General features: G+C 45.9%; 2 protein-coding genes and 1 long non-coding RNA gene across 6 annotated transcripts; 2 read left to right on the top strand and 1 right to left on the bottom strand.

Moving 5' to 3' along the window:
• Positions 1-307,253: 307,253 nt before the first annotated feature.
• STS (steroid sulfatase) lies at positions 307,254-515,236 on the bottom strand. Its single transcript, XM_047765646.1, has 11 exons — positions 515,023-515,236; positions 465,931-466,054; positions 407,930-408,070; positions 405,805-405,926; positions 405,594-405,716; positions 402,421-402,844; positions 386,207-386,343; positions 353,255-353,392; positions 333,995-334,154; positions 325,628-325,749; positions 307,254-308,216 (listed from the first exon to the last, which is right to left on the bottom strand). The coding sequence occupies exons 3-11, from the start codon at positions 408,064-408,066 to the stop codon at positions 307,843-307,845; spliced, it is 1,737 nt and encodes a 578-aa protein (XP_047621602.1). The 5' UTR covers positions 408,067-408,070; positions 465,931-466,054; positions 515,023-515,236; the 3' UTR covers positions 307,254-307,842.
• PUDP (pseudouridine 5'-phosphatase) lies at positions 514,918-817,435 on the top strand. Of its 4 annotated transcripts, XR_007132898.1 has the most exons (6): positions 514,918-515,053; positions 552,020-552,238; positions 571,204-571,433; positions 658,756-659,886; positions 700,206-700,633; positions 817,300-817,435. XR_007132898.1 is itself a non-coding variant. In XM_047765648.1 (4 exons), exons 1-4 carry the CDS (start codon positions 514,984-514,986, stop codon positions 579,420-579,422), a joined length of 594 nt encoding a protein of 197 aa, XP_047621604.1. In that variant the 5' UTR covers positions 514,918-514,983; the 3' UTR covers positions 579,423-579,438. The 4 variants fall into 4 exon arrangements, 3 of the variants coding, with proteins under 3 accessions (XP_047621604.1, XP_047621605.1, XP_047621603.1); XM_047765648.1 differs by lacking the exons at positions 658,756-659,886; positions 700,206-700,633; positions 817,300-817,435 and adding an exon at positions 579,348-579,438; XM_047765649.1 differs by lacking the exons at positions 658,756-659,886; positions 700,206-700,633; positions 817,300-817,435 and adding an exon at positions 577,574-578,908.
• A 90,778-nt stretch (positions 817,436-908,213) lies between these two features.
• On the top strand, positions 908,214-931,494 carry LOC125118906 (uncharacterized). Its single transcript, XR_007132911.1, has 3 exons — positions 908,214-908,807; positions 913,353-913,492; positions 931,084-931,494. It is a non-coding gene; the product is annotated as an uncharacterized LOC125118906 (long non-coding RNA).
• Positions 931,495-1,153,433: the final 221,939 nt, after the last annotated feature.

Below are 1,153,433 nucleotides of genomic sequence, written 5' to 3'. Positions count from 1 at the left end.
TACTTTTTCCCACTTAAAAAAAAAAGGGACTAGGAGTTCCCACTGTGGTGTAGCGGGTTAAGGATCTGGCAATGCCACAGCAGTGGTGTAGGTCACAGCTGCAGCTTGTATTTGATCCCTAGCCTGGCAAATTCCTAGTGCCATGGGTGAGGCCCAAAAAGAAAAGAAATATTTAGGGTTAGGGTTAGCTATTAGAAAACTTAAAACGATAGATTTTGCTGTTACTATCTTTCTAAGGACTATACTGCTTGCCTAGTTCTCTGTCCTTCTCTGTCTCATCTCCTTCCAAATGAGCCACTGACTGCTGAATCCTCACGATTATGCTGCTTTATGGAGAAATTCAACCGAAAGCAAATAATAAACAGCAGCATCCTCTCGCTACTGGGGTTAACAATTTGTCTTTTCACTTTCGAGTCATGCTTGGAAGGTACAACTCTATGGTCCTTCTCAAAATTATTTGGATATCTACATTCACGTGTCTTCTTAAAAGTCAGACGAAAAAGTTTCAATTGGCGTATTTTTTTGTACTTTCAATAAAATTGCAAAAAATTGCATTGTTGAAAGACAGGTGAGAGCTACAGCGCACAGAATTATGAATTTTAAGGGAGAAATCAGCAACCTACTCCTCCAAAAATAACTAAGGACTTGAGAAGTACCCTGGAGACATCAATTAGATGCCCAGAGAAGTTGTTTGACTTTCATGGTCATAAAACAATGAATGTGATTCACTGTTCCCAGATTTGTTGACTTCACGGTCATAAAACAATGAACGTGATTCGCTGATCCCAGATGTGTGTGTCATCTTCACAGCAGTGACACACAGCTGCTTCACTGGCCATCCGTAGCATTGTTTTGTACCAGGGGCACCTCCATGGCCTTTAGACCTCAGACACAGCACCTAACTAGAACATGCCTTTCTTCTTAACCCTTTATCAAATACATGATTTACAAATATTTTCTCCAATTCTATAGGTTGCCTTTTCACTCTGTGGATTGTTTCCTGTGATGTGTAGATTTGAGGTTTGATGTAGTCCCATTTGCCTCATTTTGCCTTTTTTTTTTTTTTTTTTTTTTTTGCCACAACTGCCGCATCTGGAAGTTCCTGGGCTAGGGATTGAATCAGAGCCGCCACAGCCACAGCAACTCGGTATCCAAGTTGTGGATGCGACCTACACCATAGCTCACAGCAACACTGGATCCTTAGCCCACTGAAAACGGCCGGGGATTGAACCCGAATCCTCACGGACACTACGTTGGTTCTTAACCAGCCAAGCCTCCACAGGAACTCCATGTTTGTGCTTTTAAACTAAATCTTTGCATTATCACACCTGTCCCTGTGGTCCCTGAAGAGATACTATTTTCTGTAGTGCACAGCCTTACAAAGACATCTGGACAATTGATTCATTATTTAAAAAAAAAAAAAAAAATCAGAACAACAGGCTGAATGAGATTAGCACAAGCCCAAAGTGCTGGATGGCTCAGGCTTCAGAGCCCTTCACTGGATGTTAGAATAAGGATCCAGCCTTAGGAGAAGGACTCCTGCTTGAGTGCCTGGATGATTCCCGCCAGCTGGCAGTGATGGACTTTTACTCACATCCCCGGATCAGAAACACAAAATACATTCCAAGAGCACCACGGGGAAACAGGAAGGCAAAAACACTCCAGAATCTTTGGCAGTCTCGTCTATTCTCCAAGTCACTTGTTAAAATGAGCCAATTTTCTTCTAGTGCTAGCTACTCACAGCTTGGCTTTTTTCTCTCCTAGTCGTGGGTTTTTAACCTGCGGCACGGATGGAATGAATGTCTCAACGTGTGCATAGCTCTTTGGAAAGCAGCTCCCACCCTCATGCAAATTTAAACTGGTGTCGGAACCGTGACTCTAAAATTCCGAGGTGCTAAAATATTACAAGTTTCACTAGCGGATACAATGGGCTAGGAGATTAAAACAAAGATAATATTCCCGGCGTGGGAAGAAATATTACCCTGAATAATTTAAAGAGCCCTATCATCAACTCGCAGGAAATGAAATTCAGCATGGCCCATCTCCTGGCACAGGAAAGAAGCCGCAGAGGGCTAAGGGAGGGTGGAAAGGCAGGCAAAGTCATTATCACCTGAATCCTTGACCATGGTCATCTGTCCCTTTGGGGTAGAACTTGGACATGGTAGACTTTATTAAAAAGATTAGAAGGGGGCTAGTTAAGGTGAGGAAAGAAACCTCAAGAATTCTAGCTTGAATACTAAGTACCGTTCTTGCACTTGTAAAAGGCAAGACCCAATCCCCACCACCTCCTCCGGTTGAATGTGAGAATGGATTCCAGCTGAAGCAGAGTAAGTGGATGTCTTAGATCAGACCATGAAAAGCTTCCAGATCTGCCTCCCAAATACCCTTTCCACTTCCACTGACTTGAAGCCACAGCACCGACAACTTGGAAATTTCATGTGGACGACCACGCTTCCTGGGTCTCGGGGACACCAGTTGTACCGGCTTGGGAAACACCAGCTGTGGTCTTTGCAAGTGTTAGAAATGAACTTCCATCACCGGTCATAGTCATTATACATGTAGATGTGTGTTAGCAGTTACAACTCCCTAATGGATACAGTATCTGAGTTACCTCTGGGAAACACCAGTTGTGGTCTTTGTAAGAGTTAGAAAGGAACTTGTATCACATGTCAGAGTCATAATACATGTAGATGTGTGTTGGCAGCTAGAACTCCCTAGCTAGAGGATACAGTATCTGAGTAACCTCTGGGAAAAACCAGTTGTGGTCTTTGCAAGAGTTAGAAAGGAACTTGCATCACATGTCAGAGTCATCATACATGCAGATGTGTGTCAGTAGCTACAAATCCCTAGAGGATACAGTAACTGAGTAACCTCAGAAGGGACAAGCCATGAGTCTAAGATTCCGTTGACTCATGAGAACATAATCCTACTACAATAAAGAAAGTAAAGAAAATAAAAGTAGTTCCTATGCCAGAATCAGCATCATCATAACCAGAATTTCTCATGAATGTAAAATTAGATCATTCTCACCTGCATGTGCATCTGAGCTTGAAATATTATTTCATTGATTCTAGGTACAATGTATGAAATTAGCACAACTTACAATTGATGGGCAGAATCATAATGACAATATTGTTTTGGTGGCTGAACCAAAAGCATATAGAAATTCCCAGACAAGGGATCAAACCAGTGCCACAGCAGCTGCCTCTTAGTGGTGTTTTAAAATAAACCTACAACTTTCAGTCTACAGTCTTGGATTTGATGAAGCTGCATGCTGTCCACTGGATGCCAACACTGTAAGTGCCAGAGTTTCTGTTCCTCCAAGATGAAGCCACCCTTCTCTGTCACTCACAAGCTACAGGACCCCAGAAAGCAAGGATGGTATACGGTCAAAGGGATGAAATCTGGCTTGATGTGGTCCCAGCTTACAGCTTCAAGGTGGAAAACAGTCAACACAACATAAGACAATAGGACCTTCTGCTTCCCCTCAGCGAAGTGTACTACCTGAGATGCAAAATTTTAATATAGGGGTATATAGAGAAGGTTTGATTTTGTCCTACTAGCACTAAGAGTGTGGACATAGGAGAAATCCCAGCCATCTGCTAAAGCTCCAGTCACATAGCTTAATTTAGACAATGACGAATTTCTATAAATCCTGCTAGGTGTGCTTTATTTTGTCCCATTGATCATAGCATTCCATTAAATCCACAACAGTTCAACAGATGGTTGATATCGGCTATAAACATAACTGCCAAGACGTAAGATAAATATGTAGAAATTCATTATCTACTTGCCCAGGAAAGATAATCAGGATAATTTTATTTTATTTTAGCTTTTTGGCTATGCCCATACCATGCAGAAGTTCCAGGGCCAGGAATCAAACCCTCGCCCCAGCAATAACAATGAAGGATCCTTCACCTGTTGAGCCACCAGGGAACTCCCAGGATGATGTTTTTTACACATACATGAAATCTTTTCCTCCTTCTGCTCCTTCTGAGAACCCCTTTAAGAAACTCCCATCTGGAGAAGGAGCAGAGAACAATGTCTTACCCAGGCCTTTTCCACTTCTTGCTGACAATTCAACCTAACAGGCAATGCTGACTTAAAACAGACCTCACTGAACTGCGGCTCCAGGCCAAATTTGGCCCATTGCTTGTTTTTATCCACAGCATGAACTGAGAATGGCCTTGTTTGCTGTGGGTTTATTGTAGTTTCAAATGTTTGGGGAAAATCAAAAAGATGAATAGTTTGTGACATGTGAAAAGTCCGTACAATCCAAATTTTACTGTCCCTAAATAAAACTGGACTGAAATACAGCCATATTTGTTTCTGTATTGTCTCTGGCTACTTATGGACCATCAAGGGTAAAATGTTTACTCTCTGGTGCTTTGCATAAAAAGACATAAGCTTTGGCGTTCCTGCTGTAATGCAGCAGATTCAAGATCCAGCATTGTCTCTGAGGGAGCATGGGGTTGATCCCTGGCCAGGCGCAGTGGGTTGTGGATCTGGCATTGCCACAGCAGTGGTGTAGGTCACAGCTGCAGCTCGGATTCAATCCCTGGCCATGGATCCATATGCCATCGGTGTGGCCGAAAAAAAGAACAAAAGAAAAAAAGACCTAAGCCATGCTACTCCAAAAAACTAAAGCAACATTACTGGGGAGGTTGTGTGAAATACAGAAGCTCAGCTGGAAACCAGAACAACTGATGCAGAATCTGTGCTTTAGGAGATCCGCAGGCGACTCACATAAACATTAAAATTTGACAAGTCTACTCTAAAGAAAACAGATACCCTACATGCATCAAGAAAGGGATGCCAATTTGAGGAAATGCAAATAAACTGATTCATAACACATAGGAGTCACAGGTATTTCAGTTAAATATAAACACAAAATACAGATTTTAGTTCCCATTGTGCAAAAATCTGCGGAAGACGTAGATTTAACCTTAAACAACTACAAGAATGGAAACAGAAGGAGTTCTCGTCATGGCTCAGTGGAAACGAAACTGACTAGCATCCATGAGGATGCAGGTTCGATCCCTGGCCCCACTCAGTGGGTGAAGGAGCCGCCACTGCCATGAGGTGTGGTGTAGGTCGAAGACAAGGCACAGATCTGGCATTGCTGTGGTTGTGGTATGTAGGCCAACGGCTACAGCTCTGATTTGACTCCTAGCCTAGGAACCTTCATGTGCCATGGGCGTGGCCCCAAAATGACAAAAAGAAAAAAAGGAAGGAGAAAATAAATATTAGTCTGGCTAGTTTTCTCAACTGGATGCTTGCTTGATCAGATTTGGTTCTTTTTTTAATTGATCCAAACTGTTCCTAGTAAAGATCTGAATAACTAACCAACAAATCCATACAAATACCATCATCTGTGCAAAAGAAGAATTTACGAGGGAACGTACATTCTTAGGTTTTCAGCCCCAACAAAAAGCACTTCCATGGGCCATGAATTATAACGCATTAGGAGTTCCCACTGTGGCTCAGCGGTAACGAACCTGACTAGTATCCATGAGGACACGAGTTCGATCCCTGGCCTTGCTCAGTGGGTTAAGGATCTGGCATTGCTGTGAGCTGCAGTGTAGGTCTCAAGAGGCAGCTCGGATCCTGTGTTGCTATGGTTGAGGTGTAGACCAGCAGCAGTAGCTCCAATTCGACCCCTAGCCTGGGAACTTCCATACGCCATGGGTACAGCCCTAAAAAGAAAAAAAGTAATAACTCACTAGTCCGTATCCATTTGTTGGAATAAAGCGTCTATCGTGCTTGTCTCTCTGACACTGACAGCTGGTTATTACAGTACCTTGGGACAAGGACTTCTTAGAGATGACCTGAGGACTCTACATTCCTGAGGACAGCAGTTTAAGCATTCTGCTTTTCTTAGATTCCAACCCCTGTGTCTCCTGAGGATAACCCAGGCAGTGCTGAGGAATTCCTCCCGAGGTCATTAATCACAGAAGAATTGCTGATAAGATGAGGACTGAAGCGGTTCCTGCTGTAATTATGAACACAGTCCCTACAGAAAGCTGGTATTTAGCCCAGGCTGTAAGGCATGACCTCTAAGAATGATCACTTAACTAGGCTTCGTTCTCACCTGCTGTGATGCTTTCTGTTGGTCCTGTTCTAAACGAGGGGGGCAACTCCAAAAGATCTAACCTGAAAAATTTTTGGGAGGAGAAATGTTTGTAAAAGATAATGGTACCAGTGAAAGCTCCTGAGATGAAGACGTCACAGGCACCCACCACGTGCATTCACTTACGCGTCATTAAACGGATGTGCACAGAAATCAGGTACCACAGGCTACTGCCAAACGTAATCAAGCATCCATACCTTCTCTTTAATTCTTGACGTTGTGGTGATGTACGCTCACAAGGGGGTTTTTCCGATTCCGTTTTCACCAGGGGTGATGGCCCCATCCGTTCTCGTCTACACCACCACAGCCTCATTTACAAATAGTCACCGTGCATGTGCCCCGTCATCAACTCCTGTCCCTCCTGTGACCACGAGGTCCATTATCCAGCCTCTGACTTAATGCTCCAGCCCCACCTCATCCTACTGAGGGAGAACATCCTACTGGGGCAGAACATCCAAGAACATCAATGGAATCCATCACCGTATCGATTTCCCCAGAGAAAACGCAACGCCACAGGCTGCTCCTGTTTTGAGTCACTTGTTGGAAGAATCCGTATCACTACGTGTCCTTATTTCCATGTGAAGGCTTTCCACTTATTCATGCAATTCCTAACACACAAGTCATAGAATCACAACAAGGCACCGCAATGGCCCTTCCCTCGATGACAAAAAAAAAAAAAAGCACAAATGGATCTGAAATCATTCACATCCCCTAAGGAACCGTGATGTTTTAGGAACAGTGATGAGAAGCATCAATTTTCATTTAGGTATTGGTTCCAGGGACAGAAACCAACACTTGCTGATATAAAGGGATGAAGGAGGAGTTCCCATCGTGGCGCAGTGGTTAACGAATCCGACTAGGAACCATGAGGTTGTGGGGTTCGGTCCCTGCTTGCTCAGTGGGTTAACGATCCGGCGTTGCCATGAGCTGTGGTGTAGGTTGCAGACGCGGCTCGGATCCCACGTTGCTGTGGCTCTGGCGTAAGCCAGTGGCTACAGCTCCGATTCGACCCCTAGCCTGGGAACCTCCATATGCCGCGGGAGCGGCCCAAGAAATAGCAAAAAAGACAAAAAAAAAAGGCACAAATGGATCTGAAATCATTCACATCCCCTAAGGAACCATGATGTTTTAGGAACAGTGATGAGAAGCATCAATTTTCATTTAGGTATTGGTTCCAGGGACAGAAACCAACACTTGCTGATATAAAGGGATGAAGGAGAGAAAATATTTTTCTTTAATACATAAAATAAGTAAATAAATAAAAATAAGGAGAGGATTAGAGCCAACACCTGACAAGGAAGGTCACTTGAAAACAGAGGCAGCAGGTATGTTTCTTAGCCTGTTTGCCCCACAAAAAGAAGCCAGGATGCTATCATTGAGAGAGCACTGGGTGAATGGACGTCAGGATAGAAGACACGTCTTCATACATACATTTTCGAAACTGTCTTCCCGCCTAAGGTGTTGTCGAAATTCCACGTATGGTAAGCATGTGCTGAACCATGCCCTAAAAGGAGACACCTCTACCCTGTCACCTGGGGAACAATCTAGGATACCTTGGGGGTGGCCTAGTCCCTCTGGCTTTACTTAGATCCACACTCATGTTCAGCAACACAGGGATTCAGTGAGACACAGACCAGTGCAGCCAACACATGCTACCACTTTAGGACAATTAAAGAGCATCTTTAGTTGAGACATGGCGACTGTGTAAGAGGGAGCAAGACAGGAAGTAGGAACGGAACCCAGAGGCCCCGAGTGCCAGGTTTCATCTGCACCTGTTACCGCTTGTTCAAGTCTGTCTTGACCGGAGGCTGTGTGTCTGTTCATGAGGGCTCTTTAATTAATGGGTTGAGGCCCTTGAAAGCTGAGCCCTGCAAGGCTGCCCAGCCAGGGGGAGTGTGACTTCATGCCTCCTGGCTAGCGAGCACCACCTGCAGAGGGGGCAGCCCCAGGGTCCCCTGGGGTCTTCCCTGTCCCGTTGTACAAGAATGCCATGTCTCCATCAATGTCCAACTCAGCAGTTCTTTTCAACATGCCAAGCACCTAAAAGAGAGACATGGCAGACCCCACCACAGGCAAACACAGGGGATCTGTTTTCACAAGACTGCTGCTAAATACAGGCCTGGTGGGGTTGGGCTTTATCTCTGGGCCGTTCACTGTCTGCAGGAGACAAGCTCAGAGCCAGCTGCAGGAAAAAGATACATTTTCTCAGCACACTGTAGATTCTCACTGCACAGAGAGAAAAACAGTGAGAACGAGAGACAGGCAGAAAAAGAAGAACGTACATGGGGTTGATTTTTTAAGGCAGGGGAAATACCTGGTTACACCTATCTTGAGTATTTGCAAGATGTTCAATGCATTTTTATCCAAAAATGTCGCAATTCCTTTGTACCTGAATTTTCAGGTCTATTTCCTTGCATTTCACTGTTTATCAAATATTGAGTATACCATAGGGTAGACATTGACATTGTACAAAATTTTTTTCTCCAAGACGCTTTCTCACCTGTTTTAGGAAGATTCTCCTTGCTGATGGCAGCTTTTCACGTTGACACTCTGAAGCAGACGCATTGTTCCCTATTGGGAATTTCCTAGAGTCCTCTGTGGAAGGAAGAAACAATGTATCCTTATTTTATTATTTAACCATGAACAAATTTAAGCCTAGTTAATCTACAATGTTGTGCTAGTTTCAGGTGTACAGCAAAAAGATTCAGTCTATATATATACATATATGCATGTATGTGTATATATATATACACTAACATATAGAGGGTATGTATATATTCCTTTACAGATTCATTGCTATTATAGGTTATTACAAGCCTTGTGTATAGGTGCCTGTGCTGTACAGAAGGACCTTGTTGTATATCTCTGTTATATACAGACGTTGCATCTGTTAATCCAACCTCCTCATCGATCCTCCCCAACCTTCACTATGGAATTTTGTAGCCATAAGATTGCTTTCTATGTCTGTAAGTCGCTTTCGGTTTTGTATCATTTTTTTAATATTCCACATATAAGTAATGTCATATGGTATTTGTCTTTCTCTGACCTGCTTCACTTAACAGGATAATTGCTAGGTCCATCCATGTTGCTGTAAATGACATTATTTCATTCTTTTTTGTGGCTAATATTCCATTATGTATATACCAATCACATCTTCTGTAGCTATTCCTCTGTTGATGGATACATGTGGCTTCCATGTCTTGGCTATTGTGAATAGTGCTGCTGTGAACATAGGGGTGCATGTATCTTTTTGAATTGTCCTTTTGTCTGGATATATGCCCAGGAGTGGAATTGCAGGATCAGATGAGTTTTGTATGAATATATGCCAGGAGTGGGATTGTGGGATCATATGTCAACTCTATTTTTAGTTTTCTGAGGAACCTCCATACTGTTTTCCATAGTGGCTGCACCAAGGTGCATTCTCCCCCAACAGTGTAGGAGGGGTCCCTTTGCCCTAGGGCCTCTCCAGCATTTATAAATTAATGTATCTTTAGATGGTAAGCACACTTACAGGATTAAGGAAATAATTAATGGTAACAAAGGAACTGTACTACAAAAAGCAAAAATATCTGTGCTAAGTTTGCTGTGATTACCTTGGCTAAGCTCTATGACTAAGAAAGGAAAAAGGAGGAGTTAAACTAATGAAAAAATTATGATAAAGGAAAGTATAAACCTATGGATTTATGTGATTACTGCCGACAGTGACATAAAAAGAGTTTGACAAGACAAAACCAATTATCTATTTATTACTAGAGAGATGTGCTGAGCAGGAGAAAGAAGAATTTTGTGCTTGGCAAGGCTCATAAACCCAGCAGAGATTCCTGATTCATGGGCGCAAGGTGGGAGTTGGGGGATGTAACCTACAAAAACGGTCTTGGGATACTCAGCATTCTCCATGTTTGATTTATCCTAACAACATTCGTTATTTTATAGCACTGCTGACAGTTCACTGATTTACTGGTAAACAGATTCATCCATTGGGGTCAGTCTTCTGCTTGGACATAAACAACCAAAAAATCCTAAAATTAATAAAAAAAATCAATGGCAAGGGAAATTTAGGCACAAAATTGAGGGAATAAATCAAGACACGCTCTCCTTTTGACACGTGTTTTTAAGACCCAGACTGGGTTTTATGACCCAGAACTGTGATCATTTGCTGTCAACAAAACAATTCTCCGGTTGATATTTGCCCACTGCACCAGAGATCAAGATGAGCACAAACAGGTGCTAAGCCCACCTAAGAGCCTAAAGGTGACAAGCCCTCATTTGAAACATTAACTCATTGTTGGCTTCACTTTCCCTTGCAGGATACACCGTAGCAGACCGCACCTGCGTCAGCAAACGCCCTAACATTCACCCCCCAGCTTTTACCCCTAATCCCCTAGCAGACCAGAACTTACTAGAGAGACAGCTCATAGAGCATCTGCTTCGAGATGGGGACAATTATTATTTGTGGAAGTTTCCGATTCATTCCTGGTTCCTTTTCCTGGGTAATACATATGATCCTAATTCACATTTGAGTACACCTAGAGATCATTCACCTGTGTCTCTATCTCCACTAGCAAACCGTGTCCTTTCTACAGAGAGATGTCCCTAGATGGCCGTAATTCAGGATTTCTCAGTTTGCTGTGGTTAATATTTGGGGCAGGATTGTGCTCTGATGTAGGGAAACACCCTATGCAAAGTAGGATGTCTAGCAGCTTCCCTGGCCTCTACCTGACAGGTGCCAGGCACATCCCTCCCACCCAGGCATGGCAGCCAACAAGGGCTGCAGATATTACCCTGCGTCCCCTGGGAGAAAAGCCCTCTGTTGACAACTCCTGCCATAACTGAAGTAAAATCTCACGTGGAGAAACTCCACTCCTAGAGCTTGGCAAAGAGTCAGAGAGGGAGGGAGGCAGACAGACAGACACAGAGAGACTTTCCTTCCCTGTAGTTCATGTCCAATATCTAACGTACTTACTGCTACAGTGGATTGTTATTCTGGTGCTGTCACTACACACTCATCATTTCACATGCCTTTTTGTAGCCTTCTTACCACTACAAGTAGATCATGCCTCCCTTTTTTATTTTATTTTTCAAATGAAAGAGACTGAAGTTGAGAGCACCGAGGCCAGTGTTTGTTCCAACACAAGGTACACACATATCATGTAGTTACTGTTCAGATTCTGTTTCAGGGGCTCTGGGGTGGCACCTGAGAGTCTGCATTTCTTCTTTTATTTGGTTGTTTAAACTACTGCACCTGCAGCACATGGAAGTTCCCAGGCCAGGGTTGAACTGGAGCTGCAACTGCTTGGCCTACACCGCAGCCGGGGCAATGCCGGATCCTACTCTCTTTGGTAACCTACACCACAGCTTGTGGCAATGCCGCATCCTTAAACCACCGAGCAATGTCAGGGATCGAACCCACCTCCTCATGAAGACCTCATTGGGGGCCACAGTGGGAACTCTGAGAGGCTGCTTTTCTCAAGAGCTCCCTCCCAGGTGATGAAGATGCTGCTGGTCCAAGCAAACTACCCTTTGTAGAGTTACCCAACTCACACAGCTAGAAAGTGGCAGAGTGAGAACTGGTACCCAAGCCTGCATCTCACACAGGCGGCATCCTTTCTCTCTCACCATGCCATCTCTCCGCACAGGTGTCTGCCAGGCAGCCCCTGATGCTCTTCCTTTGCACAGCCTCAGGCTCTAGTATTTCCCAGCCATCTTCCTCCTACTCCCAGTACAGCAGGTTGGGACAAAGACAAAGTGAGTGCAGTCAGTCTACAAGAATCAACACTAATTGGAAAGTGAGTCCACCACTCTTTCCCTGTCCATACACTCATCTCCCAAGGTCTTAGGACATCACCTTCTAAGTGACAGAGGGATAGAGCTTCCTTCAAAGTGAAGGAAATACAATCCTATCCTCTTGAAGTTCATGTTTAATGGGGGATATTGATGCATGAACAGATAATCAAGAGATAGCAGCTTTGATGTGCCCCTGAGGCTGACAAGAGAAATTACTGGGCCACAGACGAAAACTAACAGGGTACCACCTCATCGGTGATACACCCCAAACCCATACCCAACCCTTCTCATTCTCTGACCATTATATTCTGGGGCCACCTTTTTGAGATGTGTGGGCTTTTCTTCAAAGGCAACTATCTGGTTCTGCCTGGCAAACTGGAGATGATAATTCTGTTTATTCTTGAATAAGATATATCATAAAAAGGAAAGCAGGTAGAAAGTTTCATTTAGGAAAGATCATCATGAAATGATTGGCTGAAACCTTTTACACTCATCACATAATGATTTATCTACAAGCCATCACTGCACCCTTAGCTTTTATAAACTATGGACTGAAAATATCTATAACAGTAGACAGTGGACTGAAAATATAAACTATGGACTGACAATATAGAATAACAGTAGACAGTGATTATAAACTATGGACTGAAAATATAGAATAACTGTAGACAGTGATTTCAACAACTGAAGATGTTGAAAATTAACCATGGGAACTAAAGTTGATAATCTGTGAATTACTGAATCGCATCCTTTAGTAAAATAGTGGAGTAGACCTTGATGCTTTGTCATTAGAACTCAGAGCTAAGGAATTATTCTTGGTGTGAGTGCTACCTCATCCTAACTTATGTGGGAGCTCCCTTCACTCCTGTACCTTTTTTTTTTTTTTTTTAAAGTTTGTCTGAAGCAGAGTTGATTCCCAAGGTTGTGATCATTGCTGCTGGACCACAAAATGATTCCATGATACATGCACACACACCTCCTATACCAGATCATTCTGGACTATTGACACACACCTATTTCTGTACCAGGAATTAGCTTGCAAGCCATGGATCACTGGAGGAATAATGTCTGCAAAATGTGGAAGCTGCACTGGTTCATATAAATTTTATTCCAGAGACGAATGTTTCCTATCAGAGAATCACAGCCATGGAATACAAAGTACACTGACACAGGTGCAAGCATCAGCCACACGGGAAAAGAGGCCAGTGTTCAAAATCTCCCACATTCTCATTCTGGTCCATGTAAGCAAGCCACTCCTTCATCCAGGACTCCCTGACTTTTGTGCCTTTTTCCTGGTCTTCCAAAATCTTCCCCAACAAGCTATCACTCTTTATTTGTAGAGAATATCCTAGATGCATCCTGGCATCCTTTTAAAATGTACACCATGGATGTCCTTTCATCTGCCAGTGGTTTTGATATAATTGTATTTATTTCTTACATCACTCAGGTGATAAGTAAGCTTTTGGAAAAAAAAAATGCCCCCAACTCTTCCCCCCAATCCCTGTTTCCTTTAGACAGCAATGTTGCTGATTACTAAATTTATTTTTCAGGCGTGTCTCTATCATGTAATAACAAAAACCAAAAAATATAAAAAACAAATCAAAACTATAAAACAAAACAATCCCTCCAAAACAAAACCCTATATTCACCCTTAGAGTATCCATATGCTCGAGTATCTCTTACCTTCCTCTAATAAAACAAAATCTTCCTTTTACCCTATTTCTCATGGGAACGAGAGATCTCTGGCTATGCTTCACATCACAGCCAAATCTCCTGAAATATTAATCTCTAATCACCTTCTCCTCTTCACAAGTCCCAGAGCTGGCTTTCATCGCCTCTGCTGCACTAAAACACCTGCTGCAATGGTTACCAATAACATTTTTTGTAACTAAATTTACCAGATGGAAAACTGGACCCAGGCTGCATGGCGCTGGGCCAGGGACGGGTACACAGATTTGTGGTGCTTGGCACTACGGCAGTAATGAAACAGAAGGAATGACGGATGCACGCAACGGCATGGACCAATCTCATATGCATGATGCTCAGGGGGAGAGTTGAAATTCAAAGACCAAGTGTCACTGAGCAGGACTAGAGGGAGCCCTCTCCCCCATATCCTCTGCTTTACCTCCTCCCTGAAGCACCTAGATCAAGAATCTGATGCACAGTTCCTGAGTTCTTTCACAGATGCTAAAACCTCCACCAAAGGGAAGATATTAACTGTTTGATGACTAAGACCTACAGGAGCCTAAGGGATGATGATGTTGACCCCTGTGACCCCACCCTGTGACCTCACCACCAGCCAATCAGAGTTGTGCACGAGCTGATCACACACCCTGCAAATCCCCTCCCTCACATGGCCCCTAAAAATGCTTTCCTGGAAGCCACTGGGGAGTTCTGGTCTTTGAGCACTCGCTGCCCTGTCTTCTTGCTTGGTGCTTACAATAAACGCTGTACTTTCTTCACTGCAATCTCATGTCAGGAGACTAGCGTTACTGCCCATGGGTGAGTGGACCCAAATTTTACTTGGCAACATGAAAATAGTATAACTGCATTTACATGACATTCTTGGAAAGACAAAATTGTATAGGCAGTGAGCAGATGCATGGCGGTCAAGGGTTAGGTTGAAGGATGCTTAAAGGAGTACTTTCTGAGGGCTGGGGGGAGCTGGAGTGGTAATGAAATTGTTCTCTATCTTGAAGCAGCAGTGTTGCACAATGGTATTTATTTATCCATCTCACAAAACCAAACACTTCAACAGGCTTTTACTGCATGCCAATGATACCATAATGAAATAAATGAAACAAACAAACAAACAAACAAAAAACAGGTGTAACTTGGTCCTTGGTGTATTTGAGACAATTGCTGCCTAGGACACTGGTTTTCCCTTCTCTCTGGTTGGTGTCGCCTCATTTTTCTCCACAGTGGCTCCATTTTGGTCTCTCACGGACATCTCTTCCATACTCCCTCTACCATCAAGCTGTCCAACCTCTCCAAAAAGACCCAGTCCCACAGCATTCTGTGCTGGCCCTCTTCACATCCTGCTCTGCTGCTGATCACTTTCTTGAATCCACAGGTTGAGGTCTCATCAATTTCCCCAGCCTGTCCCAGAGACTCATCTCTGAAGTGATCATCTCTAAAGTTATCTTTGGAAGTCTCCTTGATACCTTCAAATTTCACTGCCCCCCCCCGCACCCTCCCTGCACCCCCTCCCCACACCCTGCTGTCTCCTCAGGATTGACAGAAAGCATCCCAATTTCACCATGGACAGAGAGAAACTCAGACTTCATCCTGCGACACCTCTTTCCCTCTTGTTTTGCCCCATCTGACACACTTTCTGACAAATGAACAGCCAGGGCTGATTCGGTTTCCTACACTTTGGAAAGCCCTTGAATGTGCTCCCCCCTTTCCACGTGCATGCTCCTGCCTTGGTCCAGCCCCCATCATTCGCAGGGACCCTGTGCTCATTTCTGGTTCTTCTCCCTGCCTGAGATTCTTGGTCTCTCCAATCAGCCTCTTATTCATTTGAATAACACGCCCAGGGTCTCTTCAGTGTCCCAGTCCTCAACACTTGATTTCAAGGACCTCCCAACCCACTCAGCAGAGGCTGAACTCCTAGCAGGTGCTTCAGTCAGAAGAAGTACATGAGAACAGCTCTTAAAATATGTTGAGTTTTAAAAAGAACCATTTATTGTCTTATTAAGTGCTGGAGACTGAGTCTATGAAGACGGATCATCTTCCTTGTTGTCCTCAAGGAAACAGGTAAGTAAATAAATTTAATAAAAGGGCTCCTCAGCCCCTGCCCTCACAGGCTCCCTCTGCAAACACTGGCACTTTTTAAATGAATGGGTCAGTCAAGAGAGTGTGTATCATCTGGAAGTGGTTTGCTCATCTTTAGCTTTGAATTTCCCCAAAGTAAGGCTGTAATTTTGCTCCCTTTTTCAAGTTGAAAAATCAGTGCTGAATTTAAGTCGCTCCTCTGTGTTGACTCAAGAAAACCCCACAAACCACTGTTTCTAGTGAGGAATAAATGCAGGTCTGATGTTCAAATAGCAGATATGGTCAACATGACCCAAGATGCATTTATTTATTATTGCCAGACGTTTAATGGTAAAATAAACCTATAAGCTATTTACTGAAAAGAACAAGGAGACAATTTGACACACATATGCCTTGTGAAAGGATTCTTCCAGGTCCATCACTAAACATTCTTGCCTTTTTCTTTTTCTGGGGGAACCACACTTCAGTTCTACAATACAGTCATATCAACTACAGTCACCATGTTACACACGGACCCTACCCTTCAGACTGTATTCATCTTAGAGCTAAAAGCGCGTACCCTTTGATCCACCCCTCTCTACTTCCCAAAACCCCTGGCCCCAGGGCCATCATCATGCTAATCTCTGTTTCTATGAGTTTAATTTTTTCATTTTTAGAGGCCATACAGAAGTGCGATCCTGCAGTATTTACCTTTCTCTGTATGGTTTATTTCACTCCGCGAACCACTGTCACCTAAAAAGTGGCACTTGCCATCTGCCTCCACAAGGATTAAATCATGAGCTGCTGCAGGTGCTGGCTGGGCTTCAAGGCCTCTTCAAAGAGAAAGAGCTCCAAGCCTCTGGCCAGAACAAGAACGACCAGACCCTTATCGTCACCCCACCCATCTAGTTGTAATGTCCCCTCCTCCACCTTAAGCAACCTGGCCTGCTCCTTTCTGCCCCCTCCTAGGAAAGATATGTGGCCCACTCCTCACACCAACCTATAGGGCCATTGTACACCCCCAACCTACCAGCAAGTGTATCTTAAGAGCCCTCTTTCCCCAACCAATCAGCAGGTATCCTGAGACCTCTCCTCTCACTGATTATTGAAAAGAGGCTCTCCCTAATTATCAGGTAGTTGTCCTGCTATAGTTCCAATGTCTCTTATCTCAATAAACTGTTCTTTCTCTTCACCTCTCTATGCCAGAAATTCTTCTTCTAACCCATGTGCATAGGCCACACACTGCCAACACTCATCACCCCCTGAAAGGAGCTCAGGGCGGAGATCAGAAGTGAGACATTCTGTGCTTGGGGAAAACTGGCAGAACAGGCCTTTAGATAGTTAGGTGTTTTCAGGCAAAGATTTTTATGTGCCCAATTCTTGCATCTAGAAAAGCACTGAAATCATGAATGCTGACATCCATTCTTTGTGACTAGCTTCACGAGGCAAGTAGTGACCTTCTGCAAGATGTGTTTTTGCTTGCATGTACCTCCCCTTCACTAAAAATGCACATACACTGACCTTCTCCCTGACTCTATGAGTAGTTTCTCAAAGCTATTGAAAATGCTGCCTTCTAGGCTCTAGCCTTCTTTTGTGCAAAATAAAACGTAACTCACAACTTTCATGTTGTGTGTTTTTTTCAGTCAATAATACTGAATCAATCCCAAGTCAATAATACTGAGTCAATCCCAAGATCATCCATTTGTTGCAAATGACAAGATTCCCTTTGATATGAAGGCTGGATAATATCCCATGGTATGTATGTATGTATATATATATACACACATCTCATTTTTTGATCCACCCATCTGTTGATGAACATGTAGGTTGTTTCCATACTTTGGCTCTTATGAATAATACTGCAATAAACATGGGGGGTACAGATACTTCTTTCAGAGAATGGTTTGTTTCCTTTGTTCATAGACCCAGAAGTGGGACTGCTGCATCACATGGCAGTTCTATTCCAAATTGTTAATAGGTTAAGAAAACGGAAGGAAGAGGGATTAAGATAAAAGATTGCGCATGACATGTGTTAGGATAGTAAGGCAGACTTACTCAGGATCATCTTGAATACACAGGGATTTCTGCAGTGGGGTTTTGCAGTCATGGAGCAAAACTGAACTCATCTCCCAACACAACCAGGAAAGCTAAGAAACAGAGTGGGAGGGGGCAAGGGGCTGGGAAGGGGTGGACAGAAATGACCAAGAAGGTAGAGGCATCCGTTGCTAAGAAACCTAGCCAGTTTCTTGCTAAAGGCTGGCCACGGTGAGCAGCTAGCCCTGGGGATTTGAGGGGATTGAAGGTGATCACACACCAAGGGTGGGAGATTCGGGCTAAACCAGTGTTTTTGCTAAAACCAGGCTCCTGGAGGACCTGACCAAGGATGAAGCTAGTCAGACTCAGATGGGTCAGAGAAAAGTTTGGCCAAGAAGAGAGGCTTTGACAATTTTTCCTACAATTGAGAAGCAAATGCCAGGAAGATGCCTATGGAATAACAGTAACAGCAGTACTCACCACACACTCCATGCAATGTTTGCTGTCTTTCCCATACAGTCCCCAAATTCTCACTGTAACCATGGAATAGGTCCTTGTCATATCCACATTTTAGAGCAAAAAAAACCCCTAAATAATCTAGAACGTTTAGCCACCTGCCTAAGATCATCCATTTAGTAAGGGCAGATGGAAGGTTCGGAACCAGGCACTATGACGCCACAAGCTCATTCTAACAGCTTAAGAAACTGGTCAAACTGAGAAAAAAAAATGAAACCTCAATATTGAATGGCCAGGAATCTTATACATGCAAAAAAAGAGGTGGGCGGGGAGCATAACGTATCTTAAAATCACTTCCCAGAGGAAAGGGGTATTAAGAAGAGAAACAATTCTATAAAAGGGATCTTTAAAATGGACATGAGCACTGATAAAAAAAAAAGTCTCGAGGGAGCTGACTGAACACAGACAAGGCAGGATGGACACAGGAATTGGCCTGATCTATTGCCCGTCCATCTCTCCCCTGGAAGGCTTTTTGGCTAAGAACTGAGAGCTTTCACACATAATGACTTCAAAACTTGGAAATCATATTTCAAGGAAACTCACTCCATTTTTAAACTAAGCACACATAAAATATCACCATTTCTCTCTGCAAAAGTATTTCACGTTGACAGACCTGGCAAAGTATGCGCTGTATCAGGCTATTTGTCAAAAACTCACAAACTGTATCCTCATCATCTTTTTTCCCCCCTCTTTTACCAGACAAAATATGTGATGCCAGAGATCTAAGAATGTTAAATAAGTAGCGTCTGTTTTTTTCGTTTGTTTTTTTTTCTCTTTCCCATAGAGGTGGGGGGAAGGAAAGTTGTGTCTTATGCCACTTTTTTTTTTTTCATTATATTTCATCAGTCAACACACATCAGACCACAGCAGTCAAAAGATCATTCTAATCATTCAGCTTCTGGTGCATTCACACCACATGTGGAATGATCTCAGGCACTTGAATCCAGTTTCTGGAGATGAAAATACGTAGAGGAAAAAATCACTGCAGCACCCCCAGCGTGGACATTCTGTAACTGAGCAGGATCCTATGAGGGACTTACCAGTCAATGCAGACCATCCACTACCTGACTCTTGTCTATAGAAAAGCTTTAGCCTCACAGGCCTTCCCCAAGTTCCAAAGCATTAATTTAATAGAGAAGTGAGAAAATGCAGCAGCACAGTGAAAGCCAAGCCAGACAAAAATCATAACAGTTTAGCCCTTAAACAAAGTCAAGGGTTCCTTCTCAGGACTATGGATAATATTCTGATCTATATCCTTTGGGCTGTTTTGCAGATACTGCAATCCCCCACGAGGTGGAAGAAGTTAACTGCATGCTGACCACCAGCACAAAGACCCTAGGACCTGCTGGAACCAGGAGGTGGATGATGTTGATTCTCAATTAGCTCACCATCAACCAATGGGAAGAATGTCCATGAGCTGGTCCCACACCCCATAACCTCACTCCCTCGACCCAACCCTTAAAACCTTTGTCTGAAACCTATCGAGGAGTTCAGGTTTTTTGAGCACAAGCTGCCCATTCTCCTTGCTTGGTGCCCCACAATAAATGCGGAATTTTCCTTCAGCACCACGTGGTGTCAGGAGATTGGCTATACTGCGTGTAAGAGAACGGACCCAAGTCTGATTCAGTAACAATTTCCTCACGACATTAAGAATCTCTCTCTTAGAGTTCAGCGGTTAACAAACCCGACTAGGATCCATGAGGATTTGAGTTTGATCCCTAGCCTTGCTCCGTGGGTTAAGGATCCGGCAATGCCATGAGCTGGGTTGTTGCAGGCACGGCTCAGACTCCCAAGTTGCTGTGGCTGCAGTGTACACTGGCAGCTGCAGCTGCAATTCAACCTGTAGACCGGGAACTTCCATATGCTGCAGGTGCAGTTCTAAAAAAGCAAAAAAAATAAAAATAAAATCTTTTTTAAAACTGTCCATTTTTTAAATATATCAACTCAGAAATGATAGTAAAGGAATACAAATGTAAACAATTTTCACAGTAATTAATACTTCAAAAAAGAAAAAGCAGAGGAGACAAAACTTTGGTGTATATTTTATTTCTGTTGCAATATTTATATCACAACAGCACCATGATGGAGTAACATGTCAAGTAACAGATTTGTCATAGAAAAACAACACTATGGGTGGGTAAGATTCTGCTGGAAGTGTGGATTGGGATTAGGTTACCTGGTGTTTTTCCCTCTACATTTAAATGTTTGTCTAGATCTTGAACATTGAGAGAGATAAGCGAATAAACAGGTTGTGAGTAGGCTCCCTCTGTCAGACGCAAAAGCATAGTTGCACCTGATCAAGATGCCTTTTCCCGCATGCAACAAAAAGAAAACAAAGTGTGCACTGAATAGAGAGTAGGAGTCCCCCAGCGTGTGACTGTGACAGGAACAGATAGGAACAGAGGGGGGCCCTAGAAAAGCCCTCACCAGTGACTTCAAATAAACACCACCGGGTGTGCCTGTCCCTCAAACTCCTACAGCCACAAGTGACCTTGTGCGCCCATGCGCATGTGTTTGGAATCCTCTGCTGGCAGAAGAACTACTATGAGACAAGAAGGGCCAACTCGGAGGGACCGGCAGGGTATACTCTCTTTTCATGTGTGAAATGTGTCCCTAGGACAGAAAGAGGAGAGCCTGGTCTTCCGTGCCCTGATGACTCAGTGGGTTTCACTTGCCGAGGCGTGATGTTATCGCTGGGCCAGAGTTGGGCTACGAACAACCCTACAGAGGCAAGAACTAGGCAATGAAGCAGACAGCTGAATGTGGGGGCCCCTAGATGCATCACCCAGATACAACGTAAAACCTGAGCTCAGCAAATCGAAACATCTTGGCTGAACTGCTGATGTTTCCTCCTCCGGCTATGGGGAAGAATGTTCACAAAAGGAACTCGTTGGTACGTGGAAGCTGTGAAGGATGGAAGCAAAGAAAGAAGCTTTCAGTTCATCAAAGACATTTCCCCCCATGCTTCTTAGAGCCTCAGGAAGACTTTTTAGAGGTGCAGCATAGAAGCTACGAGTATGAAAAATGACCTGGAAGAGTGTTTATGGAGAAGACCAGGTTCCTGTGGTCTTGGGAACCTGGCCCTGGACCGCCAGCCAGGCAGGTTCCTCCTGCATCTGAATTCAGCCCTTGCCAGTTGGAGGGACTTGATGCTCGTTAGAGAAAGTCTCCTGGGATCCAAACGCTCCTTCGTGGAAAGGGAATCTGGCTCCCTTTCCAGAGGTGCAGGTCCCAGCTGTGCAGCAGGGACAGGAACGCCTACGTCCCCCTTTGCTCAGTGGATGATCTGAGTTTCATGCACTGCTGCAACGGGACAGCCTGCAAAGGTCCCGGTCTGCCTGAAAATGCCTTTTCTCCCTCTGCTGTTTGAAGGTTACCAGAATATAACACCCTAAAATATGCCTGGTGATCATCAGGAACGCTAGTCAATTGATAAGCAGCTAACACAGAAAAGCTCTTGATCTGCCTCTAAGTGACTCAAAACAGAGTCTGTAATTCCCCCCTTTCTCCTTTGGATAGGAAGTTTCCATGGATAGACATTCCCACGTGTCAAGGTTGTCTCTGACCGGAAAGGGCACTACTCCAGAGATATTTCTTTGCCCCTGAGCAACTCCCACTTGCAGAACGAGACCAACTCTGATCATGACAGAATTCCTTCCTTCCAGATCCCGCCACCTCCCACCAGAAGGCTCAACCCACTTTTTCTTGGGTTACCCTACAACGGTGTATAAGCCTCCATCATCCCCCTCAGCTACATTTCTCTTTCTGAACACGGTGCTTTTAAACTGTTTTGTTTTTTTTTTTTTCCTCTTGTTAATCTGTCTTTATCAATTTGATTCACAGCTCTGGCCATGAAACCAAGGGCAGAAGGAAAAAGATTTCTCCTCCCCTATGTGTTCAAAAAAAGCATCCTTTAAGAAGAGAGGAAAAAAAGGAGTGGATGTGCCTGTGTGTTTGCATGTATGCATCTGTGCACACGTGTACATTCTCTGCATGTGTATTCTGTGTGTAGTGTGTGTTTGTGTACATGTGTATTGTGTTTATTGTGTGCATGTCTGTGCACACATACATGTGAATGAGTACACTGTGCATGTCTGTGTGCGTCTGTGTAGCTGTGTGCTTGTGTGCAAGTGTATTCTATGGACATGTGCATGTATGTGTGATGCATGTGTGTGCAAGTGTGTGCACAAGTATTGTGTGGACATGTGTGTTGTGTGCATGCATGTGTGAGCATGTGTGAGTATATGCATACTGTAATGTTTTACCCTCTGCATTACTGAGACCCCTTCTTCTCCAGGCTCAGATCCTTGTCTCTGATGACAAATGTCTTTATTGGGAAGGAATCACCTGTGCTGTGCACCTCTTTTCATCCTGCTGGCTCACCCAGCACTTTTGCATTAACTGCGTAGGGTCCACCTTCCCTCTCAACTCGTGAGCAAGAGAGACGCCTGGACAAAATCCATCACAGACACGGCTGAGCATAAAATGTGCAGTTACACAAAGAGAACAGACTCCAGGGCTGGGATAGTGAACTGCTCGTATAACGAAACACATTCCACCCGACTGAGCACGCTTTTGCCCCTTCCCCAATGTGGCAACAGGCAGATATGGATCCATTACACAATGAGGGAAAGGACGTCACATCCAAAAGAGCCCTAACTCCTTCCAAACGGGAAACAAATCATGATGGTTCCACTGGAACAGAAGGGGAGGCGATGTACAAGTAATTGCTACAAGATACACAACAGTTCTTTAGAGAGTCATCCGAAGAGAAATGGAAGCAAGATACTAGCTGCCTTAGTGAGCAGCTGCCAAGACTTGTTTAGGGCTTAAAATACTGACTCTTCAAAGAATTGGTTCAGGATCCCTCGCCACCCCCACCCTACCCCTGACCTGTTTTCTTTTAAATTCCATGCACAGAGGTGCACGTGGAAGCAGGGCTAAGCTAGGTTGTTTCAAGCTCCTAAGACACCTCGCCCACCCCTACACCATGCAAATGCAACCACAACGTTGTAACCAACTCTACTTTGAATTAAAAAATTAAATTAAAAAAAAAAACAGAAACAAACCCACAGAGAAAGAGAAAAGACTTGTGGTTGCTGAGGGGGAGTAGAGACGGAGTGGGAGGAGTAGGATGGACAGGGAATTTGGGGATAGTAGGTGCAAACTATGACATTTCGAGTGGATAAGCCATGAGGTCCTGCTCTACAGTACAGGGAACTATGCCCAACCTCTTGGAGTAGAACATGATGAAATATGAGAAAAGGAATGTGTATACACACACACACACACACACACACACACACACACACACAGTATGGCCGGAATATGGCCGGAGACGACATTTCTGCAAAGCAAACACGACGCCCAACTGTGGTTAGGAAAAACTGTCCAAACTTTTAGGAGTGTATCCGAGCCAGACCCTAGGGGGCCTTCCTGGGGCCGGCCCTCCCCCCATGTCCTCTGCTTTAGCTCTTCCCTGAAGGATAACATGTATCTTGTTGGAGGTTTACAGGAACATCTGTGGACAGCTGCAAGAAAAAAGGATGCCTGCACGCGAGAGGTTTGCAACAACCAACCATGCCCCTCCCTCACCTGGCCTTTAAAAAACGCTTTGCAATTTTGGTTTGGAGGGTCTGGGATAGTTTGGGGCATGAGTCCCTTCCCCTGCCACCACCCCCCTCCTTGCATGGCCCTGCAATAAAGCTTTCTCTGCTCCAAACTCCCACCAACTGGCGCTAACAGAAGTTTTCATTGCTGACGGTTTCTTTTCATAGGTCAGGGCTCCAATAAGATACCTAAGGGGTGGCAGGAAGTGTAAACCCATGGTTCTCATTTCGGGATGATTTCGGTTGCCTGGATCATTTGACCATTTCTGGAGAATCTGAATAGTCATAAATTGAGTGAAAGGGTTCCTACTGGCCTCTAGGCATAGACACCATGGTTGCTGCAAAACACCCCAGAATGCACAGGACAGCCCTGCCCGCAACCAAAAATGATCCAGCCCAATCTGTCAGCAGTGCCATGGGTGAAAAAAGCCCTCCCCTACACCTCCATGTGGAAAACCCACTGATACCTACTGGGCACAGGTAGCAGGACACTGGTGCTAGAGAAAGAGGCCATCACTGTATCTCTGAGTCCCCAGTTACCCCATTTTTCTATCATAATCCAGTTATTTCACAGTACAATGAATTCCACTGTCCTATTTCCTATCTCCAAGCACTTCGAAACTCTACTGATAAACCCTCGACCCCTGAGACAGTGATCCAAAGAAAACCGCTACAGAAATGCCACAGGGCAACATCCGAGGGCAGCTGATGGAAACAAAGGTGTGATTTCCCAGGGATTAAACTGGCCTGACACACCAGAAGCCTTAAGAAACATTCCTCTCTCCATGCAATACATTCCTTATAATACTTAACTGCATTTAGTTTTCTCTAAACTAACAGGCCTGAGTCAAAGTATTTCTAAAACGGGAGTTCTCGTCCTGGCTTGGCAGGCAACAAACCCGACTAGCATCCATGAGGACCTGAGTTTGATCCCTGGCCTCGCTCAGTGGGTTAAGGATCTGGTGTGGCCGTGAGCTGTGCTTCAGGATGCAGAGGCAGCTAAGATCTGGCTGGCAGCTACAGCTCTGATTAGACCCCCAGCCTGGGAACCTCCATAGGCTGTGGCTGTGGCCATTAATAGATAAAAAAATTTTAAAAAAAAAAAGATGTCCAAAACATCTTCCAGGGTGAATACTCTATAATTAATACCCGTTTATGTGGCTCTAGAGGACACAAAAGGCCTTGAAGGGGTGAATGCAAATATTTTTTTTTTAAATGGCCACACCCACATCAAATGGAAGTTCCCAGGCAAGGGACTGAATCCAAGATGGAGCCAAGATGGAGCTGCAACCTGTGCCTCAGCTGCAGCAACACTGGATCATTTAACCCACTGCACCAGGCTGGGGATTGAACCCATGCCTCCACAGCAACCTGAGCCACTGCAGTTGGATTCTTAACCTGCTGCGCCACAGCAGGAACTCCTGCAAAGATTCTTAATGGTTTTCTCCCTACTCAAGACAGAATGGTGCCATTTTGGAGTGTGTATGATGTATGTTGGTTTGTTTGGTTGAATGATGAGTAGGCTATACCTACCAAGATCCAGAGCCTGTTCAGCATAAGGGAGGAACAGACATTTATCTTTCCACTGCCCATTGACAGGACTGTTCTCTTCCCAATCTCTTGAATGATCTCTCCATCTCTATCTCTGATCAGCTCTATTTAGCTGACTAATCTCACTACTTTCTTAGCTACTACCTCAATACCCAATTTCTTTGCTCAGTGGGAAAAACAAACATTTACGAAGAAGTGGGTTTAGGGGAACAGGAAGGATTAAGGAGAGAGTTTGGGGAAACTTTGCCCCACTCAGGACAAACACTCAGCCTCTGCACCCAGACTCAGCTAGCTATTTGCAGTGGCTGGTGTTTTTTCTTTACTTAAAAGATACATTCTGGAGTTCCCGTTGTGGCGCAGTGGTTAACGAATCTGACTAGGAATCATGAGGTTGCGGGTTCGATCCCTGCCCTTGCTCAGTGGGTTAACGATCCGGCATTGCCGTGAGCTATGGTGTAGGTTGCAGACGCGGATCGGATCCTGCGTTGCTGTGGACCCCTAGCCTGGGAACCCCTAGCTTGGGAACCTCCATATGCCGCGTGAGCGGCCCAAGAAATGGCAAAAAGACAGAAAAAAAAAGATACATTCTTTGTTTTTTGTTTTTTGTTTTTTGTTTTTTTGCTTTTTAGGGCCAAACATATGGAATATGAAAGTTCCCAGGTTCAAGGTCTAAACGGAGCTATAGCTGCCAGTCTACACCACATCCACAGCAATGCTGGATCTAAGCTGTGTCTACGGCCTATACTACAGTTCACGGCAACATCGGATCCCTGACCCACTAAGTGAAGCCAGGGATCGAACCCGCATCCTCCTGGACACTAGTCAGATTTGTTTCCACTGTGCCACGACGGCAACTCCCAAAAGATACATTCTTTATGTGACGGTATTTGTCAAAGAGTTGAGTGACTTTTTTCTTGTTGTGTCATGTTGTTTTGTTCTGTTTGAAGGTTGTTTTCAACTACAGGGGGAAGAAAAAGACAGTAGCTTCATTGCTTGGTCCTACAGAAAAGTAAGCACAGAGGTTTTTCCCAAATACTGGCCACAGAAGGCCTGCTTTCTTCTGTAGAGTACAACTTCCCTTGTCTGGGAAGATCTGAGAAAAAACATTTCAAGTGATACAGAAAATGTTAACGTTGAAGGGACAGGTCTGCAGGCAAGAACTGCTGTGTGTGAAGGGTACAGAAGGCACTCGTGGATAAAGCAATCCAATGAGGCTATTTTTCTCACATGATACATACCAGGGCTCAGGAAGTCTTTGTCTTGTATTTGAGCAGCCTCTCTTCGCTGGGGTCAAGGACAGTGAAATGACCTAACCATGAATCCCACTTCAAATTGCTCTGTGGGCAATAAAAGCCACTTGAGCTGTTGGGCTGACGGAAATCTGGGAGAGGATTTCCCACACAGACCACATCCAGGGAGAGGATGAAGGAGATTCCAGCCCATCCTCAACGGCCCCTTTTCTGCAGACAGATGCCCACGGTCAACTGTGTAACAGGAGTTCAGAGCCTGCTCCATTACACTTCACACCCCTACTGCCACTTGCGACACTTCGTCACCGGTAATTTACAAGACCACCCACCCACCATGGGAAAACCACAAAGATAGAATAAGCAGGGCTTTCCCAACTTGGATGTCCTTCACATCCAGCCCACATTAGTTCTCATCCAACCTCAGTAAATCCACCAGTGAATGAGAGCAGGTAGTCACTAGCGACTGTTCTAAGCCCGACAACCGGGAAGGAGGATAGGTAATTCAACAGGGACCACCTGATGAGGAAGCCCTGGAGCCAGCACAGAAGGATGAGTTTGGGGGCAGCTTTGACACAGACCAAAAGCTCACTCAGGACACACACTTGGCCCTTGCGCTCTAGACATCTTAGAGGCTTTTGCTAAAGGCATGGAGCTAATAGTTCACATCTAACAACTGTGGAAGGAAGTGTCCACTGATAGGTGAATGGATAAAGAAAATGTGGTGTACACACACACACACACACAGAGACATGCACACAGAGGAATATTATTCATCTGGGAGAAAAAAGAAATACTTCCATTTGTGACAACAGAGACAGATTGAAGGACACGATGCTAAGTGAAATAAGTCACACAGAGAAAGACACTTACTGTATGAGCCCCCTTCCATGTGAATGTAAAAAATAAAACAAAACAATGAATCACAGATACAGAGCACAAGTTGGTGATTACATCAAAAAAAAAAAAAAAACCCCATCAGAAAATGGGCAGAAGATCTAAACAGACAGTTCTATCAAAGAAGACATACGATTGGCCGAGAAACACATGAAAAGATGTTCAACATCACTCATTAGTAGAGAAATGCAAATCAAAACCACGATGAGGCACCACCTTACACCAGCCAGAATGGCCATCATCCAAAAGCTTGTAAACAATAAATGCTGGAGAGGGTGCGGAGAAAAAGGAACCGTATTACACTGTTGGTGGGAATATACATTGGTGCAACCACTGTGGAAAACAGTATGGAGATGCCCCAGAAAATTAAAACTAGAACTTCCATTTGATCCAGCAATCCCACTCCTGGGCATCTACCCAGAGAAAACCACAACTTGCAAAGACACATGTACTCCAATGTTCATTGCAGCACTCTTTGCAACAGCCAAGACATGGAAACAACCTAAATGTCCATCGACAGAGGAGTGGATCCAGAAGATGTGGTACATATACACAAAGGAATATTACTCAGCCATCAAAAAGAACAAAATACCAGCATTTTTAGCAACATGGATGGACCTAGAAATTATGCTAAGGGAAGTAAGCCATACAATGAGACTCCAACATCCAATGCTTTCACTGACATGTGGAATCTGAAAAAAGGACAGACTGAACTTCTTTGCAGAACAGATGCTGACTCACAGACATGGAAAAACTTATGGTCTCCAGAGGAGACAGTTTGGGGGGTGGGGGGATGTACTTGGGTTGTGGGATGGAAATCCTGTGAAACTGGATTGTGATGATCATTATACAACTATAGATGTGATAAATTCATTTGAGTAATAAACAAACAAACTGGTGATTACAGCGGAGGGAGTGGTAAAAGGGATGAAGCCATAATGTACCAACTTCCGGTGATAACACAAAAAAGCCTAGGGATATAAGATAGTGAAAAACACTGTATTGTGTCTTTGAAAGTGGATAAGAGAGTAATTCTTAAAAATTTTCACAAGAAAAAAAACTGACTACATGTGGTGACAGATGTTTCCTGAAGTTAGTGTAGTGATCCTTTCACAATATACACAACACGGAATCATTTTGTTCTACACCTGAAACTAGTACCTTGTACATCAACTGTATAGCAATCAGAAAAAAAGAGAGCAGAAGCTTTTTTTTTAAATTTGGGACTCATGTTTTCTTTCCGATGTGTCCAAGTAATAAAGTATTTCACACATTAAAAAAAAAAAAATACAACAACGGGACGCTGCTAAGAACAAAGCTGTATGTAAATCAAAATAACACACAGCATTAAACAGACCCTGCGAGGTGTCCGCAAACAAGGATATGGGCCATCTTACGATGCAATCACCAAATAAAACACGACATAGACTATTATAGCAAGGATTCCAAGGCAGACAATTCTAAGACTAGGCAGCTATGAAAAGGGGACATAAAGCATGACAGACAGGCATCAATCCTCAAATTATAAAGACTAGATTCTCTAAGAACCAGCAGTTTAAAATTCATAGGGTGAGGAGAATAAGCCTTCACCTGCGAATAGGACAACAAGGCACAGAAAAGGAACCCAGCTCCTTCACCACCTCCCAAGAGGCCGAGTCTGGGAAAAAGCCTGGTAGGATATAAGCCTGATGCAAACAGCAAGGCATTCTAAACAGAGTAAAGAAAGACCTACATTAGCTAGTTCTTAATTGCACCACTTATGCAATGATTTATTCAGGTATATACTCATGTATTCACTCTTTCTCCAAACCATGATCGATCACCAGTTACAGCAGGGGGCCTCATACTTTGAGGAGCATACAAATCACCCCCAAGCATCCCATGAGAAAGCAGGTCTGAGCCAGGAGGTCTGGGGCAGGGCATGAGTCTCTGAACGTCTAACAGCCTCCTAGGTGATGTGAACACTGCGGCTCATGGACAACCCTGTCCCGGGTACTGCAGATACGACAAAGGAGACAAGGTCATAGTCCTCTGTTTCAAGGACTGCCTCTACTAGACCAGGAACAAAACAAAACAAAAGAGGATTTCCTCAAAAGTTCATTGAGTCTCCATCCAACTAAGATACTCAACCTAAAAGGTATATCATTTTCATTCTATCTCATATCTCATTACATTATGCTGTATTATATGATATCATACCCAACTGTATATATACACCTACCCACATGTTTGCAGAAGAAAATTATACTTTGATCCAATCTGGTTTAGAATGTGTTAGCAATGGAATACTACTCAGCCATAAAAAAGAATGACATAATGCCATTTGCAGCAACATGGATGGAGCTAGAGAATCTCATCCTGAGTGAAATGAGCCAGAAAGACAAAGACAAATACCATATGATATCACTTATAACTGGAATCTAATATCCAGCACAAATGAACATCTCCTCAGAAAAGAAAATCATGGACTTGGGGAAGAGACTTGTGGCTGCCTGATGGGAGGGGGAGGGAGTGGGAGGGATCAGGAGCTTGGGCTTATCAGACACAATTTAGAATAGATTTACAAGGAGACCCTGCTGAGTAGCATTGAGAACTTTGTCTAGATACTCATGTTGCAACAGAACAAAGGGTGGGGGGGAAAAATGTAATTGTAATGTACACATGTAAGGATAACTTGATCCCCTTGCTGTACAATGGGGGAAAATAAAAAAAAAAAAAGAATGTGTTAGGACGATCTCCTTGCTTACTCTCAATGGTCAATTTTTATTCTTTCTTTCTTTCTTTTTTAGGGTCAAGCCTGTGGCCTATGGACGTTCCCAGGCTAGGATTCAAAATGGAGCTGCAGCTGCTGGTCTACACCACAGCCACACTGGATCTCAGCTACAGTTGTGACTTCTACCACAGATGACAGCAACGCCGGATCCATAACCCACTGAGCGAGGCCAGGGATCAAGCCGGCATCCTCATGGATACTAGTCAGGTTCTTAAACCACTGAGCCAAATGGGGAACTCCCCAATGGTCAATTCTTTGAACAGAACCACTGTACAAGTTTCTGAGAAGATGCATGTGCGTTGCACGCATGCACATGTCTGTTCAAGAGAGAGGATCTTCCCAAGTGAAGATGGCAAGGAAGAGTCAAGGTGCCTGGATACAGCCTCCTCTGGCTCCCACCTTCTCCATTGCATCCTGAAGATCTGCCTGGTCCCTGCTGGCAATCTCCATGGCAACTGGGGAGCGCGTCACTCCAGTCCCAGTCAGGACCTGGTAGCCCTCTCTAGCAGGCTTGGCCTGAATGTGCCCTTGCTGGTACCATGGACTCCCCCTTGGCTAGCCCAGTCTTTGCAAGTGTGCTGGGGGTGACGGTGACTGTATGCCTCACCACATGGACACCAGTGACAGCCCCAAGATAATTAGTGCAGCTCTCTTCCTCCTGATGGAGAAGAAAAACATTTCCTTGACCCTTTTAGGTGGAGTCCCTGGGACAGGCAACAAAACCCCGATTAACAGAAGAAAATGTGTACAGATTTTGCTGATGCTAATAATTTTACATGTGTGCGGGGCATCAAAGGAAATAAATGAAAACCCCAAAGCGGCAATTAGACCCAGGAGCGTATATATCATTTTAACAAAGGGCAGTCAACGGTGGAGAAGTCACTAGACAATGGAAGAAGGGAGAGTTTGGGTTTCCAGGGCTGGCAATACCTGGGAAGGTAACTGAGGCCAACTATGGTAGCCAAGGGTTGTTGACTAAGGTTGGCTATGCAGACTCAAGCTGGTGCCCTCTGCAGTAGTGCACCGTCTCCCAGAAGTAAGAGGTATGGGAGAAGACAGTTTCAGAAATGAAAATGTATTACCTCCATAAAGGTGGGGTGTGTGGCCTGCCTTGAGGCAGGAAGGGAACGGGTAGAGTTCCTCCTGTGTCCCCTGTTCTTAGTTGCCTTCAACGCCAAATAATTCTCATGCCACAGTGGCAAGGTTCTGGGATGGCACAGTCCCATTCCCTTCATCTGCAGTGTCAGAAGCTGACCATTAGTAACTCTTTTTTTGTTTTGTTTTATTTTCCCCTTAACCATTCTCTGGTAAGAAATACCCATTTCCTGCAGCCCAAAAGATCTACCTTTAGTCTTTGGTGGGTGTGATGAACGGCCTTCTTGCTTTCTTCAATGGTTCTGGCCCTGAAGGCCGGCTTAGGGTCCCCCCACTATGTACACACGGTCATCACCCAGAAGATTCCTAATAATTTCAATGTCAAGTAGCCATATGCACACCCATTTGGTTCAAGGCTGTCTTTTCCTCCCGTCTGTAGACAGAGGACAGAACTTCGGCACCAGCACGCTCTGAATCACGGGATATACAGCGAGGGGTGACGTCATGTACGGACAGATGACATGTGTCCAAGGCTTATGCGATCCACGCTACCTTCGAAGCACTTATCCGTGTTCACCTATGTAACCCTCCCAGCAATTGACAAAGTACAATGAGGTCTGTCGTCACCTGCGTTTTCCAGCTGAGTAAACTGCATTCACCTCGACAGGGAGGATTCTTCGGCTGTTGCCCCAGGAGGGGGTGAAATGATGGGTGGGGTGGAGGAGAAAGATGCAGTACAACAAGGAACCATCCAGATTGCACCCAAGTCTTCTGTTTCGTATATAGATAGCTCGCATATTTTGAAATCTATTCCCCTTCTCACTAGTTTTAAATCTTTTTCTGCAGGAAAATAGAAACCTTGGGTGATACCCACTTTTTATTTCCAGTTTGATCTCCTGACTGCTGCTTAAAGGGGTATGGGAGCCTAAGGGATTATACAATAGGAACCAAGGAGAAATTTGGGTTTTGAGATTAAAATTTGATTTCCTTGGTAACCCACACTTGGCGAGAAAGGCACGACTTCCCCTGAATTTCTCCATGTGTTTTGACCATGATTTTCAGACCATGGATACGCATGTATCACAAGCAGGAACAATTGCCAAGACGGTGCTCTGGAGCAAAACTTGTGGCTCCAACATGATGTCTCTTCGGCAGGCAGATCCTTTGCGGCTGCAAACAATCAATGAGATAGAAACTCTGACCACCCCCTTGGCTGACTTAAAAGAATTTAGGTGGAGGGTCTGTTCTGGGGAGGGAGCTGTGACCAGAGATGTGTGCAAAGGACATGGGCCACGTGCGGCAGGGACTGCAGATGAGAGTCCACTCTGTGTTCTTTGGTCTAGGCATGGCCCTGCAAAGATCAATTCACAAGCATTTGCTTTTCCATCTCCCTGTCTGTGGCCTTCCTCCCCTTGGAAGGCCCAAACCACTGCTCCCAACATCCTCTTTGGTCTAGAGCTCAAGAGGAGATTTAAGGGGAGGGTTTGTTCATGTTGGTTTCCCTGAGCTTCACACATGAATGCATGCTATTCACTTTGGTTTCATTTTTTCCTGTGAACTTGTCTCCCATCAATCTAATTCTTAGACCAACCAGAGTAACGTGGAAGGTGGAGCAACTTTTCTACCTTCCCCCAAACTGTAAGGCCGTGTGTCTGATAAGGAACTTGCAATAACGCTGTTGTAAACAGTTGAGGTGAGCTCAGCTGCAGGACCTCACCTCACACCAGGAAGGGCGCTTATCCTTCATTTCATAGGTAGGCATATACAGAGACTACATTGCAACACGCATAGGTACACACGCGAGGGCATAACGGAAAGAAATATACTAACTTGCATGTGAACTTGCTCTATACGCAAAGACTCAGGGAATCTCCTGATGTGGCGTGTTTTTGTTTTTACAGCAGCACATGCGGCATAGGGAGGCCCAGGCTACGGGTCAAATTGGAATGGCAGCTGCTGGCCTACACCACCGCCAGAGAAACACCTGACCCGAGGTGCATCTGCAAATCACCACAGTTCATGGCAATGCCAGATCCCCGACCCCACGGAGCAAAGCCAGGAATCCAACCCGCATCCTCATGCACACTAGCGGGATTCGTTTCTGCTGTGCCACAAGTGGAACTCCTGTTTTCGTTTTATTTTAGCACTCATATTAGCATGTAGGCCAAGCAACGCGTTTAAGCCACTTAGAATTGAAAATAATCTTTGTCTTCATTGATCAGGGATCTGTTAAATCTTTTGAATACATACTGCTCTCCAACGACAGAATGTGCTAATCCACTCCTGGAACACACACCTCTTTTCCTCTCCCATTTACTTCGTTCCCATTTCAAGCTGAGATGCCCTCTGCAATTGACAAAGGAATGTCATTGTGTTCTGAACAAATACACTTCAATTTCAATTGCAGTGCACAAACAGAGGATGAGCCCAAGGATGGCAAAACAGAGCTGAAGAGGTAAAAGCAAATAAACACTTGTATAACCTTTGAAAACATATTATAAAAGCAGAACACTCTTGGTCAGACACGTGGCAACATTTCCCTTAAATTGCTCTAACATTTCTAAATTCTACCAGCTGTTTTCTCTCCTTCAACATAATGTAAACAGTGTGATAATCTCCACATTTTTTGGAACCTGATGATTTGTTTGTTTGTTTTTTGTTTTTCCCCCAGGCTAAGGGTTGAATCAGAGCTACAGCTGCAGGCCCCCACCACAGCCACAACAACATGGGATCTGCGACCTACACCACAGCTCATGGTAACACTGCATCCTTACCCACCGAGCAAGGCCAGGGATCAAACCTGCATCCTCATGGATGCTAGTCAGATTCATTTCCGCTGAGCCAGGACAGGAACTCCCAAGCCTGATGTTAAATAAACCATTATGGCTTTGATTTTGAGAACAAAAACCTGGATTATGTTGAAGAGCACATCATTTTTCAAACTGACCAAATAATTTATGGTCAACAAGTTGTGCACAAAACTTTGAAAATTAAAAATCATGATTTCTGAGGGATGTTCAGTCACCTGGAACATTCACGATATATTTGCAATGAAGTATCCAGAGGGAAAGCAGTGTCCTAGCTATTTATGCATTATGTATATGTCCTTTTATTACAGTAGATAATGGGTAGATAAGCTAATCAAAAGACCTATGGATAAATACATACTCAGATACGTAAATATAATAGCAAATGGAAAAAGGGAAAGATTCCAAAATCATAAATATTTAGGGGTGTATACAGGAATTTTCCTAAAGAATAATCTTATGAAAGCATTCACAGAACAGGTAAGCATCAATACATTTTCATCATTTGAGTTACAGATCATGACTCCAGGTCAGCAGGTATATCTTGAAACCTCTCCTCTCTCCCTAGGCTATAAAAACAGACATAGCCCTGCACACAGAGTCTGCTCTCCCACATCACAGGAAGCCAGCCCACTGTGCTCGCAGCATCTCTTATCTCAATAAACCCTCTTTCTCTTCATCCCACTATGCTGGAAAATTTTTTTCCAACCCATGCATATGGACGAGGACAATAACCACTACTGAGAATTGCAATGACTCAATCCCAGCACAGGATCCTAGTGAATTCAACTTTCCAGGTCCTTCCAAAGCCAGCCATTGCTGATGTTGAGAGGTGGCCCCCGGAGGGGCATTTCATTTCTACCCTGAGGAAAGAACAAGGGTTGGGTCTGCAAACTGCAGCCCGGGGGCTACTTCAGCCAGCACTGTCCCGTGCTCCCCTGCATGCAAACACCCCCAATTCACTTCTGCATTGTCTGTGCATACTCCACGACACAGCAAAAGCCTTCTTGGCTGGCGAACCCTAAAAAATTTACAGTCTGGTCCTTCAGAGAAGTTTGCTGAACCTTGGATTTGAATCCTGATGAGGCCCAGAAGGCAATGTGTTTATTCTACGTTCAAGATTGTATTCATCTATATTGATATAGGACAAGGGTTTATGTGCGAGAGCAAACCCAGCATCTCTCTCCACTCCAAGGGCTATGCGATGAGTCACCTGCTTAACTGTGAATGATGATTTATGAGCCATGGGCTGAAACAACCACAAAGACATGTTGTTACACAACACATAAGGGGGGAAACAGCACTAATGGAATCCTGGCTTCACAATACATTCCCCAGCTGTGTCAATAATGCCTTTTTTTTAAAGGAAAAAAAGACCCAAAAGGAGATGTGTTCATTTTCTCTAGAATCATGTCCTGTTTCATGGACTACATAAAGAGATGACTCCATGATTTCAACTCACTCCACTGTGGACCCTTGATTTTATAACCATGCTGGTAGAATTCTCACGAATAGGGATTTCTGCTAGGACCACGTCTCTGTCATAAAAATGCTTCTTGCAAGCATGGCCCAGTCCTGGCTTTAGGAAAAACTCAAATGCAGGGAGTTACATGTATGGACTGGGCTTGACAAAGAGTGGTTTAGGATGCAAGCAAGCCCAAGGGGAAAGGAACGCAGAGAGCCTGACCCTGGAAGACGATTTCTAAATTATTTTAACAAGTGCTATAATTTTTCTTCCCCTAAGAGAGACCAGGGTGGGAACTTTTCTATTGTGTGGCTGACTACCCACAGGCCTGACTACCCACTTGCCTCAAAGCTGCAAGTTTGCATCATTGTCATTCTGTCCGCAGCTCTCTTTATAAGGGGATTTAACTGTCTTGCTAATGATCTCAGGCTTGGCAAGTCTTCAAGACTTAACACAGCCACTCAAAAGAGCCTGAGTAGAGACGCAGTACAATTGATGAATTGCTCATTGAAATGGACTTGCAGGCTCTGAATGGTAGGAAATAAAACTGAATTCTAAAAGCAGGCTGGTATGTGAAGTTGCCATTAAAAACTTCTTAGGGGAGTGGGAAGGACTGGGAGTTTGGGGTTCGTAGATGCAAACTACTGCATTTGGAATGGCTACGCAATGAGGTCCTGCTGTACAGCACAGGGAAATATATCCAGTCACTTGTGATGGAACATGATGGAGGCTAATGTGAGAAAAAGAAATGTCTAACTGGGTGCCTCTGCTGCATAGCAGAAATTAACAAAACATTGTATATCAACTATAATAACAAAATTTAAAATAATTAATAGCTTCTTAGGAGAATCGATCCTAGTAAGTCACAAAGTAACCCTTTTGTTTCTGCTGGGCACCTTGAATGGCTCCTGGAGGAAGAAAGCTGAGTTTGCAAGGAAAGGATAAAGAACCTGAATTGCTGCCTGAAGTGAGAATTTCAAGTCTCCCACAGCCACCTAGCAACCCACCAGGGAGTGACTCATAGAAGAGATGAGAGGGGACATCGGAACCAACAAAACTGGAAGAGGCATGTGCTTTTTGGTTGCTGGTGTTGTTTTAATTTTTTAAAAAATACTACAGTACAGCTGATGTACAGTGTTGTGCCAAGAGGCATGTGCTTTTAAGCACCACTTGGGTGATGAAGTTCTAATTTTAATGCATTATGGCCAGATGACACAGTCTGTAGGAAACTGATTCTGTGCAGTGTATTACAGCTTCTTTTCTGGCCAGTTTAAATGTTCTTCCACTGCTCAAAAAGCATGTGAATTCTCTGCTGGGTGTGGCGTTCTATCACATCTATAAGATCAAATCTATTAATGGCATTGTTTACATCCTGAACACCTCTATTCCGTGTCTCGGTGTCTAGCTTTCTAAGAGGAGTGACTTAGGAGTGACACCGGCTTAAGGGTATTTATTTAAGTGAAAAGATAAAGCTTAATTTCTAAAGTATTACATTTGTTAGTTTGTTGGGTTTGGGGAGAAACAAAGAAAACTCAGATGGGAAGCAAACACGGTAAAACAAGTATTAAAAAGCCATCTGAAATAAGGATCCATGGTATAGCACATATAGCAGTCACCTATAGGGGAAATAAGCTGGGAAAGAATGAATTTGTGTCTCTGTATATGGATGTGTGTCTACGGGATAGGGATGGAGTAGGCACAGGTAGTTATAGAAGTCCCAATAAAGGAGCATAGGCAGAGGGAAACCCAAGGAATGTTGGGAGATCACTGTCACTCAATAAATAGCTCAAAAAAGCAGTTGCGTGGGGGATGGGATAAGACCCACACTCAGATTCAGACCAAGGGCCAGGAGTTTGAGGACTGCCTTTCTGCTGATTTGAATTCACACCTGACCAGATACCAAGGTGAAGCTAGTACTCCCAGGAAGGAGGAGGTGGTCTTTTCTGACCCCCACGCCCCCCGGATGATAAAACTGTAGCTCACCGGATCCTCGGGCAGAGATTCCTGGCCTGCCTGCTTGCATCTCTCGCAAGTATCCTATCCTAATAAATCTATTTCTTGCCTATCACTTTGTCTCTCACTGAATTCCTTCTGCATAGAGGCATAAAGAACCTAAACCTCAATGAGTCCAGACATCAGGTGAGTGCGACTTTAAAACATGGGTTCGAGTCCTCAATCAAGGTTTGGGATGGGTTGGAGCTCCAGCCTGTGTTTGGGCTGGGTTCGTGTCCTGGCATGTGGGTTCAAGTCCCAGTCGGTGTTCTGGCTGGGTTCAGGCTGTTAGCGCTGTCAGTGTCACATGTATAACCGCCTCCCTGGGCTGTACCTCTGAAACCATCACAATATTGCAAGTCGACTATACGCCCATAAAAAAATTTTAAATAATAATAAAAGCAGGCTGGCAACAGTCAGAACATAATGACATTCCCAGTCTTGGAGTTCAAAGCTGGTGGCCTGCTTCCCCCTGTTTAATGCTGCTGCTTGTCAGCTTCCACCCCTCCAGGCCAAGTGGTTTATTTGCTCTTTTGTTTGGCTTCCTGTGACTGATGTGTCTGGAAAGCACTTCTTTGCAAAACCTAATAACTCCTGCCATGAAAACAGACTGGTTTTAATGACACTAACTTGATATTACAGGTGGCGCCATCAATTAGGAAGAAATGGCTATGGGTGATAAAAGGTCTGTAAACCGAAAACCCAATACAATGGTGGTTAAGGGGGAAGAAAAGACACTCTTGGGGAAGCATAAGAATAAAAACATCCAAGCTAGCAGCAAATTGGGACAAGAAAAAGACCCCCTGGGGGACACAGTTCCTGCCTGCGGGGGATAAAACCCACTCCAGGCTGCCAACCATCAGCTATCACCTGATAGCCCTGCCAATTGACTCGTATATCCTGTTGGAAAATAGGATTAGAGTCTTTCTTTTCTATTTTTTTTTTCCTACAGGACAATAAAAGATTCTAGCATCGTTAAAATCAAACCTAGGAGGCTATAGGGGAACTCTCTAAACTTGCTGCTCGATTTTTCTAAAAAAAATAAGGTCTGTATAAAAGCAAAACCAAACCTCAAAATCAAAAGCCGTTAGAAAGTCGTGGAGGTGTTGAAGGAAGCACCATAGCTGTTTTGTGGGTGAAATTTGCTAGTTCTTCGCTTAAGCTCAGGGCTGCTTTTCCATTGTGTTTGAAAATCTGGACCCATTCCAGGGGGGATAAAATCCATGTATCGTGCTTTTGTCTTTCTTCCATGTATTTTAATGACAGAGAAATGTCACTTTCTTTGAGAGAGCAGCTCGGAAATAGAGCAGGACCCTATGGGACCCTCCTGGGTATGAAGACTTTCTGTGTGTCCCCATTTCTCGTTTGTTTGAAATGGGCTTCATTCAGCCTCCATGAACTTCCCTAAATTCCAAAGGGCAGATCCAAACAGGAGCTCATCAGAGAAGGGAGGAGATGCACAGACAAGACAGGGGCAGTCAAGGGACAAGAGTGCAGCCTGGGGGCAGGGTCCTGGTCCCCCCACCTCGACCCCCTCAAGGAATACATATACGTATACCTTCGAGCTCTTCTTCAGAACTGAAACTCCCACTCAGGTGGATGGCAACTTCAGGCAGAGCATCAGAAAGATACCTGGTACCCCGCCCTGCGGCCTCACAACCAACCAATCAGAAGAAAGTGACACATCCAACAGCCCTCACCCCCACACGTTGGCCATAAAAACATTCCCTCCAAGCCATCAAGGGAGGTCAGAGTTTTTCAGAGCAAGCCACCAGTTCTCCTTTCTTTGGCCTACCCTGCCACAAACCTCTCTCTGTTCCGAATTCTGGGTTCGGTTTGTTTGGCCTCACTGTGGGACAAGCACAAGAACAAACAGGGTAACAGGTCCTGCTAAGGGCAAAGGAAGGTGAGCAGGGTTCCCAGCCAAAGACCAGATTGGGACTGTCTGAGACGGGAAAGCCTATCAGATCATCAAGACACATTACTGAATCCAATTATCCCTCATTCAAACAAAGGATGCTGTGGCCATCAGGCCCTCGGCCCCTATATCCCGAGGGGACTTTAGGCTGGAGAAAAACAGGATACTGGCCCTACATAGTTCAAGGAATAATTTCAATGAGCCCAGACTCTCGCATCATCCCATATATAAAAAAGTACAAAATTCATCCACTTGAGGTATCTGGGTTTTTGAAGTTTCTTTGCAGTAATCTTTTGGTGTTCAACTACATTTTTTTTTGTTTTTGTTTTCGAGCAAAAATTCCTGGATACCGAGACCTCCCGTATTTCCTTGGAAGGAACCCACCAAGCTGAGATGCTCTCCCCCAGGCTAGAGTCCTCAGGACAATCCCCAAATAAAATGTAACTCCCGCTGCCCGTTTGTGCAATTTTCTTTTTCCATTGCCACAAATGATGAATCTCTCCTTGCTCGAAGTGCTGTTTCTTCCCTAAAGACAAATGGAAAAAAACAGACTAGGATATTCCTTAGAAACTGCTAGTGTTGGAAAAATAGGTGAGCAAGGATTTGAGGAACTGAATTCCGGGGGGCCGGATTTTTCAGGGCCCAAGGTGGGTTCTGTGTACTAAGACTCTCACACCATGCAGAGAATAGCATCTGAGGATATTACGTGCATTCTCAATCTCAGCAAAGAACGTGTATTGGCAGCAGGCATTCAGGTAACATTCAGGTGGACTCTCTGGGCTCTGGTGGTGGTGTAAGCAGACAGGTGGGAGGTCTCTGCGATAAAGGCACATAAGGATAGTCACACAGGTGGCTGCAGACCTCCCAGCGGGGGACCACTAGAGAGGGGAAACCTAGGGACTTGGGGAGATCACTGTAAGTTAGTAATTACTCAAGACGGCCATCTGCTTGAAGAATGAGGGCACAAGAAGGTGAGTCTTCTCCCACTCCCCACTTTCCTTGGATGATAAAAGGCAGCCCACCTAAACCCTGGGGCAGAGCTTCCTTGCCTGACCACACGAGGGTCACACACAAGTGTCCGATCTTAATCTATTTCGTACCTATTGCTGTTTCTCATGGAATTCCTTCTGCACTGAAATACAAAGACCCTGAGCCTCCATGGGTGCAGACACCCGCTGAGTGACTCTAATTAAAAAACTGTGTGTTTGAATCCCAACCTGAGTTTAGGCTGGGTTCAAGTCCAAGGTGATTTGGTTTCACCTGGGGAAAGAGCAACAGGCCTGGCTTTTGTAACACAACAGAAGGCATTTTTTTGGCCCAAGCCATTTTGTGATCCAAGACTGGCCACAACGCTTGTCCTTGACCAGGTCTCAGTCATTCATGGTCTGGAGGAAAACGAGAGATTGCAGGAACAAAGGAAAAGCCGTGCAACAGTTGTTCAGCCATAGAGCAAGAGTCCTGGTTCCTCCACAAGGGACACACCTTACCATCCGACACCTCTGAGTTTGGCAGGAACTAAGGACCCCCACGCAGGTGGAAGAGGGTAACTGAGACCCCAGACTGGTCAGGACATAAGGAATGAAGATGTTGACCTTTTTGGACTCTTGACACTTCAATGAAAGCTCAGACTCTGTCAACCTTCACTCCAATTAGATGCTCAATTCTCCAATGCTCCAGCCCTTTCATGAATATGCATTCCCCACCCAAGCCCCTTCCCAGATATGCATGTACCCCTAGCTTAAAACTTCCTCAATTTTGCTGTTGGGGAGGGTGGGGGGTGGACACTGCTTTGGGCCAGATCCCCAGGCGGTCTTCTTACTTGCTGCAAGTAATAAATCTTCCTTCTCTTGCTCTCTGGCTTGAGTGTGTCTTTTGGCTTGATATCCACAAAAAGATGAGCCCAATTTTCAGGTAACAGTGGAGATAAAGGGTGTCTTTTGGCTTGTTTGGATTCCAGGATGCTTGGGTTTCCTTGCTTGGGTTAAAGAAGTGGGTTACTGGATGTTCTATCTGGACCAAGATAGATTTCCATAATTTGGGGGGTTTTTTTTTTAGTTCAAATCTAATAAGGTCGCTGATTACAAAATCTCTCTACAAATCTTTGTGTTTACCGTCCCCTCCCCCAAAACCAACTGCCCCCAAACAGGTCATGGGGTGGGGTTGCTGGAGAGAGCTCAATTCTTGTTTCCAAGTTCAAGGTGGTTGGAAAATGCAGGGTCTCTTTCTCAAGCCCCTTATTTCCCTGCCTTGAATGCCCCTCACTAAATCACTGGAAGATAACCCTCCTTCTTGAATTAAATGTTTGTGGCAGTGATAATATAAGATCTATTTTAATATTCAAAAATAAAAGATCAACTCCCTGCCCCCCAACTTGCCTGTACATCTGTGTGAATTGCACCTTTCTGTTGGAAAATGCATCAAATATAAGGACAACGGTCTCAAGCAAACTATGAGTCATGCGTTGGCCAGCTGTTTAAATCTGGGCGGCCTGAGATGAGGAGCTGAAGGCTTTTGTTCCCACTCTAGTGAGACATTTCTCTATGCACTGCACTTATCATCCCACTAATGAGTGATCATTTTCGGTCAAAATCCAATGCAGCATCTCCTTTCATAAAATTCTCTGGTGGTTAGAGCTTTGCTATTTACCATTTCACTGACGCTGTGTTCTAGACACTGTTTATGCAATGACAAATGCATTTATCTAGTACCTAGCAAGAGACGATGAATATAACATCAGATTAGCTGTTAGGACCATGGAGGGAGGAAGCAGAGGCTCTCAGGTTCGATTGTGGGTTTACCACTTGATACCTCTGAGAGCTTGAAAAATGTGCTGTGTCCCTCTGGGTCACAAGTTTTCTGTATCTCACGGGATGACGGTGAGGGTTTGCCTACAACAGGGCTAGTCACACAGTAAGTGCTGTATCATGTCTGCTGTGAAGGTGCAAAGGCAATGGTAGCAGCCATTGCACTCTATAAGTCAGCAAGAAGCAGAAACAAAGCTGGAGGTAACGCTCCCTGGTCCCACCAAGAATGGCTTGCTTTCTATTTGTGAGAACACCTGTGCTGCCAGCAGTTATGTGACAAAAAAATTTTAGCAGAGTTTGTGTCCTTGGCACAAAGGGAAACACACCCATAAGGGATATGGGTTAGAGAGTGGGCCGTGACTCCGCTTGGGGAGCTCAAAAGAGTGGAATCTACAGCAAAGAAGACATCGTGTGTTAAGCAAAACTAAATTGAATTCCAAGCTACCAGCATCAATGAAACTCCCATATGATCCAGCAATTCCACACCTGAATATGTATTCAGAAAAGGCAAGAATACTAATTTGAAAAAAAATATGCACTCCAGTGTTCACAGCCACACTATTAATAATAACCAAGATATGAAAGCAACCTGAGAATCCCTCAACAGATGAATGGATAAAGACGACGTGTGTGTGTGTGTGTGTGTGTGTGTGTGTGTGTGTAATACTACTTAGCCATAAAATGTAATATTGCAAACAATGGAATATTAGCCATAAAAAAGAATGAAATTCTGAAAACTGTAACAACGTGGAGGGACTGAGAAAGTATTATGCTTAGTGAAATAAGTCTGAGACAGACTGTATGATGTCATTTCTATATGGCATATAAAAAATAAAAATAAAAAACAAAACTGATGTGGAGTTCCCATGGTGGCGCAGTGGTTAAGGAATCCGACTAGGAACCATGAGGTTGCGGGTTCGATCCCTGCCCTTGCTCAGTGGGTTAACAATCCGGCGTTGCCGTGAGCTGTGGTGTAGGTCGAAGATGTGGCTCGGATCCTGCGCTGCTGTGGCTCTGGCGTAGGCCAGCGGCTATAGCTCCGATTTGACCTCCAGCCTGGGAACCTCCATATGCCACAGGAGCGGCCCAAGAAATGGCAAAAAATAGACAAATAAATAAATAAAACTGATGTATACAACAAAACAGAAACAGACTCACAGACACAGAAAACAAACTGTTATTTCCCAGTGGGGAGAAGGAATGGGAAGAAGGGCAAAGTAGCGGTAGGGGAGTAAGAGGTACAAACTACTATGTATAAAATAAAATCAGCAACAAAGATACACTGGACACCACAAGGAAGTATATTTTGTAGTAACTTTAAATGGAGTATCACCTATAAAAATACTGAATCACTATGCTGTGCATCTACAACTAATATAATACTACCAATCAACTATACTTGAATTAAGAAAAACAGCTGGGGGGTGGGAAGGATGGATGGGGAGGCGGATTGGCATCTGCGCACTGAGGTCTACGGAAGCACTGGCCAATGGGGACCTGCTGTCGAGCACAGGCAACTCTACTCAGTCGTCTATGGTTATCTAAGTGGGAAACAAATCCGAGAGAGAACGTACATGTGTGTATGTAGGACGGGGTCACTTCATTGTACAACAGAAATGACCACAACCATGTAAATTCATGATGGTTCCATAAAACTTGAAAAAAAAAAAAAAACGTGAACACCATGAGTTTACATTCCAGGACAGGTGTCTGTCACCCTTTTCCTTGGTAGGCACTGGTTTCTGCCCCCTTCATCTCTGGAGAGATCTGCTGAGACCAGGCACAAAGGCATATGGAGGAGAAGATGGGGCTGCCCACAGCTGGAGGGACACCGCGGGGACAGGAAGGGCCAACCAAGGCTGGAACACCCAATGGGCTCGCGGGGGGATCACAACGTGCCCCTGCCTCGCTCTGGAGGGCTTCGCCTGGGTCACAAGCAGAGTGGGTCCTCCACAGGGTGTCCATGCTTAGCCCCGGAATTCCTGTCACATGGGGACACGTCCTCACACACTTAGCAGGCCACACCTCCTACAGACGAAGTGACAAAAGGTGCCACGCATCCCACCCCGGGTCAACTTATCCTTGGATATAAGTGAGCACCCCAGAACCCCATCTGCCCTTTCCAGGGAAAAGGTGTTAATCCGGAGTCACGAGTGACCAGTTGGAAAATGGAACTTCAGACCCTGAGAACTGAGTGCACAAAACGTCATTTCTACTGCTTTTCATATCCTGCGTATCCTGAAGACGCGCCTTCCCTTACATCATGCAGCGCTAAGATGTGGGGCCTGTGCGTGCCCCTGCAGTGTCTGTCTTACCAGACCCGAAGTGTCCTCTTAGAAATCCAGGTTTCTTTAAACGAGACAGTTCAGAGTTCCCATTGTGACTCAACGTAATGAACCTGACTGGCATCCATGAGGATGTGGGTTCAATTCCTGGCCTCGCTCAGTGGGTTAAGGATCTGGCATTGCCTGCAAGCTGCAGTGTAGGTTGCAAACGTGGCTCAGATCTGATGTTTCTGGGGCTGTGGTGTAGGTCGCAGATGCAACTCGGATCCAGCATGGCTGTGGCTGTGGGGTAGGCTGGCAGCTGTAGCTCGGATTCGACCTCTCACCTGGGAACTTCCACATGGCGTGGGTGCAGCCCTAAATAGAAAGAAAGAAAAGAAGGAAAGAAGGAAGAAAGAAAAGAAAGAAAAGAAAAAGAAAGAAAAGAAGGAAGGAAGGAAGGAAGAAGAAGAAAGAAAGAAAGAAAAAGGAAGAAAGGAAGGAAAGGAGAGAAGGAAGAAAGGAAGAAGGAAGGAAGAAGGAAGAAAGGAAGAAGGAGAAAGGAAGAAAGGAAGAAAGGAAGAAGGAAGAAAGGAAGAAAGGAAGAAAGGAAGAAAGGAAGAAGAAAGGAAGAAAGGAAGAAAGGAAGAAAGGAAGAAAGGAAGAAAGGAAGAAAGGAAGAAAGGAAGAAAGGAAGAAAGAAAGAAAGAAGAAGGAGTCAGTTAAAGAAAATAAGGGGTGTTCTACCTTGCAGTAAGGAGGGGGGAAGCATAATATTTTACAAAGATATATATTTGAGGCTTAATCAATCGCCTTCCTTCAAACTTTAGACTGTGTTATAATATATAATTATATTTAATAATAGTAGTTTATTAAATAAATACTGTTGGAGAAAAGGAAAGAAGAAACAAAAAAGCAAGGGAGAGATGACGGAATTTCCCACTACCTCGTGATAAGAGAAATGATACCACCCTTCTCTAGCAACAGACAAGGAATTCACAAAGCAATATATTAATTAACAAATGTACTTAAAGGATAATCACGGGAAAGGAATGGTCATGGGTTGGCACGAATATTTTGCTCAACCATGTTTTAAAATTCACTATTTGGTTAACTCATCATCCTGAAATGCATTTGAAAATAGATTCTTTTATCGACGACCTAAAAATTAAATTTGACTAGGGTTTTTAAGAAACTGAGATCCAAGGAACGTAGCACATGCTATGAGTTTCAGGTGCAGAGCACGCTGATGAGCTCTTTGTATACACTAGGAAAGGATGGCCAAGTAACTCGACTTCAGAGCTTCCCCACACACGTCACTGGATTTCTCAAAGTTAAACCTCTCCTTCCTTGCCAAGATTTTCAAAAGAATAACCCTGTCATATTCTCCACAGTTCACATGACCAGGGCTTCTACCCACAACGTTAAAACGTGTTAACGTCTATACAACTGAACCCACAGTGGGTTCGCCTTTTAATTAAACTGGGGGCTTCAGAAGCCCTTGACCTCTTTAGGAGCATCCTTTTCATCACATGGCCTGTTGCTTCTCCTAAGGGGAGCTGATGAAGACAGCGGCTCCAATTTTGCCAGCATGACTTCTCAGATCTCCTAACCAACTCCAGGAGCTAGAAGGAGCTTCCTTGGACTATCTGTCAAATGCTGCAAGTTTAACGGACGTCTGGCTTTTTTCAAGGGTTTTCTGCTGCGGTTGATTAGGCAAATCTTTGCTGTATGCGAGACCCAAAGGCTAATTTCTCCCCCCTCCCCCCAGGTTGTTGAAGAATAGCTGCTTCAGCTGACTTTAGAATAACAGGTGAAGCAGTCATTCCTGCAATCCCCCCCACAAAGACTGTAGAGAAATCTGGAAGATCATACATGAGAGAAAGCTATGTAGATATATGGATACTATTAATTACATTATCTACTGATATATACTAGTATCTATATAATACATGCAGTTAATCTATGAAGATATAATTTGTTACCACGTATATTATATACTATTCATTATGATATATATGATATGTATACTACATATATAGCATGCATAACAAACATATATACACTGACATTTTAACTACAAAACCACCTGTAAGTGAAACATGTGCTGAAACTTGCATTCGAGAATGAAATATTTCCTAAGGATTGGGTAAGTCATGTAGAATCTGAAAGCTGTTTTTAAAACACAAACTTCACGGGCAGAAAATACCAACGAGACACCACAGGACATGGTCAAAGTGCACTGTCCCATTGGAATATGTCCATGCAGTTACTTTTATCCATTAAAAAAAAAATCTCTACTTTGGAAGGGTTTTAAAGTCAGATCCCTATAAACATTCATTTTTGTGCGTACCTATGTGTTTCCAAATGCACATGCCCATAAGTCATGTCTTTATAGAATTATTCTGTGGATGGGGGTGTAGGGGAGGGTGGGTGTATTTACACACACAGACAAGCGTGTCATGTAAAAATATCTTTAATTTAGGTGTAAAAAATTACTTGTTATATATATTATATATAGACACACATATGTCATGCCTGTGAAATGCGTAAGTTCCCGGGCCAGGGATCCAAAAAACACCATAGCCGCAATCCCAAGCCACGGCAGTGACAAAGCTGGATCCCCAACCCGCTGAGCCCCCAGGGAACTCCAAGAATGATATTCTGCCTAGCAGTGGAGACCACCACAGATAGAATTTTAGAAAGGAGAATTAATTCATCAGCATTCTCTTTCTAATATTTCAAATTCACATCATTTTACCAGAAACTCCCTGGGAAGAGGCTCTTGCCTATGACTGATCATATTAATAAGTGCTTTACATTGGCTTTTTGATTCTAATTAGACCCCAAATAAAATCAAAACAATATTTTACTTTGGTCCTTGGCCAGAACAAGAAGCGGAGCCTTAGGAATCTCGGGGAATTAAGGAGAACAACAAGGTCAGTGTTGGGCAGCTTATCTTCACATCACTTTACAAAGAGAGTTTCCTCTCTGGGGAACAGGTTGCCAAATAAACCCAGTGTGAGACTCCAGACTAGCAAAGGTGAAGTGCATACAGGACCCAACTGAGCAAACGACTGTAAAAATGTTCTCAGACTAAAACAGAAAATATTCTTTGTGGGAGAAATCAAACAACTTTGGTTCTTAACCGCCTTTTTCTTTTAAAGACATCAAAGATGTTTCCATTAGGTTCTGTAACCCAAGCAACATAATTCGTATGAATAGAGCGCAGAGAACAGATAGGCAGAAAAGCAGCGGCCTTTAGAACCTAAGCGTTCACGTCGACGGGGCTTTCGAGACCAGTATTTTGGCAGAACTAGAGGAAATAACCAGTTACACTGGGTCTGGATGTTGGGAGACAGTTAAAGGAAATTTTAGGTAGGTTCTAAAGAAATAACAGTGCCGTTGAATTCTCAAATGAAATGTTTGAAAGGCAGCAGAAGTCAAAATGAAGATTAAATAAAATCCCAGAAGGAAGTCTTTTGGTTTTGGGGTTCACTTCTGCCCCCCTCACACCAAGGACTGTGTCTGACACACGCAATAAGGGAGGGCAAATTTAAAAGGACATATACACATTTCCAGAGCTGGGCCATAGTACCGTGACACCACAGAAAGCAGAATTATCAAATCAAATCATCCAAGCAGAGGCAGAGGAAAACGCCACCTCTTAAGTCCCAAGACTTAAATGTACTCTCCCTATCTGCATGATTGATAACTTAAAAAGAACCAGTTTGGAGTTCTCATTGTGGCGCAGTGGTTAACGAATCTGACTAGGAACCATGAGGTTGTGGGTTCCATCCCTGGCCTTGCTCAGTGGGTTAAGGATCTGGCATTGCCGTGAGCTGTGCTATAGGACGCAGATGCAGCTCGGATCGCAAGTTGCTGTGGCTGTGGCTGTGGCTGTAGCATAAGCTGGCGGCTACAGCTCCAATTCGACCCCTAGCCTGGGAACCTCCATACGCCGAGGGAGCAGCCCTAGAAAAGGCAAAAAGACAAAAAAAAAAAAAAAGAACTGGTTTGACGGGAGTCAGACATAGGCCAGCTTCCAAGGATCCAACACCTTTTACCTTAAGCCGAAGGAAAAAGGAAAACTGGCCTCAACCAGGAGGGAACCATCTCCTGGACAGTTTATCAAGCTGATTGCCAGTGTCCTAAATTGCCTGGTGCAGAGACACTGCACCCTGGTCCCGCGGAGGCTGTTGCCCAGGGGCCTGGAACACAGCCTCACCCACACAATGGAGGGGACAACCTCCCCGTAGCTGACGTCTGCCTTGGTTTATCTGATTGAATCCAACTCTAGCTGCTTAACATCTCTGGGACCGAGCTGGACAGAAACGAAACCAGGGGAATGTCCAGGAGGCTACACTCACTCTGGGCGTCTCAAAGCAGCTGCTGTAAGGCAACAATTATGATAAGCCTCTAGTGTATTTCCCACATCACAAAGACCAAATGCTATTAAAAGAAAATAAAGTAAGAGACCTACCTCCACGGTGGTAAGTGGGGGAGCTCTCGCCAGATGCAAAAAAAACACCCTCTCCATCCATTTCTCCTGCTGTGAACTTCTCTGATCTCAGGCTTCCTCCTCAGCCATGGCCCGACCACCTGAGCAACCAGCTGGGTTTGCTAGTCGTGCTGTGACCAGGTCTCTAAGACATCAACCTTGACTCCATTTCCTTGAGCTCAATCCTCTCAACAAAGCATCCGTCCACAAGCTCTGCTTCTGGCTCAGCTTTCTGGGCACGGATGGGAAGTGCTTTCTTGGATGAGGAAGCAAACGTCCCCCAAAGAAGAGGATTCAGGATGGAGAGGATGGAGATGGCCCACCCGTCTGAAGGGGCAGAGACAGCATGGCTGGTGGTAGGTGGGGTAGGGATCGCACTGCCCCAGCAGGGGACTCAACCATGACAAGCACTCTCACCTGTGAGAAGCCGCAATCACTTCCGGGGTCAGAGGAAGGATAAGGCCATGGGAGGTCACGTGGCTGCTGTCTTTAATTGAAATGGAAACCAAGAGTCGTAAGAATGGTTGCGTGGGATGGCTGCTTTCAATGTCAGGAGCCTTGCAAAAAAGGCTCAGGTTGCTAATTGTCGATTTTCAGCACGCCCTGAAAGCCAGGTCTCCACGCCACCTGGAAGGAGACCCATCTTCTACAGCTGTGGGGCTGACTGTGCTGAGAATCAGGACCAGGGCTGGTAAGAAGGAGGCGGAGCTTCTAAGACCACTGGGTGATGGCGGCCCTGCCCTGTGAGAGTGGGATCCTGCGAAGGAAAGAGCAGTACCCATGTCTGGGGACCAGCCCGGGGATGTCGACACCCCCACATCCCCTGGAACAATGCAGGTGACACATGGGGCCCCAATTCTTCTGCAGTGACCTCACCTGGAGGAGGTGAAGGTCCTGAAAACGAAGCATACATCCCTCAAGACGGAGCCCCTTCTTTCTCTGCATCCCTTAGACCTGTGGTTTTCAAATGTGAGCACACCTGGCACCGCTTGGAAGACGAGTTAAAGCCCAGAGGGCTGAGCCCTATGCTCACAGCTTCTGATTCAGCCAGGCTGGGCTGAGTCCCTAGTGTGTGGGCTTCTCAGAGGTTCCCAGGAGGTGTCGTTCCTGCTGGTGGAGGGGACGCACCTGGAGGAACCACGGCTTTGGGTCTCTATCCAGGTCCCACCAGACAGGAGCCTCGTGGTACGAGCCCTTCTTCTCTACGGACCCTGTGTCCCAGAGACCTGCTCACCCAGGCCAGCTGTGAGGATATGAGGGGAGACCCATCTTAGACAAGACTGGATCTGAGAAGAGTATGCCATACTCCAGATACAGATAAGAGGATTCCTTGGCATGGTAGTGTTCATTCCACCTGCCTCAGGATGCAAGTTTCTGAAGGACATCTAGCACCACTCCTCAGAGTATGATGCGAGGGCACATGGAATACTGGACACATAAATGGCCTTCAGTAAATAAGGGGGAGTTGGCAGATCTCAGGGTAGAAATGAGGGCGAACAAGAAGGATAAGGGCGGTTGGGGTGCTGGAATGAACTGCTCCTGTCAAACCAGGTATTTCCCACTTGACTCTGTTCCCTGGGAGGGCTCAGAGGGGCCGCTTTCACGAGAGCACTAAGGGACACACGGGTGAGGGGGGAGTCGGCATGTTTTAGAAGCAACTCAGCAGCTGTAACCTGCACGACAGGGTTGAACAAGGATGATGGAGCCACCCAACCAAATTCCCTAAGCAAGATGCTCTTGACGGGATTCTGGAAAGGCAGAGTGAAGGTGCAAGCACGTTGCCTTCAGAAGCCAGGTGAACCGAATTACCATAACTGGCATCAACCCAGAATAACAGGGGGCAAAGCCTGATGCCCAAGCCAATTGTGGCTCAGAAATCATGGCGAGGCTACAGCTGTCTCTCAGTTTCCTTAATAAAAAGAAACTAGAATGGTCAAGCAGGAAGCTGCCATCAGCTGCATCAGTAGACTAACCACAGTCCTGTAGGTTCCAGAGCTATGGCAGCTCACAGACCTAAAGCCCACTAATTGAAGGAAAAACTCTGCGATGCAAAAATAGAGGTCAGTACTCTGTCACTATTCTCAATAGCATCCACAGCCAATTGCCAGAATATTGGAGAGAATGGAATATCCAGAAATTTTTAGGCCTCCTAGATAAGGACTTTTGATGCAATCCTTTTCATAGTGTAACCAATGTCTCCACAGACCTTCCTGAATTATTCCCCCAGTTCCTGAGTGTATAATTGGGATGTATCAACTTACAGCTGGTACTGGCCTCATATGGGTTCTCTGATCTGCAGTGTAAAGGGCATCCTAGTAAGAAGACAAGCAGAATCCCGTAAACTGGCCACGATCCGTAAGAATACACTCGGCAGAAACTGTGAAAGTTGGTCCATGATTTAATAACTTGAATGATGCTGGAGCAGTGCATACCATTACATCCTTATTCCAATCATTCTCTGGTCCCCACAAAAAACAACGTGCCTTAGAAAGTAATGAGGAACCACCATAAACTTGACCAGACAGTGGCCCAATGGGAGCCACTCATCCAGAAATGGCCTATTTTGTGGACCAGGTCAAAGTGGTATTGACTGTATCACTTTTTGAGAATGATTCCATCATCAGGGATGATGAAAAGACCTTCACCTTTTCATACTGATTCTCTAGCTTGCTTTCATCTTGATCATACGGGCATTCTACACAGCATCGTCCTGGGCCACTGTGTTTAGGACACCGCATCCACTGCATCTGTGACATCACATTATGAGCAGGAGGTGACACGTCCCCTTTATGCCCTGGTAAGAGTCACACATGCCAGCAGGTGGGAGAGTAACCTGGGAGAGTAATTCAACAAAGACTTCCCGGCCTGTCCCACTGGTGAAGTTTTAGTCCACAGCATCTTCCAAGGTAAAGGACAATTCATTGTATTGTGAAGGTCCTACACCGAGCTGGGTGGCTTAACAGAGAAAGAGCATGCAAAGGAAACCCAAAGTTTTGGACTACTGAGCTGGAGAATGATTCCATGGACAGAGACAAGAGACACTGCAGGGTGGGGGGAAATCACCCTACTAGAGATAAAGGAAATTTAAGGTTCGTGTTGAAGAAGCCTCTGGATGTTACGGTCTGTGTTCAAGAGAGTTGTCAGGATTTGGTGAGTGTGTAGAAACACGGAATGGAGAAGGTCCCCTAGAAAAGCAGTCCAAGGACCGAGCATCCCAAAATGCAGGAGTACGGAAACCACGTGGCCGGAAACTGCTCTGAGAGGTGAGTAGTCTCACTCACGGCCCACGTGCACTTACAAGGCTGTGCCTTTAGTTGATTTTAGATTTATGAAACCACAACCTTCACTGTTCTTTCCTGACCAAACTCTCCAGATATGGGAGAATCAAACAGGAGAGAGTGAGGTTGTTCTGTACGGACCTTTGCACAGAACCGTCTAGCCAGGTGTTAATTCACTGAAGGAATGAGGCTTTTTTTTTTTTGCAATTATTGTTATTACTATCATTTTAAGGCTGGATCCACACAACATGGAAATTCCCAGACTATGGTTCGAATGGGAGCTACAGCTGCCGGCCTACGTCACAACCACAGCAACACCAGGTCCAAGCCGTGTCTGCAAACTACACCACAGCTCTCAACAACGCCAGATCCTTAACCCACTGAGTGAGGCCAAGGATCGAATCCATCTTCAGGGATCCTAGTCGGGTTTGTTAACCGCTGAGCCCCGACAGGAACCCATGGGAATGAGGATTTTCCTAAAACCTCCAACACGTGCATACTTAGAGACTTGAACAGCCCATCATCCACTCAAACATTAACACCTCATGTTCACAAGCCCTGCCGTCCTCTTGAGACAGGCTGGGACCTGGGACCCTTTGCTACAGTGCTTGCACATATGCAAACATCCCTTTAAGCAAAAAAAAAATGAGACTAAAAATAACCGTGCGAATATCCAGATGGAGCAAATTTGGGGCAAGAAGATACCAAAAAACCCCTAACAACCCAACTGGTAGTTCTGAAGAGCCAAGTGTACAAGCAGGGCATCAAGAGCAGAAGCATGGCTCCGGCACACAACATCAAAAGAAGGGTAGGCCACCCCGCTGGCCAGACCACTGCTCTGGCCCCATGTAAGGAACCAGTTTGCCCCCTTGGGGAGGAAGGAAGGGAGGCTTCTGCTTGTGTTCTCTCCTCTTTGCTGCATGAGAAAAGCCCCACCTGCATTTCTTGCCTGGCCTTGTATCAATTTCCATTGATTATGGAAGGCCAAGAACCCAGGTTGGTTAACACTCTGAGGAGATTCTGTGACTTATTTAGGATTCAAAGACTATAAAGGAAATTTGGGAGTGCTTGGCACTCTCAGTGGTGGGATATATGCATGAAATTACAGGTGTTAAATTTTTCATATGTGTCAAGCATTTCTTCATTATAGGCAATACAGAAAATATGCAAATCTATGATGGAAAGAGCAAAACTCTTTCCTACACCAACTTTGAAGATTTAAACCCTGATAAGTCAGAACATGTTCAATTCTTTTAGTTATTTTTTTTTTTTATAATTTTTGTTTGTTGTTTAGGGCTGCACCTGTGGCATATGGAAGGAAGTTCCCAGGCTAGGGGTCCAATCAGAGCTACAGCTGCCGGCCTACACCAGAGCCACAGCAACGCGGGATCCAAGCCACGTCTGTGACCCACACCACAGCTCACAGCAACACCAGCTCCTTAATCCACTAAGTGAGGCCAGGGATCCAACCTGCATCCTCAGGGATTTCAGTCGGGTTTGTTAACTGCTGAGCCACACAGGAACTCCAGAGCATGGTTCAATTCTAACCAAAACTTTAGGTTGCCGATGTGCTGAAGAAAGAAGGCCTCCTCTAATAACACGACTCCTGTCTTTGGAGAAAAAGCATTAATCAGAGAGGCAGTTTCAAGGAAAGCAGCCACGCATAGCAACCGCACAGTTTTAACCTTTAAGAAACGAGTCTGAAATATAAAATCTGCAGCTACTTCACAGGAATAGAATTTAAATGTATAAAGAAATGCATTTCCAAGAAGTCCTACAGTCATCAACATGATTTAAGGACAGCTCAGTTCACTGAACACTGACTCGACAGATCTTCCTTTAGGCTATTCACCAGGGAGCAAGGGTGCAAGGAGGAGTAACACATGATTCTTATACTCAAGGAGCTCAGAGTAGATGAGGAGAGCCAAGAGGTCAGCCCTGCCTGCATGCATAAATCTGAAAGGTACAAGCAAAATACAGAGGGAGGGGAGAATGAGTTGCAGCCGGAATCTGGGAGCAAAGATATAGGTAAGATGTTGAAGGAAAGTCACCATCTGGCATTGCTGCAAAGGGGAGGGCTGGCAGTGGTAAATTACAAGAGGAGAAGCCATTTACAGCAAAGCGCCAACCACAAAGGAGAGTTTCAGGGTTGCCTTTTGCCCATTGTATACTTTCCATTGTCCTTTGAACCATCAATTTCAAGAGTTCAGGATCCTATGAGATTGAATCATTGGGTGAATAAACACATGGAGACTGGGATTTCTTTCTATCTGCCTTGCTCACAATGAAACCCACCTCCCTTTCCAAAGAAAACCCGGCATGCAATGTTTCCAAGGGTGCGAACTCTTGGTTTATGGTCATTGAACTCCAAGCCGAGCCCAACTGGGGTTTCCTTTTTTATTAAAAAAATAAACAAAGCCAGCGATGAGACATCACCTCTGCCAACTTTTTAATTATATTTTGATGGCTTTTCAGGAATAACACCTTTCTGCAATCATACATCACAAGCAAACAAAATTAAACCCGCACCTGAGGGCCCAGCAAATCACAGACATCTTTACGGGAACGACACAAAATTAATTTGAGAGATGCTGATTTTTGAAAACAGTTTTCCTCCCCCTCACTATTAAGGGTGTCTTCTATACATCCAAAACCAAGCCTTTTTATTGCTGTTCCTTTCGGAGATTGCTAGCCAGGGCCCAGCATTTGTCAGGCTTGCCGGCAGGTATCTGAAGAAGCCTTCTTCTGCCCTTTAAGGTTAGGCATCCCAGGCTTTCGCTGGAACATGTCTCTCATCCCCCTGTGTGACAGGCTTGTGTCACTGACACCTCTCCTTATGCACAACCATTTCCAAGAGGCGTGAGTGCCAAGACCTCCAAAGGGGATTCGTCAAACCCTGGGGGCGGAGCAGGGGGGTTAGGTGTTTGCAGTCTGAAAAGCCTTCTCAATTCCGTTCAAAAAGAACACAGGTAGTGATACGGAAGTCTCCCCAGTGCCTCTCTGTACTGAGACAGGCTGGGACCTGGGACCTGGGACCTGGGACCCCATGTTTGCACCTAGACAAGTATCTCCTTGAGCATCAGATACAAAGAAAGCAGAAGGGACTAAAAATAACTGCATACAGGTGTAGTGGGGCAAATTTGGAACAGTAAGCTAAAGAAAAAGGCAACAAAATGACAGCCACTTCTGAGCTGCCAGGAGGAAAAGCAGGGTCTTACCCATGCATCCTGCACACAGCACCACCAGGCAGGTGGGCAGGCCACCGGAGCCACCTTTCCAGCCCATGCACCATTCTATCCCCACTCTCACCCCGCTTAAGGGCCCAGCCCTACCTGGGGGAGCTAGCTTCCCCTGTTACTTCTCCCTGCTCCCCGCTGCGCCCATAAAGCCTTGCCCAACAATTACCATTAATACCAGAGCCCAAGCTTCAGGTCAGTAACAGTACCAGGATTTATCATCTGTCCTTACCAAGGGAAAGACACTTGATGCCACCTGTAAATTTCTTCTACTTCTCATTGCTTAACAACTACTTTCAACAACTCCTGAATTTTGCTTCAAACCCCACCCCCTCCACCCCACCCCCAGTTAGAAAAAAGGCTGATGGAAGCATAGATTGCCGGGTCATGGCATCAAACGTAGCAGCATCATGTGCCATTTGCTTCTTCAACCCTAGGGTATAGGTGGGTAGTATTTTAAACTCTGGATGAATTCCTTCAACAAATACTTATTAGATCCCACCATGCACCAGACCTCATGCTACGTGCTGGGGTCTACAGTCCACTCTGTCCTTCCTTTATTCAACAAGTGATTATTGAACGGCTCCCAGCTTTAGGATCCAATTTCAGACTCGCGCAGTGAATACCATACATTTTATAATAACTACCCCAACAGATTCCAAAAAAGTTACTATAAACAACACCAGCACGAGATGGTCCCCCCTGCTGCATGCATTCCATGGACAAGGACTGTGATGGTCCTAGTACTTGAAAAGACAAATGAAAATGAAGTAAGAAAGAAAGACAAATACCATATGATATCACTTCCATCTGGAATCTACTATTTGGGACAAATGAACCTTTCCACCAAGAAGAAAATCATGGACAGGGAGAAGAGACTTGTGGTTGCCAAGGGGGAAAGGGAGGGAGTGGGATGGACTGGGAATCTGAGGTTCACAGATGAAAACGATTGCCTTTGGAGTGGATAAGAAATTGCCTTTGGAATGGATAAGCAATGAGATCCTGTTGTACAGCACTGGGCACTGTATCTAGTCACTTATGATGGAGCATGATAATGTGAGAAAAAAAACAATGTACACATGTATATGTGACTGCATCACCTTGCTGTACAGTAGAAAACTGACAGAACACTGTAAACCAGCTAAAATGGAAAAAATGAAAATCATTTAAAAAATAATTGCTTATAACTAAAAATCATGACAACAAAACTAATATATACTAACCTCTTCATCTGAGCTGGATGTCGTACTATGACTCTTTAACTGTGGTTTTTGTTTTTGTTTTTTCAATGGCTGCACCCTTGGCATATGGAAGTTCCTGGGCCAGGGACTCGATGCAAGCCACAGATGCAACCTATCCCACAGCTGCAGCAATTCTGGATCCTTTAACCCACTGCATCGGGACAGGGATTAAACCTGCATCTCTGTAGTAACCCAAGCCACTGCAGTAGGATGCTTAACCCACTGCACCACAGCGGGAATGCCATGTGTTATTTTTTTCATCATCAGAACAACTTTTTCTTTTGTCCTATCAATACCTCTTCCATACACATGACAAAGTTTTATATAAACTTACCCAGTATCAGAACATCAATTTTAAAAAAAAAGAGCAAAATGCTACAAAGTGGATTAACCTTCAAGATATGCTAATTTTAAAAACCACTATATAGTGTATGATTCCAGTGCATTAAAAGTCTAGAAGAGGCCAGTCTATAGTCTATAGACACAGAGACTAGATGAGTGCTTGCTGGGTGATGGGGAAGGTACAGGGATTTCCACACTCAGGCACAGGTGATCTTTTTTGGGAGGGTGGAAACATTCTCCAGCGGGATTGTGGGGATGGATGCAGCACTCTATAAATGATGAAAAAATTAGACACATGAGTTCTATGGTATATAAATTAGACTTCACTAAAAGTCTCTGAAAAAAAGAAATCGCCCGAGCCCAGGAGCAGTGTCACACTTCTTGAAGGTCCACGAATCCACTTGTCCACATAATTTCATGTTTCACCTCCTCCCTGTTTAGAAAAGGTATGTTTTTATATTTCTCTGTTATTCCCCCGTGACTCCCACCCACACAGCACTTCTGACACCAGATATGGGGGGTTGCCCACACCAAGGAGTTCTGTGACACCATCTGAGTATCCTATAATTTAGCTCGGTTCTGACACCTATCGTGAGACGGCATCAGATCACACAGGTGAAGGGCTCTGTCCTGCCAGACAGCCCCCACTTCGGACATGGGAAGGGGGTAGAGCATCTGGGCTCTTTCTAAGGGTACAAGCTCACTGGTCTGTAAGATCTCCAACCCCAAGCTCCCTGGCCTAGAAGATCTCCACCCCATACAGTGGCGGGTGGGACTGAACGTTCTGAGCTTCTAATCATGGCTTGGTCTTTCTGATGATCAGCCCTCAGCCAGCAGCCCACGAAGGATGACCTCATTTGAGTAAAAGACTCTACAGTCACCCAGGGAATACAAAGGATTTAGGAGCTCTGCCTCAGGAACCAGGGATCTCCCTGTGTATGTATAATTACATATATAATTATATGTTATACTTCACGCACCGAGACCAACATATCTCTATATTGATCTCCCTCTATGTCTATATCTATAAAACCACACACCCGAACCAGGAAACGACAGACCCTTCGCATGGCTTCAAGACTCAACGGTTCCAGCTGAAATCCAGCTTTCCCTCAGAATACAGGAACCAGTCACCTGGGACCTCTTCCACATCCACCTGAGCTCTAAATGCCCGTGGTTTCAGCCAAGAATGGGGCGCAAGCCCTGTCCTCTCCAGTCTCTGTCCCAGCACAAGTCAGAGAGCCCGCACACAGGTGTCGAGAAAGCGAAGTAGCATCGATCAAGCCCCAGAGGGGTACCAGATACGCCACTTTGCTCCAGTCTTTTATTATTTCTCATAAAGCCCTCATCCTCTTTCGTTTACCATGCAGAAACTGATGCCTAGGTGCAATAATCTGGTCCAAGGTCAAACAGTGAACAGGCAGGACCCCAGCGTCTGCAGTTCCAGGAACTCTCATGGTAATTCACTCAGACTACTTGGATGTTTCTGAACCGCGTTTGCACCACTGAATCTAATTACTACTTCCTTAGTGAATAAGTAACTCTTCCCTTTCATCATTGAGCTTAATGATACTAGCTTGTATTTTGAAACTACAGAGCCCTCTGTAGTTGGATGGAGCGAAATCTTTGCAAAGCCTACACCGCTAGCTCTCCAATCATTTTGTAACTCAGCCATGCCACATCCCTGTAACACTAAATGGTCTTTAAACACAGCTTACCTTCAATTTCATTTTTATCACACCAGTGAATTTGTGCCAAACACACTTCAGTTATGGTACATTGTTTTTTCAAAATTCCACTCAAATCTTTTTCTAAAAATAATCTTTTCATTGCTCAAGGGCAAAGGAGACGAGGTAGCAGAGTCGACAACATAACGCTGAACAGAGGAAGCAAAGACAAAACTTGTCTTTATCCCAGTTCTCCTTGCCCAGTGCAGGCACGCCCCCTGCAACAAAGAGCTATTCACCCCCAATGTCAATTGTGCCCAGACAGAAAACTGGGTTTGTACCCAGATCACATCAAACTTGAAACACCACCAAACAGTTACCTTAAGAGTTTTGCTAAATCAGTAAATGATCTGGAGTATGTATTTTTGTCGTATCACTTGATACTAAGAATTCCTCGAATTCTAGACTTCCTAATCAGCAAACAGGAGCATCATTTCAACTCCTCTTTGAAGATATGACTAAGTTGTGTATGATCACCGGGCTACTGAAGTACAACACCATGACACCAAGGAAGAGTCACCCTTGGGCTGCTGATAACTGCCACCGCGTCGAGTGCAAGATGATATACTAGACAAGGAGCCTTTCAAATTAGGCTCCAGAAAAACGTCCACAGGATGAAATAAACTTCAGATTTTTAAAACTGGCTGCTACAGGAGTTCCCGCTGTGGCTCATAAGGTTAAAAACCCAATATAGTGTCCAGGAGGGTTCGGGTTCGATCCCTGGCCTCCCTCATTGGGATCTGGCATTGCTGTGTGCTGTGGTGTAGGTCGGAGATGCAGCTCAGATCCGGCATTGCTGTAGCTGTGGTGTGGGCTGGCAGCTGTAGCTCTGATTCAACCCCTAGCCTGGGAACTTCCATATGCCGCAGGTGCAGCTGTAAAAAGGAAACATAAAATAAAATAAAATTGCTGATACGATGGTGGAACTGAACAAGGAGCTTCGTTTCCAAGGCTCCTTCTATGACTTCGTAATTAAGCTCTCTTTAGGGACTCTTATTTAGAAACTGCTCAGCTATGGATGTTTTGGTGTTCAGGCTAAATTTCCTGGGCTTGATCATTGATTGAATAAAGTGGATCGATTGGGCTGCAAACAGAAGGCCTTAGAAATAAAGCTGCTTCCAGCTGCCCCCATCCATTCATTTCCCGCCGTCACAGCAGCATCAATTAGATATTGATTTATTGGGGAAATTTCAGGTTCCTGTGGCTCCATTCCAGACTCACTCGTGACAGCCATTTATGGTTTACCAGACAAAAAGCCCTTCTCCAGTTAATAAACTTCTTATGTATCTCTTAATCCCCACACAAAGAGATGTTCATAAAACCATCCGTCACTCTTCTGCAGCCTCATTTAAGAGTTTTGAATGAAAGGCAACCCCTGTGGGGAATGGCATTTCGCGCACAACCCAGGTTCTTCCTGATTCTCTGCCTTCCTGGGTTCTGCCTTTGGCCAAAGAGGTAATGTGGTCTACCTTAGTCCTCCAAGGCGATGCTTTAGCTGCAACCGGACATAAAAAACACAGCGTGAGGAAGGCACATCCCACCTGAAGGTCATCACAACTCTTCATTTCCTGGTTCGGAGTGCTCGCCCCAACCCACGCCCTGTTAGCAGAAGGACCCCGCAGGCTGCCTAAGATGCTTCCTCGTGAACGCAGCAAGGGAGTTTTCAGTTCTGGCACTGACTTGACAGGTATGGTGGTACATTCCAGCCTCAGCATCGACACCTCTCATGCAATGGAAGTAACCTGGGGGTGGATCCAACAGGAATGGATCAGGTGGTGGAGGGCACTTATGGGGAAGAAAAGAAAGCATCTGCCTCTTTCTCCTCCCTGTTTGTTCTTCTCCCTCCAGTCTCTCCTGCCCCCCTCCACTCCCTTTGTCTCCTCCTGCTGCTTCTTTCTGTACTTTCTTTTTCTTTTTTTGGGGGGGGCACCCCCCGGCATGCACAAGTTCCCAACTAGGGATTGAAACCGCACCACAGCAATAACAGTGCTGAATCCTTAACCTGCTGAGCCACAGGGGAACTCCTCTCCTGCCTTATCTTGCCTCTGCCTAATCTTGCCTCTTCTTCCCCCATGCTGGGTTGAAGTTCAGAAACAAGAGGAAACCCTTCTTTACCAGCTACCTTCTTGGAGGAGCAATCCACATACGAACGCGCCTGTGTTTGCAACCACCAGAGGTTGACAGTGTCTGCTTTCCCACTTCCTGTGGATGTTTGTATAATATTTAAGCATTAATTATGTTATGTTTGTCAAGTGTTTGAAGCTCCTAGGGAAAAGGCACTATATTAACAGCATTATTATTAGTGTTTTGTCGGCGAAATTTCCATCACAAAACGCATCAGGAAATGAGGAGCGGCCGTCTGTCACCCAGCTTTTAAATGCTTCCATTCTACAGGATTTGGTTTATTGCTGAACAGAGTAAGCCATACGAAAAAAAATCATTTTAAAAAATGCATTGAACAGCTGTTGTGTCCTACCCTCACGTTCACACCTTGCTAGCAGCTATGATTTTCAACAACCTGAAAATCAAATCACAGTTTCCATTGCTCGGTTTCCAGAATGATCACGTAAGCGTGCGTTGTGTTAGATCGTCAGCAGTTTCACTGATAATGAGCTTGAAGGGAGACTTGTACTTGACTTGTGAATGCACGAGGAGGTTTTAAGGGAAGCCAGGTCTTGCCTAAGCCACTGCCTAAGCCTGGGGCACCGCCAGAAGGGATGCTGTCCTCAGTGGGCTCAAAAGCAGAGACATCCCTGCCCAACCCGATCGTTCGCTGCCCTTCATCAACACTGACTCTTTCCAATGTTTGTTCTCATATGTTCATGTTTTCTAATGGTTAGATGTCCCCATGATATATAATTTACGTTTGTGTGGTGAGGAAGGAATCCAGCTGGGCTATGTTTCCACATGGCTTTTCAGGTTACTCCACTATCATGTGTAGAAAAATTATCCATATTGCTGAAGAAAAAAAAAATCACATTATCATAGACTAAATCCCTATGTCTGGAGAATTTTCTGACATTCTACTAAATACATGAATCTCTCAATTAGGAGGTCAATACCAAACGACTTAAATATGGCCTTTAATCATGTATTTTTGGCTTGAATAAGCCTTCTCAAGTTTCACTTCCCTTCTGAACCAGCTAGAATGGAGGCTGTGCCAGGAACTGAAAATATTCAAATGAGTCTTTACTATAGGATAAATTAAGGGGCAAGGCACCCCCTTAAAAGACCATTAACACTTTTGTAGACTGAAGCTATTTATGTCTTTGCAAACAGGTTCAGCATGGTAATGACACAACTCTAAAAGGTGAACCACCTAGAGTGTATCAGCTGTGTTACAAAATATCTTTGAATTCTTAAAAAGGGCAATTAATACATTTCCCAGGCTATTTGAACTGTCTTTAAACGGGCAGAGCTGAATTCCACCATAACCACGCCACTAGACTTAACTCGGATCAGAAGCAGCATTTTATCCTGACGCCAAACACAGATGGATGACAAACAGTGTGTCAGTTAGGATTTCTTCTGGCTGCGAGGGACAGAAAACTCAGGTACCTCACCTAGTTAAGGGTGGATTTGCTCTGGAAACACTGCAGAGAAGGTAGGAACAATTCAAGAAACCCAGGACCCACGTGGTTCTTTCTGTGGCTGGTCCACACGTGTTCCATGTGGTCTTAGGTTCCACGTGGTCTTTCTGTGCCTGGTCCACAAAAGGGCAAGTGAGCTGTCCTGCCCAATTTCTAGGCAGAGAAGGAAGGAAGGAAGGAAGGAAGGAAGGAAGGAAGGAAGGAAGAAAAAGAAAGAAAGAAGAAAGAAGAAAGAAAGAAAGAAGAAAGAAGAAAGAAAGAAAGAAAGAAAGAGAAAGAGAAGAAGAAGAGAAGAAGAAGGAAGACGGAAGGAAGGAAGGAAGGAAGGAAGAGTAAGAGAGGAAGGAAGAAGAAGGCGAGAAAGACAGAAGAAGAAAAAAGAAGTGAGAGAGATGCAAGAGGACGAGCAGAGAAGAGAATGGGAGAGGGAGGACAAAAGTGCCAGCTAATAGGTGATACTTAGGTTTCCCTGGCCGCTCTCCTGGTACAGGGACACTGCTGCCTGCAGAAGATTTAACAATCTAATTGCTTTCATAGCCTTCGGTGTAGATTCCAATAACGTGGAAAGAAGCTGGATATATCAGTTATGTCAGCTAAACTACAGTGTCATATTTTAAAAAAGTTCTTCATCCTCGTGTCAGAGGGTAGTCTGAAGGAATTAATTAAAAGAAACCTTGCCTAAATATAGCCTACAAGAAGGCTTCATTCAAAACCACGAAACGGAGTTCTTGTCTGGCACAGCAGGTTAAGGATTCAGCATTGTCACTACAGCAGCTTGGGTGAACAGCTGTGGCTCAGGTTCCATCCCTGGCCCAGGAACTTCCGTACGCTGTGAGCGGGGCCAAAACAAAATCCCACAAAAAAAGTGTGAAAGGAGTTCCCGTCGTCGCGCAGTGGTTAACGAATCTGACTAGGAACCATGAGGTTGTGGGTTCGGTCCCTGCCCTTGCTCAGTGGGTTAAGGGTCCGGCGTGGCCATGAGCTGTGGTGTAGGTCGCAGACGCGGTCGGATCCCACGTTGCTGTGGCTCTGGCGTAGGCTGGTGGCTGCAGTTCTGATTAGACCCCTAGCCTGGGAACCTCCATATGCCACGGGAGCGCCCAAGAAATGGCAAAAAAAAAAGGCAAAAAAAAGTGTGAAAAATGTTCAAGGCTTCAGTTCCTCACCTCTTTAAGAAATGGATTCTCCCAAAGAAAAATATCAGGTTAACTCCAGAATTGTCTTCCAAAGGACAGGTTTTTCAGAGGAACATGGAGATTTGGGCTTTCAGTCACCAATTCTACAACTAGCTAAGGAAACATACTCAGGCAAGCACTTCCGAGGTCCATCAAACGCACTTTCTTCCTCAAAAAAACTCAAGAATGCTAATAAGCTGATTAATGAATCCAATTAACATACCCATGAAGAGGAGTTCTATGTATAAATCAAAATAGCAATGAGCAATGAAACACGGAAACTCTTGGTGTAAAAATAGTTACGTGGTGCTTACACTTAATCCAAGAGTCAAAACTACATATTAAAAGAGACGAAAAATAATGTAATATATATACAATGTATGCTAACATACTATGTTGCAACTAATACAGTTGCAGTACTCTAACCAATGGATTCGCTTTAACCAAAGAGGGAAAATTAAATGGTACTAAAAATTGGGCTAAATCATTACTAAGGGGCAGAGGGCAGGTGGTGTTATTTTAGAACTGAATGTCCAAATATTTTCTCTCTGATAGCAATTTCAAATACCCAGGGATAAAAAAGAGAAGGAAAATTTGAGCAGTACATAGAGGGTAGCTGTGGCAGGCTCCTTTAACAAACACAGTGCACCGGGCCAGGGATTACATGCACACCTCCGCGGTGACCCAAGCCACTGCAGTCAGGTTCTTAACCCCCTGCACCACAGAGGGAACTCCTCCAACAACATTTTTTTTTTGTCTTTTCTAGGGTCACACCCATGGCATATGGAGGTTCCCAGGCTAGGGGTCTAATCGGAGCTGTAGCTGCCTGCCTACACTACAGCCACAGCAACGCGGGATCCAAGCCACATCTGCGACCTACACCACAGCTCACGGCAAGTTGGATCCTTAACCCACTGAGCAAGGCCAGGGATGGAACCCACAACCTCATGGTTCCTAGTCGGATTCGTTAACCACTGCGCCACGACAGGAACTCCCCAACAACTATTTTTATGGCCTGATAAAAATGGGGTTGGGATTGGGATTCCAGCTGCATTCCTGACTGCCTATGTGACCTAGACAAAGTTCTTTAACTTCTAAACCTTATTTCCATTGCTGTAAAATATGAATATTTCCCAGTGCATGGGATTTTCTTTTTTTTTTTTTTAATGTTTTGCATTCATCCAGATCAGGCATTTAAAATCACACTGGACATATATTCATGGTTCTTTAAACATTACCATTTTGCACTTATTTCAAAGGAAAATACTGACAACTCAGTGGGATCTCAAGGTCACACTATTTAGCCAGAGCTGGAAATGAGGAACTAGAAAATGAGTAAAGATACCAGATCCATCTGCAGAGAGATGCAACATAACACCACGAGAAGGAGGAGCAAGAATAGGCATAAAGAGTGATCTGATTTTACAACAAGGACCTGTGTGTCCAGAAACGTTCTGGGGAAATTTTAGCTTCATACAACTTAAATAAAAATCTGGAACTGGGGTGGGGATTGCTATGCGTTCTCTCACCTCTTAACTGACTTTATCAGTTTTGTCTCTTCAACCCTTATGCCTCCCTACAATCAGCAGAATCCGCTCAGTCCGCTGTGTGTCGCCTGCATCGCTCACGGAGCTTTGTGTTTCAACTTGTGACACGTTGGAATTTCTGGCCTTCTTCTCTCTGCTTGACGAAGTCTCCTGATGTTGGGCATCAATAAGATGCAGTGTTTACGCCCACACCCTTCTGTATTTCTTCAGGCGCCAACCTTTGGCTTGTTCCAGTATCACCCCCCAGATTTCCGAGATCCTAGCAAACGGGAGCTTTCTTCTCCCTTTTGTGCTGAAAAGCCAACCAAGTGGACAGGGGCAGCGTTGGGGAGGCTGCGAGCAATTCACCAAATCCATTTCTTCTTCTTCACCTGGCCTCCTGTTTGGCAAGGCACCCAACAGCCCTTCCTCAAAGCCTTTGTTTCATCTAGAAGCTGGCGCCTGACAAGCTCCCATCCAGAGATTTACGAGCAGAAGTGAAGTGTGCGGCTGCCAAGCCTGGTTCAAAAACATCGCCCCTGAGTGTCCTCTGTATTTTCCTCTTTCTCCTGCCTGGGGTGGAGATGACCTTCTGGGGAAACTCAGGACACTGTGGAATGCGGACGGATCCCTAAAAGACTGCTGGGAGCAGACAATCCCCTTCCGCTCAAGCCTGCTCACGCAGCATCCTCCGCTTGGACTGCTAGCAAGAAGACAACGTCTCCCATACAGAGAGCCTTTCACCATCTTCAATTTTGTTTTTTGTTTTGTTTTGCTTTTTGAGGCCCACACCTGATGCATATGGAAGGTCCCAGGCCAGGGGTCAAACTGGAGCTGCAGCTGTGACCTACACCGAAGCTTCTGGTAACAATGATGCCTAACCCACTGAGCAAGGCCAGGGATCACACCTGCATTCTCATGGATACTAGTGAGGTTCTTAACCCGCTGAGCCACAGTGGGAGCTCCCCATCATCCATGTTGTATTGGTTTTCGAGTGGATTGGCATATACTTAACAGGCTCAGTGATTCTAGCCATCAGAACGGTCCTGGCCCAATGGGACGGATCCGGAATTACCTGCTGCATATCCTTATTAACAAACTTTCCTCTCTTCTGCTGATCGTACTTTCTATAATGCCCGCTGACTCCAAGAACCCACAAGAGGAACTCCGGATCCATGGTTTATAAGGGCCGAGTCTACACGTGAATGAAGCCTCACTTTCTTCCTGGCCCTACCATCCTTGTCCCACGTAAATTGAGGTCAGGCCAGGCAGGGTCCTGCCGATTTCCCTGCCTTTTAAGCATTCCACACGTTGGAACTTATTCAAACACGGGTGAAGGATTACGTGTTGGAGGAAAGTTCCCCACAAGCTGACAGGAAACACACCCAAGCGTGTACGCAGTGGTGGTAGACACTGTCGTAGCCAAGCATTTACAAGCAGAAAGCCAGCTCATAAACCTCTTTCATGAATTTCCTTCATGGTTCTCTCTTGGGACGAGAGAGAACCATGCCTGAGATGGAGGTGTTTCTGCTCCTCTCCCAGGGAAACCTTGAGTATCAGGAATTTTTTTTTAAAAAATGTAAAAAAAAAAAAAAACACTGTAGTAAGAATATTATACCCACTTAGGTCTCTGCTTTTCCATAAAGTCATAAAGGAGCAGGCAAGATCCAGAGAAAGGAAGACGGAATGATTCAAGTCCAGAGCGGACGCTCTATGCAGAGCCTGCGAGCACTAGTGTGAGTCCCTCTGCAAAGACCAGAGCTGCGGGGGGCGGGGGGAAGACACGATTGCAGTCTATGAACCCATAAAAGAGAGACCTGGGATCAACAGAGTCTTGGGCACCAAATCCCAGGGGACCTCGTCAACGCGCTTTCCCCCACATCGAGAAAGAAGGAAACAGCAAGCAGAAAAAGGGTAAGCTAACAAAACACAGCAAGGACCCCATCTGCAGACATTACCCAGAAGACCCAAGGCCGAATGCAAATATTAAAAACTTTAAATGAGTACTAGCGAAGGGCACACATGACAGTTCTATTAAGGGAGCTAAAATGAGGCCTAAAAAATTAAAGAGGCTTAAGATTGCCCAGAAATGAAGGGCTTTCAGCTATAAATATCTCCGGATGTTTGAGACTTTGTTACAGTGGTATTGCACATACACCCTCACCAGCTGCGTGGCTTTGCAAACTGTCTCTGCGTTGTGTCTACTGGTTAGGGGTAAACTCTTTTTTTTTTTTTTTTTGGCCCCACCCATGCCATACAGACGTTCCCAGGCCAGGGATCAAATCCACGCCACAGCTGCAACCTATGCCACAGCTGCAGCAACATCTGAATGTTAACCCACTGTGCCTGGCCAGGGATTGAACCCACACCTCCAGAGACACCCAAGCTGCTACAGAGAGAACACTGGATCCTTAACCCATGGTGCTGCAGCAGGAACTCCAGGTGCAAACACTTTTTGCTGTTAGATTTATTTTGTATCCATCAAAGTGTTGCTTTTATGGACTTGCCCTCGGAGAGAAGCCCATTACAGATTCTGAGCCACCTGGAGAAGCTCCAGGAAACTACTAAATTTAGCTAAGATGGAGCCTTACACTGAAGTTCTTAAATGACCTCACTTTTCAAATCTCCTCCAGGCATGAAACAGACCCACGAGCCTAAGATGTAGTGTGGGCAGTTTCGAGGGATAAGGAGAACTTCAGCTATCAGAACAGGAATATAAATCACAAGAGCCACTGATTCAGTCCCTGGATGCTTACAGATTAAATGTAGTCACTTTTCAAAATCGAGCTGCACCAAACGGTTGCTTTCTACATGACTGCAGTCTAAAGCAAGTAACAGGGCTTCTGGTTATTAAACGACCAACAAACACTCTCAGCTTTTTTAAAAATCGAAGTATAGTTGATTTACAATGTTGTGATAGTTTCTGGTGTACACAAAGAAACTAAGAGATTCGGGAGTTCCCGTCATGGCACAGTGGTTAACGAATCCGACTAGGAACCATGAGGTTGCGGCTTCGGTCCCTGCCCTTGCTCAGTGGGTTAACGATCCGGCGTTGCCGTGAGCTGTGGTGTAGGTTGCAGACACGGCTCGGATCCCGCGTTGCTGTGGCTCTGGCGTAGGCCGGTGGCTACAGCTCCGATTCGACCCCTAGCCTGGGAACCTCCATATGCTGCAGGAGTGGCCCAAGAAATAGCAACAACAACAACAACAAAAAGACAAAAAAAAAAAATATATATATATACTATGTATAGCACATGTATTTTATATATATTCTTTTATATTCTATATTACATATTTATATATACTATATATATATTTATATTTGTATGTATTTTGCCTTATAAGTTATTACAAGGTATTGAATATACTTTCCTATGCTACACAGTAGATCCTCGTTGGTTATCTGTTTTACATGTCACATGCTCTAATTTTCAAGGAACTCTTTCAATGGGAAAGGGCTCTTGTTCTATGGAAACGATTCTGTTTCCAAATAGCAATCACTGTATGCAACGGATTAGAAATTCATATGGATTAGGTTTAAACATCATGCAACACAAAAGGGTTGACCTTCTAGACATCAGGTCTTAAGTCTGCCGTACCACATTCCTGCAGGAGCAGGAAAAATGGTCACTGGCACCCATTAGGAATTTGAGTCGAGATGATAACTGAACCTTGGTTTAAGCACAAACGAGAGGTCTACGAAATATTTCCTGCCAAGGTTTGGGATCTCAAGGAAGAACACTCATTGCCCAAGTTTTTAAAAAGGAGGCCAACACTGCCTAGTTGGGAAGTCGATGCCTCCGAAGTTAGTTTCTGAGGCAGATCTGCATGGTATTCCAAATTCATGACATGACAGCAGGAGTGAGTGTGGGTACGTTTTTAGGCAAGGATGCAATTAAGTACGTCTCGTGATTTACTGGTAAAATGTTGGCAAATCCTTGCTGGCTTCCCTTGCACCTTTTCATAAGGACGATCAAGGGACGTGAGCTCTCACGGCCAAACATGTTAGCTCTTGTTTTTGTTTTTTACCTTGGGTGCTACAAATCTAATAAAAGGTTTTGTCATCGACCAAAGGGCAATCTTTCGAAACCATCGTCATTTAGTCATCCCCAGACCTAACCCTAACTTCCCTACAGGATCCCATCTCTCCTCTGTCACTTCCTGTCCTCTCCCCTCCTGTCAATGTATGGTACCACCTAAGTCTTCCACAACACTTCCTGTCCCCTTTCCCTCCTTCTAAGACACGTCCTGTCCCCTCTCTCCATTTGCCACTCCCTGTCCTCTCCCCTCCTGTCAATTTATGGTATCACTCCCTTTTTCTACAACACTGCCTGCCCCTTCCCCTCCATCTGTCACTTCCTGTCCCCTCCCCTCAGCTTTGGCACCACCCCCTTCTACAACTCTTGCTGTCCCCTCTTTCTATTTTCTGTCACTCCCTGTCCCCTCTCTTTCCTTCTATGTCACTTCCTCTCCCTCCTTCTATGTCACTTCACTTCAAGTCCATTTATGGCACTGCCCCCCTTTGCACCACCTCCTGTCCCCTTTCCCTATTTCTCCAACACTTCCTGCCTCCTCTCCCTCCCTCTATGACACCTCCTGTCCCCTTCCCCCCTTTGGTCACTTCCTGCCCCTTCTCCACCATCTGTCACATCCTGTCCCATGCCCTCCTGTCAATGGATGGCACTGCCTCCTCCTTCTACACCACTTCCTGTCCCCTCGCCTTCCTTTTTGCCACTTCCTGTCCCCTCTCCTTCCTTTTTGTCACTTCCTGTCCCCTCCCCTCGACTACCTGTCCCACCAAAGTTCATACGCAAGTCTCCCGGTTAAGGAGCCCTCTTGGGATGAAGGGTTAAGGACCAGGCAGGGGAAGACGTGGATGCACAAGGTCTTCATCAAAGCCTCAGCTGACCTGATGGAGATCTCTGAGCCTGGGATGGCCCTCAGGGTGACCCAATTTGACGTGAGGGGGAGGGTCAGCTTGTACAGCCCTGCTTGGACCAGGTGTTGAATGAAGGCCACCTGTGGAGTGCGGGCACCACCTTGGGTGCGGCTGCTCTGGGCAGTCAGATTCCGGTAGAGAGAGTGAAGTGAGATCTGTCAGTACAACACTTAGAAGATGAGCACAGAGATGCCTTGGTCCTAATGGGGTCTGTGCCCAGGATGCCACAGCTTCCACCACCCCAACCTTCTCAAGGGAACTGGGTCTGTCATCCTGAAAAGGATACAAAGGACACAAAGACGTCGTCTGTACCATCAGGAATCATAAACTTTCTTAGAGAAGTGAAACATGCACGCATCTCTCCATGCATGCATCTCTCCCATCAGAGATAGGTCCTGAAACAGGGATTCTAATTATTTTCAGATGGATCACTTCTGGATTGAAATAGAGCAATGCAATGCTAATTTTGGAGGAGGAATCTATTTGCTATGATCCAGGGACCAAATCCTACCACCACCTGCTTTAGTAAATAATCCCTTAATGAAGCACATTCACGCTCATTCATTTACCTACTAGACGGACAGTCTAACTCAGCTCGCAAACATAGATTCCAAAGAACTGACAGAAAAAAGAGAAGTCGTTGAGCAAGCAACACACGAAGAGACCCCCTATACCAAGTTCATGGTCCCGCTCTAGGAAAGAATGGGGCAACTAACCTCTTCTTCCATGACAAAATTTAAAAAGAGCTGGAAAATTAATTAGGAATCGGTAGTCTAGAAATAACTTTAGTAGCTAAAAATGAGATTTTTGATAAAGTTAGGTAGACTCCAGATTGAAAAAAGGAATTCAAAATACAGCGCCCCCTTGGGAATTCCCTGATGGACTAGAGGTTAAGGATGTGACATTGTCACTGCTGTGGCACAGGTCTGATCCCTCACCTGGGAATTTCCACATGCTGTGGGTGTGATCAAAAAAGAAAGAGAGAGAGAGAGGAAGGACAGAAGTAAAAGAAGGAAGGAAGGAAGAGAGAGAAAGAAAGAAAAAGAAAGAAAGAAAGAGAAATGTGTTGAAAGTATAATGGACTTAAGAAGGCTCAGAGCACTCTCATTTTGGGGGTGACAAGTGGCCTGCCTCTCAAGAAAGAAAGAAAGAAAGAAAGAAGAAAGAAAGAAAGAAAGAAAGAAAGAAAGAAAGAAAGAAAGAAAGAAAGAAAGAAAGAAAGAAAGAAAGAAAGAAAGAAAGAAAAAGAAAAGAAAGAAAGAAAGAAAGAAAGAAAGAAAGAAAGAAAGAAAGAAAGAAAGAAAGAAAGAAAGAAAGAAAGGAGGGAGGGAAGGAAGAAGGAAGGAAGGAAAGGAAGGAAGGAAGGAAGGAAAATATAGTACCCCATGCAGAGGCCACTCGCATTTGGTGTTGTGTCATCTTAACTATGCATGCTCCCCGACTGCATGGGGAAAAATAATGCAGGCAACCAAGAAAGCATTAGACTCAGGAAGTGCAGTCTGGGCCTCAGAAGCTGAGGCAGCCCTGCCAAGGAAGGACCTAGGCTCTTGCCATGACGACATGTAAATCAGAGGCCTCCCGGGGGAGATGTGATGGGGCAGCTGTAAAAATTTAGGTGGCATTTATGATCTTATCGTCCTGACAGCTCATTATTCCTCGTACCCAGAGAGGAGAATAAACACATCATCCAGCATCCCTTTATAAGCAAGCCCAAAGGATCCAACGGGAGCTTCGGTACCAAGGGATTTTTCCAGAGGTGACACCAGACCCATTAGAGACAAAACCTGAGCAGAAGGCTGAATGGCACAAACAGCCATTTGTATTCCAACTGCACATCCAAAGCCACTTGTCTAAATGATGCTCGCGGTTTCATGTAGATCTTTTGAATTATAATTTCTGGCGGGCTGCATGTTTCATCTGGGCCACTTCCAAATGGATCTTCTGGCATGGATATATACTACGATCGAGTGATTTTCACTTTAAAAGTCATTACTTTAATCATCTCTGCTATTTTGATGTACTGTGAGGGATGGCTGGTTTTGTTTCCTTGCACATTGTAAGAATGTTACTCAAGGTAAAATGAGCTTTAATTTTAAACTGAAACTGTGGATCACAAAACAAAGGTTTAGAGCACACAGGCTTAGGGTTTTGTTTTCTATATACAGGTGTGACACCCAATCTGACGACGTAACTACGCCTGAGCTGAACCAGCCAGAAAAAATGCATGGTCTGCTTGAGATAGACAAGAGGCTAGAGAACTGAATGGACTGGGTATCTTCTGAACCTGTTTGAAAACACTGGCTCATCAGCACTTATAATGCCCATCCATTAAGAGTAAGACTATGGGAGTTCCCGTCGTGGAGCAGTGGTTAACGAATCCGACTAGGAACCATGGGGTTGCGGGTTCAGTCCCTGCCCTTGCTCAGTGGGTTAACGATCCGGCGTTGCCGTGAGCTGTGGTGTAGGTTGCAGATGCGGCTCGGGTCCCGAGTTGTTGTGGCTCTGGCGTAGGCTGGCAGCTACAGCTCCAACTGGACCCCTAGCCTGGGAACCTCCATATGTTGCGGGAGCAGCCCGAGAAATGGCAGAAAGACAAAAAATAAATAAATAAATAAATAAATAATAAAATTTATTTTTTTAAAAAAAGAGTAAGACTATGACATGCCATGTGCTCTCATCATACAGCCACAGGATCCAAGCCACATCAACAACCTAAGCCACAGCTCACGGCAACACCAGATCCTTAACCCACTGAGCGAGGCTGGGGATTGAACCCACATCCTCATGGATACCAGTCAGGTTCATTACGACTGAACCACAACAGGAACTCCAAGAATATTTCTTAACATCGAGAGCTTCCCACTTTTTAGTTTGCTTTCAATCAAAAACTTCTAAATCACATGAATGTCTTATTTGTCTACCTAAAAAAACATCAATTGGGCTATTTTCACCAAAATAATTGGACCGTTCAAGTAGCTGCCTCATTTTAATGAAATGTGTGTAAGCCGGACAGAAATGTCGGGAGTTGATGTGACATGTCTAAAGCCCCCTTTATTGGTCCTGCTTTTGAACATGAATGTACTGATTGTAAACTGTGGTGATTAACCAATAAGCACCGCATTAAAACCCTCATCAAATTTGTAGGTGCCCTGAGCTATTTTAACGGGTGATAGAAATGGATGGGGGGAGGTGTTGAATGATGGGGCATCTCTTTATCTGAGGCCTGAATGCATATTCCAGTTTCTGAAAGCTAACATTTACAAAGCGCCTTCCTAAAATAACAGATTATCTTGTGTTCTCGGCAAATACTGATCCAGCACTTCTAGGTATGCTGGGTAGCTAAAAATAAAGATACCCTGCTCACTATCCCCCAAGCAGACACAAAATGAGCCCCCCCCACCAGAAATAAAGTAATGAAATATTCTAGGTGGTTATGTCATAATGTGTACATGGCGCAGCACAAAATAGAAACACAATCCTATCTAACTCAGTTTACCTTTTTCAGGATGTGGGCTCAGCAAGAGGTTACAGGAGTGCCCCTGGGGGTCCACCTCATGGGGTACAGCAAGGAGACTGGACTGAAAAAAGTCACTTGATGTGTAGATACAAAGCATGGAAACTAGAACCCGCCAAGGTCAAGAACCATTGCGGCAGGGATGGAGACAAAAACAATAAGCCAGCAGGAAAGAACAAATGGCTCTCCCATCCTTCTGCCTTCCAGCACCTTCTGGTGCCCCTAACAGCTAACACTAAATAGGGAGCCAGCTGATGAAGAAGAAAGGTATTTGCTAAGCAGGCGCACCATCATCCCAAGGGAGAACAAAGATGGTGGATTTGGAACTGGGACATAGATGCTTCCACAGCAGCCCAGAAGCCTTCTTGAATTTCTTTAAATTCCTTCCTCAAGGGGCTCGACACCCAACGAGGGACTTAATTGCGAGCTGATGGAACACAGACCTGCTCGCTTTGATGTATCACTGAAATCGAAAAGATAAACATCCACGTTGAGAGACAGCAGAGCAGGGTGCTGCTCCATGGTGAGACGACAGGTACCCCTCCTGACACATGTGACACCGCATTGAAGTCAATGACAACAAAAAGCAGGCTTTTCAGAGCTGCCTGCAGGGAGAGCAAGGTGGAGCAGAAAGATCAGGAATTGATGGACTATGGACGGCACTCCTCTTTCTAGGTCTCCTTGTATCTATTCGAGGGCTGGGTATCCACTGAGGGATTCGACAAAGGTTTAGTACCTCTTCGGTACCTGGTACTGTTTTGATGCTGGGCCTCTAATGAGAAGCAGATCTGACTGGTAATTCCCCCTTTTTACATCATTGCTTAAAACATCAGGAACATGGCACCATTCCTATGGGGTGCTCCAGTACGTCTCTAGAGGCACTGGATCACCTGCATTTGACAAGGGTTGCCCGCTCTGGCGGCTCAAGATGACTTGTGTTCAAAGTCGGGCAGAAAAGGCAGCTTCAAGAGCAGGCATTCTGACTGATCAGCCGCGGAACAAAGGGCCGTGTCGTGTGCTGTTCAAGGAGAAATGGTTTGGCTTCTGTTCAGGAACTGCCTTTTTGGAAGTGCTTGTTTTTTAAGAGGTCATGAATTCTTGTGATGGTTACATTTTGTGCAACTTGGCTAGACTATGAAGCCTCATTGGTCTCATGTGAGTCTAGAAGTTGCTAGGAAGGTACTTTACAGATGCCTGAATGACTACCATCATTAGCAACTGAGATTATCCTCTTTAATATGGGGGGACCTTATCCAAATTAAGATGACACTGACCACTTGAGGACAATACCACCTCAAACACTGAGGCTTCCTGGAGAGAAGGAATTCTGCCTCAAGACTGTAACACAGAAATCTTGCCTGCGTTGTCAGCCTGCCAGGCTGCCCTAGAGATTTCAGACCTAAGACCACAACATCAAGTCCTTCTCTGGGTTTCCAGCCTGAGGGCCTATCCTCAAGACACAATTCAGACTCAAGAAGACTCAAAATTACATCAACTCTTCCCTGAGTTTCCAGCCTGCCATCCTATCCTATAGAATTTGGACTTGCCAGGACCTACAATTGCATGAACCCATTCCTTAAAGAAATCTCTCTCATATATATATATGTGTCTATAAAATGTACATATGTACATTGCATGTTTACATTATATAAATCTCATACGTGTATGTGTCTATATGTATATTTGTACATATGTATATTTTAAAGTAATTTAGTATATACATGCATGTGTGTGACCGAGAAAGAAGTAGAGAAATGGAGACAGACCCTACGGTTCTTCCACTGACATGTCCCCCACCTGATTTTATCTGTAGAAAACCCTTCGCCAAAGCATACGTTTCATCCGAGACGTGAGAAACTGCGGAAGCAAAGAAAAGCGGTCAAGTAAGACAAAACGAAACCAGTTTAGTCACTAAGCACGTCAAGGACTTTAGTTCCTCCTCCAGGACTAGAGGTCATATTCTGAGCTGTGTCCTGTGAGCTGCCTTGTAGAGGCTGCAACCCCCCAGCAGGTGGAAAAAGTTAACTGTGTGATGACCAGAAGGGGAGCCATGACATCAGCTGCCACAATTTCAAGAACCGGCCTCAGGAAAATGGGAACAAAGCAGCCCTGGAACTGAAGACGAAGTGGGCCTCAAATAATCAAGATGACGCTGGTCAGGGCACTGCATGACCAATGTCAAGAGGGCCGTTGGAGCCAACGGCGCGGTTCTGCGTGTTGCCGCCTCCCTTTGTCTATACATCCCTAAAACTACCCTTCGTGGGCTCTTGACCCCTGATCAATAATGGGGAGCTGGCCTTTGGACACGAGTCCACCTTCTCCTCTGGGTGCTGACCTCCAAAATAAAGCAAACCTTCCTTTCCAACCTTGTGTCTCAAGTACAGGCTGACGCATGGTTTCAGGAACATGTATGTATGTACATATATTATCTCCCACCGTTTTGAAAACCACAAATGGATATAGTTCTTCACCTGAGCAAGGCTCAGGACGCATGAGCCGTGGCGTCAGAGAGGATACCAGCACTGCCCGGTGCTACCGCCCTCTCGTTAGGGGAGCGGAAATGCTGCTTTTCAACCCGACAGTCCCTCCTACTTTGTGAGGGCTGAACCACGACTTGCTGAGAAGATCGTTGTCCAGTTGTCCAGTGGATCCAACGAACTGGAAACTGCCCCGTGTCCTGATTCCCACCACAGCCACGGGCTCTAACAGATGGAGAGAGCATTCCGCCTGGTTATCCATGACACGCCCTGCTGTGAATCCCTTCTGGAGAGTTACTATACTCTGGCCACTTCTGATGAGGCCCAAGCTGGACGAAGAATCAACATGCACCCGAGGACTCCCAGCCAGACTTGACAAATCTTTTCCCAAGCAAGATTCATAGATAAACATAAGCAGGCGCCAAACGGTGGTCAGACAGCAGGGCAGCACTCATGAACATTAGCTTTATTAGAGAACAGAGCAGACCACCTCTGGGAAGCCTAGACGAAGCAGGAGGTAATGGTGGTGGTGGGTGGGGAACAAATGAATTTCCTTCCTCCACCTCTTTCTTCCACGTTAGGCGAAGCAGCTTTTCTTAAAACCATACTATTTCTCTTCTTATTTAGGAAAACTGACTTTGGTCCCCTGAGTGAATAATTTAAAACACTGCCTACAAAAGAGATGCCACTGTGCTCAGAGAAAAGCAGACTCTTTAACGCAGGGCATAATAAGCCTTGGGGTTTCGTCAAAAGTAGCTAGTTTAGGAGTTCCTGTTGTGGCGTGGCGGAAACGAATCCAACTAGGAACCATGAGGTTGCGGGTTCGATCCCTGGCCTCGCTCAGCGGGTCGGGGATCCGGCGCTGCTGTGAGCTGTGGTGTGGGCCGGCAGCTGTAGCTCCAAGTAGGACCCCTAGCCTGGGAACCTCCATATGTCACAGGTGTGGCCCTAAAAAGCAAGGTTCAAAAGCTGTTTCAAAGGTGTTCATAAATACAATTTTTTTTACATTGTACCTGCCTGTATGTTCTCACATTTCTGAGGAATGGCCATTGACTAGTCCCTCCGAATTCCTCACTGGGTTTGGAGAGCCCTGCCGTGTTGCTCTACTTCTTGGTACCTAGATTATTAGCCTGGACCCCAAGAATCAAGGGGAGGCAGACAGCTCTCGACACAGCCAGTGGACGAGCCCACGTGCGATCGTCACACGTTATTCCTTGGTCGAGGAAGACGAAACCGTTTTCCCGAACACCCTGCCCCTGAAAAGAATCATGGCACGTTTTGAGAAGGAGTATTACCTTTTCGCCTCCAAGCTTCTTCCCTGGTGAGATGTGCTCTGCTGTATCACCGAGCTCCGGGAGCCGAGGAAATGCCACAGGATTTCGTGCTGTCAATTCACAGGTCATGTTAGCGTTCATGGAAATAAATATTCAACGAGGCTTGAACATAGTCATTTCCATGGCTGTCTCTGTGTTTACAGAAAACTATCCTCTAAAGGTAGGTTCAAATCACAGGGTTTCTGTTAAACACCCCTATGGGCATGTTCTCCAGGAAATAACGGTTAATACACATATGATTTTATTCTGCACAGTCCTTTCTTTTTTTTTTCACGGGGGAAGAGAGAGCAGACCACGTACAGCGCAGTCTAATGGAAGAGCATCTTAATGATTCACTGAGACGTTCCTCCTTATTTTCTTAGTGCCTCCCTCCTCTCCATCCTTTATTTCTCACTGCTAACGATACAGCTGGAACCCCCGTGGGTCTCTTTTCCTTCTAGGCACGACCTCTAGTTTCTTCCCTGAGAAAAGCAATTTTGTAAGGTTGGGGGGAAGCTTCCCCTCCACAGGTTTTACAGTGGCAGTAATACGACGAGGCAGTATTGTTTGAATTTCAGTTTTCACAAGCACTCACCAGGCTGACTCCTTTCCACAAATCTGCACCTTTTCATCACTGTGTGGCTGGGTGGTGTGTCATTTATATTAACATGTAGCAATTCTGTATTGATTAGAAACAAAAAAAGGAGTTCCCGTCGTGGCGTAGTGGTTAACGAATCGGACTAGGAACCATGAGGTTGCGGGTTTGATCGCTGGCCTTGCTCAATGGGTTAAGGATCCGGCGTTGCCGTGAGCTGTGGTGTAGGTCACAGACGAGGCTCGGATCTGGCGTTGCTGTGGCTGTGGCGTAGGCCGGCGGCTACAGCGCCAATTAGACCCCTAGCCTGGGAACCTCCATAGGCCACAGACACAGCCCTAGAAAAGGCAAAAAGAAAAAAAAAAGAAATAGCAGTGACTCAAGATTTGTATCTGTTGCAACTACACATTCCCAGCATGTTTGTTAACCGACACATTTATGATGTACTTAATGGATATGGTGTCTTTATAATTATTATTTTTTTTGTTTGCTTTTTTAGGGCTGCACCCGTGGCACACGGAGGCTCCCAGGCTAGGGATCCAATCAGAGCTGTAGCTGCCAGCCTACGCCACAGCCACAGCAATGCAGAATCTGAGCCAAATCTGTGGCCTACACCATAGCCCATGGCAACACTGGATCCTTAACCCACTGAGCAAGGCCGGGGATTGAACCTGCATCCTCATGGAGGCTCTTCAGATTCGTTAACCAGCGAGCCACGATGGGAACTCCATGGTATCCTTATAATTTTGACGCGACCTCATTTGCTTTCTTATGGGATGGACTCTCTGCGTATGTGCAGCAGAGAGGGAGAAGGGGAGGGTTCAATCATCTCACATGCATATTTCATCAGCTCTCCTGTCCTCACCCGACTTACAACCATCACGTGCCTTGTTTCACTGACTTACAAGCCTCGCAAGAGGTGACCCATTAACTCTTCACCCTGATAAACCTCAACAAGCCTCTAAGACAAAGGGCTCTCCCGCATTCCACCCCGGCTGCCACGTCTCCTCCCTGCTTGCTCTCTTCACAATTCCTGACTTGTATTTACATACGCCACTATTTGGTAATTTTCCTCCTCTTACTGCCACTGAGTGGAGGGACAAGCCATGAAGGAGTGTGATCCACTCACCCCCCTTGGAAGGCAAAGATGGCACACTCTCTGCCAGCACGGAAGCCCTCTTTCCAGGAAAGTCCTCTTTCTTTTGCATAGAGGAGGGATGGGTGCCCTGCTCATTGTGAACACTTGGTGATACGGAAAGTAAACATGTTGTGCTTTCTCTTTCTGCAAGCATAGTAGCAGGTGGCCACATGTTTTAATATTAACTATATTTATGACTGCACAACACTGCACTTAATATATATCATTATTTACATAACACCCCCCCCCCGATTGTTGGACCATTTTAACATTAGCCTAGTCTTCCTTGCCCTAATCCTAGGGAAGCTATAAATGACATCATAATTAATAACTATATCATAATTTCTCATAAAGGATATCATCATTACCTGAAGTTATGCTATAAAATCAGATTCCCAAACAATCTCTAAGGCTTGCTGATTAAGAGTCTCTGAAACTGGAGTTCCCACCATGGTGCAGTGGGTGAAGAATTCAACGGCAGCAGCTCTGGTTGCCACAGAGGCACGGGTTCCATCCTCAGCCTAGAGCAGTGGGGTAAGGGATCTGGCATTGTCACAGCTACCACATAGGTTGCAGCTGAGGCTCAGATGCAGTCCCTGGCCTGGAAACTTTCATATGCCGTGGGTGCGGCCATGGGAAAAAAAAAAAAAAAGAATCTCTGATTTTGAGGCTTAGGAATGAACATTTCGCTACCTCTTTAGGTGATGTACATATGCCTTAAATGTTTACAATCAAGGTTTAATTGTGTATTTGATATTTTCCTTTTGTTTATCCAACACCGCAGTAGGGGAATTTATAGGAAAACTTGATGATCAGATGCTGAAAACCGAAGCAGAGGGTCCATCAAAGGGTGTAAGTGTAAGTATCCTTTTCCCTGACTACTCCACAGAGCTCCAGTTCCAAATTCCTCACTTCATGTTCCATTATCACTGAAAGCTCGAAGCGTTTGCACCGGAGAAGGAATCTCCAGCAATGGCAGGGGTGGGAACCATAACTGGAGCACCAGACGTGGTGAGCGCTGGGGCCGGACTGATGAAATTGCCTTCTCAGAGCAGGGTGACAGGTGATGTGGGAACCAGCTGCACAAGAACTGCATGAACAACATTCAGGAAGAGGCAATACGCGTTCCAGAAGGGGAGATGACGTGAGATAGAGAACGGAGGGGTTGGGTGCGTTATAAGCCAAGAACCCTAAGAGGACAGGTCACCGAAAACAGGAGAAGCCATATATTTAAAGCACCACGGGGCTTTGGTTTTCCCCTGATAGATCTACATGCTGAAAAGCAACAAGGAGCCACTGCAGATTTCTGAAGAGGCAAATAATATCTCCTGTTGGATCCAGATTCTTCTGGCTGCATGGAGCCCTGTGTTGACAATGGCAAAAGGATGACGCCTTGGGCTGTGGCTTCATGTGGAAAGACGGAGACATGGGGGAGAGACTCAGGGACATTTGAAGCTAGTGGGAGGTTGGCAACCCTACCAGAAAACTGCTACACCCTGTGTGCGGAGTGAGGAATGATCTCAGCGAAGCTGCCTTGCTCAAGGGACACAAGGATAAAATCATGACCCAGAGCTTCCAAAGTCCTTGGGCTTCTCGGTCAAGCCGGACACCTGCTCCTTAGGTCACAGCGAGCCCCACCTCGTGCCTTAACCACATCGAAAACCCCATGCCCCTCCCAGTTTGGGTCCCCTGTTAAACCCTAATCTAAACCATCACCCTTATCTCTGCCTCCTTTATGGCAAGTGCACTAATCGTGGGTAACGCCACTGGCCAGAGAGAAATGGAGATTGAAGCAGCCAGTGCTGAATCTAGGGAACATGGTCAGCTGGTAACGAGGTTCATCTAAGTGTTGAGATGAAAGGCTGTAAGACTACGGCCAAATCAAGTTTAAGAGTCTCTGGAGGCGTCCTTTACCCTGACTCCTGCAGTTCGTGATCAGCAAAAATAACAGCGTGGTACGTGCCCGAAAAACAAGCTCGATAGAGCATCCCGGTCACTTCGCCTTGAAATGGTAGTATTTCCCTGATTAATGTGAAACAATGAGACATTTATCTCACGGGATTAGCATCTTGGTAATTGTTCCCATTTTCCTTGAACTCTTGTGTCTGTGTGTGTGTGTGTGAGTTTCTAAATGGCTGCACCCATGGCATAGAGACGTTCTCAGGGCAGGAACCAAATCTGAGCCACAGCTGGGGCAAATCCGGATCCTTTAACCCACTGCGCTGGGCTGGGAATCAAGCCCATGCCTCTGCAGCCACCCGAGCTGCCGCAGTCAGATTCTTCACCCACTGTGTCACAGCGGGAACTCCACGCTGGAGTGTTCTGGCTTGCCTGTCGGTCAGGAGAGAGAGAAAACTGACTCATCACCCAAGGAATTAGAAGAAAAAAATGAGTCTCTTCAAGCTCATCATATTCTGCATGGAGACTATGTGTAGACACTTAAGCAAGATGAAGCAGCAAAACCCTGTGAGAACCAGATTGCTCCTGTATCCGGAACTGACTCACCTGGCCTGTGTGGATGAAGTCGCTCGTTTCCCCGACTTACAGACGGAAGATCTCTCGCGGCACGTTTTCCCCTAGCTCTGTAACAACAGAAAACACATTTTGAATTATTACTTGTTATTACTGGTCACTTATTAAATAATAAATGATTTAATCTATCAAAGCACACAGAAGGAGGGCAGCCAAAAATGCTTCGGCAAACAGCCCGCAATTCATTTTGGCCTTATGAGATTAAGTGAGCTCTGTGCATTGTACCTGCCTAAGAGCATGACAGATAAAAGAACCAATCTCTGCTCTGAGAAACGGTCTTTCTTAGTTGGATCGAACAACATGGGACACATCAGACTTACAACAATGCCCTCACACCCACCTCTCTAAAGCCAGGTCTCCAGAAATGGCCTCAAAGAACAAGAGCCACAGAAAACGGACGGATTTAAAAAAAAAAAAAAAAAAGTAGCCAGGAAAGAGAACTTCTCAATCAGATAAAGAACACCGATGAAAATTTATGGCTAAAATTATACTTAACTGTTAAATAGTATCATTCATCTCAAAGATTGGGAACCAGAGAAGGGAAGTCTACTCTAACCACTTGTACTGGAGGTTTTAAGGCAAGAAAAAGAAATAAAAGACAGAAGAGGAAAAAGGAAGACGTTAAACTATCTTTCTTTAAAGAGGACATATTTTTTCCATGAAATATACTAAATAATCTGTCGCACACTACAACCTGTCACCAAGATCTTAGGATATAAACTCAATCCACGAAATGCATCTGTATTTCTCTATGCTCGTCGAAGCAAACAACAGGAAAAGGACATTTGAAACCATCATCATTACACTGTCATTATCCACAAACAATAAGTGGTCTAGGACCTGTACACTGAAAACTGCTGAGAGGAATGAACAAAGTCAGAGAAATTCATGGAGACATTTACCACTCTCATGGATGGTAAGATTCCTTTCTTTTTTGGTTTCCAAATTCATTAGCAAAAAAGGTCTCTTTATACCCTTCATTATAAGTTTTCCTTTTTTTTTTTGTTTTTTGACTTACAAAGTTGTGTTAGGTTCAGGTGGACAGCAAAGCACATCAGTAATACATACGCATATGTCCACTCCCTTCGTGATTCTTTTCCCATATAGGTTATTATGCAGGCTTGAGTACAGCTCCCTGTGCCGTATGCTAGGTCCTTCTTACTTACCTATTTTGTATAAAGTGGTGTTTATAGGTCCATCCCAACCCCCTAATTCATCCTTCCCCTCACTTTTCCCCTTGGGTAGCCACGACGTTGGCTTCCAAATCTTTGACTAGGACTCCTTTTGTTGGAGGTGTCAATTTCCCTGAAAATGACCCACAGGTTCCATGTTATCCAACTATAAACCATAAGGAGCCTCTTTGTAGGCATGACCAAGCAGCCTTTAAAATTTACATGCAAATGCAAAGGTCTCAGATCCTCCAAACCATCTTGAAAATAAGGGCAAGGAAGCACTAGAAAATGACAGGCAATGTGCTTCCAATAGCCGGACAATGACCTTTCCTCCAAAGAAGGCTGTAAGCGGGAGTGTTAGGGCAGAAGGACATGCAGTCGGGGGAGAGGCGCGCAGCACCAAAGGTTTGAGCAACAGGCAGGAAAGAGCTGCCTGTTCTTCAGCTGGTGAAGCCAGCAGACAGGCTTCACGAGGAGGATGGAGAGTTTAATACAGAGAGACAACTGTGTGACCTTCCAGTGGCGACGGTGAGGTGAAAGCGGGGCTTGGGAGTCTGGATTCAGGGCAGGGTATATCATGCAGAGTCACTACCAAAGAGTTAACATTTCAACCTGAGACTAAGTTAGGTCATCAAGAGAATGGGTGTCGACGAAAAAAACTCCAACGATGAGGCTGAGAATGGAGAAGCCATGAGGTCCTGCTGCACAGCAGGGAACTCTATCCAGTCTCTTGGGACAGACCACTATAGAAGATAATATAAGGAAAAGAATATGTGTGTGTGTGTGTGTGTGTGTGTGTGTGTGTGTGTGTGTGTGTGGTGTTGTGTGTGACTGGGTCACTTTGCTGTACAACAGAAATTGCCAGGACACTGTAACTCAACTATACTGGAATGAACATTTATAAAAGGCTGAAAGAAAAAAGAAAAGAAACTGTCAAGGCAGGAACCTGGGGGCGCACTGTAACTTTTGGAATGGAGACAGAAGAGGGAAGAAACAGGAGATGGAGAACAACTGACCACAGCAGCAAAACGAAAATCAGCACAGTAGGTGCTCTTGAATAAAGAAGGATTTTACTGAGGAGGAGGGAGGGCTCAATTTGCGCCAGAGTGTGACTGGATCACGGAAAATGAGGATTATGCATCACCCATTAGATTTAATAATAGGAGGCTCATTGGCGCCAAAGTTCCAATAGAATGGATTAGCAGAGGAAACAGGCATTTAAAAATAAATCAAGGAGTTCCCGTCGTGGCGCAGTGGTTAACGAATCCGACTAGGAACCATGAGGTTGCCGGTTCGATCCCTGCCCTTGCTCAGTGGGTTAAGGATCTGGAGTTGCCGTGAGCTGTGGTGTAGGTTGCAGACGTGGCTCGGATCCCGCGTTGCTGTGGCTCTGGCGTAGGCCGGTGGCTACAGCTCCGATTTGACCCCTAGCCTGGGAACCTCCATATGCCGCGGGAGCAGCCCAAGAAATGGCAGAAAGATAAATAAATAAATTAATTAATTAATTAATTAATTAAATCACATAAATACAGAGTTCCCGTCGTGGCTCAGCAGTTAGTGAACCCGACTAGTATCCATGAGGACGCAGGTTCGATCCCTGGCCTTGCTCAGTGGGTTAAGGATCCAGAGTTGCTGTGAGCTGTGGTGTAGGTCAGAGACGTGGCTTGGATCCCGAGTTGCTGTGGCTGTGGTGTAGGCCGGTGGTACAGCTCTGATTGGACTCCTAGCTTGGGCACCTCCATATGCCATGGGTATGGCCCCAAAAAACAAAAAGACCAATAAATAAATATCATATAAATGCAAATGCTTTATATTTTAATTAAAGATGACCCATGAGCAACAAGGATTTAAGTCATCTCTACACAGATTTATTTTTTTCAATAAATTTGTTGGAAAAAAACTGTTAGAGATTTGCAGCCATTCGAAAAAGCTTGCAGAGGAACTGCATAGCTTAGAGCTATTGAAAAAATTAAGAAAAAGTTAGGTATGTCACAAATGCCTAAAACATATATAAATAGACATACAGCATGCAAAATAAGTGTTATATCAAGTTCTTAGCCCACCAAGCCACAATGAGAACTCCTGGAACGTATTTTTAATCTTAGGGAAAACAAAAAAAAAAAAGCTGTTAAGCCAAAGGTATTTTTCCACAAGACATATTCCCTTCAAAACCTTCAGGTACCAAAGAAGACAAACTCAAAGCAAAATATTTATCTGCCAGCCTTGCTAACCACATTCTTTCACATCAGGATTCCAGGGGACGCAAGGACTGATAGAACTTCCTATTAGAGTATTTCAGGCAGAGGGGGCAGCAGAAGACTTAGTTATAGAAGGTCTGATGTACCCAGAAGTGCACGAGATGGCAAGAGGTCCAGCAGGAGACCACATGCCAGAGGCTGGAGAGCTCCAGCAGTAAACCAATCAGGATGTTGAGATGGCATGCACGGGACATCCGAGAGGTGAATTCAAGGGTTCTCAGAAGCCAGGCAGAGAAAGGACAAGATGTTGAACTCTCAAGAGACCGTTCAGAATGAATCTTGAGAACACTGCGTTTCAGTCTCTACGTTCTTCCTGGTCAGGACTGTCCGAGACTGCCCTACTGGAGGTTATCTTAAACCTCAAGGGTTTAAGGGGTTTAAGCATCCGCTTCCCAGGAGAAAAGCACATCGAGAAAAAGGAAAATATGAAAGGAATGCATCCGCCGTCATGAGACACGTGATCATGTTTCAATTGACTTAGACCATGAGTGTGTATGTACCACTTTGTTTCAGAGAGTGGTTCAGGATATAAATAGCTATTGTGTAAAAATGCCTCGGTACTTTCTCTGCTGTTCCTGGTCCTGAACCTCTGTTATGACAGAGGTAGTCCATCAGGGCTGAATCGGCACCTGTCAGCTCTGATTCATAAGGCACAAGGTAGATCTGAATTGTCCTTGTCAGTCATCAACCGAGCATCTGAGGATGTGGGGCAGACCAGGCCCAGCTCTGGAAATGGAATCATATGTGGATTCATTTGTCCCTTTCAAAGGATGCTCTTTGCTTAAAGAGTTAAAGCATCTTTTGCATGTAAATGAATTTATGAATTTAAGCTTTCAGGACGAACTTTTGAGGGGTTGCTAAGGGCTCTTTTCTGTTGAGGCTCAAATCATTTCAAGGACCTGAAGGTTTGTGTCAGTTTGTAAAAAACGAAAATATCTAATTGGTTTTCTTTAAAAAAAAAAAAAAGAAATCAGTAATTGTAAACCATGGTGTCAAGAATTAGAAAAAGATTAATTGCAGGTGGTCCTTGCTTAGGGTGAATTAACAGCCCCAGCGAGCAAGGCTCTAGCAATTAATAAAATGACCAGGCATGAGACTTACATTAGTGTTCAAAGTTCAATCCATTACAATGAAGAAGTGTATTCATTAAGAAAGGGAAACTCCAAGGAAATCCCATAACTGCCCCTGATTCTGTATGATTATATGAGCCTTTCCACTGGCAAAAAAAAAAAAAAAAACAAAAAAAACAAATCCTGTCCAAGGAAGGACATAATATTCCAGCAGTAATGGATATGAAGTGCCCTTTACAAACATACATTGAGAAGTAATTGCATTATTGGTCAGCTCTTGAGCTGACTTGCAGAAAACGTAGCTCAGCCTCGGGGAAACAAAACACACAGCCCCAGGTGCAATCATAGAGAAATAATGACTTCTCGTCAAGGCAAACTGAAAGGGGTGCTGAGATACGGCGGCGAGATTTTTTTTTTTTTTCTTCTTTCTTATAAAACCTAGGTTTACTTCCAGTCTTCATCAGGAGACATTATGGAAATGCGTGAAGGTGGGATGGTGAGATTTCCAGTGTGGAAATGAAGAAGGAAAGACTCCATGTGTAGGACCACACTCAACTTGAAATAAATTAGGGATTCTAAAATGCAAATAACCTAGTGCGGATTCCTTATCCCATTGCTTTTATTACAAGGTCAATGAGCATAGCTCGATGGGGTTTTTTTCTACACAAATATGTCCCTGCAACTAAATCCGAGATTAATGCCTGAAACGTTTCCCGCACCCCCTAAGAGCCCCCTTATTCTCCTTTCCTGTCAACCTCTCCTGGAAATTAACCACTCTTCAGGCATCTATCATCCATTCTGTGTGTTTTGGAACTGCCTAGCCATGCAAACATACAGGTCTCTTTCTGTGCCTTGCTACTTCTGCTCAATTTTATATGTGTGATACGCATCCTTATTCTTGCATGAAGCAGCTATTCCCTTTTTTTCATATAGCATAGGCCATCTGAAGAATATAAACCAATTCCATGGCCTTAATGATGGCCATGGGGCGGGGGGTGGTCTATCCAGTTTGGGGCTAAAATGAACAAAGTTCCTGGCAAGAGCTACTACCCAATGATTTTTTTTTTATAACAAATGGCATCCCCACCAACGCTGTATGAAAGCTGTTTCTGTCCTCACCAATACTTGGCACTTTCTTTCTTTTTAAGTTTCTCCAGGCTGCTAGGTTCAAACCTCATAGTTTGATGCATCTTTGGTTACATTAAGATGTATTATAGTACAGAGCTGTTTCCCTCGTTTTCGAATCGAAGAAATCTTGTCAGCTCTGTGCGTGACACCAAAGAGGAGAGAGGTCCTGTCTTCTATTACTTAGCATTTTTAAATGACCAAAAAAATAGAATGTTTGAGGTTTATCCTGCGTGACTGGGTGCCATTTCCGCCCAGTTCTCCACATTTTAACTCTACTCAGCCTGCTTCAGGGTTCTTTTTTTTTTTTTTTTTAGATTATAATGACTCTTTTATTTCTTAGACTTCCACACTAAATCCCCATCCCAATAGTGTTTTACCTGTTTCCCCCCAAATGATACATGTGCAAAGAATGTAAAAGTATACTATGCACCTTGCTGTCTCTTCGGAAATATTTTTCAAAGTAAGTGGGTAGATTTGGTAGCTTCCTTGATAGAATAGCTTTAAAACACTGTGTTTTCCTATCTCTTCTTTATTTTGGGGGGGCCATACCTGCCTCAGTTTTTAATCTCAATTTTATTTCCAGACCTTGGCGACCACAACAAATATTTACTTATTTGCACATTCAGGGTTTTAAAGGAGAGATGCACTTCCTTCCTGGGGTTGATTTCTCTGAATGACCTCACCCATTCTCTTAGCGTAAAAGCAAACAAACCAACAAAAAACTCCCCAGACAAACCTCAGGTCTCAAAGGTAAGACCGAAGAACCCCAGTGTTTTAAATGCCTTTGGCAGTTACAGATCCTGAACCAAAGAGGAAAACACAGATCTGATACAAATTTGACTCATATGCAAATGTTAGTGTATCTAAAAGGATCCTGGACTTTTTTCATGTAATCCCTCTGAGCAGCACTTTAGAAATAAAAGAATATGAACTCAAGGAGTTTCTACTTACATCCCCAAAATAAATATTTACTATTCTACAAAGATAAGAGATAGTTTAATGTTAATATTCACGGAGCTTATTCGTTCATTTTTTAATTCATTCCACAAATATTTATGGAGTACCTAGTACTATATGCTGAGGTAACAGAATCTCAGGCTTCAATTAAAGTTTCTCTAGTGGAGGAGGCAGAAATTAAATCAAGTCACCAAATAAATATTTAACAACATCAGTTAATTATACCTTCGGGCCACTTGGCGATACACTAGAAATCCGAGATCATTAAAATGGAACTCAAACCATTCGTTGATTTTAAGATTTTTAAATTAAACATTTCAATGGATCATTAGAAACATTCAGCCCAAATTTCAGCTGTCAGCATTTTGTCTCCTATCAACCCAGATGCGACACACTGGGATGAAAAACTGACACGAACCATCAACTTCATATACAGACTGGTCTGCCGCAACCCTTCCAAAGCTCTGCTTCCTCAAGGAGGCAACTGCAGAAAAGACTTCCCAGCGTCATCTGCCGAAAACACCTGAGGACATTCTCACTGCGCTGATGAAGAAAGAAAAGGCATCCGTGAGATTTTCGGCACTGTGCCGTGCCAAGATGGGAGAAGACTACCACCAACAGCCACTGGGGCTCATTTACATGAACGGGCTTCTTCTTTGTTGCTTGCATTTTTGTTCATTCAGCAGCTTCCAGGAGCAATTTTGTTGCGCCTGTGTTTCCCTCACACAGTGCAGTTTCCCTGGAATTCATGACCCCTGGAAGTCATTCAGACACCACTGCCTCCAGCAAACCGTTTCCACAGCACCCAGGCTTGTGCTCACAGAGGCTCCCAGCCTTCTTATACAGACTCTTGGATGGACAAGGACTTGATCCCTCAGGGAAGGTGGACTGGGTCAGGAATGGCCCTTAGCACTTTCAAGGCACTCCAGCACCTTTCAAATACATTTCTTAAGATCCCAATGATGAGTCATTTTGCTTCGTGGAGCCTGAAGTTATATACCCCTAAGCTGTTTTCCCTAGAATAGTACATGTGAGAAATAACAAAATAAGAAGTGAGAGTTCACGGGAGGACTATGCCAGTTTCTTGGGAAGTTCACTGAAATTTAACACGTTGCTCACCTGGGGGATGAAAGCAGACGGGAAATGCTGTAAAGGAACTTGGATGCAGACAGTATTTAACACGCTTTCTGTCTCCATATCCAACAAATAAGAAAGGAGATAGTTGCAAGTAACACTTTACCATAACTTTCCTCCCAGGGATGCACTGCTCTTTTATGAAAATGCACGCATTTTTTTTTTCAGCTCATGATTCCTCTTAAGGAAGTTGTGAGATGAGGAAGGACTCACTGTCACAGTCAGCTCCGCTGACATAAGGACGGTAACCGAGCAGGACCCCGTGCCACCTTCCCAGAGCAGACCCCAATCCGTGTTCTGCACCTGCCTTTTTACCTGTAGAAAAACTACAGTCAAAGGATCCGTTGAACCAGAGACGTGAGGCAACAGAGAAAAAGGAAAACAGTCGAGCAAGACAGAGTAAGAATAGTTTAACCACTCAGCAAAGTCAAGGACCCTCAGTTCTTCCTCAAGGACTACAGATAATATTCTGACCATGTCCTTGGAGCTGTTTTGCAGGTGCTGAAGCCTCCACCAGGTGGAAGAAAGTCAGTTGTATGCTGCCTACAGCACAAAGACGCCGGACAGGTCGGAACCAGAAAGTTAATGACGCTGACTTCTGGTTACCTCAACACCTACCCATCGGGAGAATGTCTGTAAGCTGACCACGCCCTGCTCCTTGAAGCACCACTGGAAAACTCCTAACTACCCCCTCTGGGGGCGGGGGGTTGGAGTGGGCACGGTCCTTGAGTGCTAGCCTGCTGTGTTCCCTCTTTGCCAGGCCATGAAAGCTACTTCTTCTGTTCCCTCCAATTCTGTCTCCGTGTTTCTATTTGGCATCGGTAGGCAGAGGCAGCTCAGATTTCGGCAACACGACCACATGTAACTAGTGCTCCTTATGCAACAGTTTCTCAATGTATAAAATGCAGACAAAATGGACTTGCTGGAAAGTTACAGGAAGAAAGCAGCACCCAGCCGCCTCTCGTGGTCTCCGGCGGGTTAGGACTTTCCTCTGATTTCCAGGTCTCTGAAGGCATCTTAAGAACAACCAGACTAGAGGTCACGAAACTCGGACTCCAATTTGAGTTCCCACCAGTGTGTGTAAATAAGGGTTTGTACGGGAACCCAGGCTCTGCCTTCCGTGGACATCGTGTCCACAGTGTGACAGCTTCTTTTGAGTGCTCTCACAGCAGACTAGGGCAGTCCCAACAGAAACGGTATGTGACCCCTGGAATAGCTACGGTCTGCTCTTGTAGAAGACGGCTGCCTACACCTGAACCGGACCAATCTCCTCTTCTAGTGTCGAAACGCCTGACACCCACATTGGTTCAGAGATCCACTCGAGAACAGGTGGAAAGCCCACTCCCCCCCCCAAAAAAAAAAATTCCAAGATCATCTTTACAACATTTCTTATAATGAGATCTGGAGAAAACTACAGTGTGGAATACCTGGCTTCAATTGATGCCTTTCAGAGAGGAATCAGCATGAAGTACTGACAGCCATATATAAATACATATAAAAATATATCCATAAAGGGTCTTTCCATCATTTTTTTGTTATTGTTATACCAAATCAATTTAAAAGAATGTAGAAGTGGATAAATATCAGCAGGGATGGTCCTTAAATTAAGCCCTTTCTGTCATATTTGGTCTGGGAAGGGGAAAGGGGACTTTTTCCTTTCCTCAGTGAATACTCGCACGTCAAAGGCACCAGTGAGTCTGTAGAACAAGGCTTGCAAACAGCATGCCACGAGCCAGACCCAGCTGGCCTCCAGATTTTTTGTACACTAAGGATGACTCTCACATTTTTAAATAGCTTTCCTCCCAGATCAAAAGATGATTTTGGAGTTCCTGTTGTGGATCAGCAGTAACAAACCCAACTAGTATCTATGAGGATGCAGGTTTGATCCCTGGCCCTGCTCAGTGGGTTAAGGATCCAACGTCACCGTGAGCTGCAGTGTAGGTCACTGATGCAGCTCGGATCCCGTATTGCCATGGCTGTGGCGTACGTAGGTCAGCAGCTGCTGATTCAACCCCTAGCCTGGGAACTTCTATATGTCATAAGTGTGGCACTAGAAAGCCAGGAGTTCCTGTCTTGGCTCACAGGAAATGAATCTGACTAGGAACCATGAGGTTTAGGGTTCGATCCCTGGCCTCGCTCAGTGGGTTAAGGATCTGGTGTTGCCATGATCTGTGGTGTAGGTAACAGATGCGGCTCGTGTCTGGCGTGGCTGTGGCTCTTGCGCAGGCTGGCAGCAACAGGTCTGATTCGACCCCTAGCCTGGGAACTGCCATATGCCATGGGTACGGCCCTAAAAAGAAAAAATATATATATATAAATAAATGACCAAAAAAAATGAAGATTTATAACACATGAAAAGTATATGAAATGCAAATTTTAGGGTCCATAAATAAAGATTTATCAAAGCACAGCCACATTCAATGTGTATGAAACATCCACAGCAACTTCTGCATTGAAGCGGCAGAGCTGAATTCTTTGTGGGAGACACTGGCCGGCAAAGCCTGATACGTTTACTCTCTGGCCCTCGGCAGAAAACGTCCTCTGACTCCTAATACAGAAGCTCTTGGGTCCTTCCTGGGGCCGGTCAAGCTGCGCCTTTCATGGCGCTGATGGGGCTCTGACAGCACAGAGAAAAATGAACAGAAAGGCTCTGCTTGTTCTCCTCCGTTCTCAGCAGCCTCTCCGAAGATATATCCTAACATATCCAAAGAGATGTTTCTCCCTTGACCTCTGTATATTTCTAGGTCAGACCCTCTCCCCAAGACAATGCAATGCAATGATGCAAGAGCTGTATCGGATACTAACCCGTGTCTCATGGATGTTGAGTATGCATTCAGGCTTACTGATTAAAATGAAAGAAAGTGAGCCGAAGATGAAGATAATCAGGGAAATGGTGCTTGTTCATAAGCCGAAAGTCTGAATTCTGCCATTTTATTCCCAGGGAGGTCTGGAAGAATCATTTACACCTAATGGAATGCTGTGCTGACCCATGACCTGGGGTTGTTTGGTAAAGGCTTTAACCCATTTTACGACGTCTGTGTAAGTTGAGAAGGTCGTTCCAGAGAAACTAGTCAGGGTTTCCTAGAGCAACAGAACACATTACATGAAATATAAATACAGGAGTTCCCGTCGTGGCTCAGTGGTTAACGAATCCAACTAGGAACCATGAGGTTGAGGGTTCGATCCCTGGCCTTGTTCAACGGGTTAACGATCCAGCGTTGCCATGAGCTGTGTTGTAGGTTGCAGACACGGCTCGGATCCCGCATTGCCATGGCTCTGGCGTAGGCCGGTAGCTGCAGCTTTGATTCGACCCCTAGCCTGGGAACCTCCATGTGGCATAGGAGCAGCCCAAGAAATGGCAAAAAGACAATAAATAAATAAATAAATAAATAAATAAATAAATAAATAAATAAAATATAAATACATATATACACATACATCATACATACATACATATATGTAAAATTACAGGGAACTGGCTGACATGATCATGGAGACCAGCAAATGCAATACCTGCAAAGCTTGTTTTTCAGTTCAAATGCAAAAGCCAGATGCTGCTGTGGAAACAGGAACAGCCCATGTCCCAGTGCGAATCCTGTTGGGCAGGAAAATTCTCTTATTTCAGGGAAGGATCCGTCCTTGTTTTTACTATGAAGGCTTTCAACTGATTAGACGAGGCCCACCACAAATACAGAGGGCTATCTGTTGTACTCAGTCTACTGATTTAAATGTTCATCTCATCCAGGACACACTTATGGAAACACCCAGAATAATGTTGGAGCAACTCTCTAGGCACCTTGTGGTCCACTCAAGCTGATAATATGAACCATCATAGGAACTCTGACTGACCAATGATTCATATTTTGAGTATCCAAGAGCACAGAAGTTATGCACCAGATTATTTCTAAACTTAGACATTTAGTAATTCCAATCAGCAACTCCAATAGGTTTGACCAGAGGCCGTGGCGGTGTCCTAGCTTAATACCCATGAAGTCACTTGCTATGTGAAGCCTGCTAGAGTGTGTCAGAAATAAACACCAAGGCCCAGAAATCATTATTTCTGTTATTGGTTAAACCCACGAAACAAATAAGCTTATCCCACTTTTTGAACGTGTTTCATCCTCTGCCTAAGGGTAAGAAAATTTTCAATTTGCATTTTATTTAGGCAGTGAATCTGCTAATAAGGGTATGCAAGTGAAATTCTATAAGACTTTGATTGCAGGATGCCCAGAGAGCTTAAGCAAAAAGTCTGTGGAATGACTACTTCTAATACGCATTTTTCCATTTTTAGAAGGCTTTTCTTTGTTAACATTCCTATGTTTACACTTTGGTATGAATTCTTCATTATTATTTTTTCCGACTATCCTACTTCTTCTCACGATGGCTGCTTCCTCAGACATTCTGCCTGCACCAGACTCAGAAACTCAAAATTAAAACTCTTGGAAGTTGGGTATCTTTGAAGTATCTGGCTTTAACTTGCTTTTCTGAGACTTCTGAACACCAAGCAATACATGGTAGGTCCAAAGGAGCATGGATTTAGGAATGATGCAGTCAAGATTTGAATTCTGCAAGACCGTCCACAAAACAAACTAAGCAAATTGTTCTCAGAGCAGCAAGAGAAAAGGAGCTTACGTAGAGGTTAGCAGGCATTTGGTCCTGTCCAAAACATCCATAAGGCATTTGGCCCATGCCACAACATCCTTGATATTTGGTCCTGCTGCAGATGTCCCTCAGGGATTTGGTCCATGCAATAAGACCCTGGATAGCTGTCCTTTCCAAAATGTCCATGACTATATGTGGTTTCTTCCAAAACGTTCTGCGCGGGATCAGATAGCAAGGACTTTTGCCGTGAAGCAAATGTCTTACAGATGTTTTGGAGAAGACCAGATATGACCAAATACCAAAGACCTTTTGGCACAGACTATCAATGTTCTATCAGTCTGGTGGACCAAACGTATCACAGATGTTCTGGAGAGGACCAGTTAGGAAGGACCTTTTGGCATGGACCAAATGTTTGCATGGATGTTTTGCACAGGACTAAATGTCCTGCAAGGTATTTAAAAAAATAAAGGAAAGGAAATAAATGGGAGGGAAAGGAGGTGATGACGCAAGACAGAAGTTCATATATATGTACTCTAGGGAGATGCGCCAGGCATCCTCTTGAACAATCCTTGCACCCATCCCTCAAAGTGATGATCGGGGTCACAGATCTTCTGACCCTCGGTCTCATCATCATTTCAACACCTGAGGTGCTTATGATAAACTATTCGTCATTTCAATTATAATTATATTTCAGACTAAGATTTGATATTTCAGATCAAACAAGTTCAGAATACTATTCCTTTTCTCCAATCGAGTACAGCTTGCACAGCTGAGGAAAACGTTCGAGAACGGCTCCAAACGTCACATAAATTATGTGCTAAGTTATCAGCTTGTTGAAGGCTGCCGAGAGGATCCCACACTCAAAAATCATCAGTGCAAGGCAGAAGGTAGCAGAGCAGGAAGTGGGAAGCTGTCTTAAAACCAGAATTGATGTTCCTCACTAAGTGGCTGATAACTCATGAGACGTGGGTCTTCAAATTATAGCACAAGGCTAATTGGGAAAAAAAAAAAAAGGGAGAAGGCTATGAGCAGGTCAGTATTTTCTCAGCAATTTGCATCAAGCTTATCTTTGCAGAAGGACTGGGAACGCTCATTAACACTACCAGGAGTTGGAGGTGCCACTGGGAAGCCTCTGCTGTTCCAATTCATCCGTGATTATTAGCTAAGGGGAGACGGGCGTGCGGTAATTCAAATTTGAAGGATGACAGCACAGGATGCAAAGAGGGTATCACATTTCGCTGCCTCCTCTTTCTCCGCAGAGAGGGTGGTCCTTGAGCACAGCACTTTCACCAACTGGTTGGTTTAAAAGCCATCCCCAATACTTTTAGTAAAAGACAGGCGGCTCTCAAGACAAATGTCTCCACGTCTGTCATTACGAGAGTCTTTAGAATAGGACAGAAAAGAGTGAAAAGGGCAAGACATTATTTAAAAATCTCACTCTGGTAAGGACCTCAAGTAGCCCCTGATGCATTCTGCCCCACCTCCAGCCCTGTCTTCCTTCTCTGCCCCTTCCCCCAAATAACCAAAGTCCAGACATCCTTGACGTCTGGCTAGATGAGCAACCACCAAGCACGGGATAACTTTTGTTCTTTGGGCTCAGTTTAATAAGACTGGATGACGGTACTGATGCAAGCTTGGATTATTTGCAAGAAACAAAGGTGGAAAGAAAATGGTTCTGTAGCCTTAACGAGAACATTCCAATAATGGGGCCACTTCATGCCCTGATTTAAGTGCCTCATTTTTTTCTTGTGGAGGCCCCTGCAGGATGCAGACGTTCCCAGGCCCTGGATCAAACCCGTGCTAAAGCAACCACCCAAGCCATAACAGTGACAAGGCCAGATCCTCAACCCACTGTGGCACCAGGGAACTCCTTGAATGTGTAAATAATGAAGAAGGGGGTTGAATTTTATGATGTGCTAGAGGGAGCCTCAGAGATAGGGATGGATACATAAACACATCATTTGCATGCACCAGCCTTAGCATCTCTTTCCACAGGGGGGCCCTGCAGTGGGTGGCAGCATTATCACCAGCCTTGTTCAAAGGCCTGTAAATGGACAGAGGGAGAATTCTCCAGCTTCACCCTCACTGACGTACGCAATCACCTTCTCCAGGAGAGCAAGAGGAAAATCGTCAGGCGTCAAGCTGACGACCAGAGGTATACTTATACCCACAAATCTTCCTAAAACTAGCAGGGCAGGGATGGGCTCTTAGGAAGCAAACCCACGGAGCTTCTAGAAATCTGTATTTCATTATTCATTGGGGGCTCTCAGGATATCTATTAGAGATCTCTTCTGGTACATTAAAGGCTATTGTCCAACTGACCAGTCTGTAATTTCCAGAATGCTATTCACACCTTAAGAGATAGAGGAGGAAACAAACAAACAAACAAAAAACTAGGTCAACATTATCCAGCTCTTACTCTTCCCTACTCTCTTATAAGCCATGTTTGCTCAAGGACAAAATGAGGTCTTTGTTTCTGTTTGCATTTGCCTTCATTTTCTTAATGCTGTGTCCTCGTGTCCTTTCCTCGCTTATCAAAGGCTGAAATCCCTCCCACCGCTCTTTGCTTTAACCTTTAAAACCATGAACACCATGTTCTCGTGCAGAAAAGGCAAAGGAAATTCAGCATTTGAAGTCGTCCTGGTCCTGCTTTGCATCTGTTCACATACCATCTGCTCTCATGCATGGGCTTGAGGCAACCTGTTCTTCTTACCCAAAAGCTACTACCCCCCAAATACGATTTAGACATCCTTAGCATTTTCCACGGGCCATGAATGCAATGCCCGTGACGTTCTTATATTACGATCTTAATCGCTACCCATTTTAACATGTTCTTTTAATTTTCAACATCTTGGTGCCACCAAATACTCACCTCAACCCCCAAAACCCTTTTACTCCTGTCAGCATAAAACACACTATAAAACTCCTACCTTAATAATAAGAAAAAAAAAAATTCAGCTCTTGCTCCAAACTAGTTTCCCCTTAAAGGAAAACTGGTATTTCCTTTTCTTTTCAAAATTATTTTTGGAGTTCTCGTTGTGGCTCAGTGGTTAAGAACCAACATTGTCTCTGAGGATGCGAGTTCAATCCCTGGCCTCACTCAATGGGTTAAGGATCTAGCGTTGCCAAAAGCTGTGGCATGGGTCACACGTGTGGCTCAGATCCAGCATTGCCATGGCTGTGGTGTAGGCCTGCAGCTGCAGTTCCAATTTGACCCCCATATGCCACAGGTGCAGCCATAAGAAGAAAAAAAAGTTGTTTTTAACTTTAACTGTGGAAAATACTGAATATAGAGAGAGAATGATATAATGCAACAATGATCAGTATGTTGCCACTTCAACAGTGATCAGTATGTTGCCATTCTGTCATCTATATATACCTCATCTATATAGACCTCTATCCACTCCCAACTTTTTTTTTTTTTGTCTTTTTGCCATTTCTTGGGCCACTCCCACAGCATATGGAGGTTCCCACGCTAGGGGTCGATTCAGAGCCGTAGCCACCAGCCTATGGCAGAGCCACAGCAACGTGGGATCCAAGCTGCATCTGCAACCTACACCACAGCTTATGGCAACGCCGGATCCTTAACCCACTGAGCAAGGCCAGGGATCGAACCCGCAACCTCATAGTTCCTAGTTGGATTCGTTAACCACTGCGCCACAACGGGAACTCCCATGCACTTATCACTTCTGCAGTCATTTTCTGAGAGAAAACGTGCATACCCTGAAATACTCAAAGATTAACTGCCTAGTTTTGACAAAGGGCTACAGCTCCATAATTGCAAACTCCAGCACCACTTAGAACATCTTCATCTCTTTGGAAGAGAGGGAAGAAGACAAGACAGCTTTCAGAAGAGATGGACACATTTGGTATGTAACCAGCATGCTGGATCATGCAGCTACAGAGCTTTGCCAAAATTGTGCATTCCAGTATTTCTTTCCCCTCAGATGAGCTGTGCCTGCCCTAGCAACTGGTCAAAGTGGGGTATGAGTGCTTTACTCTCAGATTTCTTTTATTCATCAGTATGGCAGGCTCCATCCCTGTCATTGGCTGTAGCAGCAGTTTGGTCTTTTGGACAGAGTGGCACTGCATTGCATAAATATACAGTAAACAATTCACATCCTATGAATATGACACACAGTTCTTCCCGCCTCCTATTGCAAATTTGCTTTGTTTCCACTCTGGGACAACTGTAACGAAAGCTGTGATTACCGTTCTTGCATCATCACTTTTCATGGATAAATACATAAAAGGAGAATTTCTGGGTCAAAAAATAGATGCATATTTAATTGTATAAGAAAGTATCTGACCTTATTCTGATGTTGTTTGACCTGAAAGAGCCAGTTCCACTCATAAAATTTTTGTTGTCATTTAAAAAACATTGGCCATTCTATTTGCTATACAGTGTCTCACTGTGCTTTTGATTTTCATTTCTCACATAACCAATGATGCCATGCATATTTTCGTGTGCTTACCAGTTGTTTGTGTATCATCTTTAAAAAGATAAAAAAGAAAAAACTTTATATTTTGAACTAGTGTTAGACTCACTGAAAAGCTGCACAAATAATAGTTTCCTTATTGCATATGCACTCACACGCTCTAATGTTACCATTTTACATACAACCATAACATAATTATCAACTATAGGAAATTAACATCAATTATGTATCAACTAAACTCGATCTTACTTGTTGAAATATATTCTATTCTATTCGCTTTTTTAGGGTCACACCCATGGGATATGGAAGTTCCCAGGCTAGGGGTCGAATAGGAGATACAGCTGCTGGCCTACACCACAGCCACAACACGGGATCTGAGCTGCATCTGCGACCTAACCACAGCTGATGACAAAGCTGGATCCCTGACCCACTGAGCAAGGCCAGGGATCAAACCCACATCCTCATGGATTCTAGTGGGATTCATTTCCACTGCACCACAACAGGAACTCCTGAAATTTATTTTAATAGCTAAAAATTTGAGGAGTTCCCATCATGGCTCAGTGTTTAATAAATCCGACTAGGGGAGTTCCTGTCGTGGCGCAGTGGTTAACAAATCCGACTAGGAACCATGAGGTTGCAGGTTCTATCCCTGGCCTTGCTCAGTGGGTTAGAGATCCCGCGTTGCCATGAGCTGTGATGTGGGTCGCAGACGCGGCTCAGATCCCGCGTTGCTGTGGCTCTAGCGTAGGCCAGTGGCTACAGCTCCGATTGGACCTCTAGTCTGGGAACCTCCATATGCCGTGGGAGCAGCCCAAGAAAAGGCAAAAAGACAAAAATAAATAAATAAATAAATCCAACTAGGGACCATGAGGTTGCAGATTCGATCCCTGGCCTCGCTCAGTGGGTTAAGGATCCAGCATTGCCATGAGCTGTGGTGTAGGTCTCAGACTCAGCTTGGATCTGGCATTGCTGTGGCTCTGGCGTAGGCCGGCAGCTGTAGCTCCAGTTAGACCCCTCGCCTGGGAACCTCCATATGCCATGGGTATAGCACTAAAATAGCAAAAAGGAGAAAAAAGAAAAAAGAAAAAAAAATTGGGGAGTTCCCTGGTGGTACAGTGGGTTCAGGATCTGGTGTTGTCGCTGCTGTGGCTCAAGTCACTGCTATGGTATGGGTTCAATTCCTGGCCTGGGAACTTCCTCATGCCATGGATGCAACAACAACAAAAATAAAGGTATAAATGCATATGGTTCGAGACAACAACTATATGATATTAAAAGGCATATGTCATAGTCTTCTGTTTACTCAGCCCTCCCCTCCATTTCTGGCCACCCCTTCTGTAACCTTCTAATGTTTCTCTATTTAAATAAGAAAATATATTATTACTCGCGTTTCTTAAGAAAAAGTAGCATACTACATAAACTCTCCAGTTCCTCACTTTTCTTTACCTACCAGCTTTCTGGAGACTTTATATATCAGTGCATAAAGCACTTTGTCACTCTTTCTGCAATCGCCCTGTTTTTCATTGTCAGGATGTACTCGGGTTTATGAAACTACATGTATTTTTAACAGCTCTTCCATCCTCATCTTTGTCAGGGTGATCTTTTTGGATGGTGTTGTCAGAATTGCAGCACCATCAAGTTCCCTTTAGGATTTCCGAGCCTGGGATCACAACCAAGTCCTGAAGGGGAAAGTACGTCTGGCTGACCTTGTTGAGAGTGGGCAATCGTGAACTCGGAAAGAGGAACCGTCCTGGCAAAAACACCAGCTCCTTCTCAGCAGACCACCCAAACCTGGAGAAGGTGAGCTCCACAGACAACCTGAGGGTGGCTCTTCTGAATGATACAAGAAACAGAATGCCCCACGGGGGACCCCAGTCCATCAGAGAGATGCTCCCGCACAGATCAGCTCCAGTATCAGAAGGTCCTGGACATCACAGGACAAACCCTCCTGGTTCCAAGACCTGTTACTCACATTCCTTCAAGGATGAAACACCCCTACCCTGGGGAAGAAGTCGCCAAGTAACACAGAGGACTGGAATACCTTGGCTCTAATCCAGAATCAATGAGCAATGAGCCTCGAGACCTCCAGGACGCTGAATCCCACCCAAACAGTTCTTCTCACCTGCTTTCTCTCCAAGCCTGCCCTTCCCCCAGAACCCTGCAACAGCTATGGAGCCTGCCACCTGTCCTCGTCCTGCTAAAGCGTGGCTTCTTGGGACTTCCTCAGCCGCTCTTCAATCTCCATCATCTCATCTTCATATCAAGCCAAACTATCTCACAGAGTTCTTAGGAAACTCAGCCTAATTAAGCCCCTTTTCCTATTCTAATAGCTACAAGGAGTCCCCACTGCCTTAAGGAGAAAATTCCAAGCCTGAGTCGCAAAAAGATGCATGGCATAACCATGGCTCTATACATTTTAAATATGTAAGATACAAGTCATTTCAGAATAAACGACTCTGTTACAAAAAGTATACAGACATGAATAAGGATGACAGTTCAGGGCAGTGTACATATCTGGGGAGGAAAAGAGGAAAATGGGACCAAGGAGGCATACACAGGAAGCATCATTTAAATAAACGAGAGCGCCCACCCCTTGGGTTGGTCTCCAGGCTTAAACCCCTCCACTGCCAGCCCTCCCCTCGGTTCACAGCTCTCCTGCCTGGCTGAACCTGCCAGGTTTAAAAACCAGCATTCACACAATCCTAAAACATGAGAGAGGACATGCTCTGGACTCACAATGCTGCGAAATCAAACGACTGCAGCGGCACAAAAGTTTTTGTTGGTGAAAGTAAGCAGAAGTCAAGTTGCAAGTTCACATTCCATCAAGAGCTGGAGAATTGGAACTATTTTTAATTTAAGCTTGAAGTTGTGAGTATAGGCATGGGAGGGATATGCAATTCACAAGTCGGTGGGAAATAAGACTTAAGATACACTGTTGCACCCAGCAGTAAGGGGAGAAGTTGCCTTCCTACTGTTTTTCGATTTATTTAAGCACAGGACTGCAGGTTTCCTTATTCCCCCCACTAAGTATCTGAGTTGAAGCAAAGGAAACCATTTTTCAGTGGAGATGGATTAAACCCATATATTATTTTTTTTCTTCAATGTGCAAATGACTGGAACAATTTGATTATCATGTACTTGGGGAGGTTGAAATGAAAATGGTTTACTAAGCGGATACTGTGTGGGATAAATCCTCTGCACCAGGACTGCCACTTGCATATGGAAGGCACTAGAAAAACTATACATTGTTACCTTCTGTCTACTCCAGTCTTAAAAACACAGAGGGAGGGAGGGAAGGAAGAGGGGGAGGGAGGGGGAGGGGAGGGCAGGGGAGGGCGGAATAACAAAAAGAAGGAGAAATGTGTAGGGGAGTGGGGCGCAATGGGCAACTTGTCAGGATTTTCTACTCTGTGCAGGGTGTTTGTTTTTTTGTAAGATTTTTATCTTTTCTATTATAGTTGATTTACAATGTTCTGTCAATTTCTGCTGTATAGCACAGTGACCCAGTCATACCTAGGTATAGGAACATACATATAATATATATACACACACATTCTTTTCCCCACATTATCCTCCATATGTTCCGTTGCAAGGGATGAGATGGGAGTTGCCCGTGCTATGCAGCAGGAGCGTGGTAAAAATAAAGTCAAAAATGCATCCAGCCAAAGACAGCATGCTCAGATATAGGTCATTGAGACTGCATGAAGAAATACTCACAACCATGTGGGAAGCTGGCGTATGGAGGATAAGGGGATGCCCAAGGCAGGGATGTGGAAGCACTGTGAGTTTAGGTACCGAGGGAGCCATTCCCATCATGGGTCTGAGGGAACAGGTACCAGAACAGGTACCAGACATGGGAGCCCCCTACACCAGCTGCTGGGGTCTCCTGGGGCAAGAGCGAGGAGGATCTCAGCCTGACCTCATTGCTTCATCTCCTTGGGATGCCCGGCCAATAATCCAACATTTCCCCAATGCGCCAGCTGATGGGAATCCGTTCCTGCAGCCCGCTGTGGGTCAGCCTCTCAGAGTGGGGTGCGCGGGAAGGCTGGGAGGAAACCTGAGATAGACAATGTGCAGCCCCACATTCAAGCATCGCTGGAGGTTGGTGAGACTTGGTCGCTTCCTCTAGATGATGTGATGTTTCAACTCCACTCTGCCATGTCCTTTTTTTCTCATTATAGTTTATCACAAGATATTGAATACAGTTTTCCTGTGATGTGCGGTAGGACCTCGTTGCTTATCCAGGAGACGTTTTTTTGTTTTGGTCTTTGTAGGGCCATACCCATGGCATATGGAGGTTCCCAGGCTAGGGATCCAACTCCCTATGCCACAGCCACAGCAACACCAGGTCCGAGCCACATCTGTGACCTATACCACAGCTCATAGCAATGCCGGATCCTTAACCCACTGAACGAGGCCAGGGATCCGACCTGCGTCCCCATGGATACTGGTCGGATTCGTTTCTGCTGAGCCACGACGGGAACTCCACTCTGCCATTTCTAACCAAGACTATTCCCAAGGAGACCAAGCCTTGAAAGGACAGGGAGCCTGCTACAATGTTCAATTCATTTGCCTGCTCACTGTTGACTCTCGCCTATTAGGCTCTCAGCACACCGTGCCTTCTCTTTCCTGCATCTCAAGTACTTAAGAGCCTGGTGCTTGCACATCAAGGAAGTTCAAAAAAACAGGTACTTAGGAATCTGGAATAAATTCAGAAATACCCATGCGGGACCCTTAGACGCAGAGACAGACACAGTTTAACAGTTGGCATTCTGTTGTAATTGCATCCCCTGGCACAGAGATTTCCTGCTATAGAGGAAGGTAAAGAATGTGCGGCCACCATGGAAAATGATGCCCTTCCTTTGTTCACAGGAACAAGCAAGTTTGAGGGCCCCCCAAGAGACGATTGGATAAAGAAGATGTGTACATATGTACACAACGGAATATTATTCAGCCATCAAAAGAATGAAATCATGCCCTTTGCAGCAACATGGATGCAACTAGAGATTCTCACATTAAGGGAAGTTAAGCCAAAGACAAAAAAATACAGGATATCACTTATATGCGGAATCTAAAATTAAGTGATACCAATGAACACATCTACAAAACAGAAACAGACTCACAGATGTAGAAAATAAATGTATGGGTATCAAAGGGGAAAGGTGGGGGGAGGGAGAAATTAGGAGGCTGGGATTAACGAATACAAACTACTATATATAAAACAGACAAATAACGGAGTTCCGCCATGGCATGGCAGAAATGAATCCAACTAGGAACCGTGAGGTTGCGGGTTCGATCCCTGGCCTCGCTTAGTGGGTTAAGGATCCAGCGTTGCCGTGAGCTGTAGTGTAAGTGGCAGACGTGGCTTGGATCTGGCGTTGCTGTGGCTCTGGTGTAGGCTGGCGGCTACAGCTCCGATTCGACCCCTAGCCTGGGAACCTCCATAAGCCTCTGGAGAGGCCCTAAAAGGACAAAAGACAGAAAAAATAAATAAATAAAAATAAATACATAAATAAGGATTTAGTATATGGCTCAGGAAACAATATTCAATATCTTAAAGTAAACTATAATGGAAAATAATCTGAAATACATAAATACATATACATGTATAACTGAATATATACATAAAAAACCTGAAATATATATATGTGTGTGTGTATATATATATATAAAACTGAATTATTTTGCTATTTACCTGAAACACAGTATTATAAATCAACTATACATCAATAAAAAATTGTCCATTCTAAAAGTTTCTCCCCAAACCTTTCCTCAAGTCACAGGAACCGGCTATTGCAAGTTTGCTCATAAAAGACAAATCATTCTAACAGACGCAAATAAATAGCCTCAGGGAAAATTCAGAACCAGCCTATTATAGATAAGTGTGCCTGGGGCTGAGGTCTGACAGTGCATAGAGAACACAGATTTATTTTCTGATGGCAGAATTTCTCTTATATACTTTTATGGGATTAAAACATCAGCTTCTCAGAATGTCCTGCAAAGAACACTGAATTTCAACCTCTTAATCAGCTGAACAAGTCACTCTCAGGACCCACGCTGGGTGTCCCCAACGATAGGACTTTTTTAGTCTCCCTTTCATCCTCATGGAAAGAAGCTCTCACCAGGCATATCAATCGATAATAAGATACTTACGCGTGCCATCTTTAGCAGAAACGCCCCATCTTCTATGAATCTTACTCAGGCTAGACTTGGGCCAGCTGTACGTCTTGCTTCTGGGATTTACATGATTAAAAAATTAGTGTCTTCCAGCCTAAGTACCTATCACTTTCTTAAATATGCTTCTTGTTTAAAAAATTTTATTAGGAGTTCCCGTCGTGGCGCAGTGGTTAATGAATCCGACTAGGAACCATGAGGTTGCGGGTTCGGTCCCTGCCCTTGCTTAGTGGGTTAATGATCCGGCGTTGCCGTGAGCTGTGGTGTAGGTTGCAGACACGGCTTGGAGCGCGCGTTGCTGTGGCTGTGGCGTAGGCCGGTGGCTACAGCTCCGATTCGACCCCTAGCCTGGGAACCTCCATATGCCACAGAAGCGGCCCAAAGAAATAGAAAAAAAAAAAATTATTATTAAAGTGTAGTTGATTACTTTGCTGTGCCAATGTCTGCTATACAGCAGAGGGACCCAGGCACACACACACATATATATATATACATTCCCTTTCTGAAGTTATCTCCCGGAGTTCCCGTCGTGGCGCAGTGGTTAACGAATCCGACTAGGAACCATGAGGTTGTGGGTTCGGTCCCTGGCCTTGCTCAGTGGGTTATTGATGTGGCGTTGCCGTAAACTGTGGTGTAGGTTGCAGACGAGGCTCGGATCCCACGTTGCTGTGGCTCTGGTGTAGGCCTGTGGCTACAGCTCCGATTCGACCCCTAGCCTGGGAACCTCCATATGCCGAGGGAGCGGCCCAAAGAAATAGCAAAAAGACAAAAAAAAAAAAAGTTATCTCCCGTCATGGTCTATCCCAAGAGGCTGCCTATAGCAGGACCCCATTGCTTATCTAAAAAATTTTATTAAAGTGTAGTTGATTACTTTGCTGTGCCAATGTCTGCTGTACAGCAGAGGGACCCAGGCACACACATATATATATATACATTCCCTTTCTGAAGTTATCTCCCGTCATGGTCTATCCCAAGAGGCTGCCTATAGCAGGACCCCATTGCTTATCTAAAAAATTTTATTAAAGTGTAGTTGATTACTTTGCTGTGCCAATGTCTGCTGTACAGCAGAGGGACCCAGGCACACACACATATATATACATTCCCTTTCTAAAGTTATCTCCCGTCATGGTCTATCCCAAGAGGCTGCCTATAGCAGGACCCCATTGCTTATCTAAAAAATTTTATTAAAGTGTAGTTGATTACTTTGCTGTGCCAATGTCTGCTGTACAGCAGAGGGACCCAGGCACACACATATATATATATATACATTCCCTTTCTAAAGTTATCTCCCGTCATGGTCTATCCCAAGAGGCTGCCTATAGCAGGACCCCATTGCTTATCCATTGTCAATGTCAGCATTTACATCTGCTAACCCCAAACTCCCCGTCTATCCCACTCCCTCCCCACTCCCCCTTGGCAACCACAAGTCTGTGAGCTGTTTCTGTTCTGTAGATAGGTTCATGCCCAGGGGTGGGATTGCTGGATCATATTTGATAGTTCTGTATGTAGTTTTCTGAGGAAGCTCCATACTGTTTTCCATAGTGGTTGTATCAATATGCTGCTTTTTTTTTTTCTTTCTTTTTTTTTTTGCGATTTCTTGGGCCGCTCCCACCCCACATGGACTCCCAGGCTAGGGGTCAAATCACAGCTGTAGCCACCAGCCTACGCCAGAGCCACAGCAACGCAGGATCCGAGCCGTGTCTGCAACCTACACCACAGCTCATGGCAATGCCGGATCCTTAACCCACTGAGCAAAGCCAGGGATCGAACCCACAACCTCATGGTTCCTAGTCGGATTCGTTAACTACTGAGCCACGACGGGAACTCCCTGAATATGCTTCTTAAAACTACATATATCCAGGCATTCCCTGGCTGCTCAGTGGTTTAAGGATCGGGCGTTGGTCATTGCTACAGCTCAGGTTGCTACTGTGGTACAGGTTCAATATCTGAGAAACGGCCACATGCCACACGCTTGGCCCCACCCAAAAAAAGCAAAAAAGCAAATAAAATCTTGTATAAAAAAAAAAAACACAACATATATCCAGATGCCCCATCCCTCATCCTCCATATCTGGCACTCTATGGTTTTCCCCGTGTCTCCACCCCGCCATGAACACACACACACACACACACACACACACACACGCACACGCACGCGCACACACACACGCACCCCTTCTGTCTTCATACTGACTAGCTGTTGTCCAAGACCTGAGAGCAGATCCTGAGTTCCACCCTCTGAAAGGAGACCTGCCACGCCGGTCAAAGTGGGTAAGCCCAACAGCACCAACAAGCACCAAGGGGATTTGATTCCTTCACTCAACAAATATGCACTGAGTCCTGCTCTCTACCAGAGGCTATTGACGATGCAGCAGGGAACCAAAAAAAAAGACAAAATGCTTATCCTCGTGGGGTGGGCTTCTGGTCAGAGAAGACTGCTCGTGAACATAACAAGAAGCAGACGGCACAGTGTATTAGAGCATGATAAATACTACGGAGGAAAATATATCAGGGAGAGGCGGCAGGTTCCACACGTAAGATGGATGTGGTTGAGATTTAGCAAACTTCTCTAATTTATTTATATTTGCCATGTTTTTTTTAAATTACCCATCCATTGTGGAAGTCTCAAAGAGGAAAATGTTTAAAATATATACAGCACTTTATGAAGAAATAAAGCGTCTGAGGAAAATTCATTCTGCATTCTGCTGGGGGCCAGGGGCTGGGGGTAGAGGGGAGTCAAAGAGATGGAATGAGATTTTGCAGCTTTAAAGGAATTTTCTGCATTTTGAACTATTTCACAGGTTTCAAAAATATTAAATATAAAAATTTTAAAGGACAGCAGAGAGGCAAATTGAATTTCTGGATCCTTGGCTTGGAAGCTACTTGGAATGGAGAAGTACCCCTAGGATTTTAACTGCTGAAACACTGTTATCAATTCTGTCCGATAGAACACTCTGCAGTGATAGAAATATTCTAGGACCTAACTAGAACCTAACTAGAACTTAACTAGAACCTAACTAGAACTAGAATAGCTACTGTTGGCATGTCGGTACAGAGCAGGTGAAAGATAGCTAGTGCAGTCTTGGAACTTATTTTTAAATTTATTTTTTGTTCATTTAAATAGCCCCACGGAGTTAGTGGCTACTGGGGTCAAGAGCCCAGGTCCACAGATCACTCCCAGCCTCCACCATCTGCAGCATGGGAGAATTTCTTTCTTTTTCTTTTTACAGTTGCACCTGCGGCATATGGAAGTTCCCAGGCTAGGGGTCGAGTCTGAGCTGCAGCTGCTCACCTACACCACAGCCAGAGCAACTCTAGATCTGAGCCACCTCTGCGACCTAGGTCGCAACTTGTGGCAACACTTGATCCTGAACCCACAGAGCGAGGCCAGGGGTCAAACCTGCATCTTCACAGACACCATATCGGGCTCTTAACCCGCTGAGCCACAATGGGCACTTCAACACAGGAGAATTTGCCTCTCATGCCCGACACCCTTCTTATGTCTTCTGGATACTTCATAAGACAGATAAGCAAGTCCTTTCAATCCAAGACCCTTCACTCCCGTGCCCTTTGATGAAGAACTCTGTATCCTCAACTAGCAAATGCCAAGCACAGGCTCAGTACCAGGGACGCGGAGTGTCGCCTTGGTGTGTTTCAAGGAGTCCTTAGACCATATCCCGTGCCCTCCCTAAGCTGAAACACTCCCACTGCATCCCACCGCATTAACCAACAGGTCTTATCTCGTCCATTCTCCACATATGTCAGTTATGATCAATCTTCACCAGGAAGAAGGACTTTTTTTTAACTCTTACAAGTTTTTTCCTAAGTTTTACTGCAGTCTAGTTGGTTTATAATGTTGGGATACACACAGCCATTCTTCTTCAGATTCTTTTCTCATATAGGTTATTCTACAGAATATTGGGTAGAGTTCCCTGTGCTAGAGAGCAGACCCCCATTGATCATCAATTCTATACACCATAGTGTGCATATGCCAGTCCCAAACTCTCAATCCATCCCTCCCTTCCACCTTTGGTAAGCATAAATTTGTTTTCAAAGTGTGTAAGTTTATTTCTGTTCTGCACGTAAGTTCATTTCTATCCTTATTTTTTTTTCTGTAAGATTCCACATGGAAGTGGATCACTTAGTATGATCTTCTCTAGGTCTATCCATGCTGCTGCAAATGTCATGATTTCACTCTTTTGCATGGCTGAGTAATATTCCATTGTATATACGGACCACATCTTCTTTATCCATTCAGTAAGAAGTACTTCAAGTCTGGTTCATTATTAGCAGGTCTACACCCAAATGAGACTTAAGATATATAAGCGTGATCCTTATTCAACTGAACGACTATGTCATGTCAGGGGGAGAATGAACAAAAGACATAGTTCTTTTTAGGGGGAGCGCAGGTGAGCGAGAGAACTGTTTATTACCTGCAGCAAGACAGGCAAACACTAGGGGGCTTCCCCAAAGCAGTGTCTTCAAAATACCTAATTCTAAGAAGTATTTGGTCCCTAAAATTTTCCTATGTATGCAAAACTTATTTTTTTTTTAATGTCAACATGTTTCATCCCTCCTCTGAGATAACTGGCAGTCAATTTCCAGTGAAAACCCTCCACTTCTTCTAGCTAATTGATAAAATGTCAATAGGATGCCTGTAGATGGGGTTCCCCAGAAGTCCTTGAGATGAAGAAGTGGCCTCTTCGCTCGCAGTCAGTCACCCAGAGGAATCCTGAACACCAGTGACATAAGCACGGTCATGGGAGCTGAGATATTTCTATTGGCACTGGGCCAGTCCTTGGATAAAAGCTGCCCCCAGAGGCACAGAGATCCCCAGGGAATTCCTTGCTCCATGTGGGCAAAGGAGCAGCCTGAGATGCAGTAAGTCAAGGGGAATCTGAGAACACGTGTTAAGTTCACTGGTAGCACCTGGAGAGCAACTGATTCTAGTAAAGTTCCCCAGAAGCCCTTTGGGGGAGAAAACATGAAATGCCAAGCAAAAGACTATCTATGAAAAGGTAGGCATGGCACTGCTCTGCTCCTTAATCAGAAAGCCAAGCGCTTCCCCTAAAAGGTCGCATGGGTCATGTGACCACTGGGTGGTTTTCATTTCCAGAATCTGAAAAGCAACGTTTCAACCTCGGAGACAGTGGTCATTTGATGGAGGTCCTGACTCATGTCTTCCTCTACGCGCTGTAACCTCTGGAACCAGACTCAAGACGCCAGATGAAAAGCCAAATGTAAATGCCTCCTCGTGCTGGAGGGCTTACCATGGCAGCCCCACAATGCTGACCAAGAGATAAGAGGATTCCTAGAGACAGAAACTCACACAGATACTCCAGCCAGAGAGGGTGACCTGGAGTACTGAGGGAAAGCAAGGCAGAGGGGTAAGTTTCTAGGATCATGCATCATTGAACTGAATTGAGCGTGACCACATTTTAATTTCATGAAAATGCCTGAACTTGGAATGGCCACTGACATGCAGGCAATTCAAACTCATGCCAGTCCCTTCGGCAAACGTATCAGCTACTATGTCATCGCCATAGGTTGACACTTCAAAGTTACAGAAGATATATTCTCTTCCCCAGACCGCTTCCACTGCACAAGCTACATCCAGCCACATCAAGAAAGATTACCTAGTGCAAGCTCATAAGACCACAGACTGCTCATAGTTACTAGTGTTTGGGTGTTTCTGAAGAATGTAAGGGATACGGCAGGGAGCTGATTACAGAGATACTCTCAGAAAATCATCCAACAAAAGAGAAAACAGGAGTTCCCGTCATGGCGCAGTGGTTAACGAATCCAACTAGGAACCATGAGGTTGCGGGTTCGGTCCCTGCCCTTGCTCAGTGGGTTAGGGATCCGGCGTTGCCGTGAGCTGTGGTGTGGGTTGCAGATGCGGATCGGATCCCGCGTTGCTGTGGCTCTGGCGTAGGCTGGTAGCTGCAACTCTGATTAGACCCCTAGCCTGGGAACCTCCATGTGCCTCGGGAGCAGCCCAAGAAATAGCAAAAAGACAAAAATAAATAAATTAATCAATTAATTAAAAAAATCTGTGCGATCCTGCAGTAGAGCACCAGGAACTCTATCTAGTCACTTATGATGGACAATGATAGAGGATAATGTGAAAAAAAGAATGTCTATATGTATGTGTGACTGGGTCACATTGCTGTCCTGTAGAAAACTGACAGAACACTGCAAACCAGGGATAATGGAAAAAATAAGTCATTAAAAAATAAAATAAAATAAAGTCCAGAGTTCCCGTCGTGGCGCAGTGGTTAACGAATCTGACTAGGAACCATGAGGTTGCGGGTTCGATCCCTGGCCTTGCTCAGTGGGTTAACGATCTGGCGTTGCCGTGAGCTGTGGTGTAGGTTGCAGACATGGCTCGGATCCAGCGTTGCTGTGGCTCTGGTGTAGGCCAGTGGCCACAGCTCCAATTCAACCCCTACCCTGGGAACCTCCATATGCCGCGGGAGTGGCCCAAAGAAATAGCAAAAAGACAAAAAAAATAATAACAAAATAAAATAAAATAAAGTCCGAAAAGTCTGATTCCTCTCTCCCTCCCTGAGTCCAGTAAACCAGAATGATGTCAGCTTCTGCCTCTGTATATGGCTGAGAAAATTCAAGCTGTCAGGAAACACCCGTAAAGCATTCTCTCAGGTGGACGATTCCATTTTCCCTCTTTTCAATCAGACAAAAGTTGAAAAACCTTGGTGAAAAGTCCATGAAATTTGACACGAGATTCCAAAAAGCGACGCAGACCGTTTACTGCAAAGTTATTAAAAAGGGAAAGGAGGAGATAAAGCCTAGGAGCCCTCTCAATAGTAGGGAATCACGCCCTCAAGGGTCTCGATAGTTCATTCCTGCTGTCAGATGGTCAACTCACTAGCTTAAGCACTCTTCAACAACCTACTACTAAAAGGTCCATGCAGGACTACATAAAGATACTAAGTGAAAAACAAAAGTGTGACTCTTACTGACAGAATAAGCAGCCCTCAATGACAACTTAAATGCTCTATTTTCACCCAGGCGTGAATTTCTTTTCTTTCTTTTTTTTTTTTTGGTTTTGTTTTTGTCTTATAGCTATTTCTTTGGGCCACTCCCGCGGCATATGGAGGTTCCCAGGCTAGGGGTCAAATTGGAGCTGTAGCCACCAGCCTACGCCAGAGCCACAGCAACGCGGGATCCGAGCCGCATCTGCAACCCACACCACAGCTCACGGCAACGACGGATCATCAACCTACTGAGCAAGGGCAGGGACCGAACCCCCAACCTCACAGTTCCTAGTCGGATTCGCCAACCACTGCGCCACAACAGGAACTCCCAGGCGTGAATTTCTAATGTGCAAATCATTTCTGAATGTTACGGCTTTTCCATCCCTCTCTGTGGGTTCCAGGGCAAAAGACTTCGTTCTGACTGACCTGAATTCATGTTCTCCTTGAATTTCAGAAACAGGATGTAACGTCTGACAACACATCCTTACTTGAGGCATTTCCAAGAACACATGGAAACTTCTTAAAAGAGTAATCCGTCCACAGAGGAATGGATTAAGAAGGGGTGGTACATGGAGTTCCTGTCATGGCTCAGTGGAAACAAATCTAACTAGTATCCATGAGGACGCAGGTTTGATCCCTGGTCTTGCTCAGGGGGTTGAGGATCTGGTGTGGCTGTGGCTGTGGCATAAGCCAGGGGCTACAACTCCAATTCAACCGCTAGCCCTGGAACCTCCATATGCCACAGGTGCAGCCCTAAAAAGACACACACACACAAAGAGGATGTGGTACATATGTACAATGGAATACCACTCAGCCATAAAAAGAACAAAATAATGCCATTTGCAGCAATGTGGATGCAACTAGAGATTCTCATACTAAGTGAAATAAGTCAGAAGGAGAAAGACAAATACCACAGGATATCACTTCTATATGGAATCTAACATACGGCACAAATGAACCTATCTGCAGAACAGAAACAGATTCACAGACATGAAGAACAGACTTGTATTGCCGAGGGGGAATGGGAGGGAGTGGGATGGACGGGGAGTTTGAGGTTGGTAGCTGCAAACTCCGACATTTAGAATGGATAAGCAGTGGGGTTCTACTGTACAGCACAGGGAACTCTATCCAGTCTCTTGGAATAGAACATGAAGGAAGATAGTATGAGAAAAAGAATGTGTACATGTGTATGACTGGGTCATCATGTTGTGCAGCAGAAACTGATACAATACTGTCAATCAACTGCACTCTAATAAAAACTTTATAGAACGTAATTTTCTATCTGGGCTTCAGGGGTGGGTAGAGGAGGAAGAATTAGGGGAGCCAGAAAGTGGAAGGGAGGAATGAGCAACGGGTTTACAGCCCCTCACCTCCTTGCCTACCAGAGAAGCACATTTTAATTTCTTCGATATATCAGCTTCATTCTGAGGTTTCAGGGCAGAGTAAACACTAGAAGAACAGTTCGGAAGTAGATTTGTCCTCTTAATTATTGCCCAAGCAAGGGTCTAATTATAGGATTCTAAAATAGATTATGAAAATGAATTTGCTCTCCGTGTTTACTTTGTTCTCGAAATCACCACTCAGGAAGAGTGGATCAACGTATGCATGCGACAATGTGGGATTGTAGAGTCACTGATTAGGACAAACACAGCTGGTTTTCAACTGTCTCCATTTGCGTGCTTGTAAAGTGGGGGTAGCAATATCTCCTCCACATTTCTTCATAAGAGGTTATGAAGAACAAATGAAATACTAATTTTAAAAAGGCTTTATAAACCACAAAGGCTTATACAAACTGTCAAGTACTGGGTAACAGGTGATGTGATTGAAATAAAATCCCAAAGAGTAGGTATCAATGATTCTTCTCTCTTGGAAGCTAGTTGTATCATGTCTCCCATATCTTCCATATTTTTAGTTTTGCATAAAGAATAAAAATTATGTGTCCAAAGTATGCAGTGTTAAAATACAGTAATTCTCTCAGACTCACTTATAACATGAGATGACAACATTCTCAGGAGGACCCTGTGTGTATCTCTGTGAAATCTCAAGTCAGTGGCACTTTGGACCTCTAACATCTTGCCTTGAACCATATTTCCATTTACTTCGGGTCTACAAAAAAAGGTAAGCCCCTCAGATTTTCCTAGAAAAGAAGACCTAAACCAATTGGAATGAGGAAAAAAAAATGGCTATGTACTAATTTCCTTTCTCCAGTAATGTCTCACTTTCCCAAAAGTCAGGCAACTGCAGACATCCGCTGTGTGCTGCAGGTAGGAAACTTTGGGAAAGAAATGTTGGTTTTGGAAGAACTTCTCTACAAGGAGGTAGAACTCTGACCCAAGCCATTGCCTACCAATTAGAGGGATGTTATAAAGTCACCGATTCGATGATGCTGATGACGTCATTTCTGCCTTAGGATTTTTCTAGCTCACACAGGTTTGGCTAAGCATCCCTGGAAAGAAAAGACAAGTTCATTTACATTTAAAGCTAATGAAATAAGAAACTGAGAACAGTCTGGAATTTCTATGGTTCCTTGAAGGAATCGAGCTGAGTGGTAACAAGACTCCTATACCTCAAGATATAATCCAGAACATTATATTTGGAAGAACTTTAAATCTGCAGTGAGTTGGCTGGAAAGATAACCTTGCAAAGCCAACATGCATTATCTAGAAATTTTGCTTTTGATGAAAGCCTCCCTTTTTGGGGACAATGGAAGTAAATCTTTCATTCAGTCATTTATTCAGTCAGTCCTTGTTCAAAGCACTGTGTACCTAAGTGGCAATAATTCCATGAGCTAGAAGTGCAGCAACAGACAAGATTAGAGAAAAACAGACAAAACCCTCCACCTTTATGCAAATTACAACCATATGGATAATGACATATTAATTTTCCTGAGGAAAGTTTTATGGAAAGAAACTATTACTGGTCCCATTGTCATGGGGACACACCTTCAGTTAAAATTATGATTTCTCTGACGATTTTTTGTCTCCTGTTATACATTCTTTTCAGACAGCATATTCACATTCGAGGTTTACAATTACCATGTTAATTCCCTAACACTTAATCATCTAATTCCTGACATCATCTATATTCTACCCCATCAGAATTTCAAGTACACTATGTCCACAACAAAACTCATTTGCTTTCCCCTAATCCATAGCCAACTGAATTACTTCTTTCTCACTCAAAAATCTCCCCATCTACATACATGGGGAAAAGACAAAAATCTCTAATTTGAAAAGATATATGCATCCCAGTGTTCACAGCAGCACTATTTATAACAGCCAAGACATAGAAGCAATGTTAAGTGCCCATCAGCAGATGCATGGATAATACATAACGGAATACTACTCAGCCCTAAAAAAAGGATGGAATCATGCCATTTGCCACAACATGGATGGACCTAGAGATTATCATTTCAGTGAAGTCAGTCACAGAAGGACAAATATATGAATCTATGCAATCTACTATATGATAAAAATGAAATGACTTACAAACCAGGAATAGAAATGATAGACATAGAAAACAAACTTATGGTTACCAAAGGAGAAGAAGGGGATAAATTAGGAGCAAGGGATGAACAGGTACACACGACTATATATAAAACATAAAAACAACAGGATTTACTGCATAACAAGAGGGAGCCACATTCAGTATCTTGTAATATCCTTTAATGGAAAAGAATCTGGAAAAGAACACGCATGTATATATCTGAATCAGTTGTACACGTGAAACGAATGGACCATTGTAAATCAACTGTACTTTAATTTAAAAAAAATGAAGTTCCAAAGGTGGTGGGGGAGATGGCCCCATTCTCACTTGCTGAAAACATCCGAGTCAACAGCTCCTCTGGTGAGGGTCATCCATGCCATCTCCGTTCTATCGGGCATACGCTGTTCACACGTCCCTGTTACCTTGTCAAAACACAAACACCAGCAAGCATGGCTCATCACCCTGCATTTCCTGCTTTGTCGGATTCCTCATGATGAGTAAATCTCTCCCTCGGGCAATGATTCTGAAAATGTGAAGGCTCCCTAAATGATGCTTGCATCTGCATTCTAGAAATACCAACAGTAAAAGTGCTTTGCTCTGGAGGTTTACTCCACAAGAATGTGTGGCAAGCTAGGAAAATGTTTAATATACACCGTAATATCTGCTCAGGAAAAGAGGACAGAGAGAGAGGAAACGTGGGCTTGTTCTGGGAGCAGAGGACACAAACAGAAACTGTTGATGCTCTAAGGAATTTACCAAATAGAAATACCAATCATGGAAGCCAATTTCACATCCTAAGGAAGACAAAACCAAAACCCTTTCTTTTCTTTTTTTCTTTTTTTTTTTTTTTGCTTTTTAGGGCCATACCCGTGGCATATGCTTCCCAGGTGAGGAGTCAAATCCGAGCTAGAGCTGCCAGCCTATACCACAACCACAGCCACGCAGGATCTGAGTCAGATCTGTGACCTACACCACAGCCCACAGCAATGCCACATCCCCAGCCCACTGGGTGAGGCCAGGGATTGAACCCTTGTCCTCATGGACACTAGCTGGATTCGTTTCCACTGCATCACAACGGGAACTCCTTTGCAAATTAGGAGATGCTGTCACTGCTAAGAAACAGTCCAAAGCCGAGTAGGCTTCAAACTTATGGGAGATTGATGCAAATATAACTTGTAAATCTTCAGTACCTTGTTCAGTGTTGGCCTCTTGGCTTACTCTAGGTGATCTTTACTTCCTTGTAGGAAATATTTCCTCTGCATCTTAGGAAACCAAACGTGGATACCTGCTTGGTGGTTCCATATAAGATCGACAAGTGGAAAGATAATGCTGACTAAAAGCTGACATTGTCAGTGAGAGAGGCAAATAATACAAGGGGGAGATAATAAAACAGAAAATTCAATGTAAGCATCCATTCCAACATGAAGCTTTTAGAAAAGATCTTAGAGGCGTTCCCGCTGTGGCTCAGCGGTAATGAACCCAAGTAGAATCCATGAGGATGCGGGTTCCCACTCTGGGCTCCCTCAGTGGGTTAAGGATCCGGCGTTGCCGTGAGCTGTGGTGTAGGTCACAGGTGTGGCTCGGATCCAATATTGCTGTGGCAGTGGTGTAGGCTGACAGCTGTCACTCAGATTCAACCCCTAGCCTTCCATATGCTGTGTGTGTGGTCCTAAAAAGACAAAAACAAAAAAAAATCTTAGAAATCTGGATATTAATTTGTGAGTGTTTAAAAAGAAATCAGGGAGTTTCCTGGTGGCTCAGCAGGTTAAGGATCCAGTGTTGTCACCGTTGTGGTGCATGTTTGATCCCTGGCCCAGGAACTTACGCAGGCCCCAGAGGAGTCCAAAATTAACCAGTAAGTCATTAAAATTAAATAACTAAAAAGAAGACATCAAATGCTGTCTCTCCTGCACAAGCACACACAACACACAAGTATCTTGGGACGATGCATCCTGCCTATAGATAGTACCCACCGAGAATGACAGAGGAGAAAGTGCCACGGGCACCTGTGAAACTGAATAACATGTCTGTCCTCTCTGCAATTTGGTTCCACAACGGAGAATAAAGAGGTCTCGTACCCGAATTCCGAAAAGCAACACATTCCGAAGGCCGCCGACAGTGTTCAGCCAGGTGACATCCATGAGCATGCCGAGGGCTAGGTCCAAGGCCCTGGGAGCGGAGGGAGCTCGTGCTGCCCTGGAAAATTCATGCTACCAGGATCAAACCTGCAAGGCATCTCCGATCAAGACATTTTCGGATTCATATAAATGGACTCCTTATACACCCAGATAGCATGTTTAACAGAGAAGAGGCAGACGTGGGTGTTCTTTCTTCACAAAGCGTTCAGCACATCTCGGTTTTGCTCTCATCGCTACTGTTCACGGTAGCTTTGGCTGTTCAACACAACTGGTTGCAGACAAAACTATCCCTTTCAGAGAATTTAAGCAGAGAAGGGTCTATGCAGGCTACAGATGGCTCACAGTCTTTGGAGAGGAGGTGAAAGTAGACCCAAGGATATATTTCCAAGAGGATATCCTAGAACCCTTGGGAAGAACTGGCTTGATAAAGGAGCAGCTACTTTTTTCCATCAGTAAGCCACTGCCAAAAGCCAAAATTATAAACACACTGCCTCTGAGGTCAACATAAGTCCCATGTGACTTAACCATGGGAGAGGCTGGAAATGGGGTTTCTTCATATTCCTTGCTTCTTAGAGTCTGGGGTTCAAAGTCCAAATTTACCACAAGAGGAGGCATAAAATGAAGAGATGCTCTGAAGATTTTCAGGCCCGTTGGTACTACCATGACTAACAGTTCCCCCCTCAAGGCCATTACCTTTATGGGTGTCGATTCAAGCATGGACAACGGGTGTATTTTTCCTTTGGGAACTTTCGAAGGGAAATGACTGTCTCGGGTGATCCTGACAAATAATTCTTATTCACATCTTTCTTGGATAAATTATGTATCCCAGCAAAAGTTCTTGGACTTGCCTTTTGGTATATGCCCTTGAGAGAAAACCGCTAGATTGAGAGCTCAAATCTTAATTGCTGCTCAGGCAATTAAGCTATCCTCTGAAACGTATAAAACTTTCCGAGACAGAGAGAATTTACGATGTTTACATCCTGAGCATAAATACACTTTAATGGGGGTGCCAAAGCTTTCTCATTACGGAGACAAGAACTAAGAGGAAAAAGTAGGAAGAGGAGGAGGAGGAGGCAGCTTCTTTCTTTAGGAAAAACAGACAGGTGACTGTGCAAAAGAAAACAGTCTGTTTTGCTTCTCTCAGGTACTTTTTTCTGCAAAACTGTGGAAGCACATTCATGCCATTCACAAACATTCCCATACAGACAGAGCGTGCATTTAGTAGAAGGCAAGGAGCTGTGGGCAAATCCTCAGAAAGCTTGACACTTCCGCCTCGGCTCCAAAGAGCTGTGGCTTCGCAGTGGATGGAACTTTTGTTCTGATGAGGCTCTCGGCTTTAGCGGGACTGACCTAGGTCTTATGGGTGTCCAGGACGCCCTAGCCCTCTGCACTCAGGTACATCACATGCCTGAAACATGGAGGCACCTGAATTTGTGATCCTTGAACGTTCTGGTGCCAAATGCCTTTCTCTTTTTTTCTAAGCAGGGTATCTTTGTGCTGGGTATTTCTCTGCTGTGCTTGAAGGGTAGGGGACCTCCCGTGCTGGGTGCCATATGTACCAGCATTTTTTCATCTCCATGCATGAGATGGCACTAGCACCCAGCGCCTCCCGCCTCCCCTGCAGGTTGTAACCGAAAACATCTCCACGCATTGCCACACATGCCCCCTGGGGGGCAACACTGCTCTCCTGCATTGGGAATCCGGTCTCTAGATGTTGCGTCAAAGAAAACAATGCATCTCACCTGCGTGTGACTCTGTTATATCTGATGACAAAAGAATGAACAGGGATGTGTGTGTGTGAATGTGTCTGTGTGTGTGTGTGTGTGTTAAAATCATCACAAAAGATAAAGTTTGCCCTTTCCTTCAAACTGATGAGAGAAAGACAGAGACAGATTAATCAGCTGGCTTCTCTGGCTGGAGAAGGGTTGAGGACACCCCTGTTTTCATGGCAGGGTTCACCTCGCCACAACGTCCTTCCCAGCCTTAAGAGCAAGCGGGCAGCCCTAGAAACTTACCATCGGCTCGCATCTAATTCAGCAACAACTGAGTGAGAAGGAAGCAGCAACTTCCTGCCGTGAAAATTTTCTCCCCCATTCAACAAATGCCGAATTTCATTAAAACAATTCTTTAGAAAGATTGATGTCTTTACAACAAAATCAGAAATCATAGCCACCACACAAAATTAGATATATAGATATAGATATAGATATATATAAAATCTGTCCTTTGAAATCATTTGCTTATATACATATATTTTTTTTCTTTTTTTTTTTCCAAATGGCTGTTCCAGGGAACTAAATCACATAGCTCTTGAATGAGGACCTCCTTTATAAGACCATCCTGCCCTACTGTGTGTCTGGACACCTCCATCACGAATGCATCACATTTGAAATAAAATAAACGGTCCTGCCAACATGAGATGGCCTTGATCTTGCACAGGTGTATTACTTTGGGTCCTGGCTGGAACTGAGGATTATTTGCCAAAAGAATAAATAAGTGAAGGCACCAGACTTAGGCAGATAGGAGCAAAACAGCTGCTGAAAATAATACAAGGCTGTGTGTCCAGGTGGCTTTTGGAGGGTAAGGGGGGATGACCTCCAAAAGGGAAACGTCTCTCTCCTTTTTGAAGACATCCTCATAGTTCTACCCAAAGGACTGTCCATCCAATATCGGCCACCCTGGGGGTCCCAGGGACAGGTAATTAATTTCTTGCCCGTGTTCAGAGTCAACTTGCAAGCTGTTTGGAAGCCAACTCTGTGCTTTGAAATCATTTGTTAAAGACTGCCTTACAGCTGTCACACGCCTCAATGTACACCAAGGGGGAATGTCTATTTTATCTAAGATTTTATGTAAGGATTGGTAGTGGATGGTGGTGGCTGATCAATTCCGTGCATTGCTAATAAGAAACAAGCATGGCCCACTGGCAAGGGGGTGACAGCTTCCTTGATTCAGTCTAAGCCTTGTTGGGGTCTGTTCAAAGCCAACGCCCCCTAGGAGCCTAACCCTAACCCTAACCCTGGAGATTGTTGGCTTGGAGGCCCTGATGTGTCTGATCCACTGTTGCATGTGCTTCTCCTGCTGGTCCAAATTCACTGGGACTTTGCCTCATTCACCAGTTTGCCTTTGTTCAGGGAATGTGCCAGGCTCTCGGTGGAAAAAAAGCAACCGTGAAACCCAGATGGAACTGCATTCTGAAGTTCTTACCATGTTCCAGAGCTTCTGTATGCAAAAGGATCCCCTTCTATTTCCTTTGTGGAGTGATCGGGCAGCTACCAAAACAGCAAATAGGACTGGGAAGGACAAAGTCTATAAATTATAAACCTCTAAGAGCCACTCATAGCAGGAATTGAGGAGTCCTTAACAAAGGGAGCGTGATTACATTAAACCCAATTTCCCAAGTTTGGGCTGGAAGACCTTCCCGAATCTTGTCATCCACTCTGGAGTTACTTTCTCTTCCATCACATGGAAATATAGCTATTTGCGTCAGAACCTGGGGCTTAGGTGACACATGAAGGACTGTACAGTTCACCCCAAGTGCCTTCACCTGCTTCCAAATTAACAGGACTCATGGGTGACTGGCACTTATCCATTCTAACACTAAGACTTAACGAAAACACAGAGACCTGGTGTCTCCCAAGCATGAAGGCGCGTTTTCCTCGGACCTACCACCATTGGGAGGTAGTGGTAGCGTCACCATCTTCCCAGAGTTACGGAGATGGGGCAGCAGCTGATGGGGGGACTCCTGGCTCTGTCTCCATCTCTAGTAGGTTCTCATTGACCTCAGTCTGGCAGGATGCCCCCCTCACCCCCATGCTTTCTGACTTTCTAGACCGATGGGTACATGGAGACACCGCCTGCTCACTTCCTGTGTTGCCTGGTCAACCCTAGACACAGGGTAATTCTTGTTCTCTTCATCACTCAGGAGTGGCACTTCACAGGGGCAACTCAGGCAACGCTGACGACATCCCTAGGAGGGGACTTGAGTTCTTGCAAAGAAAGAAAGAAAGAAACTGAGACCCAGAGGTATAAGCACATGCTGGATTCGATAATATGCGTAAGTGGTGGAACCCGCATTAGAAACAATTTGTATCCATAGATACCATCCTATACTCCATCCACACCCCACTCATCGTGGTTCACGTAACTCGATGTCTGGGGCTGGATTTGTATGTTTATTCAAACGTCAACTGAAATATCCATCGAGAGAGGAGTGGATAAAGAGGATGTGGTCCATATACACAATGGAATATTACTCAGCCATTAAAAAGAAGGAAATAATGTCATTTGCAGCAACATGGATAGATAGAATTTATCCTACTAAGTGAAGTTACACAGTGAGAGACAAACATCATATGATATCAATGATATGTGGAATATGAAAAAAAAAAGGTACAAAAGAACTTATTGTCAGAACAGAAACAGACTCACAAACTTTGAAAAACTTAGGGTGACCCAAGGGGACATGTGAGGGGGAGGGTGGGGTGGACTGGGGGTTTGGGATGGAAATGTTCTCAAATGAGGTCGTGATGATGGTTGTACAACTAGAAATAGAATAAAATTCATTGAATTATTACAATAAAAAAAGTATCTACTGAGTTCAGATCAGATGTCAGATTCCATGCAAGATGGGGGCAATTTAGGCGGATACGGACCTGTCTCTGCAGAGCTAGAAGGGGACGGTGTTGATGCTACTTTTCTTAGTCTTATATATTTTACTGGGAAGCTGAAAGACAGTCTATCTGAAGCCACAGGTGAAAACTGCATTGGAAGCGGCCAGCCTGGCCTCTGAAGCCCTGCATGACGGCCTCTTCTACCCATGAAACCACCCTTTCTGCCCTCGCCTTTCTCCTTTCCCAGACACTCGTGCACCTGTATCAAAGAGAGGCAGGAGGGGCCCAGGAAATGTCCCCCCAGCTGCCAAAAAGTGATGAGATGGCTACAGAAAGTGCTGGCAGAGAATATCCAAACAAGAATTGGATAATGACCGATAAATACCTACCAGGAGCCAAGGGAACAGGGTGTGCTAGTCGAATGGGGTCTTTCCCTCCATGGACTCTCTCACCCTTCAAGGACACCCTAGAAAGTCAGAGCTTTCTTTTCTTCTCTTTCTCTCTCTCTTTCTTTTTTTTTTTTTTTTTTGCTTTTTAGAGCCACACCCACAGCACATGGAAGTTCCCAGGCTAGGAGTTGAATCAGACCTACTAATTCCACTGGCCACAGCCACAGCCACAGCCACAGCCATGCCAGATCCAAGCCACGTCTGCAACCTACACCACGGCAATGCCAGATCCTTAACACACTGAGCAAAGCCAGGAATGGAACCCCCATCCTCATGGATCCTAGTTGGGCTCGTTAACTGCTGAGCCACGAAGGGAACTCCAGAGCTTTCTTTTCTAACGCGAATCATTCTTTTATGTTTATGCACCACCCACCCTGAGGAAGGCAGTGTGATGTTCACCAAGAATCCAAGAGCTGAGGTCCCAGCCACGGGCAGTCAAAGTCTGTTTAGTACAGAATGTAAGCCACAGACCCAATTTCCGTTGTCATGCTTCACTCTCATACAGCAGTTCTGCCAGTTTCCTTCTGTCTGTATCTTGATAGGTGGCTTGGGTTGATAGACTGGAGTGTGCTCATGGTTTACTCAACCTGTTGTTAAGACAACCAGCTACAACTGCTGTTAAGATAATGCCTCGGCTTTGGATGAAAATCACCCCTGGAAATGGAAAGGCCCAAGAGAAGCCAGGGTCATTGTAGATGCTCTGCGTAAACTACAAGGTTGATATGGCAGCAGAGGGGGTAGCAGAACAGAAGGGAAGGGCAGAGGGGAGGGAGGTCACACTTACTGGTTCTGCCACCAAGCCAGGCACTGCTGTAGGCATTTGAAACATCGCAGTAATTAGAGTTCGTGCCTTCAAAAGCATGGTGAGGAGACAGTGGGATGCACGGGGAGTTTGGGATTAACAGATGCAAACTATGCCACTGAGAATGGAGAAGCCGTGAGGTCCTGCTGTCCAGCACAGGGAACTCTATTCAATCTCTTGAGATAGACCAGGATGGAAGAGAATACGATAAAAAGAATGTATATCTAAGTATCACTGGGTCCCCTTTGTTGTACCGCAGAAATGGACACAACATGCAAATCAATGATACTTTAATAAAAATTAAATTAACGAATTATCTTTTAAAAGCATGGGCAATTCTCCTCTTGAATCTAGAACTCATGATTGAGGCACTTTTTGCCGCAAAACAGAGAGGCAAGGGTATCTATTTGTCCCATTATTTACGAAGGCGGTGACCCATATCTTCAGGACAGATTGCTCAAAGAGTGTCTCCACTGAATTGGAGATTGTAACTGGGGATAAATACAGGAATGCTTTTTTAAAGGCATTGGGAGATGATGCTCCCATTATAGGCAATGACTGTATTCATGCCACGCCCGTGATTGCATATAAGTCAGAGATCCTGCCTAACACTGAGGGGACATCGATGAGGGGCTGGATCTCTTACATGCGTCAGTTATTTCACTCTTTGAATAATTCTCTAGTGTAGGTATCATTATCCCCACCAGTTTACAGACGACAAAGCTGAACTTACGGACATGGGGCATAAATCACTCAGCTTTTGAGGGATAGCGCTGGGCCTGCCATCGGCCTGTGTGTCTACCTTCACTCCCTCCATAAATTATGAAATCAGGACACACGCAGGAATATATGGGTCTGCTAGTGAGGCCCTGGCCTGCTGTTTCAGGTCCTGGCGTTAACCAGGTGTTCTGCCACAAACGAGCAACCACAGTGAACATTTAAACATGTCACTCCATGCACAACCATGGAACAGTTAAACATGTCACTCCAGGCACAACCCACATCGTTTATGTCTGCCGAAAGAATTCAACAAAAAGAGTAAAGACAAGAGTTACCCCGTGGCCTATCGCTTAAGGACTGAGCATTGCCACTGCCATGGCTGGAGTCACTGCTGTGCTGTGGATTCAGTCCCTAGCCTGGAAACTTCCACAGGCCACAGGCATGGCCAAAAAAAATAAATTACCAAAAAATTCAAAACGCTATTTCGAAAACGCTTTATACTCCAAGAAAACACTCAGGCCCAAACTGAAGCAAAAGCCCAGAGTTCTGCATGAACGCACAGGGCACATTCCCTGAAATACTTGTGAAAAAAATCAAATTCCACTTGCAAATCAGAGTCCTGAATTCGACCAACTCCCCCTTATCCAGGCACCCTGCGACGGCCAAGAACCAGACCTGCGGAGACTGAAGGTAATCAATTTCCTGATGATGATAATTCTTAAAAAAATATCCGTTTCTGCTTTCGGACAACTATTCTTTGTGTTGAAGGGTGTAGATCTCAGAGTCCTGAATGGATACCCCCAAGTACGGGTTTTAATGCTGTGCATTGGTTCTGCTGCTGTCAACAACATACGATGCAGCCCAGAATCATTGCTCCAGCTTGATGGGGGTGAAGGGGGGAGCTGTTCTGGGTCCACAGACATGTACAGCAGCAGGGGGTTCAGCATATACAGTCCACGTTCCTTTCAATAGCTGTACAGTACTGGGCAAGGGGGGGGGGGGTTACTGGATTAATAAGGGGGTTGCAGCATAGAAAGAACTGGTTATCTTCAACAAGGGGCATAAGAGCAGTCACAACACGCAGAAACATACTCGTAAGACCCTCATTCAACGCACAACAGATTCCATGGCAGCTGTTGCTTTTTGGTGGCTCAACCTGAACCCATCTCCTGGTCCAAGAAGGACCTCCCTCGGAGCATTAGAGGATGCTGGCTGGCATCCCGGAGGCGCTGAGCTGACATCCGTGGGCTACGCCTCCTAGCGTTAGGGACCAAATCCTTTGCTCTTTAACCCATCTTCCAAAATCCACCCGCCTTCCCCACTTCCATGTAACCCTGTCTGTGCCTCATTTAAGAGCCTTTAGGAATCTCATTTGCTCCGGGATAAAGGTAAAAATCCCTAACACTGCTGCTTCTCCCACCCCACCCCCAGCTGCCACACCAGGGCCTTTGCACAAGAAGCTCCCTGTGCCTGGAACTGTCCAACTGCCCTCTCCCAACCAAACTACAAGCTTCCAGAGGGCAGGAAGCAAAGCTGTTCTTTCCTCACTTTGCCATCTTGGGGCATGATCCGCAGGACACAGCCCAAGGAAGTGCACATGCATGGATGCGGGTGTGTGCAAACGTGTACCTGCTCAAGCACGCACACGCTCGCTGTCGGCAACTAAGAGGACGCGTGTTTTTCCTATCACATGTATCACCCAGCACGGTGTCTGGCACACAGGGTTTGCCAGATGTGTATGGAGTAAAAAAAAAAAAAAAGTAGCTGCGACTGATACAGTGATTTTTATCCTCAGAGTAAAGGCTTGGAAAGCTTTATGGCGGGAGTGTGACTGGGGTCCTCTCACAACCCCGAGTGGCCTCTCTTATCTCTCATTCCACAGTCAAGGGCAGTCTGTTATCCTTCTGCCCCCTTTGGTCCTACGAACTGTAAGAAATCTTAGGAGGGCAAATTGAATGCTTCTGAAGTGCAATTCCAAACCCACCAGCAAATGTGCAACCATGGATGACGTCCTTGCCCAAACAGGGCACCTGCTGCGGCACCAACAATGCCTATCACCTCACGTCCCACTCAATACAGCAGGAGCATCCAAAACACAAGAGGAGAGGAGATGCCAGCCCTCCCCCGAACGAGGGCCGAAACAGGGAGAGGAAAGTGAGGCCCGCATGCTGAGTATAAAATGGAAGCAGCACAGGAGTTACCTGGTGGCCTAGTGGTTAAGGATTCGGCATTGGTGCTGCTATGGCGCGGGTTTGATCCTGGGCCAGGGAACTTTTGTATGCTGCAGGCTCAGCCAAAAAAAAAAAAATTAACAAGCACAAAAAACTCACTGAGAAAAATATTTTAAGCCGATTTTAAAAAATAAGAATTAGGAGTTTCCACTGTGGCTTAGCAGAAACAAATCCGACTAGTAACCATGAGGTCACAGGTTCAATCCCTGGCCTTGCTCAGTGGGTTAAGGATCGGGCACTGCCATGAGCTGTAGTGTAAGTCACAGATGTGGCTCGGATCCCAAGTTGCTGTGGCTGTGGTGTAGGGCGGTGGCTACAGCTCCAATTCAACCCCTAGCCTGGGAACCTGCATATGCCTTGGGGGCAGCCCTAAAAAGACACACACACACACACAGAAAGAATTGATGCAAAACATCCATGATAAATAGAATAATGAAATGTGAAATACATCAGTATTATTGATTTTCCTTTTGCCTTAAGCTCCAATTCTGGTTCGTACTGCATGTTACCCATCTTGTCTTTATTTAGCTTTGATGCTTAATTCTTTATGGATGTCTTACATCAATTTTCATTTTAAAAATGCATTACTACATTTGTCTCAATTATGAAGTTAAACTGTGCATGAGATAAATGCTGCATAAACAAGCACTTACCTCATCCTAAGCCACCCCCGTCCCCAAACCCCATAATAAATATCCTGTCACAAGACCAAGCAACCCTCCAAACTTTGCCAGCACATGTAGAAAGAACTTCGACACTGCGAGAAAACATTTTTTTTAAAAAAAGAAAGAAAATACTCTAAACGTGGAACATACTCATAGCAGAGCTCAATGCTGATTTTCTCCCCCAAAGAATATTAGAGTGTAAATCAAAATTAACTAAATTAAAATCAGACTAAGTATGTTTCCGAGATCTGCCTTGACTAATCAATTCAACTCGAGACTCAGGGAAAGCAGGCTTTCTGCCCGAGGTCTGCTGAGGAAGTGTTTTACACGCCCAGAAGGGATTCAATTTCATCTGTGAATAATGCACTGGAAGAAGCAGAATTCAGTCTTCTGGTTACTTATTTGAATGGCTAATCATCTTCAAAATGAGGGCGACTGCAGTTTAACGGAAACCTCAGGCTCTGTTGATTTTGGTCAACACTGAAGCTGTGGAAATGTTGCAAACTGTCTAACATAACACCGACCGAGATGCATACTCCCGAACAGTTTCTAATACATCCCAGATTTCACGTTTTCTTTGCTTCTGCACAGATATAAACGAATCTCCCCAACGATTAGCGCCGTTCCTAAAACCCAGCTCCTTGTAATCACATGAGCATGCCCACAGCTTCTATTAACTCCTTCCCCAAATGGTACAATCTTTAGGGCATAATTACTGTTTCATACTGTGGCCCTGACGTTCCAATTTTCCAGCACTTTGTGAATTAAAAGGCTTAACTGCTTATATAGCCAACTTACCCCTGGTGTTAAAATAAAGCATTCACGTCTTGCCTAGGATAGAAATCTATACTCTTTCAGCCTGGCTACTTATTGTTCATTTGAGGACCTCCGAAGGCAAAGTTAAAAACCATGAATTGCAACATTTCTGTTCTCGAGCAGCCTGGTAACAGGCATCAATCTTTCTCTTAGGAAGTGGACTGAATGGGATTTTTAAAAATCCACCCTCTGTAAGAATGTTACAGATTTGTAACAGGAGGCAAAAGAGGATTTTTTTTTCTTTTTTTTCCTTCTTGGCAGTTGAGAGAAATAGACAACAACAGATTGACTTTCTGGCCATGAACCTCAGGATGGGAAAAACAGACTCCCATGTTGGAGACGAGAAAGAAAAAAAAAAAAAACAAAAACACCCCAAATTTCATGCCTCATGTGTCATATTCAAATGCTAAACGACTGAGACTTCATGACTGGCAAACAGAGAGTAAGCACAAGTTGTACATTCCACGTTCACCAACTTCTCCCAGCTCAGGAAACGGTTTCTGTGGCAGATCCCACAACGTCTATACCTTTTGACAGTGTGTCTCTCCTGGTGTTGTATTTGGTTAAACAGGATGCATTATACGCAGCTGTCTTGGAAGACGCGTCTAGGCTAGAGTTTATGGGCTGTAGAGCCCCTTCTGCAGCCTCCCACAATGCCTTGCAAGGAGATATCTGTGCATATAGGGAAACCTACATCCATGCCTATGTTGTTTCTGGTTCCAGAGAAGTTATTCGCTTTCCTTCTCTGCGGGGGCTCGGCGGTCAGGCTTTCTGCTTACAGAGCTCCTTCGCCGTCTTCCTCTAGTGTATAACCTTCCCACCATCCGTCCTCTCTCTCCCATCATCAGCTCATTTTGCATCACCACCAACCCTGCACGTATGGACTTCCTTACCCCGTTATCCATGACAGATTAACTGCGGTCTGGCCATCCTCGCCTCCTCTTTGGCACCCCTTTGAAAGTTTCTCTGGGCCCGGAATATGGTGGTTGGGGATAATCAATTTTTTAATTTAATTTAATTTTATTAGCCACACCTCTGGCACATGGACGTTCCCAGGTCAGGGTTCGAACCCATGCCGCAGTAGTGACAATGCTAGATCCTTAACCACTGAGCCACCAGGGAACTCCAGAGGTAATCAATTTTGCTGAATCCCGGCCCTGCTGGTTACTAAAAGCCACTCCCTCTCATTCACAGGATCATGCGCACTTCGCACATTAAATCCTCTAAATCCCACCATGTTTAGGGTCTTCAGGGCTTCACCCATCTGCCCTAGGCCCGCTCAGAGGACCACACGTCACCGGGGTTACCAAGGCAACAGCATCCCGCTGCGCCATCACTCCAAGGTACACCCCTCACATGGGCTCACGGAGTTTCAACAAGTCACTGAGAACGGCCCCCGGGTGGCGAACGCTCCAGCCACTGGCCCCTGAGGATGCTCCGCCAGGACACATGGGGAACGGGAGGGTCTGGCTGCCCTCCACCCCCTTCACGAACACGCCCACACACCAACAACCACGCGGCTGGATACCCAAGCCACTTTGGCACGCCAAGCAGCGTGACTGTAGGTTTCACAAACCTGTCTCTCCGCGGCTCCCCGGGCGTCCTCTGCTACTCAAAGCCCAACGCTGAACCTCCCAGCAAGAGCCCTCTCTTTGAACTGAGCTTCTAGGAACCCAGCCTATCAGGTGGGGCGTACGGAGAATTTGAGGTCCAACAGACACTTCTTACCTTTTTCCGTTTTCCAGCCTTCTCTGGGCTCAGCTAGTGCGGGATGGAGAATTCCCCAAACGCAGATTAAACACACTAACTTTGTCCTTTGCGACGAGGCCCACGGTCTTACGTCCCCGTAAATCCCTACAAGGACCAATCACAGAAAACACATTCCTATAAAGACGACGTAAACAATTCCAATTCCCCTGTCCCGTTCCTTTGTGTATTTTCTCAGTTTCCATCAATATCGCCTCCTGGTTTCTACTTTCTTGTATGGAGTGATACTGTTAGCTGCATACACGTTCAGAATTTTTGCTCGTTTCCTGGTGAATACACGTGTCTTTTTGATGTAGGTTATGCACTGTCCTCCTTTGCCTCTATTCACAATATCTGGCTTAAAGTCGCTTTTCTCTGAGAGTGAGAATGAGCATGTAAAATATCATTTTCCATCACGACACCTTTATATCCTTATCTTTCAGATATATACACCATGCATTTGCACCCAAAGCACACATGTACATTTCAGATGCCTTTCTCACAATCTATGCTTCTGCATTACATGGTGTATCTTATTGACCAATATAGTTATTCAGGATAGTTTATAAAACCCCGTTTTCAAGCAATTGCATTTTTTTAATTAAATGAATGGTGTGGGGGATGAGCATGTGTCTCAGAACTTAAATAGTGTTCCAGGCTGCAGCAAAGGGACCACGAACTATGCCACTTCTGAGTGGTTTTCCCTCATGGGTGGCGGAAGTTCCTCCACTGTAGATTAAGGAACAATGGACGGGGTTCTGGGCCCTGCGACTGGCTGGCGAGGTCAGCAGCATGGATTCCAGAGGTGGTAGAACTGAGTGATGTCCAACCCATAAGTTCACTGAGGGGTGATTTCGGCCAGGAGACTCTGGGAACCTATGCAATATTTCCTGTTATCTCAGGGTCCCCCATAAAAATGCACGTCATAAAAATGTGGCATATACTTACATTTTGATCAAAACATAAACATATGACAACATTTTTGCAAGCAAGACGGTTTTTGCAAATGCAGTGAGAACTCAATCGGAAGTGTTAACATATAAATCACTTGCTTTAGGAATTAGGAAAAGTTAGTTTTCGGCTTAGTTACCTATGTGAAGATATGAAAAGAGACTGATCTAATCACTACTTTTCAAAATATCTATTATGTTGGTAGAAATTCCTTGGCAAGGGTGAAATATCAATATTAATTTAAGGAGGAAAGAAAAATAATGCAAAATGTCCAGCTGCTCAAGCAAAGTTTGGTCACCTACTTTCTTCTGATAGCTTGAATATATTTTTACTTATATGGAATGCATCGTTTTTTTATTTGAGTAGAGTTGATTTACAGTGTTGTGTCAAATTCTGCTATACAGCACAGTGACCCAATCACACACACACACATATATATATATATACACACATTCTTTCTCTAATAATATCTCCCATCATGTTCGATCCCAAGAGACTGGCTAGAGTTCCCTGTCCTGTAAATGGAAAATACAGTTGGCTCTTGAACAACATGAGGGTTCGGGGGTGCCCTCCCCCTCAAACAGCTGAAAATCCATGTAGAACTTATGTATAGTGATATATGTAACAGTAGGCTTTGCTTATCTAAAGTTTTGCATCTCAAGATTCAAGCAACCCTCGGTCCTGCAGTGTGTATTTATTGAAAATAATCCATAAATATATATTTATAAGAACAATGTGAGAGTTTTATTTTAATATGTCTGATTTATACACAACTGAAACTACATTATTTTCAAATGTGTACATTCATAATGAAAGACTTTAAAATCTAAAAGTATCATGGTGAACAATGAAAGAATATTTCAGACTAATATCAGCTATGAATTTGATGCTTAAATACTAGACGAAATGTTATCCAACAGAATTTAACACAACATTGAAAAGACGCCACAACCAAGTGGGATTCATTCTGAAAATGCCAGCAAGGACCCCAAATACCTGCTTTGCTATCCAGCTTTACGCTGTAGATATTTGCTAATGCAAGGAGACAAAATAAACCAATGAGGGGCTTAAAGATTAGAAAAATTAATAAATTCCAATTGTTCTGCAGATGATATCAAGAAAAATCTTAGAAAAATTATGATATAACTAACCCCAAAACTTTAAATACATAGATATATATGCATTTTTTTACTCGATCATGTTTTTTGTTTTCTGGATCTCATGATGCCCTGACATCCTGGGGGCCTTGCTAGGGGAGAGACTGCGCTTCCTAGACCAGCTAATTCCTAGACACAAGAAACAATCCAGTTGCTAACATCCCTTTCATGTGGAAACCAACCAATCCAGAGCCAACACCCAAAACATCTCCTTTAACCAGCACAACCAACCTGAGTCACCCCAGGGCCAGGCACTGGACAACTTGAGACCTCTGAAATTATTCAAACTATCCAACCCTAAACTTGCTCAAATCCTGCCTCCCTCCGCCTGATAAATGCAGCAGCATGGTGAAGATGTCCGACAAGAGGACATGTATTGAACAGCAGAGAAAACGCTATGCATAAGTACACTGAAGACGTTCTCATACTTACAAATCAACTTAAAAACAAATGTGCCCAAAGAAATCTATTAACAGAAAACTTTAAAAGCCTCCTGAAAGAAAGAAACGTGGATTCGAGAACTGGGGAAAAAATCCTTAGATAGGATGACTCAAAATCACAAAGATGTCAATTCTATCTAATTTATAAAATTGTTATCTCACTAAAAAAATTAAAAACCATAAACTATCTCAGGGAGTTAGATTAGTGGACAAGCAAGTTTACATGGAATAACCAGCAAAAATCCTTGGTGAGATGAAGCCCTTCCAGATTTGAAACATGATAAATAAAGGATTCATGGTGAAACGCATTACAGGTGCAGGAACAGACACTGGGACTAGAGGAACAGAATGAAGCATCTAGAAAAGGACACACATACAGGAGGAAGTTTAGGGCGCAATAAAAGGGCATCTCCAACCACTGGGGAAGATGAGCTTTCAATAAACGGTGATGGGACCGCTGGGGAGCCATTCGGAAAAGGGCACGTTTAAATGCATCTCATTCCCACACAAGGACAAAAACTCCACAAATCGGCTATCGAAATACACGGGCATCCACAGGCCTCAGTGCCTCCACGCCTCCATCCGTCCATTCACACAAGTTCCGGAGGGAAAGTGAACTAAATTCTTCCATAAACTGGAAGGGGTTACGCTTTCGAAACATCACTCAAAGTCCAAACACAACCAACGGTCGGTAAATTGGACCACATCATTTTAGAAACACAGTTGCAGGACATGTTTTAAAAGGCCCTAAAATCACAAGAACTCAAGTGAGCCGTAAATAAGTATTTGCAACATAATAAAGGGCCAGTAGCCTTAATACTTGGAGAACTGTGCAAAGGAAAGTTAAAAAACAATCATGGAGAAGACGTCCATATAACCGGATTGTAAAAAGGAGCAAAACACTTAGACACCCGTCCTCACCTGTCACACCGGGAAAGAATTAAGACTGGGGACAACGCACAGGTTGTGGAGAGACCTCTGTATGTTCTTGGTTGGGATGCAAACTGGGGTAACTCCTCTGAGGGGAAACTCAGGTACCGATCTGTGTCTTCATGCACGTGAATATAGAACCACCTTGTTTTAAGTCCCAGGAAGCCCGCTTTTAAGAACCAGAACCAATAGGGTGAAGCGTCATCAGCCTCCGCCCAGGAAGAGCAGTGGATAACAGAGTCAGTCCAGGGCTCACAGTGGATGACCGAGTCAGTTCGGGGACAAGATCAGATGAGGGAAAGACGGACATCCCCTCCGCTGCGTGAAAACGGGCTGCAAACAAATCACTCCACGGTAAACAGTGGATGATGAGATGGCCTGTAAGGAGTGACCCCGCTGAGTCTGTGGAAACAGATGATGACCCAGTTAGTCACTCCAAGGAAAACAATGTCCAGTTAGCACAGCGGAGACAGTTGAGAACTGAGCCAGGGAAAACAGGCGATCCCAGGAGAAACAATAGATTACAGACTCGGTGCAGGGAAAATGAGTTGATTTCCGAACCAGTTCATGTCCACGAGTAAACCAGAGTAAATAGCTGATGACCATAGCTGATGACCGACTTAGTCCAGAGGTGAATAGCTGATGACCTAATCATTCCAGGGATAAATAGTCGATGACCGAGTCAGTCCAGGAAAACCGAATTACCGAACCAGTCTAGTTAGTCCAATTGATAGCCAAGTCAGTCCAGAGGAAATGAATTAATTATCAAGCCAACCCAGTGAACTGAGTTGATGACTAAGCTAATAGATATGCAAGTTAGATGAGTTGATGACAGAAGCAAGTTAGTCCAGGGGTAAATGGTAGATGACTGAGTGAGTCCAGGGGTAAATAGTTGATGGCTGAATCAGTCCAGGGAAAATAAGCTGATCACCAGGGAAATTAATTGATGACTGAGTTGACCAGGGTAAATAGCTGATGACCGAGTCCATCCAGACAAAAATAATCGAAGACCTAGTTGATCCAGGTAAAAGAGCTATCCCAAGGAAGCTATCTCAGGAAGAAAGAGTTGATCAAGTCAGTCTATGCAAAATAAAAGATAACTAAATTAATTCAGCGACGATATTGATGATGAAATAAAAATTTCCTCCATGTAGTGTAACAATAAGTGGTACTGTCATTGCAACAACCAAAATAACACAAGACAAAAAACAGCTGATGAAATGACAATGCCTCTCTCAGTCCCAGGAAGACAAGTGACAAGGGAATCACCACAGGGAAGACAGTCCAAGACCATGTCTGTCTAGGGATAAATAATCAATGACAGAGTAAGTCCAGGGGAAAGAGTCAATAACCGAGTCCATCAAGAGGAAACAGTGAATGACCCACTCGGTCCAGGGGAAAATTGTCAATGACAAGGAACAGATTATGATGAGAGGACCAATACCCTCAGCCCAGTGAACGTACTGAATGACGATCACTCCAAGGGAGACAGGGAGTGATTCCCTCAGCCCAGGGAAGCCAGTCTATCACAGAGTCACTCCAGGAAGCACAATCCACTCCTGAAGGGTCCCAGGAAAACAAGTGGATAACAGAGCGAGTGGAGGAAACAGGGAGCTTGGGGGGGGGGGGGCACAATCACCAGGGAACACAGTAGATGACCGAGTCTTGGGGGAAAGTAGTCGACCACCGAGTCCCTGCCGTGAAAAGGGTGGCAGTGATCCTGCAGGTCCAGGGAAACCAGCTCCGACTGAGAAATGTCAATAGTAAGGATGCCATGGAGGCGGGGAAAAGACACACCTGTGTGCAGAACCCGCCAGAATCTAGAGCACGACCCCCGCCCCCAGACCGCCCCCTCCCGCTAGGCCCTACGCCCATCACGACCCAGACCACAGGGAGCTCCAGCAAACCGGGCGGGACCCCGAAGCGCTGACACAAGGACCCCTGTCCTGGACAGCCACTCCCGCAGGCTCTTTTCACCCCTGCTCACACTTTCCATCGATTCTCCATGAGGTAGAAGCTGTGCCTCTTCGTGGCCAAGGGGTCCAGGGGAGCAGTTCCTCTGCCGTCTCTCTTGCTGGTCCATCTCCTTCCTTTTCCGTCTTTCCTAAAATAAAGTCTCGTTGAACACAAGTTCTCCCCTATCTTGGACAAACAGGAGTGGGATGGCCGGGTCATCGGGTCCGCGAGGTGGATGGAACTTCCAGTAGTTTTCCCCACATCACGGGGCCATTTCAGACTCTCCCCAAAGACACACCAGCGTTGCACCTGCTCCCCGTCACTGCAAACATCCGATGATGTCAGTCTGTTTAATTTTCATCTTTGGCATCAGAACCCTAATGATACCAGCGGACTTAAACTGGTTTTCTTGTGTGTGTGTTTATTTTTCGTTTTTGGGTGCTGAAACCTGGGATTGAACTCTTGTGTTTTATTTAGTGGGGTTTTTTTTTTGGGGGGGGGTTGCTTTTTTTGTTTGTTTTGTGTGTGTGTGTGTGTGTGTGTGTTGACAAGAGCATGTTCAAATCCTCTGCCTTTTAAAATGTTGGGGCACTGTGTGTTTTTAGGATTGAGCTATAAGTCCTCTTCATAGACTTTGGGGTCTCCATCCTTTGTAAGATACCTGTTTTCCCCCAGCCGGTCATGCACACTGGCTTTTCTGATGATGCGGTGGCTGAGCCCTGTCTAGAATGAGGTGTCTTCATCTCCCACCCTGGGGTGAGTGCTACTGGGTGTAGACCCAGAGACGGGCTGCAGCTGTCAGGAGCTCCCTCTGTGTGCTGGTCCTCCCTTTCCCTGCCACCACCCCCCCTCCGCCCTGCATCTGGTACATCTTGGCCACATCAGCCTCCTCACACTTGAAACCCAGGTTCCGTGGCCTCATTCCAGTGCAAATACACCTGTGCAGCTTCCTCAACCTTGAGCTGAGCTCTAGAAACTGGCTTCCTGTCTGAACTTGATATCTGGCTTGTTGTTTGAACAGGAAGCTGGGGGGCAATGGCCTGCTTACCTCTTTCCTCCTTTATCTCAAGGATCAAAGGCATGTTGCCCCTCTGGCCAAAGTCTGAAAACCACTGTTCATAGTTTCCAGGCTTCCTAATTGTTTACAGTGAGGAAGCAATTTCCTTAGCAGATAATCCTTCACGAGCAGAAGTTTTCATAAGTCCTTCATTTCGTTTCTCTTTCTTTTTGTGTGTGTTTTGTCTTTTCAGGGCCACACCCATGGCATATGGAAGCACAGAAGCTAGGGGTCGAATTGGAGCCGCAGCTGCCAGCCTACACCACAGCCACAGCAATGCCAGATCTGAGCTGCGTCTCCGACCTACACCACAGCTCATAGCAACACAGGATCCTTAACCCACTGAGCGAGGCCAGGGATCGAACTGGCAACCTCATGGTTCCTAGTCAGATTCGTTTCCACTGCACCACAACGAGATCTCCACATTTCACATTCTGATACAAATGTGAATCATCCGTGCGAAAACCTACCAAATATAACCATTTGGATATAAAAACCCACCTTCCCCAATACCCAGTAAACACACATCTGTATAACAAATCCCCATTAAATATGCATCTATGTAACTGGTGACATTTGGGTTTTCTTCTTTGTCACCGCACAGCTCAACCCATAGCCGGGCACTCTGGATATTCCAGAAATACTGTTGAACTCCTGAGAGCTTCTTCAAGGCCATTCATTTACTTGTCAGTAATCCAGCTAGGTTTAAAACAACAACAACAACAACAACAACAACAACAACAACAAAATCCTTTTATCCATGTTCCCTTCCCCTGCCAGCAAACCTACCACCTGCTGCATTTTGCCTGGGTATTCAGACTCTTTTCTGCATTATGTAAAGGTGTAACTTCTGCTTCCTGCTGCTTTTTTCCCCCTCTTTGCAAAGACTCGCCAATATTTTTCTTAGCACCTATCATTTTTCTACTTTGCACTATTTCATGCTAACAGCACAAATCACATGGCTGAGAATGTTTCAGAGAGAAAGAAAAATTGAATGGTCTTTTTTACTGAGGTTTTTGTCCATCAACTGACTCGACTGTCTCTTGTTCTTGTCCTTCAGCCCATATGCACTCAATTGAATGTAACTTGTATCCATAACTTAAAATATACCTTCCAGCTCGTAGACTACAAAAGTGAAGCTCAGAAGATAACATCTTTTTATCCAATATAGCAATAGATTCTTTCAATTAACTCTGGAAGACCCAACACAAAATGACTTAAAAATAGGAACCATGGGTTCCCGTCGTGGCGCAGTGGTTAACGAATCCGACTAGGAACCATGAGGTTGCGGGTTCGGTCCCTGCCCTTGCTCAGTGGGTTAGCGATCCGGCGTTGCTGTGAGCTGTGGTGTAGGTTGCAGCCGCGGCTCGGATCCCGCGTTGCTGCGGCTCTGGTGTAGGCCGGTGGCTACAGCTCCGATTCGACCCCTAGCCTGGGAACCTCCATATGCCGCGGGAGCAGCCCAAGAAATAGCAACAACGACAACAACAAAAAAAGACAAAAGACAAAAAAAAATAGGAACCATGTATTAGCTTCATAACAAAAAGCCAGTAATAAGGTGACGTCAGGATCAATAAGTTAGTCTGCTCCATTTTCTTCAAATGGGATATGTTTTTCGTTGTTAAAATCTGGACTTTGCTTGGATATGGTTGGATGTAGGAATGTAGCGTCTTTCATTTTTATTCCCAAGTCAGTGGTGACAGCATCGCTTCTCAAAGAAATCAGTCAGTTTGTTCCTACTAAGTTAAACTTGGTTACGTATGTAGTTAATGTTACTTGTCATGTATTGAATATCTAGCTATGTGTATACATATATACATATATATCTATACATATATACACACATATCAGTGATCTCATTATCCAATTATGCATTTCTTCACTAATATGAGCTACTCAACAGGCACTTGATTGTAAATTTTAATTTCTGGTAAATTACACCACCTCACACTCACAAAAACACAGCATCATTACACAAACACTACTCTTTTTCACAATAACCTTGGCTATTATAGGAACGTGAAGAATATTTAATCCTTTTCCTCCCCTTTTTCTCAGGCAATGCAATTTTACTGGTATGCATCCAACTTACGAATCTGTGTTTTTATAAATGTAAGTATTCAAATCCAGGACAATGGACTAGCTCTACAAATAATCAGATTTTCATATTTAGTCCTTAACAAGATTTTACAGATTTCTTTATGTAACATCCAAGTCCTTATTAAATTTATGTCCAGGAATAAATCCTTTTCAGCATTATTATGAGTTGGTAATTTTTTTATTGTTTTCCTAAGAGATTGTTATCAACTACAGAGAAAAAAAAATCTATTGATTGTATATGTAACTTGTCTTGATATTAATGTACCCTAAGATAGGCTTAATTCTAGTTTGTTTTTACTAGCCTCCAAAGAGTCTGCAAATGGAAACAATTTTGTCTTCATCTCATACTAAATTTTATTATCTTCTCTCATGTTTTATGATCAAAACTAAAAGAAAATGTAATATTTATCATATTTAAGCAGTTGTGTTTCTACATGTTTCACTTAGATTTTTTTGTTTGTTTGTTTTTCTTGGTAAGGACTATTTTATTTCATGAATATCTATGAGACATCTATTGATAGAGTTACATGGATTTTTCTCCTTCAGTTTTTATTATCACCACTTATATTGACATAATTCCTGAAGTTGAAACTTTTTTTCATTCATGAAAAAGTTTTACTTGATTATAACATATTATTCTTTGGGGCTAGATCTATGTGATGTCTGCCAACATTTTCTTTAGAATTTTTCATCTGTGTTCATAAAGGACATTATTTTATTTGTTGTGTTAAATTATACCATCCAAAAAATAAGTTATACCATCCAATTTTTTATTTTTTTTAATTATTTTATTTTTTCTTTTTATGGCCACATCTGCAGCATATGGAAGTTCCCAGGCCACCTGCAGCTGAGGCCTATGCCACAGCCACAGAAATACCAGGTCTGAGCTGCACCTCTGCCACCTACTGCTGTGGCAACAGTGTATCCTTATTAACCCACTGAGCAAGACCAGGGACCAAACCTGCATCCTTATGAAAACAACGTTGAGTCCTTAACCCACTGAGCCACAATGGAAACTCCCAATTTTTATTTATTTATTTATTTTTACTTTTTCGTTTTAGGGCCACACCCATGGCATATGGTAGTTCCTGGGCCAGGGTTCAAATTGGAGCTGCAGCTGCAGGCCTACACAATATCCATGGCAACACCAGATCTGAACAGCATCTGTGATTTACACCACAGCTTGCGGCAACACCGGATACTCAACCCATTGAATGAGGCCAGGGCTCAAACCTGCATCCTCATGGACACTGTGTCAGGTCCTTAACCCATTGAGCCACAATGGGAACTCCCCCATTTTTAAATTAATGCTCAACTCATGTATAAAATGAATTTGGACAACTTCTATGTTTTCTATTGAAGGGGAACAGATGATGCCAACCCAAAACATGCCACTTTGGCATAAGGATTAATTATAGCTGAAGGCAACTGAGCAGAGGCAGATACAAGAAAAACTCTGTGTCTTTCACTATTTGCATAAAAACAGTTCATACATTCCCAGCTCTCTCAGGCAAGACGAAGTGAATCCCAGAGACAACTTTAGACCCCATCCATCTGGAGAAAACATAACAAATTCTACTAACCAGCTTGACCCCCATCCTTGGAAGATGAATTTGTGGTGAAATGATCCTACCCTTTTACCACAAATTCACAGTTCTTTGCTCAAGATTCCCTACAAGCCAGAGTTCTAAGCCACCTGGAGGAGCTACTCATTTTCTTCTGGGCATCTCCCGTGTATCCCAGGGATATATGTGTTAATAAGCTTTTGTTGTATTTCTTTTGTTAATCTTTTATTACAAGGGTCCCAGCCAAGAACTCAGAAGGGAAAATTATTTTTCCTCCTTTACACCATCGTCTAGAATATGTTAAACCAGAGCTCTCCAATTGTAGCAACCACAAGGATCTCCTGAAAAGCTTTTCAGACATATTTCCCCCTTCCTCACCACTGCCCCAAGTTTCCTCTCAGGGATACTGATGTGGTCCAGGAGGATTTGCATCCCCAAAAAGCTTCCAAGTGATGCTGGCATAGCAGCACTTTTAAAATACTGGGATACATTACACCAGAATCATTCATTAAATCAGGGCAGATGGCAATCAGCCATAAAACCGACTTTTGCAATTTTTAATAACAGATTTAAGTTTATAAAGTTTTCTACATCATGCAGGGGAATTTTGGAAGGTTATGCTTTCCTGGAAATTCACCCATTTCTCCTGTATTATCAAGTAAATGTTCCTTAATTTTTTTTTTTATATTTCTTCCATGAAACTTTAAAAGTTTTCTTGAATGAAGGCAATTTCTACATGGGCATGAATTTCTAAATATTTGGGGAGGTCGGTGATACTTGACACAGTTCAGAAGTTTGTTTTGTTTCAATTTTTTCAATGACAAAAAAAATTTTTCAATGACCAAAAAAAAGGTTATATTTCCCAAGCAATTAAAACATTTATTATTATAGAATTATTATCATTTGGATATATCCCAAGTCCAAGAGTTGGGAAGGTGGTTCTCACAGTTCATTAGTGAAAGGTGATCCATGATTTCCACAAATCATGTTTTCGGTCCCAAGAACAAGACACATAAAAATAGATTTGTAAAACCCAGCGTACCCTGACATGAAAAACAATGCCATAAATTATGTGCATGGTGAAGCCATAAATTATGTGGTGTCACATAAAATACAATAGGCACTATGAAATTCTGAATGCCCTGAGCCAGCAAAATCACTCCTGTTGGCAGAACCCAGGACCTAAAACTTGAAGGGAGTTTAACTACAGTGGTCCCCTACCATCACAGCAGTGCTCAGAAAACTGTTGCTCTGATTCTGAAATGGACCAGTTCATCTGGACTCATCATGACTAGCAGTATCCCCTTTGATTCTTCTAGGTTAACAGTGGATGTGAATTGTTTCTGTGATCATATCAACATTTCGTACTCTGCGGCATGTTCAGTGAAGAACTCCTCTGTAAGACATTGCAATGACCAAGGGGAGGTCTTGCAAGGGGTCCCCACAAAAACACATTTTAAAAGCATTTTAAAAGAGGTGCATTTTAAAAGAAGAGTTTGAGAGCCATCCACTACTCTCCACCTCTGCCATGTTATCACGGAACATTGCATATCCAGTTGAGTTTGTGAAAAGCAACAGACAAGAGTCAATCACTTTGTGCGCTTGTAATTGGAAATGAGTCCGAATTGTAAGACATACAAAGGTGTGTTCTGGAAATGTTCAAGAATTCCTGCCTTGCAGCCTTACAGAAATCCACTCCACGACTCAGGCATCTCAGCTTTCGTTTCTGTCTCTACAAAGATGTCTTTTTGGTTCAGGGCGAATCTTGGTCTCTCGTAAAAACCCAATGCCAGCTCCACCCATTTTTGCTCCTCCTTTCAGACCTAAAATCCTCTAAATCTGCTGACTTGTCTTTACGCTTCCCTCTTAGTTTGCTTTATTTATCACATGTGCCCTGTGGTGTTTATGCCTGTGAATACTTACCTCTTAATGTGTTGCTGTTCTTAACCATTCCTTGTCTAGCATCCTTTATCCTTACTTCCATGGTATTTTATAGTCATGTTTTGGAAATTTGTCTTCTAGGATATTTCAAATAGTGTGTGACTCTTTCCAGTTTTCCAATCCTCACTCTAGACTTGAAATTCTAAAAAAAATTAAGCAACCTCATTGTTTGCATCTCTCTGTCAAAGTCACAGCTTAGAATACATTGCAACATTTGTTGAATCCTATTGAATCCTGGTGGACTTTTTTTTTTTCCCCAGGATGTGTTTCTTTTTCATCAGAATCCTCATCCTAAATCTTTTTCCTCCGGCAAGTCTCCCAAATCACACCATCAACCCTTTTCTCTACCACTTTTTCTAGATGATGATAGAAATTGGACATTTCTCAGTTTCCACAGTTTCGTGTTAAAGAGGAAAAACACAAGTATTACAACAAACTTACGTCTTTAAATGGTACTCTTTGTTTTCTTTCATTGAAATGATAGGTTTTGTTTGTTTGTTTTTAAACAAGCTGTTCTTGTTTACTCATAACGAGTTTGGTAAATAAGAACATTTGTGTTTTATGCCTAACAGAATAAATTGAGTGGAGCCAAAAAAAAAAAAAAAAAGACATTTTATATTCTGAGCATTAGATCCAAGCAACTCGCTTCAAAACCCACAGAACACATGTGCTGTAAGAAAAGACACCGACATCTCCACTTGGAAAAAAAGCTTTGCAACCACGACCCATGAAGAAACAGGGAAAACTCAACCACAGCTTCCCAAACAACTGATAGAGATGGAGCAGACACAGGTAGTTGTAGAAGTTCCGATAAAGGACCGAATTTAAAGAGGGAAATGTAGGGGACATGGGGCCATCTCTGTAAGTAAATAAATTAATTGTTCAAGAAAGCCATCAGAACAAGGTGGATTTGCTTCATTAGTGGAGCCTTGAGAATTGCCTCGGGTCATTGGGTGGGGGATGCAATGAGTCCCGAGTTCAGTCCAAGGGCTAGAGTTTGAGGACCACCCTTCTGCGGATTTGAATACACACATTACCAGATACTAAGGAGGAGCTACTACTTCCAGAAAGGAAGAGGCAGGCTTTTTCAACCCCCACACCCCTTGGATGACAAAACTGTAGCCGCCAGATCCTAGGGCGCCGAGATTCCTTGCCCGCCCGCTTTCATCTCTCACAAGCATCCTATCCTAATACATCTATTTCTTGCCTATCCCTCTTTTTCTCTCACGGAATTCCTTCTGCGCAGATACGAGCACAACCGGAACCTCAGTGAGTCCAGACACAGGGTGATTGACTCTCATTTAAAACCTTGGGTTCAAGTCCCAATCTGGGTTTAGGCTGGGTTCAAGTCCCAGCACACGGGTTCAAGTCCCAGGCTGGGTTTTGGCTGGGTTCAAGTCCCAGTCTGTGGGTTCAAGTCCCAGTGTTCTGGCTAGGTTCCACACCTACTTACATGCAGACATCTAAACATCAGAGGTGTAGAAACCATAAACTGGCATTTACTTGGATATTGGTCAAAAATGCTCTGTACAGTCTGTAATTTCAGTTTTCTTTGAAAAGTCACACCTCTCAACGCCCCCCAGTGACTCCAGTGACTGAAAGTGGACACAGCCCTGTGGGGTTCCCGGGAGCCAGAACCTTTCTGAGTCCCCCATTTCTTGTTTTTAGGAAATCAGGCTCATTCAGCCTCCAAGACCTTCCCAGAGTTCCCAGGGGGAGGTTCTGACAGGGGCTGATCAGGGAAGGGAGGGGAGGCAGCGACCAGGGAGGAGCCGTCAAGATACAACAGTGCCGCCTTGGGGCAGGATCCTGGTTCCCTCTCAAGGGATACATAATAATATGGGCATCTTCTACACCTAAGAGAAAGGTTATACTCCTTACACTTTAAAACTGAACAGCTTGGAGTTCCCGTCGTGGCGCAGTGGTTAACGAATCCGACTAGGAACCATGAGGTGGCGGGTTCGGTCCCTGCCCTTGCTCAGTGGGTTAACGATCCGGCGTGGCCGTGAGCTGTGGTGTAGGTTGCAGACGCGGCTCGGATCCCGCGTTGCTGTGGCTCTGGCGTAGGCCGGTGACAACAGCTCCGATTTGACCCCTAGCCTGGGAACCTCCATATGCCGCGGGTGCGGCCCAAAGAAATAGCAAAAAGACAAAAAAATAAAATAAAATATAAAATAAAATTGAACAGCTTACAGTCAGCCCTTGTCCTCCCTGGCTTAACTGTACCCTAAACACATCACCTGTGAGCTAAAGATGAGGCATCCTGAGCATAATGGCCTGTGGGTTGAAGATGATGAGCTCATGATGTTTTTTAGGAGCTTCCCTAGTTTGTTCTCATCTCGGATCAATATACCCTTTTCTCAAGGGCTGTTATTTGAGGCAATATCCCAGCAGACCCCCAGCATGGTCATATCGAGATCTGACTCCAGCTGTGATGACTAAGAATCCTCCAAAGAAAGAAGAATGCATGTGTATCCCAATCCTGATTCCTATCTGAAAACATGTCTTTCTCCTTCTTACTATAAAACTTCCCACAATCCTTCCCAAAGGGGACACACAGTCTTTAAGGCATTAGCCTGCTTTGACCCTCCTTTGCCTGACAAAGCAAGAAAGCTATTCTTTTCTCCTTTACCGAAAACTCTGTCTCTGCCTTTCAATTCGGCACGGGCAGGTGGAGGCCAAATTCCAGCAACGTGGCTATAGAGCATTTGGCCCAAACCACACCCTAGATTTAGAATTTTCAGGAGATGCAGCTAAAGATTCTGCACGTGTAAAAAAGGAAAACTCTCCAGCTTTGGAGTTCCTGTTGTGGCTCAGTGGCTTATGAACCTGACCATGAGGATGCAGGTTTGATCCCTGGCCTCGCTCAGTGGGTTAAAGATCCAGTGTTGCCATGAATCACAGACTAAGTCACAGATTCAGCTCGGATCTGGCGTGGGGATGCAAGAAGAGTTACTGTTTTGTGCTCTTGGCAATCTCTTTCATACCTGGCTTCCTAGCAGACACCTGGATTTTTATTATCTGTCCCTGCACTTAATCAACATATATTGTTCTGGTTGGAGGCTATGAAAAAAACCCAGTCTTGTACAGATAAGTGGTTGGAAAAGCTTTTTTTTCAAAATCCTCGGAAAAAAAAACAAACTCTCAAAATGAGCCACTTCTGAAAGATTATCTAAAACTTCGAATCTACAGTCAGTATTAATGATTTTTTCATACCGTGTTTAATTTAAATTCATGGGTCAGTCTGGCACTTTAAGTGGATCTTCTAGCTATGCATGATTTTGTTGGGGGAGGCGTGATTCATTCACAAAGTACTGCTTTAGAAGGCTGTGCAGACCTTCTAAATAGTCACACATTGCATCGTGGAGAAATAACATCTCCTTCGTGAAAATCACCCCGAGTCGCCTCAGAAAAGTCTGCAGTAGTGAGAAACTGCCAAGCATGAGCCTTCGGAGCAATTACTGTCCATTGTTACCCTTAGGACGATCTTTGGTCCCTTCCAAAGACATGTTTTCCAAATCCTCTGGTCTGAAATGTACCTAGCAGTCTAGGGAAAATGGTACTCCTTTTAAAAAAAAAAATGTCGAGGAATTCCTGTCATGGCTCTATGGTTAATGAACCTGACTAGTCCCCATGATGACACAGATTGGATCTCTGGCCTCACTCCGTGGGTGAGGGATTCGGTGCTGCCATGAGCTGTGGTGTAGGTCACAGACGTGGCTTGGATCCAGCGCTGCTGTGACTGTGGCTGTGACTGGTGGCTAAAGCTCTGATTTGACCCCTGGCCTGGGAACTTCCATAGGCTGCAGGTGCAGCCCTAAAAAGACCAAAAAAAAAAAAAAAAAAGTTGAGTAGCTCACAACTCAATGGTACAAGCACTTCCCCTCACAAAACCCATGATGTTCTAATATTAGAACTTGATGCAAAAAAAAAAAAAAAAAAGAGGAAGAACGGCTTGATGCAACCTCTTCCCGTTTGTAAACCCTGAGAAGACACAGAACCCCGCGGCTGAGTGTTAAGATTGTTTCTCACTCCACGGAGGACATTCCTGAGGGAAACAGACTTGTCACAAGCTACTGACATAAGAAGGGAAGAATAAAATGACAACGAGCATGATTTTGGTATCACTGAATTGACCTGTGCTCAGGTACCTGCAGGTTGGCACTGCTTTTGCACTACCAAGACAACATCAACTCAGTGTGGAAAAGCAACTGTTACTTTAGTATCATTAGCAACACAGTTTCGACCTAACTCCTGAAAAGGTGTGAAGACTCCCAGAAGACCAACAAGAATATAATCCTAATTCCGCTTATAATGATAATGAATAACAATAACCCCCAACTTAATATCCTGGGAGCACCTGGTTCTCACTACTATTTTTGACTATATACTGTGTGCTTCCCCCACCCCTTTTTACAGCCACACCTTGGGCATATGGAAGTTCCCAAGCAAGGGGTCCAATGGGAGCGGCAGCTGCAGACCTGACACCACAACCATAGCAACACCAGATCTGAGCTGCCTCTGCAACCTACACCGCAGCTTGTGCAATGCTGGATCCTTAACCCACAGAGCAAGGCCAGGAATCCAACCAACATCCTCACAGAGACAAGACTGGGTCCTTAATCGCTGGGCCACAACAGGAACTCCTTTCTTTTTAGTTATTTTATTTTTTGTAGGTGTGCCTTTCTTCCCACCCCCCCCCCCTTAAAACGTACTACCTCTTCATTGCCCTAGTATTTAACAGATTTTTTTTTCTCATTTTTTTGGCCACCCCTCATCATATGGAATTCCTGGGCCAGGGATCAGATCCGGGCCCACAGTCACGACTTAAGCTGCAGCAGTGCCAGATCCTTAACCCACTGTGCCAGGCCAGGAATCGAACCTGTGACCCAGTGCTCCCAAGATGCCGCCCATCCCATTGCACCACAGTGGGAACGCCACATTTGACAGATTTTTAAAGGCTCATTGTTAGATGTTTGCAAAGTTGTCTTGTTGTATGCCTGGTCTCCTACCACATGTGACAACGCATTTGCACATGCAAAATTTTCCTATGGCCCCTTCAGGCCAAGAAGCATCTTGAGAAAGTACCCCAGTGAGTGCAACATTATTGCAATGAAGGATCATCTTCCCGTATCCAGAATGAACAGAGTTAAGAGCTTAGGGCTCCTGATTTTCTCACACCAGGACTGATCTTCGGTAGGTGCGACAGAGAAGAATTGCCTGCCTGGCTAGATGGAATTAATTTGGACTCAGAAAAGAGCAGAAAGAACAGGCAGTGTTCACACCAATCCATCACCAGATGTCTTCAGGGAGGCCAGCGGTCTAGGAGGACTCTTAGAAGTGAGTTCTAACAATGAATTCGAAGGGAGAGTGAAGAGACACAGAGAGAAAAGGCAAAGTTCTCGTAGCTTCTATGATCTACCTTTTGTGTGCTGACAGGTTAGATGATTCAGAGATTTTTGCTAGTGGCAGTGAATGCTAAAAAGACCGTTTCCCACTTTCCCATCCCAGCACGAGGGTGTCATCAGCTTGCACCCTTTGCATTTCCCCCATCTTGACTTCAGAGCATACAGACCCCAAGAAATCACACCAACTTTGAGCATCGTCATGAATGTTAAAGCTTCCAAGAATCATGGAGGAGATAAGCTGGATTTGAAACAACCTGGGACATCAAACCTACTCCAGGGGACCCTTCATCCTGACCAAACCATGGCGTGCTCTTTACCTGTAGAATCAGCCTGGAGAAGACACGGGTCTCTTTGGAACCACCCGGGTGCTTTTGTCAGTAAACACTTCACACAAATGCCTTTGAGAACTGGATGAAATATATGACTCTTTAAAGGCACACATGCACAGACAGAGTTTTATCTGCTACCAGGGGATTTTTAGCCCCTCTAAAGCTTATCCATGATGCTGAGATAAGAACTCCCAGATGAAGGGTATCAAGCGAATATTTATTCCAAAGTTGGACACCCCTAGAATCATCCTCTTTGCATGTTTAAGTGAACATGTTAGGATATTCCAGTCCTCCCTCAGTGTATTTGGATGGTATTATTCACTCCCGACAACACGATACTTATGAGTTACTCCCTGAAACTTTCACCTCTGGGACACTTTAGTAAAAAGTGGATGATACTGTCCTGCTGTACAGCACAGGAAACTCTATCCAATCACTTGTGATAGAACATGAGAGAAGATAATATGAGAAAAAGAATGTGTGTATGTAAAACTGGGTCACTCTGCTGTACAGCAGAAATTGGACACACCATTGTAAATCAACTGTAATAAATTTTTTTAAAAATGAAGTGGACAATGCCTTAAGCCCAAAAGGCAGCAGCCAAAGCGATCCTGCACTAGCGAAGCACCTCATCTTCCCTGTCAGTCTTCAGCTTCTAATTATGCAAATGAAACCTTGCCACTCCTTTGCTAGACCTCATAATTCACACTCTACAGGCTATCCGTTGACAACTGTTTATTGAGACACTGCCACGGAGGCAGGGCTGTGCCAAGCCCTCCCAATCCCATGGCACAGCACAAGAGGAATAAAGAGTGAAGGCACCAGGTAGGAGGGATTAGTGAAGGGGAAAAGACTAGATTTAACCCAGTGCTGAACTGCAGAGTATCTGCCTTAGGGGACAAGGGATGCTTGAATGAGGTCAGCACTTCCTTGTAGAAACTGACTGAATGGTACAAGGCAAAGAGAGGTTAGTGGCTAGTTTCTACACCTAGTTCTTTTAGGGGAATCTGGCTTGCATTCCTTGAAGCCTCCATGGACACACCAGCTGGGGTCTACAGAGCTTGATGGATCAAGCATGTTTGGTTTTTTTTTTTTCTCCCAAAGCAAGGAGCACATTCTGATGAGGGTTACAGGAAATTGAAGAGGAAAAACACAAGATATGTCCTATAAACAAAACAGCAATGAATCTACCTACCAGCTCAAGAATTCTCTCACAGATGGAACTTTTTCTCTGATATCTTTTCCCCAGCCTGTCCACACTGACCAAAAGGGAGAGCATATTTATGCACCAACTGGGCATAGTATTTTCTACCACTTCTGCCAGACTATAAACAGCCTGTGGAAGGGTCATATTCTGTATTGGGTGCCGTAATTTAATTCACTGGACAAGTGCCTACTGCGTGTCTTCTGCAGAAATACAGGAGGCATGTATGTGGATTTGTGTATGGTGGTTTAGGGACAGAGGGATGGCAGGAGAAAAATGCAGGAATAAATACCATATGGTAATCTCCCCACCCCTACCCCCACAGAGTTCCCAGGCTAATGAACCAATAGGGAGCTGCAGACACAAATAACCACAAAACCAGGTCATTATGCTACATACAAGAGGACTCTTGAAGCTACATTACGCTACAAGAAAGGACTCTGCTGAAGGAGCAGAGATAAGCTGTGTTGAAGTGCTAAGCACCTAACTGACACTCTGTAAATGAGAAGTGAATGAGAAAGGAATTCAGATGAAGAGCCAAGATGCATTTCTGCACTGCAGAAAGTCGCACGTCAAGTGGAAATCGATACAGAAGACCATACTGACAGTTGACGGGGAGAGAGCACTTCATGGACCCTCAGGGAAGTCCAGTGGCTAATTAGCATGTGGCATGCTCCAGGAAAACAAAGGTGGGCTTTTTTACTGGATGCTCCATGCAACTGGGGGAGCAGGATATGTCAGTAGACAAGAAAAATAGGCGCCATTGTGGAACTTCAAGGCCCCTTCAAGGAGATAGAACTCATAGCCTCTGGCTAAGACAAGAATGGCCCGACCCTTCTCATCACCCCACCCATCTCATTGCAATGCCCCCTCCCCCACCTTGAACCACCTGGCCTACTCCTTCCTACCCTCTACTAGGAAAGGTATGTAGCCCACGACTCACCCCGCTCCTATAGGGGTCTTATATGCCCACAATCAACCAACAATTGTATCCTAAGACCCCTCTTGTCCCAACCAATCAGCACGTCAGCCAGTGTATCCTGAGACCTCTCCTCTCCCTGTGCTTTAAAAATAGACATGACAGAGTTCCCGTCGTGGCGCAGTGGTTAACGAATCCGACTAGGAACCAGGAGGTGGCGGGTTCGGTCCCTGCCCTTGCTCAGTGGGTTAACGATCCGGCGTTGCTGTGAGCTGTGGTGTGGGTCGCAGACGCGGCTCGGATCCCGCGTTGCTGTGGCTCTGGCGTAGGCCGGTGGCTGCAGCTCCGATTCAACCCCTAGCCTAGGAACCTCCATATACCGCAGGAGCGGCCCAAGAAATAGCAAAAAGACAAAAAAAAAAAGTAGACACCACCATGTGCCCAGGGTCAGCTCTTCCTGATTATCAGGAAGTAATCCCACTGCACTAGCAGTGCCTCTTATCTCCATAAACTTTTTCTTTTCACCCCCCCCACTATGAATCTAAAAATTCTTTTACCCACCCACACGTACAGACCAATGACAGCCAAATTAACACAAATACAAAATATGTAAAGCTTTCAACAGGGAGCCACAAAGATAGAACCTGCCGTTTTCACAAAATAAGTAACAGTGATTTCATTTAAAAGGAAAATTAAGTTGTAGGAAACCGACAGCCATATCGTTCAACTCGCAACACTAATATAGAGGGTGCCAGCATCATGTTCCATGGCAGTGGCCAGCATCTCAAAAGTTGACTTCCTTCTGAGCCAGTCAAACACTATGGGTCTCACTCTGTTGCTCCTATTTTGGACAGAGATGTCTTCAGAATGACACTGCCCTGGTCAGTGTCTCCCCGGGCAGACAATGACAAAGCATTTTGTATCTAGCCGATAGCTGACTTGGAGGTCTCATCCTACACACTTGTTAATGGCAATTTTCATGGCACAATCACTCCAATCAACAGAACATCAGAACATCCATGGTGCCAAAAGAGGTGGACAAAGATGTCAGCTCTCCATACTGTCATTCTGCCCAAGACCAAAGGGCTGACTTAGTAGAAAATGCCTTTGACCAAGGAAGTGAACAGGGTTCATACATTTTTCATTCATGAGTAACTCAAAATCCAGCACTTTCTTCTCACAACGTCACTTAACGAAATCATCTTCCTCAGTCAAAATGAATTTGCGTCACCTTTGAGATTTAAAACCGGTTAATGTCGAGTTTCTCCTTAAAGCTGATCTCTCCTTAATCAGATTCTGCCCTCACACAAACCTCCATCACCTAGAATCCCCCTTTCTCCAGCACTGTCTGTCTCTACTCTTTCCCCTGCTTGGAATGACACCAGAGTAGCAACGATGAAGTTAATTCTCAATTTTAATTATTAGTATACAATGCTCATTCTCTTGCAACACAGAATTCCCTTATTTTAAGCCTCCCTTGACTGCAAAGTCCAGACTTTATGACTTTGGCCATGCCCACAGCATCTGGAAGCTCCCGGGCTAGGGATCGAACCCCCGCCACAGCAGCGACCGGAGCCCTGGCAGGGACAGTGCCAGACCCTTAACCCTAGTGCACCAGAGGGGAATGCTTAAGGCTTTGTGACTTTGAAATCCAGACCACCACAAGCTCTCTTTACCAGCCTTGGGTCCTGGTTTCATCCTTCATACAGCTCAATGGACAAACGGATGACAAATTCTCTTATAAATGTCCTATGCCTTAAACTCCTCCTTTATGAGGTCGTCAAGCACAGAATATGTTGATCTCATGAGCAGAATGGACCAGAATGAGCCCTGTCACCCATGGAGACCCAACACTGCATTCCTGCCCACCACTTTGATTTCAGCACTGAGGAAGGGGACAGCTCCACACCCCACTTGGAAAAGCTCTAACCAGCTTCGTGTCTCCCCACCCCCATTTAAGGCCATGGGGGGTTCAAGCCCACAAGTCAACACCCTGTGACTACCATCAAAGTAATAAGATAGGGCTATCAATGGATTAGTGTTCCCAGGTTCATATCCTTCTTACCAAACAATTTTACCCAGAACATCTCCATGGCCTTTTGTGAAAGGTTGAGCCATGCTCTGTCTCTCTGATCCATTTTTCTTTCTTTTTTTTTTCTTTTGGTCTTTTTAGGGCTACACCCGTGGCATATGGAGGTTCCCAGGATAGGGGTCGAATCGGAGCTGAAGCAGCTGGCTTACCCCACAGCCACAGCAGCACTGCTTCCGAGCTGCATGTACAACCTACACCACAGCTCACGGCAATGCTGGATCCTTAACACCCTGGGCAAGGCCAGGGATTGAACCAGCATCCTCATGGATACTAGTCAGATTCATTTCCTCTGAGCCATGACAGGAACTCCACTGAGCCATGTTTCATATTAAAATGGCAGTATGACTGGCTAGAGAGATACAGACTTAACGTCCTACTGCCCTTTCTTTTTATAAAGAAACACAAGAAGTATTTTTTTTTATAGGTACCTGTTCTGTAAGTAAGGTGTTTCACAAGTCAATAGCTGAAGATTTGGGTGACTTTGTACCCAGGGACCAGTTCAATAGGAAAGCCAGCTCCACTGTAATTTGATCTGAAGAAGTGGTTGAAACAGAAACGGAAATTGCCATCAAACACAGAAGATTGCTTTCGAGCAATTTCCCTGTTTTATGTTCAAAAGCGTTTATTTTCAGAAACATGGTCTGACTTTTCCTTTCCGAGGGATCAAATTCTCAACATGTGCTTGGGTCTCTCTTTGCTTAAACGGCCTTAGAATTCAACGGTGCTATGCCCTGCTTCTTCAAAGCGCCCACCTCCCACCCCCGTGGAATTCCTGGAGCGACCAAGGGATGTCTGTCAGAACAGACGAAACCAAAGGCCCTTCACAGTTGCTCAGGGAAGCCTGGATGGCACGGCAACATCACACAGAGCTCACCAGACTGCTTCATCTTCTATTCCTTTTTGCACAGATGCACACAGGTTAGAAACCCATATTATAAGGGAGAGAGCCCTCAGGTGTGTGTCTAGGATCACAACAGCAGCAGGATTAAAACCGAGACAAAATAACCCCACGCAAAGAAACCCTGGAGTGAACACCGCTGATGTTGAGTTGGCACCACTTAGATGTAGCAAATTGCAGAGAAAAGCTCCGGTTCAGCTGGAAGACTTTCCCTGGATCTTATCCCTTCTCCAAAACCTTCTGATAAACTGCCTTCTCATCGCTAAACATCTCCGCCGGGATGGTATTAGTGATCACCCTCAGAGCTTCTTTCCAGACAAAGTCAACTCTGAAATTGGCCTCGGACCCCTGCTTTCCCCTCAACTCTGTACCCACATCTCTCTTTGTCCCGCTGACTGATGTTGCTGCTCAGCTTTTTGATAGACCAGAGGCGGGGTGGGGGGGAGAAAGAAGACTTAACAAGAGGCTTACTGGGAAAGTGATTCTGAATTATTAATAAAAAAAAAAACAAACAAAAACCCACATCACAGTTTCATTCTTTGAGAAGACATGAACACTGATTATTCCACATTTCCCCCAAAGAGAAGCAACTGCAGTGCAAAATGGAAATTAACTCGCATCCACTACAATCCTGGGGATGTGTTCAGCCTGCCCGTACGGCATCCATCTGTATCAGGAGCCATCACAAGGGTGCGGAAATGCACAAAGACAACCCTATCCCCATGAAAGCAAACAGAGGCTGCTTTTCAGAGTTCGCTATAGAAGGGGAGACAGCCACCAGCACATTCCTGTGAGAGACTCAAAAGCAGGCAGAGAGTTGAAAGCAATACAGTGAGAAAAGGGTTGCATTCGGATTGCGGTGGGGAGGCTGCTGGCTGGAGGGTCCAGAGGCAGAGTGACCAGAGGTGGGGTACCCCACATCAGTTTGGGGGAGCATGCTTCACTTTCTCTGGTGGGTCCTGTGCTGGAAGAGAGGCAGAAAACAGAGAACCATTCTGGGATGGTTGTGGAAGAGGCTTCACAGAGCTGGTTGCTAAGGAGGGGACAAGCCTTCATTCTAGTGGCATATACTGTCTGTCCACTGTCCATTTCTGATTTTGGTTTGTTTGTTTGTTTTTTCTTTTTAAGGCCACATCTGTGGCATACGGAAGTTCCCAGGTGAGGGATCAAATCAGAGCTGCAGCTGCTGGCCCACACCACGCCATAGCAATGCCAGATCTGAGCCATGTCTGCAACCTGCACCACCGCTCACGGCAAGGCTGGATCCTTAACCCAGTAAGCAAGGCCAGGGATCAAACTCACATCCTTATGGATTTAGTCAGATTCTTTACCACCGAGCCACAACAGGTGCTCCATGAAAATCCTCATTTCTAAAATAAAGAACAGTATCACAAACGGACTCGCCCAGAGCCAGACAGCCAATGAAAGTCACGGTCTGGGTGAGCTGCTCCAAGTTCAGCGTGTACAAAGCATGATGCTCTAAAATATTTTCACAGGGGGTAATTCTTGGGAGGGGGGTCCTTCTTCAGTTAAGTTTTGCTTAAAAATTTTTTTGGTCATGACCACAGCATGCAGAAGCTCTAGGGCCAGGGATCAAACTTGGACTAGAGCAGTGACTGCAGCCACAGTAGAGACAATGCCAAATAAATCCTTAAACACTAGCCACCAGGGAACTCCACTTTAAATATGAAATTCACACGTGAAGTTAGGTAAAGCTAGAGCCCTACTTCTGCATAAAACTTTTACTCGCCGTTGTATTTACTTCATAGAAACTGTTTGACTCCTGGTGTAAAACAGGCATGTTCAGTTCTGCATAAGAATGGCTGTTAGAATGAGCCATTCCACAAACAGACAGACACTCTGATGGACTACGATGGATAATAATGCACCTTGACAGGCATATTGAACATGTTTGCCAGGTCCGAAACTTCAATATCTCTCGAAGAAGGCAAAAAGCAACTAGTCACTGTGACAGCTATTACCTAGAAACATAAGGTGAAGGAGGGAGTGGGGGTGGACAGGAAATTTGAGCTTCATAGATGCAAACTCTTGCATCTGGAGTGGATAAGCCATGAGGTCCTCTGACTGTATAGCACAGGGAACTCTAGCTAGCCACTTGTGATGACACATGGTGGAAGATAAGGTGAGAAAAAGAATGTATATACGTATGTATGACGGGGTCACTTTGCTGTTCAATAGAAATTGACAGAACATTGTAAATCAACCATAACAGAAAATAAAATAAAATCTTAAACACACACCAAAAAAAAAAAAAAGAAAAGAAAAGAAAGAAGGAAAAGGACCACACAGTGAACTTGCCCTGTAATTAAAGAGCATCATGAGATGGTGGTCTGTCTACATGAGGGAGAGTCTGTGGGCTTTGCTTTCAGACTTGTGCACTGAGGCTCCTCTCTTTCCCCTGCCTTTGATTTCCCGTGCATCTTGAAAGAAGTGCAGTCTACTTTTAGAGAATCTTGCAAATGATGATCGAAGTGCAAATGCATGCAAATTCAGTGCTTCTCCTTAATTACCTCGCTAGCAAGCTACTTCCATGGTTTCCCTGATTAGCAGAGGAGCTCAAATAATTATTATCTCATCAACAATTACGGTGTTTCGGAGCCCTGGCTCTCAGCCCAGCAAGAGTCCCGCCTTCTGCCCCTGGTCTTCCACCAATGGAATGACGACGCATCTTAACAGCCCAAATTGACAGTGACTCACCTCAGTTTAAATAAATCTCCAAGAAAGCTTTCCTTCGTGAAATGTTGAGCCAGGATCTCTCAAGGGCCACAAAGCATTGAGGAGCATAAAACAGGAAGATGGGGTCTGTGATGTGGTGAGAAACACCTCTGGGGCCCTCGTTTCCCTCCCCCCAGATCCACTTTCTCCAATCCACTGTCGCACATGGCTGCTTTCAAACATGGACACCTGCCGAAGTACACGCATACTCAAAGAGGAACCAACTGAACTCGTATAACAGCCGACACAATGGGGGGTGTGATTTAAGAACTCAGACACCAATTGTAACTACATGTGGTGAAAGTGACACCACGGTAGCAGGGTGGTTGGCCATTAAAAAAAAAAATCTTCTGTTTTAAAACAAATCCTTGTTTCAGCTGCAATGCACAAAAGAGGGGTAAGACCTAACTCTTGGTAAGCACCACATGACATTGTTGAATGGGTAAAAGATGCACCCCTGTAGGGACAGCTGCCACGAAAACCGAAGAAAGATGAATAAAGGCAGTTCAATGAGTGAGTACCTTTCCAGAATCCTTTGGAATTAAAAAGGTGTATCTGCATTTGGTCACATTTGTTGGTTTAGCAAGATTTAAAAATCCGTCTGTGAAAGCCTTCTAAATGTCAATCAACAGATGGATTAAGAAGATGTATATACATGCAATGGAATACTACTCAGCCATAAAAAAGAACAAACTCATGCCATTTGCAGCAACACGGATGCAACTAGAGATTCTCATACTGAGTCAAGTAAGCCAGGCAGAGAAAGACAAATAGCACAGGATATCATGTCTATGTGGAATCTAAATTATGGCACAAATGAACCCATCTACACAACAGAAACAGACTCACATCCTTAGAGAACAGACTTGTGATTGCCAAGGAGGCGGGAGGGAGTGGGATGGATGGGGAGTTTGGGGTTGGTAGATGTAAACTATGACATTGAGAATGGATAAGCAATGAGGTCCAGCTGTACAGCACAGGGAACTCCATCCAGTCTCCTGGAATAAAACATGATGGAAGAGTATGAGAAAAAGAATATATCTATATATCTATATATATATAGATATATATATGCATGACTGGATCACTTTGCTCCACAGAAGAAATTGGCACAACATTGTAAGTCAACTATACTCTAATAAAAATAAAATTTTAAAATGTTTAAGATAAAAAATTAAAGTTTATTAAGTGAACATTTATAACAGCAGCAGATAAAAATGAAAAGTATAAAGCCAACAAGGTGAACCAGCAAGATATCACTTTGTGCATCTTTTCACTTACATTAAAAAAGGTTTTTTTAAACTATGCTGGTATTTGGAAAAAAAGCAATCCTTCCATGAACTTTCAGGGACCTGGGTCATACACACTCACAACTAATACTCCCTCCCTCATAGCTTCTTCACAAAGGATGCTTAGTACAAATCACACAGATGGCACCAACGGGAAGGTCTTGGATGAGAAGCTGCCACTTACCCGGCCTCCAGCAAATACCTTTCACACCGTGAACATCTATTTGTAAAATGTACACAATAAGAGGCACCTGTAGGGTGGCCGTAAGAATTAATGACAGTTTCAATCAAGTCCCTTCCCGTGCAGGAGATCTGCCGACTAAACGTGGATCTCCCCATTAAACCCATCTGAATGAACTCAACTGGCCCAGCTGACTTTATGACTTTGACATTGCCTCTAAGAATGCATTACATCTTCTATGCCTGAATAAGTCAGCCGTTTATTTATAGCACACTTTTCTTTGTAGTCTTTGTGTTTTTCCCCTTATCCAAATGTAAACTGAAAACATAATGAATCATTCCTGTGAAGGAGCATAAACCCCTTCCTAATATAGGAAACATATAGTTTCTTCATTGCAAACAGTATACCATTTGTTACATTGTTATATTGACAGGTTGCAAGTTTATTAACAGAAAAATATGCGGGCTGTTTCATTTTTTCCATGCAGCTGTAGTTTCTGAAAACTTTTTTTTTTTTTTTTGGTCTTTTTTGCCTTTTCTAGGGCCACTCCCTCGGCATATGGAGGTTCCCAGGCTAGGGGTCGAATCGGCGCTGCAGCCGCCAGCCTACACCACAGCCACAGCAACATGGGATCCGAGCCGCGGCTGCACCCTACACCACAGCTCACGGCAATACCAGATCCTTTACCCACTGAGCAAGGCCAGGGATCAAACCCACAACCTTATGGTTCCTAGTCAGATTCATTAACCACTGAGCCATGATGGGAACTCCCGTAGTTTCTGAAAACTTTAATGCTCTTTCGTATTCTCAACATTTGTGTCCATAGAAAGCTATATTAAGACATGAAATATCAGTTGAACAATGAGTAAGAAATTCCAGGTCACCCAGCACTTTGATTTATGACAGGAGACTTTCAGAAATCACCTTTAAACATTTAGGTTTAAAAAATACTATTTCATCAGACTTCCCATGTGGCTCACGACAAAAAATACTATTGCATGTAAAATTCCAAAGATTCAATAAAACCATTGATCAAGAACTGGCCTGTATACTGGAATAATATAAAAGTATTGATTCTAAAAATGATAAAGCATGATTTTTAACTGATTATTTATGGAACGGCTTAAAACAGGGAAAGCGATTCCATATACCAGCCGTGACATTCATTTTCAAGCAGGTCCGAAATGTGAACAGCTGAATTTACTGGGAGGAGTATCTCGTCATGGAAATGTTGGAGTGCCCATTTTGGCTCAGCAGTAACACCTGACGATGCAGGTTTGATTCCTGGCCTTGCTCAGTGGGTTAAGGATCTGGTGTTGCTGTGAACTGTAGTGTAGCCCACACATGCAGCTCGGATCTGGCATTGCTATAGCTCCTATTTGACCCCTTGCCTGGGAACCTCCCTGTGCCCACATCTGCAGCCCTAAAAAGACACACACAAAAAAGTGTTTATATTAAGTCTCATTTTACTGAATTCAGAGTTTAAGGGGGGGAAATAAAAAAATCACATGGAATTTTGAATGCCAAGATAAGGAAGTGGGCTCAGGAAATTGTCTTGCCTGAGGCTCTAATGGGGAATGAAGGGCTTTAAATGAGAATCCAAGTTATACAAGAATCCAGAGGATCCCAACTGAGCTATGAGGAGGGTAGAGTGGTACCCTCGTTAATCTCCCATGACATGAGAAGCAACTTTGGAACCTTCCTGTACCTTAAATTGTGATGGGTTTCTTTGCTCTCCGCCGTCAAGAATAAAATATTTTTTCATCACTGTTCAGTATTGAGCTGAACAGCTCTGCTCTTCTCAGAACTGGATTAAGAATCAGACAGCTCTTTGCAGCAACATGAATAGACCTATAGATGATCATACCAAGTGAAGTAAGTCAGACAGAGAAAGACAAATATCATACGAGATCCCTAATATGTGGACTCTAATAAAAATGATACAAAAAAACCCATTCACAAAAAAGAAACAGAGTCAAAGATTTTGAAACCAAACTTATGGTTTCCAAGGGGGAAAAGCAGGGGGAGGAACAAATTATATGAGTTTGGGATTAACAGATACAACTACATATGAAATAGATAATTAACAAGGACCTACTATCTAGCACAGGGAAATCTACTGGATAATGAGCAATAATCTATATGGGAAAAGAATCTGAAAAGGAATGGATATATGTATATGTAGGACTGATTCCCTTTGCTGTACACCTGAAATTAACACAACACTGTAAATCAACTCCAATAACTTTTTTCTTTCCTTTTTTTTGCTTTTTAGGGCCATACCTGCAGCATATGGAAGTTCCCAGGTTAGGGGTCAAATGGGAGCTGTAGCCACCAGCCTACACCACAGCCACAGGAATGCAGGATTTGAGCCAAGTCTGCAGACTACACCACAGCTCATGGCAATGCCAGATCCTTAACCCACTGAGCGAGGCCAGGGATCAAACCTGCACCATCATGATACTACTCAGATTCATTTCTGCTGCACCACAATGGGAACGCCCCCAATAAATGTTTTTAAAAGGAATTAGGCAGAAACTTATTAGCTTTGGTTCCACGTAGATGGGGTCTCCTCCTTGCTGGATAAGGCATTTTGAGCTAATTCAAAGAAGTCATACTTTGAGTGAACTGCCTTTTCTGCCAGCACCACTAATTGGCAAAAGCTGCTTTTACATGTTGAAAAACCAATGGCGAATAAATCTTCAAGTGTTGAGATCCTCGGTCAAATGGGTTTGGGATATTCATCAATGATGGAATAGTTTAGAGGGTTTCTCTTAATCAAATAGTTCCACTTTTAAGAAATTATCATTATTTCAGTGTTGTCTAGAGTTTTCTATTTTTGGTAAAATGCTCATACTCAGTGGCCATGCTCTATCAAAGGAGATGTGATTTTCAAGCATTTTTTGTAAAGACTCATTTGCTTCAGGCATTACACTACCTCATAAATGCAAGAGGAGGCGTTCTCTTGTGGCTCAGTGGGTTAAGGATCTGGTGTGGTCACTGCAGCAGCTCAGGGTGTTGTGGTACAGGTTCGATCCCTGGCCTGGGAACATGCACCTGCCATGCGTGCAGCCAAAAAAGAAAGAAAAAGTAAAAAAAAAAATGCAACAGAACAATGACCTTATCCTGCGAATGGTTGCCCTTTTGTCTATTTCAAGGTTTCCCAGCAAAACGAGGGAATGCAATAGTGAGAAAGAGCTCAATATTGATAGAGTCACGTCATTTGTTAAATGTGAGGAAGGATAAGAACTTGCAAATGAAGTGATGTTTACGGCACCCTTGGTAGTGGAAACAGACTCTGCCTGAACATAACACATAGGCTTCCTGATAAAGATGAGGTCAGTCTTCTGCTGCTAAACAATAACTTCTCACACTGTGTGCACAGTTGCACTAGCAAAACAGAAAAAAAAAAAAAAACCAAGAGAAAGATTAGGGAAATACTTTGACATATGATTTTAGGGTCAATAGGTCTAACCATCGATTCTCCAATATAACTCAAAATAAAACAGGATGAAGGGCAAACTACTAAAGACACAGAAGCAGCCTTGAGAAAGAAGGCCATTGTCCCATGTGGTCGATTTTGTTTGGAAGCCAACAAATACAAATATTTTTGACTAAACCGAAAAAGTAGGCAACCCTGAGACAGTCACCATAAGTCTGGGCTCTAAAATGAGTTCTGATCACCTCGTTAAGGATAAATAGCTTGTAAGGGAAATTTGAGGAAGCTCTATACCATCTATTTGGCCAGTCTAGAATTCAGAGGGTAACTAGTGGATGGAATTTCTAGTTCAATCCAGTGAGTGCCGTCTTCCCTCCTGGTATATGGTGCTGAAATTACAGTCATATTATAAAAGATAAATACCAACCTCATGGCAGGATCCAAATGATGAAAGGGTACCCCCAATTTCCCAGAACATTTTTAAATGGCAATGAGACTCTACGGGTAGAAAAATGGTAACTGAACCTAGGAAAGTGTTGTGTGGGGGACCCAGAGATTCTATGCCGCTAGAATTGGGGGAGGGGGACAGGCAGTGCATGGAGGTCGACCAGATAGCCACTCACCCCAGTGGGGTTATGGAGCAGCTGCAGCAGACCTGCCCTGTAACTAGTGGGAGATGTCCATAGAAGAGCCCTTACTTAATTCAGATGTGGATGCAAAAACCAAGATGACTGGAGATCACCCTATGACACTAAATTAAATTGAAGGCGTATTAACCATGGAGTAAAATACACAGGGTCTTCACTTCCCAGAATGAAGTCACCTTTCTTTTGCTCTTAGTAGGAGTGCCTCGGGACCTCCACGTGCCCCCCTCAGAAACATCAGCCTGCCCGATGGGACCTGTGATTCCCCACATTCACGAAGGACGTCCTTTAGAAACAGAGCCAAAGGGGAACACAGCCACTGCAACCACCCCAGGAACCCACCTCTCACTCAGTAATAGAATCCATTAAACGAAGACGACCAGCTAGGGAGTTCCCCTGTGGCTCACTGGGTTAAGGACCTTGCATTGTCCTGCATCGGCTCGGGTCACTGCAGTGGTGCAGGTTCGATTCCTGGTTCGGGAACTTCTGCATGCCATAGGTGCACCCCCCCCAAAAAAAAGAGAAGCTAGTAGGAAAACAAATAAATGGAATAAAAATACACCCAAGTCATTCTCAAGATGCCAAAGAACATTTAAAGTCATACAAAACAGGTGGTTTCCGTGGTGGCTCAGTGGTTAACGAATCCAACTAGGAACCACGAGGTTGCAGGTTCGATCCCTGGCCTTGCTCAGTGGGTTAAGGATCTGGCATTGCCGTGAGCTGTGGTGTAGGTCACAGACGTGGCTCCAATCCCTTGTTGCTGTGGCTGTGACGTAGGCCAATGGCTATAGCTCCGATTCGACCCCTAGAGGCTCTGAAGACATAGTAGAAATTACGCTTTTTCTTTTATGGCTGCACCTGTGGCATATGGAAGTTTTCAGGCCAGGGGTCAAATAGGAGCTGCCACTGACAGACTACATCACAGCCACAGCATCACCAGACCTGAGCACCCTCTGTGACCTAAGCCACAGCTTACGGCATCACCAGAATCCTTAACCCACTGGGCGGGGCCAGGGTTTGAACCCTGGTCCTCATGGATACAAGTCAGATTCTTAGCCCTCTGAAACTCCTTAGAAGTTACTCTTTTGAAAGAGAAGTTTCCATTTGCAAAGGACATCTGTAAGAGTGCCTCCCACTGCATGCCAGGACATCACAACAGAATCTTACCAGGGAAAAAGGCACCAAGTCAAATCTGCATAACAATCCTAGTCTTTCTTGCCTGTAATTTCTATGGTAACCCCACCAGGGTTGCCCCCCCACCCCCACATCTTTCTTTAGCAGAAGATGGTAAGTTGGTGGCTTAGTCTATCAGGGAGTTACTCCTTTTTGCTGTGTATCTCCCACACAGACATGAGGTAGATATGTTAATAAACTCTGTTGTTCTCTTGCTGATCTGTCTTTTATTACAACAGGGCGCATCCAAGAACTCGGCAGAGTCGCGGGAAAACTCTCTTTCCTTTTCTGTTGAAGCTGGCGGGTGCCAGGGCTCTGTCCCCTGGCACCCCAAACGTCTCCTCTAATATAAATAGAATAAATTATACTGTGCTGCACCTTGAGAGGTACTTCTGAGGGAGTTTTGAGTAGACACTCTTTAATCTCATTTTTCAAACAATGAAGGTGCTTTCCTTTTTCACACACAATATATTTTAAGGTATTTACAAATCAGAGAGAGAGAGAGAGAGAGAGAGAGAGACTTGGAACTAAGAAAACAGTACAGGAAAGAGAAAGCTGGGTGGATAATCAAGATTCAAGATAGATTCTCAAGCAGAAGCATGCTTCCCAGAAAAGAAATGAAAACATGAAAGCAAAGTTGTTGTCCAAAGCTCCTTACAAACCTGAGGCCAGGGCGTAGCTGCAAGTAGCTATACCAAAACACCAGTCATTTGGGATGAACATCTGTACCTATGTGACATAGATCACCCCTCCCCCACACAAACACAGTGACATTATCTCTGGGAGGGCAGGACTTCTTGTCTCTCTGTGCAATGCTGTAGGATCCCTCCCATCTAGAGAGGTATCCACACGGCAGGCGCTCGATAAACACGCACTGATGGAATGAAGCAAATCTGATTCTCAGTAGATCCTGCATTTCCCATCAGGCCATTCCTCAGTTCTCCCGCAAGCTGCAATCTTTTGAGGAGAAGGGTTCCAGGAGACACATCATCCCAAAGTATGCTTCTTTGCCGTACGATTCCTTAGAGCTAAAGGTCATTGAGAATGGCAGACTCAGGGGGAGCCGTTTACCTGTCCCTAACTCAAGTTACATAAATTCCCCCTTTTGGAAAGGAAATTTTGATTTATAAAGGCATTTCCCATTTGCAAAGATGTCTCCGTGCCAGGAAGACAGCTACTCCCAGAGGAAGTCTTGCCACCCCCAGAGACTCTTACCTGCAAGAGAGAACCCTTATTTATCATATATTTCATCCCCGCCCCTCCATAAGTCACCTTGATGAAGCCTTTTAAGACCAACAGGACATGCTGGGACCCAGGAAACAAGGACATACTGTCACCAAATACATCATATTTGCCATGTGTTTTCAGGAAGGGTGGATTGATGGATTGACTCATATTTTCTCTTATGGCCACACCTGTGGCATATGGAAGTTCCCAGGCTAGGGGCCAAATCAGAGCTGCAGCTGCCAGCCTACGGCACAGCCACAGCGGCGGCCGATCCCAGTCGCATCTGCAGCCTACACCGCAGCTTGTGGCAATGCTGGATCCCTAACACACTGAGTGAGGCCAGGGATTGAACCCACATCCTTGTGCATACGAGTTGGGTTCTTAACCTACCGTGCCAAAACAGGAACTCCGGGGAGGGTAGATTTAGACTGGGGAACAAAACGGTGCAAAGCAAACCCGAGCAGGAAAAGAAGTAGGAATGGAGGAAGGAGAAAGAGGGAGAGGGAGGGAGAGGGAGGAGAGAAACCAGACTTCTGGTGTTGCAAGTTTTGATATCCTTGGCTCAGAGGATCCAAAAAAGGAAACAGGAGGTGACAGTGTTTTCATATTGGCTCAGACTGATGTAAGGGAATTAAAAGAGCAAATATCAGGGGTTATTTTTATTAGGGGGAACAAAGCATCATATCCAGTGAAGCCTGAAGGCACTACATAGAGGACATGAATTAGGACTTTCATCAGCACAGCCCACACTCAAGCCCCCACTGGAACGTGGACTTAACATCTATCAACAGATGCATAAAGGAGTCTATGTTTTGCATCAAGACTATTCTTTTAAGGAGCACTTATATACGGCTGCCCGACACCCCCCACACCTCCTCCAGGGCCCCTAGGCTGTTTGACTGGGAGCTGGGCCTGAAGAATCCTCAGAAAATGATTGCTAAAACACAGCTTGGAGAGAGAGAAGTTTTTCTTCAGGGAAGAATCCAGTAATTCTTCTCATTGCTGTCGACTCGGAACAGAAAGAACCCCAAATCAAAGAAAACCTCATGGCTATTGCTTGGAAAGTGACTTACACATTTACACCCATGGCAATATAAACGGTTTTGAAGATGAACCATTTAGAGCCTAGATTATGTCAAGCAGTTGACAAAAAGTGGAAAAGATACAGCCATTCATCATTCTCTAAATACCTAACTCATATAAACATGTAGGCACAGGTAGGCATATAAAGCATGACATATCGTATATAATAACATCACATCACATTAAAAAATATTGTTATAGGAGTTCCCGTCTTGGAGCAGTGGTTAACGAATCCGATTAGGAACCATGAGGTTGCGGGTTCGGTCCCTGCCCTTGCTCAGTGGGTTAACGATCCGGCGTTGCCGTGAGCTGCGGTGTAGGTTGCAGACGCGGCTCGGATCCCGCGTTGCTGTGGCTCTGGCGTAGGCCGGTGGCTACAGCTCCGATTCAACCCCTAGCCTGGGAACCTCCATATGCCGCGGGAGCGGCCCAAGAAATGGCAAAGAGACAAAAAAAAATATATTGTTATATATGCATTTGTTGTTATACAATAATGATATATTATTTAGACCTTTGCCATAATTTATAATATTTTATATCTCTATATATCTATATTATCTCTATCTCTATATATTAAATAAAACATTAAGATGTTTCATGTCTCTATATTAAAAAACATATTAATATATAACACTGATATTACAGCATGATGTATTATACATTATACTATTTCAATTTATTATATTTTAATATGCATGTATATATTTCACTGTGAAGCTCAACTTGCCTCAACATCTTCCCCAAGAAATTATTGTTTCACAATTTTCATATGTAGCCAAGTTATCTTCCATTTTTTCTCTCTCTGTACATAGAACCAATATTTTTTTTCTCAGAATCTGAGCTAAGGGGAGTCACAGAAATGAAGAGAAAAAAAAGTCAAATAAAAATGTCTTTTTATTTTTAGTAGTTCCGTAGTGTAGAAAACTTTAAATCCTCTGAAGCTTAAGAAAGTTTTTGTGGTGGCCTTCACCGACCTCATTTCCCCACAATGTCTTCCTTTTAGGTTCTGAACAAGCAGAGATGATACTTTACACCAAAAAAAAAAAAAAAAAAGCAATTTATTCGCCCTCCTTGCTCTGAGGACATTCCATGAATCTCCAGATAAGTTTAAAAAATTCATATATCCTTGTGGGTGACCTTCCTACGGCAAAAGGAAGCAGATTTTTTTTTTAAGCAGGGAGAGAAGCAAACGCAAGGTACCAAGATCGTGAAATTATGTAAATGATGAGTATCTGTTAAAATTCAGGCACAGCACACTTCTAAGGTCTCTTTAGCAAGTGGAGAAGGAAAAACCTCTTTCCTTCTGCCTTCCTAGGTTCAGAGCTGGCCTCTGATACCCTTTGCTGGTGGGAGGTAAAGACAGTCCTTTGGAAAATGAGAAATACTTGGAGACGGAGTTTCCATGGAAAGCCAGAGTCAAGACATGGCTGTCAGATGGTGTTTTCCCACAGCTGCAATTTAGTCCAGGTAAAGCCTGCATCCCAAGTGTGGTCCCTCAGTAAGAAAAGATGAGGAATACCTGTATCCCCATCGCTCCCCTCCCGCCTTCCATCAGACCTGGTTGAGCTCTTTTGAAAATAAGAAGAGTGGCAAACATTTTAAGGAGGGGATTCTCCCTGGATCATCCCTGCCTTAATTTTTTCATTAACACTCAAAAAACTTTACTCAAACTCACTCTATGTGCCTGTTTGCTTGCCTAGCAACTCAGCTTATCTCCCCTGAAGGAGGAATTTGTTCCCATTACCTAGCCCAATGTGTGACCTCAATGGCTGATTCCCATTCTTTTCTGATCAATAACCCAACTGTAGATTCTGATCTGGGCTGCATTCATCCTTTCTCTTTAAGATTACAAACACTTCAGGAGCACTGACCACACATCAAGCGTCTCTCTGACTGCTATACAGCTGTGAACTAGTTTCATCCTTCAAACCGCCCAGGGTGGAAGACCCCAGGATGGACGTGCCACTGTTTCCTCATTTCACGTCTGAAGACAAGAGCAGGGATGCAGGCATGCCCCACCCAGACCACACATCTGGACAAAGTAAGCACGAGGGTTGAAATCTGAGGTCTGGAAAGTTTAGACTCCCAAGCAGTTCCCACGCCTTCATCCCTGAGCCTGTGAAAAAGGCAGGAGGCTTTGCAGATGTAATTAAGATTGCTAATGGACTGACCTCAAGTAAAACAGGCAGATTATCGGGGTGATATCCAGGAAGGGGGCAATGCAGTCACGTAAGCCCTTAAAAGCAGAGGCAGACGAGGACTCGAAAGAAATGCAAATACCATAAGGATCTGGTACAGCGTTGTTATCTTTGCTGATGAAGAGGGCATGCATGAGGCAAGGAGTGGAACTAGCCTCTAGGAGCTTATCCTGCTGGCCCCTGTCAGAAAGCCAGCAAGGAACCAGGGACCTCAGTTCTGCTCTCACGTGGAAATGGATTCTGCCAAAAGCCTCCATGAGATGTGCAGCAGAAATTACCCCACAGCCTGGAGGTCAGAGCCCAGCTCAGCAAACATTTTGACCTCAGGTATGAGCAGGGAATCCAGCCAAGCCCACTGGGACATCTGACCTTCAGGACCATGTGATAATAAACTGATGCTGCTTGAAGCTGATACACTTGCAGTAACCTGTTACATTATGGCAGTCAGAAGCCGGTCAGAAACAGAATGGCTGCAGTGGATACCCGTGCTTCTCCATCCCACATCTTGATGCTGAGACAAACCTTCCAGTGGCCGGGCTCTAGGTACTCAGGTCTCATCTCGAATCTTCCCTGAGAAATCCCAGCCCCCCTGTATTTATCTCCTCATCCCCAAGTACCTTCCTTCTGCCACATTCCCCCTGTCCCGAGCCCAACCCCTTGGGTTAAAGGTTTGCAGAGGGAAAGCAACATGGAAATGTGTGACTTCACTTGCTATCATCAAGGTTAAGGTTAAAACCTCACACTCCATCATCTTATCTCCTTAGTCTCCTTGTCCTTGATGGGACCAGAACGGATAGATTCTGCTATGAATTTGTATGCGGGTCTTTCAAGTGAATCATAACCTAGTAAGTTCTTGTCTGAACATCTCTCTCTTTATTCATTCTGTCTGCTTGTTTCTTTTACACTTTTGAGAACACAGCGGAAATATCTCAGATAAGTCTATCTGAGCAGTAGAGATAAGGATAAACGCATGTGTCTTTTCTTTTTCTACAGCAGAGTTTCACTCAACTTAGAATAAAATTCAGGCTTCGTAGAGCAACCCTCACAGAGTGTCATAAACTGGTGCCCGCTACAGCATGGACAATGAACGTCATTCGCGACAAACCATGGCATCATTCTCGACGCTGTCCCTTCATCCACCACATCCCAAGAGGGTTGTTTTTCCCGTTTTCCACACAACTATGGCAGCATCCACTAACTGTTTGTAAAATCCATTTGCTTACCTAGGAGAGGCTACACTGGGAATTACCCCTCTGGGAATGACCCCTCCCAGGGGATCGATCTATTCTTTTATGTTCCCAACTTGATCAAGGAGGAGATGGCTGCTCTTTGGGCCACCCTTTCTATGAGCTCTTGTCGCCTGGCACATCAGATGTGGGCACTAGAAGTGTTAGTAAGACTATTGCATTATTTCAATTTACTTAGAGAATCAACTATTACACATGAAAGAGACAAACAACAAGGTCCTCCCTTATATAGCACAGGGAACGATACTCAAAATCCTATTATAAATACACCATGCGAAAGAATCTGAGAAAGAATCTGAATCACTTCGACGTATACAAGAAACACAACTCTGCAAGTCAACTACACGGCAATCAAAAAATAATAAAACAAAATCGATGGATTTAATTTTTAAAAAAAAGCATCTTAAGGGAACTTTTGGAAAAAAAAAAGAAAAAAGAAAAAGGATAGCTGGGGGAGAGATCCGCCTATGAAATACAGAATATAGACAAAGTTTAACATTGAAACTTTAATAATAACAAATGTCCAGGCAGACCTTAAAAAAAAAAAAAACAACAACAACAACAAAAAACCGACCAGTCCCGTCTAGCCAGGGTTTGGTCTTCCCACAAGTATTCCTGGGATGTGGCTTCTTCCCTGCTCTTGATCCAGAGACCCTCATCACATGAATTTTCTGTCTTGGGCTAAGGTGGGGTGGTACCTAGATGAGGATATAAATGACCGTGGAAAAAGCAGGTGTTCCAGTGCCCTGCATTGCAATTTAATATCTCCTGGAAGTGCAACAACAATTGTTTCAACCGCTAAAGTATGTTCCTTTTGTTGCATTTTCCTAACATTTACTCTTTGGGCTCTACTTATCCTAGTACCTATAAGCCTTAAGGCAACCCAATCAAATGAAATAAAGCGTCTGAGGTTCCCCTGCAATCTTTAACCCATTAGAACAAGGGAAGAAGTGGGCAAACTAGAAGCTCCCTCACTAGCCTCTGCTTACCTGGTTCCCCAGGGGCTAACTTTTGTCTGTTAAACAGGCAAACGTTGGGTGCCCTAACAAAATCTACTTTCCTGGTGGAAGAGCCACGGGAGAGGGTAATTTCATCTACATATTACCAATCTCAAGCCCCCCTCCCAGGACCCCAAGTATGGGACTTTTTTTCGTTACCTCAGGTTGGCCCCATCCAGAGACGTCCCACAGCACCTCTGCCACAAGCTCAGTGAAGAATCAACTGAAGGTCTCAATTAAGTGCTGGTTACCAAAAGATACTGTGGGGTAGTCTCAAAATAAATGGCTAAGGAATCTGCAGACTGAAGAAAACCTACACGCAATGTGTAACACTGGATTAACCCTATGCCTGGGAAATATAAATAATATTGGGAAAACTGACAAATCTGAAAGCAGAATGTGGATTAACAGGTTAGATATTGTATTAACAGTCAAATGTTTTTTTTCTTTTAGGGCCACACCTGCGGCATATGAAAGTTCCCAGTTTAGGGGTCAAATCAGAACTGCAGCTAAAAAAAAAAAAAAAAAGGGAGTTCCCATCGAGGCTCAGTGGTTAACGAATCTGACGAGGAACCATGAAGTTGCAGGTTCGATCCCTGGCCTTGCTCAGTGGGTTAAAGGTCCGGCGTTGCCATGAGCTGTGGTGTAGGTCACAGCAATGCAGGATCCAAGCCTTATCTGTGACCTGTGCCACAGCTTGCAGTAACACCTGATCCTAAACGTACTGAGCAAGGACAGGGATTGCCCTGCATCCCCACGGATTCCATGCCAGGTTTTTAACCCAGAGAGCCACAAGGGGAAGTCCTGATGGTCAAATTTCTGGAGATTCAGCATGGTCCTCTACTTATGTAGGAGAGTGCAAGTATCTTTGTTCTTCTAAGTAACATACACTGACATACTTAGGAATGAAAGAGCATGTAACTTACTCTCAAATGATCAGGAGAAAAGAGAGAATATGAATGAGAATATAAACAGAGCCAAATTCAAACAAGCGGTGAATCTATAGAAAATGTAGAAAGGAGTTCCACATCCTATTTTTGCAACTTTTCTGCAAGTTTAAAATAAAGTTAGAATAAAACAAAAAGACAAGCCACAGAATAGGAGAAAATATTTGCCAATGAATCGACTGACAAGGGATTCATCTCCAAAATTTATAAACACCTATCACTCAACACCAAAAAAATAAACAACCCCATCAAAAAATGGGCAGAAGATCTAAACAGACAATTCTCCAAAGAAGACATACAGATGGCCAAAAAACACATGAAAAGATGTTCAACATCACTCATCATTAGAGAAATGCAACTCAAAAACACTATGAGGTACCACCTTACACCAGCCAGAATGGCCATCATCAAAAAGTCTACAGATAACAAATGCTGGAGAGGGTGTGGAGAAAGTAAACCCTATTACACTGTTGGTGGGAATGTAAATTGGTGCAACCACTGTGGAAAACAGTATGGAGATTCCTCAGAGAACTAAAAAAAGAATTGCCACTTGATCCAGCAATCCCACTCCTGGGCATCTATCCAGAGAAAACCATGACTTAAAAAGATACATGTACTCCAATGTGCATTGTAGCACTATATACAATAGCCAAGACATGGAAACGACCTAAATGTCCATCGACAGAGGAGTGGATAAAGAAGCTGTGGTACATATACACAGTGGAATATGACTCAGCCATTAAAAGGAAAGAAACAAAGGCATTTGCAGCAACATGGATGGACCTAGAAATTATCATGCTAAGTCAAGTTAGACAGTGAGACACCAACTTCATATGCTATCACTTACACATGGAATCTAAAAAAAAAGGACACAGTGAACTTCTTTGCAGAACAGATACTGACTCACAGGCTTTGAAAAGCTTATGGTTTCCAGAGGAGACTGGTTGAGGGGTAGGGGATGGGCTGGGGTTTGGGATGGAAATGCTATAAAATTTGGGTTGTGATGATCGTTGTACACCTATAAATGTAATAAAATTCATTGAGTAAAAGTAAAATTTAAAAAATAATAAAAAAATAAAGTTAGAATAAAAATTGTCCAAAATACTAAATATTCACATACGCAAGCCCTTTGCAGCTTGGAAAAAAGTGTCAAGTGATAGGACATAGGAATTCCTGTTATGGCTCAGCACATTAAGAATTCGACATAGTCTCCATGAGGATGGGGGTTTGATCCCTGGCCTCACTCAGTGGGTTAAGGATCTAGTGTTGCCATAAGCTGCAGTACAGTTTGCAAATGTGGCTTGCATATGGTATTACTGTGGCTATGGCATAGGCAGGCAGCTGCAGCTCCAATTCAGCCCCTAGTCTGGGAAGCTCCATATTCTGTGAATGCATCCGAAAAAAGAAAAAAGAAGAAAAAAAAAAAACCTGGAAGTGAGTGTATACACTGAACATGTGAAGAGTTGAGTTGCCATCTTGGAAGAAAGATACTAGCCATGAATCAACTGATGAATACCTAACTATTAAATAGATTATGCAAACCAATCAATACGAGCCTATAAGATTTGCAATGAACATGAATTTGTTTCCATTGCATAGTTTTAATTACCTGCTGCCAGTTGTATGAGATTCAGTACCTAAAGTCTTTGCAATGAATTCAACAAAGAAAGTGCATTTGTAGTGTATTGACAGTTGTCTAAGCCCCTGGCAATCTCCTTGAGTGTCTCACCCTCTAAAACAAAAGGATAAGATGAAGTTCCTTGGGGGTTCAGTGGATTGAGGGTCCTGGGCTGTCCCTGCTGTGGTGAAGTCACTGCTGTGGCGTAGGTTCCATCCCGGGCCCTAGAACTTCAACACGCCATTGGGTGCAGTCAAAAAAAAAAAAAAAAAAAGAACAAGAAGAACATCCAACTTTCTTCCTTGGTTTGCGTCATCGTTTCCTTTTAGATGGACATTGACTTCGTAAAGATTTTCTTTCCCTTTACAAAATATGTATTTGAAGTGGCCATGTGCCTACATAAAAAGGGAACAAAATGATGGCATGTAGCATTGACCTTGTGAAATCCAAAAATCTGAATAGTTTCTCAATTTTCACAAACTCTATGCATTTCCCTACTCATGTCATCCTATGAAAAGAGATCTAGAGACCACATTATGTTTTATAACCACCGATATCTGCTCAAAATGAAAACATTCCGGAAGTTAGAAAAGGATGCTGTCAGGGAGTTCCCACTGAGGCTCAGTGGGTTATGAACCTGATGAGTGTCTATGAGGATGCCGGTTCGATCCCCGGCCTCGCTCAGTGGGTTAAGCATCCGGCGTTGCTGTGAGCTATGGTGTAGGTCACAGATGTGACTCAGATCTGGTGTTGCTGTGGCTGTGGATCTCTGGATTTGACCCCTAGCCTGGGAACTTCCATTTATCACAGGTATGGCCATAAAAAGAAAAAAAAAAGAAAAGGATGCTGTTGAAGTTTTCCTTTTCACTCTCTGCCCGACCATTCGCCAGCCACGAAGCATGTTTTGGAGATGATCTTGGATTCCCGTCTCTTCTCATTCTTCCTCCTTCACCATTTTATTTATTCATCACTTACCCTGATGCCTTGTGGCTGTGGATTAGAGAAATTATTTAAATTCACACCCAGTGTCTTTTTCGCTTTTGCTGGTTTATCCTGGGAAAGTTGAGTGACGGTGCTGCATGTACCAGAGCGTCCCGTTTGTTCTGCACTGACTTTCCCGTGAATAACTCAACTGTTGCTAGAAGATTTTCCTCTGCCAGGGCGCCTTTCAATCTTCCATGCCCTCAGGATCCAGATTTAAAGTGAAGATGCTTCTGTAGGAATAAGGCAATCAAGCTGTCTCTCGGGTTGGATAGAAAAGGCTCTTACATGGCCGGCTCGATTCAAGTATTGCAATGGAATAAATAAACAATAAATGGTTTTGTAGTGCCAAGGGGATAAAACAGCCAGTAGAAATGGGAAATGATTCTTCTCATAGCAAACGTGAACCCAAAGAACTCCTGCAGTGTAAAGAATGTGGCTCGGGAGACTTGGCAAATTCTAAATAGGTTTCACCGAAAATTTACCTCGGTCTACATTATAATAACTTAGCAGAAGATTCACAGGTTTGAAGATTCCTTGGGAAAAAAAATGTTACGTCATAAGTTAAAAGGATCCCAAGCTTTTTGTAAGTTGAGTCTTATCTTGCATATTATATTCCTAGCATATTACGGTTCCTTGTATATCAATGCAATAAATCAGACATTAAACATCAGAGCTTCCAGACACACAGTGGTGATAAGAGTTTACTCGGTTGAAGGAACCCCAACTGGAAGACCACAGTAGCTAGCAGTGAAGAGAAAACACAGACAGATGAGATAGTCCTTGTCTTAAAAATTGCTCCCTCACAGAAAAACGTGGACGGTTGCCCTGCCAACGCACGAGATCGGGGCGAACACGGTGACTCAAATGAAACCCATCAGATTCCTCCTCCTGGGCACAGGAACTTGGTTCTAAAAGAATCTGGTGGCTTATGAAACTGTTTCCTGAAATAGGACACATGACCCTGGCAAATGATTGGAGAAAAGACCCACTACAAGATAAAGATGTAGCCAACGGCCGTTTGTTAAAAGAGAAAGGTTTCAGGTAAAATCGTGACTCGCATGCTGACATAAAATGAATATGTATTAAAGATTCCATTTTGCTCATAGGATAGGATGGAAGCAGGCAGTCAGCATCTGTGGAGAGGACCAATTAAGAATGCATACTGAGGACAGGACCTGCGTTTCAAAGGAAGCAGCTATTTTTGCCCCCCAGGGAAAGGAAAGGCAAGCTAACAGGAAGTCAGTGAGCTACAATTTAAAAAAGAGATACAAAAGAGTTCCCACCATGGTGCAGCAGAAATGAATCCGACTAGGAACCATGAGGTTTCGCGTTCGATCCCTGGCCTTGCTCGGTGGGTTAAGGATATGGCGTTGCCGTGAGCTGTGGTGTAGGCTGGCAGAAACAGCTCCAATTGGACCCCTAGCCTGGGAACCTCCATGTGCCGTGGGTGCGGCCCTAAAAAAAAAAAGAAGAAGAAAAAAAGGAGAGAGAGATACAAAATATCTAAAAGACAATGAACAGGGCTGGAAATGGGACTGCCCCAAAGGGTGTGCTACAGGAAATGCAGAGATTTTTCTGGAAGGACATCTAGTATCTTTCTACCCTCAACACACCACTGCCCCCCACCTCTGCAGCAGAGCAAAATTTGTGCCTCCCCCTGCCCAAAAAAAAAAAAAAAAAAATGTCTCCTAGGCACGAGGTTTAATTTAGGCTGAGTGTTTTTAAAAAAATTAAAAAACAAGACTCAGGAAGGCTTTCCTTGACCTCCCCTGAGCTGCCTAAAGAATGTACTTAGAGAGCTAGTCCCCAGCATACAGCATCACCCGAGCTGTCTGTGGAGAACGGGGACCAGTGTCAGCAGGGCCCGAAGATCCGAATCCACTCTGGTCTCACAGTCTGCCTGGTCCCGCAAACCCTTGCTTGCAAAACATGTGCTTTTCTATCTCCATGTGAACTACCTTTCCCCCCTGCCCCCCAGAAGTCCTAAACCACTGCCCCCCAACATCCTCTTTTGCCTTAAATGAAGATGCTATTTAAGGGGAGGGGCTCCATCATTTTGGCAGCTTTCCTGGGTCTCTCCCATATGTACCTGTGATTAAATTTTTGGGTGATTTCTCTCCTGTTCATCGGTCTCCTGTCGATTTCATTGTCACGCCAGTCAGAAGAGCGTGGCGGGGTCGAGGGAAATTGCTTCCTTCCCCCTAATCTCACAAGTTTCAACCTGTTCTCTCATTCAGGGTCCACACTGAATGCTCGGTATCCTTCAAGCCTTATTGAATCCCCTCCAGGTCATGCTGACCTCTGCCACGCTCCCACAGACCGACATGCATAATTCTCTGCCTCACTCATCTCACTCCTCTCACTCTAATTGGAATTGCAGTGAGGCTGTTATTCATCGCTTTGTTCCACGCCAGAGTCTCTAGCAATGGATTTGCGTAATCAACACAATCTGATGAAAGTCTGTGAGAGGAACATAAGCACACTGCTCATTCTTGCTCCAAGTCCTATCTCCGTCCCATAGATACCCCAGTCCCAGAAGGCAGGCACCAGTTGTGTTTGTTTCTTTGTTTCTTTGTTTGTTTAATAGCCTGTACATGTGCTGCAGTCAATGCTTGTTGCTGTAGTCATCATCTCCGCTCTGGGCGAGATCTAATCCCAGCCACCAAAAGCACACACATGGACACACACCCACTCTTTTCCTCTCTTTCTCTCTCCTTCCTTCCCTCCCTCTCTCTTGGTTCTCTCCCAATATCCCAACATACTAAGATAATTAAACATGCTGGCACGGGGAGGAGTCACCCTCAGAACATACTGTAACCAAGCAAGGTCCAGTGGGGCTCCTGGGCACACAATCTTTCTGTGTCCCCCACTTCTTGTTTTTTGGACATGGGCTTCCTTCAGCCTCCACGGCTTTCCCTGAGCTCCAAGGGGCAGGTTCCGACTGGTGCTTATCAGGGAAGGGAGGGGAGGCAGAGACCAGAGAGGAGCCATCCAGACACAATAGTGGAGGCTTGGGGCAGGTCCTGGTTCCCTCTCAAGGGAGACACATAATGACGTAGGCATCTTATACACCTAAGAGAGAAGCGCTCTTCCTTATGCTTCTTTTAGAAATGAATACTTTAAAACTGAACAGCTTGGAGCCCTTCTGTGTGCTTCTCCCTGGCTTAATTGCACCCTAAACACCGTCACCTGTGAGCTAAAGATGAGGCACCCTGAGTTCAGTGGCCTGTGGGTTGAAGATGATGAGCACATGATGTTTTTCAGGACCATCCCCAGCTTGTTCTGATCTCGGATCCATATGCCCTTTTCTCAAGGGCTGTTATTCTCGGCAATAACCCAGCAGACCTCCACCAGGATCAGAGTGAGATCTCCTGACACCTGCTTCGATGACTAAGATTCCCCCAAAAGAAAGAAGGAGGTGTATTTGCCCCAATCCTAATCCTTATCTGAAACCCTGTCTTTCTCCTTTCAGACTATAAAACTCCCTACCATTCTTCCCCAGAGGAGGGTCCAGTCTTTAAGGTATGAGCCTGCTGTGGCCTCTTTTGTCTGGCAAAGCAACAAATGCTATTTTTTTTTTCCTTCACTCAAAACTCTGTCTCCAAGTTTCTACGTGGTACCCCTGGACAGAGTCCAAGTTTCAGCCCCAATACCTCACTATACTAAACAAGGAATAATGTCATGGGACCATACAGACAAATTCCCCTCCATCAGGGAGTTGGAACAAGGGTTAAGAGGCACTTCCTTTGACCTGAGGACCTAGCACGACCAAGGTCTAGCAAAGTCAGCACAGTAGGGCTAAAACAGCCTCATTCTGTGAGCCTGCTGAACCAGTCAAAGCAGGGGAGGATTTTCATAAACATAAAAGCATGTCTCTCACAGAGGAATAAGATACACGCATGCTGAAGATTTTATTTTACTCCTTAATCACTGGGAGACCCAGCCGGATGTTATAGCTGGCTCCAAGGGAGAAAAAGTTCATAGGCAGCAAAGGGATTGAATTATAAATGGAGGCAACTCCTTTTGGGGGAGGAAAGTGGTCAGTGAAAACTCTATTGAACAAGAGTTTACAAATCCAACTGTTACCTCCATTGTACAAAGAGGTGCAAAATAGTCCAGCCCAACGGCAATGAACAGGGTAAGAGTCTGCAGCCTGGAAGAGTGCAGGAGAGCTAATACATTGTTTTTCTTTGATGTGCAATTGTGTGTGTGTGTGGTGTGTGTGTGTGTGTGTGTGTGTGTGTGTGCACGCGTGTGCTTTTTAGGGCTGCACCTGTGGTGACATGTGGAAGCTCCCAGGCTAGGAGTTCCATCAGAGCTGCAGCTGCCAGCCTATGCCACAGCTCACGGCAATGCCAGATCCTTAACCCACTGAGCAAGGCCAGGGATCGAACCCATATCCTCATGGATACGAGTTGGGTTCTTAACCTGTTAAGCCACAAAGGGAACTCCTGAAGTGCAATTTTTTTCTCTACAACACCTCATGGGAAGAGAGGTGGGGAGAGCTAATTCTGTTGTCTAATATCTCTGTCAGGCATCTTTTCATTCCTCAAGGGGCCCTGCTTAACCTGGTAATAAATTCTGTTCATTTTCTTGAGCAGGTGTCAGAGGATTTCTATTATTTGCAGACAAAAGTGCCTTTGATAATAGTCTTGTCATCTGGAAAAAACTTTAACCTTGCTGATGTGGTGTTCCCGTTGTGGCTCAGTGGGTTAAGAATCCAAGTAGTATCCTTAAGGATGCGGGTTTGATCCCTGGCCTCACTCAGAGGGTTAAAGATCTGGTCTGGCCACACGCTGCAGCGCAGGTCGCAGATGCAGCTCAGATCTGGCTGTGGCTGTGGCTGTGGCTGTGGTATGGGCCAGCAGCGATCACTCTGATTTGACCCCAAGCCTGGGAACTTCCATGTGCCGCCAGAGTGGCCCTAAAATTAAACAAATAAATAAATAAACTTGCTGATGAGACTCTGAACCCCTGATTTCCTTCCTTTTCCAAAGTTGTTTTGATTTAAGACTGAAGACACCTTGGATATAGTCACAGACGTCTGCAAACTTCCCAAGCAGCTTGATGCTGGTGTGTGGTCCAGAAAAACATACAATAATGGAAAGACGGCAGGGGTCTCATATGACTGTACTCAGAACAAGGGGTCGGGGTCCTAATCTCATTGTGGTTCCAGAGGAATCTTTTTTTTGAAAAGCAGAAGATCTGCTAACACACGACCAGCATTTCTACACAACACCAGAGATTGAAGCTGAGAGTGCACCTGCCCTGCCACACCTGAGTTTTCATCTTGTCCATTCCATCCTTTGGGGTTCTCTAGCTGGTCCCCAAGGGCATCAGTGTCCAACCCTGCCTCTATGCTCCAGCCCCAGGGTCTGGTCTGCAGGAAGACCCTCCCTCGCTCCTTTCTTGTTTAATCTCCTAGGAACCTGGGATGCCCCAGGACATCTGCTAAGCTCCATCAGGCTACAACTGATATTCCACTGTCTTTACTTCACCTGGAATGACTCTACATGCATGGGAACTTGGTCCTAATTGCCAGGATCTCTCCAATTAGCTTGCTTTATGCATGTATGGGACCTAACAGACTCACCTGAGATTACAGATCAGAAACTGTCATTCAGATGCCATCTTCCCATCAAATTCAGCAACATTACATTAAAAAAAATGTTTAAATTCCTTTTGAACACACCATGGTAAACTATTTCTAAAAAGAGCCAGGTAATAATATGCCATTTCTCACCCCCATGCCTAGAAAATACTTCCTTTCTAAAACATATTTCAAATTTTCAACATCTGTTCATTTCATTTTGCTTTATAATGCTGTCACGTCCCTCTTTCTTACTAATAATTCATATGCTTTCAAAGAATGATTTAGCTGCCTTTATTCTTAACCACATGCTAGATGAAAACTAATCACTAAATTAGATGAAATGGTTTTTTGTTAAGAAAATTACAAATGCTTAAGTCACCTTAATTTTTATATATCTCTGTAATAATAAGCTCAATAGAGAATGTTGAGCACAAAAGTCTCCACTTTTGAACTATATTAAAAATGGTTCAGTTTCCTAGACTCAGAGTTGGAAGTTTCCCAATGAATAAACAGCTGTGTGTTCCTGGGGACTTTTACCTTATGCTATTCATGAGCTCTTCTTTTCAAATAAAATTGAACAAAATCCTAGTTTTAGTATGATTAAGGCAGACTACAAGCTTATAGGAGTCATTAGAATACTACGGAAAAGGGGGGGAAAATCCGTTGATGGCAAAGTGAAAAAAAAAAAAACTTTTTATTTTTCTTACAAGGAAAGAGTTGAGTCTTACAAAGTAGTCTCTGCACATCTCTGGATCTAAAAATGTCTTTGTTTTCACAACTAGACTGACAAAGATGAAAAAAAAAAATGGCACTACCTAATATCAGTAGACCATGTCGACAGGGGTATAAAAGAAGCGTTGGAAACATATAAATAATCTTCAGTGTGCACAACCATCTCCTGAACAACTCTACCTTAGAAATTTATCCCAGGAAGATAATCAGACAAAGGTTCAAACTGATGCGCAAACCTCCTTATCACATTTTTGTTTCAAAGAGGAAAAAAAAAGTTTAGGAACAGTCTATTCACTAAGAGGTTTGTCTAAATACAGTACAATTTATGCAATGAAATACTCGTGATAACATAAAATGATAACAGACAGGATGGATGGATGGATGGATGGAGAAGTAGATGGGTAGATAGATATATACGTACATACATACATACATACATAGACAGACAGGCAGACAGATTAGATAGATAGATAGACAGACAGACAGATAGATAGAAAGAAAGAAAGAAAAATTGTCCTTGATCTAATCATACTTGATCTATTCTTGCAGGGAAGGAAAAGCAAATTCACACATATTAGGGCAGTCCGTGATCATGGCAAAATTCCCACACTGCGTCTTTAATGCCGGGATCAGCTGACTTCTAAAGTATTAACACTCCTCAGAGTTTGGAGCTTCAAAGTATCTACCATTCTCAGGAAACTCGGAGAAGCAAGGTTCCCACTGGTCCTTGGGATGGATCATCAGCATCTGGTTCATCCTCTGATGATGACAGGTTCTCTATTTAATTCACAGGTAGATCTGAGCTTGATGCATGAGGTGGTACCATCATCCCCTCCTCCCTCTCGTGGCTGACTTGGACCCAGCTCAGCGAATTTGCATTCAGTCCAATCCACGCAACAAGCCCAAGGAGAAGAGCGTCAAGGAAACCACTCTCGTCTCTCGTGACAACTATTTGTGAATGTGGGTCTGTGGTTGTGTCTTATCAGGACTGGGGCTCACAGGATGCTACAGAGAAAGAGAAGTTACAAACAGGAGTCATTTGCCTGCCTGGGGGGTTGGACATCTCTTACTCAATATTCTCTTCAGAGAATTTTTTTTTCCCTCTCTTTTCTTTCAGTGAACAGATGGATAGAAACATGAATGTTCTCCTAGAATGTCAAATCGTGTTTGTTCAACATTTGTGAAACTTGCTGCCTTGAAACTTGATCAGACGGATTTGGAGTAAAACCAGAGAGATGACAACAGAACCCAATTGGAGCTCTCTCATTCTGCGATTCATACCTACAACCGACTTACTATGAATTAAATAATAACTGCATGGATGAAATTTAAAAATATGTGTAAAGGGAGAGACTCTTTCAGCCCTAAAATCCTCAGCTCCCTCCAGGACTCCTTATTGAGAGGAAATACAAGCATGATAGTGACTCAAATCAGAAATCATTTGCTCTATTGTCACAGTAAAAGTTCTCGAAAATGGCAATTCAATCATCTTGTCACACCAATCAGCCAGAGCCCATTCCTTCTGGAAAACTTGTTTGATAATTTGCTAACATGCTAAATTCTTGTGGTAGCAAACAGGCTAGACTTTAGGCTATGTAAATATATATTTACACATAGACACATATATGTACACACACACACATGCATATATTTATGTATTCATATTTATACTTATATATTTTTACCTATATGATTAGTTTAGAATTAATTACAATAGAATTAGCTTGGAGTTCCCATCGTGGCACAGTGGTTAACGAATCCGACTAGGAACCATGAGGTTGCAGGTTCGGTCCCTGCCCTTGCTCAGTGGGTTAACGATCCGGCGTTGCCGTGAGCTGCGGTGTAGGTTGCAAACACGGCTCGGATCCCGCGTTGCTGTGGCTCTGGCGTAGGCCGGTGGCTACAGCTCTGATTCGACTCCTAGCCTTGGAACTCCATATGCCACGGGAGCGGCCCAAGAAATAGCAAAAACACACACACACACAAAAAAAAGAATTAGCTTGATGACCATAAGAGCCCTTTACCAGATGATAGGCATAATTTCACCACTGGGGATTATTTTTGCCAATCTATCCAGAACAACATTCCTGGCCCATTGCCTTAAGGGTATGGAAAAGTGACAGAAAATCTTTTTTTCTCCCTTGGCCACACTGACCTAACCTTAGACCAATGGATAAATCCCATTCCCCTTCCCCTTAGCACAGGTGGAAGATAAGCTGAATCACTCTCCAACAGATACAACACAACAAAGTATGGATTTTCTGGAAATGGGTTTACATTAAACTTCTCCTTTTCCTTTTTAGCATGAAATCACTATATTGTATCTCTCTGTATCTCTCTATAAAGTGAAATATACTATTTAAAGTCTGGATACATTGTTTTATACATGGTTCCTAATTTTAACTATTGATTAAACTGAATGATTATAAGTCTTCATCTCTTTGAATAAGAAATGAGCAAACTCATCAGAACCCTTCCAAAAATGCCCTAAGAAATATTTCAGCTTTGCTCACATACTCCTGCAGGACGAGTAATTTGACAAAAATCCCAGGTTTCTAAGGAAGGTCAAATTCAATACCAGTGGGGCTCCTACTAGATCCTCCCGACTTGAAGGAGGCCAGGCCCTCCCACCAAACCACAGGCAACAAGAATATCCAGCCTGATTCATCTGGAGAAAACCATCATTTGAAAAACATACATGCACCCTAAAGTTCATAGCAGCACTGTTTACGACAGCCAAGACATGGAAGCAACCTAAGTGCCCATCAGCAGAGGAATGGATAAAGAAGATGTGGTACGTATACACAATGGAATACTATTCAGTCATAAAAAAGAATGAAATCATGCTTTTTGCAGCAACATGGATAGAGCTAGAGATTATCACACTAAGTCAAGTAAGTCAAACAGTGAAAGACAGACACCATATGATATCACTCCTATGTGGAAGCTTAAAAAAGGATAGAGGTAGACTTATCTGCAGAACAGAAACAGACTCACAAACTTTAAAAACAAACTTACAGTTACTAAGGGGGGGCAGGTGGGGGAAGGGACGGACTGGGAGTTTGGTTTTGGCAAATGCACACTGAGGTATATGGCAAGATTGGCCAACAGTGACGTGCTGTCTAGCACCGAGAACTGTATGTGTGATAACCCATATGGGAAAAGAATGGAGAAGAGAATGGGTGTGTGGGCATGTATCATTGAATCACTTCACAGTACAGCAGAAATGATCGCAACATTGTAAATCAACTCTACTTCAATAAAACGAACAACCAAAAAGAACATCCAGCCTGTGTGCACACCACAAAGAGAAGATGTGATCAACCAACCTGACCCTGGCCCTTCAGCCCTGAAACACAGCAACCCTGTCCCAGAGGCAAGCATCTCTGCCACAGGAGGGTGTCACTACATAGGGCAGGTGGAGGGGAGGTGCCGTGAAAGGATGGCACAGAAGTGTCCATCCCTCAATGGACAGACAGACAGGCATTCCCATTCCTACAGCCTTGCTCCGTGGTTCAAACGGAGAGGGCATTAGGTAGAGTGGAAAATACTGCTAACGCTGCAACATGGATGGACCTAGAGGTGATCATACTACGTGAAAGATGTCAAAGATGAATATCCTATGATAGCACATCTACGTGGACGCTAAAAAAAGGATACAAATGAATTTATTCACAAAACAGAAACAGTCTTACAGACAGAGATCAAATTTGTGGTTACCAAAGGGGAAAGGGGCAGGGGAGGGATAAATTAGGAGTTTGGGATTAACAGATATATGCTACTATATATAAAATAGATAAGCAACAAGGTTCTACTGAATAGCACAAGGAACTCTACTCAGTATCTTGTAATAACCTATATGGGCAAAGAACCAAAGAAGAAGATACATATATATATATATATATAATATATATGCGTAACTGAATCACTTTGCTGTACACCTGAAACTAATGCAACATTGTGACTCAATTTATTTCAATAAAAAAGCCACTCCTAAGTAAAATAAGATTATTTGTATGTAATGAACTATAAATGCCATTGAATTTTGGAAAGATATGTGTCGTGTTTAGCTATGAACCAAGGAGTTTTATACAACTTTCCCCCAGGGAGTTCCCACTGTGGCTCAGAGGGTTAAGAATCAGACTGGTATCTATGAGGATGCGGATTGGATCCCTGGCCTCGCTCGGTGGGTTAAAGGATCTGGTGTTGCTGCAAGCTGCGGGTGTAGGTCGAAGATGCGGCTCAGATCCCGCATTGCTATAGCTGTGGTGTAGGCCGGCAGCCGCAGTTCCGATTCAACCCCTAGCCTGGGAATTTCCATATGCCATGGGTGTGGCCCTTAAAAGAAAACAAACAAACAAACAAATGAATAAAACATGATCCAATTTAGTACAACAATTTGGGCGGGGGGGGTGCTTTTTGCTATTTCTTGGGCTGCTCCCATGGCATATGGAGGTTCCCAGGCTAAGGGTCGAATCAGAGCTTTAGCCACCAGCCCACACCAGAGCCACAGCAACACGGGATCCGAGCCGCGTCTGCGACCTACACCGCAGCTCACAGCAACGCTGGATCGTTAACCCACTGAGCACGGCCAGGGATCGAACCCGCAACCTCATGGTTCCTAGTCGGATTCGTTAACCACTGAGCCACGACGGGACCTCCCCAATTTTTTTTTTAAATAAACACCTTTCCCTCAACATATATATATTTTTTAATTTAAAGAATGTGAAGTCGGGAAAGAAAATTCAATATGTTGGATACAAGATGTCTCACATGCCTTGGAAGGATTGATAAATCCACTAAGAAGTGTCTCTGGTGGTCCTATTATTTGAGTCGATCTGATAGTGTTATCGTCCACCCAGCTATTCCAATGGATTCGTTCGATGAGCATGGATTATAATCATCATTCCAGGATGGATGATTTTCCTCAATTTATCCAGATTGAGGGACTTGGCCCAGCACCTTGAGAGGACAGAGAAGTGACAGAAACTCACTTTTTTTTTCCCTTGTGCACACTGACCCAGGGAGCGCCCTATCCCTCAATCCCGATCCCCTTCCACACTGGGTGGAGAAATTCCATCAGTCTGCTATCAGTGCAACACAATAGATTGATCCTGCATTGCTGTGGCTCTGGCGTAGGTCGGCAGCTACAGCTCTGATTGATTAGACCCCTAGTCTGGGAACCTCCATATGCCACGAGGGCAGCCCTAGAAAAGACCAAAAAAAAAAAAAAAAAAGAATTTTCGGAAAACATCACATTTAAATGAAACACAGTTTCTCCTTTTTCAGTTTCAATAATTAGCAAATGCCGGGGCTATGTGTGGCAGGATGAGATAACCCACGTCAGGAATTCCAGACAGAAGCCTGAAGTCCCGAGATTTAGTTAAAGCTCTTCCCCTGCAGATGGCATGGACGGCTGGACTCTGAAAAGGCACCTCAGCTTGGCTATGTCTTCAGCCCTGCCCTGGGGGTGATGATAACGCGAATACACCTGGTGCCCAGGTGGAACTAACTAAGCAAAGCAATGGTGGCATCTGTGAGCTCTGTGGCTGCCCAGGAGTCAGGAAACCTACCCCCTTCTTCGTGGGATCGCCTGGGTGAGGAATATGTTTACACTCCCAGGAAGGGAACGTTGATCCCTTCCTGGATGGCCACTGCCAGCAATTTCCGTCCTTCTGAAAGTCTGCCTGGCTCCCCACTGGAAATCACAATGGCCAGGATGGGCTTTTTAGGTGTTGGGGTGTGTGCATCTGTGTTTCACCGGGGAGTGGGTCCATTTCTTCATGCATGGAATGTAAACAAGAACTTGGCAAGGAAAGAAATGGGTTTGTTTTTTTTTTCACCTGACTTGAAACACACACACACACACATGCACACATGCACACGCACACACAGGGTCCGTGTTGACCACAATGAAATTAAAATGTGATATAAAAAACCAAGGGTCACTCATGCATCTTTTTTTTTTGTCTTTTTGTTGCTATTTCTTGGGCCGCTCCCGCGGCATATGGAGGTTCCCAGGCTAGGGGTCAAATCGGAGCTGTAGCCACCGGCCCACGCCAGAGCCACAGCAACGCGGGATCCGAGCCGCGTCTGCGACCTACACCACAGCTCACGGCAACGCCGGATCGGTAACCCACTGAGCAAGGGCAGGGACCGAACCCGCAACCTCATGGTTCCTAGTCGGATTCATTAACCACTGTGCCACGACGGGAACTCCCACTCATGCATCTTAAAGATCCACCCTCCCCTGCATGCTTCAGAAGCCTTTGATGACACAGCCCCATCTTCCCGTTTTAGCACCACCCACCACCTCCCTCTATCCCCAACCACACTGGCCCCCCTAAACGTCTGGCAGGTAGCTGAAAAGTGCATGTTCGCATTTATGATATATGTATCTCTGCAACCAGCTATCTTTATGCCCTTTGAACGGAACACTCACAGTCACCTAAAACCCAGTGGGGCCACAAATCACTCCCTCTGTATAATCAGACAACATCAGAGCTCCCACTGTGGCACAAGGGGATCTGTGGCGTCTCTGCAGTGCCAGGACATAATTTTGATCCTAGCCCAGCACGGTGGGTTATAGGATCTCATGTTGCCATAGCTGTGGTTTCGGTTGCAGCTGTGGCTTGGCCCTGATCCCTGGACCTGGAATTCCTACGCTGTGGGGAGGCCAAAAAAGGGGAGAAAAATCATCACGTCATTGTCCATGAAAGCCGGGTCCACCCTGACAAAACGGCCATGACTATTTACCCATCACTGCTCCTCCGTCCTTTGATGTATTGTCACCTTCCGAAGGTAGAGACTGGGCTTCATGTTGACGCTCCCGAATTGGAGCACCGAGCTTAGACACAGTTGGTGTCAATCAACATACATGGATGGAGAAAGAGAGGAAAATCGGACTGATGGGTGTGGCCAGACAGATGAACCGCATGCATCGTCATTGTCCTCCTGTATGCTATACGAATCCCATTTATTTTGTTTGAGTAGATCCTGCTGGACAAGAAGGTATTCCCTCCATGACGCTAAGTGAAATGATGCAGAGAAAGACAAGTACTCTGGGATATCACTTGGATGTGCAATCTAAAAAAATACAACAGCAAACCAGCGACTCAAACAAAAACGAGGCAGACTCACAGACACAGAGAACAAACTAGTGGGGACCAGTGGGGAGAGGGAAAGGGGAGGGGCAGGATGGGGGAGGGAAGTCAGAGGTTCAAACTGTTAGGTATAAAAGGAGCTACAAGGATAGAGGACTGAAAATTGCTGGCAGCAGCCATCCAGGAAGGCATCAACGTTCCCTTCCTGGGAGTGCAAAGGCATCCTCTTCCAGCGGATCCCATGAAGAAGGTGATAGGTTTCCTGACTCCTGGGCAGCATAGGGAACACATCCAAATTTTTTTTGTCCTCGCCCAGGGCATGCAGAAGTTCCTGGACCAGGGATCGAAGCCTCACCACAGCAGCCACCTGAGTGAGCCACAGCAGTGACAACACCAGATCCTTCAACTGCCGAGCCACCAGGGAACTCTGATATATATTTTTTAATAAATACAAGTGGGGTATAACCTTTAAAAATCAGGAATCAGTATATCGTATACCTGTAGCACATACTATTGCAGAGCAACTGTACTTTAATTAAAAAAAGGACTAAATTTTTTTAAAAAGTTATTCCCCCTCAGTAACTCAGACATTTTCTAAAGCTCTATGACTTTTCCAGCTTTTCTTTCTCTCCAGTCTATTCTTCTGTTTGTCCCATATTGGATTTAGTCAAAATCTAAACTAAATTCCCTTGGTTTTATGTTCCCAAGAATCAAATTAAGATTCCACGCACACAGCAATGAACTAAGTTTTATGGGTCTGCTCTCTACATCTGAGTTATTTAGCCTGTTCCTCCCCCCCCGCCCCCCGTGGCATGTGGAAGTTCCCCAGGCCACAGATCAAATCTGAGCCGCATCTGCTCCATACACCACAGCTGTGGCAAAGCCAGATCTTAACCCACTGTGCCAGGCAGGGGATGGAACCAACAATGCCACAGAGACAAGCCTGATCATTAACCCACTGCATTACATGGGAAACGCCTACTCAGCCTGTTCTGCTCAGAGCTGCAGGTCTGCTCTATGTGTGCCTGGCTCAGCAAGGGGGCATTTCTGCTTCCTGACTGCCCATAATGTGAGCTCCCGAGTGCCAGGAACCACTGTGTGGTCCAGAATGCACCTGAAACCTGCCTGGTGCCGTGGGACTGCAGCCCCAAGGAGCAGGAAGGTGGGAGAAGGCACCTGCTATCTCGGAATAAAATATGGCCACAGGCTCACAACACGCTTTGTGTTCATGCATCTCCTAGTTTACTAAAGTGCTCCTTTTACATGTCATAGTCAGCGAATATGAACACCCTTTTACTGAATCTTTGCAACTGTTACTACCTCCCCTTGGGACAGACAATATCATCTGGATACTGCCTCCTTCTAAGTCGGATGCTCCAGACCTGGAATTGGACTGGAAACAATTTCTGGATATTGTGGTCTGGAGATGGGCAGCTGCCACCTGCCTCTATAAGGAAAGTATTATGAGCCACAGCAGCTGCTGACCTTCAACGCCCCCTGCAAGGAGCTCAGGGTGGAGGCCAGGAGGGAGGCGCACTGTGCTCTGGGAAAAACTGGCAGAACAGGTTTTCAAAAAGTCAGATATTTTCAGGAGAAGATTTTAGAAGATTTTGCATCTCCTCATATCTAGAAAAGCACTACAATCCTTCATGGTGACATCTCCTCCTCGTGATGAGCAGTGCCCTTCACGAGTCAATGAAGGGGCCTTGTGTAAAATGCATGCTTGGATGCATGCACCTCCCCCTTCACCAAAATCACAAATAGACTGACCTGTCCCCCTGCCTCTTTGCAGCAGTTTCTTCAAGCTCTCGGAAATGCTGCCTCCCAGGCGCTCAACCTCCTTTTGCCCCAAATAAAACTTAACTCTCAACTTTCAGGCTGTGCACATTTTTTAAGTCAACAATATGAATCACCTGGAAGAGGTGCTTCCGTCCTACAATCACTGTTCATTGGGTGAATGCTTCTTCTAGGGACCAGCTCTACTTGGGGTGTGTTGGTTAGCCCAGAGCCTTTTGGCCCAATCCAATGGATTACTGTTGGACCCAATCTGCCCCGACTGACCAGATGTCCCCAGAAACACTGGCCTCCAGGCAGTGGTCAGATGTGATTCCACAAGGACAGCTTCACCTCTCATGCACATTGTTTCACTAAATCACAGATACACCCCACCAGTGCCAACACCTGTTAATCTCCCAGACTCAGTCCCATCCCATTGGTTTAACCCCTCAGGCAGCACTTTTTTAGAGCCTGGAATTTGGTGAAATGTCTCCAGACCCTGCAGTAAACAAGGAAGGTAAAAAAGCCAGAGCTGCTTCAAATCCTTTCCTACCCAATCTAGAGTTCTCCAACCTTGGCACTTGCCAGCCCTTTGATATTGAGGGCTGGAAATTTCTTTGGTGCAGCAGGTTGTCCTGGGCACCAGGGGATGTTTAGCAATATCTCTGCCCTCTACCCACTGGATGACCATACCCCCACCTCCCTCCAGCTGGTAACAACTAAACGTTGTCTTCAGACCTTGCCAAAGAACACCCCTAGAAAAGCTGAGCAATCACCAAGAACGATAATCTGGTAACGTTCCCCAAAGTCCCGTGGTGCAAAAATAAGTCAGATCAACAGCATTTTCCAACATATTCAGCCATTTGCTAAAAGTCACATACGTCACAAAGCTAACCTGGAACAGAAGACACTTAGGGAACTACTGTTCCAGGAAATCTTATTAACCCTATTTTAAGTACAGGTGGCAAGCACCTGACCCGATGTAGACACTTGTGAAAATATACCCTGTAATCAAATGGCTATTAAAAAGCCTTCAATTATTTACCTATGAATATGAATGGCCACCTAATCGGACACATTTGCAATGGAGATGGTCACTCTAAAATGACTTCAATTACCCCGTGATGTATTATTTGCCAGTATATTTATCTGGAAATACATATATTTTCTGGTCACATAACAGCGCCCCATCAGGAAGGCGTTGTTGTGTTCGTCTTGTGTTGGCAATGTTTTCTTTGTTCAATTATTTCTCTGTACACACTGCTTAACGTTTCAAATTCAATTAGTCCTTGACCATTTTTAGAGGTGAACTACTGAAAAGTTTTATTTCCAACCCATATGCCTTCCATCATAAACACGGCTGTGTTGGAAAAAGTATGCAAGCCTTCCAAAGTAAGAAGGGTAATATTTAACCCAGAAAATTATTATCCAAGTCGGGTCACCCATCCTACATGTGCGTGGAGTTTCCCCACACTACTAAGCAATGCTTGGACACCAGCTGGGTGTCATACAATTCAAGTCAATTCTGACCTATCTACCTGGAGCCACAGGTTAAGTGCTCGAGGCTACCAGACTGCTCCCCACCTCCCCAAAACTTTAGACGCCAGTGGCGAGGCCAGGGTGCCGCCTGTGATTCCGACCCAACATGTATGGAACAGAGGTCCCAATAACCCTCCTCCTGGGTTTGATTCACCTGCTAGAGCAGCTCAGAATTCAGAGAAACATTTACTTACGAGACCACCGGCTGATAACAAAAGAGAAAACTCAGGAACAGTCGGGAGAAGAGAGGCAGAGGGCAAGGTAGGGGCTCTGAGCTTCCACATTCTCTCCAGGCTGCCCTCCTCCCCCAAATCTCCATGTGCTCACCATCCCAGAAATTCACCATTCCCCCTCTTTGGTTGGGTTTTTAAGAGAGGCTTCATTACGTGAGCACGACTGATGAAATCATTGGCCACTGGGGACTAAGTCAACCTCCAGGGACCCTCTCCCCTCCCCGGAGGTCAGGGGGTGGGACTGAAAGTTTGGACCCCCTCGGACTCGAGGTCGGTTCCCTTGGCAACCAGCCCCATCCTTTGGTGCATTGCAAAAGACACCTCATTACCATGAAAACACCTTGATTGCTCTCTTCCCCTAGGAAATTCCAAAGTTTTTAAGAGCCTGTGCCAGAAATCTGGATGAAGAGTGGATATGTATTTCTTTTTTTAATGATTTATATTTTTTTCCATTATAGTGGTTGACAGGATTTTGTCAATTTTCTACTGGAGAGCAAAGTGACCCAGTCACACACGCGTACATACATTCTTTTTCACACATTATCCTCCATCATGCTCCATCACACGTGACTAGATACAGTTCCGAGTGCTATACAGCAGGATCTCCTTGCTTATCCATTCCAAAGGCAATCGTTTGCATCTAGGAACCCCAGATTCCCAGTCCATCCCTTCCCCTCCCCCTCCCCCTTGGCAACCACAAGTCTGTGCGCCAAGTCCATCAGATATATGTATCTTACTATAAATCCCAATATCAAAGCATGCTTGTGGGCTAATAAGGAAACTTTTCCTTTACAATAAAGATGTTCATTAAGTATGATGTATATCCAATATCCAAGACCCAATGTCATCACCTACTGATTAGGGAAAGAGAATCCTTCTGTAAGATTTTTACTATTTTGTACATTTAAAATTTTAAAAATATATACATAGTATATATATATATATATATATATATATATAGTATATTTATACATGCGCTATATTTGAAAGTTTATTGTTAAAATGCAGAAAATGTATACATATACCAAGAATAAAATAAAATTCATCTCTCACTTAACTACCCAGAGATACATCACTATTTAGAGTTAGATGGGGGTTCCCTTCCTGGCTCAGGGGCAATGAACCCAACTAGTATCCATGAGGATGAGGATTTGATCCCTGGCATCGCCCAGTGGGTTAAGGATCCGGTGTTGCTGTGAGCTGTGGTGTAGGTCACAGATGAGGCTCGGATCCCGCGTGGCTGTGGCTGTGGTGTAGGCCAGTGGCTACGGCTCTGATTTGACCCCTAGCCTTGGAACTTCCATATGCTGCGCTTTTGCCCTAAAAAGACAAAGAAAAAGAAAAAAGAAAGCAAGAAAGTAGAGTTGATTATTTTTAGTCTTTTTTCACAATGCAATTTGGAGACTTTTAAGATAAATCGCTAGAGTCGAATGTGTTTCTTTTCAGTCTTTTTTCATTATGAAACTTGGAGACTTCCAAAGATCTTTTCTTTATAGACAATAGAACATGTTGTTTTGTTTGAATCTTTTATACTTTGCCAGGAAAAAAGCAATTAAGGAAGAAAAACGGGGCTGTAGATCTTGGAATCCGCCCCACCCCCATAGCCTAAAGCAGGGGTCAGCAAATATTTTCCATAAAGGGCAGACAATAATTTATTCTTAGTGGGTCAGATGTCTCTGTCACAACCCACACATCTCTGATCCAGTGCACAAAAGCAAACACACAAGTACATATAAAGGAAATGGGTACTGCTGTGTTCCAGTAAAACTTTATTGACAAAAGCAGGTGGTAGACAGGACTTGTCCCATGAGCTGTCATTTTCCTCTTCCTGCCTTGCAGGGCCTAACACTGCTAAGGAATGAACAGGTAATAAACCTGCAGAAATCAAATGCCACTTGTATCTATTTGCTGTTCTGTTCCATAATAATAACAATAACAGAGCCTCAAGGTAACATTCATCCAAATAGGTGATGGAATAATCAACGGTTAAAACTTTGTATCCATTTTTTTATCCGGGAACAATACTGTCCTTCTGAATTCTTTTCAAAAGGAAACGTTGCCATTGCTTTTGGACCCTGCTTCCTAGACTATTGCTTTCTTCTGGGGCAACCTCTTCAATGGCGTACTGCATACATTATAATCCCTCTGATTCAGCATTTTCAGGCTGCTTTCCAAGTTAGAACCATTTTCTGCCATGACATAAATCTCTTCAAGAATGTCCCCCAAATTAAGTTGCCTCTGTCTTCTCGGATCAATTCATTTCCCTCCTAAAAACTCCAGATTCAATCAGCCACATATGGCTGACAGAATCTGTTTTTAAAAAGATCTTCTGTGATGAGACCATTTTCCTCAGCGATGATGGCTGAGAAAATCATCAACAATAATATTATTTTCCTCGCAAGGGTTATGGGGGATGGAGATGGATTTCTGGGGCTTTTCTTCCTTCCTTTCTTCCTTCCTTCCTTCGTTTCTTTCTTCCTTTCTTTCTCTCTCCCCCCTTTCTTCCCTTTTTCTTTTTCTTCCTTCCTTCTCTCTTTCTTCCTTCCTTCCTTCTTTCTTCCCTTTCTTTCTCTCCCCTTTCTTCCTTCTTCTTTTTCTTCTTTCCTTCCTTCTCTCACTCTTCCTTTCTCTCTTTCTTCCTTCCTTCCTTCTTTCCTTCCTTCCTTCTCTCTCTCCCTTTCTTTCTTTCTCTCCTTCCTTCCCTCCCTCCCTCCTTTCTTCCTTTCTTTCCTGCTTGAAGTCTTCCATCTGCCACAGATTGCATCATTGTCTGCAGGCACATGCATTTTCAGGGCAACAAACATCGGTGACCACTCTGGCCAATGTTACCGCTGCTCTGCCATGTTCCGCAACAATGCCTTTGGCCAGCTCTGCGTGCCCACCTCTCCCCTTTTGGCCCCTCCCTCCAGCACCTTCATCTGGTGACTTCCTATCTCTGGGCTAGTGGTTCCCAGAGATGTGTTAGAAGTTCAAATGCCCTTCCCACTGGGCTGTTCGCCCCATCATTTCCCAAAGTGAAGCTGATGTCCAGCTTCCTTCTGCAGAGACCAGGCTGAGGCTGGGACTCAGCAGACAGCACCCTCTTGCTTCTCTCCTGCTTCATGTTGTGCCTCTCGGCGGGCCTCCCTTCCCTGGGATCCCAAGAATCCTCCCCCAGGGTCTGCCTGTGAGAATCGGACCAGAATCTTGGGGCTGGAGCAGGCACGGTGCCCCTTCTCAGGAGTTTTCTTCACCTCCAAACACGGCAGGCTCGTGCTGACCTCGCTGGATCTGAGAAATAAAATACTGCCTGCCCACAAAGGATGTCACGCCATCAGCGCCATCAGCGATGGCAGCTACCTCCCTGCTGCTGAGCCCTGAGGGAACTCAGGAAGGAAATAGAACACCTGCCAGCCAGCGGCCACCAGACTGCAGCCACTCCCCATGGTGAGCCCTCAGGATGTGAAGACACAGGGCACAGGCTCCAGAGAGCTGATGTGCATAGCTAAGGGATGATGGCAGTGAGCCTGGAAGGCTGCATCTTCCCATACACAGCAAAGAGCTAAAGTCATTAACTTGACATGGTTTCTGTTTTTCTTCTCTTTTCTCCTTTAGAGCCACACCTCTGGCATATGGAAGTTCCTAGGCTAGGGGTTGAATTGGAGCTGCAGCTGCCAGCCTACACCACAGCCACAGCAATGCGGGATCCAAGCCCCATCTGCAACCTACACCATAGCTTGAGGCCACCCCAGATCCTTAACCCACTGAGCAAGGCCAAGCATGGAACCCAGGCTTTGACAGGTTCTTAACCTGCTGAGCAACAGAAGGAACTCTTGGTTTTCTTTTATTAACAGTAATCTTAGAGTTCCTGTCATGGCTCAGTGGTTCCTGCTGGGGCTCAGTACAAGCCAATCCCTGTTCTTGCTCAATGGGTTAAGGATCCAGTGTTGCCGTGAGCTGTGGTGTAGGTCACAGACAGGGCTTGAATCCTCCGTTGCTGTGGCTGTGGCATAGGCTGGCAGCTATAGCTCCGATTCGACTCCTAGCCTGGGAACCTCCATAGGTTGCAGGTGCAACCCTAAAAAGACAAACAAACCAAACCAAAACAAAACAGTAATCTTTTGTTCTGACTACCTGCCCTTTGTTGCAAAAACTCCTACATATCCTGGCTCCCCCCTCATCTCCTTGGGGCATTTTTCTCAGGGTTACCTGAGATGCTGCCTCCCGGGCTTAAGTCCTCAGTTCTGGCCACCAAGTGAAACATAACTTTCAGCTTTTCGGTTGTGCATATGTTTTTAGTCCACAGATCCCATAACCTTACACAACCCTCTGGAGAAAAGGCACCTCACATCTGCATAAGGAGAACCAAAGGCTACTTATGAAGCAACAATGCCTGTAATCCCTTACATTTTCTCAGATTTTGCAGACTGGCCACCGGCCATCTCGTGGGTAGGGTAATGTTTGGCCTCTTATGAGGCATTAGAAGAATTATCTGGGGCTGCTCCTTCTTAACCACACAATGCTTCCATTTGGTTCCGACCAGTGATTGAGATGCCAAAGAGGATAGGGCCTCCATTGATTAACTCCATGCCCTCTGCTCTTGGATCAATACTGTCTGAACTGGCTCAAAAATACAATTTTTATCTATTTACCCAGCATCGACCAGTCTCTGGGACATGGATTCAGAATGATGATATGGAATACTTTATGAAACAAAATGTCAGTGTATAGAATTGCCAAGAGAAAGGAACCGAGCTGGTTGGTTCAGCTCAGCCCACCTCTGCTGCTGGTGATGGGAATTGAGATGTATCATCCTGTGGTATCATCTTTTCGGATAAGAGGCAAATGACGTAAGAAGGATCCAGCTAGGCTTCAGCATAAACATGCGACACCCTTGCACGGGAGGGACTTGCATCTGGGATAAGCTGGAAATGTCCACCTGACCACCCACCCCCAGGTTCACTGCCATGAAGAGCTGATGGCTTGTGTGATGGCAGGTGTCTGACATTAAAATATTCCCCTTATAGCTGACTTGTCTGGCATCTATGTTCAGTCCTGTTCAGGGTGTTCACTATACTTTGGAGTTACAGTGATTATCTTAACTCTTATTAGCGATGAAACCTGAGTATGTTATGTGTATTTTATTTCACATGCTTCACATCTGAAAGCACTCCCTGCATCTTCTCCTTCTTCTTTTTTTTTTTTAATGGCCACACCCATGACATATGGCCAGGGATCAAATCCAAGCTGCACCTGCAGCGATGCTGTATCCTTTAACCTACTGCACTGGGCTGGGGATCGAACCCACACCTCTGCAGTGGTCTGAGCCACTGCAGTTAGATTCTTCTTCTTCTTCTTCTTTTTGTCTTTTTTGTTTTTTAGGGCTGAACCCATGGCATATGGAGGGTCCCAGTGTAGGGGTCAAAATGGAGCTGTCGGCTTACACCACAGCCACAGTCATGTGGGATCGGAGCCCCATGCAACCTACACCACAGCTCACGGCAATGCTGGATCCTTAACCCACTGAGTGAGGCCTGGGATGGAACCTGAATCCTCACGGATGCTAGTTAAATTCATTTCCACTGAGTCATGATGGGAACTCCAACAGCTGGATTCTTAACCCACTGCACCACAGTGGGAACTCCTGCTTCTTAATTATCTGACTGGAGGAATATGAAGGAGTTCAGAAACCAGATAGTTTTGAAGGATTGTTATTTTGAAAGAAAATGAACTCTACTGTACCCAAATATGAAAAACCACACTTTAAAACTTCTAGAAGAAAATATATTAAAATGTCTCCATTAGCTTTAACATAGAGAAAAATTTTCTTCACCAGGACAAAGACTGCAGATCAAGAAGAAAATGATTGATACATTGATAACCTCAAAACTACAAAATAAATTCTTCATAATAATAAAGATAATAAATAATAAATTATTGTTATTATTAATAAATAATAATAATTAATAAATAATAAACTAAACACACAAGTACATCGAGTTCTCTCATGGATCAGTAGATTAAGGATCTGCTGCTGTCATTGCAGAGGCTTGGGTTGCTGCTGTGGTGCAGTTTCAATCCCTAACTTCCACAAACTGCAGGTGTGCCCAAAATTTCAAAAAAAATTTTAAACCCACGCAAATATAAACCACGGCTGACACCGAATTATGGGCATAAAGCTGAAGAAAGTTTTGTAATAAAAAATAAGAGTTCTCCTTGTCATTCAGCAGAAATGAATCCAAGTAGTATCCATGAGGATGCGGGTTCGATCCCTGACCTTGCTCAGTGGGTTAAGGATCTGACGTTGCTGTGAGCTGTGGTGTAGGTCGCAGACCTGGCTTGGAACTGGTGTTGCTGTGGCTGTGGTGCAGGCTGGCAGCTGTAGCTCCACCTGATTTGACCCCCCCAGCCCAGGGAACTTCAATGTGCTGCAGGCGCAGTCCTAAAAAAAAAAAAAAAAAAGCAAAAATATGTAATGAGGACACCTTTTACACAAATATATATTATTGGATACATATTGTAAAAATATATATTACATACAATATTTTGTATCAATAATATGTATATGTCTGCATAAATCACACATATATCTGTGGATAGATTTTGATAAAAACAAAAACCAGGAGTTCCCGTCGTGGCGCAGTGGTTAACGAATCCGACTAGGAACCATGAGGTTGCGGGTTCGGTCCCTGCCCTTGCTCAGTGGGTTAACGATCCGGCGTTGCCTTGAGCTGTGGTGTAGGTTGCAGACGCGGCTCGGATCCCGCGTTGCTGTGGCTCTGGTGTAGGCCAGTGGCTACAGCTCCGATTAGACCCCTAGCCTGGGAACCTCCATATGCCGCGGGAGCGGCCCAAGAAATGGCAAAAAAAAAAAAAAAAAGTATTAAAAACAAAACAAAACAAAACAAAAACCAGAGAAGAAAAATGGACAAACAATAGAAGCAGTAAATTCTCAGAAAAGGATAAATGGTTAATAAACTTATAAAAAGATGTTTGACTGTACCAGTAATCAGATGACTGCAAATTAAAACAAAAAAGGTGTTGTTTCATTACAATAACATTGGTAAGTATAAAAAGCATGCCAGGAGTTCCCGCTGTGGGTTAAGAATCCAGCTGCAGTGGCTTGGGTCCCTGAGGAGGCACAGGTTCGATCCTCAGCCAGGCCCAGTGGGGTAAAGAATCCAGCATGGCCGAAGCTATGGTGTAGGTCGCAGCCGTAGCTCAGATTTCAGATTCAATCCCTGGCCCAGGAACTTCTATATGCCACAGGTGCAGCAAAAATGAATAAACAAACCAACCAAACCAAACCACTCATAACTGCTCAAACAAAAAAATGACATATAGATGAAGGTTCCTTGAGGCATTTCCCATAACAGCAGAAAACAGGAAACAACTCAGTTTTCTATCAGTAGAGAAACAAAATCAAGGGTTGGCTATTCATACAATGAAAGACCTGTGTAGCAGTCAAAGGACCCAACTACAAACGTATTAACATTAATGTACAAAAATCTCTAACAAATTTGGGAGGGGGCAGCAGATGCTATCAGAACCACAGGCACACTATCAGACCATTTATGTAAAGTTTCAAATCATGCAAAATGCGTTGACGCATTGTTTCTGAATATCTAATCCATGGCAACATTTTCTAAAGACAGACAAACAGACAAACAATAAATATGAAAATTAAGATCCAGATTTTTCCAGCGGGGCGGGGGGGGAGGCAGGATGGGAATAAGTGGAGAAATGGTGCATGGACCACAATAACCGTGTCTAGAAATTTCTATTATTTGTGGAAGTCTGTGTACGTGGAAGTACCCAGGCCAGGGATCAAACCTACGCCACATCAGGGACCCCAGCTGCTTCAGTAACACCACCAGATCCTTAACCTGCTGAGCCACAAAGGAACTCCATCTATTATTAAAGGTGATAGATTCTCATGGTTGGATGAATCGATGGATGGATGGATGACACATTGTAAGAAGGTAGATAAATAATTGATACAAGTTTACTTACAATTCCTTGAGAAGAACTATTCACTATTTGTCAGAGAGTCACTGTGCATAACCGAATGGCAGACAATATTTAGTGACCATAATTGGGCTGCTTCATTTTCTCAAGGTGAAGGAGGTGTGTGGACCTCTACTCAGACCCTGCATTAGTGCCAATAAACTCCTCCCAGACCCTGGATCTTATCCCACTTCTGCCCAATTAAGTGTGATCTTGCTCGTAAAAAATTAATTTTATGTCACTTTAAGCTGGATACGAAAGGGAAATTGACTAGAATACCAATGTTAAAAATAAAATCCCAGTGAGGAGTTCCTGTCGTGGCTCAGTGGTTAAGGAATCTGACCAGGAACCATGAGGTTTCGGGGTTCGATCCCTGGCTTCGCTCAGTGCTTAACCTAGCGTTGCAGTGAGCTGTAGTGCAGGTCAAAGATGCGGCTTGGATCCGGAGTTGCTGTGGCTCTGGCATAGGCTGGCGGCTACAGCTCTGATTAGACCCCTAGCCTGGGAAGCTCCATGTGCCGAGGGTGCAGCCCTAGAAAAGACAAAAAGACAAAAAAAAAAGTGCAAATCCCAGTGAAAAAGCAAGACCACGGTGCTCTTCTGAATCCTTGTTAGTATTTCATTTCTTTGTTAGGAAAGATTTGAGAGTGTCGAGGGCTTCCCTTAAAATTCAGCTTCCAGGAATTTATGTATTTTCATCATAGGATGTGGGGCGTACTGATTCTCCTTGGAAGCTATGTCAGAATCACGTTTTCAGTTTCGTCACAATGTCATTTCAGACAAGGGAAGGACGACGAGGGTAGTTAGGGGATGAGCCGCACGGAAGGGCGACATAAACCAAAAGAGAGGGGAACGGGAGAAAGGAAGGAGAAGAGGAGGCAGGAAAGGACGGGAGGGCCAGGCGGTACGGGAGGGGGAGGGTGCAGGGGGAGGGAAGGAGGGAAGGAAGGAAGGAAAGGAAGGACAGGTGGGGAAGGAGGGGGGGGGAGGGAGGGAGGGGGGAGGGGAAGGCAAGGAAGAAGAAGGAGGGAGGGGGAGGGACGGGAGGGAAGGAGGAGGAAGGAAGGAGGAAGTAGAGGAAGGAAGAGGGAGGGGGGGAGGGAGGGAGGGGGAGGGAGGGGGGGACGGAAGGAAGGGGGGAAGGCAGAAAGGAGGGGGGGGAGGGAAGGGGATGGGGGAGAGGAGAGGAGGGGGGAGGGGGGGGGGGGCGGAAGTGAAGGAAGGCAGGAAGGAAAGGCGGGCGGAAGAAGCTTACTTCCGAACTTCATCTTGCCGTATGTCATGGGAGGAGGGGTGTGCTGTATTTATTTCAGTTCTGTGCTTTTGGATTTCAGTGTTCTTTCTGTCTTTATTTCTTTCTTTCTTCTTTCTTTCTTTCTTTCTTTCTTTCTTTCTTTTTTAGGGCCACACCTGCAGCATATGGATATTCTCAGGCGAGCTAGGGGTCGGACTGGAGATGCAGTTGCCAGCCTACACCACAGCCATGGCAACACCAGATCTGAGCCGCATCTGTGACCCACACCACAGCTCACGGTAATGCCAGATCCTTAACCCACTGAGCGAGGCCAAGGATGGAACCCGCATCCTCATGGTTACTACCTGGACTTGTTACCACCGAGCCACAGTGGGGCCTCCCCTCTAGTGTTTCTATCGAAGGAAATACAAACTTGAAGAATATTCGTAAAGAGGAACGTGTACACGAGAGAGGTTGAAAAGAGAGGATGCAATTATCTTTTTGTTCTGTAAGATAGTATTTGCAAATTATTTTCAGGAACCTTAATAAGACAGTCGTTAACTTTCTGGTATGAAGAGAAACCAAATCCTCTACTACTTAACTTCTACGCATCTCATCAACAGTCCCAGAATTATTCATCTGGTAGTATTTGTCCGAGAGTTATAACACTTCGATAGTTTTGAACCTACCCTTGCTTACTTTTAAACATTTCCAAAAAGTTACATCCAGCAAACCAGCAAGGAGCTGCAGCTTATCAAGTTTATTCATAATCACAGTCGATTCTATTACACAAATTGTGTTTCCATCCCGAGGGACTAGCCTCTGGCCCTCTACGTAAATATAATTTGAGTGTCATGTTTTATTTAGATAAGTGACATTTTGACCGGCATCCACAATGCTTTTTGTCACTCATGAAAGTTTATATAATTTTTGCTTAACTCTCAGGCTTATTGAATCTTAAAGATGTGACTCATGCAAAATAAATGTAACAAAATGAAAAGGAAGAAAGTCCCTGCCAGGTTATGGTTTGGTTGACTCTACTACGTGGGAGAAAAAAGAAACAAAGGACTGCCATTCTACACAACACATAAAGGAGAATTTTACGTCTAGTACTAGGATCAATAATTGTTTCCCTGGATGTGCTTTATAATATGAGCACTAGAATATTAGGGATGAAACGGAGAGGTACCCAGTCCTCTGAGTGTGCACGCACACAAACATAAGTCTTTGCAATGACAGCCAAAAAGCACGTGCAATGAGCCTCAACATCAAGAATTACTAAAGAAATACACATTGAAACTACAGTGAGGTACCACCTCACACCGGTCAGAAATGGCCACCAAAAAGTCTATAAGCAGTAAATGCTGGAGAGGGTGTGGAGAAAAGGGAACCCTCCTACAGTGTGGGTGGGAATGTCAGTTGGTGCAGTTGCTATGGAAAAGAGCATATGCAGGTCCCTTTAAAAACTAAAAAGAGAACGACCATGTGATCCAGCAATCCCACTCCTGGGCATCTATCCAGTCCAAACCGTAATTTGCAAGGATACATGCACCCTCATATTCATTGCAACGCTCTTCACAGTAGCCAAGACATGGAAACAATCTAAACATCCATCAACAGAGGAATGGACAAAGAAGATGTGGTACATATACACAATGGAATATTACTCAGCCAGAAAAAAGGAATGAAATGATGCTATTTGCAGCAACATGGATGGACCTAGAAATGTTCATACTAAGTGACGTAAGTCAGACAGTGAGAGGCAAATATCATATGAGATCACTTATATATGGGATTCAATAAAAATGATTAAAAAAAGCACTTATTTACAAACGAGAAACAGACTCACCCATTTCAAAATCAAACTTTTGGTTACCCATGGGGAAATGTGGTGGGGACATAACTTGGGAGGTTGGAATTAACATATACATACTATTATAAATAAAATACATAAACAACAAGGACCTACAGGGAAATCTACTCAATATTCTGTAATAATCTACATGGGAAAAGAATCTGAAAAGGAATGGGTATAGTCTATGTAGAACTGATTCACTTTGCAGTACACCTGAAACTAACACAACATCGTACGTCAACTATACACCAATCAAATTTTGAAAATAAAAATGAACTTTGTGGTGTGATACACACACATGTATTGCCTTGCGGATGAAAAGCACACGCTGTTAGGCTTTCAAAGTACCCCCTAGATGATTCTTTTTTTTTTTTTTTGTCTTTTGTCTTTTTTGTTGTTGTTGTTGTTGCTATTTCTTGGGCCGCTCCCGAGGCATATGGAGGTTCCCAGGCTAGGGGTCTAATCGGAGCTGTGGCCACCGGCCTACGCCAGAGCCACAGCAACGCAGGATCCGAGCCGCGTCTGCAACCTACACCACAGCTCACGGCAACGCCAGATCGTTAACCCACTGAGCAAGGGCAGGGACCGAACCCGCAACCTCATGGTTCCTAGTCGGATTCGTTAACCACTGCGCCACGACGGGAACTCCCTTAGATGATTCTTTAGAAAACTCACAAGAAACCTGTCCCCTTTTTAACTGTCAGAGGGAACCCCTCTTCCTCATCCAAGTTCTGACGTCGTTAAGAAAAAAATGAGGGCGTTCATCGTGGCGCAGAGGAAGGAAACGAATCCGACTAGGAACCATGAGGTTGCAGGTTCGATCCCTGGCCTTGCTCAGTGGGTTAAGGATCCAGCATTGCCGTGAGCTGTGGTGTAGGTCACAGACGTGGCTGGGATCCCGAGTTGCTGTGGCTCTTGTGTACACTGGTGGCTACAGCTCTGATTCAATTCCTAGCCTGGGAACTTCCATATGCCATGGGTGTGGCCCTGAAAAGACCAAAAAAAAAAAAAAAATGACGTGTAAGGAGACCAAAAGGTCACCTTTATTGACACTGATACAGCAGATCACGTGGGTTTTGTCTGGGGGTAATTTAGTCCTGACCCCTTAGTAGAGATCCAGCATCTCACTGTTGGTCTGAGCTACGTTTTCCTTCCGGGGCTGGCCCTTGAAACCTAGGATGTGTGAAAAAAGAGAGGAGAATGACTGTTTCATCTTGGCTGCTCAGAAACCGATGGATCTGGCCCAAAGCATGGTCCTTAAGACCCAGGTAAGTCACTCCGCGTCTCACGGGGGTGGGAGGGAGGCGCGTATAAAGGGACCGTGAGAGAAGTTGCAGGTGCAAAAAAAAAAAAGTTCCTGTTGTGACAGTTCAGGTTAGGAACCCAACTAGTATCCTTAAAGATGCTGGTTTCATTGGATTGTGATGATCATTGTACAACTATAAATGTCATAAATTCATTGAGGACTAAACATTTTTTTTTTGTCTTTTTGCCATTCCTTGGGCCGCTCCCACGGCACATGGAGGTTCCCAGGCTAGGGGTCCAATCGGAGCTGTAGCTGCCAGCCTACGCCAGACCCACAGCAACGCAGGATCCGAGCCGCGTCTGCAACCTACACCACAGCTCTCGGCAACGCCGGATCATTAACCCACTGAGCAAGGGCAGGGATCGAACCCGCAACCTCATGGTTCCTAGTCGGATTCGTTAACCACTGCGCCATGACGGGAACTCCGGACTAAACATTTTTAAAAATAAATAAATTAAAATAAAAGATGTTGGTTTGATCCCTGGCCTCTCTCAGCAGGTGAAGGATCTGGCACTGCTCCAAGCTGAGGCACAGGTCACAGAGATGGCTCGGATCTGGTGTTTCTGTGGCTGTGGTTCAGGCCAGCAGCTGCAGCTCCAATTTGACCCCTAGCCTGGGAATTTCCATAGGCCATAGGTGTGGCCCTAAAAAGACAAAAAAAAAAAAAAAAGAAAGTTGCAGGTGCCATACCAACCCTTGGCAGGATACACCAGGCTTGAAGACGTGTCCCCTCTTCTCTTCAATTAGCAAGAAAGGGAGTTATTGGTGTGAGGACATGAAATCCTGGACTGTTCAGCATCACTTCTTTCCCTTATGCAAATACCTGTCGGGTACCTACTACGTGTCAGGTGCATCACGGCAGAGAGTGCATATGCCTGCGTGCTTGGTCAGACTGTCACATGATGTAGGAAGGATTTATTTGTGCCCGTTGGGTACTCATATCCAGCAAAAGCACTTGACAGCCAATGAAACGGAGATGGCGGTGGCTCACCCAATATGTAGGTGGAGGCGCTAACCATGGAACAGAGGGGGATGGACTAGCGGGGGGCCTTCGGCTACTAATAGGGTACCCAAACCATGATGCACCGAGAGGACCCAGTGTACAGGCCTCGGGGTCTGATGAGGGAAGGAAGGAAAAAGAAGAACGTACACGTCGTATGTCCACCCTGCCTGTGGACCCACATCTGAGGCGCAAAGCCGACCCGTGCACCATTTTTCAGGTTTTACAGACCGTGGTGAACATTTAACAGAGAAGCTGAACGGAATCCAGGGAAAGATCAGTATTCTAAGCCAGCACTATTTGAGGAGTTAGTGAGTGGAAAATCCAAATTTGAAAATATGATTTATAACGCTGATATTACTGCTTGAGAAGGTAATGTGCTGAGCTACTGGATTAATCACCGCGATTATTAGAACCCAGAGAGGGAATCGGTGGGCTATAAAGATACCTTCGTCTATAAAGAAGAACGCTGCTAAATTTTTATAAAACATTGAATTAACAATAACGCGTTTCCCTCTGTGTATTTGCAATGTGATTTTAAAGTCAGAAGGCTCTACACGTTTTAATTTGTCAGAGAGGGATAGCTCTTTCCACAAAAATAATTTTGTGAACTGTTTGTTATTGGGTGACCCTTATTCAGGTAAGTAAAAAGTTGTCTGTTTTGTTCTTTTTTTTGGGGGGGTGGATATACTTATATCCAAGGAAATGTCTTTAGAGAAGAAAATTTTGGCAATAATTTTTCTTGAGTTTCATTAATATCCTTTTTTAGTTTGGGCTACGGTCAGTTCTTTTCATTTATTTAATTTTTTTTAGGGCCACACCCGAGGCCCATGGACATTCCCAGGCTAGGGGTCTAATGGGAGCTGTGGCTGCCAGCCTACACCACAGCCACGCCAGATCCTTAACTCATGGAGCGAGGCCAGGGATCGAACCCGCAACCTCATGGTTCCTAGTCGGATTCGTTTCTGCCACGCCGCAATCCACGACGGGAACTCCTGAGATCTTTTCATTTAAACCGCCACTATTACAGAAAGAAGATCAACTATTATACGTTCGGATGAATAATGAAGGACCTACTGTGTAGCAGAGGGAACTACATTCAATCTCCTGGGATATACCATCCTGGAAAAGAATGTGAAAAAGCATGCCTATAAGTAATAATAAATAATGTATATATAATAATAAATAAGTTCCGTGGTATTTATTATACAAAACTGATCGCTTTGCGGTAGAGCAGAAATTGACATGGTAAATCAACTAGACGTCCATAAAATAAATTTTTAAAAAGGAAAGAGAAAGAAATTACAGGGGGAAATGCAGTAACTACACGTTGGCTCAAGAATAGACCGACAGGGAGTTCCCGTCGTGGCGCAGTGGTTAACGAATCCGACTAGGAACCATGAGGTTGTGGGTTCGGTCCCTGCCCTTGCTCAGTGGGTTAACGATCCGGCGTTGCCGTGAGCTGTGGTGTAGGTTGCAGACGCGGCTCGGATCCCGTGTTGCTGTGGCTCTGGCGTAGGCCGGTGGCTACAGCTCCGATTAGACCCCTAGCCTGGGAACCTCCATATGCCTCGGGAGCGGCCCAAGAAATAGCAACAACAACAACAACAACAACAAAAGACAAAAAAAAAAAGAATAGACCGACAAAGAAAACCGATGGAAGAGTCCAGAACGTGACTCAGACCTGACTTTGGGCAGAGGTATCACTGCCCTGCAGGTGGGGGAAAGATGGCTTTCTCCATGAACTGAGCTGAGCAGCTGGAGATTCCCATGGGGGGCGGGGGCGGGGGACGGAATACTTTGACTTATATGAAGATTTTCGTAGCTCAATATGTAGGCTGAAAGAATAAAAACAGAGCGTGCACATATCAACGGCATCCAGAGCCACTAAAGAGATGAAAGGGGCTCTGAACACAGCGGGCACCCCGAAACATGCCATGTTGGCCTGAGGGTCATTTTGAGCTACAGGCCATTGGGATCGGGAGATGCAGAAAGAGATGCAGAAGCAGGCACACATTTCCTGCTGAGGAAGTGCAACAGCTCGTCCTCCCGGGGAAATAGAGGTGTCTGTTCTCAGCCAAGAAAGGAGTGGACGCCAGGATGGCGTTGCATAAACGGACCTTATAAAACAGCCCGAACTTGCGTTAGTCTCCACAATGTCTCAGCCCTTGAAACCATCTTTCCTTTGGCAAAAGGACAGGTAAGTCCCCACATGCAACCATTTCTTGATATTTCACTATTTTTCTGTGCACACAAATATTACAAATATATTTAACCCAACAGCAGCAACAATAATAACTATAGCCCTAGCTATGAAACTAGGACTATCACCAAATATGAATAAATGTTGGGTGCCCTTTCTCCTTTTCCTCTTTCTCCTGTTTTTTTTTTTTTTTTAAGTTAATTAATTAATTTACTTGTCTTTTTAGGATCGCACCCATGGCATATAGAAGTTCCCAGGCTAGGGGTCCAATTGGAGCTGCCGCTGCTGGCCGACACCACAGCCACAGCAACGTGGAATCTGAGCCGTGTCTGCGACCTAGGCCTCAGCTTGCAGTAAGGCTGGATCCTTAACCCACTGAGCGAGGCCAGGGATTGAACCTGTGTCCTCATGCAGACCAGTCGGATGCATTACGGCTAAGCCACGACGGGAACACCCTCTCCTGTTTGTTTAATTCACAAACACCCAGGTAGCAAAACCTAAGAGGGGAAAGGAAAAGATTTTCTTTCCCCAAAATGAACTTAGGAAAGAAAATTAAATTTAGGGCCTTGAAGGAGATGAGGTTCAGGTTTGCATTTTCTTTCCCGGGCATCAGTAAATGCAGAATTCATGGTTAAAAAGAAACTCTAAGACATCCAAGCGAATGAAGTAAATCTAATGATTAGGAGTGCAAAAATAACCATCGCAATTGCTCACAGGATACGATGGCCTGCGTTTTTAAAAACAAGTTAATATAAGAGCGTTCCATCTGTGAACAGAGCTTGCAGGGCTGTTAACTGTTTTGTTTTTTCCAGTAATAGCCTCAAACTGAGTTTACACTTAACCAAATTTATTCGACATATGCACCGGGGATATTAGAGGGTAAGGTCTTAAAAGCCCCGAGTCTGTATCTAAAAGGTTGCAAGCATTTGAATACAATGTGACCTAACAAGATACTGCTGTGCCCACTCCTGGCTTTTCCAACCTGGGATGGATGCCATCCCCCTTTTATGAAAAGACCGACCCTAGTACCTGTTTTCACTCACAGAGAGACATTTCAACGAAATTTCAACAAATTTTTCGACTTCATCCTAAAAGGCAAAAAGGTGCGTGTGTGTTTGGCAGCAGCCATTCAAGGCCGAGCACCCCCCGGCCGAGAGAACAACCCCAACAGGTTCCCTTCCCCAGGGAACCACACAGAGCATCTCAGCATCCAGCCGCCACAGCTCTGGACCGTGTCTGTGAGCATCTGTGCTCTGGCTGGACTTATCTGGTGCCTCCCTTAGCAAGACATGTCCTAAGGCACCTGCTTCTTCCCTCTGCACCCTTCAGCTTACAACAGCTTTGTGTATGGATGATGTCACAGGTACATTCCTCTTTCCTGGAGCAGGGAGCCTGTGATAACTACGGCCTCTTCCCCACTGCAGGTGTGTCAGAACTTCCTTTGAGTGACCAGAGTGACAGTGACCAGAGATGCAGCCGCAGAGGCTGGATGGAAGAAACAGTCCAGGGCCTGTTACCTTGGATGGAGGGGACACCATCCAATGGGGACCCCCAATGGGTGCGTTGTTTGAGGGAAGACTGCATTCAAAAAAATGATAGGGGCTCCCACTGTGGCTGAGTGGATTAAGAACCCAAACAAGATGTAGTGTCCTTGAGGCTGTGGGTTTGACCCCTAGCCTTGCTTAGTGGGTTAAGGATCTGGCATTGCCACAAGCTGCAGCATAGGTTGCAGAGGTGGCTCGGATCTGGCATTGCTGTGGCTGTAGCCTAGGGTGCAGCAGCAGCTCCAACTGGACCCCTTGCCTGGGAACTTCCACATGCCACAGGTGTGGCTGTAAAAAGAAGAAGAAGAAAAAGACAGTGTCAAGATGGGCAGGGCTCTGAAGGTTAGAAGGAAAGGGAGGTAGTTGATGGTTTCTTTACCCAGTGCCAGACACAGGTGAGCTTCCCAGGTATTACTACTAAGGCTGTAGCCCCACAACCGAACCCATGCCCCTCCCAAGGAGTAAATCTGCAGAAAGTCAAAACTAACCATAGCCTCTAGCTGTGTTTGCCTCACAGGAAAAAGAGCATCCAAGCACAAGAAAACCCCTGCAAACCGGTTCAGCTTCAAAAGTGTGACAAAGCTTGCCCTGCATCTCATTATCATCTCATTATAGTAGTAAGATCTCCGCCCACCTGTACCCTGCAGCTCATCACCGTCTCATTATAATAGTAAGATCTCGGCCCACCGGTGCCCTGCAGCTCATTATCATCTCATTATAACTGTAAGATCTCCACCCATCTGCACCCGCCGCTCCCCACCCAAGGGCCAAAGGACCCCACCAGGCCCCCAGTCTAGGAAGAACTCTGCCTTTTCCTAGAAAACCAATACCTGAGCCAGGTAAGACGTTAAATTTTTCTTTAACGTCTGGCCTTGGTCACCCCCTCGGAAGAGGTGCTTTGTGAGCCAAGCTTCTGCGTTTCCAGTCTCTGGGCACTGAATAAGGTGTGTGGTGTTTCAGCCTCAGCCTATGACTCGGTACTGGCTGAGCAAATCCAAATTGGGCAAAGAACCTTCTCTGCCAAGGCCAAGGCTGGGGGGCTTCGGCTAACTGGGGGACAGTATCCTCTGGCTTTTGCAGCTGGAAGAGTGAGCTCCTCAGAGCACCTAGACCCACACAGGCAGGAAGATCTGTGCTTCTTACAGCCCCAACGGGAACCCTTAGATGGCATCTGCTGTCGTCAGCAGGAAAGCTGAGGCATAAACAGCCCAGGGCTGACGGAATTGTGATGGTTATTTCATGTGAAGTGCTGAGGAGCAAAGTAAGGTTTCTTCATCCTCAAATTCTGCTCGACAGATAGAGTCAGCCACCCCCAAGTGGTTTTGGCAGACACCTACCTTCAAAGAGAGGAGAACGAACTTACCCTTAAAATAAAATGTCTAAGAAAAGGGAATGAGAACCCCTCCTCCCTTATTTTCTATTTATCTATTTTTTCTATTTACGGCTGCACCTGTGGCATACAGATGTTCCCAGGCTAGGAGTCAAATCAGGGCTACAGCTGCCGGCCTACACCACAGCCACAGCAACATGAGATCCGAGCCGCATCTATGACCTATGCCACAGCTCACGGCAGCGCCGGATCCTTAACCTGCTGAGCGGGGCCAGGGATCCAACCCCCATCCTCATGGATACCAGTCTGATTCCTCCCTTGGCATGCTTCCATGGTTGTTCCAAAGGCCCGCATGTTTTCCAGAATGCACTCAGTTGTGCTAAGTGCTGAGACTTAAAAACCTACCTGGAAAAAGGAGAAAGAATATTTTAACACCACCCATCTAATCTGAGGTGGTGTTAAAAAAAACCAGCCCCCTCCCGGCTCTGTGAGTTGATCGCTCCTGGTGAGATGGGAGGGATCTCAGGGCTTAAAATGGTCCATAAATTGTTTGTGTCCGTCCCTTCGCCAAGCTTTTGAGAGGATTCAAAAGAAATATTATAGTGGTGTGATGCTACAATGATAGCAATTTAGGAAGTGATTTCGGGATTCTCTGACAAAGGAGCAAACAGGAGTAATCAAAATTTACAGCGAATCAACTGTATTTCAATAAAGTTAAAAAAAAAAAAAAACTTACGGTGTCCCTTATGATTTAGTGAGGACAGCCTCTGTGCCCTACTCCACCCAAAACATTTTTGTCCAGACTCAGATCCTGAAAGCTGTAGCTGGTGATTCAAAATCCAAGAAGCCCATGCTTCTTGCACTCAGCCTCCACCTCCACTGTCCGAGAAAAGGCTGTTCTTTTTGTCACAAATATTCATTGATTCAACCTGCACCCCGTAATCATAACAGCAGAACAGGCTCCTGTGTGGCCACTACTGTATTTTGGAGTCTCAAAACCCAGAAGCCAATTTTTTTTTTTTATTGCACCCAAGGCATGCAGAATTTCAGGGACCAGGGATCGAACCCGTGCCCGAGCTGTGACCCTGAGCCAGCAGGGAACTCCAGTCCAGAAGCCACTTTTGCTTGTTGATACGAGTGTCTGTCATGGCTTCTGTCTCTTCCCTGTGTTTGCTGGTCTTCCCCACAGGTAGGTTAGCTTGAGGGCTGGCTCCATGGGTGTGTGACCCCAAGCTTGGTTTGATGCTCCGTCATCATGGGAATTCTTCATCTTATCCATGCACTTGTGTCTTGTAAGTAAAATAGGGTGGGACAGGGGAGCCCATATGGGAGAAGAGGAAATACACATGCTATGGTTGCTCACTATTCCTCGTTGCCCTGTTCACAATGCCCGTGAGCGCAGAATTCTGGATGCCCGTGAGCACAGAATTCTGGTGAACCTGCCACATGAGATCAGTGAGCATCAGCTGAGGACAAGGTAAGCATGTACATACTTTCAATACAAACCATGCTTTCTTTTTTATTCTATTGAAATATAATCAAAGTACAACAGCATGTTAATTTCTGCTATACAGCAAAATGACTCAGTGATCCATACAGATGCTTTCTTTTTGCATATTCTTTTCCATTATAATTTATCACAGGATACTGAATATAGTTCCCTGTGCTCTACAGGAGGACCTTGTTGTTTATCCATCCTATAGATACTAGTTTCCTCTGCTAATCCCAAACTCCCAGTCTATCCTTCTCCCTTCCCACTTCCCCTGGCAACCACAAATCTGTTCCCTCTGTGCATGATCTGTTTCTATTTGGTGGATAAGATCATTTGTGCCATATTTTAGATTCCACATAGAAATGATGTCCTATGGTATTTGTCTTTCTCTGTCTGGCTTGCTTTTCTTAGTATGATAATCTCTAGATCTAACCATGTTGCTGCAAATGGCATTATGTGCTTCTTTTTTATGGCTGAGTAATATTCCATTGTATAGATGTACCACATCTTCTTTGTCCATTCATCTGTCAATGGACATCTAGCTTGTTTTTATGTCTGGGCTACTGTGAATAGTGCTGCTTGAACATGGGGTTGCATGGATCTTTTCAAATAAGAGTTTTGTTCAGATACATGCCCAGGAGTGAGATTGCTGGATCATGTGGTGGTTCCATTTTTAGTTTTTTAAGGAACCTCCCTGCTGTTCTCCATAGTAGCTGCACCAGTTTACATCCCCACCAACAGTGTAGGAGGGTTCTCTTTTCTCCACACCCTCTCCAGTGTTTATTATTTGTTGGCCTTTTTTTGTTTTGTTTGTTTTTTGTTTGTCTTTTTTAGGGCCACACCCGCAGCACATGGAGGTTCCCAGGCTAGGGGTTAAATCAGAGCTATAGCTGCTGGCCTACACCACAGCCACAGCAATGTGGGGTCAGAGCTGTGTCTTCGACCTACACTTCAGCTCACCACAACCCTAGATCCTTAACTCACTGAGCAAGGCCAGGGATTGAACCTGCATCCTCACGGATGCTAGTCAGATTCATTTCTCCTGAGCCACGATGGGAATGCCTGTTATTTGCAGATTTTTAAAATGATGGCCATTCTGACCCATGCAAGGTGGGCATACTGCACTTTTAAACTGCAACTCGCATCAAAAGCAAAAAGAAGGCAGTGACATTCTAAGACATATAAACAATGACGGAAACCCATCATATGCTTTCTTGTGTCACGTCCCTGAAACGGCCAATCACTCAGGCTGAAAATGATGACAGAGAAGGAAAGACGGAGAGGTCAGCCCATAATTCATGTCTATTTATCCTTCCTACTCCTCTGCAAACAAGTGGTGGGGACAGTTGATAGCATGTACACGTACAAAGAAGCAAAATAAAAGGCTGATGTGGTTATATGCAGCGTTTCTATCATTATGGTAAAAACAAAATACACATGCATGTGCCAGCTAGGAAATAGATGCTGGGTAATTGCAGTGGTCCTGTAGATAAGTTAAAAGCTATTATGTTTATCTTTAAAACCGATGTTGCACAATATAAAGATGAATGGTAATACTCATGTGAATAATTTTCCTGTACTTAAAACAACATTAAAGAGCAAATACAGGAGGAGTTCCCATCATGGCTCAGCAGAAATGAATCTGACTCGCATCCATGAGGATGCAGGTTCCATCCCTGGCCTCACTCAGTGGGTTAAGGATCTAGTGTTGCCATGAGCTGTGGTGTAGGGTGCAGATGCAGCTTGGATCCTGCGTTGCCATGGCTGTGTCTGTGGCCGGAGGCTATTGCTCCAATTTGACCCCTACCCTGGCAATCTCCATAGGCCACAGGTGCGGCCCTAAAAAGACAAAAAACAAACAAAACAAACAAAACCCCCAGCAAATACCAAACTCCATGACAGGTCAAAGAGGGACACTGCACAGGAAAAGAAAAAGCTTTCTATCTCCTGCCTCGTACAGCATTCCCCCCCCCCACACACATTTTGAACGGGGCTCCATTAATTTCGTAGCCAATTCTTTCTGGATACGTATTCTTTCATAGTCCATCTAAGTTTCTAGAAGCACCTCAACATTATACAGAAAATTCTTTCCTTTTCTTCATTGACAGTTCCTATCTTTTGCCCTTGGATACTCAAAATCTCACAAGCAAACGCTGTGCGTTCTATGTTTCACCTGTTGGGACATTTCGGAAGAAGTCACTTCAACAAGATGGACCAGAAGGAGGAGTGCACAGTTGTAAGCCTTACACAAAAGGACATATTTGCTCAAACATTCATGCCCCGTTGCCATCAGCTAACTAACATGGATCTTTGCTACGGCCCCTGCCTGCGGGGGACATTGCATTTGCTCTCAGTCAATTCTCACATTAAAAATCACCTGGGTGGCCCCTAAAGAAAAAGCAGTTCCCAGGCCCCAGGCTTCAGCCCAGGCAAAGCACCCTGAATGCTATCAGAGTCCAAACTAAAACCAAGGTCAAGACCAACCGCCCACATCTAAGACTGGTGCCTTGCCACCTTGCCTGAGCAAAAGAAAACCCTAAGCATCTTGTTGAAATCCCAGACTCCTCACCAGATTGCATCCTCAGCGGTTAGGATTCTGTACCCTTCACAAGCATTCCCAGTGTATTCTTAGGATTAGGAGGGCTGAGGACACACTGCTTTGAGAAGAATTGAGAGGGAAGATAAAGAGAGAAACGCGATCAGCCATGAAGCTGCCGGTGACAAAAGATTCTTTGAGAATCACAGGGTTCTTTACATACAGTCACCCTCCTGCATTAGTTATTTCTATCTGTGAAGCACATGGCCCTACACTTACTGGGTGACGGCTGGGTCGTCTGCTCAAGGTTGCCATCCAGGCGTTAGCGCTGGCTGGGCTCTCATCCGAGGGGAAGGACCTGCTTCGAAGCTCTTTGGCTGCTGGCAGAACTCATCTCCTTGTGAACCAGAGGTCTCAGGGCTTATTTCTCACTGGCTGTTGGCTAAAGAGGGTCCCTCAATTCTTTGCTATGTAGACCCTTGAAAGACAGCAGCTTACTTTTTCAGAGCCAGCACAGGAGAGGGGCTCTGAGCAGTTAGAGAGCTTACACTCTTATTGAATGTAACCACAGAAAGGGCATCACATGTCTTCAGCCAAATCCTGTTGGTTGGGAAGCAAGTTGCAAGCCCTGCCTACACAGTAGAGAGGGGTGTGGGTGCCAGAAGGTGGGGTCTTCAGGGGGCCAGCTTAGAGTCTAATAAACAGCACACTCTGCTGCCACAAAAAGTAGGTATGAAAAAAAAAAAAGTAGGTATGAAGTCTAGAGTCTGAATGCCAGGGTTCCTGTGCATTGGTACCCCATGTTACCAACATAAAAAGACTGACCTCTCCTTAGTTCACCCTTCCTCAGTGGACAAATCTACACAATGGGATTAAAAATGGCACATACTTTTTTTTTTTTTCTTTTTGGCCACAGCATACAATGGCTGATGTGGGCATCTCAGTTCCCAGATTAGGGATTGAACCCAGGCCATGGCAGTGAAAGAACTGAATCCTAAACAGTAGACCCTCCAGGGAACTCCCCCAAATAGTATATACTTTATAAGGTTGCTGGGATGGTCCCTGGAATTACTGCATGCAATGAGCAAGGCCAACTGGCTAGGGCAGGTTAACAGTTCCATAAATAAGAGGTCAGTATGGCTGTTATTGGCATGGCACACTTGGTTATGCCATAATCAAGGCCCATTCTCTTTTGTCCCATGTTAGTGAACAAGAAAACAAGTGTTCTCATCCATGGGGCCTATGAGACAGTGGCAGAGCAAGGGAACTTTTTAAATGTGTTCTCAAAAAAGGTTGGTGTGGGCACAATCACTATGGAGAACAGTATGGAGGTACCTCAGAAAACCATATAGAATTACCAATATAGAGCCAGCAAACCCACTCCTGGGCATACATCCAGACAAAAGTACAATTCAAAAAGATACATGTGCCCCTATGTTCATTGCAGCACTATTCACAATAGCCAAGACGTGGAAACAACCTGTCCCTCTACAGAAGAATGGATAAAGAAGATTGGTACATATACACAATGGAATACTACTCAGCCACAAAAAAAGAAGGAAATAAGGCCGTTTACAACAACGTGGATGCAATTAGAGATTCTCATACTAAGTGAAGTAAATCAGACAAAGACAAATACCACAGGACATCCCATCTATGTGGAATCTAAAATATAGCACTGGAGTTCCCATCGTGGTGCAGTGGTTAACGAATCCGACTAGGAACCATGAGGTTGCGGGTTCGGTCCCTGCCCTTGCTCAGTGGGTTAAAGATCCGGCGCTGCCGTGAGCTGTGGTGTAGGTTGCAGACATGGCTCGGATCCTGCGTTGCTGTGGTTCTGGTGTAGGCTGGGGGCTACAGCTCTGATTCGACCCCTAGCCTGGGAACCTCCATATGCCACGGGAGCAGCCCAAAGAAATAGCAAAAAGACAAAAAAATAAATAAATAAAATAAAATATAGCACAAATGAACCTACCTACTAAACAGAAATTCTCACAGCCACAGAGAACAGACTTCTGGTTGCCATGGGGGAGGGAGGAAGGAGTGGGGTGGACGGGGAGTTTGGAGTTGGTAGATGCAAACCATGATGTGGAGAATGGATAAGCCATGAGCTCCTGCTGTCCAGCACAGGGATCTCTATCCAGTCTCTTGGGATAGAAGATGATGGAAGATAATATGAGAAAGGAATGGATATTTATATGCATATTACTGGGTCACTGCACCGTACAGCAGAAATTGGCACATCATTGTTAACCAGCTACACTTTAATAAAAAAAACAAATTCAACTCATGTTAAAAAAAAAAATTTTGGCATGAAATGAATAGCCTTTTGCCCCGTCATTTCATCGCTATGGGGGTCTCAAGACAAAACCTGTGAGCATGGATCATGTGAGGCATTGTTGCACAAGGTGCAGATAACCGCCATGCCCAAAGCACTGTGATATATTAATGATGTATTATGTTAACAGTCATCAATTGTTTAAGACAGTGACAAATAAGATGCTATGGCCGTTTATAGGGGAGAGAATCACTTTGGGCTGAGAACTCCATGGCGAGGGCAGAAGATAAAACAGACCACTATTGGGAAGCCTGTAAAAGGCAAGTTATCCCAGTATCAATGGGTGAGCTCATTACTTGGCTCAAAGGAGTCAAGTTCTGCTTGTTCTGCAAATGATGTTGGGCTCATCCACCACGTTCCTCGAGGCTGGGAGTGAGCATCCGGCAGCCTCATTCCACCCTGGGGACCTCCTTCCACCCACAACTTGGTTTAGAGATCAGGACGGATGATGCCACGTGTATGAAGGACGCATGAAAAAGTTTGATACTCACATAATGACACTTTCTGCGGGGGACAGTGCAGGATCCCCAGATGGTACAAAAGGGCTTCAGGGAGCAAGGGAAAGGGCATGACAGCTGCTATGAGGTGGGGGCGCAAGCCTGGGGGGAAGGTTCCTGAACACAGGCTGGGGTTGACGTAGGATAAGCCTCTCGGCATGGGCAAGAAGGGTACACCTGGGCATCCCCATCAGCTTGACCAGGTGAAGACAGAGGGGAGAGGGGAGAGGAGGGCTTGAAAGTGCTGAGCAGCCAAATATGAACAATGGACTCACACTCTAGTAGAGTACCTCCTTTATACAAGTTAGATAAGTGGCTAGCAAGGATGTACCTCCTTGCCCAGGATCATACGTCAAACCAAGAATGCCAGAAAGAAGCCAGTGAACCCACAGGTAGGGTTCACTACCTGTGGCCCAGACTAAGCCTGCTTTCCATCCAGAGCAGATAATGAGAACATCAGAGGGTCTTCCCCTGCATGAAAGGTCTTGAAGTGCATATTTGAGGGGTAGGAGGTCCACCTGAGAGAAATCCTACAACACCTACCGACCACATGAGAGAAGACAAAGGATGAAGACAGTGGAAATAGGAGAATAAGGGCTCAAGGTCAAGATATGTACCATCATTCCTGGGCTTTGTGATTTACTTCAGACTAAATACAAGGATTCTATGCGACGATTTCATTTTTTTAAAAAAGGCATTTTCATGCCACGAATTAAGCAGAAATATTCTCTGTGAGGATTCTTTTACAAATGGCTTTATACCAGGGCTGAGAATTCCACGCCTCCAGAGGTGACGGCTCAAGACTCTTCATTATTGCACTATTATTACTTCATAAACAATGATCATTGATCACCTCCTCCTTTTAAAGAATGCTGGCCTCATTTCCAGACTATGAAGGACACCAGACATTTGCAGAGATGAGGTCCCTCCGGTGAAGCGTCTGTCTCCAAGACAAAGTCAATAGAGGTCAAAGATAACATCCAAGGACCTCAGTCTTAAAGCTGCTTCTTCCCTCCAGCAAACGAGGTCTCTTAAGAGGGGGATGAGGGACCTTTAATTCTCATTCTCCAAAGCCCATTCATCTTTCTCAGGAGCCAAATCCAATTAGCCAACGTAAGCGTTAGAGAGTTAACCTGGCAGATAGGCTGTCTTGTAATTACATCTCCTTTTACATTTTTTTTTTTTGGTCTTAGGGCTGCACGCATGGCATATGGAAGTTCCCAGGCTAGGGGTCGAATTAGAGCTGCAGCTGCCAGCTTATGCCACAGCCACAGCAACGAGGGATCCGAGCCACATTTGCAACCTACACTGTAGCTCACAGCAATGCCAGATATGTAACCCATGAAGCAGGGTCAGGGATGGAACCCACATCCTCACGGATCAAAGTCGAGTTCACTACTGTGGAGCCACAATAGGAGCTCATCCTTTTAATGGTTTTAAAGGACCCTCTGAGTAACGCTCAAAGGGAAAAGGAGCAGGTCAAGCTTCCACTGTCTGAGAGGTTGTTCCACGTTTCTCCCAGTGGACATGCACTCAGGCAGTTCCTTGGGCATCTATTCTGTGCTGGACACCGGACTGGGGATGGGAAATACACCTGTGATTAACCAGAGAGGCAAAGAGGCAAGCTCAGGGTCATAGGAGGCATATTACACTAAAGGAGCGTACAAGGTTCTTCCATGAGCAGAAGCCAACTCAGACCAGTCCAAGGATGCAGTTCCACTGACCTCTACCTAACCCAAAAGATGCTTCCTTTGTCAAGACCTCCTAAATATTTTCTCATTCCATGTCTTACAGATGAGCATTGCGTTGTTTCTTATTTAAAGGGATTATAAGTAGTGTTGCTAAAAAAGAAAATTCTTTTCCATGTTGATGGTGAAAAAATATGTGGATTTCTAAGCATGGAATTGCTGAGTCTTGAGGGTCTACATTCTACCTTCCTGGGTATTGCCAAGCAGTGTCCCCATCTGACCAATTTATACCCCCTCAAAGCATTCCCATTGCTTCACATCTTCAGCAGTTGATGCTATCTGGTTTTTCCATTGTAGTAGGTTCTGTAGGTTGCATAGCCATATCTTACTATGGGTGTAATCTGCCTTCTTCTGATGACTCATCATCTTGGGAAGATTTTGATAGGTTTATTGGTAATTCAGACAGTTTCTTTTTTAAATGCCTCTTCAAGCCCATCTTTCAAGTGGGCTTTCTGGATTTTTGATATCTTGACCTATATACATATTACATATTCAGCATATAAATATATATGTTAGAAATGCACAGCAACTACCATCTCCAACTCTCTCACTGGCCTTCTAGGTTCTTTAATGTGGTGTTTTGATGAACAGAAGTTGTAAGGTTTTTTTTTTTTTTGGTTGCATCAGAATATATATATGACTGGGTCACTTTGCTGTATAGCAGAAATTGACAGAACATTATAAATCAACTATAATAGAAAAAATAAAAATGCTTAAAAACAGAAATCAGGAGTTCCCATGGTGGCTCAGTGGATACAAATCTGATTAGTATCTTTGAGGATGTGGGTTCAATCCCTGGCCTTGCTCAGGGGCTTAAGGATCTGGCGTTGCTGTGAACTGTGGTGTAGGTTGCAGACGTGACTTGGTGTTGCTATGGCTGTGGGGTAGGCTGGCAGCTGTAGCTCCGATTTGACCCCTAGCCTGGGACTTCCATATGCCACAGGTGTGGTCCTAAAAAGCCAAAAAAAAGAAAGAAAGAAAAAGAAAGAAATCAGCTGGCGGTTTACAATATCTGGAATCAGAGGGTAATTTCCTATCGAATGAATATCTTCTCGATACACTTGTTCCATAGAATCATCCCAAATTTACCTCGATTACTCATCAGATTTACTCGTCGAGCTGTACTCAATGTGCTTTTTATCCACACATCTATCTGATTGGCCCCTGGGAAGCGATACTTAGGAATATGCTTCCTCTTGAAATGCTAGATCCAGGCAGCCTTCAGCTGACCCTTTCACAATCAGGATGCTTCAGAGCTGAGTGTATGGGTCACCTGCCCGGCTTGGCTGGTGCGGCCGTGAACAGACAAAGCAAAAATGAAGCGTGGGGACGTCTGAGGTGACATCAAATTGTGCAGCGTGAACATAGGGACTGAGAACACTATGGCTGCCGGTACCATCTCAGTCCTGGGTGGGACGGCGTGACGGAGAGGCTTATAAAGATGAGGTGACACAGAGGAGAGAAAAGAACGGTGATTAGCATGCCCACCGATTCCCAAGAGCTGCTGTCAAAGAGAGGCACTCACTCAAGGTTTAAGGAGCTGGCAAACAGAGAACAGAAGAGCTGGCTAGATTCAGAGGATAATAAACTCTAACAGCTGATGGGAGGTAGAAAGAGAGAGAGACTTCAGGACCAGGAGAGGTTTATAAGATGAAATGGAGGATATTCCAGCAGTTTTATAAATGTCTAATATACTCCAGCTTCGGATCTTGGCACAACTCCTGGAGATCAGCTGTGCCTGGCTGTGCCTGGATGAGCATTCCCTGGGCAATGAGTTTGAGAGTGAAAATGCTCAAGACACTTTGGGTCCCAGGACTGTCCCCATCACTACGGCAGGAACAGATTTGCCATCAGTGAAACAGACCATGAGAATTATGCATATTTAAACCAGGCTTCAGGAGAGTTCTTGCTGTGGTGCATCCTGCTAAGGATCCAACTGCAGTGGCTCCATGCATTGTGCAGGCAAGAGTTTGATCCCTGGCCGGGAAGAGTGGGTTAAGGATCTAGCTGTGGTGGAGGTCACAGCTGCAGCTTGGATTCAATCCCTGGCCTGGGAACTTGCATAAGGCACAGGTGCGGCCAAAATAAATAAATGAAGGAAGGAATGAATGAATAAATGCATAAATAAATAGGGCTTGAAATAGGTGAAGAGAAGATTGAGAAATATTACCTGACCTACTCTTTCCTCTGTGGTGTAGCTAAGAGATTTATTTTATCCAAATAACGTTGGAAATCTCTCACAATGTTTTTCAGTAGATAAGAATATACTGTAAGGGTGTTTGCCTTGTGGCTCAGTGGTAATGAACCCAACTAGGATCCATGAGGTTGTGGGTTCGATCCCTGGCCTCGCTCAGTGGGTTAAGGATCTGGCATTGTCATGAGCTGAGATGTAGGTCACAGACGCAGCTCGGATCCAGCATGGCTGTGGCTGGGGTGTAGGTCGGCAGCTGCAGCTCTGATTACACCCCTAGCCTGGGAACTTCCATATGCCGTGGGTATGGTTGTTAAAAAAAAAAAAATAGCAAACAGAGCCCATTCAGATCATCCAAGATAATCGCCATGACTTTAATCATATCTGCAGGGCTCCTTCTACCATGGAACGTACCGTCTTCTCCAGTTCTGGGAAGGAGACCATGGAATCTCTGGGTGGCTGCTCTTCTCCCTTCGACGTCACCCCCATTATCATCCTGGGACCCCCTTGAGGTCTCGAGCCTCCCTTCATCAGGGAGCAGGTGTCTGCCAGTTCTGTGTGTTTCCCTTTGAACAACACCCAAGCACATGCACGTGCGTGCACACACACACACACACACACACACACTTTCACAGGGTATTAGTTTGCTCTGGCTGCTATGACAAAATCCCACATACACTAGGGCTTAAATGGCAGGCATTTGCTTTTCTCACAGACTTTTTTTTTTTTTTGCTATTTCTTGGGCTGCTCCGGCGACATATGGAGGTTCCCAGGCTAGGGGTTCAATCAGAGCTGTAGCCACTGGCCCAAGCCAGAGTCACAGCAATTCGGGATCCGAGCTGCGTCTGCAATCTACACCACAGCTCACGGCAACGCCGGATCGTTAACCCACTGAGCAAGGGCAGGGACCGAACCCGCAACCTCATGGTTCCTAGTCGGATTTGTCAACCACTGCGCCATGACGGGAACTCCTCACAGACGTTTTTAAAGTCACTTCCCTGCCTGTCTGTGTCTACAAATCCTCTTCTTAAAAGGACACCCACTGGACTGCATCAGGGCCCATTCTCATGACTTCGTTTTAACTTAATGCATCTCTAAAGACCTTGTCTTCAAACACACATTAATAATAAACACATATTATGCTGAGGCCCTGAGGCTTAGGGCTTCTACACAGGAAGTTCGGGGAGGTATAACTCAGCCCACAACATAGAGGAAAGACCTAGTCACTGGCCAGCTTCCCATCGCTCTATTTTTTTTTTTTTTAAGTGCCACACCTGCAGCATATAGAAGTTCTCAGGCTAAGCGTCAATTCAGAGCTGCACATGCCGGCCTACACCACAGCCACAGCAACGCAGGATCCGAGCTGCATCTGCAACCTACATCACAACTCACGGCAATGCCAGATCCTTAACCCACTCAGCGAGGCCAGGGATCAAACCCACGTCCTCATGGATACGAGTCAGGTTCCTTACCCCTGAGCCACAATGGGAACTCCCCATCACTCATTTCTTTTTTTTTCTTTTTTTTTTTTTGTCTTTTTGCTATTTCTTGGGCCGCTCCTGCGGCATATGGAGGTTCCCAGGCTAGGGGTTGAATCGGAGCTGTAGCCACCAGCCTACGCCAGAGCCACAGCAACGCAGGATCCGAGCCGCCTCGGTAGCTGCATCTGCAACCTACACCACAGCTCACGGCAACGCCGGACCGTTAACCCACTGCGCAAGGGCAGGGACCGAACCCGCAACCTCATGGTTCCTAGTCGGATTCGTTAACCACTGCGCCACGAAGGGAACTCCTTTTTTTTTTTTTTCCCCATCACTCATTTGTGACCGCGTTTGACTCATAAGACTATCTCTAACCCTGAGCTCCCATCTGCATCAAAAAGAGAAGCCTTTTTCCATCCTTGCTTGCAAGGCAGGTATTTCTTCTCTTTTTTCCAGCAAAAGGGCCCTCCTCTTACTGGGGACTTGGGAAGGCTCTTAAAGAGAAGTGCCAGTCCCAGCAATAAATAAAAATAGACCAGACCCGAGGGCTTCAGAACAGCTTCACAAACAACTTGAAACGCTTTCAATTATAGAGTTGTGCACGTTGCTGAGAAGAGCGGCAATCTGTGCTTGAGTTATTCTCTGATGCCAGATTTTAGTACGAGCAGAGTGATTTGCTTGGGAGAAAGCACGGGAACAAAACAGACATGAAAAGAAAGGAAGACAGTCTCCAGGATTCACACATAAAGTCCTGCTGCAACAATCGTCGGCATTTGTGTCCCCAGTAGCAGGCTTTGGGTAATTACAGACACCCAACCTAGGTGCCTGCGTTGGCCGGCTGGTTTCCTTCTGCCCTTCCTCAGGATGGAGGTGCTGACTCGCCTGGACAAGGCGAAGAGGGGAGGGCTGTCAGCCACTTTTCCCAGAGCGAAATCAAACTGGCCTTATTCCAGGCAGACACGTGGGGCACTTTAGTAAGGTCGGCTATGTGTTTATTTATGTATTTGTTTTGCTTTTCAGGGCCGCACCCATGGCATATGGACGTTCCCAGGCTAGGGGTCGAGTTGGAGCTGCAGTGGCCGGCCTACACCACAGCTTGGATCCAGTGCTACTGTGGCTGTGGTGTTGGCTGGCAGCTACAGCTCCCATCAGACTCCTAGCCTAGAAACGTCTATATGCCATAGGTGTGGCCATAAAAAGAAAAAAAAGAAAGAAAGAAATTAGTTAGACTTAAATTATATGTCAATGCTGGTTGCATGAAGCCCTTTATAATAGCTTTGAAGCCCAGGCAAGATTTCATGGAGGAGACACAGGACGGCTTGGGGACACCAAGGATACATGTTTCTGGGTGTTCTGCACACCCATTGGCAAGGTGTCCAGCTCTTCCTCCTTGCCCTGCAGCACCCACTCACACGCGCTGGCAATGTCAAGGCATCACTCTAATGAATACACCCTCCATTCCCAGTCATGGCCCTTGTCTATACATTCTACCTCCTGTTCTCTATTTCCTCATCAACATGTTCGATATATGAGCACTGCCTAATCCACCAGGGAAGTTCCTTTAAGTAAAATCAGCAAAGAGACCTTTTATGATCATTGAGCTATTCCTGCTGCCTCCCCCACAAGACCTACTTCCCAGCAAGGTGAACCAAGGCATCCATCTCCAGAGGTCAAGGTGGGACCAAGTTCTTTGTCACAAGCCAGGGCTGCTGTTAAAACCTCAGCGCTCCAAAGACAGGCAACTTTCATCAAGCAGAAGCCTCACTGTCCAGGAATCAGCAGGACATTCATCAGAGTAGTGATTTCTCATCTCGCCCTGTCATCATATCGTCCTTGAAGAAGGAGCCTAAGGAATACAGGGGAGGACAGAGACCAGAGAAAAAGTAAGATGCCAGGAGAGGAAAAAAGGGCTTTGGAGGAGCTCTGAGCCATGTAGGGGCGATACTCAAGGGATAGACACTGCAGTCATGAAATGAAGGAGAATGACAGAAAAGACAACTTCTGCCTACGTCATAATCTCAACATTCTTTAAGGGATTATCACATCATCTGTCTCTCCAAGGTGATGCAATCATTTAATCTTCATGAAAAAAACGTTTGAATGTGCTAAACTTTTTTTTTCTAAATTTGACAAAATACCTCAAGCACTTTCAACCAGTATTTTTGTTGAAAGAAACAAATGGTTCCCTCTCTCTTTTTCTTTTTTTGGCCACACCTGCACCTTATGGAAGTTCCTGAGCGGGGGATTGAAGCTGTGCCTCTGGAGTGACCCGAGCTGCTGCAGTTGGATTCTTAACCTACTGCATCACAGCAGGAACTCCTAACAAATGGTTCTCTTGATGCAAAATCAAATTTCCTCAAAAAAAAAAAAAAAAAACTAGGTTCATTGTCTAGATTAAACAATTCTAACTTGTTTTATGATTTTTTCCCCTTTATCCTTTAAAAATCACTATTATTTAAGTTAAAAGGAGATCAGAACAACTTCATGTTGCTAAAAAAAAAATGCCATCAATAGATGTTATTATCACCAAACAGGAACTTAAGGAAAAGGTGATTCTGAGATCTATGGCTTGCTTAAAAATAGTAGCAAAAAAAATTTTAGCAAATTTTATATTGTGTGTTTCTGGATGTTTTGTGGAAAAATGTTTCATATGCTCCAAACTATGCATCTTGAGCTTATTTCCATTGTGTTCATTGTCAGATTTTTGTCTACTGGATTTCTTAAAATCGAAAGGATGATTAGACCACATTTATAATTGCACCAAGAGTGGCTGAAAGTTTTTATCTCCCTTTGGGGATAAAAGGCCTCTCTTGGAAAATATTCTCTGCCTAAATTCGGAATTTCTCCTATTTTCTATTGAGATCAACTCTTCCCTCTTTCCATCAAGCCAGACTTAATTTTCCCCTTTTGGTCACGATTCTAATTTTACCTGAGTCCCCCACCACGTGTCCTGAAATGACAGCTGTGTTTAATATTGGAATGTAACATGTCAAAACAGGTTCACTCCAAAAAAGATGACATTTCTGTGTATTGACTTTGGAGAGTCAGTTCTGAGTGCCGTTTATTGTTAATTGCTGGTGCTATAGGGTGTGTTTCTAAACGCTCAAGATGTTCTGACTACAGCTCCTTACTGCTCAGACATAACCAACAATTGAGTACTGCTCCAAAGACCCATACCCCCTCCTCTTAGACTCTCTGACCTTATGAAACCCATTATAGACAAATATTAAGCAAGAAAGGGTTCAACAAGTTCAGAACTCAGATTATCAGAAGTTTGGACATTTTCCCAGAGTTATTTCCAGTCAGGATTTCTAGTGGCTGGTAATCTCTGGGGCCAGCCTGAGATCTTAAAATGAGTGTCCACGGATACCCTTCAAAGGATGCATTGAGCAATCCCCACACTAAATTTATCATCCACAGAAAGCATTACTGAGCATGGCCCTCTATGATTCTTCTCCAGAGCCTATTAGTCCCAATTAGGTTATATGACTCTAAAATCTCACCGGTGTGAAACAAAGTCTTTCTTCCTTTCTTTTCTTTCTTTCTTTCTTTCTCTCTCTCTTCCTTTCTTTCTTTCTTTCTTTCTTTCTTTCTTTCTTTCTTTCTTTCTTTCTTTCTTTCTTTCTTTCTTCTTTCTCTCTCTCTCTCTCTCTCTCTCTCTCTGTCTCTCTCTCTCTCTCCTTCCTTCCTTCCCTCCCTCCCTTCTTCCTTCCTTCCTTCCTTCCTTCTTTCCTTCCTTTTTCTCTCTCTCCCTTTCTTGGTCTCTCTTTCTCTCTTTTGGGCCGTACTTGCCCCATGTGGAAGTTCCCAGGCCAGGAATCAAACCTAAGCTGCAGCTGCAATCTACACCACAGCTGCAGCAATGCCAGATCCTTAACCCACTGTGCCACAGCGGGAATTCCACAAAGGTTTATTTCTTGCTCACACGTTATCCCCAGAGAGACTGCTCATCCTTGATACTCACAGATCTGACAGCTGGAGGCTTTGCCACCTTAGGATGCTACCATCTCAACATGAGGCTTTGTAGTAGCCTGAGGATGACCAAGACAAGAAACTGGAGGACTTCAGCCCAGAACTGATGTCTATCACTTGTGCTCATGTTTCATCATGAAAAGTCTAAAGGCGTCACCTGCGTGAGTCTGCTTCCTAAGGCATGGACATTTCTCCTCCATGTTCCAGACCTAGAGGAGAAGCAGATATAGGAATACCGATAGCCTACAGTCCGCAGGTAAGGAGCACTGCGCATGCCTGGACCACGATGAGAAGCAAAACACAACTGCCCAAGTCCTCAAGTTCGTTTTTTTAAAACAACCATTCATGTAGTTCTCAGAATCAATTCAATGTACAGAGAGAGATACAAAATCACCATGGTTGAATCTTGGCAATGTCAGATAGCTCAACAGAATAATATTTAGGGGATGATGGACGTGACTTCAAAGTAGACGTTGTTAGTTAAGTGACTCTGATCACGTGCTGCATTTCGGGGAAGGCTCCGTGTGAGAACTGCCCCTGGACCAGGGAGAGAGCCGGAAGAAGGTTGAGAATAATCATCCCCATTTTCCATCTCCTTCTGGAGAAACAGTGCCTTTCTTTGTATTTGTTTTAAGAAAAAAAAATCACACGGTGTGAGAAGACAGAGGAAGTGAGAGGAGAGAGGAACGCAATCTAGAAGCATGTTGCTATCTAATTCTCTTACAATTTCCCATTTTTATTTTTGGTTTCATTTCCTTCCTCTCTACTTCACTTTACCTCTCAGAGTGCACACACAGTCAGCTTTGTTTCACTCGGAAAAGCTCCATCCTGATCAGGACGTGCTTCCTGCCCAGTTGTGTGGAGACCGGCAATTATGCTTGCCAGATATAAGACAAGATCCCTCCAGGAGAAAAACAGAGTTCAAGTGGACACAGATTACAGGATCCAAAGGATACACTGAGTGTTGACCTTCTCCTTCACTGTCATGGAACCCCTTTTCAAAAGTACAGCATGAAACACTTTCAAAGTTTCTCAAATCGCAAGAGCAATTATGTTGCTTTTTATACCATCCATCTCAACATTGTTACTGAAACCAAAAAAGAAAAAAAGAAAAGAAATCAGAAGACAAAAAGTCATAAAACATGGCAGGCAAGGTTTGTTTGGCTTTATGATGCTGTAAATGTTAGTATTCTGAGATGAAAACGTGCACCTTCAAAACACAGTCATTTTGCATGGATCCTGACATGGTGATCAGACAATGCAAATGAGGTTGTCCAGCTAATCCTGCAGGTGTTTATAATCCTTTGGTCCAAAAGGCCATCATCTTCTGGTGTGGTTCCTGATGCTGAGGGTCCAAGGTGGTGTTCGGGGTTGCTGTATTACAAGTTTACAATCTGTAGCACAGATCCCCAAAGAAGCATCAATGCACAGGCTCATTATGCAGGTTTTTCACCTATGGGAGGGCATATAGCTAGGATTACCAAGTACATGCTTTGGAGATATTAAAGAGAAACAAGCAAAAAAAAAATGGGGAAGGTAAAAAAAAACTATGGTATTCATTTTAGTTGTCTTTATGCAGGAATGGCAGGTGGACATATGGACAGCGGTCAACTTCATCTGCCTTCCTGCACTGGTAAACTTCATACTTGGCACATGGGTGGATTTAAAGGTTAATTTTTTATAAAGTTAGTAATGTAGAGCATCCTTTTACTTAAGACGTAATCAGAGGAGCCCAACTTCTTTGGATGTCATTCTTAGCTGCAAACCTAAAAGGTTACAGAGACCTGAGATTGTTAAAGGCATGCACTCATAAGCTTGGCATTTTCCAGTGCCCCTCAGGTAATAATGACCAAGTCTAGGTCACATTTGTATGACCGGGCCAATGTGCCCTAGTGACTCAGTCCAGTGGACATGTCTAAAGTCACATGCATTCCTGTCCTACGGATCCTGGCATTTCTGGTTTTATATGAGCAGAAGCCATGCGTATGCTTAGGTAAGGAAAGGAAGACTTATAAAAATACTTTCCCCTGTAGCTTTCCTGAAATATTACCATTTTGAAGAATGTGCAGTGTTTGAAGGATTTCTCCAACTCCCAGTCTCTTTTCAGTCATGTATGTATGTCTTTTGGTCATTTATTATTTTTTCCTAATTGCATACACTTCTGAGTATCTATGTCCATTGATTGACCTTCCTGCAAAATATTCTCTTTTAGAAGTATTTCTGAGTATATACATAAGGGCAGCGATGGACCTGACTAAAAAAAAAATCCTTTTATGAGATTAAAAATGATCTTCCTGATAGACAATGCCAATCTAAAGTGACTTGATTAAATTTTCTTCATTCTCATCAATTTTACAGCCCACTTTAAGAAGCTTTCAGGGGTTATGGCCAAAGGCTAGGTGCCTGCCTCTATTTGCAGTGCAGTAGCTTTCAAGAGGTAAACCCATTTCTTGAAATGACTCAATATACTCAGGGGTGTGGATAAAAATCAGTTTTTCCTAACTTGCCCCCTCTTTCATGATGGAAAACACATGCAGAAAATATCTATTATCCCCATATAATACTCCCAGTATTAATGAAATATATTAACTGTATGACAACCCATAACTATTAGCTCTCCAGTGATACAGGTTAGTTTGGTTAAAAAAAAATAAAGATGAAAATGGGTTAGTAAGAATGGACGTGTGGTTGCCAAGCAGGTAGGGGAGGGCGTGGGAGGGATTGGGAGCTTGGGGTAAATAGATGCAGAATGTTGCCTTCGGGATGGATTAGCAATGGGACCCTGCTGTGTAGCACTGGGAACTTTAGTCAATTATGATGGAACATGTAATGTGAGAAAAAAGAATGTATACATGTATGTGTAGCTGGGTCACCATGCTGTGTGGGAGAAAAAAACATATATATAAAGAAATTAAAAAAAGAGAGAACGGAACCTCTTACAAGATTGGCGCATGATCTTTCATGATTTCCACCAATGGGTAAACTCAATCTTACCATTAGGCAAAAGGTGTAGAAAGTATTAGAAGGTAGGAGAGTAGAGGCGTCTTGGGATGGAGCCCTGGCGCAGAGAGCATGGCAAATTTTCTATTATTTTCTTCCCAAATTCACCCAACTCCCAGGACACCATTCTGGCTAAACCAACACAAATCTGCCATTGCACCATAAATATTTCTGTGTGTCTATCGTGGGCTAGGCACAGTTCTAGCCACTGGGAATATCCAGGTCCAGCCCTCAATGCATGCGTAGCATTAACCTTCTGGTCAGGAAAGAGACAATAGGCAGAGGTAGGGATACAGGTACAGATGGATGAAAAGGGGCGTGATGAGTGCTGAGCTGGGCTTTGGGATGGCCACTTTGCCTGAATGGCTATTGTATACACTGGAGGAGAGCCTCAGGTTCAAGAGTTTGAGAGGAGCACTGAAGAACAGAAACAACGACACACCTCTCCACTCACACGGGGGAAACCGTGCATGCCACTGGCCTGTTGGAAGACTGCGTGGGTGAAGAGGAGGTAGAACAGGTCATTCAGGAAGAACACACACAGAAATCAAGAAGCCGGCAGTCGAGAAGAGAAGCTTCCAAAGAAGGAGCACGTGGCTTGTTCTGGAAGCTCAGAAAGCAAAGGAAACAAGGGGCTTCATTGCACAGGGACAGTGACGCCAGATGGAAAAGATGGACTGGACATCAGCCCTGAAAAGTGGGTGGATGGGAGTGAACTGGAATAAATGAGACCAGACTGAATGACAGCAAAGTGCCTTGATTCCAATCTGTGCTTCCTCCCCTGCCTCTTCCCACTAGCTTCTGCAATCTAGAGAATCCGAAGCTTCTCTAGTTCTCCAAATAAATAAATAAATAAATAAATAAATAAATAAATAAATAATAAAACAAAACAAACAAACCCCCAAAAAACCTGTTTGCTCTGCTCCCTGAGATGGGCTAGTCCCCCTTCATCTGGCTTCTGACACCATTTGGACAGGATGAAGCTCATACATGCTCAGTGCCTAAGTCCTCATCACCCATGCCCTGGGGAACACCTGGTCCTTGACTCTCCTCTCTCGCCAAGCTCTGTTGACACATGTCTCACAGCACACCCATGATCTGATAACTCACGAATCCAGCCGGCCCTCCCCAGAACTCTCCCGTTCTGTTGTCCACCTCTGCCTTCTGCATCCCTTTTCCTCCTGTGGAATCAGATGCAGCACTTTTGGAGTCCTGGCTTTTTTCTTCCGTCTGGTCGGTCCTTTTTCTTCTTTTCATCTTCAACTTGCTCCAAAGCAATCATATGTTCCCCTCTCCTAATTGAATATCTTTTTTTTTTTTTTTAAGGGCCACACCTGCAACATATTGCAGTTCCCAGGCTAGGGGCTGAATTGGAGCTGCAGCTGCCAGGCTACACCACAACCACGGTAACGGGGGATGCAAGTCCAGTCTGTGATCTTCATCACAACTCACAGCAACGCCAGATCCTTAACCCACTGAGCGAGGCCAGGGATCGAACCCCCATCCTCATGCATACTAGTCGGGTTCATAACCACTGAGCCCCAAGAGGAATTCCCTAAATAAATATCATATATAGCTGTGTAGATCATGCTTACTTTGTCATGAGCCCTGAACCTTCTGGTGCCCAATGTATTAGTTTTCCGTTTCTGCTGTAACAAACAGATTGGAAGTTACCAGCTGAAGACAATGCACATTTATGAGCTCATAGCTGTGTTGTTCAGAAGTCAGTGTGGGCTCAGCTCCTACCTCCGCTTATGGTCAATGACACTATGAAGGTGCTGGGCTTTTTTCTGGAGGCTCTGAGAAAGAATGGCTTCTAGGTTCCCTCAGGTGGTTGGCAGAATCCAGTTCTTTGGGGTTCTAGGACCAAGGCCCCAGTTTCCTCACAGGCTGTCCTCCGGGGTTGCTCTGAGTTTCCAGGGGCTGCCTGTGCCTTTCACATTGTCTGCTCCAACCTCACACTGGGAACACACAATGTGCTGGCCACATGCTTCAGCTCCCCGTGGCTCCCCATTCTGCCACATCTATTCCTCTTCCAAATTCTGTGCATCTCAGGGCTCATGGGATTCCACAAGACCCACCTTGATACACCAGCATAATCGCCCTGTTTCAGGTCAGCTGAGGAGTAACCGACACTACATCCAGAGTCCTTTGAGCGACATAACATATTAGAACCGTGGGAGTGATACCAAGGCTTGAAGGTCATGCCTGGCACACATATGGACCACCTCCATCTGTACATCTAGCTTGTCCTCAAGTTCAACATGTCCCCAAACATCTTCTCTTTCAAAATTATCTGTCCTTTCCTGTTTTATATATATTTGGGAGGGCACCCCTATTCATCATGTTTCCTCTCCCTCCATTTGTACATTTCTCAGAATCAGAGCCATGCCCACGTGAGCAAACGGGCATACTCACTGTTTTCTTGTCCAGCACCTACAGAAAATGATTACGTCATGGTGCCACAGTGGCGTCAATAATCATGGCTCCTCTTGGCCAGAAGGCGTCCAGAGCTCCAGTCCCCCTCAACCATCCGGAGGAGAGAGGATCAACGTCTCAGCATCACTTCTCTCCATGTGACAATGCTCTGATGGTCCATGGACCACCAGCATCAGCACTGCCTTGGAACTTAATAGAGATGCAGAGTCTCAGGCCCATCCCTGATCTTCTGCATCCAAGTCTAACATAATCCCCAAACACCATCTAGACTTGATCCTTCCTGAGGGCTCCAAAGAGCCTTGATGTCACTGATAGTGTGTTTGATCTTGCTCGATCATCACAGACGGCTGCCGAATTTCTCCCACCATCTCTTTCCCTAGATATGCTTTGGAAGATTTGCTTTGGAAGGTCTGAAGAGCTGTCTACCGTCTATGAGCAGCAAGTGCGCATAAATCATGCCGAATGATGTATTTCTATGTGGTCTTGTTTTCCTTTGTTTCTGTAATTCCTACTGTTCTTTATCAGTGCTCATACTCCTTTTCCCAGATGGATTACTGACTGGCTAAAATAACTATTTGTTATTGCTATTTGTTATTAAATGTCCAAGGTGCAATTGAGTTTGATTCTGTCTTCATTTGGGGGCGGCCAGGGGAAGACTGAATTTTAGTCTTGGTAATATATCTTCCACTGAGTTATGTCTGTATAGGAACATGAATCTTAGACTTAAGCAGTTTATGGTGATAAATAGTATATCACAGTCCCCAGCCGTCCCCATTCTCTGTGTTCCATTTCCCTTGCATATGTAAAAAATGGGATTTAATTGCAAATACCCAGAATTATGATACAGATTGTTTCCATCTCTGTCCTCTGGTGATTAATATTTAATTTTAATATTAACATTTTTCTGTTCTCAGCAATTAGCCTTATTAGCATTATTTCAAATCTTAAACTCCAAGAATGATACACATTCTTCTGTTAATTAAATGTCATTTTTCAATGTAACAAACATGTACTGTAATCCTATTGTTAAAATGTATAATCATGTTATCGTTTCCAAATATAGAAAGGAACTCTACAAGGACCCCAAATGAATACATATATTAATTTATTTACTAATAAGTGTATTCATTAATTCAGATTTCATTTTTATTCTAAGCCTCCCAGACAGCAATGCTCTACACATTGGGTACAATTATAATTCAGGTAACATCATGCATTTTATTGGCTACTAGGAGGAGAGAACAATGAATAATTAAGACAGGGAGCCCACCTTACGATCTTACAGTATACAAGCAGAAGAGACATATGAAAAGTCACAAAGCAGAATAAGTTCCAAAGAGCAAGAATTCTGTTAGCACCCATGAGAGAAAACATAGGAGACAAGAACAGCCAGAAAATGAACGGCTCTTAGCCTTAAAGTACAGCAGAAATTTGAGCAAGTGAAAAAAACGCAGAGGGGATTGGTGAAGAAATCTCAGGTACAGCAACATGTGTGACTTGGCACAGGAACCCCCATACCCGCAGTTCTAATGCTGTGCGTAGAGATGTGACTTTTTGGGGGGTGGGGAGCACATGTGCAGCATATGGCAGCTCCCAGGCTAGGGGTCAAATCAGAGCTGCACCTGCCAGCCACAGCCACAGCCAGATGAAAGACATGTCTGCGAACTACCTCACAGCTCACGGCAACACCAGATCCTTAACGCACTGAGCAAGGCCAGGGATCGAGCCCTGGTCCTCATGAATTCTAGCTGGGTTCGTTACCGCTGTGCCACTATGGGAACTCAGTAAAGATCTGATTTTAATTCCAGAGAACCAAAACCTTGGGAAGGGAGGAAGACCTGCTTTGAATCCCTTTTCTTAATAACAGCCATTTAGTTTTGCCATTGAACTGTAAGAGGCTTATTAATCAATGGCAAATAAACTGTGCATATATGGAACCCACTGACATAAACCTGGAACACTGAATTATAAAGTTTGATGAAAAGATATTCATGAATTCCTCCTTAATGCGTCCTCCTTGGCCCTCTTATTTAGTGTCTTGGAATTCGGAAAAAAAAAAAAACATGGAAAATTCATATTCTGAATTTTCACTAATAGCAGAAGTTGGGTATATAGCAAAGGACATGAATTCATCTTTTAAGCATTTTTTAAAAATCTTTTTAGGGCCACACCCAGGGCATATAGAAGTTCCCAGGCTAGGGGTTGAATCCAAGCTGCACCTGCCAGCCTGTGCCATAGCCACAGCAACACGGGATCCAAGCCGAGTTAGTTACCTACACCACAGCTCATGGTAATGCCAAATCCTTAACTCACTGAGCAAGGCCAGGGATCGAACTCCCATCTTCATGGATATTTGTCGGATTCATTTGCAGTGCACCACCATGGGGACTCCTGTTTTAAGTGCTGATGCAACAAGAAGGCAATGTCCTCTCAGATCCCTGAGCCATTCCCCCACAGCTCTCACCAGAACATAAATGCATCACCTTGCCTACTTCTTGCATCTTACACTCCTGCACACACAGATACCATGGGTCCATTTTTGAATCACATGGTGGCTAGGATGCTGGGATTTAGAGAGGAGTGCGAGGGATCTGGTTGTGGTCACTTCAAGTGTGGGACAGTTGTACTTTCTTGCCATTTGGCTTAGAGGTGATTTATTACATGGCCTCTTGAGAGATTTTCATACTCAGAGTTTCTAACGCTTCTTGCTTTTGTCCTCTTTACATGCTCTCTCTTTTTCCTTGTCTTTTTTATTTCTTTTTATGGCCACATCTGTGGCATATGCAAATTCCCAGGCTAGGGGTCACATTGTAGCTGCAGCTGCAGGTCTAGGCCACAGCCACAGCCACAGCAATGCCAAAACCTGAGCCACATCTGGGACTTATGCCCCAGTTTGCAGCAATGCCGAATCCTTAACCTATGGAGCAAGGCCAGGGATCAAACCCACATCTTCACAGACACTATGTAGGATCCTTAACCCACTGAACTATAATAGGAACTCCCTACATGGGCTCTCTTGATGTTTGCCTAATGATGGCTAGGTTGTCCATCTTTGTATGTTTCAGTCATTTTTTTCAGTAGTGAGACTATCCCAATTCTGCATCACTGGCTGCCTCATCATAGCTTCTCACACAGGTATGTATTCCTTGGAAACGAGATTAGAAGGGTTGTGACAGAAAATGACAACTCTGACCTGAGAAGAGGCAACGTCAAAAGTGTCTAGGTAGAAACATGACCCAGCAATTCCACTCATGGGCATATATTCAGAGAAAACCATAATTTGAGAAGTTCCATGCACCCCAGGGTTCACTGCAGCACTGTTTACAAGAGCCAAGATATGGACACAACCTCAGTGTCCACTGACAGAGGAATGGATAAAGAAGATGTGGTACACATACAAAATGGAATACTACTCAGCCATAAAAATGCAATAATGCCATTTGCAGCCACATGAATGGACCTAGAGAGGACCATACTAAGTGAAGTAAGTCAAAGACAAACATCACATGATAGCACTTATATGTGGAGTCTGAAAAATGATACAAATGACTTTATTTGCAAAACAGAAACAGACTCACAGACAGAGAAAACAAACATTGTTATGAAAAAGGAAAGGCAGGAGAGGGATAAAATAGAAGCCTGGGATTAATATACACACAGCACTACATATAAAACAGATAACTAACTAGGACCTGTTGTCCAGCACAGAGAACTCTATGCAATATTCTGTAACAACCTATATGGGGAAAGAATCTGAAAAAGAATGGATACATGGAAATGCATAACTGAATCATTTTGTTGTACACCTGAAACTAACACAACCGTATAAATCGATTATACTCCAATAAAATTTGAAAAATAAATAAGTGAAAAGACAGCAAGATATCAATAAAAGTAATATTAACTTAAAAAAAGGAGGCAGATCAAAAGCAATGGAAAGAAGACATCTTTTGGAGCAAATACATACTTCCAACCTTATTTTCTATATATCATGTCTATATTCTCATCATGGCCAGTAACGGAAGGTTTTGTGAAAAAAACACTGAACGCAGAGGAAAAGCACATTCTGTCCACAGCATCCAAAGAACTCTCGTTTCCAAGGCCATTTCTTTTTTTTTTTCTTTTTGTCTTTTTGCTATTTCTTGGGCCGCTCCCACGGCATATGGAGGTTCCCAGGCTAGGGGTTGAATCGGAGCTGTAGCTGCCAGCCTACGCCAGATCCACAGCAACGCGGGATCCGAGCTGCGTCTGCGACCTACACCACAGCTCACGGCAACGCCGGATCGTTAACCTACTGAGCAAGGGCAGGGACCAAACGCGCAACCTCATGGTTCCTAGTCGGATTCGTTAACCACTGCGCCATGACGGGAACTCCCTCCAAGGCCATTTCTGAGACCACACTTGGGGGAACATTTTCAAGTACCAGCAGTTTTATTTGCCGTATTTGATACCAAGGAGTCCTTCCTGATGCTTTAGAAAAAAAAAAAAATGGGACAGTAAGCCTTTTTTTTTTTTTTGCCAAGGCTTGCAGAGGCTTGATGTTGGATGTCAGTTCCCAGATCAGGGATTGAACCCAGGTCACAGCAGTGAAAGTGCCAAATCCTAACCACTAGACCACCAGGGGACTCTGAGAGACATTAAGCTTTTGACAAGAGACTGCACTAGAAGCATTTTTGCTCACAGCCTGGGACAGAAAGTAGGAGCACACAACACACATACATGCACCTCTTAAGTATTAGAAGTGGGTTAAATAATGTAATTATTGGGTGTTGAAAGAACCTTCAAACTCATGAAAATGTTACATTGTTTCCATTTCCCTAGGAATAGTTATATTCACTTGTGTTGTAACTGTCTCCTTGAGCCTGTAGCTCAAGGGTTTGAAACCTGGGTAACCGTAAACCTTTTCCTGCATCATTGATATTGAATGGACCTTTGCAGGGAATAAGTCTTAATACTTTTAGTCAGAAAGCTGGTACATTCAGACGTTTCATGGGAAGATTCTGCAAATGTGCGTGTAACTTACTTCCAAGCTGGTGCCCAAGAAAACATTTTCACTTGGGTAGAAACACGGGATTTAAGAGAAAGAGGTTCCCAAAACAGTAACTTTATCATACTGCACCTGGCTTGTTTTCTCTCCTCCTAGTCTAACACTTTATGTCTTGGCTTATATCATATTGTTTAGCCACAACACACACACACTTGAGTTTTCCCAAGGTTCTCCTGATAAAGTTTCCATGGGGAAATGAGAATAGTTGGAAAAGAAGCTAAGCTGTATTCTTCAGAATGGCAGCAACATTTTGCTTTTACCTAGTTCTGCATTGCTGCTGTAACATATCTTTTTGGTTCTCCATCTGTTCTTAATCCTTACTTTCATTGGAATACAACTGGATCTCTCTGTATCTCTAAGGCCCCTTGGACTAGCTCTTTTGGAAGCAAATTTCTACTCCCTAGTATATAACAAAGATTCAACCAATGATCATTCAAAATGGTAATTTCTATTATTATTAAGAAATCATGGACTTCCTTTGTGGTGCAGCTGTCACTGCTGCAGCTTGGGTTGCTGCTGTGGTGTGGGTTTGATCCCTGGCTCAGGAATTTTCATATGCTGCGGGTGCAGCCATAAAAAAAAAAAAAGAAAAGAAAAGAAAAGAAAGAAAGGAAAGAAATTGTACGCATTTGCTTTGTGAAGAGAAATTACATGATCTCCAAGAGAATGAGCACTCGAACCAGTTTTATACTTTATAACTAAATAGAATCATCTATTAAGTCAGCTACTTTTAAAATTCACATTTCACTCAACCTCCACTTTTAGAGTTGGAGGGTAATCACCCTTTCCCCAAAACATTTTCCTCTGCATACACAATGTTTACAACATTTTATTCTTGACTAGTTTCTCTGTGGATATTTTTCCCGAAGCTGTGGTGTCAAAGTCACTCTATCTCTGACTCCTGTAAACAGACCTGACAAATTGCTTCTACTATTTCTTTGTCAGCCAGAGCCCAATCAGCTCCCCTAAAAATGTGTAACGATCGCTTTCTAAATTCTCCGTGACTTCCTGTGATCGCCAATCTTGGAGAACGAGGCAGGATGGCGGGGAAGGGAGAAAACACCAAGGTTTTGCTCTACTGCCTAGGTTTGTCGGGCTGAAAAGTCCTGCACGCTGCCAGCTCCTCTGATACTTTTTCCTAGGACATCACGGCATAATTATCTCCGTGCGGCTTCCGATATTTTCTTCCTTTGTCTGGGAACCGGTCTCCCTCCCACGTATTCTTTGAAGCTGATAATAATTAAAAAGCCATTAGCGTTCTCTCTTTGCGATGACACTTCATAAATTAAATCTTGGTGGTGTTGCCACACGACAACATGACCTAGCCCTTACAAAGTGTTGCTTTATCGACAATTCAAATTTCATTTGTGGGAACAGGTCTCCTGCAAGTGTTCTTAATTTCAAACTCAAGAATTTGGATGTAAAGAACGAAAAAACATTACTTATTAAGAAGGGGACAGCTTTGAGATTACCTTCAGCCCGGGGAACGACATGGATGGGGAGAGAATAGTATTTTCTAAAGGACCGTCTAGAGGGAGGGAGTCTTTGTGGGTATTTTAGATGTTGAGTAGATGATGTTCTTGTATTATTTGGTGGGAGGAAGGTTTTTAACTGTTATACTTTCTGTCGATGTGTATCTAGACAAAGAGGATTTTTTAGTAGGTGTTCCAGTAGAGAGAGTGCGGTCTGAATGAAATGAATTCAGGGTGATTGGTGTAAGAGGCCATGAAGAGCCCAAGAGAGAGCATTCTCATAGGTACGTATTTCACTCTCTCATTCCTCTCAGTTACTGCTTAGCAGCCAAGAGTCACCAAGAGATCATTTCTGCTTGACTCCACCACATGGACGTGTAGATACAACAGCCCGATAAACAGAGCTGCCTTATAAATTAGGCAGAGGACATGTTGAGTCCAGGAAGGCCTGGGCACATGGGAGAAGGCAGGAAATCAACCCAGGATACAGGATGGGTGAAATGCTCCCCAAAAGGCTAGGGTGAGGCTTTGTGGACAGGGACCAGCTGGCACAGGAAAAAAAAAAAGCAGGGGAAAGAAAACGTCACTTCTAGGAAGGGCAGGAAGGGAGAACAGAGGTGGGTAATAATATAGAAATGGCACAGCAATCCATCAAAAAACAGAAGGCTCGCCCAGAGCTGGAGTGCCACCTTAAGGAGTTTGGAGCTTTATCTCAAGGGAAATTAGGTATATCTACTACCGGATTTCAAACAGAGGTGTGGCAAAGTTGGATGTTTTACAAAGATCCTTCTGGCTCTGGCGGCGCAGAGAGACGGCCAGGGAGAAAGTGAAGAGAGAAAACTTGGAGTTCCCGTTGTGGCTCAGCAGTTAACGAACCCGACTGGCATCCTTGAGGACATGGGTTCGATCTCTGGCCTTGCTCTGTGGGTTAAGGATCTGACGCTGCCATGAGCTGTGGTGTAGGTCGTAGACACAGCTCAGATCCGGCGTGGCTGTGGCTGTGGCTGTGGCCCACAGCTACAGTGCCGATTGGACCTGTAGCCTGGGAAACCTCCACATGCCGCGGATACGCCCCTAAAATGACAAAAAGACCAAAAAAAAAAAAAAAAAGAGAGAGAGAGAGACAGAGAGACAGAGAGAATTCTTGTGGTAATGAACATACTTCATAATTCATAAGACTGTAGCAATGATAGCAGAGATAAAGGGAGCAATTCAAGAGATGCTGATCATGATATAGCACAGGGAACTATATCTCATCACCTGTGATGGGACACGGAGGATAATTTGAAAAAAAAAAAAAGAATATATGGAAATGCATAACTGGGTCACAAGGCTGTACAGCAGGAATAGATAGAACATTGTAAATCGCTATAATAAAAATTTTTTTGCTTTTTTTTTTCTTCAGGGCTGCACCTGCGGCATAGGAAGTTCCCAGGTTAGGGGTTGAATCGGAGCTACAGTGACCAGCCTACACCACAACCACAGCAATGCAGGATCTGAGCTAAGTCTGTGACCTACACCACAGCTCACGGCAAGGCCAGATTCTTAACCCGCTGAGCGAGGCCAGGGATCGAACCTGCGTCCTCATGGATACTAGTCAGAATCCTTTCCACTGAGCCATGACAGGAACTCCCTAGAATAAAAATGTTTAAAAAAAAAAGAGATGCTGATGATGGATTCTATCAATGGTGGTGGCTGACTGGGCTAAGAAATACAGAGGAGTCGACACGACTGTGGGGTCCTGACAGGCATCTCAGAGTGGGGTCAAGGAAAAGGCTGTTCTTCTTCAAAGCAGGAAGCGAGAAACGAAAGAGAGGGGGTGAGAGTTAATGTTACATCCCAAAGTACCTAAGTATAAAATAAGTCCAGGGAAGAAGTTTGAAGAAAATAGTAGATTAGTTTATTAAAGCTATATTACTATACCAGATTAAATCTTTAGGACATTACACAAATGTATGTAACAAACGTCATTCACTATTGAGAAGGACTTCCCACCCTAATCCATTACAAAAATGCTCATTCTTATTTATATTGTGAATTAGTTGTAGCTTCCTTAGCTCGGTTCCAATGGTGAACAATAATTGGGGGAAGACTCTATTGAATGGTAGTGTAAGTGGGAAATTTAGAGCAAGATTTGGAGATATGCATTAAAAGAGAAGGAAGGTGTAAAAGCCACAGGAAGATATGCCCCTAGGAGGTTTAGGTAGTTTGGACTGTTGGTGAAATGTGTGGGCCATTAGTGGATTGAAAGAGGAGCCCCATGAAAAATGAAAATGTGAGGGCCCCCTGTTGAGGGTGGTGTGGAAAATGAAAGAAGTCTGGTGAAAACATCTGTCGGAGTTCCCTGGTGGCTCAGTGGGTTAAGGATCCAGAGTTGTCAATAGTGTGGTGTGGGTTCAATCCCTGGCCCAGGAACTTTTATATGCTGAGGGCGTGATCAAAAATATGTGAGGAATGTCTAAATTAGAAAGTAGGAGGGAAAATGATCATGTGATTTTAAGATGAGCACAGTACCGAAAAGTAAGTGGGATGCAGAAATTCACTTGATATGAAAGAATGTTAATAGGAAGAGGTTCTTATACAATATGAAGAAGCAAGAGTCAGGAATCAAAAGTAAAAACCAAAGAATCAAGAAGAGCGTAGAGTTAGTGGACCTTGAATGGGAAATACACCTCCCACTTTAGGTTCTGACCACCCCAGAGGATGTGCATGCAGATGCCAGGAGATAGGGAAGGTGTACCTAAAATCTAGGACAAGACCTGTTTGGCCACACACCACCTCCCATGTCCTTGTATTTTCAATGCTGGTTTTCTAGAAAAAGGGGAATATAGGATCTTCATTCAAAACTTAAAGAAAAAATAGGGGGGGGGGAGCAAAATTTTCTCCCCAAATAGAATATACCTAAAACATTGGAAACTGATGGAATAACATAAAGCAGTCACAGTCTGGTAAAGCGAGCCAAATAACTAACAATTATGATGTCAGGAAAGTCAGGGTTTTAGTGAGAAACTCTGCAAACCCAAAACACACTGCAATTCAAAGGAAACAAATACAGACTAAACCAGGAGGAAGCCGCTTGAGATTGAATTGCATTCTTTTTCATTCTTTTTTTTTTTCTTTTTAGGGTCCCACCTGCAGTATATGGAAGTTCCCAGGCAAGGGGTCAAATCACAGCTGCAGCTGCCAGGCTACACCACAGTCACAGCCAGAGCAACAAGGGGTCCAAGCTGCATCTGGGACCTATGCTATAGCATGCAGCAACAGTGGATCCTTAACTCACTGAGCAAAGCCAGAGGTTGAACCCCCATCCTTGTAGATACCAGTGAGATTCTTAACCCTCTGAGCCACAATGGGAACTCCCTGAAATGCATTCTTGAAACACATCAAGCATCTTCTGGCAGCCATGCAAGAGGAGAGGTTTTAGAAAGAGACACCTAATATGTATGACACTGGACTAGGCAAAGAATAATTATATACATTGAGGTTAGTTCACAATAGTAAAATCTCCATGGAAAATTCCTTCAGGTTTCACAAACAGAGCTTCTGTTGTGTCTTACTCCTGCTTAATGGTTTCTGTCCTGATCTCCTACCCCATGAGGTTTAAATTCCTCCACCTAGCAGTCAAGACATTATAATATTAGCATCTCCATCAAAGCATTCTCTGCCATGATGATGTTCCTATTTCTGTCCACCTTGCAAGGAAGGCACATTCCTTGGTCCCACGTGCATCCACTCACTCCCATTACTTCCTCCTTGAGAACGTCAAAACCTCCCCACCTTCTAAGGACCATGACACATGACACCCATGGTCCCTGGACCAGAGTGAGGATGAGAGTGATGTGTGCCTGGTTCACCATACAAGTGAGCAAAGACAAAAACAAACACACAGGCACCAAAACACCTGTGTCCTCAAGAAGCTTCCTGGAGGGTTGAGGGATCCAAGACTGAAAAATACAGATGGAATTACAAACTGAGAGCAGGACAAAGAGTAGCCAAAGTGCTCTGTGAGAACGATGACAGGGAGCTCATGGAGACGTGGGCATGAAAAGAGGACTCTGGAAAATGTTAAGTTATTAACAGTGGGAGGCTATTAAGGGTTTTAAAGAGAACTGTTTCGTGACCTATTTTATTTCTTTCAAATCCTAATCCTTCATGTCTTTAATTTTCTGAAACAGATATTCCTTTTTTACTTTTAAAAGTTTTATTGAAGTATAGTTAATTTACAAGGTCGTGATAATTTCTGCTGGACAACAAAATGATTCCATTATACAAGTACATATAACCCTTCTCTTTCAGATTCTTTTCCCACACAGACCATCATGGAATATCGGGTAGAGGTCCCTGTGCCAGACAGGAGGTCCCCATTGGCCAATCATTCCATGAACCTCAGTGGGTATATGCCAATCCCACACCCCCAGTCCACCCCTCCCCCCACCTGTTCCCTTTGGTAACCATAAGTTTTTCAAAGTCTGTGAGTCTGTAAAACAGATATTCTTTATACAATGAAATGTTTTGCTGAATTGCCTGCTGCCCATACTGGCTTCTCCTTCCTCTATGTTGGGACATATTGTCTGGGTGTATAATTCAGGTCTTAGGACTCAGTCCTCTTCTTTCTATTTCATCCTTTAACCCATCTCCTCAGAGCAGCAGCTAGGAGCCATTAATACAGGCTTTTTGAAGTGGCAATTATTGGCTGACTTCCCAACCAGTCTAATGGGCCAGTAGGAAGAGAAAGTTTTAAAGATGGGTTTCTCAGACTATTGACATATGAGTGTGACATGATTCTTTGCTGTGGGGCTGTCCTGGGGTGACAGGATGTTGAGAAACACCCGCTTCTCTACTCACTGCATGCCAGTAGCAACTTCCTCCCAGTCATGACAACCAAACATGCCTTCAGGAACTGCCAGATGTGCCTCTGGTGAGGACAGAGCTGACTGGGAACCATCACGATAAATAAATATCTCTATATGTATATAGCTCACGAAAGGGAAAACACATTTAGGAATCATGAAAATAATTTTGGGACAGCATATCGGAATTGCATAGGCTATAAAACTTGTAAAATATAAAAATTCAGACAGTATCATTTTCAGAAACCATCAAACATCGTAAGAGACAGTAGTATTTAGGAGGAAAGTAGAGAAAAGAGTAAGTGCTGGAAATATTGGTAATGGACTCTCATAAAATGCTATGAGAAAGAAGATGCTGATTAAACACACAGCACTCTTGCTTCTGCTCCAGCGCAAAAATAAAAACGTTTCACATTCCCTCCAGTTCTCAATGATCAAGCCATCATTTAGCCTTCCAAGTTAATGGCGCTTACTCCCCTCAAATTAAAGGCATGAGAAATCTGATCCTCTTCTACCATGAAATCAGTTTCACAAACAGGCTAAGCCCTGAACCTAGATCCTAAATTCCTCTCCCTCCCGTCACATTCTTAAAGATAAGTATATTTTCTGCCTACAGTTTTGCTGTGTGTAACAAAAAAAAGTCACCTTTCTCCTGGAATCTGACATAGTTTCTTAGGCACTGAATACAAAAATAGAAATTTTGGGATCACAGGCTTTTTCCATCCAGGTATTTTTTTTTTTTCTGTGTGCTACAACTTTTGAATTTGCCTGAGCTCATTATCATCTTCTCAAGCCTCCTTTATCAATGAACATTTACAAATATCCGTATTCTTCCAGTGGAAGATATATGATATTATGCATTTTTCCAAAACCCACAGAAATGTGCAACATGAAAAGTGGGCATTAATGCAAACTATGAACCCTACTTAATGGATCCTTTCTAGTTCATCAGTGATGGCTAATGTGCCCCACGAACGCAAGATGCTAACAAGAGCAGAAACCAGCCAATGCTAACCAGCAGAAAGGAGGGAAGGCTCAATTTTTCTGCAAGATTCATACGGTTCTCAAACATAAAATCGATTCATTAAAAATATGTGTCTAATAACATCCAAACATATTTAAACCCCCTCAAACACTGGCCGTTAAAATGGAAGATGCACATTTTTTTTAAGGGCACCAGGGTACAAACCAATAGTAAGTGGCAATTAGGGAACCAGACATCTTCTCTCATGTCAATCACATCTAATGCCAAGGAAGAGGGTGAATCTGCCTTTGTTATTGGAAGGAGCTACATTGGATGGGATGTTGCGGCATCCTCAGAAGCTGACTACTGCTGGATCCTGTCCTGGACCACTATCCGTGGATGCTTAGCCTCTTCTTCTAAGCGATGTTTTTAGGAGTCAGTTGAGCCTCAAAGCAGCAAGAGAGTAAGATGTATCACACAGACCAGGTTGATTGGGATTCAGCCTGATTGCTCTGCTCTTTCCCAATTCTCAGCTCGTGACCACAAGGGCAAGCTAATCTCCTATGGGTACTCTGCCCCAGTGCTCATCCATCAGGGACAGCACACACATGTCTTTAAAGAGCGGGCTTCTTTATTTTCCTTATGGTAACACGAATCGGAGACATTGGAAATCAAAATATTTTCCTTCTATGACAAGAATACACAGATCAATAGGAAATAATCCCTCTGGAGAACATTTTGGCCATTTCTTTTTTTTTCCCCCCCTTTTTAGGGCTGCATCTAAGGCATATGGAAGTTCCTGGGTTAGGGTCAAAATGGAGCTGCAGCGAGGGCTATGTCACAGGTACAGCAACACAGCATCTGAGCCACACCTGTGACCTACACCACAGCTCACGGCAACACCAGATCCTTAACCCACTGAGCGAGGCCAGGGATTGAACCTGTGTCTCAGCGAAGCCATGTTGAATTTCTTACCCCACTGAGCCACAATAGGAACTCCTGGCCATTTCTTATAAACCCAAAGGTACAACTAGCCATCTTCCTCCTGAATATTTACCCAAGAGAAATAAAAGTATAGTTCACACTTGAACATGAATTCCCATAGCAACTTGATTCACAAGAGCCCCAAACAGGGAACAGCCCCAAAGTCCATCAACAGGTGAACAAGCAGATATTTTATGATATTTTTATATCTAAAATAAAAAATAAAGAGATTGAAGTAAATCAACGGGAGAAAACAAGTCTTTTTTGGTTAACCCCCAATGAACAAAACCTAGTGTAGTTGTATTTTCAGGCAAAAACTACAATTTAAGAATGGCTCACTGCCAGATCAAGAAAATGTATGGTGAGAAAAACATAGCAAAGCCTTAAAATACATAAAGTAAAAAATATTGAAAGCACTAGAAGGCATTATAGACAAATCTGTAATCCCCATGAAGGAATTTAATACATCTCCTCCAGTAATTGATAAGAGTCAGCAGACAAAAATTTTAGTAAGAACAGAGGATATCAGAATGATTCAATCATCATATTTGACTTAACAGACATATATAGATTGTCCCACCAAAAATTAAAAGTGAACAGTCTCTGCAAGAACGCTGACAACTTTCACCTAAATTGATGCAGCAAAAACCAAGTCTTAATATATTTCCAAAGACTGAAAACATAGATATGAAAGACTGAAAATGTAGATCTTGAACCACTATGCAATTAACTTTGAAATCTCCAGGTATGTGGAAATGTTTTAAAAGTCTGCATGATCCTCAAAAAAAAAAAAAAAAAAAAAAGGGAGAAAGCACAGTGGAAATTAGAAAAAAAAATTTTCTTTTGTTAATTTCTTTTTTAAAAATGTATATTATTTTTATTAGAGTAGAGTTGATTTACATTATTCTATCAATCTCTGCTGTACAGCATAGGGACCCAGTTTTATATCTGTATACACACACACATGTGTATTATTTTTTTTCTCGTAGTATCTTCCCTCATGGTCTATTCCAAGAGACTGGATAGAGTTCCCTGTGCTGTACAGCAGGACCTCATGGCTTATCCATTCTCAATGTCATAGTTTGCATCTACGAACCTCAAACTCCCCGTCCATCCCACTTCCTCTTCCCCTCCACCTTGGCAACCACAAGACTTTTCTCTATGTCTGTGAGTCTGTTTCTGTTTTGTAGGTAAGTTCATTTGTGCCATATTTTGGAAATATTTTTAAATCAATGCTCTGAAGCATACATATTGAATATTTGGGAAGCAACCAGAGCAGTGTTGAGGGAAATAAGTCTGTCTTAGTAAAGAAGAAAGACAGAAAACGCATCTCATCACCATCCTAAAAAGTTAAAACCTAGCAAGGGATCAGGAAGGGAGTGGAAGGAAGGAAATACAGAGAGAAGACCACGATTTACTTAAGTGGAAAACAAATACATAATGGGTCCAACTGACAAAGCCAAAAGTTAGTTCTTTACAAGGTTCAATAAATAAACAGGCATCAAGCCTGATCAATAGGCAGGAAGAGAGGGAAGGTAGAAATAATCAATATTAGAAATGAAAAAGGAAATACCATAAGATCTTGCAGCATTACAGAAGTGACAAGGAAAACTTTAAGGCAATCAGCCCCTAGGAAGATAGAACTTACAAACTGAGAGGAAAAATAGAACATTCCAGGTCATATAAGCATGAAGAAAGTTGAATTCCCAAACAGATACTTCCCAAAAGAAAATACTAGGCCCACACGGGTTCACCAATGAGTGTTATAAGGCATTCAAGGAACAAATAATTCAAATTTTATTCAAACTCTTATGGATACTAGAGAAGGGAACATTCAATAAATTATTTTACGATGCTTGCATAATCTTCACTCCAATACCTGACAAGCTAGCATGAGAAAGATTACTTACGGGCAATCTCCCTTAACAGATGCAAAAAACAAACAAACAACAACAACAAAGAAAACCCTAGCAAAAATTTTAGCAAATACCTCCAGCAGTTTATTAAAAAAAAAAAAAAAGAAAATGATCATTCATTATAACCATGTGGCTTTATCCCGGGACTGCAAAGCCCCAGTTTAACATATGTGTCATTCTGAAAATTTTTCCTTATGGACTACATTCTTATCATATTTGCATTTCACCGTGAAATGCATAACTTTATTGGGCTCCTTGAGTCAAAAAGACATGGCATAAAAGATATGGTTTGTGAGGAAGGGTGTGATTGTTTGGAAAATAAGGTTGAAAGTCGGTCGCAGGCGCATGAATTCTGGTTACTTGCCACATCAGACTCATGGGACCCTGACAAAGCATTTGAAAAGAAAAACAGGAAGATGCGTAGTTTCCATGCTACCTTTCCCAGTAAACAGTAAATTGTGAAGGCATCTACTCACTATTCTATAGTAACCTATATGGGAACAAAAAAAATACGTATTATTACCTTATATATGGATAGATGTATACATACAGCTGGTTCCCTTTGCTATACACCTGAAACTAACACGACGTCATAAGTCCACTCCACTCCAATGCAATTTTTTTAAAATATCGACACCGATAAGGTAAGTGTCTTTGTCTGAAGACATTCCTGATGGGGTCTCCTGTGTGTATTGGAAGGAACTGACCAATGGCGTTATCAAAGAAGTGGGGGAAATGAGAAGGCAGTTCAGCCTCCGCCTGCAGAGCACCAAGACAATGGGGCAGTTTTCTAGTGGCTGAGGGTCAGGGAGGTGTAAGTCCTTTATTTCCAACTCACGCTCACTTTGTGTCACCTGAGCAAGAAGGAGCCAGGTCTTTTATCAGACCCTGGGGACCACAGGCTTTCTGCTCTGCTCCCGGGCTCCTTGACACCAACCTCAGCCAAGCTCGGGTCTCCATGGTTGTGGGACATCTTTATAGGAAATGTCTTCAGGGTCCTGCCTGCCCCTCTGTGTCCCCAATCCCTTAGACTCGACTGCATCACTTCTTCCTACCTTGTCACCTCTGCAGTGTCACTGAGGAGACTCCTTGGTGACTATTTGAGCTGGGTCTGGTGAGATCTCTGTGCCACCTACACCAGCTGGCCACGGGGTCTCTTTTTCCTTCCTGCACTTCCATCCAGTCTCCTTTGAGGGGGCCTCCACAGTTCCCCATTCACGCACATCTTCTCCACGGATGCTCTGCCAGGTGTCCCTTAAATATCGCTGTGCTAGGACACTCATCCTGAGGTCCTCTGTCCTTCAAGGGCAACTTTTCAGGGCAGCACTGCCTCTTTCACAGGAAGAATCAAATCCAATCTCCTTAGCTCAGTGTGCAGGACCTGGCATAACGTGGCTCCCTCTTACTCTTTAATGAATCATGCCTTGTTTTGGCTCATTAGAGAGAAATGACATGAATTGTTTAAACATGCCATGACAGTTCACAACACGGCTTTGCCGGGGAAGAAACGTCCACCCTTCATTGTCTAGCTAAGGGCAACTTATCCCCCAGAGCAACAAGCACATACGTCCCGTTATATTTTTTATGTGCCACTTTCCTTATCTGACTCCCTGGAGGTGCTAAGCTCTTCAAAGTAAAAGGCAGCTCTAATTTTCTCTGAAATGGAGAGCCAAAGTGCCCCCAGACTTGGGCTCAGTCAAAGCTTATTTTTTAAAAAAATTTGTTTTGCTTTTTAGGGCCATTCCTGTGGCATATGGAAGTTCCCAGGCTAGGGTTCACATTGGAGCTGCAGCTGCCAGCTTATACTACCACCACAGCAATGCAGAATCCAAGCCTTTTCTGTGACCTATACCACAGTTCATGGCAATGCCAGATCCTTAACCCACTGAGCAAGGCCAGGGATCGAATCAGCATCCTCATGGGCACTAGTTGGGTTTGTAATCCACTGAGCCATGACCAGAACTCCCAGGCAAGGGTCATAGTTTGCATCCCTCATAGACACAATAATACAAACACTCACCAGAACGTCCTATAGGAAGCAGGGACAAGTGACGACTCAGGTCAGGAAGAAAAACAGCCAACACTGTTAAGTGATGTCAGAAATCCCTTACAGCTATCATTTTGCACAGCTCCCTTCAAGAGAAATGAAAGCAACACTGTAAAATTCCCAACTGAACCAATGCTGTCCTGCCTGGCACTTTCCACCACTGTGCTTGGAGGGTAACGTGCCAATAACCAGGTGACACAAAGCTTAACTGGCTGGTTTTCCACCACATGGAGTTAAATACTCCTGGCTGAGGAATTCTTACCTAATAGACAGTTTCAATTGACACATGGGCAGGACGGTGGACGCGGCCACCTCAAAGCTTTGTTTCTGGGCCTCTGGGGACTTGTCCTTCTCCCATAAAAAATCATCTTTAAAGCAGGGGGATTATGTTACTCTAAGAGAAAACAAGCAAGTCACATCCTCAGAACCCAGGGCTGTGTAACTATTTGACTTGAAAGCAATCACAGGAGAGTTTTCAAGTGGGGGGGGGGTATCTAAAAACTCTGTACTTTCAGACTATCCACAAAGCATGCTTCTGAATACGTTTGCAGATCTGTAGCTCAGATTTCAAGGTTATCACTCCAGGCTGTGACGGTCTGTTTGTAAAATTGTCCCAGAAGCACATTTGAAAAGAAATTGTCATCTCTTGGCTGTCATGGTGCTTTGAAGGTCATGAACACAGGTAGGACCTATTCACCCACAGCACACAACACAGCATCCAGGGATGGGAGGGGAGGCAACCTGCTTGATGTCTTCTATGTGTTGTGACTATGACATTGGAAAAAGGAGGCCAGCTCAAGGGTGAAATCTGTGCTAGGCAGTGGGGCCATGCCATGTTGGTTGGACTCACATAGACCAGGAGACTGTGGGTGCATTTTGGGCAAATTACTAAGCAGAAGGGTTCCAGCCTATGAAGTCTTGCTAATCTGCAGTGAAACTGGCCAATTCTCTTATCTTGTTGTCTGCATTGTCTTTACTTTGGGATTTTGTGAGTGAGAGCAAACATCTATGGAAGGCAGACTCTGAGATGGTCCCCAGTGGTCCCTGCTTCCTGCTCTGAAAGCCCCTGTGGGATACCCTCCCATCAGGTGTGGGCTGGGACCTAGTGACTAACTTCCATCAAAAAGAATATTGCAAAATCAACGAGTGTGGCTTCCACAGTTGGGTTGCAGAAAACTGCAGCTTCCCTCTTGCTGGCAGACTCTTTCTGGCTTTGACAGCACAAGACACCACAATAGAGAGACTCACCTCCAAGCTGGCGGTTCCACCGCAAGGAACTCAAGTTGCCTCCAGCTGACAGAGGGCAAAGAATTAAACCCTCTGCCCAAGAGTTCTCAAGAAACTAAATCTCACCAACCACCACCACAGAGCTAGATCCTTCCCCAGTCAAATCTTGGCTGTAGCCCTGGAAGAGATGCTGAGTCTCCGGCCACAGTGGGACTTCATGACCCACAGACATTGTGAGATTATACATCTGTGCTATTTTAAGCCACTGTGACTTTCAACCCTAAAAATCTAGGCTGCCAAACCCGGTATATTGATAACAACTTAACTAGGGCTTCTTCTCCCCCAATCCCAACAGACCTTTAAACTCCTGGAGATGAAAGTAGCAACAATGTCATGGTGTCAGAAAAGGATTCCTGTACCCAAGTCAAGGTCATATCCTGGATAACATACCACATTTTCCTAGATGTATTATGGGTCATACACAGTTTGGAAATGCGACAAAATTTTGATGAAGTCCTTCTACTTCCAAACTTACAGAGACTGCCTTCCATATGGGGGAAAAAATTAGTTTTCTTTTTCCTTGATAGGAAATAATGAAATCGTCTTCAAGTTGCAAGATGTGGAAACGTAGAAGCCATTTATATATCACCCGACAGTGATAATTCACAAGGCTAATTTTCAAACACGCCAAGTCATTACTAAATATTCAGTGAACACCAAACAAAGTAATTTGCAGTCATTTTTCCTTCCAGATGGGAAAACACATTATAAAATTGAAATGTGCTTGATTGTTACTTTGTAATTGTTTACTGTGTATTTTTGTTCATTGGTGTTGTTTTTACTGCTCAAACACAGTTTTGTTTTTGTTTGCTTGTTTATTCATCTGATACTCTACCAACACGTCATGGTAGTTGGTGGGTATTTATCAATAATGTATAAACAATGAGGATAGTTATGAGAATTTCTGGAAGCCACATGACTAGGGGGAAGTGGTCATAAGAAGATGGTTCCATTTCAAACATTCCTATCTCAAATTCTCAACATGGCATGTTATCATGACAGTTCCCTATCTTTGTAGGATTTTGCCTTTCTTTTTTATTCAACTAAAATCTGTCTTTTCCAAGGTTAGTGTCAACAGCTAAGCTGTATTTTCTGATCATTCAAGCAGACCTCACCACTAAGTCTAGCTGATTTCCCTTCCAAAATATACAGGCCCTGGGGAATTATGACTGTTTGCTCTTTGGTTTGGCCAAAACAAATTTTTGTTTTGTTTTGTTTGCTGTTTAGGACTGCACCCGCAGCATATGGAGGTTCCCAGGCTAGGAATCGCATCAGAGGTACAGCCACCGGTCTACACCACAGCCACAGCAACACAGGATCCAAGCTGAGTCTACAACCTACAGCACAGCTCTCAGCAATGCCAGATCCTTAACCCACTGAGTGAGACCAGGAATCGAACCTGCAATCTCATGGATACTAGTAGGATTCATTTCCACTGCACCACAACAGGAACTCCTGTTAAACCAAAGTTTGATCAATTACAAGACGGGGAAGATAGAGCAATTCCTGTTTTCTAAGTCTTACGTTGGTGTACTAAGTCTGAAGTAACCAGAAAAAAGTAACATTCAATTAAAGTAGTACTATGAACTATTAAGTGGAAACTTTTAAACATTTTGAAAAAATGTCAGATTGTTAAATACCAATTCCAACACCATTGTACTACTTTTCTGTGCAAATGGCTCTTGTGTGAGACTAATGAGCAGAAAATAACTGGCAGACACTTTCTCACCTTTCAAAATGTTGTACCTTTTCAATTTAGATGTGTAGTACTTAAAACTTTTTAATTTCCCAGTAGGTACAATGTGATTGTGAGACCAGACATATAACACGGTTGGGGATTCCATGAATGCAGATGCCCTGACAGGCAAATCAGAACCCCCAAGATATAACACAAAATCATCCAGAAATTGCACCATTAATCCACAGTAAGTTAGTTAGACCTGTTTTCTGAAGTTACATACTAGACAGGGGTTGCCTCCAAATAGATAAACAGGGACCTTGCTATAGACGGAATGGTACCCCTCCAAAATTCATACAGTGAAGACATAACCCCCACATAACCAGCCATGCTGGTATTTGAAGATGGGGGACATTGTGGGGTGGCTAGGGTTAGATGAGATCATGAGATGGGATCAGTGTCTTTATCAGAAAAGACAACACAGAGCTTGCTCTCTCACTCCTTCTTTCTGTCTCTGACATGTTAGGATATAGCAAGAAGGCAGCCATCCACAATTCAGGAAGAGGGTCCTCACCATTTTTTAGTTATGGCAAAGCTGTCAGACATCAATTATTGAGGACTCACTTCCTCTGTGCTTTGTCTCCTCTAAAGCATTTGCAGACAGTACAGGAGCTCAGCTAAATAGTAGGGGTGGTTTCATTTCATCAGAACTCTTTTTGTTGGAATTCTCACCATGGCTCAGTGGAAATGAATCTGACTAGCATCCATGGGGATGCAGGTTCCATCCCTGGCCTCACTCAGTGGGTTAAGGATCCAGCGTTGTAGTGAGCTATGGTGTGGTTTGCAGACATGACTCGGAGCTGGTGTTGCTATAGCTGGGGTGTAGGCTAGCGGCTACAGCTCCAATTCGACCCCTAGCCTGGAACCTCCAGATGCCATGGGTACAGCCCTAAAAAGACAAAAAAAAAAGGTTTTTGTCAAACCTCTGAGTATGCTGTTATCTTTTTCTTTACCCATTGATTTAATGTGCCATGACCAAACTCTACAGTTGTACAAATATTATTTTCTCCCCCCAGAAATTGGTGTGGTTGATAAATATAAAGGGGAATGGACTCAAAGCCAATAGAAATGGGTTTAGCTCCAGTTTTCTGCATAATACATGATCTTAAATCAGTAATGGCTCTGAAAAAAAAAATGCATGACCTGGCTGTGAAAAGCTGCGTGCGTGTGTGTGTGTGTGTGTGTCCATGTGAAAAATCCCTTGGCAATGCTAACAGTATACAATCATAAAGTTTTGTTGTTACAGGGAGTTCCCGTCGTGGCGCAGTGGTTAACGAATCCGTCTAGGAACCATGAGGTTGAGGGTTCGATCCCTGGCCTTGCTCAGTGGGTTAAGGATCTGGCGTTGCCGTGAGCTGTGGTGTGGGTTGCAGATGCAGCTCGGATCCCACATTGCTGTGGCTCTGGTGTAGGCTGGTGGCTACAGCTCTGATTAGACCCCTAGCCTGGGAACCACCTTATGCCGCGGGAGCGGCTCAAGGAAAGGCAAAAAAAATTTTTTTGTTGTTACAGATATTAATACTCTTGCTATTATTATCATACATCCTCAACTAGAATCAATCCTCAAGATTTGCATCATGTCAGTTAATAATAGCTTGCCCCTCCCAAGACAGTCCTTTTATTATGCATGTGGACTATAATTGCATTTTTGATGTTTGGATGATTTTGAAAATCATTAAAAGACCATTGTAGTCTTGAGCACTTTTTCTGCAGTGCACTTCCTCAAATGCTTGATATGATGCATATGCATTGATCATTTATGTCCCTTTTGCAGGGGTGGGGGGAACCCTCATCAAGCTGATGGTGCCAGTTCACTGAATGCATTACCAATGACTAGTTATTAATCTTATAACCTTTTCTAATTAACAGAATAAACTGTAAAATGAAGACAAATCGAATGTATCCAAGGGTGAAATACATTCAGGCACTAAATGCATACTTACGCCAAAAAAAACTAAATCTATGAATACTTCACTATGGAGGGAAGCTGGTCTGTGCTTATTTATAGACAAAATGCAAAGATGCAAACAAGCTCCTTTGTCCCTTGCTTCTCTGCGTCTGCTTTCAGGATGCTCTTGAAATTGCCGAGGATAAGTACTATAAACATTGTCATTGTTGTTATTTATTTCACAGACTGTTCCTTACAAGAATCGCAGAGTTGCAGGATAAATAGCAAAACACAGAGAAATCACAAACAACAACACACAAATTTGTAGCAGCAAAACATTTACCCACAGGGAAAAAAAAAATCATACACAAGGAGTTGAAAAGAAATCAGAGGAGAGAATCATGAAAATGAAGTGGATTAAATGCTATGGACAGCAGCAGTACATATGTATGTCTTTGGAACAAGTGCAGAATAGCTAAGGGGCAGGTTTTTTTTTTTTTTTTTCCAAGAGGCAGTGCTTGAGAAACAGAGTTTATTAAATCAAAATGTAGTGCAGGGTTTCTCTGAAATCTGAGCCCAGGTAATTTTGTTGGGGGCAGGAAGAGGTGCTGTTCTGTGCACTGTAGGATGTTTCACAAAGTCTCTGATCTCTGCCCATTCGAGGCTGGGAGCAGCCCTGGCACCTCCTGACTCCAGCTTTGATGACTAAGATTCCTCCAGAGAAAGAAGAATGCATGTCTGCCCCAACCTTGATTCTTATCTGAAACCCTGTTTTTCCCCTTTTAGATGATAAAACTCCCTGCAATTCTTCCCCAAAGGAGGGCACAGCCTTTAGGGCATTAGCCTGCTGTGGCCTCCTTTGCCTGGCAAAGCAAAAAAAAAAAAAAGCTAGTTTTTCCTCCTCCATGCAACACACACTCTGTACTTCTATTTGGCACTGGTGGACAGAGGCTGAGTTTCAGCAGCACTAACTCCTTTCCTCCACCTATTCCCCCGACAGGAGAGCTTTGGGGAGAACTCCTCCCTAGTGTGTGTCTGGAGAGGGGTCCTAGCACAGTACTCATGGAAAAAACAAATATAAACCATGGACCTGCTGCTCAGGAGGCAAACCCATAACAGGCATTTGCATGAAATGCTGCAGGCCCCTGCAGATGCTCCTGGATTTACTGAAGGCTTTCTGTGCCCTGCGTGGAAAAACCATAAACCTCTGGCTAAGCCGTCCTTTGTCAGGGAGGCCTGTGCTCAGCTCAAGGTGGAGTGGAATGGCCTCTTGCTGATCTGCCTGTGCTGGACAGACCCAAGGAGGTCCTCCGACCTTCCCACGCCCTTGGGTAATTCTCTCCTCAGCAATATGAGCAGAACCTCTGACCTTCTTCCAACCACGGCAAAGGGGGTGTGATATCACTCCTGGGTTAGGTTTCATGGCAGAAGTGAAGAGACTGTGTGGCTATAATTGAACTCTCTCTCATCAGTGGACCTCCAGTTAATCCAAACAGTGAGCCTGACCTCGTCTGGTGAGACTCTCTCTCTTTTTTTATTTTTATTTTTATTTTTTAGAGCTGCACCCCATGGCATATGGAATCTACCAGGCTAGGGGTCAAGTTGGAGCTGCAGATTCCAGCCTATGCCACAGACACAGCAGTGCGGGATCTGAGCCACGTCTGCAACCCACATGACAGCTCACGACAACACCAGATCCTTAACCCACTGAGCCAGGCCAGGGATTGAGCCTGCATCTTCATGGACACAAGTTTGGTTTGTTACCATTGAGCCATGATGGGAACTCCCAAGTGAGATTCTTAAAGGAGGGCCTTGGACTACCCAGAGTGCCCAAGTGGCAGAACCACCCACCCCCTTTCTCAGTCACTGACTTCAAAAGACAAGTTGGCAGGCATGCCACTGTCACAAGAAAATAATTTCTGCCAAAAAACAAAGGGGACTTGGGTGCAAATTCTCCCTGAGACAAGCCTCCAGAGGAAAGGGCAGCTCAAGTGATACCTGAGAAACAGTTCAAGTGATGACAGCCTTGAGACATTGAGCAGATGACCCAGCTAAGTGGTTCCTGGGTTCCTGACCCACAGAAAGTGTGAGTGAGATAACAGGTGGGTGGTAATGCAAACCACCAAGTTTGCAGTTATTTTTTATGCAGCAGTTGATAACGAATCCACAATCCATGCCCACACCTCCTTCACAAACACCCTTCCCTAGGAATCAGACTTCCCAAAGTTGTATTAAAAGACATTAAACTTCTCCAGAGAAGATGTACTGATGACCAGTAGGCACAGGAAAAGATGTTCAACATTACTAATCACTACAGAAATGCAAATCAAAACTAAAATGAGGTACCATCTCACAAGAGTCAGACTGGCTGTCATTAAAAAGTCTACAAATAAAAAATGCTGGAGAGGGTGTAGAGAAAAGGGGGCCCTCCTACACTGTTGGTGGGAATATAAACTGGTATAGCCACTATGGTAAACAGTATGGAGGTGCCTCAGAAAACTAAATATAGAACAACTATATGACCTGGCAATCTCACTCCTGGGCATATAGCTGGACAAAACTTTCATTCAAAAAGATACATGCATCCCTATGTTCAGTGCAGCACTATTCAAAATAGCCAAGACATGGAAACAAACTACATGTCCATCAACAGATGAATGGATTAAGAAGACATAGTACATAGATGCAATGGAATACTACTCAGCCATCAAAAAGAATGAAATAATGTCATTTGCAGCAACATGGATCCAACTAGAAATTATCATTCTAAGTGAAGCAAGGCAGACAGAGAAAGACAAATACCATATGATATCACTTCTATGTGGAATCTGAAATATGGCACACATGAACCTATCTATGAAACAGAAATAGACTCACAACCTAGAGAACAGACTTGTGGTTGCCAAGGGAGAGGGGGAGGGAGTGGGATGGATGGGGAGTTTGGGGGTGTTAGATGCAAATTATGACATTTAGAATGGGTAGGCAATGAGGTCCCACTGTACGGCACAGGGAACTATAACAAATCCCTTTGGATAGAACACGATGGATAAGAATATAAAAAAGAATCACTTTGCTGTACAGTAGAAATTGGCATAACATTGTAAATCGACTATACTTTCTGTTTTGGTCACGCCTGCAGCCTGTGGAAGTTCCAGGGCCAGGGATCAAACTGGAACTATGGCAGTGACCCAAGCCACATCAACCTACAGACCCACTAGGGAACTCCAACTATACTTTAATAGAAAAAAATATTTTGGCCATGCCTGGGGCATGTGGAAGTTACTGGGCCAGGAATTAAACCCATGTCACAGTAGCAACCCAAGCCGCTGCTGTGACAATGCCAAATCCTTAACCTGTTGAGCCACAAGAGAAGTCCCTGGGGGAAAAAAAATTTTAATCTAATAAAAAAGAAAAAAAAAAAGGCATTAACATGGGACTTTGCTTGTGGCATAGTGGTTAAGGATCCTGTCGAGTCTTTGCTCATTTTATCTCCCTCTCTATCTTCTTCTTCTTCTTTTTTTTTTTTTTTTTTGAATTTTAGGGCTGCACCCATGGCATATGGAGGTTCCCAGGCTAGGGGTCAAATGGGAGCTATAGCTGCTGGCCCACACCACAGCCAGAGCAACACTAGACCCGAGCAGCCTCTCTGACCTACACCACATCTCATGGCAATGCCAGATCCTCAACCCACTAAGCGAGGCCAGGGATCGAACCTGAAACCTCATGGTTTGGAGTCAGATTCATTTCTGCTATGCCATGAAAGAAACACCTGCTCATTTTACCTCTTTGTGAAACAGGAGGAGACCCACAGAGAGCATGAATTTAGTTGGAATTTATTCACATGCAACATGAAGAGCTAACCAAGCTTCTGATTACCCACCCAGAGTCCATGTCTCCAATACCTTCTGCTTTTACCATTCTCTGATCAATTCTCCTTAAAAGTTAAGGTGAATTTTTAATATGGAATCTATCCTGCATCTTAACATTCCATGTTATGTTTAAATAAAGTAGAAGCATATCAGAATGGCTTTCTTGAAAGCATTTCTCACTCCCTATGGAAACTTGATAAATACTGAACAACTCGAAAAATTATGTATACTGCTCTCAGACACATCAAGCTTGGGGGGCGGGGGTAAGGGCAGTTTTATTGATTCCTGTTTGCATCTGCCAATTCATTTTATGCAGTCAAATACATTTTTCCCCAGTGCTCGCACTGGATTTTGAATACGCCTCATGTTAAGGAAATACATTTATTGCCAGAAATCAGTGAAGGGTTTAAAAGGGGCAAATTCAGAATAAACCGTTGTCTTCAACATGGAAACACACTGCCTCAGACACAGCCCTGTGTCAAAGACAGCTAAGTGTTTGAGGTCCCTTAAAAGCTCGGTTTTATCAGGTCCTCTCTGGGCCAAGAGAGAAATCCTGAGGTATTTCAGAGAAGTCTCCTGGATTGAGTTTCAATTTAGATACAGAAAACAGCACCTCAAACAACCCTTCACGACCCTATAATACCTCACTTTTCTCCAATCTTTCAAGCACACGGCCTGAAATCTCACATCATGGGCTATTAGGACAATGATAAGTAGATAATTTTTAACTTTACCAGAAGGGCTAGAAGCAATGGATAAACCCATAGGATGGACAGAAATGCAGTGGTTGAAAGGGGCTTTGAAAACCAGTGAAATAATGTCCTAGAATTCCCCACTGCTGCTGGGAGAAATCAAAGAATCTCTTTCTCTATGTCATTCAGGATATGAGCCACATCAACACAGACTGGAGCCAAATTTGCAACCTACATCACAACTTGTGGCAAGGCTGGATCCTTAACCCACTGAGCGAGGCCAGAGATTGAACCAGCATCCTCATGGATATTATGTCAGGGTCTTAATCCACTGAGCAACAACAGGAACTTCTTGTGTCCAATTTTTGAAGTACAATTTCCATAAGCTTCGAACCTAACTAACAAAAGTAAGCAACAGAAGTAGTGTATTTTTCCTATCTATGTGGCTGTACTTACAAATTACCATCCCACTTTGCAATGAAAGGTAAATTTGAGTGTGAGCAACCCAGGGAAATAAAAAGATCTACATTCAAATACTTATGTATGCCCCAGGTGGCATTATGCCTGTGACCTGAGTCTACTTTGTGTTCATTTCATGCTCGTGGTTGCCAACAATACTTGCGTCTAAAAGCCATGCTCACAGGCCATGCTTAAATGTATCGCCTTGCAACCCAGCTCAGGGCAATGACCTTATGGCCAGACCTTAATGCTTACTAGTGCTTTTATATGCCAAAGCCTTTCAGAGTGGCACGTACGATCCTGCAAGGTAGGCACCAACAAACCCATGTCCCGATAGTGACACATCATCTCCAAAGTGTCTTTGACAAGATAGCATGAGAGACTAAGCACATTTGTGATAAGAATCCAAGAGTCTGTTCATATTGGTATTATCTGTGGGAGGACTGTTCCTCTTGTTGTTGTTGTTGTTTTTGTTTTTTGTTTTTGTTTTTTCTTTTTAGGGCGGCACCCACAGCATATGGAGGGTCCCAGGCTAGGGGTCAAATCAGAGCTGAACCTGCCAGCCTACACCACAGCTACAGCAACATCAGATCTGAGCTGCATGTGCAACCTACACCACAGCTCATGGCCATGCCAGATCCTTAACTAACAGAGCGAGGCCAGGGATCAAACCTGCATCCTCATGGATGCTAGTCAGGTTTGTTTCCACGGAACCACAATGGGAACTCCTGTTGTTGGGTTTTTTTTAGGGCTGTACTTGCAACATGTGGAAGTTCTCAGGCTAGGAGTCAAATGGAGCTGCAGCTGCCGGCCTACACCACAGCCACAGTAACGTGGGATCTGAGCTACATCTGCAACCTACACATAGCTTGTGGGAATGCCAGATCCACCACCCACCGAGTAAGACCAGAGATCAAACCCTCATCCTCCCGGACACTATGTCAGGTTGTTAATCTGCTAAGCCACAACGTGCACTTTTCTTCCTGTTGCTTTAATCAGTGGTCTAATCAGAAATATGTGTAGGGAAGCCCTATACTGAGCAGCAGCTTGGAACTAACAACTATCCCTGCCTTTCAGCAAGGGCAGAGTTCCCAAAATCTTTGAAGACAGTGACATGTTTGTGGCAGCCACCGTGAGAAGACAGCCAACTTCTCTGGAAGTTCATTCCAGCCCCAGACATCCTCACAGAGAAAGCCAGGGCTCGGGGCACCCGGTTCTCATTTTCCTCCCTCCCTCTGAGTTGTCACAGGGGCTCACCAGTGATTGGTCAGACCATCCTAGAGGTGAAACTGCAGAATGCATGGGTACTGTGCCCACGGTCCAGCCTCCTGTAGCACAGAGCAAGCAGGAGGAGAAGAGGATGGGGGTGAGCTCAGTGGATGACCCATCACAGTGAGGAGTCCCTTGCCCCCCACCCTGCCTCCACCTGCCCTGGACAGCTCTATCTGAACTACAAGATCATTCCCCAGCATCCACAGAGCATCAGCATCTGAACCCGCAGCTGGACCAGAAGTATAACACCCAGTACCAATTGCGAACTTACTGCAGATGCCAGGCACTGTGCACCATCTGCAAACCCACCCTTTTTCTTTTTAGGGCTGCACCTGCAGTGTACAGAAGTTCCCAGGCTAGGGGTCAAATGGGAGCTATTGTTGTTGGCCTACACCACAGCCACAGCCACAACAGATCTGAGCTGCATCTATGACCTATGCTGCAGCCTGTGGCAACGCCCCAGATGCTGAACCCACTGAGCAGGGCCAGGGTTCAAACCTACATCCTCACAGAGACACCATTGGGTCCTTAACCCCTGAGCCAACCCTTTTTTAATCCTCCCAACAATGTCATTAGAGAGGTATTTGGTCGGGGATGAAAGCTGTGAGCTTTAGGGAAGAATCCAGAAACCTTTCCAGACTGCAAGGGGGGTAACGAGAAGGAGTGGGATGGAAGTGTGCATGGTCTGAGCCCAGAGTCTGTTCGCGCCTCCCAGGTGTCAGTGGGCATTAGCAGCACTGGGAACCTGGGGTCCTGTGGGATGCATGGTGCCAGGTCACTGGGGGAACCACACATAGACTACCAGGTGACAAAGATCTATGCTCCTTTTCTGGTTCATGATCACAGCCACTGCTGGACTCTAAGGGCAGACTAGCAAGGGTGTGAGCCACAGTGATGGCTCCCAGCTGGGTCTCCCTGTCCTCTGATGAGAGACATTGGAAAAGCACACAGGTTACAGTTTTCTCTCCGGCAGCAGATGCACAACTGCAGCCAACACATGGGCCCTTCTACCACATCCCAGAGACCCTGTTCAATGGAACACACTGCTTCCTTCGGGGCTGTGTACATTTATTCTCCACCTCCACTCTGGCCTTCCCATCCAGGAGCCAGGTTCTCTGATGTCAAACTAGAACCTTCTGGGACATAAATCCCATGTTTCTTGTCCCCTGTGGAGACACTCCCTTCTTAAATTCCCAAAGTACAACACTGACAGAAAGACCAGACATGGAAAATGAAAATCAGGATGAATCACATCATCCATTCACAAATGGATACAAATACAAGTACAGACGTGGATACAAATACAAATGATACAAATATACAACTGGACACACACAAATGGATACAAATACAAATGGATACAAATACTCATACAAATGGATACAAATACAGATACATAAATATATACAAAACCACAAATGGATGCAAGTGCAAATGGATATAAATATTAGTACAAATGGATACAAGTATAAATACACAAATGGATACAAATACACAAATGGATACAGATGCAAACACAAACAGATACAAGATTAAAAAACCATATTCTGTTTGTCTCACTCACCACCAAATAACATTGTGATTAGCATATATATAGTGAATCCTTTGGTCCATTTTTCTTGAAATAGCTTTTGGCTCTCCTTGTGTTTTTCTTACCGACAGATGAGTTCATCCTTCATCCTGTAATTGTGGACTATGCATCCCAAGACTGATTTTTTTCCTTGGGTTTTCCTATAAATGAATATTCCATCTTGTTGACTTTACAGGCTTTTCTTGCCACAGTGTTCCTGGCACCCACACTAAGATCTTACCCAATGCAAACACTCTCACTCCCATCCTGACTTCACCACAGCAATCTGCATGACATCTATCAACCATCTAGGGTGCTGGAAGGTATCTTACACACATTGAAGGTGCATACCTTCCCAACACCTCTCCTTTCAAGTTGGATGTCTCAGGTGGGCTTGCCATTCTCTTTTGTTCTACATTGCCCTTCTCTTGTCATTTTTTGCTGCAGACTAAATGCCTGTGCCCCTCCAAGACCCATATGTGGAAGCCTTAACCTCCATGGAAGGGAAGTAGGAAGTGGTGACTTTGGGAGATGATGAGGTGTGAGAGTTGGATTAATGCCCTTTCATGAAAAGGACCCCAGAGTTCCCTGACTCCTTCCACCATATGAGGACATATAGACAAGGGAACCATCTATGAACTATGAAGAGAGGCATCACCAGGAACTAAATCAGTGGGACCTTGAACATGGATGCCTAGCCTCCAAAACTCTGAGAAATAAATGTGTGTTGTTTAAGCCACCCAGTCTGTGGTATCCTATGACAGCAGCCTGAACAGACTGAGACATTGCAGCAGCAAATAATGCAGGACATTTCAAGGACCAGTCCTTTAGAATGTTTCTATAGTAGTTCAGGTTTGGGGGGGGGGGGTGTCTTTAAATCTGCTACTCAAAATCTTATTGAGAACATTAGAACAAAGGAGACCCAGAAAAACCAGCTTCATCATGTGGGTATCTTCTGATGTTGTCTAAATAGGCACCTGTTTCCCACCTCAACTGCTTTGTGGACAATGACAAAAAGCAGAATCATAGAAACATTAGCCTTTAGTCACATAAGCATGTGTGCAAAATTTCTCTGTGGTCCTGGAAAACGGGAATTCTGTGAGATCAAAGCTCAGCCATCTCTGCCAAGCTTTAAAGCAAGTTAAAGATAAGACTGTCTGGATTCAGGGTTTGATTTAGGCCCCAGGATCAAGAAGGTTGCACCGCAGTCACCAGGTGTCTACAATTTCTGTTCTATCAGAAGTCTTAGTTTCAAACCAAGAACCAACCCCAATACATCCTGGTGACTCTGCAGGTTCTCTCACATGGTTGATATTAAGGTGCAAAAGAGAAAGAAAAAGAAAAAAAAAATCTTGAAACTTTGCATTGCATTTGAAACACAGCTGGACTTCTCTAGTTTCATAGAACTCTAAAGAATCTGTGATGTTTTCCACTGTCAACCACAGAACTTGTGTCTATGTCATTAAAAAAAAAAAAACCCAAAAAACAAAGAACTCCAAACTGCAGCACATAATCCACATTTTCTGGTGAATCTTTGAAGGTTATGTGTTTGATGGTGGGTTTTTGCCCAACTCAGAAAATGCCATAATTATTGATGGTGATCTAAAAGAGTCATTTTTCATCCCGGACATGGAAGAAAGATAAGAAAATAGATGCTGTCCAATTCACTAATGCCTTTTATATTTCTATAGAAGCAATGTGTGGGTTTCTCAGGGAAAGTACAGAAAGAAAGGTTAGGAAGCCAAAGGTTCACAGAATCAATGCAAAGAGCTGTGCATTTTATTCCACATTTTGAAGGCTCACTGAAATGATTTTCTGACGTACACACTTCTGCCAAAAAAAAAAAAAAAAAAAAAGAATGTGCACATCTGTATTCCCAGAATGATGATGACAAGAGACTCATCTTTCTTGGAATATGTGAGTGGATGGTTTTGCCCTCAGGAAGAAAAAAAGAAGAATTTGAACCATGTTCTATCTGGGTGCCATAGCAACGGGAGGCCAACGATCAAGACAGGATTCGGTTTAGTTGGTCCGGCTGCTGCCATATCTTAAAACAGCTCATGCTTCAACACAGCCCTTCGTGTATGTCCCTATGAATCAGGGCACTGAGTTTAACACTCTGGAGCTACCACGCTGGCGGTATCGGGCTCAGAGAGACACTGGGAGGAGCAAAAGGACCCGAGAAGACAGAAAGCATGGCTGTCTAAGAGGTCAGTTCCCATTCCATGGCTGCTGCAACAAACGCCCGCATGTTTCATGACTTAAATCAACACACAGGCAGTTTCTTACTGTGCTGGTGGCCATAAGTCTGAAAGAGGTGTTAAAGGGATGGAATTGAGGAGCTGACAGGATGGGATTCCATCCAGAGGCTTCAAGGAGGAATCCACCTCCTTGTCTTTTCCTGCGTCTAGAGGCTCTACCCGTATGCACGGTCACATTCTTTTGATCTCTGCTTCTGTTCACATCTCCTTCTCTGGCTCCGACTGACCCTCACTCTTACAAGGACATTTGTGGGGATCATCCAGGATCACCTGAACAATTCGGGGTCCTAAAACTACACCTGCCAAGTCCTGTGTGTTGTGCAAGGTAACACGCTCACAGTTCTGAGGATTAGGACATGGAAATGGCTTTGGGGGAATGATGTTGTTAACTGCCTATCATACTTATTCTAATGGGGTTTCCTCAATTCCCTCCAGTGGTTTCTGAGGGACTCTTCCTTACTTGGATGACAGAGGGAATCCTGATCATGGCCTGGTCTTGTGCCTCCAGGTCTTTCCTTGGTGAATCTTCAGCCTTTATTTATTTATTTACTTATTCATTCACTTATTTTTTTTTTTTTGTCTTTATTCAGGGCTGCACCTAAATAAAGAAGTTCCTGGGCTAGGGGTTGAATCAGAGCTGCAGCTGCAGGTCTATGCCACAGCCACAGCAACACAGGATCTGAATAGCAACCATGACCTACACCACAGCTCACAGCAATGCTGGATCCTTAACCCACTGAGCGAGGCCAGGGATGGAACCTGTGTCCTCACGGATGCTAGTTTGGTTCTTAACCTACTGACCACTATGGGAAGTCCTCTAGCCATTTTTTTTAAAATCCCTATTAAGGAGTTCCCTTCATGGCTCATTGGTTAATGAACCTGACTAGGCTCCATGAGGATGCAGGTTTGATCCCTGGCCTCGCTCAGTGGGTTAAGGATCTGGCATTGCTGTGAGCTGTGGTGTAGGTCGCAGACATGGCTTGGACCCTGCATTGCTATGGCAGTGACATAGGCTGGAAGCTGGGCTCTGATTCGACCCCTAGGCTGGGTAGCATCTATATGCCATGGGTATGGCCCTAAAAAAGTAAAAAAAAAAAAAAAAAAATCCCCATTACAATGCACTCTCTTTCCATTTTATGAATCCTGGCTTCTTGACCCGCCGTGCTTGTCATACTAAAATATGCTCTCTTCCCTTTTGTCCTTCACGGTCACCCACTGGCAATCTCTCCTTTCCTCAGAGAACTCTCCTTTCAGATCCTTCCTATCTTCCATGACTGCCGTTTAGGTACAAGGCAGAATCCCAGTGTCACACTGGAGGACAACATCCTTATTTATTTATTTATTTTGGCTCTTTTTGTCTTTTTAGGGCCACACCCACAGCATAAGGAGGTTCCCAGGCTGGGGGGGTCTCATCAGAGCTACAGCTGCCAGCCTACATACACCACAGCCACAGCAACACCAGATTCGAGCCGTGTCTGCAACCTACACACAGCTCACCGCATTGTGGGATCCTTAACCCACAGAGCAAGGCCAGGGATCAAACCTGCAACCTCATGGTTCCTAGTCGGATTCGTGTCCACTGCACCACGATGGGAGCTCCGACATCCTTATTTGGATCAATGTTTTATCCCCAAGCTCCAAACACCACTTCTTGCATGTGACTCACTCACTCATGCGTTCAGTCACTCAACAAGTATTTACAGAGCACACACTATATGCCAGGCACTATTCTAGGTACTCACATAAGTTGGTGACTCAACAAAGTGAGTGAGTGCACTAGTTGCTTTATAGGCTGAAAAAAAATTATTGCCATATATTTGGGCTTAGGTTTGAACTCTCTAGAAGCATGTATGATTTGAAAGAAATCAGATCCATAGACATCGAAACTTGAAAAATAATATTTTCTACCATCAGGAAAAGTTTATGTAGTTTGTGTAAACTGTTAGGGACATGGCTCCTAACCAATGCTCAAAGAACTACAGATATGATTCATTATTGTTATTATTTTTATGGCTGCACCTGAGGCACATGGAAGTTCCCCGGCTAGGGGTCAAACTGGAGCTTCAGCTGCCAGCGTACACCACAGCCACGGCAAGGCTGGAACTGAGATATATCTGTGACCTACACTGCAAGCTCATGGCAATGCTGGATCCTTAATCCAATGAATAATGCCAGGGATTGAACCCCCATCCTCACAGACACTGCACTCAGTAGGGTTCTTAACCTACTGAGCCACAACAGGAACTCCTATAATTATTTTTATAAGAATTGTATCAGGAGAGGAATTTGCAGAAGCAATGCCTGCTTGTCTTACCAGCCATGTGTCAGCTACATGGTAGCATGTGACATGGGGTTTTGCTTCCCACCGTACTTTGGAAAATTGGAAAAGCAATGTCAATATATTGTCTTAATAAAAATTGTGGATGAAAGTTGTGTCTATATCTATATCCTATGTATATATATCTTCTCCATTATAAATCACATGGTTTCTTTTATTGGCACTTGGCTTTATTTCCTTTGTCAGGCTTTTAGGCAACTGGAGTTCCATTGGGAACTGCAGTGACTCGGGCATTGCCTGACCAAAGATGGACAAATATGTGCAAATATATTCCCAGTTCCACTCTGGCTCAGCACATTTAATATGTGTGTAAAGGGTCTTGATTTGCTCCAGAGTATTAGGAGAGGGCCTGGAGGGAAAAAAAAAGCTTCTCTATTTCAAACTGAGAAAACCCATTTTTACATTGATTAGCCCACAGACCTCTCATAAGGATATCTACCAAGTTTCATCAACTCTGCACCCCCAAGATAATAGAAGGATCAAATGCAAAGAAATCATACAGGAGAAATACAGAAAATACAGAATATTGGATTACTTGATCTATTCTTCCAACCACTGCTTCATTCCTTTCTCTTCCCCTTCTCTCTCTTCTTGTTACCTCCTGATTCCCTGTGATCAAAAGCCAGAAGCCCTATGCATCACAAGGAAGTTCTCTCTTCCTTGACCTAGTCCACAGTCTTGCCTTGCTGTTGAGGGAATAATTTTCAGTAAAATGCCTTCTTATTCCACTTGAGAAAGGCTTCTGGATTCCTAACACAAAGCGGCAAACGCTAAGAATTGATGAACACAATCAAAACACACTTTTCTGTTCCACTCCTCTTGGAACCAGTTCAGCCTCTCAGAAAAGCTAGAAAAATGTAGATTCTGATTTGCATGACTTAAATACTTCATAACATGATGGAATAGGACCTTTAAAAGTAGTGAATCACTATGTTGTATACTGGAAATGGATATCACATCATAAATCAACTCTACTTCAATCATTAAAAAAACAAAACCAAAAACAACCAAACAAAAGAACAGTTCCATCACTGTGAACCAGAAGCAGGCACCCAGTGAGGAGAGGGGAGTGAGATGAGAAACTGAATGAGAACAAGGTCCTAGTTCCACTCTGGCTCAGTGGAAAGGAATCTGACTAGTATCCATGAGGACACAGGTTCGATCCCTGGCCTCGCTCAGTGGATGGGGGATCCAGCATTGCCGTGAGCTGTGGTGTAGCTTGCAGACACAGCTCGGATCCCGCATTGCTGTGGCTGTGGTGTGGGCTGGCACCTGCAGCTCTGATTTGAGCCTTAGCCTGGAAACCTCCAAATGCTGCAGGTGCAGCTCTAAAAAGCATGTGCATGCACACACACACACACACACACACACATACACAAAACTAAGGTCCTCCCTGACCCCAAAAAGAGAAAATACCTCTAGTGAAAGGGACAATGATATGGACAAATGATACTAGTATTAACATGCCTGGGTCGGTAACAGATTTTACAAGGACAGGTGTGATTAATTTTTCTTGAGCAGGGGCCAGCAAAGACAGTGAAATGACGACCAAAGTTGACCATGTTTTTGAACAGAAGGAAACCAGGCACAAGAAACAGGGGACAGCAGGAACAAGACACTGAAACACGAAATTGAGACCATGAAAGCCATGCTGTTTAATGAAGTACATTGGAGACATGATTCGTGATACATACCCTCCCTAGATTTTTTTTTTCTTTTTATAGCTGCACCTGCAGCATATGGAAGTTGCCAGGCTAGGGGTTGCATCAGCACTGCAGCTTCGACCTACACCACAGTCGTAGCAACAACGGCTCTGAGTCACATCTGGGAACTTCACTGCAGCTTGTGGCAATGCCAAATCCTTAATCCACTAAGTGAGGCCAGGGATTAAACCTGCATCCTCATGGACACTACGTCAGGTTCCTAACCTGCTTAGCCACGATGGGAACTCCCTCCTGTCTTGTATTTCATACACGTTTTCAAAAATGAAAAGGTCCAAGAAGCCCCACAGTGAACCAGCATTTCACAGATGAGCTGGGCAGCAGACACTTTGCTTGAAGGGCCTGGTAGCACCTGAATATTAATACTTGGGAAATCGTGAGCCAGGGTGCCATGTTCTTTCAGAATAGACTGAATCTTGGGAGAGGGGGCTAGAAGGATCAGACAGACCTCTGCAGAGACGCCAGGCCACCTTCTTGTGGGTGCTCTGGCTGGAACCATGCCCATCTGAAATGAGAACTATAGCTTGCATACAGACCAGCATGACTGGACATCTGGTCAACCTCATCTCTCTGCCCAAGCATCCTCACAAGAAACCTGAACTTAAGAATCAGTGACAATGCCAGATCCTTAAACGCGAGACTCCTAGGGAACTCCTGAATTGTATCTTTTGAATTCTCGCCCCTGGGTTTGACTATAACACATATAATAGCTTTTTCTAACTCAAAAAAAAAAAATCAGTCGGACTAGCAGAAACTCTATTTTGTTCACAGGTGTGAGCAGATCTGCCATGGCATTGAAAGGCAGGCAGTGGACAGATTTTTCCATGCATGTAAAACTTGCCAATCAAGCGACACTAACCATCTCTGCTTTGGCACATGCACACCAATTCCCCCATTCACTCTCTGGCCACTGAGCAGATGCCAGCAATGATGTGAAAAACCCCTCTCTTTCATCCACCAGGCTCAGAGAAATCAACAGGATTTTTCACGGACCTTAAAAACCAAGTTGAGGAAGGGCAGTCCTACAGAAATGCTGACAAAGGTTTTGGGAGTTCCTATTGTGGCTCAGCAGTCATGAACCCGGTTAGAATCCATGAGGACACAGGTTCAATCCCTGCTCTCACTCAGTGGGTTAAGGATCTGGACCTGCTGAGACTATGATGAAGGCCAGCAGCTGAAGCTCTGTTTCGACCCTAGCCTGGAAACTTTCATACGCTGCAGGTGCAGCACTAAAAAGACAACAAGCAAACAAACAAAGGTTTTGCCTGTCAGCCTTGGATCTAAGGACATATACTGTACCAAGATGCTGAGATCTCCAACATGGTGTTGAGATGACGGCCGAATGTGGAGAGGAAGGAGCAGACGGCTCAGAAGGGGTGATGTAAGATTCCAGAAGCAAAAGATAATCAGCAGTGACTGAGGATGTTCCATGCCCAGGCACTGTGTCCTGTAGTCTTTCTTCCTCCTCCCAACCCTCTGATACTGGCAGGTGGAAAGTCCTCAGATTTTGCAGGTGAGGACAATAGAGCTGAGCAGATGAGGAAATGTGCCCAGGGTCACACGGCTAATGTAGGACTGTGAATTGGGTCCAAAAGGCTGCAGAGGAAGTTCAGCCTCTTTGAGGCCCCATCTGGGGTGCGAGCATGAGCGGTCAGTGCACGTGTGGCTCAGGGCGGATGGCAGTGCAGGGGGTGAGAGTGGGGAGTGAGAAATGTCAGACCCCATGGTGTGACACTGTCCATGTTACCCCCACCCCCCAAAAAAAACTCCAGATCATCTGCTGCCTAGTTCCTATCCTCTTAGAAAGCAGAGGAGCAAAAGGGTGATTTCTAGCCAAGCGGAAAGGCAGAGATGAGGACGAAAAGCAAGGATCTGGGCAACTTCAGGGTCAGAGCAGAAGGGAATGCTGGGGTCCCCAGAGGCTGGTAGCCCAGGCTGCCCCCCCCCATGATGCTGCCTGAGACCACAAGAAATAAGGAGGTGCCTTATTCTTCTGTAAGGCTGACAAATCAGGGGGCTGAACAACCTGACACCAAGAGCAAAGAGCTAGACAGCAGGTGCATCCCCCCCAAAAAAACCCCAACCTCCCCAAGAGTTTGTTATCTTGAAATGCAAGGTCAACTCCGAGGTTTTTTCCTTCTCCTATCATCGTTGGACATGGGGGGGTTTTGACATTAAGACAAGGACCCATAGCAAATCATGAAAGGTACCTTCCCTCTACACACACACACTCCTGAAATGTGGTGTGACATATTTTGATGTGAGTTTTGTTGCTGGTCCAGGAGCCTGTGGCTCTTGCAAGAAGCTTTCCTTTAACTTAGAGTGGTTGTTTTGTGAGTTTGGCTGAATCCCAAGCCAAAGAAAGAACTGCAGCACCACAGTGCTTACCCAGACGACTGACAAGCCGGCCCCCATTCTCGCTTCCACTTGGATGGTTTCTGTGAATTTTCCTCAAGCCGCTCTTGATGCAAAGGCATCTGCCGACCTTAAACAAACATTTGGCACTCATTTCCTTAAGTCTGCTCATTTAGATGTTTGATGATTCACAGGCTGCCAAAAGATGTGTATGCCACTGACAACGGGGAGCAAAGCGCCTTGAAGAATCCGGTTACATTCCAACTTCCTCAGGGTATCAGGCTGTGTTTTCAGAGCTGGCAACTGGGACATCCGATGCATGTGTATCAAAGTCACCAGGAGGGTTTGCAAGAGCTATGGCCTTCCTGTGCATCTGTGACACACCCATCCACAAGCTACAAGAACTTGTAAATAAGTGCATGGATATCCACATGACAGATTCAGTACTACTACTACCAATAGTATTCAGGTATGATTATCCACACACAGATGATATTTCTGGAATCAGTCAACATGAATGCATAATGTGGCGAGCCTTCGTTAACTTCAGAAAGGTTTCCTTGGTGCATAATTTTCCCTCTACCTCCTTGGCCGAAAACAGCTAGAACCTCGGGCACAATGGAGTCATTTGGTTTATAGGAGAACAGGACAGTACTGAAGAGGAATCTGACCCTATACACAAAATGCATCCCAATGTCTGGATACCACAGAGGACATTCATGGGGCCAACCATCCTGTACATAGGAATCACGTGCATGCATTCCAACGTCCTCGCCAATTTTGGGTTTTGTACGGACATGCATTTTGTAGTAATGCATGCTTCTGCGTAAGTCTCTTATGTGCTTTAAGTTCTCAGACCATCCAGAGTCTGTGGGTCCATCACTGATGGCTGTATGTATGGGATGCAGAAGACCAAGGTCACAAATTCTCATCTCATCCCAGTGTTCACTGCAGCACTATTCACAATAGCCAAGCCATGGAAGCAACCTAAGTGTCCATCAACAGAGCAATGAATAAAGAAGATGTGGTACATCTTCACAGTGGAATACTACTCAGCCATGAAAAGAAGGAAATGATGCCATTTGCTGCAACATGGATGGACCTAGAGATGATCATACTGAGTGAAGTCAGACAAAGATAAATAGTATATGAAGTAACTTACATGTGGAATCTTAAAGTATGATGCAAATGCCTTTATAAAAACAGACTCAAAGACTTTGAAAACAAACCTATGGTTACCTGAGGGGAACTAAGGATGTACGCAGGGATGGGTTGGGGGTTTGGGATTGGCATATGGACACTGTGGTATCAGGAATGGATGGTCAAAAGGGACCTGCTGGACAGCACAGGGAATTCTGCTCAACATTCTGTGATAATGTACATGGAAATGGATGTGTGTATAAGTCAAACAGTTCATTTTGCTGTACAGCAGAAATGAACATTGTAACATTATACATTGGTAACATTGTAACATTACAATGATCACATTGTAAATCAAGTGCACTTACATAACATATAAAAAAGGTCTCATCTCCCACATTGATTCATTGCAGACATACCCATTCAGCACCTATGGACTAATGATGCCAAGAGCATCTGCCTGTTAGTTTGAAGGATTTGATTCCTCTCTGCCTTGGCTACTTTTGTGACATGATCCAATGGACACAATGCTTTTCCTATTTGCTAAGTCTTACCTTACCCCACTTCTCAGAGATCTGAGGACCCAGGGACACAAAAAACATGTTGTCATGAAAAGGCATGGTCAGAGGACCAATACGTAGGAAGGAAAAGACAGCCCGGCTCATGGGTACCACATGGAGCACCATCACTCCTTGAAAATTAGGTCACTGAGGATGGACCCAGACATTCTCATACTAAGTGAAGTAAGTCAGAAGAGAAAGACAGATACAAGATACCAGATACGAGATCACTTCTATGTGGAGTCTAAAATAGGGCAAAAATGAACCTATCTACAGAATAGAAACAGACTCACAGACACAGAGAACAGACTTGTGGTTGCCAAGGGGGAGGGAGTGGGATGGACAGGGAGTTTTGGGGTTAATAGATGCCAACTCTGACCTTTGCAATGGATAAGCAATGAGGTCCTGCTGTACAGCACAAGGAACTATACCCAGTCTCCTGGGTTAGATCATGACAGAAGATAATATGAGAAAAAGAATGTATATATATATATACACACACACACACACACACACACACACACACACACACACACACACACACACACACACATATATATGACTGGCTCACTCTGCAGCACAGAAGAAATTGACAGAACATTGTAAATCAACTACAATAAATTTTTTAAAAAATTAGGTTACTGAGTCTAACTACTTGACACATATTTATTCCAATTAATTTCAATTAGGAGAAACAAGCGTATGTGGGGGTGGAGGCACACAGTTACCAAGCAGCTTGTCTGAGACCATTAGACACGATGTTCATGTGTAACTATTAGAGTCGCAAGTAGACAGTAAATGTGTCTTTACAAGAATCAGTGCTCTTGGGGGGAAGTGATGGTGTGACAAGCCTTAAGTTAAATTTCCATTAAGGATTCTAATCAATCCTGACATGCACATGGGTTTCCACTGCACCCCCGCCCCCCACTCTTTTGGTTAAGAAAATTAATAATGCCTACAAATTACAGAAACTAACTAAAGCAGCCTCCTTTTCATCTCTTTGATCTTCTCCTGGAATGCTGCACAAAGGAAAGCCAAGGAGGGGTTGGCATCCTGAAGCAGACCCACCCATGAATATTCAGGGATGATTTGCAGCAGAATCGCCCAGAGGCAACACATTTCTTTTGGACCCTGAGATCTGCCATGCATGCTGCAAATGAAGGCATGACAACCCTTTTTCCGAGGTTTCTAGACCCTCAGGTGATGAGTAATCCAAAAGGAAACTGGGCCTGTAGGCTCTTGTCCCAGGAAGTGTTTATGACAAAGAAAGGACCATGGCAACCTTTCAAGAGCCCAGGCATTTTTGGAATGGAAGCACAGGCCAGGAGGAGCAGATGAAGTCAGGGTAACATGATGGAGGGGACTGGGTGGGAAGTCATTTAGTGTCGCTAGTGATCAGTGAAATTCCTTTGAGAATGTTTTCTTGCAGGAAGGAGGTGAGTAACGGGGATGATTGAATTAAAAAACAAAACCAAACATTTTGCAGTTCCCTTTGTGGCTCAGCAGGTTACGCACCCAACATTGTGTCTGTAAGGATGTGGGTTCCATCCCTGGCCTCCCTCAGTGGGTTAAGGATCTGGTGGTACCACAGGCTGTGGGGTAGGTCACAGAGGTGGCTCTGATCCTGTGTGGCTGTGGCTGTGGTGTAGGGTGGCAGCTACAGCTCTGATTCGACCCCTCACCTGGGAACTTCCATATGCTGTGGGTGAGGCTGTAAAAAGAAAAAACAAACCAAAACAAACTACTTCTCAGAGAGCAATGAAAGGGGAAAAGGGTCATGTGAGCATACAGCACGAGCCTTATAAAAAAAAAAAAAACAACAATGGTGCACTTCCTGGATACCTAGGATGTTTAAAGTGTGGTACCTACATTTTTTTCTCATGTTTACAACTTTCTTGAGCAGTAAATGTTTTTGTTCCCCTTTTGCAGAAAGGGGACCTGAGGCTGGGGAGCTGTCAAGGGTGCTCTCCTTTATCCGCACCACAGACTGGTTCCTAGAACTTCAGAGCTGTGCCTTCTCCACCCAGATGTGGAGAAGCAGGTGCTCCATCACGGAAAAGCTCGCCAGGGACCAGGCAGGAAAAGAGGTCTTGGGCAGGCGGAAAGGGATGACATCTGGGGTAGAAAATAGTCCCTCACCAGGAATGCCTACGTATCTCCCAGCCCCATGATGCAAAACAAGCTTGAAAAGGGGGATGCAGATGGGCCACGAACCTTGAGAAACACCACCTTTGAAGAGCACTCCCTGACGCCAACTGCACTGATGAAAGGAGCAATTTTAAAACACTTGCTTTTCAAGGTATGTTGTCATGCAATCAATTTTTATTTCAATACCAATTTATCTCTCTCTAGCACTCTTTGCATTGCTAACTGCTAGTGTGGCTTGTGGTATATATTTCCAGGAGCTTTTCAAGATTTTAGGGGAAGAGAATGAAAAGATTGTGTTGATTTTCCTTTTTCAAAATTTTTTTGGGGCCACTCCACAGCATATGGAGCTTCCGGGCTGGGGCTAAGCTGCACCTGCAGAAACCACTTTTAACCCACTGTGCCGGGCTGGGGATCCAACCTGTGTCCTGGCACTGCAGAGACACCGCCAATCCCATTGTACCACAACGGGAATGCCTCAATCTTTTTTTCTTTCCAGTTCACTCTGGTTATGACAAACACAAGGACAGCTCCCTCCTTTGTGTAGTTTACATGAGACTGTATCTTTCTTTTCTTTGTAGTTACATTTGATGCTACATCTTTCCTGATGTCTATTTAACAAAAATCTTTGCAGTATTATTATTGTTATTATTATTATTATTTCTTTTTAGGGCTGCACCTGCAGCATAAGGAAATTCCCAGGCTAGGGGTCAAATTGGAACTGCAGCTGCCAGCCTATGCCACAGCCACAAAAACAGGGATCTAAGCTGCCTCTGTGGCCTGCACTACAACTCACGGCAACACCAGATCCTTAACCCACTGAGCAAGGCCAGGGATCAAACCTATGTCCTGACAGATACCAGTTGAGTTCGTTACTGTGGAGCCATCACAGGAACTCCTCTTTGCAGTGTTGAATATTTCAGTCTGGTTGTAATACACAGACTCCTCAAAGAGCTACTGAATCTAGGTGCTGAACAGATAGACAGCTGCAAAACCACAAGTAAATGCATACGCTGCTGACATAAATGCATAAATGGGCAAACAGTGCGAGAAAATGAATCCACTACAAGTAAATTAAGGATAAAGAACGACAGTGACAACAATCACAAAGACCCAGGAGGCTCCGAAGACCTGGGTTTGCCTAATATGGAAGCAGCCAGGGATAGGTTTCTTTCGCGGTTGAGGAGTTTTGCTTTGTTTCGGTGTCCAGAGAAGTGACTGGAGAAAAAAGCAATGGTGAGTTGAGTGTTGGCTGCAGCGCTGATGGCAGAGAGTTCAGGAGTCCTGATGGCGTGACTGCTGACTTGTACAATCTCTCCAAGCATGACTCAAGGATGTTGCGTGTTTATTCCAGTACAGCGCTTCTCAAAGTGTGGCCTTGGACCCCTGGAAGCCTAGGAGGTGTTTACAGGGAAGCTGAGAACTCATCTACTCTCATAATATGGGTGTTAGGAAGTTCACGTGTGGTGCAGTGGGCTAAGGATCCAGCTGCAGCAAAGGTTTCCACTGGGAGCAAGGGTTTAATCCTTGGCCTGGGAATTTCCACATGCCATAAGTGCAGCCAAAATATATATATATTCGTGTGTGTGTGTGTGTGTGTGTGTGTGTGTATAAATTTACCTTGTTCACAATTGTACTGATGGGACTTCCATTGTGGCTTAGCAGCTTAAGGACCCAACACAGTGTCTGTGAGGATGTGGGTTTGCTCCCTGGCCTCGCTCAGTGGGTGAAGCATCTGGCATTGCCGCAAGCTGTGGTGCAGGTTGCAGATGCAGCTTGGATCTGGCATTGCAGTGGCTGTGGTGTAGGCTGGCCCCTGCCCCTCTGATTTGACCTCTAACCTGGGCACTTCCATGTGCCGAGGGTGCGTCCATAAAGAACAAAAAGGAAAACAAACAAAAACCGAAACAGAACAACTGCAGTGATGGTGCAAAGGTAGGGAAAACGTTGGCGCCTTAGCCCTGATCAGTGCAAAGATCCCAAACTGTGGGAACAGCCATCCGTACCACACTGTGAAATAAAAAAAAAAGGCCAGTTTCACTTCAGCATGTTGTTGATGAAACTGTAAACACTGCCAATTTTCTTAACTATGTCCTGAGTCTTTTTAATATTCTGCGTGATGAAATGGGGATGTCTTACATAGCATTTCTCCTGCGCCATCAAGTTGACTGTCTCCTGGAGAAGAATAGCGTGTGCCACTGTTTGAGAAGTGAATTGAAGAGTTGCTCTCATTTTTATTTGATAGAACGACCGACAGACAATCTGTGGCCATTGAGGCTTGGGTATGTGGCAGATATCTTCTCAAAAAGGAACGAAGTGGACCTGTCATGGTATGGAAAACCAAAACAAAAAACAAACAAACAAAAAAAACCCCGCTATTTGTTGCCCATGATGAATTCAAGATTTCACAAGAAAAATCAGAATTTTGGAGATCTTATCTCTTTCACCATGAACTTGATAGGCTCCCCAAACTTAAATTCATTCCTCATTCAAGCAATGGTGATGTTAACTAACATGAGTTTTTGATCTTGTGTCATGAGATGTGTGAGTAGTTGAAAGGCGTACGTCACTTCGTGAACTGATGTCTTGTCAATGACTCATGCATGACATGACAAAATCACACAGGGAAAAAAAGATGCATTCTAAATGCAAGATTGCAAAATGGACTGATAGGCGTTCCTTGGTGGTTCAGGAGGTTAAGGAGGGGGTGTTGTCACTGCAGTGACTGGGGTTGCCACGGTGGTGTGAGTTCCATCTCTGGCCTGGGGACTTCCACCTGCCACAGGCTCAGCCCAAAAAAACCCCACCAAAACTCCAACTCTCCTCCCCACTAAAAAACAAATAAACAAACAAAAACCCACCTGACTTCAATGAAAAAAGTTTCTGGATACAGGTTCAGATTAGCCTTTTAATTAAGCTGTAAGGTTCTATCCGTGTTCACTTTTGGAGTAGCAGTGTAGAAAATATCCACAATTATTGAATTATCCTCTTTTCCAACAACATATCTGTGGGAGACCTGGCTTTCTTCAGACCCACCAACCAAAAGAAAACACTGCAACAGAATGAGTGTATCAGCCACTTTGAGAATCCAGCTGTTATTCAAAGCACATAATGAAAGGATTTGCAAAAATGTTTTAAAAAAAAAAGAGTAATGCCACATTTATCAACTGTCTTTCATTTTGGAAAATACAGCTGTTTTTCTTTTCTTTTTTTTTTTATTTGTCTTTTCCATTCACACATTGGGAAGATGAAGAGGGCCATGTTGGAGTTGCCAGCTTGGAAAGGAACAGCCCAACAGTGGGGAGGAAATTGATTTTCTAACAACCACAGTGGATGACTCCTTCTCCAGTTGAACCTCCAGATCCCATCCCAGCCCGGATTGACACATCTACAGCAGTCTTATGAAAGAACATGAAGCAAAGGACCCAAAGCCTGGTCCCTGGTCCATAGCAATGGTGAGATAATAAATGGGTGTCAGGAGTTCCTGTTGTGGCTCAGTGGGTTAATAATCCAACTAGCATCCATGAGGATGCAGGTTCGATTCCTGGCCTCACTCAGTTGGTTAAGGATCCAGTGTTGCCATGAGGTGTGGTGTTGGCTGCAGACTTGGCTCAGATCTGGCTTGGCTGTGGCTGTGGCCAGCAGCTGCAGCTCTGATTCGACCCCTAGCCTGGGAACTTCCCTATACTGTGGGTTTGGAATTAAAAAAGCAAAATAAATAACGAAATAAAAAATAAATGGGTGTCATTTCCAGCCCTTAAGTCTGTGGTATGCTGTAGTGCAGCAATACAAAACTAATACAATGTGTGTGGGGGAGGAGGGTATTTCTGCTTCTATGTCCATCAGAGTGGGAATGGATGTAACACTCAGAAAGAATTACTGATAGAATTTTTCAGTAATTCAGGTAGAATGACTATCATGATCTGGATGAACTGATGCCTTCAATTGCTCATGATCGAGAGTGTGAACTGCCCCAGATATAGCACATGTTTAAGAATATTTTGCTGAATTACTGAAGAACATACTCAATTTATTTCACAAATGCACAGAAGGCTCTGTGCTAGGGTCAGTGTATGAAAATCAAGGCAACGAGGGTGCATTTTCTGAGCTCATGTCATTTATCATGGGTGGCAGGAGGCAGCCTTGTAAATAATAAGCTCCTGTAATGAAATAGTGCACACACAAAGACACTGCCTGAAGAGGACCTGAAGAAACACAAGGTCAGAATGATACCTGGAAGGAAGCATTGAAGCAAACATCACTTTACAGAGACGGAGCGTGCCATCTGAAAAAATCATTGGGTGTTGGTGGAAGTAACCTGCCCCTTCCCCCAAAGATGTCCACTTTCTACTCCTCTGAACTCAGGAACATTGCACAGCAATGACATCTGCAGATTGAATTAGGGTTACGGATCTGACAATATGCAGGGAATCCTGAATCACGCAGTTTGGTCCAATCCCATGACATGCACCCTAACAAGCAGAGGACTGCTTCTAGCTGGAGTGGGAGCGAGGGGGCAGAAGCCAGAGAAATTAGAAGCATAGTGAGTGGTCAGTGTGCTGCTGACGGTCTGAACCTGGAAGGGATAACATGCAGGGAAGGGGCCATATGACATGCAGCATGGCATGGCCGCAGGCTGGAAATGGGGCATGCAGTCGTACAGCCAAAGGAGCAGAATCCTGCCAACCACCTGAGTGGGTCTGATGCCAGATGCTCCCTTAGATTCTCCAGAGAAGCTCTCTGGCCATCCATCACCTGGAGTTTAGCCAACCCAGAGCAGAGAAACAGAGCCACCTCACCTTCTAAACTTCTGAAACCTACATACTTAGGAGGTGATACATGTGCAAAGTTTGAAGTTGCGAAGGTTGTATGTTTTTGCATGTTTGTTTGCTTTTGCTTTTGAGGGCTGCACCTGTGGCATATGGAAGTTCTGGGCTAGGTGTTGAATTGGAGCTGCAGCTGCATGCCAGAGCAACAGCCACAGCAACACTGGATCTGAGTGGAGTCTGCAACCTAAACCTCAGCTTGCGGCAGGAATGGATCCTTAATCTACTGAGAAGGCCAGGGATTAATTCTGTGGGAACTCCCTGTAATAAATTTTTTTTTAATTTTTAAATTTTTTATTTTTGTCTTTTTGCCTTTCCTAGGGCCACTTCCCATGGCATACAGAGGTTCCCAGGCTAGGGGTCAAATCGGAGCTGTAGCCACCGGCCTACGCCAGAGCCACAGCAACGCGGGATCCGAGCCGTGTCTGCAACCTACACCACAGCTCACAGCAACGCCAGATCCTTAACCCACTGAGCAAGGCCAGGGATCGAACCCACAACCTCATGGTTCCTAGTCGGATTCGTTAACCACTGAGCCACGACGGGAACTCCGACCTCCCGATTTTGAGGCTGGAGGAAGCAGAGGACAGTAATGCCATCAGCCGCAAGAACATGGAGACCTGTGTGCATTGTGTTTCTTCCCCTTCGGGGAAGGGGAAGTTAATTAATTCTGTTCAGGACATGTTGGGTTTAAAGTATACAGCAAGAGAATTCCCATCATGGCTCAGCGGTCATGAACCCGACCAGTATCCATGAGGACATGGGTTCAATCCCTGGCCTTGTTGCTGTGAGTTGTGGGGTAGGTAGCAGACGCGGCTCCTCGGATCTGGCGTGGCTGTGGCTGTGGTGGAGGCCGGCAGCTGCAGCGCCGATTTGACCCCTAGGCTGGGAACTTCCATATGCTGCATGTATAGCTGTAAAAAGCAATAAAGACATCAAATAAATAAATAAAGTATATAGCGAGCCATTTATGACCCTGCAAGGGTAACGGTAACAACAAGTGGCAGGCATTGGGGGTCATTTCTAAGACAGAGGAGTTACTGCCAGGAATGCATATAAATTGAGACATGAGAAAGTTCCATGGAAAAATTCCACAGGAAACAGAAAGGCCGTAGCAAGTGGGATAAAGGGTGAAATGGTAGGAAACAGAGCTCCTTGAACAAAAATGAGTAAAGGCCTGAGCTTAGAGGAGAACTCAGAACGAATGCTTTCCCAGACCCACGAGGTGGGTTTTAAGAAGGAGGAGTTGATTGGCAGGATTATATGGCGTGGAGAACTCTACTAGAATGAATGAAGAGTTCCCACTGTGGCTCAGAGGAAACGCATCTGACTAGTATCCATGAGGACAGAGGTTCTATCCTTGGCCTTGCTCCATGGGCTAAGGATCCCGCCTTGCCATGAGCTGTGGTATAGGTTGCAGACGTGGCTCAGATCTGACGTTTCTGTGGCTGCAATGTAGGCTGGCAGCTGTAGCTCCGTTTTGACTCCTAGCCTGGGAACCTCCATATGCCACAGGTGCAGCCCTAAAAAGACAAAAAAAAAAAAGTTTAGAATGAACATGAAAGGAGGCCATGCCAGTTGGCAACACAGAGGGTCCTATGAAAGCAGAGCTCCAAGCGGATGGTCCAGGAGGAGCTGTGCTCCAGGGCTGGACAGTGAGCCAGGGCAGCAGCCGTTTAGCCAGCCAGGTGCCCTTCTGTGTTGGATGCAGCAAGGTTTTATGATGCAGCCAAGAATGGGATGAAATGTGTGTGGACCAGGGGAGGAGGCTGATGAGAAGCTTGAGGAGAGGGAAACCTGGTGGAAGAGAAGAGGCTAGAGCTGCAAAAGAAACCTTTGAGTGGGCCAAGATCTGAGAGAAAAGATGGAGCGGAAGAGACCAGCAGAACAGGTGAGGTGTTCAGAGGAGCCTGCCATGACAGACATACGACGCGAGGGCCTAGAGAAGCTTTGAGATGGAGGGAGAGCAAGCTCAGGGAGTGTTTGCGAGGACGTCTGTGTTCCCAGGTTCTGTAAGAGTCAGAGATGGGGAAGGGGCCGAGGGCTGGAGATGTGAAAATTGGTCAAGGTAAGTACCGATGCCTTGGGAAAGAGCTAGATCCTGCAGGAAGGATGCAATATCCAGCAGAGGATGGGCCAAGGATGCAGGGTATCTGTGGATGTGAAAGCGTGTTGAAAAACATGTGTTGGGCTCATGGTCCAGATACTGCAATCACTTTGATACAGTGTGTGTGTGTGTGTGTCTGTGTGTCTGTGTGTCTTAATTGATCACACCATAACCTTCCAAGAGGGTGGGTGTCTGCACATCCAGATACCAGGAGAGGAGCTGAGGACAGGGTCACACAACTAGCAGCAGCAGAATTTGAAAAGCAGGTGTGGTTCCTGGTAAGACCAGGCTCTCTGCATCAGCGCCATTCAATGAGGGGTGGAGGGGGAGAGACAGAGGGAGAGATACAGAGGCAGAGAGAGATGGGGAGAGCGCTCCCCCAGGGAAGGATGAGGTCTGCAGAAGCACAGGGTAAGAACAAGAGCAAGGAGGATCTTGTCCAGAGCTGGGTGGTGTCTTTACCCAACTTGGTGAAAACCACCCATCAGTCAAGGTACACGGCAGAGGGCAACTTTCCTGGCTGCCTGGCACTCCTGCTACTTATATCACTGGACTTAGCCCCTCACAGATACAGCTTCCTTCTTCCTGCACAGCTTCCCTCTCTCCAGCCACATCCAACATCGGCCAGCAACTAAATCCATGGAAAGCTCTGGCTTAGTACCAGTGTATGTCTCAACGTAAGGCCCCCCACCGGCCGTTCCGGAAGTGATGAGCATCTTACATCAGAAAGGGACCAATTTCCCTTTTCAATTGAAATTTCCAAATACAAGACACTGTGTATAAAACTCACATTTCCTTCAGCTGAACACACCACCTAACACGGAGTCTGGGGTCTCTCTCATTACCGGCTAACACAGAGGCTCAGGGTGTGACATCTCATCACACTGTCAAGTGCAGACTGCAGCTCTAACCCTTATGCAGGTGCAGGCTCTGGGCAAGGAACCAGGGTTTCCAAATCTCAGTTTCCACATCTGGGAAATGGGGAAGAAACAACTCATCATGCTTTGGGAGATATGACGGATTCAATATACATGAGTGTTTTTAGAATACTGCCTGGTACCCAGTAAATAGGCAACAAACATTAGCTAATTAAAAAAAAATTATGGCTGCACCTGTGGCATATGGAAGTTCCCAGGCTAGGGATTGAATCTGAGCTGCAGCTACTGGTCTACACCACAGCCACAGCAACTCCAGATCTGAGCTGTGTCTGCGACTTCCACCACAGCTCACAGCAACAACAGATCCCTAACCCACTGCGTGCGGCCAAGGATGGAACCCACATCCTCATGGATACCAGTTGGGTTTGTGACGTCTGAATCACAAGGGGAACTCCAACATTAGCTAATTTTGATTGCAAGCGGGGCTTGTGTTTTTCAGCAGAATCATATACCCTTTTGAGATAACTTCTGTTCGATAGGCAGTGAATGTTACGGGGGGAGTTCACAGAAATTTCTGGCAATGCAGAGAAAGGAATCCAAGGCACACCTACCACTAGGCGGTCAAAAATGGAGCTGTATTTGTGCAGAAAGGGCATCCTGTCTTCTCTCAGTCTCCCGTTCACCTTTTCTGCTTCTCTATTCCTCTCGTGGGCTCCCCTCCATCCTTTCTCCCCACTGCCTCCCTCTGTCTACCTGTGTTCTCTCTCCCTCATAACGTCAGCCATCGGGTGGCTCCCCTCATCACCCCAGGATCAGACTCCTCCTCATGTCCTCGCTGGAATATTTCCAGCCATGTGCCTCAGCCTCCCACGTCCCCAAATTCAAATTCTAATGAGAAACTAGACTGGCCCAGCTGGTGCCTTCACATCCAGCCCGACACATGGCCCATTTCTCATCAGCCTGTAGCTACATCCTTTGGCTATTCCTATGTTGAGCTGCGTGTGTGTGTGTGTGTGTGTGTGTGTGTGTGTGTGTGTGTGTGTGTGTGAGATTACGGGCCCTGAGAAGGGGGTTGCCAATGCAGATATGGCACAGCCTCTGCATAGGGGCTCTGGGCAAGCAGGAGGGCTCTAGAAAATGGTGCTAGGTAGGGTGGTTCCCTTGAATCCATGTAGCACACGCCATCATGCACGGGGTGTACAGCACATCTGTCCACTTTCTGCCCTGCCGTCATTTATGTGATCACAGAGCATTTTATTTTAAATTTAATTTAAAAAAAATTTTTTTTAATGATTTTCATTTTTTCCACTACAGTTGGTTTACAGTGTTCTGTCAATTTCCACTGTAAAGCAGAGTGACCCAGGCACACATCAATACATCCTTTTTCTCACATTATCCTCCATCATGTTCCATCATAAGTGACTAGAGTTCCCAGTGCTATACAGCAGGATCTCATTGCCTATCTACTCCAAAAGCAATAGTTTGCATCTATGAATGCCAGACTCCCAGTCCATCCCACTCCCTCCCCCTTCCCCTTGGCAACCACAACACATTACTTTAAAATTTTAAATATAACAAATGAGATTTCAAAGTAATCTTAACTAGGGGCAGGAAGCTTCGAGATAATTCCAAAAGAGAGATCGAATCAAAATTTGAAGTATGGTTTCCACTGAATGTGTATCGCTTTCATACCATCTTAAAGTCTAAAAATTTCAAGGGGAACCAAATTGAAAATTGAAGCATGGTTATGTCTGGAACTATCTGTATATAAATCTCAAGGAGTAGAGAGAAATTTGTTCAGTTCCCTTCCCCTGCATCTATTCACCTGGACAGAATTTGCTGCTCTCCCCATAGTGGCTTAAACTTTCATTCTGTAGAGAAGAAGGGTCCCAGGTGGGATTTTCTAGTGTTCCATAGCCAGACGGCTCCCCTCCCCCAGATCTGCACCCCAGATTAGACTTTCTCTGGATCCCAGCTCAGCACATATGATAAGGTGGGTAAAGAAGACATGAACGGAATGCAAACTCCCTTTGTGTTTCTGGCTCTAAGATACTCTCTACTCTCATGCTTTTGAACATGGAGCATTTTATATGGTGTCTCAGAGTCAGGAAGGAGAAGGAAGGAATAGCCGTCTTTCCTCTAAGATATACGGGTTGGCACAGATGTCACATCTCAAGACAGAAACCCGTTTGTTGTATCTGCCACTGCTTGAATTTGTTTACAATCCTAACATGACTGAAATGTGCCTGGTGACAGGATACCTAAGTTTCTCGCAAAGATGCTGAGCACAGAGGGGAGTGGGAGGGGGCGGGGAAGAAACAGGAGCCTGCCGCCTTTGGAGAAGGATGATGTTCCTCCTGCATCCCGGGAAAAAGCCGAACCTTGTAAAAAAGGATGTTTTCCATCTTGGAAGGGAGATTCTGAGGACATTCTTTCCTTTCCCTCTTAAAACTGCAAAAGCCTAACTCACTGGAACAGGGAGAAGCATATATGCTTTTACAGAATATTGGGAGACAGAGACAGAATATATCCCTTCCCAAGAAAATAAGCTTGAGCCTGATTTGTCTACAGAGTCCCATACTGATTGACTTGCTTCGAGGACAAAACCTTGTACTTTTCTGCCATCCTTTCACTCAACGGAACCGTGGAGGCTCTGCAAGCCTTAAGGGGGTTCAAGAAAGATGTGGCAGCTGTAGTTTAACTTCTGAGAAGCATTTTAGCCCCTTCCTTCAAACCTGTCCATGCTGAACCACACAGCACTAACGTTCAGTCCTTCATAATAACATACACAACAGCATCCACAAATATACACAGACACACACGAATTCAGACACACATGTACACACGAGTAAACACACACACACACCCGCATGAAGGCATGAGAGAGACAGGAAACAGCTTGCCACTGCTAGGAATAATATTTCACCCTCCTTTCCTTGGCTCTGCTCCGACATTCTGCCTACAATTCCTTCGTGCTTTATCCACCCACCAATAACTGCTTCCCTTAAGTGAGGTACTCATCCCCCTCATTTCTAAATGGAGACAATAATTACTCCCTCATGGATGGAGTAGGAGACAAAAATGACAGCAGAAACAGGGCTGATGGCAGGCTGGAGTGTGAGCCATTAGGGAAGGTAGTACAGGCTGCCTGTGGCATGCCAAGATCTATTCTGCACTTCTTCCATCATTATAGAACTGTGACCGGAGCACTGAGCGAAGCTGCCAGAGACTCCACTTCCCAGAATCCTCTGTAGCCTGTGTTGGTCATGTGACTGCTTTCTAGACGAGGAGACACGAAAGCGGGAAAAAAAACAAATTTCACCAAAAGCTCGTGAATCGTCTTGGAAAACAGCATCTTCAGGATGACCAAAAAAACAGGATGGAAGGAGTTTGAACCCCTGAGACATCTTAACCCCCAAACCAGCCACATTCAACATCAGAAAGTCACATTTGACTGGGTTTCTGGTACTCGTGCAAAAATCTTTATCCCAACAGATATCTGCACCAGCCAGGGTTCAAGCACATGGTCAAGCAGCCAGGTTGTTCTGGGTCTCTGCTTCCTTCCTCCTTGTTCCCCATTTTCCCCATCTCTAAACCCCATGTGCCCCAGTGTCTCAGGCTGCCTTCCACCTGTCCTGGAGTCAACAGCTTCCAATTGGCCAGCCCTGGGTGCCCTAGAGCAGGTGAGGAAAGCCATGGAGAGCCTGATCCTTCAGAAGATCAGCCAACCTATGAGAGATGCTATCCTTTTCCTAGGGGTTTTCCTTTCTTTTTTCCATCATTCATTCATTCATTCTTTTTTTTTTTTTAATTTAATTTAATTTATTTTTTCCGCTGTACAGCATGGGGACCAAGTTACACTTATATGTATACATTTTTTTCCCCTCCCTTTGTTCTGTTGCGATATAAGCATCTAGACATAGTTCTCAATGCTACACTGCAGGATCTCATTGTAAATCTATTCCAAGAGTAATAGTTTGCATCCGATAACCCACGTTCCTGATTCCTCCCACTCTCTCCCTCTCCCCCCGGGGCAGCCACAAGTCTATTCTCCAAGTCCATTTTCTTTTCATTCATTCTTTTTTAATTGAATTTTATTTTTTGGTCATTTTTTTAAAAATTAATGTATACTTGATTTACAATGTTGTACCAATTTCTGCTGCACAGAATAGTGACCCAGTTATACATACATATATATATATATATATATATATATATATATATATATTCTTATATTAATTTTTTTCCTCTTCTGTCCCACAAGGCTGGATATAACCCCCTGGGCTGTAGAGCAGCACCTCGTTGCTTATCCGTTCTAATGTCATAGTTTGCCTCTTACCAACCCCAAACTCCCAGTTCCCTGGGGGTGTTTCTTGATGTCTCTTTCTCATCTCCCCCTCCATCCACGAAGTCCTCAATGGCCCCCTTCCCTGGAGTTCCACCTGCAGCCCTGCAATCCCGCTTACAATTGGGAACCACCTCCTCTGTGCTAACTTCTGAGCGAACAAACGGGTCCCATCCGGGACGGTTCTGATCCCTGGGTGGGAAGGGGCCGAAGCATTTGCATCCGTCTCGATGACCTCAGTTCCACTATGATGAGGTCCTGCCCCCACCCCATCTCTCACAGCTGCTGTCCTTTAGACCCTGGAGAGGGTTGTGGGGGTTCCACCTGCCTTCTCTGTATACTCCTCTTCCAGGTCTCACGCTCCTGTCTTATGAATTTGTGGACTGATTTCATACTAACCAGTAACTTGTTATTCTATCACCTCGTGGACTTCCTGCTAGGTACCAGTCCCTGAGTCTGGCAGCGGGGGTACCCCACTGGCCAAAACTCATGATGTCTTGGTGTGCAGGAAGCTTACATTCCAGCTGGAAGCAGGAGGAGGTTGCAAACCACCACCACCACCAACTGGGTGGTGGTCAGTGCCGTGAAGAATGACTGCCCAGTCAGGGAGGGCACTCCCCTCAGGCAGTGGAGTCCAGGCAGGGCTCCCTGATCAGGTGACACTGAGGCACAGCCCTAAGAAGAATGAGTTAGGACCTGGTTCCACCAACCACACATGCTGGGAGGGGGCTCTGGGAGCATTTAGGCAGTCCTAATTTTCTAGGAGTGTCTGGATATGCTGGGAAGAGCAGATGGGCTGGATTCTGGGGCTTGGTCCCCAGTCTGTAGATAGCAAGCAGTGGGTATCAATTCTTTCTCTAGAAGAATTAGGTGCATCTACTACATGGGTTGTTTCTGACTGCCCTGCCCCTTGCTGTGTAGCCTCTATGCCATCTTCTGTGGCTTTCTAAGATGTTCAGGGAAATAATATCTTTCCTTCTTTAACCCAGGGACCGAACCTGCATCCTCATGGATGCTAGTTAGGTTCTTGACCTGCTGAACCACAACAGGAACTCCAAAAATGGTATTTTCTTTTTTTGCTTTTTTAGGGCTGCATCTGTGGCCATTCCCAAGCTAGGGGTCAAATCGGAGCTGCAGCTGCTGGCCTACACCATGGCCACAGCAACACAAGATTCAAGCCGCATCTATGACCTACACCACACCTCATGGCAATGCTGGATCCTTAACCCACTGAGTGAGGCCAGGGATCAAACCTGCATCCTTATGGATACTAGACGGGTTCTTTACTCCTGAGCCACGATCGGAACTCGTGGAAATGATATCTTTTAATAGAACCTTTGCATATATTATTGCAACCTAAGAATTCTCCTGGCTACTGACCTCAATTTCTGAATATAGGTTTTCTTAATTTGCTATACTTGTGGACCCAGGGGTGACTCCTTTCCTCAAAACTTTACTGCTGAACTCTGGAATAGCAAACTTTGGTTCAAACAGCTTCCTTCAAACATGGTCCCCAGAGACAATAATGCAAATTGTTCATGCAGATTCAAATGGAGTGTCTGAAATAAGATGACAGTACCCAGGCCTGGGGTTATTAGCCAGATCATCCAGAAGATTCAAGTAGTTGAAAAATATTTTCTGTGTACTACCCAATATAAATCAAATATAAACAAATAAAGTCAAATAAAATATAATAAAATCAAATATAAACAATTCAAAACAAATCAAATATAAACAATTCTACAGCCAACTCAGAGACACCTTGCAATTGCAGTTGAGAAACAGGACCCCAGGGTATATGCAAAATCTTGACAATGGTCCTGATCCCACAGGGGGCAACATCCTTCCGTTTCCATCATTTTCCCCATCTGGTCCATCCCCAGATCCTATCGACTCCACCTCCCAAAGAACTCACAACTCTGTCTAATTTGCACATTCTCCAAAGCTATGCACAAGGCCAGGCCACCATCAGCTCTCATCTAGACGATGGGGAAAACCATCAAAATGGGGAACCTCAGCCCCACCCCTGTACACACACGCCCTCCTCTACTCTCTTCTGCAAGGCGTCAAGAATGGGCTTTGACGTGGGATCAGCCCTCTCCCCTGATGAAAGTCCTCAATGGTTTCTCAGTGACTTTAGATGACAGGCCAATCCCTCAGTGGGACTTACTGACACTGTGGTCCCTGCCTCTCCTCCACCTATAGCCCCATTTTCCCTACATGTCTGAGCTACATTCATGGACCTGATGTGTTCTGTGATGGTTAATTTTACCTATCAACTTGCCTGGGCTATGTGGCGCCTAGATACTTAGTGAAACATTATTTTCTGGGGGTGTCTGTGAGGTATCTCTGAATAAGATATACTTTTTTTTTTTTTTAATGGGCACACCTGCAGCATATGGAAGTTCCAGGCTAGGGGTTGAATTGCAGCTGCAGCTGCAGTTCTGCACCACAGCCACAGCAAGACCAGATCTGAGCCATATCTGTGACCTATGCCACAGCTTGCGTCAATGCTGGATCCTTAACACACTGAGCAAGGCCAGGGATTGAAGCCACATCCTCACAGAGACAACATCAGGCTCTTACCCTGTTGAGCCATAATGGGAATTTCTGGGCGAGATTCATATCTGAATTCACTCTGAGTAAAGCAGATTGCCCACCCACTGTGGGTGGTTCTGATCCAATCAGCTGAGGAGCCAAACAGAACACAATCAGCGAAGGACTTGACTGCCATTGCTGGTTGAAAGCTGGAGGAACCCATGAAGAAAGTATGAGAAGGAAATTAATTCTGCACACAGCCACCGAGCTTGGAAGAGGATCTCAACCCTGAGGTGAGATGTGTCGTTAGTCCAGTGGATACACGGATTCCCAGGTATCTGCAGACAACCCAGCTGAGCTGGGCTGGCCTCTGGCTTACAGAGCTGTGAATCCATGCATGAGTATTGGTTTTGACTAAGTGTGTGTTTGTTCATTGCACAGCCCATGGAAAATTATCTGTGGGAGAAGTAGAGTTTTCTGTCATCTACTTTCTGTCAAAGAAATGTGGACAGAAATGACCATTACAAGCACAGATCTGAAGAACAGTAATCGTTTCTTCTTGCCCCTCTGAGTGCTTCTGTCCTCTGTCCCTTGAGCCTGGGTCCTGGATGTAACGTGTGGAGCAGAGCCACACCAGATGATACACAGAAAAATGAGCAAGGGAACAAATGTGAATTTTTATGCCATTGAGTTGTGTTGGCTTGTTACACAGCTTTATTGTGAAAATAGCTAATACATGGCCATTGCCAAACCAAACCAAAACCTATGGGACTTGAGCCAGAGTTTTTTTTTTTTTCCTTCCTTTTATAACAGCAGTCTTAGCATTAGGAAGTTTCTGGGCCAGGGATTGAATCCAAGCTGCAGCTGCAATCTAAGCCACAGCCCTGGCAATGCTGGATCCTTCAACCCACTGCATTGGGCCAAGGTTGAACCCACGTCACCTCAGAGACAACACTGATCCTTAACCCACTGTATCACAGTGGAAACTCCTGGGCCAGAGTTGCTCTGTTTCTCTGAAGGTCTCCTCCTGTGGTTCTCTGACATGTGGACTTAAACAGAATGAAGCACTAGCATCAAAGAGCTCAAGACCAAGACTGCCAATAAATGACCTCAAAATCAAGAAACTGACCAAGTATGCAAATAAACCCACCTGAGTCAGGTCTATATTTTACCAGACCCATTGAATGCCACGTACTCAAACAAATTAACCACATCATATATGCCGAAGTTACGTTTTTATTAATGTTGAAAATTATGTTGTATTCAGTGGACTTGCTGAGGTCTTAAACCCAGGGAGCAAGCTCTCAAGTGGGTCTAAGTGACGGCTTTGAAAAAGTAAGGGAAAATCCAGGATATACAGGAGTTTTGGCAACAAAAACCAGGTCGTCAGAACATCAAAAAGATTCCTGTTAATTAAAGACGACCAGGCATCTCCAGTGAATGCAGGTTTCCCTTTTCTATGTATGGAAGGATGTCAGCATCTGTGCTAACTGAAATCATTCCTTTGAGATGTAGGATCAGCATCCTGCTTTCTCCATCCTAAATCCCCAAAGGGTGCCCAGTTGGGGGTGAAAAGTTACTCTTTTTTTTTTTTTTGGTCTTTTTGCCATTTCTAGGGCTGCTTCTGTGGCATATGGAGGTTCTCAGGCTAGGGGTCTAATCAGAGCTGTAGCCACCATCCTACACCAGAGCCTCAGATCCGAGCTGCATCTGCAACCTACACCACAGCTCGCGGCAACACCGGATCCTTAACCCACTGATCAAGGCCAGGGATCGAACCCGCAACCTCATGGTTCCTAGTTGGATTCATTAACCACTGAGCCATGATGAGAACTCTGAAAAGTTACATTTTTTGAGTCACCAGAATGATGAAGTTCATTCATTAACAATCTATATAAAGTTGAGTCCGTCTGTGACATTTTCAGCTGTTCAAAAAGAGAGTCAAAGCCAGGCATTCCGTTCTGGATGCCAGAGTCAGCACAGGAGCTCAGACTCATTCAGCTTTGTACTTTGAAAACCTCTACCTTCTTCAACCAAATGAGCCTTAGGAAAACCACTTCATGTCTCTTATCCCCCAAATGCAAAAACGGCTCAGACAATAAAAGAATAATTAAACAATCAGTTTGACTGAAGGGGTATAACAAATGCATACAAATTGTTTTGCTTGTGTTTAAGGCTTTAATTCTACATCCTAAGTTTAATCATCATTCACAACCCCCAAGCCTGTGATCTTTTAGATAACTGAAAGTCGAATGTATGTTAGATATTGTTTAGAATGATCTTAATTAGGCCAAGGCCTTATTCCTATTATTCTCTTCACTTATGAGTGTAAGCTATTTTAAGCCTATGCTATCTGCAAACAAACAAACAAAATTCTCTTTTTGTTTTGTGACTCTATTCCCAGCGCTAAGCTAGCATTTTGATTTTTTTTTTATTGCTAAAAATCTAACTTTCCAAAGACATCAGTAAATCCCTTGGGACCTAGAATTCAGGAAAAGTGCAGAGTCTGCTGCTGTAGGATATTCTATGAGATACATTTTTTTAATTTTTAAAAATTAAAAAAAAATTTCTTTTTAGGGCCACATCTGCAGCATATGGAAATTCCCAGACTAGGGGTCAAATTGGAGCTGCAGCTGCTGGCAGACACCACAGCCACAGCAACGCAGGATCTGAGCTGCCTCTGTCACCTACGCCACAGCTCATGGCAACGACAGATCCTTAACCCACTGAGCAAGGCCAGGGATCGAACCTTCATCCTCATGGATACTGGTTAGGTTCTAACTGCAGATCCTGAGCTTTCCCTGGGTTCTAGACTCAAGTCAGGTACAGAAAACACACTGTGGACAGAAGACTTCACTCTGTCTCTCAGAATCCAGGGGATGCATAAAGGGTCAACTTGTGGCCCAATTATCGCCCCTTTGTATGTGTGTGTGTGTGTGTGTGTGTGTGTGTGTGTGTTGAAGACTTTATTTTTACAGAAGTTTTAGATTCAAAGCAAAATGGAGAGGAAGGAACACAGATTTCCCATCTTCCCCCAGCCCCCCCCCCCACCACAGGCATACCCTCCCCCCCTTATCCACATCCCCCACCTAGTGGTACATTTGTTACAGCGGATGAATTTATGTGGACACATCCTGACATCTGGGTCACTCCTGGGGCTGTATATTCTATGAGTTTGGACAAACATATACTGGCATGTGTGCATCATTACAGTATCTATTTTATATGGTAAGTTTCTATTCTGCATCCCTGCAGTTTCTATTACAGTATCTATTCTACTTGATTAGTTTCTATTACAGGATCTCTTCTGTATGATTAGTTTCTATTATAGCATCTATTCTGTACAAGTATAGTTTCACCTCTCTAAAAAGATCCTCCTTTTCACCCCCTGGAAACCACTGATCTTTTTATTGTCTCCAGGGTTTTATGTGTTCCAGAATGTCACAGAGTTGGAATCACACGGTATGTAGCCCTTTCAGACTGGCTTCTCTCACTTAGCCATGTGCATTTAAGGTTACTTCCTTCTTTTCATGGCTTGAGGGGTCATTTCTTTTTAGAGCCACAGTATGGATGGACCACAGTTTATCCATCAGCCACCGAAGGACATCTTGATGGCTTTCAGGTTTTGGCCATGGTGAATACAGCTGCTGTAAGCATCCACCTGCACGTCTTTGGGTGGATGCAAGGTTCCAGTTCCTTTGGGACTACTCTCTTTTTGTTTCATCTTTTATCTTCTTTTTTAGGGCTACACCTGTAGCATGTGGAAGTTGCCAGGCTAGGGGTTGAAATTCTCCGGCTATGCCACAGCAACACCAGATCCGAGCTGCATCTGCAACCTACACTGCAGCATGCAGCAACACTGGATCCTCGACCCACTGAGTGAGGCCAGGGATCAAACCCACATCCTCATGGATACTAGTCTGGTTCTTAATCCCCTGAGCCATAACGGGAACTCTGGGACCACTCTGTTTTTAAGCTGCCTCTAGTGAGCAGAGGAGAAAGAAGGGACAGTGTGGTCTCGCTCCAGGTTGAATGTCCCCCAAGTCCCTGCAGGCCACCTTCCCAGGGTTCAGAGGAGATGAAAGATTTCTGTGAAGGTGTTGGGCATTGCTCTATTCACATTGGATAAAAAGATGATATAAAAACTGGCCCCTCCCTCCAGGGACTGGCAGTTGAAAACATATGTGGTTGAAGCCATACAGAAGATAAAACCACAGTTTACAGGTTCCAGTGGGGAAACAGTATGTTTCTCAGAGATGAGATGACGGAACTATGAATTCTAAGATCAATAGCAACTCATCAACTTGAGGACAGTGGAGAAGGGGACCTTCAGGTCATGAGGAGAAGCTGGCACATAGCTGGACTTTATTCACCAAGGTCAACTGCAAACACAAAGTGCCATCAGCAGCCTATGATGCCACCTAATGAGGACAGGGATGGTTCACAGCTGTGTCACAAAACCCATCCAGACAGTTAATTCTGAAGCCCTGAATGTGAAGCCTTCTTATTTTTAATTTATTGAAATAATGGACTTCATTTTTTGGGGGGGGTAGTGAAGGAGAAAAAGATAGCTTTATTATTTTGCCAGGCAGAAGGGGACCACAGCAGGCTAATGCTTTAAAGACTGTGCCCTCACACACTGGAAGGGATTAGGAGATGGTTTTGTAATTTGGAGAGTGGAAAAGACGGCTGCAGATAAGGATCAGGGTAGAGGCAAGCTGGCACTGCCTTTCAAACTTGGTGTTTAGGGGCCCCAGGACTGGTTCTGGGGGTCCTCCTTCTTCTGGGAATGAAGGATGCTCTGACAAGTAGTTCTTCCCTTGGTTGGGGGTTTTAGTTCTGCAGTAAGGCTCAAAGATAGTGTTAGGAATATTCCTTAAGGAGGAACCAGGACCCTGTCCCAAGGCTGCACTATTGTCTCGTGATGGCTCCTTCCTGGTCTCTGCATCCCCTCCCTTCCCTGATAAGCATCTGCCTTTTGGAGCTCAGGGAAGGTCATGGAGGCTGAGGCTTATTCCCTAAAAACAAGACACAGAGGACACAGAAAGCCCCAAAGGGCGCTCGCTCCGTCACATTCCCCCCTTTTCTTCGATACTCCTCAGTCTTGAGGAGAACAGGTGTTGAGCAAGACAGGGAATAATTTTGGATAGGGATGTGACTCATAAACTTGGTACTTCTATTGCAATACAATTCAGATCTCATAAAAGTCAGCATTCTACTGTGGACAATTTGGTGGCTTTTAGTATTGCCACAAAAGTTGTTGTGTGACCATCACCACTGTCTGATTTCAAACACTTTCATCAGAGCAAAAAGGAAAACCTGCTCCCACCAGAAGTCAGTTCCCAGCCTCAGCAATATTTTTTTTTTTTTGCTTTTTAGGGCTGCACCTGTGGCCTATGGACGTTCCTGGGCTGGGGTCTAATTGGAGCTACAGCTGCCAGCCTATGCCACAGCCTCAGCCATGCCAGATCCGAGCCGAGTCTGTGACCTACACCACAACTCATGGCAATGCCAGATCCTTAACTCACTGAACGAGGCCAGGGATCGAACCCACATCCTCATGGATACTAGACAGATTCATTTCCACTGAGCCACGGAGGGACCTCCTCTGGGATCCCTTGTACCAGGACACTAACCCCATTCATAAGGATGCCACTCTCATGACCTAATCACCTTCCAAAGGCCCCCCCCCACCTCCTAATGCCATCATCCTGTGGGTGAGAATTTCAAAAGAGGAATTTTGGGGAGACAGAGAGTGGGTTGAAACCGCACCAACTCTAGTCTACTATCTGTCACTATGGATTTGCCTATTCTTTCTTTATTTTTATAATGATTTTTATTTTTTTCCATTATGATTTAGTGTTCTGTCAATTTCTACTGTACAGCAAAGTGACCCAGGCACACATATACATATTATCCTGCATCATGTTCCATCGTGAGTGAATAGATATAGAGTTCCCTGTGCTGTACAGCAGGATCTCATTGCTTATTCACCCCAAATACAATAGTTTGCATCTATTATCCCCAGATTCCCTGTCCATCCCACTCCATCCCCTCCCTCTTGGCAACCACAGGTCTATTTTCCAAGTCTATGAGTTTCTTTTCTGTGGAAAGATTCATTTAAGCTGTATATTTGATTCCAGATATGTGATATCATACGGTATTTGTCTTTCTCTCTCTGACTTACTTCACTTAGTATGAGAGTCTCTAGTTCCATCCATGTTGCTGCAAATGGCATGACTTGGTTCTTTTTTGTGGTTGAGTAGTATTCCATTGTGTATATATACCACATCCTCTCAATCCAATCATCTGTCAATGGACATTTATCTTGGTTCCATGATTTGCATCCTTTGAACATTTCTTAGCAGAGTCATAGACTATGTGGATTCCTATTTGTGACTTTTTTCTCTTATCACAATGTTTTCAGCATTGATCCAGAACGTTGCATGCATTGACACTTTATTCCTTCCAGGACAAGACTTTTGGCACTAGGCCAGCTCCAAGTTAGGTCAAAAGCAGACAGCTAATACACCGTCCTGTAGGAATAAGGATTTGCTGGATCCCCAGCGTGTTCTTTCCCTCCACAGCCTGCTGGGGAAGCCAAGGGCTATTATTTTGTAAGGCCACGATGGAGCTGGAGAATGGCAGACTGAACCAGACAAGTTAAAATACCACCAAACTCACTGTTCTTATTGAAATTCAACTGCTTTCCCCCAACAAATGCTGCCTGGATTGCTGCAAGCCCTTGGTTCATTTCTAGGGAGTGTGGCCCAAGTACCCCCCCCCCCCACCTGCAAAAGAAAACCCACAAAACTTATGATTGGCAATTGCCACAGACTCTTTCAATCCTGTCTTCCCATTTGGAAAAATACCCATGAGACTGAATTTTAAAATTTAAACTTTCACCTGTGCCTCTCTCAGGAAACATTATTTTCATCTAAGCTTCCATTGCAAATTGCTGAGGTCTCCATGGGCAGACGGCAAGCATTGTCTTCTCAGCCTAAGCATAATGCAATCCCATGCAAGTGGTAAAGAAGTGATCTTGAGTCTTATCACATGGAGTGGAAATATCAAAAGGCACCGCCCCCTGTATGTCTGTGTCATATTCTGTGTAGGAAGAAAACGTCGCGCTTTTGTAACCCCTCAGATATTTGCAATGAACCTGGATCCAGAGTCATCAGGGAGCTGAGCTCCATGCTGGAAAGAACGCTCCACTTCTCTGCCAAGATCAAAGAAAAGCTAGGGCTGTGTGATTAACTCCTGACACCAACAAATCCACATCTTATGGTTCAGGGTCATATTCATTGACCCGCTCTGGTTGAGAGTACTATTTCCATTCCCATTTGTCATGAGAAACTACAATTAAAACAGCAGGAAACGTATATCAGAATGGGTCTTAATATGATACTGCCAAAAACATTTTCTAATTGGGCAGTCCTCTCTTATTAGGAGAATTGACATGTGTTCTATGAAACAACTGTGTTTAATCATAATGGTGCCTTAATGAAAAACATTTTCAACATCACAAATGATGAGAGACATGCACATCAAAACTGCCATGAGGTACCACCTCATACCAGTCAGAAGGGCCACCATTAATCAGTCTACAAGTAACAAGTGCTAGAGAGGGTGCGGAGACAAGAGAACTCGTCTACACTGGTGGTGGGAAGGCAAACTGATAACAACAACTATGGAAAACAGTATGGGTTCCTCAGAAAACTAAAAATAGAACTATCATAGGACCCAGCCTCCCATTTCTTGTGTTTTTTTTTTTTTTTTTTTTTTTTTTTTTTTTTAGCGCTGCACCTGCGGCATATGGAGGGTCCCAGGCTAGGGGTCGAATCGGAGCTGTAGCCACTGGCGTATGCCAAGCAATTCCATTTCTGGGCATATATCTGGACAAAACTAAATTCAAAAAGAAATGTGCACCCCTGTGTTCACTGCAGCACTATTCACAAGAGCCAAGACATGGAAACAACCAAAATGTTCAACCACAGATGAATGGATAAAGAAGATGTGGTGCACATACACAATGGAATACTACGCAGCTGTAAAAAAGAATGACATCATGTCATTTGCAGCAACATGGATGCATCAATTGGAGATTCTCATCCTAAGTGAAGTCAGTCAGAAAGAGAAAGACAACTACCACAGGCTATCACTTCTATGTGGAATCTAAAATATGGCACAAATGAACCTATTGACGGAACAGACACAGACTCACAGACATGGAGAACAGATGTGTGGTTGCCAAGGGGGAGGGAGGAGGGAGTGGGATGGATGGGGAGTTTGGGGTTAGTAGGTGCAAACTAGGACATTTAGAATGGATAAGCAGTGGGGTTCTACTGTACAGCCCAGGGAACTATATCCGATCCCTTGAACATGATAGAATAGGAGAAAAACAATGCATGTGTGTGTGTATGGACATACGTCTGGGTGCCTTTGCTGTAAGCAGAAATTGATAGAACATTGTAAATCAACTGTATTTTAATATAAAAAAAAAGACCAAAAAAGTGGTCCCTTAAAATTCAGCTGCCATGATTATCACCATCTTCTCTTCTCAGGCCCTGGAATGACTTCTAGTCCAGACATGGAATTATTTTATGTTGACATTCAATCCTCACAACTGGTGACTGAGCGTCCCATTCACTCGCAGGGTCACGTCCGTTTCCTTCCACAGCCAGTTGCTGCAGATTATGTTCTGAAAAGGAGAAAGGAGAAGCTCAGCCGAGGAGGGTTGATCTCCATAGACACCCGAAGAAGAGAAGAGCCCAGGGCTGGCTCCGTGCCACCGCGGCATGTCTCAGATCCGATGGGCGATACCAAACATCCACGGCATTTACGGCGTACGCATTCCCCTAGCCGCCTGGGCTGCTGCGAAACACACTTTTGTCACGGCCATTAATTTCTAGAAAGGGCTGTGTGCCATCTAGCCATTCGGGCCCTGCTCACGGCCAGATCTCATCGACAGATAACCCAAGAGCCCTGTCATTTGCTGGAATAAATCTCCACATCTTCAGGACGGATTCCTTGTATTTCTAGAAAACTCATGGGGCGCTGAGAAGCACTGAGACCATCTTTTGCATTGAAATATGTATTTTTAAAGCTGGGGAAAGGATGGGGTGACACCGAAGTCCTGCTCATTTCAGACGCACTGACAGTGAGGGGGGAAGGTCTGAAATTCTGGCTCTTCCGTCGGCCCCGGAGCTAAATGGTTGCTTGGACAGCTGCGTTCATCAAGCACTTTCTTCTGCATTATCTGAGATGGACGATCCTGGTGTAATTGCCACACTGCAACCCCTGGCACCTTCCGTCCTCCGACCTCCGGTTTATCATCTTTTCAGAGAACTGCGCCGCAAACACAAGTGGGGGTGATGAAGGCTTGCATCCGTATCAAACACGAATCTCCCTCTTGCTCTCCACCTCAGCTCCCGTTGTAACACATAACTCACTGTCTCATTTCCACCTGGCCGTTGTCTTATAATTGGCATCGTTGTTGCATTTAAACAACCGTACAGGGGCAGAACCATTTATAGTCCTGGAAAATCTTTAACGCTGCCTCGCTGCGATGGAAATTACACAATATGGTTTTAAATATTTCCCTATCACCAGTTGCCCTTTAAAATACTGTCATGGGGAAACAATAGCGCTATATAATTTTTTAGCACCAACACGCACTAAACATTATCAGGGTGAAAATAAAAAGGGCAAACAATTCAAATTGGGAAAAGGTCAGAAGATGGTTTACTGGCATTCAACGTGCTAATAGCAGGATGCAAATAAACATAAGCGTCCCTCCTATATATTCTTTTTACTTTAAATAGTGTCAAAATTTTTTTAACATACAATTAAGTAAGAGTAAACATTTTGAACACATTTAAAATGGCACTAAGTGTAGGGTTTGTTGTTATTGTTAAAGCAGAGACATTGAACTTGCATCATTGTTGCTAAATTTCCATGTGAGGTAAGAAGGCACCCAGAGAAGTGATATGTCCCTCACATCCACTTAGGAAAGGTTAGGAGATGTGTGTATTTCCGAAGATACGGTCACCCCAAATGTTAACTTTTGTGGACTCTGGTTTGTTTTTTTCATCCTGGCCCAAAGCCATCCTCATTTTTCCTCCCCTACAACTTTCTAAATTATCATGCTAAGCCTGATTAAGCCTCAAATAGTGCACTGTCCCAAACATCCCAGGATGCGTCTGCAGAAACTCTCTAAGGGAGCAAAACCAGTGATGGAGTATTTTGCAAAATGCAATCCTTCTTCCCCTGCAGGTGCAGGGCTGCGGCAGGAGTTAGTCAAGAAAAATGTGCTCACGGGGCAGGGACAAGAGCCACATCTCCGTCGCTCAGGGAACAAAGCACCATTGCTCACCCTCTAACCTCATCCCTGTTCAGGCAGCGCTCTGTCTAGTGTCATCCTCACCTTGAGACCAGTCTGGGGGAGCAACCTCTAGCTGGGATTTGGAGAGAATGCTCGGAAACGTTTATACCGGCAACCCACGCTATGGCCGTGAAGTAACAGGAGACATGTCCCCTAAATACAATCTTAAAATGTACAATCTTTGCTGTACGGTCATATTTATACACACATTCCTTTTGTATAGTATCGTCCACCACAGTCTATCCCAAGAGACTGGATATAGTGCCTGGGCCTGGCGGGGCCATGTGTCCAGAGAAAGCCCTGCCTTGGTACCGGCGGATGCCTGTGGTCTATGGTTTGGGCGCCTGAACCCTGCTCGGCTCCTTTCTCTGGAGTCAGATAAAGGGCAAGCCGCCAGGTAGGGAAGCAGAACAAAAGAATATGTCAACCAGCTGTACTCTCTGAGGTCCCCAAAGGGTTTTAGGTGCAAATGACTGTCGTCTCTAATGAAGATTTTGTTCCCATTCCTTCCAGCATTGTCAACTATTTGAAATCCTGGACCAAAATTATGATTGACTACTGAATTCTGAACACGAGACTTCGGTTGAGGGAGTTCCTGTCGTGGCACAGCGGAAACGAACCTGACTAGGATCCATGAGGACGCAGGTTTGATCCCTGGCCTCGCTCAGTGGCTTAAGGATCTGGTGTTGCCATGGCTGTGGTGTAGGCTGGAGGCTACAGTTCTGATTTGACCCCTAGCCTTGGACCCTCCATATGCTGTGGGTGTGGGCCTAAAAAGACAGGAGGAAAAAAAAAAAAAAAAAGACTTCCGTTCAGCATATAAATTTGATGGATACCTTGATGTTCACTTCTTGGGGATGAAAAGTGTATATATTTCATTTAATTTTGCTGTAAAATATAATTACTAAATATTTCCTTGAGGAAAGGTTAAAAAAAAAAAACAACAAAACATGTGCCTGGGCTGTGGAATAAGCCAGAAACCTCTAGTACACACCATGCTGATGACTATGCAACAGCAAACCAACACAAAACCACGTGCTTGTTGCTTTGCTTTTCTTTTTTTTTCTTTTCTTCTTTTATTATTTTTTATTTAAATTTTTTTTCCAAGAATTTATTATATTTGTAGATGTACAATGATCATCACAATCCAATTTTTTGGAAGGCAAGAGACCAACGCCATTAATCTGAACACTGTAAAATTTGGTTTGTTTACTTTTTAAAATTTTTTTGGCCTTTTTGTCTTTTTAGGGCCACACCTGCAGCATATGGAGGTTCCCAGGCTAGGAGTCCAAATGGAGCTGTAGCCACTGGCCTACACCACAGCTCACAGCAACGTGGGAACCGAGCCTTGTCTACGACCAATACCACAGCTCACAGCAACACCCAGTGAGCAAGGCCAGGGATTGAACCCGTGTCCTCATGGATGCTAGTCGAGTTCGTTAACCACTGAGCCATGATGGGAACCCCACTGTTTCATATTTTTTAACCATTTTAGACATATATGCATATCCATTCTTTTTCAGATTCTTTTCCCATGTAGGTTATCACAGAATCTCAAGCAAAATTCCATTTTTTAAAAAATTAGAGCATAGGTGATATGCAGTGTTGTGCCAATTTCTGCTGTAGAGCAAAGTGACCCAGTCATATTTATATACACATTCCTTGTGTATATTGTCTTCCATCATGGTCTATCCCAGAGCCTGGATGTAGTTCCCTGTGCTGTACAGCAGGGCCTCATTACAAGACCTAAAGAGACATTTCTCCAAAGGAGACATGCAGAGGGCTAGGCACATGAAAACATGCTCATCACCCCTCATCTGAACGCTATTGTAATGCTCAGTATACTCTGATTGCTTCTTTCATTCTGGAAATGTCTCCAGCCCATATAGAATGGGGATTCAATGCCTGAGTTTGATTCACATAGCATCCTCTTGTGTTCCCTACCAGGTCAGTCAAAATGCTAAGTTCTATCACTGACATATCCAGCTATTTGTTCAATGTCACAATCTAACCAAGGCTAATACATGTGGTGGCCCAGGTTGCGCACTGCACAAATCCAGGAAGCGCTTTCCCCACTGTTGTGGGTTCATGTCACAATCTGGAGTTGCCCGTTAGACAAGCAGGCACAGTCGTGTGTGGAAACCATGACTACCTTTCCATGCCCTTTGCTTTTGGCTGCACCTGCAGCATGCAGACATTCCTGGGCCAGAGACCGAACCTGTGCCACAGCAGTGACAATACTGGATCCTTAACCCATTAGGCCACCAGGGAACTCCTATCCATTTACTTTTTTTTTTTCTTTCTTTCTTTTTAGGGCCATACTTATGGCATATGGAAGTCCCCTGGCTAGGGGTCAAATTGAAGCTGCAGCTCCAAGCCTACGAGCAGCGTCGGTGACCTACACCACAGCTCACGGCAACGCCGGATCCTTAACCCACTGAATAAGGTCAGTGATTGAACCTGAATCCTCATGGATATGAGTCGGGTCTGTTACTGCTGAGCCACCATGGGAACTCCCCCATTTACTTTTAAAAACCAAAACACCACACATAAATATGCGCATCGAGCAACCTATTCTCATATTGTTTTCTGTATCTATGTCTTCATCTGTAACAGGACAACCATAACGTCTTATCTGAAAGATGTGCAATGATGACTAATTCAACAAACCCACAGAGGCACTTGGAATCAGGCCTGGGATAAATGAGTCTAACCAAATGTGATTCCCCTATGCCAGCCGATCACAGCTATGTGTGGCCCCATTTCCACGTCACCTTCAGGGCAATGACATGTGTTGCAGAATCTCACTCTGTCTCTGCTCCTGATATGACAGCTGGGGACAAGCCTTCATGATACAAGCTCTAACGAATGGGCTGTCTCATATCCGTCCTGTGGCAGTTACCGACCCGATGCATTTGCCTTGCCTGATCAAATGCCATAAGTGACCTTTTCTGAATTATCTGAAACTCTTAACGTCTCCTAACCTTTTCATGCAGCACTTGTCACCTTCGCCGAGAGGCCCTTGACGATGCAGCTTTTCAACTGTGTGGCAGAACATCCCTCAGATTTTAACACGAAGCTGATCCTCTGCATTTACTGGATGTTTTCAACTCTGACTTTTCAATAAAAGCACAGGAAACAAGCATCTTGTGAGTTAATTGGAAATATGAAACAGGAGTTAACATGGTCTTATTTCAAAGGGTGCTGAAAGAAGTTGCTAAAAGAAGTTGGCTCAAAAACAGCTTAAAAACTGTTGTTTGATCTTTTCCTAAGACTAAAATCTGATCAATACAACTAAAATATTGCCTTCACTGGAGTCACTTATATATGCCCAGGAGATATTCTTAAAAGTATTTTGAAATATTAAGTTTGCAGGAATTAAAAAAAATATGCCCTGCAGGGTATCTGGTACATTCCAAAGCATCCATGGAGACATCTGTTAAAAGGTCCTCAAAATTTGGTCCTGTCTAAAAATGTCCATTAGCATATTCAGTTCTTGCCAAATGGTTTTGGACAGGAGCAAATGTCAAGGACCTTTTGGTGAGGACTAAATATCTTATCAATGCTTTGAACAGGACCAACTGTCTTCTAACTAGAATGTTTATAAACATATAACCACAAGTCCTTCTGTGGTACATTGGGTAAAGGATCCGGCATTGTCACTGCTGGGGCTCAGGTCACAGTGGTGAAGCGGATTTGGGATTCCTGGCACAGAAACTTCCACATGCCATGGGTGTGGCCAAAAAAAAAAAATGTATCCAGAGAAAACCATGACTCGCAAAGACACATGTACTCTGATGTTCACTGCAGCACTCTTTGCAATAGCCAAGACATGGAAACAACCTAAATGTCCATCGACAGAGGAGTGGATCCAGAAAATGTGGTACATATACACAATGGAATATTACTTAGCCATTAAAAGGAATGAAATACCAGCATTTTTAGCAACACGGATGGACCTAGAAATTATCATGCTAAGGGAAGTCAGCCATACAATGAGACACCAACATCCAATGCTTTCACTGACATGTGGAATCTGAAAAAAGGACAGACTGAACTTCTTTGCAGAACAGATGCTAACTCAGACATTGAAAAACTTACAGTCTCCAGAGGAGATGTTTGGGGGGTGGGGGGATCTGCTTGGGTTGTGGGATGGAAACCCTGTGAAATTGGATTGTGATGATCATTATCCAACTACAGATGTGATAAATTCATTTGAGTAATAAAATATATATATATGTATATATACCTTCGAAGATGTGTCATTAGAAATATCATCATTCCTAGGCATATATACTTTGAAATCTGCTGTCTCCCTACAATCAATGAGGCAAAATCTAACAGTGCACTTTGAGAAAGGACCACGGCACTTGAGAAATCATCCAACAGTCGGTTAATGGAACATTCCCAACACTGTCTGTTGCTCACTCACACTGCGGTTGAAGAATCACTCATCCTCAATTCTGGACCTTAGTCAGTTGGTGCCCAGCGCAGTTTCTTTTTAAATTCATTTGTTTCCCACCTTCATGTATTGGATAGTCTTTAAAGAATTAATGCAGAAATCACACTTCCTTGTCCATTCTCTGAGGGACATCTAGGATTGTGTCTACATCTTGGCTGTTGTGAGTAATGCTGCCATGAATATGGCTGGGCAGCTATCTCTTTGAGATCCTGATTTAAATGGGGCGAGGGGGGATACATATCCAGAAGTGGGAGGGCTGGATCCTACGGTCATTCTCATTTTTGGAGGCATCGTCATACTGTTTTTCTCAGCAGCTCTACCATTTCTGCATTCCCACCAACAGTGTTGAGCGTTCCAGTGTCTCCACATCCTGGCCAAGACGTGCTACCTTTTGCTTTTTGGACAACTGACACTCTTGAACCTTAAAACAGAGGGAAAACTTGCAGGATACAACGACACGGGTGAGTCTTAGGGACAGGATGCTAAGTGAAATAAGTCAGTCACGGGAGAGCAGAAATTGCATGATTCTACTTGTATGAGGAATTACCTAAAACAGTCAGTCACAGAGGCAGAGAGCAAAACGATGGTCGCCAGGGGCTGGGGTGAGATGAGTCCAAAGTTTCAGTTATGCAAGATGAATAAATTCTAGAGATCTGCTGCACAGCACTGTACCTGGAGTTAAAAATATGGTACTGTACTCAAAAATCTGTTAAGAGGGTAGATCTCATGTTAGGGATTCTTCCCACTGTAAAATCAAAATTAAAAAAAAAAAATGAGAGTATAGGCTTCTAGCAGCAGCAGCGAACCCAAAAATGTTTTTGCCATTCAAGAAACTACCACAGAATGTCAGGTTTATACAATGTTGCCAAGCTAGTATATTCTGTCAGGTCAGTAACCCTAGCTACTGTTACACTAACAACCTCCAAATCTCAGTGGTTTAAAGAGAGACTGGATCTGGTCCAGGTCAATCACATGTTGACTGCGAGGCTCTCTGGAGCTGCTCCAGGTGGTGACACGGGGATCCAGGCTCTTCCATCACCACCATGGCATCATCATTCCTTACAACCAGCTCAGGCCTTACTTGAGGTTCTGCATTCAGTAGCTACAAGCAGAGGACCATGTGGGGAATTTCGGGCTAGCCCTGAGTATCACGTAGGGTCCCAGTGATAAAGGAAATATCCTCTTGCCCAGCACCCGCTGGGATGAATCTGAACTTCTGAGCTCTGAGACGGTTTCTGCTTCAAATGCAGCTACCCAGAGGCCCTGCCCACTAGAGAATAGGCCTTATTTTTATGTGTCCTTATTTTTGCACCCTGGACTAAGTGCAGACAACATACATTTTGATAGGCAATTTGAAGTTTGTATTTATGAAAATATATTCACTAGAAATTTTGTCTTTAGCAAAACACCACTATTCCTCAGCATAGGTAATATAGTTTGAAACCTGAGATCCTCATATAATCAGGGAGGCCAATTTTTTTTTTGTCTTTTTTGCTATTTCTTGGGCCGCTCCCACGGCATATGGAGGTTCCCAGGCTAGGGGTCGAATCGGAGCTGTAGCCGCTGGCCTACGCCAGAGCCACAGCAACGCGGGATCCGAGCCGCATCTGCAACCTACACCACAGCTCAAGGCAACACCAGATCGTTAACCCACTGAGCAAGGGCAGGGACCGAACCCGCAACCTCATGGTTCCTAGTCGGATTCGTTAACCACTGAGCCACGACGGGAACTCCAGGGAGGACAATTTTATATCCTGGACCTCCCTCTGAAAGTAAGTATCTTTGCTTATTGGGTAAACCATACCTGGCCAAGCATTGTACAATCTGCCTTTTTAAAAACTGAAATATAGTTGATTTATAAGGCGTATTTCAGGCATAAAGCAAAGTGATCCAGGTAAATACACACACACACATATATATATTTCCATTACAGGTTATTTCAAGATATTGAATATAACTTTCTGTGCTACACCATAAATCCCTGTCTGTTTTTTTTGTCATTTTGTCTTTTCTATGGCCACACCCATGGCATATGGAGATTCCCAGGCTAGGGGTCCAATCGGAGCTGCAGCCGCCAGCCTACGCCAGAGCCACAGCAATGCAGGATTTGAGCTGCGTCTGCAACCTACACCACAGCGCACGGCAACGCTGAATCCTTGACCCACCATGTGAGGGCAGGAATCAAACCCACAACCTCATGGTTCCTAGTTGGATTCGTTAAACACTGAGCCACGACGGCAACTCCCCCATAAATCCTTGTGGCTTAACTATTTTGTACACAGTAATTTACATCTGTTAACCTCATACTCCTAATGTAGTCCCTCCCTGCCTCCCTTTCCCCTTTGATTTATTTCCTGTGTCTTTGGATCCAATTTTATTTTTTGGCCACACCTGCAGCATGTGGAAGTTCCAGGGCCAGGGATCAAACCTGATCCATCACAGTAATCAGAGCCACTGGTGACCATGCCAGCTCCTTAACCCACTGAGCCACCAGAGAACTCTCTAGTTTTGAATATTGATTCATTTGATAATCAACTTCTTTGAAGATGAGCTGGATCTACCAGTTAGGATAAAAACAGTCCCCCTGAAAAGATATTTAGAGGATCTGAACTTCATGAGTAGAACCACTTTTAGGGCAAACATTTGAGGGTCTCCTAGTTGAAATGCTCCATTAAGTACTTCTTCACAAATGAAGACATTGCTCCATGATAATAGATCCTTTGCACAAACACATGGGTCATTCTCAAGCTACTAGTATTCTAATTATGAAAGCTGACATTGCCTTCATTGAAAGGGCTCCTGTCATATGATACTGTTCACTATTGGTCAATTATCATTGCTTTATGCCGAGCCCATGACACAAACAGATGGTATGGAGTTGAGGTTGACAGGATGTTGCTGATGGCCAAAGACGGCCAGGGAGCCCGGGCTGTCCTGTCTGAGGCTCTGGGAGGAAGCCTAGATGGGTGAGAGGTGGGGGCCATCAGGCAGTTACGGTTAAAGAGGCACTGGGTCAGTGACCTTATACCTCGCATCATATAAGGACTGAAGAGGGGTCATGAGGCTTGGCATTTATGGCAACCAGACAGTAGCCCACTTAAATCAACATCTTCCATCCACACACGCTTCTCCCTATTATGACCACGTCTGCCCGCCTCCCGACGGGCACGTGTTAGTTTTTATCCAGAACAGCTGCACCAATGATGCCCACGTAATGCCCAGCATTACTGCCCACTTCTTTGTCCTCATGGCTTCAGCAGTGTAAACTGACTCTATGCCCGCTTCCCTAAGGAACTCCGGTGGAAGGCAGAGAGAACAAGGGGTGTTAGGTCAAAATTGAGACTCTTCTCTCCTTCCAACATCGGTTGAACAAAGAAGCTGCTTCACCTGGGTCCTGGGCTGGTTAAGATTTTCAGGGGTGCATGAGGGAAATAATGCACCTATGTTTTAAGATGAAGACAGGTTACATAAAAACAGAAACCCCATTCAAACACACAAAAATTCTATTTTACGACTGCATTGGTTCCTGTGCACATAAGGTCCTCAATTCCAAATATTCTTTCCTTCTGATTTTAACAGTCATTAGACATTTTTTTGTGAGCCTCGGAAGAGAGGCTGTGTGTGTGTGTGGGGGGGGGGTAATTTGGCCTCTTCCTGCCCTCTGAGAATGAAAGTCAGGGATTATTTTCCTTCTTATCTGTCTCTGTCCTTCTGACCTCCTCCCCTCCCCCAGGAGCCTCAGAAACTCTGTAAACATTTGCTGAACTCAAAATCTGGGTTCCTCATCACCTAAGGTCATGCCCCAAACATAGTAAAGACTCGAACACTTGCTGAACGGAGACCCATGGGAAAGCAGGGCCAGAAAGCACAGAAAGTTTCATTGCCAAGGAAAATTTTATTTTCATTTTGCATTGACATTGGAATGAGGTTCTCGGAAACCTTCACAGATGCGCTCCCTGCCCAGATCGCTTTGTTCAGACACGTGCCAAATACGTTTCCCGTTTCTTCCCTCTTCCTTCATGGATACCCTTTCAGGGACACTGAAATCTGTTTCCTTTCTGGAATGCGTCCATACCTCGATTTTGCGATTTTTTGCTCTTCAAGCAGCATTGCGGACGCCGTCAAGCAACGCCTGTCTGCAGGTTGCTGTTTGCTTAGTTTTTAACATCTATGGGAAATATAAAGACTTTTTAAAAAGAATTTGTTGCGAGTTTCAAAACCCACTGAGGTGCGGACATGCAGCCCAAGAGCTCACAGGCAAAGGAATTCAAATTTCCTGTTGTATGTTCCAAGGAAAACGTTCGGAGGCGAAGTGGTGTGAAGGATTACACACAAACCTGATTTTCAAATACCCTGAAACACAGTGGGGATCCAAGCTATTTTGAGGCACATACCTTAAAGCTCATTGTACCTCTAGAGGCATATGCGTCCTTCATGGGCTGTCGCCGTCGTACAGATTAAACAATTAATTCTACACATAGCTATGTAGTCACATCATCTGTACAAGTCCTTCAAGTTATTTCATCCTCACACATTTCCCACATCATCAAGGGTTCTGTCAAAATCCACCTGCAGGAAGTATGTTCAGCTCTGAGTAAACACGATCTTTTTTAAAACATAAGTTCCTAACAGTGGCTCTCGCTTTTGCGTGATAACAGCAATGATAATCCGATCACTTTATTCACATGCTCATGCATTCTTTACTGAGACGATTTCTAAAGCAATATGATGGATTTTTGGCCAATTCTGGAATGAGAAATATGCAGTCAAACACATGATCCTGTTTGTTTTCCAACTTTGACCTGTTCCTGGGGCAGGGGGGGGCAGGAATTCATATTTTAAGAAAAAGCAAGGGTAAAATTTGAAATAGACAAGCTGGGGAGATGCTGTTGGATCTTAGAAATGCTTCAGGGCGGACAAATTAAGGAAATCAGAATCAGAAATCAGAGCCACTGTCAGAAAGCCAGAGATACTGCATTCTTTCCAAGGTGCCCGGTGGGGTGGGATACTCCACTGACCTGAATTCTCACAGGACCAGAAAACCCTGAGCCAAGAGCAGAAGCCAAGACATGTTCCCAAAAGAGGGGACAGGGAGTGGGGGAGCAGGTGGACGGTGGCTGCTGTGGACTGATGAGTATAGGGATTTCCCTGGCACTGCTGGAGGCTGCACTGTGTCAGAAGGTGACATCTGTGTTCTGCACACAGGTGAATTTTTTCCTTGGGGTGGGGGGTGCTGGTGGTTCAGATGCTGCAGCTCTGTCCCCACGTGCCCATCTCCTACGTGACCTGGTTATGACTTGTCCCTGTGTTACTGAGGGTGGGGAAGTGGAATTCAAACGAAACTGCGCATTGCATGGCAGATTCAAGGCAGAGCTATTTCTTAGCCACAGGATCCGACTGCCCCAAACAGCAGGACAAACATGAAGGATGGTTCTCTCATCACCAAATTCTGCAAGGACACAAGGTTTCATGATCATGGGTCACGGTTTGCTTGCGTTTTCCCCCTCACACACAAAGTATCATACATTTGACACGCCAACACTTCTGCATTCTGTTAGAAGGGACTCCTTGACCCGTGGCACTGCTGAAGTACTGTTTTCATGCAGAATGCTGTTTGCCAAAGAAACAGCAGAACCCAAATCAAATACTACCAACTGTGGGATGGAAATTCGTAGAGGAGGGATTGGTCTTGGTATTAATTCCCCCTGAGGATGTCACCAAAAAGTTTGTCGCAGAAACCATCTGTGAGCCTCTACTGTTTTTACTTAAATAATGACAAGCTTCTAGTTTTGGATTTCATTTTTATTCTTATGGCTGCATCCTCAGCATATGGAAGTTCCCAGGCCAGGGATTGCATATCCACCTCCATAGCGACCCGAGCCGCAGCAGTCGGATTCTTAACCCACCGTGCCCCAGCGGGAACTTGCCAGTTTCTGATTTTAAATACTGTAAACTTCTCAAAGAAAGAAATTGTATATAAACATATACATCACGAAGGGTATTCCATATGCATTGGAAATAACACTGACAATGACTGCCTTCCAAAAACCAAACTGGAACTCATCATCATCCATTACTGGTCAAGAACACGGTCTGTTATTCATTGTAACATTGCCCGGGTTTGATTTCGTAAACGCTCTCTCAAGCACACTCCCTCTTTCATAGTGCACGGTGGCCGCTGCCTCAGACCGGCTTGTGGAAGAAGTGACACCTTCTACCACTGGTCATGCACATTAGCTGGGAGGTGAATGGGTTACCTGTGCACCTGCCTACTTTGTCTGCCCCGGTGTTGGCCATGCTCATTGGAATCCGGTCCGAGGCTTTCCCATGAGCGTTGGCCATGGAAGACATAACCTGAACACCTGTGCCTCTACTTCCTACAAACCTTGATTTCCTCCCCCCCCCCATGGGTTAACTGTGTGGCTCTTGATGGAGCCACCAGGTGATAAGACAGAGAACCGATCTGCATTGCGGGTGATGTCAGGGCTGCTTCCAGTGTGCATCCGTGATGGAGGAGGAGGCCCACAGCTAATGGCTCCCTCTCCCCTCCTCCTTTTCCCGGTCACACTGGCAGGACAGACCAGACCAGGAGCAGCACATCTGGAGCCACGGCTTCCAGATGATGTTTCCTGGTGACAGCTGATCAGGGACGTCCTGCAGGGTCCTGGTGTGGCGGGCTGCCGCTTGCTGCATCACCTCCAGGATCTCCCAGAACCGGGGCTCGGACGTCGGAGTTAACGGGTCTGTCTCTCGCGGGTCTTGGGAGATGTCAAACAGCAAAGGAGGGTCGTGGTGGGTGATGGAATGCCCATGACAGAAGCACACGTGTGTGGCAAAGCATCCATTGGCGCCCTCGGGGGAGAACTTGGGTGTGAAGAAGAAGGCTTTCCAGATGGACGTGCCTGCGGTTGACAAGGACAGAGGTGGGTGTCACGGGGGCACGGCTGTCAGTTATCCCAAATGAGAGCATGCACCGACATCACCCTGCCATGCACTTCAAGAAGGTAGAGACCTGCTCAGCCATAACAAAGAAGGAATTCATGCCAGGTGCAGCAACATGGATGCAGCTAGAGATCCTCATATGAAGTGAAGTCGGTCGGAGAGAGAAAGACACATACCACAGGATATCACTTCTATGTGGAATCTAAAATATGGCACAGGGAGTTCCCGTCATGGCGCAGTGGTTAACGAATCCGACTAGGAACCAAGAGGTTGCGGGTTCGATCCCTGCCCTTGCTCAGTGGGTTAACGATGCGGCATTGTCGTGAGCTGTGGTATAGGTTGCAGACACGGATCAGATCCCGCGTTGCTATGGCTGTGGCATAGGCCGGGGGCTACAGCTCCGATTCAACCCCTAGGCCTGGGAACCTCCATATGCTGCAGGAGTGGTCCTAGAAATGGCAAAAAGACAAAATAAATAAATAAATAAAAAATAAGAAAATATGGCACAGATGAACCTATCGACAGAACAGAAACAGACTCATGGACATGGAGGACAGATGTGTGGTTGCCAAGGGGGAGAGAGGAGGGAGTGGGGTGGATGGGGAGTTTGGGGTGAGTAATGCAAACTATGACACTGAGAATGGATAAGCAATGAGTTCCTGCTGTACGGCCCAGAGAATTCTGTCCAGTCTCTTGGGATAAAACATGGTAGAAGATAATGTGAGAAAAAGAATATATGTATATATATATATATATATATGACTGGGTAACTATGCTATACAGCAGAAATTGACACAGCACTGTCAATCAACTGTATTTTAGTGAAAAAGAAAGAGAGGAAGACAGAGAGGAAGGAAGGAAGGAAGCAAAGACTTGCCTACTGTCAATTTCTGGTATACAATATAGTGATATACATATATATTTATACATTCTTTTTTTCATACCATCTTCTATCATGTTCCACCCCAAGGGACTGGATAGAGTTCCCTCTGCTATACACTATGACCCCACTGTTCATCCATTCTAAAAGTAATAGTTTGCATCTAACAATCCCAAACTCCCTGTCCATCCTACTTTCTCCCTCCTCCCCTGCCGGCAACCACACGTCTGTTCTCCCTGTCCATGGTTTGTTTCTGTTCTGCAGACAGGTTCATTTGCGCCATATGCAATGGAATAGTACTCAGCCACAAAAAAGACAAAATATCATTTGCAGCAACAGGGATGCAACCAGACATTCTCATACTGAGTAAAGTCAGAAAGAGAATGGATCCTATGGATCAAATGGACTTCTCTCACTTAAGGCTCAAAAAAGTTAAGAGCCACAGCTTAAAACAAACAAACAAAGACATGCATTGCTATTTAACTGCCAAGGAACAAAAGATGAAGCTGCTTACCAATAGCTGTTATGGTGCAAATTCAACCCTATTAAAATCAGGGTGTTTCTTCGTTATTCAGAATTGATCCCCTACTCTCTCCCTCTCTCTTTCTTTACTCTCTTTCTCTTCCATCCTTTTCCCCCCAGTCCCTAAAGTCTTAGGAGAAGCTGTGCTGGCAGGAAAGGAAGCAGCCTATGATTTGTATAGAACTGTCATTTTCCTCTAATAAACATCACAGCTTGGAAACCTAGAGCAAGCACTCGGGAAATAAATATTGAATAACAGATGAAGCTCCTGGCTCGGACCCCTCCTGTTCTCCACCTTCAAGATGCTAAGCTCGCAGCCTGTGTTGCTGTTTAAAACCAGACGGAGGGAAGAAGTCGACTCGATGCTAATGCGTAGGTGAGAGATGGTCAAACAGCACACGCATACAGACAGACAGACAGACACACAGAGACAAACAGACACGTACACACAGCCATCAAGAACGATCTCAAACACGCCAGGACCTCAGTTAACGAAAGCCCAAATGCCTCCGGTCCAGAATTTGGTGAGGCTGGGAGTCAGGATGAGGAGAGACAGCAGCTGGGTTACAAAAATGACCTTGGGGGCGGGGGGCAGGTAGGAGATGTTCTGATATTAGACTGTGACTCCAGTGCTAGAGCTCTTGCCACTCACTGAACATGATTCAACTAGAAATTTATATTCGGTATGGGACATTTTAAGAAAAGTGTCAGAAATTCCAAAATGACCCTGGGGCAGGATGCTTACATTGGTTTTAAAATATACGTTCTGCACAATAGCCAGGACATGGAAACAACCCAAATGTCCATCGACAGGGGATTGGATTCAGAAGATGTGGTATATATACACAATGGAATACTACTCAGCCATAAAAAAGAATGACATAATGCCATCTGCAGCAACATGGATGGAACTAGAGAATCTCATCCTGAGTGAAATGAGCCAGAAAGACAAAGACAAATACCATATGATATCACTTATAACTGGAATCTAAGATCCAGCACAAATGAACATCTCCTCAGAAAAGAAAATCATGGACTTGGAGAAGAGACTTGTGGCTGCCTGATGGGAGGGGGAGGGAGTGGGAGGGATCGGGAGCTTGGGCTTATCAGACACAACTCAGAATAGATTTACAAGGAGATCCTGCTGAGTAGCATTGAGAACTTTGTCTAGATACTCATGTTGCAACAGAACAAAGGGTGGGGGAAAAAATGTAATTGTAATGTATACATGTAAGGATAACCTGACCCCCTTGCTGTACAGTGGGAAAATAAGTAAAAAAAAATAATAATAAAATAAAATAAGACTATAAAAAAAAAGAAGGGAGGTGGCAGCTATTTTGTAGCACGGAAAAAAATAAAATAAAATAAAATATACGTTCTGTGCTCCATGATGCACCCCATAGTGAAATGTTTAGAAGAAAACCATGTGCAAACACACACTTAGGACGTGATGGAGTCTCTGTTTATCCGGCAATGTTATGACTTTCTTAGCACCACGGAGGAGCTACGTATCCTCCGAGAGGGGTCTAGAAACCATTTCCAGGACATAAAAAGGTGGCAGATAAAAACAGAGAGTTCACACATATGAACCAAGTAAAATCAGGTGCAGACTGAAATGTTTTTTTTTTTTTTTTGTCTGCACCTGCAGCATGAGGAAGTTCCTGGGCCAGGGATCAAAGCTGTGCCATAACAGTCCGAGAGTTGGTTCCTTGGCAGGTAAACAGCAATGCATGTGTTTGTTTTGTCTGCCATTCATCCAAATCACAACAGGAAAAACAACAGATTCTTAACCTGCTGAGCCACCACTGAACCCCTGAAAATGTCCATTTTCACTTTATCCTCACAGCTTTTTTAGTAAAACCATAGGGAAGGTATCACATTAGAAACCATTAGCGAGCATCACACCTATTTAAATCACCGGGATCACCTGCTTGTGTAACGCAAATGGTGACTTTTGTCATGATGGGGAGGGACTGACTGACCCACGGATCCAAATGCAAAATAAATAAACGGAATTAGGCACTCCCGTTGTGGCTCCGCATTAACAAACCCAAGGTGTATCCCTGAGGACATGGGTTTAATCCTGGGCCTCGCTCAGTGGCGTCAGGACCCCACAGGGCCGTGAGCGGTGGTGCAGGTTGCAGACACGGCTCGGATCAGGTGCTGCTGTGGCTGTGGTATAGGCTGGTCGCTGTAGCTCAGACTGGACCCCTATCCTGGGAACTTCCACATGCTGTGGGTGCAGCCCTAAAAAGACAATCCATCCATCAGTAGAATCAATGGACAACTGCCGTGGGATTCTGCACGGTCCCTAAAGAGCCCGTGGCTTCAGACCAGCACCTTTGAGAGACATCACGCCTCTCGGGATAGGGAAGAGCTGGGAGCACAGACAAGCAACGGGAACACGTGGTGGATGCATAGACCTCCGTTCCGTGCGTAGCAGATGCCGGGGGAAGCGGCACAGCCTGGCTGTGTTCATTTACAAGGTGCATGGGCTCGGTGGACCTGCCTTGTAAAGAAGAGCTCAGGGTGACCTGCTGACTGCGAGGCTGCAGGAAGGGATCCCATCCTGCACCTGCCTTCCCTCTCTGGCTGGCTTCAGAGAGGAAGGGGGGCACCTCAAGATGCCTTCCACCCATGCCTCTCATTCCCCTCGACCTCAAACTGCTTCAGAAGCCTTTTCTGCCACCCCGGAAGAATCTGTCCTCCGGCAGGTCAGGGTCTACGGGGCCAAGGCTGTTACAGATGGAGGCGTGCTGGAGAGCCTCTCCTGGAAATCTCTGAAAATCTGGAGGGCATTTCGAAGCTGACATTCAAGTCAAGTCTCTCTGGGCTTAAAAAACCCCACGAGAGTGCAGGCTCTTGGAACGAGTTCACTGAAAGGCCTCGACTGCCCGCTTGCTCCTGAAAGTTGTGCACGTGGATTCCCTTCCTGCCACCGCCGGAGCCCAGCCCTGCCCATGAGTGAATGAGCAGGCGGGTTTAAGGAGCAGTCTGTAGAGGAACTCGCAGGGAGCAGCCCCACTATTAAAATGGAGCTCCGACAAGTGAAGGATGAAGGTTTTAACTTTTCTGGAGATGTATTTGGTATGCTACATGGGTGGTGGCCTTTTTACTGCCCAATTTGGTTTTTTTTTTTTTTTTGGCTTTTTAGGGCCACACTGCAAGCATACAGAGGTTCCCAGGCTAAGGGTAGAATGGGAGCTGTAGTCACCGGTCTACACCACAGCCACAGCAACTCAGGATTTGAGCCGTGTGTATGACGGACACCACAGCTCTTGGCAACAATGCATCCTTAACCCACCAAGCGAGGCCAGGGATCAAACCTGTGTCCTCCTGGATCCGAGTCAGATTTGTTTCTGCTGTGCCACGATGGGAACTCCTCTTTGTTTTAACTTTTAATAAAAACACACGCAGCGGAAGTTCCTGTGACAGCTCAGTGGTAATGAGCCCGACTAGTACCCATAAGGATGCCGGTTCCCTCCCTGGCCTTGATCAGGAGGTTAAGGATCCAGCATGGCTGTGGCTCCGATTGAACCCCCAGCCTGGGAACTTCCACATGCCACACGTGGGGCCCTAAAAATAAAAAACATATCCTAACACATTGCATATGTTCTACCACTTCTTTAGACCACTTTGGACTTGCTCAAATGAGAGAAAGAGGGTCAAATTTTATCGCATGTTTGTTTACAAGACAGGAACCCTTACTTCAAAATCTGTTCTGTTGTTTACCAGGAAGTGACTTTATCGAAAGGGCAATTTCAACAGAAAAGAGTAAATCAGTAAATCAAGTGCCAAAACAGGAAGCACCTTCTGTCACCTTATACAGATACATATATATTTTTTGTCTTTTTTTTTTGCCTTTTCTAGGGCCACTCCCACGTCACATGGAGGTTCCCAGGCTAGGGGTTGAATCAGAGCTGCAGCCTACGCCACAGCCACAGCAATGCGGGATCTGAGCCACACCTGCAACCTACACCACAGCTCATGGCAACGCCAGATCCCCAACCTGCTGAGCAAGGCCAGGGATCGAACCCGCAACCTCATGGTTCCTAGTCAGATTTGTTAACCACTGCGCCACAATAGGAACTCCTGTCACCTTATGTTTTGGATAGGTGTATAAATAGTCCCATTTTCCAAAATTATTTAGGTAACGTATTTTATCCCAGATTTCTCCATGTACCAGTAAAAAAAATGTTGAGTTCGAAGATTTTTTGTTTTCCTCTGCTGTTAAAAATTCCCGTCTACTCTGAAAAGACTGTCTGTGTCTCGCTTATGTCACAGGTAAATATTTTGAGTGCCACAAGATCTTCAACTCATTTATAATTGAGGTCCCATGACCACGGAAAGTAATCATTAAATTTTGTAGTGAGAGTGCGAAGAAACTGAATAAGACTTTTTTCCCCAAAAAAAGCGAGGAATAACTGTCAGAATTAAAAGACAAATATGCTACCGACACCTTACAATGCTGCTTTGCAGTGTCACATAGAATTCTGTGACTATTACCACCTAGCTGCCCAAAGATGTCTTTCTGTAAAATCACCACCACAAACAATGTGACTCCATCCATGAGAAAAGAACATTTGTAGTCCTTGGACAAAAGGGGACATAGATTTCAGGTCAGAAAAGCTTGACTTCCTGAGCTGGACCCTGAATCCAGTAACTTCCAAGTGTAACCCTAAAATGGCTATTATGGGAGTTCTCCTGTGGCACAGGGGAAACGAAAGTGACTAGTATGCATGACGATGCAGGTTCGATCCCTCGCCTCGCTCAGTGGGTTATGGATCCGGCACTGCCATGAGCTGTGGTGTAGGTTGCAGACATGGCTTGGATCTGGTGTTGCTGTGGCTGGGAAGAAAGCTATAGTTCTGATTTGACCCCTAGCCTGGGAACTTCCATATGCTGCAGGTACAGCCCTAAAAAGCAAACAAAAACAAAAAATGGCAATTACATCGAAATTACAATAAGCAGTGGGAGAAGCTGGATCAAGTAGTTTGGGGGTCTCTGGGACTCCCTGAGAAGCTGAAAGCAGGGGTGGGGTAGGGGGGGGGGTGATTCCAGAATTGGAACTGCTGCACCTTCCATAGATACAAGATGCTCTGTTCTGCCGCACAGACGCCAGTCGTGTTGCAGGGTACTTTTTCCTTCCTGTGAGGACACTTGCAGGTCTGTATGACCAGCATCATGGGGAGACAGCCTTTGTTCTGAGTCCACAAATGTCTCCTGTCTTGCCGGCTTGCGGAGCCTGACCTGCTCGAACTCTCCCGCCCTTTCTGTCGGCTCTAACAGTGCAGGTTCCAGTCCCAGCTCTGCCACTTCCTAGCTGTGCTGCTGGGCGTGGCCATTAACCTCTCTGAGCCCAGCCTCCTTTTCTGCACGGATAATAACAGCACCATCCTGGGGCTTTGCCCTGGGGATTAACAGTCCATTTCTACAACACAGTTCTCACAACAAAGCCTTGTACATAGTAACAATCACCTCCAGTTAGCTTTGAATATAAAGCAGCAGTGGATCCAAGACTGAAACACTAGTATCTGTCTGCTCTTAAATCTGTTGCCGGCCATAATAAAAGCCCTAAGATACTTTTATTCTCCAAGGATGCTTTTTTTTTTTTTTTTTGGCTGCACCCATGGCATGCAAAAATTCCTGGACTAGGGATCAAATCCATGCCACAGCTGGGACAACCCCAGATCCTTAACTCACTAAGCCACCAGGGAGCTCCCCCACTAAGGATTCTTAAAGAATATGGACAACAAACTTTAAATGGCTGCAACACACTGGCTCTTAGTTTATCACTCAGATCTAGACTTTCTTTGATAAATGCTGTTTAACTGCCAGTCTCAGAGGACTCTGTGTATATGTCCGAGAAGCGAGAAGCCACATAGACACTGGGGGTTTGCATTCTGAGCCCTGCTTCTTGCCACTATGGCATACGCTATCTTGGAGTCCTGTTGTATTTTCCCTCTGTGAGCCACCCACATGCCCCCGGGGACCATCTCCTAGCCTCCTCGGTCATGTTGATCTCATGGACTGAAGGGATGTCTGAAAATTCACCCCACGGTCCCCGAGCTCACGGCGACCTGAATACCCAATACACCTCAAACACGTTCCCCTCTCCTAAGCCAGCATCTGATACCAGTGCCACATGCTTCTCTTAGACCCAGAGATCTTAGGATGTGGCCCCACCTGGAGCTGCCGAGGGCATCAGTGTCTTTACGCGCCATCCCGGAGAGGCACGGCCCCCAGGGTTCCTGTTCTCGAGCCCTAAGACTCATGCCCACCTGTTCTCTGCAGCCCAGACCCTCAACCCCTGGGCTCTGGGCTCATCACCTCTAAGATGCAGGTGTGCCAGCCTCCTGAGCTGGCTGCAGTGGGGTTCATGGTGCAAACACACTGAGAAGGAAGAGCAAGCAGCTGAGGGCTGAGGCCGAGAGCATTTGCTTCTCAATTCAATTCTAGAGCAAGCCAATCTCCACCACGGATGCCTGAGTGTCTAAAACCCCAATGGTCCCTTTCACTAAGCTTCTGCTTTTGCTTTTTTGAGGACAGAAACACATATTTAAAATAAATAAATAAATAAAATATGCATTAAAAATAAATATATTTTAAAACATAAATATATAAAAATGTGTATTTTTATATATTTATATAAATCCTGCACAAACTGGGCACACAAAGCATGCTAATCTCTGCCCCACTCTTCACTGTCTCTGTGGATTAAAATGCTACCCATCCTTCGAGGTGCTGCTTCAACTCCTCTGGGAGCCTATCCAGACTCCCTGCTAGGAGGTACCGGCATTTTCTTGGTCCTCTGACCAGCGTCCACCACACGTCCAGCCCTTAGGGTCTATTATTGTCCGTGGGCTCCATTTCACTCTAAGTTCCTGGCTCTCACCCATAAATGCAAGAACTGTCTCTCTTCCATGTCTTTTTTTTCCCCCCTTCTTTTTAGGGCTGCACTGGTGGCATATGGAAGTTCCCAGGCTAGGGGTCAAATTGGAGCTGCAGCTGCTGACCTACACCACAGCCACAGCCACATCAGATCTGAGCCCCATCTGCAACCTTTGCTGCAGCTTTCAGCAACACCAGATCCTTCACCCACTGAGCAAGACCAAGGATCGAACCTGCATCCTCACGGATACTAGTTGGGTTTGTAACCTGCTGAGCCACAACGGGAACTCTGCTCTCCCATGTCTTAAAGGCCCCATATCTGGTGCCTGACACAGAACGCTCAACCCATCTGTTCAAGGTCAGCCCCCAGGCCCTTACTGGAGGAGCTCGTCAATAATGTACTGGTTTGATCAGTAATGAGTGAGATGTCGGGGAGAGCAGGAAGGCACCAAAAGGGAGGGAAGAAGCCAGCTCTTCTCACCAAAGCCGGCGTGGGGGCAGACAGGAAGCTTAGGATGCTCTGTGTCCCTCTCCTAGGAAGCCACCTGAAGTCACTCAGCACCCCACACAGCCTCCCGCCAGGCAGAGAGGCAGGCTGCTTGGCAGCATCTCTGGGCAGAGCAGATAAACGAGCAAGGAAGTCAGAGATCTTGAGATATGTCTCTCTAGGCGTCAAAAGGAACTCGTGTATCAAGGACAAGCCCCCTGCGCCTTCAGGAAAGACCGTGCATGGAGGGGCCTGAAGGATGGACATGACAGCGGCTGGAGGGTATGGCTCAGGGTCTGAGCTGGTCCAGCAAAGACCAGAGCCAACGTCTCTGAGACCTGGGGAAGAAGCAGATGTGAATGGAACTGTCCTTGGGGCTGTGGACATAGCTGGACAGACAGGAGGAAGAATGGTCTCTGTGATGGCGAGTAAGAGAAATTATTGTCTTAGCTGACGAAGTCCCAATGCACCTTTTTTTTTTTTTTTTTTGCTTATTTAGGGCCATATCTTCATGATATGGAAGTTTCAAGATAAGATGTCTTGTTTTTTTTTTGTTTTTTGTTTTTGTCTTATTAGGGCTGCATCTGTGGCATGTGGAAGTTCCCAGCTAGGGGTCAATTTGGAGCTGCCATCCTACACCGCAGCCACAGCAACGTGGGACCCGAGCCCCACCTGTGACCTACATTGCAGCTCTCAGCAACAATGGATCCTTAACCCCCTGAGCGAGGCCAGGGATCAAACCCACATCCTCATGGATAGTAGTCAGATTGTTAACCTGCTGAACCACAATGGGAACTCCCTGAAGCAGTCCCAAATGAAACCACAGGGCAGACTCTCAAAGCTGCCAGTGTTGGCTTCAAATCCAGCTTTGCCATCGAGTTGGTGACTGTGCATCGATCTTGTGCCTTTGGACACCTCTGCCTCCCCATTTGAATATAATGCTCAGAGACACTGGTCATGGAATTCTCATCTGCCCACAGTCTCGTGTATTACCAGGACTCACAGACACACATCATGAAGGTGATCTCACAGTCCCTGCTGTGGCTCAGCAGGTTGAGAACCTGACTAGTACCTGTGAGGACGCATGGTCCTTCCCTGGCCTTGCGCCGTTGCCGAGAGCTGTGACACCTTTTGCAAATGCGGCTTGGACCTGGCATTGCTGTGGCTGTGGTGTAGACCGGCAGCTGCAGCTCTGATTCGACCCCTTTCCTGGGCACTTCCATATGCTGCAGATGTGACCCTAAAAAAAGCAAAAATGAAGGTGATCCTGAGCAGCCTCCCTGATGCCAGGTGGACACAGGGGACCAACAGCCCTGGAAGTTAACAGCTCTGTGCCCTTTTCCTCTCATCCTTCCCACCCCTTCCTCCCTCCTGCTACCCCACTGTGGTCCATCCCCACACAAAGGAGGCTGCTGCATCCTCCAGGAGGTGGGAGGGACCTTGGGGTCTGCCTCCCTGAAACTTCATGGACCATCACTCTCTAGAGGGTCCTCTGATGGAAGCGTCTGTGACTGCTTGTTTTCTGTTACAGCCAAATCGGACATGGCTATAACCCAAATCTCTTTTCTTTAAGGGGATTAAAAGAGACACAAGTACAAAATGCTTGGCAGAGCATCTGTTAGACAGCAGACACGGGACAATCCTAACTGGGCCGTATCTTGTGACCAAGCGCATCTTCTAAAGAAACACAATGGTCACATAAAAAAGATGATAGAGGAGTTCCCACAGGGGAGTAACAGGATAGCCAGGGTCCTCGGAGTGCTAAGACTCAGGTTCGATTCCCGGCCCAGCACACAGGATTAAGAATCCAGCATTGCTACAGCTGTGGCTTAGGTCGCCACCACAGATCGAATCTGATTCTTGGCCTGGGAACTCATTATGCTGTAGAGCAGCCAAAAAAGAAAGAAAGAAAGAAAAAAAAAAAAAGATGACACGTTCCACGAGGAAGAGATCAACAAGCAGAAAAGCACAAAAGCAGCCATGCATCAGTTTTGTACAGAAGAGCCAGAGGTGAGGAAGAGGTAACTACTCCATGTGAACATTCGTACGTGATACACGGAATAGGTGTGTGTTAACTACAACACGCCTAGGTTAGAACTAAAACGTCCCCATGGTAAACGCTGTGTGTACCGGCAGATCGGAGCACATCACAACGCAGTTTAGTCACAAGCAGCTATTTCGGGAGAACGGAGACATATGTGGAAATCAAAGAACAGAGACGCCACGTCTTGCAGAAAATGAATACAATGACAGGAGCAAGTAGGTGAGGAGGCAAGGAGCAGAGGGGACCTTTGCTAGCTGGGTCCTGAGCTAAGACTGCACACCCCCGGGAAAATTCAGAAACACTGTGCTTTTGGCGTTTGAGAAAGAAGCTCCCGTCTGGATGGATTTTTGTCTCTATAAAGAAGCACGTTTCCACTGGGACAAACGAACAGAAGACGTGGCTGGCACGTTTTTTTCATCCAAGAATGAACGGCATCGCATCGGTCAGACATGTGAAAATTTCAGTAGAAAATAATGTTTCTGACTTGGGGTTGCCAAGGGGGAGGAGGAGGGAGTGGGATGGACTGAGCTTTGGGGGTTCATAGATGCCCACTATTGCCTTTGGAGTGGATGAGCAAGGAGATCCTGCTGTGTAGCACTGAGAACTATATCTCGTCACTTATTATTTATTTATGTATGTATTTACTTGTTTGTTTTTGTCTTTTTTTAGGGCTGCCCCTGTGGCATATGGAGGTTCCCAGCTAGGGGTCCAGTTGGAGCTACAGCTGCCAGCCTACACCCCAGCTCATAGCAACGCCAGATTCTTCACCCACTGCACAAGGCCAGGGATCGAACCCACAACCTCATGGTTCCTAGTTGGATTCGTGAACCACTGCACCAGGATGGGAACTCCTATCTAGTCACGTATGATGGTGCATGATCAGGGAAGAAAAAAAAAGTGTTTACACGTATGTGTGACGGGGTCACCTTGCAGTACCGGAGAAAACTGACAGAACACTGTAAACCAGCTATAATGGAAAACAATAAAAAGCATTATTAAAAAAGAGAAAATAATCTGTTTCCAAAACCGTCTAATGCTGTCAAGAGGAGGGTAATAGGACGTGCCATGGGGGAAGATGTGTGTAGTACACGAAGAAGCAGCAGAAAGCACAAAAATCCATTTATGAGGGTGCTTTCCCCCCACAGAAGGAAAGGAATGTTTGAGAAGTCAAGCCTGTTGGTGACGTGTCTGAGGGATAACAGGACGAAGCAAAGGAACATTGACAACACTTCCTCCAACTCCTATGTCCCTGCCACACCTTTTTTTTAGGGAACAGCCAAGTGAGCTCTGTCTGTACCGGGGGCAACATGTCAATTATCCTCCCTTCCCACAATTACGTGCAGGGACGCTGTCCCTTAATACTCGGCTGAGAAGGGCAGGGCAAGAACCCACAAGGTGAATGCCAGGAAGGTCACTGCGGGGAATGCAGGCTTTGGTGAAGAGTGTCCAAAAAGGAAAAGCAATGCTAAGACTTCACCTATATCCTCGAAGTGACAGACATGTGTATGCCCTTCCTTCCTTCTTTCTCTTTTCTTTCCTTCCTTTGTTCTTTCTTTCTTTTTAGGTCTGCACCTGTGGCATATGGAAGCACCCAGGCTAGGGGTTGTATTGGAGCTGCAGTGACCAGCCTCCACCACAGCCACTGCCACACTGGAGCCAAGCTGCATCTGCAGCTTGTAACAACACTGGACCCTTAACCCACCAAGGGAGGCCAGGGATCGAACCTACGTCCTCGTGGATACTAGCCAGGTTTGTAACCGGCTGAACCACGATGGGAACGCCCTGCTTTTTCTCAAGTGCAACAAAAGCTGTGGTTGGGTAGAGCTGGCCCTTCTTAAGGTCAGGACAGGAAGACAGGAGAACTCTCAGCCAGTTTTCATTTGAAAAACACCCCCGCCCGTGTTCGTGTGGTTTCAGCCCTCGGTGTGCTGGTTCGGACCCTTGCAATCCCACTCCCGAGAATCAAACAAAGACCCACGTTCAAACAACGCCCACTGAAGCAATGAATGAAGATCAAAGGCAAAGCACACTGTTTCCATTGCTCAACTCCTGAGACACAATCTCCTGTAAGTAGAACCTTCTTTCTTAGATACATTGTAGTGCTGAACATTTTTTTCACTGGGCAAAAATTTTAGATGGTGAACAAAAGCAAGCTTTGTTCCTTGATTACCATGGTAACTTTTTTTTTTTTTGTGGTGGGGGGGGGATTTTTTCTTTTTTTTTCTTAAAGTGTAGTTGATTTATAGTGTTGTGCCAATTTCTGCTGTACAGCGTAGTGACCCAGTCATACACCTACATCCTTTCTTTTTCTTATATTATCTTCCATCCTGGTCTATCCCAAGGGACTGGATAGAGTTCCCTGTGCTAGACAGCAGGACCTCATGGCTTATCCATTCTCAATGTCAGAGTTTGTATGTATCAACTCCAAACTCCAGGGGTTTTTTTTGTTTGTTTGTTTTTCTTCAGGTGCCTTTCCTTGAAACTAGGAGATAAGTGAGGTTTACAATCAAAATAGCATTAAAAAATATCATACTATTTGGATTTTAAACCTCACTTATCTCCTAGTTTCAAGAAAAGGCACCTTTTAAAAGCCTGGATATAAACACATTTTTTTAGAATGAATGCTCATATCCTACTGCTTTTTTTGTGATTTAAAAATGTCAAAATTGTTTATTGTTTTTCTTTTATTAAGCACATAAATATCAGGTGTACTACTGGGATTTTTCAAATGATGTTTTTTTTAAAAAGTCACTTTTTTTTAAGTGACTTTCCCACAAAGCTGCATTGATTGTTTTTGTTTTTTTCTTTTCTTAGGGCTGCACCTGTGGCATATGCAGGTTCCCAGGCTAGGGGTCGAATCAGAGCTGTAGCCGCTGGCCTACACCACAGCCACAGCAACCAACACCGGATTCAAGCCACCTCTATGACCTACACCACAGCTCACAGCAACGCTGGATCCTCAACCCACTGAGCAAGGCTCAGGGATCGAACCCGAGTCCTCATGGATGCTAGTTGGGTTTGTTAACTGCTGAGCCACGATGGGAAGTCCCAAAGTTGCACTGAAAAGGGAGCAGCATTTATGTGGCCCTGTGGGCGCAGCATCAGCATAGTCACCATGGATTTCTGTCTGACCAGCTGGTCTGGAGTCTCTGGCATTAATGTCAGTATATATCTTATAGACTTCTATTCATCTGCTCAAACATCTCCAACAGAATCCCAGAGCCAAATACCTACCAGTCTATTAAGATAAGTTGTACCATGAAATTCAAGTTGTCATTCCATGCCATGTTTCATGAAGACTGATTTATACATCACAACTTGAAGCCAAACTTGAAGACCACTGAACAGGAAATTTAAACTCAAAATTCCCACTCTAAGGCCAGAAAGACTGTCCCTATTCTAAGAAAGCTTTCTTGAGTTCCTCCAAACTGTAACAAGACTAATGTCATTGGATGACAATTAAGTTACACCATTCAATCCGCTGAGACAACTCAATTATAGAATCTTTATAATCCCAGAATTATGGAATCACAAGAGGTCACTGTATCCAAAAGTTGAAAGGGATTTACATTCCAAAAGAGTGGAAATAGGCTTCCAGCTCTCTAAGCTTTTGGGAATAAATGGGTATTTAATACGTCTGGAATCAGAATACATAGGCCTCCAACTAATGAAGACAAGTAGGAACTAGATCTTAACAGCTCCTGCCAATTCCAGTTTATGGAGGTGTTGGAGGTGTTGACCGCTTGCTATAGTATAAAGACTCCTGGCAAGGCTGACATCAAGTTAGCAGTGCTGTCTCGACAGGCTGCAAGATTCCTGAGCCACTGGGGTGTGCCTCCAGCCCATGGCTACCCTGGTCCTACATCTCTCAACCCCAACCCTAAACGCCTCTCTTCATTCCTAACAAAGCACCTGGAGCCCTCCTACCCCCCAAAATTGTGGGAAATTTCCCCTGTGTCATCCAGGAATGTCCTAGCTATGCCCTCTCTCAGCCTAGACCTGAGATGATCTAGAGCATCCCACCCGGCCAGGATGGGTTTAATTGGTTGTCTCTAGTGGACATGTAAATCCACCCAGACAAGTGACACTTCCCTTATACAACCTGCACCCCACTCCCCACTTCCCAGCAGGCTGCTGCCAGCCCATCACGACCCAAGATGTAAGCCACTCCTGGGCAGGGGACATGGTCTGTCTTGCTCAGTGCCAGGCCCTGCCACATAGTAGGTGCTCAATAAATACAAGTACGGCAAATAAAGAGATGGGCTACGTAGCCAGCAGCCCCCAAGCCATGGGTGCAGCAAAGCTGCAACCACTGCTACTGTGTTTCCAGCACCACCTGAAAGCAGGTTTGACAATTCATTAAAACCCGTGGTTTCCTGAGACCCTTCGCCAGAAAGAGGATTGCAGCACTGAAACATTGTTGTTTTTCCTCTTCTCTTGTTGGTTCAAGGCAAAAGACTTGAAGGGATTGCATAAGCCGAAGTGCCACTTCGGTCTGCCTTAGGAGCAAATTGTGTTTATCCCCTGGCCAGCCGCCTATCAGAATCTGGGTCTTGTTTTTCTCACGTCTATTTTCTGCTTCTTCCTGTCCCTCTTCTGTTTACTCCTCCACATTATGTGTTTTTCCAGCCCCCGATCCAATATGCGCCTTCTGGCTTCTCTAACTGGAGGAGGGCAGCTTGATTGAAATGCAATTTTGTGAGGCTCGGGAGATACTAGCATCCTTCCTTAAGCAGACAAGCATCATTGAAACTCTGTTCTTTGTATTTTTCTCATGCTCCGGCATAAAAGGAAGTGGGGGAACCACACCTCTCACTTCTCAGATGGCTCAGACCTCAGTACTGACAATTCATCAACATTCTCACGGGGGTTTGGAATGGTGCATGTATCCATGAGACAGGCAAATGGGATACTCCCTGAGTCCTGAATCCTAAGCCCGTGGCTTCGCCATGCTCATCTTTCAGAAGAAACCTCAAGGAGGCTGTCCAGATCAGAACTATAAACAGTGAAGGGTAAACCTGGTATGATTTCTGCAGATAACAGAAGGGTTGTAATTCTCCACTTTAAACATAATGGAGCTGCTGCTCTTTTAAGGTCTTTGGTAAACTGTCTGGGGGCATTGGGTGGGGAGAGGATTGCAAGGAAAACCAGTATGAATGACAATGACCTGAGTTTAAGAATGAGTTTTCAGGAGTTCCCGCTGAGGTGCAACAGGGTCTGCCATGGCTCTGCAGTGCCAGGATGCAGGTTCTGATCCCTGGTCCCATACAGTGGGTTCAAGGAGCCTGCCTGGTCACACTCATGGCTCAGCTTGCAACTGTGGCTCGGATTCAATCCCTGGCCTGGGAACGCCATACACCATGGGGCAGCCAAATAAGAAAGGAACAGAGGAAGAGATGGAGAGGGAGAGAGGGAGGGAGGAAGGAAGGAAAGGAAGGAGGGAAGGAAGGAAGGAAGGAAAAGGGGGAGGAAGAGAGGTGGAAAAAAAGAAAGAGCCATCAGCTGCATGGTGACAAGAGGCTCTGGGAGCCGACCCCCAAAACACACTGAAAAAAGGGCAGTTTCATTTCACCTCCAAAGAGGCCCCTCCAAGTCCACCACCAACACCTGCCTCTGGGATATACAGTCGTGGCATAGTAGCGGCTGGACTCCCACAGAGTCCCAGGCATCTTAGCGATACCAGCTTGCTGTAATTCTACGTTTAAAAGCGTGACCGCCACAGGTGCAACCTTTCCCTCATGGAAGATGATCCCGCGGTTCCACTGGCTCTTTCCTGCTGGTGAGAAACGCACCTCTGTGACGGCTGTGGGAAAACCCAAAGCAGACGCCGACACGGATGCAACACATGACGTCAAAGACACCTGGTGTGGGAACATCGGAGCATTCAAACTCGGTTTTCAATGTCTGCATCTACCCAGTGCACATGATCCATGACCAGAGGCAGATGGAGAAGTCACCACCCGCCAGCTCCAAGGTTCGGCAGAGACAGTCAACATCTGAGAACCCCTCTGGGGCGGCGGCGGCAGCCCAGGGCATCGCAACAGGAGGGTAGCAAGTGCTTTGAGAGCAGGCAGAGGGGTGGAGAAGGCGTTTCAGGGGGTTTGGGGAGGTGGATGAGCACAAACCAGGAAGGAAAAGAAAGTCCTCCCAGGGAGCGGGAGCGGCAAGCTCATGTCACAGTGATGCAGTGAGCAGAGGGGCTGCTCGGCTGCAACTCAGAGAGAAGAAGGGATGCAGAGAAGAAGCCAGGTAGCTGGCAGAGCAGGGAGGAAGAGCCGCAGGGCCCCGCTGACCACTGGTGCTTCCTCTGCCTCTGGAGAGGGAGGGGTCCGTACAGGAGTGAAGGTGCGTGAATTTCCTGCCTGCACAACCTCGAGACCAGAAGGTGGAAAAGGAGAAAGAAGGAGGAGGAGAAACCAAAGACCAGCATCCTTTGAGCATCTGCTGGCCTCGTGAGAGCACAGGCTCCTCTGCGCCTTCTTCTGTTCCCAAGGCACTGCGTGCCTGAAGCCCTCAGAAGTGCCGAAGGAAAGCCATGACTACTCACTGTTCCGTGGGTGCCAGCGTATGGCGTTCAGATAGAAGTTGCAGTAGTGGAAGAGAAACTCGTGATCAGAACGCTGGCTTTGCCCTAGGAGCAGGGGCATCAGGTCACGTCCGTCAATGATCCTGTGGGAAAAACCGAGTGGGCGTTACCTGGTCACGTCTTCCTTAGGCTAAAATGCTCCAATGTCTGAGATGCCCTTCCAGCAGATGAAAGCATGGTAGAGCTACAAACTGGTAACTAAATATTGGCACCGAGAACGTGAACAGAACCCCGTTGGGTGCCATGTGCAATGTAGGGATGCCAGCTCTGCTCATGTGTGACCTCACTGGAGCCTGCAAGAAGCACCATGAGGTGGGACCATCTGCATCCCAGGACGATGAGGGGAAGAAAAAGAGTGGTTCATCCAACACCATGCATGTAAGAAGAGCCATTGGGATTGAAACCCGGCTGACTGGGCGTCCATGCTTTCAATGGTCTCCCCGTGAATTCTCCTGTACCATCTTTTCTTTCCTTTTCTTGCTTTTTAGGGCTGCACCTGCAGCATCTGGAAGTTCCCAGTCTAGGGGTCAAATCAGAGCTACAGCTGCCAGCCTCCACTACGCCACTGCCACAGCCACACAGGATCTGAGCTGCATCTGCAACCTACAGCACAGCTCATGGCAATGCTGGATCCTTAACCCACTGAGGGAGGCCAGGGATTGTACCCACGTCCTCATGGATACTAGTCCGGCTCATTACCACGGAGCCACAAAGGGAACTCCTCTTGTATCCACTTTTCTGCCTACTGCCTCAAACGACAGGTGATTCACAGACTACATGTCTATTGAATGTAAGAATTTCTGACAATTTAGGTTAAAAAAAGATACTCCATAACACAGGGGAACTTGGGTTAGATAGATTTCCATGAAAAGGAAGTTCTAAGTCTGGATGAATAAATGTGTAAATAATAATGATGTTACCTGCCCTGACGATATAAATATACTTACATATATATTTAACAAATTACAGGTACACATTACACTCATTCCTGGGTTCTGAAATGTAAATACCGCTCTTCTACAACTGGCTTTTTGTGTTTTGTTTTGTTTTGTTTGCTTTTTTTAGGGCTGCATGTGTGGCATATGGAAGTTCCCAGGCTAGGGGCTGAATCGGAGCTACAGCTGCTGGCCTGCACCACAGCCCCAGCCATGCCAGATCCCAGTCATGTCTGAGGCATCAGCAACCTACACCACAGCTCAGGGCAATGCTGGAGCCCCAACCCGCTGAGCGAGGCCAGGGATCAAACCTGCATCCTCATGGAGAGCAGTCGGGTTTGTTACTGCTGAGCCACAAGGGAACTCCACAACGGGGTATCTACCTGTGCCAGATGCAACCAACTGCTGTACACAGCTAGCGATGGGAAAAATAAAACTATTTGGAGGTTTAGGAATGGGGGGAAGAAAAGCCTTCAATTTTGCTTTGAAGGAAACAGACACCAATAGCCACTAGAGAAACTGCAGTCATGGATACCATCAGGCCACTGCCAGCAAAAGCTGGGGCAGGAAGCCACCTGCAAAGAGCCTGAGTGTTGGTTGAACTTGAGAGTTTTCTTCCCCCCCATTCAAAACCTTCCACCCCCATCCTCCCCTATCACGAGGCATTAAGAAAGTGGACGTTGAACTTGGTTACATAATCTGAGCAAGCCCTCGGAAGCGGTCCCACGTCCTGTGAGCTTTTTGGGGTATGTTTTATTTTGGTGTCACTGAAAACCCCCTACGGTAATTACAGCCTTGCTGTTGGGGGCCTCTCTGGCCCCGACCCTGGGTGATGAATCATGCGCTCTGCCCAAGTCCACGGCATGGAAAACATTCTAGCATCGTAAGTGAAGAATAAGAACAAAAGACGGCCTTGGCTCACTTCCCGAGCTTGAGGCTGATTCGCCGTGAGAGGAACCGGGGAGAGCGTGCTCTCCAGAAGGTGTGTGTTCTGGAAATCCTATTTCTCTGCTGAAATGGCAGGTGGTGTGCCTTTCGAAAAAGACTCACTCCTGAAGACGAGGGATCCAGAGGAGGAGGAAAGAAAAGGGGATGAGGGGAGGCAGGCAGGTGGGAAGATCTGAGCAGGTCAAGCCCCCAGCGGCAAGCATCCTGCAGGTCAGATGCAGGACACCACCTCCGTCTCCACGTGGAGGAAGGCCTTTCCATGATGGCTCATCAGAAGGAGTCTCTATTTTTCCCACTCAAACGTTACGTATTCTATACATATATATTTCTTTTTTTGTCTTTTTGAGGGTCGCACCTGCGGCATACAGAGGGTCCCAGGCTAGGGGTCTAACCAGAGCTGTTGCTGCTGGTCTACACTACAGCCACAGCCATGCCAGATCTGAGCCACATCTGTGACCCACACCCCAGCTCATAGCATCGCCGGATCCTTAACCCACTGAGGGAGGCCAGGGATCAAACCTGCAACCTCATGGTTCCTACTTGGATTCGTTTCCCCTGCGCCGTGATGGGAATGCCCTGCGTTTTTTGTTTTTTTTTTTTAATTAAAAAAAGAAAGTTACCTTACAATGCTGTGTTAGTTTCAGGGGTACAGCAAAGTGAATTAGTTACACATATATACATATCCGCTTCTTTTCAGATTGTTTTCCTGCAGAGGCCACTGCACCGTGTTGAGCAGATTTCCCTGTGCTAGACAGCAGCTCCCTGTTACCCATGGAATTTGTACACAGTGCTGTGTGTAGGTTAATCTCCACCTCCCACTTTATTCTCCCCCCTGCTTTTCCCCTTTGGTAACCAGAAGTTTGTTTTCTGTGTCTGTGGATCTATTTCTGTTTTGTAAGTAAGTTCATTTGTATCCACTTTGTAGATGCCTCATAGAAGTGGTCTAGACGTCCTGTTATGGTGCAACCGAAGTGAATCCAACTTGTGTCCATGAGGATGTGGGTTTGATCCCTGCCCTCCCTCAGTGGTGAAGGACCCAGCCTTGCTGTGAGTGGCTCGGATCCCACGTTCCTGGGGCTGTGCTATAGGTTGGTGGCTGCAGCTCTGATCTGACCCCTAGTCTGGGAATGTCCGTACGCTGAGGGTGTGGCCCTAAAAAAGAAAAAAAAAAGAAAAAAGAAAAAAAGTGATCCCCTATGATACTTATCTCTGACTCACTCCATTTAGTATGAGCGTTTCTAGGTCCGTCCATGTTGCCGCAAACGGCTTGACCTCTATGCCTTGAAGCTGTTTTTCATCATAAGCCAACAACACAGCAGGTACGAACACAGGAGACAGAACTGTGTTCTTTATTTTTAATTTTTAAAAGTTTTTTTTGGGGTGCATGTGTGACATGCAGAATTTTTCCGGCCAGGGATTGAACTTGAGCCACAGCCAGAGGGACAAGGCTGGATCCTAAGTCCCTAGGCCATCAGGGAACTCCAGAACTGTTTTCTTAAGACAGGTATTTCATAACTGAACTGGGGCCATGATTCTATGAAGGGGGATTTAAGGACAAAAATCAGACTACAAGCCTCGCAAACTTTTTTTCTGACTTACAAGCAAAAGATGTAAGTCTTTTTTTTTTTTTTTAAGGAAAGAAGCAAAGTCTGTTTGGCAAACTTCTTTTTTCTTCCAGTGAAGAGATAGACTCATTTTTTTTTTTTTCATATCCTAAACCTAACGTGCCGTTTCCTGGAAGCAGGCAATAAATCACACTGTGATGAAAAACCAGCGTTTAATGGCACTGCAGAAATAAGGCATGTCCAAAGGAGGCTCCTTTCTGCCATGAAAAATGGAAAGTGACCCTCTTGAGCTGAACTTTTGAACACTGTCTGAGCTACCCAAATACCTGGGATGGCTCTTAGGGAAATGTTTCTACGACACCAGGACGTGTGGAAAAGGGGCCCACACCCTTTCAAAGAGACACAAAACCTGGCTAAAAACTAATTTAAGTTTTCATAGCAGGTTTGCAAGACAGCCACGGTTACAGAAGCGGATGCGTTCTTTGCTGGTGTCTGCTTGATTCTGTGGAAAACATGCTTATTTGAGATTGTTTTTATTTTTACTTACTTTTCATTGTTTACAGTTTTATTGACGTATATTTGATTTACAAGGTTGGGATGTCTGCTGGACAACCAAGTGCTTCAGTGATCCATGTACCCATATGCATTCTGGCTCAGAGGCTTTTCCCACATAGATGATCACGGACTAGGGGGTAGAGGGCCCTGTGCTGGACAGCAGGTCCCCATTGGCCAGTCCTTCCATAGACCTCAGCGTGCACGTGCCAGTCCCACACCCTCAGTCTATCCCTCCCCCCGCCCCCCTGACACCTGTTCCCTTTGGTAAGCTTTAGTTTGTCTTCAAAGATTGTTTTTAACTTGGAGAGGGAGATGATTCTCCTTGGGTTCCTGACTCATGACAACCATGGGGGATGCTAACAATGCATTGCCCAGGAGCGTCCTGTCTGAAGTTCAGGTCCAATCCCATAGCATGGAGGTGACACGCATGTAGCTGAAAAGAGTATGTCTGGGGACACTTCTTGGATCACAGTCCCCTCGCTCTCCCGTGCACATGCTGTCTCTCGGAGCTTGGCCGCTGACCCATCTACCTGGGGATGTCCTTTCTACCTGCCTTTCCCTGGTCAACTCTGGGAAGGATGTGGGGACCACAGGACAAGGGCATGGTTTAGGGGCTGACAAAGAGGTCAGCTTGGGGCCCAAGGTGTGTTACCTGTTGTCATATTCAAACTAAGGTGATTTTCTACCATACAAATGATCTTATCTATGAAACAGAGACAGACTCACAGACACAGAGAACAGACTTGTGGTGGCCAAGCAGGGGAGAGCGGGGAGGATTGGGAGTTTGGGATGAGCAGATGCAAGCTATTATCTATAGGATGAATAAACAACAAGGTCCTACTGTTTAGCACAGGGAACTCTATGCAATATCCTGTGATAAATCATCATGGAAAAGAATATGAAATAAAAGAATATATATGAAACCGAATCACTATGCTGTACACCAGAAACTAGCACAGCATTACACATCAACTATACTTCCATTTAAAAATTTTAAAACTTAAAAAAATAAGGTAATTTTTTTTCAGCAAAAGAATAGGAAAAGAACATTTTTAGGAGGAAGCTAGAGAACTAAACTAAAGGGGATCCCAAGTACCCAGAAAGTTATCTTCATAATTAAAAAAATATATTTCCTCTATTTTTAGTAGTTTGCAGTCCTACCCTTGGGCATATATCCAGAGAAAGCCATCATTAGAGAAGATATATACACCCCTATGTTTATTGTAGCAATATTTATAATAGCCAAGACATGGACGCAACCCAAGTGCCAATCAACAGAGAAATGCATAAGGAAAATGTGGTACATATATACAATGGAATACTACTCAGCCATAAAAAGAAAATAATGCCATTTGTAGCAATATGGATGAAACTAGAGAGTCTCATGCTAAGTAAATTATATGTGGAATCTAAAAAATGATTAAAATGAACTTATTTACAAGAGAGAAATAGACCCACAGGCATAGAAAAGCAACTTACGGTTATCAAAGGTAAAGGGAGATGGGGAGATATATTAGGAGTTTAGGATTAATGGATACACATTACTAAATATAAAAGAGTTTAAACAGCAAGGACCTACTGTACAGCACAGGGAAAGGCACTCAATATTCTATAATAACTTATAAGGGAAAAGAATCTGAAACAGGATATATATATATATTCAGTTATATATATATATACATACAGCTGAAAAAATATATGTGTGTATGTGTGTATATATATGTGTGTGTGTTTATATAACGGAGTCACTTTGCTGCACACCTAAAACTAACACAACATTGTAACTCAGCTATACACCACTAAAAAAAAAAAAAAATGTTTCCACTTGTAACAGCGAACCCTGCCAATATGTGAATAGAAAATAAGATCAGTTACAAGGGCTCACAGGTCCACGAAGACTTTCAACTTTCATCCTGCAAAACAGAGCTGGACTAGATCCAGGTGGCTGACTGTTCTCTGTGTCCTGCTCTATGAAGCAGGCTTCCCCTGTGCCCCTAAACTTTGGCAACATTTACTGGGAGGAATGAGTCACTTCCCTTGTCTCCATAAAAAAAAAAAAAAAAAAAAAATGAGACCGAACACTTGGCTTTCTTTTCTACACTTGAAAAAAAAATCCAATTCTAATGATGGGATAGGAGCCCTAAATGTCACTGCTAAGATGTGCTTCTGGATGAGGTCATCCCCCCCGCCCTTCCCTCCCAGCTTCATGGTCTGTGGCCAGAGAGGCATGGTTTTCAGAGGAGTCCCCAGCTACGCCACAGGGAAGTTTTCGTTTTAACGAATTGATGTATTTAGGGTTATACTCTTGTTGCCTAGCACAAAGACTGCCCTCCACTTCTTTCCAGAATCAGCTTTTTTTGGAGACAGAAGGGGAATGCTTTTTCTGCATCTTGCTGGGGTGATGGGCACAGAACGTTCTTTAGGTCAACCGCGCCACTCAATGCACATATGTCCCTGCAGCAGACGTGAAGGGAAGCTGGGCTGCAGAGAGGAAGCTCATACAGACACAGCACGGAGCCGAATTAGAGAATGACTCTCACAGCAGCCCTTTAAGTCTGCAAAGCGAAAAGTCTCTGACGGGTGACTCCTGCACCACTGCTCTTTTTACCTAAGTAGAAATCCTGCAGTTCCCATGGTGGCTCAGCAGGTTAAAACCCCGACATAGTGTCCATGAGGATGCGGGTTCTGTTCCTGGCCTCACTCAGCGGATGACGCATATGGCATTGCCATGAGCTGTGGCAGAGGTCGCAGATGCCGTTCAGATACGGAGTGGCTGTGGCGTTACGTCGCAACTGTGGCTTGGATGCGATCCCTGGCCCAGGAATTTCCGTATGCCACAGGGGCAGCCAGAGCAAGCAAGCAAGAAAGCAAGCAAAAAGCACAGTGTGTTTGGAAGAGCAGGTCCTAGACGTCCCCCTCCAGCCCGCCCTGGTGGGGATTCAGGACCCTAGATGGACCGACCATACACGGGAAAGTGGGAAGAACTCTAGTTACCACCTGTGACCTCTCAATATGGCAACAAACGTGGTGAGTCTCCACGTATCTCCAACTCCGCCCGTGACACTCCTTATGCTTCCCATCCTTGCATCCACCCTACAAGGGCAGCGGTGGCATGACAGCCATTGGCAGGAGAAGCAATCGGGGCCAGTAAGTGAGACACGTTGGCGGCAAAACCACAACATGAAGCCAGGCAGTACAGCTCCAGAATCTTGGCTCTTGTTTGGAGCACCAGCTCCTTCTCAGGGGTGTCCAGAGACTCCATCCCCCTCAGGGTCCCTGAGACCTTTCTGGATGTCTGCGAGCTGAAATTATCTGCACGATGATGCAAAATGTCTTTTGCCTCCTGGGTTACTACCCTTTCCCGGGCGCATGGTGGATTTCCCCCGTGGCTACCTCATCACTCTGTTGGCCGCTGCAATGTGTGACTGCACATGCTTATGTTCAAAACCTCTCATTTCCACGTTCAGCTGCCAACATCCTGGGTCAGTCAAGACGGTACATAGGTCTGGGGACCACGAGGTTTGAGAAGGGCTGACCTTGACATTTCTGCCTTTCCCATTTGTGTGAGTGTGTGAGCGTGCGTGCATGTGTGCATAGTTTGAGAGCATTACATGCAAAGCAGAAATGTGAAAACAAAACAAAAAACCAGGAAACAAGCTTGCACCCAACGGGAAGTGTGCAAACCCAGCACAGCCTCAGGTCTGGTGGAGCTGCTGTTTTTGTTTCTGGTTTCCTCGTGGTTCTTGGTCCCGCTGGTGGCTGAATTAAATGTCTGCAGTCCGCGTATGTGATAGGAGCCTGGCCTGACCCCCAAGTAATGAAAAGAAGTCCTTGGGTGTGCCCGATTTCGAAGTCTTTGGATTCGTAATGACACTTAAGAAGAAACCCTTGGCAATGACGCAGGGAATTGTATTTAATCAAAGAGAAAGACACTGCCTTTAGCACTCACTCAAGGGAGACCGGCTGACACACCAGGTCCTTACTGGGGGGCTGGCTACCTTTCTGTGAGGGGCTGAGGGGGTCCAGGACACAGGGTGAAATGCAAGAGAACTGGGGGGGGGCTTTGCCCAGCTGCCCTTCTGCAAGCCAGTGAAGACCACAGAGCAGAATGAGAGTAGCACCTGGATGCCCAGAGAGGAAGACTCAGTTAAATGACAGGATGGATAGAGCAGTGTTTATGTTGTGAGACCCACCAGTACGTCCCACAGCTGGGCGTGGCCCACAGCCATGGACGGAGGCAGCATGTCGTCCTGCCCGCACACCAGGATGCCCCTGCCTGCAGACCTGAAGGAGACGACAAGCCCAGAACCAGCGAGTCACAGTACCTGTCTTCCGGCAGAGGGGCCCCGGCGAGGTTGGCCACGGTAGGAAACAGGTCCATGTTGCTTGTAGGTGCATCAAGCTCCAGCCCCGCCTGGATCACTCCCGGCCACCTCAGGATGCCTGGGACTCGGATGCCTCCTTCCCAGTTGGTGGCTTTCCCCCCTAAAACGCCGAGGGAGAGGCAGAACAGAGGTGAGGGAGGCTTTATGCCACGTACAGCCACGGTCAAGGCAGGGGCCTGGCGTGGCAGCCAATGTGGGAGATCCGAGTGCTTTAAGGACTTGGAATCAATGAGAATTTCACCAGTGATACAGCATCTGCTGTGGTGAATAAAATATATATCTGTATCTGTACAGCTATCTATCCAGCAGATACCTCTAGATAGTACAAATAGATAGAGACATATAGATGAATAGGTATATAGCTATTTAGGATAAACAGACACACACATATATATAGATAGCTGTATAGGTATTTTAGATGTATAGACAGCTATATGCATAGAGATATAGATGTATAGATATACACATATTTTAGAGGTACAGATATACAGATGTATAGCTATAGAGATCTATAGACATACATATATGATGTCGATATACAGACATAGAGATATTTAGATATCTATATATAGAAACAGATAGAGCTATATAGATGTATAGACACCTAGAGGCATAGGTTACAGAACCACAGATGTCTAGCTATATAGATACTTTAGATGTGTATATATATAGCTGTACACATATATAGATATAAAGCTGTATAGACATACAGGTGTATAGCTGGATAGATGCATATGTGTATAGGCATATAGACATACAGACACAGATTACAGATATTTTAGATGTATAGCTGTATAGATACACAAATGTATATAGATATATAGATATGGCACGGTCATGACAGGTATGGTACACGGCCAGCACTGCCTGGCAGGCATGAGTGATGACTTTGGAACCAGGGACACTCAGATCTCCCAACAAAAGACTTATAACCAGGACTCTGGACTTTCAAGTTCATGTCTACTTTTTACCCACGTGTGGGAGACAAGATAATGGCATCCACAATGTCCACATCCAAGTCCCTGGAATCTGGAGACACAGTACCTTGCATGAGCAAGGGAGAGACCATTCTGGACTATGCATGTGGCTTTGACATAAACACAAGGATTTGGGTGAGGGAGAACAGGAGGCAAGGGAACTGCTGGCCCGGCAGCTGGGGCTGTACATGGAGAGGCCAGAAGATGCGATGCTGCTGGCTTTCAGGATGGAGAGAGATGCCCTGAGCCAAGGGAGGCGGGGAGCCTCCCAGCGATGAAAAGACAAGGAACCAAGGGTTCCCTGGGAACCTTCCGAAGAAGAACACCATTCTGCCGGTACCACGTGGCTCCACTGGGAACACCAGACCTCCAGAACTGTCAGATCGTTAATCTGGGGGTCTTGGGGGGTCTTTTTAGGGCTGCACCTGTGGCATAGGGAGGTTCCCAGGCCAGGGGTTGAGCTGAGTGAGGCTAGGGATCAAACCTGAATCCTCATGGATACTAGTCAGGTTCGTTTCCACGGGGCCACGACGGGCACGCCCCTAAGATCATTAATGTGTATGGTTTTGAGCCACCAAATTGGTGGTGATTTGCTACCCGGCAGACCTAGAAAATGAAACAGCCAGTTCTGAGCCCTTGAGCACACAAGTCAACCATTTTGCGGCTCTCACTCCAGACACATCAGGTGTCGCATGTGGAATTAGGATCTCCAGGGCCCGGAAGACAGGAGAGCCCCCACAATGGCCATTTTCACCATTGCCGTTGCTTTATTATGGGCAAAGCTCTCACTGCCTGATAGGGAAAATGAGCGTTGTATATACCAGGCAATCTGAACATGAACAGAGCGTGAGGGGGTGTCAGGAGGGGCTGGAGTGAGCTGGGAGTGGGTCCCAAGCTCAGCAGGAGACTCTCCCCAAGGCCTCTAACTAATGGGTCTTGGGGAAGGGAGACGGAAGCAGGGTGGCCTTGGGCTCCAAGAGGTGGGGGCTGCTGGGTCCCTGAAGTGGGTGCACAGGGATGGTGGAAAAACAGACACACTGTCTCCACTTCCCCACCGAGAAGTCCCCCATGACTTGATGAGGAACTGAGCATGGAGTAACCTCAGCCAGTGAGGCTGGGAAGAAAGGGACAGAGTCCAAGTTCAGCTCCAGGTGAAAACCTTCTCCACCAACTACCGGGATGAAGAATGAAATAAAGAGCTAAATGAAAGACAGCACAGAACCATAGAGGGGGCCTCATGCATCGAACTGATGAATGCATGCATGGTTCACACTGCACGTAAACAACATTTAAGCTGAAAACAGCAATGGCTGGAGACACTGAGTTCGAGGGATCCTGAACAGCAAATCTTTATTTCTTTTTTCCCCTTTCTTCTTTTTAAGGGCTGCACCTACGGCATATGGAAGTTTCAGGCTAGGGGCTGAAATGGAGCTGCAGGTGCTGCCCCCGCCACAGCCACAGCCATGTCAGGTTCTTAACCCACTGAGTGAGGCCAGAGTCAAACCTGAATCCTCATGGATACTGGTCAGGTTCTTAACCCACTAAGCCATGATGGGAACTCCATCAAATCTTCATTTTTAAAAACATTATAGTTGATTTACTAGCCTACGCCACAGCAGTGCCGGATCTGAGCCACATCTCTGACCTACACCATAGCTCATGGCAACACTGGACCCTTAATCCACTGAGCGAGGCCAGGGATCGAACCCGCGTCCTCATGGATACCAGTCAGGTCCTTAACCCGTTGAGCCACATGGGAACTCCGTCAAATCTTCACTTCTTAAAGCTAGTTTCTCATAAAGTGTGGATTGAATTCTGACAATGACAGACTGAATTGCAGTTGACAACTGCAGATGGAATGCCTCCTGTGGGCAAGACCTTTAACTGCAAGCACCCGTGTGTTTGACAGACGCAGCCGTTTAGGGAAACATCATGTCTAAACTTATCACGTCGTTTGTAATTTCGATGGCGGCCTTCTAGGAAAAGTCAAACCTCTTTTGTTTCATCTTTTCAGTAAGACCTCAAGGTAATTATCTGACAAATTCGGTTACTCTTGCTTCACAGATACCGCGGCCAAGAAATGAAAAGTTTAAATAATTTGCCATAGTTTATTCACGCTGTCAGTAGCAGCGCAAGCTGTGGGAGGCATCTCCACATGTGAACGACCATCTGATTATCCTTCTAGTAGATCAGGCACACAGCATTTTTCGATTTCAATTGAACACCAACATCAACAGAATACATGGCTGGGACATAACAAAAAGGGTTAGTTTCATTCAGGGCTGTCCTGCTGGTTCAAATAAAACAGAATAAGTAAAATGGAAGATAGACCAACATACTAAAATAATGAAAAAGCATCCTTGACCAGTTCATCTCCTAGATGCATGTGGCATGGCAGATTTACTTATCAAAAAGTGCATTCATGGAAAGCCTGGGAGTTCCCCTTGTGGCTCAGTGGGGTGAGGACCTGACGTCTCTGTGAGGATGCAGGTTCGATCCCTGGCCTCACTCAGTGGGTTAAGGATCCTGCATTGCTGCAAGCTGCAGGCTGAAGATGGGCCTCAGATCGGGTGTTGCTGTGGCTGTGGTGAAGGTCTCAGCTGCAGCTTCAAGTCAGCCCATAGCCTGGGCATTTCTATATGCTGTAGGTACAGGCCTAAAAGCAAGAAGGAAGGAAGGAAGGATGGAAGGAAGCATGGAAGGAAGGAAAGGGAGAAAGACAAAGAAAATATTGGAGTTCCCATCGTGGCTCAGCAGTAATAAACTCGACTAGTATCCATGAGGATGTGGGTTCCATCCCCGGCCTGGCTCTGTAGGTTAAGGATCTGGCATTGCCGTGAGCTGTGGTGTAGGTCGCAGATGCATCTCAGATCTGGCATCGCTGTGGCTGTGGTGTAGGCCAGCAGCTGTAGCTCTGATTCAACACCTATCCTGGGAAGCTCCATATGCCGTGGGTGCAGCCCTAAAAAGACAAAAAAAAAAAAAGAAAGAAAGAAAGAAAAGAAACAAAATCTTTCCTTCAGTGGATAGTGATGCACTAATCTTATTTCCTGACCGATATATGATAGTTACACAGCAAGTTATACCGGGGAAAGCTGGGGGGCAGGGAATATGCTCATCCCCTTTATTATCATTAATTCTTCCATCAAAGCAAACTGAGTCAAAAATAAAAATCTCACGAAATATACAGATAGGGAAACCGCTGCAATGGGGAGCTACGTTAGGCATGGGAGGTCGTTCATCTAGGAAGCCATCAGGTGCAGCGACAAATCCAACACCAGAGCCTAGAAGGTGGACAATTCCTCGACCCCCCTTCACCTCTGCATCAAGAGAAGCAGGGCCAAGTCATCTGTCTAATGTCACAAGAGGACAGCAGGTGGGCTGGATACAGACACACCTGAACGGTTAGAATTAAGAAGGACCCGATGCCAAACAAACTCTCTATCCTCCCAAGAATTAAGAGGGCTCACTTCACGATTATACGGCCCGGCATCCAGGGGTACACCTTAAATACACACCACTTTCATGTGTCAATGACACCTGGAGAAAGCTGACCCACTAGCAAGGGAAATCCTTGTTTGGATTGGGTCAACGCGAATCAGTTTCACCATAAGAAAACCAACTAGCCTTTCCATCGCTGTGACCATCGATAGAAATGCCTATTGGTGTCTGCATAGAATGTCCTAAAGGAGATAATACTGAAGGAGATAACACATGTGCACACACACACACGGCCACAGAAATCCACAGGCACATCCAGAGCCTGTCTTTATCATGATGCATACATCAGAGGTGTGTTCTGCTCTGAAGACTCTACTGAGACCTCAGACGGGCATGGCTTGACATGTAACCTCCTTGAAAACAAAAGAGAACTCCGGAAGAGATCCTACAAATGTCACATCCTGCCCGAGATGCAAACACCCGGAGAGAGCTCCAGGCTACACATAGCCCCCTGGTGGCAAAAGGTCTGGGTGGCTGCCGTGAGTGAGGGGCTCACAGCACCCCGGGACCCAGCCACCTACTGAAAAGGTGTGGCAAGATCAAGAGTGGTTTCCTTTCAAGTTAGGGTTTTTTGTTTTTTGTGGTTTTTTTTTTTTTGTCTTTTTATGGCTGCCCTTGTGGCATATGGAAGTTCCCAGGCTAGAGGTTGAATCAGAGCTGCAGCTGCCAGCCTCCACCACAGCCACAGCAACACAGGATCCAAGCTGCATCTGTGACCTATACCACAGCTCACAGCAAAGCCAGTTTCTTAACCCACTGAGTGAGCCCAGGGATTGAACCCACATCCTCATAGATACCAGTTGGGTTCATTACCTCTGAGCCACAATGGGAACTCCTGAAGCTGGTTCTCTAATGACAAACTACGATCTTCACTGGGGGACATCAGAACCCACTATGTGTGACATCATCAGCCTCTCATCTTAGAGCTCTTCATCAATATTCAGAAACTAAAGAAATGCATCAACACAGAAAATCTCATGCAATTTTCTCAAGCTGTCCAGTGTTTTTATAATAGCAATGGTTAAAAAAAAAAAGCCTACTTTATAAAACCTTTAAAAGATGATAAAGACATCCCCACACACTGCTGACAGAAAAACATGTTTGGGGCTGGGCTGCACATTTGCAGGTACACGCTGATGTGCAAACAGGCTTGCTTGTCGGACAGTGTGGCTCTGTCCTCGGGCTGTGCGGCAGCGTGAAAGGAGTGGGCACAGAATGTGCTCCTCGGGCTGGAAAAGCCCAGCACGCAGCCCAGGAACTGCTATTGTTGCTCTGAAATGAAGGTCACAGGAACCCAAAGGGTGACACGTCACACCTTCAGCAGACACAGACCAAGCTGCGCCATCCGACAACTGGCCATCATGACAGCATTCGCCCTGCTCCAGGGAGAAGTCAAGCTCATGACAGATCTTAATTTCTTCATTCTGCTCCACGCCTCTGCAAGGCAGAGAAGTGCCCCACTTCACAGGTGGGAAATCTGGGGCCAGGAAGGCACAGGAACGCAAGCAACGTGTCAGAGATCACTCCAGAATTTGTGTTCCTGAACCAGTCTACCTCTAACTACATTCTGCCATGAATCTCAGAACCCCATAGGCAGCACAAAGATACAGGACCAAGGATCCCACCCTGCAGAAACTCCAGGTCTCGAAGGATTAGCTCAGATATACCCACAGATAACTCTGATTGGGGGTCCACAGGAAACACAAGAGATGCCTCCTTCCTGGGAACACTGACCCTAAATCCAAGGACTATGAGTTGGTGTGCGAAGGAGAAATGGGATTAGCAGAGTAGGATGTGAGGTGGCAGGTGCGCTGCGAGAAAAAGAGGCTGAAGGAGTCTGGATCCTTTCTTTCTGTAAATGGACGGGCAGACAAAAGAGCAGGGGCTAAATTTAAAAGCGGGGTGAGGAGTTGTCCAATGCCTGCCTTTCTCATCCCAGTGGCATGAGGCTGTGACAGGACGTCACTGAGGGAGGGTGGCTGAGTTAATCTCTCCAGGCAGGCACAGAGAACATTCTGCTATCATTCACCCCCAAGACTCTTGTCCGGAACAGCTGTCTCCAAACCAGGCTTCTATTTTTGTCCTTTCGAAGGCTTCCGCCCAGCAGGTCAAATGCGTCGGAATCGCAACACCAGACACACATCATTCTTTTGCTGGATCTGGGCACAGAGTCTCACGAAAGATCCTATTTATCGTCTTTTCTCTTCTTGGGTGTCTCTCCACCTGCAGGACCCTGATGCCCTGGATTGATGGGAGCCCCAGGGACCTACACTGACAAATGTAATTCATGCTAGATGCTTTCTCGCCCAAGATGCTGTGGTTCATACTCTCGCTGGTGCATTCATTTCAGGGACTAAAACCCACCTGCTACAGAGGGGACAAGGGACAAAACTGGTCTCGTGGCAAAAAGAAAGAACAACCATCTGTCTAGTTAACACAGTTTGAAACATTAAGGGTGACTAAGAAGCAAGACCTCAAATGGCTAAATAATGTGAGCCAGGGGCTGACCCACCTTCTCTCTGAGGAGCCAGCTAGGAACTATCTTGGGTTGTGTGGGTGATTTGATCAGCTCCCAAGCAGCTCAGAAGCAGTGGGGCCAGACACCAGCCAATTAACACGGCTGGGTTTCCGTACTACTTTATCTATAACATCAGGCGTCGGGTTGCATTTGGCCCAAATGCCACAGAGTGCTGAGTCCTTCCCTAAGTTACTGAAATTTGGGGATGAAGCTGGGTGGACATGCCCTGACCTGACTCCCCAAGATCCACTCCTTCAGAGTCAGGGGAGAAATGTCACCTCAACCTCCAGTGATGATTTATCTTTCACTTAATTGGAGTCCTATGTCTCTTCTGCAAGAATGAAACACTAAACAATCTATCCTGGCCTGAAATGTAAAGTAACCACATCTCCAGTATCAGCCCTGAGTTGAGCTGAGTCTCACCTAGATGCCCCAGACATCTTGTTGTAGCCTGCCTTCTATAAAGCTTTGTTGCTTTTGTAATTTGCTCTGCTAGGATTTTTCCCCAACCCACCCCCCCCCAGTCATTTTTATAACCCCCTGAAAGCCTGGATGGCGTGCCTCTCCTGTGTAATCAAGCCTTCTACAACTGCCACTGCACATTATGTTTTCCTACTCTCCATTCCCCAGGCATTTTTCAAGGCTCTTGTATATGGGATGTCTGACAATCAATTTGATGCAGGTCTCACCATCCCATTGGGATCAAGAGTACTTGAAAAGAGACTCTATAACCTAAATATCCATCAACAGAAAAATGGATTAAGAAGATGGGGTACATATATAAATGGAATACTATGCAGTCATAAAAAAGAACAAAATAATACCATTTGTAGCAACATGGATGGACCCAGTAGATTCTACATTCTACTTCTATGTAGAATCTAAGATATGGTACAAATGAACCTATCTACAAAATAGAAACAGACTCACCAACATGGAGAACAGACTTGGGGTTGCCAAGGAGGAGTGGGACAGATGGGGAGTTTGGGGTTAGTAGATGCAAACTGTGACATTTAGGATGGATAAGCCATGAGGTCCTGCTGTCCAGCACAGGGAACTATATCCAGTCACTTGTGATAGAACATGAGAGAAGATAATATAAGAAATGGAACGTATTTACACATATGACTGGGTCACTTTGCTGTACAGCAGAAATTGACCCAACATTATAAAACAACTGTATCCATAAAATTTTTTAAAAATAATCGGAATAAAAATTTTTTTTAAAAAAGAAAAGATACTCTAATTCACTATTGGATCAACTGTGGCCCACGGCATAACTCCTTCCACCCAGAGAATGTCCAATACATGCATGGAAAGGATAAAGTCATAGGGGAACTGATGGAAAGTATTGCTGGTGTAAAGACAACCCTACAGATGAGTGTGATTATATATAATGCGTATTTCCAACCTCTTTCAGTCCCTTGCGTTTCCCCAACCTGCTCCATTCCAAAAGTTCTTTTCCCCAGAGTCTTACCCAATAAGCTCATGTTCTTCTTCTTACCTTCCATTCGTCCATGAAAATAAGTTGAGCATGAAATAGTTCAACTCCCTGCCCTCCCAGAGGTCAGTTTATCCAGTGCCATCTCATCACCTCCATGTCCCTTCCAGGCAACCTCAGCCTCCCTCGCCCACAGACCATGTCTCTTCTACCTGAAGTGAGTCATGCAAACACCCCATTGTCCAGCCTCCAACCTCTGCCTTCTGGTATGACTTCCCCAACCACGGGCCCAAACTTTGCAAAAGTTAACCCTGTGGCATCACGGTCACATGTTTCGTCCAAAAAAAAAAAAAAAAAGGGAAGGAAGGGAGGGACGGAGGGAAAAAGAAATGCAATGAAATCAACTCATCTAAAACCAAGATCAAAAAATAAAATAAAATAAAATAAAATAAAATAAATAAAATAAAACCATGACCATCTAGCAGTTCAATTTTCTACTTAGGTGGACAGTCCCAATTGTTCCAAAAGGCAATCCAATTTTCCGGATGTTTGCTAAGTTTATCCTATGTAGTTCCACCTCTAGCTCATGTAATACACCCTTTCCATCATATTCTTGCCAAAACACCGGATCCCATAGCACCCATGACACGTGTTCACACCTCCCCAGTACAACGCCAGCCCTCAGTGAAAATACCCATCTGTTCCCCGTAAACCTAGATCTCAGCTTTGTGCATCTGAGAAAAGGGACCAAATAGAGCCCTTTCCTGCTACTGGAAGCCAGTGTTCCCCACGTTCAGCAGGAATATCAACCCCCTCTTCCAGAGTCCTATGTGTCACTTCTCTGTCCCCTCAACCTCTCTCCTTCAGGAGTAACTGCTTCCTTTTACAGGGAGGAAACCGAAGGCTTCATTTGGGGTCACCACCAGCTTCCAGCCTCTATACAGCCCATCCACTAGCACCTGCTCTCGTGTTACCCCAGAGTAGAGAAGGTCCCTCCTCCTGGCAAAGATCAACCCTCCTTCCACACGTGGGCTCTCATGTCCCACGACCTTCTCAGAAATCTGACACTCTTAGTCATCCTTTGCATCTTCACTCTCGCTCTATTCAAGGTGATTCGGGAGAATGAAATATACTTCAAATGTCCCCAGGACAACCCCTCCCCCCGTCACAGCCTGTCTCCTTGCAGACACATTTCTGAAAAGAATCTGAGAAACCACCTCCCCCTGCCTCCAGCCTCTTCCATCCATCTGGCTTCTGCCTCTCATGCTCCATGGAAAAAACACATATTAGCATCACGTGTGTAGCATATGCAATGGACCCTTGGTGGCCACAGTCTTACTTGACTGTTCATCAGCAGCACTGCTGAGAACCATGCTCTGCCTGGATCTTCTCTCCCCTCTCTGTCTTGTTTTTATTTCCCCTGTCGCTTTCTCCCTATCTCTTCTGTTGCATCATCACTTCTCATCTCACCTTTTACATCCAGCTTGGTCCCCGACTCGATTCTCTCTTGCACCAAGATGATCTCATCCATCTCCTCACGTGCCAACCAAATACAGGTCTCTGCCCAGGATCCTAATTCCTTCGGGGAATCTCTACCTACCCCATCATGCCTGCCAAAAATATAACATCTCCTGGCCTCCTTTCCCTCAAACCCAATCTCCAATACCAGTGGATTTACCAACACAGCCGTGCTCTTCCATGGTCCTCTTAATTGAGTTAAACTTTGTACCCTTCAGACTCAAGCTCAAGTGTTTTTTCAGTTATGCATTCACTCACAAAGTATTTCTTAATAACAGATCAGGCCGTGTTTTATGTTCTGGGGATACAGGTATCAGATTTACATCTGCTATCACACTTGCCTCACTCTGGTGGTTTCCTTACACTCATAGAGGGAACTTGGAAGACACTCTGCAATACTGGCTTTTTCATCATCACTACAAACCCCTCTGTCTGTCTGTCTGTCTGTCTGTCTGTCTTTCTTTCTTGCATTTTAGGGACCTAGCCCTTCACTGGCTGTTTTTTTTTTTGTTTGTTTTTGGGGGGATTTTTTTTTCCTTTTTAGGGCTGCACCCCTGGGCATATGGAAATTCCCAGGGTAGGGGTCAAATGGGAGCTACAGCTACACCACAGCTCACAGCAATGCCCGATCCTTAGCCCACTGAACAAGGCCAGGCAAGTATGGAACGTGTGTCCTCACAGGTCCTAGTCGGGTTTGTTAACTGCTGCGCCACAGTGGGAACACCCCTGTACTATGTTTCTATAGTAACAAACTTACTGTTCCAATTCTAAGGCTGATACATAGTTATTTCTCAGTTCATCCTTAGCCTCACTCCTCATTCCTTATACTGGATGTGGGGGTTATTACTGACCTTTGATTTTAACTGTTACCCACATGGCAATAACTAGATAGATAGATAGATAGATAGATAGATAGATAGATAGATACACACATCTATCTATCCATCCAACCATCCATCCATCCATCTTCTCTATCTATCTTCCTTCCTTTTGGCCACACCTGGACAGCATGCAGAAGTTCCTGGGACCAGGATGGAACCCATGCCACAGCAGTAACCAGAACCACAGCAGTGACAGTGCCAGATCCTTAACCTGCAGAGCAACCAAGGAACTCATCTATCTTCTCTATCTTTATCTATCTAACCTATCCATCCATCCATCATATATATTTTGCCATTGATCAATCAATCTATCTATTCACCCATCCATCATATATATTCATTCTATCTATCTATCCATCCATCCATCCACTGAAACACCTATCCATCCATTGTTCTCTCTCCCTCTCTCTTGCTCTCTCTAAACACATTCTATTGGTTGTATGACCATGGTTGGAGGATACCTCATCAGCCATATCCCTCAACCTCCCTTGTTTGCCTGTTCATCCCCAGCACCACTGAGCTGCTGTTTGCTCCCTAAAAGCATCTCCCGCCTGCCTGGAATGAAAGTCCCACCTTCCCTCTCCCAGCAAACACTTCCAAACATCAGTCTGCAAAGGATCCATCTCTCCTGAGACATCCTCTGAGTTCCCAAGGTGAGTCAATGACCTCTAATCGCCCCTTCTCAGAGCTTCCTTAGAGTTTGTTTTCCTAAAACTACCTCCTTAGCTCTCCATCTCAACAACAGAATAGGAGCTTCTAGAGGTCAGGGACCCTGCTTCTAGAAGTCATTAAACCCCAGAAGCTAGCCCTGCCCCTGGTGTGTGTACTCAAGTGGCTCACAGTATGTCCAGTTAAACTGAATGAGCAAAGTGCTAAGTGAGGCTAACACATGAACCTTTTTCAAAGGTGCACAGCCTGGGGGATGCCTCCTGGCACCTAAGGACTGAGACGAGCTGGACTGGCCAGCGTTGCCCACTCTTGGGGAGCTGATGAAAACGTTTGCTGAAAGCCAAAGAATGAACCTGAATATAATAACGATGCCACCTACGAAACTACCAGTGTCTCTTCCTGTTATGTGCGTTCCAGTGAAAGTCTCCATGGCTCTGAAAGCTGTGTGATGCAAGAACGGAAGAGACACCATACTCAGTGACTCTAAGAAGCGACTCCTAAATGAGGTGGACTTCAGCCAATCGGTTGCTTCTGGGGCCTGCCCTTTGGGGAGAAATGCCAGGAGCTGCAGTGCCTTTGGTGCAGGCATCCGGGAATTTGAAAAGCATTTTTCTGGGCATAGAGAAAGTCTCCTTTCTGGAACACTCAGGAAATTGTGATTTTTTTCCGCCCCCACCTCTTGTTAACAAATGCTTCTGAAGACACCATCTGTAGACTTACCTTATCCATCCCACTGACACTTACCACCTGCTGTGAGGCAGGGTGAAAGGGAGATGTTGCGGAGGGAGCCTCCCACTGGATGGCCTTGACTCAGAGAGGAGTGAACGTGAAGCCTGAGCCAGGAGACTCTGGGAAATTTTCTACTATAAGAAAGAGACTGAAACCTCTACACTCTACTCTAAGAACATCTTAGGGATGCTATTCTGGTCTCCGCTAAGGGAAAGTCTTTTAGGGAAAGGAAAAAATATTTGGGGAGAGGGCGTTCCTGTTGTGGCAGAGGAAAAGAATCCAACTAGTATCCATGACAATCCCTGGCCTCATTCAGTGGGTTTGGGAGCCGGTGTTGCCGTGAGCTGCAGTGTAGGTGGCAGATGTGGCTCAGATCCCACACTGCTGTGGCTGTGGTGTAGGTCTGCAGTTGCCACTCTGATTCGACCCCTAGCCTGGGAACGTCCATATGTTGCAGGTGAGGCTGTAAAAAGCAAAACAAAAAAACCCACAAAAAAAACAAAACAAAAAAAACCAATTCAGGTAGAGTCTCGGAAGCAGAAGGAAGAGCAATCTGGGGAGTGAGGGCTCATTCTTCCCTCAGCGGCTAGTTACTGAACACCTGTGACGGGGGTATTTCGGACACAAGGATAGACTATGGAATCATGCAGCGTGGATTCCTGTCCCCATGACACTTATAGGGGAGACAGTTAAATCAATAAAAAGGCAGCCCATCAGATGTGCAGGGGACAAAATCGGGGGTGGGGTGATGCATGCCTGGGATTAGGGGGGGTGGGCTTGGAGGGGGGACCAGAATTTTTGAGCCGATGGTGCGGAGAGAGCTGATGGAAGCTCCGTGTGATGGAAGGATGGGCTCTATGCAAAGATCAGCGGATGCGCTTTCCAACACTGCCAATGGACACACCCCAGAGTGCCAACAAGATTAAGGAGCTGGGGGACCAGAGAGAAAAATGAGGCAGAGAGGAGGAAAACGAAGCAGGAAGGAGGGGACGGAAGGACTGTGTACAGCCAAGACAGACTTCACATCCTCTTCTTGACACACGGCAATATGTCAGGATTCGAAGAAAGGAACAGGGAGTGCCCGTTGTGGCTCACTGGGTTAAGGACCCAATGAGCATCCATGACGATGCAGGTTCAATCCTTGACCTTGCTCAGTGGATTAAGGATCCTGTGTTGCCATAAGCTGTGGTATAGGTCACAGATCCAGCTTGGATCAGGTGTTCCCATGGCTGTGGTGTAGGCCGGCAGCTGCAGCTCCAATTGAACCCCTAGGCTGGGAACTTCCATATGCTGCAGGTGCAGAGGAAGGAAGGAAGGAGGGAGGGAGGGAGGGAGGGAAGGAAGGAAGGAAGGAGAAGAAAGAAAGAGAAAGAGAGAGAGAGAAGAAAGAAAGAAAAAAAGGAAGAAAGAAAGAAAGAAAAGAAAAGAGAAAGAAAGACAGGCAAAGAAAGGAAGGAAGGAAGGAAAGAAAAGAGAGAGAGAAAGAGAGAGAAAGAGAGAGAGAAAGAGAGAGAGAGAAGAAGAAAGAGAGAGAAAGAAAGAAAGAAAAAGAAAGAAAGAAAGAAAAGAAAGAAAGAAAGAAAGAAGACAGACAGACAGACAAAGAAAGAAAGGAAGGAAGGAAGACAGTCAAAGAAAGAAAGGAAGGAAGGAAGGAAGGAAGGAAGGTAGGACACGTGAAGATGGAGGCAGAGATGGGAATGTTACATCCCAAATCCAGGTAGTTCTAGCAACCACCAGCAGCAGGGGGACATCAGCAAGGACCCTCCCCCCTGGAACCCCCAGAAGGAGCAAAGCCCTAATAACCCCTTGATTTCAGACTTCTGGTCTCCAGAACAGAGAGAAAGAATCCCTGCTGGTTTCTTTAACCCTCTGAGCTGGGAGGACCTTGTCTGCAGCCTCAGAAACTGAGTATGTGCAGCAATGTATGTGTATGTTTCCCAAAGCACATGCAGGGGCCTGGGAGGAGAAGGGACTGGAGGCCACAGAGAAGCAGCAGTGTGAACAGGGAGAAACCCACTGGGGAGGTGAATTTGAGGGGATGATGGCCAGGAAGAGGCTGTGATGGATGGTCTTTTTAGGGCCCCACCTGCAGCACACAGAGGTTCTCAGGGCTCGAACTGGAGCTGCAGCTGCAGGCTTACATCACAGCCACAGCAACGCAGGATCCGAGCCACGTCTGTGACCTATGCCACAGCTCAAGGCAATGCTGGATCCTTAACCCACTGAGTGAGGCCAGGGATCACATCTTCATGGATACTAGTTGGGTTCGTTACTGCTGAGCCACAACGGAACTCCCCGTGAAAGGATTTTCATATCAACAGCTGTAAGGCTCACAGGCTTATTAATGCAACAGGTATGGGTTTTTTTGGTTGTTGTCTATTTATCTTACTTCTCAATGAAAACCCCAATGACTCGGTACGAGGACACTGTCAAATTATGTAGAAGCTCTAACAAGGACAAGGATTCCTTAACTCTCAGATGAGCAGATGGATCAGGACTTGGTAACCTAGTGTGTTCAGACTGATTGACACAAGCATTCAGAGCATGTGGACAGTAGAAGGAAATTTACTTTAGAAGCTTCTCAGAAGCCAACGGTTCAGAAACGTATTATAGGACCGACATTGCCAAGATTGCGAAGATGCGACCAGTGTTATGTTCAAAACATACAACGGACCCTGTCTCTATCTCCTGCTGGAGCCTTTTCATAAAGGTGAAATGTACTGATATCAAAATCTGAACAGGATAATCATGCTGCAAACAGATTTCCTTAAAAAGAACATAAGGAAACAAATGAAAGGGTCACTGTTCCTTCACCCCCATCATATTAAATTGTTTTTTAAAACACAGATTACAGCAGGATCTAACATTCCTATGATTCCAAAGAAACACCTGTTGGCCTGAGTCAATCATAGCTGTTCTATCAAGACAGCCCACAGATTCCATTAGGGGAACAGATCTGAATGAGGAATTCAGTGGACTCATGAGCCCGAATCATAGAGACCTTCTTGAGCAGTTCTGATTAAGAGTGGACATCATTACTGTTCAGAAAAGGATGCTCTTTTGATCAATGAGCTTCAATGGTGTGATTCCTTGTGTTTGCATAACTCACAGCTTTAGAAAACAAAGTATCTTGACATTGAGGTGTCTTTGGTCATTCCCCCAGCTAGAAGGAAGCCGTGTCTTTTTCTTTTTCTTTTTTTTTTTTTTTTTTGAGCTGTACTATAACACCGCACTGTAACAATGCTTTACCGTGAACTTGATTTCAACTCAATGTGACAAAGCGATAATGCTTTGCAATAGAGCAGCAGCTGAGATATTAATACAGTGTCACACATGGATGGTATTTCTAGCACTCAAGCAAAGCATTTGTAACACATCCAATACGCTTCTTAAAAAAGGAAAAACAAGAAGCAGCCTACAGACATGTGTTTCGGATCATATGAGAGCCTCGGCTCCCCGACATCATTCAGGCCTTAGACGTTCTCTTTATGCCCTGGCCTCACCATTCACTTATGTCTCTGAAGAGTCAGCTCTCAAAGCCCCCGCCATCTCTTCTTGCTCATCCTGCTTCCTCAGATTCATCAGGTGGCAGTCATCTGATCACCTGTCCCTGAACTGAGGCTCCATCACCGTGTGTGGAACTTTCTTAAACCACATGCTACTCGCAAACCACTTCTATCACTGCAATTTTTGTGCACGTCTCGGCAGTGGCCACCAAGCTACCTTGGAACCCAACAGACATTCATCAGGGAGAGTGAACGGACAGTGGCACCAACTCACGAAATGCGGTCTGTGACTCCACCTTGAGAGAGGCTACTGTCTATGACATAATGTCAATGGCTTTCTCTCAACAGGCTGGAAGCTCAGGGAAATAGGACAGAAGCACCTAGTCTTAACTGTATAGGAATATGAGTCTTCAATTCTCGCTACTCAAAAAATAAGACAATAGAGGTTGGCTGGCACAAACAGTGGGTTAATCCCGTTCTGAGTCAACACCCCTGCTCGTTCATTTTACTCATGCTGAAGACTGGTCTGTGTCCTGTACTGGTGCATAACGATGGAAAGCGAAGGAAGCAGGATAAACACCTGGAAGGTATCCATCCATACCAGCAACCAACAGGAATCCTTCTGTCCTGCATTCCAGGTAACCAAGGTGTAAGCAAAGGTCCCTGCCCCCAGGCACTGTGAATTTAAAAGGACTCAGATGGGCACGTCAGGATGGAACAGAAGTATAAGGTCTCACAGGCTACATGCTGCCTCTGGGGTGGATAAAAGACTGCCCTTTCTCCGTCTCTTTGGCTCAGGCTCTGTGGGATATGGCATTTACCCACTCCTGGCAGTTTGCACAGAAAGCCATCTGCTTCTCATCCATCCTCAGCTCTCCTGAGGAGGGAGGGTAAGAGGCTGGGAGATCGAGAGGTAGAAGGACAGGAGAGCAGGCATGATCTAACAACTTCCCAGCCTCGCCTCCTTTGGCAACATTTCTTGGGTCCTGCTGGCTGAGTAGAGGCTCTCCTTGCTGTATGCACCCCTAGCATCTTGTGTCAAGAAATGTTGATGCCCTTATTAAATTTCATGGGTCTCTTTAGACTTCCTGCCATCCCTACCCTACTGAACCACCCACCCACTTACCTGCCCAACCAACCGCTCAATCACTCCATAACCAACCAACCACTCAATCAAACCCCAATCAACCATCCAATCACCCAATCATCACCCACCCAACCACATAACCACCCACCCAACTACCCATCTATCCAAGCAACCAACCACTCAGCCACTCACCCACCCAACTATTCAACCACACACCCACCTAGCCAACCACTCAACCAACTACCCAACCAACCACCCACCCAATCAACTGCTCAACTACTGACACAAACATTCACCCACCCCACCCACCCAATGATCATACAATCACCCAACCAACCAATCACCAAGTCACCCACCCAACTACTCAACCATCCTCTCAACCAACCACTCAACCAACCACCTACCCACCCACCCCTCAAATAACCACCCAATTTCCCACAAGTCAACCACTCACCTACTCAACCACCCAACCATCCACTCCATCAACTACCCAAAGAACCACTCAACCAGCTACCCAACCAAACTTGCCCCCAATCAACCACCCATCCACCCACCTACCCAACCTGCTCAACATGAGCTCCTTCAGAGCAGAGCAGGCACCCCTATTTTGCCTTTGTTTTTGCCTCCAACCCAGTGCCACATACACAGCTCCATCGGTATTTTGTAAACTAATAGATGAAAGCTTTCCACAGATTATCCCTTCATGTTTTTACAGAGAAACCCTCATTTCCTGAGACCCAGGGGATCTGTGAAACATCCACATGAGAGAATCCTAAAAGGGTGAGAAAGCACTTTATCGCTTTAAGGTAGCAAAGTTCGATGGCCATGTGCTTTCCTGTGTCTTAGGCATCTTCCTGCTTTTTAGAGGCAGTACCCACAGTCTGAGACAGTGTAGTTCACCTCTTTGCAAGATCCCTTCTTCCCATCCTCCCCCGGTACCTCCAACCCACACCCACTGCATGTCCAGGTGGCATTCTAACCCTCAGCCCTCATAGACTCTTTGAGGTACCTCATCTAAGTCTTCATGATGGGCCACGTTGCATTATCATTAGATATGTATGTCTTGTGTTCACAGAGTGTATGCAGTGCAAGCAACGTGGAGTTAGTAGCTGGGTCTTATCTAATATCCCCAGTGCCTAGTCTGGGCCATCGTGGTGGTGGTTGACCTAATGCTGTGTCAGGAATGAAGCATACACAGAGCGGGGTGAGGGAGGCAGAGTAACAACCTCCCAAAGATGCCCATCTTCCCATGCCCAGACACACGTGAATACATTACCTGTCCCTGCGAAAGGGCCTCTGTGGACCGGAAGAAGTTAAGGGTCTAGCGATGGGAAACTCACTCCATGTTATCTGGATGAGACCAGTTATCATCACAAGGGTCCTTACCATTGCATGCCAGAGAATCAGAGTAAGAGAAAGAGATAGAATCATGGAAGCAGAGGTCAGAGAGAGAGAGACAAAGGTTGGAAGACACTGCATGGATGGATGAAAAGATGCAAGAAAGGGCTATGAGCCATGGCACAGGGATAGCCTCCAGAAGCTGGAGAAGGCAAAGAAATGGATTCTCCCTGAGACTGACCCTCTGAAAGATGCAGGGCTGTGATCACCTTCATTTCAGACCACTGAGGCCCATTGCAAAACTCTGACCTCTAGAACTACAAGTGGATGCATTTCTGTTGCTTTAAGTCTGCAAGTTTGTGTTAATTTGTTACAGCAGTGGATGAATACTAATACATGGGGGAGTTTGTGTTAATTTGTTACAGCAGTGGATAAATACTAATACATGGGTTGGGGGGCAGGGAGGGGTGTAAGGAGTCTTGTTTTAAGCAACTACACAATACAAGGCTGCATTTACATTTGGGGTAAAACCACTTCATTCTAGTGTCTCGATATAGACTTGTGATTTTTTTAATTTTTATTTTTTAGGGCCACACCTGTGGCATATGCAAGTTCCCAGGCTAGGGGTTGACTTGGAGCTGCAGCTGCCAGCCTATGCCACAGCCAGGGCCGCACCAGATCCAAGCTGCATCTGCAACCAATGCCATCGCTTGTGGCACCACTGGATCCTTAACCCACGGAGCAAGGCCAGGGATCAAACCTGCATCCTCACAGAGACGATGTCAGGTGCTTAACCTGCTGAGTCACAGCAGGAACTGCAGAATGGGTGCTTTCAAGAGTTCTATAGGGACCGTACCAGAAACAGCCATGTTGGCCATCTGCATTTTCCATGCCCATGACCCAAAAGAGTCGTGTATGCTTCCATGTGACCAAAGAACAGCATCACAGTGCCACGATGCAGGAGGAGGGCACTAAGCGGATGGGGAAAGGGGCTGATACCATGGGCATTCCCCACCTGGACAGATTTCTCACCTTTATAGATTCCGTTACTGCCTCCGTGAACTTCCCCTTTGACAGTCACCTCCTCCACATGGGCTCCTTGGTCCGAAGAGAAATAGATGAGGGTGTTATTAGCCAGCTTCAACTCATCTAGAATGTCCAGGATCTGCCCTGAAAGGGAGAAGAAACTCCGTGTTCAAACCATCCAACCTTTACCAAGACAGGTATGTGATTTATCCTCATCGACTTGTCCCTCCGTTTTTGAGGGGGAGGAGGAAATGGTCTCGTATGCTGAGCTCTCTCACACGATGCCAGCGGGGGATGCGGTGGCATCGGGGCTCGGGCGGAGACCGCCAGAAGATTCCGTCTGAATGAAGCATCACCTACAAGCATCATGTGAAGCTCTAGGCATAGCAGGGTGATTCTGTCAAGAGACCTGATAAAGGATGCTAGAAGAATCAGGCTCACAGATCAGGAGCCTCTTGGAGGAAGGTGCTAGAAGAGAGAGGCCAACTTGTTGCAATCATGAGCTAGCCTTGGTCCTGAAGCTAGAAAGAGGTCCGCTGTTTTTCCTTATTTATTCCTTTTAAAAATTGCGTTGGAGTATAGCAGATTTACAACGTTATATAACGTATTTGGAGTGGATAAGCAATGAGATCCTGCTGTACAGCACAGGGAACTGTATCTAGTCACTTGTGATGGAGCACAATGGAGGATAATATGACAAAAAGAACATGTATATATGTATGTGTATATGTGTGTGAGAGAGACTGGGTCCCTTTGCTGTACAGTAGAAAACTGACAGAACTCTGCAAACCAACTATAATGGAAAAAATAAAAATCATTAAAATAATAAAACAATGTGGTGTCAGTTTCAGGTGCACCGCAGAGGCACTCCGTTGTTCACATACCTAGATCCAGTGTCTTTCAGAGCCTTTTCCTATATAGGTTATTACAGAATATTGGGTGTCTTCCTCACGGACTGGAAAAAATAAAACCATCAACGGTCCTCTTATAGGAACAAATAAATATCTCTATCAATATTTTATGATGACCTTTTTAATACTCACCCTGGATACCCAAGTCTAAAATGGTCTGTCTGAGTGCCAATATTCCTCATACTTTGCTGTTTCTTCTGTACCTGCTTCTCTAAATTTCACATTATGGACTAACAACCCCCCCCATGACAAACCTTCAACATAATAATGATGCCCACATCAACAATGGGAATAGGGTTCCTACGTGTTAAACACTCCCTATGTGCCAAGGACTTGATCCTACCTGTGTAGCTCTTGCTGAACCAAATGAATAAACAGCACTGGCTCCATTGTACAGGTGAGAGCAGCAGTGCTTCAAAGAGAGACATGACCTGCTCAAGGTCACAGAGTAAGGAAGAGCAAGACTCAGGAAGGAAGACATATACCTGACTCCAAAACACTCAGCACAGTTAAGCGGATGAACTCAAGGAGAGTCATGGAAAAGTGAAGAAAAAAAGAGACATGAAGGCAATCAGCTGCTGTCTTCTGCAAATTCCTCTAGGAAGACGAGAACTAGGTATGGAAGACGGATTACATCAGATTGAGTGTGATGTCATCAGTGGTTAAATGCGCATGAAGGGCATGGAGTGGGTGTTGACTGTGCTTTTCTCTCTGCTTTCATTAATGCCCCCAATTGTCCATAAGGGAGGGGAAAAAACAAACCCCATAGAAGCCAGTTGAAGACGAAGGAAGGGCTGAAACACAGACTCTGATGAGGAAGCGATCACCCGCCCTCAAATCAGAAGAAAAGGATGCTCAGACTAGAGGCACAGACTTTATAATTTCCCCAGAGATACAAACATTCAAAGAAGGCTAGTTTAATTTAGTCAGTCAACGCGTGCAGGTACAGTTTGAGGGAGTAAAGGGTCTGATTCTGTTTTTTCTGTTTTGTTTTGTTTTGTGTTCAGCGTCTGAGGCACATGGAAGTTCCTGGGCCAGGAATGGAACCTCTGCCACAGCAGTGACTCGACAACACTGGATCACTAACTTCAAGGCCACTAGGGAACGCCCCTGTTTTTTTTCTTTCCTTTTTATGGTGGCACCTTCAGCACATGGAAGTTCCCAGGCTATGGGCTGAATCAGAGCCCAACTGCTGGCCTACGCCACAGTCACAGCAACACCAGATGTGAGCTGCATCTTCAACCGATGCTGCAACTTGCAGCAACATTGGATCCTTAACCCAGTAAGTGAGCCTAGGGAATCAAACCCACATCCTCATGGACACTATGTCGGGTGCCTAACTTGCTAAGCCACAATGGGAACTCCTCTGACTCTTTTTTTGATGTTTAACTGCTAAGAGCTTTTAAGCCTGACTTCACACTCTGCCTCATCCACTTGTGCCAACGAGCTCTTAAGAAAGCCTAGGGGCTCCCTCTCCCACTGCCCATGGGAGGTTTAAACTAAGCCAGCTCCTACCTGCAGGGGGACACCCACATCCAAGCCCCAAAACCTTCTCTCCATGAAAACTGCATCCATTCTCATGCCATCTTCCTCAAGCCATCTTCAGTCCAGCTTAGGAGCTGCCCTGCTGCTCCCAGAAAGCCTCTTTACATCAGGTACCACCCTTTCCCCATCCTCGTGCTTTGGCTGTGGCATCACTGGTCACAGGGGACCCGCATTCTGGGTGGGGTCCATCTCATCGTGCAGGATAACCACAACAATGGGACATCTCCAAGGACACCAGCTGTCCTTTGCAACAGAAATAACAGCCCAGCATGGCTACGTCCTTTCCAACAGTGAAGTCATGTCCACAAGGAGATAGGCCCTCCGCCTTAGGGGTGGACCCTCACCGACTTGGTCCAGCAAAGGGCTAGAAGGTCACAGTCAACCCTTTATGGAGGTGACACAGATGATTCTGGATGCCAAAGCAAGACTCAAGTCACGTGTCAACCAACGTGTCTCTGCTATTTGATCACAAAAGCCCCAGGTGAGGGCCGTTCAATCTTAGTGTTTTGACACAGATTATAAACCTTCCTGGAAGCCATGCCAAATACATAAATGTCACACTCAGGATCGAGGAACAAGACGCATGGGGCCACTTTAGCGATGTTTCTCTAAGGATAAATCATCAGCGGGCAGACGTTCATTGCAGCGACGTGCAGTTGAGCTAAGCAAACCACCTGTGCCCTCTGGCTTGTGGTAATTTGACTCTGGTGCTAATTTAAGGCTTGTCACTTTGGAAATGGTAATTAGTATAATGAGCTGACATAGGAAGAAGCAATAAGGCAAGATAACCCCCACTTATACTTGGAATGAAAAATGCCCCTTTTGGTACATATAACCATTTCTAAGGAAAATAACACAGATTAGGCAGGGAAAGGAGGATTGAGGGGGGTTTACTTTCTTGTGTGGTAACTGGTGATTTGTAAAAGGGCGCACAACCATGCCCCTCAATTTCAAATGCAATTCACTTTTCATAGATATCTTAGTTTGAGGAAAATGCTGTGAAGAAATGCCTTTTTAAATATATGTGGCTTCTTAGAGTTCCCATTGTGGCTCAGCAGACATGAGGACAACTAGGAGCCATGAAGATGCAGGTTCGATCCCTGACCTTGCTCAGGACCTGGTGTTGCCATGAGCTGTGGTGTAGGTCGCAGATGCAGCAAACATCTCAGATTGCTATGGCTGTGGCATAGGCCAGCGGCTGCAGCTCTAATGTGACCCCTAGACCGGGAACCTCCATATGTAGCACCTGTGGACCTAAAATAAATAAATATATAGGAAGTTCCCTTTGTGTCTCAGTGGTCAATGAACCCGACTAGGATCCATGAGGACGTGGGTTTGAGCCCTGGCCTCGCTCAGTGGGTTAAGCATCCGGCGTTGCCATGAGCTGTGGTGTAGGTCACAGACGTGGCTCGGATCTGGTGTTGCTGTGGCTGTGGGGCAGGCTGGCAGCTACAGCTCCAATTAGACCCTAGCCTGGGAACCTCCATAGGCCATGGGAGCAGCCCTAGAAAAGGCAAAAAAAAAAAAAAAGAAAAGAAAAAGAAAAAAAAGGATCTGGCATTGCCACGAGCTGTAGTGTAGGTTGCAGATATGGCTTGGATCCTGCGTGCTGTGGCTGTGGTGTAGACCTGAAGGTGCAGCTCTGATTCAACTCGCTAGGCTGGGAACCTCCATATGCCCTGGGTGCGGCCATAAAAAGAAAAACAAAGAAAGAAAGAAAAAGAAGTAATCTATGTTGCTTCCCTGATAACTTCAGGTATGGGCACAATGCCTTGTATACGAATATTAATTAATTAATTAATTGTGCTTTTCAGGGCCACACCCACAGCATGTGGAAGTTCCTGGTCTAGGGGTCCAACTGGAGCTACAGCTGCCAGCCTACACCACAGCTGCAGCAACGCCAGACCTGAGCTGTGTCTGTGACCCACACTGCAGCTCATGGCAACACTGGATCCTTAACCCACTGAGCAAGGCCAGGGATCAAACCTGCCTCCTCAGGGATCCCAGTTAGATTTGTTTCCGCTAAACCATGATGGCAACTCCAAAAACACTCTGCTAATTTTTTTTTTCCCCAATACATTATTTCTTTTCTACTGGACAGCATGGTGACCCAGTCACATGTACATGTATACATTCTTTTTTCTCACATGATCATGCTCCATCACAAGTGACTAGACATAGTTCCCAGTGCTATTCAGCATTCCTGATTATTAGAGAAATGCAAATCAAAACTACTATGAGGTACCACCTCACAGCCATCAGAACGGCCATCATGAATAAGTCTACAAATAACAAATGCTGGAGAGGGTGCGGAGAAAAGGGAACCCTCCTACACTGTTGGGGGGGATGTAAGCTGGTACAACCACTATGGAGATCAGTATGGAGGTACCTTACAAAACTATACATAGATCTACCATATGACCCAGCAATCCCACTCTTGGGCATATATCTGGACAAAACTTTCCTTGAAAGAGATACATGCAGTCTACTAATGTTTAAAGAATGCCCTTCAAAGGCATGGTCGGCTCCTATACCTCCTCACCCAAGCATCCAACACTTGTTCACGAAACACATAATGTACAAGAGCCGCAGACTGGGGCGCCCACAGGGCCAGGGATGGCAATTGTTCCCAAGGCCCCCTGGTTCCTGTTGCCTCTGCTCAAGCTAATGACATCCCTGAGTCACAGCCACTGCCCCTCCCCCCGCCCCGCCCCACTCCAGGCCATTTTCATCCCCAGATCAGCCTGCAGCTGCACATAAACACAGATTCCTTTCACTACAATGTACACTGCACCTTTCTCTACCTTCAAACTCCTCCCTAGATAGTCCCTCCAAATCCCAATATCTCAAACGCCCACAGTGAGACGTCTTCTCTGCCCCTGTCAATTTTTCCCATTCCCATAGGGCGGTGACTTGATCATTTTCATCAAAGGCGCCCCGTACTTCTGGGCTGGGATGTATACAAGAATCTCTAGCAGGTCCACAGGGTGGAGCATTTGGCTACATTGGAGGAGAAAGTGTCAGATTTCTGATTTCCTTTTAGCTCTTTTTTTTTTTTTGTCTTTTTAGGGCTGCACCTGCAGCATATGGAGGTTCCCAGGCTAGGGGTCAAATCAGAGCCGTAGCCACCAGCCCACCCCACAGCCACAGCAACACCAGATCCAAGCCGCGTCTGTGACCTACACCACAGCTCACGGCAACGCCGGATCCTTAACCCATTGATGGAGGCTAGGGATTGAACCTGCATCCTCACGGATACTAGTCAAATTCATTTCCACTGAGCCACGACAGGAATTCCACCTTTTAGTCCTTTTTCACCTGAAAGAAGCACTCCTATATCTCATACAATTTGGGTCTTACGGCAGAATCTCATTTGGAAAGCCCAGAGCCCATTAAATTTTTCATAAGGATGTTCCTATAAAGGTCTAACCTATTTCTCTCCTAAAAACTCTGAACGGAAATCTCCCACAGGAACAAACACTGCCATGTTATGTTTGATTTCAGACCCATACACCGTAAGTCAGAGGTCCACAAATATTATCTTTCGGGAAGCTTCTCACGGTATAATGACACCAATTTATATCAGATGATAGTTTTGAAATACCGGTGGTGGGCTGCAGGATAGCTTATAAATGAAATGTTTTATTTCCAAAGCTATCTCACATTGTTCCCGGAATGAAACAAATACAGCAAACAAGCCATTTCAAGAGCACTTTGTTATTTAACCAGAGACAAAAGTGCGTGTATTGGAAAAAAAATGAGAACTTGCTGACCAGGGTTCCATCATCCTAGAGGCAAAAAAAAATGTGGAGATGTGAAAATTCAGGCCCTTCCTCCTTAAGGTGTGACTGGAGCTTGCCGAGGAAGCCTGGGTTCTGCAGCATTCATGCTTTTCCATTGATTCGGAGCACAAGCAAGCATCAGGCCACTGTTTGGTGAGGGTGGTGGCTTCTGGTTCCTGCTAGATGCCAACCTGGTTTGGGTCCTGGGTCCCCATTTTTCTCAGTATGGTTCTTTGCCTCTAAGACATAGATGATCACATATAACAAGGGAGGGTTGCCAGAACAGGTAACAGAGAATTGCATCTAAACCCTTAGCCCAGGACTGAGAGAGCTCAATGCAGCCTAGCTCCTACAATGGAGTTAAGAAATCTGAGTGGAAAAATTAGCCTGCCTAAAATCAAAACTAGCATGAGGTACCACCTCACAGCAGGCAGAATGGCCGTCATCAAAAAGTCTATAAATAACAGGAGTTCCCGTCATGGCTCAGCAGTTAACGAACCCGACTAGCATCCATAAGGTCATGGGTTCAATCCCTTGCCTGGCTCAATGGGTTAAGGATCCGGTGTTGCTGTGAGCTGTGGTGTAGGTTGCAGATGTGGCTCAGATCCAGCATTGCTGTGGCTGTGGCACAGGCTGGCGGCTTCAGCTCTGATTGGACTCCTGGCCTGGGAACTTCCACATGCCATGGAAGAGGCCCTAAAAAAAAAAAAAAAGTCTACAAATAACAAACGCTGAAGAGGGTGTGGAGAAAACAGAACCCAGCTTCATTGTTGTAGGAATGTAAGCTGGTGCAGCCACTAAGGAGAAGAGTATGGAGGTTCCTTAAAAAACCAAAAATAGAACTACCATATAATCTGGCAATCCCACTCCTGAGTATGCATCTGGAGGAAATTCTAATTTGAAAAGATCCATGCACCCCTATGTTCATAGCAGCACTATTCACAATAGCTAAGATATGGAAGCTACCTAAATGTCCATTGTCACAGGAATGGATAAATAAGATGTGGTACCTATACACAGTAGAATACTACTCAGCCATAAAAAGAACAAAATCATGTCATTTTTAACATCATGGATGCAACTAGAGAGTCTCATACTAGTGAAGTAAGCCAGGCAAAGACAAATATTTGCTATCACTTACATGTGAAATACAATGAAATGATACAAATGAACTTATTTACAAAACAGAAACAGACCCAGAGGCATAGAGAGCAAATTTATGGTTACCAAAGGGGAAAGGGGGAAGAGATAAATTAGGTGTTTGGGATTAAGAGACACAGATTACTACATATACAATAGATAGGGAATTCCCAGGTGCCCTAGTCATTGAGGATTTGGCATTATCACTGCCATGGCGCAGGTTCAATCCCTGGCCCAGGAACTTCTGCGTGCATGGATGCATCCAAAAAAAAAAAAAAAGATAACCAATGAGAGCCTACTGTAGAGCACAGGGAACCATACTCAGTATCTCATGATAATCTATAATGGAAAACAATCAGAATACATATACACTGAATCACTATGCTGTATACCTGAAATATTATAAATCAATGATACTTCAATAAAAACCTTTTAAGAAATAGCAGCATGCCTAATGTAAGCCTTACTATTTCAGCAGTTTGGCTCTTTTCTTTTACCAGGTAGGTCAACTCAGACACACTGTGGAAGCAAAATGCATCACCATTTACCCTTTCAGAACCATCAAGCTCCTTAAGGAAAAGTCTTTTGAAGCAGCCCCCTGCCATGAATAATTAAGGAAGAATTTCCACCTGCTCAGTGTAATTCCAGGGAATCCAGGAAACCCTAAGAAATTTCCCTAAAACTGTCTCAGTCAGTCCTTCTTGCAATCAACAGCTGAACAGTGGAGCTCTAATACTCCCTTGGAAGCTAGGATTTAAAGATAAATGGGAGGGTCTTATTGTGGTGACCACTCTCCATGGGGCATGTTCTCCTGTTTGAGGTACTGAGTGAGATAGAGAAATTCTGCTGTCATTGGCCCCAGAAAGCAATCCTTTGTTAGCTTATGTGGGATTAGAAACACAAACCACATGCCACACATTAGGAAATATCCTTCAATATCCACAAAGATTTAGGTCTCTGGTTGGAAGCCATGTTCCTGAACACAAGTAAACTTGACTTTATACTTCTTCCCCAAATGAAGGATCCAGATTTCCAAAATGCCAGTCCTGATCTTCTCCATTACATGGAGCTCAAGGGATACCACACATGGTTTATATGAAGATTATGAGTTACCTACAGCATAAAACCAAGTTCAGAAGTTTATACACAATGGGAAAAAAATAGTATATGACCAACAATAAAAGTCCCAAGATTGGATTATTTACCTGCATTCCATAAGCTGGTCAAGACACAGAAATGATATGCTGGATTTTGGGGAAAGAGGTGTCAGGGGTGTTTGTTATATCTTTTCTTTTTTATGGCCACACCCATGGCATATGGAAGTTCCCAGGCTAGGGGTTGAATCGGACTGCAGCTGCCAGCCTACACCACAGCTCACAGCAACACCAGATCCTTAACCCACTGAGACAGGCCAGGGGCCAAACCCACATCCTCAGGCATACTAGTAGGGTTCGTTAACTGCTGAGCCATGATGGGAACACCCATAGATCACCGTTTCACTCACTTTGTCATCTCCTAAGCAAACCCACGAAAAACTTCACTCCAAAGATGTTTAGAAGATATCCCTAATCATTTTTCCAGAGAGCTACAGAAAACTAGGTAAGACTGGTCAGGAGGAAATGATTAGGTGACTGTATGCATCAGTAGAGGCATATTTTCATTCTTTTGTGTGACTGAAAAAAATCACTGAGGTCTTGTATGTGGACTATAGGTCTCCATCTCTTCATGCTATGAATCAGAGTCCTTCAAATTTTGACAAGCTTAATCGTCACCTTAGGAACAAACATAAAATGAAGATTCTTCTTTTTTTAAAATGATTTGATCAACCTTTGTTGCGTCTTTTTTTTTTTTTTGGTCTTTTTGCCTGTTCTGGGGCCGCACCTGTGGCATATGGAGGTCCCCAGGCTAGGGATGGAATCAGAGCTATAGCCGTCAGCCTACACCACAGCCACAGCAACGTGGGATCCGAGCCACATCTGCGACCTACACCTCACGACTACGCCGGATCCTTAACACACTGAGCAAGGCCAGGGATCGAACCCGCAACCTCATGGTTCCTAGTCGGATTCGTTAACCACTGAGCCACGATGGGAATCCGTATTCTTTTTTTTTTTTAAGTTGAACTATAGTTAATTTACAACGCTGTGTTAGTTTCAGGTGTACAGAAAGGATTCAGTTATATATATTCACGTATGTATATATACACACACACATATTCTCTTTCTGATTCTTTGCCATTGCATTTATTACAAGAGACTGAATATTCTTCCCTCTGCTCTACAGTAGGACTTTGCTGTTTATCTTATTTTTTTTAATTTGTCTTTTTAGGGCCACACCCACAGCATATGGAGGTTCCCAGGCTAGGGGTCCAACTGGAGCTGTGGCCACTGGCCTATGCCACAGCCACAGCCACGCTGGATCCAAGCCGTGTCTGTGAACTACACCACAGCTCACGGCTACACAGGATCCTTAACCTACTGATGGATGCCAGGGATCGAAGCTGTGTTCTCATGGATCCTAGTCAGATCCATTTCCACTGAGCCAGGACAGGAACTCCATGGTTTAACCTATTTTAATGTATATGTACGTGTTAGTGTATATATTAATCCGAAACTCCTAATGTATCTACCCTCCCCAACCAAAAATGAAAATTCCGATTTAGTAAATCTGGAGTCATGTCTGAGAACCTGAATCTATAAAAAGCTCCTAAATGATGCCTATCTGAGGACCATGCTTTTAGATGTTTCCCGGCGACTACATGTTTCATCTATGTTGACCTATAACAAAAGATGGTTGGCCTTTTCCAGTTTCCAGAACCACGCCAGGAATGAGATGTGAGCAGAGGTGCAGGTGACTTTACACCTAACTTTCATACAAGGTCAAGGACCAGAATAAACATATCATGAGGATCCCTAGAGAACTAAGAAACATGAAACTGCAAGATGGGGATGCTGCCTGTCTAGGGTTGACCCTTTCCTGCCTTGGCTTCACATCCTCCTGGCATTCGCTCCTAAGCTCAGGCTGTTTCCAGGACCCGTGTCCTTCTTTGTGTTGTATGAGGTCCTCCATCAGGACCACAGCTGTAATGTGTGATTTTACTCCCACAGCGGCATCTGCTCTCAGCATTGGGGATGCTCTCCCGCGTCTGCTCCACCCTCTTCTCGCATTAACAGTGACTTGTGTCTCTTCTTTTCCAGGATGTGGCATTGGCTGGAAATCATGTGCATAACTCCAGTTCATGCTCATTCTCGCTGACCACACCAGGGCTCTCCTGTGGACACACAGCACTGTCCCTGTGTCTATCCAGTGGCACTGCACACACGTGTCTGGGACCACACCACAGACTTCGTGCCTGTGAGTCGGAAGAAGGCTCTGTGGTCAGTGTCTGTGGTTGGCACTTCCCCAGGGTCGAAAGCATCACCACGGGCTGGCTGATCTGAGCAGTAGGCAGTCAGGTCAGCAGGTAATTTTTTGAAAAGGCAGCACGAGGCGTGAACAGAGGTCTCCTTGCTCTTGATCTAGGTCTGCCACGGTATTCGCTGGACTTCACTGTCCTGCAGAAAAGAAAGCTTGCAGCTTGTCTGCTCTCTGGAAAGGCTGCCACTTGAACTTGCCAGAGGGAAGGCACCCAGGCTCTGTGATGCAGAATGATGCTGCCTGTGTGCCTGTGGAGTCGTGTCTCTGATGGAAGCCAAAGCAAAGCTCTGGAACCTGACCGGCCAGAACTTGTCCAGCAGTGGGAGGGATGAGCTGGAAATTCATCTGAGTTGGGCTGTGAGCAGAGACTGTCCAGAGGCAAAGGATAACAACTGATCAAGGAAACTAAGCCCTTCAGAATGCTCTTCCTCATGATGCTGCTCCATACCACCGATCACTCATTTGTATCTGGTCCTGCAGGAAGCACGTGGAAGTCCCCAGGCCAGGGATCTAACCCAGGCCACAGGGAACTTCCATACCGATTTTTTAATTTTAGGACTAGATTTTTTTTTTTATAGGATTTGTATAAAGCTGAAGATACAAAGTTGAAAATTAAACCTCACTGGTTATTAGAGCAATGCACATCAAAACTACTATGAGGTACCACCTCACACCAGTCAGAATGGCCCTCATGAATAAGTCCACAAATAACAAATGCTGGAGGGGGTGTGGAGAAAAGGGAACCCTCCTGCACAGTTGGTGGGAATGTAAACTGGCACAATCACTATGGAAAACAGTATGGAGGCACCTCAGAAAACTAAATACACAGCTACGATATGACCGAGAAATCCCACTCTTGGGCATATATCCAGATAGAACTTTCCTTGAAAAAAACACATGCACCTGCATGTTCATTGCAGCTCTATTCACAATAGCCAAGACATGGAAACAACCCAAACGTCCATCGAGAGATGATTGGATTAGGAAGATGTGGTATATATACACAATGGATGACTACTCAGCCATAAAAAAGAACAAAATAATGCCATGTGCAGCAACATGAGTGGAGCTAGAGACTCTCATATGAAGTAAGTCAGAAAGAGAAAGACAGATACCATAGGATATCACTTATATCTGGAATCTAATATAGGGCACAAATGAATCTTTCCACAGAAAAAAAACTCATGGACTTGGACAACAGACTTGTGGTTGCCAAGGGGGAGGGGAAGGCATGGGGATGGACTGGGGTTGAGGTGAATAGATGCCAACTATTGCCTTTGGAATGGACAAGCAAAATGAGATCCTGCTGTTTAGCACTAGTCACTTGTGAGGGAGCATGATGGAGGATCATGCGAGAAAAAGAACGCATACATGTATGTGTGACTGGGCCACGTTGCTGTACAGTAGAAAATGGACAGAACACCGTCAATCAATGATAACGGAAGAAATTAAAATCATTTTTGACAAATGGAAAATTATGCTCCCTTGTCAGACACACTGTACATGAATCAGAGTCAAGGCACCCTTGCCGCTCCAGGGAAGACCTGGACACGGTGACGAACATGTCCCCAAGCTCCTCTCACATATTTGGCTCCAAAGCCATGTGACCTCCAGTTTGCCCGCCTGCAACTCCCCTGCCAGGTCTCTACCTCTGGGGTGCTGTGTCCATGTCGACGTCTACAGGCAGAGCTCAAGCTCTGAGAAGCAGGTCGGCTCTTTCCCCCCACGATGCTGAACACGAGAGCGATGGGCAGAAGAGCGCTTCTGCAGAGTGTGAAGTCCCAAGGGGACACCTCAAGTCTAAGGGGAAATAGTAATAATAATACACAAACCCACTAGATGGTCCAAATCATGTCTCCTCTTCCGTCACTGACTTTTGTCTCAACCATGATCTCTCTACTCAATGGAATTGGGTCATTTGCACATCTTAAGCCAAGATGCTTTACCCATCCGTGAAAGGGAGATTGATACAGGAATAGTAATAATAATGTAAGAATAATAATAGCTAGCGTTTATTGAGCACTTCTGGCATGCCAGGGACTCTGCTGACTACTCTAAAAACATGACTTCATCTCCTCCGCGTGGGTAAGCCGACTCACTTGAGCAGGTCCAATCCATCAACAGAGGGGGATCATTGCATTTGACTCTCTGATGAGCCCTAACTGGGTCATGACCCTAGCACAACAGGTATTCAAATGTATTCCTTGCTTCTAATTCTGACCTCATCTTCCAAATATATATGGGTTCTCGGTGGAATGTTATTTGAACGCTGCTTTCACCCCATCTCCTGAATTCTAATATATCTTTTCTTGCGATGCCTAGAAATATTTACCTAGCAAGTTAAATGTGCTCATTGGGAGGGGTTGAAGGTAGAGAAAGTATTATCCAAATCAACCCATGCAATACCCATCTACATCCTACTGTTCCTTGCATGTGCTATTTCTTTCTTTCGCTTTGATTTTTTTTAAGGCTGCACCTGTGGCATATGTACACTTGTGGGCCAGGGATTGAATCCGAGCCGCAGCTGCATACAGCAACCCTGGATCCTCTAACTCACTTTGCTCGGGATTGAACCTGTGCCTCTGCAGTCAGATTCGTAACCCACTGCGCCATAGTGGGAACTCCCGCTGTTTCATTTTGAACACAGGCTATTTTACAGTATAGGAGGCACCCCCAGAACAGAGCAATGACTGGAATCCTAGGATATAGAGGCTGGACGAAAACCATTAACAGATTGCTGGTCCAGAGAGTCTGGTCTTACAGACAATCTATCTATTATCTCAAGGAAGGGAACACACCATCATTATTTTTCAAGCTACTGAGAACCAGAGTAGCCTAGCAGTGACTGGACAAGCTAACACAAGTCACTTCACCTCCCTGACATATCACCTTCTTGCCGGCAAACTGGAGATGATAAAAAAAAAAAATAACCTCCTAGAACAGTTGAGGGCAGTCAGCTAAGTAATCCATGTGAGATATTAAAGACATGAAGAGAAAAGCCCCAAAGCTTTTACATTTTTGCTGTTAGTCAATAGATGTTCATTCTTATTGGTGTGATGGTTGTTGCACAATTGTATTAATCCTGTTGGAATTAATTGGGCAACTGGATTCTTGGATAATTTATGGTGCTAACTTCATTATGGAAATGATTTATGAAAGAGTGTTAAGAATTCCCGTCGTGACACAGTGGTTAACAAATCTGACTAGGAAGCATGAGGTTGCGGGTTCGATCCCTGGTCTTGCTCAGTGGGTTAAGGATCTGATGTTGCCGTGAGCTGTGGTGTAGGCTGTAGACACGGCTCAGATCTGGAGTTGCTGTGGCTGTGGTGTAGGCCGGCAGCTACAGCTCTAATTTGACCCCTAGCCTGGGAACCTCCTTGTGCTGCAGGAGTGGCCTAAGAAATGGCAAAAAGACCAAAAAAAAAAGTGTTAAAAAACTATTCCTTTTCATTGGAGGTGTAAATTCAAGGTAAAATACGATCCATTGCTGGTCCAAGAACGTGAAATTAAGCTTCGGGCTTTGGAAAAAGTGTCAGGGGGGTCACAGGGCTTGTGGACCCCAGAGCTTAATGATTTATGAGATTAATTAATTTAGAGACTGGAAATCAATATTCTATACAATGGAATTTCCAACTAAATCTCACAGCCAAAATTTGGATCACCAGACATGCATCGGTCCAGCTCCAACGACCTCGTCCCATTCTACCTGCCTGATTCTGTCATGTTTGCATCTGCAGGCTGAGGTTGCAAAAAACCTCTTTCTGCAGAAAACTGACTCTTTCTGTCCTAACTACAGACTTCCTGGAAACTCCCACAGAAAGGGAAGAGAACTTGGAGACATATATTATAAACATTTCCTTTATTCTGGCTGGCTGGCCGCTGGACTTTCTGATACTCTGATTTGCCTCTGGCTTTCCAGATGTGCATACCTGATGCAAGACTAGGCTCGTGGAGGAAAAACTGCCCTTGAGAATATAAAGATTCACTGGCAAGAGCAAAGCATTTCAAGGGGTCACCCCTGTTTCCAAGTGAACAGAAAGGCCCTGTCTTTGCTGTCCTCTCCTCGGCTTAACTGCAAAGCAGCATCAAGCAAAACCCCACAGCCACGCTGCAGAGACAAGGCAAAACGGTTTTTCTCAAAGTCCGTGCTCAAGGCATCCAAGACTGTCAAAGAAGCTCATTTCTTGTAGATTTTCCTCTTCCTCACGTACAGCTTAATTACTTGCTGAAAATCAGATGCATAAATGCATTGGTAAGCTGGTTGTTACGGGATGAGACTTGGCAGGCAAGCAACGGCAATGTCGACAGAGGTACCTGACAGGCAATTCTGCCTTCAAATGATCAAAGTTAAAAGGCTGAAAATGCTGTAATTTTGTCATTTTTTGCTCTCTTCTGGCTATTGTCTTATTTCGAAATGGAAAAATATTATGACACCAGTGTTCCTTCCCTAACAATCTTCCATGAGCTGGAAACGTGCTCGTGTCGCTGAAGTTACATTTTGCCACGAGTGACTCAAATGAGATTATGGAGATAAATGTCGCTGAGCGTTTGTTTTAAAACTTATGAAACTGATAAACGTGCAGATTTTCCCCTACATTAGAGTCCATGGGTGGGTCTGCTGTTAGTGACCACAAATAAATGGAATTTCGTGTTCATACAGGGAGCTCCTGGCAAACGCCAGAAACAAGAGAGCTCTGTTCCAGTCTACTTTTCTGCATTAGGGTTTCCAGGGTACCCAGTGGACTAGATCCATTTTGGACGGAGGAGGAGTTTATTGATGAAAAATGCTCCTTGGAAGTTCCCACAGGGGCTTAGGGGTAACGAGCCTGACTTGTGTCCATGAGGACATAGGTTCGACCCCTGGTCTCGCTCAGTGGGTTAAGGATCCAGTGTTGCTGTGAGCCGTGGTGTAGGTTGCAGACGAGGCTTGGAGCCTGCGTTGCTGTGGCTGTGGTGCAGGCTGCTGTCTGTACTTCGGATTCGACCCCTAGCCTGGGAACCTCCATGTGCTGCGGGTGTGGCCCTAAAAAGTAAAAAAAGAAAAATGGCTCTGGATGACCTGGCTTCACTTTTCTTCACTTTTTTCTAGAGCTTGGGAGCAGATAAAATGACCTGTGGCATCTGCCATCAAGTCATGCTCCTTCTCAAAGGCTTCCATCTCTAAGGAGACGGAAGGGCATGAATGCATGGCTTCCACCCCCCCACAGCCCATAGCTCCAGCCACCAGGCTGGGCCTCCAAGGCAGTGGGGTCCAGAATTCAGCTGAGAACACAGACAGCTCCCAGCAGATGCAGTGAGCAACCCCGAATGCCCATACCATGGGGCTTCTCGGAGAGGCAGTTCCTTCCCACTGCAGGCAGGGAGTCTCGCTCCTATGCCCTCAGAGGACAAAGCCTTCAGAAAGATGCCACCGGCTCCATTCTCATGGCTCCACCTCAAACCAACAGAAGGTCACGAGACTCAAATATGAAATTGGGCCCAGGGACAACTATGGCCTTTAGTTTCCCTTTCCACTAAAGAAGGCTAAAAAAGTACTGTTAGCAGAGAGATGGTGTAGTGAAGATATGCAATGGAAGCTGTGGGACCATCACGAAGCTAACGCACATCCACGGATTTTTTTTTTGCCTTTTTTTGCTTTTTTTTTTTTAGGGCCACACCTGCAGCATATGGAAGTTCCCAGGCTAGGGATCAATCAGAGCTGCTGCTGCCAGCCTACACCACAGCCACAGCAACACCAGATCTGAGGCGTGTCTGCGACCAACACCACAGCTCACGGCAACCCCGGATCCCTAATCCATGGAGCGAGGCCAGGGTTCAAACCCACCTCCTCACAGATACACGTCAGGTTTGTAACCTGCTAAGCCACAATGGGAACTCCGCAGACGTCTTAATACATCCTTGGGGATGCTCTGGTGAAAAAGGCAATGTTAGGATCTACATTTTAGAGATGACGAGATTGAGGCCCAGCCAGAGAGGTGGCCAGGCCCAGGTTCACCCAGGCGGTGTGGAACCTCAGGTGCTTGGCCTCAAAGTCTGCACCCTTCCTCAGCACCCCCACTGCCATCAGTACGCAGGAGTCACATCTCAAGTGCACACCTGTCATGGTTAACCCCCCGTGGGGCGTCACGGCACGGCCCTGGGTCGGAATCCCGCCTCTGCTGCTTGCCAGCTCTGAGAGCTTGCTGGGACCAGCTGCTTCAATCAGGGTGCCTTAATTCACGTCTGTAAAATGGGTCACGTGGCCCCTCCTCAAAGGACCACGTGGGGACTGCCATGGGGCCACAATGCCTGGAGAGAGGATGTGGCTGGCAGGAGAAGTAGGGCACAGTGATATCAGGAGCATCCATACTGCTCTCGAGGCAGGCGGTGCTGGAGATGTGACAACAAGACAAAGCTGGGAGTGTCGGTGGAAACCAGACGGGCCAGGGGCAGAGGCAGCAACGGGGCAGTGTTGCTTTTATGCAACCTAGCCAGGACCAGCCTCACCCTTAGCAGGCTTCCAGGAACCATCTTCCCAAGTGGAGGGAAGGGCTTAGCTCATGAAATGCCTGCTGTTTTTAAAAACGAAAGTACAGCTGACTTACAATGTTGTGTTAGTTTCAGGTGTATAGCACAGTGATTCAGTTATACATATACATGTATTCTTCTTCAGGGTCTCTGCCCTGGCCTAGAAACTTCAGCATGCCACAGGCATGGCCAAAAAAACAAAACAAACAAACAAACAAAACCTCCATAAGTGAACACACAAACCAAAAAAATAGGAAAAACAATTCCAACATATAAGGAAAATTTCTATGTCCTCCATATGTAGATAACGCTCACAAATCAATAAGAAAAAGACCAATAATCAAATTTAATAAAAAGAGGGCCAAAAAATATGAACAGGGGATTCTCAGGGAAAAAAGAGCAACCCTGGACTAAAATAAATATATAGCCTCCGGAGTTCCTATCGTGGCTCAGCGGTTAACAAACCCCACTGGCATCCATGAGGATGCAGCTTCGATCCCCGGCCTTGCTCAGTGGGTTATGTATCCAGGTGTTGCCGTGAGCTGTGGTACAGGTTGCAGATGCAGCTCAGATCCTACGTTGCTGTGGCTCTGGTGTAGGCCGGCCAGTACAGCTCCGATTGGATCCCTAGCCTGGGAACCTCCATATGCTGTGGCATGGCCCTAAAAAGACAAAAGATAAATAAATAAATAAAAATAAAATAAAATATATAGTCTCAACTCCCTGTAGAGTAGAAAGAGAAATTTAAATAGTGACAGAGCATTTTCCACCTTGCAAACATTCAAGTCAACATACTTTTAGAATCATAATTTGCAGAGCTGGTAGGATTGTGGGGAAGTTGGCATTCTTGTAGATTATCAATGAATGTCCTCTTCCTGAGGGAACAAGGGTAAGACATTTTACACAATGTAACTAAAATTCAATGTCCACATTTTATTTTTTTAAATTTATTTTTATTTATTTTTTTGTCTTCTTTTGCTACTTCTTGGGCCGCTCCTACGGCATACGGAGGTTCCCAGGCCAGGGGTCCAATCGGAGCTGTAGCCACTGGCCTACGCCAGAGCCACAGCAACGTGGGATCCGAGCTGCGTCTGCAACCTACACCACAGCTCACGGTAACGCCAGATCGTTAACCCACTGAGCAAGGGCAGGGACTGAACCTGCAACCTCATGGTTCCTAGTCGGATTCGTTAACCACTGTGCCACAACGGGAACTCCCCAATGTCCACATTTTAAAAAAGACCCTTTGATCTAGCATTTGAATTTCAGGCAACTTTAAGCAAATTTTTTAGTGACATACAGTTGATTTACAACCTTGTGTCAGTTTCTGCTATGCAGCAAAGTGACCCAGTCATACACAGATATCCATTTTTTACCTCATGCTATCTTCCATCCTGGTCTATCCCAAGAGACTGGAGAAAGTTCCCTGTGCTGGACAGCAGGACCTCATGGCTTATCCATTCTCAATGTCACAGTTTGCATCTATGAACCCCAATGCCTTTTCTTTAAAAAAAAAAATGCTCCAACACGTTCACATAGTTATACAGAAAAGACCAGTCATTACAGCAGTGCTTAAAACAGAAAAACAAGTCGGTGAGAACTCGGATTTTGTTCCCAGAGGAATGATGAAGCAAATCACAGTCTGAGAGAGAGGATGTGAAAATTCAAATGCTGACACTGAAAAATGCCCAAGTCTATAGGTAAGTGAAAATGGAAAATTACAAAACACTGTGTAGAATTTGTGTAAAACACTCTCAATAAAAAGGATCATACCTTAATATGCCTTTTTGTTCTTGTCTTTTGCAGGGCCACACCCAAGGCATATGGAGGTTCCCAGGCTAGGGGTCTAATGGGAGCTGCAGCTGCCAGCCTACGTCAGAGCCACAGCAACGTGGGATCTGAGCCACGTCTGCAACCTACACCACAGCTCATGGCAACACCAGATCCCTAACCCACTGAGCAAGGCAGGGGATCGAACCTGCAACCTCACGGTTCCTAGTCACATTCATTTCTGCTGAGCCACGATGGGAACTCTGAGAACTCCTTAATATTTTTTTCCCCTTTTTTCTTTTTATGGCTGCATCTGCAACCTATGGAAGTTCCCAGGCTAGGGGTCAAATTGGAACTACAGCTGCTGGCCTACACCACAGCCACAGCAATGCAGGATGCAAGCCATGTCTACAATCTACACCGGGGCTCACAGCAATGCCAGATCCTTTAACCCACTGAGCGGGGCTGGGAATCGAACCCTCATCCTCATGGATACTGTGTCAGGTTCTTAACATGCTGAGCCACAATGGGAACTCCAGCATTCTTATATGATATTGGCAACACAGAAGAAAGCCACAATGGGAACTCCAGCATTCTTATATGATATTGGCAACACAGAAGAAAGGAAAGCTATGGAGTGGCCTAACAGGGGTGGGATATCCTGGGACAATCCCTCTCTCTGGTCTGGGTCTACATTCTTTGCTTTTCTGTAGTATGGACGACTTTGATCATCCGGAAAAAAGAATAATACCTAGTGAGAAAAACATTCTACTGAAAAAATAAATAAAGATGATACAGACAACTATGTAAAAACATTTTTTTCTCTTGCAATAGGATATGGGAGGTACTGGTGGTCAGAGCCCTCAGACCTCTGCCCTTGAACTCTGCACAGCCCAAAACTCTGGGGTGACCTTGTCCTGATACATGACAGCCCCTGCACAAATAGAAAACTGTCCCAACATCATGGCATGGGAGGAAGCACGAGGCCAGGCTGGTCTTTGACCGCTCATGCCCACTGCATTCTCCAGGTCATGCCCAGTGATTCACAAAGAACTCCTGAAACCTCCTCTTCAGAAAGGCTCCAGCCATCATCACAAAGCCTGCAAACAGTACATGCGGGAGATGGTGCAGAGAAGAGGGAACCCTCCTACATGGTTGGTGGGAATGTAAATTAGTACACCACTATGGAGAACAGTATGGAGATATCTCAGAAAGCTAAATAGAGAACTACCATATGACCCAGCCATCCCACTCTTGGGCATCTTTCCAGAGGAAGTCATAAATCAAAAAGACACAAGCACCTGTATGTTCACTGCGGCACTGTTCCCAATAGCCAAGACATGGAAACAACCTAAATGTCCACCACTAGAGGAATGGATAAAGAAGATGTGGTACATGTATGTATGGGGAATACTATTCAGCTATCAAAAAGAATGAAATAATGCCATTTGCAGCAACATGGTTGGACCTAGAAATGATCATACGAAGTGAACTAAGACAGATATCATAAGAGATCACTAATAGATGAACTCTAATAAAAATGATACAAAAGAACTTATTTGCCAAAGAGAAACAGACCCAAAGATTTCAAAATGAAACTTAGACTTACCATAAGGGAAACATGGAGAAGGGGGAGATTAGGGGTGTGGAGTTAACATTTATGCATCACTACATAAAACAGATAATCACTGCTGTATAGCACTGGGAACTATACATATGTATAGCATCTAGTTACTTGTGATGGAGCATGATGGAGGATAATGGGAGAAAAAGAATGTATATATGCATCCGTGACTGGGTCCCTTGGCTGTACAGTAAAAATTTGACAGAAGACTATACACCAACTCTAATAGAAAAAAACAAAAATCATTTTTAAAAAATTAAAAAATTTAAATAAAATAATCAACAAGGACCAACTCTATAGCACAGAGAAATCTACTCCATGCTCTATAAGAACCTATATAGGAAAAGAATCTGAAAGAGAATGGGTAGATGTATAAGCGATTCACTTTGCTGCATGCCTGAAACAAACACAACATTGCAAGTCAACTCTACTCCAATTAAAAAAAAAAAAAAAAGCATTAACGATGCGAAATCTTGGTGAAGGTGATTTTATTTTCATGTGTCACCAACCTATGTTCTTCTTTAAGGCCACAAGGAGCATGAACCTCAATAAATTTATATTCCAGTAACCATACCCATATCCAGTAACCATACGATGTACAGAAGCCCTGCATTGTCAAAGCTCACAGGAAGTTCTCCCAAACAGCCTAACGGCACATCGTCTGAATTTTTTTTGCACACCTGTCTACTTCTGGAAACGGAGATGGGATTTCTCTATCCTTTTTCATAAATAGATTTGACAATTGTGGAAAGGCAATGATACACAGGTGGGTCTGTATTAGTCATGCCTTTACAATCTACGGCTGTCATCCCTTCATTAATGTTTTATCCTTGACGTTTCTGCCTGGCGTGATGTATTCTGCATGCAGGTAAACATTGGTCTGGAATGGAAACGATTTCATTTCTCTCCTGTCTAGCTCGGCTTGAATAAAAACTCTGCTCATTAGGCAGAGGTATTTGTAATACCAGCCCCTGTCACAAGTCCGGGGGTGGATGCCGTCTGTTTACAGGCTCTGTTTCCTGATTAACTCAGTAACAGGGATTACAATGATAGCACAGGAGGTCCCATTTTATCTGATTCAGAGCAAAGCTGCCAATCCATGGAAATATCCAAGGTCTGATCATCTGGAATACATTGGATGTGTTTGCTTTTGAAAAAATTCAGTGGCCACATTGGGGAATTAGCCTCCCATGGAAGTTACTGAATTAAGCAAATTTTACAGACTCATGCTTTTTTTAAGATGTGCTGTTTAGGATGCTATTGAAGAAAAACTTAATGCAAAGGGACACATATAAACACACACAAAGACACACACACAGACGTTACACACACACAGGTTCCCACACAACTTAAAGTCTTTTGAAAAGGGAATTTTCAATGAAGGAAAGCACCAGTGTAAAAATAAGATCCAATTTGTTGCCTGAGTTTTTTGTTTTCTTCCTGTTGGGGGGGGGGGGCGTGGAGAGTAGAATGCCATATGTGTGGCATATGGAGGTTCGTTCCCAGGCTAGGGGTCAAATCAGAGATGCAGGTGCCAGCCTATGCCACAGCCACAGCAATGTGGGATCTGAGCAGACACTGCAACCTCATCACAGCTCACAGCAATGCCAGATCCTTAACCCACTCAGTGAGGCCAGGGATTGAACCCGCATCCTTGTTACCAGCTGGGGTTGTTACCACTGAGCCACAATCGGAACTACTTTTTTGGAGGTTTTTTTTGTTTGTTTGTTTGTTTTTTTGAGCTGAGTTTTAATAACTGTGTCACTGATGTTTGGGGGTCCAGAAGTAAAAGATGCTGGCTGAATATTTAAAATACGCCTTGGAAGCTAAAGGCAGGTGTATAGTGAGCAGAGGCAGTCTGATCAAAGATTCAGCCACTGCCGCTTTTCACCATGTCACCTGTGCATGATGGGGCTCATGAAAACATACTGGCCCCACCTGATAGATGACAACAATTTTTTTTTTACTTAAAAAAAAAAAAAAAAGGAGGCATTCCCACTGTGGCACAGTGGGTTAAGACTCCGACGGCAGCAGCTTGGGTTCCTGTGAAGATGCAGGTCCAAACCCCAGCCCAGGGCAGTGGGTTGAAGGATCTGGCGTTGCTATGGCGGCAGTTCAGATTCAATCCCTGGCCTAGGAACTTCCATATGCAGTGGGTGTGCCCGTAAAAAATAATTAAAAACTTTTTAGAAAAGAAAGAAAACTGTCAGACCCCTTTAGGAAGCAATACAGAGAGACATATGTATCTTTCAAAAAAGTGCTGCCCTTTGCCAGTGCAAGCAATGAGGCATAGAATAACCCATAAGGATATTTTGGACAACATGGGGAATAGAGCCACTATTTCATAATAACTATAAATAGAGGATAACTTTAAAAAACTACTCATCACTTATTTCTATCTGTACCATATAGTCTTTTATGTCAACTAAACTTCAATTAAAAAATAAAATAGGGAGTTCCTGTTGTGGCTCAGTGGAACCTGACTAGGATCCATGAGGACTTGCGTTTGATCGGTGGGTTAAGGATCTGGCGCTGCCGTGAGCTGTGCTGAATGTCGCAGATGTGGCTCGGATCCTGCACTGCGGTGGGTGTGGTGTAGACCAGCAACTGTAGCTCTGATTCGACCCCTAGCCTGGGAACGTCCAAATGCCATGGGTGCAGCCCTAAAAAGAAAAAAAAATTTTAAAAATAAATATAGTAAGAATGGCCCTCTTTCACTCATTGCATTAATAACGTTTTCTGCAGTGTTGGGTTTTTTTCTTTTAAGAAATCGTAATGCTGGCAGTGTAGTGCACTGATAAACTGTGACTTTTTTCTGGTATTTTTATCAGTTTCTTTGTATGAGCTCTTTCTGTATCTTAAAGATTATTTTCACTTCACATAGATGCAGCATGTGGTGTTTTTTTTGTTGTGGTTGTATTTTTTTGGCTGCACCTATGGGACAGGGATTGAACCCATGACATAGCAGGGCCCCATGCCACAGAAGTGACAATGCCAGGCTCTTAGCCCATTGAGCCACACAGGATCCCTCTTGCTTTGTAACTCCCATTCCTTGGTCATGTCAGGTTTCCTTTTACACCATCAGGACATTTTAGATTTTGTCACTAAATCAGCAATCTTTTCCTTTATTTTTTCTTCTAGTTTATTCTTTCTCCTTCTCCTTAGGGAACCACGGTTTGCTTTCTATGTCTGTGAGTCTGTTTCTGGTTTGTCTATAGATTTCGTTTGTATTTTTTTTCTTTTCTTTTTTTTTGTCTTTTGTCTTTTCTGTTGTTGTTGTTGCTATTTCTTGGGCCGCTCCTGTGGCATATGGAGGTTCCCAGGCGAGGGGTCGAATCGGAGCTATAGCCACCAGCCTACGCCAGAGCCACAGCAACACGGGATCCGAGCCGCGTCTGCAACCTACACCACAGCTCACGGCAACGCCGGATCGTTAACCCACTGAGCAAGGGCAGGGACCGAACCCGCAACCTCATGGTTCCTAGTCGGATTCGTTAACCACTGCGCCACGACAGGAACTCCCTGTATTTTTTTTTTTTCAATTCCACATTTAAGTGATATCCTGTGATATTTGTCTTTCTCTTTCTGGCTTACTTCACTCAGTATGATAATCCCCAGTTGCATCCATGTTGCTCCAAATGGCATGATTTCATTCTTTTTTTTTGACCGAGTAATATTCCATTGCATATATGTACTACATCTTCTTAATCCATTCCTCTGTCGATGGCCCATTTAGGTTGCTTCCATGTCCTGGCTATTGTGAATAGTGCTGCAACCAACACTGGGGTGCATGCATCTTTTCAAATTATGGTTTTCTCTAAATCAATGCCCAGGAGTGGGGTTGCTGGATCGTATGGTAGTTCTATTTTTAGTTTTTCGAGACACCTCCATGCTGTTTTCCATAGTGGCTCCAACAACATATATTCCCACCAACAGTGCAGGAGGGTTCCCTTTTCCCCGCACCCTCTCCAGCATTTACTGTTTGCAGACTTTTTGGTCATGGCCCTTGTCACTAGCGTGAGGTGGTACTGCCCTGTGGTTTTGACTTGCATTTCTCTAATGATGAACAATGTTCAACATCTCTTCATGCAGAGCACATTTGAAAACAAAACTGCAAATTAAAAAAAAAAAAACCCAAACGCTTAAAAATTCACCCCGCATCCAACCTTCGCGGCTGAAGACCAAGTGATACACGTGTTTTCCTTCAGAAGCCTGCGGGATTTATGATGGAAGGCTTGCGTGTTCTGGTGCCTACAGCCTCCACGTGCATCCCCAGCACAGTTCGCCACACACAGGCATCAGGGCCACAACATGACAACAATCCACATGGTATGAGCACCCGGCTCTTTTATTGCCATCATGTCACAGAGCTGACAGATGGGGCTTTGCTGTGCAGAGCTGGGAGTCCGCATGCTTTTAGAGGACACGGCTCACCCCTGCGCCTCCCCAAAACCTATTGAAAACCTGGGCCTTTGGCTGCTGACCAACTCCTGCAATTCCCAACCCTCGAGTGTGAGCGTCTATCTGATGCAGCAGGATGTTCAGCTCATGAACGTGTGGTTCCTAAGCACCTCTGTTTCTCCCTGCAACGTCCATCATCAGCCCTCCACCCCCTTGTGCAATCTTAAACCCCCCGAAAAGAAACTTCTGAAAGTGAATAAAGCTCTCAGCCGTGACCATCACAGGGCAGTTGAGCTCACCATCTCTGGTGCATCTGTCACAGCAAAGGGCCCCTTGAACGCCCTGGCTTCAAGGTCCTTGATCTCTTGACACAAGGAGCTTGCATCCTAGTCCTCTGCTCATCATTTGAACAAATGCCATAGATTTAGCAACACCCAGAAGTCTTTGACCTGGGGATTTAAACACTTCCGCCTTGTCCTAGTGTTCCAACACCTGTCCTACAGTCTGGTTTGCACCTCTAATGCGTCACCTCCGAAGTCATCAGCATCCTCCTCCCCCCCCCTCCTCTGCCACCCCAGTCCCTCTCTTGGCAACCACCCACGTCCCATACCCAGTTGTCCTTCCTCACAGTCCTCAGAAAATCCCAACCACCCACCACATCAATGGTCTTTCTCTCTGCCCCTGCGCTGGACCGAAAATCCCACAGTCCCTACATAGGGATGCCAACACACAGTCTCCAGACAGAGTTGAGCTGGACCCATCTCTGTGTCCCACGTTCCTCTGTGCTTCTCAAAAAAAGGAATATCCATGAACCTAACACAACACTGTAGACCTACTATACTCCAATAATAAAATGGAATCTCCAACTTCTTCAACTCTTGGCACCTCAAATATCCCCACTAAGCCTGGTCTACCACATTCCAAAGTAAATGGCTTCTGCAGAGAACACCAGAGGCACCTGTTACTGTGAGGTGTACTTAAAACACACATGCAATAAAAATTTTAAAGACTCAGGGAGGAATTCCCTTTGGCTCAGCAGTAACGAATCCGACTGGTATCTGTGAGGATGCAGGTTCAATCCCAGACCTCCCTCAGTGACTTCAGGATCAGCTATTGCCATCAGCTATGGTGTAGGTCACAGACCTGGCTCAGATCCCATGTTGCTGTGACTGTAGCGTAGGCCAGCGGCTACAGCTCTGATTCAACCCCTAGCCTGGGAACCTCTACATGCCACACATGCAGCCATAAAAAGCAAAACAAAACAAAACACACAGGGAACTGTGTCCAATCTCTTGGGATAGAATATAATGGGGGGCAATGTAAGAAAAAGAATATAGATATATATGTATGACTGGGTCCTTTGCTGTACAGAGAAATTGGCACAACACTGCAAATCAACTGTAATTTTAAAAAAGTAAAAAAAAAATTAAAATAAGAAAACACACATATTTACAATAGTCAACACACGGAAGCAACCTAAATGCCCAGTGACAGAGGAATGGGTCAAGAAGATGTGGTACATATACACAAGGGGTGATTCCTCAGCCATGAAAAAAGAATGAAATAATGTCCTTTGCAGCACCATGGATGGACCTAGAGATTATCAGACTGTGGAAAGTTCAACAGTGAAAGACAACCATTGTATGATATCACTTATACATGGAACCTAAAACATGACATAAGTGAACTCATCTGCAGAACAGAAACAGACTCCCAGACAGCCTTGTGGTGGCCAAGGGGAGCCGGGTGGGCAGGGGTAGATGGGGCGTCTGGGATTAGCAGGGGTAGGCTCATACACAGGATGGATGAACCCCAAGGTACGATGGTACAGCCCAGCCCGGGGAACTCTATTCCGCACCCTGGGACAAACCACAATGGAAAGGAAATATGAACACGAACAAACACACACGGACAACTGAATCTCTCTGCGGCACATCAGAAATCAACACAGCAGCACTGTAAACCCACCAAACGGCGGTAAAATAAAATTTAAACTATCCACTGTTCACGGTACCGAAGTCCACGGGTCCCTTCGTCCTCTCCATCACGCGGTCTCCCAAGAACTCCTGCTGGGTGTGGCTCCTCCTTTTTAGGAAGCTGCGCGCCTCTGAGCTCCACGACCCCATGTCGCATCCTTCTTCTCAGTCTCTGGCTCGTATCTCATTTTTCTTTCAGGGATTCTCCTTGTTTGTCTCTTCCTTTGAATGCTCTGCCTAGCCTTCCATGCGCTGGGTGCCTCAGAAGTGAGCATGTGAGGTTCATGATTTATTTATTTATTTATTTATTTATTTTTCATTTGAGGGTTGCACCTGCGGCATATGGAGGTTCCCAGGCTAGGGGTCATCGAATCAGAGCTGCAGCTGCGGGTCTACACCACAGCCACACCATCGCCAGATCCGAGCTGCATTTGTGACCTACACCACAGCTTGTGGTAACACCGGATCCTTAACCCACTGAGCAAGGCCAGGGATCGACCCCACATCATCATGGGCACTACGTCAGATTCTTAACCTGCCGAGCCACAACGGGAACTCTGATTTTTACGTTTTTTTTTTTTTAAAGAAAAAGTATTTTTATTTATCAGTCATGTCGTTTTAAAGCAGGTCCCATTTATCAAGAATAAGCACATTTTAAAAAATTCAAGAGGAGTTCCTGTTATGGCTCAGTGGAAACCAATCTGACTAGCATCCATGAGGAGGCAGGTTAGATCCCTGGCCTTGCTCAGTGGGTTAAGGATATGGCACTGCCATGAGCTGTAGTGTAGGCTGCAAGTGCAACTCAGATCCCGCATTGCTGGGCTGTGGTGTAGGCCGACCGGTGCAGCTCCAATGTGACGCCTAGCCTGGGAACCTCCAGATGCCCCAGGTGTGGCAAAAAATAAATAAATGAAAAACAAAAAATTCAAGAGAAAAAACTGATGTGCTAAATCCCAAGGGAAACACACACACACATACACACGTAATCTTCCAGCTCTGGTGACATGTTTTACGGAACAGAAGAAGAGCAAAGAATATCAGCCTTACTTTTGCAGGTCCCACACTGTTCATTTTCAGGAAGTAAAACAGGGAGATGAAAGTCTACGTTTTCTCCTAGATTTAGATGGAGATAAATCTTGCATCACAAGGTACCCAATGGATATTAATAGTCTTGCAAAGCAAGCTCCTCCCCTCCCACCATGGACTAGTTTCCACAGGTGTACAAGCCACCCTTCCCTAGCAATTCCAGCACCATGGACAGGGCCTCCCAAACACCAGGCACCTGCTCCCCTTGACTTGAACTTGAACAACGACTTCCTGGGCACCTCTTATGAGCCTGGTCTATAGCATTCTAAAATAGATGTCTTCCCTGGAGAACAGACGTGGGTTTGCCAAGGGCAGAGGGTAGGAAAGGAATGGACTGGGAGCGTGGGGTCAGCAGATGCAAACTACTACCTACAGGATGGATTAAGCAACAGGGTCCTACTGCATAGCACAGGGAACTAACTATATTTAATACCTTGTGATAAACCATCGCAGAAGAGGATGTGAAAAAGACTGTGTCTATATGTATAACTGAGTCACTCTGCTGTGCATCAGAAATGCACACAACGTTGGAAATCAACTCTACACCCATAACATACATTAAAAAAAAAAATAGAGTAGCTTGTCCTCCACAGAAACTCAACAGAGCCCTTTTGCCCAGGTAAACAGAGCTATCACTGTACACTGCATTGCAGACTCCAACTGCTATTTCCATCCAGGAGTCTTAGAAAGAGTCCGTTTTTATTGGGTTCTTTTCTTTGGACAGCCGCACCTGTGGCATAGGGACGTTCCCAAGCAAGGGGTCGAATTGGAGCGGCAGCGGCTGGCCTACCCCACAGCCACACCAGCTCTGAGCTGCGTCTGCAAAGCTATGCTGCAGCTGGAAGCAATGCCAGATCCTTAACCCACCGAGCAAGATCAAGGATGGAACCCGTATCCTCAAGGAGTCTTAGAAAGTTTTAGAAACAGTCCATTTTTAAAACAGACTATCCCTTAGACCCATGCCCGGTTATACAAAGCCCAATTAGCCTTAGGCTGTATGGCTGAAGGGCTTGGCCCAATCCTTCAGCCACCTTGTTTTCAGAGTTTCCTTACATCTCCTGAGCTTCTGAGGCCCACCGTCATCTCTGGCAAAATGAGGCCTTGCCATCGACCCTCCATTCCTCAAGAGGGAGGTGATGTGTGGCCACAGAAGCGCCCCGGCACATGGAGCTTGGAGTCTTTCATGAATGCATCTGCTGTTTTCCCTTCCAGTGGGTTCTCGGTTGGACTCTCTTGGGAGTTCCCGCTGCGGCGCAGTGGGTTAAGAACCCGATGAGTATCCATGAGGATGCGGGTTCACACCTTGGCCTCGGCGGATAATTCATTAAGGTGCTTTTCATGATGATGCCTTTGAAGGTACAGAGCAGCCGGCAGTGGAGCAAAAGGGGTGCTTCCTATAATGCAGCTGCCTCCACACCTTTCAAAAGGAAATGCGCTGAAGGACAGAGACGGGCCCACTCTTGTTTACCACTTCTCGCTCAGCTGCCTGCTATGCTGGGAGATTTTCCGCCAATATCTTCATATTGTTTTATCATATCACTGTTCAGAATGCTGCAGCCCCCCCCCCCTTCTCTGTGATAATGAAAGGAAGGCTCTTTCTGGAAAGAAGGATGATTCCTCCAAACCCTCAGAGGTATTAGATTTCAAAAACAACAGAAAGATCCTGAGACATACATGTAATGGTTAAGGGGAAGGATGTGATGTTTTGGCCCCAAAGAAAGAACACAGTCCTGTATTAATATGCCATCAGAGTCTCATGAAGAATCTCATATGATGAAAAAACCTTCTCCGTTTTATTCAAGAGGGACCCGGAGCAGGAAAACATAGAAAGTTAGACTTTTTTAATGAGTCAGGGTAGGCATATGTGCTGCTCTAATTAAATGGAAATTAATCAATGCATGTGATAATCCCGGCAAGCACTTACCTGGAAGCCCGTCGATGCTGGCGAGCTATGCCCCACACCTGTTATATTAACATATCACGCTCGTTAAAGAGATAAAATATGCTACCGATTCACACTACGAAATAGTCTACTGATTTACACATACTAAGGTGTGGAAGGTGGAAACTAATTTACATGAGACGTTTGAGGAAGGAAAAATGAAAGGAGGCAGGCTTGCAGGGGTGTATGTCAAAGCCACAAGTATAATGAAGTCTTCCTACGAGCCTCAGTAGGCAGAATGTTCTGTTTTGCTTTTTCCGAGTATGGCTTCCTCACGCACAGTCCCTTCTATTACCTGACACCATCACAGCAAAGGTTAGAGAAGAAAGAAACTTAGGCGCTGCCTCATCTGAACTCATCAGCCCCAGAGAGGTAACACATCTCTCAAGTTCACAGCGGTAAAGAGCGAGAAAACAGAACAAGGATGCAGCCATCTCATCCTTAAGACCATGCTCCTTCCAAGATTGAAAGGAAACGAAACAAAACTCATTCCAAAATATACAAACAGCTCATACGACTCAACAACAAACAACCCAATAGAAAAATGGGCAGAAGACCTCCATTTCTCCAGAGAAGACATGTGGATGGCCAGGAGGCACGTGAAAAGATGCTCAATGTCACGGATTATTAGAGAAGTGCAAATCAAGACTCCTCTGAGGTGCCACCTCACACCGCTCTGAATGGCCATCATTAGTAAGTCCAAAAATAAAAAATGCCAGAGAGGGTGTGGAGAAAAAGGAACTCTCCTACACTGTTGGTGGGAATATAAATTGGTACAACCACTATGGAAAACAGTATGGAGCTACCTCAGAAAACTAAATATAAAACAACCGTATGACCCAGCAGTCCCACTTGTGGGCATATATATATATGGATAAAACTTTCTTTGAAAAAGATACAGGCACTCGTATGTTCACTGCAGCATGATTCACAATAGCCAAGACATGGAAACAACCTGAATGTCCATCAACAACGGCATGGATAAAGAAGGTGTGATACATATCCACAATGGAATACCACTTAGCCATATAAAGGGACAAAATCATGCCATGGGCAGCAACCTGGATGCAAATAGAGACTCTCATACTAAGTGAATTAAGTCCGAAAGAGAAAGACAAATACTGTAAGTGATATGTCACTTATCTGTGGAATCTAAAATATAGCACAAATGAACCTATCTACAGAACAGAAACAAACTCATGGACCTGGAGAACACACCTACGGTTGCCAAGCGGGAGGGAATGGGATGGATGGAGGAGTTTGGGATCCACAGATGCCAACTATTACACTGGGAATGGATAAGCAATGAGGTCCTGCTGTAGAGCACAGGGAACGATACCCGATACCCAGTCTCTTGGGGTAGACCACGATGGACGATAGTATGAGAAAAGGAATGGATATATATCCATGACTGTGTCACTTTGCGATACAGCAGAAAAACTGAAGAAGTATTATAAATCCACTATACTTGAATAAATGTTTTTAAAAGAAATACTTACTGTAAGGAAAAAAAAAATAAACGCATGTCTGTCTGTGACCCTCACCACGTTCCGTTTTTTCTTACCACAAACCAACAAAGAAAACTCTGTGACCACAGTCGAGTATCTCCAAACCATTGAGATGCAATACGATCAATTCCGTGCCCAACAAAAGGAAGGAAGACTGAGAGAGGGGAGAAAAGGACAAGGAAAGAAATAAATGGAAATCTCAGGCAACCTGGTTGATGACACCACGGACTGCGTTTTGTCCAGATGGAGGATGTGTGTTTCTATCAGAGGCGTGGCCAGGGCAGACAGGAACTGAATGAGATGCTCAGAGCCCACAGATTTTTCCATCCCTTGGCTTAGCCTCTACACGCCGCCTTCCCCAACCCTCTGTGAGACAGACCCCAGCCGCCTGGCTGTGCAGAAGAAAGCACCCGCCTTCACGGTGATCCTCCTCGTGTAGCTGTGTAGGACCCATTTTCAAATGGAAACCTCAATGCGAAGCGTTCCCAGTGCTTCTACAAAAGCACGCCCCCTTTTTTCCGCAATGGGCGAGGCTGCTTCTGGACCAGAGACACAGAGGGCAAGGCAACGTCAACATGCTCAGATGCAGCAAGAACACAGCTGGAGACGGAGGAAACACGGTGGTTCCACCCAGCATCCACAGGAGACCCCATGGCTCCTGCAAGGACATTCCTCCCACGACTGCAGCCCCTGCAAGCCCTCTGTCCCCTCAAACCCACCCCGTACCTCACTCTGCTAAAGACAAGGGCTTTGTCACCTGTAACTGCTGAAAGGGGTGATGAGCATTAATGCTTGGAGTCCTTTTCTTCAAAAATCCCTTTGATCACCAGCCCATGACCCAGACACCCCCTGGTGCCATATCCACAGGCAACCACATTCACGCACTCAGGGTGAGCGCCTTCTGACACTCTGTGTACTGTTCACAATGAGTGTTTTTGTCTTTCTTTCTTTTTAGGGCCACACCTGCAGCCTATGGACGTTTCTGGGCTAGGGGTCAAACTGCAGCTGCAGTGGAGACCTACACCGTAACCACAGACACGGTGGATCCGAACTGCCTCTGCCACCTGCACAGTCTGCAGCAAGGCCAGATCCTTCACCCACCAAGCGAGGTCAGGCCAGGAATGGAACCTGCATCCTCACAGACACCATGTCGGGTTCTTAACCCACTGAGCCACCACAGGAACTCCAACAAGTGTCTGCTGGCTTATCTTTTTTGAAACACAAAAACCAGATGCCTATGCTGCTTCTGAAGGCACCAGGGACAGAGGTGGAAACTCAGAGGGAAAAAGCAAGAAGCAGGAGAAGACTCAGCCACGTCGGAAGCGCAGGCTGACGACAAGTGCACATACCCACGCTCCAGTCCATTTCCTCGGTTGCGTCCCCGTAAGCGCCGTGTTTGCTTTTGCCGGCAAAGACCTTGGATGAGAAGAGGGCTGTGTGAACGTGCAGGAAGGACAGGACGAGCAGGAAAGGGCTCTCCGCATTTCTGGAAAGAAAACACATCCAAGGGCAAAATAAGCACGTGGACCACCATTCTGATGAGGGTAAAGTGGGATGACACGATACCCCTTTGAAAATTCAGGAACCACCACCCAGGATGCCAAACTTTACATCTCTAACGCAGGGGATGGGAGCTGGGGGGCGGGGGAGAGTTCCCATTACAGCTCAGGGGTAAGGAACCCAACTAGTATCCATGAGGATGCAGATCTGATTCCTGGCCCCACTCAGTGGGTTAAGGATCTGGTGTCGACGTGAACGGTGGCATCCTTTGCAGATGCAGCTCAGATCCAGCAATTGCTGTAGCTGTGATGTTGGCTGGAAGCTGCAGGTCTGATTCGACCCCTAGCCTGGGAACTTCCATGTGCTGCAGGTGCGACCCTGAGAAGACACACAAAAAACCTCTTACTCAGGGAAAAGGAAGACTCCTTAGATGACTCGCTGGACCCTCGAGAGATCTGCAGGCAAGTGTGACAGGCTTGAGAGGTCCTCCAAGGATGCAACTTGGGAAGAAATGCATTGGAAAAGGGCCAGCTTTCTTGAATTTTATTCTTCCCTCTGTGAGGTTACTAAGAAAGCAAGCATCTTCAAAGCACTATACCACAGAGAACTCCACCCAATAGTCTCTGGTCATCTAGGTGGGAAAAGAATCTGAAACAGCATGGGTGTGTGCATGTGGATCACGGAATCCCTTGGTGGTAGAGCAGAAATGAGCACAACCTTGTAAATCAATGCTACGTCAATAAACTTCAAAAAAAAAGTTAAAAGACTGTAGAGTACAGGGAACTCTCTCTAGTCACTTGTGGTGGAACACGATGGAAAATAATGTGAGAAAAAATGTGTATGTATATGCAGGACTGGATCCCATTGCTGCACAGCAGAAATTGACACAATGTTGTAAAATGACAATAATAACATTTTTTAAAAAAATTTAAGAAGAAAAAAGTATATATATGTATGTGAATGGGTCACTTTGATGTACAGTAGAAAGTGAACAGAACACTGTAAGCCAACGACAATGGAAAAAATAAAAATCACTTAACAATTACAAAGACTATTTTCTCTGGAATATGTGCACGCACATACGTGCACATACACACGTGCTCGCCTACCTAGTAAAGAGTTGTCACCTTGTTATACTCATGTCAATTCAACTCTGTGTGCTGTCACACCATCTACCACAGAATAAGCATCCTGGAAGAAACTTCACAGTTAACCCTGGATTTGTGAAGGTAAGGGGAACATTCTTGGAACTGAATTTGTTCTTGAGCTGAGAGAGATGGACAGATGGCAGGTGCAGCTCCTAGTTCAGACTGCACCTAGACCCAGGCAGCTGGAAAGGATGAGAATGCACAGATGCTGGGGAACTGCCAGCCATGGTCGACCTGTGCCCCTTTGGGACGAGTGCCTGGCACTATGGACACGGCCAGAGGTCAGGGGTTCACACCCGAGTCTGCTCAGAGGCATCAGGGAGTCACATCGCTTCCTCTTGACACCGAGTGGACCTCTGAGCAATGCACTTAACAGCAGCGTCTGCCCAGCACATACTAGCTTCCATTGTCACCTTGGTCCTGACAAGCAGAGCAATTTCGGCTGAAAGGGAACCGTGAGTGCCCGCCCTTTTGAAGGCTACTGGCACAAGTAAGAAGGGAGTGAATGAATGAATGCGAGAATGAATGCAATCCCTCTTAATCTCCAAATTTTATTGGAGTAGAGTTGGATTATACTATTGTGCTAGTTTCAGGTGGGTAGCAAAGCGAATCAGTTATACACACACACATAGACTTTCTCAGCTTCTTTCCCCATACAGGTTATTAGATGACACAGTATTGAGGAGACTTCTCTGTGCCCCACAGTAGGTCCTTGGTTCGAATCTATTTTATACATAGTAGTGTGTATATGTCAACCCCAACCTCCCAATGTCTCCCTTCCCCCAACACTTCCCCTTTGGTCAACCCCAACCTCCCAATGTCCTCCTTCCCCCAACACCTCCCCTTTGGTAACCCTAAGTTTGGTTTTGAAATCTCAGAGTCTGTTTCTGTTTTATGAATAAGTTACTTTGTATCGTGTTTATGAGATGCCACATAGGAGTGATCTATGATCTTTGTGCCATTTCTAATATGGCATTTGCCGCTCTACCCAAGCATCATTTAGAAGCTCTCCTTCTCCCACCAGACCACTGGCCAGGGCGCCTCATGTACGTCCCTGCGTTCCTGGCCCCAGCATGGTGACTGGCAGGTCGCATCAGTTCCGTGAACCTCTGCTGGTCAAGTGAACACTGCACTGGCTCTTTTGGATTTAACCCTTCGGGGATGTACTTGGAACTCAACAATGCAACATCGTTCATGGAAAAGTTGCTCTAGGGAAGGTATTATAACCTATATATGGATATATTATATTATTATATATGTATATTATGTTATATATGTATTATATATAAATTAATCTATAAATGTATTATATGTGTATAAAATTACATATAAATCAATGTGTATAAATACATATAAATATATTACATGTGTATAAATAGTGCATATAAATTAATGCAGTATATATGAATAAATATATATGTGAATACATTATGCATGTATCAATATATATGAATTTATAGAGTATACATGTATAAATATTACAATAAATTAGTGTTATATGTATAATTATATATAAACATACATGTATAAATATAAATTACTATATATTTGTGTATATACATATTAAAATTAACATGTATATGTATGAATATTTTATATAAATCAATGTATTATACATGTATATATTATATATAAATCAATATAGCATACATGAATATTATATATGTCAACATAGCATACATGGATAAACATTACATATAAATATATTATAGACATTGAATATAAATTAATATATGCCCACATATTTTGTATAAATTAATTTATAAATATTGGGTATAAGTTAACATATATATTATACATTTTGCATACAAGGTAATATTTTATGTATACCTATATAAATCAGTTTATTATAAATCTCATGTATACATGAGCATGGTATGCATTATAAATGTCATCCATGTAGATCTGTATGTGCATATCTCCATCCCTGTAGGTAAACATCTCGAAGGTCGGACCTAAGTCAGGAGCCACTGACCACCTGGAAGAGATCGGGCCATGGCCTCTGGCATCTCTGCAAACAAGCAAATGCTCTAAAAGGAATCATGTCTTTAATTCAATCAGTGCTGCTGGTCTGTGTTTACTTCATACCCACACCCCTCATGATAAGCAAAACCATTTCAAATTTATTTTATTTGTGTGTATGTGTGTGTGTTTCTTCCTTAATTTATTTTTTTTTTAAATTTTCCCACTGCACAGCAAGGGAATCAAGTTATCCTTACATGTATACCTTTTTTTTCCCCCCACCCTTTGTTCTGTTGCAACATGAGTATCTAGACATAGTTCTCAATGCTACTCAGCAGGATCTCTTTGTAAATCTATTCTAAGTTGTGTCTGATCCATTTCAAATTTAGAATTCCGTATCACAGGTGCCTGAACTTGAGCTCCGACAAAGAGATGACACGCTTCTAAACACACTTTTCATTTCTTCATAGCTCAGGCTCCTTCAGCCCCTATCGCACACGGCAGGCAACTGCTGCCGTCGCCTGCGTATCACACTTTTTTTTTCTTTTTACAACCACACCCGCAGCATATGGAAGTTCCCAGGCTAGGGGTTGTATTGGAGCTGCAGCTGCCGGCCCCTACCACAGCTACAGCCACAGCCACACTGAATCCGAGCTACATCTGCAAACGACGCTGCAGCTTGCGGCAACGCTGGATCCTTAACCCACTGAGCGAGGCCAGGGATGGAACCTGCATCCTCATGGACACTGTCAGGTTCTTAACCTGCTGAGCCACAGCAGCAACTCCTGGTTATCACCCTTTCAAGGTCCCTCATTTTTTGAAACAGAACATAAGCACCCAATACCACACTCTGCATGAGTCAGGCACCTCCCGCTCTCTGAAAACAGAGCAAATTCAGCAGGTTGTTAATGATTTCAAGAGTCTTTTATGGATCCAGTGTTTGGTGATGAATTCTGTCACTCTTTTTTTCTTTTACAAGAGTATGACATGTAGGAATATGGTTACTATTTCATGACCAAGAAAGCAGAAAAGGCGACGGGGGGAGGTTGCAAGTGGCTTTTCCCGCTTCTCCTGGAATTTGACGGCAGGTCAGTTAGAACCTACAAGCCATTAGAGCCCTCAAGGTCGCTTCTCAGAAAGAAGAGGAGAGATGAACACAGAGCACAGGGGCGCGCACCGTGGCTGACAATCTTCCCGCAAAAACATGTACCAAAGGCACCTTCTTGGCTACCTGGAAAGGTACACACCTTTTTTTTTTTTTTTTTGTCTTTATAGGGCTGCATCTGTGGCATATGGAGGTTCCCAGAACAGGGGTCTAATCAGAGCGACAGCTGTCAGCTGACACCACAGCCTCAGCAACCTGGGATCCGAGCCTCATCTGCAACCTACACCACAGCACATGGCAATGCCGGATCCTTAACCCACTGAGCAAGGCCAGGGATCAAACCCATGTCCTTATGGATACTGGTCAGGTTTGTTACTGCTGAGCCACAACGGGAACTCTGGTACACTCCCTTCAATAACCTGAAAATACTAAAACGAAGCCAGGGTAGGCCACGCCCTGGCTCCACTCCCATCCTAGTCATTCTGGTGGCGAGTTTATTTCACCAGGCCAAACTCTACCCCATTCTCAAGAAGCAGATGAGAGCCCTAAAAACTGGCGTGGATTTCCCCAAATGAACATGAAATCACACTCTTTCTACTCTTCCCTAAATAAACAGTTCCATGATGCATGGGTACAATTTCACTGACATCTGAGGCTCATCTGCCATCCCACTTATCTTTAGACTTTTTTTTTTTTTTTTTTGCTTTGCTTTTTAGGGCCACACCTGCAGCACTTGGAAATTCCCAGGCTAGGAGTCTAATTGGAGCTGCAGCTGCCGGCCTACACCACAGCCAGAGCAACGCAGGATCTGAGTCGCATCTGCGACCTATACCACAGCTCATGGCAACGGCAGATCCTTAACTCACTGAGCAGGGCCAGGGATCGAACCTGCACCCTCAGGGATATGAGTCAGGTTCGTTTCCACGGCACCACAATGGGAACTCCTCTCTTTAGACTTCGGCTGAAGGAAAAGATGTGAGACAGGCTGGCAAGTCAGTCTCCCAAGGACATATACACGCATAGCTGGACACGTAGGACGCGAGTGGCAGGACGTGCAGAGAGTGAAGTGCTACTGGACACCCGACAACTTGGAAGCAAAGAAAAGCCATGCAAGAGGCAGCAATCAGCATCACTAGCATTTTATAATCACAGGGATCCCATGATGGACACATTTTACAACTCGAGGTGGGGGTGAGAAAAAGGAAAGGCTAAAATTGGGACCACGAGCAAGTAAGGGAGCCCAACATCAACATCCTTCATAAAAAGCACAGTGGGAGGAATTAAGATGAGTCCAAGAGGCACCACTCTGAGGTCTAATCATCAACCATGAATGTAACTTTGGTCTTGGAATGCAGGACAGTCCTCACTGAAAAGAGAGAGGCCACTCATGTGCTGATCATAAATAAGCACCAGGAGTTCCCACTGTGGCTCACTGAGTTAAGAACCTGATGCCATCTCTCTCAGAGGATGCAGGTTCCATCACCGGCCTCGCTCAGTTGGTTAAGGATCCCATGTTGCCATGAGCTGTGATAGAAGTCACACATATGGCTCAGATCCAGTGTTACTGTGGTGTGTGGCACAGGTTGGCAGCTGCAACTCCACTTCCACCCCTAGCCTGGGAACTCCCATGTGCTGGAGTGCAGCCATAAAAAGGGGGAAAAAAAAAAGTGTAACTAAGCACCTAGGTATGGAACTATTTTTCTGTCTTCTCTCTATCACCTAGAAGATTCCCTTATCACAGACGCCAGCCGAGGTACTCGATGTCCAAGCAGACAGATTAGGTTTTATACACAGACACAAACCCAGGAACATTTAGGGGCATATAACCAGCTTGCAAAAAAATAGCAAACGGCAAAGATGGAGCATCCGGGAACAGAGGCGTGGTCAGTGGAGCAGGAGGAGCATGTGGGCTGCCCAGTCATCACTGCCCTGCACACATCCCGGGATTTGATGGGGAGCTGGCTCTCAGGGGACCTGCATTTGCTCACCCCTATCCTTTAAGAGCATGGGAAAGGCCACTGTCCTCAGGGCTGGGCTTGTCCAGAAGGCCCGGGTCTCTCTTCCTCTCTACAACCTTGAAAACTTAATGACACTTGAGCAAGTTGGCGAGATCGAGAGTTCTAACAGCTTAACTCCTTTTTTATTAGCCAGAGCCCTTCAGTAAACAACTTGTCTGAAAATTTACTGCCACCGCCTCGCACGCTGTGCGAAAAGATAGAACTTTCAGCGGCTGCGGGCCATCCCTCTATGTGTTAGAAATACAGACAGGCAAGTGCTGCTTCTTCCCAGCAACCTGCAATCACTTCAATCTCAGAATCGGAAGATTTATATCCTGTCCATGGGGGAGTGAAATCTAGGCAAGATTTCACGAGGAGTTATTTTTTCTTCTGTCAGCCGCAAGGTCTTGAATATCATATGCACCTTCTAAGAGGCTGACCTTTATTATTCAACGGGTGTCCTCCACCCAGGCCAGCGCAGGTAACAAGCGGCATGGGAAGAGGAACAGCATGGATTCCCTCCCAGAGCCCTCGGGTGCTGGTGATGAAACAGCGGTGTGAGCCAGAGATCGCTGTCAGCAGTTCCCTGCTGGGAGCCGAATGACCAGTGCCCTGCATGCACACCAATGGACAGGTCCAGCTGTTCTACTGCCTATATCCCAGCCTTTCCCATCTATGCTGTGCCCATGACACCAGCCACTGACAACAGAAAGCCATGCTGGACCAGACTCTGCCATCAGCAACCCACAGTTCAGACAGGACTGTTGAAAACTGGTCTCGGCTGCTTTTAGTGCTGCATTGGGGGGCATGAAAGGATGGATAAGGGGGAGGGAGAAAGAGATGGAGGTAGAGAGATGCCAAGTTCCTGCCACAAGTCAGCGTACGTGAAACACTTCGCATAGCTGTGTCCCTGTCTGAGCTACTGTCCCCATATGATATTCAGAGACTGGGACAGTGGCACAGACGAACCTGGGCATCTACCTGGGAGCTAAAGCCCAGTACCTTGGCACGTGGCCCCAAACCATTTTCTCATTCAGAATATATCTACATGGGCTTTCAGCACTAACAGAAGGATGCCACTAAAAGCAGGGCAAATAGTATGTGGAGGGGGGGGATGGGGGCATGAAGACTGGCAATAATTTCAACTTTCCACATTCTCCATTTTTATGCTGCTTTACTAGGTCAAAGGAGCACGTGCTCATTTCATGCCCATAGGGGAGTAAAGATATATCATAAATATAAATGTGAAGATGGGAAAATGATGAATCCCCCTCTTCCCCTCAAAACCAGAGGGAGAAGGGAGAGATACCCGGGCCTGAAAGTGGGTTTGTGGCATGACACGGAAGATGATGCCCTGACTTCAGTCTTGGGACTTTAGCTGGGTCCCTCCAGCTCTGAGAAGCAGCCCAGCCTTCCCATAACAGGTTCATCCATGCAGCAGCATGGCAGACCCTGCCTGTGAGACAGTCCTTCACGGACAGCCTTGCCTGTGGCTCGGTGACATGCCTACAGACGATACGGCTCTGTACCCACCATGGGACAAACTGAGGATGCCAGACTTCAGGCACCACCCACAGTCGCCCTCAACCCTCTTTGCCCATCTGAATGCCAGAGACGGCGGCAGGCTGTGCCCGCACGCCCTACCACGGAACAGGTGGGGTAAAGGTTCTTTCCTGCTTCTGGTTTTAAAGGACCCAGCATTCACTCCTTAAGTATCTTAACCCAGAGAGTGGAAGATACTGAATATCTGTGGTGGCAAGAAAGATTCAAAGTTTCCTACGTTTCAGGGGACACAAAAGAAGCCACAATTGAAACAGCTGTAATAGGAAATGTGCCACTAAAAAAGGAGAGGGATTTCCACATCGCCGCTGGTAGATCAGCCATGTTTCTTTTCAGTTACCAGAAGAGACGGACAGTGATCTGAGTGACTCCTTCTGCTACTGCTGCTGCTTCTCCTGCTGCTGCTGCTTCTTCTCTGGATGCTACTTCTCCTGCTGCTGCTGCTTCTCCTGCTGCTGCTGCTGCTTCTTCTCTGGATGCTACTTCTCCTGCTGCTGCTTCTTCTCCTGCTACTGCTGCTTTTTCTGCTGCTGCTTCTCCTACTACTGCTTCTGCTGCTCCTGAGCTTCTTCTCTTTATGCTCCTCCTCCTTATTCCTCTTCTTTGTCTTCTCTGGATGCTGCTTCTTCTCATGCTGCTACTTCTTTTATTGCTGCTGCTGCTTCTGCTTATCATTCTGCTGCTTTTGTTTCTCTCCTCCTCTTCCTCTTCCCCCTCTTCTATTTCTTCTTCTGCTTCTGCTCCTCCTGCTGCTGCTGCTTCTCTTCTTGCTCTCCCCCGCCCCCCCCCTTTCTGTCCTTTGGTCCCTGGCAAAGATGACAGACTCAAAACAAACTGACAAGAGGCACTGCTCATTCTTTGCACTGCTGGAGCCCAGAAGCTTTCAAGACTGAGCCCCTTCCTTTGGAGGAGGCTCCAGTTAAGCATACACAAGCGTCCCTAGGAGGCCATCTCTGGGGACAACACAGATGTGGGATGAGAAGGGACCATCTAGGCTCAGGCTTCATCATGACTTGTTCTGGAAGCAGCCAAGGAAAGCCTGGCTTAGTCCATGACACCAACTGCTCAGGAGTGCCCCCAAAGGAGGGGGGGACAGCACAGTGGGCGAGCACCCCCTTGGAAAACAAAGAAGAGAGCCTGTGTTACCCCCATCACATCAGTGTGCTGTGTTTGGGATACCTCTGTCAGGACTTTGATGCACGATATAAAGCTATGTCATCCACTCTACAGATGACCAGCCTGGAGCCAGGCAAGAAACACTCAAAGGATGTGAGCAGACAGCCCTCAAGCTCCCCCAGAGAGAAGCTGGGAGGTGAGCATAACTGGGGTCCCTTCTAAGGCATGGAGCACACAGCAATATGGAGCACACACTCAGTATGGGGGCCTAGGGCTAAAAAAAAGCTCAATTTTCAAAAATTGAAGAGGTTTCTTTCTAATTTGGTATCCATTCCCCAAATTGAGGCAGGACTACACCCCATTTCATCAGGAAGTAGCCAGAGCGGTCGCTGCCCCTGTACCCTGGAAGACGTGGGGAAGATAAAACAGAAGTGGGGATTTAAAAACGAAGTCCCTTGGAGTTCCCGCCGTGGCACAGTGGTGAACGAATCTGACTAGGAACCATGAGGTTGCAAGTTCGATCCCTGCCCTTGCTCAGGGGGTTAAGGATCTGGCATTGCCGTGAGCTGTGGTATAGGTCACAAATGTGGCTCGCATCCTGTGTTGCTGTGGCTCTGGCGTAGGCTGGCAGCTACAGCTCCAATTAGACCCCTAGCTTGGGAACCTCCATATGTTGTGGGAGCGGCCCTAGAAAAAGCAAAAAAGACCAAAAAATAAAAAATAAAAATAAAAAATTAAAAAAAAAACAAAAACGAAGTCCCACTAAAAAATAAATAAAATACAATGAAGTCCCCCTAAAACTGAGTTCCTTTCCTGAGCTGATGATTCATATCCCTATCCAAAATTACTCCCTGTCTTGCCCAACACCTGTTCTCCTCAAGGCTGAGGAATATCCAAGAAAAGTGGGGAATGTGACAGAGCGAGTGTCCTGGGGGCCCCTGGGCACACGATCCTTTCTGTGCCTTGCGTCTTGTTTTTAGGGAATAAGCTTCAGCCTCCGTGACCTTCCCTGAGCTCCAAAGGGCCGCTGCTCATCAGGGAAGGGAGGGGATGCAGAGACCAGGGAAGAGCCGTCAGGAGACAGCAGAGCAGCTGTGGGGCAGGGTCCTGGTTCCTCCTTAAGGAATATTCCTAACAATATCTTTGAGCCTTTCAGTAGAACTAAAACTCCCAACCTATGGAAGAAGGACTTGACGGTCTAAGGTCCAAGGCTGGGACCTTTTCCGGTGGCTGTTTTCTGCCCTATGTACTCATACTTGATTCTGATGTCACATGACTTCCCTGGGGAGAGGGGTCAGGGTTCAGGGCTGGTAAAGTCAGCAAGAGGGGATCTTACAGCGCTGGGGAATCAGAGATGGAAACTAGAACTCCACGTCACTGATAAACTTTGGATTTGTTTTCCAGCAGTCTTTAAAGGACATGTGTTACCCTTCCAATTATAGCCTTTTTGTTTATGGTCGCACCTGCGGCATATGGACGTTCCCAGGCTAGGGGTCAAATGGGAGCTACAGATTGCAGGCCTGCACCACAGCCACAGCAACTCGGGATCTGAGCTGCATGTGCGACCTACAGCACAGCTTGTGGAAACACCAGATCCTAGACCCACTGAGCGAGGCCAGGGATTGAACCCGCATCGTCATGGATGCTATTCAGGTTCTTAACCCATTGAGACAAAATGGGAACTCCTGGTCAGAGCCTTTAAAAATACACACACACACACAGAGAGAGAGAGAGAGAGAGAGAGAGAGGGAGAGGGAGGGAGAGAGAGAGAGAGGGAGGGAGGGAGGGAGGAGAGAGAGAGAGAGAGAGAATATGTTGATACAACTTCCATAAACCAGGACCTGGAGAAAAGAACACTCGTGGTAAATTTCCTACGAATTTACGACGCTAATGACAGGATACCCTAAGCGGCACAGGCCTGGGTGTGTATAAAGTCATCTTCATTTTGGAAAATTTCCTCTTTGGAGTGAACGTGTCTTTACTGGCAGAGAAACACAGCATGGTTCCTTTCAGCTAAAACGCTTTTCTAGCCACAAAACGCCGTTTGTGGTGAACTCAGGAAGGACAGGGGCCAAAACATCAGGCCCTTCACGCAGCCAAACGTCCCAAGTTCGCCTCACCCTACAGAGGATGATGAGAAAACGGGCATCTCCTTCCACCTGCTGGCATCGCACCTTTTAAAATGTAGTTCAACTTGAACTAAAAAACTACCTCAGGGGGAGTAAACCTGGTGGTGCAGTGGGTTAAGGTGTAAGCGGGTTAAGTTGTCACTGCACCTGTTCAGATCGCTGATATGGCGTGGGTTTGATCCCTGGCCTGGGAACTTCCACATGCCTGAGGCCTGGACAAAAAACAAAACAAAACAAAACAAAAAACAAACAAAAACCTGCCTCAGCAATAAATTGTGTGTGTGTGTGTGTCTTTTTAGGGCCACATCTGCGGCATATGGAAGTTCCCAGGCTAGGAGTGAGTGAATCGGGGCTGCAGTTGCCTGTCTACACCACAGCCACAGCAACACAGGATTCAGGGAGCCTATGGGACATCCACCACAGCTCACAGCAACGCTGGATCCTTAACCCATTGAGTGAGGTCAGGGATTGACCCCGCATCCTCATGGATAGTCAGGTTTGTTCACCCCTGAACCACGACGGCAACTCCATACCTCAGCAATAAAATTAATTTGCTAAACTCACCCCTCACCATGCAACCTTTATTTCTTTGCAGAATACCCAAACGGTTCTCCTCCCTCACCACAGTAAGGACTGTACTTACTGTGAGAGTTGAAGAATTTCCAGGCATACAGAAAAGAAAATCATGGACGTGGAGAATAGACTTGTGGTTGCCAAGGGGGAGGGGGAGGGAGTGGGGTGGATGGGGTGCTTGGTGTGAACAGATGTAAACGATTGCCTTTGGCATGGATTAGCGATGAGATGCTGCTGTGTCGCACTGAGAAATATGTCTGGTCACTTACAATGGAGCATGATCACGGGAGGAAAGAGAATGTGTACATGTATGTGTAACTGGGTCACCATGCTGCACAGCAGAAAAAAAATAATGTATTGGGGAAATAACAATTAAAAAAAAAAGGAATTCCCAAGCATGATGTCCTTTGGGGCACTGGACCTAAACTTTTCACGTGGACATGGGGTACTCAATTCCTTAGCGCTCTTCCAGAGAATCCACGCTGGGACCTCAGGAGAAAGTCGGTGGAGCAGATGTGGAAGCCAAGAAGGCAGCCAGCTCATCATGGGCCATGCAGCAGCAGCATCACAGAGTCAGATATGGGTTGTGACCCACTATCGACTTTTACCTGCCAGGGTTCTGAGCCTCAGATGGGTCCCCAAGAAGACAGCTCCTTACGCATCTCCCAGGGTCCTTGGGTGCATGTAAGCATGACGGGTGTGAAATGTGCTTGAGATAATGTGAAGGTGTGTCACGAAACCAGTGCTGGTGACCCTCAAACAGGCCCCACGCTGGGCACCCAGGCTGGATCTGCTTTACAAAGCATCCAAGCAGTCGCAACAAGGGAGAAAGCAGGGTGACAAGGACCCTTCATTCAGGGCACGTCAGGACGACGACCAAGTACCGCTAAGAAATCTTCAGGTCATTCCTACCTGTCGGAGGAACAAGGATTTCTTGCCAATTAAAGTATATTAGGGATGACCTGTCCCTTGAACAACTGTACAGCCTATAACATACGGTGGGCTCATTATCTACCTCTCTAAGAGCGCAGGCAGCTTCCCAAGATTGATTTTATCCTGAAAAGTGTAAATCAGGATGAAGGACCGTGCCGTGCATGGTTATACATTCTAAACCATCACTCTCCTCGACTCGGAAATACACGCTTGGAATCCTGGGGCACGTACCCACCCTGGCTGAGCAGACCTCACCTGAGACACTTGCAAACCAGAGAAGCATTTTCCCCTTATGCCTCTGTCACTCCTGTCTTCACATCCCAACTTCACATCTCCAGAACAAACCCTTGGGTATACATCATTTCAGCCACAAGGCTCAGAGAGAGAAGAGACATTTTATTATTTTTATTTTTTAAGGATTTTAGGGCTGTACCTGTGGCATATGGAAATTCCCAGGCTAGGGATCGAATCAGAGCTGCAGCTACTGGTCTACACCACCGCCATGGCAACACCAGATCTGAGCCATATCTGTGATCTATGCTGCAGCTTGTGGCATTGCTGGATCCTTAACTCACTGAGGGAGGCCAGGGATCAACCTCATTGGTACTAGTAGGGTTCTTAACCCACTGAACCATGACGGGAACTCCCAAGAATACAGATTTTAGAAATGAGAGTTTTGATCATTTTCCGAATTGCCTTTGACACATGAACTGAGGGGGAGCTGTGCACCCACAAAATGTCTTTGATATTAATACATCGAAATAAGGCACTGGTTTCACCAGCAAATTTTGATTAAAAAAAAAAACACATATAAGTTTCACAGACAGAGTCTTTGCTTGGACCAGGTTTTCCTTCTTCTGAGTAGCCCTAAATCCATTTCTCCCAGAGGTGGTGAGCACTGCCTAAAGGATTCAGGGTATTCAGGTCAATGAGATAACACCTATAAAATTATCTTCAAAGTCTTGGGAAAATTTTTATAAATATGGTATCACCATTTGCTAGGATTCTTTGGTGCCATATTAAAGCAGTTCTCTCCAGATCCATGGACAACATGTCCAGCAATCTAGATACTGACTGTAACACAAGATGACAGTGTGACCCAAGAATGACTTTACCTAGAGAGCTTTTTTTTTTTTTTTTTTTTTTTAAAGGCTGTACCTGCAGCATATGGAGGTTCCCAGGCTAGGGGTCGCATCAGAGCTGCAGCTGCTACAGCAACACCAGATCTGAGCCGCATCTGCAACCTACACCACAGCTCTCAGCAATGCCAGATCCTTAACCCACAGAGGGAAGCCAGAGATCAAACCTGCATCCTCATGGATACTATGTCGGGTTCTTAACTTGCTGAGCCACAATGGGAACTCCCTAAATACTTTAAATCTTTGAAACCTCAGATAACGTATGTTACAAGTTTTTTATGAATGGAATCATGGTACGCATGTGGTAACATTTTTACTAATACTGACCACTGATGCAATGCTTCAACGTGGGTAAGAGCCATGTATGCCAGAATCCCCTACTTGAAGACTAAACCGTCTAAAAATAACTCAGTAGCAATAACCTCCAACTATGGTGGTGCTAGAACATCCTAAACTTCTAGGTCTAGCCGAAAACTGCAGAAACCTGCATATCATCAAGATAAGCTGGTTGATTAGAGACATGCAAATCAAGACCACAATGAGGTACCACCTCCCAGGGGGAAGAGTGGCCATCATCAAAAATTCTACAAATAACAAATGCTGGAGAGGGTGTGGAGAAAAGGGAACCCTCCTACACTGTTGGTGGGCATGTAAGTTGGTGCAGCCACTATGGAGACCAGGATGGAAAGTATCTCAGAAAACTAAATACAGAACTACCAGATGACCCAGTAATCGCACTCCTGGGCGGGATCTGGAGAAGTGCTCCCTCTATCAGGAGAGCAGTCATTTCCAGAAACGTCTGTGTTCGTGAAATATCTGTGTATGACATCTGAGTGGAGGAGGGTGTCAAATGTCTAGCCACAAAGTTTGAAAACTTTTGCATGAAATCATGTCAGCATCACCTTCTCGAAAAATCCAGGCAACTGAACAATGGCGGCATATCCTCTAAGAGCAAAAACCCGTGGATGTTCTGATACTTCTCGGCGTGTTCTATGGGACACCCAATTTGGAACGCTCGGGGAGCTTATTAAAATGGAGATGCACATTCTGACCTGAGAACCGCTAGTGGGAATTTCTCCAGGTAAGACAGGCAACCTTCAGCATCAGCCAGCACCGTGGGGATCTTGCTACCCAAAGTCTGAGGAAGCACAACTCCACACCTAGAGGGAAGAGCTTCTTCTGTCTTCCTCCCTTGGTTCACCGCGGAAAGTCCTAACAAGCCTATTCTACTTGGCACCACGCCCTGAGCTGTCAGAGGCAATCCCACCAGGGACAGTTCTGAACCACGTGCCATGCTCAGGATGTGGGCGGCCGCCCCAGCGATGCCCACGTCTGGCTGTGCAGGCTGCCGGTTAAGCTCACCATGGGCACCAACAGCATCTGTGAGGGCTGCCTTAGCATCTCCCTCTCCTCCCAGAATCGAAGGACGTCCGTCCTCACGCCTTCTTGCTAGGTCTCTCCAATGTCCTGTCAAAACTGATCAGCTCTCATGGGCAGAGCAAGCAGACACCAAGAGCACAGGTATGACTATTAGACCAAGTTTCCACCTTTCTACAAAGAACTGTCTACTAAGCTTCCAAAGGGATGGAGTTCCTGTTGTGATATGCAGTGGTAACAATTCCAACTGACATCCACAAGGACTCGGGTTTGACCCCTGGTCCCGCTCAGTGGGTTAAAGGATCCAGCGTTGCCTTGGTGGTATAGGTCGCAGACTTGGCTCAGACCTGGCGTTGCTGTGGCTGTGGTATAGGCTGGCCACGACAGCTCCAATGTGAGACCCCTAGCTTGGGAATTTCCATAGGCTGTGGGTGCAGCCATTAAAAATAATAAAGTTCCAAAGGGAACAGGACAATTTCGCTTGTTTTTAGCAACAAGTGGTCCTGACAGACTGCTGTCAATCCCTCAGTTTTGCTGACTGCAACCCCCAAACTAAAGAGGCCCTAAAGACCCACCCAAAACATCACAGGCTTCACCCAGTCGAGACACAGAGCTGTTTTGCTCGGCAATGTGCCGGGAATATTCTGGTTCTCCCCATGCTGCTTCTGTCACAAGAACATCCTCTGGAGTCAAGGATGCACACTTGCCTCCTCTCTCTTGGGCACACGCCCGCACAGTCAAGACTGGGGTGATCCCCCCAGGGCCCCATGATCACCCCGCAGATGCTGTCACACAGGGCATGGCCGAAGTGGGCAAAGCATCTCTGGGGAGACCCTGGGCACAGCATCTCCTAAGTCCCCTTCCACACGTGCCATCTCATTTTCCATATCCGTCCTTGGGAGAACCTGGCTGGAGAATCCCACCCAGCACGGAAGGACCACCCCGGCCCCCTCCACCTCCACGTCAATACCCAGAAGAGCATGCCACGCGTCCCAGGCAGCGTGGGGACGAAGGCGGTACCCACCGTTGGATGAAGCGGACCGCGTCCGCCGTCAGCCTCTGAGTGAGGTTGTCGTAGGACATGGGCTGCTGAGTGATGTCATGATTCCTCATCAGGAAGCAGTTGAGGGGCCGGAAAAAGTGCAGGAAGCAGAGCAGGAGGCCCAGGACTAAGGCGGCCAGGAAGAGGAGGCTGAAGATGATGGCGGGGGGCACGCGGAAGAGCCCCAGCCACCGGAGCCCCGCCAGGGTGAGCAGCGCCAGCGCGAGGACCTGCAGTGGTATGAAGACCAGCAGCCGGAAGGCTGTGGTGAACACGCTGCCTTCTCCCGGCTTGCAGTCCCGCAGGTTGGTCACAGGGATCCCGTGGAAATAGTCGAAGCCGTGGCTTAAGGGGTGGTGGCAGAAGTCGCTGCTATTGTGACAGTTGGTGCCGAGGTGCCACTTCCCTGAGCAGACAAACAGGCGGCCTGTTCAGTCCCCAGCAACACCCGACGTCTGACGCCCACATGTGGAAAAGCAGGATCTTCCTGCATCTCCACCAGCCAAACTCTATCCTACTGTTTTCACTTCCTTGTCACAAACATGAGGGCAGAAAACTAATCTCTCCGGCAGAAAACAAGGCATTCGGGGATGGGAAAAAAAAACCAAAGAAAACAGACACCCAACAGACTCAATCAGTAGGAGACAAAACGATATGAATGCCAATGTTTTTCCAGGGCAGGGGTTCTGGTTTTGTTTTGTTTTGCTTTGCTTTTTTTAAGTCATTTCCTTAAATGAAAATCTTAGGACCAACCTGGTTTTGTCCCTTGGATGTTAAAAGTGGAAATGAATTCTCACACCAAAAGCTACCCATGAGGCATGAGGAGATCATACTGGTAATTTGACAATTCATTTAAACACGTATGAACATTTCTTATCAAATGGGAACTATCCCACTGAATTCGTGAGCGTGTCACACAAGAGAAAAGTGATGGTGGTTTTAGGACGAGACATGGGAACAAAGAGAATGGTCATTGGGTCCTATGAGATCTTCTAAGATTCTTCTAATGACCGGCACAGACCCAAGCCATCAAGTGAAAAGGGAGGAGGAATCACTCCTTTCTCAGGAATAAAATTAATGGGAATGTCAACCCAGACAAAGCCTGACACAACTTTACCCTGAAACGTAAGATGAACATCTTTATCAACGGCGTGGTATGTATGTGTATTTTTGTATGCTCTATGTTACGTGCATAACTATATCCACTTCTTTGTTATCGACTGTATGTCTCATCTTTCTATCGCATCCATGATTCATCCATCCATTCATCTGTCCACCCACCATCTATTTACCATCCATCCACCCACCACCCACCATCCACCCACCCACCCATCCATCCCCCACCCTTCCATCCACCACCCATCCATCCACCACCTATCTATTCACCATTCATCCATCAATCCACCCATACACCCACCACCTGAGCATCCACCACCCATCCATCCACCCACCATCCATCCACCATTCTTCCAACCATCTACCCATTCATCCATGCATTCATCCACCATCCACCCATCCATCCACCATTCATCCATCCAACAACCACTGTCCATCCATCCACCATCGACCCACCCAACCACCATCCATCCACCCACCCACCCCTCCACCTGCTGTCCATGCATCTAGCACCCACTATTCACCCACATCCATCCATCCACCACTTATCTACCATCCACCCAACCATCCACCCACCCACCCATCCATCCACCATTCATCCATGGACCATTCATCCATCTAGCATCCACTATTCACCCGCCATTCATCCATCACCCATCGATGTACCCACCCACCATCCATCCACCCACCATCAACCCACCCAACCACCATCCACCCAGCCATCTATCCATCTACCACCCACTCACCCAACACCCACCCATCTACCACCCATCCATCCACCTACTATCCATGCATCTAGCACCCCCTACTCACCCACCATCCATCCCTCCACCACCCATCCACCATTGATCCATCCATCCACAATTTATCCACCACCATTCATCCATCCACCATCTATCCACCCACTACCCATTCATCCACCAATTATCCATTTATGCATCTAGTACCCTCTATTCATCCACCATCCACCCATCCATCCACCATTCACCCATCCAACAACCACTGTCCATCCATCCACCATCGACCCACCCAACCACCATCCATCCACCCACCCATCCACCACCCGCCCCTCCACCTGCTGTCCATGCATCTAGCACCCACTATTCACCCACATCCATCCATCCACCACTTATCTACCATCCACCCAACCATCCATCCACCCACCCATCCACCATTCATCCATGAACCATTCATCCATCCAGCATCCACTATTCACCCATCGACGTACCCACCCACCATCCATCCACCCACCATCGACCCACCCAACCACCATCCACCCAGCCATCTATCCATCTACCACCCACTCACCCAACACCCACCCATCTACCACCCATCCATCCACCTACTATCCATGCATCTAGCACCCCCTACTCACCCACCATCCATCCCTCCACCACCCATCCACCATTGATCCATCCATCCACAATTTATCCACCACCATTCATCCATCCACCATCTATCCACCCACTACCCATTCATCCACCAATTATCCATTTATGCATCTAGTACCCTCTATTCACCCACCATCCATCCATCCATCACCCATATATCCACCCATGCAGCATCCATCAACCACCCATCCACCCACCATTCACCATCCACCGACTCACCCATCATCCGCCTCATCTATTAAGCTATCTATCCCTGTCCCTATCACCTATGTCCTCTACCTTCCCAACTACCCACACATCCACCTGCCCACCTACCTGTCTGTTGATCATGACCTATCTATCACCCATCCATCCATCCATCCATCCATCCACACACACACACAAATAAGGACACACATCTACACATGCAAATACTTCATATGGATGCCTGGCATTTGAATTTAGAATTGAAATCATCTCGCCTCTGTTTTCCACTGTGCCAACTGTGTCAGCCACGTGATCCTTAAGGCAGCTGCTGTCCTGACCTCCCCTCTGTTTTCCATTGTGCCAACTGTGTCAGCCACGTGATCCTTAAGGCAGCTGCTGTCCTGACCTCCCCTCTCCCCCTCACCCATGCAGGCCCTCGGGTGCCCCCTCAGCAGCCCCTACCTATCAGAGCTGTTGTGTAGCCTTGACTCTTCAGAAGCTTGGCGAAGGTAATTTCACTTGGGGGAAGCCCCCCCGAAGAGGCCGAGAAGATGAAAACTCCCACCTGGTTCTGAGCTGCCATTCCTGAGCCAGAAAAGATGCACCGTTAAGATGGGAGAACCGTTCAGACTGGGAGGTGGTCCAGGCTGCTGTGAAGGAGCCAGGAAGTTACCTGATCGGATGGGGTACCGGCCCGTCAGGAAGGCCGCCCTGCTGGGGGTGCACAGGGGCGCAGCCGCGAGGTGTTGTGTGAGCTTCACTCCCCCTCCAGCCAAGCGGTCAATATTGGGAGTCCTGGAACGAAAGACTCAAGTCATGACCTCAGAAAGGAAGCGTTCTGGAGACTTTGTCCAGCAGGTCACTTCTCAGGGATCCGGGGAAACCCAGGGCTGCAGGTGGCAGGTGAGGGGCAGAAAGCAGGGAGGCAACACGGCACTGAAATTCAGAGTCACCAGAAAACCACGTGATGATGGACTATGACCTCCTCAGGGGCCCGTCCACTCCCTCAGGGGCTCTGAGCGAGGAATCAAGTGCTGAGAACTGGCTGCTGTGAGGACAGGGGGAAGCAGGTGGATCAGGCTCTCACTCCTCCCCTGCCTGTGAATGCTGGGCTCCCAGCGAGAAGCATGTGGGGGCAGCCCAAGTCTTCTGTTCCCAACCACAGCCAGGCTCCTACCTCTCTGAAGGCTCTGCCTAATTTCCACATGCCCCAGGGAGAAGGGGCGATAGGACCCCCAGAAGAAGCAAGCAAGGATGGACGGGGGGTGGGGGGGGGGCATGTGCATTTACCAGGAAACAGTAACAAAGGGGTGCATGGGGTCCGGGAGGAAGGGACAGACGCCCACGTGGAAACATGATGTGCCGTCAAAGATGCCACCCTGTTGGCTCCCGGCTTGTTACACTTAACAGTTTTTATTTTTTTAATTTTTCTTTTTAGAGCCATACAGACGTTCCCAGACTAGGGGCTGAATCAGAGCTGCTGCTGCTGGCGTACACCACAGCTTACAGCAACACCACGTCCTTAACCCACTGAGTGAGGCCAGGGATCAAATCCACATCCTCACAGATCCTAGTTGGGTTTGTAACCCAGGGAGCACTACACAAACTCCTTCCTTGCACATGAGTTTTTAAAAAATCTAACAAATGTCATAAGTAAGCACATATTTTAAGAGTAACAGGTAGGAGTTCCTGTGTGGCTCAGCAGATTAAAAAGGTCTGGTGTTGTCACTGTTATGGCACAGGTTCGACCCCTGGCCTGGGAACTTCCACATGCAGATGGCCAAAAAATAAAAATTAAAAAAATAAACATAATCAGCAACTTTTGGTGCACAGACTCAGGTTGGACCTGAGATACACTTAGCTGTCCTGCAGGCCAGCTCCTCCTCAAGAGGATACTTTACTTTGTGCTTGTTGGAGCTGACACGCAACCATGCAACATGCTTCCCATGGCCCGTGGTCACATGGTATGGAAGAAGAGGATGCGGAGTGAACAGCAGGGAAAACAAACCAGACCCCGAGGTCCCCAGCGCCAGGCCCCTCCCCCACTTCGGATAATGATTCGTAGATCTTAGAAGGAAAGTCCAGGGGAGGTCCCCCTCTCCTCTCGTTCCACCGGCCTCGATCTTTTGTAACATGAGCCTCCAAGGTTACGTCAATGTTTTCCCGAGACCCTCAAGGGCAACTGCTTCCTGAAAGCCAACATTCCATGGCACCAGGACAGACCTGGCTTCTAAACCAGAATGCCCCACGCCCGGGGCTGAAAAACCAAACACCCTCTTCGGTCCCCGAGTCTGGTTCCCATGGGGGTTTTCCTACCCTTGCTGTCACCTGGCCCTTGAAAAGTCCTTCTGTCATCAGCCAACGTGACATCTCTCCCCAGCCAGCTGATGGTGCAGCACAGCCTGGGCCAGAGGGCGGAGGGAGGTATGGAACGAGAGTTGACAGGTGGGGAGAGGATGGGGTGGCAACGGAAACAGAGCCAGGGGCCCTTAACCGAAGACTGCGTAGGAGACAGGGAACAAAGGGAGGGAAAAGTGAGGAGGTGAGAAAAAGCCCAACCGTAGGGGCGAAGGAGAAAGAATTACACTGGGTATCTTTGAAGGGAACCATGTAAATTCATCCAACTTTCAAGTTCAAGGTGAAATCCCCACATGTGCCTACTAACACCCATGTGTGTCCATGGAACGTCGCACAGCCAGTTTTAAACATGTCCAAGTGGCTGGTGTTCTGTGATCATGTGTGCCTCATCACAGGACAGTGGCCTGTGAAGGGAGCCCTGGGTTCACCCATCACCCAACCTGAGGGTCTTGTTTCCATAGCAGCCAGGATCCCCGATGCCAAGGTCGTCGGCCATCAGCAGCACGAAGTTGGGTCTTGGGGTTACATGGCTCCAGGCCTCACCAAGGACCAGCAGCAGAAGGCAGAAGATCCTCATCTTCCTGCAAAGGGCAAGGGGAAGGGAGACGTGAGGGATGCTGGCGGCAGGTGGCCCGCGTTCCTACTCTGGGGGACACGCCCCCACCTCCTCCCTCAAGATACGCCCACCCTGGACCACGTGGGCTCCAAAGTGTCCGTGCCATACTGGGCAGAACTGTATCTGCCTTCCATGCATCTGTTTCAAAAACAAACATTTCTTTCTCTGTGGGTAGCAGTCACCTCCCCTACCCACCCCAAAACAAAATGAAGCTCTGTCTAGAAAACAGAAAACAGGAGTTCCTGTCATGGCTGAGTGGAAATGAATCCTACTAGTATCCAGAAGTGTGGGTTTGATCCCTGGCCTCGCTCAGTGGGTTAAGGATCTGGGGTTTCTCCAAGCCACGGCATAGGTCACAGATGCGGCTCAGGTTCTGTGTGGTTGTGGCTGTGACTGGCAGCTGCAGCTGTGATTCAACCCCTAGCCTGGGGACTTCCATATACCCCACGAATGGCCCTAAAAAGACCTTTGAAAAAAGGATAACGAAGATGCAGGCCATATACACAATGGAATATTACTCAGCCATTAAAAGGAATGAAATAATGGCATTTGCAGCAACAGGGATGGACCTAGAAATGATCATGCTAAGTGAAGTCAGTCAGACAATGAGACACCAACATCAAATGCTATCACTGACATGTGGAATCTAAAAAAAAGACACAGGAGTTCCCGTCGTGGCGCAGTGGTTGGCGAATCCGACTAGGAACAATGAGGTTGCGGGTTCGGTCCCTGCCCTTGCTCAGTGGGTTAACGATCCGGCGTTGCCGTGAGCTGTGGTGTAGGTTGCAGACACGGCTCGGGTCCAGCGTTGCTGTGGCTCTGGCGTAGGCGGGTGGCTACAGCTCCGATTGGACCCCTAGCCTGGGAACCTCCATATGCCGCAGGAGCGGCCCAAGATATGGCAAAAAGACAAAAATAAAAAAAAATTTTAAAAAAGACACAATGAACTTTACAGAACAGATAATGACTCAAAGACTTTGAAAAACTTATGGTTTCCAAAGGAGACAGGTTGGGGGGGTAGGGGGATGCACTGGGTGTCTGATGGAAATACTGTAAAATTTGGTTGTGATGATTATTGTATACCAATAAATGTAATAAAATTCATTAAGTAATTTTTAAAAAAAGGAAAATAGAACCATCTCTTTGAGAAAGGCGGGCTCTGCCAGCAGCTCGAAGTTCTTTGCCAGGACCTTGGAAACACAGGCCCATCAGGACCATTCACTCATCAGCCTCAAGTCCTTTCTACCAAGAGCTGTGAGGGTCAGTGCAGCAGCTTGTAAAAAGGGAACATGTGGACGTGAGCACGATGCCAACCTTTCTGAACTCAGGGAGACACAAAGGTCACAGCCTAGGGCAGCTCTGGGGGTTCACAGGTGGCAGCAAACACCTGGGAGGAAGGGAAGCCTCCATCCTTTCCAGCTATCATTGCAACACACAGTTGCTCTGACCACATCACCTCTTTCAAGAACATCCAGCAAGAGGACTTGGGATGGGGACGGGGGCAGGTGCCGCTGGAGGGCACACACCTGAGCGCCTTCGCTGATACCCTCATGAGCTGCCCAGTGGACCCCCAGGAAGAGATAGGACCTGCCAGCGTCTGAACAGCTGGGGGCAGAAGCATCCTCAGGCTGATCCTCTTGGGGCAGGGGGTTAGTGCCCATGGGGAAGGATCAAGGAGCCAGACTGGAGGATGAGCTGGCCTGTGCCCTCGCTCACCCTGAGAAAACTCAGGGCTTACACAAGCCAGAGAAGACCTTGGCAGAATGCACAGCCTCAGGAAGCCACCAGGGGCTGGGAGGGATCTGGGGCAGCAGACCCCACTGGAGCCGGGGGCTTGGCCAGAGGTGTGATGCCCATGCGGAGCAGGAATCCTGTGATGGTTTCATCTGAGGAGACTACACAGGAGCACAGCTGGATGCCAATCCCGCCACCCGACGCTGGTACTCCTTGTTCTTTGACTGCACCTCCTTCTCCACGATGCTTAAGCTCACCTGGGGCAGGACACCCAGTGACGGCCCTGCCCCCACAGATGTCCATACCCGCATCCCGGGCATCTGTGTCTGTCTTACCTACATGGCCACAGGGACTTAAAGATTTGAGATGAGAAAAGGAGGCTGGGTTTTCTGATGGACCCCAATACTGTCCTTGGACATGAAAGGCCGAGGGATATCAGACCACAGAGCAAGGGACAGGGACATGATGGCAAAAGCAAATGGAGACCAGACACGTGGGTCCAAAAGCTGTGGGATGCAGGCAGCCTCCACAAAACACCATCCCCTGGAGCCTCCAGAACGAGGCAGCTTTGCTGACACCTTGATTTTAGCCCCTAGGACCCATCTCAGACCCCTGACCTGCAGAACTATGAGATAAATGTGTGTGTGTGTGTTGTCCAAAGCCACAGAGGGGGTGGTCACAGGCTATGGTGTCATAGGAAAGCGATTCATGGGTCCATGAACAAGGTGGATGCCGTGCTGTGTGTCTGTACAGCTCACGGCTCCATCCCACAACACAGAACAGCCCTTGGCATGTTTCTGTCTGCAATGTCAGGGGTTGCAATGTTCCCCTGGAGGCAGGTCCACCTTTGCAAGAGGGAGCTGTGCAGGGAGCCGGCTCAAAGGTCTGTACACATGGGGGGAGGGGCTGTCATAGTTCTCAGCCTAGAGGGACCAGGGGGCAGGCTGGCCTTGGCCTTTGGAGACACCAAATGTCTGGACCCACGTGGAATTCTGTCCTTGTGGGCTTGCTTCTCCCTTGAGGAAGCTGTCCAACTCCTGCTTGGGGTGTGGGTCCTTCTGGCTGGGGCTGGAGGATTGGAAAGAACTGTGTGACACACGTTCTCCTACTTCTTCCTTTCCCTTCCCGCAGCCCTGAGCTGCATCCAGAACTCAGAGCCCTCCTGAAGCAGCACCTGCAGCCCATGCATATCATCCTCATTCCCCAGCCACCTTCAGAGGTACCTACGGCTTTTGGGTGGTGGGTTCAGTGCGGCTAAAACCAGCCTTCTGGCTGCCTTCTCTGTCAATGGGCGGGTGGGCACCCTGTTAAGCAATCCTGCCTGGTCAGCTCCTGCTTTGCCACTGACTTGCCATTTCCTGTCTTTCTCAGCACATCTCCTGCATGAGGTCCACCCTTCCAGCTGGAGCCTGACTTCCTTGGATTCAGATGCTCTCTTGAATAGGAAGACGCTCGCTTTCTGGTTCATTTTCTTCTTTGCTTCTCTTCTCCCTCCAGCAGTTCTGCTGCCCCAACCCCCTGCCCCTCCCCTCTCAGTTCAGAGCCAGAGTTTAGAAGGCAGGAGCAGTGGGCTTGTTGAACAGGCTGCCCGGCCAGGAACAGGCCTGGCCGTACCCCACCCCAGAGGGCAGCAGGGATGTTTGCAGGAGACACAGCGTAGCCCCAGGCCAAGCTGCACATCCAGGTCCTTCTTCATTCCTTCCCACCTGTGCTAGAAGCTGGGACCTCCCACCCTCCACCCCCAGGACTGGGCTCTCACACCTGAGCCACCTTCCTGCTTCCACACCTCTCTGACAATGCCTGCAATTTCGCCCTCTCTGGCCCTCACTCCAGGAGCCAAAACTCATCACTCCATCCTCTGGTCCTTGCTGGCTCTCGGAGGACCTTACGAGCATGGCTGGACCTCCATTCTCTCTTCCGGTCTTGACTCTGACCGAAGGGCCTCTGGAACACAGAGGTTCCCATATGCGTGTGCCCCACAGAACCACCTGGCTCTTGGTCTACACCCATTGTCCCATGGCAGTGGCCTGGTGCCACCTGAAGGTCCCCAGGAGCACCTTGGCACATGCCTCTCCAGGAACATGCCCTCTGACATCGAATAGCCAACGTTTGGTGACTGAGCGAATGAGTGAAGATGAATTCTGTGGATTCAGATGGGAAGGTTCCTCTTCTTCCAAACTGGACCAGAGGCAGCAGGTGCACAGCGGCTAGTTGACAAGCACCAAAGTCAAAGGCACAAGACCAAGAGGCCAACTCTACTCAGTTAAATAAAAGAATTCCTCCAAGAGTGAGGGAGGGGAAGACATAAATTACTAGGTGTAAGACTGGCTCAAGAATGTATTCTACAACACGGGGAATATAGCCAGTATTTGTTTTTTTGTTTTTTGTCTTTTTAGGGCCACGCCCATGGCATATGGAGGTTCCCAGGCTAGGGGTCGAATCAGAGCTGAAGCGGCCAGCCTACACCACAGCCACACCAACGTGGGATCCGAGCCACGTCTTCAACCTACACCACAGCTCACAGCAACGCCAGATCCTTAACCCACTGAGCAAGGCCAGGAATCGAACCTGCATTCTCATGGATGCTGGTCAGGTTCATTAACCACTGAGCCGTGATGGGAAACCCCAATATTTGGTTTTAACTGTAAATGGAAAGTAACCTTTAGAAACTGTATAAAGATAAAAATTAAAACAAACAAAAAAAAATACAACCCTACTACTTGCCAAATTTTGGTGCAATATCAAAGAATATTTACAATGATCCAAAAAGCTGTTAACATAGTTCTCCTTTTCGGACTGCATATTTATATGAGCTGGATTTTTTATATATGCTTCCACTAAAAACATATCATAACAGTCTGAGTTATTATTATTATTTCCCTTCAGCTAGATATGGAAGAAATTTTCAATTTTTGTTTGTTTGTTTGGTGGTTTGTTGGATTTTTTTTTTTTTTTTTTTTTGCTTTTTAGGGCCGCATTGGCAGCATATAGAAATACCCAGGCCAGGGGTCGAACTGGAGCTGCAGCTGCTGGCCTATACCACAGCCACAGCAATGCTGTGGGATCCAAGCCACGTCTGCAACCTATACCACCAATCACAGCAACGCCAGATCCTTAACCCACTGCATGAAGCCAGGGACCAAACCTGCGTTTAGTTGGGTTCATTACCACTGAGCCACGAAGGGAACTCCAAAATTTTCAAAAGTGCAAATGACACTGAAAGGATGAAAATGCAACCTAACCCTCCCAGAACCCAGGAAGTTAATAAAAAGCCCTAAATGCCCTCGAATTCCAGACCCTGTTCCCTATAGGTAAAAGATCATACTTCTTGCTGTTTTAGGGCTTGCTTTCTATTCTGTACAAAACTATGTGGAAGGAAAAAAAAAAAAAAACAGGCCCCTGAGTACGTGCCTCTAGGCATGAAACTTCTTGAAACTGCTTGAGATAACAGGGAGAAGGGTTCCTAACTGCTTGTTTGGCTTCAGTAAAGCTGCCTGCATAAGATGAAAGGAGGGGAAGTTAATCGCTAAACCGACCCCAGTAAGATCGGTCGCGCCATAAAATGTTGAAAATCCTGGTAAATATATCTTGGCGACAATTTGCCTCCCCCCCACCCAGGAACAAGCACAAACACGTAACTCCAGAACAACTTAAAACTAATTGGTCCACGAAGCACGAGCTCACGAGGTTTTAAAATGATTGGTTTGTGATATTTTGAAATGATTGGTTTGTAAAGCGCGGGCTTTGTTGTGAACCCCATAAAAGCTGTCCCGACTCCGCACTCGGGGCCGCAGTCCTCTACCCCTGCGTGGCGTATGACTGAGGGCCCCAGCACGCTTGGAATAAAAATCCTCTTGCTGTTTGCATCAAGACCGCTTCTCGTGAGTGATTTGGGGTGTCGCCTCTTCTGAGTCCGGACGAGGGGGATTTTCCTTCTACTGGCCTTTCAACACCACTCTTCTCATTAAATTTTTCTTTGGAGATGGTCATAATTTGGAATATTCCTATTTTTCATAAAAATATTTCTTCGCATATATAAAAATGGAATCTATGATGTTGAATAAAGTATCATTATTTCTGCTCCTATTGTTACGATACTCAAGATATTTTTTATAAGTGGACATTGGGAGGAAAAGACTTTGTATTTTCTTATGTTGAAGTGAGTTTTTTCCTCAATAAACCATTTCAGTCATCTGAAGAAAATGACACAAATGTGATGGCTTAAAACAGAAATAAAAACAAAACTAAACAAAAAAAAGCCCTCCTTCTAACTCAATCAAAGGAGGCGGAGAAGGGCAGGAAACCAGGTTTTCAATGGTTGCAATAGTTGCAATTACCCAATAAAAGATAACAGGGAGGATTCAAAATTAGCATCAGTCTCTAAAAATAATCTGAGACACAAAAGAAGTTCTTTAGATCACTAAGGACACCCATCAACAATGCAGAAGTGTTCCGGGCTGGGGGCTCAGGGTCCCTTAAGTGGATTTACTAGTGCGAAAATCCTGATACCAGTAGCATATAAATGAGGATACTTCAGAACCACTAGTCTTCGGAAGAATGCAACCTACAGCATTTATGCCAGAGAAGGTTAGTTCCAGAATGCTGTAGTTGTGTTTCTAATGCCGTCGTATTTTCCTGCTTCACATAATACGGAAAATAAAATTTTTCTTTTAAATTATAGTTGACTTACAATGTTGTGCCAATTTCTGCTGTACAGCAAAGTGACCCAGTCATACATAGATATACATTCATTTTCTTATATTATCTTCTATCATGGTCTATCCCAAGAGACTGGATAGGGTTCCCTGGGCTGTACAGCAGGACCTCATTGCTTATCCATTCTCAATGCAACAGTTTGCATCTACAAACCCCAAACTACCAGCCCAGCCCACTCCCTCTGCCTCCCCTTTGGCAACCACAAGTCTGTTCTCTGTGTCTGTGAGTCTGTTTCTGTTCCACAAATAGGTTCATTTGAGCCATATTTTACAATTCACGTAGAAGTGATACCATATAGTATTTGTCTTTTTCTTTCTGACTGACTTAAGATAATAATCCCTAGTTGCAGAATTTTCTTATTTTAACATTACAGTTTTCTAGGTGCTCACAGCAGCTACGTACTTTCTTTGTTCAAATCACCCATGTGAAGAAGTAACATAGGAACACGTGTCTCTGATGCATTCTGTTTGGCTGAGCGGTGCGTGATGAGGGTTTTTCAGCCTCAGCACCACTGACACTTGGGCTGGGATGACTGTCCTTGGTGGCGGCTGGGGTGAATGCCCTCTCTCGCGTAACACAAGCACAATTCACTCCCTCTGCTGTCCCATGCAGGCAGCTTGGCTTCTGGGGAAGCCCCAGCCAATATATGTAACTTGAATTTTCTCCTTTGCACCCCTGAGTCCTTTTAAATGTTAAAATATAATGTTCCTCATGGGTAACATGCCCCGGCCAGTCACAGAAGGCTTTACATTCCCATGCAAGTGAGTTACAACCTCAAAGAGGCTCTTCAAACCGCAGGCTCCGAGCATCCCTTCCCGTTGTGCCGGACCTGTGACTCCTCCATCCCTGGTCCACGTGGCCATCATCTCCCTCCTGTGCCAGTTCATCAAACATTACCCTCTGCCTACAGTCACCTCACCTTTCTGAACCCCGATCAAAGAATCCTCACCCCAGGGAAGGATAACTTGCCGCCATACCTTGCTCTCTCTCGTCATCTGCCAGACTCCCCTCTCCTCTCTGTTCCTCTCACGGAGCTTTTCATAAAAGCAAACGCAGTGCCCTCTGTCTAAAGATCAGGAACCAGGGAGACGTGACCCATCCAGTGGCCCTTTGGGCAGCCACTGTGTCACTCCTAACTCTCTCCCCTGTCCTCTTGTTGGCAGTTTTTCCCTGTTTGTGGGGGAGCAGGGGCATGAGGGGAGGATGAAGAAGCAGGGTCTTGTCTAAGTTCCGGCCAGGAGCCTCGAGGTCAGGGTCGCATGGTTGCCTCATGCCAATTGCTCTCATCCAGACTCCACCAAGAGGCCCTCACTGCCACTGGGCAGTCAACCAAGATGATGGAAATCAAGCGTCTCCGAGAAATCTGGATCTCGGAGAGACCCCTGCCTTCCATGTTCCCTGCACACTCTTCACAACAGTCAAGATATAGAGGCAATTTCAGCATCCACAGATAGATGCATAAAGATTACATGATATAATGCAATACTGCTCAGCCTTAAAAGAAGGAACTTGTGCCATGGGTGACACACAGATGGACCTGGAGGATGTTACCCCGAATCAATTAAGCCAATTACAGAAGCACACATACCGACCTCAATCACATAGACTCTTCAAAAAAAGATGTGGAACTTACAGCAGCGATACGTATAGTGGGGGTTGCCATGGACCAGGTAGCAGAAGAGATGGGAAGACACTGGTCCAAAGGCTATAAGTTTCCAATGATTAGATGAATCAGTTCTCTTCTGGGAAGTAATATATATCGAGGTACCGTGTGAATAATACCGTATCATGTACTTGAAATGTGCTTAAGCAGTAGATCTTAAGCATTCTAACCATAAAAAAACAAAAAAACGTTCACTCTGTGAGATGACAAATGTGTTAATTAACTTGACTGTGGTAATCACTTCATAATGTATATGCATATCCAGTCACCAGATTTCCACTTTCAAGATATACAATTGGAGAAAAGGGAACCCTTCTAAACTGTTGGTGGGAATGTCAAGTGGTACCGTATGGAGAACAGTATGGCTGTTCCTTCCAAAGCTAAGTACGTTTTTAATTACATCTCAGTAAAGCTGGGGCGGGGGGGGGGGGGAGAACATTCCCTTCCTCTCCCTCCAGGAAAAAGAAAATGAAAAAGTTTCCAAAAAAGATAAAGCACTAGACAAATGGAACTGTTAGGAGTATCTTTGTCTATTGATATCCTTGCCAGGAAGAGTCGTCCGCAGACAAGTCAACCACATCCATTGCAATCCACCAAATGCTTGGGGGGGGGAGGGGAGGGATGGGCTGGGGGTTTGGGATGGAAATGTTGCAAAGTCAGGTTGTGATCATGGGCGTACAAGTATAAATATAATAAAATTGATTTTTTAAAAAAAAGAAAACGAAGAAAAGCTCATGGGGTTAAAAACTGGCTAAACGATATTGTGACCCTCTTGTGCTGGTTTCATGGTTGAATGAGACCCAGCATCACCTGCACAGCTCCCGCTGGCCAAATGAGGGAGTTCCTGAGTATTTCTGTTGACCTTTGCAACAAAAAGTCATGCAAGCACTCACAATTCAACCACATCTGTTGCCATTCAACAATGGCTCATGGGGGAAAAACTAACTAAAAGACATTGTGAATACCTTGTGTTGGTTTCACAGCTGAATGACACTCGGCATCACCCCACATGGCTCCAACTGTTCAAATCAGAGAGTCCATGCGTATAGACCTCACTAAAAAGAGTGACACATGGGGCTTTCACAGATGAGATTTCCATCCTGACTCCCTGCATGAGGTCAGTGCAACCATAGGACATTCGGGCAGCCTCTTTGTCAACATTTTTCTTCCATAATATGGGGGTGACTAAGAGGGTAACACGATCTCCAAAGGACTAGGATTCAGGAAGGGAAGCCTAGGGGTTGTTATTTGTTAGTTGTAGTTATCGGCAGCATTATCATAATTTTGTACTGACTATAGAAAGAGAGCTGGAAGCAAAGATATGGAAGGACAACTAAACGGTGGCCCCAGGAGAAGTTCCAATAGGGCTCAGCGGGTTAAGGATCTGGGCTGTCACTGCTGTGTATTGGGTCACTGCTGTGCTGTGGGTTGGATCCCTGGCCTGGGAAATTCCATATGCCAACACTGCGGCCAAAAAAAAAAAAAAAAAAAAGACAGCACATTGACAGTCCTCCTGAGATTCATATCTTGTATACACCCCTCCCTGCAGCTGCGCCTGAGCCTTGGGACTTGCATCAAGAGAAGATGAGAACAGGAATGGGACATCACTTCTGTGATTGGGTAGCCCAAGGCAATGACCTATGTTTTTTGAGCAGATCTTACCTCTGGCTGGGTTTTGATGAGCTGAGTTGCTGCATTAGAAAGGGCCCCATGACGAGGAACTGAGGGAGGTCTCCAGGCAAGAACCAGCAAGGACACAGGACTCTCTGGCCAGCAGCCTATAAGGATCTGAGCCCTTCCCACAGGGATCCGAGGGAGCTTGGAAATGGATCCTGCCCCCATCAAACCCTCAGATGAGACCACCTCCCTGGCTGGTAACTTCAATGCAGCAGGCCAGGTATGATAACAAATATGTGTTGCTTTAAGCTGCTAAGTTTGGGGGCTGTTTGTTACACAGCGGTAGATAACTAATGCAAGGTACAAATAGCTTAAGATGTGAAGTTCAGCTGTGCTGAAGAGGACCTGAGGAACACCTTCCATGCAGGTGGCTCAGAAAGTCATGCTGAACGTATTTTAAAGGATGTTCATTATTAATGAGGAGTATAATTTTATAGAAGTAATTTAAAGATACACGGCTCAGCTCACCAACCACATGAAAAATGAATTTGTGTTTTATAACTGAAAGTTGAAAATACTAGAAGAGGCATAAGGTCCATATGGCAGCTCTGACAGACAGGATTTGAAGAGATTAAATGGAGCAAAACTCAGGTCTGTGGAATCTTAAACTTTCACCCCAAATCCAGCTATTCAGACTTACTCTGGGCTACTATGCTTTTATTGCACACAAAAATTGAACCTGATTTTTCTTTCAAATAAATTTTGCTTTCTTCTGCTTTTATTTATATTCTAAGTGTACAGAAAGATAAAATAGAAACCAAGCATTCAAAGAACCACTTAGATACTAAGTTTCTCTCCATGTTGCTTCTTTTATCCTGAGCTTATGTCAAAAACTGAATGCACAGAAGGCCTATGACTATGTGCCATGTTTCTTTGGATTTTGTCTTTCCATGAAAAACTCTCACAATGAGGTGAAGACAAGTCTTAATGAAGAGCAGGCTTCAGACATGGAGGGTGTGGTCAGCCCACAGAGAACATGCATCTTTATCCAGAAGTGATGGAGAGATAGCAAAGGCTTTTTGTTTGTTCGTTTTTGCTTTTTAGGGCCACACCCGCGGCATATGGAGGTTCCCAGGGGTTGAATCAGAGCTGTAGCTGTTGCCCTACACCACAGCCACAGCAACACAGGATCCGAGCCGCATCTACAACCTACACCACAGCTCACAGCAATCCTAACCCACACTGAGCGAGACCAGCGATCGAAGCTGTCTCCTCATGGATACTAGACAGATTCGTTTTCCACTGAGCCACCATGGGAACTCCAGTGACAGAAAAGGTTTTAATCAGGGGGTGAAAGGTAGGCTTGATTTCCATTCTCAGGTGGTGATTCTGCTACCCCTTGGAGGATGGAGGCCATGACTCTACAAAGATGTTGGTACCCAGACAAGGTGCGGACAGGTGATGGAGGAGGACAGGACCACATTGAGATGCCACTGGTAGAACTTGGTTGCTGACCAGAGGCAAGTGTCAGACAGAGAAGGCAGTGAATGGCCCTCCAGCCTTGATTTCTGGAAAGAGACTGGGGCCATGAGCTGTCAAAGAGCACAGTGAATGCAGAAAATAATTGGGGTTTAAGAGTTCAAATCCTCTCCATGCTAAGATGTTGCTGTTATAAGGATCCACTGTGCATGTGTATGTTCTTTGGGGGAAAAAAATTCCTAATTTTCTGTGCTTTTAAGGGTTAGTTCAGGTGAAGAAAAAAAATTTTTTTTTTTGGTGTTTGTTTGTTTTTTAGGGCCTCAACCGTGGCATATGGAAGTTCTCAGGCTAAGGGTCGAATTGGAGCTACAGCTGCTGGCCTACACCACAGCTCACAGCAACACTGGATCCCCAACTCACGAGCAAGCAAGGCCAGGGACCAAACACGCATCCTCATGGATACGACTTGGGTTTGTTACCACTGAGCCACAACAGGGACTCCAAGGTGAAGAACTTTTTAATGGAAGTCTAATAGGACAAAAGTCCATAAATAACTATTAATGTCTGTATTAGGATATGACTTGCCAACTGTGTCAGTGATAGCTTCAAAATGTGCCTGGGGTAGAAATGAGTAGGGCTACCATGAGATATACCACCTAGCCCAAGAAAGAATATTTGAATTTTTTTTTCTTTTGTCTTTTTAGGATTGCACCCGAGGCATAGGGATGTTCCCAGGCTAGGGGTTGAGTTGGAGCTGCAGCTGCCGGCCTACACCACAGCCACAGCAACGTGGGATCTGAGCTGCATCTGTGACCTATGCCACAGCTCATGGCAATGCTGCATCCTTAACCCACTGAGCAAGGCCAGGGATTGAACCCATGTCCTCATGGATACTACTCGGGTTTGTTCACCACTGAGCCACGACGGGAACTCTGAATGTTTGAAATTTTATGTTTCTTAATAGTCACTTACAATCCTGCTGCATTTAAATGATTATTGTCTGAAGTAACCAGAACTTCTTTTTCCCCCCACAAACATGGATTCGGAGCAGTGTTTACAAAGATGTTTCAAATGAAGGAAACAGAGTTCGTTGATAAAAGGACTTAAAAATTAAATGAAAGTACTCCAAAATATTAAGAGCATAGCACATTAACCTCTGAAAAACAGCATAATGTACCACATGAGACAACGTAAACAGCTTTATTTTGGGGAAAAAAAAAAGCAAGGAAAAAAAAACTTTTCAAAGCTATTTCTAAAACAGAATTATTATGAAGCAGAAAGACAAAAGAACATTTTCATAACCAGAGATGTAACTACATTAAATTTGTTCATTAAAAGAAAATTAACACTGTGGTTACATAACAGAAACTTTACCACAGCAACCAGAATGTTCCCAATGTATTAGCTTGATGGGGAAAAGGCTTATTAGAAACAGAAAAACCTACATTGCAACCAGGTTTTGTTTAGAAGAAATGTAGTTTTTCTTCCGTTCAAGCTGTGTATCATCAATGAATTTGGTTAATAAAATGTTACCTAATAGATGCTCTGTTTTAAAATCATAAAGAAAAACAGTCTGGAATTAGGGCAACGCATCTCCTGCTGGACCATGTGTTTATACAGCTGTTTTGCTGGATTTAAATACCTATTTAGATTGCCTGTGTTTTTTTTTTTTTTCTAAAATATTCATGTCTTGTTTATTGAGTGAACCTGTGTTTGTATTGATGGTGGAACCCTGGCTGGTGGTCTGGTTTGAATTTTATGTTCAAGTATGCCTAGGACAATTAAATGAACTGTATTAATTTAAGAGATTATCATGCTAAGCAACGTCAAAGAAAGACAAATAGCATATGATATTGCTTACATGTGGAATCTAAAATATGATGCAAATGAACTTATTGACAAAACAGACTCACACGGAAAACAAGCTTGTGGTTACCAAAGGGGAAAGCGGGGAGATAAATTAGGCATTTGGGATGAACAGATACACACACTAGTGTATATAAAACAGGTAAACAAGGTGCTATTGTAGAGCACGGGAAACTCTACTCAAGAGCCTATAATCACCTATAATGGAAAATAATCTAAAAAATAATATATAAGTGAGTCATTTTGCCAAACATCTGAAACTAATGCAATATTGCCAGTCCACCATATTTCAATAAAATTTTTAAAAAGAATATTCATTTAAAAAGGTATTTTTTATCATGCACATGGAGAACAGACTTGTGGTTGCTAAGGAGGGGGGAGGGAGTGGGATGGGTTGGGAATTTGGGGTTCATAGATGCACACTCTTGCCTTTGGAATGGATAAGCAGTGCAATCCTGTTGCATAGCACAGGGAACCATGCCTAGTCACTGGTGATGGAGCAGGATCATGTGAGAAAAAGAATGCATACATGTATGTGTGACTGGGTCACCTTGCTTTACAGTAGGAAACTGACAGAACATTACAAACGAGCTATACTAGAAAAAATAACAATCATTATTAAAAAATAAATAAATAAAAAGATTTGTTTTTTGTTTTTTTTTAAAGTAAGCCTTGCCCAACCTTCAGACATCTGAAACCTTCAGAACAGGTGGGGAGACAGTGCTGGATGTTTGCAGACTCTCTCGTGGTGCCCACTCACTTCTTCCCTGGCTCCTTGGTCCAGCTGAGATAGGGACAGAGGGCAGTAAGCAAGAAACCCAGAGGTGACAGCCGCCCCCATGTTGTCACCGTGTCCATGTGGGGGTCTGTCGCTACAATGTGCAATACAAGGGGTCCCAGCATGTCTAACCCCGCCTGGTCTCTGCTCCCACACCTGACAACTGTCCACATCTGCCTGGAAGTGAGTCTGTGCTGCTTTACAACGAGCAAGAGGCACAGGAATCGTCACAGAGCCAGAGAGTCCACAAAAACCAGGATCTGAAGGGCATCTGACATCATGTCTGAGCTCCTGAAGGGCGTTTCTTCCCCCTCCTCATGGGCAGGGTCAATCTCTGGCTGCCTTGACCCACGCTGGGTACCTGGGCGAAGCCACCTCAAGATCAAGAAACAGAAAAGACAGGTGCACTGGTTGATTTAATGGCACAGATGGGCCCGCATTTGTCAAGAGATGCGATCCTGGGAGTTCCCACTGTGGCTCAGCGGATTAGGAACTTGACTAGTATCCATGAGGATGCAGGTTCCATCCCTGGGCTTGCTCAGTGGTTAAGGATCTGGCATGGCTGTGAACTGTGGCGTAAGTCGCAGACACAGCTCAGATCCCTTGTTGCTGTGGCTGTGGCGTAGGCCAGCAGCTATGGCTCCAATTCAACCCCTAGCCTGGGAACCTCCACATGCCACAGATGCATGTGGGGGGAAAAAAAAGAGAGAGAGACAGACATGTGATCCCGGCTGGCTTGGTCCAGGAGTTGGGGGACTTTTTCAATCAATGGTACCAAAGGCCCTGCCATCCCGTAAAGGCACAGCCAGGCAAAGCAGCTGAAAGAGAGCCCATCCCTGGAGTTCACAGCAGCAGAAAAATAAACTCAACCCCAGTCATAAAAATAAGAGTGGATGAATTAGGCAGCAACAGCAAAAGCAACAATAATTCATACCCTTCAGAAGCAATCAAACCGTGAGCCTCCAGGTGCCTGTATTTTTTCTCTCTTTTTTTTTTTTTTTGCTTTCTAGGGCCACATCTGTGGCATATGGAAGTTTCCAGGCTAGGGGTTGAATTGGAGCTGTAGCTGCCAGCCTACACCACAGCAACCCAGGATCCAAGCTGCATCTGTGACCTACACCACAGCTCACAGCAACGCCAGATCCTTAACTCACTGACCAAGGCCAGGGATGGAACCTGCATCCTCATGGATACTAGTCAAGTTCCTAATCCGCTGAGCCACAGTGGGAATTCCTCCAGGTGCCTGCTTCTAACCACCAAAGTGGCAGGCTGTTACTATGCCTATTTTACAGATGAGCAAGGTGAGTCTGAGAGGTCACAGCCCCTGCTGGGGGATATGTGAAATGCGAAGGATGGGGTGGGGATCCGAGTCCAGCTCTGCAGGACCCCAAGTCCATTCTGAGAGAAGGGGGAGGACAGCTGTGTAGCCAAGACCGGGCCACAGTGACCGCTCAGGATGGGACCCCCTGTGCATAGGGAGGATTCTATTTGATTTTATACATGGCTGCATTACAGAAATCATTTATATATAATAGAAAATATTAATTAACCTAAATAAGCTCATTGTGTAAGTTGAACATTATCGTTATTTTTTTTTTTTGGCCATGCCCACAGCATGTGAGAGATCCCAGGCCAGGGATCGAACCTGTGCCATAGCAGCTGTCCAAGCTACTGCAGTGACCACACCAGATCCTTTACCTGCTGTGCCACAAGGGGACTCCTGAAAATTATTTTTAACTATGATAAAAATCCACCCAACACAATTTACCATCTGGACCACCTTTAAGGGTACAGTTCAGTGACATTAATTTCACTCATCTTTGGAGTTCCCTGGTGGCCTAGCGGTTAAGGGCCAGTGTTGTCATTGCTGTGGCTCTGGTCACTGCTATGATGTGGGTTCGATCCCTGGCCTGGGAACTTCTGCATGTCAAGAGTGAGGTCAAAATATAAAAAATAAAGGTACACTCATCTTTTTGAAAACCATCACCTTCCCTCTATCTCCAGAAGTCTTCGTCTTGCAAGATGGCAATGCTGTTCCCCCGCCCCTGGCAACATTCTCCTTTCTGTTTCTACGAATCTGACTATGGGAGGTGGTCTACCACCAGTGGACTCACCCAGCATCTGTCCTTCTGTGTCTGACTGATGTCACCGACCACTGTGTCCTTGGGGTCCAGCCGTGTCTTAGTGGGCGTCAGAATATCCTTGCCTTTTAAAGCTGAATCACATTCTGTTGTCTGGATGGACCACATCTGGCTTAGCCCCTCATGGGCTGATGGTGAGTAGGTAATTTTCAAACATAAAATACAGAACAGGAGAAGATCCTGCGGTGGCTCAGTGGATTAAGAACCTGACAGTATCCATGGGGATGTGGGTTCAATCCCTGGCCTCGCTCAGTGGGGTAAGGATCTGGCATTGCTGCGAGCTGTGGCCTAGGTCACAGATGTGGCTCAGATCCGGCATTGCCATGGCTGTGATTCAGGCTCGTGGCTGCAGCTCCAATTGGACCCCTAGCCTGGGAACTTGCATATACTATAGGTGTGGCCCTTAAAAAAAGGCAAAAAAAAAATTGTAGAACGTGAGATGCCAAATAGTTAACCACTGTTAACTCTAGTCCTGCACTTCTGACCACTATTATAAACCTCCATTTTTTTTTTTTTGGCTGTTTGTAGGATTAAAATTTGTAAACATCTACACTTTTTGAAATAGCTACACAATGAACAAGTTCATAATATGTTTGACGTGTGAGCTGTGTGCTGCCATCTCTGCCCCTGAATGTAAGACATTTATGTACAACACAAAGGAACACTTTTATCCATCATGTAACAGTTTCTCACTGTTTTAAGGTTTTGCACTATTTTTAAATAATTCTTTTTATCTTTAGTATACTATAATTGATTTACAGTGTTGTGCTAATTTCTGCAGTACAGCATAGTGACCCAGTCATACATAAATATATACATTCTTTGTCTCATACTATCTTCCATCATGTTCTATCCCAAGAGATTGGCTATAGTTCCCTGGGCTATAATTTTTTTTTTTTTTTTTTTTTGGCTGCACCTGTGGCATGCAGAAGTTCCTGGGCCAGGGATCAAACACAAGCCCACAGCAGTGACAATGCCAAATCCTTAACCATTAGGCCACCAGAGAACTACCTCACTGATTTCTTAAATAACTGAAAAACAAAAATGCACTCTTGGCGGACAACATATGTAAATGCACACACTATATATACTACGTATCATATATACATACAAATACACACTACATATAAATACAAGTAACTAGTAACGTGACACAGTGACTAGTAATGTGACAAAATATGTATCTAATTCAGTTCATGGATCACACACATGCACACATAACCCCTTGTCAATATGTTGACAAGGCTGTAAACATCCATGCTTGTAAAAGTGCACACTTGAGAGTTTTCCCAAATTTACAAAAGACCTTTTTGTTGCTGCTGATTCATTATTTTCATTCTAAGCAGCTAAGTGTCTTGTAGCCAGATGTTTAAACCAAAAAGCTCCAGTCTAAGACAAAGGAAGGTGGACAGCTGACATCCTCCTCACATAACCATTCTTAATTATCACCAGCAAATATCTAGTCATGTTCTGAGGCTTCTCGGATGATATGTGACATCACGGAGCTTTGATAAAGTGTCATTTTTGTGACACATGTATTTTGTAAGGTGCAGATTGTGTTTGAGGATAAGATGTCTTAAACCTAACCTGTGTTTTTTTCACCCAAATTAAAGAAGAAAATGCACGTTGAGATGGAGTCCTGCGATCAAGGCCAGAATCTAGCACATTAACAAATGCGAATCATTGGCATAAAAAAAAAATCCCTGCTAGCACTTAATTTCTTTTCATTTTCCCCGAGCTTTGGAAAACGACGTGTTTTGAAGACAGTGTTCTTTACGGGAGTTCACAGTTCTGTAATTAAGAGATGCTTCCCGCAGACGAAGACGGCAGGAGGGAATTCTCACCATGCTGGTTACCACCACACACGCCCCCTGCTCTCTGCCAATCCCCTTCCACTTGGAATACATCTGCCAATCCTCTTCCACTTGGAATACATCAGAGTGAGCTCCTAAACGGGATTCTCCCATCGCTGGTTCCGTCTTAACTCCTCCAACACGTTCCCCAACCTCTCGGGACCTGTGGCCACGCTGTGGTTTGGCCAACGCACTCATGTACAGGGCTGGCGTCCTAAGACCACTGTGTGGACGAAGCCACATCTCTCTCACTCTGCCTCGTAATGTGTCTACTCAACCTCCAATCCTAAATGCTTTGCTATTCTCCACCCATGAGGCTCCCCCCATGTTCCCGCCTATTCACAAGCCACTGAGCTCTATAAAAAAAGCTCTGTGCCACGGTGGTCCTCAGACCTCTGAGGAAGGTGAAGAACCTAGAGCTTTCCTCCCTGGGATATTGAGCACCACCCTAGCTGGAGAGGTCTTGGTGCTGGACAAGAGGGAAGAGATAGTTCACTACATAGGAACCTGAAAGGAAGGGTCAGAAGACCTGGTTTGGATGAGCTGTCTAGGGGTCAGTGTGACTTCAAGAAAGGGTTTGATAAGAAAAGCATATACAGAAACCACCATGGCTGGGATTCTCCCCACATTTGTGTGTTAAAATGCTCACTCCCAACACGATGATATTTTTTCTTTTTTCTTTCCTTCTCTTGCTTTTTAGGGCCACACCCATGGCATATGGAAGTTCCCAGGCTAGGGGTTGAATTGGAGCTGCACCTGCAACAGCCATGCCAGATTGAAGCCTCATCTGTGACCTACACCAGAGCTCATGGCAACAACGTATCCTTAACCCATCAAGCAAGGCCAGGGATCAAACCCGTATCCTCATGGATACTAGTCAGGTTTGCTTCTGCTGAGCCAAGATGGGAACTCTCCTTTGCAACGATATTTTGAGGTGGAGGTTTGGGGAGGTGATGAGGTCAGGAGGGTGGAGTCCTCATGAATGGGATTAGTGCCCTCATAAGAGCTCCCCGGCCCCTTCTGCCAGTGAGGAGGTGTTGGGGGGCTATCCGCCACATGCAGGCAATCTGGGGTCTCCTTCTAGAGTTCTCTGTGGTTCAGAGCTGGAGCTGATAGTAAGTGCTACTCTGCCTACAGAAGTCATGTCTGCGTACAGTTTTCTCAGGGACCTCAAGGGAAGGAACAGAAACTGGATCAAGACAGATTTGGAGTTATGTGCATACTGTAGAGTCCCTTCGTCAAAACAGCAAAGCATACCCACATCTCATCAAAATTTCTTTTTTTCTTTTTTTTTTTTTAATGGCTGCACTTATGGCACATAGAAGTTCCCAGCTAGGGCTCACATCAGAGCTGCAACTGCAGCCCTCATCACAGCCACAGCAACGCAGGATCCAAGCCACATCTGCAACCTGCACCATAGCTTGTAGCAACACCAGATCCTTAACCCACTGAGGGGGGCCAGGGGTTGAACCTGCATCCTCACGGAGGCTATGTCGGGTGCTTAACCTGCTGAGCCACAGCTGAAATGCCTCATCCCAATTTCTAACATTCAGTATGAACAACTGGGCCTGTGTTACAGGCAATCAGAAAGAATGAAAATGCATGAGGGGAAAAGACAAAATAGGAAGCAGAAGGTCTGCAGCAGAAGAAAAAGGGAGGGGTCTGGAAGGGGTGTGAAGGGCTTCTTTCCATCCTGACACTGGCACCTGTGCTGTAAATGTCAGTGTTGCCATCCCTGGGTCCTCAAACTTCCATAACAGGGATGACGACAGTTCAGGCAGGCGATGACTTGGGAGAGAGGAACATTCTTGTAGCTACTAGGATCAGGGCCCAGCCTGACCAATTTAACAACCCGATTAGGGCACAAGACAAAAACAGCTCAAAACAAGCAGGACATGCCTGCTATAAGTGCATGGCCAGCTGTCACTCCCAACTGCACACTTTAGCTATCTAACCCCTCTGCATTGAAGGCATTTCACAGAAATGATAATCAGCCTGCCTGTCTTTCCAGGGAAGCTGGGGATGGCCCCTCCCCAGTGATCACATAATCTCTGCTGGTTTTTTTAGAGCTGATAAATATGTACATATGGCTGTGAGGATCTGTCAGCAGGATGCAGAGGCATATCTCTTTTAAAAAAAAAATGGCTTTGGGGAGTTCCTGCTGCTGCTCAGCAGGTTAGGACCCTGACTAGTATCCATGAGGATCCAGGTTCGATCCCCGGCCTTGCTCAGTGGGTTAAGGATCCAGCATTGCCTCATGCTGCAGGGTAGGTCACGGATGCAGCTTGGATCTGGTGTTGCTATGGCTGTGGTGTAGGCCAGCAGTTGCAGCTCTGATTTGACCCCTAGCCTGGGAACTTTCATATGCTGCAAATGTGGCCCTAAAAAGAAAAAAAAAGGCTCTGGTAGTTAAGACGGTACATGGCCTGATCCTGACCCCAGCGTTCCCCCAGGTCCAAAGCGAGCCAGAGGAAGATGCAGTGTGAAGTGTGTTCCCAGTAATGGATTGATCACAGCCTGGATGGAGAGTCTGCAGACAACCTGCCCCAAGGCCTCAGGGAAACGTGAGCCAGCCTGATGCTTCCAATCAGACAAGGGTGTCCTCCAGCAAGCATCCCAGTTTATACCGCATCCCCCAAACAGTGCCGGACTCTGCCCTCCATCCCCCTGCCCAGGGAAGCAGGCTTCTGTTCGAGAATGCAACCATTACCATTGTCCTCCATTGGTAATGCCTTTTGGACAAATACCATCTCCAGGCTTTGCCAATCCATGAAGAGGATTAATAAGGAGTCATTCAAAACCACCTTTGGCTGAAGGGCCGTTCTGATAGAAATGTAGAAGTAGATCCATTCTCTATGCCAAGTTCACAGAGAACCCCCTAGGCTGAGCAGAAGACATGGGTGCAGGGAAACATGATCTTCAGATCTGCTATTTGGGGGAGCATCCCTTGTAAGGAGATGCAACAATGAAAATCTAGATGATCCAGGGCATTTTGTGAGAGTAATGGTCCCTGGGTGAAATGATACTGTGAAAGTGAGTCTGGGTATCATGTTGAGAGCATCCTTCCCCACACCCAGCTCTGTTCTCTGGGATCCCTTCCACAGCAGGTGTCCTCGCCGAAAAGCATCTTCTAGGCAGCAGACATGTTCTTGGCAAGGATTCTTACTGGTGAAGGCTGCCTGAGTTTCAAGGTCATTATCACTTGCTGACAGACAGTGGTAACAACAGTAAACTGAGAAGATCTGCATGTGTTGAAGCAGCAACACAATTCTACTTGACAACAGAATAGCACTCTACAGAATTGATTTCCTAATAATGGCAGTTCCCACTTTATTAAAGGGGTGCCCAGTACCATCATCAGGTATCTGGCTGCATTAGGGAAACATCCAGAGAGAGGTACTTAGTGACAAGCAGGGCCGGCAGGGTGATGATGTCAGTTTATAAACAACCAGATTTTTTTTTTTAGGGCCAAACCCGAGGCACTTCGAGGTTCCCAGGCTACAGGTCTTAGCAGCCTATGCCACAGCAATGCCAGATCCAAGCCATGCCTGTGACCTACACCACAGCTCATGGCAACGCTGGACCCTTAACCCACTGAGTGAAGCCAGGGATCAAACCTATATCCTCATGGATTCTAGTCCCATTTGTTTCCACTGAGCCACGATGGGAACTCCCCAACCAGGGAATTTTTAAGTTAAAAAAAAAAAAAAAAAGGAAGATACGGTGATCCAGTTATCCCACTCCTGAGCATATACCTGGAGAAAACTGTAATTCGAAAAGATACATGCACCCCAATGTCCATAGCAGCACTATTTACAATAGGCAAGACACAGAAACAACCTAAGTGCCCATAGACAGAGGAATGGATGAAGATGTGGTCCATATACACAGTGGAATACAACTCAGCCATAACAAAGAATAAAGTAATGCCACTTGCAGCAACATGAATGGACTTACAGATTATCATACTAAGAAAGTCAAATACAAATATCACAATAGCACTTATGTGTGGAGTCTTAAAAAATGGACACACACTTATTGACAAAACAGAAAGAGACGCGCAGACATAGAAAACAAACTTAGGGTTACCAAAGGGGCAAGAGGGAAGGCATAAATGAGTCTGGGATTAACAGATACACACGATGACACCAAAAACAGATAAACGACAAGGATCTCCTGCATGGCAGAGGGAACTCTACTCAATATTTTTAAATCAGCTATAATGCAGGAGTTCCTGTTGTGGCTCAGTGGCAATGAGGATCCATGAGGATGCAGGTTCAATCCGTGACCTTGTTCAGTGGGTTAAAAGGAATCTGTCATTGCTGTGAGCTGTGGTGTAGGTTGCAGACGTAGCTCAGATCTGGTATGGCTATGGTTCAGGCCGGCAGCTATAGCTCCAATCTGACCCCTAGCCTGGGAACTTCCACATGCTATATGCATGTGGCCCTAAAAACCATACATACATACAAACATATATGTTTAAAAAAAATAAAGCACACACAACACACATACACCTGTACACTTGAAACAAACACAACACTGGAAATCAACTATACTTTAATGAAAAATGAGTAGTTAAAATAATCTAAAAAAAAAAAGAGGGTTCCCATTATCATCATAGAACATCCAGCTGTCTTAAGGAAACATCCAGAGAGAAGCACTTAGTGACTTAGAAGGCCAAGCCAGGTGACAATGTCATCTGATAAACAGCCAGGGAGTTTTTAAGGAAAGAAAATAAAAGGGGGGAAGATATGACAAACTAGAGACTGGTTAACTCACGATGCATCTGCTGTGAGATTCTAGAATTAATATCTCTTTTTTTTCTTTTTTAGGGCTGCATCTGCAGTATATGGAAGTGCCCAGGCTAGGGATTGAGTCGGAGCCGCGTCTGCAACCTACACCACAGCTCACAGCAACGCCGATTCTTCACCCACTGAGCGAGGCCAGGGATGGAACCTGCATCCTCATGGATACTAGCCGGGCTTGGTAACCGCTGAGCCACGATGGGATCTCTGGAAGTAGTATTTCTAGAGATGGTTTGTGCATGCTGAGAGAGGTGGGTACACCCTGGGTACCACCTCGAGCTCACAGAGGAACAAAGCACACTTCCCATCCTTTATGATCAAGCTACCAGACCTCCTACAGCTGGTAGGAGCCGCTGCAGACCAAACAGTCATTCCAGCCCCAGATCTGGAAATCTCACGGGACAGTGTCTGTGACTTGTAGCTGGTAAAGAGATTTTCCCCAAGAGTGCTGATATGTCAAAGCAGTGCAGGGAGGGTGCAAGGTTTTGAGAAGGTACTCTAGAACTCTGCTCAATAATTTATCCCCATGATTTGTAGGAAAGGCCTCAGAGACTATTTATCCAACATGTGGGGGATGGCTTGCGCTGTGGAAGAGAATCAAGTCTCAGAAAGAATAAGGTCTGTTCCTGGAACAGAAGATACAAACCAGCAAAAATAATCTCAAAAATAACTCACTTCTTTTAGAAGCATAATCATTGTCATCAGGACACCGACACTAAGATGGGGTGTGATTATAACGCATGGCAAGAAGATTTTAATGGATGGCACATTAAGTGTCAGCCAGGAAAGGGATGGAGCCACGCATAGTCATGAGGTCTAAACATAATGCTCCTTAGGACTCATTAAGATGAAGATGTTTTTGAGATCAGGAAGAGTGTTTCCATCTGACTCTTCACATGTTGGAATAATGTATATATTTTTTATATTTGGAAGTTTTATTGAAGTAGAGTTGATTTACAATGCTGCAATCATTTCTGCTATATGGCAAAGTGAATCAGTTATTATTGTACACACATCCATTCTTTTCAGAATCTTTTTCCATACAGATGATCCCAGGATATTGGGTAGAGTTCCCTGGACTAGACAGAAGGTGCCTCTTGGCCAGTCAGTAGCTGGAACAATTACTTTTCAGCTCAGATTGCTGCTATTATTTTGGGCTGTGCACGCAGCATACAGAAGTTCCCAGGCTAGAGATCAAACCCGTGCCACATCAGTGATAACGTGGGATCCTTAACCTGCTAATTCACTATGAAACGCCATCAGACTGCTGCTATTTAAGAAATATGGAGAAGGATAAATTAGGAGTTGGGAACAGATACACACTACTGTCTATAAAACAGATAAACAATAAGAACCTACTGTAGAGTACAGAGGATTCTACTCAATATTTTATAATAACCTATAAAGGAAAAGAATCTGAAAAAGAATATATATACATAATTGAATTACTTTGTTGTACACCTGTAAGGAACACAACACTATATGTCAACCATACTTCCATAAAAAGAAAAGAAGTAAAGAGGCAAACTGTCCCATAAGGTGAGAACAAACAGGATGCCTAGGGGTGAAAAAACTGTTTCACGTAAGTGATTGCTCAGGAATCAGGAACATGTCACCCAGGGCATAAAAGGCATTTCAGTTGACTTTCAACGCGCTTGAGCGGCTTGTCTGCAAAAGGCAGAAAGAAATCTGCAGCTGGCTCAGAGGCCAGGGCTAACCCTGGGTCCAAACTAAGGAGCACAACCTCACAGGAGCTGCCAGACCACGAAATCATCAGCCTGTCAAATCCCATCAATCCTGCACCTGCCACCTCCAGGCGGGCACCGACAAAACCCTATCTGTCAGGAATACTGCAGAGCGATGACTTCACGGACAAGCAAAGCAGGGAATGTGAACAAAGTGCCTCATGTAATCCTTCCCAAGCAGGATATCCCATCAGTCCACATGCAAACTCATCATCTAAAGATGTACTGAAGCAGAAACAAACAAGAAAGAAACCCAACCAGCCTAGCACTCTCTCAGGCATCTATCCTCAGGATGCTTCCTGCTTTGCCTATGAGACAGTGGATTGGGTCTCCTGATGAAACAAACCCTACAGGAAGATGATAATGAACAAATAATTTGGCAACATAATTTAATTATGGGTCATTCGAATGTTTTGAAACAGCCATAAAAGCGATTCACATCTCCCTAATTAGTCCCATTTATAACCCTTTCTAAACCTTTTCTTGTGAAGCCTCACAGAAAATCATTATAATCAATGGAAATTACCCAGCAACAACAGATTTTAAAAACAAGCACCAGAAATATGCGTTGACAGAACACCCAACAGAAGCAGGTAGCGCCCGTGAAAGCCCCAGTTTGGATGGTTTCAAGGTTTAAAGCAACAGGTGTTCTCACGACTTTTCAAGGCACCATCTCCAGGTCAGGGATGTAAGCAAAGGGTCCAGAAGATGAAACTCTGTGCATTTCCCCTCCCTTTTTTTTTTTTTTTTGTCTTTTTGCTATTTCTTGGGCCGCTCCCACGGCATATGGAGATTCCCAGCCTAGGAGTCTAATCGGAGCTGTAGCCACCCGCCTACGCCAGAGCCACAGCAACGCAGGATCCGAGCCACGTCTGCAACCTACACCACAGCTCACGGCAACGCCGGATCATTAACCCACTGAGCAAGGGCAGGGACCGAACCCGCAACCTCATGGTTCCTAGTCGGATTCCTTAACCACTGCGCCACGACGGGAACTCCCTCCCCTCCCTTTATAACAAGGAAGAACAAATCTGACTCTCCAGTGGCTTTGTTTCTCTTACTTTAAGTCTTGTATTCTAGGTTTTCTTTGTAGTCAATGGCTTTTGCTACAAGTTAATCACTAAGGAGATGTTGCCTAGAGCTTAAACCTGCTTCCAGGCCTGAACATTAAAGGAAAGTATCTTTGTTGCACTCACAAGAAACATCCCCAGCAGGCAGGAAAGAAGAAATTAACATATCCTCCTCCAGAGTCTGGCAGAACCAGGAAACATTTGCAACAAAGTATCCCCTTTTGACTTTCCCTCCTCATCTCTACTCTTTGTTCCCTAAAGGAAACTAGCATCCAAACCCAGGCACCACAGCTCTTTGGGACACGCGTCCACCATTTCCTCGATGAGAATAAAGTTGCTACTCCTTGTCCCAGCAACTCGTCTCTCAAGTGGTTGGCCTGTCCTGTGGTGAGCTGTTTAAGTCTTCCCTTGGCAACACATTCATGGTTTCTGCACCAGCAGGAATTCCTATATTCCCAGGAGGAGCTTCTCCCTGGAAACAGGAACTCCCTCCTCAACCAAGTCTTGGCATCCCTTTCAAGTCTATTGTAACTGTGCAGCTTGGCTCTGCTGCCAAGGCTTGGCCAACAGCACTGGCTGCGCAGGTTACATAAAGACAGTCCTATGCGTATTTTCTCTTGGGGGTGACCCTGGCTTATTTTCTCCCATGCAGTTCAACAATAAGAATGGAAGACATCACATTGGAGTCCTACCACTGATGACTCTGAACTTCACCCAAGCCCCATGATCTTGGAAAACAGAGATGGTTAAGAAATACCCTCACCCTCTGTTTGTCTGCCACGCAACTCCCTTTCCTTTTATTTATTTATTCATTCATTCATTCATTCATTCATTTTTATTTTGATTTTTTTGCTTTTTAGGGCTGCACTTGCTGCATATGGAAGTTCCCAGGCTAGGGGTGAAACTGGAGCTGCAGCAGCTGGCCTACACCACAGCCACAGCCACACCAGATCCAAGCTGCATCTGTGACTACACTGCAGCTCACAGCAACGCCAGATCCTTAACCTACTGAGCAAGACCAGGGATTGAACCTGCACCTTCATGGATACTAGTCGGGTTTGTTACCACCAAGGCACAAAGGGTGTGTCCCCCATTTCTCTTTCCTGTATGACTTCAGGGAGGCCCCCCAGGCCCACTTACAGCAAGGCCAGATACAGACCTTGGGAATTCCCAATCTTTGGCTCATAAATGATTACTGAATGCTTTGTCCCCACTGATCAACTGGCACAGAATGTTTGTGAACCAAACTCTGGTTCAACTTCTCTCCTCCCCACAGGGCCCTGAACTTGGACCCTCAGCCTGAGACAACAGACAGCCCTTCCTGAGCAGGAGCTGGCCTAGGGGTCAACTATTCTCTGATCTCCCATCCAAACATACCACCCTTTCAACCTCATTCCCCCACACCTGGTTCTTTCTCGCTTTGCTTACTCCTATTAATTTTTTTTTAAGCTTAACCTTTGAAACTCTTGCACACCTTATGGTCTATGTGTTTTCCCTCTTGCAACAATCTGTGTCTCCCTTTGATCCTCTAGAATCAAAGTCTCTCCTTACTGAGCCTGCATGTGTTGCTTTTTTGGACACCATGCAGACAAGCCTGGCTGGGGGAGACACATGGACCAGCAGGCTTGGAGCCCTTTTTGAGTTTGAATTTTAGGAATGTAAGTTGGTACAAGCACTATAGAAAACCTCCAAAAGAGTATGGAGGTTCCTCAGAAAACTAAATGGAGAACTACTATGTGACCAAGCAATCACTCCTGGGACTAGATCCAGACAAAACTACAATGCAAAAAGATACGGGCATCTGAGATACGGGATTAAGATGGCAGAATAGAAGGACTGGAGCTCAACTTCTCTCCTAAAAACAACGAAATTCACAACTAAAGACTGAGTAATCTCCACCCAAATGGACCGGAGACCCATACCCTACTCCAGAAGAAAAAGAGGAGGCCACATCCACAGGTAGGAGGGGTGACTTCATGATATAAACAACCCCATACCTCCCGGGTGGGAAGCTCCACAGACTGAAAACTAACTGGCTCACAGAGACTCACCTACAGGAGTGAGAGTTCTGAGCCCCACATCAAACCCTCACATACTGGGATCTGTCACGGGAGAAAGAGCCCCTGGAGCATCTGGCATTAAAGGCCAGTGGGGCTTGTGCGCAAGAGCTCCGCAGGACTGGGGGAAATGGAGACGCCATTCTTAAAAGGCGCACACAGACTTTCACGTGCACTGAGTCCCAGGGCAAAGCAAAGTCTCCAAGGGAATCTGGGTCAAAACTGACCACAGTTCTTGGAGGACATCATGGGAAAACAGGAGTGAATGTGGCTCGTTGTGAGGGAAGGACATTGAAGGCAAAGCTCTCGGGAATATTCAGCAGTTGCCTTTCTCTGGAGGGGGCCATTTTGGGAAAATCTGGCCCCACCCATCAGCCAGCTGCTGAGAAGCCCCAGGGAAAACAACAACCCAGGTGGGATCACAGCCCCACCCCTCAGTAAACAGGCTCCCTAAAGACCCCTCAGGCACACAGCAGTCCCTAATCCCATCCAGAGACTAAGCCCCACCCACCAGAGGGATTAGAATCAGCTCCATCTACCAGTGGGCAGGCATCAGCCCCTCCCATCAGGAAGCCTACACCAAGCCCCCATACTGACTTTAGCCACAGGGGGGGCAGACAACAGAAGTAAGAGGGGCTACAACTCTATTATCTGTAAGAAGGTCACCACACCAAAAACCTATACACATGAAAAAAAAGAGGACTATAACTCAGATGAGGGAGAAAGGAAAAACCCCAGAAAAACAGCTAAGCAATGAGGAGATTCTCAGCCTCCAGGAAAAAGACTTTAGACTGTTGATGCTGAAGAAGATACAATACATTGGAAATAAACTGGAGGCAAAGATGGATAACTTACAGGAAACACTAACCAAAGAGATACAAGATATAAAACTTAAACAAGAAGAGATGCAAAATACAATAACTGAAATAAAAAACTCACTAGAAGCAGCTAACAGCAGAATACAGGAGGCAGAAAAACGAATAAGCGAGGTGGAGGACAGATGAGTGGAAATTGCAGATGCAGAACAAAAAAGAGAAAAAAGATTGAAAACAAATGAAGAGAGTCTCTGAGAACTCTGGGACAACGTGAAATGCACCAACATCCGTATTATAGGGGTGCCAGAAGGAGAAGAGAGAGAGAAGGAGACAGAAAAAATATTCCAAGAGATAATAGCCAAAAACTTCCCTAACATGGGGAAGGAATCACTCACTCAAATCCAGGAGGCACAACGAGTACCATATAAAATAAACCCAAGGAGGAACACCCCAAGACACATAATAATCAAACTGACCAAAATTAAAGTCAAAGAGAAAATCTTGAAAGCAGCTAGGGAAAAGAAACAAATATCATACAAGGGAACCCCAATAAGGCTATCGGCAGATTTTTCAACAGAAACTCTGCAGGCCAGAAGGGAGTGGCATGATATACTCAACATGATGAAAGGAAAAAACCTCCAACCAAGATTACTGTACCCAGCAAGGCTCTCCTTATAAGTGGTGCTGGGAAAACTGGACAGCCATGTGGAAAAGAATGAAATCAGAACACTCCCTAACACCATACACAAAAATAAACTCCAAATGGATTAAAGACCTAGATATAAGACCAGACACTATCAAACTCCTAGAGGAAAACATAGGCCAAACACTCTCTGACATAAACGACAGCAACATCTTCTCAGATCCACCTATCAGAGTATTGACAATAAAAAGAAAAATAAACAAATGGGACCCACTCAAACTTCAAAGTTTCTACACAGCAAAGGAAACCCTAAACAACACAAAAAGACAACCCACAGAATGGGAGAAAATCTTTGCAAATGAATTGACTGACAAGGGATTCATCTCCAAAATTTATAAACACCTCCTACTGCTCAATACCAAAAAAACAAACAACCCCATCAAAAAAAATGGCCAGAAGATCTAAACAGACAGTTCTCCAAAAAAGACATACAAATGGACAAGAAACACATGAAAAGATGTTCAGCATCACTCATTATACAAGAAATGCAAATCAAAACCACGATGAGGTACCACCTTACACCAGCCAGAATGGCCATCATCCAAAAGTCTACAAACAATAAGTGCTGGAGAGGGTATGGAGAAAAAGGAACACTAGTACACTGTTGTAAATTGGTGCAACCACTGTGGAAAGAAATATGGAGATTCCTCAGAAAACTAAACATAGAACTACCATTTGACCCAGCAATCCCACTCCTGGGCATCTATCCAGAGAAAACCACGACTCGCGAAGACACATGTGCTCCAATGTTCATTGCAGCACTGTTTACAATAGCCAAGACATGGAGACCACCTAAATGTCCATCGACAGAGGAGTGGATCCAGAAAATGTGGTACATATACACAATGGAATATTACTAAACCATCAAAAAGAATGAAATACCAGCATTTTTAGCAACATGGATGGACCTAGAAACGATCATGCTAAGTGAAGTCAGCCATACAATGAGACACCAACATCAAATGCTTTCACTGACATGTGGAATCTGAAAAAAGGATGGACTGAACTTCTTTGCAGAACAGATGCTGACTCACAGACATTGAAAAACTTATGGTCTCCGGAGGAGACAGTTTGGGGGGTGGGGGGATGTGCTTGGGCTGTGGGATGGAAATCCTGTGAAATCAGATTGTTATGATCATTATACAACTACAGATGTGATAAATTCATTTGAGTAATAAAAAAATGAAAAAAAAGAAGATATGGTACTTCCACACAGTAGAATACTACTCAATCATAAAAAATGAAATCATGGCATGTGCAGCAACATGGATGCAACTAGAGATTCTCATACTAGGTCAAGTAAGTCAGAAAGACAAACACAACATGAAATCACTTCTATGTGGAATCTAAATAGGACACAAATGAACCTATCTACAAAACAGAAAGAGACTCACAGACACAGAGATGAGACTTGTGGTTGCCAAGTGGGAGGAAGGAGGGAGTGAGATGGATGGGGAGAGTTTGGGGTTAGGAGTCACAAACTGTGACACTGAGAATGGACAAGCCATGAGGTCCTGCTATACAGCACAGGGAACTCTGTCCAGTCTCTTGGGATAGACCAGGATGGAAGATAGAAAAAGGAAAAACAATGTGTGTGTGAGACTGGGTCATTTTGCTGTATAGCAGAAATTGGTACAATACTGTAAATCAATTTTATTTTACAAAAATACAAAACATAAAAATAAAATAAAATTGCTCTTTGCACTTAGAGAGCTTGAATTCCACATAAAATCAACCTCCCTCTCCTGTGACATAAAGATGACAAAATCACAGGCCTTGGTGTCGCATCCCGGTGGCTCAGCATCCCCACAAAGCCAGGTGCCGCTCACCTCATTTTCATGAACATCGGTGCAGGTGTGTGCCTGCCTCACCTAGTGAAATGTTGGTTCTATAGCTGCCAGGTTGCAAGGCAGATGAGCTGTGACTCAGTCCCTCCGGCAAACATCTCCAATGGGCTTGAAGGAACACCACAACCCAATAGGTTTGCTACACGTCTGAGCTCCAAAAAACTAGCAGCTCCTCTTCCTCTTGAGGGCATGGTCTTGTGGGTCTATGAACGGCTGTGTAGGGAAACAAAGCTTGCCACTCCAAAATATCTCTACGGCATGCAGATGATTTCAAGATGAAAACAATCATGGCCCCAGAGACTCGGGGAGAAATTGTGACCTTCTCCCTAACTGCCTAAGCAAATTCAGAAATTTTGACCTCCCTAACTGCCTGTTCTGGGAAGGGAGCTAGGAGCCGAGATGTGTGCATAGATGTAGCGGGGGGCTCGGCAGGGACCGGAGATCAGAGTCCATTCTGTGTCCTGTTCTCTCTGCCTGGCCCTGCAAACATTTGTTTAACAAACATGTACTTTTCTAGCTCTGTCCCCTGTCTTCCTCCCCTCCGAGGTCCCCCACCACTGCCCCCTGCATCCTTTGTCTTCAGCCCACGATGGTATGTAAGGTAAGGGTTTTGATCCATTTGGTGAGTGGCTCAGTCTTCCTGAGTCTCTACATGTACACCTGGTATTACTCAACTTTTTTTTTTTTTCTTTTTAGGGCCGCACATGCGGCATATGGAAGTTCCCAGGCTAGGGGTCGAATTGGAGCTGATGCTGTAGCCTACACCACAGCTCAGAGCAATGCTTTGTCTTAACCCACAGAGCGAGGCCAGGGATCAAACCCACATCCTCATGGATACTAGTCGGGTTCTTCACCTGTTGAGCCACAATGGGAACTCCTCAACTTTCGTGATTTTCAACTTGTTCATGTGTCTCATGCCCTTGGAATTCTTAGATCAGCCAGAAGAGCCTAGAAAATGTTTTCATTCCACACAGGAGTCAGTCCCCATTATCTGGAGAAAATAAGACCCGACAGTGTATGGCTGTAATGACAAGATGAAGATGTAGCGTGAGCCAGCCTGGGTCCGACCCCCCCACCCCACCATGGGCTTGTCCCCAAAAGAATCCAGGAGCAAAAAAAAAAAAAAAAAAAAAGAAAGAAAGAAAGAAAGAAAGAAAGAAAAAAAGGAAAAAACACCTGCAGGAGGCACAGCATCTGAGTGAAGCTACAGCACGAGGCCCCCTGCCAGTAACTGCAAAGGAGACCTCACAGCAGCATCACATGGACACAATGCCCCAAGTACAGCCAAGACTGCCCTCAAATCCCAGCACCAGCTTGCCTACAATACAGACGTGTGGGCTCTTCAGGGAGGCTCAGTGTGGCAGGATACTTGGGATAAAATAAAATTACTCTCTTCTTACAAAACTCCCACTATGAAAAGAATGTAACGATCTCACAGTAAATACACAGAACCAAGTGTCTGCTGAAAGACGTGGAACTTTCCGGAATCCATTTCCCATCTCCCAGGGATCCCGTAGAATCACAGATGCGTCCAGAAGGCTGGCTCCTCACCTTGATCTGCCAGGGGGGTCTCTCTTCTTGGCTTTACCTTCAATATGAAGGTCTGGGTCATGGGAGGTTCCTTGGATGCTAAAAGACCAATGCGGAAGGTGACTAACAGGAATTCCAACCCTCGGGCCAGTCCAGCACTGGAGGGCGGACAGCAGAACCCCACTGCTGACGCCTTAACCCAGGCTCGTGTGCCTGCCTCTGTGGCCACAGCTCAACAGCCTCTTGGCCTGGGGATGCTGACTCCATGCATGGCAAAAAGCAAATAGACCCAAGCCCTGAGCTTCCCATACTCCTTCAGGTGGCCCTCTGGGCCACCATCCAAAGCACTTTCAAGTAGCCTATCTTTTGTGATGGCAGGTTACAGGGAACTCCTCGGCACCAGAAGGTCCAAAAGAGTTGAAATCAACCCACCATCTCCAAACTCATCTTTAGAGCTACTAAGATCGGTGGGGGACAGCCCCAAAGCCAACAGGGCACACACAAAAGTAAGGAACTGGCCTGGGAGAGTGAGGTGTCTAGGTCCTTGCCTCAGGTCAGAGATGGATCTACCCCTCACACACAGAAAAGAAACACTGAGGAGTTCCCGTTGTGGTTTATTGGGTTAAGAATCCAACACAGTCTCCGTGAGGATGCGTGTTCCATCCCTGGCCTCACACTGTGGGTTAAAGATCTGGTGTTGCTGTGAGCTGGGGTGTAGGTTAGCAGCTGTAGCTCTGATCTGACCCCTAGCCTGAGCGCTTCCACATGCTGCAGGTGCGGCTCTAAAAAGACAGATGGACAGACAGAAGAAAGAAAGGAGGGAGGAAGGAGGGAAGGAGGGAAGGAAGGAAGGAAACAAACACTGAGAAGATTGTACATTGATTAGAAACCACTTTAGATGGTATCATGCAGAAGAGCAAGGAGATGAGCCGAGCTTTAAAGAGCAAGCCTTGCACGGAATGTGGACCACGACTACATCATGCAAACGCATGACAGCACAGTCACTGTTACCAAGAGAACGGTTGAGTGTGGTCCAATGCCTCATCACATACTCAAAGAGGAAGAAGCACAGCTCGTGTGTTTGTAAAGATGAAGACATTCAGGTGATGGCAGAGGGATTATCTGCAGGATCAGCACATGAGTCATCCAGTAAAAACACCAAATTCCTAGGGCAAGAAGACCCCACATCAAATGTCAGCGTTATATAAACTCCCTCTACAAATAGCAACCTCTCACTGGGATAACGTCTAAAATGTCCTAGCCTATCTGTTGACATGGTTCTTTCTGAGGTACGTATAACCACAGTCCCATCTCAATTCAAATCTGTCACTCAACCCACAGTATCCCGTGCCTAGAGCTATTATTATCATGGGCCAGAGTTCATTTCTTAACTTTTGCACTGTATGTAATTTATTAATGCTGTGATGGGTGTTGACAGGTCTCAGGATGGGGAGAGACAGTTAAGAGCCCACAGACGGGATCTTGTGTGATGGATTTGCCTGGGGGAGACCCTGGGAGAAGGGAGAGGAAAAGGATATCCAGGTGTTCAATTTCAACCCCAGCCAGATGTGGAGGTCCCTCCCATCCACCTGGAGCAGGGCAGGGCTGCTCCAACCCTGAGATGGATGGATGGATGGATGAAGAGGAGGGAGGGAGGAGGAAGGAACGGAGGAAGGAAGGGAAAGCAAGGCAGTGCCCTCTGGGTCCAGGAGCAGCCCAGCCTTCTCTCTGAACCCCATGAGCAGAGACTGTGATGTCCACTGGGAATCTCAGCAAATGAGGGGGGCCAAGAAACCAGAGCATGTCACACACATACACTGTGGAATTTCACAAACAGTGGTTGCAAAAGGAAGGAGGGCAGTTTGCAAGGAGGACAACTTTCTGCAAGGGTACAAGGCTCAATTTACATAAGCCAAAGAAATGTGGGTGTGACAGGCAGAATTCTAAGAAGGCTAGCAATATTCCTGACCCTGGTACACAAGTCCCAGTGCACATGCCCCTCTCCTTGAGGGCAAGGTGGACCTGTAAATATGTTGGACGTCATTACTGTATTTAGGGGACCAACCTCTAGGACCTGAGTTCATTCAAAAGGAAGATTACCTTGGGTGGGCCTGGCCTAATCGGGTGAGCAATATCCCTCTCCCATGGTACATATGCCCTGGTGTACACATCCATTTCCTTGAGGGCAAGGTGGAACTGCAAATGTGATGGATGTCATTCCTGTAATTAGGGGACCAATCTCTAGACTCTGAGTTCATTCAAAAGGGAGATTTTCTCAGGTGGGCCTGGCCTCATCAGGTGAGCCCTTAAAAAGTACCAAGCCCATAGGTCTCTCAGAAGTCAGAGAGGTAAACTCTGCTGGCACCAAAGGAGAAACAAACGGCTATGATGAGAGTCGCCTGCAGGGGCCCCTGTGCCCAGGAATCATGAATGACCTCTAGGAGCTGAAGGAGGCCTGGGACTGACAGTCAGCAAGAAAATAGAGAATTCAGACCCCCAACTGCAAGGAACTGGATTCTGCCAGCACCTAGTGAAGCTGGAAAAGGATCCTGAGCCCCTGATGAGATGTCAGCATGGTGACAGGCTGAGCAGAGAAGCAATCCACCCCTGGCCTGGACTCCAGACCCACAGAGGCTGGAAGATAATTTACAGGTGTGCTCTGAAGCCGCTGTTTGTTGTAAAACAACACAAAAGGAGGACGGTGGGTATACACATTAATGCAAACATTTTCCTATCCAAAGCTAGCGAGACCTCCAGCTAGGCTCTCACATTTCCCGTGTATCAATCAGTGGTATTCATCTTTGCATCCAATTCTTTTTTCAGACCACCTACAAACAGGTACCAAGCTCCATCTGTCTGTTCCACACTACATGCGGCTCAGCCCAGCCCCTGGCATCTCAAAAAGGCCCAGGATAAATGGTCTGGATGGACCAAGCTCAGCACAGATAGAACACACAGCATTGTGTGTGCTGTGTTTAGGGAGCCAAACAATGGCCCCCTAAACAGGACCCCGTCCTAATCCTCAGAACCTACATCCTCCCTTTGGCAGCAAGAGGGAGTCTGCAGATGTGATGAAGAGAAGGACCTGGGCCTGGCAAGACGACTGGATTGTCCAGGTGGGCCCAACGGGATCACAAAGGTTCTTCTAAAAGGGAGATGGGGAGAAATGGGAAGATGCTAGTTCTGCTGGTCTTGGAGACAGAGGAAAAGGACCAGGATGCAAGGAATGCAGGCACCTCTAAATGTGGGAAAAGGTAAGGACCTGACCCTGCCCTCACAGCTCCCGAGGGAACTGGCCCTGCCATCTGGGTTTAGTTTTTAGTGAGAAACCCACTCGGCACTTCCCACTTCCAGAACCCCAAGAAAATCAATTTACGTCATGGTTACATATTACAAAGTTTGTGGCAACTGACTGCAGCAGCCACAGAAACAAATGGATACAAAAAAGGATGGGGAGAGTACAGGACAGCGGAATTTAGGGAGGAAATCAGGAAAGAAAAAAATCATTTGCATCTGATGTCACGGCTGGTTTTCCTGCTGTTCTCAAACACCAAGACGGCCAGGAGATTATTTATCTTGTGTGCTCCATGACCAACTCAACTCCTAGGACAGAGGGGAACTGAGAAAATATTTGCCAGGCATCGATCTGTGGACAGGTCACGACTTTTAACAAGTGCACCCGTGGACCAGCCATAAGTTGGCACGTAAAAGATTCTTTCCATTAAGTTAAAGAATTCAAGTTTCAGGCTAGATGCCTGGCTAGTTTATAGGTATGAATGAGTTGACAAAAAAACAACAAAGTGACATCCAAGTACACGCTGTACCTAATAATCCGCCTATCCAAGCGCCAATGTGGAATATAACGTGTAAATAATTTGAACTTGAGAAGACCTAAATAGACATTTCTCCAAAGACGTACGGATGGCCAGTAGGCACATGAAATGATGCTCAACCTCACTAATGATTAGAGAAATGCAAGTCCAAACTACCATGAGGTACCTCCTCACACCAGTCAGAATGGCCATCATTTTTAAAAGTCTACAAATCGCAAAATGCTGGAGAGGGTGTGGAGGAAAGGGAACCCTCATACGTGGCTGGTGGGAATGGAAATTGGTGCAGCCACAATGGAGAACAGGATGGAGGTTCCTCAGAAAGCTAAATAGAGAACTACCATAGGATCCAGCAATCCCATTCCTGGGCATGTATCCAGACAAAACTACAATTCAAAAATATACACGTGCCTCTATGTTCATGGCAGCACTATTCACAATAGTCAAGACATGGAAACAACCTAAATGTCCATCGACAGAGGAATGGATGTGGTACTTCCACACAATGGAATACTACTCAATCATACAAAAATGAAGCCATGCCATTTGCAGCAACATGGATGCAACTAGAGATTCTCATTCTAAGTGAAGTCAGGAAGAGAAAGACAAATAGTATATAATACCATTTATATGTAGAATCTAAAATATGGTACAAATGAACCTATCTATAAAACAGAAATAGACTCACAGACATGGAGAACAGACGTGTGGTTGCCAAGGGGGAAGGGCGAAGAAGTGGGATGAACAGGGAGTTTGGGGTTCGTAGATGCAAACTATGACAATGAGGATGAATAAGCCATGAGATCCTGCCATACAGCACAGGGAACTCTATCCAGTCTCTTGGGATAGAACATGATAAAAGATAATAGAAGAAAAAGAATGTATATGTATGTATGACTGGGTCACTATGCTGTTAGCAGAAACTGGCACAACATATTGTAAATCAGCTATAGTTTGATTTAAAAAAAGGAAAAGAGGAGTTCCCATCATGGCGCAGCAGAAACGAATCTGACTAGGAACCATGAGGTTGCGGGTTTGATCCCTGGCCTCACTCCGTGGGGTTAAGGATCTACTGTTGCTGCGAGCTGTGGTGTAGGTCAAAGACGTGGCTCAGATCCTGCATTGCTGTGGCTGTGGTGTAGGACAGTGGATACAGCTCCAATTAGACCCCTAGCCTGGGAACGTCCATATGCCGCAGGTGCAGCCCTAAAAAGATGAAAGATTGACAAAATAAATAAATGCATTTATTTATTTCCCTCTGTCTACCCATATGCCTACACTCTACAGTGAAACTTTAATATTGGGGTTTGATTATTACATCATGACCTAAAAGCCCTTTATTTCTGACATTATTTACAAAACTTACATTTAAAATGAATATTTATGACTTCATTCAGTAGGGAAAATTGTCAATTCTTCTCCCGCCTGAAGGGAGAGTCTTCTGAATGAATGATTAGCAGGTAAAGGAATATTCTGCAAACCTCTACCTCCCAAGTTCTGCCTTAATCCTTATGGTTGACTCATATCATGGAAACGGCTGAGCACCCTGCCAACCAAAGTCACAGAGGCACACAGAGGTGATTCGAAAACAGTTGTGCTGGTTGTGATTTTTCTAAATAAAAATGCAACTCCTGAGTGAGGCATAAAAATCAACCAGCAGCTCTTAAAAATGTGTCTCCTTTACATGAGCGAACAGGTGTCATTTTTAATAAAAATTTTAAGCGATGAAAATAGATTACGGGTAAAGAACATCAATTTGCTCGCCAAACACAAACAAATGAATTATCTTCTCGGATAACCACTGCATCTGTACGATATAGAAAATAAGTCCATTCTCAGCAACATTTTTCAGCCTCCCTTTGGTTAGCTTCTCCTTCAGCTTAGAATTTATATTTTGTTCAGCCCAAGGACATCCTTCCTTAATGTCCTTCCTTAATGCTGTTGGATCCTATAGTTCCATGATTGCAATGGAGAAGAAATGCTTTAATGATGGATAAATGGGACAAGATCGGTTTTTTTCGTTTTGTTTTTTTTTTTTGCATTTTAAAAAATTAAAGTACAGTTGACATACAATGTGGTGCCAATTTCTACTGTATAGATAGCAAAGTTCCCTAGTCATACGTGTGTGTGTGTGTGTGTGTGTGTGTGTGTGTGTGTGTATACACATATGCATTCCCTTTATCTTCTATCATGGTCTATCCCAAAAGACTAAATGGGAGGAGATCTTTTTATCAAAGTATTGAAATGAAACATTTGAAATAGTGATTTTCTGAGTCTAGTATCTACAACATTTAAAGAATATTTGTAACTGAAGAACAATAAGATATACAACCCAATTGAAAAATGGAGAAAAGGCTCGAATAGGTATTCCTCCAAAGAAGATAAAAATGGACAAGCACATGGTAAGATGCTCAATCATTAGTTATTAGAAAAATGAAAATCAAAGCCACAATGATATATTGACCACAATGGTGATAATAAAAAAAATAGAAAATAAAAAAAGAATAAGTGACTTTCTAAATCTATTTTTCATCAGGATATGGTTGATTTATAGTGTTGTCAATTTCTTCTGGACAGCATAGTGACCCATAACGGAAGGTAATATGAGAAAAGAATATATATATTCATATAGATATGAAATAGCCACCCTTATCAGTTAAAAATGCTTGGCTATTGACAAGGTCACAGGACTCAAATGGACGCCATAGCCTAAATTAGCAAACTTGAAGTAGGGAGGGAGAGTGACCAGGTCCAGCCTCAATGCCAACATGCTCCTTGTGTGATTCCAGGGAGATTTCTAAAGTGGCTTCAGTGTCCATTTTTTTCCTCCAACAAGACAGTAGGACTGTCACTGTTCTGCAGAGCGGTTGATCGCCAGTGAGAGCTCTGAGGGCAAAACAGCAGAGGCATTACAGGATGCATCCATGCCCCTTCTACATCACGTACCAGCACTCACACTTCCAACGAGGAAAGCTCTACAATCGCGTCACCCACGAGGACAAAGACAGGCGAGAGAGAAGACAAGAGCAGGACGAGTGCGGACATTCCGCAGCTGTCTGGACAGTGGCAACTCCATGCTGGGGGAAGCATGCAGCAGAGGATGAAAGCTGACTGCATGTCAAGGAGAATGTGACGTGAGCTAAGGTGGACCACTCTGCCCCAGAGAGCCAGGGACCTCCTTGTACTGGGGGGCCAGGGTTTTTTGCAAGACAGAAATCCTCTCTGTGGCATGTTCATGGCCCCAGACGACAGACACCAAACCCTTGAGGCCACGGCTGTGATGGTCAGCCACCCAGCAAGCAGGACCAACGAGTTAGGATTCTAATTGAGCTTTGCAGAGCTTTTTGACTACAAACAGAAGCTAAGAGCCAGAGTACATTGGAAGGGAATCTCTAACAGAAAGCAAAAGGATAAAAGGACCAAAACAACCCAAAGCCTGGAGGAAGGGAAAATTAGGGAGGTGGGATTGAAATATACAAACTACTCTATAAAATAGATAGGTAGCAAGGACCTATTGTATAAGGGAACTCTATTCAATACTGTGTAATCCCCTATAAGGAAAAAGAAGCTAAAAAGGAATATGTGTATATACGTAACCGAATCACTTTGCTGTACAACCTGAAACAACTTTCTAAGTCAACTATACTCCAATGCAATTTATTTTTTAAAAAATTGAGAGTTTCTGAATTTTAAAGCCTGCATAATATTTCACTATGCAATTTATTTAATCTTTCCCCAATTCTCCAGGCTTCACAAATTTCTAAATAACGTTGGTAGGAATATATTGATACACAGCATGTGTTGTCTTGGTATTTTCATGGGATAAATTCCTAGAACGCAAACACCCATTACTGTCGAGACCGTTTCCATCATCACATAAGCTCCTGTAAGTCTGTCCAAGTTTGCATTAATATAACCCACCATCAGGAGTCCCTGGTTTTGAAGATACAGTGTCATCATGACATTGTATATGCCAAACTGATAGGTTAAAATGATGGAAAGACATACCATGCTCTCGTATTGGAAGAGTCAATATTATCGAAATGACTATACCACCCAAGGGAATCTACAGATTTGATGCAATCCCTGTCAAATTACCAAGGACATTTTTCACAGAATTTGAACAAAATAAAGTTTGTTTGGAAGCACAAAAGACCCAGAATAGCCAAAGACATCCTGAAAAAGAAAAAATGGAGCTGGAGGAATCAGGCTCCCAGACTTTAGACTATTCTACAAAGCAATAGTCATCAAAACAGTATGGTGCTGGCACAAAGATAGTAACATAGATCAGTGGAGCAGGATAGGAAGCCCAGAATTAAACCCACACACCGGAGCTCTCGTCATGGTGCAGTGGTTAATGAATCTGACTAGGAACCATGAGGTTGCGGGTTCGGTCCCTGCCCTTGCTCAGTGGGCTAAGGATCCGGCGTTGCAGTGAGCTGTGGTGTAGGTTGCAGACGCAGCTCGGATCCCGCGTTGCTGTGGCTCTGGCATAGGCTGACGGCTACAGCTCCGATTCGACCCCTAGCCTGGGAACCTCCATATGCCATGGGAGCAGCCCAAGAAATAGCTAAAAAAAGACAAAAAAAAAAACCCCACACACCTACAGCCAACTCATCTAGGACAAAGGAGGCAAGAATATACAGTGGAGAAAAGACAGCCTGTTCAATAAGAGGTGCTGGGAAAACTGGACAGCCACATGGAAAAGAATGGAATTAGAACACTCCCTAATACCATACACAAAAATAAACTCAAAATGGATTAAAAACCTAGATATAAGACCAGATACTATAAAACTCTTAGAGGAAAACACAGGCCAAACACTCTCTGACATAAACGACAGCAACATCTTCTCAGATCCACCTCTTAGAGTATTGACAGTAAAAACAAAAATAAACAAATGGGGCTTAATTAAACTTAAAAGTTTCTGCACAGCAAAGGAAACCCTAAACAAAACAAAAAGACAACCCACACAATGGGAGAAAATCTTTGTAAATGAATCGACTGACAAGGGATTCATCTCCAAAATTTATAAACACCTATCACTCAATACCAAAAAAACAACCCCATCAAAAAATGAGCAGATCTAAACAGACAATTCTACAAAGAAGACACACAGATGGCCAAAAAACACATGAAAAGATGTTCAACATCACTCATTATTCGAGAAATGCAAATCAAAACCACTATGAGGCACACCAGCCAGAATGGCCATCATCCAAAAGTCTACAAACAATAAGTGCTGGAGAGGGTGTGGAGAAAAAGGAACACTAGTACACTGTTGGTGGGATTATAAATTGGTGCAACCACTGTGGAAAACAGTATGGAGATTCCTCAGAAAACTAAACATAGAACTACCATTTGATCCAGCAATCCCACTCCTGGACATCTATCCAGAGAAAACCATGACTCGCAAAGACACATGTACTCTGATGTTCATTGCAGCACTATTTACAATAGCCAAGACATGGAGACAACCTAAATGCCCATTTCTGGAGTGGGTCCAGAAAATGTGGTACATATACACAATGGAATATTACTCAGCCATTAAAAGGAATGAAATACTGGCCTTTTTAGAAACATGGATGGACCTAGAAATTATCATGCTAAGGGAAGTCAGCCATACAATGAGACACCAACATCAAATGCTTTCATTGATATGTGGAATCTGAAAAAAGGATGGACTGAACTTCTTTGCAGAACAGATGCTGACTCCGATTTTGAAAACCTTATGATTTCCAAAGGAGACAGGTTGGGTGGTAGGAGGATGCACTTAGGGTTTGGGATGGAAATGCTATAAAATTTGGTTGTGATGATTGTTGTACACCTGTAAATGTAATAAAATTAAGTAATAAAAAATAAAAGACCCCCAAAAAAGTGTTTTCCCTGGGATTTCATTTTAATTTTCAATCTCTAATGAGGATGAACCTTTCTCATGTTGATGTTAATTTATCATGGTTTCCTTGTTCATCACTTGACATCTTTTCTGTGTGTGTGTGTGTGTGTGTGTGTGTGTTTTAGGGCTGCACTCGGGGCATATGGAAGTTCCCAGGCTAGGGGTCAAACTGGAGCTGCAGCTGCCAGCCTATGCCACAGCAACGTGGGATCCAAGTCGCATATGCAACCTACATCACAGCTCACAGCAACGCCAGATCCTTCACCCACTGAGAGAGGCCAGGGATCAAACCCGCATCCTCACGGATACTAGTTGGATTCATTTCGCTGGCCACAATGGGAACTCCATCACTTGACATGTTTTAATTAGGATGCTGACTATTCCTCCCTCTCCTTCCTCTCTTTCCTACCCAACCCCTTATGATATCCTTTACCGTTCTAAGATCATGGATGATAACCATAGATTTCCCTTGAACTACTTGGGATTCTTGTTTTCAATGCTACATTCTTCTCAAGAGAAGAACTATTGCCTGTTCTTGCAGATAACACTGGCAGGCTTGGACAGATTGCACCAATAAGCGAAGAGGAAATTCCAGAGTTTGAACCCCTTGCTCAAAGTATTGGTCAAGTACATGATCCTCCAGGCTAAGCTAGTAGGAGAGATGAGTCTCAAGCTCTCAGAAGGAGATTTGCAGCTCCCATTGAACCCCACTGGAAGGAGAGCATGATTTTGACTGGCCTGCCACCACCATCATCATTTGGTGGTGAGAAAAGAGAAGCCTGGGACTTGAATTTTTGCAGGTGTTATTGATCATGCTTGGCAGCCCCCCAGCTCAGGGTGCTATTTCCATCCTGTTGTTATTCTGTGGGGATCTTATTCATGAGACAGCAACAACCACCAGAAATGCAGTCAGCTGGGCATGAAGGCTCTTTCCCCACCCTAGGTGGGAGGTTCCGTGGAAGCAGAACCCAACTGCCTGAACTGCAAATGCTTGGCCCATGACGTGAGTGTGGGCTCTGTTCATGGGCCAGTGCGGCTCTGGTCCCTGTGGTTTGGCTGGTTTAAAACTCTACTTCAGAAATCCTTTGGTAATCCATTTGCAGCAACACGGATGAAACTGGAGACTCTCATACTAAGCGGAATAAGTCAGAAAAAGACATTTGTGTCTTTTGTGTCATTTGCTATCACAGAAGTGACATATGGTATCATTTACATCTGGAATCTAATATATGGCGCAAATGAACCTGCCTATAGGAAAAAAAAAAACTCACAAACATGAAGAACAGACTTGTAGTTGCCAAGGGAGAGGGGGAGGGGGTGGGATGGATGGGGAGTTTGGGATTATTGCATTTGGAGTCGATAAGCAATGAGGTCCTGCTGTATAGCACAGGGAACTATATCTAGTCTCTCGTGATGGAAGATGACAGAGAATAATGTGAGAAAAAGAATGTATATATATGTATAACTGGGTCACTTTACAGTACAGCAGAAACTGACAGAGCATTGTAAATCAACTATGATAAAAATTACAAAAATAAATGAAAAAGCAGGTTATAAAAGCCAAAAAAAAAAAAAAGAAAAAAGAAAGGAAAGAAATCATTTCAGGAGCTCCCATCATGGCTCAACAGTATCCATGGGGACATGGATTCGATTCCTGGCCTCGCTCAGTGGGTTAAGGATCTGGCTGTGGCTGTGGCTGTGGCAGAGGCAGGCAGCTGTAGCTCTGTTTTGACCCCTAGCCTGGGAACCTCCATATGCTGCAGGTGCAGCCCTTAAAAAAAGACAGAAAAAAGAAATCATTTTGCCTCTCGATTTTGCAGCCATTGTACTTGGGATGTTTTCTTTGCCCTCAGTGTCCTAAGAGTCCATGAAATGGTCCATTTTCATTTATCCTTTTGGACAGGCAAGCATCTGTCCGCCATGGAGATCTGTGTGCTTTTACTTCTCAATCTGTGTCCCGTGTCACCAGCGAAGTGATTTATTCCCTATGTGGTCTCTCGTTCTCTCTTCCTCTGGAAGGTCTATTAGCTGGATTTTGGACCCCTGCTGGTTGATAGCCCAGTTCTCCTATTTTCCCCATCCTATCATCAATCCCTTGGTGTCTTTGTTCCATTTTCCTTGGAGATGCCCTCAACCTCAAATTCCCAGCATTCTCTCACCTATCGATGCATTTCCAAAAGTTGTTTTGTCTTCTCAAGGTACTTTTTTCAAAGCATCCTTGGTTGGTTGGTTGTTTTTGTGTTTTTATTTTCTTTTTAGGGCCGCACCTTCAGCAGAATGGACGTTCCCAGGCTAGGGGTTAAATCGGATGGAGCTGCAGCTGCCAACCTACACCAAAGCCACAGCAAAGCCAGATCTCAACCCCCTGAGAGAGGCCAGGGATCCAACCCACATCATCACAGATACTATGTCGGGTTCTTAATCCACTGAGCCACAATGGGAACTACAGCCCTTAAAATTCTTGATTCTTGAGGACTATTTTGTCATGAAGAATAGATTCAGGGGAGTTCCTGCCATGGCTCGGTGGTAACAAACCCAACTAGCATCCATGAGGATGTGGCTTTGAACCCTGGCCTCACTCAGTGGGTTAAGAACCTGGCGTTGCCACAAGCTATGGTGTAGGTCGCAGATGTGGCTTGGATCCTGCGTTGCTATGGTTGTGGTGGAGGCTGGAAGCTGCAGCTCCTATTCAATCCCTACCCTGGGAACTTCAAATGCTGTAGGTGCGGCCCTAAAAAGACCAAAAAAAAAAAAAGTAAAGAAAGAAAAAGAAAAGATTCAGGATATACCTTTAGGGTAGAAAAGGCAAAATCTGACATGAATTCAAGGCAGCATGCTTGTAAATAAAAGAAATTCCTATTTATATATGGACATGTATATTTTCTGTGTCTGTGTGACTAGATATGCATATACATAAGTGGAAACAATGATAAAACTTTGTCATTAGTGCTGACCGAACAGAATTATCAGTAGGTTTTACATGATGCTTTATACCTTCCTGTATTTATCAAATCTCATACTTATTTTTATCAACAGGAAAATAAAAGCCTGGAGTTCCCTGGGGGGCTCAGTGAGTTAAGGATCCTGCATGGTCATTGCTAGGGGATGGGTTCGATCTCTAGCCTGGAAACTTCCACATTTGCAGCCAAAAGAAAAACAAAGAGCCTACAAAGTACAATTTAATCATACTGTCCTGTTGCTGCTGGAGACAGTGTCAAATGCCCTAAACTCAAATAGGATCATGGGTACAAACAGGAATAAAGGAGAAAGACCCTGAGCTTCCAATAGGGCCTGAAAGACTGTAATTTAGAGAACTTCAATTTGATGAGCTCTGATTTTTAAATCATAGCATTCTGACAAGTTCAGTACACCTGGCCCTTGTCACAGACACAGAGAGAAAAAGATTCCCTTTTTAGAGAAATCTTTTGAAGTCCTTATTCTTTTAGCACAAGCCCTTGGTACGTGGTAAGTAAATACTTGTGGCAGAGAACTGAATTAACACAAATTTCTAATCTCTCATTTTCCCTCCCGGAAGACAGCTCTGATTTTCGCAGTGCAGCATCTGAAGATGCAGCCGCAAATGCACAGAGGTCTAGGCGCTGGACGTGACATACCTTCAGGTCCCTTGCCAACAAGTAAAACTGGATTTCTTTACCCCAACCTCTTTTTGGGGTCCGTTTGAGCTGGAAAGAGGAAAGTGACCCACAACGTGTCTGATGAAGAGCGGGAGAGACATAGAAAGCAGAGGGATTATTTCAAATTGAGAGCACTCCGGATCTGCACGGAGGAGGTACACACCGCGGCAGCGCGGGGCATGATTCCGGGGCTCCATCCCAGTTTGCAGCCCCAGGGCTGGGTGGGTGGGGGTGGGGGGGCTCAGATCCCGCATCTCAAAGTCTTGGCTGTTCTCATGTCACATCATCACTCCCATGTCCACGGAACTTCTAATGGGAAGGCAGGTACCTGCATCACTGACCCAAGGCATAGGTGTCAAACCTTCAAGGCAGTCCCCAAAGCAGGGCGGGACACCCCAAATATCCACCCACATCATGAAGAGCAGGCATAGGCAGGACCCCCCCCCCATACACATAAAGCCCAAAGAGCTGACCACTTGTGGGTACATTGTGATGGAGAAGCATGCACTGGGAAGCATCTTGTGGATGCGGTAAGAGGACATCCATCCTTCCCAGAGCCCAGCCAGAAAGGAGACAGGAAGTCAGTGACAGCCCTCGTCCAGGGAAAGGGCATGACGGCTTTCTCTGTCGTTAGCATAGTGACTCACAAACTCTCGCTCCGCAAAACATGTGTATCTATCTACCTAAAAATACACACCAAAATACATTTAAAAATATATACATGAGGTGTATCCATATATCTATATTATATATAGGTATCTATGGTTTATATATAATTGTAATTATATATTATATGATTATAATTATATATCATCATATAAATCCCTATATAACTATCACTCTATAGATATCTACGTATGTGTGTGTGAGAGAGAGAGAGAGGCTAAGGAAAAAAACAACACACAAAACTGGTTTGGGTTTTCATGTTCAGAAGATTCTTTTTTTTTTCCTCATCTGTGACAAATGGAGGTTCCCAGGCTAGAGGTCCAATCAGAGCTACAGCTGCCAGCCTACACCACAGTCACAGCAACACCAGATCCAAGCTGCATCTGTGGCCTACACCGCAGCTCAGGGCAACACTGGATCCTTAACCCACTGAGTGAAGCCAGGGATCAAATCTGCGACCTCACAGATACTAGTCAGATTTGTTTCCACTGAGCCACGCCGGGAACTCCAATGTTGAGAACATTCTTGAAGGAATATTGTTGCTGTTGACTCAGATAAAAGTGACTATGTATAAACGTGTGTGTGTGTGTGTGTGCAAGTGTGTGTCCACTGTCCAGTTTTACACATGGCTTCATGCAAACCCTAGCGGTACAGCCACTACACGTCCAATGACAGCTTCCACTGTGTGGTTTGGGGGGACGAGGGGGACATGTGTGGATGGGGGTGATAAGGGGAAAGGGGGCAAAATCGTGGGGAAATGAGAGTCCAAGAGGGGCTGAGCCCTGGGGAGAGGGCATGAGCTGGGCTTTGTGGCCCATTAGGACTTCGGCTGGTGGAGGGTGTGAAGCCACGGGAGGTCCCGGAACCAGCCTTGGAGCCGGGGACCCTGTGACCCTTGCACGAGGCTCCCCACTTGTTTGTTACAGACTCAGTCCCATCACTAAATAAACACACACATTGCAGCAAACTATGACACCGAGAATGGATAAGCCATGAGCTCCTGCTGTTCAGCACAGGGAACTCTATCCAGTCTCTTGGGATAGACCAGGATGGAAGATAATAGGAGAAAAAAATATTGATAGATAGATAGATAGAGAGAGAGAGAGAGAGAGAGAGAGAGAGAGAGATAGGATAGGTAGGTAGGTGGATGGATGGATGGATGGATGATTGGGTCACTATGCTATTCAGCAGAAATTGACTTAATAATGCGTATCAACTAAACACTAATAAAAAATAAATTTTAAAAAATGCATCCTGTCTCCTCCCTCTGGCCCTCACCCATCTTTTTCCACTTGACCCAACAAACATCCAGAGACAGCAGAGGAAGCCAGGCACTGACTTTGTTGTTTTTCAGATGCAGTGTTCCATTCCACTCCTGCCTCTTGAAATTACATGAACAAGGCTGGGAAAGCTGAATCCTCCTTCCCCCACCCCCCCAGCTTTTTTTTTCTTTATTTCCCCAATACAATATTGTTTCTTCTACTGTACAGCATGGTGACCCAGTTACACATACATGTATACACTCTTTTTTCTCACATGATCATGCTCCATCACAAGGACTAGACATTGTTCCCAGCACGACACAGCCGGATCTCATTGCTCATCCATTCCAAAGGCAATAGTCTGCTTCCATGAACCCCAAACTCCCAATCCATCCCCCCCTCCCCCTCCCCCTTGGCAACCACACATCAATTCTGCAAGTCCACGATTTTCTTTTCTGTGGAAAGGTTCACCTATGCTGTATATTAGACTGAATCCTTTTTTACATCACAGATATGGTCAGATGACAGCATGATTTCAGAGTCTAGGGTTACCCTCTAGAATTTCAGATTTCCCTACAAGGCAGATGTAACATTTTCTTAAGAGGAATAAACCATACCTGATACAAAATGCTTTCCAGTATGAAACAATGAGAGCAAAAACGATATTACGTACGTGATATTTTCCAATTATTCCAATTCCAATTATGTTTGTTTGTTGGTTTTTAGGGCCCCACTTGCGGTAGATGGGGGGTTCCCAGGCTAGGGGTCGAATCAGAGCTGCAGCTGACGGCCTGTACCACAGCCACGGCAACGCGGGATCCGAGTCACATCTGCGACCTACACCACAGCTCACAGCAATGCAGGATCCTTAACCCACTGAGTGAGGCCAGGGATCAAACCCACATCTTCATGGATCCTAGTCGGGTTCATTATCCCTGAGCCACAGTGGGAACTCCAACTCCAGTTATACTATGAGAGACAGGGAACTACACCAATGCTTCCCATTCTTAATGAAGAGGACTTATAATAATATTTGAAATAAACGTAAGACCACTCTTATTTAAAAACAAATCACTGATGTTCAAAAAGTTCGCTAATACTTGGAATGTCTGGTTTCTGAATAGGAAACCAAAAATGACTTTTAGGGGTGGCTATTATGGTCAGTATTCTCACACGTGCTCAACAAACCTACCTTTGGATTTGCCCCATGATGTCTTTAGAAGGTGAGGGTGTCATGAGACAATCGCCTATTTCTAGCAGATCAAATGGTCCTTGAAAGGCAGAATGTATTCTGGAGTCCATGTGTTTTTGTTTTTTTCTCCAACAACCTGGCCTTGATGTTTATTTTTCAAAGCAAAAACCACAACCGAGGAAAACATACCTACTCATGGCTGTACACGGACATCAGCTTTGCAGCTGATCAACCCCCACCCTGTAATTGGACTCTAGTAATAAATGAAATCCACGAATAAGTCACCTGACTGCCCAAGTCTGGTATGAGACATTACAGAAAAGGAAACACGCTCAGCAAATCCCTCGGACTCTGCAAACAACAAGGAAAAATTAAAGAGACTACTGCACAGTGAATCAAAGTTTTCAACTCCAAGGAAGACCCTGTGTCTGACGTTATGCATGCAGGGGATTAGGGAAACAGAATACTCATTGGTAAATTTCCATTGTGTCTTTAAATCCAAAGCTGATTTTAACAAACACAGAGAAAGAAATGAGTACAGGTTAAAGCAATACACGAGTACAGGTTAAAACAGCATGACACAAACCAGTCATTTTAAAACTAGAAGACGGTACCCCTAACCTATAAAGTCCATCTAATTACAGACTTTTTATTCCTGCCTTCCAACATCTAATACAGACACACGAAGAAAACATAACCTGTCGTGTTATTTCCAGACGGACTTCAAATGAGGTACTTTATACTTGAAACAACAGAGTAGACTCTTTTTCTATACAGCTCGCTTCTAAAATGCAGGGTTAACATGAGCTCCAACGAGGGAAAAAATCTAAATCAACAGAACATCTCACACGCAGGATAGATCCAGAAACTGCTACCGTTTTCCATAACTGTCAGCAAGGTAATTAAAACACACGCGGTGGAACAAAGCAGAGCCTTCACGTACCTTAGTTTAAAATTCTGTTTCCGCCGATACAGAAAAAAGCACTTGCGCGTGCCAGGAACCAGGTGCTTGGGCTCCTCTCCGGAATCCCAGGTAGGTGAGTGGGAGATAGTCTTTCACAAACATGAGGTTTCATCATCTTCGGCAAAGAGGAAGATTGAGAAATCCCAGATAAGAGGTAAAGCCCATTCTTCATATTCTGTACATCAGAGGCCAAATCCTATCAGAAAGCTGAATTTTTTTTTTTTGCATGTAACCTTCTTCCTTGATGGATTGACATCCAGAAAATAACATTTTTTTGGCCACGCCCACAGCATGCAGAAGTTCCTGGGCCAGGGATTTGACCCATGCCACAAAAGTAACCTGAACCACAGCAACGCTGGATCACTACACCGTTAAGCCACCAAGGAACTCCCAATGCAACAGAGGGTTATTTTTTTTTTTCACTTATATATTCAACACTTATTTACCAAACAGTTACAAGGCACCCTGCCTGTTGGAGTACCATAGGGAGCACTATATGATACCTGTATTTACAGAGCTTGCAATGCATTTGCAAAAACAGAAAGGATGTGGATTCCTCTTGGGGTGCAGCTTAGGGTTATGGGCCCAGCACTGTCACGGCAGAAGCTCAGGGCACTGCTGTGGCATGGGTTTGAGCCCTGGCCTGGGAACTTGTGCATGCCGTAGACACGGCTAAAAAACAAAAATCCAAATAGGATTCAAATCCTCCACACTGGACGACTAGGACATTCACGCAGTGTGAAATTTGTAAAGGGGGCCAGAGTGTGTGAAGCCTGCTGTGGGCATCACTACCCAGGGGCCTGTGAGGATGCCTTGGGGGGAGGGGTGTTGAGGGGGCAAGAACCCGGCTGGTGGGGGAGCTTTAGCAAGATGACACGAAAGCAAGGGTGAGCCGGATGCAAGAAGGGTTTATGAGACAGGACGGTGACAGAAGCCGTACAGTGGAGGCCCATTCCACCCTGGTTCCAGAATTCCACCTTCCCTCCCAGGCAGCGCCACTGCAAAGCTTGCACAGGGCTTGCACTGCGTGCTGAGAAGGCACCTGTGGCTGCGGGGGTGGGAAGGGCGTGGGTGGGTGCAGACAGGCCCCGGGAGGCCAGTGTGTGAGCTGAAGGTGTGCCAGGCGGACGGAGAGACAGAAGACAGCTGAGATGCCCATGCAAGGGGCCATGGCGTCTCTGTACAATAGAGGCGTTTGTGTCTAAATGTCCTTCCTGCAGGATGACAGTCCACGAGACCCTTTGCTGTTCTTGTGACTCCCTCTGGCCTGAGAGCCCTGCCGTGGATGAAGTCGTGACTCTGAGCCCGATGAGGCCATGTGCAGACCTGGCCCGAATCGACCTAAATAACCCAACAAGCTTCAGCTTCACTACTGGCCTTGGTTAGAAAACAGGACAGCTGGGGCCACTGTTTTAGGTCACAACTCGGCTGTCCCCAAGAAGGACCAACAGAAATGGAAATCAAGGCTGCGTTGTTGGGAGTGGGTGCAATCCACTCAGACCATCCCCCCCAGGCCCGAGGAGGATCCCGGCAGCAGCCTGGGGAGCCCCGGGGGTGTCCCCAGGGACAGTGGGGCCAAGCACTGCATATGCGGTTCAGAACCCTCCATCTTCACTGGAACAGGTGCAGAGACAGGAAAGTAAGTATCCGGCTAGACTGCACCTGTAGCTGTCTTCTTATAAGTGGAATGCCTTGCTCCTTAGGTATTTTTCCTATGTTTTCTTTTTTCTTTTCTTCTTTTGGCCTTTTTAGGGCCACACCTGCAGCATATAGAAGTTCTGGGGCTGGGGGTGGAATTGGAGCCACAGCTGCTGTCCTAACCACAGCCATGGCATGCCTGATTCTTAACCCCTGAGCAAGGCCAGCTATTGCACCCACATACTCATCAATACTAGGTTGGGTTTTTAACCCACGGAGCCACAACGGGGACTCCATGTTATCTTTTTCTAAATTGAGGTAGTTAAGTGACCATGTTGTGTTAGTTTCAAGTGTACAGCAAAGGGATCCAGTTTTTAGACATATATGTATTTATTCTTTTCCAGATTTTTTTCCCATTATAGGTTATTACAAGATATGGAGTATAATTCTCTGTGTGGTGCAGTAGGTTTTTGTTGTTTATACATTTTTTTTTTTCCTTTTTTGGCTACCTCTGAGGCATATGGAAGTTCCTGGGCCAGGGACTGAATCGGAGCTGGCACTATGCTGTAGTGCACAGCTGCTGGGCCGGGGATTGAACTGGCACCTCCATGGAGACAAACCAGATCATTAACCTACTGTGCCACATCAGGAATGCCCTGTTAACCTGTTTTATATACAGTAGTGTGCATGCATTTATTTCAAGTACCTAATTTATCCCTTCCCCACTGCTTTCCCTTTTGGTAACCATAATTTTGTTTTCATTGTCTGTCGGTCTATTTGTTTTGTCCATTAATTCACTTATATCATTTTTTTTTGTCTTTTTTTTTTTCTAGGGCCACACGCACAGCATATGCAGGTTCCCAGGCTAGGGGTCGAATCTGAGCTGCAGCTGCCAGCCTATGCCACAGCCACAGCTACACAGGATCCAAGCCGCATCTGCAATCTACACCACAGCTCATGGCAACATCAGATCCTTAACCCACTGAGCGAGGCCAGGGATCAAACCCACAACCTCATGGCTCCTGATTGGGTTCATTAACCACTGCGCCACGACGGGAACTCTTATATCATTTGTTCTGATTCCACAAATAAGCAAGATTTGTCTTTCTTTTGCATGCCATGTTTTAAAATGCAGAAAGCCTTGCTCTCAACTGTGAAGTCAGGCAGTGCCTATCAAAGGACCCTCACGGGCTTGGCCACTCCTGCTCTCATGCATAGATATCCAGGATCTCAGGTCAACCTGAGTTAACCCTGCTGCGGCAAACCATGCAGAGACAAACACAGAATGCCAGGTGGGACCAGAACCCCCGCTTCCATAAACACAGCAACAACACCCTCAACTACTGTCAGGGTGATTCCACTGCCCTGTGAACCCTGTTTTGAGTCAAAGAAAGCAGGAGCTGGGGACATCAGGAAGAGGGTACAGGAATGACCACAGACAAGCTCTGGATGCACCTCAACAAGAATCCGCCTTCTAAACAGACAGTTCTCCAAAGAAGACATACAGATGGCTAAGAAACACATGAAAAGATGTTCAGCATCACTCATTATACAAGAAATGCAAATCAAAACCACTCTGAGGTACCACCTTACACCAGCCAGAATGGCCATCATCAAAAACGCTACAAACATTAAGTGCTAGAGAGGGTGTGGAGAAAAAAGAACACTAGTACACTGTTGGAGGGATTGTCAATTGGTGCAACCACTGTGGAAAGAAATATGGAGATTCCTCAGAAAACTAAACATAGAACTACCATTTGATCCAGCAGTCCCACTCCTGGGCATCTACCCAGAGAAAACCACGAGTCACAAAGACACATGTACTCCAATGTTCATTGCAGCACTATTTGCAATAGCCAAGACATGGAGACCACCTAAATGTCCATCGACAGAGGACAGAAGATGTGGTACATATACACAATGGAATATTACTCAGCCATTAAAAAGAATGAAATACCAGCATTTTTTGCAACATGGATGGACCTAGAAACTATCATGCTAAGGGAAGTCAGCTATACAATGAGACACCAACATTAAATGCTTTCACTGACATGTGGAATCTGAAAAAAGGATGGACTGAACTTCTTTGCAGAACAGATGCTGACTCACAGGCTTCGAAAAACATATGGTCTCCAGAGGAGACAGTTTGGGGGGTGAGGGGATGTGCTTGGGCTGTGGGATGGAAATCCTGTGAAATCAGATTGTTATGATCATTATACAACTACAGATGTGATAAATTCATTTGAGTAATAAAAAAAATAAAAAATTAAAAAAAAAAGAATCTGCCTTGTGCTCAACAGGACGGAAAGAAGCTACCTGGAATAGCGAGATGGCAGCCTCCATCGCAACTGTGTAAATATCACCGACAAAGAAATGGATTCGCCATCTTTAGGGTCACTGGGTACGTTGCCCCCAGTACCACCCATAACCACACCAAAAGGTGATCAGCCACATGAAAAAAGGGCACCAGAATATGATGGAAACATGGCTGGCACAGGTTCCCTGGATTCAAGTAAAGGAGGACACAGAACACCTGCCTTGTAAGACTGGTCCTGTGCAACATTTTCACAACCACAATCCATGGAATGGAAACATCTCTTCCAATAGGAGAAGCAAAATAAAACTGCAGGGAGTTCCTGTGGTGGCTTACTGGGTTGCGAACCTGACCAGTATTCACGCAGATGTGGGTTCGATCCCTGGCCTCGCTCAGGGATCCTGCATTGGTGTGAGCTGTGGTGTAGGTCGCAGACGTGGCTGGGCATTTCCATATGCCACAGGTATGGCCCTAAAAAGGAAAAGAGAAAACTTCTTATGTAATTTTCCCCAAGAGCCTTTTGTGGGGGAAAATATTCAACCTTACGCAATAGTTGAAAAAATAAAAACAAACAGAGGTATACACCTTCCCTTAGGCTGGCTAACTGTTTACACTTTGCCACATTTGCTGGCTTGCTTTCATGTATTTTTTTCTACATCAGAAGATAAAGAAAGGCTAAGGCAGGTCCTATTTGTGTATCATGATGTTTCAGAGTGAGCTGCATACAAGATGACACTTCACCGCCTAAGTGGGTGGGTCTCCTGGATAAGGGTAGTCCCCTCCCCCACGACACCATAAAAAGTTCAAAAAGTAACGGATATTCAATCAACAAACACACTACCCAGTTCCCAAATGACTGTACCACCTGATTCTTTTGTCCAACCCAGGATCCACGGGTGATGCAAATATTGCTATGTTTCTTGGTGTTCTGAAATCTGCAACAGTGTGCCCACCCCTGCCCTTTTTTGGTTTTTCACGACACTGACCTTGGGGGGACAAATCCAGGTCATCTGTCTTAAACAATGGAGCACGTTCTGCATGAGTCTTTATTTCCTTGTGAAGAGAGTCAAGTTCAGCTGAAGACTCATGATTAATTCGTTATAAACTAACATAATCCTTTTGGGTCAGGGATATCACACAGGCTTCCAGGTCCTTCCTATGCCTCATAGCAGGAGGTATATGACAGCAAGGTGTCTCTCTCTTACTGATTTCTTGGTTCAGAGTACAGCCTCCGGGTTGCTTCCTTTTCTCTCAATTTACCTTTTTTTGGCCGTGCCTATGTCATGTGGAAGTTCCAGGTCAGGGATCAAACCCACACCATAGCAGCGACAACGCCAGATCCTTAATTCACAGAGCCACCAGGAAGCTCCCTCAATTGACCTCTTGATGAACCTTCTCTCCTTAATTTTGTCTTTGACATACAACAGAGTCAAGCCCTAATTCTCTTCATGGGGATTCTCTCACCCCCCAAATGTGCTTATTATCCTGGTTAGTGGCTGCTGCAAAAAAATATCCTCATTAAGGAAGTACAGTCCACTTGAGAAACCTTTTCATCATCATCAAAGGATTTTTTTTTTTTAAATGACTGACTACCCTAAGTAGATACGTCAGCAAAATAAGCAACAGCCTGCTGGCAGGTCCCATCAAATAAAAAGGCATCTCATGAAAAGGCAACTTGAATACTCCTAAAAGCTTTTGGGGAGAGGAACGAATCAGCAATACCAGAAATGACATCAAAGTATTTTCCTGATGATCTTCAAAGTTTCAACCACTTAAGGAGAGGCAAAGTTCAAGAGGCTGTTAAAAACCCCAAACTCTGGATTGCGAAGTACACTGCGACACCCTATAAGGGGTCTTTGTGTTCTCACATATAATGGGTATCGTTACTACGTATTTAGGAACAGATCTTTTAGGACCCCCTGAAAAAAACTCTCACTTTACATTAGAATGTGAAGGAAGGATAATGCATGCTATATTAGTTTATCATGAATTAATCATAAGTACTTTTCAGCTGTACCCTTGTAATTAGCTACTGATTCTGTCAATCTTATCCTCAGCAATTCTAGCTGGGTCCAAAGCACGTCAATCTCCCTCTAGACTAAAACGACCAAAAAAAAAAAAAATTCCTCAAAGCATGTCCCTGCAAAATGTACAGTGTTTTCCAGAAGAATAAAAATAAAACTCTACCTAGCAGGTGCTTAAAGCTTTGAAAGCTGAGTCAGACATCAAAGCCAGCTCCCGCATTAAAAATACCTTTAGAAAATAGATTATTTTTAAAACTCCCAAAAAGTTTGTTTGTCAAAGGAAAAAGAGCACAGGATCCTTTGAAAGAACGCATTACAGAAATCACAATAGCAAGTCAATCCGCTAAGCTGATCAGTGTTAAGAATGAACACAAGCCATGGCTCTAAGCTGTGTGGATATCTGCTCCAGGGCCAGAATCTCTCTGTGCAGGGTTTAAATTCCAAAGGGGAAAAAAAAATCCTAAGAGGTCATTGCCTTTTTTTTCCCTCTTTAATCCATATTCTAATTGATCCCTCAAAATAAAAGACCAGAAAATATTCTAGGAAAAAAGACAAGATTAAGTCAAACATCTTGTTCTATGGATCAGGGTTCCTCCTCTTGGCACTACTGACATCTGGGGCTGGGATGATGTGTGGTCCTCAGCCATCCTGTGCATTTGACAGCATCCCTGGCTTCCAGAAGCCAAGCCCCTCACAGTCATGATCCTCCAAATGCCTCCATACTTTCTCCAGACTTTGCCAAAACCCCCAGAAGGGCAAGATCATCCAGCTACAGGAGAAGGACTGCCATCTGTAATGCCAGAGTCCCAAGCTGCACTTCAAAGATGCTTCAATCGCTCTGCAACCGGTTACCTCGGCTGGCAGGACCAGCCAGGTACTCAACCTACTTCACCCCCAAAGGAAGGTCACCCTTTCCTTTTCGTAATTGTCCTGTGAACCTGTTTTTTGCACCTCCATTTTTTGTTCCTGTGGCCGCACCTGCGGCAGGCAGACGTTCCCGGGTCAGGGATCGAACCCGCGTCACAGCAGTGACAATGACAGATCCTTAACCCTCTGTGCTACCACTTTGGAGACAACCTGGGCGCAGTGAGGTCAACATGCTTCCTGAGAACATGGAGCCAGTGGATGGGGAGCTGGGATTCAAGCCCGGGTCTCCCTGACCCCTTGAGCTTCCACCTTTGGGAGCTGTTTAGTACCCCTGTGAACTGCACCCACGCCCATTTCCACGGGCACAGTGAATGCCCCACAGGGCCACCCCGACATCACAATGCAGAGAGACATCCACAGGCAGTCCCCGTCTGGGAGCAGAGTGTGTATCGGGGACACACCTTCACCGTCTGCGAAAACCGCCTCCTTCATCCTGACCCCTGTCCTCACCACACACTCACTCCCCTCCGCCGCCGGGGGGCACATGTTCGCGCCCCTGGGTAAGAACCTGGGTCTAACCCCCCTCCCTCCCTCCGCCAGGGCGAGGTGCTCTCCCTGCAGGAAGGACGTGGTCTGACCCCTTCCCTCCCCTCTGCCACAGGGAGGCACTCTCCCCACGGGAAGAGAGCTCGCTCCATCTGGCAGGTGTGAGAAGCAACCTGCACACCAGCCTCCTTCCCACTGAAGGTTCAACCACGGTCACCTCGGAGGTCCAGGAAATGCAAGAAAGTGCTCAGAACACCCTACTCCACAGTCGCCAGGACTTCCCCCGCGACCCTTTTGATGACCGCTCACGAGCCTGCACAGCCCTCGCCGGCCCCGTTCAGCTTTTCTCCATCCAGGAACTTATGTTTTTGGCAAAGTGACCTCTTGTAGGACAGTCATCTCTGAAGAAAAGGGCGCACTCTGAATTAGCATCACCTCTGCCATCCCAGAATGCGGTGAACACCGTTAGGAAGGGGACCACACACCCCATTTGGCCCAGAGAGTGTGGTCAGGGTGCGGGGACGCACGCACATAGGCGACGATGTTTCAGGAACTGAAGCAGCAGTACTTACACTAATTTCAGACAGTGTCGGTGGTGGTCCTGCAAGAGATGTTCCTTTACCAAATCCACTGTGGGCGGGAACAGAGACGGTGAGCACCTCTCAGCACAGAGAATCAGGGGGTCCCAGGCTCATCCTGTTAATTCATCCCAAAGAAGAAGAATCATAGACTGAATAAATAACCACATTCTGAAATAATACTGCCATGACTCAGAGCTCTTTCTTGCCCAGGACACTGCTCCCTCCCATGTGTTTCTTTTTGCCACTGTCCGCCCAACTCCTACTCATGCACAGGTGGCAGCTGGCTAGCCACCTCCTCAGAGAAGCCCCCTGCGATTTACACCCTCTAAAGCAGCTGCCCCACTGCTGAATCACAGCACCTTTCTCCCCACCGGAATAGCAGTTGTCACTATTTGCAAGAATGTATTTTAGTTGCCTTTTACCTGGTATCTGCCCTTCCCATGGGCTGTAAGGCTCAAGAGGGCAAGTGTTATTTGTTTGCCATTGTGCGGGCACTCAGTAAATATTTTCCAAATACAGCTGGGGTCACAGACTAGGGTGCCTGGGAGTCTGTGCCCCCACCTGTTTCTGTTGTGAAGGAAGAGTTTTTACAGTTTTCATTGACTGCCAAAAAGAACATTTTTGTAATGCATGAGAAGGCCATGAAATTCCTATTTCAGGGTCCAGATACCAAGTTCAAATATCCTGGGACACAGCCACCTTTAGTCATTAACTTATTATCTGTGTCTGCTCCCCCTTACTACAAAGTCCAAATTGCAACACATGTTGCTGGGCTTGAAAAGTTGAAACTGTTTCACCTATGCTCTTGGCCCTTTACCTAAAAAAAGTTTCTAACTTCTGGTATGGAGCCCCACATGTGAATTGAAAATGAACACAAAGCAAGCCAGCTCAGTAGCTTTGAACCTATGGAAGAATATGTCTGGCTTTGAGTGGTTGACATTTAGACAAAAACCAGCCTGTGCCTTGAACCACCTTATGAGTGGGTACACATATCATTTATCCTTGTAAAATAGGAAGTAGAATTCCACTTGGTAAATAATATTCACAAGAGAATGCCACGTCTGCGAAAAACGACTATTCCACAGATTACTATCAATAGAGAACTTGCTTCCCTGAAGTTCAGCTTCCAGCAAGAATTCCTTAAGCTCAGCCAATATCCCAGACCTCTTCCCCCGCCCCCAGGATGGCATCTGAAACCAGAATCAATCTTCAGGCGTGGTGTTTCCTGTTCGATTCCAGTTGAAAAGAAACAGCGTGCCATCAGCGTTGATCCTTTACCTCCAAAGCAGGGGTGGTGGAGCCAGCTGGCACGGTCATCTCTCCTGCCTGTTCACCACGGCATCAAGCACAAGACCAAGATCAACTTGAACAAGTGGACAACTCCCCTAGCAAGTCAGGGAGGACCCCAACCCTCGTTTTCCCTTCTCATGCCCACTTCTTTTATTTACAGAAAATGGATTTTGAGAGGTCAGTGTGGAAGCCCTTTGACGCACACTGGATGCTTTATCAACAGAAACAAACATGTCTGAAGAGATAAGTCACAGAGGCAACTAGAGATTCTCATACTACGTGGAAGGAGTCGGAAAGAGAAAGATAAATGCCGTGTGAAATCACTTCTATGTGGAATCTAACATAGGACACAAGTGAACCTATCTACAAAACAGAAGCTGACTTAACAGACATAGAGAACAGACTTGTGGTCGCCAAGGGGGAGGGGGAGGGAGTGGGATGGATGGGGAGTTTGGGGTTCGTAGATGCCAACTATGACACTGAAAATGGATAAGTAATGAAATCCTGCTGTACAGCCCAGAGAACTCTGTCCAGTCTCTTGGGATACACCATGAAAGAAGATAACATGAGAAAAAGAATGCATATATATGTATTATGGAGTCCCTTTGCTGTACAGCAGAAATTGACAGAACATTGTAAATCCACTACGATAAAAAATTTAAAATAAAGGGATGAAGTCACAATGCCTATCACAGTAGTATTGTCCCTAGGGGCGACACCTGCAGAGGGAAAATGCACAAAGGGCCGTCTAGCGGCCCATAGTCAGTGGCTGCTTTCCAAAATAATAGGGCAGTGGTTCTCACTCAGGGCAACTTTGCCCCACACCGGTCAATGGGCAACATCTAAAGACATTTTTGATTCTCATGAATGGGTGGGTCCTACTGGCATCCAGCACATAGAGGCAAAAGACGCTAATAAGTATCTTGAGACACACAGGCTAGGGCCCCACCACAAAGATGGGTCCAAGCCAGCCCCCTACCACAAAGAGGGAGTTTCTCTCACATATCAGCATTGCCAAGGTTTAGAAATGATGCAGGACATGACTGGTCTAGTCATCTTTTTTTGTTTTTGTTTTAGACAAGCTCTAGCTGGTTTTATTAAAGAAAAATTGTGCATGATTTGGTCTCATAATCATTAAACTGGGTGTGATGACAGAGATGGGTAAAACATGGATAGGACCTGAGGGGTCCCAGCCAGTTTGTTTAAACAATTGTCCGGAGCCCATTATGAGTGGCAAGTCCACTATGAACCAGGGATAAGTTGTGGGAACATAAGTCTCTGTGGACAAAATGTGCAACCCAAGTTATGGTCCCAGAACAAGAAGACGGCAGAAGATCAAGAGGTAAGCTCCACTTCATTATCAGGAACCTATCTTTGGAATGTAGTTGCTGAGTTAAAAAGGTATAAGCTTGCTCCATGACCCTTCCTACTCTGTTTAATCTAGAATCCTCATAACTGTCATTTACTTGGTCATTTTTTTCATCATTCCTATCCCCTTGTCCAATACTGAAAATCATGAGAAATGACAGTCATTTAAGGGTAGAGTTGGAGGGTAGAGTGAGGAGGCCACCATTCCTCAGCCTGGACTCCGAGACACCAAAAGCCCTGGAAAGGAAAAGATTTGGGGGAATTTTGTTTTGGATTTGGCCGCAAAACCCAACCTGAATTGATGGGAGGCATCTGCGTTGTCGGAGTCCCCACCTCTGTTACTTGCTAGGATTGCATGGCTTTGTTGTGTGACATTGGGCTCAAGGGCATTGGAAAAGCATCAACGAGAGGTTGAGTTTCCTTCTGAGTAACAGCGAAGGTGGAGGCACTTGTTGGGAGTTCCCGTCGTGACTCAGGGCTAATGAACCCGACTAGTACCCACGAGGATGTGGGTTCAATCCTGGCCCTGCTCAGGGAATGAACCTGGCATTGCCATGAGCTGGGTGTAGGTCGCAGCTGCAGCCTGGATCTGACATTGCCATGGCTATGATGTAGGCCAGCAGCTGCAGCTCTGATTCGACCCCTAGCCTGGGAATGTCCATATGCTGCAGATGCAGCCCTAAAAAAAGGCCAAGATAAACAAATAAAAAGAAAGAAGGCACTTGTCATTAGCAAGAGCCCAGAAGGGTGGTTATTAGACTAGCCTGCCTTAATGAGCCACAGAGGACTTCTCCTTGAAGGAGATGGTTTAGGAAGACAACAGATGAAAAATTAGGAAGACAACAGATGAAAACACCAGTGATTGACATCCGACTGATGGGTTTGCCTTAAGGTGAATGACCATACTGATTTGTCAGGGGCTGAAGGTTTCCAGTCTTCTCCTTGTCTCAGCTTCCTTTCAAAGGTGGATCCCAAGAAATCGCCCCCAAGAGAACCTTCCTGAACACAGATCCTGTCCCAGAATCAATGTCCTGGGACTCAACATAAGGCAAAAGCTGACCTCGAGTTCCCATTGTGGCTCAACGGTGACAAACCCCACTAGCATCCATCAGGATGTAGGTTCAATCCCTAGCCTCGCTCAGTGGGTTAAGGATCCAGCATTGCCATGAGCTATGGTGTAAGTTGCAGATGTGGCTAGGATCTGGTGTGGCTGTTGCTGTGGTGCAGGCTGACAACGGCAGCTCTGATTTAACCCCTAGCCTGGGAATCTCCATACACTGCAGGTGCCCCCTAAAAAAAAAAGGCAAGAGCTGACAAGAACTTCCCTCCTGAAAATATATATAACTAATGAAACAGCTCCATCTTGCCCACTAAGCTATGATTCTAAAGAAATTCTTAGAAACTCGTGGAGCTCAGCTTGACTACCCATGGGCGTGTCAACCGTTCTGGCAAAGGGAGAGTCATCAATGATTGGAAAAACAAATCCATAGCCGAAATGATGGAAATGTGAACTCAAGTTATCTACGCAGCATCATGCAAACAAGAAGGACTTCCTGAGAAGTATTTTCTGAGTACTGTAAGAACCAGCATACTGAGAGTAGGCCAGCGGGACTAAAAGAAAATTGTAAAATCACGTAATGTCAGGTGTCCCCTCTCACACACTTCTTATGAAATGCAACGCTTTAGGTACTCACTTCTTTATTATTACAGATGTTTGAACATGGAATTCTGTATTCTATCAAGAGCAGATGACCATTTTCTTCAACTCTATGTTTATGTACTGGTAGGCCAAGGGTAACTGATAGAATTGGGAACTACAGTGGGAGAAAAAAAAAATCACAAAGAACAGGGGTTGGCAAACCATTGTTGCAGGAGGCGGCGGTGCGGGGAGGGGGGGTGGCGTGAGCTCTTGTGTAACACTCAGAAATGAATCGTCCATGGAGATACACGTGCTGACAAAGTAAGAGATGTCACTGGGAAGGGGTGCCCCCCTGCCCCCACCCCCGGGGCAGAGAGCAGCAGGTGAGGGAACCCAGGAGACCTGCTCTGCCACACGGCTCTCAGGTTGTATGGGAGTGGGGTTAGTTTCCAGTTGTCTCTGCCCAATCGTCTTGCTTGGCTTGGAGTGGGGATTTTTTGTTTGGGGGGGGGGTGGCACCTGCTGCATGTGGAGGCCAGGGGTTGAATGGGAGCTGCAGCTGCCAGCCTACACCACAGCCACAGCAACACCAGACCCGAGCTGTGTCTGTAACCTACACCACAGCTCAGGGTAACGCTGGATCCTTAACCCACGGAGCAAGGCCAGGGATGGCACTGCATCCTCATGGATACTCGTTGGGTTCATTATTGTGGAGCCACAATGGAAACTCCAGAGCATGGATTTTTAAATGTGATTTAGAGACAGATTCATAGTTGCTTGCCTTCAGTGTGAGATCATTAACCTGCGGTAGCTGGGGGAATGTTGGAGCATGCCAGCTCTCTTAGAGAGGACTTTTATAAATAACGTGGCCTGAGTCAGGGTCCTTCTTGGTGGCGAGCACACCTCTGAGCCAAGATGCATCCCAGCGCCAAGGATCCTGGGAGGTTGGTGGTCTCCTCCCTCCTACCGGGCCCTCCCACATCCTTTGGGTCAGTCTTCAGGGCAGCGCCACTGTCCCTATCAGGGTCTCCTGCTGTGAACTGGCTCATGCAAGCAGCTATGCCTGTGGCTGGCCACCGCGGGTGGTTTGGGTCAATGATTGCCTAACACTGTGATGCCTCGGTCAAAGCCACTCCACTGCCTATTACTGTAAATAAGGTGTTATTGGAACTCGGTCATTCACGGCTGTACAGGGGTGCATGGGTACAGGGACTTCTACACTGCCGTTGCACAGGTGACCCTCTGATCAGCAGAGCCAATGATATTCACCATCTCTGTGGCCCTACCCAGAAAATGGTGGCCAGCCCCTGACCTGGAGAGAGCCAAGAGGAGCCACCTGCCCACTGCTGGCCTCAAGAACCAGAAATGATGGCAGTTCACTCCGTAAGATGGAGACCGCTCAGGAAGGACACCAGAAGTTCCCCTCCTGGCTCCGTCATTCATGAACCTGCCGAGTATTCATGAAGACGCGGGTTCCATCCCCGGCCTTGCCCACTGGGGGAAGGATCCGGCATTGCCGTGAGCTGTGGTGTAGGTCACAGACATGACTCAGATCCCCTGTGGCTGTGGCGAGACCAGCAGCTGTAGCTCTGATTTGACTCCTAACCTGCAAATCTTTATACGCCTCGGGTGCGACCCTAAAAAGATGAAAAAGGAGAGCATTTTGACAAGATAGGGCACGATGGCAGTCTCTGAGACAGTGTTATCTTGACACAACTCCCGTTGTCCCTGTAAAACCTTGTTCCCTAACCATCACCATGTGGCCAAAGAGTACACAAAGGGGGAATTCCGGTGACTCTTAAGCACCTTTTTCTCAAGGTCCTCAAGCACCCAGAGCTCATGGACACATGTTACAGGTGTGCGTACAGATATGGACTCATGTTACAGGTGCGCGTACAGGTGTGGACACATGTTACAGGTGCGCGTACAGGTGTGGACACATGTTATAGGTGCGCATACAGGTGTGGACACATGTTATACGTGCACGTACAGGTGTGGACTCATGTTACAGGTGCGCATACAGGTATGGACTCGTTACAGGTGTGTGTACAGGTACGGACTCATGTTACAGGTGTGTACAGGTGCTGTACTTATTCTGAATTGGCTACACCTCAGGTTCTCCTTAGAGATAGAACATCAACCCTGGGTTCTTCGTAGCAGCACACAGTTTCATGGACCAGTGTATGGCTAACTGAATACGTATCAGAGCACTTGTCTTCATGAATCCCAATGGGAAGAAGAGTCAGATTTTTCTCCCGGAATAACAGTGTGTGTGATTACCTAGTGCTGCTGCTACCTGCTGAGGCTGTCCCAGGAGGTATGGGAAAAGCCACGTGTTACCTTTCTAAAAGGGGCATAAGTCAGTTCCAAGAGACATCTGGATGCAAGGATTCTGGAGGCGAAACTGGCTATCGCTATTTGGCATGTGCCTGAGAGCTTACCCAAGACTGGGGAAATCCTGGGCATTGAACCACAGAGAGTGCCAAGATGGCACCATATATGAGCCACATCTGGAATCACACCAACTCAGACAGCTGCATTCCTAATTCACAGAAGCCCCTTTCTCGCGGAAGCAAGTTTTTAATTGGCAACCGACAGTGAAAAAGCAGCAAAAGCCACGGGGTACATCCCCATTTTCTGCAGTGGAGACTCAGTTGTGTGGCTGGGAGGCCGGGTTGATTGCAAATCCACCATCAAAAAGGCTAGGATTTTTAGTACTTGAGTCCAACCACCAAGTGGCATTTATGTCTGCTATGGAGCCGGGTATGAATTTATGACCCCAAACAACTCACAGAGACCTTCTCAACACAGTAACGCTGACCCATGAGGGAAGTACTACAACCAGTCTTTTGCGCTGTGGGTTGGGGACAGTTTTAGATTTGCCAATGAATTTGATTTTACCCAGGCCACTTTCTGGTTTACTCTGGATGTTGCTATGGTCTCCATTTTTTATTTTGTCACTGAAAAGGCAGATTGTGTTTATTTTTGGAAAAATATTCTCTAATTATTAAACAACGAAAATCACTTCTCATGATAGAAAGATGAGCAGATATTAAATAATTTCAATTTGTACATCTGTTGCTCATCTTTCTTTTTTTCATCAATTTATCTGTTTCATGTTATTGTCTTCATTTTAAACGAAGAGCATTGTGGGAGTTTCCATTGGGGCTCAGTGGGTTAGGAGCCTGACATAGCATCCATGAGGATACAGGATCGATCCCTGGCCTCGCTCAGTGGGTTAAGGATCCGGCGTTGCCACGAGCTGTGGTGTAGATCGCAGACATGGCTGGTATCTGGCGTTGCTGCGGCTGTGGTGTAGGCTGCCGGCTACAGCTCCCATTTGACCCCTAGCCTGGGAACCTCCATATGTCGAGGGTGCGGACCTAAAAAGACAAAAAATAAATAAATCAACAAAGAGCCCTGTCATTGTCCAAGGGTCAGTTGGTCACTGTATGCTTCAGAAAAAGAAACGCTACGGGGGTCACTTATATTATTTTCCTTCTTATGCCCCCGAAAGAAAACACCTCCAATTGCAAACTTGCATACAGGTGAGGTGACTGACATTGCCTATAACCCCATCTATGGGCCATTGGAGTAAGAACTTCAACTGCGGACTCCAGCACAGTGAGGTTCCAATTTCAGTCCTGTTTCATGACTTGGACCATCTTGGAGGAATGATTTAACCCCTCTGCGCCCATGTTTGGGGATTTAACCCCTCTGCATCCATGTTTGGGGATTTAACCCCTCTGCATCCATGTTTGGGGATTTAACCCCTCTGCATCCATGTTTGGGGGAGCACATGCAGCTCTCCCTAAGGTGAGGGTGTCATTCTCCCCATCAAGGGAGAAGGAGGAGTCCTTTGTATTTCTGTTGTCCATGAGGCTGTCATGTGGCTACAGGCAGAGGGACAGCCACTAAATATTTGCTACATGCAGGTTTCTGATTTTTCATTTTAGGGCCAATACCTGCAACATATGGATGTTTCCAGGCTAGGAGTCAAATCAAACAGGAGCTGCAGCTTCCAGCCTACGCCATAGCCACAGCCACAGGCACGCAGGACCTGAGCGCCATCTGTGACCTACACCACAGCCTGCAGCAACCTCGGATCCTGAACCCATTGCACGAGGCCAGGGATTGAACCCACATCCTCATGGACAGTCATCGAGTTCCCAACCTACTGAGCCACAACGGGCATATCCAGTATGTCTTAAATTAGTCGTACGCTGAGTTGGAAGGTTTCTCGCGGGCACATCTCAGGGTTATCCTATGATTAACACAGGTGTATAAATGAAGAGCTGTGCAAAAACCTTTCTCCGAATTATCCATCTCTATCAATACTATGACTGTGGTGACAAGGCGAGGAAGGTACATAGCCTATCTATGGTTGCCAGAAACACCTGGGGTGTCTGCACGTGGAGACACGTCACTGCAAGTTCTGCTTCCATCACCACATAGGGTTCTCCCTACCTGGCTTTCCATCCTCTTCCCTCTACAAGGCTCTCAGACTTTTTTTTTTTTCCTCTTTTGCCCCCCTCCCCCGGGCATATGGAGTTCCCAGGCCAGGGATTGGATCCGAGCCAAAGCTGTGGCCATGCCAGAGCCTTAACCCTCTGTGCCAGGCTGGGGATTGAACTTGCGTCCCAATGCTCCCAAGACGCTGCCAGTCCCACTGCACCTCAACAGGAACTCCTCTCTGAGTCTCTTTATAAGGAAGCCAGCAATATTGAAATGCGGTCGCACCTCACTGCCATAGGATCTCATCTTCCATGACCTTTCTTCCACATTAAGTCCCATTCCGAGATTCTGGCAATTAACCTGACGGGGATGGGTTGTCACTCCTCAACCCAGGGCAAGCAGCCTTCCCCGGGAAGGGAGGGAGCAGTGGAAGCAAAGCTAGAGCTGGGCCAGAACTCATCCCCTTTTCTCCTATCTGTGGGTGGTCCCACAGGTTCATTTCTACCCGGTCTTCAATCAGCATCCCCATCAATCCAGCCCAGGAAGCTTAACCCTTCCATAAGGCATTCATTGTGGTTCAAAGCACTTCCCTGCCCAATATCCCACTCCTCCCTCCTGGAACAGGTTGTGTTTGTGAAGACAATTACCTCCCCCTCAAAGGGAAAAGGTCATGGGGGAGGGAAAGGGTGGAAGTGTTAGGTGGTAACTATACAAAATGCAACACAGCTGCAAGACAAGAACAGCTAGAGAAACTGTTAAATTGTAACAGTGTAACTTGCATCTTCCCTGTTTCTTACTCCAAGGCACCTGTGCTAACAAAAGAATGTGCTAAAAATAGAAACTACCCCTTTCCATGTATAACTAGCTGCTCCCTAAGTTGAGGGAGGGGAGGCTGAGTTCTCTCTGCTTACTCTCTTGGTCCATAAACCAGCTTGAGATCTTGTTGCTCCAGCCTCTGCCTCCTCCTTCGCTCGCTGTCTAAGCTACTGCTCGATGGCACTGCCACGTCTCATCAGGTGCACTGCTTCTAAAGCTGTCAAGGGGGCCCTGGCTGTAGCCAAGTTCTAGTCACCCCAAGGCAATGAAGGTCCATCCTGTGGGGTTCAGGTGAAGCCCAGCTCTGGGCCCTCGAGGGCACAGTGTCATTTACTGATCCAACACGGAACGCTCGCACGAGGACACAAGCTGGCTTCCCTCCTTCCCGATCCTGCGGGGCTCTGGCCGTCACTGGAAGGAGAACTGCTGAGCATCTGTTTCATGAAAGACACTGTACAACCCTCATCACCTTGGCACTGGTAAAGCCCAAGCGGCAAAATGCTGACAATTACGGACAGTCAATAATTGAAGGGTTTAGATGATAATTATCATCATTTGTAAACCCTTAAACTACTGCATCGACGATCATCCATAAACCAACCCTTCAATTATTGAGTCTACGACCATCTGTAAGCCCTCAATTATGGAATCTCCGACCATCTGTAAATCCTTCTATTACTGCATCTACAATCATCTGCAAAGCCTTCAATGACTGAACCTAAGATCATCTATAAAACCTTCATTACGGACTGTCGTCATCTGGAAATCCTATTCAATAGGATTGTAACCCTTAAATTATTCCATCGATGACCGTCTGTAAATCCTCCTATTACGGAATCTACCACCATCTGGAAACCTCCAGTTACTGAGTCCAAGATCATCTGTAAGCTCTTCAATTGCTGAGTCTAGGATCAACTACGAAGGGTATACAGGTGATCATTCTTTCATGGGAGATTCAAGTGGGGGGGAATTTGTAATAAAAAAGCTGGGTAACGCCTGAGAAAACAGGATCCAAGTATAACTTTTTTTTCCTGTCTTTTTAGGGCCACACCCGCAGCATATGGAGGTTCCCAGACTAGGGGTTGAATGGGAGGTGTCACTGCTGGCCTGCACCACAGCTACAGCGACGCTGGATTCCCCCATACACTGAGTGAGGCCAGGGACTGAACCCACATCCTCATGGATGCTACTTGGGTTTGTTAACCATGAGCCGTGAAGGGAACTCCCTGGAATCGTTTTTTCAAGACCGTCCCTGCAGCACCAATGCATAGAACAAACGTCATCTCAGCCACGACAAGACGGTTTCTGAACCTGCCCTGGACGTGCCAGGCCAGCATTAGCTCGTCAAGAGCCTGAATCGGCCATGGCATCGGGCTGGGCTGTGTTTTCCAGCCGTCTGATGGCCATGATCAGGTGGCGGCCTAGGCCCAGGCCCTCCGCTCTCCTCCACAGCCCATGGCTACTGGTCAGAGACCTACCTCCTTGCCTACCACCAGGCCTCTCAGACTTCCATCCTTGTGTCCTCTGGGTGTTTCCATGGACGCCTCACAAAGGTTCAAACAGCATCTCTCACCCTTAACCTTTCTTGGCACAACCTCACCCTACCAACGGGCACTTTCACAGCCACAGCTTGAACAAATGGGGCTTGGTTTTATCTTGGGACCAGGCCACCGGCAGACCAGCCTCGACACTTTATGCTAAACATGGTCATGTACTGAATTAATCACCATGTGTAGAATCACACAAGCATGAACAGCCAAACGGCACTTCTGTTCAGTCACTTCACCCCCTTGGCCCTGCCGACTCAAGATGAAGGTGCCTCTATGGACCTGACACACGCCCTGCTCCACGGGCACGGCTTTGAGGGCATCCAGAAGCTGGCCGTCAGCGACCAGCACCAGCTCTGGGATTTTTCCCCTGTGGGTCTCGGGCCATTGGGCTGCACCCCGCAAGCCTGCAAGCACAGAAGCTGCTCAGCTTCGGGAGCAAAGAAAGAACCTGGAAAGCGTGACGGGTACACCCAGGATCAACTGAAGACGGGGCCTTACATGTCAGAGGTAAAGGGTCCTGCAGCGACGCCTCAGTGTGCAGAGCAGACGGCAAGCAGGACACAGTAAAACCTTCCAGACCTCAGAGGCAGGGGGGAGGAGGCTCCCGTTTATACAGGGATTGAAGATTGTGGTCAGGTTGGCTCCTCCGTTACCAGGGAAACCAGCTGCCCCCAGACCCTCAGGTGAACAACTATCACCTGGCAGATGCTTCACTTTGATACACGAGCAGGTGAAGCTGTTCTGGCCTGAGGATTAGAACCATCCCCTCCTGGGGCAGGGGGCCAGCCCCCTGGGGTGAGTGGTGTGTAGGTGAAGCAGGGACTGTGCAGAGTCACAAGACAGTCCCCTTGAGTAGCCTGACCACACACTGGCTAAGTGGTGTCTGACTTCCAAGGATGGTCTACCGACTTTTTTTTTTTTTTTTTGCTTTTCAGGGCTGCACCTGTGGCATAGGGACGTTCCCAGGCTAGGGGTCAAATCGGAGCTACAGCTGCCTGTCTACGTCACAGCCTCAGCGAGGCCAGGTCCCAGCCGGGTCTGCGACCTACAACGCTGCATCCTTAACCCATGGAGCAAGGCCAGGGATAGAACTTCACGGACATTAGTCAGAGTCATTACCCATGAGCCACAATGGAAACTCCCCAACTTTTTTTTTTTAAATGTAACGAAGTACAATTGATTGACAACATTGTGTCAATGCCTGCAGAGTGATTCAGTTATACATATATATACTTTTTCATATTCTTTTTCATGATGGTTTATCATATGACATTGAATACAATTCCCTGTACTCTACAGCAGGACCCTGCTGTTTATCCATCCTATATATAACAGCTTATACCTACGAACCCTAAACTCCCCATCCAACCATCTCCCTAGCAACCACAACTCTGTTCTCCATGTCAGTGAGTCTATGTCTATTCTGCAGATCGGTTCATGTGTGCCCTGTTTTCGATTCCACATGCAAGTGTGATCACATGTCTTTCTCTTTCTTAGTTCACTTAGGATGATCATCTCTAGGTCCAACCGTGTCACTGCAAATGGCATTACTGCCAACTTTGGAGTGTGGATTTAAAAACGTGATTTAGAGGCAGAAGCATACGTAGTTGCTTTCATGGTACAATTATTAATCTCTGGTAGCTGGGGGAGTTTATGGAGCGTGCCAGCTCTCTTAGGGGAAGACTTTTATAAATGACCTAACCCTCAATTACTGCCCCCTTCCGCCCCCGCCAAACTGCAGTATCATGCATTAAATCAACACCTGGTCTTGGTTTGACAGCTCTGGACATGTGATCTCAAACTGCAGCCAGGGAGCTTTAGAGAATATGGATGTTTCAGCTCTACCCTCAGGAAGTGACTCTGTAGAGTCTGAACAGCTCTGTCCAGAAAATAAAGTCCAAAGACTTCAGGAGTTCCCTGATGATGCAGTGGATTAAGGATCCAGCATTGTCACTGCTGTGACTCAGATCACTGCTGCAGCAAGGGTGCTCTCCCTGGCCCTGGGAACTTCTGAATGCCCTGGGCGGGACCAAAAAAAAAGAAAGACTTGAACTTTCAGGTGAGAGGCTGGAGTCTCGGGAAGGGCAAATGCCTGGCTCGAGGTCACACAGGAAGGCAGCTGACACTGTGGCAGAAGCCCAGGGCTCTGGACCCTAGTCTGGGGCTACCCATGGGGTGTCCCTTAACACCCCATGGGGTGACTATTTCCACCTGTGGAGACACAGCCAAGCATGGCAGCCAAGGGGAACTTCTCTCAGATGCCTACGTTTGCCATGACATGACCATAAAAAGAAGGCTCCACAGTCACCAAGCCTGGTGTTTCATCCCCGCAGGTGTTAGAAACCAGACAGGTCTCAGTACCATCCAGGGTGAGCCGGGAAACAGGGAGAAAAGCAGAGGCCAAGGACAAAGCCAACTATGACCTTCTGGAGAAGTTTGGAAGTGGGGAGTTTGATCTCAAGACCAGAGGCAACGGCCAGGGAAAAAGAAATCAGGTCACGTAACCATGTGGGGTGGCAGCTGTACTTTACGGGACCACGGAGGGTACGAGACGCTGGCAGGAGCTGTCAGGATGGCCATCATTTGTAAATCTACAAATAAATGCTGGAGAGGGTGTGGAGAAAAGAGAACCGTCCTACACTGTTGGTGTAAATTGATACTGTAAATTGGACTGTAAATTGATACACCCCTATGGAAACCAGTCTGGAGGTTCCTCAGAAAGTGAGAGAACCACCATATGATCCAGCCATCCCACTCCTCGGCATCTATCCGGACACAACTACAGTTCAAAAAGATCCATGCACCCCAGTCTTCATAGCAGCATGATTCACAATAGCCAAGACATGGAAACAACCTAAATGTCCCTCAACAGAGGAAAGGATAAAGAAGACGTGTTACAGATACAAAGTTCCTACTGCTCACTATTCCTACTACTCAGACCTAAAGAAGAACGAAATCATGCCGTTGGCAGCAACATAGAGGCAACTAGAGATTCTCATACTACGTGAAGTCAGTCAGAAAGAAAAAAAACAAATACCACAGGATATCACTTCTATGTGGCATCTAAAGTAGGGCACAAATGAGCCTATCTACAGAACAGACACAGACTCACACAGAGAACACACTTGTGGTTGCCAAGAGGTGGGGGGAGTTAGACGGATGAGAACTTTGGGGTTCGTGGATACAAATGATGACCTTTGGAGTGGATAAGCAATGAGGTCCTGCCATACAGCACAGGGAACTTCATTCATTCCTCTTGAGATAGGCCAGGATGGAAGGAAGATAATAAAAGAAAAAGAATGGATATAAATGTATGGATGAGTCACCGTGCTGTACAGCAAACTTTGGTACCACCGTACAAAACATCTATACTTGAATTAAAAATGGAAAAAAAATGATATAGAGACAATATCATGGCATAGAGAGATTACCTTTCAGCTTTTTAGCACAGCTAAGAAAATGGAAAGGGCAGAACTTTCTTCTCTATTTCTTTTTTTTTTTTGGCTGCACCCACACTATGTAGATGTTCCCTGGGGGCCAGAGATCACTCTCTCACCAAAGCAGCTGGCACTGTGACAGGTGCAGTGACCACACTGGGTCCTTAACCCACTGCCCCACAAGGGAACTCTGGGCAGACCTGTCTTTTATCATTACTATTTTTTTTTTCTTTTGCTAACACCCAATGATAATAAACATTCTGATTTTGTTTACGTGTTTTCTGTCAACAGAAGGACCGTGTTTACAGTGAAGCTTTGTCTCTCTCTGATCTATCAGACGTCCCTGAACTGCCCCAAACACATGGACCAGAGAAAAAGTCTGTACTGTGTAAAATCAAAGCAGGATGAGGTGGCAGGAAAAGTTCATGTTTCCACTCCTTGTTAGTGGACCCCTAAATATTATTATTTCTAAAAGAATCACATCATTCCAGCGAGCAACACAATGGCTTATTAATGAATGGAACACATCAATAAGTGATATACGCCCACAGAAAAGTTCAATCGAGATCCAGTTTCATGGAGTTCCCATTGCGGCTTCGCAATAATGCACCTGGCTAGTATCCATGAGGATGCGGGTTCGATCCTTGGCCTCGCACAGCGGGTTAAGGATCCCGCACTGCCATGACCTATGCTATAGGTTGCAGACACGGCTTGGACCCCACAGCATTGCTGTGGCTGTGGTGCAGGCCTGCAGCTGCAGCTCTGATTCGACCCCTACCCTGGAAACCTCCATATGCCACCCGCGTGCAGTGTGGCCCTAAAAAGAAAAAAAAATCTAGTTTCACAAGCTACATCAGTGGAAACCAGGTGTGGTTTGACCCCAAATGAGGTCCACACCTGATTATCTGGAATCTACGAATATGATAAGGAAAAAGGCGCTTTCTAGGTGTGATTAAGGTAAATACTTTGAGATGGGGTGATGACCCTGGGTCAGCCAGGGGGGTCCAATGTCATGACAAGGGTCCTTAGGAGGTAGGCAGAAGACTCTAGCCCTAAAGAAAACGTGAGGGCAGAAGCAGAGGCAGGAGGGAAACAAGGAAGGGGCCACAGTCCAGGAATGCAGGTGACCTCTAGGAGCTGGAAAAGGCAAAGACACGGATTCTCCCCTGGAGCTTCCAGAAGGGGTTCAGCTCTGCTTGATTTCAGGGCTTCTCACCTAAACAGGGCAAATGCCCATGCTCCCAACAGGTAGACAAAACGCCAGCATCCTTCCTAAGCTACAAAAGGATGGGTCGGACAAAACAGGTAAATATTCTAAGACATAAATATATTTATGTATGTATGTATGTTTGTATGTATTTATTTATTTTGCTTTTTAGGGTCGCACCCACAGCATATGGAGGTTTCCAGGCTAGGGGTCCAATCAAAGCTACAGCTGCAGCAACACCAGATCTGAGCCGCATCTGTGACCTACACCACAGCCCATGGCAACGCTGGATCCTTAACCCACTGATCGAGGCCAGGAATCAAACCTGCCACCTCATGGTTCCTAGCGAGACTCATTTCCGCTGCGCCACCACAGGAACTCCCGCATGCAATTGTGTAGAAGGTTCATTCATCAAAGATTATCTACTGAGAAGCTATGCATCAGATACTAGGGATGTAAAGATTCGTAAGCCAGGGACTCTGTCTTCAAGGAGGGCACATGTTATGTGAAAATCCCAAATACACAGCGTGTTAAGTGCAATTGTTGAAAGAGACACAAACACATTCGTGTCACTGACCTGACACGTGTGAGTGCAGGCAAGATGGGTTTCCCATTAGGGAGAAGCCTGGCCCTCCACGGGGGAGTTTCCTAATGGTCTTGGGGTTTTAGTTTCTCTGACAGCTCATCTCTCAGAAAAAAAGACCTGAGTGGCACTTTGAAGGTGGGAGTTGTACGGTGAGTCGTGGTATCTGTGAAGGAGAAGCAGTATAGACTATTCCTGACATAAGGCAGACTTAGGAGGAAAGGCTGGGAACTATGCGAGAAGAGGGTTTGAAGGTGCCGAGGGTGTGGGCAGGACGGGCAGTGCTGGGCGGTGGGAAGCCGGCCTCCCTGGAAGGGAATGTTTCTGGTGGGGATATGAACGGGGGGGCTAGCTGAGGCCAGTGGAAACAGATTTGGGGGGCATCTGAGGACCCAAAGCAAGAGTGTCCTCCAAGGTCCGATGAGGCAGGTTCTCAAAGAAAAATGGGACACACTGCAGGCAGCAAATTACGCTCCCAGAGGGAAAACGGGGAGATGGGGAGTGAATGGAGTTTCACAGTAGATGAGACCAAGCAGGAGGTGATTCGAATCAACTAGGTCCCGAGGCTTCCACCTGGGGCTCACTGACCCCCCAAAAGACAGAGAGACGTGCCAGGGGGACGGTGGGGAGGAGACATGCTCTAAGGCAATCACTCACAGACGTGCAACATCCACTTAGGCTCCACAAATGTGCTGCCTGGACTTGCACCCTCACCTCCTTCCACTTGGCGCAAAAGGCACCCCCTCTTGTCTCGCCTCTTCCCATGGATGTCACCTCAGGATATCAAGTCCTGTGAAGTACTTTATGGACAATGGGAAACCTGGGTACCCGTGGGATGCAGCTCACACGGTCCAAGGCTGAGTGCCTGTGGGACTGGATCGGCCAGGAAGTTACCGGGAAACGCGGAATGTCTGCCAGGTAGCCATAGGTGATCCACTTTCAAGGAGCACTCCAGATGGAAAGGACCTGAAGTAAAAGAACGAAGAAGACCCCAAGACAGCGGCCACAATGGAGAAGGCAGGTGCCAAAGACATCAATGTTACTTTGAAGAGCAACCGGAGGTTAAAAAGAATTTGCACAGGGAGTTCCCGTCGTGGCCCAGTGGAAATGAATCTGACTAGGAACCATAAGGTTGCAGGTTTGATCCCTGGCCTTGCTCACTGGGTTAAGGATCCGGTGTTGCCGTGAGTTGTGGTGTAGGTCACAGATGTGGCTCGGATCTGATGTTGCTATGACTCTGGCGTAGGCCAGCGGCAACAGCTCCAATTAGACCCCTAGCCTGGGAACCTCCATATGCCACAGGGGCGGCCCTAAAAAGACCAAAGACAAAAAAAAAAAAAAAAAAATTTGCACAGAATACCAGTAGAATCACAGAGTGGGAGGGAAAAAAAATAGAAGTTAAAAAAAAAAGAAAAACTCCAAAACTCTGAGGATGCATGTGAGGGGAGTTCCTGTTGTGGCTTAGTGGTTAATAAACTTGACCATGAGGATGCAGGTTCTATCCCTGGACTCACTTAGTGGGTTAAGGATCCGGCATTGCCATGAGCTGTGGTGTACGTCACAGAAGTGGCTTGGATCCTGCATTGCTGTGGCTGTGGCTGTGGCCAGCAGCTGTAGCTCTGATTTGACCCCCAGCCTGGGAACTTCCATATGCCATGGGTGCAGCCCTAAAGAGCAAAAAAAAAAAAAGAAAGAAAAAGAAAGAAAAGAAAAAAAGGAAGAAGGTGATGATGCACGTGAGGACATCATGATAGCAGATGATAACCACTCAATGATACCTTGTCACACCTGTGATACTTCCATCAGCCACTCTCAAGAAGAAACACAGGAACCGGTACAAGCCGCAAAGAAAAACTTGCAAGAAACTGATGTCTTAGAATCCAGAGTGGAATCCATTCAGTGGATGTTAGGAGATTTCAAAGTTCATGTATGCAGAACTGGAAGCAACATAAACCCCAAAGTGCATAAAAATTACTTCAAAACATTTGTTTCATAAACATGAATACTGCTTCTTAGAAGAACAAAGAACCAGGTAGATGCAGACTCTTAGGCTGAGTGGAGAAGGAAGACAGGAACATAGAAAGAAAATCATGAACTGTGGCCACAAAGAAGTCCTGTGGTACTGAAGTCATCTTTTATTGAACCCATCCCCAAAGCGCACTGCCGTGAAAGTCCCAACTAAGTTCACCCTTGGCAGGGGGTGTCCATGGGGACAGAGAGGACGCAAATTCAAGAGGTATTTCATGGGAGTTACCTGGTGGCTTGGTAGTTAAAGATCTGGCACTGTCACTGCTGTGGCTCAGGTCATTGCTGTGGTGTGGGTTTGATCCTTGGCCCAGGGGTAGCCAAAAAAAAAAAAAAGAAGAAGAAGAAGTACTTCAGAAAGAAACTAACCCAGCCAGATGGATGACTAATTGGAAAAGAGTATAAGTATATGGACATGAAAGCTTCCAGCATATGGGCAGGCTATTTGGGACACCATTAACGGAGCAAGAAAGTATGGAAGATACTCAGATTTGGAAAAGAAAAAGCGAAAGGTTGAATTTTGGACCTACTTAGTTTGGAAAATACTTCTAGCTCATGTCAGAGGACACACCATAAAATACCACTACTAACCATCCATTCCTAAGGGCTCACAACGGGCTAGGTGTTATCCTCCCATTGTGAATATATGTATCGATGAGCCTAATGCTGTAAATATGTATTTGCTACATCAAGTACATTATCGGTCATCTTTTCTTCCTTCCCACTTCACCAAGAGGGAAACCGACATGTCCAGAAGGCTTTACCAGCTCAGCCTGTATGCAGAGCAGGTGGGAAGTAGATAGAGGTTTTGTTTCTGGATGGATACCCACCATCACTCACGAGAGCACCATCGTCTCCCTGGATACGGGGATGAGCGGAGAGAGCCCAGCACAGCGTAGGGAGTGAGCAGACAAGCTAAGGGTGACATGTGACACCAGGGATGTGGGCGAAATCACCCACCGAGGAGAAACAGAAGAAGAAAGTGCATCCGAAAAAGCTTGAGTGCATCAAAGCTTGAGGAAACGGAACCTCCCAGGGGCAGAGACGGGAAGACGGTGCAGAAATAGAAGCTGAGAAAGAGCACGCCAAAAGGTCTGCAAAGAACCAGAGGTGGCAGTCATCACACAGGAAAAGATACTGTAGTTGGCAACAAGTCAAGGGTGACCTTGAGAAAGAAGATGTAAAAAGACACCGAGCGTTCTGATGAGTCTGTTTGGGGTTTTGGGTCTTCCTGATTAGGTCGAATGGAAGCCATTCATTTCATGCCTCTCTCCCCCTTTCCCCAACCTCCCAAATAGTTCCTTTCAGAATCGAGTTCATCAGTGTGAAATTCTACTTTGCTACACTGACTTCTGGCTCTCTCTCTCCTCCCCTGGACCCTTTATATGGATCTGTGATTGCATTGGCAGACCTGCACACCCAAGTCCATCCTAATACCTCAGTCATCCCTGCTTCAGAGTTCTTGGCCGGGAGAGCATATCTGTTTTCATTTGAACAACTCTAAACCCCAGGGCACGTGTTGGCTGTTTACTGTGATGGACTCTAAAAGGAGTTAGGTTATTTCCTCCAGGGGATTTCTATCCCTTGGGGTCAGCACCCAATTCTTCCTGCTTTATCACAGTTTCAGAGCAACATTGTATCTGCAGGATGAAGTTTCCAGAAAGAAGAGGGTTTGTGAGATCTTAAGCTTTTGGCTGGGCCACCCTTCCCACACTCCCATAGCCGAGGTCCCAGATCACCAAGAGATCAGGCTTCTGTGCCCGTTGGATTATCTGCAGGTAAGACGTGATCATTCATTGTCTGCACCAGGCCTGGGGGTCTCGTGTCTATTCCCAAACTATACCCACTCGGCATTTTCTTGCTTTTGAACATCTTTACCCAGGCATACCGCGGCGTGCTTCCTTGTCTAGATTTAAAGCTTGGGTCTTACAGAGAACAGACGTGTGCTTGCCAACAGAGAAAGAAGGACGAAGGGGAGGCAGTGGGAGTTGGGGATTAGCAGATGCAAGTTATTATACCCAAGATGCATAACCAACAGGGTCCCCCTGTCCAGCAACCAGGAACCATATTCAATATCCTGGGATAAACCAATGGAAAATAATACGTAAACGAATATATGTGTGTGTGTGTGTGTGTGTGTGTGTGTATAATGGAATCCCTTTGCTATACAGCAGAAATTCACACAACATGGTAGATCAACTACATTTCAATTAAGTCAATTTTTAAAACATGTTTTTGGTCTTTATTTACAACGGGGTAATTTGCCCCTATTCAGGGCACGTCCCTTAGCCCTCCTATTAGCTGTGCGTTTTGAAGTAATTACACATTTGTGCAAATCAGAGCCGTCTGAGATATACCAGCGTGATCGTCTCATTGACTGATGCCGCGTGGCTGCTGTGAGCCATCGGTCTGCAGCACCTGAAGAGAGGAAAGAGCTGCGGATGCACTGCCTTTGGACATGACCATCACGTGAAAGGTGTGGGGAAAAACGCAGCGATGGTGGCAGGGAAAGGGTGCGGCGATTCAGCATAAGGCCGACAGAAGACAAGTCCCCGAGGCTCGGAGGGGCACAGAGACAGAGAGGGGACAGTTGCTCCGCCTGAGGGATGAGCTCTGGGACCACGTGGGAGAAGGATTATAGGGCCATGAAGCAGGGCTGTCGACATGACATCGCCGGGGGCAACCATTGCTGGGTTCCAAGAAACAGGATGGAACTGAGAAAAAGGGGACGTCTTAACGACACAGGCAGGCGAGGGGTGGGAGTGGGGATGGAGGAACACTGGCGAAAAGGATCCCGCTGGGGGGATGAAAACGGGCTCATGGAGGGCGATGCTCGCACGACGTGGAGGCTTAAGGAAAACCATGGAACGGGGCAAGTGGGTGGATTTAATAAGGCATAAAACGTGCTTCCAAAAGAGCAGTCAACATGCGTTACAGCATTTAAAGAAAAATAACAGACTGAAGGAAACATATATAGATATGAATAGAAATATGAATAAAAATGTATAAGTTTAAAACAGTATATATGAAGTTTAGAAGAATATAGATTAATTTAGAAGACAGGGGGAGGGGAGGGAGTGGAATGGATGGGGAGTTCGGGGTTCGTAGATGCAAACCACAACATTGAGAATGGATAAGCCAGGAGGTCCTGCTGTCCAGCCCAGGGAACTCTATCCAGTCTCTTGGGATAGACCAGGATGGAAGAGAATACGAGAAAGGGAATGAGTACATTTGCATGACTGGGTCACACTGCTGTAGAGCAGAAATTGGCACAACATTGCAAATGAATCGTACTCCCATTTAAAAAAAAAGAAATTTAGAAGAGAGACATTTATAGATCTATATCTATCTGTGTATATATATCTTATATATATATATACAATTAAATATATAAACATAAAATATAAATACACTACATATATATTTATAAAATTGTGCCACTGTAAACTGAATCAGGTGCTTGGACCTTCACCTGTTTCATTCCTTTTCTCCCTGCTGTTGGCTGTGCACCCGAGGGCGTGACTGAAGTCTCTCCTGATGTGCCCGGTGGGGTCAAGGCCACTTGGCAGGAGCTCCGCCAGGGTCTCTGGGAGGCAGCACCGCCACGAGGGAGAAGAAACATGGCCGGGAGAAGCTAAGGTCTCAGGACGGTCAACAGGGTGTGTGGAGAGACACATAAGAGAGAAAAGCAAACACAGTTTGACCCAAAAACTAAACTGTGTGCCAGGAGGGAGGGTGGGGAACAGCCCGGGCTGTGGTTCAGGGCCAAGTTCACCAGTGACCAGGCTCATGGAGGCTGTTGGGGACTCTGCAGCTGGTATGGGCCTGGTGGTTCAAAGATACATGGGGTTCTGGGGCAAGGACGCGATTCACTGCCTGCCCCCTTTTATTAGGGCTGCACCTGGGGCATATGGATGAATGGGGTCGAATTCCCAGGCTAGGGGTCGAATCAGAGTTGCAGCAACAGGCCTGCACCACAGCCACAGCAACGCAGAACCCGAGCCACCTCTGCGACCTACACCACAGCTCACGGCCACACCGGATCCTTAACCCACGGAGTGAGGCCAGAGATGGAGCAACAGCAGGAATGGCTGAGCTTTACTTTTTCAAAAAACAACCATTAAGCCTTCTGAGATCCCGGGCAGGACATCTCACCTCAAACAGAGATCTGGACAAATGTCACACCCCCACTGTGGACACAAGCAGGACACAAGATCTGAACCCATCGGCCCAGCCCACAGAGGGCAGCCTCGGGTCCCAGGACCCTTCTGTGTAAGGACAGAAGACAGGACTACGCAGAGGACAGGGGCTAATTTCAATCAACGCGAGAACACGTCTTGTGTGAGGCCTGGCTGGACTGAGGGAAGGGGCAGGGCTGACCCTGTGGCTGGCTCATAGAGGAAGGATGTCTCGGGGCTCCCTGGAAGAAGGGAGACAGAGGTGGCCAGAGAGACCTCATTGAGTCCACCTGCTGAGAGGCAAGGGTGCTTGCAGGTCTCCTCACACCTTCAGAGGGCATGCCAGTCCCAAAACACCGTTTCCAAGGGAGGTGAAGACAGTGCCGTGATGAGTAAGAGAAGGTTGTGGCCTCCTGCCATGAGCTGTTCAAATATTTACTGGATTTCTCTTTCCTTTGTCATCATCCAGTGTAAATAAGTGACGCTAACACAAGCTAATGAGCATTCAGATTGGCCACTCTAGGTTTTTTCTGGTTTCGTTTTGTCTTTTTAGGGCTGCACCTGCAGCATATGGAATTTCCCAGGCTAGGGCAAATTGGAGCTGCAGCTGCCGGCCTACGCCACAGCCACAGCAAGGCAGGATCACAGCCGATGACACCACAGCTCACGGCAACACTGGCTCCTTAACCCACCAAGTGAGGCCAGGGATCGAACTCGTGTCCTCATGGTTATTAGTTGGGTTCATTACCGCTGAGCCACAACAGGAACTCCCATTTTAGCTCTTCTATCAGTTTCTCCAAAAGTCTGTCTGTAACTAGGCCAGCAGATTCTTGGCATAATTTTTCTGAATCTTATTTAGGCTCCCAAGTCCTCCCACAAAAATAAAAAGGCATGCATCACAGGCAGGATTCTAAGATTAGCTCCGTAGTCCTGACCTCCTGGTACCTACACTTTATGTGATTCTCTCCAGTACGTATTTGTGTGGCCCAGAGGCCGGGGGTGGGGTGGCACTGAGATGTGCTTCTAACCAGCAGGACGTGGAAAAAGTGAAGGGGTATGACTGAGGTCCTTAATCAATTGACTTTGAGTGACTGACAGATTGGTGTGGGTGGGCCTGGCCTAATCAGGTGAGCCCTCGGAAACAGACTCCAAGCAGAAGATCTGCTTTCCTGCTGGGCTTGATGGAACAGGCACAGTGTGTGATATGCTCATAGGGAGGGGTGCTCCCTCGACACTGAGGGCCCCCATCCTACAACCACAAGAACCAGAGTCTCCCAACATCTTGAATCAGCTTGTAAGGGGAATCCCAAGGTTCAGGTGAGCACACATGCCTTGGAAAGACCCTCACCAGATGAGGGAGCTCAGCCATGCATAGACCCTTGACCCACAGACACTGAAACAATCAACGGGTGTCGTTCTAAGCCGCTAAATTTATAGTAATTTGCCATGTAGCTGTGGATAACTCCCACAGCACCCACTCTCAAAGGGACATAAAGTAGTAATAATTTAGCCAGAATGCAAAACCAATAATGCTCCAACACAGTGGTCGCCCCCATCAGCAGCCAGGGACAGAAGCACCTGATCATGTCAATCAGACTCACAGATTTGTTTCGTGTGTGCTTCTTTAGGGCCAAACTTGTGGCATATGGCAGTTCCCAGGCTAGGAGCTGAATCGGTGCCGGCCTACACCACAGCCACAGCAACACCAGAGCTGAGCCACACCTGCGACCTACACCACAGCTCACAGCAATGCCGGATCCTTAACCCCCTGAGTGAGGCCAGGAATCGAACATGCCTCCTTGTGGATACTAGTCGGATTCGTTTCTGCTGCACCAGAACAGGAATGTCTCACCGATAATCTGCAACCTGTTTTTAAGGCAAGCAGTCCTGGTGCCTGCTACTCTTGCTTTGATTCGGTGGCGCTCCCATCTATGAAACTGAAAACTCCCTTCCTGGGTTGGAGTGAAGGGACGTGAGATGTCTGTGCCCTCCAACCAGAAAGTCTTTGCGTGTGCACCTGCCGACTGTATACACCTGTGACTGTAGCCTCCCTGGTGGGCAGATGTGTCATCCAGGCTCGTGCGCGGCTAGAAGTTCCTGGAATCCCCACTTCATCCACTTCAGTCCTGCTGCCTCTGGTGACTCTGCCTCAGGACATGCACATTATGCGGTATGACCCAGAATGCCCACAAAGGCAAATGACTTTCGACACCCTCTTAGGTGAGTCATCCGTGGGATGGGTGACAGGGTGGCGGGGCAGAAAAACCCTTGGCTCCAACACTCTCTGTAGAAAACAGACTTAGGTTTCCCACCTGTCAATCAGGACTCAGCCCTGGTACAGCACTGGCCTCGCCCAGGGCTTGGCCAGTCCTGTGACTTTGTCTTCTGGGGGACCCTGGGCACTGTCTGGACATAAGTTTGGCTGTCACAGTTTGTGGGCGGTGCTCCTGGCATCCAGGAGGTAGAGGCCAGGGATGCAAAAGAATATCCCACAATGCACTAGACAGTCCCTGATCACTCACCAAAGAATGGTCCAGCCCCAGATATCACTCATGCCAAAGAATCCCACTCTAAGTCCACAATCTGTCTTATGAGAACTCTTTTGGTTTGTTTGTTTTTGGCCACACCCTCAGCAAGCAGATGTTCCTGGCCCAGGGATCGAACTCGTGCCACAGCTGTGACCCGAGCTACAGCAGTGATGACACCAGATCTTTAACCCACTGAGCCACCAGGGAACTCCTCTGTCTTACTAACTCTTAAATGCTTCTTCTAGACCAGTGGACGTCAACGATGGGGTGACTTTGCAGTCCCTCCCCAACGCCCACCCCCCAGAGGCATTGGCAATGGCTGGAGTCATTCTGGTCGTCATACGGGGCGGGGGCTACTGGCATCTCCTACTCGGTCCCTGAGGATGCGACTAAACATCCTACCATGCACAAGACCCATCCCACAACAAAAAATTGGACAGCCCACATGTCAGCTGTGCTCAGGCTGGGAAATCCTGACCCAGCACTTACTCACCAAACACCTATTTTCCCCTCTTCTCAACTAACCACAAATGGACTTGTTTTGTGTGTGTGTGTGTTTTACAGGCCCCCACCTGTGGCATATGGAAGTTCCCAGGCTAAGGGTCAAATTTGAGCGGAACCTGCAACCTACACCACAGCTCAAGGCAACACTTTATCCTTAACCCACTGAGCGAGGCCAGGGATGGACCCCACATCCTTAAGGATACTAGTCAGGTTTGTAAACCACTGAGGCCCAATGGGGACTCCCTGGCCTTTTGGGTCTTTTTTTTTTTTTTTTTTTTGGTTTTTGAATCACATAGCTGACCTTTCCAAAGTCAAGACATGCCTTTTTGGTTTGTTATTCCCAGGCCACAGAATCGCAAGCTGGGCCCTCATGACCCCACATCGATTTGAGGAAGGGGTTCTTTTGCCTTTTAGGTGAAGGGGCTGGGGAGCAGGTGTCAATAACTGCTCATCACTGGTACAGCCATTTTGCCCAATGTTTCTGGCTGCATTTAGGCTTCTGAGTATTCCCGCATTATGGCAAAGCTTGGAGAGTGCAGAAAAGGAATGAGGTTTTAAGTAGTGGAGGCAACCCACCTTGTGTCCAGACAGTGCCCAGGGTCCCCGAGAAGACAAAGTCACAGGACTGGCCAAGCACTGGGCGAGGCCAGCGCTGTACCGGGGCTGAGTCCTGATTGACAGGTGGGAAACCTAAGTCTGTTTTCTACAGAAAGTGTTGGAGCCAAGGGTTTTTCTGCCCCACTACCCTGTCACCCATCCCACGGATGACTCATCTAAGAGGGTGTCGAAAGTCATTTGCCTTTGTGGGCATTCTGGGTCATACCGCATAATGTGCATGTCCTGAGGCAGAGTCACCAGAGGCAGCAGGCTGAAGTGGGGATTCCTGGGCAAAGTTTGGGACAGCCACCTCCAATGAAGCATATTAATGATTCTGCAGTGAAACACAACACTTGCATCCCGTCAAACAAAGACACACTCATTTCTAAATCAGTTTTACATTCCTTGGTTCAGAACTAGTGTCACTGCCAAAGAACCAGAAACTGGGCTTCCAAAGCTTTTTCTTCCTTTCTGGCTATGGACAAAGGGCTATGGATCTGTAATTGGAGAGAAGTATTTGGAGAAGTCAGGTGTTGGCCAAGCCCGCCTCTGCTGCAGTCGGATCTTGGCCAGGTCCCCTGAACTCTTGTAACCCCAGAGTTTCCTCATATGGTCAGCAGTGCCAAGTAGGGACCCAGGAAAGACAGGTCCAGCGACTCAGGTTGGACAAGCCAGGGTACCTCTGGCAGACGAGAGGAGCTGCCAGGAAACCCAGGGGAAGAGCTGAGACAGGCTCTCTTCTGCCTCTGTCTCACCTCCAAGGGCCACCTCCTGTCTCCAGCTCAGAGAGTCTAAATGGGGGTGCGCTGGCTCCCTAGGAGGCCATCGGCCATGTCTGCAGACAGCTGTGGACAGAGGTGCATCTAAGTGGGAGGTTCTGAACAGCCTGCGGTGCCCAGGACGGCCCCACATCATAGAAAGATAGGGCCCCAAACGTCAGTTATGCCAAGGCTGAGGAAGCCTGCTCTACCTCAGAGCTCAGCCTGGTGCATTTTATTTTTTGTTATTACTATTATTTTGGCCGTGCCCAGGTCATGCAGAAGTTCCTGGGCCAGGGATCAAACCCACACCTCAGCAGAGACCCAAGCCATAGCAGTGACAATGCCAGATCCTTAACCACTAGGCCACCAAGGAACGTCTACTATTTTTTAAATTTTATTGAAGTATAGTTGATCACAAAACTGTTCATTTCAGGTGTACGGCACAGTGATTCAGTACTTTTGCAGATTATATTCTGAAATAGGTTCTTACAAGATAATGGCTATACTTTCCTGTGCTAGACAGTACACTCTTTTTTTTTTTGGTCTTTTTAGGGCTGCACCCACAGCACATGGAGGTTCCCAGGTGAGAGGTCCAACTGGAGCTGCAGCTGCTGGCCACAGCCACAGCCACACCAGATCCAAGCCATGTCTGTGACCTATGCCACAGCTCACAGCAGCACCAGATCCTTAACCCACTGAGCGAGGCCAGGGATCGAACCTGCATCCTCACGGATACTAGTCAGATTTGTTTCCTCCGAGCCACGATGGAAACTCCTATACTGTAAAATTCTTGCTGCTTATCTATTTTATACACAGTAGTATGTGTATGTTCAGCTTATATCCCTAACTTATCCCTCCCTGCTTCGCCCTCCCTTTGGTAATGACTGGTTTATTTTCTATGTCTGTGAGACTATTTCTGTTTTATGTATACATCTGTTTGCATTATTTTTTAGTCTACATACAAGGAAGATCAGATAGTCTTTCTCTGACTTATTTCACGAAGCATAATAATCTCTAGGTCGATCCACATTTCTGCAAATGGCACTATGTCATTCTTTTTATGGTTCATTCATTTTATTTTATTTTATTTTATTTTAGTCTTTTTGCTATTTCTTTGGGCCGCTCCCGCGGCATATGGAGGTTCCCAGGCTAGGGGTCCAATCGGAGCTGTAGCCACCGGCCTACGCCAGAGCCACGGCAACACGGGATCCGAGCCGCGTCTGCAACCTACATCACAGCTCACGGCAACGCCGGATCCTTAACCCACTGAGCAAGGGCAGGGACCGAACCCGCAACCTCATGGTTCCTAGTCGGATTCGTTAACCACTGCGCCACAACGGGAACTCCAGGTTCATTCATTTTATAGTTGGGTAATATTCTATTATGTGTGTGTGTGTTTTGTATGTATGTATATGTGTGTGTGTGTGTAAAATTAAGGAAATGTACATATATACACATACATGCATAAAACACATCTTCTTAATCCCATAATTAGTTTTTTGTTCTTTGTTTTTACACTGTTGATCTTTTCTCTTATTCTGGCTATGCCTGCAGCATGCAGAAGTTCCCAGGCCAGGCACTGAACCCATGTCCTAGCAGTGACTCCAGCCACAGCAGTGACAACAACGCTGCATCCTTAACTGCGAGGCCACCAGGGAACGGCATCCGACTGTCTGCTGATGGACACTTGGGTTGCTTCCATGTCTTGACTATGCTAAACAGTGCCTTGTGCATTATAAATGCTGCTTCTAGGTCCTCAGTTGTCATCCAAAGCTGCAGGCACCCTGGACAACCACTGGAGACCTTTTTGGTTGTCATAATGGGCAGGGGGGTTGATACGAGCATCTAGTGGGTAGACCCTAAATATCTCCCAATGCCTGGGGCTGTCCCTACAGCAACAGACCTTCCACAATTGCAGCTGAGGAACCCTGGGAGAGACAAATTAACTGTCAAAGAGACCCCACCCTGCTCCCCATCTATCTGAGGACAAGACATCCCCCTGTCCTAGAACCCCTAAAAGGAACGCTGGACCCTGGACCCAGTGGATCTCACCAGTGGGCTTTCCATCAGGGCTGAAAGTCAAGCCAGTTGCCCGAGCTGAGCCCAGAACTGCGCCACAGCCTGAACTTCCTGCTCAGGATAAGCATTTCAACACCACCGACGCTGGCACCTGCACTGTTTACCCAGTTTCCGTCTTGGACAACCCTGGAGGTAAGACAGCACCTCTGCCTCGTCCTTGCTACCTCTTCTATTACCTGGATCCTGGGGCCATGAGGGAGGAGCTCCAGGAGTCCTTGACTCCGTGACTCCGTGAGTTTTACGGGGTTAATGCGCAAACAGGGTGGGGAGTTAAATCAGAGGATGGGGCAAACAGCACAAGGCAGGTGGCCGCTGCTCTGGAGAACATGGTTTAGAGTTTTTACCCACAACCTTGTCATACCTGTTCTATCAGCCTTTTCAGGGATGCCTGATTTTTACGGTTTACATGTTAAAGACAAAGAGAGGAAGTCTCTACATTTTTTTTTTTTTCATGCACTGGAGCCTTTTACATTTCTGTGTCCCGATAGCATCAGTTGTTAGGCGCTAAGCTCACTGTACATGAAGATGGGGCAGCGGCTCCATTAGGAAAGAGGCAAGTCCCTATAGGACCAGACCCAGCAACACGGGGTCGGGTATCACTGTGTTTAGTGCCCATGGCACATAACCACAAAATAGAGCACCCTTTCTGTAAAATAACTTTGCCCTTTGCAGAGACATCACCTTGGATCAGAAATGTTTTTAATCCCCCCTCTAACGCAACCTGCAAGGGTTAGCTCCATGGAGAGGGGTGACCTGGACCTGAAAAATGCTAATACCTAGATAAGCAGCAAAGTTAGCAAGAACCGGGCATCTTTTTTTTTTTTTTTTTTTTGGCCGCACCCACGGCATGCGGAAGTTCCTGGGCTAGGAGTCGAACCTGCGCCACAGTAGTGACAACACTGGATCCTTAACCTGCTGAGTCAGCGAGGAACGCGCAAGAGGGGGGCATCTGAATTCATGCTGCTCATTCTCTCATAACATGGACGGTTAGGCTGACAGGGGTTCCCTGCAGTTCTCAGCATGTATCTCTGGGGAAAAGAAAAATCACCTTTTGTGGGTGTGCAATAGGTAGCTTATGCGTGGCAGGCATTGCAAAGGAAACACCCCAGATGCTTATTTTCTGCAACTGAAATACATTTGCAGAACAGAGAGGCTGATTTCTAAACCACAGGATCATTCCCTGTTTAATCCGGCTCCTTTATAAAGAGGGTCTGCAGAGCCAAACTCTAGTGTTATAAACCGCACATCCGAAAACACAGCCAGTGTAGCCACTAGGAACGGTGCCCGGGCCGATTCCAAGGACAGATTCAGTGGTGGACCTCTCAGCTAGGCAGGAGATCTGGTTCTTTTTCATTTTTCAGGACACACATTCAAGTGGCTCGTGAGACTGACTTTGAATTTGTATATTGAAAAGGAAAAATGTGGAATAAAAAAAAAGGTTTTAAAAAAGTGGAACTGCTATTAATTCCTTCCCAAATGTATGTGTTGGAAAAGCAATGGATAGGAAGCTTAGAACGACACCCATCTTTCATGGAATACATTTGATGACAAATACATCTTAATCTAACTCAGAAACAGTTGTACCTCACACCGGTGTGAATGGCCATCATTAAAAAGTCTACAAATAACAAATGCTGGAGAGGGTGTAGAGAAAAAGGAACCCTCCTACACTGTTGGTGGGAATGTAAATTGGTACAACCACTATGGAAACCAGTATGGAGGTTCCTGAGAAAACTAAATAGAGAACTACCATAGGATCCAGCAATCCCACTCCTGGGCATCTATCCACACAAAACTTTCCTTGAAAAAGATACATGCTCCCCTATGTTCTTTGCAGCACTATTCACAAAAGCCAAGACATGGAAACCACCTAAATGTCCATCGACAGATGAATGGATTAAGAAGATGTGTTCCATCTTCCATATACACAACGGAATACTGCCCAGCCATAAAAAAGAACAAAAGCATGCCATTTGTAGCCACACGAACAGAACGAGAGATTCTCATACTAAGTGAAGTGAGCCAAGGAAAGACAAATACCATATGATATCACTTCATTGTGGAATCTAAAATAGGACACCAGTGGACGAATCTATGAAACAGACAGACTCGCAAATGTAGAGGACAGACTTGGGGTTGCCAAAGGGGTGGGGGAAGGAAGGATTGGGAGTTTGGGATTAGGAGGTGCACGTCATTACAGCTGAAATAGACCAATAACAAGGACGTACTACACAGCACAGAGAGCTCTTTTCCATATGCTATCCTAAACTGTCATGAGAAGGAAAATCTAAGAAGAGAATCCGGGGTTGCAACATTTTCATAAGGCCAAACGAACCCATTTTCTCTTCCAAGTCAAGCTACAGCACAAAACACACCTCTTTCCTCACTTCTCCTCGGATTTCTGGACTCAACATCTCCATTCATCTTTTTTTTTTCTTTTTTTAACCAATCTTGTGTTTTCAAAGGACCCCTTCATCCAGAAAGACCGACCATTTGGTCGTTACTTTCTTTTTCCCTATAAACCTCCTCGGTTTCGAGCAAACAAACAAATGATTACATATCAAATAACACTGCTGCAGGTGGCCTTACAGATATTTTTTTTTCCCCCCAAAGGTAACTCTCCAGATAAAAATCGTTTGACCTTTCCTTCGTCCCACACCAGCGAGTTGAAAACTCTATCTCCCAGAGCGGACACTTCCCCTTCTTTAATGAACTCCTACCCTGCACGCTCTTTATTCCAGAAAAGGAACAGAAGAGGAGCCTGTCAAGGTTCTTTGAAGCTGTGCCTCTAAAAGCAACTATTCCCAGTAGCTGTTTTCTGCCGTCATTGGCCTCAAGAGCTTAGCAGCTGAGAAACAAAAAAAAATTAAGGACACTCACCGGTCCTTATGGGGCTGTCAGACAGCTCTTCTGTGGGAGGCTCAGACCAGGTGCCTTGACCTCCAGGCACCTCACTCAGCACCCTTTCCAAGGACCAAATGGGACCGCATAGCAGCCCAGAGCTCCCGGCTTTGACTCGCCCTTGCACAGCCTGAGGAAGTTGTAGCGACCGACCGACATCTCCGGCTGTAAAGTCATCACCCGATCACTGGCCAATCTTTCATGAAAAAGTTATTTAATGAAGTGCCTGCATTTCTCTTCACACCCAAGTGCCTCATCTATCAATCAGAGGGGAGCTGGGCTTCCTGAACTGAGTAGTCACGCTGGGGGCGTGACACGTCCACCCCCTTGGGAATCCTTGCCAGGGACCTTTATTTCCCGGTAGGAAAGGCACCCAGAGGTGGGGGTGGGGGCGGGGCAACCACCCAGGTTGTACCCACAACGTTTCACGTGTGCACCTGAGTCAGCAAACTTCACGTGGGCAGGGCACACGTGCTGGTGGAGGAGAGGCTGCATGACGCCACGTGGGGGCCCATGCAGGAGACAACGGGGGGGCTTGGGGGAGGGCGGGGCCCAGCCAGGGTTCGGTGCCTGACCTGCGGCCCAGAGGCCCTGCATTGCAGCCTGGCCCTCAGCTGGCACCCCTGTGCTGGACACATAGCCCCGAGGAATGTATCCCCTGCCAATACCCGGGCCAAGGAATCCGCCAGGCCACCTAGAGCCTCGTGGGCGGACAGCACACAGCCTTTCTGGACCGAGGAAGTGAATCTGCACGTTGGGGTCTGCTGACACAGCTGGGGGACATCTGGACCCCAGAAAACATCGTTTCCAGCATTTCTCTGCTGGGGTGTCCCCTCCCATCATTATGTCATCTGCATTCGGTAAAAAAAAAAAAAAAAAAAATTCTAATCCTCCGTCTTTGTTTTCATGATCCCATGTCTATAAATAAAACATGGCTTATTCTTAATTATTTTGTGTGCCTCTGGCTCTTGGCCGGCACTTCCATAAGGAAGACAGAATGGAGCAGGTGTTGTCACATCTCCCACTTGTAATGGCAAAAACCCAGACTGATAGTAAGGTGAAACCTGAAAAAAACAATCTAAGCACGACTCATGCAACGGCGACCTTTGGCCTCGGGAGGGGGGAGGGCCTCTCTAAAACTTACTCCTTGCAGAGATGGTTCAAAATTCCATCGCTGTGATCAAAATTCCGGCATGGCCCGTGATGCTTCTGGTCACTGAAAGCTTTCAAGCTCACAAGGGGGTGTCCAGTGCAGTTCTGAGGCTGTGCACGTTTAATTCCGGGCAAAGGCAACTTCAGTTGGGGCGTGGCTTTGGTGGTCCCGGGAGGCGGAGCAGGAGGAAAGAGTTGAGCTCATTATCCCTCACCCAACCTAAATCTGCTCCTTGGTCCGTCCCGGCCAGGAAAGTGCAGGCAAAGATCCAGCCAAAGGGCAAAGAGGTCCCCTATGGCTGGTCCTGTCCAGATATGGCTTCGGGCCACTGGACCTCCACTCTGAAGGGCATTCCTACAAGTCCACGGGGGCCAGTCCCATTGGAGTCCTCCCTGTGGACAACGCATTCTCTGCTGGAGCCACCTCTCCTCCCCCCGGGAGCAGAGGTCCACATGGCTGTCAGGCCCCTCCCTGCTGGTTCCCAATGGTTCCTGAGGTCAGCTGGTCCTGCCATTTCTGAGAGCCTCTGGAAGCCCGCCCTAGACCAGTGCAGCCCCTGCTTTGCTCACGCAGGCAGGTGTCAGCCCCTCATGCCCCGAGAGACACAAGATCAGATCCCAGCCTCTCCAGGGGGTCTTGTTAAAGGGTCCTCATGAGATGCCGTGAGAAGGATGCCCCACCCCCACCCCACGGGGACGGGCAGGACACCAAGGCTGAGAAGCCTCTTCAGGAGCCCCCTGCTCTCCTTCTTACCTGCCAGACCACCGAGCCCACTCCCTGCCTGCGCTGGAGGTTCCTCTAGGACTTTTATCTGTTTGAACCTCAGCCAACACCTTCGAGTTAATACTCTGCTAGCACACAGGTTCCCCAGAAGAATTTATCTTTGTAAGGTGAAGAGGATTTGGAGTCAGGCCCCCGGGCCAGCCCTGTGACCTCAGAGAAGCAGATAACCAGCCCAGGGCACTGGCTCCCTCTGGGATGCATTCCAGGGAAGGACATTCGGAGCAGATAATGGACCAGGGCGCAGCGCCCGGAACGTAAACATAGACTCCTTTTCCACCTGTTTTCGAAGGCAAAAGTGAAAAGCCCGCCCTGGATGGAAGTACGTTAAAATGCCATGCTTCACGGCTGGGAAAAGCAGGGGCTTTAAAGAAAGCATGGAGGTGAAATGGCTGCAGGTGGAGCCCGGGTGCTGTCTGACCTCCCTCTCACCACGCCGACCACCTAAAACCCGGCCCGCCTTCTCACTCTGGGGAGGAAGACCCTGCTGGAGAGAGGACTGCTGGAGAAGTCTGGGGTTCCCCAAGGATGCAGGCATGGTGGAGTCCATCCAAGACGAGAGAGCAAAGACTCCTTTTCCAAGACAGCCTTAATGAGGGGAACCAGCATCTCCATGCAAATCAGGCCCTTGGGACCAGAGCACCAGCACGCATCTAAGAAGTTCCTCGCTTCAGCTGCAGAGGGCCTGGAGCCCTAGGACTCACTGTGCAGCGCCCCCCCCCCCCCATTATTATTGACAATCACCTTCGTATTGTCTTAGCTTGAGCAGTGCAGGATCTTTCTGGATGTATGAGGTCAGTTCTGCCTACACACAGGATGGTCTGTGCTATTTTCCAGCAAGCCCCTGCCACCTTGTGAAGCCCCCAAAGGCTAAGTAGCATCTACAGGATGGATAAACCACAGGATCCTACTGCACAGCCGGGGAGCTATGGTCCATACTCTTTGATAAACCATCAGGGGAAAGAAAATGAAAAAGAATATATACAGGGAGTTCCTGTTGTGGCACCGCAGAAACGAAGCCAACTGGTATCCCTGAGGACCAGGATCTATCCCTGGCCTGGCTCAGTGGGTTAAAGATCTGGCATTGCCTTGAGCTGCGGTGTAGGTCGCAGACACAGCTCGGATCCTGCATTGCTGTGGCTGTGGCACAGGCCGGCAGCTGCAGCTCTGATTCAGCCCCCTAGCCTGGGGACTTCCATATGCCAGGGGTGCGGCCCCAAAAATCAAAAAAAAAAAAAAGAAAGAAAGAAATAAAAACACGTGTGTGTGTGTGTGTTTAACTGAATCTCTCTGCTGTGTTGCAGAAATTCACACAGCATTGTCATAATCACGTCTACTTCAATACAATTTTTAAAAATTAAAAATAAAGCCCAGAAATGCTAAACTGCCATAAGCACTCTCATACCTCCAGGCTTGAGACCCTCTGGGGAGATGAAAAGCAAGATTCTTGGGCAGCAAAGGGTGAAAAGGATGCAGGCTCCCTCCCCCGACCCCCGGAATCTGTTTGTCACAGGTAACCTGGATGGCGGCTGATCACCAGGGGGCGAGATATAAAATTCCGCATCGTTTCAGGGTGGCCTTATTTTTGCTTACTTGTGGTTTTTATTTTAATTACCATGCATTGCCTGTTCTTCATGAGCCAGCTAATCATGACCTTGTCCTTGATATACTGCTTTTGGGGGCTTGAAGTTATGGCTTTATTATTAAACCCCAAATTGAGTCCTAGTAAATTACCTTCCTTTAAATGGCATTCTGGTGACTCCAGGAGGAGGGAGGCAAGGGAAATAATCGCCCCTGAAGTTCTTTCAGAGCAAATGGCCCTAGGAAATGGGGCTGAAATATATGCCTTTTAAATGTTATTCTTTAGACATTCATATTACAGCAACCAACAGACTACTCAACTGCAATGTGGCCAGAAATACATTGGCTGTGCCTGTTTAATCCATCTAGTCCACTTAACCTATCATACAGCTCTGAAGCCTGTGCCATTGTATATATAAATGTATATATGTATATATATACAGCAAACCTTTTTTTTTTTTTTTTTTTTTGCTTTTTAGGGCAGCACTCACAGCATATGGAGGATCTGGATCTAAGCTGTTTCGGGGACCTACACCACAGCTCACAGCAACGCCAGATCCTTAACCCACTGGGCGAGGCCAAGGATCGAACCTGCAACCTCATGGTTACTAGTCAGATTCATTTCCACAGCGCCACAAGGGGAACTCCTACACGGAGCCTTTATACAGAGAGGACTTACCTCATTAGTTTCCTAAAGCCATACAAGCAACTACTTACTGATAACATATGATATATGTACTTAAGTAAATTAAATATGTTTATATTTTAGGCAATGACCATCCTCTTAAGTTTCTTAAACCCACACATGTGTATTACTTGTATATAATATGTAACATATAAGAATGTATGTCTAGGAGTTCCCGTCATGGCTCAGTGGTTAATGAATCCGACTAGGAACCATGAGGTTGTGGTTCGATCCCTGGCCTCGCTCAGTGGGTTAAGGATCTGACATTGCTGTGAGCTGTGGTGTAGGCTGCAGACACGGCTTGGATCCCACATTGCTGTGGCTCTGGCGTAGGCTGGTGGCTACAGCCTTGATTCGACCCCTAGTCCGGGAACCTTCATATGCTGCAGGAGCAGCCCCAGAAAAGGCAAAAAGACAAAAAAAAATGAAAAAAAAAAAAAAAGAATGCATGTCTAGGAGTTCCCTGGTGGTATAGTGGTTAGGATTTGGTGCTTTCACCACCACAGCCACAGTTCAATCCCTGGGCTGGGAATTGAGAACCCACATCAAGCCACTGCATGTCACAGCCAAGAATGTATGTCTTTGGTCTTTGTAAGTTAAGCATATTTAAATTTTATGTAAAGACATTTCAAGTTTTTAAAAATCACATAGCAGTTCGATTATTTGCATACATAACATAAACCGTATGTGCATGTCTACAAATAATACACATACACACAGCTCTTCCTCTCATGATTCCTAAAACCTTCATGCTTTGAGGTTCTTCATTTTCCCTTTGCTGTACCATTTACTATGTCAGTTTCCTCTTACTGTAACGTGCTGGGTATCACAATGCCTTGCTCACATTCTGAGTTCATACTGAATGACTGCCTCAGGACAGCTGGTGGATAGAGAGCTGAAGGGCCCCAGTGGACCCCAAGCCTACCAGGAGTTTGGTGTTTCCAAAAGCATGTTGGGGGTAGGAGGGTGTGTGGGGGTACAGCTCCGACGTAATGGGATATAAGCAGATATTGCTTTCCTGTTAAAGTGTGTGCGTGGTGTGTTTGGGAAATGCTAGGTTTAAAAAAGAAATGAGAAAAGCATCCTTGACCTCTGGTACAAAAGGTTTCAGGTAGACAGGTTGCCTGTGGATTTTGGAAGGATGGTGTTCGGGGCACTGCTTTGTCCAGGCTTGTGGCATCTTGGGGAGGGAGAGGCGGTGGCCAGCAGCTGGATTTCTGCTCCTCCAAACCGTTTGGTTCACCGTGGTGTGTTTGGTCAGGCCACACAAGAGTGAGGGAGGAGGTGAACAGCTGAAAACCTGCCTCTCCGGCCTGGCTGGCTGAAGAGCTGCTCAAAGAAATAAGGTCACAGTTGGACAATGCTATTCTCGGTTTACATTCTCATGGCTTAGGAAAAAGATCAAATAAAAATATTTCCTCTAGTTTATGTTTTAGATCTTTCTTTGTCCTCTTCTCTTACAGTTTTTTGCTGGTGATTTCCACAATACATAGATAGATAGATACAGATACATAGAGACAGATAGGGATATATAGAGACTGGGAGTTCCCATCGTGGCGCAGTGAAAAGGACTCCGACGAGGAACCATGGGGTTGCGGGTTCGATCCCTGGCCTTGCTCAGTTGGGTGAAGGATCCAGCATTGCCATGAGCAGTGGGGTAGATCCCAGATGTGGCTCGGATCTGGCGTTGCTGTGGCTGTGGCGTAGGCTGACAGCTACAGCTCTGATTTGACCCCTAGCCTGGGAACCTCCATATGCTGCAGGTGTGGCCCTAAAAAGCAAAGCAAAACAAAACAAAACAAAACAGGAGAAGAATATAAAAACAGACAGTTCCGCCTGTTGGTCCTTTGCAGGAAGCAAGATGCCACCCTCCCTGTGCCTCCTCTGCTGTGTGACCTGAAACAACAGACTTTGCCTCTCTGGAGCTCCAGCTGCCCACTTTTATAACAAGGATAATTACACCGACTGCATCTCTCATGGGGAGAATGAACTAAGCCATCCTTTCAAAAGAGGTGAGCCGGAGCTCCCATCATGGCTCAGTGGTTAACGAATCTGACTAGGAACCATGAGGTTACGGGTTCCTTCCCTGACCTCTCTCAGTGGATTAATGATCCGGCATTGCAATGAGCTGTGCTCTAAGTCACAGACGCGGCTGGGATCTGGCATTGCTGTGGCTCTGTCGTAGGCCAGTGGCTACAGCTCCGATTAGACCCCTAGCCTGGGAACCTCCACATGCAGCAGGTGCGGCCCTAGAAAAGACAGAAAGACAAAAACAAAAAACAAAACCCCCAAAAAACCAAAAGAGGTGAGCCTGCTCCAGCTGCAGTGCTTTGAAAGCTAGCGGCCATCACCCAGTTGTGGGGAAACAAAAAGCCGCTTTGCAGCATGAACTAACTCCCTGTCCTATGTGGGGGGCGGGAAGGTTGTCTCCATTTCTGCCTTGAGCAGATGTTTCTGAGACCCCCACGTGCAGATAAGAAGCCACGTGCCTCCACGCCTTTCCCTTGAGCCAGTGGGCGGAGTCACGTGAAGGATCACCTGCGCGGGGTGAGGCTGCGCATAGACTCTCCCCCCACCCCCCGCAGCCGTCCTGCGCAAGTCCTGGAAAGAGAAGAAAGGGACATAGACGCCAACAACCCAAGGCACATCCTCCGTGGGTCCCACCACCCCTGACAGGTCCTGGACAAGAGGATCTATGCCAGAGGACTTAGCCAGACCAGAAATCAGGAGGGGAAGAAAAGAGGGAGGCAGGGAAGGAGTGGGGTGGGGGGGCGGGCAGGAGAATTCATTATGCAATGACTAGTCCTAGCAGGCTGGGGGCGGGGGGGGGGGGGGGTTGGGGGGGGAAGGGCGCATGCGCGTTGAGCCCCTCCCTCCGGCATCCAGGGACACACGCGGTCGCGCAAAGGGCCCAAGTGGGAATTCTGAACGCGCTAGTGTTCCACCAGGCCCCTCAACTCCCCCCATGTCTTGAGTGTTTCGCCACTGTACCTACACGCAACCTTACACAGTGCTGCGTCCTGAGGTGCCAACTTATTGGCATCACCAATCCTGTTCTTCCTCAGCTGTGCACGTTATAAAGCTCACGCCCGAGTCTCATCATGAACCCAAACCTGCATTTTAAGGCTTTTGTAGGACTTTCTTTAGGCCCTCTGTCCATTTCTTGAAGGCTGGTTTAAAAAGTGAGATACTGGGGAGTGTGGCTCCCATTGTGGCTCAGTGGTTAGGAATCCGTGTAGTATCCATGAGACGCAGGTTTGAACTCTGGCCTCACTCAGTGGGTTAAGGATCTGGCGTTACCATGAGCTATGGTGTGGGCCACAGACCCGGATCACATCTAGGGGTGCTGTGGCTGTGGTGTAGGCTGGCTGCTGCAGCTCTGATTCATCCCCTAGCCTGGGAATGTCCATGTGCTGCAGGTGCAACCCTAAAAAGCAAAAAAATAAAAATGAAAAAATGAAAAGTGAGATAATAAAAGCGGTACTTATATATTACACATCAACCATACCTTAATAAAAAAATATACATCTGGAGTTCCCGTCGTGGCGCAGTGGTTAACGAATCCGTCTAGGAACCATGAGGTTGCGGGTTCGGTCCCTGCCCTTGCTCAGTGGGTTAACGATCCGGCGTTGCCGTGAGCTGTGGTGTAGGTTGCAGACGCGGCTTGGATGCCACGTTGTTGTGGCTCTGGCGTAGGCCGGTGGCTACAGCTCCGATTGGCCCCCTAGCCTGGGAACCTCCATATGCCTCGGGAGCAGCCCAAAGAAATAGCAAAAAGACAAAAAAAAAAAAAATCAAAGTTCCTAAATGCACTTCATGCTAATGCGTAGCTGCATCTTGCTGAAATCAAATAAAACAATCACGGGCACAGATGTCTGCCACACTCTTCACCTCAAAGACCCTGGGAGCACCTCCCATGACACAGGACCAGCCCCCAGAGAGATCACTTGCCAGGGTCCACAGAGCCAGTAAGTGCTAGTAAGCCTTAGTTCCTACATTTTACCTAAAAATCATCATATGTAGAGGTTCTCCTGTGCCCACACACCACAAGCCAGCACCTTTCACACCCCAGCAGGGGGTCCGTGGCCCAGACCCCGTGGCCAGGACCTGGGTGAAATGCAGATGCTGATTCAATGCAGGAGGACAGAGTGGGGCAAGGGCCCAGATGGTCTGATGCTGCTGGTCCCCTGTCAACCCCCGCGAGGAGTAAACGGGTCCTCCCCTGAAGCCAGGTCCTCCAGGGTAAATGGGATGCAAATAGGCACAAGCCGCCTGCAAACCGCCCCGGGGCTGCAAGTGCAGCCATCTGCATCAGGCCCCCCTTCCAGAGCTCCCTGGCCTGGGCTGTGTGGGGGGAAACAGGTGGCAGGAGGGAACCACAACCTGGGCCCCCCCCCCGACTCCAGCTGCCTAGGGGAGCCAGAGCTTTCTGTTTCCCAGCATCATCAGAGAAGATCCCCACTCTTGGATCCATCTTGACCCTGAATGCAACACAGAAGATATAAAAGCCTGTCTCCCCGGGCTGGTGTGAGAGTCAAGGTTTGCAAGCCCCCCCGCCCCCCCAGTGACTGTAGCAGAGTACAACCTACAGGCATCTGCCTGCGGTCGGCCCCAGAGGGCACCTGTCCCCTGCCCCACCTACCACCATCCAAGGACACTAGGCTGGACCCACACCTTGTAGATGGATGCTGGGTGGGGCCTGTACCTCAAGGACATGAAGAGAAGGACAGGGCAGACGCAGGTCATAGCACATGACCTCAGCAGAGCCACAACCAGAGACAAAGACCCTTGTTCTCCGAGGAGGAGCTGAGTGACCTCGGCAAGTTCCTGTGCTCTTATGCATCTGGGATCTCGGACGAAAGGGTTAATTAGCAGGACACTGTAGCTGTGTTTTACAAGCACGGAAGGGCACGTAGTCTAAGCAGCAAGGAGCCTGCTTTTGCCAGGAAGATGTAGAAATGAACCGGTGAAAGGGTTTAACTCTACAGGGAGTATGTTCTTTTATTTGTTTACTTATTTATATTTTTATTTCTTTTGCTTTTTAGGGCCGCACGCGCCACATATGGAAGTTCCCAGGCTCGGGGTCTAATGGGAGCTCCAGCTACCATCCTATGCCACAGCCACAGCAGCGCGGGATCCGAACCTCGTCTGCGACCAACACAGCAGCTCACCACAACGAGGGATCCTTAAGCCACTGAGCGAGGCCAGGGATCAAACCCACGTCCTCATGGATCTTAGTCTGCTGTGTTACCGCTGAGCCACAATGGGAACACCTGTATGTGTGTGTGTTTTTTTTTTTAATCCTTCTTGAATCCAAGCGCTTCTAGTGGGGTTGTGAATTCTTGGGAGTCAAGGGACACCGGAAAAGTGACTGCATATACAGGACAGAAGCTCTGAGTATTTCCCCTGCTTTCCTCTTTCACTTGGCTACTGGGGTGACATCTATACACAGGATTCCATACATAGGTGTGCATGTGTGTACATGTAGGCAGACAGACATATAGATAGATAATAAAAATGATAAAGATGATAGGGATAGAAATAAAGATAGATGACAGAGAAAGGCAGACACAGATAGATGTAGAGACAGGAGGTGGTACTTGCCTCTAGTTGGGGGGAGACGGCGGGAGTGGTGGGGGGGCGCTGCTAAACATCCCACTACACACAGCACTCTCCCCGCACAGAGTGACTGTTAGTTTGCCAGCGCTGCCATAACAAAGGACCTTAGGCTGAATGGCTTAAGCAACAGAAATTTACTCCCTCCCAGCGAGGGAGGTGGGACATCCAAGACCCAGGTGTCTGCAGGGTGGGGTCTCCTGAAGCCTCTCTCCTTTCTTTTTTTAATTACAAGAAATTAAAAAAAATTTTTTTTGGCTGCATTCATGGCGTGCAGAAATTCTGGGGCCAGGGATCAAACCTGTGCCACGGTGGTGACCTGAGCCATAGCAGTGACAACACGGGATCCTCAACCCACGGAGCCACCAGGGAATTCCCTGAGGCCTCTCTCCTGGACATACGGACGGCCGTCTGTCTCCTCTCCGTGCCCTCACGTGGTTCTTCCTGTGTGTGTCTGTGTCCTGATCTCCTCTTCTTCTAAGGACCCCAGTCCTGTGGCCTCAGGACCCACCCTAGTGACCTCATTGTACCTCTGTCCCCTCTTTAAAGACCCCGTCTCCAAATACAGCCCTGTTCTGAGATCCTGGAAACTGCCTAAGACTTTGACATTGAATGTTGGAGGACACAATTCAACCCTTAACAACCCTCCTGCCCCAAATATAACCAGGGCCGAGGGGGAAACCCTGAGGGGGTTCTGTAGGTTCTAAAGCTTCAATTCAGTTCTACTTTCTTCCCGTCCCTTCCTATCTGCTAAGTCCCATTGGGGGTGTCACCTGCAAAGGCTCCTAGACCAGCCTGCTGTTCCGCCCTGAAGCCCACATGGGACGCCCTGTCTGAGAGGGAACATCAGTTCACAGGGACCGTGACCCCAGAGCTCTGCAGGATACCCTACCTTCCCAGTCCTGATGGGCACATCTGGAGGGCTGTTTACAATGCCGTCTGCTTCCATCACTGTCCCTGACCCCACAGTGCCTCTGCTTTAAGTGCCAGGGGCGGTGGACCCATGCCTGTCACCCTTTCTCTTCCTTACTGAGACTGTGGGCTCCATCATATTCTAACTGCACCTTAGGACAGGTGGCAGCTGAGCAAGACTGGCAAAGGGTTCCCATGAGCCTGTGGGGGAAAGCTCCCCAGGATGCAAGGCTTTCAGTGCAAAACTGGTAAAGCTGTGGACATACCAGGGCGACTCAGTCTCTCTGTGTAGGGCAGATGTTACGTCAAGGGCATGGGTTATCAATTTTTTAAAGAACTGAATGGAGAAGGAAAAGATAGCATTCCTAGGATGCCCTGAATGTTTGCATCCTCCTAAAATACACGGGTTGAAGCCTAACCCCAGGGAGATGGTATTTGGAGGTGGGGTCTTGGGGATTATATTTCTGAGTTCTCCTATACCAAGAAGCAATTCTCTGACTCCAGCTGGGTGTCCTGCAGTTCCACTCAACTCTGACCTGTCTGCCCCGAGAGCGTGTGAGACCCCACAGGGTGAGGGCTTCCATCCCACCAGACTGCCCGCCACCCACCACCCCACCACCTTCAGACATCAATCGAAAATCCTGGGCGTCACCTGTGCTCCTGACCCACCAGTTTTAGACTGGAGCTTCCTCCAATCCCTGCCTTAGGTTTGATTAATTTGCTAGAGTGGCTCAGAGAGCTCAGGAAAACAGCTTACTTACTGTTTACAGGTTGATTATAGAAAGAATATGACTCCAAGGCATCCAGAGGGAAGAGATGCAGAGGCAAGGCCTCAGAGCTTCCACGCCCTTTCCAGAACACTAGCTTCTCAGCACCTCCACCTGTTCACCAACCCAGCAGCTCCATACCTTGTCTTTTGGGGGTTTTATGGAGGCTTCATTCCAGGGGCATATGGATTATATCATTGGTCACGGGTGATGGATTCAACCTCCAGCCTTCTCCTCTCCTGGAGGATGGGCGCAGACTGGAGCCTTCTAACCCTCTGGTTCCCCTGGCAGCCCGTCCCAACAGTGGAGTGCATTGCAAAAATCACCATAACAAAAGGCGTCTTAATCTCTTTCGCCACTTAGGAAATTCCAAGGGTTTTAGGCGCTGCCTGCAACAAGGACCAAATATGCATTTCTTACAACTCCCAGGGAAGTCATTAGGTTTAGAGGAGGTCGGAGGGGGAGTCCCCCTATGATGGGATTGGTGCCCCTATAAGAATAGACACCAGACCTCCACCCCCACCTCCCTATCCCACGCGAGGACACAGAGAGCAGGCAGGTGTCCAAGAGCCAAGAAGCAGGCTTTCTTTAGGAACCGAAATCTGCCAGCACTGCGATCTGGGACCTCCAGCCTCCAGAACCGTGAGCGGTAAATGTCTATTTTGTTACAGCAGCCTAAGGAGACTAATACAGTCTCTTGGTGAGTGTCTCCCATCTGCAAGGTCCAAAACCAATTATGAATCTCCGAAATTGACAGACCACTACCCTCAGAACTTACTGAAGAGGTCCTGCCTGCTTATGTTTTTATGACTGCATGCTGTTTAGTTTCATCTTATTCAATAGAAAGATATACATATAGACACTATGTATACGCATGCATATACCTACACCTTATGGATGGATGGACATATATACATATATATGGACACATATATGCTTTATGTGTACGTATAACCATCTGTATGTAAGGCATACAAGTAAACATACACATATAATACATACTATACCTGAAGGTTACATCATATATATGGATACACAGTATAAAAGTTCCACCCAAGACAGCAGTACTTCGGCACCTGCCCTCTATCCCCTGCACCATAAGGTTTCAAACTGTTCCCAAGTGACCTCTCCAGCTGCAGGACCAGTGAGCATGGAATGCCTGCAACCCCAGAAAGCATCCTGGCATCTCCCACCTCACTGCCAACTCTCGCTGGTTCTGCCAGCCTCCCTAAATGTTCCTCAGGTCTGCAATCAACACAGCTCAGCTTTCAGACCCAGCCCGGGCAGCTGTGGGGCTTGGCACGTGTAACCTGCAGGACCAGCATCACCCACTCACCTTCATGCTTCCGGGACCAGGTTAGATGGAGTCAGGGAAGGAAGTGAGGGCTGCAGAGGGTAAACTGCAGGACCGGGACAGGTTCCAAAGATAATTTTGGCTCCCTGAAGCTTTCCAAACACAACACACAAAGCAAACACAGAGATGGAAGACCCAAGATAGCAACACGAGTAAGCTGAAATCAGTTAGGACTGTAGAGATAGTGGCGTGAGCGCACACACACACACACACACACACACACACACCCCTACACACACGTTACAATAAATGGCAAGTGTAAGTTTATACATTGTGTGGGAAAGGGTCATCTTTTTATTTGTGCCATCGGTAGTCAATTTTTTTTTCTTTTTTTCATTTTTGGGTCCACACCTGTGGTATATGGAAGTTCCCAGGCTAGGGGTCAAATAGGAGCTGCAGCTGCTGGCCTGCACCACAACCACAGAAATACCAGATCTGAACTGTGTCTGTGACCTACACCACAGCTCCTGGCAACACCAGATTCTTTACCCACTGAGCAAAGCCAGGGATCAAACCCACATCCTCATGGACACTAGCCAGGGTTCGTTTCATTACCACTGAGCCACAATGGGAATTCTGTGAATGTGCTTTTGACACCATGCGAGTACAGTTTACTGGATCATCTCTGTCTACATTTTTTTTTTTTTTTTGCTATTTCTTGGGCCGCTCCTGTGGCATATGGAGTTCCCCAGGCTAGGGGTCGAATCGGAGCTGTGGCCGCCAGCCTATGCCAGAGCCATAGCAACGCAGGATCCGAGCTGCGTCTGCAACCTACACCACAGCTCACGGCAACGCCGCATCGTTAACCCACTGAGCAAGGGCAGGGACCGAACCCGCAACCTCATGGTTCCTAGTCGGATTCGTTAACCACTGTGCCACGATGGGAACTCCTCTGTCTACATTTTAAAGTGGTCAGGAAAAGTAAGCCATTGTCCCACCAGGAAAACACACCTTTGCAAAAATCAAGTGTGATCCGTGGAAGAAATTCCATCATCCTTGTGCAAGGGATGTTTCTGAAGAGTATGGAAAATAAGACTTAAAAAAACATGATTGGAGCCATGTTTTCATGTCTCATGGGTGAAGTTCCCCATTGCATCTCTTCTGCACCTGCCATGCGGTTTTGCCAGTTCAGCCTCGGTGATCACGCTGTCGGCACCTCGGTTTCTGTACGTAAACAAACTGCCTTCTCTGTCCAGGAATGCCCAGTGGCCAAAACAGGGCAAGGGGTACCCTCTCCAGGTATCTCTGTCCCAGGACGTCTGACATCTTCATCACCTGCGTCTATGTTATTTGTTTATTTTTGCAGCAAATCTTGAGGAAGCTTCAAAACCCAGGCAATTCCTGAAGCTCCTTCTAAGGAGCTGAGTCTCCTTGACCCAGAGATTGCCAATAGCTTCTGCATCTGTCCTGCAGGTTCAAATTCTTAGTCCAGGCATGGGAGCTTTTTTTTTTCCCTTATAAAAACATTCCTTTTATTTAAAGAATCATCAGAAGTTCCTGCTGTGGCACAGCCACTTAAAGATCTGGCCTTGTCTCTGGTGCGGGTTCGACCCCGGCCCAGGGAATTTCCGTATGTCGTGGGGGCAGCCGAAAAAGAAAAAAAAAGAATTAAGAGATGCAGTACTGTCATAATGTTATAATGCAGTACTGTTATAATATTTTTCTCAAAATAACTCTCTCCTTTGTGTGTCTATTTGCTTCCAAGAATGGCAAGCACATTTTTTTTCCAAATCTGGTAAAAAAAGAAATCAGAGCAAGCAAAGACAGATGAGCCATACAAAAAAAAAGGAGCGATGCATTTTAGAAAATCTCTCTTTTTTTTTTTTTTTTTGCTTTTTAGGGCTGCACGCATGGCAATTATGGAATTTCCCAGGCTAGGGGTCGAATCAGAGCTGCAGCCTCCAGCCTACACCACAGCCACAGCAACTCAGGATCCAAGCCACATCTGTGAACTACACCACAGCTCACAGCAAAACCGGATCCTTAACCCACTGACTGAGGCTAGGGATCGAGCCTGTGTCCTTATGGATGCTAGTTAGATTTATTTCCATTGAACCCCAAGGGGAACTCCCGAGGAGCAAGAATTCAAAAGGTTCTGGTAGGTGAGCATGGGCATGCAGCAGGTGCCCAATATTTGTGGAATACATCTGTTACCAGCTGCATTGTGTCTCCCTCAAAAAAGAATTAAGTTGGAGTCCTAACCCCCAGGACCTCAGCGTGTGACCTTACTTGAAGATATGACCTTTAGATATGTAATTAACTTAGAATGTGGTCATGCTGGGTGGCCATCCTCTGTGACTGGTCTCCTTATAAAAAGGGGATTTTTTTTTTTTTAATCTTTTTAGGGCTGCACTCGCAGCATGTGGAGGTTGCCAGGCTAGGGGTTGAATCGGAGCTGTAGCTGCCAGCCTACACCACAGCCACAGCAATGCAGGATCTTAGCCCTGTCTGTGACTTACACCACAGCTCATGGCAATGTCGGATTCTTAACCCACTGAGCAAGGCCAGGGATGGAACCTGCGACCTCATGGATGCTAGTCAGATTTGTTCCCGCTGAGCCCTGATGGGACCTCCATAAAAAGGGGAAATTTGGACGCAGAAACAGATGCATAGAGAGAGGATGAGACGGGAAGACAGAGGGGGAGGACAGCTATGTACAAGCCGAGGAGAGAATATTCTGGAAGCCATCCTTTCCTCCCAGGTCCCAGAAAGCATTCACACTGCTGACACCCTGATCTCAGACTTTGGCCTCCAGAAGCGGGAGACCACATTCCTGGTGCTGAGAGTCTACCCAGGGTGTAGTACTGTGATACAGTCACCTAGCAGGTAGGGTTGATGAACTGCCTTCTCTGTCTTCAAACCTGGGAAGGTCTCTTACAGCTGCAGCTCTACAAAGACATAATCAATTAACTGAGCATATGTTGTCCTATTCGGCAGTTCTGAGAATTTGACACACTCTGCGTCACTTAACACCCCATTTTAAGCAGGAGGAATCACAGGCACAGAGGTTTACTGCTTATCGTTGCTACACCTGCTGAACCCAGGTGTCTCCCAGGGTGGCTTACGCACTTCCGCAGAAATACAACCCTCACATTTTAAAGTCTCTGGAGCGTTCTTATTTCTGCTTCTGGAAAGGTCCTATCTTTATGCTTAAACACGCATACGCGATGTCAACGAACACTAAATGGAAACGGGGTGGGGGAAGGTATTTCTGAAAATGGCAAAAAAAAAAAAAAAAACAACCCCTCACCCCTCAAAAAAACCCCCAACAACCCGGGGTATGCTCTTCAGGTTGCCATCAGAAAATCTGGAAAAAAAAGAAATCAGAGCAAGCAGAGACAGATGAGCCATACAAGAAAAAAGGAGCGATGTATTTTAGAAAATCCTATTATTTGGACCCTTTCCGGTCAGATTTCGGCTAGGAGGTCTCTCTGGGGGAATGTACCAGCCAGGATGCCCAGGGGATACAGACTTGAAGGCTGCGGACCCGCCCACCACTATGCGTGTGCCCTGCGAGTGCTGGAGGGGAACCTGGCGGGCAAAAACAAAAGAGAAACTTGCTGAGACTGGCGCACCAGTCTGGGACTTAGCCTCATAACTATGGCCACTTGGGTGCTCATTTACTTGATGGCTCTCAGGGATGCCAACCCGAGCATCTTTGCACCCCTCATCCCAACAACCCCAGGCATCGTCGTGCCTCCTCGCTCTCCCTCCTCACTCCTTTTCAAATTTAAGCTATGCATTTGCCTGCGGACTAGGAACTCGGCTCTGCTCGGCCCCTGGACCGAGCATCCCAGCCTGCTGACAGCTGCGAAGTGAATGGGGGTGGATGCGGGCAAATCTGTCCCGCGCGCCCGTGCTACGTCTCAGCCCAGAGGCCCAGAGACAACGGCAGAGCGGACTGTCCCAGGCGCCCGTGCGCCGGACACCCGGGCGAGATCCAGGGCGCCCGGACGCGAGAGCGGCTCCGGGCGCGCATTCCCGGAGCGCACGAGGAGGCCAGAGGTGCGCATGCGCAGAGAGGCTGCCGCTCAAGGCGCGCGATTTTTGAGGGGCCGCGCGAGGCGGCTCCCGGCGCGCGTGCGCAGAGCGGCTCGGGGCGCGCTGGGCTGCCCAGAACGCGCGTGCGCGGGAGCGGCTCGGGGCGCGAGTGCACGGACGCCCGGGGCCGAGCGTGCGCAGAACGGTTCGAGGTGCGCGGCGAGGCCCGGGGCGCGCGAGCGCGGGCCGGCGCGCGCGTCTCCTCCCCCGCCCCCACCTGGCTGAGACGGCGGCACAATGGCGGCGCCCGTGGCCCCTCCACGTCCCGTCACCCACCTGCTCTTTGACATGGACGGCCTCCTGCTGGGTGGGTAGCCTGCGGCCGCCTCCCGCGAGGGCTGTCCGGGAAAGGCGCGGGCGGGGGGAGCAGACCCTCAGGGCCGGGGGCCGCGGCGGGGCCGTGTGCGGGACCCCCGGGCCAGCGGCGGGAGCGCCATGGCCACGCCAGGCCTCCCGCGCGCGGGTCTGCGGCGTCGACGGTGCCCGAGGCACTTACTTCCGGCGGCCGCGCCGCGCGTGGGGGACGGAATGCGTGGGGGCGGCGCTCGGTGCTCGGGGACCACCGCGCGGACGGGAGCTTTCCCTCCGGCTTCGGGGGGTCGCGGGCACTGCGCGCGCAGCCGGGCCTCAGTTTCCCCGTCTGTACCCTGGGCGCCGGCCTGCCCCGAGGTGCACGCACCTTCCACGTAGCATCCTACAGGGCATGGTCCTCCACCCGCCGATTTGGGGGCATCTGCCAACGTCCGGAGGCGTTTGGGGTGACCTGGCTAGAGGGTACGAGTTACTGGCATCCGGAGGGTAGCGGCCGGGGATGCTGCTGAACCTCCCTCAGTGCACAGGACCGCCCCACGCCGTCACTGGCAATGGTCCGAACCCAAATATCTGGTGCAGAGGTGGTGGAGGAGCCCTGCTAAGCGGGCTGGCTGGCCTAGGGACATCACCTGGGAATCGATTTGCAGTGGGCAGAGCCCGGGTCCCCACCCGACAGCTGCCCAATCAGAATTTGCATTTTCGCCCAAGTGCCGGAAAGTTTGAGATGCACAGCATGCCATGGATTTGAGCGGCTAACAATCCGGTGTGCGCTGAACACTCTTTGGACCCATGATGGTAGGCACGAGCTTGACCAACCTAGACGAATTCCACTAGAATTCAAAGAAAAGGCTGTGTTTATAACTCAAGAGAGAAGTGCCCTGAGTGTTGCCTACAGCCCAGACATTTGTTTTATAACGCTCTAAAGTGTTATACTGTTAGGAAACGTCTTCTGACCTCATAGTCTCTGGAAGGTTTCAAAGGACTGTAAAAAATGCCTGCGTGCCTGGTGTGGACGGCTGACCTGATGGAGGTGTGCCTAAGTTAGTGCTTCATCTCGTAAAATTCTGCCTAGTGGGAGGAAATATTTGCCTTGACTAATTAAAAACAAAACTGGCCAGAACTCAGAGAGGTAAAGTTATTTGCCCAGGGTTGCACAGCTAATGAGGAACAGCTGAGAAATGATTCCAGCTCCATCCCATCCTACGTATAAGTGATGTTATGCTCATCTAACAGGGTGGTTGTGACCTTGTCTCCATGGTCATAGTGCTTAGTGGCTCCCTAGTAATGAGACTGATTTTTTTTTTTTAAAGACACAAAAAAGCCTCTTTTTATCGACCCAGAGATAATACATGAATGAATTCCTAGGGAGGGGCAAATAAACTCCCATGGAGGTCATTAATTGGATGGAACAGTGTATGCAGCTACTACATCCGAAATGACTCAATTTCAAAGAGCTTCTGGGATTCCTAGGTATAGTTGGTAGGCATGAGCTTTCCTGCTCAGGTGGTCAAGTTAGATTGTCAAATAAATTCCTTACCCACTAATGAAAGATCCAGAGAACATGTGCGTGTCTCATGAATTTTAATGCAAACTGAGATGTCTCATTAAAATGGAATTTATTAAACTTCTGCACGAGCTTGTTGCCTCCTTCCCCTGGAGAGTCACCCTTCCTCGTTCCCTGGAGCCATGAATGTGACTCTGCCTGGACCTGCAGGGGCTGTTATCAGCTTGGCTCTCCTCTTTTTGCTAGTTCAGGCAGGCGTCATGGTTTATCACACATGGATCTGGCTGTTACCCAATCTTCTGAACCAGTCAGAGAAACAAAAAATGCGTGGCCTGTGAAGGGAAAAGATAGGACATGGCTCTTTTCCCCTCTTTTTGTCCTGACTCTTGGAAGTGGTAAGACTTTGCAGAACTTTATCAGAAATCCCCCTTTGCTTATGTGATTATTTTGCAAACTATCTGGCATTCCAGGGCCGCTTTCCAAAATGTACGACTTTACCTGACCTAATCTAATCTACCTCATGATACCTGCTCTAGTTCGTAAGTTTTGGCTTCAGGGCGTCTGTCATTGGCATAACAGTACACCCTCAGTTCATAATGAGTTCTCTTTTGGTCGGCCTGCCTTTCAGAATTTTGACTGCTTTTCCCCAGGACATCTAGTCTTTAGTGTAGTCCCACCATTGGCATTCTCGTGGGAGTGAAACAAACCAGAGTTTCGTGGGGCGTTCTCGTGGAAGGGTGAAGCTTGTTTGACAGAGGAGAACGAGGAAGTCAGTGGAGACTTTTGTGCAGAAATGTTCACAGGAGCACCAGAGTACTTTCTAGTGCTTTCGAAGTGTTCGATGCTGTTATCCTTTCAACCAGAAAAGACTCTTTGGAATTCTGCTTTTGTTGACGCAGGTATGAGCTAGGTATGCCGTTTTTCGAGACAGGAATAGAGGACTGAGATGATTGATGAACAAGGCTAAGATTGTGAAGGAAGAAGAAGGTAAGTATTAAGCAGTATCTCTGCTCCTCAGTAGGGAGGATTATCTAGTCCCTGAAATAACGGAAGTTAGGCGCAGAAGAGGTAAGACCGTTTCCTCTAAGAGACAGCACAGTTGGTGGTTCAGAGCCGTGCAGTCAGATAGAGGTCGGACCATGTAGTTTTCTTGTAGCACATTAGAAAAGCAGAAAGTCACAGATGGAATGAAATTGAATGGTGTCGTTTTTCTAGCCCAACAGCATCCAAAATATTGTTCCTCAACACATCATCAATAGAAAAATTGTTGAGATTTGCCTTCATTTTTGTCACCTAACCTTTGAAATCTGTTATTGACACTTAGAGCGCACCTCCGCTTGAACTAGCCACGTTTTAGGGGTTTAGTAGCCCCATTTGGCCAAGCCTGCCGTGTTGGACAAGCCAAGTAAGCAACTCATTGCTGTCTGCTGTTGATAATGGGGCCAGGTGGAGGGTGGATGTTGAGAATATTCAGAATGAGGAATTCTGGTAAATGGAAAATGGGGTATACATAAAATATGTTTTCTGGGAGTCTGATACACTCATTAAATCCTTAAAATATCAGCCAACACAAGTAAGAAGCTTATTTTCAAATTCTTAAAGAATCAGAAAAATTCTGAGACGATAGCTCTGTGAGGGGAATACCCGTGTTGGCCGTGTTGATTCTCATCTCCCTTCTCTCCACACAGGCACACAGATGGTGGGGTTTTAACGGGTGACACCTGGCTTCTGTCTCACCTGCTTATAGAGGAATGCATGTCCCTTTTTTTTTTTTTAATGATTTTTATTTTTTCCATTATAGTTGGTTTATGGTGTTTTTACTTTCTCTCTCTCTCTCTCTTTTTTTGCTCTTTAGGGCCACTCCCATGGCATATGGAGGGTCCCAGGTTGGGGTTGAATCAGAACTGTAGCTGTAGCTGCCAGCCTACACCATGGCTCACAGCATCGTCGGATCCTTAACCCACTGAGCAAGGCCAGCGATCGAACCTGCATCCTCATGGATGCTAGTCAGATTCCTTAACCCTTGAGCCACGACAGGAACTCTGGTTTACAGTGTTCTGTCAATTTCTACTGTACAGCAGGGTGACCCAGTCTTTCTCTCACACACACACACACACACACACACACATATATATACACATTCTTTTTCTCACGTCATCCTCCATCATGTTCCATTGCCAGTGACTAGGTAGAGTTCCCTGTGCTACACAGCAGGATCTCATGGCTTATCCACGCCGAATGCAGTAGTTTGCATCTATCAACCCCATATTCCCAGTCCATCCCACTCACCCCCCCTCCGCCTTGGCAACCGCAGGTCTGTTCTCCAAGGCCGTGCGTTCCTTTTCTGTGGAGGTAGGACCATTTGAGTTGTATATTTGATTCCAGGTGTAAGTGATATCGAATGGTATTTGTCTTTCTCTTTCTGACTTACTTTGCTTAGTATGAGAGTCTTAGTTCCATCCCTGTTGCTGCAGATGGCATGATTTCATTCTTTTTCACAGCTGAGTGGTAATCCATTGTGTATATATACCTCATCTTTTTTTTTTTGCCTTTTTCTAGGGCCGCATCTGTGGCATATGGAGATTCCCAGGCTAGGGGTCTAATCGGAGCCATGGCCACTGGCCTACACCAGAGCTGTAGCAACGGGGGATCCAAGCCGCATCTGCGACCTACACCAGAGCTCATGGCGATGCCGGATCCTTAACCCTCTGAGCAAGGCCAGGGATGGAACCTGCAACCTCATGGTTCCTAGGCAGATTCGTTAACCACTGCGCCACAGCAGGAACTCCTACCACATCTTCTTGATGTCCTGTCCTGTACCTGTTCATCTCCATAGCTTCCTACTTGTCAAGTAGTTCTCTGTGAGACTGTTCACAAGTGCCTGTTTCTCCGTCTCCACAGGGCCCTGGGTACACCATAAGCTCTAGGCAGAGGGACTTAGGATCTGTGTGGTACTCTTGGACTTCAGGGAGTCACCAGTTGACTAAACCAGTTCACAGCCCTGCCCAGCCTGTGTCAGAATTCCCCTCTCACCCTGTCAGGCTCTTGTTCACCTCATCTAGGCTTCTTTCCTCCCCTCCCTTCCTCCCTTCCTCCCTCCCCTCTTCTACCCGTCCCTTCTCTTTTCTTGCCACCCCATGGCACATGGATTCCCCATGCCAGGGATCAGATCCAAGCCACAGTTGCAACCTATGCTGCAGCTGCAGCAACGCCAGATCCTTTGACCCACCGTGCAGGGCCAGGGATGGAACCTGCGTCCTGGCGCTGCAGAGGCACTGCCAGTCCCGTTGCACCAAGCAGGAATTCCTAGGCTAGACTGCTTTAGACCCTGGAACACCCACGAAGCTGATGACAGAAATAGAATTTTCCTGTGTGGTAACAGCACACATGGCCTAGATTAATTTTTGGAGGAGCCTGCGTTGATTTGATTTGATCCCTCGTGACACGTATGAGGTTTAAAAGTGGGGACGATGAGGTTTTCTGTGTCCCTTGCTTCTTGTCTCCTATGTGACCCAGTCCAGACATCCCCCAAGAGTCCTGGCGCTTTCTCAGGAAGGTAGAGCAGGACAAAGGATGGTCGCAGGTGCCTTGGGAGCTGGTCTTGTCTGCCCTTGGATCAATGAGAGCCTCCCTCTTGTTGTCTGGGTGGGGTCTCCCTGTGGATGGGGGGCAACGCTGTGGTACTTTCTATCTCTTCCCTGCCCGGGACCTAATGGCACACACTTAGGTTTGATGTCACCTTGCTGGGTGACGTGTAGGCTCCTTCCACCTGTGCACAGGAGTTGGCCGACATTCAGAGGCTGGTCAGAGGCCTTGCTGCTAAGCAGTGCCCGTGCAGAGAAGGGAACCCTGACCTCTGCTTGCTCAGTTTGGAATAAGATGCTGGTAGAGGCCGGGGGAAGGTCAGAACAGAGTGTGTTGGGTGTCAGAGAAAATTCATCAGTAAGAGGAATGTGCTCGCATGGGGACTGGGGTGGGTAAACTCGGGGCCGTTCGGCTGTGCTTTCCAGCACCCCTGAGCCGCGTCAACCTGAGGTATGTTTCTACAATTAGTGGTGCTTGTCTGCCACGGCTGTTCCATTTCTAGAATAATTGAAGAGGGTGAGATCAAAATTGCAAGGTTCTTGGGGATTCGCATGGTGCCTCAGCAGTAATGAACCCAACTCGTATCCATGAGGATGCATCTTCAACCCCCTGGCCTTGCTCCTTGCGTTAAGGTTCCAGAATTACCATGAGCTGTGGTGTAGGTCGCAGACGTGGCCCAACAAAAACAAACGCAAAACCAAAAAAACCCACAGAAGTTCTGCAGGTAAAAGGGAGGGGGAGCTTGGTCCAGGTGGCACCATGACTGAGATGGCCTTCAGAGTGCTGTCTCTGCAGGTGTCAAATGCCTCTGCCTTGCCCTCTCCCAGCTTGCTCATCCTCCTCACCGTATGTGTGCATTTGGAATCGTGGCCGTGCCAGCTGGCTGCAACTGGGGAGAGCAGTCCCTGCTTTTTCTCTTGAACTCGTTTTTCCTTTCTTCACCTTGGAAGGCTGTGGATGGGGGATTCTTTGGTCCCTATCGTCTTTCTGATTCTTTTTGGCTTTTTCTGAGTCTGTTCCTTTTATTTTTCTTTTGTTTTCATTTTTAAATTAAGTTTTTTATTTTAAAATTTTGGCTCTATAGGGCCACACTTGCGGCATATGGAAGCTCCCAAGCTGGGGGTTGAATCAGAGCTTCCGCTGCCGGTCTACACCACAGCCACAGCCACGCAGGATCCGAGGCGCATATGCAACCTACACCACAGCTCACAGCAGTGCTGGATCCTTCACCCACCGAGCGAGGCCAGGAATGGAACCCGTGTCCTTATGGATACTCGTTCGCTTTGTTACCAAAGAGGCACAGCGGAAACGGCCTATTTTTCTTTCCTTTTTTATTTTTATTTTTATTTTATTTTATTTTTTTTTCTTTCCTTTTTTAAAGCTGCTCTAATTTATGGGTTCGCCCGTGTCATTTTCCAGGGGTAGATGGAGATGAAATGCAGTGTTAAGGAGCATAGGAAATACCGCCCCCGAGGAACATCTGCAAAAAACACTCGTTACACAGGTGCCCGGGAGACGTCTCAGGCCTTTGTTTGAGATGTTTGAAAAGTGGCGGATCCATAGTCTGTAGCTGGATGGAGCAGTCGTGTTAGAGAAGAATGGATTATATTTGAAAATAAAGTTCCCCCTGTCAGGATAGGTGCATATCAGCGCCCCATCATCATAGCACTTGATAGATTAAAAGCGTCACTTAATTGTGTTGAACGGGGAGGGAGCAGCAGGCAGCCCTGGTTTAACAGTACATTTGTTGGTGGTTTAAAATTGCCTTCAGGGTATCTAGGGCGAATTTTATTGAAAACCTAATATTGGTCACACACATGCCTTTCTGTTCAAGGAACGTTTTCCTGTTGGGCTCTGCGGAGGGGGAGTGCCCTCCCAGGCCCTCCTGACACATCTTTGGGGTGTTGGGCAGATGCAGTCTCACCTTCCTTTGGGCTCCCTGTCCCTCTCGACCTCTGCTCTGGCGCCCGAGGTCAGTCGCTGAGTGTCTGCCTGCAGAGAGGCGCCCACGCTCAGGAGGAGGGTGTCCCTGGCATGCCCTTGCCTGGCTGGCCGTTGCATCAGCGTTGCCTGTGGCCGCGGGCTGGGCTGTGGATGGCCCTTGATGCGCCTCCCTGGGCCTGGGGAGCAGAAGGAGATCCAGGAGGCCACCAGGGCCCCTCGAGGCCCAGCAGGCCGCCCTTTCTGCGCGTGAGAGAGAGTCCGTGGTTGTAGTCGGCACATCTAAGCTTCCCTGGGGCCTTGGGGAGGAAAGCCAAGATCTGCACCAGGCTCCCCTCTGTCCCATGCTGTCAGCATGTTCTTGACGAGAGCTGGGCGCCTCTGCTCTCCAGACCAGCACTGTCCCTCCAGCAGAACTGCCTGCCCTAATGGGCAGGTTCTGGATCTGTGCTGCCCATGTCGGGAGCCACGGGGCTGCCCGGGCACATGAAATGCAGCTAGTGTGTCCGAGGATTTGAAATTTGCTTGTTTTTTTTTTTTTTTTTTTTCATTTTCGACTGCCCCGCAGCATAGGGAGTTCCCAGACCAGGGATCAGATCCCAGCTGTAGTTGCAACCTAAGCAGCAATGCTGGATCCTTAACCCACTGTGCCGGGCCAGGGATCAAACCTGTGACCCAGCGACCCCAAGACACCGCTGATCCCATTGTGTCACACTGGGAACTCCGAAATCTGCGTTTAATTTAGTTTTACTCTATTTAAATGGAAGTGGCCCCCGGCAGGACCGTGCTGCACATCTCAGCTCTCAAGGCACGGACTCACTCCCTCCTCATCTGCCAGGAGCGGCAGGAACTCACAACTAGTCTCCTCTGTCTTGTGGTCTTGGAGTGTGGTTGGTTCACTGCGCATGATGGGTAAATCACCAAGTATTTGCTGGCAAGGACGTCAGAAGGGTCAGAGCAGTTCTTTGCCTTGAAATCTCTGGGAGCCGTGCTCTTGAGGGCCGATGGAAGCCGAGCGGGAAAGTGAGTCTTCAGACGAGAAGAGATGGTTGAGCCCCAAGCACGCTTTCCCAGGCCCAGGAGACGCTGGTTTTTATCAGGCAGAGAGTTGTGTTTAAAAGACAAAAGACTTGGAGTTCCCATTGTGGCTCAGCAGTAAGGAATCTGACGAGTATCCATGAGGATGTGGGTTCGATCCCTGACCTCGCTCAGTGGGTTAGGGATCCGGTGTGGCTGTGAGCTGTGGTGGAGGATCCTGCATTGATGTGGCTGTGGTGTAGGCCGGCAGCTCCAGCTCTGATCCGCTCCTCACCTGGGAACTCCCATATGCCGCAGGTATGGCCCTAAAACAAAACACAAGACCCCAAAGACTTCTCATTAACAGTTGTGCTGAAATGGGGAGGTGAGCTGGCCTCTCTGTATGGTATCACTCCGGTGTTCTCTAAACTGGCTTCCTCATGCTCGTTGTGTCCCTGTCGCCACCCAGCAGGTGCATGACCTGTATTTTTCCCCAAGGCAGTGGCTCTGGGAAGAGGGCCGGCAGGTCACCTTGGAGGAGGCTTTGGATCCTGGGTGGGCCGGTGGTTCCCTGTTCCTCTTTCCCTTGTGTCTCCCCCGATTGAGACGCCCTCTGTGCCCCCCCTGGGCTCAACTGTTTGGTGAGAATGCACTGTACCCCTCACCCCTTTAGGGGACATGGTCCATGTGGTCACAGCCTGCACTCTTGTCCCAGCCCCACTGACCTGTGTTGTCATCAGAAGAGTTGTCTCCACAACCCTGGCCTTCCATGGTGGCCCGTGGGACATTTACGCGAGGAGCCAGGAGCCTGGGGGACCAGGTATCACCGTGACCGTAACGCCTGTGTGTCCTGAAGGCCCAAACCTTTGGGCGGAAGGTGGGCCTGGGACGCAGAGGGCTGCCTGGCGGCTGGCTCTCACAGGAAGCCAGGTAGGTCTGCGAGGTGGGCGCACCTGTCCAACTCAAACCACACGCCCTGGCCTCTCCGAGTGGCATGGTGGTGCCGGTCTCGTGAGAAAGCACCAGTTTATCAGAGCAGATACAGGTGTCTACACTGCAACCACTCTTGACGGGAAACCTGCTGTTGCCAACAGCGAGGCTTATTTGTCAGTGTGGCTCAACATTCCCCGCAGTTGTGTTTCTCCCCACCCCACAGACGCAATGCTCATAGCTGCCTAAAAGCTGTTAAATCCTGGAGTTCCCAGTGTGGCTCAGCGGGTTAAGAACCCAACACTAGTGTCCATGAGGATGCGGGTTCCATCCCTGGCTTCGTTCAGTGGGTTAAGGATTTGGTGTTGCCACAAGCTGCAGTGTAGGCTGCAGATGTGGATTGGATCCTGCATTGTTGTAGCTGTGTCGTAGGCTGGCAGCTGCAGCTCTAATTCGACCCCTGACCTGGGAGCTTCCATATTGCCATCGGTGCGGCCCTAAAAGGCCCCCCCCCCAAAAAAAAGCTGTTAAATTCTGGATTACTAAGTGACACAGCCAGGGGAACCAAGACTGGGGAGGCATGGTGGATTCCATTCTGGGGCCTGGATCCCCCTCAAAGAGTGTGGGCGCCTCGCCAAACGAGAGCGGGGGTCCCTGGCAAAAGGCAGAGCGAGTAGCAATCAAAGGATGGATTTGAAGACTCTTAAACAAACATCGTAATTCTCAAAATTAGGGGAGAGGGAGGCATGGCAAAGAGAAGACCCATTCACAGGGATGGAAGGACGGGCAGCGTCGACCACGTGGCCACATTGCCGCTCTGACTGTGCTTCAGACAAGCGCCCCCCATGGGTTCCACGTGGAGGGGCAAGGGAGCGGTGATGGTGGGACAGTGCAGGGAGTCCACGCGAGCTTCTCGAAGCGCTTTCTACCTGGGAGGGGTGGAGGAACAAGCTGGGGGCCACCGCGTGGAAACACCCAGACATATCTGGAAGGGAGGGCAGACTCGTGCCCGCATGCTGCAAGGTCACTGGGCTGGACTCTAGGAAACATCAGACACCTTGGGGCCCTCAAGGGTGGGCGTCTCTGGTTTCAAAGGGGCAAAAGCAACGAGTACCGGACTTAGTGGAGCTGAGGTGCGGGGAGCATCTGTAAGAGGCCTTCATGTGGCCGTCGGGAGAACGGTGGTGTGCAGGGGCCCGTCAGAGGTCAGCCCATTGTTGCCGAGTGGCCGGGGTTTTGGTGAGCATTAACACTGGGCTGTGTCACAGGATGTCTTTCTTCTTTGGAGACGCATACAGACGAGTCATGGACGAGGTGTCAGAGGGTCTGCAGATTTTAAGATTGGTTGCTTACAGATGTAGGTTATGTGGGTCTTTTCTCTACTACTTTTGATTGTGCTGTATACTTGAAAAATTAAAAAAAAAAAAAAAAAAGGAACGGGAGGATTACGCCTGAAGCATGAACCCCTACAAAACAAAAACTATGAATTAGTAATCAGTAGCTTTGCCTTTGAGAGACAAGAATGTAAAACATAGGTCTCGGGAGTTTCCGTGGCCGCTCAGTGGTAACGAGCTCAACTCGGATCTATGAGGACGCGGGTTCCATCCCTGGCCTGCTCAGTGGGTTAAGGATCTGGCGTGGCGGTGGCTGTGGTTAGGTCAGCAGCTGCAGCTCTCATGCAGCCCCTAGACTGGGAAGCTCCAGATGCTGCAAGTGCAGCCCTAGTAAGACAAGAAATAAAAAAATAAAACATACATCTTTCCCAGACTCATGTACGTGGTATAAGCTCAACTGTTCCAGACCTTGTGGCTCCTGGAGGGTTTCGGGGGGCAGTGCCGTCCCCAGCGGTGTGTGACAGCAAGAGGCTTGAGGAAAAGAAGAGCCCTCTCTCGGTTTTCATCCTCCATCCCGTCCGTGTCTTTTTCTCATGGTGTCCTTGGAGCCCAGGACATGTGTAGACATTTGCGCACCACTTTCTTGTCTAGTGGGACCTTCAGTGGCAGCTCCGCTAACCTTTCGTCAGGAGGTCAGCTCTGAAAGACGAAGGAAGGAGGGAGGAAGGAGGGGAGGGGAGGAAGGAGGGAGCGACGAGGGCGGGCGGCAAGGGGGGACAGAGGGAGGAACAGGGAATGAGGCTTCCTCATCTCTTCCCAGAGCAGCCCCTGCTGAGACTCGCGGCTCCCATGGTGCAGTGCGCTTAGACCTGGTGGCAGCAGCATCCCTTGGGACCCTGTCACCTGAGTCCCTGGCCTCATGACTGACGAACCCCCACCCCCTCCGCTGGCGTCTGCAGCTGCAGGCCTGCATGTCTCTGTTTCCTCCCCGTCAGCTGCGAGGTTCATTGCTTGGTCTGGGGAGGGCTCCCCGACGTGGGTTGGGCTGGTGCCCCTGGGAACGGAACACCTGTGTGCTGGTGCATCTGTGAGACCGAGTGGTATGTGCAGCCTGCCCGTCTTGACATTTGCAGCATCCACTGTTGCTGCGTGGGGAGCCAGGGGAGAGTTGGGGGTGTCCTTCAGAGCTGGCCTCTTATTCGGTGCCCGGGTTTGGGGCGGGTGTGCAGGCATCTGCAGCCATGCTGCCATCCTCCTAGCAGGGGTATAGCAGCCCTGGTCAAGCCGATGCCCCCCCCTGCCCCGGGCTGGCCTGTCCTTCCTGCCTCTCCTGAATGTGAGCGGCCCCTGCTCCTTCTCGTCCTACTGCTTCTAGACGTCAGCATGACGTGTGCCAGGTCTGTCATTTAAACAAACCCGCTTCAGCCTCATGGTCCCACCGTGGCACGTCTCTGCCTCCACCCTGGGCCAAGCTCCTTAGGAAGGTAGCTGCGGTCACCGTCCCAACCCCATTGTCCTGTTCCACCCGCAGCCTGCCTGCCGCCTGTGTCTCGGGAACCTTACGCTCACAAAGGGAGCCATGACTGCCACATCGCCAGATCCACTTGGCGCCTTTTCTTCTGTTTCCAGAACGTTCTGTCTCACGAGCTGCTGCTCCACAACCTGTGGGGGGTCTGTCTCCTTGACTTTGCTGCCCAGCCCTCCGTTGATCCTCTCTGCTTCTAGTTGGGGTCCTGGATTTGGCCCGGGACCCGTTCTCTCAAGATCTCCCAGGGACGCATGGCCTCTTGCTCTAAGGCCCCTTCCTTGGCCGCCGCGGACACCCTCGCCTCTCCTTGAGCGCCATCCACATGGAGAAGACTCTGCCCCCGCCCAGAGCTCTCTGTGCTGTCCTGCTGTTCCTGGGACCCACCCTTGGCGAGGCCGCCTTCCCGTCCTCCAGTCCTGCCCTGCCCCTGCCCGCATTCCAGTACCGCTTCTTCAATATTCCAGGTCGTGTCTGTGTTGTTCCAGCTGCTGCTGGCCTTCCCCAGACCCTGAGCCTTCATTCACCCTCATGCAATAAGAGTTCATATTTGGAGAGAGCCTTCGCCGTGTGCCCACTGCTGCCCGTGTTGCTGTAGTGCAACACCTTTCTTGCTGCCTTTGCCCATTTTGCAGATGAGCCAGCTGAGGTCTCCTGAGCTCTAGTGACTTCACTTCACAGGCAGAGATTGACAGGTGTCTCATGGCTGGAGACAAGGAGGCAGCAGTTCACCAGACCTGGGTGTTCTCAGGGGTGGTTCTGTCACTGCCAGGAACGTGGTGGCCGTTGTTGACTTTGGGTGCTCACGTGGGCGAGACCGCACACAGTTCTGGGCCCGGTGTGTGCGGGTGAAGAAGGCTTTGCCGAGAGGGCGCCCCTCACCTGGGCTTTGTCCCCAGAACACACCCTCATTCCTCTGGCAGGGGATCCAGGCATAAGCTGCTCCCTACATACTTTGCAGGAGAACGGGCGTTGGTGCAGATGGAGGTAGCCCTGCACCCTGCCTGTCGTGCATCCATCCGACGCCCTCTCCTGTGCTGGGTCCCGTGGGTGTGTGCACGTGGATGTGGTCGTCACACAAGCACCTCTGCCATCTCTGCGTCTGCCGGGAGCCGCCTGATGCACGCCCCGTCTCAGCACTCATCTTGTTAAACCAGTCCCAGGGCAGCCTGATAAGAGCATTGAGAGTCACCTTCTGGGTCAGCCAGGCCGGCCACCCAAGGAGTTCATGTGGCTGCCAGCTGCCACTCTGGAGGCGGGTCCGTCCGGGCGGGCGGCTCCTGAAGGCTGGAGATAGAGCCTTAGGTTCAGAGGGACTTAAGTAGGGTGCCATAGCCTGGATCCAGTAGGGCTGTCGAGGAGAGTGGGGTGTTCAGGGCCCGCCTCTGCTTTGTGAGTCCCTCAGGCTCTCCAGGTGCCGGGCCAGGATGCCACATGCAGGGATACCGCGTGGGCCATCCCCGGGACGACAGGCAGGGGCGCCCCGGGCTGCGTGCTGCGGGAGGCACTTTCCATCCTCCTGCCATGTCACCCTTCTGCTGGGCTGACCCAGTTTCCCTGGGCGTGGGGTGGGGAGAGGAAGTGGGCCATGCTCCAGCGTGCCTCCCAGAAGACCGGACATACCCTAAGCCTCGTGGCAGGGCTGTAGGCGTTGATGGGGTGGACGCAGAAGGGCTGCGGAGATTCCAGGCAGACGGGTGCTGTGGGCAAAGCTGAGTGCTGGGGAAGAGGCTGCTGGCTCGGTGAAAGAGGTCTCCGGGAGGGGACTGGGTTTGTGAGCCATGTGCCAGGCTCAGGAACGTAGACTTGACCTCCTGGCCATGGCGCAGCCTCGTCAGCAGGGCTGCTGTCGAAAAGCAGTATTGGCGCCGGACGCTGGCTAGGGGGCTGTTGCCAGTGTCCAGGGAGATGAGGTCAGGCCTGGCTCAGTTTCTTAGGGCTGCTGCAGCACGTTACCACAGACCAGGCTGAAAGCCACAGACGCTGACTTTCTTTCAGTTCTGGAGGTCACAAGGCCAAAATCGGGATGTGGGGAGGGCCCCACCCCCCTCAGGGGCTCCAGGGGAGGGTCTCTCCCAGGGTCTTGCAGGTTCTGGGGGCTCCAGGCAGCCCTGGGCTCATGGCCGCCTCCCTCCCGTCTGCTTCCATCTTCAGTGGCTTCTCTGTGGACGCCTGCCGTGGCGCTTAAGAGCCACCTGGGTAATGCAGGATGATGTCTCCAGATTCTCAACCTAATCCCTCTGCAAAGACCCTCTTCCAGTAGGTCCTGTTTGCAGGTGCCAGGAGAGTAGCAGATGGGTGTAGCCTTGGGGGCCCCCCATGTATCCCCTACAGGGACAAAGTGGGGGCAGGAGCCAAGAGCGGAGGCTTGGCACTCCGCCTGCCTGCTGGCCAGCCTGGTCTGGAGGGACTGGGCGAAGGAGGTGGCTAAACCTCCCCCACTGGGCTCCTTCTGAAGGAAGGGGTGAGGCTTCGGGACATGGATGGGTTCAGCTTAGTGATGGGCACGGGCACAGATTGAGTTTCAGCCACCTGAGCCTTGGGGTCGATGTCACGGATGGCAACTACCCTGATTCCCCATGGAAAACAGACAGAGGGCTTGGTGTTCTCACCGTGCTGAGAAGATGGGCACACTTGGCCATCCTGTTGGATACGCCTTTGGATGGCATCAGCACATCCAAAGAAGACCGGAGACCTTTCCATTTACGTTTGGAGGTCCCTTTCCCCACATGGACTAGGCACGCTGGTCCAGGTGGAGAGTGCGTCTAGGAAATCAGGATCTAGAAATTTAGCTGTTTTGTTTTTGTTCTGTTTAGTTTTGTTTTTTAGGGACGCTCCAGCGGCATATGGAGGTTCCCAGGCAAGGGGTCCAATTGGAGCTATAGCTGCCAGCCTACACCACAGCCACAGCAATTGCAGGATTTGAGCCGTGTCTGCGACCTACACCACAGCTCATGGCAATGCTAGATCCTTAACCCACTGAGTGAGGCCAGGGATCGAACCCACCACCTCATGGTTCCTAGTCGGATTCGTTTCCACTGTGCCACTCCTGTATTTTTTAAGATTTAACTAATTTATTTTTTGTGTTTTTAGGGCCACACCTACGGCAGGTGGATGTTCCCAGGTTAGGGGTCAAATTGGAGCTACGCTGCCAGCCTATACCACAGTCACAGGAATGTGGTATCTGAGCCGCGTCTGTGAACTACACTACAGCTCACGGCAACACTGGATCCTTAACCCACTGAGGGAGGCTGGCGATCGAACCTGCATCCTCATGGTTGCTCTTCGGGTTCATTTTTGCTGTGCCATGATGGGAATGTGTTTTTAAAACTTTTATTTTATTTTTTCAAAATGTCGCTGTCTTGTGCTCAGTCCATCGTGCTTTGCTGTGTGTGTGTTTTGGTTTGGTTCAGGTGGAAATAGGAATGGATTCGGATGCCGGGAGGGAAACCATACCCCAGAGGGAGCAGGTTGGGGTCCTTCCTGTAGGCCCTCAGACGCCTTCCTAACCTGCTGTTTTCAGCCCAGGCTCTGCAGGTGTGTCCATGGTCAGGGTTATCTAGCTGCGGGGACCCCAGGGTTTCCAGACGAGGGAGAGAAAAGCGTGTGCCGTGGGACAAACCCCGGTGGCCGGGATAAACCTGGAAATGTCGCTAACGTGTTGGGTGGTGCTGTTGGCTGCGTTTTATCCTCTGGAGTTGACACCCAAGTAGGTGTCCACGCAGGCGGCGTGCCCCGAGTCCCAGAGCAAGTGCTGAGCCGTCTGAGCACGGCGATTCCGGTGGTAACACGCTGTGGAGGGTGTCTTCCTTTGTCTTCCCCAAAGCCCTTGGCCCAGAGGTGGCATCTTTAAAGGGTCTTCGTCCTTAAACAAGGAAGATCATACTCTACGGGAAAAGGCCAGGCTGTCACTCAAAGAGATCGTCCTTCAGTGGCACTTCCCGGAGCGGCAGTCCTGGCTGCCCTCCTCCAGCTCCTCTTTTCCTGGGGCCTTGGGGCGGCCGAACACACCAGTCCTCTGAAGGGCGCCCGAGCTCCGCCCAGCCCTCGGGGCTGCAAGCAAATCCGTGCACAGAACGCGGGCGTCTAGACCAAGCTCTCCCTGTAGCTCCGGATCTCTCACTTCTGTGGGCTGTTGGGTTCTGAGGACTTAGAGTCCAGACGTGGTGTGTTTGTCACAGGAGGAGAAAGCCCAGTGCATAAACACCTGCTTGTCTGAATGGACGGATGCGTGTTAAATGGCATGGCGGGGGCAGGCTGGACCCGGTGCGTTAGACCCCTGCCTTCTCGCCACACTGCATCCTGCGTTCACCGCAGGCCGTGTGAGAGCAGAAACGGAAGAAGAGCCGGTGCATCACTCAGTGTCTGCCCTCGGACCGTCCTGCCGTGTCCCCGGCCTTGACAAAGCGTGGCCTTTCACTCACGGCGTCCTGGCACCTCCCGCGCTCAGAGTTGCTCGCTTCCCTTAGGCTTAAAGAATGGGTGCCAGACCTGCCAAGGGCCAAGGACTCCGTCCTATCTTCCAACATAAGAGCCTTCTTCAGCCTGTCCTTGCACCTCGGGAGCCGAGTCCAGTGTGTTGAGATGCAATTAGGCTTAATCAGCAGTTGCCACTTAATGGAAAGGAGATGGTGGGGGTGGGAGCTTGGGAACCTATGATCCAGCGTGTCCATAACTCTTGTTACTCATGCAGGGGTCACCATGGGGGCCCTGATCTTTCCTCTGATGGCTGCCTGAGCTTTGTCTGCGCCATCGCTTGTTGCATGGACACTAGTGTGTGAACAGAGGGCCTGAAATGATCAAGGCGTCCAGCCCTTCGATACTCACAGGAATATGTTTCCCCAGACGGAAGCTTGAGGCCCAGGCCCATGGTCAGAGTACCCTTCCCGCACCCACCCCCTGATGCTGGGACCCTCCGTTCTGGGGGTGCCAGGACCACGAGTCCATCCTGCGTAGCGGCTCTCCGCCCGCCGTGCCCTTGGGTTCCAGCCCTTTCTCACGCGCATCGCCGACCCACCTGGGAGCTTCTTATGACTGATGTGATTCCGTGTTCTGGGTTGGCTCCTGTGCGCCGGGGGTTTAAAATGTTATCGGTGTTTGCGTTAAAGGCGCGGAAGCATCCTTGTCCCTTAAGCACATAATGTCTGCTTCGTCTGCTGACAATTCTAGATGTTCGTCTCTACTTTTAAGAGGTCGTAACAGTGTTTGACTCTGTCTGCACATTTGTTAATCTGCTTAAACACCTTCAGGCTCTTGTAGCTGCATTTATACAGCTAGGAGGTTGTATTTCCTTGCCCAGAAGTTCCTTCTTCTCAATCAACACAGGAAACCTTTCTGAATACCCAGCCGTTCCTTCCGCGCCTAACAAATGAAGTTTAGAGAAGTGATGAGTGGGGACGTTGCTTTGTGGCTCAGCAGGTTAAGGATCCAGCGTGATCCCTGCTGCTGCGGGGTCATGGCTGTGGAGCGGGTCCGACCCCTGGCCCAGGGACTTCCGCCTGCTGTGGGTGCAGCCGAGAAACATAAAGTTCCCTTGACACTTCCAGTAGAGTTGTGATAATGTCTTCAGTTGCATGTGAAAATTAGTCATCTCGGCGTGTATTTAAGAGTTTATTTACAGCCTTGTCGTCCCAGTAGGCCAAATTCAATTAAACAGTACAAGTGATAAAATAATAAATAACACACTAGAACGTACTCAGTTGACCTGCCTTGCCTGAAACATCTCTTGTGAATGTTTTGGAAGTTGAGAGGTGCCTATGCGTTAGGGGGAAAAAAAAAAAGCTTTTCCCACCCAACGGATTGGAGTTTGCATTTCTTGCATAGCTAAATGTCTTCCCACCTGCATCCAGTCATCTTTGAACCTGTTGAGAATTCTGCCTTCTTCGAGTATACGCCCCACGTCCGTGCACGTCCTAGGCAGGGCCACGAAGATGCCATGGGTTTGATCAATGGGTTTCTTCCGTGTACTTTGTCTGACTTAGTGTGACACTGTATAAGATCATATATCCACGAGTCAGAAATGAACATGAACCAGCCTTCATTCTGTGTCTGAGGCCCAGGAAGTGCCGCTGGGGAGATGCTGCCTCCTGGACAACGAGGGGGCAAGAGACAGCATCTCCCCAGCGGCACTCCCTGGGCCTCGGAGATCTTTTGCTGAGAGAGCTCTTTGAAAATAGGGCGGGCACTTTTGCCACCTCCTCTCCCAGACCCCCTGCCTTAGGAGAGCTGGGTCAGTTGAGCTCCACCCGTGGTGACCAAACTCTGCCTGTTTGGGTCGAGAAAGCGCCCACGTCACTGCTTTTGAGTCCCAAAGGCACGCCTTACTCTTTCTTTATCTTGGCGGCAATCCTGGGTCAAGTTAAATAGAATCTGAGATAGGTGAACCAGTTTATGTTATGCAAACCTCTGTTCTTTAAAAAAAACTTGACCCTTGTTTCCGGGTTATGTTCTTAGTGCCTGTCTATTAAAAACAAGACCCAGAAGGACCATTCTAATTGGCTGTCCTTGCCTTTGATAGAAAGACCTACCAAGTAGATGCAAATCTGTCACTCAGTGTTGTGGGCTGAAGTATGTCCCACCCAAGTCCCCATGTCGAAGCCCCAGCCCCCAGGATCTCTGTAGAGCTGCCTTTGGGGTCAGGGTCTCTAAAACGGTAATTCAGGTGAAATAAGGCCATTAGGGTGGGTCCAGATCCACTGTGACTGGGGTCCTTAGAACGTCAGGACACAGACACACCCTTTGAGGACACGGGGGACAAGACGGCCGTCTCTATGCCCAGGCGAGAGACCTCAGGAGGGACCTACCCTGCTGACCCCTTGATCTTGAGGCTCCATCCCCCTGGACCATCACAAAGTTACTTTGCTGTCGCTTAAGCCCCCGGTCGGCAGTGCTTTGCTATGGCAGTCAGAGCAAACGAATCCACCCAGAAGTTTAGGGTTTTTGTTACTGTGAAGAGACCAAATGATCTGGACCAGCATTTTACAGATGTCACAGACCCACAGAGGCCAGGGAGGGAGTAGATGCCCAGGGCTGTGCAGTGAGGAGCTGAGCCAACAGGATGACAGCTCGAGTTTCTCCAGTCTTAACCCCTCTCATCTTTTTACAGTTGACTTGTCTGAACTTCTACCCCCGCCTCCGACATCCACACCATAAAGTACAAAACTCTGCATAAAAGCTGAGGAAGTACGCCTGTGACACAACAGCTTGTGTCTCTTTAAAGGAGGGGCACTGTGTGGTCGCTCTCTGTTTTCATTTCAGTGCACTTCCTGCATTTTAGAATGATTTGCATTGTTCTCAGTTTGAACCATTTTTGGCCCTGTCTCCATGCTACTTCCTACCCTGACTTGGGGTGCCTTCAGTCAGAGATCCCAAATGCCAACAGGTGGGATCAAGTAACAGGAAGGAGGAGGTCGCAGGAAGGAGTCATGGGAACGGCTATGGAAGGCAGGTCTTGAAAAGGAATGGCCGCTCTCGACCCAGCTGGGGAAGGAAGCCTTTGGGACTTTCTGCTGTACAGCAAAGTGATTCAATTACGCATACACACACACACGAATGTATAAATATATGTGTACATAGGAATGTTTGTACATACATTCTTTTTAAAAATATTCTTTTCCACTAGGGTTTATCTCAGGATATTGAGTATCGTTCTTGTGCTGTACAGTAGGACCTGGTTATGTAGCCATTCTGTATGTAATAGTTTGCATGTGCTAATCCCAAACTCCCACTCCATCGCCTCTCACCCCCTCCCCCTTGGCAACCACAAGTCTGTTTTCCAAGTCTGTGGGTCTGTTTCTGTTTCCTGGATAAGTTCATTTGTGTCTTATTTTAGATTCCATGTGTCAGAAATATGGCATTTGTCTTGCTCTGTCTGAGTCACCTCACTTGGAATGTTATCTCTAGGTCTCTCTGTATGGCTACCAATGGCATTACTTCATTCTTTTTCGTGGCTGAGTCGTATTCGATTGTTATGCATGTACCCCATCTTTCTTCACTCATCTGTCCACGGACATTAGACACTGCTTCTGTTGCATCCCGTGCCTTTTGGTATGCTTGTGCTTTCATTATCCCTGTGTATCTTCCACGTCCCTTATAATTTCTCTTTGGACCATTGAGTGCTTAAGTGTGTGTTGTTTAGCTTTGACATGTGGGTGACTTCCCCACATTTCCTTCATGACTGACTTCTCATTTCATCCCATTGTTGGTCAGGGAAATATTTGCTATGAGTTTGATCATCTGTGAATTTACTGAGACTTATTTTGTAGCCTAACATATTGTCTTGGAGAATGCTCCTTGTGAGCTTGAGACGAATGCCTATTTCCTCATGGTTGGATGGACTGTGTCATCATATCATCCCCTCTCAATGGTTTATGGTCTTTAGGTAGTTAAGGGTTTTAAAGCCGGTGTGGCATATTCCTGGCTAATATTCAGTCTAGCTGTTCTGTCCATTACTGAAAGTGTGGCATCAAAGTCTCCCATAACCATTTCTCCCTTCAGCTTGGTCAGTTTTTGTTTTATGTGTTTGGGGCTTTGTTGTTAGGTTCATATGTGTTTATAATGGCATCCTCTTGATCGAGGGACCCCTTTATCATGATAAAATGTTTCTATTGAAGGTGTTTCTTTCTGGTAGAAATGTTTCTTTCTCATAGAAGCGTTTCTCTTCCGTCTCCTTTGTCTGATGTGGCCAGTCTGACTCTCTTGTGGTTACTGTGTCCATTGGACGTCTTTTCCATTCTCTTCCTTTCACCCTCTCTGTGCCTTTCAGTCTTCGGTGTGTCTAGTGATAGCACATGGTTGGATCATGTGGTTTCTCTTTTTTTCATCCATTCTGCCCATGTTTACCTTTTACCTGGGGTGTTTGACCATTTGCATATATTACTCTTATTAGAGAGGATTCATATGTGGCATTTTGCTATTTGTTGTCTCCATTTTCTTTTCCTTGTCTGACTCTTTGATGTGTGTTTATTAACTGCCATTCTCCTCTAAGGAAGACTCTCCTCTGTCTGCATTTATTTTTTTTTATTGAAGTTATTAGCTCACTTACAACATTCTGTGAGGGTCCCGTGTACGCCATAGTGATTCGATAATTGTGTCGCTCATACTGTATGTCAGGGTTCTATCAGCCATGAGCTGGCGTCCCTGGGCGGTACATGACATCCTTATAACTTAGGTATTTTATAGCTACCACTTTGTACCTCTTCATCCCCTTGGTGCATCTTGTCCCTCCTCCACCCTTCTTCCCTCCGGTACTGCTGGTTTGTTCTCTGTATCTGGGAGTCTGTTTCTGTTCTACATCGTTCGAGGAGTTTGCCGTTTGCAACCACATGGATGTGGCTGGGTGGTTTGTCCTTGTGAAACACGTCAGGCAGAGAAAGACAAATACTGTATGTTTGCACTTGTCTGTGCAATCAAATAAATAAAAAGAGACAAATCTGTGTTCTTCTTTTGTTCCTCTCCCTCCAACACGGTCATCTTTGCTGTTCCCGAGACGTTTTCTAGGGTACATTTCGATTCTCTCTTTTCTTTAAAAGTTATGTAAAACTTAACATCGTGGTTGCTCTGCAGACTGCAGTGAACAAACTTATCCCCATCTGGTTTGCCTTAGTACCAGCTTAATGTCAAGAGCATACAAACCCTTTGCTGCTGTGGCTCTCCTTTCCCATCCTCCTCGGTGCTCATCTTGTCATAAAGATTACATCTTTATACTTTATGTGCCCGTCCACAGAGATTTATAATCATTGCTTTACGCAGTTGTCTTTTAAATCACATGGGAGTGAAAGAGGTTCACAAACAAAAACCACATTTATCTTGTCTTTTATGTTCCCCAAGGGCAACCTCACCCCTGATTGAGAACCATCACTTGAAGGATTTTTTTTTTTTAAGCGTTATCACACACCATCCTTCATCTCATTTTAAAGTAGCTTAGCATAATTTTAGCATAATTTAGAAAGATGGCCCAGGAAATCTGAACCGGTCATTGAGTCTTATGAACCAAGACACAGTCATGTATAAAAATGGACTGCATTTTTCAGTGTTGCCAAACTTTGCTTGATATTTTCCAAAACAAAAAAATAAAAATGTATCATACTTCTTGGGTTAAACGCCCCCTTCAAGTTAGAACTTGTCCTTTTGGCTTGGCAAGCGCCACTGAGATACGTAAAGTAATGTTGATGGAGAAGGAAAAGAAATACAAAAATACAAAATCATAAGCTGGCACTAGTCAGGGTTTGAGTTTGACCTTCAGCGCCGTCTTTTTGGAGAAAATCATTGAGTGTTGCCTTTCTCCGACTCACTCTTTGCTATTTTATGATGGCTCCACAGGGAGGAGGTTACGTATTCTTTTTTTTTTTTTTTTTTGCCAAGAAATAGATTTATTAGGATAGGACGCTTGTGAGAGATGCAAGCAGGCAGGCGAGGAGCCTCTGCCCCAAGGATCCAGTGGACTCCAGTATTATCCTCTGAGGGACGTGGGGGTTACCTGTTCTGAATACGCTCTCTTCCATTTCACCTTCTGCGTAGACTTTGGTCTATGAGTTGGTGATGAGACTCCGACTCTGAGCCTGCCCTGTGGGCCCGGTGTTTCTCAGGCATCCCCAGTGGGGGCGAGGGTGCCCCTCCCGGGCCCTGCACCCTCACGCCCAGCCATGCTTCGGCCACCCATTGCCCCCACGGAAGCTGCAGCAGAAGGACCTTGCACGGATCCCGATGCAAAAACAGGGGCTGACGTGCCACTGCAGGTGGTGCCCACTGACTCTTCGCAGGAAATGGGGAGGCAGCCTTTAACCAGAGCCTGCTGCTCCTTCTGAGGTCCTGCTCTGAAATAGCCGTGCAGGGAATGCGGGGAGGGAAGGAAGGATGCAGGAGAGGGAGAGGGCATCACTGCCTGTGTGGAGGAAAACCAGTTGGAAAGCCGTTTCTGCTCATGTGGTCTCCTGCCTAAAACTGTGCTTGTGCAGAGAGGAGAGTGTGTGTGCAGCACAGAGTCTTTATCCAGTGTCTACACCGCGGGCTCTTTCCTCTTCATTATGCACACTGGCTTCCTGCATGTGTCTGTACAAACCCCCAAGGAGCTGCAGGATTTGAGACTCGCTCTCCTTTGCTCCGCGCACACTAGACCTTGTCATGCAGTCAGACCACGAATCCACGCCAAGGATGCTTTATCCTTTATCACAGGACTGCAAGGGGGGCCCCCCACACCGTGCCACCCTCAGCAGAGAGCCTCACCCTTCCGTCACCCACGTGGGCCTCCCCTAGCCCCAGCCCCTTCCCCGCCCCTTGGCCGTCCCCGCCACCTACCAGTGTGTCCTTTCCTTCGGAGTGCCCTTGCTGTACTGCCCGTGGACACCTGCTCTTCTCTCCGTTACCCCTTCAGCCCACCTCCCCGTAGTTAGAAGGTGCGGAACCTGCTTTGAGGCAGGACCACGTGGGTGACTCGTTTAACTCCACAGAGGGAGTGGCGCCATCCTGTGTTTCTCTGCCCTGTGCCCGGGGACGGAGGGGACCAGGGCCGGGAGCCCGCAGGGCATGGGCACGTCTTCCAGAGGCCAGGGCCCAGCCAGGGGGTCTGCTCTCACTGCTCTGCCTGTGCCCCCATCACGGACTGGTTCTCCCAGGGCAGCCTCTGCAGACTCACAGGAAAGCCCTGCCTTCCCCTTCTGTGTCTCCCACGTCTGTGCTGCCATCCGTGACTCAAGCAGGTGCTCCGTTCTGCATGGTTGCTTTCAGATAGCACGTAGCATCCCCAGACGGCCTTGGGGACAGGGAGACAGCTTCCAGTGGGCTTTTCCCTTTGACGAGGTGACACCTCTGGGAAGCAGCAAGGCAGCCCTCGAGTCCCCCCTTGCCCAGGTCTCCACACTCACTGCCCTGCTCTGTGACCAGAGCTTCTGGAAGCCTCTGGGGTCCCCAAGACCCCCACGCTTGATAAGACAGCGTCTCAGAGGAGACGCTCTGTGGCGATCCCTGCTTCCGTTAACGTGACGCAGGCAAGCCGGCTGCGGTCTCCAGGGTCCAGAGCAATTCTTAAATAGCCTAAGGGGGCACCCGCACTGTCACAAGCCGCGTAGCCATTTCCCCTGGACCGGCAACGCACACGTGAAGCTGAACAGCCACCTCCTTGATCTCTCAGCACAGAACGTGTGTGCTTGGCGGTCTTCAGATTCCAACTTTGTCTCTCAAGACTCCATAAGCGTGAAGACACTTATCTCCCTTTTGCTTCTTGACTTTCAGGCGCTGTGAGATTTTGCTGGGGGTCCTGGCGGGCAGGTGGAGGGGCCCGGGGGTCATGTACACAGGAGACCTTGCTGTGAGATGAGAGACCGACCCGGGTCCCTGTAGGACTCAGGGACCCCGTGGAACCATCTGCACTCAGGTCTGGTCGATTCTGCTCCAGGTCTTAAGGGCAACCTTGGAGCAAACTTGCCCTCGAGGAGACTTTGGCTGATGGTTCGCTCGGGGCGAGACCCCAGTTGTGATCCCGCCGAATTCCCTCAGCTGAGTGAGAGGCGTCTTTATAGTCAGCGAAGGCCCCACAGCAGTGCTGCTGCCGTAGCTCCTGCATGCATCTTGTCTGACAAAAAGGCCTGAAACAGGGACAAAAGCAAAACGAGAGCCTCAGTTTGCACAACGAGGGCGTGGGGGGTTGAGGGGATGGAGGTTTCCGGGCTCAGGGTTGGCTGATACGAGCCCTTCCAGAAGAGGTGGGTTTGCACAGGGACTGAGAGCGGGAGTTACGACATAAGAGGGTTGGCTGGTCCCAAACACTGCACCCCAAGCATCAAGGGTGGGCTGACTCTTCCTCTGCTTCCTTTGGTCCCAGACAGTGCACCCCAAGCCTCAGTCTGCCTGTCTGAAAACGGGGTGTGGGGTAATCCCGTACCGACTGGGAGGGTTGCCATGGATCTCAGTGCCCACGTTCCAGGGGAGGTGCCTGCCAGTGATGACAGGCTCTCTCTCCCTGGTGACTGCGGTAGCCATGGTGATGATACAGGACCGTCCATGTCCCCCCATTGCCCGGAGGCTGGAAATGTTAGGCTCATGCTTCCGACCCTCTGGCAGGCATCAGCCTCTTCTGGAGAGCTCTTGGAAACAGAAACCGCTGGGGCCCCAAGGCTCTCCGGTCTGGTACATCGGCAGCAGGTCCAAAAATTGTATTTCCCACACATTCCTAGCAGTGGCTGTGCTGCTGGTCAGATGGCACCTGTAGGGCCACAGCTGAGGTCCTACAGCCCTGAACTGAGGTCTGAGGCTGTGCGCAGAGGCCGAGTGGTGGTGGAGAGATGTGGGGTTTTCGTAGGCATGTCTTGGTTTTATCCTGGGTGGTCCATGGATAAGCTTGCTGACCTGGCACGAGTCCTTGAAACTTAGTAAACCTTTAAAAGTTTAAAAGGGAGTTTTTTTTTTGTTTGTTTGTTTTTTGTTTTTAAGTTTAGGAGTTCCCGTCATGGCACAGTGGAAACGAATCTGACTAGGAACCATGAGGTAGCGGGTTTGATCCCTGGCCCCGCTCCGTGGGTTAAGGATCTGGCATTGCTGTGGAGCTGCGGTGTAGGTCGTAGACATGGCTCGGATCCTGCACTGCTGTGGCTGTGGCGTAGCCCGGCTGCTGTAGCTCCGATTTGACCCCTAGCCTGGGAACCTCCATATGCCACAGGAGTGGCCCTAAAAAGCAAAAAAAAAAAAAAAAAAGTTTATTCTTATTTTTAATCTGCCCTGGTAGCATTTATGCATCACTAACATACTGTTAAATGGCACAAAAATTGTGAATTGCAAAGTGAGTCCATGGATGAGCTTGGGAGATTTTTACCTTAAAAAGCACTTACTTATCCCTACCATATTCTACACTGAATTTCTCCCCACTTTAGAAAATATTTGTGTTTAATCTTGCATTTTGTCAGCCCTCAGTAAATGTCATTTTCTCTGCTGCTGCTGCTGCTTTTTTTTTTTTTTTTTTTTGCGTTTTAGGGCCACACCTGTGGCACATGGAAGTTCCAGGCTAGGGGTTGAAATCGGATCTGCATCTGCTGGCCTACATCACAGACATATAGCAGTGCAGGATCTGAGCGTGTCTGCAAGCTATATACCACAATTCACGGCAACGCCAGATCCTTAACCCGCTGAGCGAGGCCAGGGATAGAACCCGCATCCTTACGGCCGGCTTCGTTAACTGCTGAGCCACAAAGGGAACTCCTCATTTTCTCTGCCTCTCGCCCCCTGGCTCCTTCTTTCCCCTCGCTTCTCTTGTGTGTGGGAGCCCCTTTGTATTCCTACCTCTGCCTCTGGCTCCGGAGCCGTCGGCTGCCAGGGCCTGGCCTTTGGGACGGCGGGAGGAGCCAGGCAGTGGGGTAGGTGATGAGAAGGCAGGAGACAGGGAGGGAGGGCTCCATGCAGGGCACACGTCACCAGCTTCTGCAGTGGAAGGGACAGACAAGGGCTTTGGAATACGAAGCGTCGCGTGGCGTTTTTGTTACCTTGCTGCAGTCTAGGTAGAACCTGCTCCTGAGGAAAAGCTTGAGTTACGGCTGTCCGCCTTCTTGGTCTAGGTTGTGCCCTTTCGTAAAAGCACCAGGAGAGGGATGGTTTTTCCTGTGGTTTCCCCAGGATGTGTGTCTGTGATGGTGGGTGGTAGGTGCAAGGCGGTTTGGCCCCAGCCCAGGCTCACTGGGGGCACCGGCACTTGACCTGGCAGGTGTGCGGGGGGGCCTCTGGGATTTGCCTTCCGACACCCATCAGGACGGACTTGCTTCCGGGCCCTGGAACCGTGAGTGGCCGCCGAGACCCTATCTTCCTTGCTGCTCCCCAACCAGGAGGAGCGGTGCCCGGCTGCCCTGGGCAGTCCTCCTGAGGGTGAGCCCGTCCTGGCAGCCCCCCTTTTCTGTCCTTCTGCACCCCCGGTGTTTCTCTCTCCCGGATCCACAGCCTGGCATGTCCGTTGTCAGGGTGCCTGCAGATTCAGGGTCTGGTGAGAGGCTGCCTCTGGTTTCCCTGTGTCTTCTCTGTCCTCACGTCACGGCAGGCGTGAGGGGCACCCTGGGGTCTCTTTCATGAGGCCCTGATCCAATTCCCGAGGTCCACCCTCATGACCTGGTCACCTCCCAAGGCCCCCCCGCCTCCTACCGTCACCCGGGGAGTCAGCATTTAACAGATGAACGGAGGGGCCGAGGACACACACGGTGTCTACAGCACCCAGCTCGCTCGCTCGCCCACGGGTGCCCCTCAGCAGGGGGCCCGAAGAACGTCTTGTCGGCCCTTTTAGGATGACCTCCCCACCCTGTGTCACCAGAATACAGGTGTCCTACAGCGTCCAGACCTGGTCTCTTGGACCCGGTCTGCCGGGGTCGACCAGTTGTCCACACGGACTTTTCCTCAAGGACCTGGTCTGTGCAGGTTGACCAGTTGCTCTCATGGCCCTGCCGCTCCACCACCGTCTGGGCGGACGTGGTCTCCCAGATGCGGTTTGCGTGGGGCGGCCAGTTGTGCCCGCGGTTTCCTTCTCTCCCACCGATGGGCTGGTGTCCGAAGGCTGCATGCCTTCCTTCGCATCACTAAAGGACTGCGGTAGGGGTCCTTCCAGGGCAAATTCGCAGCTGCCACGCAGGTGTCTCCGGAGGGGAAGGCTCTTTTAATCCCTTAAGCCCAGAGACTGCCTCTTCTTAGGCCAAAGACAGGGGACAACACTGCTGCGTCGTTTCTCTCTCCTCGGGCGTGGGTGCCGTGCTTTCTAAGAGACAGCTTTCCTTGCGGTTGACAGGGAACCCCTCTCCTGCCCAGTCCCCCACTGATCGCCCCCGGCTGACCTGGAACCCCGGGGGCGTCTCTGTTCTGGAACAGCCCAACCGCCGTGAGTGCCACATCTGTCCTTAGCTTCTCGGGTTGCCAACCCTGCTTGCCAGTGTCTGTTCTGAGCAGACCCTGAGAGGTCCTGCCGACCTCCATCACGCTGGATTTCACGGGGAGTGTCCAGGGCCCAGCTGGGACAGTTTCAGTGTGTAGTTTCCCGGGACAGTGCATCCACCTGCCTGGGGAGGGCTTCTTCGCAGCCCCCACCGGAGGAGTTTCCCTGCCCATCTCCTCTCTGTCCACCCCGGCGTCAAGGTCACGCAGTCTGCACCTGAAACTGCAGAGGAGCCTGTGCTTCCTGGGGTTTCGAATATGGAATCCTCCCAGGTGCAGCCTTCTGTATCTGCCTTCTTTCATTAAGCACAGTGTTTTTTATTTTTTAAAATTTTTTTAATTAAAAATTTTTTTTTGTCTTTTTTGTTGTTGTTATTGTTGTTGTTGTTGCTATTTCTTGGGCCGCTCCTGCGGCATATGGAGGTTCCCAGGCTAGGGGTCGAATCGGAGCTGTAGCCATCGGCCTACGCCAGAGCCACAGCAATGCGGGATCCGAGCCGCGTCTGCAACCTACACCACAGCTCACGGCAACACGGGATCCTTAACCCACTGAGCAAGGCCAGGGACCGAACCCGCAACCTCATGGTTCCTAGTCGGATTCGTTAACCACTGCGCCACGACGGGAACTCCCAATTTTTAAATTTTTTAAATGATTTTTACTTTTTACTTTATAGTTGGTTTACAGCCGCATAATGTTTTTAAAACTCATTCACGTGATTGTTAGTGGCTTTTATTGTTAGTGGTTGTATGGTACTTGCATACTTTTTCTTTGTAGAAAACTTATTTATTTTTGGTGAAGATTTTTACTTTTTCCATTGTAGTGCCTGCTTTTTTTAAGAAACTGCCATACTGATTTCCAAAGCGGGTTTTATGTTGCATTGAGTACTAGGCTTATTGCTGCTGTACCATATTATCCCAAGTCCTGTGGCTTCAAACAACTCAGATTGATGAGCTTTCCTTTCTGGAAGCCAGAAGTCCACACCAGTCTGAAATCTCGGGGTTGATCAGGCTGCGTTTCTTCTGGAGGCTTGCGAGGGGCATGTTCTTACCTTTCCGGCTCCTAGAGGTCAGCCCCATTCCCCGTCGGGTGACCCTGCAGAGTCTGGCCTCAGCTCTCCTGCTTCCTTCTTAGAAGGACCTGTGATGATGGGGGCCCACCTGGACTGCCCCCCCGCCCCCACCTCCAGGGCCATCTCTGCATCTCAGGGGTCTTCCTTAATCTCACCTGCAAGGCCCATTGTGCCAGGTACCATACTCAGAGGTTCTGGAGATGAGGACACAGGCATCTGGGGGCCAGTCCCTCTGTCACCTCTAGGTTCTCATCACTGACTTGTAAAGCGCAGCAGCTCTTCGTATACTCTGGATAGAAGTCCCGTCCACGTGTGTGTATGTGTGTGTGTGTGTGTGTGTGTGTGTGTGTCTGGGGTTGGTAGTTAATAGTTTCTCTCATTCAGTGGCTTATCTTTCCTTCCTCTAATTTTGGTGAAAGCCCTTTCATCCATGTTTGTCTAGGGGTTTTTTTTTGTTGTTGTTGTTTTTGCTTTTTAATCTTTTTAGGGCCACACTTGCGGCATGTAGATGTTTCCAGAAATTGGAGCTGTAGCTGTCAGCTGATGCCACAGCCAGATCTGAGTTGCATCTGTGATCTACACCACAGCCCAAGGCAATGCTGGATGCTTAACCCACTGAGCGAGGCCAGGATTGAACCTGCGTCCTCACAGATACTGGTCGGGTTCGTTAACCACTGAGCCATGACGGGAACTCCAACAATTTTTGAACCAGTTCATTCTTTTTTGGCCATACCCACAGCCTGTGGCATTCCCAGGCCAGGGATCGAACCCGAACCACAGCAGCGACAACGCTGAATCCTTAAACTGCTGAGCCACAAGGGAACTCCATGAACCAGTTCATTTTTGAAAATAATTTTTTTAAAACTTTATGATGGATTACCAGAATAAAAATCCTTGACTAATACCCATACCTATTAAAGGGAGTAATTAATAATGCCAGTGAATCATGCAAAATGCTAATCAAAAATTTTCCTTTACAAAGACCCCTCAGTTAAATCATGACTATAGATCATTTTAAGGAGTGACGTTGATCATTGCTTTTTCATAGTTCATAGCTTACAGCCGTGGAAAACAATACGTCAAACCCTTAAATACTTTTCTCTCAGCCTGCTAGAGCGAGCAGGCTGCGAATCTGAGGCACGTGGTACCGGGCTCCTAATTTCGTGCGTGTGAATTATTCATTGCAATCGTTTACATTCCTAAACACAAGGAAGTGCTCCCTCTTACACGGAGGCTCACTTGTAAAGGTTAAAGAGTTCCTGTTGTGGCTCAGCAGGAACAAACCCAACGAGTATCCTCAAGGGTGCGTGTTCGAGCCCTGGCCTCGCTCCGTGGGTTACGAATCTGGTGTTGCCGTGAGCTATGGTGTAGGTCGCGGACGCGGCTTGCATCTTTCTGGTGTTGCTGCGGCTGCTGCAGCTCTGATTCAGCCCCTAGCCTGGAAACTTCCATATGCTGCAGGTGCAACCCTACAAAAAAAAAAAGCAGATCGTGGCCGCAGGAGAAAGCCCGAGTGCCCTCAGCACCTGGACACAGCAAGGTTTGCTGGAGGCAGCGTGTTTGTTTTGGTCCCCTTCCGTGCTCCTCCCCAGAATGCCAGGACGCTGAGTGCTCGGTGTCCCACACGCGTTCTCCCTGGCCTCCCTTCTTGGGTCTGAGAGGACGCTCCTGGGCTCCAGGTCCTGGGGTGAGCAGAGTGCCACATCTCGGTAGGTCTTTCACCGAGAAAAACGCTCTTGAGTTACATCCTGGCCTTTTTTTTTTTCCCTCTAACAACATGAATGAGCTTCTCCATCCCAGTCGCTGATGTATGTGTGTCACTTCCCAGGACGTTTCTGTCTCACTTGCCGTGTGTTTCCCAGTGCCCATCACATGGTCGGTGCCCGTGCCCCTGTGCGAAGAGGTGTGCTTCCCGCAGGAGAGGTGTAGGGAGCTAGGTAGGGAGTGGGGCCACTGCCCGGCTGGGAACGTGCTCATGTGGGCCTGGGCAGGGTCAGGTGTCTGGGAGGAGACTGGGCCAGGCTGGGGCCCAGTGGGTCCAAGCTCAGTGACCCGTTTCTTTCCTGGGACACAAATGTCTGAGGCCCGCCAGCAGTCCTCACAGCCGCTCTGCTCACTTTGTGGCTTTCCACGTAGCTGCACGTGTCCTTCCCACACTGGCACAGCCTGCAGGGCGACTGTCTCCACTCGGAGGACAGGGGCCTTGGATCTCAGCACAGGTGAGAGCGCCAGCCAGGGGCAGACGCCTTCCAGGTGCCAGACAGGATGTGTGACAGTGCCCAGGAAGAGCATGGCCCTGACCCACAGCCTCCCCAGCATCCCAACCGAAAGCCAGACCGCAGCCCTGCAGCCACAGCACCCATCCCCGCTGCAGCTTCCAGTGCGGCCCAGCCCGGGAGAGCCAGGTGTGCCCCAGACCAGTTGGGCAGTTGCTCGGCTCCTAGTGGCTGCCTCCAGCCAGTGTCGCTGCAATGGCCACTTTCCCCTGCAGGGCTCTCCCTCTCCGTCCCCAGCCTGCCCTTCAGCCGCTGCCCAGCACGAGCCGAGGCCCAGATGGAGAGCCAGGGGTGAGCAGCCTCTGCTGGTCCTCACCTGCGGGGCCCTTGTCACTTCCCTGTGCACCTGGGAGCGCCTTCCATGAGGCAGGCCTTGTGCCTCTGGCCGCCCCTGCCCGCCTGCTCCGAAACTGTCTGCCTGCTCTTGCCCTGGCCTCCCCTGTGGTCCTGCCCGTCCCTGTGGCCACTCAGACCGAGCCGACAGCAAAGTGCCAGAAGCGACTCTGAGCCAGAGAACCGATAGGATCCTGGCTTGGTGCTGGGAGCCAGGAGCAGGGGCAGCAGTGGTTCACAGCAGGTGTCCTCAGTGACCTCGCACAGACTCCTGCCGTTAGAGTTCTAGAAATCATTAAGCCAGTGTGGCTGCTGTGGGACATCAAGGTAGAGCCCGAGGCAGCCCCTGATATCCAATGCGCCGTGTGGGATGGCTCAGCGCCGTCTCCTGAGATGCGCTGGCCACGTTTGCAGGGTCTTGTCCTTCAGAGGTCACTTTCTAGGATAGCTGTGCCACCCGATCGGATCGTGCAGCGTGGGGAGCAGACACGTCTTTTCGGATGAGGTCCTTCCTAAGACTGGATGTGCTTTCACGGAGACATCAAGGCTCCCAGGGTAGAACTTCCCTGGGGCACGCGTGTGGGCCTCAGTGGCTGATCTCCCAAGGCCTCCGGCGACTCTGGTCCTTCCAGCTCCGTGGTCCCAGGCCGGAAACGGGAAATGGTTCCTCTTCCTGCTCGGAGAGAGCCGAACCCCTTCACTGATGCTCTCAGCACAGTACGTTCTGCAGAAGTGTCTCAAGGTTTCTTCCAAGACATGCTGCTTCCAAAGAAGCTTCCTTCACTGATGCTCTCAGTGCAGTACGTTCTGCAGAAGTGTCTCAAGGTTTCTTCCAAGACATGCTGCTTCCAAAGAGAACTTCCCCCCCCCCCGGTACTTTTTAAAATTCTTCTTTTAAATTATTTTTATTTTTTAAATAGTGATTTCCCTAATACAATTTTTTTTCTTCTCCTGTACAGCATGGTGACCCAGTTACACATACATGTACACATTCTATTTTCTCCTATGATCATGCTCCCTCATCAGGGACCAGACATCCTTCTCAGTGCAACACAGCAGCATCTCAGTGCCCACCCATTCCAAAGGCAGTCGTCTGCATCGATGAAACCCAAGCTCCGCAGCCACCCCACTCCCTCCCCCGCCCCCTCGGCAACCACAAGTCTGTTCTCCATGTCTGTGACTTTCTTGTCTATAGAAATGAAACTTTTCTGGAGTTCCCGTCGTGGCGCAGTGGTTAACGAATCCGACTAGGAACCATGAGGTTGAGGGTTTGGTCCCTGCCCTTGCTCCGTGGGTTACCAATCCGGCGTTGCCGTGAGCTGTGGTGTAGGTTGCAGACGCGGCTTGGATCCTGTGTTGCTGTGGCTCTGGCGTAGGCGGGTGGCTACAGCTCCGATTCAACCCCTAGCCTGGGAACCTCCATATGCGGCAGGAGCGGCCCAAGAAATAGCAAAAAGACAAAAAAAAAAAGAAATGAAACTTTCCACAAAAGAACTTTAAGAACAAATGGGGTGCAATATGGAGGCACGTGTGAATAGACTGTTTTTTTCTTTCACTTTTACCAGTCACTCTATCTATGTAAGCATGAAAAGGAAGCGTTTCTTGGTGAAACTGGGCCGGTTTTGAAAATCAGTGGCGTTGGGGTGTTCCTGTCGTGGCGCAGTGGAAACGAATCCGACAAGGAACCACAAGGGTGTGGGTTCCATCCCTGGCCTTGCTCTGTGGGTTCAGGATCCGGTGTGGCCATGAGCGGTGGTGTAGGTCACAGACGTGGCTCGGATCTGGCGTGGCTGTGACTGTGGTGCAGGTGGCAGCTATAGCTTGGATTTGACCTCTAGCCTGGGAACCTCCATATGCCACTGGTGTGGCCCTAAAAAGCAAAATAAATAAATAAATAAATAAATAAATAAATAAATTCACTGACTTTGTAGAGCACAGGGCTTTAGTAAAAACACATCTAGTTCCCTGGGGGCACAGGGGGAGCTTGATAAGACGCACAGTGCTGGCCCCACCCAGTTTATACTCTGCAGATCCGGGTGAGGCCAAGGAATTTGCATTTCTGAGGCCCCTGGTCCAGGGACCACATTTTGAGAACCAGTGGGTTAGGGAAACCACTGGTAGAATATCTTAGGTGACCAGAATAAGTGAATTTTTTTTTTTTTTTCCTTAAATCTGCTTGGTCATCAATGACCTACTACATACTCTCACAACAGCTTTGAAAAATGATACACCACTTTTATCCAAATGTACCCTGTGTTGGGTTGGGCTTTTATTGTTAAAGCCATTTCATATTTCTTTACGGATGTAGGTAGGTGTGGCATTTACGTCGGTGCACCCTGCCCTCTCAGAGGAAGCGGCTCTGTGCCGTTGTGGGAGCCGTGGTGTCAGGGAGAAAGCAGAGCTTGTCATTTCCTCTTAAATCCCAGACGGTTCGTAACCGCCCTCCATGGGGCAGCTGCAAGGCAGGTATTTCCTGCAACTCCAGGCGGCCACCCTGGGGCATCTGGTCGGGCAGGCACTGTGCTCCCAGCTCCGCATAGATTACCTGCCCGGGTGACAAAGTGCCTGGCAGGTGTGTGGTCCTGTTAGGAACCCCCCCCACACCCCGTATAGATTTAAACCAAGCCCCCCACCCCACCCCAAGCGGCTGAGCTCAGAGTGCCCGCTGCTTCAGCCTCCCACCCAAGTCCTCTGGGCACCTGGGCCTGCAGGCCAGTGGCCGCTCTCCAGCACCCCCGGTGCAGACTGCAGGTCAGAGAGGTGAGCAGGTCCTCCCAGGACGTCCGGGTAAAAGGCGGCCGGGCTGGAACTGACCACGCATCTCAGATTTGCGGATGCCTTGCCCTCTCCCGATGCGGCACGCTAGGTCTGGTCTGGAAACAAGTGGGGCGGGGCAGAGGGTCAGATCTTGTCAGGGGTGCTTGTTACTAACGGGCCAGTCGAGGTGTTTGGCTACTAAATAGTGCTGCTCACGGCTGTACTCTTGGCCTTAGGTGCCTGACTGCATGGTCAGGGGCGCAGCTTCCTGCAAGACAGAGTGGGAGATGCCCTCACCCCCTCCATCTTTATCGGGAAAACGGACCCTCCACTGAGGATGGGCTCAGCCAACATTAGTGCCGTTCCTGGACTAGGGTCCATGAGGATGTGGGTTTGATCCCCGGCTTTGCTCAGTGGGTCAAGTATCCTGCGTTGCCATGAGCTATGACGTAGGCTCGGATCTGGCATTGTTGTGGCTGTGGTGTCAGCTGGCGCGGCTGTAGAAAAGAAAAGAGAAAAAATAAAAATAAAAAAAAGCCCTTGCAATGAGAACCTTAGGCTCAGAGAGCACAGAGGTCCTCCTTCCGTCTCTAAGAACAGTTTAGTGACTCTGAGGCTGAGTCCCGTACACGGTCCCCACCTGGCAGGGGTGTGAGCTCAGGATGAAAACAGCAAGGTCTGAAAGTACGTAGCCCTGGGCCAGCTCCCTCCTCCCCCTCTGATGCCCTTCAGATCCTTCTCCCTTACAGCTTATCTCCAAAGGTTGAGTAGAGTTCCCCTGGCTGGGCGGTAGGGCTTTGTTGTTTATCTATGTGATACATAGTAACGAAGCTTTTGGAGGTGGGCGGGCAGCCTGTGCACTTGATCGTGGGGCACAGCTCCTTGGTGCTGCTTCATTTTAGTTTAGCATCTGGAGAACCTTTTCTTTTCAAAACGCTGTCCCTTTCCTTATAAGGACGCGCAGTCATTGTGGGATCTGAGGAACTTAACATCGTGTTTAGATCCTTGCTTCATCCACCGCGGGTTTGGGGTGATTTTATCTAAATTGTGAAGAAAAGTGGCTGACTGCAGAGTTGTCTATGGATTTACAGTCCCACAGCTCCGTGCCTTTTAAGTGAAAGGCTTAAAGCTTTAAATCAACACAGCTTTTAAAGCACTTTAAAAGAAGATGGCTGTTTTCCGTCTTCAGAATTAGGACTTTTCCAGGTTCCTTTCTCCTGCCTCGTCCACCTGCTTGGGCAGCAGCCTCCGAATGGTCCTTGCCTCCCCACCTGGCCTCTGCTGCTCCTCCTGGCACCTTCTAGGCTTCTCAGACCCATCAGTGCCCTCCCCCTCCTTCCATGCCTGCAATGCCTTTTTGTCCTTTTTTCTGTCACAACTACTAGAAGAAACGTGTTCAGGGGGAGAAAGGAAAATGCAGCTTCCCTGCCAGTCGTCCACCCCCCCATCCCACCCCCCCACACCCCACCCCGCCGCACAAGGAAGGAGAGAAAAGAGCCTTTGTTGCGGGTGAGACTGTCCTTATTACCAGCACAGGAGTGGACCAGGCCTTTCCCCCTCTCAGCCGGGACTTCTTTAGGGAGATTACGTGCAGGGTGGGTTCTGGAAAAACCAGAGCCGCTCCGGTTTTTATCCAAACACTGGCCTCTTCTACAAAGATGCCCAGGAAGTCTTTTCTTCAAGTCTTTTCTTCACGTCTTCCTGGGCTTCTTTGTACCCAACCCCAAACAGAAACAAAAGCAGGAATTTATTAGCCCATCCGGGGGTCATGCCTGAGCAAGGCTGAGTCCCTGCCAGGGCGGACATGGGAGACCTGCTTGCTTTGTGTGTCACTGCGCCCCCCCCCACCCCAAAGCCCAGCCCTTGGTGGAAAAGTGAGGCTCCACATAGTCCAAGTGCTAAAGAGGAAGTTGTATTCAATACACAGCTGGGGGTGGTTTTGCTTGGAAAAGCACAGGCAAGAGGGAAGCTCTGTTGCTGGCCATGGTCAAGGCCAGATCACCCCGCCTGCCGTGGGGCCACGGGTCCAGGGCGGGTGCCAGGAAGCAGCCTGCAGGCAGGTCCTGGCACGATGCATCACATTCAGGGGCTGCCAGGGGGCAGGGCTGGTCATCTGCCTGGAGAAGCAGGCCTGGGGGTGGGGGTGGCCTGTGGGACCGAACCCCTCACTGTGAGAGCATCACAGCTGGGTGCCACTGTGCTGCTGCTGAATGGGCTGGTGTGGGAGACCCCCTCCCGCCACATCTGCTGACGGAGGTACCACGAGGCTGGTGCTGCTGGGAGGGTACACCCGGAACACGGGCGTTGCGTCTTCCTACCCAGCACTGCGCAGAAGTGTCTGTTCTCACGTGGCAGCTTCAGACCTGCACCCCTGGCCAGGTGCTCCTGCTGGGCGTGATGGCACAGGGCACTGGACGTGTCCCTAAGAGGCAGGAAGTGTCCCTACCAGCGGAGGGCCCCACCTGCAGAACCTCCTGTGCTGCTCTCAGGATGTGCGCTGGGGAGCCTCACACCTGTGCCTGCCGATAGCAGACCGTTTCATTTCACGTCTCTCGCAACCTGTGACCCCAGAGCAGCAGAGAGCACAGGCCGCCCAGGGCGTCGTCTAGCCCACATGTCAGGGACGCTTCCCAGCTCTTGGGCACACCTCCCATGTCCCATATGTCCGTCGGCCTCTGCGAGAGCTTTGCACCCTGACCGTGTCTGCGCTGTGTCCACAGACGCTTCTCTGCTGCCGACGTGGTGTGAACACAGCCCGCAGCCTAAAAGCCTCTCTCCCTCTCTTGTTGTCTCGGCAGATACCGAGCGGCTCTATTCCGTGGTGTTTGAGGACATCTGTGGTCGCTACGGGAAGAAATACAGCTGGGATGTCAAGTCCCTCGTCATGGGCAAGAAGGCCTTGGAGGCGGCCCAGATCATCATTGACGTCCTGCAGCTGCCCATGTCCAAGGAGGAGCTGGTGGAAACCAGCCAGGCGAAGCTCAAGGAGGTCTTCCCCACGGCCGGGCTCCTGCCAGGTGCGTCCCCTGCCCCGCGCAGCCTCGTGACTCGGTGCCGTCTTCACGATTTTAGCGGGAAATCCATCCGCCAGCCTTAGGCCCGGCACGCGGCGTTTATTCTCTCATCCTGCGAGCTTCTCGGGACATTCTCTTCCGTGGAAGGCCCAGAGGACTCCTGAGAGAGTTTGCGGGATGCTCGTATGTGCAGTGATTCTATCTTGTCCTTTTTGCTTGTTTGTTGAAAACAAATTTATTATTTTTTTTCTTTTTCTTTTTCAAGCTGCACCTGCCGCATATGGAGGTTCCCAGGCTAGGGGTTGAAGCAGAGCAGCAGCTGCTGGCCCTCCCCACAGCCACGGCAACGCCAGATCCGAGCTGCGTCTGCGACCTACACCGCAGCTCGCAGAAACACCGGATCCTTAACCCACTGAGCGAGGCCGGGGATCTAACCGGCATCCTCATAGACACTATGGTGGGTTTTTAAGCTACTGAGCCACAATGGGAACTCCAGGAAATTCTTTTTTTTTTTAATTTGAAATATTTGCCATGTGTTTATTTCAGGTGTACAGCAAAGTGATTCAGTTACACACACACACATTCTTTTTTTTTATTTGAAATATTTGCCATGTGTTTATTTCAGGTGTACAGCAAAGTGATTCAGTTACACGCACACATTATACACACTTATCTTCTGTATTTGTGCGTATATATTCTTTTTCAGATTCTTTTTTTTTTTTTTTGGCTGTGCCCATGGCATGCAGAAGTTCCCAGGCCAGGGGTCAAACACGAGCCACAGCACGGACACCTCCAGATCCGTAACCTGCTTAGCCCATAGGGAACTCCCATCTCTTCTTAAAGGCTTCTTTAAATAATATACCTACCTTTCAGTGATTCCTGACAAAAACAATTGCATTTGGTGTGTTATCAGTATTATATAAGGATGATACTCCTGACAGAATTCCTTCAAAGTTTAAAATAGGCGGCCTTTTCTTTTCAAAATCAGGTGCAGGATTACCATTTCAGCAACCATGTAAATTCTAATATATTGATGACAAATCAAGCACTAAATCTCCCCCAAGAAGTTTAATTTTTTTTCTTTTTTTTCTTTTTTTTTTTTAATGACCACACCCTCAGTACATGGAAGTTCCCAGGCCAGAGATTGAATCCAGGCCAAAGCTGTGACCTCTGGAATGGCAACACCAGATCCTGAACCCATTGTGCCAAGCCAGGGATCAAATCCTTGCCTCTGCAGTGACCTGAGCTGCTGCAGTCCGATTCTTAACCCACTGCATCACAGCGGGCATGCCATGAAGTTTAAACTTTTTTGGAAAAAGCTTCCGACATAATTCAACTCTAATGGGTCTGTTTGTGTGGCCTTTACCACTTTCTTTCCCGGTTTTCCTTTGAAAGGAAAGATGACTTTTCTCCCTTGGGGCTTGTTAGTGGAAGATTGATCAGAACTGAATTGCCTGCTGTTTCTTACTAAATGTGAGAAGGTCAAAAATGTTCTAGATTACAGGGCCACAAAAGGCTTAGCATGGAGTGTTATTTTAAGATTCTTCTAGGAAGAAAGGTGACTACCCAGTCTTTAGATTTCCTGGTGCTAAGAGAGAAAAAGGTTATTGTTACAGCAGTGGTTTTGGGTTCAAAACGGTGTGACTATGAGTCATCGTTGTTTTTAAACTTGTGCTGTGCAGCTGTCACTCTGGCTCATCAGGTTAAGAACCCAGCACAGTGTCCGTGAGGATGTGGTTTCGATCCCTGGCCTCGCTCAGTGGGTTAGGGATCCAGCGTTGCCACAAGCTGCTGTATAGGTCACCGATGCGGCTTGGACCCAGCGTCGCTGTGGCTGTGGTGTAGGTGAGTAGCTGCAGCTCCAATTTGACCCCTAGCCTGGGAACCTCTGTATGCTGCCGTTGTGGCCCTTAAGAGAAAAAAAAAAAGGTGTTGTTACGTGTATTTATACATGTACGCAGATGTGCAGGCTGAATACCCGCCTAGACCTGGGGAATTTCCTGTAAAGGACCCTGCTAATACTGGTGCCTGGGTCACCTGAAAGTCTTGCGGGCTGTTCTTGGATTATACACACTTAGATTACACACACACACACCCACCCTCAGGCGTGAGTACACACTCCCTTCATGTGTTGCCTTTTTGGGTTCCTTGCACACTCAGTCACCCCGACAAACGTTAATAATAGAACCACATCCATATGTGATAAGAAACCGCTTCAAACTACCATTGGGTCCATCTTTAGCGTACAGTTCAGTCGTGTTACGTAAGTTCAGGTAGTGGAAGCCTCAGTACCATCCACCTCTCAGGCTTCTTTCTCTTGCAGCGCAGACTCTCTGTCCCCGGGAACCACTAACGCCCAGTCTCCTCTCCTCCACCCCGAGCATGGAACGTTCTACTTTCTGGCTCCGTGACGATGAACCACCCTAGGGACCCCAAACCCTCTCTGCCCGTTGGTGACTGGCTTTGGGAATGTAGCACAGTGTCCTGCAGATTCATCCATGATGTGCCATGCGTCAGGATTTTCTTCCTTTTAAAACTGAATTATATTCCTTTTGGGGGATGGACCACATCGTGTTTATCCATTCACTTGTCCAAAGGAAGCAACCTGAGTTGTTCCCTTTTCTTTGCTGTTGTTCATAAGGCTGCTCTAAACATTGCCGTGCACATCCTCGGAGGTCCTGCTTTCATTTCTCTAGGGTAGTTTCCCAGAAGTCTGATTGTTGGCTTATATGGTAATCCTAACTTTATATATATATACACATATACATATATATAACTTTTAAACATATATATAGATATATATATATATATATATATTTTTTTTTTTTGCACTTTTTTTTAGAGTCGCACCTGTGGCATAGGGAAGTTCCCACTAGGGGTTGAATCGGAGCTGTAGCTGCTGGCCTACACCACAGCCACAGCCATGCCAGATCCAAGCCGCATCTGCAACCTACACCACAGCCCATGAGAATGCTGGATCCTTAACCCACGGAGTGAGGCCAGGGATCAAACCCAGAACCTCATGGTTCCTAGATGGATTCGTTTCCACTGAGCCATGACAGGAACTCCTAATTCTAACTTTAAGCTCTCTCTCTCTTTTTTTTGGGGGGTGTGTGTGTCTTTTTTAGGGCCTCACCCTTGGCATATGGATGTTCCCAGGCTAGGGTTTGAATCAGAACTGCAGCTGCCAGCCACAGCCACAGCCACAGCAGTGCAGGATCCTTAGCCCATTGAGTGAGGCCAGGGATCGAACCCACGTCTTCATGGATACTAGTTGGGTTTGTTACTGCTGAACCACAACGGGAACTCCTCCAATTTTAATTTTTTGAGAATCCACCGTATTGTCATCTATAGTGGCTGTACCATTTTATTATCTTCCCTGCAGTAGTCCAGCAAAGTTGCCCTTTCTCCACATTTTAACCAACACGTGTTACATTCCATCTTTTTGATAGCCACCATCCTGATGGGTGTGAATTGATACTCTCGGTTTGCATTTGCATGTCTCTAACGATGAATGATGGGGAAGTACTGTTTGGTTATGCTTTTGGCTATTTCGTGTGTCTTATTTGGAGCAATGTGTGTTCAAGTCCTTTGCCCATTTTTTATTTCTTTTTTTATTCCTGTGTTTTAGGACTTCTTTATCTATCCTGGCTAGAAATCCTTTATCAGATGTATGATTTTATAACTTCCATTTCGTAGGTGGCCTTTTCATTCCATTGATGGGGTATCCTTTGCTCTACAGAAGTTTGATGTACTCCCATTTGGCTACATCTTTCACATGCTTTTAGTGTCAGGTCCAGAACCTCTCTTTAAAATCCAGTGTCCTAAAACTTTCTAGGTTTTCTTTTGGGAATTTTCGTTTTAGTTGTTAGCTTTAGGTCTTTAATACTTTTTAAAATTAATTTTTGTGTAAGGGTAAGGGTCCAACTTCATTTCTTTCTTTCTTTCTTTCTTTTTTTCTTTCTTTCTTTTTTTTAGCTTTTTGGGGGCTGCCCCTGCAGCATATGGAAGTTCCCAGGCTAGGGGTCAAATGGGAGCTCTTGCTGCCAGACTACACCACAGCCACAGTGTCTGTGACCTATCCTATAACTCACGGCCTTGCTGGATCCTCAACCCACTGAGCAAGACCAGGGATTGAAGCTGTCTCCTCATGGATAGTAGTCACATTCATTGCTGCTGAGCCACGATGGGAACTCCAAATGTTGGGATTTTGATAGGAATTACTCTGAATCTGTAGATTGCCTTGGGTCGTGTGGACATAAGTTATAATGGTATCAAATCTTCTAGTCCATGAACATGGGATGTCTTTCTATTTATTGGTGTCTTCTTTAGTTCCTTCTGGCAATGTTGTATAGTGTGTGTACAAGTCTTTCATCTTCTTGGGTCAGTTTATTTTTCTTTGATGCTGTTGTAAATGGAATTGTTTATGTTTTCTCTTCAGACTGTCCATTGTTAGTGTATAGAAATGCAACTGATTTTTGCAGGTTGATTTTTGTGTCCTGAAATGCTGCCATATTTTTTAATTAGTTCTAACGGTGTTGTAGATGTGAGCAGAGTGTTTAGGGTTTTCTATGGATGAGATGTGCAAATGGATAACGTCACTTCTTCCTTTCCTATTTGGATGCCTTTTAATTCTTTTTCTTTCCTAATAGCTCTGGCTATGACTTCCAGTGCTGTCTGGAATAAAAGTGGCAAGAGAAGGTATTTTTCTCGTGTTCCTGATCTCAGAGGAAAAGCTTTCAGCCTTTTCACACTGAGTATGATGGTAGCTGTGGGCTTTTGTATACGGCCTTTATTATATTGAGGTCATTTCCTTTTATTCCTAGTTTGAGTGTTTACATCATAAAAGGGTGTTGAGTTTTGTCAGATGCCTTTTCTGCAGCAGTTGAAATGATCCTGTGTTTTTTTGCTTCTTTCGTTCATAGGGTGTATCTCATTGATTTGGGGGTGTTGAACCATCCTTGCACTCCAGGAATAAATCCCACGTGGTCAGGTGTATGATCCTTTTACTGTGCTGTTTAAATCAGTTTGCTCACATTGGGTTGAGTACATTTGCATCTGTTTCTTGTAGTTTCTTGTTTGGCTTTTGTACCAGGGTGATGCTGGTCTCACAGAATGAGTTTGGGGGTGTTTCATCCTCTTTAATTTTGGGGACGAGTTTGAGGAGTATTGGGTGTTAATTCTTTCAAATCTGGTAGAATTCCCCAGTGAAGCCATTTGGTCCTGTTTTCTTTGTTGAGAGGTTTCTGATTACTGAATTAACCTCCTTAATAATTACAGGTCTGAAAAGATTTTCTGTTTCTGTTTGCTTTGATCGTAATCGGTTGTACTTTGCCAGCAATTTATCCATTTCCTCCAGGTTATTCTATTTGTTTGCGTACAATTTGTCATATTAATCTTCTTTAATCCTTTTCATTTTTATGGTATTGGATTTAATGTCCCCTCTGTCATTTTTTTAAAGATTTTTATTTTTTCCGTTATAGTTGATTTACAGTGTTCTGTCAATTTCTGCTGTACAGCAAAGTGACCCAGTCATACACACACACACACACACACACACACACACACACATATATATATATATACATATATGCATTCTTTTTCTCACATCTTGCTCCATCATGTTCCATCCCAAGTGACTAGATAGAGTTCCCTGCTGGGTACAGCAGGCTCTCAGTGCTGATCCACTCCCAGTGCAACAGTTTGCATCTATTAACCGCAGACTCCCTCTTTCCTTTCTGATTGTAGTTATGCATTTTTTTTCCCCTTAGTTAATTCAGCTCAGGGTTGTCTGTACAGTTCATATCTGATCTAGCGTTTCTTTCATGGTTTAACATACAAAGCACCCATAATGTTCTAGGCATGCCCGTCTCCTTTTTCTTCTGTATCCACCTAAGCCTTTCGAGTGGTTTTCCTCCTGGAACTTTCGTCCTCTACGATACACTTGAATTATGTTCTAGTCCGATTCCAAGAAAATACGCTGTTTTATCCAGCGGGTCTGGTCGTTTGGCTGGAACGCCAGCACGTCTGGATTATGAAATCAGCTTGGCGATCCAGTCAGTAGGGTGTCCTCATGCGTCTCCCCCCAGTGACCAGCTCTCTGTGAAGTAGGGCGCTCCTCCTCGGGAATCCCAGAAGGGAACCGAGTCTAGAAACCTCCATCACAGAAGTCAGGCAAGAGCTAGTTTTCAAAGACGGTTTAGTCGTAGGGGACTTAGCTGGATAGCTCTCCTCTCTCCCTCATTTGCTCACCTCTTCCAGACCAGAGGGGGAAAGGAGCACTTTCATTATGGATTGATCAGTTCCCTGAATCTGGCATTTTAGCCTCAGTTTTTGTGTGTATCTTTACCGTAGCTTTTGCCAGTCTCACCCATGAGAGGATGGGTGACTTTAAGGTCTTTCCTTGAAAACAATGAGGTCATTTCTACACACGCAGCGGGGAGGTGCACTAAGCGTGAAGAGATTCCGAGAGCATAAAGGAAAGCCCGACGGAGCCCCGGAAACGAGACACGTATCATCTCGCTGGGGCGCTGGCTCGGGCCAGGGGCTGAGGCCAGGGGACGGCACCCGCAGGGGCTGAGAGGGTCAGGATTCAAACAGCGATTCCAAATGATGCTTATCCCGAAGGGGAAGAAGAACAGGAGGAAAATGCCAGGCTGACTGGGGCCGAGGGAAGGCTGTGTGTCCCTGTGGATCCAGAAGCATATTATGTAATAGCCGTTAGGGTTTCTGCTCTGGGGCACGCCACTCACAGAAACAGCAATGCCACGGGCCACGGTCTCAACCCCCAAAGACGCTCTTCACTCCCTGGTTTCCATCCGGCTGCATTTCTCCCATGACCTCCTTTATCTGAGCCACACCTGAATCCCAGCAGAAAGGGGACCTCCTGGACTCCCAGGTGCGGTGACTCTATCTAGAAAAGGTCACCCCTGCCCCGCTTCTAGATCGGGGTGCTGCTTTCGTTCACTTACCGCCTTGGTACCACGAAGAAACTGTGGCTGATGGGGGTAACCGTTGACTTTTATTTCTTTTTATTTGTGGATGTATTTTCCGGTGGGGCCGTGTAGGTTATGGAAGCACCTTGAGCTCCTCAGTCAAGGAGCCTGTCTGCAGAGAGGGTGTATCATTCAGTCACCATCCTTCACTTGGACCATGAAGCTCTCACTTCAAGGTGACAGCTGTGGCCCCAGCAGGTCCTTCAGCAAGGAAGGGAGGGCATTGTGACCAGGGAGGCAGCCCTGATTGTGACGGAGGCAGATCTGCCCAGGCCCGTCACCAGGGAAGGAGCCCTGACTGTGAGGTAGGTGTGTCCCTATCTGCGCCCCTCCAGCCCCCGAGACGGTAGGGCTGACCCCTGGGGCTTGAAGCGCAGGCCGTCTTTAGTGATCTGAGCCGCCCTCCTCTCAGCAGCCTCATTGCTGACTGCTTTGGAAGCCTCTCCATGAAGGGGGGGGGGGGCATGAAGCTTCTCAGGGGAAATGCTTCTGATCAGGATATTCTTTTGGCACTGAGACTTCACTTCGCGGTGAAATGTAAACTGTTGGTCAGCCAAGGGTTTAATGATTCCGGCAATAGACATTTTAAACGTGACGAAAGTCTGGAGTTCCCGTGGCGGCTCAGCGGGTCAGGAACCCGACTGGTGTCCATGAGGATGCGGGCTGGCCTTGCTCTGTGGGCTAAGGATGCAGCGTTGCTGCAGGCTGCAGCGTAGGTCCCAGATGTGGCTTGAATCTAATGTGGCTGTGGTGTCGGCTGGCAGCTGCTGCTCTGATTCGACCCCTAGCCCGGGAACGTCCATATGCCACAGGTGTGGCCCTAAAAAGAAACTGTAAAAGGTAAATAAGCGTGGCAAAAAGATTTAAGAAGAAGAAGTACTGAAATGTGTCTGGCCTCACGTAATGATCGTTGACGTAGGTTGTCAAAAGGGAGACCTTTCTACCTGTGATCCCCAGGAAGGATGCTGGTTCACCTCCATTGTATTTTGAGCAGCTTCTTTCAGTCACAAATTCTTTTTTTCTTTTTCGGTCTTTAGGGCCACACCCGGGGCATATGGAGATTCCCAGACTAGGAGTCGAATCCGAGCTACAGCTGCCAGCCGACACCACAGCCACAGCAACGCCAGATCCGAGCCCCATCTGCAACCTACACCGCAGCCTGGCAACGTCGGATCCTTAACCCACGGAGCGAGGCCGGGGATCCGACCCACAACATCATGGCTCCTAATCGGATTCGTTTCCGCTGTGCCACGATGGGAACTCCTCCGTCACGGATTCTTGGAGACGGATGGGATGATTTATTGCTAGTGATTCGGTTTAGAAGGCCCGTCGTAAAGTCGCTGCCTTTTATGGCCTGGAACCCCCGGAAGGTTCTCCTGTTGTTCCCTGCGAGTGGGATTTCCCAGAGAAAAGCCCAGGGCGATGGCCTCTGGGCCACTGGAGAGGCCAGGGACAAGGCTTTGCCCGGGGACCATTGCCTGCCTGCTGCCCCAGCACAGGGGCGCCTCACATGTGCCAGTTTCCCCTCCCCAGCCAGACCGAGGTCCCTGCCCCCATCCCCACCCCAACCCAAGACCACCCAGCAAAGGAGCAGAAATGACAGACGAGAACCCTGGTCCCTGGCGCAGCCCAGGCCATGGTGCCCAGCGCCAGGCAGCTGAGGGGAGCTGGCACGTGCGGCCTCCAAGGTGGGGGCCGTCAGCCCCCCCTCCCACTGAGCTCTGCAGGCCCCCGTCCCCTCGGGAACCCAGGAAGACGGCCTGTCTCCTGGGGCGCGTTCGTGCAAACTGGAGAGTGCGGGGACTTCGCTGGCAAGGACGGGTCCCTCGAGAGGGTGGACGTGGCCCTGGCTCTCTCCCTGCTCCCTGCGCGCCGCTGAACAGCGCCCCCCAGCGTCTCCCTGCGCTCCACCCCCGAGCCGCGCGCGCGCGCATGGGGTGTGTCCCATCCTGGCTTTACCTGAGCTCCTTCCTTTGCCAGCCTGCCCTCGCCTGTGTAATTACGTCTGTGCCCACCCTCTGCCTTTCGCTTTTCTCCTGTCTTCAGTCTCGACCTTTCTCTTACCCTTATCCCCCGTGGCGACTGGCAGATGTGGGTGTTACACCCCACCCCCCTTCTTTGTGGCATACTTTGCACCATCCCGGCAAGAAGGCCCTCTTTTTCTTCGAGTCACCCTCGGGGTCCCCCCCCGCTGCCCCTAACCCTCAGGTGATGTGCTGCTGAGAGCAGTGCTCGGGGGACATAAAAAAAGGATCCCTTTTCTGTGGGCCTGATAGTCAGTGCAGGGCACCTGCACATCCAGTGAAGTGAAAATCCACAGCGGCCTATAGTTTCACATTGGAGAGACATTCAGAGAAGAGTGCCCCTCGGGACAGGGGAGAAAATGAAGCAGATTGTCCTGGAGCAGTGGTGGCTTTGCCACAGGCGGGGGGTGGGGGGGCGTTGAACTCTATGACCTGCAGAGACCCTGAGCGGGTGGGTGGGTGGACGGATGGACAGGGGAGGGGCAGGCCTTCCAGGTGGAAAGGGTACCAGGACTCAAGTCACGAAGTGAACATGCTTTTGCAGCAGCATAAAGTGAAGCCTCTTTGTGCTGATACACCTGAGACGTGGGCTAGAATTTCAGCTCCGTTAGTGAAGGTCCACAGGCTCCAGCTAAACTGTTGCTGCTTCAGAGGAGTGGGAACCCCCTGAAGAGAAGGTGGGGCCGCAGTGAAACCCGTGCTGGCGGGAATCGCCCTGGGGTTAGTTAACGCACCTGCTGATGACGGCAAGGAGCCCATTTGCTGGAGGAGGATCAGGCTGTGGGAACTGGACCGAAGGTGGAGTCAGAATGTCTGAGGGAACCACAGTGGCAGGGGAGGGGACAGTGTGACCGGATGCTGACGAAACTTAATATTCATCTCAGAAACCAGGGCTGGAACTGAAGTTCCAAGACTCATTACTTGAGCCTTGAGGCTGTGGAATTGCAGAGATAAGAATCCTAAGTGCCTTTAGCAGACGGCAAAGGAGGAGAGACGTCTTGTCATAGGCAGAGCTTTTCATGGACAGTTGGGGGCCCTTAGCGGATTCTTGGTCACTGCAGAGCTTTGCAGCCTAGGCTGGGGGCCTGTTGTCTTTCACTAGGCTTCCTGCCTTCCCAGAGCACTGCCCAGTTCCAGGCACACGGGTGAGAAGGAAACGGTGAGCTGACCTGCACAGTGACCTGCTTGGCTTAGGCTGAGTTCCTTTTCTATTTAAGAAATGAAAACCGCTGTCCAGGGCAGTTTAGGACCGTGCAAGGGAAGAAGTTCGGCAGACAGATCATCTGCTGGTCAGTGTCAGTGACAGACCTTTAAAATTCTGATGCTTTGTAGAAAATTGAAAGAACCCTGTAAACCAGTTATGATGGAAAAAATAAAAATCATTAAAAAAAAAAATCTGATGCCCTGAAGGATGCTGGCCTATTTGACGAGGTACATGGATTTCCCTTTTCCTGGTTTAAGTATGCTGGAGTTCAAAGAGTGCCCCTTGCATTAATTGTTAGTCAGTTGTAAGAGAGACATCTTAGGCTAAGCCCTTCTTCCTATGATTCTAGATATTCACTGCGGACATAAAGATTTTTCTCAAGTCAGAGCTGCAATTTCTGCTTTTAAATGTGTGGTGGCTTCCCTGTGGATTTTTAAATACTTGGGAGGAAAAGATCAAGCATGAAAGAAATCCTTACCTCCAAGACCTCTCTACTCAGAGGAGAGAAGACGGGTAGAGAGATGGCCAGGATGCTGAAGCCAGGGGCCAGCACCCAGGGGTGCCAGCAGCCCTCAGCAGCCTCAGCCGCTGGGAGAGGCTCTGCGTGTCTTAGGGGCAGAGCACAGCAGCTGCCCTCCGCACGGGTGCAGATGTGGGGAGGGGGGCAGTGATGGGTCATCCTGCTGAGCAGCCAGGTTCCCGGGGCTGTCGACTTGTCCCTGCTTGCTTATAGCCCACTCACTGCAGCAGCAGGGGTATAGCGTCTACACAGACAGCCCAGGGACAGTTGAGCCTGGAGCAATGCCTGTAACTTCCAGGCAGAAGCTCCTCCCCAGCCACGGCTCTCGCCGAGCTGTAGGGCTCGCTGCTGAGAACTGTCCACGTAGGAAGTGGATCCACACAGTTCAAAGCCCTCTTGTTGAAGGGTCAGATGTGTGTTGCATTATTTATTTATTTTAAAAAGAGGGGCATCCAGCCGAGTCTTTTCTAAAATTTTAATTTATTTTTATTACTTAAAATTTTAATTAAATTTTTTTTTTTTTTTTTAAAGAACCACACCTGTGACATATGGAAGTTCCAGGGCTAGGGATCCAATTGGAGCTGTAGCTGCTGGCCTACACCCCAGCCACAGTAACACCAGATCTGAGCTGCAGCTTGAGGCAGCCCAGGATCCTTAACCCACCGAGTGGATCCTTAACCCACTGAACGAGGCCAGGGATTGAACCCCCATCGTCATGGATACTAGTTGGGTTCATTACCACTGAGCCACGACAGGAACGCCTGTGTATTCTTTATCTTCAGTCTGGGGAAATCTGCTCTTAGCATTATTTGGAGGTATGGTGCACAGCAGACAAAAGATTTCAGCTGGGATTTGCTTTTCACGAAATAACAACATGACATTTTTAAAGGGTTGGAAGAGTTATTCATAGAGCCAAAAGTTGGAAGCAACCCACGTGTCCATCGATGGATAAATAATACATCTCATGTTCATACAACAACAGGATACTATTCAGCCTTAACAAGGAAGGAAGTTCTGGGAGTTCTTGTTGTAGCTCAGTGGAAATGAATCTGCCTAGTATCCGTGAGGATGCAGGTTCGATCCCTGGCCTCGCTCAGTGGGTTAAAGATTCGGCGTTCCCATGAGCTGTGGTTGCAGATGTGGCTTGGATCCCACGTTGCTGTGGCTGTGGTGTAGGCTGGCAGCTCCAGCTCCAGTTGGACCCCTAGGTTGGGAACCTCCCTGTGCTGTGGGTGCAGCCCTAAAAAGCAAAAAATAAAAATAAAAAATATTTTTAAAAAGGAAGGACGTTCTGACACCTGTTCCAGTGTGGCTGAACCTTGAGAACCTCATGCTTCATGGACGAAGCCCGTCACAAAAGCACAAATGTGGTGTGATTGTGCTGACGGGAGTCCGCTAGGATAGTCAGGTTTGTGGAGGGTGCCAGGGTTGGGGAGGATCAGGGCTAGTGCTGGGGGGGGGGGGCGAGTTTCAGTTTGGGAAGATGAAGAACTCCAGAGGTGGTGGGCAGTGGTGAAGGCCTCAGCGTGAGTTGGCAAAGCTTATTTATCAGCCGTATCTCCCCGAAGGTGACCTTGGGGCCTGTGCTCATTACGTCCCACAGTGCAGATTAGCATCGCAGTGACCTTAAATGCAGGCATTGCGGGCTGTCCCCTTTGAGGGGGGAGAGGTGTCCAGACTCCCCCTGCTACAGCAGCTCCCAGCACCCCCACACCTCCTGGCCGCAGGTCCCAGCGGGAGTGACCAGGTCCTTGGGTCTGAGATGGCAGCTGGACATCCAGAGCTTCTTCCCACCAATGCCGAGAGCAGCGCTGGCCTTTTGTTCCTGTGTCTGTGTGTGTGTCTCCTTTCCTGAGCTCGGTCCTTGATTCTGACACATTCTGCAGTGTTGCCAGCACATTTTCAGGTTTCCAGCTGTGAATTAAGCCCTCTTCTCAGACTCAGGGCCCCAGGCTCCAGTGTCCACCATCCACTCTGCCACGTTGGGTCCATATTCTTAATTTCCTGGGGCTACTGTAACAAATGACCACAAACCTGGAGGCCTAGAACCACTTAGAACTGCTCTCACAGTTCTGCAGGCGGTTAGTCTGAGGCCAAGGTGTGGGCAGAGCTGTGCTCCCTCTGGAGGTTCCAGGGGAGAGTCCTTCCTGCTGCTTCCAGCTTCTGGGGGCTCCAGGTGTTTGCTGGCTTGTGGCTGCCTCCCTCCTGTCTCTGTCTCCGTTTGCATGTGGCTTCTCTTTTGTGTCTGTGTCTCTCTTCTGCTCGTGCAGTGATCTGAGTCTTTGTGCCCTGTCCCCGCAATTCCTACTTTGAAGCACTGACCCCAGTGCTTGCATCAGGAGGTGGGGGCCTTTGAGAGGTGACCAGGTCTTGAGCGTGGAGCCATGAATGGGGTGACTGCCTTTATAAAAGAGACCTCCATGGGAGTTCCCATTGAGGTTCATCAGATTAAGAACCCGACATGTCTGTGGTGATGCAGGTTTGATCCCTGGCCTTGCTCAGTGGGTTAAGGATCCGGCTTTGCCACAGGCTGTGTTATAGATCTCAGATGCCGCTAGGTTCTGGTGTGGCTGTGGCTGTGGTGTAGGCTGGCAGCTGCAGCTCTGATTCGACCCCTAGCCTGGGAACTTCCATATGCTGCTGGTGTGGCCCTAAAAAGAAAAAAAAATAATAAAAAATGAAAAAAAAAATGAGAGACCCCCAGGGTGGTCTTGCCCCTTTACCACGTGCTAACACAGGGAGCAGACAGTCATCTATGGCCCTGAAAAGACCCCCTCAACAGATGCTGAATCTACAGGCACCTTGATCTCGAGTCCAGCCTGCAGAACTGTGAGGAACAGACGTCCATTGTCTGCAACCCCCCTGGCCGCTGTGTTTATTCTAACAGTGGAACAGATGAAGACACCAGTGCCTGGATTTAGGGTTCAGGGTCCAGGGTTAGTTCCTGTCCACTCCTCCCTGCGGGTCTCCGGGTTGAGGGCGCCCGGTTACAGAGGACGGCTGCCTCTCGCCTTGGGATTTGCTGGCCGTCCCCACGCGGCGCCTGCATGCGAGGGCCACACCTCACTCCAGTCTGCCTGCCTTGTTCCCTTTTCAGACCCACTTCCCTGGCAGCCCTCAAGTCCTTTGTCACCAATCTCAGGTCTCTAGGATGTCAGATGGGACCCTCCAGGTTTCCTGTTTCTTCCCTGTGAGCACAGATTCTTTGTGATTCTTTGTAGCGAGAGCTGGCTGTCATTCTTCCCTCCCCTTGAAAGGGAGCTACAACCTCTGCTCGGAATTTCATTTGGATACTTAATTACCCAGCGTCTCCACGGGCAGGGCAGAACAGGTGTACATGTTGAGTCTTTTACTTCTCAGAGTGCCTGAGAACAGGTTGGTGGACGGTACTTAAAGGGAACAAAAGATTTTGAAGGAATCAGGCACTAATATGTCAGGAGGGTCCTGTACGGCCGACGCCCGGAGGTTTGATGCCGTGGTGATCCTGGCTGACGTCTCCCCTGTGCTGAGCCTTCCTGGGGGTGATTTTACATGCAGAACCTGTTACAGGCATTCCTTCCCAGCTGCTCCACCAGGAATGCGAGTCACTGCTGTGTGACGGGACCGGACGGGGCTCCAAGGGGGGGACGTCGTGGCCAGGGGGCTGCAGTCAGGCCTCTCCCTTGGGTGTCCTGTTTGTTGTGGTCTCAGACATTTTCAAGGAGCTTGGCATGTTGTGCCTGATTAAAAAACAGTCGTCCCAAAGCATTTCTGGTTCATTCCCCAATGGATAAAAATGTTGAGTACGTGCTCCAGTCTAGATTTCCGGGTATGTCTTTATGTATGATATTGCAATGGCACATTAGGTACATTACAAAATAGTCACAGAACTAGAAATGTTAGAAGGATAAGCTAAAATGAAATCAGCTGTATTTAAAAGTTTTAAATGAATAGCACCCAAGAACTTTTCCAGCAAAATTTTCTTTTTTCAATAGGTCTTACAGAAAGGATGTATTTACGTATGTTCCTTTTTTTTTTTTTTTTTCTTTTTCGGGCTGCACCTGTGGCATATAGAAGTTCCCAGGCTATGGGTTGAATCGGAGCTACCGCTGCCGGCCTACACCACAGCCACAGCCACTCAGGACCTGAGCAGCATTTGCAACCTACACCACAGCTCACAGCAACGCTGGATCCTTAACCTGCTGAGTGAGGCCAGGAATCGAAACTGTGTCCTCGGGTACTAGTCAGATTTGTTTCCGCTGAGCCACGAGGGGAACTCCTGAACATTTTATTTTAAATTCCAATCATGTTGACACTCAGCTTTAATCACCATCCAGACAGAGGTGGTGATTGGATGTCTGTTTCTTATGTGCCTTCTTTCATCCCACTCATGAGCTAAGTGAAGGTTTTTATTGCAATAGCTAGTAAATATAATTCTCCATGATAGTAATCAGTGGTTGTTTGTTGCAAACTAATTGTATGGTGTGGCTTTTTGATATTTTCAAATAATAGAAACGCTTCACTCCGAATACTTGCACACTGATGGGAAGTTGCTTTTCCACTGGAAGTTAAGCGCATGTGTTCCTAAGACATATGCGTCTTCAGCTTTCTTGTCTGACTCTTGTCCGTCTGTCGTATCAGCAATGTCTTGTAAAATGAGTTGGGAAGTGAGTGTTCCCTCCAGTTTTCCCTGATTTCTTTAGAACTGGTGTCATTTTTTTCTGAGATGTTTGGGGAATTCACCCATGAAGCCATCCAGTCCTAGGTTTGAGAAGGTTTTTTTTTGTTTTTTTCAGCCACATCCAAAGCAAATGGAAGTTCCCAGGCCAGGGATGGAGCCCACACCACAGCAGCGACCTGAGCCACTAGAGTGAAGATGCTGGGTCCTTAGCCCACTGAGCCACAAGAGAACTCCTCCATTCTTGAAGATTCTTTTTCTTTTTTCTTTTTTGTCTTTTCAGGGCTGCACCTGCGGCATATAGAAGTTCCTGGGCTGGGGGTCCCACCGGAGCTTTAGCCGCTGGCCTACACCACAGCCACAGCAACACCAGATCCAAGCTCTGTCTGTGGCCTGCACCACAGCTCACAGCGACACCAGATTCTTAATCCACGGAGCGAGGTCAGGGATCGAACCTTTGTCCTCATGGATGCTAGTCAGAGTCCTTTCTGCTGAGCCACGACGGGAACTCCTTGAAGGTTCTCAAATGCAGATCCCATTTCTTTAATAGAGCTACGGCTAGTTAGGTATTAGAGACTTCTGGAGTGAGCTTTCTGTCTTTCAAAGAACTTGTTCCCCTTTATATGGTGTCAATGTTACTGATATGAAGTTGCTTATAATGTTTTTTATATCCTTTTAATGATGTTAGGATCTGTAGTGCTGTCCTTCTTCTCTTACGGGAAATTTGGATCATTTTCTTTTTTTCTTGATCAGTCTTGCTAACAGTCCACCAATTAAATTGATCGTTTTAAAGAACTAGATTTTGGTTGGATGGATTTTCTGTGTTCTCTTTTTTTCCTGTTTCATTGATCTTCTCTCCTATTTCAATTCTTTCCTTTAACTTTTTGATTTTAATGTTCTCTTTCCCCCTCACTTTCTTAAGATAAAAAGCTCAGATTGTATATCTTCTTACAGTTTTTTTTTTGGATGTGACAATTTAGATCACTGATCTGAGACCTTCTCTAAAAATTTAATGGTATAAATTTTCCTCTAAAAATGTCTTAGCTATACCCCACATATTTTGATATATTTTTTGTTCTCTGCAAAATATTATCTCATTTCCCTTAGCGATTTCATCTTTGAGCAACATCTTACATAAAAGTGTTATTTAATCTCAAATAGTTTTGAGTTTTCAAATACCATTCAAATTTTTTTTTTGTCTTTTTTTTAGGGCCACACCTGAGGCATATGGAATTCCCAGGCTAGGGGTCAAATTGGAACTGCAGCTGCCGGCCTACACCACAGCCACAGCCATGCCAGGTCCTTAACCCACAGAGCAAGGCCAGGGATCAAACCCACATCCTCATAGATCCTAGTTGGGTTCGTTAGCCTTGAGCCACAATGGATACTGCCCAGTCAATTATTTATTATTTTTTTTTTTGTCTTTTTGCCATTTCTTGGTTCCTAGTCGGATTCGTTAACCACTGCGCCACGACGGGAACTCCTGCCCAGTCAATTATTAATGCCTGTTTTATTTCTGCTGGGTTAGCAAACTTCCTTTGTATGATTTCAGGTTATTTAAAAATTTTTGAGAATTGTCCTCTGGATCGTAGTATGTTCCATCTTGTTGAATGTTTCATGTGCACTTGAAAATAGTAAGTATTCTGCTGTTGTTGGGTAAAGTGTTATATACATGGAGATTAGGTTAAGTGCTTTTTTTCTTTTTCTTTTCAGCCACCCCTGTGGCATATGGAGTTCCCGGGCCAGGGATCAGATCCGAGCTACAGTTGTGAACCAAGGCACAGCTTTGGTAATACTGGATCCCTAACCCACTGTGCTGGCTGGGGGAGGGAACCAGTGTCACAGCGCTGGGCTCAGTGGGAACTCCACCTTGATAGTGTTTTGAAGTATACAGCACCTTCTTATCTCCTTTTTTTTTTTTTTCTTTTTTCTTTTTTTGTCTTTTCTAGGGCCACTCCCACGGCATATGGAGGTTCCCAGGCTAGGGGTCCCATCGGAACTTTAGCCACCGGCCTATGCCAGAGACACAGCAATGCAGGATCCGAGCCTCGTCTGCGTCCTACAGCACAGCTCATGGCAATGCCAGATCCTTAACCCACTGATTGAGGCCAGGGATGGAACCCGCATCCTCATGGTTCCTAGTTGCATTCGTTTCTGCGGTCCCCCCTGCTTTATTCTTTAGAGAGTTTTCACTGTGTTGGCGTGGAGCTGAGAGCCACACCTTCCTGGGAGCGTCTCAGCTAACTGTTTTCTCTAAAGGATGAAGCACTCACAATATCTGTTGTCTTACTGAGCGGGTTCAAGTATTGGAAACTGTCTGTGTTTTCTGTGGCAATTGAGAAAGTAGGGACATTGGGTTAAGCACTTCTAAAACAGCCATGATTACCTGATTCTTTAAAATGCCGTCTTCGATACACTGTGGCGCTTTGTATGGCTAGAGACATCCCTGTGGTTGTAAGGGGCCTGGGTTGAAGGTGGCGGGTCGGGCCATTGTTGACCCCCGTCTGATAACTGGCCCTCTCTTAATGGGCTCCCGGGAGACCTGCCTTAACCTCCCCATTCCCTGCAACCCCCATGCTGACTGCAAGTCGGCCAAGGGTGTCTTTCACCCCGTGGGTTGCTGCGGGACACAGTGTTTGTTTTACCACCTGCCCGCCTCTCCTCCCGCTGTGGCCTTTGCCCGGAGCCTGTGGTGGAGGCCAGTTGAGGACCCGGCCCTGTGAGGAAGGACAGAATTGCTTTCTGTACAGCAGTGTTCTCAGAACACAGCCAAAGAAGCATGGTCCTTGGGTATTCATTACTTCACAGCACAGCACAACACTACACAACACAACACGTCACAGCACAATACTACACAGCACAGCACAATACTATACAACACAACACAATACTACACAGCACAGCACAATACTATACAACACAATACTACACAATACTACACAGCACAATACAACACAACACTATACAACACAGCACAATACTACACAACACAATACTACACAACACAGCACAATACAACACCACACTACACAACACAACACCACACAGCACAACACTACACAACACCGCACAATACTACACAACATTACACAACGTAGTACTACACCACCCAACACAGCACAATACTACACAATACTACACCACACAGCACAATACTATACAATACTACACCACACAGCACAGTACTACACCACGCAGCACAATACTACACAATACTACACCACACAGCACAGTACCACACAGCACAGCACTACACCACACAGCACAGTACTACACAGTACTACATACACAACACGGGTGCTCAGCGCAGGGCGCGTTCCCCGGGTTTGCTCTGATGGGCTGGTGCACGGAGCCGCATCAGCCCCGTACCGTCCGTCCCCTCGGCTGCTCTGGGACGCGCCGTCACCGAGGCCGGAGGCAGTGCTGTTTGGCTTTGGGGCCGAGTGGGGAGGTCGGAGCGCCGGGACGCGCGGGAGACGGGGTCCCTGCCGAGCGGAGGACGCAGAGCCCCCGCCTCCGCAGAGGCTCCTCCTCGCGTCACGTCACTGACGGCTCCCTCCTCCCCCAGGTGTGGAGAAGCTCATCCGCCACCTGCGGGCGCACCGCGTGCCCTGCGCCGTGGCCACCAGCTCGGGGTCCGAGTCCTTCCAGATGAAGACCAGCAGGCACGGGGACTTCTTCAGCCTGTTCCACCACGTCGTCCTGGGGGACGACCCCGAAGTCAGGAGCGGGAAGCCAGAGCCAGACATCTTCCTGGCTTGTGCCAGGAGGTTCTCTCCCGTTCCTCCCGCGGAGAAGGTGAGCGGCAGCGGGCGCCTCGGGCCTGGGGGGTGCCCCTGCGGCAGGGGCAGAGGCCTTTGTGTCCACGTGGACGGCTACGGCGGCGCCCCTCAGAACTCAGGAAGAGGGGTCCCCAGATGGGGGGATGCAGGGGAGCTCCCTCCCTTCTGTGGGGGAGCACGGCCGCCCACGCCGCCCGGCCAGTGCGAACCGGCCGGGGTAGCCTGGGCACCTCGCCGGGGCCGGGGGCTGCAGCGCTGCGGGGCCGCCGCGTTCTGCTGTGTGATGAACAGACGTGTTCCTCGCGGCCCAGCCGTGGCGACAGCACTCAGGAGCCCCAGCCCCCGGCACTTCTCAGTGATGTTTCATGACTGTAATCGTGGTGACCTTGGGTTTTGGCTGAGACGTTTCCAACTCCGGTGTGTTTCTGCCCTGGAAGGGGGCCGCTGGCCCGCCTCTCAGGCTGCCCTTCATGATGCGGGGGCGCCGTGCGGCTGGGGAGGTGGTCTCTGAGGGTGGAGCGTGAGTGGCGGGTGCTTGCTCAGCTCTGCAGATTCCAGAACACCGGGGGCTTCTGCCGCGAAGACGCTCACATTGCAAAAAGTGGGGGACCAGGCGGCACCCGTTCCGCAGAACAAAGGCGCCGAGGCGTCGGCCCACATGACTTTCACTGGGGAAGGTGATGTGGGTTCATGAGCGAAATCAGGTGCCGGTAATGATGACGCTTTCCTCGTGGTTGTGCTTTTGCACGTGCGCCGCATTTGTTGACTGCATCCTTCCGCAGTCTCAGTGATCTCCAGAAGGCTTCTTCAGAGGGTTCCTGCTGGTGACGCCAGTGTGCCCACAGCAGGCGGGGCATCCCTCAGCGTCCCCCCACCCCACCCCCCCGAGTCCCTGTATTGGAGGGCACCGTGCTTCGTGGGGATTAGGGCAGGGAACAGCACTTCCATGAAGGGTCTTCTCGCCATTGGGTGCTCCAGGGACCAGTGCGCCAGAGAGGGGACGCTAGCCATTGTCCACCCAAGTCACAACCTCAAAACCGCCTCTAAAAGCAGCCGAGAGGGGGGATTTTTGAATGAGTTAAGGCTTTTTCTGGTTCTGGCTGAACTTTCTGCGTGGAACCTGGTAGAGCAGTAGAAACACACTCTCCTGTTCTCTGAGTTTCTGGCCTCTGCTGGGGGTCCCACAGCTCAGTTCAGTTCTGGCACTAACCCCTCCGTTAGTACAGATGCCTGGTAAGGGCTCAGCGCCCCCCTCAGCCCCCAGCCACACGTGGGATCCCAGGCCGCTCACATTCTCTGCGACCAGCTCCCAGTGTGAGGTTCCCACGCAGCCCCCTTCTCCGTTTTCCTCGTTTTGGAGAACGATTCCCAGAACTGGCGAGGACACATACGGCTTTTCCTGGTTTATTTTTAAGAGCGCTGGGCAGGAACAGCCCAGCGGAAGAGGTGCTTAGGGCACAGTGTGCGTGGCTGGGACAGGTGTGAGCTTCTGTGACCTCTGGGCTCACTGCCCTCTCAGCCCCTCCACGTGTTCAGAAGCTCCAAGAACCTTGGATTTTAGGCTCCATTTCCTGGTGGCCGTTGATTCTGTCACTGGCCACTGGTGATTGCATCTCTGGACCTGGAGGCTGGGGAGTGGGTTGAAGCTTCCCACCCTCTAGTCTTGCCTGGGCCTTTCTGTCAATCAGCCTCCATCCTGAGCCCACCTAGGGGACCAGGAGGGTCACTTCACTTGCATAAAGTCAGGGTGGTTGAGGGGGGCTTATGCCGAAAAACAAAAGATGCTCGGCTTGCCCAGGAATTTCCAAGGATTTCAGGAGCTCAGAGCTGAATCCAGGAACAGAGGGCAGATACTTATATTTTTATTACATCTCTGACGCCAGAATCATGTGTATCCATTGAGTGACAGTGGCTGGAGCGCAGGCCTGGCAATGTACGTCTACAGGCTGATTCAGCGCCACACGTGCTTGACCGGGGTGGAGCCTCAGATGGCGCAGCCCCTAGGCCACAGAGTCAAACATGCCTGTCAAGGGCTGGGGGACAGGCCCTGGGCGCAGTGTGATTCTGCTTCTTACATAGGGACCTCCGTGTGTCTGCGTGCTTGGCATCCTACCACAGATCCATAGACGTGGGCTCTTCTTCCCCAAGAGCTTCCCGCTGCTTGAGGAATTGCCCATCGCTTTAGGAGATAAAGCCCTTTCCCCCCCAGGTGCCATCTCCTTTGGCTGCAGATGCTGTTTATCTGCTCACGGGTAAGTAAAGTGCCACCCACCCTGCACAGCCCACCGCCCCCCCCCCATGGCTCCGAGTCAGAGGCCCCTGCTTCCGGCCCCTGCACTGCATGAGGAGTTCCCTACAGCAGCCGAGACTCTCTATAGAGACTCACGAATCACATGAAATGCCCTAGATCTTTGAGGTCCACCTGCACTGCATCAAAGGGAAAGCAGCAGAACAGGACCTAAGAATGGGTCCCCAAGCCTCTCTGGTACTGTCCCCTGCATCGGGAGAGCAATGCAAGTATGGAATGTGGGGGGCTCCACAACCAGGGGCTCTCTGCATCCGAGCAAACTCCCACCACACACACGGCACCTGAGCAAAGGCCAAAGTCTTAGGTGGAGGTGGCTGGGAAACAGGACGACCTGTAGGTCAAATACCTGCATACGTTAAGTGTGGCTTAGTGACAAGGGTGTTACTCAAGTAGCGTAAAAGGGGGAATTGATGTGAAGGCATTAGCTAGTGTTTAACTGGGAGAAAACGCCAGCAGAGCTGGCATTCACTAAGGTTTCATTGACAATATACTCTTCTAAGTTATTGATGTATCATTCTTTGTGCTTCAAATATGCAATAATACTGTGCCATCTTCAAAAGTCCCCTTAACCCATGCTCATGCTCCTGAGCATTCCCTGAGTGCTTGCTGTGTACCAAGGAAGCACGTAGGAGGCCTCTACTAAATCTCAGAGGCTGCGTGGGGCAGAGGTGACCATGGGGAAGAGGTTATCGTTGCTCCAGCTTTTATAGCACATGAGCATCTGGAGGCTCCCAGACAACAGTGAGGGGACTCAGAGTCCAGACCCCTGGTTGTGTGAGCTCTGCCACTTGAGTGCCTTCGTGCCAGAACATGCATCTTTGTTGCAAAATAAAAATGATGGCCTTATTTACACGTGATTTCTTGAGTTGATAGTTACTGCATTACAAGTGCAACCTGAAATCAGTTTTGAAAAGCATAGCAGTCACTCTACTTTGCCTTTTTTAGTTTTCTTGTTAAGAGCTGACTTTCAGGGTTTCTTTTGAATTACTTGGTTTGGTTTGTTTTGCTTTCTAGAAAGTGTCGCACAGTAAGCTTTTATAAACCTAGAGAGTCAAAAAAGAATGACAAATGTAGGAATTCCCATGGTGGCTCAGGAGAAATGAATCCGACTCGTATCCACGTGGATGCGGGTTCGATCCCTGGCCCCACTCAGTGGGTTAAGGATCCAGTGTTGCCATGAGCCGTGGTGTAGGTCACAGGCACAGCTCTGATCTGGGGTGGCTGTGGCTGTGGCCAGCAGCTGCAGCTCTGATTCGACCCCCAGCCTGGGAACTTCCATATGCTGTTGAGTGTGGCCCTCAAGAGACAAAAATAAGGGCGGGGTGGGGGGAGAGAACAAATGTATTTTAACTTGTGAGTTCTGATTAACTATGCAGTGGTGTCATCATAAAACCCAAACCATTTCTTCAATTACAGAAGGCATCCTGAGCAGACTTTTCAACATGTGAAATGGCAGTTAATGTTTTATGTAGAAATGTGTTACTTTAAAATTCATCCTCTAGTTTTTCTGGTGACTGGTATATGTGGCCAGAGTCTGCAGGCGTGTACAGGCTGTTGTGCGGCTGCTGTTTATTATTTTCTGTGAAGACCCGCTTCCCCTCCCAGGTAATGGGCATCAGGGGAACATTGCTCCAGGCAGGTTTAAAGTTGGCATAGCGCAGCCAGGTGAGCTGAGTTGGGCCTCTGTCTTTTGGGGGATTGGATGTTCTTTGTTATTCTCTCACTTCCCGACACCCCGTTAGGAGACGCCGCTTTACTGGAGCTTTTCCTGGGGGTGCAGAGAGCCCCGGGGCCATAGTCAGCCACCTGCAGGGCCTTGGGGACCCTGCAGCCTCAGCCCTCACTGCCTGGGCCTCAGGACCCTCTTCTGTTCGTGCCACCTGGCACCACTAAGCAAAATACAGGGGCCTCTGGTCACTGGTCTGTGCTGCTGTTTCATGTCTCCTGCAACCTGATGGACCACACCGTCCCCTATTTCATTTAAAAAAAAAAAAAAATGACCGTGAGTTTACCTTCCTACCTCCTCCCCTTACACAGCCTTTCTTTCGTCACACCTGCCTCTGCTTGGTGTTCCTGCAGAGTGTCTGTGGACTAGCTCACTCACGGTCCCGAGGTCTGTTGTCGAGGCGAAAACCTTTCCTGTACACTCTTAGGTGCTGCGTTTAGGGGCCTGTCACTGAAAGTGAACAAAGGCATTAGCAAGAGAAAATACAGGTTTCTGTTTGCGTAAGAGCAAGGCAGTTCACAGAAAAATGGGTTTCAAGGAGGCAGTTGGAGCCTGGGGCTCATCCATCATCTTCATGGGGGTTGGGGAGAGACAGAGGAGCCCTTCTGGGGGAACACGTGGCTTTTAGGAACAGTGAACAGGCTCCTAGGAGAAGAGATGAGTGTAGGACCATGTCTGTTTAGGCGACTTCTTGTCCAGCCCCTGACCTGTGCAGGCTCATCTTCAGCCATAAAAGTCAACCTTCCTGGCTTGTGAAACTGCTGGGGAGGCTATTTACGACAGGTACATTCTTGAGGGAGCCTTTGCTTTTAGGAAGATAAGGAGAATTTAGAAAAAGCCCCTTCCTGCTGCTGTTGATTCTCTAATGTCTTCAGCTCAGAATAACCCGTGGGCGACCTTGGCATGTTCAGGAGCCCCTTCACCACCAAGGGGCCCTTGTCTTTCTTCCCCACACCCCCGGGTCCCTCTCTTGCTTCCTCCTCCAGACCTTCAGCATCTTGCTGGCCAAAGGCAAGGCCTCCGCATTTCCCAGTGACCTAAGTCCTGCCTTCCTCCCTCGTACTTTCCCCTCCCGCGTGGCCTCAGGGCGTCCTGCTCTCCAGGAGCCCTTGGTCTGGCTGCGCCTTTAGCCAGCTGGTCCATGCCAACCTCTGGGACCTCCCGGACCCCGCCAGGTGCCGTGGTCCCCGTGTGGGACCGCATTCTCACCCTCTCTCACTCCCGGCCCACGTGTCCTCCAACTCTCCGAGCCCCCTCCTCCTAAGACGGGCCCCTTTCCTCCCAGCTCCTCTCCACCCGTGTGACGTCGCGAACACGGAGGACCTCAGCGGGGTTCCTTCTCGGCTCCCCAGACGCTCAGCAGCACCGCCCCCTGCCGGCAGCGCCGCCGAAATGACTTCTGTAGTGCACGGTCCTCTGGATTGCGGCGCAGGATGGGTTACGCAGCTGGTCCTAGATTTTTGCTGTTGCCATTAAGAAACGGGCTACCTGTGATCCACGGAGGTGGCGCACGTATCCATCCACACTGCATTTAGGGTGTGAAAGCATAACTGCCTGCTCGCCACTCCGGCGGATGGAATGAAGGGAGAGACGCCCCCTTCCCGGGCGGCAGGTGCGGTACACCTGCGCCACACGCCCTCCCCGGTCACCTGAACGGGCCTCACCTCCACTGAACACCACGTGCTTGGTCATTGCCGCTGGTATTTTCCCCGCCCCCTCACCTCCACGCGCCGGAACACACCCAGTGATGGCAGGAGTGTCTCCCTTCACTCTTAGGAAGACCGGATACCACCGCGGGCTCTTAACCGTGCGCACACGTCAGGTTTCTGTTCAGTTTTACTCGCAGCGACTCCTGGTAACTAGACCGCTAAGCGCTTAGTTTTTCTCATTCTCTGGATTCATGGGCACAGACACCTACGCCAGACAAGATGTACAGGGGCGACTGTGTGTTCCTGTGCTCGGTAGCCTCACCCGACCCGAGGGGCTGCTTTCTCATTTATTCTTATGACATAGTTGCACAAATAGGATCGCGGAGCCGTCTTCTCAGTGCGTTTGTGCGTTTGTGCATGTGCTCGCGAGATCTTCGCGTACCGCGATTTCACGGGACCGTCATTCTCCTCAGGGCATCGTAAGATCCTGTACGCTTGACCCCTCAGCTTCAAGCCACCGTCACAGGAGGCAGATTTGACAGGGCTCCAGATATTGAGACGCCTGAGTTGTATCCTGGATTTCTGAAGAATGAGCTAAGCAGTCGTGCACACAGGTGGTCTTACTAGACAAGCACAGGTCAGTAGACCAGAGAGGACAGGTAACCAGCAGGGCCAAGACTTTCTTCCAGAATTCCTGGTTGTGCCTGTGGAATGTTTCTAAAGCCTCCAGGGTGATCGCGCTGTTCCGCTCTGATTCTGTGTCACACGCCGTGGTCCCCACGGCACCCCCTGAGGTCTAAACCCCTTGCCTTGCCCCTTGCTCTCTTGATGCCTACGCCCCATTCCACCTCACCTTTGTTCTGTGTAGTAGCCTATGCGGGGCTAGGGGGTTGGGGCAAAACCCGCCTGTCTGCAAAGGCTCCTAGGGAGCGACAGCGAATAAAGTGCCTGAGAAACACTGCGTTAGTCCTAGGCCAGCTTAAACCAATTCGAAGTCAGTGGACCCAGTAATTTCCAAGGATGGCATTTAATCAGTTCAAGGGTGATTTTCTGCAGCATCCGTCCCTTTCCAGCCAGAGAAGGTGCCGTGCTTGGTGGGGGGACACCCCTGCTTAAATGCCTCCCCCCCATTTAATACGGGACACCCGCTGTCTCCAGCTCTATAACCTGAATCCCATCTGCAAAGTCGTTTTCCCATGAGAGGGACCCCAGGCACAGGTTCTGGGGAGTAAGGCCTGGGCCTCTTAGGAGTTCCTGGGGCCCGCTGCCATGCCTAATCTCAGCCTCAGTTCTCCCACTTACCAAACATGGATAGGAGTGTCAGCCTTAATGAGATTATTGCTCTGGATGCGGGAGGAAGGCTTACCCCAGGCAGGCCCCCAGCTCTGTCCCTCTGCATTATTTTTTTTTTTTTATGGTTTAAAATACATATTTAATGATGGGTAAATACACCAATGATCAGAAAAACTGAGGAGTGCCATTCTCATTACAATGTGATATGAAAGTGCTGTGGAAAGACATTTCATAAAGCAAAAAGTCAAGTTTAATTTTACAAAAACTGACACCGTTAAAACCACTGTGATTATTTGCCCCTATCCAGTCAGTCACTGAGCTTACAATATTATAAAAATATGCTAAAAAGTTGTTTCTTCATGTAAAAAAAAAACCCAGTGTGTTTCATAATTATCAGAGATGCTAATTCCCATACAGCTAGTATAAATTTGATTATTAGAAAGTTTGGGGAGTCCCCATCGTGGCGCACTGGTTAACGAATCCGACTAGGAACCATGAGGTTGCGGGTTTGATCCCTGGCCTTGCTCAGTGGGTTAAGGATCCCGTGTTGCCGTGAGCTGTGGTGTAGGTTGCAGATGCAGCTCAGATTCCGCGTTGCTGTGGCTCTGGCGTAGGCCGGCGGCTATGGCTCTCATTAGACCCCTAGCCTGGGAACCTCCATATGCCGCTGGAAGTGGCCCTAGAAAAGGCAAAAAGACCAAAAAAAAAAAAAAATTAGTTTAAAAAAATTTGAAAAATCTTGTTTCCTTAAAACCACTTGGTTCATTTACCATTTGATATCAGATAGCTATTTGCTATCCTGAGGTACCAAAAATAAAATAAAATAAAAACAGCAATATTGATACTCTGGGTTTCTTGTTAGGTAGATCCTGAAGGCTAAACTTTGGAATTTCACCAGAGGGAGCATACAGAATTCTCTTGGAAGACACTTTTTTTTTTTTTTTTTTTTGCCAGTTGTTTCAATCTGGAAGCCAGCAGATTGTGGTTCATTGTGGGGCGCATCCAGGACACAGTGTTCGTCAAAAATAAAGGCCTCCTCATTGTTTCTTGCTGCTTCTAGATCATTCTTTGGGGGGTTCACATTCCTGATTCTACCAGAGCCTTCTGCACAGCACCCCTTCACCGATGTGCTGACCTTTGTCCCCAAGTCCGGAGGTCGCAAGGAGGCCGGTAGTCACACTCGCAGGCAGGCTGGGGTCCAGCCCAGCCCGGCAGTCACTCAGTAGGGCTGACCCTCCGGGGGCTGTGAGGGCACCTCCTCCCTGCCACTGTTCTCCGAGATGTGGAAGCCGAGTCGGGGGCTAAAATGCCTTAGAGCTGTAAGGAGCTAAGTCTAAGGGAGGTGTCAGCGCCCCCACCCCACTGGCATGTTCTCAGGGTGGTGGAAGAACACTGGCATAATGCAGTACTTATTTGCCTTCACTTGATGTTTCCCTTCCCAAACTGTTGTCGTTGCTGGCGTCTGTATTGAAGTTAAACAGTACTTCCGGTGTGTAGTTTACCAGTGACTAAAAGTAACCCTGTCCTACGGCCAGGCGGGCACCTGTTGGGGGCCTGGAGGACCACAGGGAGCTCCCCAGTCCTGGGTGGGTTTCGTGGCTCTCACTCCACCGTGCTGAGCGTCCGCTGGCCAGTCTCTGAGAAGCAGAGAACGTCGGGTGTGGGTCTGCGCTCGCCCTGGGATCCATGCCATGTGAAGGGTGTGGCTCAGCTTGGCCCCTGGGTTGACAGACACCCCCACACCCCATTGGCCCGCCCCAAGGAGAGCCCCGGAGACTCAGGGCCTGCCGTTTACACTCCTTGACAACTTCCTAATGGCTCTGCACCTGCCTTGAGGGGTCTGCTGCCCTCTCTGCAGCATGCCTGGCTGTGCTCAGCAGCACCCCTCCCTCCGTGCCAGCCCCCCTCCCCGCCCCCCAGTGCCAGCATCCTCACTGTCCTCTAGACCACCGTGTCCCCGTGCTGCGATGGGGGTGCACGTGAACCCCCGCTTACGGAGGGCAGGGTGGGGTGCCTCCATGGTCCCCCTACACTGAGGAGACACTACACTCCACCCAGTGAGAGGAAAGGGTTTCGGGCAGGACACACGCCGTGGTGACCGACCGCGTGCCCCCCTGGCGCCTTCTGTCCTGAGGAGGCGTCGCAGGGAGGAGCCCCCCGGAGCTACTCATGCCCTCACTCCCATTCCTAATGAAATAAAAGCGTGACCGCAGCGCCAGAGCCCGTAGGCACTTAAAAATGGTCATTCGTCTCGTCACATTGTATGCACTGTCAAGGAATTATGCACAGGTAAGATGAGAACCCTCCCAGAAGACAAGGCCGGCGACCTCATTGGTGAGAATCACGCTAGTGGTGTCGCGTGTACCTTGTCCAGACGCCCCCAGGGGGATTCCCCAGAGCACTGGTTTTGTGGACCTGCCTTGGTTTTCTCTGAAAACAGATTTCCACTTCTGGGCAACTTTTCCAGCAAAGTTGAAAACAGATTTGTCCACGGGAATCCTTCTGGAGCCTTTTTTGTTTCCAGCTAAAGTGCTTCAGGAATCCCCAGTCCCTCATTCAGGGTGAAGAATCTCTGGACTGCTGTGCCAAGGACATTTTGGAAACCTCATACCTCATGACATCCTGATGGATCATTCGGAAATGAACGTTATACACAAACAATTCATGTAACTCAACAAAACACACAGGGAGTTCCCGCTGCGGCACAGTGGGTTATTGATCTGACATTGCTGCAGCTCCGGTGTAGTTTGCAGCTCCAGCTCAGATTCCGTCTTCGACCCCTGCCTCAGGAACTTCCATATGCCGTGGGGGCAGCCGAAAAAGAAAACAAAAAACAACCCGATTGAAAAATGAGCACAAGACCAAAATAGGCATGTCTCAAAACACACAAACAAACAAACATGGCCAGTAGGCACCTGAAAAGCTGCTCAACATCGCTAATGTGGAGAAATGCAAATCAGAACTGCAGTGAGGTACCACCTCACGTTGGTCCGGATGGCCATCCTTAATAAGTTAACAAATAACGGTTAATGGAGAGGGTGTGGAACAAAGGGACCCCCTCCCACGCCATTGGTGGGAATGTCAATCGGTACAACCACTGTGGACAACGGTATGGAGGTTCCTCAGAAAACTCGAATCGCCATATGATCCAGCAGTCCCACTCCTGGTAATATATCCAGACAAAACTGTAATTCAAAAAGATACATGCACTCCTGTGTTCACTGCAGCACCATTCACAATAGCCAAGACATGGAAACAACCTAAATGTCCATCAACAGGTGATTGGATAAAGATGTGGTACATATATACAATGGAATATTCCTCAGCCATGAAAAGGACAAAATAATGCCATTTGTAGCAACATGGATGCAACTAGAGAGTCTCATACTAAGTGAAGGAGGTCCGACAGAGAAAGACACATGCCATATGATATCATTTATATGTGGCATCTAAAATGTGACACAAATGAACCTATCTACAAAACAGAAACAGACTCACAGACATAGAGAACAGACTTGTGGCTGCCAAGGGGGAGAGGGAGTGGGATGGACGGGGAGTTTGGGGTTCGTAGGTGCCAACCATGACCTTTAGGGTGATTACACAACAAAGCCTTACTGTACAGCACAGGGAACTCTATCTGTCTCCTGGGATAGACTCTGATGGAGAAGAATATAAAAAAGGAATTATACATGTGTATAACTGAGTCACTTTGCTGTTTAGCAGAAATTGGCACAACATTGTAAATCGACTATATTTTAATAATTGAAGAAAAGAAATGAACATTAATACACCGTTGAGAGATGCATAAAAAGATCACCAGCGCGGCCTGGACGTCAGCACATCTTCATCTCCAGAAACGCTGACTTGCAACGTTGTGTGTGAAAACCAGCTTGCCTCTGGTTGGTGGGCACTCGGTTGGTTTGCAGGGAGCAGAGGTGAGGCATCGGTGTGAACACCAGAAACTAAATCCTGGAGGACCTTGCCTTCCTAGACCTGTCGTCCCTGGTACACAGGCTGCCGGGCCATCCACAGCCAGTGTTTCCATCCAGAGGACTGAGAAGAGGCTTTCTGCCCGGGCGGTTGTGACGTGGTGGCAGCCCCGGAACCTCAGCCGTCCATCAGCTCTTTTGGCAACGAGGAGTCTGGCCCCTCCCAGGTCCAGGAATTACTGGGGCTCCCCTGGTGTGGAATGTCACTCCAACGTGTGGGCGGAGGCATCTGTCCCCCACCCATCCTGCTGTGCTTACGCCTGCCTCTTCCGTAGCGAAGCCTAAAGGCAGGCAGAACGTGCTGTGCTCCTGCCCTTCTAGGCATCTGCGGAGTTACATCATCCCCACCCCAGAAACATTTGTTTCCTTTCCCCAAACCACAGGCAGGAGTGCTCTAAGACATCAGATGGCGGTTCTCCGTCTGCGAAAGTGCTGATTGAAAATCACCCTCAGCGCCCTGTACCCGCTGTGGGAGTGTGATTTGGCGGCCGTGACACAGTGCCACACGCTCTGCAGCCTGAACCGCAGGCATGCAGATCCTTGCACCTCTGGAGGCTGGCAGGGCAGCCTGAGGGTCCTGGCAGCTTCTGCTTCCGCTGAGGGTGCTTCCTGGCGTGGTTGTCCTCATGTGGGCTTTCCTCTGACCTCGAAGGGAGGGGCAGAAAGAGTCACTTCCCTCTTCCTCCTCTTGTAGCGACACCGGCGGGGCCTCCCTTGGGACCCCGTACGTACCCGGGGCGTTAGGGTTTAGCATTTGGATCTTGGGGAACACAGTTCAGCCCATGGTGTCCAGGTGGATATATTAGTCATGTAGGGGATAATCTCCCAGGCCACTGTCATCATAGTTTAGCTCTCAACACGGGACAGTGATAGGGCTTTTGGAAGGCACCTGCATTTCATGAGTGTCATGCGGAAGGCGGAGGAAACAGATGTGATCATACACATTTACTTGAATACAGAGAGGAAGTAGGAAGAGGAAAAGAGGTTTCTAGATGCCCATCTAGAAACTATTAACACTGGTTTTATGAATCTTTAAAATACTTGGTGCCTTTGAGAGCTTTGCTGGGTTTCCCGGTGGTTTCTGACAAATTAGTGGACACAAAATCTGTGTTATTAAAAGAGAAAATGAGAAAAAGGGGTTTGAACTGTCTTGAAGTCCTTTGCTCAGCAGTTAATTTACATGCATACACGTTAATACGGACACTAAGAGTACCTCACAGCGTAGTTTTCACGAATAAAATGACAGAATTCCTTAGGAAGCTTCCCACCCATGTCCGCCGGCTTGTTAAATCCTACGTGTCTTCAAAGACTTTCCTCATGAGGAAAAGGAATCCATTTAGTGGCATGATTCATTTGTGTATCTAGCCTGCTACTCCAGAGGATTGGGTTATGAATATGTTTATGTCAGTACTGGCTTTATTCTCTTATTTTCAGACGAAATTCAACAAGACAGGTAGCTCTGCAGTGTGCAAGGAATACTGAGCTCACCATCCAACGGGATTAAGTAGCACACCACAGCACACAGCTGGGATCTGCTTTACATAGAGATAGGTGGGTAGGTGGGTAGGTAGATAGATTGGGAGGGAGGGATGCTTGGGTGGATGGATGGATGCTTGGATGGATGCTTGGATAAATGGATGGATGGATGGATGGATGGATGGATGATGGATGGATGTGTAGATGAATGGATAGATGTATGGATAGATGAATGGATGCACCATGGATGGATAGGTGATGGATGCCGATGGATGAATGGATGAATGGTGGATGTATATGTATATTAATGGCTGGATGAACAGATGGATAAATAGGTGCTTGAATGGTTGGATGCATGCATGAGAGGATACATGGATGGATAGTGGATGGATGGATGGGTGAATAGATGCTTGGATGGATGGATGAAAGGCTATTTGGATGGATGGATGGATGGATGAGTGCTGGATGGACGGTGGATGGATGATCGATGGTGGATAGATTGATGGATAGTGGATGGATGGATGGGTGATGGTGCATGAGTGGATGCATGGATGAAAAGAAGGATATAAACAAGCATACCAATTAACAGCAACATACATGCAAACTTCATTTTGACAACAGTGCTTAAACTTTGAGTAAACATGTGATGAAGAGTATACACATTCAGTATCACAATGTTCTGGCACTTGTTCGTAGGTAATTCACTGTCTAACAAAGAACATGGAGTCAAATAAAACTTAAACCTTAGATAGGCACACTGTTGATCAAAAATTGATCAAAAATTTAAGACCTCAAAGATTTTATGTCTCACAGGGTGAAAACTGAACTTGGTATTACAAAATTAACATGTAGAATCAAACCCACTGTAAAAAATGATATGACGACACTTTCAACTTAAAAGTAGCAGTTTAATTGACAGTTTTTTAGTGATTAGATTTGGATCATGCCTGGCTTTATATATAATGAACAGTTATGAATGCTGCTTTCGGAGGTGCTTAAATTTGCCAGGTCCTCTGAGAGTCTTGAAACTAAACCAGAGGGACTTCATCTAGTTCTGTGTTTTGCTGAGCAAAACGAAAAGCCTTATTCCCTAGAGACGACACAGTCCCACATAAAAAATTCACTACTTCCAGAAAAGTGTGCAACTTAAAATGGACACTTTGTAATCATTTCAAACTTACAATTAAGGGAGTTCCCATTGTGGTGCAGTGGAAACACTGCAGCAGAAACGTATCTGACTAGTAACTCTGAGGTTTGATCCTTGGCCTCACTCTGTTAAGGATCTGGAATTGCCTTGACCTGCGGTGTACGTTGCAGACGTGGCTCGGATCCTGCATTGCCATATCTGTGGCTGTGGTGTAGGCCAGCAGCTATAGCTCCAGTTCGACCCCTCGCCTGGGCTCACCCCCAGCCACCTCCATTTACGTGCAGCCGCCTCCAGCTCACCCCAGCCACACCCACGTGGGCCCGGCCTCCTCCACTCACCCATGACATGGGTAGGCCCCTCCTCTTTGTACCTGGTCCTCCCTCAGGGGCCTCAGAGCTAGGCTGTCACAAAGCAAGCTCTCTTTCCCTCTGCCAGAACACCCTTCGCCGCAGAAGCTTGGAATCCCCTTTGCCTCAGTGTCCAGTGTATCGTCCTTCAAGCTCCCGTGGCTTCCCAAGGACTTCCCTAATCCCCTCCACTCCTGTCCTCCCTGCACCACCATCAGACAAGATTCTGTTACGTGCAACTTCGTCCTTATCAAACGGACCACCTTAGTTATATGATACTCATCTTTAAAGTCTTCTAAGTCTGCGGTGGTTCCGACGAGCAGCCCAGGTGAAGGTCGTGGACGTGGCCTCCTTGTAGGCACGGCTGAGCCAAGCATCTCCAGAGAAGTGGGGTCAGCACCTCCAGGTGCAAAGCCCCTGCAGTGCTTCACTTCACCTCCCCAGCAGTTGGAAATGTCATTCTTTATGAAGGTAACCCCTCAAGCTACAGTTTAATTAAGCTCCTCTGCTTTCCTGGAGATGGAATTCAGGTATAGCTTAGCTCTCACTTGGAAACGTGAAAAGAACACTGGATTCTGGAGACCTGGGTGCAGAGCATTCCTCAATTCTGTCACCCACATGCTAGGGCGACCTTCAGCTCACCTCTGAGTTTCCTTGGCTCAGGTGCCTCGCCCGAGACAGGAGAAGGCAGGGCTGGCCGCTGTCCTCCAGCTACGGCCGCTTGCTCGGACTCCTGCACACGGCATTTCCGCCATCTCCCCCTAATTCAGCAGGCGCGCCTCAGGTGCCCAGTCTTTGCCTGGCATCCTGAGGAGGTGCGTTTCATGCCGCGCGCGGCCTGGTTAGGCCAAGCACAAGCTGTGAGAAGAACATCCCTAAGCAACACCTGGCTCCCAGCCCTGGACACGTATCCTGTAGGACCTGCTACGTGGGCCACACTCCAAAAGTCTCTGCTTTCCTCAAAGGGGGCGTGAAACATTCGTAGCCACGCCCGTCCACAGAGTCTCGGGGCACCGATGAGATGCGGGTGGAGAGGGGGAGCGCGCAGTCTGCACCCCTGACCCCTCCACCGGCTCGCAAGCCCCCGAACACCCTTTCCTTAGACGAACGTTTCTTTCTGCAGCGACCGACGGCACGTCCCTAACTCATCTTTTGCAAGTAGGCATGCGTGAGTTTAAGGTCAAGTGCTAGCGGTCAGTGCCAAGTGAGAAGGGCGGGCTGGTCACTAAGGGAATGAAGTATTTAAGAGGAAGACGAAGCAAAGGGCAACACCTGTCAGCTGTGTGCGGCTGATGGCACCGGCACCGAGATGATCTCGTACTTGCAAGAAAAAAGCACACTGCCTGCTTTTGTCTGTGGACCATGTGAGCCGTATTGTTTTAGCTTATGTCTTTCACTGGTTTCATAGCGTTATGACCCTCGAGTCCTGTGATGAACAGGCGGAGTCTTTCCGGGTGACTCACAGATTTATTCTTGGGTGGCAGTAGCTACACAGCCCATCTGGTAAACATTCACACAACGTCCAGGTTTCTGGGCTGTGGGTTCCCTTCTCCTGTCAGTGGCCGGTAGAAGCTCATTAGGTCTTGGGAATCAAGGCACAGATTAACAAGCACATCCAAGCCTTCTGAGGCATTTTTACAGCTGCTTCAAAGAAGGGAAATCCCTCCAACTCCAGGCGCTGTCTAATGATTAAGAATCCCATCCCGTCCTTGTGCAGCTGGCGCTGGGGTTGGCCGCCTGGACCCCGTGCTGGTGCTGGTTCCCGGCACGATTCACGTCGTGGGCCTGTTTTCTGTCCTGCATTTGGCTGCTCTGTTTAACTTGTGGGTGGACAAGGCCTGGACAGAGTTTGCTGTAAACTGCACACCCCCACCCATTTGTTGCGTTTTTCCACCACATTCTCAGCACATATCCTCCAGTGCAGCGGCCAGTTCTCTGCCCAAACTCAAGTTCCTATGCCCAATGCACAGTGAGGCTGTCCAATACTGGAACGTCGAGGGGGTTGGAGCAGAGAATGGCTTCTCTTGCAAGGAGATTGGTGACTTGTGCCCATAAAACCCTCGAAGTCACCGAAGGGTTTCAGCAAAGCATTTTCACAGGCCAGGTGAGAGGGGTGCGTGGTTGGTTGCTGCAGACTTGTTGGTGCTGGAATCCTTTGTTCTCCTGTCTGTCCAGGGAGGTCAAGTCCGGATGTTTTTTTAAACCTCCAACAAGACAAAGCTATTCTCTGTTCTGCAACATTGTATCTTTACATGAATGGAAAAGTTATACCCTTAAACCTTAGAGTCTAGCCAATGGGCTCTCCTGTTTACTTCAAACTCCAGGCGACATTCTGAAGTGGGAGCAAAAGCAGTGGAATACAAAGGGGCAAGTAAAAGAAAAGAAAAGAGTCAGATGTGTTCCTCCTGGTTACACTTCACTTTTAAAAACTGCAGATTCTTGGTGTTCCCATCCTGGCTCAGCGAAACGAATCCATCGAGTACCCCTGGCCTCATTCAGTGGGTTAAGGATCCAGCGTTGCCGCGAGCAGTGGTGTAGGTTGCAGATGCATCTCAGATCCAGTGTTGCTGTGGCTGTGGCATAGGTCGGCAGCTACAGCTCTGATTCGACCCCTAGCCTGGGAACCTCCATAGGTTATGGGTGTGGCCCTAAAAAGCCAAAAAAAAAAAAAACCAACCAAAAAAACCAAAAGCAAAAATCCCACCTCCAGATTCTTTTCACACTGCTCCAGTTCTTGTTGGCTGATGGGGAGAGTCCAGGTGGCACCCATGGAAGTGTTTTTAAGAGCCGGGAAGGGAGAAGGCTGGGTGAGAGCAGGCAGAAGAAAAGGCCTTGTAAGTGTTCCTGACACCGTGGATTCAATCAGAGTTTCTCTTACTGTTTTGACTGTATTTACAACCTAGACGGAGCTCCCTGCTGACCTTTCAGAGCAGCCAGCATCCCAAGTGGCTCGGGGCAAGCTCCCCGACCAGCCTGCCTCGATTTCCCCGGAGTCCTTTTTGAGGGTCGGGGCTCGCTTGCTCCCTCACGGGCGTGGCCGCAGTGCAGTGGCCTCTGTCTGCATGAGCCTCACAGCCCTCCTCCCCCCCCTGTGGTCGAGACCGGCCTCCGTGACGTCTGCCGTGCTCTGCCACGTGCATCCTAAGCATTGCTTTCCACGTCTCAGTGTGACATGGGGTGAGGCATTCCCGCTCTCCGTGGGGACAAGTGAGGAACGCAAACCAGAAACCGAGAACCTGTGAACACCTGCAGAAGCAGCGCAGCTTTCACAGATGGGGTGTGGCCGGTCCGCTGCCCGCGTGGTGGCTTTCCTCGCCAGTCCTTTGGTTTCCTGGGACGTAAGTGGCATGTGGACAGAGCGCGTGGCCCCCTCCGCTGTACTTCCTGCAGCTGACACGGCACGTGGACGGGCCTGTCGGGCGTGGACCGGCTGCCCACTGTTCTCGGGTGAGGATCGAGGTCCTGGGCTGTGTTTTGCGTGGTGTCTCCACTTTGTCCTCCCCACTGCCCGCGTACGCCTCGGGAGGAGCCTCACACAAATACAGAGTAAAAGCTGCTTCGTGCCTCGAGCTAGGCACTGTCACCCTGGGAAGCGACAAAATCTCTTCCTCGGCCGGCACCGAAAGCGCACAGGTGGACCGCACAAAGCCTCAGAATCCTCAGGAATCTCAAGAAGCGAAATGTCACTTGACATTTCAGCGTCTGTCCAGAGTCCCAGTTAAAAAACAACAGGGACCCTTGGGAAACGATCAGGTCATAACTTTCAAAAGGCAGAGGCAGACATACTAACCCCAGAGAGTCTCTGAATCCAATAAGTAGGAAACCGCTCCCGGACGGTCTCAGTGGGGTTATTTGCCCGGCCCCACCCTGAGAGGGGCACCATCGTCCGTCCCACAGGAGCTTGAGAAGAGCCAGGGGGGCTGCAGAAGGCCTGCGGAAGGCAGGGGGCCAGGACCGTCCCGTTCAGCACTGTGCCCCGGGTACCAGCCCACTCCGTCCAGGCACCTAGTGCTGGCCTGTTGTCATGATGACTGCGACCTCACTCGTCTTCTCTCAGCCCTGGAATAAGTTGGCTTAGGATTCGCTCCGTCCTGGTGGGGAGGGAAGAAAAGAAGTCACTGATCCTGCTCCAGGACAGACACTGGTAAGAGTGTAAGTGTGTGTGTGTGTGTGTGTGTATTTTCCACTGACCTCAAGGCATCTGAAGATGCAGACCTTCTAGTAGGAGGCGGCTGGCATCCAGGAGCCCTTGCTGTCCCCAGCACATGGGGCTGAGACCATGCTGGCTGATGACCTAAGGGGGAGGTTACCATAATCACACACGCAGTGGGGGCCCGGGTGGAGAGAGAGGCACCCTCAGAGTCCAACCTGGGTGACCCCCCCCGGCATCCCCAGGGCATGCGCACAGGACAGCATCTTGGCAGGGCTGGGAGGAGCCCTCTTTGCAGATGTCAGGCCCCTGCCGATTCCTACCAGAAAAGAATAGAGCTGCTTTCAGACTCTGGAATTCCAGGAGTCGAGGGAACCTTTCTCAGTGCTGTCTTGCTAAGATGACCGGCCCGTTCGCCCGGGTGGACTGCACCCTGTCTGGAGCGAGCCCAGATGTGAGCCGTGCCATCGCCGTGGTGACAGGACGGCACGTGGAGGAGCTCCGTGATGCATACAGGGCACCCCTCCCCCACTTAGAGGTGGGATCCGAGTGAGCCCAAGAGATATGCACCTGCTAGGACACCCCCACTTAGAGGTGGGGTCCGAGTGAGCCCAAGAGATATGCACCTGCTCCGACATCTTTGCGCTCAGGGGCGTTCGGTGCGTGACTGGCATACCCCGGGGGGGCTGCATTCCTCCGTGAAACACCCTCACCATTTAATTTCCAAACCGCAGTACCGAAAGGTTTCCTGCTCGGAAGTCACTGTACGTCTAGAGAGCATGTGGTCCTTTTTTTTTTCTTTCCCCTCACAATTTCCTCTCCTGCTCGGCATGGTCCATTATTGACTGAACAGCTTATGATTCAAATGAAATAAAGTTATAAACCGAGAATCCGGCCTCTCCACGGCTGCCTCACCTGTCGATAGTGCTTCAGGGCGGTGGTGGAACTCTCCCCTGTAAAGTAACGGGGTGCCCCCACCCCCGCCCCGGTGCCCCGTGTAAGGGCCAGCGCCGGCTCCCCAGCGAGCATACCTGGCACAGCGCCCCCTGCCGTTCTGGCCCACGCATTGCGCCGAGCCGTGTCCCGTGCTGACGCAGCCCAGGCTCGCCGCGTGGTCCCAGAGGCCGTCTCAACCCTCTCTTTCTTCCTCACCCCACAGTGCCTGGTCTTTGAAGATGCCCCCAACGGGGTGGAGGCGGCCCTCGCAGCCGGGATGCAGGTGGTCATGGTTCCCGATGGAAACCTGGACCGAGCCCTGACCACCAAGGCCACCCTGGTGCTGGACTCTCTGCAGGACTTCCAGCCTGAGCTGTTTGGCCTGCCGCCCTACGAGTGAGAGCTCCCCTCGCCCACGCGTGCGGCCCACGCTGCCCGGGAAGAGGGCAGAGGGAAGCCCAGCTCCCAGTTCTTCGGCCTGTGAAGCCTTCTCGTCCCACAGGGGCCTGGCACGTGCTCTGAACGGGTGATGCCGTGTTCCTTGGCAGAAAGCAGAGGAGGGACAGCCCAGAGCAGAGATGGAAATTGTCACTTGAATCATAGAGTATTGGACTAATCTGAGTTCTCTTTTTTTTTCTTTGATGTTCTCAACCATGGCTGGAAAATGTAAACTCTGTATACATATATGTATATGCTTTTATGTATATGTATGTGTGTCCATATGTATTTATATACACTATATACTGTATCCCCCTCCCTCTCCTCCAGGTTTCATCTTCACACACAATAGCAGCTAATAAAAGGAAGGGAGAAATTGTATTTGGTTTGTAATCCAAGTAGGAAACCTACATTGTGGAGAGGTTTTTAATAAATTGGTCTCCTGTCAGCAGGTGGTGATTTCTTGATGTGCCCTTCAAACCTCAGTGGACCTCCGTCTGCTCAGAGACCAGCTCTGACTAAAGTGTGTCGTCCTCGTTTCCTTAGTGTGGACGTACCTGTAGTGTACGTCTTATATCCAGGTGCAGGTCCACGTTTTCTACCTCAGAGATGAACATTTATTTTTCTTTCTTTCTTTTTTTTTTTTTTTGCTTTTTAGGGCCGCACCTGCAGCATATGGAGGTTCCCAGGCTAGGGGTCCAATCGGAGCTACAGCTGCCAGCCTACGTCCCAGCCATAGCCACGCCAGATCCGAGCTGCGTCTGTGACCTACACCACAGCTCTCGGCAACGCTGGATCCTTTGAGCAAGGCCAGGGGTCAAACCCGCAACCTCATGGTTCCTAGTCAGATTCATCTCCTCTGCGCCACAATGGGAACTCCAATTAATTTTTTTAATCCATTCTCGGAGGCAAATAGAATAGGATTTCAGAGTGCATCCTGGGTACTACCTAGAGCCATTGCCCATTTTTGAAAGTTTATTGGGTATCCCATTTGGGGGGTTCACCTCTTCAATAGATTTACTCAGCCTTTTTGTGGTGGCAAGCTTGTGAGAGGCATCTAAAGTCATGGGGTGTCCCCGCTGGTGCTGCCTGCCAGAGGTTCTCTACCTCTGATGGTTCTAGAGCTAACTTTCAACGCCCTAAGTCTTAGAAAAAAAATGATCAGAATGTATCTGATTGTTGGGTCGAATGATTGTGCATGATCACCTCTGGCTGTCGACCAGGGTTGCATCATTTCAGCCAGTTTGTTTCACTGTTCTTGACTGCCTGTATGTACGTCTTTTCTTTGCATTCTCCTTCAGATCAGCTGCAACATCTTACTGGTTCCCTCACCAGTTAATTTAATGGAATAAAAGGTTTGACACTTGTTCACATGACATGCGTGTGCGAGTATCATTTTACTTTTTAAACCATTGTTACTGGGGTATAGCTGACTTACAGTGTCGGGTTAGTTTCAGGTGTCTAGCAAAGTCAATCAGTTATAAACACATCCATTCTTTTTCAGATTCTTCTCCCATACAGGTTATTACAGAATATGGAGTAGATTTCCCTCTGCTCTACAGTAGGTCCTTGTCTTTTATCTGGTTTATATATAGTACTGTGTATATGGTAATCCCAACCTCCTAGTTCATCCCTCCCCTGCACACTTCTCCATTGGTAACCAAGTTTGATTTTGAAATCTGTGAGTCTGTTTCTGTTCTGTAAATAGGTTCATTTGTACCATATTTTAGATTCCACCTAGACCTCATATGCTAATGGCCTTTCTCTGACTTACTTAGTGTGATAATCTCTAGGCCCATTTGTGTTGCATTTGTGTTGCAAATGGCATTATTCCGTCCTTTTTATGGCTGAGTAATATTCCATTGTATATACTATGTAGCACATCTTCTTTATTCATTCCTCTGTGGATGGGCGTTTAGGTTGTTTCCATGTCTTGGCTATTGTGAATAGTGCTGCTATAAGCATAGCATGCATGTATCTTTTTTGGGTTATAGCTTTGTCTGGATGCATACCCAGGAGTGGGATTGCAGGATCCTATGGTAGTTCTACATTTAGTTTTCTGAGGAACCTCCATACTGTTTTCTCTAGTGGTTGCACCAGTTTACATTCCCACCAACAGTGAAGGAGGGTTCCCTTTTCTACACGCCCTCTCTAGCATTTATTTTACCTTTTTGAAAAAAATGATCCTCTAACAAAGATAAAATATAAGTGGGACTTATTGACTTAAAAAACTGAAACAGTACTCATGCTATAAAATGCCATTTACATATATTTTTAAAAAACCTTATTAAAGTATAGTTGATTTATGTTATGTTACTTTCAGGAGTGCAGCAATGTAATTCTGTACAAAGTATATATATATATATACTTTGTACACACATATACACACATATATATATTCTTTTTCAGATTTTTTTCCTTTATACATTATTATAAGATGTTGAATATCGTTCCCCATGCTGGACAGTAGGTCCTTGTTTGTCTGTTTGCTTTGCTTTTTTTTTGGTGTGTGTGAAAGCATAGTCATAAATGGGGGTAACCTCTTTTTTTTTTATTTTTGACTATCATTTTTTCCATTATAGCTGGTTTTGAGTGTTCTGTCAATTTTCTACTGTACAACAAGGTGACCCAGTCACACATACATACATTCTTTTTCTCACATTATCCTCCATCATGTTCCATCATAAGCGAGCAGATATAGTTCCCAGTGCTATACAGCAGGATCTCATTGCTCATCCATTCCAAAGGCAATAGTTTGTATCTATTAACCCCAAGCTCCCAATCTGTCCCACTCTCTCCCCCTCCCTCTTGGCAACCACAAGTCTATTCTCCAAGTCCATGATTTTCTTTTCTGTGGGAAGGTTCATTTGTGCTGTATATTCCAATTATAGAATATATGTATTGATTCATCATATAAGTGATACCCATGGTATTTGTCTTTTTCTTTCTGACTTACTTCACTCAGTATGCGGGTCTCTAGTTCCATCTGTGTTGCTGCACATGGCATTATTTTTAGTTCTTTTTGATGGCTGAGTAGTAGTCCCTTGTGTATATATACCACATCTTCCTAATCCAATCATCTCTTGATGGACATTTGGGTTGTTTCCATGTCTTGGCTATTGGGAATAGTGCTGCAAGGAACGTGTGGGTACATGCGTCTTTTTCAGGGAAAGTTTTGTCTGGATATATGCCCTAGAGTGGGATGCTGGGTCATATGGTAGTTCTGTGCATAGTTTTCTAAGGTCCCTCCATACTGTTCTCCACAGTGGTTGTACCAGTTGACACCCCCCGTCCATTTTCTGTGTGATGAGATTTCACGTATTTTAAGTGAACAGCCTGCCTTTCCACACAGCAAATGAAGCTCTGGGTGAAATGGTCATGTACCTGACTGGGTCTCGTCTTCTCCTCAAGTATCTTTGGTGATGTTTTCTAATCATTTTGCAGGAACAAGACAAAGAGGCTTAATCCCTGTCTCCATGACGTAGATGTAGATGGGGTGAGGTTTTCTGTAGGGTGAATTTGATCCCCAGTGTGCTGGTGCTCTTGCGCTGCTTCCAACCAAGTGCAGCCAAACCCTCTGTCCTTCTTGCACGAATGAAAACTGTGGACGAGCTGCCAAAGCTCACACGTTCTTCCTTAGTGTTCTCCCTGAGTCCGAGCGCGTTGCTGCGTTTTGTGGTGTTTTTCTACCAGATAACCCATCCGTCTTGCAGAGGGACAATGACGAAAATTTATATCGGAATGACTCCTGCTAAAAAAGTTGGGAGAGTGGCTGTCTTCCTTTCTTAGCTCATTTGACATGTGTTCCATGAGCATGTGCTGAGATTAGTCAATGTTAGGCCGTTTTGTGCCCTAAATCTCACCTCTTTGCTCACATGTCCTTCAGACGGATTTTCAGTATGGATGACAGCCCCCGAGAGAAGAGACAAAGAATTTCTCCTTCCTCCCACGTAAAGGAAACATGAACACGATTCAGAATGCACTGATGACTGCCTATTAGGGTTTCTCCACCTCATAAGTCTTCCGCTGGAGGTCAGTGACTTACAGAAAAAGAAGCTCTGGAAGACACCTGTGTTATGCTCGAGACACTTGCGTTAGTAAGGAACGGGAATCGTTTCTTCTCTGCCAGCGTTGTCCGTGTCTAGAAACCTCAGGGCACATTCCTTCAAATATAAGGGACAGCTGGATGCTGAACTTGGCAGGTTTCGAATGCTGTTTCCAAGTTTTAAGAAGAAATTTGCACACGATCACCAGTTTCATCACAAAAAAATCATGCGTTTGAGCCAGTTGGTGTTATTTCCTCCCCCTTCACATGGTCTGTCCTAGTCCGCAGCATCGAGTTCCAACCTCCGAGTTCCAACCTCCCGGGCCTTATCTGTAGGCTTCCAGACTGAAGTCTAGCGCCAGCAGTCTTCAGAGGTATTCCCATGACTCTTACGACAACAACCACCACCGTCATCTCTGTAAAAGCCGCCTGAGACTCAAGGAGCAAGCGATTTCAGAAGTTCCCGCTGGGGCGCAGAAAGTCAGGAATCCGCCGGCAGCGGCTCAGGTCGCTGCAGAGGCACAGGTTCGATCCCCAGCCCGGTGCAGTGGGTTCAGGATCTGGCATTGCTGCAGCTGCCGCATAGGTCGCAGCTGCAGCTCAGATTCAATCCCCGGCCTGGGAACGTCCCTAGGCCATGGGCGTGGCCATTAAAAACAGAACCAAACAGCAGAAGGTTTCAAATTAGGTTGACTTCCATTCAGACTGACACTCAGCTGCTCCGTAGCGCTGTCACTTTATTCTGCCCCTGTCCACCTCCAGTGCCTTACCTGTGCAATGCGAGTCATTAGTCCTCGGTAGCATTGCTGCAAGGAATCGATTGAGGTGACACATGGGATGAGAATCCTGAGCACACGATGGACGATGCATAAAATGGCAGCCGTAGCGGTTATCATTTCAGGGCCCCTGTGACATTCCCCACTCATTGTTCGTGGTTGGAGATAAACACCCTTGTTTTACCCAGGATACTTCTTTTTGTTTGTTTGTTTTTGTTTGTTTGTTTTTTGTTTGTTTTTGTTTTTTAGGGCTGCACCCGTGGCATATGGAGGTTCCCAGGCTAGGGGTCCAGTTGGAACTGCAGCCACTGGCCTATGCCGCAGCCACAGCCACGCGGGATCCAAGATGCAGCTGTGACCTATACCACACAGCTCACGGCAACGCCGCCTCCTTAACCCACTGAGCGAGGCCAGGGATTGAACCTGCCTCTTCATGAATCCTAGTTGGATGCATGAACCACTGAGCCACAGAGGGAACTCCTACCCAGGATATTTCTTATCGAAACAGCCCTTCTGCCTCTGAAAGCAGAACTTCAGCCTGCCTCCAAACATTCTGGCTTCTCCCGAGTCTCTTTCATAGACTGTGTCCTGTACAGGAGAGCACTTGCCTTTTGTTGTCTTCATTAGTCTTTGGATGTTTCTGTTGCTTGTACTTGTCATCAGAAAAGGCGTCACTGGAGTTCCTGACGTGGCGCAGCGGAAACGAATCCGACTGGGAACCATGAGATTGCGAGTTCAATCCCTGGCCTCGCTCAGTGGGTTGAGGATCCGACGTTGTTGTGCGCTGTGGTATGGATCTGGTGTGGCTGTGGCTGTGGCTGTGGCTGTGGCTGTGGCTGGCAGCTACAGCTCTGATTGGACCTCTAGCCCGGGACCCTCCATATACCGAGGGTGTGGCCCTAAAAAGACAAGAAAGGAAAAAAAGCCATCACCCAGATTGGGCTGATTCAAGAGCATTATTGGCCTGTGGTACACCAGGCTTCACAGACACACAAAACCGAGTGAGAGCGTGTCCTAGGGTATCCATCGTGTTACGCTTCCATCGTAAAAGTATTTGAGTTCACTTCTAGACCCGTTTTTCAGTACCAGGGTGAGTGTCGGGTCTGCGTGAGCAGAGCCAGGCTGTGCCCGACACTGTGGCAGTGCCTGTCACAGAGTCTCTCGGAGACTGTGACCGCGGCCCTGGGCGTTAAAGCCCGGTAGAAATGTGTTGCTTTGGTTGACGGTGTGCGCCCGTGCTTCCCCACCTCTTCGTGGGTTTCCACAACGCTGTGTATGAGGCCAGTGTTCCCACCTATTTTTACATTAAACGGTTTCCACGTATTTACCAATAGGCTAATGCTGCCTTTCTCCAGGGGATGAAAATTGTAAAGAAGGATAAGAATCCGCATTTTCTTTTATCTCTTTGAACACACATGAGACGTGGGAAGCATGCTGCCACATATATGTACTTATGGAAAACTGTCAAAGGATGGTGAATTCATATACGAGGCAGAGTCCCTTAAAATGGTGTATTTTCAAAATCCACTTCAGGAAGTAATTGGCATGCATGCCATATTCAAGGTCCTAATCAAATAAGGGTAGGTCTTTAACGTAAAGAATACTGGCATTCCTGTTGTGTCTCAGTGCGTTAAGCACCCACCTTGTATCCATAAGGATGAGGGCTCCAACCCTGGCCTCGCTCCATGGGTTAAGGGTCTGACGTTGCTTCAGGCTGCACTGTAGGCTGCAGATGTGGCTTGGATGAGGTGTCGTCTATGGCTGTGGCGTAGGCCTGCAGCTGCAGCTCCAGTTCCACCTCTCAGCTGGGACTTCTGGATGCCTCAGGTGCCAGCCTTAAAACAAAGAAAAAGCAAACAAAAAGAATCCCTATTTCTCATTAATCCGAGTCAGTAGTCTGCCTGCTGGTAAGGCAGGCATTCCGTTTAAAAGTCAGAAATAGGAGTTCCCATCATGGCTCGGTGGTTAATGAATCTGACCAGGAACCATGAGGTTGCAGGTTCGGTCCCTGGCCCTCGCTCAGCGGGATAAGGATCCGGCATTGCCGTGAGCTGTGGTGTAGGTTGCAGATATGGCTCGGATCTGGCATTGCTGTGGCTCTGGTGTAGGCTGGTGGCTACAGCTCTGATTGGACCCCTAGTCTGGGAACCTCCACATGCTGGGGGTGTGGGCCTGGAAAAGATAGAAAGACAAAAATAAAATAATAAAATAAACACACAAAAAGGATTCCCACTGTCAGAAGGCATTCATCGTCATTCTAGAAATTGGGATCAATAAATAATACCATTTAATGTTTACAGATACGAGTCTGATAATGTCAGATTCTCTCAGTTGTTTGTCTAAACATGTCTATTTGGCTCATTTGAATGTCTTCTCCGGGCCCCGAATTCTGGCTTGCAATTAATCTTTACACTCTTTAAAGGTAAGTTTCCTGGTCACCTGGCTTTCGTAGCTCTGACTCAACAACCAGCAACTGTGCCTACTTTTGAAGGCACCTATAGCTGCTGTGGATGGTTTGTTCCTGGTCTCTGGTCTTCCGAGGAATGGCTTGCTTTCTTTGGATCTTGTTTGGACTTTGTAGGATCTGCCTGAGTCTATGGTTTGCTGTATGTCCCCCTAACCTCCTCAGCCGTCATCTCTTGAAGTGTGCCCAGGCTCACCTCTTGGGGTCCCCTCCATCTAACCAAACAAAAGAAGACGTCTCAGCAGACCCCGTGATCACTGCGTCATGCCCAGATGCGGGTTGTGCCACCACAGGAGGGGACTCAGGGCTGGGGCTGCTCATGCAGGCTGTCAGGATAAGCAGGCCTGGCAGTGGGTTGAAGGCAGAGTATGTGCACCTAAAAAGGGTGAGACTTCTCAGACTGGACGCCATGCACACTGCTGCGACCCGGAGGGGACTGACCCCCTGGACACTGGTGTGACCAGGAGGGGACCAATCCTCGGATGCCACTGTGACCCCCTGGACATCAGTGTGCCCAGGAGGAGACTGACCCCCTGGACACTGGTGAGACCCCCTGGATAGTGCAGTGACCATGAGGGGACGGACCCCCTGGACACTTGTGTTACCAGGAAGGCCTGACCCCCTAGAATCAAGTATAACCATCCTCGCCAACCATCAGAACCCCAGGAGCTAAGAACTGGGGGTCAGCCAAAGCCCTGGGTGCAGCACCAGCAGAAGCCATGTCCCTGGAGCGGCCCTTCCCCGGCCTGTGCTCAGAGAGCAAGCCTTGTCCCTTCTATGAAGGCATAGCCAAGGACCACCCAGCTCACCTGCCTGTGAAAGGACACTGACGGGAGAAGGCCAGAGAGATGGCTGCTGGAGCCTGAAGCACTCATGGAAAACACTTGGAATTAGTACAGCATATTCACATATGCTGATCCCTGCAAAATAGCCTCCATTTCTGCATAAATAGGTTAGGTAACAGAGGCTGAGAGCCCATCAGGAGCGAGGCACTTTCCGTTCATAAATGCAGGGCCCTGCGCCTTCGCTTTGCTCTTTTTGTGTCTGAAGGAAGCCTCTCCCTGGGGAGCCCCTCCTGAATCCCCCATACGTGTCACCTCTGGGGAAACAGGCCCAATGAGGCTCCATGACTTGTACGGCTGGTGTTGGAGCTGAGGGTTAAAGGTATATACTCCCATCATAGTCCAGGAAGCTTCATCATTCCCAGCGCTCCCGTCTTTAACCACAGGGACGTAAATAAAATGGTCATTAGAGTAGAAAGGGTGTGTGGTGTCCTGCCACGTTCCCAGTGTGGACCCAACTCACGTACATCCGGCCAAGCCCTGCCTGTGAACGTGGGCCCATGCCATGGAAGGCAGCCCACGACACACACTCTGCCTGAGCTGCACCATCCGTTTGTGCCACGAAGCATATTTTCCTGAAACCAGGTTGAGATGCCCGCTCACGGGGGGGAAGAGCAGGCTCTTTGAACGCTCCCGCCGGTCGGTGCCCGAGAGCTCCCTCATGAGTTTGGTCATCAGTATTCTCCACCTGCCTCTGGGAAACACTGCAAAATGTCATCCTCAAGTGCTCGCACACTGCACACGCTTCTCAGGCCCGGAGCTGAGGGTGAGGAGCTGTTGATGCCCGGCGGATGTGCTTACTAATGCACAGTCATGTGGACGAGGCAGGTTGTCAGCCAGTCCAAGGCCGGGTAGGAGGTGACAGTGATCTGCCTGTGTTTTCCGCACCCATGCGGGTTCCTAAGGGTCATCCTGCTTAGGCACACTGTCCCTTAAGAAGAAGAGCGTCTGGTTCTGAATAGGGTGGGCTGTTCAAGGCCTCTCCAGGGTGGAGAGCAGAGGTGTTACATCCCTCCTTCCCTTCCCTGATGCTACTTCCTTCTTTCTCCGCCTGGTTTCTGCTCCCCCAACTGCAGGTGTCCGTCTGACCCTCCCACCACAGCCACCCTTGCAACATCCAGGGAGGCCACCTGAGCTGCAGGGTGATGGGCAGTCAGCCTGGAGCCTCTCCCCTGCATTGTCCCCAGAGTCGGAGGAAGTTCTCCCAGATGGACAGCTGTGGTCTTCTGACTTCCCTGCCCACTCCCTCCTGTTAGCTATCAACTGTCACCTGCGTTTCTCGGGCCAGGACTTCTTGGCAAGAGTAGCTCAAAGCACATCCCAAGAATTCTGGGGAGGAATAACCTGAGACATCCAGTGCCCCTGACTGTTTTGTTTCCTAGTGGTGACAGGCCAGATGGACGTGATCTGAACCCCATGCAGTGTGTAATTGAGTGTGGGGGACAAGGCAAGGAATCGCCCACAAGAAGGTACAAGTGCGAATGGGCATAAACACTGTGAGGTGGAAGAGGAGTGTCTAAGGGAGCAGAGCAGTGTGCCCCTGATTTAAATTGGGGCTCTCAGGGACGAGCAGGGAGCCTCCATACAGAAGGAGCATTAAAGGTCAGGTCAGAAGGCATGGAAAGTAAGGTTGCTTGATGTCTTCTTTTCTTCTCTTTTCGTTTTTCTTTTTTTTTTTTACAGCTGCATCCATGGCATAGGGAAGTTCCCAGGCCAGGGGTGTAATTGGAGCTGCAGCTGCTAGCCTACACCACAGCCACAGCAACGCCAGATCCGAGCTACTTCTGTGATCTATACCATAGCTCACGGCAATGCCGGATCCTTAACCCACTGAGCAAGGGATCCAACCCACATCCTCATGGATAATAGTTGTGTTTGTTACTACTGAGCCGCGGTGTGAATCCCCATTGACCAGTCTCAGAAAGCAAAACTTAGATTATCCACATAACACCCAGCATTTCCATTCTTAGGTGAGTGCCCAAGAGACATGGAAACGTGTGTCCACGATAAACATAGATACGAATGTTCACAATTCATAATTGTCAGAAGGAGAAAACTACAGAAGCCATCAAAAGAGAAGGGCTTGGTGGAAGTTGGCTTAGTAACAAAACCCTGAATCCCAATGTTATTTGTCCCTTTGATCAAGACCTAAATGTGTTCCTCTAATTAACTCCTGTAAAAGGAGCTTCCTGAATGTGTAGCAAGGTACATAATTTGAACAAGAGGTGGATAAAGATCTCATCCAGGGATTTAGAGTATGCCAAATGAGGGATGAACGTAGTTCATTTTCTAATGTAAAATGTGTGCCTTTTTGAATATCATTGGTGAGAAGTGATGTTGGTGAGAAGGACCAACAGAAGTGACAACATAAAAGAGAAAGAGTTCAAATCAGCTCATGGTTTATCTTACACTTCCATTGATCCAGGGGTCTTGTGATGGTTCGTCAGGATAAGCCAAAGCTGGCTTAGAGGAAAATGCGTAGCTTTAAGAGACTCTGGGTCCTAACAGATGAGAACATGTCCAATGAAAACAGGTCATAGGGAATTGACTGTGACTTCACAAAAGGGAAAGTCCACCTTCAAATGCTTCCTGGAGACCAAGGACAGTCAGGCCAGGGGGGAGGACATATGGTCTGGTTACTGGTGGTTGGACAGCAGCAGTTCAGGGAACTAAGGGCAGATTAAGGTGAAGAACTGGGTCCCATGAGCAGAGAAGCCTCGAGAAGCTTTCCTGATGAGAGGAGCAAAGATGGGGGATGGTCCTTACAGGGCAAACAGCTGCCAGGAAGGAGTCTTTTGTCCTTGCCGGAGTTTGCTCTGGACGGAATCTTTCCCTGTGGATAGAGAGAGGGGGAGATGCTTCAAACCTCCAGATGGTAAAAAGTCTGTGAGGTCATCTTGTCTCGATCCTAAAGGAGATGAAGCCTCCTGGTAGCTGGACAGAGCTGAAATTTCTCTTTCAAGAAATGAGGCCCTGGAGAGAAAGGGAAGGCCAGGACAGGCTGAGCGTCTGGCCAGTTGGAGGGGGAGCGTAGACCTCGGGACATGTGTTGGCCTTTTCCCGCAATGTGCATTTAATCCCGCAAATCCAGCACAGCCCGGTCGCTGAAGGTCTCTCAGCCCATTGTTGTCCTTAGCGCTTTACTCTCTGATCATCACAGCAGGTGTTTGCCTACGGCTCTGCCAGGGAAGCAGCTATATGCTTGTGTGATTAAGCCCTGGAGAAACACTGACCCTGAATCTCACACCCTGCACTGAACCAGGCTCGGCTCTGCTCTCTGTCTCTGTGCATGAAGCCCCAGGGTGACATGTCAGATACATCCTTTAACTCCATCTCCTGTACAAATGCAAATGCCCCGAAGAACGCGACATCCCCTCTGAACTTCTTAATCACGGCACTTTCCTCCTCACGTTCAGCCAAGAACTGCTGGTAAGAGGGAATCCCCTGTGGATGCAGAGAATTATCAACAAGGGTTGATAATGGTGAAGGCTTTTGGACCGGAAGCTTCTCTTACAGCAGAAGAGGCAGTTGATCTGAGCGGGTACTTCATGGGACCGTGGAGAAGTGGGTGGTTGACCGTGGGCATTCCTGGTCTCCCCTGGGGCTGCCTCCTGTTGGTTAAGTATCAGGTGCAGGTGGCGAGGCTGCAGCCACTGTGAGCAACACGGATGCAGCCAGGTCCCCTTGAGACAGGAGCCTGCAAGGGAGCACAGGGCCCTCCTTTTTAAACCCTTTTCTGGGGCTCCTTCCGCCTCTGCAGCAGCAGCAGCAGCATTCAGCTGGCTCTTCTTGGTGGTGAGCCGAGATTGGACTGGGGCTTCCTGCCCTAAGCCAACTCCTGCGGCACGCTCCAAGCTCTGGGGTGACACCATTGCCCGCGTCTGGGGTCTGAAGATGAGGGTGACACCATGTTGGACCAGTTTTCCTGGGGAAGTAGGGATCGGGCTCGTTCTGCAGCCCTCCTTCCTAAAAGCCTCTGTCCAGTGAGTCCACAGACCAACATCCACAGACGCAGCCCAGGGGGCAGACAATCCATATCTTAAGACTCTCTCCACGTGGAATGCTCAGGCTTTTGTGGATAAAATATTAAAATGGTAGACCTCTGGGTGAGGTTCTGTGTTGGGCCTCAGCCCCTGCCCTTCCCTTGAGGTTCGGGGGGTGGGGGGTGAGCCCACAGAAAGAAACGGACACACACCTTCGAGGGCTGGAATGGGTCATCTTCTGAGTCACAGCTCAAATTGGATAGTGGCTTGGAGAAAATTTAGAAAAGGAACATCCTTCTGGGCCACTTTCTCTACTTATCAGACTCCAAGTTTCCCCCAGAAAGATGCCGTTACTGTGCCCCCAAAGTGTGGACGTACCCACAACGGCGCTCATCAGGTATTTGAACTCCCCACTGGATGGTCACTTCCAAACGTCGCATGGTTACATGCTATTTTAAGAAAGTTCCAAAATAAACTCATGAATATCCGATTAATTCTCAAATAGGCCTTGGGGATGGCTGACTCAAATCTGCCATCCTTCAAAAAGTCTATTGTGAAATATTCAAAAGAAACCTTTCTGCATTAAGAAGGAAAGGGCAGTCAGAGTGGAAAAAAAACAACATCCATCCTAATGGAATACAGAGCTGAGTTAAACACTGCATTTATTTCTCCTTGAAGTGTATGGGCTTTTTCCCTAAAGTGGTCCAGTGTTGGTTTACTACAGATCCACGGTAAAATGAAGTTACTAAATGATATGTATTATTTCCCACCCAGCCATAATGGTATGAATGTGGAGAATTATATTGCTTTATTTTTCAATGCTGAATGTTTTCCCTCCCCGTTGAGCAGCAGCAACCCGCTCTCCTGCGGAACCTTTTATTTTGTGGAAATAAGGCAGCTGCTACAAGCAAGAGGTATCAAAACCAACCTCGTTCTTTAATCTCTTTTCGAAAACCCACACACTTCACCTCACTTTAACTGTGCCTGAAAGGGGATCTGAAAATGAAAAGAAGTCCCTACGTCTGGCACTCGCGGGGGCTCTGCGGACGATTTATACAATAAATCGGAATCCGTCTCCTGGCACCAACTCAAGTCAGCCCCCCTCCTGGATGCTCCTTTCCTGCTCTCTCACGTGACCATCCGCTGTGCTCACCTGGGTCTACAGACTTTCTGCTCCACAGCGTGTGGAGCTCAGCCAGGGAAAATGCCTTCTACCAAGAAAAGTGGAAGGAGAAGAGAAAATAGAAATTATCCTAAGAAGAGGGATAAATATTGGACAGACATCTCCAGCTCAATAGAGAGAGATCTATAATCTATGTCGTCTATGTTTCTGTCCTGTAGCTCTACCATCTCTCTGCCTATCTGTCATCTATCTCATCTGTGTGGCTGGCTAGCTATCTGCCTATCTAGCATCTATCTCTCCATCCATCCATCCATCCATCTATCTATCTATCTATCTATCTATCTATCTATCTATCTATCTATCTATCTCTCTCTCTATCTATCTATCTGCCTATCTATCTGCATATCATCTATCTCATCTATCTCTCTTATCTACCTACATACCTACCTACCTGTCATCTATCTCTGTATGTACCTACCTGTCATTTGTCTCATCTGTCTTTCTGTCTGTCTATCTATCCATCCATCTGTCTTTCCTTTGGTACATTTCAATCAAAGTAGGTTACAGAAAAGTGAATGTGGGTATTTGTATATGCAATATATTTTTTTAAATTAAAGAAAAAATTGGAGTTCCCGTCGTGGTGCAGTGGTTAATGAATCCAACTAGGAACCATGAGGTTGCGGGTTCGATCCCTGCCCTTGCTCAGGGGGTTAACGATCCGGCGTTGCCATGAGCTGTGGTGTAGGTTGCAGACGTGGCTCGGATCCCGCGTTGCTGTGGCTCTGGCGTAGGCCGGTGGCTACAGCTCCGATTGGACCCCTAGCCTGGGAACCTACATATGCCATAGGAGCAGCTCAAGAAAAGGCAAAAAGACAAAAAAAAAAAAAGAAGAAGAAGAAAAGAAAAAATTGCTATGGCTACATACCATCCTCTGTTAAAATTCTCCACCAGGAATTAAATTCTCCATTCATCTTCATGACCAGTAGCCTTGCACAGACTGTCACATACGGCAGCATTAAGAAATGCCATTGTTTCCTCATGTTCTGTGTGTATGAGAGAGAGAGGGGTGGGGGGAGTGTGGGAGCGCCATGCAGAGGAGATGGGACCCCTGTACCTGTGAAGTTTTGTTAGGCAACCTCTTTGGGTCCCCCTCCCTTCTGACATCACATTTAGTGGGGAGGAAAGAAGGGGTGACTCTAAAGGAAGGAATTGCTCCGTCCGTTTTATATGGTTGCATAAACCTATCCCTATCCCATTTCTTCCATGCAACCAACCCAACACAATCAAGACACTAAGAAACCAAGAGCTGTTATCTTTGCCGAAGCCAAGCCTCTCCTGGATCACAGTCCATGCAGAAAGATGGCCACAGGCCTGAGAAAGTGGATGGGCGTGATGGGGACACCAAGACAAGGCATCTTTTTCTCTGTGACACAGACAGAAATGGAAGCACTCAGACAACATCCATGAGAAGGGAAAACAGTGCTCCCTCGATCGGGAGGGGAAGGTCAGGGTGTGGGGGCCCGTTGTGGAAGCCTCTCTACATCACGCGTTAGTCATCGCCTAGGATGGAGGCAGAGGAAGAGCTAACAAGGAAAAGGCAGTGGACCACCTTTGCGCAAAGCAAACTGCATGTTTGGCAAAGTGGAGACGTCAAGAGGTGTTCCCTAGCCAAGCAGCTCCTCCTCGTCGCCTGCTGGAGATCAGAAGATCAAGGTGAAATAACCACGCCGCAGCATTCTGCGAAGTGCGTGGCCTCAGTTCGAGCCTGGACAACTTGCTATCAGCCTGGAGAAAGCTCAGCCACTAGCCCAGTGCACCTAGAACCGCCCCCCGCCCCTGCGCCAGAGACACGGTGGGAAGCTCAAGCTGTGCACGACTCGAGCTCACCCTTCCTCCCCTTCCCCCAGATTTTGCTCAGCCCAGGACCTGATCCACATCGCTACCTCCTCCTTCAAACGTGAGCAATAATACTACTTAAAAGACGGCTGCCAGCCAGCGCCCTTTGAAGAGATGCTGCAAAGAACCAAAAAAGAAAGAAAACCTAGGACACAATGGATGAAGGCACCTAATACTGCAGCCGCCAAAAACCCTGAACCAAGAGATGTGCGAGACATCAATGCATTTAAGGAGAAGAGTGTCTCTGAAATGAGCATTTACAGAAGAGATTAAAGGCTTGAAAAGGAGGAGCTGATAACTCATTAGATGGGAATGACAAAAAAGGGTAGGCAGTAAATAAACCGAAAATAAACAAGAATGAGACGTGAGGAGGGGAGACAGAGAGAAAAGAGAGGGACCATCATTAAGCTGGTGCCCTGGCAAAACTGTACAGATGTGTATGGACAACTGAATCCCTTTGCGGCACACCTGAAGCTAACACAAGGCTGTACATCGACTCTACGCCAGTAATTTTTTTTCAAATGCCAGAGCAAATTATATTATTTATAAAAGATATATAAACTGATCATGGAAGCTGTTAAATGGTACAGTCGTACAGACTGTCAGCCCATGAAAGAAACTCACTTTCCATAGACACCTATTATCGATCAATCAATAAAATATGGTTAACATTTCCTGTTCATGAAATAATATGAACAATAAAAGCCGAAGCCAAAAAAGTCAATACAAAATATAAACGAGAATACAAGAAAAGATACCTCCCTCCCCCAATGAACAAACAGGAAAAAAAAAAAAAAAATTCAAAGGCACACTTCGAGGTAAAACTTCCGAAATACAGGGAAATCTGAATCACAGACAGAAATAGTCTAGTGACACCCAAGGCTGTATTTACATAGATTCATTCTCAAAGAAATATTTTAGAAAATTGCTGTGATTTTAAGTTATGGAAAGAATTCCACAGATGTTCAGAAGAAGAAAAAAATCTAGAAAGCAAAGGTTTCTCTATGTCAGACATGAAATCATTGAAGACTGTGGAACAGTATATAAAACTCAAAGGAAAGAATATGTGTTCCAAGAATGCAACCAAAACCGTACATTTTAAAGGGGACAGGGAGCTGTGTCTACACAGATACCATTTCGGGGAATGCAGGTTCATGAAGCAAAGAAACAGGAAGAAGTTGAGCTCTCACCAGGAGAAAGTACATCTCAGGGATTCACTGCAAACTTAAAGGATGCATTTAAGTGTAAAACTAAGGTGAAAGCTATGGAAATCAGGGCCCCAGAGAAGGAAATAAATGCCGTCAGCCATGACCCTGTAGAGATGATCGTGTAACGAATTCAAGCATCATCTCAGAAGATGCAGTTCAACGTGAACGTGAAAGGTACAGGATGCCGATTTTTCTCATTTTTCATTCTGGGCTTTCAATAGATACGATTTTAAAACTCACAACAAGTAAAAGAAATACAAATATATTTAAGTGGATGCAGATAACCACCAGAAGGACTAAAAATAGATTAACTTTAAAAAAAGATTGAGAAGGGAGTTCCCATTGTGGCTCATTGGTTAGCGAACCTGACTAGTATCCATGAGGACACAAGTTCAATCCCTGGCCTCACTCAGAGGGTTAAGGATCCCACATTGCCACGAGCTGTGGTGTAGGTTGCAGAGGTGGCTCAGATCCCATGTGGCTGTGGCTGTGGCTGTGGCTGTGGCTGTGGCTGTGGTGTAGGTGGGCAGCTGTAGTTCTTATTTGACCCCTAGCCTGGGAACTTCATATGCTGCAGGTGTGGGCCTAAAAAAACAAACAAACAAAAAAATTAAAAATTAAAAAATCAAAAAAATTAAGAAAAACCCAGTAATGTAAACTTACACACACCGTGCTTATTCATCACATAAGAATAGTTGCATGAATGGCTGGTGATTCTAGTCAACCTAATTTTTGCAGCCTACCTATGTGTATTACCTCAAAATAAGCGTAGTTTTTTATCCATTCTTGACCAAATCCATATCCTGTAGAGAGTTTCCGTAGATACTATTTCAGTACACGTAAAAATCACCAGTATTATGTGGACAACGGCTGTACGAAGGGTGGATGTCCAGGAATTCTTAGTAACAGCCTCAAAAAGGGTCCTTGAGTCAGGAATTTAGCTGCTTCTTGTGGTCCAAGACAAGGACAGGGAGCATCCCACAGTGCTGTAGGACATAAGCCAAAGTCTGGTAAGAAAGAGAGGGGGTGTCAAGGAGGAGGTGCGTCCGGACACGACATGAAGTGCAGAGCCTCCTGAGAGTGGGGTGGCGTCAGGGAGCTGGGCTGGGATGGGTGTGGAAGGCTCCTGCCAGAAGCAGAGTCTGCTTGGGGTCCAGGAAATGGCAAGGCTTGGAGAAGCCACGAGGCCAGGTCTCACGCAGCCCCCAGAGCTGGGATGAACCACAGCAAGGATGCGGGGGACCAGACAGGACCAGGTCAGAGCCCGTGAGGGAGGTCATCTGTGAGAACAGGGCAGAGGGAAGGGTGACAACCGTTGTCATGGTATAGAGTTCAGATCCTCCCTGTCCAGTGAGCAAGAACCTGGGGAGGGTGTTCAGTGGCTGAGAGACAGAGTCTAATTCATTAGGAAGACTCATCTGCATCTAGGATTCTGATCACCCAATAATTGTGACTCCATGGTTCCTCTTACCCCTTGACCCGAACTTGAAAGTTGTGGTTCAGTGACGTCATTGCTCTTGGACAAGCCCCGGGGTGTCATTGGTGACAATGGCCATAAAGAACTTCCAAGTGGCACTACAGCCTGCTGAGGACCCACGGGCACAGGCCGCCCAGCAGGAGGGCTAGAAGGGGATGAGGGTTTTCAAACATTAACAGACCTTTTTTGGAGAAGTTTTAGGTTTATCGAAGACTTGACTGAAAACCCCAGAAGCTCCTCTAGGTCCCACTCCCAGTTTTCCCATCCTTAAGAGCTGGCTTCGGGGTGGTGCATTTGTAACCATTGATGAGTCGATATGGTTACATTGTTAATTCACTAAAGTCCAAAGATTCCATTCAGGCTCTCTCTTGGTGTTGGATAGTCCTTGCTTTCGAGAAAAGTATAATGGCATGTACCCATCATTACAAGAGCAGTGGAATGGTTTCACTGCCCTAAAAATCCTCGGTGCTCTGCCTGTTCATCCCTTCCCCACCTTCGCCCCTGGCGATCACCGATTTTTTTTTTTTCACTGTCTCCACAGTTTTGCCTTTTCTAGAAAGTCATCTAGTTGTGAATGTACCATGTGGTGCCTTTTCACACTGGCTTCTTTGGCTTAGCCATTATGTGTTTTTAGGTTCCAAAGATGTTTAAAACGCAATAAATGTTAGCGTTAAACCAAGAACAAATCAAGAATCGTACATATTTTCACTAACTTTAAAATAGACTCACTTGGTTTGTCTAACATTTAACATGAAAGCACTAGTCCTTTAACCAGTATGCACGAATGTACAATATATGTAACCCCAGCCCCCTTTGACACATGCATCATGTGCATTTTCAAACATTTTTTTTCATGAATGCATTCAAAACTGAACTGTTCCTAAAACCCTTGCTTGAAAGGAGCTTACAATTATTTTTTATTACAAATGTCATTACAAACTCATATATGCTTAAGTTTTTATCTAAAGAAGTTACAACATATGTGCCAATGAAATCTGATCAAAATCCCAAACTGATGATGATGCCTTGGGAAGTTTTGTGAGCTCTATTTTATGTGCATTCATGTTTCAGAGTTTTTTGGTCTCAAAAAAAAATTTTTGTGTGTGTGTGTCTTTTTCTAGGGCCACATCCGCAGCATATGGAGGTTCCCAAGCTAGGGGTCTAATTGGAGCTGTAGCTGCCAGCCTACGCCAGAGTCACAGCAACGCAGGATCCGAGCCACGTCTGCAACCTACACCACAGCTCACGGCAACACTGGATCCTTCACCCACTGAGTGAGGCCAGGGATCGAACCCGCATCCTCATGGTTCCCAGTCAGATGCACTAACCACTGAACAATAATGGGAACTCCAGTTCTCAACATATTTAATTGTGGCATTTATTACAGTGGGCTTCAACTGTGTGTTTATCTTGTCCTAAGGAGATTCGTATCCCTGACTTCAGAGTTTCAAAATAATAGGTCGAGAGCCAAATTATTATTGTTCTTAAGTTGGAAATACTTGTGCCCATAAAGGTAACGTACTTGAATCCATCAAGAGAGTGTCCTATTGTGATTTCTGATAACTTCCTCATCACAAGAAGGATTGGCTCCCTAACCACATTCAAACACCCTCTCTGAAAATGGTGAATTAGCTCAGCTGATGTAAAACATGAAAATCCCAGTTGGATGTTACACTTATCCATGAGCAGCAGAGTGGTGGCCCGTCGGACAGGAGCTGTTTCATTTTGTGTTTCACAGCCCCGGGTCCAGAAATGTGATGTTAAAGATTAAAAAAAGGGGAGGTGGAGACATGGCTCGTACCGTAATTTTTACAGTCCTGTACATAGGTATGTGTGTGTGTGTGTGTGTATTTGCATACATGGAAATTATCTGTTAGAAATCCCCCTCCTGACCCCACAACAACAATTATCTCGAAATCTCTAAGAAATGTATGTCTTCACGTTATCATTCTAGAAATGACATTGTTTCTTCTTCTGCATATGACATTTCCATGTATTTATTTTATAACTAGGTGTTTATGCAAAAGTACCAAAGGTAGAAATGAAATTCTCTTTCTCTCTCTTTCTCCCTCTCTCCCCCCCTTTTTTTCTGTTCATTACTTAATGATTTTATAACTTAATTATTTGTAACTATGAGTTGATACAAAAGGCGCCAAGGCAGAAATGACATTGTCTCTGTCTCTTGGTCTCCATGTCTCTCTGTCTCTGTTTCCTGTGTGTTCCTTCCCCATGACTTAATTATTTTTATAACTAGGCGTTTGTACAAAAGGTACCAAAGATGGATGTGGCTCTCTCTTCTCCTTTGCATACCCTTCCTGTAAACAGTTCCATGACTCTGACCTCTTTGGGTTACCATGGGGAAAAAAAAAAAAGTCTCCCTAGAGAACTTTGAACTTTTTGGGCAGAAAATGTTACACTGATGAACTGGAGGTTGAAACCAGCAGCCCTGCTAAGGGAGTGTCCCCCACCCCATCACCCTGGGCTCACTGAGAGGTTCAGGTCTCCCCATCTCCTAGGGCGTGTCTGGGAGGCACCCTCGGGCCTGGGAGGATCCCAGCACTTAGATCATGGATCTGCTCTGGTCGTTGTTCAGGTGTCCCCTATCCTCCAACACAGCTGGGAAGCCACCACGATAAGTAGGCTGACATGGCTGGATTTTGTCCCCCACAAGATCCTATGTGCAAGTGCTAACATCCAGGACCTCAGAAAGTGATGCTGTTTGGAGATGACCACTTTAAAGAGGTGATTAAGGTAACATGAGGTCACTGGGGGGGGGGGGCCCTGATCCTCCAGGATGGGGATCCTTAGAAGAAGAGGAGATGAGGACACAGACACACACAGAGGGACAGCCCTCTAAGGGACATGGGGAGGAGACAGCCATCTACACTCCTAGGAGAGAAGCCTCAAGAGCAACCAGCCCTGCCTACACCTTGACCTTGGGCTTTCAGCCTCTAGGGCTCGGGACAATAAATGTCTCTTGTTTAACCTCCAGGTCTGTGCTGCTTTGTTACAGCAGCCAGAGCAAACTCATACCTGCTTATGGAATAATCCCCATCTCGCAGACCTGGGAAATTCATGTGTCCCTCTTACCCTTTCTGTCTGGTGGCTGGCAGCAGCTTGTGGAACTAAGACTGTTCATGGCCCTGCTGCCACCTTTGTCTGGTGAAGCTCATTTCCCTAGCTCCACGGTTCCTGTCTGCCTGGCCTGACCCAGACCTTCCCCCTTCAATCTCTGGGTGGAACAGCTGCTCCAGCTTCCTCTGTCCAGACATGACTGTCTTTCCCCTGGACAAGCTGAAGCTGTAGTTCCGGCCCTCAGGACTCACATGTCTGAAGGTCTAGTGATTAGTCTGCATAATTTGATGAAAGGGCAAACAAACCAGATTTTTTTCTGTTACAGTTTTGTGTGGTACCTTGCCAGTCATTTGAATCTTCTTGTCTCTGTTGAGGTGTCTTTGCTCAGGAACACATTTTTACGCATTTCACTTTGGATAAAAAGGGAGCTATATATCTTCCTCCTTCACAAGACAGACTAATTCTCCTGCTTTGCAAATGAACTGTGAAAAAGTTATCTTAGGATAGGTTTGGGGAAATCAGAAAAAATGTGAGATGACCCCTACATGCATGGGTCTCCAGCAAAGGTCTATTTATTCAGTTGATGGCAGGCAGCATTTCAAAGGACATGTGAAACTGGCTCTGTAAGGTATTGTCCCCTGGCCTCAGTCGCATCCCAGGGAGGCAAGCTCAGGCGAGGGACCTGCAAGGAACTGAGGAGGGGGAGGGGAGGGCTGGTGTGGGAGGGTGAGCTGAAGCCACTCTGCTGGGAGTGGTTCTGGCACAAGAATGTGGGCTCCCCAGCACAGCATGTCACCATCATGTGGTGTAGTTTGGGCAACATGGATGCCAGAGCATGCAGGTCTGAGTTTCCAGAAAAGCTGTGACAACACGCAGCCAGTGTCCAGCTGGTGAGTACTGGCAGGATAATCAGGTTTCCTGAGGAGAGGCTGGGAAGATACAGGTGTCAGGCTCCCAGTTGTGCAGATGAAATTGTAGCTCAGAGCTGTGTCCTGGAGGAGAATCACAGCTTTCCACGTCAGACAGATCAGGCTTTCCCAACCTCAGCACCACTGATCTTTGAGCCGGATGATCCTTTGTCATGGGAGACATTGCGAAACATCCCCTGGGAGTAAGGGGGGGCACACATCATCCCTGTTAGAGAAACACCAAGGGAGACAGAAGGAATGGGTGCCCTGCAGAGATTCAGCACCATGGACAAGACCAAGACATGTGCACGGAGTCTGTGGTTGTCCAGTTCCCAGAATGTAAGTGTGGGACAGAGTATATGACACACTGGCTAAGAAGGATTTGAGGCCAAGCTTCAGCAGGAAAGAATGGAGTGTTACCTGATGAAAGCCAAGACCAGGGGATGATGGCACTCCTGCCAATGACTTGTTCCGCCAGGCCTCCGGGAGGGCGGGCAAGGGTGTCGCTGACTCTGCGGGCCTCAGATAATGTCTGGTTTCCAACACGACCTCCCACCTTTCTGTAAACAGAGGACACTGAGCCTGCTGATGTGTTTGTTGTCCATGCTTGATGGAGGGGCTACACTGCCATGCTTGATGGAGGGGCTACCATGCCCTGGGCAGGCCGCTGGGGCCATTGGAAGGTCTAGCTGGACAGAACATATCTGCATTTACAGATTGGAGGCTTGCACGCATGGACCTCCCAATTTAACACGAGAACAGACAGTCTGTGTTGTCTAAGACTGTGGCAGTTTATGTGGGAGGCCGACGCTCGCTCATTTAGAACCTCAACAGAAATCCCCATTCCGTGAAAGGTGCTGGTCCCCCCTTCCCCTTCACGTCACTAAACGATATGGCCTCCATCATGAAGATGGATAGCTGATGAGGTAAAACAATTAAGCACAGGCATCTCTTTGCTTACCTTAGACATCGGAAGTTTTTATAGGGAAAAGGGCTAAATCAATTTTCAAAGTTGACACTGTGTATTTATCACTTTTTGCCTTCATGGTCTTTCTTGTGATGCACTGACTTAAGTGCTGGGCACGGGGGAATGAGTGCCAATTACCTTTTTAAAGAAAGGGAAGGCTGAACTGACACGCGGGTCTCCCCTGGGGTTCAGAGATGCTCTCTGTCTTAAAGTGGGGCATTTTAAAGTCGGGAGACCTCCAAACGCTCCAGGTTCCTTCCAACTGCAAGATAGCCCATTCACCAAGACGTTCAAGATCAGAACAGTTGGGACCAGATGGAAGAAATGATGTGTCCAGGCGTTCCCAGCGGGGTGTGCTCATTCCATCCTGCAAGGGTAAACCTGTGCTACCTTCCACAGCCACTTTCTGTACATCTGAATTTTATGCCCTCACGCTGAGTCAGGCAGCACCCTGGAGCTTTACAGTCAGTGAAGAGTCCATGAAAAACGTGAAGAGAAGCCTGGCTTAGAAAAGACTTCGTGGTGGAAGTGCAATTTTGGAAAGCGGAAGATGCAGACAGATATAGAGCAGACTGAGAGAAGGGTGACGGCTACCAGCGTGCATAAACCAGGGAGTACATGAGCCCTGAATACACTCTAGAGAAGAGAAGGAGCCCTCAGGGGCTGACCGTGGCTAGCAAGGAAAAAAAAAAGGAAAGGAAAACAACTCTGTCAGCCGAGTAGTGGGAAAATGGCCTTCATCCTCCAAGGAGGCTAAGAAGAAATCACGCTAAGGACTAGCACCCCAAGACACAAAGTGGAATCACACAGCCATGAAAGGGAGCCCCCTCAGAACTGGACAAACAGTGTCCTATTCCGTTCAGTGGCCTCCGAAGGCAATGCTTAGCCTCAGGTGCTGCCCTGGTAGGAAAGAACTGTAAGGCAGTCATGTCACTCACAGTAGGACAGACCATTGTCACTACTAAATAACACACACAACCAGAGCTGGCGAGGTGATGTCACAGAACTAAGCCACAAGATGATAGTGTTTCAATAAATGCATTTGATTGGTGATGGGATCAAATGCCCTAGTCCCCTTATTTTGTTTTAAACACTTTATATTTTATTTTATTTAAAAATTTTTATTTTTAGTTATTTATTTGGCCATGCTGTAGCATGCAGAAGTTCTTGGGCCAGGGATTGAATATGAACCACAGCAGTGACTCCTCAGACCATTGCAGTAACAACACCTGAGCCTTAGTGACTAGACCACCAGGGAACTCCCAACATTTTTAATTTTAAAAATGGTAATATATTTACATATTCATCATGTGAAAGGTTTGAGTTTGCAGTGAAAATGTTCTTCTCCCAACGACCCAGTTTCTCTGAAAATTAAGGTATTATACTATAAATTTCTCATGTGTCTTTCCAAAGAAGCTTTATGAGTACACCAAACTCCTATGGGAAAAAAAAAAAAAGATAGTGTTTCGAACTCTTGGCACACTTGGAGTTCCTGTTGTGGCTCAGCAGGTTAAGAACCCGACTAGGATCCATGAGGTTGCAGGTTCTATTCCTGACCGTGATCAGTTGGTTAAAGGATCTGGCATTGTTGTGAGCTGCATTGTAAACTGCAGACGTGGCTCAGATGTGGTGTGGCTGTGGCTGTGACTGTGCTGTGTGCTGGCAGCTGCAGCACCGATTCGACCCCTAGCCTGGGAACTTCCATATGCCACATTTGCAGCCCTAAAAAGAAAAAAACCAAACAAATATTTGCAAACTAATCGATGTAATCCACAGTGTTGTCAGATTACACACACACACACACACACACACACACACACACACACACACACAAACACACTGAACATCTCAATAAATATAGCAAAGGATTTAAAAAAAAATCCAATATCCAGTGCTGCTTGAAATCCTGCAGCAAACTAGGAATAGAAAGGAACTACCTCAATCTGATACAGGGTATCTACTCAAAACCTAAACCTACCATCATAGCGAATGGTCAAAATGCAGCCGTCCCCCTTAAGTTCAAGAACAAAACGGAGATGTCCACTCTCACCATTACTATTCGGCATTGTACTAGAGATGTGAGCCAGTGCAATAAGGAAAGAAAAATAAATAAAAGGAACTCTAGTTCGAAAGGAGGAAGTAAAACTTTCTTTATGATGGAGTTCCCGTCATGGCGCAGCGGAAACGAATCTGACTAGAAACCATGAGGTTGTGGGTTTGGTCCCTTAGTGGGTTAAGGATCCGGCATTGCCATGAACGGTGGTGTAAGTCATAGACTCGCCTCCCATCCTGAGTTGCTGTGGCTGTGGTGTAGGCCGGCAGCTGTAGCTCCGATTTGACCCCTAGCCTGAGAACTTCCATATGCCTCATGTGTGGCCCTAAAAAGACAAAAGACCAAAAAAAAAAAAAAAAACTTTCTTTCTGAATTGACTTCATAGACAGATGATCAAAATCCCTGGAATATACAAAATAGCTAGTAGAACTACTAGTTGAGTTTAGCAGAGTTCATTATCTCAAAATCTCTCTCTATGACTTAGCCATGAATAATAAAAATTTAAATAAAAACTGCCATTTACAGCAGCATCAAAAATATGACATATTCGGGAGTAAATGGGAGAGAAAAATGTGTCACACCTGTACACCAGAAACTGAAAAACATCATGAGACAAATGAAAGAACTAAATAAATGGAGAGAGAAGCCTTGTGCATCAGTTGGAACACTCAGGATTGTTAGGACATCAGTTCTTCCGAGTTGACCTATAGATTCAACACAGTCCCAATCGAAATCCTAAAAGACTTCTTTCTAGAAACTATCCAGCTGATTCTCAACGCACAGTGAAATTCAAAACACCCAGAATAGCCAAACCACTCTGAAAAAAAAAATATATATATTGGAGGACTCACAGTACCTGATTTCGAAATGTATTATAAAAGTGCAGTAATCAGAAGAATGTGGTATTGACAGTCCCACATACATATGGACATCTGATTTGGCAAAGACTCAAAGGCAATGCAGTAAAGAAGGTGTAGTCTTGGAGTTCCTGTCGTGGCGCAGTGGTTAACAAATCCGACTAGGAACCATGAGGTTGCAGGTTTGATCCCTGGCCTCACTTAGTGGGTTAAGGATCCAGCATTGCCGTGACACTCTGTGGTGTCAGAGACTCACCTCGGATCCGGCATTGTTGTGGCTGGGGTGTAGGCCAGCAGCTGTAACTCCGCTTCAACCCCTAGCCTGGGAACCTCCATATGCCACGAGTGCGGCCCTAAAAAGCAAAAAAAAAAAAAAAAAAAAAGCAAAAAAGAAAAGGAGTCTTTTCAGCTAATAATATTGGAACATTTGGATATCCATATGCAAAAAATGAACTTTGATCTATACCTACAAATGATACATACAAACAAATGTACATGCTACGATTAACTCAGAGTAGGTCATAGATTTATATATAAACCTAAAACCCTAACAATTTGAAAAGAAAATACAGAGCAGAACCTTTGAGAATTAAAAGCATCTTCTAATCTCTGCATCAGTTCAATTTTTTTTTTTTTGTTTTTTTTTTAAATCATGGATCATTGGGAGTTCTCATTGTGGCTCAGTGGATTAAGAACCTGCCATAGTGTCCTTGAGGGTATTGGTTCAGTCCCTGGCCTTTCTCCTTGGGTTAAGGATACAGTGTTGCTGTGAGCTTGTGGCATATGTCTCAGACTCTGCTGGGATCTGGTGTGGCTGTGGCTGTGGCATAAGCCTGCAGCTCCAGCTCCAATTGGACCCCTAGCCTTGCAACTTCCACATGCTGCAGGTGCGGCCCTAAAAAGTGAAAAAAAAAAATCATGCATTGTTTTTTCTTGCTTCCTTGTATGCCTGGAAATTTTCAGTTGGATGCTAGATGTGTTTCTAACTTTTTAGATACTATATATTTTTGCATTCCTGTAACTATTCCGAAGGTGTACAATTTTCCCTTAGGTTACTTAGAAGTAATTTGCAGCTGTTGCTTTATGATTTGATAGGAAGGTTCAGAGCAATGCTTAATCTAGGGCTAATTTGGGCCCATTACTAAGGCAAGACCTTTTTGAATACTCTGTTCAGCGCCCCATGAGTTATGGTCTAGCTTGTGGAATCAGGCACTCTTCCCAGCCCTGGGTGGGCACCAAACACGATTCTCTCTCATCCCATCTGAGGTGATTCTTTCTTGGGCCTCATGTGGTTTTCTCACAGTTTTGCACAGATCAGACTTCTACTGACACCTCAAAGGGGCACTCCCTCTTGGTTCCACTCTCTCCCGTCTGGCACTCTCTTCTGCGGACTCTGGCCAAATGCATTGTCCATCTCCGCCACTCAGAGAGTTTGTCAGGCTCTGCTTCAGTCCCTGCCCCCCCACCCCACACCCCACTGCATCCTGACACCTCTTCAAAGTCTCCAGCCATCGCACCATTCAACTTATTTGTGTCCTGTCCCTCAGGGCTCTGCAGTGTCACATGTCCAGCTTCATGACACTCACCATCCCTTATGTTTTATTCGTTTTAATGGCTGTTTCACTGGGGAGACTGAATCCAGTCCCTCTTAATCCTTCTTGGCCAGAAGTGGACATCCGTCCATTACGCCTGTCTAATCCCCCAGCAACAATACTGTACTATGGAGATGCTAGGTGAACACAGGAGGAAACAAAGTAACAGACATCTCAGGGGTTTTTTTTTTTTTTTTTGGCTTTTTGCTTTTTAGGGCTGCACCTGTGGCATATGGACGTTCCCAGGCTAGGAGTCCAAACAGAGGTGCATCTGCCAGCCACGGCAACGCAGGATCCAAGCTGCATCTGCGACCTACACCACAGCTCACGGCAACGCTGGATCCTTAACCCATGGAGCGAGGCCAGGGATCGAACCTGATTCCTCGTGGATGCTAGTCGGATTCGTTTCTGCTGAGCCATGACGGGAACTCCCACATGTCAGAAATATCAAGGACGGCTCTGATGTCATCACATCGTATGTCATCTCTGCACTGAGGACGTCTCTACGTATGGATAAAACAAATGTAGACTTCAGCCCGTGCCCTTGCAAATAAGATTCACCATAGACTGAGAGAGTCGTCGGGGAATTTGTCCTTTAGCACAACTGACGAAAGGGCGAAGAATGTACTAAAGTTGATGAGATGGTGTCCACAGTCCAGTTTGTTAATTATGTGGATGGAGTGTTTTGAATGATGAGAAAGAGACCAAACGGTGCTGACAGCGACAGGAGAGAAAAGGATTTTGCAGGTGAATGACAAAACCGCTTGGGCGAAGGAATAATGCCTCAGTCTTTAATTCCGTAATTAATTTTGCATAAAATCAGCCGTATTATATTGTCCTGAAAATTAGGTCATGGCCCATCCTTCGCTTGCTCCTCTGAGTTTGCAGCAAGTATCCAAAAATGAGGCATTACAAGCATTTTGTGCAGGCAGTGTTCAGGCAAAGGTCTCCAGAATTATACCCAGTCATGGCTGGTTCCACCCTCAGAGCCACGATGAAGAGCTGCATCTACAGCTATGATTTTGACAACAGGAATGGAAACTTGCTCTCCACAATGATAAATCATAGAGACAGGAATAAACAGATCTCTGAGAGCCCTATGCATGAGTTTCCGTGCGGCACAGGGGGTTAGGGAATCCAGCGCTGCCTCTGCAGCAGCTTGGGTCACTGTGGTGGTGGTGGGGATTCCAACCCTGGCCCAGGAACTTCCACGTGTCGTGGGTGGCGCCAAAAAAAAAAAAAAAAAACCTATGAGAGCTGTACTCCTGAGAGTTTGGGTGTGTGTAATTTTAAGCATATTTGCAATCAAAAATTTGCAACCTTAGACATTCCAAATCTAAAGGGTTAAACCGTTGGTTTAGGACCATTATATAGCACGTTGTCTTCCCTGGTTCTCTTAAGCAGCTAGAAGGGCAATTTGATAGATGAAGGGGTAGAGGGGGCTGAAAGTCATTTGTACTCAGTCATTCTATTTATTTTTGGTCTGCAAGGGTCTCTATCTCTAGTCCATAGCACAAGCTCTTCCCTCCAGTGATTTTATGTGGCTAAGAAATTAGATCCCAGTTCAGGTTGCCCATTGGGTTTACTTTTCTTCCTTATTGAATAAAATAAGCACCAATAATAGCAAAACTAACATTCCCGTACAGCTGCCGTTGAAATAAAAGGCAGTGCATTCCTTTTGTAACAAAAGAACCCTTCTTGGAGCAGAAGACCATTTGTCGCTCGAAAAGATGAAATACTGGCTATGGGGGAAGCAATAGCTGCTCAGGGCCCCATCAAGCACCCTACGTTCTTCTGACCTCTGTGGAAACGCTGATGGTCAGGACAGGAGCCGGGAACCCCTGCCTGGGCCACCTTGCTAGACACATCACATGGGATGGCTGCATGGTTTTCCAAAAATCATCGTGCCCTCGCTGAAAGTGGCTCCAGACCACTGCTCCCTGGACGGTCCGAGCCAGGGGTACGACACCACGTCTGACTGCTAACACACAGGGCAGGATGCATGTGCTACAGCTTGGGGCTGGGCTTCAGGCACCGGCCACCACCTGGGGATGGCCACCACTGGCCACGAAGGTGAGGGCAAACTTTCCAACAGCAGCAGGACCAAGAGCAACAGCGCCTGCCCCTAACGGCAGTTCACCATAGTCAGAGCATCTCCTTAGGGCCACACCCTGGGTCCCGCTAGCAAAGAGCGCTTTCATGTGGACCCCGGCGGGGAGATGGATGTATCGCTGGGAGCCTTCGTAAAAGTGCTACCACATGTGTGTGTCATGGGCTCGCTGGCACGTGGAGAGGGGCCTCGGGGCTCCCCACCGTGGTGCTGAAACTGCGGGGGATGTTCTGCTTTTGGCATCAGTCGTGACCGAGCGCTCAAACCGCCTGAGACGGGAGATGAGGGCTGAAGATGGGGTGCTGAGTTCCGAGAATGGCTTCTGCTTGACAGGTAATTGCAGTTCTGGAGACAGACACCCCAAGGCTTTTGTCGGCTGCCCATGCAGCATTCGTCAGCTGACTGCCAAAGGTATCGAAAAGGCTCCAGAACTCTTAGGCGGATGGAGTATCAAGCCAGGTGCCCTGATTTCCTGTCTTAGCTCAGTGTCATGTTGAAATAGAAACCAAGTCCGACATGCAGAGAAGTCTGAACAATAAGTTAAAGTTTGTTCTCCAAAGTCCATCAAAGGGGCCTGCAGCAGACCCATTCAGATCTGTATTCGTCCAATTCATCTTCTCAGAATCCCGTGGAAACTTCCTTCTCCCTTCCCCAAACCCTTTCTCTCTGCCTCTGGTTTTCTTCTTGCAAAGCCCCCTTCTGGTCGTCGTCTTTATTTATTTTTTTCTCCAAGACAAATGCCTGAATCTTTAAACATGTAAATCCACCCAGTCTTCCGGGAATTGTTCCTCTTACACCTAAGTTTATTTTTCTGATATGCATAGTGTCGCCCCAGAAAAGTAACCCTATGCACCCAACATCCTTCTTGAACCATGACAGTGAGAGAAAGAGTGAGGTCTCTCGTAAGATGGCCTTCATCACCGTCTTTATCTTTTTAAATGCGGACCACCCCAAGGGTCGAGACTTCTCGCCCACGCTCATGGTGGGTTCCGTGGGTGATGAACCACAGCACCAAGGCAGGAATGAATACGTGTGGCCTGGTCTGCAAAAGAGGAATTTTTGTTTTCTTCATCCATGCAGCGGCCCTTGCTTTTTCTCCAAAGGGCTGACGTATCAAAAAAAACCACCTCTTCATTTTGTCAAAATTATCTTTGATTTGTAATATCTGAAAGCTGTTTAGCCCCAGTCCACCCAAGGTGTCCTCATGGCGAGACATCTGAGAGAACGAGTAAAATTCCAATTACACATGATTTTCCTTATTTGTAATTATAGACATTTAAACGGATGCCCTAAAGGAAAAATGAATATACCACATTCACTCCTGTTACTTTTCTTTTTGGGGAAAAAATGAGGTGGGTTTGCACCCTGAGAGTTAATCGGGCCGTGGTGTGTGTGCCGGTGGGCGTGTATCACGTAGAGCATCTGTAACCTCCAGTTTTAGGAAGAACTCCAAGAAATCTCAGCCGCCAAGGCAAAATAAAGACTTGCTTTTTCTGCAGTTGCACAGCAGGTAAAATGAAATCTTTTCTCCCTTCCTGCAGTCCTGCCAGCAGAGGCTGTTTTAACGAAGGGCAAACTCAGTGGAGGATGGCAGCTGGGATGAAGGACCGGGGCCGCAGCCTGCGCAGCCCGGTTGCTCTCCTCTGCGGGGTGCATGGGTGGGGGGGGGTGCTCCGGCTTGAGAAGGAGGGGGGCGGGGCTCGGCAGTCAGCCTCCAGGGGCCTCTGCCGCGGTTTGTGAGACTGTCGTTTTAGGCTCTTAACCGCCTTCAAAGCTAGAGTCTTTGGTTACTAATTATTCCCCGATCTTCCCGAAGTGAACTGAGCGGAGCTCTTCAAACGGACGTAGAGTACTTGCTGTGTTCTATTAGTTTAAACGGCAGGGAAAATGCTCTCCTGATCTCAAGAAATCATATTGCAGACCAAATCATAGGAAATGAAAACGTCTGGTGTCACAGCCTCTGCCTGAGCGAAGGGGGCCGTGGAGAGGGCCTGAGGCAGGAACCAACGCCAGGTGACTGCTGTTCTAGGGGCCGTGTGGGGTCTGCACAGAAGCTAGGCTCAGAGAGGGGGCGTGGCCGAAGACAAAGCTGGGGGGCCGTGGGGGGGGGGTGTTGACCCAGAGCGGCAGCGCTGCAGGGGCTGGAAGGATGGCATTCCGTTGGCTCATTTCCAACGTAGATGCAATATTCTGGACTGCCGCGGTATTACAGTCCTGAGGGCCAGGGTTTGACCAGCCACATGCCTAGTCCTGGGAGGCATGGGAGGCATGACAGTCGTTTCCAACATTTTCTCCGCGCCCCTCTGCCCATACACCCGATAGAAACGCTGCTCAGCCCACAGCCCCAGTGGTGACATCGCCACCATCCAGCACCAGGCACCATGTTAGCCGTATGCGCTCCTGGCTGCGGCAGTGGGACGATGCTTGATTCTCCCATCCCCACCCTCTGTCCCTCCTGGAAACTTTGCACCAGGCGTGTTTGGATTACCAACCCAAGTGTGGGACTGGATGGGGCCACGGGAACACTCTCTGTAAGGCTGTGTTGACCCTGGCGTCAGGGAAGGTCTCTGATCTGGTTATTGACATAGCAGGAGGAGGGAAGGGGAGGACTTTGAACTTGGGCTCGTCAGTCTCCCGTTCCCCACCTTTACTGAGATGGAACTAGCACATGACGCTGGGTAAGAATTAGGTACCTGCTGTGCTTTGATGCCTTTCCAGGTGGTGAGCTGCTTAGCACAGGACCGTCAGCCAACACCTCCTTCATGTCCTGAAGTCACCATTTCTTTTTATGGTGGGAGCACTAGAGATCTATTCTCTCAGCCATAGCCAAGAGTACAATACACTGTGGGTAATTGCAGTCACCATGCAGTACCTGAGATCGTCAGAACGCATGCCTCTTATAACTGGAAGTTTGTAACCTTTGACCAGTGTCTTTCCATTGCCCCACCCCCAGCCCCTGGTAACCAACTTTTTTTTTTAATAAGTTTTATTGAAGTGTAGTTAATTTACAAGGTTGTGATGATATCTGCTGGACAAACGTGACTCTGTCATACATATACACAAATCCATTCTCTCTTAGATTCTTTTCAAATGATGACAGAATATTGGGTAGACTACCCTGTGCTAGTCAGCAGGTCCCCGTTAGCCAATCATTCCAGACCTCAGTGTGCATGTGCCAATCCCACAACCTCAGTCCATCCCTCCCCCTTCTCCCTGAGCCACCTGTCCCCTTTGGTAACCATAGGTTCTTCAAAGTCTGTGAGTCTGTTTTGCAAAAAAGCTTAACCTATTTGTCCTTTTTTTTTTTTTTTTAAGATTCCACATATAGATGATATTATATGATGTTTGTCTTTCTCTAACTTCCCTTAATATGACAGTTTCTAGATTCAGCCACATTGCTGCAAATGGCATTATTTCATTCTTTTTATGGCTGATGAGTATTCCATTGTGTATCTATACCACATCTTCTTTATCTATTCCTCTGTTGATGGACATTTAGGTTGCTTCCATGTATTGGCTATTGTGAATAGTGCTGTAGTGAACACTGGGGTGCATGGATCTGTTTCTGAGTTCAGTATGTGTGTGTGTTTAGATTGCACATGTGAGTGAGATTCTACACGATTTGTCTCTTTCTGTTTTATTGCACTTAGCTTCATGCTCTCAGAGTCCATCCACGTTGCTGAAGAAGGCAGGATTTCCTTCTTTCTTCCAGCTAAATAATTTTTCTGTTGAGGGAGGGAGTGTGTGTCTGTCACATTTTTGTCTCTCCATCCGTAGAAGAACCCCTTAGGTTGTTTCCGCGTCTTGGCCGTCGTGAATAATGCAGCAGCGAACGTGGAGTGTAGATACTGAAATCCTGTTCTCATTTCAGATCAGTTCCCAAGAGTGGAACTGCTGGATCATCTGGCAGTTCGAATTTTATTTTTTTTGAAGAATCTCTGTGTGGTTTTCCATAGTGGCTGCACCAATGTACATTCCCACCAACAGTGAACAAGTGTTTCCTTTTCTCTGTATCCTCGGCAAAACTTATTTCTTTTCTTTTTGACGATGGCCGATCTAACAGGTAGGAGGTCCTTTCTCACTGCGGTTTTGATCGCGAGCCTCTTTTCGTGTGGCTGTTGCCGATGTGCTTGTGTTCTCTGGACGTCCATCTCTTTCCGCGTCCGAACCCACGAAACATATATGATGTATGGCTTGTGGGCAGGAGCGCCCTCCCGTGGTGGCTTAGGAGTTCCATGAGCACTTTGACAGTGGGGGCCTTGTCAGGTTTCCCACGCGTGCGCCCCTTGAGGTTTCTTACGGTAGAGCAGTGAGCTTAACGCTGATTCCAGTCAAGAATTTGGAACGCCTTAGCTCATCTTTGCCTTCCTGAGCGCTAAGAAGGGAAGTGGTGATTTAATCCTACGCTGGTCCCCCCCGGCGCCCGCCAGGATGGACATGGAACCAGTCAGTAAAAGTTATATGAAGGTTGATTTATTACTAGAAAGCAGGTTTCAAACATTGCTGTTGGAGTTCCTGTAGTGGCTCGGGGGTAAGGAACCCGGCTAGGATCTATGAGGACGTGGGTTCAGTGGGTTAAGTATCCTGTGTTGCCGTGAGCTGTGGTGTAGGTCACAGAAGAGGCTTGGATCGGGTGTTGCTGCTGTGGTGTAGGCCAGCAGCTGCAGCTCTCATTCGATCCCTAGCCTGGGAACTTCTACATGCTGCAGGTGTGTTCCTAAAAAAAGCAAAAAAAAAAAAAAAACCCCAAACCCCCCCCAAAACCCCCCAAAAACCAAAGGTAATTATCAGCAGAATGCTGCAGTTTGTTAAATCTTGACCTCCCTTCCCTGAACATATTATCACCTTCTGGATAGTCAAGTTAAATGCCTCAAAATTGCTTTAAATGCCTCTTCTTGGCATGCCATCCTATTTCTAGAACATTCTAGAAATCTGTATTTTGGCCGTTGGCACACGAGCTTGTCCGCTTTTAAGGACAGAGGTTAATTATGCGTTTACTCATCGTTGTCTTCCTAGCATGACAATTTTAGGGTACATCAGAGTTACTGGGGAAAAAAAAACAAAGCAACAACCTCTTGAATTGAAATAGGAACTCTGAGGTTGAGTGCATCGGATTAGCTTAACGATCCTTCTCAATTTCAAGATTCTTGGAGTCTGTTCCCCACCAAAGATGATGAGGTCACCCATCATTACCAACTGAGATGCTTTGAAACTGACGCTCCCGTGGGTTTGAATAGCTTCTCTCCTGCTTTCCGGTTGTACACATTCCTGGTTGATATTGTCACCTGGCACTTATGCAATGGCCCCACGGTGAGCATGGATTAGAGCTTACATTTCCCAGAAGACACCACAGCCAGTGCCTAATCAGCTTTGCCTGTTGGCCACACACTGCAGAGCTGAGGAAACAGAAATTGTTCCCGTGAAAAAAAATTCCCAATCTAGCGTTACCAAATGACCACCTCTGCTCAGAACCAAGCCCAGAGGAAACCCACACCTTCTTGCTGTCTTGAATTGTTTTCCTCTAATTTCTTTTCTGGCTGTTGACCTTTTTCTCTTGACATTTATATTGGATTGACTGGATCCCACATTCTAGGGAATAGAAACTTAAAAAAAAAAAAAAAACCCTCCAGTCTAAAAAAAAAAAAAAAAGGATAAAAATGAACTTATTTGCAGAATGGAAACAACCTCACAGACTTTGAAAACATATGGTTACCAAAGTGGGGAGTTGGAGGGGGTGTGATTGAACTGGGGGTGTGGGATTGGCATATGCACATTGAGGTCAATGGGAGGACTGGCCAATGGGGACCTGCTGTCGAGCACAAGGAGCTCTGCGTGCTATTCTGTAATAACCCACATGGGAAAAGCATCTGAAAGCGCATGGGTGTGTGGACATGGATCACGGGATCCCTTTGCTGCCCAGCAGGAATGATCACAACCTCGCAAATCAACTCTCCTTCAATAAAACCTTAAAAAGTGAAGGAAAAAAAAAAAACCCTCTATTCTCTTATTTGGAAAATCAGTTCAAATCTCCGTCCTCATTTTTCAGGACTGCTGCAAGACCTATTGGATTCTTACTGAAGCGGACGAAGCCCCTGTTATCATTGGGTCAGAGAATTTGCTGGTGCCTTTTTACTTCCCTCTTCCCAGACACATTCTAAAAGCTAATGAAGAACAAGTCTTGTGAATTCACTTTTGATGTTCATCTTTGAGCCCTGCATGGCCTCAAATTCGACACCCTCTTGATAGTTCAGTCCTCGTTTACAAAAGTGAGGAGGAAAAATAAAGAATGCTATTCACAGAGGGAGCTCTGTCACTCCCCGCCCCCCACATGTTTATCTTCACACGTGATGCTTCACACGTGTGTTGCTGGATGCATGACAGGTCCAGTAGAAGACGACACCTTGGAAATCAACGGAGGTCATTACTTTTTTTTTTTTAATTGCCGTATCGTTGGTTTACCATATTGTGTTTGTTTCAGGCATCCAGCATAGTTATATAGGGTATTTTTTGCAGACTGTACTCCATTAGAGGCTATTACAAGATACAAGGTATAATTCCCTGGAGCTGTACAGTCAGGCTTGGATGCGTATCTAGTTTACCCACTAGTAGTGGGTATCTGTCCATCCCATACTCCTAATTGATCCCTTCCTGCCCCTCCCCTTAGGTAACCACTGGTTTGTTTTCTGTATCTGTGAGTCTGTATCTGTTTTGTGTAGACAAAACATTTATACATTTGAATGATTTGTTTGGATTCCACATATAAGTGATATCCTATCGTATTTGTCTTTGACCCATCTCACTGAGCGCAATATTCTCTAGGTCCGTCCCCATTGCTTCAGATAGCAATGTTTCACTCTTTTATGGCTGAATAATAATATGGGGTGTGTGTGTGGGGGGGTGTGCATCACGTCTTCTTAAGTCAGTCCTCTGTTGATGGATACTTGGGTTACTGCCGTGTCTTGGCCATTGTAAATAGTGCGGCTGTGAACATTGGAGTATCTGTCTCTTTTCCAATCATGGTTTTCTCTGGAGCGATGCCCAGGAGGGGGATTGCTGGTTCCTAGGCTAGCTCTGTTCCTAGTGTGTTTTAAAGTCCCTCCATGCTTTCTTCCATAACGGCTGCACTAGCTGACGTTCCCACCAGCAGAGAAGAAGGGTTCGCTCTTCCCCACACCCTCTCCAGCATTCGTTATTGGCAGCAAACGTCACTACGTGTAAAGAGAGCTAGGAGGTGGCCTCTTGGGTGGCATAGCCTCCGCACCCCAGGCAGTGGCATCCATAGGAGCCCCCTTGAAGCACAGATCTGAACTGCTCTCATCTGTCCCCTTCAATACAGACCCCCTGCTCCGTCGACGTGGCACCCTGTCTGCTCTCCCCACCGTGTGCCCCTCCAGGTGGACAGCCACCTCAGCAGGACTCTCTCCTGGCTTCCTGATCCCGTCCCACCCCCACCCCCAGCCCTCGATCTTCCCGCTGGAGCCAGCAGCTCATCTGCCCTGACTCCTCAAGCCCCAGCGCAGTTCCTCTGACGCTTCTTGGTAGCAGCTTCAAGCAGAAGCCCTTTGCTGCTCTCCCGGGGACAAGTGGATCTCTGTAAAGAGAAAGCTATCAGGAGCCTGTGTCCAGGGGCGAAAGACGGGAGGTTTCAGAAGAGCAATACTTGTCAGTTTCAAAAGATAACATCTCTGGAGCTCCACTAATGATATTTATGGATCACCTGACTGCCAGAAGCCAAAGCTTTTTTTCTCACATAATCACATAACAGCTGGCATCAAAACAGTACTCTGAGATGGCTAAGGGGTGTCTATTATCCCCATTTTTCCCACAAAGGAAACCGAGATAAAAGGTTTAAGTGGTTTTGCCCAGAGGGACAGAGAAGAATTAGAGGTAGCGTCAGAAATAGAAGAGAATGGCTCAATTTAGACTGTGTTCTATTAGACAACTTTGTGGAATAAATAAATGCTTTGATATGTATATTTGTATGCACAAATCTCACGCGTGCGGACACACACACACACACACACACACACGCACACACGTCTATTCCCCAGCTGGTCGACTATGCTCAGTGTTGCCCTATTCACTGCCAAGACCAGCTCAGCAGGATGGGGCTGAAGAACGGGTGCAATGAAACTTAAGGAAGAAAGTTAACATAAAACAAGACACAGAGACATTTATCTTAAGTAAAGGTGGGAACCGGGGGACTCAAGGTCTCAGGGACCAAGAGCACCACCTCAAGAAACCACACTGCTTTTATTTTTATTTTATTTTATTTATTTATTTGTCTTTTTGCTATTTCTTTGGGGCTGCTCCCATGGCATATGGGGGTTCCCAGGCTAGGGGTCGAATCGGAGCTGTAGCCACAGGCCTACACCAGAGCCACAGCAACGCAGGATCCGAGCTGTGTCTGCAACCTACACCACAGCTCACAGCAACGCCGGATCGTTAACCCACTGAGCGAGGGCAGGGACCGAACCCTCAACCTCATGGTTCCTAGTCGGATTCGTAAACCACTGTGCCACGACAGGAACTCCCCACACTGCTTTTATTGTGCTCTTGAGGATTAAGTCAAGTGAGGAGGGGCTATGGGTGGAGGATATAGGGTTTGTTTACTATTGCATAAGTTCTTTTATTACTTTAAAAGCCACTTAGCTGGTAGAAGGTTAAGCTTTTACTCTGACCTTTAGGCACATAACAGTCATTAGCATTTGAGTTAGCGATCTATGCAGAGCATTCCAGAGAATCCTCACTGTGCTTCCGCAAAACCAGCATGCCTGTTTGTGGCAACCCAGCGTGCCTAGGTTTGCACCTTGGTTCTCTTTGCTAATGCATATGCTGCTCACGACTGCTCATAAACCACTTGGCCGTGAGGTTCCTCTTATTCTTTAGAGGACATATCATGCTTGTGCAAACGGTGTGCCAATCTGCACAGGCCTGGGGCGTGCTTGGACCAACGCATTATGTCCTCATTCAGCTGACCCTATGAATAACTCATGCCTTTAGGTCTTTGTTCTTAAGCTTAAGTCATTTACCAGCACTGCCACTGTTTTTCAAGCAGGAAGATGGGATAAAGTAAAGCAGGAAGATGGGATTTTTCAGCAAAGAGGCTAAGAGAATATTGCAGAGGCATGTCTCGTGATAATTCACTTTCAAGACATGAATTCCCTGAATAATGAAAATCCCTGTATCCTTATCTTCTAGACTGAGCGCTGACTTTCCTATACATCACAGGTTTTTAGGAATCAGACTGTAGCAATAGAGTCCTTTCTGTGGATATTGTTCCCATGGTAGATCCCTACTTGGAGAATGAGGGAAGGAGGGGGAAGGCGGGAAGAACGGAGATGACAGCAGCAGTGTGTGTGCATGCAGAAGCTGTTGGGTATTTCTACAGCCAGACATGATAGCTGAAAAGCTCTTTCTCACTGACCATCCTCAGTCAGTGTTTTTTTTTTTTTTTTTTTTTTGGTCTTTTTAGGGCTGCACCTGCAGCATACGGAGGTTCCCAGGCTAGGGGTCGAATCACAGCTGCAGCTGCTGGCCTACGCCACAGCCACAGCCACAGCCACAGCAATGCGGCACCCAAGCTGGGTTTGTGACCTACATACACCACAGCTCATGGCAACGCCAGATCCTTTAACCCGCTGAGCGAGGCCAGGAATCAAACCCGCATCCTCATGGGTACTAGTCGGGTTCATTACTGCTGAGCCACAACGGGAACTCCCCTCAGTCAGTATTTTGAATCTCTCCAGCCAAATCTCAAAACCAAACAGGCTGCTTCCTCCGTGATTCCATTAGCAGAAGGTTCTCTTGTTTCACAGCAGTACTGCTGGAGGAACGTAAAGATTTGGGAAGAGACCTCGACCTTTCACCTCCCCCCTCCTGAGGACTCCCTCAGCCTCCGTGTGCATTTGCTGTGGTCTCCAGTGGTCTTGCAAACAGGATGCAGGGAGAAGTACCCTCAGCTGCCTAGACCAAGAGGTTAATCACTAACAGTGTAAACATCCAGATCCACAGGGCTCTTTTCAGCCTGGCTACCTAGGGTTGAAAGCAGCTCTAGCGGTCCAGCTGCTAACTGGACACTGGCTTTGTTTAAAACCTTTAATCCGATTGCATTGCAGCTTCTCTGGATTGCCCTAGGCGCTCCTGAGCAACAAGTCAGCAGCTGGACCACCTGCATCCCTGACAGGGCTCAGGGAGCACAGGCTGGCCACCTGTGGGGGGCGGGGGGTGGCGCTCAGGTCTGGGGAGATCTGAAAAGTCCTCAGTCCAGGCCCCAGTGCACAGCATCCAGTATGAATCTTGGCAGATGGGGTCCTGCATCTGCCTCGTCCAAAGCAGGTTGGAGGAAGCCCTGCAAACCTACTGCACGCTTGTCTCTATCAGCAGCATCCTTTCCTGAAGACGAAAGCCACCCCCCCGCCCCGAATCACCGAGACAATACCTGTTCTTTCTGTGGTGGTGAGAGGTGCACCCCTGCTGATGGAGCAGGGAGGGGGTCAGAGGAAGAATGTTAGCGTGACTGCGTTTAATGATAAGCACGAGGATCCAGGCTTCAGGGGTAGGGTGCACAGGGTGGCTTGGTGGCAGTGTGCACGGTGTGGCATGTGACTGAGGTGTTGGAGATCCGGGGTCTTCAGGTCCTGTGAAGCATGGATGTAGGAGAGGGGAGTGGTGGCCCTTGGGGATGGAAGATTCTGGTGGGAAGATGCCCTGGGTCGTGGAGAGGGGCGTCTGGAAAGCAGGAGTGGATTAGGCTCCTGCAGGGACTGTGAGCGGCTCCATCAGTTTTTTTTTTTATTTTTATTTTTTTAGGGCCACACCCACGGCATATGGAGGTTCCCAGGCTAGGGGTCGAATCAGAGCTGTAGCTGCTGGCCTACAGCACAGCCACAGCAACACGGGCTCTGAGCCTCGTCTGTGACTTCCACCACAGCTCCTGGCAACGCCAGATCCTTAACCCACTGAGCGAGGCCAGGGATTGAACTTGCATCCTCATGGATGCCAGTCAGATTCGTTTCCACCGAGCCATGACGGGAACTCTCCGGTGTTCTTTTGAGTCCCGGGAAGAATATGCCTAACCCCCTTCCCCTGATGAAAGTTCTCCCAATCCCAAGTTCGGGGACCTCATTTGATGCCCAGGATTTACATACTGTAAACATTTTCTTTTCTATCTGTATTGAGTTTAGATGAATATATAACTTTTTTTTTTTTTTTTGGGTTCCCATTGTGGCCCAACAGTCACAAACCTAGGTAGTATCCATGACGATGCAGATTCAAACCCTGGCCTTGCTCAGTGGGTTAAGGATCCGGTGTTGGTGTGGCTGTGGCATAGGCTGGCAGCTGTAGCTCCGATTTGACCCCAAGCCTGAGAACTTCCATGTGCCTCAGGTGCAGCCCTAAAAAGGAAAAAAAAAATGTTAATAGTTAAATAACGATTTTTTTCTTGACCTGACTGGTATTAGGCTGCATTTTGAACTCTTCCACGAAAGTTCAAATCGTTTTATTCCTTCTGAATTATTTATACTCCCTGCCCCAAGTGTTATTTTCGGTGTTTCATGACCACAGGGTCAGATTCTTTGGGCAATAACCTCAGAATGCCGCCCTTATCCTTAGGCATGCTTCATTTTTCGATTGTCATTTTAGGCCATGGTTTTATTTTATTTCCTTTGAAAGCATGGGTCGTGGAGAAGAAAGAGCACTATTTTAAGGATGTTTAGGTCCCTTTTCATTAGTCGAGGCACAGAATTTGCAAAAAGCAGCCATACACATAAGATGCTTCAGTAAGCATTTTCTTTTACTGCCAGTGAGAGAACAGAGAGTAAAAACCATTTTTTTTTCTCTTTTGTTGTTGTTATTGTTGTTGCTATTTCTTGGGCCGTTCCCGCGGCATATGGAGATTCCCAGGCTAGGGGTCGAATCGGAGCTGCAGCCACCGGCCTCCGCCAGAGCCACAGCAACGCGGGATCCGAGCCGCGTCTGCAACCTACACCACAGCTCACGGCAACGCCGGATCGTTAACCCACTGAGCAAGGGCAGGGACCGAACCCGCAGCCTCATGGTTCCTAGTCGGATTCGTTAACCACTGCGCCACGACGGGAACTCCCAGTAAAAATCATTTTAAATGGGATGTAGAGGAAGACTGTGGCCGTGGTGTAGTCAGGCGGTATTGACACAGAGGCCAGCCTGTTCCTGAGGGTCTCCCAGTCTTGCCAGGATCCTGTAAATGTCGCTGGAACTAAACTGAAGCTGTGGCAACATTAAGGCACCATTGGACACGGTACGAAATACTCGGGTTAGGGTGTCGACGGGACTCCGCCTCTTTGGATTCCGTTTGAATGCGGGTGCTTTTGCTTGCCCACATTGTTTGAGTTGCCATAATTGGCCGTTTCCCCGTAGGTTTTAGCCCTCATGTCGGTGTCCGACTGTGGCGTGTAGATGTCTTTCTTGGGGTTTCCAGGAATCACGTACATCCCTCGTTTGGGATCAGAATCCACACAACCCTTTTATGTGGGGCAGCTTCACCCGTAATCCAGGACGGAGGTTAAAGAACTCACTCACCCCGGGGTCTGTCCACAGAGGCGCTCCCGAGGCTGTGTCCGCTTTCAGATCCGTGCACCAGTGTCTCTGCCAGATGCTGCACCCACAGGGGAGAGCCGGGCGCCACTGCCACTGAGCCACGGCTTGCTGGAGATGAACAGGAGGCTGGAAGCAAAGATATCTTTCGATGCCGCCTCCTCGTGAGGATCCTTCAGTGACAAAAGCAGACGCCAGCCTTCACAGCCTTGACTGTGGGCCCTAGCCTGTCGCGGTGGCGTGGGGACTGAGGCAGTGCCTGCCTGCCCTGGCTGTACTCCCTGTTACATCGCTGAGCCCTCGCAGTGACCCTGTGGGGACAGCAAGGCGTGCTCTCATGTGATGGGGTGGGTTTCACCCTTGGACTCTGCAGCCCTCTGTCCTGGCCAGTACTCCCGAAAGTGACAGCACTAACAGCCTGAACCCAGCCCAAACCCAGATTGGGACTTAAACCCATGGTTTTCAATTAGAATTACTCACCCTGTGTCGGGGCTCACTGAGGTTCAGGTTCTTCAGGCCCCCGAGCAGAAGGAATTCAGCGAGAGACAAAGGGATAGGCATAAACAGATTTATTAGGATGGGATGCTTCTGAGAGATGCAAGTGGGCAGGCACGGACACTCTGCCCCGAGGATCTGGTGGGCTACAGTTTTATCACCCAAGGGATGTGGGGGGTTGGAAAGGCCCACCTCTTCCTTTCTGGGACTAGTAGCTCCTCCTTGGTGTCTGGTAAGGTGTGTATTCAAATCAGCAGAAGGGCGGTCCTCAAACTCCTGCCCTTGGTCTGAATCTGAATGCAGGCCTCCCCCCACCCCCCACCCAGTGACCTGAAGCAATTCTCACACCTCCACTAGCCAAGCAAGCCTGCCTTGTGCGGATGGCTTCCTTGACCTTCCAGTGGTCTCCCAACATCCCCCAGGTTTCCCTGTTTATCTAGACCCTATACTGGGTCTTCTACAACCACCTGTGCCTACTGCAGCCCTATCACTCCCTCCTCTGCCTCCTGTTGGCCAGCTCTCCGGGGACGGCCACGACATGTGATAACTACCGTCCCCCATGGAGCGCCCTGTCTCCCTCTCAGCCTGCTCCTGTGTCTGACGCCCTCCTGTCCAGCCTCCACACTGTCATTAGACTGAAATTCCCGAGTCACAAAACCGTCTGGACACTCTCTTGCCCTCGGACTTCCTTGGCTTTGGATGAGACCCGCACTGCATCCTGGACCAGGCTTTCAGACCCATGCCAACCACGGTCTGAGTCAGAGTCAATTTCCAGACTTATTGTTTGACCCAGCTCCTCGTGGACTCAGGGAGCCAGCTTCCCTGAGCCATCACCAGTACTTAAGGGTACCCCCACATCAACAACCAGGAAACAAACAACCTGATTAAAAAGTGGGCCAAGGGCATTCCTGTTGTGGCTCCGTGGTAATGAACCCAACTAGTACCCATGAAGATGCAAATCCAAGCATCTCATACCCGTTAGGGTAGCTATTGTTTTAAAAAACTGTGTCACCAGGGATGTGGACAAATCGGAATCCTTGTGCCCTGGAAGTGGGGATGCATAATGCTGCAGATGTCGTGGAAAACAGTTCAGCAGCTCCTCAAAACCTTAAAGTGGTGTTACCAAGTGATCCAGCAGTTCCCATTCTGAGTCTTTCCCACAGAAAATGAAAGCAGGGTCTCCCAGAGATATCTGCACACCCATGTTCATAGCGGTATTATTCGCAGTAACCAAAAGGTAGAGGCAGCCCAAATGTCCATCAGTGGACGAATGACGAGACAAAATGGGATGTATGCACACAATGGAATATCATTCAGCTTTACAAGGAGGGAGCTTCTCACACAGGCTACAACATGGCTCGACCTTGAGCACATTCTGTCAGTGACATAGGATACGCAGGAGTTCCCGTTGTGGTCCAGTGGATTAAGAATCTGACTAGTATCTATGAGGATGCAGGTTCAATCCCTGGCCTTGCTCAGCAGGTTAGGGATCTGGCATTGCTGCAAGCTCTGGTGTAGGTCACAGATGACGCTTGGATCTGGCGTGGCTATGGCTGTGTGGTGAAGGCTGACAGCTGCAGCTCCAATGTAGCCCCTAGCCTGGGAACTTCCTTATGCTGTAGGTGCAGCCCTGAAAAGGTGAAAGAAAGAAAGGAAGGAAGGAAGGAAGGAAGGAAGGAAGGAGCCACTCCAAAAGATGCTGTATAGAAACAGACTCAAAGATTTCAGAACCAAACTTATAGTTAGCAAAGAAGAAATGTGGGGGGGGGGGGGGGATGAATTAGGAGGTTGGGATTAACATGTACACACTGCTGTATATAAAATAGATAAGTAACAAGGACCCACTGTATAGCACAGAGAACTCTACTCAATACTGTATCATAACCTGTGTGGGAAAAGAATCTGAAAACGCATAGCTCTATGTATATGTATAACTGATTCACGTGGCTGTGCCCCTGAAAATAACACATCGTAAGTCAACTATACTCCAATCAAATTTTTTTAAAAAATGGGAGTTCACGTTGTGACTCAGTGGTTAAAGAACCCAACTAGCATGCATGAGGATGTGGCTTTAATCCCTGGCCTTGCTCAGTGGGTTAAGGATCTGGCTTTGCTATGAGCTGTGGTGTAGGCCAGCAGCTACAGCTCCGATTCGACCCCTAACCTGGGAACTTCCATGTGCCACGGGTGCAGCCTAAAAAGACAACAGACAAAAAAAAAAAAAAAAATTTTTTTTATGCTGAATGATTCCATTTATATAGAGTCCTTGGGGGTAGTCCTGGGGTAGTCGTAAGCATAGAAGGCAGGGTGATAGATGCCCGAGGTTGGGAGGGGAGGGGGGGTGCTGTTTAATGGGGACAGAATTTCAGTTTTGCAATATGACCACTCTTTTGGAGATGGAGGGTGGTGATGTTTGCTCAACCATGTAAACGTTCTCAATACTTCTCAACTGTGCACTTCAAAAGTGTGAGGAGCGTACACTTGATATATTGTAGCACAGTTAAAACATTTCAAGATTGATCCATTGAGGAACAGACACTTGATGATACATTGTAGCACAGTTAAAAAGTTTCAAGATTGATCCATTGAGGAGCTTACACTTGATGATATCTTGTAGCACAGTTAAAAAATTTCAAGATTGCTCCCTCTGCCTCCCTTCTGTGTCTCTCAGCATCCTTCCTTGTAGAATGTCCTTCCTTGTAGATTCCTACCAGCTCCTAAAGGTCTTGAGTTCAAATGAGACCCTCTCCACAAAACAGTCCTTTTTGCAAACAGCTGTGTGGCACACGCCTTTGGCTGAGTGGTGCGGGTTGATGTAGGTTTCCCTCATTGTGCTTGACACAGGGGTCTGTGTATTACTAGGGAGTGCTGGCCTGGCAGAGCACCCTGACCAGCCCCTGCTGGCCACTGCCACAACAGTGTCCGCCCCTCGCAGCTAAGAGTCATGACTCCACTCTGTGTCCAGCTTGGGGACGTGTCCACCATTCACACGCAGGCAGAAAAGGCTGTACTGGTTCTTCTCCCTTTTTTCCTTCTTGCCAGAGCTTTGGGGAGGATATTGGCATTATCTCTACCGCTTGCGAGGCTTTGCATTCCATCCACAGTGGGCTGCACAGGGTTTCTCATTTAGCAACTTAAATTTTGGGGAAGGCCCTCAAACTGGCCAGAAAGCTGTGCGAATGAGTTGAGATAATCTCCTTTCTAAAGAAAGAACTTTCTGACCTCTTAATGCTTCTTTCATACCCTAATCTTTAAATAATGTTTCTAGCAATAATTCCCTTTTTTTCCTCTCCTGCGGCAGCAGATCTGAGTGTCATCAAAATATAAAATCGCTATTTCTTGAACATTATTAGGTTTCTGTTTAATGTGGAGGGATGCCTCTGTCTGGAGCCCAGATAGAGATGTACGGCTTATTAAAGGAAAGGCTTTATTTATAATCTTCATTTGCGGTACCTCGTATAGGGATACAGGCAACTGTGAAAAATGAGTCAGATGTTAGGGATGGGTGAACACTTTCATCTCAGTCTTTGTTTATAAGTCTGTGTTTATTAATTGTCACAAGCGGACTTAGTAAGTCTGCCTGACTCAACTTGATAGATCTTGCTCACAGTAAATATTTATTGTTCCACTTTTTTTTTTTTTGGTGTTTGAATAAGAAATTTTTAGAAGCCTTGAACAATGCCTTTTTGTCTTACATTTTTAAAATACTGTCCTTATTTTTTCAGAAAATTGGTTCCGTCTTTAAATAGATGATCTCAAATCTCCTGCATTCTCCATCTGCCCACTCCCCCTGCCCCCGGCTCTTTCCTAATATTTTAAGCTGCATTTATTCATTTTCAGATGACTCCAAGGAAGATCCTTCTGCACGGAGCCGCCATACCCTGGCTCATGGTTGAACCCCTTCCTTCCATTTCTGTTTCCTTTATTGCCTCGTGCGTGCTGTCTAGCGTTCAAGATGAGATATGTGTGGCTTGTTTGGGCCGTGGGCAGACCGGGTCTCTTCCTAAGTTCCCTGCCTGGGCTTCCTCCCTCTCTTCTCTGCCTTCAAGGATGCAGGTGCTCTTTCCTTTCCTCCTTGATCTTCCAGCACCTGTGTTGCCCGTCCCCTTGGATCTTGTCCAAGGACAGCCCTTTCTGTGCCTCCCCGGAAGTAAGAGCATCATGCTGCCGCCCTGCGTCTTAGTAGCCAATAAGCCTGTCAGAAAAAAGCTCAGGGTGTCAACACGCAATGTAGACGTGGAAGCAACTGATACTGGACAATGGCTTGAACACCCGTCACTTCTTAGAAGAATGTTGGTAATACTTTTGTGCTTGTTCCTAACTTTCTCAGGAATCATGGTGACTGTTCAAAGCTCTGAGGATGGAGCATGTGTGAAATTACGGTTGTTGCAGATACTCCGTCGACTTCCTCCCCTCTTCCTTTCTCTATTTTTGTTTGTTTTCTAAGCAAAGTGGTGTCATGGACATTGAAGATATTAGTATTTGTAAACTGACTTGAATTTGTCATCCACATTGGGACAGTTCGAGGGAGACAGGGGACGTCTTTCATAGTTCACAGGACAGCAGGTGCTCTCCAGCAAAAGCCATCCAGATGCTTTCCTTAGCTCTGACCGAACGCCGCTCCCCAGAGACCAATTTCTAGATATTCTAACGGAAGCAGCTAAAAATGTCATCAAGCTTGATGGAGGAAAGAAGGTATAAATCTTGACTGTAGAGACTTTATCTCTCTGGGGGTGCATGCCAAAAGTGGCTTGCAAAGAAAATTTTGGTTAACTCTTCACATCCTGCCAAGGTGGTGAGAGCCATTTTCAGCCAGTGGACAAACCGCAAGAGTCAACACAAGAAGAAGCACTCATTCGTTCGTTCGTTCATTCATTCATTCTCCTGCACACATGCCAATCCCCCTGTCTCTTTTAGAAGTTCCCACCCCAAGAGAGGCAGAAAGGTAAAGCCAGCAGTTATAATCTCCTGGGATGAGGGTTGAAGGCAGACCCAGTGAACTGCAGGTCGTTTTAAGCCTGCATTTCTGGGAACGTGCTACAGCCGCAGGTGGAAGCTCACCCACGTTGACCCATGCTTCCCAGAGAATGTGTGCTTTGCTGAACAAGACAGACATGGGCCTGGTGGGAGCACTCGGGAGTTCCGGCAGGACCTGGCACAGACCTCTGCCCAAGATGGAGTGGGAGAGGGCTGAGGTGAATGCAGCCCAGGGAGTTAGAAGGCCCCGGCCATCCCTGAGGTCAGAAAGGGCTTCAGGCTTCGTGATGAGGATGGAGAAAAATGAAGAAGCAGCTTACGTCCACGCAGGGCATAATTCCTCCAGGGTGGATAAATCCTAGTGGCTTTTGCTTTAAAGGAGACTTCAGAAATATAAACACACACACACACACACACAGATAGAGCTAAACAGTTGGAAACCTGCTCGTCTGCTCCATCACGTCAATCATCACGGGCAAATTACTTAATCTCTTTCCATTCCCCTCATCCGTCAAAGGGGAGAGACACTTCCACTTACAGCATCTATGTCTTAGGCCTCCTTACGACTTAACAGCGGGCCATACAGGTGTACTCAATAAAGAATAGCTACTTACTGCGTACACTTAATAAACATTGTATCCAAGTCTGCAGGAGAAGCACAAGAAAGGACTTGGTTAGTCATCTTTGCTCTCAGAATGGCTGCTGATGGCGACGGCATAGGAGCACAGCAGTAGAGAGGGATCTTGCTTTGCTATTTGAATGCAACTCTCTTCAATGGATGGAAGAGGAGGATTGCAAGTCCACTTGTCCTATTGAATCCAGAAGCTATTTTAGGGTGACTGTGATGGCTCGCACACCAGGCTGAGACCCGGAATGGGAGACTGAGTTCCTGCCCTCTGCATGCTCTCTGTCAACATGAGAAGAGAGCATGCAAAGTGAATAATTTCTATTTATTTTTTTAACTTAAATTTTTTTTTTATTGAACTGTAGTTGACTTACAATGCCCCTTTAATTTCTGCTGTAGAGCAAAAGGACCCAGTCATCCACATATGTACCTCCTTCTTTTTCATACTATCTTCCATCATGTTCTAACCCAAACGACTGGACAGAGTTCCCTGTGCTGTACAGTAGGACCTCATTGCTTGCCCATTCTAAGTGTTATAGTGCAATCCCACTCCGGGGCATACATCCAGATGAAAGCTTCATTCAAAAAGATCCATGCACCCCTATGTTCACTGCAACGCTATTCATAATAGCCAAGATGTAGAAACAACATAAATCCTAAATGTCCTTCGACAGATGAATAGGTTAAGAAGATGGAGTTCCCGTTGTGGCTCGACAGAAATGAATCTGACTAGTATCCATGAGGACGTGGGTTCGATCCCTGGCCTCGCTCGGTGGGTTAAGGATCTGGCATTGCAGTGAGCTGTGGTGTAGGTCACAGATGAGGCTCGAATCCTGAGTTTCTGTGGCTGTGGTGTAGGCCGGCAGCTGAGGCTCCAATTCAACCCCTAGCCTGGGAATCTCCATATGCCATGGGTGTGGCCCTAAAAAGACCCCCCCCAAAAAGAAGTGGGACATATATAATGGAATACTACTCAGCCATAAAAAGGACAAAACAATGCCACTTGCAGTATCATTCGTTTTTTTTTTTTTGTAACACAGGTCCATTCGTTGTCATCGTAAAAACCTTGGAACAATAGGGCATTGTGTAAAACTATAAATCACCAACGACTTTACCATCTGGAGATCATCTCTGTTAACTCTTGCTATTTTTAAAGTCTTAATGATGTTTTCAGCCTCCCCACAAACCTCTTTCCCACCCACCCTAACCCCCCTTTCAAAAAATTTCTCAGGTATATTCTCCTTGCCTGAAGAATATATATAAGAATGGCCTGTAGTGAAAAAAATTCCCTTCCTTTGCCTCTAAGAAGCCTAAAAGCATCAGTGACCTAGACCACCAGTGGCATAAAAACTATATTTCATATCAGGGGACTTGAGACTAGAAAAAATGAAATGACAGAATTTCCTGGTCTTTAGGTGACACACAAGTTGTCCTCTAGTTTTATGGAGTTTCCTATTAAATGTTCTTTTGCATTAAATATCAAATCCTTGCAAAGTAATTGATTAATGAATTGGCAATAACAACGCTTTGGCTCCCCCTGATTTTTTTTTTTTTTTTACTGTGGATAAAATTCACTTAATTATATGCCTCAGCCATTCCACGGCTAGGTATAGGCCCAAAAGAAATGAAGACAAGTACACACAAAAAACTCGCATGCCATCAAACATAGTGGCATTATTCACAAGAGCCAAAAGGTGGAAACATTCCATTGCCTACCCATGGACGACTGGATAAGTAGAATGGGATCTCTCCATACAGTGGAATATTATGCAGCCATGAAAAAGAATGAAGCTCCAACGCTCTTCATCATGGGTGCACCAAGAACACGTTCTGTTCAGGGAAAGAAGCCAGACATAGAATAACACATGTTCTGTGAGTCTCTTTATTGGAAATGTTCCAGAACAGCAAATCCACAGAGAACGGAACTAGATGAATGGTTATCTAGGGCTGGAGGCACGTTCAGGGCCTGCGGTGAGAGCTACAGGGTGCAGGGTTTCTCTGTGGGGTAAGGAAAATGTAAAATGGACGTGGGGATGGTAGTGCAGTCTGTGTATGTACCAGAAGCCATGGAGATGGAGGCCTGAAACGGGGTGCATTGTATGACTGGTGAATTCTGTCTCAGAAAAGCTGTTACTCTTTAAAAAGAAAGTAAACTACATAGGGCCATCAGGGCTGTGCCGAACCATTCAATGGGATATATATGAAGGAGAGTCATTTGGGTTACATTTTAGTTCAGCGTTTGCCTGGCATTCTCTAATTCCTATAAAAAAGTAAATGAGTCTCTGAATCAGAATCAACTAGGAACATGGCAAGAGAGAGCCACTGCCCTCCTGCGACATTAATGAAATTGTTTCACCAGAGGGTTAAAAAACACCCCAATTCTTTTGTCCACTAGGAGGTCCAGGGCTTGACCAGGAGAACTTTGCCTGGCAATCCATGGAAGACCTGCCTCAAGGTGCAAAATTCTATTGAACGACTCACTGAGCTTCACAGTTTGCTTTCCCAGGGGCTCTGCTTCACAGAAGCACTTGAACAAAAATGGGGTAGTTTAATAGCAACAAGCCCCCCTGGATCCACAGAATCCAGAAATCAACACCTTTCTGGCCATCACATCATTGTTACACATCATCCCTTTCTGGATCTTAAAAGGCCAAGGTTTTTAAAAATGAATGCGCTTGGAGTTCCTGTTGTGGCTCAGCAGGTTAAGAACCTGACATGGAGTCCATGAGGATACAGGTTCAATCCCTGACCTCGCTCACTGGGTTAAAGATCTGGCATGGCTGCAAGCTCAGATGTAGGTCACAGATTCATCTTGGAGCCTGAGTTGCTGTGGCTGTGGCTGTGGCCAGCAGCTGCAGCTTCGTTTTGACCCCTAGCCTGGAACTGCCTCATGCCGCAGGTACAGCTATAAGAAGGGAAAAAAGAAAAAAAAAAAAAGAAAGTGCTGTGTATGTCTTCAAATTCAATTATTTAAGAGTGCTTCTGGTTTGTCCAAAGCCTTCAGGAAATTTCCCCCAGACTGGCCACCCTGGAGGCAGACTAGTTCCCTGTAAAGTTGCTGGGACTGCACCCCCCTGCAGCAGTGAGCAGCTGCCCCACCAGCCAGCCTGGGCTTGTCTGTCCCCTGTCACTCAGTTCCTGCATCCAGAGCGTCTGCTGCCTCAAACCCAAACAGCCCAGGTGCCCCCGCACGCTGTCCTGGTTACACTTTTATTACAGCACAACCTCCAGCAGATCACAACCACTCCGGCCCCGCAAAGCATGAAAGAAGTGGCCTTGTACTTCCCTAAAGACATCGTAAACCATCCTCTGAAGAGGGGACGCCCTTGAAAGCATGTTAAAGCGTAACTCCACCCTGAGGTAGAAAATTCCGAACGGGGCCGGGGGCTCTGGTCTCAACGTCACCCTCACCTCTTGCTGCTTCTGGGATCAGGCTTGCTCTGAATTTATAGTCCTCTCTCAGGCTTCCCACAAAATGCACATCCTGGGCAGCTGCCAGCCCTAGAGGGTGATAAGGACCAGCCAATCTGAAATATGGATTTAAAGGCATCAGGAGAAATTAAACTGGGTTCACACCATATTGTCCTGTGCCTTCCAGTGTCCTGAAAGCTGACTTTCATTTCCAGCCTCGGATGGAGGCAGAGATGGCCTTTGGGGCCCCTACACATCAGACGCGGTACACGCCCCCCTTTCCTCCAGCTGCTGAGACCACTGTTTCTTCTGCGAAATAAAACTAAGGGCTGGGGAGTCTGCCGTGAGGCAGCCACCCCTTATGCGGGAAGCTGGAAATCACCAGCAAAGACAATAAAACGTGTGACTGCCAAGCAGGTTGGACGTGATGAATTTACACAGCACAGAGAGAAAGCCTGGAAGGTATGCATTCCAAGAGTCTGCTAAGAAAAATGCAAAATCCAGCTTGGAGGAGGCCTGAGGAAGAGGCTAGATTAGAAATATCAGAGCCACAAGAAAGATGGAAGTCTGCTTTCCTCCCAAACCACCCCCATCATCAAGGAGCATTAAACCCCTGGTTAGGAAGGAAACATCCTAAGGGGAACCAGAGCCTGGCTGTGGAGATTTAAGACCTGGGGCTTCCATTTTCCTGCTGGCATCCATCACGGGATTGCAGCGCATCTCTTAACATCACTGGGCTTTCCTTGCCAAAGGAAAGACAGCTAATACCTACCCCACAGGTTGCTGGGTAGTTGCTGTATCTGTGATAGCAACTAAGACAAACTGCTTAAATAACAGAAATCTCTGATATCATGACCCATGGACAGTGTTCTAGAATGGGAGTCCGCAAACCATGCTCTTGGGCCAAATGCAGCCCGCTGTCTGTGCTTGTAAATAAAGTTTCCAGGAAACACAATCCTGCCCATTCCTTACATATTATTGTCCACTGTTGCACTCCTGCTAGGGCTGCAGACATAGTTGAAATCGAGCTCATAGGGCCCCCAAAGCTGGAGATATTTGCCCTCTGGCCCTTTATAGGAAAATCCCACTGACTCTGGTCTCGTCCATCCATTGATCACTATTTACATGGGAACAGCAATAAGCTCCCACTTGTCGTTGACCTGTTAGGTCTGGTCGACGATGACTTCATCTCATCTCAGGAGACGTATTGCTATCGCCACTTCAGTTTTGAGAAAACTGAGGCCCCCAGGGATTGAGTCATTTCCCCAAAGTCACATGATGAAAAGTCGTGGAGCCAAAATCATGGCTTCAACAGCAATTCTTCATTGTTTCTCACTGGTGTTTTTATTTATTTATTTTTTAAATGAATACATAAGGATGCAATGCAGAAGAAGGAAAAAAAAAAAACCAACAAGTTCTAAATGAAAGTGGAGCTTGTTCATCTGGTTGATGGAAGGTAGGACACTGTTCAAGAGAAGCAGCCAGCCTTTGGGGGTCATTGTGTTCAGAGCCATAGAGAACCCTGGCAGGGCTCCCGTTTCCTCCAGGACTTGGGGCAAGCAGGCAAAGGAGGACTTTGGGTCTCTTAATCCCTTCTCTCAGCCAGCCACACTGCCTATCCTACACACCCCGGGAATCATCATCTGTTACCTCCCAATGAAAGGGCACTCTTCCATCCACTCACACCCTAAGGTCACACGCTGAGCAGACATTTGGTCTTGCTCAGAATGTCCATAAGACATTTTATCCATATGACATTTGCTCCTTAAGGCATTTGGTTCAGGCCAAAAGGTCCTTGACATTTGGTCCTGTCCAGAACCATTTGGCACAGACCCACTATGCTCATGGATATTTTGGACAGGAGTAGCTATCAAGGATCTTGTTCCATGGACCAGATGTCTTACAGACCAAATGTCTCATGGATGTTCTGGAAAGCGCCAACATCAAGGACCTTTTGGCATGGACCAGATGTCTTAGGGCCCAAATATCTTATGGATGCTTTGGAGAGGACGAGTTATCAAGGACCTTTTGGTGTAGACCAGATGACTTATGGACCAAATATCTCATGGATATTCTGGACAGGGCCAATATCAAGGACCTTTTGGCGTGGACCAGATGTCTTAGGGTCCAAATATCTTATGGATGCTTTGGAGAGGACGAGTTATCAAGGACCTTTTGGTGTAGACCAGATGACTTATGGACCAAATATCTCATGGATATTCTGGACAGGGCCAATATCAAGGACCTTTTGGCGTGGACCAGATGTCTTAGGGCCCAAATATCTTATGGATGCTTTGGAGAGGACCAGTTATCAAGGACCTTTTGGTGTAGACCAGATGACTTATGGACCAAATATCTCATGGATATTCTGGACAGGGCCAATATCAAGGACCTTTTGGCGTGGACCAGATGTCTTAGGGCCCAAATATCTTATGGATGCTTTGGAGAGGACCAGTTATCGAGGACCTTTTGGCATGGGCCAAATATCTTGGTGGACATTTTGGACAGGACCAAATGTCCTGCAGGGGTTTGCACACATACACACATGGTGTTATTCTCCATCTTTTTTCCTTTGCATTCCTGAGAAGTGTTTAGACAGAGGCCTAAATCCTGAACTCGTTCAAGGGGTCACATCCTCAAGCACCCCTCGCTAATCCCAGATTGAAGCAGATGCTCCCCTCTGGGCTTTTTTTTTTTTTTTTTTGTCTTTGTTGTTGTTGTTGTTGCTATTTCTTGTTTCTTGGGCCGCTCCCGCGGCATATGGAGGTTCCCAGGCTAGGGGTCGAATCGGAGCTGTAGCCACCAGCCTACGCCAGAGCCACAGCAACGTGGGATCCGAGCTGCATCTGCAACCTACACCACAGCTCACGGCAACGCCGGATCGTTAACCCACTGAGCAAGGGCAGGGATTGAACCCGCAACCTCATGGTTCCTAGTCGGATTCGTTAACCACTGCGCCACGACGGGAACTCCCCCTCTGGGCTCTTGGTGCATTCCATCATTGGCTGTTTAACATTCTTACACCAAGGGCACTGTCTATTATCCATCTATCCCCATGGCCTGGGGGCACTTCAACAACAAGCACCATCTCTTTTCTTAGCATGCGATGCCCAGCTCAGTCTCTAGTTATGAAAAATTCGCTTGTTTGAACCACCCTTGGCAGTCTCTAGTCAAAGAATAGGCAATTCTAAAAAGAGGCATCAGTAGAAAATTAAGTTCCAGTTTCTTGATCTCTCTCCCCTAACCAAAAGCACCCTTTTGGGTTTGACGGTTCCCTGCATCCCATGCTAATGGTTTCTGACATCTCCATCAGCACAAGGGAAGGGCTTTCCAAGCTCCAGAGAGGGAGGGTAGCAAATGGACCTCTTCTTGGCAGTAGCTGATGAGATGGGGAGCGGGAGGCAGAGGGAGAGCTTACTGTGTTGAAAGTGGCAATGCTTGCGGGGGTGGGGGAGAATTGCGGGGGAATTGTCCTACTGAAGACCTGATGTTAGACCATCAAGGTTCCTATCCCCGCCACTGGCAGGCCATCAGATAGGAGAAATGATTGTGCCGCTGTCCAGGGTCCTGAGCACCAGTGTAAAGAACACAAGATTAGGAACCTTCTTTGACTGTGACGGCATCTTGGCTTGGGGAGACTCTGCATGGCTGAAGACCTGAAGTTAGAACATCAGGCTTTCTATCCCCCAACCCCCTCCTCCCCACAATAGGCAGGTCATCAGATAGGAACAGTGGTCCAGGGTCCTGAGGATCAAGTATAAAGAATATAAGACTCTCCTTTGTTACAGCCTCTTGGCTTGGGGAGACTTTGCATGGAAAGCCCTGCCACAGGTGTATTGGCTCTTTGTGCTTATCACCGTGCATGGAAGGTTGCTTTTGTCACATGCTTTATTCACCTTTTCAAGAGCCTCTACTTGAGTTGTCTATCTTCCACTTTGCAGCTAAAGACCTCAGGCTTGGGTTTGTGGGGGTGCCTACAATCTTAGAAGCCCTTGACCTTTCAGCCATCACGCTTCTTCAGCACACAGCTTGCCAGCACTCTTGCACTCCAGGAAAGTGTGTTCTTCTCTGACTCCCACAGATGGAGTTGCCTTTTGCCTGGTGTTAATCCCGTTGGCTGCGCACACCCAGGTCATGTGCCCTTGAGTTTTGGTCCGTCTTTAGGAATTTTTTTCTTGCCTACCCTGCAAGTAAATGACGTGCCTTGTGATTGCCCAAATCAGCTACTTACATAACCTGCCTCAACTGTCATTTTCATCATTTATTTCCTATCTTTTAAAAAAGGATTTAAAAGAGAGAGGGGAAAAAAAAAGGGTCACAAGGTAAACATAGGCTGCTTAGAGTCTATCACCTTCTGGGAAGAGAGGGATTGGAAACGGTGCCAAACACAAAGGACATCTCTGTGGAAAGGAAAACAATCCAGAAACACGAAGTCTTCTGCGTGCCCTGAATTTACCTGAATGTCCTGTTTATGCAAATGACACACGTTATATTTTATTTTTCCTCGGAGGTAAAGCTGGAGCTCGGGTAGCTGCCAGCATGTGGCTAGCGTGCGCTTGGGGCTATATAGTTTCAAGGACCTGATTGCAGTGGCCTCTGAGGTGCTTGCCTCCTTGGCTGAGGCTCCAGTTCAGAATAGCAGCGGTGGGGTGGAGTCGAAAGGACACAAGAGTAGATCTCAGGAAAATGAGCCCTACTGCTCCCCAGCTGGGAGAACGTGCGTGCACGCGGCTGTCAGTCTCTCAGCCTCTCGGCCTCCGTGCCTCCAGCTGTAAAGGAGCTGGAGTCGACAGCTCCTGAGACGCTTCCTGTTCCCCAAGTCCCTGCTGTGATGTATTGATGGGAAGACAGAAAAGAATGCCCAAAAAGGTGAAGCACGTTATAACCAGGCTGCATCGGTTCACGGCCCAGCAGGTACCTCTGGGCATGGGAAACCCTACAGGAAGACCTATAAGGGATGGTTCCATGGAAAGAGGGACAGAGGCCACCCAGAGTCTTCCCTAGAACCTGGTAAAACTGCATGATTATATCCCACACACTTTTTTTTTGTACTCAGAGAACGTCAGCCTGAAGTAGGTTTGATAGCAGCTCCTTTTGGAAACAGGGGAAAAACAGCCACTTAGGATGATATCCATTATCCTAATATTGTCAGTCTTGTATAGAAAAATACATGTGATCCAAATTCTTTTTTTAGTGATTTTTATTTTTTCCATTATAGGTGATTTACAGCATTCTGTCAATTTTCTACCATACAGCAAAGTGACCCAGTCATACATATATATATATATATATATATATATATATATATATATATATACTTTTCTCCCTCCCATGATCATGCTCCATCATAAGTGACTAGATATAGTTCCCAGGGCTACACAGAAGGATCTCATTGCTAACCCATTCCAAAGGCAATTGTTTACATCTATGAACCCCAGATCCCCAGTCCATCCCACTCCCTCCCTGTCTCCCTTGGCAACCACAAGTCTGTTCTCCAAGTCCATGATTTTTTGTGTGTGTGTGAGTGTGGAAAGGTTCCTTTGAGCCATGTATTAGATTCCAGGTGTGAGTGATATCATATGGTATTTGTCTCTCTCTTTCTGACTTATTTCACTCAGGATGAGAGTCTCTCGTTCCACTCATTCATGTTGCTGCACATGGCATTGTTTTGTTCTTTTTGACGGCTGAGTAGTATTCCATCGTGTATATGTACCACATCTTCTTAATCCAGTCATCTATCGATGGACATTTAGGTTGTTTCCATGTCTTGGCTATTGCGAGTAGTGCTGCTGTGAACATGAGGGTGCATGTGTCTGTTCTTGAAGCATGTGACCAAAATTTTATTGCTCCTTCCCCCACAGTGGTTCTTATATGATGTTGTGAACCACACGGGAAGTCCAAGTGGTTCTTATATGAAATGAGCAGATCATAGGACTGATTCTTTCTTCCTCCCCCTCTTCCTCCCTCCCTCTCTCTCTTTCTTTCTTGTCTTTTTAGGGCTGCACCCATGGCATATGGAAGTTTCCAGGCTGGGATCGAATCAGAGCTGCAGTGGCCGGCCTACACCACAGCCAGAGTAACACCAGATCTGAGCTGCACCTGTGACCCAAACCACATCTCAAGGCAACGCCAGATCCTTAACCCCCTGAGCAAGGCCAGGGATCAAACCCACATCCCCATGGGTACTACTTAGGTTTGTAACCGACTGAGCCACAACAGGAACTCCCAAGACTATTTCTCTAACTGGGCTGATTCAACTCAGCTCAACGAATGTGTGCGAAGTGGACCAACCCTCTTGGAGTTGGCAGTTGAGTAGGGGCTGTGGACTGCACTGTTTAAATGTTAAAAACATATAATATATTCATATGAAACTGTATGCCAATTACATTAGAGCGAATAGGCACGCTGTATTGGTTGTATACGTCCCAATTTTAGAAGCAAACAGAAAATAACAAGTTTTTCATTGATCAGCTTGGCTACTGATGTCTCTCCTTTCTTGACCCACGCAGTAGAAAACAAAGGAGGGTCTAGATACTCATGTTGCAACAGAACAAATGGTGGGGGAAAAAATGTAATGTATACATGTAAGGATAACCTGACCCCCTTGCTGTACAGTGGGAAAATAAAAAAATTATAAATAAAATAAAATTAAATTAAAAAAAGAAAACAAAGGAGGAATAGAAAAAATTAAAATGAAGTGCCACCTTTGAGGAGGTGAATAACCACACAGATACCAAACCACAGTATCTGAAAAAAGGCTCTCGGTTGGAGCAAGACTTAGGAGTTGAGGGACAGGAACTCCTCTTATATATTCTTCAGCCTAGGTGGGGAAGCCCCAAAGGTAGAAGCTTGCTCAGAAATGCCATGTGGGGATGAAAGGGCAGGATGCATAAAAGTCTCAACTTTATTTTTATTTTTAGGGCTGCAGGTGCAGACTGCGGAAGTTCTCAGGCTAGAGGTTGATTTGGAGCTGGAATCTCCAGCCTACACCACAGCCACAGCAATGCCAGATCTGAGACATGTCTGCAAACTACACCACAGTTCATGGCAACACTGGATCCTTTAACCCATGGAGCGAGGACAGGGATCGAACCCACATCCTCGTGGATACTAGTCAGGTTCATGACCGCTAAGCCACAACTTTGGGAGCTCCAAAGTCTCAACGTTAATTGGATCCTCCTATAATTCTTTTTCCTGATTATTTGGCATTCCCTGCCTTCTCTTATTTTTCATTACTGACTTCCCCCATTCAAAAAAGTAATAATAAACACGAAGCAAGCAACTACAGGCATACCTCATGATATGACACTCCACAGATGCTGTGTTTTTTACAACTTGGAGGTTGGTGGCAGCTCTGCATTAAGCCAATCTATTGGCACCATTTTCCCAGCAGCATTTGCTCCCTTCATGTCTGTGTATTCCCTGTGTGGTAATTCTTGCAACATTGTAAACGCTTCTCCAGCAAAAAGATTGCAACTCGATGGAGGCCCAAATGAGGGTTAGCAGTTTTTAGTAGTAAAGTATTTTAAAATTAATGTATGTACATTGTTTTTAGACACAATGCTGTCACACACATAATAGATGACAGTGCTGCGTAAACCTAACTTTTATATGCACTGGGGAAAAAAATTGTCTTACTTGCTGAATGTGATACTGACTTTATTGTGGTGGTCTCGAACTGGAATCTGCAGTATCTCCGAGGTATGCCTGTGTTCGCAGAAAATGCCAGAATGGGATGACTTGGATAACTTGTACTGGGGAGTTATATGCATTTGTTCACCCCTGTAGTTTTATATGTTCTTTAGAGTTCTCGCCACATCTGTAATACCTTTGGCCAAATTGATCATAAGATGGAAATAGCTATGAATAATCGCGGTCTTGCATTATGTCAAGCTGTCTCACAGACAGCCTTTTAAATTCCAGGTGTACCATCCATCACCCAAAGGCTGCTAAAAAACCATTGACGGGTGTTCCCATTGTGGCTCAGCGGTAACAACTCTGACTAGTATCCATGAGGTTTCAGGTTTAATCCCTGGCCTCGCTGAGTGGGTTAAGGATCTGGGGTTGCCGTGATCTGCAATGGAGGTGGAAGATGTGGCTCAAATCTGGAGTGGCTGTGGCTGTCATGTAGGTTGCAGACGTGGCTCCAATCCGGCATTGCTGTGACTGTGGTCTAGGCTGGCAGCTGTAGCTCAAATTCGATCCCTGGCTTGGGAATGTCCATATACTGCAGGTGCAGTCCTAAAAGCATCAAAAAGAAAAAAGAAAAACAGAAAACATTGACTAATTCTTTCACAACAAGATAGCCTATCTCCTGGACTTTCATTTTCACTGCCTCTTCTGTGACTTGGAGAAGTCAGGTAATTACTGGTCTTTGTGAAATTAACCTGTGGAAGAACATAGGACTCCTAGGACCACAGGGAGGTTCCAAGGGAAACCTCGTCATGGAAGAGAGATTTTCTAGCCTGGATAAGCTGCTTGTCCAGTTCACGAAAGCGCTTACACACTGTCTGGACTAATCACCAGTGGCAGTGTGGAGAAGTCATTTATAAGACAGGAGAGAGTTCCATCCTCAAAACGGAACATGAACACCTGTTCTGATTTTTCAAAGACCTGAGAAGAAGATGCATGGCGCACATGTGCAAATAAGAGAGAAGGGGTTGTTGACGTTGTCAAATGCCTTGAAGAAGTCAGGTGGGGACAGCCGGGGACGGGGATGGGGTGGGGGAGGCAGCCGGTGGGGACCAGAACTCACGTGAGATCACCGAGGAGTTCCTTGGGCTCTGAGAAGACATGCGCTTCATGTCATCCCCAAGGAGTATTTGGAAATGGACTATTTTTCAAAATGATTTTTATTTTTTCCATTATCACTGGTTTACAGTGCTCTGTCAATTTTCTACTGGACAGCAACGTGATCCCATCACACATACATAGATACATTCTTTTTCTCACATGATCACGCTCCATCACAAGTGACTAGATATCCTTCCCAGGGCTGTACAGCAGGATCGCATGGCTTATCCATTCCAAAGGTGATACTTTGCATCTAGGAAATGGAGTATTTTAAAAGACGGCTGGCCAGCTCTTCACTAAGAAAGTGGAGGTCAGTCCCTGTGAGTCAGGGTGAGTTTCTTATGAACAGGTCATGTCAGAGCACACTGGCTTCCCTGGACTAGTAAAGAGGAGAAATGCAGTCCTTTTGAAGGACAGGATCTCCATTTGTGCAGAATTTTGTCGTTTTCCGTCCTAGCTTTGAGGAATGAGTGGTGTTACAATTAAGGTCAATTTAACGCTATTGACTTTGATGCTTAGGGGATGGATGTCCGCCTGGAGGGGAGTTTCTCATGGTCCCTTTCCTGCTTTCTGGTTGGTCCTCTCCTGTTGACCATTTTCATCTGTGAGAGTTGGACAAGGAAAAGGATAGCCTGCTGATCACGGTTGCAGAGTAAGGGGATGGGGAGCTAATCCATGGACTAAGCAAACTGAGACCCAAAGAAACTAGGAATTGAAGAAAGGAATCAAGATCCAGGAGTTCCTGTTGTGGCTCAGCTGTCACGACCCTGGCTGCTATCCACTAGGACTCCAGTTCAATCCCTGGTCTTGCTCAGTAAGGATCGAGTGTTGCCGTGAGCTGTGGTGTAGGTCGCAGACGTGACTCATATCTGGTGTTGCTGTGGCTGTGGTGTAGGCTGGCAACTGCAGCTCTGATTCAACCCCTAGCCTGGGAACTTCCATATGAAGCAAGTGCCGGCCTAAAAAGACAAAAGAAAGAAAGAGAGAGACAAAGATATAGGAAAAGAAAGAGAGAGAGAGAGAGAAGGAAGGAAGGAAGGAAGGAAGAAAGGAAGGAAGGAAGGAAGGAAGGAAGGAAGGAAGGAAGGAAGGAAGGAAGGAAAGAGAGAGAGAGAGAGAGAGAAAGAAAGAAAGAAAGAAAGAAAGAAAGAAAGAAAGAAAGAAAGAAAGAAAGAAAGAAAGAAAGAAAGAAAGAAAGAAAGATCCAGAGGAGTCTTGCTGGCTTGGATCAATGGAATGAATTTAACAAGGTGCAGGTGGATAGCTGCCAAGTCTCTTTATTGGTCAAATACACCAGCCACTCAAGTACCAACTTGGGGGGGAACAGGGTGGATCAACAGTAAAAATACAAGTAACCAGACGTTTTAATTGAGTACCAGAGCAGTATGAATCTTCAGAGTCATCAGTCTCACCAAAAGCAAAGAAACAAACAGAAGCGCACAGAAAGCCTCACATAACCTCACACCACTACACTATAAAGAAACGTTGATATTGAACATGATGGAGATGGAAGGAACGTCACTTTGGACCTCATCTGGAGTGATTGCATTCGTCACAATTATAGAAAGCATGGGGACAATCTAAAACACCCTTTCATGTTTATAGATCCACGTTCTCAGTGAAGGAAGACATTGGACGACCCATGTAACTTTTGGTTTGGAGAAAAAAAATCAGTTCATGGAGTGTGCGTGGCATTAGAAACTCCTAAGCAGGTCGCATCTGCAGAGATGCGGGAGCTTTGTCCTGAGCACCTGGGTGTTCAGAGAAATATGACAGTGGTGATGAGGAACCAAAAAACAGAGGGACAGATAAGCGGCAGAAGCAGAAAGGAAGGCGAGTTGCTAGAAACTAGGGAGATGGGAGGGAAACGAGCATGAAACACACAGCAGGCGAGAGGGATACACCCATCCTTGAACCTTTCTCTTTTTAAATTATTTTTATTAAAGTAGAGTTGATTTACAATGTTCTGTCAATTTCTACTGCACAGCAAAGTGACCCAGTCATGCATATATATATTTATATCCATTCCCTTTCTCATATTCTCTTCCATCATGTTCTATCCCAAGAGACTGGATAGAGTTCCCTGGGCTGGACAGCAGGACCTCATGGCTTGTCCATTCTCAGTGTCATAGTTTGCATCTACAAATCCCAACCTGCCTGTCCATCCCACTCCCTCCGCCCTCCCCCTTGGCAACCACAACTCCGTTCTCTGTCTGTGAGTCTGTTTCTCTTCTGTAGATAGGTTCATTTGTGCCTTATGTTAGATTCCACATAGAAGTGACATCATATGGTATTTCTCTTTCTCTTTCTGACTTACTTCTCTTAGTATGAGAATCTCTAGTTGCATCCGTATTGCTGCAAATGGCATGATGTCATTCTTTTTTATGGCTGAGTAGTATTCCGTTGTGTATATGTACCACATCTTCTTAATCCCTTCATCTCTCCGTGGATAGTTAGGTTTTCAGCTTTTCTGAATGAGTCATATTCCTGGGTGACTTTTCTCTATTTCTGTGAGGAGACTGCCGAGTCCAGCTAGTGATGACACGCAGGTTATAGCCACAGGCCTTGCTCACGAAGAGAAGCTTGATCACCGCATCGTGTACTTTCCTTTGGGGCATTTAACACAACAGAAACTTTGTGAACACTCATCTCTCCCCTTCTGCGTGCTAAGTCCACAGGGACAAGCATTTTGTTCATCTGTTTTGTCACTTATTCTTAATGCCTGGTGCACAGATGTAAGACGCATATGCTACACTCTTTCGACATACTTGAATTAATTTTTGAACATTGCTCAGCAATTTAGTAACTTCTCTACATAATGGAAATTAATTCTTTTGGCCACACCCCACAGCATGCAGAAGTTCCAGGGTCAGGGATCAAGCCCATGGCACAGCGATAGCCAGAGGCACAGTAGGGACCATGCCATTACCTGCTGGGCCACCAGGGAACTCGAACAGAGGGCAAATTTTAAAAACAGAAAATGCCATGAAAATCATGCCTTTCACGTGAGCAAAAGTACTTTGCAGCCTGCAAAGAAAGAAAATACATATCTCAGTATAATAGATGGAATAGTTATGAAAATTGAGTATTTCGTTTGTAGAGCAGAGTATCAATAAGTCTTATCAGGCTGGTAGCATGTAAGTCACAGTCTCTCCCCATAATGCATTACGCTAGAAATCAGAAAAGCGATAAACTGGAAACCTCCACACGGAACGTTTAGAGCATGCATTTAAAAAAGGTGGACGTCTAAAAGAAGGCATAATGGAAACCGAAAATATAGATAAACAGCAGTAACACCGTATACTTTTAAAATGGGGATATGATAAGCAGAAGAAGATTTAAAGCCTTAGATATTCATAATAAGAGAGAAGTAGGGTGGAAATTCATGCCTTGAGCATCTAGCATGAGGGGTTAGGGAAAGAACAACTGGTTAAACTTCTCCGGATCAGAAACAAGAAATTAGTAAAACTGGAAAACGTCTGACAAGATGGGAGGGGGCGAGAGAAGGGAAGAGAAAGACGTGGGCAGGGGACAAATAACTATAAACTACTTTTTTTAAAGTATAGACACTGCAAGATCAAGATAAGATAATGACAGCGTTGTCAGCTTTCCACTGACAAATTGATGTCCAAAACTCTGGAAAAATGTAACGGACCCAAGAAGATATCAACACTAAAAGTTGAGTTGGGGAGGTCCCGTCGTGGCTCAGTGGTAACAAACCCAACTAGTATCCATGAGGACATGAGTTCAAACGCTGGCCTCATGCAGTGGGTTAAGGATCTGGCGTTGCCCTGAGCTGTGCTACAGGTTGCAGACATGGCTCAGATCTGGTGTGGCTGTGGCTGTGGTGTAGGCTGGTAGTTACAGCTCTGATTCGATCTCTAGCCTGGCCGCTTCTATATGCCGAGGATGCAGCCATAAACAGACCAAATAAATAAATAAATAAAAATTTGAGTCAGTAGTTAAAAAAAAAAATCTTTCCACAAAGAAAGGCCTATGTGCTGATGAGTTTATATGTTAATTCTAACAATCAACAAGTAATTTCAAACCAACACAACTCTTCCAGAGAACAGAAAAATAAGAAACACCACATTTTTTGAGACAACCTAACTTAATAACTAAATTCCCCAAGGAGAATAAATATAGGGACAAATATCCTAAATAAGAGGTTAAGAAAACAGCTTAGCAGTGTTTAAAGAATAATTATCATGGAAATGTTAGGTTTATCCTATAAATACAAACCTGGATTAAAGAGATCAGTCCATTAATTACCAGGGAAAAGTTACATGATCATTTTACTAGATTAAGAAAAACCATTTGATAAAGTCAATATCTATTTCTGACTTAAAAAAAGAAAAGATCCTTAGCCGTTAGGGATAGAAAATAACTTTCCTAGGTAGGTAAATAATACCTGTCGAAAAAACCGCGTTGAAACATCGTATTTTTAAAATGTTTTCATTGAAGTATAGTTGATTGACTGTGTCGTGTCCATTTCTGCTGTACAGCAAAGAGCCTGTCGTCCATATATATCCATTCCCGTTCTCATGGTATCTTCCATCCTGGTCTCTTCCAAGAGACTGGCTTGAGTTCCCTGTGCTGCACAGCAGGACCCCCCTGGCTGATCCATTCTCAATGTCCTAGTTTGCATGTATGAACCCCAAATGCCCCATCCATCCCACTCCCTCCCGCTCCCCCTTGGCAACCACAAGTCCCTTCTCTGTATGAAGCATCCTATTTAATGGTGAAAAGGTGAAAAGTATTCCTTTTGAAGGTCAGGAGGAAGAAGACTTTTTATTACCATTTCCGTTTAGCTTGGTTTTAGCAGTCCTAACGGCCAGCTCGATCATATAAGGAAAAAAGTAAAAAGAAACATACGAAGATGACAAAGGAGTTGTTATCTCTCAGAGCGTATTCCCTGTCTACCTTGAAAACCTCTAAGACTATTTGGATAAATGGATACACTTCATGCACTTTCATCAAGGGTGTTGGATACAACGTACATATTCACCAGCATTTGTGTGGCTCTATGCCAGCAATAATTAGAACCTAGACTTTGAGAAAACATCTTTCACAGAAGTCCCCAAAATGTCACGCATGAGTAATGAATAGAAAAAAAAAAAAAACCAGTGACAAGACTCTATGAGGAAATCTTAAAATTATATTGAAAAACCATAAGGTAAACATTAACAAGGAATTATAACAGTGTCATAGCAGCGTTAACAATGTGACTTTCACCCAGAAATCACAGGTGAGGACCAGCCCAAACAGTCAGGAGCCCACCTCTCCTTAGTCCTGGACTGTCACTCGTTGCTGGTTTTCAGCAAGGACCGAGCATGAAGTCCCCAAACCGACCTCAGGTCGCATGGGTGTCACTTATCTGGAGATGCTCCCCTCTGGCTCTGAGAAGGGCAGGGAAGCACAGACCCACTGCTCTGTTCCGCCTTGCCGTAACATGGTTCTAAGAACGTGTGCACATGTACCCACAGACGTGCGTGCCGGATCACAGCGGTAAAACCAACTTTTTACACCAAAGGATATCTCACGCATGAGGGATTCAGTGCCCTCCCTTTTCATTCATATGTATTTCCCCCTTTGGATTCCACTCCTCCAATATGCCATTTGTGCCTCTGAAGCAATGCCCATGACAATACGATGCCACGGTCTTTATTTCCAAAGTGGTAACAGCTCGTTTATCACTTTGATTTTTATCCGCAAGGATTTTGTGGAACACACTCACTCATGATCTAAAACTCTCTAATTAGCAATTTCACTCTGTTCCCTTCATCAATATGTCTGGGAAAGTCTGAATCATGAAGATATTTTTGTCAGTGTATCTAGGTCAGGACGGGGGAGCGTAGTGACCAACTGTGGTTGAATCGCTAAAGAAAATTTAAAAAGGCACTTTCTCAAAATCCTGCATGTATCTACTCTGAAATATTTTAAGCACAGTATATTGATTTGTACGGGCAAATGGCTGCTAATTGAGCTGCAAGAAGACATACTTGGGAAGATAACAGTGTTATAGAATATAACACCAATTACTGCATTATATTTTATAAGTTACAACATTATGTTATAATATTTTCTAACAGTCATGATATTGGGAGTTCCCACCATGGCTCAGCAGAACCAAATCTGACTAGCATCCTTGAGGTCACAAATTTGATTCCTGGCCTCACTCAGTGGGTTAAGGATCCAGCATTGCCATGAGCTGCGGTGTAGGTTGCAGACACCGCTCGGATCTGGCATTGCTGTGTCTGTGATGTAGGCCAGCAGCTACAGCTCCAATTCGACCCTTAGTCTGGGAACCTCCATATGCTGTGGGTATGGCCCTAAAAAGACCAAACACAAAAACAAAAACCACAACATCTAACACTGAGTTAGAAGCAACTCTCAGCCATGAATCTTGAGTCTTTATTTCTTGTCTAGAGATATTTATCCTGTGCCTGTTGCTTGATATGTGATCATGGCAGTATCTTCTTTGATCTCCTCCAGATCTCTTACAAGCAGTCCTATTTGATAGTTTTGAGGTATAAGCCTGCACATCTAAAGTTGAGAGGTTATGAGCTTAGCCAAGGGCTTGGGAATGGACTGAATGCAGGCCATGTTATCAAGAGACAGGAAACCCAGGTTGTAGAATGTAGTTCACATTTTTGGCCATACTGAAAGTCTTACCTTTTTTATTTTTGTCTTTTTGCCTTTTCTTGAGCTGTTCCCGTGGCATATGGAGGTTCTCAGGCTAGGGGTCTAATTGGAGCTGTAGCCACCGGCTTATGCCAGAGCCACAGCAACGCAGGATCCGAGCTGCGTCTGTGACCCACACAACAGCTCACAGCAACGCTGGATCCTTAACCCACTGAGCAAGGCCAGGGATCGAACCCGCAACATCATGGTTCCTAGTTGGATTCATTAACCACTGTGCCATGACGGAAACTCCAAAAGTCTTACCTTTTTGCTGTTGGTGGTTTCATAATACTGTCATGACTGGCCATCTGTGAAGTATAATCTGTAAAAATAACCCTTGGCTAAGATGGCCCAGAATTGATTCTTGAAAGTTTTTTTTTTTTTTTTCCATTTTGGTTTTGGCTTCTTTGCTGTTGTTTTTAGTCTGGCAGAATTACTGGCATTTGCTCTTTTCTTACATAATCTGCCTTTGATTAGGCATCATCACCAACAATTGACCTAAATTGAGCCTGTTCCTGCTGCTTTCTCATTCCTTAGTGGTGAATTCAATCTGGTCAGTGATACGAATTTATTAAAAACAAATTGAAACTGAAATTAAACTTCAGGCTACTTTATCCCAATGATTTTAATCACACAGAGCAAAACAGACACACTTTTTTTTTTCTTTTGCTTTTTAGGGTCACATGTTCGGCATGTGGCAATTCCCAGGCTAGGGGTCTAATTGGAGCTACAGTGGCTGGCCTATGTCACAGACACAACAACGCAGGATCAGAGCCTACACCACAGCTCATGGCAACACTGGATCCTTAACCCACGGAGTGCGGCCAGGGATCGAACCCACATCCTCATGGATCATAGTCGGGTTCATTACCCCTGAGCCCCAGTGAGAACTTCTGAGGTTTCCATGGTTGATTCTAGTTTGTTTCCCTTTTTTTTTTTTTTTAGGAAGAACTTGACTCAGTGTTACCCACTGAAGATGGAATTCAGCTTGAAGAGCCTCCTGGGCTCCATCAGAGAGATCACTGAAAAACCAGAGGGCTTCTAGGCGGTAGCATTTCCTGACATATGCAGTGCACCCTGCAGAACTGGACTTGAAAAGCAAAGAAGGCAGACAGTTGCCTCTGTCACTGGAATGTTCTTGAACCCACATCCATGGGATTTTTCCCTAATGCTGTCCATGCTTTGAAGTAGTGTTTAATCGCCCCCTACTCCGTGAGGATGCATCAGGGAAGTACCGTTTCATGGTAACCTGGGACCCAGCTGCAGGTATCCAGGGTCCGGGCCAGTCCAGGAGGTCCCCAGGCCTTGGAACCCTGGAGTTTCCCAGAAGTTCTTGGCTGTCTTCCTGCTGAATCCACAGTCCCCTTCTTGCAAAACGACAGAGCACAGGTTCAGATTCTCCGTAGGGACCCTGTGCCTTTCCCACTGGGCTGACTCTCTTCGCCATGGCGGAGCTTTATAAGACCTGGCAAGATAAGGGCTCCCGCAATCTAGCCTCAGCTGGCAGAGAGCCTCCCAGCTCTTGGTTCTGCAGGTTACTGACCGGGGAGCCCCATCACAGGGACCCCAAGCAGATGTCCTAGCTTGGGTGCTGCTGAGACCTTGTAAACAGGTGTACCTGCCTTGCCTGAATGACCCAGGCATTTGAAGTCACCGACTCAGACCACAACGGAAGCGAAGAAGAGTTTATCTCATGAGTGCAGTAAATGCAGTCCAATGTCTTGAACGAAAGCCATCGATCATTCTTTAAAGTAGAGGAGATGTCTGTCAGCAGAGAAACAGTCTCTCTTATGAGGCGCAAATTCCACGAATGTGTGTACTGTTGATTCTCCGTCAAAGATGCCACGTTCCTATCTGCGGGACGTCGATGCGTCCAGCCAAGCCCTCGCCTCTGAGATAATTGCACGTGACACTTGGGCATCTACATCCGGAAGGCTTGGTGCCCAAGTTTCTGCTCCCCCTAAGGTGAGGAGGGCAGCCTGCAGCCCCCACAATGAGATCTGCTTCTTTCTGCCCGTTCATGGAGTGACTCGGAGGCCAGAGAGCTGATTTGCAGAAGGACCACTTGGTAGAGAGGTAAGAACCATCCCCGCCCCCCCCCCACCTCCGCCGTTTATTTAAATGTAAGCTTAACAGAAAAGCATCTGGGAAGATTTCTTTTACACAGCACATTTCTGTTGCCTAGGATATGCATCCTTCAGGTCTGTGTGAGGAGTGATCCGAATTCACAAGCAGGAATGCCCTGTTTTGCATCGGTCCACACTGGGGAATGTTTGAAATGCCTCTTGAGTTGCTAATGATTTGGTTTGTATTCCACACTGACACAATCGGAGGGGGGAGTTTCCACCTTGATTTGTGGCCTCCTAGAAGGATCGGTACACGACAAGCTTTGATTCTTATGCCAGAAGTACCAGGAGGGGTTGAAATGTCCAGATAAGCAGTAGCAGCACCACCCCGTGCTGCCGTGTTGTTCTTGGAGTGGAACCTGCGTTCAGATTTCTCTGAGGAAGTAGCTGAGACAGAGATGCTCTGCCGTAATTCACAAGGGCTGTTCTCTAGTCTCCGTGAGCACAGGCACGTCCAGAATTGTACCGGAAGCTGCTGTCTCAAGCTCCAAGCGCTCTGGCCATGGGGGTCTTTGTAAACACACCACTGAGTGGCCCAGTGAACTTGGTCCACCATCTTGGTGCTGTGACCTTGACCCTAGGGCTCCAAAGTGGGAGCTGAGTCTGGAAGTGTCTGTGACATCCATGGACCCCACCCATCATGCAAATCTTTCTCTCTTGTCCTCCAGTGTAACTTTATGGATGAGCAGCTTGGCTTGATAAGTTAGCACATTGCAATTAGACCCTGAAATTCTGAGTTCGGAGTCACTGGGAGAGCAATGGGTGTTCCCTTATTTGAAAAGATGAATAGGGAGTTCCCTGGTGGCTCAGTGGGCTAAGGATCTGGCATTGCCACTACAGCAGCATGGGTTCCATCCCTGACGTGAGAACTTCCTCATGCCCTGACCAAAGAGAAAACAAAAAAGAAAAAGAAAAGATGCGAGTTCCCACTGTGGCTCAGCAGTAATGAACCCGACTAGTCTCCATGGAGATACAGGTGTGATCCCTGGCCTTGCTCAGTGGCTTAAGGATGCGGTATTGCCATGAGCTGTGGTGTAGTTCACAGATACGGCTCAGAGCTGCAGACGTGGCTCAGATCCTGCATTGCTGTGGCTGTGGTGTAGGCTGGCAGATATAGCTCCAATTCTACCCCTGGCCTGGGAAGTTCCATATGCCACAGGTGCGGCCCTAAGAAAAAGAAAAGATGTATAGTAATTCTCAGGGGAAGCTTCATTTTAGAATAATGAATACAAAGAGGCGTAGCACATAGAAGCAGCGCAGTCCATCCTGGACACTGCCCCCCCCCCCCCCCCCGCCCTTGGTATGTCCTTTGCTCTCTGAGTTGTGCCCAAACCCTGGCCAGTCCATCTACCATTCATGGCCCACTCCCCTACCCATAGGGAGCCCCCAAATTAACTTTTTTTCAGCCAAGAAAGAAATGTTTATTTGAAGAGGCCCAATGCAGGTCCCTTCTTGCATCCTGCTGTTTAAACAACACAAAGTAAGTATTGTAGCAGCTTTTAGCTTTAAATAACAGCATCCCTTCCAACACCTGGTTTTCACAAAAGGACTAGATGGCTGATGAGTGGTGGCTCATGGCTGAGCTAATTCAAAATCTGTTGTCTAGCACTTCAGGTATTTAGTAGAAGGCTTATCAAACGATCTGTTCTTTCTCCATTCAGATTTGCTTAACCAGATGAAGTAGTCTGTGCTTGGAAAGTATGATTACACCGTCAGCGGGACCAGAGGCCGTAGACTGAGTCCTTCAGTTGTAATTAGGGTTCGACAGGCTCGTTAGCTTCTGCCAAGGGGCCTCTTCCAGAGAGCAGGCGAGATGGGCCTTTATTCCTAGAACAGGGATCCCATGGGGATGTGCCTTCGGACACCTCTGGTTGCTCACTAGGATAGACTCGGCCTTGACACAGCCGCCAGGAGACACTGACCCCCATGGGGTTGGGGGAGGCCTCCCTGCCTCCTAGGACAGTGACAGGCAGTGCCTGTGCCCACTTCAGGAGCAGGTGCCTTCAGGGCGTTTATGGGAGCAGCAGGGCTTGCAGTCCGGTCTCTCAGCCCTGTGTGGTTTGGAGGCTTCCTCACCCTCTGTGCTCACGGGGACTCCCCGGCCTCCTTTCACAGATGCTCTAGGGCCCAGGCCATATGGGTTTAAACCCTGCTGTAGGTTTAGGAAGGGCAGTCACTGCAAAGGACAGTGTACGTGGGAGCGGCTGGTCTCCCTCAGTCCTGGATGTGAGTCAGCAGCGTTGGCCAGCCCTGGGATACATGGGTGAGGGCTTCTGATGATGAAACATTGTCTGTGGCACATCATCATGGAGGAGAGGAAGTATGGTCCCTCTCCTGACCCCTAAGTGTGGTCACGTTACCCCAGCACCTTAGACATGAAACCAGCCAGCCCCGGCCTTCAGGGTGATGGATGAAACCCAACCTCCCTCCACAGCAGATGGGCTGGCTCCCCAGGGGTCTGAGGACCCCAGACTCTAAGCTGTGGTTGGATTCTGATTCACACCTGCCTCCCCAGATGAGAGCCATGTCGCCAGTCTAGAGCTCCTTGGTCCATGTCCTCCCCAAATGTCAGAGCCATGTCACCACTCCAGAGCTCCGTGGTCCACTGTCGCCCCAGATGACAGACTTGTGTCACTAGTCCGGAGCTCCGTGGTCTCCTGCCTCCCCAGATAATAGAGGCATGTCACCAGTCTAGAGCTCCTCGGTCTATGTCCTCCCCAGATGACAGACCTGTGTCACCAGTCCAGAACTCCATGGTCCAGACAAGGGGGAAGTGCACTGCCTTCCCATGTGGAGGGATCTTCAAGATTAGATTTTCCTTCACGCTTTGCCGCCAGCCGGACCACACGCAGGCACATGAAGCTTGTGCTTCCAACATCAGTCACCTCTCTCTCTTTCTTTCTGTTCTTTTCCTTGAAAACAAACAAACAGATTTCAGGCTGGATTCTTGAATCAAGGCTTACCTTCTCATTTTGGAGATAAGGAGGTCCTAGCTTCTCGTGGGGGATAGACTTCTAAGGCAGCCCCCATGGCCCCCTGCCTCCGTGTAGCCATGACCTTGAGAATCTGAAGGTGGGCTGGACAGAACTAGGCCCAAAGGGTGGATGTCCTGTCTGTGACAAGCTTATAAAAGGCCCTGACTTCTGTCTTGCTAGCAGACTCTCCACTGCCCTCTGAGCATGCATACCTGGCCAAAGTAGGCTGCTACAGTGGGGAGGCCCACCCAGGGAGAAGCTGAGGGCAGCCTCAGGCCCAAAGACAGTGAGTAAAGGAGGCCCAGGCCCACAGAAACTGTGAGATAATGAATGTACATTGTTTTAAGCTGTTACGGTTGGGGACAGTTTGTTACACAGCAGTAGGTAACTCATACACTGTGTCACCTGCTAGATGGATAACCCAGGGGCACTGGCTTTCTCTCTCCAGGTCTTGGTTTTCTCATCCTGAACACTGAGATAATGATGGCTATCTCGTAAATGGTGGGTGGTTCCTTCTAGAAAGTCTGGAATCTCCCTGGTACCCGAGGCTATAGCGCTCTCAGTTATATAGCGAGGGTTCTGTCATCGGCCTTTCTCAGGGGATTCAAGAGACGAGCCTCTGCCTGAGAGCTTTCACGTCACTGGTCGGCACTCTAAAGCTTTTCCTTTCCTCCACGGTAAAGCATCCCAGACTTGAGAGGCCCCTCATTGGAGCTCAGAGTCTGTTCACCCACACATGTCAGAACACACTCAGAATTACAGCTGACCTGGGTCAAGGTAGAATCCCCCAGGCCGGGGCATGCAGCTGGCTTCTGTCAGCATAAGCCCCCTGGGAAGCAAAGTGCTGCTAGCCTGCACTTGGCCTGGGGGACGGTTCTCAGCCCTGACTGCACGTTATCACAACCTGGGCAGTCTTTTCTGAACTGTCTGGCCCCAAGGCTGCACGCCAGCCTGGGGACAACAGCATCTCTGGGGCAGGACCCTGGCAGAAATATTTGTAAAGCTCCCTGGGAGGCTCCAACGTGTCGCTGAGCCCGAGACCCCTGCATCAGGACATCCTGAGACATCCTGGACAGCTGAGCCCATATGGTCATCACACCTGCATCTCCTGAGCTCTGCTCCCCACTGGCCTGGTTCCTGACCTGGCCTCGTTCTACGTTCCTGCTTCTGAGGCATTTTTTTTTATGTTACCCTGAGTTCCTGCCCTTTCTCAGCATCTTCACCCCATGTTCCTCCCATTGTCTGGCTCTTCCCTGAGGCTGCCACTACCCCAGGGATCTCGCCAGTGCACGGCCAATTATCTCTGCCCTGAGCACCTTGGGGTACCGTCACTCACTGAGTTCTGGGGTTCCTCACTCAGGACCTTCTCCGTCATCCCACTCTGGCCACATCCTCGGCCCTGCATTCCACGGGAGCCTTGTGCAGTGCCGAGACCCTCCTGAAATCCCAAGTGCAGACACCTTAGACTCCCTGCAGTATTCCCGGCAGAGAGTCCTGCTCTTGGCACAGCTCTCCCCCTGGCGTTTGTGCCCTCTTACTTCACACTGTCTCGTTGGTCTTCTTAATCCTCCAGCTGTCCCTCATCTGTGTCCTTGGGACTCTTGGCCTTGTGTCCAGGCACCGAAGGTTGTTGTCCTCATTTTCAGCCATCTTCCCAGGCAGCTTATCCAATCCAGCCTTCCCAGACAGCAGTAAATGGTTCTCATCCTGTACGTCCCCAGAGCACCTCGTGCTGTGGGGAGACCCACCACAGAGCATTCACAGGGTCGGTTTACTCGTCATTCTCTCCACCCAAATCAGTCAAGTTCCCTAGAGAAACAGAACCAAGGGGACAGTTGTAGATGTTGATATATGGACCAAGGTGTTTACATCTATCTGTCTATAGATAAATCTGTCTAACCATAGGGGAGAGAGAGAGAGAGAGGCAGATTTCTCTGGGTGGATGGATGGATAGATGGTAGAATATATGTGGTGGTTGGATGGATGGATAGATAGGTAGATAGATAGATAGACAGATTGATCAATGGTAGAATATATATGATGAATGGATAGATAGATGGATAGATAGATAGATAGATAGAAAGAACATATATAATGAATGGATGGATGGGTAGGTAGATTGATCAGTGGTAGAATATATATGATGGATAGAAGGATGAATACACAGGTAGATAGAGAGATCAATCATAGAATACATATGATGGATGGATGGATGGATGGGTAGGTAGGTAGGTAGTTAGATCAATAATAGAATATATATGATGGATGGATGGATAGAGAGATAGATTAGTAGAATATATATGATGGATGGATAGAGATAGATTAATAGTAGAATACATATGATGGATGCATGGATGGATAGGTAGGTAGATAGACAGGTCCAGTAGACCTTTATCTATACAAGAGATAATTTTAATTCTCTCTCTCTCTCCCTCCCTACCTACCTATCCATCTATTTGTATGGATCCATCTTTGTCTCTATAGATAGGTATAGGTATATTTATAGATGAATAGTAGAGATTAGGACAACTTTATAGCTATAACTTTAGATAAGTATAAATTTATCTATCAAGAGACTGATTTTAAGGAATTGGCTCATGTGATTGTGGGAGCTGACGGATTCCAAGTCTGCCGGGCCGATCAGAAGCCTGGAAATTCAGGCAGAGATTCTACAGCTGCAGCCTTGAGAGGGGATTGCTTCTTCTTTGGGAAACATTTATCTTTGCTTTTAAGCCCCTCACCTGATTAGATAAGACCCACCACCATCCCCTGCCCAAGCACATTATGGAGAGCAATGTGTTTTACTCAAAGTCTGCTGGTTTAGATGTAATCACATTGGAAAAAACCACCTGTAAGACTGGTGTTTTAACCACATATCTGGGCCCCATAACCTAGTCCGTCGATTTAAAAAATTCATGCTGACCTCACACCACCCATCTTGAGTACCGAGCACTGTACCTAGCACCACATGTGTAAATACTTGAGTAAGGCAGTAAGAGTGGCAGTGGTCCATACAGTGTATTGGGTTTTTAACCATGTACAAGGCTCTGTTCTCTGGCCTTTGCCTGCAGTATTATATTCAGTGCTCACAGCTGCCTTTGAAGCAGGTGACCAAACTCAAAACGTTTGATTTATAAGTCAAGCGGCTATCATCATTGAGGGGCGGGGGCTGGGCTTGGCCTCCACATCTCTTGGGTTCTTGCCTCGACACTGTCAGTCTAGCACCTTCTACTCTTTCCGTTATTGATATTGTGGCATAGGTTCTCATTGTGTGCTCAGATGCGAGAGAATTGTGTCTTTTCTACGTCTCTTAAATTGTTCTCTCAATGAGTATTTATGAGCAACCTCGATCCTCTCAAGTGTGTCAAGAAAAATTCCAAGGGTTGCTTTAAGCCTCTTATAACACAGAGCCTCCTTCTGCCGCCCCCCTGAGCTGCCTCTTATTTTAAAACAATACTTGGAAGGAAATAAATCGATAGCTCTCATGGCAGAGCCCTTACGAGGGCTTTTGAGGATCATTACCGTAATATTATGCGTCAGGAAGCAATTTTCCAAATGACACTTCAGTGACCCCAAAGAGCCTTAAATCAAAGAAGAGAGTCTTGGGTTGTGACTAGCACAAAACACACGCATCAACTTCTGTTTTCTTAAATCATCCGGCAGATATCCCACAGAGGACGAACTTCTTTCGGCTTTGATTCTTTGGACTAGGGTCTGGGTCCAAGCAGCTGTCATGGTTTTCTTGGTCCAGGCACTGAAATGGGATGGTATTAAGAGATGAGGAGGAAAAAAAAGGAAAGACAAAAAAAAAAAAAAAAAGAGCCAACCTCTGTGGCAGGTGAGAATTCTTGATGGCGATATGGGTAAAAGCAGATGAGAAATGTCTTGGGAGACAGGACTCTATCTCACGCAACATCGTATATCTGGCTGCTCAGACTATACCCACCGAGCACGCGCCCCCCACTCATGTCTTGAACGGAGGTATTGAACATGCCCAAAGGGAGGGGTCAGGTCTTTGAATCCCAAGCTGATTTTCCTCTGGATGGGGTAGCTCGGGTCTCCGCCACTGCCCAGAGCCGGTGCCTTTCTCTTGCAGGTTCCCACCCCTTCTCTAGGAAAATGAGATGTATGCTAATACCGTGTCCATTGAAAGAGCTTGCGACTAAGAGGATTATGGTCATTTGAAACGAACAACCGGCTGTTGGCATGATGCAAAAGAGGGTGTCTAAAGCACCTGGCTAGCTGATGAAGCTCCCCGTGGCCTGTAATAAAGACGTTGGTCCACGACCTAGAGCACAGCTCTTGACAAAGGACCAGGGTAGGCAGCTCGGCCTGCTTGGAGCAATTTGTGACTTGGGGGAGGCAACGCAGGCAGGTGAAGGACCTACAGAGCATCGCCAGATGTTCAGTTCCTCCCTCATGCATACAATCAGTTTGCAGGGGACTGCAGTGAGGGCTCCTCTTTCTTTCTTTCTTTCTTTCTTTCTTTCTTTCTTTTTCTTTCTTTCTTCTTTCTTCTTTCTTTCTTTCTTTCTTTCTTTCTTTCTTTTCTTTCTTTCTCGGATCGCCACTCCCTCCATCCCTACTCCCTCCCTCCTCCCCCTCCTCCCTCCTCCCTCCCTTCCTCCCTTCCTTTCTTTCTTTCTTCTTTGAGGTTAAAATACCTTTATTTATTTATTATTTTTATCATAGTTGATTTACAATGTTCTGTCAATTTCTGCTGTGTAGCAGAGTGACTCCAGTCATATATGTGTGTATATGTATGCATCCTTTGTCTCACATTCTCTCCATCATGTTCCATCACACGTGATTAGAGAGAGTTCCCTGTGCTGTACAGCAGGACCTCATTGCTTCTAGCGCACAGAGTGATGGGCATGAAAGGATTCAAACCCACAAGCCAAGTGACTTCCTGGGGGAACACTCCTGGGTCCCACACGAGGGGCTGGTGGCCCATCCTCCTCGCCTCTCTGTAGTGGAAAAATCTCTTCTCACCTCCACGGAGGAACTGCCCTGCCAAAAGAGGCCACCTCATCTCCCCTTCCAACGGTCCACATGACGTAAACAGATTCCCACACATCTCTCCGCAGCGGCCAGAGTACCATTGGCTACAAATGCTTTTTTGAGAAACACTGAGAACTTCCAGAAAAATGCTAAATAAAAACGAACTCAGCCAAAAGGAGGAGTTCTGGGCACAGAGATGCTGGTGAAGGAGAAGAAAGGACCCAGAGAAGAACTGAGCGCAGGTGGGCCGTGGTTCCCGCTCGTCCCTGCTCCGTGGGGGTGTGAGAGTGACGGCGTGTGCTCTGCGATCTTCGTGTTCACAGACTTCAGAAGCCCCTGGTGCCCCTTGCAGATGGTTGTCCCCAGCCCACCGGAAAGCACCCGTGCCTTCTTCCAAAGCTCCATGTTTTAAAGAACTGCTGCACAGACTCTTTCGTTCTGGGACTCTGCTTACTGGGGGTCATTCGGCTTGTTAAAAAAACCAGAGAGGATGAAGCAGGATGAAGCAAGGTGGTATACTGACACATCGATGCCATCACGACTGAGAACAAGGAGGCCGGGTGCCAACTTCAGTTGACCTTTGGGACGCTCCCCTTTGTGAATTTAATCCTAAAAGTCCCGTGGAGGTGAAGGATGTCAAAACAAAACAAAAACACAAAAAGAGAGATGAAACAAGGAAACACATGCAGACTTAGCAAGGAGAGACTTTGATGCAAAAAGGGCCAGGGATCGAGCCACAGCCACTATAGAAGCAACGCCAAGTATCACCATGCTGTAGAGTAGGAAAAAAAATTTATTGGGGAAACAACTATTAAAAAAATAAAAAAATTTAAAAAAGGGGGCAGGGGTGAATAAGGGCTGTTGCCTTGGGAGAGCATTCTGTCTATAAGGTCAGCAACCAACAGTTAGCAAAAGGGGGCTCTCTCTCTTTGTGTTTTTATAGGGAGGAGCAAACCTGGCTCTCCTGAGGTGTATTCTAGAGAGAATGAGGCAGGGGAACTGGGGCCAAAGGGCAGAACCATCCCACACCGCCCAGAGGGTATCTCCCGCTAAGAGCGTCCTCGAGAGCAGCCTTTCCTCCGTGACGGCTGCCGGCTCTGGGCCAGGATGCGCCAAAGTCCAGGGACCTGGAGGGGAAGGATGGAAGCCCAACCAAGTTTGGTGAACAAGCATTTAGTTCCATTTGGTCAGCAGGGACAAACCATTCCGTATGTCACTTATGAGACCGAAGCTGGGAACCCGAAGGGGCTGTGTCTGGCCTTGCTGTAGGTGAACCAGGGGCTCTTGGTGGGTCTGATGGAACGAACTCACCAGGGGGAGGGTCTTTGCCGTCCACAGTTTTCCAGAACACGAAGGGGGGTGGGGGCTGATTCCATAACCTTCCCTGTTTTCCAGGATTGCAAGATTTAGGTCAAGTTCAACATTGACTTGGGTACAGGGAGGCAACGAAATGTCCATCAGCAGAGGAATGGAGAGGGAAGATGTGCCCGCAGGGCTCCTGAAGCACATCTTCTTAATCCCTTCCCCCGTCGATGGACATTTAGATTGTTTCCATGTCTTGGCTCTTTTGAATAGTGCTGCTATGAACATAGGGGTGCATGGATCTTTTTGAGTCACAGTTTTGTCAGGATATATGACCAGCAGTGGGATAGCTGGATCCTATGGTAGTTCTACATTTAGTTTTCATCCTCCCCCACCCCCAGTTCCCTGATGCATAACCACCCTTCTTCCTGTCTGTCTGGTGTTGCCTGTTCTGGGCATTTCCTATAAGTGGAATGACAATATGTAACTTTAGTGTCTGACTGCAAATGCAGCATCATGTTTCTGAGGTTCCTTCATCCATGTTGTAGCTGGTACCAGAATGTCATTCCTCTTTGTGGCCAAATCATGTCCCATTGCACAGAGGGGGCACTTGGTGTTTATTCATTCATCAGTTGATGGACATTGGTTTGTTGCTGAGTTGTGGCCGCTATGAACAGCCTTTTGGTTCTTGTCAACCTTCAACTGATTAGACGAGGCCCACCCACATTGGAGAAGGCCATCGGCTTGACCCAGTCTGCCTATTTCAACGTTCGTCTCATCAAAAACATCCTCATGGAAACACTCAGAATAACAGTTGACCAAAAAATATGGCAAAGGATGGGACGTCACTTTTAGGATTAGGATGTAACACTGGACTCCATCTTGGAGCAGCTTCTCTCTGGGACAAAAGTAACGGTGTTGGAGTCATGACAAGTTTCCATATGGCAGGGAACTCAGGCTCACTCTTGCCAGTGGCCCATGAGGAGCTAAGTTCTGCCAACAGCATGTGAGTGAGGTTGGAGGTGGTCCTTCCTCTTCAGACCCTTCAGAGGAGACCCCAGCCTTGCCTTCCACTTGGATTGCAGCCTCATGAGAAATCCTGAAGCAGAAGCCCTGGCCATCCCATGACCAGAATCCTGTCCCAGAGAAAATGTAAGATAATAAATAGGTGTTATGTTAAGCTGCTAAAGGTCAGGCATCATTTGTTATGCAGCAGTAGATAACTAATGCATGGAGTTTGAACATTACCTAAAGGGAACAGAAAGCAATTTCTGTAAACAAAAAATACATGAAAGAATTCTTTTTTTTTAAGGGCCACACTAGCAGCATGTGGAGGCATGTGGAGGCTAAGGGTTAAATCAAAGCTGCAGCTGCTGGCCTACAACACAGCCACAGCAATGTTAGATCCGAATACCGCCTGTGACCTACACCACAGCTCATGGCAATGCCGGATCCTCAACCCACTGAGCGAGGCCAGGGATTGAACCTGCAACCTCATGGTTCCTGGTCAGATTCGTTTCTGCTGCACCATGATGGGAACTCTGAGAAAATTTTATCTAATAGAATTCTCTGTAGGGAGATTCCTGCAAACTATGAACAACTTGGGGTTGGAGATGAGACCCTACCATCTGTATTGGTCAGGGCTTTCCAGGAGAATAGAACCAGTAGGATAGATAGGTAGGTAGGTATAGATAGAGGGATAGATATAGACTAGATAGATAGATAGATAGATAGATAGATAGATAGATAGATAGATAGTAGATGGATGAGATAGATTAGATGGAGAGATAATAGATGAGATAGATTAGATGGATGGATGGATACGTAGATAGATAGATAGATATCAATCAGAGGACATGTATTATAGGACTTTTCTCACATGGTTGTGGTAGCTGAGAAGTCCCATTATGTCCTGTCTACAAGCTGGAGAACCAGGAAGCCTAGTGGTGCCAATCAGGTCTGAGAATCAGGGAAGCCGGTGGTTTAACTCTCACTATGAGGGGGCTGCTGGTGTCAATCTCAGAGTCGAAAGGCCTGAGAATCAGGAGCTTTGATATGTGAGGGCAGGAGAAGATGGACACATCAGCTTAAGAAGAGGAAGGGGAGTTCCTGTTGTGGCTCAGTGGGTTAAGAACTTGACTAGTATCCATGGGGATGTGGGTTTGATCCCTGGCCTTGCCCAGTGTTGCTACAAGTCGTGGTGTAGTTTGCAGATGCAGCTCAGATCCCATGTTGCTGTGGCTGCGGCATACACTGGCAGCTGCAACTCAGCTGCCAATTTGACCCCTAGCCCGGGAACTTCCATATGCAACAGGTGCAGACCTAAAAAAAAAAAAAGAGAGAGAGAGAGAAAGGGAATTCGCCATTCATCTGCCTTTTTTGTTCTATCTAAGCCCACGTGATTCAGATGATGCCTACCCACAGTGGTGATGGTAGATCTTCTTTACCCAGTCTTATCACTCAAATGCTCATCTCCATCAGAACAACCTCACACACCCAGAAGTAATGTTTTACCACCTATCTGGGGATCCCATAACCCAGTCAAGTGGATACATAAAATTAACTGTAATACCAATGTACAAGAGAAATATTACATGGTTGCTAAATAGCCACACGAAGGAAAGCAGCACCCTTTGGTTTTATGAAGCGTGGAGTTTGGTGGTGCGTATGTGTTTAATGGCTCTGCTTCATTGGGAAGATGCAGATCATTAAAGGAAGGAGAACAGGAGAAGGACAACTTTAAAAGGCACACAGGGAAATAAAGATCTGGAGGATTAGAAGCTGTGAAATATGTGAACTCTAAGCCCCTCTCCATCCCTTAGGATGGCTTTAATAAAGCCTGAGAAATTCGCCTGTTTTGTGTGAGTGGATTTCTCATAGAAATTGATGAGAGGGACATGCTTTGTGTGCTGTTTATGTTGGGTGAGTCTGATAAAGGGACCTCTTTCCTCTTGGTTGTGGATAGGCACCTAAACCTAAAAATGAATGGCCTTTGTTTTACACATTCCTGTGTCTCATGGAGTCGTGGGTTGGCTTAATGCTTCCCTTTTTGACTTCCGTGCCATGATAAAGTGCCAGGACATGCCCATGTGATGTGTGCCTCCATTACAGATGCCAACTGGCTCATCCTAACTACGGCCTCAAATCCTTTTTTTGGGGGGGGGGGTCTTTTTTTGCCTTTTTTTGGGCCATATGGAGTTTCCCAGGCTCCACAGGGGTCCAATTGGAGCTGTAGCTGCCAGCCTATGCCAGAGCCACAACAACATGGGATCCGAGCCACGTCTGTGACCTACCCCACAGGTCATGGCAACGCCAGATTGTTAACCCACTGAGCAAGGGCAGGGACCAAACCTGCAACCTCATGGTTCCTAGTCGGATTCGTTAACCACTGTGCCACGACGGGAAGTCCCTCAAATCCTATTTTTGTCCTGCATCCTTGGAGGGCATGGTACCAGCTTCTTATTTCAGTTTCCATGTAAGCAGACAGTGTCCTCAGCTTCCAGACCTGCTAGCTTCCCACATCCTGGAACATCTATTTCTCTACCGTGTTACCCATTTTGAGCACATTTCGTTCCGTTGCAAGTAACCAATCTACATTCCGGGGTAAGAAGATGGGTACATGCAGAAACAGCGCCTGAGTTCCATGTATGCGATGCAAACTATGGGAAATTCTCATAGGCAAGAAAATACTACTTTTTTCTCTTGCACTCATGGAAAAACCTTCCCACGCAGGCATGTTTTGGGACCAGCAGCACTGGTTCAGCTGGAAGCTGGTAGAAAACTGGGTCTCTGGTCCCACTCCAGACCTGCAGGATCTGTCACTTTAATAAGACTCCCGGTGGATTTGTGGGCACATACAAGTGTGACAAGCTTGCCCCCAAGTACGAAAGATAGCACGTCAGCTGCCCCCTCCCATGAAATGAGAAGGGAACCACGGAGACCCAGGCTGGCCTTTGGGACTCTGACCCTGGGGTCGGAAGAGCAGCTTCTCGGCCTCCCGGCTGCATCCTGGCCCCAGAGCCTCGGAGGCATTGGCTTCTAAGATCAAGATGTGGCATAACGCCAGGACCCTTATTCAAACCCTGCCTTTGGAGCGGAGTCTCTTCCTCCCCTCTCCCAAAGCCTGCACCTCGCTGTCGGAACCACAGAATCATTTCTTACGTGAGTCCTCTCCTGAGTCAGTGTAAAAATAGTCCTTTTGTGTGCAGGACAAAGACAGTGGCTCCTGCGGGCACTTCTTCATTCGTTTTGCCTGCGGTTGGGAGTCATGGAGGCGTGGAGGGCAGGCAATCACCCCCCATCTCCTTTTCCTCCTTTTCCTTTGAAGAGACCCACTGTGAAAGCCGGCGTCATTTCACACCCTGAAAGAGCGTATTGTGTTTGGCGGCTTGTCCTCTTAAAAGGACAAATAGGATGACCCTCGTCTTGGCAGTTCTCTGCAACTCTCAGCACTGTTCAGTTACCAGCGGCATGGCCCACAATTTCCACTGGGTTTACATTTGATTAAAATGGCTCAATATGTGTAAAAGCCCATTTTTGTGCCGTTCCTACTTAGACGCGTAGCTTTGGGGCCCACCTTGGTGATAAAATGAGACACCTCCATGGGGTTGAGTCGGCCCCCATCTGTAGCCGCCCCAGGCCCAGCTCTGCCGTGTTCTGTGTTCTGATCTTAGACCAAGTCTGTGGGACGCAACTCTGAAAATCCCGTCTCTCTTTCAATGCGCGTTGGATGAAGATGTGTTTGTTTTAAGGCCACATGTAAGCGTGAAGGACGCAGTGGAGATGCCCCCACTGCTGGAACGATGGACGTACACAGTTTATCAGAGACCCTCCCATTCACTGGAGCAAGGCTGGGAGAGTTCCCTGGTGGCCCTAGCGGTTAGGACTCAGCACTTTCTCCCCTGCAGCCTGGCTTCAGTCCATTGCACATCAAGCTGCTGCATGCTGCTGCCAAAATATATGTGTGTGTATATATATATATATATATACACACACCCAGCATTGCTATTTATGTGCTATATATATAGTAAATATGTATATGCCATACAGCTCTCTATATATGTATATGTATATGCAATATATAAAGAATATAGCAAGACCCATAGAACATTTCTCATTTTCGTTTTTCTCACAAAATGGCATCATTCTGTAAAACTGCTTTGTGTGTGGGTTTTTTTCCGTCTTTTATCTATTATTCTCACCTTTCTGTATGATTCCCTAATACCCGCTGCCATCATTCTTCTTGGCCGGCCCTCCCTCCCTGTGTGCCTGTTACAGATGTGTTCCTTCTTCTTTCCCTTTGTTGGACACTTAAGGTGTCGGCAATTCTGCTTCAACCACGTCGTTGTCAAATGAGTCCATAAAGCTGTGCCTCTGTCCTTCAGAGAAATTCCTAGAGGTTGAATTTATTTATGCAGATTAATTCCAAGGGTCTACGTAACTTGATGATTTTTATGGTCCATTTTGCTATGTGTACTTTGCCCAGGAGGGTCTAGAAGTCCCCACAGCCAAGCTTTACACCCTGACACCAACCCTTGAGAACTTGCTCAAAAAGGGACTTGGCATCTTCATAGAGTTTAAGTTTTGAATTTTCGTTTGAGGATGCATTTCTTGGCTTTTCTTGTGCTGCCAGCCAGAGTTCCATCATCAGTTGTTCCTTCATCTTTTATGCCCACTATTTATTTATTTATTTATTTTGCTTTTTAGGGCCGTACCAGTGGCCCATGGGTGTTCCCAGGCTAGGGGTCGAATGGGAGCTACAGCTGCTGGCCTACACCGCAGCCACAGCAATGCCAGATCCGAGCTGTGTCTGCGACCTATACCAGAGCTCATGGCAATGCGGATCCTTAACCCACTGAGCGAGGCCAGGGATAGAACTTGCCACCTTATAGTTCCTAATCAGATTTGTTTCTGCTGTGCCACAATGGGAACTCGTCTGCCCTCTTTTAAAATCAGTTGTTTCTTGGAGTTCCCTGGTGCTATGGAGCGTGAAGGATCTGACGTTGTCCTTGCTGTGGCGTGGGTTCAATCCCTGACCTGGGAACTTCTGCAATCTGCATCCAGTACCCAGCTGGCTTCCGATTTAGCAGGCTGACTTCTCCCCTGCGGAGGCGGTGCAGCCTGCCCTCCTCCTGAGGCCAGACGGCGACTCCCGCGCCGCCCCCGGGATTCGGGAGAGAGCCTCCCAGACACTGACGCCGATTCTCTCCCCACGTTCAGCGCAGTCTTCAACCAGTACAGGAGGCATGCAGCCCATTGTTATAAAACAGACTGTGTGATCGTGGCTTTGCCCCATGGTGGGCTCCCGCGAGTGTCTGGGGCCCGTTTAAGGTGGGCGGGGCTTATCTGTGAGGTCTGGTCGGGGAGGCATCTGCAGCGTGTTTTCTCCTTACAGTATTTTCAGTAGGGTGGGTTGATAGGGACATAGCCCACGGTTGACGGGGGTAGGTCTGTAAGCCTTTCAGGACAGTACCAATAGCCTAGACTGGACAAACACGCCCCACGAAACTGACCCAACCAAAGGAACTGACTCTGGCCTTCTTGCTGCTTCATTTTTGCCCTGTCTCTGTTCTTGGTGAACGATGTTGGTGTGGCCTGAGGTCATACACCCTTGAATAGCAGAGAATGGATGTGCTTTGTGTGTTTCGTGGCGGGAGGATAAAATACTCACGTTGGCCTCCAGGGGGCAGTGTGCGGGATGCTTTGTGAAGTGCTGGAAGCCTGGTACCCGGTCAGAGGGCTTAACGCTCAAGCTGAAAGGTGGTTTCTTCTCGCGGCTGAAACGCCAGCTTCCTCCTTTTGACTTGTAGGTATTGTGAGGGGCGATAACAACTGCCCACCGGACATTTCAGGTCCTAACAAGGGCACAGTCTTCCAGAATGTCGAGGCTCCACCCCTCACCCCTCTGTCTGAACGTCGAATATTTGGGGGAAATGTTTCTTGCTTCCTCAGCACTTGACATCAAAGGGTTGGCTGCGAAGGTTCACTCAGTTCCCAGTCTGTGAACCACACTCACAAAAACCTAAACCACAGAAACGCGGAGTGAGGAGGGAGATGGTTTTGCCTCTGAGCTGAAATGCACATTGAGTCACAGCTCCCCGCGTGAAAAGTCTTTCTACTGAAATGAAGGAAACCTCTATAGGGTCTTAGATATTAAGGTAACTCCTGAAATGCTAATTGGCAACAGAGGAAATGTTCTCGTATTCCATTAAATGTTTTAGCAGTCCTTGGAGTTCCCGTGTGGCTCAGCCGTAATGCACATGATGAGTATCCACTGAGGATACAGGTTGGACCCCGGGCCTTGTTCAGGGGTTAAGGATCTGGCATTACCATAGCCGTGGTGTAGGTCGCAGATGCGGCTCGGATCTCACATTGCTGTGGCTGTGGCGGAGGCTGGCAGCTGCAGCTCTGAACATTTCCTAGCCTGGGAACTTCCATATGCTGCTGTCAAGGCCCTAAAAAAAAAAAAAAAAAGCAGTCCTGGTGATTAAAACTACCTGGAGAGGCGGGGATGGGAGCACAATTTGGAAATCTGCATGACAGTCTTCGGGCCAATGTCCTGGAAAAAGGCCCTGGCAGCACCCAGCCTGTGTGCAAGACAGACCTGGCTGCCTCGTACATAGAGCATGATGCTGAGGCTGTGCTGGGACTCTGGGCACCTCCAGAAGGCTGTGAGCGCGCTCACTCCAGCATCACCGCCAGCTTTCCCTTTATGTGCTCGTTGCCCGTGGCTGCTACAACAGGCGCTCCTCACAGGGTGGCTTCCGTGACAGATTTATTCTCATAGTTCAGGGGCCAAGGGTCCAAAACCCGAGATGGGGTTCCCCGCCTCGTCCAGCTCCAGGGGGCCCCAGCTGCTCCAGTCTGTGCCCCGTCTTCCCGTGGCCATTGTCCCCGTGTGTCTCTGGGTCCTCTTATCATTTTATGAGGTCACCCGTCCCTGGATATGGGGCCCACGTGAAATTCAGGATGAAATCATCTCCAGCTCCTTAACAAACGACAACTGCCAAGACCTTGCTTCCAGAGACGTTCACATTCTGAGATGCTGGTTGGACATCAGTTTGCAGGGAACATGATTCATCTTGTTCATATTTGGGGGCAGAACATGCCACCCCCAAATATGCCACTGTGGTGTAAGGGTTACTTGGAGCTGAAGGCGATTAAGAAGCAGCAAATGCGGACTTCCTAATGTGGTACAGGGGCTTGAGAATCCGACTGCAGCGGTTTAGGTCACTGCGGAGGCATGGATTTGACCCCTGGCCTGGCACAGTGAGTTAAAGGATCTAGCATTACTGCAGCTGTGGCTTGGATTCAGTCCTTGGCCTGGGGAGCGTCCATATGCCATGGGTGTGGCCATTTAAAAAAAAAAAAAAAAGGAGGAGGAGAAGGAGGAGGACGAGCAGTAAGTGCAAAAAGAGCCCTGTGCCACCCCAGCATCTTCCCAAAAGCAGAGCATGAATTTCCCTCCATGAAGTGCCCCCCGCACCAGGAGGAGAGGAGCCCTTGTCATTGGACTCAGAAGATCAGCACTGAGATGGGTCTGCTCACACAAATGCTACTAAAATAACCTTTATCTTCCATTAGATTATATTGATCTTCCCACTAAAAGCCCACATCTCTTTTTCTTTTCTTCTCACTCACCTACAATTCCTTGGCCTTTGTTAAAACAGCATATCAGCTCCTGAGTCTAACCGCTTCTCTGAGGTCTTTACTTCTTCTCTGTGAAGGCCTCTATGCATATATGCACTCTTTTGACTCTTAACCTTTCTTTTATCAATTTAATTCACAGCCCTCATGGGAAGAACTTAAGAGGGTAGAGGAAACTGTTTTCTTCCCCTACATAGCCAGGGATGTGAAATTGTCTCCTTAGCTTCTCCCCACTAAACGGAAGCACAGAACACTGTGGCTGGAAGGGGAATACTCCATTCTCATTCACCCCAAGCCCCAAGAGGGAGCCCTAATGGACCACACAAAGTCATATGTGCCACTCTTGTAGCCCAACCCAGAAGAGACCTTGAGTTGGGACAAAAGCATTTTGCACAGGTTTCCCTCTCTGCCATCCCACACTCAAGGCTGGGATAGTTCCTCATACTGGAAAAAAAGGATCTTCCTCCATGCAGAGAAAAATTGGCCCAGGCTCTAGGACAGTCAGCCTGTGCGTTTCTTCACAGGGGGCCAGGGCAGATGGCTTGGGGTGCACTGGGGATCCGTGCCAATCAGGCTTTCTTCATCAGGGCAGCCAAGAGAGAGATAAAGAAGCCAAAAGAGGAGTTCCCTTTGTGCCTCAGCAGGCTAAGGACTCAGCATAGTCTCTGTGAGGGTGTGAGTTCAATCCCTGGCCTCGCTCAGTGGATTAAGTATCTGGTGTTGCCGTGAGCAGCAGCGTGGGTCACATATGTGCCTTGGATCCAGCATTGCTGTGGCTGAGGTATAGGCTGGTAGCTCTAGCTCTGATTCAACCCCTAACCTGGGAACTTCCATATGCCGCAGGTGTAGCCCTAAAAAGAAGAAGAAAAAAAGAAGCTGAAAGATGGGGACCCCTGACCACCCTAGCCTTGTAGAAGGAGAGATTGAGAGAGGGACCCTCCCTGCAATAGCCAAAAGGGAAACCATTCTTCTCTGATGGGCACTGCATGCTGGAAGCTGCTGACAAAATATTTAATAAAATGATGGAGCCTTTCACCCAGGTCTCCAAATGAGCTCACATACCAGACCATGTCACCATTCTCTGTGACCCAAGGGTAATTCTCTGATGTAGCTTAGCTTGGATGAAATGAAATTTGTAATTTTAAAGTTTTCGGGAAACTTGAGTGGCAGTGGCCTCCAGCTTGTGGCTGATGAACAATTTCTTCTTTCTTTCCTGGAATTCAGTTCTTGTAAGCATGGCCCTTTGGCCTGACCGTGCTGATTCTCACCAACGCCTGTCATTGTCATAATAACTCAGACACTGTAGCCAGAAAGTGGCCACAGACAGGATGGAATTCAGTGTGTTTGGCTGTGTGCCAATAAAACTTTATTCAAAAGCCAGGGTGGAGGGCCAGCTTTGGCCCATGGACTGTAGTCTGCCAAGCTGGTCAGTACGCCATGAATCAAACCAAGCCCCCCTCCTAAAAAAAGCTTAATTTAATGTATTTATTTATGTTTGCTTTTTAGGGCCACACCTGCAGTATACAGAAGTTTCCAGGCTGGGGTCGAATCAGAGCTGCAGCTGCCAGCCTACGCCACAGCCACAGCAACGCAGGATCCGAGCTGCATCTGTGACCTAGATCACAGCTCATGGCAATGCTGGATCCTTAACCCACTGAGTGGGGCCAGGGATAGAACCTGAGTCCTCATGGATATTAGTTGGGTTCATTTCTGCTGAGCCATAACAAGAACTCCTCCCCCCCCCCCCCGCAAAAAAAAAAAATAAAAGAAAGGAAAAAAATTTTAAAACCCTTTGGATAAGAAGAGGCTAAAGGTTAGAGGCCCAAGACTCCATTCAGTGTTCTGAGACCTCTTCACCGGGATGTCCTTTATTTCTGAAATTTCAGGGAGCACAGCCATTTATCCGCAAGAGCTAATTCAATGTCAGTGATGCCAAACGTAAAAACGATAGCAGACAAATCTTTGTGCCTTTGGAAAGACCTTTGTGGGATTTCTTACCAGCTCTTGAGAACACTTGAGTTTTTTGGTAGTAGAGCACCTGCACATTCTAACAACATATGTCTGTTAAGTGCTGGGAAATTCCATGAGAATGAAAGATTCTTGAATGCTGGGGCTTTTATGACCCCTCTAAGGAAATGACTCACACATGCTTTGGCAAGTATGTTGATAAGGATAAAAATCTCTCGTGTCAATGGGAAAGAAATTGCGTTTCCTTCCCTTCCTTAAAAGTAAAGATGTCACCAGATCCCTTAAAACGAAGGATGGAACATAGAGATAAAAAGTCACGGTCCGAATAAATCAGAAGAACCCAAAAGCTGAGAACAGGTTTGCAAAAAGATAATTTCAAGCATACATTAAAATTGGTCTGCTGGAGCACTTATCTGTTATCTGCTTCTTTTAGTTACTATCAATTTTCATGGACATAACCGATAATTGTGCTTAGGAATTTGAAAGTAAAATGTGACATTTGCATAAAGGTTTAGTGTTCACCTTTGCACCTCTTAGCTTTTCTGGTATGCAAGAGGGAAAAAAGGTGCTTTATGAAGCTTGTTCTTAAGTTGACATAATTCACATGACCCTTGACCGGAAATGCCAGGCTCCCACCTTGGATCCTTCCAGCTGAACAAATGCTCGACTCCGCAAAGATGGAAGGATGAGCCTTAACAGTGGGTGAGGTGTGCATTTCCAAGAAGGTGGCAGAAGGGAGACAAATCCATGCACCTCCGTCTGTGCAGTTAAGAGCCACAGAAACTCATGCCTCGGGTTGTGGAATCTCAGGGGAAGGGGGCCTCTTGGCCACAACCGTCCATCACCGCTCAGATGCTTGATGGCAACAGGTGAGAGAGCGCAGGTGCGCTGCCTTCACCTGTTCAGTATGAAGCCACCAGCCTACCTGGCTGGCCCCTGGCTCGACTGCCAAGCTGAGTTCACACCCAGTTGCTACACTGAGGACACAAGACTGGCAGGGCTTTGAATGTTGGCTCTACGAAGTGCTTCTCTTTCTGCATTTTTTATTTTTTTGAAATTTCATCTGTAATTTTTCATTTTTTGTTTAAAGTGTTATTGCAGTATAGTTGATGATAATTTCTGCTGTACAACAGAGTGATTCCGTTATACATATATCCCTTCTTTTTTCTGGTATTCTGGTACAGTTGATTTACAATGTTGTGCCAATTTCTTATCTCTTCGTGTTCAGATTCTTTTCCAAGATGGGTTATCATAGACTATTGAGTAGAACTCCAAATAAAAAAAGAAGACGTTCTACACAGCGTCCACATAAATACACACAACTACAGTTATTTATAAACACATATTTCATTAAAGGAGAAGCTGCTTGCCTTAGGTGTTTGCACACTTAATTTCTAAGAGCTTTCGGGCATAAAGCCTCATAAGAGTTAAATATCTTGAAGCTCGTATTTTAAACAGTGAAGTTTTGTTTTGTTTTAATAGCAAGAGAGACATAAACCTCCTCCCTGCCCCGCTGAGAGGCAGAGGGGTGTCGCGCAGGTTGATGCGTCTTGTTTATCTCGGGCTGCATCGCTGGGCACCGCAGGCTGCGTCCTGCCCAGAGGGGCTGCGTCCTGCCCAGAGGGGCTGCGTCCTGCCCAGAGGGGCTGCGTCCTGCCCAGAGGGGCAGCGTCCACGCGCAGCCAGGCCTCTTCACGGGGCAGGATCCCTGCGCGCGGGGCTGCCGCCCTGCCGTTTCCTGACTTACGCCCACTTTCGGGGGCAAGTAGGAGCCAGTCACAAAAGCCCTGATTTCCGCGGCTCCAGACGCTTCTCAGGATGTATAACAAATCTCCCTAATTATTCCCTTACGTTAGACCTTTTTGCTTCTCGCTCTAACACGAGCTCGAACCTTTCCCGCTTTTGTGCTTCTCTCCACGCGGTTCCGGAACAAGCCTCTCGGTAGAGTGGTCCGTGGGTCCCCTCTCCCTTTGCTGACGCCCATCCCCAGTTTCCGCCTGGCTTCTGGCCCCTTCCCTCCACCCCCACCCCAGCAGTGGTCAGGAAGGCCACCGGTCCCTCTGACTCGCTCGTTGCACAGAGCCGTACTGTACAGCTTTGTCTCGTGGGAGTGTCAGCCACCGGCCACATCCCCGTGGCACAGCGCTCCCCTCTCACATCCTGCCTTGCTGACAGGTCCTTCCCTGTCCCTTTTGGGGGGCACCTCCTCCCCTGCTGGACCCTGGTGTGTTGGAGCTGGGCAGGTCTTGGTCCTGGGCCGCCCCTCCTCTGCCTCTGTGGCCTCTGCCCCAGCCGCCCTCCTCTGTCCCACTGACACAGCTGCTTCGGGGCACGGGGGGAGGGGTCCCCACCCAAGGGTAACCTCGCGTCTGCTCCAGACACTCACCTTCCCTGACCCTCAGAGGATGCCCAGGAGGTGCGTCCTGCTACTGCAGTCCCCCTGGACAGAGGTGGAAACCAGGGCAGGTACAGGTGAAGTAACCTGACCAGGTTAACAACACCTAGCAGGTGGCAGAGTCATGACGCGACTCCATCCTCTGCGCTTGGAAACAGTGCACCTGCCACGTGGCCTCCCAAGCACTGTTTATCCAGAGGCCTCAACACCTTTTCAGGCTCATCCAGTCTGAAACCCAACACGTGAGGTCAGAAGCCGGGTCTGTTTTCCAGCACGCTGCCTCCGTGAACAGGGTCACTGGTCTCTGGCTGAATAAGCCGGGAATCCAGGCCCCGCGACAGGCCCTCTAAGGGTCCTGAGACCCTGCGCATGCTGACCCTTAGCCCTGGCGGCAGGGGCTGCCCCGGCTCAGGGGCCGGGACTCCACGCGTGCAGAACGCCAGGAAGCTTTCACAGAGCCGGCCCTGAGCTTAAATCATCCACGGCGTCCTCCACCAGGTCACATGATGGCCGTGGCGCTGAGCATTGCCAGGGGGAAAAACGAGAGCGAAAAGCAAGGTTGTGTGCAAGGTAGAACTGAGACCGTGACGGAGGCCAGTGTGAGAGAACACTCCGCCCCCCAAGCCTCCCAGTCAAAAGTATACATAGATACACTTTTTCAGATTCCTTTCCTTTATAGGATATTATGAAATATTGGGTAGCATTCCCTGTGCTCTACAGTAGGTCCTGGTTGTTTATTTTATGTGGAGTAGTGAGTATCTGTTAATCCCAAACTCCTAATGAATCGCGTTCCTCCTTTGTAACCACAGGTCTGTTTTCTGTGTCTGCGAGTCTCTTTCTGTTTTGCAAATAAGATCATTTGTATGATTTTTTAAGAGTCCACATATAAGTGATGTACTAGGATGTTTGTCTTTCTCTGACTGACTTCACTTCGTATGAGAACCTCTAGGTCCATCCATGCTGCTGCAAGTGGAAGAGTCCGTTTCTTAGTATCTACCGCTGGCCAGGGCTAAAACCACCTGCTGGGAAAAATGGTGCCAGTTGCTTTTTGAATAAAGAATGATTTTAGCGATGGTGGAGGGTTTATCAGACTTGTCCAAAGGGCAGCGCTCCCCACCTCCTCCAGTGTATTAGTGAAAATGAAGTCATTCCCTTGGAAGCGCAGAAATGCCGTCGGAAAAGTTTAGACTTCCATCCTCAGTAGCAACGGACGCGTGATGCAGTGGTTTTGTGACCGAACAGAGAAACAGTTGAGGCAGGACCTGTCCAGCCGTCTTGCCTTTTCAATAACTGTTTGTAGACTAGAGCACAGGATGGCATTCGTTAACCCGAGTGAATGCTACGTGGCCTCCTTTTTCCCCTTCAGAGGCTTTGTGTTGCATTCCGTTTTCGTGGAAATAGAACAATTTAAAAGAGAGAGAGAACAGAGCCTTCAAAGATCATGCTTTTTGGACCTGTCATTGAAGTTCTGCTGTTCCCATCTAACTGTAACTCTCGCTCCCTTTGTGTTTTATAGGGTGTGTTTATTCCGCTGTATTTTTAGACACACTGATTCCAGAGCACGCTCCTGTCTGGCTGTTACAAGAAGGCAGAGCGGCAGACACAGGCGTGTCACTGCTTCGAAGGATGCATCTAGTCTGGCAAGGTCCTCGAGGGAGCTTGTACTGCATCCTAAGCCATAGCCCCATCTTGGAAAGCAATGTGTTGGCCGTGATGGAAGCTACCCAAGAAAGCCTGAGACCCACTCTTGCTCCTTCGCCCTTTACGGTTCAGCACCCACGCTTTTTCTCAAGGTCACCCCCTTGTTGATGAGCCCTGATGAGGCAGTGCAGTTTACCTGTGGCTCAACAGAAGAGAAGCACAAATGAGGAAATGTGATCCCGGGCTCCTGGTAGGTCAGCATATGAGAGAAAAGTGGGGAAAAGAAAGATGAAGGAAAGATAAAAATTAACCCCCTGACCTTCTGCATATGGACACCCAAGGTTTTGGGGGCCATGGTTTCGATGCTGAATCTATAGGACTGACTCGGTGTGTCCTTATGAAGAGGACAACTTTCAGTCCTCTCATCACAGGCAGAAACGTCTCCCCTAAAAGCAGATAATGAAAGAAGTCAGAAGGTAAAAGAGGTCTTCTGTTTGTTGGTTCATTTTGTTTCTCTGAGACACGTTGTGCATCATATGTCTACTTGGGTATCATTCACCAAGTGACTTCAATCTCAAACAGCATAGCTTCGCTTTCCTAGAACCTTGTGGCCGCTGACAAATGCCCACCCAAATCCCAGGCGCTGGGGCAAACGGTGATAACGCCCAGATGCCTACAGAGTAGAGGAAGTCTGTCAGCACCTGCGCCAGCTGTTGTTCTATCTAGATGATACATTTTAACGAAAAATGCAAGTAGCTCCAAAGAGCCAATAATGCGGACTGCAGTCTCACCTCTCCAGGTTCTGTTCCTCCTGTGCAGCAGCCTTCAGCTCTTCCAGCTCTTTTCATGGGTCCCTCGCCTCCCCTGATTCTATTCCTCTTACGAGGCCACCTTCAGCTCTTTTCATGGGTCCCTCGCCTCCCCTGATTCTATTCCTCTTACGAGGCCACCTTTAGCTCTTCCAGCTCTTTCCGTGGGTCCCTCGCCTACCAGTTCTACTCCTCCTATACATCTGCCTTTGGCTTTTTCCATGGGTACCAGCGTTCATCACGAGGGATGCAGTGGGGAATGAAGCAGGTGGACGTCCTTGTCATCATGAGGCTTACATGCTGATGTGCGAGTGAGGTGATAGACATGATAAATGCATAAAATATCTAGTGTGTTAGAGCTGAGTGCCTGGGGGGACAGATCAGCATGGGGGGGGAGCTATGCAGGCTCTGGGTGACATTTTATACAACGTGTCTGGGAGGTGGAGTTTGCAGGCACCTGCAGGAAGGCAAGAAGCATGTCACAGTTCACACGGTTGTTGGCGTTAAGAGCCAGGGAGCAGGGGGAGAGCCTCTGTGGAGACGGGGAGTTTGGGGCCAGCCACGGAGAGAGTGGGGGCAGAAGCACAGGAGGAGTATGTGGGTCTAAGGTGCATACGCAGCGGTCACCAGAGAGAGACCAGGCGGCCGTGAGCGTCAGAGGATGCTGCAGAGACCGAGCCAGATGGAGAGGGCTCGCTCCGTGTCCCCAGGTTTTATAGGCTGATGGGATGAGGAAGGTGGGCTGGGGCCAAGGAAGAAGCAGAGGGCAGGCAGGAAACCCCGCCTCGCGCCAAGGGATACCCTGGTGTCAGGGCGTCCAGGAGAAAGATGTTCCAGTCTGGCTGTGTTCTCACAGATGACGGCTCTGGGGGATGGAGGGATGTAAGGATCACAGGTGGGGCTGTGGCCAAGCTGCGGGAGTAAAAGGCAGTGTGGACATCAGCAGAAGGTGCGGGAGCTGCTGGTTGGGGCCGAGAGCAAGCTCTGTTTGGTGTGTCTTCAGCGTGGCTGTCACATGTCTAAGTGAGGATACCTGTGGGCAGGCAAGAATCCTGCCACTGAAGCACCCACGAGAGATAGGATGAGGGATGCGTGTATGTTTCTGGACTTCAGGGGAGGGGGCCTTTCTAGAGATGCAAATGCGGAAGTCATCAGTGTCGGGGGGGGGCATTTAAAACCATAAAACAGGAGTTCCCATTGTGGCTCAGCAGGTTAAGAGCCCAACTACTATCCGTGAGGACTCGGGTTTGATCCCTGGCCTCGCTCCGTGGGTTAAGGATCCAGCGTTGCCGTGAGCTGTGGTGTAGGCCACAGATGCATCTTGGATCTGGCGTGGCTGTGGCTGTGGTGTAGGCCTGCAGCTGCAGCTCCAATTGGACCCCTAGCCTGGGAGCCTTCATATGCTCCAGGTGTGGCCTTCCAAAAGCAAACCAAACAAAATCAGTCAGACAGAGAAGAGGCACCGGGACTGAGGGAGCCAAGAGGACAGACAGAGAAGGGCCCCCCAGACATCCAGCAGGCAGAAGAGGAGAGGACGCAGCAGTGGTGTTCACAGTGGAGGGACAGCCTCCTCACTGACAGCTCTGAGACGTCAAGGGCCTGAGAAGCGACTGCTGGGTTTCAAGATGATGGGATGATGGCAGGTGTCCTTGCACGTGACCTGGTGTGTGACCGCTGCTGGGGTGAAGGGCTGGGGGAGGAGTCAGAAAAGGGTGCGAAGAGGCTGGAAACGTGATCGCAGACAACTCGTTCAAGGCGCTTTGTCCCAAGGAGCAAAGAGGAATGGGGTGCTGGCCAGAGGTTGAAGGGCACTCCTGGGGGCTGTACTTCTTTGGGTGACGATAAGCGGTGCTAGCAGGTCTGTGTGAGATGGGACTGGTCCAGGGCAAAGAGGGGATGATGCTGCAGGCGGCAGAGGGGCCCTGGGAAGGAGGAGCAGAGGCACGGAGAGGGGCACAGGAAGTGCCGGGACCCTATCCCATCCTAGCCCAAATCCTTCCTCTTGTCAGGCGCGTGGGACGCTGGATTGGGACGACAGGTGACGTCGGAATTGGGAACCGGCCAGAAGGTGAGTGAGGACCGTGGGGAAAACCAAAGCTGCTGAGAAAGGTCAGACGCTCCGCAGCCTGTGCTGAAGACCTGTGTGCGGTTTGTGATCGGGGCTGCAAGGAAGCGTCCCGCCCAACCTCGCCCCTTTGTTCCAACCACATTCCCTTCGAACGCGGCGTCGGTGAATTTAAGTGTTTGGCGGGACACAGGAGCTTAAGAAAATCGGGAGGAGGTAGAGAAGGGAGGTGGTTGGAAGGGGCCCTGCGGTGTTTGACCGTAGGTGGGACTCAAAGGAGCGAAAGGCTTGGTGGGGGCGCATATGGACGGAAGGTGGGCTCCAGGGACAGAAGGTTGTGTCTGCGCATCAATGATTGTAAACTTGGGTTCCAGAGAGAATCTGTAGGAAAACAGGAGGACGTGTGGTCCGGTGGGAGGGATGCAATCCATTTCTTGAAAAGGCAGCCCTGTTGGTGATTTGGCCGTCAAAGGGCATGGCAGAGGCACGTGCCCACTAGGATCCTTGGGGCGCGGGCAGGAACGCTGGGACCCACTGTGTACCCCAGGGGGCGTGAGGGTCTGTTTAAGCTGAAGACGTTGGCGATTCCAAAGACGCAGACAGAAGCCTCCGTTTCCATGAGTCTTCTCTTTCAATTTTTCACTTGTCTCTACGCATGCTCTTCTCATTCTAAGGCTGAAATCGCCAAGGCACCGAGATAAACCACGCAGATGGCCGCGCCGCAAAACCTCATTTCGCTTCTGCGTGTGAAGGAGAACCGTCCCCTCGCACAATGAGATCTGCTTACCCTGGGCTGGGAGCAGAGGGAGCGGGTCCTGATGGCATGGCATCAGGAAGCTTTCAGCAAAGAAACGCTCGGATAAACCAGGATTTGCACTAGTTGGCTGTGCTGCCTTTTGGCAGACACATAGTAGGACTAGGAGACTCTCCCTAGAACCAAGGGAACTGGACTCAGTTTCTGCGAGACTGGCCCACAGCTGGTGGTGGTGCTGGGAGGCTCATCCATGACACTGAAAGTCGAGGGGTCACAGATTTCTAGCAGTCTCCGATTTTAGATGCTCAGCTTTCCTCATTCAACATGCATTTGTTAACTGTCCAGATGCCAGGAGCTGTGTAAGGAACAGTGGGACATCAAAGCCCTGCCAAGAGCAGAGGGGTAAGCCTGGTAGCTCTGGGCTCCGCCATAATTAATAGATCCTTTGGGGGCTTGTTCAGAAACAGAGAGTGTTTCAGAGGGAAGATGAAGGCTTGAGGCTGGTCAGAGGTGAGAGGGTGCAAACCTTAGCCAGAGGGCTGTGGTTTATTCTTTAGCGACGATTCCTTACAAATCATCATTTTTTTTTTTTTCTATTTGTTTACTGACCTGGTGTTTTCCAGCTTGTTAATTTGTCAGCACGACGCAGGAGGGTTTTAATGTAAAATCAACCCACTTCTGTTTGTGTTCCTGGTCTGTCCTCAACCTACCCACCGCCCCATGAGGCCTTCCTTGCTGGGGGTGATGGGCAAGTCACGAAACAAAAAGGCGACTTTATATAGTTGCCATGGTCACCGAATCTGAAGTTCTCAAAGAGCAATGTCATTACATGCTCTTTCACAGTTGTTCACATTTAACCATTCACTTAAATCATCACAAAGCCGTTGCCTGTTGACTTTTTTAATATAATGATTTGTATTTTTTTCCATTATACCTGGTTTGCAGTGTTCTGTCAGTTTTCTACTGGACAGCAAGGTGACCCAGTCACACCTACATGTATCCATTTTTTTTTCTCATGTTATCACGCTCCATCATAAGTGCCTAGACATAGTTCCCAGTGCTATATAGAGCAGGATCTCATTGCTTATCCACTCTAAAGGAAACACACCTTGATGGTTGAAGCAACACTCTGTTAGTTTTGAATGAACACAAGTTGTCAGTCGGAATCCTTATACCATCCCTGCTTTATTTTTAGAGAATTTTTTCAGTAGCTTCCCTCATTGTTTTTTCCTGTTGGTTTACTCCCTTGGTGTTTTCCAACTTGCTAATTTGTCGGCACGATGTAGGAAGTTTCTAATTTAAAATCAAAGTCAAAGTGTTATAAATATAATGTCAGGAGAAAAAAGCCAGCATTTTTGTTTGCTGCTGGCATGTTTTTAAGGTATTTTAATGCATGCTTTCTGTAAACATAGAAACAACAAAATGTTAAGGTTTGTGTGTGTGTGTGTGTGTGTGTGTGTATCTTGAATGTTTTTTTTTTTTCATTTTCCTGGATGCATAGACATAGGAATAATAATTTTATTAATTGCAACCTTGTTTTATAAATGTTTTTCAGTTAGCATTGAACGAAAGCAATGGATATTAACACTAACTTACACAATGTTTCTTCAAAGTAGACAAGCTTTTTACTCAAAAGATGTCAAAATCAATTTAAACACCAGGTGCATCCATGAACAAAGTTATAGCTTTACATGGTTGGTTCTGCAGCCCCCACATGGCGTCAGCAAGCCGAACTTTGTCTGTCTTACTGTCCTCTTTACCTTGCGGGTGTTGGCCTTATGGTTACATGGTGGCTGCTGCACTTCCAGGCATCGCATCCACATTTCAAGAAGGAAGAACAGGGCAGAGGGTAAAAGATCTGAGAGAAATATACTGAGTCTGGCTCTCTTAGTAAATATAATAAAATAGAGCTCAGCCCTTTATAATTTTTATGGCTTTTTTTCATCTTATTGTGTAGATGGGCTCTGGTGATGAATCAGTTGCAAAGAAGTCTGGGGATGTGTGAGAAGAAGGGAATGAAAAAGCGGAGTGAATGGTTTGGGAAGGCAGGACACACAGTGCACGATGGTCAGACCGCGCACAACTTACACAGCGTCATAAGCGGGGTTCAGCAGGCAAGATCTGAGTCCCAGACCTGTTGGTTCGATTAACACTGTGTGTGTGTGTGTGTGTGTGTGTGTGTGTGAGCAGGAAAATGCGTGCCAGATTGATGGCTGGGTAGACACTGGCAGGCGTGATGACTAATTGCACACGTCCCCTGGATCGCGGCATTGCAGGTATTTGGCTGAACATTATTTCTGGGATGTGTCTGGGAGGGTGTTTCCAGAAGAGATTGGCACAGAATCGGTGGACTGGGTGAAGCAGATGCCCTCCTGGGTGTGGGTAGGCCTCCTCCAGTCCATTGGGGCTGCCTAGAGCATCGAGAGTGGTGGTGCCCTGCTCTGTGTGCCTAGTGCAGCCTCACCTTCCTCCTCACCTACTCTCACCCTGGCACCCACCATCGCCTCTGCCAGGCCTCTGGCCTTCGGTCTCGCTCCATGGCACACCTCTGGCTCTGGTGACCCTCCAGGTGCCGAGGGGAGGTTGTGGACGTCTCAGCCCCCACGATTCCTCATAATCCATCCCCTTTCTGTGTATACATGAAGGATATCTAGTGTCTATAGACACAAGAGTGTACGTCTATATATATGTGAAGCATATACAGAAGCGACATAAACATAAAGATATCTGTGTGTAAATATAAGGAATATATATGTGGGTGTAAAGAGAAAGGTTATATGTGTAGAAATAAAGGATATATAGTGGATATAATTAAAAGGATATACATCTGTATATGCGAAGGATACAGACTAGATAACAAAGATATCTACATGTGTGTAAATAAAAGGAATATATATGTGCGTATATTTATATAAAGGATATATACATGAATATAGAAAGGTTATATGTGTCGATACAAAGGATATGTAGAAGCTATGTAATCACAAATATATCTATGTGTATAGATATGAAGAATATATATGTGTGTATAAAAATGAAGGATATATACCTATATATATAAAGGATACATCTGTATATATAGAGCATATATAGAAGCTATATAAACATAAAGATATGTATGTGTGTAAATATAAAGAATATATACACACATATAAAGGATATTTAAAAGATATATCAATGCCTTTATATATAAAGGATATATATATATACATACATATATAAAGGATACATACAAGTATGAGGGATGTATGTATATAAAAGATATATACATATATAAAGGATATCAATATAAAAGAACATATATGTGTATAGAAAGCATATATGAATAGAAGATATCTAAATATAAATGATATATATATAAAGGATACATATAAATAGGAATGATATGTATATTTAAAAGAGATATATAAAAGGGTGCATATGTATATACAAGGTATATATAAAGAATATATATAAGATATATAAACATAAAGCATGTTTATAAAGGATACATATAAATCTGAAGTTTATACATATATAAGAGATGTACTTTTTTTTTTCTTTTGTCTTTTTTGTTGTTGTTGTTGTTGCTATTTCTTGGGCCGCTCCCGTGGCATATGGAGGTTCCCAGGCTAGGGGTCGAATCGGAGCTGTAGCCGCCGGCCTACGCCTGAGCCACAGCAACGCGGGATCCGAGCCGCGTCTGCAACCTACACCACAGCTCACGGCAACGCCGGATCGTTAACCCACTGAGCAAGGGCAGGGACCGAACCCACAACCTCATGGTTCCTAGTCGGATTCGTTAACCACTCCGCCACGACGGGAACTCCGAGATGTACATTTTTTAAAAGAGATATATGAAAGGATATATGTGTCTATATAAAGGATATATATGATACATAAACATAGAGGATATATGCATAAAAGATACATGTATATATGAAGGTTATCTATATATATGAGATCTCTATTTTGAAAGGAGATATGTAAAAGGGTATATACGGGATATATAAAGGATATATATATATAAGATACCTAAACATACAGGCTATGTACATAAAAGATACATGTAACCATGAAGGATCTATGTATGTAAAAGACATATAAATAGCTACACATCTAAGGATATATGTATCTATAGAGGGTATAGGTCAAGAATATATAATGGCACGTACTGTCTGCATCTGTAGGTGGTATTGGTTCATTGTCCAGGGAGAGTTCCGTGAGGGGCGGCCGGACACGGGGTAGTGAGGAGAAGCCTGGAGGAAGCCCCGCCAGTTTGCTGAATTGAAAAACTGTGTCTCCATGAGGGACACAGCAGTACAGGGCTTTGGTTTCGTGTGAAAACGGGTTAAAATCCTTGCCCCCCACAGCCTCTTGCTGGATGACCTTGGCTAAGCTACTGCACGTCTCTTAGGGTTTCCAGGTGTTTCCGTCATGGTGCAGAGGAAATGAATCTGACTAGGAACCATGAGGTTGTGGGTTTGATCCCTGGCCTCGCTCAGTGTGGGTTAAGTTTCCGCATTGCCATGAGCTGTGGTGTAGGTTGCAGACGCAGCTTGGATCTGGCATTGCTGTGGCTGTGGTGTAGGCTGGCAGCCGTAGCACCGATTAGACCCCTAGCCTGGAAACCTCCATATGCCTTGGGTATGGCCCTAAAAAGCAAAACAAACAGACAAAAACCAGCTTCCTTTTCTGCAGGTTGGCAGTAATAACTCCTGCCCCAGAGATGAGGAATATTACATAAGATCATATATTAAAATCCAGGGCAGGAGTTCCCACTGTGGCTCAGTGGGTTACGAACCCAATCAGGATCCATGAAGATGGGAGGTTTGATCCCTGGTCAGTGGGTTAAGGACCCATCTGCGGCGTAGGTCACAGATGCAGCTCAGATAGGGCATTGCTGTACCTGCAGCATAGGTTGCAGATGCAGTTCTAAACTGGAGTTTCTGTGGCCGTGGTGTAGGCCAGCAACTGCAGTTCCGATTCGACCCCTAGCCCAGGAACTTCCATATGCCGCAAGTGTGGCCCTAAAAAGCAAAAAAAAAAAAAAACAAAAACAAAAAACAAAAACAAACACAGGGCAGTGATCATTTACCAGAGAGATGCTCTTATGAACAGTGTCTCAGAGTCAGAATTATCCCCATGAGAAGCTTTGAATGTCTGCCACTTAAAGGAGCGTCACGTAATCAGATACTGCCATTGACTGCCTCTTTTGTTGTGAGATGGGGTTTGCAAAACCTGCAGGAGATGCTCTCAGCTTTCAAGGGTCTGGAAATACACTCAGTAGGTGAGCCTGGAACACATGGAGAAGAGGTGGGAAGACAGAATATATTCAGAGTTCACTCTGTGGTCCAGAGAGTCACATGTTCTTACAGTGACTGTCCCTTTCTTCCTTTCTTCCTTCTGCCTTTCCTCTCCCTCCCTTTCCCTCCCTCCCTCTGTCCCCTAGTGCTCTGTCCCCTTTCTCTAAGGTGGACCAGTGGAGCCGGACATCAGCAGAGCATGGTGTGTGTGTGGGGGGGGGAGGTGGGGGCAGGGGCCTTCATGAATTCATTCAAAAGATCTTACAGCTGAAATGTTTACACGCATGGAAGGAAGTAGATCTCACCGAGGAGAGATACATAGCATTCCTTTATTTTTTCAATAATTCAATGAATTGTATTACATTTACTGTGGTACAACCATCATCACAACCGACATATCATGCCTTTAAAATGCCTAAAGCTTTAATGCAAAATAGTGGTGGAAAGATATCAGGACTCTCCTCTTTGCAATAACTGAAAACAATGTATTTGTGACTTGGGCACATAAGTTTTTTTTTTTTTTTTTTTTTGCCTAGTTTTGCCTTGTCTGAGCTTACTCTGGGTCTCAGATGGTGACCTTTGTTCCTCTCTAGGCAGCGCCGGCAACTTAAATACATTCAAAGATGCATCTAAACTTTTTTTGAGTGCACAAAAGATAAAACACGCATGACACTCTCCAAGGCTAAGGAGATGCTATTGAGAGTCCTTGTCAAAACACAGAATTTTGCAGCAGGCTGCATCCCCCAAAAGAAACAAAATATCTCCCTGAGCGAATCTGTTTTGTCACTGTCAGAGTTTTAGGTCTGTATGCAGGTTACAGATATTAACAACTGAAGCAGATGAACAAAAACCTGTTCTTTCCTTTCAGGATGCTTTAGCTTTCTGGCCGTCTGCTGTCCTGTCCAGATTGTATAACCTAGCCTTATTCCCCCCCCCCGCCGCCCCCCAGCTCTGCCCCATTTAGAACCAGGCTGGTGATGGAAGAATCTTGACACATATTTTTTTTTTCATTTTTTGAAGTTTTATCCAAGTGGAGTTTGATCTACAAAGTTGTGACCATTTCTGCTGGACAGCGGAGGGACGCCGTGACCCACGTCCACACATCTGTTCTCTTTCAGATGCTTTTCCCACATAGATGATCCCAGAATACCAGCAGAGTTCCCTCTGCTAGACAGCAGGTCCCCACTGGCCAGTCACTCCATAGACCTCAGTGTACACGTGCCAGTCCCAACCCCCCCCCTCCACCTGTCCCCTCTTAAGTTTCTTGTCAAAGTCTGTGAGTCTGTTTCTGTTCTGCAAATAGGTTGACCTGTGTCCTTTTTTTTTTTTTTTTTTGAATTCCACATGTAAGTGACATCACCTGCTGTTTGTTTGTCTTTTGCTGTCACTGTTGACTCCTGTGACTTTCCTGTGATTCGGATATCAGAGGGAGGGGCTAAACCTCCTACCACTTCGGAGCACTGTCAGGCTGCCCCGTGACAGAGCTTGGAAGGGGGAGCTGGCATTGCTTTTTGACCTAGGTTTTCTTGAAAGCGAGCGTGACATACAACACATCTGGACTTTCTTCATCCCTGGAAGGATCTCACACCTGGCACAGTTTTGTGTAGCCCAGGAGAATAGAGGTACCGTCATTTTCAGGCAGGGTATTTTCAAAGAAGTTTCTGATGGAGCACCCATGTGCGCAGATGGGAAAGAATGCATGTGTGAAGATTAGAAAACCCACCTTTCATGCAAGACAAGTTTTTTGTTTTTTTGTTTTTAGTTTAGTTTTTTTTTTTTTTTTAGGGCCGCACTCACGGCACATGGAAGTTCCCAGGCTAGGGATCAAATCAGAGCTATGGCTGCCAGCCTACACCACAGCCACAGCAATGCAGGATCCAAGCTGCATCTGTCTACACTGCGGCTCATGGCAATGCCAGATCCTCAACCCACTGAGTGAGGCCAGGGATGGAGCCCAAAACCTCATGGTTCCTAGTAAGATTTGTTTCTGCGGTGCCATGACAGGAACTCCCGCAAGACAAGTTTTATATGGAGTTCCTGTTGTGACTCAGAGGGTTACAAACCCGACTTGTATCCATAAGGACACGGGTTCGATCCCTGGCCTGGCTCAGTGTGTTAAGGATCCAGCGTTGCTGTGAACTGCTGTGTAGTTTGCAGACGCTGCTTGTATCCCAAGTTGCTGTGGCTGTGGTATAGGCCGGCAGCTGCCCCTCCAATGAGACCTGCAGCCTGGGAACTTCCATAGGCCATGGGTGTGGCGGTAACCGCCCCCCCCCCAAAAAAAAGAGAATGAGAAGTTTTATATGATTGTCTCAATAATAATTATGACACATTTGTAAAAGGATTATGATCAACATGTCTAGGACACGGTAAAACTAAGACAGAGAAGCTCTTTCTCTAAAAAAGGCTCTTGAAAATTTAAAACTTTAAGCAGTGTTTCCCTTCTCAAAATTTCTTAGCTTTTCTGCGGTGCTTTTGACATAACTTGGTAAACGTTATAGATCCAAAATATAGTAGGTATTCAATGTATATCATCTACTACAGAGAAATGCTGCTTTCTCCAATTCAAATCGTATACATAACAGTGAACAGTTACTCCAGGGGTAATAGAAGCGGGTCACTAGTAATGTAAATAATACATAAGTGTATCGATCTCTTAGACCTAGTAATTCTGTGACTAGAAATTCAACTTTAAGCAGTTAGTCTTGGTTTGTCTCAAAATGTAGGCCCCGGGATATTTGTCAAAGTATCACTTATAAAAATGAAAGACAGGCAACAATGTATATGCCCAGCCTTTGTGGGTTGACGAAATTAATTCTGATACACTCCTGAGTTATGATATAGAAAGGATTTATGCACCTGGAAAGGTGTGCACGGTGTTAAGAGGAAGCGGGAGTGTTGGCAATGGTGCTTTATAAACTCTTTTTGCAAAAGGAAGCAGAGAGAACGATTGGAAAGCTTCACCTCAAACTCTGGACAGTGCTGTTTGCCGGGAGAGTGCACTGTGAGCCTGGGCCAGGCGGGATCCCTGGACGCTAGACGGCTGCGGGCTGAGCTGCCACCTGGACAGTCGACCAGCTCACCTGCTGGAGCCCCGTGAAGGTGGACCCCGAGCTCAGGCCTGTGTCCCTGGCCAGTGATGCCCCATGCCTGTCATGTGGTCCATCATTTCAGGGAGGAGCGGATGCTGGGCCGGCGCCTCGGGAGAGGCCGGGTGCAAGTTCTCACGTGAGACTCCCCAGGCCTCCGCTCCATGCTCTTCTGACACTGGCTGAGTTTACCCTGTGTCCTTTTGCTGTGACGACACGAGTCTGACAGCTTTCAGCACGTTCTGTGCCTCTTCCCAACAGATTCCTAAACCCCAGGCTGGTCTGGAGGACCTCGGAACTTGCCATCGGCTTCAGAAGAGAGGATGCTTTTGTGGACTGTCCCCTCACGTGTTTTTTTTTTTTTTTTTTTGGCTTTTTGGGGCTGCTTCTGCAGCATACGGAATTTCTCAGGCTAGGGGTTGAATTGGAGCTGCAGCTGCCAGCCTACACCCCAGCCACAGCAACATGGGATCCGAGCTGTGTCTGTGAACTGCACCACACAGCTCACGGCAGTGCCAGATCCTTAACCCACTGAGGGAGGCCAGGGATCGAACCCACGTCCTCATGGATGCTGGTCAGGTTTGTTTCCACTGGGCCACGACCGGAACTCCCAAGTGTTGCATATTCCGTTTCCTTATTCAGGACCGGGATGGTCAAAGCATGGAGTGCGTGTCAGGAGCGCTCGGGTTTTGTCATCCCTGCCTTGTTGAAAGGCCATTGCAAGCAGTTTGCAACACACCAGCTCCTCCACACCCCACGGGACGCCCCCTTCCCTGGAATCAGAGGGGCGGCTGACCCAGGCCTGCACCCCCCATTTCCAGTTATGTGAGCCTCACTGGTCCTGACGTCCACAGGGCCGGAGAGCACAGGCCACAGGATGCTCAGCTACCCCCCATCCCTTCATCCACGGGACACACTGGCCAGCCCCTGACGGGGTGAGCCTGGAGCCAGCCTCTGCGGAGAGGGCAGTGGGCAAACCAGCCAGGTCCCTGCTCCTGTGCAGCTGGACCTCAGACAGGAGCCCGCAGCTCACGGGACACTCCACCGGCTCCTCACTTTTCTGCATCTCTCTCTCCATAAGCCCTGTTCTCAGGAGCTGGTCTGCTCCACCCTCTCACCCCCCACCCACCCCGCATCCTCCTGGTAAAGCTGGAGAGACTTTCCCGCCTCGCCCACGCCAGCCCAGTTTGCCTCAGCTCCACCTGTGTTTCTGATGTTCCTTTCCTTCCTTTGTGAGATAATCCTGGACTTGTTCACACTCTAGCTCTGCTGATTCATGTAATGACTCTTTCTGAGGTCTTGTCTACGTGCGAGGGGGTCGTCTATTTGGGGCCATAGCCATAAACAAAGCGCATCTGGCTTTCACGGAGCATCCACAGAAACGGACACAGAATCCATCCGTAGCATCTCTGGTCCTGCGAAATGCCGTGAAAAGGATATAAAGCATCAGGGATTCGGAGTGATGGACAGATGTGAGGATGGGAGTGGCCGGAGGCTCAGGAAGGACGTGTGGTTTGAGCAGAGATCAGAAAAGTGTGGGCGTGGAGTTCCCATCGTGGCGCGGCGGCAAGGAGTCCGACTAGGAACCACGAGGTTGCAGGTTCGATCCCTGGCCTCGCTCAGTGGGTTAAGGATCCGGCGTTGCCGTGAGCTGTGGTGTAGGTCACAGACGCGGCTCCGATCCCACATTGCTGTGGCTGTGGTGTAGGCCAGCCAGCTGTAGCTCAGATCAGACCCCTAGCTTGGCAACGTCCATATGCCGTGGCGCAGCCCTAAAAAGGCAAAAAAACAAAAACAAAAACAAAAGTGCAGGTGTGAGCCTTGCAAACAACCCAAGGTAGGGGGTTCTAGTCCAGGGGATCAAGGAAAGAAAGATTGCTCAGCACCCTCACAGAAACACAAGGACAAGCCTGGCAGGATGGCTCTTCCAACACGTGGAACTCCAGACCTCACCGTAGTTTTCGTCTGCGTTTCCCTGATAATGAGGACGAGCAACCTTTCCCGTGTCTGTCGGCCGTTTAGATGCCCTCTTTAGAAAACTGTTTATTGGGTCCTCTGCTCATTTGCTCATCGGGTTGTTTGAGTTGTATCTTTTTTGCTCTTGGCGTGAGTTCTTTTTATATCTCAGATGTTAAACCCTTATCAGATAGAGAATTTGAAAATGTTTCTTCCTCGTCTGTCGGCCGCCTTTTTGTTGCTTGCTCCTTTTGCTACGTTGTGCCCTTTTGCCCTTTGCTTGGATGTAGTCCTTCCCCCTCCACCCCCCCCCCCTTTTTTTCTTCTCTTTTCTTGCTTGTGCCTCTTTGCTGTCAAATGCACGAAATCGGGGCCAAGACCAATGTCAGGGAGCTTTTCCCCCTGTGTTTTCTTTGAGGAGTTTCACACTTGCGGGTCTGGCGTTTTAAGTCCTAATTTCATTTTGACTTCATTTTGGTGAGCGGTGAAGATTGGGATCCAGTTTCATCCTGGGAATCCTTTGGCAATATATTTAAAAAGTATCAAATCGGCACACCGTACACCTTAAACTCACACGGGGTTGTGTGTCATTTATATCTCAATTATATCTAATGAAGCTGGGAAACCTAAATTCTAGGCCAAATAGAAGCACTGGCATTCCTGTAGCGGCTCAGCAGTTAATGAACCCGACTAGTAACCATGACGTTGTGGGTTCGATCCCTGGCCTCAATTAGTGGGTTGGGGATCTTGTGTTGCCGTGAGCTGTGGTGGAGGTCGCCGCGTTGCTGTGGTCCTGGCATAGGCTGGCGGCTACAGCTCCGATCGGACCCCTAGCCTGGGAACCTCCATATGCCTCCGGTACGGCCCTAGAAGAGGCAAAAAGACAAAGCAAAGTCAAAGCACACCTGGTGAGCTGAGGACTCGGAGAAGCAGGAAAGGGCTGGACCACATACAGGCTTGACTTCTCAGGAGAGTTCTTCGTTTTCTCCGTGGGAGAAGCGCCTCAAAAGGTGTTGGCACTGTCCTTGGAGGTCCCCCACTTCCTAGCGCATGCAGTCCTCCCTCTGGGGAGCAGCCTCTCGTCTTCTGGACCTGGAGTGGGACAGTCACACCGGGCTGTGCCCTTGACTTACATTGCCAGCCCGTCTGCACAGAGGCCCTTCCCCAGCAATTTCAGGTCCTCTGCACCCTTCACGCCTGCCCGCGTCAGCTTCTCCATCATGCCCGGGGGTCCGTGCCCCACGCGGATACGGCCCTGTGTCCTAACCCCAACAGGAGAAGCCCTGGCAAGAATCACCCTTCCTTGGGGCTCTCTGCCCAGGGCACATATTTAGAATCTCAGCATCTCTCTAAACTCAAAGCAGGGGTTGGCGCAGCCCCAGAGGAGTTCACAGTCACTTCTTTATTTTCTGTCTTCATCTACTTTCTGTCTTCGAAACTCACCGTCCCTAGGAGCTGCGTGTTACATTTCGTGCTAAGTTATTGGAACGTTGTGTCGGCTGGTGTCAGTTATCTCGGGTCCTGGGGCAGGAAGCTCCGAGGGCTCCCCAGCAGGACGGTCAGTGTCGAGTCTCCTTCTGGATGCTCCGTCGTGGTGGGAAGCAGCAGGTGGTTCCAAACTGACGTATCTTTACAGAAGCAGCCTCTCACCCCCAGCTGCTGGGTGGTCAGAGATCTCACACCGGGCTCTTTGAACTGTGCCCTGGGGTGTGGGGCCACGGAGCGATAATGTGATTCGTGATTAGCAGCCCTCACGAATAAAATGCCCTGATTTAGCAAACACGACGATTGCTTCCTGAGGAGTGTAGTAAAGAAAACCCGTCAGCGTGATTGGAGGGAGTAATGGCCGCTTCATTATAAATCAGAGGAAAAAGTGGTCAATTCAATAGGATCGGTGGGAAAAATGGTTGATTCTGTATAATCCGATGGGAAAAAAAAGGCCAGTATCAGTGAATGGTTTCAAAAGAGTCCAGCATAACTCAGAGTTCGAGTCTAAAGCCGTTAAAAATAATAAGTGTCATTGCTGTGCTTTTGTATTTAAGAAACTTCATGAGAGTTCCCATGGCTGTGCAGTGGGAACGAATCCAACTAGTCTCCGTGAGGATGCAGGTTCGATCCCTGGCCTCGCTCAGTGGGTTAAGGACCCGGCGTTGCCACGAGCTGTGGTGTAGGTTGCAGACGAGGCTCGGATCCCACGTTGCTGTGGCTGTGGTGTAGGCCGGCAGCTGTAGCTCCAATTCGACCCTTAGCCTGGGAACTTCCATGTGCCGAGGGTACAGCCCTAAAAAGACACACGCGCACACAGAAAAGGACCTTCATGACATCACTTCTGCACTATAACCACGCAAATAGTAAGCACAGCTTGCCGTTTTCTTTGTTGCAGCCTCTGGGCTGATAGCTGCGCAGACGCCATTGGATCACCTTCTCCATCGCTAGTTAGCCATGCGGCAACGTGTGCTCATCCAGCCAGGACATGCCCGACACTCAGACGCCAGCCAGCATCAGAGCTGTCCCTCACCCTCAAGAGCCCTCACGTCACGTCCACTATTTTCCTGCAGAAAGACGGTTCGGCATCCCGGCTCTCACTTGCGGGACTCTCAGACGTGGCTTCTCCCAGGACGTCACCTACTGCTCTCAGAAAAATGTGGGTGGCTGTTGGAAGGAGCGCTGCAAAGGAGGTGGAGTGAGGGTGGGGGCTGTGGCTGGATATCCTCAAGAAGGCTGGACAGGCATGGACTGTGCAGACCCCAAGGCAGTGGACGAAGCCGGCTGGCATCCAGGAACCCCACGCGAGGCTCCCGCAGCAGAGAGGTGAGTGAGTGTTCAGAAGCTGAGCGTCCCAGAGGGCTTGCACTACCCTCTAGGCTCTCTCTCCCTCATCACTGCCCTGCTCTCTGTCCCTGGTGGGCTGGCCTGCAGGGCTGCCATCTCCACAGCTCTATGTTTCTGCTTCCTGGGGGGTGAGCTGATGGGGAGCCCCAGCTGGACAGGGAGTCAGGGAGAAGGGAAGGGAGCTGTCCCCTGGGCTGCCTTCCTGCCTGGGCTCTTGGTGCTGGCTGAGCCCCTCAACTGCTGCTGCTCTCAGGTGGCTGCGTCTACGCGGTCCTACCATTCTGATTCTAGTCCTCATGTCCACGTAGGCCTCGGGGGTCAAGCCATCCGATGCCATGGGCTTCCATTATTGCGAGCTCTCCTCTGTTCCCCTGGGCGGTGCTTCCTCAGCCTCCTCGGTATTGACATTGGACGATGGGTCATCCTTTTCTTCGCATGTTGAAGGTTGTTCTGTGTGTTGTCACCTGTTTCACAACATGCCTGGTCTCTCCACACCAGACCCCAGTGGTGCCCCCACCGCCCGCTTGCTCCTGGTGTGGCAACCCAAAACGTCTCCAGGCCTTGCCAAGCTGCCAACGGTTTCCTGGGCAGCAGACTTGCCCGCTGTTGAGAACCGCTGCTCTGCATCCACACCTTTACAAACATAACTTTTCCTTCTCCATCCTTCTCTGATGATCTGTATGCCACTGAGGCCCTGCCTGGTTCAGTGAGGAAAGAGTAAAGAATGTGAGAGCATGTATTCTGTAGGGAGTGAAGGCGTGAGACAAAAGCATTCTGAATAGATATTACTGAAGAAGATACAGAAGGAAAGGGTTTCAAAAGAAGCTAAAATGGTATGACTTCCCTGCAAGAGAACTGGGCTCTTTTGCTAAAGCCTTTGGATTTTAGAAATATAACGGTACTCAAAATATGTATCCCCTAGTTTAGAAGCATTTTTTTTTTTAAACTATTAAAGTCATGGTAGGAATTCCTGTTGTGGCTCAGAGGGTTATGAACCCGACTAGTATCCACGAGAATGTGGGTTTGAACCCTGGCCTCTCTCTGTGGTTTGGGGATCTAGTATTGCCATGACCTGTGGTGTGGGTCTCAGATACAGCAGCTTGGATTCTGAGTTGCGGTGGTTGTGGCACAGGCCAGCAGCTGCAGCTCTGATCTGACCCCTGGCCCGGGAATTTCCATATGCTACTGGTGTGGCTCTAAAAAAAAAAAAAAAAAAAGGTCAAGGTAAGATGGGTCTAAGGTAGTGATTCTCAACCCATGGCAATTCCACCCCCAGGGCACACGTGGCAATGTGTGGGGGTATTTTTGGTTGTCACAACTGGGAGGAGGCGGGTGTTACTGGTATCTAGTGGGCAGAGACTGGGGACACTGCTCAAACCCCCGTGTTTGGATGGCCCCACGTCACAGAATCATCCAGCTCCACGTGTCCCTGGGGCTGGGTTGACAAGCCCTGCCTAAGCAAAGAGCACTGAATGGGAGACCTGGGGACTGGCCTTTTATGTTGGTTGGCTCACAAGAGCTGTGTGGCTTGAGGCATCTCATTTAACCTTGGAGATTTCAGTTTCCCAATTATCAAACCAAAGGGTTAGAGAAGAGTATTTCTCTGCATCAGTGCAGCCCTCACCCTCCATGGTGCCAGCTACCTTTTCCCTAGAAATATTTAAAATGCTGAAATCAAGTTTTTATCCATTTCGCCATCATCCCTGCCCAGTCCAGGGTTTTGTGGTGATGTGGTCGTCTCTTGTATTTAGGTAGACTGAGCTAGAGAGGGTGATGCTTTATATAAGTCCCGGGAGTTTGAAGTTTTAACAAGCGTGTGGCTGTCTAGGAAACCACCCTTGTGGCTTTTCAGAGCAGTGGAGAATCCTTCTTGCTGAGTGCATTATTAAATAGATTTAGCAGTAAGACAGGTCATGTCATGTCCGGTGAAGCATGCAGATAAATGTAAGGCCTGCATTTTTCCTTCAAGGCATCTATCATCCAGGGAGAGAGATAAGACAGGCACATGGAGAGTTAAGTGCAGCACAGTTTTAAATAACCACACAAACAAGATGGCAGCATAGGATTGTTACTGGGTTGGTAATCTCAGGCTTTCCTGTGGATGTCCTGCCAACAAGGACCTCTGCTTTTGGTCTTGGGCTTCTGGGTGGTACCTTGCTCATTCCTTTGGCTTTTCCTTGTACAGAGTATCTCCCTGAATATTTTTATCATCATGGTAAGAGAAAACTGGTCTTAGCTTCCTGGTCCCAGTTATGTCTAGGGAATGGGTTGACATCTGTTGTAATCTTAGGTCATCTCATCCCATGAGAGACAGACTGCTGTATCCCTAGTTGAAAGTTGCCCAGCTGCTGAGACATGATCCTTTGCTTTGGGTCAATTCCTGTATCCTCCTTCATGGAACAGTTTTTAAAATTCTTGGTCATCTGGTATACCATATTATCATTCGTGTTTAGACAGTGCTTTTCAAAAAAGGGTCATTTCTAGGTTATAGTAATTTAAGCAGAAAGTGACTTGGTGGCCCAAGAAATCTATTTAAAGAGAAGCGTGTGCATTTTTGAGTTTCTCTATGTCTCCATTTCTCAACCTTGTTAATATGGTCATTTGGGGCCAGACAGTTCTTTAGTGTTGAAGGCTGCCCTGTGCATTGTAGGAATACTTCAGAGATTCTACTGACTAGATCCCAGTATATAGCCTCTCCTCCAGCTATGGCACCGGCAGTGTCTCCAGTCATTGCCACATGTCCCCTGGAGGACAAAATGGCCCTATTTATGAACTGCTACTTTCAGGTGACATAGATTTGAATCTCTTAATTTTCCTCCATGTAAGCCTGAAGGAGCAGTTTGGGAGGGAGGCGTGTTTCGGAACTTAGAACACTTTTAAGCTAAAAGGGATTTTTATACCTGGTATAACCCCAGTCAGCTTTAGCATGGAAGGGTATGGATAGTTCAGGTTTACAAAGCTTCGTAATCAAGCTCAGTCATTGGTGTTACAAGACATCACCACCATCAGCATCATCACAAGCACCATCAGCAGCAGCAGCAGCAGCATCACCATCATCCTCTCATCACCATCAGCAGTGTCACCGTCACCATCAGCAGCATCACCATCAGCAGCAGCATCATATCATCACTGTCTCCATCATCAGCAGCATCAGCATCAGCAGCATCAGCATCAGCAGCATCAGCATCAGCAGCATCACCATCACCATCAGCAGCATCACCATCACCATCAGCAGCATCACCATCATCCTCTCATCAGCATCAGCAGCATCACCATCAGCATCAGCAGCATCAGCATCAGCAGCATCACCATCACCATCAGCAGCATCACCATCACCATCAGCAGCATCACCATCATCCTCTCATCAGCATCAGCAGCATCACCATCACCATCAGCAGCATCAGCATCAGCAGCATCACCATCACCATCAGCAGCATCACCATCACCATCAGCAGCATCACCATCATCCTCTCATCAGCATCAGCAGCATCACCATCACCATCAGCAGCATCACCATCACCATCAGCAGCATCACCATCATCCTCTCATCAGCATCAGCAGCATCACCATCAGCATCAGCAGCATCAGCATCAGCAGCATCACCAGCAGCAGCATCACCATCATCACCACCATCATATCACCACCATCGCCATCATCATATATATCACAGCTCCATTTCCTGAGTTTCTATGCCACACGAACACCATACTGGGTGTTTTAAGAGTATGGCCTATTTTTAATCCTCACAACAACAGTCTTATCAGATAAGTATTATGACAATTTTACAGGCAAGAGAAGAGAGACAGAGCAGTCAATGGACCATGATGGGTTTGTCTCCATGTCGTTATAAAGGGCGTATCACACGGAAGGCACTACGGGTGTTTATAAATGCGATTCGAAGGGCTGGAGGGAGTGGGACCAGTGTCACAGACCACATGGGTCTTGAGCCAGCTCTGGAAGGACAGTGTTAGACTAAGTGAAGATGAAGGACCCCTTCCTTGGGCCAGCAAGACAGAGACCTCAGAGGCCCTGGAATCTCAAGCTAAAGAACATGGTTCTGCCATTTAGAGGGTCATGGCCCACAGCCTCAATCCAGTCTACCGTCTGTTTTCAGCATTCTTTCCCACGAACTCAGACTAGCTGTTTTATATATACATAAATGATTGATTTTATATATATATTTAATATATATTGATTACATATTTAATATATTAAATATATTGATTATATATTTAATATATATAAATATATTGATTATATGTTTAATATATATTGATTACATATATTTAATATATATTGATTATATATTAATATATAAATATATATTTATATATCAATATATAAATCTATATTGATTATATATCAATATATAAATATATATTGATTTATATAATCAGCATATAAATATATATTGATATATATATATACTGATTATATATATATTGATTATATATATATTTAAGTGATTGAAAAAATCAAAAGAACCGTGTGTGCGGTGGTATGGTGGTGAACATAGCTGCCTCCCGAAAATCAAAAGAAGTACATTTCGTGACACATGAAAGTCACATGAAATGAAAATTTCAGTGCCCACAAATACAGCTTTACTGTTTCCCTGCCACCCTCAGTTGTGTCCACATTGTCTATGGCAGCTTTCACGCTATGGCTCTGCGTTAGCTATTTAAAAGGCAAGCAGGGTTGTTTCATCTGATACGCGGGAGGTTGAACCCTTTAATCACATCTCTTCATCAGGTGTAGCCATTTAAGCGGTGACGGTGGTTGTTTTGGCAAAGCCAGAAAAGCCCTGTGTGGGTTTAGCTTTTCCGTGTGGGTTAGACCTCCTGATGTTCGAAAAAACAGATGAACGTGGTCAACCTTGACATGCGTTTTGGAGAGAAGAAGGGTGGAGTGGCTGGAAAGATAGTCCGGTGTTATTTATGGGTTCATGCAGCTGCCGCCAAAGGGCACGCTCCCCTGGCCTGTAGCTGACCGTACTTAGAACTCTCAGGCCCTTGAACAGGGTGGGCTCCTGTGTCCATGGGTGGCCTGAGGCTTCACAGGCGTGGCCTGCAGGAGGCGGTAATACGGGAAAAATGCCAGAGGGGGTTCTCAAAGCCTCCTATGGGAATATCCTTAATAAATAATAGCAACATATTAACTAGTGTAGAGTGAACACCTGCTATTTTTTTTTTTTTGTCCTTTCTTGACATCCTGTTTTAAAAATCAAAGCATAGTTGTTTTATAATGTTGTTTTCGTTTCAGGTGACAGCATAGTGATTCAGTTTTATATATAAATATTTTTTCAGGTTATTTTCCATTGTAAGTTATTACGACATGTCGATATGTGGTAAATCCTTGTTGTTTCTCTATTTTAGGTGTAGTATTTTGTATGTGTTAATCCCAAACTCCTGATTTAGCCTTCTCTTTCCTATTTTCCCCTTTGGTAACCCTAAGTTTGTTTTCTATGTCTGTGAGTCTGTTTCTGTTTTGTAGCTAGGTTCATTTGTGCCCAATTTTAGATTCCACATAAAAGTGATATCATGTGGTATTTCTTTTTCTCTTTCTGACTTCACTTAGTATGATCATCTCTAGGTCCATCCATGTTGTTGTAAGTGGCATTATTTTGTTCTTTTTATGGCTGAGTAGTATTCCCTTGTGTATATGGACCACATCTTCTTTATCCACTCTTCTGTCAATGGACACTTGGGTTGTTTCCATGTCTTGGCTGTTGTGAATAGTGCTGCAGTGAACATTAGGGTGCATGTATCTTTTTGAACCACTGTTACTGTTTCTTGTAGCATAATACCTTTTATGTCTACTATCCATGTTGAAGCAAATGGCATGATTTCATTCTTTTTTATGGCTGAGTAGTATTCCATTGTGTATATGTACCACATCTTCCCTTTTTTTTGGTATTTATTTTATTCTTTTTTATTTCCCCAATACATTATTTTTTTTTCCTATTGTACAGCATGGTGATCCAGTCACACATACATGTGTACATTTTTTTCTCACATTATCATACTCCATCATAAGTGACTAGACATAGTTCCCAGTGCGACACAGTAGGATCTCATTGGTCATCCATTGAAAAGACATCTATGAACCCCAAGCTCCCAATCCATCCCACTCCCTCCCCCTCCCCCTTGGCAACCACAAGTCTGTTCTCCAAGTCCATGAGTTTCTTTTGTGTGGAAAGGTTCATTTGTGCCATATATTAGATTCCAGATATAAGTGATATCCATTCCTCTGTCAGCGGACACTTAGGGTTCTTCCATGTCTTGCCTGTTGTGAAGAGAAGCACCTGCTATTGTTGGGGTTCTTTTCTCTGTGTGTGGTTGACACATTTCCTCTTCTGTATAAACAGGCTTATGTAGAACTTACAATCCCCCAAGTAGATAGATGATCCCATTCTACAGGGGAGTAAACTGAGATACCAGGAGTTACGTGATCTGTCCAAGACCACAGACTCAGTTCACGGTGACCTTGAACTCGGATGTCAGAACTGAAACTCATTCTGGGGAACCAGGACCGTTTAACTCCCAGAGGAGGTAGAGGAACATTTAATCCTCGTGCCGGGTGGTGGGGCTGCTGTCAGGGCACACGCCTTCCTTTTCGTTCAATGATACCTAGAGATTGGCAGCCCACTCCAGTATCTATCAGCTTCCACATGCACAGATGCACGTGTTTTAATTTTCAGATGCATCATGCATTCAAGAAATCAAAGGATGCCAAATTATGAGACCCGGAAACCAAGTATCCGTCACAGCCTGTGCTGGTTTTTGTCCCCACAGGATGCTTGAAGGACTTAGCCGCAGAGTAACGTCCTGTCTCTCTGCAATGTGTTATTCCCCTCCTCCTGATGTGCCCACTCGTGCTCTGGGAAGTCCAGGAGGCTGGGCACTGTCTGAGGCTTAGGACAGGAAGCGGGCCTGTCCTTCTAGAGGTTCACTGCCTTCTGAGTGTGGCCCACAGACACACCACACCTAGAACGCAAACGCCCACATCTGCAAACTCGTAAACCCGCTGAGATACGTGATTTGAACCGGACTTGAAAAAAACAACTTGCAAAATATTTAGCAGCATTTCCCAAACCATGGACTTTCAGTCACTGTCCTTTCCAGACGTCCACCGAAGAACAGAATTTGTGAGCCGTTCTCTGTCCTGTCACATCTGCCATCCCCAGAAATCTGTAGAAACCAGGGCCAGAGGGACTCAGAGCTAGAAAAAAATTCTCACCTGTGGACATCAAGGTCACATGAACATTTCACTTCAAGTCCAGGACTCTGGAGGCATCGTCTGTGAAGCAGAAAATAAAAAACCCACTGTGACTCTATTGCCAAAGTGAAACTGGGACACTCGGGGAAAGGAGCTGGCAGCCCCTTCGTCTCGTTGGGGAAAAAGCCAGTGAACCACATCCCAGGGCACAAGCCCACGACCCCCTTTTAAAGTGGCTCCCGTCCCGGGACCCCTGTACTAGGACTTAGGCACCAGCCAGACTCAGGTTGGGTGGACGACATGTTCCAGAGCTTGCTCTGCCCGGGTTGACGTGAAGACGCACAGGTGAAAAGGTCTTTGGTTCAGACCAACAAAACCCTTCCTTTTCTGAATGAACAATGTGAAACCCCAAACGTACAACAGCACCATTGCTGGGCCTCCGATGTGTCCATTGACCCCTCTGCTGGCAATCAGGAGATGCCCCCAGCCTCTCCAGGTACCTGCACGTATCTTCTGTCTGTGCTGCTGACCGTCGGAGGGGGCATCGGAGTGCAAAGCAGCAGGAACCACCCCAGACGTCAGGACCTGTCTCGTAACTCTGCTTCTAAAGGAAAACAGAATCAGACCCAAATCTAGAACACACACAGGCGGGTAAGCCCGCCCCTGAGTTGGCTGTGACCGCTGCCTCCACCCCCCGCAGTCCAATAGGGAAGAGGAACGCGTCCCCCTTAGGGGACGGTTTGGGATATCAGCTACCACGAGGAAGAGCCCGCTGGCCGGCACAATGCCTTCACCACACTTAGTCATTTGGCAAGTTTACTCAGTCCTTGGGCATCCGGAGTGGGCATTGTTTCATTTTAGTTCCCATGTCAGGGCTGCAGTTTCAACATCCGTTCCTGTTGTGGCTCCGTGAGTTATGAACCCACCTTGTATCCACAAGTGGGTGTGATCCCCGGCCTCGCTCGGTGGGTTAAGGATCTGGCATGGCCATGAGCTGTAGCGGTGTAGGTTGCAGATGCGGCTCGGATCCCACATCGCTGTGGCTGTGGTGTAGGCTGGCCGCTGCAGCTCTGGTTCGACCTCTAGCCTGGGAACGTCCAGATGCCGCAGATGTGGCCCTAAAAAGACAAATAAATAAATCAATAATCATCCCCTTTCCGTTGACTTTACGTCCCTAGAGAGGTCATCCCTCAAAGACCTATGCACTGCGCAGTGATGGACAGTATTTGGTGGTGCTGGGGGAGGAATCTCTTCGGATTGCACACGCGGTTTCTCTTCTCTCTTGCCAGTCGAAGATACTTTCGGGTTCCGAGAAGAGCACATGCTAGAGAGGCCGTTGTCTGTGGGGCCAGGAAACCACGAGCCTGTCCGTTTCCCAAAAAAGGGCTCCGAGGACTCTCTGTTCCCCAGAGGGACAGGACATTTGGGCGTGGGCAGAGCCTGCACATCGTGAATGTCCCTGATGGCTTTTTTTTGAGGGTGCAGGCTTGGTGTAGGAGGTGTGACTCCTGAGCTGGGATCCCTGGCAGAAGTGGGATGAAAGGATACACATGACAGTGAAAGAGATGGTCCCTGAGAACCTACTGTGGAGCATGAGGAAATCTCCTCCATAGTCTGAACTAAACTCTATGGGGAAAAAAAAAACAATGGATAGATGTCTCTTATGGCTGAGTCACTTTGCTGTGCTCCCCAAACTCATACAACGTTGTAAATCAACTCTACGCCGATATAATTAATATCTTTTTTGTCGTTTGTCTTTTTAGGTCTGCACCCACGGCATGTGGAGGTTCCCAGGCTTGGGGTCCAGTCGGAGCTGTAGCCACCAGCCTACCCTACAGCCACAGCAACGCCAGATCCGAGCTGCGTCTGCGACCCACACCACAGCTCCCCACGACACTGGATCCTTAACCCACGGATCGAGGCCAGGGATTCAACCTGCATCCTCAGGGATGCTCGTCAGATTCATTTCCACTGAGCCACGGTGGATACTCCCGGTATAATTAATTTTTTTAAAAAGATACTTTCAGTGCATTCCACAGCTAACAGACCTCAAAGGCTGGGGACCCACAGGCTCCCTATGGTGGAGGCCGTTCTCTCTCTCCATGTCTCCTGTAGCAACGGGCAGGCTCCTCCTTATGGTGGCATTAAATGAACAAGAAGTCCGTCTGGGAAAGGTACTCCCTCGCCTGTGTCTGCCTGGGGACCCAACTTGTCTGCTTTTCCGAGGCCACCTTCAGAAAAGGAGCTGCTGCTTTTTTTTTTTTTTAATTTATTATTATTTTCCCCCCATATATTATTATTTTTCCTACTGTACAGCATGGTGGCCCAATTAAACATGATGATGTAAGAAAAAAGAATGTATACATGTATGTGTACCTGGAAGAGGAGCTTCTGAAGGACCCACTGACTCCCGTGAGACTGCGAGACTTCTTAGGGAGACTTAGGAAGGCGGAGGCCAGGCAGCGCATCCTGGGCGGCATGGCAGGACCACAGATGTGGTTTGGCCAAGACGGAGCTGCTCCAGGCGCCCTCGAGAGAAGGGGGGCTTTTCAGACAACAAGAGAGTGCCCGTGTCCTGACTCCCAGCGCAGGCACACGCTGGGAGCCGAGCTTCCCACGGGGACACACACGGTGCTGGGGACACGGCGGCCCCGTCTGCTTGCTTCCAGGAAGTGGAACCTCGTCCCACATATCTCCCTCCAGCGTGGGCTGACGGAGATCAACTCTGGAAGCCTCGATGACAGAAACGTCATTAAAGTCATGGAGAGCTAAAGGTTTGGAGGCTGGGATCATAAGTAAAATACTGCATTTGAACAGTTTTTTTTTTTTTCAGATGGGAGTGCTTGTGGGGACTAAAATTAGCAAAAAGTTATGGAGTTCTTGTTGTGGCTCAGCAAGATAAGGACCCAGTATAGTATCTGTGAGGATGTGGGTTCAATCCCTGGCCTCGCTCAGTGGGTAAAGGATCCGGCGTGGCCGTGAGCTGTCGCATCGATTGCCGGTGTGGCTTGGATCTGGTGTTACTGTGGCTGTGTCGTAGACCTGCAGCTGCAGCTCCAATTCCGACCTCTAACCTGGCACCATCTACATGCTGCAGGCATGGCCTTAAAAAAAGAAAAAAAAGTTAGCAAAAAAATTAAAAACCCTACCAACATTCCAAGTACCATGTTCCCTCCCTGGGAATCGGGAGTCAGCCTTTGGGCTCCAACGTTTTCTACGCTTGTTTTTCTAAGTTTACACTGATTGCATAGAGTGCTGTTTCCTGTAGGAGTTTCCACTGTAAGGAACCCCCCCTCCATAACCTGTATGAACCCCTCCTTTTGTAATTGTGATGGAGAGATTGTGTTCACACTTGTCTCAGAAAGGTGAGTTCTTTTTACTTCCCCAGCTTTTGGAGCAGGGCATTTTAGTAGCTCTTTGTGACATCTAGGTCAGGCTCTGGCATTAACAATCTGGGAAAAGAGTTCTTGGTGCTTTGGAAAAATTTGTAAAAAAAAAAAAATGAATGAATGAATGGCATTGAAGTGGAAACGTCAGTGATGAGTGAACTTGGGTGGTTGTCTTTACAATATTGTCTAGTAAGTGAGCTATGAACCTGGCTGGTTGTGTTTACAGTATTGTGTAGTAAGTGGTGAGTGAACTTGGGTGGCTGTGTTGACAGTACTGTGTAGTAAGTGGTGAGTGAACTTGGGTGGCTGTGTTGACAGTACTGTGTAGTAAGTGGTGAGTGAACTCGGCTGGTTGTGTTGACAGCATTGTCTAGTAAGTGGTGAGTGAACTTGGCTGGTTGTGTTGACAGTACTGTGTAGTAAGTGGTGAGTGAACTTGGGTGGCTGTGTCGACAGTACTGTGTAGTAAGTGGTGAGTGAACTTGGGTGGCTGTGTCGACAGTACTGTGTAGTAAGTGGTGAGTGAACTTGGGTGGCTGTGTCGACAGTACTGTGTAGTAAGTGGGGAGTGAACTTGGGTGGCTGTGTCGACAGTACTGTGTAGTAAGTGGGGAGTGAACTTGGGTGGCTGTGTTGACAGTACTGTGTAGTAAGTGGTGAGTGAACTCGGCTGGTTGTGTTGACAGCATTGTCTAGTAAGTGGTGAGTGAACTCGGCTGGTTGTGTTGACAGTACTGTGTAGTAAGTGGTGAGTGAACTTGGGTGGCTGTGTCGACAGTACTGTGTAGTAAGTGGTGAGTGAACTTGGGTGGCTGTGTCGACAGTACTGTGTAGTAAGTGGGGAGTGAACTTGGGTGGCTGTGTTGACAGTACTGTGTAGTAAGTGGTGAGTGAACTTGGGTGGCTGTGTTGACAGTACTGTGTAGTAAGTGGGGAGTGAACTTGGGTGGCTGTGTCGACAGTACTGTGTAGTAAGTGGTGAGTGAACTTGGGTGGCTGTGTCGACAGTACTGTGTAGTAAGTGGGGAGTGAACTTGGGTGGCTGTGTCGACAGTACTGTGTAGTAAGTGGTGAGTGAACTTGGGTGGCTGTGTCGACAGTACTGTGTAGTAAGTGGGGAGTGAACTTGGGTGGCTGTGTCGACAGTACTGTGTAGTAAGTGGTGAGTGAACTTGGGTGGCTGTGTTGACAGTACTGTGTAGTAAGTGGTGAGTGAACTTGGGTGGCTGTGTTGACAGTACTGTGTAGTAAGTGGTGAGTGAACTCGGCTGGTTGTGTTGACAGCATTGTCTAGTAAGTGGTGAGTGAACTTGGCTGGTTGTGTTGACAGTACTGTGTAGTAAGTGGGGAGTGAACTTGGGTGGCTGTGTCGACAGTACTGTGTAGTAAGTGGTGAGTGAACTTGGGTGGCTGTGTCGACAGTACTGTGTAGTAAGTGGGGAGTGAACTTGGGTGGCTGTGTCGACAGTACTGTGTAGTAAGTGGGGAGTGAACTTGGGTGGCTGTGTTGACAGTACTGTGTAGTAAGTGGTGAGTGAACTTGGGTGGCTGTGTCGACAGTACTGTGTAGTAAGTGGGGAGTGAACTTGGGTGGCTGTGTCGACAGTACTGTGTAGTAAGTGGGGAGTGAACTTGGGTGGCTGTGTCGACAGTACTGTGTAGTAAGTGGGGAGTGAACTTGGGTGGCTGTGTTGACAGTACTGTGTAGTAAGTGGTGAGTGAACTTGGGTGGCTGTGTTGACAGTACTGTGTAGTAAGTGGTGAGTGAACTTGGGTGGCTGTGTTGACAGTACTGTGTAGTAAGTGGTGAGTGAACTCGGCTGGTTGTGTTGACAGCATTGTCTAGTAAGTGGTGAGTGAACTTGGCTGGTTGTGTTGACAGTACTGTGTAGTAAGTGGTGAGTGAACTTGGGTGGCTGTGTCGACAGTACTGTGTAGTAAGTGGTGAGTGAACTTGGGTGGCTGTGTCGACAGTACTGTGTAGTAAGTGGGGAGTGAACTTGGGTGGCTGTGTCGACAGTACTGTGTAGTAAGTGGGGAGTGAACTTGGGTGGCTGTGTCGACAGTACTGTGTAGTAAGTGGGGAGTGAACTTGGGTGGTTGTGTTGACAGTACTGTGTAGTAAGTGGGGAGTGAACTCGGCTGGTTGTGTTGACAGCATTGTCTTCTCTGAGGACGTCCACCTGGTCTTCTGGGCTAAATGACACCCACCCCTCCATTCACATATTCAAGTCCGAGCCCCCAGGATCTCAGAATGTGACTGTGTTTGGAGATGGGGTCTTTACAGAGGGGTGAATGTACCATGAGGTCCCTAGAGGGGGTGCTGATCCCCAGGACAGGGGGCTTTAGAAGAAGAGGAGGTCAGGATGCAGACACAAACCCAGGGACGGCCCTGTGAGGACACGGGGAGGAGATGCCCGTCGACACGCCCAAGAGAGAGGCCTCCAGAGGGACCAGCCCTGCCCACACCAGGGTCTCAGACTCCAGCCTCCATGACTGAAAAGATGAATGTCCGTTGCTCAAGCTGCCCCGTCTGTGGTCCTTGTTCGGGCAGCTCTCGGTGACCAGTACACCTGGCTTGCCCATTTGCCTGAAAATCCGTGTCTTTAAGGCAGCTTTCCGTCCACGTCCGTGACGCCCTCATCAGTGATCCAACCTGAGCTGAACTATAGCTTGTGCGTCCTCAGATCTTAGCTTCAGGGGATGGTTTCTGTACATTTGCCTTTCAGTCTGGTCTCCTCCCTCTGGCTCAAGGCGTTTCTTCTCTGTGCCCCCTCTTCACTGGTGGAAGGCAAGACACCTGCTACTTTTGCATTTCCTTAGAAAGCACTGCACTCCAGTCGTGTATTGGGCATTAAATCTGCCATGAGTGGGCTTCCCAGATGTGGTAAATAAAAATGCCGAAGAGTTCCCATCGGGGCTCAGTGGAAACGAATCTGATGAGCATCCGTGAGGACCACATGTTCCATCCCTGGCCTTGCTCAGTGGGTTAAGGATCCGGCGTTGCCATGTGCTATGGTGTAGGTCGCAGACATGGCTCGGATCTGGTGTTGCAGTGGCTGTGGTGTAGGATGGCAGCTGCAGCTCCGATGGGACCCTTAGCCTGGGAACCTCCATAGCCACAGGTGCAGCCATAAAATAAAAAAAAATAAAAGGCAAAAAACCCCCCCCCGCAGAATGCCTACTGAGAGTTTTTGATCAACAAGGAGTCATTTTTTAATACAAGTATATCTCTTACAACATTCAGGATGGACTTCAAGACTAAAAAGGCATTCATCATTTATCTGAATTTCAAATTTAACCGAGTGTCCTCTAGTTGGTCCAGAAGGCGATGCTAAGTGTTGGAGGTCTTGATGTAACTGAAACAAGAGAAAAGTTTAATCAGAAGCCATACAGAACTCTATGGATGATCTTAAGCAGCACAAGAAGGCTCCCCGTTGTGCCCTTAAGAAGCTTTTGGGGAGTTCCCATTGTGGCTCAGCGGGTTGCACACTGGGACCCATGAAAATGTGCCTTGGATCCCTGGCCTTGCTCAGTGGGTTAAGGATCCGGCATTGCTGTGAGTTATGGAGCAGATCTCAGACGAGGCTGAGATCCGAGGGGCTGTGGCTTTGGTGTAGGCTGGCAGCTGCAGCTCCATTTGGACCCCTCGCCTGGGATTTAACATAGGCTGCAGGTACAGCCCTAAAAAGAAACCAAAAAAAAAAAAAAAGGAAGTATGTGGCCATGTGATTTGTGGAAAGGAACAAGGAAGTTGGCTGCACTAGTTCATTGGATCAGTGCCTTGGGCGCCAGCTCTGGGATTATGGGGAAGCGGGGTCATGATGGATGGTAGGTAGGCATCACGGAGGGCTTCATGGAGGAGGTGGCCCTTCAGCTGGACTTGGCCGATGGGGGTCCCATGTCACTGGGGAGAAGGACAGGTGAGGATGTGGAAGGCGAGGGCCACAGCTTGCCCAGGCTGCAGAGAGGAGAGCAGCAGTTGCGGACTGAGGAGAACCACGAATGCGTATGCTTCGCCACAATCCAGCCGGGAAGCGAGTGTCTGGGATCCAGGATCACGTTGAGAATGGGTGGGGGAGGGGGGAGACGCCCTGAAAGGAGACCTGTGGGAAGTGGGGGGGCTGCTGTCTGGATACCTGAGAGGGGGTCAGGATGAAACGTGGGCTTTGCCTCCGTGAGGGCGGTGTGGGGGTGGGGAGAGCGTTGCAGAGAACAGCGGGTCAAGTGAAGCCACCGGCTGCTCCTTACCTGCCGCAGGGATGTTTTAGAAAGTCACCGGGACCCCGAAGTGGCGAGGACGGAACACACTCCCGGGAAATGCGGGGCTGCGTCCTGGAGCCTCGGGTCCCAACGTCGTCATCACCGCATCACTGCCTTCCTCCGCCGGGTGTGCATTTCTGTTTGAAGACGGCGTGTTTAATTCAGAGTTCATATCCACTGACATTGAAATCGGGGCCAGCAGCGGCGTACCTTGTGCCCGCCGCACCTTGTGCCCGCCGCACCTTGTGCCCGCCGCACCTTGTGCCCGCCGCACCTTGTGCCCGCCGCACCTTGTGCCCGCCGCACCTTGTGCCCGCCGCACCTTGTGCCCGCCGCACCTTGTGCCCGCCGCACCTTGTGCCCGCCGCACCTTTCTACCTCCCACGTTTCCGCCCTAAGGTACACATCGCAGCCTTCCTGTGCTCAGGAGCACCAGACAACACCTTAGCCCCACACTTGAGGGCGTCTTCAACAGGGAAATCAGCCCCCAAAAACACAGAACTGCAAAAGACATGGCGCTGCCCATACCTCAGAAAGGACACCTGTTGACAGGGTCAGAGCTGAAACAAGAAGGCAGAGCCTTGCCTCGTTGGACTTGAGGTGGGGACACGTGCGTCAGGCGACTCAGATGTTTCGGTGCCTGTTGGTGTCCATAGATGACGGTGAAAGTGACCCCGTATTGATGCCGGGGTCACCCATACATGGTAGCACACGAGAGCCTTTGCAAATGCAGGCTCCACGAACAGGGAGGATCAGCTGGGTTTGCTTTTATTTATTTTTGTTTTCATTTTTATTTTTTGGCTTTTTAGGGCCACACCTTTGGCCTATGGAGGTTTGTAGGCTAGGGGTTGAATCAGGAGCAGTAGCCGCTGACCTATGCTCCCATCACAGCAACACGGGATCCAAGCCACATCTGCAACCTACATGACAGCTCACGGCAACGCCGGATCTCCAACCCACTGAGCGAGGCCAGGGATGGCACCTGGGTCCTCAGGGATGCTAGTCAGATTCATTGCCCACCGAGCCATGACGAGCACTCCCCATGCCATGGAGGGAACACCCTGGGTTTGCTTTTGGACATGGCTCATCCAAGCTGATGGCAGGAGATTTTTCCAAATGCTCAGGCTATTCGAAGGGCAGCGATTTCTGTACCCGTGCCTATAATCATGCCCTGGAAAATCACAGCACAGGCTTTTTCCTCGTGCATTTCCTTAAGCATGGCCCATCCCTGGGCTGCTCCAGTGGGGTACCCCCTCAGCACCAGGGGGAGCAAGCCCTGTGGAATGTGGCTCCCGGCCAACATACCTCTGAACCAGACAAGGTTTCTCTTCTCCATCTCCAGCCTCGGTCAGGTCCAGCCCCAGCCTTGCCTTGCCGTCCCCATGGGTGCACTTTCTCCTTCCTCACCACGCTCATATCCAGTTCACATCCAGCCTTCCTACACAGCTAAGAAATGGCCTCCCAGCTCACCGAATCCCAAGTCCCGTCTGCCCACATTCCCCCGAGGCTACCTGTTCAATCCCAGCCCCACATACCTGGTTCCCTGCCACCTCTCTCTGTTGCCTCGAGGGGGTCTTTGCACCCACACAGTGCTGCGGCTCACCACACCTGTTGTCCATGAGAACTGATGAGGGCTCCACAGCTGGAAAGAGCCCTGAGCCCCGAGTCTTGAGGAAGCTCCAGAAGTAGTAAAGGACAAGGTCCTGAAGTCAGTGCAGGTAAAACAGACTGGAAAGATAGAAGACAGTATGCCTCCCAGCTTTAGTCACGCACTCCCCTTACAGATGTGTTTGTTGAGTAGGCAGGGTGCTGAGTTAGAGCCTGGGGAAAAGACGTGGCCCATCCAAGCCAGACAGACGTTCAGAGACACAGGGCTCGGTTCTATCAAAGTGAATAGAAAACTAAAGGAAAAGGTGAATCCTGGAAGGGGCAGAGAGGAAGCAAGAGAAAACATCACAAGCATTCAAGAAGGAAGGACACACTTGTATCTCCGGTCACATGCATCCAGAAAGGAGCGACCTCAGCCTGTGCGCGGTGCCTCCCACGCAGAAGAGGCAATTGTCATGAGTTGCAGCCACATTCCCATTTGGCACATTGGGTCTTTCTATTGTACTGAGCCTGCGTCTCCTGTCATAATTCACAGTGTGTGTCCTGGGTTAATCCTGAATCGGGTTTCATTTCGTCTTGGGTTTCCAAATCCCCGGTTTCTGAGATGATGGCCAGATGGGGCGCTTCCCCTGTCAGAATCAATATAGACTGTCCAACCCATCTTTTTATCCAGAGCGCCTTAGGAGGCGTCCTCCTGGGGGCAGTGCCATGTCCCGTGGGCAGGGATCCGGCCGGAAAAAGGCAGGGCATCTGGAAGCATTGCTGCAAGGACCTGGCCACTTCGCATTCGGCCCAAACCTGCGATGTCAGGCTTCTTTGTCACGTCTCGGCGCTGCGGCTCTCTTGGAATCATTAACGAGGACGCCGAATACTGTCAACCATGATATGTCTTGTTGTGGGTTCTCTGCCTGTGAAATGAATTTCCTCTCGATAATAAAATGCTCACGCACATGTGCTAAATTGCCTTTTCTGGGGCCATTTAAATCAAATTTAATGCAGTATTCCTTCCCACACGGAACCAGAGAGGGGCAGCCAGCAGTCATCACCCCGCGGTCCACGTGAGCGACGTGCGTGCTCCAAGGAGAAATTATTCCTTCAGCAATGAATTTTAACATTTCATGTTTGCTGACTACCATAGTCTCAGTTTTCAAACTTTGGTCAAAATAACCACGATGAATATTTTGGAATTCTTGTGCTCTCTCGCAGAAACTGCAGCTTGGGCTTTTCTGGATACGCTTTCTGGAGAAATGACCAGAAGAAATATTGTTCCAGGAGTTCCCGTCGTGGCGCAGTGGTTAACGAATCCGACTAGGACCCATGAGGTTGCGGGTTTGGTCCCTGCCCTTGCTCAGTGGGTTAACGATCCGGCGTTGCCGTGAGCTGTGGTGTAGGTTGCGGACGCGGCTCGGATCCCGCGTTGCTGTGGCTCTGGCGTAGGCTGGTGGCTACAGCTCCGACTCAACCCCTAGCCTGGGAACCTCCATATGCCGTGGGAGCGGCCCAAGAAATGGCAAAAAGACAAAAAAAAAAAAAGAAAGAAAGAAAGAAATATTGTTCCTACCGTTTGGGCAAGCCTATCTGTCATGTCACTGAGGTCAGGTTCTGACTTGACTCTTTAGAACCCGTGGCTTTAACATCCTGCAGCCTCTTTCCCCAAAGGCAAGCCCATTCCACTTCTGCCGTATTCCAAGTCCCAAATCCGACAGGTCTGGATCATGGTCAGACCCGTAGCCGTCTTTGCCGTGATAGGGGGAAGAGGTATATTTCAAACACATGCTTTTGAAGATTTTTATTTTTTTCTTTTTTGGCCGCCTCACAGCCTAGGGAGTTCCTGGGCCAGGGGTCAGATCCGAGCCACAGTTGCAAGCTAACCCACTGCGCAGGGCCAGGGATCAAACCCTGGGCGCCCCACCTATCCTAGTGCCCCATAGCGGGACCTCCTTGAAGATGTATTTCACAAACCATTGTTATCCAGTGACGAAAACCTCACACAGGAAATCCTTCCTACTGCGTCTGTTCATTCTTACCTTCTTCCCATGGCCTTGAGCTTGGATGTTGTGGCTGGCTCTCACCGGGGGCTCTGGGACTTGACTGCACGTGGAATCACCTGGATAATTAAAAATACGATGCCTGAGTCCTATCCACGAGATTCAAGCAAGAATCCCAGGGCCAACGGGATTTTTCAGCCTTCTTAGGAGATGATCCTAAGTGAGGCCAAGGTCAAGGACTTCTGCTTTCATAAGATCTTCTCTTAGCCTTCAAGATGTTTCTACCATTCAGAGAACCATCCAGTTTGGGATTAATCTATACACCCTACTCTCTATATAAAATGGATAAGCAACAAGGACCTACTGTAGAGCACGGGAAACTTGCTCAGTATCATGCGATGACCTGTAATAGAGAAGAGAATGTAAAAAAAAGCACATATATGTCTGTGTGTATAACTAAATCACTGTGCCATAAACCTGAACATGACCCTGTAAAGAGACTATGTTTCTTTTTTTGTTTGTTTGTTTTTGTCTCTTGTCCCTTTAGACGATGTTTCAATACAATTTTTTATAAAAGAGCAACCCAGGAAAATTTCTTTCAAGATGTCACCTAGGCCGACTTTGAAGCATCCATCAACACCAACGAAAAGTCCATTTGGCACTTTTCCTGTTTCTCCCTTTCTCTGCTCCACGGGAGGGCTAAGGTTTTTATATTTGGAGGGAACCCCTTGTCACGTTTAAGAACCTAAGATCCTCCTTGGTGGAACCGTCCCCCTCGATGCAGTAAATGTCTTGTTTCCAGCATCCATCCATGGCATCAGCTTCATCTTGGGAACAATGAGACGGTGTCACAAAGCACGTGTGATGCATGAGCTGATACTTCACCTAAATGCGTGGACTATAAATACACAATGTTGTGGTGTTTTTGGAAGAGACCTAGGGATGTCCTAGTGCTGTTCAACTCTTTGCGGCTTAGAATTCGTCATTGTGGGGCCTCTGAATTAATAATTGCTCACACACGAGAAAAGCCTTTTGAATGCGTTAAGAAACGAGAACCCCATCCATTCGAAAACAAAGATAAGGGGTCGTGCTTACTCAGAGGAGAAATCTGTCAGGTTTAAGAACTTCTTGGAGCAGGGGTACCTCTTAGAGCCGAGAGAAAAATGGTTTCTGTTCATCCCGTTTTTGAAAATTTCTTTGGAAAAACGTTAACACGTTCTTCTTGTTCCTTTCAAGGTAAACAGTTCTTCTCTTATCAAGGTGGGTGACGCAAGAACTGAACTTACTCCCTTCAGAATTTCAATTATCAGCCTCACGAAAACTTTGGTGCAAATTAATAAAAGACTTGCCTCTTTATGGATAGACCTCTTTCGAGAACAACTACAGGAAGGAGGGTTTAAAATGAAATACCCTTCAGTTATCCTGGGAGATGATTCCGCGTGATGCAAATGACATCAGAAGAGGGAGTTATACTTGTGTAGGTATTTGGGGGTAGCTGTTTCTTTTAGAGTTAGAGGCTGTTGGTGTGGGGACCTGATGGAAACGTAATAGGAGCCACAGTCCTGTTTTTCTCTGCTTCATGTGAAGGGCCAAAACACACTCTTTTTTTTTAAAAAAAAGAAAAATATGTGGAAGTTCAAATCTTAGAAAAGTTCAAATGATCCTTTGCACATGATCAAAATCATTTCATGCCTTCCTAGAAAGGAGATAGAGAACATCCATAAAAGGGTAAATGTATGTTTTTTATTGTGCTCCATTGGTTCTGTTTCAGATCAGCACCTTCCCTGTCATCCATCTGCTTTTCTTTCCCCCCTGCAGGCTATTCTGCCATTATAGAAATAGGGGCCAGCAGACTTATCAGGAAAGGACCAAGAGAGTCAGTATTTGGGGTTTCGCAGGCTGTCTAATCTCTGTCTGAACGACTTGTCTTGAAGCATGAAGATAACACAGACAATATGTACACTGAAGGGGGCCAGATTAGGTCACCCCTAAAAGATGCTACTTTGGGCAGAAAGCAGTAGAGAAACAGCAGACACCGGAAGACTCCATTGCCCCTTGTAACTGCCTGAAAGCTGGGCATCAATTGCTTGTGAGAAATGTGCCTTGGCTGCTCCAGGGAGAGGAGAAGGTCTCTCCTTGCTGGAGACAAGGCACCAAGACCAAGACCGGTCTGCCTCAAAGACCTTGCTAAACTAACCCTTCTCTTCTGTTCGTTTCCCATGGACATTTCCTAATCTCTGTCCGTAATTTACCACCTTTTGTCAAAATGGTACATGAGCCCCCAACTCTGACTCCTTCTTAGAGTGACCCTTTCTTTTCTGTGAAGGCCTCTATATGTATACATAACCCCTTTCTACTGCTTCTCTAGCTTTTATCACTTTAGTTCGCAGACCTCGGTACAGAACTGCAAGGGTAGAGGAAAGATTCTTCTTCATCTACCAAGCGAGTGGGCCTGGCCATACGCTCATAAAACTCGATTTCCAAAACAGCGATGGGCTGGACTTGGCCTCTGGGCTGATTTATAAACATTAACCACCCGGACAGTCTTTCTCAGTTTTTATTGGGTTGGAGGAAAGGAGACCTGGTGAGTGACTTCATTTGTTTTGATAACATCACAGTTTAGGCCCGCACCTGAGAGGTATGTACGTTCCCAGGCTAGGGGTCAAATCGGAGCTGCAGCTGCCAGCCTACACGATAGCGACAGCAATACCAGATCTGAACCCCATCTGTGACCTGTACCACAGCTCATGGCGATGCCTGATCCTTAACCCACTGAGCGAGGCCAGGGATCAAACCCACATCCTCGTGGACACTAGTTGGGTTCTTAACCCACAGAGGCACAGCGGGAACGCCTGCAAACACCTCTCTGGGGATTACCTTGAAAGCAGCTCTGCTCTACGAGGCACTGAACACAGTAAAGTTTGCACCTGGCTCACACAGTTTTTCATCAGACCTAGTACTCTGTTCCGCCAGAGGAGACATTTTTGACCCACTTCCTCCTTATGCATTGTGACAGGTTGTGATTTAAAAACTCCTCATCTTTACTGAGAATCTCCAAAAGCATGGGGACGGGGTGTCTTGTTACCACTGTATGTCCAGCACCCAGCTCAGGGGCTTTATAAAGAAGGTGCTCAAATACTCATGGACTTTGATTCGGGTGTTGGATGTATTAAACTGAACTCAGGAAATGGCTATTTTTGCAGACCCCCAATGCTTGCGTAGCCTTTGTTTCCTAGGGATCCACCTAAAATCAAAGGCAGCTCTGAAATTCAAAGGTAGCCACTAACCATTACGCTGCTCATAAAGGTCGTGGACAGAGTTCCCGTCATGGGTCAGCCGTTAATGATCCCCATGAGGACATGGGTTCGATCCCTGGCCTCTTGGGAAACATGTGACGGCAGAAGCGTTCGCCTGGATTTAAACCTCTTCAAACTACCCTCCACTTTGAGCCTCCTCATCAGACATGACATGGAAATTTCATCGTTCCTTCCTGTGCACTAAGGGACAGCGTTGCAAGCACCCGAAGCTGGGAACCCCCAGGATGCGAGTCCCTGGGGCAGAGCACAGGCATTGAGAATGCAAGGGATGCCAGAAATATTAGAAACAGCGTCTTGCATCAGGAGCCAAGCATCAGGACTGAACAAAACACACCCCATTGTCTACTTCTGAGATGGTCTCCCCAGGTTCCTGATGAGTGGACATGAGCCTTCTCAGCCTTGGACCACTTCAGCTCTGAAGCTCTTCCTTAGAGAAAGATGCACGTGCCGTCTTAAGTCATGGAGCCTCCGTAATGGGATGTGGAGGTTGCTGACTGAAGCTCTAAAGGAGCCCAACGGACCCTGGGGTCGTGGACCCGTAGCTCTGAACGTGGCAGAGACGCTGTGTCCTGGGACAGGTCCAGGCGTCTGGACAGAGCAGCCAGCTTGCAGACTGGCCAGCTGCAAGCAAGCAGCGTCAGGCGGATACAGACCCAATAAGTGAAGTCTTGTTTTCCAACGACAGGTTTCAATTTCTTTATTTGTTAACTCTTTCCTCTGCTGGGATGTCAGATTCCCGAGAGGAGAGACCCCGGACACTAGGAAGTGTGTGCACAGTGGTTTAGCCGTGTCCCATACCTGGTTAATTTTCTGCCTGGAATTTCCTCTTCAGCTCCTTTGCCATAAACATCTTTGCTGCGGGTATTTTTAACCTGAACCCATTTCCCCGCATAACAAATGGGCCAGAAGGCAGTTTTGTAGTAAAAGATAAACGAACGAAAAATAAAAAAGGGACATAGTGAAACATGAAAAATGAATTACAAAACACTTACAATGGAGCACGGTCATGTGAGAAAAAAGAATGTATACGTGTATGTGTGACTGGGTCATGTTGCTGCACAGTAGAAAATGGACAGAACACTGTAAACCAGCTATAATAAAAAAATAAAAATCATCATATAAAAAAAAAGAAAAAAGAAACAAGATGACAAAGGCTTTATGGCCAAATACAAAATATCGGGATGCAGTTAAAAGGTGGGCAGAAAGGGGGAAATAACTGATTGTATTTTCTAGGTCATAGGTGGGCACTGATCCTCTGATTCTCTTTTATAGGAGTATACTTTTTTTTTTTTTTTGTCTTTTGACTCATCTCCTCATTTGGCACCAAACTTTTTTTTTGTTTGTTTGGCTAGCATTTCTTCCTTCGTTAACAGAGGTATCAGTCTCCAAACACAAGGATGCAAGTTCATACCTGAGGTCTGTGCTGCCTTGTTAAAGCCTCTGCCCTGCCGTGTGTTCTTGGCATCTGGCCAGGTCCATGGACAGACTTTCCATGGTTCTGTGGGAACTGTGGGTTCAGCGCTATACCTTAGAGGCCCTCGGCATCTTTCGGATCATGTTCTATAAATGTGGGGGGGCTGGGTCAATGGAGAAATGAAACCAGACTCAAACCAGGCCATCGACCACTTAGTGTGTCTTTCACTGAAAAATTGCCTCACGGCCAATTAGGTATGCGCTGATGATGTTTGCAGCAAAGATGCTTGCGGCAAAGATGTTTATGGCAGAGATGCTTATGGTGAAAATTCCTAGAAGCAGTTAATTTATGTCTGCTAACTGCATGAATGAGTGAATGCATAAAGGCGTACAGCCAGTGTCAGAGCCAAGACCGTGTAATTGTAGTTATCTCACATTAGCTGAAATCCTGTGTTATTTGCAGATTCTATGGTCCTTATTTAAAGCAGGCTTCTGTTTTAAAATAATGTCTTTTTTCTTTTTGCTGTTCCCATGGCATGTGGACGTTCCTGGCCAAACCCATGCCACAGCAGTGACCTGAGCTGATGCAGTGATAACACTGGATCCTTAGCCTGCTGAACCACAGGGGAACTCCTAAAATTGCTTCTTAAAGGGAAATCTCTTATCAATAAAGTTTGTAGGGAGCTCCCATCGTGGCGCAGTGGTTAACAAATCCGACTAGGAACCATGAGGTTGCGGGTTCGATCCCTGCCCTTGCTCAGTGGGTTAACGATCCGGTGTTGCTGTGAGCTGTGGCCAGTGGCTTCAGCTCTGATTGGACCCCTAGCCTGGGAACTTCCATATGCCGTGGGAGCGGCCCAAGAAATGGCAAAAAAACACACACACAAAAAAATAGAGTTTGTAGACTTGCGAATGCTCTGGACCAGACTTAAGATAGGTTGGTAGTGCCAAGCTGCTTGGGAAATGAAAACTAAACAAGAAATAGTTAGGAGTTCCCTGGTGGCTCAGTGGGTTAAAGATCTTGCGTTGTCACCGCTGCAGCATGGGTGCCATACTTGGCCCCAGGAATTTCTGCATGCTGTGGGTGCAGCCAAAAAAAAAAAAAAAAGTTATGCAAAAATAGGTTTTACTGTTTCCTCTTAAAAATCGACAAATGATGTCAATAAGATTTGAAGGATGCTGTTTGGACAATCTTAAATTCTGGGCTGGACAGTATATCACATGAGTGAGACATGAAAAACATACCTTCACGTTTCCCCAGTCATCCTAAATAAACTGTAGTCCATCTGTTCCCTGTGAGAAAACCAAGACCCAGAGGCCTAAAATGACTCAGTGAGAAGCAGTTGAACTGAAAGCCATCTTTTGAGCATGGATAGTTGCTCTTCTGTTGCACTGAACACATGGGAGATGTGTGTGTGTGTGTGCGCGCGTGCACGCGTGTGCATGCACGTGCAAATTTTTTGCATCACATACTCAGCTCCTGAGCGCCTGCTGAGTGCAGAGGGAGGAACTGCCTCGGCAGAATCCAGTGTCTTCCTGTCCAACAAACACATATGATCATGGCATCCTATGTGTGACATGGTGACGAGGTGTGCCGTCATCTCATCCTGGCACAGGGAGGGATGTGGCTCAGAGCTGTTTGTCCCCAGGCACTGCCAGGTGGGAGCCCTCCCTGGGAGCTGCCGCCTGCCTGCCTGCTGCTTGCTTGCTTAATTCCTGGCAGGGCGAGGACCGCGGGGGGTGGGTGATCCTGGACCAAGCAGAATGGATTTAGACCGTTTCCAAAGACGGTGGGGGCGGGGGAGGGGGCCGATGTGACATGCCCTTCAGGTCTCATCTAGAAAGGCCCCTCGGAGGGTCTCCCGTAGACACTTCGTACCATGGAACTGACCAGAGAAAGTGATTTTCGAGATCCTCACGCTCTTCATCACTGCTGATCCTGATTCCTGACACGTCGTGACGAGAGAGAGAGAGAGAAGGCTATGATGGAACCAAGAATCTGACTTTTGAGCAATCGCTATGGACGTGGGGACAGAGCTGCGAGTGATTTCATGCACAGGATCTTTTTAAAAATTGTATTGGAGTATAGTCGACTGGTCATGATGTGTTAGTTTCTGCTGTTACAGCAGAGTGATTCAGTTCTACAGATATATTTCTTTTCAGATTCTTCTCCCATGTCCATTATTACAAAATATTGAGTAGAGTTTCCTGTGCCCGACAGGAAGCCCTTGTTGTTTATCTGTTTGACATATCATCATGGGTATCTGGCAATCCCAAACTCTTAATTCATCCCTTCCCCACCCTTTCTCCTTTGGTAACCATAAGTTTGTTTTTTACATCTGTGGATCTGTTTCTCTTTTATGTCTAAGTCCATTTGTATCATTTTTCTCCAGATTCCACATATGAGTGATCTCCTATTTGTCCTCTTGCTGACTGACCTCACTTTGTATGATCATCTCTAGGCCCGTCCACATTGCTGCAAATGGCCTTCTTTCATTCCTTTTCATGGCTAAGTAGTATTCCACTGTGTATAGATACCACATCTTCTTTATTCATTCCTCTAATGCAGAGATCCCTTGATCTTTAAGGTGAGATGCAAGGATTTCAGGAAGCTGCACTGCCCTGGAAGGAAAATTGATATTCTTGTCTATACCCAGCCAGCTATTACCATTATTAGAAGGAGACCTCCGTTGCTATGGGTGATAGGTGATTTAGATTATATCTGATGGAATCTTCATTACAACCTGGGCAGTTCACTCTGCCGAAAGGTGTGTGGCGAACAGCATCAGGACAAGCCATGAAACGTGGGTGAACGTTCCGTCTCAGATGCCTCAGCGGGTACTAAAGGGGCAGGCATTTCAGCTTCTTTGTGATTGTTAACGATGGGCAGATTCAGGGAGAAACCCAATTGGTGGTATCACATGCACAGCGGCACTGTGCTCTCATGTACATGTGACCTGAGACAGATGCCCTGGAAAGGAGAGTGGCAGCGTCAGTACAAGTCGTCACGGGCACTCCTGTGTGCTTACCTCGTATGAGGATGTGGAGGACGCAGTAGGTCCCCAAAGACACCGTGCCATCACTTTAGGTTTGAGACCTCAGACTCTAAGCCAGGGGTGGAAAACGCCTTTTGCACCCCAGTCAGCTCAACCCCAGTTTCCACCCTAGAGGAAAATCTGAAACTAGAGAGGGCTCTGTTCTTTCCATCGCATGCATCTTGGTGCCTCCCCCCAGCCCTCCTTAGGACGGTACCCAGCTTCTCCACTGTGGCTTCTGGGACCACCCTCCTCAGCATCTCTTGGAAGGGAGGGTCCTTGCGCCCTGTCCAGGAATTGGGGAGGCGGGGCTGGAGAACCCTCATTTATAAGCTGCTCTCATTACCGGGATGCGGACGCTCATGGAAGACAGCAGAGTCATTCCTTGACCAGCTCCGTCACTGTTTCTCTGTCCCTGGGAAGTGCCAGTCTGTTGGGGACTTGGAAAGTCCTTGATAAGTACGTGCGGATGCTGCTATGGACCTGGCTGTTTCAGGGCCACTCATCAGCTGCCTGCTGAGACCTCACCCTGTTCCCCCTCAAACGCTGCTGCACGGTCCTCAGAGGGAACCCCAATCTTCCTCAATAATACCACATGAAACTCGGAACTCCTCCATGCCCAGTGCAGCCTTGCTGAAATCCCGCAAGTCTCAGCTGTGCTGCAGAAACCATTTGGGGCACTACAGGATTTTTTTTTTTTAATTGCTTCCTAGTCTTTCTTCTCTGAGGATGAATCATTGAGAGTGCTGTCCTCTGAGAGAGTACCCAAAGGGACAGGCATTCAAATAAATAAAGGATTGTGTCAGAACTTGATGGCACAGCTCTGCATGCTTAAACATGATGCAGTTGAAAGGCACACTGATGAAAGACATCCCAAGATCTAGAACCCATGGCTCACTCAGACGCAAAGGCGGTTGAGAAGATAACAAACCTTTGTGTAGAGAATAAACCTGCACACACAGTTATGTGGGATGCTGAGGTTAAGTGACAGACTCAACATCTCTTCCATATCCACCGAGTGTGTCATCCTACACTGCCTGAGCTGGAGGGCCCAAAACTACATTTCCCAGACTCCCTTGCAGCTTGATGTTGGAATGTGACTTGGGTTCACCAATCCGAGGCATTCTCTTAAGGCTTGAATTGGGAACTGATGCGGGTCGGGAGAAAAATGGCCAGGCCAGGGTGGTCAGGCAGGGGAAGTGGAATTCTGGGTTAAGTTATAGAGACAGACCTCAGGTCCCCCAGCTGTGGCAGACCCTCCCGTTCTAAGCAAAAGGATGTTTTGGGTTTTTTTTTAAATATTTTTGGCCTGGAAGTCCTTCATAGAGGTCTAACCAGTCATGTACAAACACACACTCCGTATTAATTGTTTGCTGCAGAAAACAGCTGGCGTGGTGCCCCTTATCTGCCACCGAACCCAGCAGACACAGTGATGCAAAACCAAAGGTGCATGAATGCTCAGGGGATGGAGGTGGGCAGTACAATTGATGACACTCCTCTCAACTCATTTTAATTTGGGATTGGGACGTGCCGGGCTCAGCCCCTAGTTAAATGAGCAGGACTTGCTGGGATGCATAGGAGAAAACATTTGCAACAATGTACATTTCTTCTCTTCCTCCAAGGCTTTCAGGCCTAATAGGTGATGTTCTTAGATTTGGAAATTTAAGTTTCAGTATCCGAATAGTGTCCTATCTCAGAGGAAGAGATGTTACAGCATCTTCTAGAGAGAAACATGCTTGTGACTTTAGTCACCCAGAAGGAATTTAATCGGTGGTACCACTGTCCCAAGTGAGGAGACACAGTGGGGAACTGAGCCACATAAAAGGCAATTTACCCGAGAAAGAAAGAATGCCCTTTCCTTTCCGTTTCTGGTATCTGATTGGCATCTAGGTGAATCCCCAGGATGGTACAACTTCACACTTCATTTGCTGCCTGTAAGCACAACCTATAGTTGTTACTTGGCGTGCCCTCCTGGGTAGCTGGATGTTACACCTCACCGTAATTTGACTGACATCCGTACTAGTCACAGAGTCGTCTGCCAGACAACCTCTCATCTTCCCAAAATATGCACCTTTGTCTTGGTGAGCTCTTTCCTCTCTACTTGGTCTGAAACAATTTATGGGGAATGTAACCATCAATCATCAGTGAACCCTGTTAATAGAATCAGATAAGGTTCTTGCTTGCTTTTTCTCCGTGGAGTGATGTTTGCTGCAGGGTGCATGTGACGTCATCCACACAGCTTTCACATCTAGTGGAGAAGATCTTTTTCACACCTGCGATAGCCTGGGACCAAAAAACAGAGGTTGGGGGGAAAAGGTATGATGCACAGGCAGCATTTATGATTCAGGAAAAGCTCCATGGAGGGGAGGAAATCCTGGTCATATCACTTGCTTGAATTCTCCTCGAGGTGTTTCAACTTTGATTTTTCTGATCAGAGATTTGCCTAATGGAAAAATGGCTGTAAGTTCTTAGGTGATGTCAGGACGTAATGCAGTTTGATGTAATGGCCGTGTACAAGAACAAACTGGTGGAATGACAACTAGTTTTGGAAGTGCCAGTAAGAAGCACGTAATTACCTGCTGCCTGCGGGTATTGACGGCTATCTAACGTAGGGTGAATGAAATATATGCGTGGGTTTCCTGCTCCCAGCGTACTTTTAATGCACATAGGATATGACATTATGTAACTGCCAATTCATTATTTCATCATAGTACTGATTCATTTAATGGGCTTACTTTGTAAAAAAAAAAAAAATCTATGAGGTCTTGGAACATGGACTTAATGAATTTCTGTTCACAAGTTGGTGGGGGTGACGACTCATTTGGGGATGATGAATGCATGGTTTTAGGCTATCAGTGTGTCAACCTTTATAGAAGCCTATGGTGACTTGATGGCACTCTACTAAGCTGAAAAGATTAATTTTCCATAAAAATATAATATTGGCTTTTGCCTTTTCCCGCACCGTATCCTCGAACTAAAGATGGAGATGGATTTCTTGCTATGGATTTGGCAAGTGACATGGGGAAAAAGATGGTGTGGCTAAAGCTATTTACTGTTAAATATCAGAGTCAGGAATGCATGCAAGGTCTCCTGATTCAAGGCACTTCTGTGCAGAGTGATACCCAGCATGCTCCACTCTTGACGTCTGTGTGCAGTTTCCTGTGCACCGTGGGGGCTCCTGACTTAGTGCCTTTCTATCAGACTCGGGAGGTGTGTTCCCCCCCCCTGCCGGGAGGCACCCAAGCCTGATTTGGCGGAGATAACGCTGCAAGTCCTGCAGTTTGTGGATTGGGTCAAGTTCATTTTTTTTTTTGTCTTTTTGTTGTTGTTGTTGTTGTTGCTATTTTTTGGGCCGCTCCCGCGGCATATGCAGGTTCCCAGGCTAGGGGTTGAATCGGAGCTGTAGCCACCGGCCTACGCCAGAGCCACAGCAACGCGGGATCCGAGCCGCGTCTGCAACCTACACCACAGCTCACGGCAACGCCGGATCCCCAACCCACTGAGCAAGGGCAGGGACCGAACCCGCAACCTCATGGTTCCTAGTCGGATTCGTTAACCACTCCGCCACGACGGGAACTCCCGTCAAGTTCATTTTTAATGCAGCCATGTGCCCCAGGGTGTGGGGAGTTCCTGCAGGCACTCAGGATGGCTGGCTCTTCCTCTGGATCCCTGCAGCCTGATCCAGCCCTCACGAATGCCTCCTTGTCTCAAACGGGATTTACCCTGGTCACTGCAGTGAGCAGTGCAATCACCTCCCCCTTCATCTTCCCAGCGAGTGTGTTGTATGCAAAAGGATGCTTGGAGCTGGTGTGAGAGAGATGTGGGAGCCTATTCGTTTTGTGCATGTTGGCCCTTGCTTTATGCATTTTTTGGTGTATCTTTTGTCTTTTTAGGGCTGCACCCGCAGCATATGGGGGTTCCCAGGCTAGGGCTCAAATCAGAGCTGCAGCTGCCAGCTAACACCACAGCCACAGCCACGTGGGATCCCAGCCGCATCTGCGACCTACACCACAGCTCATGGCAATGCCGGATCCAACACTTAGTGAGGCCAGGGATCGGATCGAACCCGCGACCTCATGGTTCCTAGTCGGGTTTGTTAACCACTGAGCTGTGACGGGAACTCCAGATTTATGCATTTTTAACAGTTGAGTTGTGTCCCCATCCCTCCTGAATTTGTATGTTGAGGTTCTAACCCCCAGTACCTCAGAGTGTGGCTTTATCTGGAGAAAAAGTCTTTAAAGAGATAGTTAGAAGTTCCCATTGTGGCCCAGCAGGTTAAAAAAGCCAACCTACTGTCTGTGAGGATGCAGGTTCCATCCCTGGCCCCACTCAGTGGGTTAAGGATCCAGCCTTGTGTGAGCTGTGGTGTAGGTCATAGATGCAACTCGGATCCCCTGTTGCTGTGGCTGTGGTGCAGTCTGGCAGCTGTAGCTCCGATTCGACCCCTAGCCTGGGAACCTCCATGTGCTAGGGGTGCGGCCCTAAGAAGAAAAACAGGAGAGGAAGACAGATCGTTACGTTAAAATGAGGTAATACAGGTCAGTTCTAACCCAGTAGGACAGGTATCCTTATAAAAAGGGGGCTCTTGGACCCATGAATGGACAGAGGAAGACTCTGTGAAGACAAAGGAAGGACACCTGAGAGGGGACCCACCCTGGCTCCATGCTGCCATCACACCTCTAGGCTGAAGAACTGAGACAACAGATTTAGGTTGTTTCCAGCCTCCCAGTTTGTGGATCTGTGCTATGGCAGCTGTAGGAGCACATCCATGCATGTAGGGCCCTGATAACGTGAGGGTTTAGACACCCCTGGGGGTGAGCACAAGCTGGTGCTGGTCACCCAACACGTCCTGGCTTGCGTGTAGATTTCCTCAGGTTGACGCAGCAAGGACCGCCTCCAGGAAGACCTGGTCCTGAGCAAACGGAGGCCAGTTGGTGGCTCTAAGCTGGCACTAAGCATCCCACGGCCCTCCCCGTCCTTGTTCCCCGGGCCGTCTCCCTGAGGGGGTCGCTGAGCTCTTCAGAGGAGCGGTGGAAAGGCAGAGGGGCCGCCGTCTCCGGCGGAGGGGCCGCCGTGTCCTGCGGAGGAACATGGCTAAGGGATGAGGTCCGGTCTTGTGACTCTGGTCTCCTTGAGGGCTCCCTCAGAAGAGGCAGTGAAAAGCCTGCCGGTTTCAGGATATATTCCCCTTAGCCCTGCAAACACCTAAGGTTCCCCTGCTCCTTGGATCTTTGATAGATTTTCTGTCTCAGAGTCTGTTTGAGGTCAGACTCCCTGGGAGCAGAGCTGAGCGAAGGAGGCCTGGGCGAGTGATTTATTGATGGGGGGGCTCTGAGGAGAAGCCTCCCAGGAAACGAGGGGGGAGCACGTGGAAAGGGGTCTCAAGTCCTCTCAGCGTGGTCTCTGGAAGACCTCTGGACCATAAGTGTTCCTTGGGATTTTCCCACTTTGTTCCACGGGGCTGGTGCCTTGGACCTCTCGGTGGCTTCAGCCATGCACAGATGTTGTGACCTCTTCCCATCAAGAAGGTCTGGGAGTTCCCACGGTGGCACAGTTCCACCAAGGATCCAGAATTGTCTCTGTAGCAGTGCGGGTCACTGCTGAGGTACGGGTTAGATCCGTGACCAGGCACAGTGGGTTAAGGATCTGGCATTGCTGCAGCTGTGCCATAGGTTGCCCTGTGGCATGGATTCCATCCCTGGCCTAGGAGTGGCCAAAAAAAAGGCGGAGGGGGGGGCCTGCATCCTCTCCCCTTGAATCACAGTTCTGTGATTGGTTCAACCAATAGAATATGGCACACGTGACAGTATATGACTTTAAAAATTTATTTGTATTCAAATACATGTACCGTAAAATTTACCATCTCAACCATTTTTAAGGGTATGGTTTGGTGGTGTATTGTGCAATCATCACTGTCCTCCCTCTACAGAGCTCTGTCATCTTGCAAAACTGAAACTCTGTATCCTGTACAGCAAGGGGATCAAGTTATCCTTACATGTACACATTACATTTTTTCCCCCACCCTTTGTTCTGTTGCAACACGAGTATCTAGACATAGTTCTCAATGCTACTCAGCAGGATCTCCTTGTAAATCTATTCCAAGTTGTGTCTGATAACCCCAAGCTCCTGATCCCTCCCACTCCCTCCCTCTCCCGTCGGGCAGCCACAAGTCTATTTTCCAAGTCCATGATTTTCTTTTCTAAGGAGATGTTCATTTGTGCTGGATATTAGATTCCAGTTATAAGTGATATCATATGGTATTTGTCTTTGTCTTTCTGGCTCATTTCACTCAGGATGAGAGTCTCTAGTTCCATCCATGTTGCTGCAAATGGCATGATGTCATTCTTTTTTATGGCTGAGTAGTATTCCATTGTGTATATATACCCCATTTTCCTGATCCAATCATCTGTTGATGGACATTTGGGTTGTTTCCATGTCCTGGCTATTGTGAATAGTGCTGCAGTGAACATGCGGGTGCACGTGTCTCTTTGAAGTAGAGTTTTGTCCGGATAGATGCCCAAGAGTGGGATTGTGGGGTCATATGGAAGTTCTATGTATAGATTTCTAAGGTATCTCCAAACTGATATCCTTTAAACAACTCAGAATTCCCCTTCCCCAAGTCCCTGGCAGCCGCCACTCTACTTTCCAACCCATGAGTTGGACTGCTCTAAGTGCCTCATATAAGTGGACTCCCACAGACATTTTTTGTTTGTTTGTTTGATTTTATGCCCAGCTTCTTTCACTGATCACAGCGTCTTCAAGGCTCATCATGCTGTACCGAGTGCCAGAATTTCTTTTCCTGGATGCGTAGTACTCTGTGACAGGGAAAGGCCACAGTTTGCTTATCCATCAGTGGACACTTGGGTTGCTTCTACTTTTGGCTGCTATGAACGTGGGTGCATCAATATCCATTGATTCATTTCTTTTGAGTTATGTATTGGATCACCTGGTAGTTCTGTTCTTAACTTTTGAGGACTTGCAGGATCCCATGGTAGTTCTAGTCGTGATTTTTTAGGGGACCACTCTACTGTTTTCCTGAGCAGGTGCGCCATTGTACTATCCCACCGATAACACACTTAGGTTCCTTGACCACACTGGTTATTTTCTGGGTTTTTGTTTGTTTGTTGTCTTTATTTTAAAATGGTAGCTATCCTAATGGCTGTGTTGAGATGGTATCTCATGGTAGTTTTGATTTGCATTTCTCCAATGAGCCATAATGGTGAACATCTTTTTCTGTGCTTACCCAAAACCGTGTGACTTTTGAGGCTAGAGCATAAAAGGGCAAAGAGCCCCAATCTGGTTTGCCAGTGCGCTCACTCTCAAAGCCTTGATTCACTGTGTTAGACGTCCAGGTGCCCTGAGGTGGCCATGCTGTGAGGAAGCCCCAGCTTCCTGACGAGGTCACATACAGGTGCCTTCATCAAGATTCAAGTCCACGAGCCATATAAAATGAGTTTTTGTGTGTGTGTCGCTGACTCTGGGGTGGTTTGCTGTGAAGCAACAGACAACTGGAGCTCGTTCACCTCAGTAAATGCTTTGAGGGGCCCCCCTCCCGCACCCCCGGGGAGGAACGTCACTTCCCAGGTATTTGCCATTTGGCAGAGGGCAGCTGGTGTAGCTCTGAGTTGCTAGCCTCCAATCTTCTCACCTGGAGAGTGGAGACCCCAAACGCTAATGTGGCAACAACCATACCTGGGTGGGCACCAGCGGTATCTACTGTGGAACACGTTAGTAATTCCTCTTTCCTGGGTTATGAATTAGTATTTTGCGTGACAGTTAATAGTGTCAAGTTGAAAATAGATCGGGAAAGGGAGTGGGGACTGAAACGGAGGGAAAAGCGAAGCGTGAATGAGATGCTAAGTCTATCATTTTTTCTATTTCTCAATTCTCCCCAGGACGAGGCTGTTGGTTCCTCATTTAAAGGCATACGAGGAGAGCTAAATCAGTAGTTTGAAGATTGCTAGAAAAAGACTATTTTTGCAGATGACATCAACTTTGGCAGAGATATTCTTAAGACTATAAGGATGCCAGAAGAGAGGAAGTGGGGTTCCTATTGAGAGCAAGTTAACAGGAGCAGAAACACTTTCTAGAGGCCCCCGGAAAGACTTTTGAGGAGAGAGACAAAGGGACCTTTAAAACAAATCTAAAGGCTAACCCGAATATTCTCCTCTCCATAGAGTTTAGGTGATGTGATGGGAAAATTGTCATGACAAATCCTCTAGTGTTTATAGGGTATGAGAACAGATTATAGGAGAGCCATCCCATTCATACTCTCACCATGAACTTTCTCTCTAAAAGTCTACACTCTACTGCTAAGATACCTGGGCCTTTACACCTGCCCAATAAAATCCGAATCATGATTATGGAGCACAGGGCACCCTTTGGCAGGGCCCTCAGCTCTGAGGGCTTGATACATGTCACAGCTTCAAAGAGGTCCTTCCTGACCACGCATCCAGGGGTGTTACTCAGGTCCACTTCATCAAGGTGTGTGTGTTTGGCACTTCCTGCTCTCTGGTGCTTTTCTTGTGCATTATTTACTTGTTGCCCACCTGCACCACCAGCACCACGACCACCACAATGACCCTGACAACCACCTCCACCTCCACATGCATCTAGCCAAAAAGTAAAAAACAAAATAAACCCGAAAAACCAATAATAAAAAACACTCCACAACCACCTCAAATCACCACCAACATCTCCACCACCTCCACCACCACCTCACCTCCACCACCAATCCTTCCACCACCTCCACCACCACCTCACCCCTACCACCAATCTTCCACCACCTCCACCACCACCTCACCTCCACCACCGACATCTCCACTCCCTCCACCACCCCTTCCACCTTCATCTCCACCACCTCCACCACCAACACCTTCACCTTCATCTCCACCACCTCCACCACCATTACCACCTCCACACACAATACCTTCACCTTCATCTCCACCACCTCCACCACCAACACCTGTCTTCATCTTCACCACTTCCAACACTACCTCCACCCCACCACCAATACCTCACCACCTCCACCAACACCTCCACCTTTATCTCTGCCACCTCCACCACCAACACCTCACCTTCATCTCCAGCACTTCCAATACCACCTCCACCACAACACCTCCACCTTGATTTCCAGCACCTCTTTCCCAGCTACCAATATCTGCACCTTCATCTCCACCACTTCCAACATCACCTCCACCCTCACCACCATCACCTCCACCTCTGCCACCAACACTTCCACCTCTACCACCACCTCTCTCCTTTCCACCATGACTGCTGAATCTTCAATGCCTAGAGTACTTACCCAGCTCCAAGAAGGCACCGAGTAGATAGATGTTTGTTGCTGAACCAGAAAACAATGGTGATCCTGCAGCATTGCCAAGAGCTTTGACGAGCAGGGGCTAGTGTGTTTTGCAAGGAAGCTTTGGTGCGGTGACCTAGATCTTACCCTCAGCGCACTTCTCAGGGCTCTCAGCCATCAGAAATGGTAAAACCAAGGGAGATATTCAGCACAGGAAAGAATTTTGGAATAATACCGGTGCCCTCCCCTAGAGTAATGAAAAGAACCTGGAAACACCCAAACTGTGGATACCCCAAACTCCTTCATCAAATGAAACCTGTGTCATCCTCTAATGTGACCTCAGATGCACCCACTGAGGACCAGAGGACTTCTTTTCCTCATCCAGGTCAAATTTCATTTGTAGAGCAAATTTAGTGATCTCTCTCTCTTTCTCCCTCCAACAAACACTTCCACTTCTCCCTCCCTCCCTTCTTCCCTCCCACGCTCTCTCCCTCCCCTCCTTCCTCTCTCTCTCCCCCTCGTTCTATAGCACTTCCTCCCTCTTCCCCACAACGTGACTTTCACATCCCTGAAGTTCTTATCCACCTGACTAATGGTCCAGAGTGTCCCCCATTCCCAGAAGGTGCCCCCTGCAGAGAAGGCCCTCACCTATCCTTGTCAAAAGAGTGGAAGGAACCTATGATGTGGTCCTCTCCTTGCCCCTGAGCTTCTCCTGGTCCTCATGCTCTTTGTACCAGTCTCCGCATGCCCTCTGCAGATGGAGACACCCCTCGCGTATGCAGTCCTGGGTGAGGATCACAAGGAGGCTCCGTCCTCTGAAGAGAGGTCACAAAAGGATGCCCCTTCCTGGTGCGACGCCGCAGATCAACACGGCCCCATGTCATACTGCTTTCCCCACCTTCTCCGTCTGCACTTTTGACCTCTTTTATAGGAAATATCCCCCCAGCTTTATGAGCATCCCTGGAGCGAAATAAGCATCTGTATGGTGAACGAATTTCCCTTTTTAGGTATTAAAAATACACTTTTGGAGGGGTCCTATCCTCACTACACATTGAATTAAAAAAAAAAAAAACACGCACACACACCGTTTTATCAATATGTGCATTTTGGCTTCAAATTAAATTTTGTTAAATTTATTAATCATGTGCTATTTCACATCTATGGTGCAGCGTAACTAGCCTGAAAGAGCAAAAACATAAATATTAAGTCAGGACAAATGAACTTTTCTTCCCATCCTTATGAGCACTTGTTTTGAAAGCAGCGTTCATGTTCTATTTGACTTCTACTTAACTGATTTATCTCAAACCCCCAAGGGAAAGAAAAAGTGTAGGTTTTTTCGAACTGAATCAACCTAATTGCTTACATGTATATCAATTTTCCTTGTGAAGTGTCCATAGATGTGTTCCATCCTTTACATATCTGCCGTGTTACAGGTGTCTTAGAGAATTCCCAGGCGAATGGCAATTAATTCTTTTTCCTAGAAGAGAAGTTACCCTCTTAGTTAAAATTCAATGACCCGTTCACATAATCTTAAAAAGGAATGTGTCTTTCTGATAGCGAAGCTCTGGAGAAGAGGTTGCTAATGGGAAGACTGTTTAGTGTGGACTATGTCTTTCTGTTCCCCAAATTGATACCATTTATCAAGGAAAGAAGAGTGTTAAAATGTTTCCCGGCATCTCTTCTTCCATACGTCTTACGGGGAAACTTCATCCTGTGCTCTGACGCAACATTTGCCAGTCTCTGAATGAGAGTTATGAAACTACAGTGGGAAGTGTCTTAATGGGAAGGTTGAAAAGGACAGGATATACATGCTTGTCCTCAATAGACCATCAGCTACTTATTTTAAACCTACGATTTTTTTTAGACTTCTAAGAGATCATATTAGTTCATGACCGTAGCGATAAAAGCCATGATGAGAATGAAAAAGCAAATAGTAAGTAATAGTTCCCAATAGATTTCCAGTTTACCTCTGCTCGGGAAGAAAACATTTACTGCTCTAGTTGGACATTTTTGTTTTGGAAGATACCGTCTCAAAACATGATAACATGAACCATCAAAGAGAATTATAAATGAAGGAGGTTGAGGTTGAAAACTAATGCTCCCTCCCCAAACATCTATGGCTTAATCCCCAGAACCTGGGAATAGGTGACCTTTTATGGCAAAGAGAGAATAAAGGTTTCTGGCAGAATTAACGTTGCTAGTCAGGTGACTTTGCATTGGAGAAAGGGTCTTGGATTCTCCAGGTGAGTCCAGTGGCATCTCAAAAGTCCTTATAAACGAAGAAGAGGAAGGAAGAAGCAGCAGAGGGAGGTGATTCGAGAAAGACTCCACCAGCATTGCTGTCTTAGGAACACAGAGGGGCAGATGGAGTCTAGAAGCCAGAAGAGTCCAGGAACTGGATTCCTTGCTAGAGGCTCCAACTTCCGTGAATCCTTGCTGGCCCTTGGCGTCTAGACCATTTTGAACTTCTGTCCTCCAAGCCTTTAAGCCAGTGTATTTGGGAACCCACAAGGCTCCTTCTTCCATAAGGTGGACAGAAGACAAGCATCGGCTGAGTGGGAAACGGGAACCATTCTTGGATAGGTAGTTCCACCAAGCAGGGCTGCACACTGACCAGGTGGTCCTTCTCCCAAGGATGAAACATCTTCTCTTCTCAAAGCCTCCGTCATCTGTTCATGTCTCCCAAGCTCCGTTTTCCGGAATCGTCCTCCATCCCACAACGATGCGTCACCAACACGAATGCCAGCAGAGACCACCCGCATCGTCCTGGGGGTAGTGAGGTGTGTGGCACGCAACACGAAGGAGCTGACAGCCTGTGGACCATCTGTGGAGGATAGTCCCTTCTTCATCTGGAACCCCAGCGACCACTGTCAAGGCTGCCATCCATCACCGTCCACTGCAAGATGAGCTGGCTTGACCCGACCCCCTAGAGCAGCCACTCCCCACGGGTGGCCATTGGCACGTCCTAGGTGCTGGGTTCCAGCAGAGAGGTGCTTTACGCGCAAAATGCACACCAGGTTCCAATGACTCAGTGCAGAAAAGAGGATGGGACGTAGCCCAATAATTCCTCAAATATGCACGTGTCGAAAGGGTTATATTTGGGGTATAATATACATCTGGTTCCTGTAAAAATAGGCTCATAAACATAGCGGCATCTCTTTTTACTTTTCTTAAGTGGTGCTGCTAGAAAGCGTAAAATCCCTACGCGCCTTGTGTTTGTGGCTTTCGTCATACTTTATGGGACGTCAGGAGCCTTGAACTCATACTGCAAGGGATCATCACTGCCTCCTCTGACCTTTGCAAATTAGTGATCTGTGGACTCGGCAATAGAAATGATAAACACGTGAAATCTCAGCTGTGGATCCGATCGTGGGACAGACTCTCTGCAAATCACTCCAGTGCGCGTGTGAAACACAAAATGATTGTGCTAGACGTACCCTCTAGGTTGACCCTCAGGACATTGCGAGGCAGGCTTCTCTCCCTGCAGAGAACGTACAGCCAGTTATGCACAAGGCATTTGGGAGATACTTAGTATCTCTCAGTGGTTCTATTCAGAGCTTTCCCTTAAATGACTCCTTTTATGTGCAGTCTAAGCCTAAAGTGACAAGAAAAAAAGAAAGTGGTAGGAAAACTCACTCATCTCTCGTCTCAGACTCCTGGATGGAGAGAGAACCTATGTTGGACTTTCAGCTCCTGTTCCTGCTGTTCCCTCAAGCAAAATCCTGAGAAGACCATCCATCCATTCACAGCTTTGTTTTACTAAATAATGACCGCTTCCCTGCGGTCGTGTCTGGGGCATGGTGCCCACAAAGGAAATGCGGAGACCGCCTCTGTGGCCTTCCCATGCAGGCAGGTGAGCAGAGAAAACTCGGTGAAGTAGGGGGGAGACCCAGGAGCACAGACTTGGGGTCTCTCTCATCCAGACGGTGCTGCAACGCATCATCAGAACAGACAGACTTTTCTTTAGCGTCCTGAGCATCTGAACTTCAGGACCCCAAGTAAGTGCGTCAGGAAGCACAGTCAGCGTGGTGTCTGAAGTTTATGGGGCAGGTGCTGTGGGTGCCCCACCATGTCCCCTGGGTCTGCTGAGTTCAGAGGTGGGTGTAGTGGGTGATTCTTAGCTGGCTGACAACTGGGGGCTGAGTGGACAGAGTCAGACGTTGAGGGCCTCCAGGGGTCGGGATGATGTTTCCAGAATCACACCTTCCCTCCGGCGGTAGACCTGCCATAGCATGATTGAGCTGCCACTGTCACCACCTATTTTTTTTCAGGGCCACACCTATAGCATGTGGAGGTCCCCAGGCTAGGGGTCCAATCGGAGCTGTAACTGCCAGCCTACGCCACAGCCACAGCAACGCCAGATCTGAGCCATGCCTGCAACCTATACTACAGCTCATGGCAGCACCGGATCCTTAACCCACTGAGCAAAGCCAGGGGTCGAACCTGTGTCCTCTCACTAGGATGCTAGTCAGATTTGTTTCCGCTGAGCCACGACGGGAACTCCCTCATGGTCACCACCTGTTATCCCACCCTCTTACTCACCTCCATCTCCACTTCACTTTATCTGCTTCCTCACACGTGCTTCCTGGAATCATCTTTTGAAAAAACTCTGTGCCAAACCCCTTTGTCTAGGCGTCTGCTCCCTGGCGGGATTCAAACCAAGACATCCCCGGGAACAAGCTTCTAAGGCAAGACTCCATCCACTAACGGTATCGTTTCAAACCAGCCATGTTTTCTGAAATGGTCATAGGTGGGCATTTCAAATACCCTCATTCTGATTTTTAATAGCACATAACCTCACTGACATATGGGATTGATCGTGCTAAGCATCCCTGTGTATTGTTACGGAATTTCTTTATGAGGCATTCGGGGAGAAAAAGGAGCTTCATACAACAGTTAAAAAATCCCACTTTCATAAACTAATTAGAAACCCTCTCCCTTCTTACAGCATTTCCAATTTTGCACACATGTCTTGTTTTTCATGGCATGGGGATATATCAGGGAATAGTAAAGTTGCCAGGCTCGGGACACAGCCTGGGGGACTTGGACCCCAAAAAACCCTGGGGACAGATCAAAGACTTGGCTTCTCCATCGGGATGTAAATTATGCACCAGCTGCAGGAGAAGCCGAGAGTATAACTTCATGAAACTTTCATCAGATCTCTCTATACTAAAGTCAATAGAGATGGGATTTTCAAGGCTTTTATCCCAATGGAAATTGTTGGCATTTGCAAATATCGCTACAGGGTTCAAATTAGCTGTATTGCTCTTTCTTTAAAATCCCGGGAAAATTACTCAGATTTATAGCAAGCAAGATGTCCATATGCTTGTGCCTATTCCTTTAGCTTTCATGTCACTGTACCTTTGTTTCCTTGTCTCTCTCTCTCTGTCGAGAGTTGAACATCCTCAGACAATAGACTGCACGCCCCCGAAGTAATCCTGCTGTTCTCTCTCTCTCTCGGAAGTTGCGGTCACCACCTAAACGATACATGGTTCTAGATCTTGGCTGAAGCAGAAGGATTTTGTCAGGAGGTGGAACAGAGGAGCAGTAAGCATGGGGGCTTGAAAATGACCTGCCTAGGTTCCAGGCCAGGCACAACGTTGCGCTGATGCCTTTAACTCTGCACCTGTGTTTCTGGATCTGCCAGTGAAATTCATAGCAGTTTCCATCTGCAGGGGTGAAGAGAGAGTTGCATGAATATGCGTTCCTCTGTTTCAACCGCAGCGTGCGTATGGCAATTCAAGTGTGGAGCTACCCCCCAAAAGGAGGGCAGACCCCACTAGACGCCAACAAGACCATCCTAACTTTAGATGCCGGCCGCAGCATGTGGGTCCCCAGGCTCCTGCCCTTCGGACCAGTGTGCTATCACTTGAGGGCTTCCCACAAGCCCCTGGTTCTAAAATTCACTAGAATGACCCTCAGCCCTAAGGCAAGTGCCATACATAGAATTACAGTCTTGTTATAAAGGATGCACACAGGGTGAGGTCTGTGCCTCTCCGCGAGGAAGCAGAGCCCTCACCCTCCGCACAGGCCAAAGTCTAAACAGCCAGGAGGCTCCCTGGAGCATCCGTATCCAGACTTCTTTCTTACTGAGGTTTCATCTGGGAGCACCCCTGAGTGACTGGCCGCGGGACTGAACTCAGTCTCTGACCCCCTCTGGCATCTGGGGTAGAGGCTGACCGTCCCAGCCTCTCATTTGTGCTTGATCTTTCTGGTGACCACCGAGAGGCAGCTCATTAGCCTAACAGAGACTACCCCTCAGGAAATTCCAAGGGTTTTAGACGTCTGTGTCAGGAGCCTGGGACAAAGGCCAGGCAAATTCTTTATATCCTCTGTGTGTTGAGTATCCACAATAAAGTCTGGCACAGTCAGTGCTGATTTTATGGCAACTAAGGTTAGAGTGGGAAAGGAGACAGGTGTCAAGGGACATTTCGCATCGCATCTTGAAGTGTCCTTCATTTGAACCGTGCTCCAGTGCAGTTAAGTTTCTGCATTCCCACTCTGGTCTCCCCGCAGGAGAAATTCCATGAGAGCAGTTTTATCAACCCTTTCTTTCCCAGCTCCTCCAAATACTTGCTTCTCTACATTTTTGCAATTCACTGCATTGTTTTCTGTTCATTCTATGCCTACATTCTTTGGGGGACATTTTCATTCTTCATTCCATCGGCTCAAGAATATTTCCTGTGCCCCACAGTAAATGCTGGGCAATTTTTTTTGTTTGTTTGTTTGTTTGAATAAGTGAATCAATGGTTGCTGATGGTTCTGCAGATGTTAACCTTTAGCTTTCATTCTAAGCAGATCTGTATGGAATAAACATGCATGTTTTGTCATCTCTTAATGTCTTTAAAACAGCAGCCAGATGTACATCATCTCAATATCCTAGTGACTAGCCATGGTTTCACTCCTAAAATTGTTGACTATGAGGTGCAAAGAAATTTTAGTTTAATTTGAATATATGTTGGTGTCAGAACATCTGACTTCTTAATTGCCTTATTTAAGTCAAAGTGGCAGGAATCAAGTGGAAAATCAAAGCTAAAACAAGAAAATGGGGCCCATGGTGGATATAAATAACCTCTGTTCTGTTTCATAAAACTGCTGCCCCCTCCTCTTTGAGTTATTCCCTTTTCCAGAGAGGTGTATAATCTGTAGATTCCAGGGAGATGCTATGTTCTGTATTTCGACACAACAGTAGGGTTATTTTAGAGGTCCTTTCCATGTTCAGACGGAAGGTGTGAAATTTCAAATATCTTCAGTTGGCTTTGCCAGTGTCTGCTGGTAATTCATTCATAAAGGCAGGCGAGAAGGAGGAAGAGCAGTTGCAATATTAATTCAAGACTAGTGCCATCGAATAAGTCAATAGAACAGGCTTGTGTGAAGTGCCGTGCATTGACATTACTCTCTTGCACATGTGTTGGCTGGAAGTGGTCAGGAGTCATCCGTGATATTCAGCAAGACTTTGGGGAAACCCAGAGGTGCAGGGAAGGAGGCGTTTTATGAGAAAGGGTAGTGTATCAGAAAGGGCTCTCCAGAGAACCTAAACCAATAAGAGATACATATGAAAAAATTTATTATAATTGGCTTACATAATTATGAACTCTGAGAAGACCCATGATCTATTCTCTGTAAAGTGGAGACCCAGGAGAACGAATGGCATGGTCCTAGTCCAAGTCTGAAGGACCAAGACCCAGGAGAACCAATGGTGTGGTTCAGTATGGGTCTGAAGGACTGAGACCCAGGAGAGCTAATGTTGTGGTTCTAGTCCAATTCTGAAGAACCAAGGCCCAGGAGAACCAATGTTGTGTTTCTAGTCCAATCCTGAAGAACCAAGACCCAGGAGAACCAGTGGTGTAGGTCTAGTCCAGGTCTGAAGGACCGAGACCCAGGAGAATCAATGGTGTGGTTCTAGTCCAGGTCTGAAGCTACCAAGGCCCAGGAGAACCAATGGTGTGGTTCTAGTCCGGGTCTGAAGGACTGAGACCCAGGAGAACTAATGTTGTGGTTCTAGTCCAATTCTGAAGAACCAAGGCCCAGGAGAACCAATGTTGTGTTTCTAGTCCAATTCTGAAGAACCAAGGCCCAGGAGAACCAATGGTGTAGGTCTAGTCCAGGTCTGAAGGACGGAGACCCAAGAGAACCAATAATGTAGGTCTAATCCAAGTCAGAAGGACTGAGAGAGACCGAGGAGAACCAATGGTGTCACATCTAAACCGAGGGAAGGAAAAGACCCATGTTCAAGTTCAGTCAGGGAGGCAAAGTTCCCTCTTACTCTGTTTTTTTTTTTTTTTTTTTTGTGTGTGTGTGTGGTTGTTTTTCTATTCACTTCATCACCTGATTATGTGGGACCCACTCACAAGAGAGGGCCATCTGCTTTATTCAGTCTACTGATTCAGATGCTAATCTCACCCAGGGACACCTTCACACATAACACCCAGAATAACGTTGGACCAAAGAGCTAGGCACCCTGTGGCTCAGTCAAGCTGACACAGAAAATTGCCCCTCACAGGTGGAGAGGTGTCCAGACCCCCCATTCCTTCTTTAAATAGAGCAGCTTTCCTTTTCCTGTTTTATCTCTCAGATCTTGTTCATTTCTACAGTCTGGATGCACATAACAAATGTTACGCTCCCGTATTAGGAAGTCGGTCAAGCGTGTGCTCTATTACCTGACCTCAAAAACCCCAGGGCTTCTCAGACCCTTTTTTAGTATCTGTATTGCCTCCTCTCCCTTAACGCTTCCTCTCCCCCAATGCAAGCTACTCTTGCTCCTGAATTTATTTTTTATCCCAAGATATAAATATCTGACAAAGGTCAAGAGCAAATTCTCCATGGCCTGTACTGTGGATCATTTGTCCTAACTGATAGAGGCCTCTTGAAGGAAGGTTTCTGAGACTAAATAAAACTCAAATATGTTCTAATGTCTACCCCCATCATGCCGCATTTGCATACTGAAAATATATAAATCAAAAGATCCTGGAGAGAAGAAGCTGGTTGAAGCTTATTTAATTCAAAAAATCTTAGGCTCATTGGATCACAGCCTCTTCTTTTCTTGCTTTCTAGCATCTATTAATGTCTTAGACGATGGTTCCCCTAACTGTCCTTTGGAAAGTGCTGGTCCAATTTCCCTGCCCACCCAGATTTTTGCATTGATCATGCAGCACGGTTTTGAACTCAAGACTCAGTATGCATTGAGGGAGTGTATAGGACCTAACATAGCTGCACATCTTGGACAGTGGAGGTTACACTTTCTCTGTGTGCATTGGGTGAAACCAGCTGAGAATAAGGTTAAAGAGGATAAGCAAATATGCAACATCAATGTCAAATTCAACTTTCCAGCTTAGAGTAATACAGTTGGTGCCTTGGTATTATTTTGTGAGAACTAGTCATTGAAATGAATTATTTAGAAATGGCTCAGCCCTGAATTGAAAACATCAATTTCCATTTTCAAATCCCCCCAAAGGGAAAAAATAATGAAATGGTCTTTGCCATCTGAGATGGTTGATGATACATAGTTCTACATCTCTAGCAGATACTCCTTTTTTGCTGATTCTGAATGTTTGGCGAGTTGGGATTCTCATTCCTTTAAATCCCATGTCTATTACAATGACTGTGAGCTGAAAAGTCATCTATGAGCCGGAGTGTTAAAAAAAAGAAGCATGGTTATTTGATATGCATGGTAGAAGGCGAAAAACTAAAGGAAGGACAGTATTGGTTTGTCATAAAAAGAAAGGAAGTCCTGATACATGCTACCACATGGATGGACCTTGCCAACATCATGCTGTGGAAAAGGAGGCACACCCAAAGGTCACATGTTGTAGGGTCCATTCACATGAAATGTCCAGAACAGGTGCATCCATCAGATGGAACGTAGATGAATGGGTTGCCAGGGACTTGGGGGGTAGGAGGTGGGGGTGGCACAGGGAGAATGCAGAAGGACTGCTAAGGGGTTCAGGGCTCCTTTTGTGGGGATGAGAAAGTTTTAGAACTAGCTAGTGGTAATGGTGGCACAACATCATAATGGTACTACCTGCAAGGGAGTTAATGATGTATTTTTAAACTGGTTAATTTTATGTGATGTGAACTTAACCTCAAATTAGGAGTGTAGGATTACCATATATACCCTACTGTATATAAGATAAGGAAGTATCAAGGACCTAGTGTCTAGCACAGGGAACACTACTCAGTATTCTGTAATAACCTGTATGGGAAAAGGATCTGAAAAGGAAAGGATACACGTATAACTGAGGCCCTTTGCTGAACACCTGAAACAAACACAACATTGGAAGCCAACGATACTCCAATAAAATGTAGTAATAATAATGAGAAGAAAAGCCTAAAGAACAAAGCATGGTAAGGCTGGAAAAACTGCTGATGTTTTATTACTTATTCCACTGACTCTGGGCATGGGTGCCCAGGGAGAGATTTTAAACATGAGCCCGAGAACCCCATGAAGTTGCCATGTTGAATTATGTCTCACAGACAATAAATGGAAGATATTCATCTCTTTATGAGAAGACAATGTACGTATACATATGACTGGCTCACTTTGCTGTACAACAGAAATTGAAGGAATACTGTATGTCAACTATACTCTAATAAAAAAATAATAAATTGCTACTACAATATACCATTAAAAAGATGAAAAAATACTTCTTAGTCCAAAAAAAGAAAAAGAAAAATAACATTATCCCTGTGGAAAAGATAGCTAAAAACATGTTATCATCACAGACTTATTTTTGCAAGAGAAATAAAATTACAGCTGCCGTGGGGAGGGGGGGGCGGACAATAGAAACCATCCCCTTTGTTTTCGCTCTCTGAATAAAATAGGAGCTTCGTGAAAGGTTTTTGCAGTTATGGCTTTGAGCAGGAATCGACAGCAGCTGAGGGAAGTTGTTTTACAAAACTCCAACACTGCTTCAGTTCCACCTGAAGCCTGAAGAGGCCGGGGAGGGCGGGGGTCCTGTTCCCGGTGAGTCCCACATCCACGGGTGGTGGCTTTTCTGCCAAAGGAACTGTGCCTCCTCCAGCCTGGAAACCACATCCCTGCAGCCCCGCCCAAAGGGACGCCCGTGGTCACAGGGCAGAAGGGGCTGAGCCACGTCCCCTCCATGCAGACCGGAGCCCGTTGCATGCTGATTTGTGGGGTAGCCCTGTGAAGTCCACTCTCTGGCCAGCAGGAGAGGTGGACCTGAGTGGAGAGCACGCTTTGCCTCTTGTTTCCCAGCTCTCCAGCAGCCAAGCGTGGCGGGATCCCCAGTTGGGGATCCACCGTTGGGGTGCAGTAGAAAGATACATGGGTGATGTTGGAGTGCAGCAGAAAGATGCCTCTGCTGGCAATCTCAGCTGTCCAGAGGGAGCACAGCGCCTGAGCCTTCATGTGACACCCAGAGGGGAGGAGCTGGCCTGTCCCTCAGCAGATGCCCCAGCTTCCTTCTTCTGCACACTGTGGTCCTCAGACATGCACCTTGTGGCCAGAAACCTCCGCCCGACGCCTCAGAATGAGCACATCACAGACTCCAGGAGGTCTCTGGGGGCAGTTTGCTGTCACCCCATCGCTTCAGGGCACAAGGAACTGGCCACTCGGCCAAGGGCTCTTGCTGTTTAGGAATGCGTGCCCCTGACTCCACGTTTGGGCTGGACGATGTCATAGCCGTGCCCAAGTTTTGTCATGTGCCCCAGTGCCCATGGGACAGCGGGCATCTCATGTTCTCAGGCTCCTGTCTCATGGCCACACCGTGGAGAGTCTGTGGAGGAGGTTTACCATTGCGTTTACCTGGAACAGGCTTCGAAATGATCCTCAGTTCCAGTGACTGTGAAATACCATTTCAATATCCTGGACTTAATGGGCGCTACCGTCTATGCGTAGCATCCTCTTCCTTTTCGTTCTCTGCCTCTCTCTTTGCCTCTCTCTCTCTCTCTCTGTCTCTCTCTTCTTCCTCCCCCCTTTTCTCTCCTCTCTCTCCCTCTCTTCTCCGTCTGTTTCTCTTTTCTCCTGCCTCTTTCTCCCTCCCTCCCTCATTCCCTCAAAGAAACTTGGAGTAAAATATTGCCCGCACTTGATGCTCGCAGTGACAAAGGGCCACCTGCCCTCCGTACATCACCAACACCACGGCTGCCGTCGTTGGTAATGAGATGCTGAGCAGAAGACGTGAAGGCTCACGCCTAATGGCTCTCGCTTCTCTGGAGATGCTGGGAAAAACTTTACCATCTGGCGTTGTGTCGTGGCTTGAACAGTGATGGGTTTTCTGAGAGCTGCTTTTTCCTGATTTTGTACCGTCTCCCCCCTCTTCAGGGATGCTTCAGAATTCAGGAAAAGCAATCATCTTGCCCCATGGATGGGGTGTTTGTGGTGGGTGGGGAGGTGGGTATAATTTCTAGGAAGTATCAACCTTCAAAGAATGGAAATTTTCCAGCAGAGGAGATTTCAAATATATGTATAGAAATCCAGGAGTTCTCATTGTGGCACAGTGGAAACGAATCCGACTAGTATCCTTGAGGATTCAGGTTCCATCCCTGGCCTTGCTCAGTGGGTTAAGGATTCGGCGTGGCTGTGAGCTGTGCTGTAGGTCACCGATATAGCTTGGATCTGGTGTTGCTATGGTTGTGGTGTAGACAGGCAGCTGGAACTCCGATTTGATCCCTAGCCTGGGAACTTCCATATGCCACAGGCGTGGCCGTAAAACACAAAAAAAGAAAAAAGAAATCTGTATATAAATATGTCTGGATGATTACAAAGCCCACACATAAGTTAGATGCTCCGAAGATTTTATTAAACATGAATTTTTCAAAATAGTCCATTGATTTTTTTTCCCCCTTTGTCTTTTCTCCCTAAAGAGGCTACACTGTTTTTGTCAGATGACTAATCATGTGGCTGTTTATTTTATTTTTCCAGATGATACATTATGTATACACTGGGTTGCTGGGTTAACCTCAGATTAATTTGTTCATATGCATCTCTGGAGGGTGAGCGTGGTGTCAGCTCTTTCATTTTAACGGGTATCGTCGGTAATCGCAAACGTACAGGGCCGTCCATCTTTGGAGAGGCCCCAAAGAAAACTCCTAATTTTTCTCTCCTTCAGGGATCATGAGCAAACACATTATGAGACTCCAAAGTATCAGGCTGTAAATTTAGAATAATGTTGTTTGTAAGGTAAATTCCTCACACCGGCGTTCTCATTTATTTCTCCTCCTCACGTGGGTCTCCCGAGCATAGGTGCTGCTCGCCTGGCTGGAGATCACAGGTAATTTATCATCTAGATTAATTAAATACGTCGACTCAGTGGTTTTCTTTAGGATCTGTGACAAATTGGCGTTGCCCTGAATTTCCATTTTCAGTCTAAAGACTGGCATCCTTTACCCTGGACGTCGTCTGCCACAGCTGCCACCACCGACCCCAACCTTGTATGTTTTCGATCCTGACTCTTAAAAATGAATGTAGCCATAGCAAAGGCCCTGGGCCAGCCAGATGTTAAGCCTCTGAACAATTTTTCTAACCAGGGACTCTGAGTAGAGCGTGATGACCGGTGAGGACATAGAGAGGACTCCTTGAAATGGGCGTCGTCGAGTACATTTCAATCGCCTGTGGCCCGAGTGCCTGTGGCGGCGCAGTGGAAACAGATCCGACGAGGAACCATGAGGTAGCAGGTTCGATCCCCGGCCTCACTCCGTAGGTTAAGGATCTGGTGTTGCTGTGAGCTGTGGTGTAGTTCGCAGACGTGGCTCAGATCTGGCGTTGCTGAGGCTCTGGCATAGGCTGGCAGCTGCGGCTCCCATTGGACCCCTGGCTTGGGAACCTCCATATGCTGCAGGTGCAGCCCTAAAAAGACAAAAAATAAATAAATAAATACATTGCCTGTGGCCTGGTGAAGGGTGGGCATTTGAAACTCTTGTTCTTTTGGAACCTCAGCCTTCCCTTGTTTTTTTTTTTTTTTAACAAATGTTTCACCTCTTCTAGAACCTCATCCATGTGTCTGCAGCATGCGGAGTCTTGATTCAAAGCATGAATTAGCGAAAGTCACATAGGTCTTAAGAAAGGCCAGTCAAAACACACTAAAAAACAACCAACACTTTTCAACTTGGATTTAGGATGTTAGAAATATGGTTTCTTAGGAGTTCCCATTGTGCCTCAGCAAAAACACATCTAATGAGTATCCATGAGGATGCAGGTGCGATCCTTGGCCTCGCTCAGTGAGTTGAGGAGCTATGGTGTAGGTCGCAGATGCAACTCAGATCCAGTGTTGCTGTGGCTGTGGTGTAGGCCAGCAGCTGCAGCTCCAGTTTGATCCCTGGCCTGGGAACCTCCATATGCCGTGGGTGTAGCCCTAAAAAGATGAAAGAAAGAGAGAGAGAAAGAAAGAAAAAGAAGGAAAGAAAGAAAGAGAGAAAGAAAGAAAGAAAGATAGATATTTTAGGAGTCCCCTGGTGGCTCAGCAGGTTAAGGATCCAGCATCATCACTGCTATGGTGTGGGTTCGATCCCTGGCCCAGGAACTTCTGCATGCTGGGGGCAGAGCCAAAAAAGAAAAGAAAAGAAAGAGAAAGAAAGAAAAAGAAAGATGATATCTTACATGACTGGAACAGAAACATTTCAGGAATATGTGATACTGTATGGTGTGATGTGGGCACAGGACATTGCACTGTTTTTACTTTTTTTTTTTTTTTTTTTTTTTTGCTTTAGGGCCCCATCCATGGCATATGGAAGTTCCCAGGCTACGGGTCTGATTGGAACTGCAGCTGCTGGCCTATGTCACAGCACAGCAATGCCAGATCTGAGCCGAGTCTGTGACCTACACTGCAACTCATGGCCACGCCGGATCCTTAACCCACTGATCGAGGCCAGGGATTGAACCTGTGTCTTCATGGCCACCAGTTGGATTCCATTCCACTGTGCCACAACGGGAACTCCCATTTGACTGCTTTTGCATTGTGCTGTGCACCTAACCACTTCACATTTTATTGCCTGTTCCATATTCAACATACAGAAATGCCATTCTTTTCTTAAAAATTTATTTCATTATGATGTAGTTGACGTACAGTGTTGTGTTAGTTTCTGCTGTACAGCAAACAGATTCATTTATATATATTCATTTATATTATATATATATTATATATTCATTTATATATATATATACACACATATATATGTATATGTATGTATATACACATTCTTGTATGGTTAGGCTTATTAACAGAGTTTTCCAGATCACATCACAGATACAGTGCTTGCTTGAAAAGCCCTTAGGATCTAAAAAATTATAGCTGGCTTTTGCAAGACACATGGCCACACTCTTATTGAAGGGGTGACTACAGGTATTTGTGTAACACTTGACCCTTTGTGAGACCTGCCCCTTCATCACTCTGCATACGCCTCTGACAAAACCTGTGACTCTGGCCAGATCCATATCATCTGGGTTTCGTACGAGGACAGGGAGCGGTTGAATGGCTTGCCCAGGGTCACACAGCTCAAGACGGCAGAATCCATTGTGTTTCCGTGGAGGGCTTCCTACTCTTGGGCTTGTGCCGGATTGTCACACCTTGAGGTTTTCCTAAGATGGACCAAAGTGGACCCAAACATCAATCCATGGGAAGACAGTCATTAAATGGTCCCCCTTCACTGGAGCAAATTCAATCCAAGATGCACGTTGTGGAGCAGTGGATGTGAGGGAGCCTGGAGAGATGTACCTTTGCCCAGAGGGAGGCTGAGCAGCTAACCCTAGCAGACCGAGATGCTCATCGGTGTGAGTTTCTGACAAACGACGTGAGGAGTCCTGTGGAGGCATCAGTGGTACCCCACACAGAGGGTGCTCACGTTCAGTGGATCTGTGGCTGTGAATGTGAGGTGCTGCACATGTGAATCGAGGCAAGAGTAGATGGAAAGGTGGAAAGACCCAGAGGGTGGAAACCACAGAAGCTGGCCGACAGTAGGCAGAGCCACGTCCTGTTCATGGGTGGAGCTGTGAAGAAGTGAGTTCAGCCAATAGGACACGGATGGAACGGTTGTTAGGCTGATATCAGGTGATGGGGTGAATGGTGGGGCCACCCCCCTGCCCCCATCCACTGTGCCTTTGGGCAAAACACGATTGATTCAAAGCCGTGGTGGTGGGAGCTGACTTAGACAAGGATGGTAGGAGGCGAGGCTGGGTCTGGAAAGAGACAAATGGAACTGCTTTTGCAGCTCTCTGAGTCTCAGCATCCTCACCAGTCACACGGGGATAACGGATAACTTCCAAACAGGACCAGGGGATTTAAGCAGACATTCTATGTGCAGCGCACAAGAGGCTCTTGCTGAATCTTGCGTTTCTTCTCCTCGGTTCAACTTGAAAAAGAGAGAGCAGCCTTGAAGGTGCCAGGCAACGATGGAAAGATCCAGTGTGATTCATCTATTGGCTCCCAGTCCTCACATCCGCCCAATCAGTTGCAAATGCACAGCTGTTATGCTGGAATTCAGAATGCATGTTGATCACAGCTCTGTTTCCTCTCGAGATGTTACTTAAGGGGGGAATACCATATATCAGGCTTGACACTCACTTCTAGGTGACAAGGAGATAAGTTACGTCCAAACATGCGGTCTTGATTCATCTGTGAAACCGTCTGGTCCAAGGTGTTAACCACGGTTTCAAGTTCATTCAATGCTGAGACATCCTTTGCCTCCACAGCCAAGGATGATAGTTAGGAGGCTGCCGGTCTTTGGAAAAGAGGTCCTGGTGCAGTTCTCTTCCCCTGGTTAAGAGCTGCATGTTTCAGCTGGGATTGGGGTGGGGGCTGGAAATGCGAAGGGCTCCGAGGAGTTCTGACTTACTAGAATGGCTACGTGCCTCGGGATGGTGGGGTGCAGGTATTAGTCTCTTCTTGCTGCTGTAACTAATTACCACAAACTGAAAGCTGCACAGGTGTAGTATCTTACTGTTTCAGAGGCTATACATGCAAAACTGTGTCAGGGAGCTAAAACCAAGCTGTCTGCAGGGCTGTGTTCCTTCTGGGGGCTGTGGGAGTGATCCCCAATCCTTTGGCAGCCCCGCCCCCTGCCACGCTGATCTCCCATCCCATCTTCGCAAAACCTCCTGTCTGCTCAGGTTCCCTGCCTCTCTCCCATTAGGACCCCGTGACTACTCCCCTGGATGCTCCAGGACCTTCTCCCTATTTCAAGTTTCTTGACATCGTCCCATCTGCAGGGTGCCTTTTGCCAGCTGGGGTACCATATTCATAGGTTCTGACAACCAAGACAGGAACATCTTGGGGACTAGGATGTGGACATCTTTGAGGCACACGCTTCTACCTGCCATGCTGGGCTTCACAGAAGTGGAAGGAAATCTTTCCCATGAGATGAGCGGGGCTCCCAGGAGATTCCCATGGTGTTGGGCATCTGCCCTGAGCAACCTGGATACAGGTGGTCAGTGTCCTTGCTTCTCTGCTTCCTCCTCTGCTCCTGCCTTTACCACCTTGTGCTCCATGTGGATTCTTCCTGTTGGCACTCTCTTGCCTTCTCAGCCATCCTCCTGGGGAATGCCTGGGTGGCTCTCTTCCGGGCAGCCAGCATCTGGCCCACAAGTAATAGACACAGGAGTGGACACACGGGTGTGCAGTTCAGCCCTGACGTAGCCACCTGCTCCCATGCCCGGGTCCACTTCCAGGTGTGGGTCAGGCCCCAAGGCCCTTCTCAGGAGGTCTTACCTTCAGGGCTTCCAATGAACCCATGCTTTTTCCTCTTTGTCCCTTCTACAAAACAACATCCCTTCTACCTTAGCATCCACTGGTATGGGCTTGATATGGAGGAGGGCTGGGAGTGGGGACAGTTCCTCTAAATTTGGCATCCCTGTCTGTCACCTGGTGTTGGCATGAGGCGTTGGTGACACCTCAGTGCCCCAGTCAAAGCTGCAGTATCCTCACCCTCACGTCTACAGTGTATTCACAGTTTTCAGATATGAAAGATGGCATTCTGGAAACCAACAGCGTGGTGTTGAATTCCTACAGATGTTGTTTCAAGTGGCTAGTTGCCTGTCTCTGGACAATGCATTCAATTTTCTGAGCCTTGATGGAGCAGATTGATCACCTAATGGCCTCTCTAAATCTTTGTCCATTGCAGTTAGCTACTTACAATTCAGAACTTTGAAGTGCTTTAGGAGAAGCTCTGTTCTGCTTCCTGCAGTGCCTGCCCTTTCATCACTTGGGTCAGAAGGGCTGGATGTCAGTTGTCTGATGACGCCGAAATACGTGGGGATTAATGGTGATCGACGTGGTGAAAATGCGCATGATCCCTTGGTATAAATTAAGTGTGGCTGAATGGAAAAAACACACACTGGGTTTAGACCCAATGTGAAAAACCAGCTCAGAACTCACCTCGTAGTCTAATCTTGCTTCTGACTTTCAAAGTGGTCTTCTGACTTGCTTTGGCCAATGCAATAGAATTCAGGGTTTCAGAAAGCCCTCTGGAACTTTTCTTTCCTTTCTCTGACTGCAATCACTGTCATGGCAACAAGCCCAGGCTAGTCTATGGGAAGATCCCAGGAGAGGTCACCCTAGACCAGCCCGCCCACTGGTCAGACCCCGCTGCCTGACTGTCAGTGCAGGATAGACCTTACCCCAGTCAAACATCTCATTCTAGATCAGACATTCTTCCCAGCAGACTCCTGGACATGTGATAAGTAACAAAGGGCTGTAGTCTTAAGCCACATGGGTTTGGAGTGGTTTGTTACACAGCAGTAGCTAACTGATACACTTGATACCCTCATTGTGAAATGGGGGTTACAATACTTATTGCATATGGATTGTGTGAATAATAAATGTATGTAAAGATTTTGGTGATTATCTGGGATGCACAAAATCTCCCATTGGTAACTATGACTTTAAAGATGCTGATGTAGAAAGACTGGAATCTTTTTGTGTCACTTAGAAGAGAGATTCTGATTAAAACAGAACAGATTTTTAATGTGATACAGGAATTCTTATCTTCTCCTTGGCTTTACTGTATTTGAATTTCAGATATTATGGTAATTCTTTTAAAAGTTTGGATTTAAGTAAAGTGTTTTTTTTTTCTTTTTCTTTTTTTGGGGCGTGGTGGGGCACAGCTTGAAAATCATTTCTGTTTCAGATCCTTTCATTATTCCTCCATGGTCTCGAAAGATCGATCTGCATCATCCAGTGTCAGTTCTTGACAACCTGCCTTTGAGAAAGTGAAGGCATGTAAATGACATTTTCATGATTTCTGCAAAAGGCATTGAGCTTTTATCAAAATTTATATCCTATTTCAACGACGCCTCTGAAATCATTAATTTTATTGTTTAGCAAAGAGCCTTTGCAATTAGCTACTTAGAATTCAGCTCTTCAATGGATTTCATGAAAAGTGGCCCCTGAGCTTCCTGTAGAACATTTTTTATAGTTTTAGGTCAGCATGACTGGACTTAAGATTGATTATGACCCTGAACTAGGAAAAGATTAAATTATAATTATTTGGTGAAGCCGGACATAATCCTTTGGTATAAATTAAGGGTGGCAGAGTGAAAAGACTGTGCACTGGTCCTCAAACCAGCTTGGGCCGTTCATCTCTGTGGAGTTCGTTTCCTTGTCCATACAGTGACTCACTTCCCCGGTGGTGATTACAGGATACAATAACGTATATAACGGGGTCTGTGGTGCTGGGAACCTACCAGCCTCACGAGAGGGAGTAACGTTTTATTGATACAAATTAGAACCTTGAGAACATGCTATTCTTTGGACCTGGGGTTTAAACCAAGGCTAAGGTCAGAGCGTGAGGACGATGGCCCTGGAAGGTTGGGCGGGCTTTGGCGTTGAGCTTTCATGGAAGACCCGAGATAGGGAGCAGGGAGCGGAGGGATCTCACGGTGGTACACCTGAGTCTCCCTGAGTCCCAGGCTTGGGAAGATGAGAACAACACTTGAGCACTCTCTAGAGTGACACTGTTTAACAAACCCACGAATGTCCAGTGTTTGCTGGACCCACACCTGTAAACCAAAAGAAATTACGGGCAAGAGGAAATAAAAAGACCTCCACAACATAGGCTCACACTTTCATCACCAGAGCCGACACGCAATGACGGTATTCAGTGACTCTACAGATTTCCAAAGGCTTATTCTCCATCTGTCCTTGATGCGCCGGGCATGGCAGCTGATGACAGACCCCACTTTGGGAGGCCCTGACCTGAAAGATAGTGGCATGAACCTTTGCCTCACAACCATCCCTACTGGTTTGAATATTTCTAGGGAGGGCCCCCTTGTATTTTCACGCGATGCTTTCTGCTGTTTTGGCAAGGCCTCCGTTTATCCTTCCAAGATCTCAGGAAGGATCTGGAAAACACAGGAATCAGGGACTAGGTTGACAGACAACCATTCTTCCTGCTGAGATGCTCCAAAAAGGAACTTAGGGGCCTCTAGGTAGGTGGACCAGGATTTCATCCTGTACCAAGAGCCTGACAACCTGCCTTTGAGAAAGTGAAGGCAGGCTCTGGAGGACTTAGAAGGTTAGTTGGTACATGCAAGCATGCAGTTAGGGGTGGAAAGGTTCCCATTCAGGGGCTGGAAGGCAAGGAGGGTAGTTGTAATCCAAAAGCACCGTGAGACCTTGATGTTGGAGTCAGGGAAGAGAAGCATACCTGATATTCGTGCCTCCAGCCCCTGCCTTCTTTCCACAGAGGTGCCCTCTCCACTGTGTCATTAGAGTGATTGTTCTAACATGCACGTCCAATCACGTCCTCCAGCTTCTCCATATCCCTACTGTCTCCTAAATGACAGCTCTGTTTAACACTCCCGGTATGTAAGATATTCCATAGTCGTGCCGCTGCTTAGAGGTACGTGTAGCAACCACCTCTCCATCGTCCTTTGACTCCTTCTCCCAACCAGAGAGACTCTCCTTCATTTTATTGGAAGGTTCCCCATGAGACTGTGTTAGGAAAAAAATAGAGTCCCCTGTTTATAATACTATAGGACAAAGCTCAGAGTTTCTAGCATGACAAACCCTCAATTTCACCCCATTTTTGGTAAGACATTGGCATCAAAATCCACTTGCATCTCAGCTCCTCAGCTCTTGCCTCAATGCCTTCCAATTACACCTTTTAATTGGAAGTCTGTATTCCGTCTCCACTCATTTGCCAACGGCCCTCTGGTTCCTTAAGACTTAGCTCGTTGGGAGTTTGGGGTTAGTAGATGCAAACTCTTGCCTTTGAAGTGGATAAGCAATGAGGTCCTGCTGTAGAGCACAGGGAACTCTATCCAGTCACTTGTGATGGAACATTATGAGGATAATGTGAGAAAAAGAATGCATATATATATATATATGATTGGGTCGCCTTGCTGTAAAGCAGAAATGGACAGAACATTGTAACTCAACTACAATACGAAAAAAATTTTAAAAGAAGATGTAGCTCAAAGATTATCAATTCAAGGAGACTTTCCAGCCTCTGGCCTCTCCTCACCTGTGGTCCAGTGGGATCTTGTGACTTGTTATATATTTTTTTATCCCTTTTTGCTGGGAAGCCCTGGATGGCAGGGTCTGAGTCGTATCATCTCTGGACAAAGTAATGTACCTGCAGTCGTCAGAAGAGTAGCCACCCAAAGATTCCAACCCTAACTTCCAGAACCTATGAATATGCTGTATTACCTGGTGGTTGGTGACCAGTATGTATACACGATGAAATACTACTCAGCCATCAAAAGAATGGAATCAGGGCGTTTGCGGCAACATGCATGGACCTCGAGATTCTCATGGTAAGTGAAGTACGTCAGACCGAGAAAGGCAAATACCATATGATATCATTTATATGTGGAATCTAAAATAGGGCACAGATGAACCTGTCTGCAGAACAGAGACAGACTCACAGACACAGAGAACAGACGTGTGGTTGCCAAGGGGGGGGAGGGGGAGGGAGTGGGATAGACGGGGAGTTTGGGGTTCGTAGATGCAAACTATGACATATAGAGTGCATAAGCAATGAGGTCCTGCTGTACAGTCCAGGGAACCAATCTCCTGGGACAGACCATGATGGAAGGCAGTATGAGAAAGAGAATGTAGCTACATATATGTATGACTGTCCCTTTGCTATATAGCACAAATTGACAGAACACTGTAAATCAACTATACTTTAATAAAGTTGTTTTTTTTTTTAAAAAGACAAGGCAGTGAAACTAGGTACCATGAACACTGGCGTGCTGAAGGGGGCAGCACCTAGGGGTTTCATCCTGCTGAGAGGGACCGTTCCATGAGGGCATAGAACCCATGATGGATGCTTGGCGCAGCCTCAGGGAGCCACCTGGGTGTTCTCTGCCCTCGCCTGTCAGGAGGGCCTGGAGTACGTATCATGGGTGTGGTTGACCCCATCCCCTGAAAGGGAGCTAGACAGTTGCGGAAGAAATCCTCTTATGAGGGGCGCTCTAGAGACACACAACTTTAGGAAGCACAGATGACTTCAACTTCTTCATTCCCCCATACCCAAGAAATTCTGAGGCTCAGAAAAAGTAGAAGGTCTAACGGGGACATTTTGCTGGCAGAATAGCAACCGAGAAACAATCCTTGAACAGCACAATTCCTGTTCTGATGTCGTATCCACGACAAAATCCCCCCCTTCTCCAGCCAGCTCCTATCCCCTATCTGGTTGGATGTACTATGTGCCGACTTGGGGGTGGTGTGATGCGTCATCAGTGGACCCCAGTCAAGCGCTAAGTTTGGAGAGGCAAGTTCACGTGGTCAGCGGCACTTGGAAACTGTTTCATTGTATCTATCACCCAGCCATCCAGCCTACACCCATCCACTATGGGCAACTTGAGATGTCATCCACACAGTCGCTAGCGCGTTCTCGCATGAGTTTCTCCGAGCTTTGAGGTCTGCGATATCCGAGTGACTATTTTAATTCTGGGAGACAGATGGCGGGGACTGCATGCTTCTATCCACTTCCCGTATTTTGAGCACTTGGCCGAGCTTGAAATTGCAGAGGCAAATGGGTTAAATTGCCTGGATCTTGAAAGCTTATTCTAAAGAAGGAGGAAGAATATTTTGGGATGATTTTCTCCCTGCCGATGTGCCACTATATTTTCTTTCCAAATCAGCTCTGGACAGACTGGTTTCTCTAATGATTCCTCACTGACCAGGGATAAAGAACTAAGCTAATAGGTCCTTTCTGACCTTGCTGTCATGGATTCACATGTAACTCTGGGAACTAAGTGTGGATGAGAGGATTTCTTCTTTATTTTTGTAGAAAAGCATGAGTTAATAGGAACCTGAGCATATCTGCCTGTACTTAAATTTTAATTTTATATTTACATTTCTATTGTGTGGAGATAATTATGATAGATCACATGTATATGTATGAGGTGTGCTATATCTTATAATACATCACATACATATATTATTTCTTTGTTTCATACACACACACACATATATGGTCTTAACATGTATGTATATATATAGTCTAACAAAGAAAATTTCAAAAGCTCTTTAGCCATCCCTATTCAGCCCTCTAAGATTGTTCTGCCTGTCTTGGTAGGAATTTCATATATATAAAGTCTTTTTTATGCTTGAACTTGAAAGAAAAATCTATGGAGTCAGAGTTCACTCTTTTTATAGAGATATAGTGATATATTTAGGTATCAATATGTCTGGATATAGATGGATGGAGAGATAAACAGTTATAGATGGATGGATAGATAGATAGACAGATATATAGATGGTTTGATGGATGGATGGATGGATGGACGGATGAATAGAGAGCTAGCTAGATAGATAGAGATGGATAAATGGATGGATGGGTGTTACATCATATCTGCTGTCTCATGGAGCAGAATGAGTCTCCTGGGATGGCAGGTCCCCTAGCCGGGGAGAAGTTTGTCCTGTGACCTCACTCCGCACTCGGCATAGAGTGATAAAGGCCCAGTGAGAGCCAGAAGACAGGCTTAGCATTGCTCTCAACACTTGCTCCCCATACTGTGTGATTATAGAATTGCAGATTCTAGAGCCCCAAGTCTAAAGGATCTCTTAATCCAAGACCAGAAGGATGACATAAATATGTAGGCACTCCGAGGGTGGATGGTGGAGTCAGGGGTGGGATACAGGAATTCTAAGTACCTTTCGTGTGTGTGTGTGTGTGTGCACATAAGAGCACAATTTTCTGAAAGTAGACTTTCCTCTGAGTTTTTTAGAGGGTGACAAACTAGCCTGACATGAGGAGGAAAAGCTCCAGTGTGGAGCTATGACTCTGTCCGCCCTGAAACCTTGAGGCATCTTCATGTACATCCATCATGGTGGCTGCCTTCTTCCCTCCGTCACAGCTTCCCCGTAAAACGCAAACGGCTGCACTGGCAACCCTCTTCTCACTGGGTGTCAGCTCGGTGTGAAGGTAGAGACATTTCTTCCCTCAATCCGCAGAGTGCATTATTCGTTCTTTTTAAAATGAGAGATGATTTACAGCGTCGTGTCAATTTCTGCGGAGCAGCAAAGTGCCCCAGTCATATATATACGTACACATTCCCTTTCTCATATTATCTTCCATCACGGTCTATCCCAAGGCACTAGAGAGTGTTCCTTGTGCTGGACAGTAGGAACTCATTGCTTATCCATTCTCAATGTCATAGTTTGTGTCTATTAACCCCAAACTGTGAGGAGAGGTGAAAGATGTACCGAAAGATTGAGGAACAGGGATCTCCGAGTGGAAAATCTGTGCTCTTGGCAACATTTAAAAGCGTATGCTTATTTTCTGTGTATCACAGACAAGTGGCTTAACTCACTTTACCTCCCACCATCCACATCCTTGTTGAAATAGGACATGGAAACTATAGTTAGAATATTGGTGGTATAGATTAAATGACCTCACTTAGAGAGTTGCTGTCGTAGCTCAGCAGGTTAAGACCCCGGACGAGTATCTGTGAGGAGGCAGGTCCAATCCCTGGCCTCGCCCAGTGGGTTAAAGGGTCCAGCATTGCCGTGAGCTGTGGTGTAGGTTGCAGACACAGTTGGGATCCCACGTTGCTGTGGCTGTGGTGTAGGCGGGCAGCTGCAGCTCGGATTCAACCCCTAGCCTGGGAACTTTAATATGCCGCAGGTGTGGCTGTAAAAACAAGGAAAAAAATGACCTTAGTCGTGCCAAAATATACATGTTCCAGCTGTGTTGGGATATTCATTTGGCCAATCTGTAGGATTTCTCCCGACTTCATCTCTTCCCTGCCTCTGCCGTGGCCTGGTCACAGGTGGCAAGGACAGAAAAGAGGCACTTGGGCCACACAGTCCTGTGTGAGTTTTGGGTAGAGACCAATCGTGGATAAATTTATAAGCACGTCATTGTCAAGTGCTGGCTTTCTGCCCAGTCTACACCACAGGGCCCATGTCCTTCACTTACTGTTGTGACCACATCTCTTTACCTAGAAAACAGGACTTTGTGGGTTATGAATACTGAGCTGGGGTGTTTTGCTGGGTTATCCATCCAATGAGTCCCCAGATTAGAGAACCCTTCCCAGCTGTGGTCAGAGGGAGAAGGGATGATGGAAGAATGGTTTAAAAGATGCACCACTGCTGGCCTTGGCCATACAGTAAGGGGACTACAGACCAAGGAATGTTGGGGGCCTCTAAAGCTGGAAAAGCCAGGAAACAATTCCTCTCTAAAGCCTCCAGAAGGAACTCCGCCCTGCTCACACCTTCATTGTAGCCCAGCAAGATCCACATCAGCCTTCTGATTCACAGAACGATAAACTAATACATTTTCTATTTATTTTTTTGTCGCCTATGGAAGTGCCCAGGCCAGGGACTGAACCTGAGCCACGGCAGTGGCAATGCAGAAGCCTTAACCGAGAGGCCACCAGGGAATGCCAAATTTGCATTTTTCCCCCTGTTCTTTATTTTTCTCTTTCCAGGGTCACACCCACAGCCTATGGAAGTTCCCAGGTTAGGCTCCAGGTGGAGCTTCAGCTGCTGGCCCACACCACAGCCACAGCAGTGCCAGATCTGAGCTGCATCTGCAACCTATACCGCAGCTCAGGGCAACGCCAGATACTTAACCCACTGAGCAAGCCAGGGATGGACCATAATCCCCATGGACATGTGCTGTGTTCTTAACCCACTCAGCCACAACGGGAACTCCCAAATTTGCATTTAAAAAAATTTTTATTACTCAATGAATTTATTACATTTATAGTTGTGCAATGATCATCATAATCCAATTTTATAGGATTTCCATCCCACAACCCCAGCACATCCCCCCACCCCCTAAACTGTCTCCTTTGGACACCATAAGTTTTTCAAAGTCTGTGAGTCAGTATATGTTCTGCAAAGAAGTTCAGTCTGTCCTTTTTTCAGATTCCACATGTCAGTGAAAGCACTTGATGTTGGTGTCTCATTGTCTGGCTGACTTCACATAGCATGACCATTTCTAGGTCCATCCATGTTGCTAAGAATGCTGGTATTTCGTTCTTTTTAATGGCTGAGTAATATTCCATTGTGTATATGTACCACATCTTCTTGATCCACTCCTCTGTCGATGGGCATTTAGGTTGTTTCCATGTCTTGGCTATTGCAAATAGTGCTGCAGTGAACATCGGAGTACATGTGTCTTTGCAAGTCATGGTTTTCTCTGGCTAGATGCCCAGGAGTGGGATTGCTGGATCAAATGATAGTTCTAGTTTTAATTTTCTGAGGCATCTCCATACATTTTCCATAGTGGTTGCACCAATTTACAATCCCACCAACAGTGTACTAGGGTTCCTTTTTCTCCACACCCTCTCCAGCACTTATTGTAGACTTTCGGATGATGGCCATTCTGGCTGGTGTAAGGTGGTACCTCATCGTGGTTTTGATTTGCATTTCTCAAATAATGAGTGATGTTGAACATCTTTTCATGCGTTTTTTGGCCATCTGTATGTCTTCTTTGGAGAATTGTCTGTTTAGATCTTCTGCCCATTTTTTGATGGGGTTGTTTGTTGTTGTTTTTTTTTTTTTTTGATATTGAGCGGCAGAAGTTGTTTATAAATTTTGGAGATTAATTCCTTGTCGGTCGACTCATTTGCAAAGATTTTCTCCCATTCTGTGGGTTGTCTTTTTGTTTTGTTTAGGGTTTCCTTTGCTGTGCAGAAACTTTCAAGTTTAATTAAGTCCCATTTGTTTATGTTTGTTTTCACTGTCATTACTCTAAGAGGTGGATCTGAGAAGATGTTGCTGTCGTTTATGTCAGAGGGTGTTTGGCCCATGTTTTCCTCTAAGAGTTTTATAGCATCTGGTCTTATATGTAGGTCTTTCATCCATTTGGAGTTGATTTTTGTGTATGGTGTTAGGGAGTGTTCTAATTTCATTCTTTTCCATGTGGCTGTCCAGTTTTCCCAGCACCACTTATTGAACAGGCTGTCTTTTCTCCATTGTATATTCTTGCCTCCTTTGTCCTAGATGAGTTGGCCGTAGGTGTGTGGGTTTCATTCTAGACTTTCTATCCTGTGCCACCAAATTTGTAGTAACTTCTTCCACCTGCAATCGAAAAATTGATATAGGCAGCAAGGGGTGGGGTGAGTTGAGAGAGAAGTTAAAAAGCACATTTTAAACCTGTAGCATAGCATTTACAGGTTACTGGATGTTAAATATAAATGTATCAGTTCCCTGTGAAATAAACAAATGCAAAATGATATGTACATAAAATTGCAACATTTAAAAGAGGACCATTGGAATGTACCACTTATCACTATGATATATATTGTTACACATACCATGTAATTATTTTAACATTGTTGTAACCCAGTTATGATTAGAACTCATGATAACATGAGTTGAAATCAGTGAAATTAGTGTATAGTATCTATTTGGGAAAGACAAAGGAATCTTTTTTCTATCAGGGGAGAGTCAGCACCCTTTTTTCTCATGGGCAAGCCTCAGATTTTTCAGGAGTTAGCTACTTCATTGTTGTTTATTACTTTTTTTTTGATTTTTTAAAAAAATTTATTGGGGTATAACTGGTGTACCATGTTGTATTAGCATCATGTTTACAATAAAGTGAATCAGTTATACATACACATATATCCATCTCCCCCCGTTTATTACATTTTAACTAGATTTTTTTCGTATGTCTTTGCTTGTAAATAATCCATGTTATGCATTACATTTCTATATTAATTTTCTGTTACTGCCTTAACAAGTAACCATACACTTTGCAGCTTAAAACAATGCAGATTTGGAGTTCCTGTTACGACTCAGCGGTTAACGAACCTGACAAGTATCCATGAGGTCGCAGGTTCATTCTCTGACCTCATGCAGTGGGTTAAGGATCCCGGGTTGCTGGGAGCTGCCGTGTAGGTCGCAGTCACGGCTCAGATCTGGCATTACTGTGGCTGTGGCGTAGGCTGGCACTATGGCTCTGACTCGACCCTCAGCAGGGGACCCTCCCTATGCAGAGGGTGTGTTCCCCTCCAAAAAAGCAATGGGAAATTTGTTATTTTGAGTTCTGTCAACCAGCAGTGACATGGCTGGGTTCTCTGCTCACCCAGTCACGAGGCTAAAATCGAGGTCTTGGTCAGCCAGGCTGGGCTCTAATCTGGGAATCAGCTTCCGGGCTCACTCAGGTTGCAGTCAGCAATCAGGTCCGTGTAGGCGTCGGAGGGAGGTGTCCGTGTCCATGCTGGCTCTGCGGCAGGCTTGTTCTCCGTCTCTAGAGACCCCAGAATTCTTGGCCTTGGGACACCCTCTCTCCATCCTCACAGTTGGCAGCCACAGGGAGAATCCCTCTCATGCTTCCAGTGTCTCCGGCCCCCAGTCTCCTGCCTCCTCCTCCTGCTTCAGCCCAGGTGGTCCTCTCATCTTGAGGGTCATGCCTACCTTAAGGTCAGTGCTCTCTGCACAGCCCCTCTTGACAGGTGAAGTCTCATGTTCACAGTCTAGAGGATCAAGGTTGGGACGAGCCTTGGGCATCACTGTTATCTCAACATCACGAAATGAAATACAGCAGGCAGACCACATGTGCACAACCGGAAGTTACAAAGGCAATGACCTCTTTTTTTTTTTTTCTTTGCTTCTTTTTAAGGCCATACCCACGGCATATTGAAGTTCCCAGCGAGGGGTCGAGTCAGCGCTGCAGCTTCCGACCTACGCCACAGCCACAGCAATGCCAGATCCTTAACCCACTGAGCGAGGCCAGGGATCAAACCGGCATCCTTATGGGTACTAGTCGGGTTCGTTACTGGTGAGCCACAATAGGAACTCCCCTACCTGGTATTTTAGAAATCAGATCCTCCGGAATGTGAGTAAGATGGTCTGATGGATTGCAGAACAAGAAAACAGCTATAAATCAGCACTGGATATGGTGATGCTTGAAGCGTTTCATGCAGCAGAGTGGTCCATCCCATTCAGGAGGGAGTACCTGTGACTTATTGCGATGGGTGGGTGAAAAATGAGAGCTCAGTTTTTCTCTGTATTTCCCTTCCTGCCCTGTCTTATAAAGATGGATAGTCTAGATGTGTTTACAGCCTAATTTTCTTTGTATTCCACTTTTCCCTTTCTGGGAAGAAATGCAGTTATGTAATACTTTTGGTTATCTCAGACAGCGTTCTTAAAATACAGTGTACAATTATACGACAGATACACTTACAGTTTGGGATCTGGTTTTTATGGGCTCCAAATGGTCCAGGCCTTAATGCTGCTTGTTTTTAAAAATGTCTTTATGGGTACATGCAATTCTAAATTGTTAGAGGCAGAAACTATTACTTATTGGAACACTCTGATGGGTCAGCCGTGTGACACTGATAGCATCTGATTTTTACAAGAATTGGATTGAATATACATTAGTTTTTCCACTATACAGATGAGGAAACTTAAGTTCAGAGAGTGAGATCATTTTCCGGAGGGCAGGCAGCTGTAAGTGACACAGCTGCATCGGTGAGGGACTCCGCACAGACACACACAGACAGCTGAGTGTCCTTGCCTATGCCTGTCTGTTATCCCTCTCTGCCTATCTGTCTCTCTCTGTGTCTGTTATCTATCTAGCCATCCACCCACATTGTATTTATGTGTGTGTAGCAGAGGTGAGCTTCTTAAACAATGTTGGTGAAAATGTAGTTTTGCATTCCTTTTCACCCTAACTTCCTATCATCTCCTTTTCAGGTGGTTGAAAACGGCCATTTGTAACAGTTGCTTATCTATTGTATGTGTATGTGTGTGCATGCCTGTGTGGGGTGGGGCGGGGGTCGGTGTGGGAGAGAGAGAGGGAGGTGAGGAAGAGCTCCCAGATACCCTCAGATCTGTTCTAAGGCAGCTCTTGGGTTGGCTCTGGTTTGTCCCCAGCCGGGCTAGCAATGAGGACCGAGCCTCAGAGACCTGCAGAGTGCTGACCTGCAAGGCAGACTCAGAATGTGGGCAGCACCAGCCAGCGAAGGCAGAAGGAGAGGAACTGCCCCCCAGCACAGAACCCCCATGGGTACCAGCCCTGAGATGTTGCAAATGGGTCCTGTCCTTGTGGGTCCAGCGTTGATGATGCTCTTTGAGTTTCCCAGAATACCTTCCATTTGTTTGGTAGCCAACTACACTTGTTTCTCAGGAGGAAGCATGTTGAGCTGCTCCTGGTGACCTCATGACGCTGGGCCCCTTTGCTCTAAATAAGGCGGAATGTCCTCGAAGTGGGTGGCACTTCTTGGTGCCCTTCGCGGATCTGAACGTCGCAACGGTTTTTCTTCTCTCTCTTCTTTTTTCCTTTGGTAAATCTCAGCGGGTTCTATAGCTTGTGTTATCTCGGAGCCGAGGCATAAGAGACATGTCCTTAAGCGGTTAGTTTCCACCCAATGTTTGGATTTGTTTTTTTAGCCCCATGTGCGAGACGCTGCCTGGTGAGGTGGAGGTGAACGTTTTTTTCATCCCCACACAATAACGTCTGTGAGTGGCTTTGCCTCTGTCTCCTTGTTAAGGAGGGACTGTCAGGACTGCTTGCTGTTCGTTGCCTTTGTCTTCGGTCTTTTGTGTCTGATTGTGTCTTGTTTGTGTCTGTACCAGAGATGGGAAAGCAGAGCTTGCTTTTAAAACTGCGCTTGTGGTCCGGTTTCAGTTTTTAAGACATCAGGACTTCAGACCTCTGGTGTCCTCGCCACACACCCAATTCATGTGTTGAAACCCTCATCTCCCCCTACCTCATGAGGGGGATTAGTGCCCTTAGAAATGAGTCCCTAGAGGAGTTCCCACTGGCTCAGCAGGTTAAGAACCTGACATCGTAACCATGAGGATGCGGGTTCGATCCTTGGCCCCGCTCAGCGGCTTAAGGATATGGTGTTTCCGAGAGCTGTGGCATAGGTTGCACACGCAGCTCAGATCTGGTGTGATGTGGGCTGTGGTGTAGCTGCAGCTCTGACTCGACCCCTAGCCTGGGAACCTCCTTATGCTGCAGGTGCAGCCCTATAAAGAAGAAAAAATAAATAAATGCAAAAAAAAAGAGAGAGAGAGAGACCTCACAGAGCCCTCTCACCTTTCCTACCACGTGGACACAGGAAGGAGACACATCCATCTGTGTCCCGGGAAGCTGGGCTTCACCAGACATGGAATCGGCCATCATCTTGTCCTTGGACCTCTCAGACGCAGGAGCTGTCACCAGTGTCTGTTGTCTATACGCCTCCCAATCCGTGGCGTTTTCTTGTAACAGCCCAAAGGGACGAAGACACATATGGGAACCCGTGTTACAGATCTGCATGAAAACATGCTGATGGCAATGGCTGGGACCTGCCAAGTGTCTCATAAATATTAGTTATTTTCCTTACAGCAATACTTTCGTGGTTCAAGATCATGAATGAAATGACGATCCTACTTTTAAGTCCCACTGTATCCAGTGAGGGCAATTTATATTGTATTGACTCATACTTTCAAGTTCTTTCCTTACAGAATAGGAGGTTTTGTTTTTTTTTTTTTTAATTTTAATCTAGTTGATTTACAGAGTTCTGTCCATTTCCGCTGTACAGCAAAGTGACCCAGTGATACACATATATATGTATATATACATTCTTTTTCTCACATGATATGAGAATGTTAAACCCAGAATATGAGATTTTAAACCCAAATTATTTTTACTAATTTGGTTACAACAATTTTGTTAATTTGGTTAAGGGTCACGACTCGTGGCGTTTAACTCATCTGGGTACCTGTCTTGGACACTTTTCTTGTAAAAAACATTGTGCTTATTGATTATTGATCATTAAGAGTCGCTGCTCGACCTTGCATCCCATCATTTCTTCATTCTTGAGGGCTTAGGCGTTTCATCTCTTGGTGAATTAAAAGTAGCTTGTATTTTGGAGAAAAATATTTGGGTTATTTGTTAAAACTCTTGAATTTCGAGAAGTATTTTCTTCTTTGCGTTTCTCTCTCACAGATTTCTTGTGTAAATAGAAACATCTTTGGAAACCAATTTTTCTGCTTTAAGAGGAAAAAAAGACATTGGGAATACAGGCTTCTGTATGAAATATCTGAGCACCCCATGATTCTGGCTCCTTGATGGCAGCCTCTTTTCATTCTTCTTTTCTCTGCCTGAATTCTTAAAGAATTATTTCTCCTTTATCCTCATCGTTCAGAAAAATTCCAGATTACATCTCGGTCCCAGTGGGTCCTTTTAAATCTTCGGGCTGATACTGTGTTTCCTTGTGCCTCCTTTTCTTTCGTGGATCCATGTGGATTTTCACGGCTTTTCTTAAGTCTCTGAATGAAGAGAGGTTTATCCAGGCTTGATCTGTGCCACCCGACGGGGTCTGCAGCTTCTTCTTTGCTTTCTCTCGGTGCCCGCCTCCTGGGGGAGGCTGAACGCCACTTCCCTTCACACGGCGGCCAGTGGCGTGTCTCCTCCTGCCCGCAGGCGTGATCACATGGTGCTGCTGTTTGCTGTCCGCATGGCTCTGACCCCACGAATAGATGATTTCCCTTTTTCTTTCTGGATGGATTGGGCTCGGGGTCCACCTTCCTGCTGGACCGGGACTGCCACAGCACTGCCTCCCTCCACCCCGCAGTACCCCCTCTCCTGGGTTCAATGTTCCCAGGATCCTCTGTATTTTTCACTCTGTTGTTTTCCTGAGATTCCTCCAAGGGCAGAGGAGCTGGGTGAGGAAGGAGGGACCCATAGTCTTAAGAATTGAGACTACAGAGTTCCCGTCGTGGCTCAGTGGAAACAAATCCGACTAGCATCCATGAGGACGCAGGTTCCACCCCTGGCCTCACTCAGTGGGTTAAGGATCCAACGTTGACGTGAGCCATGATATAGGTCACAGATGTGGCTTGGATCTGGTGTTGCTGTGCCGTGGTTCTGATTCGACCCCTGGCCTGGGAACTTCCATATGCCGTTGGTGTGGTCCTAAAAGAAAAAAGAAAAATGGAGGGAGTTCCCGTTGTGGTGCAGTGGAAACGAATCCAGCTAGAATCCATGAGGATTCGAGTTCGACCCTTGGCCTTTCTCAATGCGTTAAGGACCTGGCATTGCCATGAGCTGTGCTGTGGGTCACAAATGCCGCTCACATCCTGCATTGCTGGGGCTTTGGTGTAGGCCAGCAGGTGTAGCTCTGATTCAACCCCTAGCCTGGGAACATCCATATGCTGTGAGTATGGCCTTAACAAGAAAAAAAAAAAAGTGAAAATCGAGACTACTGTGTGTGTGTGTGTGTGTGTGGTTTTCTATCTTTGCTCCATTTTACAGCCTGGGATGGCGTATGTGTCTGTCTCCCTTATTTCAGCTGGCCTGCTTGCTCCACTATACACTGTAAAATAGGCATTAGGAGACAGGTGTAGGTGCTATAGATTATGAAAAGGGGTTGTAACAAGGTCTCGTCCCGGATACGCATGAATAGGTGTCTGTGTATTACGGCAGGCAGAGTCAGAGCTCCCCAGAGAGGTCCACACCCCAGCCTCTGGAACACTGTGCTCCATTACCTGGCAAAGGGGCATTAAGGCGAGCCACCCCCAGGCTTTCAGCCAAGGAGACTCCTAGGATTTATGCAGGTGGGCCCAGTGGAATTGCAAAGGTCCTTAAAAGCACATGAAGGGTGACTCCATGAGAAAGAACTGTGATTACGGGAGAATGAACAGAGGTGAAGCTCTGCTGGGTTTAAGATGGCGAGTGGCCATGAGCCAAGGCATTGGGTGGCTTCTGGAAGATGGGAAAGACAGGAAAAGAGATTCTTCCCTCCAGAGGTAACAGAGTCCCACGCATACCTCAATCTTCACCCAAGGGGACCCATGCCGGAACTATAACCTGAAGAGCTATAAGATATGTGTGCTTTATTTTAAGCCACTCAGTGGTGCTTGGTACCTGCAGCCATGCGAAAGTAGTACATGCATATAGATCTATTGATAGACTGTCTTGTCCACAGATAAATCATTAAAGCGCGGGCTGAGAGCAGAAGCATTTTTCTCCGTAGCTTCCAATGGTGTCTGCCTCCCCATGCTACTACCAGACCCCAAAGCAGCTATTACAGGAATAATCAGAGAAACGCGTTTGGCCCTGCAAAAGTCCAGCGCAAACGCTGGCACACCACTCACCTGAGTGTACCTGCCTGCGAGCTGTGAGTCAGGTTACAGGCGGGCCCAGAAGTGGCACTGTCCAGGCTGCTCGGTGTCCAGTTAACTTAACGAGGTTGTGGAAGCTGATGGAATGGGGGGGGAGGTGGGGCTTTGGAAGGAGGGGCTTTTGGGAGGCTCCGCCCTGTGTCTTGGAGAGGCTTTTGGCTGCCCCGCCTCCCCTTTGGAGACCTCGTGTGTACGTGGCTTTTCTGATCATGTGCGCCTTTGTTTCCAGTTCAGACAGAGATGGAAGTCTTGCCCTTTCATAGCAGTGGTGGGCTTAGGTCGCTGATCCAAAAAAACTTCTACTAGCATTGAGGTTTAGAGCAGGGAAGAGTTAGACCCTGTGGGACCCCTAAATGATCAAGCATCCATGGCCAGTCTGTATCCTACTCTGAGAGCAGAAGACACGGGCCAGGAATCTCAGAAAAGATTTCAGCTCCAGGTCGGAGGTGTCTCAGCCCCAGCTTTCTTCTTTCCCAGACACCTGCTGGATGCTGGCCTCTATACCACATCCAGGATATTTTATGGTATCAAAGAGGCCTCCAGATCACTTGGGGGAACTGGACCCCGATGTCCCCTGGAGATGATGGCTAGGGGTTTCCTTTACATGGAAAGTTCTGGGAAGACAGAAGAAACCTTTCAGGTGATCTGGTCAAACCACGAAAGATCAAGAACCAGCCCTGTGCCTGTGTTTCTGGATTGGTGGAAAGACTTTATATACTTATCTCTAGATAGTCAAGCCTAGGACATATCACTAGTTTGTTCCTAAATTTTTTTTTTCACTATAACTTTGTTTTTTATTTTTTCTTAATTTCCCCAATGCATTATTTTTTTTTCTACTGTACAGCATGGTGACCCATTTATATGTACATGTATACATTCTTTTTTCTCACATTATCATGCTCTATCATGAGTGACTAGACATAGTTCCCAGTGCTATACAGCAGGATCTCATTGCTAATCCACTCCAAAGGCAATAGTCTGCCATCTATTAACCTCAAATTCCCAGTCTATGCCACTCCCTCCCCTCCCCCTTGGCAACCACTAGTCTATTCTCCAAGTTCATGATTTTCTTTTCTGTGGAAAGGTTTATTTGTGCCGTGTATTAGATTCCAGATATAAGTGATATCATATGGTATTTGTCTTTCTCTTTCTGATTTACTTCACTCAATGTGAGAGTCTCTGGTTCCATCCATGTTGCTGCTAATGGCATTATTTCATTCTTTTTTATGGCTGAGTAGTATTCCATTATGTATATATACCACGTCTTCCTAATCCAATCATCTGTTGATGGACATTTGGGTTGTTTCCATGTTCCTAAATTGACATGAAGATCAAGGTTTCTGGAAGTTTTTCTTGTTTGCACCTCTGTGTGTCCACCTAAGTTAATGCTATTACATCTGTGTATGCTAGCTTGTGCTACTCTGTTTCTGTGGAAGTTTACACTTCTATGTATATACATTTGAGTTTCTGCTACTTTGTATGTGCATAAAGTTTATGCCTATATGTGTATATGCAAATAATACCCATGAAAGTTTTCAGCTACTATTCAGTAAGAGTCTTCATAAAACTTGTAACTCCTGGCATTCCAGTTGATCCTAACTGGTGTTCTGGTTGCAGAGAAGGGAGTTTAGAGAATATCTAAGTTAAGAACCATCTTATTTCATAAGACATCAAGTGCCTCTCTAAAGATTCAGTTAAACTCCTCAGTAAAGATGAAAATGAAGTTGACATTCTTGCCGTCTGCTGTAGAGTACACATTTGTTACAGTGGTACATCACCTTTCACATAGGTACTGTTTTTCTCCTGTCAAACTTTGCAATGAAGTTATTCTTCTGCAGAAGAATATTAAATGTTATAACATGAAGTAAAGCAGACTCTCCATGAAAATACATCGGAGATTTCTGAAAGCTCCAGCTAAGATCATCTTCTCCTGGGAAGTAAGAAGAGGAGGTACCAGTCTACATATGGCAGAATTTTTAAAATGTTGAATGCTGTGTCTCATGAGCTCAAGAGAATTTGTAAAAGCAGTCGTAAATGTTTTGGTGGAGAATATGTATTAGATCAGAAGCATTTTTGTAATGACACTGAGAAGTGGCTTGACAGGGTTTCGTTTGCTTTTTTAATTCTTAGGATTCATTGCACTGTTTTCCGAAGTCAGATCAAGTCAGTAAGTGCAGTGTCATCAAGTGTTCCCAGCCCAGCTGTCACCTGCTCCTTTGAGATTCTTAGGTGTAAACACACAACTGAGAAATAAGCCCTGTGTGTGACGTAGGGGCCTGGGGTGGGTGGGTGATAGGATCAGCTTATTCCCAGCAGCCGGGGCAGGACGCAGAGGTAGGGCCAGGAGGAAGGGAGAAGCAGGGCTTCTCTTGGCGGCTCCAGAACAGCTGCCCCCTCACCTCAGCTCTGCTGCTGGGGTTCCTCCCCACACCCTCCTATGGGGAATGCTGGGGACCCATCAGTCTGCCTCCACTGCTCCTCTTCCCGCTGCAGGAGGCCTGGCCGCGGTTAAAGCCCCTTCCACCAGGTCCCAGAGAAGAAGGATGCCTGGTCTTTGCTGTTGCACCTGCTGCAGGGACTTCTTTTCCTGCTCAACACAGCCCCTTCCCGACAGCACCTGGGGCTGACTGCTCCATTTGATGAGACCAGGCAGGTGGGCTGGCAGTGACGCCCCCGAAATGCTTTCTTTCTGCCCTAATTCTCCCTGTTGGCTCGGGAGCAGAGTCTCCCCCAAGGCGCGGTGTGTTTTTTATTTCACTGCGCTCAGCAAAGCCTGGCAAGGGTTTCCTAGGGCGCTTTGAAGAGCAGCTCTGAAGCACCTCAAGAAAGAAAGTGCCCAGGTGTTTTTCCTGTCACTGCGTGTGGTCCTGAGACATTCTGTGCCTTAGCAACATGCAGTGCCTCCTGCGTCCTCTTATGGGCTCCCTCTGAGTCTCCAGCTCTCTCTGCCAGGCCAGGGCTGCCCTTCCTTCTATAGCCAGCTTACCAGCCTTGAAATGGTCCCTTGACCCACAGAAGGGTTGCTTTCTGAAACATGCATATTTTTACTTAGAGGTTTTAAGAACTTAACCTTGTAAGGTTTAATTTTGTAATGCATGTGCCCATGACATAAACAGTTTTATGGAGAAGAGCGTCAGTGTCATGGCACGCATACTTCCTAAGGGGTTCTTTTAGTCTTCTCCTTTGGAAGGGGGTGACCTCATCCCTGAGGGCTGCCTCTCCAGCAGCCTAGAAAGGCCGTCCACCTCTGCTCCAACCCCACCTGCATCCCTGAGGGTGTCGCTCACAAAACCCCACACCCCTAGAAGAGGCCAACCACACCTCACCATGATGCAACCATACGAGACCCACATCGAGATGTCTCGCTGGTTTATGCACCAGTCTTTCACCCAGGGCAGTTGATTCTCATTGTTTTTTTTTTTATATAATTTTTTTTTTAAATTTTCCCACTGTACAGCAAGGGGGTCAGGTTATCCTTACACGTATACATTACAATTACATTTTCCCCCACCCTTTCTTCTATTGCAACATGAGTATTTAGACAAAGTTCTCAATGCTACTCAGCAGGATCTCCTTGTAAATCTATTCCAAGTTGTGTCTGATAACCCCAAGCTCCCGATCCCTCCCACTCCCTCCCCCTCCCATCAGGCAGCCACAAGTCTATTTTCCAAGTCCATGATTTTCTTTTCTAAGGAGATGTTCATTTGTGCTGGATATTAGATTCCAGTTATAAGTGATATCATATGGTATTTGTCTTTGTCTTTCTGGCTCATTTCACTCAGTATGAGAGTCTCTAGTTCCATCCATGTTGCTGCAAATGGCATGATGTCGTTCTTTTTTATGGCTGAGTAGTATTCCATTGTGTATATATACCACATCTTCCGAATCCAATCATCTGTCAATGGACATTTGGGTTGTTTCCATGTCCTGGCTATTGTGAAGAGTGCTGCAATGAACATGCAGGTGCACGTGTCTCTTTGAAGTAGAGTTTTGTCCGGATAGATGCCCAAGAGTGGGATTGCGGGGTCATATGGAAGTTCTATGTATAGATTTCTAAGGTATCTCCAAACTGTTCTCCACAGTGGCTATACCAGTTGACATTCCCACCAACAGTGCAGGAGGGTTCCCTTTTCTCCACAGCCCCTCCAGCACTTGTTATTTGTGGACTTATTAATGAGGGCCATTCTGACTGGTGTGAGGTGATATCTCATGGTAGTTTTGATTTGCATTTCTCTTATAACCAGCGATGTTGAGCATTTTTTCATGTGCTTGTTGGCCATCTGTATATCTTCTTTGGAGAAATGTCTATTCAGGTCTTTTGCCCATTTTTCCATTGATTGGCTTTTTTGCTGTTGGGTTGTATAGTTGTTTATATATTCTAGAGATTAAGCCCTTGTCCGTTGCATCATTTGAAACTGTTTTCTCCCATTCTGAAAGTTGTCTTTTTGTTTTCTTTTGGGTTTCCTTTGCTGTGCAAAAGCTTTTCAGTTTGATGAGGTCCCATGGGTTTATTTTTGCTCTAATTTCTATTGCTTTGGGAGACTGACCTGAGAAAATATTCATGAGGTTGATGTCAGAGAGTGTTTTGCCTATGTTTTCTTCTAGGAGTTTGATGGTGTCCTGTCGTATATTTAAGTCTTTCAGCCCTTTTGAGTTTATTTTTGTGCATGGTGTGAGGGTGTGTTCTAGTTTCATTGCTTTGCATGCAGCTGTCCAGGTTTCCCAGCAATGCTTGCTGAATAGACTTTCTTTTTCCCATTTGATGTTCTTGCCTCCCTTGTCAAAGATTAATTGACCCTAGGTGTCAGGGTTTATTTCCGGATTCTCTATTCTGTTCCATTGGTCGGTCTGTCTGTTTTGATACCAGTACCACACTGTTTTGATGACTGTGGCTTTGTAGTATTTCTTGAAGTCTGGGAGAGTTATGCCTCCTGCTTGGTTTTTGTTTCTCAGGATTGCTTTGGCGATTCTGGGTCTTTTGTGGTTCCATATAAATGTTTGGATTGTTTGTTCTAGTTCTGTGAAGAATGTCATGGGTGATCTGATAGGGATTGCATTGAATCTGTAGATTGCTTTGGGTAGGATGGCCATTTTTACAATATTGATTTTCCCAATCCAGGAACATGGACTATCTTTCCATTTCTTTACATCTTCTTTGATTCCTTTGATGAAAGTTTTATAGTTCTCGGCATATAGGTCCTTTACCTCCTTGGTCAGGTGTATTCCGAGGTATTTGATTTTGTGAGGTGCAATTTTAAAAGGTATCGTATTTTTGTATTCCTTTTCTAATAGTTCATTGCTGGTATACAGAAATGCAACTGACTTCTGAATGTTAATCTTATATCCTGCTACTTTGCTGAATTTATTAATCAGTTCAAGGAGTTTTGGGGTTGAGTCCTTAGGGTTTTCTCTGTATAGTATCATGTCATCTGCATACAGTGACAGTTTGATCTCTTCTCTTCCTATATGGATGCCTTTTATTTCTTTTGTTTGTATAATTGCTGTGGCTAGGACTTCCAAAATGATGTTGAAGAGCAGTGGTGAGAGTGGGCATCCCTGTGTTGTTCCAGATTTGAGTGAGAAGGCTTTCAGTTTTTCCCCATTGAGTATTATATTTGCTGTGGTTTTATCATAGATGGCTTTGATTATACTCAGGAATGTTCCCTCTATACCCACTTTGGCGAGGGTCTTGATCATGAATGGATGTTGGACTTTGTCAAATGCTTTTTCTGCGTCTATTGAGATGATCATATGATTTTTGACTTTTCTTTAGTTAATGTGGTTTATGCTGCTGATTGATTTGCGTAATTTGAACCATCCTTGTGAACCTGGGATGAACCCAACCTGGTCATGGTGTCTAATTTTTTTGGTATGTTGTTGGATTGGGTTGGCTAAGATTTTGTTGAGAATTTTTGCATCTATATTCATCCATGATATTGGGTGATAGTTTTCTTTTTTGGTGGTATCTCTGTCTGGTTTTGGAATGAGGGTGATGGTGGCATCATAGAATGTCTTTGGGAGTATTCCTTCTTCTTCAACCTTTTGAAAGAGTTTAAGGAGGATGGGCACCAATTCCTCTTTATATGTTTGATAGAATTTGCCTGGGAAGCCATCTGGTCCTGGACTTTTATTTGTAAGGAGTGATTTTATGACCTCTTCAATTTCATTTCTAGTGATCGGTCTGTTCAGTTGGTCTGTTTCTACTTGATTCAGTTTTGGCAGGCTGTAAGATTCTAGAAAATTGTCCATTTCTTCCAGATTGTCAAACTTGTTGCCATAGTATTCTCTTATGGTTTGTTGTATTTCTGCTGTATCCGTTGTGATTTCTCATTTTTCATTTCTAATTTTGGTTATTTGGGTTCTTTCTCTCCTCTTTTTAGTGAGTCTGGCCAGGGGTTTGTCAATTTTGTTCACCTTTTCAAAGAACCAGCTCTTGGTTTTATTAATTTTCTCTATTGTTTTTTGAGTCTCTATTTTATTGATTTCTACTTTGATCTTTATAATTTCCTTCCTTCTGCTGACTTTAGGACTTTTTTGTTCTTCTTTTTCTAATTCATTTAGGTGGAGGGTTAAGTTGTCAATTTGGGATCTTTCTTCTTTTTTGAGAAAGGCCTGTATTGCTATAAATTTCCCTCTGAGCACTGCTTTCGCAGCATCTCATAGATTTTGAGCGGTTGTGTCTTCATTATCATTTGTTTCAAGGTAGTTTTTAATTTCCTTCTTGATTTCCTCATTGACCCATTGGTTTTTTAGTAACATGTTGTTTAGTCTCCATGCAGTAGGTTTTTTCTCTTTCCTTTTCCCATGGTTGATTTCTAATTTCATGGCATTGTGGTCAGAGAAGATACTTGAGATAATTTCTATGCTCCTAAATTTGTTGAGGTTAGCTTTGTGTCCCAATATGTGGTCGATTCTTGAGAATGTTCCATGAGCATTTGAGAAGAATGTGTATTCTGCTTTTTTTGGATGTAGTGTCCTGAAGATATCAATGAAGTCTACCTTTTCTATTGTTTCCTTTAGGATCTCTGTTGCTTTATTGGTTTTCTGTCTAGAGGATCTGTCCATTGATGTGAGGGGGGTATTAAGGTCTCCTACTATGATTGTATTCTCATCAATATCTCCCTTTATGTCTGTTAATATTTGTTGTATGTATCTGGGTGCTCCTGTATTTGGGGCATATATGTTGACAATAGTAACATCCTCTCCTTGGATGGATCCCTTAATCATTAAGTAGTGTCCTTCTTTGTCTTTCTTTATGTCTTTTGTTTTAAAGTCTATTTTGTCTGATATGAGCGTTGCAACTCCTGCTTTTCTGTCGTGTCTATTGGCGTGAAATATTTTTCCCCACCCTTTCAATCTGTATGTATCTTTTGTCCTAAGGTGAGTTTCTTGTAGGCAGCCTATTGAAGGTTTTTGCCTTTTTATCCACTCAGCCACTCTGTGTCTTTTGATTGGGGCATTCAGTCCATTGACATTTAAGGTGATAATTGATAGATGATTATTTATTGCCATTTGAACCTCGTGTTCCAGTTGATTCTATGGTTCTCCATTCTTCCTTTTTTTTTTTTTTTTTTTTTGGTTGGAGGGTCTCCTGTTATTATCTGCTTGAGTGTATTTTTTTTTTCATTTTTTGCAAATGCAATATTTGGTTTTGGCTTGTGGTTGCCCTGTTTTTTAAGTATGCTGACCCCTTCCCTTAATTGTGTGTTTCAGCCTGATGGTCCTGTAAGTTCAAACACTTCATTACTATATTAAAATTAAGAAGAGAAACATACAAACAAACAGACAAAAAGGGTTATTTACTTCCTAACATCACTTGCCCACATTTTATGGTTTTTATGACTCTTTTTTATTTTTTCTTTTTAATTTTATTTTGTTTGAAGCATGTTCATGATTAAATCTGTATGCTGGCTTATTTGAGTGACTGCTCTCTGATTGCGGTTTCCTCAGTCCTAGTTCTTCCTCTTCTTCTTTTCTTTTCTTTTTTTTTCTTTTCTTTTTTCTTCCCTTTCCTTCCTTTCTTTTTGGTTTAGAGAAGCCCTTTCAATATTTCCTTTAACCTGGGTTTTGTGTTGCAGTATTCTTTAAGTTTTTGTTTGTTGTAAAAAAATTTTATTTCCCCTTCTATTTTAAATGATATTCTTGCTGGATAGAGTATTCTAGGTTGCATATTTTTTCCTTTTAGCACTTTAAATATCTCTTGCCATTCCCTCCTGGCCTGTAGTGTTTCTGTAGAGAAATCAGCTGATATTCTTATGGGGGTTCCCTTGTAGGTAACATTCTGTTTTTCTCTTGCTGCCTTTAGGATCCTCTCTTTATCACTAACTTTTGCCATTTTTATTATGATGTGTCTTGGTGTGGGTCTATTTAGGTTCAGTTTGTTTGGGGCCCTCTGTGCTTCTTGTATCTTGAACCCAGTATCCTTTAGATTTGGGAAGTTTCCATCGATAATTTCTTCAAATATATTTTCCATCCCCTTACCTTTTTCTACTCCTTCTGGAATTCCTATTATGCATAGATTGGCCCACTTTATATTATCCCATAGGTCTCTTATATTGCTTTCCTGTTTTTTGATTTGGTTTTCTGTCTGCTGACCGGATTGGGTGATTTCCATTATTCTATCTTCCATATCACTGATTCGTTCTTCTGCATTATTCATTCTGGTTTTTACTGCCCTTAGTTCAGTTTGCATCTCTGCAAATGAATGTTCTAGTTTTTCTTGGCTCCTCCTTATATTTTCTAGTTCCTTTCTGAGGGTATCTGCATTACTGTTCATATCTTCTCTTAATTCCTTCAGTATTTTCACTATTTCTCTTTTGAACTCCAGGTCTGTCAGACTGCAGAGATCTGTTTCATTGTTGACTGTTTTAGGTGAGTTCTCCTGTTGGTTTGACTGGGGGTGGTTTCTCAGCTTCTTCATCTTGCTTGTTGTTTTCTTTCTCCTGAGGGAGTTGTACTCTCCGTTATCGGGCAGTGTTTGCCTTGTCACTGCTGTGGAATATTTCCTGAGGGCTGGCATTGTTGGTCAATCTTTTTTGAGGCAGTATGGCTTTTCTGGAGTGTTGATGGGGCTAACAGTGTTTCTTTGAAGCAAAGGAGGACTTCCTGAGGGCAGACAGGACTGGGAAGTCCACACCACGATGGCAGCAGATTTCACTTGTTCATGCAGAGCTTGCTCTGGTGTTTTTAGGCTGTGGGTTCTTGCAGGGGGTTGGTGGTGTTGGGCAGCTGTTCCTCAGGAGTGCAGCACCCCCTGGGGGCTGGAGCAGCTATCTGGGTCACTGAGAACCTAAGAGGCTCTTCCCTAGGGCCGCCCAACTCAGAAGGATGGCCTGAAAATGTAGGCAGATCTTTTCACAGTCTGGCCAAGCTTGTTGCAGCTTTTCTGGGCTGCAGGGGCTCTTCTAGGGGCTGGTGGTGCTGAGCAGCTATTCCCCGGGAGTGAGGCACCCCCTAGGGGCTTAGGCAGGTAGCAGGGCCACTGGAAACCCAAGAGGCTCCTCCCCAGGGCAGCCTGACTCAGAAAAACCATCTGAGATCTTTTCCCGACTTGGCCAAGCTTGTTGCAGCTTTTCTGGGCTGTAGGGGCTCCTGCCTGGAGCTGGCAGTCCTATGCAGCTGATCCTCTAGAGCTTGGCACCCCCTTGGGGCTTGGGCGGGTAGCAGGGCCACTGGAAATCCAAGACGCTCCTCCCCGGGGCAGCCCGACTCAGAAAAACCATCTGAGAATTAGGCAGATCTATTCACGGCCTGGCTAGGCTTGTTCTAGCTTTTCTGGGCTGCAGGCCTTTTCTCGGGGGCTGGTGGTGTTTGGTGCTACTCTGCGGAAGTGTAGCCCCTCCAAAGGGCAAGCAGGCCTGTGCAGGGACAGCCCCTGCGGTGGTAGGCTTCAGGCAATTGTTGAGGCCAGCCCTCCCGGATTGCAGGCAGCCCCAGGTTCGGCGAGAGCCCCCTAGGGGGTGGCGGGGGTGGGGGGGAGGGGATGCACTGGGAAGCACAGCTTTCAGCTAGCTAGCGGGCCTGTAAGCTTGCTGTGGCATGGGGGGTATTCTATGGGGACCCACCCCTTCTTCTCTCCCCTCCCCAGCACGGGCGCAGACCAGGCTCTTTTCCCAGGTTCCCTCTGATGCGGCTTTCCACTTCCCCGCCCCTAGAGTATTGCTCCCTTCCTCTGCGACAGCTTTGTTTTCTAGTCTCCCAGGCCGTCTCTGCCCCGTCAAATGGTTTCTAGACCTCCCAAGCAGATTCCGCTCCGCTCCACCCCCCCAGCCCCGGGACTAACCTCTGGAGCCTAGGTCTCGGTGCCCAGCCCCCATCCAGGCGTCCCTCGTCCCTTTCCCAGGGACTAACCTCTGGGGCCAAGGTCTCAGTGCCCAGCCCCCACCCAGGCGTCTCAATTTTTGGTGACTGTGCCCGTAGTTCAGATGGTCCGTTCGGTTCTTGATCGGCTTTTCCGTATTCCAACTTACTGCTACACTCTTCTCTGCATCTGGAGATTCCTCCGGTTCGTTTGATCTTTCCCCCGTGTAGGTGACTTTCCAGGGTGCGGGATCCCTTTCTCCTCCGCAGTTCCCTTTCGGGATCGTCCGTCCTGCTCGGATTCACCTTCTCTCACTCTCCTCTTTTCTTCCGTTCTGCCCCGTAATGTCACGAACTTCTTGCCGTTATTGGAGTTTAGGTTCCTCTGCCAGCGATTGGTTGCTGTTCTGTGCGAGTCATTTATTCTGTAGATGTGCTTTTTTTGTTGTGTTTGTGGGAGAGGGCGAGCGTGTCCCCCTACTCCTCTGCCATCTTGTCCTCTCCTGATTCTCATTGTTTTAAAAAATTATTTCTTGGGAGTTCCAGCAGTGGCTCAGCGGGTTACAAACCCAACTAGTATCCGTGAGCATGTGGGTTCCATCCCTGGCCTTGCTCTGTGTGTTAAGGATCCGGCATTGCTATGAACTGTAGTGTAGATCGCAGATGCCGCTTGGATCTTGTGTTGCTCTGGCTGTGGCATAGGTTGGCCGTTGCAGCTCTGATTCAACCCCTAGCCTGGGAACTTCCAAATGCCGCAGGAATGGCCCTAGAAAGAAAAAAAAATTTTTTTTTCTTGTATGTTCTGTCTTCCTCTCTCAAAATATGATGCAAAGGCTCAAGGCACCAAAGGTAGCAAACCACACCTAGCCTGTGACCAAACACAAATACAGGCACAGAAAAGGAAAATTCTCATAAAAGCCATGAGACCGCAGCATCCCATCAGAACCCTGAAGTTGTGGCAGGAGACAGACCATTTTCCCCGAAGGCTTGGGTTTAGGAAACCTAGCCTGGTGCCAAGAAGACTTTTTAAAACACGGTGTCAAGTGAGTCGGCTCTTCCATTGTTTCATTCATTCCGTGGAGGTGAAAAGGGGAGAAAGGAGAAATGTCAGCCACACACAGCTTTGCACTGGACGTACTCTGAGTCCAGGCAGCCTCCATGTGGGCTACTGTTATGAGAGCAAGAAGTGGGTGGGGGAGAGGAGAAGGGGAGAGAGAGAGGTGTTAGCAGAATTCAGGCTGAGGGGCAAAATCATTGATGATCATGACGTTACCTGACCGTCTCTTCAAAATCCTTCACCATGCTGGACAGTAGGAAAAAAAAATTGTATTGGGGAAATAACAATACAGTCCTGGGCATATATCCAGACAAAACTTTCCTTAAAAAAAAACACATGCACCCACATGTTCACTGCAGCACTATTCGCAATAGCCAAAACATAGAAACAATGCACGTATCTGTTGACAGATGATCAGATTAGGAAGTGCTATATATACACAATGGAATACTACTCAGCCGTAAAAAAGAACAAAATCATGCCATGTGCAGCAACATGGATGGAACTAGAGATTCTCATACTGAGTGAAATAAGTCAGAAAGAGAAAGACGAATACCGTATGATATCACTCATCTGGAATCTAATATAGGGCACAAATGAAGCTTTCCACAGAAAAGAAAATCATGGACTTGGAGAACAGACTTGTGGCTGCCTGGGGGGTGGAGTGGGAGGGATCGGGAGCTTGGGGTTAACGGATGCAAACTATAGCTCTTGGAATGGATTTACAATGAGTTCCTGCAGTGTAGCAGTGAGAACTATGTCTAGATACTTACTTCACAGCATGACAATGGGAGAAAAAATTATGTATACCTGTTTGTGTAACTGGGTCCCTATGCTGTACAGTGGGAAAAAAATTAAAAAAATTAAAAAAGTAAAAAAAAAACAAAAAACAAAACAAACACAAACAAACAAACAAAAAAATCCTTCCTTCCTTCAAGTCTATTGATGAGGTTGCCGTTCCTTGTCGCTACCCAAGCAGTGTCCCCTAAGTGTTCACTGTAGGGGATCTGAGCACATTGTGCCAAATATTTCCAGAAACAAGTATGTCTTTCTGGAGTTCCCGTCGTGGCCCAGTGGATTACGAACCTAACTAATATCCAAGAGGAGGTGGGTTAGATTCCTGGCCTCGCTCGGTGGGTTAAGGATCCAGGGTTGCTGGTGTTGTAGGTTGCATGCAGTTGCAGCTCAGATCCTGGGTTGCTGTGGCTATGGTTTAGACTGGCAGCTGCAACTCCAATTCTTCGAGCCTTAGTCTGGGAACTTTCATATACCATGGGTGCGGCCCTCAAAAGCAAAAAAAAAAAAAAAAAAAGGATGTGTTTTTGGAAGGAATTTCCTATTTTCCCTTTTTCCCTTTTTTAAAAAAATTGATGTATAGTTGACGTCCAGTGTTGTTTGAGTTTCAAGTGTACAGCGAAGTAATTCAGTGATGCATGCGTGTGTATATTTTATTCTTTTTCTGACTCTTTCTCTCCATGATAGGTTATTACAAGATATTGCGTGGAGTTCCCTGTGCTGTACAGGAGGTCCTTGTGGTTGGGAAGGAATATCTTAGCAAGCTGTAGAAACAGGGAAGGGAATGAGCCCAAACAACCCTTGCACACCTGCTGTCTGTTTTCTCATTGACCTTTTGAAAGGGTCACCAGTATGGTCATCGTAAAAAAAACCTTCCTTCAAGGATAACAAAAGAGGCTCAGAAGGATCCATCATCTGCAGACATTTCTCATGGGCTTGAATGAAATTCACCTACATGCCCAAAGCTATATAACTCATAAGCACGTGAATTTTTCTTCCCCCATCCTACCTGGCCATCGTATTTTTACCTGTGGCAGGTGATATAAGCCAAAGAAAGCCAGCAAGCAGGCATTTCATGGATCATCTGTGCCAGCTGTGTTCTCCACTTTTCCCAAGGCACATTCATTGTATAGACACCCAAGTAAGTCCTGGGTGGATCTAACAAAATGTTAATGACTGTGGTTTGTATTCCTGTTTGGTGAGGGAGGGGGGGCATAGATAGGAACAAATTTGGCCTTGTACATTTTTAATACACAACCTCTCGTGTGGAGGAAACTGGAAGAGCAGAGGGTTTGTTCTCTTTGTCCTGGGAGCCCAGCGTGTTTATGCATTCATTCATGTTCGGCTGGGAAGCTCTGGCTGGCAGATCAACCAGAATCTTAAAGAAATCTTAAATAAAATATTTTGCTGTGTCCTTACCATGGCAGTCTGTCGGTAACTCAACACAGACCAAAGGAAACTAAAGATAAAATCCCCTTGCCGATGCTAACTGCAAGATGATCTTTATAGACCTTTCTCAGTTCTGCCCAGACTTACTCAGCATGTGCATTTCAAACTGCGGGGATTTTGAAGAGTTCCAAATAACGCAAAGACTGCTACCGAACGGGGTGTGGGGGGCACTGCGGAGCTCCTGGGTGCATTTGAAGCTTCAAGGCTATTGGAGAACAAAGCCTCGCAGCCTGAACGATGAGATGTCATATTTAATACAGGCTTGGAGACTTCAAGCGGAAACCACAAGACCAAAAAGGAGGCTTGGATGGTGGGTGTCAGAACACCCTTTCCCAGGTATCTGTACATCTCTCCTGAATAGCTGCTTATGGCCTTAGGCAGAACATATCTTGATGACTGTGGGCAGACCGAAATACAGTTTCCTAAAATAAAATCACTGGAACTTGGGGGGAAGAAGAGACAGAGAGAGATCCTTCTTATTTTCCTTTTTGCTTTTGTTTTTCATTTTAGGGCCGCACCCGCAGCATATGGAAGTTCCCAGGCTAGGGGCTGAATTGGAGCTGTGGCTGCCGGCCTATGTCACAGCCACATCAACACCCAAGCCGCATCTATGACCCATGCCACAGCTCATGGCAACGCGGGATCTTTAACCCACTGAGTGTGGCCAGGGATCAATCCTGCATCCTCATGCATACTGGTCGGGTTCTTAACCCACTGAGCGACATGGGCAGAGAGAAAGCAAGTAGGGTATCTTTTCCTCTTCTTAGAAGGACTCCAATCCCACCATGGACCACACCCATGACCTCATCTAACTGCCATCACCTCCTAAAAGCTCCATCTTCAAATATCATCCTATGAGGAATTAGGGCTTCAATATATGAATTTGGCAGGGACATAAACTTTCAGTCCATAACAGTTATGAAAAATCAGGACTCTCTCTTGCTAAAAGACCCTTCAGTCTTTGTCACCCTCTCTGCCTGGTGCTTTCATGAGGCAAGATGACATCCTGGAGAAGCCCACCTGGCAGGGATCCCAGTGCAACCTTCACCCAATGGGTCAATGAACAAACAGGTGCTCGGTGCACCAGCTCTCGGGGATGGGTGCATCCTTTCAAAAACATCAGTGAGCTTGGGAGTAAATCCTTTTGCCAGGTGGCTTCTGCAGACAAGACCACAGCCCTGACCAGAAGTCGGATTTGTAGCCCGTGAGAGACCCCGCCAGTGTGGAAGAGCCTCGAAATGCAGACATTGCAACAAGTGGTGCCATGTCAAATCACTAATGTCGTTTGAGACACAGATTTGAGCTGATGCGATAATCGAATACATGGCCATAGCTCATCAAGACAACATGATAGCCCTTTTCAAATATTTCACCCTCCCGTGATAAGAAAGTATAGACTTAATTCTGTGGATTCTCCAAGAGCAAATAAATGCTAATGAATGAACGTTATAGGAAATAAAACTATACTCCAATACAAGTAGAATAAAAATAACTAAATCAAAAAAAAGACTGTTATAGGGATTAGCTAGAGGTAATTGAAAAACACATGCTTTCTAAGCACTTGAGATTTCTGAAAATAGAGTAAACTTCCATGAAAAGCCAGGAGTTTTGTAAAACAAAGACTGATGCCTACCATGCAGTTCAACAAGGATCAAATCCTTACCCGCTGCTGTCACTGACCTTTGGTAAACCCTGGAAGGAATTCAGGGGGGGAAACAGGATGAAGTAGTCTGGTCTTTGGGCTGCATGGGCTCCTAGATAGTGAAGATGCATTTGGAAGGAAGGATTTCCATGACCCCCAGATTCCTGCATCTTCCTATTCAGAGAAAAGCACTCAAGTCATTACCCTGAGAGGTCTGGTCTTTCCTGACCAGAAGTCATCTTTTACTGAGATGTATGCACGTTTTTCCCAGCCCTCCCAAAATTCCTAGGTATCCTGGCTCCTCCCCTGCATCTTGGGAGCAGTTTTTCAGCGCTACTGAGAGGCCGTCTCCCAGGCTGTAGCCCTCGGTGTGAACCCCGGGTAAAACTGAAACACAGAGGTCCCACGTCAGGCTTTTTTTTTTTTTTTTAATCTCAGGGAACCGTTTCTCCTCTAAGGATTGCAGGCAGAGGCGCAGCAACCAGTCTCAGAAACGCTCTGAGGTTTCCAAGTCTTGTGATCCAGGCTGGACTGGATCCTGTGCTCAAAACTGGAGACCCATCAGAGTTGCATGAAGAAATTTTAGAAAATGCCACACTCTAAGCCTCCCCACCAGCGATGCTGATGTAGCAGGTTTGCAGTGAGGCTCTGGCTTGCATGTATTTTTTTTTTTAATGATTTTTATTTTTTTCCATTATAGTTGGTTTACAGTGTTCTGTCAGTTTTCTACTGTACAGCAACGTGACCCAGTCACACATATACAGACATTCTTTTTCTCACATTCTCCTCCATCACAAGTGACTAGATACAGTTCCCAGTGCTATACAGCAGGATCCCATTGCTTATCCATTCCAAATGGCATTTGGCTTGCATGTATCTGACCAGTTCCTCCTCTCTCTCTTGGATGCAGTGCTTCTGAGGACTGATGTTGGCACTTTGGATTTTAAGTTCCCACATAAATGAGCACAACGGTTGTGGCTGATGCTCTATTGTTTCCAGGTTTTTTTTCCCCAGATATATATATATATCTTTTTATTTTTTTCCTACATCCATTGTTCCTTCCATTCAGGACAGAGTGGGCGTGCGGAGATGTCAGACTGGGAATCTTCCTTGAAACAAATGTGCTAACAGACCCAGCAGATGTGGGGGACATATTCTTTTCATCACCTCAGCCAATAGAAACGCCCAGTTCTCTCTGTTTTCCATCAGCCCTCATCAAGGTGTCTTTTCAGACAATCTGCTTTTTTTTGCCAAGCATCAGTCAGGGAGATGAGGCGAGCTCATGTGTCCGCTCACCTCATAGACGTTCAGCGGTGTCGTTGGCACTGCAACAGTCATGAACAGAGGCACAGGGTCCATGCTCAGGGAGGCACAGAGAAGCTGCAATGTGAAAGCAGAAATCCACATGCCATGAGACAGGCAAACAGAATTGGCGAGGAGAAGGAGCGGTGAAGAGAGATGCAAGCAGCCCTTGGACCATATTAGAGCATCAAGATGTTAAAGGCATTTTGAGCTGTGAGGAAGGGCCTCAGGTGGGACACCATCATGGTTCAGAAACGTTAGGTTACTTGTGGTCCAGAAAGATGTGGTGTTTCATCGTAGCTGAAGAATTACATGCGAATAACTGGAATGTGGACAGCATGGAATAGTATGCTGCCGTGAAAAAGAATGGAATCATACCACTTTCAACAACGTGGACGGACCAGATTCTTGGTGAAATAAGTCAGAGAAAGACAAATCCCAAATGTTAATACTTATCTATGGAACCTAAATAATAAAACAAGTGAAGGAATATAACAAAACAGAGGCACAGATACAGAGAACAAACTAGTGGTGACCACTGGGGAGAGGCAAAGGGGGAGGGGCAAGGTAAGGGGATTGGAGTAAGAGGTACAGACTAATATGTATCAAATAAATGAGCTATAGGGATATATTCTACGGCACAGGGAAGATAGCTACTATTTTGTAATTACTTTAAATGCAGTATAATCTATAAAAATATTGACTCACTCTGCTGTATACTCGAGACAAATAGAATATAGCACATCAACTCTACTTCATTAAAAAGGTCAATTATTGTTTGAAAAGATTTCTAACAGAAAAATCACTGACCTGTCCCCCTTCCTGGCCTTTCCCACTTCAACTCCTGTCCTAGAGGCCATGCATGATTTTATTGTTCCTTCAGGGATCGAGGGGAAGCTACGTGCTCTTTTATTGTTTAGAGGTAGTGCTTCTTGGTGTTAAAGCAATCCCCAAAATAAGTGCAAAACCACAACCCGCCATCTCCTCAAGATCAGATGCTATTTGGTGGTAGTGGTGGTGATGGAGCGGTTAACCACAAGAACATATTTCTGAAAACTCCAAAACATTTTAACTCCCATCTTATCACTGAAAATCTGTACCCATTAAACAAAACCCTGAATCCCCCTACTCCCCAGCCCTGGGCCACCATCATTCCATTTCCTGCCCTCGCTGTCCCATTTGTTCTGAACCAAGCCTTATTTTCTAATTTTTCTTGGCTCCTCTGTATAGTTTCTGGCTTTTTTTTTTTTTTTTTTTTACAGTAATCTGCCTTTCTACCCATAGTCCTTAATTCCTTCAGTTTTTCCTTGCCTCCTTTTTGAACTCAGTGTCTATTAGACTGAGGAGGGCTGTGTCATGGTTTGTTCTTTCAGGGGAATTCTCTTGGTCTTTGAACTAGGAGTGGTTCCTCCACTTTTTCATTCTGCTTCTATTTCACTGACTCCATGAGTTTAGGAGAAACCGTTATCTACTGTGGTTGGAGGGCCATCATGACGTGTGTGCACCCCTCTGTAGCCTGTGAGGGATTGATGTTTTTGGTGTGGGGGCCGTTGCTATGTGGATGCCTGCCGCCTCTTTCCTCCGTGTGTGCTGGCCAGTATCCCCTTGATAGGAGGTGACCAGAGCTGGCACGGGATATTGCATGGGTCCTCCTGTTTGCTCTCTGGTTGTCACCACCCTATCAGGGGTGGCGTCTGCTCCCTCGTTGCTGGCGTAGGAGCCTCCAGGTCTGTGTCTGATCTGCAGTGTAAGGTGGGCAGGGTTGAAGCATTCCCCCTTAGAAAGGGGCCCCTGAGTGTCCCCCCACTGGTGCTGTCCCCCGTGAATCTGCTCTGAGATGTCCCCGTCACCCCCTGTAGGGGCTCACAGAATACTGTTGGCCCTGCCCTGTAATGTGGGTCACGGGCCCCCACGTCCCCCAGGCATTGTTCTTGCCAGGCCCCTCACGCAGGTCCATGGAGGCCACATCCCAGGACCATAGTAGTCTCCCCCTGGACCTGCCGTGGTCACTCTGGAGGTGGCTCAGACCTACACCTTACTCGTCTGAAGCCTGAGAAGGGTCCTGTATCCAGAGCAGATGCTCCACGATGTCAGCCAAGCTCTTTAACACCTGAGGCTGCTCGGTGTCCTGACCGAGACCAATAGGAAAGGGCAGGTCGGGTGCGAGTCCCCTCATACTGGGGACGTCCCACGTTCATGGAAACACACAGCTCCTTCATACATAACATCCTCTCTTCAGGGGGCAGCCCTGCAAACGTGCCAAAGGAAGGGATCCATCCTCGAAAGCTCTGTGCACCCGCATTGCCACATCCCCACACCCAAGGCTTGAAGAAGCTGCCCCAGAACCTTCAAAGGCACAGCTGGTGGAGACTGTTTGCATGCAGTGGAAGAACGCAGTTCCCTTGTTTATTATTATTATCATTTTTATTACACTACAGTTGATTGACTGTGTGACATCAAGTTGTGTGGTACAGCAAAGTGACCGAATTGCACACATTTCCCTGTGCTGTACGGTAGGATCCCACTGCCTGGCCATTCCAAATATAAGAGTGTGCATCCAAAACACCCCCCAAATGCCCATCCATCCCACTCCCTCCCCTCTCCCTCTTGGGAACCCCAAGTCTGCTCTTCTTGGCCATGATCAGTTTCCGTTTTGTTTGTTTGTTTGTTATTTTTTGATAGGATCATCTGTTCCATATTTTAGATTCCATGAATAAGTGATATCATATGGATTTGTCTTTTTCTTTCTGACTTCCTTCCCTCAATATGCGAGTCTCTAGATCCATCCATGTTGCTGTCAATGGCATTAGTTTGTCTTTTTTACGGCTAATATTCCATTGCACATAAGTACCACATCTTCTTAATCCATTCGTCTGTCAGTGAATATTTCGGTTGTTTCCATGTCTTGGCTATTGTGAATAGTGCTGCTATGAACACAGGGGTGCATGTGTCTTTTTCGATGCAAGTGTTGTCTAAATAGATGCCCAGCAGTGGAATTGCTGGATCATATGGTAGGTCTATGTTTAATTTTCTGAGGTACCTCCATACTGTTTTCCATAGTGGTTGTACCAGTACAGTCCCACCAACAGTGTAGGAGGGTTCCCTTTGCTCCACACCCTCTCCAGCAGTTGCTGTTTGTTGACTTCTTAATGATGGCCGTTCTGACCAGTGTGAAGTAGTACTTCATTGTAGTGTTGATTTGCATTTCTCTAATAATTAGTGATATTGAGAAATTTTTCATATGCCTGTTGGCCATCCATATGTCTTCTTGGGAGAAATATCTATTTAGGTATTCTGCCCATTTTTCAATTGTGTTGTTTGTTTTGTTGTTGTTGAGTTGGATTAGTTGTCTGCATATTTTTGAGATTAGGCCTTTGTCTGTGGCATTGTTGGCAAAGATTTTCTCCCATTCTGTGGGTTGGCTTTTTTTTTTTTGGTCTTTTGTCTTTTTAGGGCCACACCCACGGCATATGGAGGCTCCCAGGCTAGGGGACTAATCAGAGCTGTTGCTGCCGGCCTAAGCCAGAGCCACAGCAACACCAGATCTGAGCCACATCTGCAACCGACACCACAGCTCATAGCAATGCCAGATCCTTAACCCACTGAGCGAGGCCAGGGATCAAACTCACAACCTCCTGGTTCCTAGTCAGATTCGTTTCTGCTGTGCCACAACAGGAAATCACTTTTCATTTTTTTTTTTAATGATTTCCTTTGCTGTGCAAAAGCTTTTGAATTTGATTAGGTCCCGTTGGTTTATTTGTGTCTTTATTGTTATTATTCTAGGAGGTGGATCAGACAATATGCTGCTGTGATTTATGTCAAAGAGTGTTCTGCCTATGTTTTCCTCTAGAAGTTTATACTGTCTGGCCTTATATTTAGGTCTCTAATCCATTTTGAGTTTGTTTTTGTATATGGTGTTAGTTAGTGTTCTACTTTCACTATTTTACATGTAGCTTTCCAGTTTTCCCAGCACCATTTATTGAAGAGACCATCTTCCTTCCACTGTATGTTCTTCTGTCCCCTTTTGTCATAGATTAGTTGACCATAGGTACTTAGGTTTATATCTGGGCTTTCTATCCTGTTCCATTGGTCTATAATTCTGTTTTTGAGCTAGTACCATATTGTTTTGATGACTGTAGCTTTGTAGTATTGTCTAAAGTCAGGAAGTTTGATCCCTTCATTTTCATTTTTCTTTTTCAATATGCTTTGGCTATTTTGGGTCTCATGTGTTTCCATATAAATTTTAAAATATTCTGTTCTATTTCTGTGGAGAATGTCTTTGGCAATTTGATAGGGATTTCACTGAATCTGTAGATTGCCTTGGGCAGTATAGTCATTTTGACAATATTGATTCTTCTAATCCAAGAGCCTGGTGTATCTTTTCATCCATTGTCTTTGATTTCTTTCATCAATATTTTATAGTTTTCAGAGTATAAGTCTTTTGTGCCCTGGTTTTAATGAAAAGATTCCTGGCACTTTCACATAATCCCCAAGGGTTTGATAGAGTTGTTCAAAGTCCCACTCCTCAGCCTTGCAAGATGAGCTCTTTGAAGCAACATGTTTGAGGCTCTTCCCCACGTGTTTCTGCACTTCTCCCATCCATGTGCTTTGAGTCTTGGGGTGGAGATTTACCTGTGTCCCACATGCCTTTCTCCCCATAATTTACAGCAGTGATTCACATCAGAGGTGCAAATCCTCAGAGGAGGAGGAGGGGGACACCCAGTAAGTCACAAGGCCCCCACGGTGCCAGCCTTGGAGGCATCTAAGTATCAGCCCCTCATGCTTCTTAGTCATCATTCCCCCCCCCCCCCCCCCGTTTTCCTCTTCCTCTGCCCAGGACCTCTTTTCTCCTCCTCTCTGCTTCTGAGCTGTATGTCAGAATCCTGGCCTCCCTCCCTGCACATCTACACTGAGGATGCCAAGGATGCAATGGGCCCTCTGATTTAAAGCCACCTGCTGCTCACGGGATGAGTTGCAGGCATTAGCAGAGGAAACTGACAGGCACAGAGGATGGTTCCCGTTTTCAGATCGAGAGGTCCCTGCCCACACCAGCCAGCCCCTCCTCCCCAAACATGAAAGACACTGAGACAAATACAAGCTCCATTAGCATTGCCACTGTGGCTCAGTGGGTTAAGAACCCAATTAGCAGCCATGAGGATGCGGGTTCAATCCCTGGCCTCACTCAGTGGATTAAGGATCCAGTGTTGCCATGAGCTTTGGTATAGGTCACAGATGCAGCTCAGATTCTGTGTTGCTGTGGCTGTGGCATAGGCCTCAGCTGCAGCTCTGATTCGACCCCCAACCAAGGAACTTCCATATGCTAAAGGTGCAGCCCTAAAAAGAAAAGGAAAAAAAAAAAAAAAGAGCCCCATCCACACAAATGGTATCTCAACGATACAGAGGCTAAATTTGTCTTTTTCATAATAGAAGTGTGATTGCCTGACCTATAAGTACGTCAGGGTTTGGAATTTTGCCAGGTTCTGCTTCAGGACAGAGCAGTGCCTTCAAAGGCACCTTGTTGGTGTAGGGCCTCGCCATGAAGGCGCACGTGACACGCAGATCCTGCCATGGAGCCCACGTGCAGTGAACCAAAGTGTGGATGTTCTCCCCTGGCCCTGCCCCAAGTGGGATGTGCGAGGCTCGGGGTCTAGGCACAGACCTGGGGGCAGCAGCAGTTGGCAGCTCAGCAGATGTGCAGCTCGGGGTGCAACATCCAAGTCCAGGGCCTCAGCCGAGACTCAACACACATCATCCTCCTTTTCCCTCTTTCCATCCGTATATTCCCCTCTCATCCATCCTCACACAGGGGAGTGCTTTCCTACCTCATAAGTAGCTGATCTTATTCTGGACACGGGGGACGTCTAATTCTGAACAAGGACGAGGCTGCACCTGGGGGAATTTTGGAAATTCGTGGGGCCCTTTGTAGCCGTTGCAATGAAGGGCAACCCTTCAGGCATTTCTGGGTGGGGGTCAGCTGTGCAGGATGTCCCAGGAGTCAGAGGTGGTGCCCAACAAAGAATCACCCACATCTTGAGTGATTTTCAAAAGCCTTACCAGATACCCCAGTAGGTAAAGAACATTTTCCCAAATACCTGAGTCTAGAACCCAACTATATTCTCCCTGTAAACTCAAATACTCCCCCCCCCACCCCGCAGTTTTAAAATGCCACTGGCAGCAACACAGATGCAACTAAAGATTCTCATACTAAGTGAAGCGATTCAGACAGAGAAAGACAAATACCATATGAGATCACTTCTCATCTAAAATAGTGCAATCTAAAATATGGCACCAATGAACCTATCTACAGAACAGAAACAGACTCACAGACATAGAGAACAGACTTGCGGTTGCCAAGGGGGAGGGAGTGGGATGGACGGGGCGTTTGGGGTTAGTAGGTGCAACCTACTGCATCTAGAATGGATCAGCCATGAGGTCCTACTGTACAGGACAGGGAACTAGAGTCAGTCTCCTGGGATACACCATGATGGGAGATACTACAAGAAGAAAGGGAATGTATATGTTTGTGACTGGGTCACTTTGCCGTGCAGTAGAGATTGGCACAATTATACTTTAATAAGAAATAAAATAATAATAAAATAGAATGTTTTCCTTCAGTCTAAGCATCGTAAAAGGACAAATAAGATGATGCTTTGTATTGTTTAGGATTTTACCGCATCTCAAGCATCATTTGGGAAAACCGTGTCACAGATAGGGACCTACTTGCCTTGTTGGAATCATCTTCACGCAGAGAGGAATTTCCATCTAGGACTGTGTTTCCTCTGGGTCAGGGCCCATTTCGTTCCATATTCCAGCAGGTGCATTTGAAACACTTCTCAAGAAGGCAACCCGAACTCCAACTGGGAACTAGCGGGATGTTTGTATTCTCCTCTTGGAGAGTCTGTAATTTTCTTGGCGTGTTATCTTTACTTTGTTTGCTGTTATTCCCCTTTGCCTCTAACCGCTGTCAAAGAAATCTTGTCTGTTGGAGTTCCCATTGTGGTTCAGCAGGTTAAGGACCTGACTAGTCTCCATGAGGATGTGGCTTTGATCCCTGGCCTTGCTCAGTGGGTCAAGGATCCAGTGTTGCTGTGGCCGTGGCTGTGGAGTTAGCCGGGAGCTGCAGCTCTGATTCAACCCCTAGCCTGGGAACTTCCATATGCTACAGGTGCAGCCCTACAAAGAAAAGGAAGAAAGAAAGGAAGGGAGGGAGGGAGGGAGGGGAGAAATCTTGTCTGTTGGTCCTTATCTCAAATCTCGTTGTTTTCCTGGCACCTTCTGCTTTGTCCTCTTACCATTTCCTGCATTTTTGCTCAGCAGCAGGGTCTCCTGTCCAACCCACACTTGTACATCTGAAGGAAGCAGGACCGTCCTTCCCCCCAGGCAATGGCAATCTTCATTTCTACATGGGAATGTAGAAACGTTCAGGAGAAACACTTTGCTAACTTTTCTCCTTGGCAGCATGGCCCCGGCATTAGACTGATTTCTGTTCCAACTGTGATTGTGGTAGCTTAGATGATACAGGAATTTTATTTCAAGGTAGTAGAGAAGGCATTATGTTTGTTATGGGTATTGAAAAGGGAGCCTGGGGAGTTCCTGTTGGGGCTTGGCAGTAACAAATCTGACTAGTATCCCTGAGGACGCAGGTTCAATCCTGGCCTCTCAGTGAGTTAAGGATCCGGCGTTGCCGTGAGCTGTGGTATAGGTCGCAGATGTGGCGCAGATCCGGCGTGACCGTGGCTGTGTCGTAGTCCGGCAGCTACAGCTCCAATTCAGCCGCTTGCCTGGGAACCTCCATATGCCATGAGCGTGGCCCTAAAAAGAGAAAGAAAAGGGGGGTCCTGATTGGGGTGATGCCAGGGGCCTCTGGGCGCATGTATAAATGAGGGGCATATGAGTGGGACCTCACTCCCCACCCCCCAAGGGCTTGCTTACTCTGTTGAAAAGAAACATTTCTCAGTGGTACCTGCAGGAAGACAGGCCCACCCCCTGGCTGAAAGGGAGGTTCCAACTTGGGAGTGGGGGCGGCTGTGGGGCCACCTTGGCCTCAGGTTATAGACTCATGCACAGATCTAGTTTCGGGTCTCTTCGTGCTCCTAAGGCTAAGCACCCATGTCCAGCCAGTGCACACCCGACTCAACCACGAAGGGTGGTTCTCAGGTTCTCTGTCACACTTGCTATGCAGTGATTTGTTCCCGGATATGGCTCTGCAACACAACCCGTATTCTCGTTGGATATGGGGACAATGTCATGCTCATCCTTACAACCTTGGACTTGAGCCCTGAAAACCACACGATGTTTCCAATGGGCTTGCACAATCATTGCATGGGTGGCGTTCCCATCATGGCTCAGCCGAAACAAATCGGACTAGCATTCATGAGGACACTGGTTCGATCCCTGTCCTCGCTCCGTGGATTAAGGATCCAGAGCATTGCCGTGAGCTGTGGCGTAGGTCACAGACACTGCGGCTCAAGTCCCACGTTGCCATAGCTGGGGCGTAAGCTGGCAGCTGCAACTCTGATTCAACCCCTAGCCTGGGAACCTCCATATGCTGCAGGTGCCGCCCTAAAAAGACAGAAATAAATAAATAAGTAAATAAATTGTGTGTTTATCCCAAGGGTGAGGATGTGTCCATCTAGACTTCTCACGCCCTTCACTTGACTGATTTTTATGAGCCAGGAGAACCATCATCACGCTGAAGTAATGGAATGATCAGAAGCCTGCTTGGGAACCCTGGTAGTTATAATTATGCTCCCTTCTTGGGGCAATTTTAGATGATACAGGAGGGGGACCGGGCAGGAATTATGTCATGCCAAGGGTGGTTCTGTTTCCCTTATGCAGGCGTCCCCATCAGACCATCAAGGTGGTACCCCTTTGTGCATAGACAGGGTTCCTTTCCTGCAGTCACACAGCATAATCTCAGGGTAAAAGGTACACTCCTGCAGGCTCTAATTTTGTATTTATGAAATTTTTATGGGTTCTCTAATAGAGACGATGCCTCAAGTTTAGCCAAGGTGTGAAAAATATTTTACAGCAGGGAGATGTCTCCGCCACGATTCTCTCAGATATGAGCATAAACATAGAAATAGTCGGAACGGTTTTGGAAGAAAGACTTTCCACTCCTGGCCCTGCTGGGCTGTGCAATGAGGCACTTGGCTATAGATCATCCTATTTAATGCTTCTCAAACCGACTAAGGTGGAGCTCATCGTCCTTTTTATACATGAGGGGGACGGGGCCCAGGTGGGTGGCCCCAGTGCGAAGACATGATTGGCAGGTCCAAGCCAGATTTTCCTGCTTCCAAAGACAGTTCTCTGCCAGCCTCTGCTCCTCTCTTACGGGACGGCCTTCTTTTGTTTTTCCCCTTCCCCATCCTCCCAGGCTTCCTTTTCCCAAATGGAACGTGTCCCATCTTTTTGGCTTGTCCCTCCAAGAACATGTTTTTCCATAGTCAAATTTAGCTGCTTTCCCTTGTCTGTCGTGGTTCACAAATGCTTCCCGGGATCTATAATAAGGATGCTTGTATTCCCATCTCTCTGCATATGGCACGTGGGATCTCCCGCCAATCAGGGCTCACTTTGCATAATCAGTCGTCCTCCATAGAGATGAGGACTCATGAAGAGCGCAGCCCAGGGATGGCCAGCCTGAGTCCCCGTGGACATTTTGAGCCAGCTGCTGCCCTTCCGCTAGGGTGGGGCTCCCCTGTCCTTGTCATCGGAGAATGGGTGTCGCATGTTATCCACCCCTCTCACAAGCCTGGTCCTCCCAACGCACGCCTTCTCTACCAAAATCCTACCCGGGAGAAATCCACTCTGTGTGGAGTTCCCTGCTAGCTCAGAGGGTTAAGGGCCCACTGCAGGTTAAGTTCTTGGTCGTGCTGCGGTGCAGGTGGCTGCTATGGCATGGGTTCGATCCATGGCCCAGGAACTTCTGCATGCTGTGTGAGTAGCCAAAAAAAAAAAAAAAATCCACTATGTAGAATGCCAGGAGCCCAGAAACCCAAGCATTGCCCTTCAGCAGGTGTGTGAATGTGTGCATGGTTTTCCCTTCTATCCGGTCTTAACTTGCGCCTCGGTCGGGGTGGCTCGTGCTCAGAGTGTGGTCCTGAGACTGGCAGTGTAGCATCTCCTGGGAGCTGCTTACACTTGCAGATTATGCCTCCTCACCCCAAAGCCACAGAATCAGAACGTGTGGAGTGGGGCCAGCACCGAAGGGGTGAACAAGTCCTCGAAGTGATTCTGATGCCTACGTGTGTCTGACAAGCAGGATGAATCTGGACCTGGGGCAGCACACTAACCCATGCCCCAAATCCACCTGACTCCCATCTTGTACATAAAGTTTTATTGGAACGTAGCCACAAAAAAGACATCTCAGGGAGTTCTTGTCGTTGCTCAGAGGAAAGGAAATCTGACTAGTATCCATGAGGATGCAGGTTTGATCCCTGGCCTCGCTCAGTGGCTTTAGGATCCGTCATTGCCGTGAGCTCTGGTGTAGGTCAAAGACACAGCTCGGATATGGTGTTGATGTGGCTGTGGTGTAGGCTGGCGGCTACAGCTCTGATTCAACCCGTAGCCTGGGAATTTCCACATGCTTTGAGTGTGGCCCTAAAAAGCAAAACAAAGCAAAACAAAACTAAGATAGCCCTGTGAGGAATCTCTCACTGTGGCCTAAATAAAATATGTTATCCCAGTCTTAAAAAAAAAAAAATTGGGGGAGTTCCCGTTGTGGCGCAGTGGTTAACGAATCCAACTAGGAACCATGAGGTTCCCTGCCCTTGCTCAGTGGGTTGACGATCCGGCGTTGCCGTGAGCTGTGGTGTAGGTTGCAGACGTGTCTCGGATCCCGCATTGCTGTGGCTCTGGCGTAGGCCGGTGGCTACGGCTCCGATTGGACCCCTAGCCTGGGAACCTCCATATGCCGCGGGAGCGGCCCAAGAAATAGCAAAAAAAAGACAAAAAAAATTTTCACTATGCCCAACAAAACTTCTGTTTCAATTTCAAAATCCATAGAAGCAAGGGCACAATTTCTCCTGAAAATGCACGTGACAAACTCAGATAGAGAGTACTAACGGTGAGACACTGAAGACTAAATTTTGACTCACAAATGATTCACTGTAGGATTTCCTATTGTGCCGCAGTGGAAACAAACCCAACTAGTATCCATGAGGATGCCAGTTTGATCCCTGGAGTTGCTCAGTCAGTTAAGGATCTGGCATTGCTGTGGCTGTGGTGTAGGCTGGCTGTGGTGTAGGCTGGCAGCTGCAACTCCGATTTGACCCCTAGGCTGGGAACTTCCATATGCTGCAGATGCAGCCCTAAAAATCAAATAATAATAATCATGATAATTTACTGAGCCATTTCATTGAGGTGGGTGCTTTGATTTGCCAGGGAAAAGAGTAATGCCATGGCATCTGTTAATAGCTCTGTGACGTTGCAATTACCCAGACCTAAGGACGCCATCCCAGGCCAGCGTATGGGTCACACGGCTGGGTCTGTGTGGTTACTCTGCCTGGCCACTGCTGACCACTTGTGGAATGACCTCCCTTAAGAATCAGAGGGACAGCAGAAGAAATGAAAGCTGGGAGTTCCTGTCGTGGCTCAGTGACAACAACCTGACTAGGATCCATGAGGATGCAGGTTTGATCCCTGACCTCGCTCAGTGGGTTAAGGAGCCATCGTTGCCCTGAGCTGTGGTGTAGACCTGGCTTGGATCCCACGTTGCTGTGGCTGTGGTGTCGGCCGGCAGGTTCAGCTCTGATTGGACCTCTAGCTTGGGAGCTTCCATATGCCGAGGGTGCAGCCCTAAAAAGGCAAGAATGATAGGAAGAGAGGGAGAAAGGAAGAAAGGAAGGAAGGAAGGAAGGAAGGAAGGAAGGAAGGAAGGAAGGAAGGAAGGAAGGAAGGAAGGAAGGAAGGAAAGTAGAAATGAAAGCAAACCAGAAACACACACTGATGACAACACCCTTTGTGGAAGCAGCTCTTGAGCATAGCTATGCAAAGATGATCTAGCTTCTTGAAAAGAAAAACAAATGCAGAAACACGCAACTGGCCACCTCTCAGACAGCTCCTTCTCCATTTCCTGCTCTTCCTTGACAAGGGATGCAGCAAGTCCCGGCATTCTCAGAGCCCGGCTCTCTCTCCTATTTCTGTTTCTGATCCTTCCTACCTTCTGGCTGCTAAGAGGATCCTGTGTTCCCGGTTCCAGCCAGTGTCTCTGGAGGATCCTGTGTTCCCGGTTCCAGCCAGTGTCTCTGGAGCACTCCAAGACGGTACATGGGACATGACTCCATTTGATGCCTCAGAGGAATGTCAGCCTGAACAATGACGCACACTGGATCCTCAGACCTCTCTCGTCTCCCTGGGCATTGCTGCAGCCTGACCCTTCTGCGTTCTGTCTCCCTCAGGCCACACACGCTTATAGATCCAGGATTCGTGCTACTTGGAATTCAACCTGGACAAGATTTTCTCGCATTGCTCCCCTCCCAACCTGAAATGTACCATAAAGTCTTGCCTACTTGACTCTCAGAATGCCCTCGTCTTGGGGCTGGCAGTGTGGCTACAAGAAGCAAGAAGAGGGAGACACACATTCAAGAAAAGAACCATGGATAGATGGCCAAAAAGAACCTGAAAAGGTGCTCAACACCACTTATTATTGGAGAAATGCAGATCAAATGTACAATGAGGTACCACCTCTCACCAGTCAGAATGGCCATCATTAAGGGAGGAAGTGGGATGGATGGGGAGTTTGGGGTTCATAGATGCAAACTATTGCTTTTGGGGTGGATCAGCAATGAGATCCTGCTGTACAGCACGGGGAACTATATCTACTCAATTGTGATGGAGCACAATGGAGGATAATGTGAGAAAAAGGACATATATATATATATGTGTACATATATATGTATATACACACACACACATATACACACATATACACACATATATATAACTGGGTCACTTTCTGTACAGCAGAAATTGACCGAATACTGTAAATCAACTATAATGGAAAAAACAAAAATTTTTAAAAAATGAAAAACTATAAATTGACACAAAGATTTAAAAAAAAATCTACAAACAATAAATGCTGGGGAGGGCATGGAGAAGAGGAAGCCTCTTACACTGTTGGTGGGAATGTAAATTGGTACAACCACTATGAAAAAACAGTATGGAGGGTCCCCAGAAAATGAAATATAGAACCACCGTGGGAGTCAGCAATCCCACTCCTGGGCATACATCCAGACAAAACTACAATTCAGAAATGTACATGCACCCCAGGGTTCATAGCAGCACTATTCCCAATTAGCCAAGACCTGGAAGCCACCTCAATGTCCGTCAACAGAGAAATGGATTAAGATGTGCTATCTCTATACAATGGAATATTATTCAGCCATAAAAAATAATGACATGTCATGTGCAGCAGCATGGGTGGACATATTGCTAGAGATGCAGGAAGGCAGACAAATACCATATGACGTCACTTATATGTGAAATCTGATTTTTAAAAAGACGCAAAGAAACTTATTTATAAAAGAGAAACAAACACAGATTTCACAACCAATCTTGCGGTTACCACGGGTAAAACCATGTGGGGAGGAAGAACTGCGATGGTGAGAGTAACATCTACACAGGACCATATAAAAGAGATGATTAATGAGCACCTGCTGTAGAGCACAGGAAAATCTACTCAAGAGTCTGTAATAACCTATATGGGAAAAAAGAATGGAGATGTATATATATACACACACACACATATATATATGACTGACTCACTTTGCTGTACACCTGAAACTAATACAACATTGTAAGTCAACTATACTTCAAAGAAATTAAATTTAAAAAAAAGAAAGAAAAAGAAAGGACCCCCAATACCTCTCTGATTCTTCAGTGTGACACCTTTTTGTCCCATGCCTCCTCTCTGGATATGAGGACAGAAAAAAAAAAAATCCCTTTGCTTCTGCTCTGTCTGTTGAAACTAACAAAGTGCCACAAATGCATGGGAAAGATTGTTTCACTTAAAGCAGTGGTTCTCAATCAGAGACAGTTTTGTTCCCTGGGAAACATTTGTGGATTCTAAAAAATAGGACAAACTAGTGAAACACAAAGGAAGGAGTTCCTGTCGTGGCTCAGGGGAAATGAATCTGACTAGTATCCATGAGGATGCAGGTTTGATCCCTGGCCTCGCTCAGTGGGTTTAGGATCCAGTGTTGCAGCGAGCTGTAGCATAGGTCACAGACACGGCTTGGATCTGGCGTTACCGTGGCTGTGGTGTAGACCAGCAGCTGCAGCTCCAATTCAGCCCCTAGCCTGGGAACCTTCATGTGCCATGGGTGCAGCCCTAAAAAGACCAAACAAATAAATAAAAAATAAAATAACAAACACTAAAGAAGCATACTCACAGATCTAGAGGACAAATGAGTGGCGATCAGTGGGGGGAGGGGGGGAACATAATGGGGGAGGTGGGTAAGAGGTACAAACTCTTAGGTATAAAATAACCTACAGGATATATTGTACACCAAGCAGAATAAAGCCAATATTTTATCATAACTACAGATGGAGTGTAACCTTTGAAAGTGTGACTCTCTGATTGTATACCCACATCTTATGTGATACTGTCAGGCAACTTATGAAAAGATGCCTTTGCATCTTTTCACAGGTGAGAAAAGAATACAAAATAAATAAACATCCCACCATGCCCAGGAGAGCCCCACACAATAAGGAATCATCTGGGCACCGTTCTTTGCCCCTTCAACAGGCCCCCTGAGGTTGGATGGGCAGAAGCAATGATCCCCCCTTGGAAGCTATGGAAATTTACCTGCTGCAAAGTTCCATGCATTTTCTGAGACGTCAGTGCTTCGCAGAGGGTTCCACCTTTGTGCTCCCTTCCCTGGGAACTTCGGTTACATGGATCAGCTCAAAGCCTAAGAGCTGTCAGATGACGGAAATCTCTCCTGAGTACCTGCCGTGGTCTCTATACACACGTGTGCACTGCCCTCCAGCTGTGAGTGTGCAAGCCTTTCTTTCTTTTTCTTTTTAGGGCCACACCTGCAGCATATGGAGGCTCCCAGGCTATGGGTTGAATGGGAGTTGTAGCTGCCAGCCTATGCCACAGCCAGAGCAACACAGGATCCAAGCCACATATGCGACCTACCCCATAGCTCCCATCATCATTAGATCCTTAACCCACTGAGCGAGGCCAGAGATCGAACCCAAGTCCTCCTGGATGCTAATTGGGTTCATTACTGCTGAGCCATAACAGGAACTCCATGAACCTTTCTTTCAGCTCTCAGGCCCCCTGATGGTCTAGGGGTTAGGACTCAGCGCTCTGGTCTCAGCTCACAGCGTTCATTCCTCAACGCTCATGTATGCGTTGCTAATCCTGGAGCGTTTGGGATCAGCTCATCCTCTCAAGCAGCTCCCTACTTTTCTCTACTTCAGGTCACATCAAAACAGTTGCCAAGGGGGAGAGGGAGGGAGTGGGATGGACAGGGAGTCTGGGGTTAGCAGATGCACTGTGACATTTAGAATGGGTAAGCAATGAGGTCCTACAGTGCAGCACAGGGAATTCTACTCTATCCAGTCTCTTGGGATAGAACGTGATAGAAGATAGTTTGAGAAAAAGAATGTATATGTGTTTGTGTGTGTGTGTGTGTGTGTGTGTGTGTGTGTGTGTGTGAGGCTGGGTCACTTTGTTGTACAGGAGAAATTGACACAATGCTGTAAATCAACTACACTTTTTTAAAAAAGACATGGGAAAATGTAAAAAGAATGATCAATGAAGAAATATGAATTTTAATATGGAAATAATGAGAACATTCCCCCACAGTTAATTCTCACCAATATCACAAAGATATCACACAAAAAGGGGCATCACTGTTATTTACCTCCAAGCCATGGCTCTACAAAGTAGCATGAAGGGTCATTCAAGTTTCTGGTCAGCTGCCTGGTGCAGACTGTTCATCTGTGGTCCTCAGACAGCCCCCCCTCTTTTTCTTATCTCTTAGCATGTAAATTCCTCAGCAGCATGAAACAGGGTTGTGCTGTTTTCTTCCCCAGCAAAGAGAAGCATCAGACGTGGAGATATATAAACCTTTTGTCAAGACTTTAGGATTTATCCTGTCCCTAGGAGAGAAATTCAAGATAAGGTTGGAGTCCCATAAAGCAGTCTTCAAAAAAGGGCCACAGTTCTCCTGCCATGCCTGAATCTCCTTTCTTCTCCTGCTTCCTTCCACTGGCTCACAGGCAAACCACCTGGTGGTGTTGAGGGTGAGGGTGTGATGTCGCTGTTGCCTAAACACTGAAAAACCTGTTTCCTCTTTGCTTCCTCTTCCTCTCCATTTTCCACTTCCCTTCTGTATTTCCCTGCCTGTTCCCTCCTTCAGTCTCCTGATTGGTTGAGGTATAAATAGCTCAGTAACCTGTTCCCTCCTCCAGCCTCCTGATTGGTTGAGGTATAAATAGCTCAGTAACCTGCTCCCTCCTTCAGTCTCCTGATTGGTTGAGGTATAATGGCTCATCAGCCTGTTCCCTCCTCTAGTCTCCTGATTGGTTGACGTATAATGGCTCATCAGCCTGTTCCCTCCTTCAGTCTCCTGATTGGTTGAGGTATAATGGCTCATTAACCTGTTCCCTCCTCCAGTCTCCTGATTGGTTGAGGTATAAATGGCTCATGGTTCATCAGCATGTCCCTCCTCCAGTCTCCTGATTAGTTGTCTAGAGTTTGCAGCCTCCTGCTTGTGGTTAAAAGATAGTTTCTGACAAGCATCAAGAATATTGCCTGGGACATGGAAGCAACCTAAATGTCCATCAACAGAGGAGTGGATAAAGCAGATGTGGTACATATACACAGTGGAATATTACTCAGCCATAAAAAGAAATGAAATAATGGCATTTGCAGCAACATGGATGGACCTAGAAATTATCATGCTAAGTGAAGTTAGACAGTGAGATACAAACATCATATGCCATCACTTATACGTGGAACCTAAGAAAAGGATACAGTGAACTTCTTTGTAGAAAAGAAACTGACTCACAGACTTTGAGAAACTTATGGTTACCAAAGGAGACAGGTGGTGGGGGGGGATGGGCTGGGTGTTTGGGATGATAATGTTGTAAAATTGGGTTGGGATGATGGTTGTACAACTATAAATATAATAAAATTCATTGAGTTAAAAAAAAAAAGACTATCTTATGGGTTTCCACTGACACAGGAGAAGGGGCAGAGAGCTCATACTTACCTTCAGTTCCATTTCATGGCCCCCAGGTGACCTTGGGGAGGTCCCTGCCCATCAACTGTACCCTCCTTACTTGGTCCCATCTGGGATCTGCTTCCATTGACTCTGGTGTTGAAACTAAGAGCACAGACTCTGGGGCCAGACCACACATACGCCTCACCCCCTGCATGCTCTTCAGCAACTTAAATCCTCCAGGGCTCAGTGTGCTCATCTGTGAAATGGGGGCAGTGGTCCTTCCTTCAGTGGCCAGCATTCCGAGACTCCTTTTACCGAAGAGGGAAGCAAAGCATCTGGAGGGTGGGGGCGGGTGTTACTAAAAGTGGGGTCTGGCTGTTCACCACTGGAAAAGTAAGACTGGAGAGACAAAGTTGGTAGGAAATGGAAAGTTGCTTTATGCAGGAAGCTGGCAATGTGGGGAGTGGGTGGACGCATGTCCAAAGGCCAACTCCCCATTCCTGATCAGAGGGCAAGAACTTATAAAGGGGAAGTTCAGGGCCGAACAGGCAGAGGGAGGGGGGCTGCGTGCAGAGTGGCACGGTCCACTCTGGCGGTCCTCTTGACCCGGGTCATGGCTGGTCTAACCAGCATCCTCTTGATTGTTTTAAGCACAGTTGGTCTTCAGTTCCAGGGTCGGTTTGCTCCCATTTCCTTGAGGCCAGCTCTCAGAATAGTGGCAGCCGATGCCACGGCTACAGTCTGGTCATCAAGCCGTAAACATCTTCCGTCTGGTGGGGGTTTCAGTCTCTGCAAAATGGTGCAAAGGATGCGGCTCAGAATATCATCTGTATAGCCCTTGATGAGGAACTAAAGGTCCTTGACTTGCTTAAGGACTAAACTATTGTTATTAGGTCCCATTAGACTGCTTTCCTTTGCTTCTGCATTTTCTCACTGCACTGCTTAAACTTACTCTTTGAGTGAAGTTTTTCCACAGGCAAAAAGCAGACAAGGACCTGGGATGGGGGACGGACCATAACGTCCTGCCCTGTTTCCATTGGAGGGTCTCATCTCAGCTTTGTGCTTGGTGTGAAAGGGTCTATTCTCTCACCCTCTCAGCACCTCCATTTCCCACCTGTCCAGTGGGTGTGATCGTTGCCTTCATCTTTTGATCACAGTGGGGGCTGGTGGGCTTTGTAAACTGATGATATGATGCACAGACTAATTACCCTGGTTGTCCAGAGCAATATATATGCAAAGACACCTGCAGGCAGTCCAGCCCCAGGTCCTCGGTCCTGGTTACGGCTCATCACCTGTCTGGGGACAAGGAGAGCCTACCTCAGTGATCCCCGGGGTTGCTGTCACTGCCTTTAACACTTTGTTCTGACCGCCGTATTCTTTCCTTCGCTGGCCGTGCCCCCTCCCAGGAGGCCACCGAGTCTTTCTCTTCCCTCAGTTAGAAACCAAGTTCACCACCAGGAGGTGAATTAATTGTAGCCACAGAAATTAATTATGAAATTAATTGTGAAGACGTGCCCATCAACCTACAAGGGGAGGTGATTCAGAACCCGGTCTCTTCTATATTTTAGGAAAAAAGGCCCCTTGGCTGGACAACAGACATGGAAGGAACTTTGTAAACAACGATAGTTTAATTTAAAAAGAGAAAAGAAAGAAAGAGAAAGAAAGAAAGAGAGAGAGAAAGAAAGAGAAAGAAAGAAAGAGAGAGAGAAAGAAAGAGAAAAAGAAAGAAAGAAAGAGAGAGAGAGAGAGAAAGAAAGAGAAAGAAAGAAAGAAAAAGAGAGAGAGAGAGAAAGAGAGAGAGAGAGAGAAAGAAAGAAGAAAGAAAGAAAGAAAGAAAGAAAGAAAGAAAGAAAGAAAGAAAGAAAGAAAGAAAGAAAGAAAGAAAGAAAGAAAGAAAGAGGGACCCTTGGGGGAATGGAGCATGCCCAAGCCCAGCAGGGAGTCAGCTAGCTCTCCGGGAGAAAACCGCCTGTCGTAAGGCACAAAGCCCAGGGCGGGTGGCCTCATCACCTTATGTTTTGGGAAAAAGCGATGTATATCAACGACGACATTCCCCACCGGCCAGCAAGATCCTTTCCTCGCTCTTCCCCCATCCCACCCTTCCTCAGGCCCCACCTTGGCCCCACCAGCAGGAATGGGTTCCCCATGGGAGGGCAACCCCACAGTTCCTTGGGTTGATGGCAGTGCTTCTTGGGGTTGCTTCCCCGAGAGAAACGTGGGCTGGGACCGTGTGACGATCTGGGAGACACCAGAGTTGGCCACGTAACCGAGGGGTGAGTTTTTAAACCCTTGGCGTGGGTGGATGCTGGCCTCAAAGGCAGCGTGTATATAGGGCTCTTTGCAGAGACGTGCCGCCGGGAAGGAAATAAAACATGGGCGGAGAGCACCTCCTAGTCCTTCTCCTCGCTGCAGAGGGGGATGACATTACATTAGGCTCTGGATAGTCCACCTGCCGGGGCCTCACCAAACACGACTTGTATCCTGGGATCAAACCACAGGTCTGTGCCTGTGATGGTCCCGTCAGCAGGCCGGCCCCGCCCTCCCGGAGTCCGCTCAGGGCTGGAGGGCAGGGGCCTCCAGGAGGCTCTGGCAAGGAGCGGACGTCCCCCTCTTCCTTCCCTACCCACAGCCCTGGAGGTTCTTGGCAAGAGCCAGGGCCCTCTCGCCCTGTGGTTTTAGGCAAGTCTGTGCTGTCAACGAGAACGGACTCTGGTCCTTGCTCAGGAGCCCGTGTAATTGACCCCCAGAACCGCTTGATTTGTGAGTATCCATCAGCCACAGTGAGAGCCAGGCTGGCCATCCCTGTCCTGGGAGCCGAATTATCAGAGGCTTGTTGGCTGAACTGGAGGAAATTTAGTGCCACCAAAATTAATGGGATGCTGTCAGAGCATCCTTCACCGAATAGTGGACAATCAAGTTCAAGTGGTCGGAAGCGGGGACTCTGATAGAGGAGAAAAGAAAGATTTTTTTAGAGTTTGCAGGGGCGTGTCAGGTGAACAAATACTTGGCCTTTCTCCCTATGGCCCAGAGCCCATTTTTAAATATAATAACAAAATATTATCTGAAAGAGCTAACGTGAGGAACGGTTAGGTATAGTGGCTATTTTCTTTTATTTTTCCTCCAATGAAAATGAAGACTATTTCCTCATTAGAAAAGACTTAGTACCATTTGGTAGCATCGGGAAAGAAGATTCTAATAATTTGAAGGGCATTATCTAACCTTTTCAAAGGCAGAGTGGGGAAGATTTTTTTCTGTTTCCATATAGACCAGAAACAAAAAAGCTTAATCAACTCTCTGGCTCTTTTGGGATACCAGACCTGTGTTTTGCACATGCGATTTGTACAAAACATACTCCTTCCTGTTGAATTCCAGTTTTTCAATGATGCAACTTTTTAAACAAAGTACCTTCTCTCTGTTAGGATTTTGGAGACTTTACCAAAATAATACATCCCTCGTCTTGTGCACAGCACTCCAAAATAGGTATCCACTTCATCTTCTTTTTTTTTTTTTGTCTTTTGTCTTTTTTGTTGTTGCTATTTCTTGGGCCGCTCCCGCGGCATATGGAGATTCCCAGGCTAGGGGCTGAATCGGAGCTGTAGCCACTGGCCTACGCCAGAGCCACAGCAACTCGGGATCCGAGCCGCGTCTGCAACCTACACCACAGCTCACGGCAACGCCGGATCATTAACCCACTGAGCAAGGGCAGGGACCGAACCCGCAACCTCATGGTTCCTAGTCGGATTCGTTAACCACTGCGCCACGACGGGAACTCCAACTTCATCTTCTTGAGAAGCTAATTAAGATATAAAGAGTTATCCTGGGAGTTCCTGTTGTGGCTCAGCAGTTACACACCTGACTAGGATCCGTGAGGATGCGGATTCCATCTCTGGCCTCATTCACTGGCTTGAGGATCCACGGTTGCCGTGGGCTGTGGTGTAGGTCACAGACACAGCTCAGATCTGGCGTTGCTGTGGCTGTGGTGTAGGCCGGGAGCTCCAGATCTGATTCAACCCCTCGCCTGGAAACTTCCATATGCCACATGTGCGGCCCTGACCAAAAAAAAAAAAAAAAAAATTATTCCTAAAGTCATATTAATGGATAGACTCTGCATAATTTGTGTATCATAGTTTTAAGGCCTAATTTGTTTACAATCTTCAATGGAATAGGGATAGTGTTTTTTAAAAATCAATTATGTTCAATTTCTATTTCTTTCTTCCTAAGACGTTTTTAAAGAAGAAATACTTAAAAGTCTGATGTTGTTTATCCCAAGATTAGTTTGATGGCCAATTATGCTAGTCATCTTTTTGCTTTGTAATGTGTTTGAACATATAGAAATAAAGCCCTGAAGAAAATCTTCAAACCAGGTCTTAAATATCTAGAGGTCATTACATCTCAAAATACCTAACTTATTTATTTTGCAAGTTTACCAAGTGTGTTTTGAATTCTTTCTAAAAGAATTTAGTCTCTTTGAACCACTAAAACTATCACCTCACAAGTCCATAATGCCTCAACATCCATCAGAATCAAATATCAAATAAGAATCAATATCAAATCAATCAATAAGAATCAACGTCAAATCAAATAAGAATCAAATATCCATGAGGACACAGGTTCGCTCCCTGGCCCTGCTCAGTGGGTTAAGGAACCGGCGTTGCCACAGGCTATGGTGTAGGTCACAGACGTGGCTTAGATCTTGTGTTGCTGTGGCTTGTGGTGTAGGCTGGCAGCTGTAGCTCCGATTCAACCCCTAGCCTGGGAACCTCCATATGCCTTGGATGCAGCCTTAAAAATAAAAGACAAAAAGAGCGAAAAAAAATAGAAAAAAAAAAGAATCATTGTTGTGAACTGAAGATCTGTTTTTATAGAAGCAAGGATAATGGTTAGCAGCTAACTACATATCATATCGCCAAGTCATCTGTTTTATATCTTGTTTTAGCCACATAAAGTGATCACTTGGAGATTACTCCATAATTACATTCCTGAGACGCTTCATTTTTTTTTAAATGTTTGTATGGCATTTTATTGAATGGGCAGACCATAATTTTCTTGGCCATTAGTCTATTGGTGGACATTTAAATAATTTCCAAACTTTTTTATTGCTGTATCCCATGAACCAGAAGCAAACTGTTTTCATTACTGTTGCTTTAAAATATGATTTCATATCTCTGAGGCATCATTTTCTCTCTACATTAAATTTCTCTTCCTGCATTTTACTGACTTTTTTGCCTTTTTTTTTTTTTCTCCCTCTTGGGAGCCTTGGAAGCAGCTTGACTACTTCAGGCAAAATCTGATTATCTTTTTCTCAAGTGTGAACATGGACATGTATTAATGATGAAAAATAGAATGTTTTCTACCCTGATCCTCCCTTTCGGGGAGACTCTGCCTTGTAGTCCCCTGGCTATAATAGCTGCAAGAATGGAATGACGCCAGCTGATGAGCTGTGCACACACGATTATCGTAGAAGCATGACCATCCATGCCACTGACACCAGGGTCCAACAAAGCCCACCTCCTGACCCTGGGGCATAGTGAAGGAAAGATGGTGTCTATTGCAGGCACCAAGAAAGGAGAAGGGGTAGCTGGTGCTTCAGAGACCTGAACTACCCCTACGGTTTTCTGGGAAGGGCGTTTAAAGACAGGGTGAGGGAGGGGGTGGTTGTGGAGTGTCATCAGCTCATGGGCCTTCTTCTGATTGGTTGATGGTGGGGTCATCAGGTATCAACATCATCCGCCTTCTGGTTCCAAGCCGTGTGGGTTCTGTGTGGTCTTAAGTTAACTTCTTCCGCCTGGTGGGGGGTTCAGTGCTTGCAAAACTGCTCCAAGGACATGGCCCAGAATATTCTCTTTAGTTCTTGAAGAGGAATGAAAGACCCTTGATTTTGTTGAATGGCCAAATTATCATTATTGGGGCTTGCTGTTTCCCTTTGTTTCCACATTTTGTCACCTCTCTGATTGAATTTGCCCTTTGGAACATGGGAAAGGGCTAGGAGAATAGAGCTCTTCTATAAACAAAAGACAGGCAGAGGACATTGCTGGTGGGGGAGCTGTCCCTGGAAGTCCCCACAGGGTCTTGCTTGGTTCCAGTCTCAATACTTTCATCTCGTTCGCAACATAGAGAATGGTATTGATCATCATATCACGTAGCTTCCTGATGCGACAGAATAAAGCCACATAAGCTGCAGTGGCTCATGGTAACACACAGCCATTGCTCACGGTCTCTGGGGATTGGGAGCCTTGCCGGGGCTGAAGTGGGTATTTATGGTATGGCATCTGGGACGGCATTCATCTGCAGGCTTGAGTGGGGCTGGAACATCTGCCTGCAAGACACGTCACTTGCATGGCTGTTGGCTGGAGGTCACAGCTCCTTAGCGTCGTGGAGAAGGACTTGGTTGCTCAGCATGCCACCTGCTCCACAGGGCTGCTTGAGTGTCCTTGCATGACAGGTGCTGGCTTTCTTCAGCATGAGTGAGGCAAGACCTATGGATCCACAGAAACCATGGTGCATTTTATGACCTAACCTTGGGAGTCATGCACCATCACCCTATAAACTGTAGTATTCTATTGTCCTCGATACAGTGTAGCAAAGAATTATATACGTGTGTAAATGGCAGGGGGCAGGGATTGTTGGGGGCTCTTTAGAGCAGCTACTGCCATGATGAGGAACTGATACTTTCAGTTCTCACTCTGGAGCCAGTGACAGATGATGTTTCACCCATTTTCAGTTACATATGGCCCAGTGAGTTCTTTTTATAATTTGGTGCCACCAGCGATATGGGCAGTGCAGTTAAGAACGTGGTCAAAATCCCCTTAAGGTTACTCTGACATCAGTCTCTTCATTTATCAAGGTCTCCTTTTAGCATCCTGCATCTCCTTTGTAGCCTCCTTCTTTTAAACACTTCACAATTTCATTCCCTCCACACCCGCCACAGTGAGTTCCTCACTGAGGTTGAAAATTATTTCGCTAAACCAGAAGAGTTCAGATTGTTTCTGTCAAAGGCACCAGAGAGTCTACCATCTGCTATGTACTCACCAGGGCTACACGGTGAATATTTCCAACAGTCTGGAGGAATCCTGCCTTTTCACTGGGCACATTGCCTCCGTTTAGAAGATCACTCCTTTGTTCCAGAAAACTCGGATGGAGTGGATAACGTTGGGATGATTGAGTGATATGCTTCTTGTCCTTTTTCATCGCTCTCTCTTTCCCCCTTCCCTCCCTCTATCTTCCTCCTCTTCTTCCTCTCTCTCTCTCACTGTCTTCTTTTGTCTTAGATTCCAAACATACACATAGCAGTATATAACTCAGAAAGAAGTGGATGCTCCCGTGATTCTGACAGCTAGCTGTAAAGTGCAAAATAGAACATGTTTTAAAGTGATTTCTTTACTCAGTTCTGTATGCGCTACGTAGGAGGGTCAAGACAATTTACAATTTAAAACAAGGTGATGAAGGAGGGACCAGAGTGGCCAGGAAACTTTGGAGCTCTCTTTTTTTATTCATTCTTCCTCATCCATAATTGAATGGCTCTTAAGAAATAACGTTAGTCCTAATAGCAGCACTCATTGAAAATGACTGCTCATCAATACCTGCGCACACCTGCACACGCCCACGCACACACACACACACTCTCTCTCGGAAAGTCATTAAAACAAACTCATCATCAATTTCCATTCCTCAGGCATCTCTAATGATATAAAAAGTGTCCCATTTGACAGGCAATAATAGCCTTCCGTCCAGGGCCTTCTTATGGTCCAGAAAGCCGGCACTCACTCACGCAATGAATAAGACATTGACTTGGGACTGCTAATGATGTTGAATGGCTGTGCTTCGCTTCTCTTCGGAGAGGTTGTGGTGGCAATTAGCTTGACCATTCAGCTGGTCTAGATGCCTCACAGCTGAAAGCCGGCTAGATTGTCTGAACATCAGTTTACTTTCAGGGTTGCACTAGAAAGCCCCAAAGCAACACTGAAACCCTGTGGAGGGGAAGAGGAAAGCCCCATTTCAAGGACAGAGACCAACCGTGGAGACCTTCTCACCCTGTTTTCTGTGGGGACTCAGAGTCCCTATGTGTCCGTTTTTGACTTTCTAGGCTCCCTGATCCCTTTAAGTCATTTTCCTATTTATTCAAGAAGTCACCTTAAAAAGAGGTGGGCAGGAGTTCCCGCGGTGGCTCAGTGGGTGACGAGCCCGACAAGTATCTATGAGGATGCCGGTTCCATCCCTGGCCTCGCTAAGTGGGTTAATAACCCATCATTGCCATGAGCTGTGGTGTAGGTCGCAGAGGTGGCTCGGATCCTGCATTGCTGTAGCTGTAGTGTAGGCTGGAAACTGCAGCTCCGATTCAACCCCCCACCTGGGAACCTCCATAGGGCATGGGTGCAGTCCTGGAAAAAAAAAATAATAATAAAGGTGTGGACAGACAATTCTTTGCCTGTGTGGCAAGCAGAGGTTGTGACGGCCTTTCTCCTGGGCTATCTTTTCAAGGATATGTGATCAAGTGCAATTTCACGTGTGCAACAAATTTCAGTGAAACCAAACAAACTGGAATGTCAGAGCTTGCAGCAGAGAAAGATTTACTGGAGGGCCAAGCAAGGAGAATGCGTAGCTTGTGCTCAAAAAAACCCCAAACTCCCTGAAGGTTTCTGGGGGAGGAGTCTTTTATAGGCAACATTTGGGGTGAGGGCTGCAGGGGGTGTGGCTTTCTTCTGATTGGCTGATGGTGAGGTCATAGGGTGGGGCTCTGCCTGAAGGTACCATCCTCTGCCTGGGTTGGGGGCTTTAGTTCTTGCCGAAGATCTCCAAGGTAGTGGCATCTAGTGTTAGGCTGAGGCAGCACTGGGACCTGCCCCTAGGCTCCACTATTGCGTCTTGATGGCCCCTCCCTGGTCTCTGCATCCCCTCCCTTCCCTGATAAGCACCTGTTTGAACCCACCCTTTGGTATTCAGGGAAGATCCTAAGGCTGAAGCCTTTATGCTGCAAGTAAGAAATTGAGAAGAGGAAAAGGATTTTGTGCCCAGCAGGTCCAGCACAGGGTCCTGCTGGGTTTCAGATGTTTGTATAGCTAACAGCCATTGGGAGCCAGAGGTAAGATCTCGTCTAAAGCAAACGGCAGGCTTGCTCTATTTATTGCTTCGTATGCCCGCCCTTTGACAAAGATAATATCTTCCTGGAGAGGATCGTTTACAGGCAGGCTTGTAGCCCATTAGCCGTGCCAGCTTGTTCCCTAAGCACAGGGTTCTCTCCTGGGTCACAATTCACTGTGCACCCACGCGAGAGCCCTCTTCCTGTTCCCTGTGGGAGCCAGCCCCAACACTGCCACCCTGCCTCCTGTTGTCCCTGTGAGAACAAGTAGAGTCTTGTCTCTGACCTGGGAGTCTCTTGTCTTCTGCCATCCTCTGTGAGGCTCTGGTAGGCACACCTGTTGGACCAGAACTGTGGTAAAATCTGAGGTCCTTCGTGGTTCTTTTTTTTTTTTTTTAATGATGTTTATTTTTTCCATTATAGCTGGATTACAGTGTTCTGCCAATTTTCTACTGCACAGCAAAGTGACTGAGTTATATGTATATACACATTCTTTTTCTCACATCAGCCTCCATCATGCTCCATCATAAGGGACTAGACATCATTCCCAGTGCTGTGCATCAGGATCTCATTGCTTCTCCATTCCAAAGGCCATCATTGGCACCTATGAACCCCAGACTCCCAGTCCATCCCACTCCCTCCCCCCTCCCCCTGGGCAACCACAGGTCTGTTCTCCAAGTCCATGATTTTCTTTTCTGTGGAAAGGTTCATTTGTGCCGTATATGTGATTCTAAATATACGTGATATGCTAAGGTGCTTCTCTTTCTCTTTCTGACTTCCTTCGCCCTTCATGCTTCTGAACAAAGCATGGCAACTGAAGTACAAGGAGTGATGCAATGGCGTCCATCCTCCCTGAAGCAAAGTATGCTCTTTCCACCCGCTTCCGTAGAGGAAGAAGCATGTCCTGTAGCAGCTAGGGTCTTTCCTGGGGCCACTCCTCACCTAGTGTGTCACGCTTTGTTCAGCGGATGCTGGCAAAGCCCCCTAGTTCCCGGTGAGGGAGCAGAGGGTGGGGACCGTGGCCGAGAAAGCAGTAGATAGAATTCGGCCAGAGGAGGGCTCGAAAGTCCATATCTACTCGGGAGCGCGTGGTATCCAACAGCGTTTTTTAAGGTCCAGACAATTTCACTTTTTTCCTAACCAGTACAGAGGTTTCTGGGGCTTAAAACTGCCCATTTCCATCATCCACCATTAATTTGGTTGCTATTCCTCTGATGACTTAAAAAAAAAAAAAAAAAAGCACAACCTGAAAGTTGAGAGTTAAGTTTTATTTGGGGTGAAATGAGGACTTAAGCCGGGGAGACAGCTTCTCAGGGAGTCCTGAGAAACCCCTCTGAGGAGGTAAGGGGATCTATGAGTTTTTGCAACAAGGGGAAGATGGTAGGAACAAAAAATTTACAGGAAACCAGAGTTACAGAAAAAGATTTATAGAAAACCAATTTCTATGGGAAGATGTAAAGGTCTGGGCTTCCTGGAATCACTCCTTTGACATGCATCTCAGCTCTGGGCCAGGATTATTTTTTTCCTGAGTTCCCTCAGGGCTCCCCAGCTCATCCTCGGGAGTGGAAGTGGCTGCAGTGACCGATGACTGTGACATCCTTGATTTTGCCCGCTAACTACAGCCCAGGAGGCAGCATTTCAGACAGCTCTGAAATACTTCCCCAAAGAGGAAAGGGTGGATATCAAGGCAGACATCAGAACAGTGAAGGGCGACGTGCCTGCTAGTGACGGGGAGGTGACGGTCACTATTAGTCACAAACATCAGTCCTCATTGAAGGATTTTAGTGTTTTTCTAGGTATGAGGTGAGGCAAGAATGAGATGCATAAAATCTTCTCTTAAAAAATACATGACGACCTGAAGACCTGTTTTTCCCGTTTTCCCGGAGCCCAGAGTGCCTCACTCCAGGTCTCCACCCTGAGCTCTCCAGGTCGGCAGCTGCCGCAGCTCATGATTTAACCCACAGCGAGGCTGACGGCAGGTGCCAAACTCCAGTTCACACCTGCTAACAGTCTTCCCTGTCCAGCATTGCCACATTCTGAATGGGCATTCGTCACAAGCATGAGCAATAACATCATGCTGCCCAACGTGTAGAAAACGCCCGTCTGCTTCAAAGCTTATAAATGGAGCTTTCCCCAAGCGTGTGGCCCGTAACTACAGAGATAATCTGCTTGAGTCTGATGATTAAAATCAGAGCAAACAATCTACCCATAACTATGAAATAAGTTCAAGGATCAAAGACAGTCTTGAGGAGAAACCCCTTAATGACCATACTATTCTCAGCCAATTAGAAATTATGTTCCAAGCCTTGGTCTCAGGTACTGATGCTCTGAATACCAGCAAATGGCATAAAAGTGTTTCAGGGGGAAATAGGGACCTGCAGGGACGTTATAGGAGTATGTAGCGGAGGAAACATAAGGTTCCCCCTTTTGCTTCCCGGTTCTCTTGGGAGACCCCAGTGAAACAAGTTTAACAAGAGAAAAACACACAGAAGTTCATGATGTGTCCTGCTCACATCCCCGTGGGGGGAGCCCAGGGGAGGTGAGCAGTCCCCCAGGCAGCCTTTGGTGAAGACGAGATGGCATGTGGGCCCCTTTGGGGTGAGTAAGTGGCTCTTAGGAGAGGTGACGGGGCCCACACGGGAACAGACAGGAGGGGTGATGGTCTGTGATGGTCTAGCTGGGTGCGGTGGGGGCTGCTCCGCGGTGTCTGTATCCACCTACCTTGCACGTGTAGGTGACGTCATCCCTACACACCTCTGCTGTGACGCGAGGCAGACCTGCCTGATGACGACACTTCCCGGGAGGGGCTGAGGGCACCTGAGTTCCTTTGGGAGCACCCTCTCTAGGTGGATAAAGGGGAGTGTAGACAAACTTCCCCCTGTTTGCTGGTTTTCAAGTGCCCACAGCTCAAAAAACCAGGTGGCTTATTTTGGGGTGACATGTCCTGAACCCCTTTGGTCACATTGTGGGGTGACACATCCTCAACTGCTATGGTCACATCTTGGGGTGACAGCCCTAAACCCCTGTGGTCACATCTTGGGGTGACATGTCCTCAACCCCTATGGTCACATCTTGGGGGGACACGTCCTGAACCCCTAGTCACATCTTGGGGTGACATGTCCTCAACCCCTATGGTTACATCTTGGGGGGACACGTCCTGAACCCCTAGTCACATCTTGGGGCGACATGTCCTCAACCCCTCTGGTCACATCTTGGGGTGACACTCCTAAACCCCTGTAGTCACATCTTAGGGTGACACATCCTGAACCCTTAGTCACATCTTGGGGTGACACGTCCTGAACCCCTGCAATCACACCTTAGGGTGACATGTCCCGAACCCCTATAGTCATATGTTGGGGTAACATGTCCTCAATCCCCACAGTCACATCTTGGGGTGACACGTCCTGAACCCCTAAATCACATCTTGGGGTGGCACTCTGCTCCCCTTCCGTTGCATCCTTTGGCGTATTTCCCACCCTAATTCCACAGCATCTTAGAAAAGAATAATATTCCACAGCACAAAAAACACAACCCCGTGACGATAAGAGACCATGAAATGAGGAGGTTCTCTCCAACCCTGAGGCGTACTTTCTGTTTCTTCCCGGCTCTCTAACGAAAAGGGTTTGGCATGCAGTGTATTTTGCTGGGTGAGCTTTGCCAACAAGCTCGAAGCCACCCATGGGAGATATGGTTCCTCTTATGTCCAGACACCGGCCCCAGGTCCAAAGGGCACATGCTGGTCTGAGGCCAGAGCGAGGCGTTGCTCATGCTCTTGTCATAATTACACATTGCGTTCCGTTCCTGTGCTCTAGCCATCATTTTACGTTGCATTTCATTCTAGGCTCTTCACGTTTCTCAAGACACGTTGGCGGATTCTCGAATGGATGTTGGAGCAGCCATCACGTCATTGCCAAGCTCCGTCTCACTGAGAGGCCCACACAGAAACCAGGTAAAGTGCGAAAATTGACCATGACATGGTGACAGACCCTTGTTGTAATTGTCCAGTGTGACTCCGAGAGGCGTTGGGGGGGAGGGAGAGAGGGAGATGGTATGTAACAGGTTGCCGTCGCCTTCATGAGCAGGAGTAGGTGGTGGTGGGGGGGGTGTTTTCCGAGATGCTGAGGAACCAGTCCCAGCCACCCAAGGAATGTAACTGGATGCAGGCGCCAAAGAAAAGCAGCAGGAAACGGGGCACGGGTGGGCAGGTGAGGGATGCCCCATGCACAGGTGGGCAGGTGAGGGTTACCCTATGTTTAGTAGGTCTGATTCCTTAATCTGGTGTCTGGAGGAGACCCGTACATCATCCCACCTTGCTTGGAAGGTTGCATAGACTCCAGGCGTCAAAGAACAGCGTGAGCTATTTACAATCTGAGCGCTGCCTTGGAGGACGGCAGGCCTGCCAGGGCAGGTGGGCGCTGCCACAGAGAAGACGGGTGAGGGTCTGGACCTGGTAACAGCAAGCGTCCCCTGGAGCTCACCTCATTCTTTCCTTCCCTTTTGCTTCTTTCCTGTGGCTCTTCCCTTCTTTCTTTCTCTTTTTTGCATCTGAGCAACTGCCGGGAGTTTCCGTCAGAGAAGCTGCGTCAGCTTCATATGGTGTGTCTCGTACAGACAGACTGTTCTGGATGTGGGATTCATGCTATTAGTGATAAATGCTGGAGTTCCCGTGGTGGCTCAGTGGGTGAAGAACCCAACATAGTGTCCATGAGGATGTGGGATAAAGATCCAGGGTTGCCTCAACCTTTGGTGTAGGTTGCAGATGTGGCTCAGATCTGGCATTGCAATGGAGGCCAACAGCTGCAGCTCTGACGGGACCCCAAGCCTGGGAAGCTCCTTATGCTGCAGGTGCCACCATGAAAGCAAAACAAAACAAAAAATACCTTGTATGCTTCTCTGCATAGTGTCTGTTTCTGCATCAAGATTTTGAACTCTAAGACCCAGGCACTGAGTTCATCTCTTTCACTGGCATGTGCCTGAGGCCAGGCATCTGAACTGGCACATAGTAGATGGGCAATAAATAATTACTGATGAAGACAATGACAAGTTAAGGGGCCTTGAGTGGACTCGATGAATAGCCTGTGCCATAGATGTCACAGGTGTTGGAAAAGGAGGGGACAGGGAAGCCGTATGTTCATGGAGGCGATGGGATCAGGTTGAAACTCTCAAGGAGGGATGGGGTTTGTGCAGAACGTGGCGTGTTCTGGTTCCAAGTGCACAGGAAACAGTCCCATTAACCTGAGACAGAGACACATGTGGTGCGTAAGACACCAGAGCCATACAAACACCTGGCTTTAAACACCGTATCTGTTCGTCATAGAGGCTGCTCCCCATTCAGTCACTACATATAAAACATCTTCCTTACAAAATTGCAAGGGTTCTGTGTTTGGTTGCGGGGGTGGTCAGGGAAGGAGTGATGGAAGCATAGCAAGAGGCAAGTGCTTGACGTCTCGGTCATTTCTCATTCCAAGTTAATCCATGCAGGGAACACAAGTCAAAACACGAGTTTGTGGAGTTCCCTGGTGGCTCAGCAGGTTAAGGATCTGGCGTGGTCACTGCCTGCCGTAGGGCAGGTTCCCTCCCTGGCCTGGGAACTTGCACACACCTTAGGCACGGTCCACCGAAAACAAACAAACAAACAAAACAAAACAACCCCAAAACACCCTACAACTTTGTAACATTAAGGTGCGAAAGTGAAATTTTTCTGACAGTCAAGTTATCTAATGAGTATGGTTTCAACTCTAATCTAATCTAGTCATCTAATCTAATCTAATCAAGTTATCTAATGAGTATGGTTTTATGTGAAGATGCATTCAACTAACTGATGTCTGTAAGGTTGGAACTTATGCCGTGAAGGTGCAAGAAGCGGCAATTTCTATGAACATGAAAAACATTCAGAAGGGAAATGGAATTTGAAGAGGAATGTTCCCATATCAAAATGGAAAATTGCTTGGAAATGCCTCTCTAAGTAGTAAGGAAATTAGCGAGTTTTCTTACCCACATGTAAAGCATTTGCAGAATGGAGGAATCTTCCAAGCAAAACAAAACCACAGGTAACACAACGTCGTTTGATTTACCAGTGTAAGCAGGTGCCTAGAAAGAACGGACTGCCTGTAAAGTTAGCTCATAGTGACTGTAAGAGGCACTTATTTAACTGTTTGAGTTATCATGGGTTGAATCAGATCAAACCAGAAATAATGAATTACCATCTGATAAAATGTGCACATTGGGGAGTTCCCATTGTGGCTCAGTGGGTTGAGAACCAGACTAGTATACCAAGAGGATTCCGGTTTGATCCCTGATCTCGCCCAGTGGGCTAAGGATTTGGCATTGCCATGAGCTGTGGCGTAGTTCACAGATGCAGCTCGGATCTGGCATTGCTGTGGCTGTGGTGTAGGCTGGCTGCAGCTCCAATTCAACCCCTAGCCTGGGAACTTCCATATGCTATAGGTGCGGCAGTAAAAAGAAATGAACAACAAAAAAGTTCACATTGATGGAAGGAAGGCTGGCATGCATTTATGAGAGGGGGATTAAACGTGGTTGTTCGTGGCAATCATTAAAGTACAGTGGCATGAGGAGTCCCAGGTCCCTGGTGAGTGTTTATGGAAGACTGGGTAAAACCAGGTTACAACAAGCAGCTCTTGAGTCTTGCTTTGGATCTGTCTCTCTGTATCTCGCCCATCCTTGCATGTCTCTGCCATGCGTGCTCACAGAGACGAATTCTCAGATATTCCTGGTGTTGCTGGAAACCAGGGGCACACACACCAGCTGGCACACTCTTTTTTTCCCTTCTGGAGTTTGCAGCGATTAAGCAATAACCTGACAAAAACATTGTTAGTGAAAGTCAGGGTAACTGGAACAGCACAGGGAGAGCAAAGCCATCAAGCAGGACTTTGACAGCCTGTCAGGAAGCACGTCTGTATCACTGCTGATGAGGAAATAACTTCCTGAATTCACACTCAGACTCATGAATGGATGAGGGAGGATCTGTAGGACCAGGGAAATGAACAAGTGATGCTTTTCGCTTTGGGGACAGATGCTGGTGGTACTGAAGCTGTAGAAAGGTCTGCTTCCCTAATATCCCTGTCCTCTCAGGTCTGGGGAGGCAGTTTCTAGAAGTGTCCCAGGAAGGGAATCTAATTCCAGGAGGATGCCAGTGCCGCCTGGGGGGACCTGTGTCTGCACAATCCAGTGGGGACAAGCAGCATAACACACAAAGGACGTACCTGCCCCTTGGCCCAGTGTTACAAGGAACAAGCCCCAATTAGAGGGGAGCACATTTCCCAAAGGTGATTTTACACAAATGCATTTGTGAAACCTCTGCTTGAGGGCACCTAAATTGCCCCCAACCAGACACAATTCAGTCCTGAATCCTACATGGAAAACTGAATCATGTGCTAACCCATGCGTCACTTAAGTATTCACTAACGGAAAAATATCACCACCTGTGGCCATGGCCAAATGGTGGCCTGGTGGTTAGGGATCCTGTGCAGCTTCCCCAGGCTCTGGGAATCCAGAACCCACTAGATCTCTCCTCTCATGGTCTGCTGAGTGAGGGGGTGGGCTGATGATCTCTGTGGGGCCGGGGGCAGCTCTTTTTGGAAGAGATGCATGTGTACTTTCTAGCAGGGGAGACATCGTGAGAAATTATCTAATTCCGATAAGGTAAACTTGAACTCCTGGTGAACCAAGGATCTTGTGGTTTGCAAATGCTAGCGAATCTCATTCCACATAATGTTATGGAGCTCAGGTTCATTTACTCACAGTTGAAAGCCACTACTCAAAAGATGTATGTTGGTAAGAAAGAGAAGCTTGCTTTATTCAGGAGGCTGGCAATGTGAGGAGAAGGGGGACTCATGTCCAAAAGCCAACTCCCACCCTGCTGATCGGGGGCAAGAGCTTTCAAAGGGGAGTTTGGGGGGAGTGAATGGACAGAGGAAGGGGGCTCTGTGCAGAGCAGCGCAGTCAGCTCTGACAGTCCTCGTGGCATGGGTCATGGGTGGTCAGACCAGCAGTTCATCTTGATTGTCCTCAGTGCAGTTCCTCTTCAGCTCCTGGGTCAGTTTGTTCCCATGTCCTCGAGGCCAGTTCTCAGAATGGTGGCAGCTGATGTCCCAGCTCCCATCTGGTCATCACCCAGTTAACGTCTTTCACCTGCCGGGGGTTTCCATCTATATAAAACAGCACGAAGGACGAAGGACGTGGCTCAAAATATGACCTACAGCCTTGGAGGAGGAGCCAAAGCTCTGTGACTTTGCCGGAAGACTCAGCTGTTATGACTGGGTCTGGTTTGACTGCTTTCCTTTGCTTCTGCATTTTCTCTCATCTCTGATTAAATTTATCCTTTGACTAAAGCTTTTCTGTACACAAGGGGCAGCCGGAAGATGGGAGGGGGGAGGGGGGTTCAGTGCCAGGAAGGTTCCATAGCACCTGCTCAGTTACAGTAACACAGAGAACATCAATTCGTTAAGGTTCTTTCAGATGACACTGTTAAAGATGACCAGACCGCTGTTTGTGGGTTCCTAGGCTGGCTCTTGTGTTTTAGCATCTGGGACACCAGGGGAAGGCCAGTCCTGGGGCAGAAGACATCACCACGTATGCTACGAAAGCTCCGATGTGTTTTAAAACGTGCCTGGTGCCTGGGGATGGAGTTGTAGTGTTCCAGGCAGAGTCGCAGAGAAGAAAACAGACATGGGGTCTGAAATTCCTTGCCTGGCACGGAGGCAGCAACATCCAGTACCCCTGTGTTCCCACAAACTACATGCACATTTTTTTAATTTGTTTTTTTAGGGCCACACCTGCAGCATATGGAGGTTCCCAGGCTAGGGGTCAAATTTGAGCTGCAGCTGCCAGCCTACACCACAGCCACAGCAATGTCAGACCCTTAACCCACTGAGTCAGGCCAGGGATCAAATCCGGGTCCTCATGGATACAAGTCAGGTTCATTACTGCTGAGCCACAATGGGAACTTCCTACATGCATATTTCTAACAGTCTGTAGAGCCTAAACCTTGTCTTAGGTGGTACAGATGTGATGTGGCTTTATGGTCCCCGGAAAGCTTCTCTGCATCATTGGTAAGAAATAAGGCTCTTGCAGAAAGGACTTTTCTAAGTGGTTCTGCCTAGTGATGTGGCAGGTCCAGGCAGATGTCTTGCAGGTGGGTCTCCACCTGCCCAGGTGTCCGTCTGTGCCACTCCTAGAGTGGAACTTGACATGGGAACGTTTGAGGCGATGCTCTGCTCTGGCCAGGATGTGCTGTGCATTGCCATCTGTTTAAGCAGCCTGGTCTCGGCACTAGATGCCAGCAGCATCCCCCAACCTCCAGCCCTTGTGGAAACCAAAAATATCCCAGGCTTACTGAGTGTCCTGAGAACCACGTCCCTGCAGGAATTCTCTCCCTGGGACACTATATAGCAGATGCAAAGGAGACATGGGGAATTGTGAGACTCACCCCCTGCAGAAAGACTTCTGGGGGCTCGAAGACATGCCGTTTCTATTCTTGCAACCAAGTCAAAAGGAATCCATCAGGAATCCAGAGGCAGGCAGCCCCGTCACCTCACGTTTAACCTCCAGGGGGCTTCCAGCCTTCTTTGCTCACATGTCAGGACCTGTATCTCTCAAACCTGGAAGGACGAGCGCGTTGGGAATGCTGTGTGCAGGCTCATCCGGAGGAGAGCACTACCTGACACAGAATCATGGCAGAGGAATCCTAAAACAGGGCCTGTGATGGGTGACCCACAGCCTCTCGGGTACAGAGACACATCTCTCCAGAACGAGCCAAACTGGCATCACCCGGACATGTGGCAGCCAGACCCAGAACGCAGTGGGTGAATGCATGGCCTCCTTCCCCAGGAGGTCACAGGGCAATGCCCCCTTCCTTCCTTGTGGGAGGGGTGTTTGTGTGTGTGAAGCTTGAATGGATATTTCTTCTCAATGAATATTACGTCTTCTTTTCTACTTGGATTTTCATTGTTGCTGTTGTTCTTGGTGATTGGTGGTGGTTGTGGTGGTGGGGTGTGTGTGAGGGTGTGTGTGTGTGTGTGTGTGTGTGTGCACGCACATCCTTCTCAAATGAGACACGTGGTTGGATCCATTTGTCCTCATTAATCGAGTCCCACGCCTACAACAACATGCTACAGGTTGCTGTCTTGCCCTTGATGTCAGGGCAGCACCGTGGCGCCCTTGAAGCTGCAGGGCTTTGGGGTCAAGTGGTGGTGCTAAGCCCGCTGCAGGGGCGGCTGCCCTGCCGGGGATCTGAGCTCAGATTCCGATGGCAGGTGTCAGAATGGGGCACGAGGGAGCCTGGTCGGGGTGATGGAGTTCCCTGAGCCCCGCCCCCCGCTAGATGTGGGCCCCCCAGGCCCAGCCATCACGCCTTTGGCGCCCCCATGGCCCTTCAGAACTGCTGCCTCCCCCCCACACCCGTTCTCAGCAATGTAGTTCCCTCCCCCGTCACCTCTTCCTGGCTGACACCTCCCCCCACCCAGGGCAGGGAGCGAATGTCCCCAGGGCCCTTTGTTTGTGCCATTGCTTTGCTTTCCTTCCGCGCGGCAGAGCACAGGTCGTCTTTTGTAGGATGCTCGGAATTGCTGAAATTCCCAACATTCACGAGGAAGATAGATCACAGCTTCCCGCGTCACCCAGAAAGGCCGGCCCAGAGCCTGGGAATCCGTCGGCGTCCTAAATGGACCTGCTGTTGGGCTGCCGCTCCCCCGCCCCCCCCCCCGGCCCCCTCCCTGCTCAGCGCTGTTCCTAAAAATAGCGGCTAATTAGCCTGGCCACAATGCACGCTCTTATGCGCGCCGGGGGTATTTTCGTCCAGCCGGAGCCAGTGCGGCCTGCTCTGGGTGCGGTGGCTTTTCCAGTTTGGTATTCCGAGAGCTAACTCGCGGCTCGGTGGCAGGCTCTCCTGCATTGGGACCGACGCCGTCTGCATAACCAATGAGGCTTTCCCGGCTTCAGCAAATACACAGTGATTAACGTGAGACCCCGGCTGAAGCCGCCGGCTCTCCCCGCTTTTAAACCAACACCACTGTTTTCCTCTAACCCTTCCTTTGTCAACTCTGTTGCAAATTGCCTTTTTTCTTAAATTCCTCTCCTCACCTCCCTCTGAGTTTAAAACCTGGAAGGGGTCCCCAGCCAAGTCAGAAGCCCCCAACCTGAGGACCGCTCCCTCTGGGGAGGCTGCCTTCAGCAGGAAGGGTGCAAAGGATGCCCTGCTCCCTGCTCCTGATCCTTACAGAGGCACACGCTTCAGAGGGGGTGGGATCACACATCACCTCCGCCCATGGCAAGCCCCCAGGCCCCCTGTTCCTTCCAGGCTGGTGGAGGTGCACAGGGGAACACGGACAGGGTTCATCTCCTGAAATCAATGAGGTGCCGCCATAGGGTGAGTGCTGGCCTTCGGCCCCGGGCCAAGGTCCCTGGTGGATCTGCATCCCACTTCTGGTGGTTCATCTCCATTGGCCCCTTACAAAGCAGACACAATCCTGTTCGTGAGGTGTGGGTCCCGTTGCAGATAAAGGGTGTTTTCAGCCTTACCTTTGCTGCCCCCTTAGCTTTGACCCTTTGCAGAGTGAGCATTTCAGGGAGAAAAGGTGGCAAAAAGGCAGGCTGTGAGCATCTCTGATGCTCACAGCCTCTGCCTTCTTTCTCCCTTGGGCTCATTACAATATGCCCAACGCGTATTTTCCTTGCTTCAGATGCTTTTCAAAATGGATGTTTTTGGGGAGAAGTATTCTTCCTGCCATGGGAGATGGGTATTCCTCGCAACCACAGCAGGTGATCCATCAAGGCCCCTCTCGAGGTCTGGAAATGGTCCTCATTTAGAAGGAAAGCCAGGGCTTTTTACAGCCACCGGTGGAAATGGACCCCATTCCCTGTTTTCGCTTTGGTGTGAGAGTTACCACTAAATAGGGAACCTGCTCTGAAGGCTTAAAAAGGAAATTACCATATCCAGTCTGTCATCCAGCCCAGGACTGTGTCTTGGGGCTTTTTCGGTTTTGTTCCTGTGTTTCTTTGTTGCCTTTCTCCCCCACCCCCGCCCCCAAAGGATTTGCGTAGCCCCCATCAAAATGACTTCAATGGAAACATTGTGTCAAGGGCATAGACAGGAGGGGATGTGAAAAACAGAAAAGTTAACCAAGAAGGTCAGATTGTCCTCTTAACTCTGCTGGGTCAGGGACAAAAAGAGAGAGGAGAGAGAAATTATTCGTATTTTCATTATCAGTGAAAATGCAGAACTCTGAGTGACCCCCTCATACCTGGGGTATTTTTGACTGTTCCTAGTGCTGGGAACACGATTTGCATCTTTGATTTCTTCAGTTGGGAAGGGTGTTACGTAGGATGTTTCTGATACTTTGCATACACTGTCAAGAATACCCGCACCTTCCCCAGACTAAATTCTGTAGAGTTGACTTATTCTGACGGGAGGCTCTCCAGGTGTGTAGGGCTTATTACTGGTTTCTTCTTCCAGTGTATCTTCTCCTGTGGACTCTCCTAATATAAGCCAAGAAGACAGTAACATTGTATACAAATGAGAATTCAGGCAACATACACACTTTCTGGGACTCCAAACCAAGTCTGGTCACATAAGAGGGATGTATGTCCTTACCCATGGCTTATTAATTTTTTTTAAAAGAAATGGAAGCTAAAGCCAGACATAAGCTATTTACATCTCACCAAGGTGAATGGACACCCAGCCGTTGAAGGAGGTTCAAACAGCCAGCAAAACATGCATATGTGAAGAGCTGGCCCCTTAAGAATTCAGAGCAAATAAAACGGCATGGGTCAGGGTTCTGGAAGTGTCAGCTCAAAGCAAATGAGTATATTTCTTTCTTTTCTTTTCTTTTTTTTTTTTGTCTTTTTGCCATTTCTTGGGCTGCCCTCGAGGCATATGGAGGTTCCCAGGCTAGGGGTCCAATCTGAGCTGTAGCTGCCAGCCTACAGCACAGCCACAGCAACGCAGAATCCGAGCCGCGTCTGCGACCTCCACCACAGCTCACGGCAACGCCGGACCCTTAACCCCCTGAGCAAGGCCAGGGATTGAACCCGCAACCTCATGGTTCCTAGTCGGATTCGTTAACCACTGCGCCACGATGGGAACTCCATAATGAGGATATTTCATGGAGGCTTTCTCAGACAGGGAACTTTGCAAAGCCATGAATGTAGTTATAAAAACCTCCTGTGTGCGGTACACCCTGCGGTCATGCAGTGCCTTCCCACACGTAGCTCCTCTCCTCCGACGGTTCTGAGTGGCCCCTGTGAAGAAGGCAGACTCTGTTTCCCCCCTTCCTTGCATTGTGCAGAGAGAGATCGGACAGAATATTGAGATGGTTGGCTGAAGCATCGTAGATACCGAAGGAACAGAGGGAGACTGGAAATCTCAGAGAAGAAATGTGATTCTGTATTTCCTCCCTCCCCCTCCCCGCCCCCCCGCCCCCGTTTGGGAGGAAAATCAGCCCCTTGGTGGTGATACAGCAATATTTGCAAAACACTCAACATAACCAAAAATTCACAGATTCTCCCTCATTCGTGGTGTGTAGGTTTTCTATCCACAGGCAGAGCTCCTACCCAAACGCGTACCCAGCACAGTGTAAAGAGACAAACGTGCAGACCCCACCATCTGCTTATGATTTTTTATTGCCTTTTTTTTGCATTTAAAAAAATTAAAGTATGGTTGACTTACAATATTCTGTTACTTTTGGGTGAGCAGCAAACTGAACCAGTGGCACATATACACACAAATACACACATCCATTCTTCTCTAGATTCTTTTCCCTTATAGGTTATTGCACAAGTATTGAGTAGAGGTCCCTGTGCCATGCAGGAGATCCTTGTTAGTTACCTATTTTATTCATTTTTTAAAAGTTTTATGGAAATGTGGTTAATTTACAAGGCAGTGATCATTTCTGCTATACAACCAAGTGACCCAGTCATACATATACACATCACCATTCTCTCTCAGAGTCTTGAACCCAAGGATATATTCAGAGAGGTCTGCAAAGAGTAATTGTCAACACCATTTACTGAGCGCTATTTATATTTGGGAAAGATGAAAAGGCCCCCCCCAAAAGGAACGCTTTAGTGCGTCGTGGGCTCGTTTTGTGTTAAAATATCATAGATAGGTATTCAGTTATATTCTCAAATAACAATTCAAGGAGTTCCCACTGCGGCACAGTGGGATCAGCAACATCTCGGATGCATTGGGACTCAGGTTTGATTCCTGGCCTGGCAGAGCAGATGAAGGATCTGGCTTTGCTGGCGGGGCAGTGTAGGTCACAACTGTGCCTCAAAATTGATCCCTGACCCGGGAACTCCATATGTTGGGGGTGGGAGGGGGGAGGAAAAAAAAGATTCCTGAGGTGGGAAACTGTACAAGATGTAAGGTGAAAATACTGCAAGTTACGAAAATTATGAAATGGTACATCAAGCATCTGTTCCCAAAGTGTAGAATTGCCTGGAGGACTTGCTTCAAGGGCGGGGGGTGGGAGAGAGCTGACTCTACCTGCCTCCAGAGCTCCGGGTTCTGTAGGTCTGGGGCAGGAACCAGGCATGTGCACTCTGTCCCATCCCCAGGAACCAGGCATGTGTGCTCTGTCCTGTCCCCCAGTGATGCTGTTGCTGCTGGTTCAGGGGCATGAACCAGGCGTGTGTACTCTGTCTAGTCCCCAAATGATGCTTGTGCTGTGGTCCAGGGGCAGGAACCAGACATGTGCACTCTGCCCAGGGGATGCTGATGCTGCTGGTCCAGCACCCTCCCTGATTTAGATAAATGTATACCCAGAGTGTTAACAAAGACACCTTTCCTAATAGGGCAGAGCTTGTCAGCGCTGGCTGGCAACTGGAGTCCACGGGGATCTCTCAAAAAACATCAGTGTCCAGTGGGACTAGAAAGTGGTACAGCCACTATCAAAAAGCATTTGGCGTTTCCTTGGTCTGTTAAAAATGGCATCACCGGAGTTCCCGTCGTGGCGCAGTGGTTAACGAATCCGACTAGGAACCATGAGGTTGCGGGTTCAGTCCCTGCCCTTGCTCAGTGGGTTAAGGATCCGGCGTTGCCGTGAGCTGTGGTGTAGGTTGCAGATGCGGCTCGGATCCCACGTTGCCGTGGCTCTGGCGTAGGCCAGCAACTACAGCTCCGATTGGACCCCTAGCCTGGGAACCTCCATATGCCGCGGGAGCGGCCCAAGAAAGAGCAAAAAGACGACAAAAAAAAATGGCATCACCAATATGTAAAATCTTTTTTAAAAAAGGATGCAAATGAACTTTATGCACAACAGAAACAGACTCACAGACTTTGAAAAATTTATGGTTATCAAAGGGAAGAGGTGATGGGGTGGGAGGGATGGACTGGGGGTGTGGGATTGGCACAGGCACCCTGAGGTCTATGGAAGGACTGGCCAACGGGGACCTGCTGTCCAGCACAGGGCCCTCTACCCAACATTCTGTGATCACCCATGTGGGGAAAGAGTCTGCGAGAGAATGGATGCGTGGACATGTATAATGGAATCACCGGCTGTACAGCAGAAACGACCATAATCTTGTAAATTAACTATACAGCAATAAACCTTAAAAAAAAAAAGAAAAATAAATACAATCACGACGTGACCTCATAATGCCACTCCTGGACATGTATCCGGAAGAATTAAAAACAGGTGTTCCAACCAACATGCACAAACGCATTTCACAGCAGAGCAGCTCACGGGCGTGAGAAAGTGAAAAGAACCGAATGTCTATCAAGAGTTTAGAAGCCGTATGTGGTCTGTGTTCCCAATGGAACAGTAGGAGTAGAGCATCAGTGTGAGCCTTGTGGATGAATCTTGACAATATTAGGCTCAGGAAAGAAGCCAGAACCCAAAGCCACATTCTATAGGATTCTGCTTATGGGAAATGTCCAGAATAGGCAAATCCTTAGAGACAGAAAGCAGACATACAGTTACTGGGGGCTGGGGGCAGGGGGGAATGGGAAGTGACTGCCTAAGGGTACAGGGTTTCTTTGGGGGCAATAAACATGTTTGGCAATGGAGGAGGGGTGATGGTTGTACGACCCTGTGAACATCCTAGAAGCTCCAGGATTGTCCATTTGAACTTGGTGAAATTTATGTTACATGAATTCAATAAAAGAAAGTCCAGACAGCAGCTGAGAATGTCTGATTTCACATTTGTGGGATGAGGCTCTTTTGGAAGCTTCTGGGATGATTCTGAGGTGTATCCGGGTTTGACAGAAGGCTACATCCCCATGGTGGACCCCCAGACCTGCTGAGTCAGCCTCTACCTTTTAGCCACATCCTCATCATTGACCCCCAGACCTGCTGAGTTAGCATCTACCTTTTAGCCGTATCCTCTATGGATTGGAGCTTCCAAAGCATGGGAGAGCTTGCACAGCCTTTCCAATACAGTGCTTCATGGAACTGGTGTGCCAAAAGCTATTTGACACTTGAGACGAAGGGTTTCTGTCACCCAAGGGGTCTCAGAAATGCTGGTGGGAAGAAAGTGGATCATGTTCTTATCCTTTGGTGCCTCTGCATCGAGAACCTCCGGCATCTGACTCGTCTCCATGAGCATCTCAGGGTTTGATAGGCATTCATATCTCAACGCTCAGATCTGGCGTTGCTATGGCTGCAACCGCAGCTCCGATTCGACTCCTAGCCTGAGAATTTCCATATGCCACAAGTGTGGCCCTAAAAATCAATCAGTCAATCCATAACAGGAAGGACCACCTTACCTGTGATGGGTGCTCATCTTCTACCGGGATAATCTAGAAGTTGCTGCTCCGGGACAATTCGGCATCTCCAGGACCTGCTCCATCCCGTAAAACTTCAGAAACTACCCTGAAAGTCATAAAACTTCCAGAGTCAGCCTACCTTCGAGGATCTAAAGAGACTGAGCGAGACGTGGTAGGTGTAGATGAGCCACAGACTTCCCTGAAACCCGAGTCTTTAAAAGGACAGAAAATGTGGAAGTCAGGGGAGGGGGGCAGGATTTTCTTGCAACGTGGCTTTTTGTCTTTGGCCTTAAGCCAAGAAGACTCCCTGGAAACGTCAGCCCCACCCTCAAGCTGACCTAGAAAGGTGAGATGGTGTCCCCATCCTGAGCAGTTCTCAACTCTCCATCATCTCCCAGCGCCGTGGGCTTTTCTAGCAAACATCTCCAGGTTCTGTTTGGCCCAACTGAGGTCTAAGAAATAGTTTCATAGGCGCTTTTCACATCCATCCTGAGATGACTCAATTTCCACCCAGACAGAGAAAAACTCAGGAACATGCGGGAAAAAATGTCCACAGTCCTCTGAGTTCAATGAAGAGACGTTTTTCTTGTCTGTTTTCTCTGAATGTCTGATAAACTGTCCTCCAAGTTGTTTTTCTGGAAAGGGCTAGAAATACTGACATGCTTTTAACCTGAAGTGATGGATTCCAGAGGTGATGTGGCTGGGGAGCTGTGAGGTCAAAGATGGGACTGCTTGTGATATTGGAGGAATGGAAGGTGATTTCCATGTATCCATCTGTCAGGACGAGTTTATAGATGGGCCGGTGGCTCTCTCTGGAGCCCTTCCACACCAGAGCTGCCCCTTGGTTTCACTTCGGCTCAGGATTCATGAATCGATTCCAATAACCACTGTCGATAATGAGGCCAGGTTTCTTTTTTTTTTTTCCCCATTTAAATGTCGTCGAAAGACGAATTTCAAGCTCGAGCCCACATTTCAGAACCCAGTTAATTTCTGCAGATTTCATGGTGACAGGAAAGCAGTGGTTCCCGAGCAAACAGTGCTAAGCAAGGCGTGAGCAGCAGCAAATAAAACACGGGGAAATGATGCTCGTTGCTGTGAGGCTGCGAGGCATTGAGGAAAATGTGTTTTAAAGACGCCCTTATTGTGAGAAAATGAACATCTGCTTATTTATCGATTTCCTGGGTAGAGAACATATGTCAAGGTATCTTCTGTTCAACCGTCCTTGCGGTTCTGCATTCCTGGGAACATGCACAATTTCTTGGCTGAGCGTTTGCAGGGATCCACAAATCACAACCTGGGGGCCAAAGGAAACCCCTCGACCTGGTTTTGTAAAATGGTTCTGGGCCACAGGCACCTTCATTCATTTGCATTTTGTCTCTGGCGGCTCTGCACAGCCCTTGTGTCGTTTGCAACAGAGACCAGCAAAGCCTAAGGTAGCCACTCTCTGGCCCTTTTCAGAATATTTCTGCAGATGAAGTCGTTTCTGCATGCACCTCATGGTGAGGAGCGTTGGAATACCAACATTAAAAAAACAAACAAACCCAACATCCTGTATCCACCGATGTCCTGGTATGTCTGTGAGGGCACACCGAGCAAAGTTCATTGCCCTTGTCAGGGTGGAGGGGCATCAGCCAATCCATCAAGGGCATGAGAACAAAAGATGGGGCATGGCTGAATTCCCTCTCAGTCTCAGGGAATGACTGCTGAGCTGGTAAGCCAGTCTCCTGCCCTTGGACTGAGATGCATGCCATTGGTACCTTGGCTCTCAGGCCTTCACGCTCAGACGGAACTGCATCACTGGCTCGTCCACTCGCTTACCAAGGCAGGTTCTGGGACTTCTCCACCTCCATAAGCAGGTCAGTCAATTCCTTATATAAATGATCACTCAATAGATAGACTGGGAGGTAGGTAGATGGATAAATAGATAATTGCATATAGATACATAGGTAGGTAGATACTTATAGATGGATAGGTAGATAAATTGCAGATAGATGGATAGATGTATAGATAGATAGATACATAAATAGATAATTACAGAGAGATAGATAATTACAGAGAGATGGATAGATGTATAGATAGATAGATGGATAGATAGATAGTTATAAATAGGTAATTACAGGTGGATGGATAGATAACTGCATGTAGATAGGCAGGTATATAATTATAGATAGATAATTACAAATAGATCAATAGATGTGATAGATGTATATATGGGTAGATAGATAATTACAGATAGGTAGATAAATAGATAATTACAGATGGATGGATGGATAGATATTTAGAGATAGAAGATAGAAAGATAATGCTATAGATAGAATGAGATAGATAAATAATTACAGATAAGCAGAAGATAGAAAGAATAATAGTGATATAGATAGCTAATGAGATAATTACTGATAGTAGACAGAAAGACAGATACTGATATAGATAGATAGATAGATAGATAGATAGATAGATAGACAAATTTGAGATAGATAGTTCTACACACAGATATCTATCTCCCAGTGGCTTTGTTCCTTCCTCTGGAACACCCTGGCTCATACAAACAGGAATCCATTAAGTTTTCTTAAGTGTTCTCCTCCACTTCTACATTTCTGAGCAACTATGTGGATGCTGAGGTAAAGATTAAGCGATGAAGGGAACATTTCTGCCCCGAAGATGGTCTAATAGGTGAGATGCAAAAGGCAATGAACTGACATGGCGCGATGCACATGCCTTGAGAGAATCACAAAATGTCTACTTTGGACGATGGATCGGAGAGGAATAAAACCCCTGACAGAACAGCGTTGCCCACGGTTCCATAAAGACGTGTCTCATGTTGTCTTCCACAGAGCAATGTGTGAGAAGGAAAGGGTATGCCAGGGTGCTCACGTGGTGTCAGAGGAGCCCAGGCCACTGGGTTTGTGGAACAGAGCAAGCCCCCCCGCCCCCGTCTCCTAGGGGGGCACCTCCTCCCGTGTCTGCTGGGACGGGTCCATGCCCCGAGGCTCTGAGCCTGGGATACACAGAAAGGAAGAGTGGTGGGAGTGAGGCAGGTGGCACTACACTGGGACGGGGCAGGTTCGACATCCTGGATGGGGAACTTGGTCTTTAGCATCGAGGAACAGTTTCAGACAGCAAAGCAGCAAGCTACTGAGCATGATGCAGCTGTTGTGCATGTTTGGTGAGTGGGCTGGACTAGAAGGAGGAAAGCCTTACTCTTCCGCTAGGGGACTCGTCCATCTCTCCATCCTTGTCTTCATGAGACACTGAGGTGTCTCTCTTTTCCTCAGCATCTGAGACTGAATGTGAGAGGTTGGCTTTCTGGGGGGGGGCTCCTCTGTTGAAACCCAACAGACAGCCCGACATTGCCTGTCCTCTGGCCAGGTCCTACCCTAATGACTTGAGAGCTGACATTCTGTTCCTCGGGCAGGAGGGCATGGCATGCCTCAGGGGTGGCCTGAAACATCAGGGAGGATTCAGCCCCATCTGAAAGCTGCAGTCCGTCCATTTCCTTCTTCCTTACCTCTCACAAGACAGAGGCATTTCTCATCCACTCAGTGAATGTGTTAATGTGTAGGGAATTGTGCTACTATGTGAAGCGTCACTTCCTGTAGATATAATGGATCCATTGCAAAGCCCTGCCAACAACCATGGCTCTCGCCTCCATCCTTACCTGCCCACATGGTCTTAAACAAATGACCTCCCCCCTTTCCCCCCTCTGGGTCTCTGGTTCTTAAACTCCAAAATAGCGGGGTGGCAGACTTTTTCTGTAACAGGCCAGATAGTCAATGTGTTGGACATTTGGGGCCATGAGGTCGCTTCTGCCCCTACTCAGCCCTTCCCTTTCTGGAGCAAAAGCAGCCACAGACAACATGTCAATCAAATCTGGGGTGGCCAGATTTGGACTGGATCTCTTATTCATACCTTGTGATGGGAACCCAAGGAGATGTTTAGAATTTTCTTGCGCTTTTCATCTCCCTCCTCTCATGGGAGAGAGCTCCCCTTCCACCAAGGTAAAATATTTGGAATAGGGAAAGATACAGAATCAAGAGACCCCAGAGAGGGGAAGGATTCTGATGTATTTGCCCCAGTCCCCTGTGCTTTAAGCTGGTCATGCCCAAGGCCGACCTTGGGAGGGCCACAGACCATCTTTGGAACAGACTGTGCTTCAGAGGGGTCTTCCTTTCGCATTAATTGTACTCCCGGAGTGCAAACGGACCCCAGCAAGGGACCGGAAACTGTTGCGTCATGTGGCTGTTTTCTCGCCCTCGAAACGTGTTTGTTATTTAAATATGACTGAGAACCCAGCGGCTGGGCACCCGCTGAGTCCTGTCCCACCGCCTTGACAAGCCCATGATGATTCTGTAAAGCCGCTCTCCAAGAAGATGCTGCCGGGATGACACAGCTCAGCAGTTCTCTCCAATCTGGGGAAACCTGGGCAACGAAGAAGACAAACTCGGAACACCAGTGAGCCGATGAGAGCCATCCTGACAACATAAACCAGAAGCGAGCAAGAGAGGGGGGAAAAATTCGTTCTGTGTTTTCTTTGCTTTTTTTGCTTTTCGAGTGAAATCAAGGCTCCTGACAGGCTGCCTTGTTGCAGCTGGTGTCTGGGTGATAAAGAGTCACAGGTCCCCTCCCGCCTGCCCCTGTGGATTAATGAAGGGCGAGACAGGAATTGCAGACGTGCCAGGCGCCATGACCTTACCCGATGAGACTGCGCTGTCTTCCCCGCCAGAGGTGAGCACGGCCATCAGGAGGCAGCTGACGGTTTTCCCCACGCCTTAATGAGAAAGACCGACCTGCTTCTTCACCCGCTGTCTTCTCTGTGTTCCATGCGTGTAATTTCTGCAGCACCAGCCCCTCCTTTACATGTGAAAGTCAAGCAGGCGCCCTCAGGGATGGTGCCTCTTGGGCAGACCGCATAGAATCAGGTTGGGGGAGCGACGGACTTGTGGGGGGACCTGCAAGCTTTTACACACCAGGTTCAAGACTCACCCTCAGGACCGTGGGCATAATTTCCCTGCCATTGCACACTCTCTGCGGGCCAACCCCACCCGTGCCCGCCACACACACAAAGTGGTACGCCAGTCTTCCATGCATCCATTTACTAGAATACATCCTAGGCTGTATGTATTCAACACGGGGACTCTGCATCTGGAGCAAGGATGAACAACAGAAAGAAAACTCGTTGTTTGCCTGTGATGAGCTGGTTTTCTGTATATGAAACGTGTATACTAATGTTCTGCCCTTGGGAACTTCCTGTTGAAAAATTATTTACTTTTGGAGTTCCCGTCGTGGTGCAGTGGTTAACGAATCCGACTAGGAACCATGAGGTTGCGGGTTCGATCCCTGCCCTTGCTCAGTGGGTTAATGATCTGGCGTTGCCGTGAGCTGTGGTGTAGGTCGCAGATGCAGCTTGGATCCCGCGTTGCTGTGGCTCTGGCGTAGGCTGGCAGCTACAGCTCCGATTGGACCCCTAGCCTGGGAACCTCCGTATGCCGTGGGAGCGGCCCGAGAAATGGCAAAAAGACAAAAATAAAAAAGAAAAGAAAAATTATTTACTTTTAAGAGTTCCCTGGTGGCTCAGCAGGTTATGAACCTGACTAGGAACCATGAGGACGAGGGTTTGATCCCTGGCCTCGCTCAGTGGATTAAGGATCTGGCGTTGCCGTGAGCAGTGGTGGTGGTCACAAACGTGGCTCAGATCCCGTGTTGCTGTGGCTGTGGTGTAGGCTGACAGTTGTAGCTCTGATTCAACCCTTAGCCTGGCAACTTCCATATGCCACAGGTGTGGCCCTAAAAAAAAACAAAAAAAATTACTTTTTTAAAAAACTTTTATTTATTTTTTTTTCTACTGTACAGCATGGTGACCCAGTTACACATACATGTATACATTCTTTTTTCTCACATTACATGTTCCATCATAAGTGACTAGACAGAGTTCCCAGTGCTACACAGCAGGATCTCATTGCTTATCCCATTCCAAAGGCAATAGTCTGCATCTATTTACCCCAAGCTCCCAGTCCATCCCACTCCCTCCCCTTCCCCCTTGGCAACCACAAGTCTGTTCTCCATGTCTATGATTTTTTTTTTCTGTGAAAAGTTTCCTTTGTGCCGTATATTAGATTCCAGATATGTGATATCATATGGTATTTGTCTTTCTCTTTCTGACTTAACTTCACTCAGTATGAGTCTCTAGTTCCATCCCTATTGCTGCAAATGGCATTATTTTGTTCATCTTTATGGCTGAGTAGTATTCCATTGTGTATATACCACATCTTCCTGTTCATTGCAGCACTATTCACAATAGCTAAGACATGGAGTCAACCCAAATGTCCACTGACAGACGATTGGATTAGGAAGATGTGGTATATACTTTTTTAATCATAATGGATTTACAATGTTCTGCCAATTTCTGCTGTACAGCAAATGACCCAGTTATACATACATATATATATATATATATATATATATATACACACACACATTCTTTTTCTCACATTATCCTCCATCCTGTTCTGTCACAAGTGATTGAATATAGTTCCCTGTGCTGAACAGCAGGATCCCATTGCCTGTCCACCCCAAATGCAACAGTTTGCATCTGCGAACCCCAGACTCCCAGTCCCTCCCACTCCATCCCCCTCCCCCCCCCCCCGGCAAATATAAATCTGTCCTCCAAGTCCATGATTTACTTTTCAAATATATGTGTTGGATTAAAGGGAACGGCATCTATTGAGAGTGCGGGCCGGGGTTGGGACCAAAGAAAAACCCAAAAAACCCCTGCAATCTCAATACTTCTGATGAATTATCTGTGAATTCTGGATCTTGCCGTTTTTACCTCAAAAATCATTCTATGTGGTAGTAGCCAATATCTATGCCTTCAAGCCTAATCAAAGGAAATAGTCTGTATTCTCATACCCCATCTTCCCGGCAGTCCTGAGGCAGAAATCCTCATTGCTGCCGTTTTAGCCAATATGCTCAGGTGGCCACAGACAGTAAGTGGAGACGCCATCCGAACCAGGGAGAGTGGCTTTAAGGCTCTGCTGGTAAATCCTGAATCATGTTGGGTGGGACCCAGGTTTCTGCATCTCAGCACTGCTGACCTTTGGGACTGGAGGACTGTGATGGGAGCGTCCTGGGCACTGGATGTGGGGTTGAACAGCATTCCTGGTCTCCACCCACCAAACGTCTGGGGTGCCCTTCTCCCCAGCTGTGCCAACCAGAAATGTCTCCAGACATGGCCAACTGTCTCTTGGAAGAGCACAGGAAATGCAAATGCAAATGCAAAATGACCCCTGTTTTCAAACCACTAACTTCATGTATGCTTCTTCAAAACCAGAGAGCTGTAAACTCACACGTGTCCAGCGCCCAGGCAGATAATACACAGAAGGGAGCCAGCTCATGGTCACAAGAGTTTCATCAAGTTCCTATTGTAGCTCAGCAGGTTAAGAACCTGACATAGTGTCTATGAGGAGGCCAGTTCGATCCCTGGCCTCGCTCGGTGGGTTGAGGAGCCCAGCAGTGGCGTAGGTCACAGATGTGGCTCGGATCCAGTGTTGCTGTGGCTGTGATGTAGGCTGGCAGCTGCAGCTCTGCTTGGACCCCTAGCCTGGGGAACTTCCATGTGCTACAGGTGTGTCCCTAAAAAGACCAAAAAAAAAAAAAAACCCAGAAAAACCCAAAAACAAAAAACAAGAGTTTCAGCTGACTGTACCATGAGCTATTGAGTTTCCATGGGGTTTAGAACAATGGAGGAGCCCAACAAAATTACCTGCAAGGAATGACATCTACTGGGGATGGGACTTGTTGGGACCAACAACCCCTGTTGTTGCAGGGGTTATCTTTGGCCTGTGGTTTGCCTTTTTGTGATTCCATGAACTCAAACAAGATGTCTTCACCATGGCCCTATTGCCAAGGGCGAGTCTGGGTCTCAAACTGCCACCTCAGCCCAGTAGCTCCTGAAAGATTTTGAGATGGCCCTCCTACACCTGGGGGCTCTCTTCTGCCTCCTCAAAGCATGAGACACAGCTCATATGTTTTGGACTTTGATACTATCCCATTTTGAAAATAAAGAGAGAGATGACACTTAAATTTAAAAAAGCAGTTCCCGATGAGCTTTGGAATTCACCAGATTGGGGACCGGCTGAGTCTTTGTGTTGACAGGGACATGGGGGACGTGGGGCTGGGCTGTTCTGTGCATCGTAGAATGTTTAGCCACATCCAGGGTCTCAACCCCCCAAATGCCCGTACCACGCCTCAGGGTTCTGACAACACACAGTGGGTCCAAACATTGCCAGATGTCCCCAGGGAAGACAGAGCTGCCCTGGAAGGAGAAGCTGTGGGATGACCCCTGTGGCGCTGCCAACACTGGGTTACGTCCGAGCTGCAGAAGTGGCAGGTTCACGTGGTCCCATCTGAGTCGCTCAGCAGTTCCCCTCAGCTGGACTGGTGGGCTTGTTTTTCAGGTGGGGTAGAGGGGGGGTGGGCTGAGTCGCATATAAGGGGCCAAGGAGACCTGGAAAGCTTGTTCAAACCCAGAAAGCACAGCGTGGGATTTGCTCTCCAAAACAGCCCCGATGGCGCGGGACAGACCTCATTGAGAAGTCACGTGCTTTACGGACTTTGAACTCAGGGTTTCGAAGCATAGTCGAGATAAATTGTCCTCGGGGAAGCATGAAGTGTGACCTTGAGTGGCGGTGTCAAACTCAAAGCGGTTTCTTAAAGGCTTAAATCAACAGAACTTGAATCGCTTGTCCCATGCCTCCTAAGACCTCCGCTCCATCGTTAAAGTGTGCTTCCAGCACATCTGCATCTTTCTCGTTCCTAACGCACCTCCAAGTGGGACTGTGGATGCTGGTTCTGAGCCCATTCATCCTTTGTAGCCGTGTGTTAAGTCGCTATGGGCTGTGTTCCAGTGTGGACAAGGGCACCTGCCAGAAAGGCTCATTAGAACAAAGGTGAGCCCATTAAAATGCATCATGATTCCTGTCCAGCCGCGCGGTCCATATTCACCGCCGACTAATGAGGACAGGAAAACAGAGAGCAGCTCCTCCCCTGTGAGGTCTTCATCCAGGACAACGTGGGGCCTCATTAATGAGCTTGTTTCGTAATCAAGCGAGCATGTGGACAAATGGCAGGGCTCGCCCCAAGCTAAGCCCGCTCCCCAGCAGGTGCATGTCAAACCGTGATGGGACCACTTTTGAGTTTGTGGACAATGGACCCCACACGTGCGTCGTTGGCCGGATTCTTTATGTGACGTTAGCCTAATGCGCTAAAGAACAGCTCCACAGCCTTGCAAGGCTGGGCTAAAAATTCTCTCATTTTAAATGTAACTTACTCTTTTTGCTAAATGAAGTCAGCGAAGAAAAATCTCAACAATTTTTGATAAAGGTCTGATGTATTATTACAGTTCTTGAAGCAGGAGGTACCAGGAGCATAACATGCATCTTCCTCCCGTCTCTTAAGGGCTTTTTTGTTGCTGTTGTTGACAGCAACTGTATTCTTTTCCTATGTTAATTAAACCTTTTATTTGGACACAGTTATAGACCTAGCACTGTAAGAAACAAAAAAGACATCACATATGCAATGTCCTGGTTTCCTGCCAAACAGAGAACATCGAGCTGCTGACACGGCTACGATAAGATGTTGAAAATGTTGGATATTTCCACCACTGCAAGGGTCCCTCACGTTATCCTTTAAAACCCAGACCCACCTCCCTCCTGCCCCACCCTCTCCTTAACCCCTGAAAACCACTCATTTAGGCTCCATTCCCACAGTACTATCATATCAGAAACATTGTGTCAATGATCCATGACTTTGGAATTGGCTGTTTTCATTTAGCCTCAGTCTCACTGAATATCAATTCATCAGGTTGTCCTCTGGATCAATAGTTTGATGCTTTTAAGTTCTGAATACTATTCTACTTTTTTTCCTTAGCCATTCACCCACTGAAGGAAATCTGGGTTGTTTTACTGTTTGACTCTTCCAAATAAAGCTGCCAAGCATTTGTGTATCTGTTTTTATGTGAACATGAGTCTTCGTTTCCCTGGGATAAATGGCCAGAAGTGAAATTGCTGGGTTTCATGGTAGTGGCATGGTCAATTATTTAAGAAACTGTCAAACTGTCTTCCACAGTGAGTTCACCATTTTGCATTCATACCTGTGATGTATGAGGGATTCATTTTCGCTGCATCTGTACCAATGTTTGCTATGGTCCGTATTTTTCATCGTAGCCATTTTGATAGGTGTATAGTGATAGCTATTGTAGTTTTATTTTGCATTTCTGTAACAGCTAATAATATTGAGTATCTTTTCATGCTCTTATTTGCCCTCTGTATCTCTTCTTCAGTGAAATATCCCTTTATGTCTTTATATCCATATTCTCATTGGACAGTTTGCTTTTCCACTGTTGTGTTTTGAAGGTTCTTTGTGCATTCTAGACACAGGTGTTTTGTCAGGTATATGACTGGCAAATATTTTCTCCGAGTCTATAGTTTGTCTTTTCATCCTTTTAACAGAGCCAACTTTTGAAATTGATGAAGACTAATTATTTATTTTATGGATCATGCTTTTGGTGTCGGGTCCGAGAACAATTTTATTTCTTCCTTTCTGTACTGTATGCCTTTTGCTTTCTTATTGCACAGAATAGCACTTCCACCACTGTGTTGAATAAGAGTGGTGAGAGTGGGCATCATTACCTTGTTCCCTCTCTTAGGGGAAAGCATTCCGCATTTTACCCCTAAGTATACTTTTAGCTGCAAGTAGTTTGTACCTGTTCTTTGTCCAGTTGAGAATGTTTCCCTCTATTTTTACTTTTCTGAGAATTTCTGACCAGAAAGAAATATCAATGTCTTTTAATTAGGATAATTGGAGCCTTCACATTTAATATAATTTTTGTATGCCAGTGTTAAATTATACTCCTTTTTTATTATCTCGGCTTTTCACTTTTGTATTTTCTTTTTTTAATAAAGTATATTTTTTCTTTTATTTTTCTTTCTTTATTATTATTATTTTTTTAAATTGTTATTTCCTCAATACAATTTTATTTTCTACTGTACAGCATGGTGACCCAGTCTCACAAACATGTACACATTCTATTTTCTCACATTATCATGCTCCCTCGTAAGTGACTAGACATAGTTCCCAGTGCTACACAGCAGCATCTCATTGCTAATCCATTCCAAAGGCAATAGTCTGCATCTATTATCCCCAAGCTCCCCAAGCTCCCCATCTACCCCACTCCCTCCTGCTCCCCGTTGGCAACCACAAGTCTATTCTCCAAGTCCCTGATTTTGTTTTCTGTGGAAAGGTTCCTTTGTGCTGTATATTAGGTTCCAGATGTAAGGGATACCTTCCTGTGGGCTACCTGAACATTAGTTAGAATCTGATTTTGGCTTATCTGTAGTGTTTTTGTGTGTATGTCTCTTTGTATAGTTTTTTTTAGCGTTTTCTCCAGATGGTATATTGTAAATTCATAACTGTCACAGTCTACTGGTAACACCATTTACCTATTTTAGTGAACTACAGAAGTCCCTTTATCTTTGCCCATCTATGTTATAATTATCTTACATATTTTTTCATTAGTCACTTAGAACTACACGAAACAATATTCCATTTTTTTGCTTCAACTCACAAATATAATTTAGAAAACTCAAAAGGGGACCAAAAGCATAATCATCCATATTTTTTCATTTTGTTTTGTTTTTTCTTTGTGATATTCTGGTATGTCTTCATTTATCATTAGAGAATTTCTTTTAGCACTTTAGTATAGGTTTGCCATTGATATATTCTCTTAAATATACTTCATTTGAGGATGTCTTAATTTCCCTTTCACTCCTGAAGAATTTTTAAGCATACCCCCCCAAAAATACTGTGTCACCTCCAAGTGGTCTCCATGGTTTCTTATGAGAAATCTTTCTTTTAATTCCCCCCCCACCACCATAAATAAGGTGTTGTTTTTCTGTGGCTGCATTCAAGATTTTTCTTTGTGTTTGGCTTTCAGAAGTTTGTTAAGCTATGTCTTCTCAAGGATTTCTTGGGGTTTATCCTCTTCAGTATTCATTCAGCTTCTTGAATTCAAGGTTTATATCTCTTGTCAAACTTGAGTAGCTTGCGGCCATTATTTCTTCAAGAGTTTTTCCAGTCTCACCTTCTGTCTATTCTCCTTCAAGGATGTTGTCCGTTGTCTTATCTCAAATTGGGAGAGACAGCCCACTTAGTATGCACAAAGAGGGATGCGGGTCTCTCGTTGTGGCTACCTCTGTGTGAATCTTCTGTGTTCCTTGTTGATAAGATATTTTGGTATCTCACCTTCTCCTACGAATTTTTTAAAGCTTTCACAGATAGGATCACTTACTAATGATTTCAGATGACTTTTGGTGAAAAAAACTTAAAAGGCCCTAGTTAAGGATTTTTATTGTCATATAAATCTGCAATATATTGGGGGGGATGGGCATAGTTAAAATAGTCATATTTTAAAACATGGAACATGATTTTTGTTTGTACAGGTTTAATTTTATATTGCTTAGTAAATTTGTATGATTTTCTAGATAGCTCTTATATATTTCTTATTAAGAGCATTTCTATTTTTTGTTTTTTATTGGGATGGGTACTTTTCAGGTAATATTTTATTTATTTATTTATTTATTTATTTTTGTCTTTTTGCCTTTTCTAAGGCCGCTCTTGCAGCAAATGGAAGTTCCCAGGCTAGGGGTCTAATCGGAACTGTAGCTGCCAGCCTATGCCAGAGCCACAGCAACACCAGATCTTAGCTGCGTCTATGAACTACACCACAGCTCATGGCAGCACTGGATCCTTAACCCACTGAGCAAGGCCAGGGATTGAACCTGCAACCTCATGCTTCCTAGTCGGATTCGTTAACCACTGAGCAACAATGGGAACTCCACAAGTAATATTTTAAAATTAGGTTTTTTATACATATGTAAACTCATTTTATTTTATTTAGCCATTTCATTAAATATTATAATTATTACTAATTATCTTTCAGTAGGATTTTAGTCTCTTTTAGAGTATTTCTCACATATTTTCTGCTTCCTACTATGGATTCTCAAATTTTTGCTGCAAAACAGATTAAAGCATATTCTGAATAATGTCTCCTAAACAGAGTTGCCCATGGTCAATGACTTGGGCAAGTGCCACATTTTAATTCCTCAGTTACTGATTTACAATTCACATTATCATATCAAAGGCTTTGAGAAGTCTTACATTAAACTTTAACTTTGCTTAATCAGGTGTTTTCCATTTTCAAGTCACATATATCAAAAACCCATGGAAGATGCATAGAAATCCTGCATAAATGGTCCTTAGGAGACCAAAATGTTTATATTCTTATAATATAGAGAGATCTTGCAAAGTCATCCAAAAATGATGACCCCCCCCCAGTACGAAAAATAGGCAACTAACAGGAATAACGCAGAGGACTCATATACCATTTTTGTCTATCAAGTTAACACGCTGAACTGTACCAGTGTCCAGAGGTGCCTTTGTTTCAGGGGGTCTCTGGATGGCGTGGAAAGATCTGCCTTGCGCTGAAATTTGAATTCTTTCTAATTGCTTCCTACCCTAGTCGCCCAGCCCAGGATGGGAAACCATCTGCCTTGCATTCTGCTCAGCGAGCCGTCCGCCTCTTCAATCTGTCTGCTCTGTTGCCTTAGCAGGGATCTCTCTGCTGTTACTCTCTGACTTTCTGATGCCTGCCTGGATGAACGGCTTGTTTTACTGGCCAAAGTGTCTGCTGAGAGTTGGGATGAAAGTTTTGCTGCCCTCTGTGTGCTCGGAACAGGTGGATGTGCAAGGAGCAAGCGCTGGAAGGATCCTACAGAGGGAAAGGCACCAGCCAGGACCCCCCTAGGGGTGTGGGGGTTGGAGATGATACACCTCCATGTACAGAAGCACCTCGGTTCCAATTCAGAGCTCCCGCTATTTGTAGCATCTTTGGTGTGAAACAGGGTGTACTGGTGTTTCTGGAGGACCACACATCAAGAAGTTTGAAGATAACCTTTGATCCATAATTACCCAGAAAAGTATTCAGGGACGTCAACCATAATTTAGGTCAAGAAAATCCACAGCAATGTTAGCTAAAAGAGCAAGGGAAGAATCTACCATGCTTCAGACCAGGGAAACATTTAATTAGGTGTAAATATGATAAAGCATAGGAATTATAAAATACACAAAGGTGATGGAATTATGCAGCTCAGGGGTCAGTGACCTTTTTCTACAAGAAGCCAGTGAGTAAATAAAACCATGGAGGGGGTGGGAGGAATAAAAGGGGAGGATGGGATTAACATATACACACTCTGTATGTAAAACAGGAAACTAACAAGGGGCTACTGTAGAGCACAGGGAGATCTACTCAATCCCCTGAGATAACCTATATGGGAAAAAAATCTGAAAAAGAAAGGATACATGTACACATAAGACTGGTTCCCTTAGCTGTACCCTTGAAATGAACACAATTATTATAAATCACTTAGACTTCAGTAAAATTTAAAAGCAAAAACAAACCTAAGCTACCAACTCTGGCTGCACATGAGAATCACCTGAAAAACACTCTTTTTTAAAAAAAATGCTGGAGTTCCCATCATGGCTCAGTGGTTAACGAATCCGACTGGGAACCATGAGGTTGTGGGTTCGATCCCTGGCCTTGCTCAGTGGGTTGAGGATCCGGTGTTGCTGTGAGCTGTGGTGTAGGTTGCAGACGTGGCTCGGATCCCACGTTGCTGTGGCTCTGGCGTAGGCCCAGCGGCTAAGGCTCCGATTCGACCCCTAGCCTGGGAACCTCCATATGCCACGGGTGTGGCCCTAAAAGGACAAAAAAAAAAAAAAAAACAGTTCCTGGAGGGAGGGATAAATTAGGAGTTTGGGATATCGTATACTCATTACGCTACATAAAATAGACAAGTAACTAGGAGCTACTGTATACTGTACAGCACAAGCAACGATATTCATCATTTTGCGATAACGTATAAGAGAAAAGAATCTGAAAAGCTTTGCATATGTATATATATAAAGTTACTTATGTATATATGTGTATATTCAGCTGTATACATATAACTGAATCAGTGTTGCATACCTGAACAGACAGGACATTGTCAATCAACTATACGTCAATAAAAGTAATTAAATAAGTCAATAAATGGGTAGTAAATTCTTCAGGCTTTGAGGCTCCTACAGGCTCCATCACAAGTCCTTAGCTGCCCTTATGGGGCAAAAGCCATCACGGTCCACATGTAAAAGAATGGACATGGCTTGTGTTCCAATAAAATTTCATTTAGAGACACTGGAATCTGAATTCCATATCCCTTGCCCATGTCTTGACATACTTGCCTCATTTTTATTTTTTCAACCCTTGAATTTCCAGATAAAAACCACGCGTCACTCGGGCACTGCACAAAACCAGGGGGTGCTCTGTTCCCATGGGGTGTCGTTTGTTTACCCTGGTATTGTTAATAAAATCATGTTTTCTTGTTTTCAAAGAGAGTTTTACCTGGGAAAACGCTAGCAACAGAATCTTGAGTGAAAAGAAAAAAAAGGCAGAATCTAAAACCATTTTTCCAATATGCCCTCATTTTGTAAAAATAAAGGCATATCCAAAGAACTTGAAAAAAGTACCCCAGAACATTAAAATGCTTTTCTCGTAGGGCAGCATTGCAATGATTTTTATTCCCTTTGTATGCTTTTCTGTATTTGCTAAATGCTTTCCAACGTGTGGGTATTATTCTTATAATAAGTAACATTACTTTGAAAAATGCTGTTTTGAAAAATTATTCTCAAGCGGGTTCTCTCTCCTGGCATTTTAAGGATTCATTTTCCATATTTTGAAATTTATTTCCTTTCTCCGTCATTTGTTTTCTTCTTTGGAGGAAGTTTGCCATCTATTTTAAGAACATCCTTCATTCGTTTTCTTACTCATTCTTTTCCTGTTTCCCCCTCTCTCTCCCAGTGATCTTTCTCATGTCTGACATTTTTCAAAGTTCTATTCTGAGCCCAAAGGGGAAACATATGAAACATATTCATTATAGGGGAACTAAGCTTTCAAACACCACTGTTCTAATTTTAACATTTTAAGGATCAAGAGAGGCCTCAGTGTTGTGACCGCGACGTTTTCAACAGAAAATTTAACCATATCAAAAATGATTAAAAATAGATTTCTGCTTTGTGTGTACTGACCCACTGAGCCGAGGCCCCTTCGTCCTTGGGGGAGGACGAAGGGCTTTACGGAGCTTCCCTTCTCTTGCTGTGTGACCATCTACCCCATCTGCGTCTCAATCCTGGTCCCCTAAGGGGACCCCCTTCTTGAGTATTTTCCACATCCCGTCAGAATGGAGACTCCAGGCGTGGAACACCCCGAAGTTACCGGTCCACTGGCCCAGCTCCTGATTTCCGTGGCAGACATCTACTGAGCACCTGTTTTGCAACGGACTGTGTTCCAAGGACAAAAATGCCTGGATGGAGAAAATGAGCAAGCCAGCTGCCCTATCGGGCACAGCCTCTAGTGCAGCCGCCAATGACCTATAATTGGGGCCAGCTCAGGTGCAATCGTACCGTCCGTGGTGAGAGTTGAGGTGCAGTCGTAGATAAAGGAAACAGGCCGCCTGTTCATAATGGTGCCAGAAAACAGCATCAGGGGGCTTACACACTAGGAAGGATGCTGGGAGCCCATTCTTGGCGGGAGCCAGCTAATGGCATCATGCTTTGTACCTTGCTTCTCAGGACAACCCTGCCCTGCAGGGCCCCACAGCCTGGCTCAGTCCCTTGACTTTTATGCCACGGTAGCAGAGAGGTTGTGAAGGAGGAAGGTAGAGACAGGGCCCTGCAGGAATAACGCACGGATTCATCCCGTACCTTGTGCTGGGCCTTCCTGTGCACTGTACCAGAACCGTCTCCCGGAACTGATAGGACAACCACACAGGCTCAGTACTGGCTTCACACCATCTGTCTGAATCATAGTTCAGGGAGAGACTGATTTATTATAGGGACCGGCTCAGGCAGTCCCAGCAGCCAAGAACTTCTGTGATCCGCTCTCTGCAAGGTGCTACGGTCTCACTGTCTCCCCGCCCAGTTCAGATGTTGACACCCTAACCCCCTGCAATGTGATGGGGTCAGGAGGCAGGGCCTGGGGGGAGGTGCTGAGCTCATGAGGGTGGAGCCCCCAAGAATGGGATGAGAGTCCTGATAAAAAGACCCCAGAGAGACCCCGTGCCCCTTCCACCGTGAGAGAAGGTGAAGGTGAGAAGACGAAGTAAAGAAGATGAACCAGGAAGAGGCCCCTCACCCGAACTCAACCCTGCTGCCATGACCTTGACCTTGAACTTCCCAGAATGGTGAGAGACGAATATCCGGTGTTCATAAGCTCTCCAGTCTGTGTTCATTTGTCACAGCCGCTTGTATCAACTAAGACACCAGGAAGGCCACCACCGTCATTCAGTCCAGGTCCAAAAGACGGAGAACGAGAGGGGATGGTTCCTGGGGGCAGGAGGTGATGCATGTTGCAGCTCAAGCAGACAGAGAGCGCACGCTTCCTCTTCCCTTTTGTTCTCTTCATGTCCTTAGTGGATGGGATGAGGCCTGCCCACGTTGCATTGGGGCAGGGGGGGTCTGCTTTACTCAGGCTACCAGCTCAACTGCTCATCTCTCCCAAACACCCTCGCATTCCCACCCCAAATTCACGTTTTACCAGCTGCCTGGAATCCCTTCGCCCAGTCCAGATGACACATCAAACAAACCACCATCCCCTCCTTGAAATGAAGGCACCGAGTCCTTGCAAGAAAGCCTAACGTATCCTCTGTCACACAACTGGCTGGCAATGGAGCCAGAACCCGTCTATACCCATGTGATATAAGAACCAGTAGTCCATGACTTTATCATATGTATCAAGCCCTTCTTCCACCCCATGGCTCCATGCAAATATATTGGAGTCCAGTCTGTTAATGATCTGAATGAAACCTTGACCCCGGGGACCAGTGTCAGCTGTAGGCATGCGTGTTTATGCAGTGCTGAAATATCCTCTTCAGAAAGGAATGCCCCCACAGGTATAACGACCTCTGTGTTAAACTTAAGGGAGAACAAGTATAAGAAAAGCAGAGTAAGAACATAATTTTGCCCAGAAAGCATGACTGCCTCAAGGGAAAAGCTTACTGGACGTTGAAAACAGAGACTGGTTTCCAACCCAAGGCTTTGCAGAAAAGGTCTTTGCTGAGTTTGCCTCCATATAAGTTCATGGAGATCTACAAGTCAACACAAACCTGAGGTCATCTGAGTGGAGAGCTTCCCCAGGCTGCACATGGGATGGGTTTTGCTTCTGCTGAAGTAGCTCCTCATGACTCCTGTGCCCAGAATCAGCACGGTCTCCAGTGTAACAGGAAGGATTATGGAGTCATGCAAATGCGTGTCATGTCAGATCTCCCGCATTCAAAGGCTGAGGCTCGCCCTTCAAGTCACCTTCAACCACCGGGGTGTCACTTTTTTCACTTTGCTCCCTAGTATATACAAGTCTACAGGACAATTAAAACTGCGTGAGCTGGGGGTGGACAGGAGCTCCATGACACAGAAGAAACACAGTCACGACCTCATGTTCAACCCAGACATGGGCTGACAGGTGAGAATGGAATGCATTTCGTCCCTGTGGGTAACAGGAAGATGAGACGAGCAAGGTTGAGTGATCTCGCCACCAAGATAGAAAAGTTCATTGACACAGAACCCTCCTGACAGGTGCTCCTGGAAACATTTGGCAGATATGTCCCATTGCCTGGCACTTGGGTCCACTGACTTCCAGGAATTCACCTAAAAAAACCTAAATGAATGATAAATCAGTAGACAGGAGTTCCGTGGTGGCTCAGCAGGTTAAGGATCTGGCATGATGCCTGCTGGGGCTCTGGTTACAGCTGCGGCTCTGAGTTTGATCCTTTCCCTAGGAACTTCCACATGCCGTGAGCACAGCCAAACAATAAAAACAAATAAATCAGTAAACAAAATGGAGTGACCCAGAATGGACCAGGAGAGGGGAGTTTCTGTCACCCCTCCCCCACTGTGTTTTGGGGCAGCTCCTTCTGAAGGGGCAACCAGGATGCTCTTGCGAACATCAAGGACACATAGACCGTTCGACCAGGAGTGCCCCATGTGGCCAGAGCAAAAAGGAGAAGCATCCACAAAGGCGTGGAGCTTGCTGGCAGCACGGCTGTCAACCATCCCAGGAAGGCCAGCATTTATGCCCACCGTGGTCCTGTGGGCATGTTGTATATTAAATTCTCCTGGACCAGAGGGGAGTGTCTTAAAGCATCTGAAAGGAACTGATCAGGAAAAAAAAAAGAAAGAAAAACAAAAGAGAAAATTACCTGTGGATTTAAATATCAACGTATTCCATGCCGATGCGTCTCCACTGGGCACAGCTTTATCTTCGGGTCACCCCTGCCAATGTGTGGAGTCACGTTGGGTTGTCGGACCTGGACAGAGGGCTGTAGGGGCTACTGGCATCTGGTAGCAGTGGGTAAGTGCTGCTAAACATCATATAACACCCAGGGCAGCTCCCTGGGGAAAGAAAAACAACAGTGATCTGGCCCCACATGCTCTGTGCAGAGAAGAATTTCTCCTGAGAACCATATATAAGAGGTCTTATCTGTTAGACCTTATTCCGTATGAATTCATGGCATCCTGGGGGAAACAAAAGAGTTTGGGCTCAGGAAAAAAAAAAAAGTTAAGTAAACTAAAAAAAAAAAAAACGTTGCACCGATGTCAACTCCCAGAAGCACACTAAAGCTACAGAAAGACGTCATTAAACTGATGACATGGGAAGCCGCCAACTACAGAACCCATTTAGTGACTGAGCTCTCCAGGGAAGAAGCAAGTCTTTGGCTGCAATGAATTGGTAAGATGGGTGTGTCTCTCAAGCTACCCTCCAGCGTCAAGGAAGACGTGTATGTGTCAGAGCGTCTGTCTGAGGAAGAGGCTAGAAGACAAGACCAAGGCTCACATCCCACATCATCTGTTCCCTGAGCAGGAGCTGTGAGCACCATTTCAGAACAGCCGTAGGATGCTTCTGGTGAAGACCAGGTGTTTAGCCAAGGACCACAACCCTGCAGTGGGACTCATCCGTAGTGCTTTCTTCTCTGGGGTCCAGATGCAGCTTTCATCATGGCCTCGCCGGGCTTCCCACGCCCACCTTTGAGGGGCCACCTCCCATCAGCTTTGCCCGGAGCCACTGAAGTCAGCTGGCTGCCGTCTCCTCCATCCTCCGACCCAGAGCGGAGGGTTCCTGAGGGCTCAGCTTGCATGCAGTCAGAGGAACACCCCTCTAGAATTGTGTGAGCCCTCCTCTGCTCTGCTCTCTGGGTGTGGATTCAAAACATGGCAGAAGCTCCCTGGCAGGTCCTTGGCTTCGGATCACATGGCCCGTTGTTCCATTTCTCCTTGATTGTGTGAAGGACACTCGGCTGATTCTCCCCTTTGGCGGCTGGCCAAGCAGAGGATGAGCTTGTTTCCAGAGTGTGCTCTCTTCTCATTACTATTTCACCGAGCTAGCTTGACACGCTTCAAAGATGGATATTTCTCTGAGAGGTGATTGTGTGGTCTCGGCCGTGTCTAGATTGACACAGTTATTTACCAAAGTAGTTTGGGTGAAAATGTGCCTCTTAGTGAATCCCTCTGGGCAAAGAGAAAACAGGTCCTGACTCTCCACAAAGAGTCTTTCCTAGAACATCAGAAAGGTATCCGTCTTGAGAGTTGACAGCTTCCCATCCAACTGAGACAACTCAAGGGTGGGAGAGTTGGATGTCATTGGAAAATGATTCAACTGAGCTAAATGTGGAGTTCCTGTTGTGGTGCAGCAGCAATGAACTCGACTAGCATCCACGAAGACACAAGTTCCATCCCTGGCCTCACTCAGAAGCTCCAGGATCCGGCGTTGCCGTGAGCTGTGGTGTAGATCGAAGACGCGGCTTGGATCTGGCATTGCTGTGGCTCTGATGTAGGCTGGCAACTGCAGCTCCAATTCGAACCCTGGCCTGGGAACTTCCATATGCTGCAGGTGCAGCCCTAAAAAGAAAAAAAAAAAAATGAGCTGAACGTTTGGACACGGGACTCAGACAAGACAATTGTACAACCTCCCTCGTTCAAAACAAGTCTTGCCCACCATCATCTCCAAACGTACTGCGAACTGAAATCCGTAATTTGAGGATCAATAGACTTAATAGCTGTTTCTTCATCAACTGCCATCCTTTTCCTCCTGAGAGACGTCCACTCCTATGGTTCATTTCAATGTATGTGTCTGATTTTGAGGAGACACCATTTCTTTTGGAAGCTTGTTCAGACCTTGTAGTTCATGCCTCAAAATAAAATCGCTAAAACCCAATGCATCTCTTGCAAGGACACGTACCACACTCATCACTTCTCCTTGAGTTTTCTTCCAGGAAAATCCTGCTGTTGATGAATTGTGGCTTCGTGCCTCTAGCCACTTGCTGACTGGTCCAGATGAGCCCTGCTGCTCATCCCCACATCCCACCCTCCATGGAGAGTTACTGCCCTTCCAGCAGGTTCTGATCCCAACCTTTTCACAGCAGCATTTCTTCTCCTGAGTATTCTGTTTCCATAACGCACATTTTTCTGATTCCCTTGACCTGTAATTTCTTCTCCAAGACTTTGAGGTTCCCCCCCTCTGTCTCAGCTCATCTCCCAGGCTGGTTAGGTGGCTTCCCAGGGTGTGGGTTCCTTTCCTTTTTTAACAGCTCCCTCTCAGAGTGCTGGTCCCATCCTGATTTCTCTCTCTTTTTTCCTTTTGTTCTACTGAGTTATGTGGAGGGTTTCTTGCCCTTTTTGGAGGCCTGAGGTCTTCTGCCAGCATTCAGTAGAGGATCTGTGCAAATCGCTCTACATGTAGATGGTTTTATTTTGATGTGTTTGGGGGGGAAGTTAAGTGCTGCGTCTTACTCCTCCACCATCTTGATCCCACCTCTGCCCTGTAATTTCTTGAACCCTGCCTAAAATCACCACCTTGCCTCTCCAACTCTCACTGTGTTTGCAGAAATTGCTAAGGAACTACTTTCTTTCCCTCTAAGTCGTGGGGACCCCCACGCCGTCAGCACTCCTCACAGGTCTGTGACCTTTATGGATGGTGTCCCGCGAAGCAATGCCACACCCCATCACCTTGCTCCAGGCACTCCGCCCCTTCGTGATCCCTCGGCCCATTCGTGGTTGCTCCGCCCCTTGGTGGTCGCTCCGCCCCTTCGTGGTCGTTCTGCCCCTTCGTGGTTGCTCTGCCTTCCTCTCCGTAAAACGTGTTCACCACCTCAGCGAGCACATTGGCTGTCCTGGGGCGAGCTTACTCAACGCTTGGCTAGTACGCCCGGTTCTTACCGTCCCATGACCTGCACCTGTTCCCACCTTCACAGCTTCCCTCTGACCTCATGCGGGAATTCCTTTGGTGAAACAGATTGAGGAGAGGGGTAACGAAAAGCCTGCATCCCAGATTGTGACGAAGGGGGGGGGCTACGAAATGGCAAGGGGAGGTTAGAAAGTAGGAGAGGACCCTACTGGGGCCATGGATGGGAGAGCAAGAATGCAGCAGAGACCGAGGGAGGATATACACACTACTGTATATAAAATAGCTGGGTAACAGGGACCTACTGTCTAGCCCGCCCGGGAAAACTACTCAATACTGTGTAATCACTTATACAGGAAAAGAATCTGAAAAAGGAACGAATACATATATATGCATAACACACTCCCTTTTTTGTGCACCTGAAACTAAAACCGTGTTAAGTCAACTCCAAGAAAATGTATAAAAGAAAAAAAAAAAAGAGAGAGAGAGAGACGCAGGTGATGCTTGACCATAATTCTTATTTTCTAAACCTCTCATGAGGCTGCAGAAACACCAATCATACTTCTGCTTAAGCACCCAGCCAAATTCCTCCTGCGGTAAAAATATCTCGCATAATGTATAGGTTTTCACACTTAAAATATCACTCGTACAAACACAGGGATTTCTGATTTAGGAAGCAAGAAGAAACACTCACCTGAGCATGGCTGATAAGGAGCTTTATATTTCTGACAGCTCTTAAAGTGAGATGAAAGGTTGCCCTTATATCGTGAAACATGATCTAATGGCCTTCAAAGCGATCCTCCTTACCTAATAAGAATTTCAGCTCCATGCTACTTTATTATGTGCCCCCCCCCCTTTTTTTTAAAGGAAGCATTCAATGTTTTCATTGCTAAAGAATTGATGAACAGCCTGTTTACCAAATAAATTCATAGAATGGAGAGCTGGAGGAGGTAATTATAAAAACATGACCAGGGACCAAAAATGTCCTTGCATCGTTAGCGACGGCGATTTCTTTATTGCAAACCAGAGAGTTTGCTGAGGGATTTGCCAAGTGAGCTGTGCCTGGAAATGAGCAAGACTGCCAGGCAGAGCTTCTGATCTCTTCCTTTTCTTTCAGAGGGTGAAGCAGACAGCATGGTTTCGGGAGGTCTGCACACACACATGGCCCCTTTGCATTGCGTCGTGAGCCTAGAAACTCCCCCGTTGCAACGGTGTCTTGAGCCTAAAAACTCCCCAGGGCATTACTGCCAGAGTCAGGGTGGCACAGACATCAGCCCTGCGTCCCCTTCAGGTCCCTCGGTTGCAGTGGTTACTGCATTAATTACCAAACCACAACGGATTTCAACACGTCTGCCTGGGACGCCGACAGCACCTCTCCTCTTCCGGCTGGAAACCTCCCGCGATTTCTTTGACATGTTTAATTTAATTGTTTCATTGAGGGAAACACAAAAACCCCACCGTTTCCAGCAGGGCGAGCATCAGGCACGGATTCCAACAGAGAAACCCAGCTGTCCGTAGTCAGCCAGCCGGCTCATCAGGCACCTAACGTGTGGAAAATAGCACCCGCGTGTGTGGGAGCCTGTCAGGGGAACCTCAACCGCGTGCTGGCTTTGATGGGGAACAGTGCGTGCGCCACACACACACACACACACCAGTGCCTGTGTGACCCAGGGTCCCCCACGAGAGGCACTTGCTTCAACACCGCCCACTTGATGAAAACATTCCAGGGTTTCCTCTCTGTGACACGTTTACATCTGGGAGACGCGGACCCGGCCTTTTGCACATGAAGGGCTCTGGACGCCAGGGGGACACAGGTCATGACCCCTGTGGGTAGCCTTGACCTGTCAAGCCCCCAGACGCTTTGAAGAAGCTGGCTGCACGCACCATTCCTCAGCTTCTCAGAGCCTCACCGTGCAGAGCACACCCATTTAACATCACTGCTTATTTTATCCTGGACTCTCGGGCTTCAGCCTCTGAGTGGGCTCAAGTCGATAGCCGTTTCATAATCAAATCTCATGCTTCAGGGCAAAAGTCCTTGCTGGAAGGAAAGGGAAGAAAAAAATAATGCTCAGCATCTCTGTGGTCCATGGCCAGATCTTAAGGGCAGGTTTCACGGTGTGGTGAGACGGTACGAGTGTAAGAAATGACGCTAGTCACAGGTCATGTCCCTTTCCTTCACGATGCGGGGACCTGATTTTTAAATGGCTTGTTAGACAAATGAGACCTGTGGCTGTAAAAGCACCTCATAAAAGGACCACTTCCAAGGAGTTCCCATTGTGGCTCACGGGTTAAGAACTCAACATAGTGTCCATGAGGATGTGAGTTCGATCCCTGGCCTCACTCAGTAGGTTAAGGATCCGGCATTGCCACCAGCTGCAGTGTAGGTTGCAGGCATGGCTCAGATCTGTTGTTGCTGTGGCTGTGGTGTAGGTCTGCAACGGCAGCTCCGAAATGACCCCAGCCAGGGAGCTTCCATATGCTGCAGTAAAACAAAAAGAAAAGAAGGAGAGGGGGAAGGGGAAGAGGAAGAAGAAGGAAAAGAAGAGGAAGAAGCAACAAAAAGGATCCCTTCCCATCTCGGAAGCAAAGGCGTCATGGAAACAAAGTCTCAGACAGGCACCTAACCCTTGGCACTCATATGAAACTCATCCAAGTCTGCTTCCTGTTTCAGGACCCTCAGCCCTCAATCCTGTATTAACTGTCCACCCTGAACTCACCTCTAGGATCTTCTCACCCACCAGTCCTCTTTCTGTCCAGTTGGAGATGTAACTTCAGTTACTGTTCTTGCTAGACCGTCACAGTCTGAGGACCACACCCATCCCCCTTGTCTCCTAATGCTTCCGTCCAGTCAGCTCCATCCCACCAGTCCCCAGTCCCAGGTCAACCTGTTTTTCTACTGCAAAGAGAAAGTGGGCACCATCAGGAATACCCCTCCTTAGCTTTTCACTTCTCCTGCAAAACCATCAGTATGTGCATCCTGTCTTCTCTCTTATATCCGGATCTGCATCCTTTCTTCTCTCTAGTCTCCAGAGCTGCATCCTGTCTTCCATCCACTCTCTGGACCTGCATCCTTTCTTCTCTCTAGTCTCCAAACCTGCAGCCTCTCTTCCCTCTAGTTGCCTGAAAACTTGGGACCAGAGATGAGAATCCCCCCATCTGCTCTGTGGGTTTCATCACACCCAAGGATGGACCCCATCAATCTCTCCCTCTTTTGTATCACCACCCTTTTCAGGAATGGGGCATCTAGGAATGAGCAAGTTCTCCATGCGTCTCCACACACGCTTGCCAGTTGTAGCACGTGCACAAAATCCTCTGCCCTCACAGTCACAACTTTCTTAACTCCTGCTTATTCCATAGCCCACTTCCATCTGCTTTCAGAATTCACGACTTTTCCTTCGGTTGCAGCCATCTTCATGGTCAGTCGTCAGTGACCTGCTCAACACAACTATAATAACCTTTCTTAGGTCTTAGATCTGCCCCGTCTCGGTGCATATGTGATCACAAGATGGGCACTTGCTTTTTGTTTTTGAACCTATCTACAGAAAAGAAACAAACTCATGGACATGGAGGACAGACTTGTGATTGCCAAGGCAGCGGGGGGTGGGGGGTGCTGGACGGGGAGTTTGAGGTTAGGAGATGCAAACTCTTGCATTTGAAGTGAATGAGCAATGAGATCCTGCTATACAGCCCTGGGAATTATATCTAGTCACATGTGATGGAACATGATGGAGGATAATGTGATAAAAAGAATGTGTATATATATATTTATGTATATATCCATATATATATATATACACCCATGGATATAGCTATATGGCTAGGTCATTTCACTGTACAGCTGAAATTGACAGAACATTAAAAAATCAACTATAGAAAATAAAGTGAAATCATTTTCATCTAAAATATAAATTTTAAAAAGTTCCTTTCTCTTGCGTAAAGGAGTTAACACTTTTAAGCTAAACCCTGCTTGTTCAAACAACACTCTGTTCTAGGATTTTTAGCATTTGTTCGAGCTCTGCCTGCAGCAGGCAGGTTGCGGCTCTGAGAGCTAGGAAACAATGGGTCTGTTTCGTGGTGTTTTCCACAGCCTCTCCTGTACTGTATTTGAGGAGTGGGCTCGTGGGCTTGACTGTTTTGGTCCGAGGACATGGTTTTGTTAGCAGTGGTATCATCATGGCTATGCAGTAAGGCTCTGTATTAAATCTTTATGATTGAACATAAAAGAAGCTTGCAGGAAATCCAAGAATTCTTCAGATCCAGGCATTAAGGGTTCTGTGTTTAGAGACTAAAAATGCATGTGGGGAGGGGTGGTGACTGGGGCCCCCCTGTGCATCGCCTACTCACAGGATTTTGACTAGGGCCTGATGTTGAACCTGGGCTTTCAAGAATGTGACCACGTATGTGGGCAGGCTGTCACTGATGAGGCCCCCAAGCTGCTAAACAGACAAAGCCTAATACCGAAAGGCAGCCTCTTGCAGAACAGAGGAGTTATTTTTCTTTTTTCCCCTCCAAGGTTTTCCCTTCATTTTCAGTCTGAACTGAAGGACATCTAAGATTTTAGGATGATTTCCGTACACCATCTTCACACACACATTTTTCTCCTCCGTTTTCTGCCGCTCATTCTGCAGACTTCAAGATGCGAGTCTAAAAATAAAGATGCATGAAGATTCAATCACCACTATTCTTTTATTTAAAGCTCTGGACAATTACCGAGGGGGAAAAAAAAAACCCAGGGGATGAAAAATAGAGATTAGAAAAATTGAATAAGAAAGTCATTATGTACAATACATCATTTGGTCTGTGGTGCTTTGCAATCTTGAATTTTAATAATGAGTCAGAGAACAGTTAGGATTTTTAGTGAGCATTATGATCCTGTAAAGTTATTCCCATCAGGGCACTTTCCTAAGTACCTCAAAGATTAAATTGATACTTAAATATACCTTTTTAAAGCGGATATCATTTCCTATCTTTTAAAAAACGATTCTGATTGTCTAATTAACATTAGCCAATGATCCCAAGGCCCATCGCTAATTGGAAAACCCTCTGAAATGATGCCTGCACTTAATTGGGCAACAACCGAGCAATGTCTATTTGTATCTAAAGAGGATTTAAATATTGACAAGGATCTCATGCATATGTATGGAGCTGAAAAGGTCAGGATGACTCAGAAGATGGCACCTGACTTCTTGAGAATAAGGTTGAAAAATATGTGTAATGCGCTTCTCCAGTCCGTGGGTCAAACTGAGAAATGCAAGGACAGACGCTGCCTCTGTACCAAATCCAGGGGGAGACATAGCACCCAGCCTGGGGCATCATTCATTCACTCTGTCATTCATGCATTACGAAAAACTACGTGTTGACCAACGTGCTGAGCTAAGGAATGACAAATGAAACATTCCCAGGAGTTCCCCTTAGTGGTTCAGCAGGTTAAGGATCTAGCATTGTCACTGCAGCCATTTGGGTCACTGCAGCCATTTGGGTCACTGCTGAGGCATGCGTTAAATCCCTGGCCCAGGAACTTCCAACATGCTACAGGCATGGCTGGAAAAAAAAAATGAAATATTTCCTGTCTAAAGTCACTTCCATCCCAAAGGAGGAAACAGAGAAGTAAGTGTGTGGCACAAGGCACAATTAGATACATTCTTTATGAGAGGTAAAAAGAGAGAGAGCTCTTCCCATTCCCAGGCATAACAATGGATTCTTTTTTTGGGGGGGTCTTTTTTAGGGCTGTACCCTTGGCATATGGAAGTTCTCAGGCTAGGAGTCAAATCAGAGCTGCAACTGCTGGCCTACACCACAGCCACAGCAACGTGGGATCGAGCCACGTCTGCGACCTACATCATAGCTCATGGCAATGGTGGATCCTTAACCCACTGATTGAGGCAAGGGATTAATCCTGTGTCCTCATGGATACTCATCAGGTTTATTACCACTTAGCCACGATGGGAACTCCATAGCAATGGATTCTAATTGGAGGTGGCTGGGGGTAGCTGGGGTCAGATTTGGAAAATGAGTCCAGAGCCTGCCTTCTGAGTTGCGTGGAAGAAGGTGCAGGCACTGGGCAGTCAAACAAGAGATGCTCCATCTCATCGACCATGTAAATCTGAAGTCCCAGTGCCAGGGGTTTTTTGATGGGTGGATGTCTTGCCCTTCTCTGTGGAAATGCTCCAAGGAGTCAAAGTTGGCCCCCTTAAGAGGACACGGGTACTCTTGGGTCCCTGCTCCTTTCCAATATTCCAGTTGAGTATTGAGTTCATTGTCTACGGTCAATGTTCTCCATTTATAGTAGAGTTGAAAAGACTATAGTGTGACCCTGTTTTCTGGAGACACCACAGGGCTATGAAGATCCAGGGCTTGAGTGTCTGAGCTCATTCGTGAAGGATGAGTAAGACGCCCTTCAAGGAAGAGCTGTGCCTGGCTGATGGGCCAGCAGTGCCAAGCATGAGGTCCTGAGGGAGCATTTCCATTATGTTGTTGGGTGTTGCCAGCTAGGAGTCATCAAACAAAGGGCTGCTGAGCTAAGAATGCCTCCCACCTTTTTTGTGATTATTTTAAATTAATGTATAGTTGATATGTAATGTGCCAACTTCTGCTGTATAGGAAGGTGACCCAGTCATATATATATATAACATTCATACACACACACACACACACACACACACATTCTTTTTCTCATACTATGTTCCATCACGTTCTATCCCAAGGGATTGGGTATATTTCCCTGTGTTGTACAGTAGGACTTCATTGCTTATCCATTCTAAATGTCACAGTTTGCATCCACTAACCCTAAACTCTCCATCCATCCCACTCCCTCCCCCTCCCCCTTGGCAACCACAAGTCTGTTCTGTATGTCTGTCAGTCTGTTTCTGTTTCATAAATAGGTTCATTTGTGCCATGTTTGAGATGCCACATAGAAGCTTCTCCTCTTTTTAATTAATTGAAAGTAGTCAAAAGAAGACCGGTATTTTGGGACACAGGAAAATTACACAAAATTCAGATTTCGGTGTCTGTCAATGATGTTTTATTGGAGGACAGCCAACCCTGCTATTTGGTATCATTTGTTGTGTCTATGGCTCTATTCCCACTACAGCAGCAGAGTCAGGTTGTAATGAGAGTGCCCAAATGGCCCCCAAAGCTTAAAATAATTCCTACTTGTCCCTTGACAGAAAAAGTTTTCTGATTGCTGAGCTAGAGCATCAGAGACATACGTGAGAGTGTGGACAGGTGAGCCAGAAAGGTAGGCTCAGATGGTGGAACATCTTACATGCCATACCAGTTATTTGGATTTTAGTCTACACTGACTGAAATTCACAGATAGAGTCACAGCAGGGAAATAAGTCCATTTTAGAAGATGTTTGCATTTTTGGAAGCTTGCTTGCATGGCCACGGATTGAAGATCCAAGGAGAAGAACCAGGACAGAAATAGGAAGCTGTCACAATAATCCCATGTGGAGATTGAAAAAGAGTGTAGAGAGTGATTGTGGCAGGAGAAAGAGTAGAATGTTCTGAGATAAAAGCTAATGGCACTATCATCTCACAATTTTCTGGAGTATCTTGAATACTGTGTATTACATCAGGCATCTGGAGTACCAGAGTCAACATGAATGTGCATAGATTTGATTGTTGTGGTCCATCCCGTTGCCTTTGCACCCACCTTTGCGTGCCAATGGTTGCTCACAGCTTCCACCTCTCACTCCCTGCCTGGGGTCACTTTCTTGTCATGGGAACACACCTGGACCAAGTACAAAATAAGCCAGAAGGGATAGCGAGATGCTGACCTCATAAGCATCCATCAAACAATGACATACAGGCAGGAGGTAAATCAGTATCCCAGTCTCCATCACCATCAGGTGGGTGATTCTGAACTGTGTCTCTCAGACTTCCCAAATGGGTATGGACTTTTGTTGCACACAGGGCTACAAACTCATGAATGAACTCACCATTCACTGGTTGCATTTTCTGCCCTGTCTTGCTTCTTACTCCTTCGCTGGTCCTCTTGAGCACATAAACTATTTTGCACTCAGTCTTGATTCAGAACCTGCTTCGGTAGACAGTGACCTAGGACACAAAGTAAGTATGTCTATTCATAATGTACAGTGATATTGTAAATAATTTCAATGTGATCAGCATAAGCTACCTACCAAAATCTTTTCATGCCTAACTATGAGTAACTGTATCAACCTAAGCAAGATGACGTGATTGAGTTAATGATGAATTAAGGTTCTCTCTCTCCACACATTTCCTGCCACCTATCCCAGCCTGCCAACCTGACTTCTCTGACCTGGTTTGAGGCAGAAATAACCATCTTGGAAATTGACCCTTTCATCCAAAATCACAGCCTTAAAGAAGACGGGTCAATAGAGAGCTTAGCATGATCTCATGCAGGGGCCGGTGATGACAGCTGGGGATTGAGAGTTCTGGGCAGAGAAAGGTAAAAATCTGAGCTTTGCCAGGGACCAGCGATGTGACGGCTGACATTGGCACAGCATTTGTGTTCAGAGGGTGCTCTAGTCTCCACACTTCCAGCCCTGGAAATGTCTGGGCAGGGGTATGTCCCAGCCCAATCATGGTCCCCAGTAGGAAGGTCCCCATGTGAAGCACAGTTATGCAGGTGCGTTTCCCAGGACCAGGTTTTGTGACAAAGGTGGGGAGCCCATGAGGTCACCCTTATTTGTCAGGTACGTTACAAGAGGCCCCCTTTCATGTTTCTTAGCTGCTTCCCATCGCCTTCTCACCCAGGTTGACTTGTGTTGGCTGGACACTCAGGTTCCACATAGATCACGCCTAGCCATACTCTCACCTGCAGGTAGGGCAGAGCAGCACTGAGGGAGAGGCAGGCAGTTCATTCCATTTTAGCATGTGGAACCTGATGTGCCTGCAAGACCCTGGCCCATTGGTTCGTCCATTAGCTACATGTCCGTGAGATCATTGGTGGTGCCTGCCTGGTACATGTTCTGAAAGACTGAAGTTTTAGGTGTGGGTTGGAGGGCCTCATCTTCCTAATGTAGGGAAGTTTACAGCCTGGGGGACCCAAGGTAGCCTGTGCTGCTGAGGTCGCCGTGGTTTCTATGACATCCAAAAAGGAGGAATTTTGTTCATATGCCTTGTTGACGGGTTGGCCATTGGCTGACCATCTCATATGGGAGCCACATTGATAATGAAGAAGACAGTCATGGCAGTAACAAGAGAAAAAGGTGGAATTGAGTTAACTTTTTCTTAAAGTAGAGTTGATTGACAGTGTTGTGCCAATTTCTACTGTCCAGAAGATGACCCAGTCATGCACATGTATACACATTCTCTTTCTTATATTCATTTCCATCATAGTCTATCCCAAGGGACTGGATAGAGTTCCCCGGGCTGTACAGCAGGACCTCATTGCTTCTCCATTCTCCATGTCATAGTTTGTATCTACTGACCCCACACTCCCCCTCCATCCCACCCTCTCCCCCTCCCCTTTGGCAACCACAAGTCTGTTCTCTATGTCTGTGAATCTCCTTCTGTTTTATAGATAGGTTCATTTGTGCCATATTTTAGATTGCACACTTTTCTTATTTTTAAAAAGTTACAGATTGATAGGAAGTTACAAAATGACATACAGGAGGCGTTCCTGTCGTGGCTCAGTGGTTAACGAATCTGACTAGGAACCATGAGGTTGCGGGTTCGATCCCTGGCCTTGCTCAGTGGGTTAGGGATCCAGCGTTGCCGTGAACTGTGGTTTAGGTTGCAGACATGGCTCGGATCCCCGAGTTGCTGTGGCTCTGGTGTAGGTCGGTGGCTACAACTCTGATTGGACCCCTAGCCTGGGAACCTCCATATGCTGCGGGAGCAGTCCAAGAAATGGCAAAAAGACACACACACACAAAATGACATACAGGAAGGTTTTGTCCCCCACTGGAAACACGTTGAATGACGCTCATGCAGAATCAAAACCACAGACCTTACATTTTTCAAGCAAAAAAGCTGCAGCATTTGAAGAAGGGAATTTTGTTTTCCTATTTTTTTGAAAGCAGGCTATTTGAGGATGAGAGCCTTTGCTCCTGAGTGAAAGCTATGTGTGTCAGTTTCCTTGTTATTTATTCTTAAGAATGATAGAATCACGTTCTCTTCAGTCTGACTAGAGGTAGGCAAAGTTTCCTCTAAAGGGCCAAGTAATAGTTAATTTGGACCAAGTAATAGTTAATTTGGCTTTTTGAGCCACACAGTCTCTCACAGATACTCAGCTCTGCCCCAGATAGAACCTACATGAATGGGTGTGACTGTGTGCCAATAACCTTTATTTATAAAAAGCAGGCAGTGAGCCAGGATAGGCTTGGGGACTAAAGTTTGCTGGCTGTGCCCTGAATGAACCTTCCTAATATCCAAATCAGAAGAGAGGTTTGTGAGTTAATTCCAAAAATGCAGTTATACTATCTCCCTATTCTTTATCTAGAATCTCCCAAACAACAACTTTAAAAAAAGAAAGAAAGAGAAGTATTCTTACTAGCATGCAGGATTCTATTTTGAGGAGGAAAAAAAATGGCGTGAAAACAAATTGATATTAGGAATTTACTTGTATTTAAAAACTTGAGGCTGTGTCATGGAATATATGTATGTATGTGTCTACCTATCAGTTTATCTCTGTATGTAGGTATCTGTCTATGTGTTTATCTATGTTTATGTATGTATGTGTGCATCTATTTATATATTTCTATGTATCTGTGTATGTCTTACACATATATTTACATATATGTGTATATGCATCTATTTATATGTTTGTATGTATCTGTTTATGCACGTATATATGTATGTATCTATGTATGTATGCATATGTCTATTACATATATGTGTGCAACTGTTTGTGTGTGCATCTGTCTAGGTATATACGTACATGTCTGTTTATGAATAAACATATGTCCATATATATATCTATGTAGCTATTATATATGTATGTATCTACCTGTCTATTTATGTTTGTGTATTTTTATGTATCCATTTATCTGTTTGTGTGTATGTGTTTCCATATATATCTGTTTCTAGCCATCTATTTATGCCTTTGTGTATATATATGTATCTCTATGTGTGTGTGTATATATATCTCACATAGGTTTGTGTGTGTATTGTATATATACAATGTGGTTGTATATATACACTGATATTGAATTCTTACTGCACGTATATACGTAACCATTTCCGAATATATGCACACAGGGGTGCACTTTGGGTGTGTCATACAACGTATTTGATGTCACACACACAATTCTAACAGGTGTGTTGAAATTTGTCAGTTTTTCTCTATCTGAGACTGCGGAAGCAAGCCGATACTTGGAGGTACAAATAACCTGGACTTTTGAACAGGCGTGCCACTGAGTTTTTTAATTAGAGTGGCATCCCTCTATGGAGGGCAGGAGCGAACTGTATGAGAACACCTCGATAAGATGTTTCTGAAGAGCGAGATGATAGGCACTCTGGCTGGAGGATCCTTATCAGCCCTCTTGGTCCCGCGGACGTGATTTGTCACCGGATGAACTCATTTGGAGCCAATGACACTGGAGGACTTCTCAGGGATTTCTGTGGCGGGTTCCCATTATTAACAGAACTATTATTCAAATGGGGTGCACGACCTCCCGCTGGAGGGTGAAAACAAGAAGTCAGTACTCACAGGGAGGCAAAAGAGATGCTTTAAATTGTACCTTACCTTAAGGAACAGTCTTACCTTAAGGACATCTCTGGTGGTCCTCGAGCTTTATTAAACTGGACGAAAATAAAATTTCATCTCAGAGGAGTTCCCATTGTGGCTCAGCGGGTTAAGGACCCCACTAGTATCTATGAGGATGTAGGCTCGGTCCCTGACTTTGCTCAGTGGATTAAGGATCCAGAATTGCCACAAGCTCCAGCGTCATTCACACATGTGGCACGGATCTGGCGTTGCTGTGGCTGTGACATAGGCCTGCAGCTGCAGCTCCTATTTGACCCCTAGCCTGGGAACTTCCACATGCTGCAGGTGTGGCCCTAAAAAGACCAAAAAGTAATTTTTAATCTCAGAATAAGAGCATTGGAATATTTTTAAAACAGCTCTCTAAAACAAATATCTGTAATTGTTCAAGGTATGCTCCTTCCCCCAGCTTAAAAAACAAAAAGAAAAAAAAAAGGCCAACTGTGTATAAAAGAAGTATTTATCTCATGACAAGAGGTAGGTATTTCATCGTTTCACCTCTGGATGGGGGCGTGCTCATCACTGACACGGACTCTATGGGGACATGCAAATGCAGCATTCCTCCCCTCCCCCCAGCTCCCCAAAAAGCGTTGCTTGGAAAGCCAGTTCCCCTCCCTGAGATTGGGGGAGTCCTACAATGTGGGGATTGCTGCCATAGAACTGGGGAACAGAGCTGGGCAAACAGAGTGAGCTGACCACAGCAGTGGAGTTGGCTCTAGGTGAATGACCCTGCCACAGGTTTCCGTGGTGAAACCCATTCTAGAAATTCTGCATAAGTCAAGTCCAACCATCGTCTTCGCAGGAGCCATTCAGAGTCCCAGTAGTGCATGAAGAAACAAGAGGACCATTTACTGGGCGCTTTGTGTACCCACTGCTGGAAACTAAAATACAAGTCCAAGTGTGGCTGAGTGTCCAGTGCTAGTCCATGGTCTAATCCTCTGGGAATATGAACGCTGACTCAACATTTTATTATAACCCCCCCCCCCCGCCCCGGAAGAGCATGATTTTAAGGACAGCGGTGAAAGAGCAAGTATTTAGAGAAGAAAGGAGAGGATGTCAGCCTGTAACTAAATCACATTGTAGAGGTTGTCGGCAGGGCCGCTCATCTTTATCCTACTGTTCTCTTTCTATGGCTTCTCAGCATCAGCATTCTCTGACATTCTCTGCTGTTCTCCTGACATTTGGGCTGCATCGTTCTTTTTTTTTTTAAATTAGTAGTTCATGGTGGCTTTATTTTTTATTGTTATGTTTTTATTTAAAGTATAGTTGAGCAGTTCCCGTCGTGGTGCAGTGGAAATTAATCCGGCTAGGAACCATGAGGTTGCAGGTTCAATCCCTGGCCCTGATCAGTGGGTTAAGATCTGGCATTGCCATGAGCTGTGGTATAGGCTGGCAGCTGTAGCTCTGATTTGACCCCTAGCTTGGGAACATCCATATGCTGCAGGTGCAGCCCTAAAAGACAAAAGACAAAATAATAATAATAATAAAGTACCGTTGATTTAAAGTGTTGTGCCAATTTCTATTATACAGCAAAGTGACCCACATATATGTATCTACATTCTTTTTCTCATACTATCTTCCGTCATGGTCTATCCCAAGAGACTTGGTATAGTTCCCTGTGCTATACAGCTGGACCTCATTGCTTACCCATCCTAAATGTCATAGTTTGCATCTATTAACTCCAAACTCCCCATCGCTGCCACTCTATCCCTCTCCTCCTTGGCAACCACAAGTCTGCTCTCCATGTCTGTGAGTTTGTTTCTGTTTTGCAGATAGGTTCGTTTGTGCCATATTTTAGATTCCGCATATAAGCGATATCATATGGCATTTGTCTTTCTCTTTCTGACTTACTTCACTTACTATGAGAGTCTTTAGTTCCATGTTGCTGCAAATGGCATTATTTTGTTCTTTTTTATTGCTGAGTAGTATTCCATTGTGTATATGCACCTCATCTTCTTAATCCATTCATCTGGACCTGTAGGTTGTTTCCATGTCTTGGCTATTGCGAATAGTACTGCAATGAACATAGGGGTGCATGGATCTTTTGGAATTATGGTTATCTTCAGACAAATGCCTGAGAGTAGGATTGCTGCATCCTATGATGGTTCTCTGTTTAGTTTCCTGAGGAACCTCCATACTGTTTTCTGTCGTGGTTTTACCAATTTACATTCTCACCAACAGTGAAGGAGAGTGCCCTGGGCTGCATCATTCTTGATCATGGGGAAAAATCCAGTGCCTTGTGGGACATGAAGCAGCAGCATCCCTGGCCTCCCCCTACTTGATGTCAGAAGCACCCCCATCCCCAGTTTACAATGACCAAAAAAGTTCCTAGAGAGGCTTATTCACCTCTAGTTGATAACCCAATGGGGCAGGTGCAAGAAGTGGTCCCTGCACAAACAGAGAAGCTGTGTAAGGAGGCAGTCCCTTCTCAGAAACTGAAACCCACATGAGGACATGAGGACATGACCCCAGAGTCCCAACTAGTCATCAGTAGCCTCCTGAAGGACGCCATGCCATCCTTGAAAGTGGAGATGCTCCCTCCATCCACGGGCTTGGTTTCAGTGAAGAGCAGGCACTTTGGTCCTGATGCACCGTGTTCAAAACCTTAGCAGAGCAAAGGCATCCGCGCCTGGCCCCAACACCTGGCGTGTCTGTACGATGCTGTCAGGTAATTAACTCAGCTGTCATGAGCACAATTCAGGAAGGAAGAGAGCATGCAAAGAGCAGTTCTCCTCACTCTTGAAACCCGCTCATTGTCTTCCTGACTGCCTCCTAGAGGCACTTGGGTGTTCCGGAGATGGTAATTCAACCCAGGTGTTTGCCACTCTTTATCCCTCTCTTTCCTACTTCCACTGTGCCCTCCGTGACCTTCAGTTTGTCAATGACAGTCTAAAGTGGGGGGAAAAAAGATGCTTAACAATGTGGCAGTTGCTCACAGACTTATCGATGCGATAATAAAATTCCAGGGGCTTGGGGCAGGGTTTGTCAACCTCGGCACTCTTGACATGTGGCACTGGATGATTCTCTGTGGTGGGCACCACTGTGTGCATCGTGTGTGGGGTTTTGAACAGCATCCCTGGACGCTGCCCAATAGATGCTGCCTGGGTTCTCGCAAACTGCAGTGTCTCCTGAAGAGTGGAATCACCCCAGGGGAAGACCACTGGTGGAGGGGATTAAGGACTAACAGAAAAGGAAGGACAGTGACCTGAAACCTTTAGGAGAAGGTCTACAGGGAACTTTCAAAAATGCATTTGCCTGGGTCCCTCCCTTGGAGGTTTGGAAGGAATTGGGTGGGGTTCAGCGTGGGCCTAGGGTGTAAAAAAAAACAAATCTTCCCAGGTAATTCTAAGACACAGATGAGGCTGAGAGTCTTCTGATCTAGAAAAAGACAATCATGAGAGGAATTCAGAGGAAGATTCACAGACTTTCTCAGGACTCCATACACACGGCACCAGCCCACCCCACTGACTAGTGACAGTTCTCCAAGATGATCTGATAACCTTTAGAATCCTCGTGAGTTTGGGGCCAAATGGCAGTTCTGGGTTGTCCATGGGCTGACGCAGAGGATGGGGGCAGGGGGGGGGGCTGTCAGATCCAAATGTATCAGCCACTTTCTGCACGTGCATTTTCTAGAGTTTGCCCCCATTTTTCCAGACTGCCGTGATGGACTCTTCACCCACTCTCAGCCTCATGTCCCATCTGTTGAACTTTCAAAATGCATCCAGGACATGATGTCTGGGAGTTCCCTTATGGCTCGGTGGGTTAAGGATCCAGCTCTGTCACTGCTATGGCTCAGGTCACTGCTGTGGCACAGGTTCACTCCTTAGCCTGGGAACTTCTGCATGCTGTAGGCACAGCCAGAAAAAAAAAAAAAAAAAAAAACCTCACATGTATTGAGTGCTCCTAGCATGCCGTCCAGCATATGACCTTGTCTCATGCCACTCGCCCTTGCCCTTCGCCCAATTTCCACCAGGATCTCTTGCAGGATAATAATAATCGTGGTCTTAATTATTGTATTTATTATATTAATTAATACACTATTATTATATAATTAAGTCATATTTATACAATTACTTAATATGTGATTCAGCCCAAACATCACCACGGCAACCCCCGCAGGCTATTATATACCGACATGGCAGAGTCATACTGTTAAAATAGAGGATACAGGAGTTTTTGTTGTGGTTCAGCACGTTAAGAATCCAATACAGTGTCCCAGGGAGTTCCTGCTGTGGCTCAATGGGTTAAGAACCTGACTAGTATCCATGAGGACGCAGGTTCGATCCCTGGCCTCACTCGGTGGGTTAAGGATCCAGCATTGCCGTGAGCTGTGGTGTAGGTTGCAGACGTGGCTCAGATCTGGCACTGTTATGGCTGTGGTTTGGCTGGCAGTTGTAGCTCCCGTTTGACCCCTAGCCCTGGACCTTCCATATGCCACAGGTGCAGGCCTAAAAAGAAATTAAAAGAGAGAGAGAGAGGAGAACTTGAGTGAATAATTTCTAACAAAGAGAAACCCTGGAAGGAAAGAAATTTTCTTTATTCCAAAAAGCACGCAAGCAGGTAGGAGTTTTCATTGCTGTCAGAGAGCCGCTGGGGACACCCAGGAATGTCCCCTTGTGGTCTTGCTTTTCACGCATTTGCACGGGGACCTGTGTGGGAGAATGCTCATTGCCAGTTAAGTTAAATATTCCATCAGAAACATGTCAAGAAATTGCGATGGAGCCCTGCCTCGATGACAGCACAGCAGGGAAAGTGAACGAACAAGTGCTGAGCTAGCCACCTGCCTGAGCCTCCCCAACACCCACGCATGAGCACGTCCTGGAACACACAGGTTGAATGGCAAACAGCATGACATTGAGAACATAGCAGAGTTTGTACACACACGTGGACATGTGGGCTGCGTGCCTCAGATGCGTAAGTGGAATGTAGCTCATCCTATAGCACAAACACGTAAGTCAGGGCAAAACACAGGTGAAAAAGCTAATCCAGGGAGTTCCCATGGTGTCTCAGCTGGTTAAAGACCTGACGTTGCCTCTGTGAGGATGTGGGTTTGAACCCTGGCCTCACTCTGTAGGTTAAGGATCCGACATTGCCAAAAGCTGCCGTGTAGTTTGCAGAGGTGGCTTGGATCCAGTGTTGCTGTGGCTGCGTGGTGTGGGCTGCCAACGGCAGCTCCAGCTTGACCCCTAGCCTGGGGACTTCCATATCCAGCAGGCGCAACCATTAAAAACAACAACAACAACAACTAATTCAAGAGAGGGATAATTCTTGCATGGACAACAGTGGTCACTGATTGACTACAAAGGCATGCCCAGGGGCTTTCACCTCTGTTAGTCATATTTTATTTCTTCATTAGGTAGAGAGATCATTATGCTAACCATGGTGGTTTTATGTCTGAATTTACTTCTGTGCCATATCTCTGTAGAATAATGTACAAAGAAAACAGCCGGGAAAAAATAAATATTTTGCTTTTATGGAGGGTTTACTTTTCCCTCCTTCTACAGTATTTTTAAATGACTCCAAGCTTTTTGAAAAACTCTACACAACCCTCTTCCCTTCACTGTGCAACGCCAGGGTCAGTCGGTCCCCGAAAGCGTGTAAAAACAACATGGAGCGTGTAGAATTGTGACCAGGTGTGAACTGCCTGACCCTCGGTCTTCCTGAATCATAAAGATAATCTTTTTTTTTTTTTTTTTTTAATCTCCTAAAGTTGCTCAGAATGCAACTTTCACTTGGTTGAAAAGAATCCAGCCCGCTTGGGGTATAATCAGTGCTCTGTGGGAGCACTGGGAACGTTCAAAAAGCAGAGGCTGTCCCTGGGCATCACGGGTTCTCATCAGCAAGAGCGTAAAGAACTTGTTTGGATGTAGAGCAGGTGTGGACGGGAGCCCTTGAAGGTCAGGCTGCAAATCGGGTCCGCTGGGCATTGGGTATTAATGTGATTAATTCATATGTAACGAGCTTGTGATGAACTTTGCAGCATTGTATTTATAAACTCCTGGCATGGAGTCTGCTGTTTATATTTCCTCTCTGTGCACCCAAGGGTCCATATCTAGGAGAAACCAGGGAGCCCGGGGGAGCCCCCAAAATACATGGTGTTGGCCGGCCCCCGGCAGCTGTGAGACCCAGGCAACATTCTTTTTTATCATGATCATTAGACTATAGTTGATTTACAGGATCATGTCAATTTCTGCTGTACAGCAAAGTGACCCAGTCTCACACACACACACACACACACACATATATACACACACACACACACATACACATTCCTTTTCTCATACTGTCTTCCATCCTGGTCTATCCCAAGAGACTGGATAGAGTTCCCTGTGCTGGACAGCAGGACGTCATGGCTTATCCATTCTCAATGTCATAATTTTACATCTACCAACCCCAACCCCCCGCGTCCATCCCACTCCCTCTCCCTCCCCCTTGGCAACCACATGTCTGTTCTCTGTGTCTGTGAGTCTGTCTCTGTGCTGCAGACAGGTTCATTGGTGCCATATTTTAGCTTCCACATAGAAGTGATACCATATGGTATTTGTCTTCTTGAGGAGGGATTTTTAGCTGAGTTTTACCAGGATGGAAGCAGGTCCAGTTCCAGCAAAAGGAGAAAACCCTACAGAGAGATGGCATTAGTTGTATTAAGAAAGATCATTCCTAACACCTAGAAACTACTCACAGTGCTGAGAAATGTTTGAAGGTGTTGGTGCGGGGAGTGGATTCATTCTTCCTTTCTTTCTTATTGATGTAGAGTTGATTTACAGTGTTGTGATAGTTTCAGGTGTATGGCAAAGTGATTCAGTTACACACACGCATATACATTCTTTTATATATATATTCTTTTTAATTTTTTCCCCTATAGGTTATTACAAAGTATTGAGTGGAGTTCCCTGTGCTGTACAGGAGGTCCTATTGGTTACCTATTTGATACATAAGTCATGTATCTATGAATCCCAAACTCCTCATTTATCCCTACCCCACTCTTTCCCCTCTGGTAAGGGTAAGTTTGTTTTCTATGTCTTTGGTTCTACTTGTGTTCATTTGTATCATTTGTTAAGATTCTACACATAAGCGATATCATCTGATATTTGCCTTTCTCTGTCTGGCTTCCTCAAAGGCTTTGCTCTAAGTCAGAACCAAGTTTAAATTGTGCTTCTTCCACCTTCCCGCATGAATTCTGTGGAACATACCCAAATTCAGTCTCTCTGAATGTCCAAGTCTTCACAGATGATCAGAATCCATCCTCATCAAATGCTGTGGTCTGAACCCCAGAGACCTCCTCCACCAGGGTGGCTGGAGGGGCCCCTGACTCATCTCACGCAAACTCATCTCACCTGTCACCACCACAGCCCAGGGAACCTTAGACCACCTTCTCCCTAGAGCCCTGCAGTGGCCACCATTTGTCTGGGGTCAGGTTCTCCAGAGTCCCAGGATTCCGAAGGCGCTGCACCTCTGGGTGTCTTCCCCACCAACTTCACCTCGCTGGCCTCGTTGCCTCCTGCTCCTCTTGCATCCTCCTCAAAATCCTGCCCCCTGGTTCCTGCTTGCCTGCCCCCAGCATCCCCAGCCCTGTAGTGCAACAGCCCCCATGCATGTCACAGGAGCCCTGTTCCAAGGTGGAATGACAGGCCTGAACCCATGGAGGTCCAGCCCTCACCAGGCACTTTAGTCCCCATTGCTTCACACTGCCCTGCAGTCTCTCCCCTGCCTTTTGCACCCCGCATCCCCTCCTGGGACACAGTCTGAGAGACGGATGCCATCACTCTCTTGGAAATGTGTATTGATGGTCAGTGCCGGCCACTGCTATTAGCATCCTTTCCTGGCGGTGGACCACTAATGCATCTTTGAAGGCAGGCTATGGTGCAAGGAAGAAAAATGGTGCTCAACTGCTAGACTGGTTTGGCAGAAAAAAAAATATGATAAATGGAAATAAAGTAGGACAGATTTATCAGGACACTCAGATCACAACTTTATTAATTCATGTATTCAGTTATATTCACAGTCATCATATGTAGAAGCTTTTCTCCCTCGTTTTTCCCTCCTCCCCCCTTCCTTCCTTCATCCCTTCCCTCCTACAAAGTAACTAACCTATCCCATCTTACTTTCCAGAAATAACAACGTTGCACAATTAATGGTGTGTCTTTCCATACTTATCCTGTGCTTTTGTTCTTTGTACAATATACCACATGAGATGTGACACAAATGGGCTCTCCCCTTGTTATTTTGTAGCTGCTTCTTTATTTAACAGTCTCTCCGGGGCATTTTTCATTGTCATCACAGTGAGAAACCCAGAAACTCAGAGGGAGAAGAACCTGAGGCTTTAATAGATAGTGCTACTGAGGGACATTTGCATTGTCTCCAGTATCTCACTGCTGGTAACAATGACCCTGTGAAAAACAATTGTATAAACCTATTTGTATCTTTGGGTGAGGACCTAGGAAGCTGACTTCAGAGGCTGTGCTATGAAGATGACATCGTTACGTCAAAGGACACTTGCATTTTGAATGTCGATCAGGAACCACCAAGCATGATATTTTCAAGGATATTTTTAGTGTACAAATCTTTGCCACTTTGGTGACTGACTATTGGTATATCCCAATTGGTAGCAAGATGCAAATATTAGAGGAAAACTGGATGAGGGGCACGTGGGAACTCTTTGTGCTAGCGTATCAAATATTCTGTAAAGTAAAAGTATTCTAGAATTTTTTTACCATTTTTTGTTTTTTCCATTATAGCTGGTTTACAGTGTTCTATCAGTTTTCCACTGTACAGCGTGGTGACCCGGTGACACATACATGTATAGATTCATCACAAGTGACTAGACATAGTTCCCTGTGCTATACAGTAGGCTCTCATTGCTTATCCACTCCAAATGCAATAGTTTGCATCTATTAACCCGACTCCCAGGCCATCCCCCTCCGTCCCCCTCCCTCCCCCTTCCCCTAGGCAACCACAAGTCTATTCTTCAAGTCCATGAGTTTGTTTTCTGTGCAAAGGTTCATTTGTGCCATATATGAGATTCCAGATAAGCATTCTAGAGTTTAAAGTTCAAGCTAGCTCTGCCTCTCACCAGCTGTGTGACCTTGAACTAGTTCCTTAACCTCTCTGTGCCTTAGTTTTCTCACCTCTAAAATAGTACTGGTGTCAGGAATTAAAGCACTTAGAACTGTTTCTGGGAAATCACTTCATAAGATAAAATATCAACATAAATGCTTTGGTATTGTATGATGTGATTGCTCTATATATTAGGATTATATGATTCTCGTGTATCTGAGGTTTTAATGGCAGCGTTACTAGATGCTAAGACACCAACTCACTTATAGTCAAGGTTTAGTAATGTCATTGTAGTGAATAAATAAATGGATAAATGAAAGAAAAGATCAATATCTTCAGGGATGGAGATAGCAGGAATGCTGGCCGTTTTATCATAACCAAACAAAACAAATAACAAGGATTCCTTTGTGGCTCAGCGGGTTAAGGATGCAGTGTTATACCTGCAGCGGCTCGTGTGCTGCTACACAGCACAGGTTCTATCCCTGGCCTGGGAACTTCCACATGCCAAAAACAGCAACAACAACAAAAGCCACCCCCTCTAGCTTACAGGGGTGGGGGTGGGATGAAGCAGCTTTAGTACAAAAGTTCTTCTTGACAGAAGCATGATCAAGATAATTTGGAACTTTTTTTTTTTTTTTTTGTCTTTTGTCTCTTTAGGGCCACACCTGTGGCACATGGAGATACCCAGGTTAGGGGTCTAATTGGAGCTGTTGCCGCCGGCCTGTGCCAGAGCCAACAGCAATGCCAGATTCAAGCTGCGTCTTCGACCTGCACCACAGCTCGTGGCAACGCCAGATCCTTAACCTCCTGAGTGAGGCCAGGGATCAAACCCGCAACCTCATGGTTCCTAGTCAGATTCGTTTCCACTGTGCCACAACGGGAACTCCTGGAACATTTTTATGGCAGGGTCCATCAGTGACCCACCTGGCTCTAGGAAAAATCTCTCTTATGCTATTCTAGTAGCATGATTTCCAAGCAATAAATTTTCTCTCTCAGCTTCCCAGAATAAATTATTGGCTAAATGTATTCTTCGGCAAGCAAATGAATTAGCTCGTAGCCACAGGTTATCAAATATGAGCCAATTAAATTTTCCATGGCACCTGCCAAAAATAGTGACTTTTATTCACAAGGACTAACTCAAAAATCACTTTTTTCTGATGACTTCGCCATCACAGGAGCTATTGTCTGGAGGCGACTCTTTATTTTCAGCAGTGATTACGTGTTGTACATACGTGGAAACTTTCTGGAAGCTCCCCAAACACATTCACATCATTAAATAGGGTGACAAAGAGGAGGAATTCTAGAACATTTTCTGCTTCATTTTACAACTTAACAATGATTACCTGATCTGTTGAGCAGTCAGTTATACCTACCCTGACTTCCCTACAGGTGTTAAATTTCAGGTTTCATGACCACCTCAGTAGCTTGAATTCTACATTTGTTTGTTCGGTCAAAAACCGTCTTTTGCATCTTTGACCACCTGCATTCTTGAACCCTTTCTGAGGGGTCCTGCTTCTTTTTGAGGTAGATAGCTCCAGGTGATTCTTTAGTTCATGCCCATGCTGAAACCACAGTGCTTTTAAAAACAAGAACCAAAAGACCATACCATAGGATATCACTTATATCTGGAATCTAATGTATGGCACAAATGCACCTTCCCCCAGAAAAGAAAATCATGGACATAGAGAACAGATTTGTGGTTGCCAAGGGGGAGGGGGAGGGAGGGGGATGGGCTAAGAATTTGGGGTTCATACATCCAAATCATTGCCTTTAGAATGGGTAAGCAATGTGATCCTGCTGTAGAGCCTGGGAACTGTAACTAGTCACTTATGATGGAGCATGATAATGTGAGAAAAAAAAAATTATACATGTATGTGTGACTGGGTCACCTTGCTGTACAGTGGAAAATTGACAGGACGATGTCAACCAGCTATAATGGAAAAAATAAAGACCATCAAGAAAACAAAAATAAAAAATAATAAAACAGCAAAACAAGGAGCAGGCATCTGGCTTTTAAATGATTTTTTTTCCTCCACCTTGACGATTTCTCAATTTCTCATACCGTCGTCCCACTCTTTAAGCCACCTGGATACAACATGAAAAGAAAGCACCTCCCATAGAAAAAGTGCAAAGAAACGAACAGGTAATTCATGAAAGAGAAAACTTGTCTTTGAAGCCCAGTTCCTTGACTGTACATTCAGTTTCTTTTATGATAATTGGCCTCTTGGGTTTTGCTAAACTTTCTCAATATATGAATGTACATTTGAGGCATGGATTTCATACAGATTTTCAGACTTCATAGAATAGTGTCCTATTAAGTACTTTCAAGATTAATCTCATCCTCTCTATGGCTATAGCTCATTTCTCAATTTCAAGGTTTTATGTTTTAACCATCTCTCTCTCTCTCTCCTTCTTTCCCTCTCTTTCTCGCTCTCCTCCACCTCCAAATTTATCTTTTTCCTTCTTGGAATGTTTTAGGTGGAGTCAGAGACTTATGTTTTGGATTTATTTATCAGTTCCGCTACTTTCTCATTTTGTAACCCATTAAATTGGATCCATGTGTTTGCATGATGTCTTCCACTTTCCAAACGATCATGTTCCTACCTTTCCAAAATTATTTCACCATCCTTGCACCCATAAGTTCTTGCGAGAACTTTAACATTTGCCCTGTGTTTTGCAATGGTGTGCATCACCACTATGAGATGCAATTCTGTAGGTGGCTCCTCTCGTTGCTGCCTCTGATCAAGCCATTAAGGGTAAGATTTAAATTTTGTTTTTGATTGATCTCTCCTGTCACTGGAATACATCTCCAAATGTTTATTTGTTTCCAGGAAGACTTATGAGGGATATACTTTGAGTGTCTTTGCACATTAGTAAACAACTCTTTCAGCTGGTTTCGTAGGTGGGTGACATTTCCGGACGTGTGTGTTTTATGACCGTCTCCGCTCGAGAAGAACGGGATAAATCATGTGAGGATTCACTTTAGAATACGTTTTTTTTTTTTTAAAACATCTGTCCCAGAGATGATGTGGCGGCCCATGGTCATAAAGACCCTAATTCCTGACGTGATGTTAAAATGTGTCATCTTAAGCATGATGAGGAGGAAGAGCCATGGATGTTCGTGCCTCCTCCTTCTCTGATGGAGAAAAAGTCAGGGAGGGAGACAGCCCCTTCTGCAGTGGAGACCATGGGGAAAAGCCAAATGTCTCTGCTTGTTTTGCTCAGAAGCGGAGAGGATTGGAAAATATGTGGGCGGCATCTGAACATTGGGTGCCTCCCATCCATCCAGAGAAAGAGCCCTGTCTTCTTGTTTCTGTGTCCCAGTGGCATCCTTGGGAAGAGACACACCTGTGCCATGTGGTCCCTAGCAATGCAGGACCAGCCACCCTGACCCCAAGAAGACATACCTGCAGCAGAGACGTGCGTGCAGGGAAGACCAGGGTCAGGTCCATTTACGTTTGGAGGGTCCTTGGATCCATGTAGATGAGCTGTGTTTGGTGTGGAGGTGGGGGCATTGTGAGAAATAGAAATATTTTCCCCAAGGTGTCACCGACTGAGATGGTGTCAAGCGATTCTGCATAAAAGAGTGTTTTTCCCTACATGGGGAACCCCGTTTCATTAACACATCATGAAAGTATAACACTGAGAAGGCCAAACTGAGTTCATTTAAGATAAGTTCTGAAATCACAGGTTTCCTTCCTGGTGCAATGAGCACCTTCTGGCAGGATTTTTCTTGTCGAAGACTTTAGTTATTTTATTTTCATTATTATTATGTTTTGCAGATGGATCGTTTCCTAGGCATGTCTTTGTGTTTTTCTTCTCAAATATCAGGGAAATGTCATGAAAAAATAGAAAAGAGAAAGAAAACTGAGGAGTATAGGTTTGCAAACGGCAGATATGCATCAGTTTTGTGAAATAGAAGTTTATTTCATTTCGGTAAGTGCATAATGAGATGGTTTTATTATTCCTTGACCTTTCGGGCTTTGAATATATCCACTTTGTTCTATAAGACATTGTAACTCAGGAAATGTCTTTTTGGAGAGCATGCTAAAATGGTGCTTTTTTTAGTCTTCACCATGGGATATGACTTTTGACATTACTGCACAATAAATTACATCACACATGAAGGTGTGATAATATGATAATATGCCCTAAAGGGAAGTAAAAATATAGGGGATTAAAATATAAGAAAAAATAATAAGATTATTCTCGGGGGGGGGGGGGGGGGGGGGGGGGGGGGGGAGCAACAGATTTCTTTCCCGTTTCGAATGAAATCTGCCATCGACATGTTTTGTGAAACTCAATCAACCTCGCTTCTTACATTTAAAAAAAAAAAGTGAGGTATTTCAGACTTGGGAGCATATGAAACATTCCTTTTTCCACAGTCTTGGAAAGCCTTATGCGTAATTTTTAAACCAATCTAATTGGTATCAGATGGCAGCTCCCTGTTGTTTAAAGGCATGCTTTCTTAATTTTCCAAGTTTGAACAGCTTCTCCTAATGCTTTTTTGCTAGTCACCTCCCCCACCCCCGCCCCCCAGAGCACTGTAAATTACCTTTGGCTAATTTGATCATCTTCTCCTTGACTGTTCTCCTTGCTTCTTGATGTGGATGACTTCTTTGTCGAGGCAGGAAGTAATCCATTTGGAGTTTTCTCTCTTGAGAAGAAGTCTCACAATCCATGGCTTACCTTTCAGCGTGGCTCACAGCATCCTCTACCATGCAGGAACTTCGGTTTCAAGGTGATTTAGGATGCCAGGGTTTCCCTTAAAGAGGGTTTTTGTGTTTGGCATCTTTGGGAAGTGTTCTTAGTCCGAGGTCTCCAACGTATTTTCACGTACTTTCTTCTAATTGTTTGGACATTTTCTTTTCCAAGTCGGATTTTTTTTCCTTCCTGCAGCTTTGTGTTTGGTCGTGTGAGGTGAGGGCGTGGTTCCACCCTCCCCTCGCCACAGCTGTACACGGAACTTTCCCAGCATCATGATTTCAACAGCCTGTCCACATCCCATCCCGTGATGCTGCCCTGAACTGTTGACATCTTACGTGTTTCTTCTTATCCCTTCATTTGTTGCCTGCCCCTCCACTCTGTTCCTTTAGGCCATTTGACGCTGCCATGTCACACGGTTTTGATTACTATAAACCTTCTCATGTAATACCTCCTCTTCGAATGCTGTTTAACCTTCTGATTCTGCTTCCAAATGGTATTGGCACTTCTTGGATGATGACCTGCTATGTGAAACAACTGCCATCCTTTCCAGGATAAAGAAATACTCTGTTATTGTGACTATGACAGGTGATATGCATTGCACGGATGCCTGATGTGGAGGTTAATACACAGCTTTAAAGCTCCTGCGTCTGCCCTTCAGTGAACAAAGTCTGTCTCTTCATTCGTTACGTGTTCTTTTATATTCCACATAACGCTGTTCGTTTCTCTCCATAATAGGCTTTCATGTCTTACGATAGGTGTATTTTAGGCATTTCACAATTGAATCTGTTTGTATTTTTAATATAGTGCTTGGTAAGTGATGGTTTCTAATTATGCGTGGCTGGTATAAAGGGATGCAAATTGCTTTTGTGTATATTGCTCTTGTCTGCAGCAGCTTTGTGGAACACTCTTCTTAATAGATTCCCTAAAGATTCTCATGGATTTTCTTTGTAGATAATCACGTTGTCTGGATGCATCATGATAATTTTTTCTCCTCCTCTGAAATCTTCACACGGCTTTGAACATTTTTTTAATTTAATTTTTGCTTTATATTGGAGTAGAGTTGACTTATGATATTGTGTTAGTTTCAAGTGTACGGCCAAGATGATTCAGTGATGCAAATACACACATCCATTCTTTTTCAGAATCTTTTCCCATATAGGTCATTACAGAATATTGAGTAGAGTTCCCTGTGCTATATACTGAGTGCTTGTTAATGAACTATTTTATATACAGTAGTGTGTAAATGCTTTGAATAATTTTGTCTCCTTGCCTGGCTCGTGCGTCCCATATACGTCTGAGTGGATGGAGTGTCTTGAATTGCATCAAATGATACTTGGTGTTGACTGTGGCTTTTGATTAGCTTCATTCATGTATGAAAAATTCTACTGTAAATTGTTAGGTGGTTAATTGTGTCCATGACTGAGGCGGTGCAACGTTAACTGAGAAAAGACATATTAACAGAAAAGGCAGTTTACACACGTGGGAAGTCACACAGAAAGTGGCTCGAGGAAGGGGCTGGAATGTAGAGCTTATAGTCCATCTTTGTAGGGGAGAGGAAGATAGGAAGTCAGGGAAATGCAGAGAACAGTTGGGCAAGATAAAAGGCCTTTAGGAGAAGATGTGGCAGTTTGGGTAGACTCGCAACAATGTAGCTTTATGTGATTAATAATCTTGGTGCCTTGGGGCTAGGAGTCAGTTTTCCTCAGTTCAGGAGACCTTCCTTGAAGGGGAATTTATGGCAGTTGGCATCTTTCCAAAGGCTCTGTTTTGAAACAGAAAATGAGGGTTCCAACCTTGCCTCTTCTCGCATCTGTTCAGGCTCAAATGTCTGCAGCTCAAAGCAACCTTTTGGCAGCAGGAGCATATCCTGGAGTTCTTCATCCACATTAATAAATTTAACGACAAGCCCCATGTTTAAAAATGATTTTTATTTTTTCCATTATAGTTGGTTTACAGTGTTCTGTCAATTTCTACTGTACCACAGAGTGACCCAGTCACACATATATACACATCCTTTTTCTCACATTATCCTCCATCGTGTTCCATCACCAGTGACTAGATACAGTTCCCAGTGCTATACAGCAGGATCTCATTGCTTACCCACACCAAAGGCAATCGTTTGCATCTATGAACCCCAGACTCCCAGGCCATCCCACTTGCTCCCCCTCCTCCTCAGCAACCATAAGTCTGTTCTCCAAGTCCATGTATAAAAAATTCATTCATGTATGAAAAATTCTTTTCTGTGGAAAGGTTCATTTGTGCAGTATATTAGATTCCAGATATAAGTGATATCATATAGAAAACAGTATGGAGGTACCTCAGAACACTGAATATAGAACTACCATATGATCAGCAGTCCCACTCCTGGGCATATATATATGCAGACAAAACTTTCCTTGAAGAAGATACAAGCCCCATTTTTGAACCCAAGAACAAACCGGGCTCTCTGCTTCCGTCTGGCCCTGGGGGGGCGGGGGGGAAGCCCCCCCCCCCACTCTCATGGTCTTCCTCCTCAAGATGCGTCTTCCTCTCCGGTCCTGCATCCCAGAACCCAAGTTCAGGGGCCCTTGACCCATCTCTCCTGGTCTCTCAACCCACACCAGCCCTGCCCAGTCCCTGGTTAAGTTTCCACATCACCTGAATCCCCTTCTGAAAGCACCCAGCTTATTGGTTATTGTGCTGTCTGATGATGGTCTGCTCTGTCCTGCAGAATTCAAACCCCATGAAAGGACGGTCCGACCATCCCCTCTTTGCATCGTCCCCACACCTCGAGCAGTGGCTATAGCCCCACCGCTGATGCTTGCTGTGTGTTTATTTCCATCATAAATAAACAGCGTGAACCTGGGTGCCTCAGGTACCCACCCAAGGCAAGATGGAATATTTAATATTTTTAAATTTTATTTTGTTTCATTTTTTTTTAAATTTGGGGTTTTTTATATTTTGCTTTTTGGGGTCCACCCAGGGCATATGGAAGTTCCCAGGCTAGGAGTTGAATCGGAGCTACAGCTGCCAGCCGACGCCACAGCCACAGCAACACAGGATCCGAGCTGTGTGTGCGACCTACACCACAGCTCATGGCAACACGGGATCATTAACCCACTGAGCAGGGACAGGGATCAAACCTGCATTCTCATGGATACTAGTCAGGTTCCTTACCTGCTGCGCCACAAAGGGAACTCCCGAATCTTTAATATTTTTTAAGTGGACTGTTGAAGAGATGTTTGAGATCATAAGAACCTTCCATTGAGCATCCTTCTCATTCTACTGAACTTTCTGATCCATTCAGAACCAACTCAGGTGTCATTCAGCTAGTACCAACCTCCATTTTTGTGGCTCGTGCTCCTTCTTCATTTTTCTGAGCCAGTGGAGAGGCAGGTAGAGAGGTAAACTGAAAACGTAAAGGGATCCTCTTTTCTGACCTCTCTGGGGTGGAAATGATGGACAGGACATTTACAGGTCCTAACGCTTCGCATCACTGAAGGAGGCATCGGTGGGCAGAGCGCTTCCTGCTTCAGCAATAAGCTGGCTGGTTTCTGAAGGACGACTTCCCACGTGAGCTTTGGCAAGCCTGGTGCTTTTTTTTTTTCTCTCTCCCAATCTTGTGAAAGTTATCTTCCTGCAGAACGTCTCTGAGGCTCTGCTGTGACTTACCTGGAAATCATAGTTCAAGGTCAGAATGGACTATATGCATTTTTTTTTTTCCAAAAAGAGAGAAAGTGTGAACAGGTGAGCCAGGATAAAGGAATTTGACTCTGATCGCATGAAATCGTGATGTGCTTTGAAATATCACATTGTGCCGTATTGACATCCAGGAGCCAGGGAGTCCCCCCCCCCTCTTTGACTTCTTGTGGCTGGGCCAATAACAAAATTGACACAGGACAGATTAAGAGGAGGAAAAGGAACACATTTTTAAAAATTGAAGTAGAGTTGACTTACAATGTTGTGCTAGTTTCAATTGTACAGCAAAGTGATCAGTTGCTTGTGTGTATATATACACGTACATACGTATATATATTCTTTTTCAGATTCTTTCACCTTATAAGTTATTATAAGACATTGATTATAGTTCCCTCGCTGTAAGCAGGTCCTTGTCCCTCATCCATTTTATTTTATTATTTATTTATTTTTTTATAGAATGATTTTTATTTTTTTTCCATTACAGCTGGTTTACAGTGTTCTGTCAGTTTTCTGCTGTACAGCATTTTATATATAGTAGTGTGTAGCTGCTAATCCCACACTCCTCATTTACCCCTCCTGCTCTTTCCCGTTTGGTAACCATGAGTCTGTTCTCTGTGTCCGTGAGACCTGTTTCTGTTTTTTAAAACACGTTCATTTATATCCTTTTCTTAGATTCCACATGGAAATGATATCATAGGATATTTGTTGTCGTTTCACTAACTTCACTTGGTATGATCATCTCAAGGTCCATGTTGAAGCAAATGGCATTGTTTCCATTTTTGATGGCTGAGTAATATTCCATTGTATATATGTACCACTTCTTCTTCTTTTTTTTTTTTTTGTCTTTTTGCCATTTCTTGGGCTGCTCCCATGGCATGTGGAGGTTCCCAGGCTACAGGTCTAATCAGAGCTGCAGCTGCCAGCCTACGCCAGAGGCACAGCAACGCAGGATCTGAGCCGTGTCTGCAACCTACACCATAGATCACGGCAACGCTGGATCCCCAACCCACTGAGCAAGGCCAGGGATCGAACCTGCAACCTCATGGTTCCTAGTCAGATTCGTTAACCACTGAGCCACGACGGGAACTCCTGTACCACATCTTTATCTGTCGATGGGCATTTAGGTTGCTTCCATAGCTTGGCTATTGAAAATAGTGCTGCAGTAAACATTGGGATGCATGGATCTTTTTGAATTGGAGTTTTCTCTGCATCGATGCCCGGGAGTGGGATTGCTGGATCATATGGCAACTCTATTTTTAGTTTCACTGAGGAACCTCCATACTGTCTTCCACAGTGTCTGCACCAGTTTACATTCCCACCAACAGTGTAGGAGGGCCCCCTTAAGAAACATATTTTAGTCTATGCACGTGGAGATCTCCTAGAACTAGAACTTAAGAAGTGATGAAATGAGGCAACTTTTATACTTTGTAGACAAAGAAATGATGCATTGGTAAGAAACTGACAGGACAAAGCAACTTAGGTTTTGGGTGCTTAGAGGATCTAAAGAGAGTTTGGGCTTAGGGTAGTCAGTTAAATGTGTCCCAAGGTTTATTTCTACAGGATTCTGACTCCAAATTCCCCATCTCTGGTGATAAGAGAATCCTACCTCCAGATGCAGGACGAGCACCTTTCACAGGGCAGATGTATTTCCTGCTTCTTGGGGGAGAGGAGGGTTAGAGTGTCTGTCTTATGTTGGCTTTTTCGTAAGTAACTTTAATTCAAAATAATCAACATGCCAAGAAGGCATATTTGGGGAGGCTTGCCCTGAGCTGCAACATTGACAAAGTTTGTTCTTTTTTTTTTTTTTTTTTTTTTTTTTTTGTCTTTTTAGTGCAACATCCATGGCACATGGAGGTTCCCAGGCTAGGGGTTGAATCAGAGTTGTACCTGCCAGCTTACGCCACAGCAATGCCAGATCCTAACCATGTCTGTGACCTACAGCACAGCTCATGGCAATGCGGGATCTTTAACCTACTGAGCAAGGCCAGGGATCAAACCTGCATCTTCATGGATACTATCAGATTCATTTCCACTGAGCCACCATAGGAACTCCTAAAAAGTTCATTCTTGAACCATTCTCCCTAATGTGTTTTTCTAATGGCTAATGGGAACTTCTCTTAGATGGGCTTCCAGAAGTAGACTGAGAGCAAATAGAGAATAGTGGGGTATAGGAAAGAAACCTGACTTCTTTGATGGCTCTCAAATTCAAGAACATCCACTAAGATATGCATCTCAAGTTCTGGAACATCCACTTTTGTAGTCATCTCAAGGGCTGGAACATCTCCTTAGAACATTTCAAATTCTTGAACACCCTCTTAGTATACATCTCAAGCTATGGAACAGCCGCTTAGATATTTGTCTTAAATTCTTGAACATCAACTTAGATACACATTTCAAGTTCTGGAATATCCACTTTGATATTCATCTAAAGTTCTGAAATATCCACTTAGATGTTCATCTCAAGGTCTGGAACATCCACTTCAATATTCATCTCAAAAAAAGAAAGAAAGAAAGAAAATTTTTGACCTTGGATTTGGCAGGCACCTAATCTGCAGCCCAGTCGTGTACCCCTGGTGATTTTGCTAAGCATGTTTGTTTTTCGTAACAAATCTGGCATTTTGTTTTTCTTAACCTCTGGGTCCACTCCAAAGTGGAGAGAGCTACTCCAGGCCATACTATAAACTTCTTCTGGGGCAGAAATGATTGAAGGAATATTCTCTGATCAAAGCACTTTCCTCTCATTTCTGGGAGGTCCAGTTAGGTTTCCATTCCTGTGCAAAATATTACTGCAAACTCAGCAACTTCAAGCAACACACTTGATTATCTCCCAGTTTCTGTTGGCCCGGAATCTGGGCAAAGCTGATTTTATGGTTTTATAGCCTGAATTGTGTGGTCCTTCCAAATCCTACAAAAACATAGGTTGACGCCCTAACCCTCAGGACCTCAGAATGTAGCTGTATTTGGAGATAGGTCTTTCAAGAGGGGATGAAGGAGTCACGAGGGTGGATCCTGATCCCCCAGGACGGGAGTCCTTAGAAGAGAAAGTCAGGACACAGACACACACAGAGGGATGGCCCTGTGAGGACACGGGGAAGAGACAGCCATCCACACACCCTGGAAAGAGGCCTCGGGAAGGACCAGCTCTGCCCACCCCTGGGGCTTAGATTTCAGCCTCTAGGACATGGAGGAATAAATGTCATTTGTATAAGCGTGCAGCTCTGGGATGTAGCGGTGGTGGCCTGAGCCGAGGAGGGGCTCTGACTTTCCTGCTCTGGGCCTCCATGAGCTGCAGTCCAGGTGCTCACAGGGTCAAGTTCTCGTGGGGACCCTAACTGGTGGAAGAGACACCTCCATCCCCCTCAGGTTGTTGTCAGAGTTCATTTGTAGGACAGGGGCCCCCATTTCCTTGTTGGATCTGCACAAACGTACTGAGACACCCCTTATCTTCCATGAAGAATCCATGAATCCCCCATGTATGTTCTCCTCACAACCCTCTAGTCACAGCCCTTAGACTCTTACACCCTCTTCCTCTGCCTTGTCAGGTCTCCACAAATCTATCCTCTTTCTTGAGGAAGAATCGATGTAAGCTGCATTCTAACCACTTCCTGTATTATTCCTACGAAAGCATCTGTGGGCATGCAAAATATTAAATAAAATCTGCATGCTTTTATCCTCTTAATCTGCCTTATGTCATTTTTGTTTGTTTGTTTGTTTTGCTTTTTAGGGCCACACATGCAGCATATGGAGGTTCCCAGGCTAGGGATCCAATTGGAGCTGCAGCTGCCATCCTGCACTGCAGCCACAGTAACATGGGATCCGAGCTGCATCTGTGACCTACATCACAGCTCATGGCAACGCCGGATCCTTAACCCACTGAACAAGCCCAGGGATTGAACCCGCATCCTCGTGGATAGTAGTCAGATTCATTAGCACTGAGCAAGGATGAGAACTCCTGCCTTATGTTAGTTTAATTCACAGACCCTATTGCAGAATGTAAAAGAGATAGAATTTTTCTTCTCTTAAAATAGCCACACAACAAAATGTTAAGTGGTCAATAAAATGATGTCACAGTATTTATCTTGATAGAAAAATGATAATGATCTATTTTTTAAAAATGTTTAGCATGAACTCCTTTTTGGTAAGTTAATAAATATGCAGATAGAATACATATATTATGTGTATAAATATAATATTATATATTTTATAGGGATATATATACACATAGACATGTATACTGTTGTTGAATATATTGCATATGTAACTAGAACATGGAGCCGATTTAGGACATCTGAGATATCTGGGGTAACAAGGAAGAATGAATGAAGTTGGTTTTGAAGATTCACTTATATGCTATTCTCAGAAATCCTCAATTCAGCTTTACTTTTATTTGGTTTGCAGTGCGTGAGTGACCAGCATATATCCAAAATAGAGGTTATATTTTTTACGTATCAATTTATAACTATCATCGATATCCTACATCTATCTGTCTATATATCTGTGTATGTATATATCTATCTACCTATGTATCTATCTGTGCATCTATGTATCTATCTACGTACCTGTCTGTCTTTCTGTCTATGTATCTATCTACCTATGTAACTATCTATGTATCTGTCTGTCTATCTGTGTATTTATCTATGTAACTATTATTATATCTATGTATCTAGCTATTTAAATATCTTTGTCTGTGTCTGTCTCTATCACTCCATCTTTGTATCTATCTGTCTACTGTATGCCTGGCTATCCATCTTCATAAATTTTTTTATGATTTTCGCTTAATGGTTGAATTATTGACAATCTAGACTTTTGCATTTGCGGTAATAAACACATGGTAAGATTCCTGTAAAACAAAAGCCATTTGAGATCCTGTCATCTGCATTATTTGTTTGAAATGATGACTTGACCCCTGCTGAGCCTTGTTTTTTTTTTTTTTTCCCCCTTCATCTCAAGGCTCCTTTGCTGCATATTTCCTTGGACACAGCCTGCCCAACACACAGCCCTCCCCCATCTCACTCCCATTCCACAGCCTGCTGCCACCCCCGGACTGGCTGTGCTCACTTAGAGGGAGGGCTGTCATGCTGATGGGGACAGATTCATTTGGTCTTTCTGGGGGGCTAGCCTTCAGTGCTAGCTTCTTGAAATGGTGTCTTGTTTCCAGACAGTGTCCTTTTTTTTTTTTCCCCCCTCTTCTTTTCTGCTTTTTAGGGCCACACCTGCAGCACATGAAAGTTCCCCAGTTATGGGTCAAATTGGAGCTGCAGCTGCCAGCCTACACTGCAGCCACAGCAATGCTGGATCCAAGCTTCATCTGCGACCTACACCACTGCTCCTGGCCACACACAGATCCTTAACCCACTGAGCGAGGCCAGGGATCGAACCCGCATCCTCATGGATACTAGTCAGGGTCATGACCCACTGAGCCACGGCAGGAACTCCCTGGACACTGTACTTTGAGAGGAAAAGACAAAGCTAAACAAGTAATGATCTTTCCGTTAACTTGTGAATCTCCATGGGCCACCATTGTACTAATTGCAAGCAGTCAACAGCCGAACTCTTCCACCTCAGCGCTTAAGTTGAGCAAGGGAGGTCAAAATGGGTCTTGGGGAGTTCCCGTGGTGGCGCGGTGGTTAACGAATCCGACTAGGAACCATGAGGTTGCGGGTTCGATCCCTGCCCTTGCTCAGTGGGTTAATGATCCGGCGTTGCCGTGAGCTGTGGTGTAGATTGCAGACGCGGCTCGGATCCTGCGTTGCTGTGGCTCTGGCGTAGGCCGGTGGCTACAGCCCCGATTCAACCCCTAGCCTGGGAACCTCCATATGCCGCGGGAGCGGCCCAAGAAATAGCAATAAGACAAAAAAAAAAAATTGCCAGGGGCACAGAGATGAAAAGATAGGATTCCTGGCTTAGAGGAGCTTGCAGTCTTGGCATGACTTGCTGCTTCTTGCAAAGGCCCAGTAAAGACGTCTCTTTGGGGTATCTGCCTCTCCTGGAGCTGGGGACCCCAACCCTCTGGGGCACCTCCATTTCTCATGGCTCCCCAGACTCCCTCAATGGCATGGCACAATTGCAGATTATCATTCTCTGTTCCTCCAGCACAAGCCACGTCACTTCCCCATCTTCCTGCCTGTGGCACGGAGAGTTGACCTTCTTATCATGGCTCAAATTTAAACTGTAATGATTTCTGTATCTCCAAGAACGGTTTCTAAAAGCATCACCACAAAATCTTGGCTCACCACCACTTTGATGAGTTCCTATCCCCAGCCCTGCACCAGCAGGCTGGGTACAATTAGGGTCAGAGGGCAGTTTAGAGATGAGACGGGGAGCAGTGGGCTAACTTGGGGCTGCCCGCACTGTGGGTTAAATAGTCTTGGGCTGTGACAGTGGGTGATGAGATGAGAAAGCATGGTGTGTTGTGTCTGGGTCACCCAGACTCCATGAGCGGGGCCCTGGAGGCGTATTTCCTGGCTTTGGGAGAAGATCAAGGGGCTGGGGGAGGGAAGAGCAGATTGGACAAATATTTTTGTGCAGTCCCAAAGAGACCCAGAATTTTGTACACAAGAGAAACCTTGAGACTCTTCCTCAGCCTCCCAAAGGATATTTCCATAAAAAAAAAAAGTAATCTGTTCCCTTCATCAGTGCCACCCCACACATGGCATCCTTTTTGTTTTGTTTTGTTTTGTTTTGATGGGACTTGGTCTATCATTGACAAGTTGTGTGTTTGCTTCCAAGAGCTTCAGAGAAATGCAGCTTCAGCTGTAAAAGCAACACACAGTGACAACCCCCAGCGATGGAGAAAAATTTGGGCACACACCTTGCTTCTTATTGGCTTCAGTAGAAACAGGATAACTAAAATAATTACAAGTCATACAAAGAAGCAGGACATTTTGTGTGCAGTCATGAGCTCCTGGTCTCCAGTGGGGTGATGACAGTGATGAGGTGATGGGGTATTGAGGTGATGAGATGATGGGGTGATGAGATGATGAAATGATGGGGTTATGTGATGATGGGATCATGGGGTGATGAAGTGATGGGTGATGAGATGATGGGGTTATGGAGTGATGGGATGATGGGGCGATGAGGTGATGAGATGCTGGGGTGATGAGATGATGGGGTGATGAAGTGATGGGTGATGAGATGATGGGGTAATGCAATGATGGGGTCATGGGGTGATGGTGTGATGAGATGATGGGGTGATGAGATGATGGGGTCTTGTGATGATGGGTCATGGGGTGATGACATGATGGGGTGATGATGAGATGATGTGATGAGATGATGAGGTGATGAGATGATGGGATTATGGGGTGATGGGAGATGGGGTGATGAGGTGATGAGATGATGGGGTTATGGGTTGATGGGGTGATGAGATGATGAAATGATGGGGTTATGCGATGATGGGGTCATGGGGTGATGGCATGATGGGGTGATGAGGTGATAGGGTAATGTGATGATGGTGTCATGGGGTGATGACATGATGGAGTGATGTGATGGGGTGATGAGATGATGGGGTGATGGGGTGATGAGGTAATGAGATGATGGGGTGATGGGGTGATGAGGTAATGAGATGATGGGGTGATGGGGTGATGAGATGATGGGATGATAGGATGATGGGGTGATGAGATGATGGGGTGATTAGATGATGGGGTGATGAAGTGATGGGGTGATGTGATGATGGGGTGATGTGGTGAAGATGATGGGGTGATGGGGTGATGAGATGATGGGGTGATGAAGTGATGGGGTGATGATGAGGTGATGAGACAATGGGGTGAGGGGGAGATGTGGTGACAGTGTTATGGGGCAACAAGGAGAGCAAAAGGGGGTTTGATGCTGCCCCCTCCAGCAGAACCAGCTCCTGCACCACTTGGAGCTAAAATGTGACATCCACCACAAGGAACAGATGGTGTTAACAGTTCGTTTTGTTGCAGTTAATAATAATGACATCGCCAAGCATTCCTCTTGAACATTTCACACCAGCAGTTCCTCCCAGGTCTAGACCAAGGGTAGTGTAGAGCTTATAAGACCTCGGAGGTAACAAGAATGCATGAAATGCGGAATCAGTTGAAGCTTCCTTTAAAGACTCACACTTTATCCCAGGGGCACCGACATCTTTCACTCAGCTCTGTTTTAAGTCATTTATGATGCTCATGTGAGCAGTGGTTTAACACATGGGTCAAAGCCAAAGCTCTTGTATCCAGCTTTTATTTGCTTCCAGTTGGAGCTGAGTTCATCTGACTGAGGCCGATGATACTGATGACTGTAGCATCCATGTGGATGAAGCCTGGGATGGCTTATCTAGATTTTTTGTATGTTGTATGCCAGGATCTCACATTCAGCCTTTGAAGAGGTCCAATTTCTCTGCTAGTGCCTGAAGGTGGAGGAAATAACATAAGGGAAATTTGTGAGTGATGTGTATCTGAGTCCCTGCCTTCAAAGCTAATGCCCTGCAGACAGTGGGACTGTGCCTCCCCAGGATCTGAGCCAAGATTCCATCATTTCAAGGACTCCCATCAGAGGTAACCCCCTCTGCCCAAGCAGCCTTGGTTGAATGCTTCTTAGGAATAAGGTGCTGTGCTGTGCCCAGGGAGGGGGGCTAATACCCCTGTCTAATGTCACTAAGATTTGAGAGGCTGCCAGCAGCTCTCCTGCTGGACCAGCAAGGGAGGCATCCTGCCACGCTTTGGGTGATGCAAGACAGTGGAGCAAAATATTCCTTTCCTTGGGGGCATGAAGAAACTTTCCAAAGGAGAGAGCCTGTAGGCTGGGTCTTGATGGATAAATAGGAGACACAGAAAGGAAGTGGTGTGAGAGGACATTCAGACATCCAGCCTGGGCTGGAGGGCCAGAACCTGGACGCTATCCCAGGGGATCCTGCCTTGACTAGACTGCCACTGGGTTACAGGCGCGGTCTGGCACTTTGCAGAGATATGAGGTGGGGGTGGAGCCTCAAAAATGCTCTGTGCTGTGCTAAGCAATTGGGTTTTATTTCCTAGGCCATGCACTGTCCCTCAGGGACTTGAGGCTGGTGGTGGCATTCCCTAATCCTAATCTTTTAAGAGGATGATCCTAGCAGGCTTGGCAAAAAGCTTTGGGAGCATGCACCCCTTTTCAGATCTCCACACCCCTCGAGCTGTGCTCGCCTTTTTGTGTTTTAAAAGAAGGGGCCTTATGTCCAGGGCCATGTCTTCAAGAGGCTTCCCTGTAAACACCTGTGCAGAGGATGGAGGCTGAAGACTGGCTGCATTTGGGCCAGTCTTTGCCTCTGGGTCTCTGCTGCCTTTTGAACTGAAGCCATTGGTCTGGATCCCTCACCTTCAGCAGTTTGCAGGTAAGGCAGGGAGGCAGCATTACCAGGAGGTACCTTTAGACAGGTGAGGCATCCCCTGGGCCCCTGGCCCAGCTTGCTCCTTGGTGCTGCCATCCATCCTCTGAGGCTCCTTTGGGCTCCCTGGTCATAGAGGTGATGGCTCTAGACTAACCGTAATCACAATAATGACAACTAGAGCACCGTTAGAGCAGAGATCATTTGGGAGAAATAATGAATCATCCTGAGAAGGACTTACCATTTCCTGCTGTGGGCTCAGTGATCCAGTTAGTATGAACACTGGTACTCTGCAGGTTGCTATTCAAATGCAGCTCGTTGATGTGTGCCATACATTTTCTCAAAGCCCCAGGGACCTCACAGATGTCATCTCATTCATCTCCTCATCACTTTTAGGAGCAGCAATACTGCTCCGGGGTCACGGTTTACAGATTAGGGAGAGCAGACGCAGACAGGCTTAACTTAACTTAAGTTTAACAGCTTAACTCAGGCGGCAGAATCTCTTTGTGCCCTGGCAGAGAGACAAGACTTATTTGAAAAATTCTCTCCACACAGTTGTTCCCACACTGCTTGGGGGACAGTGGCTCCCAGAAGGCTACCATAGGCACTTGGCATTTCAGAAGAATTCTTTCCATGAGGTTGGCAAAAAAGATGACTCAACTTAGGAATGTGGAAACAGATAGGCTATTCTTTCCTATCTCCATGGTTGACAATTGTTTGAGCTGCTAAACTATTTTAGGAATTCAACTTGTTTGGGGAGGGCGGATGGGAAGTGTAATTTCTGGGTAACACAGCCATGACTGCTGGAGATCCCATTGGGATTTCTTCCTTTAGGGCAGACACTGCCAAAGATGAACAGTGGAGTTAGACTCAAAGGTTCCGATGATAGAGATTATGAAAATGGTGATAAATGTTTCTCCAGAGTCACTATAAACTTGTAAAATAAAGTACCAGCTCTGTAGGCTGACATCAAACAGGGTGTCTGACTGTAGTTCTTGTTACTCTGTTGCAATCCATCCTGTGGTTGAGAAGGACTCGATCCATCATGGTTCTAGAGGGGTACATAAGATGTACCCCTCTAGAACCATTTCTACCACCTCATTTTTCCTTTCTTACTGGATTCTGGCACTCCTTGAAGAATTCATTGTACATCATTCCCGCTATTTAGTTAGGTCATCTTTTAAAACATATGGTCATATGATATCACTTATATGTGGAATTTAAAGTATGGCACAAATGACCCTATCTACAGAACAGAAACAACCTCATGGGCATAGAGGAACAGACTTGAAGTTGCCAAGGGGGAAGGAGGAGGATGTGAGATGGATGGGGAGTTAGCAGCTGCAAACGATTGCATTCAGAGTGGATAAGCAATGCGGTCCTGCTGTACAGCACAGGGAACTCCATCCAGTCTCTTGGGATGGAACAGGATGGAAGATCAGATCAGAAAAAGAATGTATAATTGGGTCACTTTGCTGTACAGCAGAAATTGACCCAACCCTATAAATCAACTATAATAAAATAATTTTTAAAATGTAAGGTCAAGTATACATAACATATTCATTAACATTTTAATCTTTTTTTTTTTTTTAGAGTTCAGATCAGTAGCATTAAGCACATTCACAGTGCTATGCAGCCATCCCCATTTTCTAGGTCTAGGACTTTTTTCATCTTCTCAATCTGAACCTCTATACTTATTAAGCAATAATTCCTCATTCCTCCTTCTTCCCATCCCTCTCCCCAGCCCCCGGAAACCACTAATCGACTTTCTGTCTCTATGAATTTGACTGTCCTCAGTACCACACATATGTAGACTCATGCAGTATTTGTCCTTTGATGTCTGTCTTATTTCACTTAGCACAGTGTTGAAGGGTAGCAGAATATGCCACCAACCCTGAAATATGCCAGCTCAGTTCTTTTGAGCTAGAGGCCTTTGAGAAGAGGCAGATAGAAGAAAAATTCCCTTGACCCTCTATTTGCCTAAAAGTGGGACCTAAATTTGCAAAGATGTTCTTCCTCCGCTTTCTAACTGGAAAGACAAAAATTAATTACCAGAGACAACTTTAGATTCTATCAGCTTGGATGTGGTGCTAAAGGATTCTACATAAACGTTTCTAACTAGACTTTATACTATTAGTGAACTGTGCCATTGTTTGATCTTGGAAGCCTAAAACTGCCTTCCTTTGCTCTGCTGTTTCTAAACTTATTGTCATTCTTTACTGAGGATGCTGTATCAGCCAGAGTTCTAAGCCACCTCTTTGAGTTATTCATTTCCCCTGGGTCTCTCCCATGCCTCCACAAGGCATATTCTGTTAATAAACTCGAGTTTTCTCTTGTTCATCTGTCATTGACTCTAGGGTCTCAGCCAAGAACTCAGAAGGAGAGAGGGAAAATGATTTTCCCTTTCCTGAAGTGTCCTCAAGATTCATACAAGTTCTGGCATGGGTCAGAATTTCATTCCTTTTTAAGGCTGAATAATATCCCACGGTATGGATAAAGCACATTTTGTTGATTATTTAAGTAATCTTGAACCATGTTCTGGCTTTAAACTTTCAATGCCAACATTTTATTACTGTGACAGTTAAAGTAATGGGATTACTGTTTATCCAGTGTGTAGGGAGATGGAGTTAGCCCGAAAATAGTATGTAATTGGTGATGTCTACTTTCATTGGTTTCTTTTGCCAGGAGAGAAGTTTATTTAACTGAATTTCAGGAAATTACAGAAAAAGCACAAATCCTTCCATTTCTCCCTTCAGAATCTTTACCTCAGTTGTTGCCCATGTGTCTTGTTTGAAAGATTGTCACATGCACAGTGCAGCTTAGATTAAACCTCTGTTCTCAAAATAAATTATTTCCCCTCTGAACGGCCCAGTGAGAGTTTCTTCAGATCCCCATGTTGTATTTGTCAATAATGTTCCAATAGTTCAGTACACATTGCTTAATGAAGTATCCTTCAGAAAAATGAAGCAGAAAATGAAATTATTGGATGGCTGGTTAGGTAAGAGAGCTGTCTGCTCATGATTAGGAATAGGAACACTGAAGTTTGTCCCTGCTGAGTGAAGAAGCAGACACAACCCATGTAGTGAATTTTCAGGGTGAATGTCTAGCTTATGCAGAGGGGGGGAAATAAACTCAAAAACAAACACACCATACAGTAGCATGACAGACAATTTTCAATGGTGTGAATGACCCAGGTGAGAGCTCTAAAAGCTCCCCAGATGACTCCAACTTGCCCTAATTTGAGAATCACTGGGTAAAGAAAGGCTGTAAACAGAAGTGTTCTGAACTCTAATTGTAGAAAAGATTAAAAAAAAGAAAATTAGTCTCTGTCTCCACCAAGAAAGACGAATGCTCACGAAACCAAAGGGACATCTGTAAATCCAGATAAAATAAAGAATATGTTTGCAAATGTGACCATTTTTTAAGCATTCACAGACATTTCCTCAGTGATATATAGGGGGTCAATTTTATAAAATAGTTCCTACCAAGCAAAAAAAAAACAGTGGGAACAGTAGTTTCCACCTCTTGACCTAAACCAATTCATTACGGAATTTGCTTCACTTTGGCATACCTGCTCCAGAAAGGTTCTCAAGATAAATTAGTGATAAAAATCGCATTTACCTGTGAAAATGGCATAGCTTTTCCTTCTAACCTATAATCTATTGTACTGTATGAAACTTGGAAAACCTGTAGATTTGAAGACATCATGATCAGGGCTCAGTGATGAATGTGTTTTTCAGGAGTTCCCCCCCCCTTCTCTTGAAGGTTCTTGATAATGCAGGTGACTTTAATGAGTGTCTAAGAGACCAGCTAGGTAAAAACATAAATACACAGGGTGTGGGAGAATTATGTAACCATAGCTTATTTCCAGTGTGATCGGAGCCACGGAAGGGGAGACGTTCTACAGAAGCAGACAAAATAAAAAATATTGGCATCCATTCATTTGGCATCAACCTTATCCAGTTAATTATGTTTTGTTTTTCCGATAAAAGGTAATTACATTCCTTGAATACATTTTAAGTGTTATTTTGGACATGACCTAAAATTTAGCAAAGCTATTTCACATGTTAAATATGCTTCCATGAAGAAAAAAAATCAAAAGATATAGGTTTGTTTAAAACCTCTAATTTAATTGCCAGATAATTCTGCAAACAATCTATTGCTATGCAGGTGGCAGCAAATGGAAAAATGTACAACTGTATATGTGTATACATGTACATAAGAAATTTATCTTTCTATACAGAATACATATATTAAAATGGTGGGATCATCCTGGGCTTATAATCTTTTTTTTTTTTCCTGCTGTACAGCATGGGGACTAAGTTTCACATATATGTATACATACTTTTTCCTCCCATTGTTGTGTTGCGATGTAAGTATCTAGACATAGTAAGAATGGCCATCATTAATAAGTCCACAAATAACAAGTGCCAGAGGGGGTGTGGAGAAAAGGGAACCCTCCTGCACTCTTGGTGGGAATGGAAGCTTACAACCACTATGGAGAACAGTATGGAGGTACCTTAGAAGTCTATATGTAGAACTACCATATGACCCAGGAATTCCACTCTTGGGCATATATCTGGACAAAACTTTCCTTAAAAAAGACACAAGCACCTGCATGTTCATTGCAGCACTAGTCACAATAGCCAAGACATGGAAACAACCTAAATGTCCATCAACAGATATTGGATTAGGAAGATGTGGTATATATACACAAGGGAATATAATTCAGCCATCAAAAAGAACAAAATAATGCCATTTGCAGCAATATGGATGGAACTAGGACTCTCATACTGAGTGAAATAAGTCAGAAAGAGAAAGACAAATACCATATAATTTATTTCTTTAGCAATTCTAGCATAGATAGTTATACATATTGATACCTTTAGGTCTTCATCTTTCTATTTTGAGATGGAAGAAAACATGAATGTACCAATGAAAACCCTTTGAAAAAAGATATTAGAAAACTACCTTGGATCACTGAAAATTAACTGTTAGACATAAAACAACGTACAGTTTCAGTTCAGTTAAGGAAAAAGATATTTTCCCTCTTTGGGAAGATATTTAAATTGCAAAGGAACAACTTTTGTAATGAAATGTTTGCAGTTTCAACAAATCATCTTGGGATGAATACTGTGGTAAGATCTTTGGAGAGACTGTGCATTATGCATCATTTTATCTGTAAGGTCCAGGCGTATAGTAGATGCTCAATCAATGTTAGCTCAGTGGGAGAGGTACTTTAATAATAGATCTCCATTGGAAAACTGCAAGGTGCAGAAAACAGACAGACCTCCTCAAACTGGTTTCAGCAGCCCAGGCCATTATCTCATCTGACTTAAGTCCAGGGTAGAGCAGGTTTCAGGAAAGATTGCTTCCACAGCTCAACTGTGTCTTCAGGGTCCAGGCCCTTCCACTTCTCTTAGGGCATCAGCTTCCTCGTGGCCACGGGCTGTTGCCCATGGCAACCAGAGCTTCCCCATCCACATCCTGATGGAGAAAGTGTGACTGGCCTCTGTCACCCAGGAACCCCATCCAACACATCTCTTCCTGTGACTCATTGGCCCTATGTGGTCCCATCCTTGGAGCAGGGGATAGGAAATGACCAGACCTGGTGCATGAGGACAGTTTGGATGGAAATGAGGTGCAACCACATGCCCCAGGCTGACTGCTCGCTGTGTGTCTTAAAACATAACCTATGGTAATTGAGTCTTGTTGCATTCGTGTCTCCGTTTGAGGTGGTGGCACTGCAACAAATGAAATATAGGAAAGTTTGAGATGCAAAGAATGCAAACAGATTTTCCCATCTGTGTTTCTCTTTCTCACACCCAAACTGTATGGGAAGGAAAAAAACTTTTTCCTCTACTCTCTTACAGTCTGTTTATTGAGGCTGGTGAATTAACCTGACAAAAGACAAATTAACAGGAGAAAACCTGCATTCTTCATTGATGTAAATGTTTTTGTGTACAGGGGGAATTCATGGAAAGAAGTGAAAATCCAAAGAGGTCATTACTCAGGTGTGGGGTTGGGCTTTATATCCCCTCTTAGCAGAAGGTGATCAATTTGGAGACATGGGCAGACAGAGGAGAAGGTGGCTGAGCGCCTAGTGGTGGTGAACTGGGCACAGAGGACTAGCAGTGGGTTCCTGTAGCCACTGCTAGTTAGTGGTAGTTAAGAGTTCTTTACTAAGGCTTGTGATGCAGATCAGGGTCACTCACCTCTCCTGGTTTGGGAGAGGAGTACACCTTTACAAATGGAATTTTTTCTGTCCCCTTTAGGGAGGGAAGTTTACGCCCTGCTCTTAGGCAGGAAGGAAGAGGACAGAGATTTCTTCCTGCATCTTCTGCTTCTCAATTGCCTTCATCTTAAAATAATCCTTATGCCAAAGCAGCATATTTTGGGGTGCATAATCTGTCCTTATCTATCTATCTATCTCGCCATCTACCTCACCATCTATCTGTCTGTCTATCCTATCTTCCTTTCTTCCTTCCATCCATCCATCCATCCATCCATCCATTTGCTTCTGTCATTCATCTATCTATCTATCTATCTATCTATCTATCTATCTATCTATCTATCTATCTATCTATCTATCCTTTCCAAAGCTTGGGATCCGCACAGTAAACTTACACGCTGACATACGCAAATCATTATGTGTGTGAGCTGGAGGTGGGCACTTGTCATCAGCCTCTACATGGATTAAATCTCGAGCCGCTGCAGCCAACGACTCTCAACACCCCCTGAAAGAAGCTCAGGATGGAGACCAGGAGTGAGGTGCTCTGTGCTCTGGAAAAACTGGCAGAACTTGTCTTCAGCGACTATATTTTTAGGAGAAGATTTTATGAGCTCAATTCTTGCATCGCCTCATGTCTAGAAAACCATTAAAATCCTTCATGGTGACACCTGCTCCTCATGACGCGTAGTGACCTGCATGAGACGAGCAGCAAACTTGGGCAGAACGTGTGCTTGGCTGCATGAACATCCCCCCCTGTACCAAAACCTCATACACACTGACCTCTCCCTCCTCTTTGGAGCGGTTTCTCAGAGCTCTCTGAAATGCGGCCTCCCAGGCTACGGGCCTGACTTTGCCCCAAATAAAACTTAACTCACTACTCTCACATTGTGCTTTTTTTTTGCAGTCAACAGGGGTGTTTGCCCAGCCGAGAACCTTCCCAATCGTCATAAGTAAAAGAACCAGAAACATAACTTTTGTTTCCTACATTCAATGCAGTGTGTTTTCACTGTATCGGTTTTCTTTGCTGTTTTGAACGTTTAGAATTAAGAAAGATTTGCTTTCTCAGGCTTCATACAAACATCTCATCTCTCACTTGTTCCTAAGCCAGCACATCCCCTCTCCCAGAGAGGGAGGGTTGCAGAGATGGCAAGAGAAAGATCGCAGGGCGTGTATATTGGTGCTACCACTTTGTGAACCAGAGAAATCAGACTTGCTCGGCCATGCACTTTCAAAACTGCACGGAGGAGTTCCCGTCGTGGCGCAGTGGTTAACGAATCCGACTAGGAACCTTGAGGTTGCGGGTTCGGTCCCTGCCCTTGCTCAGTGGGTTAACGATCCGGCGTTGCTGTGAGCTGTGGTGTAGGCTGCAGATGTGGCTCGCATCCCGCGTTGCTGCGGCTCTGGCGTAGGCCGGTGGCTACAGCTCCGATTCAACCTCTAGCCTGGGAATCTCCATATGCCGCGGGAGCGGCCCAAGAAATAGCAACAACAGCAACAACAACAACAGACAAAAGAAAAAAAAAAAACTGCACGGAGCACCTAAAAGACCCGCAAGTGCCTGTGGGTTGAAAACTCCCGATTCTGGGAAACCTGCTTTTGACGGGCTCTGCCTCTACCCCCTTTCTGGGGCTCCTGGGGAGCTCCCTTTGGCTGGATTCTGTAAGTCCCAAGCACACCGCAGCTCATTATCCAAGCCTTTGCTTCTTTGCTTCCCTTCTCTTGACCCAGTCCTTCCTCCTCGAGTTGAAAATAGCTATGCCTCTTTGATGCAGAAGAAAGGAATGGTAGGCACGCTGAGCAGAGGAATACGCTGATGCAACAAGATAGATTTGCGACTTCTTTCCCTGTCAATCCACCCAGCAGTACCGTCCTGGGGACAGGAGCCAGATAATGACTTCAGACTTCACATCTGTAGCATGTCACCGCTCTCTCTGTGAGACGAGATTCGATGCTTCTCCTGTGGTGTGTCTGACCGGCTCGCATCCTAAAACCAGTATCACTACATTACTTTTTGTATTAATTTGAGCTGTACCCATGGCATATGGAAGTTCCCAGGCTAGGGACTGAATCGGAGCTGCAGCTGCAGGCCTACGCCACAGCCACAGCAGCACCAGATCCAAGCTGCGTCTGCAACCTACACCACAGCTCAGGGCAATGCCAGATCCTTAAGCCGCTGAGCAGGGCCAGGCATCCAACCCACAATCTCATGGTTACTAGGTTCATTACCTCTGAGCCACAGTGGGAGTTCCCCTAAAACCAACATCACTCTTTCTTGACAAAACTTCTCCCCCCCCCCAAGGGACATTTCTAGCTAAACTCCTCTTCTTGGCTTCTAATGAATAACTAAGTCAGCTTCATCAGAGTCCATCCCACTTATTTCTGTTTTAATAGATTTCTAGATGGACAAGATTTTGACTGGGCTTCTGGGGACAGAAAACCACCTACGGAAAAATCCCCAAAGTAAGGCTGAGAGTAGAGGGAACATGAAGGTCTAGCATGCTTTTCTCCATCTGCTTTGCTTTTCTTTGGGTGGCTTTTCTGAAAATAAGAAGAGGAAATAATGTTTGCCTTAGTGATTTCGCAAAGCCGTTTTGAGCTTGACCCGAGCATCGAATGTGAAAGCGTTTTGTGTAATTCACAACCACATACATGCACGTGATTAACCCTCAATGCTGGCTCCTTGCAAAGCCCTCGGGCATCGTGGCATTTGGATGTCAGTCCATCTGCAGACCCCTCCGGACTCCACCACCGAGGGCAACTGAGGACAGTCTGGCCACATGAGGTCCAAGAGCAATGATGCTGGCTGGCATCCCCAGACAGAGAGCCCTAGAAACGCTCTCAGGCTCAGCCCAACACCTGCTGAATTGGGACATGCCTTGTGGCCAGGTCTGCAGGGGACTTGAACAGGAACATCTGAGAAGCGCCCGTCCGAATGTGTCTTCCTAATGAATTCCGCAAGTTTCTGCACACGGCGATGGATGGAGGACCTTTCCCCGAAATGTGTTGACCCCGGGTGCTTACAGGAGCCAGTCCGTGTGACCTCGCCCATCATCTCCCAGAGTCACCCCCTCCCCGTTGTGGGGGGGGGGGAACAGGTTTCAAATGGCCGTACCCATCATGCTTTGCTGGAGACCCCGGGGCTTAGGTGGGGACCATCCGGATTATTCATTCCACTGTGGATAGCAGAGCTGGGCATGTGCTTTTAAAATGACCCCAAAAGGAGTTCCTGTTGTGGTTCATTGGGTTAAGGACCTGACACAGTATCTGTGAGGATGCGGTTTGATCCCTGGCTGCGCTCAGTGTTAAGGGTTAAGGATCCGGCATTGCTGTGAGCTGTCGTGTCAGTCCCAGACATGGCTCAGATCCTATTGCTGTGGCTGTGGTAGAAGCCAGCAGGTGCAGCTCCGATTCAACCCCTAGCCTGGGAACTTCCATATGCTGTGGGGTGTGGCCCTAAAAAGTCAAAAAAAAAAAAGGACCCTGGAAAAACATGAATGTATCTATAGCACTCTGTGTTCATTGCTCACTTTTGCAAACCATCACGGTGACATAACTGGAGATGATCCCATCACGATACATTTGTGTCTCTGTTCGCTGTCCTTTCCAGTGAATACATATTAAACTGGTCCATGAGGCGTGGAGACCAAGGTTCAATCCAGACGGGAGCCTGAATTTGATGTAAGGAGAGCGAGGCAGAAACTCCTTCAGTGGGCAGTGGCATGCTGGTATGGTGACCTTTGACTGTGTCAGAGGCAGGGGTGGAGTGGGGCGGGGGCGGGGGGTGCGCGTGTGCAGGGCAGCCAGCCTGAGGCAGGGGGTGGGGTCAGAAGAAACGGGCCTGGGTCTGGCCCCGACGCTCTGCACCTGCCTGGCCAGCCCCAGGCACCTTGGTCTCTGCAGCGCTCCTCTCATCAGCAATCAATCCACGGTCAGCTCAGTGACCTTGTAAGTCAAATAAGGAACGTGCAAAAAGGTTTCTATGTTCATATTAAGAGAGCTCTGTCTGTATCTTAAAAGACAGGCCAGGAAAGCTGCCTGGGAGGTGGTGAAGAGTACAGGCTCTCTGTTCTTGCCAGAGTGAACGAGGTGAAAGAAAATGAAAAGCCGAGACGGTATAATGAGTTTAAAGGTAATCAGCTCAGCCGAGGAGCTGGCTTTGTTCTGGCCTCTCGGGGTCAAGTAACTGAGGGATGATGTGCCTACTGAACTTTTTGCTCTGTTTCTTGGAATCCTGATCCAAACTGGCAACACTTGGACGGAGGGAGCTGGTGGGATTCTTCAGCGTGGCTCTGCCAGGGACGTGAAATTTGGCAAATGCACCAAGATGGGAAAAAAAAAAACCCAGCACTTTCAGGGAATGCCATTGGGCTTGTAACGCACAAAAAGATCTGCCCTGTACTTACCGAGGTTTCGATAAAAACATACTTATTTTCAGTCATTGATGTGTTCAAAGCAAAAGTTTAAAATTTCCTTTTCAAAACTCCAGGCTTTTGTCCTTGGAAAATATAGCCATATATAGATGCTGTGCATATGATGGTGTGGGGTTTTCGCCACATCAGCCTATTGGAGGGTTTTTTTCGGCTTTTGTTTTTTTTTTTTTTTTTTTTTTTTTGCTTTTTTGGGGCCGCACCTGCAGCATATGGATGTTTCCAGGGGAGGGGTCCAATCGGAGTGACAGCTGCCAGCCTACACCACAGCCACAGCAACATCAGATCTGAGTTGCATCTGCAACCTACACCACGGCTCACGGCAACGCTGGATCCTTAACCCACTGAGCGAGGCCAGGGATCGAACCCGCAACCTCATGGTTCCTAGTCAGATTTGTTTCTGCTGTGCCCCAAGGAGCACTCCGGCCTGAGTTTTTCAAATCTTCCTTTTCTCCACTTCTGGGCTGTCACTCTAATAATCCTTTCCCTATGAAGAATCCATGCGCAATAATCAATCGCTGCACTGCAGTCCGTCGACTGCCCTGAAAACTCAAGAGAGAATGTAGTATAGTCCTCGTACAAACCCCAACACACGTCCCTCTGAAGATTAGATAAAAGGGAAATTCAGTCATGGCCGCACTTTGGACGGTGTTCTGAATTGAACCAGCCGAGAAAAGCTGAGCATCCTGAGTCTATGCCGTGGGCCTGCCCTTCCCTGGGTTTCAACACTAAGGCCTTCAGTCACTTCTGCCTCCTTCTGCATCTCCTCAAAGCCGTTTCCTGTTCTCCTCCGGACATGCCAGGCCGGAGTGTCCTGCACAGCACAAGACGCCAGGATTCCTGGGAAAAATCTCCATGCCTTTTGATCTGTCAATTGCAGAAAGACAGGGCTGGCCCCACGTGGGGTCTGAATAAAGTCTTTCCTTGAAGGCGGCACAGGTTTTGCACAAACGAAAATGAAGAGACATCTGGATCATCCTAGAAAACTTCCATTCAACTCTTTGGTTTTCGTCCAGATGATAATCTTTGCCTTAAGGATTCTGGAGAGTGTCATCAATGGGTTTTTCCTTTGGGTTCTACTCACCGTGACAGAATGGGGGCCAGAAGAGGCTTTCTTGCAACTTTGAGGGTGTTTGCTGCACGTCAGAATTGTGTAAGTGTAGTGGCAGTGCCACTGCTCGTTTACTCAGTGGTTATGGAGCGCAGCACCTGCCAACTGCCGGGAGCCGTCAAACGCGGGGGCGGGGGCGGGGGCAGATACTGCCATGACGTCAGCGCCTAAGGTTACAGAACCAGAGTGTGTGCACGCATGCGCACATGCACGCACACGCACGCACATGCACATTGACTTTAAAAAATGCACAACCCGAGAGTCGCGAGTGAAGTTTTATTTGGAGCAAAATGAGGACTCTAGGCTGGGAGACAGCATTTCATAGGGTCAGCAGTGGCTCATGATTCAATCCCTGTAGAGGCAGATATGGCAGGGGCTGGTCTCCAGTCCACCCCCCACCCCCATCCCATACACACACTCACGCTGTGGGATCGTAAAGCTCCTGAGGATTTATTGAGCATCTCTGAATATAGAGTAACTTCCAGGATGATGGTTTTCATACCTGATAGGAATGTCTTAGACACACAGGTGGTATTTACAGAAAAACCAGCATGATATCCATTGTTTTAACCCATAGGCTGCTATAAAAGTGCACCTAGGAGTTCCCGTCGTGGTGCAGTGGTTAACGAATCCGACTAGGAACCGTGAGGTTGTGGGTTCGGTCCCTGCCCTTGCTCAGTGGGTTAACGATCCGGCGTTGCCGTGAGCTGTGGTGTAGGTTGCAGACGCGGCTCGGATCCCGCGTTGCTGTGGCTCTGGCATAGGCCGGTGGCTACAGTTCCGATTCGACCCCTAGCTGGGAACCTCCGTATGCCGTGGGAGCGGCCCAAGAAATAGCAAAAAGACAAAAAAATAAAAAAAAATAAAAGTGCACCTAACACATACTGCTTTATAATTTGTGTGCAGATTACAAACGACTATGTGTTAGCTGCACAGGTGAACAGTTATACTCTTATACATAGTTATATACATTACAAAGAGTATGTTTTAAATGCATTTTTATAACATTGGATTAAAACAATTGTGATATTTATATATCTATGTATATATATAGTTTATACATGTATAACATGACATGTTTTAATCCATGTTATTAAATGCATGTAAAATAAACTTTGTAATATGTATAAACCTATATATAAAACAAACAATATAACTATAAGAATATTTGAATACATGTTATACTCTGTTATACATCTGAAAAATATATAACATGTAGCACATATACTGTTTTATATGTATTTATATATTGCAAACATATTTTGATGCACTTTGATAACATATGGATTAAAACAATTGCTAATCTTGATGATTTTTCTGTAAATTTTCAGCTCGACTTTAAAATGCCTGATTTCTGCAACTTCTTTTTTCGCTAGCGCGCTGAAACTAATGAATCCCTGAAATGGTTTTGACATCTAACCTTTGAACCTGTCTCCAACGGCAAACAGCATGGCCCATCTCCCACAAAAACAGCCATTCTGATTCTCCTATTCAACACACTAGCTTGTTCTTGGGAGAATCAAATCAGAGCTATTTCAAACAAATATGGCCAGTTGAAGAATAAAAAATCAAAACTGATCGGTATGCAATTATGTGTCGGGGAATAAAATATATTACAGCAGATTTGCCAAGCAAAGCATTTTTTAGACAAGTTATTGCTGCATTTAAAAAAAAAAAAAACAACCCATGAGCCTATAATGATACAAAATTTATAAAATTTGATATTTATTCTGGTAAATAATCTGCTGCCCTATTTCTTTCTTTCTTTTTTTTTTTATTGAATGCACTTAAGAGGTGGGAGGCAGGCCTCATTTTTGTATGGAGCACTTGCTCTAGGAAACAGTTCTTTTTCTCTGTGCTTGAAGAGAAAGGGGTTTAATATGTATGGAAGAAGCCATGCAACTTAGGGGCAGACAGCTTTGGCATACAATTGTCTTTCTTACTTGTTAGCCCGGTAGTCGTAGGCAATTTATTTGACCTTCGTTAATGCCCTTTGTGGACCTAGAAAATAGAGGCAGCCATGCCCACCTCAGAGGTCAATGTAAAAATTAGGAAAGTTACCTACATATAATTGTTTATGTAGTATTATATTTATATATCTATTAACTCCATAATGCATATCCATATGTATGTATGTGTGTGTGTATATATTCATACATGTGTATATTTGTGTGTGTGATTTACTAAATAGAGGGAGATTTTATGGCTCAGGGCCTCACAAATGAGATGTTATTGAAATTTCAGTTCTCTGATGTGAGATAACCTTTATCCATGGAGTTTAGTCTTTTCTTTTTTTTTTTAACTTTAGGCTTGTACCAGTGGCATATGGAGGTTCCCAGACTAGGGGTCAAATTGGAGCTAAATAGCTGCTGGCCTACGCCACAGCCACAGCAACTAGGGATCTGAGCTGCATCTGTGACCTGTGCCACAGCTCACCGCAATGCCGGATCCTTAACCCACTGAGAGAGGCCAGGGATCGAACTTGCATCCTCATGGCTACTAGTCAGATCATTTCCGCCGAGCCACGACGGGAACTCCTCTCCATGGAGTTGAGGAATTTGTGAAGGCCAATGCCCACAGGGGCCAGGAACAGGCAGGACGTGAGGGACAGGCTAGGCCAAGACCAGTGAGTAGCGGTAAGGGCTGTTTCACAAGGCCACCTTCACTTGATGGCAAGGATCGCCATGGGGAAATGGAGTCTCCATTGCCTATTTTCTGCATTTTTCCAGGACAGTCTGAAACTCAGTTTCTTCTGTAAGCATCCCAATTTTCAAACCTTGGCATCAGATTCGATTAAAGAAAACATTCAAGCGGCACAAGCATGTGGGAAAATAACAGAAACATGCCTCCTTTGAACAAGGGTTGACCTCCAAGCTACTGCCTTTGACTTCTTAATTCTCCTCCACCCTTCTGATGACTGCTTCTCCATGTGGAACCACCCCCAGAGCCTGTTAGAAATGCAGCTCTCGTGTCCCCCTCACCCCTGCCCCGCCACCCCCCTTGCGCTTACAGAAGGAGAAACACTGGGGTGGAGCCCAGCATCTGAATTTGAACAGGCCCTCTGGGTTGGGGGCTGCAAACTAAGCCCAGGGGGCCAGATCTGAACCACCACTTGCCTCTGTACAGCTGTGAACTAAGAATGGCTGTTCCATTTTTAAGTGGTTGGGGAAATAAACAAAAGCAAAAGAAGAACCCTGGAGTTCCCATTGTGGTGCAGCAGAAACGAATCTCACTAGGAACCATGAAAATGTGGGTTTGATCCCTGGCCTCACTCAGTGGTTAAAGATCTGGCATTGCTGTGAGCTGGGATGTAGGTCACAGATGCGGCTTCGATCTCACATTGCTGTGGCTGTGGCAGAGGCCAGTGACTACTGGACTACGATTTGACCCCTACCTTGGGACCTCCATATGTTGGGCGGGTGCGGCCCTAAAGCAAAAAAAGAAAAACCAAAAACCAAAAAAAAGAAGAAGAAAAAGGCAGGAAAGAAAGAAAGAAGAAAGAAAGGAAGGAAGGAAGGAAAAGAAAAAAGAAGAAGAATCCTATTTTCTAATACCTGGAAACTGTATGAAGTTCCACATCCATGAATAAGGTTTTATGGGGACACCACCACGCCCTGTCACGTCCTTTGATGTGTGGCTGCTTTAATGTGATAACAGCAGAGCTGAATCGTTAAGACAGAGTCTGTTTGGACCACACAATCTGAAATACTCACAACACTGCTCTTTCCAGAATAACCTTGTGGACCCTGCAGCGGGAGATGCAGGTGCATGTCCTCATTTGAGAACCGTCCTATTGTCAACCGTCGCTAAAACCTGATCCCAACGAGGAGAAGGGAAGAAGATAGGACTGTTCCTTTGTACGTGCGTGGAGCGCCATTTCTGCCCCCAGGTGGATAAGTAAGAAAGTTTTTTGAACCAGATGCACCAAGTTCAGATGCTCAGCTCCTTCCCTGGAAGTTTAGAACCTTACATCCCCTATTATTTGGATTCCTTGTCTGTAAAACATGACAATCCATCCATCCTAGGCAAGGTCATGGTGAAGGTGAAAGAGATAAACACAATTATGTACAGAGTGCATAACCAAGCTCCTGGCACAGAGTAGATGTTTTAGAAAGAGAATTATCCTTTGAGTTTTAAACAGTTGTTTTCACCATAAGGAGATTTCCAGGAGAGTATAAGATACCTGACACTGACCCATCAAAACTGTGTCTAGGTCTTAAAAAAAAAAAAAAATCACATGCTATGGTATATTGAGAAAAGCACCGAGGCATGGAGAAAAACACTGTATTCTTTTCTTTTTTTTTTTTGTCTTTTTGCCTTTTCTAGGGCCGCTTCCCTCAGCATACGGAGGTTCCCAGGCTGGAGTCTAATTGGAGCTACAGCTGCTGGCCTATGCCACAACCACAGCAACGCCAGATCCGAGCTGCCTCTGACCTACACCACAGCTCATGGCAATGCCGGATCCTTAACCCAGTGAGCAAGGCCAGGGATCACATGCACAACCTCATGGTTCCTAGTTGGATTTGTTAACCACTGCACCACAACGGGAACTCCGAAAAATGCTGTATTCATTCACTATAGCCAAGACATGGAAACAACCCAAATGTCCATCCACAGATGATTGGATTAGAAAGATGTGGTATATATACACAATGGAATACTACTCAGCCATAAAAAAGGACATAATGCCATTTGCAGCAACATGGATGGAACTAGAGACTCTCATACTAAGTGAAGTAAGTCAGAAAAAGAAAGACAAATACCATATGATATCACTTATATCTGGAACTTAATATATGGCGCAAATGAAACTTTCCACAGAAAAGAAACTCGTGGACTTGGAGAACAGACTTGTGGTTGCCAAGGGGGTGGGGGAGGGAGTGGGATGGACTGGGAGTTTGCGTTAATAGATCCAAACGATTGCCTTTGGAATGGATGAGCAATGAGATCCTGCTGTATAGCACTGGGAACTATATCTAGTCACTTGTGATGGAACATGATGGAGGATAATGTGAGAAAAAGAATGTATATAGGTATGTGTGATTGGGTCACTTTGCTGTACAGTAGAAAATGGACAGAACACTGTAAACTGACTATAATGGAAAAAATTAAAATCATTTTAAAAAATAAATTAAAGCCCATTAACCACTTCCAAAAAAAAAAGGGGGGGGGGAATGCTGTATTCACATTTTGGCTACCAACGTTACTTTTCTTTAAAACTCCTATAAACAGGACTCAAGTACACTTAGGTTTTAGAGACCTAGGATGTCACTGACCATATGAAGTGTCCTTATCAATATTTCTGTCAAACAAGACACCTGTTTCAAGTAAGTATTGAATAACTATTTATCAAATGATTTTTAATCAATACTTCTGTGGTGTAAGATCCATTGATTAACCTGCTGGTCCCTCTTCGTGTTTAACGTGTTCTTATTTTATAATTAGAACTAAACCTGGTCTCTCCGCAGGACACTATTTGATTGGTTGAAGATGAAGATGTTGGGGGTCTTTGTTCATCTCCCCAACTGGGGAAAAGCGGTGCTATTCACTGCCCCTGCGTGACCCCGGGGTGGTGTAGTTCCCTGGTGATCACCGTCTGCCTTGTCTCCTGTGAGAGCCCGCAGCCAGCTCTGCACACACCAGCCGTGTCCATTCCTGCAGCTGACTCTGCCGGGGTCCAGCTCCCTCCTGCCCACAGGGGCACGTTCCCTCCAAGAGGCTGGACTTTGCCCCGTTCCCATGAACCTTTCACAAGGAGCAAAGCCTTTCTTTACGTCTGCCTGTGACTTTCCTTCCTGATTCCTTCCCCAAACGTGCATGCGTCTTTCTCTATTTCCTGTCCCTTGGGTTACGAACTCCCGAAGTGAAAAGAAATATACTGGAAGAACCAGAGTGTCTAGAGAGAAGGCTTTAGAAAGGACGGATGGCTTCAGCACCCACCAGGGCAGGACATCCCAGATTCCAAGTATTTTCAATCTCTCCTCCAGATAAAAGGAGCAAATGCCAGCTGAATGGGTGGCCAACTGCTTCTGTCTGCCAGCAGTCTCGAACTTACTTTGAATAAGAGTGATGCACCGAAACCCTTTGAAATGTAAGTCGGTAAGATGCTTTAAAAACTAAACATAGTAATACCAAAGGAATTTCTCTAGAGTAGGATGCAGTTGATAAGCTACACCCTACCTTTCTCTCACGTCACTATTTTCTGTGTATTCGAAACCCACTCTGTCACTGGAATTCACCTCTATCAACTCTGCTTTTCCTCATTTGCCAGTACCACCCCTCTGCCCCTTTTTTAGTGCTTGCGCCTATGGCATATGGAGGTTCCCAGGCTAGGGGTGGAATCAGAGCAGCAGCTGCCAGCCTACACCACAGCCACAGCCACGCCAGATTCTGAGCCACATCTGCGACCCCACACTGCTGCTCACGGCAATGCCAGATCCTTAACCCACTGAGAGAGGCCAGGGATCAAACCCACGTTGTCATGGACACTAGTCGGGTTCCTTACCGCTGAGCCATGACAGGAAATCCGCCCCCCCCTTTTGAGAATAAAGTTCCTTTTCACCCTATGTTAACGAATAAGTTTCCAGGTGCAAAGGAAGCCTTAAATGGAGGCGTGCATCACTGCTGTATGGTTTAGCACATCTATAGATGTAACACCAATGAAACTTATTAAACTCTTATAAAGGGTAGGTTTGAATACAGATGAAGGAAGAGACATTTTGATCCCATCTCTACATCTGTTTTGTCTAAGAGTCACCACAAATCAAGTATGTCGCCTTGCGACAGATTCTATTATTGGCCAGAGCAGAAGTCGGTCAGTTTTTATCTGTCTCAAAAATCTAAGGTTTTTGGCAGCCCAATTTAAGAAAAACACACATTTTGGAAGACTTAATGCTTTCATGAATGGGGCCAAGGACTGGCACTGAAAAGTAGCTGCAACTTTGAACTGATGATTTATATTTTCTTTGCCCTGGTTGATTCCTTCTTTTAAAATAAAGGATATAATCCTTCTCCTCATCTGTTCTTTAAAGAGCCATGTTGCATTTCAATAAAAGACATATGAAAACAATCAGGGTATGAAAAAAGGACCTGCTGTGTAGCATAGGGAACTATATTGCATATCCTATAATAAACCATAATGGAAAAGAATATGAAAAGGAATATATATGGATATGTATATATGTATATATCTTATGTATATATGTATATATCTTGATCACTTTGCTCTACACCAGAAACTAACAAAACATTGTAAATCAGAGTTCCCATTGTGGCTCAGCGGATTAAGAACCTGACATAGTGTCCATGAGGATGCAGGTTTGATCCCTGGCCTTGCTCGGTGGGTTAAGGATCCAGCATGGCTGCAAGCAGCAGCATAAGTCTCAGAGGTGGCTCGGATCCTGCATAGGTGTGGCTGCGGTGTAGGTCTGCAGCTGCAGCTCCAATTCAACCCACAGCCTGGGAACTTCCATATGCTCCAGGTGCAGCCTTAAAAAACGAAAACAAAAGATTGTACATCAGTTAAAAATTGATTTACCTCAATTTTTCAATTAAATTTAAAAAGGATGGCTTAGTACACTTGATTCTTTAAAAAAAAGAAAGAAAATAATCAGGCTATGGAAAATGTGGCGTAAGAGATGCCAAAATGGACTATTATTTGTAAAAATACTTGGAATCACGATCCATATTCTATAAGCATGATAGAAGCTTGTGAAGATGACATGGTTTCAGTTTAAAATAAATGCAACCATTTTAAAGTACATAAGGCCATTCTTCACAACTCCTGTCTTATTTGTGTGAACAATATGTGGCGACCTTGTCAGCGATTTGTTACAAAGTTACAAAGCAATGACCAGGGAGTTTTGAGGTCAATGTGTGAACCCACCTGCCAATATTAACAAAGAATAGTACTTACTGGATTGTTGCTGGTATTCATTATTCTAATAGTTTTTACTCATATTATTCAGGCTGCTATAGGAGTGATTTCATTCTTTCAACCTAGCAGTCTGTGGCAAGAATTCACAATCTGCCCATTATCGAAGTAAGCTAAAACGATTTTTCATTTTCTCCAACTGCTTTTGATAACTTTTTTCTACCTTAAGAAAGTCGGGTAAATTTACATGGTAATTTTTTTGCTTCATTAAATGTATATCCCTAATATCATGAAAAATGAGATGAATTCCCATAAGCTGGTTGTACTAAATTACAAAGGACGGACACTGGTTCCCTTTGTAAAGTGTATTTTAATTTTATTAGCAGGCAGAGCCTTAAAAGAAAGGAATTAAGTTCTGTTACTTTAACTAAATACAAAGGAAAAAGAAGATTCAGTTGATAAAATAAATAAAGAGTTGAGGAAGCTTTGTAGTTTCATCAAAATACTAATGCTTGACTGAAATTGTACTTCTAGCAGCATCTCCATAGTTGTCTCAGACAATCCATCCGGCTAACAACAAAGAGAACAAACAAACAAAGAGATTGAAGAGATCAGAGAGCCATCAGAAACATCATGATTTTCCAAGATATTTTTAACTGGGCACAAAAACACTCCTGGTAAAGGAAAAGACTGATATGTTAACAAGGTGTGTTGTTCCCAACCATTGGGACATTTTTAAAAGAGAAACAGTCAAGCCACAGATTAGGAGATGATAATTACACCATTTTAAAATTGCAACTTTTTATAGCCTGAATATATAAAGTGCTCCCACAAATCAATGAGTAAAAGACTGACAACCCAGTTGAACAGTGGGCCAAAGTTTGAACGAGCAGCTCACACTTGAGGCATCCAAATGCCTGATGTAGCCACGAAAATGATACACAACCTCATTTGGCACCAGGAAAATGTATATTAAAGCCACAATAAGAGACCTCTACCCAAGCACTGAAACAGTGACCATAGACAGACTGACATCAGAAAGTGCTTGCGGAGTTCCCGTCGTGGCGCAGTGGTTAATGAATCCGACTAGGAACCATGAGGTTGCGGGTTCGGTCCCTGCCCTTGCTCAGTGGGTTAAGGATCCGGAGTTGCCGTGAGCTGTGGTGTAGGTTGCAGATGTGGCTCGGATCCCACGTTGCTGTGGCTGTGGCGTAGGCTGGTGGCTACAGCTCCGATTCAACCCCTAGCCTGGGAACCTCCATATGCCGCGGGAGCGGCCCAAGAAATAGCAACAACAACAACAACAATAACAACAACAACAAAAAAAAAAGACAAAAGACAAAAAAAAAAAAACTTAGAAAGTGCTTGCAGAGATACAGAGCAAGAAGAACTCTTTTACACTGCTTCAGGTGGGAGGGTATAAATTAGTACAGCCTTTTGGGAAATGCTTTGGTGGTACCTGTGAAAGGTGATCATAGATACACCTGGTTCCATTCTTGACATAAACGTGTACATACCTGTGCCCAAAGATTTGTCCAAGGATGTTCACAGCATCACTATTCACTAAAGTCAAGAACAAGAAGGAACCAAAATGTTTGTCAACAATTGAAGGAATAAATATATTGAAGTGTATTCATACAAAAGAATAGTACATAGAACTAAAAAGTGAATGAGGAGCTCCTGTCGTGGCTCAGCGGAAACGAATCTAACGAGTATCCATGAGGGTGCAGGTTCAATCCCTGGCCTTGTTCAGTGGTTTAAGGATCTGGCGTTGCCATAAACCGTGGTGAAGGTTGCAGACGCAACTCAGATCTGGCATGGCTGTGGCTGTGGTATAGGCTGGCAGATGCAGCTCCGATTTGAACCCTGGTCTGAGAACTTCCATATGCCGTGCGTGCAGCCCTGAAAAGAAAAAAAAGTGAATGAACCACTCTATGAAACAACATAGATAAATCCTATAATATTAAGTGAGAGAAACTAGGCAGAGTAATAAATACTGTGAGTCCATTTTTACAGTTTCTTTTTTCTCTATTTCATCTAGCCTTTATTATATTTTTATATACAGTCTTTAAAATTTTTATCTTCCATGATGGTCTATCTCACGAGATTGGATAGAGTTCCCTGTGCTGTCCAGTGGGACCTCACTGCTTATCCATCCTAAATGTCATAGTTTGCATCTACGAACCCCAAACGCTCCATCCATCCCACTCCCTCCCCCTTCCCCCTTGGTAACCACAAGTCTGTTCTCTATGTGTGTGAGTCTGTCTCTGTTTTGCAGAGAGGTTCATTTTGCCATATTTTAGATTCTACATATAAGTGATATCATATGGTGTGTGTCTTTCTCTGTCAGATGTACTTCACTCAGGATAATCATGTCTAGGTCCATCCATGTTGCTGCAAATGGCATGATTTCATTCTTTTTTATGGCTGAATACTATTCCATTGTATATATGTACCACAGCTTCTTCATCCATTCCTCTGTCAATGGACACTTAGGGTGTTTCCATGTCTTGGCTATTGTGGATAGTGCTGCAGTGAACCTAGGGGTGCAGGTATCTTTTTGAATTACAGTCTTGTTTCCAAAGAGGCAGGTTGAATCTATGGGATTAGAATTGAGGAAACCGTTATTTTGGGCATGGGGAGTGTAAATTATGGGGAGGGCACTGGAAGATGCTTCTCCGATGCAGGTAATGCCTGGTTTTTTGACCTGGAGGGTGGTGGCGTGGCCCTGTTCACGTTGCCATCTTTCATTTCCTTGAGCAGGTATGACGTGCGCCCTGTTCTTCGTCATGTCCACCAAAAGTTTATAAACTTTGTGATGCCACGTGTTCAAGCCACCCACATCCTGGACCGGAGGATTGAGTTTGAATGAAACCAAAACTCCTGTTCATCTCAAGCCAAAGGTAAAGACAATTCTGTTGAGATTTCTATGAGCTTCATTTTCTTCCATCTCTTTCTCTCCCCCCCACCGCTTCCCCCCTCCCCACTGGAATCGTCTCTTCTTTTGCAGCCAGTATTAAAATGGTACGACGTGGTTTTCCAGAAACGATTTTACATGTGACGTTTTCACCTCAAGCCCGACCCCCTCAAAGTGGGTGAGGCTTGCTGGGCTCAGTGATTTTCAACCCACATGTGAGCGAGATCAAGGACAGTGTAGACACACACACTGTTTTCGCTAGGCTGGTTTCAATGACAGAGGTGTTTTTTATAGTTTGGTACACAGTTGTTTTTCTTTTTCTAGCTGTGCCTGTGGCACATGGACGTTCCTAGGCCAGGGGTCGAATCGGAGCTACATCTGCAACCTATGTCCCAGTCACAGCCACAGCAACACCGGATCCTTAACCCACTGCGCGAGGCCAGGGATTCAACCCACATCCTCACGGACACTATGTTGGGTTCTAAACCTGCTGAGCCACAATGGGAACTCTGGTCAACCTATTTTGAAAAGAGTCGCTGAAACTCACTAACTTGGCCCTTAGTCTGAACACTCAAGGAAGAAAACAAAAACAAAACAAAAACAGGAAAGGCAAGTCTTTAATGCCTATTCACAGCGAGTAATGCAATTATTTCCCTCTGCACAGTCCTGACGGCGACATTTATCACTAAATGGCCTCACTCGGGACTCTGCGAGGCCACCTTCCAAATATTTATGTGCCGATTATATCTGAACATAATACAGATATAATCAAATTATGTGTCATTGAAATAGTTGTTCGCAAAAGCCCCCATGTAACGTCATTCTCTTTATTCCTTCCCTGACACATCTTAGAACTAACCCCAAATTTCACCGTGGCTTAGAGACCACATGGGAGGAAAGACGTGGAAAAACAGTCCATGCACATAAGTTTCTTTGATTTTTTTAAAATTTTATCGGCATATCGTTGACTTGTAAGTTTATTTTTTCAATAGACTAAAAATCCAATCCGCTCTCCTCTGTCTGCGATCATTTAAATTCTGTGCATTCTTCTGTCTGATGTATTCAGGCTTCTAAAGCCACATGCATAAGGCCATTTGTCAATAAGAAGATCAATAGTGAGCATTTATAGTTTCCACTACAGTGGGGAAAACAGATTAGAAATGATTTTGTAAAAGATAGTGAAAGGCTACCTCTGAAAGAGCCACTGCAGTAGACATAGCCAGTGAGGCTTTGGGAGATGGAGGTAGGTCTTACACCGCTGTTGTGACAGGGGCAAGACAGAGCCGCAGTTCCATGGCTGTGAAATAACTGTATGTTCCAAATTAGCTCTGGATAGTCCTTTATCAGTTACGGTATTAAGTCCAAGTGCTATTAGGAAGAAACAGGGTCAGCATTTGAAACCAGCAAATCTCAACCATCTGGAGGAAATAACGCACTTCTCTTCGGACCTAAACTTACAAACAAAAACACAGGCCAGTGCGTGTCCTGGAGGAAGACACATATCTTCTGAGGCTTGATTTCCTTATGTTTAAAAAAGGAGTTACAATACTTCACGCCTGTAACACTGTGACAGAGGAGTTTCCTGGTGGCTCCGTGGGTGAAGGACCTGGCACTGTCTCTTCTGTGACTCAGGTCACTGCTGTGGCTTGGGTTTGATGCCTGGCCCGGGAACTTCCTCCTGCCTGGGGCACGGCCAAAACAAGCAAATCGAGACTATGATGGGACTCCAGTGACACACGTGATTGAGAATATCATTCTTATGCAGGCGTTTGCCTTTCTCCAACTACGAAGGAAGGACAGGGCTTTCTCTTAAGCCTACCACTGCCTCCCACCAGACCTCTGCCCCTACAGAGAGGAGCTGTCCTGCGTCCTCTCACTTCCCCATGTATCATTACCACTTCCCTACTTCTGACGCTTACCTGAAGCTCCTGGTCCCTACGAGCCTTAGAAACAAAGTTGTCCTCCCTCGTGATCCGCACAAGTGAGTAGACTTGGAAAGGACCCTTCTAACCCTAAGCCCCTCTCCTCCAAGGCGGAGACTGGACTGGTATGTGCAACGAATTGCCACTGTAGCCCAACTGTGAAAGCAATTTGCTAACCACCCACCAGGTCACAAGGAATGTATTGAATCGTTGCTCGATACACTGTTGCATTAGTTCCTATCTGTCATGTAGAGGCTGCTCCCTGCATTGGGGAACTACAGGGAAATACAGCAAGGGGAGAATGTTTGATTTTCTCCATCTTTAAAAGTTTGATCGAAGTAGAGTTGATGTACAATGTCGTGATAATTTCTGTTGTGCAACACAGTGATTCAGTAACACACACACACATCCATTCTCTTTCAGATTCTTTTCCCATGAGGGTTATTATAGAATAGTACGTAGAGCTCCCTGTGCTAGAGAGCAGGTCCCCATTGGCCAGTTCTTCCATAGACCTCAGTGTGCATGTGCCAGTCCCAGACCCCCAGTCCATCCCACCCCCACCCCCGCCCCCGCCGCCCAACACCTGTTCCCTTTGGTCACCATGTGTTTGTTTTCAAAGTCTGTGGGTCTGTTTCTCTTCTGCCAATAAGTTCATTTGTATCCTTTTTTTTTTTTAAAGCTTCCACATAGAAGTGATATCCTAGGATGCTTGTTTTTCTCCCTCTGCCTCACTTCACTTAGCATGATAACCCATCATAAGCTTCCTCTTATCATTCTTAAATTGCAAATATCCCCCCCCCCCTTTAGAGTCAGGTCTCCTGGAAGGGCACATCCTCCTTCACTCTTTTACATGCAAATCACAAACTCTTTCTAGGGAAAAACAAAACCGAAACCAACCTGAAATCTGTGGATCTGGTCCTAGGATGGCCCCTCAATCGTCTTCCCCTCTCCCCCTCCCTCAGCCTCCTGAGACCATGGAGGCAGAGACGATTGGGATGGAGGCATCGAAACTGCTTTTGCTTACACTCACTCACAGCCTCTCCAGCGCTGCACCATTCGGAGGTACAGCTTGGCCCCCTCATCCATCTGGATCATCCAGGGACCATCAGAAACAGTTCTGTCTAAATGCACTTGGAGAGAGAAGGAAAGAAACCTTTTTCTCCACACGCCCTTGCATCTGATACCCTTGCCATCTGCCCGTGTCGTGTTGCTTGGAGAGAATCACCCCTTTCCCCTTTCACGCCACACGGGTGGGCAGCCCGCCATGATCACGATGTGTCACCTCGTGTAGCTGGCGAGTCATTTACCCAAGGCAGCAACTTCAAGGCCAGCAGCAAACACCTCCCTATGCACTGCCTGATAGTTGGGGGAAACAGAAGGCAAGCAGGCAAGAGCAGTGCTAACGGCACTGCTAGGCTGAGCAGAATATGTGAGTTTTATCAAGGGATTTGTAGGAGGCGTGGGCAGCTGTTGCTGGGACTGGCACCACAGGGGTAAAGCAAGGAAGTTGCCAAAAGAGAGCATTTCAGAATCAGGTGTGGCACTTAGGGAATGGTGATAGCATTGAGGAACCTCGCTCTCGAAAGCAGGGCTTCCCGGCCATGACCGTGACAAGGACAAGCTCGAAATGGTGCAGACGCCACCGCTTAAGAACCACTGCGGGGCTGTCTTGCATTACCACCTCTGTTTGCTTTCTTTCCCTAATAAACGCACAGGTCTCTGAAAGAACAGGACCCATTTACCAGGCTCCAGTCCTTATGTAAATATTTCCAGGTCTAGCTAGAAAATTATTTCCGATCCCTTGGTCATTCTCTGTGACCTGCTGTTGTCTTTTTTTAAAATTTCCCTGTGTGCGGCTGTGTGCGTGCTCCTGGTGTACATTCATTTTGTTGACGGATGGCTTTGCAGTTGCATTCCCATGCAGATCAGCAGTTGACATTAGGCAGCTGTCTTAATAAAACTCTGTTTACTGGGTTACAAAGTGGAAGCTCTGATTCAATGGAAAGAAGCTCTGATTCAAGACAGAAGGGCTTGGGCACGATCCCAGCTGTAGATTTCTGCAGAAGGCGAGCTTGCAGACATGCAGAAGTGAAGTCCAAGTCCCAGGCAGAATGGCGAGGTGCAGTCTGTGGTTAGCTGTGCTGCTCCCGTCCTTCCTTGAAAACCTCAGGGTTAGGGTTAGGGATTAAGGGTGGGGTTAGAAGAAGGCAAGCTTGCACACACGCAGAAGCCAAGTCCAATCCCAGGCAGAATAGTGAGGCACAGTCAGCAGTGAGCAGTGCTGCCACCGCCCCCCTCATCCTTCTTTCCTAACCCCCAGGAAGGAATTAGGAGTTAGGGTTAGAAGAAGGCAAGCCTGCAGACATGCAGAAGGCAAGTCCTGGTCCCATCTGGAATAGCAACGCACAGTTGGTGGTTAGCAGTGCTGACTCCCATGCTTCCTTCTGGCCCCCAGATCTCTCTGTCGTATTCTCTGCCTGCCTGTCCCCCTGCCCTGTTACTCTCTCATACCGTCTGCTCCCTTCACTCCAGTGAAAAACAAAACAACACTTTACAGCTGTCTTCCTGGTAGCTGTGCCTGGTAGACACATTTACTTTCAAGTGTAAACACTCTTGTCAATGTTACTTTAATTCACAAAATTGCATGAAAACAGGTGCAGAGGTTCGTGTGTGTGTGTGTGTGTGTGTGTGTGTGTGTGTGTGTGTGTCAGGGCTGGTGCAAGACCTCCTGGAAGCCCATGTCTGTGGTCTTGGTAAGGCTCCCTTTCTACATGTTCCCCTACAATCTTCTGGTTTTCCTTTGGTGAGGCTCCTTATTTTATATACAACCCGTCTGCAATTTTCATTCCCTGTTGGCTATACTTTCTTTAGTGTCCAACACACATGGTAGAGCCCATCTAGGTATTTTCAGTTTCAAATGAGAAAGCAAGAGTACGATGGCTACTGTGATGTAACGATATCATTGGTTCCGTTGGGGAGGACATCCTCAGATTAGGGCCGAGCCAGCTCTGCAGAATATGCCACAGAGTGTGGGAATGCCTTGGGCTGTGTGGGGTGTTTGCTCTCTGTCCAAGTTGACCTCCTGGTTTACAGACACTACTGACAGCCTGCAAGCTCAAGAAACCTGTCTTCTCTGTGCTACCTTGGTGACTCCTGGGAGGCCTCTGACCCTGGTGGGCTTGGAGTCCAGGGAGAGACCAAACATGACCTCTCACTAATGTAGAGCCGAAGGGATGCTTCTATCTCTAGCAGGAAATGGTATGTTCATTCCTGATTCTGCTTTGACAGAAGACGCAAGAAGCCAGCCGGGGGCCAGATGCTCCAGTTGGCCATCAAGAGTTGAGTCACTTTCTTGCCAAAGCCTGTGTCCACTCACACTTCTGCCTGGAGCACGTCAACTCTGCCACCTGTGACCTTATAGAACAGATGGTTGATCTTCTAGGGCCAAAGGCAAGAAAGTTGTTCATTTACGTGACATATTTTTTTTTTTAAATGCCCTCTTGCAGGAGAAGTGCAGCCCTGTGACTGACTGGCTTTCCTTTTTCATTCTGTTGGGAACAGATCATCAGAGAGAAAGGTCTTGATGACATCATGCAGATCCTACCATGAGGAGCCAGGGGAGAAAAGGGGAACAGCTTTCCACTCTACATTTCTGTGCTGGAAATTGAGACTGGAACAAGAGAGGAATCTGTGAAAGTTTTGCTTGAGGGCTCAGAATTCAAACATATGTCCCTGCAAATGGACCATATGTTCCGGTCTTTACAGAGGCGAAGTTCCCGGGGCATCCTGGGGTTTCTCTAAGTAAAGATTAAAGTTCAGCAAATGCTATCCACGCTGGTCCACTGACTTTTGCAGCTGGCCAGCCCTTGTGTAAATCACGCAATTAGCCTCAGATAAACGTCCTAAGCTCCTTTTCTCCTTTCTGCTGCCTACTGCGTCCTCCTGCAAGTTTACATCCCGGGGGAAACTGCGAGTCTGTTTGGCAGAAAGCGTTCTTTATACATGTGCACACCAGAGGATGTCAGGGTAAAAGAAGCTACGGCTATCGGGTCTAGCAACACAGCAGCCCTGAGTCATTCATGGCTACCAAAAACCTGCGCCTCTCCCCCAGTTGGGCGGCCACATGCTGCTCCAGAATCAGGAGGTCACAGTAATGACAGCGAAATACAATGGATGGATTTTATCTGTCTGGCAAAATCTTAGGTGATTTTGTTTTCACCCAGGGATCCAGGATGCACAGGGGCCATATCCTTTTTAAGGTGTAGCCAAGAGACAGAACTTTTCAGAAATCCCCTGTAAACCAAAGGAAGTCTACGTGTTACAAGCAACCCCTCCAGTTTCTGCTTTTTTTTTTTTAAAAAAAAAAAATCTCCCTTCATCCTGCCCTTTCCATGCAAAGCCACACAACTGGTTTAAGAGAAATGTCTGATCTTAGCCTGGCTGGAGCAGTCATCATTTTTGATCGCTCATTGGTTGCAACCTTTTTAGTAGTCGAGCCTTGAGATTTGAAAGGCACGTTCAAAGCCTGCCGCACCTATCATCAGACCTCGCTGCGCTTGTGGAGATCCGGGAAATAATAGTGACATCCCACAGCAACTATGTAGGGCAACAGAATGAGGACAGTCAAACAAATACAAAAGTATGTGTTCTTCTTCCTTGAGTGTCTTTGGTGGGTCAGGGAAGAGGGAAGTCATGGCTGCATATTTTCGGGGTTGGTTATTAGGACTCCTCACAATTAACCTTCAGAGTTTTCCACATGGTATTTCTCAACCAAAGTGTGGCACAGGAGTCCTGCCTCCAGGGTGTGGTACCCCACTTTTTCCTGTCAAGGCAGGTCAGACACACTGGTGAGAAGAGCAGGTGGATCTGAGAAGTGTGAGCCTGGAAAGCCCACTTGGGTAGAACTCCCACCACCCAGATTCAAGCCTCTCTGCCACTCAAATTTGGTAAACCTCCCTTCCACCTGCCCTTCCGAACCTCAGCTTCCTTATCTCTAAATTGGGCATAATGCTACCTGTTCTGCCTCACGGGCAATTTTTCTGGATTGATGGTGACAAATAGACAAAAGGCTTTTGCTGTTATGTTTGAAGACCCCTGAGATCTTGAGCCCAGGTGTTCTTCCCAATGAAACAGCTCTTCAGGCTTGAAGCAGCTAAATCATCCTTTGAGCGTAATCACAATTAACCCTGAACTGCATTGCTGTATTTTTTTTTCATTTTTAAAAAAGTTTTATTGAAGTAGAGTTGATTTGCAATACTGCGATCATTCCTGCTGTACAAAGTGATTTAGTCATACATGTAACACATCCATTCTCATTCAGATTCTTTTCCCACATAGATGATCTCAGAATATTCGGTAGAGTTCCCGGTGCTAAAAAGCAGGTCCCTGTTGGCCAATTATTCCACAGACCTCAGTGTGCATATGCCGGTCCCAAACCCCGAGTCCATCCCTCCCCCCACCTGTTCCCTTTGGTAACTATAAATTTGTTTTCAAAGTCTGTGAGTCTGTTTCTGCTCTACAGATAAGTTCATTTATATCCTTTTTTTTAGATTCCCCATATTAGTGCTATTATATGGTGTTTGTGTTTCTCTTTCTGATGTACTTAGTATGACAATCTCTAGTTGCATCCATGATGCTGCAAATGGCATTATTTTGTTCTTTTATATGGCTGAGCAGTATTCCATTGTGTATGTATACATACGTCTTTATCCAATCCTCTGTCAAAGAACACTTGCGTGGTTTCCATGTCTTGGCTGTTGGAAATAGTGCTGCAATGAACATTAGGCTGCATGTATATTTTCAAATTATACTTTTCTCCGGATAGATGCCCAGGAGTGGGATTGCTGGATCATATGGTGGTTCTGTTTTTAGTTTTTTGAGGAACCTCCGCAGTGTTCTCCATAGTGGCTGCATCTAGTTTACATTCCCAGCAACGGTGCAGGAGGGTTCCCTTTTCTCCGAGCCCTCTCCAGCATTTATCTAATGTTTGCAGTTTGTAGACTTTTTGATGACAGCCATTCTGACTGGTGTAAGGTGGTACCTCACGGTAGTTTTGATTTGCATCTCTCTATAATGAGCGATGTTGAGCATATTTTCGTGTGTTTTTTGGCCATCTGTCTGTCTTCTTTGGGGAAATGTCTGTTTAGATCTTCTGCCCATTTTGAAAGTCTTTGCTTTAGACGGAAAGTTTGGTTGTGGTGGGAAGAAACACATTGCTTCTTGGTTCGTCACAATACTGGTGTGGATTGCGGTGATTCCTTGGAACACAGAGGCTGGGAGGGAAGGCTTCCCATCTTTCAACCAAGCTGGGACGTTTCAGAAAGGAAACACTGGTAATCAGTCCTCTGGAGAAGCAGGTGTAAATCAAGACTATCACAGGCAAGTCAGGGCCTGTGGTGACCTTATCTTTAAGGACAGAAATAGAAAATGGACAGCAGGATGACAGTGACATTTAGATTTACGTCCAGGATTCCACATCCGGATTCTGCTGGCAGGTCTACCCTTGTGCTTGTGTTGGGGTCTCAACAGTGATCCTATGAATCCTTGCATGGGGGTGAAGTCTAGACCAAGGCTTGATCATCGCGCCCACTGCGAATCAGTTACACCATGTATCATACTGACTGTTTCAATGTATCCTGTTGCTAGGTGACCACTGTAGTCAAGGGTCTGACTCTATTTAAAAAACAACACAAAAACCAAAACCAAGATGGAGTTCCCATTGTGGCACAGAGGAAATGAATCCGACTAGGAACCATGAGGTTGCGGGTTCAATCCCTGGCCTCGTTCAGTGGGTTAAGGATCTGGCGTTGCCATGAGCTGTGGTGTGAGTCACAGACACAGCTTGGATCTGGTGTTGCTGTGGCTATGGTGTAGGCGGGCAGCTGTAGCTTCTTCGATTAGATCCCTCGCCTGGGAACCTCCATATGCCCGCAAGTGTGGCCCTAAAAAGCAAAAATAAATAAATAAATAAAGTAACAACAACAACAAAAAACAAAAAACCAAGGTAAAGACTTTTACCAAGATTTAGGGGGTCAGGGGAGAGAATAACCCCTATGAGTTAAGTTTCTGCTTGGGTGCATCAGAGAAAGGAACATTTCAGCTGGGTCTTGAAGGTTGAGTAGAAGTTCTCCAGGAAAAGATACGTGACACCTTTTTTTTTTTTTTGCTTTTTAGGGCCACACCTGCAGCATATGGAAGTTCCCAGGCTGGGGGCCAAATTGGAGCTGCAGCCACCGGCCTATGCCACATCTCACAGCAGGTTCGAGCCACATCTGTGACCTACACCATGGCTAACAGCAAAGCCAGATCCTTAACCCACTGAGCGGTGACTCCCTTTTTTGTGGTTTGATTACTGACAGCTTTCAAAGCCAACCCTCCCCCGCATTCTCTTTTGTCCTAAATCTGGACAATCCAATAAAAAAAAAAAAAAAAGTCAGGAGCTACTTTCCCAGAAGGTGTTAGGAAAATTCAAGCCAGGAAAATCCCAACTCTTGGGCATGTAGGGATGCTCACTCTGGCTCAGCCCCCGACACAATAAAACCTAGAGCCTCCCTCCCCTCCCAAGCTCATTTCACTTTAGATCAACCCGGAGACTCTCTCCTCGGGAAGTGCTCCTGCTGTCTTCTGTTTGAGTCACAAACTATTTCCAACACATGGGAGCCTGTGTGTCATTTGTCCTTACCTACATATACCCCTGGGAAGGTGGCTGACTAGCATCTCTCAGGGGTTGCTGCTCTCCCAAATCAAACAGCACCCTAGCTAGCTGAGCACACAGCCATCGCTACATAAAAACACCTGTCACGGAGTGACATGTGAAACACACACAAAGCAACGCAGCCACTGTTGTGAAAGACAACCTCAAACTACTTAGCTTCCCAACTTCCCAACTAAACGCTGGGTTCTCCCCACACCTCAAGTCAAACATAACCTTTTGCAAATGTAACTTTCCAATCTGTGTAGCTGTTGTCATGGGAAGGGAAAATAATCTCACAGAACCCACTTTCAGTTTACAGAGATGTCTTAGATCTGCCTTTCTTGTGGTTCCAAGCCAAGGAATTTATTTATTTTTTTAATAATGATTTTTAGTTTTTCCATTATAGCTGGTTTACAGTGTTCTGTCAGTTTTCTACTGTACAGCAAGGTGACCCAGGTACATATACACGTATACATTCTTTCCAAGCCAAGGACTTAAACTCCTTGTCTTCGTGATCTCTTGCTGTGTAACACATTCCTAGCAGATCACTGGCTGAAAATAGCACCCACTTATCACATGCGGAGTCTGTCTCTCAGGGTCAGGCCCCCCAGTGCAGCTCCCACTGGGTATCATGAGGTTGTAGCCAGGGGGTCAGCTAGGACAGCGGTTTCATCCAAAGACTTGGATGTTGTTGAAGGATGAGCTTCCAGACTCCCCTGACTGTCGTCAGGATTTTTGAGTCCTGACGATTTAGGGATGGCTGTTACCTGGAGCCCAGGGATTTAGGGATGGCTGTTACCTGGAGCTGTCCCTCTGGTTACAGCTCTTCTCTTGACTTCTCCATACGGTTGCCTATTTCTCCAAAGTCCAGCACAAGAGAAAGGATCTGCTGGAAAGACAGACGTCAACCTCGGATGTCACCTGATCACAAGAATGACAACCCATCTTTGCTGTATTGCTTAGAATCAAGGCACCAGGGGAGTCCACGTGCAAAGGAAGGGATGAAACAGGATAAATCAGGAGGCAGGCTTATCTTGGAGTCTGCTCATGGCACGCCTCAAGTCCAGGAACACACACTTGAAGTTACGGTCCTTGCCTTGGGGAACCCACCTTATCCATCTCCTCGCAAGAGACAAGACAGCATGACCGCTGGACGCAAGTGGTATAAACCCGTGCTTCTCAGCCCTTTTCCACAATTGGACCCTAAAGTGCTTTTCCACACACCTGTTCCAAATCCACCCTTGATGAAGTTTTAACAAATATACTGCTTCTCTCTTCTATATTTTCTGAACTCTGTACATAAAATCTGTATGATTCTTTTTTTTTAAATGCACAGGTTTGTTTTGTTTTGTTTTAAATACACAAGTTTTTAACTATTGTATTTCCTTCCCTCTCCTTTTTTGGCCACTCTGCAGCATATGGAGCTCCCGGGCCAGGGATCAGATCTAAACCGCAATTATGACTTAAGACACAGCTGTGACAACTCGGGACCCTTAACCCACTGTGCCTGGCCCGGGATTGAACCTGCATACCAGTTCCAAGATGTCACCAATCCCATTGGACCACAGCAGGAACTCCGAGTATGATTCTTTTCACGTCCCAAGACTCAATTTTCACCCCATTTGGGACAATAACATCTTTAAAGAATGCATACCCTACCGTCAGGCTGCCTAGATTTCTCTCTCCTTTGCACCACTTACCATCTTGGGGATCTTAGGCAAGTTCCCAAACCCCTCTGCACGTTCATGAACTTTCTTAATTATAAAGGAGAGTCACAGGAACATCTACCGCTGAAGGTTGTTACGGGGATAAAAATGACACAGTGTGTGTGACGTACATGGGACAGACTTAGTCGGCAGGAAGAACAGAATAACTACTGGCTTCTGTTCCTGCAACGTGCAAAGCACCATGCCTCGCACCGGGAACACCAAGGCAAAAACGAGAGCCTCAAGGAGGCACCAGGGTTTGTCAAAGGAGACAGAACAATGACAGAAGGTACGGTATGTGCTCTAAGAAAGCTATAGTCAAGATGATTGGGGCATAGAGAAAAGGGGGTGCCTAAAACTCTGGGAGGAGCGAGGAGAGCAGGAGAAGGAGGTGTTTCTCAGAGAAAAGAGAGAGCTGAAGGATGAGAATCCATGTGAGGGCTGAGGAAGGAAGAAAGGAACGAAAGCAACGGCAGTGACAATGATGGAGAGGAAGAAGAGGATGAGACAGATCGTCACGTGGTAGAACACGATATTTACCCCCCAAATTTGCTGTCAGAAATGTGTATTTTTTCAGGTTTGTTTTGCTTCATTCATCTACACATTTATCCACCCACTATCATTCCATCTATCTCTCCATAGATCTGAGTTGCCCATCTTTCTATCCATTTGCCCACCCATCCTTTTATCCATCTATCCATCCACCTCATCCTTCTATCCATCCATCCATTGATCCATCCACCAATCCACTTTTCTGCCCATTCGTTGGTCCATCTATCCATCCATCCACACATCTCCTTATCCATCCATTTACCCACTCACCCATCCACCCACTTACCTATAGCCCCACCCGTCTCTCCATCCATCCAGCCACCCATCTATCTACCCATACAACCACCAATCCACCTTTCTACCCACCCACCCATCCATCCATCCACAAATCTACCATTTATTCACCCATCCCATCCTTCTTTTCTTCCATCTACCCATTTATCCATCCACAAATCCAACCATCCATCAATCCACCCACTGATCCATCCATTTATTTACCCATTCTCCCATGCTCTCCATCTGTCCCTTCATCCACCCTACTGATCCATCCATCCATCTATCCATTTATTTACTCCTTTTCCCGTCCTCTCCACCCAACTATCCACATCCTTACATCCATTCATCATCTCTCTTTCCACAGAGGTTTTCAGGTGGCTTGGCAAGACACCTAATATATATATATATAATATATATATGTATATTTATTTATATATATATTTATATATATATTAGGTGTATATATTATATATACCTAATATATATATTAGGTATATATATTATATATATATTTATATATATATATATATAATATATATATATATAAAATACGTAAATAAACCAACAGTGTGATAAACAAACCAAACACAGAAATCAGGTCAGCATGGAAAGGAGAGAACCTTGAACAGGGACACGGAGGAGAACCAGAGATTCGGTGTATAGAAGCACACATCCCTGGGACGCATTATACCGCCATATGAGGGTCCTACATCTGGCCTGCTGACCTGTGGGGCTGCTTCTGCTTCCAAGGGGGCCTCTATGTGTTCAGACATGACTACAGACAAATGACTGAAGTCGAAAGGGAGGCATCTCCTAAGGGGTTGACTGTACTTTATCTCCATCAAACCCCTGACGGCATTTGAGCAGACACTGACAAATACACTCCCTCTCCCCATTTATCCTTCACCAGCATCTAAAGTGAGTTGGGCCGTGGAGGCAAGATGCAGCGGATGACACCCGGGTCAGGATTCAAACACTTCCCCCTGAAAATCCATTTTACTCCTTGGCTGTTAGCAGCATTTACTAAAGGAAAAATGTATACTTAACATGTCACCAAAAAAAAAAAAAAAAAACTCTGCAAAATACCTAAATATAGATTGCTTCATTACCTTCAAATCAGCCCGAAAAGAAGACAGAGGCTGGCGCTCTGGAGGAATCAAGAAGCTGGGGAACCGTGGTACCGTCTGCAATCAGGAGGAATTACAATTATGGCACCAAGCACTAATCCTGGAAAATCAAAACACAGTTAGGCAGCCACAAAATCCCCTTATAAAAGACACTCATCGTTATTCAGCCTCTTTCCCCCCTAGAAAATGAAGCGTCGGAGACATTATGCCAGCCCTTAGCTGTTTGCCGTAGCACGGTCATTATTCTTTATGGCGCTCCTGAATATACTCATCAAACCCAAAACCAAGTTCACCTTCCAAATGCATGATCTCGTCCTTCCACGTAAAGTTAATCAAAGTTGTAAAAGTGCTCTATTCCGTATCTTTATTTTTCCCCACGGGGACAGGGGAGTAACAAAAACGGGATGCACTGGAGAAGCACAGAACTCAGCCAAGAATCCTTGAGATGTTATTGTCTCCTGTCTGTGCTCGAAAAGAACCCGCATGGAGATTAACCCTCTCCTGGAAAACAATGTATGGGCTTCTGGAGAAGAGCTTGCCTTGTCGTTAGGAAGTTCTTTCGTATGTCTAACCTGACTCCTTCATGCTGTGGTAATTTGGGGGTCCTGAACTGAACATTAGAAAGAATCTGTGTAATATTTTCCAGGGTTCTTAAAATACTCTGAGGCCATAATCAAACCTTCACAGAGTTCCCATTGTGGCTCAGGGGGTCAAGAATCTGACTAGTGGATTTCCACTGTGGCTCAGAGGTAATGATCTTACTTGTATCCATGAGGACATGGGTTTGATCCCTGGCCTTGCTTAGTGGGTTAGGGATCTGGCATTGTGGTCAGCTGTGATGTAGGTCACAAACGCGGCTCAGATCTGGCGTTGCTGTGGCTATGGTGTTGGCCAGCAGCTGCAGTTCTGATTTGACCCCTAGCCTGGGTTCAAACACTTCCCCCTGAAAATCCATTTTACTCCTTGGCTGTTAGCAGCATTTACTAAAGGAAAAATGTATAAATGTATTTATAAAGGAAAAATGGGGCTTTTTTAGGGCCCCATATGCCATGGATGTGGCCCTAAAAAGCAAAAAAAAAAAAAAAAAAAGGATCTGGTGTTGCTGTGAGCTGTGGTGTAGGATGCAGATATGGCTCAGATCCTGCGTTACTGGAGCTGTGGTGTAGACCAGCGCCTACAGCTCCACTTTGATGCTGAGCCTAGTAACTTCCATATGCTGCAGGTGCAGCCCTAAAAAACAAAGAAAAACTTTACGACACCAGTGGCAGAGGGGTCTACATAGCTTCTTTTCCTTCCTTATGTCAACACCTTTTCTAGAACATGCCAGAATCAAACCATACAGGATCTTTCCTGTAGGGCAGAGATGGTGTTTCATCCTGTTTTGTACGCATACCACACAGCATATTTATGGGCCCACGATGAATATTCATACGTCTTCCTGGAAAGAATGAGTAAATCCATGTATCGATACTTCCTGATTCAATACAAACCACTTCAGACAAGGTTACTGAATTATTTCTGGGTTGAACTATGTGCAACTGATAGTCTCTGTAGGTCAAAATCAGTGGAAGAGCAACGGCGTGCCAATATTTGCATTCTCCTGCTGATATCTATAACTGTTTTCCTTAGCGACATCAGAAAAAGGTTTGAGTTGCGGATGTATGAATAGCATTTCACCTCGGGAAAATAAGCAAAGTGAAGATAGGATAAAAAACTAAAATATTCCATTTGGGAAGGCACTCTTTTGATTAAGGGATCAAGCTTGGGTCACTGGGGATGCTTCTTTTCGTGTGTGTCCAGCAAGCTGAGGCATGTAGACCAGCAAAGCAGGTGTTGCATCTTTTCTGGACTTAGCCTGAAGAGCTAATGAATCTGTTAAAAAGGAGCATCTGAGGGGAGTTCCCGTCGTGGCGCAGTGGTTAACGAATCCGACTAGGAACCATGAGGTTGCGGGTTCGGTCCGTGCCCTTGCTCAGTGGGTTAAGGATCCGGCGTTGCCATGAGCTGTGGTGTAGGTTGCAGACGCGGCTCGGATCCCGCGTTGCTGTGGCTCTGGCGTAGGCCGGTGGCTCCAGCTCCGATTCAACCCCTAGCCTGGGAACCTCCATATGCCGTGGGAGCGGCCCAAAGAAATAGCAAAAAAAAAAAAAAAGACCAAAAAAAAAATGAGCATCAGAGGAAAATCTGAATAGACATTTTCCCAAAGAAGACATACAAATGGCCAACAGATACATGAAATAGTGTTCAACATCACCCATCATCAGGGAAATGCAAATTGAAACCAGAGTAAGATATCACCTCGCACCTGTTAGAACGACCTTTATAAAAAAAAAGATACAAGATAACCAATGTTGGCAAGGATGAGGAGAAATGGGAAGCTTTGTGCACTGCTGGTGGGAATGTAATTTGGTGCAGCCACCACGGAGAACAGTACGGAGGTTCCTCCAGAAATTAAAAATACAATCACTATATGATCCAGCCATCCCACTCCTGGGTGTTTATCCAACGAAGACAAAATTACTATCTTAAAAAGACACCTGCACCCCTGTGTGCATTGCAGCACTATGTACAACAACAGCCAATTCATGGAAACCACTTAAGTGTCTGTCAATGGATGAGTGAAGAAATATTCCTCTAATTGGCACAGTTTCTCTAAAGGATGTGGTAAGTTCAGGTAGATACCTAGTACTCCTAGGGGCTTTCATTCAGTGGATGAAACATATGTTTCACTTCTGTAGCTAGAACAAGTCAGAGACATATAAACAGGAACACAGGGGGTTGGGTAGGGGCAAGAAAGTATCAAGAATTGAGGAAAAGCAATGCAAAAACGTTGAAAGCATAGTCTTTTCAAGTCGGCTCCCCACCCATCTGACTCTCTGGATGCAGGACTTTCCATGCTAAGCCCCAACGCCCTCAGCCAGCCGGGATGCATATTTCCATCCTGTTTCCAAATAAAGATAAATTTGTCCACGGAAGAGGGGAAAAGATTGGAATTAACCACCCAGCAGAGAGATTAAATTATTCATTTGTTCAAACCCTGCATTAAAGAGTTCCTCCTGTGGTTCAGGGGTAATGAACCCAACTAGCATCCATGAGGACACGGGTTGGATCCCTGGCCTCGCTCAGCGGGTTAAGGATCTGGCATTGCTGTGGCTGTGGTGTAGGCTAGCAGTAGCAGCTCCAATTCCATCCCCAGCCAGGGAACATCCATATGCCCTGGATGTGGCTGTAAAAAGAAAAAAAAAAGTGGGTTACATATTTGTGATGGTTTAATCCTGTGGTAAGGTGTTTAGGGTAAAAAAATTGTGATACAGGCTACTTTCAGTAAATATATTACCTATTGGAAGTAACATATATATCATTAACATATCTATAACATATATGTGTATATATGTATTATATGTATGTGTGTGTGTGTATATATATATATATATATATATATACACAGACAGGACTTAATGATAAACCTTAAAAACTAGGCTCATTGGTTTTGTTTGGTTTTGTTTTTTGAATGCAAGCTAGTTGGGTAACATTTCCATTCGTCTTGCCTAGCTCAGTGCGCTCTGATGACACAATGGGGGTACAACCAACACAGATCAAAAGTAGGAAACGGAAACATGTGCTCCCAACACTTAAGTAGGGCATTTTGCTCTGACAATGAATCAGGTTGGGGGGGGGTACCCCACAGCGGGCCACCAGGAAATGGCAGCGTGCTACCTTGGGCTGAGTGAGAGATGGAGTCTGGGTGACCTTTAACTGCCTGGTCCAGTTTCTGGAGGGATAAAAGGAGCAGCTTCAACATCTCCCTCTTTGGTTGTTCCCTCCCCTGTCGTTTGCAGAGAGCCAGGAGGCCTCAACGTGTGTCTCTCTTGGGTGGGGCGGGAGGTAGGGTGGGAGCTGACACACCAGCCCTGCCATCGCCTCGTGCACAGAGTCACGGAACGGCTTTCCCACGAAGGCACAGGTCCCTTCTCCCGCTGTAATGCTCCTTGCAAGACGGGCGTTGCTCTGCGTAGCTGCAGACAGAGACCGCTGCTCTCGACACAAATTTCTCAACTGTCGGTGAGCTAATAAGCGTGAGACTGTTCACCTGCTGGGTTTCTGTGAGTAAATGTATTTCCCAACTTACTATAAAGTCCACCCTAAGCGCAGAGGGTCCGTTTGAATGTACAGGGGTCATAAGGTCAAATGTCACCGGGGAAATACCAATTATAATTCCATAAAGGACACCTGTGCAGCCCACACAGGGCACAGCCGCCCCCTCCTCGCCCCTCATTGCTAATTTCGTGGCTCATTTCCAGACCGCGGCCACCTGGATCCATTAGGCGCGCTAATACCTCTGGGGAACTCCACCTGCCAATCCGGAAAAGCGGGGAATCTGGATCCGTCTTCAAACGCTGCTCCTGCCCCCGGCCAGGGCAGAGGGACGCTGGCTGAGGGCCAAAAGGCAGTGTAAGAGCCGTGGGGACGTGGTCCTGGATGCACGAGGAAGAGCTGACCGTGTCGCGTTCCACGTCGCTGAGTCCTGCCGCGCGCCTCGTGGGCCGCCTGGGAGCCCTCGGCGCGCTGGGAAGCCGTGGGAAGAGGAGAGGAAGCTGGCGTTTGTCAGGAGCCCGATTCTAAAAGGAGACCCTTTGACTTTTATACCTTTGGTCTGAGAGTATGGCGGGAACTAAGAGAAGAAGCGGAGGCAGAAAGGACTGAGCCGGTGGCCTTTGGTAGGTAAGCCCTGTGCGGAGGGGACGTTCTTCCGCAGCCCCAAGCCCGCCTTCCCCATGGGTGGGACAGCGGTCATGCTGCCTAAGGTTGAGGGGGCAGGCGTACGGGTACCCGCTAGGACCACGTGGAGACGGTTAGCTCTCTAGGCTGATGCTGGCAGAGGGGATGCTGCAGAAACCAGGCGGTTGAAACCAGAGGGGACAGACAGTAGGATGCACGACCCGGGACGCCATCCTGCCTGGGAGCCTCCTGGCGCCCACTGTGTGGTTCCAGCCCAGCTGCCTCACCTCCGCCCAGGGGCCTCTTGGAAATGCACATTCTCAGCCCCACGTGAGATGCCCCCACCACAGTCAGGTACTCAGGGTGGGACAGGTGGGCACGAGGGCGTGCACTCAGCAGTGAGTGGTTTCACTATTCTTTTTCGTTTAAAACCTATTTTGTGTGTGGAAGTCTAGTTGCTGCACAGTTTATGTCCGTTGCAGGTGTCTACCATCGTGACTCCCTACTTTGAAACGTTCTATTGCATGTGTCGTTATTATAAAGTATTGGCTATATTCTCTGTGTTGCACAGTATCTCTTTGTGGCGTATTTTGTACCTAAGAGTCTGTACCTCTTACTCCCCTCCCCTCCCCCTCCCCCCGCTGGTTACCACTGGCTTGTTCTCTAGATCTGAGTCTGCTTTGTTCTTCTTATACTTTGTTTGTTGTATTCTTTTAGATTCCACATATAACTGATGTCATAAGTATCTGTCTTTCTCTGACTTCACTTTGCATGATACCCTCCCGGTCCATCCATGTTGCTGCAAAGAGTATCTGAATGAAAAAGCACTTCAAGGAGATTCAAGTACATGGTCAAGGTTGATCGCCATGGCTTAGAAGGAGGACTTTGTTGGTTTAAAAAAAAAAAAAATTAGGAGTTTCTGTCGTGGCTCAGTGGTTAATGAATCCAGCTAGGAACCATGAGGTGGCAAGTTCCATCCCTGGCCTCGCTCGAGTGGGTTAAGGATCCAGCATTGCCATGAGCTGTGGTGTAGGTCGAAGAGACGGCTCGGATCCCACATTGCTGTGGCTGTGGTGTAGGCCCGCAGCTACAGCTCCAATTAGACCCCTAGCCTGGGAATCTCCACATGCTGCAGAAGCGGCCCTAGAAAAGGCAAAAAGACCAAAAAAAAAAAAAGAAGAAGAAAACAAAACCCATGTTTGGGAGAAATCGAGAGATGAGGCAAGTTTGCAAGAAAATATTTGCGGCGGGAAGAAGAGGACAGGGCTTCCTTGTCAACCCAGGCGTGTGAGATGGTACAGGGCAGGGTAGAGAACTGGGTCCACTGGTGAGGCGGTATTCCCACCAGTGGGCACTGAAACACAAGGCTGGTAGAATCAGGTTGAAGGCTGGCCTGAAGCTGAGTCCAGGACAAGGACCAGAGGTACCTAGAACCCGTGCTTGGTCGAGGCTGAACGGATAGGAGGGAACCGGGGGGGGGGGGGGCGGTTTCCTATTTGCTGAGTAGGTACTTTCCATCCTTCTAGACCAGAGGGACCCTAACCCTTTCCATGCATCCATGTGTAATACCCCCACCCACCTTCGTTCAGCTTCAGTTGTCCTGATACGTTTTATTTTATTTTTGCTTTTTTCTAGGGCCACACCTGCAGCATGTGGAAGTTCCCAGGCTAGGGTTGAATTGGAGCTACAGCTGCTGGCGTATACCACAGCCACAGCATCCCCAGATCCGAGCCATGTCTGCGACATACACTGCAGCTCATGGCCACGCTGGCTCCCTGACCCACTGAGCGAGGCCAGGGATTGAGCGGGCATCCTCATGGATACTAGTCAGGTTCATTTCCCCGCAGCAGGACCTCCCTGTGCTGTTATGATTTGACTTGGCTCTTCTTATGAAGTAAGTTGTTGCTGTCATCAGTATTGTTGACTTAGGGTTGGTCAGTCTTGTCTTGTCCCTCTGGAGGCTGGAAAGCTAGAACTTCGCTCAGAAATTTGCATGTGCAGATACATTGCCGTTTCATGGAAAGATTGGGTTCTGTTCCTTTCCAACTCCGAGGCTTTGTACGCCCTGGCAGTGCAGGTTCCTGGTGGATCGGGGTTGTCATCTATAAGCCACAGGGGTCAGAAGCAGAAGGGACCACTCAGGGGACTGGGATTCTGAGGCTGGGGGTCATGCTCCACCCCAACCCCCCCCCCCCCCCCGCCCCCAGGACACCAGCGGGCAGCCCCATGATGGCAGGGTTTCAGGTGCTTCATCTTGCATGACGGTACTTGAGTTGAACTGCATGTGGTCCTTTTCAGGTCTGAAATTCCAGTTTATCCTCTGGATTCCCATTCCTGCATCATGCCTAGTACCTGAGAGCTTCACTCCACATCTTCTGTGATGGTTAAAAGCCTCGGCCATAAATGCAAACAGTACCTAATCTTCTTTCATTTCCCTCTTTTGGACAAATACAGTAACCTATCCTCCAAGAGTTAGGAGCTCTCTGCTGAATCAGAAGGTCTTTGTTTAGGCTGCTAGCACACAAGTACCACAGGCTGGGCAGCTTCATTATGCACATGTATTTCTTGCAGCCCTGGAGGCTTCAAGTCCCAGGTCAAGGCAGCAGCAGATTCACTGTCTGGGGGAGATCCCCCCACTTCCTAGCTCATGGATGGCCGTCTCATTGCCGGGTCTTCATATGGTGGGGGGCAGGAGCAAGAGGCCTCTCTGGGGTCTCCTTTACAAGGACCCCAAGTCCATCATGAGGGCTCAGAACCTGTTCACCTGCCAGAGACCCCAACCCCTCACACCATGCCACGGGGGTCAGGGTTCCACCTATAAATTGGGGGGAACATACACATTCTGTCCATTGCACTGAATGGCTGAGTTAACTGGAAATAAGGCAGTCAGCAAGAACAGCTTTTTAAACAGTGGGCAGAGGACCCGGGTTCTTCCATAGGCTCCTCATTTCTTAGTTGCCAGCAAAATCTCTCCTTTCGGTGTCTGCAGCTTAATTAAGTCTTCTGGGGGAAGGTAGGAAGAAAAGTGACCTTTACAAACAAATGGCCTTTGCGCACGTCGTAGACAAATGGATTTTTCTTTTCTTTTTTTAGGGTCTCACCCATGGCATATGGACGTTCCCAGGCAAGAGGTCAAATCGCAGCTGCCGCTGCTGGCCTACACCACAGCCACAGCAATGCCAGATCCAAGCCACTTCCTCGACTTACACCACAGCTCATGGCAACGCTGGATCCTTAACCCATGGAGTGAGGCCAGGGATTGAATTCGTATCCTCATGGATACCCTTTTTGTTCATTACCACTGAGCCACATCGGGAACTCTCCCAAGCTGATTTTCTCAGGCCTGTTCGGCATGGCCTAGAATCTGGGAGAGAAGATCTCATTTTTGGTTACTGTAGGGGGGCACAGAGGAAGGCCCCCCACCCCAAGATTATTGGTTCTGTAGAATCCCAGCCTTTGAGTGTAGGTATGGCCTTCCATGTGGTGGAGGTCCATCCAGTGCTTGGGTTTCGGTATGGAGCAGAGGTCTTTCTTTAGCAGTTGCCATTTTCAGCTGAGATTATGTGGAACCCAACTCTATAGACGTCAAGTGGATCGAAAGGCAGGTTGTGCCAGGATGGGCCTGACCAGTTGGATGAGCCTTTTCAAAGAAGACGTAGAGGGCAGACATGGAAACGGCAGAGCCTGTCGGAAGCCAGCCAGTGTGAGCCTGACAGCCGTAAAGAAATGAATCCTGGAGTTCCCATTGTGGCTCAGCTGCAACGAACCCAACTAATATCCATGTGGATGAGGGTTTGATCCCTGGCCTCGCTCAGTGGATGAAGGGTCCAGCGTTGCTGTGGCTGTGGTGTAGGTCAGCAGCTGCAGCTCCAGCTCAGACCCTAGCCTGGGAACTTCCACATGCCTTGAGTGCAGCCCTTAAAAAAAAAAAAAAAACTGAATTCTGCCAACATGCAGACAGATGGGAAGAGAATCCTTTTGTCCACATGAGAACATAGCCCCTCGCTCCTCCTCCCATAGATCTTAGGAGACCAAGGCAATGGCCCCCAAGAGCCAGGACCCAAGCTGGTGTTAGCAGCCAAGTCAGCCTCTCCAGGGTGTGACACCTGCTTCAGATTGGTGCCCAGCTGGTCCCCTGTCAATGTTGGGGGGTCTCCATGTAGAAACCCCCTTCTCTGTTGCCCCCGGCCAGCGTTGCCAGATCTCTTACTCAGCCCTTGAAGGGAAAGATGAAAGAAGGAGCACATCAGATGAGAGGTCTGATTTCTCAGAATATTCCTCTCATACAGTGGAATATCTTCTTCCACTCTTTTTTCCTTTTCTTTTTACTTTCTTTCTTCTTTTTTTTTAATGGCTGCACCTGTAGCATATCGAAGTTCCCAGGCTAGGGGTTTAACCAGAGCTGCAGCTGAGACCACAGCCATGGCGACATGGGATCCAAGCCATGTCTGTGACCTACACCACAGCTCATGGTAACACCGGATCAAACCTGCATCCTCATGGACACTCTGTTGGGTCCTTAACCCCCTGTGCCGCAAGGGAACTCCCCTCGTCCACTCTTTTTAAATATCAGCCTTGGTCTGAAAATTAGTCACAGAGAGATCAGGAGAAAAGCATACCCCTTTTGTTCAGTGTTTACCTGGCAGTCTTCACAAGAGGATGAAAACCCAATCAAGTGACCAGACCAGGAAGTTTTTATACGTTCCAGACAAACAATACATTTATACAGAGTTGATGAGAACTTGGGGGTTAGTGAATGGTGGAGAAGCACCTAGGAAGGTGAGGGTTAGTTTAACGAGGTTGACTGTGCAAATTTCTCAGCCCCCCTAGTTCCCATCTCTGGTGATAAGAATGTGTTCTTGTCTCCTGGTACCAGAACAGCACCTCTCATATGGGAGCTTTGTAACCGGTTTTGCTGAAGAAGTTCAAGCTTAAGGAGTGGTGGAGGACACTAGAATGACCCTCCTGCTAGTGCCATTTCCTCAAAGTCCTTCACCTTAAAACACTCAATCTGCCGAGGTGTCATATTTGGGTAGTAGCATGTCCCGAACCCCATCAACAGCGAGACAAGACGAACAGCCCAAAACAAAACAAAAACCATTTTGCTGACAAGCATTATCATCAATTTTTAAAAAAACTAGATTTAGCACAAGCTTGACGTTCAAGCTCCATTCCGAGTTGGCATCGTAGGAGACAAGAAAGGTCAGGAAACTGACAAACTTCTTCCAAGACAAGAATGCAGCGTCGTAAAAGAGAGTTTTATCTTGTAATTGTTTTCTCAGCGGAAAGTTGAGATACATCACTAGGTGGAACTAGGTAGGTGTGACTTTGTCCATAAATCTTCCCGGGGAAGGTTTTGTTGCACTTTTTTTTCCCCTAAAAGTAAGTTCTATGAAAAATTGTCTTTTAAAGGATAATTTCCAAAGGGGAAACCAGATTCCACCAGATAGAAAATTTATGCATGACTGGATAAGCAATGAAGTCCTGCTGTACAGCGTAGGGAACTCTGTCCAGTCTCTTGGGATAGACCATGATGGAGAATAGTATGAGAAAAAGAATGTATATATTTATGCATAACTGGGTCACTATGCTGTACTGCAGAAATTGGCACAACATTGTAAATGAAATATACGTTAATCTTTAAAAAGTCACCCAAAAAGCTGGCATTAACTCCTTGTTGCTGAGTGAACCACTGGTAGGTTGTTATAGCTCCTTTCTTGAACAATCCAGAGAAGAGTCCTATCTACAGGTCAGAGATGTGGAAATGCGTGAATAAGTGGAAGCAAATCAACTTCTATTTCTGTGGGGGAGGGAGGACAGTCGAATTTCCCAAGACGGGATTTTCAGGTCGATAGCGGAGAATTATTTTGCATGGCTGGCGGGCATTGGGTACTTGCTTAGTTGTGGAATCACTCAAAAGCAAGACGAGGCAGTGGAGACCATCAGAATAAGCTAGGCAGGAAGAAGATGCTCTAAATGAGGCATGGTTTCCTGTGGAAGCACAGGTGGTGCCCTGTACATGCTTTATTTTATGGTTTACCGTGATCTGGTCTGATGGTGTTTACATTTTTCCTTTACTGGGAACCTTGTGTAACCCTTTAGTTTGGGGGAGAATATTACTGGTTGAGTGTGGTGCAAAAGGAAACAACCCAGTCTAGGCTACAGTGACAGTTTTCCTTGCTTTTAAATTCAGAAGGTTGTTCTTCAGCTTGGAATCCTGCTGTTTTTTTTTTTTTTGTCTTTTTGCTATTTCTTGGGCCACTCCTGCGTCATATGGAGGTTCCCAGGCTAGGGGTCGAATCGGAGCTGTGGCCACCAGCCTACGCCAGAGCCACAGCAACGCAGGATCCTAGCCGCGTCTGCAACCTACACCACAGCTCACGGCAACGCCGGATCGTTAACCCACTGAGCAAGGGCAGGGACCGAACCTGCAACCTCATGGTTCTTAGTCAGATTCGTTAACCACTGTGCCACGACGGGAACTCCGTTTTATTTTTTAAATAGAAGTATAGTTGATATACAATGTTTAAAGTTTATAGCAAAGTGAGTCAGTTATGCATATACATATGTATATACATATACACACAATATATGCTTTTTCTGCTTCTTTTCTGTTAAGATTTTTTACAAAGTATTAAATACAGTTCCTTGTGTTATACAGAAGGAGCTTGCTGCTTATCTGTTTTGTATATAGTAGCGAATCCCAAACTCCTAATTTATCTCTCCCCTACCCTGTCTCCCTTTAGTCACCCACCACAGAATGTTTTCTGTGTCTGTGAGTTTGTTTCTATTTTGTAAAGAAGATTTGTATCAATTTTTTTGGTTCCACATAGAAGTGATATCATATGATGTTTGTCTTTCTCTTTCTGACTTCACTGAGTATAAGAATCTCTGTGTCCATGCATTTGCTGCAAATAGCACTATTTTCTTCTTTTTATGGCTGAGGAATATTCCATTGTATATGTACCACATCTTCTTTATCCACGCACCTGTCAATGGACATCTACGTTGCTTCCATGTCTTGGCTGTTGTGAATACTGCTCCTATGAACATATGGGTGCATGTATCTTTCTGAATTTTGGTTTTCTCCAGATAGATGCCCAGGAGTAAGATTGCTATATCATATGGCACCGATGTTTGCTTTTTTAATATTCCACATAGAAGTGGTATCATATGGTATTTGTCTTTCTCTGTCTGACTTACTGCACTTAGTATCATCATCTCTAGGTCCATCCATCCCACTTTTTTTTTTTTTTTTGTCACTTACCCATAAGTGGCTTTTGCTTGCTTCCAGAAAATGAACCAGAACATGAAGAGAATAGATTTGTCACCGATGAGGTTATTGAAAGGAACTTGGGATGCTCTTTATGGATAATCCCGAGCAAGGACTTCCAAACCTCTCTTGAGCATTGACAAAGCCCTTAAGGTCCGCAAAGCATGGTGGCTTTTGGAAGAGGACAGCACACATCTGTACATGTATGTTCCGTGTCACTAAAAATGCGCCAGTTTAACCTTAGAGTTGCATGGTCTTCAGAAGGAAAATAGTGTGAGATTAAACCCAAAGCAAATCTGAAACAATGAGGTTCCCAGGAAGGTGAGTTTAGGGATATGGGGGGGGGGGGTGCTTCAAAGAAATTGATGCATTGCCTCCAAACTCAGCACAGTTTCCTGAGTTTCCTGAACTGTATTACAACTTTCTAGATTGTAGGAAACAGAAAGCAATGCAGGAGTTCCCCTCGTGACTTGGCAGAAACAAATCTGACTAGCATCCACTAGTATCCATGAGGACCCAGGTTCGATCCTTGGCCTCGATCAATGGGTTAAGGATCTGGCATTGCTGGGAGCTGCAGTGTAGGTCAAAGATGTGGCTCAGATCTGGCGTGGCTGTGGCTGTGGTGTAGGCTGGCAGCTACAGTTCTGTTTCAACCCCTAGCCTGGGAACCTGCATATGCCATGGGTATGGCCCTAAAAAGACAAAAAAAAAAAAAAAAAAAGCAAGCAAGGAATGCAAAGTACTTCTTAGACCCCAAATTCCTTCCTGTCCGATTCAGGCTTACTGAGGTTTAATTAGCCGTGTCCCACGCTGTGTAGGAAAACCACATGACCTTCCATGTGCATATTTATGTCACCATTCCCCGTCTATAATTTTACGAATTTTAAAACTTGTTCCTCGGAACCGGTGATGACATTGGCTTTGGTTTCCCTGTGTCATTGAGTTAAATATAGTGATTAACGTGTGTTCATTTTTACCCCTTCTGATGGGCATGGTGTTTCATCCTTCTTGGAGCTTAGCCGTTTCACGTGCAGTTGTAGTGTTTGTGTGCAGCATCCCTGTTTATTAAGGCACAGCATCGATTCGTATCAAGATCTGGAGCTCCCCTTGTGGTGCAGCAGAAATGAATCCAACTAGGAACCATGAGGTTGCGGGTTCAATCCCTGGGCTCGCTCAGTGGGTTAAGGATCCAGAATTGCCATGAGCTATGGTATAAGTCGCAGACATTGCTTGGATCATGCATTGCTGTGGCTGTGGTATAGGCCAGCAGCTGCAGTTCCAGTTCAACCCCTAGCCTCAGAACCTCCATATGCCATGGGTGCAGCCCTAAAAAAGCAAAAACAAAAACAAACAAACAAAAAGAAACCCACAAAAGAAAACTTATTAAGATCATAGTTGATACTGGCTGGGACATGGATTTGGAGTTACTGGCTGCCCATCATCATCCAGAGGGAACCTTTTCTCGTCTAGACCCCATCCCTGTAGCATGCAAGTAACCAGCCATCCCACAAAAATTGCCAAGAAGCATCCAAGCATTCTGAAATGTGTAGAACACACAGTGAACATGGGATGGCAGATACTGCCGCTGATACTCAGCCTCTGTGCATCGGCGCTGAATAGAAATGCAGAGACAAAGTTTTGGGTGAAGGAGAAAAAGATAGCTTTTATTGCTTCACCAGGCAAAGGAGGCCACAGCAGGCTGAGGCCACAGAAGGCTAAGGAAAGATGCTGTGATGTGTGTCCCTTGAGAGGGAACCAGGACCTGCCCCCAAGGCTGCACTGTTGCTTCTTGACGGCTCCTCCCTGCTCCCTGCCTCCCCTCCCTTCCCTGATTAACAGCTGCCCTTTGGAGCTTAGGGAAGGTCCAGGAGGCTGATGCTTCGTCCCTAAGCACAAGACACGGGGGACCCAAAGCTTTTGTGCACAGGAGCCCCACAAGGCCCTGCATGGTTTCAATATGTCTGGGAGACCCTGCTTTGAATGTGGGGTGCTATACACCCAGAAGGCGGACTGTTGGATAGTTTCTTTTTTCGAGGGAAATGGGCAACATGTAGTTAAAATCAGCTTCAGAAAATAAAATTGCTGACACTTAGATACATTTGGATAAAGATAAGATAATGATCCCCAGAGGAGAAAGCTTCCCCTGCATTGATTTCCCCAGAGCTTTGTAAATAGAAAGAACTCTGAGCGTTGATTACAGTGATTTGAGTAGATAGAGGCCCTGGAAACCACACAAATTCCATGTTTACCGTGCCTTCTGTGACTTCATTTCCATACATTTTTTTTTCTTATTTAAACAGTGTTTTCACCAAAGGGATTTTTTTTTTTTTTCCTGTTTGTAATCCTGTTATTGTACATGAACCATGGGATGTCGGGTTCTCGATTACGTCATTTCTAACACTGTACAGAGGAGGAAGCTATGGGTCTGGAATACTCACTGGAGACCAGACATTAGGATAAGGAGGAAAGGTGTGGAGAAAACACAGCCCTTCATTAAAGTGTGTGACTTCATTAAAGCCTGGCAGTGATGGTCCAGAGAGCTGCAGTTCTTTTGCACAGGCTGGGATTTATTGTAACTGGAAAGGAGCAGCACGATGCATTTAGCTGATGGGGCTCTAAGACTGGGGGAGCCGTTTGTTATAGACATTACACAGGGCAGACACACAGTATCTGACTGCTTCCACCTCAGTAAAACCACTGGGAATTAGCAGCAGAGAGACATCTTTCCTTTCTTTCAAAAGGGTCTCAGGTCCACATACCATGACTGGATGGGATAATTCTTTCTATCTCTGTAGTGTAAAAAAATATATATGTGTTTGTGTATGTGTGTGTGTGTGTGTGTTTAGGAGTTCCCATTGTGGCTCAGTAGGCTAAGAACCTGACTAGTATCTATGAGGATATGTGTTTGATCCCCGGCCTCACTCAGTGGGTTATGGATCCGGTGTTGCCATGAGCTGCAATGCAGGTCACAGGCCGGCTCGGATCTGGCCTTGCTGTGGCTGTGGTGTAGGCCAGCAGCTACAGCTCCAATTCAGCCCTTGGCCTGGGAACTTCCATATTCTGCAGGTGCAGCCATAAAAAGGAAAAGAAAAAAAATATATATATATATATATGTAAATTCCAAGGGTTTTTGGACGTCGGTGCCAGCAGGCAAAAACCCTTGGAATTTCCCAAGTGATAACGCATGTCTTTGGTTATTTATAATAAGCCCTCTGGACCACACCTAAGTTTATGCTGATGCGATGACTCAAGGTGGGGTCCCTAGGAGGCTTCGGGATAGGGACTAGTCCTCAGGAAGATCAAGGATGAGAACGTTGGAACTTCCAGCCCTGCCTCTCACCTCAGAGAGGGAAGGGAGCCTGGAGGTTGATTTCTATAACCTTCCTGTGAGATGAGGGGAGCTCCCGGTGGGGTGCGGTGAGGGTGGCAGCCCCATCCCCCATGGAGTCTTAGCTTTCCTTGTACGTTTCTTCCCCTGTGCTGTTCCTGAACTGTATCCTTTATGGTGAGCTGGTGAAAGGAAGGAGACGTGTTTTTCTGGGTTCTGTGAGCCATTATAGGAAATTACTGACCTTGAGAGGGCGGGTGTGGGATCCCCAAACGAATGGTTGGCAAGGCAGAAAAGTCTGGGTGGCCTGGGGCACTGCCTTGGCTGTTGGTGTCTGAGGTCAGGGAAGTTTTGGGAGACTGAGTGTCTCCGCCGTGGGGTTTGAGAGAACTCTGAGAGTTAGTCTCTGCATTGAATTGAATGGTTGGGCACCTGCTTATGCAGGAGGATCGGGAGAACCAGTTTGGGGAAGTAGCATATGTTGGATGCCAGAAGTCACCTCACCAAGCTCGTTAAATTGCAGTCTTGTAAATTCGTTCCAATTGTCACACTGGAGAAGAACAGCTATAACAAAACCAAATGGCAAAGGGATTCCAGGCTCTTCACCCTGGCTGCAGACTGAACAGAAGATGCAGCACTTCTCAGCAGCACTTCGAAAAACATGGGTGGACAGTTATCCCCTAGAAAGTCAGGGTGCGGGTTTACTGCTTCAAATGGGAACTCTGCCATTTTGGTCCAGGGAACCACCTGGCTGTCTCCAAACTAGGATGTCAACAGAACACACCTTCTTGGTTGTTCAGAAGTGCAAATGGATGGAATGTGTATGAAAGCATTACAGAGAAAACTCTGTTCTGTGTCATGCCTTCCTAAAAATGGAGGCTTTGAGATGGCCAGGTGGAGAATAAGAGTTACTCTGTGTGTCCATAGGTTTGAGCCATTGTCGTAAACTTCTCAGCCAACCTTGAGGTTCCCCTTTGTAGCGGCAGGGTCTAAAGGCATGTGTCACTGTCAGAAGGGGGCGGGGAGGTGCTACTGGTGTCTAGTGGGTGGAGCCCAGGGAGGCTGCTCAACACCCGACAGTGCCCAGGACACCCCCCAACAAAGAGCTAGCTGGCCCCAAATGTCAACAGTTGTGGATTGGTGAATCCCAGCCTGTAAAAGACACTTGAAAAGGAACAAAAGAAGCAGGTTCCACCATCCTGGTTTCTCCCTTGCCTTTGTTCTCTCAAGATTTTACTGTTTTCTTCCTTTCCTTTCCTTTCCTTTCCTTTCCTTTCCTTTCCTTTCCTTTCCTTTCCTTTCCTTTCCTTTCCTTTCCTTTCCTTTTTTTGTCTTTTGTCTTTTTAGGGCCACACCCATGACATATGGAGTTTCCCAGGCTAGGTGTCTAATTGGAGCTACAGCTGCTGGCCTACACCACAGCCACAGCAACGCCAGATCCGAGCTGCGTCTGTGACCTACACTACAGCTCCCGGCAATGCTGGATCCTCAACCCACTGAGCGAGGCCAGGGATCAATCCACAACCTCATGGTTCCTAGTCAGATTAGTTTCTGCTGTGCCAGGATGGGAACTCCTCTTTATACACACACACACACACACACACACACACAGACACAGACACACACAAATATATATATGCATATGCCTTGTCTTAATCATAAACTTATAATTTTCTATTGGTCTCTTTCATTTTTTAAAATGTTAAAATTTTTAAAATTTTTAGATGTTGCTAAAGTATAGTTGATTTACAGCATTGTGCCAATTTCTGCTGTGTGACATAGTGACCCAGTCATATATATATGTGCATTCTTTTTCTCATATTATCTTCCATCATGTTGTGTCACAAGAGATTGGATAGAGTTCCCTGTGCTGGACCATAGGACCTCATTTCTTGTCCGCTCTAAATGTCATAGCTTGCACCTACTAACCCCAAAATCCCTGTCCATCCCGCTCTCTCCCCGATAGGCAACGACATGTCTGTTTTTTGTCTGTGAGTCTGTTTCTGTTTTGCAGACAGGTTCATTTGTGCCATATTTTGGATTCCATATATTTGTGGAAGGAGGAGATAGGTATAAAGCAAAAGTAAATTTTTTGGGCAACACCCGTAGCATGTGGACGCTCCCAGGCCAGAGTTCAAGCCCGCACCACAGCCGCGACCAGAGCCACAGCAGTGACACCAGATCCTTAACCCACTGTGCCACCAGGGAACTCCACAAAAGTAACTTTTAAAAGAGGCAGGAATATTTTCCATACAGTATTATGAACTCTTCCAGTTGAAACATCCGTTCCTGTAGGCATGCTATCAAACAAGGTCGTGTGTTAACCCACTATCATAGACAAAATAAAAATCATTATTAAAAAATAATAAAATAAAATAAAACTGGGTCATAATTTCAGAAAGGTGGTATCCCAAGCCCATTGTAGACAGTCTGCAGGATATCTTTGGGTGGGGAGAAAATAGAAAAAAAAAATGATAGTCTGATGACGGTTCCAGCTTCTGACTCTTGAAGCGGATAGTTTTGCATTCTGAATAGCTCTCCGTAAGGGAATGGGAGAAGCTGTTTCCTCAGGAGTGGGGCAGGAGTGCTCATTTGGGAGGAAGTAAGAGTGAGTTTGGGGACCCCCTGAAGCAAGCCCTCTGTCTCTGGTAATAACAGAAAGGAAGCAGGAAAAGCCCTCTGCAGTGAGCATCCCTGACTCTGAAGGCACATTATCCTAAAAGAGCAGGAAAAAACGTCGATTGGGGACACGTCCTCCAGGGTTCAGCAGGCGTGGTGTTCTGCTTCTCTGTGATCTGTGCCTTTGGGAGAGCAGACGAAGTTGAATTTTTATATGCATCCTTCATTCTCACCAGGAGAGCTGTCACCAGCCCTGATGTGACAGGGTTCAGGGCAGAGCCATCCATTCCACCTGAGCATTTCCATCATGCTTTTACAAATCGAGATGCACAGAAAGACCTGGGGGAAAGGCCTGTGGAGGAAAATGCTATAAAGATGAGACAGGGGAGAAACAGGAGAACGGAGGGCATTCAAGTCATTGATTCTCGTATGTCAACTCTGGCGAGTCTCAGCCTACACCTTCTCTGGCCAAATGGAGCTGTTCGCCTCCAGTTGATGCAGAACTCTTAGCAACTAAATAACACAGGAATATTGGGCCAAGTGGATCACTTCCTAGATGAAATTTTTCATTGGTTCCAATTAGCAGCTCCACACGCTGTGTGTGCATCTTGGGGGGTGTATGGCACTCAGCTAAGTGGATGCTGATTGAGCAAAATTGAGATTGAGCTACCTCTGCTGGGGGAAGCACCTTCCCTTACATGATTATGTGTTAGAGGGTGTACAGCAGAGACTTTCTGCAGTGTTTGCAATCTGGTGTCTAAAAGGAATTCTCATCAGGTAGAAAAGCTGGGGGAAAATGTGCGTTTAGATTTGAAGAGTGCAACAATGGACTACTACTCAGCCATAAAAAAGAACAAAATCATACCGTTTGCAGCAACATGGATGCAACTAGAGATTCTCCTACTAGGGGAAGTCAGTTCGAGAAAGACAAATATATCATGTTACTTCTATGTGGAATCTAAAACATGGCACAAATGAACCTGTCTACAGAACAGAAAGAGACTCACGGACATAGAGACCAGACTTGTGGTGGCCAAAGGGGAGGGGGAGGGAGTGGGATGGACGGGGAGTTTGGGGTTAGCAGGTGCAAACTATGACATTGAGAATGGATAAGCAATGAGGTCTTACCATACAGCACAGGGAACTCTATCCAGTCTCTTGGGGTACACCAGGATGGAAGATAGTGTGAGAAAAAGAATGTATATATGTGTATGCCTGGGTCACTGTGCTGTACAGCAGAAATTGGCAGAACACTGTAAATCAACTAAATTCTAATAAAAATAAAATTTTAAAAAAGAGTGCAGTAAGTATGCACTTAATGACACCTCTCCTAGGAAGATCATTTCTGTTTTATTAATATTTTTTCAAATCAAGATCGTAACTGCACATCTCTGCATAGGCTGTTTGCCGTGATGGGACAAAAGGAGAATTCCACCTGGGTATGTAAGAATGTGCTAACAATTTTCTGTAGAAATCATGTGGATAGTCAAGTGATCAGTGGCACAAAACAAGGGTGATGGTGTGAGAGCCACATGCCTGCCCTTTATGTTGGTCCAGGCCACAAATCATTTCCTGGTTTCTAGACTAGACATCAATTATGCATCTTGTACGGTTCCCTAAGTGGCTTTTGCAGTCTCCCTGCGGCTCCTGCTTGCTGCCGTCGAAAGTGTATTGCAATTCCACATGGGTTGGGGGTAGAACTGATTGTAGAACTCCCGTTAAAGACATTATGATTAATTCTGCACACATTCACTGTTGTTTCAAGGGGCCAGTGCTTGTTTTGATTCCATTCAAACAGGTGTTTGAGTAGGTCTTTTGGCATCCGCGAGAGTTTGTTCTTTGAATATGTGCCTTCTCCATTGGTGCAAAGGGTTAAGTAAAGAAAAATGAATGGCCATTCATGTAGTGTGTTAAGTAGAAGAGACGTGCAGATTTATTTTTGGTATTTATCTCGAGCTCCTTCTACCTTCCTCTTGACTGTTTTAGTTACAATTAAAGCATGAAATTTGGGTTTGGGAATAAGAGCTATGGCATCTGCAAATATAAATTAATCTGTTTATCCTGTAAGTATCTCTTCTGTATTGGCCATTCTGTGAGCGATGGATTAGGTGCTGTAGGTAAATTCCCCATATAAGCTATATTTGGTTCCTTGCCTCATATGCAACCTTACCTCAAAATGGGTCATAAACCTAAATGTAAGAGCTGAATTATAAAACTCTTAGAAGACAGCATGAATATTTCTTTGTGACCTTGGGTTGGGCAATGATGTCTTAGATATGACACTAAAAGCACAAGTGACAAAAGAATAAAGGGAAGAATTGAAATTCATCAAACTTTAATATGTTTTCAAGAGTCATCCTCGAGAAAGTGAACAGGCAACTTAAAAACGGACAAAAATATTGCAAAGTCATGTGTCCAGTAAGGGACTTTATTCAGAGCACATACATAACTCAATAACGAAAGAATGAAAAACCAAGTTAAAAGTGCAAAGGAACTTAACAGGCAGTTCTCCAAAAAAGATATATGAAGGGCTTATACTCACATTAAAAAGCTGTTCGACTTGATTAGCCTTCAGAAAAATGCAAGTCAAAGTCACAGTGAGATAACACATCACATCCAGTAGGATGTCTAAAATTAAAATGACAATCATGTGGGAATTCCCATTGTGGCTCAGCAGTAATGAACCCGGCTAGTATCCATGAGGACGTGGGTTTGATCCCAGGCCTCACTCACTGTGTTCAGGCCCTGGCGTTACCATGAGCTGTGGTATAGGTTGCAGACGCACCTTGGATGGGGGCATTGCTGTGGCTGTGGTATAGGCTGGCAACTATAGCTCTGATTCAACCCCTAGCCAGGGAACTTCCATATGCTGCAGGTGCCACCCTAAAAAGCAAGCAAGCAAGCTAACAACCAACCCAGCAACCCTCATCTATTGGTTGGGAATGTAAAATGGTGCACCTGTTTCAACAAAACAAGCTGGCGGTTTCCCAACGTATTAAATGTGGAGTTTCTATTAGATCCAACAATTCCACTCTTGGAGAGGAGGAAGAAAACCATGTGTCCACATAAAAACTTGTACGTGCATGACAAACATTCACGTAGGCTTTATTCACCATAGCCAAAAGAGGTGGAAACACCACCACCAACTCCAAATGTCCACCAGCTTATGAATGCATAGTCCAATAGGGTGTCTCCATAGAAGGAGATATTATTCAACCATAAAAGGGAGTGAAGTGCTGATACAGGGTACAACATGGCTGAATTTTGGCAAAAATCCCAGTTGCTAGAAACCACATATAACATGGGGAAAAAGGAGTTCTTGTTGAGTAGACAGTTTCAGAAGATGAAAAAGTTCTGGAGATGGATGGTGGGATGGTTGTACTACATTGTAATTGTGCCTCATGCCACTTAGCTGTACATTTAAAAAATGGTTGGCAAGTTTTATATTATGCGGATTTCATCACACTTCAGATTGTAAAATATATTGTATGATTCCATTTATGTGAAATACCTAGCAAAGACAAGTGTGTAGACAGAAAATGGGTTGGAGGGTTGGCTGGCAGTGCCCAGAAAAAGCAAATCTGTACAGACAGAAGAAAGTGGTTTGGGGGTTGGCTGACAACGCCCAGCAAAGACAAGTCTATATAGACAGAAAGTAGTTGGGTGGTTGGCTGGCAATGCCAAGAAAAGACAAGTTTATACAGACAGGAAGTGCTTTGGGGCTTGGATGGCAATGCCAAGAAAAGACAAGTTTATACAGATAGACAGTCGTTTGGTGGTTGGCTGACAGTACCAAGAGAAGACAAGACTGTACAGACAGAAAGCAGTTTGGTGTTTGGCTGGCAATACCCAGAAAAGACAAAGTCTGTACAGACAGAAAGCAGTTTGGTGGTTGGCTGGCAATGGAGATGGGATCAGGCAGAAGGAGTGAGAAAGGGGGAATGACAGCTAATGAGCATGGGTTATTTTTGCAGTGATGGAAAGCTTCCAAAATTAGATTGTGGTAATGGTTGCACAACTCTGTCAATCATGCCATTGACGTGTACACTTAAAACTGGTGAACGAAAGGGGTCTCATGATGGTTATATCCCCTGCAGAGCTGTGAAGGAGCCACAGTGCTATTGATGCAAAAGAGCCCATGAACTCTGCATCAAGACGGCTGGGATGATACCTCTGATCCTACATCCCCCTGCCTCCCTTTCTGGTGAGTCAATCCGTGAGATTTGGAGAGACAAGAAAAGATCACTTGTGATTCCCCGAAATGATTCATTGTAGGACTTTAACTGAGGGTGCTTGCAACAAAGTTTCCCAAGGCTACTGTCCCTACAGACATCTTGTCTACCAGCCACATGCTCGGTTTTCCTCTCTGGTCCAGCCGAGGACTTTCTGATCCCTCCTCCTCTCACTTTGAGGGACTGATGAGGTCTTTCACCAAAACCCAACAGTCAATACCTATGTGGAGTCCAGGGGGTCATTATGACTGATCATTGCAGCTTTGTATAATTGCATTTTCACAAAGGTTTTTGAGCCTGAGGGTGTGGCTTGAGTCAGGCGGTGGAGCTGAGTGTGGGTTGAAATACTGGCTCCAGATTTAACCACAGACACAACAGGGTCCTTCATCTCTTTAAACCTTAAAATCGCATAAAAAATGCAGATAATAGCTTATGCATGTGTGTGTAAAGATGATTGTGAAAACTCTGTGAACTTACGGTAACTGGCCTCACTCACTGAATATTCCTTCCCTTCTTCTCCTGCTTATTATACATGTTTGTTGACTCACACAGAAGATCTCAGTGCTGTTCTAGATTCATTAGAATGATATTTCTGGTCAGAGGAGCTTTTGATGGTCTCCCAGAAACCATCCCATGTCTCCGTCTTTGTTTGAAGTCAGTGTTAGGGATCAGCAGTTAGTACCATCTCAGAAGCCACGGTAGGTGTATTCAATATCCATTGCAAGTTCTTTACCGCTATATCTGTCATATATATGCACCATGATTGCAATTACTCTTCTGATTCGGAAACGCTTCTCTGATTAAATTTGGACCCCTCGCTACATTTCCTAAAATGGTCTTAGCAGCGTATTGACAGGGATTGCCGTTGTCCTTACCTTCTCATGTGTGCCACTCTCCAATACATTTCGGAAGTCCTGTGACATTTGTATTTTAGAACTGGATTTAACAGACCATGCGGCATGGTTCTACACAGGGTGGGAGGTGGGGGGGAATCCCACAAAAGAAAATTATGCATTTTGGGGTTACCCTTGATTGTTTAAAGGTGATTTGCACAATAACAGGATTTTCTTTGTGAAGAGTTTCATGTGCCTGCTGTGTATTCCCCACTTGAAGTCATAATCCTGTTTGTGACATTGCAATCATCTCCACGGCAACCAGTTGTGATTTAACAAATTGAGGATTATGCTCAAGTGAGAAACAAACAGGTGGTAGGGGTGGGGGAGGTAAAATTTCCAAAAATAAAGATATTTTTTTTTAATTTCCATGCTTACTTTAAAATAGATATCCTACTGGAAATATCTCTTTCATTGTGGTTCTTATGAACCATAAGCTAAGTCCTAACAAGGTTCATGGAAGGGGCTGACCCCAATTGCATTAACAAACCTACTGAGATAGGTAACAGAACTGCTGTTGTGATTGGTTGAGATTTTGCCCATGAATGCTGGGAGTGAGTCTTGATATTTCCCCAAACTGGCATTTCTCGGTGAGACTGCTGTAAACTTACAAAGAAGTCTCTAGACTTCTCGACGGGTTAAAGATTATTTCAGTGTATATTTAGCTCATTTTCTAATCACAGTGAACAGGTAAGTGCCTTTCCCATAGTCATCGACTTGGAAGTAACCTGGCCCTGAGTTTCATCTTGACTCTCTGACTTAATACCCCTTGTCTTTGCCCTACCCTACGGCAGCTATTAAATTAGCAGTGGATGTACAGATTAAAATAATAATAGCAAAAATATTTTTAAAATTTAAAGGACAATATAGGAGTTCCTTGGTGGTTCACTGGGTTAAGGATCTTTCATTGTCACTGCTGAGGCTCAGGTCACTGCTGTGTCATGGGATGGATCCCTGGCCCAGGAACTTCCGTTGCTGTGGGTGTGGCCAAAAAATGGTGAAGAGATATTTCTTTTTTCCCTGACCTTTCCTTCAAAGAAAAACTTTTTCAGAAACGTGGTTAGATTTTTTGGTTCTGGTTTTATTGAATGTGTTGACCAGACACTTGGGTTTGGGAAAACAAATTTTCCCCTGCCCCAATTTTAGAGATTCTTCTTCATTCAGCATTCTAGTAAAATGATTACAGGAGATACAGTGGTAAGCCAGTGTCACTGATGGTCCTTGGCATTCAAAGGACACATGTGAAGACATACATCTAATCCACCCTAAAATTTTCAGGAAACTCAGGAGCCAAGATTGGTCCTTAGCATCCATTTGTACGTATTCAGGTCAGTTGGTTATTTCTCCAAGCCTGTTCCATGAATCAGAGATTGATACCTGAGCACAGTCATTTGTCAGAAAGCTCTCATCACCCTAAGCTGTAGGCAGGCTGTAGGAGAAAGCATGGGGAGTTATACCTACATTTAAAGTGGTGGTCAGGGACCAAATTGTGCACCCCTTCCCCCATCCCCCCAAATGCACATGTTGAAGTCCTACCTGGGACCTCAGATGTGGCTCTTTTTAGAGAGGGGGTCTTTGGAGAAGGGCATGAAGGTAAAATGTTGTCATTAGGGTGGGTCCTGATCCCACAGGACTGGGGTCCTTAGAAGAAGAGATGATGGGGACACATACACACACAGGGACACCCTGTGAGGACATGGGGAGGAGACGGCTGTCTATACAGGACAGAGATCTTAGGAGAACCCAGCCCTGCCCTTCCCTGGATCTTGGACTTCCAGCCTCCAGGACTGGAGACAAGAAACGTGTGATGGCTCAGCAGAAACAAATCCGACTAGTGCCCATGAGGATGCAGGTTCGATCCTTGGCCTCGCTCAGTGGGTTAAAGATCTGATGTTGCCATGAGCTATGGTGGAGGTCAAAGACACGGCTCAGATCTGGGGATACTCATTGGGTTCGTTACGCTGAGCCACAGTGGGAACTCTGTACACAGATGTTTTTAAATGGTGAAAAGTGTTGATGTCCAGTGTTGTGACCAGAGGGTCTGTGGAACACGGTGATGAGAGGCTGGGGGAGGTGAGAGGAACTCCTTCTGACTCCACAAGGCATCTTCAGGCTCTCTAGAATCCATCCATCCACCTGTCTTCTGCAACAGGCTTATCATCTGAACACATCATCTGCCTTCTGTTGAGAATTAGGCAGCAGCTCATCTTACACTGGTTTCAACAACGACCACCTGTGGGTTGAATTTTCGGCAATGAAACCAGACATCTTGTTTCAAGGCTGAAAAACTAACTTAAAGGTCGCTCCATTCATAAGCTTTTTTGTCTCTTAGGAACATTGTATTTTTACAGTGTAGTGTTTTGGAGGACAGGGGTGGGGCAAGATGGATCCAATGGGACCTGGAAGTCATTTTGAACATTAAAAAATTTTGTATACATACATATATATATATCCTTTTCCATCATGGTCTATCCCAGGCAGTTAGATAGAGTTCCCTCTGCTGTACAGGAAGGCCTCATTACCTATCCATTCTCAATGTCCTAGTTTGCATCTACGAACCCCAAACTCCCCGTCCATCCCACTCCCTTCTCCCCCTCGGCAACCACAAGTCTGTTCTCCATGTCTGTGAGTCCGTTTCTGTTCTATAGATAGGATCATTTGTGCTGTATGTTAGATTCTGTGTATAAGTGATATCATGTGATATTTGTCTTTCTCTTTATGACTAAATGTCACTTGGTATGAGACTCTCTAGTTGCACCCATGTTCCTGCAAATGGCAAGATTTCATTCTTTTTATGGCTGAGTAGTATTCTATCATATGTATGTACCATGTCTTCTTAATCCATTCATCTGTTGATGGACATTTTTAGATTCTGTCTTAATGTTAAAAAAAAAAAAAAAAAAAGACCAGAATGGATTACTGACAAGCACAGGGGGATGTGAGAAGCCTATGTAAGGGTCTTGCACAATGCAGGCAGGAGACAGTGGATTGCGGTTAGGTGTCCAAGCAGAAATGAACATGAACCAGCTGAAGCAAAGTACACCCACAGACGTATTTGGGTATCAGGATCCATGGTACTTATTGACTCTGCCTGAAAAGTGATGCAGAGGTTTGAGCATGCTGACGGGGAGAGTAAACAGCTGCATCCTGAAAAAAGATGGAGTGGGGTAATGCCTGTGAGCTGGGAGTTCCGCTGTGAGGCTGGTTCTCTGAAGTCTGGGTTGAAGGGGGACGGTAGGAACTTGCCTGTCTGTAGGTGATAATCGCAGATCTGAGGTGGGGAGGGCGTGAACGCTGAGAACAGGAGGAGGCTGAGGGTGAAGGAAGGGGTCAGGAGTCAGGTTTATGAGCTCTGGAAAGAAGTACGTGACCATCTCATGTCCGTGGGAACCAAGTCAAACCTGGAGACCTGGGGACGCTCCAGACTGGTGTCTGACCAGATCAGCTGGAATCCTTTGAAGGATGTTTATGCTTCTTTATGGATATCAATGTAATAATGATGCTTAGAAATGGGTACCACAAAGTCCCAGCAGAATTATAGTGCGTGACAGAGAAAACAACCATTCCAAATGGCCTGGACTTTATCCCTCTTTCCCTCTGTAACTAGGTAATGTTTTTAGGTGAAATTGTTAGATCACTTTCCAGGATAGAAAATAGGAGGCCATACAGCCCTCTCAAATCTGATAGACCATCTGGGTTAATGGTGGAAGTTCCTTGCCGGTGTTAGGAATTAGCGCGGTGGACAAGTGGTCCTGCCCGCATGTAAGAGGATGGATTGGAAAAACCCCCACAGTTCCTTCCAAGCCCAGGACCTTAGGATTTTAGGTCGTCATCGTGTCTATACTGAAGTAGGTCAGGTAAGAGCAACCACAGCACTGATGGAGTGAAGGTGGGGGTATTGAGAGATTTCCTTCTGGAACTGTTATTGTCCTGGGTAACTTAGAGTATCAGATTTTCTAAGGTATCACTGGAATGTGGAAGCCTTTAATGAACTGACAGGAAAGTCAATTCTTAGCAGTGTGCTTTGCATAGATGCAAAAGTCAAGAAGGATTGGGTTAATCTATCAAGTGGCTGGGAGTATTGTGTGTGTGTGTGTGTGTGTGTGTATAAAATGGGGAATACTATATATATGTGCATGTGTATATATATATTTTATGTATATTGTGAATACTGCCTATTGCATTAGGAATGCAGTATATATATTGGGAATATATATCGGGAATACCGTCTTTTGCAATGGGGATACAGTAAGTACACAAACACATATAGTATAAATATTTGGAATTCCATCTATTGCTTTGGAAATATAGTATATATATATAGCATACATATTAAGAATAATTATTGCATTGGAAATACAGTGTATATATATATATATATGTAAATATAGTATTATATAAATATATGGTATTATATACGGGAATTCCATCTATTGCATTGGAAATACAGTGTGTGTGTGTGTGTGTGTGTGTGTGTGTGTGTAGTATAAATATTTGGAACTCCACCTACTGCATTGGAAATACAGTGTATATATTGGGTATATATATTTGGAGTACCATCTATTGCATTGAGAAACAATGTATATATATATGTATATAGTATATTTACGTATACAATAGTCCCCCCCTTGTCCGTGGGAAATTATGTTTCAAGAGCTATGAAACCGTGGCTAGTACCAAACCCCATATGCATTCTGTTTTTTTCTGTATGTATGTACTTAGGACAAAGTTTGATTTATAAACTAGGCAAAGTAAGAGAATATCTGAATTGCCAGCATCCCCACTCTTGTTCTTGGGACCGTTATTAAGTACAGTAAGATGACTTGGGCAAAAGCGCTGGAATGCAGTGACCCTCGATCTGATAACTAAGCTGGTTGCTGAGTGACCACTAGGCAGGACCAAGGGACGATTCACACGGGTAAGCGGGGACCACTGTAGTGAGAAAAGATACGAATGTATGCTAGTAATTTTCAGCATATGTCCCATTAAGAATTAAGTTTTATGGAAATCAAATACAATCTTCAATTTTATTCTGAACTGCTTTCAAGGCCAATTCTAGGCTAATCATGTAAAAGAGCCCATTTCAATTCCAATCCATGGGATCCTGCTGTGTAGCCCTGGGAATTATGTCTGGTCAATGATAATGTGAGAAAAAAGAACGTATAGATATATGTGTGACTGGGTCACCTTGCTGTGCAGCAGAAAATGGACAGAACACTGTCAACCAGCTATGATGGAAAAAATTAAAATCATAACAAAAAATAAAATAAAACAGCCCGTTTTATATGAAATGTGTTACATTTTATGTACAAGCTGCCGAAGGATCTCTATTCTGGGAAGAAAGAGTTACCAAAAGCCCTTCCACAAGACAGTGGAAACTTGTGGAAAGTGTTTATTCTAAGGTGTTTCCCTTTATGGTAAAAAAATCTGGAAATATAAAAAAGGAAGCAAAATTGCTCTACCTGGAAAGAGACAAAGGGAGCTGACATCATGGCTATGCAGGTGTTTACAGTTTATGAACGTGTACCAAGATTTACACTTTTTTTCACTGCCTTTTATGGCAAAACATTATGCATTATGTGACCATATTGCAGTTTGTTTATTCGCTCTCCTCTGCACAGATGTTTGGACTGTTTCCTGTCTTCCTTTATTATGAATAAACCTGCTAGAAACATTCGTGAACAAGTCTTTTGGAGGATGTGCATTTTCATCGCTGTTTCATTTGTCTTCCAAAAATGTCTAGGAGAGGAATTGCTGGCATATAGCATCATCGTACTTTGGCCTTGTAAAGAATGCGCCTGGAGTTCCCATCATGGCTCAGGGGTTCACGAACCCGACTAGTATCCATGAGGACACAGGTTCAATCCCTGGCCTCGCTCAGCGGGTTCAGGATCCCGCGTTGCCATGAGCTGTGGTATAGCTCCCTTGGATCCTGCATGGCTGTGGCAGCTGCAGCTCTGATTCGACCACTAGCCTGGGAACCTCCATATGCTGTGGGTATGGATGTAAAAAGCCAAAAAAAAAAAAAAGGAAAGCTTCTGAGTGTCTTCCTAAGTAGCCTTGTCATTGACTGTCCCACTACGAGCGTATGAATGAATTCCAGTTAGATGTCAGCCTGCACAGCTAACAACCACTCTTCCCTTCAGCTTTGCTTACTATGTTCTCTTTGTCCTTTTTTTTTTGATTAATTGGATCTTTTTTAGTATTCTCTTTTATCTCCTTTCTCGGTTAGATAGATGACAGATACATAGGTAGACAGACAGGTAATAGACAGATGATAGATGTAGTGGTAGAGAGAGGTAAATAGATAGCTAGATAGATAGAAATACAGATGATACATATATATAGACATATAGGTAGGTAAGTAGGTAGATAGGTACTAGATAGGTGGTCGATGTAGATGATAGATATTGGTATTGACAGATCGATGGTAGGTAGATAGATATGTAGATACATACATACATAGACAGATATAGAGGATAGGTAGATAGATAGATAGATGGACAGATAGTCAATAGTAGAATACATATGATGGACGGATGGATGGATGGGTAGGTGGATGGATAGATAGATAGATAGATAGAGGATAGATAATGATGATGATGATAGATGATAGATAAATAGATAGTAATGATAGATAGATGATAGATAGATAGATAGATGATAGATAGATAGATAGATAGATAATAGATAGATGATAGATAGATAGATAGATAGATAGATGATGATGATAGATAAATAGATAGTAATGATAGATAGATGATAGATGATAGATAGATATAAATACAGATGATACATATATATAGACATATAGGTAGGTAAGTAGGTAGATAGGTACTAGATAGGTGGTCGATGTAGATGATAGATATTGGTATTGACAGATCGATGGTAGGTAGATAGATATGTAGATACATACATACATAGACAGATATAGAGGATAGGTAGATAGATAGATAGATGGACAGATAGTCAATAGTAGAATACATATGATGGACGGATGGATGGATGGGTAGGTAGATGGATAGATAGATAGACAGACAGACAGACAGACAGACAGACTCAACAGTGGAATATATATGATGGATGGATGGATGGATGGATGGGTAGGTAGATAAATAGACAGACAGACAGACAGACAGATAGTCAATATTTGAATAAAAATGATGGATGGATGGATGGGTAGATAGATAGATAGACAGATAGATAGACAGACAGTCAATAGTAGAATATATATGATGGATGGATGGATAGATGAATGGATGGATGGATGGATGGGTAGGTAGGTAGATGGATGGATAGATAGATAGGTGATGGTTTGTGATTGCTCTGATGTGCAGATCTAACCTACTACTTGTTTTGTAGACTAGTTAAAAATGGTTATTACTGGAAGTTCCTGTCATGGCTCAACAGAAACAAATCCGAATAGTATCCATGAGGATGTGGGTTCAATCCCTGGCCTCGCTCATTGGGTCAAGGATCTGGTGTTGCTGTGAGCTGTGGTGTACATCACAGACGCAGCTCAGATCTGGCATTGATGTGGCTGTGGTGCAGGCCAGCAGCTGTAGCTCCAATTCAACCCCTAGCCTGGGAACTTCCATACTCTGCACCTGTGGCCCTAAAAAAGAAAAAAAAAAAAAGAATGGTTATTACATTTTTAGATGTCACAATAAATAGTTGTATATGTACCTCCCAAATCCTCCACTTTGCCTCTTGGTCTGCAAAGACAAAACTACATCCTACCTGATCTTTGACAGAGAATGGTTGCCCTCACCCCGCCTCCCTGGTCCTCTAGAACTGCTCTGTCCTGGATGGTAATCATTTGTCATCAGTAGCTACTGAAGTAAATTAAAATGCAATAAAATTAAAAGTTTAGTTCCTCCATCACACCTGTCACCTCACCAGTGCCCAATATCCATACGAGGCTCATGGCTGCCCTCTTGGATGACACGGAAAAAGCTGTCCATCATCTCAGAAAGTTCTCTTGAAAAAAAAGCAGTGCTCTATCCCAAGAGACTGGACATAGTTCCCTGTGCTGGACAGCAGGACCTCATTGCTTATCCATCCCAAATATCATAGTTTGCATCTGCTCACCCCAGACTCCCATCCATCCCACTCCCTCCCCCTTGGCAACCACAAGTCAGTTCTCTACGTCTGTGAGTCTGTTTATGCTCTGTAGATGGGTTCATTTGTGCCGTGTGTGAGATTCCACATAGAAGTGGGAAAGAACATGATGGAACATAGCATGAGAAAAAGAATGCATGTGTATGTATGACTGGGTCACTGTGCTGTACAGCAGAAATTGGCACAACACTGTAAATCAACTTTAATAAAAAATAAAAGCACTGCTCTGACAGTCCAATATTTGTCATTAACATATCCAGAGTCTACCTTGAAAACCTAGTCTACCCTCATAAATGGGCACAAACAGCATAAGACCTTTACCGCAGATTAATTGCCTTAGTTCCTTCCCTGCCCCCCACCTTCTCATTAGTTTGCAGTTTACTCCTACCCAGACCATACATCTAAGAAAACCTGTCCCTTTTGTTTTAAACAGTGAATGTTTTTTGAACTCTATAGATATTTTTAAAGGCTATTTTATATTTACCTAGATATTGACACTTGCTTGCTATTCATTTTGCATAACTGGGTTTTTACCTGATATTTCTCCTTTCTTCCTGAAGACCTTTTGCTTTTAATTTTTTTAGCCTGTCTTGTGGCGTAGTGGGTCCCTGACAAGGAACCGCTCAGCTTTCATTTTACCTGAAAATGTCTTTATCTCACTTTCAGGTTTGAATGGTATTTTTACCAGATCTATAACTCCAAGTTGACAGGACTCTTTCATCTGCTTAAAAATCTTTTTCCCTTGCTTCTGGCCTCTTTGTTTCTTCGGGTGAAAAGTCGCTGTAATTCAGCAGGGCATCTGCTTGTGTGTAATCTGTCTTTTTGTTCCGAGGCTGCTGAGAAGATTTACTCTCCATCTTTGGTGTTCAGGATTGTCTGTGAAATCTTCAGGAACTGTTTCCTTGCAGTGTGTCCTGCTTGTGGTTTCCTGAACACCATCAGTCTTTGCATGGATGCCCCATTCCTCGAATTTGCAAAAGTTCCTGGTGGTTGTCTCTTTGAATCCTTCTCATACTTCATTCTTTTGCTCCTTTGAGTCCAACTCCAGGAGAAAGTACGCACACTGAAATTTAGGGAGCAGAGAGACTGGGGGACAACGCAGGAGACCATCTGTGTTCTGTGAGACAACCCATTGGCTTCCGTGTGCTTCATGCCACTGTAGACTCCTAATGTTTTGAAGACAAGGTCAGAACTTCTTCTGCAGGTGGGCTTTGGGTCTGACCCAGATCTGGTGCCAGAGATCTCCCTGGGCCTGTCCATTAAGCCCCCAGATCACTCCTTCCCTTTACCACCAAGATGCCAACGCAGGTGTCTGCTTGCTCGTCTCTTACATCCAGATTTCTGCACCTTGGAGAACCCTCTCCACCTGTGACACGGCCTTTGTCTTTGGAGGGCTGAAGGCTACACTGAGAGAAACCCAGGGAATCTGATCCCTACCTTCTGAGGGAGGCTGCCTTGCACCTGGGCGAGAACCCCTGGTGGTCTTGTGTGTTTGTTTTGCTTTGGGTTTTCCTTTTAAAAAAAAATTTTATTAAAGTATAATTGATTTACCATGTTTCTTCAATTTCTGCTATACAGCAAAGTGACTCAGTCACACATACATATATATATATATACACTCTCATGTTCTAACCCAAGAGATTGGACATAGTTCCCTGTGCTGTACAGCAGGACCTCATTGCTTATCCAGTCTCAAGGTCATAGTTTGTATCTACCAACCCCAAACTCCCCGTCCATCCCACTCCCTCCCCCTCCCTCCGGCAACCACAAGTCTGCTCTCTATGTCTGTGAGTCTGTTTGTGTTTTGTAGATAGTTCATTTGTGCCATATTTTAGATTCCACATAGAAGTGATATATGGCATTTGTCTTTCTCTTTCTACCTTACTTAACTTAGCATGAGAATCTCTAGTTGCATCTGTGTTGCTGCAAATGGCATTGTTTTGTCCTTTTTATGGCTGAGTAGTATTCCATTGTACATATGTACATCTTCTTAATCCCTTCATCTGTTGATGGACATTTAGGTTGTTTCCATGTCTTGGCTGTTGTGAACATTGGGGTGCTGCAATGAACATGCGGGTGCGTGTTATCTTTTTGAAGGCTTGTTTTGTCAAGATTCCCTAGTGTTTATCCCTATCCTCTTCCTGTCCCCCCCCAACATTGGGAAAACTATCTCTATCTTCCACCAAGATTCTTGGGAAGCATTTGGCAGGTGGCCACCATACATGCAGAGGCTGGGACACCCTCATATTTCTAATCAAATGTGCCCCCCCACATTTGAAAAGTGTTTTCTTTTGCCTTATGACCCCCTAGAACAGCGTCCTCCCGCCTGTCCACTGAGACAGAGATCAGGGGAAATGTGGGTCTTTTCACTCCTAGAAAGACCTTGCCGCTCTTTGGATGTAGCTTATTGTGTTTCTTTGTGTCCTTCCCTTTTCCTGAATCTTCTTTTTTTTTTTAAATTATGATTTTGAAAAATATGTCTCAAGCAGAGGTTTTGATGAGGAGGATGAGAGGGACGTCCTGTCCTGAAATGGAAGCGGGCATCCTAGCAGTTATATGTCATTTGGGTTTTTCATGAAGGGGGAAATGACATTGTCCCCTAAGTCATCCACCCAAATACTCATTCCTGTGCACCAAGTTTTCTCCTACACACAGGCCTTTCTGTCTTTCTTCCGGTGTGTCTTTCACTTCATTAATCAGTCTCTCCATGGCTGTTCTAATATCACACTGTTGTAATAATCAGATTGACACTCAGGATCATTCATTCTTCTGCTTCCTGCCTCCAGTGCTCTTCTTCCCCTCCTCACTGTGACGATTCCTGCATGTGTATTCTTCCAGCTGATTGTTAGGATGATTTTGGGACTCCCCCCCAAAGAAATAGAACTCCATTGGGACTTGCATTAGCTTTGTGTCAAGCCTACATTCCTTTTGAAAACAATACTGTGTTAATGCAATGCTGTAATCTGATCCAGAAACATGCATCATGGCTTCGTGAATTTTAGGGGATTTTTTGTCTCTGCATCCTGCATGACATTTTGGCTTTTCTTCATAAAGCATTTATTTTTGAGGAGTTCCCATCGTGGCACAGCAGAAATGAGGTTGCGGGTTCGATCCCTGGCCTTGCTCCATGGGTTAAGGATCCAGTGTTGCCGTGAGCTGTGGTGTAGGTCGCAGATGCAGCTTGGATCTAGCATTGCTGTGGCTCTGGCATAGGGCGGTGGCTAAAGCTCCAATTAGATCCCTAGTCTGAGAACCTCCATATGCTGCGAGTGCTGCTCTAAGAAGAAAAAGACAAAAAAAAAAAAAGAATTTATTTTTGAAAACGTAAAAGAGCAATGGACAGCAGAGTAAGTTTACTGTGTGAGGAGTGAGTTGGGCACATTTGTGTGCCTAAGGCAGCCTTGGTGAAAAAGACTTGGTCTCTGCTCTGTGTTAACTCTACCTCTGTCTGTTTTACTCTAATATTACAACAGACACTGCTGTTTTTTGTTTTTCTTTTTTGGCCATCTCCACAGCATATGGCCGTTCCCAGGCCAGGGATTGAACCCAAGCCGCAGCTGCAACCTACGCCACAGGGGAGGGGGCAGCACAGGCTCCTTAACCCACTGCACCTCAGCAGGAACTCCTGACATTGCTGTTCTGCTTTTCACCTTCGTCTTCCAAACCCAGGCCCCATGCACATTTGTCTGTGACCGCTTTCTTCTTTGCACCGAGTAAATGCGTTCTTCATTGACTAATGAAACCCAACTGTACGTTTTCCAGAAATAGAAAAAAAAATTTTTTACCCTATTATTAAATATTCTAATATGCATTTTAATAGGAAAACTTTGATGGTCTGGTCATATACAACCGTTAGAACATTCAAGACAAATGAAGAAAAATGGATGTGACTATTAACTCCATGACCTTGTAAAATGTGGAAGGTGTAATTCTGCCTGAATCCAGTGCTAAAGATTTTGGTTGTTAAGGTCTGGCGCTGAAGAATAGCTATTGTATGATTTTGCATTATTGAAGAGTATTATCATGCATGAAGCAGGAGCTAGGAGAATACCAAAAAAAAAAAAAAAGAAAGAAAGAAAAAAAGAAAAGCTATCTACGAAGTTCTCGGAGCTGACATCCGCTGAGCTCAGGATTGACATAACAGACACTCCAACATGGATATCAATTAGAAACCACTGTGAAATGTATTCACCAGATCTTCACTAATTAGAAGCATCAAAAAGGGTAGGTCTGACCCGCATAAATACAGAAATCTTTTCATGCCGCCCATGTCCCAGAAAGATACGTATGCAGCCTGGAAGACCACTCTCATAAAAAGGCTAGAGTGGGCTATGCGAAAATCTATACTCACATAACGGATGTGAAATCGTTTCTGTTTTACTTTTTAAGATTTTTGTTATAGTTGATTTTCAATCTGTCAATTTCTGCTGTACAGCAAAGTGACCCAGTCCTACATACATACATGCATACATTTTTTTTTCTCACATTATCCTCTATTGTTTTTAAATGGCAGCTCTCTAGGCAGAAAATGAACCCCTACTTTGGAGCAGAATATTCATCCATGTTTTCAGATGAGAATATATTTTTTTTCTTCAGTGCGGACGGCACATAAGGTGTTATTCGAGGTGGTTAAAACAATAATCTTTTCCAAGAACGGCAAAGACGTTAGACTTAATTAGTTTCATATCACTGAGAAAAACGTTGGAGGATGAAACCGGAGTCAGAAGACAGATGTAAATTCTGAGGACTGTGGGCGTATCTGCACATAGCTAGAGGGTTGTATCTCACGGTACAGGTGGGCATCTCACAGGTGGGGGAGAGATTTAACTTACGGGAATGGGTGTTTTTTTTTTTTCCTCAGTATTTTGTTCTTCTTTGGGGTAGAACTCAGTCTTTCTGCCTCTGTCCATTGCTCCTGGTATGCCTTTTTCTTTCTTTCTACTCCTAAGTGCTCACGAGGGTCTTGAGATCTGCTATTATTTGGTTATTTAACTTACATCGTAACAACGATGAAGCTATGAAACAGCTGTATCCGAAGCACATCACAGAGGAGGCATCTGTTTAGTGACACTTTTTGCACCCCAAGACTTGATTCCCTATAGAGGATATCCGCAGACAGTTTCTATAAAGGGCCAGTTAGTGAAGGTTTGAGGCTTTGCGGGCCAGAGAGCCCCTTCGTAATTTCTCACATCTCTTGTTGCAGAACGAAAGCAATCACAGGCAATATATAAACAGTGGGACTTGGCTTCATGCTAATAAAACTTTATTTACAAAAGACAGCAAGCAGCAGGCTGGGTTCGGCTAGTGCCAGAGATTGGAAACTCTTGCCCTAGAGAAAAGAAAATTCCTCCCCTCTTTCTCCTCTTTCTGCTAATTTTGTTGTAGGATGAGGAAAGCTGACCACCTTAGGACGTGCAAGTTTCAAGGTCTACAAATTCATAGATGGAGAAGGCTAAGGTGAGGAATCTTAGCAATCAGGTTGAGTTAGATATTAGACAACTGGGCTTGCTGGTGATCGTGGCTAACAGGAGACTGACTGGCTGCCCAAGCTGAAAGGGCTCGGAGAATATACAAAGTACTGTCACACATGTTGATGGCAGTGGGTGTAAACAGATGTGTGTGTGTGCCCAGCCTCCTTCCCTGCTTAGAATTTGCATGGAAGTGAATGAGTGCATGGGCCAGCTAGGGTGCAAGCCTCCGTTCAGTATCAGCAAACCTGGAATCAGCCATGAAGCACCACATCAAAACTGGAGAAGACATCCCACCTGCTGATCTTGTGGCCATGGACCAGTACCCAAGTGAGCATTTTCTCCTTTGCAGCCTCTCCACCGTAGCTCTGGTCTGCTGCCTTCCACACCTGCTGCCGTGTTGATTCTGGCTCCGCTGGACTCCCCAGGAATCTCTTCCTCACGTCACTGATGGCAGCCAGGCTCTCAAAACCACAAGGCGTTCTTCTGGTGTTGAAGATGCAGAGGACTTGACAGTGCATTTTTAGGAGGCTAGGAAATCTTGGTCTAGAGGGAAAACGAATGGCCGATAGGTTGAAATATTGGAAGCCACCCTAGGACAGTGGGGGTGTACCTCAAGAACCTAATACAGAGCTTGGCGTGTATGTATCACTGCCTCCCAAGTAGTCTCTCATCCTCCATGCTCCTTCGAGCCCCCAACAGCTTCCACGTCTGCTGCTGTGCGAAGGACACCAAAGCACGGTTGATGGGTGTTTCCATAGGAATGGAACCATCCGCTTTCCTGCAGCCGGCAGAAAGTCACACATGCATGGAGATCCTTGCCCCTAAATCCTCAACCTCAGCCTAGACCTGGCTTCTGGACTCTGTACCTACCTCCCGCTGCCCACTGTCCATCTCCGCCTCAAACCCCGTGCGTGGAAAACAGAATTTGTCATAGTTCCCGGAACCCCTTCCCTGTGGAAGGGCCAGTGGAAGGATCCCTCTGCAACGTTTTGCAGTTTCTACCAGAGGCCTCCATGCCTTGCCTCGTGACCCCCTCCTCCCTGTGCAAAGCTAGCACCCTACCCTCTCCATCTGTTTCTCATGCGGACTCCCTGCCTCATTCTTTCAGTCATCAAGACCCCCAGTGATGACACTGAATCATTTTTTTTTTTTTTTAGCGGCATCCCCTAGCCTACCCTGACTAATCCAGCTTTCTTAACCTTTGCCCTACTGACACCTGCATCCAAAATGTTATTCCCTTCTTCTCCTCTTGTACTCCTGGTTATTATTTGGGTCTGTGCCTGAAGTCACGTTCTCTCAGTTTTCTCTTCCATCCTCCCAGCCTTTCTCAGGCCACCCTGCTTTACGTCCCCAAAGCCTGCACCTTGGCAAGGGGGAACCATTGCTCTTGTAACCACCTGCCTTGCTGGACGCTATCTTCCTAGCTCCTGGCTCATTACCTACCCCTGGTGGACCCACAGCGAGCATTCAAGTTCTGAGTGGCCCGTGCTCAGAAAATGCTGAGTGGACGGATGCAGGCATGCATGAGGGGGTAAAACAGAGTGATTCTGTGAGCTAACCACCCATCTGCTCCATCCAGATGGGGAGACCAGAGGGCTACGCCTTCAAGTCAATGCTTTCCGGTCCCACTACCCATCCAATCTGCTACCACGTAGAGCTTGGGAGGGACAGGATTCTGAAGGTAGAGACCCCAGCACAGAGAAATAAAAGCATGAATATTCCCTGTAAGCTGAGGGGAGGAGGGGAGGCAGAACTTCCATCATTTCTGACCCTATAAAGAAAAGCGCCACATACGCACAGCGCCCTCCCACAATCACTATGATTACATGTTTGCTGAGGTATCTATTTCCAGAAAGGCAGGCAAATGCCACCGGTGTCTCGCGCCTTCATCCGTCAGGGCGATAGCTTTGTGTGTGCGTGAGTATCATTTCGGTGGACTTGAATCAATACCTGTAGGAGATGAAACCGGCAATTATGTCCCCACCCCAGCTCTGCAGAGCACAAGCTCAGCTCTGCCCCTTCGCCCAACATACCCTTCTGCGGGTCGCCCTCTGCTTTTGTGCCCTGGCTGGCTCAGCACCGCCGCCTTCTCGCCACGGGCTGCAAGATCTCAGGGCGTCCTAGACACATGTCCTTGACCTCTAACAGCATTCCCCAAAGCAGAGCTCATCCAGCCTGAATGTGAGCCTGGCACTGGGGCAGCACCCCCTGGGTCCAGCCGGCAGCGCCCAGAGCAAACCTTTTGTGTCTGTGTGCCTTTGAGGAACAGGAGGGACTGCCGCGCTCCTGTGGGACCCAGCTCCCAGAAAGGAACACAGCAGAAGGGAGTGTCAGGTGTTTTTTCAACCTAGAAGTAACAGACGCAAATGAGAAAAGAAGGGACTGGGATGAATGAACGGTCCTGGCAGAGCTGATTAAGATGGCGAGGGTAGACGTTACCCCGGGATGGGGGACAAAAAATCTGATATGTCACATTCAGCCTCATTAGTCAGACGAGCCTCCGCCTGAGCCTGAGCCTGGTGGCCCTGGTTCCCAGTCCCAGGGCTGCAGGCTTTAGTGTTTGTCCTGATGCCTGCCTGCCTGCCATCCTACAGGTGGTTGAGCCTGGCTCTCGCCCCGGCTGTGTGATGCCAGCCCAGTGTCGCTATAAATAACAGCCCCTGTTAATAAATAAATGCCCCTGTTCCTCATGTCCCCAGATGACTTCTGAGCTCCTTGGGGGTCAGGATAGAGTGAGAGCCAGGGAAAGGGGACAGAGACCAGGAAAGGGACTTCCTGTCGAGGATAGAGATGGTGGTCCCCCCCCAAGGTTATGGTCCCCAGGAATCTCAGAGTGGGGACTTCACTGGAAATAGGGTCTCGGCAGATTCTTGACGGAGGATCTCCGCTGGAGATCATCCTTGGTTTAGGGTGACCCCTCCATCTAGTAACTGGTGTCCTTATCCGAGGAAAGAGAGGGAGATTGGGGCAGAGAAATACACAGAAAACAAGCCCCAGTCCATGGGGAAGCAGTGACGGAGTGACGTGGCCATGAGCCGGCTAGCGAGCAGCAAGGACTACAGCCAGTGATCAAGAACTAGGGGGACCCAGGGAGGACGGCCCCCTGGAGGGACTGCAGCCGAGCTGACACCTTGATGTGGACGTGCCTCTGGCATCCAGCACCACGAGGAGGTGCACGTCTCTCATTCCAAGACCTCCAGCTTGAGGAAGTGCCTTGCGGTGGCCCCGAGAAACACACACAAGCCCCCACGCTGGCGCCTTGGATGAAGCCAACACTTGTTTTCAGGCCGTGGCGACAGGCTACCGTCCAAACTAAAAAATCGCAAGAACCCCAGAGCCTGTTCCCTTTCTACCGAACTCGATTTTCCTTAAAAATCTCAAATATGGTCTGTGCCCCACAGCTAAGATGCTGCCAAAGGTCCTTGAATCCTGAGTCTGTTGGCACAAGGCAGAGACGTGGAGTCAGGCGCTGACAACCTGGGAAGGCTGAACCATTGCATATTTGTTTTCTTTGCACGGAGAAGAAATAAGATGATCCCCTGCAGGACCCCAGGGTGAGAGCAGGTGACTAACAGCCCAGAGCTGAAAATAAGCCTGTCTTTCACACAACCTCCTCATCTTTATTTTTTGGCACCGAACCACGCTGTGACAAAAACAAGTTTAATTATGTCACACCCTGCACCTCAAGATATGTGATTACTTGGGGAAAAAAAAATCGAGATCCTGCCGTGCCCCCCACCCTAGACGGGCACGGTGATTTGGACAGTGTGCCAGGATGCTCTTGGGATTTGGCGTTATCGAGGTTCTTTTTATAAGCACGGCCAAGGCTCGTGGGCACTGGGACAGAACGGAGGGGAAGGTGTGGAGGAAACAGATGCAGCTTTGTTTTTGTGTTTCCTTCCGCCTTCCCGTGGCCCACGCTTGTCCATGCTGGGGTCCGCGGAGGTCCGTGCAGAGTGGGGTGAATGGGGTTCTGAGCAGGAACCTTTGCAAAGCCAGCCTCCCCCAGGGGGTAATCCCAGCTGGAAGGTGGGAACGGGGGGTTATGGCCTCTGCTCTGGGACATTCAGCGTCACATTGTCCATAGCAATGTAGACATAAAATATATCCAGGAGTCTTAGGCAACGCTTACCACTCAAAGTAACAACTTTTGGCAAAAGTGTGACTCTTCATTTCATTATCATGGTAAAAAAAAAAGTTGTTCAGAGTTGACCAAGGACCACACCCAGCTTCTAGATGCTGCGTTCAATTCTTTCTGGATAACCCCATGGGTATTTCTCATCACGGCTGTTTGCTTCCTTCCGGGCCAGCAGGATGCAGGCTTTCTGATGCTACCTTCTTCTGATGAGGTCAGGCCCACCCAGAGTCTCTGGTGGACTCAGAATTCATCCAAGGAGGAACCTAGTCCAGAGAGTGACATGCAGCATATTCATGGGTCCCACCCACTCTCAAGAGAAGAGGGCGGTGGCTCTGCAGCAGAACACAGGAACCTGGGGGCACAGCTTAGAATTCCACGCCCACACCCATAAATGTGTTTGTGGCAGGCCACTGGGTCTCTGTGGAACTTCCTTGGTGACTCTGGTGGTCAGCATGTCGACATGGCCCTGCTCAGGGGTGAGGAAGCAAGGTGCTCGGAGTGTCCCCGCCCCTGAGTTGGTGGACCACAGCACCCACCAGTCCAGCACACCCGTCCCTACCAGCCCCAGACAGAGGGACTCCAGCATTGAAGCTGGCAGCCCCGTGAGGACAGGCCTGCCAGGGGGACCTGCTTTATGGCTGCGTGGCAAAAGCTGTCTTGCCCCCTGGGAGCACCTGGCAGTGTGGTCAAGAGAAGGGCCATGGGATTTAAAACACCCTCTGTCAAGTCCAGACCCCACCTGGAGAACCTCCCCAGCTGTTTCTTTTCATCAATGGTTTGCAATCTGCCTACACTGACTTGATGGGCAGGCGTGGTGACAGGGCTGGAGGAGCACAATCGCTTACTGGACACACGAGCTTCGAGCTCTCACAAAGAAGAACATGCTTTCTCATTTCTTTTGAGGGCCGCACCTGTGGCATATAGCGGTTCCCAGGCTAGGAGTCCAATTGGAGCTGCAGCTGCCAGTCTACACCACAGCCACAGTGACACAGGATCCGAGCTGCATCTTCGATCTGCACCACAGCTCGTGACAGTGCCAGATCCTGAACCCACTGAGCGAGGCCAGGGGTCGAACCCACATCTTCATGGGTACGAGTTGGGTTCTTAACCCGTGGAGCTACCAGGGGAACTCTGAGGATGCTTTGCATGGACCTTGATGGTTTGGTTCTGAGTCAGAACACAGTCTGTGTGTGAATAGCAAACACGGAGACGGTACCTGATGGTTCGGCTGTCTTCTGCATCTGTCTGTCTCTTTCTGGGACTACGTCTGTCTCTCTGATTCTCCGTCTCTCTCCGGCTGCACCGCATCGTATCTCTGTATGACTCTGCTCTCCAGAGTCCCGTGCGCCCTCTCACATCTCCAGATTTGGGACATCTTTACAAGGGCTCCCGCGAAGCCAGAGTGGACCCCCTGCCCCCTCCAGTGAGTGAGGGGTTATGGTCACAACACCGAGGGTGTCTGCTTCAAAGCCATACCCATTTCCTGGGCACTCTTCCTGACATGACATAAATGCTGAAATCTTCATTCGATCTGAATGCCTTCCTTCTCATATGGGGTTTAAAATCAAAGATGGGAGTTCCCATTGTGGCGCAGCGGTAACCAACCCAACTGGCATCCACGAGGATGTGGGTTCCATCCCTGGCCTTGCTCTGTGGGTTAAGGATCTGGCATTGCCTCAAGCTGCAGTATAGGTCACAGATATGGTTTGGATATGGCGTTGCTGTGGCTGTGGTGAAGGCTGGCAGCTGCAGCTCCAATTTGACCCGTACCCTGGGAACTTCCATATGCTGCAGGTGCGGCCCTCAAAAAATATTAAACAGAATAAGAAGATGGAGATGATCCATCCTTCCACCCCCCATTTTTCCTGGGCATCGCTGGGCCGGTGGCTGTAGGTGGCACCCCTAGAATACTGGCCCTTTTCTTCCCAGTCTCTTTGCTCCGTGGACATTTTGTCGTCTTCCCCAATGAAACCACTTCCACTTTTATTTCTGTCCTGCCCCCCACCTTCCTCCCCAACCATCAACCGCCAGTGGGCCTTGGCCTGGGGGCCCTAGAGTGGGCTCTGCCCAGGCCTATGCTGAAATCTCTTTCCTCCGTTCCCAGGGCCAGGGCTGCCTGGACCCATCCACCCTGTGTGTCTTTGGGGCACCTTCCGCTGAGGGGCAGTGCCTGAGGATTTGCCTGAACGCTCCCTTCTGAGATCTTTATCCATTCAAAAAGGAATTTGAGGAGTTCCCGTTGTGGTGCCGCGGAAATGAATTCGACTTGGAACCAGGAGGTTGCAGGTTCCATCCCTGGCCTTGCTCTGTGGGTTAAGGATCTGGCGTTGCGTGAGCTATGGTGTAGGTTGCAGGCGTGGCTCAGATCTGGCATGGCTGTGGCTGTGGTGTAGGCCGGCAGCTGCAGCTCCAGTTTGACCCCTAGCCTGGGAACTTCCATATGCCATGGGTGTGGCCCTGAAAAAGCCAAAAAAAAAAAAAAAAAAAGAGAGACAGGAGTCTGAGGGATCAAAGCATCACGATGTGACCTTCCTTTTATCTTAGGATGATGGTTTTAATAGTATCCCCTAGCAATTTATTATCAAACAGGCATGTGAACACCTTTGGAACATGCATATTTATAGGTATGTGCTGACATATATACACATAGTCATGCATCATGCACATACACACATATTTAATTATGTGCAGCATTGTTGCTGAACCAAACTTGGGTCCCTTTGCCCTGAAATGCAGCATAGCCAATCGACTGCCCTGGGTGTTGGGGAGGAAACTGCAGCCTTCACTGCAGGGTGTGATCAGCCTGTAGAGTCTCTTCCGATTGGTTGGTGGTGAGACAGTCAGGCGTCCACATCACCCACCTTCCAACGGGTTCCAACCCCCCTGGCGTCTCCATGCTGGTGGGCAGCATGTACTTAATTGCTTCCACCTGCTGGGGGTTTCTGACTCTGCAAAACAGCTCCAAGGACATGGCTCAGAATATGATCTACAGCCCTTAAGGAGGAACTAAAGGTCCTGGACTTTGCTGAGTGGCTATGCTGTTCTTGTTTTATCTTGCTTGACTTGTGTTCCTTGGTGTCTACAATGTCTCTGATTAAATTCAATCTTTAGAACTTGGGGAAGGCCAAGGAGGCTAAAGATGTTTGACAAACAAGAGGCAGCCCGAGGATGTGGGGGTGAGGGGACATCTGTGGGGTAGGCTCCATCACAGGGTGAGTGGAATCCTTGAAACCTTTTCTGCATGGTCACCCACAGAGGGAGAACCCAAGATTCACATGCCCTCGTATAGCTGAAGCGGCACTGGTTGGGTTCTGTTGGCATCTCTGCCACCTACGAGGTGTGTGACGTTACCCACCTCACTCAGCCAGTCTGGGCTTCTTCTGCATAATTAGGCACCTGGTAAACATCGTCTCTCCCATCCCTCAGCACCAGTCTGTTTGTGGCTCTATTAGCACAGTTCACCAGGCACAAAGGAACTCAGGCAATGGTCTGGCTCCCTGGGGGGGCGGGGGCGGATTTCTGTGGCTTTGGGAAGCTGAAGGCACCTCAGGACGGGTGTGTGCCATGATCCCAGGATTATTTTATCTCAGACAGTGTGAGCTGCCCTAACCAAGAACCAGGCTGGACAGCTTCACAGCAGACATCCTTTCTCACAGTTCTGGAGGCTGCAAACCTGACGTCAGGGTGCCAGCTTGCTTGAGTTCTGAGGGGAGCCCTCTTCCTGGCTCATGTGTGGCCTCCTTCTTACTGTATCCTCTCGGGATGGAGAGAGAATTCTGGTGCCTCTCCTCCCCCTTCACTGCTTCCTCTTCCACTTCCTCCTCTCTCCTCTTCCTCCTCCTCCCTCTTCTTCTTCCTCCTTCCTTCCCCCCACTCCTCCTCCTCCCCCTCCTTCCTCCTGCCCCCCTTCCGCCCTCCTCCTCCACTTCCTCCTCCCTCCTTCCTCTTCCTCCTTCCCCTCCTTTTCCTGCCTCCTCCTCCTCCAGCTTCTGCCCCCTCCTCCTCCATGTCCTCATCCTCCCCCTCCTCCTTCGTCCTCCTCCTTCCCCTGCTTCTGCTGCTGCTGTTTCTATGGCTGCTCTACAGCCCAGACCCCATCCTGGGCCCCATCCTCAGGACCTCATCTAAACCTCCTTTCCCCGCAAAGGCCCTACCTCCACCTCCCATCCCATTGAGGGCTGTGGCTTCACCATCAGGTTGGAGGGGGAGACACAATCCAGTCCTTAGCAGTGGGGCTGCGGCTTCTCCTGGGAAGTGCACCCTTGTCACTGGAGTGATTTGTAAATATAAGCATTTCTTGATCCAATAGCAGTGTCATAATTTTGAGCCACAACCTTGACGCATGTACAACAAGTGTGGGATGAGCGCAGTCTGTGATGTGGGGTTTATTCGGTGACAACTGTCGGGAAATCTGCTCTTCTCTCGGGGCTGGTTGCATGGAGATAAGTCTGTGTTTCATACGAATAGAAACTATTTCTACATTTTCCTGTTTCCATGACTCTGAGCCCATAGATGCTCCTGTTCTGAAAGCGAAGAGTCGCTTTGATTTTCTTTCAAATTGTTTGCAAGACCTTGGGGAGCTCATTTCCAGTTAGCCAGGTGGAGGGGCGGTGTTTATGAAGAAACCCCAAAGTCTCCCCTTGCCTTTGCCAGTTTCTCTTCTTTTGTCCATGGCCAGCAAGTAGATGTCTTTACAGCGCTCCCAATCAGTAGCCACCCCCATCACTCAGAAGGACAAACAAAGACAGAACGCGAAGGCATTCCCTGGTGGCATAGCCTATCAAGGATCCAGTGTTGTCACTACCTTGGCTCGGGTCACTAGTATGGATTGGGTTCAATCCCTGACCTGGGAACTTCTGCATGACGTGGGCATGACCAAAAAAAGAAAAAAAAGAAAAAACCAAAAAAAAAACCAAACAAACCAAAAAACCACGGACCAAGAAACCTCATGCTTTGTGACATCTGTGCATCCAGAGCATATCTTCAAGACAATACAGGGTATTTCTGTATTGAAGAATAGCCTCTCTCCAGCAATAGACTCATGAGTACGCAGTGGCTGATCTGTGTGTGAGGATTGCACAGGAGCAAGCGTGTGCTTCCGTGATGATGAGTTATCAGTCCTCTTTCCAAAAGACGTGGAAAGTGTCATCTCCACGCATGAGATACAGAGAGCTCTGCTTTCTTAAGGAAGAAAAACTCCTCGGCATCCCTCTTCTACACCCTCTCCCACACTACGTCTCTGAAGGAAAAAAAAAAAAAAAAAAAAAAGAGCTACGCCTGTCTGAAAAAATCACTGGGGAGAGATCAAAAGAAACTCTCAGAACTTGAAATTTCATAGAAGCAGGGAAACTGCAGAGCACTAAATAAACCTCGTTTTTTAAAAAATGACTTAGATGCACTATGGGGGCGAAGCATGAGCGTATCTAAACTTGTGTGTCATATATGGAACACCCTCAAAAGGCAGCACACCTAATGATGTGTTTAATGTCATGTGACATAGGCTTTATTGGGAGAGAGTCTCACCATTTGGTAATTACCAAAATGACTACTTTGCAAATTCTCCTAAGGATTTCACAAAAAAATGTCCATCTGGCCCCATTTTTCAAGCAAGGATTTTTCTCTTTTTTTGCTTTTTAGGGCTGCACCCACGGCATATGGAGGTTCCCAGGATTGGGGTCGAATCGGAGCTATAGCCACCAGCCTATGCCACAGCCACAGCAATGCTGGATCTGAGTCGTATCTACGACCCACACCACAGCTCCCGGCAATGCCTGATCCTTAATCCACTCAGCAACGCCAGGGATCAAACCTGTGCTCTCATGGATATTGGTCAGAGTCATTACCTCTGCGCCATGATGGGAATCCATAGCATGCTCATTTTTACTTCTGTCTCAGGATTATGCATGGTGGGGCGGTCAGGAGGCTTCCATCATTGGTGCTTTAATGCAGGGTTATTGCAACATCTTTATGGTAGTGACAAATAGCCCATCTGGCCTGAGTACCTGGTATCCCTCAGTACCTGGTAAGTGGGCAGAGTTCCTTCTCACTGCGGGACTGAAGTCACATTCTCAGAAAGTCGTTGGGGTGGAGGATTTAGAAGGAGGAGACACTCTGGGTTCCACTGTCTATAAACCCATCATTAGACTGGAGTTTGGTGTCCCCTCAGTGGTTTGCTGACCACAGATACCCTCCCGATCCCTGCACGGAGCTTGACGCGATGTTAGGTGCTAGGACTGAAATGGCAAATGAGAGACCCCTGGTGCTTCCCCTACAGGGTACAGCCAAGTGGGCTCTATGCGTCAGAAGGGAACTTGGAGGGGGGGAGGGGAGGTGCCTGGTGGCTCAGCAGGTTAAGGACCTGGCATTGTCACTGCGGTGGCTTAGGTGTGATCCTTGGCCCTGGGAATGTCCAGATGCATAGGAAGGAAGGAAGGAAAGGAGGAAGAGAGGAAGGAAGGAGGGAAGGAAGGAAGGGGGAGGAAGTGGAGGAGGAGGAAGAGGGAGGAATTGGAGGAGGAGAAGGAGGAGGGGGATGAGGAGGAAGAGGAAGGAGGAAGAAGGAGTAGGAAGGAGGGGAGGAAGAGGAAGAGGAGGGCAATCAGTGACAGCAAAGGACACAGAAGGAAAATGGGAGAAAGAGCATGCTGAGTGCAAGAAGAATGAGTGGAAATTTTGCACAAGGTGGGCGTTGGAGGTGAGCTTGGAACTGGGGCGTGTGAGATTGAGGTTGCGAGCATTCCATTCCAGGCCACATGAGCCACAGGGCGGGAGCCCAGGGATGTGAGAGGCCGTGGTGATGCTCGGACCCACAGATAAATGCTGCAGTGCTGAGAAGCCTGCAGAGGACAGGCAGGGCAGTAGCAGGGGCCGGATTCTCAACGTCATGCCCTGCCCTTTGGAGCGCGTCCTGAAAGGTGCGGGAAGATGTGGAAGTTATGGTCAAAGAGCAGCATGATCAGATTTCTATCTGTAAAGACTTCTCTGGTTGCAGTTTGGAGACCAGATGGAGAAAGGTAAAGATGAAAGACATATGGCTAGTTCCCGTCGTGGCTCAGCGGAAATGAATCTGTCTCGTATCCATGAGGATGCAGGGGCGATCCCAGACCTTGCTCAGTGGGTTAAGGATCTGGCATGGCTGTGGCTGCGGTGTAAGCTGGCAGCTGCAGCTCTGATTCAACCCCTATCCTGGGAACTTCCATATGCTGCAGGTGTGGCCTTAAAAAAACAAAACAAAAAGAAATGATGATGATAAATAAACAACATAGATTAAAAAAAAAAAAGACTAAAGGCATATGAAAGTGGTAGAAATGACAGCAGCAAATAAAAATGAGCTGGAGAAGTTCCCGTCGCGGCACAGTTGTTAACAAATCCGACTAGGAGCCATGAGGTTGCGGGTTTGGTCCCTGGCCCTGCTCAGTGGGTTAACGATCCGGCGTTGCCATGAGCTGTGGTGTAGGTCGCAGACGCGGCTCGGATCCTGCGTTGCTGTGGCTCTGGCGCAGGCCAGGGGCTACAGCTCCGATTAGACCCCTAGCCTGGGAACCTGCATATGCCGCGGGAGCGGCCCAAGAAATGGCAAAAAGACAAACAAACAAACAAACAAAAAAACTGAGCTGGAGACGTCCCTTGAGGGATAGTGTTCTTACCTGACAAAGAGAACCATGAGATTCTGATTCTCTTCTTCAGGTACCATTTTCTGTCACAACTTTCATCCTTGGTTCCCATCCAAGCAAAAAGGTGCCATCCATCAAATGGCCAAAAATAGCATTCGTAGTGACCATATCAACGTCACACAATTTTATATTCTACCCCACATCATCCAGCAGCCATCTTCACACTGAAATATACCTTGAATCAACATGAAAGTTTACCTTTTTTATGTGTTTTAAATTATATTTGATGTACAGTTTATAGTTGAGGCACAGTGCTGTGCGAATGTCTGCTGTACAGCAAAGCGAGCCAGTCATACATATATACACGTTCCCTTTCTCATGTTATCTTCCATCATGGTCTGTCCCAAAAGAGTGGATAGAGTTCCCTGCGCTGGACAGCAGGACTTATCCATTCTGAGTGCAATACGTACGGTTTACCTTTTGAAAAGTTACACGAGCCTTTGGTCCAATGTTTTGTTGCAGGGGGCCATCTTTTTCAATGACAGAATGAGAAAGAGATACTTCACTCCCCATAAAGTTTGGGTTTCCAGTCCTCTTAGGAAGGAAATGTATGTTCATGAGAAGAATCGTAGACAAGTCTTCCCAATTTCTTTCACTTCCCACTGGGCATGTCTGTCTCGAGTCTGGGTTTGGGCTGGAACCAGGAGAAGGACATTTTGGGATTGGTAGAAAGACAATCAGGAAGGCTTGTGACAGCTGTGTGAGGTGGGGCTGAACACTCGAGCAACCAAGCCATCCTCAGAGCCCCTTGGAAGCCGTCTTGCCAGCGGGCAGATCCGCTGTGACTGTTTCAACCACCCACTGATCTTTGTCACTTGCTCGAGAGGTAGTGCCCTGAAAGGGGGCGCAGGTACAAAGCTCACCTCTCAGGAAGAGGGCACGTTACCCTCTGTGGTTTCCTAAGAGGGAGCTGGTTGCTCGATGCACCTTTGCACTCAGCTTTCACACAAAGGGAGCAAGATGCTTGCTTCCTCCCCAAAGGACATTGAGACACGACCATGGACGAAATGTTTATGTCCCCCCCACATCCATCTGTTGAAACCCTAATCCCCAGTGCGATGGGTTTTGGAGGCAGGGTTTTTAGGAGGGAATTAGGTCACAAGAGTAGAGCCCTCATGATGTGATCGATACCCTTCCAAAGAGAGACTTGAAACTTGAGGTCCCTCTCTCTCCCCCTCTCTGCCAGGGGAGGATGCAGTAGGTGAACCAGCAAGAGGGTTCATCGGGCCCTAGAGTGGAACCATGTTGGCACCCTCATCTTGGACCCCCCAGCTTCCATAACTGGTAGATCTCAGAAACCCAAAATAGGGCTTGGATACCACCTCCTGCTTTGCCCATGCAAAAGCATTCACATCTCTTGGCTCATCGAACACTTAGACTAACTGGTGTGGCTCTTATCCTAGTGATAACATCTGCCTCAGGAAAGAAACGTTTCTTTTTTTTAATTTTTTTTTATTTTTAATTATTTATTATTTTTTTTTCCCACTGTACAGCAAGGGGGTCAGGTTATCCTTACATGTATACATTACAATTACATTTTCCCCCCACCCTTTCTTCTGTTGCAACATGAGTATCTAGACAAAGTTCTCAATGCTATTCAGCAGGATCTCCTTGTCAATCTATTCTAAGTTGTGTCTGATAAGCCCAAGCTCCCGATCCCTCCCACTCCCTCCCCCTCCCATCAGGCAGCCACAAGTCTCTTCTCCAAGTCCATGATTTTCTTTTCTGAGGACATGTTCATTTGTGCTGGATATTAGATTCCAGTTATAAGTGATATCATATGGTATTTGTCTTTGTCTTTCTGGCTCATTTCACTCAGGATGAGATTCTCTAGTTCCATCCATGTGGCTGCAAATGGCATTATGTCATTCTTTTTTTTATGGCTGAGTAGTATTCCATTGTGTATATATACCGCATCTTCCTGATCCAATCATCTGTTGATGGACATTTGGGTTGTTTCCATGTCCTGGCTATTGTGAATAGTGCTGCAATGAACATGCGGGTGCACGTGTCTCTTTTAAGTAGAGTTTTGTCCGGATAGATGCCCAAGAGTGGGATTGCGGGGTCATGTGGAAGTTCTATGTATAGATTTCTAAGGTATCTCCAAACTGTTCTCCACAGTGGCTGTACCAGTTTACATTCCCACCAACAGTGTAGGAGGGTTCCCTTTTCTCCACACCCCCTCCAGCACTTGTTATTTGTGGATTTATTAATGATGGCCATTCTGACTGGTGTGAGGTGATATCTCATGGTAGTTTTGATTTGCATTTCTCTTATAATCAGCGATGTTGAGCATTTTTTCATGTGTTTGTTGGCCATCTGTATATCCTCTTTGGAGAAATGTCTACTCAGGTCTTTTGCCCATTTTTCCATTGATTGATTGGCTTTTTTGCTGTTGGGTTGTATAAGTTGTATAAGTTGTTTATATATTCTAGAGATTAAGCCCTTGTCGGTTGCATCATTTGAAAAAGGTAAAGGTAAAGGTAAAATGCTGAGAACTATAAAACTTGAATCCAAGAAATCAAAGAAGATGTAAAGAAATGGAAAGATATTCCATGTTCCTGGATTGGGAAAATCAATATTGTAAAAATGGCCATACTACCCAAAGCAATCTACAGATTCAATGCAATCCCTATCAAATGACCCATGACATTTTTCACAGAACTACAACAAACAATCCAAACATTTATATGGAACAACAAAAGACCCAGAATCGCCAAAGCAATCCTGAGAAACAAAAACCAAGCAGGAGGCATAACTCTCCCAGACTTCAAGAAATACTACAAAGCCACAGCCATCAAAACAGTGTGGTACTGGTATCAAAACAGACAGACAGACCAATGGAACAGAATAGAGAACCCGGAAATAAACCCTGACACCTAGGGTCAATTAATCTTTGACAAGGGAGGCAAGAACATCAAATGGGAAGAAGAAAGTGTATTCAGCAAGCATTGCTGGGAAACCTGGACAGCGGCATGCAAAGCAATGAGACTAGAACACACCCTCACACCATGCACACAAATAAACTCAAAATGGCTGAAAGACTTAAATATACGACAGGACACCATCAAACTCCTAGAAGAAAACATTGGCAAAACACTCTCTGACATCAACATCATGAATATTTTCTCAGGTCATTCTCCCAAAGCAATAGAAATTAGAGCAAAAATAAACCCATGGGACCTCATCAAACTGAAAAGCTTTTGCACAGCAAAGGAAACCCAAAAGAAAACAAAAAGACAACTTACAGAATGGGAAAATAGTTTCAAATGAAACGTTTCTTTGACGCAAGACAAGTGCGTGTGTCCGTGATTACTCAATGGGTATGGCCAGGTGAGTCTTCTGATGTCCAGCAAACCACCTAAACGGGGCTGGTTTGACTAAGATTTGTGCTGTTCTCCCCTCCCAGCGTCCGTTGAAATACCCAGCCTCCGTTGACCCTAATAAGATTTAAGAGATAAAATACCGTCTGCTGACGGGTTGAGTTAGTTATTTCAGCCACAATGCTGAAAACTAAGTAAATTTCACCTCATCCGTTATATGCAATGAATCAGATTGCACGTGACACCTCTTTGGTGTGACAAATGGGTTTATAAAGTATTACCCACACAGCATACTGGTAATCGTTCTGGCCCATGTCTAGAACCCAGACACTCCATTCTTCTGTAACAGTTCTAATTAATCATTTCACAGCAGTGTGGGACACGTAAATACTTCTTTCTCAATGGGAGATCAAGAAGGGATTAACTGTATCCCACCGTGGCTCAGCAGAAACAAATCTGACTCGTATCCGTGAGGATGCAGCTTCAACCTCTGGCCATGCTGAGTGGGCTGAGGATCTGGTGTTGCCATGAGCTGTGGTGTAGGTCACAGACGCAGCTCAGATGCTGTGTTACTGTGGCTATGGCATAGGCCAGCAGCTGCAGCTCCGATTCAACCCCTAGCCTGGGAACCTCTGCATGTTGCAGTTTCAGCCCTGAAAAAGATAAAAAAAATTTTAAAAAAGGTATCAACTTGAACGTAGTAGTGTTTTCCCCCAAAGTTGGGATGGGGTAGTAGAATTCATCAACCTTTCGGAAGCTCTCCAGATCTCAAAGATATGAACATGTTCATAGGATGATCAACTTGAACAGGTGCAGCTGTGTGGACGGACACATCTCATTGCCAGTGGTCTGCTCCATTGAGATCAACGTCATGGCTGTGCCTCAAAATATATTCCAAAGGAAGCTGGAAATGTTCGATTCCCTCATTTTTTCAAATATCATCCACCTAAATTGCAATAACGGGATGCTTTTTGGAATATACCTCATTCTGTTCCTGGAGAACAGGGGATATTTCAGTGCTTATGCTAGAAGTAGCAAAACTATTTTCTGGCTCCATATGCTTCGATTTATCATCACCCCACTCCCCAAAGCTGCATGCTTTATCATTCCACTTCTAGACCAATGTTTTTAGTCATATTTCTATAAGTGATGGACAATTTTATAGGCAAGACATTTTTGTCTCCATGCAAACACTTGGAATATTACATTACTCTCCCAAAGGTGGTTTTTTTCCCTTTAAAGTGATGAGATATTGGTGTTTCGGATGTTTTTTATATATATTTTTTATGGCTGCACCTGCGGCATATGGAAATTCCCAGACCGGGAGCCAGTCAGAGCTTCAGCTGTAGGCCCATGCCACAGCCATACCAATGCCAGATCTGAGCCACATCGGCAACCTCTGCTACACCTTGCAGCAATGCCAAATCCTTAACCTGCTGAGTGAGGCCAGAGATCAAACCCACATCCTCATGGACACTAGTCAGGTTCTTAACCTGCTGAGCACAGAAAAAGCTCCCAGAGGAGAATTTTTTTGAATGTCTGGGCTAAACAGCTATGTTAGATGGGAAAAAAATTAACATTGGTCAAATAAACTATTATTGGTCCTTTGAACACAAAGGACTTTGAACACATTTCCTTAAAATATAAAGAATTTCTTTTCCAAGTAGGGGGAGAAGGAAGATTTTATTTTACATTTTATTTTATTTTTTATTTTATTATTATTCTTATTTTTGGCCACACCCATGGCATGTGGTAGTTCCCAGGCCAGGGATCAAACCCAAGCCATTAGCAGAGACCTGAGCAGCTGCAGGGACAATGCTGGATCCTTAACCTGCTGTGCTACAGTGAAACTCTGAAATATTTCATTTTATTTTATTGTTTAATAATTTTTGTTTTTTTCCATTACAGCTAGTTTACAGTGTTGTGTCAATTTCTCCTGTACAGCAAAGTGACCCAGTCACACATATACATAAATTCTTGTTCTCACATTATCCTCCATCATGTTCCATCATAGTGACTAGATGTAGTTTGTTGTGCTTTATAGTAGGATCTCATGGCTTATCCACTCCACATGCAATAGTTTGCATCTGTCAACCCCGGACTCCCAGTCCCTCCCCCTCCTTCCCCCTCCCCTGAAAGATTTTATTTTAGATGTTGAAATTTCTGGGCCTTGTGGTCTACACAGTCTCAGGTGTGTCTAGGAAAGGAAGGGAAAGAGTTGCACCTCTGTTGGGTCGTTTCTTTATAGTTCAAGTGTAACTACTTGAGGATAATGCAAGGTCAAGTGGACAGTGAGTTCTTCTTATTGTACATTGTTGCAAACACAGTGAGTTTTTCTCTACATTTTGAGAGCCCTGTGTGTTTTAAAACACGCACACACCCGGCTCTTCCAAGAGCATGTTCTTCTGTCTTTGGCGAGGCTGAGCTTCCTCATGTTGACTTCCAAGTTTCACCACCCACCATCCTTGGCTGTGACAATGAAACACCAAAGCAGACGATGCAAAGGAACAGAAGGATGCACTGGACCCGTGTCACATCCCCGTGACCTGTTTGGAAGTGGTTTCGCTGGGCAGAATTTGTCCAGCCTTGCCGTTGACATGGTTCATATTTCCTGGAGTCGTGCACGGTGGGGTTTGCAGGGTAGACAGTTGAACTCTGTGGGAGATGTTCACACCTGGCTCAACTTCCTGCCTGAACGTATTTGACCAGGAATTTTCCAGAGTGGATTGCAGCAAGGGGAATTACACGAGGAATGGCTAAGAAAATGCCCACGCCTTAAGGATCACTAAGCTTTCCTGAAATGTGTTGAATGATTCATGTCAAAGGCTAAGAGGATAAATTAGAAAAATGAGCCTGCAGCTGATAATGCTTTGGAGGATGGCTTCTAGCTTAGAGACACCCTTCCGCAATGTCAGGTGGTCCTGGGGATTGCTGCTGACAAGTATGCATCTGAAAAATCTGTCTGCAGATACCTTATTTGGAATGTGACTGGTCATACGTATGCACAGCAGGAGTTAGGCAATAGTCCTTGAGTGTGAATCAGACCATGAGAGTTAAAATAAATGTGGTGTTAGAAGACAGAGATAGGGTCCCCCATATAATGAAATAAGAGGAAATTGTCTCATTGTTTTGGGCAATAAATAGTCCTCCACTTAAAATCAATTGGATTTATAAGAAAAATATGGGAGGTTTGAAGAACCTTCATAGAAGAACTCAAAACACACTTCCATGATAGAATAACATCGAGGGAGACTCTGACAGAGATAGCTGAGCTCATAAATGGCAGTGAGCTTGCAACTGATGGAGGGGAGATAGTCTTGGAGGAAGATATGGAAATAAGAAACCCACAGGCAAGAGCTGGCCAGAAAAAGGAGTCAGAGAGCCAGGGTGTGGGAGAGCGACTGCTCAGGGCTTGTGAAGCCCTAGAGTTTAGGGAACACTTGACACAGGAAGAAGCAGTGAGAGATCTTACCACAAATGGTCTTATGGCAACGTGATGACATGCTGAGATGTTCCAGAACTGCTCTTGGGAACCTTGTACCACAGCTCCACACTTGACCCAGGAAGAAGCAGGGAGGGGCCGTATCAGGAATGGTGTTGTCATGGCAACGTGGTGACATGCGGAGATGCTGAAATGGACCAGAACTGCTCTTGAGACCCTTGTACCACAGCTCCACACTTGACCCAGGAAGAAGCAGGGAGGGGCCGTATCAGGAATGGTGTTGTCATGGCAACGTGGTGACATGCTGAGATGCTGAAATGGACCAGAACTGCTCTTGAGACCCTTGTACCACAGCTCCGCACTTGACCCAGGAAGAAGCAGGGAGGGGCCATATCAGGAATGGTGTTGTCATGGCAACGTGGTGACATGCGGAGATGGACCAAAACACTTGACTCAGGGAGAAGAAGCAAGGGATTCTATCACAAATGGTCTTGTCATAGCAAGGTGGAGACATATGGAGATGCTCAGAGCTGGATCAAAACTGCTCTTGGGAACCTTGTACCACAGACCATGGCTCAAGGTCCATATAGAATGACATGTGTCAGAGATTTCCTTTTCTTAACCTCCCTGTCAGGCTTCATGCATCCTCTCCACGTGCCCGTCCACCATTTTGTAGGGTCCACATTTGGTTCTGCAGTTCCATTCCATACCACCTAAAACTATCCCCCCCGCCGACCCCACTCTTGTTTTCAACTCTGATTTTTTGCCATGTCTTTCTGCCCATGTTCTAGCCAACTGCTGCTCAGTTGTGTCCCTGAATATTAAGGCCCTTGATGTCTTCTTTGTCTTTGGAGATCTTCACAGCTTGTAAACACACTCCACAGGCAGGATACAAAATAAGTGACTATTGCTCTTTCAAGGGGTCACCCATGGTCACGAGACAGAAAAACAACAACAACAACAAAAAAAAAAACTGAGGAACTGTCAGAGCTTGGAGGACACAACTAAATACAAGGTGGAATCCTGCATTGCATCCTGGTCCATAAACAGAACACCAGCAGCAAACCTGGAGAAATCCTCATGAGATCCCTTGTTGAGTTAATAACGTCATATTAATGACAGTTTCCTGGTTTTGTCATAATACTTGAAGGACTGCTGATGATAGAAAAACAGGTGTAGAAGTTCCTGCTGTGGAGCAGTAGTATTCATCTCTGCAATGCCAGGATTCAGGTTTGATCCCTGGTCCCGCACAGTGGGTTAAAGGATCCAGCACTGCCTCAGCTGTGGTGTAGGTTGCAACTGCAGCTCGGATAGGACCCCAAGCCCAGGAAATCCATATGTTCCGGGGTGGCCAGAAAAGAAAAAAGAAAAGAGAAAGTGATATAGAGGGTATACAGGGCTCTCATGTCTACTTTGGCAACTTTCAAGGAACTTAGAATTATGTCAACATTAAAAAGTTATAAATAAAGCTAAAATTAACAGGAAAAAAAAACCATTCTGCAACTCACTCTCTGGCATTTTAAAAGTAGGATGTGTATTCTTTTTTCCTGTGTTTGGCTTTAAGTTTTAAAAAATGCTCTATGGCGTTCCCGTCATGGTGCAGCAGAGATGAATCCGACTAGGAACCAAGAGGTTGCGGGTTCGATCCCTGGCCTTGCTCAGTGGGTTAAGGATCCAGCATTGCTGTGAGCTGTGGTGTAGGTCAAAGACATAGCTTGGATCTGGCTTTGCTGTGGCTGTGGTGGAGGCCAGCAGCTGTAGTTCCAATTGGACCCCTAGCCTGGGAACCTCCATAAGCCCTGGGTGCAGCCCTAAAAAAAAAAAAAAAAAAAAAGAGGAAAAATATTTAAATTAAAAAAATTTAAAAATTAAAAAAAAATGCTCTGTAAGCACTTATGTATAGTCCTTAGAGGATACTCAGATAGGTTGGGTTTTGTTTCATATTATTTGTATGGCACATGGAAGAGCTCTGAAAAAATTGAGACAAAATTCACATAATATAAAATGAACCATTTTGAAGGCTACAGGTCGGTGACATTTAAGACGTTTGCAATGTTGTGCGAACATCACCACTATCTGGGTCCAAAATAATCTCATCGCCCCTAAAGGCCGCCTTCCACCCATCAAGCAGTGACGCCTCATTTCTGCGTCCACCCCAACAGCCCTGGGCAACCAGGAATCTGCTTTCCTTCCCTATGGATTTAATGTGTAAATCTCACATAAATGGGATTAGACCACATGCATCCTTTGTTGACGGGCTTCTTTCACCGAGCATCATGTTCTCAAAAATCATGGACATGGTAGCCTCTGTCAGTGTTTCATTCCTTGTTGAGGCCAGATCATACTTCATCGTATGGAGAGATCGTGGTTTCCTTATTCATTCATCTGTTGATAGAGAGGTAGGTGTTTTCGCCCTTTGGCTCTTGTGAATAATGCTGCTATGAACATGCACATACATATTTTTGCATGGAGCTGTGTTTTCGTCTCTCTGGGGTAGCTACTTAGGTGTGGCATTACCAGATCAATGGGAAATTCTGGGATCAATGGGAAATTTTGTTTTCTGAGCCCTACACTTTCCATGCACCACCTCCATGCTTTGGTCAAGATCCTGCTGTGGGCTGACTTACTTTTCCTATAACTCTAGTCCATATGTATGTTCCAACCAATATGCACGTGCTCAAACAGATCTTTCTGGGCAGTGCTCTTCTGGCTGGTTTTAGAACTTTAGCTTCTTAGAACGACAATTGGATATGGTTGGTTCGATCTCCTTTTCTCACAGTTCCATGTTGTGCATGACTCAAACAGAGTCACATGCTGGAGATGTTTTCATTCCCTCTTCATATTTATGCACATATGTGTTTTGAGTCACCACCTTTTAAAAATTTAAACAAAGTAACCCATATGTGTTTTTCTTCCCTTCCCTGAGCTCTGTAGTATGGTAACCCGTGGGGCCATGGTCCTTTCTGAAGGGAATCTGCTCAGCCTCTGGTTCTTTCTCTGCCATGCCTCCCCTGCATCCTCACTGTGTTCCTTTTGCTTCGCTATGTCCAGGTGAGAAATTCATCTTTTCATTTTCTCCCATGTTTCCCTTTGGCTGCCTTTTAGTACCTCCCATGGTGGCCTCACGTGGCTGGCTCGAATTCTTCAGGTTAGACATCCTCACGTCCAACTCCGACCCCTGGAGATGGCACGTCCTGGTCCTAAACCTCTTCTGATGAGGACTGTCAGCACGACTAGACTAGGCATGTCCTTTGCCTCCTAAAATGTAACACACAGCCCAGTCCTAACAGAGAACACACGTAAGGCTGCCCTGCTGACCACTGCTTGTAGTTGTGTTACTGACTTCGAAGTTCTCGGCACTCCTTAAGCCATAGAAACTAGTAAGAGGCCATACAGGAAAATTCAGGCAAGCCTTTATTATGGCCCCTGCTGCAGCATGAGGATGGGGAGCAAAAATAAGCAACAAGTTCCCTTGCTTGCTTGTTCCCTGAGGGCTGGAGCAAGCTGGTTCCTTGCATGGGGTGAGCATAGAGGCATGTCCAGGGTGGGGCCAGAGGGGTGGCTTTGGTGGTCTGCCCACCCCTTTGGCGGTGTCGCATGGAGGGGGCATGCACTGTACCTGCTTTTGCTCCAGATGCTTGGCTTTTGCTCTTGGCTCTTGAGAAGTGGCCTTTGGGTTTTTTCATTGTTTTGTATCTTCTTGCCCATAATTTGCCCCAACTGGGCATACAGACAGTTATTTTTGGTCCCTTATAGTTTCTTTGTATCCTTTGCTCGAGGAAATGTTTGTCCTGGTGTGAGCATTGCACCGCTGCAGCAGAAGGTCCCTGGTCCCGGGTCCCAGGTCCTAGTTTGTCTCAGTTGGGTCAAATCTTTAACCACATCTAAGATTGGCCTTGTCCTTCTTGTGGACTAAACCTTTTTCTAATGCCAAATGGAAATAGCTCAGTATTGGATGCTTTCTTCCCCTCTCTTGTGACTGTCCTGTTGCATGCTATTATCTTAACCGGCCATGGTATCTTTGGAGCCAAAGCATGATGGTTTCTCTTTCTATGGTTCCTTATTATGAAAAAGAGTAGGTTTTCCTAAGGCTTGCTGAGTAAAAGTGCCAAAATTGGAGCTCCCTGGTGGTTCAGCAGGTTGAGGACCCAGCATTGTCACTGTTGTGGCTCTGGTCACTGCTGTGGTGTGGGTTTGATCCATGGCCCAGGAACTTCCATGTGCCATGAGTACAACCAAAAAAAAAAAAGTGCCAAAATTAAATTAGAAGTGTCACCTCTGTCTTCTCCTATTAGAGCTCCAAATTAAATTCTTCTCACAATAATATGAGGCACACACCCACCTCCAGGGGTTTCATATGACTAGACCTGTTTACCTTGGCTTCCTCTCAGCCAGCGAGCAGAGTCCTTGCTGTTGCAGGATTCTTGTACAGGGAGACAGGACCCCAAGGCTTTTTGCAAGGAAGCAGCATTTACTCATGCAGGCACTGGCTCCGTGGATTCGCATCCAGAGGCTAAGCCCCGAACACAGGGGGTGCTGTCTTGTATACTCTCCATTATTTTTTTCTTTTTGGTCCCTTTGGCCCCCTTATAAGGTAACATACATTCTGTAAACTCTGGCTGGATGGTCTATGCTACAAAGTTGCACCTTGGTACGAATTATGTCATACTGCTGCAAAGTTGCACATGGATACACATCATGTCATCCTGCCACAAAGTTGCACCTGCCCACACAGATGCTGACTGTGCAAGCTGCCTTCTCTTTCTTCTGGGAGGGCCCCTGCCACATTGCCACCTAACCTTTAGCTGGGCACCTGCTGTTTTCACACATGCTTTTTGTGTGCACAATACACAGCCGCTGGAGTTCCTCTTGTGGCTCAGCGGTAACAAACCTGACATAGTAACCATGAGGACACAGGTGCGATCCCTGGCCTTGCTCAGTAGGTTAAGGATCCAGCATTGCTGTGAGCTATGGTATACGTCACAGACTCGATCTGGAGCCAGCATTTTGCTGTGACTGTGGTGGAGGCCAGCAGCTGCAGCTCTGATTCACCACCTAGCCTGGGAACTTCCATATGTCAGATGTGTGTTCCTAAAAAGCAGAAAGAGAGAAAGAGAGAAAGAGAGAAAGAGAGAGAGAGAGAGAGAGAGAGAGAGAGAGAGAGAGATAGAGAGAGGTTGAAAGAAAGAAAGAAAGAAAGAAAGAAGAAAGAAAGAAAGAAAGAAAGAAAGGGAGGAGGGAGGGAAGGGAAGAAAGAAAGAAGAGAAAAAAGCAAGAAAGAAAGAAAGAAAGAAAGAAAGAAAGAAAGAGGGGGCGAGAGGGAGGGAAGAAGGAAGGAAGGGAAAAAAAGGAAGAAAAAAAAAAGAGAAAGAGAAAGAAAGAGAGGGTGGGGAGGAAGAAAAGAAAGAAAATACACAGTGTCCTCCTCTTCCTGTGAGCTGCCTCCTTCCTCGGAATCTTCCCTAGATTGTCGCCAACACTGCCTGGCTGGGGAAGTCTGAAAAGAAATAAAGTCAGATGGCTGTAGGGTGTAACTCCACCCTCTGGAGTCCAACCTGCATGAGGTCAGACCCTGTGACTTGGATGTCAACCCTGCAGGACCCGAACCACTGCCTAAATGTTACCTGGCAGGTACCAGATCCTCATTACACCTTGAGAGAAAGTCTCACCCACATATCCATTGGCTCCATGCTTCCTCCCTCACCTTCCTTCTGCAGCTTACCCAAACATCAACTTTCTTCCTGTGCCACTGCTCTGTGCTCTCACTCCCACCTCCACGCTTTGCCCCAGTCGCTTGTCTGGGTGGGTGGGACTTCTCTCCATGCCTCTCAAGACTCAGAGCCTGAAGTCCTCATTTCTGCAGGACAGTTTCACAGAGCACCCAAAGCGGGAGGCCGTGTTCTCCTCTCTCCTCACGGTGCCTCCTGTTCATGTTCCTCTACAGCCAATATTAGTTCAAGTACGTCTACATAGTTGTCTATGTTTATAGGTAAATATATTAGCAACATAAATATACTATAGGTAAATATGTTAGTAACATAGATAAATGCATTATTCAGCTTTTCATGCATTTATATAAAGATGATAACACGGGACAACTTCTTTTTTCTTTTTATGGCTGCACCTGCGGCATATAGAAGCTTCCAGTCTGGGGGTCGGATCAGAGCTGCAGCTGCTGGCCTATACCACAGCCAGCAATGCCAGATCCAAGCCACATCTGTAACCTATGCTGCAGCTTCTGGCAACACCGGATCCTTAACCCACTGAGTGAGGCCGGGGATGGAACCCGCATCGTCACGGACACGGTGTCATGTTCTTATCCCGCTGAGCCACAGCAGGAACTCCTGGACAATTTCTTTGTCTTTCTTTTTTTTTTTTTTTTTAAATTCAATGTATGGTTGGTAACTTTATCCAGGAATTAAGTAAGTTTTTCCTGGAAGTCAACTTATCCTCCTGATAAATTTATCCAGGCAGGGTCTGTAGTTGAAATGTATGAGTAATCACCACTCAGTTGGATGAATTCATTCCATCCCAGGAGGAACTGCTAAGGTCTTCTGCTGTGACCGCACCTGAGCTGTTACGGGCAGATTCTTCAATGTGTGGCCAAGGGCCCTTTTAAAAGATGGCTCTAGGTGTTCCCTGGGGACCTAGTAGTTATGGATCTGGCATGGTCACATCTGTGGCTTGGGTTCAATCCCTGGCCAAGGAACTTGCACATACCATGGGCACAACCCCCCAAAGAGATAGTTCTACCAGGATATACTTCTCATGAATATACAGAGTATTAACTTCCATGCTTGGGTTGGGTTCTACTGTGAACTTCTTTCTCGAAACCTAATCCTCGCTGCCCGAAACGCTGAGTACCTTGAAAGCTGCCTCTAGGTTGGTCATGGGGCATCTGTAACCGTTTTCCAAATTGCATCCTACCCCCAGATTTCCACACGTCCCCGTTTGTGCTTACGTGGGCAGTTTTCATTTAAGGGTATATTGTTCATGTTCATGCAACGCCAGCAGCCATATTTCGTTCCTTTTACGATGCTATGGGATTTAATTGAGAAGCACGAGTGATGCGAGCGGGGTTTTTCGCATGAGCGTCAAACTGGTCCCCGCAGGATGGTCTTACCCGACTGACATCCATCAAGCGGATCAATATCAAGCGGATCTTGAGGTGTTGCTGCCGGCATCCTGAAGTCCATCCTTCCTCGTTTGACTCTTGGGCTTAAAAAAAGTTAAATAAATAAAAGTAATCAACCGAGGCGCAAGTGAAGTGACCAAACAAATCTAAATATAGGGACTTCTGGTCAGAATGTGCGAGGTGGGGCGGGGCGGGGGGGAAACAGTGACTAAGCAGCAGCGTGCAGCTCTCTAACAACGTGGCCCTTGTTCCTGGATTCACGCCTTTGAATCCCCGATTTGGATTTAAGTAAAAATCGAGCCTAAATCCTCCCCTCAGAGGAGGATTTGCATTAGAGAGTCTGAGAGCATCTTCATGTTTCCTACATACATGCTAGTTTTTTTTTTTTTTCCTTTCCAAAATCCAGTTCATGGGGGCAGGGTTGCCTTTGAATATTTAGAGCTTCTCAAGTTCCCCCTAATGACTCATTATGATAGAAAACCGTAAGGTAAGAACCTATTTCATCGAGACATGGGAGAGGGGCTTAATGAGCCCGGGAAGAAGAATGAGCTGTTTGACTCTGAGAATTCGAGATGGTGAAAGGGCTCTATTGCGGGAGGAAAACGTAAGATTTTTCACAAAAATCCTTAATAGAAGCAGGCAGGTGAATATGTTCATACATCATGTACGCAGCCTACATAGATTTAAGACCTCGCCTTTTTTTTTTTTCCTTATAAATCTCTAATTAATCACAGGCTTCAGAATAATTGAGTCTACACACCTGAGTGCTTCAGGACCTCTATCATCGAGAAGCACATTTGGGTTTTTGCGTGCTTCCTGCCTCTCGCGGATCCCAGGCAAACAGTGGATGGTCTCCGAAATTGTCTGGGATCCAGACCTGCAATCCATCAGCTGTGTGCCATCCTCTGCCGAAAATTCTGTGTCTACGGCACTGACCTTAGAAAAACAGGGAGAGGGGTTCAGCATGGTACGAAAATGTTTATCTTTCCCCACACGGTTGCTTCTAGCTATAAAGATAGCCTTCAGCATCGCTGAGACAAGAAATCAGTGAATCCATTTGGATGTTGACGTGAATGTTTGTTGCAACTCTTGGGGTTCGTTGATACAGTGTCAAACAAAGAAGTGCTTTTAAAAAAAAATGTGTGCAAACAGAGGGAACAAGCAGAAACATCTCCAGATACTGGCAGAGACCGAAATGAAGAGCATAGAGCATCAGAGAGGTCTGTCAGTGGCTGTTGTGTTGGTTGTGCTGTTCTGTGGATCTGGCTAGAGGTATGGCAGGAGCTGTGGTAGGTAGGAAAATGCCTCCGGCAAACGGCAAAACCCAGCTGGTGATGAAGTGACATTTTAGCATCTACTGAGTTCTCATAGTGTTACAGTCTTATTTCTTTCCAACAGAAGGAAAAAAAAAAATTGTTAGGCAGGCAGACAGGATAGCCTTACTGCCACTGTTTGGTTGCCAAAGAAACGAGACATGAGGCAGACTGGTCATTTGTCCCCAGTTTCTAGGGTCAGTCAAGGCCAAGGCCATGACTTACAATCCTGGAGGTCTAAGTCATTACAGAGGAAAGTCTGCTCCATTCTCATTTGGTCTCCATTATCCAGAGCAGGGAAGCTTTACTAAAAATCACCTTAGGTGATGGGAGTCTTGAGTGAACAGATTTAATCTCCAGGAAGCAGGGCTTTCCCATATGCAGCAGACAATCCCTTCATGGCATCTGGAGGCTGGAGGAAGACAAAGCAAAACCAAGAGTGATCCAAAAAGAAAAAAAAAAATCAAGATAGAAACTCAAAGCACCAACAATCCCAGGCAAGATAAAGAAGCAATGCTGAATGGCTGGCTGTTTTCATTGTAAATGGCCAGAGTGTGGAGTTCCCATAGTGCCTCACCAGAAACAAACCTGACTTGTAACCATGAGGACACAGGTTCCATCCCTGGCCTCGCTCAGTGGGTTAAGGATGCAGCATGGCCATCAGCTGTTGTGTAGGTCACAGATGCAGCTTGGATCCTGTGTTGGCTGTGGTGGAGGCCAGCAGCTGTAGCTCCGATTCGACCCCTCGCCTAGGGAAAAAAAAAAAAGAAAAGAAAATGTCCAAAGTCATCTCTTTATCAAGACATCTTCTCGTTGAATAGTCATTAGGTTAGACTAAAAATTATGTGACCTAAATCCACTTGGAAAAAACGGAGCCCAATAGAGCAGCCGTGAAGTGGATGAAAAGAATGGCTTTTAATCAGCTTCGTATTTAAAGGAGAGGTCAATTATCAATCAAGCCTAAATTTCTTGGCCTTATAAGATAACAATACCTAATGGCACTTGAAATCTATTAACTTCTGCATTAATGAAAGGATTTAGAGGATTCTATTAATGTTTGTTGAGACTTGTCAGGGGGAATCCTGTGTTTTAGTGCCTCTTGGAGGGAAAACGAATGAGCTGAGTTAAAAGGGCTCCTGGAGTTCCCGTGGTGGCTCAGCGGTAAGGAATCTGACTAGGATCCATGAGGATGTGGGTTTGATCCCCGGCCTTGCTCAGTGGATTAAGGATGTGGAGTTGCTGTCCGCTGTGGTGTAGGTTGCAGATGCGGCTCAGATTCTGCATTGCTGTGGCTGTGGTGTCGACTGGAAGCTGCTGTTCTCATTCACCCCCTAGCCTGGGAACCTCCATATGCCACGGGTGCAACCCTAAAAAGCAAAAAAAAAAAAGAAGAAGAAGAAGGAGGGGGGCACTCCTAACTGCCCCAGATTCAGGGCTGTTCATGAGATTTCCTTGCTTGGAGAGTGTGGGTACACCATAGAGAAGAAATAAGAAACAGAGCTGCCAAACATAAACCATCCGTAAGAATCTCTGCGGGACATCTGCAAATGTAGGTCTTCGGAGGAAAGAGGCAGGTCCGTGTGAAGCAAGGCCAGCCCACAATTATGGAGTTGATAAAGAGGACCAAGAGTCACAAATCAGGACCTTCGAGGGAACGGAGACAGTGTGACACTGGGCTGTGAGCACGCAGAAAGCGCGGGAACAGAAGGTAGCTGCAGAAAAGGGGGTTCCCGGCCACCTGCGTGCCCATTCCGTGTAGGGCCACAGCCAAGGTAACCTTGCGAGTTCCAGTGCCAAGGTTATTGGAACAAGAAGACTTATCTAAAAGCATAGTAGGAGTTCCCATTGTGACTCAGCAGTAACGAACCTGACTAGGATCCATGAGGATGCGAGTTTGATCCCTGGCCTCGCTCCGGTGGTGCTGTGAGCTGTGGTGTAGGTTGCAGATGTGGTTCGGATCTGGCGTGGCTGTGGCTGTGGTGTAGGTCGGCAGCTGTAGGTCTGATTTGACTCCTCATCTGGGAACTTCCATATGCTGCAGGTGCAGCCATAAAAATACAAAAAAAAAAAAAAAAGAAAAGCATAATAGAAGTTTCCTGCTGCAAGATAAAATGTCACGGGGGTAAAAGCAATGATTTAAGCCCACTGGGTTATGCAAGGAGGGTGTGATCCAGAATTCAGAGCTTACGAACTAGGAAGGGTCCTGATACATAATTCTGTGTGCATGTCTGTGGTTACTTTCTGCCTGACCCTAGCCGTGACTCGGTGACAACAAGAGGAAAGACCTTGAACCCATCTGGAGATATTCCCAGCTTTGCAAGGAACCTTGAGAAGTAGCCTCTTTTGGTGGTTCTCCGTCCATGATCCTGGGATTGTAACCAAGCAGAGCCCTGTGGGGCTCCTGGGCATACAAGCCTTCCTGTGTCCCCTGTTTCTTGTTCTTAGGACATGGGCCTCACTCAGCCTCCATGACCTTCCCTGAGTTCTTAGGGAAAGGTTCAGACAGCGGCTGATCAGGGAAGGGAGGGGAGGCAGAGACCAGGGAAGAACAATCTAGAAACAACTGTACAGCCTTGGGGCAGGATCCTGGTTCCCTGTCAAGGGATACACATTGTCAACTTAAAAAAATTCACAGCCTGAAAGTTGCAAGTTGAAAGTTACATTTTATTTGGAGCAAAGGGAGGACTTAAGCCTGGGAGACCGCATCTCAGGTGGCCCTGAGAAACTGCTCTGGAGAGGCAAGGGGGGAGCTAGGAGATACAGGAGTGCTTGCTACAAGGGGCACAGAGCAGGAACAACAGAGCATCTCACTGACATCCTTCCTTTGATGTGCACCTTTACTCTCATGGCCAGGATCCTGAGTTTTCACAGCCTGCAGGACTCACCTTGGAGGGGACCGCATTCAAAGATAACTGTGATATTCTCTTTGTTTCATCCTTAACTACAACTCCGAAATACCACCCAAAGAGGGAAAACGGGGGATATCAGGATATGATCAAGGGGAGGGGGAGGTGCATGCAGCATACACACATTTTACAAAGGTTTGTGGCTGGTATCCTGAAGGTCGCAAGGAGCAGGCATCACCATGAAGGATTTTTAGTGATTTTCTAGATAGGAGGCGATGCAAGCATTGGGCTCATAAAATCTTCTCCTAAAAATATCTATCTGTTCTTCCCGTTTTCCCAGAGCACAGAGCACCTCACGTGTCATGTTCATCCTGAGCTCTGCTCAGGGGATGCTGTGGGTCAGCCGCTGCCGTAGCTCGTGATTTAATCCAGGGAGAGGCTGAGGGCAAGCACCAAACTTCAGTTTACCACGTAAGGACATAGGCATCGTATACAATGAAGAGAAAAGTGATATTCCTTATGCTTCTCTTCGAAATGAGGACTTTAAACGTGAATAGTATGGAGCCCTTCCTTGTGCTTCTCCCTTGTTGAAGTGGACTCTAAACCCATCACCTAGAAGCACCTGCAGCACAATGGCCTGTGGATTGAAGATGATGGGCACATGATGTTTCTCAAGAACTTGCCTGGTTTGTTCTCATCTCTGATCCATATGCCCTTTTCTCAAGGGCTGTTATTCTCAGCAATGACCCAGCAGACCCCACCCAGATCAGGCTGAGGTCACCTGACACCAGCTTCCATGACAAAGATTCCCCCAAAGAAAGGAGAAGGTGTGTTTGCACCAGTCCTGATCCTTATCTGAAACCCTGTTTTTCTCCTTTTAGACTGTAAAGCTCCCTGCATTTCTTCCCCCACGGAGGGCACAGTCTTTAAGGCAGGAGCCTGCTGTGGCCTCCTTTTGCCCCGGCAAAGTCATAAAAGCTATTTTTTTTTCTCCTTCACCCCTGACTCTGTCTCCGCATTTCTGTGCAGCATGGGGTGGACAGAGGCTGAGTTTTGGCGGCAGAGTCAGCATTCTATGGGAACTGGTGAGAATTGCAAACCCTAGGGCCCTGCTCCCCACCTGCAGGAGCAGAATCTGTGCAGGTGGGGCTGTCCAGAAGGAAGGCAGTGCCTACGAAACTCGAAACTCGCAAGCTGCTCTGGTGGTCTCGCTCCCAGCCTCAGGGTGGGACCCCAGGCTTCTGGTTTTCCCAGAGCATGAACTCCGGCCACCTGATCAATCAGATTTCCCTCTCTGCCTCTCTAAAGAGTCACGCCCTCAGGATCAAGATGTCTGTAATGAGTTTGTTGTTAATGCTTGGCTCTTCCTGTAGATTTTGTTTAATAATCGGGGCGCATCAGCGCCATTCTCTGGCCATGCCTGCTGACACGTATTGTCACCAGAACTATCGGCAGAAGGCAGTGGAGGCTATGATAAGATTGTTTCCCTCGTGACATCCTGGAAATGAAATTGCCAGGAAAATTGCCTTCAGGTTAAAAAAAAAATAATAAGTGATGAATAGCAATTGGATGAGTTAAAACCCTTCATCTTTTCCCAATGAACTTTTTTTTTTTTTTAATGAAAGGAATAACAACAATCATGAGGAGTTCCCGTTGTGGCACAGCGGAAACGAATCAGACTAGGATCCATGAGGATGTGCATTTGATCCCTGGCCTCGCTCAGTAGAGCGGGGAATCCCACATTGCTATGGCTGTGGTGTAGGCTGGCAGCTGCAGCTCCAGTTGGACCCCTAGCCTGGAAACTTCCATAGGCCAAGGATTCGGCCCCCCCTCCAAAAAGAAAAAGATAATGAGTTCTCACTGTGGCACAGGGGGTTAAGGATCCAACTGCAGCGGCTCAGGATCCTGTGGAGGTGCAGGTTCCATCCCTGGCCCTGCTCGTGGGTCAAAGGATCCAGCATTTCAGCCGTGACTCAGATTCACTCCCGGGCCTGGCAACTACCCTATACCAAGGGCGCAGCAGTAAAAAAAAATTTAAAGAGAAAGAAAAATAATCATGACAGTGTTCAATGATTTATATGCAGGTGCAAAGAAATGGCACGTTCTCAGGAAGGAAGAAGACACTGCCTCATGACACTCCTTCTCTGCCACCAGGAACTGGAGGGTTTTTGGTGACATCATCCCTTTTTAAGTACCCAAGTACTAGGACAGATACTAAATCACTGAAGGAAATAGTGATAAACTTGATTACCGCAAACGATTCATCTAGAATAAATGGCTTGTTCTCTAGAAAAAGCTTGAGTTACCAGTCTTAACGCATTCACAATGTGAATTACAAGGCAGTGAAGAAATATACCCTCCAACTTGCATGAGGGCAAGTTCTATGAAAATTTCAAGTTACCCGGTATTCCCACATTCTGTAATCTCCGTGAGTGTAGTTCTAAAGAGTACATTTCCTCAATTATTCTATCAGGTGGCTATAACATGTTTTTTGTTTTTGTTTTGCTTTTTAGGGTCACACCTGCAGCATATGGAAGTTCCCAGGCTGAAGGTTGAATCAGAGCTACAGCTGCCAGCCTACACCACCACAACACAGGATCTGAGCTGCATGTGCAACCTACACCACAGCTCATGGCAATGCCGGATCATGGCAACGCCATGATCACAGCTCATGGCAACACAGCTCATGGCACCATAGCTCATGGCAACACTGAACCCACTGAGTGAGGCCAGGGATCAAACCCACATCCTCAGGGATACTAGTCAGGTTCCTTACCACTGAGCCACAAGGGGAACTCCAACATGGATATTTTAAAAATACACTGAAGTTTGTTTTTTTTTGTTTTTTTTTTTTTTGTCACACCCATTGCATGTGGAAGTTCCCAAGCCAGGGCTGGGAATAGCACCCACACCACAGCAGTGACCTGAGCTGTGGCAGTGACAATGCCAGATCCTTAACCAGCTAGGCCACTTGGGAACTCCATTAAATTTTTAAATTAAAAAAAATTTTTTTTTGTCTTTTTGTCTTTTATGTTGTTGTTGTTGTTGTTGTTGCTATTCCTTGGGCCGCTCCCGCAGCATATGGAGGTTCCCAGGCTAGGGGTCCAATCGGAGCTGTAGCCACCAGCCTATGCCAGAGCCACAGCAACGAGGGATCCGAGCCACGTCTGCAACCTACACCACAGCTCACGGCAACGCCGGATCGTTAACCCACTGAGCAAGGGCAGGGACCGAACCCGCAACCTCATGATTCCTAGTCGGATTCGTTAACCACTGCGCCACGAGGGGAACTCCTAAATTTTTAAATTTTTAAATGCAAAGAAGAAGAAATACAGAATAATGAAACTCCAACTTCCATCAAGCATACATAGGCAACAATAAAGATAAAAAATTATGAGTTCCCAACATGGTGCACATACATGGGGACTCCAACTGTTCAGGTTGCTATGGAGGTATGGGTTCGATCCCCAGCCTGATGCAGGGGCTTGAGGATCTGGGGTTGCTGCAGCGCCCAGATAGGGAGCAGCTATGGTTCAGATTTAATCTCTGGCCCCAGAACTTCCATATGCCGCAGGTGCAGCCATAAAAATTTTTTTTTCATTAAAAATAAAACATTAGCAATCTTAATGCATGGGTCAGAAAATACAGTTTCCAAGTGGAGTTTATTCCAGCAAGGCGAGGGTGTTCAATATTAGGTGATCTATTAGAATATCATATTAATATTGGAAGAGGAAAACAATGCAATCACAGAAATGCATACAGGAGGAAAGTGAATGAACACAAAACCACAGCAAATAGGGAAAATTACTTTTCGTGCAGGGAGCTTCCAGAATACAACATATTTTACAGTTTATATTTATATTTACATATTATATATTGTATTTATATAATATAAATATATTTATATATTGTATTTATATAATATAAATATTATATTTATACATTGTATTTACAGTAGTGCGGCAGAGGGTATTCAAGGATAATGAAATTCTCCATGGAGAACAAAACACAAGTGTCTCCTTCCTTGACCTGAAGCACAGTCCCCAAAAAGGCTCCAAATTCTCCTTCAGCAACACGTTATGGGCCAGACTGATCTCCACCTAAAAAGCCATAGAGGAGTTGCTGTCATGGCGCAGCAGAAATGAATTTGATTAGCATCCATGAGGACACAGGTTTGATCCTTGGCCCTGCTCAGTGGGTTAAGGATCCAGGGTTGCCGTGAACTGTGGTGTAGGCTGCAGATGCAGCTCAGATCCCATGTGGCTGTGGCTGGCGTAGGCCAATAGCCATAACTCTGACTCGACCCCAAGCCTGGGAACCTCCATATGCCTTGGGTGTGGCCCTAAAAAGACCAAAAAAAAAAAAAAAAGCCATAGAGTGCTTGTTCCTGTGTCTCCATAGAGTGTTGGTTCCCAGGAGTTCCTGGAAAAATCTTCTTTGCCCATCTTTTGCAGGTTGAGAAAGGTCTAGGGAAGACAATGAAGTCAGCTCTGGACTGTGTTAGGGAAAGCAATCTGTATACAAAGATATCTAAGCAATGTCGTGTGAACTGTATGAGACATGCCTCTGACTTTGCAACAGAAATCTATTGCAACATATATATGTATTTCATTAGAGTATAGCCGATGTTGTGCCAATTTCTGCTGTCCAGCAAAGTGCCCCAGTCATACATAAATATGCATTCCCTTTCTTATATTCTCTTTCATCATGTTCTATCCCAAGGGACTGGACAGAGTTCCCTGTGCTGGACAGGAGGACCTCATTGCTTACCCACTCCAAATACAATAGTTTGCTTCTATGAACCCCAAACTCCCCGTCCATCCCACTCCCTCCCCGTCGGCCTTAGCAACCACAAGTCTGTTCTCCATGTCTGTGAGTCTGTTTCTGTTCTGTAGATAGGTTCATTTGTGCCACGTTGTATTTTTAATTTTTTTAATGATTTTTATTTTTTTCCCATTATAGCTGGCGTACTGTGTTCTGTCCATTTCCTGCTCTACAGCCAGGTGACCCAATCACACATACATATATACATTCTTCTTCCTCACATTATCCTCCATCATGCGCCATCATAAGGGACTAGACATCATTCCCAGTGCTATACAGCAGGATCTCATTACTTATCCTTTCCAAAGGCAATAATTTGCATCTGTGAACCCCAAATTCCCAGTCCACCCCACTCCCTCCCCCTCCCCCTTGGCAACCACCAGTCTGTTCTCCAAGTCCATGAGTTTCTTTTCTGTGGAAAGGTTCATTTGAGCCATATATTAATTAGATTCCAGTATCAGTGATATCATATGGTATTTGTCTTCCTCTTTCTGACTTAGTTCACTTAGGATGAGAATCTCTTGTTCCATCCATGTTGCTGAAAACAGCATGATTTTGTTCTTTTTTACATTTGTGCCGTGGTTTAGATTCCACATAGAAGTGATGTCATATGGTGTTTGTCTTTATCTGAGTTACTTCACTTAGGATGAGAATCTCTAGGTCCATCCATGTTGCTACAAATGGCATGATTTCACTCTTTGTTGTGGCTGAGCAGTATTTTATCGTGTGTATGTACCGCGTCTTCTTTATCCGTTCATCTGACAATGGACATTTCCATTGCTTCCATGTCTTGGCTCATGTGAAGAGTGCTGCAGTGAACATTGGGGTCATTGCAGTAAGATTCTGCGTGAATGTAAAGAAGTCTAAGCAGGATGGTGAGTACTGGGTGCGATGTCCTTTCGACTTGGCAACAGAAATCTATTGCACTACATATTGCATTAGACTATAGTTGGTTTGCAGTGTTGTGCCAATTGCTGCTATACAGCAAAGGGACCCAGGCATACCTATATACATTCCCTTTTGTATGTTATCTTCCCTCGTGGTCGATCCCAAGAGACTTGTATATCTTGCTCTGGGGAGTCTATTTCAGTGAAAGAAGAGGCAAATTCTGAGGGTGTTGCTTGCGTACGGCGTAGAGGAGCTTTTTCCTAAGTGTTCCGTGGATGCCAAAACTCATTCATGATATTAGGAAGTGTTTTACACACACTCACATACGCAACACACACAAGCAAACCAGGGCTTTGAGGACAGATGTGTTTGTGCAGTGCTGGATTCAAAACTTAAAACTGGCGTTCACCGTGGGTCAGCAGGTTAAGGACCCGACGTTGTCTCTGTGAAAATGCAGTTTCAATCCCTGGCCTCACTCAATGGGTTAAGGATCTGGGGCATTGCCACAAGCTGCAGTGTAGGTCACAGACGTGGCTCTGACCCAGCCTTGCCATAGCTGTGGTGTAGACCTGCAGCTGCAGCTGCAATGGGAACCCTAGCCCAGGGACGTCCATATGCTGCAGCTGTGTCCATAAAAAGAAAAAAAAAATTTTTTTAAGTTAAAACTGTCCTTTTCACCCAGAGATGCTGAGTCTTGGATCTGCTCATGCTCCATGTGAAGGTCTACATGGCAGAACTTCCAGGATGAGTGTTTTCCACACTTAGTTCATCTGCAGAACATTAGTCCTCAAAACATACCTTGGGAGACACTCTTTTACACACGTGGTGGGTCCCGTTTCATAGGACTGTTATTCAAGTTCTAACCCATCGTAAACAGAACACAACACACAGAGCCCAGCAAACATTACTGAATGTACCTCCAGATAAGCCAAATAAGTTGAGGGCTGTGAGAAAATAATACCAAAGCAGACATTCCTTCTGAATTATAAGCAGTCGAAGAAACTGAAGGGGTCATGATAGACCTACAAAGATTCACGTCATTGTAGCCAGTGGCTCAAGAAATGTGATGAGGCCATATATGGAATACACCAGGCTTTCATGCTTTTCTTTTTTATTCCTTCTAACTCTAAAAAAAAAATGACTTCAGGAAAAGATAGAAGTAGAAACATAGGAAATTGCTCTTTGCCAAAAATACAGCTGTGACACTTATAAAGGCAATTGGATCTGCAGCCCCATGGACAGTTGTTTTTGAAACAACAAAGAATAAAAAAGATAAGACACCAACAGGACCATCCCAGGTCATGGCAGTTCAAGCCTAATTGATTTGACTAATCCCAGATGATGACATTATTTAAAAAACAAGTGTATCAGAGACACCATTCCATAAAAAGAAAATCAATTGTAATAGATGTAAAAATAGATATTGTACTCATTTACCATCTTATAGGAACATTTAGAAAAGAAGGAACAACTGGAGTTCCTGTTGTGGCTCAGTGGTTAGCAAACCTGACTCGCATCCATGAGAACACGGGTTCAATCCCTGGCCTTGCTCAGTGGGTTAAGGATCCAGTGTTGCTGTGAGCTGTGGTGTAGGTCTCAGATACGGCTCGGATCCCGAGTTGCTCTGGCTGTGGTGTAGGCCAGTAGCTTCAGCTCCAGTTGGGCCCTGATTGGATCCATATGCCTTGGGTGCAGCCGTAAAAAAAACAAAAGACCAAAAAAAAAAAAAAGAGAAAAGAAAAGAAAAAAAAGAAAAGAAGTAAAAATTACCTAACACTAGAATACTGCTATGGGCAAGCAACACAAATCATAAAAGGGAGAGTTCCCACTGTGGTGTAGTGGGTTAAGGATCCAGTGTTCTCACAGCTGTGGCTTAGGTCACAGCTGCAGCTCTTAGGTAATAGCTGAAGCTCACATCTGATCCCTGGCCTGGGAACTTACATATGCCACAGACGGCCCCCCCAAAAAAAAAGTGGGGGAAGGCAAATTGCTGTTAGCATGAAAAACAACTTCTTGCATTATACTAATAAAAACGAAAAACACTTTACGTAACAAGCTGGCATCTCAAATACTCTTAGTAGTATTGGAAACATTTTATAATGCTCCTGGAAAGCCACACGGGCACTGGTATTGCGTCTTTATAGCATTTATAACTTTTGACCAAGGAATTTCAATTTTAGGAATAGTTCCTAAAGGAACTGTTAGAGATGCAGCACGAGATGTGTGTGCGTGCCTAATCACATTCGTATTATTATCCCTAAATTGAGAAGCAAAATGTAGACTGATGAAAGAGCATAATCCTACTTGGATGTATGTAGTGTAGCCACAGAAGGACACCGTGTTTATGATTATGTGAAAAAAGCAGGATATAAAAACATGTATGCGGTATGATCACCACTCTGTTAAAAATATAGAGAGAGATTTCAGGTGAGCATAGCAATATGAGTTTGGACATCCCAGATCCATGAACCCACTCAGATTCTCCCTCCTTAAGCGACTAAAGATCATATTTGAACAAGTTGCCTCGCTCAGTGGGCATTATCTATATACCAGAACTTATGCAAAGAGATAGGGGAGCCGTTTGACAATTTCTCATCATTTCACACACACACGATTCAAGAGGAAGTATATGTATACATTAGAAATGAAAACCCTAGAGAAGCAAATTGAAATTGAAGGCTAGAGGATGGAGACAAAAAAATGAGAGAAGAAAATAAATAGCCATGGAGACAGTGAACAGAGGACACGTGCTAAAGAAAATCAAGTTGTTGAAATAAAAAACAGTCATGAGGAAGTAACACCTAACCCAGGAAGTAAAAAATGTAAGAAAACAACAAACAGAAAGGTGAGAGAATGTGCATTTCATTATTAATAAGTCTGCAAATAAATGCCGGAGAGGGTGTGGAGAAAAGGGAACCCTCCTACACACTGTTCGTGGGATGAAAATTGGTGCAACCACTATGGAAAACATTAGGAAGCTACCTTCAAAAACTGAATATAGAACTACCAGATGATCCAGCAATCCCATGCCTGGGCATCTATCCAGACAAAACTACAATTCCAAAAGATACATGCAGCCCTATGTTCACAGCAGCACTATTCACAAGAGCCAAGACATGGAAACAACCTTAGTGTCCATCAGCAGGTGAGTGGATTAAGGAGATGTGGTACATAGATACAGTGGAATATTACTCAGCCATAAAAAAGAATAAAATAATGCCATTTTCCACAACATGGATATAACTAGAGACTCTCATACTAAGTGAAGTAAGCCGGAAAGAGAAAGACAAACACCATATGATATCACTTCTAGGTGAAATCTAAAATAGGGCACAAACGAACCTCTCTGCAAAACAGAAACAGACTCACAAGACATGGAGAACAGACTTGTGGTTGCCAAGGAGGAGGGAGTGGGATGAACGGGGAGTCTGGGGTTCGTAGCTGCAAACCATGCCATTGAGAATGGAGAAGCCATGAGGTCCTGCTGTGCAGCACAGGGAACTATGTCCAGTCTCTTGGGATAGACCAGGATGGAAGACAACCTAAGAACAGGAATATATATATATATATATATATATATATATATATATATATATATATGACTGGGTCACTTTGCTGTACAACAGAAATTGACAAAACGTTGTTAAGTCAACCATATTTTAATTAAAAAAAAATTTTTTAAAAAGAAAGGCAATGTCTCCAATCACTGAGAAAAGGGAGGAAAAGATAGATCAACACTTCACACCAAACAGTAAAGTGGTCCAGGGAGGATACAAATCTGATTTAGGAAGTAGCAAAACAATTCTAAGAAAATATAGGAGTTCCCACTGGGGTACAGTGGGTTAAGAATCCAATAGCTGTATGCTCGGGTCACTACAGAGGCATGGGTTTTATCCCTGGCCCATTGCAATGGGTGAAAGTATCTGGTGTTACCTCAGCTGTGGTGTAGGTCGCAGCTGCAGTTTGGATTCAAAGCCTAGCCTGGAGACTTCCATATGCCACAGGTGGGGCTCTAAAAAAATAAAAATAGAGAAAAGAATTATAAGAAAATATAAAGGAAAGTTTATCTTGATCTGTGTTAGAGAAAGCTTTTACACTAAGAGGGAACGTGAAAGTGAATTTGAAAGGCTTTTGAGTATAAAGCTGAATAAATAAAAAGCATACAGATGATCACAACATTTATCCAAGGCAGGAGGTTAAACTCCTTAACGTATCAGTTGCTCCTGTAAGTCAATAAACAGCAGCAACCAAAATGCTCAAATAGAAAAAGATTAATTATGTAAAGCCTGTTCAGAAAGGAAACAACGTAAAATAAATACATAAAGACTAAATACTTAACTTCCTTGGAACTCAGAGGTAGACAAACTAAAATTAGAATTTTAAATAATTCTTGCCATAAAATTTTGAAAAATTTGAAATGTGTAGTGGTCCACATTTGTGAGTAGGTCCTTCCCAGATGCTTACTTTTAAAATATAATATCCAAGATTTTTACCTTATGACTTTTATCAGGATTTGTAATAACATAGTTACATATTGGATTTAACAGGAGGGTTTTTGTATTGTTTTTTGTTTGTCTTTTTTTAATATATACAATTAGTAAAACTTGCTCTCCATTGAGTTATTGGTTTTATTTTCCATGTTGTGCCCTACATCCTTGTAACTTATGTATTTTATACATAGCAGGTTATCTCTCAGTTTGCTACCTACTTCTATAATGCCCCTCCTCACCTCTTCCACTGATAACCTCTAGTTTCTTCTCTCTGTCTGTGAGTCTGCTTCTTTTCTGTCATATTCACTAGTTGGCTACAGATTTGAGGTTGCACATGTGCATAATATCATACAGTATTTTTCTTTCTCTGTCTGACTTGTTTCACTTAGCATAATACCCACCAGCTCCATCCATGTTGCTACAAATGGCATTATTTTATTCTTTTTTGTGGCTGAGTAATATTCCATTGCTTGTATATACCACATCTTCTTTATCCATTCCTCTGTTGATGGACGCTTAGGTTGCTTCCATGTCTTGGCAGTTCATATTGGGTTTGTTCTTTACCCTAAGTTCCTCTCACCAAAACATCAGCATCGGGAAGAGGGGATTCATATTTTTTCTACTAGATGTTCTTGACAACCAGGAGGACTCAGTCAGTGTTAATCCACAGGATGGGTGAGTGTTGCTAAATTCACTCCCCCTGCTCGAGGTTGTGCACACGCACCCCTTCCTGGATGGCACTGTGAAAATCCAAGGCCCCCTTCATAAAATGCACATCCTCACTGAATTAGCAATTCCAGCCCCCCTCATTTATCTCAAAGAAAAACAGTCTTATGCCCACTCGGATTGAACGGAATCCACCCCACCAGTCCATTACCTCACTTTCCAGGGAAAATGTCTCCGAATGAAAAGAAATGATAGGAAGAGAATGAGTCTTGACACAGCGGGAAGGAGGAAAACATGCAGGGTGACCCTGAAGACTGGGGGGGGGGTGTGCAAACACATGGGCACCAGCAGGAAAAGTGAGCAGGACGAAACCCTAACTTAGAAGGAAGCAGACAGGAGAGACCTTCCTGAGACCACACTGGCCCTCGCACGTCGAAGGAACAGGGCAAAAACTAAAAAATAGGGCAAAAGGCTGTCTACAGAGCCCCTGGCCCAGCCCTGCCGCCCTTCCTCCCTAGCCTCTTGGAGCAGTGAGCTGCCATGCAAGTCCCCAGGCAAAAGCCCCGAAACCAAATCTTCAGTGAAGAGAGAATGCTGTACGTGATGGACAGGGCCAGAGACGGGTGGGGGGCTCCGGATCAGCCTCTCCAGGGTCCGTCCTTCCTCACCTTGTTATTGGGGAGGCTTCAGCCAGTCTGCCGACACCCACCCCCAGACCCACAGAGGAGCAGCCCGCCTGTGGGTGAACGTATTGATGGATACACTTGCCACGTGGTTGTCTCCACCTGCCAGGGCTCTTGGTCTCCTCGCACAGGTGGCAGACCTCAAGAATTTACCTCCAGGCTAACATCAGAGGTGAATCAGGGGAAGGAGAAAGAGGAACGGGAGGAGCAGATAAGGGAGAAGATGGTGGATTAAGAATTTTAAGAGCAAGAGGAAAGATGTGCAGAGAGAGAGAAGGGAGAGGAGGGGGGGGGAGAAGGAGGGAGGATGGGGGAGGAGGAAGAGGAGGACGAGGAAGAGAGGAAGGAAGAGGGGGACTGGGGAGGAGGAAGAAAAGAAGGAGGAAGGGGAGGAGGCAGAGGGATGGAGGTGGATCTGAAATTGAGACTTCAGTGTTGGGACCAGAATGCTTCTTCTGGTCCCCACTCCATGGAGAGAAGCCATTTGATGCTTCGTACATCAAATTCAAAGATATGCCCAGGCTGCCAACCATTCTTCCAACTTCCAGCTCCACATTTGGGGGAATCACTGGATCTTTTCATGGGATTCAGACTTCTGCCTGGACCACAAGGGTTTTCTCTTGGCCTGACTGATAGAGTCTATCCACTATGGATCTGTCAAGACCCTCGTCTGTGAGAGGCCTTGACCACCAAGAGACCCATACAGCATACAGACAACAGGGAGGAAAGTCCTAGTGAGCAAACCACGATGTCAGTTCTGCAGAGTCTGATGTGGAAATTAATCACGAGGGCCGAGAAGTCCAGTCTAAAGATTGGGATGCATGGAGTTGCCATCACGGCCCAGCAGTTCACGAGCCTGACTAGGATCCATGAGGACGTGGGTTCCATCCCTGGACTCGCTCAGTGGGTTAAGGATCTGGCTTTTCCCTGAGCTGAGGTGCAGGTCATAGACATGGCTCAGATCCTGGGTTGCTGTGGCGGTGGCCCACAGCTACAGCTCCAATTCGACCCCGAGCCTGGGAACCTCCATCTGCTGTGGATGCAGCCCTAAAAAGACAAAAATAAAGAAAGACCAGGATGCAGGTATGGAGAACATGCAAGGCCTTCCTTGTACATTTGGGGAGAGAAGTGTAGAGGGTAGGAAATCTTATATACGTATATTAAATCTTAAATATATATTATATTTTGTTTTGCCTCACCCATGGCATGCAGAAGTTCCCAGGCCAGGGACTGGATTGAACCCACGTCGTAGCAGTGACGTGAGCCACTGCAGTAACAACACTGGATCCTTAGCCTGCTGCACCACCAGGGAACTCTGGTGTTTTATATTTTAAAAGAGAAGTAGCATCTGAGAAGAAAAGGAAAGGCAGAGGGAAGGTGGTTTTTATTGTTTTATTTTACCCAAGTATATTGATTTAGAGGGAAGAGGCTTTCACTGGGCGGTGGGGCAGGGGTGGGGGGGGAAGACCCCCACCCACTGCATCGGTACCTCCTGGTACTTCTTAGTGATCTCCTTTCTCAGGCTCCATCCCAGACACACTGATGCAGCAGCCTCAGCAAAGGGGCCTGTCAGTCTGTCTGAAGACGTCTTGGTGGGGGGGGGGGGGTTGAGCTCATTGTCAAGTTTGAGAATCACTGCTGTAGGTGAACAGTGGTTCTTCATCAGAGGTGAAACCCCGGGCCAAGCCCAGAGGCCTGGGGGAATAAACAGTAAGTGATATGTCCAGGGAGATGCTAGGATTTAGAGTTGAGTCCAAGATGTGAGGGCTGCAAAATGATTTCCCCAAGTCCCTACCATGCATTTTCATCTTACAACTAAAAAAACAACTGAATTGGGAGTTCCCATCATGGCTTAGCAGTAAGGAACCCAACTAGTATCCATGAAGACTTGGGTTCGATCCCTGGCCTCACTTGGGTGGGTTAAGGATCCAACGTTGCCATGAGCTATGGTGTAGGTTGCAGATGTGGCTCAGATCCTGCGTTGGTGGGGCTGTGGCATAGGCCGGCAGCTGCAGCTCCAATTCGACCCCTAGCCTGGGAATTTCCCCATGCCTCAGGTGCAGCCCTAAAAAAATGACAAAAAATAAAACAAAATAGAATAGAAATAAATTAAATTAAATAATAAAACTAAACTGAGGAGTTCTCATGTTGCACAGTGGGTTAATGATCCAGCAGTTGCCACCGCAAGCAGCTCAAATTACAGCTGTGGTGTGGGTTCAGTCCCTGGCCTGGGAACTTCTGCATGCTGTGGGTGAGGCCAAAAAACAGCAGAAACAAAACTTAGACAAACAAGTCACTTATAATGCAGGGTTCAGCCCAAAGAGGGACATAAAATCTGAATGCAGGAATTCTCAGTCATTCCTCTTCAGAGAGCTAGCATGATCATTAGCTCCCAGGCAGAACTGAGCTGAAGGCACCTTTTAACACACCTGAGTTTTCCTGACAGGACGGCTCAGTGGTAAGAATCCCAGCTCGTATCCATGAGGATGCAGGTTCGATCCCTGGCCTTTCTCCGTGGGTTAAGGATCCAGCGTTGCTATGAGCTGTGGTGTAGGTCACAGATGCAGCTCACATCCTGTGTGGCTATGGCTGTGGTGTAGGTGGGCAGCTATGGCTCCAATTCGACCCTTAGCCTGGGAACTTCCATATGCTGCAGGTGCAGCCCTCAAAAAAAAAAAAAAAAATCAGTGATATAGAGAAAATTCTGCCAAGGACGGTTTCAGTGAAAGTTTCCTGTCTTTATCTTAATATTTGTGTCAGTATTTTAGAAACAGATCCACAGGAAGAGAAATAAAAATTTTTGATTTCTGGAATTGATACAACAGAACCTGAAAGGTAGGATGGAAGATCAATCCTACAGAAGTCTCACTTTCCATCAGAAATTGACCAGAGTTGAACTTCCGTGCTGTGAAACTAAGGTAGCCTGAGAGAGTGAGTGAGAGATAGATGTTACTGTCTAGATGGCCAAATGGAATCAGCCCCCAACATGTCCCCTTAAGTGGACTGGAACCAGAGCTGAGATGGCAGCCACAGGGGGTGTTCCCAATGTTGAATGTTGATCAACGTGTCTGCCACTCGTGTCTGTGTCCTCAGGGTAGGCCAAAGCCAGGTCCTGCCTCTTCAGGAGACTCTAAGACTAGCATGGAAGCCCGGGGATTTCTTGAGAAGACCTAGGAGCAAGGCACTCAAAGACTTGTCAGCTGGAAAGAGATGCTTTTCCTGAAGTACCTAACAAAACTTCTCAAGGATGTCTGCCTGGAATGTGGATGCAATCCTGGAGGTGAAGCAGCCATTGTGTGATCATGAAGAAGAAAGCCAAACTCTAAGGTTGGAATGGCAGGAAGACAGACTTAACCCTGAGTCCTTAATGGCTATGTTGAGCCTTTGACTGCCTTCCCCACCACCCCCACCCCTTTTTGTTGTTGTTGTTACTTGGCAAAAATCACTACAGTTTGGCCTTTCTCTGGAAGGCAGACTAATATAAGCTTAGCTAATATAAGACATGTTTCAGAATCTAGTAAAACAAATACATGAACAAAACAAAAATGGAAAAGAAATAAATGGGAACCGCTTGTTCATTATATAGAGACTCTGTTTTCAATTCCTTCGGGTTTTTTTTTTTTTTTTTTTTTGATTACTGAAATCAACCACTAGGGAAGGCAGGACACAGTCAAAAACTCGATAAAAAGAATAAAAAAGAGAGGAGATGGTGTTTCATTCTTCAGAGGAGTTGTGGATACCACCATGTGTTAAACTTTTGTTAAGAATAGGGGTTTCTGGATTTCCTATTGTGGCTCAGCGGAAACGAGTCTGATGAGCATCCATGAAGATCCAGGTTCAATCCCTGGTCTCGCTCCATGGGTTAAGGATCTGGCATTACTGTGAGCTGCAGTGTAGGTTGGAGATGCAGCTTGGATCCTGTATTGCTGTGGCTGTGGTGTAGGCCAGCAGTGACAGCTCTGATTTGACCCCTAGCCTGGAAACCTCCATATGCCTTGGGTGCAGCCCTTAAAAGATTAAAAAAAAAAAAAAAAGAGAGAGAGAGAGAGAAGGGTTTCTCAGACTCACAGACCTAGAGAACAGACTTGTGGTTGCCAAGGGGGGCGGATTTGGGGGCGGGATGGAGTGGGAGGTTGGTGTGTTCACAGATATAAGCTATTATACATGGAAGAGCTAGTCAGTAAGATCCTACTGTGTAGCACAGAGAACTATATTCAATGTCCTATGATAAACAATACTGGAAAAGGATATTTAAAAAGTGTGTATATATAATGGCATTGCTTTACTGTACAACAGAAATTAACACAACATTCTAAATCAATAATACTTCAATAAAAATGAAAAATACGTAAACACTAAAAAATGCTGGCTGGTTGTGTTAAAAAAAAAAAAGGCATTTCTGTTTGTACAGATGGAAAGGACCAGTGACATACTGTGTGTGCTGCTGCTTCAGAGACAAATGGAGGGACCCTCTCTGCCCCACCACAGACTAAGGCATTACTAAGCAGAAATGAAGAACTCAAGACAATCCGTGCATACGTCAGTCAGCTAAACGTTTGCTTTAAAATACCCAGTCCTAGAGTTAAATTAACCTGGGGTGCTTAATAATCAAGTGTCTTAAGGAACAGGTGTAGAAACACAGAACTATAAGGATAGTTAAGCGGCACAGGTATAGAAACACAGAAATATAGGGATAGTTAAATGGTAAGCCAAGATTAGAGCTGGTGATGGGTAATCCGTGGAGGTAGGGAATGTTAGCTTGTTTCGGAACCAGTGTGTTACAAAGTGAGTGAAGTTCAGAGGAGTCTGAAGGGCCAGCAGAGATGACATCAGATGTAACATGCTTCTACTTTTTTTCTCTTTATTTAAAAAGGCAGGCTCCGTCATTTCCAAGGTACATTGAAACATTCTTTGCTCCTCAGCTAGGAGGGAACAAAACACAGCCTTGAAATGTGTGATAGAAAACCACCTGGTATGAAGTCTGTATGGTTTTTTTTCTCTATGAGTTTAACTTACTATCTGTCGATGCCTCGATGCCAGTTATCAGGAGTAAAATTCTCTTTCCCTGTGAAGTTTTAATGCAGAGCAAATTAGTTTAAATTGCAGCCAGTGATTGGGTTTAGATAAGGATGATTAAATCTGAACGCAATTCTGGGTCTGAGCTGGAGCATTTCTGTGGTGAAACAGCAAATGTAATATTTGCTCAGATGCTGCTCTTCGTTGGTTCCATGAAGAGACCGTGGGCTGGATTCCTTCACAGCCTTGGTAGCAGAAAACACCCACTCCATTTGAAAAATTTCTCTTTTAAAATATGCTTTGGGGTCAGCAGACGCCGATGGATGTCCAGTTAATCCACATTTTCTCCACATTTGATGTTGCCAGTCTTACCAAATTTTAGTAATTCAGTCATTCTGGTATGTAGTGGTTTTAATTTTCATTTCCTTGAGACAAAGCAAGTTGAGGACCCTTTAAAATATGTATATAATATATATATAACATATTATATATACAATATATATTCTAGAAACATACAACATGAAGGTCACAATGAGCAAAAAAGATGTATAAAACACACATAATATATGTAATATAAATGTGTGTCAATGCACATTGTATATAATAATATGTATATATATGAACAAATCAACATATTTGTGTTATATAAACATTTCTATTTAAAATATTATGTGTGCGTGTATGTGTATTTAGCTATTTGGATGTCTTTTTTTTTTCTTTTGGCTTTATTCCATGTATTCTTTTTACCCCAATGAAATAGTTGTACCAATAAGATGGAAAATCCAGTTTATCAAAGAGAACTATTGCCTCTCCCTGCTGGTAAACCATACAGACCTGCATAAACCTTGTGACTTTGAAAGGGGAGAGAATGTTAGGTGACCAGCATGGCCCAGTTTTGCAAATGAGATTCCTGTCCTGCTCCCATCATTTGTTATAAATGCTACTCTGGGCATGTTATTCCATCTCTCCACACTTTTTTTTTTTTTAATCCATAAAATGATCCAACTGGTTGCTGGAGTGTTGAATGAATGAATGTGTATATTTACTTAGAATAGAATCCCATAACCAGCTACCTGGACTCATATAAGTTTCTTTAACTACAGCTCGGAGTTACATGTGGGTTTCTTTAATTAACGTCTGGGTAACAGAGTAAAGTATGAAATCGGAAACCCCATCAATGGATTTTCCAGGAGTTATGTGTATTTCACAGATTTTGCCAATTTTGAGGATAAAAGTTCCCTCTTTAGACACATGCTACCAGTCATGATGCCTGGACCACTGTGGTAGGACTCACTGTATAGGGCATGAAACTCCCAAAAGAAACCATAAATAACCCCAGGGAAGCACGCGATGCTCTTGGAATCGCTGAAAGCAGAGAGCACCTCAAAATATAGATGGAAATATTTCTGTATAGGTTAAAAATCATCTTGAGAAGCATGTTTGGTCTGAAATCATGGAGGCTTACAAATAATGCCAGTGATAGTATTGCTACTTAATACAACAGCGTCCCTCTTTGCTCGATCTGTTACTCAATCCACTTCAGGAGGTTTGGCTCCGTCTCCGGAGGAGAGATTTCCATGGTACCCACCGAGGTTTCAAAGGCAAGCAGATTTAATCAAGTTTCACCTTTTAGGAAAACCACAGTAACGTCGGAGAAGGTGCTGTATTTTAAAAATTTATTTTATTAACATATAGTTGATTTACAATGTTGCCTTAACTTATGCTGTACGGCAAAGTGATTCAGGAATGTATATATTCTTTTTCATATTCTTTTCCGCTACAGTTTATCACAGTAAACTGTGCTGAACAGTAGAACCCCATTGCTAATCTGTTGTAAATGAAATAGTTTGCATCCCCTAGCCCTAACCTCCCACCCGCTTCCCCCCACCCCCCCTTGGCCACCACAAGTCTGTTCTCTGTGTCTGGGAGTCTATTTAAGTTTCGTAGATAAGTTCGTTTGTGTCATATTTTAGATTCTACATATATGTGATGTCATATGGTATGTGTCTTTATCTGCCTTACTTCATTGAGTATGGTAATCTCTAGACCCAACCATGTTCTGCAGGTGGCATTGCTTCATTCTTTTTTGTGACTGATATTCCATTATATACATATATTCCACATCTTCCTCATCCACTCCTCCGTTGATGGACATTTAGGTCTTGGCTCTTGTGAATAGTGTTGCTGTGAACATAGGGGTGCGTGGATCTTTTCAGTTTATAGTTTTGTCTGGATATATGCCCAGGAGTGGGATGGCTGGATTACATGGTAACTCTACTATTAGTTTTCTGAGGAACCTCCACACTGTTCTCCATAGTGGCTGCACCAATTGACATTCCCACCAACAGTGTAGGAGGGTTCCCTTTTCTCCACACCCTCTCCAGCATTTGTACTTTGTAGACTTTGTAATGAAGGCCATTCTGACCAGTGTGAGGTGGTACCTCACTGTAGTTTTGATTTAAATTTCTGAGCAGATGCTCTTGATGTCTAGATGGGGTGTTTCTTCTGAGCATAATGGGGGAACCAGCAGGTGACACTGGCCAAGCATAGGACTGCAAAGAGCAGGACCTGTTCAGAGGCTCAATGGAAGGGACTTTTCCAAAGACCTGCCCATCTTGCACCTGTACCGACAGTATTTTTACTCCATTTGGTGGTAAAGAACAGCTCTAACAAAAGAGAGCACCTTGGAGGAATTCATCCAAAAAAATATAACTCATCTCAAAAATATTTTTCAAATAATAGAGTCAAAAAAAAAAAAAAACCATGTAGCAATGTTGGTACAGAGCGTGGGAGCATTGTTTTTCCATTTTCCCCTTGATCTTTCTTTCAGCTATTTACAAATGAAATTTTTATGCCAGAAACCAGTGAACCTTTTGTAGGTAAAAATATATCCCAATTCTTTTTCCCAAATTACCTTGAAAAGCTAAAGCCCGAGTTATACAAAGCAAACAATTGCCTGGTCAACTTGAAGAAGGGAGACCTTTAGGGAGGTCTCCCCACTTTCTCCTTCTGTGTTTTCACAGGAAGTTCAAGAACAGTTGAACTTTTAACTGAAGGCTTTTCTATCATACGTCAAGGGCTACTCTAGGTCATCACAATGAGACCTATTCAGTCCTGAACAGAGACTCCATAACGTTATGGGCCCATGCGTTCCCTGTCCTTTGCCTGTGTTTTTCTGTCTGAGTCACGCCAACGTTGGTTACTGCCTTTAAGATCGAGGAATCAGTTACCACTAGGGCCCTTGGAGTGAAAGAGGACTTGCATCTGCCAGCTCAGGTCCATCATCTGTTTGCTTTCTTTTGTTTCATCTTCAGAGGGAGGTCTTTTAAGACTGTCAGGAGTTGCCCCATGTTGATGAAAGCAGTCCTCTAGACTTTTGCTTTTTTTTTTTTTTTTTTTTTTTTTTTGCACAAAATGATGTATGCTCATGCGGTGGGACTCCATGTAATCGCCCTGTATTATCGAATCCCTTTTAACCTCCCCATTAAATCTTGGAGCAGAGAGGGCCCCATGGTGACCCTCCATAATGGAAGAGATAAAGGAGAAAATGCACTTACAGGAGACATTATAGAGGTTGCATGAATGGCTTGCCCCTAAAAGATGCTTTTTAGATACCCATGATCGGTGTGATATCATGTAAGGATGGGTAGACAGCTCTGACAGGAGAGGACAGGCCACTCACTGGTCGTGAATCTAGTCCTTCAAATTCTCCAGACATCAATTCCATGATTGCAAGCCGGTGCTAACTCCTTAGAGCCATGTTGACATGAAAAAAAGCCATGGCAGGGGAGCCTGTGACACAGGATACAAACTCTTTAGCTCCACAATTTAATGGAGCCTCTTGCACTCATGGCCTTTTCACACACCCACCTTCTGCACTGGTGGCATGGAATGAGAATATTTTAATCTACCTCGAATATTTTAATTTACCTCCCCAGTTCTCAGATGAGGCCCATACAGAAAATGCTCGTCTCATGCCTGTACAATGGGCATTAGAGAACACTCCTTGCTCTCAGTAAACATCTTTGGAGTGAGCAGAGGACAGATTGCACGACAAATTATTTCATATCAGATGTGCCAAAAGGATGAATAAACCATCTATATTTCCTACGAGTATGATTCAGAAAGTGCAGAGCTTTGTGGAAGAGACATATTTCTGCTTTATTGCACTTCTTTTCTTTTTCTTTTCTTTTTTTCTTTTCTCCTCTTTTCCTTAAAGGGCCATACCTGTGGCATATGGAAGTTCCCATCTAGGGGTCAAATCAGAGCTGTAGGCCTACCTCCAAAGCCACGGCAACGCCGTATCTGAGCTGCATCTTTGAACTACACTGCAACGCATGGCAACCCTGGATCCTTAACCCACTGAGCAAAGGCCAGAAATTGAACCCTCATCCTCACAGAAACAATGTCAGGTCCTTCACTGATTGAGCCACAGTGGGAACTCCTAGTGCCTGCTATCTAGATCACTCAACAAAAGCTATACTAAAACTATAGTTGACATTTTACTCTTTGCCCAATTATTTCATACAATTGCTAAGCAAGAGTGACCTCTGGGTCTAAATGGCAGTCATCCTTCCAAATATTCTTCTGGGGACTTCCCATTGTGGTGCAGCGGAAACCCATCCAACTAGTATCCATCCATGAGGATGCAGGTTCGATCCCTGGACTCACTCCGTAGGTAGGGGATCCTGTGTTTCCGTGAGCTGTGGTGTAGGTCGCAGATGTGGCTCGGATCCTGTGTTGCTGTGGCTGTGGTGCAGGCCAGCAGCTGTAGTTCCGGAAAAAAAAAAATTCTTCTGAGCCACATTTGCCCTTATGGTTATTTAATTTTTTGGCCACACCCATGGCATGCTGAGGTTCCCAGGTCAGTGCTCAAACTAGGGATCAGACTTGAGCTGCTGCCGTCACAACACCAGATCCTCAACCTGCTGTACCACGAGAGATCTCTGATTTTTTTATTGAGTTGTAGGGCTGTATCTTTAATAACCAGGGTCTCTCCACTGGGTTAGAAGCTCATGGGGTATTTCAGACATGTTTCTTTCTACTCTATCCCTGAGATGTAAGACAGTGTGTTGAAAGTGTAAGTGCTAATAATTCATTTATATTTTGTATGAGAAAAGTCCATGAACCTTCTTTTTTAATTCTCAAAGTTAAAAAATATATATATAACAGCAAAAATGCAGAATTTAATATGTTCTTTGTTAAAAAGTGAAAATGTAGCATTATGGTGCCACTTGTACAGGCCATGTAAAAGTGACAATAATTGCTATGCTTTTCCACTTAATGATATTTGATTCACTCTTTTTTATTTTATTTTATTTTTATCTTTGGGGCTACACCCGCAGCATATGGATGTTCCCAGGCTAGGGGTTGAATCAGAACTACAGTGGCCAGCCTACATCACAGCCACAACAATGTGGGATCCGATCTGCATCTGTGACCTGTACCACAGCTCACGGCGATGCCGGATCCTTAACCCACTGAGCAAGGCCAGGGATCAAACCCGCGTACTTGTGCATACTAGTCAGGTTCATTACCACTGAGCCACTGTGGGAACTCTTTGACTCATTCTTAATATTTTTCCAAGATTTGTCTTGTGATGTGTTATCGCTGGAATAAATTCATATTCTTGGTCATTGGGTGAAGCATGAATGTAACATTTCAGAGTCTGCTTCACCTGCAACATTTAAAGGGAAATATGATCAAATATCTGGGGGCGGGGAATAGTGGGAATAGGCAAATAGAATTCCTACTCTCATCACTCCAGGGATTCAATTTTTTTGAGTTCCAATGAATTAAAATTTAGGCATTTGTCCTCAGACAAGCATATGAAATTTCTAAAGTGCTCAAATAAACTTAGTCAAAACATTTACGGCGGTTACATCATTCAGATGATGTAAAAATCACATTATATGTTGAAAAGCCCTCAGTAAAATAAAAAATAAAAATAGCTGTTTTCTTTGTGGCTCAGCGGGTTAAGAACCCAACATAGTGTCTGGAGGATGTGGGCTCAATCCCTGGCCTCGCTAAGTGGGTTAAGGATTTGGCATTGCTGCAGGCTTCGGTGTAGGCTGGTAGCTGCAGCTGTGATTCAACCCCTAGCCTGGGAACTTTCATGTGCTGCAGTGCAGCTGTAAAAAGAAAAAATTTTTAAATAATTTCAATAAAATTAAAATAGGGAGTTCCCTGGTGGCGTAGTGGTTAAGGGTGTAGTGTTGTCACTGCTTTGGCTCAGGTCATTGCTGTGATGCAGGTTTGATCCCTGGCCCAGGAATTTCTGCGTGCCATGGACATGGCCCAAATAAATAAATATGAAAATAATCTTAGAGGATGAGGACCAAGAACCAGCACAAATGCGTTTATTGATGAGCAAAGGGAGATGAAAAGTCCCCTCTGGGTTCTGTGTGGTGAGACAGGGGCTTGTCTAGTTCTTTTCCTCGTGCCCACTGCCCACCATTCAGGTGAACACCTGACTGGGTGATAAAAATCAACCAACCCAGCACCACGGAGATCACGCACCACAATTCTGTTCAGACGCCCCAGACCTGCATCAGCATTGATGCCCATATTCTGTACACTGCAGCACGAGTGCCCTGTAGAATTATTGAATGTCAAAGTTATGATGTAGCTCTAACCAGGTTCCTTCCATAAAATTCAAGAATGGCTCCCTATCTATAAACGCCAGGCACCAGGATCATAAATCACAGAGGACGTAAGTCGAGGGAAACAGTACGTGCCCAAACACAGCTGGTAAAATTCACTGTCTCCTCCCGCTCAAATGAGTAATCAAAAAGAACCCAATACTGGCAACGGTATCCAACTGGGAACTGTATCAACTGGGAACTGTATCAACTGGGACGTGTATCTCGTCACTTATGATGGAGCATGATCATGGGAGAAAAAAAATGCATACGTGTGTGTGCCGGGGTCACCTTGCTGTACAGGAGAAAATGGACAGAACACTGTAAACCAGCTGTAATGGAAACAATAAAAATCATTATTTCAAAAAATAGAAAAAAGAGGACCATTGTATTATGAAAAAAGTCACTCTTTTCAGCCATGAAACACCCCCTTGAATTCCAATGGGAACATTAAAGAAATTCCTGTGAAAGTGGGTGCCCTTTGTTATGAGTTAACATTGCTGTGAAAGGAGTGGACAATTCAGTCACGCAAAAGACAGAAACAGGGAATGCCAGTTGGGAAGGAGGAGATGATAACGGGCAGATGTGTGTATGTACGTGGCAGATGCTGATGTGATCAAAAGGCTATTGGAACCTATGAAAGTTCAGTAATTGGAAAAAAAAAAATATAAGGAGTTCCCCTCCTTGCGCAGGGGAAATGAATTCAACTAGGAACCATGAGGTTGCAAGTTCCATCCCTGGCCTTGTTCAGTGGGTTAAGGATCCAGCATTGCCGTGAGCTATGGTGTAGGTTGCAGGTGCACCTTGGATCTGATGTTGCTGTAGCAGTGACGTAGGCTGGCAGCTGTAGCTCCGATTAGACCCCTAGCCTGGCAACCTCCTTATGCCACGGGTGTGGCCCTAAAAAGCCAAAAAAAAAAAAAAAAAAAAAAAAAGAAAACTCAGTAATTGTATTCAGTGCTGTATAGAGGATCTCCTACATTTGCTGTTGCTTTTTAAAGAAAATCTTTGATAATCCTCAGAGCTTTTCCACATGCTGTTAATACATATGAACTTGTAGACCTTAAGCCAGAACTGGTAGAACTTAATACATCATAGTACATATCAAAGCATGGCATTCAGCAATATTAATAAAAAGTTGAGGGGAGATGTATGATTGGACAGTTCAGTGAAAGAATAGAGAATCCTGAAACTGGCCCCAGTATGCATTGAAATTGTATTTTTAAATAGATAGCCATTCAAACCAATCCCAGACACCTAACCTACCCCTGTGTGTAATGTATCAAAAATAGCTAACAATTTGTAGACGTGGGGGAGCACAAGCTCATTCCTCCCAACAAGGAAAAGTGTACCTAGGTCAAAGATTTAAGATAAAAGGGGGAAAAGCACTCAGACTAGCAGAGATGGGATAATATTTGAAAACAACAATCTTGAAACACAGAAAAGAAACTCAGGGTCTTGGGGAACAGACTTGTGGTTGCCAAGGGGGAGGGGGAGGAAGTGGGATGGACTGGGAATCTGGGGTTCATAGATGCAAACTATTGCCTTTGGAGTGGATAAGCAATGAGATCCTGTTGTATAGCACTGGGAACTCTATCTAGTCGCCTTTGATGGAGCCTGATCATGTGAGAAAAAGGATGTATATAAGCATGTGTGACTGGGTCGCTTTGCTGTACAGTAGAAAATTGACAGAACAACTGTCAACCAACTATAATGGAAAAAATAAAGACCATTAAAAAAAAATCTTGGCGTTCCCATTGTGGCTCAGCAGGTTGAGAACCTGACTAGTATCCAGGAGGATGTACATTCAATCCCTGGCTTCATTCAGTGGTTAAGGATACAGTGTTGCCATGGCTGTGTCATAAACCAGTAGCTGCAGCTCCAAGGTGAACCCTAGCCTAGGAACTTCCACATGCCATGGGCGCAGCTATAAAAAGACAAAGTAAAAATAGAAATAAAAATATGCCTGCTTTTGAAAAAGTTTTTTTTTTTTTTCAATTTTATGAGAGACCAAAATCCCAGCAGAAAGAATGGACCAGGGATGTGAATGATACTTCACAGAAGAATAAATAAATACTGTTTGCTCAGAAAAATAGGAAAAATTGCCCAACCACATTCATAATATTAACAGGAATGTTAAAACAATGAGATATAGAGACACAGATATACATTTTACCCTGTTGTTTTGAGGACGCTCAAAGGATTCGGAAATATATCTAGTATCGGCAAAGAAGTAGGAAAACAGGAGCTCTTAGTGGAGATGTACACTGGCCTGATCTCTTTAGGAAACTGTGATCTGGCCACTCAAGTCCGGTTATTCATGCTGGCCTTAGAGCCAGACACGTGCACGCAGCTCAGCAAAGAGGCTCATTTTGGCGCGGTTTATAATACCAAGGACGTGAAACCACCTCAGTGGACCTGATTGGGGGTTAGTCAAAGAAAGCATGATTCCTTCCCCCCCAAAAAGATTCCTCTGATGCAGTGCTGTATCTGGGATGCAACGGAAAGTCTTCCTAGATCAGCTGTTTAAAGAGACGTCAAAATGCAGAGGAATGTGTATAGTATCTACCCCTTGTGGAAACATAATATGTATAAACATACATATGCATCCATCCGTATGGACACACCCGCACCTGTACACAGGCTGTGGGTCTTGGGTCATGTCCGTGTTTTTATTCACGGCACGCGCCTTTTTTGTTTTGAGAGTTTTCCTGCGATGGATGTGCATTCCCTTTATTCTTAAAAATCAAGTTAAAATTGAAAAAAAAAAAAAAAAACAGAGGAAAGCTGAAAAAAGAAATGAGTCACCCACATCACCTGACTTTCTTTACCGTTTGCTTTCTCACAGGGTTACCTAGTAGCGCCTTTTACAGCCAAATGAAGGCTGACAGCCCCTGGGATCTTCCCCCAAATAAATACCGCGTAGTTGCTGGGCTATAAACGACAATTAATCTCACGTCCATCCAGAGTGAACTCATAATTTAGTATTTCTTTGACAATGCAAGGAGATGTATTAGGAATTTGCACAGCCGCAGCCTTGCCATCACGGCCATCAATCATTGTGGTACCATAGAGGCACTTAAGTCTAGGGTAAAAATGGGAAAGGAGTGTCTTCGGAAAGAACGCTAAGGAAAGCATCGCCTCCTAATGTTGTACTCTAGCTTTTTAAAATTTCCACTGATAATTTCCATATTAACTTTATGATCCCTTTACCATTCCATTGAGAATGAGGCGCTATCATCTGACACCTGTCATGTATTCTATCTATAATCTATCATCTCTCTACCTATGTATCATTTACTCTATGTATCTGTCATCAATTTATCATCTATCCCTATCTATTCATCTGTCTATCTATACCTATCTATCTGTATCTATATATCTGTCTCTATCATCTATCTACCTATTTATCTATCTGTCTGTCTCTATCTATCCGTCTGTCTCTCTATCTGTCTGGCTGTCTATCACCTCTATATTTATCTATCTCTATATCTATCTATATCTAACTATCCGTGGTCTATACCATATACTGTTTGGCCATGAACTGTGTAACAGACATCTGCCTCATGATTTTACAACCACATTCTTGGCCATAATGATTCAGTACATGTCAGAATGAGATCCTGTGCTGGTTTGCAGGAATTGCCCAGGCCATAAAGAGATCACGTCTGACTGCTCTCAGTTCCGTGAAGAATGACGTGGAGACGCCCAGCACACCGTGACCATGACCACAGTCCAAACTGACCACCAGGTGCCTCTGCTCCCTCCTCTTTATGATGCACATATCGCCTCCTGCCCAATCTCTCCTCCTAATACAGCGTGTTCCACACCTCTGTAGTTCCATAACAAGGCTAGCAAATGAGAAGCTAAGAAGTAAGCAGCTCAGCCTCTCACGAGCCTCCCCGGCCGTCACAGTACATGTGTTTGCATCTTCTCAAGCAACAGTCGTTCCTTTCAAGTTTTTTGAGCTTGATGGCCTCTGTTGATTCTGCAGAGCCAGTAGCCAATAGGGAGATGGAGACTGTAGCTGAGGAGGGGATTGGCTGGGGTGGGGCTGTGTGAAGGCTCCCCTGGATTTGCTCTCTGGTCACAAGCAGGAATAGGCCATGCCTTTCCCTGCATCTAGATGACAAACAGTGGACCATCCTCTCATCCAGCCCTGAACTTGGAGGAGGCAGAAACAGATCTGGACATACCTTTGAGGAGGCAGAGGAGTTGGCCTGGCTGTTGGAGATGGGAGATAACAGCAGGGAAGGGCATCACAGATTGCAGAGGGTAGGCTGGGTACCAGACCAAAGAGGGAGGAGGGCCTGGGTACCAGACTGCAGAGGGAGGAGGGCCTGGGTACCAGACTGCAGAGGGAGGAGGGCCTGGTTACCAGACTGCAGAGGGAGGGCTGGGCAGAGGAGGTGAGACTCACCCACCCTTCCTTCCTTCCTTCCTCTCCCTCCTTCCTTCCTCCCTCCCCTTCCTCCTTCCTTCCTTTCCTTACTTATTTCCTTTCCTTTCTTTCTCTTCCTTCCTTCTTTCCTACCTTCTTTCTTTTCTCCTTCCTTCCCTTCTTTCCTCCTCTCCTTCCTTTATTTCTTCTCGTCCCTTCTCTTCTCTTCTTCTCCCTCTCCCTCCCTCTCCTGTCTGCTGGCTTGTTTTTGTCCTTATCACTAGCTTGTCTTGCTGGGAGCTTTCAGAGGAATCTAGAACCAGTTTTTCGGAAACTGCCCTGGTCATAGGACAGAGCGGGAAGGTAAGAGAGGGATGGACAGGGTTCAGATGCAAAACTCTTTCTGAGTGAGAAGGGAGGAGCCTCAAGGGAGAGACTTACCATCCACAGGACAGCAGACTGGTGTTCCTGGTTTGCTCTGCCAAAATCGCCTTCTGGATTTAAACCCTTCTCCACAGTTCATGCCCCCAGCCCATCAGGGGGTCCACAGGGCAAAGTGCAGCTACAGAAAAGCATCCCCAGTTTTTGTAACATCTCCTGAAAGCTGTTTACTCTCCTTGAAGTTAAGAACTAAAGAAAATGCAACGCAAATGAAAGATGTATTTGCCCGACACCCAACAATGGCAAGAAACCAGCTCTTTCATTGCAAAATAATAAGAGGAAAAAAAATATTTGCTTAGGCCCTTGCTTTTGTGACTGACACACACTTGGAAAGTGGCGTCTGAGGTCACTGTGTGAACTTCCCAGGCTGCCAGTCCCATTTAGAACCGTGACAATGCAGCCTGTGTTTGATTCCGCCGCCCCGCTGAGTTTGATCTCCCCCCACTCCCCCCACACTGCATCTCACGTCTCAAGAGTCACTGAGTTTGCATTCACCATCCGGCTTCCTGCTTTTCAACTCTTTCATCTGGTACCCTCCATCCATCCCCTAAGGCCCGCATTCAAGGCACCAACTTTCTGAAGATGCCCAAGCTTCCTTAGGAGAGTTAATTCCTTCTCCTGGCTCCACAGAGCCTGGGATCGCCCTGGGGTTAAATCAGCTGGATTTGCAGTGTGGGCTTTCTTCCTCCACCAGAGTTCACGCATCACCTGATATGTTATTTTATTTTATCTTGTTTATTGTAATTACTTTTGTGCCCTCAGCTCCTGGGACACCCCTGAGGATTTTTAAAGGTTCACTAAAGCAAGACCAAAGCAAAAAAAAAAAAAATGGACTTAGAGGACAGAAACTGTTTTTAAGGGAGTTCCCATCGTGGCACAGTGGTTAACGAATCCGACTAGGAACCACGAGGTTGGGGGTTCGACCCCTGGCCTTGTTCAATGAGTTAAGGATCCGGCACTGCTGTGAGCTGTGGTGTAGTTTGCAGACATGGCTTGTATCCCACGTTGCTGTGGCTCTGGTGTAGGCCAGGAGCAACAGCTCCGATTAGACCCCTAGCCTGGGAGTCTCCATATGCTGCAGGAGCGGCCCTAGAAAAGGCAAAAAAAAAAAAAAAAAGAAAGAAAAGGAACTGTTTTTAAACATTCTAGGCATTGCAAGGATCCCACACACACGTCAGATTTAGTGTAAAGGACCAAGGGAGCCAGGGCTTCTGTGAATTCTCTTGGGATGCTTCCTTCACCGTGAGTCCGAGTTAGGTGTCTGCAGTCCCGCACTGTTTCTCAGCCTTGAGTTGACAGTTGAGGTTGGGTCATCCTTGGCTGTGGGGTGTCCTGTGCATTGCAGGATGGTAGGCAGCCTCCATCCACCAGAAAACAGCAGGAATAAACCTCCCCCTGGGTGTGAGAACTAAACATGTCTTCAGGCCCTGCCAGGTACCCCCTTGAGGCGGGGGGGGGGGGCCCACACTCTCCCCAAGGTTGAGAATCATTGATGTTCCCTATGTCTTTTTCCTTTTTTCTTTTTTAAAATGTACCTAAAAGTGACTCTTAAGAAAGGCAAGGGAGTTCCATTTGTGGCTCAGTGGGTTAAGATTCCGACTAGTGGAGTTCCCTTCATGGCTCAGCAGGTAATGAACCTGGCTAGCATCCTTGAGGATGCGGGTTCCATCCCTGGCCTTGCTCATCCCTGTCAGCTGTGGTGTAGGTTGCCGACACAGCTTGGATCCTGCGTTGCTACGGCTGTGGTGCAGGCGGGCAGCTGCGGCTCTGATTAGACCGCTAGCCTGGGGGAACTTCCATGTGCCTTGGGTGTGGCCCTAAAAATAAAAAATAAAAGTGTGTGTTGGGGGGAACAGCATCTATCAAGGAAAGATTAAGGTAGATGCAGTTTATTTGTTAGACATTGCTGGTCCAAAGCTCATCTTTCTTCTCTCAGGAGGAGAGGGAAAGGAATAGGATTAAGCAGAGGCATTTCCAGCCCAAGGGGCTGTACTTTGGGTGCAGATTCAGAAGTGTTCTGTGGGGTGAACAGCTGTGAGTGGGGGTCAGTGAGTGGCTCTTTCCTCTGCCCCCCCCCCAAAAGGCATACACCTCTCTCTCCTGGTATATCTTGCAAATAGTCCAGGTCCTGGATCCTGGCTGCTTTCTGGTCCAAGGCACAGATCAGGGTTTGAACCTGACTCGAGTGAACAACCTTGGTGGTCTGAAAGCCAGATCCCACCTCCTTGGGGTGAAAGGCATTAGTCACAGCAACCAGAGAAGCTTCCTCTCTGAAATCACTGCTCCCCCCCTTCCCATTCTTGACTTGGTGGTTTAGGGGGAGTTACCTGCTCATTGCTGCTTTGGTTACCTTGTTATTAATAGCAAGTCAGCAACAGGAAAAAGGAAAGAAATGCTGGGGCTTGTCTCCATCTCCACTGAGACACAATGTTACTCTGTTGAAATATTTCATATTAGTTCATGGATTAAAATCAAAGGTCATTGTGTGAATCTGGACTCTCCAGAGAGAGACAATAGAATATACAGAGAACTATCTATCTATCTATCTATCTATCTATCTATCTATCTATCCATCCGTTATTTATCTATCATCTATCTTTCCATCCATCTATCCAGCCAGCCAGCCAGCCAGTCAGCCAGTCAGCCAGTTCACCTGTCTTCTTTGTCCATCTATCCATCTATCTATCATCTACCTACCTGTCCATCTAGCCATCCATCCACCCATCCATCCACCTACCTATATGTCCATCTGCCTATGCATTTATAGAGAGAGGTGCATAGATATACAGATATGTGACCTCATACATACAGAGTGTGTGATCTCACATGTATACACATATAAATTGTGATGGTTATAGCTTACGGAGGTGACCCAGGATACTGCATCTTCTTTGGAAATAGACACATGATTTATGCAGTCATGCCACTGTGTTCTTTGCTTGTCTTTCTAGTTAATGAAACCTTCAAAAGTGCTCAAGGACAATAGCAAAATCTTTCTCTCTATCTCCCGTGTATGTGTGTATCATATATACAGAGTGAAATAATTGACATTGTAAGGGTTTGATCTAAGTTCCTTGGTGATAAATGCAATGTGCTAATTCAATGCTTTTTTTCCCTTTTTGCTTTTTTTTTTTTAAAGGCTGCACCCATAGCTCACGGCAACCCTGGATCCCCGACTCAGTGAGCAAGGCCAGGGATCGAACTCACATCCTCATGAATACCAGTCAGGTTCATTACCCACTGAGCCATGAAAGGAACTCCTCAACGCATTTTAAATTTAACTTTTATTTTACATTGCTGTGTAGTTGATTTACAGTATGGGGTTAGTTTCAAGTGTACAGTAATGTGAGTTATTTATACATACACATATATCTGTCCCTTCTCAGATTCTTTTCTCATATAGGTCATCACAGGATACTGAGTAGATTTCTCTGTGCTATGTAATAGGTTCTTGTTGATTATCTAGTTTACATAGAGTGGTTCAACACATATGTTTAAACTAAAAAGTGGCACTGTTGTAAATGTGCCTGACAAAATTCCAAAATCCTCATTATTCCCCGTTTGTAGGATGAGAAAAATTGGTCTCAAAATGTTACTCCCTGTCTCCTATACTCATCAAGTCTGTTTTGAATTAATGGAGGTTCACTGCCAGCTTCATTAAATATTACAAAGGTATCTATAGAAATAAGAAACTCATGGTGATATTTTATTGAAACTTTGCAAAATGTTCAGATCATTTCAAAATGTCAGACAAAAACAAAAAGCCTAAGCATTTGAAACATTTCTATCTGCAAGCCATCAGTGTACTTGGAAGCCATAATTGATTGTAATTCAATATTCTTATGAGTAATCCCATTTATTCTGAGGTTAGAACCAATTCTGTATTCAGTGGAATCTTGGATTTATTTATTTTTTTCTTCTTGAAGAAACTCATTCCTATTGGTCATGAATATTTATGGTTATATGTTACCTAAAATCACAAAGTACCTCAAGTTTGAAATTCCGGATTTTAAGGATCATTTCAGGCTACAGGAAAACAATAGGGACTTGTTGGAAGGATGTAAATTATACCAATTTTCAGAGCATATCCAGAATGTTGGGGAGCTTACATCACTGGCCTTCTAATTTGTACATGACCTCATGTCACATTTTCATTAGAGAAAGATTTTTCTGATCACTGTGGGTCTTTGTAGTTCCACATGAATTTTAGGATTTTTTTTTTTCAATTTCTAAAAAGAATGCCATTATGGCGTTCCCACTGTGGCTCAGCAGTAACACATCCAACTAGTATCCATAAGGACGTGGCCTTGCTCTGTGGGTTAAGATCCGGTGTTGCCATGCGCTGTGATGTCGGTTGCAGGTGCAGTTTGCATCCTGCATTGCTGTAGCTGTGGTGTAGGCTGGCAGCTGTAGCTCTGATTCATTTGGAACTTCCAAATGCCATGAGTGCAGCCCTAAAGGAAAGAAAGAAAGAAAGAAAAAGAAAGAAAGAAAGAAAAAGAAAGAAAGAAAGAAGAAGAGAAAGAAAAAGAAAGAGAGAAAGAAAGAAAGAAAGAAAGAAAGAAGAGAGAAGGAAGGAAGAAGGAAGGAAAAGGAGGGAAAGAAGGAAAGAAGGAAAGAAAGGAGGGAGGGAGGGGGTAGGAGGGAGGGAAGGAGGGAAGGAAGGAAGGAGGGAAGGAAGGAGGGAAGGAAGGAAGGAAGGAAGAGTGCCATTGAATTTTGATAGAGATTATACTGAATCTGTAGATCACTTGGCTGGTATGGCCATTTTAAACAATATTACGTCTTCCAATTGATGAACATAACTATCCTTCCATTTATCTGTGCTTTCATTCATTGCCTTCATTGATATTTTATCATTTCTTGTGTACAAAACTTTTATCTCCTTGGTTAATGTATTCCTATGTTGTTGTTTCAGATGGTATTTTTTTAAAAATTGTTGATGTATAAGGCTGTGCCGCTTTCTGCTGTACAGCAAAGTGACCCAGTCATACGTATACATACATTCTTTTTCTCATTTTATCTTCCATCCTGTTCTATTCAAAGAAATTGGATATAGTTCCCTGTGCTGTATCTTAGGTCTGATGGTATTTTCAATGAGATTGTTTTCTTGATTCTCTTTTGGGATAGCTTATTAGTTGTGTATGGAAATACCACTGATTTTTGTGTGTTGATTTTGGATCCTGCAACTTTATGGCATTTATCAGTTTTAAGAGTTTTTGTTTTGTTTCAGTTTGGTTACGTCTTTAGGGTTTCCTCCTTAGGCAATCATACCCTCTGCAGTAAGTGATCATTTTTTCTTTCTTCCCAATTTGGATGCCCTTTATTTCTCTTTCTTGTATAATTGTTGTGGCTTGGATTTCTAGTCCATTGTTGAATCGAAGTGGTCAGAGTGGATATCCTGTCTTGAACTGCATCTTAGAGGAAAAGCTTTCAGGTTTTCATTGTTGAGTATGATAGTAGTTGTGGGGTTTTAATGTTTGGTATTTAATGTGCTCATGGAATTCTAAGGGTATGTGAAATATTCTGTTTTGTCTAGAAAATGCTTACAGAATTCAAAAGATAGAAAGAGCCATAGCTATAAGAAGTCGCATCTAATCTATGGAGAAGGTCCACGATCCCACTGTGTATATTTTTGCTTTTCCTCCGTCAGTTGACATATATCTTGGACTCATGTTGTATGAGTACCTTCTAACTGGGGGGCAGGTCTCCACCCCACCCACGCCCCAGAGACGAATGGGACATCAGAAGTTTGCTGAAGGTATAGTTACAACTCCTTCCCTCAAAAGACCCATCCTGGGAATTGCTTTAGTTTCTAAAATCATTATCCTCTTTCTCGGAGGCATCTTATCTCATCGTTCCTTGAAATCACACTCCAGGAGAGAGAAACAGGCCTTCTGGGAGAGCTCCTATCTCTATTTTTATGATGTTCTAATATACATTTTAAAATTCTTCCCCACCTCTCAAATTACATGGAGTTTTATTATTTTTAGCCTCACTGGAAATATTCTCATTTGGATTGCATATTTGAAGAGGGTATATGGATGCCCAAATGTAATTTATTTCCAATTTATATGCTTTTGCAGAAAAAGAATGTCAAGAATGGTCAAAATCACAGGTATTACATTATAAATATGATAGAGCAATTCTACCTGTTTCTTGTGTGTATATAAACTGAAGAGATAGGGTGTGTGTTGTGTGTGTGTGTGTGTGTGTGTGTGAGAGAGAGAGAGAGAGAATGTCTTATCAGAAACATGTAATTTCATTATTTTTAAAACTGAATGTCAATATTCAAGATTTCCAAGCTTCTCCTCACTTCGCCTTGTATCATAATTAAGTCAAAAACAAGAATTCGCTTTTGAATTCCAAAGACCTGGCATTGCCCTAACAGTTTCCTGCCTCTCTCCAGCTGCCCCTCACACTCAGAACAGTACATCTAACTTCCGCCTGCCTGCTGTTATGTGGTGCTCCTGTGTCTGAGCACTCCCTAAGCACACAGATGCAAATACTCCCCATGATTTCCATGTGAGACGAGGGGAAAGACAGCCGAATGGAGCCCTTTGGATATGACCAGATGAGCAGACACATCCCATTCGCTGAGTGCCACCCCGTCATTATCAGAGAGATAATGTAATTTCGCGTGCATGGTCTTTGACTCGTGCCATGCCTGTCATCAGTAATAAGCCCAACAGGTTTTATGTAACCCACACTGCTGGGTCTGCGAAGCATTTCTGAGACCTCACAAAGACTGGGAGACTGAGATGTGGAACCCAGGGGCATCACTCTTCTTGTGGACGGGATGGAAAATAAACTTTTCAGCATCTTTTGGGAATGTTCTGCCCCCTCTAATCATCCAGACATTCACTAGGGCAGCATAGCTGTGCGGCTCCCAGGATGGGGTGCTGGAAACATGTGGTGGATCTTGAAAGCAGGAGAACAGCTGGGACTTGTCGGGCTGAGTAAACTGGGCCTTGCTTCTCTTGGACACGTCAAGGAAAAGTTCATAGCGGGAACTGACTCTGCGGGAGGAGAAAGATAAGGTGACCTGTCACTCCCGGGGTAAAGCAGAGCTCCCCAAGTGCACATGGGCAGTAAGACTCTTAGGGGTCAAAGGAGGGGGGCAGGCCATAATAAGTCCTGTTGGCTGCCCCTAAACCCTCTGCTCTGGGATCCATCTGTGCCAAAAATGTGCATGCATATTGGGGAGGGCCCTGGGGCCAGTCTGTGGAAAGTAACATAATATCTTTTCTATCAAAGGAAATCTTGGTGACTCCATTTTGTTCTGGTTTCAGCTGAAACGCCTTCCTGCAACCCCCCTCCTCTTTCGCTCTTCTCCCAGTAACAATTTTGTTTCAATTAGCCAACTGGGAAGAATGTGTGCCCTGACCTGACCTATGGGAAGGGGACAGGTACATCACCTGCATTAGGGATAAATAGGGGAGGGTCCTTTGTTCGGCACACATGCTTTTTGGAGGACGCATGCCCTTCTGCAGAAGTAAAGAGCCTTGTCGAGATTTCTCCTTGTCCATGTGTCTCATGTTGTGACACTGATGATCCGGGCCATGTCCCCAACAGGTCAGATGTGAGAAATAGAACAAGATAATTGGCCAAAGGAAAACAGAGACCTGGAAGGTGGTTTAAATCACCTCCCTGGCTTGCTCCTCATTCATGGGGAACGCCTGCACCCTCATTCCTCCTTTGGCTGTGTGTCACTGCTTTGCTTCTGCCTTAGATAAATAAACTTCTTCTCTGTGCTCTCCCACAAGTTGTACTGTGTCTCTAATAATACCCTTTGTACCTGTGTTACAGGCTTTGCCTCCTTGAAACATTCTTGCTTTCAAGAGGGGGCAAGAATCAGGGTGAGTCTGCTCTCAGCCTCTTGCTGGTCTAGTGGCCAGGATTTCTGGTTTTCACCCAGGCTGCCCAGGTTCCACTCCTAGTGGGAATTAAGGTCTCGCTCCAAGCCATTGCTCACTGCTGTCTCTCTGAGATCAGTCTGATCCTCTGGGGCCAATAATGACATTTCCTGGAGTCAAGGGACAAGCAATCAGCTGGGGTACCTTTGCTCCCATTGGCTTCTGGCGGGGAGACCATCAGCCTTGATTCAAGGTCCTCCCCTGGGCAGCTGGCAGCCTTGAGACCCCGTGCAGCTGACTGCTCTCTGCCAGGTATCAGCTGCTGTATCGCATGGCCAGCCTTTCCCCATTTTCAAGCACATACTTCATCTCCGTGACCAAGGATTCAGAATAAAGGGCAGATTTCCAAATTGCCAGTCTCTTTAACAAACCATTTAAAAGTTATGTGTTTGATTCTCCTAAGAAACAGCATCATATCCATTTTCTACAAGGATCACATACTCTGTAGCACTGCTCGCAGAGATGAAAGAGTAAATGTTTCATTGTAACCACAGGCAGAGGTGTGGCACAGGTACCTCGGTGGTGGTGGTGGTGGGGTGTTGTTAGAGATGAGAAAGCTGGAGACCACACTCCTGAGCATCTTAGCAGGCCTGGGGTTGCGCCCAGCAATTTGCATTTCTGGATTTCCCTTGTGGTCCTGGGGGTTAAGGATCTGGGTTGTCTTGCAGCAGCACAGGTCACTGCTGTGGCACAGGTTCACGATGCCTGGTCTGGAAACTTCTGCCTGCAAAACAAACAAAGCAGCACACAAAACCCAAGAAAGAATTTGCATTTCCAACAGGTTCCCAGGTGGGGCTGATAGGCTGATATCCAAGCCTCCTTCTGGAGAACGTTTGAGAAGGTCTCTCTCCCATTATAACTGAATCATTACACTCAACAGCTGAAATAATTCAGTGTTTCAATCTGCTGATCCATCATGATTCACTTTATGTAGGGGTTCTGATCACAATTTTATTGTGTCGTTATCCACGCCTTGGTATTTTACCGTATTTCCTCTCTGGCTTTGATAAACGAGAATTTAAGAGCAGAATAAAGCCAGTGTAGGCCCCACTCCTGATGATGCCCTCACAGCCATTATTTCTTCTTAGACGTTGGTAAGTAGAGGTTATTTATCCCCTTATTAAAATTAATTTAAAAAATCCCTCCTCCCTTGTTTGAAAATGATGGCATACTTTAGAGAGGTCTCTGCCTGGACATAAGAGGCACCTGTCAGGTCTCATGGCTCACAGGTGCCCTTGGTAGTGGCCCACACACCCGCAGGGCAGCTTTTACCTGTGCCTGTTAACCCAGGGGTCTGCAGAGATGTCACGGGGACCTCCCACCCCTCCCAAGGGGTGTGCCTGCCAAGGTTTGCTCTTCCCCACAAAATCTCCCCCACCCACTTGTGGCTCTCTGAATTTCCGTCTTTTATTCGATTACCAAGACTTTTTATTCAATAACTGAAACAAAAAGTTAAAATTGAATGACCTCTGGGAGGTGAGGTAGTGAGTAAAAGATATGACGACTACACCACAGGACTGTATTTATTTTTTAGGATTGCTGCCAAGAGTGACGAGAAGCAGGTGTCTTTAAACCACAGGCCTCCATCCTCCCCATTGTCCCAAGGTGTCCCAGGGCCACCGCCCCTCCAGAAGCTCCAGGGGAGGGTCCTTCTGAAACCAAACACAGCCCTGTGGGGCTGCTGAGCATACAAGCCTTTCTGTGTCCCCCATTTCTTGTTCTTAGGAAATGGGCCTCTCTCTGGCTCCATGACCTTCCCTGAGTTCCCAGGGGCAGGTTCCTCTCCCAGGGAAGGGAGGGGAGGCAGAGACCGGGGAGGAGCCATCAAGACACATAGCACCGCCTTGGGGCAGGTCCTGGTTCCCTCTGGAGGGACAAAAGCATCTTATACACCTAAGAGAAAAGTTATATTCCTCATGCTTCATTTAGAAATGAATACTTACCTGCAGCCTAAACACTGTCACCTGTGAACTAAGGATGAGGCTCCCTGAGCTCAATGGCCTGTGGGTTGAAGATGAAGAGCACATGATGTTTTTCGGGAGCTTCCCTAGTTTGTTCTCATCTCTGATGCATATGCCCTTTTCTCAAGGGCTGTTATTCTCGGCAATAACCCAGCAGACCCCCACCAGGATAAAACCGAGATCTCCTGACTCCAGCTTTGAGGACGAAGATTCCCCCAAAGAAAGAACACATGTTTGTCTCACTCCTCATTCCTCTCTGAAACTTGTTTTTCTCCTTTTTACTATAAAACTCCTTGAAATTCTTTCCAATGCAGGGGTGGGGGGGAGGGGCATAGTCTTTAGGGCATTAGCCTGCCAGGACCTTCCTTTGCCTTGCAAAGTAATAAAGCTGTTTTTCCTCTCCTTTACCCAAAACTCTGTCTCTGCATTTCAGTTCGGCACTAGCAGACAGAGGCCCAGTTCTGGCAACACTTCCTGCCTCTTCTAGCTTCTGGGGGTTCCAGGCGGCCCTGAGCTTGTCGCTGCCTCTGTCTGTACCTGGCTTCTCCTCTGTGTCTTTCGTTACAGGGAAACTTAGTGGATTTGGGGCCTATCCTCAACCGTGAGGATCCGGTCCCTCACACCGAGCTCCTAACACCCTGGCAATTTCCTGAAGGAGCATCTTTTGTTATTCATAAGCAACCTGAGCACACCTGAGTTCTTGCTAATGAGGTTTATGCTAATGAAGCGGGGCTGGTTGCCGGAGGAACCAAGCACGTGATTAGAGGGTTTAGCGCTGCCCCCTACCCCAGCGCTGGCGGAGGGACTGGGGAGACAGTGAGTCAGGGAGGGACAAGGCTCTCATCAGTCATCCCTGGTGGACCCTCCCAAGAAAACCCTAAGGGGTTCCGAGAGCCTCTCGTTGGGGAAGCGTCCACAGTTGGGAGGGTGATGCACCCCGAACTCCACGGAGACTGAAGCTCCTGGATCCCACCTCTCGCACACCTGGCCCCTACTTCCTCATCCGCATGTACATTCCTTTAGGATGCACAGGTAAGTCACGTATTTCCTTAGTTCTGTGACAAGGGGGCCGTGGGGACCCTCCCTCTGTAGCCGCGTTAGACGGACGTGTGGGTGACCTGGCCCCCGTCTGCTATTGGTGGTGAAGTGCCTTTCGTCCTGGGGCGCTGGGCCCTTCCCTGTGGCGTCCGTGCCATCTCTGGGTGGTTTCAGAGGTGAATAGAATTGTAGGACACCCAGCTGGGGTCCGAAGGAAAATGGACCATTGTTGGGTGTGGAAAAGCCACACGATGGGTGTGGGAAGCAGTAGGTGTAGACAAACAGTCTTCTTTGAGCAATTAAAACAGTTGTTATACGCCTTTGGAGCGGACACCTCCTCCTGGCGGACCTCTCTGCTCTGGGCCTTTTCCCGGTTACCCGTCCTTCTCCCTGTAATCAGAATTCTCTAAAACACGAATTAGATCGTGTCCCTATGTGCTTAAAATGCTTGGCGGTTTTCATGGCTGTTAGAAAAAGGACAAATGGCCTCACCTGCCCTGCGGACGGAGGCGCGGCAGCTGGTGCGGGGCGGGCACGGATGTGGGAACACGCTTTGGGGCTGGTGGAAATCACCTCTCACGTGCTACATGTCCAGCTTAAACTCCATGTTCTAGTGCTTCACGGCCTTGACCGTGTTTTCTTATTACGTACGTCTGACATAGGAAAGCGGTTACAGTACTTGGGGACTAATCAGCGTGCCCAGCCGTCTAAGAGTGGCTCCGTTTGCTTTTGCAAGGCTGAAGGTGCCGGCATCTGTCAATAAATCCAGTGTTGCCTTGTCCTTTCCAACAGGTGTGCCTCCTCTCTCCACTGGGGCTTTGATTTCTTGTGCGGGACTTCTGATACACCTACATATGAGGAAAATCCACGTTTGCTTCCTGGTTTCATCCGCCCACCTCGATATTGTTGATTGTTGTGGGCTTTGGGTAGTGAGGTCAATCACATCCCCTGAGACAGAGACCCAAGGGGAGCTCAAACCCAACCAAGGACACCATTTCCAGGAATTGGAGGCAGAGTGGCAACTACTCTTGGTGTGAAAATTCATGGAGGGTGTGGACATGTGTGACCTAATCAGGCTCTCGGCCAGCTCTAGGTAGTGCTATTGCCTGTCCCTGTCTTTACATACTGATGGATACATTTAAGAACTAAATATTAGTCAGTTTTAAGCCAGCGGTGTAAGCAGTACAGAAGGATGGAGAGAGGGTTTCGCGCCTGGGTGATGGGAGAGGGTAATGAGAGAGGAAAGTAGGCTGGGTTTCGTGCCACCATCCTACCTCTTCCACGGGCTGGATCTTTCCAACGGTGTTCCACTCGCTGGAGACCTCATCACCTGGTTTTCTCCTAAAAGAATACCTCGCTGGTCCCACATAATCAAACTCTGTGTGCCCAGAGAGGTGTTCACGTAGCCACAAGCTCCTTTTCTCTGCAGAGTTACACCTGCTGTCTCCAGTGATGGCAGCATCTGTGACCTGTCCTGTGATGTCCCAGAACCTCACACAGTGCCTTGGGCATGATAATCCGCCCCCCCCCCAATTACGTGAAATGAATGGAATACGTTCTCTAGAAACTGACTCATTTCCTGTCTTGTTCACCTTCAGAGACATAGCCTTCATGGAGAACAAAAAAAAAGTTCTTATTTGGTGAAGTGACTTTGTTTAACGTGTTCCGTAAGACTGAAGAAAACACCAGTTTTAATTCTTAGACATTCTGTTAAATTCACACGAAGATCTCTTAGGGAAGCATTGACTTTGTAAAAAACTGGTTCAGCATGACTTGCCGACTGGGCAGATCTTTTCTTTTAGCCTGCCTGGTTTGCTTCTTATCAAGGTGGAAGAAATCTCCTGAGCATCTTCTCCGTTAAAGCCATCCTTCTAATCACATGGGCAAAGGTGGGTTTTGCGGGCGTCGGTGAACTTGGCATGCAGTCTTTTCTACCTGTTTGAATCTTTCCCACTATTGAGAAATATTTTAAGAGGTAAGTAGGTCAAACATTATCAGGAAACAAATGTTTCATTGCACCCCTTTTCAGCACAGGGAGGAACAGGGACTGAATTTGTTCAGCCACCACAAAATGCTCTAATTTTGTTTCCATCCGCCTGCCAGCAGCCCCTGGGTCTGATAAGCTCATCAACTGGGTTCAGATTTTCATTCATGGGTGGCCCAGGGAATAAGGCGGAGTTCAGGTGACAGAATCAGGTGAGGTCAGAGAGAACCCAGGTGTTCTTTGTCTTCTGCGCTGCAGTCTGTGGAGGTGGTGGCCTTGAGCTTGGTAGTCAGAGGCTCAGCTTCAGGACAGAGAGCTGTGATGGGGCAGCAAAGAGGTCATCTCTTCTCTGCATCTCTGCGAGTTAGGAGGATACTCTCAAGAGTACTGCAGAAGACACCCTTACCTCTATCACAAAAATCGGATAAACTGCTATGTTCTTGAGCTGGACATTTGCACGATTCCAGGGGTTGTCTCTAGCTCAATCCAATACCCCAAATTCCAGAGGATGGAATCAGCTTTTCTATGGACATTGGGCCACATGGGGTGGAGTTGGGGATAAAGGCATGAACAAAATCATGCATCACGTTGGAAATAGAAGTGGGGAAATTCATCCTGGGAGGATGTGGCCAGTGTTGCAGTGCAGATGTCCAGACGGTGTGTTCACTTGTGTGGTTGACAGACTAAAATCCTCAATGATACAGGTTCACGAATGCCAGCCTTTTTTACATCAAATTAAGTAGAACTTAGGAAGGTTCAGGGGGATGAAAAAAGCATGATAAAGTTTGTGCCTTCTTTGGATTTTATTTTTGTTGCTGAACATGTCAACATTTTAAAAAAAATGGTGCTTTTCAAGTGGCCCCGTTCTTGTCAGAAGAATGGAAATAACAAAGCTGAAATAACACTCAAAGCCTTCCAGTTCTGCAAGGGTATCCAACATCATAATTATCTCATAAAAGACACCAACTCAGGATTTGAAAGTCTTTACACAGTATCTTCTGTGATGCCGAGCTTGCCAAAGACAGTCCATTGGGGTGGGGAATCAAAATAAAGCATTATGAATTCAGGTGAAAGAGTCTCAAGGCATGCCTGATTTCTCCAATCCAAACCAATCAATGTTTGAAATGTAAACTTGGAATTCTGATTCCATTTCCGTTGTAGGACTACGGAAATGAAGGGAGCATGCTCGCATGCTTTTCCCAAGCAAGATGCATGTTATTTTGACACGGGGCAAATGTTCCCAAAACATCTTGGTGATATATCCACATGCATAAGCATCAAAGGCTATTCTGAATGAGTTACGAAGGTAAATGCAAATCTAGTTTTCACTAACTTTTTTTTTTTAATTAAACATCTCTCTTTGGCGTTACCCACCTAGACAAAGACGCTCCTTTTGGCAACATAGTTGTTAACCTTTTTTCTTTTTTTAAATGAAACATGTCTTTGATTTGACCCACTCATAGACAAAGGCACTATTTTTGGCAAAATTGTTAATTTAGGTACCATGATTCATTAGGAGTGACAAAACATGATGGAGAAAACTTTCCTGGAAGTTTTGATGGAATGAGTAAGGGAAGTTTCATTTTTATACCTATTGACGTATGTGTCAAATTCCCTTCAGGAACCACAGCTCAATGCATCCTTTGTCAATTCTTTGGCTTCCCATCTGCCCTTGATGGGAATAGTATTTAATGTACAATGGATTTATGACCCATCCCATAATATGGTGCCCTCTCTGTGGAGGCGTCTTGTGTTGCTTTAGGAAACCTCAGAAGTGAAGTAGCTACCTTATTTCCTTGAACCCAAAAAAGCTTGGTCATAGGACACACCCTATTCCATGGTTCTCTGAAAGAAAACATTGCCAATCAAACCAGTGGCTTAAGGTTTTCGTATCACACCATTTTTCCTTTATCCTTAATTCAAACAAGTCTTTCAAATGGATGTTAGGCCATATTCATATGTTCATAGAACAGCACACATATAAAGCAAATCACATAAGGGGTCCGTGAAATTCTTTGCAAACTTTATATTTTGATTGTTCACATCTTGACACCATGCTATAATCTCCCGTGTCTTTAGTATTTTGTTAATGTGTCATTCATGGTATAATCTTCCCTGTCATTAGTATTTGTTAGTGTGTCATTCTGGGCTATGCGTTCACCACCTATATGAAAATGCAACCAGGTCCTGAAAAGTGCACACATCATTCATAGGAAGGTCCAATGATCAAAAAAATACACTGCTGTATGTATTCCCTTGGTCAAAAAGTTGGCCATTGCAAAGAAATTCTCCCTGTAACTAACTCCCCCCACCTTCTTCCAGTCATGACACAGATTATTTTTGGCACCTTGTAATATTTATAAAACTAGAGTCATAGAGTATTTTTCTGCATCTGGCCTCTAATGCTTAATGCTACGTTTGTGGCATCCTCCAGTACTGTTTGCTTCGTGGTGGTACGTTCATGTTCAATACCATGTGATGGTTTATGCTATACAAATACTGTCATTTATTGGTTGAAACTGTCATTGATGGATGTTTGATGTGTTTCCCATTGGGGGCTATTATAAAGAACGCTGGTGAGCACAATTGTGCATATATGCCTAAAAGTGATAGGATACGTATGTTCATCTGTACATACATGTTTCAAAGTGCTGGTATTTACAGTCTCCTCCTAGCATTCCTGTAATAGTCTATATCTGTGCTATCCCACGTGGCGGCCACAGTCACACATCATCACTTCAATGTAATGACTAAAGATAAAATTGAGTTCTTCTGGAGTTCCCATGGTGGCTCAGCAATAATGAACCTGGCTAGTAACCATGATGATGTGGGTTCTATCCCTGACCTTGCTCAGTGGGTTAAAGGATCTGGCATTGCCATGAGCTGTGGTCTATATCTGTGCTATCCCACGTGGCGGCCACAGTCACACATCATCACTTCAATGTAATGACTAAAGATAAAATTTTAAATTGAGTTCTTCTGGAGTTCCCATGGTGGCTCAGCAATAATGAACCTGGCTAGTAACCATGATGATGTGGGTTCTATCCCTGACCTTGCTCAGTGGGTTAAAGGATCTGGCATTGCCATGAGCTGTGGTGTAGGTCACAGACAAGGCTCAGATCCCACGTTGCTGTGGCTCTGGTGTGGACCAGCAGCTACAGCTCCGACTTGACCCATAGCCTGGGAGCTTCCATATGCTGTGGGTGCAGCCCCAAAAAGACAAAACAAATTGAGTTCTTCAGTCTGAGTAGCCAAATTTCAAGTACACGCTGGCAGCATGTTACTCCCACACTCGATAGCATAGAGGAGAAACTTAACATTACTCCCATTAGCGGGAGTTCCCATCATGGCGCAGTGGGTAACAAATCCTCATGGTTCCTAGGTTGCTGGTTCGATCCCTGCCCTTGCTCAGTGGGTTAAGCATCCGGCATTGCCGTGAACTGTGGTGTAGGTCGCAAACGTGGCTCGGATCCTGCATTGCTGTGGCTCTGGCGTAGGCTGGCGGCTACAGCTCTGATTCGACCCCTGGCCTGGGAACCTCCCATATGCTGTGGGAGTGGCCAAAGAAATGGCAAAAAGACAAAAAAAAAAAAAGTTCCATTAGGTAGAACCATTTCATATCCTTGCAAGGCTCGGTATTTTAAGTTTCTGTAAATTTAGAAATTCAGATAAGTGTGTAATGGTATCACTTTGTGCCTTTTTAAAAATTTTATTTTTAGGGAGTTCCTGTTGTGGCTAAGAGGGGTAAGAACCTGACGAGTATCCATGAGGATGTGGGTTTGGTCCCTGGCCTTACTCAGGAGGTTATGGATCCAGTGTTTCTGTGGCTGTGGTGTGAGCTGGCACCTGAAGCTCAGATTTGACCCCTAGCCTGGGAACTTACTTATGCCACAGGTGCAGCCCTAAAAAGAAAAAAAATATTTTATTAAAGTATACTTGATTTAAAGTGCTGTCCTAGTTCCTGGTGTACAGCAGAGTGACTCAGTTATATACACACACGTTTTTTTTCCATGTCTTTTTCCATGATGGTTTACCACAGGATATTAAATATAGTTCACTGTGCTCTACAGTAGGACCTTGTTGTTTATCCATCCTGTATGTAATAGTTGGAACTGCTAAACCCAAACTCCCAATCCATCTCACTCCCCTCCTCCCCTTTGGCAACCACAAGTCTGTTCTCTATGTCTGTGAGTCTGTTTCTGTTTTGTAGATAGGTTCATTTGTGCCCTATTTTAGATCCTACCTATAAGTGATAGCATATGGTATTTTTCTTTCTCTTTCTGACTTACTTCATTTAGTATGAGGGTCTCTGGTTTCATCCAGTTTGCTGCAAATGACATTATTTAATTCTTTTTTATGGCTGAGTAATATTTCATTGTATACATGTACCACAGGTATACAGTATTTTCCAAACTGGGTTTTTTTTTTTTTTTTGGTAATGAGTTGTATGAAATGTTTGTATATTTTGGAAACTGAGCCCTTGTCAGTCACATCATTTGCAAATATTTTCTCCCAGTCCGTAGGTTTTTTTCTCATTTATGATTCCCTTTGCTGTGCAAAAGCTTACAGGTTTAATTAGGTCCCATTTGCTTATTTTTGCTTTTATTTCTGTTGCCTTGGAAGACTGACCTAAGAAAATATTGATACAACTTATGTCAGAGAATGTTTTGCCTGTGTTCTCTTCTAGGAGTTTGAGGGTGTCATGTCTTATATTTAAGTCTGTAAGCCATTTTAAGCTTATTTTTGTGCAAGGTATGTGGGCATATACTTTGTGCTTTGAATTTGCAGTTGTCTGGTTGGTAAGAAGTTCAGGTAACTCTTCCTGTTTACTAAAAATTTAGAGATTCTTTTTTGTAAAGTACCTATTAAAGTGTCTTCCTTGCATTTTTATATGGTTACCTATCTTTTTACATTTTTTGTAATGGATGGGAAACAGTCTGATGGATTGTCTCTTCTGCTATATTGAGCTCATTCCCAGCTCTGTGTGTTGCAAATACCTCCTCCTGTGTACTGCTTTCCTTTTCACTAACGTATTAGTGACCCCTGTTGAATAGAGAGTGTTTGTTTTGAGTCCATAAATTTTCCAGTCTCTAAGGTCTGTGCTTTTTGTGTGCTGTGTGGGAAAAATTGGCCCATCTCAAGGATGCAAGGTGTTCATTTCTTGAGATGGATACATCCATGGATATTGTAGAAAAGGGAAATAGTAACCATTCCATGCATTGAAAAAGGAAGATACAGATGGAGCTCAGCCAAAAGGACCTCCAGTAATGTGTCACCTTGATGGAGGCAGAATCTTTCCCCTGAGATTCTAAAAGAAGGTCATCATACAAATATTTCATGTCTATTGTAGTCGTAGGTTCAAGATGACCATATGCCATCTATGAAAACCCAGGTATTATTGTATTATAGACCTCTTCTTTTTTGTGGTTAAATTACTTGTAAGTCCATTCTGTTGTTCCTGACATTTTAGAGGCATTTGAGACCCAAATATTTATCAGAATGTAATAATATCCCCAGGGCAGGTGAGCCATTTGGTGGGAAAACAGCAACATGAGCACACACAACCATTAGGTACCTCAATCCCTACCTCACGCACTACACCAAATTAATTGCATTTAGATGAAAGATGTAATTTCAAGAGAAAATAAATCAATGGAGTATATTGTCTAAGTATCGATAGAACACTGGGATGCTGGCAGATGTTGTTAGCATGAATCTAAATACAAAAGACAGAAAGGAAGCTGCCTGGCCCCATCCACAACTGCCACCAACCTCTTTCCAAACTCCAAGCCTCAGTGCTCCCACCCTCCACATCCAAGGGACACCAGGTCAACCTCAGATTATAACTCATATATTTCTTGCCCACCAACACAGCAGATCTCCTTGGAAAACAATTGAACCAATCATACCCCGTCACACACTTACCAAAATGGATAACTACATATTTATTTCTGTATGTGTGTGTGTTTAAGTTTACTTAACAACGTTTCGCTTCCAGTACATTAATGGTGGAAGGAAGAAATAAGATGTCTTGTACTCATCATTGATACCCCAGCAGTGGCATCTCTTTCCCATCAATGGGACTCAAAATTTTTTTTTTGGTCTTTTGTCCTTTTTTTAGGGCTGCACCCGCGGCCATGTGGACGTTCCCAGGCTAGGGGTCGGATCAGAGCTACAGCTGCCAGCCCACACCACAGCTACAACAATGTGGGATCTGAGCCACATCTGCAACCTAGCCCACAGCTCATGGCAACGCAGGATCTTTAACCCACTGAGAAAGGCCAGGGATTGAACCCACAGCCGCATGAATACCAGTTGGGTTCATTAACCACTAAGCCACGATGGGAATGCCTCAGAAATATTGTTTGATGGAAAAAAATTATTTTACTCTCCAGATAATAGATTTCACTGTCCAGGTAAATTCCCACTGATTGGGCTTAAAAATATTTTTTGATGGAAAAAAATTGTAGATTCCACTGTCCAGTTAAAAAGCTTCTCTAGGGAGTTCCTGTTGTGGGGCAAAGAAAACAAATCCGACTAGTATCCATGAGGATGTGGGTTTGTTCCCTGACCTCACTCAGTGGGTTGGGGCTTTGGCATCGCCATGAGCTGTGGTATAGGTTGTAGACATGGCTTGGATCCTGCGTGGCTGTGGCTGTGGCATAGGCCGGCAGTTACAGCTCTGATTCGACCCCTAGCCTGGGAACTTGCATATGCCACAGGTGCAGCCCTAAAAACCAAAAAAAAAACCAAAAAAACCCCAAAAAAGCAAGCTTCTGTACAATATGAAGGAAATATCCATGACAAATGGACAGAGAATAGCTTTTTAACAAATATAACATATATTATATATAATATAAAGAGCCCTTAAAATTGATAGGAAAATATTAGTAAAAATCAAATGATGGCTTAGGTTAAAACAGCTATGTGCAAAGGCATTTATACAGCCTATAAACATAGGAAAATGTTTAAATTCACTAGTACACAAAAATGCTTATTATTTTTTAACTTTTATTTATTTTAATAATGAGTTTTTTCCATTATAGCTGATTTACAGTGTTCTATCAATTTTCTACTGCACAATAAGGTGATCCAGTCACACATACATGTATACATTCTTTTTTCTCAGATTAGCATGTTCCATCTCAAGGGACCAGATAGAGTTCCCAGTGCTGTACAGCAGGATCTCATTGCTTCTCCATTCCAAAGGCAATCGTTTGCAAAAAAAAAATGCTTATATTTAAACATTGTAAATTTTCTACGATGAGATAACTGTATTATCATGCACAGTAGAAATTGTGGGTATGGCTGTGTGGCCAAAAGTAGAACTCTTGCACACTGACTAATTTTGTCTAACCTTTTGGGAAGGCCACTTGAACGTATATAATAAAATCTTGGATTGGATTCAGAAGATGTGGTATATATACATAATGGAATACTACTCAGCCATAAAAAAGAATGACATAATGCCATTTGCAGCAACATGGGTGGAACTAGAAAATCTCATACTGAGAGAAATGAGCCAGAAAGACAAAGACAAATACCATATGATATCACTTATAACTGGAATCTAATATCCGGCGCAAATGAACATCTCAGAAAAGAAAATCATGGACTTGGAGAAAAGACTTGTGGCTGCCTGATGGGAGGGGGAGGGAGTGGGAGGGATCGGGAGCTTGGGTTTATCAGACACAACTTAGAATAGATTTACAAGGAGATCCTGCTGAATAGCAGTGAGAACTTTGTCTAGATACTCATGTTGCAACAGAAGAAAGGGTGGGGGAAAAATGTAATTGTAATGTATACATGTAAGGATAACCTGATCCCCTTGCTGTACAGGGGGAAAATAAAATAAAAACCTTGAAACAAAGGTGTTAAATTTGTCTCTGTATGCATAATTTTAGGAATGTCACCCAAAGGAAAATGGTACACAAGTGGGGAAATACATAATTGCTGGGACATTTCCAGTGCCAAAATAGTAGCATGAGTTTTCTTTCTCAGGACAGGGAGTGGTTCATGATGACACAACCATCTAAGAGAATACTGTATCTGATTATGAATACAGATAAAATCTAACATCTTGTTGAGTGATGAAGAAACAAAGACCTGAAGTAAGGTGTACAGTTTTTATCTCATGGGGCGGCATAATGGCTGATGTTTTTAGAACATTGTCTAATAGGGATTTTTCTAAGTTTCTCCAATAAAAATTATATATACGTGAATGTATGCGTAGATCCGATTGCAAGTCTTTCTTCACGATTCTTCAGATTTGCTTCAACTATTTCGCTCATTATTTTAAAAATTAAATTAGAACATATATTTATCTGTATATAACATCTATGTGTAGTTACCGTAGACCTTATGTATAGAGATTAATGTAGAGACAGTTTATGTGTCTCTCGAAAGCCATACATAATACGAAAATTCTGCCTTGAAATATGCCGGAGAATCAGTCCAAGTAGTTGGATTTTTTTGTTCCCACGAGGGGAGGGTTGGTATGTGTTTTTTTGGTAAATAGCAGACTTTAAAAATATTTGTAAATCGTTTGCTTGTATTTCTAGCTTTTGCATATGCCAGTTTGGTTCAGAGACATGCACCCAAAGCAGCGTCACTCAAATCATAGAAACACCTGTATTTCCAGTTCATTTTCTCTGTGGATTCAATCTCCTCATGAGATAATGTGTGTGAAGTGGTTTTGAGGATGGGAAAACTAGGGGGAAATGGGAACGTTTACTGCCAGCGATCTTGCCCCGGCAAATCCATTGCTGCTACTGATCATACATCTACGGGATCCACTTCGCTAGAAATCATTCCCAATCCCTCTTAGCAGTGGAAACAGTTCCGCTTTGGCCGCAGGAGGAGAAAATAGAAACGGGGACTGCATTTCCCTAGGCGCCCAGACTGAGTGTCAGAACCGATGAAAAGTGGAGCCCAGATCCAGCAACCAGAACCCGCTTCTGGGGTGAGAGGAAAAAGATGACTGGGCTGAACCATTTGATTCAGTGAACTCCTCGGAGACCACCGAGCAGACTGAAACTTTCTTTGCATTTCCAAGACCCCTTTCGGAATGTGTTCCCCTTGTATTTTTCAGGAAGGTCAGTGGACTCTTGTGCCTCTTAGAATGTGAACGTATGAGGTGGATTTATTTAAATCCAAACCAGATATTTAAAAAAAAATCTGTACCTACTTGTCAGGAAAATGAAACCTTTGAGAGAACGGTCAATTACATTATGGGTGTTTTTTAATGTATCCGCCATGCTCCCCAGAATAAATCACCCTATGTTTTCCTGAATATCTGTTGAGCCTGCCACAAACTTAATTCATGAGAACGTACAGGTGTCAGCAAATCTAACTCCACTCCCTAGGAATTCACACCTGAAAAGGAAAATTAATCAAATTGGTGTTCATAACAAACACCTTAAAGGTGTATTACTTTTTTTTAATTTTAATTTTTTTTTGTCTTTTTTGCCATTTTCTTGGGCCGCTCCCACGGCATATGGAGATTCCCAGGTTAGGGGTTGAATCAGAGCTGTAGCCACCGGCCTATGCCAGAGCCACAGCAAAAAATCTGAGCAGCATCTGCGACCTACACCACAGCTCATGGCAATGCCAGATCTTTAACCCGCTGAGCAAGGCCAGGGATGGAACCCGAAACCTCATGGTTCCTAGTTGGATTCATTAACCACTGCGCCATGACAGAAACTCCAAAGGTGTATTACTTTTAATTCCGCCATGTCATACAGTGTTTTCATAGAATAAAAACTGCAAGTTCCTGTTGTGGTTCAGCGGTAATGAACCCAACCAGTATCCATGAGGATGCCGGTTTGATCCCTGTCCTCGCTGAGTGGGTTAAGGATCGGGCATTGCTGTGAGCTGTGGTGTAGGTTGCAGACATGACTTGGATCTGGCATTGCTGTGGCTGTGGGGTGGGCTGCCAGCTGCAGCTCTGACTAAACCCCTAGCCTGGAAATTTTCATATGTGGCAGGTGCAGCCCTAAAAAGACCAAAAAAAAAAAAAAAAATCCAAAAAACCCATGTGTACAATGAGACACTGCCTGAACAGTCTGTCATCTTGTTGGACTGTCTCTTGATTTCGAGGTGAGTTTGTCCCCATAATCTATAAATGAGACACTCTTTGGAGGCATTGCATGGGGAACATGCTTTCTCTTTTTCTTTTCTGATTCTTCAGGGTCCTGGACTGTCTGCCATATCACATTAATGATGGCAAACTATAAGGGGGCCCCAGCCCACAGGCACAGCCCTCCTTTCTTCCGTCTGTCCTCATCATAGCCTCCGTTTTGGCTCAACTGGACTCGAATGCACAGCAGACAAGTTCCTAGTTAGGACTGTAGCCTTCTACAAGGAGACTGAACCCTATCTCCTCGGATTTAACCACTCAGGTCTCTTGCATTCATGAGTTAAGACTTTTCCAAGGAGAAGGCATGAAGCATTCCAAGTAAGATGGGATCAGAACTACCTTCCAGTTGACAAACTTACCATATGCAAAAATAGAAAGCTCCCTGGAGTTCCCATCGTGGCTCTGTGCTAACGAACCTGACTGGTAGCCATGAGGACACAGATTCGATCCCTGGCCTCGCTCCTTGGGCTAAGGATCCCTCACTGCCGTGAGCTGTGGCGTACGTTGCAGATGTGACTTGGATCCTGTGTTGCTGTGGCTCTGGCATAGGCTGGAAGCTGCAGCTCTGCTTCGACCCCTAGCCTGGGAACTTCAATATGCCGTAGGTATGGCCCTAAAAAGCAAAATAAAAAAATATTTTTTTAAAAAGCTCCCAACATCTTCAAACATTTGTCCAGTCAAAACGTCTCTAAGAAACCCAGTAATTGTATATTTCTTACAGAATCCTGTGCCCTACCAAATTTCCCATCCCTAAAACTTCTATTACAGACAGTTAGGACCAGATGAATGTAGGATTATAGGACAGAATAATATGGGGACAGAGAAATGTCTGTCCCACCTGCAAAATGAGGAAGGGGTTTCCCTCTATAATGTCTCCTTTGTAGTGTCTTTTCCCAAGTATTCTTTTTTCCCCAGTATACACTCTGTGTACCATTTTCCAAATTCAGTGTTGGGGTTTCTTCTGCAAACCTTTCTTTGAATGCATGGATATAACCACGAGTTCTTCTGAGATAAGTGCTCATCTTCAGGGTGCTCCCCGTCTTGGATGAGAGGCAGAGACGTTAAAAGATGCTAAAATACAACACTACCTGGTGGTTTCAGTGCCCAAGTCAGAACTGGCTTGTTGAAGACTAGAGAACCTAAGTGCAGAGCTGGAGGCACCAGAATGCCCAGAAGTAGAGTGTGGTCACTAGCAAGGTGGAATTGGGGAATTTGGGAGGTCATGTGGAACAGGCTGGAGCACATACCCAGTACTGGGCAGCTGCAGAAGACAGGTGGGGCAGGCTGGCAGAGTGAGATGCTCCATGGTCAGCAGGGGATGGTAGGGGCACTCTTTGGAACGTATGGATGAAATAACTTGACCCATCTGCCCCAAATGGCAGAAGGCTTCCCATCCGTGTCAGCGGCCCTCTTTTTCTTGGATGTTGGTTGCATTTCCCCCCTCCTAGTTTCTCTTCCCTGGTGCTGTTTCTCTTCTCTGTCTTCCACCATCTCTGTCTGGAGTTTTACTTGAGACACCTTCTCAGGGAAGCTGCCAAGATCTCCCCTCCTTACCCACCCCCTCTGCTATCCAACACTTCACACCCACATTCCATGCCCTGTTTTTGTTTATCCTTAGGACATTCCTCTTCCTAACATACTCTAGAATACTCTATATTATACCTTTTGTTTCTCTTTTCCTTTGGAATCTCTGTCTCCCATGCACAAGCAGGTGTGCGAGCCTGAGACAGGAGCCCAGACCATCCAGCAGTGCTTATAGGATCTGTTCTCTTGATACACCACAGCCACAGTGTATCAGCTCTAGTGACAGCCCTGTGGCTGTAGTGAACCAGCTCCAGCAGCTCTGTGGCTGCAGTGTATCAGTTCTTTTACCTGGTGAGAAACCAAGCGAGCACTCGGAGAGCTGGAGAACTCAGGTGTATTATGCTGGTGGGCTCAGAGGAGATCCCGCTCTGGAGTCTGAGCCCCAAAGGGTTTCACAAGGCTTTTATGGGCTAGTTCTTCCAAGTCCATGCTTGGTGGACCAGAGAGATGTCAGGTAAGGTAGGAGCTATGGAAACAAGTTTACAGAAGCAGATGCATGGGGGAGGGGTGGTTAGGGGCAGTTGGCTGGACTTTGATTAGTCACCATGGCCAGGCTCTCTCCTTTCTACCTTTTTATTAGGACATTTTCTCCTACAGTCTTAGGCTTGAAAATACTGTCCTGCCTGTGTTTGAGAACAAAGATTGCTTTTCTCAGCCATTTTAAAAAGTGATACCGGAGTTCCCATCATGGCACAGCAGAAACGAATCTGACTAGGAACCATGAGGTTGTGGGATTGATCCCTGGCCTCACTCAGTGGGTTGAGGATCTGGTTTGCTGTGGGCTGTGGTGTTAGGTCGCAGATGCAACTCAGATCTGGCATGGCTGTGGCTGTGGCATAGGCCGGCAGCTGTAGCTCTGATTGGACCCTTAGCCTGGGAACCTCCATGTGCCATGGGTGCAGCCCTAAAAAAGAAAAAAGAAAAAAAAAAGAGTTTTGGAGCTCCCTTGTAGCTCAGTGGGTTAAGGATCAGGCATTATTGCTGCTGTGGCAGCTCTAGTTACAGCTGGGGTACAAGTTCCATCCCTGGCCTGGGAACTTTCACATGCCGTGGCTGTGGCCAAAAAGCAAACCAATAAATAAATAAATAAATAAATAACACAGTTTTACTAAGTTTTGAAAACATAGGAAAGGAGAAGAATAGATTCTGATACTTTTCTTCTCAAAGATGACCACTGGCCATATTAAATTACTTATATAGTGCATATTTTGTATATGACGTGATATATACATCTTATGAAATGTTTACAACCTAGGATCATACTTGATACATAATTTTGCACCCTGCCTTAAAAATAATGCTGTATTTTCAAAAACTTCCAATGTGATAGTTATTATAATCTGAATTTTCACTGCTGATGCGTAATACAAGATCTATTCCACTCATTTCATTTTGTTGAGGATTCATATGTGTTACTGATTTTCACTACTCTCAATAAAATTGTAGTAAATAGCTTCATACACAAATCTTTCTGTAGAGCTGATGATTTCTTTAAGTTAAATCCTAAATAATGGAGTTAGGATTGTTTTTAAAGAGTACTCTTTTCAAGTTCCCGTTGTGGCTCAGTGGTAATGAATCTGACGGGTATCTGTGAGGATGCAGGTTCGATCCCTGGCCCTGTTCAGTGGGTTAAAGATCTGGCATTGCCATGAGCTATGCTGTTGGTTGCAGATGTGGCTCAGATCTGGTGTTCCCATGGCTGTGGTGTAAGCCGGCATCTGCAGCTCTGATTCGACCCCTACCCTAGGAACTTCCACATACTGCAGATGCGGCCCTAAAAAGACAAAACGAATAAATAAATGATTGCTCTCTTTTCTTTTTCTGAGTCTATGCCGGAGTTAACTTGGCCCTAATGAAAACATGCTACTTCATTTTCTGAGTATTTTTAGACACGCCGGAGGAAATTAGAGCATAACTCGTCATTTTCCTGAGTGTTTTCTTTCCATTTAAAAACGCGAATTCAACATTTATGCAGTTTCCCAAACAATGCAGTGTGTTTATATATGCGTTATGTCAGCATCATTTATCAATAGGCAAGATGCCAGGATAAATGAGGAGGAGCTTTGTTGAAATATTTAACACTCTTCCCCCCTGGAAATATGCTTTTAAATTGCCATTCGTAATGATCAGTAGCCACCTCAATGGCTTTATTTTCTAATGGAAACGTTGGTGCTTGCATAACGATGAAAGAATGCAAATCTGAATTGCTATATCCGAGACACATGTCCGTTAAGACCTTAGACTGGGGGGGTGGGGAGGTGTCTCTGGAAGGTGACTTTCTCCTTCCCCATTGGGCATCAAGACTTCACCCAAACGCGGTCACGTTTATCAACATATATGGAATGTCGGATGCACTGAAAGCTCAAACACCATGCCAAGCTGACTGAATGCTTACAAACATTCTCAATACTCATGACACATATAGACGAAGTACACCTTTCCAGAGAATCAACGCTGTGTGAAGAATTGATTTGAAAATGACGTGTGTGTGGGTGTCTGTGTCTGTGTCTGTGTGTCTGTGTAAAGATCTATAGATCTCATATCGGAAATGAGAAAGGGCAGTAGTGGGGAAAGACGTGTGGATGGACTTAACGTAGAGCAAAGGGCATTGACTAGCTGGCACTCTTCAAACAGAGATTTGCTTATTTCACTTCAAAGAGGAATCAATGCTGTTTCAAAAGAAGAAAGATGTGTTGTGTGCAGAATGGCAAATTGGCTTACCAAGCTAATTCCGCTGTAAATAAGGGATCTGGAGAGGATTTGTGGAAGGGATGAAATTCAAATGAAGATCGTAGACGCTAAGAAGCGGTGATCATGTTCTTTTTATTCACTGACACGTGTTCAGGACAATCCCAGGCTTGTGTCGGGCACGGGTGAATGTTTCTAGGAGAAATGGTTGAACCACTTGGATCATGAGCTATGAAGAGTCAAGCTTTTATAGACGTTCTTCAAAGATGAACCATTTAAATTTTAAAAAAAATCTAGTATGCCTGTGACATATAAAGCATTTTTTTTAAAACCTTGTTGCTCTTTCTCCTTCAGGCAGCAATGTGGATGGACCTAGAAAGTATCATGCTAAGTGAAGTTAGACAGCAAGCACAAACATCATATGCTCTCACTTATAGTTGGAATCTAAAAAAAAGGATATAATGAACTTCTTTGCAGAACAGAAACTGACTCATAGACTTGGAAAAATGTACGGGGACCAAAGGAGACAGGTTGAAGTGGGGGAGGGGTGGGCTGGGGGGTTTGGGGTGGCAATGTAAAATTGGGCTGTGATGATGGTTGTACAACTATAAACATAATAAAATTCATTGAGCTGAAAACATTTTTTAAAAAATTTAAAAAGTAAATGGAAGAAAACGTCATCGTTGAAAGCAAGAAATGATAACTCCAGACCGGTCAACAAAGTGCTTCCCGTTTAAGTGTGCAGTGCACCTGAGGAGAGAGAGATACAGTCAGTTCTCCATCAGGATAAACAGGTCCCAGACCAAGCGTCAGAGATCTGAAAGGCACATCCAGTAATGAGAGACGAAGGTAAAGGGGCACGTGTCGATGCTTCCTCTTGACAAAGCCTGCCTATCGAGACTCCACCTGCTTCTTCTCAAGTCCTAGTTTCAACGGTTCATCTGACTGTAAATGTCCCTCTACCTCTATCAGAGAGAGGCATAGGACTGGCTCAGGATGCAGTTACAATTGTTGATGGAAATAGAAACAAGACAACTGTTGATGGAAATAGAAACAAGACAGATATTTCTTTCTTTCTTTTTTTTTTAAAGCTGTCACCCCCAGAATTTTCATACCGCTTTGATTCCTCATTCTGTGGTATTGTATGAAGTGAAGCAAGTGAGAAGTGAGGATTTTAGAACTATAACTGCAGACAGTCTGTGAGATAAAGGGTCTTGCTATAATCTGTACCTACCCCCTCAGCTTTTGAATCTTAAGACACATGCTCTTCAGGGCAAAGAATAACAGACTGGGTAAGAGGGACTTTAAAGTAACCTGGTGATCAAAGCTATAGAGCAGATGACTTCCATTGCCAGCTTTCTATTCCAAGATAACTCAGAATCAGAGACAGCCACCAGGACGTTGTCTAAATGGCAAAGGAAGCAGATGGGATAGGTTTGAACAAGGGAATGAGGTTGTAAACCACCCCCCCCACAATAATGGACCATAAGGAAATGATGATTTGAGACAATTCATTCTTCATCATCGACAACAAATTTTCAACACATGATTTCTCCTTTAAAATGCATTGCAAGATAGGTGTCTCTTAAAAAGATTATAAGACAGTGGAAAAGTTTGTCAATCAAGATGGAAAAGTTAGTGAAAGAAATGATAGAAGAAAAAGAAGAATTAGGTGAAAGAAGCCATTTGGAGTAAGATTAAGTAGATTTTAAAAGACAAAACTACAACATAGGTGATAGGTTTTGAGGCAATCACTCAAAATGAAAAAGATGTAAGGATGCTTCGAATCAGGAAGACAATAGCAGTGATAGACAAAGAGGATACAATGTATATAAAAGTACCGTTTCTAAAGATGAGAACAAAGGAGAATTCAATTCAAAAACTAAAAGTAGAACTGGAGTTCCCGTCGTGACGCAGTGGTTAACGAATCCGACTAGGAACCATGAGGTTGCGGGTTCAGTCCGTGCCCTTGCTCAGTGGGTTAACGATCCGGCGTTGCCGTGAGCTGTGGTGTAGGTTACAGATGCAGCTCAGATCCTGCGTTGCTGTGGCTCTGGCATAGGCTGGTGGCTACAGCCCTGATTCAACCCCTAACCTGGGAACCTACTTACGCCACGGGAGCAGCCCAAGAAATAGCAAAAAAAAAAAAAAAAAAAAGTAGAACTACATTATGAGCTAGCAATTCTGCTACTGGGCATTTAGCCAAAACAAAACAAAAAACAACTCAAACATTAATTGAAAGGATTTATGCACCACTCTGTTCATTGCAGTGCTATTCACAATAGCCAAGACATGGAAGCAAGCTAAATGTCCATCAACAGAGGAATGGATAAAGAAGATGTGGTACATATACAACGGAATATTACTCAGTCATGAAAAAGAATGATATCGTGGCATTTACAACAACATAGGTGGACCAGGAGGGTATTGTGCTTGATGAAGTAAATCCGACAAATAACATCTGTGATCACTTATCCATAGGATCTGAAAAATGGAACAAATGAATATAACAAAAAAAGAAGCAGGCTTACAGATAGAGCAAACTAGTGGTTACCAGTGGGGAGGGGAAAGGAGCCATAAGGTACAGACTATTGTGTGTAGGATAGGCTACAAGCATATGTTATATAGCATGGGGTACACAACCAGCATTTTGTAATAACTATAAAGGGAACATGACCTGTAAAAATAATTTTTTAAAGCAATTTAAGATTTTTTGAAAAAAAAAAAAGAATGACAAAGGCATCCAAAAAAAGATGTGATAAGAGAGCGATTTCTTGAGATAAAGCAACTTTTGGATCTAGTGCTTAAAAATTGGTTTCGGGAAAAGCCGCCCCACAATGAACCTTTCACCAAAACCTTACCTAGTGTTGCCAAATAGGAAACAGAAAAGAGACAATCAACAGAGGCAGTCACAGAGAAAAACAAGTTGACCTTGGATGTTTTCATAGAGATCCTCAATGTCAGAAGATAATGCAGCAAGGGCTACATTTGGAAAGAATGTGATTTTCAAAATGGTCCCTGGACCCCGAAGGGCCTCTGCCAGTAACCATGATGTGGTCTTTTAAAAACTTTCCTGAAGAGTGAAACCATATACACGAGTGAGGGGAACATTATTCTGAAATTGGGAAGACTCAATTGAGAGACGTGCTGGAATGCACAGAATCCATCCTCAGAGTTCTGGGATAAAATGATGGGGAGAACTTAGGAAACCAACCAAATTGAATTCTTACAGAACCTGCCCTTTTCAAAATGACAGTAAAATTAGCAAAATTGGAAAGTTGAGGAGAGAGGAGATAATCAGGAAAGTACTTCGAGAAAGTCCTTCAACTTTCATTGTGAGGAGTTAATTGATGCCCATAAAGCTAAAACATGCCATTAAGAAAAAAATATCTCCAACCCTTTTAAAGCCTTTTTTTTTTTTTTCATGCGGAGACTCTTTGTAGAAGAAAGACCTTTCTGAATATCAGTATTTTCAACTTAACTCCTTTTTAATTTTCTTCTGGAAAAGTAAATCATATCTTCGAAGCATGTATGACATAGCTCATTTAAAAAAGAATTCCGGGAGTTCCCATCGTGGGCTCAGTGGAAATGAATTTGATGAGCATCCAGGGAGATGCAGGTTCAATCCCTGGCCTTGCTCAGTGGATTGAAGATCTGGCATTGACCTGAGCTGTGGGGTAGGCTGCAAACGCAGCTCAGATCTGTCATTGCCGTGGCTGTGGTGTGGGCCAGTGGCTACAGCTCTCATTCGACCCCTAGCCTGGGAACCTCCATATGCTGCAAGTACAGCCCTAAAAAGGCAAAAAAAAAAAAGAATTCTCTGCATTTAATCCACTTGTGTATATTATATATATATGTGTGTGTGTATGCGTATGTATGCGTATAGATGGTATTGTCAAAATGTTGACTATTTTAGATGATTTTTGCAGTCTTTATACTAGTCTGTATTATCTGAATTTATTATTTAAACAGAAAATGCATTGGTGAAGAAAACTAGCTATAAATTGATGAAAGTCAAATCCATTCATGGCTTTAGAGTTTGGCTTGCCTATGCTTAATATCTTGTTAACCAAAATTTGGAGGGCACAATACAGTCTTACTCAACCTCCTCACCGACCTCTTTAAGGCTTTTCCACATCTCCACGTTGCTTTCCATGGAATTCCATTCCTTCCTCTTCCCACACAAGCAGGGACCAAAACATTGTATATGTGGTCCAGGACATGAACCCAAACCATCTACTCTTCCCCTTTTGTTTGTCTTAAAAAATAAACTGATCTGAATTACACTGCATGGGTAAAGACGTAGTCTCTTAACTTGTCCTAGTTTGCAAACTCCAAATATGATAGGTTCATCCAAGAAAAACGTCAGTTTTTTAACCCCACTAAGTTGGTTTTGTTTGTTTGTTTGGCTTTTTTTTTTTTTTTTTTGTCTTTTTGCCATTTCTTGGGCTGCTCCTGCGGCATATGGAGGTTCCCAGGCTAGGGGTCGAATCCAGGCCTACACCAGAGCCACAGCAACATGGGATCCGAGCCGTGTCTGCAACCTACACCACAGCTTACTGCAATGCTGGATCCTTAACCCATGGAGCAAGGCCAGGGAGCAAACTCGAAACTTCATGGTTCCTAGTCGGATTCTGAGCCATGACGGGAACTCCTGAACTAAGTTTTTTGGCATATTTACTTCAGTGAATAAATATCTTTTGCCCCATCCCATTGAGGTCTACCTACTCTTTTTAAATTAGTATTAAATTATAGTGGATTTACAGTGTGCCAGTTTCTGCTGTGCAGCAAAGGGACCCAGTCATACATACAATCTTTTTCTTATATGATTTTCTATCATGGTCTAATCCAAGAGATTGAATACAGTTCCCTGTGCTGTGTAATAGGACCTCATTGCTTATCCATTCTAAATGTCTAAGTATCATTTGCATCTGCTAACCCCAAACTCACCATCTGTCCCACTCCCTCCCCCCTCCCTCTTGGCAACCACAAGCCTGTTCTCTATGCCTGTGAGTCTGTTTCTGTTTTGTAAAATTTGTGCCATATTTTAGATTCCACGTATACATCATATCATGTGGTATTTGCCTTTCTCTTCTGATTTAGAGTGATAATCTTGAGTTCCATCCACATTGGTGCAAATGACATTATTTCATTCTTTTTTATGGCTGAGTAGTATTCCACTGCACATATGTCCCATATCTTCTTTATCCATTCCTCTGTCAGTGGACATTTCAATTGTTTCTATGTCTTGGCTATTGTGAATAGTGCTGCTATGAACATTGGGGTGCATGTATCTTTTTTTTAATGTATACTGATTTTTATTTTTTCGATTATAGTTGGTTTACAGTGTTCTGTCAATTTTCTACTGTACAGCATGGTGCCCAAGTTACACATACATGTATACATTGTTTTTTCTCACATGATCGTGCTCCAGCATAAGTGACTAGACACATTTCATTGTATCTTTTTGAATTATGGTTTTCTCTGGATAGATGCCCAGATGTAGAATTGCTGGATCCTATGGTAGTTCTAATTTTAGTTTTCTGAGGAACCTCCATAAGGTTTTCTGTAGTGGCTGCACCCATTTACCTTCCCACCAGCCGTGTCAGATGGTTCCTTTTTCTCTGCACCCTCTCCAGCATTTATGGTTTGTAGATTTATTGATTCAGGTCCCTCTGACCCGTGCAAGGGAGGTCTACCTCCTCTGATGTGTGTCTCTGTGGGATCTCTGCCGTCACGTTCACAAGTCCTTCTGTGTTAAGGAAAAACCAAAGCAGACCGTATTAGGTGTCAATACTTCAGACAGAGGACAATGGCCTGCCTCCCAAAAAATGAACAACAAACCGCTTCTGAAACCATCTGGTTTATGAACGTGGGAGTTAAACATTTGAGACCACCCTGATCTAAGACGGAAGTAAAGAAGGGAAAAACTGTGCTTCCCCAGAATTGAGGTTCTTGCCCAGAACCACGCAGTCAACACACCTGGGGCCAGAACCCACGGCTCCTATGAGAATGCAGATATGTTCTCTCTTTGATGCCCGTCTCTCGAGAATGGCATTGTGGCATAATGGGTGGGGGAGGAGAATTTATTCAAAACCTAGCAGATCTTACCTTTCCAAGTACCAACATAGAAATAGTTTCTTTTTCTTCCATCCCTCATTCCCCACCCCCACCCCCTTATAGGAAGAGGGTATCACGTGTCTTACTGATGAGATAACGTTATTCTTTAGTTCACTTGGCTTTTGTTTTCATAGATAAACTGGACCCCAAATGCATGTATAGTCATAAGTACTCTGTCTCCCTCTATGACGGTGCATTAAAGGAAATGAATGCTGTATACAGGAATTAAATCCAAAGCCACGCTGTGTATTTTCACTTGACATGGGCATTTCGAGGGGCTGTGATGGATACATCATGAAAAGAAGTAGGTTTGAGGTTAAATTAGTTATTCAACCACCTCCAGGCTAAAGTTCTCTGTTGTGTGTGACACTAGACAGGGCGACTCACGGTTCTGCGTAAATCAGGTGATCCCGCCAGGGCTGTTCAGTTTCCAGCATCCAGAGAATGGTCGCCCTGGAAAGAAATGAGAGAGTTTTGAGGATGAAAGTCTTATTTTTATAAAATTGCATGGCATTTCATTTCCACCACAAAGGAATTGCTCCACCAGCTTAAGTAAATGTAAGACCCCAGTCACTGCGTACTCAGGAAGTGAAAATCATTGAGTTTGTTCCTTTGCACCCTTAGATCTCTGTATGCGAAGTCACCTAGGACCCACTTCAGTGATGCAGGTTCAAATAACCACAGTGGGTAAAACGCTGTGTTTCAATGAAACATGAGGCACTGGGGTGTGGAAGCTGATCTTGAATCACAATTTAACTCCAAAGGACCATTGCACCTTAGATTAAATGACTTAATGATAAAGGCAGCTCCACTACAGTTGAGGCTGCAACGTGAGAATGGATCAGATGAGATGATGACCTAGGAAGAAACAGGCAATAATCAGACAGCCCTTCCCCCACATCCCCTAATGTATCAGTGGTGCTTTCATCCACACCCAACTGATTGATGAGTCTGAGCATCCTATTGTGTGTGTATTTACTGAAACAAATGCGTCATGGCATCTGCACGGGTGCCCAGGCTATTAGAGATGGTGTAAGACACATCCAATAATTAATTCAGCAAACATTCACTGCATGCCTCGTAAGTCCAGGTGTCACTCTAGGTATTGGGATATAGAGATGGGCAAACAGATGGGGTCTCTGCTTCCATGGAGCTTATGTTCTAGTGTGTGAGTTGGGGAGGGAATCTTATATTCCAGTGTGTGGCTCGGGGGAGGGGAGTTCTAGCAATACATGAGCAAACAAATAAATGAACAGACTTGTTTGGTTATGCCAGTAAGAGAAAACGAAACTAGGTGAGGAAAGATAAGGTGGCAGTAATTTAGATCAAGAGCTCTTAGAAGGTGGTACCCATCACCTGTGCTAACCAATACCCATCATAGGAAGTGGGAGCTGTGACCTTGAACCAGTGGACAGAGCACTCAGGTGCCCAGACATAGGAATGTGGGAAGAGGAAAAGGAGGTAGATGTTGCTGGATGACTTCAAACAAGGGGGCAGGTGGTAAGTCATACCGTGAAAAGTAGGCAGGGAGAGAGTCATGCAGTCCTCATATATCCCACTATTGGAGCTTGGACCTTGTCCTGTCTTCTGTGGGAAGCCCTCTTAGTCAGGGGATCAGTAACAGCTTAATACATGTCACTCTTACACATACACCATGTTACAATCTCCCAGGATCCCCCTTTAGACTCATGGCAGCTTGGACAAAAATGGTAGCCATTGGACATGTAAGCATATTTGGGAAGGGATGCTGATACCGTGGGTGACTTTTGGGTGATTTTGCTTTTTTAATTTCCTGGTTGTTTATCAGTGCCCCAGAGGTGGCAAATGTGCCATTCACTTTGTAGGAAAGATGGACCAAATACCTAGTGTGTGTAGGAGGAAACCAAGAATTCTGTTGAAATCATGTTCATTTGGACCAGTTATCCATCTGCCATAAAATACAGGAAGGTGTTTTCTATGTGTAAAACCATGAAATGTGATGGCACAGCCAAAGAAGTCAAGCTAAGACAGTGATAATTGAATAAGACCTAGAAAAGTGACCATACATAGGGCAACCAGGAGACCTGGGGTGTGTTTTGAAGAGCAGTATATGAGTATAGCCATCAACTGTGGTCTCATTGGATGGGCTGCCCTGAAAAAAAGGAACCTATCACAGGAAATCGGCAGAACCTACCCAGGTAGAGGGTTAGGACAGATCTTCAAACATCCACCTGGTTGTGGGGTGGACCTCAACTGGTCCAGATGGAGGACCCTTCCAGCTACTGTGGGAAAACCACAGTCGTCTGTGAAGGCTGCGTTTAAAGTACCACCTGTCCTTGGTTGGGGTACCAGCCATGTATCCTCAGGACTGTGGCATTAGGGAGCTTGCCCCTGAAACGTAGGGTATTGGAGTGTGTGGTTTGGCTTACTGAAGGTCTCTTCATACAGACGGACACACCACCTAGGATTTTTGGTTGTTTCTTTATAACACGGCAACACCGAGTCTCCACTAGACGGCTACTTGGTATTCAGTGGGCTTCCGGAACAGAAAAGGAGATACATATATATAGATAACTTTATTTGGTACATTATCAGAAGTTAGTCCCATTGTCTGTCTGTCTGTCTATCACTTGTCTATCCATCACATTTATCATCTATCTACCTGTCTATGTATCTATGTATTTATCGGTCTACCTATCACCTATATATAATCTATTTATCTTTTTATCCATCATATCTATCATCTACGATGGATTGATTGATCTATCATATTTATCATCTACTGTCTATGTATCTATCACCTATATATCTATCATCTGTCTAGCTTTCATTCTATCCATTATAGCTGCCACCTGTCCATGAGAGTTAAAGTGGATTCTTGTCATTGCAGTATTACTTGCCCTAGCCTGATGCAAACAAAAAATTCCTGGCAAATGGTAAACCCTGTCTAGCTGTTGGCAGTTTTAGCCTGTCACTCTTGGCTTTCCTGCTGCTGAAACACACCTCAGGACATCCTGAAGCCTGGATCTGCCTTGGGCAGGTGGTGTTGGTTGGCCTAGTCCTAGAGGGCCAAGCAGAAGCATTGAGTATTGTTCATAGCATTTGCTTCCATCTAGGATCCAGCCTGATACAAAGGCATCCAGGACTCCAAGCCCCAACCTGGCATGAGTGGGTGGTATAATCTGGGCAGGAACTCCAGGCACCAAGGCGGCACTGTCTCTGTTGAAAAGATCCTGGGTCATGATGACATCATCTTTGCATGGCTATCTCCGAACAGGTGAGCTTCCATGTGCTTTGTCAGGAGTGTCAGCTGACACCTTCAAGCATGTCTGTCATGCTGTTAGGGAGGAGAGACCCTCTGTCCTCCTTAGTTCAAAAGCTGGGTCCTCAGGAATTCCCTGGTGGCCCAGTGGGTTAAGGACCAAGTGATGACACTGCTGTGGCTCAGGTTTGATCCCTGGTCAGGGAACTTCCTCATGGTGTGGGCATGACCTAAAGGAAAAAGTTGGGTCTCTGAAGTACACTGGCAGCAGGTAGGTTAACGGGAAATGCACACTGACTTATTCATGTTTAATATTACGTGCAGGTGGCATCACAGAAAAACCAATACTCAAAAAAGAGTGGTGATATTTGAGAGCTTATATGGCACCCTCAGAGGGAACCATGGTGTAGGTTAGGGGAGAGAAAGGGAGTTTTAGAACGATGAACAGACCTTTGAAGGAATAGATGGGAGATGAGATCATTTGTGACCAAAGCTTGTCTGGGTGTGCTGTCTGTTTCTTGTCTTCTCCTGGTGAGAAGAGCCAGTCTTCTGGGGACAGGTGACCACTGAGTCCCTTTTGGAGGACCCATTATTGGGCAGACCAGGGGATTCAGAGAGAGCCTTCTCATGTATTTATGGTTTTCTGGGTACCTGCAGCTCAAAGTAATCGGTATACGAAAGCGGCACATTTTTGCGGTTGTGGCGGAGCATGTCCGAAACACCTTCAGCACCTCTCCGTCCATCCCATCCCCATCCTCCTGTGATAAGCTTGCCCCATTCTGCCTCCTCGCTCCTCCCCTGAACACCGCGGTTGCAGGCGTGTTGAACGCTGATGTCCAGTGGTTATCAACATGCTGCTTTTTCCTACTTCTCAGGGTTTGCCCGAGCTCTTCCCATGGACAGTGCATGTTACACCACACAGCTCTCCTGCTCACCTTTTCTGCTCCTAGAAGCCACGGTCAGCCTGCAGTTAGGTCTCAGCTGCTCCTTTCTTGCCCCTGGTCACTGTGCGGGCTGCTTCTGTGGGCACCCCCAGAAAGTTTCCCGCCCTTCCTCCTGTTCCACATCGTCCCATTTCATCAGAGCACCTGGACCACATCCTTGTGCATCCCACTTAGCCTGTAGGTCCCTCAAAACCCTCCCAAGGACCAGGTCACCATCTTAGCGCTTGCCTTTCTCTAAGTATTTGATGGATGACTGAACAGAAATTATGCGTCAATTTTAAAAGTACGAATGCCCTCTGTCTTTTTAAAAAATGTCATTGGAGTAGACTTGACTTACAAAGTTGTGTTAGTTTCAGGTGTGTAGCACAGTGACTCAGTGACACTTACGCACACATCCATTCCTTTTCCGATTCTTTTCCCATATAGGTTATTACACAGTCTTGAGTAGGTTTCCCTGTGCTGTACACTAGGTCCTTTTACCATCTATTTTATACAGAGTAGTGGGTATAGGTCAATCCCAACCTCCTAATTTATCCTTCCCGCCCCCTAAATTTCCCCTTTGGTAACCAAAACTGCCTTTTTTTCCAGTGAACAAAATCATATGCTAAATTTTTTTTTGTTTCATCTGCTCTGTTGACTTGTAGAAAAAAAAGACAAATGAGAAACAAGTAAAAGAAGTAGTATGAAGATAGCTGCTCTTTATTTCCCCTTAATTACAGTATCTTCGACAACGCAGAGACCATACAAAGGTCTGAAGAATGGAAAAACAATTACCAATTCACTAACTGTTTGCTTATCCTTGAGTCTTAAGCATAATTAGTTGTCTTAGCTGAAGACTTGTGCTGGATTAATGCCTTCTGCATGGAAGCAGCCTATGTTTCACGAGTAATTTTGCAAAATACATCAGGGTGGCGAGACTGGTAAATGGATTAATGCAACGACATTGTGCATTGAACAGAGACATTCTGGATGGAGCTAAACATCAGGCCAGGCTAGAGAGAGAAACAGGTGAATTTGCTAGTGTTGGAATTCCGGGGGAGAGCATTGACCTGAAGTATCCGTTTTTCTCCTTGGAGTGAGAGATCTTGCATACTGAGAGCAGAAATTCTTTGCGATGTAGACATGTTCAATTATTCATGTGGCTTGATAATATTTGAAAAACTTGGTGATAATGACTAGTTGATCCCAATTTATATTTGAGGATCCACTGAAGCACATTATTAATTCATTAAACAGCTCTTTATCTTTCCGTGTATTGCATGCAGGACTCTATCCTAAGAGCTTTGGAATAAAACATGGACGAGGATGACGTAGTTTGTGTTAAAAAAGCAAACCCACAAATACATGTAATTCCTGGCCAAGGATAAAGCATGCAGTTTAAGGGAACTAGCAGAGTAACAGATTTCAGAGAAAAAAATTTTTCTTCCAAATGGAAAATAATAAATAAATGAAGTAACCTTGGACTTGACCCCTGGAAAACAGAGGGCTGTTTGAGTACATTTCAGGTTTTATTTCTCTTTAATTTTCATGTTGAAGTACAGTTGAGATACCGTAGGTTACAGGTGTACAATGTAGTGATTCACAATTTTTAAAGGTTATCCTCCATTTAACGTTATTATCAAACAGTTTCTACTCCTGGTGTTGTACAATGATAGCCTTGTAGCTTATTTTATACATAGTTGTTTGTCCGTTTCACTCCCCTCCCCCGTCCCTCACCCCCACTGGCAACTACTAGTTTGTTCTCTATGTCTGAGTCTGCTTCATTTTTGTTACTTCACCAGTTTGTTCTATTTCTTAGAATCCACGTACAAGTAAGATTGAACAGTAGTTGTCTTTCTCTGTCTAACTTATTTCACTTAGCATAGAACCCTCCAAGTCCAACCATGTTGCCGCAAATGCCATTATATCATTCTTTTTTATGGCTGAGTAATATTCCATTGTGTATGCATACCACATCTTCATCCACTCCTCTGTCAGTGGGCACTTAGGTTGCTTGCATGCCATGGCTATTGTGAGTAATGCTGCAATGAACATGGAGGTGCATGGATCTTGTCACATGATGGTTTTGTCCAGATAGACATCCAGGAGTGGGATTGCCGGATCATATGGTGGTTCTATATTTAGTTCTTAAAGGAACCTTCCTTCTGTTCTCTATAGCAGTTGTACCCATTTACGTTCTCACCAAAGTGTAGGAGGGTTCCCTTTTCTCTATACCCTCTCCAGCATTTATTGTCTGTAGACTTTTTGATGATGGCCATTCTGACAGGAAACATCTGAGGAGTTTTCTTTGCTTTTTTTTTTCTTTTTTGGTCTTTTTAGGGCTGTACCTGCAGCATATAGAAGTTCCCAGCCTAGGGGTCAAATTGGAGCTATAGCTGCCAGCCTGCACCACAGCCACAGCAACATGGGATCTGAGCCGCAAGTCTTAAAACCTACACCATAGCTGCATCTCTGACCTACACCATAGCTCATGGCAAAGAGGGATCCTTAACCCACTGAGCGACACCAGAGATCAAACCCACGTCCTCATGGTATACTAGTTGGGTTTGTTACTGCTGAGACATGGTGGAAACTCCCAAGACACATTTGAGTTTTGAGGGAGGCAGAAATCAGGCTGGTTGGTTCCTACATGAAGCTATTTCTAAAGCAGCCCATGAAAAGAAGAGACACATAATTTCCCTTGTGGACAGATTGCTTTAAAATCTGCACCCTCTCTTGGACGAGTGATGCCAATTTCCCTGGGGCTGGGATCCTCAGCAAAGAATTGTTCTTGTTTGCAATGTCTCTCCTCTGAGTCTGAATTCATACGTTCCCTCAGAGCCATACAGTTTGCCTTCACATAAAATCCTCGAGCAGTCGTAGGAGATCGGACACATCCTTGATATATTTCCAAGAACCCATGTCTCAGCAGCAAAGTAGACCTCTTGATACTTTGAGTGATTTAAGAAATAAGCCTTTGGGACCCCCCCCCAAAAAAATGCTAAACAGCATCATTCCAGGAAAAACGTAGGGCTGGTGCCATTGCCATTTATTCCTGTAAAATCTAGGAGGAAAATGCCATTTTTCAAATGTAAACTCAAATCATTTCCTTTGAAGGCCGTCTTTAAAATACCTCTCACCAAGTCTAGTGCCTCTGGATGTGATGACAAACACGGTGAGAAGCAATGAACCGTTCCCTGATTTTTCTTTTCTTTTTTTTTCTTTTTGCCATTTCTTGGCCCGCTCCTGCGGCATATGGAGGTTCCCAGGCTAGGGGTCCAATTGGAGCTGTAGCCACCGGCCTTCACCAGAGCCGCGTCTGCAACCTACACCACAGCTCACGGCAATGCCAGATCTTTAACTCACTGAGCGAGGCCAAGGATCGAACCCGCAACCTCATGGTTCCTAGTCGGATTTGTTAACCACTGCGCCACGACGGGAACTCCCGTTCCCTGATTTTTCAACAATGGCAGTGCTTTCTGGGAGGTGAGGCTTTGAGCTTTTGGACCCTTAGGGGCTTGATTTTGGAATGGAAGACAAGCCCCTCTGAATGGCACATTAGTTACACAGAGGGTAACCTCATTCATTTAAAGAGACCCAGGTATAGTAGCAGCAGATCGTGTAATGAGATACTGTTGCTTTGACCATTCAGAGGACAGAATAGGGCAGCGCTCTCCACTGCTGTATCTCCTGGGCTGTGCTCTATGTATACATCCAGTTCCTAGGAGGGTGCATGAAGTGGGGGCAACAGGACCGTTTGGGTGATTTCTTACCGATAGCCTTGGAGGCAGAGAACAAGAAATAAAACACGAGTTTTCATTAGAGCAAAAGTAGCATCTCCAGCATAGGTTGACCAAGCTCTAACTCCCCTTATCTCTTGTGTTGCCTGAGTCATCCTTGTTGCGGCTGGGGTGGGGGGGACAGGATTCTAGTGATTTTAATATAACCAAGCGCCTTCTCTTTGATGTTGTTTGCCCCGGAGAGATCCATTATTACAGCGATGGATGGCCGCTATGACTAAACCACAGACCAGGCTGAATTTCAAATACAAACGATTCCTTTCTTGCTAGGGATCACTTCCTGACCCCGTGAATGACAACACTGACATTCAAGAAGAACAGATGCATATTTTAATGAGTGCCATTATAATGGGAAAGCCAGGGACTGGAGGGGAACACAGGGGCATAGAAATTTTAGGTAGAGAAAACTCCTTTAGCTGCAGGATTACTTCTGTCAAAGTTATGAAAATCAGGAGGCATTCCTTTAGTGCACTTCAGGAAAATACTCAAAAAATGATCATTTGTTTGCCACCGTTAGTCTTGTTCAAGGACCATCCCACGGTTTTCCAAAGGAAATCATTTTGACGCAGAGTCTTTGATTTTGGAAGCAATGTAGTGTTAGCATCAGGACTGGATTATCCCTTCCAATATGCCAGACATTTTAATATGTTTACCTTTCATCCTCTATAAAATGATATGCAGTAAATAAGCATCCTATTTACGTCACAATTTTATACGAAGATAAAATTATAAATTATACAATTATGCCATTACTTCAAACCTAATTCGTAGAGAAATTTTACACATGAAATTTCAATCACTTGGTAAGCCACTGCCTGAATTTTCTTGAATAGGGAACTAAAGGTGTTTGTTAATCATTAATGATTTAGACAGCGTGAAATTTGTTATGGCAAACATCCAGTTAGTTGGAAGGAATAGTAAAGACACTTTTCATCCTTGCATAGGAAAAGAACTCTAAAAGTCATACAGTTCTAGGGTATGTATATAACATTAGCTCATCAAACAAAAGGAGGAAGCTTTGAGAATGAAAACGGTTGCTATTTAATATTTTGTTAGGGAGAGTTCCTTGGTGGCTCAGTGGGTTAAGGATCCAGCATAGTCACAGCTGTGGCATGGGTTTGGTCCCCAGCCCAGGAACTTATGCCATGAGGCACAGCCCCCATCTCCCCCAAAAAAGAAGGATAGCCTGGAGGGTAACAGGGAAATAAAACCTTCAGTACTAGCAAACTAAATGAAAAAATTTTTTTTTTAATTGTTAGGACAGCAGGCATAAATTGGGAAGTCAGGTTTTATTCACATACCTATGTTACCCCAAGGCATCTCCTGGTCTGGATAACTGATGTCCTTAGGAGAAACAGGGACTATTCAGAGGATATTCCCAAGGTCAACCTGTCATGGCTAACTTTGAAGCTTCATTCTACCTGACTCATGGTTCACTGCAGTTTATTACACACTACTGAGTTGGAAATGTGACGTTGCTCAGTGAGGTGTAGAAACTGACTTCCTCCAGTTCTTATACAGCTCTTTATCTCTTAAATTCCTGTAATGTTCTAGAAATAGAGCTGAGTCACTGTGATCAGGAACTGCAGTGTGTTGAATTAGCAGTCAAAACCATACTCTATCCCTTCAAAAAAAAAAAAAAAAGCATCACACCCAGATGGTTTTACAGGTGAATATTGGTAAAATATTTTCATAAACTCTTTTTAAAATACAAGAAGGGAGAAAGCATCCCAAATCACCTTACGATGTTAGTGGAATTTTGGTACAAACCAGTTGATGTGTATTTTGCATGTCTGAAATATTTCTTCATATTTCTTTTTTTTTTTTGGTCTTTTTGCCATTTCTTGGGCCGCTCCCACGGCATATGGAGGTTCCCAGGCTAGGGGTCTAATCGGAGCTGTAGCTGCCAGCCTACACCAGAGCCACAGCACCGCAGGATCCGAGCCGCGTCTGCAACCTACAGCACAGCTCACGGCAATGCCGGATCGTTAACCCACTGAGCAAGGGCAGGGATCGAACCCGCAACCTCATGGTTCCTAGTCGGATTCGTTAACCACTGCGCCACTACGGGAACTCCTGTTTCTTCATATTTCAAACAAACATGAAGTAGCCCAATAAAACAAGAGAATAAAATAGAGTACATTGATTCCTATATTCTGAGAAGAGTTCATAACTGTACAGCCATAGCATGGACCCTTACTATAAAGGTTTATGGGTCTCCTTATATAAATTTATATATATATGCAAAATAATCCCATCATCAACCCTGTGAGGGTACCATTTGTCAGGAGGATCCCATTAGAAAATCATGCAGATCCTGGGAGGTGGCATTTCAGGTAGCAGGACCTCCAGCTCAAATGCACAGAGTAGGAGCATATAGTTAAGGAGTTTCCAGTATAGGGAAATAACTGGGATAGAAACAGGAACATCAGCAGCTAGAGATAAGAGTCAAAATGTGTCAGGATTCTGTGTCAAGTAGAGCTTAGAAGTATATTCTTCTCTGTCTCGTCTTCAGATAAGACCCCAGCCTCAGGGGACAATTATTTACAACTTTGCAAGAATTCCTAAGCCAGAAATAGAGGGTGCTCTTAGATTTTTGACCTATGGATTATGTAACATAAATTAATGCTTGCGTTGCTTATTTTGGGGATAACTGTTTATGTACCTTAGACCATTAATACGGTTATTATTGTACATCCCAGATAGGAAACCAATTAAATTTTCCACAGCAGAGGCATGGCCACCTGCAGGATAGTGGACCTGTGTTGAAAAAGCAGAGTCACACCACTTGAAGGAGAACAATACTTGTGTCACCACGGTGACAGCTGGAGCCAAGAACCTTAACCTGCTCGGTGGTCCTCAGTTCTCTATAAATGATCGCAAGCATTTCATAAGTTCATTGTGAAGACCAAGTGTGACCTAGTCCATTGCTCACCAAAGCGCCTGGCAGAAAGTAAACCATCAGGAGGACTAAGATTTTTTTTTTTCCTTCAATGACAGTGTTCCTCTTATAAAGCATGCCTTGAAGTCTCTTTATGGATTTGGGGAATGTTAGCTACGTATGAAGTGCAAATTCAGGTTGTGAAAAATACACGTTAATGCGTCGACAAAGTGGCTAGGGGTTGTGTGTTAAAATGTAAATTGACTAAAATTAATTGTGATGGTGGTGGCACAACTCTGTGAATGCACCAAAAACCTCTGAAGGTGGAGTCCTTTACGTGGGGGAATTGTAAAGTGTGGGAATTATAGCGCCATAAGATCTGTTGATACAAGTCGACAGGGTTTTTCTGGACGTTGCAAGATTTCTCTTGGCCTCATTAACCTTTTCAATATTCTCTCCTGTGACCATGTACTTATTAGTAACCTTGTGATTAAAAAAACCTCATAATGACTGCAATTTAAACATACATGCAGGAAAACAGCTCTGTGGTAAGTTGGCCTGGTCATCATCGGTTACTGGAATTCCTCTCTCAGTACACACATTTGGTATGAATTTATCATTCCTATGAGCTAAACAGGAGATTTTTGGTGTTTTGTTTGCTTTTTTAAACTTCATTTTGCTTTATTTTACTTCGTTTCTGTTACCCTTTTAAGACCCACACTTGATCAATTGGGGTGAGGAAATCGGATTGCCGTGGTGGGTGTTCTTTCATGTCAAGGAATCAGCGGAGCATTGAAAATGATTTCCCAGTATATTTTCTTAGAACTCTACTTAGAACTTGATCCAAAACACTGAGAAAGACCTCTTAAAAAATACAAAGGAAAGTTCCTGTCTTTGGCTCCTTGGGTTAAGAACCCTCCATAGTGCCTTTGAAGATGTGAATTTGCTCCCTGACTGCGCTCAGTGGGTTAGAGATCCAGCATTGCTGTGAGCTGTAACGCAGGTCACAGATGCAACTTGGATCTGGTGAGGCTGTGGCTGTGTTCAGGTCACAGCGGCAGCTCCGATTTGACCCCTGGCCTGGGAACTTCCACATGCCACAGGTGTGGTCCTAAAAAGAAAAAAAATGCAGAGGGCTTGGGTCCAGCATAGAGTATTAATTCATTGGTTGTTATCTACTCAGTGGCATCAAATACTCTATTCAAAGCACTAGCATCCAATCCTCTTTCTAGTGCACGAGGCAGGTCCCTGGGCTGCTTCCAGAATGGCTCCCGGTGGCCCCCACCTCCCTGCTGTTCATACCCTTGGTGCAAGTCCTTCCTTTTTGTGTGCATGGGACCGGATGACTTCCTTTCGACAAATGCAAAACTGCAGAGCCCGGAGGGGCAGGGGCTTGGGGGAGGCAGTACCACTGCTCTAACCAGGTATGTGACAGCCACCGTGGTACAAGATCATGTGTCTTCTCTTCTTGGCTTAAAAACTTTGATGATACACGTTGAAGCGTGTGAGACGCCCATGAGGCAAGGAGCTGAGGGAAACCTCTGGGCGACCATCATAAAAGAACCGGGGGCCAGACTCTAAGAACCTGAGAGGACTTGAGTCCTACCTACAATGGTGTGAGCTGGAAAGGGGGGGTCCTTTCTCTGTCCAGCCTTCAGATGAATGTGCTGAGGTCCCTGACCGCAGAAGCTGACCAATAGTACATGTGCATTGTCTTAAGCCGCTGTGTTTTGGGATAATTGGCTGCGCCACCATAGAGAAGTCATATACTCTATCATTGCCTTTCCCAAATGGGAAAGATGCCATGTTGGTACATGCCCCAAAAGGTATCAGTTTTCACGTAAGTAGGCAAAGCCATGCAACCCCTCCTGATAGGAGGTGTTTCAGTCCAGCAAGAAATAGAAGATTTCAGAGTTCCCATTCATTGCTGTCTTAGCAGAAACGAATCTGACTAATATCCATGGGGACGGGGTTTGATCCCTGGCCTCTCTTGGCAGGTGAAGGTCATAGAATCAGGGCTTGGATCCCGTGTTGCTGTGGCTGTGGTGTAGGCCGGCAGCTTGCAGCTCTGTTTCAGTCCCTAGCCTGGGAACTTCCCCCATGCCACAGGTGCAATCCTAAAGCAAAAAGAAAAGATTTCAACACATTTTAAGGTTTTTAAGAAATTTATGGTTGATGGTGCATTCGCAGGTGTGTGGTTGATAGAACTGCCTTTGACATTCCCTCTTAACCCTTTTCAAAGCAAACTTTGTCACAAAATGTCTCAAGGCATCTTTGAGCAAAACCTAGCTCCAGGATGCCACCCCCCTGCCCCAACCCTCCTTCAGGGTTCTTCTAGGACGGAGAGCCGCCTATAGGTCTTGGTTTGTACAAGGCAGCTCTCTACTGTAATTAGCAACACCTCTTTCTTACCTCTCTGGAATCCTAGAGGTTACCTGGTGTGTGTGTAGATACTCAGTTATGTCCATACTGTGAGATGTGGCCATTCTTGCTCCTGAGTGGTTCCATCCCGGGGTCCCCATGTCGACAGCTCCTTCTGGGTTGCTATAGGGTTACCTCTGAGCATTTCCCATAATGCTCCCTGCTCTGATACCAGTTACCCCAGCTCCTCACTGCAGGGGCTGGACCTTTAGATGGGCTCCTGCCCCATTCCCGATGACACTGCCATGGAGATACGTAGACAGTGTTTCCTGGGAAAATTTGGAGGTGCTAGTAGCATCACTCCACAAAGAGGACAGTTGAACCGGGACTCAGCTTGGTGTCCAAGACGTGGTTGATCAGATCCAAGATGACATTTTGCTGAAAAGAATGAACTCTTCTCACATCTATTTTGTCCTGTGATACCTGTGTTTTACAGAAGAGAAATGCTCTTGCAGTGTTTGCAGGGCACTAGCCAGTGTCAAGTACGTGGATGGTAAGAAGAAGCAGTGGGATCCGGATACCTAGTGGGACCTTGAATTGCATATTCTTACACCACCTCTGGATATTGTATAATCACGGGATGCTAGTGCAAGGTGCTGAAGGGGTGCGGTGCCAAGGAACAGAATGCCTCGATTCCTTAGCAGAATTTACGCCAGCCCCACCTATCTCAGAATCTGAGCCACAAGAATCTCTGCAAGGCGCTTTTGTTGCTCGTTTCATTGTACATCTCACTTAATTCTATTAATCTACAAGGACGGGAGTTCCCTTTCTGGCTCAGTGGGTTAAGAACCTGGCTGGGATCCATGAGGATGAGGGTTCCATCTCTGGCTTTGCTCATTGGCTTAAGCAACTGTCGTTGCTGAGAGCTAGGGTGTAGGTTGCAGATGTGGCTCAAATCTGGTGTTGCTGTGGCTGTGGTGTAGACCTGCAGCTGCAGCTCTGATGCGACCCCTAGCCTGGGAACTTCTACATGCTGTAGGTACAGCCCTCAAAAGACAGAAGAAGGAGAAAAGAAGAAGAAGGAGAAAAGAAGAAGAAGAAATTATATGTGCTATGAAATTAGGCACAAGTAAAACTTTTTATTGACCCCACTTAAATTTTTCAGGATACCCGTGTCCTCATGAATATTAGGCTCATTACCGCTGAGCCACACTGCGAACTCTATCACATACATAACTTACAAGGAAAAGTCTAAGTTTTTACAGAATAATTCCCCAAAATGTCTAATTGCTAGTTTCCATTGGCCTAGTATAATATTTTTTTTAATCAGAATCCCATAAGTGGAAAATATACAATTGCTTGTAGGGTGTGACGCATTTTTAGTAGCTATGGTCATCTTAATATTACATGCCTGTGAGGGAACGGTGAGCTTATGTGGATTACCTGTTTTAAGTGGTGACTCGTTAAAAGATGAATTCCAACTGAAGTGAAAAAATCAACATAATACAATTTTCGCTTCCACCTAAATCAGCATTCGACGTCTAGTCTAAGGGAAGGTGTCGTGTTGCCATGAACGCATAACTATTTTTGTCGTCAAGAGAAAACCAACATCATTGCTTCATCATGATGTTTCGACACTGTTTTGAATATGATCGAACTACCCCCTCTTCTCAAAGAGTGCATTTATTCACTCAAGATGGTTGATGAAGGAAGAATTCGTCAAGTGCAAAAAGAGACTTTGTTTGCATTCATGAAGGGGGGGACGTCGCATTTTCTGGAAATGACACAATATGGGGAGCTGGACTGAGGTGATTGATCATCTTTCATTGCAGCACATACTCAAAGCCTTGCCGTGGTGTACTCACCTGATGACTAAAATAAAAATAAAGAGAGGGAACTCAAAAGTTTTCACAATTCCGTTGGGAGCGTTCCTCAATTATGTAGATATGTACATTGGCTAGCCTTAAGCGGCAATGACTGTGCCCATAAAAAGTGTAATTTTCCCCCAAATAATCTAAATATGCTTGTTGCTAAAGGGCTTAATTTGTTAATCAAAATATCACAGGTTTATGTCACCAGGGACTCCATATGTGAGAAGGAGGATGCAGGACAGTTTTAAACCAAAATTTTGTCAAATACCAACTCTGTGCTTTTAGTGATGTCTTCTTTTTTGTACTTTTATTTTTTGTCTCTCTCTCTCTCTCTTTTTTTTTTTTTTAAGGCTGCACCCATGGCATATGGAGGTTCCTGTTGGGGTCACATCGGAGCTATAGACCCTGGCCTACACCACAGCCACAGCAACATGGGATCCGAACCGTGTCTCCGGTTAGGCACCACCACCACGCCAGATCCTTAACCCGCTGAGCGAGGCCAGGGGTCGCACCTGCGTCCTCATGGAGGCCAGTCAGATGCGTTTCGGCTGAGCCACAATGGGAACTCCCAAGCTCTGTCTCTTGAAGAAAGCCATTTATCCTAAAACCCAATGGACTCAACCATCCAGGGAGAATTAAAAAAGATAGAAACGCCCACAATATGGGTGCTATGAACCAATACAGTAAACCACGTGAAATATTTAGTGTAGGGTCTGGCATATGTCTTTGAGCACCTGTGCTGTTATTATCATCATGGACTTGTCACAGAGTTAGCGTGACCATCCTTGTTCTGTGAAGTGCTTGTTTTTGTTTCAGTTGGGAGGAGGAAAAAGAAAGCCGAGGTGAGGAGCTGGGACACGTTGCCTTGGGGGTGTGTGTGGGAGGCGGGGGTTTGTCTGGCAATGTTGACGTACCTTCTGCCCTATAGACAGGAGATTGAACACAGGGCGTACCCTTGCTGTTTGCTCTAGACAGTGTGTGTGTGTGTGTGCGCGCGTGCACCTGTGGCATTTGGAAGCAACGTAGTCAATGCCTGTTTCTTGCAATCCGATCAAATTGGAGCGATTGGGGAATATGTAGTGCCCAGGTGAGCCAATTGCTATTGATCTTCAAAAATCCCTCCTTGTGCAGAAGGAGGTAGGACCTTCGGAGTTGCACGGGGGTGGTGTGTCTGGTTGCGACCACATGTGGATGAACACTGGATGGGGACCTCATCCTTTCTAGCTGCCATGACAAACTACCATGGATTGGGTGGCTTAGAAACGATACCATGATTCTCTCAATTCTGGAGCTGGGAAGTCCAAGGTCAAGGCAGGGGCAGATACCATGTCTGGTGAGATCCTGTTTCTTGGTTCACAGGTGGCATCTTCTGGCTACGTCCTCACTGCATGGAAGGGCAAGGGGGGCTCTTTGCGGTCTCTTTTTTGAGGCCGCTCTTCCCATTGATAGAGGCTCTACCCTCAAGACTCAGCAACCCCAAAGACCTCACCTCCTGATAGCATCTTCTTGGGGTTACATTTCCACAGGAACGTGGGGGAGACACAGGCGTTCAGTCTGTAGCAGACCTGATGATGGGGGGGCTTGTGTTTCATCGTACAGAGCGAGCAGATGGGGCTCTGTGCCCACGTGTACCACAGCTGTCATTCATGTTGGAGAAGCAGATCGTCCATGGAAACATGGGGCTCCGAGGTGGGGAAAGCTTTGCTTATGGTGCAGATAATCCAAGTCTAAGAAAGCCAGTGAGCTTAGAGATGGAGCGACCAACCCCAAAATAAAAAGGGTAATACAATATAGGTATGTATGCCCCTCCAGGACCGATCACAGTATGACAGCCATGGAAAGATGCCAGGACTGTTCCGAAAACATGCCTTCAGCCTTTTATTGACGTGCTCTCTTTTTTGTTGTTTTTAACTGTGGGCAGTAGATTTCATCTTTCTTCTTTTGTAAATGATAGACCTAGGACGTTTTGCCTAGGATCTGACCTATAATATCAACAGCCCTTCAACAATGAAAACATGAATAAGATTTAAAGAAAAATCATTTGATGTTTGATAAAGGAATGCTGCAATGGATGAGTAAGTGGATGGTTCTACTCTATCAGGCATTGGGGTGAAAATATCTTGAAATGTGAAGTTGTAAAACAAGACCTCATGTCTTTGAGGCCATTCAAAGAACAAGGCACAGGGGAGAATGGTTTCATGTGAACACACAGTACTTTCTTAGGGTTTTTTTTTTAGTATCAAACGCAACAGTGTAAATACCATTGTAAAGCCTGTATAGGATCACTGAGAACCAAAAGAGAGGGGAAAAAAAATAAAACCTTTCGAGAAATGTTCTAGTGTAGAGTTATAGTGAACGAATACAAAAATATACCCCACTTGTACTATTTATAGGAAAAGTAAATAAACGAAAACGGTGAAACTCAACCGAAATCTCCTTTCCGAGCCCTGGCCTTTGTGAATATCCTTCTGGCCTTAATGTTCACCAATAAAATTATAAATCCTGACTCTTAGTTCTGTCGGGAACAGTGGACGTGTCACCCCCTCTTTCTGAGGAATCATTCTTAGGACCACAGAGAGATATTGAGTTGGCTCTGTGAGTCAGGATAAGGTTCTCATGGAAGAATACAGCGTGGTTCCCAGGTTAAGGAAAATGCTGAAAAAGTCTGAATTTCAGAGAGGTGAGTAGATAGAATTGTAACTGGAAGAAGTTTCCATTGGTACAATCTCTGCTCTTCCCAAAGTTTCAGGGACCATGGAGAGGTCAGAGGAAGCTGGATGATTACATGTATTTACAAGGCTTCATGATTTCCCATCCAACGAATTTGACTTTTGGTCTCAAGTAGGAGATGATTCACTAAAATAGCTTTTTTTTTTTTTTTTGGTCTTTTTAGGGCCACACCGGCAGCATGTGGAGGTTCCCAGGCTAGGGGTCTAATCGGAGCTGTAGCCACCAGCCTACACCACAGCCACAGCAATGCCAGATCCGAGCTGTGTCTGAGAGCTATACCACAGCTCACGGAAACACTAGATCCTCAGCACGCTGAGTGAAGCTGGGGATCAGGTTTGTCCTCATGGATGCTAGTCAGTTTCATTTTTGCTGAGCCATGACAGAAACTCCTTCACAAATGGTTTAATTTGCCTGCAATCCTAAAAGTTTTGTAGACATTGTTGGGGTATTTTTTTACATGAATGTTTTGTCAGATTTATGCCCAGGAGGGTGGGATTGCTGGGTCGTATGGTCGTTCTATCTTTAGTTTTCTGAACCATATTTAGTTTTAGAACCACATTAGTTTTCGAACCATATCTGCACTAATTTACATTCCCACCAACAGTGTAGGAAGGTTCCCTTTTCATCACACCCTCTCCAGCATTTGTTATTTGTAGACGTACTAACGATGGCCATGCTGGCTGGTACGAGGTGGTACCTCATTATAGTTTTCATATGCAGTTCTCTAATAATTAGTGATGTTGAGCATTTTGTCATGTGCCTACTGGCTGTTTGTTTTCTTTGGAGAGATGTCTATTTAGGTCTTCTGACCATTTTTCGATTGGATTGTATGTTTTATTGTTGTTGTATAAGCTGTTTGTATATTTTGGAGATTAGGTTCTTATCTGTTGCATCCTTTGAAAAGATTTTCTCCCATTCTTTGGGATTGCCTTTTTGTTTTTTGAATGGCTTCCTTTCCTGTGCAAAAGCTTTTGAGTTTAATTAGGTCCCATAGATATATTTTTGTTTATCTTGACCTTATTCTAGGAGGTGGATCAAACACGATGTTGCTGTGATTTATGTCAAAGCGTGGTCTGCCTATGTTTTCTTGTAGGAGTTTAATAGTATCTGGCCTTATATTTAGGCCTTTAATCCATTTTGTGTTTATGTTTGTGTATGGTATTAGAGAGTGTTCTAATTTCACTCTTTTGCTTGTAGCTGTCCCGTTTCCCTGGCACCACTTACTGAAGAAATGATCTTTCTTTCACTGTATTTTCTTACCTCCTTTGTCATGGATTAGTTGACCATGGGTGCTTGGGTTTATTTCTAGGCTTTCTATTCTGTTCCACTGATCTATATTTCCGTTTTTATGCCAGTACCAGACTGTTTTGATCCTTGTGGTTTTGTAGTATAGCCAGAAATTTGGGAGCCTGATTCCTCCATTTCTGTTTTTCTTTTTCAATATTGCTTTGGCTATTCAGGGTCTTTTTTGTTTGCCTACAAATTTTAAGATTATTGGTTCCAGTTCTGTGAAGTATGTCCTTGGTCCTTTGATAGGGATTACACTGAATCTGTTGAGTGCCTTGGGTAGTATAGTCATTTTTGACAGTATTGATTCTTCCAATCCAAGAGCTTGGTATCTCTTTCCAACTGTGTCATCTCTGATTTCTTTCATCAGCATCTTATAGTTTTCAGAGTACAGATCTTTTGTCTCTTTAGGTAGGTTTATTCCTAAGTGTTTTATTCTTTTTGATGTGATGCTAAATGGGATCATTTTCCTAATTCCTCTTTCTGATCACTCATTGGTAGTGCATACAAATGAAGTCAATTTCTGTGTATTAATTTTGTATCCTGCAACTTTGCCCAATTCATTGACGAGTTCTAACAGTTTTCTGGTAGGGTCTTTAGGATTTTCTGGGTATAGGGTTGTATCATCTGCAAACAGTGATAGTTTTACTTCTTGTCCTTTTATTTCTTTTTCTTCTCTGATTGCCATGGCAAGGACTTCCAAAATGATGTTGGATAGCAGGGGTGAAAGGGGATATCCTTGTCTTACTCCTCATCTCAGTGGGAATACTTGCACTTTTTCACCATTGAGAACAATGTTAGCTGTGGGTTTGTCATATACAGCTTTTATTATGTAAGGTAGTTCCCCTCCATGCCCACTTTCTGGAAAGTTTTATCAGAAACAGATGTTGAATTTTTTCAAAAGCTTTTTCTACATCTATTGAGATAATCATATGGCTTTTATTTTTTACCTTGTTAATGTGAGGTATCATACTGATTGATTCGTGGATATTGAAGAATCCTTGCAGCCCTGGGATAAATCCCACTTGATTATGGTGTATGATCCTTTTATTTATTTATTTATTGGTCTTTTTGTCTTTTCTAGAGCCACACCTGTGGTATATGGAGGTTCCCAGGCTAGGGGTCAAATCAGAGCTATAGCCACTGGCCTAGGCTAAGGCCACTGCAACTTGGGATCCTAGCTGCGTCTGCAACCTACACCACAGCTCATGACAACACCGGGCCTTAACCCACTGAGCGAGGCCAGGGATCAAACCTGCAACCTCATGGTTCTTCGTCAGATTTGTTAACCACTGAGCCATGATGGGAACTCTGATTCTTTTATTTTTTTATTTTTATTTTATTTTATTTTATTTTATTTTATTTTATTTTATTTTATTTTTTGTGGCCATGCCCACGGTATATGGAGGTTCCCAGGCTAGGGGTCTAATTGGAGCTGTAGCTGCTGGCCTAAACCACAGCCACAGCAATGCCAGAAACCAGCCGCATCTGTGATCTATACCACAGCTCATGGCAGTGCCAGATCCTTAACCCACTGAGCAAGGCCAGGGATTGAACACACAACCTCATGGTTCCTAGTCGTTTTTGTTTCTGCTGCATCATGACAGGAACTCCTGTATGATCCTTTTAATATACATTTGGATTCAACTTGCTAATATTTTGTTGAGGATTTTTGCATCTATGTTCTTCAGTGATAGTGGCCGGCAATTTTCCTTTTGTGGGGTATCCTTGTCTGGTTTTGTTATCAGGGTGGTGTTGGCTTCATAGAGTGACACATGTCATCTGTGTGTCATAATACCTACCCTCAATAACTGTTGAAGAAATAAATGACAATAATCCAGTCTGTCAAGTTTGTTCAAGAGTAATTGCTACTAACGGCTGATTAATTCCAGAGCAACCTGCCACCCCACCACTCCACTGAAATCATTCTGACCACCCCCTGTCATGTCAGTTTCAAGATGTTTTTCTTTCTCTCCATCAATTTGTGAAATGCTCAGATACTTCCATGAAGCACAGTACAGGCCATTTTGGGGTGTGTGGATATTTAAACCACTGGAAGTCTTTTTTATTTTTTTTTTATTTTTAGAGTAGCACCCATGGTATGTGGAAGTTCACAGGCTAGGGCTTGAATCAGAACTGTAGCCACTGGCCTTCACCACAGCCACAGAAACGCCAGATCCAAGCCATGTCTGTGACCTACACCCTAGCTCGCAGCAATGCCAGACCCTTAACCCACTGAGCAGTGCCAGGGATTGAACCTGCATCCTCATGGATACTTGTCAGATGCATTTCTGCTAAGCCATGGCTGGAACCCCTTGAAGTCTTTTTTGAAATGTGATTTGGGAGTGAAAAATGATGGCGTGTACCACCTGAGACTCACCCCTCCACTTTGCTCATGTAAGAAAAGAAGCCATCCATTTTCATATCTTTAGGAATGCCACATATGTAGCAAAAATAAAGATTTGGAATGAAACTGCTGTTCCAAGTGTAGTCACTATTTTCCAAATTTGAGTGTCCAGATGGTTTCTTTGGAAATCTGTGCGAATAGTAGCTGAAATATGAGCATAGAGTTAATAATTGGTAACATGAGGATTGATTGTTTTCTGTCTTGATGAAGAATGTGTCATCATATATTCTAGATAATCCCGGAGTCACTTGAAGGCAATGTAATGTCTGTGGACTGCATTGAGTGACTTACCTTATATTTCTACTGCCTGGATTCAGGACAACTTTAGATAATCAGATAATCATCCCAGACAAGGCTCATACAATGTATCCTCTCATTTATGAGATAAGATACATTGTATCAAGGAAGATAGTGACTGGTGTATGGCTGGAGATTGGCAGGGATCATCTTCATCTGGTGAAATATGGCACGTTTTAAATGGCATTAATTTCTCTAGTAAATGTACATGCATGAGGTATTTCATGGAATGAATCTTACTTCTGGTTATCTCAATATGGCTGATGGAAAATCATAAAAACTCAATCCTGAGCTGTGTTTGCATGGTGTCAGATTACAAAAAATTGTGCCCACAGTGAGGCAAATGGTCTCATTTTAAAGACTGTGATATTTGCTTTGTGAGTAAGTACATGCATTGCAAACAAGCAATCTTGTCTGGGTTATATTTACTAATCTCTCTCTCTCTCTCTTTTTTTTTTATCTTTTTAGGGCCACACCCATGGCATATGGAGGTTCCCAGGCTAGGGGTCTAATCAGAGCTATAGCCACCAGCCTACACCACAGCCACGGCAATGCCAGATCTGAGCCATGTCTGCCACCTGCACCACAGCGCCAGTGCTGAATCCTTAACCCACTGAGTGAGGCCAGCGATTGAACCCGTGTTCTCATGGATACTAGTCAGGTTCATTAACCACTGCACCATGACGGGAACTCCTCTATTAGAGTGTCTTTGCTGAAAGATTCCAAAGTTAAGTTTCATACTCTAGAGTAGTTTTCACATACAGAGAAATAAAGAAAACATAGAGAACCAGACATTTAATGGCCAAAAATAAGTTCCTTGATTTTTCTTGGAAAGTTCACCCTAAAAACTATTTTTTTTAATGAAAATCATTCATCTTTGGTAAAACATGAAGAATTTAATCTGAAAATTTTTAAAGATTTTAATTTTTCCATTATAGTTGATTTACAATGTTATATGAATTTCTGCTGTATGGCAAAGTGACCCAGTCATGTGTATAAAAATAATTATATAAATATATATAATTAATATATAAATTATATATTATTTACACATATAAATTAATTAGAATTATATAATATAATTATATTGTATAGCATATTATAATTATATATGAATACATAATTAATATATGTAAATAATATATTAATATAAGTATACATAATATATATTAACAATGTATAATTGATATATAATAGATGTATTATATATTATTATAATTATATGTAAATATATACAACCAGTATACAAAAATTATATTTGTATATAAATATATGTTACAGTAATTCTTTTTCTCACATTATCCTCCACCATGTTCCTTCACAAGTGACTAGATATAGTTCCCTGTGCTGTACAGCAGGACCTCATTGCTCATCCACTCCAAATACAATAGTTTGCATCTACTAACCCCAAACTCCCAGTCCATCCCACTCCCCTGCCCCTCCCCCTTGGCAACCACAGAATTTTTCATGAAGGACCATCTGATCAACCGTGACTTTGCTATTAGATAGCTCACATGTTTTTTCTCAGCCACATTACTTGAGCATGTTTTCTCTGTCAACTTAGAAATATTATTACTACTTTACCAGATTGTCTTAGGCACTAGACAATGCCCAGGATTTTGCTAAAATCAGCTATAATCTCACATACCACATATCTCAAAGTTTTTAAATTCTGATTTTGGAAATTACACTAGGAGCTTCTGCTGTAATGCAGTGGGTTAAGAATCCACCTGCTGGAGTTCCCCTCATGGTGCAGCGGAAACAAATCCAACTAGGAACCATGAGGTTGCAGGTCTGATCCCTGGCCTCGCTCAATGGGTTAAGGATCCTGCATTGCCGTGAGCTGTGGGTAGGTCACAGATGTGGCTCAGATCTGGCGTGGCTGTGGCTGTGGCATAGGCCAGCGGCAACAGCTCCAATTAGACCCCTAGCCTGGGAACCTCCATATGCTGTAAGTGTGGCTCTAAACAAAAGACAAAATAAATAAATAAATAAAAAAGGACCCGACTGTGGTGGCTGGGTTACTGCAGAGATATTGTTTCTATCCCTGGCTGACAAAATGTGTTAAAGGATCCAGCATTGCCACAGCAGCAGTGTAGATGGCAATTGCAGCTCAGATTCAGTCCCTTGCCTGGGAACTTCCATATGCCACAGATACGACTATAAAAATATAATACAATAAAACTACACTGTGGTGGAGTTCCCTGGTGGCTTAGCAGTTAAGGAGTTCGTGTTGTCACTTTTGTGGCTCAGGTCACTGCTGTGGCATAATAGGTTCCATCTCTGGCCCGGAAACTTCCACATGCCTTGGTGCAGCCAAAAATCAAAAACGAAAACAAAAAACACGGTGACAGGAATACCTACAATGTGCCTTCAAGTCGCAGTGCCTGACGAGTACAGACCCAGTCTGCCCTTCAGTGTGTAGAGCATGGTATTATTTCTGGGTGAGCCTCATGGCACATTACAAATATATAGATTGGGTCGTTTCTAGAATTTCCCAGGTTAGTCTGTCACCAAAGAGCCCTCAGGCATTGACTTATCCATGGGGATTCCCAGCAAAGTGCCCTTGCAGAAATCTTGGGTACCGGAGGCGGCCTCCTTTGTGTGAGAGAAGCTGTGATTTTTCTCGTGTAAAGGGTACGTCCACCTTACAGATGCAGCTCCACAGGAAGGAAATTGAACAAAGAGGAAAAGGTAGATCAAAGGAAAGGAAGGGGCAAAAAAATAAATCCAGCCAGCCCCCCACAGTAGAGGGAGAATGATTCCCACGTAGCCAGAGCATATCCAGACTGCCAAAAACAGAACCAGAATCACGTGGTCTTTTATTTGCCATGATGTACATTTTGCAGAAGAGCTAATCGTGACATTGTTCTCCAAATGCCCACTTCACTTTGCCATTTTAAAAAAAAATAAATTGTTATCTTCTGTAAACCTTTCATAGTGCCGGTTATATGGCTCATATAACTCTACACGGATGGACTCATATCTTGAACCTCAAATGAGAACATACTACCAATTTTTTTTCTAACATTATCCCATTATTGTAAAGGATTTGTTAGTCTAATAACATTTGCTTGTAATGACATTTAAATTAACCTGTTTTTGACCTACGATTACATCCTTCAGTGGCTATCCACCCCTCAAGATTGCTCTGTTTAATTATATGTTTAAAAAATCAGGCGCAGTGGGGGTTGTCATTCTGTAATCATTGAACCTCTGTGTACTAATTCATGGTTAAATATGTAGCTACAAGATTTAGTGACATATTGGGAGCAAGGAGTCAGTTTAAATTATAATATCCATATTTTACTGCAATTAGCACAGGACCACCCAACTCTCTCTGACTCAACTCCTGAATAAAGGTGAAAGAGGATGAATAAAAGTATTATTTATCAATATTTTACAGTTTGGAGGCCACCACCCCCTAAGGAGACATTTTAAAAACTATAGCGTTAGACTCATACACTCATTTGAAATACATGGAAATGCTTAGGCTGCCTTTTTAAAAAAAATTTTTTTATTATAGTTGATTTACAGTTTTATGTCAATTTCTGCTGTACAACAGCATGACACAGTGATACCTTTATATACATTCTTTTTTTTTCACATTATTCTCCATCACGTGCCATCACAAGTGATTAGATATAGTTCCCTGTGCTTGACAGCAGGACCTCATTGCTTATCCACCCCAAATGCAACACTTTGCACCTAGGCAGCCTTTTCTAAGTGACACTCAAGGTCCAACCAGGACAGCATCTGCTGGTGATCAAACAACACAGCAACTGTTGTTCTAGAAGCTGAGAAAAATGGAATTAGCCAGATAACGTCCCTCTACCAGGTGTAGACATAGACCCTGATATGTGACCCCATCTATGCTCAAGAAAGACTTTCTGTTTGTGAACCCACTGTGGCTTTGTGTGTAGGATGTCTGCTTGGTGATGGCCATTTTCATCTTCCTTATCCTCATCATTGGCATTATTTATCAGCATCAGTATCTGTGCAGCCGTCACTGTGTCACCCATTTTCATAGGTTCTGGTACTTGATGTGACTGTCATGGCTCTAATTTCTGCCTTTGGGATGTTGTCAGTAGCATTAATGGACCTGGTGATACAGACGAACAAGGAATAGGAGCTCAGTGATGGAGTGACTCTGGTATAACTGGACAAATCTTTCATTCAAAAAGATCCATGCACCCCTATGTTCATTGCAGCACTATTCATAATAGCCAAGACATGGCAACAACCTAAATGTCCATCAACAGATGACTGGATTAAGAAGATGTAGTATATATATGCAATGGAATACTACTCAGCCATGAAAAAGAATAAACTACTGCCATTTGCCACAACATGGATGGAACTAGAGACTCATACTAAGTGAAGTAACTCAAAGAGAGACAAACACCATATGATATCATTTATACCTGGTATCTAATAAATGACACAAATGAACCTTTCCACAGAAAAGAAACTCATGGACTTGGAGAATGGACTTGTGGTTGCCCAAGAGGGGTGGGGCGATTGGGATGGACTGGGAGTCTGGGCTTAATAGATGCAAACTCTTGCTTTTGGAATGGATAAGCAATGAGATCCTGCTGTATAGCTCAAGGAACTCTATCTAGTGACTTGTGATGGAACATGATGGAGGATAATGTGAAAAAAAATGCATATATATATATGCATATATATATGTATGACTGGGTCACTTTGCTGTACAGTAGAAATTGACAGAACAATGTAAATCAATTATAATAGAAAAAATAATTGGTTATATTATTATTCAGGATGAGGTCAACAGTGCTTAGGTCTGCAGGAAAACATCAGAAGCAAACTTCTAAGAGGAGAAGGATGCTGAAATGTATGCCCTCTTTCACTCATTTATTGGTCACTTGTTTTATTCCAGGTCGTGTGCTGCCTGTGTGAAGGAAGAGCCTCATCCTCAGTGTGCTAGTTAGTTTTATGTCCTTTGGACTGTCATTAGCAAATTACTTTCACAAACTCTACCTTTGACTGTGTGTATCCTGTGAGCAAGGTGGAAAGATACTATAATTTCCAAATGGGATCAAGTAATATTTTTATTAAAAGACTACACGTAGTATCATAAGTATTTTTCCTTATCTTCTGACTCTGAGTTCAGTGTTCTTTTTAATGCTAAAATATCCGTTAGTAGAGACGATCGGCAGCTATGTAAATTTTAGAAAAAAATACCCAGGAGAGATGCTGGCCAATTCTAGAGATTCTTTGGTAATGGTTTTAAGCCTACGTCTTAATACGAGAGATAGGAGTTGCACGTTGGGATAAGAAAGATTTGTCAACTATGAATTTAATGAGCCCTTTATAATTAAACTTTATATTCATGAAATCGATGTCTAAAAATTGATGTTACAGGCACAAGATTATGATCTCATTTAAAAGAAACACCAAAACTAGTTACAAGTAATCCTTAGCAAATGCAGTATCCAGGTTAATGACATGTTTCTTCGGATTTAGCAAAATTTTATTCCACACTTATTTGATTTTATTTCTCTCTCCCATGCATCCAAATCTTTGAAAGGGGTTCTGTCCTCCCCATCCATGCACAACTTTTTCTGTGTTCTTATATTCAGCAAGTGCTTATTAAATATTTACTGCAATTATTTTTTTTTTTTTACTAAATCTCTGCCATGTCATGCTGTACACTTTGAGGAAGGGTTATGACTTCATACCCATGAGACACAGCTGGGTGCATAATTCATCTCCTTGTATTTTTTTGTATTTCAAGCAATTATTTGACCCCTTCCTTGGCTCAGTTTCCTTATATGCCAAGCAGAGAGAATTGTCACAATCCATTTGCATGGGCGTTGTGAATACACTCATAAAATGTTCATGGTGGGGAGTTCCCATCGTGGCGCAGTGGAAACGAATCCATCGAGGAACGATGAGGTTGCAGGTTCGATCCCTGGCCTCACTCCAGGTGTTAAAGATCTGGTGTTGCGGTGAGCTGTGGTGTAGGTGGCAGACACGGCTTGGATCTGATGTTGCTGTGGCTGTGGTGTAGGTCAGCAGCTGTAGCTCCTATTCGACCCCTAGGGGAACGTCCATATGTGACAGGTGCAGCCCTAAAAAGCAAAAAAAAAAAAAAAAAAAAAAAATTCATGGTAATCCTCATGTTCATTATCCTAAATGTGTTTCAGACTTTAGGTGATCCCTATCCATATTTTGGGGGTGTATCCAATAGTCTCCTTAATGCAGTCATCTAAAGGATTAGGATTAGGCTCTTTATTCCCAATCTGTTTGTGTCAATAACCCATGTGTTAAATACCAGTGTTTCAAGAAAAGGGGTTTACAGTGTTGCAACCCTCCAGAGAAAGGCAAGTGGAGAATTCCTCTGCTGTTCATTCCATAAGGAAAGTTTCCTTTGGCCGGAGCTCTCGGTTGAAATATTCATGAACCCTCCCTTTAAATGTAGCTCCAGAAAGGCAGGGAGTGGGAGGAACTGGGAGTTTGGGGTCAGTAGATGAAAACCATTGCATTTGGAGGAGATAGGTGATGAGATCCTGCTGTGCAGCACAAGGAACTATATCCAGTTCCGGTGATGGAACATGATGGAGGATAATGTGAAAAAAAGAATGTATGTATATATGTATGACTGGGTCATTTTGCTGTACAGCAGAAATTGACAGAACATTGTAAATCAACTATAATAGAAAAAATTAAAATCTTAAAAAATAAAATAAATATAGTCCAAGAGACATTTTCTTGCCAGCAAAGAAAACATAAATTCCACAGAAAGCTATGGGAATATTCACTGTGGAAAGGCAGTATTACCTCTTATCCACATGTGCCTTTAAAAGTGGATCTTTGGAGTTCCCTTCATGGCTCAGCAGTTAATGAACCCGACTAGTATCCATGAGGACGCAGGTTCAATTCCCTAGCCTTGCTCAGTGGGTTTAGATCCAGTGTTGCCATGAGCTGTGGTGTAGATTGCAGACATGGCTCAGATCCCACGTTGCTGTGGCTGTGGTGTAGGTGGTGGCTGCCACTCCAATTTGACCCCTAGCCTGGGAACCTCCATAAGCCGCAGGTGCAGCCTTAAAAAGACAGAAATAAATAAATAAAAGTGGATCTTTCCATAGTGTTCAGATTATTCTGTGTGACATTCAGCCTGAAATACTCCAAGGTGCTGTGAATGAAAATATCATACTTGTGCATGCAAATTGTATTGAAAATATAACAAGGGACTCTGCACAGACTAACAGATAATGCGTCCATGGTCTGCAGACGACCCGTAGCAGTGTTCTGGTCTGTATAAAAATCTGCCCTTCTGCCACCCAGTAAGGATGGTGCCCTCCAGTTGAATGGCAGCTGTTAAAGTGCCTGGCTCCTCTACAGAGAAATTCATCTTTGATGTAGTCAACACCCACATATCTTACAGTGAAGAGGCAGCAATGTCGCCAAGCCTTCTTGGAGAAGAGGATTTATTGGGATTATTGTTTCATTGTTAAAGCCTTGTGGAAAACTAGTGGATACTGGGAGGAGCAAGTGAGCCCAACTTAAACAGAGGATGAAAAATTGATTTCAGCGTTGCCGTGAATAGTGCTAAAATGGACTGGGTGAATAACTGAAATCTGCAGGTCTCTTTCCAAGAAAACAAGATTACGCTTTGGAATTGAATGTTCCAGCAGATTTCAAGGAATATGCTGGACACATTTGTTGGGATGATTTAAGATTTTTTTTTTAACCCCAATAAATTGAATTATTTGGAGACAAATTACCTGTCACATTTGGAGGAGAGGTAAATGGTTTAGACTCATTCAAAGACCCATTTGGCATACAAAATTGGAGACCTGGCATGGTCTTTTTCAAAGGGATGCTGGCTCTTAACGAGAAATTATCTCGTCTATTTCCTGAGTTCATTCGTTTTATTTGATTAGGACCATAATTGCTTTCCCCGCTAACTCAGGGTAAACTGTGTGCGTGCCTGCTGAATAAATCAATGAGTGTGGACACGTAGGAGATGCTGTGGGAACGCGTCGGGGATGGGGGCACAGAGGGAAAGGGGGATGCACAGATTGGCAGGAGGGGTTGGTGGAGGGAAAGAGAGGGGAGGGCCAGCTGTTCATCACAGCCCTCCAGCTGTATGCACTTCCCCGTGGCAGAAAGTCCATAGGCACATGCTGCATGATGAACACTCATTTCCCCCATCTTGCCTTTGTCATTAAAAACAAACCAGCCGACAGTAAAGGGAGTTCCCATTGTAGCTCAGCAGATTAAGAACCTGAGTAGTATCCATGAGGTTGCAGGTGTGATCCCTGGCCTCGCTCAGTGGAGTAATCTGGCGTTGTCATGAGCTGCGGTGTAGGTCACAGATGCAATTCAAATCTAGTGTTGCTCAGGCTGTGGCTGTGGCGTAGGCCAGCAGCTCCGATTCAACCCCTAGCCTGGGAACTTCCACATGCTGCAGGTACAACCCTAAAAAGACCAAACAAAACAACCCACCCAAACAAAATAGTAACCAAAGTGAGTTTTGACCTCTGCTTTGCCTATTCAGGAAGGAGGATAAGACAGAGCTTGTTGTAGCTTCGAGATAGCACCCTATTGAGGGAAGAAATCACTTCATTTCAGTACAAACTTCACCTCATCTCAAGAAGGGATAAAGTGGATTTGGGGGAGGGGCAGGGAATTTTTTTTTGGGGGGGGCAAGCATTGGATTCAAATTCTTCACCTTCCCCTCAGCCAATGGCAGTAACTACTCCGAAGCTGATGTTCTAAAAGATGCCCATGCTTTGGAAAGATAACTCATCCTAGCAGTAAAGATACACAGTTTTTGGGTGAACCAGCATCATTTCTGCCTCCGACGCCTGTCCATTTAGTGTGTTCTGTTGCGTTGACCTCTACTGAGCTGACTGCCATGACTAAGTCATGTTCTTTAGTAGCAAGTTGCTATGGTGTGTGAAAATCAGATGAAAATCTTTCTTGTTTTTGGCAAAGTCCCAGAAAGCAATGCCTTCCCTCTTTGTGGCATTCCAGCCCCTTACCACAGAGACATGTAAGCATTTGCACCCAAAGACAAGGACACAGGAGTTCTGGCTGTGGCTCAGTGGGTTAAGAACCCTACTAGTATCCATGAGGATGCAGAATCAATCTGTGGCCTTGCTCAGTGGGTTAAGGATCTGGTGTGGCTGCCAGCTGCAGTATAGTTTCAGATTTAGCTCAGATCCAGTATGGCTGTGGCATAGGCCTGCAGCTGCCACTCTGATTTGACCCCTAGCCTGAGAACTTCCATATGCTGCAGGTGCAGCCCTAAAAAAAACAAAACGAACAAACAAACAAACAAAAAAACTAAGACAGGGACACATGGAGAGCTCACCTGCACTCCCTGGGGGCTTTCCTCCAAGAGAGCCAGCATAGCAAGGTGCCTTTCACACCTATTCATTTTATGTACATTTTATGCTCCTTGGCCCATACGTTCATTATCCAGAAAGAAATCTGGCCACTTGAGCAAAGAATAGACAACGAAGACCCCTGGTCCTGAGGTCCTGATTAGCTGATGCCCGTAAGTGACTCCCACTGCAGAATCAAACCATCCTTGCTCATCTTGCAAAGCACGGTAGGAAAAACACGAATCCACTACTTGTAATTCAGTCTATTCCTTCTGCATCAGACCATGGAGAAGCCCCGTATTTGTCTGCATTTGGGGTGCAAGTCTTGGTCATTCCTTGGAGATACATTGGTGCTGCTTTGCTCGTTTGGTTCGATGGCTTTTAACGGCTCATGCTACCAAGGGGGGACTGTCGGTGTCAGCTTCCTTGAAACACCGTTTGGCATAAGGAGCTTTATTTTTTTTTCTAAGTGTCTGCAATGAACCTTCCTTAACAGCCAGCTCTATTCCAGAGTAAGTTAGTTACTTGTACTCAGACAGGCAGATGGACACAGAGATGTGTGCAAGTCCATCCCATCATGCTTGCAAAGTTGGGGATGCAAGGACAAAGGGTGTCGTGGATGTTGACTCTGGTGTAGGACAAGCTGGATCCTTCTTTCACAGAGCTGCTCACTCACTTGAAGGAGGACCCAGGGAAATAACAGGGCCATTTCAGGTCCTGCTGCTTCCCCCTGCTAAGTCGGTGAGGCCACGGGTGAGGGAAAACGTGTATGGGCTTCCACAACTCCTGTGCCCCTGTCTTGATGGGAAAAGACATATGGCAGCTGCTTCATTTGAGCCCTCAATGTTTTGACCAGAACAGCCACTGCAAGGGATAGTCAGAAACACACAATTTGGACAGTTCTGGAAAACATAATTTGGTCCAGCCATGTGCACACCTAATAAAAATCACAAGATTGAAGTACTCTCCTTGTGTGAGTATTTGGATGGTACCCAATGCCTTTGATGTCTGCCTCTTTCTTTGCAAGACTGACTTTATAGATGCCTGCATTTATGTAGCACAGGAATGAAAATTTTAAACTAGAATTGTTAACTGAAACAAAAAATATTTTTTTATTGTCCAAAACTCAGCCGTACAGGTGAGGTTCTCTTTCGCATATCAATGTGATAGGATGGTCCTACATGGGTTTTCTATAAAAGCAGCTTCTGATGCCCCCACAGGATGCATATTAGTCCCCAGATTCTAAATAAGTCAGACAGAGAAAGACAAATACTGTACAATATCATTTTTATGTGAAATCTAAAGTATGGCACAAATGAGCCTATCTACAGAACAGAAACAGACTCGCAGACATAGAGAACAGACTTCTAGTTGCCAAGGGAGAGAGGGGAGGAGCAGGACAGACTGGGAGTTTGGGGTTGGTAGATGCAAATGATGACTTTTAGAAGAAGCAATGAGGTCCTGCTGTCCAGCACAGGAAACTATATCCAGTCTCCTGGGATAGACCATGATGGAAGATGATATAAGAGAATGTGTGTGTGTGTGTGTGTGTGTGTGTGTGTATGTGTGGGTCACTGCTGTACAGCAGAAAGTGGCACAACATTGTAAATCAACTATAAAAAATTTCAACTTAAAAATTCTATGGAAATTGGTACAACCACTATGGAAAGTAGTATGGAGCTATCTCAGAAAACTGAAAACTGGAAACTAATTTTTTTTAATTAATTTATTTTTTATTGTCATTTCCCCAATACAATTATTTTTTTTTACTGTACAGCATGGTGACACAGTAACACATACATGTATACATTATTTTTCCTCCCATTATCATGCTCCATCATAAGTAACTAAGCAGAGTTCTCAGTGCTACAAGCAGGATCTCATTGCTTATCCACTCCAAATGCTACAGTTTGCATTTACTAACTCCAAACTCCCAGTCCATCCCACTCCCTTCCCCTTCTCCCTTGGCAACCACAGGTCTGTTTTCCAAGTCTATGAGTTTCTTTTCTGCAAAGAGGTTCATTTGTGCCGTATATTAGATTCTAGATAGGTGATATCGCATGGTATTTGTCTTTCTCTTTCTGACTTCACTTAGTATGAGAATCTCTACTTGCATCCATGTTGCTGCAAATGGCATTATTGCACCATCACCCAAAGCCCATAATTTACTTTAGGGTTCATTCTTTAAAAGTTTTTTTTTAAATTTGTTATTTTAGTATCATTGACTTACAATGTTGTGTTAGTTTCAGGTGTCCTGCAAGGTGATTCAGTTGTACATACACATATATCCATTCCTTTTCAGATTCTTTTCCTACATAGGTTATTAGAGAGTATTGAATAGAGTTCCCTGTGCTGTACAATGGGTTCTTGTTGCTTATCTATTTTATATATAGTAGTGTACGTGTTGATCCTCAACTCCTAATTTATCCCTCCCAACATTTCCCCTTTGGTAACCGTACACTTGGTTTCAAAATCTCTTCAAAGTCTGTTTCTGTTTTATGAATAAGTTCTTTGGTATCATTTGGGTCTCTGACTTCACTTAGTATAGGGTTCATTCTAAGTGTTATGCATTCTTTGAATTTGGGCGAATGAGTAATAACATGCACCCATCATTGTAGCATCATACAGAGTATCTTCACTGCCCTAAAATTCCTACTTGTTCTGCCTCCTCATCCCTTCCTCTCCCCACCCCTGGAATCCATGAATTTTTTCATCATTTCCATAGGTTTGCCTTTTCAAGGGTGTCGTAGAGTTGGAATCATACGGTATGTAGCCTTTTCAGATGGGCTTCTTTCACTGAGTAAGATGCATTTAAGTTTCCTCTGTGTCTTTTCATGGTTTGATAGTTCATTTCTTTTTAGTACCATCTGAATTGGTTCCATGTTTTGGCAATTATGAATAAATTTGCTATCAGTATCCATGTATAGGTTTTTTGGGGGGACTTAAGTTTTCGACTTCTTTGAGTTAATATCAAAGATTATGGTTGCAGATCCTTTACATGCCACAAAAAGAGTTTCTGATTTTTTTTTTCAAACTATTAAAAATAGTTTAGGTACAGGTCTTTTATTACCTCTTTAAGTAGCTTTAGTCCTAGGTATTTTATTCTTCTCGATGTCATGTTTCTCTTTCTGATAGTTTGTTGTTACATGTCTAGACATGTGACACCTTCTGTACATTAATTTTGTCTCCTGAAACTACTGAGTTCATTGATGAGCTCTAGTGGTTTTCTGATGGCATCACATCATCTGCAAACAGAGAAATTTTTACTTCTTCCTTTCCAATCTGGATTCCTTTTATTTATTTTTCTTGTCTGATTACTGTGGCTATGACTTCCAATACTCTGTTAAATACTAGTGGTGAGAGTGGACATCCTTGTCCTGTTCCTCATTTTAGAGGAAATGCTTTCAGCTTTTTACCATTGAGTATGATGTTAGCTGTAGGTGTGCTAGATGTGGCCTTTATTATGTTGAGGTAGTTTCCCTCTATGCCTGCTTTATGCAGTTTTTATCATAAGTGGACATTGATTTTCTGCATCTATTGAGAAGATCATATGGTTTTTATTTTTCAGTTTGTTGATGTAGTGTGTCACATCAATTGATTTGCATTTATTGAAAAATCCTTGCATCCCTGGGATGAATCCCACTTGACCATGGTGTACGATTGTGTTAATGTATTGTTGGACTTGGTTTGCTAATACTTTGTTAAGGACTTCTGCATCTATGTTCATCAGTGATATTGGCCTGTAATTTTTCTCTTTTTTTTTTGGTGATATCTTTGTCAGGTTTTGGTATCAGGGTGATGGTGAACTCACAGAATGAGTTTGAAAATGCTCCTTCCATTTTCTGGAATAGTTTGAAATGGACAGGTGTTAATTCTTCTTTAAATGTTTGGTAGAATCGGAGTTCCCGTCGTGGCTCAGTGGTTAATGAATCTGACTAGGAACCATGAGGTTGTGGTTCGATCCCTGGCCTTGCTCAGTGGGTTAAGGATCTGGCGTTGCCATGAGCTGTGGTGTAGGTTGCAGATGTGGCTCGGATCCCGCGTTGCTGTGGCTCTGGCATAGGCCGGGGGCTGCAGCTCCAATTCGACCCCTAGCCTGGGAACCTCCATATGCCGCAGAAGCGGCCCAAGAAATGGCAAAAAGAGAGGAGAAAAAAATGTTTGGTAGAATTCACCTGTGAAGCATTTGATCCTAGACATTTGTTTGCTGGGAGTTTTTAAATTACTGATTTCACTTCATATTGGTAATCTGCAGTATTTTCTATTTCTTCCTGGTTCAGTCTTGGGAGATTGTACCTAACAATTTGTCCATTTCTTCAAGGTTGTTCATTTTATTGGTGTATAGTTGTTTATGGTAATCTCTTGTGATTCTTCATATTTCTTTGGTGTCAGTTTTAACCTCTCATTTTCCATTTCTGGTTTTATTGATTTGGGCCTTTTTTTTTTTTCCCCCTTGATGAAGCTGGCTAAAGGTTTATCCATCTTGTTTATCTTTTCAATGAACTGGCTTTTTGTTTCAAAAAGTCTGACTTTACAGGCCATATAAAACAGGCATCAGGCTGAATATGGTCCAGAGGCACAGCCTGCAGATCCCTGGTCTAAACCATATTGTGGGAATGTTTCTTAGTGTCTTTTCTCTCCCTGACTTTAAGCCTCTTGAGGGTAAACATTTCAGTAATACTCATCTCCGTATCATGAGCATCTAGCAGGAAAGAAAATAAAACTCGGAGTAAAAATCTACATTCCCATCCAAGATACCTACTCACAAATGTCCTTGAATATCCACAAATTTCTCCTAGAACAAAGCTGAAAAGAGATTTCTGCCCCACGACACATCTCATGTATCCACAACATAAAAAGGGCTTAAAGTGACACCCTATTGAATTTTGGGTCCCTGGTAGTGACAAAGAAATGTCTCCATGAGGTATTAAAGGTACCACTGCATCAAAAGATTGGGTAAGGTTTGCTGAACCAAAGCTGTCTAATGGATTCGAGACAAAGTGGGGCTGGCCATCCTGCCTGCCTTCTGTTTCACAGACTTGGGTGTAGAAATGCATATTAGTTTTAGAAAGAAGCACTTTGGGTTCGGAGGCCTGATGCAAATTAATTAATTAATTCAGCCTACAGCAAAACATCTATATCAAAGGACTGCCAGGGTGCCAGGGCTGTCCATGTTTAAAACATGAGTTTCCGTCGCATTTTATTTTTAGAGCGTCACTTTCAAGAACGCATTCTCTGCCCTTAGCTCCCACACTTATGTGCAGGTTGACTTCAGGATCTTGCTGTTCAAGGGCCCAAGACAAGGAAAGGGTCATGGTCTTTGGACTCTGCCTCAGGATGTCAGGAAAGCCCCAAAGAAGTCTTTTCCAGGGACTTTTGCTCATCAAAGGAAGACTTGGAAAGAGAGGTCTCTCCAACACGTACACAGCCACTTGGCTGCCCTTGACTTTGCATAATTGAACATTCCTTGGCTTCCTTACTTCTCCTCCTATTGCCTTGTTCCTCACTTCCACCTCTGGAAGAAAGGTTTGAAGGACTTGACATTCTGACACAGTCTTGCCATCCTTTTTGACCTTCATTCCTCCTTTGATAACTGGCTTTTGGCCCAAGACATGCCCCCCACCCCGCCCCAATCTCACCCCATGCCCCAAGCTGGGAGACCTCTATCTTTGCCTGGGTCCTTTCTGCTTTGCTTAGAACCTTGGACCCATCAAGACAGGGTTCCTGTCTTGACATTTCCATTGCACTCACAACCCTTGAAGGTGGGTCTTGGATGTGGACCATTGCATATGACCCTGCTAACTCCCAATACACAGTACATCCACTGGCTGTCCTCCTGGGTTTGGGAAGGCCCCTCCTGCAGGGTCCTTGAGCCTTCCCTCCTCCCCTCTTCCAGACGAGGCGCTTTCTACATTCTGGTGATCTTGATGAATGCTCGTCTGTTCCATCTGCTCCCAGCCATGGAAGTCAGCCAGGTCTGCACTTGCCTCATCCTTAATATGAGAAATGTCTCCCTCCACGTCTTAGCTCCCCCCCTACATTCCTTGGTTGTCTGCCAAGACCTAGACCTTCTAGACCCAACCTGTGATGATGTTCAGCTGGGGAAATGTGGACTTGAGGCTATAGATTTAGGGTTCATAGTTATACCACTTGTTCCCATTTTCTCAAAATATTATTTCAGCAGGTAATTACCGGGTGGAATGGGTTGAATGGTGTCCCTGTATGTTTATGTCCTAACACATGGCACCTATGAATAGGTCCCTTTTGGGAAGTAGGGTCTTTGCAGATGTAACGAAGGTGAAAGCATCCTAGAGCAGGCTAGGTCCTTAGTCCAGTGAGAAATTGGTGGTGGGGGAGAGAGTCAAATACAAAGAGAGAAGAGAAGACCATGTGAAGATGGTGACAAAGATGGCAATGAGGCCTCTGTAAGCCAAGAAACACCAAAGATTGATGGCAGCCACCAGAGGCTAGGAGAGAGGCATGCAAGAGATTCCTTCTTACAGCCTCCAGAAGGAACCAACCCTGTCCACACCCTGATCTTGGGGTATTTTGTGATGGAAGCCCTAGGAAACCAATATATGTTCAGTAAAAAGATGGTTCACAGCAATTAAATAAGGCACTTCTGCAGAGAGATGAATTATTTCCTCCCCAGATGGTACATTCATTTGGAAAGGGCATTACTGTGCTCAACCTTGGCTTGGTCCTTTTTCACAGTCATGGATGTAGTCTTTCACTTCCTTACAAATGGAGAAATTTTACACCCTTGTCAGAGGACATACCACCCAGGCTCGTGACTTTAAATAGCACCTCTCCGGGCTGTTGTCCAAATTTACCAAATCCCTGGTATGCATCTCTCACCCACCTGCAGACCCATGCATCCAGTAGCTGATACATATAAGGCTTCCAGTAGCTGATCCTTCTAAGCTCCCTGTACAGTGATTTTTATGAGCATCTCAAAAATGGTCTAGATCACATCAGCCCCATAAAGTACATACCGTTAGTTCATTTTTACTTTTCCAATAAATAGAGATGTGGGTTGGTTAGCTTCCTGTCCAAGATTGCAAAGCAGTGAGTGACAAATCCTGAAATATACTCGATGAGAGAAAAACAATACCCGTGATCCTGACATTTGCCCCCAAAACCATGCAGCTTGATATGAGCCACTGTTAACTAACCAGCTGTGTCATAGAAAGGTCTCAGCATTTGGGGTCTTGGCACAACTCTGCATGTCCATGGACCACCTCTGTCTACCTCTCATTTCATGCATGTGTCAGATGCTCCTTATATCCACTTCATTGTGTTTGGACGATTGCACGTCTGGCAGGTATCAAGAGCTTGGTCAGTGTTACCATGGTTAGGATTATTATCACTCGGAGGGTTATAGTAACAGTCATTGTAGGGGTTCCCATCGTGACTCAGTAGGTTAGGCACCCAACACAGTGTCTGTGAGGACATGGGTTTGATCCCTGTCCTCGCTCGGTGGGTTGAGGATCTGGCATTCCCACAAGCTGCAGTGTAGGTCCCAGATGGAGCTCAGATCCTGTAGTGGCTGTGGCTGTGGTGTAGGCTGCAGCTCCAATTCACCCCCTGGCCTGGGACTTTGCATATGCTGCAGATGCCGCTGTAAAAAAGAACCCCCCCCCAAAAAAAACAACCCCAATCATTTTAATTATCCTTGTCATGCAAGGATTCTTTTTGTGTGGTGTGAACAATGAATGGAGAGGCAAAAAACAGAAGGCTTGATCCCAAATCATCATCACAGAACTTCACTTTGGACCACCTGCAAGACAAACACAATCCCACCTATTTGATTTGTTTACAGATTTTCTATAGCGGCTTTCACACCAAGGTAGCAGAGCTGAGTAGTCAAGGCAGAAATCTGATGGACCACAAAGCCTAAAATATTTATGTTCTGTTCTTTGACAGAGAATGAACACTGACCCCTACTGTGGGTTATTGTATGTTTTGAGCGAGCATCCTTGGTGTTTTATTCACATTGTCTTTAGGACTTCATGGACCCTGCTTGATAGATGTTCATGTCTGTAGTTTCTACTGGATGATCAGAATACACAAACAATAGCAAGGTGGTTGTGTTGTGATCTGAGGTCCTAGAATTCTCATTAGGGAGCTTTCTTGTACCCTTCTGAGAACAGAGAGGCAACTCGCTTGGGCTTGTGTTTGTAAAATCAGGGCTCTGCTGCTGTTGAAAGAATCTGGCGTTGGGTAACATGCTGGGATGCTGTAGTTGTCTACTAAGTGGATACTGGCAAGATTGCAGTGAACCAGGATATCTCGCCAGGACTTCCCTCCAGATGGAGCAGAAGGTCCTTCTGCATCAGTTTGGGGCCTGAAGGGGGAGGGCATCCAGGTAAATAGGTACACGCCTGTCTGTGTGTTGGCTGCTCACTTGAAATACACATTTGCGTGGTACCCATCCTTTATAAATACCATCAGTGAGCTAATCAGATGTGCAGGTACAGAGATATTCATTGGACCATGAACTGCCACCATCACATCTGTCCAGACCAAGAGGACCTCTTCTCAGCTCTCCTGCTGTGCTTCTGCTCAACAAATTCTAATTTCTAGATATGCATGGTGAATCCACATCTTACCACCAGGACCTATGGAGAGAGATGTCCTTTGTTTCACAGAGTAGCCCAGCTTTAAAAATCATTTTCCAACCTCTCTTGGGTATGAATCCAAACACAATGTATCCAGGTGTTTAGAGGTGTCTGTCCATCAGTGAAGTGGAAGCACTATTTAGGGTGGTTCGCATCACCTGATCATCTAGTAAATACCTAAAAGCCTGAGATTGTGCTAATGAACTCGGAAGGAGAGGGTTTTTCTTGATTAAACGCATAGACGGTGTCTGTATCAAGACATGGTGCTCACAGTCCCCCCACCCCCTCTTACCTGAACTTTGTTTTGAAGAAAGAGCAGATATGAAAACAACTGGAAACCAAGCGTTTGGGAGAGTCCTGGCCGTCATCAGTCACGAAGGATGAAAGCCAGCGTGACATAACGTTTCTGGAGATCTGTCAGGACATGCAACGGAATGCACGAGGCAGACAGATCCATCTTGGGCAATTACGTTTCCCTGTTGGTGGACGTCCTTAATATAAACGACCGGTCTTTGTCTCTTGCATCCTGGATGTAATAGCTAATGAGTCCATTGTGTACATTCATCATCATAAATATTGCCCTAATAAGAAATCAATATCCAGTCACCATGTAATACCCTTAATCAGTTTCCATGATCTTGAGGGAATCACCGCATGGAAAAAAAAAATCATAATATGACTGTCTAGACAAGTGCTGTCCGACAGGACATTCTGTGGTAACGCAAATGCTCTAGATGTGGGCTTCCAGCATCAAAGCCCCCAGGCGCATGTGGCTCTGCAGCTCTTGAAAGGTGGCTGGCACTTCTGAAGAACCAAATTTTAAGCTTTAATTATAGCTAATCCAAATATCTGCTTCAACTGGCTCATGTGTCTGGTTCTGCTGTATTGGACACAGGGATCTCTTTATTAGACAGTATTAAACTGAATAATACCTTTTTAAACATTTTATATTATAGGAGTTCCCGTCGTGGCTCAGTGCTTAACGAATCTGACTAGGAACCATGAGGTTGCGGGTTCGATCCCTGGCCTTGCTCAGTGGGTTAAGGATCTGGCATTGCTGTGAGCTGTGGTGTAGGTTGCAGACAGGGCTCAGATCCTGCATTTCTGTGGCTCTGGTGTAGGCCGGTGGCTCCAGCTCCAATTGGACCCCTAGCCTGGGAACCTCCATATGCCGCAGGAGCAGCTCATGAAAATGGCAAAAAGACAAAAACAAAACAAACAACAAAAAACATTTATTATAGTTGTTTTGCAGTGTTCCTTCAATCTCCACTGTGAAGTGACCCAGCCATGCAGATAGATAGATAGATAGATAGATAGATAGATAGATAATGTATAAATATATACACACGTTCTTTTTTTTAAAAATACTATCTTCCATCGTGTCCTAACCCAAGAGACTGTACCTAGGTCCTTTTTTGTACGTTAGGACCCCCTTACCCATTCATTCTAAAGTAATAGTTTGCATCCACCAACCCCAAATTCTCCATCCATCCTATTCCCTCTCCTCTCCCGCTGTCAAATGCACGTCTGCTGTCCGTGTCCGCAGTCTGTTTCTATTCTGTACACAGGTTCATTTGTGCTGATTTTAGATTCCACATAGAAGTGATATAAACGGAATAATATCTCGAAAGGTGGTTTTGTAAAACTAAAAATAATAACGTGGGAGGGCTCTTTATGCATACCAAGGTATCTGAGGTCTGGGACGGTTCTGCAGTGAACTTGCAGATTAGCTCACGTTAGGTGGAAGTACCCTCTTCTAGGAGGTTCAGGATGCCAGGTTGCCTTGTGTATCAGAAAGCTGTGCATGAAGACATTTCTTATTATTTCCTGACCATGTCAGGAATTCTTAGGTTTTGCCTCTCCCTTTGTACCTGTTTGCTGATTTGCAAGAGCACAGCTCTGTGGGAGGCTGTACAACACCCCCGAGACCCGCCAGTGTCCATGTTCTCATTCGCGTCCTCTGGGTATGCTATGTCCAGGCTACGATGCCCTGAACGTGCCCTGAACTCTCCCCTCCCCACACAGAGTCACAGGTTGAAGTTCTAACTCCTAGGACTGAGGAATGTGGGGGAACTTGGACATGGGGTCTTTAAAGAAGTAATGATGGTAAAAGGAAGTCTTTAGGATTGGCTCTAAACCACCAGGAGTGGCACCCTTTTATGAAGGAGAGATCAGGACACACACACACACACACACACACACACACACAACCACTTGAGGACCCAGGAGGAGACAGCCCTCTGTACTTCCAGGAGACAGTCCTTCGTCTTGGACTTCCAAGGTTGGCGTGTCATACTCTGTCCTACCTTGTCATACTTTGTCATGCATGCTCTGGCAAACTCATTTTTTTTTTTTATTAACGTGCAGTTGATTTACAATGCTGTGCCCATTTCTGCTATACGGCAAAGTGACCCCATTCCTTTTCTTACACTCTCTCCCATCCTGGACTATCCCAAGAGACTGGATAGAGTTCCCTGTGCTGTACAGCAGGACCTCATTGCTTATCCATTCTCAATGTCATAGTTTGCATCTACCAACCCCAAACTCCCCATGCGTCCACTGCACTCCCCACCCCTTGGCAACCACAGATCTATTCTCTATGTCTGTGAGTCTGTTTCTGTTTCATAGATAGGTTCATTGCTGCCATAATTTAGATCCCACATAGAAGTGATATCGTACACTATTTGTCTCTGCCTGGTTTCACTTAGCATGAGAATCTCTAGTTGCATCCATGCTGCTGTGAATGGCATTATTTCATTCTTTTTATGGCTGAGTAGTATTCCATTATGTATATGTACCATGTCTTCTTAATCCATTCATCTGTTGATGGACATTTTGGTTGTTTCCATGTCTTGGCTATTGTGAATAGTGCTGCTATGAACATAGAGGTGCAGGTATCTTTTAAATTATACTTCTGTCCGGATACATGCCCAGCAGTGGAACCGCTGGATCATGTGGTAGATCTGTATTTAGTTTTCTGAGGAATCTCCACACTGTTCTCCATAGTGGCTGCACCAATTTACATTTCCACCAAGTGTATAGGCAGGTCCCTTTTTCTTCATGACCTCTCCAGCATTTGTTATTTGTTGACTTATTAGGGATGGCCATTCTGACCAGTGTGAGGTGGTTCCTTATTGTAGGTTTGATTTGCATTTCTTTAACAATTAGTGATGTTGAGCATCTTTTCATGTGCCTACTGGCCACCCATATGTCTTCTTTGAAGAAATGTCTATTTAGGTCTTCTGGCAAACTAATTCAATCACAAAAGGGACATTGTAGACAAAACTAAGACTTCATACCTCAAGATGGAGAGATTATCCTGCATTAGCCATCTAATGAGAGCTGTTCTTGGTTGTGTTCTGAGAAATGCCAAGGGAAAAAAGGCAGGGAGATTTGAAGCATGAGGTAGACTGGGTCAGCTGTGGCTGACTTTGGAGATGGAGGAAGTGGGTTATGAGGCAAGGAATGTGAGGCCCTTCAGAATTTGAAAACAGCTCCCAGGTGACAGCCAGTTAGGGAAGGGGGGGGGGTCTTAGTTCTATTCAAGGTCACAAATCTTGCCATCAATATGACTGAGCTTGAAAATGAATTCCTGCTGGAACTTCCAGATAAGAGGCCAATCCAGTTACCACCTTGACTTCAACTGTGGGAGACCCAGAGCAGAGAACTGGACTTGAACTACCTGGGCTTCTTGTGTACAGAACCTTGAGATTCTAAATGGGGCTTATAAGACATGGAAACAACTTAAATGTTCACCAACAGAGGAATGGTTAAAGAAGGCATGGTACATATATACAATGGAATACTACTCAACCATGAAAAAGAATTAAATCATGGTATTTGCAGCAGCATGGATGGATCTAGATATCATTGTACTAAGTGAAGTAAGCCAAACAAAGACAAATATCATATGATATCACTTATATGTAGAATCTAAAATACCTTGCAAATGAACTTATTTATAAAACAGGAACAGACTCTCAGAGAACAAACTTGTGGTTGCCAAGGGGGAGGGGGGAGGGGGGAAGGAAGGATTGGGAGTTTAGAATTAGCAGATGCAAACTATTATATAGAGGATGGATAAACAACATGGTCCTACTGTGTAGCACAGGGAACTTTCTTCAATGTCCTGTGCTAAACCATAAAGGAAAAGAAGGTGGAAAGGAACATAATAGATGTATAACTGAATCGCTTTGCTGCACAGGAAAAATTAACACAATATTGTAAATCAACTCTACTTCAGTAAAATTTAAAAAAAAAGAAATGGGGCTTACCATCACTAGATGGTTTACAGCATTGACAGACAATAAACACATAGCTATATAATCTTTATCATTCTGCAATAATCATACCTGGCACCCACAGTTTATGGATCCCTTTAATTAACAGCCAAGCTTTTGGGTACTTGAGTCCTGAATTCATTAATGTTTCCTCCTCATACTCTAAACAGGGATGAAGGTAACCAAAGGCCAACACACAGAACAGATGCAATGGTACTTTAATGGTTTTATGCAGTGGTAAGCACTTCTTCTGTGTAAAATACACCTTGTGTCAAGGGCCTGACTCAAAACAACCTAAAATGACTACAGGGAGAGTTCCTAAAAGCTAATTTATCCACACAGCCTTTGTGGTCCAGCATGTTGTAAATCTCTCCAACTCTCAAAGGTCTAAGATTCTGGTGGCAATACCTTTGTTCTTGAGGTTGTCACTGTAAGTCATTGTATAGGTTACAGCAAATGAGCCACAACTCTACAGAGCAAGGGTTGCTTTTTATTTCCTTCAGGGGTTGACTTATGGATTTCTCCAGCATTCCTCTTCTGCCACATAGACCTAGCATGTTAATATACCTTAAACACTTAAACTGAATCGTATTTTTCTGCCATCGATATCAACAAAACCATTTATCCCTAATCGTGTTTTTCTGTATCATTATTAATCTTGAAAACATTTATCCCCCAAGAAACGTGTTGAACTTTTGGCTCATCATGAAGCCATTGAAGCCATGACATAATTACACCTGCTATTTGTGACAACCAACAGTTACACATGCTCTTCTCGACCAACATTCAACAGCACGATTTATCACCTCTCTCATTTTTCTCTCTCACGTATGATCATAACACATCATTCTATAAATATTGATTGAGTGACTCCCATATCTCAGGAACCACTGCAAATCTAGATGGCAATGAATAGAAGGGTATACAATCCAACAGGGGAGAGAGGCATGCACAAACAGCCAGTGTGCATTGCGTGGAAAAGAAATGGGGAGACCAGATGGGGTGGCATCGCAGATGATATGGCCAACTCTGCCCAGACAGGGCCAGCCTAAAGGTCTCAGTCACAGGAAGACATGCTTGGTTTTAAAGAGTAAGTTGGGGTTCTCCAGGAGACAGGACAGTCCAGGAGGAGAGAACAACAAAGAAAAATCCTGGGAGGTATGAGAACGTGTAGCATGGCTTGAAGTTTGACATGGCTTGAGAAGGGTTGGGCAGTAGGGATACAGGTCAACCAGTCTTAAGCTGCTCTGCCTCTTTTCCTCTCCAGATCAGAGGAGAGGGCCATAGATCTACATTTCTTCTCTGTTTGAGCATCATGTGGCTCAATCCTTACCATCCGTTGACCTGAGCATCAGGAGGCTCCATCCTTATCATCAGTTTGCATCATCTTGATCATGGCTTCTGCTAGCATTCCATTGATGGTTTCATTTCAGCTTTTGCAAGTCCATGGACATGCTTTCATGGTACCTATCTTTGACTTCTTCAGAAGGTATCTGCTCCAGTCATGTTTCCTATTTATTCCCTTAAACCCTAATCTAAGAACTACTTGAGAAAGGATCTTACAGAGGGAGATGAGATTTAATCAGCTGACCTCAAAATAGAATATCTTCAATAATGCAGGTGACCTCAATGGAATCACAGGAACTTTTAAAAATAGGAGAGGTACTCAGAGAGATGTACAGGAAAGGGAGGCAGATAAAGGAGGAGACAGGGATATTTAGAGCATGTGAGGGATTCCACCCTCCATGGCTTGTATCAAAGGGACTAGACCAAGGATCAGAAGAACCTCTGGAGGCTGAGAAGCCTGCAAGAAAACAAGCCCTCAGTCTTACACCTGTATTCTTCCCCTTTCCCCCAGTGAGTCTGGGATTGAGTGTATCCTTATGGGACTCAAAGCAGAGAACCAGCTGAGCCATGCTGTGCCTGGAAATCTCACACAACAGACACTGCAAGCTCATAAAGGGGTGTCTTCTTAGGGGCTCACCTTGTATGCATTTGCTTTGGAAGCCTCAAAAAGGGATACCCAACTTCCTGGAGGTCCCTGGCAACATGGAATGAAGTGATTTCATCAATCAGCACAACACAGAGAAAAAAATTTCAGGTGGGTCCAGTATTTAGATACTTGACCTCCTTTTATAACAGGAATTTCAGAGGAATTAGACCTACCTGAATGTGATTTAGTCTTGTCCCCAGATAGGCCTTATGCTTTCACTGGAAAATGCTGCTGTTGCTGAAACTTGGTCTCTGTCCACCGGTGCTGAATAGAAACACAGAGACAGAGTTTGGTGTGAAGGAGGAAGAGATAGCTTTTATTGCTTTACCAGGCAAAGGAGGCCTCAGCAGGCTCACGCCTTAAAGTGTTCTCCATTGGGAAGAGTTGTGGGGAGTTTTATAGTAAAGAAACAAACAAACAAAAACAGAGTTCCAGATAAGAATCAGGGTTGAGGGCAAATATGCCTTCATCTTTCTTTGGGGGAATCTTTAGTCATCAAAGTTAGTGTCATGAGATCACAGTGTGATCTTGGTTATCTTCTGGGTTATCATATCTCAGTTTTTTCCTAAAATAGAAATACTTGCAAAAACGGCATAATGGATCAGAGATGAGGGTGATTTAGGAAAGTCCTCAAAACAATGTCATCTGCTTATCATCTTTGACCCACAGGCGATTGTGCTCAGGGCACCTCATCTGTAGCTCACAGGTGATTGTGTTTAGGGTGCAGTTAAGCAAGGGAGAAGCACACGGAAGGGCTCTAAGCTGTTTAATTTTAAACTAGTCATTTCTAAAAGGAGCACTTTCTCTTAGGTGTATGAGGCTGTCTGTATCATTACCAAGCTCAGGGTTGGTTGCTGGCTGCTTGAAAGCCAGTACTTTCAAGCAAGCATTGGTTGGGAGAGGAAAGGTTTCTTTATTCAGGAACCTGGCAACCTGGGGAGAAGGTGGACTCATGTCTAAAAGCCAACACTGAAGATCCTGCTCAACCATGAAAGTTTTTAAATTGTTATTTCCCTAATACAATTTTTTTCTACTGTACATCATGGTGACCCAGTTACACATACATATATACATTCTTTTTTCTCACATTATCATGCTCCATCATAAGAGATTAGACATAGTTCTCAGTGATATACAGTAAAAAAAATTTTTTTTATTGTGAACCATGACAGTTTTTAAAGGGAAAATCATTAGGGGAGGGGATCAGAGTCTGTGTTATCTTCTACTGTATGCAGTCTTTCTTCTGATTGGCTTGTGGTGAGGATTTAGGGTGGGGCTCTGGGAATCTGGTGCTCAGCCTAAAATTACCATCCTCCTCCTGGGTGGGGGCCTTAGTTCTGCAAAAGAACTCAAAGGTATTGTTTTTTGTTTGTTTGTTTTTTATAATTTAATTTTATATTTATATAACATGATTTGAAATAGGTAATACAACCCCCATCTTATAGATAAAGAAAATGTGATGCAGCAAATTTAGGTAATTTGCCTGAAATCACATAACTTGGAAGTAGTAAAAAAATAAAGCAAGATTTGCCTGACCCCAAACTCTAGCAGAGTGATTGCTCTATTCTACTTTGAAGCATTTATAATAGAGGCACCTCCAAAGATAGTCTCACAGTGGACAGATGAAATATTTATACTACAAGGTTGAAATTATTTGATGTATTCAATAAAATTTAAAATAAGTCAATATTAGAAGTCCTCAAAGGTATTGTTATATATGTTCTTGGAGGCAAAACCAGGATCCTGTGCCCAGGTTGCATTACTGTCTCTTGATGGCTCCTCCCTGGTCTCTGCATCATATCCCTTCCACTTGACCTGTGGGCACCTGCCCTTTGGAGCTCAGGGAAGGTCCTGGAGGCCTAATGAAGTCTGTTTCCTACAGACAAGATTCAGGGAACAACAGAAAGTATTTGTACCTCTGGAGGGCCCTACAGGGTCCTGTTCCATTTCAAGGACACCAAAGTTTTGCGAGTGTTTCCACTTAGCTTTCGGATAGCTCTTGTGTTTATGCCATCACACTAACAGGTGTGATACTCTGTGCATGGATAAAAGGGGCGCAAATTATATAAGAAAACCATCAGGAGTCATGGATCTTTCACCTATGACAGGGTATAAATTTGACTTTAGAAAAGGTCAGTTTGAAAGACAACAGTCAACCAGCACATAGCAAATATCTAATGGACCATGTGGCCATAAATACAGAGCTGGGGTTGTCTGTAGAAGGAGACTGTGGGATGATGGGAAAATCTTCCCGAAGCAGTGAAAAGTCAAGCCTTGTATTTTGGTGGGATTCTTTCGTCTCCATTAGGGATGGAAGCACCACCACTTCCAAGGAAGAAATGGACCCGGGAAAAAGCTCAATAAACGTTAAGATATGGTGAGCAGGGCTGTGGAGCTCAGAGAGCTGGAAATATAATTGGAGCAGGATGGGGGTGGTCCCTGGTGTTAGCGATTAAGAAACTGATTTACACTGAAAATGGATAAGCAGGGAGGAATCTATCCATTCTCTTGGGATAGACCATGATGGAAGATGATATAAGAAAGGGAATGTATGTATATGGATGCCTGGTCCCTTTGCTGTACAGCAGAGCTGGACACAACACTATAAATCCATGATACTTTAATTAAAAAAAGAAACTAAGGAAGGTCTCAGCTAACAAGTGATTCAGTAAAATACACATTTCAGAAGAGTTTGTGTGGTGGTGAAAGGAAGATGGGCTGTATCAGACTGAAATTGAGACCTTTTAGGAGTTTGTTATAGTTCCTTAGAAATCAAGAGACAGCAGAGGGTTGGCAGTGACCATAGCAGGGAGAAGAAAACTCAGTTGTGAGAGGTACTTTGTTTCAAATTATCTACATGGAGAAGGCAAGATTCAGGGATTTTGAAAAACTCTGATAAAAACAGTTGAACATGAGTGTGAGAGTGTGTGTGTGTGTGTGTGTGTGTGTGTGTGTGTGTGTAGGGAGAGAGAGACATAGAGGGGGTGGATAATTCATCGTACTCAAATTAAGCATGATTGGTGGGTTCATTTTGATTCTGCATGAGTAAATCCCATTTTCTATAAGAAAATTCTACAGCTAAAAGGAACAGTAACAGTTCCTGTGAGCCTAAAATCATGTTTTATAAAAGTTTCTGTGATACACTTCATGGACAAATACTCTGTTCCTCAGAGATGAAATAAAATATACATACACATATAATCTATAAATCTGTATATAGTGTGTGTGTGTGTATTTCATCTCTCAGGAATGGACCCTTTGCCCATATAATATATGGAGAACTGGAGTTTAAAAAATCAGGTCAGCACACCCAAAGCAGACTCATTTTAAAAAAAGGGAAGCTGAGAGGGAGGAACTCAAAACTTTAATGGGGAGTACGCTAGTTAGAACAGCATTCGTCCAACTTGTTTCCCAGAAGCCTTGAGGGAAGTGTATCTGAGCTATCCTGAAATAATTCAATTCCAGCTTATGAAAACTAATGTTAGAAATAAGATTGCTGGAGTTCCCGTCGTGGCGCAGTGGTTAACGAATCCGACTAGGAACCATGAGGTTGCGGGTTCGGTCCCTGCCCTTGCTCAGTGGGTTAACGATCCGGCGTTGCCGTGAGCTGTGGTGTAGGTTGCAGACGCGGCTCGGATCCCGAGTTGCTGTGGCTCTGGCGTAGGCTGGTGGCTACAGCTCCGATTCAACCCCTAGTCTGGGAACCTCCATATGCCGCGGGAGCGGCCCAAGAAATAGCAACAAAAACAACAAAAGACAAAAAAAAAAGAAATAAGATTGCACCTGTCACCTATCATTTAATCTTCTTATTCCCACATATCTCCCCCCCCCACACACACACACACAAAATCACTTTTCAGAGTTCCTGGTGTGGCACAGTGGGTTATGACTCCGATTGCAGGGGCTTGGCTTGCTGCAGAGGAGCCTGCTCAAACCCCAGCCCGGCAGGTTTAGTGGTTTCAAGGGTCCCACACTGCCGCACCTGCGGCAAAGGTCATGGCTGTGATGTGGATTTAATTCCTGGCCAGGGAACTTCTGTAAGCATCTTGGGGGCAGCTGTAAATTTTTTTTTTTAATTGCTTTTCATTGAATGATTTTATTAGGCAACCATTACAAAATTTTTAATTATATAAATTAATAAAATGCATTGGCAAAAAAAAACCCTCTCCTGTTTTATCAATTGCACACACACAGATGGATTCATTGTGTAGCAGTGAAAAAGCAAGGAAGCCATGCACGGCCAGCCTTTGGCAGCTTTCCCAGGGCATTTGTGCTCCCAGTTCTTGTGAACAGTCATCCAAGACAACAAAGAGGAATGTTTAGCTCTGCTCGAGGTGGCAGTTAGAGTGTGGCTTACCCTGAGTTCCTACAGGTCGGTGGACATTTAAGCCACACCATAAACATCGTTTAGAAGCCTTGCAGGTGTGTTCGCATACCACGTCACTGCCTGCGAAACAAAGAAGTAAAAGCAAAAGGCCAGGAACTGAGCAATATCATCAGTTTCTACTTCCAGTCTTCTGTTTATATTGTCTCAAAGGCTGCTTTCAATCTCTCTCTCTTTTTTTTTTGCTAACAAGTTTATTGAAATAAAATCCACAACCATGGAAGTTCCTGTCGTGGCTCAGGGGTAATGAACCCGACTAGTAATACCCGTGAGGATGTAGTTTGATCCCTGGCCTCGCTCATTGGGTTAAGGATCTGGTGTTGCTGTGAGCTGTGGTGTAGGTCGCAGAGGCGGCCTGGATCCCATGTTGCTGTGGCTGTGGCATAGGCTGGCAGCTGTAGCTCTGATTCAACCCCTAGCCTGGGAACTTCTGTATACCCCACTTGCAGCCCTAAAAAGCAATAATAATAAGAAGAAGAATATAAGATCCATGAGTTCTACAACTCACTCAAACTACACAATCTAATATCTTCTAGAGTATATACAGAGTTGCATACTATTATGGCAACCAATCTTAGAACACTTTCATTACCTGTGAAGAAGAAACTGCCTCACTCAGTCTCACTCCTGATCACCCACACACACCCCAACCCTAGGCAGCTACTAACAGACTTTCTGTGTCTACCTGGATTTGCCTACTCTATACGTATCAGGTAAATATAATCATACAATCTTGTCCTTTTATGACTGATTTCTTCCACTGAGGATTACGTTTTTGAAGTCCATCTCTATTGCAGCATGTCTTAGTACTTAATTGCTTTTCATGGCTGCATAATATTCTACTCCCTGGACACGCGCCATTGCTTCTCTGTTCTTCAGCTGATGGACATCTGTCTTTCACAGTGTCCTTTTTTTAAAAATCTGTAATGATTTTTATTTTTTCCATTGTAGTTGGTTTCCAGTGTTCTGTCAGTTTTCTACTGTACAGCAAAGTGACCCAGCCACACATATATTATACACATTTTCTTTTTTATGTCATCCCCCATCATGTTCCATGACAAGTGACTAGATAGAGTTCCCTGTGCTACACAGCAGGATCTCATTGCTTATCCACTCCAAATACAATAGTTTGTATCTATGAACCCCGGACTCCCAGTCCATCCCATTCCCTCCCCCTCCCTTTTGGCAGCCACAGGTCTACTCTCCAGGTCCATGAGTTTCTTTTCAGTGGAAAGGTTCATTTGTGCCGTGTATTAGATTCCAGATATAAGTGATATTATATGGTATTTATCTTTCTCTTTCTGACTTACTTCACTTAGTATGAGGGTCTCTAGTTCCACTCATGTTGCTGCAAATGGCATGATTTTTTTTTTTATGGCTGAGTGGTATTTCATTGTGTATATATACCTCATCTTTTTTTAAATGGTCGTACAATGATCATCACAATCCAATTTTATAGGATTTCCATCCCACAACCCAAGCACATCCTCCCCCCACCCCCTGAAATATCTCCTTTGGAAACTGTAAGTTTTTCAAAGTCTGTGAGTCAGTATCTGTTCTGCAAAGAAGTTCATTGTGTCCTTTTTTCAGATTCCACGTGTAAGTGAAAGCATTTGATGTTGGTGTCTCATTGTCTGATGGACTTCAGTTAGCATGATAATTTTTAGGTCCATCAATGTTGTTAAAAATGCTGGTATTTTGATCCTTTTAATGGCTGAGTAATATTCCATTGTGTATATGTACCACATCTTCTTGATCCACTCCTCTGTCGATGGGCATTTAGGTTGTTTCCCTGTCTTGGCTATTGAAAAGAGTGTTGCCATGAACACTGGAGTACATGTGTCTTTTTGAGTCATGGTTTTCTCTGGATAGATGCCCAGGAGTGGGATTGCTAGATCAAATGGTAGGTCTATTTTTAGTTTTCTGAGGCATCTCCATACATTTTCCACAGTGGTTGCACCAATGTATAATCCCACCAACAGAGTAATAGGGTTCCTTTTTCTCCACACCCTCTCCAGCACTTATTGTCTGTAGACTTTTGGATGATGGCCATTCTGGCTGGTGTAAGGTGGTACCTCATCGTGGTTTTGATTTGCATTTCTCAAATAATGAGTGATGTTGAGCATCTTTTCATGTGCTTTTTGGCCATTTGCATGTCTTCTTTGGAGAACTGTCTGTTAAGATTTTCTGCCCATTTTTTGATGGGGTTGTTCATTTTTTTGGTATTGATAGGTAGGAGGTGTTTATAAATTTTGGAGACTGATCCCTTGTTGGTCGATTCATTTGCAAATATTTTCTCCCATTCTGTGGGTTGCCTTTTCATTTTGTTTAGGGTTTCCTTTGCTGTGCAGAAACTTTTAATTAAGTCCCATTTGTTTATTTTTGTTTTTATTGTCATTACTCTAAGAGGTGGATCTGAGAAGATGTTGCTGTCGTTTATTTTAGAGAGTGTTTGGCCCATGTTTTCCTCTAAGAGTTTTATGGTATCTGGTCTTATATCTAGGTCTTTAATCCACTTTTAATTTGTTTTTGTGTATACCACATCTTCTTAATCTATTCATCTGTCGATGGCCATTTAGGTTGTTTCCATGTCTTGGCTATTGTGAATAGTGCTGCAATGAGCATACGGGTGCATGTGTCTTTTTCAGAGAAAGCTTTGTCTAGATATATGCCCAAGAGTGGGATTGTTATGTCCTATGGTATTTCTATATTTAGTTTTTTGAGGTACTTCCATATTGTTCTCCATAGTCGTTGTACCAACTGACATTCCCCCCAGCAGTGTAGGAGGGTTCCCTTTTCTCCACACCCCCTCCAGCATTTGTTATTTGTGGACTTGTTAACGATGGCCGTTCTGAGTGGCGTGAGGTGGTATCTCATAGTAGTTCTGATGTGCATTTCTCTAATAATCAGGGATGTTGCGCATTTTTTTCCTGTGCCTGTTGTCCCTCTTTGTATATCTTCCTTGGAGAGATGTCTATTTAGGTCTTCCCATGTTTTCAATTGGATTGTTAGGTTTTTTGCTGTTGAGTTGTATAAGTTGTTGGTATATTTTAGAGATGAAGTCCTTATCGGTTGCATCGTTTGAAACTATTTTCTCCCATTCCATGGGTTGTCTTTTTTTTTTAAAAAAAATGCTTTCCTTTGCTGTGCAAAAGCTTGTGTGTTGGATTAGGTTCCATTAGTTTATTTTCTCTTTTATTTCTGTTTCCCTGGGAGACTGACCGAAGAAAACATATGTACAGTTAATGACAGTGTCTTCGTATGGTGGAAAGGTGCACCTGCTAACATGAATCTGGCATGCCTGGTTTTTCTGCCATGATTCCCCATCAGTCTCAGGAAAACCCAGGGTACTTCCATGACTTTCAAGCTCCGGAGAGTTCCATGTTCACTTCCTGTTTGTGAGTTCATTATAATGGGTCCCTGTGTTCCCACTCCAGGGTGGCAACCTCACAACCACAGCAGGAAGGGTATTCTCTGGATATGAACAGCTAAAACAGACTCAAATGCCCAGTGTGGAACTTGGAGAGTGTTGCATGCAGGAGTCAGAGATGGGGGGAGATAAAAGATGATGGAAGGGGAAAATTAATAACATACCCTGCTTCAGCTTCATAGATATTTATGGGCATGGAGGGGAAAGAGGAAGAATGATTTTTGAAAATAACACTGTGAACAAGATATTGGGAAGACTTTGGCTATATTTTGTCCTTTCAATTTGAAAAAACTAAAGGTTCCTTCTTAAGGTTCAAGAGGAATTCTTGATGACAATGAAAAAAAAAAACCCCTTAGAAACACAACTCATGAATGAATGGGAAAACAGTGTTATCACCCTCAAGGCGATTTTTTTTCCCACAGAGTTCTTGGTTGGCTACCCTGTCCATCTCCTCAAATAGTTTCCATGTTTTCATTTTCTCTTGAAACTCTCATCATCCGCCCAAATGTATCCACTGAAAATTGCAGGTTTATTCTGCATTAATGAATCACCCCTGACTCTTTATTCAGTTGCACCCCTCTTCACATCATGAACATCCAACTTCTTAGCAACTTCTAGGAAACTGCTTGAAGCATTTTATCCTTATGAACATAATAAGTGCATATTATGTTCATACAAACGTAATTCCACTGAAGTGCATGACGGATCATTTAATGCAACTCTTTCAAAATAATTGACACAGCCCCTGAATCCAAGGGTGATGGGTCAGTCTTATGGTTATCCCGTTATTTTTTTTGCAAATCCTTTGGTATCCCTTGGCATATTCTATATATAATTTGATTTGCTATTTAACCCAATGAAGCATTACATTATGGGATATTCTAGATATCACTTTAATTGCTTAAAAGGTACAAACTTGCAGTTAAAAGTTAAATAAAGACTAGGAATGTAAAGCACAACCTGATAAATAGAACTAGCCATGCCAGACATTAGATGTGAAGGCTGTTTCGTGAGTGAATTCTAAGACTTAACATCCTAAAGAAAAATACTCTATTTCTTTCATTTTTTTTGTCTACCTGTGATGAGGAATGTTCACTAAACTTACTGTGACAGTCATCTCATGATGTCCATCAGTCAACCCATTATGCTGTGTAGCTCTTCCATCTCCATAAATATATCTGTATATTTTTCAGATCCGTCTGAATCATTTGCAAGTGATGACATTTTATGGATAAATGCTTTGGTGTTCATCTCCTAAGAACAAAGACGTAACCATAATGCCACGAGCACATCCAAGATACTGAAAATTGATAGACCAGGGGTTCCCATTGTGGCTCAGAGGTAACAAACCTGACGGGTACCACTGAGGATGTGGGTTCAATCCCTGGCCTCGCTCAATGGGTTAAGGATCCAGCATTGCTGTGAGCTGCAGTGTAGGTCACAGATGTGGCTCGGATCTGGTGTGGCTGTGGCTGTGGTATAGGCTGGCAGCTCCAGCTCTGATTCATCCTCTAGCCTGGAAACTTCCATATGCCACAAGTGTGGCCCTAAAAAGCCAAAACAATATAAAACAAAATAAAATAAAATGATAGAATTATAACTAAAATTAAAAAAATTCCAGGATCACCAAATCTCATTAAATGATCTATATCATATATATGACTGATTTGAATATACATATATAAACCCAAGCTTCAGTTAATGCTCATGCATGACACTTGGTTGTCATGTCTTTTTATCCTGAATAAATCTAGAATTGTCCCTCTGCAGTTTTGGGTTTCTTTCCCCAAAACCGACATGCTTGAAGCGTCCCTGTTTGTGGTTATTCTTTTGACAGCTTTTCCGCCTGGATTTGTTGGATTGCTTCCTTCCTGTGATTAGGGTCAAGTTAAGGTTTTGGTAAGAGTCCTGTGTGGGTAATTTTGAGCAAATCTGGTTGGGTGTCCAACAGTATCCATTTCTGCCTAAGTGCTAAGGGATTTCTTTGATCTAAGGTGTGGATACGCTCAGACAACGAAAGATGCTGGGAAGGTAGCTCCCTGCGGATTCCTCGTTCTTAGCCTTCTGTCTCCTCCCAAAAAAATGTAAAGAAAGGAAAAGACATACAGGATATTTTCATCACCTTTCCCATTGGTGTAGTCTAGGTTAATAACTGATGCTGTAACGAGTTCCAACATGTTCTCATCGAATCCTAAAAATATTTAGAGCATCAACTCAGTGAATGGAGATGAACTCAACAAGTAACTCACTATTAGAAATCTCCAGGTCTCTGGTGACGTCCCCCCCGCCCCCCCACCACCACATTGCTGCAATTTTCAGTAAGACCCACATGGCACCTGACAACACCTTTCATGAGATTTCAGAACACCTAGGACAAGCCAAAATGGGATTTTTCTTAGAGACCAGCCTGACATCAAGCAAGTGTTTTGGAAGTTGGCTGACTTGACTTAGCTTCTGGGATGGTTCTAAGGATGTGATGAGACTGGACATCTAGTGCCTATCCTAGTCCATGGCTGAAAACTTGGGCATAATCTGTGCCCTTCCCTTTTCACATGCTTGAACATTTATTCTGGGACATTTTAGCGTCTGTAGCATTTATAGAGAGGGTACATATTACCTTGAAAGAAGAGGAGGTGTAAGACACAAGGTTCATCCGTGGTTTCCATAATCAAGCGCTAAAGTTTACAACTTGTTATCCTCATGTGAACAATAGTATATATTTTTTAATTTTTTATTAAAGCATAGTTGACTTACAGTGTTGTGTCAATTTCTGCTGTACAGCATAGTGACCCAGCCATATATATATGCATTCATTTTCTCATACCATCTTCTGTCATGCTTTACCCCCAAGAGACTGGACATAATTCCCTGTGCTGTACAGTAGGACCCCATTTCTTTTTTTTTTTCCTACTGTACAGCAAGGGGATCAAGTTATCCTTACATGTATACATTACAATTACTTTTTTTTCCCCCACCCTTTGTTCTGTTGCAACATGAGTATCTAGACAAAGTTCTCAATGCTACTCAGCAGGATCTCCTTGTAAATCTATTCTAAGTTGTGTCTGATAAGCCCAAGCTCCCAATCCCTCCCACTCCCTCCCCCTCCCATCAGGCAGCCACAAGTCTTTTCTCCAAGTCCATGATTTTCTTTTCTGAGGAGATGTTCATTTGTACTTGATATTAGATTCCAGTTATAAGTGATATCATATGGTATTTGTCTTTGTCTTTCTGGCTCATTTCACTCAGGATGAGACTCTCTAGTTCCATCCAGGTTGCTGCAAATGGCATTATGTCATTCTTTTTTATGGCTGAGTAGTATTCCATTGTGTATATATACCACATCTTCTGAATCCAATCATCTGTTGATGGACATTTGGGTTGTTTCCATGTCCTGGCTATTGTGACTAGTGCTGCAATGAACATGCGGGTGCATGTGTCTCTTTTAAGTAGAGTTTTGTCCAGATAGATGCCCAAGAGTGGGATTGTGGGGTCATATGGAAGTTCTATGTATAGATTTCTAAGGTATCTCCAAACTGTTCTCCATAGTGACTGTACCAGTTTACATTCCCACCAACAGTACAGGAGGGTTGCCTTTTCTCCACAGCCCCTCCAGCACTTGTTATTTGTGGATTTATTAATGATGGCCATTCTGACTGGTGTGAGGTGGTATTTCATGGTAGTTTTGATTTGCATTTCTCTTACAATCAGCGATGTTGAGCATTTTTTCATGTGTTTGCTGGCCATCTGTATACCTTCCTTGGAGAACAGTCTATTCAGGTCTTTTGCCCATTTTTCCATTGATTGATTGGCTTTTTTGCTGTTGGGTTGTATAAGTTGTTTATATATTCTAGAGATTAAGCCCTTGTCAGTTGCATCATTTGAAACTATTTTCTCCCATTCTGAAAGTTGTCTTTTTGTTTTCTTTTGGGTTTCCTTTGCTGTGCAAAAGCTTTTCAGTTTGATGAGGTCCCATGGGTTTATTTTTGCTCTAATTTCTATTGCTTTGGGAGACTGACCTGAGAAAATATTCATGCTGTTGATGTCAGAGAGTGTTTTGCCTATGTTTTCTTCTACGAGTTTGATGGTGTCCTGTCGTATAGTTAAGTCTTTCAGCCATTTTGAGTTTATTTTTGTGCATGGTGTGAATGTTATATTAATACCTTTCATCATATGCCCACACCTCTGTCCAAACCATGGGTGCTGGACAAGTGAAATCTGGGGATCCATTCACAGGAGTCACATAACAAAGAAAGACAACATCAGAAAAATTCATGATTAAACTGTTCAAAGCCTTCTGGCCAACAATCTATATTTCAGCTTTGTCATGAAGCCAATAGGTTAAATGCAGATAATTGCAGGGATAACTTTGGTAGCTCTCTTTTTCCATCCTTGGGGGAAAAAACAAAAAGGTTTCACATGGCCTTGCATCTGGAATTACCCGTAAATACATCCTAGAAATGCAGACATTCCTGCGAGTCGAACGTTATAAAAACCTCCTGTGATGTGATAGATTCTTCGGAAATACTTATCATCCTGCCTCTCTTTTCACAACCAATTTTGGATGCCGAGAGCTTATCGAGCTTTCATTTAAGTCATACATGAAAACACCCTCTAGACTGAAGATAGCGTTGGTTGAATTATGAAAGAGATTGGCCAAGAGAAAATCCATTCTTTCTAAAGGTCATTGCCAGTGTCATAGCCTTCAGCATGTCATCATGTTCAATCCTCTTTTCGTTTGGCATCTCCTCCCAGTACAAATGGACAATGCTTGGACACAATGGGCTCCACAGTCCTTGTTAAATCATACCTCTTCTTCAGGCAGTAGCACCTGCAATTCCTTTTTCTTGCATTATTTGATTTTTCTGATGACACGTGGTGGGTGGGGTCTTGCCTTCCATTGAAGGTCACCTTCATTCATTCGAGTATTAAATACCCCAAGTAGCTTGTGGCTTATCGGACACAACTTAGAATAGATTTACAAGGAGATCCTGCTGAGTAGCATTGAGAACTTTGTCTAGATACTCATGTTGCAACAGAACAAAGGGTGGGGGAAAAAAAAGTAATTGTAATGTATACATGTAAGGATAACTTGATCCCCTTGCTGTACAGTGGGAAAATAAAAAAAAGTTTTTTCTAAAAATTAAATACCCCAAGTAGGTATCAACATCTTCAGACTTTCAGGAAGTAGAGTATTTTCCAAGTCACAAAATGAGAATGAACTTTGATCTCTAAGCCAGAGGATCTTCAAACTCCATCACGGATAGCAGGCTGGGGATGCAGGATATAGTTACCCTTCAAGGATGGAATCTTATCTTAAGGCAAAGCCCCCCCCCCCCTCTTTTTTTTGCTCTTGGGGAAATACATTCTCTTGTTTGCTATAAGCCTTGTGATTGCTGCAATTAGTTTCCATGTCGGAATTGTTTCAATATGTTTGGACTGGAATTTTTCTTCAGATGGGTCTTGCTAAGATTTTTTTCATCACATGGTACAAAATCCCCTCCTCTCTCTAAAATACGACTTTTTCAGAATTCCCTGGTGGCTCGGCAGGTTCAGGATGTGGCATTGTCACTGCTCTGGCGAGGACCGCTGCTGTGGGGCGGGTTCGATCCCTGGCCCAGGAACTTCCACATGCCTGGATGTGGTCAAAATAAAATAAAATAAAATAATTTTGTAAAAGTTTTATTGAAGTATAGTTGGTTTACACAGTTGTGACAACTTTGCTGTACAACAGAGTGATTCAGTTATATGTATAAACACATACATTTTCCTTTCTAGATCTTTTCCCAGATAGATGATGACAGCATTTTGGTCAGACTTTCCTGTGCTTGATGGCAGGTCCCCGTTGACCAGTCATTCCTTATACCACAGCGCACCTGTGCCGGCCCCAACCTTCAGTCCATCCCTTCCCCTCCCATCGGTCCCCTTTGGTAATGATGAGTTTTTCAAAGTCTGTGAGTCTGTTTCTGTTCTGTAAGTAAGTTTATTTGTATCCTTTTATTAGATTCCACATACAAGTGACATCATGTTATGTTTGTCTTTCACCAACTTCACTTAGTATGAGAATCTCTAGGTCCTTCCATGTTGCTGCAAATGGCATGATTTCATTATTTATGGCTGAGTAATATTCCATTATATATATATATATATATATATACACACACACACACATACCTTCGACATCTTCTTTATCCATTCCTCTGTGGATGGACATTTAGGTTGTTCCCATGTGTTGGTTATTGTAAATAGCACTGCTGTGAACAATGGGGTACATGTATCTTTTTGAATTACAGTGAGAGACCCAGACATGGGATTCCTGGATCATATGGTAGTTCTGTTTTCATGACGTTTTCATTTGTAGGATCTACAATTTAGACATTACAAAATGGAGCTTTCTCTGCCCATGAGAAAGTAAGGAATGATTCAGGAATCATTGAGGCATAATGAGACACACAATATAACTTTTTGTGGGCTGAAATAGACTCTGTGAAGATCTTAACAGACTTGACAGTGTGTCATTTGGATAATTCCTCCTGACACTCTCTTGATTGAAAGCTCCATCTCCTTGATGCTTAAGAGTCAAATACCTCTCCCCTTCCTGCCTTCAACCTCAGATGATATTTCCAGACAGATCTTGGGTCCAACCAAACTGGTCAAACCAAAGCCTCCGGGTGCTCTGACTTTCCCCACCCTATACATGGGTGCCATCCAATCCTAATATTCTGTTTCTCCTGACTTTGGCGTACTGCTGGCTGTATTGATCCCTGTCCAGGCATGCATTGAAAGCCAGTGGAGATAGTGGTATCGCCTCAGCCCACCTGGGTGACCCTCTCTTAGGCTTGGTTTTCATGTATCTGTGAGGGTGTGTGTGTCTGTACATAGCTCGTGTACATTCCAACAAGCCCACGCCTGCATTTTCCACTCGACGATGAAGTCACATGATAACAGGCAAAGCCCAGGTCAAGCAAGCAAGCCAGATTCTGAATCCTCATCAACCACTGATGATACGGCTGCTTCTCCATTTTCTCCTCTCTAAAAAGTGGATCACAGTGTTGCCACTGTGGCTCCATGGTAATGAACCTGACGCATATCCACGAGGATGTGGGTTTGATCCAGGGCCCCATTCGGTGGATTAAAGATCTGGTGTTGACGTGGCTGTGGCTTAGGCTGGCAGCTATGGCTCTGATTTGACCTCTAGCTTGGGAATTTCCAAATGCCATAGGCGCAGCTGTTAAAAAACCCTCAATAAATAAATAAATAAATTAAATTAAAAAATAAAAAGTGGCTCACTACACCAGCCTTCTGAGATCACTATGGCTATAGATCAAACCACATAGGCAAAACAAGACAAAAACAAAAGAAGACAAAAAAGCACCTCTTACATACAAATCATCACTTCTACCCCTCCTCAAAAGAAGAATAAGCTGCAACCCCATTTATATTTTGCATAGTGCTCTCTTGATGGAAGGAGCTCGATGATTAGATGTTGTTGCGTCCATTGATTTTTAAAATCGATTAAATATCAACCGGGTAAATTATGCATCACTTTTCAAATTGTATGAAGTGAAATATCCATCTGTCTTCTCCTTTATCAATTGTCAGACCTGGGATTTGAAAGGAGAATACAGTACAGCATTTACAGTGTCTTTTGACAATTTTCTTTAAAAAGTTCTTAAGGCGTCGAAAGCCAGGAAATGCATCCTGTCTCTTCTTCCCCATCTAAACCTCCAGTTGTTCCGTAATTCTGATGATGCTTGAGACAGTGCTGGTTGCAGCCTCTTCCTTAGGTAAACCTTCCGCAAACCCCATTTGCCCTCAAATTGCTCCTTTAAGTAAAAACTAGTCAAGGGAGGAGAGAGAAGCTGGTTCCAGTTCAAGGAGACTCAGGGCCGGTAGAGAGACAGATTCTCCAGAGTGTGTGCAAATAAATTAATTCACTTTACTATTGTAGAAATAGTCTGGGAAGCTTGTTTTTTCAGCAGCTAGGGAGAGGCAGTTAATTTCAGCTCGTTGAATTGAGTATTGGATCTTGCTAAGTGGTGCAGCATAGCTCGACCTACCAGCCTTTCTGAACATGTTAATTCTTGAACAGAAACGGCAGGTAATTGAGTTGGCGTCAATGGGGTATCACATCGATGCTGCGAGAGTTCAGGTATCTACTTAATTTTCCCCAAAGTGGAAACCGAATGAGTGATGTATTTCCTACAGATCCGTCCTGGCTCTGATACGCCGTGGTCCGTATTAAGGACACGCATAAACACCGCACTTGTAAGTGGAATCTGTATCCATCTCCTCTTTTTATTATGATTATGAAATAAGGGAGGGGATCTTAAATGGGCTTTTTCACAAGATGCTTAAGGTGGTTTATGAGCCTTATTATGATGTTATTGTCTATGGATCTGAGTCCAACTTCTGGTTTTCACTCTTAATAACAATGGGTTTTTTAATCAGTCACGCTCAAGTCTTAGTCTCCAAGAACTAAGCATAGCATTACCATGATTACGAGTGATGAATAACATTGTAAAATATGTGTCTATAAAATAAATATTATAATGCAACAAAACCAAAGAAAAAATGTTCCATTAGAGTTTTAATCTCAAAGGGCATCCACAGAAGATGTCTTCTCTTAACAGGACTGATTTTTTATTAAAAATCAACATGTCACAGAGAAATGAAGATGTGATACATACCTACAATGAAATATTACTCAGCCATAAAAAGAAATGAACTCATTCCCTTGGTAGCAACATGGAAGGACCTAGAGGGTCCCACACTAAGTGACGTTAAGTCAGACAGAGAAAGACATACATCATATGATGCCACTAACATGTGGAATCTTAAACAGGACACAAATGAACTTCTCTCTGAAACAGACACCAGTTCACAGACATAGAACATAGACCTGTGGTTGCCAAAGGGGAGGAGGGGGAGAGAGTGGGATGGACAGGGAGTCCAGGGTTAGTAGATGCAAACTATGACATTGAGAATGGATAAGCCATGAGGTCCTGCTGTCCAGCACAGGGAACTCTATCTAGTCTCTTGGGGTAGAACATGATGGAAACGAAAATGACAAAGAAAATATAGGTATCCCTGAAGGACTTTGCTGTAGAGCAGAAATTAACACAACATTGTAAAGCAATGCTACATCTGTAAAAATAGTCAACATGGACAGCTACTTTCTTTCTCATTTTCTAATTACAGTAAGACTTGCTCATGGCTACTGGCAAACAGACACAGTTGCATACATACAGGCACTAAATTAATAGCCTCTGGATCACTGGTCATCAAACTGTTTTGTCAATAAAACTTTATTGGAACACAGCCATGCTCATTTCTTACTATGTCTTCTCTGGCTACTCTCACACCATAATGGCTCACTTGAGTCACTCTAGCACAGTCAACACTGTGGACTTTCTAGCCTTTTCCTGAGAAAGTCTGCCAATCCCTGATGTAGAACACAGACAAGTGTTTCTACTCAAGACATTTTTCCCCTGATGGAAATCATGTGGAACATTGTGAGTCCTTCAGATCAGGAAAACAGAGGGCATGAAATCACACCCAATCTTGAGATTGTTACTTGAAATGAAATAGGTCTCCTCCCAGCTGGAAAAAAAAATTTGCAGAGACCAGAATGTCACGGTGTAGATTCAGCCTAGAACCTAAGCAACCAGACAGACAAAACATGGTTAACTCAGCTGAATGGCCTCAAAACCAACCAGGGTCCTCCTTTTTCTGGTGCAACATTGTATCATTTTCCTCCTGTGTCAGGATGAATGGCATTGGATAACGACCAGGGTCCATCATTTTTCTCCTGTGTCAGGATGGATGGCATTGGCAGGGGAAACCCCGTATTAAATGTTGTAGGTGGTCAACTTATCTCTGGTTGAAGATTGTCCCTAAGACATGAGTGCTCAGTATTTGCTTTCCTAGGTCCTGGATTCGGAAAAAAAACATTTATAGGTATTTTTTTGTGGGTTTTTTTTTATTGATATATAGTTGATATACAATATTGTTTAAGTTACAGGTGTACAATATAGTGATGCCCAAATTTTAGACGTTAGACTCCAGTTATACTTATTATTAAATATTGGCTAGAGTCCCTCTGTTGGACAGTGTATCTTTGTAGCTTATTTTATACCTGATACCTCTTAATACCCTAGCCCTCTTGTTGCCCCTCCTCCTTCCCTCTCCCCACTGGTAACCACTAGTTTGTTCTCTATATTTACGAGTTTGCTTTTTTGTTATATTCACTAACTTATTTATTTATATTTTTTAAAGATTCCAGGGAGTTCCCGTTGGGTTCCCAGTGGGTTAGGAACCTAACTAGTATCCATAAGGATTTGGGTTCGATCCCTGGCCTCGTCCAGTGGGTGAAGCATCTGGCATTGCCATGAGCCATCATGTAGGTCACAGATGCAGCTTGGAACTGGTGTTGCTGTGACTGTGGCATAGACTGGTATCTGCAGCTCTGACTGACCTTTAGGCCCCCTAGCCTGGGAACTTTCATGTGCCATGGGTGTGGCCCTTAAAAAAAATAAGAAGAAGATTCCACATGTAAGTGATATCATGCAGTATTTTCTTTCTCTCTCTTACTTCACTAAGCATAATGCCCTCCAAATCCATCCATGTTGCGGCAAACAGCAAAATTTTATTTTTTTTTAGAACTCAGTAGTATTTAGTTGTATATATAAACCATGTCTTTATCCATTCATGTGTTAATGGACATTTAGGTTGTTTCCATATCTTGGCTATCGTGATGTGTAAATTACATATGTAATAGTTTGCATCTGCCAACCCGAAATGCCCAGCCCACTCCTCCCCCTTGACAACCACAAGGCTGTTCTCTATGTCTGTGAGTCTGTTTCTGTTTTGTAGATAGGTTCATCTATGTCATGTTTTAGATTCCATATACAAGGGATATCCTGCGGTCTTTGTCTTTCTCTCTCTGGCTTACTTGGTACAATCATCTCTACATCCATCCATGTTGCTGCAAATGGCAGGATTTCATTCTTTTTTATGGTTGTGTAATATTCCAATGTATATATGTACCATATCTTCTTTACTCATCTCTTGATGGACACTTAAGTTGCTTGGCTATTGCAAATAGTGCTGTGAACATTGGGGTGCCTGTATCTTTTCACATTAGAGTTTTTGTGTTTTCTGGATACATGCCCAGGAGTGAGTGGGATTGCTAGATCCTATGGTAGCTCTAGTTTTAGTTTCTAAAAGGACACCCATACTGTTATCCATAGTGGTGGCACCAATTTACATTCTCTCCTAGAGTGTGGGAGGGTTCCCTTTTCTCCAAACCTTTTCCAGCATTTATTTTTAAACTTTTTTTTTTGGTCTTTTTAGGGCCAAACCCGCTACATATGGAGGTTCCCAGGATAGGGGTCAAATCAGAGCTGTAGCCGCTGGCCTATACCACAGCCACAGCCACAGAAACACCAGATCTGAGCCACTTTTGCAGCCTACACTCAGATCACGGCAACCCCAGATCCTTAACCCATTGAGCAAGGCCAGGGATCGAACCTGTGTCCTCATGGATGCTAGTCAGATTCACTTCCACTGAGCCACGACGGGAACTCCTATTTGTAGACTTTTTGATGATGGCCATTCTGACTGCTGTGAGGTGATACCTCATGGCAGTGTTGATTTGCATTTCTCTAATAATTACAGACATCGAGAATCTTCTTGTGTGCCGGTTGGGCACCTGCACTTCCTCTTTGGAAGGATGTTATGGATACTTTTAATTTCCTTACAATGTATGAAATATTACTAAACAAATAAGTACACAGAGCTCTGCACCATCTAGAATCCTGGAGACCTTCTTTCACTTTGCCCGACGTTTCTGACCTTGAGTTTCCATAATGCTGTGTTTGTCCATCACTGGGCATCTTTGTCTGCCTTGGGGTCCAAGATCCCCTTCTCTCCATTCCCCTGCTCTGTGGGACATCACTGGGAGGTAGGACCTTGCAGGCAGTGTTCTCCAGAATCCATGTCAGCAGACTTTCTCCTAGGTCACACCTAGGAGATTGGCTGGTAGAGTGAGGGGAAACCCTTCTTCTGATGTATCTCCATCCCGCCCTAACTCAAACTCCTGCCCCCTCCATGGTAACATGCTCCCTGAGGCTACCAACATCTCTCCTTGCCCCTTGACCACCCACCCTCAGGGTGGTAGCAGCTTCCCATTGTTACTAGTCTCTGAATTTCCTCACCATCCCTTAAGATCACCTGTGTTACAAATCCCCACGGAGTTCCTACTGTGGCTCAGTGAGTTAAGAACTTGACCAGTATCCATGAGGACATGGGTTCCATTCCAGGCCTTGCTCACTGGGCTAAGGATCTGGCATTGCCGTGAGTTGTGGTGTAGGTTGCAGAGGCAGCTTGGATCCTGTGTTGCTGTGGCTGTGGTGTAGTTCCTAGCCTGGAAACTTCCATTGGTCGCAGGTGCAGCTCTAAAAAGTTAAAAAAAACAAACAAAAAACACATACACAACAACAACAACAACAACAAACAAACCCCCTCTATTCAATTCCCTCTGTGATGCACACTCTTCCTGGTTGGATCCTGACGGATTCACCACCATACTTTAAGGATGGTCATTTGGATGCTTTTCCCGGGTTTCCTTTTAATCCTGTTCTCCTCCTAAACCCCACAAGCATCTTAAGGACATAATACATGTCTGGTCATCTCTGTCTTTTCCACCTAACACACCGCTTGGCACCAAGTAGCTGTGCCATAACTATTTCTTGAGTTGGCTTCAGTTGAAATGCCTGTGCTGTGGCAGCCGCACAGCATCTTTCACCATCAACCTCACATCCAGAGTCCATCACTCACCCTGCGGGAGGCTGGGATGTGACGTAGAGTCCAAGGTGTTCCGGGTATGTGTGGACGACAGCCTGTTGTAGATTATTGTCTCAGCTCACTGGCATGGCTTATGGTCTTCAGTTTTCTCCCCAACTCTTCATTTCAGGGGCAGGAGGATAAAAGAACCTCCCCTCTGATCCTAGCATGCTGATGGTTGATCCAAAGCTCAGCTTCTCCCCTCATCACCATGGAGAGAAATTCCTCAATTCCATATTAGTTACTTTTCTAACTTTGAACTCTTTTAAGGCAGACAGTTTTTAATGTCAAGCAGAGGACATTGGGGGGTTCTGCCTCTCTTTCTAGCAAAGGACCCAGGAAATAAGAAATGCCCAGTCATGGTTATTGAACACATTGAAGGTATCAACCATTCCCTGTACTGTAGTCATTTGCCTAAAACGTGTGTATCTTCTACAAAAATGTGAAGTTCCCAAAAATTTGGAGTTCCCATTGTGGCTCAGTGGGTTAAGAACCCAACTAGCATCCATGAGGATGTGGTTCAATCCTCGCTCCGTGGGTTAGGGATCTGGTGTTGCCAAGAGCTGTGATGTAGGTCACAGATGAGACTGGGATCCAGCATTGCTGTGGCTGTGGTGTAGGCTGGCAGCTACAGCTCTGATTAGACCCCTAGCCTGGGAACCTCCATGTGCTGCAGGTGTGGCCCTACAAGAAATATGTGATGCTCATTTAATTCAGGGACCGTTTCATTTACAGATTTCTGAGCGGGGTCTCACATCTAGGACTAACTGTTGCAGAAAGGGGACTCCATTTCTCAGTATCACCCACCATCGCTGGTGTCTGAGTGAATCATCATTCTGCTTTGTCCTTCTTCAGGTATAAGCCATGATAATTTACCATTCTTGAGATGCTTGGTTATTTGGGACAATAACAGCCTTTTGGAGGAACGATTGAGAGGCAGCTTTTCATAGAGGTTTAGAACTACCCGCATTTCATACTTAAGGGTTCCCTAGATGAAATTTTTGCATGAAACATAAAGACGTAGAATGTCGACTTCATTCAGCTACATTGATTTTTGTTCCTACCTCCATCTATGGGATTCCAGTGATTACAGCGGAACAGCGGAAATAAAATGTCATTACAGATTGCCTTGGCTTCCCCAGGACAACATTATGCGATAGAATCCAAAGGCATGCTATGGTATGTCTTGAGGAATGCAAGGAATGAATTCTAGTATGCTTTGTATTCTTACTTCTAGCAAAAACTTACTATGTAAATATACGCACAAAATTATATCTCTTTACACCATGCAGAAGAAACTCTTTCAACATGGTTAGTGTTGATCAGTGAGCAGGACTTTCTTTAAAAATCACATTGTCCATAGGTGGCTAAAACATGCTTGAGCACATCAGTGGTACATATACACAGTGGAATATTACTTAGCCATTAAAAGGAACGAAATACTGGCATTTTTAGCAACATGGATGGACCTAGAAATTATCATGCTAAGTGAAGTCAGCCATACAATGACACACCCACATCCAGTGCTTTCACAGACATGTGGAATCTGAAAAAAGGACAGACTGAACTTCTTTGCAGAACAGATGCTGACTCACAGACATTGAAAAACTCATGGTCTCTGGAGGAGACAGTTTGGTGGGTGGGGGGATGTGCTTGGGATGTGGGATGGAAATCCTGTGAAATTGGATTGCGATGATCATTATACAACTACAGATGTGATAAATTCATTTGAGTAATTTAAAAAAAACTTAAAAAAAGATACTTGAGTACATCAATCCTATGGGAAAGCTATGACACCAAAAACTTTTTTGTTGTGCTAAAGGACAGTATCAGTTGTGCTAATTTCTGCTGTGTAGCAAAGTGATTCAGTTACACATATGTATACATTATTCTTCATATTCTTTTCGAGTATTGTTTATCACTGTCTACTTCCCTGTGCTACGCAGCAGGACTTTGTGGATTATCTCTTTTATATATGCGACTGTGTATCTTTTAATCCCAAACTCCTCGTTTATCCCTCCCCCACCTTTCCCCTTGGTAACGGTTAAGGTGAAGTTCTATGCCTGTGAGTCTATGTCTGTTTTACAAATACATTCATTTGTATTAATTTTTAGATTTCACGTATTAGTCTTATCACATAGCATTTGTCTTTCTCTTTCTGAATGACTTGCTATGATCACCTCTAGGTCCACTCATGTTCTGCAAATGGCATTCTTTTCAAAGGCTGAGTAATAATAGTCCATTGTATGTATTCCATTGTAAAATGTATATCTTCTGTATCCATTCTTCTGTCATTGGACAGTTAGGTTGTTTCCATGTCTTTGCTGTTGCAACTAGCACTGCTATGAACATAAGGGTGCATGATGAAACCAAAATTTAATGAACATTTGAAGCAGATTTTCATGCTCCTAAGTCCTCTTGGGGGCTAGGACTGACGAGCTGTGCTTCTGAGACAAAATGATAGCAGAGGTGGGCGTTTTGCACCTAGGGAAGGCTGAGTTAGTGCTGGACTTAGGTTTTCTCTTTTAAGCCGCTCAGAAATCCTAGGAGTAAGAGTTGTTACCCATCTTACAGATGAGGAATAGTCATCTACAGCCATTGTTGGCAAGGCCACAGCGTCTTCACTGAGTCCTCTCAACTCCGGTGCTACGTGAAGGCAACCACAGATGTTACTATTGAATAGCCATGTCTGTCTCAATAAAATTTTATTAATAACAACCAACATTGGGCAGGACTGGGTCCATGGGTCATGGTTTGCTGACCTCTTTTGTAAAAGATGGTGAGTCAGACCCTGTTGGTTTCGACTGCATCTCAGTGTGTGTTCTTTCTCACTACCCAGGATTCACTGTGGACACATTGGAAACACAGACTATTATGGAAAAGGGTGATCATGCATCTTCCAGGGACAATGTCTAGTCATGCTGAGGTGTCTTTCTCATCTTGGTTCAGCATACGTTTGGGCATGGGTGCGGTGGTACTGTTGGTAGATTCCTGTATACACTCTGGTTTTCTTCACATGCATCACAACCTTATTTTTCTTTGCCAGTCACATCCTTCATGAATATCATTGTGATGTGGAGGTCTGGCCAGCCCACCAACCCCTGCTGCCTGCAACCAATGACAGGCTGAACCTAGCGTAGACAAGATTGGACTTTGGCTTGAAAGGTGGATGCCATAGGCTGAATGTTGGTGTCCCCTCACCTCCAATTTGTACTCTAAAACTGCCAGCAGGATGGCATGATGAGGTGGAGTCTTTGGAACGTGATGAGGTCATGATGGGATTCGTGTCCTTATGAACAAGATGCCAAAGGGCTTCTGTTACAGTAGCAGATGACACTAAAACTGTGGTCCTAACTGTGAGGTGCCCGGTATGAGCCACACCACCCTGTGAGGTCTGGTTCAAGTATATGACCAAGTGGGACCACCACTTTTACGTAGGACCTGTGTACCTTAGCGTCCCTCGCCCCAACTCTATCCGGTCCTGCCCCTCACCTGAGACTTCTCCTCTGCCAAAACAATTCACACACACAGGAATCCTTCTTCCAGAAAATCTGACCTAGGACACTGGCTCTCTGCCCTTTAAAACACTTATTCAGATCTTGATCTAAAAACCTAATTTCAAGAGATCCTAGATCCCAAATCCTAATTTTTAAGTCTCAGCATTTCATAGTATTTGAAAATGCACAAGAGAGAAAAAACAAAAAAACAAAAAACACCCCCCTACGATTTCCTAAGACAAGTCAAACAAGTTGCTATAAAAGCTTGCAGACCTAATCACTTATCTCCGCCATGAGAAAAATCCATTGGCTGAGGAAGATAATGGCTCTGTCTTCTGAGCATTCAACAGCCTCTGACAGTACATGGGTAAGCTGTAGGCTTTGTGGTTGGGAAAAATAAACTCAGAGGATTAAAATAAATATAATAGCCGGAGACCAACTTAATTCGAAAGTACCCCATGGGAGGGACATAAAAGCAAAATGTTTCATTCTTGATCTTCAGCACAGAATACCAAGAATGCTACATGCGTGGGAGGGAAAGAAAACCTTTCTAAATTAAAAAAAAAAAATTCATGGGTCTAGCTACTGCATTCAAGTCCCATGACAGTCAACTGTCAGAATCCATTGACCACAACACCACGTGGTAATGGAACCTTTAAACAACCACTTTCCTTGCTCTGACCTCCACTCAACCAGGCTGCTATTATTATTAATGCATGTTTTCTTTAATGTTCCAAAATAGAAATACATTTATCCAAGCAACTGTTTTCACCAACATCAACAAAATGAATGAATAATCCAATTCATTGACGTCTTAAGGTTGTTTTTTTTTTAATTCAGTGAATTTTATTATATTTATAGTTGTACAACCTCCATCACAACCTAATTTTAGAACATTTCCATGCCAAACCCCTAGTCTATTCCTGTCCCTGCCTTTCTTAAAGTTTTTTTTTTTTTTAAGTCACCTGAAAACAACTTTGGTTAGGCTTAGGGTTTAGGGTTAGGGTTAGGGTTTAGGGTTAAGGTTAGGGTTAGGGGTTAGGGTTAGCAGATTTTCCTTTTTTTCACAGCAGATATAAATGCTTTTCTTCTGGCCAGATTTTCCCCTGAAGGGGAAAAGCGCCAAGTGTTTTCAGCCAGTTTGTTTTTCCCGGATGCCCCGATCTGTTCAGTGAAATCTTGGTCGGATCGACACTAATGCATGAATGATCTGCCTTTTTGCCTGCAGTGTGTCTCTCATTTTCGTTGACTGCGATAAGGCTGTCAGTATTTCCACATTCCTCTCCTCCCTCGTCCTGTGCGTGAGAGCAGGTGCCAAGTACTTCTTGGCATGAAGAAGGCTGTATATCTCATGCAAATCAGGGCTGGTGGGTGTATGCTACGAGATTTGAAGCCTAGTAGCATAATTCTCTGCTGTGTGCACCACACTTCTGTGTGTGTCCCAATTATATACTGACACACCCGGTGTAGAACCTCTGAGTCACAACTCTGTTGGAGTTATAGATTGTGGAGTCTTAGATTTCCATCTCTTTTGGAATCACCTCTAGGAACTCTTAGGAATTCTCATGTCTTGGCCACCAGAGGCATATGGAGTTCCCGGGCCAGGGATCAGATCTCAGCCGCAGTTGCACTTAAGCCACAGCTGCAGCAGTGCAGGATCCTTAACCCACAGTGCAGGGGGCCGGGGATTGAACCTGCATCCCAGAGTTCCCAAGACACCACCGATCCCATTGTACCACAACTGGTATTCGTCTTGTTTGATTTCAATGAGTGATTCCTGGCATTGCTTTATGATGGGAGGGGGATGTCCTCCCCCACCACCAGCACCACCAGGTATATCTTTTCCCATGTCCTAGGGATGTCACAGTCATAATGCAAAATGAGCCACGATGCAAGGAGGTCCACCCCAGAAAGTGGCAAACACTACAAATCAGACTTCTCCCCTGCCCCTTTGAAGAGTCGTTATTAGACACCTGCCATCCTTCTACCGGTTGAGTCTGTGACACAGCAAGAATGATTAAGAATAAGACCGGAAGCAACATTTGCCTTACGTAGAAGTACAGAAGGATAGGATTCTAAGTTGCAAACAGTTGAAATCCTCCCTGCAGATGGAGGAATTGGCCAGAAGTAAAAGACATTCCCCTGGGTTCCCCCTACAGGCACATCTGTTCAGCGGACAGAAACAGGCATTCAGGAGCTGTACCTGTGGGAAGCCCTCATGGCAAAAAGGTGCCTCGCAGCACATGTGGTGCCAAGGTCTTTTCTTCACACTTCTGCTTCCCCTGCAGACTCAAGCTCTAACCTCTCTGCATTCGCTCAGCCAGCAGCGCTCCCTCTCAGGGCAGGGACAGTCAGTTCTCATCAGTGACACCAACAGCATGTGTTGTGGTTCCTAGGCGTTCTCATGCTTATTGTTAGTGGATACACAGCTGATGGTTCCGACACGGACAACCCTGGCTTCATCTTGTACTAATTCCTCTGCTGAATGTCTTCAAACACTGTCTTCGTTCTGTTTGCTCTTTCCATTCTGTCCATCTAGACTGTCAGTTTTTGTAAAACCAACTTCTCCTTTATTTTTTCTTCCTCCAGGACATCTGACTTCATTTTATTTTTTAAAGAAATGTTTTATCATAGTTGATGTACAAAATTTCTGCTGTACAGCGGAGTGACTTAGTTATACATACAGATACATTGTTTCTCTCATATTATCTTCTAACATTTTCTATTACAAGTGATTGGATAGAGTTCTCTGTGCGGTACAGCAGAATGTCATTGCTGATCCTTTCTAAATGTCTTAGGTTGCACCTACTAACCCCGAGCTCTCCATCCATCCCACTCCCTCCCTCCTCCCCCTTGGCAACCACAGGTGTGTTCTCTATGTCTGTGAGTGTGTTTCTGTTTTGTAGATAGGTTCCCTTGTGCCATATTTTAGATTCCACATAGAAGTGATATCATATGGTATTTGTCTTTCTCTTTCTGATTGCACTTAGTATGAGGACTCTAGTTGCCTCCATGCTGCTGCAAGTGGTATTATTTTGTTCTTTTTTGTGGTTGAGTAGTATTCCATTGTGTATATATGCCACATCTTCTTAATCCATTCATCTGTCAGTAGACATTTAGGTTGTTTCCATGTCTTGGCTATTGTGAATAGTGCTGCATGTATCTTTTTGAATGAAGCTTTTGTCCAGATATATGCCCAGGAGTAAGAGTGCTGTATAATATGATAGTTCTATATTTAGTTTTCTGAGGAACCACCCTACTCTTTTCCATAGTGGTTGTATCTTCTTTATGTCTTAAGGTCTACTTTTTCCCCCAACTTTTAAAAAAGTTGAAGTAAAGTTGATTTATAATATCATGTTAATTTCAGGTGAACAGCAAAGTGATTTAGTTATATGTAAGTATATAAATATGTATGTATATACACACATATATAGCTTTTCAGATTCTTTTCTTAAGGTCTATGTTATATCCTGCCCTTGCCACCTATTCTTCCCACAATGAGCATCTCATCTGTAGTTTCTGCCTTTGCTTTACAATATTTCACACACGCCTATTACCATTGGTCTGTTTTATGTGCCGGCGTTCCTTCACTTGTGGCCCTGAATCATTCTAACCAACGCATCTCCTTCTTGGACCCCTGTGCATTTTTCTTATAAAGATCCACCTGCACATTGCAAGAACGCTTCCCGGGCCCAAGGCTCTTAACTTAATCACATCTGCTGCATCCCTTTTGCTCTGTGAGGTGATGTATTTTCAGATTCTTGGGAAAGAGACATGGACAACTTTACAGGGCGAGGAGCAGGCATTATTCATGCTGCCTCAGAGAGAAGTGACAAGTAAGATAGGCTCGGTCCTCACTTACTTTCCCTGGTTTTATGGACTGAATGTTTGTGTCTCCCACCCCATGATTTGTACGTTGATGTCCTAATGCCCCAACAGAATGGTATTTGGAGGTGGAGCCTTTGGGATTTAATTAGTTTTAGATGAGGTTATGAGGGTGGGGGTCCCTGTGAGGGGATTAGGGTCCTTATAAGGAAGATACCACAGGTCTTTCTCTACCCTGTGAGGGAGGACACAGCAAACATGCAGCTGTACAAACAAGGAAGGGGGCCTCGCCAGGAACTAAGTCTGTCACCCCATGATCTTGGACATCCCTCCTCCAGAACTCTGGGAAACAAATGCCTGTTGTTTAAGCCACCTGGTCTACGGTACTTTGTGTGTGTATGTGTCTTTTTAATGGCCACACCTGAGGCATATGGAAGTTCCTAGGCTAGGGGTCAATTTGGAGCTTCAGCTGCCAGCCTATGCCACAGCCACGAGCAAGTCAGGATCCAAGCTGCACCGGTTACCTACACCATAGCTCACAGCAACACCAGATGCAGGGATCGAACCTGCATCCTCATGGATCCTAGATGGGTTCATAACCCGCTGAGCCGTGACGGGGAATGCCTATGGTATTTTTTATGACAGCAGGAGCTGATTAAGACATCAGACAAGGAGGAGACCTATTCTGTTGGATGATCTTAATTGTGATTTGTAAAGTTTTAGAATGTCAGCTCTGATTCTCTTTATAGGTTACTGCTTTCTCAGCACTCTGCCGTGTGTGCCAACTAGTTACGTTTTAAAGATGCGTGTTTAAAACCGAAGTCTCACAGTAATTCTCTATGTCAGACAAGTACCTTCTGGATGGAACATTTAAATTAAGATCTACATTTCACCGGGAGGTTAAAACACTCCCATTGGTTGGATCTGGCCAAGTAGAGGTTCAAATGGGTGGATTGAGATATTGAGATGTTGAAAACTACCCTTGTCCACCATTTCTAGGTATACCAGATGTAAAAAAAAGTTTTCTGTAGTCTCCTTAAACTGGTCCATGACAGTTCTGCCCAAGTGTTAAATCACTGTCTTCTGGGTTTCGGAAAACATTTCATTTATGGAAAGTAGATCTGGTTGGACTGAGGCCAACTGTGATAAAAGTGGAGAGCTGGCAACATGTCACACAGCAATGACCGTATCTTGCTCTCCCAGGAAGGAGACTTTAGAAGGAATTTTCCCCAGGGTGGCTTGGGGAGGGATCAGTTTGTCTTGAGAGAGATCAAATCTTCTAAACCGAGAAAGGAGGGAGGGATGTTAGAACACCTTTTTTTTGGGGTAACCACGCCATGCCATATGGAGTTCCCAGACCAGGGATCATCTTTGAGCTGCAGTTACAACCTGTGCCACAGCTGCAGCAACACTGGATCCTCCACTTGGTGTGTGCGACCAGGGGTCAAACCTGTATCCCGATGCTCCCAAGATACCGCCGATCATGTGGCGCCACACTAGAAACTCGTAGAACAAGTCTTTTCTCACTCCAAGAAGGGCCAGTTGTATAGCAGGTGAAAGCATGTTGCAATAGAGCATTGAGCAAAAGGGAAATATTTTATATGGAAAGGGAGAAATAGCACATGATTCAGTTAAGAGATATAAATCTAGTGAACATAGGACATTGCTTATCTTATGTAGAGAACAAAGAAAGGGTGCTTGGAGAGAGGGTGCTCAGAGGGTGAAGTTAGGGATGGATCTGTAAACACCCAAGGGAACCCAGACCATGTTCCCACCTCACATGAGATGCCATGCCAGGAGGAACTGAGCTGAAGAGAGAAGTGAATTAATGGATGTGGGTCACATTGAACAGTGCTCTCCGGTGGAAATGCAGTACACGTCCCATGGATCACTTTAACTTTTCTAGTAGCCATATTTTAAAAATGGAGATCATGGAGTTCTCTGGTGGCCCAGTGGTTAAGAATCCAGCATTGTCACTGCTGTGACTCAGGTCACTGCTGTGGCTAGGGTTGGATCCCTGGCCTGGGAACTTCCACATGTTCCAAGTGTAGCCAAAAAAAAAAAAAAAAAAAAAAGTAGGTAAGATAGATGACATTGATAACATCCTTAACCCAGTATATCCAAAGTATTATTTCCACCTAGGTAATCCACCTCAAAAATGACCCAAGGAAGTATTCTACATCGTTTGAAATCAGTATGCTTTTGGTACTTACAATGCCTCTAGTTCAGACTCGCCACATTTCAGGTGCTTCATGACTTCATGTGATGAGTGGCCACCATATTGGATAGAGCAGTTCTAGCAAACTTATTCCTGGGTTGGGTCTCTGCCTTTTGAATGAGATTGCTCTGTCATCTCAAAGACACAGTCATCCCCCATGACATCTCTAGGGGAGTCATGATCATGACACCTTTTCTCTCCCCCCACCACTTTATCTTACCTGCTTCCTATCACTTGTTACGACTATTTTTGTCAAAACTTTGGTTGGGTCCTCCTTGAGAGTCATCCTGCCCCCTCTCTCCCAAGTGCTCAGCTTCTCCTACCTCATGGTGACACAGTTCAGAATGGTCTCCTTTCTTCATGGCCACACTTCTGCTCCTGGGAGCTCCATCCACTGGCAAAAGGAAAAGAGAAAACACCATCATCTTGAAAGGGATGAGCTGCTAAGAGACATCCAGATTTTCTGCATACATCAGGCTTCACTTGCACTCCCCATCAAAGGAAGAGAAACAGCCTCAAGTGGTAGGAATATGGGATGTGTCCCAGCCAACATGGTCTCAGGATGGTGTCCCTTCCCCAGAAATGGTTTTCTAAAGGCACTGAGGTGTCTGTAGCCAAGAAGCCAGCCTCCAAGAACTTACAATTGCTTTTGGAGGTCTATGTTGAGCTGTTGACCATGTATGTTGCTCTGGGAAGTTGAGTGCAGGTAAATTCAGAAAGACAGCACCCCCCCCCCTCAACCCATGAATGCCAGAAAGACATGATAGCCCCTTGGTAATTAATGTGCTGTAGCCAGTTTTTGCCTTCTCATCTCTTTGCCCACCTCTCTCTTCTTCCCACCTAACAGATTGAAAAGAGTATCTTCAGTGTACTTCTAATTGCTTATTTAGTAACTATTATTTTAATAAGCATCCCTTCTCTTGTTCAAAATCCATCTGTAAAAAAAAAAAATCCATCTGTATTTTTTTTTTCTCTATGAGCAGTCAATTCATATCCTTTCCCCATTGGCAACCAACTGGTTATTGGTCTTATGCTGATCACTTCCTAGGAGCTGCTCAGGGAGTAAGGAGTTGAGCCCTTTGCTTGTGGTATGAATGGCAATGTTGTTTTCCCTGTGTGCCATTTGGGAATTCAGTGTGGAATACAAAATACAGCATAAAAATAAATGACTTTCGCATAGACTAGGAACAACCAATTAAAAGAACATATGGAAAAAGGAACAAATAAGAATAACTAGAAAACTTTTGAAAAATAGCAACAGTGAGACGGATGAAAAGCCTTTCAAGGAGTATTGTAGAATATTTTAAAGTCTCAGTGATTAACACATGAGATTGTCAAATAGACAAAGAGACAGACCAATGGAACAGTTAGGAGAGTTCAGATATAGGCCAAAATGCATTTAGGAATTTTGGAGGCCAGTAGCCAGCATACCAATCCATGCAGTTACATATACACTGTGGAATATTACACATCCATAAAAAAGAATGACAGCTTGCCATTTGAAGCAACATGGAGGCACCTAGAGGTTCTCATACTAAGTGAGTCAGAAAGAGAAAGACAAATACCATGTGACATCACTTCTATGTGGAATCTAAAATATGGAACAAATGAACCTATCTATGAAACAGAAACAGACTCACAGACCCAGAGAGCAACCTTGTGGTTGCCAAGGGGGAGGAGGAGGAAGTGGGATGGATGGGGAGTTTGGGGTGAGTAGATGCAAAATATTATGTTCAGAATGGATAAGCAGTGAGGTCCTACCGTACAGCACAGGGAACTCTATTCAGTCTCTTGGGACAGAACATGATGGAAGATAGCATGAGAAAAAGAATGTATATATATATGTCTGATTTCGTCTCTGTGCTGTACAGCAGAAATTGGCACAACACTATAAATCAACTATACTTTAAACATTGTTTTTTTAAAAAATACTTTCACACCACACACACACACACACACAGAGAGAAGGGTACAGAAAAGAAAATAAAAAGCAGAAAACACAACCACTCATGACTCCTGAATTTCCTAACATAAATGCCATTTTTTTTTTGGCTTGTTTCAAGTTTCTTTTTTCCAAGTTCATTTTCACATCAATGCATGGTATCTGAAATTCTCATTCAATAGACTCTCCTCTCAGGATTGCGATTTCGCCTCTCTTACAGATCCTCAGGGGTTAGTCCTTACTTCTCAGAATCACAGCTGTTGGTTTTGAGCACACACAGCCATCCTTTTAGTACAGTCACAGAGTCTGCGTTTTTTACCCATCGAAGGTGTGTGGCAACCCTGCCTCCAGCTGGTCTCTTGGCACCCTTTGCCCACTTCCCGTCTCTGTGTCACATTGGGTAATTCTCTCAATATTTCACAAGTTTTCACCACTATTATATTTGTTATGGTGACCTGTGATCAGTGATCTTGGACCTTAGGATTGTAATTGTTTTGGGTTTTTTTTTAAGCGATAAAGTATTTTTAAAGTAAGCTATGTACATGGGTTGTTTTAGCCGTAATCCTATTGCATATTTAACAGGCAACAACAGAGAGTGCACATAACTTTTATGTGCCCTGGGAAAACAGAACAGCCAAGTGACTTGCCGTATTGCAGTGTTCCTTTACCACCAACCATCTGGAATTGAACCTGTGGTATCTCTGAAGTCTGCCTGTTAAAATCAAGTTAGTCCTTTGAGCCACCCTAATCTGGAAGGGGACCTAGGGTGACATGGGAGTCACATTTGGAGGCGGAAGCATGATTGGCCTCAGCCTGAGGGTACCAGCACCTCTTTTTCATCTCTTCACCTTGGACACACACATCTCAGAAACACCTGTGTCTCTGGCGGGTCGGACCCTTAATAGGCAAACTTGAATCTTTGTCATCACACTGATGGAATCAGGTTGGATCTCGAATACATCTTTGTTATTCATTCTTAGTCTTTATCATATTTCTCCAAAGGCACCCCCTCCCAGCCTCTTCCCTCTCCCATCAATGCATCAATTATTTTTCATCTGTTTACTCATCTTATTCTTGTGTCTTCCTTCCTTCCTTTCTCTTTCCTTTCTTTCTCCTTCCTTCCTTCTTTGCTTCCTTCCTTCCTTCTTTCTTTCCTTTCTTTCTTTTTTCCTTTCCTTTCCTTTCCTTTCCTTTCCTTTCCTTTCCTTTCCTTTCCTTTCCTTTCCTTTCCTTTACTTTCCTTTCCTTTCCTTTCCTTTCCTTTCCTTTCCTTTTCCCTTCCCTTCCCTTCCCTTCCCTTCCCTTCCCTTCCCTTCCTTCTTAGGGCCACCCCTACAGCATATGGAAGTTCCCAGGCTAGGGGTTCAATCCGAGCTACAGCTCATGGCAATGCCAGATCCTTGACTCACTGAGAGAGACCAGGGATCAAACCTGCATCCTCATGGATATTAGTCAGATTCATTTCTGCTGTACCACCACATGAACGCCCCTATTCCTGTTCTGAAAGCACCACTGTGTTTTTGATGAATTCCATCTAAGTATTTCCCCTAACCAAGGCACTGGATAGGTATTTTGAAGGACACCACAGCAGGAGTTCTGGTTGTGGCTCAGTGGGTTGAGAATCCAACTAGTGTCCCTGAGGAGGCGGGTTTGATTCCCGTCCTTGTTCAGTGGGTGAAGGATCGGGTGTTGCCGCAAGCTGCGCCATAGGTCACAGGTGCAGCTCACATCTGGTGGTGTTGGGGCTGTGGCATAGGCGGGCAGCTGCAGCTCTGATTTGATCCCTCGCCTGGGAATGTTCATGTGCCACAGGTGAGGCTGTAAAAAGAAAGACACCATGGCAAGCCAAAGGTAGCCCCAGCAATTAAGGAGTTCAAACATTGAAGATAAAATAGAAGATTGCCTTCTAAATAAATGGTGAGATGATGTCTACTATCTCAGCGTGGCTTAACCCAATCGGCATGCACGTTGTCACTATTTATCATTCAGTAAAGCTGAGGATTTGATTCCCAATAATGAGAAGACTGTCCGTGCGAGTTCTATTATGTGTCTAATTGACCCTGGGCTGATTAGTATTGCTTCAAATTAGTGACATATAATATTCATGACTGGGGCCTAACGGATGGAGAAGGTCGGTCTAAATTAGTGAAAACTGTCAATTTCCAGAATGCCCCTTTACACATTAAGTGCTTGCAAAAATACATCCATCGTACTGACATAATGAACAGAACAGGCTCATTTGCATTAAATTAATTATGGTCAGACATAGAGCCTTTCTCTCCTTTTTTTTTTTTTTTCCCCTTCTTTTTCTCACCTGACCTAGGGTAATGGAGCTGTCTAGTGATTCTCAGGTGCTTTGGATAAATAGCGGGACTTTCTGGACCCGTTGAGTCACAAGTTAAGATTGGCTCTGCCATCAGTACAAATACTTAGAAGCCCCCAAGGCACATTTTGATGAAATCAAGAAAGGTTCTAATTTCAGACACAAGCCTTTGCACAAATGATGCACATCAAGAGAGAATGATATTCTGCTGGAGATGGGATTAGGCAAGCGTTAGGCTGATTCAGGTAAGGTCTCTCCATGAGGTGTGTGTTAGTGTGTGTCACTGTGTGAAACCCAGCAGGGCCCTCTGGGGCTCCTGGACACACAAGCCTTTCTGTGGCCCCCATGTCTTGTTTTGAGGGAATGAGCTTCAGGCTCCTGGACCTTCCCTGGGCCCTAAAGGGCAGGTGCCAACCAGTGCTGATCAGGGAAGAGAGGGCATGCAGAGACCCGGGAGGAGCCATCCAGACACAATTGTGCAGCCTGGGGGTTGGTCCTGGTTCCTCCTCAAGGGATACGCATAGCAATATCTTTGAGCTCTTCTGCAGAACGAAAATCCCCAACAAATGGAAGCCAGGGAGGAGGACGACCAGCACCAGTCCTGGGGCCCCCAAACACCAGCTCTGAAGAAGAATGAAGCTTAATGTGATCCTTATCTGTGGCTGTCTTCTACCCCCAAACGACAAAAGACTTCCTAATGTCTCCCAAGAGAGGGTGCAGTCTTTAGGGCATCAGCCTGCTGTGGTCTCCTTTGCCTGGCAAAACAGTGAAGCTATTTTTTTTCTCCTTCACGTTTCTATTTGGCACCAGTGGACACAGGCTGAGTTTCGGCAGTGTGTGTGTGTGTGTGTGTGTGTGTGTGTGTGTGTGTGTGTTGCGTGGGGTGCACATAAGACTAATAGGCTTATAGACCAGGAACGTCATTCTTGAGTTACGGAGTGCAAAGCTGGCCAGGCTCCCAAAAGCAGGCATGCTGGCTCTGAGTGTTCATCTTTTACGGCTGCTCTGACACATTGCCACAGGCTTGGTGGCTTGAAACTTCGTTCGCTTGCACACCTGTAGGTTGCAGATGCAGCCTGTGTCTCTGGGCTCACATCAAGCTGTGGACAGAGCTCTAGGGGACTGTGTGTAGCTGTGCCCTTTCCAGCATGAGCGGCTGCCGACATTGCTTGACTCGTGATCATTTCCTTCGCTTTCAAAGGCAGCGGCCACAGCTGCAGCCAGCACGGGACACCACACTGACCACTTCTGCCTCCTTCCACTTAAAGATCTTTACGATGCCTGAGTCCACGTGGACACTCCAGGAGAATCTCCCAATGTTAAGGTCCCCGGATCAGCAACTTAAATTCCATGTGTAAGCTTCATTTCCCTTTTTCCTGTAAAGTAACGCGTTCACAGGTGCTGAAATTAGGAGGTGAGCATCTTTGAAAAGGAGGTGTTATGCTCTTCACCACATTGTGCACCTGCTCACCTTGTCGCCACCCATCACCAGAGAAAAATGGTCTCTAATCCATCTTATGATCAGTAAGGAACCTCTCACAGAGATTCCAAGATGACATTTGGAGTATATCCTTCATGGATACGTCTAGATTTCTGATTCCAGATGTAAAACACTAACTTTCTGCATTAGAGAGCAAGTCAAGTTAATTTTCATATACAAATCCATCGTGTCAGCTTATAATGAGGCATTTTAAACCAAATTATCAAAAAACAGTACTGTAGGAGTTCCCGTCGTGGCGCAGTGGTTAACGAATCTGACTAGGAACCACGAGGTGGCGGGTTCCATCCCTGGCCTTGCTCAGTGGGTTAAGGATCTGGCGTTGCCATGAGCTGTGGTGTAGGTCGCAGACGCGGCTCGGATCCCGCGTTGCTGTGGCTCTGGTGTAGGCTGGCGGCTACAGCTCCGATTCGACCCCTAGTCTCGGAACCTCCATATGCCACAGGAGTGGCCCTAGAAAAGGCAAAAAAAACCCCAAAAAACAGTACTGTGCTGTGCAGTCCACGCAATGTCTATCATGAAGTACGCTGATTTTTTTTGCTTCCATTTGATTTAGCAAATAAATTAAAAGGGTCCAAAATACAGGCCTAAAAAAAAATCTCAGGTTATGAATAACTCAAAGACAAGCTTAGTCGAATATCCTTATTTTAAGATGTGAAGTTGACACACTGAAAATTCCAAATACAGTTAGTGACCGATAGAGGTAGGACCTCATTCTTCCAAATTTGAGTTTTAGTACCAGAGAAAAACGCTTATCTTTCATCTCTGGTAGAAGCCCTCAAGGGTTTTTTATTGAGAACAATGAATGTTTTTCAATTTAGAATAATTAGAATTATTTGCATTTACAATGACAACTCTGTAAATTTTTTAAACAGGGAGTTACAAAGGGCTCATCAGGTTAAGAAGCCAACTAGTATCCATGAAGATGAAGGTTTGATCCTTGGCCTTGCTCACTGGGTTAAGGATCCAGTGTTGCCGCAAGCCACGGTAGGGGTCTCAGGTGTGGCTCAGATCAGGGGTTGCTTTGGCTGTGGTATAGACCTGCAGCTGCAGTTCCAGTTCCACTCCTAGCCTGGAAATCTCCTTGTGCCATGGGCGCAGCCCTAAAAAGACAAAAAAAAAAAAAAAAGAAAGAAAAAGAAAAAAGAAGAAAAAAAGGAAAATAAATAAATATTTTAAATGGAAGCCATCAGCTGATGGGCTGTGGTCCATGTTCAAATTTCAGCTCATGCTCCATAGATTTTATTTACCACCTAGCACAATCGAAGGTGAGGCTGTCTCGATACCACTGCATGATAGCTGCCACTTGGTTAGGAAGATCTTAAAAGACACTTTTGGAATCCACCTGCTTATGTTCCCCAGATAATGCTTTGTGTCCTCTTAGACATACGATGTGATTAATTGCATGGAAACATGAAAAAAAAAAAGATTTCCATCTCCATGGAAACCATGGTGTGTTCTATTATGATCCACGTGAATATTAAACTTTGAGAAATTGAGAAAAGGGTAAGTGATTTTAAATATCTCTTGTTACGGAAACTCCTGGAAGAGATTCTGCAATGATGGAACTGCGTGGAGAGTTGCAGTAAACACACACTGTGTTGAGATCAGCAAACATGATGTGCCTTTTACACTCAAATGGCAAAGATTTCAGTTTGTGCCAGGAGTGTCTCCTGTCTGATGAGGGCTGCATTCAAGCCATGTTGAGATGTAGGTGCAGAATCATCACACACAATGCGCTTTGTGTGTTTCTTATATCATCTTTCCCCAAACCGTAATGCTGTCTCACTATACAGATGAGGAAACTGAGGGAAGTATTCCATGCCTTGTCCAAGGTCACACAGCTCACCCATGACTCAGCAGTGTTCTCAGGCAGTGCTTCAAGATCTTTTTCGACTTCTGGCTGAGTTTCATTTGCTCCTGTTTCTCTTTGTTTGTTTCATTTGTTTGTTTGTTTAAAAATTATTGGAGTATAGTTGACTTACACGGTTGTGTTAGTTTCAGGTATACAGCAAAGTGATTCAGTTATACATATACATATAGCCATTCTTAGATTCTTTTCCCATATAGATTATTAGAGAATTTTGAATAGAGTTCCTTGTGCTATACAGTAGGTCCTTGTTAATTACCTTGTCTTTCTCTCCCTCTCTCTCTCTATATATAAAATATATATATTAAATTATATATATATATATATTATACTGTGTATATTCAATCCCAAACTCCTAATCTCTTGCTCCCACCCTTTCCCTTTGGTAACCATAACTTTGATCTTGAAATCTGTGAGAGTGCTTCTGCTTTGTAAAGAAGTTCCGTTGGATTATTTTTTATTAGATTCCACATATGAGTGATATCATATGGTATTTGTCTCTGACTCCATTTAGTGTGCTCATCTCTAGGTCCATCTATATTGCTGCAAAGGCATGATTTCATTCTTGTTTATGGCTGAGTTGTATTCCATTGTATATATGTACCACATCTTCTTTATCCATTCCTCTGTCAGTAGGCATCAGGGTTGTTTCCATGTCTTGGATATTGTAAACAATGTTATAATCAACATTGGGGTACAGGTACATTTTCCAATTATCGTTTTCTCCAGATATATTCCCAGGAGTGGGAATGTTGGATCATGGGGTTGTGCTATATTTAGTTTTTTAGGGAAACTTCATACTGTTCTCCATAGTAGTTGTACCCTTGCTCCTACTTTTCCTCATGTTTCATGCACTACAGAGCAGGCACAGAAGCATTTGGTTTTCACAACATGCTCAGCACTGTCTTATCCTTTGATGATAGAAGCTTTGTCGGAAGGTCTCTTTGTGGTGCACGACCTCCCCCCATTTCACCATCACCTGGCCTCACGGACCTTCTAAAAGCCCATGAAAGCTACTTCTCCTCTCAAGCCAGATGATGTCATGACAGCATCTAAAGTCACGTCCTTGAAGAAGAGTGGCCGTTCGGAAGGTATAAAGTTTCAGTTACGTGAGATGAAGAAGTTCCGGGGGTCTGCTGTGCAACATGGAACCTGCAGATGACAGTGTCTTAGGAGACAGCCTGTGGTTTTGATGGATACAACCATTGGGGACATGCACGCTGATCTATGGCTGGCACGTCATAGACACTCAATGACCGAGAACTGTGAGATGAAGACCCACGGGAGGGGGAGAAGGGGTAGCAGTCAACAGCCGAACTCTTCCATCTCAGCGCTTAAGTTGAGCAAGGGAGGTCAAAATGGGTTTTGGACTTGGGAAGAAAATATCACCATGGTCCTTGCACTGCAGATGGATGCTCTATGGGTGCAAGAACGGTTTTCCTTGTGGATTGCTGGTTTGGGTTGATTTTGCCTTTTAGTACTTCATTCTCAGCCCTCAGCACATGAGCGCTGTCCTCGAATGAAGGAGTTTCTCTCCAATACTTTTTAAAAAATCTGTAGCCCAAAGACAATGCTTCATCAATGCTATGTACATAGATGGGTGAATGGATGCAGGTTAGCTGGACACCTGATGGAAACATGAAGGAATGAATGAGAATGAAAATAACAACAGGTATGTCAGAGAGAGAGGGCTTTGAAGATGAAGGAAAGACGTACAGGCTAGCAAAGGAAAAGGTTACATTCTCCTAACTGTTGAGGTCAGGACACACACAAGAAAAGGAGATTGGATAATAAAAGATGAAGGAGACATTTCCAGTGGTATAGACGTGAGTCATGCAAATACCTTTAATACACAACATCACAAAACATCCCACCTTTGACTCCAACAGTGAGTACCCAATACAGTTGCTCTGTCCCCAGTTTTAGAACACTCAGACAACCTATATTTTTCTGATCTTCTGCACTGCTTCAGATTGCTTCTGTGCAAGAAAATATTCTTTCAAGAATAAACAAGCAACGAGTTGCTTTAACTATTTTCCAGCTTGAGAAATCCTACACATTAATTCAGACAGACTACACAAACGATAGACCTATACCTCTCCAATGGAGCAAATGGTGCCATGATAGAGGCTTTTTGAATGATTTGAGAATTTTTTTTCATTCCATGATTTCTATTATATTATGTTCTCCAGTAAACAGAATGCTAGATTTGTGCAGCACACATTTGCTTTCCTGATATTGGAGGCCTCTGAGGCTTGCCCACTGGCTTAAATTTATAGAAAAATCATGACTAAACCGTGGCATTCAGCTTCTTGTATTAACGTGTCAGTAGAAAGCATTAAAAAAGAAAACGTGGAGTTCCCGTTGTGGCTCAGGGGTAATGAACCCAACTAGTATTCATGAGGATGTGGGTTCAATCCCTGGTCTCGCTCATTGGGTTAAGGATCCAGCATTGCCATGAGCTGTGGTATAGTTCGCAGATGTGGCTCGAATCCCACATTGCTGTGGCTGTGGTGTAGAAGAAAGAAAAGGAAGGAAGGAAGGAAGAAAGAAAGAAAAAGAAAGAAAGAAAAGCAAAATACTCTTGATGCTGCACTTACCTGCTTATAGAGTGAGACTGTTCTTTGGAAAACAAAGGGAAAATGGTTTAAAAACCCAGGTTCTCCTGGCAAGGGTCTCCTCTTGGGTCCATTAAGAAGGCAGGTGAGGAGTTCCCTGGTGGCTTAGTGGGTTAAGGATCAGACATGTTCACTGCTTCGGCTCTGATTGCTGCTGTGGTGTAGGTTTGATCCCTGGCCCGGGATCTTCTACATGCTATGGGCATAGCCCCCCCCCGCAAAAAAAAGGTTTAAAAACAGAGAGAAGTGATTCAGGTGTTCTGTGCTGTCCTTCAGGCACCTGTTTTGATTCTTATGAATGAAGAGACGAGTTGACAGTCCTTAACTTGCTTTCATAGCCCTTGTGAACAGAAAAGCATTCTTCTTGTCAGGTATTTCCTACGGTTTAGTGGGTTCCTCTCTCTCTCCACCTTATCTACCACCTCTGCCCCCGCCCCCCCACAGCCCACACTAGCCCACCAGCAAGTAGGCTGGATAAGCCATCTGGACAGCTTTTATCATCACCAATAATTTCTGAATGACAGACTGTTATTTCCCAGAGAAGGGTTTTTGTTGAGACTCAGTCTTGTGGATTTTCAGAACGAAATGTTTCCATTTGATAATTTCAAGCTTGGCCAGCTCTCAGCATCATTCCGTCAGGTAAATACGAGCCGGAGGAAGGAAGGCTGGTGAACTCATTATAGGTAAAGGGACATTAAAAGGATTTTCTCTTGCGGAGTTTATCCAGCTGGATTTATGTTTGATCCCGTAATTGCTTTAATAGGGGTACCTAATTCAGAGCTGCTCTTCAAGCATCCCTCTCCCTTTGATACTCCTGAGAGACTCAAGGACTTACAGATCTGTCGAGTTATAATCACAAGAATCAACGTGCAGCGGGTACCCCAGAGAGTGTGGTGATCATGAGTTAACAAGCCAAGTGCCGGTGTTGCGGTGACGACTTGGAGGGTGGGTTTTTAGGTTACATGACACAGAAGATCAGTTTGAAGCATCCGTTTTGTTTTTTCTTTCTTTCTTTCTTTTCTTTTTTTTTTTTTTTTGAAAATAAAGCGTCAAGAACAAGTACCCACCTGGATAAGGGAAGGCTCTGGGACCCATTCAGGATGTTATAGATGTTTTTGCAGATGACGTCCAAGGGGAAGAGTTGGCATTGCATGGAGGTAAGGCAGATCCCTGCAGACCATTTGCAGAGCTGCTTCAAAGACGGTCTGACTGCCTAACACACCAGCACACACAGAGTGTTCTCAGGGTGCCTCTTCCAGACTGTTAGTGGGTATTTGTTATGGTTGGGCATATTCAATGCCCTGTCTCCCAAGTCCTATGTTCAGATCCTGATCAGCACCTCATATTATGACTGCATTTGGAAATGGGCTCTTTAAAGAGGTCCCTAGGGTAAAATGAGGCTATCAGGGTAAGCCCTGATCCCACAGGACAGGTGTCTTTAGAAGAAGAAGAGATCAGGACACAGACACACACAGAGGGATGACCCTGTGAGGACACGGGGAGCCAGATGGCCGTCTCCACGCCCAGGAGAGAGGCCTTGGGAGGGTCCAGCCCTGCCCACACCTGGATCGCAGATTCCAGCCTCCAGAACCTGTGAGACAAAAAACGTCTGGGGTTTAAGCCGCCCTGTCTGTGGTCCTTTGTTATAGCAACCTTTGTAAACTAACACAAAAAGTAGTCCCCCTTGCTAAAAAAGGTTGGGAAGACTGACTAAATTACAGTTAAACATGTGTGTTTGCTTTTTTTTTTTTTGATTGAAGTTTAGTTGATTTACAAAGTTGTGTTAGTTTTCTGCTTCACAGCAAAGTGATTCCGTTACATACTATGTATATTACATATGTATATTTATTTATACATTATTTTCTATATTCTTTATGATTTTTTTTTTCTGTTGCAGGCTTACAGTGTTCTGTCAGTTTTCTACTGTACAGCAAAGTGACCCAGTCACACATATACACACATTCTTTTTCTCACATTATCCTCCATCATTCTCCATCACAAGTGACTGGATATAGCTCCTTGTGCTATACAGCAGGATCTCATTGCTTATCCATTCCAAAGGCAATAGTTTGCATCTATTAACCCTAAATCCCCATCCACCCCACTTCCTCCTCCTCCCCCTGGGCAACCACAAGTCTCTTCTCCAAGTCCATGATTTTCTTTTCTGTGGAAAGGTTCATTTGTGCTGTATGTTAGATTCCAGATAGAAGTGAAATCATATGGTATTTGTCCTTCTCTTTCTGACTTACTTCACTTAGTAGGAGAGTCTCTAGTTCCATCCATGTTGCTGCAAATGGCATTACTTTGCTCTTTTTTATGGATGAGTAGTATTCCACTAAGTATATATACCACATCTTCCTAATCCAATCATCTGTCAATGGACATTTGGGTTGTTTCCATGTCTTGGCTATTGTGACTAGTACTGCAGTGAACATGTGGGTGCATGTATCTTTTTTAAGGAAGGTTTTGTCTGGATATATGCCCAAGAGTGGGACTGCTGGATCATATGGTAGTTCTTTATTTAGTTTTCTGAGGTACCTCCATACTGTTTTCCACAGTGGTTGTACCAGTTTACACTCCCACCAACAGTGCAAGAGGGTTCCCTTTTCTCCACCCTCTCTCCAGCATTTGCTATTTTATGACATATTAATTAATGATGGCCATTCTGACATTTTCCATATTCTTTTCCATTCTAGGTTATTATAAGATATTGAATAGGATTCTCTGTGCTCTACAGGAATTCCTCGTTGATTATGTTTAATTTATAGTTGTGTGTATCTGTAAATTCCAAGCTCCTAACTTATCCCCCCCCCACATATTTCCCCTTTGGCAACCATAAGTTTCTTTTCAAAAATCTGTCTGTTTCTGTTTGTAAATAAGTTCATTTGTATAATTTTAGATTCCACAAATAGGTGCTATCATAGGACATTTGTCTTTCTTAACTTCATGTAATGTGATAATCTCTAGGTCCATCCATTTTGCTGGAAATGGCATAATTTCATTCTTTTGATGGCTGAGTAATATTCCATCATATATATATGTACCACACCTTCTTTATCCATTCCTCTGTTGATGGGCATTTAGGTTGCCTCCATGTCTTGGGTACTGTAAGTAGCGCTGCAATGAGAACATTCGGATGCATGGATCTTTTCCAATTAGAATTTTCATCTTTTCTGGAGGTGCCCCCAAGGAGTGGGATTTCTAGATCATATGGTGGTTCTATCTTTAGTTTTTTGAAGAACCTCCATACTATTTTCCGTCGTGGTCGTACCAGTTGACATTCCCACCAACACTGTGGGAAAGCACCCTTTTCTCCACACCCTCTCCAGGATTTGTTATTTGCAGGCTTATTAATGAGGGCCGTTCTGACCAACGTGAGGTGGTACCTGATTGGAGTTGTGATTTGCATTTCTCTAATCATTACTGATGCTGAACATGTGCTTTGGGGCCATCTGTATTTCTCCTTTGAGAAACATCTATTTGGATCATCTGCCCATTTTTTTGAATGGGTTTTTTTGGGGGTTTTTTTGGTTTGTTTGTTTTTTTGATATTGAGCTCCATGAGCAACACATGCTTTTCATACTAGCATTTTGCACAGTATTGTGTCTTGTGAATCTGGTTATCATGCATAATGGTTTGCAGACTTCTTTGGCCATAGATCATTCTACCACAGAGAGTTCTGAGAAAATTTGTTCTAATAAATCTCTTTTGGGAAATATCATCATACAGAAAGGTTCTCTAAACGCAGTGCCCATTTCCCACACATGCCCTCTGTTTGCATATCAACTTTTCCCTGTATCCCATTTCATTTGTTTGTTTGTTTGTTTAGGGCCACACCCACAGCACATGGAGGTTCCCAGGCTAGGGGTCCAATCGGAACTGCAGCTGCCAGCCTACACCACAGCCACAGCAACACGGGATCTAAGCCACATCTGTGACCTTCACAGCTCAACGCACTGAGCAAGGCCAGGGATCGAACCCGCATCCTTAGGGATACTAGACAGATTCATTAACCACTGAGCCATGCAGGGAACTCCCCCACTTCATATTTTCTTTTTTAGTTCAGTGATCCAGCAGGATGAGTGCTCTGAAAGGCGAAATCAGACCTCGTGCTTTCATTCACAAGACACGTTTTCCAACATAAATGAAGACAGTTGCCTGCAGGTTTAAAAGAGTAAATGCAACCTCTCATACAGTTCTAGTGATTCGACGTTGACCACACCTTCCTAAAGATTCCTGGATCCAAAGCATTTGATGAAAGGAGGTAGAAAAAAATTTTTTTTTTAACAGAGAAGGAGATGAAGAAATAAGTGAGAGAATTTTAGGCAGCTTTTTGAGGCATTTGCGAGCTTTGGGGTCGATTCCTGCTACGCAGAATACTGTCTAGGAAAGCAGGATAACCCATCTGAATCCCAATTTCTTCATCCTCTCAGTGAGAGAAGATAGAAGACCCAGCTTTGCCTCTCAGGATTGAAGACAGAATTAAATGAGCTGATGAGAATAGGGAGCCTGGTCTGGTAAATGTTCTGTGAGCTTAGTGTGATTTCTCCGAACCTAGTTTATCTTAACCCACGAAGGGCTGGTACAGCCGGCTTGCAAGTGCTCTCCTGTGAAACTGCCCTGTGCTTTTCACTGCATATACTCACATTTTTATTAGAAACTGACTCATAAGAACATAATGCCTAGAGCATAGTCATAACTAAGGGAACTGATCAAGCCACGCTTCTCGTCTCCACATGAAGGTACGTACCATCAAAACCCCGATCGGGAAAACTCTGGAATTCCCCCCCCCCCCCGCCCCCGTTTACAAAGAAACTTAGAACATCAAAATGAGATCTTGTTGAACTGCACAGGGAACTCTATTCAATCTCTTGGGATAGGCCATGATGTAAGTGAATCGGAGAAAAAGAATGCATATGTATCCATTCTTTTGTATATGTTTGTGTGTAAGTATGTCTGGGTCACTATGCAGGACAGCAGAAATTGACACAATACTGTAAATCACCTATGATCTGATTTAAAAAACTACAAAAAAATTTTTAAAAATATCCCGGGGGAAAAAAAAATGGAGTTCCCGTCGTGGCGCAGTGGTTAACAAATCCGACTAGGAACCATGAGGTTGCAGGTTCGGTCCCTGCCCTTGCTCAGTGGGTTAACGATCCGGCGTTGCCGTGAGCTGTGGTGTAGGTTGCAGGCGCGGCTCGGATCCCGCATTGCTGTGGCTCTGGCGTAGGCTGGTGGCTACAGCTCCGATTCAACCCCTAGCCTGGGAACCTCCATATGCCGCGGGAGCGGCCCAAGAAATGGCAAGAAGACAAAAAAAAAAAAAAAAAAATCCCGGGGAATGTATATATCTCTATCTATACACATATAGATATAAAACTAAGTTACTTTGCTGTACAGAGGAAATTGACACAACACTATAAATCAACTATACTCTAATACAGACTATAAAAAGAAACAAAAAAGCACAAATGTATCTCAGTGAATGTATATATATATACACATGACTGGATCACTATGCTGTACAGCAGAAATTTGCACAACGTTGTAAGTGGAGTCTAAGAAAAAATTTTTAAAGTATCTCAAAAAATAGTGATGCCCAGAAATTCCTCATAGAGACCAGCCAACTTGATTAAATATGTCTTTGGAATATCCGTCAGGACCCAGTGGTTAACCAACCCGACTTGCATCCATGAGGACATGGGTTCGATCCCTGGCCTCGCTCAGTGGGTTAACGATCCAGTGTTGCCGTGAGCTGTGGTGGAGGTGGCAGACGCGGCTCAGATCCCTCATTGCTGTGGCTGTGGTGTAGGCCAGCAGCTACAGCTCCGATTCGACCCTTAGTCTGGGAACTTCCATGTGCCATGTGGGTAGAGCCCTAAAAAGACCAAAAAAAAAAAAAAAGTGTCTTACTGGAAGTAACCTATATATCACAGAAAACAAAATTTGCTTTGCAACCGCAAGTCTATTCTCCAAGTCCATGATTTTTTTTTTCCTGTGGAAAGGTTCCTTTGTGCCATAGATTAGATTCCAGATATAAGTGGTATCATATGGCTTTTGTCTTTAAAAAAATAATCATAAAAAAAAGAAAAAAGCGTATCCTTGGCATGGTAACATGGTTCCCTAATTTTGCTGTATGTCCAAGTCAGTATTTCAAATATAGTTAGGTGTTTTGTTTCGTTCTATGGTTTGCTTGGATAAGCGTTTTTGAAGCCTCAACACGAGTTTCTTGTAGCTTCTCTCCCCACAGCCTGAGTTCATTTTCGTGCTTAATGTCCACATTTTTGTTAAAAAAAAAAGGCTATTATAGCATGTCTTTTGACAAGCCTCCTTAGAAACCAGTCGGGAAACTTACAAGACACGGTGTATCATTCAGGGCAGCATGGGTATACATTACAAATATAAGCTTCTTTGTGCCAGATTTAACATTAAAACCTTTCATGGCGTCAGTCATTTTCCAGAGCAAATGTATGTCTGCAATAGCCACAAAAAAGAAAGCAATCGTATTCTGGTACTTCGGCCCCAGCCACCCTTTCACACATCGGTCTAAGATAGAGGTTACAGAACGCCCAGCTCACAGTGTTGAATTAGTCTTCATGGTATTTTGTTTTATTTTTTTCTTCATGTAAGCTTTTCTGTGTGTGTGTGTATGAATAATCCAATTCACATGCAATTGCAAGAAAAATTCGATATTATGTCCCCTTTACCCATTTTTTCCTCATGGCAACTGCCATCTTTTAAAAGGTACTTGAGTTGCATTTAAAATTGTTTAAACTTGTGCGAGTTCTCTGATGGCTCAGCGTGTTAAAGATGTAGCATTGTCACTGCTGTGGCTGGTGTTCGGTCCCTGGCCCAGGAACTTCCACGTGCCACGGGTGTGGCCAAAAAAATAAATGAAATGGTTTCAATTTTGACTTTATAATTTAACTTTTTGTTTCCATTCAAAAGTAGATCTGGAAATACAGACCTGTAATTTTTTTAAGTTTTTTTTTTTTAACTCAGTGGATTTTACTTGTTGTTCGATGATCATCACAATTTTACAACATTTGCATTTGAGACTCTAGGCTCAGGGTCACTCTGTGAGATGTTTTAGAACAAAGGAAACTTGGTTGTGTGTCTGAGGAGTAAACAGATTAAGACTGTTGAGCATGCAAGCTGGAACTGGCTTCTGGTCCTAATGGGTGCAAAGAAAGGCAATGAAATCCAAAGCCTGAGAAAAGAATCACTGCCTCACATCTCACACAATACCTTGAAAGACACACATCAGCATTCCAGACTAAAAGGGAGCTGGACAGACAGTAAACGTGCTAAGGTTGTGCTCCTGGCCAGATAGCAGCAAGGATGAAGGAAATCTTTGAACACTTCTAAAATTCCTTTTCAGTGTAAGCCCAGACCTGTATGAGTGTGAGACGAGCCCCATAACTATTGAAGAGCACTTGGGAGTTCCCTGGTGGCTTAGCTAGTGAAGGATCAGGCATTGTCCGTGCAGCAGCTCAGGTGGCTGCTGTGGCACAGGTGCGATCCCTGTCCAGGGAACTTCCACATGCCCTGGGCACATCCAGAAAAATAAAAGGAGCAACCAACTTATAAAGAGCCTTTCTGAAGGGAGCATCTCCAAAGTGGCTCAGGATTGCTTTTTCAGTGATGTTGGAGCAACCCATATCTGGTACCTGGAATCTGCAGAGTGCACCTGCTCCTTCTTCTGTCCTAGGAGTCAGCCTGTGGAAGCGTCCCTCTTAGCTACTTCAACCTCCTGTACTGTACACAGGGAGGTGTTTATGGGTGAGATTTTTTCTCCCTACAATGCACACAGGCAGCTTGCTTCTCCTTTCCGTACTGTTGCGAGTAATTCTTGGTATATGGCTGCTGGCGTGGGAAGCTGTTTGCTGTCGTATCCACCCATTAGATGGTAGATCACAAGAAATCCATTCATCTCCATTTTACCATATCCAGTCTCTCTGAAGTTTCACTCAGTCTTGGGAGTGGCTTACGGCATCTTTTCTCAGTATGTGATTTGGAAAATGCTGCTTCTTGGAACTGGTTCTCGTTTCTGTTAACAGGTCATCTTACTACATGGAAGATTGAATTCAGTTGGGCGTGTTTTTAAAAAGGCGCTAATGTTCTCAAAATAGAAATAGACTTCTAGGAGTTCCCTTTGTGGCTCAGCGATTAACGAACCTGACTAGGATCCATGAGGATGTAGGGTTCAATCCCTGGTCTCGCTCAGTCGGTTAAGGATGCAGTGTTGCTGTGAGCTGTGGTGTAGGTCACAGATGTGGCTCAGATCCCGTGTTGCTGTGGCTGTGGTACAAGGCCGGCAGGTGTAGCTCCGATTTGACCCCTAGCCTGGGTACTTCCACATGCCACAGGTGCAGCTCTTAAAAAAAAAAAAAGAAAAAGAAATAGACTTCTAATTAACCTTAAATACAGAAGAAACACATAAACTATAATGTTGTTTTCTCTCCTGACACAGATGTTTATATTTGTAATTGAAAGATTAATCTGTCTTTAGATTACCCAAGAGGCTGACAAGCTTAACTACTTTAAATAAATTTTTAAAAAGCACTCCGGGGTAATTATAAATAGACAGAAGGGGTGATCAGTCTTTCTGAACTTTTGTTAAGTTATGTAGATTCTAGATCTTTAATTAATTAATGGATATTCTACGATAATAATGCTATTTCTTTTGCTCTTCTGAGAATGAAGATATGAGAAGATGCAACCCCAAATCCATGATGACTTACACTTATTTTGTCTATTTTTACAACTCACTTATTCTGTTATGTAAGCGGTTTCCTGCTTTTTTTATTTTGAGCCATTCGTTTTTTTGTTGGGAGTGGAAAATTGGATTTTAATCTTTTAATTTGCCCTCTTTTCTATATGGATTGAGGAAGCTGACTTTTTTTTAATAGTGATTTTTATTTTTTTCCATTAGAGCTAATTTACAGCATTCTCTCAATTTTCTCCTGCACAGCAAGGTGACCCAGTCACACATACATATATACATTCTTTGTTCTCACATGATCATGCTCCATCACAAGTGACTAGACATATTTCTCAGTGCTGTATAGCAGGATCCCATTGCTTTTCCATTCCAAAGTCTATAGTTTTTCATCTATTAACCCCAAATTCCGTGACGCCGTTTTAACAATAATTTTTTTCTAGGAAAAAATGCATGGCTTTCTAGGCTATTTTTCTTAACACTAAGTAGATGTTGAATACTAATAATAGCAAGGCTAGCAATTGTAGGTAAATCCCATTACTGGAATTTGATCAATTGGTGGATTTTGAGAAAAATAAATGATTATACTTTCCAAAAGAACCAATTTTAATATAATTGTTTATGGATTTTTAAGTCAATATGAATTTTTTTGTCAATTTTTTTTTGTGTGTGTTTTTAGGGCTGCACCTGCGGCATATGGAGGTTCTCAGACTAGGGGTCTAATTGGGGCTGTAGCCGCCGGCGTACGCCAGAGCCACAGCAATGCAGGATCCGAGCCATGTCTGCAAACTACACCACAGCTCACGGCAACACCCAATCCTTAACCCACTGAGTGAGGCCAGGGATCGAACCCACGTCTTCATGGATACTAGTCAGGTTCGTTACCGCTGAGCCACAACAGGAACTCCTATTCCATATATTTTCCAAGTTACTTTACCAACTATAGCCTTCACTAACCATGGTGGTTAGTTTATTTCATCTCAGGGTAAATGCAATTTCGTAGGAACATACTTAATCAGAATTTACTCTGTTCTGCATCAGTTTAAAATCACGTTGGGTCATCTAATTGTGGGGTGCTCATTCCACAGCGATAGTGTGGTAGGTAAAGTTTTTAGGGTCCAGTTGTGTATTTTCTAGAAACCCTATGTCTTGGCCTTGTCACCAGAACCTTTTCAGTTCCATGTCTTTCACGGCAAGGAAGTAGGTCACTCCCCTAGCTGGTTTGGGGGTCTTTTTCTCCAGAGAAAGGAAAGTCCTTAATTCATTCAGTATTGTGTGAACTGGAACAAGCCCTGCATATCCTACATCGGAGTTCTTGGAGATGGCAGGCTGTTGCCTTTCTGTGTGGTTTTCTGTTGCCACTCACCTCCCTAAGTCCACTCCACATGTGGAATACCTACGAGGAGAATTCTGACAGAGGCTCTGGTGTCTCCTGTTTAAAGCGAGACTTAAGAAACACTCTATGAACAGACTATCAGCCTGGACTTTACACCCAGTGAACAAAGAAGAGAGCCCATGTAACTAACCAAGAAGCTTCGTCATGAAAGCCCATTTTCGACTGTCAGCAGCAGGCATATTTTAAACTGGGGGGCTCAGCCAGCAAGATCGGGAGCCATCATGCCATGTTCTTTTTCTTCATCCCTTGTGTTTCTCGGATCCCTGCACCTGCGAATGCGACGCTCATGTCTCAGGTGGTGAACACGCACTAAAAGGAAAGGAAATATTTAAGAGAGATGGTTGATGCCTTTGTGTAAGGGGCCCTGAGTGTGAATGGAGGCAAGGGTCCACAGGTGTACCTTCCGTGGAGAAGGGCACGGGAGGGAACCAGAATCCTGGTAGAATCTGTATGCACTCTATTTGTTGGTATTTTTATAAGCGATCCACCTAGGCATGTCTCTGTCAACAGCTGAAGGGGACAAGCAGTGGCAGTGTGTCTCCTGGGTGGAACTGTTTGCAGGGAGGTTACAAGCCATGCATTTTAACGTGCTGTGGGCAAGGTATGCAGGACTGGTGAGAACACAGCTTAGCTGCTGGGGATTCGTGCATCTTTGTGGCTACTTCTTCCCAGCAGAGTGAGGTTTGGCTGCAAATGTTCATGCTTTCAATGGCTTTCTTCCTCCTAAAGCATTATTTATTGATTTATTTATTTTTTATTCTTTTCCATGATGGTTTATCACAGGATATTGAATTTAGTCTCCTGTGCTCTCCCATAGGAGACTGAATTCCCTTCTCTGTGTAATAGTTTACATCTGCAACCCCCAAACTCCCAGTCCATCCCTCCTCCACCCACCTCCCCGTTGGCAACCCCAAGTCTATTCTCTGAGAGTCTCTTTTTGTTTCAGAGATAAGTTCATTTGGGCCATAATTTTTTCTTTAATTTTTTTTTTTTTTGGCCGTGCCCATGGCATGTGGAAGTTCCTGGGCCAGGGATCCTTGAACCCCTAGACCACAAGGGAACTCCATCATATTTTTAGATTCCACATGTAAGCGATATCATATGATATTTGTCTTTCTCTGATGTCACTTAGTATGATCATGTCTAGGTCCACCTATGTTGCTGCAAATGACAAGATTTCATTCTTTTTGATGGCTGGGTAATATTCCATCGGGTATATGGACCACATCTTATTCATCCATTCCTCTGTCAATGGATATTTAGGTTGCTTCCATGTCTTGGCTCTTGTTCTTGGCTAGTGCTGCAGTGAACATGGGGGTGCATCTATTTTTCCCCTTTAGAATTTTCATCTTTCTTGGATATATATGATCATCTGTAGGTCCATCCATGTACCTGCAGATGACGTGACTGAAAAGCACTTTAAATTGCATAAGCTCAAGCTAGATTTCTAGAATAATAATGTGCATGGGGGTCGTGTGGCTCCCTAGTGACCCCTCTGAGGGTGGCTGTTGAAAGCTTGGTTCTGCTTTGAGGCTCTTGAAAGAGTACCACTGGACAAACCACCATGAGCAGAAAGAGAAAATTCACATACCTCCTTCCTGTGGCTCCTCAAGAGAGAGAAGATCTGGAGTGTGTGAGGTAGGAGTCTAGGATGCCTGGAGGCTGGGTTGAGCATCAGCTGAAACCATAGTCCCTTAGGAAGCTAAAGAATACTTTCAAATTTCTGGATGAATTAACATCGATTCCCCCAGACCAGTTCTCAGGCTTTCAGCAGCCCCAAGTACCAAAACATAAGACACAGAAAATGAGACACCAGAAGGACCATAGCTGAGTCACAAATTCTCTATTCTCTATGAGGACCACAAGATAATGGGTCAAAACTCACATGTCATCTAAGAAGATAACTCTTAGGCAAAAGGGAGCCCAACGCTCTAGAAATAAGGACATGATTCATCACTAAATGCCTTTGAGTGAAGCAATGCGGGTCAGAACGGAAATGCAAGTAGCTGGGTTTGGGGGAAAGGGAATCATTTGGGAGGGGTT

This window comes from Phacochoerus africanus, chromosome X (assembly GCF_016906955.1).
Source record: "Phacochoerus africanus isolate WHEZ1 chromosome X, ROS_Pafr_v1, whole genome shotgun sequence".
Taxonomy (NCBI): domain Eukaryota; kingdom Metazoa; phylum Chordata; class Mammalia; order Artiodactyla; family Suidae; genus Phacochoerus; species Phacochoerus africanus.
Note: the sequence above shows the minus strand (reverse complement) of the source record. Positions and strands in the feature narration are given on the sequence as shown.

Coding starts and splice junctions, on each gene's coding strand:
- STS (XM_047765646.1), bottom strand. CDS start 408,066: ATGAGGATCTTCTGCCTTCTGCTGCTGGTCCTTGGTGAGGCCTGGAGC. Junction 405,717..405,804: donor CCGGTACCCCATCCGATCAG/GTAACTTCCTGG, acceptor TTTCTGGCTCAG/GAATGGCAGCTCAGAACCAG. Junction 325,750..333,994: donor GCCCCTCTGCCGGAAGACAG/GTACTGTGACTC, acceptor TTTTTCCCACAG/GATCATTGACGGACGTGACC.
- PUDP (XM_047765647.1), top strand. CDS start 514,984: ATGGCGGCGCCCGTGGCCCCTCCACGTCCCGTCACCCACCTGCTCTTT. Junction 515,054..552,019: donor CATGGACGGCCTCCTGCTGG/GTGGGTAGCCTG, acceptor TTGTCTCGGCAG/ATACCGAGCGGCTCTATTCC. Junction 552,239..571,203: donor CACGGCCGGGCTCCTGCCAG/GTGCGTCCCCTG, acceptor CTCCTCCCCCAG/GTGTGGAGAAGCTCATCCGC.